A 1043019-nucleotide genomic window follows, 5' to 3' on the forward strand; every position below is an offset into this window, starting at 1 on the left:
TAGATTAGACAATAGATTCCACCTGAACATTTATTTCAGTCTACAAATGTTCCATCAGGCTTTTTCATAAATGTTTGTTTCATTTTGATGAAACCTCTGATAAAGATAAAAGTCCAATGCTATCATTATAAAGAATTTCAATTTCTATTAAAACTACTGATTTCAGGAGTACAACTTTTTACATAGTCAACTAATCTTTCACAAAGCAGGAAAGAATATCCAATTGGAAAAAAGACAGTCTCTTCAAGAAATGGTGTGGGGGAAAACTTGACAGCGACATGTTGAAGAATGAAACTGGACCACTTTCTTACACCATACACAAATTCAAAATGGATGAAAGACCTAACTGTGAGACAGGAAACCATCAAAATCCTAGAGGAGAACATAGGCAGCAATCTCTTTGACCTTGGCTGGAGCAACTTCTTACTAGACACGTCAGTGGAGCCAAGGAAAACAAAAGCAAAAATGAACTATTGGGATTTCATCAAGATAAAAAGCTTCTGTACCATGAGGGAAACAAGCAACAAAAAAGGCAGTCTAAAGAATGGAAGACGATATTTGCAAACGACATATCTGACAAAGGGTTAGTATTCAAAATCGACAAAGAACTTAGCAAACTCAACACCCAAAAAACAAATAATCCAGTGAAGAAATGGGCAGAAGACATGAATGGACGTTTTCCCAAAGAAGACATCCAGATGGCTAACAGTCACATAAAAAGATGCTCAACATCACTCATCATCAGGGGAATATAAATCCAAACCATGATGAGATACCACCTCACACTTGTCTGAATGGTTAAAATTAACAATACAAGAAACAAAAGGTGTTAGAGAAGATGCAGAGAAAGGGAAACTCGTTTGCACTCTTGGTGGGAATGCAAACTGGTGTAGCCACTCTGGAAAACAGTATGGATGTTCCTCAAAAAGTTAAAAATAGAACCACCCATCGATCGGGCTATTGCACTACTAGGATACAAAAATACCCAATGGATACAAAAATACACATTTGAAGGGGTAATGCACCCTGATGTTTATAGCAGCATTATCAATAATAGCCAAACTATGGAAAAAGCCCAAGTGTCCGCCGACTGATGAATGGATAAAGATGTGGTATATACACAATGGAATATTACTCAGCCATCAAGAATAATGAAATCTTGCAATTTGCAATGACATGAATGAAGCTAGAATGTATTATGCTAAGTGAATAAGTCATCAGAGAAAGACAAATACCATATAATTTCACTCATATGTGGAATTTAAGAAACAAAACAGATGGACATATGGGAGGGGGAGAAAAAGAGAGAGGGAAAAATCATAAGAGACTCTTAAATACAGAGAACAAACTTAAGGTGGATGGTGATGGGCTAGATGGGACATTAAGGGGGCATTAAGGAGGACACCTGTTGTGATGAGCACTGGGTTTTATATGTAAGTGATGAATCACTGGTTCTACACCTGAAACCAGCATTGCACCGTATGTTAACTAACCAGAATTTAAATAAAATTTTGAAAAAAAAAGATAGAAAAAAAAAGAAAAAAGAATAGAACTTTTGTTAAAAGAAAAGAACTTTTGTTAAAAGAAAGTAAAAGAAAACTACTGTATAGTAGTTAGAATAAACTTTGGTGTGAATTTTTATTGGGATGATTTAGAATGTGACTTTTAATTCTCTAAAAGACTTTGAGCTGAATCATACATATTCTTTTCAATGTCTCATTTGAACAGAAACTAAGATTGGTCTTCATTGACCCATTATTAAAGAAAGTGTGTGTGTGTGTGTGTGTGTGTGTGTGTGTGCATGTGTGTGTATTTTAGGCACTTGGCGAGGCTTTATTTAGAAGCCTCCAAAACTGGAAAGTGCACTTTCTCTATTCTAAATGAGTGATTCAGTCCCTATCCATAGAGGTGGAATATGATCTTCATATTTGTTTTTTGAAAGAAAATACTATGTATTATAGAAGATGGAATTTTTGGATATAACTCAAATCTAGAGTTCAAGTCCCTGAGGATGCCTGGGTGGCTTAGCTAAGCATCCAACTTCAGCTCAGGCCATGATCTTGCCATTTGTGGGTCCAAGCCACCCGTCGGGCTCTGTGCTGACAGTTCGGAGCCTGGAGCCTGCTTCGGATTCTTGTCTCCCTCTCTCTCTGCCCCTCTCCCACTCATGCTTTACCTCTCTCTTTCTCTCTTTCTCTCTCTCTCTCAAAAGTAAACATTGAAAACATTTTAAAAAAAGAATAGATTGAACTGTCTTCAGTAGTCTGTTATAATACACACCGACTCATGCATTTATGAATTATATTTATTTCAAGGCATAAAATAGGTCTCTGTTTTTTCTCAGTGTTATGAGGAGTCAACACACTAACTAAGATTTTAATTTTAGGGGAAAACCATGTCTGACATAATAAAGCCAGTTTTGAAGCTTAATTCTTTCCACATTATGTAGCTGAAAAAAGAGGTTTTATTTAATAGTATTTTAGTTCATTAAAGGCAAGTGACTTTAGTCACTGAAGTCTGATGATGATTGAATTCTCAATGTCATGAGAATTTAATTCTCTCTCAGTTCTCTACAAGAAGATACTTACCTATTTATTGGTTAAAGGAAGGAGCAAAGTGGAGAGAAAGTTACTGCAAATTGAGACTGACAAAACAGAACAAAACCAAAAAATTCCCGAGTTAAAACATCATTATTGAATTTTATTAAAATAAAAATTGAAAATTGAGAATAAAATCTGCAGACAATAAAAAAGTTTATCTTTTATTATGTATTTTAATAAAAGCATTGAGATTTTAAAAATCCAATTCCAAGTTTTAAATTTACCTTTCATATTCCTTTCTTGAGGTGTATCCTATCCAGCAGTGCTGTGCAGGAGTTAGACTACACCTGGCAGAACAGGACATCCAAATAATATCACTTAGCTGTGGCTCTACCTGTAAGAGTCGCCACAATCTGAGCCTGTCTGTGCCGGTGCCTAGGGTCCTAGGAGCTCATATGGACCAATAGTGTTGGTACGTAATTGTTGTCTAGTTAGTGGGAAGAAATGGAATCATGGTTGGGAACTGGGAAGGGAAACAAAAGTTGAAGCAGCACCAAGGCTTGATGGAAAAACTATGATTCATGAGGCCAGAAGATAGGATGATTTGAAACAGGATAGAGAGAAAATACAAGATGAGTCAAGAGGGTGGTTCAGAACTAAGTCAGAATGTGTCAAAGGTTGAAATGTTGTAGAAGCAAATGGATGAGACAAAGTTATCTGTAAGTTTGAAAGGGAGGCTTATCCCTAAGTAGTTTCCCTGCCAGGGTGACCAACTGTCCTAAAATGAGAGAATATTATAGCCAAGTGGGGTCCCATTTCACATTAAACATGTTTCCCACTTAAAAAAAAGTTTAATTATTTTTGAGAGAGAGAGAGAGAGAGAGAGAGAGAACAAGCAGAGGAGGGGCAGAGAGAGAGAGGGAGACAGAGGATCTGAAGTGATAGCACAGAGCCCGATGTGGGGCTCAAACTCCCAAACCTTGAGATCATGACCTGAGCTCGGACACTTAATGAATTGAGCCACTGAGATGCGCCACCACCACCACCTCCCCCCCGCCACCGTCCCGAATTCCATTTTTTAAAGTAGGCTTCATGCGTGCTCAGACCCCAATGCGGGTCTTGAACTCAAGACCCTGCGGTCAAGACCTGAGCCGAGATCAAGAGTTGGACACTTGTGGGGTGCTGACAGCACAGAGCCTGCTTCAGCTCTTCTCTCTCCCTCTCTCTCTGCTTCTCTCTGCAGAGAGAGAGAGCACGCACTTTCTCTCTCTCAAAAACAAATAAAAAAACTTAAAAGAAGTCAGACACTTAACCGACCGAGCCACTCAGGTGTCCCAGTCCCCACTTTTCAAATAAAGAAAATGAAATGTAAATTTGTCAAAAACCAGTTGTATTATTATTCTCTTTTTTTCAAGGTTAATTATAATCTGTGCTATTATTATTAGTGTGGTTAATATAAACAGCCAAGATTTTCCAAGCACCACTGTGAATAGAATATATGGTGTGCAGACAGTTGACATGATTTAAGAGAAGGCTTTGAACTGCGTTGTGCAGCATATGGAGTAGCTTTGGGTCTTTAAAGTAGAGTAAAACATAAGAGCATTGGAAGAGAGGGATAGAACATTCTGGTGAGGGGGAAACTGAAGGAAGGGCCACAGGTGGGAACATACTCCTAGGAATCTACTCTCAAGGTGGAGGATTAACTGGTGGGTAAGCCTGGCTTATCTGGTTGACTCATTTCCAACTTGAAAGATGGAGTAACTTAGTGTCTGCCCAGCTGGACCTGGAGATTTAGTTCAACGCAGGCTCTGGCATCATTCTGGTTCTCAGAATTGAGGGCATTTAATTAGAATTTGACCACAATAAATCAGTTGCAGTTTGCTGCTGGTTTCAATATTTCCTTATTCTGTTTCATGGGGTGTCCAGCCTGTGACTTCCCGGGGGTAACTGTGTGTGTGTGTATGTGTGTGTGTGTGTGTGTGTGTGTGTGTGTTGTTCCCAGGTCTGTGAACTGTTGCTCCTAAGCCCTACCTTACTTCTGGAGTTGTGGGCTGAGCCTCAGTATCTCCAGTTTGAGTTTTAGATACTTGTTTTAAAGAGACAGATGATAACCACAGGCTGTTGGCTGAACATCGAGGGTACTTTGACCCAGATACAAGAAAGAAGCTGCTGTAACTTGTTGTGTCATCTCCTGAAATAGTTCAAAAGTTTCAGCAATCCTGCACAGTCAAGATAAGGCTTTAAATAAGTGAATGCCTGTTAGAATTCTTCTTAACAAACAATACTCTATAAGTAAAATTGTAATAATTATAGCTGGAAATTATCTCTCAGCGCCCCACTATCTTAATAAATCAACTTTATTCATTTTCTCCATTCTCCTTTTTAGTTTTTACTCAATGAACATACAATTTTTACTTAGTTGTAACCATAGCTGAGATGCAAATGAGGATGTCAAATCTAGTCCACAGACAAAAGGTAAAGGCTTGTCTTTTACTACCTGCTATTCCCTGAATGATCGTGTCTTCCTAAAATTCACTTGTTAAGGGGCGCCTGGGTGGCTCAGTCGGTTAAGCGTCCGACTTCAGCTCAGGTCACCATCTCGCGGTCCGTGGGTTTGAGCCCCGCGTCGGGTTCTGGGCTGATGGCTCAGAGCCTGGAGCCTGCTTCCGATTCTGTGTCTCCCTCTCTCTCTGCCCCTCCCCTGTTCATGCTCTGTCTCTCTCTGTCTCAAAAATAAATAAACGTTAAAAAAAAAAATTAAAAAAAAAATTCACTTGTTAAAATCCTAAGCCCCAAAAGTCATGGTATTAGGAGGTAGGACCTTCAGGAAGCACTTAAGGCCTGAGGGTGGAACTCTCATAAATGGGATTAATGCCTTATGAGAGGCTTCAGGGAGATTCCCCACCCCTTCCGCCATTAAGGATACAATGACAAGTATGTGACCCATAAGAGAGCTGTCACCTGACTACAGTGGCACTCTGATCTCAGACTTCCTGCCCCTAGAATGATCAGTCATGTATCTCTGTCCTTTACAAGCTATCCAGTCAATGGTATTTTGTTATAGCCGCCTGAACAAATGGATTAAGATACTACCCAAGATGCTGAAACAAAAATAACTTATCAAAGTTATTGCTGAGCAAGCCGGTGGGTACTGTGGCTCCTAGAATGCCTATTTTGGTAAGTGGAGCTGGACTTCCTTTGTGGGAAAACGATGATTTCACCGCCACTGGTAGGAGCATCCTTGAGAAGTGTGGAAACTCTTTGTTCTACGCATTGCAAACATCCTGTCAATTTTATCTGCTACTTTGGCCCTAAACTTTACCTACACTCATCTTAAAAATCAACTTCCTGAGGTTTTATTCACCATCATATTCTCCTTCCAGGCATGGTTTTGAGAGACTAGGGAACAGTCTTTCAGTAAGGAAAATGCAGCAGTGATGAACACAGCCTGGGCTATTAGGAAAGGGCTACTAAGCCCTGGAGAGAGGCACTGTTGCTGCTGTCATTTCTCGGGGTATTTCTGGATGATGTTGCATTACTTGAATTTTTAAGTTTTTATTTCAATTCCAATTAGTTAACATGCAGTGTAACATTAGTTTCAGGTGTACAATATAGTGATTCAATACTTCCATACCACACCCAGGGCTCATCACAAGCACCCTCCTTAATCGCCATCACCTATTTCACTCATTCCTCTTTGGTAACTGTCAGTTTGTTGTCTATAGTTGAGGCTGTTTCTTGGTTTGCCTCTGTCTCTTTTTTTCCCTTTGCTCCTTTGTTTTGTTTCTTAAATTCCATATATAAGTGAGATGACATGGTATTTGCCTTTTCTCTGACTGACTTACTTTGTTTAGCACAATACACTCTAGCTTCACCAATGTCATTGCAAATGGCAAGATTCCATTCTTGATACCTGAGTAATATTCCATTGTACATATACGTAGTAAAACCTTGGATTATGAGTAACTTGTTCTGTGAGTATTCTGCAAGACAAGCAAACTTTTAATAAATTTGAACTTGATAAACGAGCAATGTCTTGCAATATGAGTAGTATGTGACACTGAGTATCACATGATCACAACTGAGCCAATGGTTCTTACAACTTGCTTTGATATACAAGTGCTTTGGATTGTAAGCATGTTTCTGGAATGAATTATGTTCACAAACCAAGGTTTTACTGTAACGTATTTTCTTTATCCACTCATCAGTTAATGGACACTTGGCCTGTTTCCAGAATTTGCCTATTGTAGATAATGCTGCATGTGCATTATTTGCATTTGATGACCAGGTAACACAACTTTCAAAGGTGCACATAAAAATTGTTCTAAAATATAGAAGAAAAACAGAATTTTGGTGATGGAGATCCCAGTCTGGAGGATAGGAAATGAAGCTAGTTTTAGGCAAGTTGGTTGATGTAAAATTTGTCTTTGAATTATTTTATCCCTTCTTTTTCTACTCTTTCTCCTTCCTGTTCTACTCACTGATATCATGTATTCCCAAACTATACAGAGTTCTTCTTGACGGATTAATTAACACAGAGGTTTTAGTGGCTTAATTACCAGCCGTCTGGAAGGATATAAATTTTATAAGGAGAACCTCAGGGGACAATATTTAACCAAGTGAGTAGTTCTCCAATAGCAGAATTTCAAGAGCTGCGTTCCTGGAAGGGGAGGCTTTGTTGGACTTCCTGACCTGCAATTATATCATATTAGAGTAGAACTGCTCAGTATGTATAAGGACACCTTGAAAATATTCAGGATCTTTGGAGAGGCAGTGGGGTAGATAATTTTAAGACTTAGAGAAAAATTGGAAACAGGAAATTGCAAATCATCTTTACTGAAAGAAAGTGTGTTGTGTCTGCTATGTGATTGCTGTATGCCTATCATCCCTCCTACGGAATGACAAGGTCAATTCCGTGATTTTCCGTATCCATCAAGGCAAATATTTCCCTCCAGGGATTTAGTAAGCGATTAAGTGAAACCACTTCTTTGAACACTCTTGTAATATCAGGACTTCTTGGTTTTCTTAACATTATATTTTTCTTTAGCAATTGGTTCAGGAGTCCTAAAGTTCCTCCCTTAAGGAACATTCAAAATTCTTTTCTGGTAACTAAGCCTAAGCGTAGATGGAATCATTGCCACATCCCTCAGAAGTCCCAAACTCTGCTGGGGTACAGAAGCGTGGCTAGGTTGGTTCTTTGTCCTCTGGGGTCTTTGGGTCATGAGACGTGTTAGGGGACAAGGTGATTTGGGACATATAAAGAAACAAAAATCTGCAGTTGGTTTCTTGATTGCTTTGTAGTTGCTAAAATAGTACATATCCACTTAAATAAAATTCAGAGATATGTTGAAAGAAAAATGACAAAAATAGTAATATTTATTTGGTTTTATAAATACATTTACCGGTCTACATTCATTGGAATTACATATAAACATCACTACACCCCTTAAGCCAATTCATGAAGGTTTTCTTCATTTCCTTTCCTAAGAAATATATTGACACAAATAAAACAATACTGTTTAGAAAAAGTACTTATGGATTCAATTAATTAGAACCTTTTTCTCACACTAATTTGGTTTTAAGAAGGCAGCTCATTTATGTGTTCCTATAGCAGTTCACATCACAAGCAAATTAAAATAAGAAATGTCTACTTTTAGAAATTTTTCTTTTAACCATAACCACAATCTGCCATAACCGCAATCGAGAGAAACATTGCTATAAAAATTCATACCATTGCATTTGGCCAAATACAAAAAAATTGCCTTGGGTTATTGGGTATCTAATAGTTAGCGAAACTTATATTCATTGGTATCTAATGCTTCATTGTTATCTGTGTATGGCTTTATTTGGCCTCACAGGTTAAACTGGCCTGTGTTCTTTCTAAGGCTTTCAAACACAGAACAAACCAGGTATTAGCTTTCTGTCGGTTAATTAGTGGCAAACTGATGAGATTTACATCAAATCATTCTTGACCAGAATTCACGGTTGCTCATCATTCGTTCAAATGATTTTTATTTCTTTCTATATGCTGCAATTATATTCTTGGCCAAAGATATTTTTCTCCACTTGGGAAATAATCATTAGTTTATTTATCTTCAAGGCTTAGAACCCCACAAAATTATGATTAAGGATGGGAAAATTAAATACATACCCCAGGTAATGCTGCCTTTTGCATGACACTTCATGGCGAAGGAGTGTTTGTATGCTCTTTGTTCAGACAGTCATGTCAGCTGTAATGCATCAGTGTGGGGAGCTGACAATTGCCTGACCTGAGTGAGCCGTCTGGTTTAGAAATTCTTTGTTCTTTGTGGCTCTGTCCTGTGACACTCTGCTATTTCCTTTTAAGTGGAGGCTGGCATAATGGACTGTAGAGAGGATGACCTGGCATAACCCAACCTACACAAATGGACTGGCCTTTATTCAGTTGGACCCTTTGACGTGCCTTTCAACATGTTACTATCTCAGTATTATTTTGGAATGGAAGAATTTAATTACTTCGGTAACCAATAGCCACTCCAGACATTTTGAAACAAGTTGAGCGAGATAAACTTGCTACTTTTTCCTCCCTCCATTTTTAGACACATGACTCTTTAAGGGAAATTTAATCCGTATGTTTCTGATTCCTTTACACTTAACTCATCAAAATGTTGTTTTGTAAGAGCCTTTGAAGTCAAGGAAGCCTTTTAAGTCATTTTTTATGAGACTTTTTCAAGCCTCTTTTCTTAGGAACAGGAAGTGGCATTTAGCCAACAGTTAACAAACTCAAACACCAAAAGGTTCAACTTGGGTTTGAATCCCTGAACCCACAAGTGTTTGGATGGACTTGTGACATGGCCCATCTTTGCTGTATATGTAGTGCCAACAGACATCATAACAGTTCTAATTACCAAGATGACTCCAGGATCCTAACTGCCTGCCAACTTGCAAGTGTTTCTCTAATCAATCTACTTCATGCTAAATTATGACTCATTTAACTTTAAAGGAACTACTTTATTACCCAATCGGCCTAGCGTTTTCGTGACTTCTGGTGAGAGCTATTTAAATTGTCACTCTCACAAAGCTAGCTAGCTAGAACTTTAAAATCTGATCACCAGTAAAATCACACAAGAGTTCAAGTTCACAGGACAAGTGGGCGTTGATTGACCATGAAGCGTTCTACCCGACACAGAGATTATTTCAGCCACTCAGTTTCTGAGTAAAGAAGATAACACGGATCCTGCAATCCTTTAGAAAATACAATGTACATTAAAATAACAAATGAAGCATCTGGCTTCAGAAGTTCTCGCTTGATTTATACTCAACAGTTGTTGTAAGTAGAAACTAGCCTCCATTTCTCAGGAAATTTATAGCCCAAACAAGCACAGAACTGCCATGGTAGTTCCCTCTGCCTACTGCATTTGAAGTGATTCTGTCCGGTACTATTTGAAATCACCCCAGTAAGTACTCATTCCACAACTTGCAAATTATGCAGCAATGAACATGCCAAACAGCAACAGCAGATCTACGTGGTTAAAAGCTTTAAAATAGTCTCAAAGATAGCCCATAAAGGAGCAGTGAGAATTAATTCTAGAAACAAGAGAGTTTTAATAGTTAACATTAATGTGAAGAGAGCTCAGACAGAATGCTATGCCTCTTTTTTAGGGGTGATGTAACTCAGTGCTCTTTCGACTGTGTTTATTATCCAGGCTAAGGAGCCTGGGACAGCCCAGACTACCTTCTTACAGAGTATCGGGAGAGCATTGTAGCTAAACGCCCAGGGGCTCAGGATTATGACCATCTAGTTCACAACCTGACACCATCCATCACTGCATCTGTGATCTTGGGAAAAGGGGATAATAATAGGACCTATCTCACTGGGCCATTGTGAAGATTCCATAAGATGATACAGGTGGAGTGCCTTGTGGACATTCAATAAGCTGTGATGTTGAAGCTATGATGATGATGATGATGATGATGATGATGGTGGTGATGATAATGTTGCACAAGACCAGGAATGGTATAACAGGAAAGCAGTCAGTTAGGTATAAGTCGCACACTAGAAATTATGAGCCCTTCATGTACTTGAAGTCTTCCTTGTAATTCTTGTCCATGTCCATTGCTTTCAGTGACACTCATTTCTTGAGGATTCTCAAATCAATGTTCTTCCTCCAGGCCTCTCTCAGACAAGGCTTACAAGCCACTAATAGCCTCATCTTCAGCTCTTCTTGCTGAACTACAGGCCTTTTGTCCAAGTTGCTTGTGTTTCTCATATTCCACAATTTGGAACAAGATGCGCCCACTATTTTTAATGACCCCAGTCCTTGACTGTCTGGCAAAGTCCTGCTCATCCATCAGTGCTCATGCACCATGTTCTCCATAAAAGCCTTGAACTCCTCTTTTGCTGATTTAGGTGCCTGCACCCCCTTAAATGCTTTTTTTTGCACCTCACTCCTACTTCGTTATAGCATTCATCCTATCGTGCTGGAAGTCACTTGTATATTTATCTGCACGCTCCCCTGTGTGCTGTGAGGTCAGGGACTGCATTTTACATCTTTGGATGCCTGTACCCAATATAGCACTCTTGTGCAGAGATTCTATGACTAGGTTGTTCTCTTCAACCATTTCACAACCTTCCTGTTTAGCTATTGTGGTTCCAAGGGTTTTTATAAAAACCAGAAATCATAGCTTATTAATTGGTCATGAAGCTAATTTAAAAATCAAATAGAATAGAACACGCCAGTATACTTTACATAGTGAGAGTAAGTATGTTCCATGAAGCTTCTGTGTCATTTAAAAATTTATGCCTTGGAGCACCTGGGTGGCTCATGTGGTTAAGCGCCTGGCTTCAGCTCAGGTCATGATCTCACCGTTCAGGGGTTTGAGCCTCACGTCGGGCTCTGTGCTGACAGCTCAAAGCCTGCTTGGGATTCTCACTCTTTCTCCCTCTCTCTCTGCCCCTCCCCGACTCGTGCTTTCTCTCTCTTTCAAAATAAATAAATAAACTTTAAAAAATAAAATACTTACGCTTGTGTGTACGCTTGTTGTGGGGGATGGGTGGTAGGCATGATGTGTGTATGATGTGCGTATGATGTGTTTGCTGGGTCTTGATGCAATATTTATTTCTTACTCTGGGTTGCAGTAAGAATAGTTTGAAAGCCGCTGTCTTAGAAACTCTGAAGCAACCTGGGTTTTGGATGTTGATCAAGGAATCATAACCACCCTGTAACACCAAACAACTAAACTGGAATATGGCTGGGCACAAATTGATATATGTCACGTGGCTTTTACCAGTGCCAACTCTCAATTATTCATAGAAATGGAAGACCTGAAATTTACAAATTTCAGGTTTCTCGGTTATAATTTTACTCATTTTTTCCTTACTTTGAGAAGTATCTATTGCATATAGTACTGTCAAGGGCTATTCTAGATGCTAGGGAGATAACAACATAAAAGTCAGTCACTGAATTCATGGAACTTAGGACACTTGCAAATAAAATGTCTTATAATTCTGAGTTACAAATTGTATTACTTTTTAAATCTCCTTTTCTCTAGCTGTCAACGTTTTCTGATAAAAAGGCTAATGAACAGAGATTGGTCAAGTAGGTGAACAAATGAAAGAAAAAAAAAGAAAAATTTAAGCCTGGAAAACACAAAATGAGCTCCTTGGTACTCGAGGTAATAAGGGAAGTAATAATGCCATCACAAGTTTGACTTCTAAAGTTGGCCCCAAACCCCGTATTGTTAGTTGTATGTGTGAGTCCAGAATCTCTGAGGGTTGTTGTGGCTATTGTCACGGACATCCTGGGTTTTGCTGGTAGGAAGCAAATGAGAAGACCCACATTCAATTCTGATGCAGACTTTGAATTCTCTGGGACTAAAGCTAATATTGCAAATTATTTTCCCCCTGGCTATTTATTTTTCCCTATTTCTAGTTGCTCTGTGCTGGATTGTAACATTTAAGGATCACTGTGTAAAATTCCTTCAGTATAACCAGTCATAAACATTCCATGTTTTCTTAACTATAAAAATAAGGAAACAACATACTTGCTTTTGAAGGAGGAAAACAGTATATGCCATGGCCTCTAAAGGCCTCTAAAACGGCTTTTCCATGTTTTGTTTACATTGGAATTTCAAAAGCTGACAATATCTTCCCTTCCTTCCTGCTCCTTGATGTAGTGAAAAGCTTCCCATGTTAAGTCTGATCTTTCCAGTTGAACAGATTTATACAGTCTCTCATGTACGCAAATACTCTTCTGCAACAGAATTCTACGGTGTAAGGGCTTGAGAGTTTCTAAACTGTTATTTTTTTCCCTCAATAAACTTAACTTGTCTTAACTATCATATAATTTAACTTTATGATCCATTCCACATTCCTGCAGGAAATCTTCTTTTAAACATGATTATACACTTCGAGAATGGAGCTGCTAATTTTTCCCTGAGTTGCATTTTTTATGGTTGCTCCCCTACTTCCTGGTAGCATATTTTGGATGACACATCCATAGCAACAGTAGTTTTGTTTATAAGTAAACTGAAGGAGAAACATGGACTTTGGTTTGCCTGGGCATACAAATCACATCCAGACTGCAATTGTAATTATGTCCACTGGTGGTGATGTGGGCCAGAGTTTATCAGGATTTCCACAGAAACCTGTTCTATGGGAGGAAATCTATCAGCCGTCAAAACACAAAATGAAACAAGCTGGTGTGGAAATTTCCATTCTTTTAAAATATATTTTAAACTTAGTGTTTAAAGATAAATGTAAGTTGAAGAGGCATCCATGTGGCTAACGAAGTTAAGCTGTCACTATTTGCAGATAACTTAGAAAATCCTAAAGACCACCACAAAAAATACCACAAAAACCAAAAAAAAAACCCCTATTAGACGTAATAAAAAATTTCAGTAAAGTGGTAGGATATAAAATTAATACCCCAAAATTGGTGGCATTTCTATACGTTAACAACAAAGTCACAGAAAGAGAAATTAAAAAACAACACCATTTAAAATTGCACCAAAAAGAATAAAGTACCTAGGATTAAACTTAACCAAAGAAGTGAAAGACCTATAAAATATTGATGAAAGAAACTGAAGATACACAAGGAAATGAAGTTATTCTATGCTCATGGATTAGAAGAACACATATTGCTAAAACATCCATACTATCCAAAGCCCGTTATAGATACAATGCAATCCCTATCAAAATACCAACAGCATTTTTCATAGAACTAGAACAAATAATACTAAAATTTGCATGGAACCATAGAAGAGCCAGAATAACCAAGGCAATCCTGAGAAAGAACAAAGCTGGAGGTATCACAATTCCAGATTTCAATATATACTACAAAACTATAGTAATCAAAATAGTATGGTACTGGCACAAAAACAGACACACAGATCAATGGAACATAATAGAAAACCCAGAAATAAATCCATAATTGTACAGACAATTAACTTATGACAAAGGAGAATGAAGAGAATTCCATATTGAGTGAGTAGGGGAATAAATGCTGATTTTCCATTTTGACTTGAGAGTGCAGAGAGAACATCCAGCAGGCAGACTGGGGCTCAATTTTGATGGTCTTGAATGTTATGGCATAGAGTTTACACTTTAACAGTGTGTAGAAAAGGAAAGTTCATGAAGACTTTTGGTTTTATTTTTTGTTATTTGTTTTCATGGTCTTAAATTTTTTTTGTTGTTATTTTGGGTTATTTATTTATTTATTTATTTATTTTCTGCTTGTTTTCTTTTGTTTTAGAATGGTGAGCAGTAAGTAGCTGGGAGTAACTGGTAATGCATTATAAGAAAGGCTGGAGGGAAGGTGTCCAGTTTGGACGTGATCCTAATAGTCTATGGGAAAAGGAAATTCAATATGTAAGTAAGAGGACAATGCAGGAGAAGGACAGACCTTGGTAGTCAAATGGCCCAGACCTGGCAAGTGATGGACTGGTAGTTGAGGGCGGGTAAGGAGAAGTACGGGTACAATCTGGATTCCAAAGCTTTTGGCTATTTTGACCTGGTAGATAGTAAAATCATAATGAACTAATGGCTCACTGCAAAAGGAAGAGTATGTTTTGTGGTAGTTGTGGGGAAGGGAGGGATGACTATTTTTGCTTTGGCTGAGATAGATGGAAATACATATTTAGAGCAGTGATTCTCAGATTTTCATACAAATACAGATCACTGGGAGGCTTGTTAAAATACAGATTCTGACTCAGTAGTCTGAATGGAGCCTGAAATTCTGTTTTTCCTCTTAGCTCCCAGGAGATGCCAATTCGGTTCATGTGACACAAATCTAGAGCCTGGGAAAGAAATGAGTTTTGGAAGATTTGGAGCCATTTTAATAGAGGTCATGATTAAAGTCATGGGACCAGAAGGCATGAACATTATAGAATAGAGAATAAAAAGAGATGTAGGAGGGGGATGGACAGCAGATGTGCCCAAACAAGAGGGTCAGGTGGGAAAGGTGAGCCAGTGAAACTATGAGGAATAGCCAGAGGTGTTTTAAGAAAACAAGGGATACTTATAATCATGGAAGCCAGTGGAAGAGTTTGAAAAAAATACAGTGGTTACCAGAGTCAAATGCTAATTTGCTAATGAGCAAATTTAAAGTGACTTTCAAGATACTGCTCTCTGTGGAAAGATAAGGGCATAAACTGGGTGACAGAACTAAATGGAAGGTAAGGATGAGCAAAAATGGGTATATATTTTATTGTTGTCAGACAATGGCTTGTGTATGGAAGCATACGCATTGACAGTTTCTTGGATGTATTATTGTTTCAAAAGGGGCTTTTTTGTTTGTGTTGGATGATAAGACTGCAAGACCATGGCACATCATAAGTGAAAGGAGGCTGTCTGTTTGTGTTGGATGATAAGACTGCAAGACCATGGCACATCGTAAGTGAAAAGAGGCTGTCGAGAAACAAAGTGTTGACTTCTAAGAAAGATGAAGAGAGATCTCAACAGCACAGAAGTTAGCTTTGGAAAAGAGGGACTTTTAGATCTGTGTCAGTCATGTATGGCTGTCTAACAAACCACCTCAAAGCTGGTTTAGAGGCATAAAGCTATACCATTTTATTACTTGTCCCCCCAGACGGCTCCTCTCCGCTCCAGTCATCTCAGCTGGCCCATCAGACACGGCCCCAGTTTGTATGAGGATCCAAATTATCAGACTCCTTTGCCTCCCTGCCTTGGCTTGGATGCTGAAATGCTGAGGCCTCTCTTTTCTCCCCCTGGGTCTCTTTTTCCCTTGGTCTTTCCAGCAGCATAGCCCTGGTTTTTTTACATGGTGGCTCAGGGAAGAGACAGTTGTAAGGTCTTTGTGGGTCTAGGCCCTGAAATTGACACAGCATCGCTGACGTCAGATTCTTTAGGTCAAAGCAAAGGATTCCATAGGTCACAGGCAGCTGAGGTTCATTGTGAGAGAGGACAACACAAGGGCACAAATATCGATGCACAATAGCTTAGGGCCATTTTATAATAGCTTACCACTCTGCTTCTAAGACAAAAGGGAAAGAGAGAAGACTGGTGAAGATAAGAAACATTTTGAAATGCAGAGGGGAGCTGAGGTAGTTCAGGCTGAAAGGCTTTATTCAGAAAGAATAAAAATGAAATGAATGAAAGAAGCTCATCTCTTCAAGAAGTTAGTCATGACAGCATTTTTATGAGTCAGAGTGTGATTCCTTTTTTCTTATAAAATTTCTTATGAACTCTGGAATTCTGAAATAAAGCTGATGTTAGAGGCTGTAACATGATACTAAACTTGGTTTTAACAGAAATTTCAAAATTTTGAGTCAAGTATTTTTGAAATGCATGTATCATTTGCACCTTCATACAAAATGTGGGATACTAGTAAAAATAATGACAAGGACTGTGAAGGGTCCGAGATTTTACTCAAATTGCAGACTAAGAAGGTAGACTGCCACGATTTCATGGATGCTGGCAGAAGACACGAGCCTCCAGTGTCAGAGACAAAGGACTTTCTTATTCACAGCAATAGCAGTTTCCAGAATATTTGCAATCTCTTGGGCTGCTTCCCTCAGCCCTAAGCCTCACAGGGTAAGGCAAAGAAGGCCAGGTGACATCTGAACACATGGGGGTTGTGTTAGAGAGAAGTCTGACTTTAGGAAGCCTTATATTTTATAATTGGCATTAGGCATGCTTGCTATTTTTAGGAGGGAAATACCATTTTCATTATAGTGTACATGAAGCATGTCTGTCCTCTCTCATGACAGGAGATGCTATTGTTATCTTCCATGGCTGTAAGTAAGTCTATCCTTTGCTCCAGAGAGAGATGCTATCTCTATCTTCTCAACACTATTTATTATACAAGGAATCCTTGAAAAGACAGCCCAGAGCAAAGACAGCCATTGCCTATTTGCAAGACATGTGGAAGTGTGGGAGACACATGGAGAGTTGTCTCCCAACAATTAATTTTGCAACATTACTTCATTGTACAACAAATGAACAAAATAAAATCCAAATAAATTTCTACCATGAAAAAATATCTCATAGGAACCTTCAGTGAACTATTACTTAAAAATATTCTTTAAATTTATGACATGTTTATTTATATATCAAATTTAATATCAACAGACTTTTTATGTAGGCAGTGAAAGTACAAATAAGGCTCTCTTATCATGATTCATACTGGAGCCTGGGTGATCTATTGGGATTTTTTAAATGGAAGCTTTAAAATATGGTTAGGTGTACATCAATTATCACTATGGTAGGCCTTCTGTAGAACACATCAATAGAAAATACGGAATAATCTTTAACATATTTTTAGATGTCTGGGTGGCTCAGTCAGTTAAGCCTCCGACTTCAGCTCAGGTCATGACCTCACAGTCCCTGAGTTTGAGCCCCATGTCGGGCTCTGTGCTGACAGCTCAGAGCCTGGAGCCTGCTTCGGATTCTGTGTCTCCCTCTCTCTCTCTGCCCCTCCCCACCCATGCTCTGTCTCTCTCTGTCTCTCAAAAATGAATAAAAGTTGGGGCGCCTGGGTGGCGCAGTCGGTTAAGCGTCCGACTTCAGCCAGGTCACGATCTCGCGGTCCGGGAATTCGAGCCCCGCGTCGGGCTCTGGGCTGATGGCTCAGAGCCTGGAGCCTGTTTCCGATTCTGTGTCTCCCTCTCTCTCTGCCCCTCCCCCATTCATGCTCTGTCTCTCTCTGTCCCAAAAATAAATAAACGTTGAAAAAAAATTAAAAAAAATGAATAAAAGTTAAAAAAAATTTTAAATAAAAAAACATATTTGAAGCTGTGTTGTATTGAAGACTGAATGAGTGAATTCATCATGCACATTTAAATAAGAGATATAAGGATGAGAGTGTCATAATAGAAGTTGTAAGCAATTTAGGACACTGATTTCAATGTTTAGCAGCTCGATTGAGACTTTGGGGAAATCACAATCACCAGGGTACTGGTGGGTCTATTGGGCATCTGTCACCAATGCCCGCTCCCCCCCCCCCCCCCACCAGGATGGTCCTGTGCAGGTGTCCCTGACTTTATCTGAACTCCAGCTCATCTCTGGGGCTTCCCTATGCCTCTTATGGAACACCTGGTACCAGTTAGGATTTAGGTAATGTCCAAGTCTACAAATGCTCCAAGGGGTTTGTTCCAGCCCAACGTATGGGGTGAACACACAGGGATATGATATGGATTTACATTTCAAATCCACCATGGGACAGTATGGGTGTGATGAAATCCGAGGAGTAATGGGACCCAGAGATCTCTTTAAAGCAAGGATCCGAAATTTAGGGTGCCCATAGAATGCTTTCACTTATTGGTGAAGTTTGTAGACAGTATTTATTAATCATCATGGAGTTATATTTTTCTAAAAGCTTTAAAGACACCAAATATATTTTATCTACAAACAGATACTTATCCTTTTGCATATTTAATTTTGCTCAAGAGGTCATTATGGCGGAGGGTTGTTAATTCTGAAACACGGGTAAATAAGTAAGCATAGAAAGAAGCGACACTTAGCAAGGAAGGAAGGACATGAAATGGAATTCAAAATGTTCAATTTCTTACTTCAGGCTTGCAACACAAACAATAATTAAATTTCCTGTTGTTGTTTTCTCCTAAATTTGTGTTTGCAGTTCTTTTCATTGGTTCAGTTCAGTTGAAAATACAATTTTATATTAAGGGGCAACGATAAATCAATTATTTATCTTCCTAATGTTCCAGTAGTGTCTGGTAAGTTGATGAAATACTGAAGTGGTTTGGAATATTGCATTAGTCAATATAGCAAAAAAGAATAAGGAAAGAAACCAGTGGAAAAAATACATACATCAATATTCACTTTTTTTTTCCAGCACACAACCTGCTTACTTTTTCTCCTGCGACCACATTAACCCTTGCTAAATATTGGCTGTCTGGACACGCGACTATTTTCATATTACTTTACTTATTTAAACATTTATTTTCTTATTATTTACTACCTTTCCTTTTCTATCTACTGTCGTCTTCTCTCCTTTTTTCCCCCTTTTTTCGAATACCTACGTTCACTACCCCGTGGTAGGTGAAATTGGGTAGTTTTAACCTTTTTAAGAGTCGAGACATTGCTACTCGAATGAGAAAGAAATGGGTTTGGAGACATTAATTAATACATCAGTTGTTAGTTCTGTGAAAAACATTAGTTCCCTGGAAAGTAATAAACGTCGGTCTGTGGAAAACCTCATGCTTCATGTTAGGAGATTTCGGTTTCCAGATGGGGACCTTTATCATCTGACTGCTCTGCGGCTCTCCTTGCTAACTTTTAAGATTGAGAACACTGCCCAGACTCACTGCGGAGCATGATCATTGAAAGGCACACTGGTTCACAGACCCAAACTCTCACCCCATACAAGTGACATTGGTGACATAAAAGTGAGAAATAAGACCCTTCTGCAAAACTTTAGGCTTCTTAACCAGTGTTATCAGGCTCTTCTACAAAGCACAGAAATTATTCACAAAGAGTGCCTGGTATTTGGCCACACTGACAAACATCAGAGGGCATGATTTCTGCTGGGCTAGTGATGCCAAGAGGAGCAGGCAGGGTCAGTAGAGGGAGCTGGAAGAGTAGGACTATGAGCGGAGGAAAAGCTTCAGGGAAGAACCAAACATAATTCAGATGTTGCCATTGTAGTGAATTGGGGGGAAATGGCTGTTGTTAGAGTCCTTCCCAGGAGCACGAAAATCAAATGTGGCTTTTTGAACCAGGAGCACCTCCTGACTGCTGGTGTCACAACGTAACTATTCCAAGAAGTTATCACTCTGTTACCTTTTTCTCAGGTTGAAAGGACCTTGGGGTCATGCAATCCTCTTTCCTTGAACCCCTGTGCCTGTAGACCGCCGGATAGAGACAGAACACCGTAACGTGGTTGGCAGCAATGGGTAGGAGGGCAGGAAGAAGGCACGGAACCTGACGGTCTGGATGAAATTGGGCAAGTCATAAAGAACAGATGTCATTATTTGATTGACTGCTAAGGGTCAGGCTCAGGGCTAGGATGTGGAGAACTGAGTCAAGATGAATTGAATCTCTGCCCTCAAGTTTGTAGTGTGATGCAGATTAGCCAGAAAATAGGGAATTCACAGGCGCTGGTGGTGAGCCCACGGCTTCAAGATGCCAGACGAGACGAGACAAAATGTCAGAAACACAAGCAGCAGATGCTTTAGGATGGAGATCTTGAAAGAAAAGCTGTTTCTTCTTCAGCCAAGAAGTCCTGTTCGGTATGTGGAGGGGCAGGAACCTGTCAATGGATGTAATGAACCAAGGTCTTGTGGAAGGGAGCAAAGAGGCCAGGCAAGGGCAGGGAAGCAGGCTGAGCTGGAGGAAACAAGGAGAAAAAAGATCCAGCTCTACTCCTTTTCTTCTTAATCGTCTTCATTTTTCTTCCCATCCCTACTTCCCACTGATACTTGAGGCTCATTATGTCTCAGGAAACTTGCTTGCGGCTAGGGCAGTTTGAACTTGGACTTCACCAGTAAGAGGGTCAGTCTCCATTAAGGGAGGTGGGAACAAAGGAAGACAACACTGTGCATTTAAGTGCTAAGGGAGGCATGTCCAAAGTATAACCCCGAAGGTGGAATCTCTAATTCAAGGGGAGGAATTTTAAGGGAACATCCAAAGAGGAGGTGACATTTATGAAGCATTCTGAAAGAGACAACTATCATTTGTCAGGTGCATGGTTCTAGGGGTTTGGAGAGAGGAAAAGATATTCTAGGCAGACACAGCCCACGTGAACATAAAAAGAGGTGAGAAAAAACAAGGAATTCAGGATATTACAGGACTTCTGTTGTATCAGAAGAGTTAGAGAAGGGAATGAGGCTTATAAGGCAGGCAAGGGGCAGATAAGAAAAGGCTTTGTTTGTTGCAGTGTACCTTACTGGGGGCACCTGCCCAGACCATGCCTTTCTATGGGGCCTGCTCATCATTCACAACCTTGCTTAAGATGTAAATCAACCTAACATGTTTGCCTCTGGCTGCCCCTGGCCACAGCTGATCGGACGGAAGGCGGTCACATGACCCCAGAGGAACCAAACCATCGAGGAGACCAAACCCACTAAATACTTCTCGCCAAAAATATGAACTGAGAGTCATATTGGCATGTGATGGGGATGTGCGCAGAGGTCGCCTGGAGCTGGGGCTGAGGCAGCCCTTCTCCCCTGTGTGCCTCCCAAAGTAGAGCTGGGGGGTCTACAGAGAGAAATAAGCTTACTGAACAGGTGCTCAGAGAGAAGCAGAGACATGATGCCATGTGACTCAGGGGAGAGGTTCTTGAGGTGACTTCCCACCTTTGTGTGCCATGAGATACCACTGTAACTTTTAATAAAGACACCTTTTGGGGGAAGGCGAGTTATGTTCTTTGCAAACAAACAACCTTAAAATGCAAACTCTCTAAAGAGTTTGGATTTATCTTATAGGTATGGAGAAACTACACAAAGAATTAAGCAAGGGGTAACATAATCAGAATTTATTTTGTTGTCATAAAATAACTTGGCTGCAACATGGTGAGTGCTCAGAGAGGATTCAAATAAGAAGGAGAGAAAAATTCTAGGAATCCATGGGAATAATCTGGGCGAGAGCCGAGGAATTAGTGAACTAAGGAAAGGACATGAGGAAGATGATACAGAGCTAAGAGGTATTTGGAAAGTCCAGAAAAAAGGACCCAGTGAATGACTGTTGTCAAGGATAAAGGATAGAAAGATGGGTGACGAATTAGCTTGTGCGAATAAAAAGCTGGTAATGATGATAAGGACTTTAGAGGGGGAGATAGATTTGCAAGTAAAAAAAAAAAAATGAGATTAGTTTCAGAGACCTTGAGGAATGCATGGGACACTTCCAAGGAGTGAGAGCTTTGAAGAAAGTTCTGAGCTTCCATAGACATAGGGTCGTTGAAATGATGGGTATGAAAGTGATTGCCGATAGGAAGTAATGTGGAGTAGGAGTATAAAGGTATAAAACCGAACTCAGAAAAACAGTGCTTAAGGCACAGGCAGAGAAATAAACTGAGAAAAAGACTAAGAAGGGATGAATAAGAGGTAGAAGAAAAGCCAGGAGAGCAATGGTCAGAGAAAAAAAAAAAAAAGATACTTTAATGTAGACATTTTGAGGGCCATGATAGAATAAGGCAGGCTGAGATCTAAGGAACAGACTTTGGGGAGCCACTGGGCAGAGGTTAACCTGTAGGAGTAAGCAGGTGTCCTCAGGCCTGGGTCAGCTGCAGGCTCGATGTCCAAGAAAGCAGGAAAGGCTGTTAAGAATTTGTTGAACACCATTTTCAAGTCTAGAGACTTTTTTTTTTTTTTTTTTTTTTAACCACAGGCTTCCTTTACTCTGAAATTTAACAACCTAGCTATCTAAGAGCGTTTAAGAACTGCATTTTTTCCCAGGCTTATGAAATGCAAAAGGGCAAACCTCCCATTTTGCTAATGAGAGAATACAATTACTGTCTAACCGAAATAATTTAAAGGGCTAAGTAAGATAATTTAAAGAATCTGGAAGAGTCATAAATGCAAATGAAGAATTTTATATAATGTTTACCTACCCCTCCCAGCTGAAGTCACTGATCCCAGGATCTATACATCCAGCTCTATTCAGTCCTGATGGGACTGTGCCCAAGGCTCCAGGGCTCAGTCAGCTGTGGGGTGAGCCGGGGGCACCCCGAACTGCAGCCTCCTGCAGGTAGATCCTGGGGCTTTTCTGTCTCTCCTTTCCTATCTAGACTCAAGAGCACTTGCCACCTATACTCCTACCGCTTTCTTATGTGGTCTGATAAGAACGCCATGGACCCTGACATTACCCTGACCCGGACGTGAATTAAGTCAGAGTTTCCCCCATTACTCTGCGACCTCAGCATTGACCCCACAATGTGTGTTTCCCACAGTTTTTCTCCAGCTGCCTCCACCTCTTGCTTTGGCTGTGTTCCTGAGGGCTCAGCCTGCTGGCCCCCATTCACTAAAGGGCATGATTTTTAATCACAGATAAATGGCTACTTTCACAGAAAAAGCATTCAGTTTGTTTCGTATTTTTCCAGAGACCAACTGAAGAAAAGGAATGAAGTATCTATCACATTCAACCTAAAATGGGGACTTCCTTCAAAAACTTTGCCCAGATGTCCCTATTTTTTCAGAGACAGGAATAAATGAAGGAGAGGATGTGAACATTTTTCAGGGGAGTTTTGCTGCTCAGCCGTGAACAAAGAATACTGAGGATATTTATGAAATTCTTACTTCAGGATAAAGAGTCCAAACTAGTGTTTGTTTAAAAAAAAAAACCCGTTAAAGGGAAACCTCAGCTGTGACTGATAGTCTGTTGTAATTTGGTTGGGAAAGAATCCTGTCTATACATTTTCTTTGAAAACTTGGCATTTTTCCTGTTGTAAAAACTGATATATCAAATTAAAGAAAGACAAATTTTATTGTTTTCTGAAGCTATTTTTACATTTAAGATTAGAGCTATCAGAGGAAAATATATTATGGTAAAAAAGATGTGTGAATTTTTAAAATATATCATTGCAATTCAGCTGATTCTGTCTGGGGATAATCTGTTCTTTTACCCCCTCCAACCTTAAAAAAAAAAACAAGAAAAAAAAAAAAACCCCTAAATTGTGCATACTTTAATTGGCCTTGGGAACATTTTTGGCTTCAAAAGTTAAAGATTAGTGTTTTGGTTTGTTTTTTTTTTAAATAATGATTATTGATCATTTCCAGTTTGGAAATGTTTTAAGATTTTTTTTGAACATTAACTGATTTTACTATGCCTTAAAAAAAAAAAAAAACAACCTCCCTGTGACACCAGTATTTTAGAATTGCAGGTATATCTTCTGTGCTGATGAACTATTTGGGTGGTTTCCGGCCAGAAGGGATGAATAGAATAGGGGTGCCAATATATATTTGTCAATATACTGAGATACTTTTTATCCCCAGAACACAAATGTACAGGGGAGGGGAGAGCATTGCTTTTAAGGAAAGAGTCCTCAACCACTAAAATTAGCTCATAGAATATGAAGTCACTAAAAAGACACCACGAGCTTCTCGTGGGAAAATGACAGCCCTGTGAGTGGCCTTCTGTGATAAGAAAATTTCAAAGTACATTAGGGACTGGGCTGGGACATCAGACTGGCTCTCATTCCTTCCCCCAGAGGGGTTCTTTTGGAAATGCTTACAGATGACAGAAACATGTTTGCACACGAAATACTCAGAAGAAAACACACTGTACTGGCTGGGCTAGTGACAGTAAAGGCAGCATTGCTCTCCCAGCATTCAGATCAGGAGAAATCAGATTAGGAACTTCATTAGCTTCTCAAATGCCTGGCGGTGAAGCCTGGCTAAGTGAGGTGAAGGGAAGCCAGAGAGAAAACCAAGAGCCGCCGGAATTAGTGTAGATCGCGTGGAGTGTGCCTTGCGGGTGACCTGAGCCATTCGAAAGACCTCAGAACACACTTTCTCCTTTTCCTGTCTCCCATTAATCCCTGGGCTCGCCTGTGTCTTGTATTTCTTACAACAGAAGTGTCCACTTGGAAATGATCTTCAGGTTCAGTGCTCTCCGGGGGTATTTGGCTCTTGTCATGTTTCTGTGGCTTCCCCGTCCAAAGGGACATCGTCCTTTCCCACGGGATCTCCAAGCACCTATTCCCTCCAGCCATAGAGTCAGCGGTGGTCAGGCTGGCATCCAGGAGGGGTGGCAAACTGGGAGCATGGAGGGGCTCGCTCTGGACCCCCTGGCCTCCCGTCTCAGGCCCCACGTTGGCAGCAGTGCCCAGCATAAGGTGGGGAGTGATGGGGGTGGACGAGAGGAGGCTGGGCTTCTTCAGCCTCAAGCATCATGTCTGTCAGGATGTCCTTAACGACACCGGCTTCCCTGCTCACTCACCGCCCTAAGCAGACTGGACCCGTCACATGACTCTGAGCTCAGGGCGCTGAAAGCTCTGGGTGTTGCTGTGCTTGTTTGGTCACAACAGAACCAGACGTCCAGTGAGTGCCGGGAATGGAAGACAGACTTCCAACCTTGCTAATCGGACAACCAGAAACTCCATCGGAAGTAATGTCGGGGAGAGCTAGAGAGTGTATTCAACACGAATGTCTATTTTTCTGGAAACATCATAGTCACTTGTTTCCGGTCCCCTGTAGGGGTAGCCTTTAGAAAATCGGAGCAGGGGCTCATTCAATTCTTACAGCTCTCAGAGAGAACAGTTGTAGCAAGGGAAGAATTCCCTGCAGACACCTCTGGGCTTTCAGGTATGAAAGCTACCTTGTGGCCCCTTAGGACATACATAAACATCAGTATAGCCTTGTGTCATCCCTAACAGCCATCGTATGATCTGATGGCGTACATCTTTATAGAAAGAGCAGTTCAGCCTTGGTTTGAGATCCTGCCTCTCCTCCTTAGTTACTAGAATTAAGTCCACAGGCAGGCACTGAAAAGCTCGGAACTTCACTGTCCCCACCTGTACAAATAGGGGTAGTAACACTGTTCAGGAATTTTATTAGAAATAACGTACCGTGCTTATTTCATCTACCACGTGGCAGTTATTCAGTAAGCCAGTAGTATGCGTAATTATTATTCATTGAAATCTCAGGTACTCCTATATTTTATACTCCTGGTAATCATTATAGAGGCATGGCCTCTACTTCCCAATCTTTTTATATCCTCTCTCAGGCTACCTTATAGACAACTGAATTTGAATCTCCAAGCTTGTGGGTTTCATCTTTTACTGCTGAAGAATCACGGAACATTCGCTAAAATGCAGGTTCCCTGGCCCCACCTATAGAGGTTCTGATTCTGTAGGTTTGCAATGCGGCCCACCATTGCATTGTTAAAAGCACCCCAGGGTCTTTGGCCAGGTAATCAGACTGATCAGTTTGAAAAACCGGACCCTGTGTATGAAATGCAGGGCACTCACCTGAACCTCTGGTATCTCAGGATGTTGCTACTTGGCTACAGTTTACTGAGTAGCCAACTATGTTCAAGGCAGTATGCTAGGATCCTGCACACGTTATGCTATTTCATCTCGATAATAATCCTATGCTATGGTGATTAGGGTCCTGGCTTTATGTTGAGAAGACAGAACTGGAATATCCCTGGAGCTCCTTCGTTCACATGTCTGGCCGCTGGGCGGAGATGACTGGAGGTGCTGCCTGTTTCTCTTTATTTTGTGCCAATCCCTCTTTTACATATACACAAACAATATTCGTACGCTTTGTACATGCACATACACACATAGATACGTGTATGTATTCCTAAGCAATATGTTATTACGTTTGTAAGGTAGATTTCCTATTGGCATACATTCTACAGCTCATTCATTTACACTGCTATTTAACACACAAGTGAGTGAACATAATGCATATTGAAGAATAACCAAGGATTAAGAGCAGTATGTGATGAGTGTGAATTTAATTTTTAGAACGGCATTATTCTTGTGTGAGTTTAGTGAGTCTTTCTGAAAACTCCTTCCAAATAAGTTAGGGTTCTGAAAGGCACTTTTTAATGGAATACAGAAGGGAATTGAGAAGCCTTTCTTGGCATGGGTGATTATCATGGCCTGATGGATTTGGGGAAGGCATTAGATCTGGTCCAGTTCTCTGCAAGGTTGGGGATGAGTCACAGAAGGCTCACGTAGGCTTAGGGTCAGGCAGCAGTCAAGTATGTTAGCACACGTACAAGATTGGGCAGAGATTTCTTTTAACATGAAGTTGAATTAACCATTCCCTTTGTCAGTGGATGGTTGTGTTGTTCTCTGATTCTTTGTTTTCCATTAAAAATAATGCTGCTGTGAGCATTTTGGACATGTGTCCTGATGCACATGGGGAACTTTCTCAAGAACTATACCCTGGAGGGGAAGATTTGGGTCACAGTGTATGTGTGTTTTCAAGTTTATTAGATAATGCTAAATTGTTTTTGCAAAGAATTTGTGCTAGTTTATACTCCCATAGCAGTGTACCATACCTGCTGCTGTACATTCTAACAACACCTTGTTCCTTCTGGCTTGTGATGAATGAATAGATCCCTTCCAAGTCAATTTGAGAAGTGATAGGAGAGCTGAATACATGCAACATTGTGAAATCTACACAGAAACAGCATTAGAGATCTTCAGGGAAGAGCTTAGTTTATCTTTTGTTTGTATCCAAATGCGTTGCAGAGTGCTGGCACTTACAGGCTTAACAAATTCATATTTACTTGCTTGTAAAATTCTAGTCCCTGAATTGCCTTTCTATCTGGTCGGTTACATTAAAAATCCTTAAAAGGCTTGCTTGCGTTATAGATGCTCTGAAATAGGCATAATTCCAATCTATCATACAAGATTTTTGTGTGTGTGTGTGGGGGGGTTATAAAAATGGGCTTAATGGCTAAAGAGCATACATAATGTATATATAAATAATGAGTTTGGTACATCAAAACAAAAGTGAGCGATGCGTAGAGGCCAAGTTAATGAGAGAAGACATAACACACACGTGAAATCTTTGAATGCCTTTAAGTACAGTAAAATTTCAGATGCGTACTTATTTAGGGTGAGCCAGGACGCAGAACAGCTGTGTCTGCCTAGCTTAGCAGGTGCCGGGTCCTCAGCCAATCTCTACAGTGGTAGCAAATTAAGGTCACTGGGAAAGGCAGCTCTTGCTGTTCCTGTCACTTTCTAACCATATGAAAAATGATGCAACGTTGTTCTGCAGGAAGGCTAATAAGCCTTCAAGGAATCATACAAGGATATGGAGAACTCGCAATGTCCAAGGGGCATGGGAACACTAGGAAGAAAAATGTGGAATTTATCCTCTTCGCTGTTAACTTTCCGGAATGATTCCTGCTCGGGCTGATCATGACTCCGAGTTAACGTCTCTGTGCCCGGCAGCAGCCTGTGAAATGATGTGACTCAGCTCTGTCTTTGAGAGACAGGTGTCCACTTTAGAAAATCACCAACCCACTCAGCAGCCCTCATGACAAAGGCAATCAGTGACTGAGTAGTCAGCGTCTGAGTCGACTGCAGGAAGGCATCTCTGGGAGAGGGAGAACAGAAGCAGCTAGCCTTCTGTTAAAAATAAAATTCAGTTCAATCCAAGAAATTCATACTACATTTTTATTATGTTCACAGCAGTGAATTGGGCATTGCAGGGGAGACAGAGAAGGAAGACAAGGCGTTTGCTTCAGGGAGCTTGCAATCAATGTTCTTTGCTTGAAGAGGGCAGAGAGGCAAGGAGAAAAAGAAGTCACATTTGTGATCAAACTGAAGCCTTCACCCTACCTTGCTGGCAAAATTATAATTTACCAACTTAACATCAGTGATTTTCAGAAAAAGATGGGCAGCATAAGTAAGGAAATTGGAACTTTCTTAGATGTATTTTTCCAGCGAAAGAGGGGGAAAGTATAGAACAGAAGTCTTCTCTGAAAACGGACAGCTGGGGAAAAGTAAGGACTCTCATATCAAAGAGATAACTCTCTTTGGAAAAGCGTTGCTTGCTTCTGTGTGTTTGACACTACAGTGGGGGTGAACTGGACCAATGTCAACCCAGAAAAATTGGAACAGCCTGAGTATATCTGGAAGCAAATACTCCACAGATGGAGAGAGATGTGGGAGGTTAGCTCAGACCACTTGATTTTAATTAAACGGCTTTCAATTTTGTGAATGTGGAAAAGAAAAGGCAAGCAGAACTGATAAAGTCCATGTGACCTTGACTCTCTTTCTTTAACACCTCGATAAAACACAAGAGCAAAGTCTATTAGTGCTAACTGTTGCAGTTCCCTTTTCTAGGAAGGGTGGTGTTCATGTTGCTGGGGTGAAGTGTGAAGCATTTGAGAAGCACAGAATCATAGAAGGAGGCTTGAACCATCGTTGGCATGTATCTGAAGGAAGGATGGACGTACCCGTGGTATTTGCTATTTAGGGATGTTTGACAGAACACCTCTGAGGGAGGGAACACGGCTTCACGGTTAGTAGAACAGATGGACCGAAGGGCAGCTCCAGCCCTGCTTCGAAAATTGACTCCAGGACTCTTGGGTAAAATTGAGAATGCAGCCATTTGGAAACATTGCGAGGCCAGATGCAGGAAGCTTGCCAGGGTCCAGGCGTACACAGGTTGGGGGTGAACTAGTTTTTTGCTTACAACTTAAGCTGGCTCAGGTTCTCTTTCTGCTGAAGGCGTTTTAAGACCCCAGTGAAAAAGGGAGAAGGAGACACAGTCTACGGTAGCCTCCACCATCTTCATTCCCATCCCTAACATTAATGCCAACATTTTCTTCAGCATCCCATATTCTTATTTGAACATGACTAGCCAGAAAATACAAGTGCAGCCATTACAGACGTTCTAACATTGAATGTATGAGGTTTTGGGTGGTTGTCCTCAACTAGGGGTGATTTCCCCCCACACGGGGACATCTGGCAATATCCAGAGATGTTTTGGGCTACCATAGCTGGGAAGGGCATGCCACTGGCATGGAGTAGGTAGAGGCCAGTGATACAGGTAAACATCCTACCATGCGACGGCCGGCTGGCTCCCCACAATTAAGGATTAGTGGGCCTCGAATAACAATAGCACCAAGATTAAGAAACCCTGGGCTAGGCGATGATATGATTTTTTGCTGAAAACATCTTGGAAAGGTTGAGTGGGGCTGGATGAAGCTGTGTTGACTGTGACCTAATTTTATAAGGTTGATTTTAGGCTTTATTTTATTGGCCATGATGTATTAGCAGGCAGTTTTCATGATGTTTTTGTCACAGGTTCTTCTTATTGCCTCAATCATTAATCTTTTTGAGAAATGTTACAGATCACACTTGTGAACTTCATCTGGGCTCTACTGACTGCTGACTTTGACGTACAAGTGAGACTTCCTACCTAGCCTTCAAATCTAGATTCTCTTATTTTACGTAAGTGGGAAGAATCTCCCTGTCAATGATCTTTTTTTGCTCCTGAGGAACTGATATGCTCAGCAAGAATCAACATATTTTGGATGGCCACTGCTTAAATATTTCCTGTCTTTTCTTTTATTTAAATTTAATTGAAATATTTTTTATTTATAGCCACGTTATTAATATTGCAAATACATTTTTTCAGTAAGGTAAATCAAAGGGTTTTCCTGGGAAGCCTGCAGAAAGGTCCTACACCTGTGTTTACTCTTCCTTCAAGATCACTTAGAGTTACTGCTGCTTCTAGGGCAGATGGCACGAAGGCTCATTTTGCTGGGCTGAACGCCATTACTTGGTATATGGCAGAGATTTGGAGATTTCGTGCAGATGCCCAAATATCTGTTGCCCTTGAATACAAAGCATTCTTTGATCCTTGAGTTGTTTGTTTGTTTGTTTGTTTTCTACCCTGAACAAATGAACATTTGGGGATGTAGGTAAACTAATCAACAATGGAACTAAAAATATATAATAAATCTAGTTCTCTGTATGTATTTAAAGTCCTATTATTACCTAATATAATAAATGAGCAGTATTTTTTCCACTTCTAACTTTTGTAAAATAATTTAGTCTCACTTGTCATGCAGATTTTTAAATGGTAGATTTTCACCATCACCAGAGCTACTCTTTGAGCTTTCTCCTCTCATATTTTCTGTGTTATATTCCATCCATTTTTGAGAAGTGGGAGTTTTGAATTACATATGATGTTATCATTGGAAATTTTATTCCACACCACAGATGTCCATTCACATAACATTAAGAATTATTATTTTCCATTGTATATATATATATATATACCACATTTTCTTGATCCACTCATCTAACACTGGACACTGTGGTTGCTTCCATATCTTGGCTACTGTAAATTATGCTGCAATAAACATAGGGGTGCACATATCTTTTTGAATTAGTGGTTTCATTTTCTCCTGCCATTTGCAACACATGGATGGATCTAGAAGGCATAATGCTAAGTGAAACAAGTCAGAGAACGCAAAATACCATGTGATTTCACTCATATGTAGAATTTAAGAAGCAAAACAATGAACAAAGAGGAAACAAAGAGACTGACAAAAAACATAGACTCTTAACTACAGAGAACCAACAAGTGGTTACAAGAGGGGAGGCGGGTAGAGGGATGGGTGAAATAGGTGATGGAAATTAAGAGTTCATTTACTGTATAGAATAATTGAATCACTATTTCACACACCTAAAACTAATATAACATTGTATATTAACTGTACTGGAATTTTTAAAAAAAAATTTTTTTCATTTATTTTTTAAAATCTATATTTACAATATTCACTTGTAATTGGTCACATATTTCCAGGAATAATGATGATATCAATTCAAAAAGATTTCTTTAACCAATTCTGAAAGTTGACTTCCATAAACATCAACAACTAGCACGACAGAGGTCATATCAGGAAAATTTGCCATAAACCGTATTTTGTTGTTCGTAATAAAGTAATAGATACGGCATCCTCTAAGTTGTATGATTTGCTATTTTCTGAAGTACAATTTTTTTTAGGGAAAAATCTCTGACCTTAATGTTTGGATGTACAAAGTATGTAAATGTATATTTATTTAATTTGGTTCATTAGGTGTTATTATGAGACTAACACTTGGCTCTAGTCTGTGAAACTACCTGGCTATGAATTGGATACACTGAGAAGAATCTAGTGTTACAGTTGGAAACTGTAACTGGCTGAAGAATATACATAATTTTAAATATATATTTTAAATATTTTTACATATTTTTAAATATGTTTTTAAATTCTAAACTCAGTCAAATGGTACTTAAATAATTCCTTGAAAAGCTACTACTTAGATTCATCCTAGACTCTGTTCCCATCCCTAAACTGTAAAGAAGACTCCTACTTATTGCTTAAATAAGAGCTCCCTGAATAATACCCACATGGGGGAAACCACAGAGCCCAGGTGCTACGTTTGTATGACTTCATCCTGAAACTACCACATGTGCACCCCAGAGAGGCAGCAATATGTTTCTAAAATAATATGTAGATTAAAATAAAGCGTTAAGGTAAAAAAAAAAAAAAGAATAAAATATCAAGCCAAAGTACATGGGTTCCAGGTGCACATCTAAGATGGCTTTTTGACAGATATAAATATTTCCTGAGAAATTGCCCGTATTGTGATATGTATCTTAAGGTCATTTGCGCAACATAAATGCTGGTAAGTAAGGCAGTAAAAAAGAGAATTCCACCTGGAGTTTAGCCTCAGCTGCAACATTTATTACCTGGGTGACTTTGGACAAGTCACATGTCTGTTCAACTTTCTTTATCTCTAAGACTGCTTCTTGAGGTAGTCACCAAAACATGAGAGATAATATATTTGGAAATGCCTGGCACATAAATATCAGTTAAAACTTGTTAATAAAAGTATAAAACTTTATTGATAGTTCAGTATTAGTTATATCTTTGCTTGCCAATAGTTTATTTCTACCATTTTGACTGTAAGGATATGGAGGGGTTTTTTGAGGGGCTGCAATAATATTCTGCATTTATAATTTGGGGAAGAAATATAAATAGTTTTGCTTTCAAAATATGTAATAGCAGCTAAGAATTTTTAGGTCATTTCAGGCTTTTTCCAGTGGAGTTTTTCCCTGGTTCAGTTTTCAGTGAATATGGGGATATATAAATTTCCTCCCAGGTTGTGGAGTGTTTTATTTCCTGGAAACTTTTTACATTAAGGCATCACTTGTTCTGTGTTCACTTGGGCCTATGGCCATGTCTGAATCTGGTTGGAGTATAAACTTTTTGGCCAACATACTAAGATTTCTGGACAAGACACCAAACTATTATGCAAGCTGGCTTTTCTCTAAGCTCAACCAGGAAACACTACACAAGTAACAAGAAGAATGATTGAAAACAGAATCGGGGGCACCTGGGTGGCTCAAGTCGGTTAAGCATCTGACTCTTGATTTTGGCTCAGGTCATGATCCCAGGGTCTTGAGATTAAGACCCATGTCGGGCTGAGTATGTAGCCTTCTTGGGATCTCTCTCTCCCTATGCCCCCCCTCCCCCCCACTCAGGCTCTATCTCTCTAAGAAAAACGATAGGAAAAAAAAGAAGAAGAAAAGAGAGCCGAACCAGTTGAATTCTAGTCATAACAAAGCCTATCAGGGCCTTTTTCTGAGAAGAGAATAGCAATCCAAATCTGAAGAGAACCAGATGCCACTACCTAAGGGCTGCTGAGAAGGAGTGTTCTAATTGTCCTTATCTCTTTATTCTACACTGCCCCCGATAAATCATTGTTTTCCCCAATGCCCTATAGGGAGGGGACACAGCAGCCTCATGCCAACACCAATGGATGAGGCAGTTAATATGAGAGTGGAGGAAGGAACACTGAAAGCTTCTATCTCAAGTGGAGAGGCAAGCTCCTTCTCCTTGTTTAATGGACAAGAAAGTTACAACAGAGGGAAGCAGACCCCAGAAAAAGCAGTCTGTATGCAGAAGAAAAGGGGAGCTCCGCGAAGGGCAGGATTGGGGCTTGTATGGAAACAAAGGCTTCCAGATTTGCAATAGTAGAGGCTCTTGTAAGTCATTTCTATACCTCCTAAATGTACCTGGAAGAGAGCACACACTAGGTCTAAGGTTTCATCAGTATTCCCACTACTACTAGCTAAGGTGATCAATAGTCCTAAAAGAATTTGAGTGATAGTGGAAGGAGCACAAAGATAATTGAGGAGGAATACTAGCTCTTTATTTACTTGTTTCTTTCTTTTTAACTTTTAAAGGGTTTATTTTTGAGTGAGAGAGAGAGAGAGAGAGAGAAAGGGAGAGAGACAGCATGAGCAGGGGAGAGGCAGAGAGAGAGGGAGACACAGAATCTGGAGCAGGATCCAGGTTCTAAGCTGTCAGCAGGGCTCAAACTCAGGAACTGAGAGATCATCATCTGAGCTGAAGGCAGATGCTTAACTGACTGAGCCAACCAGGCGTCCCAGGAACATGAGCCCTTTAAAAAACAAATAGGTACTGAAGGACCTTATAAGAGGGAGTTGAATTAATGTCCCACCCCCAAACAAGAATGTAAAATCAATACCATAAATATCTTCAGAGAGGAGGGGGAGGAGATACTGCAAATATGAAGCAATCAGTGAAAAACAATAGGATCGAATGGAGTTAAGAAACATATAATAGCAGAACAGATATAGCCAAAGAATAAATCAATGAGATCAATGATATAGTAAGAGAATTTTCCTGGAACATGCAATAAAAGGACAGAAAGATGGAAACTAAGAGAATCTAAAACACAGGGAGAGGATAGAAATAGGTCAACTTTGACCTATTAGATAAAATGAAATGATGCAGAGAATTGTCGTTGTTATTGAAATCATGATTGAGAATTAAAGAAAGATGGAAGAGTCAGATCAGAAGGACCCATAAAGCAATAGACAACACTGATGAGGAAAACTCTAAATCTTGACCCATTATACTATCTTAGAATATAAAAGACAACTTTCTAGAATCATCTAGAAAAAAAAAACATTTCACTCTAAATTAATTGACATCAAAATTCTCACTGTAGAATAGTAAAGTAACATTTTAATATTGAAGGAAAATAATCTCAAACCTAGAATTTTATATGACTCAGCTATTATTTAAACACTAGATTGAATAAAATGAAGACATTCTGAGCTACACATACACAAAGACGCATAAGACCTTAGAGAAAACTTTCTATAGGAGGTTCTCTATAGATAGAGAAAACACATGACTTCAGAAAGAAATAAGCAACGGCCAAAAAAGTGTGTGTGATTATTTGTACATATCTACAACAGTGCTGTCCAAAAGACTTTTTAGTTTTGATGAGAGCATTCCATTTGCATGTGCAATATGATAATCTACGATCATATGTGGCTATTAAGATGTTGGTGAGTGTGGCCAAGGAGCTGTTTTATTTTACTTAATTTTAATGAATTCAAATTTGAGTAGCCATAAGTGGTTAATGGTAACTGCACTGTATAATGTAGCTCTCTAACAACCTAGATATAAAGTTCTAGATCATACCAATATATGTTAAGGGGTAGGGAACAAGCAGAGATTAGAAGATAGATAGCAGGCTATGGTCCTTGTCTTGTTCAGGGGGAAAAAAGAGAGAAGAAAAGAATGAAGTGTAAGACTGAACACATTAGCAGAAACCAACCAAAAGATAGACAATTTTCATTTTCATACCAAAAGGAAAAGTCTAATGAATGGCAGAAAGGAAAAAAAGAAAAAAAAAAAAAAGAAGGGATGGTACATAGGAAGTATGAAATAGACTCACCATAATAAATCATAATATGACAATAATCAAAGTAATGTAAACAGATTAAACATGCACATCAAACCTCAGAGAGTCTCAGGGAAAATAAGATGCCATAAGACATTGTCAGCAGGAGATAATTAAAATGAAATAGATTGAAAAGAATTAGTTAAAAATGTATGAAGCTATCATTAACTTTAGTAACGGACAAAATACAACTTAAGCTGTCAAACTATATAAGTAAAAAATGAATACTGTTTATATTAGAAAAAAAATAGGAGATAAAAAAAAGTGACAGGAAAATATATATATCTCCCGGTATTATGAAGAAAGATACATTAGGAGGGAAAAGCAGCAAAATCAGCAATTGCAGCTGGAGCTGGTAACACACTTTTGATCAGCTGATCAAGAAGATAAAAAATAAAAAGAAAGATTTAGAAGATCTGGAAAAACTCTGTGATCAATAAACCTAAACCAACAGATGTATACAGAATTTTATACTCCAAAAACATAGAATGTACATTCTTGCTGCACATACATGGATATTAATAAATGCAGTATCATACTCTATAAAGTCAAAATCATAAAATAAGGGATCAATAACCAAAACATAACTTTTTAAATACCTTCAGATAACCGCATGTAATAGAGGTCAAAGTATGACAAAAATAGATCATGAACAACAGAATGGCTAAAAATTTGAAAACTAAGATGAAATGGGTGAATTTCTCAAATTACATACAATACCAAAATTATTACAGGATTAAATAAAAACTTGAATAAGAATTATCAGGGAAGAAATTAAAATGTAATCAAATAACTCTTCCCTCGCAAAAGAGCTCAAGACCAAATAGTTTGAAAAGTGTATTCTAAGCAGAAGTTAAGTAACTCTCAAGGAAAAGATCTCTATCTTATATGACAAAAAGCTTCCAAACTCAATTACATCTAATAACATGTTAAAAATACATAATAACTGAATGTATTTCTTTCCCAAAGAATATGATATTTCAATATCAGACATTCTATTAAAGTAAATAACCTTCAGCAGTGATCATACCTATTGGAAAAGCTTTAGTTTTATAGTCTTTAAAAATGGAAAAAGGAAAAAAAAAAGATTTCCTCTATTATTGCAAATGTTTAACATAATATCAGAGGTGTTTGGTAAGGCAAGACAATAAGAAAAACAAGTAAAATAAAGAGTCAGAAGGAAAGCAACAATAGTCTCATTTATTTGCAGATGATAGGACTGTCTAAATAGAAAACCACACAAAAACAATAGAGAAATTCAGAAGTGATCAAACCGAGCAAAATTGTAACACAGGATAGACATGTCAAATCAACAGCATTTGTTAATACCAAACTTGAAAATACAATAACAAAGATGATACACAGTAACAACATTTCTAAAAGTTTTCAAGACTTAAGATAATTAAGATCGCAATCTTTTCTATAGTTTAGGAACTGGAGCCAGGACTAGAGTGAATACTTATTTAAGCAAAATTTAACTGAGCTTAGAATTTAAGAAAATATGTTCTTAAATCCGTTTCCAACTAAAATACCAGATTCTTCTCAGTGCATTCAATTTATAGCCAGGTAATACAGAAGTTACCCAGAGTAGCACCCAAGTATAAGTGTCATAAAATACCCAAATGATTGCCAAATTATATAGGCAGTGTGGTAGGCAACCTTTAACAAGGCTCTCCAAGAAACCCTGCCTCCAGGTATTCATTGCTTCACGTAATTCTCTCACACTGGGTGTGGACTGAACCTACTGCCTGTCTTCTAACACAGAATATGCAAAAGTTATGGAATATCACTCCAAGATGAGCTTACAAAAAAAACTGAGGTTTGTATCTTGCTTCCCTTCTCTCTCATTCTCTTGCTGGCGTCCTCTGAGGGAATCCAGGCGTCATGCCATGAGCAGCACTATGAAAAAAAGGCCCATGCGGGGAGGAACCAAAGGAAGCCTTTTGCGACATCCAGAGGGAAAGAATCCTGCCGGCGATCATGTGAATGAGACTGAAAGCCAATCATCCCTGAGTTGAGCCTTTAGACGAGGCTGTGGGCACTGCTGACAGGCACTGACTGCAGCCTTGTGAGACAGACCTTGAGGAAGAGAGTCAGCTGGGCCACACCTGGATTCCTGATTCACAGAAACCATGAGATAATACATGTTTGCTGTTTTGAGCTGCTAACTTTGGTGTAATTTGCTATGTAGCAATAGATAACTAATGCAGACGATTATCTATAATAAAATAAACAATTAGCTACAGAAGAATGTTGATCATTATCCGCTTCAAAATGAAAACTATGATTTACTTTGGGTACTTATGGGCTAACTAAATAACAACAAAAACAAACCCAAAATGTGGTCACATTTCCATTAAGGCCTTAGAATCATTGGGTCCATGTGGCACAAAAGTGTGTCATGAGACATGACGGATACTGCAGATTGACTCATTTAACACTCATTTGAACTTCTTCATTTCTTGCCTTATACCGTGGAGCTGAAAGAAAATACTGAATTTCCAGCTTTCCTTGCAGCTAAAAGTGATCATGAACACAGTTCTGGGCAATAACACAATGGCAGACGTTCCCCGGAAGATTTTCATTTTTCATATGAAAAAATAAATCCTTCCCAGGGAGTGGATTTTGCCTTACCCCCTGCATGTTCTCCCTGCTTTGAACATGAAAGTGATATTGAGAAATACAGGGCATTTTGCAACCATGGCCACAGGGAGAAAAACCCATGTGCTAAGAATGTGGAACAGGAAGTTGGAAGGCTCCTGGTACCTAACAGCATTGTTGAGGTGAAGGACTAGTTTAGACTCTTTATTGCTGTATCTAATATACGACTTATTGTTGAAGCCACTGTGGTGGGGTTTTCTGCTATTCACAGTTGACTGTATTCTTTTTTTTTTTTTAAGTTTATTTATTTTGAGGGGGGAGAGGGGAGAAGAGAGAGGGATAAAGAGAATCCCAAGTGGACTCCATGCTCACAGCTGAGTGTATTCTTAACTGAAACAGAAGAATGATTTTATATTTTTGTATCAAAATTTCCTGTGGCATATAAACATAATTTAAATTGGATACTTTGAGAGAGGCATCAATTCTCTCAGTTTATGTTAGTCAGTAATAGGTAAAATGAGAATATCTGAATGTTCATTCCAGGTGTCATTTTTGCTTTAGCAGAAATTAACCAGAAAGAAAGCCATGAAAACCTAGTTGGAGCACCAAAGACCTAAATCTTTACTTGGTGTTGGTTTGCTTGTGGAAGATCCAGTGAATCTGGACTGAACTGTACCCAATTCCAGGAAGTTTCAAACTCAACCCAGGTACATAATAGCTGAAAAGGGGTCCTCTTTTATTACTGTATTTAACTTCAGGGATTATTCCAGGCTTATTAAATGGAATTCCTATGACAAGCTGAAATCCGGTGTTAGAATGAGACCAATCTATTCAATATAATGAATCTAGCTCTATTCTACCAGTTTCTTTTGGTTCCTAAGAAATATATGTAAGTTATAAATTGAATGCACCATCCAGGAAATAATACACTAATGGCTTAAGAGCCCAATAAATCTCCCTATTTTACTCTGGATACTTTGTGGCTAGAAATAGAAGCCAACTTTGGGTGGTTTAAACAGAAAGCATTTTATTAAAAGGATCTTGGATAAGTCACAGAATTGCCAGAAAGGAGGGAGAATCAGACATGAGAAATGGGTAGGCACCAAGGGAGGTGGCCGATGACAACCACAGCCAAACTTCCATCTGGGACAGTCTGGCAGGAATACTTCTCTCCTTGTGAAGGGACGATGGATGTCAGGGCTGGTCCTGGATAGTGCAAACAATCTTTGCCTCTCTTGTCTTGGAAAGAGCAAAGTGCTACTACTGCTTTTGGAACAGAATTCTCCTTTGACCTAGCTTCATTGCTCACTTGCTCCAAACTCGTGGTTATCAGTGTCTGTCTGAATTTAGCAATGAGATTAAGGAAAACTTTTAAGGAAATGAAAGGTGGACAAAAGTTAGTACTTACTATGTCCCAAAGGACTGATTTTTAACTTATTCCCTTATCCCCAGATTATTTTATTAAAGAAGGGATGGTGTAAGAATGGGGCAAAGTAATTTTTAAAAATTATGAAAAATGATTGATTGTTGAATAATTAAATGAGATAATCAAAGATTGCCAGAGACCTTAGTGTATTACACACATATATCAAGAATCTAAAACGAGACTCTGGTGCATAAATTGGAGTAATTTGGCTTTGGGTGTAGGGCTGACACAGGAAAAGTAAATAAATATGTATCTAAGCTTTCTCCTTTTTCTTGTTTCAGGCAACTCAGTCAGATGACTTTTAAAAATTCCACGGTGATTGGGCATTCAGACCTTCTTCTTCTCCTTCTCCTTCTCCTCCTCCTTCTCCCCCTCCCCCTCCTCCCCCTCCCCATCCCCTTTCTTTTTAATACAATTTAGAATACTGAATACCTCTGCATGGCCATTTATACAGTTCAGTGTCTTTGGCAAATCACTTGTACTGTTAGATTTACTTCCTCAAGACCTTTCCCTTTCTTTTTTGTTAATTTTGATTTATTTCTTTCTGTCCCCATCACCTCATTTAACTTAGTTCACATGATATTCTGAGTAATAACTCACTGTTGTAATTGTCATCCGGGATTAATCCTGTTTGTACTGGAGAGTTACGAAAGTTCCTACCAGAGGAGATGCTTTAGCAAGTTTGCATTATTCATGTGTAAAGCAAACACACAAATGTTAAGAGTTGGGAGGAAAGAAAACCAAGAATTTGGTCTAAAGTTCTTTCTGTAGAACTGAGGAAGACAAATGGCCTGGAAGATTTTTGGTGTCAGATCTGAACTCTAATCAGTCAAGGAGAGATATTTGCAGAGCTGGGTGGTCAAAATGGCATCTCAAGAATTTTCAGATTTCATTCTTGAAAAAAAGAGCCTAAAAGTCAATTCAAAGAAATGCTCACCCTCAAGCATTTTTATGCAAAATGACGAACGTTAGAGGTAAATTAGAAACAGCCAAATTCTGAAAATTATACACAATGAATAACTGTGGTGTGATCATATGTGTTAGTGCCGTTAAGTGTTTTGGGGAATTTTGTTTGACCCAAACCAGGATTCTTTCTTTTCCCAAATGACTAGATCAGGTATTACTGATATACATTCCCATGGTGCTCCTTTGCTGCGCTAATAACATATGTAATTTCTTTATTGTTTGCCCTTCCCACTAGTTTGTAAGTTTCAGAGGATAGGAATTGGGTCTACTTTGTTGTCTGTATTGCTGTCACCTAACAAATACGTGCACTGGCATATAGCAAGTCGTTCATTATTTGTTGACTGATTGGCAAATAGGAACATGGAGGCAAATGAGTTATATTCAGAAATTTCATCCTGAAGATACTCACAGAGAGTAGAAGGCAGAGGGTAAATATTCTGTTGAATTCTGTCTCATTTCCTCACTCCTTTAAGCTCTTGCTAGCCTTGACTCAGGTCCAAGATTCTGTGTCTGGCTTGTGATTGTCCTCTGCAAGTATTTGGAAAGGACTAATCCTTGTGTTCAATAGACTTTCCACAAATATTTATTTTTGGATATTGTTTATTGTTGACCAATCTGACAGTCTTGGCTGCAAAGTTTCAAATTGAGTTTTGTATGCATTTAATTGACTATGGAATCTGGAGTTATCTTGAGCAGCTGTTAAGCCTAGAATTGATTCTAACATATATGATATATAAATACATATAATTGGTTCTAGCATATTTATATATATTTGTTACATATATAATTGGAATCCACTAGATTTGAGATAATCTGTCTGAAACTGGAGCAAAACATCCCAAATATTCCACGTACGTTACCTTTTTCCATTGGGTGTTTTGTTTTGTTTTGTTTTGCTTTTTTGCCTAGTGGTTTGCAGAAGCTTTTATTTTTTAACATTTATTATTTATCTGTTATATTCATTTCAGATTTTTGCTGATCTTTCACTTAGGATTTAACATTTCTGAATGATGTCAATTTTCTTTATTTATCAAAATAATTTAATTTTTTACTGTATAGTTTATCAGTGATTTTCTCTTTTGTCATGATCTCTAGGTTTTGGTTGTAACTTCCAAAGACATTTTTTAGCTCAAGATTACAATTTTTCTGTTTTTTTCTTATACTATGATAGTTTTGCTCTATAACATTTAACTTTTAAAACAATGAGACTTTTATAGGAGTATGGTGTAAATTAGAGGTATTCTTATTTTCCAGATGAAATGTTAAATATTTCATTACAATTTGTCAAGTTAGTCCAGACTTTTTTTTCCTCATGTACCACCTTTATCATCATCTAAATCTATATATTCACTTGGGTTTATTGTTCACCTGTCTACCTGGATCTATTGATCCATTTATTAATTATTGGAACTTTACTTACATATGTGGTAGGTCATGTCTTCACTCACTGTACTTACTTTCAACATTTCTTTTACTGTATTTGTTTTTCTATTACAGATAAACCTGTGAATAATTGTCAAGCAGCTTAGAAACATTCTGTTTGGGATGTAAGATTGCCTAAAACTTATGAATTAAATTGGGAGAACTGACTTCTGTATAATATTGAGTTTTCTCAACCATGATATTTGTACCCATTTCTATTTTTCACATCTTTTCAGATGTATACAACACAATTTTACAGGCTTTGTGTATAGAACTCCTTTTCTCATTAAGACTATTTCTCATTTTCTAAAAAAAAAAAAAAAAGACTATTTCTCATTTTCTGTTTTTTATTGCTATTGTGAATAGGATTTTTTTCCTTTTATATTTTCTAGTTGATAGTAGACTGTTGGAAAACTACTGTGTGTGTGTTTTTTTTTTTAATTGTGTATGCTTACTTTTGAGAAAGAGAGAGAGAGACAGTGCAAGGGGGAGGGGGGAAGGGCAGAGAGAGGAGGAGACAGAGGATCCAAAGTGGGCTCCATGCTGACAGCAGAGAGCTCAATGTGGGGTTCGAACTCACAAACTGTGAAATCATGACTTGAGGTGAAATTGGACACTTAACCAACTGAGCCACCCAGACACCCCAGAAAACTACTGATTTTTATATGATGATATTGAATCTGGCCACTTTAAGGAGTGCTGGTACCTTTTTATAAAACTTTACCTTCTTGGATTGAACCTCTAGACAAATAATGAAATAATATAAATACTGAATATAGTGAATATAAATAGTGAATATCTAGAAAGATAATGCTATCTCTTTTACAATATTTATGCTTTACTCTTTATTCTGTTCCTACAGAATACATTGATGATGAGGGTGATGAATGAGGAGGAGGAGGAGGATGATATGTGTGAGGGGTGGGTGTATGTGTTTCATGGTCTCTTATACAAAATTGGACTTGACAATCTGAAAAGAGACTTGCATTAAAAATAGAACAAAAATACAAGGACAGTGAAAAGTTAGGTCACTGTGATACTAATTGGTGCCTGTAAGACAAAATTGAAAACAAACATATGGCTGTTTGCCAAATTTTGAATATAAGAACATAATGTGCTTTACATACTTAAAAATAGCCACAAATAATAATAAAACAATAATACATGCCAAAAGACACTGTTTCATAATCTCTCCAATTATTCATTATACTGACAACATTGCTAAAGGAATTCCAAACATAGACTCTTTCTCCAAAAATATATAGCAATGAAATGTATTAGTCATTGGACATGAATGGCCTAGTCCAGGAAAAGACAATAAATAGACAAATATGTAACGAGAATACTAGTCAAGAGTGCCAGGACAAACCATGATAGTTTAAATTAACTAATACACTTTAAAAATCTAGAAAGAATAGAGATGAGATTAACTAAGTAAACCAATTTCTGCTTGGTTGGATGTTTTCAGTAGACAAAAATGAAATGATAGGATTTTCATGCTGCCCTGAGTGTATCACTAAGGGTGAAGGGCTCATCCTTTTGACTTTTAATACGAAGGTGTGTCTTCTGTAACCTACTCATCATTCAATGATCAGTTGTTATGACCTTCCTTCCTCCCTTTTTAATTTTCTTGGGACAATACATGTATTTTTAAATATAATTTACTATCAGGTTAGCTAACATACAGTGTATACAGTGTGCTCCTGGCTTTGGGAACTATCTGTAGGTTCCTTTAGGATAATACTCTAGAGGCTATTGTGATCAATCATCTACAAACCTGTAATAGTCCTTGTTGAATCAATTTCAGTGAGAAATAGCTGAAGAATTGTTATTAGGATAAAGCTTTAAATTCACAAAGAGAGATCAAAAGACCCACACTGAAAGATTCAAGTAAGACAGTTTATACCTAACAGAATTGGAATAATATTGTCAGGTATAAAGAAAAAATGCAACTGAGCTTAGTATGTTATACATTTATATATATAAATATGGTACTACTTAATATGTTAAATATGTATGCTTAATGCTAGACATATATGAGGTTCTATAAGTTAGTTTTCATTCTCAAATTATATTGTAGTGTATAAAAAAGACATTTATGGGGGCGCCTGGGTGGCGCAGTCGGTTAAGCGTCCGACTTCAGCCAGGTCACGATCTCGCGGTCCGTGAGTTCGAGCCCCGCATCAGGCTCTGGGCTGATGGCTCGGAGCCTGGAGACTGTTTCCGATTCTGTGTCTCCCTCTCTCTCTGCCCCTCCCCCGTTCATGCTCTGTCTCTCTCTGTCCCAAAAATAAATAAAAAACGTTGAAAAAAAAATTTAAAAAAAAAAAGACATTTATGAATAATTCTAGATTCAAAATTTTTTATCCTGTAAAAGATAACTACTTTAAGAAAAATTAATCTTTATTTGAATCAATTCAAAAGTGACACTGTTCTCCCACTTTTCTTAACATATATAAAAAGATTGGATCATAAAAAACCAAAAACAAAAAACCCTCAAACTAAGGTTTGAGGAATTCTCAAATGAGGAATTCTGGGGATAAAAAGTTAAGGATTATTTAACACCATTTATGAAGCAACTTTTTCTCTTAAGTTCTTCAATAAGTTAGTGTGAAGAACACAAGGGCTTGTTTAATAACAGAAAGCATAACCCTTAAATCTCAAGACTTCTGCTTAAACTTGGCTATGCAAAATATTCTTCTTTACCAATATTGTAATATTGTCTACATACGATAGTAAACGATTTAGCACATTATCATTATAATTTAGCATTCTTCAATTTAATTTCACATAGAATTCATTAATTGTAGATTCACGAGTCTTTCTCATTATTTGGCTTCACATAAATCCTCAATCTGAGGCTTTGCCTGCAAAATCACTTTAAGATATAATCCACCTCACAAATGTTACAAATCCTGGTATAGTAGTTTGCCCGAGATTCTGCACACATTTTTCCGGTGTGCTATGAAGCAAAGATAACTGAAATACTATATAGTGGATGGATTTGGCATGACAATCAACTGAAAGACCTACTAGGGTATAGCAAGGCATCAGACTAGGTCAAATAGGAACTCACAATATTTCAAAAAGATGAATTCCACACAGACAGTTTTCCCCCTCTCTCTATAGTAAAAGTTTAGTGAAAATCTCTGGAATGATTGTATTGGCAGTACGCAGAATATCAAATAGTCTACTGGGGATTAATTGTTCCTAAATGTGATATGAAGAAATTTCCTTAGAGCTCCTTCTGCTTTCTATAGATAGCTGTAATATGTGCTATGCTTGATTAAAAAAGGATGCAAAATGACTTTTCCATATTCAACTGTTTCTCAGACACTACTCAAATTTTAACCAGTAATGAATTCCAGTGATGAGAAATGTGATTGTCTATGAAATGGACTGCAGTACGTATTTCCACTGCTTACAATCAGGGAGTAGTAGAAAGGAAAGTGATCACAGAAGTAATTTGATTCGTTAATTAATTCTTTACTTAGCCAAGTTATTTGAGATATTAAATAAAAAGCTTTGCATAGTAACTCCTAACTTCACTATGTCCAACTACCCTACAAATCCCCTCTAGATACTCTGTTTCTCATCTTCTCTTTTCCCAGCCAGAGCCTGGATTTGCACCATTTGAAATCAGTTCTCCATAAACACATGTGAGATTGAGAGGAAGAGATAAGAAAGTGGGGGTTCCTGAGATTATGGTCCTGATGGTTTGAGATGAAAATGTTACCCATGTGAATTTTCCTCAATTCCATTGTCCAACTCTTTGTTGGAGTGGCCCTTAGGCAGAAAGCCAATATATGGAAATGCAAGGGAATCACAGAAGAATGTCTCTGAAGGTTTCTTCATCCATTATAATGGTTCTGAAAGTGTGATCTACGGTCCTTTGAGGGTTTCTGTCAGTAGCTCTCAGAGGATCTTTGAGTCAAAACTATTTTCATGGTTCTACTAAGACACTATTTGGCTCTTCCACTAACATTTATACTAGTGACAAAAAAAAAAATGGTGGATAAAACTGCTGGCACCTTAGCAGAGATGAAGGTAGTGGCCCCAAACTGTTGTGGCTAATACACTTGCATTAAACACACACACACACACACACACACACACACACACACACACACACACTATTTTGGCTTAAAAATACTCTTGGTGAGAAGATGCTCAGCATCACTCATCATCAGGTAAATAAAAGTCAAAACCACAATGAGATACCACCTCACACCTTTAAGAATGGCTGAAATGAACAACTCTGACAACAGATGTTGGCGAAGATGCAGAGAAACGCAAACACTTTTGCACCGCTGGTGGGAATGCAAACCGATACAATAGTTTGGAAAGCAGTATGGAAGTTCCTCAAAAAATTAAAAATAGAACTTCCCTATGACCCAGCAATCGCACTACTAGGTATTTATCCAAAGGATACAAAAATGGTGATTTGAAGGGGCACATGCTCCCCAATGTTTACAGCAGTGCTATTAATAATAGCCAAAATATGGAAAGAGCCCAAATGTCCATCAACTGATGAATAAATAAAGAAGATGTGTTTTACACATACAATGGAATACTACTTGGTGACAAAAAAGAATGCAAAATTGCCATTTGCAACAACATGGATGGAACTAGAATGGTTCCAGTACATAGAATAAGTGTACTTTTCACTTATGCTAAGTGAAATAAGTCAGAGAGAGAAAGACAGATATCATATGATTTCACTCATATGTGGAATTTGAGAAACTCAACAGATGAACATATGGAAGGGGAAGAAAAATAAGATAAAAACAGAGAGGGAGGGAAACCATAAGAGATTCTTAAATACAGAGAACAAACTGCAGGCTGCTAGAAGGGAAGTGGGTTGGGGAGAGGTGGGCTAAATGGATAATTGGCATTAAGGAGGGCACTTGTTCGGATGAGCTCTGGGTGTCATTTGTAAGAGATGAATCACTGGGTTCTACTGAAGCCAACACTACACTGTATGTTAACTAACTTGAATTAAAAAAAATTCTTGGTGAAGCAGTAAAAAATTATTAATATTATTAACCTCGATCTTTGTATACGTTTATTTCTGCGGGAAGAAATGGGAATATATACATGAAGCACTTTCACTGCTGACTGAATTATAATGGCTGTCTTTAGAAAAGTCCTCAAGCAATTGTTCAAGTTGCAATCTGGCCTAGCAACTTCTTTTATGGGACACCATTTTTACTTAAAAGAATGACTGCCAAACTATGACTAATCAGCCTTGTGTATTTGGTAGATGTTTCTTGAAAATTAATGAAGTGAGTGTGTCACCTCAAGGGAAGAAAAATCATAATGTTTGTTGCTGGTGAAAATTTAACTTTTGGAAAACTTGTGTCTGCCCCTGTGAATTTGACTACTTCCTGTACTTACAGACTTTTCCAATGAGATCAGTGATGATACTTAATTAAGGGACTTCTGGGGAAGACGGCAGAGTAGGAGGACCCTAAGCTCACCCGTCCCATGGATGACACCCACATTAGTGTAAATAACCCAGTAAAAGTCCCAAAGATTGGCAGACCAGACTCTCCACAGCTAAATGCAGGTAAGAGGCCACATTGAAAAAGGTAAGAAGGGTGGAGATGTAGTCAAGAATCAAACTGACCCATGAGACTGTCAGCAGGAGGGAGGGACATTTCAAGCACAGAAAAGGGAGAGGAGCGGACCCCACGTAAGGCACATAACATTTGGCTTTGAAAACCAGAGGGGCTTAACTTTGCAAGTTTTTACAATCAGTGGGGTTTAAACCTGGAACTTTAAAAATCAGCTGCTGGGCTCTGAGAGAGTCAGATGGCAATAGGAAATGGAGTCCCTGCCTTTAAAGAGACAACATAACAAACAATCCCACTGAGATACAACATAGAAGCAGCAGTTTGAAACGTGCTTGGGGCATATGGAAGATTTATTTGCTGATCTCAGAGCATGTGATGGGGGGATGCAGGGATCTTCTGCTGCAGCGTAAAGATTTTGGACCACTGTGTTTTCATTTTCATTTGTCTCTATGTATTTTTTTATTTTCTCTTTGATTTCTTGGTTGACCCCTTCATTGTTTAGTAACATGTGATTTAGACTCCGTGTATTTGTGCTCTTTTCAGATTTTTTCCTTTGGTTTATTTCCAATTTCATAGCATTGTGGTTGGAAAAGATGTATGGTATGACTTCAATGCTTTTGAATTTGTTGAGACTTGTTTGGGGGCATATTATGTGATCTCTTCTGGAGAATGTTCCATGTGCACTTGAAAAGAATCTATATTCTGGTGTATTTGCATGGAATGTTCTGAATATAGCTATTAGAACCATCTGGTCCAATATGCCATTCAAAGCCAGTGTTGCCTTGTTCATTTTCTACCTGGATGGTCTATCCATTGATGTAAGTGAGATGTTAAAGTCTCCCAGTTTTATTATATTACTATCAATTTCTTCCTTTATGTCTTTTAGTAGTTGTTTTATGTATTTTGGTGTTCCCATGTAGGTGCATACATTACATGAACAAGAGAAGGGATAAAAACCATATGATTATTTCAATAGATGCAGAAAAAGTATTTGACAAAGTACAACATCCATTTATGATGAAAACTCTCTACAAAGCAGGTTTAGAGGGAACATACCTCAACATAATATAGACCACATATGAAAAACCCACAACTAACATCATACTCAATGGTAAAAAACTGAGAGATTTCCCCCTAAGATCAGTAACAAGATAAGGATGTCCACTCTCATCACTTTTATTCAACACAGTACTGGAAGTCCTAGCCACAGCAATCAGACAAGAAAAAGAAATAGAATGCATCCAAATTAGTAAGGAAGAAGTAACACTGTCATTATTTACTGATGACATGACACCAAATATAGAAAACCCTAAAGATTCCATCAAAAACTATTAGAACTGATAAATGAATTCAGTAATTGCAGGAGACAAAATCAATGTACAGAAATCTGTTGCATTTCTATACACTAATAATGAAGTGGCAGATAAAGGAATTAAGAAAACAATGCTATTTACAATTGTACTAAAATAATAAAATGCCTCAGAATAAACTTAACAAAGGAGATGAAAGACCTGTACCCTGAAAACTATAAAAATTGATGGAAGAAACGGAATATGACACACAGAAAAATGGTAAGATAATCTATGCTTTTCGATTGGGAGAACAAATATTGTTAAAATGTCTATACTACCCAAAACAAAACAATCTACAGATTTAATGCAATCCCTATCAGGGGACCAACAGCATTTTTCACCAAACTAGAAAAATCCTAAAATTTGTATGAAATCACACAATATCCCAAGTAACCTAAGCGATTTTAAAGAAAAGGAAATAAAACTGGAGGTAGGACAACCCCAGATTTCAAGATATACCACAAAACTGTAGTGATCAAAACAGTATGGTACTGGCACAAAGATAGATACATATAACAATGGAACAGATGCTCAACATCACTATCAGGGAAATGCAAATTAAAACCACGATGTGATATCACCTCACACCTGCCGTAATTGTTAAAATAAAAAACACGAGAAACATCAAATATTGGTGAGAATGTGGAAGAAAAAGGAACCCTCTTGCATTGTTGGTGGGAATGCAAACTAGTATAGGCACTGTGGAAAATAGTATAAAGTTTCTTCAAAAAATTAAAATAAGGTTACCATATGATCTAGTATTCTGCTACTGAGTATTTACCCAGTACAATAACACTAATTTGAAAAGATATTTGCATCCCTCTGTTGCAGCTTTATTTATAATAGCTATATTACGAAAGCAGCCCAAGTGTCCCTTGATAGATGAATGGATGAATAAGTGGCATTATATATATAAATAGATATATTTAGTTGACACAAAGAGGGGAGGGTACTGCTGCCTCTGTTGGGTAGGGGCAGGGATTCTGGTAAATATCCTAAAGTGAACAGAACAGCACCCTCCTCCCAAAACAAAGAATCCCCTGGCCCATAATGTCAATAGTGCTGAAGCTGAAAGACCTGATTAAAAGTAAAAAAAATTTCCTAATACAGTGTTCGCTAATGGAGTATGGCCTTTCCCAAAGGCTATTTGTATGACTCAAATTGCAGAAGTAGAGATTTACTTTATATTTACCTTCCTTAGGAGAAGGTATGATTATGTCTGTTTATTTCTTCTTGGCACAGCTTACAGGAAGTCATGGAAGAAAATAATCAATTTCATTGATTTGCCCCCAGAAATTAACAAAAGTAATGAAGGGAGAAATTCTATTTGTTAGTTTCAGAGTTCTGGTTTATATCAAATTAATTTGACTGAAATGACTAAACCAAACCTTTAAACAAGTTCTACTATACCCCATGTTTTTATTTACAATACAGCTCTGGATAAAATGTTGAACAGGCAAAAGTTTTTATTCCCCGAATTTTACGGAGCTGCTCTCAGCACTGAGTATATTTGCACCTTTTAGCACAAAGCCAATGTGTTTATGAGTGGTTCACAAGATAATTGCATTAGAGAACTTTATGTTCTGGTTCAAATAAACACTGATACTTTGTTACGATATACTTAAATTTCAAAGAATAAAACATTACTATAAATCAATTAATTAATTAGCCTTGACTTTGACCTGGAATGGCTCATGCTGAGTGCCATGTATTCATGGAAATTAGGGACTTTTCATTTCTTATAAGTGTTAGTAGGGCTACTGGTTGCATTATGGTATTTTTTCTCTCTCTAAATTGTCTTGTCAGAGTGATAGCTCCACTACGTGTTATGCCCTGTGGACTAAAAGCATTTTCAAATTCTTTGCAAAGAAAGAAGCTGCTTCTGCTTCTTCTTTTTTTTTTTTTTTTTTCTCCATACAAGCTCTTCTACTTTTATTCATTTGTCTTCACTCCATTCTAACCCCAAAACTGGGAGCAAGAATTCTTTTTGGTTTTCCTGTTCATGAACGTGCTTTTATATAAAATGTCTCACTTTTACAATAAAAGATTAATTGGCAATAGGCCTTTTGGCTCAATAGCTTGTCTTTTGTTCTCCAGCTCTATTATCATTCCTGGCCCAAGTTCAAGCATCTCCTTTAGCATCTCCTTCTGTGATGTGTCCTGTCTTTGCAGGTAAGAACTCTAGGTGTCTGGTCTTAAGCCAAATATTCTCACCATAAGTAGAACTGGCCCCGTAAATTCCTTTGATTCTGCCCTTAAAGCAGCTCACCGTCAGCTGCTCCGGCTTACCGTGGATTACATATTGCACGGGTTTAGGTAATGGATAAAGCACGAATATGTTCCAGGCATTTTGAAAGGAAATATACTCTGAGAATTGAATGGCAGGTATGCTTTTCTTTTTCTCTAGCAGAAATCACAAGAAATTTCTCGGTCGTCCTTTTGGTGAATTTGAAAAGTGAACACAATAAATACAAATGGAGTCATGGTCTATTTCATTGCTTTGAGAGGTCTTTTTTTTTTTTTTTTTAAACACAGATTTGCGGCTTGAAATGTTGACAATCTAATATTTCCTCCTTTAATCTCTAAATATAATGGGTTTTTGTAGCACTTTTCCAGTTCACAACTCAGAAATAGTTTAAAACTGGATTACAGACCATTACATTTCCTTATTATCTAAAATGTGCATTGCTGATACAAATTTTACCTGTAATGGCCATACTTCTAACTATGGTTTGTGTAGTAATATATTGATTACAGGTGTTTGCTGGAATTAGAATAAGATTTCTGAGATTAGAAAAGCTTCTGTAACTCAAACAGTCTGTCATTATGGGTATCATTAATAAGCTGTATTAGAAATTATGTGTCACAGTGATGATTAGCTAATGACATTTGAAGCAAAGACTGTCTTCTGCATATTGTGCATTCTTTTGTTTTTCATAATCCCTAGTGAAAAATAAAATTTACTATGTAAAGATTGGTTGATGCTTTCCATTTAGTTTTTTTCAGAAAAAAAATTTTTTTTTTTTTTTTGCCCCAGTAGCTTATTGGTTTGGATACTGCTTATTTTGAAGTTTCTTCTTTCGCCCACCTGCCCCAACCCCAGTTTGGTGTAGTTGTTACCTAAGTGTCAGAGGCAAATGATGGATGGTTGCTCAGCTTCTTACAAATGCAGCATGTTCTAGTGCCTTTTCATACTTGACTTTCATCGCTAGTGTTGATTGATGATGTGTTATTTACCAGACATTGAGGGGCTACTAGTTTATAACATTCAAGGTACAATGTTTGAAGCAGTATGCAATGCAGAAATTTTCTTCCACTGGGGCAGGTTAATGGCTTATCAAAAGAGGAAAGATCCATGCGTGCTGGGAATGGTTCACATCTTCTGAAGCCAAGATCTACTTGTGGGGTATCCTTTTGATAACTGAAGTAGTAGATTCTCATCTGTTAATTTCCCTCAATTGCTTTAGAATGGAAATTTGGGAGGATTGGTCATTAATAGTCTACTTGCTGAAAATATCTATACAAAACTTGTGTTTAGGAACCAGATTACTTCTTTTCTTTCTCTATTTTGACAATGTTGTTGCACATAACACGTACTCAGTGTTTGTACAGGGGATACATTTTTATTGCTTGCACTAGGGAGGCAGAAGACACACCTTCTATTTCACTTTTATTACCCAGACTATTTAATACAATATGGGTTATGTGACAGAGAGCACAATTCCTAAATGTTAGTGGCTTAGTGAATGACTGACAATGAGTGATCTAAATCCTAATTTGTCAGTCTCACTTTATCTTTCTACTTTGAGAAAATAAAAAATGTCATCAAGGATCTTGTTAAAATATGATTTTTGGATTCTGGATTGAGCATCATAAATTTTTTTTGGCTATTCCATGGGTATACGATAGATGACAGAAAGGCGATCGTGAATCAAAGTGGGGAAAAATAGAAAATATATGTATGCAGGCTGAAGTAATTTGGATAGTTTGATGCAATGAATGTGAACAGCAGCTCCACTGGGCACTACTTTGCTAATCTAGCACTTTAAATTTCTTTACAATTCATTTTCAGGTCATGTTTTCATTTTATGTTTCTTACAAGAACAAATTAATTAAGCATCAAAAAACATTGAACCCTTTTGGATAATATAGGACTTCAGGTAATCTATCTTAGATTTTTGAAAGCAAAGCAGCACAAGTAAACCAGAATTTCTATAATCTTGACATATAATCTTGAAATATCATTTGTTGACTTTTAAGCAAACTTGAGATTGATTTGTTTTTGGGGAGAAGACCCTTTTCTATCATTACGAGTGGGCATTTGCTGGCATTTCCAAATGGTTCCAACTCAGTGGAATTAATAGCTAATGTGCCACTTAACATATACAGATTATGAAGTTGGAAAAAAGTACTAACACAGTGTAATGTGAATTTATCATCAATGTCACAAAATGAAACTGAAGAAACTAGTTTTTGTTCTGTTTTAAGGAAATCCTATCATTATTAAATGATACAACACTAAAGCTGCATTTTGGAAATAAATCATCAGGTATGTTACAGGTTCAAAGGATGACTAAAGACTGAGAAACTCTCATATAGCGGATAAGAATTCATAACAAGTTCTGACAACATTGTTAACTGATTAAAAATACCTAATAAGGCTGCTGGATTCATTAATGGGTTCCTTTAAAGAAAAATTGGCAATAAAACAATAGCATTTGTTTAAACAGAAAAAAAATCCCCTGCATTCTTTCTTTTTGAAAAGAAACAGCCGCATTATGGGTGTTCTCATAGTTTTATGTTGAAACAAGGCACCTTTTCAAAACTATCAAGTTCAGTGCTTCAAAGACATGCTGAAGAATTAAGACAGTGGGTGTGTAAATAAATGTGCTGATTGCGTAAAAATGGTTTTCTAGTTTTGCTCAAGTGATTGTAGAGCTTCTGAAGGGGTATGGTTTTAAAGTGAATCTCTAGGTCAGTAATTTTCCTTTAGTTATAATGTATATACAAAGTGACCTTAAAATGTTCCTTTGCCTAAGAATTCTCATCAATTCAGGACACAGTACTGTAGATCAATCCCTATTCTTTAATTCTATGAACAAAAGTCTAAAAACATTCCCAAATTTTTCCATTGATGTAAGAGGTTCCAGTTTAAGTGAGTTATATTCAAAGTAGAAGAAAATTCAGTTATCAACCAAAACATCAGGACGAAAGGCACCTGGCTGGCTCACTGGGCGGAGTACGCGATTCTTGATTGTGGGTTTGTGAGTTATAGCTGCACATTGGGCGTAGAGATTACTTACAAATGAAATCTTAAAACAAAACAAAAAACTCTTTCCAACATGACATAAGTGAACTGAACAGAAGTGAAAGGTATCTTCAATTTCACTTAAATAACTTGTAATTTAATTGGTAAAATTGATCAGTATACAAAACCATTAGAAAAATGAATCCATAAATAGTCAAATGATAGTTAAGTTTTTGAAGACTAAATGTCAGGTATTCTATTTTGTTGCATGTCCTCTAGGAAGCTCAACCTTATGTTTGGCTGATTCACTACCCTATTGAATCTTTGGCCTGACTTAAAAAAATAAGCAAAAACAAATAAAACAAAAAAATTTTAAAAGACCCAACAAGGACCAGTCTCCTGCCACCCACCTTCACCCACTGTTAAAAACAAACAAACAAACAAACAAACAAAAAAACCCACAGCAATAACAACAAAAAACAAAGTACTCAAATGATCATGGAACATTTTTTGAAGTTAAATTTCTGGACATGTAATTATTTTAACTTAATTTTTAAAAATATACTTAAAAAGTGATCTCAATGTGTAGATTTAAAAAAATTAGGTGAAGCTCACATAACATAAAATGAACCATTTTAAGGTGTGCTAAGGTGTGCAATTCAGTGGCATTTAGTTCATTCACAATGTTGTGCAACTGCCCCTTCTATCCTGTTCTAAAATATTTACATTGGCCCAAAGGAGACCCTGTACTTATTACACAGTCCCTTTCCACGTTACCCTTCTCATAATCCTGACAGCCACTCATCTGTTGTCTCTCTCTATGGATTTACATAGTCCAGACACTTCATATAATTAGAATCATACGTTGTGTGACCTTTTGTGTCTGGCTACTTACACTCAGTATAATGCTTTCAAGGTTCATCCATGTAACAGCATGTATCAGTATTTCCTTTCTTTTTATGGCTGAATAATTCCATTGTACGGATAAACCACATTTTGTTTACCCATTTGTCCCTTGATGACATTTGGGGTTTTCCCACCTTTTAGTTATTGTTAATAGTGATGCTATGAAGATTCATGTACAAATGTTTGTTTGGATGTCTATTTTCAAGTCTTTAGGATACATACTTAGGAGGGGAATTTCTAGGTTATCTGGTTTATATAGGTTTAATTTTTGAGGGAAAAGTCAAGCTATTTTTTTACAGTGGCTGCACCATTTTACATACCAGTATTGTATGAGGCTCTAATTTTTCAAAATTCTTACCAGTACTGGTTATTTCAGTGTTGTTATTTTTTTTTTTTAATTATAGTGGGTGGATATGAAGTGGTATCTTATTGTGATTTTGATTTGTATTTCCCTGATGACTAATGATTTTGACCATCTTTTCATGTGCTTGTTGACCATTTGTGTTACCTTTTTTGGAAAAATGCCTACTCATGCCCCTTTTCCACTTTTAAATTGGTTTGTGTTTTTTTTTTTTATTGTTGGTACTTTTTTCTTTTGAAATATATATTCTGGATATTAGACCTTTGTCAGATGAATTGCAAATATTTTCTTCTGTTCTATACATAGTCTTTTTCCTTTCTTGATAATATTCTTTAATGCACAGAAGTTTTAATTTCGATGAAGTCCAATTTACCTATTTTTTCTGTAGTTGCTTTTGCTTTTGGTATCACAAATAAGAATCCATTACCAAATTTAAGGTCATCAACATCCTTATGTTTTCCTCTAAGAATCTTAGAGTTTTTGGTCTTACATTTATGTCTTTCATCCATTTGAGTCAACTTATACATACAGCATAATGTAAGGGTCCAACCTCATACTTGGTCTTCAACCTCATACTTGAATGATCTTCATACCCTTGTCAAAAATCACTTGACTGTAAATACAAGGGTTTATTTCTGAGCTCTCTCTTTTATCCCATTGCTTTATATGTCTATTCTTATATCAATACCACACTGTTTTGATTACTATAACTTTGTAGTAAGTTTTGAAGCCAGAACATGTGAGTGGTACTAGTTTGTTTTGTTTCAGCAAGATTACCTTCCCCATTCGGGTTCCCTCGCAATACCATATGAATTTTAGGATCTGTTTTCTAGTTCTGCAAAGAAGGCTATTGAGATTTTGACAGAATTGCATTGAATCTATAGATCATTTTGGAAGTGTTGCCATCTTAATAATGTCAAGTCTTCTAATCCACAAGCACAGGATGTTCTTCCATTGATTTACGTCTTCTTAGAATTTCTTTCAACATTATTTTGTAGTTTTCACTGTACAAGTCTTGTACCTTCTTGGTTAAATTTATTCCTAAGTATTTTATTATTTTTATGCTAATGTCAAGCAGACTTTTTTTTAAGTTTCATTTTTGATTTATTCATTGCTAGTCTATAGAAACACAACTTTCTGGGAGTGCCTGGGTGGCTCAGTTGGTAAGCGTCCAATTTCAGTTCAGGTCATGATCTCGCAGTTCGTGGGTTCAAGCCCCACATCGGGCTCTGTGCTGACAGCTCAGAGCCTGGAGTCTGCTTCAGATTCTGTGTCCCCTGCTCTCTCTGTTCCTCCCCCACTCACACTCTGTCTCTGTCTCAAACATAAACATTAAAAAAAAAAGAAAAAAAAAAGAAACACAACTGTTTGTGAGTTGATTTTGAATCCTGTGACTTTGTTGAATTTACTAGTTCTAAAAGCTTTTTGTGGTTAATTTTTTTGGATTTTCTACATATTGAGCAGCACCTTGTTACTGATCTTAGAGGAGTTTTCAGTCTTTACTACTACTGAGTATGATGCTAGCTGTGAGTTCTTCATAAATGCCCTTTATCAGGTTGAGGAAGATTTCCTATTTTTTGTTTGTTGAATGTGTTTTATCATGAAGGGGTACTGGATTGTTTAAAATGCTGTTTCTTCATCAATTGAAGTAATCATGTGACTTTCCCCCCTTATTTGATTAATGTAGTATATTACCTTGATTGCTCTTTGTATACAGAACCACCCTCACATTCAAGGGATAAATTCCTACTTGGTCATGATATACAGTCCTTTTAAATATGCTGCTGGATTCAGTTTGCTAGTAGTCTGTTGTGGATTTTGCATCTGTATTCATGAGGTATATTGGTCTGTTGTTTTCTTTCTTTGGGATGCCTTTGTCTGGCTTTGGTATCAGAGTAATTTTGACCTCATAGACTGATTTAGGATGTGGTCTTCCTTTTCTATTTTTTCAAAGAATTTGAGAAAAATTGGTGCTAGTTCTTTAAATGTTTGGTAGCATTCACGAGCGTGAAGTCATCTTTAGAATTTTATTTTTAAAAATGGGCAAATATTGGGGCTCCTGCGTGGCTCAGTTGGTTTAGTGTCTGACTCAATTTTGGCTTAGGTCATGGTCTCATGGTCATGAGATCAAGTCCCACGTTGGGGTCTGCACTGGGCATGGAGCCTCCTTGGGATTCTCTCTCTCTCCCCTTTTCCCTCTGCCCCATCCCCTCTTTAAATAATGATAATGATAATGATAATAATAATAACAAAAATGTGTAAATATTGACAAGCTTAAGGCTCAAAATTAGATGGAAATGTTTTGGATTTGACAATACAGAATTTATAAACATAAAATATTTCTGCTAAAATAATGACCCATACTACTTCCAAAATTATATATTTAGAAAGATTAAAAAGGGGGGGATAAAATCATTTTTAATACCATACCCAAGATACAGATAAAACTTAACTTCCATGAGGTAAACTCTACATGTATAAAATATGTTGGAAGGCAATTATCTAAGTAAATAGGAATATAACTGAGAATTGAGTGTTATAACGTATTCAGACCTGCACTTTGATTCTCTGTTTCACTTATTCATATACAAATAATCAGAATTACTCTTAGTTGGGAATTTGTTTAAACTAGTAAGAGAAGAATATCTCCAAATAATTTTATAATTTTATTTTCTTTCCTAGGTCCATTATTTTTCTGAAATGTCAAGTTAATCTTTAAAAAAAACTTTTAAAAGCTTACATATATATAGATGTTAGCAATATACATAATAGTTGGTCATTCAGATATATAACTAACTGTATTTGAAAATTTTAAGTTATGGTTTATACATCACCTATAAATCTCCTAGATACTTGAATTGACATCATCATCATCATCATCATCGTCGTCATCAGTATTAGTTCCAGAAAGTGTAGCTCAGAGAATGTGCTTGGAAAGACACATGGGAAGTAATGTCTTTCAAAATTTTTTTAAAAAAATTTTTTTTAACGTTTATTTATTTTTGAGACAGAGAGAGACAGAGCATGAATGGGGGAGGGGCAGAGAGAGAGGGAGACACAGAGTCGGAAGCAGGCTCCAGGCTCTGAGCCATCAGCCCAGAGCCCGACGCGGGGCTCGAACTCACAGACCGTGAGATCGTGACCTGAGCTGTAGTCGGACGCTTTTGCCGACTGAGCCACCCAGGCGCCCCAATGTCTTTCAAATTTTTGAGTGATGATGATGAACAGCCATGAGAATAATGAACCTGAGTATCAATTTGTTTTTGAGTGAGTGGTAATGATGTTAATGTTTAGCTGGTTCCTGTCAGCATTAAAGAGATAGATAAGCAAAGACCAAACTTCAGGGGCAGGAAGTTGGTAATTTTGCTCCCTCTTGAAATGAGTATACCATACAAAAAGCACTATTTGCCTGCTTGAAATTTCAGAAATGTAAATACTTTGAACTGGCATAATGTTTGGGGTATTAGCAAACCTTTTAGAAGGAGAAGTTTATAGGTAACTTCTGGGTGAATCATACCAGCTTTTCTCAAGATGAAGGATTAGTATCAGAAATCCTGACTCATGACATTTTATGTGGTTTTCTATTATTAAAACAACTCTAAAGGTTTTTTGCGCATTCTTTTCAGGGTGTTACTTAATAGTACCATACGTCAGGCCCTGGACTTTAAGCTGCTCATAGGCCGAGTTCACATATTATTTTGAATGGCTGGCACATGTACAGCAAGTGTTTGACAAATACTTATTGAATGAATGATCCTATTGTGAAGAAGCAGCATGAACTGGGAAGCACATTGTCTTCTAGTTCTAAAAGCTTAAGAACATGCTACAAAGTCTGCCTATTTAGATCTGCAATCTTAACTTATCCAGACTTTGGTTTTCCTGAATTAAGGAGTTGGGCTAGCACATTTCTTAAATCCCTTCTACCTCCTAAGTGTCATGACATGGGTCCAAGACTAGATTTGTGAGTATCTTTTCAACTGATCTCAGTTTTCAATGTCTTTCATTAAACCTTGTAAGAAATAAGTCATTGAGTAGTCTTGCGATACCACTTTTTTTTTCTTTACCTGAATTGCTGTAAATGTAGTTGGAATTAATCAGCACCTACAAATGCAGGGCCTATACGCAGACATTTTTCTAAGTATAATACATGGCCTCTACCCTCAAGGAGCTTAGAATCTGGTGTAGAAAACAAATATGTACCAAATGGTGTAACTAACACAAGGAAACTTAGGGTGAGATGAGCAAGGCTTTAAAATGACTTTGCTAGGGACCGAGATTTAGTTGAAACTTGAAATGATGAAGAAGGAAATAGCAGGAGCTAGGAACAAAAAGAAACCCATTTGCAAAGGAATAAGAAAAGCCTGTATTTTAAAGAGCATAGCACTAGTCTCTGAATCCAATCTAAACTTTGGTTTTTCTGCTGTAAGCTTCCTGCAGATAAAATATGTGACACCCTCTAGGGCAGTTTTTTTCAGATTTTGGTCATAGTTTGGTTATACTGAAGTATATTGATGGTTTTTGTCTCTTACCTTTTCTCCCCCTATGTATGTAATGTTTTCCTGTGTACTTTTCTATGTACTTAAAGTTTTTTCTTCAATTGACTTATTATTTTTACTTAAGCAAATGAATGCTAGTAGTTTTATGGAATCCCACATCATTATATATAGATGACAATTATAAAATCAGCTCCAACGAAAATAATATATTATTAAGTTCTTTCTGGGTACCGTTGCCTTCTTAAAGCTTCTGCGACTACTTGAATCTTGTTATTCCCTTTTTTTTTTCCCCAGCTCAACTGATTGATTTTCTCCTGAAAATACTTTTGTTTAAAGCCCCCATGGATTCTCCGTATCTCTATCCTTTACTACATTATATTGGATGCATTAACATCATCTTCCCTAATTCTATCCTCTTCACAGTCATTCATGACCTGAGCAACTTGTCAAATTTCTTCCTGTAAAGTGCCATATACTTTATAAAAGTCCTTGAATATTCAATACAAGATTGTTGAGTAAATAAAATCATTATGCAAATAAAACATTGATATTTGTGAGATGGTAATATTTTTATATATTCTATCTTTAAGGCTTTATTCTTCTTTTTTTTTAAATGGAAACTTAGCACAAAGTTAAAGCATTTGGTAAAAATGTATTGTCCCCAAATGGAGACTTCCTTCTCAAAGAATTCAGAAGTGCTAAGCAAAGTTGAAAAAAATGGAAAGAGGATAACTCTATGGCCACAGTCTTACGATCTGGTGGCTTTGTTTATGCATATTTCTTCTAAAAGGAAGATGTGCTTATCTGCTGGGAGGCTGGAGGAAATGTTAATAATGTTTCCATAACTTCTGTCAGATGTTAAACTTGAAGAGATATTCTGTGGGTTTAGGGATTCACAGACTGAAAATAGGGATTAAGACAACCAGCAGTCAGATTTTCTAAGTTGTTAAATATAATTACAGTGGATTCTCTACTTGAAGCTGAGTAAAACAAGAAAATGTACCATTTAAATTCATTTCCTTTTTCCTCTTGTCACCTGTGGTGAATTTTCCAATGATAAAATCAATTGACTTTCCTTTATGACAGAGAGGTCGGGAAATAAATATAGGAAAACTGGGAATTGAATGTGATTTACAATAATTGGACTTCACTGATAGCAGTGATAGACACTTGGGATTTAAAAAAATATAATTTAAAATATTCTTAATTTTTGAAGGAAAAAATACACACACTGGCAGGTCATAACTAAAATATTTCAAGTACACATACTAGCCCCTGATGAGTGAGACTCTTTGCTTAGAGGCAGTGGTTATTCTTGTTCAACACTAAGAATCCCCAACTGTGTACTTGAATTCAAGTCCAAGTTCAATGATGTAATCAATATCATCCTCGTTACAGAATATATCAAAATATTATCCAATTTCTGGGGTTTACCTTTAAATTTAGCCAATATTTGAGTATTGTGTACAAACAAAATATTATGCCAAATGACAATGGGGATTAAAAGATGTGTGGGGCACAATTTCTGTCTTCTAGGAGCTTATGATCTACAACTGTAATAAACTGTAGCAAGGAAGGACAGCACAATGAGGGCCAAAGTCATGTTGTGGGGATATAAAATAAGAAAGGAGCACACTGACACATTAGGTGGTTTTATGGAGAAGGTAGCATCTGATGTGGACCATGAAGAAAGAACAGGCTTTTGACAGAGAGTGAGGCAAACTGCAGGGCATTTAGTAGGTATCAGTGACAGGGACACAAACTGTAATAGCAGTGGGAAAGCTTGCGATGTGTTTGGTGGTTAGTGAGAAGTCTAGGTTTACTGGAATGTAGTGGAACAGGGAAAGTGCAAATTAGAAGAACAAGCTGGGACAACGTGAAATAAAACAGATTCATGACTAACACAGAACACAGCCAGCCAATCACAAGATTCAATGTGGGTGTGATGTCAAGGACAGACCCAAATGATGGCTCCAGTATTAGAAAAGCCACATGGCCCTTCCTTCATCACCACTGGCAGAACTCTTAGATAGGTAGTCATAATGATAACAATTACTATTTGTTGAAGGTACATCAAGTGCCAGGCATGATACTAGGTACTTCACATATATTATATGGTTTAATTTTTACTGTAATTCTGTGACATAGATGCTATCTTTATTTTTACAGTCAAGAAAACAGAGCTTCTTAAAAGGCTTGAAGTTAAGAAGAAACAATTTATATCAGTCTAGTAATAGACACTTACTTTAGTTTATTATGCAGGTATCTTTGAGAAAGAGTGGGCTCATAAATGTTATGTAGTTACATGCGAAGTCATAGAACATCTCCCAGATGAGATGCCTAAGCACTTCTTCCAATCTATAATGTTTGGCAATAAAATGTAAATGACAACAGCAACAACAACAATAAAAGAACCCAGGGCCATTTAATAACCATTGTTAATAACAAATTACAAGTGTTCTCCAAAGAAAGCAGCTTATTAAGAATTGCAGTCATGCTTGATATGGTCATCAGCCATTTTTCAAAATGCCACATTTCAAGCAGAGCTATTAATAATCCCATTTCTTGGGTATTTCAATCTCATTTCACAATGTGAAATTGCTAAGAGACATACATTTATCAAATATGTTCTATAATATTACTTGCTTGGCATTACTTCCCTCAGTACATTGTATTTTTGTTGCAAGATCAATGTGAGAGTCTTCTCTCTAGAGAAGGCAACTAATCCCCTTGCCTAGTTTAAAGTGGGTGACTTAAAGCCATTTACAGAAATCCCTCTGGTTACTTTTCCTTCCCCATCCTCCTTCCTTATCCTCAGACTCTTTTATAAATAAGCTTGTTTCTTTTCTTCATTGTCTGTGGCCTCAAAACATGAACGCTTATTGGAACACCAGATTTAGTTAGTAGCTGTTTCTACTAATGGACAAGGTGACCTTGGTTTCGTCTGGACTCAGAATATTTTCAACCCGAGATGAGGAGAGACTGTAAGACTTCTCATTAAAAATGATAAAAAGTGGTTTTGATTTCTAAGAGGAGTATATTATTCAGGGTTCTCCAGAGAAACAGAACCAATAGGGGGTGTGTGTGTGTGTGTGTGTGTGTGTGTGTGTGTACATATACAATTTAACTTAAGGAACTGGCTCATGTGACTATAAAAGTTTGGCAAGTCCAAAATCTGATAGAGGTGACTGGCAGGCTGGAGGCCCAGAAAAGAGTTGAAGTTTGCATGCAAAGGCAGTCTGCTGGAGAATTCTCTCTTGCTCAGAGGAGGTCAAACTTTTGTTTTATTCAGGCCTTCAAATGATTTGAAGACACCCACCTGCCTTATGGAGGACAATCTATTTTACTCAGAGTCCCTCTGATTTAAATGTAAATCTCCTTCAAAAACACCCTCACAGAAAAATTCGGAATAACGTTTGACCAAATATCTGGATACTGTGGCCTAACCAAATTGACACATAAAATTAACCATCACAAGAAGGAATCTATCTTTGAGGGATATTTTCCTCTTAACCTAGAAAACCATTTTATAGCTATAGGTAGAGAAAATTCTGGTCTGGACTGGAGAGGTCTGAAGCTATGTCTCCAGAAAACTAAACTGCTCTGAATTCTCTGGTTAAAGGTCATCTCTACAGCTTTTCTTCCTTTTGGGAACTGTTTTTAAAGTCTAGATTTAGACTGTCCTATGAATTTTCATCATTGCTTATTCTTGGAAGGCCTGTGTGTGGGTTATCTGTCTAGATAAGGTATTTATTGATAGTCTAGGAGCTGGGCAGGAAGGGAATGGTGAAATGGGACTGTGCATTCTCCAGAAGTCATCCTTTGGGTTACCTTCCCCCATTACTGTGGAAACTTCAGCAGATCGCCTTACACATCACAGTCCCTTGGCTGTTGTGCTATGGAAGATTAAGATGGGAGGGCCACAATAGAGTGGGGATAGTCCATGAAAGAGCTATTCTCCCATGAAAGTATATTCAACTCATGTTTTGCGTTGAATGTTTGTGTTCCTCCAAAATTTATATGTTGAAATTCTAACCCCCTTGGACATGAAGGCTTTGGGAGGTATTGCATTAGTAAGGGCCAGTCCTGATGGAGGGGCAGGGAGAGGATGGGCTGGGATGCACTTAGCATTAGGGGCGGACTCAGAGAATTGCTGAATCAGGGCCCCCAGGTGCTGCAGCTGTGATCACTTTTCCTAGACGAAGCTTCATCACTTGGGAGCTCTACAGGTGGATGGGTGTGTTCTGTGATTAGAAACACCTGGATGCCCTGGGAGCCAGAGGCCCCTTATCCCAGACTCATCCATAAGGAATGTGACTCCCACCACTTATCACACAAACATCAATGACTGTGGATGCCTCACCTCTTCCCTGCCTCAGTCATCTTGCCCCAGAGGCCAGGATGGGTGTGAAGAAACGAGTTCTGGCCAAAATGCTACATAGGTGAGAGAGACTGCTAGAGTCCAGAACAAGGAGGAAAACACACAGGAGCAGGCACAAGTCCATAGCCTTCCAGGAGCCAGAAGGACCTGGTAGCAAAGCATTCAGGCTTCTGGTGCAGAATCCTAGGGGACGATCCAGTGTCTGCCAAGGTCCAAGGCTGCAGCAGTATCCTAAGGTACTATTCCATTATTCTCAGGGCCAATTGCTGATTTTTGTTTTTGTTGCCTGTGCTTTTGGTATATCCGCAAAATCATTGCCAAGATTGATGTCAAGGAGCTTTTTCCCTGTTTTCTTCTAGAAGTACTATAGTTTCAGAAGCTCTTCTATTTAAGTCCTTAGTCTGTTTGGAGTTAATTTTTGTGAATGATGTAAGAAAGATAGGGTCCATTTTCATATTTTGCATGTGGCTGTCCGGTTTTCCCAACATCATTTATTGGAGAGACTATCCTTTCCCCACTGTGTGTTCTGGGCTCCCTTGCCACACATTAGTTGACCACATATGCATGGATTTATTTCTGGGTTCTTGATTCTGTTCCATTGGTCTATGTGCCTATCTTTATGCCAGTACCATACTATTCTGATCATTACAGCTTTGTAATACTGTTTGAAATTAGGTCAATTTCTTTTTGTTAAAGTCACCAGTTTCAGAAATGTTTAATCTGAACCAGGCTCTCATTTTGGAAAGACCAAGTGGAGAGCAAATGGCTGAGAGTAAAATGATCACTTTGGATGTGCCTCACAGTGGACTGATGTTGGCCTTCGTGAATCCCAGCCCCACAGAGTAAACCCAGTTGAGCTGCCATATTCTCTTGAACTTGTTTTCACGGCATATGATGTCAGAGTACCCTTAAGCTAATGCGGACCTCTGACTCGCCAGCTTCTGGGTTTAATCCTCTGATGTTGGATCTGCTGTAGATTTCATTGTGAAACCTGCTATGCACAAACAAGTGAGAAAACGGCCACTTGGATGCCAGTAACAGCTGTTCCTCTGAAAGTACATGCTTGCCTATTAAAGCAAAGCTCCCATTTCTCAGGGATACCACTAGTCCAGAGAGGAAACCTGCTAGAACTGTGACATATGGCCACTTTGTGTGTGTGTTGTCAGCCTCTTTTATCAGAACATCGGAGGCAGTGCTCTCTTAAAGAATAAAACAAATGGTGGCTTAAAAAAAAAAAAAAAACTACTTACTGTCATTTTTTTGTTCCTATTCTCTGGTGCATCTCAAAATCACAAACATCTCTTCTTAAGACCTTTGGCTTGTTACCCCAATAAGAACTGAAAGGTCTGGGCTGTCATTATTTTCAATTTGGAGGCAAATGTCAGCCTCTTTTCTATTATGAGAATAAATGTGCAATGTGGAAAGGAGGTTCACTTTGGCATAGATTTATCTTAACTTAAATTGAAGGGCTTTTGTGAAGATTACTGAATTGATGTTTTCAAATTCTTTGGCATCCTCAGATGAAAGTACTAAGAGTTATTTTTACTATTACGGTGGTGTTATAGTAAACAAACTGCTTAGGTGTTTTCAAGTTTCAATCCTTCCTGCCTCCAACATAGCAGGTGTGGTTACGTGACACATGTTCTTCTCAGTTGTGAGGTGATGAGAATATTTTGAAATATGTAAGATTTTTTAAAAATATTTTTTTAACATTTATTTCTTTTTGAGAGACAGAGAGAGACAGAGTGTGAGCAGGGGAGGGACACACAGAGAGGGAGACACAGAATCCAAAACAGGCTCTGAGCCGTCAGCACAGAGCCCGATGTGGGGCTTGAACTCATGAACCATGAGATCATGAGCTAAGCTGAAGTCGGATGCTTAACCAACTGAGCCACCCAGGTGCCCCTGAAATATGTAATATTTTAAATGTTAATTATACATGCACATAATGCCTAGTTAAGTTTTGAATGTATTTCATACTTTGGAAGGAGAAGTAAAGTAAATATCTAATCCTGTTGCTTATTCTATGATTCTATAGAGCATCTTTTTGGCCATTTCCCTAACTGAATCTAAGAGGAGATGTTCTTTAACATTGAACTTATTCTAATTCTGAAATGAGAATTCCAATAGTATGGGATTGTTCTATTCTATTGTGTCTCCAACGCTCCATGTTTTCTTCATGTGTCTAGCTTATGATAGAAAAGGATAAAAAAAATACCAAACACACAGAAAACCAAAAGATAGCTTTAGAAAATTATGTGCATTTCATCCTTTAAAGGCTTTAACCTTTGGAGTTGGGAAAACTCATTTTTTCTTGTCTTTTAAAGATATATTAAATAGTCACCCTGATTGACTCAATGGACCTTGAGCATATTATGCTAAGTGAGATAAGTCAGACAGAGGAGAGGTACTGTATATTATATGAGAAATCTAAACATGTCAAATTGTTAGAAAGCACCATGGTGGTTACCAGAGGATGAGAGATTGGGGGGTAGGACAGATGTTTAAGAGTACATACTTGCATGGAGTACTCAACTAGCACTAGGCATCTAATACCCAGTATAGTGAATATAGATAACAAAATTGTATTATAATCATCAAGCTTTCTAAAAGACTAGAACTTAATGCTTCTAACCACTAAAAAGAAAAAAGATCATTATGTAGTGTGATAGGCAGAGGGGCTAATTATGTCTACAGTGGCAATCATATCACAATATATATCAGATTAATATGTTGTTCACCTCAGATTTGTACAACGTTGTATCTCCAATATATTTCAATTAAAAAATTTAAAATGGAACAAGAAAAAAAAGAAACATCTTTCATGTAAGAGATATAGCAGAGGCTTCAAAGGGTAAAATAATAAATGCCCAAATGCCCAGTGCAACCATTTAACTGAGATGTAGGCTTTTTTTTTTTTTTTTTTTTTTTTTTACAAACAATGGACCAAAACTATTTCTGCTGACATTATTCCATGGCCCAGCCCAAGATTTAAAATAATTTTGTTGAAAAAAAGAAGTCACATCTGTTTGCTCTGAATTTTCCTCGATAACGATATACTTCCTAGAAGAAACTGGCATACTACTGACCTTGTAGGGGTTTATGATTTCACTGACAAGAAAATAATTACATACATAAAATAATTATTAAATATTAAAACACCTTATTTTAGAATAGGCAATCATTATAAGACGCTATTCCAACCTATTTACTCTAAATGGCATAAGATTTCATAGAAAGGTATATTCAAAGAAAAGCTTCTTGGGGATGATGGTAGTAGCGTTCATGACACAAGTTATAAAAATGATGCGGAAGCATTGGGAATATAGCAGCACCCAGGATGCCATGAATCGATGTGCCTGAAAATTTTCAACAATACCAATTTTAGATTTTATATCAGAAGAAAGACCATTTTCAATGGAGAAAAATATTTTTTTATAAAAACAGGCTTTGAAAGTTATAGGTATTTCACAAAATGAGAGACTATGGCCAAATAATTCACACTAAAGATGCTGATTCCTTGGACAAAAGCTTAATGAGTTCCTGTTAGGTACAGGGCAGAGCTAGATCATTGGAGGATATAAAAATGAACCTGCTGGTAAAAGAAGATAATCTAGAGATGAATAAAGGTAGCTAATCATGTTACAAATTAACTTATGATACATGCAAATGAGAGGCCATTGAATCATAAAAGACATGATAAAAATTCCAATGGAGGTATATGTCAAGATTCAACAAAGGTTCTGAGAGCTGCAGTATGTAAGAACCTGATTTAATTATGAAAATCTACCACCTTAACTATTTCCATGAAATTCAAAAGCTATGTTTATAAATACATCAGTGGACTTGGGAACAAAAACTCAGAACTTTAAGAAACTTCTGGTAATGTCAGGAAATGTTTAAGTTCTTAGGATAATGTGCTTTATTTTCACTAAACTATAGAACTGGTTATGATCTCAAGTCCAACCTCAGGTGAGAACACAGACAAATGTTTAGATAAAAATAGTTGATTCCAGCTGGATTCAGCTACCTTTTAAGTAGCCAGTCCTGTAAAAGGTAACTACTTGCTGTGATGAGCACTGAGTCTCACGAGTTACTAATGCTAGATAAATATTGACTGGTGAAACTTATTCCAAAGACAAGTGATATGGCAATTTGGTGGTTTGTGGATGATACTGTGTTTTGAAAAATACCACACTGCATCCAATTCCATTTCTTCTGGTCTATACTCCTTCCTAGCCCACAGAGACTCTGAATTTGAGACGTCCTTGCTGGGCACATAGTTAGACAAGGAGCCAGTTAAAACTCACTGTTGTGGTGGGAAATAGATACGTGATTGACTTAAAGTAATAAAGAAGGTAATTTCAAAAACAGAACCAAGGCTAACAAAAAAATATTTTGAAAATGAGGTAAAAAAAAAGTTCATGGTTCAACTAATTGTTGAAAGATTTCAGTTTAGTGAGGAACAAATGAGAAACAGCTCAGCTTTTCTCATACATAGGCTGTATCTAAACAAACTTGATTATTCATGGAACTACTTTTTTTATTATTAAGATATTTTTACTATATAGAGAACAGGCATAAAAAACTGCATACTGGATCTCACTTTTTGCAGATAGGTAACAGTTAGTTTTAGAAGAAATGTGATAATTAAATATAGAATCACATAGTGTTACTCAAAGCAAAAATTTTGCTTATGTAATGCTTCTTGCATTTGCTCATTGAGCCTGATATGTTCTCTATAAAGGTTTGACTATGGAATATATGAATCAGTAAATTTTCTTTCTCTTTATGGTACATATTCAAGCACATTGACTGGCCATATTTTCTTCCTACTGCCTAAATCACTCCCTAGATGTGATTTAGCTGCTTGAATATTTGTATCTAGTTCATTTTCTACTTTACTAAAGCAACGCTTTCCAAGAGTAAGGAAAAAAAAATGAATTCCTGAAAAGAATTAGCATATGACCAGACAGAGATTTACAAAGTTTGTGTTCAACATCTATCTTTGGCGTAGTTAGGGGTAGGGGTTGAAAGTTCAAGTCCTAAATAGTAAGTTTAATTGCTATGTCGTGTATCTTCTTTTCATCTCTTCACTCTCCACCCTTCTCCACCCTGCTCTGGGCTCTGGAGGTTGACCTATAGGTTTCCCATCAATGGGTCTTTCTTGTCTTCAGGCTATGTGTTGGGCACACTGGAAGGAACGCGGTAAGCTCACTTCATCTCTTCTACAAAGATCTGTGTCTTCCTGGTGCTTGTTTCATGTTCTCTCTTTCTTGGTCTCTCTCTCAGGGCTTTGCTCCCTCTTGTTATCCCTAAAGGCCTAGTGTGGTAACTGTACCCTGCCATTCCTGTCTCCAGAATATTGCTCTCTTACAGTTTCCTATAATCTTGCCTTCACCTTATAAATAGTCCCTCTACTATACTTTTAGCAAATTTATTGCTTCACCACTGACTATCTGATACCACCTTCAACACAAAACTCATACTACTTGGCCAGTGGATTAATGATATTTGTTGTGCATCCAATGGCTTTCAGGTACTGCTGCACTACTTATTTGCAAGATAATCAGAAAATTTATCCCCATTGTGGGACTGGGGAAGAAAAACAAACATTTATTGTTCAAAAGAGTGTAATTCAGGCATGGTTTTTGAAACTACATTAAGGTTTTTGATAAAAACCATAGTCACAGGGTCTCATGTTCTATTTATTTCCAATTTTAAAAGCACTTTGAATACACCCATGTTTCATGGTTCAGCTGAATTCAGGAAAAGTAAATACTTGTATGAGAAAACAACTTGAGTCAAAGAAGCTGTTGGGTAGTTGTGAAGAAAGGGAAATTAATCTCTCTCCCCAAATACAAACATCTGCAATACATCTATACTATATAATTTTGATATGGAGATACTGAACACATGGTCAAACGAATTCTACACAATGTGATTATGGGGATATTCTTCATCTATCCATTGGTCTGCAAAAGATTTCGAAAAATAGGGCTACCCTTAAGCATTCCAGACAGATTTAAAGAATTCTGGAGTTTGCCAAAAATCTAGAAGATATGATACAGTCTGTTGGTCTGATAGGACATTATATACAAGGTAATTAGGTTTGTTATGTTCTATACAAGGAAGACTTTCTGATACTACTCAACTGAAAATCTCAAATTTTTCACTGGATGCCCACTTAATTATATACAGATTTACATGAGTATTACATAATAATATATTTCTTATTTTGAACCTAATGAATTGGAGCATGGTTTTAGTCTAGTTTTCATTATATTGTTATTGTAGAAAAAATTCACACGGCTTTCTGTTCACAGCACTATTGTTTTTCAGTTAGCAAATGCAGATATAACTTCTCATGTCCTCTTTTTTAAATGTTTATGTATATTTACTGAGAGAGAGAGAGAGAGAGAGAGAGAGAGAGAGAGAGAGAGAGAGCGCGCGCAGGAGTGGGACAGAGAGAGAGGGAGAGAGAGAATCCCAAGCAGGCTCCTTGCTGTCAGCATGGAGCCCCATGTGGGGTTTGATCTCATAAACTGTAAGACCATGACCTGAGCCAAAATCAAGAGTTGGATGCTTAACTGATGGAGCCACCCAGATGCCCCAACATGTCCTTCTTTTTTTTTTTTTTTTAATTTTTTTTTTCAACGTTTTTTATTTATTTTTGGGACAGAGAGAGACAGAGCATGAACGGGGGAGGGGCAGAGAGAGAGAGGGAGACACAGAATCGGAAACAGGCTCCAGGCTCCGAGCCATCAGCCCAGAGCCTGACGCAGGGCTCGAACTCACGGACCGCGAGATCGTGACCTGGCTGAAGTCGGATGCTTCACCGACTGCGCCACCCAGGCGCCCCAACATGTCCTTCTTTTTGAAGGGAATTCAGCTGCATTTTTCTATCGAAAATGGGACTTTAATAGAAATGAAAGATTTTTCTTCTACTATACATCAAAATGAGGGCTGATATTGTCCAGAGCTAAAGTAAATGGTAATGATTTCTCTTGGGTGTCTGTAACTTTATACATTCTTAAGTTTTCTTTCTTCTCTGGTATGAAAACAGAGAATATATGTATCTTCTCAATGCCCACTCTGGTAACTATTATACCTAGACCCCTATCCTGCCACCCTGTGAAACTATCCTTCCCGGCCCGAAATTCCCCCTTTCCACCACTGCATAACCAGCTCCAGTATCTTAGTCTATCTTAGTCTGGCAAACCCAACCTGATGTCCCTGCAAACAGAACTTGTCATTTGCTGCTTTGACTCTGTGCTCCACATTTCTACTATGCATGTATCGTACTGCAACTTTTCTATGTCTGTTTCTGGACCATCCTGTGAGTTATTTGTGGGACTGAACCTTGTCTTTGATGATTAGCAAACTCTTTAGAAAGTCAGTAGTAGGCATGCATGCTAAACTCTTCAACACTATTCTGCTTCTCATTTATGCAGAGAACATAGAATAAAATAACTTTTACTGGGTTTATGAGAACCAGAAATTTAACTTGAGTATAGTTTTTTTTTTTTTCTACAGTGTAAGCTAAGGGAAAGAAACTATGTTTGTGATTGTATCTCCAGGAAAATGTATGTCCATTAATAATCAGTGAATGTTTGTTAACTAAAGAAGAAATAAAAAACCACAAACTTTTACCATGTATCTTCCTTCATGATATAAAATCCATCAATTTTTCCACTAAAAAAAACCCCCAGTTTTTAGGGGGTCCCTGGGTGGCTCAGTGGGTTGAGCATCTGCCTCTTGATTTCAGTTCAGTTCATGATCCCAGGGTCATTAGGATCGAGCCTTGCATCAGGCACTGTGCTGAACATGAAGCCTGTTTAAGATATTTTCTCTCTCTTTCTCTCTCTCTCCCTCTTCCTCTCTTCCCCTCTTCCCTGCTCTGTCTCTCAGAACTTAAATTAAATTAAATTTACTTAAAAAAACACACAATTTTTAGCCTTTTGCTGACTCGTTATTTCCATTCAAGCTTGTGAGCATTTCCCCATGGATGGGGTTCACTTTCCTTTCAATATATTTCTCATTTCATATTGACTAAAAAGGAAAGGGGTGTGTGTCTGTGTGTGTCTGTGTGTTGTGCGTACACGCAGTTTATCAGGGAGGAGAAACGCTCCTTCCCTGATCATGCTGAGTTCCGCACAGTCCCTGACAGCAGTTCCACTGACCTCTGTTTCCGGAAGCGGAAGTGGAAGTGCAAGTAGGGCTGTCGCAGCACCCCTGCCGGTCTTCTCCTCTGAAGATGCCGCCCCTCATCACACAGAGTCTCCTAGAGCTCTTGCTGCCCTTCCAGATGGCGAGCTGCTCTTTTCTCCTGATCTAGGGACTTCCTTTACCGAGTACCTCAGGACCGGAAGGCTAGGCCTGGGACACCGAATTTGTTCTTGAATTTATGAACTGTGCCCCGTGAGAAACTTAAGTGCTCCTGTTCTTCAGTTGCCATTACAGATATGGGCAAAATAATCATCCTTTTTATCATCCCACAGTCCGTAAAATGAACACCAATTCATGGTGTGGGCATAATTAAAGGAAATATTAAATTAATTGGACAGACACCGATGTAAGGTCTCAACAGTAACTGACTGTGGCTAAGTGCATTGCTTTAACTCTCAGATTGTATTTCAAATGACTATTGCTGAGAGAATTCCCAAATATATTCTTGGCCAATATGATTTCTTTTCTTTTCTTTTCTTTTCTTTTCTTTTCTTTTCTTTTCTTTTCTTTTCTTTTCTTTTCTTTTTTCTTTCTTTTTCTTTTTTTTTTTTCAACGTTTATTTATTTTTGGGACAGAGAGAGACAGAGCATGCACAGGGGAGGGGCAGAGAGAGAGGGAGACACAGAATCGGAAACAGGCTCCAGGCTCTGAGCCATCAGCCCAGAGCCCGATGCGGGGCTCGAACTCACGGACCGCGAGATCATGACCTGGCTGAAGTCGGACGCTTAACCGACTGCGCCACCCAGGCGCCCCAATTCTTTTTCTAATTAAAAATAATTTTTTTTGAGAGAGAGACAGAGCAAAAGTTGGGGGGGGGGAGGCAGAGAGAGAGGGAGACACAGAATCTGAAGCAGGCTCCAGGCTACAGGCTGTCAGCACAGAGCCTAACACGAGGCTCGATATTATGCACCGTGAGATCATGACCTGAGCAGAAGTTGGACACTTAACTGACTGAGCCACCCAGGAGCCCCCGTGTTTATTTCTTTCCTTTTTTTTTCTTTTTTTAAGTTCACCGCTCTACTGGGCCTTGACAATTACATTAAAAATGATATTTTGAGCCTCCCCACAATTTTTCCTATGGCCTCACTGAAAAATGTTTGCTTTTTTGCAAGGCTGCAGCGCTTAGAACCAGGACTAAGGATTATGGCCACTAAATTCCAAGTCTTCTTTTATATGTTTGCTTCAAAGCAGGCTTATATTTTCTTAGTATCTTTTATTAGTGTATCAGTCATCAATAAAATAGAAGAGGATAATTCTGACCAAATTAATAGCCATTTTTCCTGACATATCTGATAATGTCCTTTAGATATAAAGAGTTATATGCACTTAGAATAATCTCTTGAAAGTCTTTCTTCAAAAAATATATATTTTTTTGGTGAAGTCTTACGTTATCTTTCCTTTTTAAGAGTCTAGATCGTGTATAATAGAGAACATAAATTCCCTTTCCAGAGACTGCTATGTTCATGCTTCTCATTTTATTTTATTCATTCTATTTTATGGATTTTGCAAAGCTGACTTTCAGTTAACCTTATGCTCCCTGAGGCTAAACTTTTGATTTAAAATGATCTGAGGCTTTGAACTCTGGATTCCCTGGTGCATACAGACCCATCTTTAGGTGACTCAGAGCTGGAAGCCCAGCTTTCAGAGTTGGCATCGACCCTGGGTGCACTAGGTGGCTGAGAGTTGGACAGTGTTATCCTGAAGCTCAGTGACCGTGCTAAGAATTCCTTGTCTAGGGCCACATGATGCTACAGACACAGCTCCAGTAGTATGCAGTCCATTTCAACCTCTTCGGCATTTGGCCAAGCAATTTAGGGAAGACCTCATACCAGCACCATAGACTTCTTTTTCCCTTAACCTTCAATGTTGATCATTGAGCCAATTCTGGAATATCCACTTCACCTCCCCCATCAATGCCCTTTGTTCTTATACCAAGCTTAAAAGGTTTGAGAAAGCTCCAGACCTATTGGACCCAGTAGCTCTGTCTCCCTCCCTCAGTAAGTAATTTGTATTCCTATTTCACTGCAAAGACCCATGTCATCTCTGGCAAGTCTGTTTTCCTAATTTGCCCTGAAATCTTTATCACTAGGTTTTACATTTATTCGGAGTGTTCTCCCTATAACTGAATAAGTGATTCTCTCTTATTAACCTCAAACTCAAACTCACGTGCAAATTCAAGTTTGTCTTCCATGTAAACACAATCTAAAGATACAGGAGCCCATAATTTGAAGTTGAAACACTTGAGTTTGGGACCCGGTTCAACTTCTTGTAAATTTAGGTGACCAACATGAAATGTGACCAGCATTACTAGTACTACATGTGTTATAATATTTTTCCCTCTTCCTTTTAATTTTTTCGTCAGTGTCTAAATCATCTATTCACGGAAATCCCAGACATGGCTTTGTGAAACACTGCTTTGATCAACTCCTTGCCCAGAGTCAAACTCCTTGGTGTAATGCTTAAGAACTACCTCATATTTACCCAAAGATATGCTTTCACATCATCATTTTTCCTTCAAAATTCTCTGCTTCCCAGATCTGCTATCTCTTGAAACCAATAACAGACTATGATTACTTCCCAATTACACACCACTCTCCTTCTTTTTGCCTTGCTTACTCCAATTATTCAAGCCCAATCTGACTATGATGTCCCATATATCAACCTATTAATTTCATTTAATATCTAGTTGAAAAAATCACACTAACTAGGATTGTGCTTTATTCCTTGTCTAGAGGCCTTGTCTAGAGTCCTGAATTGCATTATTATTATGTTAATTATTTTATAGCCCCTTGCTTAACAATTTATGCCAAAGAAAGACTTTATTTTCTTTGTCCTGATTTTCTGATACGTAATATGAGGAACATTATATTTTTTTCTCTTTATAGGTCTTTATGGGATTTTATAGGTTAACTAAAGCATTCTGATGAGCTTCTTGAATAAAGATTAATAAAGATAAATACAGTAAAACCTTGGTTTGCAAGCATAATTCATTCCAGAAGCATCCTTGTAATCCAAAGCACTTGTATATCAAATTTCCCCACAAGAAATGACGGAAACTCAATTCATTCCACCCAAAAATATTCATATAAAAATGATTACAATACTTTAATATAATATAAAATAATAATGAAAATACAAAATAAAAGAAAAATAAACAAATTAACCTGCACTAACCTTTGAGAACCTTCATGGCTGGTGTGAGGGAGACAAGTGAGAGGAGGATTATTGTGTAGGATGACCTTCCCTATCACTAACAGAATCACTGCTATCCATTGGCTCAATGGAATCTTTCTCTGCTTGGGGGCCTTTGTATATGCTTGCATGGAGGTTGACTACAGTACAATACTAATAACCTCTTGTCCTTTACTGTATTTAATGTAACTAGCAATAAGACAGCAGAGGAAAGGGTCCATATCTGCAGGTTCGAATGAAGCAAAGCATTCCTAAGCTCATTCTTGTATGGAAAAGCAAAAGACTGTCCATAAGGGCTCTGAAATGACAAAAAGTACGCTAATGCCAGTTGTGGGCACTTTCCAATGTTCTGAAAAATCACTGATTTCTGCCAAACACCATGGCCAGAGACCAGGCATCCAAGCAAGGGAGATGATCACCCACAATCCATCGGGGAGGGGGGAGAAACTATTGGCTCAGTTGTGATCATGTGACATTCAGTGTCACTAGTATTACAAAACATCGCTCATTTATCAAGTTAAAATTTATGAGAAATGTTTGCTCATCTTGTGGAACACTCACAGAACAAGTTACTCACAATCCCAGGTTTTACTGTATTTTTATATTTGCCTGTCAGTTTATTTCCCTGTTTATTAGTGTCATTTATATCAAAGTATTTGTGAGAAATTTATTTTTTCTCAGCTTTTAAACATCAATTCATAAATGAAAGGTCAAACTGTGGCCAGTTGCCATTGTGGTGTAGATGGAGTAAAACAAACACATGTAAGTTTATGTGTATTTGTTAAATATACTAAAGAAGAAAGAAAGGAAGGAAGAAAGGAAGAAGGAAAGAAAAAAGGGAAAAATAAAGAAAACAAGGAAGGGAAACAAAAAGAAATTCTCTAAGGCAAATGACTGAGAATTTGCTAGCAAGTTTTCACTGAGCTCATTTACTTAAACTCTGATTTAAAGATAGAATATTTTATAATAGAACCATATATGATCCAGAAACCTAATTGCATCTTTACTCCTGGAAGCAAGTGGGTACAAAAATCCCCCTTCATCCATGGTCTTGCTTTCGCAGTTTCAGTTACCAGAGGTCAGTCCCAGCCCAGAGACAGATGACCCTCCTGATGTATCATCATCAGAAGTTCAATAGTTGCCTAATGCTACATCACAACGCTTACATCATTCACCTTAAGATATCTTAAGGGAGAGAGACACTACATTCACATGACTTTTGTTATAGTATATGTTGTTATAATTGCTTTATTTTATTGTAGTTATTATTCTTAATCTCTTACTGTGCCTAATTTGGAAGTTAAACTTTATCATAGATATATATGTACAGCACTTGTACCCCAATGTTTATAGCAGCACTTTCAACAATAGCCAAATTATGGAAAGAGCCTAAATGCCCATCAACTGATGAATGGATAAAGAAATTGTGGTTTATATGCACAATGGAGTACTAAGTGGCAATGAGAAAGAATGAAATATGGCCCTTTGTAGCAACGTGGATAGAACTGGAGAGTGTTATGCTAAGTGAAATAAGTCATACAGAGAAAGACAGATACCATATGTTTTCACTCTTAGGTGGATCCTGAGAAACTTAACAGAAGACCAGGAGGGAGGGGAAGGGGGAAAAAAAAAGTTAGAGACGGAGGGAGCTGAACCATAAATGACTCTTAAAAACGGAGAACAAACTGAGGGTTGATAGGGGGTGGCAGGGAGGGGAGGGTGGGAGGTGGGTATTGAGGAGGGCACCTGTTGGGATGAGCACTGGGTGTTGTATGGAAACCAATTTGACAATAAATTTCATATTTAAAAAAAAAACAAAAATAAAGAAAAATTAAAAAAATATATGTACAGGAAAAAAGCATGGTATATATATGGTTCGGAACTATCGGCAGTTTCAGGCATCCCCTGGGGGTCTTGGAATATATTCCCCCCATGAATAAGGGGGGCCATTTATACTGTGGTTCTGTCTGTTTTAACTCGGTCTTGAAAGAAAGAGTAATCTGCAGACAAATAACAATATCCAGTTTATAAAATGCTTATATTTTTCCCCAAGATGAAGACCTTTTCTGTGTCTGCCAACAAGTTTTCTTTATCTGGTGACCAGTGAAGGTACCTGACAGTTTTCATAAACTGAAAAGTTTTTGGGGGATATTAATTTCAAATTGAAAACCTCTAAATATGATTCAGTTTGTTTGAGCAAAAACAGCTTCACTTTTCTGAGTCCCTACACTCTAGCCCTTGCGTTGATCTTGCTAATGGGTGGCAGTGTGTGATCTCTTAATCTCTTTGGGTCTCTAGTGCTTCTGGAGGTAAATCATTCCTTTTATAAATTCTATATAATAGGCATTCTTAGCCTGGTTGGATAATCAATACTTATAAAAACCTGATAAAAGGCATGACCTGCCTTCTCAATATATATACTACTACTTCTTTTTTTTTTTTTTAAGATGCTCATATCTTCTGCTGGATAAGCAGCCATCATGCAAGAATTCGTGGCAATCAAGCCCCATCACCAACCTGGAACTCAGAATGTGCAAAGGCCCATTGTGGTCTCTCAGCCTGCATAGACAGTACGCTGGCACTTACCCTAAGCTCTGCCACTTGAATCATCTCACCTAGCCCTGGGAGTTTGTAGGTAAAGCTAGTGTCACAAAGAGACAGGGATTACTTTGCATTTATTCTGAACATTCAATGTTCCAGACCAGTGGTGAAGTATCGTGTCTGTTGGCAGTGGGGTCCTAATCAATGCCTCCTGTGGTGTGATTTTCACTATTGCTTTGGATGTTTAGCTTCCTTTGTTTTTGTAAATGATTTACAGACTCTCCAATATCTTTCTAATAAATTCAGTGAAGTATCCAATATCCTTCAAGTAAATTCCTTTTTTTTAAAAAAAAGCAAAGTTAATTTATTTATTTTCAGACAGAGACAGTGTGAGCGGGGGTGGGAGAGACAGAGAATCCCAAGCAGGCTCCGTGCTGCCAGCGCAGAGCCCAACACGTGGCTCGAACTCACAAAACCAGAAGATCATGACCTGAGCTGAAACCAAAAGTCTGATGCCTAACAAACTGAGCAACCCAGGCATTCCCACACCCCCAGTAAATTCCTTTTCTAGGTAAATTCACCAGAACTGATCTCTGTCGTTTGCAAACAAGAGCCCCAATACACATAAAGGTAAGAAAAAATCCAGCCTATAATTTCAGTGTTTTAACAAGCCCCCGTAAGCCTATCCACGGATTCTGCCTCCCCCTCGCAGTCTAATGGTGTTGGTGATTTTGAGGGGCTGTGGAAATGGGGGAGTAGCAGGAAGGGCTGGTTAAGGATGTCTGCTCTAAAGTGCATCCAGTTTATTTTTATTTTTTTTTAAATTAGGGGTCTGAAAGTTTCTCAGTGCATTAATATAAGAAGAAAAGTCACGAGCTTATGAATATCAATTCTAGAAAGCCAAATTTATTTAGGAAGTATATACTTTTCTTCCCAATTATGTACGTTAAATCTTAGTTCTTGTTCATTTTGAGCTGAGGAACAGGGCAAATCTCTGCTCACTGAACAAAGTTAATCAAGAAAGGTCCTTCATTAATTCTTCTGTAGTATGTACTGAAGAGGTTTTTTTTTCTTTTTTCTTTTTATTTTTTTTAACGTTTATTCATTTTTGAGACATAGAGAGACAGAGCATGAGTGGAGGAGGGACAGAGAGAGAGGGAGACACAGAATCCGAAGCAGGCTCCAGGCTCTGAGCTGTCAGCCCAGAGCCCGACGCGGGGCTCGAACTCACAGACTGCAAGATCGTGACCTGAGTTGAAGTCGGACGCTCAACTGACTGAGCCACCCAGGTGCCCCGTACTGGAGAGGTTTTATTAGTGAGAGACAGCGCAAGCACTTACATATGGGTTATCAGTAGACTCACAGTGAGTCAACACTTCTCCCACACAAGTCTTTTCATAAAGAATTTCAGGAAGTTTTACCATGTGAGTTAGTCTCCCTGATATATTCTACAAAGACAAGTTATAAAAATCAACTTCAAAATGTTTACAGAGTGAGAGATGGCCTGCTGTTGAATGTCTAAGTTAACATATAGTCAGCCTACTGCATATCTCAGTGACCAGCTAGACACAAACACTGTATAGATTTTGTTAAAATATAAGTAATTGGCGTTTGGGCTAACAAGATGAATAAGTGGTGTGTGTATGTGTGTGTGTGTGTGTGTGTGTGTGTGTGTGTGTGTGTGTGAAAACTCTTTTCCAAAGTCATCAAACTCTCCTCGCGGAACTTACAGCAGCACTTGTGAGGCAACTATTATCATTAAAATTGTGAACAGGGGCACCTGGGTGGCTCAGTTGGTTGAGCGTCCAACTTCGGCTCTGGTTATGATCTCGCTGTCTGTGAGTTCAAGCCCCGCGTCGGGCTCTGGGCTGACAGCTCAGAGCCTGGAGCCTGTTTCAGATTCTGTGTCTCCTTCTCTCTCTGCCCCTTCCCCACTCATGTTCTTTCTCTCTCTCTCTGTCTCTCTCTGTCTCTGTCAAAAATAAATAAACATTAAAAAAATTTAAAAAAAGTTGTGAACATAAAAGAAACCAGAAAGTATGGAATCCAGAGAGTAGGTGAGCTGGGCAGGTGACATGACTTCAGAAGACGGAGGCAGAGGGAAAACAATTTTCTTGATGCTCTTTTGTGCTTTCTCTTGTGATTATGTAATCTTCTAGATGGGCCCCCCAAAAGTTCAAAAGTAGTCTTTCCTTTCCCCCTTTCAGAAGCCAACTTCCTTGGAAACACAGAGACAAAATGTCTGCTGGCTACCTTGTTTGTTTATTAAAATGTATGGTTTTCCCTCCACTTATACCTCAGCTACTGGTAGGGAAGGCCAGCAGCACCTTCTGCCTGCACGCACTTCTTGCCCGCAACTGGCTAAGCACCATCAGCAGCGGCAGCCAGCGGATGCCGCTGGTGGGAGCCTTAGAATTATTCATTGTACACAGAATTTATCTTAATGCCTACGGAAGTCTCCAAAGTGAGATCTGTTCCCCAGGCAGGCATTACGTACAGGAAAGCAGACCTTTCCCACTCAGGCTGGAGCTGAGTGATCATCTCCACGACAGAGTGATTCTCCATGAGAATGGAGTCTTTGGCTTCTCTGCTGTCAGGGGAGTTGTTTATGGCCATTTACACTTTTGGTATAATGAGGACACCTGTTTGCTAATAACTGAACTGAGGGTATCACAACACAGGGTATTAAAAACTGACACGGGACTACACTGCAGATCACAAACAGAGACAGATCTTTGCTCTTGGTAGCTTAACAGACCATAGCTTTCCTAAGTAGCTAAATTGTCTTACAGATTTTCTAGTATTTATTGCGTTTCACTTTAATAAGCAGTTATTATAGTTGAATAACTAATTATTTTATAGCAGGTGTAACAAATACCATGGAGGTGTCATCAATTAAAGTGTTTTATCGCTGCTTTTTCTGTGTCGCAAGGTAATAATCAAAGGCAGGGCCTAAAGGAAATAAAATGAGTTCCATTAGTGAAGCAAATTAAGATTTCATTTTCAGTGAGACTCGTATGCTTCAATGCTACATGCTTCAATTCAATACTAGCACAGACCAGAAACAATAATTTTACTGAAGTGATTTGTGCTGAATGTGTGAATAAGCAAAAAAAAAAAAAAAAAAAAAAAAAAAGATCTGCTAAGTCCATTCAGGGGCCATCCCTCCTGGAGGCGAGTGGCATTTGGGTTCCTTTTCTCTTTTCACTGGAAGATTGTATAGAGAAGACAAAGTCTTCCTCAAGTCCTAATTTGTGACTATGGTACGGAGGATGAGACTGAGAAATTAAGACAGGTTAGAAAAAGGATACCTCGCATACTTCCATGGGTCTATATGGAGGTGATATTTAAAATTAAAAACTAAAATCAGAATGCTAAAGTATTGATTTTTAAAATGTCTGCAGCAAGGTATGTCGATTAATATCCTTTTTGAGGAGTCAGGGGTCAGACAAACTGTAATAGGAATTTACTAGTTCTCTCAGGATATTGATAAATATAACTGTTGATGCAAAACATCAAAAGTAAAAGTAACCAAGCAATCAAAGGACTTAACTCCCAAATCACCAACCCCCTTTTAGATGACATATATTTATGTAATCATGTGTATTGAAGTATTTATGCATCTGTGTGTATAAATATATAAATAAAGTATATATACACACACATATATACTGTATATATATACGTATATATAAATATATATACATATTTGTTTTTTAGAAGCAGTTAATGGAATCATGGAATATTTGAAATACAGAACTTACAGGAAGTTTTGAGTATCACATTATCACAGTATTTCTCTATTTTTTGCAATAAAAAGGTGAGGACAGAGAGTTGAATTGACGTGTCCAGTTCCCACAGTTAATGGCCAGGGATAGCACTTCCTTAGTGTATAATGATATTTGCACACAATTAATAATCTTTCTATGTCTCTACTTTAAAATTTCAGCTTAACTCACTCTAAAAAAATAATTTTAGTTTGGCCTCAAACTTAATCTCCACGTTTACCAATATAAAGAGTATCTGCAGCCTCATGTAAAGTAAAAAGTTAATTTAAGTTGCTTTTGAAATTCATTTAGTGCTTAGTATCAATATTCTGACCTCTGTTATCTTGAGAGTCAAATGCGATCATGTTCACATAGACTTCCGACTCTAATGAGCTACAAATGCCCACCTGGCCAGGCAGAACCTCAGGACCAGTCTTTCCTCAAGTGATCTCAAGAATCCCCAAAGTGGGGCACTTGGGTGGCTTGGTTGGTGAAGCGTCCGACTCCAGCTCAGGTCATTATCTTGCGGTTTGTGAGTTCGAGCCCCGTGTCAGGCTCTGCGCTGACAGCTTGCTCACAGCCAGGAGCCTGCTTCCGATTCTGTCTCCCTTTCTCGTGCCCCTCCCCCCACTCACACTCTGTCTCTGTCTCTCCCAAAAATAAATAAACATTAAAAAAAAAAAAAAAAGAATCCCCAAAGTGGCAATGATTTACTCAGGAACACAGCTCTTGGTGTTCTTCATTTGCAGATTCTTCCTGGAGGTTTGCTGTCCCTAAGTCCCAAGCCTCTGCTTAAGATGCTACTTGTCCTGTTTCTCTGCAAGCAAGTAGGGAGGATGTGTGTGACCGGTCCCTGTGAGGTTACTTGGGCCTCAGTACAACGCTTCCTGTGCTCAGAGTCTCACAACATCTTCAGGACACTTTTACTGCATTCTTCAGATGGAGTGTTCAGATTCCAACGCCCCCCATTTTCTCCTTTCTCCCTTCACTCCCTTCTAGCCCCGAAAACCTTCTCCATCTTCCAGAAAACATTATAAGGTAAATGAATCCTGGCAGAAGAGGAGAATGCTGTTTACCTGCCCACACTGAAGAAACATTCAGGTTCCAGCCTCACCCTGCCAAGACAACTTTTGGGGAAAATCTGGAGACGCATTTTACTTTCTGAGAAACGGCACAAAAGATTGGTCATCATTACTCTAATTATTCACTTATATTTGTAGGGATGATGAAATTTTTTTGTGGTTTGGCCAAAATATCCAGGCTCCATTAAGATATACTTTCTTGAGTTACTTGAATAAAAACCATCTCTGAAGCAACCTCGAAAGGAAAACTTTACTTTACTCTATGCTTCTAGTGCCTTACTTTCTAGAAGTTCCAAATGGACCTCAAGACTTTTTCTGGGCCACTGACATGGAAAATGATAGTTGACAGTCAGTGGCCATTAAAAACCATTCTTGCTGTGCTGCCGTGGCATTGGGCAGCCATTACTGTCATGTTGTGAGTAAAAAGGGTAGAATCATGGTATTTTAAAAATGGAAGGGAACTTAGAAATAATTTTGTTCAACTCCCTTGTCTTATAGATAAAGGTAGTCATGTAACAATTTGTCATTTTATACCCAATTTGGAAGCTTGCAATATTCTTCTATAAAATGAAAACATACAATCAAATACGGCACAATTCCTTGCAGACATGCTTGACTCAAGCATCACATTTTTACTCCATTTAACGACTGCAGTGGTGTATACAGTGGTAACTCTCATCCTTGATTTATAACAACTTTGGGTGCACGTTAGACTCCATCCATGAAATTATTGAAACACCTCAAAAATAATTCACATTTTAGTAAAGAATTCCACAAAATTCTTTCATAGTAAGGGAAAATTTCACAATAAAATAAGATGAGATAGATAAAGCAGCTCCTAAAAAAGTGGGATTCTTGGAGCACTGATAAAATTAGTTGAAGGCCGAATGAATATCTCGATGTGTGAGGAGGAGAGCAAAGATAAGGAAATTTACTTTACCTTTTCCTGGGTAAATGCAATAATATTTCAGTTTCTGAAAATTCTATCACTATGTTAAAATTCATTTCCAACTCATCTGATTGCCTAGTTTCCCTTGTATCATGTTATACCAGCCTTGGATCTTCATGGCTCCCCAGTGAATTTCCAATTCCTTGCCCTTCATAAGAGCCATCTGTTGTATTCGAGTTCGCACTGGATCTGACATAAACATTTACGTGTGAGTTCCTCTTGAGGAGGGATTGTGCCTACTAAGTCCTTGGAACTTGGTACCAACCAATACATAGTTGCTAAGTTTATTTTTCTCAAGGTATCTTCTCTAACAAAGGTTACGTTACAGGGCCAATTTAGCTGAGGCCAGCACACTAATTTTATATAATTAATTAAAATGTTTGAAGTGGTGATCAAAGCATTCATTGGTGGTCACTGACAGCCCTAGACCATAAGAGGTCTTTTCTCAGGGGTTGAAAAATCTCTACTTAAACAAATAAAATGGTCATAGGAACTGAAAATATTTAGACAATATTTTCCCCATGAGTCAAATTCTGATAATGGAGATCCCCTAGAATGACTGCGTTGACACAGTTTATATAAGGGCCATCAAGGTACCATTGACTGGAAGCAATTTGGTTATAATTCACTTGAGAATGTTGTGATGCCTGCATTGTCTTCTGAAGTCGACTTATAAAATCAACCAGCATCCTCATAGACATATTTAATAATGCATTCAAGCAGGCATTTTGCCAAATCCCTTTGAGACAGTATTAAATAGGAAGATGTTTTAAACATTCATTTTGATGAAGGGCACGTAGGTAATGACCTTCTTCAATCCACAGAGCTGATACACAATAAAAGCACTGGCTAACAGAGAATTTATTATAGTAAGATGGAATTCATTTTTGGTACACTGTGTGTTCTTTATTTCAATTTTAGAGGAGTTTTTTTTTTCTAATTGTGAGATTAATACATGCTCACTGTAGAAAATTAGGAAAATACAGAAAAAAAGGGAAAGATAATAAAAATTAACTCAGTTCTAAAAAATAATTACTTACTGTTGCATAAATCCTTTTAAATAAAAAATATACATATATATGTATGCAATTTTTCTAACATTTATTCATTTTTGAGAGACAGAGACAGAGCCCAAGCAGGGGAGAGGCAGAGAGAGAAGGAGACAGAATCTGAAGCAGGCTCCAGGCTCTGAGCTGTCAGCACAGAGCCCCATGTAGGGCTTGAACCCACGAACCAAGAGATCATGACCTGAGCCCAAGTCAGACACTCAACCGACTGAGCCATCAGGGCACCTGGATGGCTCAGTCGGTTGAGTGTCTGAGTCAATATATATTTGTTATATTTTCATACTGGCTTTTATATTTAGTTCTTTAATTTTATTAAAGATTTTTATATTTATTATTATCAAATTAAAATTGAACAGTACATACTATTGTATAATTTAATACTTTTAAATATAATGCATTTAATGGAAGTATTAATTATGTTAAGCAACATAATTAATTTCTCTGACTTTCTATATTTCATCATTTATATAGTTTCCTTGTTGTTATTATGAGTAATTCTTTGATGAGGGGTTTGTTATTATGAGTAATTCTTTGATGGACATTTGTGTATTTAAATATTATTAGCTCCTTTTTAATTACATAAAATTTAAGCATACCAGAATATGATTATACCTTGTGTCAAACTGCTAGAAATAAACATCAGTATAAAGGGGTGGGAGAACCGTTAAACACTCTTGATAGAGTCAGACTGTTCTCCATAAAATTTGATCCAGTTTTTTGGATGACATTATCAGTTTAGGAGAACCTGTTTCCTGCTCCTTAATAAATTGTATGGTAATATATGGTATATATGGTAATTACTCAAAATTTAATAAATTTTATGGTAATATATCATTTAAAATCCAGGTATTTGTATGAGAGAAAGATATTGTTATTGATATTATACCGCATAAATATTATTTTAATAAGGTTTACTTTCCAAAATAAGTATTTGTATTTATAATTTATGGGGAATTGTGGTAGTTCCTTCTTCCCTTTCTAGTTCTTACCCTTTGACTTTTTGTTTTGTTTTGTTTTGTTTTTTAAATTTCCTCTGCTCTTCATGCTAACTGCTTTCAGGGTCCTGAATAAGCCATGATTTTTGTTATCTCTGGGATTCTGAATATTTCTCCATTCTTCTGGCCCATTTTCTCCTGGCCTCCTCCTTGGCCACATTTCATCCTACTCATTGTCTGAGGCATCCTCTCTGTCCTCCTTGGGGTGGGCTAGGTACCCCTTTTCTGGGTTCTTAAACACTGGGTGACGCCTCTAATATAGCATCCTCCCCCTCTCTCAGAAATCAAATGCCTGTCCAATTGATTATGCTCTTTGTGAGATGGTGAAATACCCAAGGACACAGAATTTTATCTGAATGGGATAGAAAAGTACTCAGTACAAACTAGGCTTTCGGTGAATGTTTGCTGACTCCCTTGTGCATTATGTAATTTTTTTTTAAGTCACCATGTAGATTAGGGTTTTCAGTCTAGCACTCAAGAATATCTGCAATTTATTTCCAGAAAAGTTCTTGAAATTTGTATAGCCTATCACTAGATTTCCAATAAACTTAAATAAATTTAATAAATTAAATGTTTTTTATACAATGACGCTTAAGAGCAAGAGCCTTTAGTAAGGCATAAAAATAAACATTACCTAGTCTAACTAGTAAAACATGGTTAGAGAAAAATTTAAATATGTGTATCAATCCCTCTAAAGATGATTATTGAAGAACATTTTAAAAACGTTTTTGTAATTGGATTATCTAAATGACTATCAACAGGACTTGAGTTGTACTGGCATGAAAAGAGGGCCACGTGAAGTTGTCAGGGAAAAACGCAAGCTGTCGAACAACATATACAATAAGATTTGATTATGTATGTTGAAAATTGTTAGAAAGCATATGATAAAAGCACTAATAGTGTTCACCTCTGAGGAAGTTGATAAATGGAACATGTGCATTTTTTACAACCAGTATTAGTTTTATTATGAATAAGCAAACAATTGTAGCTTATACTTAGAACACAACAATCTGCAGTATATTCAGGTTGAGTAAATAAAATATTATTGAATAAATAAAAATTATTTACAGATGTAATTTGCTCACTTGAAGAGAATGGTGAATAAATGTAAAGGTTCCAGGGGGTAGGGGATGCTACAGGGGATGCTGAACTATTAACAACATGTAAAACATAATATGTGGGTGACAAAGTAAAGGAGCTAAGATTACTTATTTGAAAGGACATATGGGAGTGATTTCACAATAACCATTTTGTGAGTGGTTACTACACATAATGCCCCCACTGGGATGGCAATGAACAGAAATCCCAGACTCATGGAAACTTGGAAAAGGTGTGTGTAATTAGGAATCGGGATCTGTCCATGATCTGGAAGGCAGACCTCTGGACACAGCCCAGGGACAACAGTTGGTCTACATGTGAGCAGATATTCTGAACATGGAACACGTGGGGCAGCACAGGTGTGGGCCAATCAGAAGGGACACAGGCTGTCACACTGGGGGAGAGTCCTGGAAGCCCATTTATGGCAGCATTAACCTTTTAGTTGCTGGACAGAGATCAGCTAGGGGATCACAAGGCATAGGTCTGGGCAGTACTCAGTGAGCCATGAGGCTATGTCCTTATAACAATCCTATTTTTCAAGGTTTGTAATGCTTACTCTTACTATTTTTTCATATTCTAGAAATTGTTATTAGATGGTCTGCTCATGAAATATGTGTTAAATTAAGACTACGTATGTATTAAATGAAAACACTTGTAGATTCCAATGGCTTAAATTGTGGTTTTCTCCTCGGGTTTCTCTGCCTCTTTAACTCCCAGTCACGTAAATATCTTTGTAACTACTCTTTGGACCACTTTTACCCTGAATAAAATGGCCTACTTGGATGTCATTCACCTTAGCTACTTTGGCATGGTTTCTAGAAGTTGGTATTTCTTTATAATAATGACTTTACAAACATGGGGAGTTTAGAGATGTCCTCGGGGCTACTAATGAGTTTTGCTATTGTAACTTTTTACTTTAAGAACAGCTAAAATGTTTCGAACTATGTTAGTTAACAATGTATTTATTTGTAAATATAGTTCTTGGTGGGTCCCTCACAATAACTCTTAATTTTTCTATAGCATTTCACAAGACACTTGGTATGTAATATTTCATTTACTTATTGTAACAATCTTTTGAAATAGATAATATTATTCATATTTTATAAATAAGGAAACTGAGACTCAGAGAAATCAAACTATTTGCCTAAATGTACATGACTTGTAAGTTGCATAATTACAGCTGAAAATCTGTGACTTTTTTCTACAAATCTAATGTTCTTTCTACAGCATTCTACTATCTTATGAGTTTGCTCTTTTTTTTTTTTTTTTTTCATTTTTCGCATTGACTACAAGTAACAGTTATACTTAGTTTGGCTTTCAAAGAAGATGTTTTAAAGGATTTATCAATTTTTAATGGACTAAAACCCTTTTCCTTTCAGGATGTAATAAAAATTCTCAATTACATAAATGTTGATTAGTTGGTTTTATAATATTGAATAATAGCCTCCATTGAGAAAAATGTATCAATGCACTCTCATTCCCTTCTTTCACATCCCATTTTCATTAACAAACCTAAAATATGCGACGTGGTATGAATTCCTCTATGTATTTCATAGTCCATTGGGGTTTGTGCTGTAACTGTCACCACCCTCTAACCTACAGAAGCTGATGCCTGATGAATTCTAGATTTTTGCATAGCAGAAGTCAATGGCCACAAGTCCATTTGGATTTTAATAATTCAGAACAAATTTAGTACAATTAGAGTGGGACAGTTCCATCTTACCTGGCAAAATAAGAAAAAGGTAGACAAACAATTAATTTGGTTAACTCAGGAGTATTTTAAATAAAGACTGAAATTAAAGTCTACTGATTCCACTCATCAGTGTAAGCACTGTACGTCCAAGGGAAAAATCATGTGCAGATGACAAGGATTTGTCTATTTTCTTTCCATTAACAGTAAAATATAGGCACTTTTGCAGCCAAAGAATCATATGCTATATATCTATGGAATATGAAATGTCTATTAGAATATAAAATATCTTGTACTATTGTGATGGCTAATTTTATGTGTCAACTTGATTGGGCCAAGGGAAGCCCAAATAGCTGGTTAAACACTAATTTGGTTCTGTGAGGGTATTTCCAAAAGAGGTCGGCATTTGAACAGGGAGACTGAGTAGAGCAGATATCCACACACACCCCCCCCACCCCCCCCACGCCCGTGAACGGGTGTCATCCAGCTCACTGAAGGTTGGAACAGGACAAAAAGGTAGAGGAAATTTGGATTTGCTCTCTGCCTGCCTGATTAAACTGAGAATTAGATCTTCTGCCTTCAGCTGTCCTGGTTCTCAGGCTTCTACACTCGGACTGGAGTCTACATGACCCACAATCACCCCGCCAGTTTCCGGGCTCCCAAACTACACTACTGGCTCTCCTGAGTCTTTAGCTCACAGATGGTAGATTGTTGAGACTTCTAAGCCTCCATAATCGGGTGAACCAATACCCTACATTAAATCTCTTTCTACATATATATCATAATAATATATAATTATACTTATAAATTATATATCTGAAAAGAGAATTAATGTAAGAGATGTAATTATAGGTGTTATATATAATTATATGTCTAGAAAGAGATTTAATATAAGATTTAAAGGTATTTAATATGGCATTAATTAATGCATAATATATATCTTATATATATCTTATATATATATATCTTATATATATATCTTATATATATATCTTATACATATATATATTATATATATATCTTATATATATATCTTATTGGTTATGTTTCTTGAAGAATGCTGCCTAACACAACCATAAACATCCTTATTTGCTGGCTGTGCTGGACTGAATAATAATGCCTCCAAAAATGTCTATGTTTTAATCCCAGAAACTCGAGAATGACCTCATAGAGCAAAAGGGACTTTGCCAATATGATAAAGGATCTCCCTATGGAGAGATTATTCTGGTGGGCCCTAAATGTAATTACAGGGTCTTTACAAGAAAGAGGGAAAGGGGGATTTGATTGCAGAAGAGGAAGGTACTGTGATGCTGGAAGCAAGATGCTATGCTACTGGCTTTGAAGATGGAAGAGGGGCCACCTGCCAAGGAATGTACTTGGCTTATAGAAATGGGAAAAAGTAGGGAAATGGATTGACCCCTAGATCCTCTAGAAGGAACCAAGTCTGCTGACAGTTTGCCCTCAGTCTCATGAGACTGCTTTCGGACTTGACTTTCAAAACTGTGAGACAATGTAACTACATTGTTTTAAGCTACTAAATTTGTGACAATTTGTTAGAGTAACAAGAAAACTAACACAGTGGTGGAGCCTAGTCTGGATTTTGTACTCTCCTGATAAAATCCCTATACTCTGTTTTTTAGACATTATACATGGTACATTTGCTCCTGGACATTTTAATCCCATAACACGGAGGAGGGCATATGGAGAGGCCCAGGCATAGACCCAGGGCTTGATGAAAGTCTCACTCAAAGCTGGAGACATTCCAGGGGAAGGTAACTGTGGATCTGTGGGTCTGGTTGGGCTCTAGGCAAGCCTGCCTTGCTGAACCAGTGTTCAACAGCCAGTCCTTGGGAGAGAATTGTCCAGCCTGGGTGCTGCCCACTTACATATCAGTACACACAAGCAGATCACGGATGGATAAACCAAGAGAAGAAGTCACATTCTCTGGTAAAATATCCCTATAAAGTACGATCAATTACTGGACTCATCTGATCAAAGGAGACAGACATGCAGAATAATGAAGCCCAGGAATTGCCCAGAGAAGGAATTTAGCATAATTTAAGAGTGAGTTTTTTGGGTACAATTTTAACAGAGAAGAAATACAAGAAATACCAAAAAAAAAAAAAAAAAAAGTGGAACACCTGAGGTTTGGGAACACATGCTTTATTTGCCCTGTGCAGCATCCTTAGCTTTTGCCAAGTCAGAAATGGCAAGAGAATGGTGACCGCCAGCCAGCTACTCTCGGCAAGCAGGCTGACCACAAAGGAGCTCAATCATTTTAGGGTGGATTTATCAACTCTCACTTCTTTTTTGGTGGCTTAAGACTCGGTAAGCTGTTTCATAAACCAATAAACCTAAACTGCAAGCACAGAGTCTACATTTCTATGTGATAATCGGTTTACCCCTGGGCACTCTGACTTTGTTTGACACACCCGCTGCTTTGCCTTGTTTCCCTCTGAGTCATAATCTACTTGAGATGCTTCTGAAGTAACTCTATTGTAGCCCAATGATTTAGAGAGACTTCAGGATTCAAGGTTTTCACCTTTGACTCACAGCTGTCTTTTTCCTATGAAAATGGGCTGGGGATAAATTTAACTGATACGGCACTCAATCATTACTCATTTTTGAATCTCCTAAGAAGTGTGGCCAGTCAGCTTATAAAGCTGTAGGATAAGTTCTGTCTTAGAAGGATCCTTGACCACAGATTCAAATAAACCTCCCAGAGGCAGTTTTGTGCATTTTCCATACCTGACAACGTGTTTGAGTCCTAAAAAACCAAGTTATTTTCCAAGAAGATTTTCAGCCCAATGAGTATAGACGTCTATTGGACTCTGCTATCAGTCTGTAGTGTTTGACCAGAAATGGACACAGAGGGAACATAGTCCGTGCTCAAGCCAGATTGCTATTACACATGTAGGAAGGACAAAGCACAAAAGGGTTTGAAGTGCAGTGCCTGTAATGAAGACTTTGTGTAGCCTATGATGGAGGCAGCTCAAGGGCACACGGGGCACTGTGGAACACCTGGGAGAAGGGCTTTGAAGCACGATGTCCGCACTTCCATTTGATCTGTACTACATGAGACATCACCTAATACTCTCTGTTCTTTCATTCAATGCCCTGATTTTTGGCTCTTTCTGGATCTCTACCTCTGATCATTATCTCCTGCTTCTTGGCAGAGAGAAGAGGCATTCAGGTGAGAGAAAGCATGGGCAGAAGGGGACTATCGGTATAACGATGAGACTGGTTTCTGGGAAAAAATTATTTTTCTTAATTAAGATGCAGATAATTCAGGCTGAACACATGGTGGAGAGGGTGAGGACCTGAGTGGATGTACCACTGTGGATCTCAGGTCTCTGAGTGTTTGGAATTAGTATCAGTGATCATCAAATACGTGCCAAGAATATTACCATTGTTTATAGATTGAACAAATACTATACGTCAATTACTTGTGCTACTAATTTTCAAATACAACAAAATATAAATTCATTTTTAAACACTAGTAAATTCATATGAACTTAATACTTTTCTACTTTTCATTTGTTTCTCAACCTACCACATAAAAGTAATAGTACCATCATCTGGACATCTGTAAAATAAAGAGGTTTTTTGCATTTTTTTTTTTTTTTTTTACCCTTCAGATTCTGGAAAAACAGGAATAGACAAATTATCACACCTTGAAGGATTAAATGCTTTTTGGATAAATGGAGCCATATTTTTTTCAAGTACATATAGATATTCTGTCCACACAATATAAACCTGCCACTGCATTCATGAAAATGAATGCATTAGGGAATTAAACTAGTTTCTTTCTTTCAAAACCAGTTGTCATCAGGTGCATCATTTAAAATGAAAACATAAACATTTCTTTTTTTCCTCTTAGAAAAATAGTAGATATTTAAAATATAGATATAGGTAAGAAAAAGGGGGAAATTTCTCACAATTACACCACCCTAGATATTTACTATTAATATATTAATATCTAGGTATATATCTTCTAGAACCTTTTAAATATACATGCTTATGTATGTTATTAAAACAAAAAAATGTTTTTCTAGGTTGTATTTATAGCCTGTTGTATTTTTTCCTTCATTTACCAACTTAGGATCAACATCTTCCATGAGAAGACATGCTGTTAAACTCCGGAATTCCCTACTAAATAATTTTCTTTAAAAAAAATTTTTTTTAATGTTTATTTATTTTTGAGAGAGAGAGACAGAGAGAGCATGGGCAGGGGAGGGGCAGAAAGAGAGGGAGACACAGAATCAGAAGCAGGCTCCAGCCTCTGAGCTGTCAGCACAGAGCCCCACGTGGGGCTCGAGCCCACAAACCCTGAGATCATGACCTGAGCCGAAGTCAGGCTCTCAACCGACTGAGCCACCCAGGCGCCCCCTCTACTAAATAATTTTCTTTTTTTTTTTTTTTTTTTAAATTTTTTTTTTTCAACGTTTATTTATTTTTGGGACAGAGAGAGACAGAGCATGAACGGGGGAGGGGCAGAGAGAGAGGGAGACACAGAATTGGAAACAGGCTCCAGGCTCTGAGCCATCAGCCCAGAGCCTGACGCGGGGCTCGAACTCACGGACCGTGAGATCGTGACCTGGCTGAGGTCGGACGCTCAACCGACTGCGCCACCCAGGCGCCCCAATAATTTTCAAATAAATCTGTGATTGAGGTAAATTCTGGTTTCTAGAGACAAGAGAATTCTTATGTTTCACTTTGAAATCATGCTCGGAAGGTATGACAAGTTAATGTGACTGCACAGATTTTTTTCCCAACACAGCTTCCTCCCAACTAAATAATTATAATTTCTTTCCTTATGCTACATGTTCTTTTGTGCTTTTTATTCTTTGTCTGTGATTAAAACCTTTTTAATTAGGAGCTAGAGAATTCACTCTAATTTAGGGTTCATATAAAAATCAGTGGCCTGGACTTAACAATTCTAATCTTTCACTACTTATGTTCCTGTACTAGGGTGCTTTTAGGCAATACATAGCTTCCTATTTCTAGAAATAAAAGGTTCTTTAAAAGCCTATTAAAAGGGCCCTATTGATATCAAATAGCACTCTAGTATTACACAGATTTTAGTTTAAATGAGATAGAACCATGTTAACTAAGTTTCCTTTAATAAAAATACAAGCTTGCAAATGCAGACCTGTAACATTTCCACAAGCTGTAACCTCGGGAAGGGCAAACCACATCTTCAGAAGATAAATTTCAGACTGAAAGAATAATGGAAGGGACTCCAAAGAGAATTTTAAAAAAATAATTAAGAGTATTAAAATTATATTTATGGAGCAGCTGACAGGATTATACTTATTACCTTTGGTAAAATGGCTATTAGTGATTACAAACACTACTTATAATGGCAAATATGTTCTACGTTGACTAGTGACCAGCTATTAACCAATGCAAGAGACAAAATGAGAACTAGAAGCCTTGATATAAAGACTTAGGTAATATCTCTCTAAAAGGGGATTTTCAAAAACCCAAAGTCATTTATTAGAATGAAAATGAATTTGGCAGAAAGTACACTGGCCCACCTGGAAGTCAGAGATGTGAGTTTTATTTGGCCACCGCCACTGATTCACCACGCAATCCCTCATCTATCCCATTATCTCCCTGGATGAGAGTTTACTTATCTTTAAAATGCAATGATGGAACTAAGGGCTCACGAATATTCCATCAGCCCTGACATGCTCTGATCAGGGTACTATCATTCTTACCAGTGTCGCAGAGACTGTCACCTGCTTCCTCCAACATCCATTTTTTCCCTTCCTCCTTAGAAACAAATCTTGATACTTTTAACAGGGCATAATTTGTCCTGGAATAAAAGAGAACATTTCTCAGTTTTCTTGTAGCATGGTGTGGTCATGTAACAGATCACATCATGGAACTAAGGTCATGGAACTAAAAAAAAAAAAAAAAAGAAGAAGAAGCAAATGAGTTGACATGGGACTTTGGGAAGCTAACTGAAGCTTTTTCCTCCTCTAGGTCCAAGACTCAGATGTGCTGGCTTAAGCCAGAGAATCACCTTGGACATGAACTGACTTTGAGAATGGAAGCCATTGCCTAGATGACAGAGCAAGGGCAACATCCTGGGTCTCCCTAATGGTGCCACAGAGTCGCCATATATGTCCTGGTGGCCTGTTCTGTGCTGCTTTTACATGAGAGAGAAGTTCACATCTCTCTTCTTCAGGCAACGACATTTTTTTTTTTCTGTTAAAGGCAGCTATATTGAATTCTAATTGATGCAGTCAATAAAATGTGATTACTCGTTGTTGTTGTAAAATAACTACAACTACCAATTATTTTGCACTTAGTAGATGCCAGACACAGTGCTAAGTGTTTTATGGACATTGCTTGATTTGATTTGCACAACGAGAATACTTATGAGTTAGGTATTATTATCTATAATTTACAAATGGGGAAATGCGAGCTTAGAAATATTAAAGAGTGTCTACAAGGCCATGTAGCTTATGTGACAGAGCCTAGATTCTAAACCAGATTGGGATGATTCCAAAACTTATTTTCTCAATCAGTATCACCAGTTTAATGCAGTCATTATTCCCTGTGGGTCAAAGATGCACAAAGAGCACAGCGTTAGCTAGTATTTCAAGAAAGCCTTATACAATTGTCAAGACATAGACAACATTAAACGCAATCTATTCCCTGAACAAAATGAGGAGACAAAGATCCATCATGGTTACTGTAACACTGATAATAACCGTCCCCAAACCTTACCTACCTAGGTCATCAAACATTTTACCTTTATGAGGTTAAAAATAGAAAGTAACATTATCTAATATTAAAGATTCTGTTGGGGATTAAATATGACGATGTACAGAAAGTGTGTAGAATACCAGGTTCACAATAGGTGCTCAATAAATGGTATCTTGTAGCATTATTATTTAAAAGATCCATAGTGATGTTGTGAAAACTTGGGAGAGTCAGAAATATTAGGTTCGAATACAACCTCTGCAACTTGGTGATCATGTGGATACAGTCCAGTCATTTAATTTTTTGGCATGTAGTTTCCTAAGGAATGGGTTACTTATCTTACAGAATTGTAATCAAGGACAGCGTCTCCCTTCCCGATGGCCGACATGTTTCAGAATCCCAGCAAATGGAAACATTAATATTATTATTGTCCTCACAGGATTTAAATCAACTTATTTGCCAACAGTTCTTTTCTTGGAGGTGGGGGTGTCGCCCAACTCCCATGGGAGAGTGTTTGCTGTGGGTGTGGCTGCACTACAGCAATGTGTGTCTGGAATTAAGAGGCCACTGAGGTTGGCTTCAGCTGGAGGCTGCTGGCTGCAGTACATCCTGTGGCAAGGCGGCACCCTGGGCCCTTCTGCTGGGCCTGCCTGACTGCTTTGGAATTCAGGTTTGTCTCCTTCAATTTTTGTTTCTGTATACGAGATGGTCTCCTTTCTACCTTTGCACTATAGCCAAGGCCATTCCAACCTCGGTGGGGCAGCGGGAAGACTTTGCGGTCCTTGTGGGAAACAGAGCGTAACTGCTGTGGGAGAGAAGGACCAGGCCAACTGTGACGGTACACAGAGGGCACTCCATGTGACAGCACTGTCATGTATTTGTTACTCGTTCTCTTGGCAAATCTTCACTTTCTTGAGGAACTTGTTTCATAGAAATCAAATAAGAAAATAATACAGAGTGAAAACAAGGCTTTTCTTAGGTAAATAACACTTACTTAATTCCTTCTGACACGAACAATTTATTTAGAACGCTATTAGAAGTTCTAAAGTTATTAAGTTACTAAGTTAAGTCAAAACCTCGTGCAAAGTTCTAAACTAGTAAAAAAACAAAAACAAAAACAACAAAAACAAAAAAACCATTTCCCCGTCTCCCCTTCCTCCTTTCCCCTCCATGCCAGGTGTTTATCTCAGGTCTAAATATCCATAATACCACTTTTTCCATTTTAAAATTCCCAAATTTGTCCTCCTCGCTGATGGAAAAAAAGGGTGACTCTAAACTCCTGCTTCTAGGCTGCTAGGGATTAGCTGGAATGCACTGGAAGCCTGGAGAGGACAGGTGATTACTGACTCTACCCTTGCACATCACAGCTCTCCTCTCTCAACCTACTGCCCCAGGAAAGGCATGCTTTGCCTGTGTGGGAGGGAGCTGAGGAAGTCTGAGCCATCCACAACCGACCATCTGAAATCACTTTCCCAGGGAGCCGAAGACGCACATGGCCAGACACTGCTCTGCTTTTCAAAGAGGTGAGTCCTTTCTTGTTTCCTAACTGCCACTTAAAAACTCCAGACAAAAATTAAACTGTTGATACATGCAACCGAGCCTTAGCATGGAATAACTTCTTTCAAAGAGATAGCAGTTTGTTGGGGGTGGGGGTGGGTGGGTTGCTAAATTGTGATGTGAAATCAAGGTCAATTTTCTTTGATAATAAGATATGTATAAATCAGAAAGGCTGATAATACTACAACAGGAAAAGAACGTAGAGCATTTGGGGACTTAATTGTGCTTCCATTCTTTTTTACAACTGTGTAGTTTGAAGGAAAATGCCAAGTTCCGTTTAGGTTTTTTTGTTGAAAATAATTTCCAAAGACCTACCTTACCTGAGTCTTTCTGCTGCTTTGCTTTTCTATTACCATTAGAATTACCCTGCCGGGTATTAGAATTAGAATTAGAATTAGAATTCTGCCCCTGCTGGGATGATATCACAAACAGCAGTGGTGTTTGCTTACTTCTAGCCCATTGCACATCTTCTTTAACCTAGAATTACCATGTTTTATTTAAATCATCAGTGAATTAACCAAACTGCAAAAAGAATATTTTAATCTCTGTTCAATGGGTTTTCTCTGACCTAGAAAAAATATGCTTTATGATGGAACTCATGAAAACTAATACATGGGGCGTCTGAGCGGCTCAGCTTGTAAAGCAACCGACTCTTGATTTTGGCTCAAGTCATGATATCGTGGTTTGTGAGTTCGAGCCCCCCATTGGGCTCTGAACTGACAGCATGGAGCCTGCTTGGGATTCTCTGTCTCCCTCTGTCTCTGCCTCACTCCCTCTCTCTCTCTCCCTCTCAAAAAATAAAAATAAAAATAAAAATAAAAATAAAAATAAAAATAAAAATAAAAATAAAAATAAAAATAAAAATAAAAATAAAAATAAAATAAAATAAACAAACTTAAAAAAAGAAAACCAATATTTATCTCTGGCTTTCCTCTGCTCTGAATGTTGTGTTACTTTTAAGGCATCCAAAGATGTCTAAGCCAGTTTATACCTTGACTTTTCTTAGAACTCTATAGTTTCTTTTGTGGTATCTGAAGACTGACCTGGGCATAGAGTTTCTGTGCGCATGCAAAAAGCATGAGCGCCAAGACCAGAAACCAAAGTCCACACGCCTGTCTTCCTGTGGCAACTTCTGTCCCCCACACTGGGCCCATGTCCCAGCCCCTGGGGTTCCAAGTGAGCAAATGGCAGCCTTGCTTTCTTTTTGCTCCTGGGCATGAGTTGGTTGTGGTCACAGTCACACAGTCATCCTCACTGGGGTCACCTTTCCCCCTCCGGACTATGTCCCCAGGTCTCCCCGCTTCCTGGCCCCTTCTGCCTCAGTTTCCCAACATGCTCCTGGTCTTTAAAGATCCCAATGGTTATGACTCCCAAGGAAGTCAAATGACTAAAATGTACGCTATAATATCTTTTGAGTGAGATGGCAAATATGGGAGAGATAAGGGTTAAAGATTTACCCTGGACAAAACTCAACTTTGGAATTTTCATACATTTGTTTATATATTAGCTCCTGTCTACACGGGTGAAGGTAAGGGAGAGGAAGGGAGGGGCCGGTGGCCAGGGGAACAGAGGGAGGGAATCCTGCAGAGCTGCTTTCTGCAGCAGCTCAGAGGCCTGGGATGTGGGCTAGGCTGGGCGGCCAGCTAGCTCCTCCTTCAGACAGACAGTCTCCTCCACTCCCTCCTTCTCGGCTCTGGCCCTTACAGCAGAGAGTGTGGAGTAAGCATTTTCTCTCACTGCCAGGGGGCATTTACGAAACTGGCTCATTCTCCACACACCCCACCCCACCCCCAACAACCCCGCGTATTTTTTTTAATCACAAACTGGAGTGAGGGGAAATACTCATTGTTGGGAAGTTAGATCTTCTCACAAGGTCAGTTTGTGCCTATTACCCACTGAGAAGAGAACAATTTGAGCAAATGATCACATTTAATTAGAAAAAGAATGAGGCTTAGCTCATAATGACAATGGGCAATTTGAGTAATTAAAATTATTTTAGAAAAGCACTGATTTCTTCTAAATTAAAATATGCCCAGAAGCAATATATATATATATATATATATATATATATATATATATATGTATATATATATACAGATAACTTTTTTGTTATTCAGTCTTTCTCATTTTAAACCACTTGTGAACTGACTTTTCCATTTATGCAAGAGGATGTTCTATATCTCAGAATAATAATTGAAAATGCCCCCATAAATACTTTAAATTTATGAGGTTCTCACTGGCTAAACTACAATTCCTTTAGTGTAACAGCTGAAGAAAAGCATAGAATTCTAGAGAAAACAGTTCTTGGCTTTAACTTCTTTATGTTCAGCAGCCTTATTATTGTCAAAATTCCCCAAATTAAAATGCAAAACTCCGCTTCTTGGCTGGGCTCGGTTACTTAACCTTAATAAAATATAAGAGTCTGTTTCATTAATCGGAAACATACCAGACACAGTGCATGAATTTTATCTTCCACTCTGTCCTCTGTATTTCAGAATGATGATAATAATAATAATAAAAATCCTAGGATTTGGCAGCCAGACAATTGTGTTCTCTTTGTTTCTATCATGTTCCTATGTAAAATGAATTTCTCAGACAGACTAAATGCCTTAAGGGGCAAAAATTCCAATGATCCTCTCCCCTGGAAATCTTTAAAAATAGAATAAACTTTCATTTGTCTGGGTGTGGTTTAAGCACCGTCTGTCTTTGGCAGAGGGATGGTTTAGTTGACCTACTGATGTTGCTTTAAGCTGCATGATCACTTAGGGGGAGAATTTTCCTTTAATCCTTGCCAGATTTAATTTATCACAACAATGCATGCTCTTACAGATGTAGTAAAACAAAAAAGGGGGTGCAATCTTCTTTTCCACTGTAAAGTAATAAAACAGTTTCTCAAATTTGAGAAACTAAGATTAAATCAAGAAAATGTCTGATTTTTTTCCCCCCTCTTCAAACTTCTACTGAAAGATAGTGAAATATGATAAATAGCATGCTATTTAAGACAAGATGTTTTCAAACAACTGGACCAAATCAACAAAACGGAACCATATGCTTCATGAAGACCACCTTCATATTCCTCACAGGAACCTGAAGCTGGGCATCTGGACAGAGGTGGGGGGAGGCACTGACCATGCCAAGGGGTGCTGATGGGCACTGACAGAATGGGGAGTGGGAGAGGGCTGGGGAAAGTGCTGTCACAGATACGGAACCACCAGTGTCAGCCCAGGCTCTTGTTATATGTGCGTCATGTGCCCTTCTGTTGACCTCCCAGACACTCTGCGGACAGCCACAAATTCCCCAGAAGGCCAACCGCACGCCCCCCCCCCCCAAACCCTTGCAATTGGAATCATTATATAATGAAAGTTTCCACTTTCCTCAGAAACACCAAGGGAAAAAAATAGTGTTATGTCAGTACATTGCTCATTAACACATATACACACATGGAGGCCTAAGAGTGGGTCAGTTTTTTAAAACTATTATTTATAGTCAAATTCTAAGTCAAATGTATTCAAGTGTTCACCAATTCCTTCTCTCTCTCTTTTAAACTTTATTTTGAGGGTTAGGGTTAGGGTTAGGGTTAGAGAGACAGAGAGAGAGAGGCAGAGAGACAGGGAGACAGAATCCCAAGCAGGCTCTGTCCTCAGGGTTTGATCTCAAGAAGGGTGAGATCATGACCTGAGCAGAGATCAAAAGTCAGACGCTTAACCAACTGAGCCACCCAGGCACCCCTTTTTCTTTCTCTTTCAAGAGAGAAGCCAAAGTTTGTTTTTAACCATCAAGCTTTATTTAGGTATTATTTACTTATCTGAAAATACACCCATTGTATGTGTGGAGATCAATGTTTTTTAGTGAATTTATAAAACTGTGTAATCATCACTACACCCCAGTTTTAAAATGTTTTCCTGCACTTCAATAAGTTCCTCATGTCCATTTGTAGTCAATCGCCTCTCCGATCCCCAGCCCCAGGCCAAGCACTGACTGCTTTCAGCTCTACAGATATGCTTGTTCTAAAAATTTTATACAAAAATTGTTTCTCGGCCTTTTGGCTAAGATCATGTGTAAAAATTTTACACAAATCAAATAATACAACAGGGGGTCTTTTTTTGAATGCTTCTTTCACTTAGATGATTTTGATGTTCACCTGTGTTGTATATGTGTCAGTAGCTGATGCCTTTTTATTGCTGAACAGTATGAACAGTATGCCAATGTATAGATACACAGCATTGCTTTTGTTATCAGTTCACTAGTTGGTAGACATTTGGGTTTCTGATTTTGGATTACCATGAATACGCTGCTGCGAACATTCAGATGCAAGCCTTTGTGCAGATTTAAGTTTACACTGTTCTTGGGTAGACAGCCAAGAGTGGAATTTTTATTCCAGATGCTAAGTTTATATTTAACTTTTAAAAAGAAACATTGCTTTCCAAAGTGATTGCATCATTTTACATTCCCTTCCGCAATGTATGAGGAATCCAATTGTTCCTTGTCAACACTTGTTATTATCTGAATTTTGATTAGAGCCATTCTAGAGTGTGTGAAGTTATGTCTTACTATGATTTTGTTTTGCATTTACCTAAAGATTTATGATGTTAAGCATCTTTCCAAATGCTTACTGGATATTTTTTATATTTTCTTTGGACAAATGTCTATTCATATCCTTTACCCATTTTTAAATTGGGTTGTTTGTTTTAAAGTTTTATTTTTTATTTGAAAGGGACAGAAGCAGTATGAGTGGGGAGGGGGAGAGAGAGAGGGAGAAAGGGAATCCCAAGCAGGCTCTGTGCTGCTGACACAGAGCTTGATGTGGGGCTTGAACCCATGGAACCGTGAGATCATGACCTGAGCCTAGACCGAGTTGGATGCTTGACAGACTGAGCCACCCAGCCACCACAGGGTTGTTTGGTTTTTTTATTATGAGTTGTAGATGCTGTCAACTGAAAGGAAGGCACTCAGGGTAGGTTAGTAAATGCTTTATTCATTGTCTTAGTAAGAACACAGCCCAGGAAACAGTCCTTCGCATTGCTCTGAAGAATAGCTCTGGAGTTATAGGGGATTATATGTCAACAGGGGAATGGGATTTGCACGCCTGCAAGCACTTCTCCAAATATTTGTGTGTCACAAGGCATATGGTTTGGTTGATAAAATTAAGGTTTACTGATTTCCACATAGACATGTGTAAGACCCCTAGGTGATCTTAATAAATTATGTTTCTATCATAATTGATTATTCAAAAATATCATTTGCATGCCTCTGCTTAACTGATTTTCCAGTTCTTCCTGTTATGTTTTTAAGTTTTTATTTTTAATTCCAGTTAGTTAACACACAGTATATTAGCTTCAGGTGTACAATACACTAATTTAACACTTCATACATCACCCTGCATTCATCACAGGTGCACTACTTAATCCCTATCACCTAGTTCACCCATGCCCCACACACACCTCCCTCCCTTCTGTCAACCTTTGTTCTCTACCCTTAAGAGTCTCTTGGTTTGCCTCTCTCTTTTTTGTTTCCACTTTCCTTGTTTGTTTTGTTTTTTAAATTCCACGTATGAGTGAAATGATGTGGTATCTGTCTTTCTCTGACTTATTTTGTTTAGCAATATAATCCCCAGCGCTGTGTCATTATAAATGACAATATTTCATTCTTTATGGCTGAATTATATTGCATTATATAATGCATTGATAGGCATTCTTCTTTTGTTGTTGTTGTTGTTGAAGTTTCCTTTTTCTTAATAATTTATTTATTTTTTAATTTACATCCAAGTTAGTTAGCATATAGTGCAACAATGATTTCAGGAGTAGATTCCTTAATGCCCCTTACCCATTTAGCCCATCCCCCCTCCCACAACCCCTCTAGCAACCCTCTGTTTGTTCTCCATATTTAAGGGTCTCTAATGTTTTGTCCCCCTCCCTGTTTTTATATTATTTTTGGTTCCCTTCCCTTATGTTTACCTGTATTGGATCTTAAAGTCCTCATATGAGTGAAGTCATATGATTTTTGTCTTTCTCTGACTAATTTCACTTAGCATAATACATTCGAGTTCCATCCACATGGTTGCAAATGGCAAGATTTCATTCTTTTTGACTCCCAAGTAATACTCCATTGTATATATATACCACTTCTTCTTCTTCTTGGTGATGGAAAGTATGGCTGTTTCCATCATTTGGCTATTGCAGATAATGCTGCTATAAACATGTACATCTATCCCTTTGAATTTGCATTTTTGTATTCTTTAGGTAAATACCTGGTAATGCAATGGCTGTATCACAAGGAAGTTCTATTTTTAACTTTTTGAGGAATCTCCACACTGTTTTCCAGAATGGCTGCACCAGTTTGCATTCCCATCAACAGTGCAATAGGGTTCCCCTTTCTCCACATCCTCACCAACATCTGTTGTTTCTTGTGTTGTTGATTTTAGCCATTCTGACAGGTTGGGGTGATATCTAATTGTGGTTTTGACTTGTATTTCTCAGAAGATGAGTGACATTGAGCATCTTTTCATGTATCTGTTAGCCATTTGGTTGTATTCTTTGGAAAAATGTCTATTCGTGACTTCTGCACATTTTTAAATTGGATTATTTGATTTTGGGTGTTGAGTTTTATAAGCTCTTTACATATTTTGGATAGTAATCCTTTATTGAATATGTCATTTGCAAATATCTTCTCCAATTCTGTAGGCTGCCTTTTTTTTTTTTTAAATTTTTTTTCAACGTTTATTTATTTTTGGGACAGAGAGAGACAGAGCATGAACGGGGGAGGGGCAGAGAGAGAGGGAGACACAGAATCAGAAACAGGCTCCAGGCTCTGAGCCATCAGCCCAGAGCCCGACGCGGGGCTCGAACTCATGGACCGCGAGATCGTGACCTGGCTGAAGTCGGACGCTTAACCGACTGCGCCACCCAGGCGCCCCTGTAGGCTGCCTTTTAATTTTGTTGATGTTTCCTTCCCTGTGCAGAAGCTTTTTATCTTGATTATGTCCTAATAATTTATTTCGTTTTTGTTTCCCTTGCCTCTGGAGACATATCTAGAAAGAAGTCGGTAAGGCTGATGTCAAAGAGGTTGCTGCCTGTGTTCTCCTATAGGATTTTTATGTTTTCATGTCTCACATTTAGGTCTTTAATCCATTTTGAATTTATTTTTGTGTCTGGCGTAAAAAAGTGGCCCAGTTTCATTATTTTGCATGTAACTGTCCAATTTTCCCAACATCATTTTTTGAGGAGACTTTTTCCCATTGGATATTCTTTCCTTCTTTGTCAAAGAGTTATTGCTATAGGTTCATTTCTGGGTCTTCTATTCTGTTCTATTGATCTAGTTGCCTTTTTCCCCCCAATACCATACTGTTTTGATCACTACAGCTATGTAATATAACTTGAAGTTGGGAATTGTGATGCCTCTAGCTTTGCTTTCTTTTCTTTTTCAAGATGGCTTTGGCTATTTGGGGTCTTTTGGGTTCCATACAAATTTTAGGATTGTTTGTTCGAGCTCTGTGAAAAATGCTGTTGGTATTTTGATAGGTACTGCATTAAATGTGTAGATCTCTTTGGGAAATATAGATATTTGAACAATATTTGTTCTTCCAATCCATGAGCATGGAATGTCTTTCCATTTCTTTGTGTCCTCTTAAATTTCTTTCATCAGTGTTTTATAGTTGTCAGAGTACAGGTCTTTCACCTCTTTGGTTAGGTTTATTCCTTGGTATCTTATTTGTTTTTGGTGCAACTATAAATGAGTTTGATTCCTTAATTTCTCTTTCTGCTGCTTCATTATTGGTGTATAGAAATGCAACAGATTTCTGTATGTGGATTTTGTATCCTGAAACTTTATTGAATTCTTTTATCAGTGCTAGTAGGTTTTTGGTGGAATATTTCAAGTTTTCTATATAGAGTATCATGTCATTGGCAAATAGTGAAAGTTTTACTTCTTCCATACAGATCTGGATGCTTTTTACTTCTTTGTGTTATCTGGTTGCTGTTGCTAGGACTTCCAGTACTGTGTTGCATAATAATGGTGAGAGGGAACATCCCTGTCTTGTTCCCCACTGTAGAGGGAAAGCTCTCAGTTTTTCCCCACTGAGGATGATATTAGCCGTGGATTTTTCATACATAGGCTTTATATGTTGAGGTATGTTCCCTCTAAACTTACTTGGATGAGCTTTTTTTTTTTTTAAATCACAAATCGATGTTGTACTTTGTCAAATGCTTTTTCTGCATCTATTGAAATGGTCATATGGTTCTTATCCTTTCTTGTATTAATGTAGTGTATTATGTTGATTGATTTGTGAATATTGAACCACTCTTGCAACTCAGAAAGAAATCCCACTTAATCATGGTGAATGATTTTTTAATGTATTGTTGGATCCAGTTTGCTAGTATTTTATTGACAATTTTTGCATCCGTGTTCATCAGGGATATAGCCTGTAGTTCTCTTTTTTAGTAGTCTTTACCTGGTTTTGGTATCAGGGTAATGCTGGCCTCATAGAATGAATTTGGAAGTTTTTCTTCCTTTTCTTTTTGGAATAGTTTGAGAAAAATAGGTATTAACTCTTCTTTAAATGTTTGGTAGAATTCACCTCTTAAGCCATCTGGCCCTGGAATTTTGTTTGTTTGGAGGTTTTTTGATTACTCATTCAATTTATCTTCTGGTTTATGGTCTGTTCAGGTTTTCTATTTCTTCCTGTTTAAGTTTCATAATCCATATGTTTCTAGGAATTTATACATTTCTTCCAAGTTGTCCAATTTGTTGGTATCTAGATTTTCAAAGTATTCACTTATAATTGTTTGCATTTCTGTGAGTGTTGGTTGTTATTTTTCCTTTCATTTGCAATTTTATTTATTTGGGTATTGTCTCTTTTTCAATAAGTATGGCTACAGGTTTATAAAATTTATTATTTTTTTCAAAGAACCATCTCCTGGTTTCATTGATCTGTTCTATTTTTTGTTTGTTTTTTTGTTTTAGTTCCAATATAATTTATTTCTGCTCTAATATTTATTATTTCCTTCCTTCTGCTGGCTTTAGGCTTCGTTTATTGTTCTTTTCTAGCTTCTTTAGGTATAAGGTTAGGGCGTTTGAGATTTTTCTTTCTTCTTTAGGTAGTTCTGTGTTGCTATATACTTTCCTCTCAGGACCACTTTTTTCCTGCATCCCAAAGGTTTGGGCCATTGTATTTTTTAAAATTTTCTTCTTTGATTTCCTGTTGATCTATTCATTGTTTACTAGCATGTTGTTTAACCTCTATGTATTTGTGGTCTTTCCAAATTTTTTCTTGTGGGTGACTTCTCATTTATAGCATTGTGATCAGAAAAATTTGAATGGTATGATTTCAAGTTTTTGGTATCAGGGTAATGCTGGCCTCATAGAATGAATTTGGAAGTTTTCCTTCCTTTTCTTTTTGAGGCCTGATTTGTGACCTAATATGTGATCTATTCTGGAGAATGTCCCGTGAGTACTTGGGAAAAATGTGTATTCTGTTGTTTTAGGATGGAATGTTTTGAATATATCAGGTCCAGTGTGTCATTAAAAGCCATTGTTTCCTTGTTTGTTTTCTGTTTAGATGATCTGTGCATTGATGCAAGTGGAGTGTTAAAGCCCTCTACTATTATTGTATCAGTATCAATTTGTTCCTTTATGTTTATTATTGTTTTGTATATTTGGGGGCTGCCATGTTGGGTGAAAAAATATTTACAGTTGTTAGATCTTCTTGTTGGATTGTCCCTTTTATTATGATGTAATGCCCTCCTTTATCTCTTGTTACAACCTTTGTTTTAAAGTCTAGTTTGTCCAATATAAGTATTGCTTTCTTTTGCATTCATTAGTGTGACAGACGTTTCTCCATCCCCTCACTTTCAGTCTGCAGGTGTCTTTCAGTCCAAAATGAGCCTCTTGTAGGCAGCATATAGATGTGTCTTCTTTTTTGTCCATTCTGACACCCTATGTCTTTTGATTAGAGCATTTAGTCCACTTACATTCAGAGTAACTACTGATTTATATTTACTGTCATTTTATTACTTGTTGTTTCTGAAGATTTTCTGTAATCCTTTCTTGTCTTTGTTACTTTTAGTCTCTCCTTTCCACTCAGTGAGTTCCCTTTAATATTTCTCGCGGGGCTGGTTTAGTGGTCATGAACTCCTTTAGTTTTTGTTTATCTAGGAAACTTTATCTCTCCTTCTATTCTGAATGATGGTTTTTTTCTATTCAGCAGATTCAGATTTTTCCTATTCAGCACTGTAAATATATCAAGCCATCCCCTTCTGGCTTGCCATGTTTCTGTTGAGAAACCTCCAGTAAGCCTTATGGGTCTTCCCTTGTAAGTTAAGGATGGCTTTTGCCTTGGTGCTTTTAAGGTTTTTTTCTTTTTCACTGTATTTTGCAAATTTACTTATAATATGTCTTGGTGTTGACCTGCTTTTGTTGATTTTGATGGGAGTTCTCTGTGCCTCCTGGATCTGGATATCTGTTTCCTTCCCCACGTTGGAGAGTAGTTCAGCTATTATATCCTTAAGTAATTTTCTGCCCCCTTTTTTTCTCTCTTCTTCTGGGATTGTCATTACGTTTGATAGAGTCACTGACTTCCCTAAGTCTATTCTCATGTTCCATAATTCTTTCTCTCCTTTGTTCAACTTCATTATTCTCCATTATTTTGTCTGCTAGGTCACTAATTTGTTCCTCTGCTTCTTCCAGCCTGCTCTTCATTGTATCAAGCCTGTTTCCAATCTCATTTTTTAAACTCTTTTATCTCTGTGGTAAGGGTATCCCTGATTTCTATCCTTTCTCAAACCCAGTGAGTATCCTTATGATTGTTGCTTTAAATTCTCCATCAGGCATGTTACCATATCTATTTTGCTTAGATCTCTGGCCATGGCCTAATCTTATTCTCTCATTTGGGATAAATTCCTCTACCTTGGCATTTTGTCTAGGTCTCTGCCTTCATCTGTGTATTAGAAAAGACACTTATGTTTTCTGCTGTTCAACATAATGTCTTTATGAAGAAGAGCTCATGTAGTGTCCACAGCCTGGCACTTCAGGGAGTGTCTCTGGTGTGTGCTGCCTGCACTCTGCTGTTGTGTTGTGGCTTCTCTGTCCTTCAGGCTGGTCGTCTGCAGAGGCTCTCCTCGCCTGTTGTGGGCAGTGTTTGGTCCTTGGCCTGAGTGTGGTGAGCTTTAACTAGGTGTGCTCCGGTCTGCTTGTGAAATGATATCTGATACTACTTTCAGGAGAACTAAGGCCCTGCAGGACTCTCTGGTTGGGAGATGTGGTGTGGGCAGGGGTTTGTGCTGGTTTTCTGGGGGAAGGGCCCGCCCCATTGGGATAAAGGCAGACTTGGCAGAGAGGGGTAGTTTCACCACAGCACATGGGGTTGGGGCTTGGTATAAGCAAGTTAGGCAGCCAGTGTAGGTGCTGGCCTGCTTTCTGCAGGTGGCTCTATCTTTATGCTGAGGGGTAGGCGAAGGAAATGGCTCCAGCCAGCTCCTTTTTTCCCTTAAGAGGTGTCTCCATGAACACTGCCTCTCAGAGACACGCTCCAAGAAATCAAATAATCTCCCAGCTGTGTACCCCAGGCGTTTTTCAGATCACTGTTTCCATGCTGTCTGCTTCCGGGGTTTTTGCCTGCCTACTTTCCAGGAGCAGCACAGTGCCCTCCGTGCTCTATCTCAGTCAAACTGCTGACTTTTAAAACTCTAGACTTTAAGCCCCACTAGTTGCAAGAACTCACGAAATTTAGCCCCTCTCATTTCCAAGCCAATGGCTTTGGGGAGACTTTCTCCTTGTGCATTCCCCTGCGTGCTCCTCTCTCTCTCACTCTTCTCTGTGTCCATGGCTCCCTCCTCTCCACAGTACCCACGATCCATTTCTCCCCTAAACTACATCTCTGCCCTTCCTATCATCCTTGATGTGGCCTCTTCTCTCCCATTAGTCAAGGAGTTTGTTCTGCAAGGCTTCAGGTCTATTTCTGGGGTATTTAGGATGATTGAATAATTATCTAGTTGTATTCATGGGATGAGACAAGCCTCAGGTCCTTCTACTCCACCATCATCTCCCTTCTCCTATAAGCCAGTTCTTCCTGTTATTGGTATCTCCTTCAGGTATCAAGGAGTCACAGAAGGCACGGGGCATGGAAAGGTCACAAAAGGCCGACATCAGTCACCTACTACAGTTTTAGTGTACCATGTTCTTCATAGATTATGGATACAAATCCTTTATAAGATACATGATTTGAAAATATTTTCTATCAGGCTAGGGCTTGTCTTTTAACTTTAATGGTATCTACTGAAAAACAAAAGTTTTAACATTTTGATGCAGTCCAATTTATCAATTCTTCTTTTATAGATCATGATTTTAATGTTACATCTAAGAAATCATTGCCTAACACAATTTCAAAAATATTTTAGCTCACATTTCCACTAGAATTTTTACAGATTTATCTCTTACATTTAGGTTTATGATCCGTTTTTCGTTGATTTCTGTGTATGGTGTCCTGTAAAGATTTAAGATTATTATTATTGCTTTCTTTGCATATGAATATCCAATAATTCCATTGCCATTTGTTGAAAAAAATATCCTTTCCCCATTGAATTTCTTTGGCTCTGTCAAAAATCAATGACCATAAATATTAGGTTTATTTCTGAACTTTCTATACTGTTCCATTGATCTGTATGTCAATTTTTATGCTGATCATACTGCCTTGATAATTGTAGCTTTATAATAAGTTCTGAAGTTTATAATAAGTTCTGAAGTTCCCCTTTGTTCTTTTGTAAGTCATTATCCCTGTACTACTTCTTCCACTGTAGGCAATGGTTTAATTTCTAATCCTAGAAGATTATGAAACAAGAGATCATCTTTTCCTTTACACCTCTCTCATGTGTTAGGATCTTCTTCCTGGCTCTTATGTAAATCAGTTTTTGCAACATAACATACCACCTCAGAACTAGTGGCTTAATAGAACACACATTTATTTAGCCCACAACCCCAGGAGTCAGCAATTTGGGATGTGCTCAGCTGAGCAATTTGTTTTTCTCTGGCTCTTTTTCATGTGTCTGTGGTCAGCTGCCAGCCCCTTTGGTAGTTCTCCTTCCGGAGGTTGACTGGATGGCAGCTGGGGCAGTGGTGGGTAACTGGGTCATGTGTTTCTCACCATCCACCAGGGTAGCCTGAGCTTGTTTCCATGGTGGCAGAGTACCAACAACTCTAGAAGGAAAACTTTTCAATTCTCTGCTAGCGTATCCTCTGTCCCATTGGCCTAAACCAGTAAGAAAGCCAAGACTAACAATAATTTGGAAGAGTTTTGCCAAAAGTGAATACAAGGATGTATGAACTAATCGAAGGAACTGCTGGGGTCAATCTACCACAGTTTTTGGCAACATGGTGAAATTACCTGCTTCAAATATGAAGAGAACCAAGTTTCTGAGTATGAACCAATCAAAATTTAGCAAACCAGTTATTTCAAAGTAACAGTTTTGGGTCATTGGGACTTATTCTTCCACAGATTTCCAATCCATAGAGCCCACATCTCATCCAGTAGCTAACACCAAAGACTAAGGACATAGGGAAAGAAAATGGTTCCTTATAATTTTCCTTAGGATCACAAAACTTTTAGATTGGGGAAACTAAAAGAGTCCAAAATATTTCCTCAATTAGAACATTTAGGGACCTTCAATTCCAACCCTTCCTATCTTAACATAATTTACTTTTAGAACAGAATAATCTTAGAGATCTTCAGGATCATAAAGACCAAATCTGAAGGTTGTACCTTAGAGCTTCATTGAAAGGGTAGTGCTCTTTACCTAAGTCTAAGCACCAGGGCATCCTGACATTAGGATTCACCACTCCTGTATAAATAATCAAACCACACAAATGTTTTCCTGTATTTTTTTCTGGAAAAAACATCACAAGCAGCTATCAGCGTTTTGGTAGGAGATGAAGCTTTAATTCCTAATTCATTATAGTCAAAATTAATTCATTTTTATCTTTTTTCTCACTATCTATGCTAGACTCTGTGCTGCCATCACTGTTATGAAAATATTTGGAATATTTTAGCAAATGCGTGGGCTTGGAAGTAGATGAGAGGCAGGAAGCTGCACGGTCTGGGCTCAAATTGGTGAGTTAAGATTACCTGCTTCAAGCTGTAAGTATTTGGTGAATAGTTTCAGTATGTTAGAACAGTAGCTATGGATTAAATATATTCTTGAAAAAAATTTTTAATGTTTATTTTTGAGAGAGAGAGAGAGAGAGGGAGAGAGAGAGAATGAGTGGGGGAGGGACAGAGAAAGAGAAAGACAGAATCCAAAACAGTCTCCAGGCTCTGAGCTGATAGCACAGAGCCCAACATGGGGCTCAAACCCATAAACCGTGAGATCAGGACCTGAGCCGAAGTTGGACGCTTAACAACTGAGCTACCTAGACGCCCCTAAATATATTCTTTGGGTCAACCAGGAAAACTCACCACCTGTGACATTATATTGAAAACAATAATCTAGCAAATAGCTTTGCAAATATCATCTCTTTGAAAACTGGGGTAAATCTGAGTTGTCTTTATTTCAGAACATTATAGATAAAAGCTGGATCAATATGAGAATTTGGAAAGACTTTTCTGGCTAACCTAACCAATTAAATCAATTCCATCCAGGAAATATAAGTAAAGTTGATTTTCTCCTCCTCAGGCAAGTTTGTTGATTAAAATGATTATTTTAGTATTTTATGGTGGGATTGCAGATGTGGAACTGGACCCTACAAATTTAAGTCATTGCCAGTCCAGATCACTTCAGGTGCCTAGTAAGACTAGTTGTTGTTTTTGTTTGTTTGTTTGTTTGTTTGTTTGTTTTTTAAGGTTTATTATTTATTTAAGGTTTATTTATTTATTCTGAGAGAGAGACAGTTGGGGAGGGGCAGAGAAAGAGGGAGAAAGAGAATCCCAAGCAAGCTCTGATACAGGGCTCAAACCCACAAACTGTGAGATATGACCTCAGCCGAAACCAAGAGTTGGATGCTTAACTAACTGAGCCACCCAGGCACCCCAGGACTAGTTTCTTAATGTTGGTTGTCCTGGCTGTCATTGTATAAAGAAGCTTCTGAGGAAGTGAAGGCTTGTCCTTCGTCAGAGATGGGTGTAGCTGCCGCCTTGTAGAATGGAGGTTTAATTGAATCACCTGCGGGCTTCAGACTCTGTTTAAGTACGTGGATGAAACAAGAAAGATGATGCCTGACAAAGACGAGTGGCTTTGTTAATTAAATTAGCAGTGGAAAATTTACAAGCTTTAATTAGTATAAAATAAGCCACAGAAATAAAGATAGTGATTAAAGCAGACTAATCTGATTAGAATCACAATGTGCGTTGTTACAGGCTAGTTGATGGTAGAGACTCTCCAGCGGAGTCTGGCCAGATGCAGGAACCCACTTGGAAGAAAAAGGTACTTTGCACCCAAGCCTGGAGCTGCCTGTTGGATTGCTAAATCATTTGGGGGGGGGGATTATGCCAGAAAAACACTGTGAGAAGCGTGGGCACTGGTGAATTGATAAAAGCCTTCTTTCTGGGAGAAAGCCTATAAAATCCATGACCACCTGCAGTGAAGGGAGCTAAAATTAAACTTCAGAACCCTCACTAGCTGAGCAAGATTTCAACCAGCCTCTCAAAACTTCAAACTTATGAAAAGTCTGGAGAGTCAGAAGGTGGTTAAGTTGTCCATACTTTCTTAGTTCACACCCACACAATGAAAGCAGTGTCCATTCGAGACATTTAGACAAAGAATATCCAAGTATCCTGTGTGTTGAGAGAAATGTTAAATTCAATGCAGTACAAATCACAACATTAAATTACCATGTAAATCCTCTCCAATGGTCATTTTCTTGATCTAACTTCTATCAAATTAATTTTAGTTTATGAGTGTAGGTAGATGGAAACTGTCCATTTCCCTTCCAGCAATTCCCAGTTCTCCCCCTATTTTCTGGTTTGTAAAGCTTCCAATCACCTCAAAGCCGAATCCTAAAACAGGTCACGTGTCTCCATTATTTTCTTTTTTAAAAAAAAATTTTTTTTTCAACGTTTATTTATTTTTGGGACAGAGAGAGACAGAGCATGAACGGGGGATGGGCAGAGAGAGAGGGAGGCACAGAATCGGAAACAGGCTCCAGGCTCTGAGCCATCAGCCCAGAGCCCGACGCGGGGCTCGAACTCCCGGACCGCGAGATCGTGACCTGGCTGAAGTCGGACGCTTAACCGACTGCGCCACCCAGGCGCCCCAATTTTCTGTGTGCATATGCGGCATCGTGCATGAGGCTCTCGTAATATTTAGATAGTCATGCACCAACAGAAACCGTGACAGAACTTCACTTTTCAAACAAATCATAACCAAAGTTTTTAGAAGATATTCAATTATATATTAAATAAAATGGCCTGGTTTATATTGACTTAGGCTTCTAATATTTGGTATCAACTATTTTAAATGTTTATTCCTTCAGTATGGGTTTATTATAAGAATAGATTTTCCTTCGGTGTTGCAAATGCTGAGACATAAGAAGAAATTCATTTTAAGTGGGTTGTCTTATGACAGAAGGTTATGGCCATTTCAAATCAAATTTAAAAAAAATAGACATTTTCATTGTTAATTTGATGGCATAGATTTCAGCTACAATTGTGTCACCGTGGTCTACTGAGACGATTTAGTTCAAAATAAACCAACATTCTTCACTATAGAGTTTTCATTAAAAATATCAACTAAAAGAAGAGAATTTTCTTTGGTGCTTATGGCCAGAATACAAAAAGGTGGAGTGAACGACTGCCAAAATATACTTGGATTAAGTTTATTAATTCGTTATCTGTATCTAATTCATCAATTATAATTCACAACATATAATTGATGGCTATCACAAAAGATGGTATGAAGTTCAATTTCAATTGCACTGCTATGCATTTGATAACAGAAATGTTTTTTTCTCAGCCAATGAATGTTTGTTGAGAACCCCAGAAGATGCAGTATTCTGTCCTGTGCGTTGGTATCTTTTTCAAAGAATATATGTGATCTGGTGAATAGATAGGATACTTATCTTTCTTAGATTTTTAATAGAGACACACTGCTAATGTGTATTCAATACAGATATTTAGAGATACAAATAACAGCTAGGTAGGACATTGATTCTTTAAGTTCAGAGTCTGTTCTCCCTTCCTCCCTCTCTTCTCAGTCTGAAAGCTCTTAGGTGGGGCTGAGCAAAGCGGGCAGCTGTAAGTGGCAAAGGCAGTGACACAGGACAGGTGTTGCTTGAGCAGGTCAAGGATGGGGTCTGCACTGACTGGGGTGGGAAGTTGAAGCCCCACTGAGAGGGGTTGGGATAAGCAGTTTTCCTGCACAGGGAAGGACAGGTAGAATGCTTACGGAAGCCCCAGAAATGGGTGGAGAAGACCGACTGGGTGAAGAGTCCACCTGTGGGATGATTATGGCCTGGCCTGTGGCGTTGGGGCTGTGGAGGGTGCAAAGGGCATGTGCATAGCCTGCCAAGGAATACAGAGCCCAAGAGGGGGGAGGAGGCTCCCTGTGTGCGGGCACCGGTGGTGTGAGCCACCACGGGATATGAGGGCTGAGAACAAGGTGAGGAGGGCACCCTGGTGGGAGACAAAGGTGATGGCAGCAGCATCTGTGTGCAGATTGGAGCCCTGCATGCAGACGGCACCTGTGCAGGGGTGAGGCGACTGTGGAGGGGGTAGTAAGAGAGCATCCACATGGGATTAGTGGTGCGGTGGTTTGCTGGGGGCACTGGTCACCCTGTGGCAACTGAGTGAATAAGAGAGTATAATGAAGATAAAGAGAGACAAGTTTCTCATTGTAAGAAACTGAGAAAGATAAAAAAAAAAAATGGAACAAACCCATGGGGTTAATTTGGAATTATGGTATTGGTTTGAACTCATGGTTTTCAGTATATAAGTATAGATAGATATATACCTATATAAATAAATATTGATCAGGATGTACGTGTGTGTGTATATCTATATCATATGTGCATGCACACACACACGTATATTTACTACCTGTATCCAAAGAGAGAGCTTAAAAGCAATGATATTCTTGTGTCACCCAGATGCTGAAACCTAAAATCCATGCTCCAGTAAAAGAACTGGGATGCCTTGGAGAAATGGCTGATTCTAGGACGGATCAGGATAATTACATAATAAATGTGAGGTATCTCATTATGATGGAAGACAAGGAAGTACTCGAAAGAAGAGGACATTTCAAAAAGACATAGAAATCCAGATGGCCAAACAAGAGACAGGTTTAGCATCAAAACAAATAATAATAGTAAACATGTTCCTTACAGTAGACTACCAACTGCTTAAGGTATAAAAAGTAAGAGGAAAACCATGTGGCAACCATCGTAATAATAGTTCAGGCAAGAAACATCAATGGATGCAATGAAGTGGTAGAAAATTTGATGAAGAGTAGAATAGGCTCTTAAATTACCTTCACAAAGCGATGAAGAGTAATTTCTTCGGTAAAGAAATCTGCCACACAAAACAACCAAGTGATCAAGGTGAACATTAACATACAGGACAAAGCAAAATTACATAGCGCTTGATAGGGTGCAATGAGACCATAGCATCACATTCGCGATATCTCTGCCAAAAACAGATAACCCAAACATAATCATGAGGAAACATCAGACAGCCAGAGTGGAAGATATTTATCTGAACAACTGGCATGTAATTTTCAAAGTTACCAATGTCATGAAAGCCAAGGAAACCCCAAGGAACCTTTTGAGATTGCAGCAGATTCAAGAAACATGGTCACCAAATAGGGTCCTCAATTGGAACCTTTTGCTAAAACACATACTCTTGCCCAGTTGGGGAAGCTTGTATGTGGATTAAATGGTGGTAAAAAATTAATATTAAGTTCTTTATTTTGTTTATTTATTAAAAAGATTTTTAATGTTTATTTATTTATTTATTTTTAATTTTTTTTTCAACGTTTATTTATTTTTGGGACAGAGAGAGACAGAGCATGAACGGGGGAGGGGCAGAGAGAGAGGGAGACACAGAATCAGAAACAGGCTCCAGGCTCTGAGCCATCAGCCCAGAGCCCGATGCGGGGCTCGAACTCCCGGACCGCGAGATCGTGACCTGGCTGAAGTCGGACGCTTAACCGACTGCGCCACCCAGGCGCCCCCTTAATGTTTATTTTTGAGAGAAAGAGAGAGAGAGAGAGAGAGAGAGAGAGAGAGAGAGAGAGAGAGACAGAGTGTGAGCAAGGAAGGGGCAGAGAGAGAGGAAGACACAGAATCTAAAGCAGGCTCCAGGCTCCGAGTTCTTGCACAGAGCCCGCCTCTGGCTTCGAACTCATGAGCTGTGAGATCATGACCTGAGCTGAAGCTGGACGCTTAACTGACTGAGCCACCCAGACATCCCCTAGGTTCTTTATTTTGATTATTATATTGGGACTTTGCAGGAGAAAATATTACTTGTAGGAAGTACATTCTAAAATAACTGAAGGTAACAGGACATAGAGGCAGCAAAACTATCCTGAATGTTTGAAATCATTTCAAATCATTTCATTGAAAAAAATATATCAGGAGTCTAAAACAGTCTGTTTTCCAGAACTGCCTGTGTTATGACCTGGCTGTTTGAGGGAGGAGGACAAATCACTTCAACTCTTTATGTTTCTATTTCTTCACCTCTTAAATAAGGGAGTTGGACTAAAGCACCTCAAATCTCTTTAGAGATCTAATACCATCAGGTTCTCAGGTGTCAATCAGGAACATTGTACTCAGGGGTTAGGCAAGAAGGGGTAAGTGGTAAAAAGCTCTGGAAGAGGAATCATCCCGGTTGCATTTTGTGAGAGTGGAGATTCGCTGTGTGCCAGAAAGAGGAAGAGGGATTGTGCAGGCAAGGAAAGTGCTCAAGCATACAGTCTGAGCAGAAGTTACCCAACAGGAAGAGACAAGATCTTATCTTTTTGCTGAAAGGCTTCTTGATTCCCCTCCCTCTCTTCATCCCACCTTCCTTCCTCCCTCTAGCAGTTATTAAGCAGTTCCCACATTCAAGGCACTGGGTGAAATACTGTGGAGGGTAGAGGCAGAAAGGATAGTTTCTGCTCTCAAACTGTCTTCAGTCTGGTAGAAGAGGAAACACACAGATAAAGCAACAGCAACCACAGCACCAAAATCCCCCCCAAACTCTGCTTAAACTACGCCAAGTTTGCCACTCTGAGGTTCAGAATTGAATTAGCCTCTTTCTTGTTCAACAATCATTCTCCCTCCCCTCCCCCAAAGCATTCTTTCCCCTTATTTGATAGTTTTATAGACTAGGTGACATGTGGCATTGATAGCTGTATGTTTTATCAGGAACAAAATAAGCCTTGGTCAAGTGAGCAGTACTCTACAGACTAGCTGCTTAATGCCTCTAGGAATAAAATGGAATTTATCTCTTTGATTTTTAAACCTCAGAGAAACTCTGCTTCCCTTTTCCTACCACAGGAAAAACTGCAATTTAACAATTGATACATGAAATGATTAATTTTATTAGGGTGAAATTGTGAAATAAAATACAATGTGGATTGGGTTCCTCTTAATATAAGCCATCTTTTTAAGCTGGTAAAATAATAATATGTATTAATTTATATAATATTGTTATAACACTGTACTGTGCATTATATTGTAACGTCAGGGAATTTATATGTATGCCACTGAAAATCAGTAAGGGACTTAATCCACAAAATCCATATTATTTTCTTTATCAGTCGTTTTGGAAAAGACAGAAAATTATAGTGCTTGAATAAAATATGTTTTTAAAACGAATTTTCCAAATAAAATTTCCCCTAATGTTCATCCTTGTTCATTAAGCCCACATAAAAGGGACCAAAGCAGCCATTAAGTGGAGGTTCAATGGCTCTCTGTTTAAAGCGAACGCTACGGTTCCAACCCATAATGTGTCTATTGTTTTGGAAAATGCTAATTGTTAAATTGATTGTGATATTCATGTTCTGGCACTCCAGCTGAACACTGCACAATGCCCCATGTGATGATGGAGAAGAGCTTGCTGTTTGATGCACAGTGCTTGGCATGTCCACGTCTATCTCAGTTGTGAAAGGTTGTTTCAGGGCCTTGTTTTTCTAAATGTGAATGGCTCAGACAAGAGAACGGTAACACAAGATACTAAATTATGCTTATTCCTTTCATCAGTGAAGTCGCTCAGATGAATAGATGGGGAGCAAGGAAACTGCATGTTACATATTTATAATGGATTCTGAGGGTGGCTGAGAAAGCCAACGCAGCATGGTCGAGTGCAGGATGTACTGGGAGTTGGGAACGTGGTTCTGGTCCTGCTCTGGCTCTCTCTGACTGTGATATTGGCACGTTACTCTTTGGGATCTTATCTAAGAAGAGAGGATTAGGACAAAATATTTTCTGAGTCCCTTCCAGTGCTTTTAATATGAAATATCACTATGTTAAATTTCTCGCTTGTTACGGCACTTAATATGGAAAAAACTGACAAATAACTTCCAAGTAATTTTTCATCAGATAGATACCAAGTCCCTTTTATGTTCTGAGAACTGTGTCTATACCAAAAGTGTAGGATTAATACATGTAGCATGTGTTATCAGGAGTGTATAATTTAGCCTAATACTGGCAGACTAATGATAAATTCAGGGTGGTGATATTATAACAAGTCCCATAATATAACTAAATGTAATGCACGATCTCAGATTTGATGCTCAAACAGAAAATAAATATTGCTATAATGAACACTGTTGGAAAAATTATACTGAATTAATATCAAATTTCCTGAGGGAGATAATTGTATTGTGGTTATTTGAGAGAATATCCTGGTTCTTAGGAGAGACATGCTGACATATTTGGGGTCATGATATCTGCAACCCAGTCCCAAATGATTCAGTAAAATGTATGTTTATACACATACGCTTATACACATGTATGAAAGAGGCTGAAAGCAAACACAGCACAATGTTTACAATCGGTGAAAGTAGTATATGGATATTCCCCACCCCAACCCCCTTTTTTTGAGAGAGAGACAGCAAGAGGGGAGAGGAGGGGCAGAGGGAGAGAGAGAGAACCTCAAGCAGGCTCCACACTCAGTGTGAAGCCTGACGCGGAGCTTGATCCCATGACCCTGGGATCATGACTTGAGCCGAAATCAAGAGCCAGATGCTCAATGGACTGAGCCACCCAAGTGCTGGGTATTGCTTTATGATTCTTAAATCTTTTCTGAACATAATAGCTAGAAAAAGTAATGTGTGATAAAATGTTACAGGAATGCAAGGATAATTGCATGCAAGATAATTATAATAGCTAGTCTAATAAAACAGGATGTCAAACCATCTCATTTTATAAGTCTGCGGCCCCACAGATGAAACATATTGGTGACAAGTGTCCAGTGATTGATTGTGAAGAGTAGCTCCATTCTCATCCCCCCACCCCCCACTGGACGAGGTAAGATGTGGCCCAGATCATGTCCAGCTCATTGGTTTCTTCCAGCTCACAGGCAAGAAGATTATTCTGAGGCACAAGAATGGTTAAGTAACTTGCCCAAGGTCACACAGTAGGTAACAGACCAAGGAGTCAAAATCAGGCTTTGCCAAGTGGTCTCCTACCTTTACCACTCTATAGTGCCTCTAATAATCTTATGTGAACTCAGTTTGGATGTTTCCTGTTTTCTTTTTCTTCTTTCTACTTTTGCAAGTTTAGTTTGGAACAAAAATGTCCAAAGGAGCTCAAACCATGGTTGGATTATTATTAGTGAATTAGACAAATTGAAACTTTGCTGATCGGATTACTTCCAGAACCCTGATCGTTGTGATTTGGCCTGTCATAATGATTGTAAATGGTTATCAGTGATTTATCTGGTCATTGATTTTGAAGACTTTTAGAGCGATAAGATCTAGTATATGTAGCAAATTGGGTCTTTAAGTATATTTTTTAATGCATATAAAATCTGTATATCTTAAAGGAAATAACATCCAATTCATCATGAGGAGAACTGAGATTAAAATAGGAAGACTGATACTGAGCACACCTTCTCCGAGCTTTTCTCAGCGCTACTCTTATAGGAATGGTGTCTCAGGAAAGATGCTAGATCAGCTTGAGGCAGGATAAGACTTCATGTTGAGTTTAGGGAGCTGTAAGTATTTTGGAAGATACTCAGGAATAAAGTCATGAAATTTTCTTTTCACATTCATAAAAATATAAGGCACGGTCACTTAGACAAAGACACTTTGGGGTGAAAATGGTGAATGCTCAAGAGCCTTTAGAAAAATTATCTACAAGGGTGCTTAGAAGAGGAGCTGGCATGGGAGGAGAGAGGTTACACTTTAAACTTAAAGGAATATGGTAATCTTTGGGTTCTGCAATTTGGAGCAAACTAGTCTTGCATTTTATTCCTCTGATGTTTGTTTCTTTTCACTGTGAAGATTCAACCTTCAAAGCAGAACCCGACAGGTTGTGCTCTGCTCATCCAGCCTTCTGGGCATCTGTCTTCAGGTGAATTATAGAAGCAAATCTGGGAGTTCACTCCTGTTCTCGGTGCTCGTTCACCTCAACCGAGTGGCAGCAGAGGCCTTAAATGAGCCATACAGAAGTGCGTGCCACAAACATCTTCAACTGGGAGTTTTGAATAATGTTACTTTTAGGTTTTCAAAAAAGTTTTCTCCTGTTCATCACGAAGCCTAATGAAAGCCTATTTTGCATTCTGAGAGGAGGAATTGTAATGTGAAAATGTCTCAGAATCCAAATTATTTAAGCAGTAATCCAAAGAAGTTCCTTGTCAGAAGCAATATTATTTTGTACGTGCTAGAGAAGAGGAACCCTTGAGCGCTATCCCCCCAGAACTCTTGAACAGTGACTGGTGTGTATATATCGTGAAGAGACTTACGCCATTAATTCTTGATACGTAACACATTCCTTTCTTTGTCTCTGATATTGTTTTTAATAGTATTTCTGTCAATTCTCTTGAGATAACAAGTTGTCTACATTGGAGACATTTTTATTCATTTTGTCTGAAATTTATACCTTTTCCTCATTTTACTTTCTTTTTTTCAGCTTCACTGAGATGTAATTGATATACAGCACTCTACAAGGTTAAGGTGTACAGCATAATGACTAGACTTACACATGTTGTGAAATGATTCCCACAATAGGTTTAGTTAACATCCAATATCTCATATAAATACAAAAAAAAAAGGTTTTTTTTCCTTGTGATAAGAACTTTGAGGACTTCCTCTCCCAGAAACTTTCAAATATGCTGTATAGTTGTGTTAACTATAGTCACCACGTTATACATTCCATTCCCAGGACTTGCTTATATTATAACTAGATGTTTCTTCCCTTTGACCACCTTCCCCCATCTCCCCCACTCCTTGCCTCTGGTAACCACAAAGCTGATTTTTTTTTCCAGATTCTAGATGTGAGTGAGATCATGAAGTATTTGTTGTTGTTGTTTTTTTCAGTATATGAAATTTATTGTCAAATTGGTTTCCATACAATACCCAGTGCTCATCCCAAAAGGTGCCCTCCTCAATACCCATCACCCACCCTCTTCTACCTCCCACCCCCCATCAACCCTCAGTTTGTTCTCAGTTTTTAAGAGTCTCTTATGCTTTGGCTCTCTCCCACTCTAACCTCTTTTTTTTTTCCTTCCCCTCCCCCATGGGTTTCTGTTAAGTTTCTCAGGGTCCACATAAGAGTGAAACCATATGGTATCTGTCTTTCTCTGTATGGCGTTTTTTACTTAGCATCACACTCTCCAGTTCCATCCACGTTGCTACAAAGGGCCATATTTCGTTCTTTCTCATTGCCATGTAGTACTCCATTGTGTATATAAACCACAATTTCTTTATCCATTCATCAGTTGATGGACATTTAGGCTCTTTCCATAATTCGGCTATTGTTGAGAGTGCTGCTATAAACATTGGGGTCCAAGTGCCCCTATGCATCAGTACTCCTGTATCCCTTGGGTAAATTCCTAGCAGTGCTATTGCTGGGTCATAGGGTAGATCTATTTTTAATTTTCTGAGGAAAATTTCCAGAAATCTTTTCATGTGCCTGTTGGCCATCCGGATGTCTTCTTTAGAGAAGTGTCTATTCATGTTTTCTGCCCATTTTTTCACTGGGTTATTTGTTTTTCGGGTGTGGAGTTTGGGGAGCTCTTTATAGATTTTGGATACTAGCCCTTTGTCCGATATGTCATTTGCAAATATCTTTTCCCATTCCATTGGTTGCCTTTTAGTTTTGTTGGTTGTTTCCTTTGCTGTGCAAAAGCTTTTTATCTTCATAAGGTCCCAGTAGTTCATTTTTGCTTTTAATTCCCTTGTCTTTGGGGATGTGTCAAGTAAGAGATGGCTACGGCTGAGGTCAGAGAGGTCTTTTCCTGCTTTCTCCTCTAGGGTTTTGATGGTTTCCTGTCTCACATTCAGGTCCTTTATCCATTTTGAGTTATTTTTGTGAATGGTGTGAGAAAGTGGTCTAGTTTCAACCTTCTGCATGTTGCTGTCCAGTTCTCCCAGCACCATTTGTTAAAGAGACTGTCTTTTTTCCATTGGATGTTCTTTCCTGCTTTGTCAAAGATGAGTTGGCCATACGTTTGTGGGTCTAGTTCTGGGGTTTCTATTCTATTCCATTGGTCTATGTGTCTGTTTTTGTGCCAGAAGTACTTGTCTTTATCTTATGTCACTTAGCATAATGCCCTCAAGGTCCATCCATGTTGTTAAAAATGACAAAATTTCCTTCTTTTTTTTTTATGGTTGAATAGATATTTTCCTTTTGCTGTTATCCTGTGACAAATACAGGCCATAATATGAATTAACCATTGGTTGCATTTAATTGATTTGTTATATAACGCTTGCTTTACTTTCTGGTTGGTTCATGTATACAAGTACTGTTTCTGTTCAGTTTGGGAGACATGCTGGGGCCTCAACAGAGAGGGGGGTAATTAAAGATATACACAGGATCAGGCTAATGGAATTCTCCTGTGGAGAGCTGGTGGTGTGTACACGGGGAAGGCTGGTGTTCTATATAACAGTGCCCAGGGAACAGTGGTGACCTTGGTGACAATCCAGGTAGGGTTGCTGTCCCAGGGATCTAATCAGTTGAATAGGACATGGACACAGGAAGTCACCAGACAGGGGTAAAGATGCAGTTACAAAGATGTGATCACCTTAGTTTCAGGGAGTTCTAGCTTTAAGGAAGGTCACAGCCAGAAATTTAAGGGTGGCCCTGGAGTATGCCTAGTCCCTAAGGTTAGAAGTTTGTTGGTAAAGTCTTAATGCATTTGAGGCCTAACCAAAAGGGCTAAATTTCAGGGCAGAACCCCAGCCCCGGTGGCAGAAATAGTAGGCTCTCTCCAGAATGCAAAGGGTCTTCAAGATAAATTCAGACTGTGACCAGGCCTTAGTCTAAGCTGGTGACTGGATTATGGATACTGAGTTGGGTCAGAAAAATAAATTCCATTTTTCTTTGTTGGTAGTCCTGGGGTTCATTGCCAGTTAGGATTTGTTCAGGTGCTTAGTGAGGCTAAATTTTTCAGATACAGGATCAACAGTATTAGGGAAGACTTCAGCGGTCAGGAACCAAAAGATTATAAAATTTTTGAAGATGCTTATGTCTGTTTTTATCTCAGCTCCCAAAGCCTGGCACAAGGCGGATGCTCAGAGTGGGTGCTGAGTTGATATTTGTGAATTGTGCAGTCTGGTTCACAAAGGATATTAAGTAAATAGTTACATCCATGTCAAGATTTGCATGTCTAGATCTGCTTAGAATGATTCTAGGATATATTCAGATGAAAGATCTAGTTTATTTTCCTATTTATGAGAATGATATTTAAAAATATTTCCTTTTAGTGTTTCACTTACTAAACTAAGTTAAAATATTAGCCCTTTTAAAAACAGAATTAAACCTCATACTCATTACTTTATACCTCTAGATCAGTTATTAAGAATGCAATTGTGGTGAGGCTTGCCACACTGAAAAATTAACATTACGGAGACGATATTTCTGCCAACTTCAGAGTTAAGACATTGCTGTCATTATTAAAGCAGGATATTTTTCATATATATAAATGACGCTTCTGAAAACAATTAGAGGAAGTGCCAGTTGAACATTAACGGGGGATTTGTCCTATGTTATTCACATTCCCTCAACTTATTTGCCTTAGGAATGTTGCACAGACTTACATCTCTTATACATTTTGTCCTCAGGGGTAGTATATTTCCTCCCCCCCCCCCCCCCCCATACAGCAATTCACAATCCAGTGTAACAAAGCATGTATATTTTCCATTGTATTCCATTATTTTTCCTGCCTAGGGGCTCTGTTTCCTTATAAAATTGTGCTTGCTGAAATTTCCTTGGTAGTTACTAAGTTCAACATGCTCTTTTTTCCATATACGAGACCAAAACTCAGAGAGTTCACATAACTTTTTGCCTGTGGCCCAACAGTTGCTAATGCCTACATCCAGATACCCTGTTTTCCAAACTATTCATTTTTAAATATCATCTATCTCAAATATGAAAACCACTGATGAAGTACTTATTTGATTATTTTTTATCACCATCTATAACCAGTGGATTGGATGATCCCTATTGCAGGCTTCTCCCCTTTTTGAGTACCGTCTACTGTTCTCTAACTCCATTGTCAAGCCACATGACAACATCTAGATATCTGAAATACTCTGTAACAAGTCTTTGTGTTCTCATGAAGGGCAATACTCAAATGAAAAAAAATTTTTTAGGGCACCTGGGTGGCTCAGTCAGTTGAGGGTCCAACTTCAGCTCAGGTCATGATCTCATGATTTGTGGGTTCGAGCTCCGCGTCCTGCATCAGGCTCTGTGCTGACAGCTGGGATCCTGGAGCCTGCTTTAGTTTCTTTGTCTCCCTCTCTCTCTGACCCTCTCCTGCTCATACTGTCTCTCTCTCTCTCCCTCTTTCTCTCTCTCAAAAATAAATATTTTTTTAAAATTTTTTAAAAAGAAAAAAAACCAGGAAAACATTTTTTAAAGTAGCCAAATATCCAAATGTTTTCTAAATTCCCATGTTTAGGGACACCTGGGTCGCTCAGGTTGGTTGAACACCCGACTTACTGGGCTCAGGTCGTGATCTTGCGGTTTGTGACTTTGAACCTTACATCAGGCTCGCTGCTATCAGCACAGAGCCCACTTTGGATCCTCTCCCTCTCTCTCTCTCTCTCTGCCCCTCTTCTGCTTGCGCTCTCTCAAAAGTAAGCATTAAAAAAAATAAAAATAATAAAACGAATTCCCGTATTTATGGCATTCTGTGGAGAAAGTCTCCAGATAAATATCTATAAACTCTAACCTTCAAACAAAAATGTCTTCCACGTGGATATTTCCTAAAGTCTATCCATGTTGTTCTGTGTAAGAAACTGAAAGACTAATGTTGCCTCTGCAGAAATACCAACTTAATGTTTTTGAATCCATCTTTCATATTACCTCATCTATTACAATGTAACTACATTTACGTTTATATGGGTATTGTGTTCTTGATGGTATCTTCTGATCTGTATCATCATCAGCGTGAACATTAAGCCCATAATTAATGTAATACCAGCAAATAGAAAGTAAATATTTGCCAAGCATTATTAATTAATATGTACTCTGGGCCACGAATTTATGTATCTCTCTGTATCTGCCTTTTTTTTCTTTATAGATGATGTTGCATAAACATACTCAAATATTCTGAAAGCTCAGGTTAACTGTATTTAAAATCATATTTTGCATGGCAATACAGGCAGCGATTGGCCTTGTGCAGGCACTTCTTTGAAAGGGATATAGAAGGGTGCCTGGTTGGCTCAGTCGGTTTGGATTTCAGCTCAGGTCATGACCCCAGGGTAGTAAAATTGAACCCTGTGTTGGGCTCCAAGCTGGGTGTGGAGTCTGCTTAAGATTTCCTCTCTCCCTCTTCCTCTGCCCCTCCCTTGCTCACCAAATGTGCTCTTTCTCAAAAAAAAAAAAAAAAAAAAAAGGGATATCGAAATTGTCATTAATTCTCATTTGCATTAGATTCAAGTTTATATCCTGAATAATGCCTCATGCAATTATATTGCCTCAGGATTTTATAAATTACTCCTATAAAAATAAAAAGGAGTTACTTGAAGAGAATTGAACTTATAGCATACTAAACAATGTTTGGCTTATTAGTTAACTCATGTATATAAAATTAACGTATAAACATTATATGTGTGTTTAATATAACTCTATATGTATATGGCCACTCATTTATGTATACATACTCCTGCCTATATGGTCAGTACCTATTAATTGAGCACTTACTTGATTCCAGGCACGTGGCTAAGACAGGAAATACAGCATGAACAAGACAAACCTGGCACCCATTCTCCTAGACCCTGTCAGGCACAAGAGCGCCCCTAACTTCTCCCTCGGCAGGCATGGCACAAAGACGTCCGTGCCCCTGAGCCTGGATCTCCTCAGGTCGGGGCTCTTTGGCAGGGCTGTTTGACTGGATCAAGAATGGCATGGGAATCAAAACCTATTTGCCATTCCTGACTGTATATTTACGTGTATACGTAGCAGGCTGTTAAATTAGATGTTTCCATCTAGAGACCCAGGCACAACAGATAACAAGAACCAAAATAAAATTTGCCCTAGACTACCATGATGAAAATTATTAATTCAAGTTTGAACTTTTTATTTGGGGACTGGTTACATGATTTGGGTTCTCTTTCCAGGAGCCCTTCAAGAAGATCAAAAGTAAGGGTTGACTGAGATTGGGAAACGATTCTGTGAGAACAGTTTCTCTGTAGAAATGGTATTAAGAGCCACAGCGCCCTTAAGGGATACAGCCCTTTCACCTAAGGCTATGGACGACTTGGCAAGTTTGCAGTTAAAGGACCACAGGGCACTGGTGCCCCAGTCAGGCTCGAGAAAGCTGCACTGGCTTGTGTGGAAGAGAAGAATGCTACGGTTGGGAAGAAAATTCATTCCTCACCAACACACGTCAATAGGGTGTGACTCCGGCATCAGAGGGCATCACACTGATGACATTTAAAAATGAGTCCTGCCCACGGGGTTTTCCCTCCTGGGTAAGAGGATCCAGGTGCTAACTAGCCGTCCCATCAGGGACAGAAGCTGAAGTGGGACTGAAAGCCACAGGCTCAAGGAGAGACACTGCCATGTTACAGGAGTGGCAGTTGATGGGACCTGCAGAGGGAACTTCAAAGAACTCACATAAGCACCTACACAGGAAAGTCAGCTTTAAAACACCTGCAAGGTCTAGAGAGCATGACACCTGCCTATGACAGTGGTGGTCATGTAGGAAGTACAGGTATTTCCATCAATTTTATATCCAAGCTCCCCAAACATTAGCTGGTGGAAGCAGAAAGGAAGCTTCTTCTTCCCCATTGCTTGCTACAGGCTTCAGCTGAAGGCAGAACTGAGATTTAAGTTTAAATCAAGTTAGAACTTTGCAATATCTGGGAAAGGAAATTTACATTGCTTGAGCAAATTTGGTAAAGTTATCATAGCCCTTTCTATTATCTCAGAGTGGCCAAAAGGTTTCTAAAGGTCTTCATTGTCACTCAAGGGCAGGAGATGGGCTGCAAATACTGAATGGGTTTAAAGGGATGGAGGGAAGCAAAAATAAAACTGCTTATATAATTCACTCATTCATTTATCCATTCATCCAGTGAATATTTATTAAACACCTTCTATGTGCCAGGCACTGTTTTCAGTGCTAGATACATGTGACTGAAAAAAAAATACTAAAAAAAAAATCTTCTGCTCCACAGAGTTTTGTTTTTAATTTTTTTAAACGTTTTATTTATTTTTGAGAGAGAGACCAAGTGTGCATGGGGGAGGGGCAGAGAGGGAGGGAGCACAGAATCTGAAGCAGGCTCCCAGATGCAGGGCTCAAACTCACGAACCGCGAGATCATGACCTGAGCTGAAATCAGACACTTAACCAACTGAGCCACACAGGCGCCCCTGCTTCACAGAGTTTTACACTTAGGGAGTGTATGTTTAATGTCAAGGAGATGCATACACATAAGCACACAATGATGAACAGGTGTACGAGTGAGTTGCCCAGACATTCTATTTATTTTCTACCTTTTCTTTAAAGTTTTGGTGAAACCCAAAGGTAGTATAGATAAGGAAATCTCATGATTCTGGTCTTCTCTGTTGACACGATTATATGTGAGGCTGTCCTTGAATGAGTTCTATGATCATGTTCATTCATATTGCCGTATTCCTGCATCATGGTTGCTAAGTTAATTACCCAGCTCTCCTAGTCTGCAAAGTTCAACCTTAAAGTACTGCTTTTTTCCCCAACTATGTATATAACTCAACTTAATTTGGCTTTGGATATTTTGTTATAACACTTCAGGTTTATGCTTAAAATTGTTTCTGGGGCATAAAAATGGGCCACTGTCCTGCTCCTCAGTACACAAGACCATTGAGAAGAAATGTGGACTGTGCTGACAATTTCTTCATGCGTTTCCAGGCAGGGTGAATGAGCAGGATTTGTATAATGCAGTTTAATCAGGATCTGACTCGTCATTTGCTTTGACCACTCCTCTCTCTTCCCCCTGTGACTCCCAAATGCACACGGAGACATAGCTTGCCCAGCAGTTCCTACTGGTACAGGGCTGGACAAAAAGATCACTTTGACTCACAATGGGAAGAGAAAAACATTTATGCTGAACGCTCTGTTGTGGTGTAAAATATCTTAAATGTAGTGTGCAGCTGTCTTTCTGAAAAATTTGCTCTATAATTCTTTCATCTTCACTTATGTGTGGTGGACCTAACTTAAAACCAATGAAGTCCAAATTTTACAGTTGAAACATTTTGATCATTTAGCAGAAGGAAAAGGAAGTCCTCTTTTAATTAAAACATTAAAATAATTACTGATCTATATTTAAAATGAAAAATTTATAAAACACACAAAATTTTAAATTCTCCTGATAGACATTTGCTTAAAAACTTTTTGGGCATACCTGGCTGGCTCGGTTGGTAGAGAACGTGACTCTTGATCTCGGGATTGTGAGTTCGAGCCCCACACTGGTCATGGAGCTTACCTAAAAAAATAATGTAAAAAAAGCTTTTTGAAAATATCATGCCCAGTTTCTTCTCATAACAGGGGTACCTGTTGCCTAGTTTCGGGCCCATAGGCTTTTTTAAATGCCATATTGATGTTCCTTAAACTGTCACTTGAAATTTTTTTTTTAAGTTTTAGTTCTCATGTATAGTAAGAGCCCTTCAATGTTTTTGTCAATGTAATTTAGCCATTATGAACAACCGGTTTGGATGAACAGTGTTTATTATACACTGGGCCACTTCTACTTGTGATATGGATAAATAACATTTTACCGTCAAGTTTGTTCAACAAAACCATTATTGCTTTCTTGCTGTGCAGACACGGCATTGGTTTCTGCGTCTGCTAAAAAATAGTACTTGCCTTTGAGGAGCATATCATCCAATGTGTTGGGACGAAAGAGAAATGTAGATTGTCATTTATACTTTTATAGTGCATAGGATGTAAATTTGTAATTTTAATAAAATGTGTTAAAAGCCGAGGTAAAAATATGTGCAGATTGTTACCTATTTCTTTCTAATTTCTAATTCCTGACTAACTCCTATTAATGACAGGACTGGCACTCTGACACGAGACAATAGGTTATAAGGAAAGGTTACACATAAAATCGATCAGAAAGACTGCAAATGCTGTTGTTGCACGCATGAACTGTGAAGGGTGCTGTTAATCCTGAAGAAGTATGTGTTAATAAACAACGTATATTGAATATACTGATTAAAGCTGACTGACTAATCCAACAGTAAGTGCTCTAGAGCCATTAAATTGAGCTTTCAGAGAATTATCATCTACTTGAATCTTTTTAATTTATCAAATGCTCCTAATATATTATTTACCACTCACTGGTTTTTGAAGTCACAAGAGTAATGCTATTTGGACACTTAAAAATACATAACTGGAGATAAATTAGCAAAATAATAAATCATCCAACAATTCATCTTACCTTTCTAACCTTACGTCATAGTTAAAGTGTTACTCACAAGTAAATCTCTGGAGACACTGTGATAGTACAGGGCCTAGTTTCAAAGTACGTATTCATACAAAATTCCCTTTGCCTGCCAGCTGGAGCTAGAATTCTGAGAATTGTACACTTCAAGTACATATTTAAGGAAGAGCAAGTATGTCGACAGGCCGTGATAGAAGATACATAATGAACAGAGTCCACACACTCAAAGCTTAAGTGTTCAGGGAACTAGAAACTATGTTATGGGACCAGAAGATTTAGGGAACATTACAATAGCCACAGACGTGGCTTCATCTAAACATTAACATTTTATAAAATACAAAAATACATATTATTAGTTTTATGAATAAAGTTAAGAAGTTTTTAGATGGGATGAGCCCATAGCGGTTGAAATCAACATCACCTGCAGACCTCTGATGGTCAAAATGATTCTCTGTCCATAGAATGAATAAATTAAATAAAATAAAATTTGCAGTTGCGTGTATGGGTGAGCATTTCAGTATATAAATAACGTTAAATTAGATGTGGCTATTCTTCTACATATTGCCATTTTTGTCCTGCTCACAATCCATTTGCCATTTCTCCCCCACTCCCAGCTCACCCCAGGGAAGTAAGATAGAATCAGGGAATCTGAAAGAGTAGTGTGATGTGTGCAGGGAGTTGAGGGCACAGACAGAGCGGGAAGTGAAATGTCGAGTGGGTACAAGAAAGAACAGGAGCCCAGGATAAACCACAGCAAGATGGAATCATGCTCTTTTTAGATGTTACATTTCAAGGTTGTTCCTGAGTTTTATTTTTTAGGAACTCCTGTGGTATTTGTTGAATCTGACCATAATTTGGTCCCTGGGGCAAAAGGGCAAATGTTTTGAAAGAGTTTCTATGCATAGATTTGGTGGGGGGGGGGGGGGGGAGCATTTTTATTCTTATACAGAGATTTCTAAAGTCAGTAGTTGGTTGACCATCTGAGAATCTCAGTCATTATTGTTGCTTCCCCAATGATGGAGGAAGATAATGATGCCATTTGATGCCTTGTCATTTCAACCTTCTTGCATCCGCTTTCCGTGAGATGTTCCCTAATATAGTTTATTAAATCTGAAGCTGCATACCCATTATTGAGCAGCTCCTAAATAGTTTTTAGGCAAAGTATATCATAACAGTTCAATAATACTCTTCTTACTTGACTTTAAAATGCCTTCTCTTAGTCTGTTGTTGCAAACAACATTTTATTCTATACAATATTTAGGTGAAGGACCGTGGGAAGGAAATGTAGAATTAGTTGTAGAGATAATGACCATTACTATAGATCTTAATGTGTTGAAAAGTGGGTGTCCTGGGCAAATTCTACAGGTAGAATTCTGACAGATGGGATCAAATATCTCACATATAAGAAATTACCCCTAGAAATATTCCAGCTTTATTTAGAAAAGTAGCTAATTTTTTGTGAAAATGCAGTTCTGTCTCTAATTTTAGTGAATCTAGACAGAGAAACACACACACGTGTATATATGTATGCACATATATAATATATAATCCTACGTTTATGTAATCATATTATATATAGTCATTATAAACATATATATATACAAATAAATTTGTCATCTAAAAAATGTTCTAATGGTAAAACTATGGGAATACCTTTGGAACCTATAAACATCATGCTTTTTGGGGAAAGTGTTCATTTTCTATATCTATTTAAATTATTCTTTTGAAAAGCATTTCATAGGCTTTCTGCATGTGCAGGATGTTAGGTAGAAATCTAAATTATATTCTAGTTTGGTGGGAATATACCTGCCTTTAATACATCACAATTACCTCACAAGAGGTATTTCTGTTGCCTCACTTGTAACTCTGTGATGTAAATTTTGACGCTTCACAAATTGGCTCTGATGGTTATGACATCAACAACTGCTATACATCTCCTTGGTTAGGTTACATGCTTAGTCATGTTTCACTTCCTTTCTGGCTTTCACAGAAGTTTCTCTTACATGACATGAGTTTTGGAAGACAGCGTCCTCTGAGGACTCCCATTCCCCCATCTTTAGAGAAATTCCTTCTTGAAAGAGGCAAATTAGCACAACGTTGCACCCAGACAGGAAAACGGGGTTCTGGATGTGGAAGGTGACTGCGGACAGAGATTTCAAGATCAAAACTTTCAAAGTATGTTTCTGCCACTTCCCGTGTCACCTACGGGATTGCACTTCGTCTCTCTTTACTTCATTTCACCTGTCAGTTAAAAAGGGCATAATATTTATGTTCACCATGTCTTGCAAGTCTTTCAGTTTTTTGATTTTTTATAATGAACTCTTTGTTCGTATTGAAGCAAGCCCATATTATTAACAAATGATACAGTCACAATGAAAAACTCCCTTCCTATGCAGAGAGCCCAAGGGACAGCTCCCTTTCCTATTTTTGAGCTGTACACCTTTGCAAATGGATGAGCCTTGTGCCACTGCCTAAAGGTCAGAAAGCAAAGGATCTGCTGATTCAGCAGGAAGGATAAAACCCTAGCTTCCATCTCCCTACCTAAAATACCCAATCTCTTCTTCTTTGTAGAAATAAAACCTGGGAACACTTAGGGAAGACCAAAATTTTATTTTTGCTGAGACCCCAAAGTTTTGTCCATAATGTCTGTCTTCTGGGACTCTATTATTCTGCTAGCTGCACCAGAGAAATAAGAGTTCAGGTGTAGCTCACCCAGCTCTCAAAGGTTCTTAGAACCACAGTCTTCACCACTGTGCACAACTCAAGGAAGCTTTCTCCTGCAGTTGTTTGTTCATTTAGAATGAGGGAATACACATAAACTCCTGACTCATTGGACTGGAGTCCAAATTTTGAAAATATCTTCCCATTTTATTCTTTTTCTTATCTCTCATCTGGTGTTGTCACTCCAATGAAGAATACTAACACTAAAGATCTTTTTTTTTATGTTTATTTCTTTCTTTTGAGAGAGAGAGAGCACGGAGAAGGGACAAAGAGGGAGACAGAGAATCCCAAGCAGGCTCCAGGCTGTCAGTGCAGAGCCCGACAGGGGGCTCAAATTCATGAACTGCTTGATCAAAACTGAGCAAAAATCAAGAGTAGGATACTTAATCTAATGAGCCATCCAAGGTGCCTTAAACTAAAACTAAACTAAAAACTAAAGATCTTAAAGCTAAAGTAGTTAATTCTAATTACCATTTTGGAGCTAACAGTTTTTAAGGAGGCAAAACTATCACAACACTAAAATTAGATTTGGGGACTGCTTCCATTATAATTGTAAATTTTCTTCACATTATTACCAGCCTACTTCTTTCAGTAATAATGAGGAATACTATGGCCATCGCTGTTTAAGTCTATGATTTAAAGTGTGTTTACTATTTCCCACGTAGCATTAAGCACTAAACTAAGAATTTCACCTGCCGAACTTGAATTTCACTTGACAGCCATAGCAGGTGGCCACTGTTACTGCCCTCATTTTATAGATGAGGTGTAAGAGGTTAAGAAGCATTTACAAGGTCCCATCCCAGTAATTGGCTGAAAGAGCACTGAGACTCAGGTTCGTCTGCCTTCAAAACTATCTGTGCCCTCTCCTGATGACCATGCAATGCTCTGTTAAATAGCATGATGCACTACTGGTTAAAGACTTCTCATGTGAATATTTTTTCACTGATTTAGGGTTACAATAATCCCATAAAATAGACTGTCGATGTAATAACAATTGCCAATGTAGTCTGTACATTTTATAGCCTGATGAATAAACGAAACCTCTCTTCTTCTACGTGAGCAGGAGAGTGGCTTGTTTGGGTAGGTCTCCTCTTGTGCCTGATTTCCCAAAACCGTAGCCTCTATGTTTCTAATCTCTGCAGAATTCCCTAGTCTGCTACTGTGGCAGGAAGAAGGCATGGGAAAGACACAGTCATCGATTATGTGAGAAAAGGGATTGAAATGAGAGACACAACCTGTCAAAATTTCTTCTTAACCACTATGAATGCCTCAACATCGGTCAGATGTTCTTTTGTGTGTTTCTCAAAAGTGTGCTTACTGATTTTCTTTTCCAATAAATTTTAATTCTTAAGTGGTACATACATATAATAAAAACTTAAATAGGAAAAAAAAAAGACACCTAAAGGGCGTGTAACAGGAAAAGTCTGTATTCTCTCTGTTTCACCTCTCCCACTTTCTAGTTTCACTGTCCAGAGTGACATTCAATTCCTTTAGCTCAGTCCACTGGTGGTAAACCTCCATATCTCTAAAGAATATGCTTAGTAGGCTGGTACTTGACTTTTTAACTGCTGATATTACTTTCATCCTATTATAAGAAGCATGATATGAAGTATTTCACAACTTTGGCTAAGTCAACAGAATGTACTATCAGTCACTGATGAACTAAATAATGTCCCAGAAAATTTAGCACATACTTTTGTATTTTTTTTTAATACATAGTTTTCTTCTCCATTCTGTTTTCTGTCTCTGGAATGACTGTTTTTCAGATTAAATCTCTAATATCCTATATTCTTTCTCAATTTTTTTATCACTGTTATTACATATTCTTAGAACTATTCTGTTCTTTAGCTTCTGAGCTTTTCTACTTATTAGTTTTTATGTATCAACTTTCAAGCACTATTTTTTGATCTCTAATTATGCCTCTTTAAAAGTAGTGGATTTTATAATTTAGTGGAAGCACTGTCTTCTCTAATCTCTTTGAGGATACGGATTATAGGATTTATTTCCCTTTTGTGTGTGTACATGTGTCTCTGTGTCTGTATATTTGTTATTTCTTTTGCTTTTATATCTCTCAAATTCTGCATTTTCTTTCAATGTCTTGTGATTTCTGTCCATAAACTTATTTTTTTAATTTTTTAATGTTTATTTATTTTTGAGAGAGAACCAGTGCCAGCAGGGGAGGGGCAGAGAGAGAGGGAGACACAGAATCTGAAGCAGGCTCAGGTTCTGAGCTGTCAGCACACAGCCCGATGCGGGGCTCGACCCCGTGAACTGAGAGATCATGACCTGAGCTGAAGTCAGACGCTCAACCGACTGAGCCACCGAGGCTCCCCTAAACTTATTTTCTAAGAGCAAGGCTTGAAAAAATTGTTGATTAGCTCTGGTTTTTTTTAATTAATTTATTTATTTTGAGAAAGAGAGAGCAGGGGAGGGGCAGAGAGAGAAAGAGAGAGAGAGAGAGAGAAAGAGAGAGAGAGAGAGAGAGAAACCCAAGCAGGCTCTGCAGTGTCAGTGAGGGGCTTGAATCCATGAACTGTGAGATCATGACCTGGGCTGAAACCAAGAGTTGGACGCTTCACCGAATGAGCCACCCGGGGAACCCCAAGAAGCTCTGTTTAGGAGGAGACGACTTGTCAGTTACTGGCACCACCAGAGCACAGGTCAGTTTAGCTTTTCACTAGGTATGTCCAAACATCAGTATCCAGGGGCCTTTCAGACAGGAATCTGCTGAGAAGTCCTTATCCATCTCCTATGACAGGCAACACAGGGCGAACAGGGTGCAGGAGGACCAACTTGTGTGCAAGCATTCTGAAGTAGGTCCAGAGAAAAGAGTTGAGAATTCCATAATCCTCCATTTGCGTTTCCTTTTTTCCCCTACTTTATTTTGCTCACCCCAATTCTCTACTGTGTTTTGTGTCCCCCACATCCAGAGATTCTATTCAAATGATCCACAAAAGAGCACCCAGCCTCCTGAGGGGGTGAGGGTGGATGATTTTCTAGAAAAACAGAAATTAGGATATTGATCTCACAAAATTGGAAAAATTTAATAATCTGTTTACCATAAAGTAAATATTATTTCTATTTTAAAAACATAATTTATTTTCAATTGTACACATATTATATTAATCTATTCTCTTTTGACCACATTTGACCAATACAAATAAAATCTTTTCCCGCTACAATCAACTTCAATCTCCTTCTCTCTTCTTAATAATAAAGTATTATTAATTTAATACGTGTGCTTCAGTGACCTATAGTCTGTGTACAAAAACTGATTCTCAATATTTTTATTATAATTTACGTTCAAGTTTCTTTATTGTGGTGGTTCTCCAAGTGTTGTGCCCTGATCAGCAGCAGTAGCATCGTATGTGAGGCTGCTAGACATGCACATTCATGGGGCTAAAATTAACAACTCGGGAAACAACAGATGTTGGTGAGGATGCAGAGAGGTTGTTACACTGTTGGTGGGAATGCAAACTAGTGCAGCCACTCTGGAGAACAGTAAGGAAGTTCATCAAAAAATTAAAAATAGAGATATCCTACGGCCCAGCAACTGAACTAATAGGTATTTATCCAAAGGATATAAAAATGCTGATTCGAAGGGGCACATGCACCCCAGTGTTTATAGCAGCCCTGTCAACAATAGCCAAAGTATGGGAAGAGCCCGAATGTCCATCGACGGATGAATGGATAAAGAGGAAGTGGTATTTGTATACAATGGAATATTACTTGGTAATCCAAATGAATGCAATCTTGCCATTTGCAACAATGTGGATGGAACTAGAGTGTATTAGGCTAATCGAAATAAGTCAGACAGAGAAAGACAAATATCATATGATTTCACTCTTCTGTGGAACTTAAGAAACGCAACAGTTGAACATAGGGAAAGGGAAGGAAGAAATAAAATTAGAACAGAAAGGGAGGCAAACCATAAGAGACTCATACAGAGAACAAACTGAGGGTTGCTGGAGAGGAGGTATGTGTGGGGATGGGCTAAATGGGTGATGGGCATTAAGGAGGGCACCTGTTGGGATGAGCACTGGGTGTTATATGTAAGTGATGAACCACTAAATGCTACTTCTGAAACCAATACTATACTATATGTTAACTAACTGGAATTTAAATAATAAAAAAACAAATGCACATTCGTGGGCTCTACTCCAGACCTACGACTGAATCAGAAGCTCTGGCAATGGGGATTAGCAATCTGACGTGCTCTGAAGTTCAAGAACCACGGATCTTGAGAATTCACAGTGATGATGGTGAAGACAGATTATGAAAATTGGTCCAGAAGTCCAGTGTTAGACAACGTTCAGAGATGACAGAACATGATGTTTCCTGTCTCTTCGAATACTTTTCATGAACACTTTTCATGGTAGGTCAATGAATAATGATAATAGAATTTAGATCATAGAGAACTTAATCCTGGTCTTATTGTTGAATTCAGGGAAGAGAAAATACTTAGATTCCTCCGGCCCTCCCACTCTCCTAAAAACTCTAGGGAAGCAGCAGGGTTATTAGAGATGACGGCAATGGTGACACGCTTTTTCAATGCTTAATAAAAGCTGGACAGAAGCAAACGCTTTCTATCACCATCTCTTACCAAGCAGAGAATAAGATTACATTTCTGGCTGTTTCAGTTCAGTTACACATCAAAATTGTATTTCCCTTTACACACTAGTAAAAACTTCAGATTAAGAATTTGGAGAATCAGATGCTTGCAGGGACTGGGCTGTTTCTTAAGAAGCTGTGCACCATTGGGAAAATTACTTTTGCTCACTGGTCCCTAATTTTTCCCATGAGCAAAACAGAAATCGGACTGTATGACACTCTGTCATCCCAAGATCCTGAACACTGGTGATACAAGGCAGAAGGAACTCTAAAACGAGAAGATGCCTCCAGGAAATTGGTTCCCGTCACCAAGTCAGAAAAACTCCAGAGCCTGGACATTCCTTATCTCATCTCACTTTGGAGGTCCTCATGACTCATGACCTATCCTGCCTCTTCTTTCTTCTTCTACAACCTACCCAAGGCCAGCCTACATCTCTCGGGTGGCACTCAGCTGCACACACCTGCCCCGGGAACACGTGCCAGGAAAGCAGCAGGTAGAGTGGCCCTTGCCAGGGAGGAGGGGCTGGATGAGCGGGGGGCTCTGTGTGGCTCCTGACCAGTGAGCAGTGACATGGCTGGGAGGCACTGGCCTGGTCAAAAGAATGTTCTTTCACTTCTAGCCTGTTCTCAGCACGCTCCGCAGAATGTACTATGCTGGCTAAGACTAAGAGTGTAGGTAACATAGCCTCAAGCACAATCCTATCTCCTAATTGGAAAACTCCAGGACTGTAGGGGAAAGGTGAGGTGGTGGTGTTGCGCATCAGGCGACAGGCAGCTTAACACTCACGATTTGATTGAGAAAAATGGAATTATTTTATAGTCCAGTGGGGTCCGAATTGTTATTCTACTCAGGTCTTTATTGCTTGGCCCTTGTTAATTTAATAAGCAATCTGTATCCCTAGTACAGAAAACAAATAGGTTTTATAAGAGAGGGTCTAAAACTGAAGTGGCAATAACATAACCGAGAACATAGTTTTATTTATTTTCCTCAGTGGCAGATTGTATTTTCTGTAATTTCTGTGCAAACAAACCAATATGGTATTCTTCTGAAGGGCATAATTGGAATGACAAAACTGTGAAGTCTCCACTGACTGTACTACCAGGGAAATGGACGCGGGGCCACAGTAATTTAATTTTACCAGGAGTTACTATCGACTAGATTACCACAAACACGAGGAAACTTCTGCAACACTTCTCACACACTTTGCCCCCAAATATTGCTTCTGCTTTGGAGAAATTACTTTCCTAAAATAGCACTTAATTAAAAAACATCTGTGTGTACAGTGAACAATAACTACATTAATATGAGTTAACCCTCTAAAGAATAACTCTGGCATCTTTTTCTTTGCAAATGTCTCTGGGCGACGTGCCAGGAAAATACAATAAAATTTACTAGCCTGAAAGTTGTGTCTTTCCTTTCCCTTTCTGTCTATCCATCATCTATGCCATTCTTAAAAAAAAATTCTTATGATTTTACTCGAAACTTGAGAACCTTGCTTTGTAAGGCAGAAAACTGCCCTATATTTTCAGTGTTACAGTTTGTTTCAATGGCACGATATTACAGTCTCTTTGTAAAACCATCATCTTTCTTTGAAGTTGATTCCACACATTTTCAATGATCTATATTTTACACATACTGATGCAAACCCTTCATCACTACACCTCACGGGGCTCTCATCCCCGCCTTGTTGCACTTTGCATGGTCTCTTCCTCTCTCTGAATCATAAGTCACGAGGAGGCAGGGCTATTTCCAAAATCAATTCCTGGCAGAAGAGAAAGGGCCTCCATGCATCAGGAAACCATTTCAAAGGTTAACAGTTTATCCAAGGGCATTAATTAAACTTCTTTCATAAATAAAGGCTCAGTGCTGTCAAAAGGTGGAGTGCATGAGGAGACAATTCCAAGGCTATAGCTTCCTTCACAAAAAAGAAATGAAGCTCTTCTCAGACAAAGCCTATTAAGCACATTCACTTCCAGATTGTTAGATGTAACAAATGAGCGGGAGAGACAGACAGCGGAAGAGCCCTTAATTCAAGGAACAAAGGACACTTTCTATGTTTTCTGGCATTGTGGTCCCGTCTCTGAAAAATTCCAAGAGCACCAAAGAAGGAGATAATTAAGCAATGATTCGTACCAAACCAAAGATGACTCTTGAGGTTCATTTGATATCAATTTCCTTCAGGGAGAGTATCTGCTTATTCCTTATAGCACTGATCCCCATCTATAAGATTAAAAATTACACAGCCCTTATTAAACAGTTTAAAAGAAGTGGAGAATTTTCTTCCCTAAGCTTTGACTGATGAGATTCTCTGCCAATTTATAAAATAAGAAAAATGGAAAAATTACAGAATAAACCATCATAGTCACTTTTGTTAGTGAATTTTTATTTTTAGGTTCATTTTCAGCATTGGGCAAAATAACATCAAGGGCAAGGAAATAAACAGCCTGACTTTTGTTGCCACATGGGTACCAAGCCATATCAAGATGAAGTGCAGGCATTAGAAAATTGTAAGTGAATACAGGGCAAACAGAGACCCAGAGCAGCTTATCCACTACTAGGCACGTATTTCTTCGATGTGAGTGAGACACGTTGTTATGGATTACACAGAAAGTAGATAATGCAGAAAGAAAAATCAGTTTAAAATATATTTGATAAAGGGGCACCTGGGTGGCTCAGTAAAACATCCAACTCTGGATTTTGGCTCAGGCCATGATCTCACGGATCATGAGTTCGAGCCCAGATTTCAAGTCCCCATCGGACTCTGTGCTGGCCGTGCAGAGCCTGCTTGGGATTCTCTCTTTCTGGCCCTACCCCACTTGTTCTCCCTCTTTCTCTCTCTCTCAAAATAAATAAATAAACTTTAAAAAATATTTAATAAAAGTTCAAAAGACAGTTTAATTTAAGAGGTCTTTTTTTTTTTTTTTTTGTATAGAAATTCAACTGTGTTTTAAGTGGAGACATCATAGCTGCTAAATCTTTCAAAGCTAATTGACACAAAGGGATAAAGTATAATCAATCCCTAAGCTTCAGCTTCAGGTTTTTATTTTTGGTCAGAAGAACTCTTTCCAGGCATCCATTTGCAGTAGCTAGACATTTTCCCTTTCTCTTGAAGACCCAAATAGTTAAGGGCAGAAAAGCAAATAAGGTGGATTATTTTTAAGGTGGACAATGTCAGGGATGGCCAGGCCTGGATACTGGCTAAGTGGATAAAGGCAAGGGAGACGCACCGAACGTCTGACCACTACTAGGTACAGGGGATGGTGCCACCCAGAATCTTAAGCACCAGAGGCAGGGTTAGGGCCCAAGGTGCAGAGGAATCAAGAAGAGATGGGGAATACCTCCCAGGACACAGAGACGTGCTTCGTTCCATTCTGAGAGTAGATTTTCTGGCTGAGACAGAATTGGCTTAAGAAACCATAACTAGGACACACTAAAGATTCAGCTACTTTATTTTTTCTAAATATTTATTTATTGAGGGTGGGGGAAAGGGGGAGAGAGAGAGAGAGAGAGAGAGAGAGAGAGAGAGAGAGAGAGAGAAAGAGAGAGAGAGAAAATCCTGAGCAGGCTCCACACTGTCAGCTTGGAGACCAACAAATGACTCGACCTCACAAACTGTGAGACTATGACCTGACCCCAAACCAAGAGCTGGACACTTAGCTAACTGAGCCACCCAGGAACCCCAAGATTCCCCCATTTTAAATCACATGATATCCAAATCTTCTCATCATATAAAGAGAGGTTGGTATATTCTATGTAGGGAACCATACTATAATAGCAGGGAGTATCTCATTCAAAACTAATCAGGGAATCAAAACCCAGGGAGAAAGGGAGATTTGGAGCCTTGCAGGGCCCTGGAATTCACAGCCCAGAGACTAGAATTGTGGAGACACGGAAATCAGATGAGGGATCCAAGAATTCCAGAATTGGAATACATGAAAATAAAAATCCCACAAAATAGATGAATCTGACAATTTTCATCAAAAGAAGATACAAATACATAATATTATGAATGAAAAGGGGCCCACACTACAAATAGAAACTAAAAAGATAATGAGAACACTACCAATAACTACGTTCCTATAATTTTGGAATCTGAGATGAAACAGAAAAAATGTAAGGGAGAATATATATACATGCAGACATGATTTCAAGAGGGTTAAAAGCTCAAGTAATCTGTGGGTATTAGAGAAGTTAGTCTGTAAATCTTCAAATAAAACAGCTAAATAAAAATAAAAATAAAAATACTGAAATAAAACAGCAGAGCCAGGAGTTTTACAGATGAATTTTACCAAATGTTCAAAATGCAGACTATACTTTTTTTTTTTAATTTAACAAACTCTTTCTAATGGTCAGAAAAGAGGGAATATCTAACTTATTCCACAAGAGAAGTATAATCCTTACATCAAAAGCCAAATAAAATCAAATCCAATATATATCTGGAAAGAGAATATACCAAGACAAGATTGGGTTTACCCTAAATATATAAAGAGGAATTATCTTTAAAAAAATGTTCTTCGGTTAGAATATTGTATACTAAGCTGGATCCCCATAACTGCTCTTAAAGGCAAGACTTTTTTCTTCTTTTTTTTGGTAAATTATTGTATTCCTAGTCCTCAAAACAGATCTATACCCATAGCAGATATATTAATAAACTAATTATTGTGGTTGTTAAAGTGAATGACAAAGGGTGTACAATCTCATACAATATACATTGATAAAATACACACCATATGGTATCATATATGTATGCATTTTAAGTAAAGTAATGGAAGTATGTGTAACACAAAGAATAAAAGTAACTAAAGACTTAGGCAAAGGTGAACTATGTATAAGAAAGTAAAAAGATAGCTCCTAAAATGGTCCCAAATCCCTCACCTTTTGGTATTCATGCTTTTGTACAGTTCTCTTCCCTAAGATATAAGCTAGACCTAGTGACCTCCATCAAATGAACAGAATACCCCAGCAGTGATGGAACATCACTTCCAAGATCAGGTTACAAAAAGACATTGACTTACATTCTATTCCCTCTCTATTGCTTTCTCAGTTGCTTGCTCAAACTGCCATGCAGTGAGCCATCCTATGAAAAGGGCCCTTTGGCAAGGTACTAAGGCGGGGGGGGGGGGGGGCTCTGACCAACAGTCAGAAACTATGGAACACAATCCAGCAACTATGGAATACAATCCAGCAAACTGTGATGCGCTGAATCCTGTCAGCAATCATGTGAGTGAGTTTGGAAGAAGATCTTCCTTTTGACAAGCTTTCAGATGAGAATACAGCCCAGGCCAAAATCTGATCACAAACTATGAGGTCCTGGGGCAGAGGCACCCAGCAAAGCTGTATCCACAGAAATTGTGAGAAAATAAATGTTTGTTGCTTTTAAACGCTAACATTTTGGGTAATTTGTTATGCAGCAATAGCTAACTAATACAGTTGGGAATAAAATAAATACATCAAAATGTATATATTTGTATTAGCTGGTGGATACACAATTGCTAGAAGCCAAGATCCTGTCTCTAAGTTAATGGACAGTCAAAGCAAAGAGGGACATGGTTTACATGTAACACACTGTTCAGATCATAAGTAAACTTTAATTGCTTAGGAGAATCATAGCGTTTCTTCATTTGGGAGCCAGAAGCTAAAAGGACCAGTAGGAAATATCTCTTCTTTTTAAGGTGATCTCTGGTAATAGACTAGGTTATGTCTTTAACATTATCACTACACTGAATAAATAATGATCCACAGGTCCACTCTCAATAGCTACCATTTCTCAATATTTGTCAATGACAGAATACTGAAGCTTTATGAGTGCTTTTATGAGAGGCTACAAAAAGAGTATAAACACATGATTCTGATGGTCAGGCTTGACCTTAGAATAAAATTAGAACATCCAGATGTATGGATGAATTAAGGCTCTAAATATTTTTTTAAATTTTTTAATGTTTATTTATTGTTGTGCGAGAGAGACAGAGCACGAGTGGCGGAGGGGCAGAGAGAGAGAGGGAGACACAGAATCCGAAGCAGGCTCCAGGCTCCCAGCTGTCAGCACAGAGCCTGACACGGGGCTGGAACCCATGAACCATAAGATCCGAAGTCAGACACTTAACTGCCTGAGCCACCCAGGCGCCCCCTAGATCTATTCTTAATAAGAACTGGTGAGCATAAACCTCAGGGTTGTAATCGGAGACAAGAACCAAAAGTAAAGATAATTTGTGATGCAATTTTGAAAGAGGCCCATACGTTAAAAATAAATCAATAGGGCAGAGGGTAGGATCAAGGTCCTTCTACAAAAAGTAAGTACAATATCTGACGCTTTTCCAGTACCCAATATAGACAAGTCACTGCAATAAGAAGTTGTTCATGTAGGAAAAAGCAAGAGCAGTCCACCCTTTTTCAGCTCTTGTGGTCAATGCCAACTAGTTATGGGATGTTATCTTGTCTGTGAAATACAACAGGCCTGTGGAGGGCTACCAAAGTTTTCCAGGCCCCATAGTTTCAGATGTTATGCATTTCTCTCCTTGGAACTGCCCATTTTATCTTGAAGTGGGAAATAACTACGTAAGGTGTTCAGAAATGGATAGTATCTGCTTACCTTCACTCTCTAGTAGTATATATACCCTCAGAAGGTCAAGTTTTACTTTCTTCAAAACCAGATGACCTTAAAACAGGAACCTTATAACAGGAACAGCATATTTCATGTGCTATACAAGACTAGGTAATAATTTTTTCAATTAGAAGATTTTATTAAATCTACTTCTCTTTTCCTTATACCCCTATAATTTTCTGCAACTATTACTTTTTCTGTCATACCTATCTCCTTGATATATTTGATAGGCTTTCTGTTTATGTAGCCTATTAGAAGAGCAAATCTTTTCTGCTCTGTCTTTTCCTCAATATGACCAAAGGGAACATGAAATCATGGGGATTTATGGAGGGAGATTTGTAAGTCTTTTCTTATTTAGTTGTACTGTGAGATATAAGTTAACTTTTGGACCCTCTCTTCAAGAACAAGTTATTTGTTATCAAATAAGTTCATGTTAGTGGATCAGACACGGATGAAGTGTTTCTATTACAACCTTGTTAGGTGTGTCAGAGTGCTCTGAGTTCTAGAATAATGGTTTGCTCTCTTGCACACACTTGACTTCCATTTCCGACTACCCTTTCTGAACCACCCTTGGACTGCTGGAGAGTAAATGTCTTTTCACCTAAACCTGAACAGTCTGAGGACAGCTAAACTACTCACTGCAGCCATTTTAATAGACACAGCAGATTAGCGCATGACTGCCTCAGCTATTGTAACCATTATTGATTGAAAACACAGTCTACAAGAACCAATTAATAATGTCATGGCTGCTTTGTAGCTTGTTGAACTCACGTGGCCTTACCCACTGGTAATTGTGGCACTCTAGTGTTCAAGGAATAATCAAAACTTACAAGAAAAATAAAACTATAATGAAAACCATTTTAGAATATGAATGTGGCATATGTGAATTGAATCACTCATTATCCAAATTTCTTAGTTGACTTGTTCAGTATTTAGATAATGATCCCAGTTAGATATGGAAATGGTGAGACCAACTGATATTACCTCAAATGTACTGAAGAACATTCACATATGTGGAATAAAGTATTACCCAAAATAATTAACATTCAGCCGCAATTACAGAATGAACATATTGCCTTCTCTATCTCAGCACTGCTGTGTTTTATTTTTTTATGGGACTTACTTATTTAGTAACTAATCTAGGATATTTGGTAATTTACAGTGAGGCTCCTCATCATTAGTGTGAATTAACAAAATGGCTCTGTTGTCCTTGGTAATTAGTTTGAGTAGGAAATGAGGAAAAGACGACACATTTTGAGGGTTGCTCAATACTACCTTTATCTTTCTTTAATGTCTGTGAGCTAAATATGGAATTTTAATTTCCTCCCTAATTATCAAGGAGTTTTTTTGCTAAATGGGCATATCCCCCCAGGCACACTTGCTTATTTTCACAATCTGTATTTTCACCTCACTCTTCTGAAGTGTGTTATTTATGAACTTGCACGGTAGTTCCCAAACATTTCTACAGGAAAGAAGGAAAAACTAACCACTGTTAAACAGCACTGAAGAAGGTGTTAAGCCTTCTTCAATGATATCATCTCCTGGGGTCTTCCCATTATCGCTTTGAAATGGTGTGGGGCCTGTTGACATGAGTACTTTCCTGGCATTCCAGGTGGGTAAGCTGGTATTCACACTTAGGTCTAATTCTGAAGCCCACAATCATTGTGACAAAACAGCACATTCTGGTGCACATCCTGAATTGGCTTAAATTTGGTCATCTCTTAAGCATTCCTTCTCAGTTACCCTTGTCATGTGAGGCTGCATAGCCTTCATACCTTTAGCTGGTCAGGGAATATGAGATATTCAAGTTCATATACCTCTATCTCCCCTAGACTTGGCAGATTCCATGGAAACTATTTCTGTACGCACCAAAATTCTTCTGATATTAGTATCAATGGACACTTTCTGCCCAAGTAGAGTATGTGAAATATTTGAGTTAAAACTGGGCCTACATTGGAGTATATATCTACACTCCAATCAAACAAGCTAGATAAAGACTTGTCATTTTGGTCAAATCCTACATTGCCAACATAATAATAATGCAGCAACACTTTATCGATTGTGACATATATTTTAGGCTTTTATCCACCTACTGCTAATAGGTAATAATTATCCAAGTTTTTCAAATGAGAAAAATGTGGTTAAGAAGTTCACCCCAGGGGCGCCTGGGTGGCTCAGTCGGTTAAGCGTCCGACTTCAGCTCAGGTCACGATCTCGCGGTCCGTGAGTTTGAGCCCCGCGTCGGGCTCTGGGCTGATGGCTCAGAGCCTGGAGCCTGTTTCCGATTCTGTGTCTCCCTCTCTCTCTCTGCCCCTCCCCCGTTCATGCTCTGTCTCCCTCTGTCTCAAAAATAAATAAGACGTTAAAAAATAAATTAAAAAAAAAAAAAAAAAGAAGTTCACCCTAGGTCTCATAGCTAGTAAGTGGCAGTGTGAAACTAATATTTTCAACTTGCCCATCATTGGCTGACAATTTCTATTTTCCTGGTATTAGTTATATGTAATATTCTCTCCTAATACTGCCCTTTGGTATTGCATTTATTGTGCTAAGATTTTTTTGTCTGCTCTACCAAGAATTATAATGGTGATTGCAGAAATTGTTTTGAAATCAGTGGTAATTCTTTATATGAAGAGAATTTTGAAAATCCAAATCTTTCATCTTATTAAGAAATTAAGACAAAAATATATATCAGTCTTCCTGTTGACACAAAGGTAAAACAGACCCTTGTCTTGTATTTTCCCCATACAGTTCTTGCTTCATACCTTGAGAGGGTCATCATCCCTGGATTCCCAGATGAGTATTATTCAGAAATTCAGGTAGTGAGGACGAGTAGGTCGTGGCCACTCACAGGGGTAACCAGCTCTGAGAAGAATGATATAAACTTAGATTAAAACAAATGAAAATGCCATTTGCGCTCAGTTATTATTAACCTCACTATGACCAATGATCACATGTAGGGATCTAGCTATAGTTTTGGAAGGGAGACTGATTAAGGACAAGTATTAATGATAACAAGACTGTAAAGAGCCTAAACTTACCCCAAATTGCCATTTACTGTTCAAAAGTCTTAAAAAGAGAAAATTATCAGAGGATTTATTTAATATGGCTAAAAATAACTTGTAGGTTCAGAAGACCACTCTTATTCTGTGGTCTTCCAAAGCTTCAATTGCACAATGTCAATTTATACATATATTTATACATTTTATTTCTCCATGTGTAATAAGTGCATTAAACATATACAAAAACAGAAAGTAAAATTTATCAAATAAAATATATTCCTCCTATGCTCCTAATGTATTGTCTTGTGATCTCTCTTCCCTTGGATTTTTATATTCCAATATGGAGCCTAACTCAAATTTTTGCCTTCACGTATTAGCTCACAGAGCTTATATACAAAAGCTATAATTTGGTGTTTTCAGTTCTCATCTTACCATGTTAGGTAAACTGTGGATTTTCTCTAGGAAAGTAACAAACAGGAGATAAGCCTTATCTTACAAATTCCCCAAACCATGATAGGAACTTGATTGGAGCAAAAATGTTCCTATTAACACTGTGCATCACCATACAACTTCTGCTGAATGTATTACACCCTCAAAGAGATGATCCAGTCAGAAGTTGGAGAAAAGAAAAGTATCTGAGTGGTAAGTCTGCCTATTCGTATTTTCCACTTCTAAATCATATCCTCTTATCTTCTACTGCAAACAAGAAAGGTGGGTTGGGGAGGTCGAGGAGTGAGTGTAAGAAGCAAGGGAACTACAAAGATAGGGAGGAAAAGAACAGACAAAGAAGAGAGGAGAGAGGAATGAAAACAGGTAAGGACATTTGTGAGGACATGATTTACTCTCCAGTAGGGCAAAGTGAAAGTCAGTTAGGCCACCAAAGACCCAGAAGCCCCTTTAGCGACCCTCTGTTGATGGCTTCTTTCCCAGCTAAGTGGGGAAACTGGTTGCATAAATTGCTCAAAGAGCTATTGAAATCTATCTCCTGGAGGATCCTGGAATATGTCTCTATTTGAAGAGCCTCCTGACTGTGACAATGACAAACACCCATTGTAGGACATTGAGAGATGGTGTTAAACTGTGGAAATACAGGGCTTTGTGATTCACATACTGCAGAATATATGCCTATTGATTTTTCTTTTCTTCTAAGAAAATGTCCCTTTGATACATTATGGCTGCAAGATTGGAAAGTGTAGTTTTTGTTTTGTTTTGTTTTAAATTGATTTCATTTGATTTTCCAAAAAAATAAATGATATAGAGATTCCATTCAGGTGGACAGTTGTCACACCAAGTATGACACTCCTATAAGTTACCTGGGCCTTAAGACTATTGGCATCTCAGGCACATGAGTGATATGTACATTTCAAGGAGGATTTACTAGTTTCTCCACTCCTCCTCCAAGTTTCAAAGGGACAAAAATTACCAAGAGCCAGGAAATGATACTAATACACCTCACTGGATTTGTAAGATTAATATTTTCATATTCATTAAAAGAGAGAAAAGCTCATAAAAATAATCCACATTATCATCATGATCACATAGTTATGCTGTGAGGCAAATTCATCTATTGGCTACCTATATCTCTATTTGTATCTAATCTGTTATTCTTAGTCCTTTCTTTAGCAATTGAAAAGAAACTGACAAAAGTTAAGTTTTTTGTTCTTTAGATGCAGTTTCTTTTAACAGCACAAATATGTTTGATAAATGCTACTTTTATATATGTGATTTATGGCATATGAAAATGATCTCTTGCTAGCTGTTTTCAAATGTCTGTTCTCTTCATGCTAATTGAAATCTAAATGGGAAAATAAAACCAAAAAATCTAGAATAGTTATCTTAGGACAAGTGTTTACAGCCCTTTAAACCGTTATCTACATGATGAATTGCACAGGAAGGAGCCACAGCCATTGAATAAAAAGTAAGAGGTTTCTGCAAAAGTTACATTTTATAATTCCCCCTTGATACTTAATTCCTGGTGTGAAAAAAAAAAAAAAAACTTTTGGCTCTTTATTAGCTAACTTGAATATATTTTGTGGTCTATATGAAGTAAATTCTTCCAGGAGTTTATAATCCAGAAAGTATACTTGGTACTTTGAAACCTCTTCGGAGTCATGTATTGTTATTTCATCCAGGATTACACTTTTTGAAAGGAGCGTGTTACCAAGTTAACTGTTCTGTGGGTGTCAGAGAGAATGAAAGCTAACTCAGGGAACTGACAAGAAACTTGGAATAAGCAGCCTTTTTTTTTTAAATCCCAGGTCTTCTTAAATACATTTTATAACAACCTTGGAAAAGTAATTTAACATCCTTTTCCCAATTCATGAAATAGAGGAGGATTGTACTTCATTTACAGGAAAAAAAATTTGTGACACTCAAAAATGTTGATAATATAAATTGGGATGAAAATAAAAACTGTGTCATGTCTTACACCTTTTAAAAAGTTAGAAGTTGTCTGGGGCGCCTGGGTGGCGCAGTCGGTTAAGTGTCCGACTTCAGCCAGGTCACGATCTCGCAGTCCGTGAGTTCGAGCCCCGCGTCGGGCTCTGGGCTGATGGCTCAGAGCCTGGAGCCTGTTTCCGATTCTGTGTCTCCCTCTCTCTCTGACCCTCCCCCGTTCATGCTCTGTCTCTCTCTGTCCCAAAAATAAATAAACGTTGAAAAAAAAATTAAAAAAAAAAGTTAGAAGTTGTCGAAAATTATGTAAGAAATTAATTTTTAGCCTTTTCCTCTGTTTGTGTTACATTGGGGATTTGTGGTTACAAAAGAATCATAAACTTTGAAAACTGGAAAAACCTCAGAAATAATCTATTTTACAAATGAAGAACTTAAGATCAAAGTAAGTAAAATGGTATGTCCGAATCCTGCTGAAGTTATCCTTCTTAGCACTCAGGTAAGACTGAAAATCATCATCACGCACCACTGTGCCTTCTCGGAGCAAACCCCACTTCAGCCTTATGATGTGAAGTTTAACATGGAAGACGCTTCCACATTCTTATTTGACAATGACTTTCTGGCAGTAGTTGGTCGGTCTGGGGATATTGTTGATGATGATGATGATGATGATGATGATGATGATGATGATGGAGGAGGAGGAGGAGGGGAAAAAGAATGAAAGAAAGAAAGAAAGAAAGAAAGAAAGAAAGAAAGAAAGAAAGAAAGAAAGGAAGGAAGGAAGGAAGGAAGGAAGGAAGGAAGGAAGGAAGGAAGGAAGGAAGGAAGGAAGAAAGAAGGAAGATGGAGGAGGGGGAGGGGGAAGGGAGCAGGAAAAGGAGAGGGGAAGGAGGGGGAAGGGAGGAGGAAAAGGGAGAGGAGGATGGGGAGGGGGAGGAGAAGAGGGAGAAAGAGAAGGAGAAGAAGGAAAAGGAGAAGGAGAAGGAGAAGAAAGAGAAGAAAGTGATGAAAACAGCCATCACTTACTTGTTCAGGGGTCACCATAAGCCCTTAGTTAAAGGGTTTGCTTTGAAGCCCTTAGGATGCATAAATTTGTTTAATTCTCACAGTGCTTTGGGATTGCTACTATATTATTTATATTTTTCCAAATGGAGAGACTGAAATAGGTTCAGTACTTTATCAAAGATCAGACATCTGGGAATGGGCAGAGCTATAATTCAGGGTGGTTCCAAAGCCTGTGTACAATATATGAAGCCCCAAGTTAAGGCAGTCAGGACAAACTCCTTAGAAGATGAAGCAGTATTATGAAAAAAAGATACATACTACTGTATTCTGAAGTGCTTAGCACTTTATTATTTTTATTCTTGCTTTCTTTCATTTAACCAGTATTGATGACCACCTCCTCTGTGCCAGGCTCTAGGTTCTATGGGGGCTTACAAGCAGTGAAAAAACAAAACAAACATGGGACCCATCCTAACAGAACCTACATTCTCATGGAGAGAAGCAGAAAATATACAAACAAACAAATAAGTATGCAATAGTTGTAAGTACTCTGAAGGAAAGTATCACATGCAGTGCCAGAGATCTCTCTCTGTTGGGAGGGGACATAGAGGTTGAGGTTTGAATGGTGAGAAGAGACAGCCACACCAGGATCTAGGATGGGAGAGTTCTTGGCCCCAGAAACCAGTTATGGCAGAGGCACAGTGGCAGAAAGGCACTTGTAGTTGAGGCACAGAAGGCAGCTATGGAACTGTGGATTCATAAGCTGGCTGGGAGGGAGAGTTGGAGGAGTGGGGTGAGTATGGAGAGACAGCTCGGCCAACAAATCTGGGTTTTACTGGAAGTCACTGGAGGGAGCCACGTGATTTGATCTATGCATATTTATTCTCAGAGATAGGCTCATATTTTCTGTGAGAACTAGACAGTAGATATTTCAGGTTTAGTGGACTCTCTCACGTGGGCACCACTGTCACTGCTCAGTTCTGCAGCTGTGGTGTGAAAGTAGCCATGGGTGACACATAAATGAATGAATATGGCTGTGTTCCAGTAAAACTTCATGTACAGAATAGTTTGCTGACCTCTCTTCTAAAAGATCACCTGCGCTGCTATGGAGATAGGACGAAGATCTGACAATTATAAAGAGTGAGAATCCCCTGTGTAGTTCAGACAGGCATACTCTCAGAGCAGGGTCATGTTCAAAGAAAAGCCAATCCCACTCCAAAACATACCTGTAAAGCAGTCGTAAATCTTTGAAGAGGTGCCTCAAAAAAAAATGTCAAGGAAGATTTCCTTTCCTTCCTCATAACAGACAAGCCCTCCTAAAATCCTTATTTATCATTGTTTTCCCCAATCTCACATATAGTGCTGTCACCTAGACTTTTCTTCCTCTCTCCAAACTCACCAAATCCAGCCCACATCGACTCTAATCTTCTCCTTAGTTCTTCAGAACCTACTATTTCCTTTCATGCCAACAGTTTTCGGTTTTCATTGACTCCACCACTTTGTAAATCATCCGTAATCCTCACCGTGTCTACCCTTTCTCCTTTCATGTTTTAATTTACATTGACTATAAATCTAATTAATCCCTTGAAAACAGCCTTGACTTCCTTGTTACTCCTTGGCAACACTGTTTTTACCAGCAAAACCCCAGACTTGGTTTAAACCCAACTATCTTACACTGACTTCCTGAGCTCTGTCTAGATCCATGACCATGATGCCACCTGACAGTCCACCTGCCCCTAATCCCAGCACCTTCCCTCGTACAGCCTCCTTGTTCACTCTTTGAAAGAGCAGTTTTATGACTTTTCCTTTCTCTGCTACCTCTGATATCCCCTCATTAAGATTTCAGTGAATGACATTTTCACATATCAGTTGAGAAAACAGAAGTTCTCGGAAGGCAACTTTTTTTCCCACCATTAAATCCGTCGAAACATTTCTATCTTTGTTCACATGTCCCACCTTCCCTTCTCTCCTGTGATAGTGGATGAAGGACTCCAGCTCCCATCAAAGGCAGGTCCTTCACCAGTGTCCTCAGTCTCATCTTTTTCCACTTTGAGGATTTTATCCTGCAAATAATTCTCCTTGTCTTTGTTTTGTTTTGTGTTTTGCATTTCAGTGTTACATTCTCTTCTGGATTATTACCATCCACTTGCTTTAGTATTTCCTGGCTTAAGAAAACCCTTCTCTGGGCATACAGACCCGTATCTCCCTACAACTACTGTCCTAGTTCCCCTCGTCTCCATCCACACTGTCTTCACAACCCACTCCATTTGGGCTCCCATTGCCACCAATCTGCCGAAACTACTCTTGTTCAGGTCACCAGTGACCTTCATGATATGCAAGCCAATGGTCAATTCTCTAACACTGCTGAATTTTCTCTCTCAGAAATATGTGACATCATTCATCACTCCTTTCTTTAAAAAGTTCTCCAGGGGCGCCTGGGTGGCTCAGTCGGTTAAGCGTCCAGGTCACGATCTCGCGGTCCGTGAGTTCGAGCCCCGCGTCAGGCTCTGCGCTGATGGCTCAGAGCCTGGAGCCTGCTTCTGATTCTGTTTCCCTCTCTCTCTGCCCCTCCCCCGTTCATGCTCTGTCTGTCTCTGTCTCAAAAATAAATAAACGTTAAAAAAAAAAAAAGTAAAAAGTTCTCCAAAACATCACAATTTCATGGCTTTCTTTTTCTTACTTCACTGATACCTATGTATTTCAGTGTCTACATTGCCTTTTCCTTCTGTGCTCAGCACCTTAATATGTGGATCTCAGAGTTTGGTGCTATGCCCTGTACATATCAGGATCCAAACCTCTCCCCTAGGATATCTCATCTAATATTAAGGTTTTAATACCGTCTATATGTTCATGACTTTCACATCTATATTTTCAGCCCAACGTCTCCAGAATCATGTGATCACCTATTTGACATCACCACCTCCTTCTCTAACAGGGAACTCAAATTTAGCAGAGCCCAAAGAAAACTCTTGTTGGTTTTATCACCTAATTTATTTCTGCTCTTACCTTTCCATCCACCCAGTTGCTCAAGACTAAAACCTAGAAACTAATGTTGGCACTTCAATTAGCTTCAGTTTCCATATCTAACCCCATGCTGAGTTTTGTCAACTTTATCTCCAAAATATACCTGGTATTGATCCATTTTTCTTTTAACCTCTACTGTGATCTTCATATTCCATGTCACTTTCATCACAGCATGGGATGGAAAAATTTGCCATAAGTAATCATTAAAAAAACAAAAGCATGATTTCTTAGCAACCTGAAGCAGATCACATTTTGTTCCTATTCAACATCTTCCAGGGGCTTCAATTGCCCTTAGATTCAAATGAATAAAGTTGAAATCCTTCATCATAACCTACACGCACCCTATTCTCTCTCCACCTTCACCTCAATTTTTCTGCCTCTCATCCACTACATTCCAGCTAATAGGTACTGACTGTTTCACATCATTGTTTTATCTCCTTTTTGCCAAGGCCTCTTCAGATCACCCAATCTAATAGAATTCATTCCCAGGTAATTTTTAACATCATTATTCTGTATTACTTTTCTAGGAACTTCTGATCATGTCTGAAATGATTTTGTTTGCACAAGTACACAAGAGTGGGGCCTCCTATGTTTAGTTTCACCAGGACCTAGAATTGTCTCACACAACGTAGGAACTCAACAAATATCGGTATAATACATGAGCCCTATTTCTTCTCCTTAATTCTCCAACAATACATCTTTCAGCTTTATCTTTAACTTGTAAAATAAAGGCCCAAGAATTGGTCAGGAATAAATAGACTTCTTGTCTGGAGGCAGAAACTAAGGCTAGTCCATGATTATATTAACATTTTATTCCAATAATTAATAAAAATCCACATCTACTGAGTTTTCTTATGTCTTTTATTTCTCTTTATATCATCTAATTTACCTTATGTATTATAATGGAAAGTGGGGTTTTTTCCCAATTATCCCCTCCTTGAGAGAGCATCCCTTCCTTATTCTGCAGTAATTCTGCTGGAACCCTGTGACCAGGTGGAATTGATCTTGCTTTCCTGGACCAAAGGCTGGACCCTTTGGACCCAAGACCTGGACAAAGTCCTCCTCCCTGGAAACCACAATTAGCTCAGGCTAGTCACATGATCAAAGCATGACTAATTGTTTCTAGGAATTTAAGAGTAGGAAAGTTGCTATATTTTTCTCTGACAGTTCTGGAATTTTATCGGATGTTATAGCTCATAGTACCAAAAAAAAAAAAAATGAGCTAGCCACTTTGTAACCATGTTCATAAGACCTGGCTACTGACCGGGAATGAAGCCAACCTAGGGAAAATAGTCATGAATGGTGTAAAGAAACAGAGGAAGAGCTATTGTTTGAGCACATGGATGCCATTTGAGTCAGTTAGCACTTACCATCTTTAGCACTTTTCAATAACTCATGACCGTAAATTCCTTTTTTGCACCTAACACTAATCTGAATTGCATTTCTAAAACCCTCATCCTATGAAGTCTTAACTAATTCAACTTTTCTTCTCATTTTACAGTTGGAGAAAATGAAGCTCAGAAAGGTTAAGAAACTTGTCAGAAAGAAATTTTTTTTTAATGTTTGTTTATTTTGAGAGAGAGAGAGAGAGAGAGGGAGAGAGAAGGAGAGAGAGAGAGAGAGAGAAAATCCCAAGCGGGCTCCTTGCTATCAGCACAGAGCCTAACATGGGGCTTAAACTCATGAACTGTGAGATCATGACCTGAGCCAAAATCAAGAGTTGGATGCTTAACCAGGTGCCCCCAGAATGGAAATATTTGAGCAAGCATTTCTGAATTCAAGTCCTATGCTCTTATTCATTACTATATTTCCATATATCAGCAGACTCAGGAAATCTTCATGGATTATAGCTTGAAATTTCATATTCATAAACTACCCCTTTCAAAATTTGATTCTAATGGTAAATAGAATAGGTCTAATATGGACCAGAATTTCAATCATCCTGATAATATTTAAGAGTTTTTCTTCCACTTTAAATAAAATGTTTTATTAGATTTTTTTCCCTTTGGTGTATATCCAAGTTTCTGCACAGGAAAAAACATATTACATTAGCATAATGTTTTGAATTTTATATTTGTTTTTTATTCTGATTTTCTCAATAACCATTATCTAGTCATGGAATGAAGCTCAATTAAATGATGGCATCTGAAGCAATTAAAAATTATGTGGAATTATGTAGATATTGAGATAAGGGTTCATAAAATTTATAAATCCATACCCACAATTGAAGTAAATGTGCAAAATTGATTACTAAGAGAGTGTAGGATCTTTTAAGACAGTAAAATATATAAAAAAATATTCTCTCCTATATTGGTTGCTTTCCAAATTACACAGAATGAATATGAAAGACTAAAGGAATACAGGTAGAAAAAATAAAAAATACTTAAATTCTCATTTCATACTATTGGTAAGCATTCCAGAACGCACAAATAAGTAAAATCAACATTAGCTAATGCAGGAATAGGAACGAATAAACTAGAACATTCTTTCACTTAGAGGGGAGGTTGACAGAACTCAAAGTTTATGCATACTGAATTGCACCACACTAATGGTCTCATCATACATCATTTTGCTTTTTGTAGATGGTTCTACTGCCCACTCAGTTCATCAAATCAGAAAAGTTTGCCATCTTAAGATTCCTCTCTGATTTGGGCTCAGCTTCCCTGTTAGAACCATTTCAGCTTGGCCTTCCTGTCTTACTGATCTTTTTTTTCAGCTTTAATGAGACATAATTAACAAACAAAATTGTAAGACGTTTTAAACGACAGTGTGATGATCTGATAGACACTGTGAAAGGATAACCCCCCCCCCCCATGAGTTATTTAATGCATTCGTCATCCCACATATTTATCCCATGCCCTTTTGGTTTTGGTGAGAATATTGAAGCTCTGGTGTCTTAGTGAATTTCAATTGTACAATGCAGTGGTACCAACTGTAGTAATCAGGTGATATATTAGATCCTCAGATCTAACATATTCATCCTAGAGCTGAAAGTTTGTGCCATTTTACCAGCTTCTCCTGATTTCCCCCACCCCCTACTGATTCTTAAAAAGACTGGCCACTGCCCTCGTTCAGCATCTCTCGCTTGCTTGATAGTAGAGTCTCATCTTCTTACTAGGCTTTAGTAGGCTCTATTACAATCCAACCTCCATAAAGCTGCTAAGTGGTTATTTAAAAGCACAGAATTGACCATGTCACTTTAATGTTTAATACCCTTGAAATCTCTGTTATTTGAAGGATAAAGTTTAAAAATAGGTTCATCCAAGAAGCATTTATTTGTTAGTCACCTTACCTGGAGATGGGATTCAATGTGGAATAAAATATGGGTCTTCCCCTAAAGGAATGTGAACATAGGTGTGTGGGGGGGGGCTGTGGAGTCGCCCCACACCAGATCATTTCAACATAACATTGAAGGCATTACTACAGAGGGAACCCAGAGTGTAATGGAGCTCAGTGCAGGCAGATTTAGCATAGCCTAGATTTTCAGGAGGGTTTCCTGGAAGGAGGATGCCAGAGTTAAGGTCTAATAAATCATCCAGGCTCAGAAGGAAGGGGAGCATAAAAGGTTATCCAGGTAGATCTAGGATCAGAAGAAACCATATCAAAGGATATAGCATAGCATTTCTCAATAACTGCAAGCAATTTAGTATTATGAAAACACGAAACGTGAGGTAGGAGGTAGAGGTTCAGACGCGTGGAGAAGAAAGTAGAAATGAGGTATTATGAAGATCGCATGCACGACACAATCATTCAACAACTACTGATTGTTTACTGAAAGCTGCAATCAGGCAGTTGCTGAAGACGCGGAGTAAACCTGAAGTAACTAGAGTTGATAACATTGTATTGTAGACTTGAAATGTGCTAAAAGAATAGAACTTAAATGTTCTCCTCTCAAAAAATAATTAAAAAGAGAGATAAATATAGGAAGTGATAGATAATTCCTAGAAGGAGGAAATCCTTTCACAAAGTACACGTACATCAAATCATCTCAGTGCGCACTTTAAATATCTTGTAATTGTGTCCATTATACCTTAATAAAGCTGGAAAAAATGTGAAAAAAGGAATAAAACCTCCTTTCAAAGAACATGCAATCTAGCAGATGGCACCAGGAAATGCTGTTGAAGTTGTTATATTTAGTAGAACTTCTACACACAGAGCAAAGAATTCCAACTCTAGATCATTGCCCTGGTGTTTCATTGTTGGGGAGTCTCCTGGGATGGCTGGGGGTCCTTGTCTGGAGTTTCCTGTTACTGCCTTTAGCTGTTGCAGAAAAGACATGTAACATTTGGGCTGTGCCTGGGTCTCCCGCAGGGGGGCTGACCCTTTCATCTGTCTTTGCAGAGTGTCATACAGTTAGCGACAGAGAATGGACCTGTATTCTCCAACACTCCATGATTCTTCAAGGCATGAGGTAAGGTTCCTGCCCCTCTATCCACTACTTTCTCTGTTCTCCAACAAGTAGATGGATTACTAACCTCATTGGCTCAGAGTTAGTGAATGCTTGATTGGCCACATTTACTTACTAAATAAGCGTGTCTCATTGGTTTCCTACTCCATAAAGCTGGCTAGACAAGAAAGCCAACAGATACCTACTTTTGTCCTCTTTTTTTCTTCACATGTGAGCAGTGCTTGCCTTAGCTTCTTGTGGCCATCTGGTGGTACGATTCATTCCTGGGGGAAGAACAGATTTTACTTGGGTCTAATTTAAGCCACCCACCTGCTCAGTTCAGTTTACTGAACATCTAGGTTTTGTGCTTTAGTGTTAATACTTGAATGGCATTTTAACTTTGCTTTCATTTGTACCACTTAGGTATCCCGTCAGAGAAGACATGACGCCCTGACAACACTCAGGTGTCCCTGGGAACTCTGGATAAAATCACATCTTAATGCCTTTGGAACCACACCCTATAGCTGTAAATGCTCCCCTGTTAGTGGGGAGTAATACAGAGATACTTGGTTTTAATTCTATTTACACTGATATAATTATATAACCCAGACAACTATACTGATGGCAGTCCATTTTTCATCTGGCAAATTGTTTCACGTTACATGTGACTAATTTGATCATGATTTGTAATTTATGTGGGATTCTCCTCCCTTCCCCACTGCGATAATCTAACATAACCCATTTGAATTGAATCCCTGTGTGAACACCAGATCAAGTTCATAGACTATCCTCACACTTGTCAGAAGAGAAATATTTACCTGAAGGCCTTTTAAGGCATTTGAAGAATGGGAATCAATGCTTTCTCTTCTGGGCAAAACTGGTAAAAATTCGAGTAACTCTTTTATTACATGTAACAAAAGCTCTTGAACAGAGCTATTGTTAGACTCTATGGATAATTATCAAGGGAAATGCTAAGCTTCCTTCATTAAAGACTTGTAGAAGTTATCTTGGTGAGACAGAATTCTTGAAATAAAAAGCATTACTTTGATGAAATTCTGTGTTTCCCTTCGATACCATAATACTATGCCATATTAATATTTTTAAGACTATACTTGGTGTAACATTTACCATGAGAAGTATAACTTACGAAAACTTGTTGTTCTCAAATATAAATAGTAATGGAATCTGTAATCTATATATACCCTCCCTGCTACAGTTAATGGTGGCTCCATTACTTGAAGTGCTCAATAAACCAACTGTTTCATTATGCTGATGACGTGATCAACAAAACTGCTAACTTCACCAAATGTAAGGTTTATACATAAATGGAGACAGGCTGTGGATTCTAGTTGTTTTAGCTTCTTCACATCAATTAAGAAAAATCTTCACAGCCCCATGCATTTCTGGAGGAAATGTGTGTGTGTGTGTGTGTGTGTGTGTGTGTGTGTGTGTGTGTGTGTATGGTGCAGGAGAGCGACAGTCACTATATTCCACAAGCCATTTATGCTGTACTGAAAATAAGAGGTCAGTTTTTGTATAAAAAATACCAGTTTTACCTTTAATTGTTTTCTTGGAGAACATACCTGCCGTAGCTTTGTCTTTAATTTTTTATTTCTTTTCAGACAGTTCATCTCACTTTACAATTGTGTGGCAGCTTTGAAAATTTGTAGGTGGTTGTTAAAAATTTTACATTTCATTTCAGTTCCAAACCTCCAATAATACATAATTTTTTGTGGGTTATTATTATTCTGTAATTTAGCATTTTCTAAGGATTTGATGCTTTACAACTGTATAGGTACTTAACATCATGATAAAAAGTTTTCAGTAAGTTACAGAAGAATATGAATAGTATTAACACAACCTTCTGCCCTCTGAGCCAGTGTTGATTTTATGAAGTCTTTTTGTGTTCATAAGTACAATACTATTGTACCTATTGAAGATTCACTTGACTTTTTTCCATATTCTCTTTAGCAAAAATTGAAACATTGTTCATGGAGGGTATATAACTTCAGACTTAATATGATACTGCCCACATAGAAAGTTTCTTTTTAAAGTACAAATATTATATTACAACAATCAGTGACTAATAAATATAAATAATTCATGTGAATGCATATACATGCACACATATGATAAATTTATAAAATGATATGAAAAATATGGAAATTCTTTGTGCCAATCTGATGAGTGACATACAGAAGAAAAAATAACTTAAGATTAATAGTATCTTTCCTAACACAATGAAAATTCAAAAAGTTACCCAAATCCAGATGAAGTATTTAGAAGGTTAGAAAGAAAAAGCAGTCATTTGCTTTCTTACATTTGTACTCTATCCAGTTCAAGACTAGAAGCAAAAATTATAAACTACGGAGGAATTGCTATGTTGGGCCATGGAGTCTAGCCCCAAATTATAGACTACCTATATCCCGAGGATCATCCCCTATTTACCAACTAAATTACTTCCAGAAGCCAAATCATTCTTCAGTAGTAAATTGGGCATTTAGGAAGTCTTGCACATTGTTTAAAATCCCTGAAAGAATCCCACACCCTGTGCGGGGCTGTGCTCTCGCATGGCAGATATTCGACACGAACCCCTGAAAGTCCCCCTCTGCTCTGCTCAGCGTGCGCTCTCGGTCCTCCCCTGACATCCAAGATGGATCCCCCAAACTTGAAGAGCTGTGAGGATGTCATGCCTCATGGATAGGGTACACCCAATTAATGTGGTCTCTCCAGTTTTCAAGTCCTGCAATTCTGGGAGAATCTTATTAATCTTAGGATATAGCCTTGACACTGCTTTGTGCCAGACCGAGGCGTAGTAACCTGATGAGACCGTCTCCTGATGAGCTTTTCCAAACCCTGATCATAAACCAGTTCTGCAGCCTGGGCGTCTAAAAATAAAGAATATGCTTCCTTCTAAAGAGGAAATATCCTTTCTGTGCTGCAAAATTTTCATCAATGTACACTTTTAGATGACTGCAAGATGCCATGTATTTGGACTAGAATAAGAAATGTTCATTTAACCCCCTGCCTCCGGATGTTTATATATTGGTTGTCATGTAGACTTCCCTAAAAGTGATGTTTTTATAAGGAAGATAGGTTTTGGGTAGCACCTTCCTTTTTCTACATTACTTTTCTCTATACATTAACATTTCATGGCTGTAAGGAGAGCTCCACAGAGACTTTGACTGTGGTGTCACATGATAGCACATTTTAGCGTTCAAATACTGTTTTACGCTGATTGAAAGATGACAATCTAACTTATGGCCTCTGTTTTTCCTCTTGTTTCCTTCTATCTTCCACTCTCCCCCGACCTGAGACCTGTCCAGAGTAAATTAACATGAACGATTTTATTTGGTTCCAAGAATGCCTTTCTTCCCCTCTCCATCCACCTCTCTCTCTCTCTCTCTTTCTCTCTCTCTCTCCCTCTCCCTCTCCCTCTCCCCTTTTTCTTTATTTTAATGTTCACAGGAGTGGGAAACAAATGCTCTAATCTGTATATACAATTCAAATGATCAAATGTGTTTGGGAACTAAGCTGGACTTCTATGGGTTAAACAAAGTTCAGTTTGAGCACTTAAAGTGTGTGAAAATGAGGAGTACTAATTAATTCTCTTCAGATGTCTGTGCGTGGAAAACCAATACAAGCCTATTTGCTGGGCTTTTGTTTGTTTTTTTTTCTTGCACATCACGGTGGTGTTTTCAATAGCTCTTTTGCACCAATCAGTAACAGGCCGCAATGGTGACATAAGCCTTTTGTTTGCCTCATCCGACTCTGCCCCATTTGCCCTCCTCAGATCCTGCCAACATGAGGAACAAACACAGTCAACACTGGCTGGCTCACAACATGCCCAGTAGTTCCTGTAACAGAGGGAGGCATTCCAGTGCCCTGTCTGATCCTTCTGACCTCTGACTTCTCTGGATCCACTCTAGCTAATCTTCTTGAGATAAAAAGGCAGTTCTTACTAGGTTCTTACCCTCAGTGCCTGCAAAGCTAAGAGAAGAGCGAGAGGATGGTGTTTTGTCTGCCTCCTGAGTACTAAGGTCTTGGAGTAAGGTCGCAAATTACCAAGAGCCTGACTTCCACTGGGGCTTAATTGCTGGGCCCTCCTGGCAGCCAGGTCTTTCTTGCACACTGTTGAGCAAGGGTCATGAAGGGGTGAGTGGATCATAGGGAAACCTTGTATGTGTATTCCATAGGCCTCAGATCACTAAAGGGAGCTATGCAAACATATCAATTTGAGTATCTATCCCTGGGGCTATATTTATGTTCTGGTAAGAGCAGGGATCCAAAACCTAAGACTGCTAAACACACCTGACTGACCAAAAAAAAAAAAAAAATTGACCTTGTTTCCATGTATGTTACTAAAAGAGTAAAACAATCATTTAAGCAACATAAAAAAGAAACTACCTGAGACAGAAAGAAATGACATTTATAAAGACAACCTGCCATTAACGTTATTTTTGCAGAATGTGTATCTTCTTATAGTTTTGTTTTGAAACTGTTTAGATGATGTCAAAGCTGCATAGTTTAAAACAGCAGTAAGATGGAAATAACAAAATAATAGTAAAATAATAAAAAAATTTCATAATGGCCACTTTTTTCCTTAAAAAAATTGTTTAACGTTTATTTTAAGAGACAGAGAGCATGAGTGGGGGAGGAACAGAGAGAGAGGGAGACACAGAATCCGAAGCAGGCTCCAGGCTCAGAGGTGTCAGCACAAAGCCCGACGCGGGGCTCGAACTCACGGACCGCGAGATCATGACCTGAGCCGAAGTCAGACACAACCGACTGAGCCACCCAGGTGCCCCTTAATGGCCATTTTTCAAAAAGTCTAATAATAATCCGATACTTCAATAAGATCCCAAGCCTTTAATATGTCCCTCACATTTTACATGTGTTATTTTAAGTAATTATTATATAATCTTGCTGAGGAATTCTTGTTGCTTTCCATTTCATACAAAAGAAAGCTGTGGCTCAGAGAGGTTGTAACATCTGGTCCTGGTCACAGGGTTTGTAAACAGTAGACCCAGGACTGAGTTCTTTTCCTATCACCGAAGTTCTTTTGCATGTTTGAAATTTATTAATAGATTACATTGTTCTTTTTTTTTTTTCTCTTTGGTGTAACACTGCCATAGTGACCGCAAAAGAAAGAGATCGATTCGAAATGGTTTCTTCTAAGACTTCCTCCTTGGACTTGACCACTGACATAATACGCGCCTGTGTCTGAGCTCTCTCCACTCCAAGAATGAATGAGCCCCAACAGTTCATGAAATTGAAAGGATTATAAAGTGCTGTATTGGAAAAGGAGCAAGAAATCCGAGGAGCATCTATTAGCTGCAACATGCCAATAAAGAGGGAGCCCGCCCTTTTCTGGCTCGGCCAGCGCCTGCAGCCTCGCGTGCCCACAGAGGTTCGTTAGCACACTGGACTCGCCTCAGTCTTGGAAACAAATTGCAAAAGAGAGAGATAAACTGTGAGAAAGTGACCCTTTTATAGCAAGATGGTAAAGGTAAAAGGAGAGAAGTAGCCTAGGTAGCTCATGCTTTTCAAATGAATACAAATTTTCAATAGGAAAGAAGATGCAGATTATAGTAGATTCTTAAAAATCAGGAGTGCAAACTTGTCAAATCACTCGGTTGCACACCTAAAGTTAATGTAACACTGTGTGCTGACTATACTCAAATAAAAAAAAAATAGAAAAAAACACAACACAAACTTTAAACACTTTGATGCTTCTTTAATTCACATTTATCCAATGACTCTAGTAAAAATACGATTCCCATGTTGAAACGATAATGGAGTTAGAAGTAAAACTCATGACTCATGTTTTGTGCATTTACCTTAGTTCATTAAACATCAGTGATTCTTTGGATTGAACCATTTTATCCCTTCTGCTGCAAATTCTTGAAGTGAAAAGATTCTTGCATTTCTTTTTTCTTTTTTTGTTGGGGGGGGGGGCAGATACTACATAGCCATAGTAGAAATAGTAAGAGACAAAATTAAAAAAACTGCAAATTCAAATGTATTACTATCTTTAAGGGAAATTCCAAAGACAAATTTCTCTTCATTGTATTCAGATTTGTGCATAATTTCTTATTAAAATGTATTAAAAGAGACATGTGCTATTTTTTAATGTTTATTAATTTGTTTTGAGAGAGAGAGAGAGAGAGAAAGAATCTCAAGCAGGCTCCGCACTATCAGTGCAGAGCCTGACGTGGGGTTCAACCTCATGAACTGCGAGATCAGGACCAGAGCTGAAATTAAGAGGCAGATGTTCAACTGACTGAGCCACCCAGGCACCCTGAGACATGCACTATTTTTAAGAAGGATAATACAGAAACAACGAAGCAAGGGTTTAAAGAAAATGGAAAGACGAGTCCCCTAGGAAAACCACACTTATCTGAAATGTAAAGCGCCACATTGCAAACAGTAAGACTCTTCTAGTCCAACCCACAGGATCTATTAGCTCTGCCTCTATCTAATTGACTTAAGGAAAATCACTAAACCTCTTGGAATATACATTAAGTGAGGGGAAGTAATTCACCTGAGTGTGGACTGCGAGGTGCATTACTGATACCTGCTTCTATTATTATTGTTTATCAGTAGCTACCTGAACTCCCATCTTACAATGATCAGAATATCTAAAGAAAAGGAATCATTGACATCATGGTGATTAGCATTTTTAAACAACTAGTTATAGCATTCTTGCCCTTTAACGATGAATTCATTGCTCCTTTCCCATAGCTCCATGACAGGACTTGGGAGTTACTTCTGGCACCTTCTTGCAGGTATTTCCTAAAAACTGCTGGATAGAAAGTGCTCTAAAGAGACACTCACTTCTTATCCCATGACCTTTCTCCAGAAAAGCAGCAAATGCCTACAGCTCTCTCACATTCATGCACGTTCTCACAGCTCACACCTACCCCACCTGTGGTCCCCAGAGAAGGTTTTGCTTCCTGGACCATTTGAAATTCCCTGCCACATTATTCATTTCACTACCTGGCACAATATAAGGTTTTGATGTAGCTCCCTTTCACAATCCAGACTCCAGATAGTAGAGATTTCCCAGGGGCCACTCTGCTTAGCTACTATTGCCATGTGTATTTCGAATGGCAAAATCATTTCACTGCAAATATGAGACATTCTGTGTGTGTGTGTGTGTGTGTGTATGTGCGCGCGCACGTGTGTGACATAAGAAATGCAAGAAGTGAATGGTCATATTTTTTAAAAAGCAACTAAAATGAGAAAACTATTAAAATCTTGGTTAGAACTCTAAAAGGTCTACAGAGGAAACTCTACAATTTAAAAGGCCGCCCAGCCCCATTCTTAGAGATCTGGAAATGCATGTGTTTCATGTCGTCTCTGAATGTGCCCCTCTTCCTGTCTGATTGAGCTTGACCAGCAGCTTCTGACTCAGGCCTACACTGGTTACACATGGTTAGAGGAATGTTAATTACCACCTGTAATCTGCACAGTATTCTGGAGAAAATAACAAGGGTAACTACCCTTGATGGAGAAAGATAATAGAAATGTAAATGCCATACTCAAAGGTATGGGAATTTCGTGGGCACGTATTTGGGCAGGAATGTGGACCCTCCCATCTTACCAACTCAAGTAAGCACCTGAGGAATAGATTCACCCAGCCAGAGAATGTTAATGCTGATGTTGTAGTCGTGAAGCGATCTTAGCAAGCATCCATTCTTTTCACAGGTAAGGAATCTGAGGCTTGGAGAGACTTAAGTCATTTGCCTCATGTAACAGAGATAATAAAATTTAGTGGAGGAGCAAAAGAAAAATATTTTTGAAATTTTACCTTAAGGAGAGTTCCTTAAAATTTTTATTTAGTTTTAATGCTTTCTATTGGTATTAAAATATATTCATCTTTTCTCCCATCTTGTTGGAATCTGCAATACTGATAAAATGCTATTCCCTGTCTCTTACAGATACTGACATACAGTTCCCTCTGTACCTTCTCCACTTTCAGACGATGGCTGATTCTATCCTTGTCATCCTGAACATTTTAGCTTTCTTTAAGACATGATAAATTAGCGAACAAAAGGAACTCCTTTCCATGACAGAAGCACTTTTGGGAGGCTGAACATATACCTCTGATTCAAGGCTGAGTTATTATAAGAAAAACAGAAAAGGAAGGAAGAAGGTTTTACTTTCCCACCGTTGAAGACAGTTTGTCAGGACGAGAGACAGACACACAGAACGTGCACAGACTTGCACTTCCATTCGGTGATGAATAGGGCAAGGGTTTCACCCATGTTGTCTTTAAAAGCACTGCCTGGAATACAAGATGACATGGTGTTTCTGGAATACAATTCTGCCTGAAAGGCCAAGAAAAGGTGATAGGTTTTTAATGCACATTTGGGTGTCTTCAAGCTCTCTTTCTATAACCAGAATGGAGATGTTGCTGAAATGCTGTCCTCAGAGAAAAAAAGCAAACTGGTTAAAATTCCATTATGTTTCTCTTTGGCTGGCATTGTATAATTGAAGACATCTTCAAAACAGAAACAGAGTGTAGCTTCTTGTGGGGTGGGGGGAGAGGAAAGCAGACATCAGATGGCAGAGAAATAGAAAAAAAGCATTGCAGCTCCCCTGCAAAGAATACATCGCTTTCACCAGGGAAGTTCCTGCTGCCCATGCTTCCTTCATGAAGTCCAGTCCTTTTGTCTCTCTGCCACCAGAGCCATGTTTCCACCTTGATCTGATCTTGTTTCTATTCTCAAAGCCCTTGGCTTGCTTCGTTTTAGTGGACGCCTCAGACTTAGGCATACTGTCTCCCCATCTCCCCTCACTCCCTGATTGCCAAATCACTTTGCCCTAATAAGTCTCACTTAAAAACAAAAACAACAATCCTACGAGTACTTGATACAAGTTTTCTCTTTTGTCTGGACTGTTCTCATTATTTCAAAGTTCTTTCCATCCTTCAGGGTACCGTCAGCTCCTAGATCTCCCAACGGCAAACCTTCTCTAATTTTCCTGTGTGCAGTGAATACGGCCATCCAGTCCGGACGAGCCAATGGGTGCGTGACCTCTAGCAGCCACATGGGGCTCTGTGCTCAGAAACGGCCTGCACCTGCTTGGACGCCCTGCTGCTGCCATCTTAAAGTTTGAACAAAGGGCTTAACATTTTTGTTTTGTACTGGACCTGCAAATAACACACCTGGGCCTTCCTCCCATACTCCAGAAGTTAAGAGTTTCATGTCTCCGCTCTAACAGTTACATCCACATTGCTTTTTGCAATTATTTCATGCATCTCTACTTCCACTAGAGAGGAAGCTCCAGGAACCATAGATCTCAGGTCTCGGGTTCCCACAAGCACCTGCAAGAGCAGTTTGCACAGAGTAAAGTATTGACAAGAAGGCAAGAATACTGCTCAGAGTCCTTCAGGAAAGAAAGGAATAAAACCAACATCTACCGAGGATGATAGTAGAAAAGCTAATATGTTTTGCAAACTTAATATGCACACATCACTGTGCTCTGCACCGCACGAGCAACAAGTCTAATCTAATCCCCAAAACTTGAGGAATAGGTGCTATTATAACTGCATATAACTGCATCTGCCAGGTAAGGGACCAAAGGCTTACAGAGGGAAGGTGTCAGAGGTCACAGAGTAAGTGGCAGAACCAGAGTCAGAGTTGTGTCTGGTTCATATAAAATTGATGAGTCTCTGCTCTTACCTCGTACAGAATTGTGAAATGTTTAAGCAATAAAAAAGCCTACCTATGTTCTGACTGGAACCAAGGCCAAGGTAACAAAGTTGGCCTATCTCTAGCAGTCCCAACCACGAGTCTGTAACACCCGGACTTTTTTTAATGTTTGTTTATTTTGAGAGAGAGAGAGAGAGAGAGAGAGAGAGAGAGAAAGTGAACGTGTACACAAGTGGGGAGGCGGCAGAGAGAGAGAGGGAGAGACAGAGACAATCCCAAGCAGGCTCTACACTGTCAGCACAGAGCCCAACGCAGGGCTCAATCTCAGGAACCGTGAGATCACGACATGAGCCGAAGTCCAGAGTCGGACGCGTAATCAACTGAGCCACGCAGGTGCCCCACGTACCCAGACTTTTAAGGTGTCAAACCAATTTCTAATAAAAAAATCCTATTTTAGGATATATAAACATTTTGCTAGATCTGCCTGTAGCGCCCCCACCTAAAGCCATCCCTTTAACACACAAACTGTCTCTATACTTTAAAGTTATTTCTGAGTCATAAAATTTTATATGTAGAAAGAAAAAGTGCTTCAGACTCTCTCTGAAAGACAGACAGCCTAGGGAGAAGGGGATAGCATGGATTCAGCTGAGCAAGTGAATATGGTGGAAAGTCAAACCTGCACCAGTTCTGGGCCAGGACCCTCAGGCAGGTTCACAAGGAGGGTCATGGTTTTCCACTCCCTTCGAACCACCCATAAGCACACCAAACTCAGGAGACTGATGACAAAGGATTAGTGTAAAATGACAATTTACTGAGTTATGTCCATTAGCTGTTTTTGCTCATTTACTGTTAAAATTAGGTTTCGTATAATGAACAAAGCAGGACTTCTGTTTCACTGCTTGATCCAAATACCTACCATGGACGAGATGCATATAATGCTTGGAATATATTATTTTAGGAATTTGCATTAAACACATCAGGATATTTCCAAATACAACATATATCTGCCATAGCCCTGAATATGTATTATTTTCTGCAGCACAAGAGAGATTTTTCAATAAAAACCTCATCGGGGTCTGTCTTGCATGTTTTCAACTTAACTAAGCATTCAGAAGCTTGAATCTTTTTACCACTGTTACTCAACTCAGTTGTTTTCAGTAAAAGATTCAGCTTTCACTGCTTCATCCTGGAGGGACCATTATTACCACATCCCTGAGTCTCCTGAAGCTTCCAGTTGTTTTCAACATTATTTTTAAAATTCTTAAAAGAATCATGTCTCTTCCTCCCAACCCCAAAAGAGCACGATAGCAAGACATAAGAGGTTTGGGCTTCTACTTGGACAAAACTGTACTGATCCAGCATATGCCCACTTCTGCAATGTTGCTCTAAGTTATCTCAGTGCATACTTATTCTCAACCCCTGAAAACCAAAATTCCCCTTAGTTAACTCTAAGGACAAGCTAACCTAGGGTGTCATGTTCCCATCGGGTCCCCGTTTGATGCATTTTTAATCCTAATTTTGGAGACAGAGAACCATGTATATAATGACTGATAACAGGTAACGGGTATCAAAACATAGTTCTAATATCACATACATGTCGATTTTGTTGGCAACAGGGAATTTATGAGAAGGATCTAATCTCTTTCTTACCCAAGTCTTGTGCTTCATAATTTTTCCAGCTGACTAATCACTTTGAATATCAAACCTTTTTCACTGCAAAATGAAACTGACTTGGACTTCCACTTCAGATAAGTCAACTGGTCACAAAGCATCTGGTAAGACTGCCAGATAAAGGGCAATGGTTGTATATATTTTTATTAATGCCGAAATGTCATCTCAGTTACACCTACAGTTTTGGACGACAATAAGAAGTTCAGAGAGTTCCCAGCTAGATAGTAGGTTACTCATCTGCCATCTTGCCAATGCAGTATTTGAAGCAAATCCGTTGTAGAGAATAAAACTTGAGGTTCTTTAGACCCAAAAGCGAGAAGAATTTTTAAAAACTTTAAGTATGTTAGTAAGGACCACTCAGAGAGAGAAGGCGTTTTGTATTTTATTCCACATCTACCTAGGATTCTTCTAGCTGCTGGAGATGTTCATTGAAACTTTACAGAATGAAAGGGCAGGAATTCTTAGTTCTTTTTGCAGATGGAGAAACTGAGGATGAAATTAAGTTACTTGCCCAAGACAGGACAGTAAATCTGGCTCATCTATTTCCAAAACTTAAGTTCTTTTCATCACACAATGGCAAGAATCATTTAGATATTAAAATGGCTTCAGGTTTTTTAGCATCTTGATCTTCACTTTCGCAAGTAAATGAGAAATGAGAGAGTTTTTACATGTTAGTCCGTACGTGGCTAATAATAAAAGGTCTGTATTTATTTACTTAGAAATTCCTTAATGGCAAAATTTGTAATAATAATCAGGGAAGAACGAGTGATGACTTCTTTCAGTTCCCCCTACAAAAAAATTCAGACAAGAATTTCTCTTTCGCTTCTGCATGCTTCATCGATAGGTGATATTTAAAGTGAAGTTACCAGCAGATCATACTGGGAATCAGTTTGTGCCACAAGGCAAAATAAATCGACCATATTAGAAGAAAGGTTAATAGTCACCTTCGCTAACCCCAGCTTTTGCACCGGGTTTATTATCACCCTTGAAATAGAAGCCGCGTGATCAATTTCAAATATCAGAGCATAACACACACTCCACAGGGAACCCATGAAAGATGGCAGAGGAGGCAATGGCTCTCCAGTTAGAAAAAAACCACAATTTTGATCGTGCGTGGAAAACATCAAATTAAAGCCAGTACTTGGTATTGACTCAGCATACCAGCTTCTCCCAACATTCTGGCTGAAGTTTAATCTTCTGCTAACTCCCTGGAGTGAGGCCTTTACTCCTGTGGCACCCATGCTGGCAACACAGAATTGAACAGGTGCTGGCTTCAAGGGAAGCTTAGGATTTGTTTCTTCAGATGTGCAAAAGAATGCTTACAGGAAAGTGTCTCATAAACAGCTTATAATATGTAAAGAGTCAAGAGGAGTGAGGTTTACAAAGTTCCTTCTTTTCCTACGAATTGATCTCAGGTTTGATGGAAGTTTGTTTTAGAAGGATATTCTTTTTCTATGTTCCCACGTTGGTCTTCAGTCCTCTGTCAAAGATTTCTTGTCATTGGCTTCCTTATCGCTTTTATTTTGCATCGCTTTATATTAGTCATGCCTAGACCTGTGTGGTCTTTAGCACACTTCTCCTACATCCCAGCTGAGGGCACGATGTCTTTCTGTATGTCAGAATGTTGGAGGCATGGAAGGCAATGATGCAAGAGTCACAGTTGTCAGAGTAGGTTGGAGAAGGCGGCCAACTTCTCCATGGACAGTAGCCCATGGACAGACCCTGTCTGGACCCGGGCTACTCTGGAAATCTAGAAGATAATATCATTGCACACAGCACCAAGAAACAGAGCATTCTTACACCCCGGTAATAGGCCAGCAACTTGGGGGTCATTATTTCACTACGTGGTTGGTGCCAAGAATTTATACTTTAGGCGGATATCAGGATAATTCCACAGGATGTGAAGACAGCAAACTTGAATGAATGAATGAATGAATGAACAAACGAGTGAATGAGAAAGCAATATGAATTCTATAGATGAATTCAGACTTTTAGAGATAGCACTGAGAGATAATCTTCCAGAACTACGAAAGACAGTTCTACAACGCATGAGTGTCTAAATGGAGCTAATGATCTTCTAATTGCCTACTGTGTGCTCCGCACCGTGCCAGGTACTTTACATTTATGATTTATATAAATACAGGCAATCTTCCTACTAATTATCTCTGAGAGCCAAACCAGAAGATGATACCCATTGATCCTCACCCCCTGGTGTGTGTCTTTGTGCAACCTGTGTAACCAGTAGGATATAGAAATGATGGTGTATGACTTCCCAGGCTAGATCATACAAGCCACACGGCTTCTGTCTTGCCTACTCCTGGATCACTTCCAGACAGAAGCTGGCTGCTATGTCATTAGAACACTCAGGCAGTTCTACGAAGAGGAACACATATGAAGGAACTGAGGCTTCCTGTCCACAACCTGTATGTCAGGCCAGCCTCCAGATGACTGCAGCTCTAACCGATTTCTTGACTGCAACCTCGTGAGAGACCTTGACTGCTACACCGTGGTTCTAGTAACCAGCTAAGCAACCCCCCCTCACGTTTCATGACCCATAAAATTTATGCAAAATCATAGGTTTTTGTTGTTTTATTGTTTGTTCATTTAAGCCACTAAATTGTGAGGTCATGTATTATACAGCAGTAGACAACTAATAAAGCTTTTACTGTCTTTGCTTTACAGATGAAGAAGTAAAACGTATGAGAGCTAAAGTTACAAAATCCTAAACTTTACTAAGCACCAACCAGTAAGGCCTGGGCCACAGGAACTGACCAAAGCATGACACAGGAGCCAAGGAGGAAAGCAGCCAGGAGTGGATGAAGAGGCTGAGTTCATTTGCTCATCCATTCAACAAATAGTTCTGGAGCGTCTACTAAGTGCCAAGGACTGTCCTGGGTTATGAAGATGTAGCAGTGACCAACACATAAAAATTCCCTTCCTTCTTTGAGCTTACCGTTTAGTGATGGGTGACTGATGATAAAAACACACAAAAAGGTAAGTTAGGAAATCCAGTAGAACTTGAAGGAGAAGCAGGTAGAAGGAAGAGAAAGACCTTGGAATTGATTCCTTCCTGCATATGCAACCCTGTAACAACCTTTAGGTGAGGCTGCCTCGGTGCACAGCACTGCCCTCGGACTTGAAGCCTGTTAGGCGGGGACCTTTTTCTCTTTTGTACACACATCATGTATCCCATTTGACAAGAGTTTAGCCTGGCATATAATATGTGTTTAGTAAATATTTATTGCAGTGACTTAGATTCTCAGAAGAATAAAACTTTGGCGAAGTTAGCTGCCTTAGCGGTTAAACATTCTTCAGCTATTTTAAGGCAAGCGTGTTAAACCAGAGTGAATTCTGCCAGTGTAACTCCTTTTCCATTATCGAGGAGAACAAAACTCATTGTGTAATAAATGTGATTTTCTTCTCAGTAGCCAGACCTGACATTAAGTTGAGTATGTGAGATCTTACACTCTAAATGGAATATATGAAACATTCAGTGAAGATTCTAGAATCCTCCTAGAAACAAAATACGAGACATGGTTACAAGATACTAAAGCAGACATCCATGGGCCAAAGAAGAAATCAGTCTCACATAAATACAGATTTCCTTCGTCTGCTTAGTTCTACAAGGATCTGTGGGAGCTACGCATAACGTACCTCCAACACAATACAGGGAAGGCTAGAGGCTTAATGCTTCATGGTCACAGCTACCCTAGGGGCACATGAGTGTCTCTTTTAAACCTTACACTCTAAAAATATAAGTACTACCTTTATAGAAGGGAAAAACTTAGCACTATGTGTTGATCAAAAAGATTTATTACATTATAAAATATTAATACTCAAGAAAACTTCAAATATCAAGAGGTTCAATCCCCCTGCCCCCAAAGAAAAGTCCAGAGAAATGAAATGACTAAGCTAGTACCCATGCCTGGGTTTTAGATGAACCCTTTTAAGGATTCTTATACACAGTGTGTTTCTTCAAATAATTCAGATACTGTCCCATGTTGATTCCCAGGAGTTGGCTGGTTAATTCCCAAGGGACTGTCACTGAGCTGGCACAGAAGACAGTATTGCAACCAATTTAGAACTTGGTTCTAGAATCTTATGATCCTATCTCAAACACCATATCTATTGTCTGCTGAGCAAAGTTAATTGGACAATTTGAAAAGAATTACTTAATCCTTTTTTTAATATGAAATTTATTGTCAAATTGGTTTCCATACAATACCCAGTGCTCATCCCAACAGGTGCTCTCCTCTATGCCCATCACCCACCCTCCCCTCCCTCCCACTCCCCATCAACCCTCACTTTATTCTCAGGTTTTAAGAGTCTCTTATGCTTTGGCTCCCTCCCTCTCTAACCTCTTTTTTTTTCTTCCCCTCTCCCATGGTCTTCTGTTGTTTCTCAGGATCCACATAAAAGTGAAAACATATGGTATCTGTCTTTCTCTGTATGACTTACTTCACTTAGCATAACACTCTCCAGTTCCATCCATGTTGCTACAAAAGGCCATATTTCATTCTTTCTCATTGCCATGTAGTATTCCATTGTGTATATAAACCACAATTTCTTTATCCATTATCAGTTGATGGACATTTAGGCTCTTGCCATAATTTGGCTATTGTTGAAAGTGCTGCTATAAACTTTGGGGTACAAGTGCCCCTACGTATCAGCACTCCTATATCCCTTGGGTAAATTCCTAGCAGTGCTATTGCTGGGTCATAAGATAGATCTATTTTTAATTTTTTGAGGAACCTCCACACTGTTTTCCAGAGTGGCTGCACCAGTTTACATTCCCACCAACAGTGCAAGAGGGTTCCCATTTCTCCACATCCTCTCCAGCATCTCTAGTCTCCTGATTTGTTCATTTTGGCCACTCTGACTGGCGTGGGGTGATACTGGACAGCAACAAGCAAAAGAATGAAACTAGACCACTTTCTTACACCATTCACAAAAATAAACTCAAAATGGATAAAGGACCTGAATGTGAGACAGGAAACAATCAATAAAACTAAAAGGCAGAATGGGAAAAGATATTTGCAAATGACCTATCGGACAAAGGGCTAGTATCCAAAATCTATAAAGAACTCACCAAACTCCACATCCAAAAAACAAATAATCCAGTGAAGAAATGGGCAGAAGACATGAATAGACACTTCCCTAAAGAAGACATCCAGATGGCCAACAGGCACATGAAAAGATGCTCAATGTCACTCCTCATCAGGGAAATACAAATCAAAACCACACTGAGATTAATCTTTCTAAATTTCTTATAACATTGAAGTAAAAACAATACATATCTTATGGGGTTTGTGAGGATTAAAGGCAACCTCATAGGTCAACTGCTAGGGTAGCTTCTTAGCACACATAGAACCAGTTCTATTTGAAATACTGTTATTGTTGTTGTTATAATCAAGATTCTCAATACGGATAGGATGAACAATATAGGTGTTAAGTAGACATGTGATGATCATTTCACAATATATACAAATATTGAGTCATTATGCTGCACACCTGAAACAAACATGTTACATGTCAATTATATCTGAATAATAATAAGTAGATTCTCAATATTTTTAGAATGCCCTAAAGTCTAAGAGATAAGATGCTCCCCATGAATCAAAAGAGGCAAGAAGCAGTGTAGTCCAATGGCTGGCACCTGGTGCAAGCAGGCAGAGACAGTAACAGGGAAGGAGGTTCCTTGGGCTTTAGCCTCATTCCCAAGTCAACTCAAATAATGGAAATGAAAAAAAAATGTGCTTGTTAAGACAAATTCAGCATTAAAGCAGGTCCCTAAGCCCCCTTTTCTGAGCCTGCCATTTCCAAGCTCCTTTAAGTAGAAATTCTCACCAATTATCCTCCAAAGGAAGATCAGGAAAAGTGACTGGGTGTCCCCTTGGTGATATTTTATACTCCAAACTGGGCATTAACATTAGAGAATTATATTCACAGGGAACAGAGACCCAGTTTCTGAGCTTAGGGGCAGGAGCACATGAGTCTAGCTCTCAGAGAGGCAAGAAATTTTCAAGTCCAGAAGAGTCCGTCGGATCCCATGGTACAGAGTTTGACACAAGTACGAGATCCTCAGATTGTGAGCCTGCACTTGAATCTGAACCAGGACCCATGGTGTCTGCCTACAGGGAAAGGAGATAGGGTTCTTAGACTTTGATGTGTTGGTATAACCATAACCTTATCAGAATCAGGCATCGTTGGGATTAAAATGGCTTCAATCTGGGAAACAACATGGGAGTGGATTTAGCCACAGCAACTAAAAGCTTTAACCCCTGGAAATCAGGATGAAAATGCTTTCCCTCCCTTGGACAGGACTGATTCAGAAACCTGATGAGGCGTGTGGATGTGTATCTGCAAGTGGGTTTGCGTGTGTGGAAATGTGGTAGTACGCCTGTGCTTTTCGGAACACAGCTTTCTGATCAACCTCTCATTATAAAAAGTAGGTTGGAATAAGGCAAAATCTAGGGCAGTGAGGCTGAAGAGCTTACATTTATTCTTGTGCATGTAGCATGTGATTTGTTTTATTTAGGGATATTTATAGTATCACGATACATCTATAATACAAAGTGAGATTCCTTTGTATACCATAGGTCACAGATATGCTCAAAAATTCATCATCTATAGATCTGTAAATATGTCTACATCTAGGAGTAAAAATGTTTGATTACTGAATACTTCCATTTCTAAATGTATCAGAGTGGGGTTTATCTGTATGTGTTTGTAGTTGGCAGAACAATCACCTCTAAGATATGTCCCTGTCCTAGGGGCACCTGAATGGCTCAGTCGGTTAAGCGCCCGACTTTGGCTCAGGTCATGATCTCATGGTTTGTGAGTTTGAGCCCCGTGTCGGGCTCTGTGCTGACACCTCAGAACCTGGAGCCTGCTTCGAATTCTGTGTTTCCCTCTCTCTCTACTCCTCCCCTGCTGGTGCTTTGTCTCTCTCTTTCTCTCTCTCAAAAATAAATAAACATTAAAACAATGTTTTTAAATATGTCCCTACAAAATTTGAATCCCTAATCCTTACAAACTTTGAATATATTAAATTACATGGTAATGGGAATTAAGGTAGCAGATGAAATTAAATTAATCTGCTGATTTTAAAATAGAGAGAGCACCCCGGATTATCCAGGTGGGCCTGTTGTTAACCCCCAAGGTCCTTCCTTAAATGCAGAGGAGGAAGGCAGAAGAGTCAATGTGAGTGACAGGATATGAGAAAGACACGATTGGCCATTGCTGGCTTTGAAGACGTCAGGAACCTATGAGCCAAGGAATAAGGAAAGCTTCTAGAAGCTGGGAAAGTCAAGGGAATGTTTTCTTCCCTGGAGTCTCCAGAAAGGAATGAAATTCTCTGACACCTTGACTTTAGCTCACAGGGACCCAGCTCAGACTTTGGATGTCTAGAAGTGTAAGATAACAAATCCATATTGTTCAAACCACTAAATTGGTGGCAACTGCTTACAGCAGCAACAGAAAACTAACATAGTTATATGCGTTTTTAAATTTTATGAAAACACAACTGATTTTGAAAAGTGAAAAATTCAGAAGATGCTTCAGTACTTAGTCTGAGGAGTTCCATCTGGAAGTCAGAGCACAGGAATGGTGTTTTTGCTCCATCCAACATCCTCATAAATAATACTTATGTTATCTCATGTATACTCTTTGACGCCTTGCAAAACTGCACACCATGCCATATATTTCCTAAACAGCAACATTTAGAGCAATCGTTTCCATTTAAATGCTACTTTCTACAACCATTTGTTTCTTTTTTCTTTCTTTAATGCATTTTAATTAAAGGTAAGAAGAGAATAAAAAAGAGATGGGAGAACTACGGCAGCTGTAATGTGCGGGTGTAAGATATTGCAGTCTGAAGCCTTATGCTCAGTCTGAAGGTAGGATAACAGTGATTATAGATATATTTCTAAATGAAATTCTACATAAATCCTAGCTTTCAACATGAGACCTTATGGCAGTCCAAAATAACAGTGGTTCTTTGTGAATACACAGTGTTTTTTCTTGATATTTAATTAATTCTAATGATGGCAGTCTATGTTGTAAGCGTACATTCAACAGAGAGACATCTTATTTAGAAAATATAAAAATTGCACAAATAATTATTGGGTGAATGCTTGCAGTTATTAAAAAAGTGCCAGTTTTGAACATAATATTTTAATGCGCAGAATTGCCTGTCCTCGCCTAAAACTTGCAAAATTAAACAGTCTATGCAAGAAGTCTAAAACTATACAAAGGATAGTCCATTTATATTGGCTTCCTGGGGCACCAGGTTGGCTCAGTAGGTTGAGAGATCAACTTCGGGTCAGGATGTAATCTCATGGTTTGTGAATCTGAGCCCTGCTTGGTGCTATAGGCACAGATTCCACGTTGGATCCTCTGTCCCTCTCTGCCCCTGCCCCGCTCACACTCTCTCAAAAATAAACATAAAAAAAAAATACTACTTTCCTTCAGGGACTGTACTGTATTTAGACCAACTGGAATGTGCTTAGGGAGAGCAAACTCATTTTAACATTAGCATAAGCAAAACAAGTGTACCTCAAAACTATTCTACTGTGAAAGGTCTCTGTCACCCTCTGCTTTACATATACATTGCTATCTTTTAGTTATCATGAGTGACCATGAAACCTGTGAAATACATTTCTAGTAAAATGTAGAAGTCAACAACGGCAAAATTAAAATAAATAATATCCCATTTCCTACATCATTAGGCTAATAGAGAATACTATTTGTGTGAATTGCAGGAATTGCTAGTGTATTGTCATTCATTATTAATAGTAATAATTTTCTTGCCATGGAACTAGTAGCTGGCCTTGTATTTTAAAATACAGTTAAGTCCCACTGCTCCTTATCTACCTCATAAACAATTCTATTTCCTGATGTTCCACTCCTCTTTCTATTGTAAATTCTGCTTAAGCCTTTCAACATATTTATGGAAATTAATACCTTACTGACTAGAGTTCAGGGAGGTATTTTTAATTTATACAATAAATATGCACACATACAAAGCTGAAGCAAACATACCCACTTCGGTTAAATTATTTAACACTCAAAAGGGGAAATAATAAACTCTTAGTACTTAATATTAAGAGTTAAACTATGTAGAGAGAGACTTGGATTTAATCTTTCTCTACTCCTACCCAGTTGTATGGTCTAGGGCAAGTTACTTATTATATTTGAATCTCAGTTTTGGTCAAATGGTCAAAATTATCATCTAAGTACTATATATGTTCATTTAAATTAAACAGAGTATATTTGCCTACCCCAAAGTATCCTACCCCTGACCCTCTTCTTTCCCACCAGAACCCTGATTTGGTTCAGATAGTTTGATCTGAAGGTAAAAAGACCCAGAACCTGTTCTAGAGGTAGATATGACCTCCACTGACCAATGAGATATAAGGAGGGAAGGAGTGAAGGAGACTCTCTTCATGCTGTCGCCTGCTTTTCACTTATGTACACAATTGCAAGAGAACGTGGTGCTTTAGGGTTGCTCCCCCATCTAGTGGCTGAGAAAGCAAGGAAGATCAGGAGAGATCCCAGAAACCACCTACTTCTGAAATTACCATTTGGTGGGAAGAAGCCCTTCTTGTTTCAGAACTGTTGGTAGGGTATTCGCATATTTTCAGCTGAACTCCATACCTAGTAGGGATTTAGAGACTGTTAATGCACCAGGAAAGGTTAATGTTACTTTAGTAGAGTATAAAGTATTCCACAACAGATATTGGTAATATGTTTTGATAAGTTCCCAGATGGAAGAGAAAATTCCAGTTGAGAAAATTATGGAAGACTTCATGGAGGAGAGATCAATCTCATTGGACTTTGATGGGTTTTTAGTCTTTGAGCATGGAAAGGCTGGAAAGGGCATGTGACAGAATTCCATTTTGAGGGACCAAATGCTTTCCCATGGTGATAGTAACGGTTCAAGCTTCAGTGTAACTAGGAGGAGAGCAAATGAGATATGTGAATATCTGGAGTTTTTACTCAAGACTCCAGGTTTTCCTTCTCTCCCAAAGCTCTCCAAGCATATCATCTGTGGGTTATTTAGGACTTAGACCAAATGAAGCATAGATTTAGTTTGATAACTGGCTTTAATAGTTTCAGAACATATGCTTCTGCTTAAATTTTCTGGTTTTATTATTTTTAAAGAAAAATTCATTAATTTAGTTTGTCAATTAGTAAAACACACACACACACATTCAACAACGATTCGTAGGATTTGGGCTACTTGATTCCAATATCACCACTAAGCAACACACAGTGTACATGTAACAGAGAACAAATGGGCAGAGAAAGAATAAAGTATGCACAACCCCATCTTTGATTATTCTATAGTATAGGCTGGGCATGGTTGCTATCATCATGGCTCAGGCTCTGGCATAGAGAGTGCTCCTACGGCCGATCCAGAATACTCAGGGCTGGGATGAGCCTCTCCCCACACCATGTTATAGGCTAGCCTAAAACTGGCTAGGGCCCACTTAGTTTCTCTCAGAAACAAAAGGCATAACAAAGAAGCCTCAGGCCCAGGAACAGAGCTAGGGAGTATGAGATCACATTAGCTATTGATTCCCTTGTATTCCCTGGCTGGGCTGGAACGAAACCAGAAATAGAAAAGGTGGGATTTGCTCACTGTCACATAGTATCTCATCATCATGTCATCTATTTTGAAGCATTTCAACTCATCTTCAACCTTTTCCAAAATTTTTATCTTTTTGGGTTTCTCCAACTGACATTTTTAGAATTTTCCTATTTTTGGTGGAAGTCTATTTTTGAAAGACACATCTTTGATTACCTTGAATAATTAAAAATAAAAATAATATTGAAAAAATTACAGAGACCTATGAATAGACAAGGACTGACAGTTATTAAATATTATTATGTTAGACAATATTATGATTTTGTTAGGTGGTGTTACGAGGCATTAATTTTGCAAGTTGGTAGTTTGCTCAGAGTTACATGCTAGTGAGTGGTGAAATTAGGATATAACTTAGTTCTTCCCTTTGTTCATTCATCTCTACTGTAGCTCAGTGCTTACTACACTGGGTAGGGGGTAGAGAAATTAGAAACAGAGAAAGAAAGAAAAAAGACTACAGTTTAAATTCAATCAAATTTTTGATTTTTTAATCAAGGGAGTCTACATTGATCAAGTAGAGAGGAATCATTTGTTGTCAGAGTAATTGATCTTTTTGTTTGTCTTTCTTAAGGCTGTGCATTTTAAACACTCAGTGAAAGAGAAATTAGTGACACACTGAGATGAAAACAGAGAATGTCCCTTACCTAATATATTTACCATTAAATAGAAAACACAACAATTCTTGGTTGCACGTCTACTAGAAGCAAGGTGCATCCTTACACATGAAGATAAAGATATCTTGTCTTTACTTGAATATATTATGCCCCTACATTGTGAGGTATAATTGTTCATAGTAGTTTGAAGCCGCTAAAATAGGTATTAATTTAAGACCAGAAAAAATATATTAGGATCAATTCTTACTTTGTACCACTGACAATTAAAGCATGAGATAATTAATGACTTCTGAGGAATGATCAATGTTTAGTTTTAAAAAGTTTTAAAATAAAGATTATTTTAGGCTTTAAAATTTTAAACTTTTAAAAATTAAATAAACGTGACATTTAAAAAGAGGGCTGTTTTCCCTTTAGTTTTTGGACTATATTCTTTGAACGGCCCCATTAACTAAAAATCAATCTTAATTGATAGTAAATATTTGCCATAATTATAAGAACTCTGAAAAAAATGGAAGTCATCAGGTTTTAATAGCATAGCTTTGGGGATAGAGTATACACCTAAATTATATTCACCCGTAACTTACTACATAAGTTTGATTAATTTAAGTGTGCGGTAAGTTCTTTCTTGTTAATGTAAATGGAACATTAGTGTTTTAAATAGAAGAGGAAATAGAGTAGAAGAAACAACACAGATATTCTAGATTATCTGGGCTGTTTTTAAATGCTTTGTTTCTTCTCTTTAATTAGGTTATATCTCCAGTCTATAATTGAATTAAAATGGTTGCATCTAAATAATTAAATTTCCCCCATACATGTTTCTTTGGTAACATGTAAACGTTATAGTGTAACATGTACAGTCAAAGGATGGTGTTAAGTCTTCTAAAAGAAGTAGAACTGTATGCTTTTAGTCCCCTTCCTCATCCCATCAGATTTATTTGTAACAATGTAAAAACAGAATTTTAAATTACTCTCATATTTTTACACTGTGTTTTTTCTACCTCTGGAGGATGAAATTATCTAATTTTTATTTTATTTTATTTTATTTTATTTTATTTTATTTTATTTGCACTCCCTGAATTTTTTAAACATCAAAATACATACTTTAAAATCAGAAAAAAATAAGGCTGTTTTATTTTTTATTTTTATTTTTATTTTTTTTTAATTTTTTTTCAACGTTTATTTATTTTTGAGACAGAGAGAGACAGAACATGAACGGGGGAGGGGCAGAGAGAGAGGGAGACACAGAATCAGAAACAGGCTCCAGGCTCTGAGCCATCAGCCCAGAGCCTGACACGGGGCTAGAACTCACGGACTGCGAGATCGTGACCTGGCTGAAGTCGGACGCCTAACCGACTGCGCCACCCAGGCGCCCCTGTTTTATTTTTTAAATAATCATTTTATTATCAAAACCTTATCAGAATAAGGGAGAATCCTTGCCATTTTTAATGTTGTAGACACATTATTCACTAAGGATGATTTGTTAAAAAAATTAAGTCCATGATCCTCTAGGGTTAACTACAACATTGTATTGAGTGGATTAGTGGATAAGCTCATAAATGCTGGCATGGAAGGGGTAGAGTTGAGATTCCAGCTCCGTTGTTTGTTATCTGTTTACCTTGGGCGAAATAGATAATGTCTTTTTTCTTCAGCCTCCTCTTATGGAAATGGCTGTAAAAATAGTAGCTAGCTTATAGGGTTGTCGTGTGCATCCAAGGTGTTAATCTACATACACAGAGCTTTTAGCATGATACCTGACACACAGTCAGCACTCTTATAATGCTATATTAGGTGTATTATGAGCCATTAATAGAATATGAAACACTGTAGAAAAAATAAAAGACAGAAAGTAAAAAAAATAAAAAAAATAAAAAAACACCAAAATATCCACTAGTATTTCCCCCAGGCCCTTTTCTCCCTGGAATTACTCTCTAGATAAGAGGGAAATTGAATGTTTGGCTTAAAAAGACAGAGGTGAATGATGCCAGCAGATCTGTGAGCACTGGACACACAGAAAATTTATGGAAAAGAAAATACAAATGACAAATTAGCAATGAAAATTTTCCAACCTTACTAATAATCAAGGAATTGTAAATTAAGTATAAGATGTGGTTCACTTATCAAATTAGCAAAGATTATCAAATAAAGGTGAAAACCTAAGGCTTCCAGGGTCAGAAGCACATTTTTACACACTGCAGATGGGAATGGAAATTAGTCAACCCTTTTGAAAGCAATTTAGCTACATACAGAGAAAACATGTAAATTACATGTAAATTACTAACTCTGTTTTGGGGGAGTTATGCTAACGAAATAAAGAAATGTTCATGGCAGCAATATTTACAGCACTAAAATTTTGAAATAATCTAACTTCCAACAAGAGGTGATTAGTTTAATAAACTAGAATACAACTTCACAGATGGATATTGCAAAAAAGAGGGATAATAGTGATACTCATAAGTAATTTCTAATGATTTATATTGGACAGGGAGTGCTACTGGATTAGTGCTGATTTAGTTTCTTCTATGTGCGGGGAACTCCGTGAGCATGTTCTCCTAGTCTTATGCTGCCCCATCACTCATCCCCCGACATGACTGTTAAATTCGGGATAGAAAACTGGACATGAACTGCTATATACTTTTTTTTCCTTTGGGAAACCTTTTGCTCTCTGTTTCTCCTCAGCAACAGAATCTTTCTCCAGAGCCATATTCTTTCTACCCACATAAGAAAGCCTGTTGTTCTATCTGGTGTTGCCCAAGATAGTGTTCTATGTCTACCTACTTCTGAGATTCAGTTAGAGAGCTTATGTGACTATCACATTAAGCCAATTAGGCAAGCTTAGCCTTTATTAATAAAAGTGGTATATTGATTTACCATCTCTTTTTCAAAAACCTGGTGGGAAAGAAAAGTGTTATATTCTAGAAGTCTCTCCAGACATGCCAATATTTGAAACTGCCCATTAATAAAAGCTCCATAACAACTTCCTCCAAAATGTAGAAGCGATTTTAAATCAGTAAGTATATTTTATTTCACAGTTTCTGTGGATCAGAAATCTAGGCATGGCTTGGCTGGGTGCTGCTGCCTCAAGTTCTCTCACATGGTTGCAAGAGCATTTGGGTGAGGGCTGTGGTCTCATCTGATGGCTTGAATGGGGAGAATTTATTTCCAAGCCCATTCATGTTGTCAGAATTCATTTTCTTGCTGGCTGTTGGCATGAGGCATCCCTCAGCTCCTTGCCATGTGAGCCCTTTCACAGGACAGCTGACAACATGGTAGCTCCCTCACAGTGAGTAAGGGAACAAGAGATATTGTGCAAGACAGAAGGCACACATGGTCTGTTTGTAACCAGTTCTCAGAAGTGGCATCCATATTAGTTTTGCCATATTCTATTCTCTATAAATCCGTCACCAAGTCCAGTCCACTCTCAGAGGGAGGAGTTTGCATAAGGGTGTGAATGTAAGAAGGCTAGGATCTCTGGGGAGCATTTTAGAGGCTGCACATCCCCCAAACTAACATTTACCACAAGGCATACACATACATTATCACATTTAATCTTTGTAACTGCCCAGTGAGACAGTTATGTGATTATCCTATTTTTAAAATCATGAAGCTGAGACTCAAAGATGTTAAGCATCTGGCTTAAGAGCTCACAGGATAATAAGTGGTTGATCAGGTATTGGAACTGTGGCCATCTGCTCTCAGATTGTGTCCACTTAACCACTTGGAAAATAAGGGAAAAGTGAAGTGTAGATATGTGAACGCATTTCAGGACCCTAGTCGTGTTAAAAAATACACAGAAAAAGGTGGGAGAAAAGATGTTAAAATGTTAAAAACATTTAAATCTTTGTGTGGAAAGATTATGGATGGATACCTTTTTCTATTTCTTTGTATGTTCATATTTATTTTCCAAAATAAACTGACTTTTCCTTTATCTACCATGGGAAGAAGCCATGAGCCAAATAGAAGATATCCTGTTCTCGTGGAGCATATACTAGTGCACCAAGGGTGTGGCAGACGGAGTGGTCCACCCTTAATGCAGACGATAAAGGGCATATTGTCTGTAGAGAACTAAAAGAAAATAATAAACCCGCCAAATGTCAGTCATCTTTTAAATATTACTCAATTTTAGACAAATTCAGGGGTAAAACAGTCTTTCCTCCTGGAGCATACTGTTCCCAGCATTCTTCCCCTTCACCATTTGATTCGTCTGGGGAGAGAGAAACACAGACACACACGTGCATACACACACACACGTTTATATGCATGTTTATATATGCATAAAATATATAAGTAAAATTATTTATTTATATATAAATAAAACTATGTTAGTACTAAATTCTACAAAAAAAAAAAAAGCAGAGTCTAGGAGATAGTACATGATGGGAAGGAGTGCTTTTTAACTAGGGCAATGACATATAAATGAAGAGCTGAATAAACTGAGGAAGCAGTCTCTTATGGGGGGCCTGGGTGGTGCAGCTGGTTAAGTGTCCAACTCTTGATCTCAGCTCAGGTCATGATCTCACAGTTTGAGAGAGTTCCAGGCCCTCATCAGGCTCTGTGCTGTTGGCACAGAGCCTGCTTGGGATTTCTGTCTCTCCTTCTCTCTGCCCTGTCACCGCTTGTGCTCTCTCTCCCTCTCTCTCTCAAAATAAATAAACAAACTTAAAAAAGTTGAGGAAGCATGTGCTGTTTTTATAATCAGAGAAACACAGACAAAAACTAGAACTTGGGTGTCCCATGGAGCCTACGATCCATGAAAATTTTACTATTCTTTCCTTTCTACATCCAGTTCTTTAGTCATTCAGTTAATCTAATTTTATTGAGTGTCTACTATGTGGCAAGCACTTTGCTAGGCACTGGGAATTTAAGAGTGAGAAAACTAGATACTGTGTCTTCTACCATTAGTTTTATAACAGAATGGGGAACACAGTGTTAATCAGAGGATGACTGAGATACAGAATTGTGAACTGTGACAAGTCCTAGGAGGAAAATGCTGGGCTGCTTTGAGAGAAGAAAACATCTATGGGTGATCGGTCGTGCAGTCTGCCACGGAGGTTACTAAAATTGCAGTCACAAATGCCATCCATGTGGGAAAGATTATATAACAAAACAGAGAATCAGGTTAAGGTAAGCATCTTGACAAATTTCAAAAAATTAATGGTCAAGTACAGGGAATGAGCTGCAAGTTTCCCTGAGGGGAACAGCTAGGTAGAAGGAAGGTCAAGTGCACATCAATGGAAGAAGGCTTTTCCAGATGAAGGCGAGGGCAGTGGGCAATAGTGTTGAATGAGGTGAAAGGTCAGGTGGACTAAGAATGAAAAATACCTCAGTATTTAGTGACCTCGGTATTAGTAAGCCTAAGGACAGCCTTTGTAGATTGGAGGGGATTGACAAATCAATGGAAGAAAAGGAAACAGAGACCACATGTGTAAATAACTTTTAAAAGATATTTGAAATAAATAAACATTTAAGAAAAAAAGGAAAGGGGTGCCTGGGTGGCTCAGTTGGTTGAGTGTCTGACTTCAACTCAGGTCCTGATCTCATGGTTCATGAGTTTGAGCCCCACCTTGGGCTCTCTGCTGTCAGTGCAGAACCCATTTTGGATCCTCTGACCCTGTCTCTCTGCTCCTCCCCGGCTGACGCTCTCTCAAAAAGAAAATATTTTTTAGAAAGACAAAAGATACGCGATTATAAAGAAGAAAAAAAAAAGGAGTAAGTTGGTAGCTGAAAAGTAAAGCCAAGAAAGGGTTTTGGATTTCCTTTCTTTTTTAAATATGGAAGAGACTATAGTTATTGACATACAGTGACTGTGATTTTGTAGAGAGAAAGGAGGTTGGCTGACAGTGGGTGTTGCCTGAGGAGGATGGGGAAAGAACCCACACAAGTTTAGAAAAGGAGTCTCCTTTAAGACCTGTTGCAAGTCCCATTCCTGCAGTCCATCCCTCTCTTTCACGCAAACAAAGGGAACCTTTAAAATGTTTAAAAAGTGTAGATGCCTAGAATTGGGGAGCCATGAAATGCAAACATCATGCCCAAAGATATTTTTCCTTACTCATTTCACTTTTTAAAGCACTTTTATATGAATTCATTATTTTTATCCCCACGACAACCTGGTGAGGTTGTCAGGACACACGCCAATCAATTCATGTGACTTATCTATGGCAACCCAATGTCAATCTTGCTATTTATAAAGTATCAAGTGCCCCAGATCTCTTGACTGTCATGCCAGTGCATTTTTTAAAAAGTACACTACATCCCCCTTGGCTTCAAAATCCATTAAGTACAATCACGAAATTCATAGCTTAAAGATATAAGTTGAAGACAGTGAAGACAACACCAAAGAGAAGGTCTGGCTCATTTACATCTTGAGATCCAGTGAGCTGTTTGCTTTACTCTTATCTGAAGGGAACTACTTCAAACACCAAACATAAAGTATGCTCATGAAACCCACTATGTCTTCCACGTGAATTGCAGTATACAGTCAATAACTGCCTGCCTTTGTACTTTTTCAAAGGTCTGCCTTCTCAGTACAGTTCACCTGAACCAACCCTGGGGACAGAAGCTCTCAGAGAGCCGAGTTCCTTAAGCTCTGAAAAACCTCTCAGAACCCTGTGCTTCTTGTTCTGAGAACCCTGTGCCTCTTGTTTAATAATAAAAGCAACAAAGAGTGGAGAGAGCCTTTGCAGTTGGGTGACATTGGATATTTTTTCACTAGATTTGTGTGTATGCAGGAATATTCTGGAAAAAAAAGGCTGAGCTATACAGAGGTAAGTAATAACATGAATACAATTAAATAAATACTGTTAATACTTATTGAGTACCTACTATTTTCTATTTTCAACAGGTTAAGACCATCTCAACTTAGTATTTTACTACTAGTCCATTTTTAATGCACAGTCTCTTGACACAGCATTAATCCTCTTATCAAATGAATACCTTGGCTGGTACACTTACGGAGACCTGGATTTCCTTGGAAGCACAAGGAATGTAGACCATAACCAACTTTTTGGAGACAGGCTATAGCCTTTAACAACATGTAATGAGGGGCTTAGAAAAATACTGATCTTATTTCCAGCTCATCCTTTTGCTCTAAGACACATTCAGGGGTGCAGTCAGTTCTTGTCCGTTCTCTTCTCCAGCCATGCTGAGCTGTCCCATGTTCTGTCATAACTCTTGGCATTTATAAATCCACTCCCTGTTTCTTGGAATGCTCTTCATCTCTTCTCTCACCTCCAAACTCCGTCTCCCCCTGACACCCCTATTAGTCTCATTAATTCCAATTCACCCTCAGTCTTTCTCTATAAAGTCTCCTCTGACCACTGTGCCTCCCAGATCGTCTGCATGAAGAGTCATGACACTGTCTGTCTTTCTTTGTACCACCCCTCAGCCAGATACCAAAGAAGGAAGATTCCTCAGGATAGAAATGATGCCTTGGACACGGCTGAATGTCTGGAGCCTAGCACAGTGCTAGATACATTTAAGCATTTGAATCCAGAACTGTTGTTGGGCCTTTGGCCATTGTTGGCTCCTGCTTACACTACTTCCATTTTCCCTTGAGATCAACTAATGGTATCTATTTTGCAAGGTACTCTCAAAATTAATGTTCACTCGGCACCAATTTATCATTGTTTCATTTGGAAATTATTTTACTTTAGACCAGTGTTTCTCAACCAGGACATGAGCCATTCAGCAATGCCTGGAGACTTGTCATAACGGGCCTACTGGCATCTAGTGGATGAAGGCCAAGGATGTTGCAAAACATCCTACAATGCACAGAACACTCGCCACAACCACAACCAAAATTATCTAACCCAAAATGTTAATAGTGTGGAGACTGAAGAACCCTGCTTTAAGACTATTCTCAGTCTTTTTTATGTGAGCCCATCATTTCTTCTTCACTGTAACTCACTGGCTTTTTATGGTATACACTGTGCTCATTTCACACTGTGCCTATTCTACTTGCTAGGGTAACAGGTGAAGTGTGGTTGGCAATGGGATTTAAGGCATAAGAATAATCCTTTCAGAACTTGGAACTGAGACTGTACAATCAGGCATTCACTAGCTATGGAATAATTGCCAAGCATTAGTATTCTAAAATAACCACATACAAAATGTTCTGGAAATTTGTTGAAATAAATTGATTATCTGTAAGAGTTACGCTAATTCTTTTCAGTTACCTTGGATTATGTGGAAAACAGAGAAGCAGCAGAAGTAATGAGATTCAGCTTATCCCCTCTTTCTATGCAGGTTGTAGGGCTGGGATTTACTTCTGAATGCTGCTGCTATGCTCAATTTTCCAAACAAGTATGAGGATTTGTGCTCAAACTTCTCAAAGCACTTGAAAAATATATTTTGTTTGACTTCAAGTCGCTTAAGGAGTTCAGCAAAACCTCACGCACTTGAGGATAGGTCAACCTATAGTAGATATGTTTAAATCCAGCCTTAAAAAGATTTGGCTCCTAATCATTTTATAGTGATTTTACAGTTTGTATTGATTTTCTTTTTCTGCTAAATTCTATAAATTGTATAGAAATTCTTTTTTACATTCTACCTGTGAGGTTGGTCATTCCATTTCAGTTTTCTTCTCAAGACTCGTGTGATATTTTCCTTCCCCCTTGATTCTTTCTTCTACAACTAAATATCCTACAAAGGAATGCCTAGTAGTTCCAACCAGATCGAGTGTTTACCTGATGCCCAGATTACTGGTGGCTTGGTTAATTCCACCAGATAACTCTAACATCCTAGTATACTTACCATAATGAATTTAATTTAAGTGACTGGCCATAGTGGTCAAAATGGCAGCTTTTCACCAATGCATGCAGAGGAATAAATGAAATACAAATCTCGGACTCTGGATTCAGGGTCCTATTTTCACACTTAATTGCTTTATATATAAATAATGGGAAAAAGGGAGGAGACCAAGATCAGGGAAAGGTTGACTATAATGGAAAACCTGTAGAAGGTACAGCTTCAGGGTTGGTTTGATTTGACAACTCATCCTTGTACATGAAAGAACTGGTCCTTCTCATGTTCCCATCCACAGTATTTGTGTTTTCCTAAGATTGGCTGCCTATCCATGATAGCAAAACGCTATTGTTCTGGGGGTTGATTAGCACATCACACAGACTAGAAGAGAAAGTGTTTCTTTTGGTTTATCTAAAAGAATGTGAAAGTTTCTTTTCCAGAAATCACTGCAAAATTGCCCATGCATCTCACTGGCCCTTAAATGTCATGTGCCATTTTCTAAAACAAGGTCTGACCAGGATAATGCCTAAACTGACTGACTTAGGCCTGGAAAATGGAATCCGTTTTTAGAACAAGAGGGTGGCATTATCCTGATTTGGTTCCCCCTGAAAGTGGGAGTGTACATCCTTCCCCATGTTCTGTTACAACGGCCAGTTTTGTCTGTCTGTCTGTCTATCTATCTATCTATCTATCTATCTATCTATCTATCTATCATGTAAATTCCTAAGATCAAGCCCTCTGACTTATTTCCCTTCATATTTCCAGATCACAGCACATTGCCTTTCATATCACAGCCACTCAAAATTTTGTTCAATATGAACCAAAAAGGAGTTTTCTGATATAAGCTGCTATTAGGCATGTTCCATTTCATGGATTCTAATGTCACTCATTTAGAGTATATGTGATGCCTGGGAATAAACAGGTGAACAATGATCCAGTCCATGCTCTTAACGAATTTATAGTCTTAGAAGAGAGACTAAGACAAGTATATAAATAATTTCAAAAAAATGCAACAACGCTACAGCAGAGCTGTAGTGAGGCACTTGCTAGACTTTTCTTGGAGATGAGGAGGCATTCGAGAGGAAGTCACACCTAAGTAGAGATCTGGAACACTTGTGGAAGTTCACAATGAGAGGCGGCACATGGGGAGGGGCAGGAAAAAGATGGAGATGGCTATGATAAGACATGTTATGATGTCTCCAATTTACTTCACACAGTATCACTGGATACAGTGTGATTTTATGTATGTTCCATGGGGGTGGTCAGGAACACACATCTCTGTGTCCTTCCATTATACTCTTTCTTTTCTTTAGGGCCAAGCCAATCATTCTGAAAGACACCTCTCTATTCATTGTGTGTCCTGTGGCAGCCCTGGATCTAGGCAGCTGGGGTTGAATTCCAGTGTCCATTGCTCTAATCAGGAACACACACCTTTGGGGTATTCAGTTCATGTATAATGAGGAACATAATTCTACAGAGTCAGCTCCTGAAAGTGTTTCATCTTTATTATCTTCTATCAACACCAGAGGGGTTTGTTACTTAGCATAGTTAACCTTAGAAATGCGTTTGCATTGGTGACATTAGGGGTTTGCAGGTTAACATGATGGATGTTAGAAAGAGGCTTTGCACTGGTGAGACAATGGTGTTCAAAACATGTGGACTGGTCAATGGTACAGAACAGAGAACCCAGAAATGGACCCACAGACATATGGCCAACTCATCTTTGACGAAGCAGGAAAGAAAATCCAATGAAATAAAGGCAGTCTCTTCAGCAAGTGGTGATGGGAAAACTGGACAGGGACATGTAGAAGAATAAACCCGGACCACTTTCTTATACATACACAAAAAAACTCAGAGGATGAAAGACCTCAGTGTTAAGACAGGAAGACATCAAAATCCTCCAGGAGAAAGCAGGCAAAAACCTCTTTGATCTTGGCCGCTGCAACTTCTTACTCAACACGTCTCTGGAGGCAAGGGAAACAAAAGCAAAAATGAACTACTGGGACCTCATTAAAATAAAAAGTTTCTGCACAGGAAAGGAAACAATCAGCAAAACTAAAAGGCAACAGACAGAATGGGAGAAGATATTTGCAAATGACATATCAGATAAAGGGTTAGTATCCAAAATCTATAAAGAACTTAACAAACTTAACATCCACAAAACAAATAATCCAGTGAAGAAATGGGCAAAAGACGTGAATAGATACTTCTCCAAAGAAGACATCCAGATGGCCAACCGACACATGAAAAACTGCTCAACATCACTCATCATCAGGGAAATACAAATCAAAACCACACTGAGATACCACCTCACACCGGTCAGAATGGCTAACGTTAACAACTCAGGCAACAACAGATATAGGAGAGGATGCAGAGAAAGAGGATCTCTTTTGTGCTGCTGGTGGGAATGCAAACTGGTGCAGCCACTCTGGAAAACAGGGTGGAGGCTCCTCAAAAAATAAAAAATAGAACTACCCTACGACCCAGCAATTGTACTACTAGGTATTTATCCAAGGGATACAGGTATGCTGTTTTGAAGGGACACATGCACCCCAATGTTTATAGCAACACTATCAACAATAGCCAAAGTATGGAAACAGCCCAAATGTCCATTGATGGATGAATGGATAAGGAAGATGTGGTACTCAGCAATCAAAAAGAATGAAATCTTGTCCTTTGCAGCTACGTGGATGGAACTGGAGGGTATTATGCTAAGTGAAATTAGTCAGAGAAAGACAAATATCATATGACTTCACTCATATGAGGACTGTAGGACACAGAACAGATGAACACAAGAGAAGGGAAGCAAAAATAATATAAACACAGGGAGGGGGACAAAACATGAGAGACTCTTCAATATGGAGAACAAACAGAGGGTTACTGGAGGGGTTGTGGGAGGGGGGATGGGCTAAATGGGTAAGGAACATTAAGGAATCTGTTCCTGAAATCATTGTTGTACTATCTGCTAATTTAGATGTAAATTAAAAGAACAAAATTAAAATAAATAAATTTTTGAAAAGATAATTATTGAGGTTTAAAAAAAAAAAAAGAACATGTGGATTGGCAAAAACCTTTGGAGACATTCCCATCCTTGTAAGAACATGGCGAAAATATGACACAATCCACATGACCTCATCCCTCCAGGATGGTGCCTGAGGTCTGACCTATTAATGATTCTGTGTCCAATTATTATTTAAGAGGATGCCAACTATAATATGGGCTGAATCTTAGCTGTAACATGTGGTTTCTTTGCCTTGAGTGAACCTCTCCTAAGAGATATGATAACAGCAGGCAGGATGGGGAGCTGGGGCTGAGGCTTAGCTGACACCGATGCACAGTGAGGGTGCTCTCAGCCTGTTGTCTCACTCACCAATCTCTACTGGCAATACCTATTATTAATAACAGCAATAATAATAATAAAACAATAAAACTCCAACATATTTTGTGACCCAATCGACCTAGAACATTTTTCTAAACTTTTTGTAATGTTTATTTTTTGAGAGAGACAGAGAGAGAGAGAGAAATGAGCAGGGGAGGGGCAGAGAGAGAGAGAAAGACACAAAATCTGAGGCAGGCTCCAGGCTCCGAGTTGTCAACACAGAGTCCAATGCAGGTCTCAAACTCATGAATTGCAAGATCATGACCTAAGCGAAAAGTCTGCCACTCAATGGACTGAGCCACCCAGGCGTCCCAGAACACTTTTTTTTTTAGTTAGTTTGTTTATTGATTGATTGATTGATTGATTAAGAGAGAGAGAGAGAGTGCATGCGCAGGGGAAGGGCAGAGACAGAGCATGAGAGAGAATCCCAGTCTCTGTGTGTCAGCACAGAGCCTGACATGGAACTCGATCCCACAAACCATGAGATCATGACCTGAGCCGGAACCAAGAGTCAGATGCTCAACTGACTGAGCCACCCCAGGCACCCTGACTTACAACATTTTCAAGGAACCCGGAGTCAAGGAAGAACACAGTCTAATCAGATACATCGGCAGTGCAGAAAAAGGAACAGATACTATACGAGTGGGGAGAAAATGAGGATGGCCTGGCATAGAAGCCAAAGACAGGGGTCATTCCAAGGTTGTGGGGTGGCTGGTAGAGAGTGTCACATGCTCCAGGAAAGTATGACAACATAAAGACTGAAGCTTATGCACTAGATTCAGAAACGTGAGGATCTCAGATGGCCTGAATAAGTGAGGCAGCGAGGTGAGGAGAAGTAAAGTTCAGAGTAGGAAGCTAATACTTGCCGTTTGCTATGTGCATGCCACCTGTCCAGCCCTTTAGCTGCATCAACTCTGCAGCCAAGATAAGTAGGACTATATTTCCCCTTTTCCAGGTGAAGAAACTGAGGCACAGAGGGGTTGGGTCACTTGAACTCATTGATATCAATGACACATTGAGTCATTGATAAAACCTGAAAGAGGAGACTCTAATTGGTTCCCTGAATTCAATTCCTGAACTTTGAGAAATTGGCTTAAACCAGCCATCAAACTGGCTACCAAGATTTTACTTCCCTCTCTAGACGTATGGCACCCTAGGTCTGTGGCACTAATTCAGTGTCCTGGTTATTCTGACCCCCTCTGATCTATCTCCATCTCCAGATTTATGGCCCTAACTCACCATTCTGTTCTTGCAACACCCCCTAAATGGTCCCCTTCCCCTGACCTCACTCTCCTCCATTGTACCGTCTACACTGCCTCCAAATTCAGCTGTCCACTCCTCACCTCTGCATTCGTTTCCTATTGCTGCTGTAACAAACTACCATAGACTCAGAGGCTTCCACACAAACTTCCTATCTTGCAGTTAGGTAGGTTGAAAGCGTGCTATGGATCACACTCAGCTAAAATTGAGGTGTCATCAGAACTGCATCACATTCTCGAGGCTGGAGAAAGAGTCCATTTCCCAGTCTCGCTCACCTTCTGGAGGCTTCCTGCATTGCTTGGCTTGGGGTACCTTCCTCTGTCTTCAAAGGCAGCCATGCTGGTCACTTACATTGTATCACTGACGTGCTTCTTACATTGTATCACTGACGTCTTCTTCCCCTTCCGCTTGCAAGGATCCTTCTGATTATATGAGGCCCGCCCAGATAATGCACGATAGTCTCTCTCCATTATGGTCAGTGGATTAGCTACTTTAATTCTTTGCCATGAAATGTACCATATTCACAGGTCCCGGTTTTAGGCCGTTGACGTCACTGCGGGGCAATACTCTGCCTACCACGATGGTGCGTCTTGCTACCACCTACTTTATGCTCCAGTCAAACCAGAGAACTTGCTGTTACTGGAAGAATCACTCACATTTACACTTCCACGCTGCTCACGTTGTCTCTACGTCTGAACGACACTTTCCTCCCCTTCTCTATATATCCTTAAAGTCTCAACTCAACTGTTATTTTCCCCAAAGCCTGTTTCAAGTGCCCAGGCAGAACCAAAGCTTCTTCCTCTATCCTCCTACACCACTTGGCTTACACCATCCATTCCAGGTCGATGTAGTTTCTGGGATTCTCGTGTATGCATAAAGAGAAGCAGAAATGTTGCTGAGATGCTAACAGGCAGTTCTGTGCAACAGCTGAGTAACTCATACTCAAAGAGAAGAGTAGGAATCTCATGTTAATGTTATCACTTACTGCCTTTATAAGTATGGCTTGTTTCTGGCTAGGTCTCCAACCTGGGTAAAAAAAAAAATGACGTGGAGGTACATGAAGAGAGGCATGCTGTGCTAATTAGTATATCCTCTTTTCAGTGAGTGGACAAAGAGCAAGCTCTCAGACCACAGATTCCCCAGAGAGTAGAACAAAGGAAGATTTATTCTGGAGTATCAACATCCATGTTGGGAGCATCAGATTTCCCCAAATGTTTGCTTCAATTTCGTTGGAGAAGAACTTCTGGGGTTTGGCAGCTGGGTAGCATCAGCCATATTTGTTTTTCACCTGGGATAGGGACTGAGGGACATAAGTGCTGATTCAAATAATCTCTGTCTCTGTCTGGCTGCATGCCACAACCTCAGCCCTCAGCAGCACCTGCTGACTGGAGCCTGGTGCCCCCCACAGCCTCAACAGACCTGGTCTAGAGCATCTCCGCAGCATAGCGGTAGAGAAGGCTGTGCGCACCCCTATCCCTCAATGCCTTTCAGAAATCTTTCAAGGTCACACACTGGTGTTGAAACTTCACCTGCATCATTGTCTTTCATAATTTAATTTTATTCCTCAGTGTACTTATGGGCCTTTATTTCATTGAGCCCTACCGCAACAGAGGGCCTCTATCTGACCCTCAAAACTTGATGCGATGTGTTACACTGCTCGTGTGCAAACTCATGTTTCTCTAATCAAGCCTGAACTGCCTTCGGAAGTGCCCATCTTTGACTCAGTTTCTTTGGGGCTCTGGAGGACCCTTCTTCCCCCTTTGTTCCTCTATGTTTACGAACAACCCATCAAGGCCAGGTGAATTCCTATTTCCTTCATCAAGGTGATCTAGCTAATTGTGGCTTCCCCTTCTTTGAACTATAATTAACTATTATCACATGAAAAAGACATGTTTCTATAAAAGACAATGTGACACTAAAGATACTTTTACTGTGTAATTATTTGTATGGTCTAACTAATTAACACCCTACCTTATTCTAGAAGTTGTTTAAGGGATGCCACATATATCTTCACTGTAATTCGAATTAATTTGCTAAAATCAGTGCCTCTTTCAGATTACAGCATGGTGCTGGAAATACGGCAAAATATCAGTACAAGGATGTACAATTTACTGATTACATAGAATTTATCCTACAACTGAGTCGTCTCTTTCCCACACACACTTTCTTTGTAATTATCTTGCTCATCTTTTTTTTTTTTTCCTTTTCCAAATCTTCCAGAGGAAATGGGTAAAGAAGGCAAACAAATCAGAAGAGATTTAAAACAAAGTGGGAACAGAATTTAAAAAGGTTTAAATTTGATTCCCAGTTGGTCCCTCTCCTCTTCCTTATTATGTTCATGAATTGTGTTTATCTTTATTTGTGCAACAATGAACATTAGCATTCAATGGTCGATTGGTATGTGATAGTTGAATGAGCATTCTTACGATATTTAGACAATTTCATCGTGTGCCCTGTTAAATTAGCATAACTTAAATGAGGTCTACAATTTGAACATGTTCTAGGTACTGGTTTTTTTTTAATTTACTTTTATAAACAAGAAAATTCTGCTGACAAAGTGAAGTAAAACTTTTTCCATCATGAGGACTAGGAAAAGAGAAGGGAGGGAGTAGTTATCTCCTTGGTTAGACAGAGTATATCTCTCTGGCCGGGCACCACAGGACATGGCCGTAGGTTTCTGACAGACTGTTGCATTATTAAAGTCAAGCTCTCTCCTGGTAGCACATACTATTATAGCAATAATCTCTGTAGGGAAACCCTTCTTCTTGTTTTGGCTGGAGGCACCACTGCATCCTTGAAACTAGTATTTTGTTTGTTAGTCACAAGCTTCCTGGACAGCCAGCAGCTTTCCCCTCCGGTGCTGGAACCCTGGCCCCGAGCAGTTTTTGTGACATATTATTTAAGAGTCGTTAAAGGCATGCTTTGGTCATGTTTCTTATCTAACACCCATTTTGAAAGTAAAAGCTAGAAATTATGAATGACAGCAAGGGGGAATTCAAATTAGGGTCAAAATTTACCCCTTTCCAACTGTTTCAATAGTTTATTTTCCATTAGCAGAGATTATTTTGCATTAATTTTCATAGTCTTCCTTTTTCCAGAGTACAAATTCAAATTTTGTATAAAAATGAATGTATACCTTAAATTAACATACAATGAAGATAAACATTAATTTTTATACATAATTATGTATATATATTTTAAAAAATTTTTAACACTTTTATTTATTTTTGAGAGACAGAGAGAGCAGAGCGAGGGAGGGTCAGAGAGAGAGACACACACAGAATCTGAAGCAGGCTCCAGGCTCGGAGCTGTCCGCACAAAGCCTGCCACGGGGCTTGAACCCACCACCATGAGATCATAATCTGAGTTGAAGTTGGACGCTTAACCAACTGAGCCACCCAGGCACCCCAGAATTACATATATTTTATCCTTCTATCCATCTACCTAGCATTCATCTATAACATGAGTGAAAAGAGACTATATGTAATATTCACATGTCACTATGTTATGTACCAGGCAATTTAAAATTAGATCTGGATATTTGCAGGCTAGCTAAATCTGAACTGAAATGAACACTCTATTAACAATGTAACTAAAGACTATCACTCTATGGCACATAGACAGGGTATGTGATAGAAAGCAAGCCAATTATTAAGTAAGTGGAAAAGGCAATGGAAAGTATAGCTACGGGGTGCAAACAAACTTGATTGAGAATTTAGTTAATTAGAACTGAAGAAACATAAGGAATTTAGTGTAGGACACCTGGATATTTAGTATTTTGGCCTTTGTTGTACAGAGTCCTAAAATATCATCTTTGGAATATGTGAGTGGGCCACATTCATTTTCTGCTTAAAGAATCTATTTTTTTTCTCAAATTTAAATTCTAACATTTAATGCTATAGATAGCACTGTCCAGCAGAACTTCCTGTAATGACAGATATCTTTTATGTCTGCACTGTCTAATAAGGTAACCACTAGCCACATGTGGTTATTAAACATTAGAAATGCGGCTAGTGTGACTGAGGAAGTGAATTTTCAATTCTATTGAGTTTTCATTCATTTACATTTAATAGCCACATGTGGTTAACAGCTACCACATTAGTGTAGTAAGAGACTATTCAAAGTATCAATTTGCCAGTGTTTAAGACTACTTAAAGTGTAAGATATTTCTTAATTACAAAAAAAATAATTTTTTGAAAAAAATACGTGTGTGTGTGTGTGTGTGTGTGTGTGTGCGTGCACGCGCTTGGAGAAAGTTCATAAGACTTGGTTTTATAGTAATATTATATAAAAACTAAAAATGGTGCTATAAAGTAACATGGCTAAAAAACATGTGGTCAGTGAATATTGGTCCATATGTAGCAATAAAACACAACAGATTTACTTTCAAATAAGTCCCATGCAATACCAAAAAAGTATAGGTGGGACTACGTTTCAATGAATCTCCCTAACTAAAAAGGCCATGTAAAATAAATTTGATTAAATTCTTCTTAAGACAACCATAATTCATGAATACACTCCATCAAAAAGAAACAGTAAGCATACATAAAGTAGTGATTTTAAAGAACATTAAATGCCGTGGTCTTGCACTCAGCAAAGCGAACATATCATTGATTGCTATTACATAACTATAAACAGGTAAACAAGAGTAATAACTCTAGGACTTTTAATAACGGTAGCTGTATATTTTAATCTCAGATATTAATACAATAACTCAAATTTCATCTTCAATTAGCCTTGTGAAATAAGATTTATTGTTTGGTTTTAAGAAAATAAAATGACTAATAAGCTCTGAAGTTCCTGTCTTTGCTGTGATCGCAGGTGGCATTTCTTGCCATCACCTGCCTTCCCCCCCCCCCCCCCCCCACTTTTCTTCTTTGATGCTGAGCTTTCCAATATTAATATTTTCTCCTTGGACACATATTAATTTGGGGGGAAACAGACCTTATTCACTGACAAATATATCAATGTATGGATTTTTCCACACATACCTGATACAGCAATCAAGGTCCAAGTATTACTGTGGTTTTAAATGTGTATGTGTGTAAGGGGTACATTTGGGGAAAGGGAGATAGAAAATTTTTAATTTGGTAGAGTCAGGAGTTAAATGATGCAGGCCTGAATCTAGTTACAGGCAGTGTTATAATAATGAGCAAAACCCAAGACAACATAACAGGCTGTTCTTAGAAAATATTTATTAGACCAGGCAGCATCTACATTTGGAATAGTGAGACGCTAGCTCCTGTAGCTTGGAATAGATTTTGTGACTGCAGCTAAGTCTATAGCTAGAGTTTAAAAGGATGATAAAGAATTATGTGTTCTTTCAACCATTAATTTTAAATTCCTTTGCAAGAGTGTGCATTGAAAAAGTAGCACAAAACAAGTAGTTAGGAGACTGTATTATTTTTCTGACTCTTCTTTACATCTCTGTGATCTGAAACAGATAACGTCATTGGATCTCTGTTTCTATATCCATAAAATGAGCAAATAATATAGATGTTCTCTATGACACATTCAATTAAAAGAAAACATTCTCTGGAATAGAAAAGACAAAACATTGTACAAGTAGTGACGTTTTCGGAAAAGGCATCTGTATTAGCTTTGTAGGGCTGCTGTAATAAATTACCACAAACTGGGTGGCTTACAACAAAAAAATTCATCCTCTCACATAGTTCCAAAGGCTGAAAGTTGGAAATAAAGGTACAGGCAGGGCCATGCCTTTTCCGAAGGTTTTGGGAAAAGATCCTTTCTTGCTGCTCCCTAACCCCTGATGGCTGGCAGAAATCCTCACTGTTTTTCTTGGCTTATCAATACATCACTCCAACCTGTTTCTGTCTTCATGTGATCTCTTCCCCTGTGTATCAGTTCCTCTATGTCCGAATCTCCCTCTTCTTATAAGGATAACACCCTAATCCATTATGACCTCACTTTAAACTGATCACATCTACAAGAATCCTATTTGCAAATGAGACACAATTCAACCCACAAGGACACCTGAAGGCACAGTCTATTTCTGTTGAAGGAGCCACAAGTCTCCAAGATATTATTGATATAGTCCTTCTATAGACATAGAATGCAAAACAGACACACAGTCTTAATATATCTTGTATATATACATATTTTTTTCAATGTTTATTTTTTAGAGAGAGAGAGAGAGAGAGGGAGGAAAGGAGGGAGGGAGAGAGAGAACAAGTGGTAGAGGGGCAGAGAGATAGGGAGACACAGAATCTGAAGCAGGTTCCAGGCTTCAAGTGGTCAGCACAGAGCCCACTGCGGGGCTCAAAACCCACAAACCGTGAGTTTATGACCTGAGCCAAAGTTGGACACTTAGGTGACTGAGCCACCTATATTTTACACCTATATTGTGTATATTTTTTGACACAAAAGTCTGCACGTAGACACAGACATAAACTAGCATTTGTTATGAATGCAATAAATATGAAGTAAAACAAAGAGATAACTCTGTTTTAGTTTTAAATAAAACCAACTCATTTGTTTGAAGGTGTGAAGAAAGTCTCAACAGGAGAAATGAACTTGGGAGAACAGAAGAGCCTTCACAAAATTATCTTAAACTTGGACTGACCATAGACTCATCTCTGCACCCAGCCTTGAATTCTCCAAGACTGGGATCTGACTAGTACTGCAGAATTGCCAGCCTCCCTCCCTGTGCGCTCTCAGATTAGCACAGTTCGGAAGAAGTGAACATAGCAGTATAGTATCCCTGTTAATTTCCAACAACACATCTCACAGCTAGGCTGACCAGAACTCACTGTCATTGTTCAGTCTCACCCTACAGCAAGTTACGCAGCAGCCAGCTACACGTGTCGCAAATATTTAAGGACACTGGGGTTTGCTCATCAGATGCGTCTACGCAATAAGTAGGTATGTGTTAAGTGGTCTACATACTTGAGTCAGCCTGACCTATCTTTGGAAAATTCAATGATTTGGACCAAATTAACCATGGAGAATGTAATTTCAGAATTAGAATAAACATTTTTCTAAGTGATTTCTGAAATTATATCTATGGCTGAGAGAGAGTAGGTTAGTTTGGAGGGCAGGGATAAATAAATTATTTTGAAGGCCCTGACAGGGGACTAAGACCAAACACATGCATCTTTATTCTCTGCAGCTTATTATGCTCACGCATTGTTCCTTCCGTGGATTCCAGAGAGACAAGGATCCCTGAAGCAAGTAGAATATGTATGTATGTATGTATGTATGTATGTATTTATACATTTGAACAATCAATTCTAATTACTCATAGGTTCAATATTTATGAATCTACCTACTCACTAAAATGCACTCGTACTCCCCAAATCAATACCTGTGCAGTTTTCATGGCCATCTGTGGAGACCTGTGCAGAGCAGCCAAACACGTGAGCTGATCTCTGCATATGTTCCCACCTGAAGTGGAACAAGGAGACTCTCTACCTTCCTGTTTCTCCTCTCATACTATAAACATGTGTCCTTTAGATGGTTACTTAGTGCCACTTTTATGCTTCTTGTTGGTGATTTTGCTGTTTAAAATGGCCCCTAAACAGGGGATGCCAAGTACTGTCCAGTATTCCTAAGTGTAAGGTTGTGCTATCTTACAGAGAAAGTAAGTATGCTAGATAAGCTTTGTTCTGGCATGACTTATAGTGCTGTTGGCTGTGAGCTCAATGTTAATAAATCAATAATGCACCTTGAATAGGATTTCTTTAGACACAAACACGCATAAAATAAGGTTATGTATTGAATGGTTGACATAAATGTGACCAGAGGTTTGCAACAGACTATATTCCTTCTAGAGCAATGATTCAGTATTCCCTAATTCAGTGTTCACAATGGCTGTATAGAACACAACTACCATGAATAATGAGAATCAGTGGTGTGTGTGTGTGTGTGTGTGTGTGTGTGTGTGTGTGTATATATATGTATTTTAAATATACCTTATATATATATACACCTTATATATATACCTTATATATATATTCCCTGTATATACATATTCTATATATATCCACATATGAAACAATGAAGTTGGACCCTTACCTCATACCATACACAAAATTTAATTCAAAATGCATCAAAAACATGAATAGATTAGCTAAAACTATAAAACTCTTCGAAGAAAACTTAGGAAAAAAGCTTCATGACACTGGATTTGGCAATGATTTCTTGGATAAGATGCCAAATGTACAGGCAACAAAAGAAAAAAAACTGATAATTGGACAATTAAAATTTTAAATTTAAAAACTTTTGTGTAATGAAGAACAGAATCAAGAGAATGAAAAGGCAACACATAGGATGGAAGAAACAGATGCAAGTCACATATTTGATAAAGGCTTCATATCCAGAAGATAGGAGGAATTCCTACAACTCAACAACTAAAAGTAAAACACCCGAAAAATGGGCAAAACACTTGAATAGACATTTCTTAGAAAACAGATATATAGATGACCAATTGGTACATGAAGAGATGTCCAACATTCCCAACCATAAGGGAAATGCAACCAAAAGCTCAATAACACACCACCACATGCCCGTTAGGATGCTTATACTAATAATTATAAATAACAGAAAACAGTAAGTGCTTATGAAGATACAGAGATATCTGAATACTTGTTTACTGTTGATGGGAATGTAAAATGGAAACCAGTATGGCAGTTCCTCCAAAAATTAAGCACAGATTTACCGTATGATCCAGCAGTTCTACTTCTGGATATATGCCGAAAAGAACTGAAAGCAGGATCTCAAAGAGGTATTTGCACACCCATGTTTACAGCAGCATTATACACAACAGCCAAAGTGAGGAAGCAAACCAAGTATCCAGGAATGAATGAATGAATAAAATGTGATAAATACATGCCACGGATTGTTGTTCAGCCTTAAAAAGAAAGTCTGACATGTTCCAAAATGGATGCACCTTAAGGACATTATGCTAGGTGAAATAAACCATCACAAAAACCCAACATTACACTGAGTGCCTACAGTAGTCACAGGGACAGAAAGTAGCCTGGTGGTTTCCAGGGGTTGAGGAATGAGGAGTTATGGTGGGGGGCAGGGGAGACGGGGAGTCATGGTTTAATGGATACAGTTTCAGTTTTGAAAGACGAAAAGTGTTCTGGAGATGGATAGGAGTGACTAAGTACAATGTGAATGTATTAGATACTACTTAACTGTACAGTTAATAATGGCTGAGATGACAGATTTTGTTATGTGTATTTTGCCATAATTAAAAAAAATATATGTGGCTTACCACAGTGGAATTTAACATTATGATAACTAACATTCTTCTCCTGTGTCATTTTAACCAATAAAACCTCCTGGTCAGTTTTAACAGCATGTAACCAATAAGAGCATGAAAAGAAAACTAGAATAAAAAACTATAAAATCTAATGTCTGACATAAATGTTTTTCAGAAGCCAATAAATTACATTAAAGGAAAAACAAAAACTTAAATGACACTGAGTTACCTCATTACTAGCACAATGGATTCTGAGAATAAGATTCAATGATTCAGGAAAACAAGTGTTTGAGAAAAAATTCCTACGAAAATCTGCCATTCATAGGGAATTTTAAGAAAGGTAATACACTACTTCCTTCGAAACACATGCATAAAATATTCACACACACGTTAAGAGCAGCTGTAAAATTCTTGGAACTTGAAAAGATGACATGAATGTCCTAACACTTTCTTTGCACAGTTCAAGCCTGCTCAGCCTTGATTTGCATTTGCAAATGACTTTTTCTAAAAAAAAAAAAAGAAACAAAAAAAACTGTTCAACTATTTGTTTTGCATATTTCAGTTCAGACTGGGCATGCACAGCGGAGGTTCATGGCATGTAACTGTTACTCAGGTGCTGACATTTGCAAGTCTGATCTATTAACATGAATGTCCCCGTGGCCCACTGGCTACCATCCTGCTCAGCTAGGAAACCCTGGTAACAGTGAAGGGGGTAGGCTCTGTGGGTTTAGTTAAGACTGGTGTGGTGTATGGAATGCTTTCTTATCTTCAGTGATGGCAGGTGAAGTGCCTCTGGGAAGTTTTTTCTCAGGTTACAGAGCAACCTTTAGTATTTTGTGAAATGATCTGAGGTGTGTAAGAAGAAAGCAAGCCAGAGCCTCTATAACTGTATTTATTCTAATGTGCCGCTTCACAGCTTCAGTATGAGGCCCTGGAGGCACTTTTTTCAGGCAAGCATAGCACAGTGGAAAGAATAGAGGCTTTGGTGAATGACACCATGAGTTTTGAATTTGGCTCCTAGTTTAAGAACTTTATGACCTTTAGTTCAGTTAATTAACCTCGCTGATGTTCAGGCTCTTTAAGTTGGAAATAATAAGACTTCTGCTTATGAGATTGTGGCATGAATTAAAGAAGATGATGTATTAAAAGCTACTGAAATGCCTGGCATGTAGTAGGTGTTCAATAAATGATGGCTGGTATTGCCATTTTAATTCTATTCCTACTAATTTTGAGAAGGATGTCTCGGGAAGGTAAGATATTCTTTCAGAATTCAGAAAGGACTCCTCACCCTTGAGAGAAGAGAGAATCGCAAAGAAAATGTTGCATCTTTACTCCGTATAGAAGTGAGTAGCTTAACAGGGATTTGATTAATTTGGAGCTTTTAATTTTAACCTGATAGTTTCACAAGCATGCTGAAAACAATGGAAAAATTCAGACACCACTTTCTGAAACTATGTTTATCTCAGAGATTAAGTACAAGTTCCTGGAGGCCAGACCCAAGGTTGTTGGTTTTATTATTATTAATAACTATTATTATTCACAACTTTACCATGTTGAATACAGTGCACCCTGTTAATTGAACGGAATTTAATTCCTGGGAAACCTTGGAATGAATTACTTGTGCTTTGCTACTAGAGTTGCATGAGATATAAACTTCCTGTTTTACATGAAATCTGCCAGAGAGATTTAAAATTTATCAATCCTCTTAGCTTTGCTGCTTTTAAGACCACAAAAAAAAAAAAAAAATGGCCTGTCTCGGAGAAACCTTGCATATTACAATTCAGTTTTCAGACATGGCAGGAGCTCATTCAGGGTGGAATTTATTTCACATTACATTTGGGGCATGCATGAGATTTAAAAGCAATGCTTTTTCTCTAAAGTACTCACTACAAAAGATATATCACACATACTCAGGCTATTTAAAACTCAGCGAGGGGAATATCAACAGACTTTTTTTTTTTTTTTTTTTTTTTTTTTTAAGCAAGTGTGCTCTCTGATCAACTGGGGAAATAAAACCTTTCTTATGAAAAGCAACAAATTGAAACAATTCTGGTGCATAAGGCCTAGGGGTACCTGTCCTATTTGGTTAGAATTTTGGGCAGCTTCTAATCTAGAAGTAGTGTTTATGTAGGTGTATGTGTGTATGAGTATTGTTTCTGCCCTTATGCATGGTTTTCTGACTTTAACACCTTCAGTGCTTTTAAAGAATTTTATGAAAGAATAAACCATTGGCAATTTTTTTTTGCTTGGGTTACAGATGTATCAATCAAGAATCCCTCAATTGCAAGTAGCAGAAATAAAACTAATGTTGCTTTTCTTAAAAAAGAAATGTATAGGCTCTTCAAGTGGGTCATTCAAGAGGTGACTAGTTTCAGACACAGTATGATCTCTGATGGAATATTATTAAGGGTGCTGTTTGTTCAGGGAAACCGTGCAGTTAGTTGTGCAGCCACTATGGAAAACAGTATGGAAGCTCCTGCAAAAATAGAATTACCTTGTAATCTAGTAATCTCTCTTCTGGGTATATATCCAAAGGAAATATGAACAGGATATCAAAGAGATATCTGCACTTCTGTGTTAATTTCAGCATTATTAACAATAGCTAAGACATGGAAACAACCTTAGTGTTGGTGAATGGATAAAGACAATCTCATAAATATATACAATGGAGTATCATTCAGCCACTAGAAAGAAATCTTGACATTTGTGTCAACATAAATAGAACTTGACAGCATTATGCTAAGTGAAATAAGCCAAAACGAGAAAGACAAACACTTCATGGTATCACTTATACAAAGAATCTAAAAAAAAAAAAGTCAAAATCATATAAACTGTAGAAAAGTGGTTTTCAGGAGGGGGATGGTGAGAGAGATAGGGAGAGGTTGATAAAAGGGTACAAACTTTCAGCTACAAGATGAATAAGGTCTGAGGATCCAATATAAAATGTGCTAAATAGAGTTGATAACACTGTATCATATCATTGAAATTTGGTAAGTAGAACTTAAATGTTCTCACCAAAAAAAAAAAAAAAAAAAAGGTAAATATGAGAAGTCACGGACGTGTTTGACATGGGAGGAATTATTTTACAACGTATACATATATCAAATCACCATGATGTATACTTTAAATATCTTACAATTTTGTATGTTAATTATATATAGCTCAATAAAGTTGAAAAAAGAAGAAAGCTTTTTTTTTTTCCTCTCTCTCTCTCTATATATATATATCCCATTGGTTTTGTTTCCTCCAGATAGAGTCCAGAGTGGAGGAACATATACATATGAGAGAGATACATACAGATAGTTCTCATATTCCCCAGGGAACACTGCTATTTTTTTCAAATGCCACATTGTCTCACTCTTCCTTTCTTTGCCCATGTTCTATCTCTACTGCCTTCCCTTTTATCTTGGTAGTGCCTATACAACTCTCAAAAATTCTCTAAGAAGCCTTTGCTGATTTGCTAGTCGTAATTTGGTTTTGTGTTCCCACTGCACTCAGTGCATGCCCCTGTTATGTCATTCTGCAGTCATGAACTCTGACTGCCCTCCTTGAGGACTCTAAGCAACTCCAGAGTAGGGACATGCTATCTCCAAAGCCACAGCGAAGACCTGACGTTAGTGGGTCTTATTGTTATTTTATTTTATTTTATTTTGGAGGCGAGAATAAATGGAAGTATTTATCTACTTACTCCAAAATTTCTTGAAGGAACCGAGTTTATCACTTATTCAGATAGATTAGATGAATCACTGCACTGACACAAATCCAGGTGGGCAGTGCCTGAGGAAGTCATCACACAGGGAAAATCTCTAATACCTTCTGAGTTCTCGGCACAACCACTGGACCACGAGGTTTCTGAATCCAGTCCTCTGCTGTGAGTTTTCTACCTAGGGGCTCAGTCACACCAAACTGCCTGTTACAAACCAATCTTTTCTTAACCTGCCCTTCAGCATGATTTTTCCTCTTGGGAGAAATAAAACAAAATGTTAATAAATCAATGACAAACGTCATGTGAAAGCGATCATTGATAAAACCTGAAAGAGGAGACTCTAATTGGTTCCCTGAATTCAATTCCTGAACTTTGAGAAATTGGCTTAAACCAGCCATCAAACTGGCTACCAAGATTTTACTTCCCTCTCTAGACGTATGGCACCCTAGGTCTGTGGCACTAATTCAGTGTCCTGGTTATTCTGACCCCCTCTGATCTATCTCCATCTCCAGATTTATGGCCCTAACTCACCATTCTGTTCTTGCAACACCCCCTAAATTGTCCCCTTCCCCTGACCTCACTCTCCTCCATTGTACCGTCTACACTGCCTCCAAATTCAGCTGTCCACTCCTCACCTCTGCATTCGTTTCCTATTGCTGCTGTAACAAACTACCATAGACTCAGAGGCTTCCACACAAACTTCCTATCTCGCAGTTAGGTAGGTTGAAAGCGTGCTATGGATCACACTCAGCTAAAATTGAGGTGTCATCAGAACTGCATCACATTCTCGAGGCTGGAGAAAGAGTCCATTTCCCAGTCTCGCTCACCTTCTGGAGGCTTCCTGCATTGCTTGGCTTGGGGTACCTTCCTCTGTCTTCAAAGGCAGCCATGGTGGTCACGTGCTTCTTACATTGTATCACTGACGTCTTCTTCCCCTTCCGCTTGTAAGGATCCTTCTGATTACATGAGGCCCGCCCAGATAATGCACGATAGTCTCTCTCCATTATGGTCAGTGGATTAGCTACTTTAATTCTTTGCCATGAAATGTACCATATTCACAGGTCCCGGTTTTAGGCCGTTGACGTCACTGCAGGGCAATACTCTGCCTACCACGATGGTGCCTCTTGCTACCACCTACTTTATGCTCCAGTCAAACCAGAGAACTTGCTGTTACTGGAAGAATCACTCACATTTACACTTCCATGCTGCTCACGTTGTCTCTACGTCTGAACGACACTTTCCTCCCCTTCTCTATATATCCTTAAAGTCTCAACTCAACTGTTATTTTCCCCAAAGCCTGTTTCAAGTGCCCAGGCAGAATCAAAGCTTCTTCCTCTATCCTCCTACACCACTTGACTTACACCATCCATTCCAGGTTGACGGCTTGCTATTGCTAGGCTAACTTTCCCATCACACTTTAATTCCCTGATGCTACCTTAACGTAATCATTCTTGCATCTTCTCTGATATCTAGCAAAGATTGTAAGCACAGAAGGAGCTGAGGAATATGTGCTTAGTGGGGTGGATTTCCAAATTTATGAATTATCTGGGAGGGAATTACGATCTTAAATTTTTTTTTTTTAATGTTTGTTTATTTTTGAGAGAGAAAGAGAGACAGAGTGTGAGCAGGGAAGGGGCAGAGAGAGAGAATTTGAAGCAGGCTCCAGCTCTGAGCTGTCAGCACAGAGCCCGATGCGGGGCTTCAACTCACGAACTGGGAGTTCACGACTTGAGCTGAAGCTGGATGCTTACCTGACTGAGCCAACAGGTGCCCTGGAATTATGATCTTTCATTAAACAGTTAAACCCACTAGGTAGTGAACTTTCTTGTTCAGAAGTTCTATGTATCAGACAATTGATGCCATTTGTGGGGAACCGTAGGAAGGAAGTAAAATTTTAGGCACAGTTTCAGTGACTGAAAGGTAAGACTCCATGTCAACCCAAAGGGCTCGACACTTCCTTCACTTTGCCTCTGGGTTTGAACTGTATTTGAATCCTGATACAATTACTATTCTTATTTAGGAGAGCGTTCTCAATTATAGAGCAAGACATTTATTTTTTTTCACACTATTCTTATGTGTTGTAGGTTTCCAAAAGGAATTATAAAAATACTCTGATGCAAGTGGTACATATTCTTAAAATGAAGATGTGATAAGCAGGTCCTTATAATAATAGTTGTGAACACCTTTTTATCACTTTTTGATATCTGGATTATTTTTCAAAGATGGGATATTTTTCCACTTCTGAAAAGTATGAAACATTAAATAAGGATTATGTCTACTTTTGCCAGGCTTTTAAATACAGCAATTCATTTAAATGTCCATTACCCTTCACTGGACAGGTGAGAACGATTCTCAGGACCTTTGAAGGCCTTTTCCCTTAGTCTCAGAACTGGGTAAGTGGGATTCAAACTCCTCTCTTTTTAGCTTAAAAGCACCTGGTATTTTAGGTATGAGTCTTACATCCTTGGGGCACCTGAATGGCTCAGTCAGTTGGGTGTCCGACTCCTGATTTTGGCTCAGGTCGTGGTCTTATGGTTATGAGATTGAGCCCTGCATTGGGCTCTGTGCTGTGTGTGCATCCTGCTTAGGATTCTGTCTCTCCCCCCCTCTCTGTACCTCCCTTACTCATGTCTCTCTCTCTCTCTCTCTCTCTCTTTCTCTCTCTCAAAAAAAAAAGAAAGAAAAGAAAAGAAAAGGAAAAAAAAGATTATGGTGTGATGAAGTAAAAAAACATATAGAGCATTTGGAACCTAGAGTTACTGAGGTCTGGGCAAGTCAGTTAGCGTCTCTGAATTTTAGTTTATTATAAAAATAGAATGAAGTCTACCTCATCACTTTGCAAAGATGAAATGAGATAAATAAAGCCGGTTTATTTTATTATGTTTCATTCCCTACCAGAGTTTGGGGGAACGGGAGACTCTGGTGCCATAAAATCCAACGCTCCACGGTACCACCCCCGCAAACTACAAATGAGAATTCCTCCTGAGTTGAACACCAGATGTCCTGTAGGATACAAACATCCGCTGACTAGAAGGTTATTTTTCACATTCCCATGGGCAAATTATTTTTATGACATGAACCCATAACTGGCATAGGATCTCCAAATGGAATGTTTTATAATGAAAAAGGAGGGGGGTGGTAGCTGGCAGCCTGAGGTCCTGGTGACAGGGGAAGCAGATTTTCTTGGAACTGGCATCTGGGTGTTTTGCACTGAGTGAGCGAGAGGGTAGATTTCCTATGGAAGCCGGAGGGACCAGGAAGGAGCTCTGCCCCACTGCGCGTGTCCGAGGCTGGGGTGCCACCAGCACCACTCACACCTGTGCAGGCCGCCCTTGGGTCCCCCTCTCCGCACCGCAGCCAGCGCCTGGCTGGAATGGCTGGTGGGTCTTTCTCGGCCCGGCAGGCTTTATATGTGGGTAGTGGTCATCCTGCAGTTGGCCTGGATTCTAGGAACTTGACTCCAAGTCATTTTTCTAAGACTGACGAGAGTCCCCGCTTCCTTGATGCTTATGTGCAGAACCACTGAGGGTCCTCTCCTCCCCACCACACACATCCGTTAGGAGGAACAGGGTTATCTCATCTTTTCCCAATACACACACACGGGAAACAAGTATCTGAAGCTTTGGAATCTCAATCTCTTCTACTGGAAACACAGCTTTTTTCCAGGAAAATAGGCAGAAGAACTTGAAGAAATCTGACATTAAATTCTTGTGGCTCTTTTACCTTTGCTCTCCTGAAAAACTCTTTATCCGTTCTCTTGTTCTCAGGAGAGGGCTATTATGGGTCTAAGTGTCTTCCTCACCTGGCCTCTATGACACTGCAGCCATGGGAACGGCGAAACCTTGGGACCTGCTGGCAGTGAGGAGAGGAGGGATGCGTGATGAGAGGCGGCACCCAAAATGCTCATTTGTTGTCGCTTTGGCTCAAGTGCCCCCAGGAGAGAAGCCAGATTCCATGTGATTAGAGTATCTGGTCTGTCGCGTTCATACAGGCATAGCAGTTTTCACCTGGAAAAGAACGTGAGTTCACCTTCCCACTGGACAGAGAGGGAAACTCCCCACCACGGAATGACGTGAATGGTTCTGGACAGATCAGGGCCATGGTCCAGACCTGTCGACTGTTCTCACACGCCAGGCTGCCAGTGACCTTCTGCGTATGACTCTGCTCCGTGCGTGGAGCTTCAGGTCCAAGAGCTGGTGTGCTGCGAAAATGGCCAGGTTGCATATGCTGAAACTCTATTTCAAGTTCAATTTGGCAACAGTCTTAAAGACCTTAACTGAAATAGTACTATTAAGCGAGGCTCAACTCTCTCCATCTATCACATTTGAAGCTTTTTCATTAGGGCCACTACTGAACCTTCTTTACTTGGGAAACCTATTCAGCAGTAAAGAACCTGACTGATCAGTGGAATATGAATTTTACTGCTGTGTGGAGACATGGTTTTATTGTGCCGTCAGGGAAAATGAGATCTAATTGGGGAATGAGTGACTTATAATCCTCTCTGCATCATTCCTGCTGTCCATTAAGGCACGAAGCCAAAGACTGCTTCCTCTTAGACGCAGTCTGATTTTTAAACTTTTCCTGGATTTCTTGTTTCCCTTAGATCCTAGATCCGGCATAAACCTAATGCATCTAGCACACATTTTGGCTCCCTAACAGTTCCTGAAAAATTCCACTCTATTTTTTTTGGCTGAAGGTCATGAAAAGCCAAAAATAAAAAAATACAAAAGAAAGAAAGGTTGGGGAGGACATTCAGAAAGTGCATCTAGATTGCCAATTCAGATGGCTAGGCTGGGACCATACATGTGGAAGGAAGGGAGCCATGAATCAGTAATTCCATGTTAACAATGTAATCTCACTTCAATTACATGATTATTTTAGCCAGAGTAGATCTGGCTCACAGATGATGACTCCAAGTTTTCCTTGCCCTGAGAGCCTGGAGGTTGCGGACTGAGCCTCCACTTGCTCTGTACACAGGGCTTTGGTGCTCCAGCCATTTAAGGAGTGGTGGGAAACTGACAGTCCGTTTCCAGCACTCCTCTGTGCTCTCATATCAAAGCAGATGTGCTCTTGGGAAGGGTAGGATTATTAGAACATCCCTTTCCTCTAATGGCTTCTTTTGCACTTCATCCAAGTCCACTTACTCTCACGCCAGTGGTTCAGAAAATCAGGCTCATTTATTTCTCTCAGAGGCAGTGGTTTCCCACTGCGTTGACATATGCTATGTTATGTTGCATTTTGCATCAAGATAGTTTTGAACACGGGTACCCTTATTCACAGGCTTATCTATTGGAAAAGAATAATGGCTGCATCATACTGATGGACATCGTTGCTGAGATGGACGAAACCTGATTTCAAATCTGGAAAGATAAATTTGACTATCTAAATAGCCTTGGTCAATGCAAAAATCTCTGGCTAGGAAAGTCATGTTTTCCTTCTGATCTGGAGCAGCTTAGTGGGAATTTTTTTAATCAAGTGGGAACAAGAGAGAAAGGAGAGACACCCAAATGGGGCTGGAGAAGAAGCAGATTTGTTTTACATCATCGGACTTCAAGGAGAAGCTCCAAGAACAGACATGATCACCCCCGGGGATTTCGAAGTTACCTGAAGCCAAGTGGAAAACAAGGGCTTCTTATTTAGGAAATGCACTTAAACATCTTCTAATGTAATAAACAGGCAGGGACACTTTAGCTTTTTACCAAAGAACAGTAAATAAACATAACCATACCCAACTCTGTAAGCTGAGCTGATTCTCCCAGTCGGAAGTGTACCTTTGGAAATGGCAAAGCGGCCCCCGCAAAATGTGGGTAATGAGAGTCAAACCTGAACAAAGCAGCAAGTCTGGGAAAAGAAACCCAAGCACCAAGACATTCAGTGAGTGGAAAGTGCTCGCGCACATCTTTCACGAAAGTTAGAATGCATATTGAAATCAGAGCCAGTGGAGCTACACCCAGTGCTTTGCGAGATTTTTGATACCATGTGATTTCTGTGTGTGTGTGTGTGTGTGTGTGTGTGTGTGTGTGTGTGTGTGTGGCTATAAAGACAGCAATAAAGACAACACAAATCCATTCCTTTCCTTCTGTAGAATCACACTAGATTTTTTTAAAAAATAAAAACTGTACTATCAAACTAAACAAAGCCACCAGGATTGAGAAATATTGTCCTGGGAGTTGGAGTTTTTAAGCTGGAAATTAGTAATACAGAAGTAAACTGGAAAACAAGGCAACTCCCATTGAAAAACCCTTTCAGGGGTGAGAAGAATGTATTTCCACTTCCAGCTCTACTAAGTAAGTTATTTCACAGTCTTTGTCATATTACTTAATCTTTTTAAGTCCAAGTTTTTGTTTCTTTGTTTTTTACCTATGAAATGAGGGCCCTGGATCTACTGTGTTCCAGCTCTAGTTTTTGCTATAATTTTTGAAATGTTAAATCAGACAAAAATGTTGGCTCAAATTTAGGCAAACTGATACAAAAATGTTTTAGGAGGAGGCAGCATGGAGGTTGACCTAAATAATTTAGAAATCTGCTTTGGGGCACCTGGATGACTCAGTTGGTTGAGCATCTGACTTGAGGCTTAGGTTTGTGAGATGGAGCCCTACATCTGGCTTGCTGCTGTCAGTGCAGAGCCTGCTTGAGATCCTCTTTCCCGCCTCCCCTCCTCCATCTTCTCCTCTCCCCTCCCCCCCTCCCTGTTCCTCTGTGTGTGCTATCAAAAATAAAAATAAACATTAAAAAAAGAAATCTGCCTTAATATTATACATCATTTTTAAAGTGTAAGCTAAAAACTCATGAAGAGTAAGATGTTGTTAGAAATTAAATTTGAGAAACAAATTAAGTGCATATTAATGATGAATTATTTTTGTGTCCTGGTATAAATGGACTATCAGCTGAAGAAACACTCCACATGTTTATAAATATTAAATGGAACTAATGCCTTCAAACACACCACGGAAGGAAGAATCAAAAAAACATCTAAAGGTAAGCAGACAATGCTGTCGGTTCTGCAGGGTCTGTCTTCACACAGAACTGAGGGTTTAGGGTGAAAAGGAATTTCAGTTTCTGTTGTGAAGTATGTTTCTTCAAAGATACTTATTTAAAGCAAAGTTTACAGAAGAGACGAAGGAAATAAAAAGCAAGCATGGGATTTTTTTTTAAGTAAAAATGTCCTAATTATTAACTTCTCTGACACTGAACACTATTGTTTCAAACCCTCAATTTCAATATTTGTTTTATCTGTGTATCCTAGAAACAATGACATTAAATGGTAGCCTTTTGTTTCTTCCTTACACTCAGCAAACAAACCCTAACTTTAGCTGTGTCTGTCCTTACACGTTTTTGTTACGTATATGAAAAACTTCCTGGCATAGTTTTCTGTCCAGGAGAAGCACAATTTTTTTTACTTCTGATGTTTTTTTCCCAGGTGCAGGCAGATCCTGAGTTGCAGCAATGCTGGACTTTCTCCACTGCTGGTGGAGTGACCCATCTGATAGGTGAGTCTGGAGAGATCTAGACTCTTTCTCTTTATTTTCTCTTAACAGGAAGCTTGGGTAGAGAAGAACACATGTATCTCTAGTCCTTCAAGCTTCAGGTGTTACGGGAACTGCCTGTAGCCTGGATAGGTAAGTCTGTTTAAAACGGGGATTTAAATTTAGGATGCCTACTTTGCTTCAGATTTAAGCCTAACACATCGGTCTAAAGTTCATCCATAATAAAAGCAATAATTAGTTTCTCATCTACCTCACCCTTTGACCTTATTTCTTAGTTGCTTAAGAAGATAGTAGATATTTTAAAATATTGGACCCCCTTAAAGATTCATTAAAATGTCTACATCCTCCTTCATGGAAAATAGGAGAGATGAAAAAGTCTTCTTAGATACCCAATTGTGTAATCTTTATGGCCATACTGTGAATATAGAATAGTCCTCCAGGATATAACTTATTAAATGAAATGTTTTCAAGGACCAAGTAAGGACATTTGCTTCTCTACTGATTGTTCTAGTATAATGCAATTTAGAAAATATATCAGCAGACTTGATTTTAAATCCTGATGCTATTACTTACTAACTGTATGGTGTTGGAGATATCTCTTAATCTGAACTTCAGTTTTTTCAACAGCAAAAAGAAGTATGATAACCAATCTGTTATTAAAAGAGTGCATATGAGAAGCTTAACAAATACTGATCTAACTTTCTCTTCCTATATACACTCCTTTTCATCAAATAAATTGTATGAAATTTATTTATGAACTGTATGCTATGTTGGCAATTAATTCCTAATGGAAACATTCTTGGGAATGCCTATAATAGAATGTAAAAATATGAAAATATTTACATGAAATGTATATTTATAGAAAATAGAAGCTTGTCTAGGTTAACTACAGGAGTTATCATACCTTTTTAAAAGTAGAATTGCAAACAGTACAAACAAAAGTCACTTCCTAAATTAATTCTTACATAAAAAGTTGGTTGTAACAATGCTTTCAAGTGCACAGCATTTTGATGTTCAAAGACCCCTTACAATTAAAGAGTGTCCTTTCTGTGATCATCTTGTTCATTAGACTATCTCGAAGATCCCCTGAAGAGGATGCTGAGATGATCTAAACCAATCTTCAAAAATCTCTAGTCCTCAGAAAAGCAATTTTCTTGTGGGAAACCTGACCCCATCTATTTGCCTGTGTTTAGAGGTGTTCATCTTTGCTGTGCATCAGGAACACTTATAGACATTTCTTTAAAATATATACCACCAGGGATTATGATTCAGACATTCTGTGATAGGCTATAGGAATGGGTATTTTTTTTTTAATTCCCTACATATAATTCTGAGAAATAAAGATTGAGAACCACCACTGGGAAGTTTTCAGTCTCTATTGGGTGGGTTCTAGTGAATCCAGGGGGATCACACAGTGATCATCAAACAGCATCCTGAATTCTTGGAGGAACCCAGAACTAATTTTATTTGACTGATTTCTGTAAGATATTATCCAAAGCTCACTGCCATCTCTGCCTATTAGGGGGTATACCAGGCTAGATTTCCCCTATAGTGTCCAGGAGGCTAATCCAGAACTTTTTTTTTTTTTCCTGGTATATAACCTGACTTGCTTTTATCAGTCACCACTGCTTAACATTTCTTTCCTGAAATTTAGCAACATGTTAAATGGGAATTCAAGGATTCCATAAATGGTCTTTGACTCTATTAATACTCCATTCTTTCTTCTATAGACGTGGCTTAGTGTCTCTTATGCCCACTTGGTCTACTTTGCATCTGGGTAAAATTTGGTTGCGGATGGTTGGCGGTTATTCGAAGTCTTTCTCCAGATTCAATTTGTATCCTATAGGATTTAGAACTACAAGAAATTCACCCAAGTATAAAAACAAATAATGAAACAACACATTTGGTGAGCTCAGGGAAGGGATTTGATGCTGACTGGCGGTTTGGATTGAAGGGAAATATTGAGCATTCGCTTTTCAGGGTAGGATGTGGTTGCCTCATCCTGCTGCCAAATATATTCTGAAAGACACCCTTCTAGGTGGTGGTTTCTTTAAGGAGACATGATTAACTGAGCAAGATTGTTCTCTGTTGTGGTTTTGGAAGAACAACTGGGTAAGGTCACTGTGTTTAAAGAGCATATTTGTTGTGTCTAAATTCCAGTGTCTGTCTATAACTAGACCCACGGTTTAGATCAGTAATTTATTTAATTTCTGATTTAAACTCATGCTCTGACTCTTAGAGAAAACTATGTCCAGGAAGAAGAAAATTACCAGAGCATTCAACATTCCCAAAAACCTTTCAGTAACAGAGGACTTCGACTTGTTTAGCACATGACTTTAGAGAAACCACAAAGCTTGAAAATACTAATTTTTTCATTAAAGTGCCAGAAAATTCAAACCCAGAGTTTTAAACAGTGGTTGTTATATACTATTAATAGCTCTAAAATAAGCAACTTTTGGAATCAGGATGAAAGCTAATTATAGAACTTCTTTGCCGTAGCTGTTTCTATTTACATCTCCAAACCACAGAAGCAAATAATGTAGACTTTACTAACACATCAGCATCTTCTTGTCCTTCTCTTAAGTTTCTGACTTCTTTGAAGCTACTCTTAAAGCTTTCCCTTAAAAACACATTGTAACCGAATATTCCCAGTTCAAGGACAATTTCAGTTTGTAGTTTTTAGTCTAAAGGAAGTCTTCTTAAAATGCCGAATCTCAAGTCACTTATACCCCCAAGTAAGACAAAAGATCAAAGCTCTTGTACACAGGGTGCATATTATCCAGTCTGTTTTGTATGTAGTCCTTTTGTGATTGTTTGCTTCATCAACAGCAAACACAACATAGTAGGAAGAGTCAAGAGCGTGAAGTTATCTGCTAGTAGCGATCGTTTCCACCACCAAAATGTAAGTGTGACATTTGGGTTGATTTTTAAGAAAAAGAAAAATTTGAAAGTGAAAGTAACTATCCAGAGCAAAAATTTTGTGATACTGCAAAGTCTAGCAGAATTGGATGTTTTGTTTTCAGTCTTAGCCAATTTACATGGCGGCAATTGACTCAGTTGGGGTGGAGAGCTGACTGATTATGAACGTCATTCTCTCCAGCACCCCGCCTCACAGACACGCCCAGCTGACCCTGAATTAATCAGTACCCACCTACACCAGTCTTGGCTGCACATTAGAATCACCTGGGGAGCTTTTAACAATCCCTATGCCAGGTAATTAAATCAGACCAATTAAATTACCATCTCTGGGGGTGTGGTCCAGTCATGAGCAGCTTTTAAAGTTTCCCAGGTGATTACAATGGGCAGCCAAGGTTATAAAACCGCAGCTCCCTATCTAGATACATCCATGAGGTTCTGATTACCTTAGCATTTCTACTTTTTATTTTATACAGAATGGGGTAAGAGGCTGCCTAGGACTCCCAGAACATTCACCATTTGTAAAAATATCCCTGAAGTGGACAAACAGCCTAACAGAAAGTGAGCACAAGACAAAACGTGTATGTCTCTCAAAGACTGTAACCTCATATTCAATCTCATAAGTAACTGAAATGCATTTTTCTAAAAGAAAAATCTTTAAGTACCTATTATATTTTAGCAATGATTGCAAAGAACTTAATTTCCAGTGCCCTTGGTATTATGAGAGGGAAGACATGCTCACATATTCCCGGAGGAGTGAAAATTGGCAAACTTTAAAATAACAAAAACTACAACTACTAAAGAAAATACCTAACATTTAATGAGTGGTAACGATGAGCCAGGAACTGTTCTAAGTACTCCTAACTCACTTGATCCTCATGACAGTTAAGTGAGATAAATACTGTGATTATCCCCATTTTCAGCAAAGAGACTAAGGCACAGAGGCATTGAATCACACAACTAATAAAGAAATGGGACAGGGATGCACATACCAGTATTCTAGATCTAGAGCCTGTGTTCTTTGGTACTCACAGCAAGGTAGGGAAACTTGATATTGTGTGTCCAGGTCTTAAAGAGGACCCAGTATATCAAAATTCCTCTTTTGGGAACTTGTCTTAAGAAAATGATCAGATATATGTTTACTTATGTCCATTAGGAGTAAAATAAAATATTGAAAAAATGGGAAACAAGATGAAAGCCCACTAACAGGGGGTTGGTTAAGTTAACCATGTTATAATCATATGATGGGATGATATGTTCCCATTAAAAACCTTGTTGTAAAGCGATTCTTTCCAACCCTTTTCACATCATGACATGTGAAGAAAATGACAGTATTTTTATATCACACGAGGGCAAACAGTCAAGGGGGCTGGAGAATACTGGTTCTGGAAGCTGGGGGCACATGTCCAGCCAGCCACTGCAAGAGGTGATGGAATCTTATCTTGACATGTCTGTAGTGCATCCCCAAAGACTAGTTACAAAGTACTCATTTGTAGGAACATATTATGCTACAGGCAAACGTTCACTAAATTTTGCTAAATGAAGACAATGCCAACTATAAGGAATCGTAATACCTTCCAGGCTAATAACTCCATCAGTACATATTGGTACAGGTAGCCATAAACCCATACCAGTTGTCAAACTATTAAAGGAATTCTGTATCTGCTGGTAAATAGCCCATGCACCGACAAGCCCACCAATGCCACTGCCACTGCCACAACCTCTGCTGCCACCACCACCCATGGCTTCTCCCAAATATGGCAAATCTGGACTTCCTCAAGATAAAGCAGCTATGAAGTAAAGCCTGAAAGGGAAGTTTGGAAGGAAGGTTCAGGGCTTTATTCTGATTGGCTGGTGTCTAAGCTGTGCAGGTAGTTCAATGTTTTGAATATTACCTCTGCATATTAAAAAAAAATCTCGGTAGGGAAGAATTTTTGGAAGAATATGTATTGCAGATGTTAATATTTATTCGCTTTTTCTGGATTTTTCTACTCATCTGCTTTGATCAATTATATGTTTATAAATAGGAAAAATAAAGACCAATACATAATACTTTTTAGAATTGATCTTGTGATTATGGTTGAATCTGAATTCTTAAATCCTGATATTTACGAAAGTATCTTTGGCCTTCAAAGTAACAGAAGGCTCCCGAACTGGCTACTTGAAAGGACCCACTGGTTGGGATGAAGAGGAGACTGTGTATCAGCATGGTAACCTAAAGATAAGAGTCCTTTTCCCAATTGCTAGATACCACAAAAAATTCTCATAATCTTGTGGAACCCAGGGAAGGAGAGAGGCTCCCAGTAATAACTGAGATGGAGTTTTAAAGACAAAATATGTTGATTTAAAAGTAATAAAGGACTATGTTCTGTCTTGTCATTCTGGGTTTCTGGGCCAAAATTCCACACAAACACATTGCTGGGGAGAGTGCCCGCCCATGCTCAAATCAAACGACACTTCCAACCTCTGATGGGCCCAGTGCTGCTGTGAACCCACGCTGCCATGATTTATGCCAGAGAAGGTCACCACTGCCTGAATGATGCGGTTCACTTCTCAGGGTGGCCCCCAATCTGCAGCCATCTCTTCTGCCCAGCGAAACAAAACACCGCCATCTCTGTGTGCTTTCTAATTCCCGTTAGAGCTTCAATGTGTCTACCAAGAGGATCCTTTGGTGTGGCCTTCAGCCCTTCGCTCTAAAGTCACACACACACACACACACACACACACATATATGAATGAATGTCTGGCTTTTCCTGATCTTTTTTTTTTTTTAATATTTATTCATTTTGAGAGAGCATGAGAGAAAACAAGTGGAGAAGGGGCAGAGAGAGAGGAAGAGAGACAAGTGGAAGCAGACTCTGCACTCCCAGCGCAGAGCCTGACACGGTGCTTCAACTCATGAACCAGGAGATCATGACCTGAGCTAAAATCAAGAGTCAGACACATAACTGACTGAGCCACCCAGGCGCCCGGTCCAGATCTTTTAAATAACATGTGCAAACAAAAACTACTAATTCCCTTTCCCACAACACAGCAGGGAATCTTCTCTCTTTCCTCTTAGCTGCTGGGACTGTCCCCCGCTCCCTTCCCACTGGTTTATCCTAGCAAAGGACGCTAAAAGAGCTCTGCTTTCCTCCTGGAATCCCATCCTTCCCTAAGTATGACAAGAGAGAACAATGAGGCCCACCTGCTCCTCACTGGGGAAGAAATACACAAAGCGAGCTTAAGTAAATCTCCATCTCAATAAATATCCTTTCACATACTTTCAGATGTGAGCTGCTATTGAAAAACACTCAATATTCATTGAATGAATGGTGGCCAAGGATATATTGGAACAAACAAAGTGTCATCACAGCACCTCGCTAATTTGGAAGTTGTCTATCACACAACGGAACCATAGAACATAGCTAAGAACTGAGAAGAAAACAAAACAGATGTCTTAGAACACTTTACAACTGGGCACTATCAACAAAGGCATCATTTTAGTCTGTTTATATGTTACTTACAGTTCAAGTCAGCCAGGTTTTTGGGTTTCTTTGGTGAAAGGCCTTGAATTTTGGAGCCAGAAGGACTTGGGCTCGGATTCAAATAAATTTAACCCTTTTCTTAATCTGCAAGGTAGAAATAATGACATTTAACCACAAAGTCATACTATGAGAATTAAAGGAGCTAACATATGAAAAGAATCTAATGAAATCTTATAGATAAAAATGTATTTAATAGTGACTTCTTTTTTCTCCTTTTCCAAGACCAAGGCAGACTGGAAGCAGAAGACGAGGAGGTTTCAAAGATGGACAGATAACAGTGACAAGAAATAACAGGCCTAACCTGACCAGAAAGGATATTATGTGGAAAAATAACTCAAAACCACCAGGATCCTTCTTCACTTCCGAGGCCATCATTGGGTCACAGTAACCAAGAAAAGGTGAAATTATATTCAGTATCTTTCTCAGAAGTTGGTGAGACAGGATGGGGACTGTAGACTACTTCTCTCCAAAATAAATAAGATAGAAAATGTTGGGGCTGGGAAACTTTGCTCAGGGTAGAGGAAAGGGGAGGTGCCACCTTACAAGAAATGGATATACCCGAAGAGCTTGGGTTAACTCTATCCATGGAGCAGAGGTTAGCAGTCTTTCGGTAAAGGGCCAAATAGTAAATATTTTCAGCTCTGTGAGCCACAGAAGGCCTCAGTTACATATATTTCTTGCACGTGTGTATGTTTGTTTTGCCACACTTTAAAAATGTAAAAAAAAAAAAAATTCTTAATTTATATGCTGTACAGGAGCAAACCACAGATTGGATTTAGCCCACAGGCCATACTTTGCTGACAGTGATGTTCTGTACAGGATTCAAGTTAAGCACCTTTTAAAATCCATTACATAAAATAATGGGTGAAGTGTTGACGTCTGCATTTAAGTCACCTCACTAGAATCGAAACTTCATTTACTATCATTTTAAATAAATGCACTAATTGGGGTTTACTCATGTTAATATGCCTCTGCTTATAAATGGGAATTTTAACCAACCCAAACAATAAATGGCAAAACTAGGACTCCTATACACATCGGGGAGAAAAGTAAAACTGTATCACAAATAAGAGCTAGCGTTTATTGCAAATGTGCTCCGGGCAACATATATGTGACTTGTTATGGACTGAATTGTGCGTCCCCCCGGCCCCTGCCAAATTCATGTGTTGAAGCCCTAATCCCTGGTGTGACTGTATTTGGAAACAGGACCCGTAAAGTAGTTAAGGTTAAATAAGGTCAGAAGGGTGGAGCCCTAACTCAATAGGACTTGTGTCCTTCTAAGAAAAATGCACACCAGGAGCGTGTGTGCCCAGAACAGAGGTCACAAGAAGCCTGCTTGTCTGCCAGCCAGGAAGAAAGCCCTCACCAGGAACCAACACTGCCGGCACATCGATTTTACACTCCTGGGGTAAAGTCTGCTGTTGAAACCACTGAGTCTGTAGTATTCTGTGGCAGAGTTGGGGTTTGAACCCAGGCAAACTAACTCAGGGTCATGCTCTTAACCAGGTTACAGTGACATTCTTCTCTGGTTTACGGTAAAGATGGCTTCCCACTTAATTAAATAGCACTCATAGGAAGAGCTAACTAGCATCTAATAATGGGACTTGAAATGCTTTCACACATGACCACCTGAAGACTTCTCTAAGTGTCAATCATACAAATTTTACTGCTTCCAAAAGGAGCTAAACAAAGAAGAGATTGATGGCCTATTGCTTGGCAGGGTGGCTGTTGGAATCTGCCCAAGGGAAGAAATATGAACCAGATTGTATTTTACCCCTTATGCCTTATATAACATATATGCACCTACAACGTACACCATGGCAACTTTTGTATAGACATTTTTATATAAACCATTTTTTTGTGCAAAATGAAATGTATACTAAAGGAAAGATTAATTTCCAAAATAAACTAGTCTTCCAGATTTTATAGATGTGAAGGGGGTGAAGCAGACATACCCAAGCGACCTAACCTTTATTTTGGCAATCTTCTTTTACCCTCTTGCTTTCCTCGTTGCTCCTGATCTCTGAACTCAGAATCCAGCATTGGCTAATCCCCAGTGGTGTTACACTAGAGAAATGCTCAGGCTGGGCTTAGAGGTTAATCCTGAACTGAATTAACTCCTAACTGATTACACAATTGAAGACTGTTGCAGGAATAGGAAAACAATGGCTAATATGGGCAGAGAATTATCATTAAAGGTTGTCAACTCCTGCGCGCTTACTCGGTCTGCAAGTTTAATAATCAAATACATAACCTACATGATTTTGAAGGGGCTCATCTGAATATTCTGAATGAAAAATGACAATCCAAGAGGGCACAAAAAGACCCCACATTGCAAACCGGTTCTCTGGCACCAGTGTTAGATGAATCAAATTTATTCCATTCTGTACCTTCAGAGATATAGAAATGACTTTCTGAAATGTTGAAGTAGGCATTTTTAAAAATTTCTTTTCTAGAAAACATGCACTGAATACCTCTCATAAATATTCAGTTGGATTATGGTGGAAACAGCCTGAAACATAGATAGTAGACTTCATAACTTACTAAGTGTTTTTTTGAGAAACATTTATTACAAAAGATTAGTAACTAACCCAATACAAAGATACTAAAGTTGATTGTCATTTTTTTTCTCTCACTCTTACTTTATATGGTTGGTATTCAAAATGTTAAATCTATGACTGGTGTGGTTTGTTTGCTGCTAAAAAAAATGGAGCAGTGTGATTGTTGTATATGTGTTCAGGCAAGAGTAGCTTACGTTATTGACAGTATTAATATGATAGTTAGCACTTTTTGCATTCAACCATCAACATTTAAGAAGCACCCAAAATCTAGAGTGCCTGGATGGCTCAGTCGGTTAAGGATATGATTCTTGATTTCGGCTCAGGTCCTGATCCCACAGTCCCAAGGAGGAGCCCATGTCGGGTGGGGCTCCGCACTGAGAGTGGAGCCTGCTTAAGATTTTCTCTCTCTCTCAAAGAAAAAAAAGAAAGAAAGAAGCACCCAAAATGTGTCAAGCACTCTTCTAGATACTTTGGATATACCACCAGTGAGTAAAACAAAGATCTGTGCCCTTGGGAAGCTCACTTCTAACAGATGGAAAATGAACAATAAACAACAAGCAGGACAAATAAGTAAATCACTGTATAAGTTTGGAGGGCGACTCCAGACAACTGAAAATGCCCCATGGCAGGGCTTGGTGTTTTGAGGAAAAATAAAGTGACTGGTCTAAGGGTGGAGTGCTTGGGCAGGTGCAAGTAGCAGGAAATGAAATACAAGATGGGACTGAAGAGGTGGCAGGATGGACCAAGCCACACAGTGCAGGGTGAGATATGGGCCAGGATCTGGTTTGGTTTATGTAGAGTGCCGTGGGAGAAAGCTACCGGAGGGTGCCCACTGGAAAGTGATGGAATGTAACTGACATTTTCACTGGAGTACTTTGGCTTCTCTGTGAGGAAGACTCTAAGGGGGCAATGGAGTAAAAGGGAAGACTTAGGGGCTTTGAGCCAATTGTGGCTTGGACTGGGGCGATGGTCAGGGAGATGGTGAGGGGTGGTCAGCTGGAAAATAATTTGGAGAGAAGCCAATAGGATGTTCTAATATGTGAGGGGTGACAGGTAAAAAGAAGTCCAACTTAGTTTTGCCCTAACTGGGACCGTGGTAATTTTGGGAACAGGATCTCTTCATCTGTACCAGGCAAACTAGCCGTGTAGAACCAGCCAGAGTAGCTACAGTCAGGCACCTTTTAGGAAGTTATACCCAGTGATCAGGTGGAGGCAGAGAGCCTGGGGCATGATATGTAATGGTTTGCAACAAGCATCAAAAACAAAAAGAATAGGATGGAAACAGAATATAAGGTATCAGAGAACATCACATATAATAAAGAAAATATGCATATTTATATATTTGTATGCACTTAAATATCTATATCTATATCTATATCTATATCTATATCTATATCTATATCTATATAAAGGAAGCAGTGTTTATAATAGATCAGGATTAAAAGTAATTCTTACTATGGATTTAGGTCAAAAAATCTGAAAGCACCTGACCCAGCATGCCTCTCAGAGCACAGCACATTGTAGATGATTCAGTGGTTTTGTTGAATTAGAATTAAAACAAAAGAAAAAATATGAATTGGTCTGGTAATAAAACATTTCTTTTCTTTGTCCTAGGGAAGGGGCATGGGGAGAGAAATGTAGTAATCTTTTTCCTCCATGTTAGCTATGACCACAGACCCAGTAAACTGTGCATACAAAAAAACTTAGGGGCAGTACTTCATTATTACACAATTTCCAGGGACAGCACTGTCCTTAATTCACAGTGAAACAGACTGAAAGGTCAGGGTGAGTGGTGACAAGCAGTTCTGCCTATTTCTAAGGGTAATAAAGTTTTGATTCCCTGACCAAGGTATTGCATTGGTTGACATGGGCCTGGAGCCTATATTCAGGCTTACAAGTCCATATTCTTTTAACACTTAAACTATATTAACTAGAAAGCATGCCATCTTTGGTGAATGGAAAATAGTTTGTTGTGTTTGGTGCAGTTAGGGAGAGGCACAGACTAAACTGGAAAGGCCAGTGGTAATTTCGGGGCTATGAGACATGCAGTCTATATGCCAGGGATGCTAGGTTTAAACATGTGCGTACCCATGTTGTAGAGCAATCCCTCCACTAAAGTAACGGATTTAGTATTTATATCCATGCTTTTTTAAAGTTTGTTATCAGTGACTCCCTATCTCCTGGATGAACAGAGCGAGTCAATTGCCTGCCACAGGAGAGTTCAGATTACTACATCAGAAAGGCAGAGTGGGGGAGAGGGGGAAGGAAAGAAAACAAAAAAAAAAAAACAAAAAAACAAGTAGATGTTTCTTTTTCTCCAACATAGTTTTTTGAAGCTCATCCACCCTTCCATTGCCATTTTCACTGACTACCTGAAACTATTCTTCCAATAAGTTGAAATACTCATAGGCCTTTTAACACAAAGTGTGGAATTTTTGAGGGATTATTGGTGACATGGAAGGGAACACTCTTGCTCCCCTAGCACCTGACTCACTATGGGAAGTCAGGACACTGGAAGGAACCCAGCGTCCACTCCCTCCACGGCCACTGGGTTCTCTTTGGGCTACAGGGTTGACAAGGAGGAAGACTGGAGAGGGAGAAAGCCATGGGGAGTCTGGTTAAGATGTAATGGAGGCCTGAGCCAGAACACAGGGACACCAGAGAGGCCACATTTTCAGAAAAATATGTTTCAGATTTGTAGTTTACAAATTTCATGAATTTTATCTTGAAGATTTTAAAACCTAGGCTGCTTTCTCTTCTATCTGTGTAATATGAAATAGCTTTTTCACTGGCATGGGAATTAAAAAAATTACTCTAAGCAAAACATAATTAGAAAGATAAACATACTTCCTTCTTAAGCATATGATATATGCATAAGCCTAATCGAAAATATTTTGCTGGCTTTGCTATTCAGTATTATCTGTGTCACAGCTCCCCATTCCCACCCCTCCCTCTGAGGCCCATTAGAGCAGATAATTATGAGTTGACTTGATATAGGGAAGAGCCAAATTAAGCGGTGATGTAACCAGTGAGAGCCACGCTAATCCTTTCCATCCCACACAGCAGGTGATTCTCAGATAGGCTCTTTACCAGGCTGATGGTTGGAAAGTTTTAGAAACACAGTCACAATTAATGGCCGTGAACCTAGGCAACAATTTAGCCTCTGTAGAGATCACGAATATCCTCCCCTCTTTCTTTCTTCTTCTTCTTCTTCTTTCCCTCTATCTTTTTGTCTGAAGAGTTTGGCATCATGTTAAGATGCCTGGCATTCTGATTCAAGTTCTAGTTTCTGAGATATTCCAAATGATCCACTGCTGGCACAAATAGAAAAATCTCATATTGTATGGAGCACCTGTCAGGCTTCACTGCAGGACATCAACACACTATTTCTCGTCACTTGACAGTATTTTGGTTACATTCACCACAGCTTCCTTATATAAAACACTGTTCTCTCTCCATTTGTGTAAGTGTGCAAAAAGTTCCCTTTAGGTGTTTTCTAGTGCAAAAGTTGGAGAAGGCATGAGTAAAATTTCTGGATATACATACTTAAGCTTTCTATAATAAATGATTTTTAAGTGACGATTTTAAGCATAGTTAAGCTAACTTACATTATATTTTCGCTCAAGCAGATTTATATACAAAAGCATTCTATGGCCCATGAACAAAAATGACATGGCTGGGTCACTGTCAACAGGCTTACATTTAAAATTATCTTCTAGGATTGGGAATGAATGTATGTTGGTCCCACCTTCATTCCCTGCCAGATCCCGTTTGCTGCAAAGCTTCCATTTGTAAGTCTATTGGTTGAGAATAGGGGAGCGGTTGCCAAATATCTGAGAATAGAAAAGAACTTGACTTACATTACCATAATGTTTTGTCCAGTTGAACCTAATGACTACATCAACAGTATGTAGCATATAATGTTTTTATTTATTTAATAAGGAGTGTAGTGAAGCATTTGAAACAACCTGAATCCCCAGTGAGAGACTGGTTAAGTAAATTATGAGTTATAAAGAGATATAAAAATGCTATAATATTGGAAATGGAAAAGGAAGCAGATAAAAATCATATACTTGTGTTTATAAGTATTAAAATTTAGGAAAATGTACATTTATTGAAAAAAGAAACTAGTCATTAAGATAGCAGAATGGTTATATTATTTCTTTGTTTGTGTGTCTCCTGATATGATGCTCTGAGAATACGGCATCAGTTATACTAATACCCTGTGAAAAACGCATGAAGTAGATCTGATCATGAGGAAACATCTGACAAAGCCAAGATGAGGGCCAGTCTCTAAAATAACTGGCCTCTATTCTTCAAAACTTTCAAACCCATGAAAGACACACACACACACACACACACACACACACACACACACACACACACAATGATGCCCCATTCTGGATTAAAGAAACTAAAAGAGACATTTAAAACTAAAAGCAATGTGTGATCCTGGGCTAGAAAAAAATTTATAATAGATTCTATTAGGATTCGTATATATTTGCTAACTTCAAAGAAAACTCATTCTTAATAAAAATGATTGCAATTTTAGCCTACGGCCACTTATCACAAAACATTCATGTGGAAAATAATTCAATAAATAATCACATACTTTATTTTACAGTAAAAATTCAATATTTAAATACAATATGTAAATATCAGTGATAAAAAAAGTAAAGCTTTAAATTTCAGTGAGTATTTTATTGACTTTTTATTATAAAAATTTGAATTTTCTTTAAAAGTCTTATTATATTTTTCATTTGCCTTTCCAATATTTTATAATAAAAATTTCTTGAAGTTGCTTTTCTATGTTGCTTATATTTGTTAGAAAGTTTAATTATCTTTGATATCCCTGTCAATATTCCAGGAAAAGACAAAATATCAGTAGTCTAACAAGGACAAGTACTTGGTCATTATATTGCTTTTTTTCATGGCTTAGTGAAACTAAATTTTTAATAATTAAGCTTACAATGACAAAAAGGGATATTCTTTTTTCTTAATAAAAATTAGCCCTTAGAAATCAAGGGATATTCTTTGTTCTTAAAAACTAAAATTTGGGGTGCCTGGGTGGCTCAGTCTAGGCTAAGCATCTGCCTTCATCTCAGGTCATGATCTCATAGTTTGTGGGTTCAAGCCCCACGTCAGGCTCTGTGCTGACAGCTCAGAGCCTGGAGCCTGCTTCGGATTCTGTGTCTCCCTCTCTCTCTCTGCCCCTCCCCCATTTCCTCTCTCTCAAAAATGAATAAAACATTAAAAAATTTAAAACTAGAATTTAATGATTTCAGATTATTTGAAGAGAAAACTTCATTTGTAGTTGAACTAAAAACAAAGCAAAGAAACAACACAAAACCAGAGGAAACATATTTGACCATAATTATATTGTTACATAGAAGCAAAAAAAGAAAAAGAGTCATTATATTGTAACTCTCTTTTTACACTGAAACTTTCTATATATTGGGCTTAGGATCCAATTCTGCAATTTATTCTGATAGTCGCCATTTTCATTTTGTATATGACACCAGAATCTATTTTATTTACCATAGCAGCAAATCTCATGGGTTAGAATTAGATTCTAACAAAGATGTCAGTCTGCCTTGGTGGATGAATTTTCAGTTCAACTACAACAAAGAAAAATCCTATCTCAATACCTTACTTACTTAAAAAGATTATTTAATGTTTTGCTTTGTTCTTTTGGATCAGCTGTAATTGCAGAAAAGAAGTCTTCATAGTCCAGAATGACAACTGTTACAACTGTAATTGTTCCTCCAGTCGTAATGACAGGTTTAATTTAAAACTGCTCCTTCTCACTCAGATTACTGTGAGACCAACAACTCTGAACTGCTGTTGGAGTTAAGAGTTGGCCATGGTATAGAGTGAAGATAATTTGATCTCCACAGGAATTCAGATTCTAATTTGAGCCTCACTAATCAGTGTTCTAATCAGGGAAACTAATCAACTGTATATACTGTAAGTTTATCTATTAGAAAGCCTTGGATTTCTCCCAGAGCTACAGCCAAATATTTCAAATGGCAACCAACTTTGCCTTGTCATTGCTCATACTTGATCATCAGAAAATCATGTCTGTGTCAGGAAAACAAAGGGTCTTTGATTCCATGTGTATGCCAGTCATTTGCCTGCTAAATGCTAATGGATCCCACAGTTATGCCACATTGACCTGCTTCAACACAGTGTAAAGTGAAAATTTTCCCTAAAGTCCTTGTCTTTCTTATACTTACATTTGCATTTGATCAAGATAGCATGAAGTTTAGTACTACCCACATTTACACATAATTTTGTATTTTAAAACTTAAAGTATTACTAGGTTTCTTGCTTGGGGATGTGACTCTTCTACTCAATGGCCATTTATTATGAAGCTATTCTGTACCAGACACTGTGCAGATAAGAGTCGATAAGATAGTATATGTGGAAATGAGACAAAGGGAAAGACTGCAGAGGAAAGATGAATAACTTTGTATTCAACATGTATTAATTTACCTTGATGGATTTACAGGTATAATACATCTGAACTATAACATCAAGAGACAACAAATAGATACATATGCACATTTGTTGGTTTTAATTAGTTAGCACTTGAAAATAAAGGACTGAAGCTTTTCCTTCTCTCTTGGTTCACAGAAGCCACTCCATAAGATGGGTTGAAAGTACAAGAAGGTACCAAGTAATCTCCCCCAATTATGAGTTCCTACAAGAAAGTCTAGTTCATGGACTTTTATCTGCGAATTTAGACTAGAGTTATCTTCTTAGAGATAAAAAGAAGAGGAAACTGTGGGCCAAATGAGGCTAGAAATAGAAGGCAAATCAGATTTCACAGTAAAAATCAAAGTTTTTGCATTAAGACCTCAGAAGAGACTATTACAGACAAAGCAGACAAATCTTTGCACTTGCAGATTTCACATTTAAGATTTAATATTACAATCTGTCTTTGCCATGAGACAGGGAGTGGTTTTGAAAATTGTTCGATATTCAACAATACAATGGAAAAATAATATAAAACTTCTGTAAAATGAAAGGGTGAATATTATAAAAGATGCAATATTTCATGTGGCCAATAACAGTGAAAGGATTGCTCAGGTCATGACAAACTCAATGACAAATGAAAGACTAGCAGTCTAGATGAGCTAACAATGAAAGAAAAGGAAAGGAAACAAAGTTAACAAATAGTAGCAAATAAAATAGAATGACTTAACCACTAAAAAATTAAGAAAGATTATGGGGAAAGTAGATAAAACCTAGAAATTATTTTAAAAATTATAAATATTTAAATTTTGCTTTAAACTCAAACGGGGACTAAAGAGAGAAGAGGGCTGCGTAGGAGGACGCTGGGCTCTCCACATCCTGTTAATCACTTAGATTCCACCCACATCTGCCTAAATAACCCAGAAAACCGCCAGAAGACTAGCAGAACAGACTCTCCAGAGCCAAGTGTAGACAAGAGGCCCACGGAAGAGGGTAGGAAGGGCGGAGAGGCGGTGCGCGCTCCACGGACTGGCAGGAGGGAGCCAGGGAGGTGGAGGGGCAGCCAGCCCATCCAGCAAGGCAGAGCCCCCGAGTCTGACTTGCAAAGGCGGAAGCTCCAGACTCCATGAGTTCTGACAGCCAGTGGGAATTAACATCTGGAATGTTATAAGTCAACAGCTCTGCTCTGAGAGGGGTAGACAATGGGAGAGAGAGTTGTTGAGGCCCGGAAGATAGAGCTCAGCTGGGCTGGGGAACAAAGGTGCTGGGAAGCACCATCTCCCTTGCCCATCCCCCAGCCAAAATCCCAAAGGGAAGCAGTTCCCGTCATGGAACTTGCTTGCACCGTGCAAACACCCAACGCTGTGCTCCTGTGGATCCATCCCTCTGACGGGTATGCCTGCCTCCCTCCTAGTGCTGCAGGGTCCCTCCCGCAGTGGACCACCAAAGGCAAAGTGAGCTAAGCCTGCCCCTCTTGCCCCTGTGCACCTTGCAGATCCACCCCGGCTAATACGCCAGATCCCATAGAAGCAGTACCACAAGCCTGGCAGTATGCAAGTAGCCCAGACAGGGGCCACACCACTCCACAGTGAGTCCTGCCCCTGGGAGAGGGGAAGATAAGATAAACACCAGTCTGACTTTGGCCCCAGCAGTGGGCTGGGGGCAGGTCTGACTGCAGCCCCGCCCACCAACACAAGTTACTCCAGACATAATAGGGGAAGAGCCCTGCAGTTCCGCACCACTCCAGGGACTATCCAAAATGACAAAACGGAAGAATTCTCCTCAAAAGAAATTCCAGGAAGTAGCGACAGCTAACGAATTGATCAAAAACGATTTAAGCAATATAACAGAACATGAATTTAAAATAATAGTCATAAAATTAATCATTGTGCTTGAAAAAAGTATAGAGGACAGCAGAGAATCTATTGCTACAGAGATCAAGGGACTAAGAAACAGTCAAGAGGAGCTAAAAAATGCTATAAATGAGGTGCAAAATAAAATGGAGGCGACTACAGCTCGGATTGAAGAGGCAGAGGAGAGAATAGGTGAATTAGAAGATAAAATTATGGAAAAAGAGGAAGCTGAGAAAAAGAGAGATAAAAAAAATCCAAGAGTATGAGGGGAGAATTAGAGAACTAAGTGATGCAATGAAACGGAACAATATCCGTATAATAGGGATTCCAGAGGAGGAAGAGAGAGTAAAAGGGGATGAAGGTATACTTGAACAAATCATGGCTGAGAGCTTCCCTGATCTGGGGAAGAAAAAAGGCACTGAAATCCAAGAGGCACAGAGAACTCCTTTCAGACGGAACTTGAATCAATCTTCTGCACGACATATCATAGTGAAACTGGCAAAATACAAGGATAAAGAGAAAATTCTGAAAGCAGCTAGGGATAAACACGCTCTAACATATAAAGGGAAACCGATAAGACTAGTGACGGATCTATCTACTGAAACTTGGCAGGCCAGAAAGGAATGGTAGGAAATCTTCAATGTGATGAACAGAAAAAAATATGCATCTGAGAATCCTTTATCCAGCAAGTCTGTCATTCAGAATAGAAGGAGAGATAAAGGTCTTCCCAAACAAGCAAAAACTGAAGGAATTCGTCACCACTAAACCAGCCCTACAAGAGATCCTAAGGGGGATTCTGTGAGTGAAATGTTGCAAGGACCACAAAGTACCACAGACATCACTACAAGCATGAAAACTACAGACATCACAATGACTCTAAACCCATATCTTTCTATAGTAACACTGAATGTAAATGGACTAAATGCTCGAACCAAAAGACATAGGGTATCAGAATGGATAAAAAACAAGACCCATCTATTTGCTGTCTACAAGAGACTCATTTTAGACCTGAGGACACCTTCAGATTGAAAGTGAGGGGATAGAGAACTATCTATCATGCTACTGGAACTCAAAAGAAAGCTGGAGTAGCCATACTTATACCAGACAAACTAGACTTTAAATTAAAGGCTGTAACAAGAGATGAAGAAGGGCAGATATAATAATTACAGGGTCTATCCATCAGGAAAAGCTAACAATAATAAATGTCTACACGCCAAATATGGGAGCTCCCAAATATATAAAACAATTAATCACAAATATAAGCAACCTTATTGATAAGAATGTAGTAATTGCAGGAAACTTTAATACTCCACTTACAACAATGGATAGATCATCTAGACACAGGATCAATAATGAAACAAGGGCCCTGAGTGATACATTGGATCAGATGGACTTGACAGATATATTTAGAACTCTGCATCCCAAAACAACAGAATATACTTTCTTTTCAAGTGCACATGGAACATTCTCCAAGATAGATAACATACTGGGTCACAAAATAGCCCTTCATAAGTATACAAGAATTGAGATCATACCATGCATACTTTCAGACCACAATGCTATAAAGCTTGAAATCAACCACAGGAAAAAGTCTGGAAAACCTCCAAAAGCATGCAAGTTAAAGAACACCCTACTAAAGAATGAATGGGTCAACCAGGCAATTAGAGAAGAAATTTAAAAATATATGGAAACAAATGAAAATAAAAATACAACAATCCAAATGCTTTGGGATGCAGTGAAGGCAGTCCTGAGAGGAAAATACATTGCAATCCAGGCCTCTCTCAAGAAACAAGAAAAATTCCAAATACAAAATCTAACAGCACACCTAAAGGAAATAGAAGCAGAACAGCAAAGACACCCCAAACCCATCAGAAGACAAATAATAAAGATCAGAGCAGAAATAAACAATATAGAATATAAAAAAACTGTAGAGCAAATCAATGAAACCAAGAGTTGGTTTTTTGAAAAAATAAACAATATTGATAAACCTCTAGCCAGGCTTCTCAAGAAGCCTGGGAGAAAAGGGAGATGACCCAAATAGATAATTTGAGGAATGAAAATGGAATTATTACAACCAATCCCTCAGAAATACAAGCAATTATCAGGGAATACTATGAAAAATTATATGCCAAAACTGGACAACCTGGAAGAAATGGACAAATTCCTAAGCACCCACACACTTCCAAAACTCAAATAGGAAGAAATAGAAAACTTGAACAGACCCATAGCCAGCCAAGAAATTGAATAAGTTATCAAAAATCTCCCAACAAATGAAGAGTCCAGGACCAGGTGGCTTCCCTGGGGAATTCTACCAGACATTTAAAGCAGAGATCATACCTATCTTTCTCAAGCTAGTCCAAAAAAATAGAAAGGGAAGGAAAACTTCCAGACTCATTCTATGAAGCAAGTATTACTTTGATTCCTAAACCAGACAGAGACCCAGTAAAAAAAAAGAGAACTAAAGGCCAATATCCTTGATGAATATGGATGTAAAAATTCTCAATAAGATACTAGCAAATCGAATTCAACAGCATATAAAAAGAATTATTCACCATGATCAAGTGGGATTCATTCCTGGGCTGCAGGGTTGGTTCAACATTTGCAAATCAATCAATGTGATACAGCACATTAATAAAAGAAAAGATAAGAACCATATGATCCTGTCTATTGATGCAGAAAAAGCATTTGACAAAATTCAGCATCCTTTCTTAATAAAAACCCTCGAGAAAGTCGGGATAGAAGGAACATACTTAAACATCATAAAAGCCATTTATGAAAAGCCCACAGCTAATATCATCCTCAATGGGGAAAAACTGAGAGCTTTCTACCTGAGATCAGGAACACTACAGGGATGTCCACTCTCACCACTGTTGTTTAACACAGTGTTGGAAGTTCTAGCATCCGCAATCAGACACAAAAGGGAATCAAAGGCATCAAAATTGGCAAAGATGAAGTCAACCTTTCACTTTTGCACATGACATGATATTATACATGGAAAATCCGATAGACTCCACCAAAAGTCTGCTAGAACTGATACAGGAATTCAGCAAAGTTGCAGGATACAAAATCAATGTACAGAAATCAGCTGCATTCTTATACACTAATAATGAAACAACAGAAAGACAAATAAACTGATCCCATTCACAATTGCACCAAGAACCATAAAATACCTAGGAATAAACCTAACCAAAGATGTAAAAGATCTGTATGCTGAAAACTATAGAAAGCTTATGAAGGAAATGGAAGAAAATGTAAAGAAATGGAAAAACATTCCATGCTCATAGTTTGGAAGAATAAATATTGTTAAAATGTCAATACTACCCAAAGCTATCTACACATTCAATGCAATCCCAATCAAAATTGCACCAGCATTCTTCTTGAAGCTAGAACAAGCAATCCTAAAATTTGTATGGAACCATAAAAGGCCCCGAATAGCCAAAGGAATTTTGAAGAAGAAGACCAAAGCAGGAGGCATCACAATCCCAGACTTTAGCCTCTATTACAAAGCTGTAATCATTAAGACAGTATGGTATTGGCACAAAAACAGACACATAGACCAATGGAATAGAATAGAAACCTGGGAACTAGATCCACAAAAGTATGGCCAACTAATCTCTGACAGAGTAGGAAAGAATATCCAATGGAAAAAAGACAGCCTCTTCAACAAATGGTGCTGGGAGAACTGGACAACAACATGCAGAAGGATGAAACTAGACTTTCTCACACCATTCACAAAAACAAACTCAAAATGGATAAAGGACCTGAATGTGAGACAGGAAACCATCAAAACCCTAGAGGAGAAAGCAGGAAAAAAACCTCTCTGACCTCAGCCGCAGCAATTTCTTACTTGACACATCCCCAAAGGCAAGGGAATTAAAAGCAAAAATGTACTATTGGGACCTCATGAAGATAAAAAGCTTCTGCAATGCAAAGGAAACAACAAAACTAAAAGGCAACCAACGGAATGAGAAAAGATATTTGCAAATGACATATCGGACAAAGGGCTAGTACCCAAAATCTATAAAGAGCTTACCAAACTCCACACCTGAAAAACAAAGAATCCAGTGAATAAACGGGCAGAAAACATGAATAGACACTTCTCTAAAGAAGACATCCAGATGGCCAACAGCGACATGAAAAGATGCTCAATGTCACTCCTCATCAGGGAAATACAAATCAAAACCACACTCAGATATCACCTCACGCCAGTCAGAGTGGCTAAAATGAACAAATCAGGAGACTATAGATGCTGGAGAGGATGTGGAGACACGGGAACCCTCTTGCACTGTTGGTGGGAATGCAAATTGGTGCAGCTGCTCTGGAAAACAGCGTGGAGGTTCCTCAAAAAATTAAAAATAGATCTAACTTATGACCCAGCAATAGCACTGCTAGGAATTTACCCAAGGGATACAGGAGTGCTGATGCATAAGGGCACTTGCACCCCAATGTTTATAGCAGCACTTTCAACAATAGCCAAATTATGGAAAGAGCCTAAATGCCCATCAACTGATGAATGGATAAAGAAATCGTGGTTTATATACACAATGGAATACTACGTGGCAATAAGAAAGAATGAAATATGGCCCTTTGTAGCAACGTGGATGGAACTGGAGAGTGTGATGCTAAGTGAAATAAGTCATACAGAGAAAGACAGATGCCATATATTTTCGCTCTCATGTGGATCCTGAGAAACTTAACAGAAGACCATGGGGGAGGAGAAGGGGGAAAAAAAAGGGAGGGAGGCAAACCATAAGAGACTCTTAAAAACTGAGAACAAACTGAGGGTTGATAGGGGGTGGAAAGGAGGGGAGGGTGGGTGATGGGTACTGAGGAGGGCACCTTTTGGGATGAGCACTGGGTGTTGTATGGAAACCAATTTGACAAGAAATTTCATATTTTAAAAAAATGCAAAACAAAACAAAACAAAAAAACTCAAATGGGAAATAGGAAATCCGATACCTCTAGAATATAATAAATATCATGAGGAAAAATAAAAGTCCAATCTGCTATTATTTAATTTTTATTCTTAGAACACAATTTAAATTAATTTTTATTAAAAATGAAACAAACTTATTTTATAATTTTGCAGAGAGAGAGGGAGACACAGAATCCGAAGCAGGCTCCAGGTTCTGAGCTGTGAGCAGAGAGCCCAACATGGGGCTTGAATCCACAAACCATGAGACAATGACCTGAGCCCAAGTCGGACGCTTAACTGACTGAGTGACCCAAGCACCCCTACAATTCACTGACTTTTATGGAGGAAATTTCAGTAAAGCCTTGGCCTACCCCACCCTCCAATATTTATTGTACTATCTGTCTCTTTTATATGGATGTACTTTAAAGGGATTTTATCAAATACCAGTGATCAAGAGTCATCTTTATGTGTGAACAGCTTTCAATGCATTCCAATTTTGAAGTCCATCGAAGTCAAGCAGTTCACTTTCATTTTGGATCAGCAAATTGCATAATTCTCTACAGTCCCTATTATCATATTCATTTCAACAGATCATAAGACTGTCTTCTGTGTTTAGGACTCTCTATGCTAAAAAAAATTAAATAAATACCTCAACTTTTGTCTCATTCATTTATCACATCTGTATATATACAATTTCTATCATTGCATAAGAAATCATCACAAAATTAGCAACTTAGAAGAGCACACATTTATTATCTGTTTCTGTGGGTCAGAAGTCTGGGCAGAGATTATCTGAGTCCCCTGCTCAGAGGTCCAAGGACTTGGCTGGGCTTTATTGTCATCTGGAGGCTTGGCTGGGGAAGATTTGCTTCCAGGGCCATTCAGATTATTGGCATAATTTTCTTGAGGCTCTATGACTGGATGGCATTCCTTGGCTTTTCACTGGTTGTCAGGTGAAGGGTACCCTCAAGTCCTAGATGTTGCTTACAGTTCCTTGCCATGTGGCTTCTCCTAAAGAGTCATTAATTCATCAAGCCCACAAAGATGGACTTCGGTCCAGTCTGCAAAGAGTCTCATATAATACAACATAACTGTGGAAGTGATATCCATCACCTTTGCCATATTTTATTCATTAGAAGCAAGTCATATCCTACCCAGACTCAATGAAAGAGATTACCTGAAGGTATGAATATCAGTGGGTAGAAACCATTAGGGGTTATGTGAGGAGCTGATTGCTCCAATTCCCCTCCATCAAAAACAAAAATATGTGACTCTGGAAAATGAAATCCAAGGTTACATAAAATGGGTTAGTTCCTAGTCAAGTCATCTTTGCATATTCAGAAAAATTATATGAAGTTTACTAAAAGTAAGGAATGTCTTAGATTTTTTAAATTCTTAGTACTATATTAAACTTTTTTTTTTAATGCTTCACCAATTTCCGTGTCATCCGTGTCAGGGGCCACATTAATCCTCTCTGCATCGTTTCAATTTTTTAAGCTAACTATTTAAAAAAAAAATTTTTTTTTCAACGTTTATTTATTTTTGGGACAGAGAGAGACAGAGCACGAATGGGGGAGGGGCAGAGAGAGAGGGAGACACAGAATCGGAAACAGGCTCCAGGCTCTGAGCCATCAGCCCAGAGCCCGACGTGGGGCTCGAACTCACGGACCGCAAGATCGTGACCTGCCTGAAGTCGGACGCTTAACCGACTGCGCCACCCAGGCGCCCCAAGCTAACTTTTTAAATTGCAGGCCTATTTAAATTTCTTGAAGACTGGATGTGCTTACTAGTGATCTCAAATTGTAGAATGTTGTGAACTTCTGGAGAAAGATGGTGGAATGGGAGGACCCTAAGGTCATATCTTCCCATGGATACAACTAGATAACATTCATATCAGTATAAATGACCCAAGGGGAAAAAAACCCAAAGACTGGCAGAACCAACTCCAACAATTAAATATAGAAAAGAAATCATATCAAAGAGGGTAGAAAGGGCAGAGGTGGGGGAAGCTAAATGGACCTGTGGGTCTGTCTACTGGAAGGAGAGACCCAGAGGCCAAGGGAGGTGAGAGAAACAGCCTACCATGCCAGGAAGCCTACACAGAGAAGACAAATCCCATAACATTTGGCTTTGAAAAACAGAGGGGCTGAATTTTGTAAGTTCTTATAACCAGCGGAACTTATAGCCTGGAACTTTAAAAATCAGTGGACTTGGCCCTGGGACAGCTGGGAGGGTGATAGGAAATGGAATCCCCATCTCCAAAAAGACAGCACAAAAATCAGCCCACAGCATAAAAGCAGCAGTTTGAAAGATGCCTGGAGCATACTGGAGGGAGAGTTACATACTAATCACAGAGCATGTCCCACCGGGACACAGATCCCTGGGAAACTCTTCCAAAAACAAAGGAGATGGCAAGTGCCAATACCCTCCCCTGTCTCCAACATAAACATCTGACCATCTGTGGGATCCAGTGTAGTTCAGGCATTCAGTACTTAACTTGCTTATGCTGCACTCTGCACCCTCCAGTCTGACCTGTTTCAGCCCCAGCAATGTAGGTCCCTTTCCCCGAAGACTGGCATGAACCTTACCAACACTGCATCTCCCAACTGTGCAATTGCAGTGCTTTGGTCTCCTTGGTGATGATAGTGGCTGGTCACCTCCTGCTGGAGGACATGCATACCTTTTCAAAACCACATGCCTTACCCTCCCACACTTTGTGGAGTGGCCTCTGCCTCCCCTTGGGCAGACGAACAGTACCACCTTGTTAAAAGTGTGTACCCCACTATTTCAAAAACAGGAGACATGGTTGACTTTCCTAACAGAGAGCTAGCTAGACACAGTGAGGAGACAGAGGAATGTGTCCCAGATGAAAGAACAGGACAAAATTACAGCAAGAGACCTAAGCAAAACAGAGACAAGTAATATATCCAATAAGGAATTTTTTTTCAATATATGAAGTTTATTGTCAAATTGGTTTCCATACAACACCCAGTGCTCATCCCAAAAGGTGCCCTCCTTAATACCCATCACCCACACTCCCCTCCCTCCCACCCCCCATCAACCCCCAGTTTGTTCTCAGTTTTTAAGAGTCTCTTATGCTTTTGCTCTCTCTCACTCTAACCTCCTTTTTTTTTTTTAAAAACTAATGATCATAAAGCTACTCATTTGACTTGAGAAGAGAGTGGAGGCAGTGAGACCCTTACCAAAGAGATAAAAAAAGAACCAATCAGAGATGAAGAACACAACGTTTGAAATAAAAAATAGACTAGACAGAATAAATAGCAAACTAGAGGAAGCAGAAGAACAGATCAGTGACCTGGAGAAGACAGTAATGAAAAGTAAACAGCTGAGCAGGTGGGAGAAAAACAATACACAAAATGAGAATAGACACAGGGAACTCAGTGACTCCATTATGAATAATAACAGTCACATTACAGAGATCCCAGAAGGAGAAGATTGAGAGAAAAGGGGGAAATGAAAACTTACTTGAAGAAATAATAACTGAGAACTTCCTGAATCTGGGGAAGGAAACAGAAATTCAGCTCTAGGAGGCACAGAGAGCCCCTAACAAAATCAACCCAAGGAGGTCCACACCAAGACACACAGTAATTAAAATGGATAAAAGTAGTGATAAGGAGAGAATTTTAAAAGTAACAAGAAAGGGCACCTGAATGACCCAGTCAGTTCTGCATCCAGCTCTTGATTTCAGCTCAGGTCATGATCTCATGTTCATGGGTTTGAGCCCTGCATTGGGCTCTGTGCTGGCCATGTGGAGCGTGGTGGGATTCTCCCTTTCTTCTCCCTGTGTCTCTGCCCCTCTCCACCTCATTCTCATTCATTCTCTCTCCCTCCCTCCCTCCCCCCCCCTCTCTCCTCAAAGATAAATAAACTTAAGGAAAAAAGCAGCAAGAAAAAGAAAACAGTTATAGGGAAACCCCATAAGGCTATCAATTGATATTTCAGCAGAAATTCTGAAAGGCAGAGGGGAGTGGCATCATATATTCAAAGTGCTAAAAGGAAAAAAATCTGTAGCCAAGAACACTCATTCCAGCAAAGCTATCATTCAGAATATAAGGAGAGAGAAAGATTTTCTAAAACAAAAATTAAAGGAGTTCATGACCACTAAATGAGCACTACAAGAAATATTAAAGGGGATTATTTGAGTGGTGAAAAAAGACCAAAAGCAACAAAGGCTAGAAAGTAACAGAGAACATCATCAGAAACAACAGCTTTTTTAGGTAATACAGGGGCAGTAAATTTATATCTTTCAATAATTACTGTGAATGTAAATGGACTAAATGCCCCAATCAAAAGACACAGGGTAATAGAATGTTTAAAAACTAAGAACCATCTATATGTTGCCTACAAGAAACTCATTTTAAGACCTAAAGACACCTGCAGATTGAAAGTGAGGGAATAGAGATTCATTTATCATGTTAACGGACATCAAAAGAAAGCCAAAATAGCCATACTTATATCAGAAAAACTAGATTTTTAAAACAAAGACTGTAAGAAGAAATGAAGAACATCATTATATCATAATTAAGGGGTCTACCCATCAAGATGTAACAATTTTAAATATTTATGTCCCCAACTTGAAAGAACCCAAATATATATATCAACTAATAACAAACATAAAGAAACCCACCCATTGATAATAATAAAATAATCATAGGGTGCTTTCACACCCCATTTACAGCAATGGGCAGATCATCTAAGCAGAAAATCAACAAGGAAAACAACAGCTTTGAACGACACACTGAACAAGATGGACATAACAGATATATTCAAAACACTTCATCTTAAAGCAACAGAATACACATTCTTTTCAAGTGCACAAGGAACATTCTCCAAAACAGATCACATATGGGGTAACAAATCAGCTCTCAACAAGTACAAAAAGAATGAGATAATTCCATACATTTGTTCAGACCACAAGCTTATGAAACTTGAACTGAGCCACAAGAAAAAATTTGGAAAGACCACAAATACATGGAGGTTAAATAACATCCTACAAAAGAATGAATGGGTTAACCAGGAAATTAAAAAAGAAATTAAAAAGTACATGGAAGCAATTGAAAATGAAAACATGACAGTCTAAACCTTTTGGGATTCAGTAAAGGCAGTCCTAAGAGGGAAATATATTGCAATACAGTCCTAACTGAAGAAGCAAGAAAAGTCTCAAATATACAACCTAACATTAAACCTAAATGAGACAGAAAAGGAACAGCAAATAAAGCCTAAAGCCAGAAGAAGGAAAATAATAAGGACTAGAGCAGAAATAAATGAAAGAGAAACAACAACAGCAAAACAGTAGAACATACCAATGAAACCAAGAGATGGTTCTTTGAAATAATTAATAAAATTGATATACCCATAGCCAGACTGATCAAGAAGAAAAGAAAATGGACTCAAAGTCCTAAACAAAAGAGGTTAGGTCACAACCAACACAACAGAAACACAATCATAAGAGAATATTATGAAAAATTATATGCCAACAAACTGGGAAATCTGGAAGAAATGGAAAAATTGTTAGAAACATATAAACTACCAAAACTGAAACAAGAAGAGACAGAAAATTTGAACAGACCCATAACCAGTAAAGAAATTGAATCTGTAATCAAAAATCTTCCAATAAACAAAAGTCCAGGGCCGGACAGCTTCCCAGGGGAATTCTACCAGACATTTAAAGAAGAGTTAATACCTATTCTTTTGAAGCTGCTCCAAAAAATAGAAATGGAAGGAAAACTTCCAAACTCATTCTACAAGGCCAGCATTACCTTGATTCCAAAACCAAAGACCCCACTAAAAAGGAGAACTACATGCCAATTTCCCTGATGAACATGGATGCAAAAATTCTCAATAAGATACTAGCAAACCAGATCCAACAATACATTAAAAGAATTATTCACCATGGATCAAGCGGGATTTATCCTCGGGTGCAGGGCTGGTTCAATACCCACAAATCAATCAACATGCTACATCACATTAATAAAAGAAAGGATAAGAACCACATGATCCTTGGGGCGCCTGGGTGGCGCAGTCGGTTAAGCGTCCGACTTCAGCCAGGTCACGATCTCGCGGTCCGTGAGTTCGAGCCCCGCATCAGGCTCTGGGCTGATGGCTCAGAGCCTGGAGCCTGTTTCCGATTCTGTGTCTCCCTCTCTCTCTGCCCCTCCCCTGTTCATGCTCTGTCTCTCTCTTTCCCAAAAATAAATAAACGTTGAAAAAAAATTTAAAAAAAAAAAAGAACCACATGATCCTCTCAATAGATGCAGAAAAAACATTTGACAAAATGCATCATTTCTTGATAAAAACCCTAAGAAAGTGGGCATCAATGGAACCTAATTCAAAATCATAAAGACCATATATGAAAGACCCACAGCTGAGATCATCCACAATGGGGAAAATTGAGAGCTTTTCCTATGGTCAGGAACAAGACAGGAATGTCCACTCTTACCATTGCTATTTAACATACTACTGGAAGTCCTAGCCTCAGCAATCAGACAACAAAAAGAAATAAAAGGCATCCAAACTGACAAGGAAGAAGTCAAACTTTCACTATTTGTGGATGACAGGCTATTCCAATTAGGAAATCCAAAAGATTCTGCCAAAAAAATTGCTAGAACTAACACATGAATTCAGCAAAGTTGCAGGATATAAAATCAATGTACATAAATCTGTTGCACTTCTATACACCAATAATGAAACAGCAGAAGAATAAATAAGCGAATCAACCCCATTTACAACTGCACCAAAACCCATAAGACACCTAGGAATAAACCTAACCAAAGATGTAAAAGAACAGTACTCTGAAAACTATAGAAAACTTATGAAAAGAATTAGAGGACACAAAGAAATGGAAAAGCATTCCATGCTCATGGATCAGAAAAACAAGTATTGTTAAAATGTCTATACTACCCAAAGCAACCTGCACATTTAATACCATTCCTATCAAAATATGCCCAGCATCCTTCACAGAGGTATATCAAAGAATCCTCAAGTTTGTATGGAACCACAAAAGACCCCAAATAGTCAAAGGAGTCCTGAAAAAGAACAACAAAACTGGAGGCATCACAATTCTGGATTTCAAGCTAGATTGCAAATCTGCGGTTATCAAGACAGTATGGTATGCCACAAAAAAGTGGACACATAGATCAACAGAACAGAATAGAAAACCCAGAAATGGACCCACAACTGTATGGTCAACTCATCTTTGACAAAGCAGGAAAGAATACCTAGTGGAAAAAAAAGACAGTCTCTTCAAGTGATGTTAGGAAAACTGGACAGCAACATGCAGAAGAATGAAACTGGAACACTTCCTTACACCATACACAAAAATAAATTCAAAATGAATGAAAGACCTAACTGTGAGACAGGAAACCATCAAAATCCTAGAGGAGAAAACAGGAAACTACCTCTTTGACCTTGGCCAGAGCAGCTTCTTACTAGCCATGTCGCTGAAGGCAAGGGAAGTGAAAGCAAATATGAACTATTGGGATTTCATCAAGATAAAAACTTTTGCACAGCAAAGAAAACAATCAACAAAATGAAAATCAGCCTATGGACTGGGAGAAGATATTTGCAAACAGCATATCTTATAAAGGGTTAGCATCCAAAATCTATAAAGAACTAATCAAACTCAACACCCAATAAACAAACAATCCAGTTAAGAAATGGACAGAAGACATGAACAGACACTTTTTTCCAAAGAAGACATCCAGATGGCTAACAGACACATGAAAAGATGCTCAACATCACTCATCAATAGGGAAATACAAATCAAAACTACCATGAGATACCACCTCACACCTGTCAGAATGCCTAAAATGAACAATACAGGAAACAACAGGTGTTGGTGAGGATGCAACAAAAGGGGAACCTTCTTAAACTGCTGGTGGGAATGCAAACTGGTGCAGCCACTCTGGAAAACAGTGAGGAGGTTTCTCAAAAAGTTGCAACTAGAATGACCCTACGATCTAGCAATTGCACTAGGTATTTACACAAAGGATACAAAAATACAGATTTGAAGGGGCAAATGACCCCAATGTTTAGAGCAGCATTATTAACAACAGCCAAACTATGGAAAGAGTCCTAACGTCCATCGACTGTTGAATGGATAAAGAAGAGGTGATATATATCATATATACATATATATCATATATACACATATATCATATATACACATATATGTGTGTGTGTGTGTGTATTCCATTATATATATATATACACACACACACACACACACACACACCACACACACACACACACCACACACACACACACACACACACACACACACACACACACACACACACACACACTGGAATATTACTCAGCCAAGAATAAGAACGAAATTTTGGTATTGGCAAAGACATGGAGGGACCTAGGGTATATTATGCTAAGCAAAATAAGTCAGTCAAAGAAAGAAAAATACCATATGATTTCACTCATAAGTGGAATTTAAGAAACAAAGCAGTCAAAGTTATGGGAGGGGGAAAAAAAAGAAAAAAGAGACAGGGAAACAAACCCTAACAGACTCTTAAAGATAGAGAACAAACTGAGGGTTGTTGGAGGGGAGGTGGTCGGGGGATGGGCTAGATGGTGATGGGTATTAGGAGGGCACTTGTTGGGGAGCCTGGATGGCTCTGTCAGTGAAGCGTCAGACTTTGGTTCAGGTCACAGTCTCATGGTTCATGAGTTCAAGCCCTGTGGTGGGCTGTGTACTGACAGTACAGAGCCTGCTTTGGATCTTCTGTCTCCCCCTCTCTCTCTCTCTCTCTCTCTCTGTCCCTCCTCCACACATGCTTTATCTCTCTCTCTCAAAAATAATTTTTTTTTAAAAGGATGGCACTTGGGGAACCTGGGTGGTTCAGTCAGTTAAGTGTCTGACTTAGGTTCAGGTCATGATCTCACAGTTTGTGGGTTTGAGCCCCACATCGGGTTCTGTGCTGACAGCTCAGAGCCTGGAGCCTGCTTTGGATTCTGTGTCTCCCTCTCCCTCTGTCCGTTCCCCTCTCTCTCTCTGTCTCTCTCTCTCTCTCTCTCTCTGTCTCTGTCTCTCTCTCTCAATAAAAAAAAAATAATTAAAAAAAGGAGGGTACTTGTTATGATGAGCCCCGGGTATTTTATGTGAGTGATGAATCCTTGAATTCTACTCCTGAAACCAATATTGCACTGTATATTAAGTAACTAGAATTTAAAATTTAAAATTTTGAAAAGAAGAAGAAAAAAAAGGAGTGTATGCAGCCAGTACTTTACATATGAGACTTTGATATAGAATTGAGCTGGCCTTAAAAAAAATCATTCATAAAGAATGGAATATTTGTTAAATCATATTAGAAGAAATGGTTTCATTATGTAGAGAATAATGAGCCTACCTCACCTCATATTACAAAATAAAGTCCTGATGGTCTGTTGAGATACATATTACAAACAAATCTATAATGCTAATGAGCGATATGCCTTTATATCTACCAATTTTTATAAAAAGATTTCTAAAAAATATCATCATCCAATAGTGTCATAAATCCTCAAACTCTGAATTGTATTATTCTAGCTCTGTTTAGCATGTTTACATTCAAGAAGAGGCTAGATCTTCAAAGAGAGAGTGTCCAAACCTATAAAAGTAAAGAGAATAGGTTTCGAAGAGGCCATTAGATTTGGTATCCAGTAACTTGTTTGTAAGTTTAGAGAAAGGAATTTCACTAGCCAGCTGGGGTATTAAAAGCACCCAGAGCATTTTGGACATACTATAGGTGTGGACTCACCTTCACCAAACATTTGGCAACAAACAAGCTTTTCTCGTCAAGCCATTGAGAAAAACAAAAATGCTGTTTATTTTATTTGGAGATGCAGACATGTTCCTGTAGCCAAAGCAAAACTTGGAACCATTCTGGATTTTGGTCTCTGAGCTTAGGTTTACTTTTGTGTTTAATAAAAGAGTCAACAGTACTTTTGACAATCAGTGGTTTTCCCCCAAGTCCTAGCTAACATTATCTCCCTTCGCAAACCAGGCTCCTGCAGCCAGCCTGTGGTAAACAATTCCTGAAAGCGTAATAACCACTGCCACTCTTGCCTCCTCAATTACTGCTTTGCCATCTTCCCAGCTCATGTTGTAAACATTCTGAAATGAAGACTCTATAAACCCAAGCTATTGGCTTCCATAAGGGAACATGTCATTAAAAAAGAAAAGGTTTATAAAGGCATTATTTTTTTTTTGGCCAAGATAATTGCATGTATTCTTTTCTTTCCTCATGATTCATTCTAAATGGTAAGAGTTTTATTTCCAGAAAATATTTTTGAGATTACTGGAATTTAGTAGCAAATACAGAAAATAATCCATCCAATATTCTAAATAATGGGCTGGAGAGTAGGAAGCATTTTGTACGTGTGTCACCCTATAGAGAGAAACCTGAAGCCAATTTATATAAGGAGAATAGAGTTTGTCACTGTAGCAGAAGAGGGTTTTCACCTTGCCTCACTGCTATGGGGAGCAGTCCTCTTGGACAGAAAAGTCAGAAGGCAGAAGATAACATTTCTACTTAACATGTGAAAATACAATTCTAGTAGCGAGGATTTTCAGAAGGAAGTGTGGACTCTTCAGAAATAGTGAGTTCCATGTCACTAGAGGTATTCAGGCAGGGGTTGGGTAGTTGTAAACAAACAAACAAACAAACAAACATTGTAAAAGCATTCATAAGGCCTCAGTGACTTTCCAGTACTAAGAGTCTATATTTCTGAAAATTCATTTGGGGGCTAAAGTTGTATACATCCTTGTCATGCATGTGATTCTCCAGCCTCAAGGGTCAATGAATTGGTTTTACACTTCACTTGATGCAGACAAGTTGAGGGGGACAAGTGGAGGCTCTCGTATGCTCTTTGACTCCATAGAGCATTCTCAAGGAGTCAGGCTTGGAACAAGGAGGAAAAATAAAAGGCATAAATGTTTCAGTGAGCATCACTGGTGTGGGAAACTCTTACAGTCTTCCCTGCATGAGAAAAACACGTGGCACAAACAAAAGTCCCCATAAGGACTTCGTCAGGGATTGTGTTTATCGTTCTTCCTCGTTTGAATTCTTTTCCTCCCACCCTTTCTCTACCCATGAAAATTCACGTTTTCCTGTCCTAAGTCACATGGGACTTCCCCCATAAAGTAATTTACTGATTCATAAAATAAACCAAACACCAGAATCTCCTCTTACATGCTTCCCATATGTCTTTTCCTCTATTTGGTTTTAGCGCTTAGCAGGTACTTATTACTTTTATTCTAAAAATACCTTCCCTCACCTACTAGAATCTAAATTTTTGAGGACAAAGACTGTGTCTAATCGATCCTTATATCACCTAATGTGTGTAATTCCCTACCTTAAACCTAGTAAATCTCAAAAGATATTAAACGAATGGGTTAATGCACAGGATGTTCTGTACAGAGGGAAAACGGCAAAGTTGACTTCTTGCTGCAGACACCTCCACTCCTTTCCTAAGATCTCCCCTACATGCTCTTTTATTTCAGACTTTGTGCTGGAAAACAACAGAATTGAGAAAATACGAGGGGTACAGGGTTGGGAAGTTTGTCAGGGGCATGTGTAACTTTATGAAATATCAGTTTCAGGGGCGCCTGGGTGGCGCAGTCGGTTAAGTGTCCGACTTCGGCCAGGTCACGATCTCGCGGTCTGTGAGTTCGAGCCCCGCGTCGGGCTCTGGGCTGATGGCTCAGAGCCTGGAGCCTGTTTCCGATTCTGTGTCTCCCTCCCTCTCTGCCCCTCCCCCGTTCATGCTCTGTCTCTCTCTGTCCCAAAAATAAGTAAATGTTGAAAAAAAAAATTAAAAAAAAAAAGAAATATCAGTTTCAAAGATCAACTTACAGTTTTTTCCCCTTTCAGATAAGAAGCACAGTGTGTGAGTGGCATTGGAAAGAGGGAAAAGGCCAAGTGAAGTTCAGTCACTCACCACAAAAGGCAATAAAACAAGACCACTGAGAAAGGTACTGGGAAAAATGACTTTCCTTCAGAACGGCAAACCCTGTCAACAGCATGAGGTAAACCTCAGTCAACACACTAAGTGTGGGGAAGGTAAGAGGATTTCAAGCAACTCAAACACAAAGAAAAAGCTTTTTAAAACATTAGTGACTCTTTTCCACATTTCCACTTAAGCTCTATCCATAAGGGAAATATTCTCCCGTATTCCACAGCAATATATCTTTTTTTTTTTTTTTTTAACATGTAGCCCATTGCCAGCCACCTAGAAGTGGAGGTGGAGATGTTGAACAGCTACCTCGGAACCGAGTTCTTAATATGTGTTCCGAGGGTTAATACTCAGTGAAGCAAAGCGGATGATGGCCAGATAAAACAGTCACAACCCTCAGATGGAAAATAATGTCGCTGGGCAAGCCAAAATATAATTTCTCCTCTGACTTTTCCCTCCAGGAAGTTCTTGTGAAAAACACCTTTCCAGCACAATAGTCATCGAATCCAATTATATATTTTTAGACACTACTAACCATTCTTTTTTTTTTTTCTTTTCTTCCATTTCAAGAAAATTCTGCACATCTGGAAAGAACAGCAATGAAGAACGGGAGCTGGCGCTTTCGTGCTCGGCTCCTACTGGGCATGTTTCGTTTAATTTCCTCCGTTTTTATGACACTTTCCTATGCTGCTACTCCAGACATTCAATAAAACACCTCACCACGTAGGAAGCACGAGGGAAGGAAAATCTAAAGAAAGTCTGACAGAAGTTCTGAGCGTCTGCTCACCACAATGATCAGCGAAGGCAGGCAGGAGCATATACTCAGGTTTCTGAAAAACACTTCTCTAGGGTCTCCCCTTAGTCTCTGTGTAAAAACTCGGCTGCCTTTTGCAACTCTGATTCCTTGTCACACAAACCGTCTTACTTGCATTCGGCTTCTGTAGTCTGCCCACCTCTTCAATGTCAGAAAGAAGGAGTACAAATGGCCCTATGGTTGATTCGGTTTTCCATACATCTCTCATCTCATCTACAATCAATCAGTTTTTCCAATCAGCAAGTGAGAAGCCATTTCTTTCTATCTTCTTATTTACAGAGAAGCAAGAACTAGTTATGGAAACTACCTAGAGCAAGCCCATGGTCTGGTCAAGACAAGGAGGAATTAGATATGGGATTAAATAGGTCAAGAGCTGAGTCATGACCTGGGCTTTAAGCACAATGAGGAAGCAAGCAGGACAAGGTTGAATTACTGAGTGCCTAGGGAAGCCATTTGTTTAAAAAGGATCTGAAGTAAATGAAGAATACTTAGCACCTAGTCTCTGGGGATTGATTACCAAAGAAGAAACTGTCTTTTGTTTGTTTACAGTATGTGAATGAGTTCCACATCCTTGCTGGATGTGAGGTGAGGAGAGTCTATGACAGTACTGGGTGCCCACAATATGTGAGAAAAGAAGAAAAACACAAAATGAGGAGGACATAGGCATGAAAGCCAAACTTTAACCATTCTGCAAACTTTTCAGGGAATGACTTGTGGCCTATTTTAAATATCCCAAATTAGCATTTTCCTTTACCACATTTTCTTCTTGATACAGGCACACTGCCAGTTAAATGGAGAACAATTTCTCTGTCATATCTCTACTGGGAGGGGTGATAAATAAATCCCTTGGTTTATTTTTTAATTTTTTCTTATTCCTCAAATATTTGTAAACTTGTCTTCAATTCCTGCAGGCCTGTGCAAGACACTAAGCTTAGAATTGACTTACTCTTAAAATTTAATTTTTAAATTTTACCGTGGAAACAACATGAGATCTACCTCTTAAAAATTTTATTAAATGTACAATATATTATTGCTGACTATAAACATGATGTTGTACAGCTGATCTCTAGAGTGTATTCATCTTGCTTAACTGAAACTTTATACCCATTGCTTAGTTATCTCCCAATTTCCACCTCGTTGCCCAGCCTCTGGCAACCACCATTCCAGTCTTTGATTCTACGAATTTGATAATTTTAGATATCTCATATAAGTGACATCACTCAGGATCTGTCTTTCTGTGACTGGCTTATTTGACTTAGCACAACGTCATCAGTTCATCAATACTGTCACATATTGCAGAATTTCTGACTTTTTAAGGCTGAGTAGTATTCCACTATATGTATATACCATACTTTCTTTGTCCTTTCATCTGCTGATGGATTTTTAAGTTGTTCCCACAGCCATTGTGATTAGTGCTGCAGTGAACACAGGCACACTAATATCTGTTCAAGAGCTTGATTTTGATTCTTTTGGGTAAATATTCAAAAGCAGGATTACTACTTCACATGGTAGTTTTATTTTTATTTCATTTTTTCTATAAAGATTGTATATACGTAAGGTGTGTGACATGATGTTTTGATACCCATATACAGTAAAATGGTTACTACAGTCTGGTTTGACCAACGTGTCCCCATTCTTCCACCTTATTGCCCTTGGTAAACAGTATTCTGCTCTCTGCTTCTAGGTATTCAAACAATTTTTTTTTTCTTTTAGATTTCCACATTAAAAAAAAAAACGAGATCATGCAGTATTCTTCTTTCTGTGCCTGGCTTATTTCACTCAACATAATGTTCTCCATTTTCATCCATGTTGTCACAAATGGCAGCAGTGCCTTCTTTTTAAAAGCTGAGTAATATCCCACTGTATGTATATACCCAAATTTCTTATTCATTTATTCATCTGCCAATGGACAGACTGTTTCTGTGAAGGCTGCTATAATGAATATTGGAGTAAAGTTATCTTTTCAAAGTACTGATTTTATTTCCTTCAGGTATATAACCTGAAGACAGACTGCTAGATCATATGATAGTTCTATTTTTTTAATGTTTATTTATTTATTTTGAGAGACATACACACACACACATACAGAGAGAGAGAGAGACAGAGAGAGCGTGCATGAGTAGGGGAGGGGCGGAAAGAGAGAATCCCAAGCAGGCTCAGGGTATAGCCCAATGAGGAGCTTGACCTCATGAACTGTGAGATCATGACTTGAGTTGAAACCAAGAGTTGGACACTTAACTGGCTGAGCCACCACAGCACCCCGGCAGATCTATTTCTAATGTTTTGAGGAAGCCGAATACTGTTTTCCAATTTACAAACTTCTCAATATAAGTTTTGGTTTGCATTTCTCTGATGATTAGTGATGTTGACAACTTTTTTATATATCTCTTGGCCCTTTGTATACCTTCTTTGGAAAAATACCTATTCAGATTCTTTGTCCATTTTTAAATTGGGTTGTCTGTTTTACTATTGAGTTGTATGAGTTCCTGATTTATTTTAGATATTAACACCTTATCAAATATATGGTTTTCAAATATTTTCTTCCATCCCATAGGTTGCCATGCCATAGAATGCCTTTTTATTTTTTGATAGTTTCCTCTGCTTTGCAGATGATTTTTAATTTGACATAATCCCACTTGTTTATTTATGCTTTGCTTGCCTGAGCTTTTGGTGTCATGTCCAAAAAATCATTGCCACGCTCAATCGCAGGGAGACTTTTCCCTACATTTTTTTCATTATATTTTTATGGCTTAAGGTCCTACGTTTAAGTCTTTATTCCATTTGGGTTGATTTTTGTGTGTAGTGTAAAAGAAGGGTCCATAAATTCCTTGATTTAAAACAACAAGATCCTTCCTTTCCTCCTTTCTTTGCTTCTTCCTTCCTTCATTTCCATCCTTCCCTCCAACCTTTCCTCCATTTCTTTCTTCCCTCCATTCCTTCTTTTCTTTCTTCCTAATTTAGTAGACAAACCATTAGATAAGATGTGAAAAACTATCATCCTCACAGTTATAGGAACAGCAACCTGGCAGGGGCTTCCAGAATTTGAGTGAGGTAAGGAGAGTGTCTGGGAGAGCTGGTGCACTGGTGGCAGCCTGGCACTGAGCAGTGGAGCATGCCCAATTTGGGGAAGATATCTGACAGGGGAAGTGGGTAGTGGCAATCTGGTGTGGAATATTAGAGACTGGGTTGGGTGAAGATGTCTTCCATGTGAGAGAATGACAAAATTAGTTGTTGTTACAAGGTACTGAGGAACCTAGCAGATTGAGGAGTTTGTCTACAGCAGTCATGGAGGATGAGGAGGGTGGATAGGAGAATGATGATGGCTATAATAAGAGTTGGGTACATTATGAAAGGAAATAATCAATTATATACACTGAGAATAACTGAGTCAGATTTTTGCTGGGGGAGAAGGAAGTTACAAATGTGGAAATAGGGAAAACTAGAATAGACTCTGCAATGTTGGATTGGAAATGGAAATATTAATGTGAATTCATAGTTTTCAACTGATAGATCATAGATAGATATGGATGTAGATATATAGACAGATAATATAATTATAGGTAATTTAATTTTATATATATATATATATATATATCTCCTAGCTCTGTCCTGAGACAGTCTGAACGCAGAAATACCCCACTGGCAATAAGCATATCTTTCGCTCAGCTCTTGCTGTATAAATACCATTCTCCACTAAAAGAAACCAGGGTACCTTGGAGAAATTTCTGATTCTTTGGCTGGGGAAGAGAAGAAAGAGAAGGAATATTTTGTTGTACCATAAAATAAGGAAATGTTCCATAAATGATGAAACCAAATGTCAAAAGGATACATGAACCAGTGTGAGACTCCTTCTAGTCTAATCTGGGATATCTAAACATCAAAATAAATAGTAACTGATTATAACCAATTGAATAAAAGAAATCCACAAGTACATGCAAATATGAATGAATGAATGAGAAGTGAAAGAGTTTAATAGTCAAATGCCAATTAATAAATACAGAAAGAACTACCATCACAGTAATAGTAACCTTGGCAAAAATATCAATGCAGGTCAAACATTCGGGTGAAAGTTAGATGATATACAGGAATTTTACATAGATTTGGTGAACGTCTGCACAAAACACTTAATTAGAAAGATAAAAGAGAGAATCTTTACAATGGGGAAACCTGGAGGAAACTACCTTAATCAAGTAGTTATGTTTAACATCACCAGGAATGTCACAAACTGAATTTGCTTATAACTTGCTTATAATTTGCTGAGGTACAATGAGAATATTGCTATATCTTTGTTTTCTGATATTCCTGACAATATTTAAATTAAATCTAGACATGAAGAAAAATCAGACAAACCTAAATTGAGAAGCATACTACAAAACAACTGGCCTGTAATTTCTAAAAGTTAAGTCACGCAAACCAAGTAAAGATGAAGGAATGGATCCAAGGTGAACTGGACTAAACAGACTACGCGTCAACGAAATAGAACTGGATCCTTTTCTATAAGGGATATCATTGGAAAACGGTGAAAGTTTAATGAAGTCTATGGATTAAGTGGTAGAAATGTATCTATTTTAAATTCCTAATTTTGATGGCTATATTTTAGTTAGGTAGAATGATGTCGTTGTGAGAAATTCATACGTAGGAGGTGACAGGGCATCAAGTCAGAATCTTAACAAAATGATTTAGGAAAAAGAAAAATAAAAAAGCCCTTGGTACTTTTATGTCAAATTTTTGTAAGTTTTGAATTATTTTTAAATAAAAATTTAAATATACCCACAGAAGTATGGATAAAATTGGGGAAATCTGAAGAAGAGCAATAAATTGTATCAACATCATAAACTGGCTGTAATATTGTAGTATAGTTTAGCAAAATGTTTCCACTGAGGGAAACTGGTTAAAGGTTATGTGGAAATTTCTTATCCTTTTTTTTTTAACAACTCCATGGGAATCTACAATTATCTCAAAATTTTTAATTATGAGAAAATTAGATTAAGGGGAAGTAGTACTGAGCATAGCCTCTCGTTCAATCTTTGTAACAGCCATGACATTGGTATTGTATTCATTACACAGATTAAGAAAGTGAGGAATTTATTTATTTTTATTTTTTTAATGTTTTATTTATTTTTAAGAGAGAGAGAGACAGAGCATGAGTGGGGATGGGGCAGAGAGAGAGGGAGACACAGAATCTGAAGCAGCTTCCAGGCTCTGAGCTGTCAGCACAGAGCCCGACGCGGGGCTCGAACTCATGAACTGTGAGATCATGACCTGAGCTGAAGTCCGATGGTTAACTGACTGAGCTATCTGGATGCCCCCCCCCCTTTTTTAATTTTTTTAAATGTTTTATTTATTTTTAAGACAGAGAGAAGTGAGGAATTTAAATAAAAACTTTAAAAAAGAAAATAAAGTGAGAGAGTTCAAATGCTGCTTAAGAGTCAACTGTTAGTAAATAGAAGAAATGGAATTGGATTAGAATTTTGTCTGGTTTTACAGTTGGAAGAAAATCTTGCTAAAAAAAAATCTAAAAGAAAGATTCCAAATATACTCAATCACTGTTATTAATGGAAACTAATAAATGCACATTTTTTATTACGTGGATTTAAAATTAAAAAAAAAAATAAAAGAACGAAACTAAATTCTCTGGTCAGACCACGGGGGTACATAATTTTGATTACTAAGATCCCAGAGTACTCAAAGTTCAATATAAACCTGCTAATAACACTTTCACAATTCAGCTAAAAGGAGAGTAGTAACACCCTAAATGCAGTCCAAAGTGCAGGAGAAATTCTGTCTTTGGTATTTTCATGGCAGAAATTACAATTTATAACCGAACAGTTAACAGTAAATATGAAAGCACAGGTTTTCGAGTAGAAGAATGGACACAAGATGTAGGGGAGAGTATGTGGATTATCTAAGAAGATTTTATCCTCTGAAATTAGCAAATGTTTAGTGTTGTATGCATAGGATATGTTCTCTAAGGGAAGATAGATTCTTCTATAAAAAAAAAATCACACCACAAGGCAAATAAACTCACTGCTGGTTGTCCTTTCTCTGAAAACAAGGCTTCTGCTCTATGACTAGAACTCCAGCTGTAGTGCATAGAAACATCACTTACAGAGCGAAGCATGGGGTACACTCTAGATGAAAAATGGCTGCAAAGTGGAGAAAAATTGCATATACATATGTGGGAGCATACTGGAAGGCCAATTATTATTTAGTATTAATAACATTATTAAAAATAGAAATTGGAAAGATATAAATTGCTCACAGAGAACATATTTCTGATTTTCTCTGGTCCCAACAATGAAGAAAAAAAAAAGGATTGTAACATCTGAATCTATGCAGGAAGGTTCAAGAATGCAATCATCTTTCTTCTCCCAATCTGACATAAAGCTTAGTATATTATTCACCGAAAAATATGCTTCAAAGATGAAGACACATAATAATAGCAAATATTAGGTAGCCTTCTCTAAGTTTTCCAAAGTTACCAGTTGGCAAAACTGACCTAGCTAAAAACTGAAAGAACAGCTTGGATATACTTACACTGATATTTTATTTTATATATTTTTTATTTATTTATTTTGAGAGAGAGAGTGCAAATGGGGGGGAGGCAGAGGGAGGGAGAGAATCTTAAGCAAGCTCCTCGCCCAGCACAGAGCTTGATGTGGGCTCGTGGGTCATGACCTGAGCTGCAACTGAGAGTTGGACACTTAACTGACTGAGCCACCCAGGCGCCCCTTTACTGATATTTTTAAAAAGCTATATCTTTATGTGTTTTGTAGGCTGCAACTCAAGAATTTAAAAAAAACTATCTTATGGGAAGTATATTTCAAATGCCTACATTTGTCTACCAGGTGTATGGAGATAGCTGGGCTAAGACCTCATATTAACCTCTAGACTTCCTGTAAGAACGATTAACTGAGAGATTTAAAGCAATGCTCCTTTTCTAGTCTTTTAAAGCACCAAGAGTGCTTAAAGAGCTATACTTAGTGTCTACTAGAATTATTATCTAGTGCATTTAAATAATGTGCATTTAAATGAATAATATATAATTTAGGTCAGATTTTTTTTTACGTTAAGTGTGATTAAATACATTTTTCCCTAATCTTCAATTATTATTCATGCAGGTTTTCTCTCATTCTTGAGGAAAATTAGCTCATCCCTAGTCTTTACTCAGTCATACTGATTTTATGGTACTTATCACTGGCTCCTCATGTGGGAGTTAAAATACCTTATTCAAGTATCAAAAATTTTATAGCCTTTTTCTCTATCTTCTGTAGACTTCTATTTCCCCTTATTATCCCTCTGTTAAGAGAGACATAATTAATTTCCTCTTGAAAACTATCAGTGCAAAGTTATAAGTTACCTTTCAAGTTTCAAGTTTTCGCTCTGCTTGTCCACTTCCTTATGTTCCAATAGAAATTATGTATCTGAGCAATAAAATGGTCTGGAAAAATGATGAAAGTCTTTTTAAATTTTCAAATAAATGTTATCTGCACATGTACTTTAAATTTTTTTCTCTAGGTGACTTTCCCAATCAGGTATTTTACAATATTGTGTTTTACCTCTTTTCCCCTTACTCAAGTCTAAATGTTTCTTAATAAACTAGAGCACACTAAGAAACTATTTAAATGTTGGGGCACCAGGGTGGTTCAGTCAGTTGGGAGTCCAACTTTGGCTCAGGTCATGATCTCATGGTTCGTGGGTTCAAGCCCCACATCGGCCTCTGCGCTGACCGTTCAGAGCCTGGAGCCTGCTTCAGATTCTGTGTTGCCCCCTCTCTCTCCCCAGCTTGTGTGCTCGCTTGCTCTCTTTCTCTCTCTCTCTCAAAAATAAACATTAAAAAAAAGAAACTTTGAATATCTTTAATTGTTTTTTCAAGAAAAGGGGGAAAGCAAAATACTGGACAAAAACTTAGAGATGCGGCTCAGTTAGTTAACAGGCATTTTTACACATATGTTCAGAAAACATTTTTCAGACTTCAAATGTTAACCATACTTTCTCCCACATGTATATCTTCAGGGTGAGTTAAAATGCTAATATTAGGTAGTCTGGTCATTGAACAATGTCCTATTTCGACCTGCCCTTGGAGAGCCCCAGGTCATCAGGCAACAATGAAAGAATTTGAAAGATTATCTGACATCATACATTTTATTTGGTTTTTTTTTTAATTTTTAAAAGTTTATTTTACTTATTTTTGAGAGAGAGAGAAAGAAAGAGAGGAAGCAAGGGGTTGAGAGAGAGGGAGACAGAGACAGAGACAGAATCACAAGCAGGGTGCAAGCTGTCAGTGCAGAGCCCGATGCGTGACTCAAACTCAAGAACCATGGGATCATGACCTGAGCCAAAAACAAGAGTTGGACAATTAACCAACTGAGCCAACCAGGCATCCCTGAGATCATACATTTAAAATTTTTTTTCCTTTGCTTTTGAGGCCTCTTTCCTTATGGAAAATTTAGAAAAGTCAGGTTGGGGTAGAAGTACTGTGAAGGAAAAGCCTAGATTTGTTAGCTCTGCTTTAGGCTTTAAGGAAAAGAACAGGTGCAGTTCTTAAGGCTTCCACAGCTGGCCAGCTGAACGAACATTTGGCAAACAGGATTGTGGCAGGAGCCCAGCCAGGAACAAATAGTTGTATTTGTAGAGGCATATTCTTTATCCTCTCCTTTGGGAACTTAAGAGTAATCAACAGGTAAGGGGATAGATCTGTAAGTCCAGTGAAGGCAAGAGCACAGCTTCTGGTGGAGCTAGCAGAATGGGACTCCCAAATCTGGAAAATGGTGGACAGCATTCCATACCTAGTGTCATTAGTTGTTTTGAAAACAGCAAGTGCCTTGACTAATAAAAAATCCTGGTGTTCCTGGGTGGCTCTGTTGGTTAAGCATCTGACTCTTGATTTCGGCTCAGGTCACGATCTCACAGTTTGTGGGGTCAGGCCCCGTGTTGGGCTCTGTGCTGACGGCACGGAGCCTGCCTGGCATTCTTTCTCTCCCTCTCTCTCTGCCCTGCCCTGCCCTGCCCTCCCCTCCCCTCCTCTCTTCTCTTCTCTCTCTCCCTCAAAATCAATAAATAAACATTTAAATACAACCCTTAGTAAGAGAAATGGTGAAATGTGATCTTATCACCTTAGATTTTAGGTTGAGATGCCAGGAAGACAAGAAGTAAAAGTTATTTTGAGAGACTGTATCATTCACAGAGAAATAAACTGTCATAAGAAGCTGATTCTGGGCTCATCAACAGACAGAAACAAAAATAACCCTTCCTTACCTAAGATAAGCCTCCTTTTACTATTGATAAAAGTGTGTCAGGGAATTTAAAATATCTATTGCCTAAGATGCTTAAGAAACTTTAAAAAAACAAAACACTTGTGAACATGAAAAGCAAAAATATTAATTTCTATTTCAATTCTTGCTAATATTCATTTTACACACTTATAATTTGTTAAAATTATTTTGTTTCCTTGTTATTTCTTATCTCATTGTGACGTCTGCAATTCACAAAATATTTATGCTTCCAAATACTAGCATAATTCTATAAAGCATTTTAATATAAATATTATATTATTCATGTAGTCTGATCCTCAACAGTATTATTACATGTAAACAGGTTTTTCTGAGGGAGGAATGAGCCAGTACAGAGCGCTATAGGGTTAGGCAGCACTGCAATTTATTTTTTAACTCTTACTGCAATTTGAAATGGTAACAAAATTGTTTTTATGTTTTTGTGCCTTTTATTTGGTAGTGCTTGTGATTTCTATTTCCTTATGGGTAAGTTTTGTTTTGTTTTGTTTTGTTTTTAACTATCACGACTACTTATTCAACAGATCGTGCCTGGTAACTTTATATATTCGTGTGTGTGCGTATGTGTTTGAGATCAAGCTTTTATCAGCTCTATTTGACATATATCCTGTCATTTACAGGTGTCATTACCCTATTATAATTTATCAGAATTAGTTCCATTTTTATATATTTAAACATTCATTGGCTATATTTCCTTTGGTGATACTTTTCTTAATAATACTGCACTTATTTCCTCATTCACACAGGCCTTTATCAAAGCAGAAGTGTGGGCAACTCCATGTAACATGAGAAAGTCATCTACAGAGAAAAATAAACTGAAGTAACGTATTTTCCCACCATGGTTACAAATAATCCTGACGTCTCTAGGCTTAATTTGCCATTTTCTAGGGTGTATTTTGTCCAATGAAAATGAGTTAAAGCAAGTTTTTTTTTAATCGGAAATTTATAAATAAATATCCCTACTAATTTATATGTTTCTGTTTGTATTTATACTTGTTAATTCCTGTACTATTCCTTCCATTATAATGTATCTTTCAAAATTTACATGAAAATATATTTTAAATATTATTTTTATACCAGGGTAATTTCAACTGCATAAACACTTAAGTGTACAACTTTTCAAGTGTGAGAACTTATAATTTTTTGATCATTTATCTTAATATTGGGACTCTATTTCACTGGCAACTACCCACCAGAACAAAATAGAGTATTCTCCATCTCTCTCTTTTTCTTTCCATCTCTCCCTCTCTAGATAGTCCTGGGGTAAACATTAACCATCTAGATCAGTTTTTTCGAAGTTTTTCCCCATGCATTTACCTGCTTCAGATCACATGAGATGGTTATTAAAATGCAGGGGCGCCTGGGTGGCTCAGTCGGTTGAGCGTCCGACTTCAGCTCAGGTCATGATCTCACGGTCTGTGAGTTCGAGCCCTGCATCAGGCTCTGTGCTGACAGCTCAGAGCCTGGAGCCTGCCTCAGATTCTGTGTCTCCCTCTCTCTCTGCCCCTCCCCTGCTCATGCTCTGTCTCAAAAATAAATAAAAATATAAATAAATAAATTAAATAAATAAATAAATAAATAAATAAATAAATAAATAAAATGCAGATATGTGGGTCCAACAAACCTCGTGAATTAGTTTCTGTGGTGGAGCCTCAGGTATCTGAATTCGTAACAAGTCCCCCTGGGGACTCTCATATACAATAAAAAGTGAAAACCAAGATTCTAGATATTTTCCTTCTCTAATCTCAATAACACCAAATATAGTAAGAGTTGTATTACCCAAATTAGAGGATATTTTTAAAATAAGAAATATTTAAGGATGAATTAGAAATTATTTTTCTACACCAATAATGAAGGTTGTTAAATATTCTGCCCCGAGATTTGAAATAAAGAAACTTAGTTCCTTTACCTATAATAATATACAAGTGAGCATGACTCGATATGTGAGTTTCTTTAATTTGATATTTTAAAACACATACTGAAGGATAGCATACATATACAGCAGTACCCAAGGCCCAAGAGTAAGCTCAATACATTTTCAAATGTGAGCATATCCATGTAATCAGCACACATATCAAAAAGAAAACGTAGTTGGAACACTTTCTCCCGCTATCAGTCACTGCCATCTCCCTTTCTGACTACTATAGACAGAATACCGCAGATTAGTTCAGGCTAAATTTGAATTTTATATACATTGATCATACATTATATGCTCTTCTTTTTCTGGCTTAGTTTCTTCAGTCTTATCTTTGTAAGATCCATCCATGTCATTGTCTCGTGCTATTCTTATCGCTATATAGCATACCATTTTATGAATATTCCACACTTTATCATAGATAGAAATTCCTGGACCAAGAATATGAGTATAAGTTTCCCAGCCAGTAATAGGTATGCTTAACTTCATTCAGTCAATGATGTGCTGAATATTAAACAACTAGGTCTCTGGGGTGAGGGAAACAAGCAAACTCTGATTTGTGGCATTTGTCAACTTCTGTAGTGTAAATATTATCACCTTTGTCAGTTTCAGTCAATCAGGGGTGGGTCTCACAAGCCAGTTAAGTCTGCTTCAGCATACCTTACAGATACCACCAAAGTTTTCAAAGAAGTGCACAGCACTATATGAAAATTTTGATTACTCTCACACTTGACAAGGGCTTTTACTGTTGTTTTTGTTGTTCTGTTTGTTTTAGCAATTCTAGTGAGTATATAGTGATACTTATTACGGTTATAATTTGGATTTATCCAACAACAGATATGTACAGCATTTTTCCATAAATTTATTGGTCATGCGGATATCCATTTCTGTGAAGTGCCATCCATTTATTGGAAATGTGCTATCAAATTTTTCTGTTGAGTTGTCTGCCTTTTCCTTACATTTCTGTATGAGTTTTTAAAATGTTAGCTATCTAAAATGAGAGTCTCTCTCATTCATCGTAACTCTCCTGTACAGCTGGATATCTATTAGGGAATCCCACACTATTGGGCATAGACTTTGGGTTGCAGACAGACAGGGCCCACTGAGTCTTTTCAAAAGTGACTTTGCTGATCTTTAAAAGTGTAAATCAGAGCATAACGTTCTTCGCTTAAAAACCTTCTAACGACTTCTTTTTGAAGTTAGGATGAAAACGTTGCTTTCTACAACATACACTTCCCTACATTATCTGTCAGACTTTTGCCTACTTGGTGCCCTTACCTTCTACTGTCACTTCATCTCCTGGGCCTACCCCTAGAACATGCTGGGCTCCTTCCTGCCTCAGGGCCTCTGAACTCACTCCCTTTCCTGTGCCTGGAATGATCTCTCAGGTTTGCACATGGCTCTCTGCTTCTCATATCTGGTTCTCAACCAAAATACCCTCAGACAGGCCTTTCCTGACCACACACAGGCAACCTCCCTTCTTAGAAAGTTACCCTTTTCATCACTTCATAGCAATTGCTACCATGAGAAATGGTCTTATTTATTTGTTTATGTATCTATTTTCTGTCTTCTGCTTTTTAAATAATGTGCTGTATGAAAGACACTCAATCTCTTCATTTCACCACTGTATCCAGTGCTTAGAACATGGCCAGCTACATAATCAGAACTGTCAAACAAATAAATAAAATACTTGTATTTTCAAAAAACACACAATTTTGGGTTCTTCCTACACTTTGGCTCCTAGAACACTGCAAACAATTACAAAACATCATTTGGTTCTTAGCCATTTTTCGTAAAAGGATTCTCTGCTCTTTCCAAAGATGTTATCTTTCCTATCTCTAACTCGACTACCATGAACACATTTTTCTCCTCTGATGATTCAAGTCAGTGCAGATTCTTTATGCCTCCTTAAGATGCACAGTTTGAGCTACTGGGACAGAGACAGAAGTCAGAAAGATACAGAAGGCCACATGTGGACACCTGCTATATATCAAACATTGTTCTAGGTGCCAGGAATGCAACAGCAAACAAAACAGGCACACTTAGGGGAAACACAAAGTTAGGGACCAGTCCAATCTTCACAAGATAGGAAACAGCAAATGAAATAAGTGTCAACATGACGATATCCTTCTGAGAGATAAAAGCAGACAAGGGTGTCAAGGAAAGTGAGAAACACAAGGAGATTACATAGCGGGTCCAGGGGAATTCTTGAAAATAGCCTTCTTTCTCGAAGTTTTTATTTAAATCCCAGTTAGCTAGCATACAGTGTAATATGTTTCGGGTGTACATTTTAGTGATTCAACATTTCCACACATCACCTGGTGCTCATCACCAGTGCCCTCCTCAATCCCCTCAATCACCTATATAACCCATTACCCCGGGTTTCTTTTGAAAATATGTGCAAATCTTGCTGCCACTGTCATAGCATTTGAATTAAACATCTGCTATATTTCCAGGGTTACCCCCTTCATTCTCCTGCCAGGGTGAGTTCTGGTGCTCTTGGCATGGTGGTGGTAAAAGGATGTCATGAGATATAGAGGAGTTTATAGACGGATCATGTTTTCTCAGGCTTTCTCTTAAGAACCATGCAATTTCATAAATACTGTAACCAGCATTGTTGTGACAAGACTTTAACGTTTATTTATTTTGGGGACAGAGTGAGACAGAGCATGAACGGGGGAGGGGCAGAGAGAGAGGGAGACACGGAATCGGAAACAGGCTCCAGGCTCTGAGCCATCAGCCCAGAGCCTGACGCGGGGCTCGAACTCACGGACCGCGAGATCGTGACCTGGCTGAAAATGTGACAAGACTTTAATATTGCCCAGATGACAGACTTATGTTCCATAGTCAAATGAGATGCTGAGGGTGCTGTGGTCAGGCTAAAATGGATTAATGCAAAACATGATATGGGATTACATTAGAGTTAAGAGGAATTTGAGATAGAATATAGTTGGTGTTTGCGATGCAAATTTTAGTTAGATGGATGGAGCAAAACTTATGGCAAGGGAGCCAGACTTGCCCCTTAGTACTAGAGTGTTCCCTGGGAGCTTGTCATCAGGTCAGAGTGGTTGATTTTTATTTTATTTTATTTTATTTTATTTTATTTTATTTTATTTTATTTTATTTTATTTTATTTTATTATTTGATTTGATTTTGGAGAGAGACAAAGTGTGAGTTGGGGAGGAGCAAAGAGAGAGGAGACACAGAATCTGAAGCAGGCTCCAGGCTCTGGGCTGTCAGCACAGAGCCTGATGCGGGGCTCAAACTCACTGACCATAAGATCATGACCTGAGCTGAAGTTGGACACTTAACCAACTGAGATACCCAGATGCCCTGAGGGTGGTTTTTATTCTAATTTCACTTGTGTGAAAGTGGTCAGGACATGTTATTCAGCTCTTGACCAGGTGATCATGTATACAAGCTATGTCCCCACAGACACCCAGTCTCTGCAGAGTCACATTAAAAGGAAACACAGGTCTGACTCCAGAAGCTGTGAGGCATCATCTTTGCTTTCCACCTTCTGAAGAATTCTAGCCCAGGCATTTTGCTCTGTGTATGACACAGGAAATTTCACATTGCCTGCATTCTAGACAAAATGTCCTCTTTCTGTATCATACATTCAAGACCATCATGCATACATATACTAAAATATTTTCCTATTCCTTCATGCCATTCAATACTTTTTCACTCGTTCCTACTTCTTTCTTTTTTTTTACATTTATTTATTTTTGGGAGACAGAGTGAGACAAAGTGAGAGCAGGGGAGGGGCAGAGAGAGAGAGGGAGACACTGGATCAGAAGCAGGCTCCAGGCTCTGAGCTGTCAGCACAGGGCCCAACGTGGGGCTCGAACCCACAGACCGTGAGATCATGACCTAAGCCAAAGTCAGACGCTCAACCAACTGAGCCACCCAGGCACCCCTGTTCCTATTTCCTTCTTAACCCTCACTCAACACACTCTCATGAACAATGTCCAATACATCTCTTCCAGACTATCGTACTACAGCACTGCCTTGCCCTGTGCAACCACTGGACAGTGCAGTCTCAGACACTACTGAGATTTGGGGCCTGCTATTTGGATCTGGGATCACAGTGAAGAAGCCAATAAATGACCTTTCAAACACGAATCCCTGGAATTGAGGGGAGAAAAGCTGTGAATAACTTGTTTTTTTTCTATTACATTGCTATCATGAGAATCACATTGTGCAGATAGCTTTGGGAACGAGAGGATGAAGCTATAACAATGGAGAAATCTGGGTATATGTGGAAAGAGCGTGCTATCATAAAATTTTGCAATGCACAATGGAATAGTCCATTGATTTTGTTCACTGGTTATATAGCACCAGAAGTTGTATTCAAGAGTTTACTGGAAATTTTAGTCTTTATCTGATAAGGAGAGGCAAAAATACGATACATGAAATTTAGTTTGATATTACTGAAAGGAATGCCTCCAAACTAGAAGATAAAGTGAAGGTTGGACTTAGACATAGTATGGTCAAAAAGCCAAAATACTCTACAGTATTTCTGAAGATATGGTGTGAAGAAGGTCATCTTCCAAAGGGTCTCCACATTCACAAAAATAACCACATGGCCCTGGATAGGGATTGATTCATCATGAAATATAAGGATAAAGATGATCAGAGAAAGGGAGAGAGAGAGAGAGAGAGAGAGAGAGAGAGAGAGAGAGCGAGCGAAATACCAACGGAGACTGAGCTAGAAAAAGGAACTAAGCATGAGACAAAAACTGCTTCTAGATTTCTAGTTCTGTCCTTGATAGCAGCATATGATTTGATAACCACTTAAAAATAACCTTAGAAAAACAACTTGAACAAATGCAATTTCATAGAACATAATTTGTTGAAAGCAATTTAGTTGAAAGCAAGTTGGTCAACAGGTCATTTTGGCTGAAGTGATGATGGGGTTTAAATGAAAATTCCTAGACACTGGTTTTTCTAGTATTAGTCATCTTTGGTAGACCATGGGGCACTTTGAAGACCTTCATACATCATTACATATTCTTTTCCAATATAGAGGTATTTTTCTACTTTTGCCATTTAATACCTAATAGAATGTTCAGTCATGTTCTTTTCATGTTTTACCAATTATTTCTTTTATTCTTACCTTGTTGTTTTTACATTTATAATTGATATAGAAATTATTCCTGCACACTCATAAAGATGTTGGAATAAAATAAATACCTAACATTTAATAAGGTGCCTAAATAAATTATCTTAAGTTACAAAATAATGATGTGATCTCACTTCTGCTGACAAGTAAGATGCATAGATTTATATAACATATACTAACCATACTTTACACTTTAAAAAGCATAAGTTGAGATAATAAAAAAGTTAATGGAAAGTTTAGAAAGGTATAATTCTAGTTTTTTTCCTGCTCCTATTTTATTAATCATATTTTTTATGTTTAAAATAAAACAAATATCTCTTCCAACATGGAAAAGTAGAAAGAGAAGCACATAATCATTAATTAAAAAAAGAACTGAAACTTTGAAGGATGGGATTTTTCTACTTTAAAAATGTCAATTCAAAAACTATTATGCCTATTCTGCTTATCTGGGTATATTTCCTTTTTGTGCAAGGGTAAAATGGAACATGGCTTGCTTTCTTTTTTATTTCTTTTTTTAAAGTTCATTTATTTGACAGAGAGAGAGAGTACACGTGTGCATGAACAGGGGAGGGGAAGACAGAGAGGGAGAGAGAGAATCCTAAGCAGGCCCTGTGCTGTAAGCACAAAGCCTGATTCTAGGCTCAGTCTCACAAACCACAAGTTCATGACCTGAGCCAAGATCAAGAGTCGTACGCTTAATTCTTTCTTTCTTTTCTTTCCTCTTTCTTTCCTCTCTCTCTCTCTTCCTTTCTTCCTTCCTTCATTTTCTTCCTGTCTTCCTTTCTTTCCCTCCTTCCCTCCCTGTCCTCCCTCTCTTTCTTTCTTTCTTTTCTTTCACCACTTTAGTTTGACATTTGAGTTACTCTAATATTTCTCTATCAAAGATGAAAGAGTGGGCATAATTGCCTAAGAATGAGTTAAAAATGTAGGTAAAAATAGGGAAAGTAACAAGCAAAATAGGAATAATTTCTTGATAACTGGCACTGAAATATTAGAGAAAGATATCTACAAAATTCTAACATGGCAAAATAATTCAAACTTTCCACAAATAATACTGTTTGCATTTATTTTTTTTTTAATTTTTTTTTAACGTTTATTTATTTTTGAGACAGAGAGAGACAGAGAGCGAACAGGGGAGGGGCAGAGAGAGAAGGAGACACAGAATCCGAAACAGGCTCCAGGCTCTGAGCTGTCAGCACAGAGCCCAACGCGGGGCTTGAACTCACAGACCGTGAGATCATGACCTGAGCTGAAGTCAGACGCTTAACCGACCAAGCCACCCAGGCACCCCCTGTTTGCATTTATTATATATAAGCATATTCCTGTATTACTAGTAAAGGTAACAAGTATAAAAGACTTGAATAACTCAAATAAATATGGAATTAAATGGAAGGATATTTAACATTTCAAATCTTTTAATACCTAACATCTAATTGAGTCTTCAAAGTATTACCTCCTCTGAAAACTATTTCCCCACCTGCACCCTCAACTAAAAGGAAGAAAGGAGAGGGAAAGTGAGAAGATAACAATTATTGAAGATCCATACTACATACAGGGGTTTCTTAGGCTTACAGGAATTCACATACTATAAGAGGTAGAGTCAGAAATTATATCCCAAGAACTCTCTGGTTCTAGGTTGACTACACATTACTATAGTATTTTCATGTTTTATATATGAACTGAAAAATAGAGAATGCTCACTGAGTAAGAAAAAGAATTCTCATGAGTATTTTCTTTGTATGGCTTTTCCTTAGAAAGTGTTGAGTGATGACCATAACTAATGAATTAGGACATAATGGTTAGCTAGTTGGAATTTTCCTTCAAAGATGAATACATTTAAGTACTTCAGGTTGATGAATTCTTGTCTACATATTCAAGATGGATTAGGCAATTATCCAATAAATCAGGGTGAAAAACCTATTACAGAATAAAGATAGGGGTGGGGGTTGTTTCTGTTTCTAAGATTGATGGCTTAAATTAGTTGAACTTACTATCTTCTTAATTTTCCTAGGACAGGGATGACCAAACAAATACTTTTCTTAATGGGTCAGTGTCTTGCATATACAAGGCCCTCAATAAATATTTGTGGCAGAAAAATGAATTTAATGTAGGGATGGTTTCAAAACATTTTGTATTCATGTAAAATGCCATCATATATCTATTGTATAATGTTTGTTTAATGTTCTATTATATTTAATTTACTCTTTATAAGGTAAAAATATGTTTTTAATTAATTATTCAACATTAATATCTGAACCAGAAGATAGCAGAGAGTAACAAACCTATGGAAAAAGCTCTTGGATCGTTTGATTCAAAACTGAGCAATGAAATGGACAACGTGAAAGAAATCACTGAGATGTGTTCTACACAAGCACCTTCAGAGACACCCCAGTTTGAGGATGCCTGGGTGGCCTGTGCACTGTTCTCATACTTTTCTATATTATTGTTAGACTGCTTATCACATACATCTCAGATCTAAACTGGTTGTACATTTCTCCCAACCCTTTCCAGGGTGTGCTACTACACCATCTTTATCTTAAAGTAAACAGAAAACCCAGAGAAATCTACAAAGTGGGGATTAATAAAGTGGTTTAACAAGGTTGCTGAATAAAAAACTTAAGGTACTAAAGTCACTTTTAGTACTTTAGTACCTCTAAGCAAATAGTGTTTAGAAATCGTTAAATAAAGGATACTATGGACAATGACAGCAAAAATGTGGCATAGGAATTAGTCCAGAAGCAATACACAAGTCTCTTATGAAGACTCACATAATAATGGAAAGATATCCAAGATGACCTAAATAAATGAAAAGTGAAGTCACATGATCATGTATAGTGATTGGGGGAAGTCAGTATCATAAATTTGTCAGTTTTCCCCCAAACTGATCCAGAGATTCTTGGTATTTCCAGTCAGATTTCCAAAAAAAAATTTTTTTTCATGGAACTAGACAAGCAGATTTAAAATCATATATGCAGAACAAAGCACCATAAATGGCCAGTTATTCCTGAAGAAAAAAATCAGGTCAGGATAATGTGCTCTAGTATATGGAATTCTTAGTAAATAGCTATAGTAGTTAAGATAGTCAATATTACAGAAAAAAAAACCAGATAAATGAATACAATGAATAAAGAATCCAGAAACAGAATCATATGTAGATGGAAATATGATAGAAATAAAATTATAGATCAGTGGATTTGTTTTGGGTTAATTTAAGATAATTTCCAGATTGATCAAAAAATTCCGTGATAAAAAATGTCTTAAAATGTTGAAGATAAAATAGGAAAATAAATCTATTTCTTAGTGGTAGCAACATAGTTGTCTAATAAAAACAATTATAGCTGAGTAAGTAAAAATGGCTAAATTGTACCACATTAAAATTAAGAACTTCTGTTCTTAATAAAAGACAACAGAATGAGAAAATAAGCAAACTTAGGACACAATATCAGCCACATGTAACACTTCCAACTGATAAAAGTTAGCCAGAACACATAAAGTTGAATATATAAAGAAATTATGAGACTTCTGGGGAAGATGGTGGAATAGGAGGATCCTAGGCCACATTGTCCCATGGATACACCCAGATAACACCCAGATCAGTGTAAATAACCCAGAAATTAACCTGAGGACTGGCAGAACAGACTCTCCACAGCTAAACATAGAGAATCCCTCTCTGTTCCTCTCCCCCACTCAGACAGGCAGGCAGGCAGGCAGGCAGGCAAGCAAGCAAGCAATAAATAAAAAATAAATAAATAAATCAATAAATCAATAAATCAATAAATAAATAAATCTGAATTATCTTTAAAAAACAAATTAAAAAACCCAAGACCCATTTATGTGCTTCCTAAAAAAGACTCATTTCAGACCTAAAGACATACAAATTGAAAGTGGAGAGCTGGAGAGAATTTATCATTCAAATAGATGTGAAAGAAAGCTGGGGTAGCAATACTTACATTGGACAAAATAGACTTTAAAACAAAGACTGTAACAAGAGCCAAAAATGGACATAATATGACTATGAAGGGAAAAATCCAACAAAAAAATATAACAATTGTAAATATTTGTGCACCTAACATGAACACACACAAATATACAAAGCATCTATTAAAAAATATTAAAGAGGTATTAGCAGTGATACAATAACAGTAATGGACTTTAACATCCCACTTACATCAATGGATAGATCACCCAAAGAGAAAATCAAGAAAAAAACAGTGGCATTGTATGACACAATGGACCAGATGGATCAAATGATATATCAGAACATTCTGTCCTAAAACACCAGAATACACATTCTTTTCAAGGTCACATGGAACATCCTGCAGAACAGATTACATGTTATGTCACACAATAAGTCTTGACAATTTTAAAAAGATTGAAATCATACCATGCATCTTTTCTGACCTCAACACTATAAAACTAGGTATCAACCTCAAGAAAAAAATCTAGAAAGAACACAAATTAAAAACTACATGAAGAAAAATGAAAATGAAAACACAATGGTCCAAAATCTTTGGGATGCAGCCAAGTTGTTCTAAGAAGGAAGTTTATAGCAATATAGGGCTACCTCAAGAAACAAGCAAAAATGTCAAATAAGCAACGTACATTTACACCTAAAGGAGCTAGAAAGAGAAGAACAAACAAAACTGAAAACCAGTAGAAGGAAGGATAAAATAAGGATTCAGGAAGAAATAAATGAAATAGAAGCTAAAAAAAAAAAACAAAAAACAAAAAACAAAAAACTCACAATAGAAGCCAGAAGCTGGTTCTTTGAAATGATTAACAAAATTGATATATCATTAGCCAGAATCATAAAAAAATTATAAAAGAATATAAAGAGAAGACTCAAAATCAGAAATGAAAGAGGAGAAATAACAACCAACACTACAGTAATACAAAGGATTATAAGAGAACATTATGAAAGATTATATGCCCACAAATTGGACAAATTACAGGAATGGATAAATTCCTTGAATCATATAACCTCCCAAAACTAAAGCAGGAAGAAAATTTGAACAGACTGATTAACAGCAATGAAATTGAATCAATAATAAACAAACTCCCAACAAACAAAAGTCCAAGACCAGACAGCTTCACAGGTGAATTCTACCAAACATTTGAAGAAAACATAACATCCATTCTTCCCAAACTATTCCAAAAATAGAAGAGGAAGAAAGGAATGCTTCCACATTAATTCTGTGAGACCAGCATTATCTTGATATCAAAACCAGATAAAGACACTACAAAAACAAAACAAAACAAAAAACTAGAGGCTAATACTGCTGATGAACATAGATGCAAAAATCGTCAGCAAAATATTAGGCAACCAATTCCAACAGTACATTAACAAATTATTCACCACAATCAAGTGGGATTTATTCCTGGGTTGCAAATGTGGTTCAATATTTGCAAATCAATTAATGTTTACATCATATCAACAAAGGATTGGATGAAAAACATGATCATTTCAATCAATGCAGGAAAACCACTTAACAAAGTAAAACACCCATTCATGATAAAAATCATCCACAAAGGGCGATTAGAGGAAACATACTACAACATAATAAAGGTCTTCTATGAAAAATAAACACATTAAATATCATTCTCAATGGTGAGAAACTGAGAGCTTTCCCCCTAAGATCAGGAACAAAACAGGGATGTCCATTCTCACCACTTTTATTCAACATAGTACTGGAAGTCCTAGGCACATCAATCAGACAACATACATACATACATACATACATACATACATACATACATAAATGGCATCCAAACTGGCAAAGAAGAAGTAAAACTTTCACTATTTGCAGATGACATGATACAATATATAGAGAACCCTGAAGACTCCACCTAAAAACTACCAGAACTGACAAATGGATTCAGTAAGATTGCATGATACAAAATCAATGTACAGAAATTTGCTGCGTTTCTATGTGCTAATACTGAAACAGCAGAAAGAGAAATTAAGAAAAATCCCATTTACAATTGCACCAAAATAGTAAAGTATAAAGGAATAAACCAAAGACATGAAAAACCTGTACTATGAAACATCAATGAAACAAATTGAAGATGACACAAACAAATAGAAAGGTATTTCAGGCTCATGGATGAGCCTGAACATCCATACTAGCCAAAGCAACCTACAGATTTAATCCTTATCAAAATACCAACAGCATTTTTCGCAGAACTAGAACAAACTATCCTACAATTTATACGGAACCACAAAAGACCCTGAAGAGCCAAAGCAATCCTGAAAAAGAAAAACAAAACTGAAAGTATCACAATCCCAGATTTCAAGATATACTACAGAGCTATAGTAATCTAAATAGTATGGCAATGACACAAAAATAGACACATAAATCAGTGGAACAGAACAAAGAGTGCAGAAATAAATACATGATTATATGTCAAATGACAAAGAAGGCAAGAACATGCAATGGGTAAAAGTCTCTTTGACCACTGGTGTTGGGAAAACTGGGCAGCTACATGCAAAATAATAAAACTGGACCATTTTCTTGCATCATAGAAAAAATAAACTCAAAAGGGATTAAAGACCTAAATGTAAGACCTGAAACCATACAAATGCTGGAAGAGAACACAGGCAGTAAGTTCTTTGACATTGACCATAGTAACATTTTTCTAGATAGGTCCCTTGAAGCAAAGGAAACAAAAGCAGAAATAAACTATTGGGAATACATCAAAATAAAAAGCTTCTACATGGTGAAGGAAATAAGAAAACTAAAAGGCAACCAATGGAATGGGAGAAGATATTCATAAATGACATATCCAATAAAGGATTAGTATCCAAAGTATATAAAGAACTTATAAAACTCAACACCCAAAATACAAATAATCCAATTAAAAAGTGGACAGAAGACATGAATAGACATCTCTCCAAAGAAGACCCATAGATGGCCAACAGACCATGATTCATCACCACTTACCATTAGGGAGATGCAAATAAAAACTATAATGAGATATCACCTCACACCTGTCACAATGGTTACAATCAACCCAAGACACAACAAGTATTGGCAAGTGTGTAGAGAAAAAGGAACCTTCTTCCACTGTTGGTGGAAATGTAAACTGGTTCAGCCACTGTGGAAAACAGTATGGAGGTTCCTCAGAAATTAAAATGAGAACTACCCTATGATCCAGCAATTACACTACGGGGTATATATCCAAATAATACAAAAACACTAATTCAAAGGGATACCTGCACCCCTATGCTTATAGCAGCATTATTTACAATAGCCAAGATATGGAAGCAGCCCAAGTATCCATCAATTAGGGAATGGATAAAGAAGTGGTATATATACATATATAATGGAATATTATTCAGCCATAAAAAAGAATGAGATTTTGCCATTTGCAACAGCATGGATGGAGCTGGAGAGTATAATGCTAAGTAAAATAAGTCAGTCAGAGAACGACAAATACATATGATTTCACCCATATATGGAATTTAAGAAACAAAGAAACAAGTAAAGGGACAAAAGAAAAAGAGAGGAAGAGAGAGAGAGAGAGAGAGAGAGAGAGAGAGAGAGAGAGAGAGAGAGAAAGAGAGAAAGAGAGAAAGAGAGAGAGAGAGAGAGAGAGAGAGAAACCAAAAAACAGACTCTTAACTATAGAGAACAAATGGATGGTTAGCAGAGGGGAGGTGGGTGGGAGATGGGTTAATTAGGTAACGGGATTAAGGAGTGCACTTGCCGAGATGAGCACTGGGTGATGTATGGAGTTGTTCAATCACTATATTTACACCTGAAACTAATGTAGCACTGTATGCGAACTAAATGGAAATAAAATAAAAACTTTAAAAAAAATTAAAAAATCATAGGTATAAAGGTATTATCACAATTAGTTGCCATTTGACACTCAACCTACTAGGAGAAATTTTAAAGTCTAAAACTAGAATTGTTCAAAACATTGGGATTCTCATTAATCAGTGGTTCTCTGGGATACAATTTGGCTTTACCTAGTAAAGGTAAACACACATATTACCTAAAAACACTGCAATTCCACTCCTGAGAATGTACTCTAAAGAATCTCTTGCCTATATGCGGCAAGAAAACGCACAATAAAATGTTCATAGCTATGTTTTCACAAGAGCAATGACCTGGAAGCAAATCAATGTCTTGTAACAACAAAAGAGTCGGGGCGCCTGGGTGGCTCAGTCGGTTAAGTGCCAGACTCAGTCTCGGCCCGGGCCCAGGTCATGATCTCAGTTTGTGAATTCGAGCCCCGTGTGGGACTCTGCTCTGGGGGTGTGGAGCCTACTTGGGTTTCTCTCTCTCCTTCTCTGTGCCCCGCCCCTGCTTGTGCTTTCTCTCAAGATAATTAAACATAAAAAAAAATTAAGAACAAAAGAGAGTCAAATATTTAAACATGCATTCAAGTCAAAAGGATAATACTGAGCAACAAAAGAATATCACATGCACACAAATCTACATACATATGTGGTATTATAAGAGGGAAATCAGGCCAAACTAAATAACGTATCACTTAGGAATACTAATATGTTTACATTATTATTAATAAATTCAACATAATGGAAAAGCAAAGTTATTGATAATATACAACGATGGATAAATGAGTATCTGTCTATCATTCTTTAAATATTATATACTGTACACATGTTTGGCACGTATTTTGATAGTAATATAAAATAATGTGATGAAATAATTAAGTTACAACGTGAATTTATTTTTTAACAAGTTACAAAGGAAAAGTTGAGAGACTTTCTCCTCCCTGCATCTGAAAGTACCCTCTCAGATGTTAAAATTAGACATGCAGTTTTGGTAAATTACTTGAACATCATTTTCAACAAGATTTCATACTTTCTTGTTAAAAAATAACTCACAAATATTTACTTTTGCTGTCATTTCAATTTCCATAAATGAGTTTATTTCAAAAAACAGTGAGTTACTGTTGGATTTATATTTGTTTTTTCTTTTTTAAGAAAAAAAAATACATTCTTATAAGAAAACACACAGTCTAGTGCAGCATCAAGTCACGAGAGACAGGTACGAGGAGGGTGGTAGGTGAAAGGTTGGATTCCCTTGGGTATGAAGAGATCTGGCGTATTCTAAATGTAGATATCATTTTTCATAGGCAAAGTAACACGAAGTGTGTTGCCTCCCGTTGGTCACTGACACAGTGAGGAAGACCAGCTGAGGGAGGCTCGGGTGGTGGGGAGCAGGACGGAAAACAGACTGCCAGCCAGATGGACACCGTTCATTACAAACTGAGCCACTGGCTCAGGGCATGACTCTGGATGAGCCATTTGACTGCCTTGTGTTTCAATTAAGACAGCCGAAGGAGGGAGGAAAAAGCACAATCTAATTGAAAAATAGACATTGTATGTCAATGGAGATTTCTGATGATAAATCTTTGATAGCACTGAGAAGTAACTGCTGGGTGCCGGTTAGACCCCAAAGCCTGGGTCACTGAACATCAGCAAGTTTATTTTTAAAGCCTTATTTTTCATTGTGACACCTTCGACTGGGGATCAGTGCCTTGGCAAAACATCAAGTCACACATTGCGCTACAAGTGAAATATGCTAATTATATCTTTACCGTTTTATAAAGAATTTCACAGCAGAAGCTAATAAGAATGTATGATAGATAAAACACTTATGTCGTGGATTTACTAATTTTTGACAGCTCTTTTAAAAGCAGGCAGAAGACATTAATGCTGAGACAGCTTCAAAGAGCTATTTATTATTTAAAGAAAGCATGCAAGTATCAAAAAAGAGGTTGGGCTAAGACTTGGGAGAACCAAGGAATCAAGAGAATACAGAAGAAAAACAGGTAAAAATTGTCTCCTATTCTCTCCATTTCATTTGAGAAGCTCAGAATGAAATACTTTCTCTTACATAATGGAAGAGAGCAGTTTGATGCAGGCAGAAAACGATACTAAGTGCTCATTACTTTTAACTGTGCAATTTAAATACTCAAGTGCATCAATGGAAAGGAGATTTAAATAGCAAGCTTCATTGCTATTTGCTCCTAAAAGAAAACGATCCCTACAGATTACCGCATTTCGTTAAAGTCAACTTGGGGATGAATAGTAATTCTGCAGTTTGAGAAGAAGAGGGACATGTGGGAAAACTGAAGCGTGAACAAAACAACAGTTGGGCTGTCTTCCATTGTTTATCGGGGCTTTGGGAATTCTCTGCAGCTTTGTCTTTCATGGTTGCTTAATAAATAAAAATACAGTACACAGCCTACATGTTTGGGGCGTGATTCACAGAATGGTGCTAATTCACCTAAGGGACCCTGCCTGGCTTAGTCCAGGGAGCACATCTTCTAAGCATCTGGAACCACACTGGCAATTTTCCCAAAGGCCAAGGGCTTTAGCTATTTTGCCAGTCATTTACATAGACTGGCTTAAATTATGCAGCCATCTGTATTCTTATGCACCTAGATTGAGTAAAATGAATGTACAGTCTTGAAAGCATCCATCCCTGATGTCCCCTTCACGTTGACTTTTATTCGTTTCAAACAACGGTGGAATCCGGGACATACTGAACGGTGTTCATTTAGAAAGCTCATCCGTCCTCATTTGCTTCATAGCCCACCACTCTGCCTTCTCAGTATCGTCTACCCGAACTACCATGGGCAGTTTGCAATACTGCCGGGAAGCAGGCTCTGTAGTTGGGCTGCTGGGCGTAAAATCTCCCCTCTGCTATGTGCTCATGTGCGATGTTGGGCAAATGACTGCGTTTCTCTGTGCTTTGGCTTCTTGCTTCTCAAAAATCTAAGGGCAATGATCTTACAGGGTTCCTGTGAGGAAGCAATGAATTTAGCACACTGTTTGACATGCAGTAAGTTCTCAATGAGTACTGCATGTAATTATCAATATCACAGGTCATGATTGTTATTTTATCCCATCCTAGACAGAGTCATGTCACTTTCTCCAGGCAGCCCTGACTTCCTCCACTGCGATGAGGGTCACCTATTAGTGACACAGGGAACAGAGCCAGGTCGCCACGCTTCCCAGGGATGGGAGCTAATCCACAGGGGAGCTGCAAAATATGGAAACTCCTTAGATGGCATTCACAATATTGCAACCTTGGTAACGTCATACAAATGCCAGGTGATATTTAACTGCAACTACAGCGGGAGGAAAGCAGAGGGTGGGGGTGGGGAAGGGAGGGAAGATCAAAGACAGATGACTCAAAAGTGTGTGCGCATTACCTCAAAGGGCAACTTCACACCACTCCCCTGATGTTCTAGGAACCCCAGGATTTGGGTTACAAGAGTTGGGTGGCAGCCTAACACAGAGTAAAAGGACTTTCTGATTTTGACAGGAGGGCAATTGGCACTATAGGCAGAAAGACAGCAAGTACTTAAGATTATTTTAGGTCTCGAGGAAAAATGACTCAAACATATATTGCAAATAAAGTTTATAAAAAATTCTAAAGATGTGAGTTTAGGGGCACCTGGGTGGCTCAGTCCGTTGAGCGTGCGACTTCGGCTCAGGTCATGATCTCGTGATCTGTGAGTTCAAGCCCCGCATCAGGCTCTGTGCTGACAGCTCAGAGCCTGGAGCCTGTTTCGGATTCTGTGTCTCCCTCTCTCTCTGCCCCTCTCCTGTTCATGCTATGTCTCTCTCTGTCTCAAAAATAAATAAAACATTAAAAAAATGTGAGTTTATTTGTGGATATCAGCTAATGAAATGCCTAAGGCAAGACAACTAGATTTTTTTTATGATATTTTGGGGAAGATTGCTTATATGATTGCTGGAAATTAAATTTGTTAATAGATGTTGCCGGTGCAGACATATATGTTATTCTCCATATAATTATCAAAGAGGGATTTGAGTTAGATCTGGCATACAAATAGGGAATTTAAATTAAAAAATAAATGTACATCAATTGTATACAAGAGCTTTCTATTCTGTCTTGTTACTTGGCATTGTCATTGCCATCTTCCCAGGGTATGTATTTGTGTGCACGTCACAGTTCCAAAACAGGAAAGAAACTACAAGAGAAGCTGGTCTTTCTATTCACTTGGGTGGAGTTAAAAGTTGTTCACACTGTGTAACATGAGAGAAAATCTAGTCTTCAGTATTTCACCTGTCCAGCTGCCCCTAATACAGCCAGATGGAAAGTTGAGGGAACAAGGGCTTGCCCTTCTAGATATTTGGGTAGATCTTTAAAAATGCTGTTCTGGTGTGCCTGGGAGGCTCAGTCGGTTAAGCGTCTGACTTTGGCTCAGGTGGTGATCTTGCAGTGGGTGAGTTCGACCCCACATCGGGCTCAGTGCTGACAGCTCAAAGCCTGGAGCCTGCTTTGGATTCTGTCTCCCTCTCTCTCTCTCTCTGCCCCTTCCCCACTCATGCTCTGTCTTTCGCTCTCTCTCTCAAAAATAAACATTAAAAAAAATTTTTTTAAATGCCTTTCATTAGGTGGGCAATGAAAGTTGGCCAAATGATTCAGGAATAAATACTATAGTAAGTATTGATTTATGAGAGCACTTTAGGGAGCGCCTGGGTGGCTCAGTTGGTTAAGCATCCACTCTTGGTATCGGGCCAGGTCATGATCTCACTGGTTCCTGGGCTTGAGCCCTGCGTTGGGCTCTGTGCTGGCATCATGGAGCCTGCTTGGGATTCTCTGTCACTCTTTCTCTCTCTGGCCCTCCCCCACTTGTGCTGTCTTGTCTATCTCAGAATAAACTAATAAGCTTTAAAAAAATGAGAGAACACTTCACTTTTGACAGGTAGGCTGGAGGAGCATTGCAAATGAAGGCTGCCCCTACAGGGGGAAAGGTAAAAAGCAGTGGTGTTTTGAGCCTGGGCTCTGATTAAGTAAGACCTATATTCAATTTCTGACTTTGACAGTTTCTAGCTGGATAAACAATGGCCTTGGGCGAGTTAATGGAACATGCTAGGGCTCCTATTTTTCCCTATTAAAACATAAAGATTTTAGGTTGTGTTGTGAGCCTGATAAAATAATTAGCAATTATTATATTAACTAATAGTATCATTGACTTTGCATGAGTATAGGCTGTTGTAAGCTGACAGTATAGATACTGTACGATACAGAGAAATAGGCATGGGTATAAAGAAATCGATGATGTGAAGACAGAGGAGAGGACATATAAATTCAAATTTCACAGCAGTAATCAAATAATATCTACCATCAGATGGAGCATAAGTAGTTCCCATCCAGGCCTGCAGTCTTCTGGACCTGTGTCATGCTGCTTAATGGCCTTGATGGGCTACATCTTGTCCCTGGTTAACGAGGGTTCAGTGGCCTTGGCTGGTTGCAGCTTCACAAGACACAGAGGCCATGCATGCTCACGTTAGCGTCTAATTTTATTTTTCCCCTAGAAGTTGTTCTGAATTGACAATTTAGTGTTCAGCGATTTAAAATCAACTGGATTTGTTTTTCTTTTTAAGTATTTGTTTCTGGGAACACCATGGAAAAGCACAGTGTCAGGCTTTTGAATATTTATATTAAAAGCAAAGAAAAAATTATAGAAGGAGATTAAATGCTTTAGTTTTCTTGTAATCCTTTCACCTTTCCCGGTCTTCTTTCTACCTCCTTCCCTGCCCCCTACTTTGGTGGACGAATCACTTATCATCAATTTACTCCTGAATATCTTGAACAATTTTGATGAACAAACATATTCTCTGAGTCACAATGCTTGGGGAACCACATGTCCTTTTTACATTTCACATTCACCAGAGCTTTGGATTTAATTATACTAGAGAATTCTTTCCCACTGAATTAAGTATCACACTTCAATATCAAAACTGCACTGAAAGCTCTGATATTGAATTGGTGTAATTTTAACCTTCTAAGAGAATTGGTTGGTGTGGAGTTTCTATCCAGCTAGTACATGCTTTGACTTTATGAAACCTTCTTTGAAAAGTGTCTGATTACTTTCAGGGGTGAGGTCTGTCCTTTTGTCCTGACAAAGCTCACTTTTCCATTCTTGCTGCCAAAATGTTTTGCCATTGTGGGATTTTCCCAACTGTTGCTTGGAAGTCAAATTAAAGGTCTTAGGCAATTTCAGCTTTAAAATGCCATGTAACAGACAGAATGGAGGCGAGACTGAATTCTACCAGTAAGCAAGTTAGGTCAGTTCTACACAGCCATGGACAAATATGGATAGAACCAAAACATTTCGGTTTTTCACTTTGCTACTGCTTTATAAGACAGACTTAAAAAGAAAAAAAAAAAAGGTGGAAACTAACCTTTTACTGCTAGAGGAAAAATTATTCTAGAATTTTTTTTAATAGACTCGGATTCTCAGAGTCTTTAGGAAATACAATGGATGTTTAATTAATTCGTGCATCTAAAACTTAAACCACATTATTTCCTTTTCATAGGCTGAGTGGAAATAATTCTTCTACAGGGACAATCTAACCTTCCTTTATGCTTCTTGCTTTCTCAATGTCTCATCTCAGCATGTGTTTCTACAGTCCCCTTCGTACCCAAAGCCTGAGTTGGCTGATAACAAGAACAAGATGGGAAAAAAGTGATTAGATTGTGTATGGTTTAATTACTTCCCTCCTGTTCTGTCCCCACTCCCCACAGCCCTATGGAGCTACTCATGAAGAGAATTGCTGGAGCTAGACCCCAAACTTCCGAAAAGCTACCAAACAACTAAGTGGCCAGAATAGAGAAGAACTGTAAGTCAGAGATCCTCACTGATACATGGAGGGAGAAATAGAAAAAAAGCTGGGAGGGGCGCCTGGGTAGCTCAGTCGGTTAAGCAGCCGACTTCGGCTCAGGTCATGATCTCGCGGTCCGTGAGTTCGAGCCCCGCGTCGGGCTCTGTGCTGACAGCTCAGAGCCTGGAGCCTGTTTTGGATTCTGTGTCTCCCTCTCTCTGACCCTCCCCCGTTCATTCTCTGTCTCTCCCTGTCTCAAAATTACATAAAATGTTAAAAAAAATTTTTTTTTAATTAAAAAAAAAAGTAAAAAAGCTGGGAGTCTTCAAATAACCTAGTAACACACAAAGAGGAGAGAGACCTCTTCGAACAATTTCCAGACTCAGAGAATGAAACGTATTTAGCACTGGACCTGTTTAATAAGGATTTTCCTGCTCCCTCTTCCTACCTTCAATCCCTGCTGCCCCACACCTGGAGGCATAGAAGCAGCAGCTATTAAGAAAGGAGGGAAGGGGCGCCTGGGTGGCTCAGTCGGTTAAGCATCTGACTTTGAGTCCCACCTCCGGCTCTGTGCTCTCAGAGCGTGGAGCCTGTTTCAGATCCTGTGTCTTCCTCTCCCTCTGCCCCTCCCCCGCTCATTCTCTGTTTCTGTCTCTCAAAAATTAATAAGCGTTAAAAAAAAGTTTAAAAAAAAAGTTTAAAAAAAAAAGGAAAGGAGGGGAGGGGCACATGGGTGGCTCAGTCAGTTAAGGTCTGACTCTTGATCTCAGCTAAGGTCATGATCTTGCGGTTTGTGAGTTCAAACCCCGCGTCGGGGCTCTGTGCTGACAGCTCAGAGCCTGGAGTCTGCTTCGGATTCTGTGTCTCCCCTTCTCTCTGCCCCTCCCCTGCTCATGCTTTCCCTCTCAAAATAAATAAATAAACTTAAAAATAAAAGGAGGGGAGAAGGGAAGAAACTGATCATTTCTTTTTCCTCAGCTGCATGACAGAGAAGAATTATCTTTGAATGAAGATCAAAGTGTTGATTACTTCATAGAACCAAACATTCTATTAAAAAAAATTACTGTGTATTTTGTGTCTTAGGTCACCATTAGACTCTTAAAATGCTCAGAAAATAAAGGAACTGCTTTTTATTTTTATTTTTTGCTTAACCCAGGAGTAAGGTAAAATAGATTCCTGGAAAACTCAATGAACATAAGAATTCAAATAAGTTTGCTTTGTGATAAGCATCCCACCCATCAGGTTTGTGCACTGTACTAGTTACTGGTGACCTCATGAAATTTGGCCACAACCAGAATCCTAGAAATCTAGTTTCCCCATAAGATACTGGAAAAGGGTAGAAAATCCGAACTATTTGGAAGAGACTCCTTTTAGGGATAAATATTTATCACCTGTAACGCATTGGTCAAGAATCAACAGCTCATGAGTGAGGCCTGAAAGACGGCCGAGAAAAAAGTGTAACGCTATTGCTGACATTTTCACTAGTTTATGGTGTACCTCAAAGGGTATCAAGTTTCCTCTCTCGTCAGGAACATGTGTAAATCCTGGTGGAGATGCAAGAGGGCTTTGTGGCTTCCTGCGGCCGACTCTGGAGTATGATACTACTTCTCAATGCTGTATTTACCTGACCAGTGAAGTCACTTGGTATACAACGTCACAGGTCATATCACAATTCCTGGGCTTTGCTTTTATTTACTTATTAAAAACTTTGTTTCATGTTTGTTTGCTTATTTATTTAGAGAGACACAGCGACAAAGCGCGAGCAGGGGAGGGTCTGAGAGAAGGAGACACAGAATCTGAAACAGGCTCCACGGTCTGAGCTGTCAGCACAGAGCCTGAGGCTGGACCTGAACCCACGAGCCGTGAGATCATGACCTGAGCCGAAGTCGAAGACTTACCTGGCTGAGCCACCCGGGGCGCCCCTCCAGGGCTTTGCTTTTAAATAGCATCGCTCCTTCTTGCCAAAAATCCATCTAACAATCTTAAAACCGGAAGCAATCCGTGACTATGTTCTTACCTTAAAGCATCACAAGACTCCCAGTGTGTGGTTCCCATTCTTTTCCAAGAAAAGTCTAACGCCACAAGAATTTAGAGAACAAGTTGGCTGTCACCGCTCAGAGGGATTAAGCAGGGCCAAGGATTATTTCAAGCATCTGTTACTAGGGGTATAGATGCCATAGACCCAAAGAGGAAGATGAGGGATAAATATACAGTAGACGCCCCCCCTTTCCATGGGGGACACCTTCCTTCCAAGACGCCACAGGGATGCCTGAAACTGGGGACAGTACTAAACCCTAGGTATACTGGTTTCCCCCATCCATATTTACCTATGATAAAGTTTAACTTATGAATGAGGCACAGTAAAAAACAACAAAAAAAAAAACCACAATGACTAACAATAAAATAGAATTATGAAAATATATCGTAATAAAAGTTATGTGAACATAGTCCCTCCCTCTCTCAAAATATTACACTGAATTGCATTGACTCACCCTCGTGAGGATGCGAACGACAAAACGCCCACGACTGAGGAGAGGAAGTGAGGCGAGTGACGTAGGCCTTTGCTGCGTAAAGTTAGGTTACTATTCACCTTCTGAGGATTCGTCAGACGGAGGGTCTTCCGCTTTCAGACCGCGGTTGATCTCGGGTCATTGAAACTGCGTCAAGGGAATCAGCAGATAAAGGGGAACTAGTGTTGGGGAGTTTAAGTTAAGTTTTAGGTGAAATTAATGCTACTTTTGAATTGTAATGTTAATGAGACAGATGGAGACGTTTGAAGCGTGGAGGAAATGACAGTGTATTAAATAAGGTCAGCGTAAGGTTAATTTAAGGTGAAGCTCCGAGGACATTGCTCACCTTGAGGCTAACCACAAGATACCATTTCCAAACTGGAGTTAAAGTAAAAGAGAAAGATGGAGAGCTTCGAAGTTAAGAGAAAGAAGAACGTGTTCCGAATATTTTGATGACCTGAAATCTTAGGAGTCAAAAATAAAAAAATACCTTGTGAAAATCCATAATTACTAAAGACCTTGATCATATCAGTAAAAATACTGGTCTTTATATTACTTTAAAAGTCAAATCTGGGTAAAAGTATTTGAAAATGGTGTTAGAATGGTTTCATATTTGTGGAAAGTATGATTTAGTTATAGTGTATATAAACCATAAACATATTTAAAGATAGTTATTTTACAGAAAATAAAATACCTTTGCAAAATATTACAGAGTTAAAACCAGAAAATATTCTACTAATTTTATTCCCGACATTAAAGTACCAACCATCATAGTCTCAACTTCTTCTAAAAGTAAATTTTACCCAGAAGGGTCAAAATAATTTTAATGATCTCACTGCAAAAGTCAAAATGCTGTGTTCATTGGGATCTTTCATAATAGCCTCGCCCATTGTAATTATGCTTATATTTAACTTCTGAATATATGTAAAATAATAAAAATCCAAAAGGCTGTCTTCCCTTCCCCCTTTCCACTCATTTTTTACCTTTTCATGCTCCCTTCCCGTCCCTTCCTTCAGTAGCTATGTGTATATCCGTGTTCAATGTACTGTACTAGGTGCTTTGGCTGATGATGATAAGATAGAGTCCAGAGATAATATAAAGCAGGTACAAATATAATTATAACACAAGTTAGAATATTGTCTGGTTCATTAGTTATGAATTATTGAATGGTGGTTATAAATGTTGAATGAACAAATTCTCTGTTCATTTCCGATTGATTCTGTCTAGGTGTTAATGTAAGACAAATTAGGATGGAGTGATGGTTAATTTCAAAACTCACAATGCTATAATTTAAAAAAGTAAATAGATGCATTATGAAGCAAATAAGCCTGTTGTGCACTTTTGAATTTCATATTGATTTAGCTTTCTGCAGAATATATGCAGCAGTGTAATTAATTTTGAATGATCAGATAATGTTATTGTCAGGTTATACAGATTTAATTCATAGCAAGCTCTTAAAAGTGAGAAGTACATAAAACCCAAGCTGTTGACTATTAGTTTCAGTAAGTGCATTGAAGTAATTTTTAACAAGTGCCCTTTAGGTAATTCAGATTTTCAGACCTGATCATGAACCTTTCTGGTTCATTTCTATGCCACCTAAATTTTAAATATATACAGGAAAATTTGTAGGTCAACATGGTGATCAAGTCTAATTTGGTAGGTTAAGGAAAAAAATTTGTTGAGATTTAAAAAATTAAAGCATTTCTTACTATGCACTAGTTATACTTGAAAAGAATTTCCTAAATCTTATGAATTCACTTAGCGGCACACACACATCTTAATTACATAATTACTTGAAGCAAGCACTCTAATCCATCTTGTTCATTTTACACTTTATAAAAGAAACAAGCTAATTATGGCTTTACACTGAAGAAAAATACAAACTTGTATCATATTTACAGGCTTCATTGTACATTCTGCCGCTCAGACATGAAATAAGTAGAGAAAAAACACAAGTGGTCATTATGCTGCATGCTGTAACAGTGTTTTTAAAATGTTAAAGATACCATTGAACCAACCCTTACTAAAGGGTGGAGGGCATGCTGATCAGGGAGCCACGCTCCCAGAGAATAACTTGAAACGGACAGGGTGAAGATTTATGTGCAGTGATGGAAGAATGAAGGAAATGTTAGTACAAGGCACAGGCCAGCCTGATGACAAGTGAAACATTAATGCGTAACATTCAGGCATACCATGCAATATACAAGCAAGGAGAATGGCAGAGAGGAAGTATTTGAACATCTACTTATATAGGCTCACTCTCAAGGAAGGCAACTTTGCTACTGCAAAAGCCTTCAACTGAACTATAATAACCTGATATACGGTCCTTCAAACTTATGTTTAGAAAATAATAGACAAATCAAGAGCACTGGAACCATAGGAAAACACTAGAGTGTGGTATATTTAGAGCCCTGGAACCATGGATACTGTCATAATCGCATGGAACTCAGGTGGTGCAAGAGGTTCGATCCAGTCTCAAGCCCATCAGGTGTGATCTTGGATCAAGTTCATGCTGGATCAATGGTTGGCATACAACTCAAATGAGGTGTATTAATTCTGTGGCAACTCCTCAAAATGCCTCTCTTGTTTGGGGTCCCCTACATGAAGTGGCAACCTAAAAAGGATATAATCTTACAACCATCAGGGTAGGCAAGGCTCAATCTGTGCCCAGAGTAAGAGCTAAAGGTCCTTCATAAGCAGAAATTAGCTTGGAAATGGGATCACTGCTTGCGCCAAAACTGTGAGCAAAGCGTCTATGTGAGTCGCGTGTATGGGTAGTGGCATTTTACAAATCTAGCAAATTTACAGTCAAAACATCGGAATTACTTCAATCACTTGATTAAATATTACAGGGGAGTGTGTGTCAAATCTTATTTCTAGCTAGCAATGCCATAGTTTTAAACTACTACTTGATTACAGATTTTGATTATAAAATCTGAAGTGAGATCATTTTTGGCATATAGATGATGCTTATTTTAGTCAATTTTATATTTTATCTAAAGTAAAAACTCATGTCCTGGGTCACATGCAATTAATTTTCATATGTTTTACACATTTGTTACAAAGGCAAACCAATGTCCAATGTGAACTACACCATCTTCAAATGATTGATTTTAGATAGATGAAGCTGTTCTTCTAGACATAAAATTTTCCTGTTTTCAGTGTGCGTACCACTTTTCAAATAAAATGAGGATAAAATGGCAACTATTTCCTTTTGAAATTTGATGTTTTCTGAATGTATATATTGACAGTATTTCTCCCAGTTATATGACAGTTATTAATATTGCACTCAAAAAAAATCTCAGTGAAAAGTTTTATCATGAAATCTATCCATCACTATTAGTTTAATTTCACTTATATTACTTTTAATAGGAACAAAACCTTATTGACCAACAAATAATTTGTTGTACACATCTGCTGGGAGATCAATTTCCATGTGTCTCTTGTTTTTACATGTCTTGTGATCAGAGGCAGTGACTGCTGTTTTTCCTGTGCTATTTTTTTCAAGGAATTGTTTTTATAGCTAACAGCCTTGGGAGATACAGTGTCTCTCTCTAAAGCAGAGGCAGGATTTCCTAATATAATAATGATAGGACATGATATGTGATATAATATAATGTAATTCCTCTAGAACACATGAGCAGACAGGTTTACTTCCATTATATAAGATTTGAGTTCCCTAGGCTCAGGGATCTTCTTTAACACAACCCATTGCAGGTACAAATATCACCTGGCCCACTTAGAGTTGCCCTTTGGGAGTTTTGTTCATAGAACTGGAGGGAGGCAATGCTGATATTTTGGCTACTGATATTTCTTGAGTAATAAAGTCCTTTGCCTTTGTCTATGGGTCTCACGGCTTTTGACAGAATCTGTGAAACTGTGGTGTGCTTCTAGTTTGCTAGAAGCAAACTTCTAACTTCTAGTTCACTTCTAGTTTGGATTGAACCTCAGACTGCTCATTGTTCTGAACATCTTGAAAAGAAACAAAGAACAGTGGGACTACTTCAAGAAGGGAGGAAGGAGACAAGGTTTTCCCTCCATGCACGCTTTCTGAATTTCTACCCTTGGCATTACATGTGTAGGTGTATTATATTAGTCCGGTTTCTTTAGTTTGTCATAATCTCCTTTGTTTGTGGATATGTGGGGAGGGGGGCTTATGCGTGCATACGTGTGTGTTGTGTGTTTGTTTTTACAAGGGAACAGCCCCCTAAACAGTTGTTGCAAGGATTCAGGAGCTTAGATTTTAGAAACAGCTGGCTGATTTTCCCCCACCACTACTTTGGCTAAGAGGAATGAGACAATATAGCAGATAGAAAACTATATACCACTGTTTAACTTTAGGTCTACAGAGTATTGAAATATATTCAAATAAGGCTTGACAGACTTCTGAACTGATCTATAAAATGAAGTGTGTGCAGCCTTTGCCTTTATGTATTTCATGTTAATGAACCAGGTCAGACTTTCTCTCTTTGCCGAGAGTGGGCCTGGTGAGCGGAATATACACGGTGTGACTTCTGACAAAGGAGGATTAGCTCCAAACACATGGTGGGCTTTCAGGGGCTCTGGGAAAAAGTCTTCCTGAAATAACTCTTCCATTTGCTCTCAGATGCCTGGAATTCTTTATCACCAAAAGGAAATCCTTTCATCCAATGTTTGTAGTAAAGGATTAAAATGCATATACACTGAGAAAGGTGACTCCTCGCTTAAACTGACTCTGTGGCATATATGAATAATAGATTTCCTGAAAGCAGGTCTTCAGTCTTAAATGGGTAGTAGGACATACCTTTATGCAGAAGAGGGAAACGGCATCACAATGATTTTGTTATTTAAGATAACTATCACTAACCTAATCCGGGGCTGGCAGGTAGATTTTACTTCTCATGCAAACTCTACTTAATTGTCAGCGGCTTCCTAGTGGGCTTTTCATGAAGAATTCTGGGGCATAGTGAAATAGCTCTGGGGTCAGTTAGCCATGGCTGCCAAAGTACCAAGGGAAAGTCGATACACACATGCTGGATATTTGGTATCTCTGATCTACATTATTAGTTGCAAATGGCTTTCTAAAAGTAACTGTGTCCATTTAGAATATCACAACATCTATGGCCAGGAACTGATGCTTCTGGTTCTTGCTTCTGAGTTGAGTCCCCAGGTTCAATCAGAAGGTCACAGATATCCGATGACTAATAAATTCTGGCACCAAATAAGTCATCAAGGATCTACTAGTGACTGGGCAACCTGGCTAACTCCGCTATTGTTAAAAATATTTTTCTACAAGTGAAAGAAACTCAACTTTAACCAGCTTAAGCCAACGGGGAAAATTAATAGCTCATGTTACCAAATTACAAGAAGGGCAGGGGTGTGGCCTCAGAGCTTGCTAAAGCCATGAATTTGAATACCATCAGGATGCCCTGATGGATGGCCAGGTCCCTCACTGCTACCAGTTTTTGTTTCTCTGCTTAGTTTTGATAGACACATATTCTGTGTGATGCTGGTAGTAAAGATACCAGCAGCTTTTGAGTTAACTTACTGTTTTGGAATTAGCATCAAGCAGAAAGGGACTCTGATTTCTTAGACTCAATTAGAGAAAAAAGTAAATGATGACAAGGGGCCAGAGACTTTGGGCAGAATCATGATAGACTACTACTGACCTTACTTGGCTTCAGGGTTATCATTGGATATATCTGTGGCCAGGGACGTATGTTTCTAATATGTCAGTTTCCTCTTAAACCACAGACTTTAAGTCATTTTGCAAAAAGGGGAAGAGTTCTGCTCTTCCAATTGATTCCATTGCTGGGCAGTAAAAACCATTAAGTGTCTTGCCAATTCCTAGATTGCATAGGCAATTTTGATCAGGGACAGAAATCTTACCTTCAAGAGATGTATTTTATTTCTATACAACAAAAAGAAGTATGCTAATTTTCTTTAACAAAAATTCTAGGAGCTTTCTGTCATCTACAAGGAAATATATCATTCCCTAACATGGCCTAAAGAGTTCTCAGTCTTGTTTTCCACCCGTCTTTTTAGTCTCCTTACCTGGCATTCTCTACCAATTCAACTACCTTCCATCCCATAAGTCTAGCCTCTCATTACTCAATCATCCTTCAGATAAGCTATGTTCTTTCCTGGGTTTCTGCTTCTGTCCCTCTAACATGAGTTTCTCAACTCAGAGAACTTCTACCTATTCTTCAAGATCCAGCATAAAACTTTACTCTTCTAGGAAAACTTGAACATTTCATTTCCTCCCTCATCCTTCCTCACAAGGACTTATTCAGTCTACTTTTCATCCTTCAGGAGCACTTCACTTTTTATTGTTCTATTATGACACATCTCCTTGTATTTTAATAGTTTTATTGATGTGTAATCTATGTGCTGTAACATTTATTTAAACCTGTAGTATATTCACAGAGTTGTGCAACCACATAACCTAGTTTTACAACATTTTTATTAATTATTCCACAACCCTTGGACTTGTTAGCAGTGATTCTCCATCTTCCTTCCCCACCCCCACCTACTCCTCTCCTACAGCTCTAGGGACTACTCATCTACTTTCTTTCTCTCTAGATTTGGCTATTTTGGATTGTTTCATATAAATAGATAAATGTATGTGGTCTTTTGTGACTTGCTTCTTTCACTTGGAATATTTTAGAGGTTGATCCATGTTATAGCATGCATCAGTAATTCATTTTCTTGAGCTTGTTGAATAATATTCCACTGCACGGATATCACATTCTATTTATTCACTTATTGGTGGATGGACATTTGGATTGTTTTCACTTTTTGATTATTATGAATAAAGCTGCTATAAATGTTTGTCTACAAGTGTTTGTGTGGCTGTGCATTTTCATTTCTCTTGGGTAAATACCTGGGAGTGGAATTGTTGGATAATGTGATAATTCTATGTTTAGCATTTTGAGAAACTGCCCAAATCTTTTCTGATCTGGCTGCACCATTTTCTATTCTTGCCAACAACCTATGAGGGTTATAGTTTCTACACAGCTTGTATCTTAATTATCATTTACATATGTCTTTTCCAATAGACTGAAGACTGTGTTCTAGTATGAGCTGGTTTTCATTAATCTTTATCTCATCAGGATTTTCCTAAAATATGCAAAACACTAGAGGAGAGAAGAAAGATTGAGGTTAGGAAACAGCTTGATAAATAAAAATTATTCCAGGCTTTCCATGAACTAATTTTTCCCAACATTCTTAACAGGGTGGGTTTTAATATATTATTTAGCATGATTTCCACACATATTACTGGTCCTTAATATCTAAAAATAATAATTTTGTCAATATTTCCTCAGGATTTGACCAAGGTTCCATGAGAAAGTGATATTGTAATATTTCTGGATTTGATTTTTTAAAGTATAAATCATTCAAATAACTACATCCTTAGCAGCAATTCCATTAAGGGAGGGGCAAAATTATGTTCAGCAGTGATTCTGAGAAAAACACAAGAGAACTCAGAAAATCTAGTTTTGCCCCCAAAATAATTTAAACTAAAAATAAAACTATAAAACTAATGGGATATTTCCCAACTAAAAACAATCAAATAATGTTCTGTTACACAACAGACACTGAATTTCACCATGGCCCTATCTGTTTATATAAAATTTTCCGAATTTACACGGATGGTGTGAATTACCCACAAGTTCAAAGGGGTGATTTTATAATATGTACAATTCTGCACTTAAATCTTCATTGTGCAAGAATGCCAAGCATTTTCCTGGGCATTGGAAATACTGTAGCAAATCAGGGAGGCAAGATCTCAGCTCTCATGGGGCTTGGAGGCTAATGGGAGAGACAGCCAGACAATTAACAAAAGAACAATAAATAAAGACCAAAACGCTGTAAAATGCGTGACTTAGAAACCCTTCTGTCCAGAACTGAGACACCAGTCAATCAATCACCAGCGGTTATAGATCACCCTCCCAGGGTATTAGTACTTGCAAGCATCTTGGAGTAAATAATTGAAATTTTCCTTTGTGCAGTGAAATAGAGGCTCAGGAATTGTTCTAACAACTTTGGATTTTAAAAATGTTTCAAAATGGTGTTACACTGTGATTACGGAATATTTATTAGGAGGCCCCAGGAGGCTTGTCCTGGATGCACACCAACGTGTCTCCACATTGTTTCACGATGAATTCTTCAATTGAGTTCATAATTTGTATCACTGATTTTAACAAATTGACACTTAACTTCTACAGGTTTAATATTTTCCCCAACCTTCAACCATGTAAGGACATGTTCTTCATGATAAATCTTCAATGCAATCGTATGTATTTCCGGCGTAAGTATGTCAGATTTTCAGAATCAATTTTTCTTGATGATCTGACTTGAAAGATATTACATTATAAAAAGAGACTCAGTTATCATTTAAAAAAAAATCTAGGGGCGCCTGGGTGGTGCAGTCGGTTAAGCGTCTGACTTCAGCCAGGTCACGATCTCGCGGTCCGTGAGTTCAAGCCCCGCGTCAGGCTCTGGGCTGATGGCTCGGAGCCTGGAGCCTGTTTCCGGTTCTGTGTCTCCCTCTCTCTCTTCCCCTCCCCCGTTCATGCTCTGTCTCTCTCTGTCCCAAAAATAAATAAACGTTGAAAAAAAAATTTTTTTTAAAAATCTAGTTTAGTAAATCCACATTTATCCACATATGACTACCTTTCAGGGTAAAAGAAATCCTGATCCTAAAATTTTATTATATTTTAATCTAATTTTCATATTTTGGGTGCAGATATTAAAATGAATCACATATATCTTCACTACTGGGGTCTAACCTAAAACAAAAATTTTCCCAAATGGCAAGATCAAGGAAAGATATACAAGTTAAAAAACATAATTTTATATGCTATGTTTTTATTAATACAATACAGAATGAATTGAGATGATTTTGTTCTATCCTGTATACAGTGAGAATAGCCACTATGAGTCTGCAAATGAATTTTTCTCGTTCACAACTACTCTGGAAATCTCTGCCTTACAGCAGATTTGACACTTAAAAATAGGGGGAAAAGGTGTTTCATACTAATATTCTTGAAACATGATTTGATTGAAATCTTTCCAAACAGTCATTTCCTTTAATTATAGTATGTTTTTGAATGATATAATTTATGACATTTTTATAGCAAAAAGATAAGTCATAAAAAGTACTCTACGAGACATACAACCCATATTTTGATTTTATGGGTAAGAAAAAGCATTCTTTTTTTAGGGTTTTCTTTTCATGAGAATTCAAAATCAAATTGTGCAGCAGCATGTAACACAATAAGAACACATATTGAAAGAAATGATTTCTGTTGTTTTGTATTATGTTGATTGGTTGTCCATAGGTGGCCCAGGAGGGAACTGAGTTATAATTTTTATTTTTATTGCTGCAATCTACTTTAATTTATAAATGCTATCTTGCATGAGTTTACAATGAAGATAGAGTTAGTGTGCCTCAATATGCAAATTTGTTAAAAAAAAAGGGCAACTTGATTCTTGTTCAATTACTTAGGAAATCAACTGTAAGCCCATTGTCACATTGAGAAGCACAGATTTGTTGATTTTACTTCACTACTTTCCATTTGTCATTGCTATTTGTGTATTCTTTTTGCATGTTCTCCACACTTATATGTGATGGCTATTATATGTGAAATTTCAGGAAGATTAATATACTGAGGTCTGAAAATTCAAGTGTGCCAGTAAGCATTGTCTGGTAAACTATGCAAATATTTCCATGTAATGCTAGTCTTGAACTTGACTAGCAATTGGTCACCCTTTTATTTTTATGCAATCCTTTTCTTTACTGATTTTTTACAGTAAACACATTTTATTTATTTAATCCATTCACTGATCAGATATTCATCTGAAGATGCTATATGGCAAGCATTATCCTGGGCATTGGAAATACTGTAGTGAATCACAGAGGCAAGATCTCAGCTCTCATGGAGCTTGGAGGCTAATGGGAGAGACAGCCAGCCAACTAACAACAACAACAAAAAAACAATAAATAAAGATCCAAATGCCAAAAAAACTAAACAAGGTAATGCGGAAAGGGAGCTTGGGGTGCTTTGTGAGATGGCATAGTTAAGAATGGCCATTGTTAGTAGGTGACATTTGAGCGGAACCCTCAATAATAAGAGAGAAGAAACCATGTCAAGATCTTAGAAAATTTCCTTCCAGACAGAGGAAACAGCAAGGCAAAGATTCTAGGTCTGTGATTTGCCACCATTTACATTTACCTAGCTATTCTTTACATAAACATTTTACCCATGCTAATGGGGCATAAGAGTGTTTGTCCTTATTCATTTTACTTGGAGGCTTGTACAGTTTGGAGGAAAGATCAATTGATGATCATTCTCTATATTTATCTGCCACGATAACATACTGTATTTTACTGGTGCAAGTAGCTGTTGGGGTTGAACTCTCCTGTGTTCTCGAAACTAGACCTTCTCAGGGCGCCTGGGTGGCTCAGTGGGTTAGTTGTCTGACTTTGGCTCAGGTCATGATCTCACAGTTTGTGGGTTTGAGCCCTGCATCGGGCTCTGTGCTGACAGCTCAGAGACTGGAGCCTGCTTTGGATTCTGTGTCTCCCTCTCTCTCTGTTCCTCCCCGCTCATGCTCTGTCATTTTAAATAAAAACATTTAAAGAAAGAAAAAAGAAACTAGATCTTCTCTTGGGATTACTAGTGCTGAGAGTATCATATAGAGTATCATAGAGTATCATATAGAGAGTATAATATCATATGTAGTATCATATAGAGTATCACATAGAAAGCGGGTGGGGGGCGGGGGCGGGGCGGGGGCGGGGGGCGGGGATAGCTTTTGGGATGAGAAGAGAAACCAGAAGTGCCAGCCTCTGGTCTAAAACAACAGTAAAACTCTGTCGTATTTCAGGTTTTGTTTTGTAAGGAAAAGCAATGAGTTTATTTTCCAATATATCTGTGTTACCATGCTGAATTGCTATTTTCATTTCTGCCCTTAAGAGCACACAGATGCATGAATCCTTAAAAAATAGACATTTCTGATGATTGTTCCAAGGGTTCTCAAATTGGCTTTTGTACTTGGTAAAAGTACAATAAAAAATGTGACTATAAGGCTGTGTATATATACATATATATGAGTGTGTGTGTATATATATGCATATATATACACACACACTCATATATATGTATATATACAATGTATTATATATAACATAATATGTATACATTTTATATACACACATAGATATGTACATGTATATACATATTTATATCAGAATTACCAAAATCAACTAAAACTACCAAATAAAACAGAAAAAAATTAGTGATACTCCCTCCAAAAAGTCAAAGTTAAGAGGTGTCAGGCATCTGATTAGCCATATCCAGATGCTTGCACATACACACTCAAGCACAAGCACTCATATTCAACCCCTAAAGAGAGGGGTGAGGTCAAAAGGCTTGACTGAGGTCATACAGAGTCATAGTGGTTGATCTGAGACCAGGGCTGTCAATTCAGTTCAGAGTTTCCTCCCAGGGAATATGACAGGCCAGCATAGAAGGTGCCTGCACATGGCCTTATTCTTTCTTACTCTCCTAATTTGATTATTTTTTCTTGCCACAGTAGTTAAGTAGGATATTTTGGCAGGCATTTAGAAAGAGGAGTGCCACATAAATGTAAACGAGCCGGTGGGCAATTCTGCTGTGGGACTGAGGAGAAATTAGGTATTGGCAATGTCCAAAGGCAGAGAGGGCCATGGCTTAATGAACACCCAGTGTTGCTGATAACTCTGACCTTCTTTTTTCTCTGCTGGAAAAAAAATTATAGGGCTCAATTGCTCTTTAACCATTTACTAAGGGGAAAAGAAAAGGCCAGCGTTTGAAACACTGCATTTTTGGCTTTCTTTTATTTTTAAAATTCTCCTTATTGTTACAGCCCTTTACATCATGGTTGTAAAAATTATTCTATAATGCCATGCTTTTCTGTTTTTCTTACCTTGAAGAATAGTAACCAATAATGACATTTTTTTCCAGTTGCTACCTATCACCCTACTGCAACCAATTATCCCTAATCATAAGACACTCTCTTTAATGCATAATGGTTTTGAAGAGTGTTCGTCTTAAACCTGATATCTTATTCCATAGCTGGAGCTGTAGGGACTGTTCCTGAATATTCTCTAAAACATTTCTTGCAATTCAAATGAGGCTAGCCAACATTGTTCCCTCAAATCTTCCTCATATGGAGATTCTTTTGTCTTTTGTCACCCATCTGAACCTCAATGTGCCTACTAACGGGCAAATTTTAAGAGGCACAAAAATATACGTATGCTTTGTATGAAGGACCTGAAAAGACTAGATGTGCGTTTTCGAATCCGATATCCTTGTAGAGTGTTTCTTTGTCATAGAGTTTCTCACTCTCAGAGATCATTTGCTAATCTGGGACCGGGTAAACTCAGCCATGAACAAAAGCTCTTAGAGAAAGGGGTTGCTGATCATTCATCTTTCAATGACCAATGCATAGTCAGAGCTTGAGCCACGAGCAGATTCTCAATACAGGTTCATACGATTCATCACTGCACGTGTTCCATCTCTCCTCTTATAGAAGAACTTGAATAAAGCAAAGGAAGTCTGTCTCCATAACTAAAGTGTCTCATCAGATCAATGATCTGATACATAATTTTGTGTGCTTATTCTTCTTTTTGTAGCTGAATGGATGCAAATGATCAACACTAATGTCACAGAACTGGCATTAGGTAACAATTTTCTCAGGGTTTCGGTTATACAGTTTCCAATATGTGCAACCCTGTTTTATAACACCATTCATAGATGTTACAATAATTGGCAAAAGACCACATATATGGTTCCCATCACCTTGAATATCTTCCAGAACTCACCTTGTGAATGACTTCTTAAACCCTGATCCCCTTCTGCCTTTTCTCTACCAGCCAGAGCCTTCCCAGTTTCACCCAGACTAATTTCACAAAGCAAATACTCAGAATCAATTGGCAAGTGATTACAAGTCATTAGCTTCTTGCTGGGCTAATTAGAAGTCATTAACTTTAAGGGTCAGGACACAGAATATCCTTGCCTTAGGTTTCTGAACCCAATTTGAAACTATACATGAAAAAGAACATCTAAATACACTTCCCAGAATACATTTAAAAAGTAGTAAGAGTTTCAATTCTGAAGAGCCTCAGTGGTGTTACAAAATAAATAAATAAACATACAAAACTACAAACTCACTTTTGAAAAATGTGACATCCCACTGAGTTGGACTCTGGCCAAAAAGCCTACTAGATCAATTCCTATAATCCAAGGTGGTTACCCAGGGGCACCTAGATACTAAAGTTCCAGTTTCTTTGCCCTAGAAGTGTCTTGGCTACTGGAGCACTGTCGTATTAGCCCATATTACCTGTGGAACTCCCACGTGTGCGTGCACATACACATCCACCTGCACACATTACCACTCACACAAATACACATACACACCTAATTACTTGATTGCCTGAGAATGAAAGCCAAGCTGTAGAATGTATTTCTCTTATTCTTTTTTTTTTTTTTTTTTTGAGAGAAAGAGAGTGAGTTGGGGAGGGGCAGAGAGAGAAGGAGACAGAGGATCTGAAGCAGGCTTCAAGCTGACAATAGACAGCCCGACATGGGGCTTGAACCCACTAACCGTGACATGAGATCATGACAGAGCCAAAGTCAGCCACTTAACCAACTGAGCCACCCAGGCACCCCAGTAGTTGCCTTACTCGAAGTGTTTGAGTCTGTACTTAACATTTGATAACTTATATACTCATCCTTAACATAGTAAAGCTAACTTTGTTAGGTGTTCACTAGGCATTTAAATTATGATGTTTCACAGTTCTGTAATAGTACTAATGTTTACTTGCTAATGACTTTATTCATCAAAGAGATAGACTGAATGAAAATAGGATAAAGAGATTTGAAACCGAAATGATTTCAGACATTGAAACTATTTTATGAACATTTCAATTTAGGTTCAGAACTTAGCTTCATGTGAATTTTGAATCTCACTCTTAATCACTGTGTATATCTCAAAAAATGTATGTACTGAACACAGGCTATGTTTTAATTGATCGAAAATAACATTATAGGTTATTGATTAAAGAATAGGCTGGGGAATGAACAACCCTGGCTTTGAAGAAGTTCTCTTTTTTTTTATATATATATGAAATTTATTGTCAAATTGGTTTCCATACAACACCCAGTGCTCATCCCAAAAGGTGCTCTCCTCAATACCCATTACCCACCCTCTCCTCCCTCCCACCCCCCATCAACCCTCAGTTTGTTCTCAGTTTTCAACAGTCTCGTATGCTTTGGCTCTCAACCCCTTACAGCTCTGTTACATTGAGAAATATAGTTAACTTTTTTTTTTTTAAGTTTGAGACAGAGACAGAGAGAGAGCATGCAAGCAGGGGAGGGGTAGAAAGAAAGACAGAGACAGAGAGAGGGAAGAGAATCCCAAGTGGGCTCATGCTGTCAGTGCAGAGCCTAACGTGGGGCTCGATCCCATGAACTGTGAGATCCAGACCTGAGTCAAAACCAAGAGTCAGACACTTCACTGACTGAGCCACTCAGGTGCCCAGTAAACTTTTCTAAGTAATATGGAAATAATAAAATATCGATGATGGTGTATATTAATTAATATATGAAAGCTCCTAAAATAGTGTTTTGTACATAATAAAATCAATAAATATTAGTATCATGAAATGTCCAATGATTAATTTTAGGGCTAACCCCTTCTGTCTTTATACAGATATTTTTGTACTGGCCATATTTAAGAATTTTAAAACAGACTTAATTTATTCCCAATATTAATATGCAGGTAAGAAGCTAGGAAGTATAGGTATTTCCTGTGACTACAATCCATACAGAAAGGTAGAAAGGTGGCATTGTGATCTAATCTTTTGGGAATGGCTTATGTTATTTTCCCCACCCCCATTTACTCTGTTGCATTTTTTGTCACCACTGACAATTTGCACGCTGAGATTACTCTCACTTATTACGCCACTTATTCCTTTAAATCCTTGAACATATTTACTATAGTTTTAAAAATATTATCTGCTAATATCAATATCTGGATTATATTGGATTGTGTTTCTAGTAACTATTACTTCTTCCTAATCATTTGAGTTTTCACTCATAATTATAGGGTTTTGCGTATTAAACATCTTGGAATGATATGTCATCAGGACTCTGGCTAATATTCTGCTCTTTAAAGGCTACTACACTTTCTTTCTTGGACAGTTAATTACCATTATATCCTTTTGATATTGTTAGATTTAGCTTTTCTCCTTGTTAGAGCTGATCTCCTTAGCCCTAACTCGTAGCATGTGCCCATTATTCTGGACTGTAGCTCTCCCTCCTAAGGTGTGGCCTTTCCAAGGTCTCCGCTGAATGGCCAACAATCTCAGCAAGGTCTCTCCATTCTGAGCAGACTGGAACTTCAGTCTCCAAGAGACCGTATCTCCATTCAACTCCCAGTCTCACAACAATTACTCCCTGGTAGGCCTGCCAGAGTCTTGCCTCTGATTTACATGATAGTTCTCAGGTAAGAACCTAGGCAGAACATTCATTCAGACATCTAAGACTCCTCTGTATTCAGCTGGCCCCTCTCCAGAGTCCTACAACAAATTCCAGCCATTTCTGTATCTCTGAATTTCAATTTGTGCCTCTTCAGCTCTGCCAAACCACTGGGCTCTCTGCTCATCCTCCATGCACTGTGGTTTCAAAAGGGTCTACTTGGAGAAAGCTTGGATTAATATTGGATGAACCTTACGCATTTGCCTTTATTCAAGGATGAATCCTACACTGCCTCTTGTCCAAAGCTGGAAAAGAGTTCCCTTGTATTCTTTTTTCTGCTTTCCAATGTTTACAGTAGAAGGCAAGTATAGTATGAGTTACCCAGTCATAACTAGAAGTGGAAATTTGGAAATTCCCTTGTTTTGATAATAAGGCTAGGCTTGCCTGAATAGAGTTGAAGTGTACTTTCTCCCTTTCTATTTCAAGAAATCGTTTTGTTATTATATTATTCAGATACTTTATTACATAAAGTTGGGAATATTTGCGTTGATCTCGCTCTGGTTTCTCCGTTTGGTTCCATTGACCCGTATCTGTTCCTCTGCCAAAACTATGCTGTCTTGACTATCATAAAGCCTTAGCATGGAGTAGAGCAGTTCTATGCACTTTTATTCTTTCCAAGATTAATTTAGTTATTCCAGGGTCTGTGTCATTCTATATAAACTTAGAATATGCTTCTCTATGCCTGTAAAAATCCTGCTGGAACTTTGATAAATATTGTATTAATCTATAGATCAATTTAGGGAGAATGCCCGTTTTTACTATGTCAAGTCTTCCAACCCATGAACACAATATGTCACTCCTTTTCTTTAGTTCTTCTTCGGTTTCGTTCATCAACATTTTGTAATTTTCAGGATATGAATGCTGTATATGTTTTGTTAGATTTATAGCGAAGTATTTCATTTTCTCTGGAGTAATGATAAATATATCAAGATAAAAACTTTAAAATGTTCAAGTAACTTATGGGAAGCCTCCCAATGAGAAACAGAAGAATGAGAAATATAGAAAAATAAACAAAAGCAAATGATAAAATGGCAGAAGCTCTAACCTATCAATTATTATGTGAAATATAAATAGTCTAAATGTATCAAATAAAAGCAGAGTGGCACAGTGGATTAAAATTCATGGCCCAACTAACTATATGCCATCTGTAAGAAACTCACTTAATTTTATTATTTAAAAATTTTTAATTCCAGTACAGTTAACATACTAGTGCAATATTAATTTTAGGTGCACAATATAGCAATTCAACAATTCTATGTTTTACTCAGTGCTCATCAAGATAAGTGTACTCATAATCCCCTTCACTTACTTCACCCCCTCATTTCTTAAACAGTGTTTTTTTGTTTGTTTCTTGGGTGGTTTTTTTTTTGTAGTTTTTAAAGTGTAAAACCTGTTCATTATTTGAAGATTAACATAAATCTTTCTATAAAATAATCTGGACTCAATAATATTTAGATTTTGATTATTCTATTAAATAATTATATCACGATTATCAGCCTTTTTAAGGTTTCTATATGTTTATAAATAATTTATCTTATTAAGAAAATTACAAATTTCATTTAAGGCTAAGAACTTATTGGCAAGGAATACTTTTTTTTTTTAAGTTTATTTATTTTGAGAGAGAGCACAATCTGGGGAGGGGCAGAAAGAGAGGGAGAGAGAGAATCCCAAGCAGGCTCTGCACTGTCAGCCCAGAGTCTGTTGCAGGGCTTGAACCCATGTAAGATCGTGACTTAAGCTTAAATCAAGAGTCAGACACTAAACTGACTGAGCCAGCCAGGCACCCCAACACAGTAACACATTTTTAAAATATAAAACCCCTTACAAATCCATGTAAACCAAGTATAAAAATGGCAAAGAATTTGGATAGGCACTTCACAGAAAAATAATTGTGCAAGCTAGACGTTCTGCTAGGCAGTGGAGAAACAATAGAAAAAATAAAGCAAAATTAAAACAAACTCACCCATAAGTTACCTGCTTTTTTTTTTAATTTTTTGAATGTTTTTATTTATTTTTGAAGGAGAGAGACAGACAGAGCATGAGCAGGGGAGGAGCAGAGAAAGAGGGAGACACAGAATCCGAAGCAGGCTCCAGGCTCTGAGCTGTCAGCATAGAGCCTGATACCAGGCTCGAACCCACAAACTGTGAGATCATGACCTGAGCCGAAGCTGGACGCTCAACTGACTGAGCCACACCCAGGTGTCCCAAAGTTACCTGCTTTCATGAAGCTTACATTTTTGTGAAGGATTCTGAAAATAAATGAGTAAAATAAATAAGCATTTATACCAGATTAGGGTTGCAATATAAAGGACAGTTGGAGCCAGGCAAGCCAACATTAGAAATAGAGAAATGCATAGATCCTGACATAGTAATGTTTTATTCAGATCTGAAGGACAGACAGAGCCCAGTGTGCCTGGAAAGTACTAAATGAGCTGGAGAATGAAGATGAGGTTGAAGAAGTAGACAGTACCCAGATCAGAAAGGACATGTTACCCCAGGATGTGGATTTTTAATTACCTATTCTGGAAAGGCATTAGGCGGGATTAAACTGTTGGTGACAATCTGATTTGTATTTAGCTGTGTGGGGAATGCACTGGAGGATACCAAGGCAATAATGGAAGGTGGGAGACCAACAGGAGGTCGAGGCATTAACACAAGCGAGAGAGAATGGTAGCTCGAAATAGAGATGTAGCAGTAAAGAAGGAGACAAATTCAGATTCTGGAAATACTATAGACTTACTGATGGATTGGAAGTAGGTGGAGAGAGAAAGAGAGTAATCGATGCTTCTAGGATTTGGGTTTGGGCTATCCAGGGAGGATGGCATGCAATTTACTGAGATGGTGAAAACTAAGGATGGGAGACAAGGGGCTTTGTTAAATTTGAATTTAGACCGAAAAAGAGATGACATTCAATAAAGGATCTATAAATCCAGAAGTCAAAGGAGAGGTTATAACTAGAGAATCATTAACCTAGACCTACCTGGGCGTTTAAACATAGTCAGGCTTAGCTATGGCTAAGAATAAAAGATAAAAAGAAAGGAGAGTCCAGAACTGAACTCTCACTGGAAGAGGGTTAGGTCTGAGAATCCGAGAGGAGAAAAGATTTTAAGAAGAAAGAAATAACACCTTGAACCAAATGCTGGTGAGTAGGTGAAATAGGGGCAGAGAAGTGACCACTGCCAGAGGCAACGTGAAGATCATCAGTGATCCTGACATGAGCCATTTCCATGGAGTGGAGAGGACAGACCCCAACCCGGTGGAGACTGAGAAGAGAGACAGCAGAAAGCAGGCATAGACAAGAATTGTGGTACACAGTAAAACCTTGGTTTGCGAGCCTAAGTTGTCCTGGAAACATGCTTGTAATCCAAAGCACTTGTATATCAAAGTGCATTTCAAGAACCACTGGCTCAGATGTGATTATGTGACTTTTGGTGTCACATACTACTCGTATTGCAAAGACATCACTCGTTTATAGAGTTAAAATTTATGAGAAATGTTTGCTCGTCTTGCAGAGCATTTGCAGAACAAGTTCCTCGTAATCTAAGGTTTTACTGTATTTTGTTCTGAGTGGAAGCAGAGAAATGAGGCAGTAACCGAAGCAGGATTTGGAGAAGGATTCTCTTATTTTTAAGGTGGGAGAGCTATAAATAATCCAGTGTTAAATGACTCCTTGAATAGGACAGTGACCAAGAAGGGAAAAAACAGGTCTACCATTTAAGTTTGAGGGCCTCAGAAAGAGTAACTGTACCAATCTGAAAATGTATGAAGGCAATAAAAGCTACGAGGTGAGTTGACCTAATTTTTTCCTTACAAGTATGAAGTCTTTTTAAAACCTATTATATTGAGACTTCTCAGTGCCTCAGAAATTGTTGTCCAGCTCCATAATTTTCACTTAAAAATTTGAGATCAAAGATTCAGTCTTGGAAAATACCCACAGACATAGAAGTTAAAGGAGGAATTATGCAGAGTAAGACGGGGTTAATGGGAAAGAGGGTCAGCAATTTTGTCCAGTGCAGTGTGCAGATGGCAGGAGAAAGGCTGTTGACTTTGATCTAGGAAAAATCACAGGTTCCGTGAACATGGAGACCAAATTGCAGAGAAAAGTGGATGGTGAGTGGGAGAAAATCATCTGTTCAAAGAAATGGAGGCACCATATGTAGGAGAGAAATGAGATGGTAGAAAGGAGGGGGAGCAGTCAATCAATCATTATCACCAAACAAGAACCTACCAAAGTAAACATGATAACTTTATGGTATACTTAGGATACTTGCTTCTCATTGAAAATGTTTACGAAGGCACCCACATCATCAAATGAAAATTAAAAAACAAAGTGCTCTAGAGTTAAGTTAAAAAACTCTACACGTGGTCCTGTTCATAAAGAATGATGACTTAGAGAGTAGACAGACAATAAAATTCCAAAAACAGAGTAATTTGATGTAATAATAACAGAACTGAGCTGTGGGTCGGAAGTTTTGAGTTGTACTACAAATGAACTGTAACCCTGTAGGTTTCAGTTGTCTTATCTATAGTCTTATCTATGAAGGTCTGAGTTAGACCTTCGAAGTGGAGGTCTAATGCATCCGCTTTATAGATAAGACATATATATTTCCATTAAAAAAACTTTTTAATGTTTTTATTTATTTTTGAGAGAGAGAGACAGAGTACAAGCAGGGGAGGGGCAGAGAGAGAGGGAGACACAAAACCTGAAGCAGGCTCCAGGCTCTGAGCTGTGAGCACAGAGCCTGACTCGAGGCTCAAACTCGTGACCCGTGAGATCAGGACCTTTGCCGAAGTCGGACGCTCAACAGGCTGAGCCATCCAGGCGCCCCTATATGTTTCCATTTTTTTTTTTTAATTTTTTTTTCAACGTTTATTTATTTATTTGGGACAGAGAGAGACAGAGCATGAACGGGGGAGGGGCAGAGAGAGAGGGAGACACAGAATCGGAAACAGGCTCCAGGCTCCGAGCCATCAGCCCAGAGCCCGACGCGGGGCTCGAACTCACGGACCGCGAGATCGTGACCTGGCTGAAGTCGGACGCTTCACCGACTGCGCCACCCAGGCGCCCCGATATATTTCCAGTTTTGAAGGTGGGTCCAAAGTTCAATGAAATATAGGAAGGAATCACCAGAAGGAAGCATGGAGATCCCACAATGCGCTTCTCCGGTTAGAAGAAATCCTGCAAACCCACAGATATTTTTCCTCGTCTATAGGTCTATGACGTGTAGATGAGTCAGAACAGGATACCTTAATTCTTAGTTTAAGTTGGAGGCAGGATCTGTGAATAGAATCATATATGCTGTTTCTTGTGTAGTTCCTGTGGTTGCCTTATGATTAGTAGCATGCGTGGACTAGCATAGAGGGATTTTATTTTTTGAGGGCTTGGAGACATTATCTGATTATTTAATACTTCCTTGATTGATGCTAAAACAAGATAATAGTAACCTGGTATTTGTCACTATTGAAATCTTGCTTCAAGTGCTCAGTGTAATCCTTGTAATCTTAGCAAAGAGTTACAATAAAGATCAAGCTAACACCTGACAACTGTTTAACATTTCATTTGTTTTTAAAATACAAAGCAAACATTCAGATTGAATTATTTCCTTAATCCATATGGATCACTTTAGTCATGAGCAAACTAGATGAAAGGCAGCAACACTCAATACCGTAGCTCTAAAAAGATTTCTCCAGCCTACTATTTAACAATATAACTTTCAAACTGCATACGATCATTCGTGGGTAAGCTTTGCAAAAGCGACACCTAACTGTTCTGGCTTCATTCATTCCGTAAAGGTGACTAGGGAGCATTTGTCCCCGCGTCTCTCACTGACTGCAAAGTGAAATTCCCAAGGAGTTATTTTGACTCCAAGATAGGTGTTTTAGCAAATATCACAGACCTAGCTGCTCTTAGCCCCAAGTAGGCCAATTAATTGTCATGACCCAGAAGGGAGCATGGAAAGGGATATATTAGAAAGCAAGCCCCTTGATTTTCACATCCTAATCACAGAGGTCTGATCTCTAGAAAGACGTCTATGAAAGCAGCTTTGTTATTTCTCCAGATCCTTTTAGGTAAATAACCTAGGCTCTGATTTCTGCATCAACCTTTCTTTAGCCCCTGTGAAATGTGCTGTTCTTTAGACAGCCTAAGTAGAGCTACATTATTTTCCACAAAATAAGCTTTTATCTGTAAAACAAAACATAAATCTTAGAACCGGGCTGTTTGCGGCAACATCCAGATCATAGCATTGTGACTTTTTCCCCCATAGTGGAGATTTTCCATAATTATGTTCTACCACCATCTGAAACAAAAAGTAACATTTTATTTTACTCTGGAACACCAGGCCCTGGAGTGACTCTAATGGGCTCTGAGAATTAAAAGCAAGAAATTAGAGCTCTTTCTTGTGTCTGCTCTTGTGGGCTGGCCTCATGGTACAGTTGAAAGAGAGCTCGCACAACCCAAGAAACGAAGGTATCATAGTATCGAACACTTCCATAAAAATGGCATATGAAAAAATGGCAGATAGGTGAGTAATAAGTGTCTATAAGCAGACAAATATTGTAGGAGTCAAAAGTTTCCAGAGAGAATGGGCCTAACTTGGTGGCTTTCCCATTATCTCAGATTTATCATAAATGAACAAGCCACGCTGGTTTATGACGTAATTTATTTGCTGCGTAGATTGCCATTAATTTTAGATCAAGAAAATGCTCTACAGTTATTCTAATCTGGTTTAAACTTTTCAGAGGGATGTATATTTTTTAATGTTTATTTATTTTGAGAGAGAGAAGAGAGTGCATGTGCACGTGGGGGAGAGGCAGAGAGAGAGAGAGAGAGAGAGAGAGAGAGAGAGAGAGAGAGAGGGAGAGAGAGAGAGAGAGAGACACTGACTCCAGGAGCAGGCTCTGTGCTGTCAGCACAGAACTCGACATTGGGCTCAAACTCTTGAACTGTGAGATCATGACCTGAGCCGAAATCGAGAGTCTGATGCTGAACTGCCTGAACCATCCAGGCGCCCCTGGAGAGATCATTTTTAAAAGTCTATTTATTCCTTTCCCTCTTTTGTTTGCTGGGACTTTGCTGGATTTAGTTTTCTGTCAAAATACGGATTTAAGTTAATCAAATAAAGTTTAAAATTTTTTTTATATTAACTCATGATGAATTAATGATTAAATTGATGGCAAGAGAAATAGTACATTGGTCACATATATACTGGTATTTTTCATCACTGAAAACATACATCTTACCCTGTGCACATTCACTATATACCAGAAATTACTCACACATTTCTAAATTACAAGGCTGTCAAAATTTGCCATCCCCCAATACATCAAGCCAGTGCTGAGCATACGTTTGCCTTTTAATGATCACTTAATAGTAATTCTGGGCCTTATTTTTAAAGATAACTTGGCACAGAAATTGACATACTTTGTTTATTGGCAAGTTCCATGTAGCTTCTTTTCCTGTATTGTTGTGTTTCTTTAAACAAATCTGTCAATATTCACAGAATTAGATAAATTAGAGCTGGAAAAATCTGCCTGAATGATCGAGACTTTCCTCTGACTCGCGCCAAACTACCGTCTACAGCTTTTCTTATCGTTTGGCCTGGTTTTACCACAACATTAAGAGTAATGTATGTGACATCAACTTTCCTCTTCTAATACTCACGTCTGTCCAGAATTCCCTAGTTTGGAGATGACTATTTTTAATCTCTGTTTTGTTTCTTATCGTGTATTTTTCCAAACTGGATTGTGTTAAAATTACATCTAATAACCTTGTTTGCTTTTTGGTTCCCAGGTTCACACACTCCAAAGAAATCTGTGTATGGTAGTCATCCAACAGGCTTATTGAAAGGGTCACGGAATCATGTTATTGCAAACCATTCATTTGCCAGAATTCCTCTGTAGAGCAAAGTGGAATAGAAATAAACAGAGAAAGGATTTCACCTAGTAGGTGAACCAAAGATGTGGGATTCATCTACTTGCTCTGTTCAAACGTACACTGATGTAACACTGAAATTTGTGCTGCTTGAGAAACTCAGAACTCCTCTCTCAGGATTCCATGGCTTTTTTTTTTAAGTTTATTTATTTACTTTTGAGAGAGAGAGAGAGAGAGAGAGAGAGAGTGAGAGAGCACAAGCAGGAGAAAGGCAGAGAGAAAGGGAGACACAGAGTTCCCAGCAGACTCCACAGCATCAGCACAGAGCCTGATGCAGGACTTGAACCCAGAAACTATGAGATCATGACCTGAGTCGAAATCAAGAGTTGACTACTCAGCTGAGCCACTCAGGCGCCCCATGGTTTCCATGGCTTTGCACATTCTTTCCTTTTTTTCCAACACGGTCTTCCCAACCCATTTAATATTTTATTCATTTTAAACACCTTTATAGAGATATAATTGGAGCATAATAAACTGCACATATTTAATGTATGCAATTCTATGAGTGTCTATTTCCCAACTTTATTGTTATAGGATTGACATATAACATTGTGCAAGTTTAAGGTGTACAACCTAATAACTTTACACATGTATAAATTACAAAGTGATTACCACAGTAAGGTAAGTTAACACATGATCACATAATTATAATGTTTTTTTTATCCTGGTAAGACATTTTAAGATCTGCTCTACTATGCCACACTGATAAATTAAATTTTATCATAGGTATGTATATATAAGAAAAAATGCAGTATATATAAAGTTCAGTACTATCTATGGTACAGTATTGTTTAACTGTAGTCTCCATGCTGTGCATTACATCCCTAGAATTTATTTACCTAATAATTAAAAGTTTGTATCCTTTGACCACCTTCCAACATTATTATCCTCCCCACCCCCAAGAATCTATTCATTGTATGAGTTTGGTTTTTTTAGATTCCACCTATAAGTGAGATCCTACAATATTTGTCTTTCTCCATTTGACTCACTTCACTTAGTGTAATGCCCCCCAGTTTCACGTACGTTTATGCAATGAGATATCACCCCACATATTGAGATGATGGAGAGAAGAGAAAGAGTAAGAAAAGTAGACAGCCACAATGATCATTCAGTTCACTCTTGTGGATAAAAACTCAGGGAGAATGGAGGTGGGGCGGGGGGGGCGGTGCAGATTAGATCATGAGAAAAAAAACACTAAGATCAGAGGGGGCTAATACTCCTTTTTCCATCTGGAACTTTGAGAGAAGGCTGCTCACTGGGAAGTCTCATATGAACAAGGGAGACTGCAGGGGAACAGCCAGCACCGTAAGGGAAAGCATGGAACCTCGGGGCTCAATAGCTGTGGCACAGCCATAGCAGGACCACTGCGCCATGGGGCTCTGAGAAGTGGCATGGTGCAATTAGGCAGAAAGTGGCCTGGGTAATTCTTTTCAAGCTTCTGTGTGTCATGGAAAGAAGCCAGAGGCAAAAGTTCCTTGAGGTAAAGGGTGAACAAGCCTGCCTAGAACCACCACGCTGAGAGATCCCACGCTGGGTGGATGGCCCTGTAAGGTGCCACACTGTGGATGAAGCTGAGATCCACAGGCATCGACAGCACCTTGAGCAAGGAATGGCCACAGTCCTTAACAGTAATTACAACAGGCAACAATTTCACCCAACACTTTGGAGTAAAGGCAAGCAAAGATGCAAATAAAACCTCATTAATTTAAGTCCCTCTTTCCCTCTTGCTAGCAGGGTATCTGCTTTCCCCTTCATTCACCTAGATGCCATCTTGTACAGGAGTTGTGTGTTGTCCACATACATTTATCGTTCTCGCGTGTGTGCACGCATGTGTGCTATGGAAATGCATGCAAGAGGGTGGTATTAGCTGCAATCCAACAGATAGCTTTCATCTGAAACAGCGGAAGTTAATAGACTATTACTGTTTAAACACGAGAAGAATGACCTATACTATCAACGGACAAATGAAAGTATTTCTGTTTTTCTCCTTCTCAGCTGGATGGTATAGACAAAGATTAGACCTACTACAGAATATGTTTCAAACCCCAACATTTTATTTCCGAATACATATAATTGTGGCTGTCACTCTACTCTTGTGCTACTCTTAGATTCAATACATAATTTTATTTGGGAAAGAAGAGTAAAACTATATTAAAATTGTTAAATGTGCTCTTTTTTTCCCTAAGTATTTTTTTTTATTTTTTTTTCAACGTTTTATTTATTTTTGGGACAGAGAGAGACAGAGCATGAACGGGGGAGGGGCAGAGAGAGAGGGAGACACAGAATCGGAACCACGCTCCAGGCTCTGAGCCATCAGCCCAGAGCCCGACGCGGGGCTCGAACTCACGGACCGCGAGATCGTGACCTGGCTGAAGTCGGACGCTTAACCGACTGCGCCACCCAGGCGCCCCCTAAGTATTTTTTTAAGTTTATTTATTTTGAGAAAGAGACAAACAGCACAAGTGGGGGAGGGGCAGACGGAGGGAGAGAGAAGGAATCCCAAACAGGTTCTCTCCCGCCAGCACAGAGCCTGATGCGGGGCTCAAACTCATGAACCATGAGATCCTGACTAAAAGCCAGACACTTAACCGACTGAGTCACCCAGGCACACCAATGTGCCCTTTTCTAAAAATGGAATCCAGTATTATTGGCATTTGCATTACATTTTCTATCACAGTATGCATGCTCTGCCATTACAGTCATTAGAATTGAGGGAAAAGGAGACAAAGGGCACGTCTGTGTGACGAAGTTTTGCTTTATGCTAGGTGCGCTTTCGTGGATCCAGTTTATCTTGCCAAGTTTGGCCCTCCTTAAGGATCTTTCACACTTTGAAGGAGACAAGTTGAATAAGACAAGGTCCCCATGCTCAAGAATTTTACACCTTATTAAGGGAAATAAGACAGACACAGATAAATCTATAAAATCAGGACGTAAGGCAGTGCAACAACAGCCATGTGAACAGGGCGAGTGAAATATATGCCTCAGGCAGCAGAGACTGAGTCTTACTGAATTTATTTTCACTTCTGTTACATCCCAAGCACTACACTTGTATGTCATGGGGAAAAAGTAAATGATAAAGAGAGATTTCTAAGGCCAGCTGATTTAAAAGACCCTTTAAAAGAAATAGTAAAAAAATTATTCTGATTTCACAGCAATAGCTATATAAAGAAACTAGGTTTTCTCAGTTTTTCTAGATTTCATTCTGCATGCTCCAGAATGAAGAGATTTTCTTTTAACTTTCTCTTTGATTTTATTCTCTATTCTTTCCATTCCTGCTGCCCTATACAAACAGCCCCTTGGTCATATCTGACCCACAAGGCTCCTGGGTCACCTCTGAAGAAGACTGGCATTTAAATAGCATCAAAGTCTGTGATTTCCCCCAACAGAGAGGGTGTAAGCTGACGTGGGACTATGGTGCCTAGTGGCTGGATTTTTGACCCCGGGATTCCCATATCCCTAACACTTTTATTTTTGGAATACTGCATGGCTATTTCAAGAGTCCGTTCAGGTCTTTCGAGGAGTAATACCCAGCATTTCTCTTTCTGGGAGAAAGTAAGCCAATCCTCTTGGAGATGCTAGGGAGACAATAGCCACAGTGTTCTAAGTAATCTACTTTAAAGATCTAATTCTTAAAAGATGCATTTTACAATTTTTAAGGCATATTATTTTCACAGTAGAAGCACTCAGGGTAAAGAGGCATACAGGGTATTTTTAAGAGATTACACACCGTATTTTGTCAGAAGATTTTTTTTCCTATGATTTCATAGCCTCTCCCTCTTGGAAGGGAAGAAAAAAAACGTTTCTCTGTTTCTCTCCTTCTTGCTCTTATAACTGTACTAGGAAGTCCAAGGAAAGAGTTCAAAGACACTCTAACAATTGACTGATCAATAACTAGATCTCTTCCCTCCCCCATTTAAAGGGGGGTAGATTGTGTAATTGAACTGGTATCTTGGCTCAATGCCCAGTGGAAATTTCAGGAACAGAGGACAGTGTGTCTCCGCAGGTTGTTTCAAATAACTCTTGTTGGCTTCTTTAGGGAGATGGGCATTCACATTAGGCCAGAAGGTTATTAGATCTCCATGAGGCTCCGTCCCACTACATGCCATGAGCATTATTCTGTCAACACAAACGTCATTAGGATCTGCTAAAATTGAATTACTCTTAGCAGCTTTACAGCTGTCTTACAACATTTGACAACTACCAAGAGACGCATCTTGGCACCAGTGAGGATTCTTCATTGGGCCGATTTGTATCTAAAAAGTGTGGGAAATGAAGTGGAATAACAGTATCGCTGCTCCAATGTATAACGTTTACCAAATAAGTATTGAGTTTTTTCTCTTGAATGCTGGGATTGATTTTTCTACGCCACCCACACCCTCTCCGACTACCTTTATAGCCCTGGCGACTCTAAATGAGTTGCAGGAAAATTGCTTCTCTACTGTTTCACAATGCTCCCCTTATCTGACTGCCACAGCTGTCACACATCCAAATGCTCTTATTTAAGATGTCCTATGGCTGGAAATATTATTGTTTATGTTCTTCAGGGGCTGAAGAACGTTATCATATTATTTGGTGGATTTAATTCATTTCTTCTCTTTTGCTTCATGTCTAATGTTTTATTATCTCCCAAACATACCAAAATAGATGATTTCCGTCTCTTCCATGTTGTTTCTGTGTCTACTGTTAGTATTTATCCAAAAGAAAAATTAAATTTCAGATTGTGAGGGATGAATCTATGCTTCGCAATTTACTCTTTAGATTTTGGTATTTCTAGTGTGAACCCACCAATAATGTCGATCCTTTTTGATATTACTAATATGTCTTCAAGGTCATTACTCAGGCTCCCAAAATATGAAGCAGTAAATATTTCTACAAGTTCTTCTCTATGTTGTTCTGCTCATTTTCTTCAAAATTAGATGTCCTTAAAAAGCACACAGAGAGTAAAATATTGCATAGAACAAAACACAATGGTATGCATTTCAAAACTCATAGGATTAAAAGCTTTGGATGCAGTTAGATTCTATGTGCCTATATTTCCTTTTAAAAGTACTTTAGTTCAGTTTTTTCCTGTAGTTAATATTATTTATTCTGAGAGTTCTTGTCATCGAAAGTATGCATTCTGAGATTAAAACAGAAAGCAGTCAAAATATCACATAAAAGATACTATATTAATATTTTATAATATGTTGCCCAAGATATAGATGGATCTATACAAATAGAAATTTCACGAACTATTCTTGTCTGATAAGTGTAATCAACTCTGTTTGAATGGATATCTATATGGACAGCTAGCATACTTTGATGACATTCTCAAATAAATTAAAATCCTTTTTAACATCTTTTAGTTGTCCTGGAGTCTGAGAATGAGGTAAAAGCTAACTCATATTTGCCACAAGAATCGGGGCAGGCTATTAGTGAAGTTCATGGAAATGGCAGACTTTCATATGGAGCACCAAAAGTTTCTGTTTCATAAAATTTCCCTCAAAATTATTTGTCTGAGAAATACATCATTTACTAAGTAAATGCAAAATGTTGGGGAGAGAGTCAAAGTCATCACTCACAAAAAACACTGAAAGCCACAGTGAAAAACAGCACAACTCTGATAATGGGCAAGAATGTATTTTGCGATTATTTTCCACAACTCCAAGGACTCCAAGGAAACTCCAAGGAAAAAGCCCATGGTGTCAAGCAGGAAAAAAAAAAAAAAAAACCAACCTAGAACCCCTGGCCATTATTTTGAGGATTTGATCAAACTAGACACTCAATTGCGATAATTTTAGCCAAATTTCTCATTTTTTCCACAGTAGTACTATTCTTCAGTTAAGTTCTTTTCCCATCTCAGTTGTCAGAATAATTGTTTCAACCCAAGGCTTTCTCTCTCCAGTTCAACGGTGGATTCATTCCAAGAGTGTAACTTCTGAGTATCACAGTGTCATGTTGTGATTGGTTTAAAATGACTTTTTTCCTTTCTCTTCCCAATAACCATGACAAACAGCATAAAAATATAATCAAGTGTCTTTAAAAATATGTAATTGCAGGTATTACTAAAGAAGGCCCTGTTAACATTGAAGACAGACTTTGGATTAGTTCTGAAAGTGAGGAAGGAATCCAGGAAATCAGCACTGGGGTTGGAGTGTCGGAGAATGAAATTTTTCTATTTTTGGAGGAAGAAGTTTTAGCTTAAAAGTAACACAAGAGATTGTAGAAATGTAGCATAAGGTTGGGAAAACCAAATTCAACTAGATTTCATACTAAAGGTAAATGGAAACTACTAGAAGATCTATACTAAAACAATAGAAAGGGGGATATAAAGAAATGATTTTTAGAAGACAAAAAATGTGTAGCACTTGGAACCCTATCACAATATAAGTACTCATATCAGAGTGACTGTAAAACATACTACTCTGTTCTTAGAGACAGATTCTAAGGTTATGAAATGCAGACGAATTTTTTTTTTTTTTTTTTGAGAGAAAGAGAGGATGAGTGCATGGGAGCAGGGGTGGGGAGAGGGAGAGAGAGAATCCAAAGCAGTCTCCAGGCTCCACAGCCAACGTGGAGCCCCAGGTGGGGCTCGATCTCATGACCGATATCATGACCCATCTCATGACCAGGAGAGAATGACCTGAGCCAAAATCAAGATCTGAAATCAAAAGTCAGACACTTAACCAACTGAGCCATCCAGAAGTCCCATGGTAGAATAATCTTAAAATTATCTCAGTTGTTTACTTCTAATGGTAACTGTTGTTTTGTTTAAGAACCAAGAGTTGCAATGAAATAGACAAGTGATATAATTATTGGGGCGCCTGGGTGGCTCAGTCAGTTAAGCGTCCGACTTGAGCTCAGGTCATGATCTCATGGTTCGCGGGTTTGAACCCTGCATTGGGCTCTGTGCTGACAGCTCGGAGCTTGGAGCCTGGAGCCTGCTTCAGATCCTGTGTCTCCCTCTCTCTCTCTGCCCCTCCCCTGCTCACACTGTGCTTCTCTCTCTCTCTCAAAAACTAAAATCATGAAGTTATGATTTTAAAAAGTAAAATTTCTAGCTCTCTCCATTGGGAAACTTCAAAAGCAGTAATACTCCTTATAGAAACCAGCACTCCTCAAGAGTACCTGGGTGGCTCAGTCAGTTAAGTATCAGAATTTTGATCTCAGCTCAGGTCTTGATCTCAGCATTGAGAGTTCAAGCCCTACATTGGGCTGCACTGGATGTGAAGTCTATTTAAAAAAAAAAAAAAACCCACAAAATCAGCACTTCTCATACCAAAATATCATAATCTAATTGTCATTCACACTGAAGGAATCAGGGACCCTGACAAAGTGGCTGATTCTAGACGGGGAAGCAAGGAGGTTGGGTGAGAGCAGCCACGACTTTTACAGCACACATGTCTTACAAATTCTAAGAAACAAAGTATGAAGGACTAATGGGGCAATGTCAAAAGGACACAGTAACCAGCCTGAAGTGTCTCCTCCCACTCCAAATTGGGACAGTTAAACGTTAATAACAATAACTATAAAGCATTGAAATCCATAAATATATACTACTGAGTAGATAATAAGATATAGCAAAGAGAATAAATCAAATGAACTCATTTGTCATCATCAGACATGAATAATATTCTTACTTAGATAACTGGCAATTAAAAGATGTGAACTAGGGGTACCTACGTGGTTCAGTCAATTAAGTGCCGGACTTTGGCTCAGGTCATGATCTCATGGTTCATGAGTACAAGCCCCGCATTAGGCTCTGTGCTGACAGCTCAGAGCCTGGAGTCTGCTTTGGATTCTGTGACTCCCTCCCCTGCCATTCTCTCTTTCGCTCTCTCTCAAAAATGAACAAACATTTTAAAAATTTTTTAAAAGATGAGAACAAAACATTTATCCTATTTTTAGGATCCTATTTTTAGGGTTTTTATTCAATTTTTTTTAAAGTAGGTTTCATGCCTAGTGTGGAGTCCAACACAGGGCTTGAACTCATGACCCTGAGATCAAGACCTGAGCTAGGATCAGGAGTTGGACACGTAACCGACTGAGCCATTCAGGTGCCCCATTTATCCTGTTTTTTTTTTTTCTAATAAGAACTGTAATTTTAAGGTAAAAAAGTCACTCTAGTTGATAAAGAAAACCTTTTATTTATTTACAGAAGCATATTAATGTAAAAGCAATAGAATTAGAAAAATCATCATTTTGTTAATTTTAACAAAACATCCAAGAGAAGAAACTTCAATGGATGTGGACACTTTTTGGTGAAATGTTAGGAAACAGAGCATTCACGTAATGCTGAGTATCTCTCCACAGATCACTTGTTAATTGCAAAGGAGGAAACGTACATTTCTGGTGGAAAATTCTGACTGTAACAGAAAGGATTCTAATCCTTTAGCACCACTTACTAGTGAACCACTCAGACATTCTGTAAATGAAATGCAACGAGAAATACCAATTTTCTCCATGAACTATTCTTGCCAGAAGTGTTTTACTTGTATCTAATCATGATGCTGGTTTTAACTTTTAGTTTACAAAAAATACAGAGGATGGAGAAACACGCAGATTACATCATGAAAACACCATCAGACAAATGCAGAATGTAAGACATTCCACACGGCATCTGGTCTGATGTCTTTAAAAAGTTAATAGCTTGGGGAGGAAAAAAAAGGAGGAAGCTATACTTGATTTAAAAAGACTTAAGAGACATAAATGTATTGAGTACTTTTTGATTGAATCCTGATTTAGAAAAAAAAAAGTTAGACATTTGGGAAAATTTGAATATAGACTATCTGATATTATGAAGGCATGGCTATTCACTTTCTTAGGTGTGATAATGCTTGTGTGATCATATGGGAGTGAGATGGTGAGGGATTCTGAGGTGCCTGCCTGGAAAAGCATATCGTGGGATAAAGTTGCTTTATGCCCTCCCTAATCTTGCAATTTCAGCCTGTTTCAAAATGAAAGCTCTTTAAATACCTGTCCATTTGTAGTCCTCTCTTCTGAGGCATTTCTTTTACAAAATAAGAACTTGCAGAAAACCTCAGGCCCTCTCATAGACCCGTTTCTCTAGCTCACGTAGCAGGTGCTAGATACCATCAGGAAACCCAAAGATACTCACTAGCGTGAAGCAAACTCTAGGGTCCACCTTACAAATGGTTTGTCCCTGCAAAGACCAGACCAGTCAGAGCCAACATGGACCCCAGCCCCGACTTTTCACTGATTTTCTCCATCACTGTAATGCCAAAAATCACACCAGGGGTGAAGACTTAACGAATGCAAATAAAACGTACAAGGTCTGAAGAAGCATGTTATGTCAATAATGCCTGTGTGCCCAGCTTCTTGTGTTTTCTGCCCCTACCTGCTTAGACATCACTCCTTTCCTGCCTCAGCCCCTTCAAAACCTTTCCTTAGCCACTGTTCAGGGAGGAGCCCGGTACCCCGTTACGAAGGCTGTCTCCCCCATGCCCAGACATGAGCCGGCAATAAATGCTACCTGTACCATGCTTGGCCTCACGTCTGTTTCTACACAGAAGAGTCAAAGGACCTGGAGGTGGGTAACAGGAGAACATTTCTTTTCATACTGGAGAATTTAGAGGAAGGTGTCATAATCTTTATAAAAAATATTTTACATGTTTAGCCAGATAGACATAAATAATGATATAAGTATAGATTTACATAGAGTACAGATCTCGACTGGCCTAAAATGCAAACCATTAACCATAGTTTAATGTGGATGGTGAGTTTATGTCTTTTTTGTGGTGTTCTTTCTATTTTTCTATATGTTTTAAAATTTTTACTTTATTCATTTTGTTATGAATGTATGTAATCTTAAAGGCCCAGAAAGTACAATAAAAGGTGTACTAGCTCTATTCCCTCAGGGCTTTCGCATAAGAGACTCAAATACTTTGCTTCCGTGATTGAAGTTCAAAGAGATAAGCAATTAATTTGGGGAAATCAGTAGTTCTAAAGGGAACTCCACTGTTGCAAACTCTGGAAAGGTTACCTGTGAAACAGACAGTCTGGAATTGCTTCAGCGTGTATCGTTAGGAATTTAGAATATCCTGGAGGATTCTTAAATCTAGAAATTCTCTGGGGGCAGTTTCGAAGTGGGATGGCCCAAATTGATCTACGACCCTTTCCCTAAGCCTTTTTTGGGGCCAGGCTGTCCTTGTAAAAGTCCTCCAGGTCAGCACATGTCTGAGATCTCACCTCTCAGCCCAGATATTCCTAAGCCAAAGTAAAAACACTGACTGTCTTGGTGTGCGCTTTTGCTTCCAGGAGAGCAGGCGAAGGTAACTAAAGGTCTCATGGCCAAGCCATCTAGTGCCTCCTGCCCCCCCCCCCCATCAGAATTCCCTAGGATGGCAGGTTAGTTTAATAAATTCATTCGCTCAGTAACACTTGGCTAGTCTGTAAATGCCCTGTCACAGGGAAAATACATGACAAAAAATGCCTTGTCCATAAACTTCCACCTTGAGTCCAAGCCCTATAAATCAATTGTGCTTTCAACAGCCTCTTTTTAATCCATACCAGTCTTATGACGGGTCCTCTGCTTCTTAGTTCATTGAATATGAATTTCAGTGAGTGTCACTTATTTTATAGGGAAAAATGTTTTTCACTAGGAAGGAAATTCTTTTTATCTTACTAAACTTGGACATCATAGTTTAGACATTTCCATTCTCTAAAACATAAAACATCTAGTGCCTGGCCATTACCCTGACCACTAAATCAAAGTGTTCTTCTAAGGTAGAATGTGTTAGTACTTAGAAAACTCATTAAGTCAGAAAGTATTCATTGAGCTCCTACAGCTTGAAAAGTACAGGGTTGGTCACTTAAGGAAATTGTCAATATGAGCCTAACTCCATTTCTTCAGGGAGTTACAAATATATTTATGGGAGAGAAGGTAATCAATGTGATAGGTTTTTCTTGAATTTAGCCATAAACTATTAATTTTGTACATATAGATTTTATGCCTGGTTTCTTCAAAGTGTAAATTCTGTAAGTTAAAATAATGACTGTCATTTCTGATAATGATATGTATACACTTTCTGTAATCTTTTATTTTTAAGTGTTATGAATGAATCTTACCAAGTATCATATTTATAAAAAAAATATGAATATACCATCAGAGTTTCTGGCATGCAAAAGCTAGCATTAAAAAGTAAAATCCGATTCTTCTAGGCCAAAGCGGTTGAACTGAGGTTACAGTCTCAGAAAATGGATTGGTTAGTCATTACATGTGGCTTTTCAAATTACGTATCTATCAACGTTTGCCAGGTATTATTTATCGAAGCTTCTAAGCACTCTCTAGTCAATATCTGGGGTGATAATTTCTAAATGAGAACATTTGACTGTGCGACTCCCCTGTTTACACGCTTTCATGGATTTGTACTGAGAGCAGGAGGAAAAGAAATCCCCTCCCTGTAGTCTGTGGACTTCATCCCAGACCACACTGCCTCTCCCTCTTCACTCTAGCTACCCGGGCTCTCTTTGACAAAGATCTGCCGCAGGCTCTTTGCACATAATGTTTTATATGCTTGGAAGACACCACTCTCCTTCTGTCACCTAGTTTGTTGCTGCTTACTCGTTTGCTCTCAGCTAAGATACCTTCTCCTCCAAGAACCTTTCTCTGACCACCCTGACTAGATGGTTCCTCCCTCATGTACCTTTTTGTCATACCACTATTCCTACTTGGAATTTCACAGACCGACTGAGTTTGTTAATACGGGTCTTCTCTGCCAGAGAGGAAACTCAATGGGGACAGAAACTGTGTCCGATTGGTTCCCACCATACCCAGCCCGGCACAGAGCGCAGCACACGCAAGACATTCAAAGACACTTGTTGAATGGATAACCCTTCCCATCTCCTTAAACACACTGCGCTTACACGCTCTCCACCCTTGCTCATGCCCTGGGTGTGTGCACCACCGTCTTTTTTTGGGCCTGCAGGCAACTGCCCAGGAGAAGGGATTTGAAGTGGCAGGTGATGCACAGTCGTGTCCGCGATGACGGTTCAAAGCCGCTAAGGGCTGGCTTGGCGGAAGTGACGTCATGCGACACCCATGGGTTTGGAAGGTGAGACACCTCTAGGGCTCCAAGGAAGCTTCTAATGTCCGGAACAAACTTCCCTTCCTGAGTCCGCTCTTCTTGCGGTTTATATCAACTCCCATTTTAATATATTTAGATCCCAACTGTATATCATTCAGGTTAAATTTCAAATGTTGCATCTGACCCAATCTGTAACCTGGTGGCAAGGACTGTTCATACCTCCCCCCGCCCAAATTCACGTATTGAAACCCTAACCCCCAACGCGATGATATTAAGAGGTGGGGCCTTGGGAGGTGAATAGGTCATGAGGTGAATAGGTCAATAGAGCTTTCACAAATGGGATTAGTATCCTTATTAAAAAGCGAGAGAGGGGCACGTCGTGGCTCAGTCGATTGAGCGCCTCTTGATTTCAGCTCAGATCATGATCTCATGGTCTGTGTGTTCAAGCCCCGAGTCGGACCTCTGTGCAGACGGTGCTGAGCCTGTTTGAGATCCTCTTTCTCTCGCTCTCTCAAAATAAGTTTTTAAAAACTTAAAAAAAAATAATTAAAAAGCTAGAGAGAATTCTTTTGTCCTTCTACCATGTGAGGGTACAGTGAGAAGATGGCTCTTTATGAACCAGTAAGTGGCCGGTTACTGGAGGAGATCAACTCTGCCAGCACCTTTATTTCGGACTTTCCAGCTTCCAGAATGGTGAGAAGTAAGTGTTCATTATTTAGAACCCACCCAGCTTGTGGTATTTTTGTTACAGCGGCCCAAACAAACTAAGATACTTGTATAATATATATATTAAATATTATATAAAAAGTTCCTGAGTTCGAGCCCCGTGTCAGGCTATGTGCTGACAGCTCAGAGCCTGGAGCCTGCTACACGTTCTGTGTCTCTCTCTCTCTCTCTCTGCCCCTCACCCCTCATTCTCTCTCTCTCTCTCTTCCTCTCTCAAAAATGAGCATCTAAAAAATTTTAAATATTATATATCAAATATTATATCAGATATTTAAGTAATTATATTAAAGCTCAGTGGCTTTATGGCAGGCAGCTGGAAACTCTCTTGAGAATCATCCTTAAAATCCTTTCAAAAACGATATGTTTTGGCAAATATTGTGTTATGGATAATAAAAGTCTTTGAGAAACACTCCATTTCTAAACACAAATCAAACATCTTCAATTCTATTAAGAGACTGTAAAAATCTCTTAGTTATACTAGAAATTTATTCTCTCAATATTTAATTGAGGGTCATTATAGGCAAAATAATTTTGACATATAGAGCTTTGTGTTGATGCTGTTTTGATAACTGTTTAACTGTTTATATGGTGTCTGTCTCCCAGAATATTTAAAAAAAAATTTTTTTTCAACGTTTATTTATTTTTGGGACAGAGAGAGAGCATGAACGGGGGAGGGGCAGAGAGAGAGGGAGACACAGAATTGGAAACAGGCTCCAGGCTCCGAGCCATCAGCCCAGAGCCCAACGCGGGGCTCAAACTCACTGACTGCAAGATCGTGACCTGGCTGAAGTCGGACGCTTAACCGACTGTGCCACCCAGGCGCCCCCCAGAATATTTTTAATAAATAATCTGAAATTGATCTACCATGTGGTCGCTACATTTGGTTCAGGTGCCTCACAAATTCAAATTTAAAAGAAGTGATTACGTGATACACATGAGTCAGTAGGGCTTCTTGGGAAAGTTTTCAATGGAAATGTCATTGGGTGGGGAATTGAGTGCATAAGGTATCCGTATAAGGTGTCTGCTTTTTAAAGGTATAGTTTTCTTTTGGGAAAATTTTTCAGTCAGTAGAAAGGATATTCCCTAAGGCCCTGAAGAGACAGGAGTTGATAAGAGGTCCTTTGAGACTCTGACATAACATGGAAGAACTTGTACTACCCACCACATAACTCCTAAATCCTGCACTGAGGTTGCTTCCCGGGATTCACAGAGTGGATGTTCACAGTAATTATGGCTGAGGGAGGGCACCCCGGCTTCCAGTGGAGGTACTAATGCTGACTTTACGGAACAGCTTCTCCTGTTTGTGTTGTTGAAAGACTTTTTGCCAGGCTTCACCTACCACTATAAAAAATGAGAAATTTCAGGTCCAGTTTATGAATGCAATTAATGACAGGGATAATGACTCTGCTGGATTCAGAGTTCCTAAAGTACCTAGTGAGACCTTGATGAAAAGCAGAATTATTCTTGGTTACAGGTACAATTGAGATCATCTTGAGAGTATCTAATAAGGTAATGTCTAATAGGATACATCCAGAAGACATTTCCAAGATGGTCTTAATTGTATAGAGAAAAGGAGACAAGAAGGGGAAGAGACAGGGAGAAAGAGGTTACTTCTGATCCCTGATTATTATGGAACTAACGATAATATTAAAATTTAATTTTGAAATGTACATGTGCTTTTTTATAAGATGAAAGGGAAACCTTAGTGCTTTTCAGATGAATTTCTCGAAGAAGAATTCAATGAAAATACGGAAGATAAATGTTCTGGACTAATTGGGTAAAATAAAATATATGCAACAGAACACTTCTCAAGAGTTCTGAAAGATATTCCAATACTTAGAAGCAAATATCCAGTGCCCTGCATGCATTTACAGTGTGAATAATTTCTTTACTGGGGAAGAATGTTTGATTTTTTAAGTTTATTTATTTATTTTGAGAAAGAGACAGAGCACAAGTAGGGGAAGGACAGAGAGAGAAGGGGAGAGAGAATTTCAAGTGGAGCCCAACACGGGGCTCGAACTCACCATATGAGAAATCATGACCTGAACCAAAATCAAGAGTTGCACACTTAACTGAATGAACCACCCAGGTGCCCCTAAGAATGTTTGATTTTTATACCAATAGGTTTTATAAATTTAAGGAATTTTTCGTACTTCTAAAATGTTAGAATTTTGTATAATTTGATTGCTTGAATCATTAGAAAATCAACTGAAACACAAAAATTATATCTATGATTCTTAAGAGACACTATTTTTTCCTACTGTGCACTGACATTTAACTTTATTTCATTCATGTAATTTGTCAATCTCCTTGCTTGTTTTCTCCTAATGTGTCCTTAATTATTGGGATCCTCTTTTAGGCCACATAATCATCAACAAGAGAAAATTATCTCTAAAATCAAAAGTCCCACTCTTGAGGATCCCTAGTTGTCTGGTATATTCATGACACAATCATAGACAACAGCAGGATTTAAACATTGTAATACTTGTTTACATATCAGGGCTCTCCACATTAATTGGTCTGAAAGGCTCTTTGGGTCTAATAGATTCTGGTTTTATAGTGATAAACTGATCAAAAGCATGTTTAAGAGAGTCACCTGGCACACTTTTTCCTTATTCATATATTTTCTCATCATGATTGATAAATATCACAAAAAGGAAAAAGCATTATTTTACCATATACTACCACATATTTCTAAGTCACTGTTCAGTACCTGCCATCCATCAGGTGCTATGTTATGTTCTTTGCATAGAATATTTTATTGATTCTCACAAGAACCAAGAATATTAAGTATTGATAGGTCCATATTACAGATGAAAAAATGAAATCTGAGAAAGGCATTTTGACCACTTGCATCTCCACAAAACCAGAAGTAGTAATAGAACCAAAAGTAAAACTATGTTAGCCTGACTTCAAAAACTGTATTCTTCCAAATAAAACAGGTATTTTTTTTATATCTCCAGTGTATATGTAGGGAATTTATAGGAAAATATATACATTACAGAATAAATTTTCAGGCTAAGATATATTTTATTTTTTATTTTTATTTTTCAACGTTTATTTATTTTTGGGACAGAGAGAGACAGAGCATGAATGGGGGAGGGGCAGAGAGAGAGGGAGACACAGAATCGGAAACAGGCTCCAGGCTCTGAGCCATCAGCCCAGAGCCTGACGCTGGGCTCGAACTCCCGGACCGCGAGATCGTGACCTGGCTGAAGTCGGACGCTTAACCGACTGCGCCACCCAGGCGCCCCTATTTTATTTTTTAAAAAGTAGTGGACCTTTAATCTTACACAGCTAAATGACTGATTATATACTTGCTGACCTGACTTCAGCATTCAGAAAATTGTATCACGAGTTTTATTTTTTGACCTCAAAGTCTTGAAATCTTTTTACTACAAAAAAATAAATAAATAAAATAAAATGATACATGTAACTGGCCAATAAGATACTTAAATAATTATCCTCGTTTATTTCAATAAGATAATTCTCATAAAGTGCTCAATAGCTAACATAATTTAATTAAAACAAAATGTGGTCCCAAGGTTTAGCTGAATAGTTAGAAAATCTGGGTTTACTGATGTATGTATTAGTTAGGAAAGACTGACTAGTATAAAAATGCTGATCAAAAACGTCAGTTATTTAACAAAGTAAAGGTTTAATTCTGGCATGTGTTGTAGTCCAATGTTAACCAGTAGGCGAAGATGAAGTCGTGGCTCTATCCCACAGACTTACTCAGTGACCGTGGTTCCTTCTATTCAGTGATTGTGAAATCTTGGAACTTCCACACCAGAAGGTTCTACCTTTGTCCCAATAGTAAAGCGAAGAGGAATCAAAGAAGACCTTGTAAGATCTTTAGGGGTCAGCTATGGAAGCAAGATAAATCACTTCCACGCACATTACACTGACCAGAATTCAGTCCTATGGCCCCACCCTAACTTTAAGCAGGGCTGAGAAACAGTCTCCCTAAGCCCAGGAGGAAAATAAAAGCAGGTCTGGTGAACACATAGCTTTGTCTCTGCCCCAGCAAGCAAAATACATCATCATCAAAATCACAAGTGGGGACTAGAGTTGTGACAGTGACAATGAAACTCTGGGGAATAGACATAATGTAAGAGGTCTGCAAAAATTCCTCCCTTTAAGAAGAAACTCAGTCTTGGTTCCAAAATTATGAAAGGAACCACCAAAGATTGTTCACGTATTTTAGCATTAGAAATATGTCATACTGGTTTGCCTCTTTTGCAATGCCAGTGTAAGCAAAACCCAAGTGCTTTAATTACAATAGTGATTTTGTAGCAAATTTAAATAAAACTGGAGTGTTTCATAAATTCCCAAATTATGACATCATGTTAAGGCCCTATGAATTCACACCCTATTAAATGTTAAGATTATGAAATTAGACTCATTTTTAGGAATAAAGAAGTAGTTTTCCTGAAATTGTAAATTGTGTCACTGTTAAAAAGAGGAAAAAGACTAATGGTACTATCTCATGCCCAAATATAGAAGCAGCGGTTGAAAAATTGTCTTCCTCCAACTTTGCCAATGATTCCTGAGATATATTACCACATCCTATTTACTGTCCTTGGCTTGATTTCAACTCGAGACTGCCAATTCCTTTTGAAACAGCCAGAAATTTGTGGCAATCTTATTACAAATGGTCTATTTTTTTCCTCATGGAAATATTTTACTTCCTATATTTTTCCATACTATGACTTTGAGAAGAATTTTGTTCCAAGATGGTGGCTGTTCATCAGTTCTACCAATACCCTTAACCACTAAGCTCTCAGAAAATAATTTCTAGAAAGGAATTTGTAATGTTAGTACTGTTGACATTTTAAATTCAAATTCCAAATTTTATTCATCCATGCATTTACTCATTCACCCCAGAGCATTTTTGGCTTATCTTCTAGATGACAGCCACTGTGTGTTAGTATGAGGAATTGAACCTCAACAGATCCTAACTTGTGACTCACATTCTTGTGGGGGAGACCTAAGTAATCAGACAAATAAAATCCTGACTGTGAAAAGTGTTATAAAAAAACGAAAGTGGGGTTTCTGGGTCTTTATGTATTAATAATTGAATCTTTAAAACAGAGAAAAGATTAGAAAACCTACTTTAAGATGGTTTAGGGTGGGGAACTCCTTATGGATTTGAAGTTTAAATGGAGACTTAAGGGGCGCCTGGGTGGTGCAGTCGGTTAAGCGTCCGACTTCAGCCAGGTCACGATCTCGCGGTCCGGGAGTTCGAGCCCCGCATCGGGCTCTGGGCTGATGGCTTGGAGCCTGGAGCCTGTTTCCGATTCTGTGACTCCCTCTCTCTCTGCCCCTCCCCCGTTCATGCTCTGTCTCTCTCTGTCCCAAAAATAAATAAACGTTGAAAAAAAAAATTTAAATGGAGACTGAAAGGAAAATCCACTCACATCAAAGGACAGGAAAAGAGTAAATTTGAAGGCCCGGAGATGGGAGAATTTAGTGTATGACCAGTGCAATGGGTCCAGTGGCTAGAAAAATAAAGCATTGGAAAGGAAAGCAAGGGCCAACCATGCAGAACCCTGTCAGTCATGGAAAGCCAAAGGTTTTAAGTGGGAAGCGTCTTGCAGTACCTTGCTCCTACGATAGGAGTTTCATTTTCAGATCATTTTTGTGGCTTCTTGGGAGAGTAGGTTGAAAGGGTAAAAGTTGAACCTGGGAGACCAATGTGATGAATAATCCAGACAAGACATCACTGTGGCTTGGATCCTGGTAAAGAGAGCAGAGACAGAAAAAAGCAGGTAAGGCTCTATACAGAAGCCCCAAGGCAGGCTGGTTGGTGGACCTGAGGGGTAAGAGAAGGGAGGGATCAAAGGTGAATCTTAGGTTCTTGGCTGGCACCATTTGCTGAGATGTGGTGGACTATGCCAAGAAGGTGTCTGGGAGGGTAAAATAACATATTGGGAAAAATTAAGCTATCATTTGAGATGTGTAAAAGTCATTCAATGTAAGCCTGGATCTAGGAGAGAAGTTTGGGTTGAAGTAGCATTTATATTATAGATGGCACCTACACATGGGAATGCTTGAGACCAACTAGGAAAGAGTGCATATGAGTAAGAAAAGAGTGCTTAGAATCTAGCTGGGGACACCTCAGTATGCAAAAGGTAAGTAGAGGAAAAGGCTTTACGCAGAGTCTATGTCCACCTGGCAGTGACTGGAAAAAATGGATTCAAATCGGTGGAATTTTTCTCTCTCCAGAAATTGTCTCAACTGTGGGTGCTTGAGAAAATAAAAGAGATGTAACCATGTGTCCCCACCAGATCTTTGGGTCAGGTTCTTTAATGCAAAAGTCATATAGAAAATGCTGTTTTAATGTTCATAACAGACTTCCTACCTAATGTATCTTATAATGTTCGTGTGTACTGAGATTTCCACAAAACCACTGCCATTTTTATTTAGTCTAGATGTAAAGCAGACAGCATGTCACATTACACATATTGCTAAAATTCCTGCAGCTTAATGTACACAGATTTGTGAATTTTGAATGATTTGAAGTTCATGAATAGCTTGAGGTTGGTTTGTTTTGTCTTGTTCAAACCCTGGATTTCATGTTTTTGCAGTTTAATACATTTCTTGAGAGGAAAGAAAGGTTTAGATTTCCAGCTACACATAAAATCGTCAGAGAAGATAGAAGTTAAACATATAGAGAAACAAAGGTAACACATCTTGGCAAATATTAGGAAAGCCTTCAAATAGCCTAGGCAAATACAGTCAAAGTGTTTTACTGTTAATCAAAACTCTAGAGAAAGAAAGGTTAGCTTTTGGGAAAATTAATGAACATTGTGGGCTTAGACAAAACATAATTGCTAGGTGCTCTATTTTTTAGAAAAAAAAATTTAACCAAATATTTTGATCAGTTATATAATAGTCATATCATATAGAGATAAAAGTGTACAGACATTTTGATTTTTATTATTTTTATCTCTTATGCCATTTCTGTAATGAGCTGATTGTCTACACCGGTCAGGTCAACGGATGGGAAAACCAACATGCCCTTAAGTGCCACAGACTGTTTTCAAACCCTTAAGTTGTCCTATCAATCCAATCCATTTGCATGTTTCTTACATGCCCCTTAAAAGGCCAATTTGCTTATATCCCTTTCTCCAAACCTATTTACTAGAGTCCTCATCTATTAGCTCAGTATTCAAGGCCTTCTACAATCTTGCCATATCTAACCTTAGATCTATTTCTCCCACTACCCATTATATTAGGAACGTCATCCCTAGGTTATGACTAATTTACTCATGGTTATTTATGTATTTCATGTAGCTCCTACCTGAAAATATGTTCTGTATATTTCTTTTTTTTTTTTAATTTTTTTTTCAACGTTTATTTATTTTTGGGACAGAGAGAGACAGAGCATGAACGGGGGAGGGGCAGAGAGAGAGGGAGACACAGAATCGGAAACAGGCTCCAGGCTCTGAGCCATCAGCCCAGAGCCTGACGCGGGGCTCGAACTCACGGACCGCGAGATCGTGACCTGGCTGAAGCCGGACGCTTAACCGACTGCACCACCCAGGCGCCCCAAGTTCTGTATATTTCTAACTCTACATTGTGATTACCTTATTGTGTCTTCTACTCAGTGTCATGTTTCCTTCTTTTATACAAGTGGAAGGCAAGATTGGGTTTTATGTTTCTCTGTCTCCCCTGCATTGCCTAGGCAAGCAACATTTTAGAGACTGTAGTTTATCAATAATTGTTTCTTGGTTAATGAGATGATTCATATGCAAGATGCTTTTGATGAGAAGGATAAATAAACATGATCAGAAAGGTTAATGTAATTAGATTAAATCTGCCTTAGAAACTCATGTCTTTGATATTGTTCCATACTAACCCCCACAAAGAAAAACACTGCTGTCAGCAGTCACCTCCTAGATTCCTTTTTTTTTTTTCTCATATACTTATACGAGTAAAGATTTCTTTCTCAGTCCCTGGTGTTTTACAAACAGAACTGCCTAATGTGTGTGATATACATAAAAAGAATCTCATTTGAGGATTTAGTGACTTGGCAATCTTAGATGGATGGTTGACTTTCAGGAGACGTCTCTTTCTCCCTCCCTTCAGATTTTCCGAATACATTTGTTTATGACTGAGCTCCTAGTGGCTAGATATTAAGGGAGCCACCTAACCAAGAGATGGACTGTGGAGCAGATGCTGTGGTGACCACCCAGATGCCCCACTAGGATGGAGAGACCTGATTACCTTAGCTGCTGGGACACTGGGTGCTAACATCTGACAGCGCAGTCCTGATGCGAAAATCTCCCTGGGTGGATGGAAATCACTCTGTCCAATGTTATGTCTCCATCCAAGGGAAAGCCTGCATCTAAATGAGGATCAGTGTAGGGATACAAAGGACTGTCCCCTGGTCTCAGGAAGAGGCAGCTCCGTAAGGGAGCTCAGCTCTAGGGCTCCCTGAAGAATCATTTGAGGTCTGCGTTGCAAGTACATCGTGGTTCAGACTTGTCCCCTGCTTGCCCCTGATTCGTTTACTGCCTCACATGTATAATCCCCAAGACCAGTCCCCAATAAATAGGGAGCACTTAGATCTCCAATTTACACAGTGTTTCCAGGGAACCAAGCTAAGACGGCCTATGTGCATAACAGGCATTAATAATAGCCTCTCCTCACTCTTGCTCTGGCATGGAGAGAGATTTGTATGTGTGATGTTCTGAGCCTTTCAGAACTCCGTGTCGTTTCTGTTTTCTACGATCTCCCTCAAATTTACCGGAATTAATCTCAGTATTTTAGGGAGGTATTCGATGTTTCTTTAAGAAGTTATTTATGTTTCTTGTACCTTCAAAAAAGTAGCTAGGCTAGGCTTTAAACGAGTAAGTATGGCTCCAGGACTCAGAAAACTTGGATTTTGGGTCCGGGCCTTGTATTTTTTTCAGTATTTGAGTTTTTCTGCGGCTCAGCGTCTACACTTAAAAGTCAGTTTAATTGCATCTACCCTCCAGATATCTGATGACGTTCCAAATGAGATTAGCTGCATACGAACAAATGTGTAAATTAGAAATAGGTTCTCATTTATAAACATAATCCTATTTTTAAAAGAAAAATACCATTATTAAAAATAATCAGTGAAGTTTTCAAAATCATACCCTCATTAACCCCCTCTGATTTTTTCATATGAATTTTCAAAATTGACTTAAATGTACATACCTTCAGGCTTTAGACACTGTCTGTTCTAATTCTCCTTTTCCTGTATGAGGAAATGGAGGTACCGTACGGCTGAGAAGTTTATCTATTGCATGCCTAGAAAAAGATCCATAACTAGTACCTAGGGCTCCCCATTTTCTTAGTGCGTAATGGGTAATTTTTAATTTATGAGAATGATAGAAATTGGCTCAAGTTACTTTTTGTATTTTTTAAGTGTTTTATTTATTTTTGCGAGACAGAAAGAGTGCGAGCAGGGGAGGAACAGAGAGAGAGGGAGACACAGAATCTGAAGCAGGCTCCAGGCTCTGAGCTGTCAGCACAGAGCCAGATGTGGGCTCAAACCCACAAACCGTGAGATCATGACCTGAGCCAAAGTCAGAAGCCTAACCGACTGAGCCACCCAGGTGCCCCTGCTCAAGTTACTTTTGACTTTCATCCCTACCTACCAGTATCTGCTGTTTCATAAGAAATTATTCCATTCTTTCCATTTGAATAATTCAGCTTTCTTTCTTTTTCCTTTCTAATTTTCTCTTTTGATTTAAATACAGCCCGTTAAAATGAGCTTACATAGCTCATTGTTACCAAAAAGAGCCTACCAAAAAATATGAAATGGAGGTAGGACTAAATATAGACTTAATTCAGTAAACTGACATCTCAGCAAATAGTCTTTTTACCTCTGTAGACAAGTTTGTGCCTGTGCGTGTGTTTTAAAGAATGGCATTTTCACGTTGCCACAAAAGCACTCTATGTAAGAAAATAATTCACACGTGCCATGTAGGAGCAGGAGCTATGGGACCGGTTAGAGCTGACTTCTGTCTCTGATTTCTCCATTCCCATTATTCTGTTTGACATTTCCGAAGCCAGTTTTACATTTTAGTAGAGCCATAAATAACGGTGATAAGCTGGAAAGGCTGGAATATACAAGAATAGAGAAAAGAGATAAATAACATATATATGTTCTGTTACATTAAAGGGCAAGGGGGCATGCAATGTTAGGTAAACCCAATTCCAAGCAGAACACACAGAGTGACCAGAAAAAAAACACATGTCAGCCTCAAACCCTTCAATTCACTAGGGCGGGAGAGGTATTCCCAGACCTGAGGCTTCTCTCACAGTGTGCCGGCAGGGCCCTAAATTAATTGTGCTGCAGGCAAACTTAAGGTGACAAGGTATGTGTCCCCTGCCTGACTATACCTCTGGCAGCTCTTCCCCAAGCCTGTCCCTAAGGTAAGGTCACTGCATTGACCGACTTGGGTGAGAAGCAGCAGCCCTGCGCTCACAGCCGCCTAGTTACGGTGCAGCCCTGCATTAGGTCTTGTAGAAAAAGAAAAGACAGGGGCGCCTGGGTGGCTCAGTCAGGTCATGGTCTCACGGTTCATGAGTTCGAGCCCAGCATTGGGCTCCTCGCTGACGGCTGGAACCTGCTTGGGAATCTCTCCGCCCCTCCCCCACTTGCATGCGCCTGCGAGCTCTCTCTCTCTCTCTCTCTCTCTTTCTCTCAAAATAAACTTAAAGAAAAAATTCCTTCAACTTTCACTCTTTATTTTTTCTTGCTTATTTTTTTTTTAAATATATTTTTTTCAACATTTATTTATTTTGGGGACAGAGAAAGACAGAGCATGAACGGGGGAGGGGCAGAGAGAGAGGGAGACACAGAATCGGAAACAGGCTCCAGGCTCCGAGCCATCAGCCCAGAGCCCGACGCGGGGCTCGAACTCACGGACCTCACGGACCGCGAGATCGTGACCTGGCTGAAGTCGGACGCTTAACCGACTGCGCCACCCAGGCGCCCCTTTTCTTGCTTATTTTTGAGGAGTAGATATTTAAATGTGAGGTTTTCCTTTTCCATGACAGTGCAGAATATACAGAGTTCATTTACAATTTATCAACTCAGCAAACACAGGCCCTTCTTTCAAATCTGGCTAAGAAAGTGACTCTCTGTGGCTTCTGGTTAGGCTCGAAAGGCAGCAGGATCTTTGTCCCCAAACAGTATACAACAACTGAAGATTTTGAGACTATTCAATAGCCTATTCCCAAGAAGTGAGTGATTTCAGTGCAATTTGCTGTTTCCGAGTGAGAAATAATGGAAACCATAGATACAGCTAGAGGAAGGCTGGATGGAGGCTTCTGTTTCCTTGGAATCTAACAGTCTCACCTGAAAGTTGTCTACCAAGGGGCTGGAATCAAGGTGACAACTGATTTGCCAAAGGCCTGAGGTAGCAACCGACCAAGATAGCAGCAGTCACGAGGGACAGCCTGAGAGAATTCCTGTCTGATAAGAATGAGGATCTTACTGGTAAATCTGAAGACTAACTTGCCAGGATTTGAGAGTAGAAGCAAATGATTATAAGGATTACAGACAATACAGGGACTCTGCTCGAAACAAACAAACGAAACCCAAAAAAACACCACCACTTTCCTGCCTGAGTAATGCCAAGAATATTAAATCAGGAGCATCGACCACGCTGACATTCCTGTCCCGGTGGGTGGAAGGGGGCAGGGATTCAAGTTAGTGCTAAGCTATCCAGTGCATCTCCCCTGCACTGGCCTCTGGGACCAGATGATTATATTCCCCCTTTTCTTTCCAATTCATCTTTCATCGCAAAGCCGTGTGACCCATCCTGTCAGTAAAACCAACCAAGATGGCTGGGAAGTAAGTGACCAGTCACTGCAAGCTGTCCCAAACCAAGGAAATTACATATTTCAACCACTGGTACTGATTTTTTTTTTCCCTCCATGTCAAGCTATGCAGCTTAGCTGTCAGAGCAGTGAAGTGAAAATAAAATTAGGGGCCAAATGCCCAAGCCCTCAAGAAATGTCATGGAGAAGAAGCAAAAAACAAGTAAAAGGTTTACATTATCATGATTTTTTTTTTGATGTTTAAATATATGGATTTTGTTATCAGTGTACTGAAAATGGAATCAGTGACCCATTGGACCAAATACTTATGTTTTAAGAAATGCCTCAAACTTTAAATAAAAACTCTTTTGGATTAATTTTCTTGCAGATGTGTGACGCGACTTGGGAATACACACCTAGCTGAAAAACACAGACAAGGGCAGGGCAGAACCTAATTTTCTTACCGTTCAGTGTTTATTGAACAGACAACATAGATTTCAAAAGAAACATGAACTTCTCTTTCGTATCCACTTCGGGGACAGAGAAATTGGATAAGGCAGAATTCAAAGTTTCCTCCAGTGACCACAAAATAGCATTTTAAAATCTTGTAGTGTTTTGCTTTTGCTGTTTTGGGTTTTTTTTTCTTTTCCTTTTCCTTTGCAGGCTTGTGAATTTCTACGTAGCCCACCCCCACTACCTCCTTATTCCTGCATTTACTAGCGGCAAAGATACATTAAGTAGCTATGCAGCTGTAGGGAATTCACATCACCTGGCTGGGCCTTAGCTTTTTCTCTGTAAACTGAGGGAGTTCGATTAAATCATTTCCTGTTCCAGTGTTTGGGTCGATTTTCTGGGTCTATGTGGATTCGATGTTTGGATGCCCCCCACCCCCCCACCCCCCGGTGAGGGGGTGGAATATCTTACTGTAGCCCGAAATACTACAGAATGGGTCACAGGCAAAGACAGCGTTCCCATCCATGTGTGGAGGTGAGCGTGCATGGCAAATGCAGTCAAGAGTCCTTAGAACCCCTGCCCCTTTTCCCTTTCCTGTTTTCAGTTTCATATTCTATATATTTGCACTGCACTTTGGTGCACATAGAGAAAAGCAATTATCATTCCCAGGGATGATTAAGAAACAAAACTATGAAAAAGGATACTCATGCAAGAATCTTCACATCTTGGGAAGGAAAATATTCATATTGGATGTTGAGCTTATGTCAAATGGCTGAATATACAATTATGGGGAGGTTACTATCCCTGTTATAAATGATCTCCTTGTTATGATTCGAGTTTGTTGAATATTTTAATTTTTTTTTTTTAGTGCTTATTTATTTTTGAGAGAGAGAGACACAGAGTGCAAATAGGGGAGGAACAGAGAGAGAAAAACAGAATCTGAAGCAGGCTCCAGGCTCTGAGCTGTCAGCACAGAGCCCAACATTGGGCTCGAACTCATGAACCACACGATCATGACCTGAGCCGAGGTTGGGCGCTTAACCGACGGAGCCACCCAGGCGCCCCTGTTGCATATTTTAAGATTTTAAATAACATTTTAATTGTTCTACAATAATTCTATTGCCTTTGGAAAACTACTTTTATTTATGCATAACCTCTGTTTTTTAGTAAAATTAAGCTGTGCTCATGTTAGGATGAATTACAAGATTTACAGGGTATATTAGTTTCTCAGGGCTGCCGTAACAAATTGCCACAAACCAGCTGATTTAAAATGAGAGAAATTTATCTCCTCACAGTTCTGGAGGCCAGAAGTTCGATACTGTCAGCAGAGCCGCCCTGCCTCTGAGGATGTTTGGAGAGATTCCTTGCTTGACTCTCTCCTAGTTTCCAGTACTTGTCCTACAATCCTCACCTCTCTTGGCTTGTCTAAGCATTACTACAATCTCTGTCTCTGTCTTCCATTTTCTGGTCTCTTAACAGGACACCCATCATTGGATTTACAGCTCACCCTAATCCAGAATGATCTCATCTTGAGATCTTTACCTTACTCATATGCAAAGGCCCTGACTTTAAATAAGGCCACATTCTGAGATCTCAGATGGACATAGCTTTTGGGGGGCACCATGTATCTTTGTAAGTTTGGGCTCTTAGAGCAAATTACCACAGAGTGAATGGCGTCAACAACCAACATTTAGTTCTCACAGTTTTGGAGGCTGGAAGTCCAGGATCAAGCTGTCGACAGATCCAGGGTCTGGTGAGAACCCACTTCCTGGCTTACTGATGGCCATCTTATTGTTCCCTCCTCAGGTGGCAGAGAGCAGAGACCGGAAGCAAGCTGTGAAATGGCTCTTATAAAGGCACCAGCCCCATTCCTGAGGCTCCACCCTCATGACTTAATTACCACCTCCTGATAGCATCACATTGCAGATTGGGCTTTCAACCTACGGCTTTTGAAGGGACAGAGACACTCAGTCCATAATGCCATTCACCCCACCACGTGGGGGAGGTCATGGAACTCAAGTGAAGGGGCAGCTGCCAGGCCTCAGAAGCCAGTGGAAACAGCAACTGGGAAGTTCGTTCTGTCAGTCATTGTCCCTCTCCCTCTGTGGCTGCCTGGATCCTAATTCTGCTTCTCCTTGTACCTGAGCTTCAAGCATCATTCTCTGTAGCCTGGCCCTCTCTATGGCGGAAGAATATCCTGCAGGTCTTGGACTCATATGCCTTTAGCTCAAGGGGCCCATAGAGAGTGATTAACTTCTCAGTCTCCATTCTAAATTCCTACCATAAAAAACAAAACAAAAACCACAATAACCTCATGATCCAGTTTAGCTCAAGCCTCTATCATGAATCTCTTCAGCTACAGTCAGGAGAAAGATCAGGTAAGTGAGGTCTTGGACAGGAAAAGCATTGAATAAAGTCATAATAAACTGAAAATTATTAGTAAATAAGAAGTTTTTATACTATTTCCCCTGTTGATTGAGAAACCACTGAAGTTTTTAAAACGATTCCCCAAATATCTCAGAGCCATTTAAAATAGCTTCTAGGTTTAGATTTGCCAGACACGTACGATCTATGTCATAAAGTGTCAGTTTTAGTGTTCTTTTATCACAGTAGCACCTGCCGGGACTATCAGGGGAGTGTATGCTTACTTTCTTGGAAAATATTCAAGAAAACTCCAAGCTGTATTGCCCGTAATCAGGACAACAGGCTAGGCTTTGGCCTGACGGCTTGAGTTCTGTGACGTTTTCTCAATATACGCAGGGCAAGTGATCTATAGGGCCTGTGAGATACAAGCTCTCTGCTGAAGAGAGGTCACTGCATGGCAATAATGGACAAACGGACCCCGAAAGGACAGTGTTTATGTGCTTGGAGGTAAAGTGGCGGTGGGAATAGCGCATGTGTTCACGGGCATGACGGGAACAATACTCAGAAGACTTTAACGGTAAGTAGAGGGAAATCAAGAGTGATACACTGGGGTTGGAATCTGCAAAACCTCAGGGAGACAGGGTGAAAATACAATGACCACAATTAAGGTCTCCTTTTCTTGACAAATAGTGAGGTCTCAGAAGTGTGGGGAGCTGAGCTTCAGACACGACATGCCAACTCATACGGATGTGAGGCGGCTACTACTTCCGGTACAGCTTCCACATCTCAGAGACATTAGGTACTGTAGCGTGCAATGAGCTACTAGAGAAGCCCGAATAGGAAAAGTGCCACAGGTTCAAATGTCAGAAAACAGAACTGGCCGGTATGACGTAAGAAATTGGCTGGGGTGTGTGTGAAAAGCAGCGTTGTTGAGTTTATGTACCAACTGCTGAAATAATGCTGGATGTGTTGACTGAACTCATCAGGAATAAAAGGTGGTAACAAAAGCTATCCTATTATTGAGAGAGGCCTAGAAGTGAAAGACAGAGCGACAGGTATGGGCTATAGAGTAAATAGGATGACTTCACAATTCATTACAATATGTTAATTTCCTGAATAAATTTTTATGAGTGATGTCCATATGACCGTTATAGGATATGGATGGAATTGTGCCCCTGTCTCCAAATTCCTACACTGAAGTCCTAACCTTCAATGTGACTATATTTGGAGATGGAGCTTTTAGGAAGTAATGAAGATGAAAAGAGGTCATAAGGGTGGAGCTCTCATCTCAGCAGATTGGTGGCTTTATAAGAAGAGAGACATTTCCATGTGCATGCACAGAAGAAAGGCCATATAAGGACACAGCTTTGTGTCCTGGCTTTGTAAGCCAGGAAGACGGGTCCCACCAGACACCAACCCTGCAGGACCTTGATCTGGGACTTCTCAGCTTCTAGAACCATGGGAAAGTAAATTTCTGTTGGTTAAGCCACCCAGTCTATGGCATTTTGTTATAGCAGCCCAAGAAGACCGATACATATAGCCATAATCATGACTGCACATACATATAAGTTTACCTAATTTTTCTTTAGGCTATGAAATTACCCTGACCAAATGCTTCTATTTGCAGTAAAGATATCACCTACTATAATCTTCTTTTTGGACGAGTATAGTATTTTGTGGATAATTGGATTTTTGATCAGACATAGGTCAGAGACAAACTGCCTGTACCATGGCAGAGTAAGAGATGAGTAGAGGCTGGAGCTTGGGAAATGGAACACTGTGAAATTAGAGATAGAAATCAGGAGCACCAGGCTGACAGCTCTTCATCCTCCTTCTAGATGCACATGGAGTCTTGCTGGTCGCTGGTTCCCATCAGGAATCAAGAGGAGCACCGTGTCTGCCCATCCATGTATCAATTTTTAGCATACTCCTTTTTCCTGAATGAATATGCAAGACTGTCAAACAGGGAGAAACTGATGTGCTCTGGTCTACAACACTCCACCTGCTGTGGACTGTGTCTACATCTTTGGCTAAATATATCAGAAACTCAATCTAATTTTGTGGTAATTGTTTATTGGTAGTTTCCTCCCGCTGAATTCTGGGGCCACCTTACATAATACATCTTTCAATTCCTTTTTCCATCCTGGGTTCTATGCTGGGGCCAAACAAGCATCATGTTAATACAGATAGGCACTTTTCGGAGAAGAGTGAAATATTTGTTTTGAATTAAAATCTGGAGGTATTCATTTCTAAAGCTCCCTCTTAGTAAAGACATAGGAGGAAAATGGGGACAGCCCAGGTGAATGATAGAAGGGCTGTTAGGCATCATAGACTTGGGGCATGTGAGAAGTTTGAGAATAAGGGACAAATGAACAAATTTGTGAAACTACCTTCAGGATGTTAGCAATCAAAGAGCTTAAAGGGAATGTTTAAAACATTCTGCCACTAGAAACTGAGTAGAACACAACTTACTGAAAAAATTGATTTGGGATGACTCAATTTGCATCTTCTATTTGTGATTTGTATACTGAAAATATTTGCCAGATTCTTATCTGCTATAGAGTGAACGTGCTTTTCTTCAAGCATGCATTTTTACTTGCCTTTAACTGAGTTATTTTTCTAGCACTGATTCAAACTGATCCACTCGGTTTTTACTGTTTGATCCAGTAACGGTTAATACATAGGATTGCTTGAGTGCCTTTCTAATTGTATACTAATTCCTGAAATCCTTACAACAATCACAGAAGGTCTGCATTACCGTTTCACAGTCAGGGACACTGAAGCTTGGAGAAGTTAAGGAACTTGCCCAACGTCAGACACAAGTAGTAAGAGTAGTAGAACCAGGATGTGAATGTGGATAGCCCAAGTCCAGATTGCTTCCTCTTCGCTACTTTATCAAAACAACTAGCATTGCCCATTGAAACTGTACAGGGTATCCTAGAATTTGCAACTTCCATTCAGGACGCCACGTTTATTTTTTCTCATATTCTGAATTTTTAGCCATCTAATCATTTCTATACGTCAGTGCATTCCTGTAATAAATAATGTCATTGCAGCATCGAGGCATGAAAACTGAATGTACTACCTTGAACCACTCAAATTTGGCTAGTGAGTAGAACAGTAGTACAGCTATTTCTTTTTCTTTTCTTTTTTTTTAAATATTTATTTGACAGAGAATGAGGGTGGGGAGGAACAGAGAGAGAAGTAGAGAGAGAATCCCAAGTAGGTTTCACACTGTCAGGGCAGAGCCCAACATGGGGCTCGATCTCACTCATGGTGAGATCATGACCTGAGCTGAAATCAAGAGTCAGACCCTTAATTGACTGAGCCACCCAGGTGCCCCTCTCCTTTCTCTTTTGACAGCACAGTACTTTATGGTATAAGATGATGTCAGCGTTGGCATAGGTCCAACTCACAGATTGTCTTAACTTTTCTTGAATGCTCTTTAATGCCTCAACATTGGCTAGAATGCATGTAAGCAAAATGACGCTACTGGGCCACCATTAGGAGAGGGCTGGAAGTGTGGGAAAGCAGACATGTATGTGAGATGTACACCAAGAACGAGAAGCCCAGGGTCATAGTAGACATCTGGGTGGAAGCTTGCTTTAGCTACCAGAGATTGTTAGAAGGCAACTCTTAGAATGGAAGCCTGTTGTGCCTATTACACGAACTGCAAACATAGTCTGGGGTCAGAAGTTCTGGTCGGTGGGCCAGCTGTGGGATTCTCTCAGGAGAGAGTGGTATTATCAGCTCTGGGCTTGCAGCAGGGCCCAGGGAGTCTTGTCAGCCTAAATCTCATCTTCAGAGATCTCAAGTGGATTCCAGCACCAGTTAGAACTCAGAGTTCCTGGTAATAAAAAAAGAAATGATTGAGAGACTGGACTTGTTGCTAGACCACAGACTACTCTGGGTCCACCTGCTCATTCTTCTCCTCCAGTATGTCAAGCAGGCCCCAGTGTATCTTAAACAACAGGATCTGGGTTCAGAACAATTTCCCTTGTGCTTGATCTTCAGATGACATGCTTCTTTATGAACCAGAAACGTCGTTTGGCATCTTCAGCCACGTGGACATAAGAGGTACAGACGGTACAGTGGATTTGAGGTGAGGCCATATAATATGGCTTCGCAGTTTTGTTTCCTGGTTATTCATATTTTCAAGGTTGCCACCAGAATGCCTATCCAGGGAACAAAAAGAGGGTGTCGAGGAAGAAATGACAGTGACAAATCCCTATAAAAGTCTAAATTCACTGATAATCCAATGGGAGAAAAGACATTATCAGCTGCATACATTAACACATTATTAAAACACCCACTCAGGTTTTGAAATATCCATTTAAAATAACTTAATTAAAACCCAGCTGTAAAACTTTCCACACTAACAATGAGACATCTATTTTATTATCATTCTGCATGTCAGTGGCCTTTAAATTTTGAAGATGAAGTGCAGTGCCTTTTAAAAGGAGCGCCAAAAGGGAAAACCTACATAAAATCCATTATGGTCTCAAAGATATTTTTTCCTAGATTTGAGAACATGAATTCCAGTCATCCCCTGGAATATGGGAATAACAGAAAGCACTCTAAGTACAGGACGTCTGTTAGTGTTTGTCTTGTTCGGAGAAATATTAGTCTTCAGCACATTAAGCAATTAAACTGGAAATTTTGAATTGATAGTGTAAAACTGTCCTAAAAATTAGGAAAAAATACATATTCGCATGTTGTTTTATAATATTCCGTCCAATTATAACTTTTTGAAGTATTCATTTATAAACAACTTATTGAGCCTTGTGGAAACCCTAAGAAATGTAGTAATGTGAATTTAAAGCCAGGTTTTCAGAAAGCCACCTTTAATTTTGTACTTTTGGCCAAAGTCCTCTTTCAGCAAATACAAGGGTGAACCGGGGCTCACACTGTGATGCTGATGCCTTTGTTCCTGGCTCACAGAGCACTTGGTACTCCTGGTCCCCTGCTGGCCGCAGCCCTGGGTTTGGTCCAGCATCCACACATGTGATTTGCTGTTGCTTCCGTCTTGGAAACCCACACCCGTCCCAGCTGACACGAATGGCTAGTTTTTCCAAGGTTCCTCTCAGATTCCATTACATTGTAGTCACCTTTAGATTTCTTTAGAATCTGTGTTTCAGACCTCAGAAATAAGAATATAATTTCATACCCCAAAATAAAGTACTACCAGTGGCTATCCTACCTAAACGCCCACAGACACGATAGATGTCAGGCTATTTACCTTTGTCATTGTCATTCTGGAGACGAAGCTGTCACAGCCATTGCTAGAATTAACAAGTGACTGGAAGGATTATAAACAAGCTCTGAAAAGAAGAAACTATACTGTTAATATTAATGTTAACACAAATTGAGAGATTATGAGCTTCTCACGGCAGAATGTCAATAACACATTTGTTGATTTCTACCTTCCCCCAAACAAATTTTTCCTTACAGGATCTATTTGTAATATGTGAGCGCACAAGAACTTCAATGTTTACACGTTGGAAAATTGAGGTTTTAGAATTAAAGGTGCCATGTGGCTTTTCACCAGGCTTTCCCCTTACTCGAAAACACTTGAGTTTTTCCCGTTTTCTATATTACCAAACCCAGATTCCTCTATCTGGGGGTCAGTCAATGCCTTCCCCAATCGGGCACCATCCAATCCACCAGAAAATATACTCTTGAGTTTCCCATGTACACACTGCAGTTAAGCCCTCCTTCTCTTCATCTATGCTAACCTTAACCAAACTTGAGGCAACTCTCTCAATCCAAAGATTAGTCTCTTGAATATCTAGGTCCTGGCACACTCAACACCCTAATTTAGCACTGAATTTGGTACCTAGGTATACACTACATCCATTTGTAGCATGATGCTATTTAATTATTTTCCATGCCTCACTCTACTTCTTTCAACTGTTCTGGAGGCACGAAACAACTAAATAATGAAGTCCAAAAGCAATCAAATGCCATTTTCTGGGTCAGACACCGAGTGGGTTGGGATGCTTAAGAGTGGGAGTAACTCTAGAACCAGCTGCTTGCCAACAAGGATAGTAAGAGCAGCCCCTCCCTCACCAATAGCTCCTACAGATCCTGCAGCTGTCAACCCAACTGAGAGGCAGTTTCTGCTGCTGTGACCCTGGCTGGGAAATAAGGGCTGAGAAAGTAAAGAGAGGAACAGCAATCTATAATCAACTCAGGACTTTCCGTTGTTATAATCTCATCACTCAAGGAGTTATTTTTAAAATATAGTTGAATGGAATTAAGTCTGGCACTTATTTTCAACCCAGATTGGGGGGGAAAAAAAAGCAAAAATTCATGAAATACAAATCTAAGATTACTTTTTTTTTTAATTGTATTTTCTTCCTGGAATTGGCAGACCAAAAGCTATAATAAAATGTTTATAGGATTTTAATATATTAAACTGTAAGTCAAATGCATTCATTTGAAATGCATTTATTGTAATTTTTTATAGTTTTATAAAGTTAAGCATATACTGTATGTCTCTATATTTATACAGATTTCTTGAATAGATCTCTCCAGCAGACATCACCCGTTAAACTTTTATATATCTTAATCTCCAGTGAGAAATACCAAAGTGAAATAGGTCATTTCTTTCCATGGTGGAGCTGCTGGCTGATTCCAAGCTGTGACCAAATGATCTCTCTTTGAGGCCAGAGGAGAAATATGAACATGGTCTTATTTTTCCTTATGTGTATTTTCAAGAGTTTATTAATAATTCTACTTTAATGATCATGAGAGTTAACTTTTAGGACTGCTTAGTTCATGCAAAAAAAAAAAACTAAGAGAAGAAGTCTTTATCTCTTCAAGACGATATAACTTTGTGGAATTTTTAAAAATCTTAAAGGACAAATGTGTGTTTGGAAAGAAAAATGGACACTGACTTGGAAGCTTATAGTTAAAACACCTCCAGTTACCTTTATATAATCTATACTCTGAAGATAGGAAATGTGTTCCAACTGTTTTAACTTTTAATTGAAGCCAATTTGTATTTTCCCGCTCAGTCATTAATTCAGTTTGTGAGAACAAAATTCTTCTTTTTTTTTAAACAAAGTGAAACATAAACAACCCAGAGACTTCCCAAAGAAAATTAAAGAGTGCTACAAGATCCTTATACATTATTCTAAATATTTATTGATTCTGACTCCGTATCCTGCAATGTGCCAAACTCTTTGCATGAATCATCTCATTTAATCTTCATGGAAATCATAGGAAATGAATACAATTATCATCACCATTTTATGAGGAAAGGACTAAAGTTTAGAGGGTTTAAATTGCCTAAAGTCATAGAATTTTGGCAGATCCAGAATTCACACCTGGACCTTCTGACTCCAAAGCTAAAGCCTTAAGTCACTATTCTATTTTGCCTCCAAGACAAAAGTAAGCCTTATCTTTGAGCTTATTTTAAGCTGAAGATGAGAATCTTTTTGAGAGCAACAGTTATATAATGATAGCCCAGAAAGAAGCCTAAGATTTTGTACCCAATTTGTACCCATGCTTGGGTTTTTTTGTTTTGTTTGTTTGTGTTTTTGCCATACCCAGCAAATCTCTGACACCTGCTTAGTGTCCTACAATTCAACTCAGTTCTGACACTCATTACCTGGAGACAGTGCCAGACCCCACAGGTTAAGGTCTCAGTCCTACAAGACTGCCTCCAGCCCCTGCAAATGCCAACTGCAAATCCACATTGTCACCTGTGATTCTGATGACTAGGCTATAGGTTGGAGTTTCCCACAACCTCCTCCATGGGTTTGGTTAATTAGCCAGAGTGGCTTACAGAACTCAGAAGTGCAGTTTACTGACTAGGCAACTGGTTTATCATAAAAGAATATAACTCAGGAACAGCCAAGTAGAAAAGACGCACAGGGCAAGGAATTGAGCAAGGTCATACAGTGAAATGCTCTCTTAAAGTACCACTCTCCACAAGTCTCCACGCATTCCCTAACCCAGAATCTCTACAAACTCTATCCTTTTTGAGTTTTTATGGAGCCTTCATTACATGGGCACTGTTGATTAAATCATTGGCCATTGGCAACTGATTCTACCTGCTGTCCTCTCCCATCCCTGGAACTCAGGAGGTGGGACTGAAAGTTCCAACCCTCCAATCACAAGGTTGGTCCTCCAGGTCACCAGCCCCCAACCTTAGGTGTGTCCAAAAGTTACTTCATTAACATAACAAATGCCCTTTACTGCTCTTATCACTTAAGAAATTCCAAACACTTTAGGAGTTCTGTGCCAGAAAAGGAATCAAAGACCAAATATATATCTTTGTTACGAATCACAATATTACAAAGCCCCAGGCCTTGTATTTTTGATTGCAGGGAAATTTTTCCCCTAAGAGAGGATGAGACACAGCTGGGTAAAGACTTCACACTGTCCCCTTTCTCCAGCACATAGTCCTAGTGGTCTGCGTGCTTTAGACTAGGATATCTTTGGGGACTGGGGTGTCTCTTGCTGAGCTTACTGACCTTGGGGGTAAAAGTATGTGCACTAGTCTGTTCATTTCTCTTCATCTTTAACTCCATGGGGAGGTAGGAGGACTCAGGCTATTTTTCAAACTTCTTGGATCTTTAGTATCCTCAAGCAATGAGCAGTCATCTCTGTGTGTTTCCCAGAGTTGATGTAATGACATGTTTGAAGACTTTTTGAGAACAAAACAAAATGCTATCCAAACATTGGTTTTCTTTGATATTCCATTAAATTGAGGGTATAAGGATAAAGCAGTTACAATAGACCATCAAATATGGCTCATGAAAAATATTTCTTAAAATGAGAAAATTTAACAGATACACACTTTAATCTTTAAATGGCTTAAATATGGATCATGGCAACACATCGGTGCGATCACTTGTTTTTGTGTAATCGCTCGTAGGATGATCTAAGTGGGAATATATTTTATTTTTTATTTTATTTTATTTTTAATGTTTATTTATGTTTGAGAGAGAGAGGGAGAGCAAGAGACCTAGCACATGAGCCAGGGAGGGATAGAGAGAGAGAGGGAGACACAGAATCTGAGGCAGGCTCCAGGCTCTGAGCTGTCAGCACAGAGCCCAACACCAGGCTCAACCTCATGAGCTGCAAGATCATGACCTGAGCCAAAGTCAGACACTTAACTGACTGAGCCATCCAGGTGCCCTCTGAGTGGGAATATTTCAGATGAAGAATTAACTTGTGTTGCCAAATACACTACCAGGAATTTTGGAGTTTGCTAATGAAGGTGGGAATGTGTGGTTGGTAGAACTCTGGAACAGCAGGTGGAAGGAAGGAAAGACAGGCTGGGCAGGATGGCAGGATCCCTGACCACTGGTAACAAAACATCCTTTAATAGAGACTGGTTACTACATATACAGGAAAAGTAGTCTTTTTTTTTATTAAAAAAATTTTTTTTAATGTTTATGCATTTTTGAGAGAGACAGAGAGAGACAGAGCACGAGCAGGAAAGGAGCAAAGAGAGAGGGAGACACAGAATCTGAAACAGGCTCCAGGCTCTGAGCTGTCAGCACAGAGCCCGATGAGGGGCTGGAACTCACAAACCATGAGATCATGACCTGAGCCGAAGCCAGACGCTCAACCAACTGAGCCACCAGGGCACCCCAGAAAAGTAGTCTTTTATTTTGTTCTAAACATTCTCGGTAAAACACAAAAGGAGACACCACACTTGCCTTGTGTTTCCAGGACTTTGGGGAAAGCAGGAAGCGGGCAGGACTCCGGAGTCGGACTGATCAATAGCCAAGCCAGCAGAGGCCCAAGGGTGAGCCCAGGGCAGTGATCACTGCCCAGGTAAGAGTGGGAAGACAGGTGAAGGTGGACTCTCAAGCGGATAATAGAAAACCAATCCTATTTTCAAGTCCTGGAGGAAGAGGCTCCACCAAAGAGAAGTGAAACAAACATCCTGTTACATGTAGGGTAGATCTTTAGTCGCAGTACATTAAAGGGAAGGGGACATGCGTACAGATGGCCTCACATTACACTTATTTCAGGGCCTTTCTCATGCCTGTGTGGCATTTTCAGCCTCCCTGTTTGTAGTGACTCACACTTAAGCACAGATGCTTCCTCAGTATCTCTAGGGCTGTTTCTAGTAACAGTTGCTAATACCGTCTCTAAAGTGCCATCAAGAAGTTGTTCTTTAAGTGCACCTGCAAGTGTGGGCCCCACTTCTGGTTGTCCTAGTGGTGACGGCTTTCTCTCTCTTACCCGGGAAGATTCTGCCACCCTCAGGCTTCTGCTCTGAGCATTTTCACTCTCGAGTGCCACCAGCAGTGACTTTAGATGTAGCCCTGTGGTCTTGGGACAGGAAGATGTGACTTTCAGGCGGAGCACAACCTGGAAAACTGACAGACTTTGTCACTTGCTGTGGTACTTGGGCAAACTTCTCCAATTTCGTCTACACCAACCACACCGTGGCCTCGGGCTGCCCAAGTTACAGCAGTTGTTTTTTGTACCTCTTCCAGGCACTCAGCTCTGCTTGTTTTCAGAAAAGGGATCCTCTTTCCCCCAGTCTTTGTATACTTGTGTCTTTGGTTCTTTCACCTTCTGAGGGATTGCCTTCTCTGGATTATCTTTCTATATCACTATCCTAAAATAGCTTTTTCTTTTCTTTTTTTTTTTAGTGTGGATCTTTCATATATGGCTTTTGTATATGTCGAGGTATGTTTCATATACGTTGAGGTATGTTCCCTCTGTCCCTACTTTGTTGAGGGTTTTTATCAAGAATGGATGCTGTACTCTGTAAAATGCTTTTTCTGCATCTATTGAGAGGATCATACGGTTCTTATCCTTTCTTTCATTAGTGTGGTGTATCACATTGATTGGTTTGCAATTATTGAACAACGCTTGGAGTCCAAGACTAAATCCCGCTTGATTCTGAATAATTCTTTTGGAAAAGAGTACGGGGGTTCCTCAAAAAGTTAAAAATAGAACCACCTTACAACTCAGCCATTGCACTACTTGGTACATACCCAAAGGATACAAAAATACTGACTCGAAGGGACCCACGCACGTCAGTGTTTATAGCAGCATTATCAACAATAGCCAAATTATGGACAGAGCCCAAATGTCCATCCACTGATGAATGCATAAAGAATATGTGCTATATATATATATATATATATATATATATATATATGTATATGTATGTATGTATAGTGGAATGGAATATTGTTCAGCCATCAAAAAGAATGAAATCTTGCCATTTGCAATGACACGGATGGAGCTAGAGTGGATCATGCTAAGTGAAATACGTCAATCAGAGAAAAGACAAACGCCATATGATTTCACCCATATGTGGAATTTAAGAAACAAAACAGATGAACATAGGGGAAAGAGAAAAATAAGAGGGAAGCAAACCATAAGAGACTCTTAACAATAGAGAACAAACTGAGGGTTGATGGAGGGAGGAGGTAGGTGAGAGATAGGCTAGATGGGTGATGGGTATTAAGGAGGGCACTCGTTGGGATGACTACTGGATGTTGTATATAAGTGGTGAATCACTGAATTCTACTCCTGAAACCAATATTATACTATATGTTACCTAAAATTTAAATAAAAACTTGAAATAAATAAATAGGTAGGTAGGTAGGCAGGTAGGTAGATAGCTTTTTTTCCTACCACTGTATTTTCTAGTTTTTGTGTATGTGTGTGGTAAAATACACATGTAAAATTTACCATCATAACCATGATTCAGTATACAGCTGAGTGGCATTGTATACATTCACACTGTTGGCAATCTTCACCATCACCCATCTTTAGAACAACTTCGTCTCCCCCAACTGAAACTCTGTTCTCATTCAACACTAACCCTCCATGCCTTGTCCTCCCCGCTCCCTGAAGACCCTGGTAACCACCATTCTGCTTTCTAACTCCATGAAACCGACTATTGTAGGTATGAGGTACCTACCACTTTTTATCTCACCACCTGACTTTCTGTCTGCATTCACACATCACAAATTGAAGTTATTTTCTTAGTTTATTGCTTTAGAGTTTATCACCCATATGATCTACTGAAATGTAAGTGATTTGAGGTCAGGAATCTTATTTTTCTTATTTGCCACGATATCCCCAGACATTCAGCAGTGCTTGCCATGTGGTAAATGCTCAATAAATACTTATTAGATTCATGAGTAAGTAAACACATTCCTGGTCTTTAAGTTCTTTGGGTTTTTCTGCTTTGTGATTATATTCCTAAAATATGTGAGCTATGGTTAGTCTCCTCATTTTGAGAACGTGCTCAAAATGAGACAAATTATTCAAATGAAAATAATTCACAAAAGAATCAAAGTTACATAACAGAGCAAGAGAGATCATGCAATAGATAGCTGAGGTTTTTGAAAACATATATGACATATAGTTCTGTTTTCTGTTTCTTGAGGAAAAGTTTGTTAACCAAAAACAAAAACTTACTCCTAGAGCTGATAAAACTGGACTAGTGAATGCATTTTTCACAAGCTTACAATATGACTTCAGGATGGATATTATCAATAATTAATCAAAGTTCTGACATTATTTAGTAGTAGCCAGAGAAAGGCCATTGTCTTTTTCTGAACCAGAAAATTCTTCCACATATTTCCATTTTATTTTTTAAAAATTTGTTTTGACTCCTAGTGATCAATGAAATTCAGTTTGAATACATACAGTAACAGAGATGCCACAGTGACTATTCCTTTTTATTTTGGCTTTTCTTTTATCCAAATAACTTGGCCTTTCTTTGGACCAAGTTATTCAATAAGTGAAAGTCAATTAGGTACACCAAAAAAGGAAAAACATTACATTAAAATGTTTCTGAATCACAACAAGTACAAAAAAAAAACCCCATGAAAATAAGTTTAGAAGGCCTGATGGATTTTCTTTCAGATTTAGGGCATCTGTCTGCCTTTCTCTTTTGGGGCAATACTTGTGTAAAAAGTGGACAGTCACAATTATTAATGGTCAAATAAAAAGAATATGTTTTTTAAAGTAAATCTCATGTCTTTAAACCATCACAAACCATTCACCACCATATGAGTCTCCTACAGGAATTTCTATTCCACAAGCTATTGTTGGAGCATTTCATAACAATGAACATGTTTACAGGGCAGACTCGTGACTGAGGATATAATCTTATCAGCTGAGGGTGTCAGGGAAGCATTTTTCACCCCTGTTATTACACAATGACTACACTATTAGCATGACAATTCTTTTTTACCGATTTCCCCAATTTCAGGCACTGCTTGTATTTAAACATCTTTAAACTAAATCAATAATATCTATACTTAAGAATATTTGGGGCGCCTGGGTGGCACAGTCGGTTAAGCGTCCGACTTCAGCCAGGTCACGATCTCGCGGTCTGTGAGTTCGAACCCCGCGTCAGGCTCTGGGCTGATGGCTCAGAGCCTGGAGCCTGTTTCCGATTCGGTGTCTCCCTCTCTCTCTGCCCCTACCCCGTTCATGCTCTGTCTCTCTCTGTCCCAAAAATAAATAAAAACGTTGAAAAAAAAAATTAAAAAAAAAAAAGAATATTTAACTCATTGGGGTGCCTGGGTGACTCAGCCAATTAAGCAACCATCTGTTGATTTCAGCTCAGGTCATGATCTCATGGCTTGTGGGATCTAACTTCATACAGGCTCCATGCTGACGGGGCAGGGCCTGCTTGGGATTCTCTCTCTTACTCTCTCTCTGCCCCTTCCCTGCTTGTGCGCTCTCTCTCTTTCTCTCTCTCGAAATAAATAAACATTGAAAAAAAAGACTAACTCATTGACAACCTTATTAAAATTCATTTTTGGGGCGCCTGGGTGGCGCAGTCGGTTGAGCGTCGGACTTCAGCCAGGTCACGATCTCGCGGTCCGTGAGTTCGAGCCCCGCGTCGGGCTCTGGGCTGATGGCTCAGAGCCTGGAGCCTGCTTCCGATTCTGTGTCTCCCTCTCTCTCTCTGCCCCTCCCCCGTTCATGCTCTGTCTCTCTCTGTCCCAAAAATAAATAAACGTTGAAAAAAAAATTGATTCATTTTTGAAATATGATCATTTGTATTTAGAAAAGAGTTCTTTTGGGGAGGAGCCAAGATGGCGGAACAACATGGAAGGTTTTTGTGTGTCTCGTGTCCATGAAATACAGCCAGAACAACACTAAACCATCCTACACACTTAGAAAACTGATTGGAAGATTAACACAACAATCTGCACAACCTGAACCACAGAATTCAGCAGGTACATGACACGGAGAGCTGAACTTGGGGAGCAAGAGGCCCCGAAAAAAAGAGAAAAAACTCATTTTTATTTTCAATTTTCATTAAAAATATCTGTCTTTAATTTTTATTACTATATTTTTTACATTTGTGTAAATTTTTTCAAATTTGACTTTACTTCCATCATTTTATTTTAGTCTACTTCAGTGTACTGATGTTTTCAAATTTTCAAACAATTTCCTTTTTATTCTTTTTCTTTTTTTCTTTTTCATTTCTTTTCTTTTTCTTGAGGCAGAAAGAGAAAAACTTCATTTTTACTTCAATTTCTTTTAAAAATATTTTTACTTAATTTTTATTACTATATTTTTTTGCTTTTATGTAAATTTTCCCTAATTCTATCTTACTCCCATCATTTTATTTCAGTCTACTACAGGGTATTCACTTTTTCAAATTTTCAAACGATTTCTTTTTTTGTCTTTTCTTTTTTCTTTTTTTAATCTTTTTTCTTTTTCATTTCTTTTCTTTTTTCTTAAATACAGAAAATGAAAAAATTCATATTTCTTTTTAATTTTTATTAAAAATATTTTTCTATAATTTTTCTTACTATATTTTCTACTTTTGTGTATTTGAGTCTACTTTAGTGTATTCATTTTTTCAAATTCTCAAACTATTTCCTTTTTTTCTCCCCCCCCCCTTTTTTTTTTGTTTCTCTAATCTGTCAACTCACTTTCTATACCCAGACCAAAACACACCTAGGATCTAGCATCATCTATTCGATTTTTGTGTGGGTGTGTTTTTAATTTTTAATTTAAATATTTTTTTAATTTTAATTTTTTTAAATTTCCATCTTTCTACCTCATTAATTCCTTTTCTCCCTTCAGAATGACAAAATGAAGGAATTCACTCCAAAAGAAAGAGCACGAAGAAACAACAGCCAGGGATTTAACCAACACAGACACAAGCAAAAGAGCACAATTTAAGAAATTGTGAAAATCAGTGACTCATCAGAGTCAGAAATAGAGAAATCAGTGACTCATTAAAAAGGAACAACATCAGAATCATAGGGGTCCCAGAGGACAAAGAGAGAGAAATAGGGGTAGAAGGGTTATGTGAGCAAATAATAGCAGAAAACTTTCCTAACCTGAGGAAAGACACAGACAGCAAAATCCAGGAAGCACAGAGGACCCCCATTAGATTCAACAAAACTGACCATCAACAGGTCATATCATAGTCAAATTCACAAAATACTCAGGCAAGGAGAGAATCATGAAAGCAGCAAGGGAAAAAAAGTTCCTAACTTACAAGGGAAGACAGATCAGGTTTGCAGCAGACCTATCCACAGAAACCTGGCAGGTCAGAAAGGAGTGGCGGGATATATTCAGTGTGCTGAATCAGAAAAATATGCAGCCAAGAATTTTTTATCCAGCAAGGCTGTCATTCAAAATAGAGAGATAAAAAGTTTCCCAGACAAACAAAAATTAAAAGAGTTTGTGACCACTAAACCAGCCCTGCAAGAAATTTTAAGGGGGACTCTCTGAGGGGAGAAAAAAATGAAAAATATATATATATAAATACCAAAAGCAACAAAAGATTAGAAAGGACCAGAGAACACCACCAGAAACTCCAACTCTACAAGCATCATAATGGCGATACATTCATATCTTTCAGTACTCACTCTAAATGTCAATGGACACAATGCTCCAATCAAAAGACATTGGGTAACAGAATGGATAAGAAAACAAGACCCATCTATATGTTGTTTACAGGACACCCACTTTAGACCTAAAGACACCTATAGATTGAAAACAAGGGGATGGAGAACCATCTATCATGCTAATGGTAAACAAAAGAAAGCCAGAGTAGCCATACTTATATCAGACAATCTAGACTTGAAATTAAAGACTGTATCAAGAGATGCAGAAGGGCATTATATCATAAACAAGGGGTCTATAGACCAAGAAGACCTAACAATTGTAAACATTTATGCGCCAAATGTGGGAGGACACAAATATAGAAATCAATTAATCACAAACGTAAAGAAACTCATCGATGGTAATACCATAATAGTAGGAGACTTCAACATCCCACTCACAGCAATGGACAGATCATCTAGTCAAACAATCCATAAGGAAACAATGACTTTGAAGAACACATTGGACCAGATGGACTTAACAGATATATTCAGAACATTTCATCCTAAAGCAGCAGAATATACATTCTTCTCCAGTGCACATGGAACGTTCTCCAGAATAGACTATATACTGGGACACAAATCAGCCCTAAGTAAGTACAAAAAGATCGAGATCATACCGTGCATATTTTCAGACCACAATGCTATGAAACTCGAAATCAACCACAAGAAAAAATTTGGAAAGGTAACAAATACTTGGAGACTGAAGAACATCCTACTAAAGAATGAATGGGCTAACCAAGCAGTTAAAGAAGAAATTAAAAAGTATATGGAAGTCAATGACAATGATAGCACCACAACCCAAAACCTCTGGGATGCAGCAAAAGCGGTGATAAGAGAAAAGTATATAGCAATCCAGGCCTTCCTAAAGAAAGAAGAAAGATCTCAGATACACAACCTAACCTTATGCCTTAAGGAGCTGGAAAAAGAACAGCAAATAAAACCCAAAAACCAGCAGAAGACAGGAAATAATAAAGATTAGAGCAGTAATTAATGCTATCAAAACCAAAAAAACAGTAGAACAGATCAATGAAACCAGAAGCTGGTTCTTTGAAAGAATTAACAAAATTGACAAACCACTAGCCCGTTTAACCAAGAAGAAAAACAAAAACACCCAAATAAGTAAAATCAAGAATGAAAGAGGAGAGATCACAACCAACACAGCAGAAATAAAAACAATAATAAGAGAATATTATGAGTAATTATATGCCAATAAAATTGGCAAGCTGGAAGAAATGGACAAATTCCTAGAAACATATACACTACCAAAACTGAAACAGGACGAAACAGAAAATTTGAAGAGACCCATAACCAGTAAGGAAATCAAATTAGTAATCACAAATCTCCCAAAAAACAAGAGTCCAGGGCCAGATGGCTTTCCAGGGGAATTCTACCAAACGTTTAAGGAAGAGTTAACACCTATTCTCTTGGAACTGTTCCAAAAAATAGAAATGGAAGGAACACTTCCAAACTCTTTCTATGAAGCCAGCATTACCCTGATTCCAAAACCAGACAGAGACTCCACTAAAAAGGAGAACTATAGACCAATCTCCCTGATGAGCATGGATGCAAAAATCCTCAAAAAGATATTAGGCAACTGGATCCAACAATACATTAAAGAAATTATTCACCACGACCAAGTGGGATTTATACCTGGGATGCAGGGCTGGTTCAATATCTGCAAAACAATTAACGTTATTCATCACATCAATAAAAGAAAGGACAAGAACCACATGATCCTCTCAATAGATGCAGAGAAAGCATTTGACAAAATGCAGCATCCTTTCTTGATAAAAACCCTCAAGAAAGTAGGGATAGAAGGAGCATACCTCGAGACGATAAAAGCCATATACGAGTGACCCAACGCTAATATCATCCTCAATGGGGAAAAACTGAGAGCTTACCCCCTAAGGTCAGGAACAAGACAGGGACGTCCACTCTCACCACTGTTATTCAATATAGTATTAGAAGACTTAGCCTCTGCAATCAGACAACACAAAGAAATAAAAGGCATCCAAATCGGCCAGGAGGAGGTCAAACTTTCACTCTTCACAGATGACATGATACTCTATATGGAAACCCCAAAAGATTCCACCAAAAAACTGCTAGAACTGATTCATGAATTCAGCAAAGTTTCAGGATATAAAATCAATGCACAGGAATCAGTTGCATTCCTATACACTAACAATGAAGTGACAGAAAGAGAAATCAAGGAATTGATCCCATTTACAGTTGCATCAAAAACCATAAAATACCTAGGAATAAATCTAACCAAAGAGGTGAAAAATCTATACACTGAAAACTATAGAAAGCTGATGAAAGAAATGGAAGAAGACACAAATGGAAAAAGATTCCATGCTCCTGACAGAAAGGACAAATATTGTTAAAATGTCGATACTACCCAAAGCAATCTACATATTCAACGCAATCCCTATCAAAGTAACACCAGCATTCTTCACAGAGCTAGAACAAATAATCATAAAATTTGTATGGAACCAGAAAAGACCCCAAATAGCCAGAGCAATCTTGAAAAAGAAAACCAAAGCAGAAAGTATCACAATCCCAGACTTCAAGCTATACTACAAAGCTGTCATCATCAAGACAGTATGGTGCTGGCACAAGAACAGACACTCAGATAAGATCAATGGAATGGAATAGAGAACCCAGAAATGGACCCACAGACATATGGCCAACTCATCTTTGACAAAGCAGGAAAGAACATCCAATGGAATAAAGGCAGTCTCTTCAGCAAGTGGTGATGGGAAAACTGGACAGCGACATGCAGAAGAATGAACCTAGACCACTTTCTTACACATACACAAAAATAAACTCAAAGTGGATGAAAGACCTCAGTGTAAGACAGGAAGACATCAAAATCCTCCAGGAGAAAGCAGGCAAAAACCTCTTTGACCTTGGCCGCTGCAACTTCTTACTCAACACGTCTCTGGAGGCAAGGGAAACAAAAGCAAAAATGAACTACTGGGACCTCCTTAAAATAAAAACCTTCTGCACAGAGAAGGAAACAATCAGCAAAACTAAAAGGCAACAGACAGAATGGGAGAAGATATTTGCAAATGACATATCAGATCAAGGGTTAGTCTCCAAAATCTACAAAGAACTTATCAAACTCAACACCCAAAAAACCAATAATCCAGTGAAGAAATGGGCAAAAGACATGAATAGACACTTCTCCAAAGAAGACCTCCAGATGGCCAACCGACACATGAAAGACTGCTCAACATCACTCATCATCAGGGAAATACAAATCAAAACCACACTGAGATACCACCCCACACCGGTCAGAATGGCTAACGTTAACAACTCAGGCAAGACCAGATGTTGGTGAAGATGTGGAGAAACAGGATCTCTTTTGCATTGTTGGTGGGAATGCAAGCTGCTGCAACCACTCTGGAAAACAGTATGGAGGTTCCTCAAAAAACTAAAAATAGAACTACCCAGCAATTGCACTACTAGGCATTTATCCAAGGGATAGAGATGTGCTGTTTTGAAGGGACACATGCACCCCCATGTTTATAACAGCACTATCAACAATAGCCAAAGTATGGAAACAGCCCAAATGTCCATCGATGGATAAATAAAGAAAATGTGGTGTATATATATATATATATATATATATATATATATATATATGTATATAACGGAGTATTACTCAGCAATCAAAAAGAATGAAATCTTGCCATTTGCAACTACGTGGATGGAACTGGAGGGTATTATGCTACGTGAAATTAGTCAGAGAAAGACAAGTATCCTATGACTTAACTCATATGAGGACTTTAAGAGACAAAACAGATGAACATAAGGGAAGGGAAACAAAAATAATATAAAAACAGGGAGGGGGACAAAACAAAAGAGACTCATAAATATGGAGAACAAACTGAGGGTTGCTGGAGGGGTTGTGGGAGGGGAAATGGGCTGAATGGTTAAGGGGCATTAAAGAATTTACTCCTGAAATCATTGCTTCACTATATGCTAACTAATTTGGATGTAAATCTTAAAAAATAAAAAAATAAAGTTAAATTATAAAAAAAAGAGTTGTTTTTTATAAATATAAAGCATTTTAGAATTCAGATGTAGAAAATAAAATAAAGTGGAATGTGAACTACATGGTCAAAGATATATTGAGATTTATTTGGATATTAAATTTTTCCTGGAAAAAAAAACAAACCTTTTTTTGATATGTATAACTAAACAAATATCTTAATATATTTTTAAATTGCATGACCCTACATAAATGTTAATTATATTTACTTATACTTGAAGTGGTAAAGTGGGCAAAAGTAAATGAGTGATCTTAGAATATATATTTATTCCATTTTAACAGTTTAATGTGAGTACTTCTAGGTTAATCACAAAAATATACAAAATTTTATCTATTTGGCCTAAAAGGCAGTCATTTTAATAGCAGAAAAAATTAAATTTCCCAGCACTATAAGGGTGGCTACAGTCTTTTTAACTAATTTTGTAAGTTATGAGCCTTGATATTTTTCCTTAAAGAACCAGTTTTAGAAGTATCAAGTGAGTTTAGGTGATGAATAATTTTCAAGTAGCACAAGGAGTTCTAAGAGCTAAGTGGCTTTTTTTTTTATTGTCCTCATAAGAAAGTAGAAATAAAATTGATACCCAGAGAGAATCTTCTGGTCCTTGCTACGTAATTTCTTTCTACTGTTTGAGTGTCATAATCCCAACTAAGATTCCAATAGGCTTGGGTTAGGTTGAACAACTGTGCTGGTTTTAGCACTAAATGTCCAACATCCAAGGAAACTCTTCCACGCCAGACAAATCTAGATGGTTGTTCACCCTAATCTGACGTTGGAGGCACTCAACTCCATGCCTCATTTACTATAGTCTTGGCAAGTTTATTTTAAGAACACCTTTTCTTACCACTTGCCACCTTCTTCCTGACACACACTTCTCTTATGCTTTTGGTATTCTTTGTTTAAACAAAATACCTCAGTGTGGCATTCCACTTAGGAAGCAATCTGTGGCAAGTAACAGCCTTATTTCCAACAGCCACATCAAAACTTACTCTTTGCTGTAGGACCTCGCTCTCTGTGAGGGGACTGCAAATTGGCAAATTAAGCTGTGCTAGTTAAAGATAATGCATGGTAATCATTTGTATTTCGGGAGAAACTAGCTTAGTACAAAGAAGTACCTACTCCACGGTAGGCATACTGAGAAAAAATAAAAGCACTCTAAATGAATGTATAGGAAACAAAAGACTGAATTGAATGGGTGCTAGGATTTTAAACCATGGCATAAGAGGCCTGAAACAGGAGTTATTTTATATAATTAGATATACACAGAGGCCAAATTAACGATAGCACCCTTCCACAGAACCTGGAGATATTTTCAAAGTGGAACATCACCTTTCTTGACTGCATGACAGTAGAGGGGGAAAAACAGATTCTTTTGTATTGTGTTCATTTATCCTTTTTCTTCTTCTTCTCCTTTTTTTTTTTTTTTTAACCAGCTAGGTTTGGCATTTGGTGTTATGGTTTGTATGGGAGTCTTGAGTAGACTACATTGTCTGCGTTGTAAAACTTGACTTAATGTAAACATCTCTCCCTTTCTCATCATATATTAGAAAAGTACATTAAAAAAAACAGGTAATCGGGGCGCCTGGGTGGCTCAGTGGGTTAAGCTTCCGACTTCGGCTCAGGTCATGATCTCACGGTTTGTGAGTCCAAGCCCTGTGTCAGGCTCTGTGAAGACAGCTCAGAGCCTGGAGCCTGCTTCAGATTCTGTGTCTCCCCCTCTCTCTGCCCCTCCCCTGCTCATGCTGTCTCTCTCTCTGTCTCTCAATAATAAATAAACATTAAAAATTTTTTTTAAAAAACAGGTAATAGAGACTATGTCAGCTTTTAAGCGTTAGCTTTGTTCCCCACAAAGTTCAGATGTGTTTGGTCATGTACACGAAACCAACAAAAATGTTCACTGTAACATTTTTCTAGGGGCACAAGTCACGTCTTACTTAGGGCAGTGAGTCCATGAGAGAGATCTTGCTTGTATGGTTTTCTCTCTCCACTTTCTCCCTGCCTTACCCACATCAGAGACTTTGTTAGAGCTCTTAAAAGCAGGGCCAGGCACAGAATATACAGAGAAACTATATTACTACAGCTCTGTGAGAACTTAGGTGCTCAGGGCAGCCTGTAAAGGGTCGCCAATGCCATGCTATATAACCAAATGTGGTGCGGGGATTGAATCCGGTAAAAGTATAATCTGTGATTAAGGGAACCGCAAGGTCAATACCTGGAACAAGAGTGGACTCCTGAATGGTGAGGACCGTTGGCCACATCATAAACAAATTAGGAAAAGCCATTGCTACTATTCATGTAACCTCTGAAGGACACAGCCGTGGCTTTATCAGCTTCTTTCTCAGTTTTGTTACAGACACTCGAAATATCAGCACTACCTAGGAAATGTTGACTTATAACTATTTATAGGGATATTTTAAATGTACTTAGATGTATAGCCTGTGAAAACATAGATAATGAGTATATAATGCATTATACATATAATATATAATATATATAATATATTAGACATGTGTATTTAATCTGCCTGGTCTTCTGATTAGGGGAATTTAACCCATAGAAAGAAATTACCATTAGCATCACAGTGCTATTCAGAGGGTGTCATTCAAGTTGAGAAATAATCCTATACTTACAAAATGGAAAAGTGCTTCATGCGCTAGAGTTGTTAGAACAAGCAAACAAAAATTGTCAAACATTGGGGCACCTGGGTGGCTCAACTAGTTAAGCAGCTAAGCATCCAACCCTTCATTTCAGCTCAGATTAGGATCTCACAGTTTCTGAGTTTGAGCCCAATGGTGGGCTTCACACTGACTGTGTGGAGGAAGCTGCTTGGGATTCTCTGTCTCTGTCCCTGTCTCTGTCTCTGTCCCGGTCTCTGTCTCTGTCTCTCTCTCTCTCTGTCCTTCCCCCGGTTCATGTTCTCATGCTTTCTCTCTCTCAGAAACAAATAAATGAACATTTAAAAAGTTGTCAAACATCAGGGGCACCTGGGTGGCTCAGTCGGTTGAGCGTCCAACTTCAGCTCAGGTCATGATCTCACTGTTTGTGGGTTCGAGACCTGCATCAGGCTCTGTGCTGACTGCTTGCTCAGAGCCTGCAGCCTGCTTCAGATTCTGTGTCTCCTTCTCTCTCTGCCTCCCCCTGCTCACGCTTTGTCTCACTATGTTTCTCAAAAATAAATAAATGTAAAAAAATTTTTTTTAAGTTGTCAAACATCAAAACTCCAAAATGCTATCCTTCATCCATTGTTAATTTCTGTTACAAATTTACTTTCATTGTTACTTCAATTAGGCATTTAACCACTTTTAAATTCTAAAATCTGTATGGAACCGCAAAAGATCCTGAATAGCCAAAGCAATCCTGAAAAAGAAAACCAAAACTGTATCACAAAGCCGTAGTCATCAAGACAGTATGGTACTGGCACAAAAACAGGCACATAGATCAATAGAACAGAATAGAAAACCCAGAAGCAGAGCCGCAGGAAATAATATCCAAAGGCAAAAAGACATCTCTTCAACCAATGGTGTTGGGAGAACTGGACAGAGACATGCAGAATGAAACTGAACCACTTGCTTAAACCATACACAAAAATAAATTCAAAATGGGTGAAAGACCTAAATGTGAGATAGGAAACAATAAAAATCCTAGAAGAGGACACAGGCAGCAACCTCTCTGACCTTGGCCAGAGCAATTTCTTACTAGACACGTCACCAGAGGCCAGGGAAACAAAAGCAAAAATGAACTATTGAGACTTCATCAAGATAAAAACTTCTGCACAGCAAAGGAAACAATCAACAAACAAAAAGGCAGCCTACGGAATGGGAGAAGATATTTCCAAATGACATAGCTGATCAAGGATTTGTATCCAAAATCTATAAAGAACTTATCAAACTCAACACCCAGAAGACAAATAATCCGTTAAGAAATGGACAGAAGACATGAATAGACATTTTGCCAAAGACATCTAGATGGCTAACAGACATATGAAAAGATGTTCAACATCACTCGTCATTAGGGAAATGCAAATCAAAACCACAATGAGTTAATATTCACACCTGTCAGAATGGCTAAAATGAACAACACAGGAAACAGCAGGTGTTGGCGAGGATGCAGAGAAAGGGGAGCTGTGTTGCACTGTTGGTGGGAATGCAAGCTGGTGCAGCGACTCTGGAAAACAGTATGGAAGTTCCTCAGAAAGTTAAAAATAGAACTGCCCTATGATCCAGCAATTGTGCTACTGGGTACTTACCCAAAGGATACCCCAATGTTTTTGTTTGTTTGTTTGTTTTGAATTTAGTGTTAATATCTGAATATTCATTTTCTTTTTTTTTAAATATGAAATTTATTGACAAATTGGTTTCCATACAACACCCAGTGCTCATCCCAAAAGGTGCCCTCCTCAATACCCATCACCCACCCTCTCCTCCCTCCCAACATCAACTCTCAGTTTGTTCTCAGTTTTTAACAGTCTCTTATGCTTTGGCTCTCTTGCACTCTAACCTCTTTTTTTTTTTTTTCCTTCCCCTCCCCCATGGGTTCCTGTTAAGTTTCTCAGGATCCACATAAGAGTGAAACCATATGGTATCTGTCTTTCTCTGTATGGCTTATTTCACTTAGCATCACACTCTCCAGTTCCATCCACGTTGCTACAAAAGGCCAGATTTCATTCTTTCTCATTGCCACGTAGAATTCCATTGTGTATATAAACCACAATTTCTTTATCCATTCATCAGTTGATGGACATCTAGGCTCTTTCCATAATTTGGCTATTGTTGAGAGTGCTGCTATGAACATTGGGGTACAAGTGGCCCTATGCATCAGTACTCCTGTATCCCTTGGGTAAATTCCTAGCAGTGCTATTGCTGGGTCATAGGGTAGGTCTATTTTTAATTTTCGAGGAACCTCCACACTGCTTTCCAGAGCGGCTGCACCAATTTGCATTCCCACCAACAGTGCAAGAGGGTTCCCGTTTCTCCACATCCTCTCCAGCATCTATAGTCTCCTGATTTGTTCATTTTGGCCACTCTGACTGGCGTGAGGTGATACCTGAGTGTGGTTTTGATTTGTATTTCCCTGATAAGGAGCGACGCTGAACATCTTTTCATGTGCCTGTTGGCCATCCGGATGTCTTCTTTAGAGAAGTGTCTATTCACGTTTTCTGCCCATTTCTTCACTGGGTTATTTGTTTTTCAGGCGTGGAGTTTGGTGAGCTCTTTATAGATTTTGGATACTAGCCCTTTGTCCGATATGTCATTTGCGAATATCTTTTCCCATTCCGTTGGTTGCCTTTTAGTTTTGTTGGTTGTTTCCTTTGCTGTGCAGAAGCTTTTTATCTTCATAAGGTCCCAGTAATTCACTTTTGCTTTTAATTCCCTTGCCTTTGGGGATGTGTCGAGTAAGAGATTGCTACGGCTGAGGTCAGAGAGGTCTTTTCCTGCTTTCTCCTCTAAGGTTTTGATGGTTTCCTGTCTCACATTTAGGTCCTTTATCCATTTGGAGTTTATTTTTGTGAATGGTGTGAGAAAGTGGTCTAGTTTCAACCTTCTGCATGTTGCTGTCCAGTTCTCCCAGCACCATTTGTTAAAGAGGCTGTCTTTTTTCCATTGGATGTTCTTTCCTGCTTTGTCAAAGATGAGTTGGCCATACGTTTGTGGATCTAGTTCTGGGGTTTCTATTCTATTCCATTGGTCTATGTGTCTGTTTTTGTGCCAATACCATGCTGTCTTGATGATGACAGCTTTATAGTAGAGGCTAAAGTCTGGGATTGTGATGCCTCCTGCTTTGGTCTTCTTCTTCAAAATTCCTTTGGCTATTCGGGGCCTTTTGTGGTTCCATATGAATTTTAGGATTGCTTGTTCTAGTTTCGAGAAGAATGCTGGTGCAATTTTGATTGGGATTGCATTGAATGTGTAGATAGCTTTGGGTAGTATTGACATTTTGACAATATTTATTTTTCCAATCCATGAGCAGGGAATGTCTTTCCATTTCTTTAAATCTTCTTCAATTACTGTCATAAGCTTTCTATAGTTTTCAGCATACAGATCCTTTACATCTTTGGTTAGATGTATTCCTAGATATTTTATGCTTCTTGGTGCAATTGTGAATGGGATCAGTTTCTTTATTTGTCTTTCTGTTGCTTCATTGTTAGTGTATAAGAATGCAACTGATTTCTGTACATTGATTTTGTACCCTGCAACTTTGCTGAATTCCTGTATCAGTTCTAGCAGACTTTTGGTGGAGTCTATCAGATTTTCCATGTATAATATCATGTCATCTGCAAAAAGCGAAAGCTTGACTTCATCTTTGCCAATTTTGATGCCTTTGATTTCCTTTTGTTGTCTGATTGCTGATGCTAGAACTTCCAGCACTATGTTAAACAGCAGCGGTGAGAGTGGGCATCCTTGTCGTGTTCCTGATCTCAGGGAAAAAGCTCTCAGTTTTTCCCCGTTGAGGATGATGTTCGCTGTGGGCTTTTCATAAATGGCTTTTATGATCTTTAAGTATGTTCCTTCTATCCCGACTTTCTCAAGGGTTTTTATTAAGAAAGGGTGCTGGATTTTGTCAAAGGCCTTTTCTGCATCGATTGACAGGATCATATGGTTCTTCTCTTTTTTTTTGTTAATGTGATGTATCACGTCGATTGATTTGCGAATGTTGAACCAGCCCTGTATCCCAGGAATGAATCCCACTTGATCATGGTGAATAATTCTTTTTATATGCCGTTGAATTCGATTTGCTAGTAAGGGATACCCCAATGTTTACAGCAGCATTATCAAAAAGAGCCAAACTATGGAAAGAGCCCAAATGTCTATCAACTGATAAATGGATAAAGAAGATGTGGTATATATTTATGCGTGTGTACATATACAAATATATACACACATACACATACACACACACACACACACACACACACACACACTGAAATGTTACTCAGCCATCAAAAATAATGAAGTCTTGCCATTTGCAATGATACGGATGGAGATAGAGTGTATTATGCCAAGCGAAATTAGTCAGAGTAAGACAAATATCATATGATTACAACCAAAACATATGATTTCAAAACAGATGAACCTAATGGAAGGGAAAAAGAGAAAGAGGGAAACAAACCATAAGAAACTCTTAACTATAGAGAACAAACTGAGGGTTGCTGGAGGGTAGATGGGTGGGGGTGGGCTAAATGGGTGCTGGGCATTAAGGGGGACAGTTGTTAACAATAAGCCCTGGGTGTTATATGTAAGTGATAAATCACCAAATTTTGCTCCTGAAACCAATATTGCACTATACGTTAACTAACTAGAATGTAAATAAAAATTTTACAAAATTAGTTTTATATCAAGCTTCTCTGGGGAGAAAAATGAATGGTACAGAGGTAAAATATAATCCTCGACAGAATCGGCCATCTAATCCATTTTAGATTTTAGGAGAAGTTGAGAAGTTACTCCTTTTCAGAACATGCCAAATGAAATTTAATAACTCAGATATTGTACAGCAGTACAAAATTGAGTACTAACTTTTACATCTGATAGCCTTCAACACACACACACAACTATGCCCGTGTATGGGAGGTACATGGGGTAATAACACACAAATGCTATCAAATATAAAGTCTTTCCCACATTCAAAACTGCATTCAACTTTATTTTACCTATTGTTTTGAACAAAGACTCCACTGAAATAGGATGGAGCAGGATGATGGCAGTCTCTTAGGAGCCATCTTCATAGAGCATCCTGTTTATTACCTGGTACCTTGTTCTCTTTGTCCCACACATTGATTTTATGTTGATTCCCCTCCTTCCACCCCCCCCCCCCCCAGGATTTCTCTTTAGGTAGAGATGCTAAGTTTCTAAGTCAGAAATTTCAAGACTTATTCTTTTAGGCTATCAACTGGTAAGCACGTATTAGAGAACACAGGCAAGCGATGGTTTCATCATGAGGGCCATGGTGTGAATTTCCAAGTAAGTCTGCTTTCAAAATATTGCCCTGAAAATGTGCCACATTACCCTCTTATGTCCCCTGCCCCATCCATATAGCCACCTTGCCTCATTCAACACCAACCCTCTCCACTCCTCTTACGAAGCCATAGTAAATAGAGGAGACACTAATGCAAGCAGGAAGAGGCTTGTGTAAAGACACCTGAATAAATGCAGGGATAGATCCAAGAGAGACTTGCTGCTCACCTAGCTCCGAGTAGGATTACTTGAGCTACTTAACATATCACCCTCCTGCAGACATTATGGTAGAATCACAAAACCTTACTGTTTTATTGCCTTTTGACTAAATGATTCATTCATCCAGTTGCTACTATTTTAAAATACACTCTTCCATATTAATGCCTTCCCTTGCCACAAGCAGATTGCATGAGAGAATACAAAATTGTGGGAATAATTTCTCATCACATATACCAATCTGTGAGAGTTTTCTTCCAGGCATGTTGCTGAGGGTTCTACAAAATTGGTATATAATTATAAATGTAGTAAAAGAATATCTCTCTGTACATCTTTGAAGGGAATTATGCAAGAGAGGTCAGCTCATTAAATTTCATCTAGCCAGAGGGAATCTTAGCTTAAAAAGGGGAGAAGTGATTTTTGCAAATCAGGAAAAATGGTGATGATGTATGGCTCACAGACACTTCATTATTTGAAAAACAAACATAACACAAGAGGTCAAAGGCTACTGAGTTTATCTATATAGGATAACTACATTCCATGTTATGTGTGAATAATGAAACAACTAGTCAGAACTCCTACGCTGAGATAAACACTGCCTGAGAAAAGCCTGGGCTTTCCATAGGATTGAGTTGCGCCCACTTACCTGATTATAAGTACTATATTCAGAGATGTATCGAACACATCAGTTAAGTCAGCCCTTTGCTGTACACATACGAGACCTGAAGATACCCCTTCTTCTTGCTAAGAGTTTGCAGGGTCGTTGGCAACCAAAAAAGCCTACAATCGCCCCTAGAACAGGGCATGCGCCCCTTCCTGTTTCGATTTCTTTCTAGAACTATGAATACCTTCTGTTTTCTGGGGAGCTTTTTGTAGTACATATGAGTGCCGGTGGCCCAGGGGAGAAGGAGAGAAGAGCTTTTCTATTTGGCTTTATATCTTATGTTAAATCAAGTCTATTGATTTCATCAAGCCTGAGAAATTAATCATTCCACAGCTGTTAATGAATTTGAAAAGATATGCCATGTTGTTACCAAAATTACGGCTGCATTTCTTGACTAGTAAGGGCTGTTTCAGGATACAACTTACAAAGTGATATGAATTTGTGTTTTGGAAGACAAATACATCTCGCATGGATGGTTACCGGTGGACAATTGGGGATTGCTACAGAGAGAGGCCTGAGAGAGAGGCTGACCCATGAGCGAATGGTGACTGATAAGGGCTCTCTCTTTCCCTGCTCAACCTCCGTTCGCGTGCACTACCCTTTTCCACCCACTCCTGTGTCTGGGATCGCACTCCCTAATAAAAGAGTCACATGTGCCACCACGCCCTTTGTTTATCGGGACTCAAGACGACGATAATAAAAAATGTTTTTGGACTTTGCACTGCGGTCTGGGGGAGTGAACAGCTGAAGTGAATCAGAATGAACAGAGCCAAATTTTGTATGTCATGCTTGGTGTGGTGATTAAATTCTTCTCTTTCATACCGAAAGTTTCTTATCTGGGTCATGTGAAAACTGAATATATCTTCCCACATAGATGGGGACATTTATAACGTTTGCCTGGCGGCCTGCCCACCCTTGATTGCAAAAGGAAGTAAAAGCTCCGGAGAGAATCACGGAAGACGACAGGAAATTTTACAAGAGAAAGAGAAAGGATTGATCGAGAAATAATATTCTCCTCAAAACTCAGCACCACCAAAAACATCAAGGTTTTCAGGAAAGCCGGTTAAAAGCACAAACGCAGTTTCCCAGACTCAGAGCAGACTCCTTGAGAGACTTCAGCCTCCCCCGGCTACAGGCGGAGATTCGGGTGCAAGAGAGTAACCCGATCGTTGTAACGCTGCTCTGGAGGGCTTTGGGGAGAGCTCCACGCACATGCAGAGATGTGTCAGCGAAGTGTGAGGGGAGGCCTTGCACTTCCTGGCTCAGCAGACTTCCCTTAAACAGGACAGTCAGGCAAGGATGAGCCCTCTGAAACCAGCAGTGGCTTCAGCCAGACAGCCTGCGTGGCAAGTGCTCCACACACCTGTGCCTGTGCCGTGTCTGTTACAGACGCCGTCAGTGCGCGCGTCCCGGATTTCTCAGAACAGCGGCTGGAATTTAAAGATCCTAATAATGTCTTTAGACAGACAGACACTAAAGTGCTCCTTCCTGGCAAAGCAGTATAAACCGATGGGGGCATCACGATAACTTTAAAATACCTGACTGGGGTTAGAGAATCTTATGGCCAATTGCTTCTAAAATGAGTCCTTGTGACTAGTTGCCCCTGGGAGTGTGTGTAAATGTGCTAAGTGTCCTGAGTACAGGGTAGGTCAGTTACTGTAGTGACGGTCTGCATTGTCCAACGAAAACAGTTTGACTGTTTCAACTTCCGAGATTCGAAAGATGCTCAAATGAAAATTTCCACGTAGCCTCGGTATTTCTCAGGTCATCAGCCGAGGTCCATTGCAGCAAGGTCTCCTTTGCAGAGAAGAAGGGAGAAGAAGCCATCTTATAGGATGATGACACATAACCTCCCACAACAGTGGCCAGAGCCAGCATGAGCACACACAGTGGTTCAGTACAGTTGCGTTGGGTGTGCTGATAGATGCTGAATATCAGAAAAGTTAGATGGCAATCGTTTTTTACCCCTTCCTTCATATGTGTGAAAAGAGTAGCTGATTTTTGTTTGATGACAGATAAGGATGCATATTTGAGACAAGAAAAACATGGCTTGATAGGTGAGACAAGGTTAATAGGCAATACTAAGATATTGAACAGAAGTTTAAACTTTATGTATTCCAAACTGCCTAAGCCATTTTAGGGGTTTTATTTTATCAGTGTTACAAAGATGAATGGCTGTTTTCACATTTTCCCACGTCAGATCAATATTGTATCAAGAATTTATTTGGTAATGCTTAGCTGCCCTCGAAGGGTTATTGAGAAGAATAACAAAACTGATGCTCGCAAACTCGTTTTGTAAAAATATATGTAGTATACTCATGTTGGTTGTTGTTACTGCTGTTACAGTAATAGTTTTGATTTCATTCCAATCTTAAGGGGGAAATTGTAGAATATGAATTGCAGTTATTTTTAATAGTCTAACAACCACTTGTTATGTTAGAGGAATCCCTCTTCAATCTCATTCTACTCAGTCTCGCTATTAAATACTTGGTAAATTGAGTTGAGAGTGTGCTAATTGGATTTGTGGACAATCTAGAGCCAAGAATAAATGCTTTAGGAGAGGATTAAAGTATAATAGGATTCTGATAAACTTTAGGAAATAGGCCAAATGTCCACCAAATGAGATTTCCTAAAGATGTCTACAAAGGCCCAAAGCAGAAAATAAAATACCTAAAATAACAAAATGCCTTCCTCTCCAGAGCCTTATTGTGCACCTGCACAGGTACTGAACTTTTATTCTTCTGGCTCTTCTTTTGTTCTCAAGTATGCTGCTTTTTCGTTTCTCCTCTTTGTTTCTTCCATGTCTCTGTTGCTCCCATGCCAGATTTTCTCCTTTGTTCCTCCTTACCTTGCTTGACTTCAACTTTGGTTCTGCGTTGATTATATTCATTTAATGAAGGATGGCATTGGCTATTTCAAGGAACTGTCATACGGTTCTGAAGTTAGGGATGCGAGAACTCATGGAAATTTTCGTGGAAGCTTTCCATGCATCACGTGGTCAGGAGAGGAGCAGACCGTAAGACTTACCCCAGAGACAGGGAGGGAGAGGCCGCCTAGCCATTTTCTTCATGTGCATCTTTAACATCAGGATCTTAACCATTACGAGTGTCAATTCTTGAATCATCTTATGCTTTTCCACAGCCCAAGATCATCATTTTTCTTTAAGTTACTTGAGACACTTTGGTCGCAATCCTTGATTGTCAATGCCTGGGACATTAGAACTGCTTTAGTTTTCTCTTCTATATTGTTTCTGTATGGGTACCCTTATCTCACAATGTGGCCACTTTCCGTATTTCTTTTAATGATCTTTAAAGGGTTTTTGATAATGACAGCTAACACTTATAATAGTGAGGCCATACTCTCAGAAATAATCACTAAGTTGGTGTTCAATCTCTGCCTCCTTTTTCACTAAGTCTGACAGGTGCCTTCTATAATTGTCTAAAAGTAGTATTCATTGAGTTGCATTAGGCTCATGTGTTTTATCAAAGAGAACCTTATTATTAAAAGAAATAACTGAGAGAGGTTAAAATGGACACAGCGATCCACCATACAAGTCCCCCCCAAGGCGTGCATTGATGCCTCTCTTGCTGGGATGCTAAGAGTCCTTAGCTCTCTCCCATATTCCAGTATAGATGCAGATTTCTGTATCTAATTTCTGGTCCTGAGGCACTTTTAAGACTTAGAACCCATGGACTGAAAAGGAATGGAGTCTCCAAACAAATGACGCTGCAACAGCATGGCAAGTGTTTATAATAATGATCTCCCAGTTCTTCCTTAGGAGGACTGATGGCCATTCATTCAGGCCACTTCACACTGGAGAAATGGGAGCATTGCACCTGATGAATGCCAGGAACAAGGCCCAAGTTGATACTGATACCTGGAGACCTGAAGTATCATTATAGTTCCTCTATTAGTATGGTGGAATGTGGCGGGGGGGAGAGGGCGGGGGGCAGATACTAAATGATGCTCTGAGACCAGCCTCATAATGGGTCTATGTAGCCCGCTAACCCACTCAGAGGTCATTTTCCTGGCCCTCAAATGTAATTGGAATACACATAAACATACACACACACACACACACGTACCCACTTTGTATTTGGTATGGTCCACACTGGGTCCTTTGCCTACAATAAAAGCTATGATAGTGGGAGATCCGGATGAAAGCTCCTGAAAGTTGTCCCTTAAACCGCCAAAATAGTAAATTAAAACTAGTACTGTACCTCAGGGTAAGGAGGAAGGGGAATAGAAACCAGTGCCTCTCCTAAGATCTAAAGGGTGGTTTCATTATGTCTCCATTTAAGAGTCATCTGGCTCTTCCAGGAACCAGAAGGATTGTGAGGATGACAGCAGACTACAGGCAGGAGCCCTATGTAGTGTCCATGCCAGATGTTCTGTCTTTGATTAATGACTTAAGGTACATGGCACATGGCCTTTGATTTGATTTTTTCCTATTCCAATCAGAAAAGACAATTCAGAAGCAATTTACATTCACCTGTAATGTACAAAAGTGTACATTTATAGTTCTTCCCTGGGGCTATATTAAGTTTCTCTCCCTCTGCCATAATATAATCTGCAGTGTTCTGAACTGTCTGAATATCCTGAACACCCTGATCCACCATATCATGCTAGTCAAGTTGGACATGCAAGACGTGCCCAGCGTGTTGAAGGCCTTGTTTAGATATATGGGCTGCAGAGGCTGGTCAGAATTCTTCCACATTACTACAAATTTTAGGCAGTCAGTCATCGTGAGCATGCCAAGCATACCAACCCAAATAAAAGATAAATGACTGCATCACACATCCCGCCATGAATTAGAAAATGCAATGCTGCTAAGCCTCTTTGGGTTTTGGCAGCTGCATATTCCACACCTGGAAACAGTGATCTGACACAGGTACTTAGTGACAAAAAGGGCTCCAGCTTAGAGTGGGGCCAGAGCCAGAAATAATTCTATATCATATTCAGACCCTGGGGTAGGTGCCTGCCACTTGGGCCACACAACTCAGCAGACCCTGATATTAGAGGGTTCTGAGGCAGGAGAAGCAGCCATACGGAATATATGGCAAGCCCCAGTGAGAGAATCATAGTGCAGGCCTGCGGAGGGCAAGGAGCATGGCCAAACTATCTTCAGTGGAGAACGCCACCCTTTTGAAAAACAACTCCTGGCGTATTACCAAGTCCTGATACAGACACTTCACCTGACCATGACACGTCAAGTCCCGCATGTCTGGAACTCTCTTTCATGAACTGAGTCAGTCGGACACAAAGGTAATCCATCATAAGATCGAAGTGACACATGCAGGATCTAACATGAGCAGAATCAGAGAAAGCACCAGGCATCCCAGATCCTCATGTCATCCCCTATCATGCGGGGGCACCCCTCTCTCCCAAGACCCGTGTGGCCCTATGGAGAAAAAATCTCTTGTAAACATCTGACAGAGATTTATTTGTGCATGTGGTGGTTTGGAATGTGGATGCATCCAAAATTGGACAGCTTTATTCAGCGGTGACCTCGAAAGAAATTGATGAGGAAAAATCCTCACAATGGGTAGAGCTTCAAGCAGACAGAAAAATGGACCAAGGCTAGAATAGATACAGATTCATAGGCAGTGGCAAATGGCCTGACCGAGGTGTTCAGGATACTAGAAGAGGACAGACTGAAATATCAGGGACAAGAAAGTGTGAAACCGAAGAATGTAGATGGTCATACGAGAGCGGGCACAGAATGTGAAGATCTTTATAGTATCACATATTAACTCCTACAAGACGAATAGAAGAATGTTAATACAACCAATTATATAAAATAATTTGGTTAGTTGACATCAGCCAGCTTCTATCTGTAGCCAGCTCTAGTCTGGGAACAAAGTGCCTAAGTGAAAAGTTGTCACAGTGCAAGAAATGGAGGCTATGTATTGGCTCTTGCTTATCAAGGCTGATTAAACTATTGCTGCCACCAGACATCCAACTTGCCAGCAACAGACACCAAGGCTGAGCCCCAGTAACGGAACTATCTCTCAAGAACACAAACTGGCCACTCAGTGGCAAGTTGGGTACACTGGGCCCCTTCCAACCTGCAGGGCAAACAATTATCACAGAAGCAGACATCCATTCCAGATTGAGGTTTGCTTTTCCTATTACAAGGGTTTACCCAGTGTTTGATCTACTGGCATGGAATTTCACACAGCACTGCATCAGGTAAGTGGACTCACTTTACAGCAAAGGAGATTTGAAAGAGGATCCATGAGATCCACTAGTCATATTATATTATGTCCCACCCACAAGCTGCAGATAAGATAGAGTATTGGAATGGCCTGCTGAAGGTGTAGCTAAGCACCAGCTCAGTGGTGTTACTTTATGAGGATTAGCCACAATCCTGCAGGATGTAGTACGTGCCTTGAATCAAAGTCATTAAACAGGACTGTGTACCAAATAGGAAAAATATATAGGTTGGGGAACCAAAGGGTAGAAGCAGGGGTGACCCTGTTTACTATCATTTTCAGTAATCCACTAGGAGACTTTCGGCTTCCCACCTTGGCAACTCTGGGCTCTGTAGGACTAGACATCCCAGGAGTCCCCAGAGGGTGACATTTTCATGAGAGGATATAATGAGAGTCCTACTCAACTATAAGATGTGACTGTTGCCTGGCCGCTTTGGGTTTCTTCTGTCCAAGACCAGCAGTTAAAAAAAAGAAAAAATAAAAATTTGGTGAGGTAATTGACCTGATCATCAAATGGAAGCAGGACTGCTGGCACACATGGGCCATGGAGGACTATGTGTAGGACACAGGTAACTCCCCAAGGCTTCTCCCTCATGTAGAAGAGGCAACAGTATAGAGGAACCTCAGCCCAGAGCCCGAATTCTGTGGATGTATTTGAAGACCTGTCTGAGCTCCTTCTTTTAACCAAATTGTGAACCCCTCTCTTCTGGGGCACTTGGATAATGGGAGAGCCTGTTTATCTCTTTCAGGAGAGATATATAACCTCTCTTTCAGGAGAGCATATAACTTCACAAAGCTTGGCAGGCCGGGTGGCAGTGAGCAAGCAGCTAACGGTTGCTTGAGCTGAAGATGGCAGCCTTCTGGAAGCTGCCAAATTATCTACTGCCCAAATCTCTCCTGGATGCTGTAGCCTAAATGTTAGAGAATTTCTCTGAGTCTGATCCCAAGCCTTGGCACTCCCTGATACATTTCATGTATAGACTTAAATGTGTGGACAGAAACAAAAAAGGCAATGAATTTAGGACTCAGATATCCCGGGTCTAAGTCTCAGTCTGACACCCTGATGAATTTAATACATTTTCTCATTCACAAAAATACAAATTATCCAACCAAAGAATTTTTAAGGAAAAGTTCGTGAAAAACAAAAATGTCAGTGAAACTATCTGTTGTAGTGCCTGACATCTAATAGAGCTCAATGTTTGCTAGTGGGTTTGTTTTTGGTTTGTTTTTGGTTTGTTTTTTTTTTTTTTTTTTTTGGTTTTTGGTGAATCTGAATTCTCAACCATAGAAATATATATATTATTAATTTTTCCCTAGTACTATTCTCCCACAACCCCAGTGATTTAGTCAACTTGAGTACTTTTGAAATCTAAGTCAAGACCAGACTTAAAATTAACACATCAAGATTTATTTAACACTATGAAAATGAAAACAGTTTTGGAAATTAGATGTCTTTTCAGCATTAATTGCACTATTGTCTTACGATATAAACAATACTTTAAAGATATGATTACATTAAATGCACTGACTTTTCATGTATGCAAATAGTTTAATAATTTGGATAGCAAAATAACAGGAATAATCTATTAACTTACCTTAGTGTTTTTCTTTGCCGGTGAATTTGAACTTTAGGTTTAATGATATATATTCTTGCGATTAAAGGTATTATTGTTTACAATTCTTGCTGCCTCTCCCTGTAGGGATTAAAATTAGGCTTGGCCATTTGACTTATTTTGGCCAATGGAAGGTGAGTAGAAGTGATACATGTCACTTCTAAGAGAGAGCCTTAAGATCCAGTGAGTGTTTGCCATATATCTTCCAAATAGTTTCATCATCCTGAGCCTAATAATGAAGGAGACATGGGAGGGAACTGTCACTGAGTCACAGTGCCCATATAACATGTGGCAGAAGTAGATCACTGCTACTGTAAGCTGCTGAGCTTTTGACATTGTTCCTATGCACAGCTTTTATTGGTTACCCTTTTTTGATTCTTTTACTAATTAACATCTTGATAGATTTAAATTTGTTTTCCTTTGAGAAGATGATATAGTCTTATATTTTTGATTACAAAATGCCCATAGTATTATCACATGTCGTATATGGTGTGTTCTAAATGGATCAGGGCCTCTGTGCTAGTAAAGTGTATTTGAGTTTTCTTGGAATTAATGGTGGAATGTTAGTACCTAAGCTTCATTAATAGGATTTTATTCATTCCATCCTCCTCTTTCTGAATTTTGGGGCCAACTTATCTATGAACTATTTTCTCTCTTTCTCTCAGACACACACACACACACACACACACACACACACACACGCATGCATTCAAAACATGCTAAAATTTTAGTTCTAATTTTCTTTAGTAAATAGCCATGCACGATTTATATCATTACTCGCAACTCCACCCCACACCCATTATAAGGCCTTACTTATACTTACTCCTGTCCTTCCCTCTCCACTGTTGGACATTAGTATTTAATACACTGTTGTTCTCCGCATAACCATTACCACATTTAATAGTCAAAGTCTATGGATTAGGAAAAGTGTGAAATTACTGGTTCTTTGTGAACTCTTCTACAAATTAGTATTTTTATATCTTATTTTATAGTAATAGCCTCTGGTCAGAAATGAAAAACAACATAGAAATGCATAAGGAGATAAATGAAAGATACCTGTGATGCTACTTTTCCAGGTACCATCCTCTAGTCAATGTTTAACAGACATTTTTCCATTTTCCTGTGTACATATTAATATATTTTAAACAAAAGTGGTATTATATAATATTGTTCTTTTTTGTTTTTTCTCTGAATTTATCAACACATCTGGTTCATAAAGACATTCATAAAGCTCCCATTTTTACTAGTCAGCATTCTTTAATTAATTTATTTATTTTGAGAGAAAGAGAGAGTGCGAGTACAGAGAGGGAAAGAGGGAAGGAGAGAGAGAATCCCAAGCAGGCTCCACGCTGTGAGTGCAAAACCCAACACAGGTCTCAAACCCATGAACCGTGAGACCATGACTTGAGATGCTTAGCTGACTGAGCCACCTAGGCACCCCAGGACTCTTAAATTTTAAACAAGTAAGTAAACAGAAACTGATTAATTTACAGAGAAAAGGAAACTGTGGGAAGGATATTGGGTATCTCGTAGAATCAGTCAAATTTAAAAACAGGTCTAGGCGGGAACAGAGAAAGAGGAAGACCAGGTGAGAACTAGCCTTAGGAATCCTAACCAGACATAACTGGCCCTCCACTCGGACTGTGCAGCTGCCCTTGGATCCTGATGGCTTTGTCGGGACCCTTGACTGTACTTTGAAATGTGAGTCTAATGAGCGGATGTGTAGTGCTCATTGTATTCTCTCACGTAGTGAAAGGAATTATGTCCTCGATGTTGGAGGTGAATTATCTTTTCAATAGTCTCTCAAGACATTTTAAGGACCTCTGGGCCTTGAGTGCTTCTCAATTTGTGGCAGTTTGGGGGCAACATGACTTTCCTGCAAAATGGCCTTAAGTGTGGGTGACCCTTCAAGAATCACTGTTGGTTTTTGAGGTTTTTAAGTGAAGTGGACCATGTAATCTGTGTTCTCTTTTTAGTCATCCCTGTGCCTGACCTTGGGGAGGTTCAAGGTAAGTGAAAGTGGCTCTTTACCCAAGGATGTTTCACAATGATGAGCTGGCGAAGACACTACTCAGCAACTAAGAAGAAAGCACTTAGCTCCGAGAGTTAGATATTTTTCTCTCAGGACCAATTTGATTCTGTGTTGTAAAATCCTATATTCATTATCAAGTAGCGCTGATTAAATGTTCAAGTGCGCGCAGTGCTGTTCTAGGAACCATACAAAGAGAATTATCCTGCCCTGTAGGACCTTAAAATCAAAAGCAGAAATTTAATACCTAAGGAGGGTCATTTGGCTCCCTGGGTATGATGAGCAGTGAGTGCTCTGGTCACTTAGGAAAGCTTTACGCTCTTGAGCATGTTGTTTTAGTTGAAGAATTCTTCCGAGTTTTCCCTGCCAGGTCATTTAAACCCCACAATCTGGGGAGAGTAGTGAGTGCATGGAGAAAATGCAGGCTAAATGGACTTTATGGGTTTATTTGTTTAATTAATTTGTTTTCATAGCCGATAATACAAAAGAACCTCTGCTTTGGTGATTTTGAACCACCAATTTCTTGAACAAATTACACCAGGTCCTTTTATTTCACCAAGGTGGGTTTAAAAGGGTCTCTGGGGGCCTTCCTTGTCCATTGAAGCAATCACGACAGAGTCTTGCATAGTGCAACTCCCTGTCTCTGGAAGCTACAGAGAACAAGTCCCACAGCAGTCCTCTAATAAACTGTTGCACCATTTACTACACCCATAGTGACCATATGCTCTAAATATTCTTATATGACCCATAGTTTTCTGAAGTTTTCTTATATTGTTTCTCCTACAAACCTTAATATTATCCTGGAAATCCCAATATTTAGATGCTCAAAACTTCATCTGCCAAAAATTATTTTTGTACTTAGAATTGGCATAAAAATTCTTTATTAAATCACTTGTCCCCGCCCCCGCCCCCACTCCATCCCCACTGCTACCACAATGGAAGTCCAACCTTCAGAAAAATCAGTGCAGCCAAAGTAAGCATAGAAGAGGGGAGGCTGCCCAAAGAGATTTCAGGAGGAGTTTGGCAAAATAACATAAGAGTACAATGATATTATGCTCAAAAGTGAAACACTCTGCTGTGTTGTTGATTGTCCCTTGTGGGGAGATATTTGATTTGATTTTTATTATTGTGAAAGTTCTTTTCGTGATCCCTGTGCCTAAGGTGTCTCTATCTCTGTTCAGTCTTGTAGAATCAGTGAGACTCAGGCTCACTACACTAGCTCTGATTTCTGGTATCAGGGATCTGACACAGCCATCCAAACAACCCAATACTCTCTAACTGGGAAGAAACCCTTCATATCTGAAATTCACAGAGAGTGCCATTCTCTAATCTGTCCTGTAGAATAATATCAAATAATTCATAGTTTTTAAGGGTACAGTAAACATCTTCATTCTGTCCTTGGGTGAAACACAGATGGGCCATAAGGACTTCAGGGTTTGTGTGAACAGATTCAGAGATGACACAGTTACAGAAAGAAAACTTAGAGCTTATAAATAGGCGTTACAAATAAATCTAACAATCTATAAGTAGTTTCAACATAAAAGGAAAACAGCCACTAGAGAATATTGTGCCCATTTCTATTAGAATTATCCATTCTAGGGGCGCCTGGGTGGCTCAGTCGGTTAAGCGTCCGACTTCGGCTCAGGTCATGATCTCACAGTTCGTGAGTTCGAGCCCCGCGTGGGGCTCTGTGCTGACAGCTCAGAGCCTGGAGCCTGCTTCAGATTCTGTGTCTCCCTCTCTCTCTGCCCCTCCCCCGCTCGTGCTCTGTCTGTCTCAAATATAAATAAACATTAAAAAAAAAAGAATTATCCATTCTATTTTACATCACTTTAGTAACTGAAAATGTGTTTTTCTAATTTTACCATAACTAGTTAAGGAGATTAACCTATTCCTTCACTTTTCCTTAAATTCCCAGCTCCTTGGACAGATAGTTAAGAGCATTTAGAGCGTCGGCTCTTCTCCCAACCACCTGAAATCTTTATAACCTGGCTATTTACTTAACCAAGCTAGACTATTTTCCTACTAAATTTTCTACTAAAATCCACATCAGGTTTAAATTTACCCAAAATATTATTGCTCTACTTTTACTCAGAACCATTTCAAATACATCCTAAAATTCAAACTGTGTAACAAAGAGGTTAACTATCATTTTCAAGACATATTTAAGGTGGCTGACAACACATAACGATGTATTCTAAACCACTTAAACAGTCATATACTTAGTAACTGATTTATCAGTTTTGAGCATAAAAACTCAATTAGTAGAATAATGGCAGGGTAGCTAGTATCAGATTAACCTCGGGATGGGGGGGGGAGGCTTTTAAAAAACTACTTAAAATATTTTAATATTATTTGAAGTCACAGGAGAGTGATCCATTTCAAGTAGATAATGGAGAGAAAACAACCTTTGGCAGAGGAGATGCTACTGGGTGACATTTACTTTTATGTGGCCTTTGCTTGAGGACACCAACTTGCCACATAGTATGGAACACCCAGAATTTAAGCAAATAGCCACAGTTCACAAACTGAAAAAGTCGGGTAACAGAGGTCTGACTTGGAAGCTGTTATAGGAGCTTCAAAATGAAGTGTAAAACTACAGAAGGGAAGGCGGAAGTCCCCCTATCTGCATACAAACTTCACCCAAATCCTTGGCTGATTTCTCAAACTATGCGTATAAAGGGAGACCAGTAGGGTCCCATTTCAGCTGAGGCATGTTACAGAGAAGACAAGGCTTATCCAGCTGAATTAACCGTCTTCTAGAACAAAAATCAACATGCGAAGGACAACTGAAGAGAATCACTGGAATCTATTATTCACAGTGTCCAGTAAAAACTATCAGCATTTGAAGGGAACGATATGAGACCCACAGTCAAGAGACAAACAATTAATAAAAACAGGCCTCATGATAACAAAGACAGTGAAATTGACAGATAAAAATATTACACCATCTACTAGACATTTTTTAAAGGATTTGAAGGGAAAATATAGTCTTGAGGAATAAACAGATGAGGAATCTCAGCAGAACAGAAACTGCAATGAAATGGAAATTCTAAAACTGAAAAGCACGATATCTAAAATGAAGACAAAATTGGATTACCTTAAGAGTCAATTGGTGATTGCAGAAGAAAAGGTCAGTCAATGAACTTGAAGATGGGTCATCGGAAAGTATTTATTCTGGAAAAGAGAAAAAATAAATTGGAAAAAAGAATGAAAAGTCTCAGTGAACTCTTGAACAGTATCTGAATGTCCTTTGTAATTATGCTCTGAGAAGGAACGAAGAGACGATAGGCAGAAAAAAATATTTAAAGAAAAAATGAGCAAGATTTTCAAGTATTTTATGAAAACAAACATAGTGATCCAGCAAACTCAGTAATCTCCAAGCAAGCTTGTAGGTAAGTAAGTAAGATAGATAGATAGATAGATAGATAGATAGATAAATAAATAAATAAATAAATAAATAAATAAATAGGAGACAAAAAGAGAGATCATAGTGAAATTGCTGAACACAAGAGACAAAGAGAAAATCTTGGGAGCAGCCCAGGAGACACACATGAAAAGTTTCCTCCAGTTGGACAATGATACCAATGAAGGCTGATAATTCCTCTCAAATGATAGTCTCTCTCTCTCTCTTTTAGGTTTATTTTTTTTCATAATCTCTAAGCCCAATGTGGAGCTTAAACTCACAACCTCAAGATCAAGAGTAGCACGCTCTTCCGACTGAGCCAGCCAGGTACCCCTAATAGTCCCTTCTTGTACAGAATTTCTATTTTCATTTATTCCCACAAATTAAGCATCCTCATTATTATTATATGTGGATTTTTTTATTGTGAGGACTATGTCTTTGTTTATCATTTCTACTTATATCCTAGACTTTCCTTCTGGGACAATATTCCTTCTAGGTAGATATTCTTTAGAATTTTTAAAGGTATGTTGGTTGTAAACTCTTACATTTTTTGTTAACTTCTGTATTCTTTTTTTAAATTTTTTTTAACATTGAGAGACAGAGAATGAGCGGGGAAGGGAAAGAGAGAGGGAGACACAGAATCTGAAGCAGGTTCCAGGCTCTGAGCTGTCAGCACAGAGCCCAACGCAGGACTCGAACTCACAAACTGTGAGATCATGACCTGAGCTGAAGTCCGACGCTCAACCGACTGAGCCACCCAGGCGCCCCATTAACTTCTATATTCTTAATGCCTAAAGCCCTCAGTAAATATTGGTTGAGCAAAGGAAGAGAGTCTGTGCTCAAGCCATTATAATAACTAGAAGTCTCTGTGTCTCAATCCCCCCCGATGACTCAACTCTGCAATTTCCCTGAGTTTTGTTGTACCCACTCCTAATAAAAAACAATCTCTTTACCAGCACTGCGCATGAGGAACCCCTAACACCAGTTGAATCTCTTTGGCTTCCTCACTAGGGTTGAGAATCAGACCAATGAGTTAAACACGCAGCAAGAGGTATGTTACACAGTTTGCTATCCCGATATTCTCACTCTCAATTCACAACAACTACCTTCAAGTGGGTTTTTAAGTGTGGGATTACAACACGTTTTCCCAGTATATTCCCTTTGATACTCCACTAGGTGACTGTTTCATACTCTCTCCATTCTCTTGTCAAGCCTCCAAATCTCCTTCCTTATCGCTATATCCATCTCATAACCTGGATTCTTATCCAACTGATAAAACAGATGCCGCTAGGAGAGACCCTCCACAAGCTCTTCCCACGACATATGCTCAGCCCAGCATCTGTTCTGTGTTCTGCTCTCCCTGTGTCTCTGCTCCTGAGATACTCATGCTGTTTAAACCCGGTGCTTCCAGTGGAACACCAAAATATGGTTACAGTAAAATCTCCCCACAGCCCCTTCAGTCCTCTTTTCTCCCCCTTTCTGCCAGATCATTCCCATCAGCAAACAAGGTTTTCCTCCCATCTAAAAACAAACCCCTCCCTTGACCCCGTTTTCTTCTCTCAGTCCCATTTACTTGCCTCTTTTAATAGCAACAGCCCTTGGGAATTATATTTTCTCCCACTTGCCAATTTTTCTACCCTCCTCCTTCAAACCGATCCATTCAGGCTTTTACCCCCACTTACTGCACAAAACCTACGTTTGTCAAGCTCACCTATGACCATGCCATTACTATAGTCTACAGTTAATTTGAGGTCTCCATGTTAATCTATCGATAGCATGTGATGTAGGTGAGCATGTCCTTTGCCTTAAAAACAAACAACACTTTTCTCACTCAACTTCCAAGACCCCACCCCCTCTCCTGGTTTTCTTTTCTCCTCACTGGCCACTTTTTCTCAGCTTCATTTGCTCTTTCCTCTGTGTCTCCCAGGCCTTTTATAGCTGGACTGCTTCAAGTGTGGGTCCTTGAATGTCTTTACTGTCTATATTTTCTCCAGTGAAGATCTTACTCGGTCTTATAACTTTAAAACAAATTGACTGCTTCAAACTTTAGATCTTCAACTTGGTCCTCTCCTGGGACTCTAAAGTGATATCTATCTATCTATCTATCTATCTATCTATCTATCTATCTATCATCTGTCTACTTACCTAAAGTTCAACATGTCCAAAAATGAGCTCCAATGTTATTTGCACCCTGACACAACAAACAAAAAATGTGATTTACCTCGTCTTCCCCATCTCAGTTGACAGCAGTTCCAACTTTCTAGTTGTTTCGTTTCAAAACCACAGTCTTAAACTCCCCTAATTCTCACCCATTTAGTCCACCAGCAAAACTGCTGGCTCTGTCTTCAGCATATACCAAAATATGGCTACTCTTTACCACCTCCACTGGGGATGCCCTGGCCTAAAGACATGATGATCCCTTAAGTGGATTATTTTAATGTTCTGCTTCTACCCTATCTTGCCTTCCTATGGTCTAGTCTCATAGCCACCAGCCAGAATAACCCTGCTCAAATGAACAGGTTGTGTCACCAATGTGCTCACAGCTTTAAATTGTTTTGCATCTCAAAGTACAAGACAAATCTCTCTGATCCCATGTTACTTCTTTGATGTCATTCCCTCCTGCCTTGCTGCTCATTCTTCCATTCCAATCATACTGGAGCCATTCCTTAATCATGCAGGGCACATTCTTCAGGGCCTTGGCTCTGACACCCCCTATCTGTTATGGTCTTTTTCAACACAGGCACATCCTTAAGAGTCATTGTTTTCCTGCTGATACCATATCTCAACTTCTGAGTCCACGCTTGACCACACAGATAAAAGTCGCCATACCTCTCCCAATACTTCCTTTCCCCCACCCCCACAGCATTTATCAGAATATTAGATAACTTGCAAACTAACTTATTTTGTTTATTATTTGCCCTCCTTCTTCCCAACCACCCTTCAATACACGTATGTAAATACAATTTTACAAGGACGGAGAACCTTATTTTGTTCATGGCTTTATCTCAGAGTCTAGCTTAGTGCCTGACCATAGTTGGTGCTCAGTCAATAATTGTTGGGTGTGGTATTATCATTAATTCAAACATTACTACACATAATTTACTAGAATTTTTATCATTGAAGAATAATAATGTAAATCAAAATAAAAACAAAAACGAGGGGCGCCTGGGTGGCTCAGTCGGTTCAGCGTCCGACTTCAGCTCAGGTCATGATCTCACGGTCTGTGAGTTCGAGCCCCGCATCGGGCTCTGTGCTGACAGCTCAGAGCCTGGAGCCTGCTTCTGATTCTGTGTCTCCCTCTCTCTCTGACCCTCCCCTATTCATGCTCTGTCTCTCTCTGTCTCAAAAATAAATAAACATTAAAAAAAATTTAAAAAAAAAAACAAATGAAAACAATATTCAGGAAACAAGAAGTAGAATGAATTTCTAGATTTCTATCTCTGATTTGACAGTCTCATTAACAATATTCTCTCTCCAGTTATCTACCTATTTGCATATAATTAGTTTCAGATATAGTTATATCAGCTTATATAGAATCCTTTTTTATGTAGGTAGTGAAGTAAATTGTTCCTTAGGTGTTTATATTACTCCTATAGGAAAATTTTGTTTCATTAAGACTATATTTAAATTTTTCATTTTTTATAAGCATTTAAAAAATGTTATGGTCTCAAATAAAGACAGGCAGTTGATTCTTGTGTTCAGTTTAATTGCCTTTGCGTCTTATTACAATGTAAATTACATATTATAACACATCTAACTATCTGGGAATTAAATATTCATTAGTATCTGAAAACCAGTATAAATCTATATCTGAACATTTGAAACATGAAAATACACCCCAAAGAAATACCAAAGATGGCAAGAATATAATGAAATAGAGAAAAATTAGGAGATACATATAATTAAAAGTATATATCATATTTGTATAATTGGGTATTTAAAGAATTTTATACAAATATTTCTAGAGTCAAGCTTTAAGATGTTCATTATCACCAAAGATGTTGACTAAAGAATTAAACTACATCATTAATAAAGGATGGTAATTTAACAAAATTATATAAAACATCTTAATCTTTTCTAAGAAGTGAAAATGTTCAGCATTCAGTTTAACTGATAAAATTTTAACTAATAACTAAAAAAACTTCTTTGTATAATTTTATTTTCCATCTTATTCCATACCTATCTTTTACTTTTATCATCACTTATCTTTATTTAGTTATCATTGAGATGTAGAAATAATTCACAATGCATTAAAATAAATATAATTTTTTAAGGTGGCCATTTGAGGGCCACTTATTTCCACACTTCATTATTTCACAAGAATCTCACAAGAGCAACAGTTAAAGGAAGAAATAAATTAAGTCAGAATCTCACCAAACCCTCCCTCTCTCTCAATACTGGACAATAGTACACATGTGCTTGGTCAGCAATAGGTTACAATGTGGGACTTGTAATAAATGGGTATTTGTTCCTAATTCTAGGCTCTGGATCTTTTTCTAGTAAAAAAAAATATTTTCAGTTGTCAGTAAACATTAATTCGTTGGAAGAAGATTCTGAAATTCTCTCTAAAGAAAAAAAAACCTTTATTTTTCTAAATCATTTTACTTTTCATTTTAAATAATCTAACAAGCTCAAAAACTAGACACACATTTCTAACATATTATATAAATATCTATTAAAATATAATTATGCAGACTATAAACCAAAAGACAGTTTTGAAAAATGGGGGTGCCTGGGTGGCTCAGTCGACTGAGCGTCCAACTTTGGCTCAGGTTATGATCTCAGGGTCTGCGAGTTCAAGCCCCGCGTCGGGCTCTGTGCTGACAGCTCAGAGCCTGGAGCCTGCCTCGGATTCTGTGTTTCTCTCTCTCTGATCCTCCCCCAGTCATGCTCTGTCTCTCTCTGTCTCAAAAATAAACATTAAAAATAAATAAAAATAAAAATAAAATAAAAAATGAACCTTGTAGGAGAGCTGAGATCATTTTTGTTTTGGAGTACTCAGTTTTTAAATCTATTTCAAAATGATACACATGTATTGACAATGTATTTGTGCATGACATTGTAATAAGGGCTGATAAGATAAAGATGATATGGTATCTACCTCCAACAAGAACTTAAAGATACTTTTTTTTTTATTCTGAAAGTCTTGAATTACATAATTAACCCCGGTGAGATGACATAAGACAAGGGCTGTGAATATTTGTAACTGGTGATCCACTATGATAAACTATGTATGTTGCTTGAGGTAGACTCTATATTCTGTGGCCATAAATTTAAATTGAAGCTATGAGACATATTCAAGCTAAGTTGTAACAAATATCTTGATCTTCTTGAAAAGTCAAGGGGAAAATTGGGGGGAAATAGTCTGTCCAAAATAAGATATTTGAAAAAGACACTCTTCTAAGAGTTTTTAAAGCTCAGATAAATTGAGCTGAAATGGGTTTCCAAAACTTCTTCTGTTATAGATGGAGGAAATGGGACAGCTTATAGGAAGCTTATAGGAATTATCAAGTGTGAATCATTTATATGTTGAGAATCGTTCCTTAAACCTTTAGTATCTACCAATGGTAAAGGAGTTTGATAAAATTGTTTATCAATGATCTTCCTCTACTTTGCAAAATCATAAAATATTAAATCAGAAATAAGAGAAAAATACAGAAAGTGATCTTGCTTTGTTATGGTAGGAAGTTCAAAATTACTTAATAAAAGAAAACAATAATGTATAAAGCACACAGTGTATAAAGAAAAGACATAAAAAAAAATCTGGGAAAGTGCATATTCAATCACCCAATGATGAGCAGTGGGCTTTACTCTGTAACTTGTCCATCATTCAAGAAGAGATAATCTCTCTCTAGGCACCCAGGTCATGACTGAATTGCTAATTCGATCCCCCAAGTTTAAAATGCTTCTTCTTTCACTCTCTAGTTTTTAGTAATTCCTGAATGGCATTCTTTGCTTCCTTACAGCTAACACACTCACACATACACTCAAAAGATTATGTAACATTACACATGACTACTTAACAACGACCTGAATTAAAATCCTGGCTGTACCCTTAGCCAGTTTTATGAAGATGAACAAATAAAATCACCCTCTCTTGACATTACTTCCCATTTATAAAATAAATGTGTTGAACAAAGTTTATCCAAAATAGCAAATGTAAGCCTGAGCTGGTTCGCATATGGCTCTGTGGGTTTCATCACGTGTACAGTAGGACCCACTGTTTTATACAGTTCTCTGGTGATACTGATGTGAAAACTGACAACCAGTAATGTAACCTCGTATGATTTTAGAAACGGAAAAAATCCTAAACGCAAATATAAGTGAAAAATTTTTGATTATCCTGTACATAAATATTTTTCCCATCTGCTATAAGTAACTATGTTTAGTTACAGTATTGTAGTTACTAACATATGTATATTTAGTTACTATAAGAAATTGTATAAATTATAATAATGGTTATAATTAGATATATAATTATAGATATGGTTATTATATATAACATAGTTAACATACATATATGTATGGATACTATAAAAATAAGCAAAACAAAATGCTCAATATATAATATTCTTTTATTTTTAAATGTTTTAAAAATGTTTATTTACTTTGAGAAAGAGAGAGTGCAAGCAGGGAGGTGCAGACAAAGAGAGAGACACAGAATTTGAAGCAGGCTTCAGGCTCTGAGCTGTCAGCACATAGCCCGACATGGGGAGCAAACCCACAAACCACGAGATCATGACCTGAGCTGAAATCAGATGCCTGACCCACTGAGCCACCCAGGCGCTCTTGAATATGTAATATTCTTTTTATTCCCCTAATGTTTATTTGTTTGTTTTAAAATATAATTTATTGTCAACTTAGCTAACATACATTGTATATAGTGTGCTCTTGGCTTCAGGAGTAGATTCCCATGATTCATCACGTATTTACAACACCCAGTGCACATTCCAACAAGTGCCTTCCTCAATGCCCATCACCGATTTTCCCCTCCCCCAGCTGCCCCCCCCCCCCACCATCAACCCTCAGTTTGTTTTCTGTATTGAAGAGTCTCTTATGGTTTGCCTTGCTCTCTGTTTGAAACTATTTTTTCCCCTTCCCTTCCTCTATGGTCTTCTGTTAAGTTTCTCAAATTCCACATGAGTGATAACATGATATCTGTCTTTCTCTGGCTTATTTCACTTAGCATAGTGGCCTCCAGTTTCATCCGCATTGTTGCAAATGGCAAGATTTCATTCTTTCTCATTGCCAAGTAGTATTCCATATATATAAACCACATCTTTATCCATGCATCAATTGGACATTTGGGCTCTTTCCATAATTTGACTATTGTTGATAGTGCTGCTATAAACATTGGGGTTCATGTGCCCCTATGAATCAGAACTCTTGGATCTTTTGGATATATTCCTAGTATGGCTATCACTGGGCTGTAGAGTAATTCTGTTTTTCATTTTTGTTGGAACCTCCACACTGTTTTCCAGAGCAGCTGCACCAGTTTGCATGTCCAACAGTGCAAGAGGGTTTCTGTTTCTCCACATCCTCACCAACATCTGTTGTTTCCTGAGTTGTTAATTTTAGCCACTCTGACCAGTGTGAGGTGGTATCTCCATGTGGTTTTGATTTCTATTTCCCTGATGATGAGTGAGGTTCAGCATCTTTTCATGTGTCAGTTGGCCATCTGGACGTCTTCTTTGGAGAAGTGTCTATTCATGTCTTCTGGCCATTTCTTCACTGGATTATTTGTTTTTCAGGTGTTAAGTTTGGTAAATTCTTTATAGGTTTTGGATACTAATCCTGTATCCAATATGCTATTAGCAAAGATCTTCTCCCATTCTGTCGGTTGTCTTTTAGTTTTATTGATTGTTTCCTTTACTGTGCAGAAGCTTTTTATCTTGAGGAGGTCCCAATAGTTCACTTTTGCTTTTTTTCCCTTGCCTCTGGAGACATGTTGACTAAGAAGCTGATGCGGCTGAAGTCAAAGAGGTTTTTGCCTGTTTTCTCCCCTAGGATTTTGGTGGTTTCCTGTCTCACATTGAGGTCCTACATCCATTTTGAGTTTATTTTTGTGGATGGTGTAAATGGACCCGTTTCATTCTTCTGCCTGTTGCTGTCCAGTTCCCCCAGCAACATTTGCTAAAGAGACTGTCTTTTTTCCCTTGGATACTCTTTCCTGCTTTGTCAAAAGTTAGTGGGCCATACATTTGTGGGTCCAACTGTAGGTTCTCTATTCTATTCCAATGATCTATGTGTCTGTTTTTGTGTCAATACCGCACTGTCTTGATGATTACAGCTTTGCAGCAGAGATTAAAGTCTGGGATTTTAAAGCTTTGGTTTTCTTTGTCAACATTACTTTGTCTATTCAGGGTCCTTGTGGTTCCATACAAATTTTAGGATTGTTTGTTCTAGCTCTGAGAAGAATGCCAGTGTAATTTTGATTGGGATTGCATTGAATGTGTAGATTGCTTTGGGTAGTATTGACATTTTAAAAATATTTGTTCTTCTAATCCACGAGCATGGAATGTTTTTCCATTTCTCTGTGTCTTCTTCTCTCTTTCACGAGTTTTCCACACTTTTCAGCATACAGATCTTTTACGTCTTTGGTTAGGTTTATTCCCAGGCATTTTATGTTTTTGGTGCAATTGTAAATGGGATCAATTTGATTTCTCTTTCTGTTGCTTCATTGTTAGTGTATAAGAATGCAACTGATTTCTGTACATTGATTTTGTATCCTGTGACTTTGCTGAATTCATGGATCAGTTCTAGCAGCTTTTTGGTGGAGTCTTTCAGATTATCCACATAGAATTGAAAGTTTGACTTCTTTGCCAATTCATATGCTTTTTATTTCATCTGTTGTCTGACTGCTGAGGCTAGGATTTCCAATACTACGTTCAACAACAGTGATGAAACTGGACATCCCTGTTGTGTTCCTGATCTCAGGGGGAAACCTCTCAGTTTTTCCCCATTGAGGATGATATTAGCTGTGGACTTTTCATAGGTGGGTTTTATGATGGTAAGATATGCTCCTTCTATCCTGACTTTCTTGAGAGTTTTTATTAAGAAAAGATGCTGTATTTTGTCAAATGCTTTTTCTGCATCTATTGACAGGATCATACGATTCTTATCCTTTCTTCTATTAATGTGATGTATCACATTGATTGATTTGCAAATACTGAACCAGCCCTGCAGCCCAGGAATGAATCCCACTTGATCATGGTGAATAATTCTTTTAATATACTGCTGAATTTGATTTGCTAGTATCTTGAGAATTTTTGCGTCCATATTCATCAGGGATATTGGCCTATAATTCTCCTTTTTGTTGGGTCTCTGTCTAGTTTGGGAATGAAGGTAATGCTGGCTTCACAGAATGAGGTTAGAAGCTTTCCTTCCATTTCTAGTTTTTGGAACAGCTTGAGAATAGGTATTAACTTTGCTTTAAACGTCAGGTAGAATTCTCCTGGGAAGCCATCTGTCCCAGGACTCTTTATTCGTTTTAAGATTTTTGATAACTGATTCAATTTCTTGTTGGTTATGGGTCTGTTCAAATTTTCTATTTCTTTCTGGTTGAGTTTTGGTAGTGTGTGGTTGTCCAGGAATTTGTGCACTTTTTCCAGGTTTTCCAATTTGTTGGCATATAATTTTTCATAGTATTCTCTAATAATTGTTTGTATTTCTGTGGTATTGGTTGTGATCTCTCTTCTTTCATTCATGATTTTATTTACTTTGGTTCTCTCTCTTGGGAAGGCTGGCTAGGGGGTTATCAATTCTGTTTATTCATTTAAAAACTAGCTCTTAGATTCATTGATCTGTTCTACTGGTTTTTTTTTTGTTTATTCTACATTATTTTTCTGCTCTAATCTTTATTATTTCTCTTCTGCTGTTGACTTTGGGTTTTCATTGCTGCTCTGCTTTTAGTCTTTAGGTGTGAGGTTAAGTTTTGTATTTTGGATTTTTCTTATTTCTTGAGATCGGCCTGAATTGCAATGTATTTTCCTCTTAGACTGTCTTGGCTGCATCTCCAAGGGTTTGGACTGTCATGTTTTCAATTTAATTTGCTTCCATATGTTTTTTAATTTCTCCTTTAATTACCTGGTTGAGCCATTCATTCTTTAGTAGGATGTTCTTTAACCTCTATGCATTTAGAGGCTTTCCAATTTTTTTGTGGTTTATTTCAAGTTTCATAATGTTGTGATCTGAAAATATGCATGATATTATCTCAATTCTTTTATATTTATTGAGGGCTGTTTTGTGACTCAATATGTGATCCACCTTGGAGAATGTTCCACGTGCATTTGAGAAGAATGTGTATTCTTCTGCTTTTGGATGAAAAGTTCTGAATATATCTGTCAAGTCCATCTGGTCCAGTGTATCATTCAAGGCCATTGTTTCTTTATTGATTTCTGCCTAGATGATCTGTCTTACTTGCTGTAAGTTGGGGTATTAAAGTCCCCTGAAATTACGGTATTCTTATCAGTAAGATTGCTTATGTTTGTGATTAACTGCTTTATATATTTGGGTGTTTTCAAGTTAGGGGCATAAACATTTACAATTGTTAGCTCTTCATGATGGCTACACCCCCTTAATTATGATATAATGCCCTTCTTCATCTCTTGTTACAGTCTTAGGTTTAAGGTCTAGTTTGTCTGATATAAGTATGGATGCTCCAGCTTTCTTTTGACTTCCAGTAGCATGACAGATGGTCCCCCACCCCCTCACTTTCAATCCGCAGGCATCCTCAGATCTAAAATGAGTCTCTTGAAAACAGCATATAGATGGATCTTGGTTTTTTATCCATTCTGATACCCTATGTCTTTTGATTGGGGCATTTAGTCCATTTACATTCAGAGTAATTATTGAAAGATATGGATTTAGTGTCACTGTGTTATCTGTAGGTTTCATGCTTGTGGTGATGTCTCTAGTCCTTTGTGGTCTTTGCAGCATTCCACTCACAGAGTCCCCCTTAAGATCACCTGCAGGGCTGGTTTAGTGGTCATGAACTCCTTCAGTTTTTGTTTGACTTGGAAGGCCTTTATCTCTCCTTTTATTCTGAATGGCAGCCTTGTTGGATAAAGGATTCTTGGCTGCATTTTTTCCCCCTATTCATCACATGGAATATTTCCTGCCACTCCCTTCTGGCCTACCAAGTTTCAGGCGACAGGTCTGCTACTACCTTTATGTGTCTACCCTTGTAGGTTAAGACCTGTTTGTTCCTAGCTGCTTTCAGAATTCTCTCCTTATCTTTGTATTTTTCCAGTTTCACTGTGATATGCTGTAGTGAAGACCTATTCTTATTGAATCTGAAGGGAGTTCTCTGTGCCTCTTGGATTTGGATGTCTGTCTCCTTCCCCGGATTAGGGAAGTGCTCAGCTACAACTTGTTCAAGTAAACCTTCTGCCCCTTTCTCTTCTTCTTCCAGAGCTCCTATGATACAGATATTATTATGTTTCCTTGAATCACTTAGTTCTCTAATTCTCCCCTCATGGTCTAGTATTTTCTTATCTGTTTCTCAGCTTCATTATTTTCCATAAATTTACCTTCTGTTTCACTTATTCTCCCCTCTGCTTTCTTCCTCCATCCTTGCTGTCACTGCATCGAGTTTATTTTGTATCTCATTTAGAGCATTTCTTAATTCGCGTGACTATTCCTTACTTCCTTGATCTCTGCAGCAATATTCTCTGCTGTCTTGCATGTTTTCAAGCCCAGCTATTAATCTTATGACTATGACTCAAAATTCTTGATCAGATATATTGTTTATATCTGTTTTGAGCAATTCTCTAGCTGTTATTTCTTCCTGGAATTTCTTTTGAGGAAAATTCTTCTGTTTTGTCATTTTAGCTATTTTTTTTTGTCCTTTAGATATTTTAATAGCTTGTTATGTGTCCTGCACCTGTAAGCACTACTATATTAAAAAGGGTTCATACACTGTCCAGGGCCTGGCCCTTCAGAAGGTGTTTTTGGAGTGTGTTGCTTGCTCTCTGTTGTTGTGACTCTGGTTGCTTTATCTCCCTACTTGTAGTGGTGTTTTGGACCTTCCACCAGGTGTGCTTTGATTTGTTCAATGAAGCAACCCTAGGAAATATTTGAAAAGGGGGGCAGTGGTAGGAGAAGCCTTATCCCATACAAAGAGGGAAATGACAGGGGCGGGGAAAAAGAAAAAACAAATTACCAGGCAAAGAATCAGGGCAACTATACTGCTTAATCTAGAGAGAGAGAGAGAAAAATAAAGAGATACAGAAGAAGTATAAAAGGAATAGATTAAAAACATCGGCTTAAGCAAACCAACAAGCAGAGAAAGGAAGAGATATGAGGAAGAAAAGAAGGAAAAAATAATAAATACATATATAATAAGAATTGACCAAGAATCAAATCAGAAAATGCAGAACTACTGGACCAATATCTGACGGTGTCTTGGAACCAGTGGCTGTGCTGTTCTGGAGGAGGAGCTGTTGGTTTGGTCAGTGTCCATCTTGCTCCTGTAGATAAGTAGTTACCAGGCACAGGGGGGCATGGTTTGGTGTAGACAGCTCCCGCCCCCACTGGGGGCCCCCTCTCCTGTTCCCTGAAGCCCCACCTTATTGGTGATGGGGAGAAAAATGGCAACATCTCAATCTCTCCCCCCCACTGGTGTCCAGGATCACTTTGTTCAGGTCATCCTCACAGTGCCCTGTGGGCATAAGGAGGTCAGTTTGTCCCACTCCATAGTGTCCCGCACCTCCCTGGTGCTCAGCTGGGATTCACACCCTGATGTCTTGGTGTGCCCTGGTTCAGGGTAGTGCCACTCTGCCCAGCCAGCTGACAATGGGCCTCTGACTGGTGGGCACCTGCAGAGTCTTTTGTCCTTGGAGCAGTTATATACCTTCTTCCAACAGCACTTGAGGGAGAGGAATGTTCTGACTGTACCTCTGAGCTCAGTACTCAGCCCATGGCTGGCTCCCCTTCCCCCTGTTTTTTCCGTTCCCCAGTCTATGATCCGGGACATTTTTCTCTTGTCCAAATACAATTCTACACTTCCACAGACTCTCTTTCTCTTCCTTTTGTCTCTCCACAGAAGGGGATCCCTCCCCTCCATGACTACACTGCCCATTTTCTCTCTCCCGATTTTCAACCACACACCTTTGTCCTGCCAAGTTGTCCTGGTGGGCCCCTGGAGATGTTTCTCTCACTCTGTAGCCCAGATTCCTGGATTTCCAAGGCTTCTGGCCTCAATAATACTGCATTTGAGTTACAAGGGACCTTCGGGTCTCCCTACTTCTCTGCCATGTTGACTCCTCCCTCCCTAGAATATTCTTTAAAAATCAAGACCTCTAGAGAAACAGCAATTATTTTCATATTTTTTCCAGAAAATGTCTTATTTGCTTTAAACTAGCTTATTTTTTTTTTAACAAAAATTTTACCATATAAACACTGCCAGTTTCCAGCAGTGATTCTATATGAGTGGATAAAAATAGCCAATCCTTCAGATACAGAAATATACTCTGGTTTTTCATGTGGAAATGTGCTTAATAAGAACTTAATGAGGATCAACCACATGCCAGATACTGCATGATGCATAATGACCTGAAGATAAATAAGCAAACATCCCTGTACTTGAGCCACTTGTTACTGGTCTACCAGTCATTTTGTCTTGTAATAAAATCTCCAAGCACTTGTCAAGTTGAAATCCATAATCCTTTTTTTTGTCATCTGATTATAATTCAAGTTGTAATAATAAATGAAATTTTACCATTATTCCTGCAGTTAACTTTGTTCCATTTATGCCCAAGTAATTTTCAACTAACTAAAATCACATTAATAAATCAAGCAATTCTACTGAATACACAGGGACTCTGCTAGACTGACTATGGGGGATAAACCCAGATGTTTCCACAAATCGTACCTTCAAGAAAAAAATAAAAGAGTCCTTATATGTGATGTTGGTCAATTTTGTGGTGTAACTATTCCTACCACGATCACTTTCGAGCTACTAATATTTTAACAAATGACTTGAATATTTTATGATCATCTCTCACAAGATGACAATGAGTTGAGATGCTGACATTAGCCAGTGCTAGTAGACCACTAGATAATACATACGTGAGTTATAGTCTTGTCACCTTTGTGTGGAGAAACAGGAAGATATCTTACAGGATTGTCACTTTAGCAACAGTTGTATGGAAACCTAAGAGGAAGGAAAAATAATAAGTGGCTAGAGAAAGCTTTAGAGAGAGATAATATATGGACAGTGTCCTGAAGGATGAGTAGGAGTTCCCCAGTTTGTGACAGAGCAGAGACACAGGGGTGGGATATCTCGACAAAGGAGGCAGTGCATGTCATTACAGAAGGAAATGAATGAAGTATGGTATGATCAAACTTGGAATAGTATGATGTGGCCAGAAAAAGGGGAGGGGCAGTGAGAAGTCCATATGGTAGGGGTGCATATGGTAGGAGCAGGGAGGGTGTGGGGGAGCCTGATTATGAAGACATGTATGTCATAGTGAGGAACTAGGTAGCATTTGATATTTGCCTCAATTTGAATAGTGGGGTGAGATGTCTGGCTTCTTGTTTTAGGGAAAAAAAATTCTAGAATCAGTACAGAGGATGTATTGGAGATAAGGAGAGAACAGTGATAGCAAAACCACTTAGAAGCTTCCTGCAGAATTCTAGGAGAAAAAATAATGAAAGCTTCAACTGAAATGTTAAGTTTGAGGTGCTTGTGAAAATTCTTCCCTCCTTCCTTCCATAATAATGTTAATGTTTATTAACATAAAACATTGTATAAGATGTATAGTGTGAGGATTTAATACACGTGTAGGTTGTGAAATGTTTAGTACAATAAGATTAGTTCACACATCCATCACCTCACTGTGTTGTCTGCTCTTGTTGTGGTGAGAACGTTAAATCTCTTCTCTCCCAGCACCTTTCAAGTACCCAAAACAGTGTTAACTGTAGTCACCATGCTGAACATTACATCCCCAGGCCTTACTCATTGTATAACTGGAAGTTTATATCTTTTGACCACCTTCGTCTATCCCACCAACCCCCGCTTTCCTTCTGGAAACCACTGATTTGTTTTATGTATCAATGAGGTTTTTTTTTAAGATTATATATATAAACGCAATTATACAGTATTTGCCATTCTCTGACTTATTTCACTTAAGGTAATACTCTCAAAGTCCACCTGTGTTGTTACACATAGCAGGATTTCCTTCCTTTGTGACTAATATTCCATTGCATATATACAAACGTTTTTTCTCCATTCATCTTTCAGTGGATACTCAGGCTGTTTCCATGTCCTAGTTATTGTGAATCATGCTGCAATAACATGGGAGTGCCGGTATCTCTTCAAGATAGTGATTTCATCTTTTGAATATATCCCTAGAAGTGGAGTCGCTAGATCATATAATAGCTCTATTTTTAATCTTTTTGAGGAACCTCCATACTGTTTCCCATAATGGCCACACCAATGTACAATCCCATGAACAGAATATGAGGATTCTCTTTTCTCTGCATTCTTGTCAACATCTCTTAGCTCTTGTCTTTTTGGTAATAACCATTGAACATAACATATGGAGTGCTTTCTCATTGTGGTTCCGATTTGCATTTCTTGATGACTAATACTGTTGAACACCTTTTCATGTTCTTGTTGACCATTTTTATATATTCTTTGGAAAAATGTCTGGTCTTTTACCCATTTTTTAATGAAATTTTTTGTCTTTTTGCTATTGAGTTGTATGAATTCTTTATGTATTTTGGATATTAACCGCTTATCAAATCCTTAATTATTTTTAAAAAACCCTAAGAAAACAATGAGGAAACATTTTAGTGATCACAACAATGATAGAGAACATGGGCATATTTTCCTCATTGTGCTTTCCCTTTCCATTTTGAGACTATTGTTAGCAGACAAATCTTATTGCGTTCCCCTTCTTTGTATAATTAAAATAGTTGATTATGTGGAATGCTCCTTTATTGTCATGTTTCTATATAATCTTGTGTTAATCAACTGAAATTATGTTGGATTCTAAATGTAGGGACAAACCAAATGTGGGTAGAGGACACAAACAAAAAAGCATATCTGATTTAAGTGGACATTTCTGAATATTCCAGTGTCCAAATTAGATACTTTATGGAAATTCAATAATCTTGCCAAACATGTGTAAATCAAGTCTTAACCTACTTAAAAAAGCATGTTTTATATAAAGAACAACTGTTCCTCAAAAGCTGACTCAATGTGCAAAGAGCTTACGTACTTTTCTTATCACACATTTGTCTCCTCATCCACATCTTCCCCTCCCCCATCTTTGAACTAACATTTGTGTTTTTCTAACGCAGTGGTGATTCTTTATTCTCTATCTGAAATCCACGGATTGTCCCAGGGCAATGATAATGTCAGCACAAATATAAGGTTTCAAACTGACGCAACTGCTACATGTCCATCATGACTTATAGTACTGAGTGGTGGTTATCCTGAATGTGCATGCAGAAATTTTAAACTTCAGGCATTCAGTATTGTATTTCCTTGTGGCATTCTGCCAAACTCAAATGCAGCCACTGTTTCTTATGACATATTAGGAAGAATATTGGTGGAAAAAATTATCTGAACACCACTGGCATATTTTCCTGTTTTGTAAAGCTCCTTTTCTGCAAAGGATAAAGCATTTACTTTTTATTATAAAGAGGAGGTAAACACAGACTTTTATTTGAGACACAAATTTGAAACCCAAGTGAAAATTACTTTAAGGCCATGTCTATATTAAAGCAATGAAATTAATGAAGTAGTTTATTATGATGCAGTCACAAACTAGTGACCTTCAGGGCAAATCTCTCCCCCACTATCCTTTTGGGGGCATGCTTAATGTTAAAAAAAAATCTTTTATACTACTAGGTAGGTACAGCTCTGTAATCTCTATCCTCCCACAACTTCAGAATTGCCAACTCTAACTCTCACACTTTTTGACTGAATCCTGTAGACCTTTGAGTTTGCTACCTTGAAAGTATAAACATGCAGAAACCTTAGGTATCAGACAATGCGGGATTCAAAGCTTGATTCTTCTAATTACTATGTCAGCTCTCAGAGACCCATTTCTTCAATGTCATATGAGAATAACATTGTTTAATTTCTAGATTTTTAGAAAACTTAATAAAATCACCCAACAGTGCAAAATGTTTGCCACTTGGTGGGAACTCAAAATGCTACCTTCCTTAGCAAGTATAATTATTGATAAATTCTATACTGAACTGAAAGAATTAGAATCCCTTGAGATTTTCAAATAGTTCACTTCTTGTCTTCTCAATCACAATTTCCCTATATCCTTTATCCCATTATGAAGTTACATGAATTATTTTAAAGCAATGAAAATCATCCTTGGCTGGGGGCGGGGGGGGGGGGGAATCATCTTTTGTGAGTTCTTAAATGCTATGGTTTGAATGTTTGCATTCCTCCAAAGTTTGTGTATCTAATTCCCAATGCCCAAAGTGATGTGATGAGGAGATGGGACATTTGGGAGGTGATTTAGGTCATGAAAACAGTCTTCATGATCAAAACTGGTACCTTTATTAAAGACACCCCAGAGAGCATGTGAAACATAATGAGAAGTCTGCAACCCAGAAGAATCTGCAACCATTCAGGCACCCTGATCTCAGATGCCCAGCCTCCAGAACTGTGACAAGTACATTTTGTTGTTTATAAGATACTCAGTCTGTATAATTTTGTTACAGCATCCTGAACGGGTCTGAGATATTCCATGTTCTATGCGTGTAGTGGGACCATCTCCAAGTGAGAAAAATCTATGTATAAGAAACTTACAAAGAGACACTCTCGAGGACAGCTTTAAAAACTGCTGCTCATTTCCTGTGTATTTGAAGAGTACAACAAACCAGAAAGGTATTCTTTCTTGCTCACAGGTGGAAACTCCTACTGTCCTGGGCTTGCCAACTTTTCCCTTCTTTTCCTTCCCAAACCAGGTCACTCTGCAGTCTCTTCCCCTAAGGCATATATACCTTTCTAAGCTTATTTCTCACCCTTTTTCCCTTGGGTTATTTTCTTGTCCTGTCTTATTTCTCCTCATGCCTCAGGGAGTCCTTTCAACACACTGGCAAGGGCCAGGTAGTCCAAAAACAATCTCCCTTTTGTTTTCCATAAACTCCATCCTCCATTCCCATAAGTCACTTCTAAAATATGCTGAACTTCAGGTTGATGAATCTTGCTGGAGGGGGCAGGAGAGAAGGAAGGTTTGCAGGGGAGATTTCAGAAGCACATGGCCTGATGGCAGGGAGAGGAGGAAACCACGGGTCGTGGCTTCTCCCCTTCCGGTGTTCGTTAAACCTCAGTGGGCTCCTGCTTCTTCCCGTCTGCTTCATTACCTGGGGCTTAACTCAACGGTCTCATACTCTACCCAGTCTTTCCTTTGTCATCACCATTAACATTGTCTCCGGGTAAAGAGACTTTGCCACACAAAGCCTACTTGTACCGGAAACAGAGATACCAAGAGAAGAGTTCTATTTCTCTTAAGCAAAGAAAATCTGTTTGTGACTCCTTTCCACGGCTTACATGTCTTGTCTCTCTCAGTCACTGTAATTATATCAGGCTCCTTCCTAGCTGACCCCTGCATTGGGATAGGATTCTTTCCTTTGTTCCTGCCCCATATAGCGCTTCACATTTTCCTAACGACACTTATATAAGACAAGATACAGTGCTTGCCTACACATATTGGATAGTCATAGACTGGTTGAATATAATCCTATTTTCTTTTTTCATGCTAAACATAAATTATTTGAAGACAGGGACTTAATCTTCCCATCTGTACATAACTTTCAGCACTGAGCACACTGCCCTGAGCAGAGGATATACCTTATACATTTTAATTGAATTGGGCGATATAGTTTTTGCTTTGATAAGGGTTGAAAATAACACAAAGTCCAAATCCATCATGTCAATCCCTCCATTAAAATTCCCACTTCTTTAAATAATTCCCATTTAAGGCATTAAGGCATTAAGTCCGGTAGAGTGGTAAAAATCCAGTTTTAGGAGTCAGAAGATAGGGTTTAAATCTCAGTACTCAATTGGGGTTTACATCTCCCTGTTTGAAACTGTGAAACGAACTAAGGCCCTCTTCATAGAAATGCTGTCCAGAAGGAAAGGGTTTCATATACTAACATATAACCCAATCCCAGGAGGATTTATATTTTAAAAGGGCAATCTGAGACAGGCCAAAGTATTCACAATAGAGGAATAAATCGAAGGGTAAGATTTTGTTTTAGAAACCCAGCTGGATCGCTGTCGTCGTCTACATTTAAGCACTTGATTTCCCTCTATTTTTTTTTCTTGTGTAACTAGAGATATTAATTGTGAAAATAAAAGTATACAGTACATGATTTATTGGGATATTTTCTGTATTTTCTAAGCAGGTCTGAAACCTGGTTTAATTGAAAAGGATCCAAGACGTACTCTTTGTGAATTATTTTCTGAGGGAAGGAAAGGGAGCCAAGAAAGAAATATTACATCACGGAAATTAGACCAATTCCCATATCACTGCCTACTTTTCTCAGTTTTTACATAACTCCAAGAGTTGACTTAAGTTATTATATCATAGGAGAAGAGAATTATCCAAGTAGTTCTTATAAGCTTTCAGCAAACTCCTGACATTCTAAAACATCATCTTGCAAGCTAGACTGAGTTATGCTAAGCAAGGATTTCTTCTTGACAATACAGTCATTTACCAAATTCATACGAATGCTATGTGACCATTTTTATTATCCTAACTTTGTGTTTAAATTCTTGCTGGTTACTTACCATGTACTTTGACTGCCTCAGAATGTCACTTTAGATTCTCATAAGGATTTGAAGAAAACATTAAAGATATTCCATTAAGCACACACTGAACACCACCCCAAATTATCCATTCAGAAGTTCTCTGTATTTTATTGTTTTTAGATATTCTTGTTCAGATTATACAAGAGGTAAAAGTGGGTAAATCCATTAGTTCCTTGCTTTTGTAAATAACTTATTAAAAATGATTTGAGAAAATTAAGACAGACTTGCCCATTTAAAGCATCTTTAATGAGATTGGGACTTTAAAGTAAATTGACCCAGAAAGTTCTTTCTATGGAGACAGCTGGGATTTTAATGCAGACAATGAAAAAGCTGTTAAGCTAAGTTGTAATCATATACTATATTTCGGTTGTTGGTAACTTACACCAAAAGTACTTTGATGTATAAATAATCACATTTTCTTTTCACTCATGGTTTGGGTACTAGAAGAAACACATTCATTAGTTCAGACCATTCAAGTAAATTATTGCTGCAATGCTTCAGGGCATAATTTATTCTTGGAGAAAATTTGGTTGAGTGTTTTGAGTGTTTATTTTCTAAGAATCTCTTTGCATTCAAAACTTTTAGAGTCTCTGTATTTTTCTAGAATAAATTATGTATTGCATAGAAACCACCAGTTCAAATACCCTCATTACCTATAAAGCTCTTAAAATTGCATCTAATCTCAAAGTCTTTCCAACTAACTCTAGATGAGAAGTAGTTTCTTTTCTCTTACTCTATTTGTTCCTGAATTGCTCATGAGCTTTCATTTCTACCTTCAAAACATTTGCTAGACTGCTTGTATGTTTCTTGGCTACTGGTTTGAAGTCCTTTGTCTAAGGATATAAATATTTCTTTTATATTCTAGACAATATTTCCTTCCATTATAAATCTTTACAGGACAAACCTTTATCTGACACATTTAACTTGATCCTTTCAGAACTTCTTGGTGAGAATGTATATACCTTAACGCTAAATAGAAATTTAAGGTCATTCACTTTTTCTGAAAGGCAAGCAGGTTGATATTGAGTCCCCAGCCTTTTAGATATTTCTTTTAATTACCATGAAAGTAAACACACTTCCCTTTTGAGTTGAGTTTCTTCAATTAATGAGATAACAGAGTAGTGTTTATAGGACATTAGCTGCTCCTCAGTGATAGCAAGCAAACTGCAGAAGCTACATCCGTAATTGGTTTTCTGATACAGCCTTAGCAAACACACATAAGAGTGAAGTTCATGGAAGGGATAAATGGATTCGGTTACCTTCATACACTGCCTTCAAAGAGTGGTTTAATTATGTTTCCTTATAGCACCTTCCCTTCCCCCAACCCATTAGAGCTTCTTGATTTATGACACAGTAGTTGTAGCATTCCCAGTAAAGACAGGATTTTCTCCTGTCAGAAAGCGTGGCTCCCTGGTGATACTGCTCCAGGAGAGTAAATGAGATTCTAATGTCTTGGATTATTATCCGAAGGGAGGATCAAGGAAATAATTTTTATTTGTCTGTTAACCACACATACCAATGAAAATTCTCAATTAATGAGTTAATTTGTATGAATGTTTTAATACATAGAAAAATTGAAATAGGAGACATCAAAAAAAAAGCTTCCTGGTAATATCACTTTTCTATCATATCTAAACCACTTCACAAGCTATATGATTTGTTATAATTAGGTATATTCATGTTGCTTATGTGGGTCAAAATAATGTTTGAAGGGCCCAAGAGTCATTTGTTTTTACTAATGATGCACACTTTTTTCTTAATGAGTGTCAGAAATTTGCTTCCTCGGTCATATAAAGGCAAACTTATTTACAGTGGAATCTATTCCTATTTTCTGACCAGACAGATCTGAACCTCCTCATATATCAGCGAATAATAAAATAAGCACACGCTACAGGCCCTTGCCCTTTAGAAAACTTCAATGGTTTTGAAATTTGTTTCACATTTTGTATCTTATTAGTACAACTTATGGGTAAATAGTGGTAATATTACATGTGGATACCTAGCTGAATAAAGCATAGACTCTGTTCCTAAGGAGCTCATGGTCTAAAAGAGGAAACCAATAAACTGATTATTATAATACACAGTTGACCAGTGACCAATGTAAGAGTTAGGGGCACTAACTACATGCCATTCAAAAATCCTTATATAGGTTTTAGCTCCCCCAGAACTTAACTGTTAATAGTTTACTATTGACCAGAAACCTTACCAGTAACATAAGTAGTTGATGAGCACCTATTTTTTGTGTTATATGTACTGTATACTCGATTCTTACAATAAAGTAAGCTAGAAAAAAGATGTTAAGAAAATCATAAGGAAGAGAACATACACTTACAGTACTACACTGTAAAAATTCTGCATATTAGATCCACGTAGTTCAAACTCCTGTTTTTCCAGGGTCAGCTGTAGTGTGGAAGTCATATAATCACTGTATAAACATTTATCATGATGTTGTCAAGCAGGTGTGAGTGTCACTTTGAATAAGATTTAAGCCAACCCTGCTTACCCTTTTTATTGTGAATTCCTTAAGTTCATTCACTGGTCATGGATAGCAATGGAAAAGGAGATTTTATGGATAATTCAGGAGCTGCAACAAAGGTCCAGGTTCCTAGAGCGATTCTTGGCAATTCGGCGATCAGAAAAGCACTGTGATTGTGTAACAGTCATTATTAGGAGGCCACCGAGAGCAAACAGACCCCTCCTCTGACTGTATTAGTGAAACTTTGCTTTTGCCCTCTGTGGGGAAGGAAGGTACCCCAGTAATCCTTAATATGTACCTCCCTCATATACATTTCCTTTTTAGGTTGTAAGAACGCCCTGAGCCAAGTAAGTAAGTAACTAAGGCCTTAGTGAAAGATAGTTTTAATTTATACATTTTTAATTCTAATTATATTTGTTACTCTCCATTACGAGTTTCTGGGCAGGGTATTTAATTGAAAATATTTCTTTACGGTGTATTGCAGAATCTAAGATACCCCTAAGCTTTCATTCTGATGAGTGAACATTTTAACGTTCCTATCATAGAGTTCTGTTCTTCGTAAGAGATAGTCACCCATGTGCACAGGAACATTACTCATAACAGACAAGAAGTGGAAGCAATTCAAGTGTCCATCAATGGAGGAATGGATAAACAAAATGTGGCATATACACACAACGGAATATTACTCAGTTTTAAAAAGGAAAGACATTCTGACATATGCTACAACAGGATTGAACCTCGAGGACATTATGCTGAGTGCAATATGACAGTCGCACAAGACAAATACTGTGCAGTTCCACGGATAGGAGGTATTTAAAGGAGTCGAATTCTTAGAAACAGAAAATAACATGGTGGTTACCCGGGGCTACAGGGAGAGGGAAAAGAGGAATTGTCTAATGGGTATAGAGTTGGCAAGATGAAAAAGTTCTGGAGATCTCTTTCACAACCATATGAATATACTGAACACTCCTGAACCGTAGGCACTTAAAAATGGTTAAAATGGCAAATTTTGTTTTTTACAATAAAGGAAATAGTATGCCTACAGTTTTTACATTTGAAAACGTGATTATAATATCCGAAACTTTGAAATAAAATCCATACTACATGTAGATTGACTTTGTAAGAATTATACCAGCAAACAAGAAATACACGGCTATTTTAAAGATGCTACACAGAAAGGGCAATGTGAACAGACAAAATGAAATCATGTAATACCATCCTGGAAAATGACTTAGATGAACACTCAAGATTCATTCTCTCTCCCTCCCTCCCTCTCTCCCTTATTTTGTGATGAGAAATTTAAAATCTCTTTGTAAACCAAAAATAAACTCAACAAGGAATATAACAAATCAATGATATGGTAAAACAAATCTTATAATTAAATATAGGAGGAAAAGAAACAGGGAGGGAGGGAGGGAGGGAAGGAGGGAGGGAGGGAGGGAGGGAGGGAGGAAGGAAGGAAGGAAGGGAGGAAGGAAGGACGGACGGACGAAGATAAAGTGTCAGTGCAAAACTTAGTTCTTAAACAAAGCCTTATGGCATTCTTGTTACTCCTGCAAAGCCTGTCATCTGAAAGACCAGAGTTGCAAATGACATGGAACTTAAAAGACGAAGAAAGAAAGACAAGCTTTCTGAGATCTAAGGTAGCTCTACAAGCCCAGGTATTTCATTCTCTACAACAGCAAACACACAGATTGTTCTCCATTCCGCATTTTCCCCAGAGGTGTGTTTGCCTTTGGAGGAGAACTATAGTATGTCCTTAACATGATTGGTATTAATATTGACTTTCAGACAGGTGAGAAGTCTGAGATGTAATAGGGAAGGACTGGCATGCTTCACGCTCTGTAGGCATTATATTTGTGTAAGATATATTTGTTGTAAAATGCAAATCACCAAAATGAAATCTAGGAAAATGTTTCAAGCCAGTCTTGAACATGTGATTATGGTACCTATTGAAAACATTTAAGTTTGAGAGGGAGAGGAGAATTAAGAGAGCTATTCAAAAATAGTGTCTGTGAATGTCAAATTTAGGCACATTTAGTTCTGCCGGAGACCAGTCTATTCAGAGAAGCTGCTTAGAAACTCTGAGCCTTTTATCCTTTACATGGTCACTCCACTGAGAAGAGAACAAGGAAACTAGCTAAGAAAAAGGATGGCTGCTAATAAGTAGAATGGAATGTTGGCACTACAGAAAACAAATCTGTAATTTGAAGGCTCTGGAATGTACACATTTTTATTTGGGGGTAAATGAGATTATGAAGGTAGTAAACACATTTCTCGAGTTTGTGATCTATAGAGGCATCCATGTGGCTCCATGTAATCTTTTTCCTTTTATCTATCAGAGTAACTAGTTTCTTTACACATTCTCTGTTTAAAACTAAGAATGGCTGTTCTTTATTTTTTTCTTGATAAAGCAAACCTGGCAAATGATTGTTTGGTTGTATCTTTTGTTTTGATGTAAAGACCGGTCATGACTGGATGACAGAACAAAGCAGTGATTTTGCATTCTCATATTCCAGACTTAAACATTTGTTTTCTGTTGCCAAAAAGACCCACAGAACCATGAAAGCAGACCCATGACTTCTGTAGTTACGGCTTCAATGATCGAAGCAGAGTGAACCTGAGGAAAATACTTTTTTGTCTGCTCTTTGTGAAGCAGGCAGAGACCCTTAGTGAACTTTACCCGAGTATATCATGCTTTTTATTTGATTGCATGGTTTATAGAGATACAATTTGTTTTCCAAAGAGCACTCAGCAAATATATGTTTAAGAATTCAGCTTTAAATATTGTTTAGAAATGGAAACTACAGGGAAAGATGCTTTGCTTTTGGAAGTTTCTTCATTTTTCTCTTTTATAATTGTTGAAAAATTACCTGACATCCAGAGCATTTTCTGTGTTCTTTCTTGGAATTCCGTAAGTGGAAGAATTAATTTATTTCTGTCCAATAAACCTTGATGGGTCTCCACTCAGGGAGTAACTTCTACTCTTCTGGAAATGGGTATCATCATACTGTCTGGAGAGCAATTTATATCTGAAGAGCAAAAGAGTAGTAATAACAGTAAGACATTGGGACAGTACTTGTAACTTTTCAGTTTTCTCTCCTGTGTGACTTTTTATCCTCACTACAACTCTGTAAATTAAGGTGGGCATATGGTCAACATCAAAATGTCTAAAGCCTTAGGTTGCACACATGTGTAGTCACCAGGAAATCCAAGACCTCTAAATCTAAGTGTGAACATGGACTCAGCTAGAACACAGGGAAGCATGCTTGCACACAGGCATTCAGGGGGATCTCTCACATGATTTGCCATCTTCTTGCCTCCTCAACACAAAGCTTGCTTATAGCCATCCCTAGGTTTGTATTCCTTTGGTAATTGCACTATTGTTCTCATTATTCCTCTTAAAGTTTTGCCCCTCTTGGATCCACACCTCCTGCCATCTGACTAGAGACCTAGTGTATGTGTCTGCTGTAATGAAGCTAGGCGTGGCTCTACAAGTGGCTTTGGCAAAGGGTCAGTAGAGGGAAGTCATTTACGGTGCGTTTTTCTGCACATGAGCCTCGGGAAACATTGCATGTTATGGCCAGCCCCAATTCTTCTGGTTTGGGAGAGTCTGCTGGGCCAAGGAGAATGCAAGCTAAATCGAGCGTCACTGAACCCAACTGAACGAGTTGGATTCAGTGCTGAGCTGAACTCAGTCTAGGTGGGTTGACTTCCAGATACCCCACAAACATGTGAGAGAGAAGTGATCACCACTGCAGGCCACTAAGTTGTGTGTAGCTTGTTTCATAGCGTTACCCTTGCACTGGCTAACTTATACCCTGTGTATGATCAACAGCCACAATCTGGGATTATGAACCTAGATGTAAAAAAAAAAAGTCTGTTGCCTTTTTGGCTCTTTGGATACAGTAAATTAAAGTAGCCTCTCAGAATCAAAGGAAATGAGCTCAATAATACCCATGGTTACATAATGAACAGCTCTGTTAAGAGCTTGCTTTCCTAATTTAATCATACTGTGCTGACCTTCGGTATTCTTTATAAAATGGAAAAGATAATACCTCTTAATTATTAATTAATTAATAATACTTAATTCTGCCTCCTGGAATTCACCAGTTCATTTACCAACTTGCTCAATTAATACTGGTTGAAACCCTGTTTTTCTAGAATATGCAATGATGAGTAAAATCATGTCTCTGATGACTAAGATTTCTAAACTACTAGTTACTAAAGGCAAAAAAATTACTTTTCAATAAAACAAACAGCATAATAAAGTTAAGTGCTTAGTAATTTAGGTATATAGCGGAGGCTAAGTCAGGTAGAGAAAGGACTATTTGAGTTGAAATTTGAAGGATTGAGGGAAGAGGAGGAGAGACAGGTTATGTCCTCACAAGCCTAATAAATACAAACAAGAAAATAGTAACTAAATTGAATAGAGTTCTCTAAACAACCTTGACCACATGATCAAAATTAATATAACCCATAAGGGAACAAATAAACTTCTTTTACCTCCCTGATATGAAGCATTGAGAAGAACATACTATTACTTACGTGGTATGTTTTGCTAAAAATGCATAACCTGAATCTAATCATGAGCAAATAGAAGGCATACCTAAATTGACAGATATTCTACCAAATAACTGGCCTGTACTCTTCAAAACTGTCAATGTCACAGAAGACAAAGGAAAACGGAAGTGTTCAAGATTAAAGGAAACCAAAGAAACATGGCACCTGAATGTACGTGCTGTATAGGATACTGGGACATTGGCAAAATCTCAACAAGGTCTGTAAAGCGTATAATCCTGCGTCAGTGTTCAGTTCCTGGTTTTGACAGTTGTGTTTGGGATTAGAAAAAAAATAATGTCCTTGCTTTGAAATAAACACTAACGTATTTAGGAGGACATGAGTAAAATGTATGTGTGTGTGTGTGTGTGTGTGTGTGTGTGTGCGCGCGCGCGCGCGTGCAGATAGAAGAAGAGGTAGAAGGAGGGACAGATAAAGCAAAAGTGGTAACGTATGAATGTTTGAGGAACCAGGGTTAAAGGTATATGGGAATTCCTTGTGCAATTCTTACAACTTTTATAAGTGTCTGAAATTTTGTCAAAATAAATATGAAAGCAAAATGAGACAAAAGGATGAGAGAGAAGGTTGAGCCTAGGGTACAGCAATGGCAGAATTAAAGGTACTAAAATCAGGCTCAGTCATCGGTACATGCCCAAGTGTGGTATGGCCAATGGGTCCTGCATTTTAGAGGCAGCCTATCACTGTGGAATTAGAATGCTAACTTTCCTACACACAAGAATAAAACTCACAACTTTGAAATAAGCTCTGTGGATTGGGCCAGTATCAGTTTCCTGGGTTTGATATTGTGCCGTAATTGTGTCAGATGTCACCACGGGGGGGGGGGGGGGGGGACTGCGTACCTCCTGTACGTTTCGTGGCAACTTCCTGTCAATCTATCATCACTTCAAAATAAAGATGATATAATTGCCTTCATAAAACTTTCTCAAAACAAAGAAATCTCATGCATGTTTTCAACCTCATATTAATGGGAATGACTCCATATGCTGAGATTTTTACCTCTAAACAAGACTTTTAAACTTTATGTTGGCAAACAATTTTAACAGTTTTTAAATTTCATATAAAACTTGCAAGAACCATTTCTCTAATATTCCTTTTTCAGGTGACAAAGATTCTCTCCTTGACCAAACTTAGGCAGGATCCTTTCAACCCTGTTCTCCACTAGGCCTCAATCTTGTCCTATGAGGAGTGGAACTAACACTAACATTACCTCTAACGGCTAGAGGCCACATCCCTAGGATGACTCCAGCCCCCCTTGAAGTACCTGCCAGGGAAAATCCAAGGCTGCCGAAAGAATTTACTGTTTGCTCCAGCCAGCACCTGAAGATAGGGCTCTTGTTTCCCTGTCCCTGGGGGAGGGTAGGAGCCCAACTTTGATAAGTGCCCGTTAACAAACCCGGATGAGTCCCCCTTCCTGCTTTTTAGAATTGCTTGCTTCTCTCACTCTGCTAAAACTCCACGTCACCCTTCTTATTCCCTCACTTTCCCTCTAAAACACCCGTTTGCCTCCATGCAAATCAAACTTGAGTTTCGTTCGCGCTGGACTCTTTCCCCTATGGCAGTAGTTCAAGTAGTTATTGCCGATTAAAATCTGTCCTTACCATTTTCACCAGTATCCAACTTTGTTGATCTCTGGCAGAGATTAAAATTTATTTGTATCTGCTTTGTGACAAGAGCACCCAAATTGCCATAAACGCCAGAGCATTCAACGTTGGAGTAAACCTCAGGCAGAACACAGTAATAGTTACTCTTATGGACTATTGTGCCTCTGACGCTGTGCATTCATTTATTTTCATTTACTGTTCGTTACAGTCATGTGACCAGCAAAACAAAATAAAACAAAAAAGCAACAGCTAATAGGTGGATTCAGCATGTCTATATCCCAAGCTCATGTTCATGGTGCCATGCTGGTCAGGTTGTATGATGCAAACCATTGTGAACTCCCCAAGGGAGCTTGGTATAAGTAAATGGAGACAGTCCCAGGCACGACTGTGTTAAAGATTCTTTGCTGGCAACTTTTAAGCCTAACCTCTCCCTCCACCCTATATCTCCCTCCTATGGGCAAACTGATAAGAAAATCTGGGTGCTCTCTTCTTTGGCAACAACAGGAAGTTCATAGCACACTAGGCAATCTCCACCTCAGTGCACACTCTAATCACCCGAGTGTGTGTGTGTGTGTGTGTGTGTGTGTGTGAATGAATGAATGAATAAATAAATAACCCTAACCCATCTCCCTTTTCTTGCTCTCCTTAGTTATTTGGGGGCCTACTTGGGAAGTTCTCCTTGCTTTCCCCAAAATGTCTCATTATGTGAAAAGTAAAGCTTTTGACCCTGTTGCTACATAGGTCATTAGTCTTGACATCCAAACCAATTAAATTTTGTGTGAAAATTCATCTTATTCCTTCAGAGTAGCCACAACAACGATGAGCCTTTTAAATGTTTAAATTTAAATCAATATAAAGTATTTTCAATTCACTTAATATTAAAATCATAAAAGAAACTTCTATAGTTAGTAGATGTTTAGTTAACATAAAAGCACCAAGATTCCCTGTGCAAGCTAATGGTGACACTGGGATTACTGTCTAATAACTGGGCCAATTCTGGGCCAATTCTAACCTTCACTGTCAAAGATGCAAAGGTTTCTGGTTGGTAAAAACAGCTTGGAATGCACTTCATGTGAAAATAACACATTTACAAAAACACAGTTAGTGTGTGTTTTCTCCTGGAGGGAATATATATTTCTTCAGGGAGCTTAGCAATGGTTATGAAAACAATATAAAATCTGTCAGTATTCCATTATGGCCCTATTTTATACTTTCATTTCCAATAAATATTTTGTACTCATTACTGACTTTTGACTTTGGGTGTGATATAAAGAAAACATAAAAGCCTGAAATAGTGGCTATAATTTTCAGTTAAAAATTACTTAATGTTTCTTTGGAATAACATGCCTTCTAATAAAAAGATCCTACTTTTTTTTTAAAAAGTTAAAAGTAAATGCTGTCAAAAACTAAATTCTCTCCAATTCTATTAAAACAAAGACAAATTAACTTTTATACATTCTTTGCTTTGGCATTTCCATCAGTGCATATGTGGTGCTTTAAAGGAAAATGATCAGATAGAAGGAGAAAGTTAGTAGAAAGTAAAATTTTATGCTGAAATTTAGCAGCACATTTCAGTATTAACAGAAGCTACGTGATAAAATTCCCATGCTGCATTCATATATTAATCCCAATAAAAAGCAATACCAGTTTTCTGAAGCGGTATAATTGCCATCTGCTGTAATTTTGCCCCAGGTAGTGAGCCCAAGAGCACGTTCTTCACACACATGAAGAAACAAATATGGATGCTTCTGCGTTCAAGCACAGAATGGAAAAGCCTCTCAGGAGAATGTTTCACTTACCGTGAGTATTTAAATGATCATCCCCCAGTTATTTGTTTGAAGGACTCACACGCAGTTATCTATATCAAATAAGCTAAACAGATTGGCCATTTCCCCTCCGAGCATTTAAGCCACACATCAGACCCTATTCAAATGTAAACACGTTGGATGGGGTAAATCAGCTTGAAAACAGCCATAAAACATACGTAAATGCAATTTAGGAGGGTGAGAAGTCTTAATGCTCTACTGCATTCATCGCCGGACCCACTGTCATCCACCAGCCGCTATTATTTACACGCAGCTGCAGAGTCTATCAAATATGAAGGAGACGGGAATAATATAAAGTCAATGGGCAGCCATGGATCATTTCCATTTACTCATTCAAAATTTTATTGAGTAATTATTTTTTTGTTTCTGAGATGATTGAGAGCAAACGGCGTAAAGGTGCCAGAGTTCAAGGAACTAACTCTCGAGAAGACGAGCCGGAAGCCCGAATGTGAGGCAACAAGTTCAGCAACAGAGAGGTGTACAGGTTGCAGGAGAAATAGTTAGCTTGGCTCCAGTGGCTGAAGGAAGCTACGGAGGACACTGAAGCCTGGGGCGCAAGAATGGGGTCAGGGAGGAGATGAGAAGAAGGGTGTGGGACATGGTTACAGGAGAGGACACACTCAAAGCGAAGAAACACGGAAGAGGGTGACAGGGTCTGACTGGTGTCCTGATCACACTGTATGGTGCGACGAGCTGAAATTGCTGAGACGGTAGAGGCCTTATAGGGGAGACTGGCCTGGAGGCCTCTGGAGTTCCTATTTTCTACATAAGCATGGGCAAAATGTGTCAGGCAGGGTTTGCTGCCCGAACCAGAAACAACTCCAGATATGTGAAGCAGAAAGGCAGCTAATACGGTAAGTTTGATGTTTGGAAGGTATGTTAAAGGGTAAGTCCAGGCTTACCTCTTGGAAATACACAAAACAACACACAGTGAAGAGAAAATACAACTCTGATCTCTGAGGTCACCTGGAAGTTTGCTGGAAGAAGCTAAAACTGATCCCTCTGTCATCACTGCCTCTTAATGCCCAAAATCCCGACACTGGCTGGTGCTGGAGGGACTTCATATTTCCATGAACTTGCTGGAAGCACCATCCAAAACCTTCAGGAAGATGGACTCTGTTCACCTCGCCCTTTCAAATTTCTCATGATTACATCAGTCCAGAATCCTGGCATTCAGAAAAGGGTGGAAAGTGTAGCTTTTAGCTTCTTAACCTTCTTTCCCAAAGAGTTTGAGTGAACCAACACAGAGTGTCCAGACAAAGAGCTAAGAATTTTATGCAAAATTTGATATATTTGAAATCTTTTATTGTCTCTTGTCTGTCGAAATATGGACATCCCAGCAAGGGCACAAATTAGAAAAGTTTTGTATGTATATTTCAGACCTGAATGATTATTTGCAATATGGAAATTAGCTGCTAGAAAAAAATGAAGAAAAGAAAAATTGCTTTCTTTAATTGGGAGAGCTTAAGAATGGAGATTCTGAGAGCTCTCTGAAGAAGGAAAAGGAAGCTTCTGAGCAAACAAAGGAGAATAATTTATTTCAGACCCGGAGAAGCGTATGAAGGAAGAAAAGAAGTTGAAACTCATAGTAAAAATTTAAGGGAGTTGTAAAAATAGACTTGTTTGACACTGAGTGGCACACTATTACCCAAAAAGGCAAAAGAAGGGGAGATAATTGGGCACTCCATGGCAGACAGATTCTGTAGCGTTCTGGGGCAGCCAGCGTTCCTGACCAGGAAGGTGACATTATGTAGAGCGCTCCATGAGGAGGTCTCCCCCAACCATGGCAACTGGGATATCAAAATAGTGTCAGTATCATTTATGGAAAGGATGTACCAGTGGGAAGAGAGTGGTCGGTCTAGAAGAGCAGAAGTTAGTCTGTCAGTGGGACTATAGCTGTGGAAGCAGAAATGAAGCCAGAGAACTCACTGGGGAAGTGCTCTCTCAGGGCAGCAACAATGTCGCAGTCAACTTTCCCAACACTTTGAGGACACTCATATACATCACTTCTCTTCCCTTCGTCCAATTTGAAAGCCACCAAGCAGTCTTTGATAAGTATCTTGGCCTTCTGCTACCTCAGTGTCAGGAAATACATGCTCTGCATAGGGGCGAGAAGAGGTCATCCCCAATTATAAATATACACACTTATATTCTGCTTTACAGACTTCTACACAATGTCTGTGCCGAAGGAGCTATTGCCTGTGGTCATTCAAGGTTCACGTGTTCAGAAAAAGGAGGCTGAGGTTCAGATACTAGAGAACAATTAATGAGCGCTGAGAGGCTGAAGTCCTAAATGACCGCCCAATCTGCACCATCTCCCGCAACTATGAAGGAGTCCACGTAAGGCTTAGAGATACTGGGATACCCCTTAAGTCAGAGTTAAATTATTCCACCATATGCTCTAAGTAGGATTTACCAAAGCCTCTGATAGGAAAGAACATCTGGGAACGGTCTCTCAAAATAGAAAGTGAAATTAGTGGAGGAATCTCCTCTCTGTGTTCCCTTCCCTATGTAACTTCCAAAGCACGTCCACGAGCGAAGGCAGGTATTTTATCCTAAATATCCCATGGTGATTTCATTGTCTTTTTTGTCATATCCCTGTACACCTCTATCAGAATGGAGTACGACAGTTGGGTTCTACAAAGATCTGTTAGGGGAGTTGCATATGCGTTTCGTGATGCTGCATGAAAATATCATGTTCTCTGAGTAATAGCACTTGCTTTATGGACACAATGCCAAACTTGTCAATTGTTACATGAACGCTTCCTTCTATGAATCTCTCCCTCAAAATTTGCTGGCATTGCCCTGTATCATGGCACCTCAACACACTCATTCATTCTTTATTAAAAAAAAAAAAAGTTTGCTGAATTTCTACTATGGACAAGGCACTGTGGGGTAAAGAAGACTAAATCTGGTATGAAAAACATGCATTTATGGCCAGGGGTGAGAAATAAAGAAGGGATAAAATAGCTCTGAGATGAAGAGGGTAATGAATGACAAATGTCACAACGAAAATACAGAACTGTCATTTCTACTTAGGAACACTGCGAAAGCTTGTGTACTTTTTGAGCCGTGAAGGATGGGTGACATTTAGACGGGCACTGGATGAGTCTGAGCAGAGGGCCGAGAAGAGCATGAGTCTTTTGTGGCAAACAGTGAATCACTTTTTTGGCTAGTGGTGAGGATGCAGAAAAAGTAATCATGAAGCCTTTTGAAATGTTTGCAGGTGGGTGTGTTTTCGCTGCTGTTAGGTGCCCAGAGTATATGACTGCGTGCAATCATTTAATGATGCTTTAGTGAAACATTTCAAAGTAGGCCAGCTCAAAACCATTCAGTGGAAGCCAGAGAGTGCTACCTAGAGTGAAAGGCATTTCTAAGCCAAATTCCTGTGCCAGGTTGTTGTATCGCCACACCATGCTGGAGCAAGGATCTGGGCCAGTGAAAGCCTAGATTTCTTTAAACCACGAGCACCTTTGAATAGTACCATCCTGGGCTGAAACTGAGCTTTGGACAGAATCTTCAGCTCGTGAACGATGCAAGGTTTCTGGAGTCAGAGCGCCTGTATTTCAGTTCTGGCTCAACCCCTTATTGGCTGTGTATTCCTGAATAAGTCACCTACTTTTCCTAAATCTTATCTTTAACATGAGGACAATAACAGCACCTACCTCATGCGGTTATGGTGAGAGATAAACGAATTAATGAATATAAAGCAACTGGTACCTCTCTCTGTCTCAAATAAATAAACTTAAAAAAATTTTTTTAAGGGGCACCTGGGTGGTTAAGCATCCAACTCTTGGTTTCGGCTCAAGTCATGGTCTGGTGGTTCATGGGCTCAAGCCCTGTATCGGGCTCTGTGCTGGCAGTGTGGAGCCTGCTTGGCATTCTCTCTTTCCTTCTCTCTGCCCCTTCCACTCTCTCACTCTCTCTCTCTCTCTCTCAAATAAATAAACTAAAAAAAGTTTAAAAAAAGCAGCTGGTACAGGACAGGAACTCAGCAAAGGTGAGCGGTGATGGCAATGCTTGTGTGTCAGCAGACTTTTCAGATACAGGCCAGTCCTAGGGGTTTCAGAGCCAGCTGGGCCAACCTGGGAATTACCAATAATGACGCCAACCTTTTAAATCCATTTTACTTCCGGAAACTGAATTTAGAATTAGTGCTGTCTCCTGAAGCTCTGAACATCACTTCCCCAGTTACAGTGCTGCCTCAGATAAGGAGGAGTTGGGAACAAAGATCGAGTGTCCAAGAGATGGGCATACTAACAAAGAACTGAAATACTGGTCCAAAGCTCAGGAGTCACTACCCACAATGGAGGGTAGTTTATGTTACTTTAGGAAATTTATAAAATATTTTCTTTGCTCATACAGGAAATGTCTTAGACATTCTTTAAATTCAAACTCACAATTGCCTTGATCACACACACACACACACACACACACACACACACAGGTTTCAACTTTTTTAATCAGCTGCATAGAATTTCATTGTATGGCTACAACATAATTTAATGTTTTCTCTATTGATTGATATCAGAGTTATTTCCAGTCTTCTGCTAGCAATATTATAGTGAATAAATTGTGTGTGTGTGTGTGTGTGTGTGTGTGTGTGTGTGTATACACACACAAGAATAAATTGGTTATTAGCTTCTATAGAAAAGCATCTTGGTATTTAACTCATATGCATAGGACTTGAGACCAGCAAGCTAGGCCTATGTAGCTAATACTTCATTCCCTGTGTACTACTTCCTGAAAAGAGTTGAGAGTTTCTGGTTATAGAGAGTAGTTACTGTTATTTGCTATTTCTCTTCATCCTTAAGAGAAGCTCTAATGAACTGTGTGTGGGATACATAAATCATTTGAAGGTGAAGAAGCTTCAGAAACAAGGTTTGAACAGGCTCCTGATATCCTTGCTGAGTGTTCAAATCTCTTTACATTTTTTTAGCTGTAGCTTTTGCACAGGGAAAAGAAGGGGGCCCCAGTCAAATCTCCCATCCCTCTCCTCTTGGAATTCAATGATCAGCCATTTGGGCATGAGAAAATTTGGGAACAAGAACAATGATTCTTAATGTGCTCTTTGTCCCTGAATTAGAAGAAGATTTAATAAAATCCCTTTCACTATTTGTCTACCTGTCACATTAAACCACTGTAATATTTTCTGTTTGTGATTACAGAACTGAAAATTACAGAATACAGGATCAAGCTTGGTAATTTTTAAACTGAAAAATTTAGTACACGGATGAAGCAATGAAAAGTTCCTTCAAATAAGTTGCCAAGAGACCACGCAGTATAGAGCCCAAGGACATCAGAGTTTCTACTGTCCTATTCAGTAACTTAAGGACTTAACAATTTAGTAAAGTATGGACACATAATACGCTGACAGGATTCCCATTCTTTTTGAAGTGTTTTAAGTGCAAACCTATCAACTCTATGTTTTCTTTAGCTAAGTTCTCCATGATGGAGAGGTTTTATTTTTCTGTTGTTTGGTTTTTGTTTTCTCATCAGTAGCTTGTTTGTTCTGATTCTTGTCCTTGAGGATCTAAGAATATTAAAGCTAATGGTATTGTACCATTCAGCCATTTAATCAAGCCTCTCCTTTTAAGTTGGGAAAGTGAGCTCAAGGCCGATTTAGAAACAGTGAAACTCTACATTTTAATTTCTATTTTATAGGAATGTTCAATTCTTTGGATTGCAAGCTCCTTGAGGGTTCAAATTTGCTTTACTTTAACAAGGAATCCCCAGTGATAAAATGCTGGGAATATAACAGATGCTGAAACAGTGTATTTAGAAAGTAGATGTCTCTGTTCCTAGGGACACAGTGGCAGAGTCAGTGGCACAACCTGGATGGGCCCTATGTCAATCACTAGTGAAGAACTCTGCCACCAAGTTCTTCCTATCAGATTGTCTTCTACTGGGAGGGGGAAAAAAGCCTATGCTTTTGCTTTCCATATAAAAAAAATCTAAACATTTCTGCAAATACTAGCCAAAATATTCTGCTTTAAATTTGTGCTTCAAACTTCCAGGGAGAAGTTACCATGACAGTAGATACAGAATTTCCCAACTCCAATAAATAATTAACAAAACTTTAAAACTCAGGGAAAACAAAACTGGTAAGAATTAAACAAAATGGGACAACTCCAGGCCACAAATTTCAGAGAAAGAGGAGAGAATGAAATGAAAAAAAAAATTTAAGGAAAGAATCATAAAATAGTAGTTTATCTCCTAACGTTTTCTTCACTCTTTGATAGGTGGTCTTGGGGATATCAACAAAATTAAGAACAACAAAAAAAACCCCAAACAAACAAGACTCCACATGAAGTGGCTTTAAAGCTGAAGGCAAACTATACCCAGGGAATATACTAATTCCTGGAAGAGGAATATTTAAAACAGAGGTTATATTTAAAACAACCTACAATTTATATGGAAATGCCAGGACACAGCATAGCCAAACCATTTAAAAAAAAAACAAAGTTGGAATACTTCCACTTCCTTACTTCAGAAATTACTGCAAAATCACAGTAATCAAGATAACATGGCACTGTTATTAGGATAGACATTTAGGTCGACGGAATAGAAGTTAGAGTCTAGAAGTAGACTTCCACGTGTACGATTTTCATTGAAATGCCAAGACAACCTGCAGAAGAACTATCTTTTCAGCAAACAGTGTTGAGACACCTGGATACTCACATGCAAAATAATGAAGTTGGATTTCTCCCTCACACCACACACAAACATCAACTCAAAGTGGATCACAGACATAAACCTAAGAGCTAAAAAGTATAAAACACCTAGAAGAAAACATACAAGTAAATTTCCAGATGTTGGGTTAGACAAAATCTTCTCTAAGCACAAATGACAAAAGAAAGAATGAATTGGCTTCATAAAATTAAATACTTTTGTACATCAATGGATACCATTGAGAAAGTACAAAGACAGCCCATAGAATGGAAATCATATTTACATATTATATATCTAAGAGACTTGTGTCTAAAATATATAAAGAATGCTTATAACCCCTCAATAACAGAAAGGCAATTAATACAATTAAAATAGGAGTTAAGAATTTGAATAGAAAATCCCCCCAAAGAAGATGCACAAACGGCCAATAAGCAAATGAGAAGATGTTAAACAGTACTAGCTATCAGGGGAATGAAAGTCAACATCATCATAAAACGCCATTTATATGCACTAGAATGGCTACACTAAAAAAGAGATAGTAGTAAGTGTTGACAAGGATGTGGAGAAAGTGCACTCTGATACATTGCTTGTGGAATGTAAAATTGTGCCGCTACATAGTGAAGGTGTCTGGCAATTCCTCAAAAGGCTGAATATAGAGTTACCATATGGCCCAGAAACCCCACTCTTAGGTCCATATCCAAGAGAAATGAAAACATGGCCATTCAAAAATGTGTATACAGTGTTCATAGTAGCACATCTATCATGGTAAAAAGTAGGAAGAAGACAAATATCCTGATCAATGGATAAATAAAATGTAGTAAATCAACATGAAGGAATATTATTTGGCAATAAAAAGGGACGAGTTCTAATATGTTAAAACATGGATGAACCTTGAAAACGTGCTTAGTGAAATGCCAACCAGAAAAGATCACATCACCTATGATTCCATTTATATAAAATGTCTAGAATCCACAAATCTACAGAATGAGGGTAGGTTAATTGTAGCTTAGGATAGCAGGGGATGCAATGGTTGGGGGGAGGTATGATAGATTAAGGCTATGTGGTTTCTTTTAGGGGTGATGAAAATGTTCTAAAATCGTTTATGGTGATGGATGCCCAACCCTGCAAACATACTAAAAGCCATTCACTGTACACCTGAGATGGATGTATTTTATGGGATATGAACTTTATCTCAGTAAAGCTGCTTTAAAAATAGAACAGAGGACTTCTGGGGAATATGGAAGAGTAGGAGGACTGTGAGCTCAACTCGTCCCATGGATAAAAATCATTCAAATCAGTGCAGATAACCCAGAAAACAACCTGAACACTGTAAGCATGTATCATGTAAATAGAAGTGAAAAGAAACCTAGAGTAGCAATTCTTATATCAAACTAGAGTTTAAAACAAAGACTGTAACAAGAGGCAAATAAGGACACTATATAATTATTCAGAGGAAAATCCAGCAAGATACAACAATTGTAAATATTTATGTACCCAACATGAAAGCACACAAATACTTAAATTAGTTAACAAATAATGAACATAATGGAATTAATATTAATACTACAATAGCAGGACACTTGAATATCTCACTTACATTAATGGACAGATTATTGAAACAGAAGATCATCAAGCAGACAGTGGCTTTGAGTGATACATTACATCAGATGGATTTAACAGATATATTCAGAACATTACATCCTAAAAAAGAAGAATACACAGTCTTTTCAAGTGCATATGGACCATTCTGCAGAATAGATCACATGTTAGCCTATAGAACAAATCTCAACAAATTCAAAAAGATCAAAGTCATTCCATAAATCTTTTCTGACCACAATGCTATGAAACTAGAAATCAATCACAAGAAAAAAAATCTGGAAAAAACACAAATACATGGAGGTTAAATAACATGCTACTAAACAGTAAATGGATAAACCAAGAAATCAAAGTAGAAATTTAAAAATACATGGAAACAAATGAAAATGAAAAAAACAGTCCAATAGCAATACAGGTCTACAAAAAGAAGAAGAATCTCAAACAACCTATTATTACACTTAAAGAGCTAGAAATAGAAGAACAAACAAAATCCAAAGCTGGTAGAAGGAAGGATAAAGATTTGAGCAAAAATAAATGAAATGAAAACTAAAACACAATAGATCAGATCAGTGAAACCAGGAGCTGGAGAGGAAGATCAACAAAACTGATCTTTAACCAGACTCAACAAAAGGTGAGAGGGGAGGGCTCAAATAAAATCACAAATGAGAAAAGAGAAATAACCAAAAGCACAGAAATACAATTTTAAGAGATTATAAAAAACGATATGCCAACAAATTGGACAAGAAGAAGAAATGGTAAATTCCTAGAAATGTATAACCTACCAAAACTGAAGCAGGAAGAGAAAATTTGAACCGATCACCAGCAAAGAAAATGAATCAGTAATCAAAAACTCTCAACAAATAAAAGTACAGGACCAGATGGCTTCACAGGTGAATTCTACCAAACAGGTTTTTTTAAGTTTATTTATTTTGAAGGAGAGAGAGAGAGAGAGAGAGAGAGAGAGAATGAGAGAATGAGCAGGGGAGGGGCAGAGAGAGACAGGGAGATAGAGAATCACTGTCAGTGCAGAGCTTGATGTGGGGCTTGAACTCATGAACTGTGAGATCATGACCTGAGCTGAAACCAAGAGTTGGATGCTTAACCAGCTGTTGGATGCTTAACTGAGCCAGCCAGGTGTCCCAAATTCTACCAAACATTTAAATAAGAGTTAATGTATATTTTTCCTAAACTATTCCAAGAAACAGAACAGGAAGAAAACCTCTAATTCATTCTATGAATGCTGCATCAATCACCCTGATACCAAAACCAGATAAAGACACAACAAAAAAGAGAACTACATGCCAATTCTGATGAACACAGATGAATAAATCCTCAACAAAATGTTAGCAAATTGAATCCAACAATATTTAAAAAATCACTTACCACAATTAAGGGGGATTTATTCCTGGAATGCAAGGATGGTTCAATATTTGCAAATCAATCAGTGTGATACATCACATCAGCAAGAGGAAGGATAAAAACAATATGATTATAGCAATAGATGTAAAAAAAAGCATTTGACAAAATATAATATCCATTCATGATAAAAATCCTCAAAAGAGGGATAGAGGAAACACATCTCAACATAATAAAGGCTATTTCTGAAAAACCCACAGCCTACATCATACTCAGTGGTGAAAAACCAAGAGCTTTCCCCCTAAGATCAGGATGTCCACAACACATGGATGTCCACTCTCAACACCTTTATTCAATATAGTACTGGAAGTCCTAGACATAGCAGTCAGGCAAGAAAAGGGAATAAAAGGCATCCAAACTGGTAAGGAAGAAGTAAAACTTTCACTATTTGCAGATGACATGACACTGTATACATAAGACCCTAAGATTTCACCAAAAAAACCCTAGAACTGATAAATGAATTCAGTAAAGTCACATAATACAAAACCCATGTACAGAAATCCATTGCACTTCTGTACACTAATAATGAAGTAGCAGCAAGAGAAATGAAAAATACAATCCCATTTATGATTATACCCAAAATAATAAAAATACCTAGGAATAACAAAAAACAAAAACAAAAACAAACCAAAAAAACCCCACAGAGATCGATGGAAGAGAACAGAGAGCCCAGAAATAAGTCCACAATTATATGGTCAATTAATCTTCAACAAAGGAGGCAAGAGGGAAAAAGACAAGGGTAAAACAGTCTCTTCAATAGTTGGTCCTGGGAAAACTGGACTGTTACATGCAAAAGAATGAACTGGGCCACTTTCTTACACTATATACAAAAATAAACTCAAAATGGATTAAAGACCTAAATGTTAGAACTGAAATCATAAAAACCGTAGAAGAGAGCATAGGCAGTAATTTCTCTGACAATGGCCTTAGCAACATTTTTCTAGCTATGTCTCCTGAGGCAAGGGAAATAACAAAAATAAACTATTGAGACTACATCACAATTAAAAAAATAACAAAAAACAAAAAAACAAAACTTCTGCATAGCAAAAGAAACAAACAAAACTAAAAGACAATATACTGAATGGGAGAAGGTATTTACAAATGACATATCTGATAAAGGGTTAGTAGCCAAAATATATAAAGAATTGATACAACTCATCATCAAAAAGGAAATAACCCAATCAAAAAGGTCAGAAGACATGAACAGACATTTCTCTAAAGAAGACATACAGACAGCCAACAGATACATTAAAAGATGTTCAACACTACTCATTATCAAGGAAAGGCAAAACAAATCCACAACGAGATATCATCTCACACCTGTCAGAATGACTAAAATCAAAAACGTAAGAAACACCAAATGTTGGTGACACTGTTGATGGGAATGAAAACTGGTGCAGCCACTATGGAAGACAGTATGGAAATTCCTCAAAAACTAAAAATAAAATTATCATATGATCCATTAATTGTTCTATCCATTAATTGTTCGGTATTTACCCAACAAATTCGAAAACATTCATTCAAAAGGATATATGCATCCCTGTGTTTATTGCAGCATTATTTACAATAGCCAAGATATGGAAACATCCCAAGTGTCCACAGATAGAGGAATGGCTAAAGATGTGGTATTTATACACAATAGAATTTTACTCAGCCATAAAAAATAAATCTTGCCATTTGCAACAGCATGTATAGATCTAGAGAGCATAATGCTAAGTGAAATAAGTCAGTCAGAGAAAGATAAATACCGTATGATTTCATTCATAGGTGGAATTTAAGCAACAAAACAAATGAAGAAAAAAGAGACAAACCAAAAACTCAGACTTTTAACTATAGACAACAAACTGATGGTTATGGAGGGAAGGGGGCTGGGAGGACGGGTGAAATAGGTGATAGGGATTAAGAATACACTTATGATGAGCACTGAGTAAGATATAGAATTGCTGAATCTCTTTATTACCCATGAAACTAATTTAACACTGTATGTTAACTATACTGGAATTAAAATGTTAAAATGAATATCAAAATCACACATTTTTTTTTTAAATTCTGGGGTCTGTTTCACTGGGTTTGAATAATATAAATAGCCTCTAAAATATTACTTTATATTTCTCATTTTTACTATTATTTAAGTTATTCCCTTTCTTAATTTCTTTCATCTATTGCTGAGAATCACTAAACTTTATTTTAAAGAATAATTTTAGACAGATTTTTTAGTTACCAGATACATTGGGGAAAAGATAATGTTTTCTTCATTTGAACTGCAATCCTTCTTCGTTAACTTCGAAGTAAATATGTATAATGAATTATTCACATTTAAGTAACTACAAATAAAATCCAGGAACTTCATTTGAACAGAGCCAGATTGTCATCCTGTAGGTCTTCTAAGGCTCTGAAACTGCAGCCAGAGGTTATATACCCAGTCTCAACATCCTAAAATGTGAGAATTATCCCTTCATATTTTTCATAACAATTCACCCACCACAAAGCATATTTGCTTGGAGACCTCCTCAGCGACATTTTAAAATAGTGAGGGTAAACTGTAGATTCCTTTCATTTAAATGTTTCATTCCTAGGGGTGGCCTAGGAATGTGTGAATATGACTAGACTTTTTTACTGCTTTCTATTTTAACCTATATTAATACAGATAACATGAGATTTTCTCTACTTTTGGAAAAGCTGTGTGCGTGAGTGTGTGTGTGTGTGTGTGTGTGTGTGTGTGTGTGTGTAGCCCTTCCTCTAGGAAGGGCCAACATTAGTGGTCAGTCTCCTATACACTGTAAAAGAACAACATGTCTTTTACATCTGCACTTTATTACATCATGTGATAAAAGTGAAGCCGAAGTTCTAGATGAAGAGCAGCCAAAGGTGTCTTCAAAGCTGAGAACAAATTATGCTCAGAATGCATAAATTTCTGGAATGGATATCAAAAACAGCTGCTATGGAACTGTGTTCCATTCATTGTGAGAACTTGCATTTTTTTTAAAGGAATACCCCTAAGTTAAAAATGGTATTTGAATCTAGCTTCCTACATAAATTAGCACAGTTACCTCTCACAGCATGGTAGCCATCACATGGACTTTGAGATCATGGACCCCTACGTCTCTCTGTTCTGACATCTTCTATTCGTGCCACTTGGAGCCAATGACTCCAATTGTCCTCACCTTAGTATTCTTACCTATAAAATGCATATAACTTTATTAACTTAGAAGTATTGAGATAATTCATTGAAACAGCACATGTAAATTACGTATCACAGTGCTGAGAAACATGAACTGTGTTTTAATAGTGGAATTAGGATGCACAATATCTTAAAGACAGAAGCTAGATACTCAGTAAACATTAGTCGTTTATTCTGCTTCTCTAACATTCTATGAATTGTGTAGGTTATTTGTATAAATACAAGTATATATAGGACCAAATTGATTAATATTACATAATCCTTTGAGTATGGCAATTATGGATTTTTTGATTAAGAATTTGCCCCATTTTTCAGTAGAATTTCTAAGACAAATTCCAAAATAAAACCAGTAAATTTCCAGGCCAAAATAATAAATTATCAGACTATGATAATACTGTGTTTTGTTCAAATTTAAAATATTTGAAGAGATGAGAATTCTTAATATTAGCTTCAGAGAGTAACATAATTAAAATTATAATATTAATTTATACTCATTATATCTCTCATGATAAAAATTTTATACTCTTAAACAACTGTTAACTGACTCTTACAATGTCATAAAGGTTTTAGCACCTACTATGTGCCATATAATTAAGTACTTATATCAGTGAACAAAATGAAGATACCACCTTTGAAAAGTTTACATCCCAGAAGGGGGAGACAGACAATAAATTATATACATAAAAATAAGCAAACTGTATAGTATGTTTGAAGGTGGTAAGTACTTTGGTAAATAAAAAGAAAAATTTAAGAGGGCAAGGAGAATTAAGAGCCCAGTGATGATGCACTTTTTATGAGGGGGTCAAGGTAAGCCTTATTGAGAAGGATTTTAAGTGAAATTACATAGACGGCATGAGGAATTTAGCCATGAGAGTTCATTAGGTAGAATTACATCGAGAAGGAATGGTCAGTGCAAAGGCCCCAGGGCAGAGATGTGCCTGGCATGTAATAGAGGAACTTCATCATGTAGGACCTTGTAGGTCAATGCAAGATTTTAGACATTCACTCTAAGTTAAATTAGAAGAATTTTGAGCAGAACGACATTTTCTGGCCTACATTCAAAAGGAACACTGGCTTGTGTGTTGAGAACAGATGCGATGGGGAAGAGCATAGTCACAGGGAAACCCATTAGGAGGCCACTGAAGTCAAGCAAAGAGGATGATAGCTTAAAGGAGGTAGAAAGAAAGTAAAGGCATGGTTTAAGGGTATATTGTGAAGCCAGCGTGATATATCATTGTGGGATACGAAAGACAGAAAGAAATCAAGGATTCTAATATTCTTGACTTGAGCAAGGGGATAGATCCAAGGGGAAAGTTATCTACTTTGATAGGGAGGGATGCAGCTTGATCACATTTGAGGGGGGTGGAGATCAAGAATTTAATTTTAGAAATCATTGAGTTTGGCAGGACTATCAAGTAATCCAAATGGGGATATCAAGGAGGGAGTTAGGTATGTAAGACCCAAGTTCAGGAGCATGGTCTCGACTGTGGAAGTGACTTTGGGTCGCTGGCCTATAGATGGCATTCAAAGGCATGAGACTGGAAAGATTATGAAGAGACTCAAAGTATATAAAGAATAGAGGATTTAAGATATTCCAACAACAAGAAGAAGAATGAATGGGATTGAAGGAAAACCAAAGAGAATGGAATATTCTGGAAGCCAAGTTGGAAAAATAAGTTATGGACAAAAAAGTATACAACTATGTCAAATATGAATGATAAGCTGAGAAATATGAAGACAGAACATTGACTACTGGATTTAACAATACAAAGGTCACTGGTGACCTTTAGCAAAGCAGTTTTAAAGGAATGGATGAGCTGAAAGCTGGAGTCAAACATGTTAACAGAGAATAAGGGGAACTTGAGTGATGAAAACAGATAATTCTTGGAGGAGTTGTGCTAAAGGATAAATGGATGCAAAGAATTTTAAAGATTGGTGAAATAACGGTAGTAATGGTAACACTTTTCTAGAGAAGAAAAGACTGATGATAGGATAGAATTATTTTTCTGAAATAGACAAACGAGGATAGGCCCTGGTACAGAAGTTTAAGAGTTGCACTTAGAATATGTATGATGTTATCTATGGTTTCAGGCAGGAGGACAAAGTTTGTGGGTAGAAGAAGATGAGGTGGTGTGTGTTTTGGGCTAACCTCAGCCTACCAATAACCAATGTCATGATGAGACTGGGTCTTCTGGTTCTTATTATGATTGTAGGATGCCCTCAGGAAAATTCTGATGCCCTCAGGAAACTTTGGGGAAAAAATCTGTTACTTACAAGACATGGAAATTAAACAGCAACACCCAGGGCCACACAGTAAAGCCACAGGTACACGGAGACAGTGCAAACACAAAAGAGTGCATGCATGGGCCAAAGAGTTGTGCTTTTCTTGCAGCACAGGCTGGGGGCATAGGGTTTTGCAAGCTCATCTCCTTACTGGTGAATTTAAAACCCAAGAATAGAAATGTAAAGTGCAAGAAAGAGAAAAGACAAGAAGTCCAAATGGTCAGTTATGGAAAGCAGTCAAGATTTCTAAATCAAAGGAGCCTCAGTGCAGTAGGTGATGTGGCTCTTTGTCTAGTTACATGGCTAGCAATGCATTAACTTGAGATAGAAGTCGTTGAAATGGATGTCTTTCTAAAAAAAGAGGCACCTGGGGGACACAGTTGGTTAAGTGCCAAACTTCAGCACAGGGCATGACTTCACAATTCGTGGGGTGGAGCCCCGCGTCGGGTTCTGTGCTGACAGCTCAGAGCCTGGAACCTGCTTGCAATTCTGTGTGTGTGTGTCTCTCTCTCTCTGCCCCTTCTTGGCTCACACTCTGACTCTCTCAGAAATAAACAAACATTAAAAAAAATTTTAAATGGAGGCCTTTGTAATCAAAGCTTAAGCCTAAGCCAGGCACTTGCATTTACAAGAAAGGAAAAAACAAACAAACAAACAAAAAAACCCCGTCCAACCTTACATTATAAGGTCACAGTAAGAATCTGGAGACACTTTCTTCTAGTTTGAATTTTCTCAATGAAGTAAGAAGATCTTTAGCTGAGAGCGCACATGGGGCGGCAGTGTTCAAGACTGGGGAGACAGAAGGCATGCAACTCATCTAGATGTTGGGACAGACGAGCAAGTATAATATGATTGGTGGAAACACCGAGGACCTACTCAGTGACTGGACAGGATATGAGTGTGTCTAAATTTAAACTGTCACCAGTGTGGTTGCCACTTTTACCCAATGATTCTCAGTTACACGGAGGCGATGTGTAGAATAAAACAGCGGTTGGACTTAACCGGGTTGTAGTTCCAACCAAATTACTACCAATATGGTGATGTAAAACACAGGAACTTCTCCCACAGTTCTAAGTCCAAATCAGTATCATTGGGCTGAAATCAGTGTGTCAACAGAGCCACACTTTTTATAGAGGTAAATTCATTTCTCGCCTCTTCCAGATTCTAGTGACTGCCAGCATTCTTTGGCTTCTTGTGGCTGCATGACTCCAAAGTCTGCCATGTGGTCACATTGCCTTTTCCTCTTGGGTGTGTCAACTCTTCTGACTCCCTCTTAGAAAGATACATGTGACTGCACTTAGAATACACACGGAAAAGCCAGAATAATCTCTCCATCTCAATTCTTAGTGTAATCACATGTCCCACATCTATTTGTTTATGTCAGTTGAAGTACCGTTCACAGGTTCAGGAATCAGGATATGGAGCTCTTTCGTGGAGCCATTATTCAGTCCACCACGGAGAAAAAGGAAAGGGAGGAACATGTATTCTAGGGAGAGATTATAATGACTGGTCATGGAATTTAGCTTCTTTAGCCTCTCTCTTGTAGATTGACGGAGCTGGAAAGATAAGAGGTGATGGTCGTGGAACATTAATTTATGAAATAGAAATAATGGTGTTTGCACATAACGGTAATCGTGAGATCTAGCACAGGGCTGAATGAGGTCGGAGGACTTTATTCTTGAAGAACAAGTTAAGAAACTAAGAAACCCAAATGTTGGAAAGATCACATTTATATATACTGAAATGGTAAAAAAAAAAAATTCAAGATAGAAGTAGATGAATACATAGAAGTTGTAAATCAAAGAATAAATGAAAATAGCGTAGAATTAAGTTCATGCTGTTCAGTCTTTTATGTGAGGTTTGCATAGGTGTGTGTAAATTCTGATGTAAGTTTCTTATTCCCCAGAAAATGAAATAATTCCAATTACAGAAAAAGCGTAGTGAATCATCATGGTTTTTTTCTAACATGCATTGTGTGCCTGTGTTCTCAGGCACAATGTAATGTAGCCTGGGGTCGTCGATATGGACGTGAGTTTATCCTTTGAGTTAGAGGACGATGATCCTTCCAGTGTCTATCAAGGTGTCTAGAAATGTTTGCTTTTCCTTTTGCTTTAGACAGCTATGTTTTTTAAGGCTTGTGTCTTCTATTTATATTTTCTGTCACCTCTCTTACTGTTCGGCTGTCATGTGTCGCTAAATTTTGCTGTTACTGTGCTTTTAAGTTCTTGCATTCCAATTTGTAGTTTATAAAATGTCTTAGGTAGGGCAAACACAGAGACAAGCTAATTATGATTGTGTTCTAAAAATGAGAAATGTGACTCTGAATGAGATACTCTGCTTCTGAATAAAGTTTATAGACTACAAAACCTACAACAGATAGTCCATTTTGTATGGCTATTTCTCATTGTTACTTGTACCATGAATATTCAGCTATTCTAATTTATTCTATTTATTATTTTTCTATTGATATTCTATTCAGATACCATATGTGTGAACACTAATACATCTCCATAGAAATTAAAGGACTGAATCTCAGTGGACCATATGCAAAAATAGTGGATATACCAGTCTGAGTCCTGTCTGGAAACAGCTCACTCCAGTTGGGCATTTTGAGAAGAGTTTAACAGAGAATTTACAGAGCTGTAGGCAGGGTTTAGGGAAAGCAAGAAGCATCTTGCAACAGCTGAGGCTAGTCACAGGGAGTTGTTTCTGGGCTAGGTCGGAAGGGGCAAATAGGAGACATTGTGTCCACAATCTGGAGAGACTCCTGTAAGGAGAGGGATGCCTGAGAAGAGATGGGGTCCTTCTTGGACATACAAAGTCAGCCTACACACACCTGGCAGGGAGAAAGCCCGAGGAACAAAGAGCCACACCTCAGTTCCCTTCCATCATAATTTCTTTCTGATGTCTCCAGTCAGACAAGGTCAACCAGAAGTCAAAAAGCAAACTCACTGATTTAATTTGTATTTCTGGAACTCCTAGGGGCAGAAAGCAGGTAGAACTGGGTGGAGTGTGGTATGGAGGGGCAGCCAGAAGATATCCAACATAATTATAAGAAAATCTGAACCATTCTCAGCAAAGAGCAGCATATTAAAATATTATATGTAGTAATTGGAATAATATTGCCTTCACATTAATACTATAAAAATGTAATGTTATTATAATGACATAGCATCTCTTTTGGGTTTACTGAAAGCAAATTATTTCTAAAACTTAAAAACAGTCTCAGAAAGAAGCAAACAACAAAATGTATTGCCGGTGTTAACCTTTCATTTAAGGCGAAAAGGATTAAATTAGGATTATTATTAGGATTATTAAATTAGGATTATTATTTTACTATCTACAAAGTCTGAGAAAATAACAGATTCGACAGACTGACTTTTCTCAGGATCAAAGAATTATTTTGATTAATCATTTTTAATAGAGAATTTATGAAGACTGTTTAGGTACAGGCCAAAATGATATAGGGGTCCTATGCGGAGAAAATGTTTTTTGTTATTTTTTGGCCAATGACTTTACTTATATCCTTCTAGAAGGAAATCTATATAGCTCACTTCTACCATGAAGTTATTATGTGGAGTATTATACTTTCTTATATAGTATATTCATATTCAATCCAATTTTAAAATAGAAGTCTGCATTCTGCTCTTGACAATATGTTTGTACTATTCATAGTTTACAGACCAGATGTTATTTTCTGAAGTTCAAGTAACTAATGTGAGAATTTTATAAACTTCATGAGGGTATTTCAGAGGGGGTAATATAATACTTGGGGAGGGGAGGAATAAAATCTTGTTGAAATGATCAAAGAAAATCCCATTTAAAATGTTCAAAATCCAGAAGAATTCTATCTACCAAGAATAATTTGTATTTATTTTCTCAATGTTTTTTCTAAATATCTGAGAGCATAGCCACCCTTCTACAAATGCTTAACTGTTATTTTTGTTGTTTTTTTTTTTAGAAAAAATTTTGTTCCTGTAATCAGAGGGAAAGTTCTTCTATTCAACTCAAGGAGCGATAATGCCTCAGAATTCATGGCAGAATGACCCAGAAAGAATACTTTAACTTCAGCCTATGAAAAAGAGATAAACAAAATCTTATTATCTCTGGGTATGTGCTATTACTGTTGTATTTCCAAACCCATAGGGTCTGTTCCATATCCATTTTCTATAACTGAACAATTTTGGTAAGCTATATATATATATATATATATATATATATATATATATATATATGTATATACACACATATATATACACACACACACATATATATACATATATATATTTAACATTAAGTAAAAATAGAGGTATCAGTGCTAAGTGAAACCAAATTGATGCTAATGGCCCTTTTAGTGTTTAAACCTTGCAGTTCGAAAAAGATTCCCGATCTCCCATCTCTGTTTATGCAATTTTTAGGCATATCAGAGCACAAAAATGAATGTGACACAATTAATAATCCATACATACAATTTTCAATATACCTAGCTTTCCAGGTACTGTGTTAAGTTGTTGAAAGTATTGAAGGGAGTGACACAGTCCCGTCCCAGAGGCACTCCAATTAGATAGGAGAGGAGCAGACAAATGATTGACTCCCTGTAAGTGCTGAGACTGACCTATGCACACAATGTTTGTCAAGTGTAAAAGAGAAGCCCCTAATTTTGGTCTGTGAGGGGTACATCAGAGTAGGTTATGCAGAGAAGAGAGCAGGAGTTAAGTGTTAAAGTGAATTAACCAGTGGGAGAGGACTGTCCTAGGCAGAGGCTAACAACATGTTCAGGGAATCACACATAATTTTACAGAAGGAGGAACCATGACATCAGGCATTAATTCATCAGGGTTCTTCAACAAAATCACAAGTTGTCAAATAACTATGTTCTTCAGTAGAGTTTTTGATATCGAAGAGAAAGTCACAGTGTAATTTCTTTTGGAGAGACATGGCAACACTAATTACTAGGGAAAATCTTTGCTGGTAGGAGAAAGGGAAAACTTTCCCAAATTATTTTATATTCTGGGGTTTATATTGGAAACTCCCTAAGTGGGAGGTGCTTTAAAAAATTTTTAATACTGGGGCGCCTGGGTGGCGCAGTCGGTTAAGCGTCTGACTTCAGCCAGGTCACGATCTCGCGGTCCGTGAGTTCGAGCCCCGCCTCGGGCTCTGGGCTGATGGCTCGGAGCCTGGAATCTGTTTCCGATTCTGTGTCTCCCTCTCTCTCTGCCCCTCCCCCATTCATGCTCTGTCTCTCTCTGTCCCAAAAATAAATAAAAACGTTGAAAAAAAATTTTAATACTGAATACAGTTGAATAAATACATTCTCCAAATATGAACTCGCAGAGAGGGAGTTGTGGGGCTCAAGGAATATACTTCCATAATATTTAGAATTAAGTCTCCTTAAATAAGTAATCAAATTTCAATTAAATTTTATTTAATTAAAGGAAAATGACCTAGCTATGTAAGTCACCATTGCATAATCAAGTATAATATAATGCAGTTGTACAAAGGGAATGAGGAGGCTCTCTATTAACTGATATTGTACAATCACCAGAAAACAATGTAAACAAAAACAAGATGCAGAACGGGGCTCATAGTATGCTCCCTTTGTTGTAGGAAAGATGAAAGAATCTATAATATATATCTATTATATATAGGGGTGTGCGTGTGTGTGTTAAATATATATACCCACTTGTGTTTTAAAAAGCAATGGTTACCTAAAGGGAGACAGAAGGAATAGGGTATTCAGGACAAGGATGAAGCTACACTTCCATGAACATACCTGATTTTAAACTTTACCTTAAATCCACATAAATATTTACATAATTAATAAAAGAAAACTGCATTAAGAAAGCAGGAATCCTTAAAAGTGAAGAAAATAAACCAAGTTGAGCTTTTTTGTTATTATATGGCAATGATTCTAAGCAACGTAAGTGGTAAACTATTCCTCCCTGAGGGGGAGACAGAACTCCCTACTTGCGCTGCCCCCACCTTATGCACACAGCCCCTATAGTGAGAGCCACAGCCTAAATCCCCATCTGAAGACACTTCCACAGTGGGATATGTTAGCTGCAGGAACCAGTGAAGTCACTTTTTAAATGTTAAGTTAAATTTGTCACTTCCCACTAAAATAAATGTAGATGATAAAGTGAACAATAGAAGAGTATAAATGGGGATTAAATATGCATGCTGTAAATAATGCAAAAAATGTAGAATCAATTAGGAGAGAGAGAATATGGGTAAGAAGAGAATAAATCCCGTCATAGGATAGTGGGGACAGGTACACAAGTAGAAAAGTCAGTTTTAATCAAAAGAAACCTTGACGAGAAGGAGTTGGGTCAGAACTGTTGAAGAACTACACGATTGTCAAACTTTTGGAAGCAATGTCATGCACAAAAATGTTGCAACATACAAAGCAATGTTCCACCATACTTTGGTTCATTAATGTTCATGATGGTGAAAGACTTCATAAGGTTGAATTGTTCAATTCATAATGTTGACATTTAGGTGACGGAGATAAATAATGTTAAATGTGTACGTTGCAGATCATAAGCACCAGCATCTTAGAATGTTGGAAGTTTTGGTGATAAAAATAACAGGACCCTTGTAAAGAAGGATGGCACTGATTGGGCCAAAGTGACAACAAAAGTTATAGAAAAGGTTGTAGAAAATAGAGGGAAGTTCTGGTGCCTGACCTCTCAGCTCACTTTCTCTGGCTTTTTCTCTTTCCATGTGTGTATGCACAGGAACGGATAAACACACACACGTACACACACACTTGCACACATGCGCACAGTGGTCCGGGAACTCACTAACAGAAACAGCAGCTTAAAATAGAGCAGATCCTTCTCAAGTAAGCCTGGCAACTGCAGGACTAGGCACTCCAACAAACAAACAAAGCACAACATAAAAATATAGAGAATTTCCATAAAAATCAAAGTCATGATACATTCTTTCCCTACTTCACTGCATCCCCAATCCTGGCTTGCATACAGTTGGCTTAAAAATTGCAGTGAATCTCTTTTCTCGAAAATGTATTCATGCAATGCAATCCTGGAATACACTCAATCTCTTGGTATTATCCAGTATTAACATGTTTTTAGAAATAAATAGAAGAAACAGTAATGAAAGAGGTACTCAATAGATAAGTCCCTTGAGATCTAATTTGTATGGTACTGAGAAAATGCCTAGAGGGTCTGCAAACAAACAATGGGTGATATACACAATGTTCAGAAGAATACGGCAGGTTTTAAAAAGGAACAGAGTCTATAAAAGGGCTTTTGTGTTTAGAATGCCAAAATCTAACATAAAGACTTCAAAAAATAATTGAAAGGGAACCTCTATATTGATGTTCTAGCAAATTTTATTTGATAAGAGAAGATTTAGTACATGGGAGAGGGGACTTCAGAAAAGTAAAAATATTTTACCAGGGATATTTAATATCTTTCTCCTTCTGTGTGACCAGGTTCAAAAGGCAGGAATGTGAATTCAACTGAAAAAGTGATCTCAGTATTTCTGGTTTATTTTAACGTGCACCTTTTCAGTCAAAGGCAAAAAGTGCATTACAACTTTATAGGCAAAAAAGACAAACTAGAAAAGTGATTATAACACCATTTATGGATATATAGAAATTATATCTTTTACATTTTATATAAAAAAAAGTCTCAGGAGCGCCTGGGTGGCTCAATCGGTTAAGCATCCTACTTCGGCTCAGGTCATGATCTCACGGTTTGTGAGTTTGAGCCCCAGGTCAGGCTCTGTGCTGACACCTCAGAGCCTGGAGGCTGCTTTGGAATCTGTGACTCCCTCTCTCTCTGCCCCTCCCCTACTCATGCTCTGTCTCTGTCTCTGTCTCTCTCTCTCTCTCAAAAACTAAAACAAACGTTAAGATTAAAAAAAATGTTTAAGTGGTTTTGGAAATTATATTAGAAGTCATTCTCTATTGACTTATCTTCTAGCGCTCATTTCTGCCATGCATTCAAAGCTTCAAAAGGTTAAAAGTTGGTAGCCACTGTAGTCTGGTGCCAACTCTGAAGTTCAAAGAGCAAATAAATTCTGACATTAACGGAAAATTGTGTGAAACTGAGAATTGGTTGAATTTGTGAAATTTCGGTGTGTTCTTATAATCAGTTTTCATATTTAAAAAAAAAACCTAGAAAAGAAAGCCAAGTGTTTTTCTAACACACGAATGAAATTATTTACCTTGGTCTTGTCATTCTGATGGTTTTGTTAACACCTGGCAGTCTGTTCAGGGCAATTACACATAAAGAAGTATAGACCATAATGCCAAGTGTACGTCAGAACGAAGCTTTTTCTCTCCCCATGAAATGCAAACATCAGGAGAGCAAGGTGACAATCGTGACTCCAGCGGACCACAGGGAAAGGGATTCGTAGGTGTTCAAGGCTGACTTAGTCCAAAGGAATCGTTGTAATAATTTATACATGTTTTAAAAAAGGATTTTCCTAAGCATTTCCTCACACCCATCTGGATAAGGTGACTTATTTAAAAGTGGAAACAGTCTGACATCCATGCAGATTTAGGACCAAGAGAGTACTGCATTAAATAATTTAAATGTCAAAACATCTTGTTTTTGATGGTGTGAATTCACCCAAACTCACCTTTTCAGAGTCCTTCTTTTTGAAAGATCATTCCGACTAACCTTTAACAGCGGCATCATGAGGGGCCACAAGTCAGGGCCAGCAAGTTAGAATGTGTAGACCTAAGAGCCTGTCAGCATTTCCATCATAAACCTATATTATCTGGAATTTATAGGCTGACTATAAAAGTCAGGCAGGACCGAGGCATTAGAACCTTTGTAAAAAAGTGTTATATTTTTAGACCATGTAGCCCACAAGGGCAGTAGGAACACAGGGTTTTCAGGCCCAAATATAGCTGTACATTACACACATTTAAACACATCAAAATAAACCAGAAATGTCTTATTTCGAAATTCACAGGACACAAAAAGAACACATAATTTTAGGCTACTATCCAAACTCTCTAGTCTGATTTTTTTTCAAAATCTGTCTTCCATCATGATTACGCAGAGAATATTGAAAGCATTAGAAAGTTTTTAGAAACAAACCTAAAAAAGTTGAGGTTTATTTTATAAACTGCTCTTCTTGGAAACGTTGCTTATGTTCCAAGGCATTCGTATGAAGTAGCTAAAACTCTTTGTTTTACCTTTAACTATTTTTTTCTTCTCATATTTGCAAACTTAACAAAAGTGCTATTTTTGTAGTTTCCATTGTATAAAGTCATTTCGTAGGCAGTATTTAACTCTACAATAAAACTAAATAACCAGTAATATTACCCTCATTTTACAGAGGAGGGGGTTAAGACTCAGCAGGTAAATGTTTTACTCAAGGTCACACATGGGGAATCAAAACTCAAACCCAGGTCTTCTGAATACCACATTCTATTTAGTGCTATTGATAGCACTCTGTATTAGAGAAACAGAACGAATAGGATGGGCAGACAGATGGCATGGATGGATGGATGGGGGAGAGGGAGAGGTTGATTATAGGAATTGGCCCATACAATTATGATCTGCCATCTACCGGCTGGAGGACCAGAAAGGCCAATGATTTAATTTAGTCCCAGTCCAAAGGCTCGAGAAGCAGAGCCCATTATCCAAGGAGAAGGTGGATGTGCCATCTCAGACAGAGAACAAAATTCTCCTTTCTCTAACCTCCTGTTCTATTCAGGTCTTCAAGAGATTGGACAAGGCCCACCCACATTGGTGAGGACCACCTTTTTTACTCAATCTATTGATTCAAATGCTTCAAATGTCTTCTGGAAATACCCTCCCACACACACCCAGATAATATTTTTACCGGCTGCCTGAGCATCCCTTAGCCCAAACTGACACGTAAAATGAACCATACACCCCTATCATTTCATCTCTCCTACCCCCTCACTCATACAGAATCTGCTGTTCGCACTCATCATGGCCTCTTCTGCCTGGACTCCTCTCTATCCTCACATCATTCCAGTTAGCTTCTTCTTCCCTTCATACGGGGCCTCTGTCAGCCATACCCATATTTCTCTAGCTCATTACTTCTCTCCTAGGGTGATTTTGTTCTCTAGGGAACATTTGGTGATACAAAAAGACAGCTTTCGTTGTCACAACTTGGTGGAGGAGAATGCAATTGGCATCTAGTGGTAGAGATCAGTGAGGGTGGTAAACATCCTACAATGCACAGGACAGCCCCTCACAAAAGAATCATCCAACCACAAATGTCAGGGCTGGGGTAGAGAAACCCTGCTCCAGCTAGCAGTCTAGATTAACCAGGCAAGATCTTTTCAGCTTCTACTGTAAGCAACTGTTGAACCCTAGGTGACACTACCTTCAACTTTCTTCAGTGTATAAAGCAGTGCTATTAAATGTCATTCATTTAAGGGGGGTAATGATGACAGAGGCAGAGACTGGAGTAATGCATCTATCAATTAAGTGTTATTTGATGCCATTTGGATTTTCTACAAAATCGATCTCAGCTCACCTAACAACTAGAATGGGAGGTCTAGGAAGGAGTTTTTGGTCCATTTTATTATTCTGAGTCTATTGTTTAGGGCTTGCCTGATAGTAGGTGTTCAATACATATTTGCTGAAGCAAAGAAAAATGGGAATACACTTTCTCTTGGCCATAGAAATGTTTGTTGTGTGTGGCTCACCCGAGTCCTTTCCAGTCCCAAGGTCTCCATTCCTCTCCTGCAGCCCCTCCTCTCCTGCATCCTCTAAGCCTTTGCGAAAATTATCTTTCAGTTATTACACTGTTAGCTTCGTCTTCTCGATCTTCAGATAGGCTCCAAAACCTTGCTTTGAAAACAAATCCTGCCACCAACCATTTTTTTATCCATTTCTTTTATTGCTAAGCTTCTGGAATAATTACTGGCTCCAATTCCTCAACACATACAGTGTGTAACCTTTTGCAATCTCAGTGGATTTCCCAAATCTCTACAAATACTGCTCATCTAAAATTCAATAATGGCTTTCTAATTGCAAACTGAGAAAAAGCCATTGTCTTTTCTGCACCCTTGGCATATAGTGGTTCCATTTGATGTGGTTTCTGATCTGTGTCATGAAATTCTTTCCCCTCCTTTTCTTGAAGATCACATATTCTGTCTTCTTACCTCTATCTCCAAATACCTGTTCTTAGCGGGAATTCTTCCTCGTCTGTTTATCTCTATTGGATGTTTTCTAAGGTTTTGTTTCTCTCTGGGGTTATTAGTTTTCTAAGGTTTCTTGCTTGGTCTTCTCATTTACTTCTCTGTGAAAAACAAATTTCCACTCTCAAGCTTTCATTCTACTTTCTAATTTCTGGCTTAGCCTGTCTACTGTTACTTCAAACTCAACGTACGTAACTAGAAATGACTTTTCCTCCCCATTCTCTTCCTTGACTTGGCTCCTCCTGCCCTGTAGCTCCCAAAAGCCAGAAGGTTCTATCTAGGGGCAGAGCTGACGTTAAAAGGATTAAAAGGTTCCTTTCCCCGAATCTGCCCTATACTTAAATGGATTCCTGCCATTTTGTCACATTATTGAGCTAAGACCCTGGATTATTTCTCTGCCATCCAAAACGCAGATCTGCAGAACTAACAATTCCATGGACTGCTCTTGTGACTAAGACCACACTTTAAAATAAGATCTGTTAAAGAAAACCTCCTTAATGGTAATTACCAACAGTCTGGTGTGTGTTAACACACAGTAACACAAAACTTCTATGGGTCAAGTATTATTATTATGCACATCTTACACAGAAGGAAACCAAGACAGAGTTAAGCAGCACAACTAATATCACATTACTAGTAAAATACAGAGCCAGGAACTGACCAGGATTTCAGGGCAGTTTGACTTGGAGTCCATGCTGTTAAGCAAGCACTACGTTCTACTACTGCCTTAAAGCAGACACATAATAACACGGACAGCCAATGACTGGGTGTACTATAGAACAAAGAGCCACACGATTTTAAAGAGGAGCATGGTAGGCTAAATAATGGCTTCCGGAAAGGTATGTCCAAGTCCTAATGCCCAGAACCTGTTTAGATGACATCGTTTAGCAAAAATGTCTTTTAGATGTAATAAAGTTGCTATTGAGATCATTCCGGATTTAGGGTGAACCCAAAAATCCAATGATAGGTGTCTTTAAAAGAAGACAGAGACATAGAACGGGGGGTAATGATGACAGAGGCAGAGACTGGAGTAATACATCTATAAATCAAGTTTGTGGTGACTTGTTGGGGCAGCCCTAGAAAACTAATTCAAGGGGGAAGACTTGTGTGGGTTGGATGTAGAGTAGTAGAACTTTGCAAAGCCCTAGAAAGGTTCTATTAAAACTTGTCTCATCAACAAAATGCTCCCTGAAGACAAGATTTTCTTCTCTTTGTGCAGCACATCCTATTAACAAATTTTAGTGGTCGATATGTGATGATTGGAATTAGTGAAAAAATTAAAGATGGACACTCTTTTTTACTATGTGATAAGTGTGCAGAAGTTGTGTCTTTTAAAATTTTATATGTGTGAAAATTCTGGGTACACATTTTCCTCTACTTCAAATATTGGTTATTAAACATCACTGTAGTTGCATTTATTTCATCAAAAATCTCAAATATTTTCATACCTATTAAAATACAGGGTCCTTTACACACCATGTTTTAATTTTAAAATAATTTTAGTTTTTTATAGACGAAGATGTACAAAGCATCTGTTTAAAAATCTTATCCTTTAGAAATAAAGTAATTCCTGGAATCCTGGAATTCAGATTTATGTATCTTGGAGTCTAGATTTACATAGTTTGAAGACGGTATGATTATTTTCTCAAATCAAGCTACATCACTGAGAGGTAAAGTTGAGGGGAATGTAGGTTTCATAAGTATACTTTGGTTCCCAGGTGACTATTCTTGCTAGAGCAGCATACTAACATTGCAAAAAAACATATTTTTCAAGAAATCTTCAAAAGAATTAATAACATGAATTAATGCAAAAAATGAGTAAATGCAATGATTCAATTATTTATCAGTAGAGATCCTGGATTCTAAGGTAGTGGAAACATTAAACTCAGTTTTCTCAAATAAAACCTCTGGGACCAACTATATATATATGTATATATATATGTATATATATATATATATGTATATATATACATATATATATATACATATATATATACATACATATATATATGTGTGTATATATATATGTGTATATATATATATACATATATATACATATATACATATATATATACATATATATACATATATATATGTATGTGTATAAATATATATACATATATATATATATATACATGGCCTATCTCTTAAAGGTAGAATAAAAAGGACCTCAAAAATGTGAATTGAGAACTTAACCTTTGCAACTCAAATATCCCTTACATAAATCCATCAATTATTTCTGAATACATATATAGCCCTGATACATATATATGATCAGGGTTATGTATTTGATTATACATATATAATCAGATGATATATATAATTATCTAAAATATATCTATATATATATCTGAAAAATATATATAGTCCTGATATATGTGTTTTGAGATGTATTTTTTAGATATTCTTTAGTTATATATTATTCAAATACATATTTCATATATATGTATACACATAAACACATATAGCCTTCTCTTCATCCTATTTATTATTATTACCTTAACTTGGAAGTAGAAATAAGGTATCAGGTGTTTTTATTTAAATTCTAGTAACATACAAGGTGAAATTGGTTTCAGGTGTAGAATTTAGTGATTCATCACTTGCAGGTAACACAGAATGCTCATCTCAACAAGTGCCCTCCTTAATGCCCATCACCCGTTTAGCCCCTCCTCCTCCCATCTCCCCCCATCAACTCTCAGTCTGTTCTCTATACTTTAGTTTGTGACACTCAGATGCTTTGCAAAAGTAATCATGATCAACACATGTAGGACTCCGCTGAAAGCAAAGAGGTAATGGAAACATTTTTAAGGGCAAAATATACTTAAGTATCAGAGCAATGCCACTTATTTCTAAACAAGAAAAAAAGTACTATTTATATATTAACAAATTGGGTTAATTTTTCTCCCTGATGGGAACCTCAAGTAATTTCAGGACAGAATCTTTTGAAAATCCAGAAAAGAAATAGAAATGCCTAAGAATTTCCTTCTGTTTTCTCAGTCTCATTTTCTTATCTGTAAGATGGGAGTAATAATGGTATGCCCCTTTGTCTTCATTTTTAGGACAAGAAAATAAACAATAAATAAATTTTAGCAATAACTAATAATTAAATATCATTATATATGTTATATATAAGGCACAGTGCTATGCTCTGTAAAAAGATAAAGTATAATAGTTAGCTGTACATAAGTCTTCTATTACTGCCGTAGCAAACTGCCACAAATTTTGCATCTTAAAACAACTCAAATGTATTACCTTCTGGCTCTATAGGTGGAAAGTCCGTTGCTCATCCCACAGGGTGAAAATCAAGATTTACATGGCTAAGTACCTTTTTGGAGTCTGTTTTTTAGCTCATTCAGGTTGTTGGCAGAACTCAGTTCCCTGCAGTTGTAGGACTGAGGTTCCCCTTTCTTGCTCTCTATAAACTGAGGGCCATTCTCAACTTCTAGAAGCCACCACATTCCTCACCTCCCAGCCCCTTCCTCCATCTTGAAAACCATCAACTTTCAGCAGAAACTCTCTCGTAACCCTCTGACCCACCAGGCAAGGTTCTCACCTTTTTTTTTTTTTTTAAGGACGCCTGTGATTAGATTGGATCCAGCTGGACAATACAATTCACCCTCCCCATCTGAAGGACCATATCCTTCATCACATCTACACAGAACCGTTTGCCCTGTGATATAACTGATTCACAGATTCCAGGAATCAGGGTATGGACATGTTTGGGAGAGGCATTATTCTACCTACTACAGACCTCAAAATTCATGTATATATAATCTTATGAAATTTATAAAAGTAAATAAGAACAAGTAAATTAAACAAGTACATCAACAGCAGTCACATAAGGCAGAACATGCATCTTGCTACAGAATACCACAGAAGAGAGAATCAATTCAGGATATTCAATTCAGTAAGGAAGTAATGTAACTATTCCTCTGGACATTAAAAGCAATTGTAAAACAGGTGTTGCCCTCCTTTATAAGGAGCTGTTTTCTGTTATCCCGATCTCCTTTGGCCTCCTCTGCACTTACTACCACAGCAGTGACAGAGCCCTGAGGATGACATGGGAATGCTGTTTTTATCAGGAGGCAAACTCGTTCCTATCCTCAAGAAATATAGCTTCTAAACTGATGGACTTGGGCATCGTGGTCATTTTACAGATAATCCACGTTAAGGCTTTTAAAAAAGTGTTATTTTGTGGAATGTTTGTATAGAAATCCTCCTGTTCCTTCTTTATTTACCCTTAAGAGATTATGATCACAGGTTATGTGACTTTGGTTCTCCTCCCTGTGGCTGAATTCTTGGGAACATTGTCAATATTAGCAGGACCATATTGCATTTCTCCTATCTTGTTTATTTTTCCCTTTCATATCTCTACCATTATCATTTGTTGCCCTTGATCACAACCTAATTCTATTCTTCAACTCAGTCACTGCAGAGTTGTGGGAGATTTTTTCTTGACCTTTATCTAGCTGTACTGAATTTTTCTTTCTTTCAGCATGAAAACATTTCCTTCCACTAGTTGAGTATTCCATTTCTAGGCCTGTTCAATTTAAACTATATATATATATATATGTATATATATATATATATATATACATATATATATGATATATATTTTCTTTTATGATAGGGTTTCACAGAAAAGAAACTACAAAAATCTGACCTAGATCAGACTGGTTAATATTTAGCTTGTTTCATGTAAGTGAAATAATTTTAACAGCTTATGAAGTGCTAACCTAGTAACCTAAAGACATGACATAGTTCCTTTCTCATAACACAATACAAACCCAGTATTTCCAGGCTCAAGGTAAAATAGTACATTTTAGAGCAGTATTTAATTAATAAGAACAAAGAAACACTAAATCATACAGATAGAAGAAATAAAGAATAGTGTGTTCGAGAGCATAGCGTGAAATCAGACAGCATGGGCTTGGATCCCACCTCTAGCACTCACTACCTGTTTGAACTCTGGCAGATAACTTAAAGAGTTTTAAAGCATGATGTTTCTTGGTGAATATAAGAAAGTGATAATACCCATCTTAGATGTCATGAAAATTAAGTAAGATAGGAGATATATATATATATATATATATATACACACACACATATAGAATATTTGACATACACTAATTACTCAAAAACTAGGAGTTTAATTTTTGCTCAGACATGTTTTTGTTTTAATTTAGAGAGAAAGAGACAGAGCATGTGAGAGGGGGGGGGTGGAGAGAGAGAGAGAGAGAGAGAGAGAGAGAGAGAGAGAGAGAGATTGAGAGAAAATCTTAAGCAAGCTCTACGCTCAGCGTGGAACCTGACGCAGGGCTCCATCTGACGACTCTGGGATCATGACCTGAGGTGAAACCAAGAGTTGGATGCTCAACTGATTGAGCCACCCGGGTGCTCCTGGTTTAAAAGGACTGGAGCTAGATCTGCAGGTGACCAAGCTATAGGGAAGAAGGGCGCTCATGCAGCCTCACGGAGAGGGGGAAGAGGTTCCACTTGACAGTGTGGCCTGTTTAGTGGAACCACTAATGGGTTAACATTTAATGCATGTGTTCTTTGTGCCCAGAATTGTGTTAAGACCCTAAATGCACTATCTCTTCTAATTATCACTTTAACTATATGATACAAGTATGGTAACACCCTGAACAGAGGGGGGAAATCCCCAAGTTAATAGGGAGAAGTAACATGTATTACCTAACTGTTCGTTGGAGGTAAATTGAACATATAAACCCAGGTTTCCGACTCCAGAACCCGTGTGTTCATATTTCAAACTGAGCTATCATCTTTCCCAGAAAGCAACCTCTTCTCCAGACACCTCTAGTCCTTCCAATGGAATGAAATTCTCAGTGATTTGGCTTTTTTAAGGTAAATATAACAAAGTAGGCATATCTCCTTGATGTAACCAAACTAAAGTGGCATATTGGCTCCGTTACCTGCTGCAGCATAACAAACAACCCGAAAAGATACAGCTTCCGCAGCTGCTTTCTCAGCTGTTGGTGCTAAGGACTGGCCAGGGCTCCGTGGGTGCCCCTGGTGCCTTACCTGAAGCTTTTCATGCCCCCAGGCAGACAACTGAAGCTCCGTGTCCAGCTCTAATGCTCCTCTCAGCAGCTGCATGCGTTTCCCCCCCCCCCATAGAATTTTTTTTTAGAGCAGTTTTATGTTTACAGAAAACTTGAGAAAAATTCCACACCTAGCTTTGCCCATTACTAATATATTAGTATGGTACATTTGTTACAATTAATGAATAATGATGTGTAATTATTGACTAAAGTCCAGATTGTGTTTTCTAATTTCTTTACTTTGTAGCTAATGTCTTTTCCTGTTCCAGGATCTCGTCAAGGACACCATGTTATATTTAGTTGTGTCTCCTTAGGCTCCTGAGTGTACTTGTTGTCTTGCTTTTAGTGGGTGTGTGTGTGTGTGTGTGTGTGTGCGCGCGCGCGCGCGTGTGTGGTGTCTTATCTTCCAGGTCCTCTCCACACAGTACCCCCCCACACACACACACACTCATACATACAAGCAGGATTGCCTGAATTTCATACACAGTGGCTCCGTGGAAGAGGAAGAGGTTAGAGGAAGGATAGAGGATAGGGAAGAAGAAGTTACCACACTCTCAAGTCTGGGCTCAAATGTCCCAGGGCATCACTTCCTCGGCATCCTCTTGGTCAAAGCGTCACAGAATTCAGATAGGCAGACAAGTTCCACCTCTGGATGGGCAGGGCAGCACGTGTGTGCACAGATCATGGGCACAGTCTTCACAGAACCTCTTTAGAGGCAAGCTACCCTATGTATGCCAGGTGAATGTCATTGATCGTTTAGTTGATTTGTAAGCAGGTAATGATGAGATCATTATGAGAAAGTGAGAACAGAATGGCACAGTGATACTGAATTCAAATTCTTATTTAAGGCATATATCTCAAAACCATTTGTTGCAACAGGCTATCACATCTTAATACAAATATGTATTTTTCATGGAATTAAATCATTCCTAAAAATGTTTAATGTGCCTTGTGTCGATGTGGTACTTTTATTCTTTAGTAAATGTAAAGATCATATGTACAGCATTAATAAAATTAGTCTTTACTTTTGGTATAGATTAGGAATTGTGGTTCCCTATAGAAGCCTCAGTTGTCCCCAGGCCTAAGAATGAAATACTGATACTTTGACAACACAGCCTAAATTTTCTGCTTTGCGGACGCCAGATTTATTTTTAAATGGTGTGAATCAAATCTGTGCTGAGAGGCCAACTTCAAAATATAAAAGAAAAATTGGCAATGGAAAGATTTTGCTGGTTTGGCTGAAGTGAAGCGCTCTACAGCATTTCATTCTAGTGGAGCGTCTGACTGTGAAAATCTTTCCCATTGTAATTCTCTTTGGCTTGCCAAAAGGGGATTATGAACAAAAGTCAATGTTGCAGGAAATGTCACCTGTCTTTTGAAGGAAAATAAAAAATCAAAATGGCTTTGTTCATCATATTTAAAAGAAAAAAATGTGTTGATCGACTTCAGGGGCTTCTCTCACTCCTTGATAAAGCTGGTAAATAAATAAAGCAGAATTTCATTGTAACTTTTCATTTTAATTCTTGCTCATCTCCAAACAGAGAAAAGTAAATCTCCTTTCAATACATATTCATAAAAAGAGAAAAGTAAGGCCAGAGACAGAGAAAGGAGGAGAAATGAGATGAACAGTGTAACATGGGCCTGGGAATCTTCAAGTCAGATATTAAATTAGGAAAGATACATTTAAATTAAGTTTTGTTCCTTTCACAGATACCATGGTACACATTCAAGAATAAGAAGTCAGTAAAAACAGAATCTGGAGCCTGATTCCTCCAAGATTTGAAGTATTTGTATATTATGTTTTCAGCAAATAAAGGCAAACCTATAAAACAAACACACTAGAACTTGAAATTATGTGTATTTCTTTGTGCCTCAATATCTTTTCCAGGAGTTTTGGCAATTGCATTGCCTGTGATGAGTACTTATTACCTCAGAGAAAGAAAGTCATGTCTCTGACTTAGGTAGACATCGTGACCATGAAGATACAACTCTTTTAAAAGGGTAATTGGATGGGGCACCTGGGTGGCTCAGTCGGTTAAGCATCCGACTTCGGCTCAGGTCATGATCTCGCGGTCTGTGAATTCGAGCCCGCATCAGGCTCTGTGCTGCCAGCTCAGAGCCTGGAGCCTGTTTCAGATTCTGTGTCTCCCTCTCTCTGACCCTCCCCTCTTCATGCTCTGTCGCTATCTGTCTCAAAAATAAATAAATGTTAAAAAAAATTAAAAAAATAAAAAGGTAATTGGTTCATATATTAATCTGAAAACGTACGACAGCAATTTTGGAATTGATACCACTACCATAGACCTCATTTGCTGTGTTGTTGTTTTAATCACCTACTACTAACAACATCTGAAATGTTAATGTAGTGAAAAACTTAGAAATGGCCATAGAAAGTATGGAAGATAATGGCTCTGACATTTGCTAACAGTTGCAGTGATGGGATTTATTTAAAGAAGCCAATAAGCCGATTATAAAGGATATTTAGAACATTTTTGGAGTGTTATTTCTGTTTGTTAGAGTATAAACAGCTTTTTAAATCTGTTTATAGTATAAATAGTGTTTAAATCTAGACATACTGCATTGCTTAATTTTTATTTATTGGTTTTTGACTGAATAAAAGAAACTGAATCAAATACATACAGTGGAAATTTACATTTGAATAATGCCCAAAAAGAAAATAAAAATCCTTTTTTTTTTTTTTTTTTAATCAAGCCAACATGATGACTCAAACAAATACCTACATTTGGTATGGTGATGACACAGCTTTATAGTTGTGTTCTTCTCCGGGCACTGATGTTTAGAATATTGTCTTTATGATTATATCATGAACATATTGAGTTAGACCACAAAACAGTTATCAGGTTAAGGGAAAGTTAATATTTTCTTTAAGTTCTGATTTTGAATCAAAGTAAAAGAGATAGATGAATAAACCGACAAAATCCTCAGCAAAAATTTGCATGAAATAACAGAATTGCTGTCTTTTTTTTCTTCCTTGACTTGGATTTCCAGATACGGACAGCAAATTTTAGTTTTCTTTTTTACTTTTATTATTTACTATTCAGCCTTATTATCACCGAGTGTTGGGATTACCCACTGACATCGTAATTAGCTATTGATTCTGGGTCAGCTTCTCACCTCTCTCCCATCTCATCTGAATTCTTACTGACGTCAAAAGGACTCTTTCCTTTGTAGGAGCATTAGTAAACCAGGGAAACTTTTCTAGACCAGATGGATACATTGCCCAGAGTTTTTCAACACTTCTACATATAATCTCCTCCACTGAGCACAGCACCCAGTGGGAACCCAACAAATGTTATTCACTGACTGCTTCCTATCTGCTTAGGAAATGAGGGTAAGAATTATGCATATTTTGGGTACACACCTTAGTTTAATTTCTTAAAGGATCTACATGTGGTTAGAAATGGTATCAGGTACTTCAACTGTGTTACCAGAAGTCTCTGAGAACAACAAACTTATTTTGAGATAGGCCAGAAAGTAAAAACAAAAAACAAACAAACAAAAAGGCACAGCTTAAAATCAAATTACTTGGTGTTTCTCTATCAACACTTTGACCCAAGTTTAAGGCATTAAATCTAATTTTAAATTATGATTACATGTGGAAAGCACCAAGTATAATCATGCGTAACAATAGCATGTGTAACAGTCAGCTGAAGGACATACCATTCTTTGCTCAAAATGAAAGTTAATTCATGAATAAAATAAATATAGCATAGGAAAGTTTTGAAAAAGGAAATTGTGAAGTCAATACATTGCTTTCCTAGTCTCTTCAACTAATGTAATCATTTTAAAAACTCCTAGATTGTTGTTCAAGTAATTAAAAAAAAAAAATGCTTTCTCAACAGTTGTAAAATACCAGGCCTTGGTTGTGCTTCTTGAAAATGATGGTATTGGGGCGCCTGGGTGGCACAGTCGGTTAAGCGTCCGACTTCAGCCAGGTCACGATCTCGCGGTCCGTGAGTTCGAGCCCCGCGTCAGGCTCTGGGCTGATGGCTCGGAGCCTGGAGCCTGTTTCGGATTCTGTGTCTCCCCCTCTCTCTGCCCCTCCCCCGTTCATGCTCTGTCTCTCTCTGTCCCAAAAATAAATAAAACGTTAAAAAAGAAAATTAAAAAAAAAAAAATGATGGTATTGATATATAGAAAAGGAAAAAAAAAATAGTTCATGTGAGTATTGCTCCTGTATGTAAACATTTTATTCCATCTTTACCTTACATGTTGCTATTTTCTTCCTTTATTCACATTTAAAATTGCAAAAACTCAGGAAATATGTTTATATTACATTTTTAAAGTTTTATTTCCCCTTTCTTCAGCACTTGAAAGACTCTCTGTAATTTCTAATGATTTTCATTCTTTTAGTTAAAATCTGCTTTAATATGACTCCAACATATATGTCGTATTTATTAATACAAATGGCTTAAAGATTTGCAATAAATTGGCCATCTAAATTCACATCTAAGTGGTCATATACTGGATGTTTGGGCACAAGCTGTGTGGCACATTTAGCTCTAGTACTGATAGGAGACATGACAAAATATGCAGGAATTCAACCTCCACGTGATACGATTTCTGTCACTTTCCTTGTTTGAAACAACCTAAACTTAAAAGCATATGGCTTTACCAAAATGAGAAGGAAAACTGCTTTAAAAATGAAAGATTACACTAGTGATTTGGCACTGCACTTGAGAAGAATAGTTAACAAATGAATTTTTTTTAATTCAATGAAATTGATTTGTGTATGCAGATGTAGAGAATATCTATTTGCTAACACGCTAGCAATCTTTACCCACAAAGAACTACTAACATTTCTGTTGGTCGATCAGTAGATTAGAGATGTATGGGGTCACTTTCTTTCAATTCTCTCCATTCCCTTGCCCTTTCTCCTTTTGGTTTTCTTCAATTCACGTTCCATCCGTGCTCCGGAGTCTACTGAAGTGGAATTATAACTCTAGACCAAAATAGGTTTCTAAGAACTGGGTGCCCACCCACAGTTCATTTTCTGACACTAGTTGCCAAAAATGTTTTCTTCAGCAACTGAAATTAACATTCCAACAATAACAGAAATTGCTAAATATTTCATCCACTTTCATAGAACCATATTTGCAGTCCTTTGATGCCTTACAAGAGCACCAGTCTCGCTAACGAAACGACATGGTCCACCCCCACTGTAACAGCCAGGTGCAAATGGAAGAATCGGGAAGTACTAATCTAGATGCATGCGCCATCCTAAATAATAAAGCAATTGCTGTTCCCAATCCTTGGCTCTTCTTTCAAGCGCTTGAAAAGCTCTTGTCTGGCCTTGTGCAAATGATTCTTGTCTAAACGACCTCTTTCACGTCTTCTCAGCTCCTTTCCTCTGTTCAAACCCCTCCTCTATCAGGGCAGGGCAAAAATATACAGTTAACCTACGCCCATAACCACGGAGAGACTCTAACCTCAGTACAACGTGCCTATTACAAGGGCCACACTCACAAGACTAAAGATGTTTAAGGATTCTTTTAAAGATCTTTCAAAAAAAATAACCTTGCTTTCCATTTTGACCCTCTTCATTTTGCATATAACTAAAAGAGATAAAATTCATTATTAAACATTTGTAATTTGACCATTTTCTTTATGCCATCCTTGTGAGAGAGGTTATTACTTTTTTCCTGGCTTGGGGATCTGGAGTAGACTTTTCTTTTTTTTCTTTTTTCTTTTTTCTTTTTCTTTTTTCTTTTTTCTTTTTTCTTTTTTCTTTTTTCTTTTTTCTTTTTTCTTTTTCTTTTTTCTTTTTTCTTTTTCTTTTTCTTTTTCTTTTCTTTTCTTTCTTTCTTTCTTTTCTTTTCTTTTTTTTTTTTTTTTTTACAGTTTTGAAGTGGATTCTGAATAGATTTTGAAAGTATCGTAAATTAGCTTTTCCAACCTGGAATTATTTTCCTGTTCTAAATTCTGCAGGAATTATAAAACTTGAGGGAAAGAATCATTGGTAGTTTGGGAATCTCTGAAAAACAATTAAGCAGAGAATGATTTAGTACAAAGCTCAGTTCCTGGAAAGACTCACTGTTGACTCTGATTTAAAAAAAGAAAAATGTTGCCAAGGGGAAAAAAAAAAGCTGCTTCTATTCTATATAAATGCCTTTCATTCAAACTTAAAAACTGGTAATATCCAGAATGATCATTTGGATTATATAATCAGTGTTAAGTGGATTTTTAAATATGGAAAATTTCACTAACTTTCTTAGCTTTAACTAAAAATAATTTGAGCACAGTGAGGAATTTCATATGTATGTATTACTATGCAGTGTGTTTCTGACTCTGATTGCATTCAATATTCCATCTGGTTCGAACCATGTTTACTTATTTCTCCTCTAACTATGTACCCTTCTTGAAAACTTTGCTCACTTCTCCTCTTAGAAGGCTTTAAAATGCTCTGAATCTGTCACAGAGATATATGCCCAGGAGAATTGAATGAAACAAATCTTGAAGTAATCTAAATGTCTATCAATAAGGAAGTGATTAAGTTTAAAAATTGTATGCTCATATCACAGGATATTTTGCAATGGGGAAAAAAGGAGGTAGAATATGGTTGCTGATTTGAAAAGATATCAAGATATGTTGTTGACTTTTAAAACAAGAGGGAAAGTTGTAGAATGGGGTGTATGATAATTTCATTTATCTTAAAACTCCATATAGCCATAGACAGAGACTTATAAAAATATATAAATTGATATCTGTAGATAATTTTTAAGTGTATTTATTTATTTTGAGAGAGAACACAAGCAGGGTGGAGTAGAGAGAGAGGGAGAGAAGGAGAATCCCAAGCAGGCTCTGTGCTGAGCAGAGCTGGAGGCAGGGCTCGAACTCACCAACCATGAGATATGCCCTGAGCTGCTATGGAGTTGGAGGCTTAACCAGCTGAGCCACCCAAGCACCCCAATATGGTTGTAGGTAAATTAAAAGAGAGGGAGGTAAGTAGGTAGGTGAAATAGAGGTGGAGGTGTGTTTGGGAATTTTTGAGAGGGAATCAATAGGCACTGATAACAAATATTTTTATCTGGGGGTGGGTGGGGTGGGGGGTGTCAAACAAAATGTGGGAAATGAGACTTTTGCTTTCCTCTAAACAGCTCTATATACTGTCTGAATTTTTTCATAAATGTGTATTACGCTTCTAAAAAACTGTGTGTTTTTATAGTGTATAGCATTTACTTTGCGTTCCAAATATTCCGCCTCAGTCATCTGTTTTCCAACTTAGACTCATTGACTGTATGTACTCATTGCCCTTGGTCTGAGGTAGTTTCCTACTTTGATTCTGCCCTTCCTCTCTTTTTTGAACTTTAAAGTTCGTCTCTCTGAAGAAAGAAACTGATTAAATAGATTTGGGCAATCATTCTCAGCTCCCGAGCACGGCTTAAAACATATTCTCTCTTAAGCCAGAGACCAATTAACTGCATTTTTAACTTAGATATTCAAATTAAATGCTTCCAACATGAAACACAAAACTTTAAATAAAGACGGTTTCTCTAACAACCATGAAAGCACGTTAAAGATTCAACAACTAGAACTGTCCTGGAAGAATCTTGCGATAGGAAAGAATAGAACTAATTAGAAATGTAGATAGAATCTAGAATACATTCTCTCAAGAGGGTTGATCCTATACCCAACCAGTCATTAATACAGCAAACAACAAAATGAATGATTGGTCCATCTTCCTGGATGCTTCAGCACTGCCATTCAACTTCTAAAACCTTCCTCTTTCCATTAAATCAGTTTTTACTAATTTGCGGAGGACTGGCAGACCCCTTGCCATGTGCACTCCCTGCTAGAAACTTGGTCATTAGTCACCACCTCATTACTGGCAAGTCACACCGACCCAACCCTTCTGCCCTGTGTACAGCTTCAACAGAGTTGACTGCTTCAGTGTTCTGTCTCATACTGTGATTCAATTCCATTTGTTCAGCATCCACCACTGTTTCACACAGAAGTGGGCACTTAATAAATGCTGCCAACCATGTAAAGGTAATGAGACCAGTTAAATGAGCAGCTGAACTCCATTTATTCAACAAATGCTTGTTGCATATTTACTGTGGATAGTGTGTTATATGTTAATGGGAGGCTGTAAGGTGATTCCATTTACTCATTACGATGAGGCCATTGGACTGGATGATCTCTAAGGTGAAGTGTGGGTCTAATACCCTCTGGTTCTAAATGTAAATTTCAAAATGAGAGAAGAAAGCCTCCTTCCTGGACTTAACCTTATGGATGGAGAAATATAATATTTGTATGTAAAAATATTTAAAATATGAGCAAATATTTAAGTAGTGCAAAGAAGTGCTAAAATACTTTGAGGGGGATCAGTAAAGAATGCTTTTTAGGCAAAGTAAATCTTTAGCTGTGTCTTGATGGATATGATGAATGGAAATGAGAGTAAATTTGAATGAATTCCAAGATGAGATTGGAGGAGTACTTGAATGTTCATTCTCGTCCCTGCCACATTCAGGAATGAAACTGATTCTAGGCAGAATGAGAAGGCAGAATAATAGTTTTTGACTTATAACCAGGGATAGAAGAAGCAACAATTTACGAAATAGAAGGATGGAGGGGTAACTCCACACACGTTGAGGAACACAATCAAGCATCTGGTACATGGAGGAAGATTGGGATTTCAGAGGAGAGGTGGTGCTGAGGAGGAAAAGCGAGGAGGTCTGCAGGGCAGCTAGAGAATGTCCCGGACAGCATCTAAGCATCTGAGCTTGAAAGCTCTTTGCCTTTGCATGACGCTGGTAGGCAAGAGATCTTAGAAAAAGAAACAGTGATCTTCTGCCCAAATCAACTCTGTAGAATCGAGATTTATAAAAGATAACTTGAGTTAAGTGTTGCTTGAAACTCTTCGCCCTGTAGGTATATATTTAGTAAGGAGTTAGATGCAGGTGTAGGAAATGGTAGCCAGAGAAGTAACTGGCTCAGCATGGCTATGCTTTTTTTAAGATCTTTCCGGGTCAAAAAGGGGAGGATGAGGAGAGCACGCAATCTGATTTCTCCTCAGGAATCATCTGAGGGCTGCCCTCCATAGGGCTAACTGCAGGAACAGAAACAGATGAAGTGACATAGTAGACCTCATTTTTAAAATTCTGTAACATCTTTCCAAAAAGCACTACCTTTGTTGACCCATTCTCAAGATTTTTGCTCTAGTAATTGCTCATAAAGCTTTAGAAGTAGACACAAACTAATTGAGATAAGCTCAGTTCACTGTAGTCCTGTTCCATATTGCCAGGAACAAACCTTGAGTGAGCTAGACTCTCTCATATTGTATTAAGTGGACAATTGGTATGTTCCCTACCTATCCGGGAGCGACTCAGAATTGAACATGAAAACAACAGAGTTTTCGACTGAATGTGGTCTTCTTGTGTGTTAAACCTGCTAGCAATGTATCATCCAGCTTCATTTGTTCACAGGCCAGCCTTGGAGAAATGACTTTTAAGGATTTCCTCTGGTCAGGCTACCATCTAACTAGTCAAATAGGAGGGCAACATCACTGGTATAGGTATTAGTTTAGTAGTTTTCTAAAGCTGACATTATAGAACAACTAGCATTTATGGAGAATGATGACAAGGCTATGGTGTGGCTAAGAACTACAGAACATGATTTGGGCCTCAAAAAGATTTGCAATATGAGACAAATTGTGAATTTTAAGATCTGTTAGCGTCATACCACAATAGAATTGGAAAGAAACATCCAGGCTTCCTAGTTCAAAATCCTTGTATGGATATGACAGATGTGGCTACAGTTGGGTTGTCCTGTGAGTAAAAATGCCTCCCTTTAATATTGATCTTAAAATTACACTTGATATATCTCTCCTGCCAAATGAGTAGAAGTTATTATGGCAAAAACATAGACCAGAAAGCCAGAATATTTCTTCTAAATAGCCACAATGGGTATAATCTTTCCACGTCTACTCACCTAGCAAGCATGTGACATTGCTCTGCACCAAGTTAAGACGCTGGTTATTTATTTTTGGTCCCTGAATTTCTCATGGAAACTCACACAGCAAGCATGATTTGAGAATGTTTCTTTCAGCTGTGTAATTTAACCTCTCTCTTAACCTGACCTTAAGAACAGGTTGATATAATTCCCTGCTAGTCAAGCTTTTAAGCTGAAGAACTACTTGATACAGTCCATTTGTACCTGTTCTTTGACCCTTAATTGTGACAGACTTATATGAAGTTGGTTTGGGAGATTATAAGATACTACAAGACAGGGGCGCCTGGGTGGCTCAATCGGTTGAGTCTGATTTCAGCTCAGATCATGATCTCACAGTTTATGGGTTCGAGACCTACATCGGGCTCTGTACTGACAGCTCAGAGCCTGGAGCCTGCTTCAGATTCTGTGCCTCCCTCTTTCTCTGCCCTTCCCTGGCTCGTGCTCTGTCTCTCTCTCAAAAATAAATAAGCATTAAAAAAAGATTTTTTTAATAATAAAATAATACAAGACGGAGTACTGTGGTGTTTTTTGCTGAATAAAACCTGAGAATGTACTTTCTAAGATTCTAATATGGAGATGTGTAAAATGTATACATGTCATTTAACTATATGTATATAGTCACATTCTCCTTTATACTATCACTAGGTGATGAAATTTCAGCATTTTAAAATCTTTCCGAAGGTAAACAACAATTTTCCACTGTCAAAATAAAATACTATTTTATCTTATGAATTTATTCTTCTTCCTACCTTGAATGTAGAGTCTAAATACCTGATCTTCAAACTGCCTACAGTTTCACTAATGCTTTTAAACATGTTCACACTCCTACCCACGTACAATATGATTTTATAAAATATTTTTATTGAAATCTTCATTCAGTCTTTCAATCTTTCATCCAACAAAATGGAGAGTATTATTCAGTGCTGAGCACTATCTGGGCTCTGAGGATTCAGCAGTGGAACAAAGCAGACATTTTACTCTGATAGACACCAAACATCGTGACACAACATAAATGAGTAAAATATATATACTATTAGAAGGTGATGAGTATTATGGAGAAAAGTATAGTAAGTGAGAAAGGGAGACAGAAAATTCTGGGATTTATAATATTAAGTGGGATGGGCAACAAAAGATCTCAATGCAAGTATGACTTTTGGACACATACACAAAAACAACATGTAGTGAGGGAGTAGACATTTGAGAGAAGTGGATCTCAGGGAAGGGACCAACAAATGCAGAAATCCTGAGGCACGAGCACGTCTGATGTGTTCATAAACAGCAAGGAGGCTCCTGGCTAGAACAGAGGGAGGGAGAGGTGGAAGGAGGTGAAGTCTGAAAGGCGAAGAGATGGAGAAGCAAATCCCTTAAGGCCTTGCATGTGTTTAGGGACTCTGGTTTGCACGTTTGGTAAATCAAGAAGCTACTGGAAGGCCAGAGCAGAGGGATGATGTGGTCTGACTTATGTATTAGTGGAATCACTCTGGCTACTGAGCTGTGAACAGACTGTTGGGGATAAGATGGAAGCAGGAAAGATCCGTTATGACATTAATGAATGTCATAATAGACACTATTTTTACGAAAAGAAAGGAGAGAGGGGAGGAGGAAAAGAGATTGAAGGGCTCTCGGGTCCTGAAAAAATAAGAGTGATAAAAATATTCTCATGAAAAGTTTGCATGAGTTTTGATTATTTAAATTTGGAAATTAGCATGGACCCTAGACAGAGAAGTTAAAGATGAGCATCTTTAGGGAAACACTAATAGGAAAGCAATCAAGGTTGAGAAGCCTTCATAATCCATCAATGGATTCCCCAAATGTAATAAAACATATGAATAAACAAATGGAACAGTAGTAAAAGTGTAATGGTTACATGCTTCAGCTTTATGCTCACGGGGATGTGAATTTTAATCTGCGGCAGGTGCCTATTACCTGTGAGACTCTGGATAGATGACTTTACACTTTTGAGCCTCTGTTTCCTCATCTGCTAATGCTGATAACAGTGATATCAAATCTGCAGAGTTGTTAAAAAGATTAAATAAAATAATTAAAAATACTGAGCGCAGCACCTGTTAAGTTTTGAATGCTTGATAATAATTGGTAGTTCTCAGCTACAGCTTAGTTTATTATGAAATGTACCCATTATTTAAAAGGCAAAAGAAACCATATTCTGGGGAACTACACAAGATCAAGCTACCTCATCTGTATTATATGTGCTTGAAATAAGCAACTGCTTTAGAGATTCAGTAACAGCCCAGGTGCTGACAAAGCAGGGAGGAATAAGCTTATTTTATCAATCTCCTTTTAACTAACTCAGGAGTTAATGGATGTTCTCCATTTCTTACATTGAACACCTTGCCACAGCACACTGAGATCGTGTGGCTGGCCGGCTCCAGGCCACCCGCATGGTGCAATTCTGCTACAGTGACATGAGCCCTCTGCTTAACAAGTGCTCCTTGTGTTTTTTCCCAAACCTGTTTAGGGCAGGCTTGCTTATAATTATATATTTTAATTAGCTGTTTAACAAAGTGATGAAATATGGGTGCAAAAAAGAAGAGCTGTTATTTCTGTAAAAACTAACAAAAAATTGGTGGAAGGCTTATCAACACAAGGCTGTTAAATATACTATTTTTTTGTGCATGAGCAAGACAACCGAAAGAGACTGGTGCGGAGGAGAAAGTCCTCTGGGGTTCTCCACCCAGATTGTCATTAAGTTCGAATCATTCTAAAGAAACTGTAATTCTAAAATTGTAAAGATGCATCATGAGTGTGATCTAAAAAAAAAATCAGACCCCCAATATGTAAACTCGTATTTAAAAATGAGTCCAGCCTCCTATCAAAAATGACCAATTAGATAGATGGATAAAATATTAAGGTATATAACTATCATATCTTATGACTCCCATTTACTAACTTTTTCAAATAACCAGTTAGAGAAAGGACTAAATTGAATCATGTAAGAGAACATAGCCTTCTTCTGCTTTTATTGAAGTACTTCCAGGTCTCTATATGCATTTAGGGGCCTTCGAGAAGCACAGTGGGCAGGCTGTTGAATACCAGCATTTACTTCCAGACCCTCACCGTACAGGACATTCCACAGTAACCACCTACTTAGCTTTCCCTCTCTTTTGCTTAAGGGCTGTGACTCAGAATACAAAAGACAGGTAAAAATGGGATAGGAGAGCCATTTCTGTAAAAGAGGCTATGTCTCTTTGGTACTAAGAGGGAGGCTGGGGCATGTATCTACCCCTCCTTTCCAAAAAAGTTCGTCATATAAGAAACGATATGAAAATTACTAAGACATCTAGGCAGACAAGAAAAAAAATTGCAATAGCAATCAACTATATAAGACCTGGTAAATTTGTAAGCTCTAGTGTAAACTTGCTAGTTATATTTGCCAAGTATCCAGGATAAATAGAAAATAATATATTTTACTCATGTTAATAATATCAGAAAACGGTTTAAGGGGAGGACCTGTTCAATACAGTCCTTATATTTTCTAGGCTTCTGTACAGCCATCAATGAAGTCTTGTGCTAATTAACACTTAAGTGGCTCACCTCACCCAGTTTTATTTAATTTGGGCCCTCCACAGGCACACCCAAAATTGAACTGAAACGGAAATGTTGCAAAAGGACTCACCAACTGATTGTACAATATCCATATTGTGGAGGAAACTTTCTTTGAAAGATTTCATGTAAAATTTTCGAGGCTGTATAATTATAATATTGTTTGACCAGACTATCCTATTTCATAGCACAAGCTTGGATGTGAAATATATTGGAGTTTTGATTGCATATATGGAAATGAGTGAAAATAAAATATCAAACAGAGCCATTCTGCAAATAACATGGACATTTTAATGTATTAGATTGTATTTTTGGTCGTGTGTACAAAAACACTCCTGTTCTTTAATCTGCTTTCTATAATGCTATTATATTTTTGTCAGGATTACATTAATCCTTGTCAGCTCAAGTCTATTGGATTTTATTATGGGTCAGCAGAGCATTTTCTCATCTCTTTTCTAATCTTAAACCATTATTTGTTCATTCAAAAAGCATATTAATGGCTACCAACGGGCTAAACCAGGTCCTCCAACCGAAGACACACATTTGTCCATTGGTGATATAGATTAACAATGGCAGTTCCTTACTGGCTGACCTTTCCTCACTTTCTTTTCCCAAGCCAAACCATCTGCTGTCACAGTGCTTCCAAAATATGTTATAGCTCTAATCTAGTCATCTTCTGCTTAAAACTTTATCTGTTTCCTTATTGCCCTCTGGGTTATTGGGCTTGTATATATTAAGTTGTGTCTTCACATTCCCTACACTCCGTCAAAGCTGTTTTGGTTCATGTAAGTATTTATGTTCCCTAAACTTAATCAGAGTATCTCTTTTCTCCCCTATTCAAATTCTCAGCCCCGCTCAAACTGCACACCCACCAAGGTTTGAAATGTCAGTAGCATTCCACTTCAGTGCTTAGAAGAGAACTACTTGCTTTCTGCTTCTATTGAATGCCTTGTGTGTCTGCCCTGCTCTTCCTGCTAGAATGTGGCAGGAGGGATGTCTTAAGAGAAGGGTAAACACTAATGTCTCTTTTTAACTCTTACAATAGTTGTCATGGTTTATATGCTTAGTAAGGACTCAACAAATATTTATTCATAAATAAGGTAGGGCTCACTTAAAGGGTTCATTTAAAATATGAAAGATTGACGTTCAAATCAGATGAAAACTAACACCGATTGTGTCACTGAGTCAAAGATTTACATGTGAGAGGCAAGTAAAAAGATGATTTGGTCTATTCTTTTTATTTCACAAATTGCAAAACTAAGACGCAGAATATTAAGAGATTTGTTTACAATCCTATATCGAATATCTCTGAGCAGGATAAACTTTTGGATAGCTTCAAACTACAACCACCTTATTTCATTTTTCTTAAGTCATGCCCACAGTCATATTCTAGACCAAATCACCAGCTCAAATAACCTTACTGCTGAGTCTTTTTTTTTTTTTTGAGAGAGAGAGAGAGCGAGCGCTCGCTCACACATGCACACACACACACACACACACACACATACACGTGTGTGTGTGTGAGCAGGGGAGTGGCAGAGAGAGAGGGAGAGGGAGAGAGATCCTCAGTAGGCTCCACACCAAGCTTGGCACCAAATGCAGGGGTGGGGGGTATCTGATGTCACAACCATGTGAGATCATGACCTGAGGGGAAATCAAGAGTGGGAGGCTCAACCAACGGGGGCCAACCAGGTGCCCCTACTGCTGAGTCTGAAACCCACCATTTTCCCATAATCAGCCACCCTTTCCTTTCTGTCTCTCCCTTACCTAACTAAACCAATGACCTGCTTCTTTTTCTTCTTTTATTTTGGCCCATATGCAGACTTACAATATGATGATGTGGGAAGGAATATGTGCTTTGTAATCAGGTGCAACTGCGCTTTATTCCCCGCTCTGCCACTTTCTAGAGACATAACCTGTAGCGCACACAGGCTCCCTGAGCTTCTGCTTGCTCATCTGTAAATTTAAGACATTGAAAAGATATTAATAGCTACTATTATTGAGACCTTGCTAAGTATATACTGTTCTAAATGCGTTACATTTATTATCTTAAGTCTCAAAACACCTCTGAGGTAGATACTATTATTACCCCTGCACATACAGATGAGGTCGATACTATAATTATCCCCACATTATAGGTGAAGTAACAGAGACACAGAGAGGTTAATTAATGCCCAGAGTCACGCAATTACTGAGGAGTGGAGCCAGCATTGAAACTTTGCTCTTGTGACTTCAAAGCCCACACACGAAATGGTTATCGTGAGAATTATTTGCAAAGGTCAATACTGCTATTCTTCAAAAAAGGGTGTTTCTCAGAATTCTAGTTGAATGCTGTTAACATAAGGGTACTATGTGTTATTTTTACCCTGTTATAAAGACTCCATTATTTGTGGGATTTAAGGGACAAATGCCATGGTCTAGACCATGATCACTCCCCACCTGTTGACAGTAAGAGTCCTCAGCCAACTTTTCACGTTGCAATTTCTTAAATTCGGGCAATTTTCTCAAATTTCATAAAATCAATAATACTTGTCTATTTTGCCAGCTCAAGTCTGTAACTAATGACAGAAGAGCCACGGGCACCTCCTCATCTTCAAAGCCCTTACCCCAAACTCCTTTCTAACTGCTCACAAGCAGAGGAGGAATGTCTATTCAGAACCTACTACCAGGTAGTTCAATAGATTTTACAAAATGAACTTATCTGAACTATTTGGTCTAAGTATCTACACGTTGTGGTATTTTGTCTTCTCCATTTTTTTTCTTTATTGAAGATTTTATGTTAAATATTGTAGTTTAAATAAATTACATTCCTTAAATTATATTAAAAAGAAGGTCTTTTATGGACCAATAAATCACCTGTAAAGGCACAGGCTATCTTTAGAAATCATCAGAGAGAGAGAATAAATCCATCAGAGAGAGAGAATAAATCCACTCATTTATTGACAACTGTTTTTTCCCCACAAACACTGGTTGAATCTTTTCTAAAACAAAAGTCAAAGAACAATAGATCTAAACACTTTTATTGGATTATATGTGCCACAGTTTATTCTGTGAGCCCTTCAATAATCTGGATATCATATCGTTAGTTCCGTATTGTTGGTACATTGTGAAAAGGTTTTTATAGATTTGAATTTTCTGGAAAGATTACTAGGGCTATAAGATGCTATCTCCAGGCATGCTATTTGTCCTTTTGTCTATAAATTTGTCTTTCATCCATAAAAGAAGTCTCGGCTAAGAGCCCAGAAGACCCAACGAACATAAAACATTGTGAACCTATGATCCAGAGAGGTAGATGGATAGGACAGAGCAGTGAATCACCTAAACAAGATTCAGGCATCTCTGTACATACTGCAGGGTAGCATAAATGAAAGTGATCATTGTCTTCTCTTTATTTACCCCCACCTCTCTACCAAATAACCTCCTGACAACAGGCTACACTCTTCTGGTAGTGCTCCTGTCTTCCAGATGTCAGCTGAGGTTTCCCAGCTCCCTGGAATTTACATAAGGTTGGCTCAAGCCCCCTCCTAAACAGTGGAGATGACCGAACTCTCATCCAAGTTTTGTCAATTTCAGGGTTGGAAGGGGAATTTGAGCAAGGGAGCAAGGATGACATTTTCATGGTCACTTCTACCTCCAAGGAGTCCTTCATTTGAATTAGTTTATTCTGTGAAGAGTTTCCCATAAAGACATGGCATCTTTATGCTGTACACATGATAAACCAGACAGAAGACAGAGCTTCCTCCCAGTTCTGCAAGAATCTCATCAACTCATATTCTCAAGTGATGCCTAAGCTGACAGTACCGAGGTTAACCAGGTAAAGAGGTTGAGGGTTGGGGTGTCCAAGCAGGGGACACTACATGCATGTGGCAACCCCCTGAAGCAAGAGAAAGTATGATATGTTTTTTGGTATTAAAAGAAAATGACGCTTGATTCGTGTTTTCCCTCATTTGGGTGTTTCTTCACTCCTCATTTTCAATACAACCTAATAGAGCTGTGCATTTCTTTAGACAAGACCGAATGCAAATATTTGCTTGTTGCTATTCTTTTTATTCAAACCAAATCAAAATACTACTTCCACACTACAGAGTACATTACAGTTTCCAAAGCAAGTGTCATGATCTCATTTGAGACTCTCAAAGGCCCATCACCACCAATGAGACCAGCAAATCCTCTCCCTCAAGGAACCCCTTTTGGGTTTCAATAAAAATTAACTATGGAACTTACTGATATAGCAAACATTTTTAAAATAATTGAAGAAGCTACCAAAAGTTGCATCCAAAAGCAAGATTGGTTTATCAAATTGCATATATAAATCAGTTCACTCTGTGGCCTGGGAGTGAGACAAAATTTTCTTCTTTTACAGCCAAGAACATGAGGAGCAGCATTTTAGAATAACTGTTTACATATCTGTAAAACCTAAAAAATTGAGTTTATAACATTTGAAAAAGAATAACTGGTACATTTTTAGAAAACATTAGAAACACAATCTCTCACTTTTCACATTCATTAACACCCACTTTGGTCTGATAAAAATGGATGAAGGAGGCAGTGGGTCCTGGGCCTGCCCAGATTTGCCAGGAAGCAGTCACTCGTCTGGCAACTCATACCTGAGGATGAACAATTAAACATAAGGCTGTGCTGACTTCCTGTGAAGGGTCCAGTTAGAGTTGATCTATTTAAAGCAACTGTGAAGGCATGGGTCAGTGCTCTTGGACCAGAGGATTTTTGTGCACCACAAGAGGCCTCAGAAGTGATGTGTTCTCCCCATCTGACCCTCCTGATAATCTTGGGCCAAGTGTTTCTCTGGAAAGGCTGGTTTCTCTCAACGCCTCCTTTCTGTCTGTGTTTCTTGGTTACCAGACTTGCTTACTTTCTAATATCCTCAAAGCCCATGATTTCTTCCTCTTCTGCTTTTTCTCCAAACAACCTTCCTTTTCTCAAGTGTTCACAAACTTCTCTATGTTTTAGCGATCACAAGGCTGAGCACATTTCCTGGTGGCTGAATAAGCTCTATTCAACACAAATAAATTAAAGAAGAATACGCAAATTGCTTTAACATTGTGAATGCTCATTGGAAATACACTCAGGAGCACAGATTTGTTCCCTTAGAAGTATGATTGCATCAACAGGTTGTTGGGATCTTTGAACATTGAGCGTCTGCTCTGTGTGGAAGTGTTACATTAGCATTATTACCTTGGATTCTATTTTCCCAGAGTTTGATCACTTTATTTGCAATTTGATTCAAAGTACTTAAAAATTTTAACACAAAGCTTCTTCCTTATTCTTTAAAGGGCACCAGACCACAGCTGGTTGTGCAAAAAAGGAAGTGGTAATCAGAGTGCAAATCAGTGGAAAGATCCCTACAGATCTGCAGACCAGAAATGGAGTCAGGAGGCTCCAGGAGGAGGTTGGATTGTTTCTTTACTCTCTTTATAGACAGGAATGCATAAAACACGCTGTATCTTGTTGTAAGTTAAGTGGCTCTGGAAGCAATGGCTTGGCCTTGAAGAAGACCATGCTCTTGAGCAGTTTAGATACACCACAGGCTGTGGGATCACAGGTGGGTCAGCGACACTTGTCACTAGTTACGGGATCTTGGCGAAATTATCAAGCCCCTAAGCCACAGTTTTCTCATCCGTAAAGTGATTTTCACAAAATTAGCTTTTTTATACATTGTTGTAAGGGATAAAGCGAAAAACACTTACATATACATAAAGAATTGCCCACTAGATATATTAAAAAGTTCCTCATTATATCACATAAAAATGTTCAATAAATAAAATATGCTATTTTTTTTTTTGTAAGTTCTTGATTTGCACCCATTTGAGGGTGTTTTGTGCTCTCGTAGGCAACTTGGTCAGTTCCCTGGAGCAGAGTTAAGTGGACAATTCTGGGGGTAGTAAGCCATTAATTAACAAAGTGTTTGATGAACCAAAATCCCAGTTCAATCAGGAACATATCCATTACTTCAGTGTCATTGAAGGCAGGACTTGGATTGTCTTCACTGTGATAATGCTCACAGCTAGAAGTGCTGTAAACACATAGGGCCCAATGATCTGACATATTTGATAATAAACTGTTCACCATAGAAAACCTGAGATGCACTCAAACATTAGATTAATTCTTAATAGAAGCTGAAAATAATTAACCAAGAGTGACATCTATATTGTTGTACAGACATTTAGTTGTTTGCCAAGTGGCTGTAAATTAGCATTTATGATTCAGAAAAAAATGTCTTTGTCCCATTTGTTACTAGTAGAAAATAAAATCTGTTTAGTTTCCCCTAATGCCTTTTATGGCACTCTAGGTGTCTGACATGATTTTTTTGAATATTGTAATTGTATTTAGAAATGGTACAGGGCGCCTGGGTGGCCCAGTCGGTTAAACATCGGATTTTGGCTCAGGTCATGATCTCATGGTTCGTGAGTTTGAGCCCTGCACTGGGCTCTCTGCTGTCAGCCCAGAGCCCACCTCAGATTCTCTGCCCCCACCAGCACCCCCACTTGTGTGTGCTCTCTCTCTCTTAAAAGTAAATAAATACATAGTAAAAAAAAAGGAAATGGTACAAATAGAACAGAATTTAGAAAGTGTTCATAGGAATTAGAGGTGGAGGGCAATGATCCTTGTTTTTCTTTCCTTTTGGCATTTTTCACAAAAAACTGGAATTCCTTTCATTTAAGCTACATTGTATAAGTCTCACTAGAAAAATTTTAGATTTATTAAAGAGGAATTGTGACTGACTTAATAATTTCATAAATTTAATTTGAAAGTTTTATTAAGTGAATTAAGGTAAATTATAATGTATTTTTTTTGTTCAGAAATGCTTATTTCTATCTATACTCATCTTTAATAATTATGGGTTGATTAGCATTTCAGTCTATCAGGTAGATATGACCTTCAACTTGCTGATCCAGCTTTTGCTTTTCCTATGTTAATTTTTGAATAATTTACATTTGGCCCATGGGCATTTTACAATACACAGTGACATGGATATCTTGATAAATTGCTAATTAACAATTTTATCAGCAACCTCTCCCCAATACAGAGCAGACATGCCTCCTTAGGAACTTTGTGCTTTTAACTATGTCTAACATAGTGCTTTGCAAGAAGTAGTAAAGAACAACAAATTGAGGAATGGTTAGTTTCTGTAAACTATGTGAAAAATGGTCTGAAGGTCAATTCAAGTACTTTTCGTGAAAACTAACACCTCCTTTTCTTCTTAAAGGCATCTATACGTTGTTTTCTATTCTATACACATGGGCAGTGTAACTTTACTGCTAATGATTTCAAGTAGTCTGAAAAGTTATCAACCTAAAGACAATATTCTTGCAATTAAAAAAAGGAGTAAAAACATATACAAAGGAAAATGTAACTGAACCATGAACCTCTGTAGAAAGTACTGGCAATAAAATAAATAGAAATGTGTCTTTAAAATGAACATGGTATCTAATTCCCGATTAGCAAATATTTTTAAAATTGAGAAAATCCGGTTTGGGGAAGAGCTTAAAAGAGAGGGCACCGTCATACCCTTCTAATGAGGTGAGCAGCAACATTTTGCTTTATTATTATTATTATTATTATTATTATTATTATTATTTTGTTTGAGTAGGCTTCACGCCCAGAGTGGAGCCCAATGCAGGGCTTGAACTCATGACCCTGAGATCAAGACCTGAGCCAAGATTAAGGGTCAGTTGCTTAACCAACTAAGCCACCCAGGTGCCCTGCATTTTGCTTGAGATAGTACTTTGACATCATGTGGTAATCATTCCAAAACTGTGCATACTTTCTGACCTAATAGTGACATAACTAGGAAATATGGTCTAAGGAAATAACCCTAACTTCAAAAATGTTTTATGAAAAACTATGTTTACCAAAGTGTTATTTATAATAGAAGAGAATCAAAAGTTAATTTTCTATCAGAACGGAAATAATTATTTATGATATATCCATATAATGGAATATTACAAATTCATAAAAAGTACAATGTGGGGAATTACTTAAAATTACATTATATAAAAATAAAGTATAAAATTCTACTCAGCAATGTTAATAATACTTTTCTTTTGGAAGACTGGAATATGGATTGCTTTTTCCTCTTTTCTACTATTATGTATTTGTCAACTACTTTTTATCATTATATATTTTTTTAATTCAAGAAAAATCGATTACAGAGTTCACTGCAATAATCTATTTGGAGATTATGCTCTGGGCTTTTTCATATCCCAAGAAATCATATCATGTTACATTAAGATTGCAAAGTATGCTTTCAAGGACTCTCAGGAGTAAGGAGCCGTACTAACGATTCTTTGGCTCACCTAGTCTAACACAGAGGCGATAGCATTTGTAGAAATCCTGACGCTGGTTAGAATCAGTATTTATGGAGGAGTGAAAGAAAGCAGTAGCCAGTATAGCTGTGGCCTAAAGAGGGAAGAGCAGGTCAAGTATCAGCTGATGAGAGGAAAATATGGATAAGCAGCAGATCATATTTGCCCTTGTTTAACCTCAGGGTAACAGGGAGACTTTGAAAGCTTTCTGAAAACAAAAATGACAAAACTCCATGTACTTTCTAATCAGATCATTGACTTTAATTCTTTCAAAACATGCTCTCATTTTCTTTTCACAGACTCTGTATGTTAAAATCCTCTTTTTCCTTCTTGATACTGGTAACGTGTGTTTTCTTTTTTTCCATTAACTTTTCTTGATAGCGGTTTATTGCTTTTATTATTTTTTCCAGTAAACCAAATTGTGGCTTTGTTAATTTTTCTCTATTACATATTTTATCTTCTATTTTGTTGACTAATGCTCTTGTCTTATTTATATGCATCATTCTACATTATATAGGTTACAGTTCTTTTCCTAGCTTAGTGAGATCAAATTTAGATCACTGATATTTTTAGGTATTTATTTTCTGATATATGCACTTAAATAGCAAATTTCTTTCTAAACTCGGCATTGACTGCATCTCACAAGTTCAATGGGTTTTGTATTCAATGGTATTCGGTATAAATACTGCTTAATATCTATTCTCATTTCTTCTTTTGACTCATGGAATTTTTAGGGATACCTAATTTAACACTGAGAGTATGGAAAAAATTTAGTTGTATATTTTGGCATTTGATTTCCCTGTTATTGTGATAAATTCATTCATAGAATTCTCAGTATATAATTTGGTATAAATTTTTCCATCCTAGTATTTCCATTTATTCATTTTATAGAATTCAAAACAAATTTTCATTATTTATTTATTTATTTTAAGGTTTATTCATTTTTGAGAGAGACAGAGAGTGAGAGGGGGTGGGGCAGAGAGAAAGGGGACAGAATCTGAAGCAGGCTTCAGGCTCCCAGCTGTCAGCACCAAGCCTGATGCAGGGCTTGAACTCACGAACTACAAGATCATGACCTGAGCCAGAGTTGGACACCTAGGTGACTGAGCCACCCAGGTGCCCCAAATTTTTCATCTTTTAATCTATTTCTCATCTTTTTCTTTTTTTTTCCTTGAATATATTAGTAAAGGTTATTTTGTCCTTGTCTGATTTTTAACACTTGAGTTTGTAGAGGTGTGTGTTTATTGTAGTTTTATTCTCTCTCTTGTGTTCAATTATATAATCCTTTATACTGGCAAACATAGCAATATTTTTATAACCAAAACCTTGTAAATTTTAACATGCAGACAAACAGAGAGGAGGGCTGCTCACCTTAAAACTAAGCTGAGTAAAGCTTGGGTTTCAGTTTTATTAGGACTCAGTCTGTGTCTGGTTCATTTCTTATCTTGGCCCTTAGCCTCTAAAGCTTTCGACACAGGCCAAGCTCATATTCTCAGATGAGAGGTTGCATCCAAAATTGCAGATGCCCTCTAAAAAATGTACTTGCAGATGATCAGCTCACCTTTCCAAAATTCTGTCCTCAGCCAGAGTTCCTCTAGTACATGTTGCTTCCATAGCTTTCTAATGCGATTAAAAATTACCTTTTACAGGGATGCTTGGGTGACTTAGTCACTTAAGCGTCGGACTTTGGCTCATGTCGTGATCTCACAGTTTGTGGTTTGTGGGTTCGAGCCCCGCATCCGGCTCTGTGCTGCCAGCTCAGAGCCTGGAGCCTGCTTTGGATTCTGTGACTCCCTCTCTCTGTGTCCCTACCCTGCTTGTGCTCTGTCTCTTTCTCAAAAATAAATAAACATTAAAATTTTTTTAAAATTATCTTTTACATTTTATTTGGCTTTTCTCCCCCCTACCTGTTCTTAGTAGTAGTTTGATCTGTTACAACTTACTCCACCCAAATGCAGAAGTACAGATGATTTTATTTTCCGATATTTTACCTACCTGTAAATTCTGATTTTTCTAAACTAAATATTAGATTTCATTTATAATAAATATGTAATGGAAACAAGGATATCTGATCCCACCATTTCTATTCAATACTTTACTGAAACTTCTATCCAGGGCAAGTAGGCAAGAAAATGAAATAAAAGTCATCCAGATTGGAAAAGAAGAAATTAAATAATCTCTATTTCAGATGGCATGGTCTTGAATATGGACTATCCTACATAATCCACTATAAAGCTATTAGAACTAATACATGAGTCAATAAGATTGTAGTATACGAAATTAATATATAAACATCATTGCGCTTCTGGATACTAGATTAATCATTTGTAAAATGAAGTTAAGCAACTCCATTGATAATAGATCAGTAAGAATAAAATACTTAGGTATCAATTTAACAGAAGAAGTGAAAAATTTATACACTGAAAACGACAAAGCACCGTTGAAAGAAATTAAAGAAGATCTAAACAAATGAAAACACATCCCATTGTCTTGAGTCAGAAGACGTCGTATTGTTAAGATGGCGGTACTCTAAGCAGCAGTAATGCACTGCCCCAAACCCATCCACATTCTAATCTCTGGAACCTGTGACTATCCCCTTGTATGGTGAAAAAGAGTTTGCAGATGGGGTTTAATTAAGGATTTTGACAGGGAGAGATCACACTGGATTATCCACATAGATACAGTAAAATCACAATGGTCCTTATCAGAAGGACACAGCAGGAGTCAGAGTCAAAAGGCAATGAAACTGCTGAAGCAGAGATAGGAGTCGAGAACTTTGGCAGTTTGGGAAGGAGCCACAAGCCAAGGAATAGAGGCAACCACGAGACACGGAAAAGGCAAGGAAACAGACTCTCCCCTTAATGCTTCCAGAAGGAACCAGCCTTGTGGATACCTTCACTCCAGCTAAGTGAAACTTAGTTTGGGTTTCTGACTTCCAGAACTGCAAAGGAATAAACTTGTGCTGTATTTGTAGAGAGGAACATGGAGTCTCTCATGTCCAGCAGGAGCCTGTGTCAAGCAGAGGCTTGTGTTCAGCAACGGGGCAAGCAGTTAAAGGTTCTGCAGCTAGGAGATATCGCCAGGATTTGTCAAAAAAAAAAAAAAATTAATTCTCTAATATCCAGGTGAGACAGTCTTGGTTCTCCCTTGCCACCCTTGTAACATTTGCCTCTGGCCAAGGCGATGGTTGGTTTCACCTTTATTTAACTCAGGATGCATGTTAGTTTCAAGAGCAACTATATGGTTTGTTTACTGATTCACCTTGTGATCCCATTCTCTTCTGTGCAGATTGGGGATTCACCACAGCCTCTTAATCCATGGCTTTCGGTCACTCATCAAGCTCTCTTTATTTCAACATTTCCGGATCAATGTTATGAAGCATGGCTGGATTATATATTATATTCTGGGGTAGTCATTAGAAAAACTGATCATAACATGCTTGCAAAAATCTCACCATCTTCTGTCATGTGTAGTATGTGTTTTTCTGTCTCTTGAGGTCCAGGTAATTGCGCACACCTTGCCAAATTTCATGACGATAATGTTTAAAAAGTCTTTGCAAGCCTTTCAGGATTCTTTTAAAGAGATAACAAGTTTTGCTTCTCCAGTCGCGTGATGTTATCCTAAGCAAAAATTTCACTGTAATTAATTTACCAGGTTTGAAAGTCTTGAAAGATTGTTGGTTGGATAAATTTGTGGTAACTCATGGTAAACACTGCTAAGGGACTTAATGAATCTACTCATAATCTGAGATGTTATGTTTTGGTAGCTACTGTACTTTGCTAAGAAGCATCAGAGAAGCTAGAATGCACTTATTATACATGACTCCCACATGATATGACTGATCACCACAACAGGTCTGGGTTTAGCCTGTTCAGAAAAGTAAAGTGCTCGTCAGCCTGGCCCAGATAATTCTTCCATATAACAGTATCATAAAAAGTGCTTTGCATCATAGGCTCCTGTTCTAAAATGTACCTAGGATTTTAGATCAGGGGATAATTGCCATTGAAAATATTGTTGTTTATACTTCCCAAGAGGAGAGGGCACAGCACTCCACACAGGACCACATGAGGAAGCACTACGGTCAATCAGGGGGCAGAAGGAACCAGGGCAAAGTGTGGCTCAAAGCCTTTATTCTGGTTTTTGAGGGAAGAAACAGGCAAGGTAATGCAGGCAAACTAAGCAAGTTTAGGAATGGATGTTTGAATAATTTTGGTAGGCTCTGGGTTATAGTGGTGGTCCATAGTTGTCCCATACCTGGATCTGGGGTGATTTAGGGCGGAGGGGATAATGCTCCCAATGGCAGGAGTCTGACAGTGAGACAGAGAGAGGAGTATCTGAAGGGACTGATTAATTTGCATGTCAAATGCATGCTCACAGGCAAGTTGTTAGCTGTCTCTAGGAATTAGCTCACCCCTCCCCAGGCCCACAGGGCCTCCAAATTGTCAAAGCATCATAAAACACCGAAAACAAAACCCAAGACGAATAGAGCTCTATTCTCTTTACAGCTACCTATCATATCTATGTCAAGATATGGAAGGGCACACTTAAAGCATTTTGCCTGCAAGCAAAGCTGGCAAAGATTAGCAGGTATGGGAGTCAGTTAGTTTGCATTCATCTGAAGCTTGTCTATTGCTACATTAAGGATGCCAATTTCTCCCAGGGGCTGTTTGCTTTCCACAAGTGCATTTGTTAACTGATGGCAAAGCCCAGCAAAGTTATTTGTTGCATATTGAATATGCTCCCCATTATAAGTACTAATGAAAAGCTATACCTGGAATAATCATATTTGGGAACCAGGAATGCTGGGCATAGAAAACCTTGCAAACAAAACAGCAAGGACACCCAAGAAGTGTTCCAGTACACCAGAAGCTCCAAACATAGTGCCCAGATATGATAAGTTACTTGCAAAAAGTTCCTTATTCTTGTTGATCAATTCACAAAGTTCAATTATTTGCCTTTGAGCTGAGGGCTAGCACTGTTCACAAATTGAGGGCAGACACCATGTTTTCTCCAGAGCAGTCCAAGCGACAGAGGCAGCCTGAGCAGGCAGAGGTGACCATTGCGGGAGGAAGGGCCACAGTGAATCACAGGAAGGCCTCAAGACTTTTAGCAGAAATTGACAAGTTAATTCAAAAATCTGTATAGAGGGGCGCCTGGGTGGCGCAGTTGGTTAAGCGTCCGACTTCAGCCAGGTCACGATCTCGCGGTCCGTGAGTTCGAGCCCCGTGTCAGGCTCTGTGCTGATGGCTCAGAGCCTGGAGCCTGTTTCCGATTCTGTGTCTCCCTCTCTCTCTGCCCCTCCCCTGTTCATGCTCTGTCTCTCTCTGTCCCAAAAATAAATAAACGTTGAAAAAAAAAATTAAAAAAAAATCTGTATAGAAATCTAGGATGCCAAAATAACCTTCAAAAATAAGACCAAATCTCAAATTCAAATCTTACTACAAAGATATAGTAATCCAGACTGTGAAATCCTGGCATAACGATAAATTTATAGGTCAACTGAATAGAATTGACAGTTGAGAAATAACCCATACAGGGGCACCTGGGTGGCTCAGTTGGTTAAACGTCTGACACTTGATTTTGGCTCAGGTCATGATCTCATGGTTCATGAGTCTGAGCTCTGCATTAGGCTCTGCACTGAGGGTGCAGAGCCTGCTTGGGATTCTCTCTCTCCCTCTCTCTATGCCCTTCCCCTGCTCTCTCTCAAAATAAATAAATAAACATTTAAAAAAAGAGAAAGAACCCATACATTTATAGTCAGTTTATTTCTAACAAGGGTGTCAAGACTATTCAGTGGGTAAAGAATAATTTTCAACAGATGGCCCTCAGACAACTGAATATCTGCATGCAAAAGAATAAATTTGGATGGACCATCCACCTCATATTTTTCACAAAAATCAACACAAAATATGTTACAGACATAAGCATAAGAGCAAAAGTATAAAAGGCTTAGAAGAAAACATAGTTGTAAATCTGTGTGCCTTGGTTTAGGCAGTGGTTTCTTAGATTTAACACCCAAAAAAGTGCTCTTCAGCAAAAAAGATAAATTCAACGACATTAAAATTAAAGACTTTCTGCTACAATTGATGCCAATAGGAAAGTTAAAAGACAACCCAGAGAATCAGAGAAAATATTTGAAAATCACATATCTGATAATGGACTTTTATACATCTATAATACGTAAATATTCCTTACAACTTGATAATAAAAGGACAATTCAATTTAAAAATGAGAAAAGAAGCTGAGTAGACATCCCTCCAAAGAAAACACAGAAATGGGCAATAAACACAGAAAGACATGTTCAACATCAGTAATTATTAGGAAAATGCAACTTAAAACCACATGAGACACTAATTTGTACCCACTATGATGGTTATAATCAAAGAGATAGACAGTATCAAGTGTTGACAATAACGTGGAAAAGTTGGAATTCTCACTCACGGCTAGTAAGAATATAGCAGTGGCACAGCCACTGTGGAAATATTTTATCAGTTTCTCAAGATGTTAGACAGTTACCATTTGACTCAGCATTTCCATTCTAGGTGTGAACCCAAGAGAAAGAAAAATATATACCCACACAAAAATTGTACATGAATATTCATAGTAGCATCATCCAAAATTGGAAAAAAAATGGAAATATCACACATGTCCTTCAATGAATAGATAATTAAGATGTGGTGTACCTAAATAATAAAATGTTATTTGATAATAAAAAGGAATAAAGTACCAATACATGCTACAATATGGATGAACCTTGAAAACATTATGTTAAGTGAAAGAAGACAGTTACAAAAGGCCACATATTACACGATGCCATTTTTAAAAGAAGTTCAGAACAGGTGAATCAATAAAGACAGAAAGTATATTAGCCTAGGGCATAAGGCTGAGGTATGTGAGGGAGGAAGGATTATAGAGCAAATGTTAATGCATGTGGGGTTCATTTTTGAGTTGATAAAAAGATTCCCAAAACTTAGATTGTGGTGATGCTTGTACAAGTCTGTGAATACATGAAAAACCATTGAATTGAACACTTCAAATGGTTAATTTCATTGTGTGTCAATTACATAACAATACGGATGCTAAAGAAATTACACAAAAATGCAATGGAAATTACATTCAAGTATGAACACACAGTGTTATACTGAAATTACATCAAAATAAGATACTTGAATTATATATGGAAATATTTATATTTGTTTTAAATCTATTATTATTTATTTAAATGTATAATCATGAGTTTGGCAGTTGCTTACTAATCCAATTTCCATAATTCTGCCAACATCATTCAAGTTTTAAAGGAACCTAAAATGGGATCACTGAGCCCTTCCACATTTTTCTGCCAGAAGTGATGGGAAGCAGAGTTAAAAGTGGTCTCTTTCACAATTAATAGGAGATCCTGATCTGCTTAGAAAAATCACTGATGTTCTAAGAGCATGCTTCTGCAAGCCTAGTGATCTGCTCTAGAAGTGTAACCAATAATTCTCATAGGACACGTCTCTGAGAAGTACTTGATAGGACTCACTTCTACTTCTGAGTCACAATTTTTTCCAATAAGCTCAACCTCTGTTGCATCCAGTGCTAGAAGTATAGTGATAACAATACACAATAGTAAAAATGCATATGGTATCCTTCCTCTTTTGGTTTTAGAACTAAAAATGAGAAACGGAAGGTGCAGATGATTATGAATCTTCAAAATGTGTGATAACATTAAAGCCAAAGAATATGAAGATAGATAAAGGGGTAACTGGGTGGCTCAGATGGTTAGGTATCTGACTTGTGGTTTCGGTTCAGGTCACGATCTTATGGTTTGTGGGATCAAGGCTGAGTTGATCGCTGCACTGTCCTGGTGGGGATTCTTTCTCTCCCCCTCTCTCTGCCCCTCCACAGTTCTGTCTCTCTCAAGATAAATAAACATTATTTTAAAAAAATATGAAAACAGATAAAAATAATTATATTAATAATTTATAGTTTTAGGTGCCCACATGTGGCAGAAGCTATAGAAAATTGCATGTGACCCTCAAAACAACTCAGCAAAGATATGAATGAAGAAACATGAGCTTAGAGAGGCTAGGCATGATGCTGAAGGCTGTGCAGTTAATAAGCAATACGTAGAGTCAAAATAAAATAAAATAAAACAAAATAAAATAAAATAAAATAAAATAAAATAAAATAAAATAAAATGGGGGCACCTGGGTGGCTCAGTCGGTTAAGCGTCCGGCTTCGGCTCAGGTCATGATCTCACACTCTGCGAGTTCGAGCCCCGCGTCGGGCTCTGTGTTGACAGCTCAGAGCCTGGAGCCTGCTTCAGATTCTGTGTCTCACTCTCTTTCTGCCCCTCCCCTGCTCATGCTCTGTCTCTCTCTGTCTCAAAAATAAATAAAAAAAAACACATTAAAAAATAAAATAAAATAAAATACAATATTCCCAGCTCATATCACATATATGTAATACATACAGGATATATATAATGCACACCATATATATGCATATTATGCATATATCATATAGCCTATAACTATATATAGTAGAGTACCATTCATTATAAGTAGTGATTAATGTTTCACATCAGTTTACAATTTTTGAAATTTATTCAATAAGGCTCAAAGATGGTAAGTGGTTTTCTCCAAGTTAACCAGTTAGTTAAACTAGAATCAAGGCTAGACTCCAATTTAAGGCTTATGCTGAAAAGGCACTTAAAAATATGTCCAGGGATTCCTGTAATATAACTCCGTGCATTTGATGAATACTGAGATTTCTGTTCTAGGTCAAGGAGCTGGAATCTTTTGTTAACTTTTCTTCTTTCCCACCTCTATCTATCTAGTTTTACTCTAGGTGTTTGAATTGTGAATTGCATTAATAGACATCCACTTTGATTTTCTATCTCTTCCAATTTGCCCCTCTCTTATCCAGAAGCTGATCACTAAAGCTGTGTGTATATATATTCAAGTGAACTGGGAAGTTGAATAATTATGCATTGGAATTAGAACCCCAGTTCTTTGGAGAAGGTCGATAATAACCTAGCCTGACCATTTTTTCCCCCAGAATATCCACTGAGCAATTCTATTCAACTCTCTGCTTCACTTAAATGATACATATTTGAAACAAGCTACAACTGCCTATTTTATAAAAATACTTCCTTTGAACCTACTGCTTCCATAATCTAAAAGGAGCCACCTTTCAGAGTATGTCTCCAGTGATGAACTCTACCAATTTAAAAGTAAGAGAGTACAGCAGTGTGTCAATGAGAAAAGAATAAAAAAAAAGAAATTCAAGGAACACTTAGGATTTATGAATTTTATATTCAGGGTTTTTACTGTTCTTGGTATGTTGGCTCACTTCTTTCTCTCTTTCCTGTCCCCAAACTCCCAAGCAACATAATGATGCATTGTTACCAGTTTTATATACACACTATTTTTACATTATTGTTACAGTACTACAAGCTACATTATTTTAAATATTTTTTTAAAAAAGATGCTCTTTTGGGTGCCTGGGTGGCTCAGTCAGTTAAGCATCTGACTCTTGATTTCTGCTCAGGTCATGATCTCACAGTTCATGAATTCAATGCCTCGTGCATATTCTCTCTCTCTCCCTCTCTTTATGCCCCTTCCTTCAGTCTCTCAAAGTGAATGAATGAATGAATGAATGGAAGGATGAATAAATAAGCTATTGGGTGTTCTGTTACTTTGGCCTGCTTTAATTTGACCCTTTTTTTTTCCTTTTTAATGGTTTCAACGTTTAAGTTTTTCAAAAGAAACGTAGTCCTGGTAAATATTGCCAATTTCAGTATCTTACCCTCTGGGACACCACTGGCCAAGGGTGGACCTGTGACCCAAGCGAGGCCAATTTAAAATTCTTTCTTGAGACTTTTCTAAATGGAGCTGGAAGTAAAGTTAATTTGCTCTCTGGTTGGAGAATTTTGTCCCCCCTGCAGACACTGGTCCTCCTCCAGCCCTTCCCAGTAATCAGCATTTTCCTTGTGCTCAAAGTCATTGCTCCCTCAGTTCTTCCCTCTGCACTTTACCAGAGCACCGACCCCAGCAATTTCTGTCTTTATTGGGTCATTCCCATCACTATGCAAGCAAGTTTTTATTCTGCCCCCAAAATATTTCTTAGCCCCATTCACCCCTGTTCCAGTCTTCCCACTTCCTTGCTCCTCTTCGTAGCAAAATTCTTTGAAAATGTTTGTATTTGTTACATCACATCCTTTTCCTATTCTCTCGTTAAATTCGCTCCGGTCCCTTTGCCCTGCCACTCTCGTCAGTGTCACCAATGACAACTCAAGTTGTTCTCATCTCCTTTCTTTCTCTCACACGTCCGGGCCATCAGACCACTCTACCTGTTCTACCTTCAGAAGATTTCCGCAATGTAGCCGTTGCTCGAGTTCGCTAACCCAGGGCAAGTGTCCACCACCTTTGCTTAGAGGATGGCAAACGCCGGCTAGAGGGTGGCCCTGCTTCCACCTGCCCCAGCACTCACAGGTTTTGGGCTCACTGTAGCAAAACGATCTTGTGAAGTAAAAATCCTGTCTCTTCTCTGCTTAGAAACCCCCAGGAGCTTCTTATCTGCTCGTAGTAAAAGCTAAGTCCCGACAATGGCTTACAAGGCACCTCCCGAGCCCTCCGTCTCCTAACCTCACCCGCTCCTGCTCTCCTTCGGCTTCCTCGTTCGGTCCAGCCACACAGCCTCCTGATGTTCTGCCAACGGACCTGGCGGCTTCTGGCCTGAGTTCTTTGCTCTCTGCCTGGAACACGGTTCCCTCAAAAGCTTCAGCCACCCTTCTCATCACTTTCAAGTCCTCACTCACACACTGCCTTCCGCTGAGACTTTCTCAATTAGTTCACTACAGCTGCCTTAACAAAGTATCACGAAACGTATGGCTTGAACAGCAGGAATTTATTGTCCCACTGTTGTGGAGGCCACAAGTTCCATATCAAGGCGTCACGAGGGTCGTTTCCTTTGAGGGCTGTGAGGGAAGACTATGTTCCAGGCCCCTCTCCTTGGCCTAGAGATGGCCATCTTCACGTTCAAATGACGTTTCCCTGTATATTCACATCATCTTCCCTCTGTGTGTATCTCTGTGTCCAAATTTCCCCTTTTTGTAAATCATATTAGCTTAGGGCCCACCCTAATAACCTCATTCTAACTTGGTTACCTCTGTAAGAACTCTATATCCAAATGAAGCCACATTTGAGGTGTGGGGGTTAGGACTTTAGTGCACGGTTTGGGGACAAGACATAGTTCAACTGGCAACACCTTTCCCAACCACCTGCTTTAAATTATAACCCCATTCACTCTTTGTCATCCTTCTTATAGCACCTATCACTTTCTAGGATACTATAAAAGTATGCCCTTCTCCCCAGGAAGATAGGACCACTATATCCTCAGAATCTAGAATAGTCCATAGCATGTAGTAGGTGCTCAGTAATTATTATTTTTTTATTAAAAAATATTTTATGTTTATTTATTTTTGAGACAGAGAGACAGAGCACGAGCAGGGAAGGGACAGAAAGAGAGGGAGACAGAATTGGAAGCAGGTTCCAGGCTCTGAGCTGTCAACACAGAGCCCGATGCAGGGCTCATACCCACGTACCTGTGAGATCATGACCTGAGCTAAAGGAGGACACTTAACCAACTGAGCCACACAGGTGGCCCAGTGACCAATAATTATTAATTGAATAACTTTACCCATCTGAATCCATTAAGCCTTCTTCCTCCAGAAATGACTTCCTCTGGGACAACAACAAGTAGCTTTTCAGTTACCAGATCCAAAGGCTAAAGATGCCTGACTTGGCTCCCTAGCTCCTTCTATGGCCTTACCCACTCTGAAACCACCCAGAAAACACACAGACTCGACCTTGTCCTAGGAACGTGCCAAACATGACACCGAAGTTATAACAACAATTGCTACGAACTTGATAATTTACTTTTAAGATGCTTTGAAAGGTGCCCCTGGGTGGCTCAGTCGGTTGGGTCTCCGACTTTGGCTCAGGTCATTACCTCACCACTCATGGGTTTAAGCCCTGCATTGGGCTCTGTGCTGACAGCTCAGAGCCTGGAGCCTGCTTCAGATTCTGTCTGTCTGTCTCTCTCTGCCCCTTCCCCTGCTCGTGCTCTGTCTCTCTCTCTCAAATATAAATAAACATTAAAAATTTTTTTAAACAAATAAAATGCCTTGAAAATGTAAAAGTCATTTATCATTAAAGTTACCTTTCTGCTAAGTTTGACACTTTCAGTTTATATTTGGTATCCTTACAAAAGGAGATCTGATTCTTTTCTTCATCTCTTTCTGTACATTGTACGTTGCATACACCAGGCTTGTTAATTGATAAAGCAGGGTCTCGGAGGACCAAGAAGATCAGTCAGAATCAACTTTCCTGAAATCAAATCCTGGCTCATCTGTACAATCATGGACAACTTCGCTCAACTTCTCTGCACTCGACTGAATTATCTGTAAAATGATAAGAGATTCCAGAAGGTCCTTTTCTGACTCGAATTTCTCTGCCTATGGATGAATATCATCAAGTCACTTTGAGAATTACGTGGATATCATTGGTTTTAATTTATTTATTCAACAGAGAGAACTAGTGGTTCAGATAATGCAAAAGAATGTCATGAAAATAACATTATAGCTTTAAAAATACTGAGCACAAGTATTGTTACAATAGACTAAACTCGTTTGTAAAGCCCCAACATCCTTAGCTCTGTCCTATTTTTACAAAAGACAGGGAATACAAGGGAAGGAGTTTACTTACTTAAAAGGAAGAAACAACTATTAACATACATAACCAGTCATTGACAATAATAGAGTATTATGAGGCAAGTATAATCTCAAAGAACCTTTAAATAAATGCTTTTGTGGCCAGTTTTTAAAATTATCTTTATATTCAGAGATAGCAGCTGTCATACTGATACATAAACCATATATAGTTATATATAGTGTGTACTTACCTTGTATGTTCAGAACCAATAATATTTTGCAATATGAGCATGAAACTATCATCTCTTGACTTATGGCTGTAACATCCATCGAAGACCCGAGAACACTAGATTTAAACTCTTTTTCTTCTTTGGCCTAAAATATTCTTATCTCATTTAAAAGCTTACATCTTTACAAAAAAAAAGGGGCATGAAACTTTCAGCTTGCATTTTCCTAACCTCAAAAGTAATTAATGCATAAACAGTTGCATATCTACACAATGGAATACCACGCTTCTGTATAAAAAGAATGCAAACTGCTTCTACATTGCTGTGGAAGAAGCCTTCAGGATACATTATAAGCAAAAAAGAGAAAGGTAAAGAACAATCTTTGTAGTATGCAATTTTTTACTAAGAAATGGAGAAATAACATATCTTCGTATCTGTATATATAAAGAAATACTGAAGGATACAAAAGAAACTCAAAATCATGGTTCTTTCCAATCATCTTCTTTACACGTCATTTTGATTTTTAAGCCACAGGACTACATTGCCTATACAAGAAAACTTACAAAACTTAAATTATTTTTATCTTATTGGATGAAAGCAAAACAAAACATGGAGTAAAAGCAGAGCTCTTTTTTTTTCATCTTTCTTATCACGAAGCAGATTAATAAGATAGAACCCAAGCTTGTTCCTGTGTATTGTCCAATTATTGTCCTCATTTTTATCAGAATGGGGGAATTAAAAGAGCGCTGCTATTTTCGCCAGGCTACTGTGCACTATAAAATGAATGTTTTTAGAAGAGTCCTTTTTGCATTCACTCGGAATAAAGACTTATTTCCGTCCATAGCTGCTTCTGGAAGCTTCAGCTGTAATCGAAGCCCTGCAGATGCCCAGGTCGGCCCCGAGTCCCAGAAACAAAGCGGCAGAGGCCCGGGCGCTCCGCGTGTTTGTGTTCATGTTTGCTTGGGTTGCTATTGTTTGTGGAAGGGCTGACATTAATGCAGTGAAAGAAATCTATTTTCTGTGACGCTAAATGTTTTCATTTGCCATGTAATCATATGTATAGTCCCTATTCCTGATGAATTGTGAAGCAAGCTGGTGAGGATGTCTGAATTCTCTGTACAGCAGGAAGGCGTAGTAATGCCAGTCCTGTACAAGGCAGGTTAACAGAAGCAGGTAGGATATTAATTTTTATAGTGATCTGTAATTTTCCTTAGTTTATTTTTCATATACCTCACTCTCACTTTTATTAATAATTTATCCACAGTACTTATGGTTAATACATGTATCCAAAAATGAAAAAAAATATATAATCCATAATCCATATATCAAAAACTATAAAAGGTGGGGTGCCTGGGTGGCTCAGTCGGTTAACCATCTGACTCTTCATTTTGGCTCAGGTCATAATCTCACAGTTCGGAAGTTCAAGTCCCACATTGGGCTCTGTGCTAACAGCGGGGAACCTGCTTGGGATTCTCTCTCTCCCCTCTCTCTTTCTAATTAAATAAAATAAACACATTAAAAAAAACTACGAAATCAATTATTGCTGCTTTTCAGCTTTATGTTTCATGACTTGTTGACTCTAAATATTCTTACAGATATTGGTAATGGGGTTATAGACTAGGAGTTCCTGTATTATCTGCTCCAAAAATTTTAGGACAAAATATAAGCCCCGAGATAAGACAATTTGTTAAAATTTGTTGAATGGATTAGGTAAAAAGAAAAAAAGCTAAGTAGAATGGTTAGGAATTTTCTTCTTTGAAAATGAACATTTCAATGTGAAAGTGTTCTCACAGAGTTACTAACCCAGCAAGAGTTACATTACCAAAGACTGAAGTGTAATTCTTAATGGATGTTTCTTCCAGCTGACTCACCACCCTTGTGCTTACTTTAAAATCTTTCAGTCACTAATTCTGTGCCAATTAAATAAAAATTTTAAAAGAATTTGATGAACGTTAACAAAATAGCCATCTTCTCTAATTTTTCATAAATTCCTCATATCTACACATCTAGTCCTATAGAGTTGGATTCTTAAATTTGGGGAAGAGGAACAAAGGGTGGGGATAAGAGTACATTGTTATGTTATTTATGACAGCAAATGGCCTTTAGAGTATCAACTACGTAGTCCTACATATCGAGTGGCAAATTTTGAAATGTTTCAACAAATACTTACTTGAAGATATTTCAAACAATGTTCAAATAACCATTTGCTTCATGTATTAGGACTTAATTTCACACTGACCTTGAGTCACTGAGGCATTTTAATGTGGCTTCTGAATCATCAGAGATGCAATTATGAAATAATTTAATTTTAGTGCTAAGAATATGTTAATATGAATTATATGAAATTATTACACAGGAGTAATAATCTCTCCATATAGTTGTTTATATTAACAAGAATATTAAGTTCATAGACATTTACATTGGTCACATGTTTGGAATTTGCTGTACTTGCCAAATTTGAAAATAAATGATAACAGTAAACAATGATGATAATGCTTTAGAGATGTCCTTTAGATGCATAGGTTTTGACTTTCAGAATGTTTTTTTTAATTCTTTTTTTTAATATTTATTTTTGAGAGAGAGATAGAGTGTAAGCAGGGGATGGGGCAGAGAGAGCAGGACATACAGAATTAGAATCAGGTTGCAGGCTCTGAGCTGTCAGCACAGAGTCCCATGTGGGGCTTGAACTCATGAACAGTGAGATCGTGACCTGAGCTAAAGTCAGATGCTTAACCAACTGAGCCACCAGGTGCCCATCAGAATGCTTTTTTTTTTAACTTTTTCATATTTAAGTAAGCGATCCTGCTCTGAATGGCCACAGTCCCTTCTACTGCATGTTATATTGCAATTCTCTGTTTGCATATTCATCTCTCCTCAAAGATATTCAGTATCTAGAGGACAAGGACTATCTTACTCATGCATGCTGTGTGAACATAGGGTGATTTTTTTAGGGGGAGGGTTGGAAAACAAGGTTTTTGTTTTGTTTTTAGTTTCTATCAAGATGTAATTGACATGTAACACTATATTAGTTTCAGGTGTACACCATAGAGATCAATATATGTACATACTGCCAAACGATCATCATGATAAGTCCAGTTAACTTTCATTACCACACATCATTACAATTTTTCTTGTGATGAGAATTTTTAAGATCTACTCTCTTAGCAACTTTCAGAAATACAATACGGTATTATTAACGACAGTTCCCACGCTACACAACTTTGAGTTTCATTGAATAATCCAGCTGTTGCCTATTTCTGTTTCACAGATAACCCGGCCTCTATGCAACAAAACTGTACTGAACTCCTGTGGTACGACTGTCAGCATATTAGGACAAGCAAAGGAAAATGAAATGAACAAAAATCCAGAGATACTTGTGGTTGATCTATGGTCAGTGTCATCTAGTGAAAGAAAAAAAAATACACAGACAATTAATTACAATGCAAGGAGATGAGTGCTGTTGGGGTCAGAGGGGATATAGAGAAAGAAGGAAGCAAGTGTGGAGATGAGGAGGTGACACATGAGTATAGTTCTGAAAAGGGACCCGAGGTTTGTTCGCACAGTGGGGAGAGAGCACATACAAGGTATGGATCAAGGAGAGACCCTCAGTGATGTGGACCGGAAGAAGTTCAGTGGGTCTGGGTCGTAGAGTTTGTGATTGGCACTGATAGGAGCAGATACTGGAAAGGAAGACTGAGTAGATGTAGAGTTTTGGTGCACACACCTTTGGACGATGCATGGGAAGATGCAGACAGAGAAAGCAGGAGAGAGATGAATAGTGTGTTGGGTGGACTGGAAGCAAAGGAGAGATGCAGAAAGAAAAACATACTTTGAAGCTACTTATGAAACAGCTTCCTTCTATGGCACCAGGCAGTTTGCTAGGCTATCCATAAATATGATGCTATTTAATCCTTGCAACAGCCCCATGGGTTGGGTACCATTTTCCTTTACAGATGAGAAAAGTTTACTGGTGTTAAGTCACTTGCCCAAACGTGAGACAGGTAAATGGCACAATCAGGATTCAAACCCAGATGCATGTAACTCTGCAGTGTATGCATAGAGCCACTAAAATCCATGCCTTGTATGTAATTTTAAAAATGGATGCTACTGGGAATAACAAAGGAGATAAAAACCAAATGATCAGAGGGGATAAAAAACAAAAACAAAACAAAACGGGGAATTTGTACCTTGGCCATTCTCATTATGCAACTTGCGTTCCCTCCAGAGGCATGCTGGGAACGCCTGCCTTGGAGCACAGACACTGTGATCCACAGAGTTTGATAATGATTGCAATAAGCACATGATGTTGAGGTGATTACTATTACACTTGTTATGCTAATGCAATCTTTAAATGAAGGCAGCCAGTAGAAGCCTTTTTGTAAACTGTGCAGGTCGAATTTTACCAGAGCCCTAAAACCGCTGGAGGAAAACACAAAACACGACAACAGTAGCACAGTGGCATATGCAAGTAGTTTTAGGTCACCTGGAATATGTAATTTTGGGGCAAATTGCCTGATATCCTTGCTATTTTATGTACTCTATTGTTTGAATATCCATATTATTAGTTTGCTCTCCTTTGGCCTGTGAAATTGATCTTACGAATTTTCTTTTCAATCTATTTCAGTAGGTGTTCTAATTTACATTTAAAATATCTGGGCAGTGAACTGATAGCCCTGAGAGACTCTATTACACTGATACTGGTGAGTATGAGCGTGTACACGTTGTGTTGGTTAATCTCTCAGGGAGGGGTAGGAGAGGGGCCCCAGAATAGATGGAGCGCTCTCAACCATGACATATTTAGCTATGTTTTCCTTCATCTGACTTGCCATTTCAGTCCTTAAAAAGCAAGGCATCAAGTAAATGTTAAGTGCAGGGATTTATTTATTTAATTCTTGGCAACTGAAAAACATAGTTGGATTAAGCGTGTAGTCTTGAGCTACAAAGCTACTTACATCTATCATCGAACAGGGCTGATTTCGTGGTTGGGAGTCTCAATCCACATTTAATTAAACTTTGCTGTTTCAAATGAAAAGCTCAGGAACACACACACACACACACACACACACACACACACAAACTGTTTCGGTTTAGTATAATGCTTCTGTGGCTGCCCGAATTAGATTGATTTCATTGCATCCTGACTGATCTATCTTAACAGGAAAAATCTAATTTGCTCCATTTTTGCCTGTGCCCCCCTGACGTGTTTTATTTGAGAAGAATTTGTAGAATTTGAGTTGTTGGAATACTTCTGAAGGCTCAATATTCAGATTTATATTATAGCCTTGTAAAATTCTAGCAATGATAAATAATGTGAGTAAATAAAATTTTGACCAAATTACAAGACCCAGAACATCTGATTTTATAGAGGATACTTGTAAAATACATAGAAAGCGATGTGAACATTAGTGCCTTTTATGAAGATCTGAAACTTCAGTAGGTTGAAGAGCTGAAGAACTGGGATGCCTGAGTGGCTCAGTCAGTTAAGCATTCGTCTCAGGTAATGATCTCACACTTTGTTGGATCGAGCCCCATGTCTGGCTCTGGGCTAAAGGTGCAGAGCCTGCTTGGGATTCTCTGTCTCCTTCTCTCTCTGCTCCTCCCCTGCTCACTCTCTCTCTCTCAAATAAATAAACTTTTATTTTTTAATTTAAAAAATTTAATGTTTATTTTTGGGAGAGGGGGAGAGAGAGAGAGAGAGAGAGAGAGAGAGAGAGAGAGAGAGAGAGAGAGAAAGCATGAGTAGGGGAGGGACAGAGAGAGAGTGAGACACAGAATCCCAAGCAGGCTCCATGCTCTGAGCTGTCAGCACAGAGCCCAATGTGGGGTTCAAACTCCCAAACCATGAGATCATGACCTGAGCTGAAGTCAAACGCTTAAGCAACCGAGCCACCCAAGTGCCCTCAAATAAATAAACTTAAAAAAAAAAGAGCTGAAGAATGTAAGAAAGATTTCAGTGAGTAAGTTATGTGTCCCTTATCCCCCATGTAAACACAAATGCATTATGGCTTGTATTACATGAGAAGGGAGGGAAGGGAAATGTGGTTGGATATCAATAAATAGAATATCATATATATATATTTTTAATTTTTTTTTTCAACGTTTATTTATTTTTGGGACAGAGAGAGACAGAGCATGAACGGGGGAGGGGCAGAGAGAGAGGGAGACACAGAGTCGGAAACAGGCTCCAGGCTCTGAGCCATCAGTCCAGAGCCCGACGCGGGGCTCGAACTCACGGACCGCGAGATCGTGACCTGGCTGAAGTCGGACGCTTAACCGACTGCGCCACCCAGGCGCCCCGAGAATATCATATATTTTACAATCAGGGCATTATAGATTTTCTACTAATTTCCAATTATGCAGCAGTGTTCTTCTGAGGATCTCAAAGAACTTTATATTAATTCATAAAATACATTAGCCTATTAAAAGTAGACATTATGCTATTGTTACCATATGTCCTGCCTTAAAACAAGCAAGTATATATTAATTACCATTTATCATGAAGAACAAGCATAGGTTATTATTTCAATCAATTTGCTCTTATATTTTTATGAAAATTAATATTTATAAATCTCTGCCTTCTATTATTTTCATAGTAATAGTCTATTATAAGATAAAATAACCTATTTCTTTATAGTAAAAGATTGCAATTATAAATGCATACTTAAAAATTAAAAGCTGAAGCATTCACTAATATTAGGAAACAAGAAAATAGTGTAATAATGTCCAAATTATTACCACATAACTGACATTGAAAAAATTAAATTACCAAAATTTTATGATCCTCACAAGAAAGAATTACGTTATTAGACAAATAGGCCATTTTGAATATTGTTTTTGTTAGTATTAATGTGAAAAGTGCATGGTTTGCAAGATGGGAACTGATGTAGTCATATGAACCATTCCTTTGAGTTCAGTTCAGCCGTTCAGCCCAGAACCCATCCTAGAATTACATCATAAATCTAATTACCTAATCAGGTTTTTAAAAAACCCAAATAGTTTTTGTTCAAGTTGGTCTAATAATTAAGAGAAATTTTGACTGAATGCCTGAATTATGAAATAAATGCTCCATATCATCTAAGTTCATGTATTTGAACTTACCTTTTTGCAAACCTTTCTCAATTTGCAAACCTTTCTCAATTACATTAATTATGCAAGTATTTTGCCTAGTGTTAACAAACATTGAAAATTGCTCACTATCCATAAACAAATAAGTTGCCAGATTTGGACTGGGCCATGTCCTGTGAGGCCAAAGTAGCCAGGTCAATACTTGAGAGATCATAAAGAGGCATTGCTTTGGGAACAAGGTCTAATCATATTAAGTTCTTAATCATAGACTGTAAAGATACTGCTTAGTCATGGTTTATATTTTGGCATTGCATATACATGACCTAGCTTGGTGCAAGGCTGTTGGGTCCCAGCAGGGAATATTTAGCCTATTCAAACAAGACACTGGCAGAGAGTTTAATAAAGAATCTATTTACAGAGGTGTGAATAGGGGTATGGGGAATCAGGACAGATGCAGAAGCATCCGGGCAATGGAAAAAAGCCATCACCACTCCTGGACTCAAAAGATCAGAGCAAGGGGGTTGTAAGTTGCACGGTGGGGGGGAGGGAGACTGAGCTGTGGCCTTTGGTATGGGAGCATAGCCCTCGTCACCACTCAGTAGGGAAGGAACCAGGGGATAAATATCCTAATCTGTGTCCTCTGCTAAACTGCACTAATTTCCCATTGGCTGGGCCTAATCAGAAAGAGGAGACCAAGAGAGACCAGTGACGGAAGCTTCTGAAGATCAGCTTCCTGAGGTACAAAACCATTGGAGAAGGGTGGGGACTGAGTCTAGATGGACAAACAGACAATAGCCACACAGCAGAGGAGGGAAGAAGGGTAATGACCAGTGCTATGCTGAGCCAAATATCTGTGATAATGATTTCAGCTTTATTTCAAATTTTTATAATTTGTTCATCATGTATTTTTGCACTCGTTTTGATGTTTTATCAAAATTAATGCTATTACAGTAACTTATCTTGAGCACTGGGTTTTTTAGCGACCCCTTAAATTTTGCACCCTAGCTATGGCCTTGCTCCCCTCCACCTAATGTCAGCCCAGGTGATTGGGATGTTCTGCATTCTGCTTTTTAGTGGTCACTCTGAAGTGCACTGTGTGTTTTGTTATGTTTGTGAGTGTTTTACAACCTAAGTTCTGAAAAAAATGTGAGCAGACTTGATATATTTTATGACATAAAATCTGAGGAGTTCCCTTGTTTTGAAATAAGCAAGGTCGTGTCTACTAGTAAACTTCCTCTGCAGGAAAGTTTCTTGTCTTTGATTCTGAATATGATCTGATTTCTAGAGATAAGCTGTACTTGAATGAAAGCTGCTGTAATTAAATTATCAGTAGCAGTCTATTTTGTGGCTTGCCCAATAGATTTATTTGTTTAACTCTGAGACTAATCTTTCTGTCCACTCCCTAGACTGTACGATTTATGAAGGCAAGGAGAGGGGTTTGTGGCATTGCTTTTGTTTTCGTTTTCCCTCACCGCTGCAGCCCTCAAAACTTGCAGCTATTAGGCAATCAATAAACATTGATTGACTAAAGTAAACGAGTTAATCAACGATCATAGTATAAGAACCATGGGTTTTAGATAACACATCTCCTTGTTAACAAGGTTTAAGGGAAATAGGACAACAACCTCACTGGATGACCCAGAGTATTCTTTCATGATGTGGTCTGTGATGATTTAGAATCAGAATATTCAGCTTTAGGGGGGCGCCTGGGTGGCTTAGTCAGTGAGGCATCTGACTCTTGGTTTTGGTTCAGGTCATGATCCCACGGCAGTGAGACCGAGCCCAGCATCAGGCTCTGCGCTGACAGCATGAAGCCTGCTTGGGATTCCCTCTCCCCACCCCACCCCCCCCGACCCTGCCCTGCTCGCGCTTGCTCTCTCTCTCTCAAAATAAATAAATAAACACTTCAAATGATTCTGACTACTTTAAAATTCCTAAATATCTAAAGCACTGATGTTCTGAATGTCAAGATAGTTTTATTATTTAGAACATTACATGCTCTTTATTACTTTTTAGTAGGGATGCTCACAATGAATGTGGCATGAATCTAGATGAGCTTAACTTTGGGAACTAGAAGTTGCTATGTCAGATGGTTAATATTTGAGTATAGCTAAGGAAATACCTCTGTGGTACTGCAGTGGTGAGCAACACTTGCCTGATGATCTAATTAGCTCCATTAGCATTTCCCAAATGTGTTCTTGTGGGATGTTAATAGGTGATGTGTGGTCTGTATGTGTTTGTGCGTGTGTGTGGGGGGGGGGGTGGTTATATGGCCAGACACTTCTAATAAATGCTGAGTTAAACAGATTCTTTATTTTATGTCTCCTCAGAGCCTAAGATGCTGTTTTGAATCTCCAAGAGGGAGATGTCACAGTGGCCAATATATCTGATTACAAGACCCTTTTCTCTATGGTATTTCTCAGGGAAATCCTGGTGTGCCCAGTAGTAAGACTTTCAGTTCTGTATTAACTTCCTATGGCTGCTGTTAGCAAATGGCCACAAAACTAGTGGCTTAAAACAACACAAATTAATACAGCAATAGTTTTGGAGACTGTAATTCTGAAATGAGTTTTACAGGACTACCATCAAGGTGAGGGCAGGGCTGGGTCCTGGAGTCTTCAGGGAAGAATCCCTCTCCTTGCCTCCTGGGTTTGCAGGGGCTGCCTCATTCTTCGGCTCACATCACTGTAATTTCTGCTTCTGTTGTCACTTCTCCCTCTTTCCTGCAAAATCAGCAAAGACCGTCCTAGAATCACATTTAAATATGGCCCATTAATTTTATAATTGAACTCAAAATATGTGTTGAGCATCCACTCTGTGTATTTCTTTCACTCATATCATGTGAAGTGTTCTTCTGATTAAATGCAGTCCCAGTCCCCAAATAATTTATCATTTAATTACAGACATAAACGTAGTTACCAGATATCCACATCCCAAGGAACAATTTGAATGGCCTAAAATAAGTCACAAAAATGCTTGAGGATTCAGAGAGAGTGGATAAAACATTGAATTGGGGAATAATACTGGGGTTCACGGAGGTGGGGGAATGGACCTTAAAGAATATATAGGTTGTAACCAGTTAAAATTTGAAGGAGAAGCTAGCAGAGGATGAAATATCAGTGCAAAAATGAACATCACAGATCCTGATACACAGAGTATGAAAATATTCTGGTGAAGCGCATAAACTCAGTGTTTTGAAAGCGGGGCTAAGAGCCAAGTTGGATTGTAATGTTCGAGACGTGTAAAAGATTGAAAAAGCAGGTTGAAGACAGATGGTACACTTTCTTAATGTTTTGAATGAGGTAATTTTTCTTAACTTGGTAGGTAATTAATTTGGCCATTTATCATATTTTTCAACAAATAATTCTAAGTACCTAATCCGTGTCTGACACTCTCTAGGCGCAGGCGGTAATGAAGCCACATCATCACCGAGAAGTGGTGAAATCGCACAGAGTTTTAAAAGTACATGCTGGCCATGGAACAGAATGAATGGGGTATTATGTTGGTTTGCTAGAACTTCCATAACAAAGCGCCACAGACCAAGCAGCTTTAACAACAGAAATGTACTGTCATAGTTGTGGAGGCTACAAGTTGAAACCAGGATACTGCCTCTGAAGGTACTAGTGGAGGAACTGTTTCAGGCCTTTCTCTTGGTTGCTTATAGTTCCTTGGGTCATGTAATTCCAGTCTCTTCAGGTACCATTCTCTCTGTGGGCCTATCTCCGTTTCTATGTCCAAATGTCCCCTTTTAGAAGGACAACATCATATATAATTAGGGCTCACCCTAATGGCCTCATTTTAACTTGATCAGCCTTAACCACCTCCTTTCCAAATAAGGTCACATTCACAGGTATGGGCTTAGAACTTCAGCATCTTTTGGGGATGGAGACACAACTCATCCCATAACAAATGGGAAGTGGGCAAGTGAGGGTGGGAAATCCAGAATTGTTTTGTGCTTGAAGCAAAACAGGGGAATTTGCAGTACCCCCTTAATAAATAACAACAGCCTTAGTTAGGGTCCTAGCAGTGGGATGGGAAGAGGCACCAGCCGCAGTGTGGAGCCTGCCTGCTGTAGCACTATTTATAATGAATCTATTTTTAAAAACTTCCTAGTAAGCAACACAACCTCTCATTTAAAGTTCATCTGCTAAAGATGCAATAGAACTATAAATTTTCTGGAATCTGCAACTCTCCCATCCATTTCTCATCATGATTCTCTTTCTGCTATTGACCAGATAATGGAAATAATCAGCACTGTCTACACAGCATAGATATTTTTATTCATATTAAACTGAATACACTTTTTCCCCCCGAAATGATAAACATTGCATTTTAAAGTGATTTTTTTTCCTTTTCCTATAGGCTACATTTCTTACTTAATGTCTCAGCAAGTTGAAGATTTCAACATTGTTTCAAATTTGAATCAAATGTATATCTTTTTTTTTAATGTAAGCAAATTGCAATCATCTGGTGGTAAATGTTGTCAAGAATCATGCAGTACTTAAGTCTTTTTCAAGAACCTTGTCATGCATAAAATCCTTGATGTATGAATTCCTGCAGCCCTGTCTTTCCTAATGAATGTTCTGAGAAGACTTCAAAAAGACAAATTAAAATCAGTTGTCCCTGACATGAATATCTAGAGACTATCAAGAGCTTTTTAATAAATTCATTTAAAGATGAATACACGCCAAAATGTTTTTATTCTCATTCTTAGAACTGATAGATTGTCAACATTCATTAATGTGGGTGAAAATAACATTATATTGCAAAATCATCAATGGAAAATAAATATTAAATTGAAATGCCACATATGTTTTGATGACCAATAGTTCCACTCCCGCATATTAAAATTACACATGAATATTATGCGACCGGTTCCTGGTCACTGAGGAGTGTTCACCATTTCTCCTGAGAAATACATTACTACTTGCCCTCTCTCTTCACCACCTTCTGGCTCAAATCCCTATTTCTTTGCTTCTGAAATTGCCCAAGGTCACCTCCTAGGCAGCCAGCCAGTCTAAAAGAATCAAAGTAGCTGTTTTACAGGGTTTTGCTCATTGTTAGTTTAGCAAACTCTTTCCATGTTCCGTGTTTCCCTCTGACGCACATCTCGGAAGAATGAAACTGGCTCACAGTTGTGCATTTGTGTTCTCAGAAATTACTGTTCCTGCATAATTGCCTTATATTCAGAATGATCTGACAAGAATGTTGTCTCTCTTACAATTAGGAGTGGTAGAATGTAGTTTGCCATCCCAATGCCAGGAACAAAACTCAAATCTCTCTAAGATTCCCAGCTGGCAAGCTATGAATTCTTACTGCAAACAAGAAAGATTTAAGGAGGTTTACAAAAGAAGTTGTAAGGAATTAGTCAGGGTTCCAGTATTTCTTGCCAAATCAAAGTGTTGTTGGGTTATAATTACTTCAATTAGAAACAGGTTATATTTTCCTTGAAATATATACAGATTTGTAATCCAAAGGAATATTGTTCTGTGCCCTTTCTCTTCCTTCTGTCTCTTGTCTCTCTCTCTCTCTCCCTATTTACAAATTTGGTGGGAGCTAAAAAACAATTTTGCCTCCTTCCGAATTTTGTCTGTGTCTGAGCCCTGGCCTACAACTGTTAATAACTCCCAGCCTTCTTGAAAAGGTGATAACAAGGCAGTCTTGACATTTAGTGCAAATTCATCCCCACTGCTGGGAAAACCACTAATGCCGGGGCCCGCTAATGGTGCATCAATAATCTTTGTGTCATAGGTGAAGACTAGTAAAATTAGCACTTAATGTGGGCAATTCTTTCTGGTCTCCCTAAGTAAATTTATGGAAGGAAGTGGATTAGTCTTTCTCTACTCTCAGCTCCTCTATTTTTAATGTATTCTTTCTTCCTTGAAGGCATCCTTCATTTTCATGGATTTCACATCAACCTCTTCCAGGTTGACTTTTAGCACTTCCGTCAGCTGGCCTACAGCACCTCAATTATCTGACCCCAATTTAACTTTCCAGCTCCATCTACTTCCTCTCCCTTTCTCCTCCTTCCTCCCTGCTTCCTTTGGTCTTGACACAGTGGAGTTCCTCTGCTCCCCACACTGATGCTCTTTTACATTGCTGTGCTTGTTATTCTGATGACCTTCTTTAATTTCTCTATCAAAAAATGCATTCAGCTCAGTAGTTTTCTCCTTAATGGAGTCTTCACTTGAAATCCTCTTTCCTAAAGCCTTAGTGAATTTTCCTTTTAAAAAAAAAAATTCACAAAGTACTTTTTCTCTATTCTAGCATTTAGCATATTTCATTAAAACTATGTAAGAATTCACAGAGTAGATGCTCACTAAATATATTTTTCCAGCTTTATTGAGATGTAATTGACATAAAACACGGTATAATTTTAAGATGTATAATGTGTTGACTTGATATTTTATAAAATCACCACCATAGTATTAGCTAACAGCGCCACATCACGTAACTACCTTATGTTTGTAGTGAGGACACTTAAGACTTGACTCTCTTAGCAAGTTTCAAGTATTTAATACAGTGTTATTAACTATAAGCACCATGCTGGACACGAGGTGCCCAGAATGTATTCATCTTATTGGAAGTTTATACTCGTTGACCAGCATCTCCCATTTATCCCCTCCATAATCCCTGGTAACCATTATACTACTCCTCGGCTTTTTTTGGATTCTACGTATCAGTGCTATTGTACGGTATTTGTCTTTCTCTCTGATATTTCACTTGGCATAATGCCCTCAAAGTTCATCCACGTTTTTCTCAGATGGCGGGATCTCCTTCTTTCTCACGGCTGAACAATATTCTATCGTGTATGCATTCCGCACCTTCTTTATCTACTCATCCAGTGGGCACTTAGGTTGTTTCCCTATCTTGGTTAATAATGCTGCAATGGAAGTGCAGATATCTCTTTGAGATCCTATTTGCATTTCCTTATACAGCTCAATAGCAAATAAAATAAAATAAAATAAAATAAAATAAAATCTGATTAAACAATGAGCAGAATACTTGAATACACATTTTTACAAAGAAGATACACAAACGGTCAACAGGTACAGGAAAAGGTGCTGGATAGCACTTTATCATTAGGGAAATATAAATCAAAACCACAATGAGGTATCACCTCACCCTTGTCAGAATGGCTGTCATCGAAAATGACAAGGAATAACAAGTGGATGTGGAGAAGAGGGAACCTCGTGCATTATTGGTACAAACGTAAACTGGTGCCGCTATTATACAAAACGGTATGGAGTTTCTTCAAAAAATTAAAAATAGAACTAACATATGATCCAGAAATTCCACTTCTGGGCTTTTATCCAAAGGCAATATTTCTTTAATTAATGAATTACTTATCTTTATTCTCAGCACTTTCTTCACCATATTGTCACTGCATTAGAAGCGCCCTCCTCTCTAACACTCGGGAGCTATACATTTCTCTGGAGTAGACTTTTTCACTTTGCACCACAACCGCTCATTTGCATGGCTTTTCCTCCCATCTCGACTAGATTGCGGACTCCTTGAGGTCACAGTCCCGTGTTATATTCTGAGTCTAACACTGTGCCTAGCACACAGTGGTCACCTAGGGAGTACTGGGTGCATGAATGGATAAACTCAAAGGGCAGGGTGTCCAGTCCCAGGATTTGTGACTACAATGACTATTTTTCCCATTGATGTCTGGCTGTATTTCTGATTTGTGTCACCCAGTTTAACTTGTGGATATAGACTGTTTCCGATTTTACTTGTATTTGTTTCTTGCTTACAAATACTGTCTCTCCACTGAGCTGATAACCCGTGGAGGTCTTACAGCTCACATCTCCCTAACAGAGAAGAATGGATTGCTATAGTGATGTGGGCTCTTAGGGACTTGGGATTCTCCTCTTTGCAGGAATTACCTCTAAAACAATTGCACTGGAGCTCATGGACCTCTCTAAAACATAATATGTGTTCAGTCAAGTGAAACTGTATTGTGGAGAATTTATGAAAACCCAGTGAAGGTGGTATAAAGTACTTTCAGAAAGGATCTCAGTAAAGATCCTCATAGCACATTATCCACAGGTAATCATCAATTAGTCTGATCAGTATTAGATTTGGTTCATAGTCTACATTTTCCAGAAGTCTTCATGTAAAACTACAAATTCGGAGAATTTTTACTCTCTCATCCAAAGCACTGAACATTGGATAAAGAATCTGAATCTGATCTAGAAAGCTATGATTGAGTTTCTCCATGTTACTGTGGAAAATATGCAGAAAGTTCAAACTGGAAAAATGTTTTGTCTCAATTATCTCGTGTTAATGAGAGAATGAAAGATGCTTTTTACCTTGATGTACACTTACAGTTGACTCCAAAATACCACTTTCCTCAGTTGAGCTGATAAAACTAGATTTTCAATTACCTTTTTAAAAAAGATGCCCTAATTACTGGCAATTTAAGTGGTGTGAGTATTCAATTGTCTTGTTTGATTGTCATAGATATTTACTCCTTTTATCTAGGAGCATCCTTTGTCATTTTTCATGCTCGCTTTTGTTTTCTGAGGGAACAATGAAGAAAATAATTCCTAGAGAATAAAGAATCAGAAACCACAAATTACCTGAAAGATTTAGGGATTTACGCCCTTTGGAATCTAAACCTAGATGATGTTTTTGTAAGAGGAAAGCAAGTCTAGAAGCTATTCCAGTTTAAAAGAACCTGGTGTCAAAATGCTGAAGGGCTGTGGAATGTAACATTTGAGTTCGTTTGAGGCCTCTACACCTGCAATAATTACCAGTGCAATGTAATGCCAAGCTCCAGCCCGAGTAAAAAATGCAATCAGTTCTATGATGAATTCTTCACAAAACTATCAAATTAACAGTTTCATAACTTCACAACTTAATTTTCTGTCTAGGTTACATATGCATCATCCAGGTTCTGTTTTGTTTTTTTTTAATTTTTTTTAACGTTTATTTATTTTTGAGACAGAGAGAGACAGAGCATGAATGGGGGGAGGATCAGAGAGAGAGGGAGACACAGAATCTGAAGCAGGCTCCAGGCTCTGCGCTGTCAGCACAGAGCCCGACTTGGGGCTTGAACTCACGGACCGCGAGATCACGACCTGAGCCGAAGTCCACTGCTCAACCGGCTGAGCCACCCAGGCGCCCCCAGTTTCTGTATTTTTTACTATAGTTTTAAAGTTTCATTTCTGGAGAAAACAAGATTGTTGGTCAACTATATTAAATTTTAAAATAGTACATTAATTAACACAACTGCATTTCACATGGCTTATTATGTGGTGTGACCAATGGACAAAACAGGATCATACATATCACAGGGACGTTTATCACTTACTATGTGATAAGCAACTGCTTTAAATGTTCTTCCTTATAAAGATAGCAATGAATTCCTCACACAGTCTCTACAATGATGATGATGATATATTTAAAGGGCTTAGGATAAATGCTTAGCATATTTAGGCCATTTTATAAAATAGTTATGCTTTTATGAACTGAAAAGTTCCATTGCAGCAAAGCCACTGTCAAAGTGCCTCGTCAAATAATATGAATGACGAGGTCACCAGTTCTCCTGCGTATTAACATATTTTGTGATTATGTTGGTGGGGAGTGGGTGTTATTATACAAAAGTAAAGGAAAATGTAATAACTAATGGACTAGACAAGGAAGGATTTATAGTTCTTATTTAGAAGTCTGGAGTTGACTCAGGACAGGGTTAGCTTCTCATGAATGCTATCAAGGACTTGGATTCCTTCTATCACACTGTTCTTAATCCTTGGTTGTGGCTTTCATCCTCATGATCACAAGATGGCTCCTATGCTTCCAGTATCACATCTGAACTCCAGACACAAAAAGGGCAAAGAGATAAAGATCCAAAAACCTTCTCCACAAACAATATCGTTGTTTTTATTTGTATAGGTAGTCATTTCCCAGCAGATTTTCAATTCTTTTTTTTTTAAAAATATTCTTGTCACTTTTAATGTTTTTTTAAGAAATTACGAATAAGAAAAACAGCTTTCAGAAACAAACATATTCTAAACACCAGCCCAATTCGTTGCTTTTACCAAAATTTAGCACCGGGAGATCATCTCCCGTCTTCTTCACAAATGTGGGAAAGTCTTCAGGGCTCAATCGCATGGTTGCAGCACTGGTCATTGGATAAAAGTATGCCTTTCCGCGTCTACCTTCCAAAAAAGCGGAATCCAGAACAAATTTCACATCTCTATCACCACAGAAGAGTGCCAAGGGTGTGGCGCAGCTTTGGCCAACTTTTAGCTTTTCTAGCATGGCTGTTTCCTCAGCAAACCAAAGATCCCCACTCCCAATGCCTAACTGCTTGGCAAGATCATTTGAACATGAAGTGTCACCAGCCAATAGCTTTTTTTCTTCTTGTCTGTAAGAAGTAAGTTCTTACTATGTGCTCCTTTCAAATGCTGGATATGAGGCGTCATTTCTTCAACTGTTCTTCAACTGTAAACACCTCCGGGTACCCCACGACCTCCGTGCGGATGGCCAGGGTGCCCATCCGGCTGCTGCTCCAGTGAGGCCCACACCTCAGCACCCACCATGCTGCTGTCCTGACCAGCAGAGAGAGACTGCACAATTGTATCTTATTAATGAAAACAAAAAAACAAAAAAAAAACAAAAAAACCATACCACACAGTGATTCAACACCAAGAGGACTGAGAGCTTTTAGATTTCATCGGGGCACATACCCATGCCTCTGGGTTGTCTGCGCTTCTGTGTGGATACGCTGATGTAATAATAAAGGAAGAAAGGGTACTGGATGGTCAGCCAACAGTGTCAGCTACACTAGGACTCAAACTACGTATTTTGCAGCTTGTACGAAGGCATGCCTAAGTACGATTTCAAAAGGCAAGCATATTTAAAATCTTTTCAATCAATTTTGCCTTTCATGAGGTACTTTAGACCATAGTCCAGCTTAGCAAAAAGCATTAGAATAGGGCTGGAGTCCTGATCTGGCCTTGGGTCTGTTACTAGTTTACTGTTTAGTTATTCTGCATACCCTGGTGCATCAACTGAGGGGGTCAAAAGAGATGATGTCTAATATCACTCTCAAGTCTTAACTTCTGTGGTTTTATGATTGTTGTATTTCTCTCTTGCTCTTTCCAAATATTACAATCCCAAAGCTTAATAATTTCTTGGAAAAACTGAACTTTGATGAAAACAATCATCCAAAGGCTGTTTGTTGCTCTTAGAACTATGCTAGGCGGCATGTAAGACAGAAAACAAGTTAAAAACATGTTCCCTGTTCTCTACTGATGAAACTGAGTGCGTATGAAGTGGCCATATTTCACTGTGTGTGCAGAAGTTCCGAGAAGAGACAGGTCAGTATGAAGAAGCTAGAGATAGCACCATGAATGAAATGGAATTGGAACTCCTCTCAGTGGCATTTGAAATGAAATGCGAAGTAGAACGGAAGGATTTGGCTATGTGGAGAAGATACAGAGGCATGTCTCAAATGAAGAGTGACAGCATTAACAGAGATGAGAAGGGAAGCTTACTGTTTTGGGGGCCAAGGAAAGAGCCTATCCCAACTGAGTGAGTGAGCCTATGTTGGTGACTGATAGACCACAGGTTGATCATAGAGTTTGCACACCTTCTTCCTTCAATTCTTATTCTTTTTTTTTTTAAGTTTATTTATTTATTTTGAGAGAGACAGAGACAGTATGAGTCGGGGAGGGGCACAGATGGGGAGAGGCCGAGAATTCCAAGCAGGCTCTGTGCTGCCAGCTGCAGACCCTGATGCGGGGCCTGAACCCACAAACAGGAGATCTTGACCTGAGCCAAAACCAAGAGTCCACTGCTTAACCCACTGAGCCACCCAGGCACCCCTGCAATTCTTACGCTTATGCAAATGTCCAGCAAGGACCAGAGTGCTGCTTCCCTATCAAGTCTCTCTACCACTTGCATACACACATCACACGTATTTAGATCCAGAGCCAACTGGACACAAATTCCTGTGACCCAGAAAGTATAATACAGCCGTTCACTTCTGTACTATGTACCAGACTCAGACTCACACTGTGCATATTTTACTAACACTGTATCTTCACATGGTTGACTCCTGGATCCTGGATCCTAAACTAGGGGAAATTAAAAAAAAAAATTCTCCTATATTCTTTTGTTGGATCTTTATTTATGAATTAATCAATCATAAATTGCAACCCCATTCTCACTCATCCTTGTCTAACTGGTCATGTCACCTATGCGTTGGTAGGAGAGAAAGAAAAGGCACAGTATTGCTTCATTGAGCAATGAGAAGCCATTACTGGCACTTGAAAAGAAAATGGACTGTTATACAGAGTTTTGTCCCGGCAGCACTCGAAAGAAAAAATAAAGTAGTTAGCATCAGGAACATGAGGTAAAGGTATTATCTTGGAGGAAAATCATGAGAATCTCGGGTAATGGAGTAGACTTTTGAGCAGACAGGGGAAACACAGGATTTGAGCTATGGATTGGGAACAAGGCCTGAATCAGAATACAGATTGTGTAAGTGTATTTATCTATGCATTTCCCACCTGGGCTATATGACCCAGAAAGTTCTAGAATCTGAGATTCCAGCTAAGAAGATGAGGGTACCAGATCCGTGTGACTGGAAAGAAGTCAAGGGTGATCTCATGCAGTGATTGTTCATTTCACATAATGCGGGCATTGAGGAGGGAATCCGGCAAGGGCTGAGATGTAGTTCTAGCCTGTGTAAAACTGGGTCATAACAAGTAACAAGAAACTCTAATAGTGATATCCTTTAGGTAGTTCACATATAAACATAAGGAAATGAACAAAACTTTATAAAGTCCTTTGCATCTTAATATTTATGAACCATTTTAAACCTACATTAGCTTATCTGGAGATTTTATGTTTCTAGATATAATCTCCCTAATATCTTTATAACCTCAATTTATACACTATTCAATTTATTTATTTATTATGAGAGTGGGGAGGGGCAGACGGAGAGCAGGAGAAAGAGAGAATCCCAAGCAGGCTCCACAAGGTCAGCACAGAGCCCAATGCAAGGCTCGAACTCACAAACAGTGAGATCGCGACCTCAGCCAAAATCAGGAGTCGGACACTTAACTGATTGAGCCACCCAGGTGCCCCCAAACTATTCAATTTTTAAAATACTTGACCCTCTATATCCCCATTATATTGGTATATTGTTAAAAGTTGGACAAGCATAAGCTTAAAAAAAAAAACTTATTTTTAGTGAGTAAAGAGGAGGAAAGAAAAGTATGTGAAAGTATTTTCAAATAATGGAGTTATAATTTTAGTTCAATTGTTAAAATACACTTAGGAGATTCTTTTTAAGAAAAAATAAATTACCACATTATAATCAGAGGCTTTTAAGCACTAATTGAGAAACATACCTTCTTACAGTCTGTCTCCCCTAATACTTTTTTTTTTCCTTTTTAAGTGACTTTTTGACACAATGCTATGGCTTCTCTTTGTAGGTAGAATAACTTTACCTGTAAATCCCTGCAGGTTCACATGCCACTAACCAAATCAAACTTAATAGCTCCGGGGGAATCATTAAATAGTATTGCATCAATTTGCTTGCTACATAAGCGGCCTTAGTTTGTGTTAGAAGTGGCCTTTTTTTTTTTCCTATTTCAGGTTATTTTTTTTTTTCTTCATAGTATTTGAAAGACGGCTTTCATATTTAAAAGGTAAAATCCAAATATAGTTTATTCTGACAGTGCTTTGTAATATTTTTGGGTCAAATCTCCCTTTGAGAGACTGATGAAACCCACAGGGCCTCTCCTAAGATAATACATCTGTCTACACAATTTTGGAGGGATTCCTGAACTGCAAATCCAGTCTGTGATATTTAGATGAAGACTCCTACAAACCACACGATTAATTGGTAACTTGTCAATGCAGCTGAAGGAGGGCTTCCCATTGGAATAAACATAAATATATTCACTAGGACTCTGGAGCATGTGTGCTAAAGAGGCTGATATGGTTTCTTCCTGGAGGCTAAAGCCACAGCCTTACTAAGCCACAGTGGCTGATGGGAAGTGCTATAACCTTCGTACAGGTATGTGGAAGGACCCATGAACTTGCAGTCTCTTGATGTTCTTCCCTACCTCTCTGGAAGACCACAGCCCTGGGCACTTCATTCCCGTATTACCCACTCTCCTGTCTACATTCTCCCATCATCCATGTGACAAATAGGACGTGTCTACTATGTATCAGACCCTTGGGACAAAACAGAAAAACTTCCTGCTCTGTGTGTTCCAGTGGGGGTCCAGGAGAAAAATACACGTTAGACAATGACTAACGCTTTGGCGAAAGTAAACAGGTAGTCCAAGTGCTTTGACACCCCTCCCAACAAGAAGTAGGCTGCAGGCCCTGCCCTTGAAATTCCCTTCCCCAGAGAAGCTCTCCACTTGCTTTGACCAAGAAACAACTGTGGAAGTGGCTCTGTGCTGGCTTCCAGTCCCAGCCCTGCAGCCTGGCTGGCTGCTTCTTCTCCCAAGCCACCGTGTTAGAAGTCTGGAGAATCTTGGTGGGATTGTATGTAAAATTTCCCCGGTGCCTGGAGAGGGACGCAGGTGTGCGAGTTCCCAGCCATGCCTGCCAAAGCGCCGGACACGAGAGTGAAGCCTGCTTGGACACTCCAGAGCCCGTCAGCCGCCAGCTGAATACACGGAGTGACCTCAGCCAGTGGCATGGGGAGCAGAAGAACCACCCAGGCAAGCTGTGTCCTGATTTACGACCCAGAGATCATGAATATAATATAAGGGTGGTTTGTTGGTCTGCAGTAGGTACCTGGAACCGTGGTGGTGGCCTCCACAAAAACGAAACAAAAAGTCACGATAGGGTATTTCAGGCAAGAGCCCACGGGTGTGGTGTCAGTTCTTAACTGAACACTGACTCCTTCTCTTCTTTCCGACAGCACTGCCCTGGACCCTTCCTACTCTATCCAAACTCAAAACCCATCCCTCATTCTCTTTGCAGTCATCATCAGACCTGTCTTTCCCTAAATGAGAATATAAAAGATACCCTACTTTGATACTGAATTATCAATATTAAATCTCCTCCACCCTGCTTTCACCTCAGATTTTCTCCTTCTGCCCTCCTTTCTTAGAAGAAAGAATCTACTCGAATTTCGAAAGTTACTTCTTCCACTTCACTTGCAGTCTCCATCCCTCTGGTGTCTCCTGCCCTCCCCTGGTCACACGTTTTATTCTTCCTCTCCACCCCTGCTGGTTCCATGCCTACAAGTAGTCTTTTCTCAGTTCCATCCAGTTTCACAGAGGCGACACTCCTCTTGAAATACTCTTTCCTGGATTTCTAAGACAATGAATTTTAAACCATCCTCCACAGTGCTGCCAAAACCAAGTATGATACTATGTAATTCTCTTTCTCATGAACCTTCAGGGGCTCCCAGTTGCCCTCTCAATAAAGACCACAACACGTTTCTGGATAGACTTAACTCTCCATAAACAACCTCACTTTGTTTCTCCTGTCTTAGTCCGTGGGCCTTTATTCAGCGGAATGTTTCAGACGTCTCTGCTTTCTTTCATAGAAAGAAAGGGCAATAGAGATGAAAAACCTCTGTGGAACATCGAGGAAAGTGCTGGCAGACAGTTGATGCTGGACTAGAAGCTGTCAGGCAGGACAAAGGGAAAGATGAGGTTGGAGGAGCAGACTGGACTAGACAGACCATGGATGATCTTGTTTGTCAAGACAAAGAACTTGGCTTGTCACAGATGAAATTGAGGGTGTGGGGACACCGTTCACAGATATAGATAAGAAATGACATGACAAAATATTGCTCGGCAATTCTGGTTTCAATGTCTGCGTCCTCCCTCTTCCCCACCCCCCCAACCTCCGCCAAAAATTTCAAGATTTTGAAAAAGATGGTACTGTATCTTATATCACTCCAGAAGTTTATGCAATGTCCCACATACAGTAGATACTTAATAATGTTTTTACTTTATGAATAGAGTTTTAAAGTTACTATGTTTAAATGGTCTGTTCACTAGGTCTGTTGTTGTTATTATTATTTTTGATCTGGTAACGAAGGAAGGAAAGTAGTGTTTCAGGAAGGGTGACACTATTTCTCCCACTGACCCTGCACTGAAGAAATGCAGTGTTGTGGGTATGACCCTGCCTAGTGACCAAGGCTTTGGAGTCCCGACGCAGGACTGTGGTTTACTGCACAGCTGTCAAAACAGGAATGCCTACTTAGGAAATAGGGTTTCTGGGTACCTGTCTCTATCCCTTCTGCCGAGATGAGGAAAACTGGGTCTATGACGGATCTACATTTCCCTGAATGGGCTGCCTCCAAACTAGACTGAGGTCGGAGCATGAAGTCTTACAAGGGAGTTAGTCTGAATTTTGTTTCTGCTCTATCTAAAGTTACTTTCTTTTTTTTTTTTTTTCAACGTTTATTTATTTTTGGGACAGAGAGAGACAGAGCATGAACGGGGGAGGGGCAGAGAGAGAGGGAGACGCAGAATCAGAAACAGGCTCCAGGCTCCGAGCCATCAGCCCAGAGCCCAGAGCCCGACACGGGGCTCGAACTCACGGACCGCGAGATCGTGACCTGGCTGAAGTCGGACGCTTAACCGACTGCGCCACCCAGGCGCCCCAATTTCTGCTCTATCTATATGTTAATGAGCTCACCACCTTTTGTTACAAAGTCTTCAAATGCACTAGGTCAGACTGGAACTCATCTTGGATAGCAGCCCATTATGTGCTCCCTGCCATAATTAAGATCAAGACCTGAGGTGCCTGTGGGGATGAAGCCCAACATTTCTCAAATCGGATCGTTTTACGTTGGCTGAAGGAGATGAGGAAGGCACGGCAGCCACCCTGAGAATCTGCTTACCCATCCCAGAACTGTTGACAGGAAGGGACCCCCACGCGCAGTACTGAAGAAACTGTGTTAGGAACTGCACCTAAGAAATTGCATAGTCTTTGCGGAGTGCTGACTTGTTTCCGTCTTCCTTCTCATCCGTTTTACCTCTCTCTGTAAGTGGTGCTGACAGGAAACACATGATGCTTGGGCACGTGAGGAAAGAGAGAGTTTTCCAAATGGGGAAGATACGACCTCTGTAAAAGTGCAGAGCACATACATTTCAGCAAAGTGTAGCAGAGTGGGATCAATAATTACGCCATGCACCAGAGGTGCAAAAGCTGGAGGGTCTCCCTCTAATGGTTTCCAAAAGCGCAGCTATCCAAGGTCATGGCTGACATCAGGCAATCTGCGTGGGGGAAGCTGAAAGAATAGCTCTGCAAAGGGCCATCTCACAGTACAGCCACCATCAGTCCCTTCCCGGCAATATTTGTCTGGTTTATAAGCAATCCCTTTACTTCCTTCTGGTAACCCCTGGGTGAAAATTGCGTCTGTGAGAGTTTCAAAATTCAGATAGGGTCTGAAGAGCAAGCTTTGTTCGTTTATCTTACCCAACAAAATTGCCAGCACAAGAGAAGTGCAAACTTTTCTTCCCATAGCTCTCCCATTTGGATTATAAAATCTTTGTTGAGGGGGTGATGAATGTGATAGAAAACACATAACTTGTTTCAGATGTAAAGAATGCTGACAGCTTCAAAAGCATTACTTTACCTGATTTTCTTGGCAAATTTGATTTGCAAGAAAAGCTGGGAGTGGAAAATATCCAGATGTCATTTTGGTGGTCACCTTCCTAAGCACAGCCAACCTGAGTATACAGCTATACTCACTGCAGACCTCTGATCTGCTGTATCAACTGTACTAGAAGTTTCATAAAAGGAAGAGACATTTGTTTCTTTGCTTATTACTTGCGACTAAATGTTGCAAGGAGGGAGTAGCTTTAACAGACACTGTTTGGGGCTCTGGAACCTTGAGTGGCGGTGGGTCATTGATAAGTGGCTAAGGTTCTTTGCTCTCCATTTCCACATAAACAAAATGCGCAATAAAATCTACTCTATGAGAATATTGTGATACTTAATGACAAAATAAATGTTAAGCAGTTAGCTTATTACGTGGTAATTTGGTGAAAGGGTATCTATTATTACTATTTCACAAACCCTTTTGTATACATCACTAAGGAACACCATCGTATACTGAAAGTACATATGAAGTTCTTTTATGTAGAGAAGCTCAAAATCCTTTGTATAATTAATATGATCTTTTCAAGGATCAAGTAAACACGACCCTGTCATGCTTCTATCAGTCATTATTTTTTAAAATCCTTTGCCAGACAAATACAAGAACAATTTACCACCATAGCCATTCATTTATTCAACAAACATTGAGCACATGCCAAGAGAGCATGTAGTAATGCCAGGAACTGTTCAGAGCAGTGAGGACACTGTAGTAAGGAATTTATAGTCCAGTGCATGTGGGCAGGGGGGATGAAGTGGACCCTACAATAAACAAGTAAGACATATGGCATGTGCCAGATGGTGACAAGAGCCATGGGAAACAATGCAGCAGGGCAAGGGACAAGGAATGCAGAAGCAGAGATGTTAAGAGGACTCCCTAGCAAGATGTCATTCAAATGGAGATGTAAAGAAAGTTTGATTTTTTTAAAAATGTTTGTTTGTCTGTTTGTTTATTTATTTATTTTTTGGGGGGGGGAGGGAGAGAGAGAGAACAAGTTGGGGAGGGGAAGAGGCAGAGGGAAACACAGAATCCAAGGCAGGCTCCAGGATCTGAGCTGTCAGCTCAGAGCCCGATGCGGGGCTTGAACTCACAAACTGTAAGATCATGACCTGAACTGAAGTCAGGCACTCAACCTACTGAGCCACCCAGACACCCCTAAAAAAGTTTGATTATTGTAAGCACATCATGCACTACCCTAAGATGGCTGGAATTGAGGTGGCCATTTAACTTGCAATACAGTCAGAAATTGGTGTGAAAAGCAATCAACCGTTGCCATCCTTTGTTTCTCAGGCCCTGACTTCACCATATGCCAACAGCTAACACCGTGCAACAGTCAGAGGATGAGAAGCCTCTGTGCTTTCTATGAGTCATCGCGGGTAGAATTCCAAATGTCTATATTTGTCCAGGGTGAATAAACTGCCTTTTCTAAATATACGCCTTACCACTTCCCATTAACCAAATTCCCAAACACATATTTCTGCTGGGAAAATAGAACACAAACCATTGTGTTCATGTAAAGAGCAGCCAATTTCTCTGTTTCTATCAGACTTAGAGGTGACACAAAGCTTAGAAAGGGAAACTAATGTGCCTGATGACAGAATAAAGATTTAAAAGACCTGGACAGGCTGGAATTGGAACAAAATCAACAAGATACAATTAGGGAAGATATGCATAGAGTCTGACATTTAGATTTTAAAAAATTAGCAGCACAAGTGTGAATTAGGGTGATCTTGACAAATATCAAGTCATCTGACAAAAACACAGAGATATTCAATTGTCTAAAAGCCCAATATATGAGTTCACTTGGTGATCATACTTTGCTTATACCTCAATTATAGATATTAGAATATATTAAGAGGGTACTGTTAGTTTTTGTTACGGTGTGGGCTTCTTGAAGCAAAGACTCTGTTTACTCACCTTTCTCACAGCCCCAAGAACAATTCTTGGCAAACAATATTTTGATCCTCTTATTCACTGAATCTAATACAATATTTGATTACAATAAATTTGTATATTATACACATAAAGTGAGGAATGATGTTTCCTTATAGGCTGCAGTGTATAGGTTATGTCTGCAGTGCTGAATTCCATATTTGAGCAATGCACTGCAATTTGTCCATTGGAATATAACCAAATAGAGCTAAAAGGCTTTAAATTAATATCACATAGGAAATTACCACATGAAATGCAGTTTTTCTAATCCTGGAGAAAGGAAGCTTTGGGAAAAATGACAGCTGTGTTCAAATACATGTAGCTTTCCTATGGAAAAACAATTAAATGTAGCTTCAAGAAAAACCCCAACAAGTCAATGGAAGAAATTATAAAAAGACAGATTTCAAACTAACATGAGTAATGCAAAATTAAATAGTTGCCTCCAAACCAATGAGATTCCCATCACTATGGAAGGGTCCAAGTTGAAATGGGATCAGCATCCTGCCAGAAATAGGAAGTTGGAATCAAGGGGTCCAAATGGTTTGCCAAACTTGATCTGTTAATTCTAAAATTATTCACCTTGCCAATAGTAAGAAATATCCTTCTGAATCAATTACATCTTAGAGAGAAGCACTGTAACTTCTCAAGATATTATTTTTTAGATTTTTTTCCCAAGTGAATTCTGTTCTCTTGACCTAACCATACCATTCCATGGAGCAATATTCTTGCTCGAGGTTGGATGTCGATTTTAGACAATGTGGTGGTGATCTGTGTGGGTTTCTAGGTAGTGTAAGCACTGCTTACAGTGTCACACTCCTATTCCCAGCATTCTGGGAGAGTCGGAGTTCTGCGACTTCATGCTGTGTGGACAGGTAAGTTTCTCTGTCAGAGATTATAAACTCTAATAAGGAAAACAATGTCCTTTCGGCACTTGTTAGTGTCTCATTGCTCAAGCATAGCATTATCTAACCACTTGATCAACAAAAATTCATTAAATAGCATTTATTTAGTCCAAGTGCATGTGTTCTAAGGATGTTGTGGCAAATAAGATGCCTCCGACTCCAAGAACTTCCAGTTTACTAGAGGAAACAGGCATAGGCCACATCATTGCAACACAGGGTAATACCTACTGTAACAGTGTTTATACAAGACCCAATGCAAGCAAAGAGAAGAGACCTGCCAATTCTGGGTAGATTCAAAAGAATCCCATAGAGAAAACTTTGAAATGAGTCTTGCAGGATAAGTCAGAGGTATTTTTTTTTGCCCCCTCCCAGGTAGACAAGGTCATTCCAGCAGAGAAAAAGGGGTATTGTCATGGAGGAATATTGTCATAGAATTTGTATTGTCTTCATGTTCAGAGAACACTAAGCAGCTTCATGAGCCCACTGTAAGTGTGAGGGGTAATCTGAGTAGGTATTGGACAAGTAGAGAGGGCATGAATCCTATGGAAGACTGATTGCAGTTAAAAAACAAGAGACAGGTTGGGAATGCAAGCTGGTGCAGCCACTCTGGAAAACAGTATATGGAGGTTCCTCAAAAAACTAAAAATAGAACTACCCTATGACCTAGCAATTGCACTGCTAGGCATTTATCCAAGGGACACAGGTGTGCTGTTTTGAAGAGACACATGCACCCCCATGTTTATAGCAGCACTATCAACAATAGCCAAAGTATGGAAAGAGCCCAAATGTCCATCGATGGATAAATGGATAAAGAAGATGTATATCTCCTCTCTCTCTCTCTCTCTCTCTCTCTCTCTCTCTCTCTCTCTCTCTCTCTCTCTCTATATATATATATATATATATATATATATATATGAGTATTACTCGGCAATCAAAAAGAATGAAATCTTGCCATTTGCAACTATGTAGATGGAACTGGAGGGTATTATGCTAAGTGAAATTAGTCAGAGAAAGACAAAAATCATATGACTTCACTCATATGAGGACTTTAAGAGACAAAACAGATGAACATAAGGGAAGGGAAACAAAAATAATATAAAAACAGGGAGGGGGACAAGACAGAAGAGACTCATAAATATGGAGAACAAACAGAGAACAAACAAGAAGGGGTGTGGGAGGGGGGATGGGCTAAATGGGTAAGAGGCACTAAGCAATCTACTCCTGAACTCATTGTTGCACTATATGCTAACTAATGTGGATGTAAATTAAAAAAATAAAAACTAAAATAAAAATAAATAAATAAATAAAACAACATGAGAAAAGCAGAAGAAAAAAAAACACAACCAAGAGACAGGCAAACTACTTCAGTTTATTGCAATTGTCCACATGAGGGAACGACCTAATGTATCAGAACCGGGGTTTGAAAGGAGCAGAGGGAATAGTAAGGAAATATGATTAAAAGACAAAATTCACAGGATTTATTAACACTTACAGGTACCGTCCTAGAATGAACTAGTAAAGGTAAATACACACAATCCGTTGCTTTCAAGAAACTAAAAGTTCTTGGTGGATGTACAGGCTTCAGTGTCAGGGAGTCTTCCACTCCCATCTCTACTGCCCTACTTGGAAACTCTGCATTTCACTTGCTTTGTTTTTTTAATTTTTAAAGTTTATTTATTTTTGAGAGAGAGAGAGAGAGAGAGAGAGAGAGAGAGAGAGAGCATGAGCAGGGAAGGAGCAGAGAGAGAGGGAGACACAGGATTCGAAGCGGGCTCCAGGCCCTGAGCTGTCAGCACAGAGACCGACGCGGGGCTCGAACTCACGCACAGTGAGATCATAACCTGAGCCGAAGTCGGGACGCTTAACCAACTGAGCCACCCAGGAGCCCCTGTATTTTACTTTCTTAATCTGTTGCTTTGAAAATCTTTGTTTACTTTCCCCACCTGGAAAGTCACTGAATACTGTCACGGTTGCCTGCCCAGTGGGACCGTTCTCCCAAGACCCTCTGCCTTCAAAGGAAAAGTAATTCCTGGAGGCTGGTATAAAATTTAACTGAGGCAATGGAAGAAATACGTGTGGCAGGGGTATGGCACATAGTAAGTGCTCAATAATACACACACACAAACGATTAGTATCCTTTGTTTTTTAGAACAGCATTACTTAATAGGGGATAAGCAGGAAAATTTTTCTGAATAATTAATGGTGTATGTTTGTTTCTTTTAATTGTTCGTCCCAACAAAATAATCATTTCTTTATATTTAAGGGTATGCCCCATGGGGGTGCCTGGGAGGCTCAGTTGGTTAAATGTCCCACTTCAGCTCAGGCCATGATCTTGTAGTCCATCGGTTTGAGCCCTGCATCTGGCTCTGCGCTGACAGCTCAGAGCCTGGAGCCTGCTTCTGCTTCTGGGTCTCCTTCTCTCTTTGCCCCTCCCCTGCTTGTGCTCTCTTTGTCTCTCAAAAATGAATAAATATTAAAAAAAAATTAAGGTTATGCCCAGAACACTGAGTTTTGGACATCTCAAGTTATTTTTTTAGACTAATTTATCAGTATTCCCTAGGAAAAAAAGTGAAAAAGAAAGACCAAAATTATGGAAAAATGCTATTAAAATCGGTGTATATTTGATTTTTTTAGTGTATATTGGACTTCTAAAACAAGGTATTACTGTATTTTTATAAAGTGTTTCTCATAAGCTTCTCTTCCTATCTTGTATATTTCCTCTCTTCTTTTATAGTCATGAGGTCTTGTTTCTTCAAACAATCTTACCAAAATGGCTACACTAATTAGTTAAGAATTGACATAAAATTTTCTCAGACCAATCCTTCAGTCAAGGAACACACACTTGTTTGGAACTAATGTCAGTTAAAACTAATCACACAGAAGAGTTCTACTTTGTTATAGAAGTAAAGATAAAAGTGATATTTTTACATACAATTTTAAAATATTGCCTCAATATCACCCCAGATAGGATCCATTTTTGGCCACCAGGCTCATGCACAGTTGCTCCTGGAAAGCTTTTGAATCAACACCACCACATCACCTCATACATCCATGAATACAGAGGGAATAGGAAGAGACACATATACTTGCTGAGTTCTTGGCATTTCGTCCTTCTGATTTTCAATTGTTGTATTGGTAGAAGGATCTAAGTACATGTCCAAACATACTCATTCATATTAACGGTGAGAAAAATATATCTGCACTATCAATTTTCTTTCCATTGTTTAGTTCCAACCAAATAGAGAAATAGATTCTAATTTCAGAAAAATAAGTTTCTCTAGTGCCATCTTTTGTTCAAATGGCAGAGATATTGAAGCTAATTCCCTAAAAAAATAAAGTCAGAAGCAACAACAGAAAGGAAGAAATACTATTTTTGTTGGTTTCAAATGAAAGAGCTCAGAATGTTTACTTATGCTGGATAAACTATACCCAAATGTTACCTTCACTAATTAGAAGCTTAAGTCTGTATATAAAGATCTCCCCAACTGCAAATTTATCCCAGGAGCTGAAGCAGAGAGATTTTAAAAATCTACTTATTTTTTTAAATGTTCTTACCAGATGCTTTATACCTCTGTTTGGTGCCTGGTGCCTGGAAACTCCATATGCAGGCAGGTTAGCGGTGCTCACATACGCTACTCCACACAGGTTAGCAGCACAATCCATGCTCTGATTAACGGGAAGGCAAAACATTTGCAATGTATAATCTGACACACTGATGCTCACAACACTGACTACTGTGCATTGAGAACTCAGCCTTAATAAAGTCAACTGCCCCTCTCTTATTAGTTTCCTCCTCAGTGAAACCATTCTCTCTATACTGAAATAAGAATCTAATCCATACCAGTGATGACCGAATTTGAACATTATGTGAGATTGGCTCTGTCCTCTGCCTAGACAGCTCTTTAACCTGGCAGATACAAATTCTTATCTTGTGGTCGTGGAGGAAACGAGGAGGGCCAGCGGGGCTGTGACATGGTCAGCAACCTGGTCTGGGGAAGCACGAAGAAGGAGTCAGTCTCCAACTGTCCAGGACAAATTTCCCCAGATAAGGACGACGGACTGATGAATGGGGTCACCAGCTAACCTCATTACTGCTGTCCTGGGAATCACGGTGAGCCACAAGACTCAGAATATCCAGTTGTATTTAAATGCAAGTGGAGAAATCCATCAGATGAAATCAACTATAGCTCAGATTGGAACAGATTTGAAGTAGGGAGTGGACCATGCCATAAGGAGACCCACATTTTACCTGAATCAATTAAATTTTTGAATTCCTTTCATTGTGGTATGGAGAGATTAGGGAGGGTCATTAGTTGTTATCATATCTGTTGTTTTGATTTTTGGAAACACAATAATAATATATACCTGGATCATATAATCTAAACTGCTTCCGAAGGCACCCTCCTACAATTTTTTTCAACCCTCCTGGAATTACTTGACATTATGCCATTAAGTTATAATGAGAAGTGTTGTACAATCTTAAAATAAGTATATTCAAGGGGTGTTCTTGAAGATATTTAGCATATCACGAGGAGTTTCCCATATAGATACCTCTCATATCTTAATGTGCAAAAAATCATCTGGAGATACTGTAGAAGTATGAATTCTGATTTAGTAAGTCTGAGTGGGATCTATGATTCTACATTTATAGCAAATTCCCAGTGATGACAATGTTGCTGGTCTTTGGACCATACTTCGTATCAATGTCCTGTGTAGAAATTTACCCTCAGAAAAGCTGTTGGTTGCTGGAAAATTTTTTTTCATTATATAGCACTGTGAATTGCACTGGCTTGGGTGCAATTGGGAAGTTACCAATGTTTGATCATTTTTTTAACACACATGGGACAATTTCTTGTAACAGTAGATATGGTACAGCAATGGTATATTATAATCCTATTCTTCTCTTTGAGTTGAGAGCGAAGAAGCTTGTAACCAAAACTGTGGCCCATACCCATAACCAAGTATACAGAACCATTTACGTGGAACATATATATATGTTAGGCACTAACTTCTGCCCTTTATTATGAGTAATATTTAAGTTACAAGAAACAGAAACCTAAATTGACTACATAGGGAAAAAAAATACAGACTTAACATAATTAGGAATTCCAGGTTTGGAACTTTTCCCATGGTGTGGATAGATACATGAAGTCATATTCTGACATGAGGCCTCAGCGTGTCCATTCTCTCTCCCAGTTTTGTTTGCCCCTATGATGATTTCATTCTTAGGCAGATTCTCTCTCCACTTAGATAACTCCTTGTAGCTCCAAGATTACAGGCTATCTACTTAGCAACTCCAACACAAAAAGAATTTCTCCATCCAGGAACTGAATTTCATTAGATTTGCTTTGGCCCAAGGAATGGAAAGTCCTCGTTAGCTATCCCAAGCTCTCATGCTCCTTCTGGATCTGGGTCAACTCTGCCAAGCCCACACTGGTGGCGAGTTGGTTAGGGATTATTCTCCAAGAGAAAATGGGGTGACTATTAAAAGAAAAAGGAAGAACACTGAGAATCCTTCCTTATGATGCCTTCCCTCTTGAGAAGATGATCTGTCCCAACCCCACTGTTGTCGGCATTGGCTTGTGACTTGCTGTGGTAAACTACCTGTAAGCAGTAGGAACACGTGTCATCTCTGAGTGGAAGCTTTAACAACGTGGGCGTGGGGCGCCTGGGTGGCTTGGTCGGTTAAGCGTCCGACTTCAGCTCAGGTCATGATCTCATGGTCCATGAGTTCGAGCCCTGCGGCGGGCTCTGTGCTGACCGCTCAGAGCCTGGAGCCTGTTTCAGATTCTGTGTCTCCCTTTCTCTCTGCCCCTCCCCTGTTCATGCTCTGTCTCTTTCTGTCTCAAAAATAAATAAAAACGTTAAAAAAAAAAAAAAAGAACGTGGGCGTGCTCTGCCGAGCTCTCTCATCCCACTGTTTCAGATAAGTGTTCCAGGTAAGGGCAGCTCTATCAGTTTGGGTCTTGGAGCGAAGATGGCAGAGGGCATACATAAGAGCATGTAACGTGAGCAAAAAATAAGACTTCGTTGTTCTAAGCCACTGAATACCAGGTTGAACACCAAATAATTCTTAGCCTAAACTGGCTGATAAAATAGGCAAAAACAACAGATGTTCACAATAACTGCTCATCTCATTCCTATTTGCATGTCGATTCTTCTATTCAAATATGAATTTTAAAAATACCCACACCAAACTTAATGCACATATTAAATATTCATCTAAAATCCACTCAATTCCTCCCCAAGGAAAGAGATCATAAAATCTTGTCCTCTAGACAAGTATCTGCCTCCAGATCCAAGGTCAGGATTTTTGAGTGACACGAATGTCTCTAGGTCAAATCCAGATTAACTTCTACTGGTGGAGCAACCCATAGTTAAATGACATATTTAAACATACTTCGGTGATATATTTAACCATCCCCAATACACACAGTATGCAGCGGTGGAGGTGTAAAAGAATAATCATAAAATGGAACAAATCCCTCCTCTTCTTTTGAAAAGACGCCAAAATAGCAGAGTTGGTAATGGGTCCACAGAAAGTAAGAACTGGATTGCTCCCAGCAGAATGAGCTTCTTGGTTCACCAACCTGTCTTCCAGTTCTTTCTGTGAGGATCTTCTTTATTTACTTCTATTGGCATAGCTCAGACGGCCTGAATAGGATTCTCCACGGGGGCTGTCCTACTTTAGCTGGTATTGAGTTCATCTGCCTCCAGCAGAAGCCTCAGGGAAGGAGCCAAGAGTGACCTGTCCTTTGCCCTCAGACTTCATTTTAGCCTTGGCTTCTTATGATGAAGACCTTGACCAGGAGGTGCTTGGGTAGGCCTGCCGCGTCTATCTTCCCTGAGGCCCTATCTTACCCTCTACTCGATTTCTTATCTTACTTTTTGGACACTGACCTAGTTCAGCCCATCAAGCCTAGCTTTGTATCTGCGAAGACTCCAATCTCTTAGCTATCACAAATTTCCAGTCATAGGCCAGAAAAGGGCTCATTAATAGACAAAATAAAACAAAATATGTTTTTACTTTTTTTTTTGCTCTTACATTATCAAGTTGTAACTAAAGTAAAGGTTGTCTCTTTTCATGGAATCTTTGAAAATTAGTCAGCACATGCCAAACTCTGTTATTTTTCTACCACGTAACGAATCTCCAGCCTAGGAAGTATGTGGACTGATTGCCAAGGCACAAGACATGGAATTTAAACAACCACTTTGCTATGTCACAGGATTTCCAGCTTTCCAGACCAGTAGAGAGTTCTCATTGTGCCTCATGTTACTTCAGCTCAGCTGGTGACACAGTCAAGATTCTGCGATTTGCAACACCGAGGAATATTTTAAACATCAGGTTAGGATTCTTCAGTAGAAAACCCTCTCTGGCTGTTTGAAGGGGACAAAAGTTTAAAAAGATCTAGATTATCTCACAGAACTGAAGAAAAAGTCAAGCAATCGAACTTTGGACAGGATGAGATCCAGGAAGCTCCAGGTATATGAACAGCAAAAACTAACGATTTTTATTTTGTGAGGGGGATTAATTTCATAGAAATATCCGTCACACCCCTGACGTCCTCATTTCCATTTTATCCTGCTTTATTCTGTGGATCTTTTTAAGCTACCAAAAACCCTTTGGGAGCGAGATCTAGAATTAAAAACAAGGGCGCCTGGGTGGCGCAGTCGGTTAAGCGTCCGACGTCAGCCAGGTCACGATCTCGCGGTCCGTGAGTTCGAGCCCCGCGTCGGGCTCTGGGCTGACGGCTCAGAGCCTGGAGCCTGTTTCCGATTCTGTGTCTCCCTCTCTCTCTGCCCCTCCCCCGTTCATGCTCTGTCTCTCTCTGTCCCAAAAATAAATAAACGTTGAAAAAAAAAATTAAAAAAAAAATAGAATTAAAAACAAATAATACCTAACACATGCATCTGGTGAAGCAGTTCCATTCTTACCTGAGATGAGAGTAGCTCATAGTCTCTTGCTGGAATGCAGAAATGTTGCAGGATTTTTTACCTCAATACCTGGGATCCATTGTCTTGCAGCTTTGAAGAATGAAGAGGTGGACACAATAAATGAGCAGCAAGCAGAAGTTTATTACAGTTTGAGATTAGAAAGTAAGAATAATACGCAAGCTCTCTTTGCAGAGAGGAGACACTTGAAAGTGAATGCCCGTGACTACAGGCAAAGGTCTTTGTTTTACACGGTTCTGGTCAGCCCTCCCTTCCCTTCCCCCTCGTTTCTTCTTGGGTTCTACCCTTCTGAGCTTGATAGCTCTAGGTGCTGAGTCGCCCATTCTTGATTGGCTCATTTCTATTGTATGAGGGGTGGTCTACGGCCATATCACTCCCTATGCTATGGGTCATACGTTTTATGGTCTACTGCTTACGTCAAATTCCTGAGGGGGAGGAGGCGGTGTCTGTTACATTCTAAAAAGGAACCTTACCCCAGAGGGAGTTTGCATTGTTCCAAAATATGTTGTTTTTCCCCACCCCGGGGACCTCGGGTCCTAACCTTTCCCTCTCTGCTTTTTAAAACAGGCCTATCTTTTCCTATCATAAAAGGACACGGTGGGCGCATCCTCTCAAATTCAGCCAGTCTCAATGCTCTCCTCCTTCTCCCACTATCACCCTTTTCTCCCCCGAAACCTGCCTTCCACCCGCTTCTCATCCTCCATCTTCCAACCTGGTTTAATGGCACCAGCAATCCTCCCAGTCACCTTCGGTAGAGGCTGTGAAAAGATTTCAATTCCTCCCCCACATCAATACCTACGCTTCCTCCACCCCTCAGAATTCATCCCATGTGGATTCTATCTCCAAACTGCCTCCGAGGACTCATCTCCCCTTTTCTGATCCTACGGCTATTCTCCTAGTCCGGGGAATCTGCTCTTACTCCTTAGGGTGCTTTCCTCTTCATTTTTGGAATTTTCCATGATCCCTTAAACAACACATACTAGTTAAGTAGCTGAGTAAATAAATATACATCTGAGTCTGTAAACCCCCTAAGAGCAGTAATTATATCTTTCTTGCTTTTGGTTCGGCCTATAATACCTAACACAATACCTGACATGCAGCAGGCCGGCAATAAATATTTGAGAACATTTGAGAATGAATGAATATGAAAATGAATTACTTTTACAGGTTTTCACAGCATCTACAAAATCACATTGGGTCTACCCGTAGCATCTCTTCAGTCTCATTATGAATTTAGATGGCAGAAAGGAAGTTTTCAGAGACTCTTAAAAAAATGGAAGGGTTTTTTTGTTTTGTTTTGTTTTTTTAGATTAACAAAGTAACATTTTTGTGCACACATTTAGGACAGAAAGATAGACTGAGAGTTTGCCCCAACGGGGGAAAAAAAAAAAAGATTGGAAGTCTCATTTGTTGCCATTCACCTGTGTTTTACAGAGCTTTTCCCTGGACCACAAGGAGGCTTTCTGCAAGGGGTGTTATGCAGTAAGACGGATACAGCCAGAGGTGAGAACATAATGTAGGCACCGAGGGAGAGCAGTGGTGACAGTCACTTCCTACCCTGGGCTTTACTTCTAGGTGGGGTTTCTATTCCACATACTCCTGGAAATTAGTAGTCCAACAAATCCATCATAAAGGTGTAGGGGAAATGTAGGAACAGTCAGTACTAAGTATATTCAATCGATATCCTTTAGGCTGAATCTCCTCTGAGTTAATTAAATTCAAATAAGTATCTTTCCATTCCCTGGGACTTGGAAGGAGGAGTCCAACGCACTTGAGAAGTCACAAAACAGCCATTAGATGTTAATAACTAAGAACTGTTCCAACCTCTGCTGGTTTCAAATGAGAGGACCAGAGGCATAAAGCTCCATAGGGCATTACTAACTTCCTGAGGCACTCAGCTGCTGAAAATGAATTCCTCAAATAATAGTTTCCTTTCCCAAAATTTAGCTGGATCAGATATTTTTAGTTTAAAGGTCTTAATGAGACTTTGCAGGAACATGCACAGCAAGGGGGATTCCTGCACGATAAATCACTGGAGGTACGCCACATTACTGCTAGCAATTTGAATAAATAACTGTTGATTTGTAGCACATGTTTTTTCACTTAGCTGCTGCCCACAAAAGCACACATTAGGCAGTAATGTCCATGAGACTCAGAACCATTTCTATCTTGTCCGCTGCTATCTAAATAGCACCTATCAGTGCCCGGCAGAGAGTAGATGCTCAACAAAGTGGTTTTTGTTTTTTGTTTGTTTAATTTAAATCCAAGTTAGCTAACATATAGGGTACTAATGGTTTCAGGAATAGAATTTAGTGATTCATCACTTACATAGAACACTCAGTGCCTTCCCTAATGCCCATCACCCATTTAGCCCATCCCCCCATACCCTTCCAGCAACCCTTAATTTGTTCTCTGTATTTAAGACTCTCTTGTGGTTTGCGTCTCTGTTTTTGTCTTATTTTTCCTTCCCTTCCCCTATGTCCATCTGTTGTGTTTCTTAAATTCCACACGAGTGAAATCATATGACATTTATCTTTTCTGACTGACTTATTTTGCCTAGCATAATACATTCTACTTCCATTCACATAGTTGCAAATGCAAGATTTTGTTCTTTTTGACTGCCGAGTAATACTCCATTGTATATATATATACCACATCTTCTTTATCCATTCATCCATCAGTGGACATTTGGGCTCTTTCCATACTTTGGCTATTGTTGATAGTGCTGCTGTAAACATTGGGGTGCATGTGCCCCTTCAAAACAGCATTTTTGTATCCTTTGGATAAATACCTAGTAGTGCAATTGCTGGGTCATAGGATAGTTCTATTTTTAATTTTCTGAGGAACCTCCATACTGTTTTCCAGAATGACTTGTACCAGTTTCAACAAGAATTTTTGAGAATACAAACGAAAGCCCTATCTAAATAAAGCGCAGTCTTCTCTAGTCAATTCTATCAAAGGGCAGGCAATAAATAGTTTTGATCTTCAGACACAAGAATAGAGGAAAATATTTTGAAGTAAAAAATGGTTTTGCTTGGTAAATTCTTTGATGAGGCTAGAAAGAATAGACTAGAAGCTTGGAGAATGGCATGGTCCTGAGAGTTTTATGCATAACATATTGCTCCTTGAAGACAGATTGCTTTCCATATATAAGGTGTTTCCACATATATTTCTCAATTTTTATTTGTATTACATTGAGCTGTCTATTCTCAGCTCCCAGCCCCATGCCTGTAAGTTTAAACTTAATACATTTACATTGAATGAATATTTATTTTGGTTAAATTAAAAGGATACTCCTATTCCATTGGGTGTATGTTGAAAATGGGCTTCTAACTGTACAGATGTATTCCTTCTGAGTCACCTTGTCCTTATCTTTAGTTCTGTTCATGGCCAGAGGTTTTCTTGAAAAGAAGACTGGATGAACATAATGGCAAAATCAACAGATACGATGTTTGGCAGTTTCCCCATCTCTAAAATGATACTTATAATAGCACCTAAATTACCATAAGGTAATTTTATGGGCTAAATGATTTCATAAAGGTAAAATAAATAGAACATCTCCCCCTCCCCTGGCACTTACGCTTTTAACAGATGGTCTGTGTTATTACATTTGTTGTTGTTGCTCTTATGTGTCACAGCCTCAGTTTCTCAGACCTCTGAAGATGGCAGGTGGCTAAAAAGAAGTCAATATACAATAAAAAAAATTACTGTAGAAAATGAAACAGAATACCTGGTCTGTTTGTTTGTTGTTTTTTCTTTTGTTTTTGTCCTATAATTCACGGATATTTTTTCACAGAATTTCTGGAGACCATGTTCCTTACCAAGCAAGAAATAGACTCTTACATGGAACACTGAAATTTCTAATTGCAGAAATGCCACGGCAGGTTGCTTATGGCAGACGTTAAGATCCTACGGTGCATTATGTCCCCTACAAATCCATGAAGGGGAACATATCCACAGCCAGTTCAGCTCTCTGCTTTGCTGCTATGGCTTCCCTTCTCTCATTCTTTCCTTCTGCTCTCCATCTTCTCAACCTTCTAGTCTTAGTACTATCCCATGGTCAAACTCTTTCTTCTTTGATGAGGTATGACTGTGAGGGTGGTGCAGGTTCCCTCTGTGGTCAAATGTCCACAGTATTCATTTTGTGACACTTGATATATTCTCTGGGTAATTCACTGGCAATGCACACAAGAAGTGAGTTCTGCATAGTGCAATGGTTCTCAAAATGGCATCACGGGATCTGTTAGAGGTCTAGGAATTCTCTGTAAGACTCTTTTATTATGTTTTGCTTTTGATAAAAATATTTAGAAAATTAATATAAGCATCTTCTGAATCATGTGCATGACTACCTTATGCTTGTGTATTGCTGTAAAATTTTAGTACCCACAATAGATATTGTTGTATATTATCACTGTATTACCAAGTAATCACCTAAAATATCAAAATTAATTTATAATGTTATATTTCTCCAAGTGTTATCAGCAGAACTCTAGATGTTATATTGGGATGCTGCAAATTCTTAAGTTTGTGGAGAAACAAAAGATAAAATCGTAAGACTGAAGGGAACCAGAGTCAATGAAAAATAAAAAGTAAAGTGAATACATGTTTTCCAAAGAAGGCAGAAAACAGGTACAGAGAACTCTCAGGGTGAAATTTATGAGAAGTCTTCATTTTTTTTAACAGATTTTTTAAAAAGTTTATTTATTTATTTTGAGGGTGGGAGGGGCAGAGGGAGAGGGAGAGAGAGAATCCCAAGCATGCACTATGCTGTCAGCACAGAGCCTGACACAGGCTTGATCTCACGAACCCTGATATCATGACTTGAGCTGAAATCAAGAGTTGGATACTCAGCCGACTAAGTCAGCAAGGTGCCTCAGACAAGTCTTCATCTTTATCAACAAATACAGACTGAGTGCTAATTATGTTCTAGACTTTGTTAAGTTTTCTTAATATAAAGACAAATAAAGCTTGGGCACTGCCCTGAAACGTTTGACAATTGAAAGTTAGATAGTCACTTACCAGTTGGGCCTATACTGTAAGTGGTGGAATGAATACATTTTTAAAAGTGCAATGGGACAAAAGGAAGGTAATACAAACTTCTGCTTAAAAACCAGTTGGAAAAAGCTTTGGATAGAAGATGGCGTTTTTGAGTTGGCTCTTGAAGGCTATATGGACATTTACAAAGCATGGAAGGTGGTGGGGTGGGATGAGAAGGAAGAGGACATTCTAGCAAAGAGAAGAGCAGAGAAACAGAGAGAAGAAAGGACCTGTATCTTTAGGAACTAATAGACTTTAGCACGGCCAGAGTTTCAGTTTGATGAACAAAGGGCATGGACTACAATGGAAAATGTATTGGTATTAGATTTTGAAAGATCTCCTATGCCCTGTTAAGCAGTTTGATCTTTACCTTATTGGCAGTAGAAAGCAGACAGAAGTTTTAAAGTAGTCTGGGACAGGATAAATATTTCTCTAGGAAATAGTAGTCCATCAATAGTGTGGAACATGAATGAAAAGGGAGAAGAAAGTAGTTGGTTAGAAGGTTGTGGCAATAATCCAAACACAGGCAAAACCAATGAGATTTTTCGATTCAGATCTAGTGACAGAGTTGGAACACACAGTAATGAAAGAGTAACTGTCTGTGAGGAAAAAACCCCCAAAAATGATGCTGTAGATTCTAAGCATAGTGTAGGTAGACATTGGGTGGGAGGGTGGCAAAGACATAAGAGATTTGACAAAGAAAACTGCTTTTTGAGCCGCTGGTAGGATGAATAGGAAATGATGAGGTTTATTTTGGAAATGTCGAGTCTGAATTGCTTTGATTCATTGTGAAAGATTTTACCTTCCCTTCCAGTTATGGTCCTCTCCTCAAATCTCTCGTGTCAACTTTAAGAATAAAACTGCCACAGTTATTTTACCAGAAAAATGGGTTTGTTCAAAACTAGCGGGTAATTGCAACTCCACACACGTAAGTTGAAGCAAAACCACAGGCAAGTCTAGAGAAGAAAGGAGAGGAACACTCTTTTACAGATGAAGGTTAGAGAGGGGTAGGGGGCGGGGACGGCTGTTATACACAAAAAGTCCATTGGAGTAAACCGGGAGTTCAAAGTGTACTAGCAAAGTAAATAAAAAAAAAAAAAAAAGTGTAATGGCTTCTCATTGGCTGAGTTATGGCAGTCTCTCATTGGCTGGACTATTAACAGGGGAGGAGAAAACCTTTCTTCCCCCTGCTTCAGTTAGGTAAAGTGTAGGCTCCTTTCTATTCATTCTGCCCAGGGCTGCAAGGAGTAGCAGTGCATGAAGGCGCTCCCTTTTGGCCTCCCGTCTCCGTTTAAAATAAGGTTTCCTTTATTCAGTTTCACACTCTTCAATTCATTTAGTTTCAAGTCCCACGAATCCCCAGATAAAGGCTTTCTCAAAGACCAGTAAAATATTCCAATCACTAAAACCAGTATTCTCTTTTCAGGTGTCAACCCACTTGCTCTTTTGTAAAAGTTGATATCTTCAAGTATAGATCTATAGCTAAGGTGGCCATCTAAATTATTGTCCAAACAGGGACATTTCTGAAAGTATAAGGGGCAGCATTAACAATTATGTTGGGCCTTAATTATGTTGGGATGGTCCTGGACAAACCAGAATGCTTGGTCTCCAGAGAGTTAGGAATGTGCCAGGTCTGGAAATTATCCCCCCAAAAAGGCAAGTATATACTGAGAAACAGTAGGGCACTCAAAGTTTATCTTGAATAAGAGTAGAATAAAGAGCCTCATACTTCCAGGACAGCAAACTTTTCCCACTCTCCATCAGCACTGGGCATGCTCTGGGGTGGGGGTGGGGAGCAGGCTTCCCTGGAAAGGTCAGAAAAACAGTTGGGGTTTGGGGGCAACATGATGGTTTCTAGGCATCCAGAACAAAGCTAGTTAGAGGATGAAACTTAAAATACAAAAGAAAAATAACCTAATTCCCAATTTTGCCACCACAAAAAGATCAGTCATGTGGAAGAAAAGAAGACTGGTCATATGAAGACAAATAACGTGTCCTGCATTCATAAGTTGCTGAAGTGGTCATACATGTCAGAGTTCTAAAGGGCTAGGAAAGAGATTCTGGACTCTGGTGATTAACACTTTTAAAAAAAGAATAATGCAACAAATGAGATAAAGCAAACACAAGGATATTTTAATGTTGAATATCTCTTAAATTTTGAGACCAAGTGGTGGGTTTGGTTCAGTGCTAGACTGAACTCATGAATATTTTTCTTTCTTATTTTTATAACATCTCCCTTGTAGGAAGGATAAATATCTGCCTTAAACATTATTTCTAATCAAAATACTGTATCTTTTAGCTTTCAAAAAGAAGTGTGCATATAGAACATAAGGATTCAAAACATCATGTTGGGTTTGTACCATAATGTGCTTACCCTAATTTTTTACTTTTTCCTAAAATTTAACCATTGTGATGTTTTCTATGACTTTCCAGTTTTCAGTTTTTAAGGATCAGACTTATGAAGAGAATATTGATGTTTTAAAGCATTTCTAAAGCTACAGGCCATTTGAAGAAGGTTTCGTATTGGGCTGAAGAACCAGTTCATTATCATTTTAAAAAAGCAATGTAAACTTTAGATTTTGAAAAGTGCATTTGGCTAAAATAATGATAATGCTGTTGCTTTCATGCTGTTGATTTGTGATAGAAAAATGTTTTCTTAAGAGGTAACAGTGGCTCATATGTAATTGTTTTTCTACAACTGAAGAGCCAAAAATTTTTTTCTTCTTTTTTAGCAATAGATAGAATGTTAAAGTCTAAGTCATTTCTTGAAATAATCTCAGTCACATCACAAACACCTACTTGTGACTTATAATTCTGTATGGATATCATTTAACCTTTAAAAAGTGCCATTCATATTTTCTGCACCACTCTTTCTATTCAATGAAGGAAATAAGAAAATTAGGCATATCAGGTGAGGTCCTACCGCAGAATGAGATAACAGAAGAAACTCTCAATTCTGTACTTCTGTTCATTTGAATTTGACAGTGACCAGAGAGGAGAAAAATGCAGAGCTCCGTTAAGAATCAAGCTTAAATATGTGTTATGAATCTCCAAGGCTGGTTGTTTTATAATCTTAATTATTGAAACAGAGCATATGAAATGCCTAAGCTCTTAATTAGAGTAAGTGATATGGTACCTTGGGCATCAGGAATAAAAATCTGCTGATTGCGATAAAAACAACAACAAAAAAATAGATAATAGATAAAAAAAAATAGATAAAATCAAAAGAAAACAAAACAAAAAAACATGTCCCCTGTGATTTAGGGACATGCTTGAACAGTTACGATTTTATGTTTTTTGTGTTTGTTTTGTTTTTGTTTTTTGATTTTCCAGTTTTGTTCTAAAATGAAAGGAAGCAAATAATGCTATATGCATGAAAAGGGGGAGGGGCAGTTTCTTGTCCTTTTGCTCAAATGGGGTAAAAAGAATATGCTAGAACTAAATAGGAGTGCCAGTTGAACCAATCAAAATCATCTTTTGGGTAAGTCTAAGAAGGCCATGAAGTATCATTAAGTTGCTGTGAAATCTCACTCATATGAGTGGGCAAAATTCATGAGCACTCAAGAAATTTTACTACATTCCAGGTCTCTGGAATTGTTGATGCCTGTAGAGTAAGAAAAAGTTAACTGCTCTTCATTAATTTTTTTTTAAATTTTTTGTTAATGTTTATTTTTGAGAGAGAGAGAGAGACTGAGTGCAAGCAAGGGAGGGGCAAAGAGAGGGGGAGACACAGAATCTGAAGCAAGTACCAGGCTCTGAGCTGTCAGCACAGAGCCCGATGCCAGGCTCAAATTCACGAACCGTGAGATCATGACCTGAGCCAAAGTCAGACGCCCAACTGACTGAGCCACCCAGGCGCCCCAACTCTTCTTTAATTTTTAAGGAAAGCTAGAATTGGATGAAATAGTGAGAGAAATCATTTCACATTCACTGCAAAAGACGTAATTAACTTAAATACAGATATATGTTTAACTTTATTCTATGTTCTGTCTGCTTGTTTATAGCAAATAATTTAAGGTTTGTTACTATTTTATTTCATTACTTTAGTAAATGATGGTATTTCATAGAAAAAGCTTAACTGAATGCAAGACAAGATAAAGGTTCTCAAATCTAGCTATTCCAGCCAGGGCAATATAGTTGGTAGAACCATATAGCCATAACCCAAAGTTCATACTTGTTGGATAAATTGTAGCTATAAAGTCAGAAGGGAAAAAGATGAGCTTCCGTGAATTGAATTCTGAAAATCCAAATTCAAAATTGATGAGGACAATCAAAGAGGTAAAGAAACCATAATGTAGGAAATAAAACTCTCTCCATTTCTTTATATCTCTCTGTTTTTCCATGGTTTTCTGAAAATTCTGAATTGGTTTCCCACAGAAATAAAATTTTGAAGGTTGGCTGTTAGTCAACAAATATTGTTTGTGCCTCTACTCTGCACAAGTAAAGCGAGTTTTCCTCTAGCTGCTACGTCCACATGTTAGGATCCAGCAGGCACTGTTTCCTCCTCGTCTCCTTTTACCACTGTGGATCTCCAGTCCCAAGATCTCTTTAAAATTTCCCACAGCTATAAGCACAAATGTTTCAAATAAGTGCATGAGTAATTTTCTTCTGATGCCTGAGGTAATTTCTGTACAAGAAAACTCAAAGCATCTCGTGAGTTCAGTTAGTGTCTGAAACTGGTCATGGATCTGATAGCAGTGCCAAGAAAGGGGTCGCCTTACACTCAAGGTAATTGACTCAAGGGATGGTGGTCTCCCCGACCATTGGTTGCTTCAGTCATGGAAACATCAGGACTCTGAATGTGCTGGATGAAAGGTGCTGCATCCTTTGAAGTCCTCCATTCACTGAAAGCACTTAGTACTCCATGACAGACAGAAATCTCCTACATCCTCTGCCCCACAAAGATACGTTCATGTACACCTCAGTTTCATCTGCTTTGGTAATTTTTTATTGGTTTTTTCTATAGCCTCATCCTGTCTGTAAATTTCACATACACTAAGAGAAGAATCAGAACTAGATCCTCGGATCTACGCTTTCTCTTTAGAACGATGATGTTATTTTGAAGCATATTTTTGTTTGCCATAACCTCACTTCCCTTAGGATGCATTAGTTCACAGACCTACCTGTGGACTTCCGCGCAGGTGGAGGGAGGGCCTTGAGACCAGTGTGATTTGGGACCATGATTCTCCACAAGATACTTCAGTGTTTTCTGTGCAGTGGAAAAAACACATGTCTGAGACATGAACCATGTCCCTGGAGAACATTCAATGTACTAGAGAAAACAAGACATATAGCAAATGGTTACAGTACAAACTGAAAGCCACGTCTGCCACACAAGTGACCATGAGAAGAACTGCCACAAATATAAACTAGCAAATGTTGTCATGTCCCCTGGGTGTGGACATGGCAGTTGACTTTAGGTGGGCACAAGGAAAAAAGACTTAGTCTGATCTAGATGCAGGGTTCTGAGGAGGTGGTTTTGAGGCTGAGAGCTTCTGCCCTGTTCTCACTCTCTCCCCTTATTTTCTCTCCCCGACGGAGGATCAGAGAGCGCCAGATTTGTACTGGATTCCATTTTATTAACAAGAGGGAGTACTTTCCCCTCAAGACAAGCTTCAAGTCCTCCCAGCCCTGGGCACTCATGCTGTGGGCTGACTTTTACTTCTGGCCCTTCAGACGTGTAAGAAAGTGGTCTTTGTCCACCGTGTGGAGGAAGGCCCAGCTCTCTTCCCAATTAGTGTTTTTCCCTACATTCACCTGAGCAGGGACCCCTTCACTACTGCTGACTCAGCCCCGCTGTCCACACCCGTGTCTGCTTACCACCCTTGTTGCACAGGGAGTCTGGCAGACATACTCTGCGGTCAGCCAACCACGCCCACTAGGCTGGAAGAATGGCTTTCTATCCGTGGGAGGGAATAGGAAGCTTCACTTATGTAAATGTGTAAGTAATAAAAATAAGAACTTTGGATCAGTTTTGAACGTGTAAGTGAATTTTGAGCCCCACATCTCAAGAAACAAGTCTCCTGATGTTTTGACCCTTTTAAGCTCAGTTGTTTGTCAATCTCACTGTGAGAGGGAATGCATAAAAATCAGAAATGAATAAATAAGAGAATCTTTCAAGGAGACTGTTGCTCACAATGTATTTATTTGCGGAAAAAATATAGCTTTAAAAAAGCAATTCTATACAAAAATTATAACTAGATTCAAAGAATCTATAACTAGATTCAAAACTTCTAGCAGCATATAGAAACAGTTTTTATATTATTTTGATAGAAGGGAATTCAAAGCAGATGAATTAAGCTCTTTACGTTTACAAAAACTGATTCTCTTTTCTTATAACTCAGTGAATTGTACGAAGAATAAGTCTCAGGTAATAAGTGCTTTATAAAATGTGTCTCAGTCTTTGTACACTTCCCCTTGGCTTCTAGTATTGGAGAAGAGCTTCAGATTTTTATAAATACTAATCCTGTTTTAAATTCAGGTTTAACTTCTCCAGATATAAACTACTTTCAATAATTAAAAAAAAAAAATCTGTCCTGTTGGCCTAAGAAAATAATGTCTATATAACCAGGCTTCAAAAACCTCAAAACGCACAAAAATATCCATTTTCATTTAGATAATGAAAATTGCATTTTGATTTCACATCCTCTACATGTACAACCTTAAGGTGAATTACAGAATTAAATATTACAGGCAAAATCACAAACTTTTTAAAAAATGTTTATTTATTTATTTTGAGAGAGCAAGCAGGGAAAGGAGCAGAGAGAGGGGGGGGAGAGCGAATCCCCAGCAGGCTCCATGCTGTTAGCGAGAGTCTGACACGGGGCTCGATCCCGTGAACCATGAGACCATGACCTGAGCTGAAATCAAGAATTGGATGCTTAACCAACTGGGCTACCCAGGCACCCCAAAATTTTTAAAAGACCATATAAAGAATACTTTAACTACTTCAAGATAGAACTTTTTAAAAAAAAGTATAAAAGTAGTAACCATAAAAGAAAGATTAATAATTCTACCACATTAAAATAAAGAACTTCTTTTTTTCCTAAGTTTATTTTTTATTTATTGGGGGGGGGGGAAGCAGAGAGAGAGAGGGGAGAGCGAATCCCCAGCAGGCTCCATGCTGTTAGCGAGAGTCTGACACGGGGCTCGATCCCGTGAACCATGAGACCATGACCTGAGCTGAAATCAAGAATTGGATGCTTAACCAACTGGGCTACCCAGGCACCCCAAAATTTTTAAAAGACCATATAAAGAATACTTTAACTACTTCAAGATAGAACTTTTTAAAAAAAAGTATAAAAGTAGTAACCATAAAAGAAAGATTAATAATTCTACCACATTAAAATAAAGAACTTCTTTTTTTCCTAAGTTTATTTTTTATTTATTGGGGGGGGGGGAAGCAGAGAGAGAGAGGGGAGAGCGAATCCCCAGCAGGCTCCATGCTGTTAGCGAGAGTCTGACACGGGGCTCGATCCCGTGAACCATGAGACCATGACCTGAGCTGAAATCAAGAATTGGATGCTTAACCAACTGGGCTACCCAGGCACCCCAAAATTTTTAAAAGACCATATAAAGAATACTTTAACTACTTCAAGATAGAACTTTTTAAAAAAAAGTATAAAAGTAGTAACCATAAAAGAAAGATTAATAATTCTACCACATTAAAATAAAGAACTTCTTTTTTTCCTAAGTTTATTTTTTATTTATTGGGGGGGGGGGAAGCAGAGAGAGAGAGGGGAGAGCGAATCCCCAGCAGGCTCCATGCTGTTAGCAAGAGTCTGACACGGGGCTCGATCCCGTGAACCATGAGACCATGACCTGAGCTGAAATCAAGAATTGGATGCTTAACCAACTGGGCTACCCAGGCACCCCAAAATTTTTAAAAGACCATATAAAGAATACTTTAACTACTTCAAGATAGAACTTTTTAAAAAAAAGTATAAAAGTAGTAACCATAAAAGAAAGATTAATAATTCTACCACATTAAAATAAAGAACTTCTTTTTTTCCTAAGTTTATTTTTTATTTATTGGGGGGGGGGAAGCAGAGAGAGAGAGGGGAGAGCGAATCCCCAGCAGGCTCCATGCTGTTAGCGAGAGTCTGACACGGGGCTCGATCCCGTGAACCATGAGACCATGACCTGAGCTGAAATCAAGAATTGGATGCTTAACCAACTGGGCTACCCAGGCACCCCAAAATTTTTAAAAGACCATATAAAGAATATTTTAACTACTTCAAGATAGAACTTTTTAAAAAAAAGTATGAAAGTAGTAACCATAAAAGAAAGATTAATAATTCTACCACATTAAAATAAAGAACTTCTTTTTTTCCTAAGTTTATTTTTTATTTATTGGGGGGGGGGGAAGCAGAGAGAGAGAGGGGAGAGCGAATCCCCAGCAGGCTCCATGCTGTTAGCGAGAGTCTGACACGGGGCTCGATCCCGTGAACCATGAGACCATGACCTGAGCTGAAATCAAGAATTGGATGCTTAACCAACTGGGCTACCCAGGCACCCCAAAATTTTTAAAAGACCATATAAAGAATATTTTAACTACTTCAAGATAGAACTTTTTAAAAAAAAGTATGAAAGTAGTAACCATAAAAGAAAGATTAATAATTCTACCACATTAAAATAAAGAACTTCTTTTTTTCCTAAGTTTATTTTTTATTTATTGGGGGGGGGGGAAGCAGAGAGAGAGAGGGGAGAGCGAATCCCAAGCAGGCTCCATGCTGTTAGCGAGAGTCTGACACGGGGCTCGATCCCGTGAACCATGAGACCATGACCTGAGCTTAAATCAAGAATTGGATGCTTAACCAACTGGGCTACCCAGGCACCCCAAAATTTTTAAAAGACCATATAAAGAATACTTTAACTACTTCAAGATAGAACTTTTTTAAAAAAAGTATAAAAGTAGTAACCATAAAAGAAAGATTAATAATTCTACCACATTAAAATAAAGAACTTCTTTTTTCCTAAGTTTATTTTTTATTTATGGGGGCGGGGGGAGCAGAGAGAGAGAGAATCCCAAGCACAATCTCTGTGCTAACAACACAGGGCCCAATGTGAGGCTCAATCTCAGGAATCATGAGTTCCTGACCTGAGCTGAAATCAAGAGTAGGATACTTAAGTGACTGAGCCACCCAGGTGCCCCTAAAGAACTTCTGATCATCAAAAGAAACCATTAAAAAAAATAAGTGGACAAGTCTCAAGTAGAAAGAATGTGTTTGCAAACCAAAGGTTTGCTAGGAAGAGCGTATAAAGAATTCCTACGGATAAATTTTAAAATGACAAATTACATAACAATTGGCAAAAGATATGAATAGGAATTTTCAGTTAAGGAAGCACCACTGATGCATAACATATGAAAACACGCTCCACCTCCGCAGCGATCAGAAGAATGCAAATTGGAACTACAATAAGACAGTATTTCACGTCCGCCCGAGGCCATGCCTTACGAAAGAGTAGAACATGTATCTGATTTAACTTTCTGTGCCTTCGTTTTTCCATTCTGAAGATGAGAATTATCTTCACCCATGTTTGTCACAGTCTGGTCTGTTATTCTACATTCCTTTAAATTCTAATACCTTACCTGTTCCCTTACATGCTTTCTTCTCACCCTTGTATCGGTTTCTAATGGATTTAGCAGGAAGCAGACAGTTCTGTTCAACATGTACAAACTTGTGAAAACATTAAAGGGATGGAATGGAAATGGAAATTTCAGGCCACCAGGTGTCTTTATGCATAAACATAAATAATGCTGCCATAAAACTGACCCCAGCCTACCTTTTAAGTAGGAAAACATTCTCCTTTAATCCAACACGGGTAATTACGGATGATTCATTTGCTACTAATTTGCTAGAAACTCAATTCAGAAAATGCTAACAATACATGTATTAAGCTTTTAGTTAACATGTGACATTCGACAGAAATCTGTTCACTCTGATACTCTTCCCCTAAGGAAGCCTTTAGATGTGTCTCCTAATCAGTATAATGAGCTTTGGGGAATTTATGAAATCTAAAGCTCTGTTCGGCTCTCAAGTTTCAGCTCTGTGTTTTCATTGTGACGGGCTGTTCACCACTATAAAAACAGACTGAAGGGCTATCACGGGTCTCCGTCCCTTGTCCCTCTTCTCCATCCCCACTGCTTCTGGGTCTCACTCAAGTTCTTTCTTTCCCTCTCCCCTTCTTCCTGTCTGTCTCTCTCTTAGCTCTCCCTCACACTCTACTGCTCTCTCATTCCGCAATTTAAAAAACAAATAAATCTAAACCAAATTCGAAATTTCTACCAACTTTCTAAAAAGTCATCCTCCACAACACTAAAAAGCACTATAACATGCTTTAATAGAGTTACAGATTTGACAAAATAAATATAACCCATATTCCTGCCTATAACCCTGGTCATTCATGACGAGATGTACTCACCAGTAATAACAAATGATCCACCTTTCTGTTACCAAAAATCAGCTTCCTCAAGTCTTCTGGTAACTTTTAGGAGCTCTCTAAGCAACTGCTCATAACCTGGTCTGTCAGCAGGAGACCCCAAGCCTCCCGGACACTTTACTTGCACTTCTGCTCCAGCTCCCCAGGAAGCCATCTGGGAAGCTTTACCTCTCATCTGCCCTCCTCCAGAAGGTCACTGACCCTGCAAGATGCTCACTCCAGATGCTGATGAAATCCCAGCCTCGTAGTGACACAGAATCTCCAGACTCCCAGTAGAGATAGGGACAATGGCTTCCTCTCAAAAATCCTCTACTTCGTTATCTGGGCAATGAGGTAGTTCTGCATCTGTGTTCACGTCAACTCTTCATGAAAAAGAGCATTGCCAAGTTCCAGTTCTCTCCAGGGTAACCCAAGGCTCACTCACGGTGCAAGGGGCATGTATGGAACAGAGTCCTTTCCATGAGGCAGGGAAAGAGCCTCCTGTTGTCCTCCTAAATTATGCCCCCTATAGAACATCAAATACTTTCTCCCATGCTGTCTTCCTAATAATCTATTTCCCATGCTATTCATCCTCCTAAAATACATCCCCAACTTCGAATTTAAGATTCTCTCTTCCTCAGCTACCAAAGCTGCTTCTCCCTTCCCCAACCATTCTAGTTAAAAACAATGGCTTTCTGCGTGTCAAAGATATAAGAACAACCCGGAAGAAGACATGGTCCCAGCCCAACCAATCCTGGAGACCTCATTAAATAATTAACTAGATTGACCTTCCAGACCTGGAATTTGAACCTGATGAGCAGACTTTGAACCTGATGAGCAGGAGACACTGATTGCTTCTTTCTCACCCTAAATGCAAGAGAGACCTGCGTTTGCCTAGCTAGGAGGGAAGTTAAATGTGGGCTAGACCTTGTTTTTATCATTTGTCTGAATGTAAATTCAGACTGTAAAACATTTGAAAATTGCACACAAATATAAGAAAAAATATATAAATCACTCTGAAATCTCATCACACTGAAACAACCACTGTTAAGATCTTGGCATCCCTATGTCATGTTCCTCTTTTGAACATATATGCAAATGTAGGCTACATTTGCATAAATGGGATTATATCATACCTTCTGCTTACATCCTAGAAAATTTTAATGTCCTTTTTTTTATCATGCCTCTAGTAAGTGCTCTTATTTATTTTATTCCTCATATTGTTTGCCGAGAGTTGTTTATTGTATTTCTTTCTCTTTCTCTGACTGCAGAATTGCCTTAAGAATGAGGCCACAAGCATCCACATCACCACCACCTGACTAAAACTCAAATACCACAATGCAAATGGTATCTCCTCCTCTCCTTTCCCCGGTGGCACCCCCTCCACGTGTTAACCACCATCGTAATTTGGTGCTGATCACTCCCATGTGTATCACATACATCTTTATCCCTCAACAATATGTAACAGTTTTCTATGTTTTTCACCTTCATACAAATAATCATACTTTATATATTTTTCTGGAACACCTCTTTTTGTCACTCAATTGGATAGGAGTAACTCTATTCATTTTTGCTATTTAATAGCATTCGAGTCTATGAACGTGCCTGTTATTTATCTGTTCTTCTGTTAGGGGACATTATATTGTTTTCGGCTTTTTTGCTGTCCTGAGGTTTGTTGCTATCTTGAGGCGTGAACATTCTTTTCAAGTTGAGAGGCAGGATGGCATAGCAGTTTTGAACATGGGTTCCACTGTCAGGCTACATGAATTTGACCAATGGCAGTCCATTTAATAGCTAAGCAACCCTGGCAAAATTATTTAATCTCTCCATGCCTCAGTTTCCCATTTTAAATGGAGATAACGGGCTCCTGGGTGGCTCAGTCAGTTAAGTGTCCAACTCTTGATTTCAGCTCAGGTCATGATCTCACTGTCATGAGATCAAGCTCTGTGTCAAGTTCTGTGCTGTTAGGATTCTCTCTCTCTCTCCCCGTCTCTCTCTGTCCCTCCCCCACCAAATAAATAAATAAATAAATAAATAAATAAAATGGAGATAAAGTCTACTCCATAAGAATACTGAGAAGAATATTATCTTGAATCATGAGTAATTGTGATTTTTGTAGGCCGAAAAGAGTCAAATATCAGCATTTCCATATAGTGCAAGCAAACAAATAAGTGAGTTAATACACACAACATGTTTAAGAACCGTATGGTAAACACTCAGTAAATGTTAACCATGTTGATAACAATGATGATGAGAATGATGATGTCTCTTTGTGTATACATGTATCAGAGTTTCTCTGACCTATATATCTAGGAATACAACTGCCAAGTCACAGGATCTGTATAAATTCAACCTTTATTTCCAAAATATTTGCCACAGCTTTCCTACCCCAGATATGTTTTAGCTTTCCATTGATTTGGGTCTTCTTTAATATATTTCAATAAAGTTTTATAATAAGTTTGTAATAAACTTGCATGTGTGTACATGTTTAGTATTATTTCAACAAAAAAATTTGTACACTTTACATGTTTAAAAATAAACACCGTCTTTCCTTTCTGGTGAAACAAAAAGAAAATTTGAAAATAAACAAAAGCAGAATTACAATAGAGAATGTCAACTCCAAATAAAGTCCTACAGGTTCTACAGATTCTTCCACTGAGTGGTGGGGCTCAAGCCATCATTAAGACTGAAATTAAGTTTTTCTCCTCTTCTCTCTCCTGTCCCTCCTCTTCTTCCCTCTCTTCCTCTCCCCGCCTCCTGCCCTTCTCCTGCTTCTTTTGCCAATGAAATATTTTAAAATTATACATTCTAGATATTGATTGCTGTTATAGAAGAAGTCAATTGATTTTTTTTTTTTTGCTTTAATATTCTAGATTAAAAGGTGAACATCTTCTGATGTTCTGATGTCAAGGGTAGACAGGACTCTGATTACCTATTCAGGTCCCGTGACTTCTTCATGTTTCTGTAAGATTAGCATGACCTTCCTGAGCCATTCAAATGATCAGACACCATCTTTGCTTGTCACTGATCAGAATAACTCTGTTGAGCTCTCTCCAAGACTGTCACCCAGAGCTCTTAGTGACTGTTTCTTTGGTTTGCCCATAGCTCACAGAGAAATGCTTGCTCTAACTGTACCCAGAGGAGCCCTTGGCTTTATTTGCCCCCAGCTCCCTCCCCTATCTCTCTGTGATCCCAGTAACCACTCCTGGTGATTGGATTAAGCTGCCATCTTCCCTCTCTCTGTTTCTACTCTTTATTTCCCCTCTCTCTTCAGAGGATCGAGAGATTCACTCTGCTGTGTAACATAAACTCCTTCAGTCCCAAGAACAAGGTTCTACCTCAGAATAGATACATACTCTTGAAAGTGGCCAATTAGGGGCGCCTGGGTGGCGCAGTCGGTTAAGCGTCCGACTTCAGCCAGGTCACGATCTCGCGGTCCGTGAGTTCGAGCCCTGCGTCAGGCTCTGGGCGGATGGCTCGGAGCCTGGAGCCTGTTTCCGATTCTGTGTCTCCCTCTCTCTCTGCCCCTCCCCCGTTCATGCTCTGTCTCTCTCTGTCCTAAAAATAAATAAACGTTGAAAAAAAAATTAAAAAAAAAAAAAAGAAAGTGGCCAATTAAATCAAAATTTTATCAGTCATATTAGCTGATATGGCCTAGTAACTTATTAATAATAGGAGAATGCTAAGTTAATGTAAGAGATTACTAGTAAAAAACTGTTATGGATAGTTTCAGGACAGTGCACAGTAAACAATTCAATGCCAAATGATTAAATATTAAAATTAAACTAATTAACTAATATTAAAAGAGAGAGAGCTACAAAGAGACTTTCCAAGGACAGCTCAGTATAGAATGTTTTTCCAGATAGACGTGTATAATACTTTAAAGAAACATAACTATTTAAAATTCCATTCTTCCTGTATTTCTGTATGCCAGTGATTATCCTCTCTTGTTTTTCTATCTCCATTTTCTTTCCCCTCTCTCCTGGACCTTTTCCATCAGCATTTAAATCAAATTTAATATTTACCATCTTTAAAAATAAAAACTAACCTACTCCCTGCAACTGTTGTTTTACCTCTGCTTTTCAAAGCCAAATTTTTCAAAAGCATTAATTAGAGTATTCATCTCCTCTTCTCCACCTCCCATTTGCTACCAACCCATGTCACTATGGCTCACCACAGTCATCCATCCACAGAGACTGCATTTGCCAAGGGCACACGCCATCTTTCGCGTGCCGTCTTTGAGTCCTCCTCTCCCCAAGCCTCTCAGGAGCACTGACTCCGTGCTCCACGGCAGCACGTCGGGCTCCTCTCCCTCCTCCCCAGATCCACCACCTCCTCGATTTCCTCGCCAGCCTTGGCCTCCCTCTCTAGCCCCACAGGGCACATCTCTTTTGTTCCGGGCACATGCCCTGTCAGTTCCTAGAACATTCTAGACTCTCTTTTTCACATGCTGTTCCCTCTTTTTAGAATGTTCTTCCTTAGTTTTTCACATGGAAGTACCTACTCAGTTCAAACACTACTTGCTCAGGAGCGCTCCTTTGACCTCTCACCCTAGTTAGGTCTACCCATTATATATTCTCCTGGCAGCCATAATTTTCCTTCATTAAATATATATATATATATGTATATATATATACATATACATATATATACATATGACACACACACACATAAAATATATAGTAGGATATATGATTATATTACATATTATATATTATATATTTGATTTTATGTTTGCAGTTAAACTCTAAGCTCCATAGAACCGGAAACTATAATTTCTTATTCACTGCCACAGAATTAGCATAGTTGGAATAGCAAAATATTTGTTAACTGAATAGATTAAAAAAAAACTCTAACAGACAACTCATACAGAACAAAAACATGTGTGACAGAAACTAAAATAGATTTTGCCTACTTCCAGAAACAGATCAGTTGGAAGATTTCCTTGGATTGAGAGTACCCTTCGCTATGAGGGGAAATGGATCTCGAGTCTGGATGGTATCCCACTAAAAATGGTTCAATTTGCCTTGTAGGTCATAGTGTTGACTTTTGAAAATATTTCAGTATACTAACGTATCTAAATGGAAAATGTCTTTCTGCAATTGGCTCTATTCTCACATGAGTGCCACCAATCCTGAAGAAAAGGTAAGACTCTTTCCCATTAGAATGATTTGATACTTTGAATGAAAATTTTAAAATGTTTAACTTCAGGGGTGCCTGTGTGGCTCAGTCAGTTAGTTTCAGCTCAGGTCATGATCTAATGGTTTGTGAGTTCGAGCCCCACATTGGGCTCTGTGCTGACAGCGTGGAGCCTGCCTGGGATTCTCTCTCTCCCTCTGTCTCTGCCCATCTCCCACTCTCTCTCTCTCTCAAAATAAATAAATAAGCAAAAAAATTATAAGTTCAAAGCGAAAAGTCAATACAGATTTAGCAGAGTAGTTAAGAAAACCTTTTGTTTAATGCATTTGCTCGTAGGTAGCTTATATTCCTTTTTCACTATGTGATGGGACAACTCCACTCTGCTACCACAGGCTTCTATAATGACTTGAAACTTGCATTCTAGATACTACAGCTTCCTTGGGGAAGAAGCAGCCACCCCAACATATTGGCCATTCTAACTGGGTGCCGAAAAAACCGCTGAGACTATTCTTCATAGAACTATTGATTTCTGGGAAAGGATTCTGAAACTAATAGATGACTTTTTTCAAAAATTTTCATTTTATATGTTTCTAAGAAATAAAAAAAGAATCCTGCATGTAGTCATTAGACAAGGATCATAATCTTCATTGGTAATATGTGATACTTAATAACAGGTGCATATTAGCTCTGGTAAATGGCTTGTAAAACGTTAAACTTAATTCTGTGGATGATATAATAATATGATTTTAAAACAAGTAGGAAATGACAGAAAGATGGGTACAATGGGAACTCAGTATACAATCTTCAAGGAAACATTATAACACGGATTTAAACCACAGATATACAGATATTTTTTACCAGTTTTGTATCCCTATGCCACTAATATAAATGTCAGAGGCTCCATGTCCTAAATTATCGTTACCGCTGTTTTTGTCTCCTTTTTGCCTGAAGAATTTGAAAGCCGCTATTTTTTACTCTGCTTCAAAGCACCTACCTCACGGTGGGTATGCTGAATTAATTGAGGTGAAGGGGGTGCCTATAATAAGTCACGGCTCCTCTGTGCTGTGCACTGAGGGTTTGATTCTCATTTTATAAGGCTTAGAAAAGTGTTGTTGAGCCAACTTCTTACACAATTACCCAGCAGCAGAACACATCTAAAATACTTCAGAGTCTCAGCTCGTTATCTCTGTTGCCCTTCTCTTGTTCTTCCCTTCCTCTGTCTCCCCTTCTTCCTTTCACCCTCTGTCCTTCCCTCCATCTTTATCTACCATCCATCTAATCAATCTAGCAACTGTCTCCCTCTGTGTTTCCTTCTCTCTAATCTCTCCCTAATACATTGTTTCCACTGTTATTGCTCATCTCTGCCAGCACTGTCCCTGCCCAGTAGAACTCTGCTCAGTGCTGCCCATATTCCGTACCTGCACCACCCAATCCAATTGGCCCTAGCCACATTTGAGCTACTGAGCTTTTCCAAACTATGCAGCACTTGAAATGTGGCTTGTGTAACTGAGAAAGTGAATTTTAACTATTTAATTTTTATTAATTTTAGCTTATATTTAGACAGTCACCTACTGCTAGAGGCTAGGATACAAATATGAACAAAATGCAACCGGAACCCTTTGAAACCTCACATTCCAGGGCACTTTGTATTGATATTTTGCCCTGGGTATTTGCAGGTTTGCTGAGTTGCCAAGTATAATGTTCCTCATTGTATATGAGTTTGACAAACTAAAAATATGGCAGAAAGTCAGGATACATACAGTAAATTACATACGCATAAAGTAAGACTCAAGATAGGATAAAAAAAAAAAAAGTACCTGGCTAACAACCACTAAAGGACAAAAGAGAACAGGTAGGTTTTTGATCAAGATATTTGTTTTCCCAGTGTTTAGATGCTCCTCAAAATTTATTGGCAGAGCTCAGTGCTCTAGGCTGGGCTCTTTTACTGTCTAGCTGTGAGACACTGAACAACTCAAAGTGATTCTTCCCCATGAGCCTTGGGTTCCCCACCTTTTGCAAAACAAGTAGGCGGGGGGGGGGGGGGTCAATGATATTAGCAACAACTGCTATAAGATTGTGGAAGTCAGGCTGTTGGAGATTTTTCCCGTAACATATTTAATTTAATGAATATCCTGCTTGTCTTTTAAATATTAATCCGGACATATGAAATACTTAAATCATCCCCATGTCTTAGTCTTTGCTGTATTTTTAATACAGATGTCAAATATAATCTTAGATTCTTAAAAAAGAGGGAGAGACCCATAGAGAGAGAGAAGACTAATCAGAAACTACAATTAATTTTTAATGTTATTCAAATCTCTTTCCACCCCCTCCCACCCGCCCAGAAAGGTAGTCTTCAAGCACAACTACGTGTGTTGAAACAGCATTGGGGGCGCCTGGGTGGCTCAGTCGGTTAAGCCTCCGATTTCAACTCAGGTCATGATCTTGCAGTCTGTGAGTTCAAGCCCCGCGTCGGGCTCTGTGCTGACAGCTCAGAGCCTGGAGCCTGCTTTGGATTCTGTGTCTCCCTCTCTCTCTCTCCCCCTCCCCTGCTCATGCTCTGTCTCTCTCTCTGTCAAAAATAAATAAACATTAAAAAATTAAAAAATATATATAACAATTTCTTTAAAAAAAAAAAGAAACAGCATTGGATTGCTATGCTTTTACTGGTCATAGAAACTCTCTTTATAGCTCCTACTAAAATGAAAGGATGGTCTTTTGAGAATATGCGGTAAGTGTTTTCTAGAACAGAATCTTTGTAAAGAATTTTTTGGTGTACACTACATCTATCTTACTTTCTTATAAATTTTTTCATAAATATTTGGGGAGTTAAGGACTGATGTGGTGGTTAGACTATTGTTTAGAAAACTTTAACTTAGAGGCACCTGGGTAGCTCATCTGGTTAAGCATCTGACTTCCACTCAGGTCATGATCTCATGGTTCATGAGTTTGAGCCCAGAGTCAGGCTCTGTGCTGACAGCTCAAAACCTGGAGCCTGCTTTGGATTCTGTGTCTCCCCTCCCTCCCTCTGCCCCTCCCCAACTTGCACTCTCTCTCTCTCAAAAATAAACAAGCATTAAAAAAAAAAAAGAAAACTTTAATTTCTATTTACTTAAAGCAAGCCTGTGGCTCTTAGAGTTTGGGAGACCACAAATTTTTTTTTCTTATAATTTTGAATAACGATAGTATTTAATTTACCTTTTCCCAGACATTAAATACCTCAAGGAGTTATTATTTATTCTTTTTAAAAAAGTTTATTTGTGTTTGTTTTGAGAGAGGGATAGAGATCAAGCAGGGCAGGGGCAGAGAGGGAAACAGAATCTCCACTGTTAGTGCAGAGCCGGATGTGGGGCTCAAATTCACAAACCATGAGATCATGACCTGAGCTGCAGTCAAGAGTCAGATGCTTAACCAACTGAGCCACCCAGGTGCCTCCAAAAGTTATACCTTATTCTTCACCTACTTTTAGAAAGGACTTATGGTAGGCAATATTCACATTCAGTAATTGTGGTATTTATTTTTACAGGTGGAAGGCCTAACTCGATGGTCCTTGCACAGAGAAGTTGTTGAGCCAGTTCCCTATTATCCACCCTACTATGGATGGAAGCAATCCAGCAGATAACTTAAGTCACTAAATGGACCAAAAAGCATTTTACACTATCCTCTGGAATACACCTTATTATTTACATTTGAATGTAGGCATTGTTGATGTTCAAGCTATTCGATGTAAACGACAAAAACAACCCTGTGTAAGGTTTATCAGGAAGAGCAGAAAGGATGCCTGAATCAGTCTCCTTCTCTCCAGTATTCCAAACTTCCTCAGGATTCACTGCTGAAAACAGAATGCATCACTTAACATACTGATGAGAAACAGGAGCCTGGAGCAGAATTTCCTTATCTCTCTAAGGTTCTGGCTCAGACCTTTCCTGGGACAGATTGGCAATTAAGCGTTCTGGTTTAGACCGTTTCTCTTCCAGTTACTGCTGGAAGAGAAAGGTTTAATTACTCGTGGCAGAGGATCATGCCAGGGAAGATTCTGCATGGACACCACTTTGAAAACCATCTGAAGAATCCTTTATGCCACAGTTAGTTTCCATGTGTTAAATATTTCTGTAACTATGTTTCACAACGCAGAGGCTTATTTTCTTCCTTCCTTAGCCTTGTGTAATAACGTAACAACTGTTGTAAAAATGTCACAAATCCTAGAGAGGGTGATGCTCATGTACTGAAACAACCCCCACACACATAGATACACGATTAACTTTGTTAATGATAGTTTTGGGATTTATTTTGTCTGTAGCAATCAAAATTATAGTAGCAACAATAGTTATATATTTAAATAAGGCAAAAATTAATGGTTTTGTTTTCTTTTGTTTTGGACGAGTGTAGATTTTAGAAGCACCAACAGGTCTCTGCAAGTCTATTAAAAAGGAAACTGTTATTGTGGTAACAAATATACCCACATGTAACTTTCTTAAGATTATTTCATGCCTAGTAAGCAAGGCTTTTTGCATCAAAAGTAGCTTATCAGCGAGTATTCATCTCAAACTTTGTGAAGAAAAGAAAATTCTATTTTCATCCTTCCCTAATATTGATACGGATATTGCAAATATTGAAGATTTGCCAGCAAATCTTCTCCTTGAGCAAATCAATAATCAATGTCTTCTAATAACCTAGAATGGTTGCAACTTACTTTGTGAATTTCACTTAAAAGCTGGTGACAAAATATTAAGGTCTGCGTTTAAGTAATCTATAAATTCATTAGTCAGATTTCCATTTACTCTTTTGCAAGGTGGCTGATCTCAGTGAATTTACAACTGGACTTTGCCTAAGATGATGCTACTTGAACACATTTATTATTAAACAAGTTCCAGAGAAAATGTGCAACACTGCCAGTTGTGTCCCTTAATGTTAATTCCAACTTTGTTTCTAATATCCCTAGTGTCTTTCTCTGTTTATCTTAATTGCATCATTTAATAGTGACATTGCCATTTTTTAATTATTAAAGAAAATAAGGAGAGTTAAATGGCAACTCCCACAAAAGGAAGATTTAATGGCTACTTATTTGTTGCTATTAGAGCAGAACCAGACCTGGAGTATAATGAGTTAAGGTAGTGTATTTTTAAAATAGATTTTTAAAAAGCTACACTGAATGAAGATAGTGCATTATTTACATAGTTAGGCATTTTAAATTAAGTACATCAGACAAGCATGACCAAGGAACTAATGGATCCTTCATTACCAATAGCTACTAATAGTTGCTCTATGTTCATTATGAATTTGGAAGTGATGAACATGAGAGAGATGCATTTTGTGTTTACCAAAAGCACCGGTAGAAGCGAATAATCATACAGTAAAGAGTCTACTTTTGAACAAGGGATACAATGTACATTAATCTGTTGCATTTCACTTTTAAATGTATTATACTGAGATTCAGGCTAGAATGGGGAGGGGGTCAGTGGCTAACTAATTTATAGAATTTTAAATGATTCTCAAAGTCTGTTAGGGCAAATGAAAGACTGCTAGAATACAGTGCATGCAGTATAATACTGGTTTCAATTTTGAATTTGACAACTCATTCTATATGAACAGAGAGGATGAGTAACAGAATAATTAATAGCATTTGAAAAGAACCGAATCAAGGTTGATGACCATCTAATGTGTTTTTGAGCATTTTACTTTTGACCTTGGTAAGATTAAGCTCTAAGACTAAAAATTTGGTCTTGATTCTATACAACTGCTAGCTTGTAAACAAATCTGATTCAGAAAGAAATGTAATCGTAAGAATATTATATTCTAAGGGGTATTGTTTATAACATGTAAAATTCTGTTGTGGGTTTTTTTTCATTGTAAAATATAACAGGAAAATTATATGTAGCGAAGTTTTATGCAATCCTCTGTAAATGTAGTGAAGATAAGGTAGTTAATTACAAGGAAGAGCTAAAATAAATGTATCTTCATTGTAAATATCACATTATAGAATGGTTACACATCTGTCTCCTCTTCTCCTCTGTTTCATTTGTCTTTATATTCCCAGCCTGACTCATTGTTGGCCTTTAATATATCTGTGTTAATTAAATAAAAAATATCACCACATATGGCTGAAAACAAACTGAATGGGAAATCAAGGAGTTGAGGAAACAAAGAATTCTTGTCCAGGGAGATGAGGGCTTCTTTGTGGAAAAAGATGTATTTGGGTTGGGCACTAAAGGGCAAATAGGTAATGACAAGGAAAGACAATATATTATAACATCTGGCTTTCACAACTTTAGCTTTTTAGTTCTAGAAAACTATTTGAATACATTTCCACAGGAATATAAACCTGAAATACTGTTTTCCACTAGATAAATTTATGTTCAGCAAATAAACAGGCATTTGAATTTAAAAAGAATACTCACAGAAATTTGATCAATGGAGATACACTGAGGAGAAAACATTACTGATACATCATCAGAGAAGAAATGGAGAAATATAGTAGCTTTCAACTAAATACAAACTAATTCTGGGGCGCCTGGGTGGCGCAGTCGGTTAAGCGTCCGACTTCAGCCAGGTCACGATCTCACGGTCCATGAGTTCAAGCCCCGCGTCGGGCTCTGGGCTGATGGCTCAGAGCCTGGAGCCTGTTTCTGATTCTGTGTCTCCCTCTCTCTCTGCCCCTCCCCCGTTCATGCTCTGTCTCTCTCTGTCCCAAAAATAAATAAACGTTGAAAAACAAATAAATAAATAAATACAAACTAATTCTTGTTCAAAATTATTTTATGAAGTCAGTTCTTGCCTATCAGTCAGTCAATCCTCTCAAAATTCAGAAGGGAAGGAAGAGAAGAATTGATATTTATATATCGTCTCACCCATTATCTCATTTAATCCTAACAATAATAAAATTATAGGTTATTTTGTACCCATGTGACGGTTCAGAAATGTTGAATGACTTGCCCAGGAAGACACAGATCAGGAATTTAAACCCAGAAATAGGAATTCAGAGTCAAGGCCTTTTTGCCCCAAAATATCATGTTAGAAGAAAGAATACAGCTCAGTAATTATTGAAAATATTTTATTTATATTTTCTGAAAAACTAATTAAAATCTGCTTATCTTTAATAAATAGCTTCAAAGATAAATTAACCATGTGAATTAAATTAGTTCAAACTTGGGAGAAAATGGAAACTTGAGAGAATTTATAAATATTAAGTTTTAAGTGTAATTATAATTCCATTATATTTAAATTTCTATTTAAAATAGAATTCTTTTTATTAACATATTTGTTCACTACATATTTACTGAATGTCCCCAATGCGCCACATACTGTGTTAAAGACTGGATATGTAATTATGAAGGACCCCATATTCGCCCTTGAGAAGTTCATAAATTAAGACTTTCATATTTTCAAAGTTTGCTTAATGGAAAATTCGTTGCTATGGGGATCAGCATGAGGCAAATGTGAGCAGATTTAAGGGCATGGTGTGATTCTGAAGTAAGAAGACATTTCCATAAGCCACACAGGAACATTTATCTCATTTCTTTATAATCACCCTGGGCGCCTAATGATTTATTTTAATTTGTTTCTACTAATAGGCTCTCCCCCAAATCCTTCCCTATTTTCACCTTACTTTCTTTCCCCATTTTTTCATCACTCATTCTCTACCTTTCAAATGCTTTTTTGGGCTCCTGTTTGGTTTTGTGAAACATTTTTCAGTGGCTTCCCAAGGTCAGCCTTGCTGTCCCTTTTAAACACTAATGCATTCTTTTGCAAAGCCTTGCCAGCACTAAGAATTCTTCACAAATATACATAAAGTTTTACTACTAGCAATAAATATAAGATCAACCAGGATTGGGTACTTATACGTGAACAGAAAAGGGTATTTATCACAAACATATTTTAATTAAGAAATATTTTAACTTGATCGAAAAAGTACTGTTCTTTTTTCAAAAATCTGCTAGCGTATGATTAGGTTGTGTGATTTTATAATAATATACATTATTCTTATTAAAAAGAACTCCTATCTGTCACGGCTAATCTTTTTATTGTAATTGCAAAATACAGAAATTGAAAGAAGAAAAGAGAACAAGGGGACCCAATACCCTATACTGGAAAAGAATAATGCCTTCCCAGAACACATTTCTTTTTTGGAGAATGTCTCACTATATTTCCATACATTCTTCTATGACTTTCTCCAAAGAGGTACCCATGTGTTTCATTTACTTCAGCTCACCAAGGTAATGCTATTGATCTTTGGGTCACATGTTTCTAGAGCCTTCCTTCCTTTTGACCACCTACTTGAAAATATATGTAATGTATCCGTTAGAGACCAAGAGGTGAGAAACTATAGTTGTTTAACACAAATCCATCCATATGACTGGAAAAGCACTTAGTATATATTTTCTAGTGAATTTGTGCTTTTTCCATCTACCACAGACAGCTCTATGTTATTATTGCACAAATGTCTGATGTCCTGCATAAAGTATACTTAAAAAATTTGAGAATATATCCCATCTTTTAAAATTTTTCCATTTACCAGGAAACTTTTAATAATGATAAAGTCATAAATACAGATACATAGAAAGCAAATATTTTCTTTTATTTCCTCAGGTATTTAAGACCTTCTTCTGCATTTAAGAAGTAGTCCCTTTCTCTAACCTAACTTACACTAAACCCACATGCACAAACACATAAACACTGAACCACAGAAGCATGCTATGGCCTCTGTCCTAATTTTGTTCTCACTTGACATTTACTTAGAGAGGCATTAGCTGCCTATAATGCAAAGGATCTTCAACTTTTTCCCACTAGTGTTATATTTCACTCCAACAGATGAATCTTTAGATCACCTATCTCCACTTAGCTCTGATTCTATTCAGAAAAGAAAAAAATCTGAATTAGAAAAAGCATGGAGATTCCTTGGGGCGCCTGGGTGGCTCAGTTGGTTAAGCAGCTGACTTTGGCTCAGGTCATGATCTCACAGTTCGTGAGTTCAAGCCCCGTGTCTGGCTCTGCACTGACAGCTCAGAGCCTAAAGTCTGCTTCAGATTCTGTGTCTCCCCCTCTCTCTGCTCCTCCCTCCTTGTGCTCTGTCTTGCTCTCAAAAATAAATAAACACTAAAAAAATAATAAAAAAAGAATGGAGATTCCTTGATAAAGAATAAAATTACCTTTGATGAGATGCAATAAAGAAGTTTGTTTTTTCATAATATCACAAAATAAATATTCATAACAGAAATGTAAGGACAAACCATTATAACATTAATAAAATAAGTAATCACTTCCTAGAAACAAGAAGATTCTCACAGACCCCAAGGAATTCACAGATCATTGCCTTAGGAAAGGTACTGGTAGTGATTTTGTTTCCTATTAATTTGTCATTGTTTATCCCTTTGCCTATCCCTTAGTCTACTCTTCTATCACAACTTTTTCAAACCCTATTTCTAATGAAAATGCACAAAACTAGAAAGTTTGTATTCCAATTACTTACCCAAATTTTAGATATTGAAAAACTAAGAAATTAAGAAAGACTTAAAAGGAGTTAGAAAATAGTCAAAATATCTTTATTTCTTTAGTAACCAAAAGGCAATAGTACTTCCAATCAGTGTGATAATAGCCATAAAAATAGTTGCTTTTAATTTCTATTCAACAGAACCCCTTAATGCTAATTTTCTAGTATTAATCTCCTCCTTCATATAAATTTACTTTCACTGGAGCTTAGGTCCCTCATGCTTTTCAGATAAATGGTAGCTTTAGTTAAGCTCTCTGATTCCTTCTTTTAGGTAAGATTGTAACATTGCTAAATGAGGAGTATGAGAAGGAAGGTCTATATGTAATGAGATAGTGGGAGAAGAAATGGCCAGTGTTGACAATGAAATATCTAGTATGTGAGAGAAATGTTAAAAAGAGGGCAATTTAAACCTAAAAGTAGATACATGAGATCTAGTTGAAAAAACTGAAATTACACTATCTCGTGAGGAGATGGTTGAACTTGAATAGACAGAGCTATGATTTCAAATTCTGTTTTATTTTAATGTTGGAGAAAAGGAAATAAGAATTCTCTATCAATAAATGTTTCTAGATAGAGAATGACTAGAAGCTGTCATTCTATGAGAGTGTATTATTTAATAATCTTTTGCATGTAATAATAAATTAAACTCAAATTGTTGGGGTGCCTGAGTGGCTCAGTTGGTTAAGTGTCCAACTTCAGCACAGGTCATGATCTCGTGGTTCGTGAGTTCAAGCCCCACCTCTGGCTCTGGGCTGACAGCTCGGAGCCTGGAGCCTGCTTCAGATTCTGTGTCTCCCTCTCTCTCTCTGTCCCCTCCCCAGCTCATGCTCTGTCTGTCTCTCAAAAAATAAATAAAACATTGAAAAAAATAAAAAAAAAACCCTCAAATTGTTATTGAGTCACGGGCTCAGAAGACTTGGTCAAGTGGCACAATGAAATTACCAAAGACAGACTTTTTCCATCTCTCCTCTCTCTCTGTCTTCAGTGGTATTACTTCAATTCAAAACTGGCTCTAGCTTTAATCTAAACCTCTCCTTCTGGTCAAAAGATGGAGAACAGCTGCTAACATGAGAGACATGCTTACTTACTTATACTCAGTAGGAAGAAAGATTGTTTCTTCCCAGTATACTTCTTGGAAAAACAATGCAACTTCTTTCCAAGAAATCTGCAGAAAATGTCACAGTTTGCATTTGCCCAAATTGTGTTACAATTCCAGTGGAGGGAGGCAAGGCAGTTTCCACAAAGTACTCATGCTTCATGGTCAAGGGGATACAAATAATTGGGATAGAGTGAAAAAGATGGCAGGTGAAAGGATCCTGAGCAATCCAATGTGGCAAATACCTGCTAGTGGAGGGTTATTCGCCTTTGCAACAGATGATGAGATTCATCCTGGTTTTTACTACTGTCCTGGGAGCTCACTTAGAACAGGCAAAATTCTGTGAGGTTTTTCAGAGAAAGCTGTCTACCTGAAGTTGAGAGAGAATGGTGAGCTTTATCTAATTATGGTCAAGGAATCTTCTATCTTTAAAGCTAAGTTCATGTTCCTTTCCTTCACCGTTCCTTTCTCTCCCCACTCAACCCTCACGCTCAGCGCATATACACCTACAAATAAAAGCACAAACCAGAAGTATAGAAATAATTGACAGGGTTCCTCTGAATCCACCAAATAGCTTTGAAATTTTCTTCTTTTCTTCCCTGTTTGCTGTCTCTGGTTTCTGATCGTGTCTTTATTCCTCTGTATCTGCCACTAGTTTGCAGCATTTTGAAAAACAGTATCTTAGGATTCTTTCAAGGCAGCATTTAAACATTTTAGGGTTGGGGCGCCTGGGTGGCGCAGTCGGTTAAGCGTCCGACTTCAGCCAGGTCACGATCTCGCGGTCCGTAAATTCGAGCCCCGCGTCAGGCTCTGGGCTGATGGCTTGGAGCCTGGAGCCTGTTTCCGATTCTGTGTCTCCCTCTCTCTCTGCCCCTCCCCCGTTCATGCTCTGTCTCTCTCTGTCCCAAAAATAAATAAACGTTGAAAAAAAAAACATTTTAGGGTTGAGAAAATTAATGGGTAAGTGTATGCTTTAGTGTGATATATATTTAATGGGAAAAGTGCTTTGAATTAAAATGAGTTCTAGAAAGATTTTGTTCACTTGCTTAATAAGATTATGTGTTCTATGAGGGACATTTTTATTTATAAAACATAAGAAGTCTGCTCTATGTTAAAATACACAGACACATACATGCACACAAATATACACACATACAATTTTTAAAAGGAATATGACAAACATATAAAAAGTAGGTTGGTAGATTATGGAAAAATGCCTTTGAGCTTTTTTTTATTGTATATTTTACTGTGTTCTATATACAGTTTTCACTATATTCTTATGGTTAGATCATAACCATGCTAAATAGAAACCTTCATAGGGACCTTCATTGATATTACCTTTCCATAGTTCTGTGTTCAATGTACTAGAGGATATTTTTTAATTTTCTGGTACCAAACATCTGAAGCCCCTTCTTTCTCAAGAAATTCCCTGATTATGAGGTTAAAAGAACTAGATACTGTGCCTTTTTGGCATCAAAGGAATTGGTAGAGCACATGAAGTAGGTTCTGCCAATTGCATGGTTCTATCTGTTCTAGACTTTTGACTCTTAAGGTAATGACTCAGAAATAATAAGATAGCTAATATTCATATTCCTGTTATGTTTCAGAATGATGTTTTACTCGTTTCACCTTTACAACAGCTTCATGAGGTTGAGACTTATTTTCCCTGTTTTACAGATACAGAAATAGAAGCCCAAAGATGAAGGCCCAGTTGGTTTAGTATTAATGGCAATCAGCTTTGAAAGTCAACTGACAAGATGGTCATTAAGATTTGAGCATTAGTTCATTTCTGCTGCCAACCATGCTAAAGTAACTGTCTCAGTGAACAACTTTAAAAGTGATAGAATACACAAATAAAATAGTTTCTAGGCATTGCATAATAGGAGCAAAAGAAAGTGATCCCTGAGAGAGGGGGAGGTCCAGGAGGTGAGCCCGTTACCACCCCACCACACATCCCAGTTTTCTATATGGAACAATTTCCTGACTTAAATAACAAGTAGCTAGAGTCCATGCAGGGAATGAGGGTCCCACTAGGTAAGAAGTGGAGATCAGAGTCTGAGACTGCTGAAGAGACTGGTATCCATAAGTCGAAGTACTAAACAGACTCATTATTTAACAAGATGCTCATTCTTCCCTGTCTAGAAATTCAATGAAATGCCAATCAAAACCCCATCAGCTTTTATTTATTTTTTAAATCAGCAAACTGATTCTAAATTTCATATAAAATCAAATGACCTAGGAAACCCAAAATTTCTATTTAAAAAAAAGGAAGAACAACAACAACAACAACAATAAAATTGAAAGATTGAACCTACCTGATTTTAGGACTTCCTAGATGCTACATTAAACAAGAGTTTGGTGTTAGCAAAAGGATCACTGAAATATACCACAGAGTCCAAAGCGGGCTCACACATACAAGCAATTGATTTTTTTACAAAGATACCAAAGTAATGTAGTAAGAATGAATAGGCTGTTTTCAACAAATAGTGGAAAAACAAAACATCCAAATGGGAAACAAAAACACAAAATCAAACCCTGACACTGTCACACCAACACAAATATCATTTCAAAATGGATCATAGACCTAAATGTAAATCCCAAGCAACAAAGTTTTAAAAAGGAAACATAGGAAAAAAAAATGTCATTTACCTTGACATAGTCAATGATTTCCTAGAGAGTACACAAAAAGCACTAAACATTTTTTGAAATGATAAAACGGACTTCACTCTTTAAAAATCACCATAAAGAGAATGAAAATTCTAGCCAGACTGGGAGAGGTATCTGCAATCATGTATCTGACACAGTGCTAGTGTCCAGAACACAAAGAAAACTCTTAAAATACAATCATCCAACAAAGCAACCCAAATAAAAGAGAGTCAAGAGACTCAAACTGACATACCAACAAAAATGGACAAAGGCCAATAAACATGAGGCACATGGAACAAACGTGTGAAAATATTTTCAATATCATTAGTTATCAGTGAAATACAAACTAAAACCCTAATAGTATGCTACTTAACCCTCGCTGAGATGGATACAATTAAAAAGAGTGATGGTGTGAAATATTGGTGAAAACCAGACCTGGAACATTGCCAGCATAACTGACATGATACAATGCCCTCTGAGAACTCTTCATCAGCTTCATGTAAAGCATACACTTACAATATGGTGCTGTAGCTCCACTTTTATACACTTGCCCAAGAGAAATGAAAGCATGTCTATGCAAAGGCCTTTACAAGAATGTGGATAGCAGCATCATTCATAATAGTTCAAAGGTAGAACCAACCCAAATGTCCGTCAACAGAAGAATATATAAGCTAATTGTGATATTGATTTATTTTATTTTTTAGATGAGATTAACTAGTAGTAGTAGTATTACTATTACTATAACTATTTATTCTTTTTTCAATATATGAAGTTTATTGTCATATTGGTTTCCATACAACACCCAGTGCTCATCCCAAAAGGTGCCCTCCTCAGTACCCATCACCCACCCTCCCCACCCTCCCACCCCCCATCAACCCTCAGTTTGTTCTCAGTTTTTAAGAGTCTCTTATGCTTTGGCTCTCTCCCACTCTAACCTCTTTTTTTCTTTATTTCCTTCCCCTCCCCCATGGGTTTCTGTTAAGTTTCTCAGGGTCCACATAAGAGTGAAAACATATGGTATCTGTCTTTCTCTGTATGGCTTATTTCACTTAGCATCACACTCTCCAGTTCCATCCACGTTGCTACAAAGGGCCATATTTCATTCTTTCTCATTGCCACGTAGTACTCCACTGTGTATATAAACCACAATTTCTTTATCCATTCATCAGTTGATGGACATTTAGGCTCTTTCCATAATTTGGCTATTGTTGAGAGTGCTGCTATGAACATTGGGGTACAAGTGGCCCTATGCATCAGTACTCCTGTATCCCTTGGGTAAATTCCTAGCAGTGCTATTGCTGGGTCATAGGGTGGTCTATTTTTAATTTTTTGAGGAACCTCCACACTGTTTTCCAGAGTGGCTGCACCAGTTTGCATTCCCACCAACAGTGCAAGAGGGTTCCCGTTTCTCCACATCCTCTCCAGCATCTATAGTCTCCTGATTTGTTCATTTTGGCCACTACTATTACTATTTATAAAGGAATACTACTTAGCACTAACTGGCAACCACAAGCACAACAATATGGACAAGTTCCAAAACATTCTAAGTGAAAACAGCCAGATGCAAGAGATGACATAGTGTATCCTTCCATTTATATGACCTTCTACAAGAGGCAGAGTTAATCAAAAGTGAAAAAATAGGTCAGTTTTTGGTTGAGATGTGATAATGGAGATTTGACTATGAAGGGAATGTTCTGGGGCATGCAAATGTTCTGTCTTGATCAAGATGGTAATTACCGAGTTGTTTACAGTTATCAAAACTTAATTAACTATACATGAAAATTGTGTACATTAATCCTATGTAAATTAGATGTTTTTAAAATACATGGATTTAAAATAAATCCCAGCACTAGTCCTGGAATCTTGAGTCGACTCACAAAAGCATCAAGTGTCCTAGAATCAGCATTCCTATGGTTTGCCCTTGGCTGAGTTTGCAACTCCTTTGGTTCTTATTTGATTATGGAGCCTGAATTTCCAGACTCTACCTTGATTCTGTAAACTCTCCAATATTCCTCCACTTTCTTATTTTCTGCTTAACTTAATCATGGTCAGCTTCTATTGCTGGCCTACTAACAGAGCTACCTATAGATACATAACAACAGTGTGATACAGAATCTAAATACTTCCCTGGAAATTTGGGGTCTGCTCTTTATTGTCCTAGATCTTATAAAAACATGTTTTTTTGATTTTTAGTTAGTTTTTTTTTCTCCTACCATATGACTCAGTCTCCTAACTGTGTATTTCTACCTAACTTACTATTCAAGTCTTCATTAGTACTATGTCCTCTGCCATGTTGGTTGGTTGAGAGGTTTGTTCCTTGTAAAAGGCCCAACTACATTTTTAAGTGACTTGTGAAAAAATAAATTGGTTATTTACAACATTTTACATCCTACTTTACCTTGTATAATTCTTTCAGGGTATGAATATATATATCTATATATCTATATATCTATATATCTGTATACTATATATATATATATATCGTATATTTACACATACATATAAATTCTCAAACAACCTTGTTTTGTTCAACATGAGCATTATAAGAAGTCACAATTTAGACTTTAAAAATGTAATGAAAATACTGATTTAAACAGTAAAATTATGCCAGGAATATTACTGGATATCTCCTTCATTTCTAATTAAGATGAAATCTAATTAAATAACAGAGTTCTTTATTAATAGTTTTTCATTTCTTTGGAGACAAGTTTCTGACCTACTAAATGTTTATTGTTTTTAAACGCTCATTCAAAAATATAGGCTTTGTGTAAAGTTATACAAGTATAGTGGAATTTTAAGATTATGTAATGTCATGAGCTTATTATTTCTATATTTTATTTTATGCATTACAAAATAAAGATAGTCCTTTCATTTAAATGGCATCCATAAATGTGGGAAGTTGTATTGATTTTACTTTTTTATTTTGTTGTCTAGATAAATTTTGTAATAAAACCAAACAAATTACATATTTAAAATAAAAGCATTTCTATAACTCTTGACGGCTATATACTTATAGTCATCATGTGGCTCTTAAAAATTTGACAATCTGTCAAAAAAATAAATAAAACTAGTCATTAGAACAATCCCTTTCCTTTAAAACTTAGATTGCAACAATTTTACTGCCATAAAAGTAAGTCATTCTATCCCAGAAAACAATATACATGTATAATTTCAAATAATAGGCCATAGTGTTGTGGTTGAGTCTAATAAATGTGGTAAGTAGTATACTACAATAACTGGATTCACAAGTATAGTTTTAAGTGATTATAGAGATTGCAAGGCATCATGAAAATGATAAAGTAGAAAATGGACAACAAGCACATAAAAAAAGATGCTCAACATCACTAACCATTAGGGAAATGCAAATCAAAACCACAACAGGATACCTCCTCACACCCATTAGGATGATTATTATAAAAAACAAACAAACAAAAACAGAAAATAACAAGTGTTTCTGAAAACGTGGAGAAATTGGGACCCTTGCACACTGTTAGTTGGAATGTAAAATGGTGTAGCTGCTGTGGGAAACAATAAAGCAGTTTCTCAAAAACTTAAAATTAGAAATACCATATGTTCCCGCAATTCCATTTTTGGACACACACCCAAAAGAATTGAAAGCAGGATATTGAAGACATTTTACACTCGTGTTCATAACGGCATTATTCACAACAGCCAAAAGTTATAAGCAACCCACGTGTCCACTAACCTATGAATGGACAAACAAAATGTAGTTTATACCTACAGTGGAGAATTATTCAGCCTTAAGAAGACACAAAATTCTGACACATACTGCAACATGGATGAAACCTTGAGGACATTATATTAAAACAAATAAACTAGTCACAAAAAGGCAAATACTGCACAATCCCACTTAAATGAGGACCTAGAATAATCAAATTCAGAGACAGAAACTAAAATGGTTGTTGCCAGGGGCTAAGAGGAGGCGAGGAGTAGAGAGTTCTTCCTTTATGGATACAGAGTTTTAGTTTTGCAAGATGAAAAGAGTTCTGGAGATTGATTGTGCTACAGTGTGAATGCTTAAGTGTATATTTAAAATGGTTACAAGGACAACTTTTATGTTATGTATACTTTACCACATTTTAAAAAAATTCTTGAATTCTGAAACACATTTGTTCCCAAGGATTTTGAAAAAGGTACTATAGTTCTATAATGATGAGCCATCAATTCTAAGCCAAGTAAGAAGGAAAGTGAGAACGTGAAAGGAAAAATGACCTATGAAAGGGGCACATGGATTTAAGGTCCTAATTAGGTGGGCTTGAAGCATTGATGGAGTAACTTGGAAAGACACTAGGTGGTCATCAGAGACTTAGCAGCTTGAAATTTTAATACTGAGAAGTTATAGTCTAGATTATGATAATGGGAGTGGAGAGCACATGCAATTATTGGAGCAAAAAGATCTAAATAATGGAACTGAGAAGCTAAGATTCACAGATAACGAAATCTCCAAGAATAATGGCAGGAGGTGGAGAAAAAGACCAGGAGCTGCTTCTCTGTCCTCATTTCCTTACTCTCCTAGTGAGAATATGGCAATAAGAAGGGGAAAAGACAACAACCACCCCAAAAGGGACCAATATAATTGGGTTGCGGGAAAAAATGTTTGAGAGGGCTGCAGGAGAAGGTTCTTAGGAGGCAGACAGATTTCAGTAAAATTAAAGGTAAAGGTTACATTTGGAGAAGTATGTCCCCAAGATAGGTGATTAGAAAGAAAATAAGAGTCCAGAGAATAAAGAATCGACCTGTTTTATAACCAAGTCTTGAATAGGTGGTAGTACCACATTTAATATAAATCTGTAAACCTTTATTGTATCTACCGCATGCAAAGCATTGCACTAAAAAAGGTGAAAGAGATACCTTCTTACTCTTTAAAAATTCACAACTTTAAGCAACCTCAAAGAGGGGTTTCACAAAGCTAACCAACCAAACAAATAAAAAATAGAACCTTTTGGAAATTCCAAATTCTTGCATATTTGGTACATGGGAGGCATTGTGTTGAATAAATGAGTATATTAAGAATTTACCATACAAAGATCTTTTAAATTAAAAAAAGAAAACAGAAGGTTTTGAAATTGGGGCAGTTGCTAGAGATGTAGAGGAAAATGGGATCTAGATATCCTAAGTGTATCAATTTTTACATATGAAGTGAGAAGCACAATATACATTCTTGTTGAGCTATATATCTGTCCAAGCCTTTTCAAACCAAAGCTCATTTGATTACACATGATGTCTACCAAAGCAAGTATTTAAGATTTCAATAAAATCTTATATTTTCAAATATGAAGAAAAAACAGGGGTAGCTGAAAAACCCGGGTAGTTTGGTCGGTTAATCATCTGACTCTTGATATCAGCTCGGGTTATGATTTTATGGCTTACGAGGTCAAGCCCCATGTCGGGCTGTGGGTTGACAATGCAGAGCCTGCTTGGGATTCTCTCTCCCCCTCTCTCTCTCTGCTCCTCCCTGTTTGAGCACTCCCTTTCTCTCTCTATCTCAAAATAAATAAATAAGCTTAAAATAAATAAATAAATAAATAAATAAATAAATAAAACAATAAACACAATAAATAGTCTATTCCGTTCATTCCTTTTAACTTCATTTTAGATGATGTACATATTACTTTAAAGATATTGTTCCTTTTCTTTTTTAAATTTTTTTTAACATTTATTCATTTTTGAGAGACAGAGAAAGAGCGCAAATGGGGGTGGGGCAGAGAGAGAGGGAGACACAGAATCTGAAGCAGGCTCCAGGACCTGAACCATCGGCATGGAGCCCAATGTGGCACTTGAACCCACAAACCATGAGATCATGACCTAAGCCGAAGTTGGACGCTTAACCCAGTGAGCCACCCAGGCACCCCGTGTTCCTTTTCTTAAAAAAAAAAATTATTTTTTGAGAGAGACAGAGTGTGAGCGTGGAGGGGCAGAAAGAAAGGGAGGCACAGAATCTGAAGCAGGCTCCAGGCTCTGAGCTGTCAGCACAGAGCCTGATATGGGGCTCAAACCCACAAACTGCAAGCCAAAGTCAAATGCTTAACCGATGGAGCCACCCCGGTGCCCCTAAAGATATTCTTCCTTTTCAGTGTTGGTTTTAATAAATAAGTTTTTTAACAGTGTGACTTGAGATCAATAATATTTTGTTCACAAAAATCAATCGTGTCTAATTCTTACTGTCTGCCCTATGAAAGTGATCTCAGATGCCTTAATCAGGCCAGTCATTAGACCTTCATGGGCATTATTTTTATCTAACACATAACTGTTATTAATAGAATATTAATATTTTTATTCATTTATTCACATATTTTATTTGTAATCTAATTAACCATTTTGTTCTTTCAGTATAGTATTTTGTGAGTAACATTAAGTCAATGACTAAAATGGCTTTGGAAGAAATCAGCAAATACTGCTGAAGTAGCTTGATTGAATGCAGATTGAGAAGAATAAGGGTTATAAAATTGTTACTAAATGCCTTATTAGCATCAAAATCATGACCAATGTCAAAAACTTACATGCTGGACAAAATTGTTAGGTTGATTTCAAAAGATTAAGTATACCCCATAAAGACATACAATCCCTGGAACCATTATTGACCTTTGTCTGTCATTGCCAACATTTCTAAAGTGGCATGGTTTTCTCCTGACCAATGAATGCTTAAATGTACATTGGCTTGAATAAGCAAATGAAATCCTCACCTACCTGAAACTTAGGGAAATGTTTCTAAATATTTCATAAATGGAAGAAATAAAAGGTGGTCCATGGGGTCCTAATGATCTCAGTCCAACCTCCCCTCCAATAAAAATGGCCAGGGCAGTGTGGACAAGGCACCCCACAGGTTTTAGAATGTGCACAGTATATCTGGAGAGGTCAACCTCTTTGTGTTAAGAAGTGGCATTTTGTATTAAGGGTTGAGTTTGCTGAGTCTCTCAGTAGGTGTAGAGCAGCATATCTACAATAATCAGTATCCTTATTCTGTCATGATGTAAAGTTGATCTGTGGATCCCAACTATTTCATTACATCTGAACATGTTGGTGTGTTCAGAGTAGTAAATCTATCTAGAAGGTTAGTCTGTGTGGATTGTCATTATGTTTCAGGCAATGAGGATGTTCATTCCACTTCTGTATTTCCCCCACATCTTCTCATTCTGGAATGCATCCAAACGGAGACCACCATCTAGGTGAAGTGAGAGTGAGGAATTTCTTTGCTTCCACTGTCTCAGAAATGCCCTCTGACTTGTGAATGCTTTAAAGGAGCCTTCAGTTTGTTACCTCTCCTCGCTCCACAAATCCTACCTATGATGCTCCATTGACCAGGAAGATGGTAGAAGGCACCATAGGAGACATCGCCACATCCAGGCTCTAAGGACAGTAGACATTTGTGATGCAGCAGGATTATGAAAGAGAAATGCCACCATAAACAATGGGGACAACCGATCTTGGGGGAAACAAAAAGGATACTGCCACAAGTAAGGAAAGAAGCCTAAACAATTCTAAGTTCTTAGGGAATTTGAGAAAACATAATGATAAAATAAGACGAGGTTGCTATGAGAAAAGAGCATCAGAGAATACGAAATGGCTCTCAGAAATTAAAACTTACATTGTCATGTTATTATCCACTGAGTCATATTGGTCAGATGGGGAGGGGGGGAAGCATGAGAAATTTCCCAAAATATAGACTAAAAAGGCAAAGAGAGAGAGAGTATGAGAAAAAAAAAGCACAAGAAATAAAGGCTAAATTCAGATGGTCCAGTAAACACCTAATGGAAGTTTTTGAAGGCAAGTACTGTTGACAATTGAAAAGTGTCTCTTTTCCAATAGTTAAAAACAAAAGTCATGGGACGGAGTCTTATTGACTAACTTGAATTACAAGCCTATTTTTGAAGCAATTACCATATGGGGATATGGAGGAAAAGTAGAAGGCATGTATTTATTTGCAAATGTTAAGACTGGCTTAAAAAAAGATATAATACTTAGAGATCTGAAAGTAAATGCTACCAGTTTTGCCTACACAAAGGTAGAGCCAACAGAAGATGAGAGAAAGAAATGGGGAAGAGGCATGTAGCAAAAAATAGAAGCCTTAATAAATTGGGGCATCAAGAGAGGTTTAAAGTAGCTGGGGAAAGAAATGAAACATTTGTGTACATTATTTAAAAGTCCAATGAAATCAGTGGAAAAACTAAAAGAATAGGTTTCCTTAATTTATGAAAAAGGGAGAAGAGGAAACAGTATTAAGTAAGCTGAATCTTTCCACTTCTATAGAAGGGTATTAAGAGGCAATATCTAAAACTGATAAATTGTAAAAAAAAAAAAAAAGGCATTATATTTAGAATTATGGTGGTAACTACCAACAGAATTTTTTTTAATTTAAACTTTAGTTTGTTAACATACAGTACAATACTGGTTTCAGGAGTAGAATTGTTAAAAAGGGCACCAGCAGAAGTTTTAAAAAGAAATGGTTCAAAGCTCTCTCCAGAGTTAGTTTGGGTTTGAAAAGAAATCAAAGGGAGTCTTCTGTCTTTCATTTGATACTCTTCTTAATTCTTTTGAAAATATTTTGCATGCATTATTTTATGATACAAATGTGTAATAAAGACATGAAAATAAAATGCCTACTTTAAAAGCTACAAATTTATAAAGCTTAATTTGGACTTATTTACAATTATATCTGTATGTATTTGAATTATACTACTATGTATATATGTAAACTATTTATTGTTTGAGATTGAATGTACATTTTTGCACTCGTTGAGAGTTGAAAAACCTGTCTGGTTGAAAAACCACTGGCTGACACACTTCTTTAAAGGTCTGGACTGTAAATATTTTAGGCTTTGTGGGACAACAAGAAAAAAAAATCAAGGATACCATGTAAGTATATATATAATAAGGGAGAAACAAAATTTCCACAAATTTTTATCATTGAAATTCAGAATATAATACAAATTGGGCACACAAATTTGTAATATAAATCTACTAAAGATGATGAGGGAGCATGGGGTGAGCTGAGGGCAAAGTACAGGCTAACAATACACCCCACTCTACCCCCAGCCAGGTGGAATATGTATGATGTTCCTCGGACACTCCTGGCTACCCAAGAACAAAGGAAAGGGGTTTAAGTGCTTGCCACGGTGATATGGGAAACTAAGGCAAATAAAAATTTAAATTCCCTTATAGCCTACAGCCCATTGAAAAGTCCTTGAAATAGGCAGAGGGACCTCCCTCTAGGAACTCAGCTGCTTCAATAATGACACTTTGCTAAGGACAAAAGGAAATCTTGGATTAACATTATCCCAACCCCCGGGATCCTGTAAGTCTACTTTAACATATAAAAATTCCTTTGGAAACTTCCTTTATCTTAACTACCCCAATATATATGCTGGCAATCATACTCTTAGTACAGCCTCCTGATACACATCTGAAGGGTCTGAAGACTGAGATTTTACTAAATGGTAATAAATGCCATTTTCCTAACGCAGCTAGCCCCTCAAGGTCCTGGAAACTTTGCTTCCAAAATACCTCAGAGTCTTACTCTATCCCTAACGCCCTCCCAACCTGAGGGTATGTAATCAGTTACCCATTACAGCCCCAGTACAGCTCTTCCTGCCCACAGGTCCTGTCTCCTTGCTTTAATAAAATCACCTTTTTGCACCAAAGAAGTCTTCAAGAATTCTTTCTTGGCCGTCAGCTCTGGACCACCCCACCATCAGCCCAAAACTTCATCAGTGAGAAGATGGAAATTTGTTTGGAGGAGGTGATAATGTTTTGCTTAGATTAGGTTCACAGTTCATACTCCTTATCATCAAATCAATTGCAAACATTCACATGTGAATGTGAACAGTTTGTTAACCCCCCGCACCTCCATTTAGCTACAATCCAAACATAGGTTTCTCAACTGTCTGTGGTAAAGAATCATATTTTTTTCCCAGTTTGCTGCAGAATCAACACTTTGTCAAATAAAATTAAAAATGAATTACTAGAACATTGATATCAAAAAACACATACATAACATAACCCCTAATTTCTTTATTATTGGAATTGATAAACATAAAGCTATCCTGTAAATTGCTATAAAATGTTCTCAACACTACTTTTAATTTTTAGATTTATCTAGTGGCAACATGTACTAAAGAGTTTTCAGGCTGGTACTAAGTAATTTATGTACTATTCTGGATTTAAAAAAACGTGTTCCAAATGGATTGTAATATAATTACTAACAGATACAGCACCAGCAACATTTGGAATGTCCTTTTCTATGCACATTCTATCTGTGCTTCCCTCGTTCCTCCAATTGGACCACACATGTGTTTGTTTCCTTTGCAGGCCTAATTGGCAAGATTTTTACAGATTTTCTAGTGGGACTGAGGAAAAAAGTAGACAAATCAACCAATGGCTCTGTTGAGGCCCCTCTGGTGTTTCCTTTGTGAATTTTTCATGTGGTAAACACCTTCAAATGAGCACTAAGAACCAGATTGAGTCTATCAACTCTTTTCATGGAGACCAACCACCATTTCCTGAATTCATTACTCAATATTTTATAGTAATTGTCTTATAGTATTTTGTTGCTGTAAATGCATTTATTACTGATGACATATATCTACTGAGTGCCCTCAATTTCATTTTTTATCACAATTCTCCATTTCGTGTTTAACCAACTCAGAGTCCAATAGAATAGAAATATTATGCTCACACTCTATCTAAATGATTCAATTACTGTATTCAGAAATTCCTACAAATGCTGCAGGTACTAACAGAACATTATTTAAGTTCACATTCTCCAGCCACACTCATCTGGCTGTGTGAGTTTAAAATGTGATGGCTAAAATTGTCATTTTGCTGTGATCCTATTCCCAAATGTGTTATGTTCATTTCCTTGAGAAGCATCTATTACATTTTTAAACACACTTTCCATCATTTTCTCTCTTTGTAAGAATAAAACACTTTAAAGATATAGCAGACTCTTAATTACTTTAAGAAAGGAAGAAAAAATGTGCTTCCTTTCTCTTTCTCTGTCAGGCTGTAGGAGGACTACATTCTTGAGAGAGGAATCAAAGATTTACAACTATTTAAGGCTACAATTTTTTAATGAGACACACATTTTGTTTCTGATGTAAGCCTCCCCTCTGGAAGCAAAGGGAGAAGCATTCTGTCTGCATCTCATGCAAGCCCTCACCTGATAAGTTCTCGTGGAGTGTTTCTCATTTTAAGAAATATCTTTATCTTTTTTATTATTTTCATCATTAAGCACATCTCACCTGGCATATGCACTTTGTCCAATACATAGAACATGAAATAAGTAAAGCCTGTTCATGGTAACTGTTTATCTAAATATCTGGAATGTTTTCTCCAAATTACCCTGTACATTTCTATTTTAAAAATAAATTATAAGTTAATTATAAAATTAGTTATTAGATCCTAATTTCTCTCATACCTATTGGTAATAATGACCTGACACAAAATGAAACACTTCCTATGCTACGTATCCCAGGGGTATTAGATCTAGCCTGTGTAAAATCATCTTTGAATACAGAGTTTGAGCCCAACTGTTTTTAGATGTTTTCACATCATTGTTGGAAAAACGTAAAGATTTTCTTAAGATTAAAGAAAAGTGCAACCTCAGGGTAACAGTTATAGTTTGAAAACATGGTTGTAGAAATGTGAACTCTGATCTTAAAAGACCAGTGAAGGAAAGAGTTTGCATACTGGATTGTGCCACAAACAAGTTATATATTTTTATGTGTATGAATGAGTGTATTTTTTTTATGTGAGATGCTGAATACAACTGTATTGGCCCAATGAATGAGTATCAGGTTATGTCAAAAATACAGCATCTCCGCTCTGGTTAACTGTCTCATAAGCTGTTTTCCATCTTCCTTTCAGGGAGAAATGTATCTGATGTCAGCAAAGTTGATGTTTACACAACTAATGTAATTTCAAACTATGTAATCTAACATAGAGCAACCTTGCTGTTTTAAGATATTTTTCTTATAGAATATCAGGACTTAAAAATACATTTCTAAACCTACTTTATAATACCTTGAGTTCTTATCAACACTGACGCTAAGGTATCCCAGGTACCAAATTATAAATAAAGAGGTAAGAATAATCTCATATTCTCTACAATAAAATGATGCTATGGGATTTATGATTCATAGGATTTTCAAAAATAGAAAATTTTGGCTTCACACCCTTCATTTTAAGCATCTTCCAAATATGTGCCATATCTACAATCAGGGAGATGGTGGCTGGCCAGCAACCTGAGGCTGATGGAGATGTTCAAAGATGAATCCAACAGACCAGTTTAGGTCAGGGACCTCGTTGGTTCCAGTGTGTTCCATAGTGAATGGAGAAGATTGAATAATCAGTTTCAAGGAGTGTTTGTTGGCAATGAAAACCTGTATGTACACATTCTACAACAGTAATGTTGTGGTAATATCTAAAATGTTTAATTTTTTTAAATCTTTAATAATAATAGTAACTAATATAGAATGATTGCTTACTATGTATGAGTCGCTGTTCTAAACATATTTACATATATTGATTCATTGATTTTCATGGCAACTTTCTAAGTGTATTGCTATTCCATAGTAAGATGGGTAATGCAAGCATGGAGAAATTAGTAGCTTAATTATGATCACATAACATGTAACCAGGATTCCAATCCTGGCAGTTTAGTCTAGAGCCAAGGCTCTTAACTGCTAGGTGTTATAACAAAGAAACATGTGAAAAGATCAGTCCTTGTCTAAAACTATAGCAATGAGTCTTCACATCATTATTACTACTATCATTTATTTTTTTATTTTTTATTTTTTTAATATATTTATTTTTTTAAGTATTTATTTTGAGAGAGACAGAGAGAGTGAGTGGGGGAGGGGCAGAGAGAGAGAGAGAGAGAGAGAGAGAGAGAGAGAGGAACAGAGGATCTGAAGCAGGCTCCGTGCCACCAGTAGAGAGCCCGATGTGGGGCTCGAACTCACAAACTACGAGATCATGACCTGAGCCAAAGTTGGATGCTCAACTGACTGAGTCACTCAGGCTCCCCTATGTTGTTTTTTTCTTTAAAGTTTATTTATCTATTTTGAGAGAAACAGAGACAGCACAAGTGGGGGAGGGGCAGAGAGAAAGGGAGACAGAGAATCCTAAACAGGCTCTGTGCTGCCAGTGCAGAGCCTGATGACGACGTGGGCTCAAACTCCCTAAGAGTCTGAGGCTTAACTGACTGAGCCACCCAGGTGCCCCTACTACTATCATTTAAATATTGGCTAGGTTTGGGTTCCAAATCATAGTGTTGCTACTTATGAGCTCGGTCACCATTATCAAATGTCTTTACATCGTTGGGCCTTACAGTATTTTGATTTGTAAAATGGTAACAACACCTATTGTGCAAAGTTATATTATGAGATTGTTATTTTTGTTACTTTAAATATAAACTACCAACATAGTTGCCAGGCACATAGCAAGTACTCTACAAAGGGTATCTATATTAAAAGTATGATAATGAGAACAATAAATGCACGCTAATGTACGTTAAATTAAGTGGTTACCAACTGATGAAGCAGGTACACTCTCACCACAAATAAACAACATAAATACCAAAGTAGCAAATATCTCAACAAAATATTCCAAACAACCCGTTAGGTCATTTTTTTTACAAAGCCCTTCAGATGAAGAGTTTTGCTGTCACAGAATACACGGGACTAAGTGAGCAGTGACTGAGGTCCCGAGAGAGGCCTGGCTTCAAACTTCATATCCTCAGTATGAAAACAGAGAGTCCATGAAAGATGTTCTGTATGTGCTTGGTGCTGATGTTTATGCAGAGTTTCTGTGATCATTCTTCTACATTGAAGAGCCTGGCTGAAATACCGTTACGCAAGTAGCATATGCGTGCAGAAACTCAAGATGATGGTGCTATGATGCAAGTAACCGGTGTAAGAAGGAGACTTTGATGTTAGAACTCAAAAGCTCCAAATCAGGCCATTTTACATAAGGCAATCGTTCCTAATCTGCCACTCCCCAACACCCCCCAAGAGGTCCCTTATTCTACAACTACACCAGGTACTATTTTCAAAGGAATCACAAGCTGCTATTCTGAATAACAGACTGCAAAGTAACTTAAAGAGATTGCTAAGGTCATAATAGCTTGTGTGTGTGTGCATGTATTGTGTATATAAGTTTTATTTCCCTGGGGATAAATACCCAAGAATGTGATTACTGGATCAAAGGGTAAGTGTATTTTGTAATGATTTAATTTTTAATACTTTTTTTTTTGGAGCCATTTTAGGTTCACAAGTACAGAGAGTTCCCATATCCCCTCTGCCTCCACAATGTAGAGATTCTCAAACTGTCAGCACCCTGCAATGGAGTTACGACTGATGAACATAACCCTGATATATCATTATCACCCGAAGTCTATAATTTACATGAGGGTGCACTCTTGGTTTTGGACATTCTATGAGTTTTGATTAATGATTAATGGCATGTATCCACCATTTGTAGTATTATGCAGCATGGTTCCACCGCCCTAAAAATCCTCTGGGCTCTGTCTATTCATCCGTCCCTCTGTATGAACACCTGACAACCACTGATCTTTTCACTGGTTCCCTAGTTTTGCCTTTTCTAGAATGTCATATAGCTGGAATCACACAGTATGTAGCCTTTTCAGATTGCCTTCTTTCACTTGGTAATAGGCATTTAAGTTTCATGGCTTGATAGTTCATTTCTTTTTATTGCTGATTAATATTCCATTGTCTGGATGTACCACAGTTTATCCATTCAACTAATGAAGGGCATCTTGATTGCTCTGAAGTTTTGGCAATTATGAATAAAGCTACTATAAAGTTAATGTGCAGGGTTTTGTGTGGATGTATTTTCAATTTATTTGGAGAAGTATCAAGGAGTGTAATAACGGGGTCATATGGTAAAAGTCTGCTTAATTTTGTAAAAAACTTTGATTTTGTAAGTACTCCCAAAGCGGCTATACCATTTTGCATTCCCACCAGCAATGAGAGAGTTCCTGTGGCTCCAAATCCCCATCAGCATTTGGTACTACCCGCTTTCTGGATTTTAACTATTGTTATAGGTGTGTATTTGTTTCTTGTTATCATAGTAGCTTTTATTATTATATATTTTCTCAATACATAGAAAAAAAGTATGATGACTTAATCATGTGGGAAAACATAAAATTTGGATGTGAAAGAGAGGTCCTGATATTCACAAAGGTTGGGAACCAGTTAATAAGAGGATCCTGATGAGAAGATTGTACATTTCAAAGTATGCGTGTAAAAGTGTCCCACTTTGCCTTCTGGCTATACCCTGTTCCTCTGCCTAAAATTCAAGTGCAGCCCACCAGGCCAGGTTGTGCCTTCTATTTCCTTCCTCGTTCACATTCTCTGTCAGCACATAATGGAAAATCAGCATCATCTTTCTTGAGAGTAAATTTCTAAAACTGTACCAGAGGACTTAATGTACTACAAAGATGTCATTAAGGGTTCTAAGGGGAAAAAACAAAAAAGATTTTGTATGTTTGGCCAAAGTAGATTATTATAGTTCTCACTCTCCCCTCCATGGAAATTCACACAATTCAATAGCCCATTAAGGGATTTGAAAAGTTTCAGAATAAAACAAATAATAAAGTGGCATTCTAAACTTTTTATATGAAATATCTACTAACATGGGAGGGGTCCCATAGGTGACCAGGTGGGGAAGGGGAAATATTCATCCAACAAATTTTTCTAGAAAATATTTAATGATGAAAAGAAACTGCATATCAGGGATGCTGTCCTTGCTGAGGCAAAAAGGGCGATTTCTACATTAAAGATTTAAAAAGGTGAGGGAGAACAGTGGAGAGATGGGTAAAGAGGTGAAAGAATGCATGACACATGCCTTTCCCTGACCTCTTCAAAACTTCAGTAAAAGTCTTTAAAATCAAGAAAGTGTCGATGGCAGCGGATGAAGGACAGTGAAGAAAACAGTGAAGGACAGACCAACACACACAAGATGACCACGGAGACGACCTGTATGCACCGTGCTCTGAAGGATCTGTGCTGCTAACCTCAGATCCGTAGGCTGCCAGGTTCATTCAGTTCTCTGAGGGGCAGCAAGAAGTAAGAGTTGTGCTGACGTGCAGTAAACCCAGGGAGCTCCACTCCAGTATTTTAAAGTGCTTTAGAATGTCATGTGGTAAGATGTAAACAAAATGACCCAGCTCTCTTTTTTTTTCCCCGATGGCTTAAAATAACCATGTGTTCAATTCATCAACCATCTTAATTTATACATGGCTAAGGCACATGGGATCCTAGATCTTGACCCATACTTTTCTACAGACAAAGAAATGATTTTCTGATCATTAGAACTGAAGTTTTTATCTTTGTCTCAATATCCTCTCCCTTTTAGATCTCCTTATAAAAAGCTATTTCAAGAATAAGAGACATCTTAATAAAGCAGACTTCTGTAAAAATTCACTTTCTTGATATTAAGTAAGCTTTGTGTGCTTATAATAGATGATGATCAGCATGAAGCCAGCTGGTGTTCACACACTCTGCAATTGAATGATGTGTTATTAAATAAAACTAATATATAAGCAACCAAACCATTTTTCCCCATAAGTATGGGTCCACAGGATATCTGCTGCAAAATAGACAACAGGTGGTCTTTTAATAAACCTAGGGATGGAAGTTACTACAAATGCAATGAGAATATGTAGGAGTGAAGAAAAACTCGAAAACATTGAATTTCAGGGCTGAAAGGTTCTTACAAGATCATGTTGTTTTGCCCTATGCCTTTATAGAAGAGAAAAATATGTCATTTCACCAGGGTCCCTGAGTTCAGTCTATTGAGCATCCTTTTCCTTCTAAAATGACATTTAGACTAGGAATTGAAGAAATGTGGAAAATCTGAAAGTAGAAAGTGAAAGGAAAGAAACAGATCTCTGAAAAAATTCAACAGGCCCATTTCAGAGATAAGTGCTAATCTTCCAAGATGTGCTCAAATTGGACTTCCGATCCTTCAAAAAGATTTTTAATCCATAAATTAGCAAGCAAGCTTTGTTTTAAATATTGGCACTGCTTTAGAAAACACAACCTACATATGGAGGGTAATCTGAATCAAGAATATGTACTTTCTTTGACCAGCAAATTACAGAATAAGTAACCACTTTCTAATTTAAAGATTCCTCCTCTTTCAGCCATTCAGAATTCAGACTTCAAGCCAGTCTGTGAATGCCAGGTTTCTGTTCATTACAAACAATTTATCTTAATTAGCCTGAAAAACTGTTCTAACAAGAAATAAATTATTGAGTATAAAAAGCAAGTTTGTGAAATGTTTAATGTTCATTTAAAACCCCTTTAAAAACAAATGGCAGTTGAGAATGAGGAAGGTTAGAAAGAGAACTTTTGTTGCTGGATTGACATCAAATCTTCCTCTGGTTGCGTGCAGGTGTAGTACTGTTTACTTAAAAATTTATTGTAACCGATCACGTCATTATAATCATGATGGTAATCAATATTTATTAAGGATTCAACGAAAATTCGTGATTAAAGGCCATTTGTTTCATCACAACAGGATCATTTATTTATTACTGTGTAAATTGTTACAAATGGCTCAGTTTGGGGCAGGAGGAACACGGATATACGAATTTGGAGATTAAGGCCAAATCTCCTTTCCTGGGTCAAATTCTCACAATTTAAGGAGGGGGCTGAGTAAGGCACATGGCTAAAAGGAAGCCAGTGGTTTTATTCATCACACAGTCTGTGATCTGATGGTATCAGTTCTGGACATTATTCCACCCAAAGCTACTCAGTTCTTCATTTTTCTAAATTATGTGCCTTTGGGCTCTATTATAAACTGTTCCAAACAGCACGGAAACTGCACTGTTCCCTTCCTGTAATTCCATAAGGCACTCCTGGCTACTGTGCTGTGTGATAAGAAGAGAGTGGGAGATGTTATAGTGGCTTTCTCTTTTCGTTTGTTTTTGTTTTTGTTTCAGCCAAAACAAGAGTGTCAAATTCATTCTAAAGGCGGTGGGGTGGCGGAGAGAGTGGAAGAGTCATACAGAGATTGGATGCATGGACATTTCACATGGAAAGGAGGTTCTTCCCTTGAATAGATACTCCCTCTTTAGCCATCTCATTGGAATAAACACTGTCACACTTCACAGCCACCAGCTGGATCTTCCCACTCCCCATTCAAATTCCAAACAGTCAGGGCAAACAAATATTTTTTCGAGACAAATTCAACTGGTCTAGTGTAAAACTGCTTTGGGCTCATCTCCAGGCCAAAAATATTGGCTCAGGGAAATCTCTTTGCTGTCAGACAAAGGCTATTACTGTAATTCTCATTCAGAGTTGTTCTCAGAGGATTGTCTCAGTTGATCAGACAGGGTGAGTCAGATAATCTCAAGGAAAGAGAAAGGAAATACCACCCAACCACTTTGAAAATCTCATATAAAGATTGATCTCCCTGGCTCTCGAATCAGGGAGGGAGCCACAGCAACACTCCTGTTTCTTTCTGTCCAGACTGCACGTTCCCCAAAACTCTCCTTTTTAGAAGACAAAGTTGTCCAGGAATCCCAAATATGGCCAGCAGTGGTTCCTGTCCCCAAGAAACTTAACTGAGTGATCCCTGATATCAAGTAGAAGTCTGATGATGGTTTAGAGTTGAGTCAGGAGGAAAAGTAAAACCTATCATGAAGAAACATGCCAAAGCCTTTTTTGCTTGTTCTGACTCTCAGTCCCATGCATCTGAGTTCATGCTACCAAACTCCCGACTACGAGTGAAAAATTCAGACATGAAAATTCTGTTCATGCCAAACCAAAATCTAGAAGGACCGTTCCTTCCCTTTCTTTTCAGACACTTAATCTGTAAGGTCTCAAGATTATCACCCAATCCCCAGGTCCAGCTTTGAAGTACACAATGTATTGGTTAAGAGGTTATGCTCTGGAGGGAACTGGCCAGGATTAGGATTTCATTCAATGCTGCACTCCCCCCACCCCTTGCTATACCTCACTTAACAAGATTAATTCTATAAGCTATGATTTCCCACTTAACAAAAGGAAGCTAAGAATAATATCTGTACTATGAAATAGTAATAGAATTAAAAAATATGATTTATAGAAACCTCCTATACAGCCCATGATTAACAGTCAATAGATGTTACCTCACAAAAAAAGAAAATCAAAAATCTATTTTTAACTAAAAGTGTAATGAGTAATTTCATTGTTATTTTTTGTTGTCCTGGATATCCTGAATAACCACATACAAAAACAAAAACAAAAAAGAGAGAGTGTGCTTAACATAGGAGCCTGATTCTATTAGTATTTTGGTATTATTTTTTCCAAAATATCTTCCTTTATTAAAAAATAGATAAATATCAAAAATGCATGTAACACTTTATATCAATTTCATGTAAAACTTTATCATGAGCATCTTCTTGTGTACCACAAAGTTGTAATCACCAGCACTATTAATGGCTATCTTATATGCCACTACATGGGTCATTTGATAGATACCTAATCATTCCCTATTTGTTGTCCAAATAAGTTATTCCCAGGACCTAAAAATAGAAAGCAGAGCCTGTGACTGATATTTTTCTGCAGATAGCTTTTCCCATGTATTTCCATGTTTCCCACATTTATCTTTACATTCATAGGGCAAATTTCAAGAAGAGGAATTACCTAGTCACAGGCACAACGTTTTTAAGGCTTTTGATGGTCGTTGCCAAGTTGTTTCCCAAGTAAGTGCTGAGGCAGTGTATAAAAGTATCAGTCACACACTGTCTTACCACCACTGGATTCATGTTAGCTTTAATCAAAAAGTATGTTAATGGCATTAATCAATCAGCATCTTCGTCTTAATTATTTATCTGCCTTTGTCTGTCTTCAAAGTCAATTAGAGAAAGAAATAGAGAAAATTATTAAGTTAAAGTTCCTTAATATTAAAAATAAATATTGGAGGAGCTATTTAGGAGCTAAGCCTAAATCTTAACTGGTATGAGAATTGATGTTTTTATCTAGATACCATTTTGTTTCAGTTAATACAGTACATATAAAGTGGGGGAGACACCTTTTTTCCTTCCTCTCAGTAAAAGTTTGGCATACCCTAAGTTCCACATCACTGAGCCATCTTTAACATAGCTTTTTTTTCCCTATGAGACCAAGTAAATGTAACTATACACAATTAAAGTACCCTCAAAGACTTAGTGTGGTCTTGGGAGGAAATTCAAATTGGGAAAGTTAGAGCACAGAGGTGAGGCCACCTTGCTGAAATGGTTTTAGTTTCAGGACTGAAAACCTATCAATCCTGTCATCTGGATACCCTCATGGTTGCTTCTATTTGGCATGTACTCACCGTGATATAACTCTAATATCTCTGAGAATATTTCTGGAAATTGTGTATTTCTTGCCATATTTGATCAATGAAGTATGCACTGTGTTTCTATTATGATGTAGTCAACAGAGACAAACAATCAACAGAGCTAGTATCTGCCCTGGAAGAATTCATCCACTTATCTATGAGCTGGCATGGGCTAAGTTTGGGAAAGTCCCAAACATGGAATATTTCTTGGGTACCAGTCTGATTCTTCATCTTTTTTTAAAATATAGATCCAAATTAGTTAGCATATAGTGCAACAATGATTTCAGGAATAGATTCCTTAATGTCCCTTACCCATTTAGCCTATACCTCCTCCCACACTCCCTCTAGTAACCCTCTATTTGTTCTCCATATTTAAGAGTTTCTTATGTTTTGCCCCCCCCCATTTTTATATTATTTTTGGTTCCCTTCCCTTATGTGCATCTGTTTTGTCTCTTAAAGTCCTCATATGAGTTAAGTCATAGGATACTTGTCTTTCTCTGACTGACTAATTTCACTTAGCGTAATACCTTCTAGTTCCATCCACGTAGTTGCAAATGACAAGATTTCATTCTTTTTGATTGCCGAGTAATACTCCATTGTGTATATATACCATATTTTCTTTATCCATTCATCCATTGATGGAACATTTGGGCTCTTTCCATACTTTGGCTATTGTTGATAGTGCTGTTATAAACATTGGGGTGCATGTGCCCCTTAGAAATAGCATACCTGTATCCCTTGGATAAATACCTAGTAGTGTACTTGCTGGGTCGTAGGGTAGTTGTATTTTAATTTTTTGAGGAACCTCTGTACTGTTTTCCAGAATGGCTGCACCAGCTTGCATTCCCACCAGCAACACAAAAGAGATCCTCTTTCTCCACATCCTTGCCAACATCTGTTGTTGCCTGAGTTGATCACGTTAGCCTTTCTGACAGGTGTGAGGTGGTATCTCATTGTGGTTTTGATTTGTATTTCCCTGATGATGAGTGATGTGGAGCATTTTTTCATGTGTCGGTTGGCCATCTGGATGTCTTCTTTGGAGAAGTGTCTATTCATGTCTTTTGCCCATTTCTTCACTGGATGATTTGTTTTTTTGGATGTTGAGTTTGATAAGTTCTTTATAGATTTTGGATACTAATCCTTTATCTGATATGTCATTTGCAAATATCTTCTCCCATTCTGTCAGTTGCCTTTTAGTTTTGCTGATTGTTTCCTTCTCTGTGCAGAAGGTTTTTATTTTGATGAGGTCCCAGTAGTTCATTTTTGCTTTTGTTTCTCTTGCCTCTGGAGACACGTTGAATAAGAAGTTGCTGCGGCCAAGATCAAAGAGGTTTTTGCCTGCTTTCTCCTCAAGGATTTTGATCGTCTTCCTGTCTTACATTTAGGTCTTTCCTCCACTTTGAGTTTATTTTTGTGTATGGTGTAAGAAAGTGGTCCAGGTTCATTTTTCTGCATGTCGCTGTCCAGTTTTCCCAGCATCACTTGCTGAAGAGACATACTTTATAACATTGGATATTCTTTCCTGCTTTGTCAAAGATTAGTTGGCCATATGTTTGTGGGTCCATTTCTGGGTTCTCTATTCTGTTCCATTGATCCGAGTGTCTGTTTTTGTGTCATGATTCTTCATCTTCTAAAACAGACTACATTTCTTGCTTAAATGGGTCACCCGATAGGTAAATGCATCTCATTCAATTCATCCATACGTGATGTTAAACTTCACAAATTATCCAGCCTCTTAATATCAACAAATATTGATACTTCCCTGTTTTCTCTTAGACCACATGAGCTTCCTTCCTTTGACATATTAGGTCTGTTTTTTAAACTCTGGGCTACTAATATTGAAGCAATTGAAAACATGAACACAGTGAAAGTACTCAAGATACATATGAAAATATAATATTGGTGACTACCACTTGGAATTTTTGTGAGAACTGAAAGCAAAGAATGAATATATATCTATAAATAATCTGTGAATCTAAATCTATGTAATTTGACACAATCACAATCCTGGCTCATGATAAAACAAATACCACATAAGAAGCAGTAATAGCAGATATAGTCTTCATCATCAACATCAAGATAACAGGACCATGGCAGCCACTTCAAAAAACAATTTGGAGGAACCTGGGTGGCTCAGTCATTTGAGCATTTGACTTTGGCTCAGGTCATGATCTCACAGCTTGTGAGTTTGAGCCCCACATTGGGCTCTGTGCTGACAACTCAGAGCCTGGAGCCTGCTTCAGATTCTGTGTCTTCCTCTCTCTGTCTCTGCCCCTCTCCTGCTCACACACTCTCTCTCTCTCAAAAATAAACAAACATTAAAAAAATTGGGCATTTTTTTCAGAATGTGAAACATAAAACTATCATATCACATGGCAACTCCAGTCCTAGGAATCTATCCAAGAGAAATGAAACATATATTCACACAAAGACTTGCACATAAATGTTCATAGCAGCATTATTCATAATTTCTAAAACTGAAAACAACTAAACACTCTGTCAGTTGGTGAATGGATAAGCAAACTGTGGTATGCTATCCCCTATAGCATATGATGGGATATTTCTGGGCATTAAAAAAGAATGAGCCATGGACACGTACATCTCGCTATGTGAAAGAAGCCAAACACAAGAGATGACAGACTTAAGATTCCATTTATATGAAATGTCCAGAAAGGGCAAATTTGTAAAGATAGACAGTGAATTAGCTATTGCCTGGGTCCTGAGGCTGGGAAGAAGGTTCAACTGTAAATAGGCAGGATCTTAGGTGTGATAAGGAAATGTCCTAAAACTGAATTGGGTGATGTTAATGCCACTTGTCAAAGTGACCAAAAATCATCAAATTGTATACCTGAAATGGGTGAAGCGTATGATATACAAAATATACCACAATAAAGCTCTTTAATAAAAAGATAAAAGAACTAGGAACAACATATGCCAATTTCCTCATTGCCTCTTTTATATATTTAGAGGAGCTATGTCCACTATAATTGCATTTACACAGTTAAAGTTAGGACTAAAAATAGTATAATCCAGTTGATTACCTCAACCTAACCAATATGGATAATTTAGGCTTAAAGTGATTTTTAGATTCTGAATGATATATTCATTTGTCAACTATTTTCTAGACCAAAGAAAGCTGTATTCCATGCACAAATATGGTGGCAATCACATAACCTGTAGCACAAACAATCCAGTCCTTCTTCAAACACACATACATGCACCCACATAAGACAGCCATCAGTGCCAGAAAAAACTGGGCATAACCTTTCCCTACTCACACAGCATCCCCTCCTTGGGATTCTCCTGCCCCGTAAAGGAACCAGCCCAAGCCAAGCTCCTCAAGTCTGGTGTCCCAGAAAACTCACTCAGTGTGGGTGGGTTTTTTCTCTGGCATCCACCCTTACTTGTTGCAAAACTGTTCTCATTCTAATCCTCTTAGTCTGACATGCCAGGTTCTGAACTCCCACTTCTGGGACCCCCATCTTGATTCCTGACCTTGCATTTATGGCTTAGAATTAATCTCTCTCACTTTGAATTGCTTGCTTCCTGTATACCTGTCTCGTAGAAATCCACAGCCTGGGTCACTTCACATGCAATCCCAACCCAGAACTTTTGGCTCTGCTGCCTCTCACTACTTCTTAGCCCCTTCGAAGAGGAGATCACCTCTTCTTCTCTTCCCAATACAAAGAATTTTATCTGTACATCTATCATTAAATTTAATGCTTTCTACAATGTATTAAATGTATTTATTTATGTAGTATCATAATTCAAACTGTTTCATCCTTACTAGATGTCCCTCACAGTATTCAACACAGAGTTCTGCTCATAAAAAAACAAAGTATATTTTTGGATGCACACTGTTTGATCGAAATATCTGTTAAGAATGGGCTGGCTCTGCAGTAGTTCATTCCAGGTACCAGTGCAGTATGCACTGTACTTGGTTTACTCCTTGGAAAATATTTCTTTCTTGTGTCCTTAAGGCATTTCAAAAGGTGTGACAAAAAGGCATTTGAAAAGGTGTGAATTTGTCCCAAGTTTTGAACAAACCGGAGAAGAGTTAAAGCATTCTAGTGGCTTATTAATGTTAACTTTTTTTATACCCACTTATTTGTTAGATTGTGAGAAAATGGATCTTCAGGGGTCTTTGCAAAAGGACTGTCTGGTTATAAACGGATTGGAAAGTCGGTCTCACACAGCAGAGTGTGGAGATACACAACTCTACACCTAGAGCAAAATAATGCCAGCACCCCCTTCATCTCACTGTGTTATTCCTATTCTTAATGTTGCACTTGGCACCACAAAGGAAGTCTGATGTCTCCGAGGTGAGTTGCAAAGTGGCCAAACCACTCTTCAGTACACTACAGCTCGACATAATATTTGCTGCCAGCTTTTTGTTTAAAAATGCCATCAATTTAACATTAACTGAAAAAGTAATTATTCTCCAGTTTCACCGAGCTATTAAGAAAAAAAAAAAGTTCATTGAAACTCTAGGAGATGAAACACTGTGCTTTCAGGACCTGTTGGAAGTCTTTCAACAATTCAGAGCAGAAAAACATAAATTTATTTTTTAAGAAAAAAGATTTAGGAACTTTACCGAATGGAAAGTGAGAAAATTAATCTAAGTCTCAGAAAAGACGGTTTGGATCAACAAAATTCTGCAAACCCTACTTAAATCAGAGTCTTTCCATATATTCCAGAAATTCAATGCCATTTACTGCTACAGAATCCTTGGTTTAGAGACAGGCACACACGTACTTCAATCAAAGAAACTTCACATTAGTCTGAACTAGGAAATGCTATAAATTACTCTAATGACTAAACATTTCTTTATATCCAGTCACCAAGCATTACTAAGCATCTAATAAACCAAAAGAGGTTAAGGGCTTGTGGGCACAGGAGAGAGAGAGATGAAAGAATCCGCACCAGAGATCTCTACTTGTAATAACATTTCCAATTTAGTTACGAAGACTGAATGTTATCATCCGAATAACAATTGAGGAACGTCTTGCCAATGTATGTGGCAGAAAGTGAGTTTATAAAAATTTGAGAAGAAGGGGATGAGGAGTAGAGAGATTTGCAAGCTTATGGAGACTGCAGACTGTTTTCAGAGATAAGAATTTTAAAAATCAGAAAATACGGTTGTGGGCCCTGCATCTTATTTGTTAGGTGACTTTAAAACAATTCCTTTCTCTGAATTGCAGCTAAATAGAGCTAAAGGCGCCTTGCAAACTGTAAAAGATTGCTCAAATGTTAGTTATTATTTAGAGATTACCCCCTGCAGCTTAAGTAGAAAAGAATGCTTTTTGAGTGAATTGTAAATATGTAACTATACCTTTAATGCTAACATCTTCTTGACATTTTTATGAGACATTTTAATTCGTGTTTCACTACTGTGTGTTACTCAGTAATTTTAAATGTATGATGAAAAAAAAGAAGAAAAATCTAACTGAAAGAACGTTGGTAAATGGATTGATCCTGTCACTGCCTCATTTTTATAATTGAAAAAAGAAAAAAAAGATAAACACCCTTAACACTCATCCATGGGGCTTGAAAGCTAATTAAATATAAAACTGTTTAGCTATCATAGAAGATAATATTTTAATCTACCGAAAACTATTATAGTAGAGAAGTTTTAATTTCAAAGTATAGAAAGCAGTAGTCAGCATCAAAACAGTTATTTTATTTTTTGATATTTGCAGTTTTAGATTGCATTTGCTGAAAAAAAATGAAGAAAATTATACAGTAAAAAAAGAGAATATATTTCATAAGATGCTTTATCTTGAAATATTTTATTGGCACAGTTAGAGCACAGAGTTTGTGAATAAGAGAACAATATATACTGATGGTTTTGCAGTTAGACTATTTTTAACAACTGTTATTTATCCTGGAAACATATAAAGTAACCTATCTGCACATCAAATAGGCAGACAGAACTTTTTTTTTAAGTTTATTTATTTATTTTAAGAGAGAGAGAGTGTGTGTGTGTGTGTGCGCTCGCACACACATGGACGAGGGGCAGAGAGATGGAGAGAGAATCTCAAGTAGGTTCCACACAGTCAGCACAGAGCACAATGTGGGGCTTGAACCCAGAACTGTGAGATCATGACCTGAGCTGAAATCAAGTCAGATGCTTACCCAATGGAGCCATCCAGGTGCCCCAGGCAAACAAAAACTTATAAACCTTATGTATTACAAGATAAACATGGGAAGGGAAATAAAATATAAATGAAGATGTAATTCTTTTGGGAACTTCCCTTCCTTTGCAAATCTTTGTTCTTACAATTACACCAGCTTATAAAGGAAAAAAACATTTCTTTGTTGCCTTGTAATCCCAAAATCTTGATTTCTTTTCTTGATATTGTTTCCTAGAAGGCTTAGAGCAATAGGTAAGGATAAGCATAAAAATAAGCTTTTCTTTAGATGGAAGTATTTTCATACTTCCTATTTACAACAGAACTGGTAGAAAGAAAGACTTAATAAAATATGATAGTAATGAGACTAGTACAACCACTGGATCAGTGGTTTGATGCATGGATTTGTATACGGTGGCAAATGCATTGTACAAACAGCATCCTCAGTACCATATATACTACAATCCCATACAATGATGTGATCATTCCACTTACAGGGCACAGCACTATTTCCAAAGGCAGTGTGAAAGTAATAGACAAAAAGCAAAGATATGCCCGGGGAAGGCCTTGAATGTTGGGATCTAGTTACAGAAGCTTGAGAAGTAGATCCTCTTCATATCAATGAACTATTCATGGTTGACGCACTCTCAAATGTGTCTTACAGGTCTTTCCAATTGTAGCATAGACAAGACAGATTTCACTAATGACTTCAATTATTCACTCTTCTCTACCCACATTCCTTACCCTGTGACTTTGCAATTTCTTACACAATAGACGACTCAGTTCAGCAACGTGACCAGCTCTAGCCACTAGAATGAAATGGAACTCACGTTGTGCCTGAGCTTCAAGAGGCCTTGCATAGTTCTGCTTGCTCTTTTGTGCTTCTGCCAGCCAGCCCATGGGTCCCAGGAAGAGGATAAAAGACTCATAGAACAGATCCCTACTCAGGTACTCCAACCCAAACAAGCTAGCCAACCTTGGGCCTGCTGCATATATGTGAGCTGAACTAGAACTTTCCTTTCTTGTCTTATCTGGATCCATTATTGCTGCAAACTGGTAAGGGGGAAAAAAAATCATTGCTGTTTGAAACCATTGAGTTTGAGTGCTTATTGCACAGCATTTTGTGTATGTGTGTGTGACAACATGCAACCAATATGAAGTAGCTAATCTCAAAATCATGGTCTTTCCTATCTCTAGGGCCTCTTAGAAAAATTCATGCTTTTAGCATATATGCATGAGTCATGCTCAATCTTAAGATACAGTACAAATGTAACAGAATGAAGTGATCAATCAAATGCAGAATAGAAAAAAATGTTTCACATTAATAAAAATATAAGAAGCTCTCCAACTTCCATTTCTGAAACAATATGATTTCTGTCATTATGGTTTTGCACATGATATATTTGTTCTGCTCATTGAATTAACTCCTTTAAGAAAATACATCTGGAATCAAATGCATATCTCCATGCAATATGTTCATCACATTCCATGTGTGTGTATGACTGCATGATTTTTCTTTCAGATTTAAAACAACCACAAGCATCTGAATATTATGAGGAGCTTTAAGACTATTCAGTGATTTATTTTTCTCTTAAGAAAACTCAATGTAAACTTGTCCTTCATCTGATGGTGGGATAAAAGAAGAACAAATTATGTTTCTCTCCTTTGTCCCTGCCTCCTTCAATGTCCTTTCCTTTCTTCCTGTCTGTCTCTCTTTAACCAAATTTGTGAGCCAAAGTTGGCAAGCACACTCAGCAATTGTTAAGATGTCAATGTGCATTTAACCCTCAAAGGAGATATCAAAAGGGTATACTAAATTTGTTACAATGACTTGATCCATATTCCTTTGCCTTAATTATCTAAACCCTAAATCAGAAAGTGTAGAGAAAGTAAAAGTATTTTTCAATTACTTTGGTAATTACTTTGTCCTTGTTATCTCTCTCTCTCTTTCTCTCCAACTCTGTCTCAAGTCTCTCTTTCTCTCATCCCAACCATATTCCATCTTTTTTTACCTTGAACATTCTTTCTCAAATATACTTCCATACATATTCTAATATACATATGTAGATATGAGCCTTTAGTGCATGAAGGTGCCCCTTACAGCACTTAGCATAAATGAGATTTTTAATAAGTGCTTGTTCTACTATGAATAAATGTTGTCTTGGTATGATAACTGGCCTAGAATTCATTTTGAAAGTCTTTGTGTTACCAAGGTTAATCCTTTCCTATTCACAAACTTCTTGAAAACATGATGAATGGCATCAAATACAGTCAAAGTTTTGAGGTGTTGCATCTAAAATTGTACTCTGTATTTATTAAAGTCTTAGTGAAATTTCAAAATAAAGCATACTAAGACTAATGTAATTACTACTATATTTCATAAAGGAATCTTAATGTATAACTGTGCATTCCTCAACTTTATAAGAGCAACAAAAGAATTACATAGAAATTCTATAAAACTTGTTGTTTTCCTTTTTTAATATTAGCCAAGCAATTTGTAATTTTGGTATTCTTACTTGTTTCTCCAGCAAGACTTTGAGAACACCCATTTGACTTTTCTGGTCTTAAATTCTCAAAGACATAGAAGCTTTCCAAACCTGTGACAATGGGCCAGATAGTAAAAATTATATTGTGCACAGTATGCTTAATACTGAAACTTGAAATTAATCAAAACTCTATTTGAATAAAATAAAACCTATCCAACCAAGAACACCTAAATATTATACCTATACAGTCATGGAAACATCAAAGCTTCAAAAAGCTTCAAAAAGCTAATGGATCTAGTGTTGACAGCATAGTATCACACAATATGTCTGGGAATCCCAAGGTTTTAATGTCATTGAAGAAGTGTCTCCATGAATAGAATTGAAATGGTCAAGTGACCAGAATTCTTGAGGAGGCGGGAGTAAATTACCTGCAGTTTACTGACTGAAGTTGTTCCAAATTTACCTATGTATTTCTTTTAGTTTTTCTTCCCAAATGGAAATTAGAAACATGTATACTCTTTACAATTTTACATTTGAGTTATAGCAGAATCAAGACTTAAGCAAATATTGAATGAAACTTAAGTGGGTGTCTTTTATTTTTTTTTAATTTTTTTTTCAACGTTTATTTATTTTGGGGACAGAGAGAGACAGAGCATGAACGGGGGAGGGGCAGAGAGAGAGGGAGACACAGAATCGGAAACAGGCTCCAGGCTCTGAGCCATCAGCCCAGAGCCTGACGCGGGGCTCGAACTCCCAGACGGCGAGATCGTGACCTGGCTGAAGTCGGACGCTTAACCGACTGCACCACCCAAGTGCCCCAAGTGGGTGTCTTTTAAAAAACAGAATAGATTTGTTGCTGAGATCATGCTTATAGAATCATAAAGGTTTTTAAATTTTTGTTGCTTGTTAGCTATAACCCTTTTTTTCTTTTAAGAAAAAGAAGATTTTTCTTCTCCCTGGCCTCATCACTTGGCTATGTTTTCATACCTTTCACTTTACTTTCTGTGTGTTTTAGAAAGCCTAAATATGTTGTTATTATTATTATTTTTAAATTCATTTTATAAAGACCTTTTACAAACAAAAGAGTATTTTATATTTGCCTACACATATACCATTTCTGGTCATTCTTCATGCATTTGTACAGATTTAATTTTTCATCTAGTATAATTTTCCCTCAGCCTGAAGAACTTCCTTTAACATTTCTTACACAGCTGGTCAGCTGGTGGATGATTCTCTCAGTTCTTTCCTGAAAATGTCTTTATTTCACTTTCAGTTTTGAAGAATATTTTTGCTAGATATAGAATTCTAGGTTGAGAGGGACTTTTGCTCCTGCTGTTTTTCAGTACTTTGAAGATGTCTTGTTGTCTTACTTTCATTGTTTCTAACCAAAAGTCAGCAAGACTGCTCCTTTTTGTTCTTTTTTGATCTCACTGTTTCAAGAATTTCTAACTGGCTTTCAGTGGTTTGGTTATAGTACACAATGATGTGTTTTTCTTAGTGTTTATCTTGCTTGGTGTTTGTAGAGTTTCTTGGAACTACAGGCTATACGTTTTCTTAAAAAAAAAATGGGATCATGAGGCACTGAGATATTCGCAACGGTGGGAAGCTGTTATCACTTCTACTGCTGTAGAGATAATGGAAGGAACAGTGTTTCTAGAAGTGGAATCATGGTGGTGCTTCCAGGCAGGAACAGGGCTCATTAAAAAAGGATAACTGTTGGGGTGCCTGGGTGGTTCATTCTGTTGACCGTTCAGCTCTTGATTTCAGCTCAGGTCATGATCTCATAATCACGAGATGGAGCCCCTCATCTGGCTCTGCACTGACAGCATGGAGCCTGCTTGGGATTCTCTCTCTCTCTCCCTCTCTCTCTGTCCTTCCCCTGCTCATGCTTTCTCTAGAAAGAAAGAAAGAAAGAAAGAAAGAAAGAAAGAAAGAAAGAAAGAAAGAAAGAAAGAAAGAAAGAAACTGTGAGAGAAATACTTTGTTTTTTCCACACCTCTTACTCTGTACCTCCTATACGTTGAACTTACCCAGAAGTCAGAGAGCAAGAGAGCCTAAGGAAACACTGAGCCCTACCACAAACAGGAGAGTTTGAGAATGTTGGAAACAGAGCTGATAGCAAATGAGCAGCTGACCCTCAGAGAAGGGTTTTGATCTGTGGGTTTCCTCACTATGGAATTCATATCACTTAGTAGAAAACCTGGGCATGTATTTGATGAATGAATGAATAAATGAATGAATAAGTGGATGAATGAGTGAATAAAAGAAAACATGTTTTATTATTGAGGAAACTGAAGCTCCTGTGGGCTTCACAAGGTACTCAAGTAGTTAGTGGAAGAACCAGGAATTAAAATTAGGTTCTTTGATTAATATTTCAACATAAAAACTGCCTCTGATTTCTGTAAATTGAATTGTATTGTAAATGCATATGAGAACTCTTTTTGTAAAGATACTGTATTGAATCTTTTTGTAAATCTAAAAATCCTTCACTTAGGTAGATTTTCCCTAGATCTTTGTTAGGTAGATTTTTCAAGTTTCAGTTTCTCTCCAAGCTTTCTGGATTATTTCTATTGCTAGGAGGTTTTATATTAACAACTCTATTTTAAAAGTCCAGAGCATTCCAGAAGGGGAGCTGTTTTTCATTTTGGTAAAAGAGTCAGCACAATGTGAAAGAAAGAACTTGGCTTTTGATATCGGATAGGATTAAATTCTGATCCAGGATTTGCAACTTAATAGCTGTTTGACTTTACACAAAACATTTAACTTCTCTGGTCCTTGGTTCCTTCTGTAAATTGGGGACAAGAAGATCTCTTCTAATCACAGAACTGTAAGAGCAAAATTCAAAGATGCATATGCTGTGCCAAATATACACGTTACTATTACTTAGCTGTGAATCATCCTTTCTGCAGATCAGCGTTTATTTCTCAGATAAAATCCAGTTCCATGGTTGTGATAGGTGGGACTGGCTACAGACAGAAGTATGTGTTGAAAAGTAAGAGGCCCTGGAAATAAAGACTCCATTGTCAAATGAGAGCGAGTGAAAACAATAATGCTAATAGCATGTAAAGGCACTGCAAAAGGTTGATAGGAGTCAGTAAGAAAGCCCCTGAGATTAATTTATCCCTATCTTGTATTTCCTACACTAATGATCATTTTCACTGGTGAGGACAATCAAGTAATTTTTAACCAGAGACTGGCATCACAGTTAAAGAGAACCATTGAGGGGCTCTTGGGTGTTTTAGTTGGTTGTGCGTCTGACTTCAGCTCAGGTCATGATCTCAAGGTCCGTGAGTTTGAGCCCTGCGTCAGGCTCTGTGCTGACAGCTCAGAGCCTGGAGCCTGTTTCAGATTCTGTGTCTCCCTCTCTCTCTGCTCCCCCCCACCACACTCTGTCTCTGTCTCTCTCAAAAATAAATAAACATTAAAAAAATTTTTTTAAGAGAATCATTGAGATACTTCCAACGTTATCATTGGCACCACTAAAGCTATCTCGTTTTTTAAACGTTTTATTGAGATATAATTAACATGCTGTCCAATTTAGCCATTTGAATGCACAATTCCATGGCTGGCCTTTAATGGATACACAAAGTGGTTCATCCATCACCACAATCAATTTTAGAATAGGTTCATTACCCCCAAAGAGAAACCCTACATCCTTTAGCCATGACTCTGTAGTGCCCCCAGCCCTGGGCAACCCCTCATCCACTTTCTGTCTCTATGGATTTGTCTATTCTGAACATTTTACATAATGGAATTGTACAATCTTGTAGTGTTTTGTCTCTGCCCTCTTTCACTTAGCATAATGTATTTGAGGTGCCTCATGTTGTAGCAAGTGTCAGTACTTAATTTCTTTTTATGGCTGAACTGGCTAAATATTTTTTAAGCATTTCACCTCAGTGCTACTTGAACTTCCACTGGATTTACCTATTCTAACATCTAAATATTTAAGATGAAAAGAATCTTAAAGATCACTAATTAAACCACTTTTTAATTTGAAGAAAGGGAAGTCCAGATTGTCTGAATGTCTAGTGCTACACTTTTACCTGTATAAAGGAGGACAGGGAGGGGTCTAGCTTCTCCCCTGTTACTCGACAAGGCTGGCTTCCTATAGTATCTACTCTAAAATCATAGTAACTCATTTTCCGATAGCACCTAGTTTATAAAATTCTTCCATATACATGAACTCATACAAACCTGAATACAAAACTTTTTCTGGAAAACAGGTAAGAGAGCTAGATACTTGAAGCATACATTACTACTGACCAAAATTATCAGATAAAAATTGGGCATACCCTGGGCGCCTGGGTGGCTCAGTCAGATGAGCGACCAACTTCGGCTCAGGTAATGATCTCACGGTTTGTGAGTTCGAGCCCCGCGTCAGGCTCTGTGCTGACAGCTTAAAGCCTGGAGCATGCTTCAGATTCTGTGTCTCCCTCTCTCTCTCTGCCCCTCCCCACTCATGCTCTGTATCTCTCTGTCTCAGAAATAAATAAACATTAAAAAAATTAAAAAAAAAATTGGTCATATCCTGAAAGGACTCCCCAAACAGCCTTTGGAAATGACAAATGTAAAATACTGGCACAGTCTCACTGACTACTTAGTGAATTCCAAATACTGTAACTTTCTGTTCTTACAATGATTTAAAAACAACACATGTAAAAACCTAAGACCATTTTTGATGGCAATGAAGGAGCATGTCTATGCTGACAAAGTGATTCTACCACAGAGCTGTTAGAACCTCGGTGCTCTGAGCTGAAGCATGTCTTCTCCTTTTCTCCCCAAACCATGTCATAAATTTTCTGGGACCTTGTGTACCAAAGTGACCCAGAGCATATATTTATTTGCAATTTCTGAAGTTTGAAATGCAGTAATTTAATATCAGTACTGATGGAAAATAAGCTACAGAATCAAACGCTCTCTGTCCTATGTAGTCTAAAATGAGTAACCCTAATGTGAGTAATGGTGAAGGCCTTTCAATCCCAAGGGTTAAAATCTTATTTCCTTCCTTAAATTTCTTTTCATCTTTCTTTCAAGGCAGTATGTGCATGACTTATTATGCCGTCAGTGAGCTGCTCTCTGACCTCATTAACATTCTTATCTTTCTGGAAAAAACTGTTGTAAGAGATCTGTCTGGTTATTATCTCTGCCACCTAAGATTTAAAGTTTGCCTATTTTTCCCAAACACAACTACCTTGAAACATCTAAGGCTTATGTGTCTTAGCTACTTCCCCAAATGTGCTGGGTTCTAATGTTAGAGATCCATTCTATCTGTTTTCTTTTTCACACTTTCTGATTCTTCATACAAGAAATGGCCCAAAGCAATAACTGTGTTTGGAAACAAAACAAAACAAAATAAATACCAAAAAAACTAAGTCATAAAATTCTAAAACCATAACAGTTAGGATATACAACAGGATACAACAATAGAGAAAAGGTCCTGGTTTATTCCAGTGTTTTGATATGCAGGAAATTGATTTTTGCAGAGAAAATTAACATATTATTGTTTTATTTGCAGAGTCTTTGGTATACTAATTATGGATCTGAAAATTAAATCACTGCATTTTCACATGATAGAACAGTATAGAAACAGGGAAATGATAAAAAGCCATATAGTAAACAATTTTTAAGCTATATCAAGAAGCATATCTTCAGTAATAATTTATGATTGGGATAATATTACTCCTAATCATATGTTTTATGAGCTCTTCATGTGTATAGAATGATCCACAGCTCTGCTCTCTCTCTCCCAAATCCCTGCATTTCTACTCTAACTTAAAGGAAATAACGTGAGGGGCACCTGGGTGGCGCAGTCGGTTAAGCGACCGACTTCAGCTAGGTCACGATCTCGCGGTCCGTGAGTTCGGGCTCTGGGCTGATGGCTCAGAGCCTGGAGCCTGTTTCCGATTCTGTGTCTCCCTCTCTCTCTGCCCCTCCCCCGTTCATGCTCTGTCTCTCTCTGTCCCAAAAATAAAATAAAAAAAACGTTGAAAAAAAAATAAAAAAAAAAAAGGAAATAACGTGAAATCTTAAAGAGAATTTAAACATCATTTGGTTTGAGAATTTATCTTTCTCGTGGACTACTTGTAATTCAACTTAAATGTTTTGTTCCCTTTTTGGTTTCCTATGCAAGTGTGATTTCAGTCAACATGGGGGGTAGGCTGTAGAGTCGTTTGCTCAGACATTGTTGACCCACACACCTCTACATGTACATGCCTGTGTATAATATGTGTAAATGTGTGTGCATCTGCATCTATATCCTGTAACCATGCTTACATCAACTTATCTGCTATCTATTGGGCTGACAAAACCAAGAAAACATCCAAGTTTCATTTCGTTTTTCTACTTCTGGGCGGCTGGGGGGTAGAGAGAATCCAGCCTGGGAGTTTTTACAACTGGGAGTTGTTTTCAATATTTGTTCTCTACTTCTTCATTAATAAAACCTCAAATTTCAGATGGCCATGTGCCTACTCAGAATACAAACTGTATCTGTTTCTTTCCTCTTGAAGCCAATAGCAGTCACGTCTACAACTTCCAGAACCTCTATTCTAAAATGGAGTATTCTCTGTCTTTCCTGCTGGCAGGAACACACATGCAATGGGAGAGGTGGAGTTCATTCATACTATAGCATGGATGCTATGTGTCTCAGGCAGTAAGAGCTGAGGTTCCTGGTGACGACAGAGCTCCCATACCCATGTTGGATGAACTACAGTTGTGGATAAACAAATATTGCCCCTTCACATCTAGTTGTTCACCAAACTGGGGGAGTCTTTCCCATAAATGCTGATTGGGTTCATCTCCTCTTTCCTCCTCATGTCTTAATTAAGTACACTTAATTTCTCACCTAGGGTTTTGTAATGGTCTCAGAATTGCTCTATCTCCAGTTCTTTCCTCTTGCTATTGTCTTCTTTATGTTGCCTCCAAAATAAACTAGCTACATACAAGGCTGAACATAGAAATGAGTAACGGGGTCAGGATTTAATGCACCCCTGTAGGGTCGTTTGCTCAGACATTGTTGCCCCAAACACACACACCTCTTGATATAGAACTAGACATCTTCCAAACATAGTGGATAGCCAGGAAAAGAAAGAGTAGGTCCACCTAAAAGAGGCACATGCTAAGATGACATACTAAATGGCAGACTAGAGCTACTCACAGGAAATGACTAAGACATAATGGATCCAGTCCTGTGTCTAGGCTGTTTCAGGTATTGCTGGAATGTATGTCAGTCGTATCTCTGCAGATGGCATTATGTCTGAAACAGTTTTTTAGGAACTCAACACAACCTTGGATTATTATGAATGACCAGCCACTAAGAAAGAATGGAAGACATAAGAAGTAAATAATATTTTCCAGCACCCAAAAACACTTGCTGCATAGTCATCCCTGACTAACATGCACATATGCAAAACATTCTCTTGCTATAGACGCTCTTTGAGGAGCAATCGTGTTTGCTCAGTTATTACCATGGCCTGTTTACATGTGATGAGCTTGACTATTTCACCTACTCAAAATTCCATACTTCTCCATTACAACCCACAGTGTAGCAGTAGATTAAAGAAAACACTACATGAATATCCTTAATTGAAATGGTTATCTTGTAAGTGATACGGAATTAATTTTTTTTCTGAAGACAAAGTCCTTGATTAAATATTAAATAACTCGAGTCCAGTTCAGTGATAGAACTAGGTAACAGGATTTTGATTCTTACATTTGTGCTTTTTCTACCAGATCCCAAAAGTAACTCTAGAATGAAATAAATGATTTTATTGACTTGACTTGACTTTCAGCCTAGATCACATAGGAGTCAAATGAAGTAAAATCGGATAAAGCAAAATGGTTGCTTTCAGAGTGAAGAGAGACAAAGTACTGCTTTTATATAAATAAAATACCATCTGCATTAACATATAATATGCAATAAGATAGTATTAAATTAGAAAAGCTGTGCACTTCAAAATGCTTTGTCTAGTTCTTATAAATATGTTTTAAAACAGAATGTGACGATCAAGACATTTTCCTACCAAGCATAACTTTACAAATCATTGTCTTCAAATACTTTCTTTATTAAACTAGTTGGTGGCCTTTTATTCTAAAGGTGTGTAACATTTAAGTCTTACCCATGTGCTTTTAATTTGCCACAAAGGCATGACTGCCTAATACCTCTGAACTATGACAGTGGCATCCTCTTAGAAAAGACCAAGCTATCATTAGAAATGGGTCATGAAGCAAAAGTCATTAACTCATTTTAAAAAGGGCAGAGCCCAACAAAGCATTACTGACAAACTTACTTTCCTGTGCCCATTTGTCTTTATTAAATATCACATTCAATATCTACCTCCATGCATGAGATAGCCTTCTGAAGCATCTCCCCATGAGAAAATTAAAACCATTAGAAATTAAATCTACTTTCAGGTTTTTACTCTGAAAGAGCAACAGAATTCTCTTATGCAATATTAAATAGAAAAATAAGTATTAATAATTCTCAGTAATAAAAATAATGACTCCAAAGTTCCTACCTTGAAAACATCCATGGACTCTTAAAAGAGAAATATTCAATTAATAGAGGCAATGACGAAAACCAGGCAGATCAAGGTAGGGTCTTTTATTTTTACCTTGATGTTGGATGCAAAAAGACAACATGGGATAGATATTTGCATCTCTTCCACACACCAAATGAAAGGTGTATTATAATAACAAAAATGATAGGCAATGATATCTCTATCTCTGTGTGGGTAGACTTCCTTTACTAACCTTTCAAGATTCAGTGGAAATTTCTTATAATGAGGAAGGATAATCTATGCCCTGTAAATCCCCTTCTTGGAAGGAAACTGATAGAGTCAATCTTTACATCTGTTTTCCTCTGTTCTATACCAGAAAATAAAAATTTTATGAATTTTCTCTCCTCTGGGCTGTCAGTTACAGATGGTATTGCAAAATGAGGCCAGTATCATTTCTGGTGAAAGCAATGTCCAGCCACACAAAACAGCTACTTTGGAACTTTCAGAACAGGTAGGAGAAAGGTTATGTGAAGTCAAAGTCTGCATTTCTGTCCCACGGCTGACCCCAGGGAAGGAAGCCAAGCGTGGGCAGCTTTGTTTCTCTAAAAAAAAAAAAAAAAAAGTTTGCTTTTTGTTTTGTTTTACTTATAATAGAATCTCATAATCTCAGAAAAACTTAAAAACAAAATAATAAAAATGCAAACATACAAATATTTAAGACTATATGCAAGACAAATCTGTTTTCATCTCAAGCAGACATAATGCTCTTTTATAGGCAAAGCAAAGCACATAATTGTATCAGTTTTAAAAAACTGAGTTTTTGCCTTTTATTCTTGCCATATTTAATTTTTTATTATAATCTATCTTTATTTCCTTTCACCCTCTTTCCTTCTTCCCTCTCTCCTTTTCTTCTTTTGCTTACTTGCTACTCTATATTTTTTCATATTCACCTTTTTCTTTCTTTCTCATTCAGGACTATAGCGGCCCTAGAACAACACAGGGGTTAGCGGTGCCGACCTCCCACCCCCACTTCTACACAGTCAAAAATCTGCATATAACTTGTGACTCTCTAAAAACTTAACTACTAATAACCTACTATTGACTGGAAGCCTTACTGATAAAGTCGATTAACTGTATATTCTGTGTATTCTTACAAAACTTATAAAGTGAGAAAATGAAAAGAAAATGTTAAGAAACTACAAGGAGGAAAAAATACATTTACAGTACTGTACTGTATTTATGGGTGGAAAATCCATGTATAAATGGACCCGTAATTCAAACCAATGTTGTTCAAGGGTCAATAGTTACATATTTAATTTTTTTTTTTTTACCATTTATTCATTTTTGGGAGACAGAAAGAGACAGAGTGTGAGCAGTGGAGGGGCAGAGAGAGAGAGGGAGACACAGAATCCATAGCAGGATCCTGGCTCTGAGCTGTCAGCACAGAGCCTGACATGGGGCTCAAACTCACGAACCACGAGATCATGACCTGAGCTGAAGTCAGACGCTTAACTGACTGAGCCACCCAGGTGCCCCCAATAGTCACATATTTTTAACTTCTTACTGCCCAGTTACAAGAGGTATTAGATATTCTGTAGCAAATCAGCTCAGAGCCTCCACATTCCTTATAACAGTTACTCCACAAATGTCTCTCAAAGTTCACTTCTCAGAACTGTTGCATCAAATCCACCTGGTGCCTTGAGAGAGTCCAGTGGCTCTCTCATCAAGTGCATCTCATCAAGTGCAGTCCAGCCTCTGCCTATGCTCCTGGGTCCTTCTCTGGACTCACTTGCGCCTCCATTGGTTGTTGCTAAATTCTTCCTTGTCTCTACAGTGGCTGCCTTTTGATCTAGTTGTACTGCAGTGTTGACTCCAGTCTGTCAGCATTGTGTGAACTAAGAAAATGCCAAGCTTTCTTTGATTTCTATTTGCCTGGTGTATATTTTCCATCCTTCCATTTTCAGTCTTTCTGAGTATTTTTGTTTGTCTTTTTCATACAACATAATTCTTCACTCAATTATGGAGTCTTGGTCTCTTAATTAGTAAGTTTACTTTGTGTTTTAAGGGGTATATTATTTTGAAATTAGATCTTATTTCTGCTATCTTAATCCACATTTCCAATTTAAATGTAAATTGTAATTATTGTTAAATTAAGACTTCTTTCTGCCATTTTGTATTTTTCATTCATTCTTCACTTTTTATACCTTCCTCCCATAATTCCTCCTTTCAATCGAATAAAATTTTCTCCTTCTGGTTTATTACATATTCTATTTTTATTATTTTCACTGTTGTCTTTACCTTAGGACTTATACTATCAATTTGTGAATGTTGATATTTTCCTCCTAACACAATAAAAACTGGATTATTTCTAATATATTTGTCTTGCCTCTTCCTATTGTTATTAAATTATTGTATTTATTATTAGAATTATTAGAATATTATTAGAATACAATCTTAGAATATTAGAATACAATAATACAATTATTGTATTGTATTATTAGAATTTTAGTTTTAGATTGTTGTCAATACACTTTTCCTTTTTTTCCATCCTTACTCTTATTTACCTAACATAAAAATAAGCTTAACCAAGATATTTGGTTAATACTTACTTTCCATTTCTTTTTAGCATCTATAGTTTTGTTCTTCAAAAGGTATTTTAAATGAGGGCCATTTTATGGTAAAAGTTCTGAAGACCTTTATGCGTGAAAATATTTTTTAAGCTTTAATCTTTAAACATCAACCTCTCTAGTGATGATGTTTTAAGATTCATGGTTCTTTATCTTGAATACTTTAAAAATAATATTATTTTGTCTTATTATTTTCAGTTTGCTATCGAGAAGTCTATGGCTATTTGATTTTTGTTTCTTTGCAGATAATCTTTTTTTTAAGATATTATTTTTTAAAGTAATTCCTATGCCCAATGTGGGGCTTGAACTCACGACCCTGAGATCAAGAGACATGCTCCATGCTTCATTCTCCTTTGCTTTTGAATTCTTCATTCTCATTATAATATCTAGATGTGGCTCTTTATTCTCCATTTGGCCCCTTATCAGCCCTATCAATTTAAAGTCTTCCAACTTTCTTTAATTTTGAAAAATATCTATTAATTCTTCACATGTATTATTTTTGCATTTTTCTCTCCTTCTGGGACTTGTTCAAAATTCCATTTATTCTCTATATCTTTTAGCTTTTATTTTTTTAATTCTTACCTGTTGTTTTCCTTCAGAGAGTTTCTAATCTGATCTTTAAGCTCACTTATTTGCTTTCCCGCTATACTCGTCAAATTATTTATCCCGCTATACTCATCAATCCCATGTATTGTGTTCTTTATAGCCACTATTATATTTTCTTTCCTAATATTCCCCCTACATCCTATTTAATGGTTTATTGTTCTTTTTCCATATTGTTAATAGTCTATTGTCTTAACTATACAATCATTTAAAAAAAATTCTTGGTTTACCTGCTCTAATAATTCTCATTTGTGGAGTATATGGTGTCTATTTCTTTGTATTTCTTTTATTTGTGTTTATAAATGCATGTAACGTATAGAGAACTAAGGCCAGGCCATATTCTGTGCTAGTGTTAAATAAGAGCGAGATCAGAAAGCCCAGGTACCACCGAATCACTAACATCAGTGACTGTTAACCAGACAGTCCTTCAGATCAGGTTTATGCTTTAAACCTTCAGATGAAGCTCCACCAGGAGAGGGTAGTCTCCATAGATCTAGTCTGCCAGGCCTGAGGGCAGTAAGCAGGAGGGGAGACGAGTGAATGGCTCAGGGACACTGTAAAGTCTATAATTTTTTTAAAAACTTCTCCACCCCAGTAGAACTTCTGATCTGCCTTGATGGAACTTCAGGATACATATATAAGAATCTGGGCTGTTGCTAATTTCTGCCACTATATGAGAAAATAAAAGGAAGTTTTTCTCTTACAACCCATTCTTCTGTTCTCTTGATGAAACTTCCAGCCATCTTCCATCACGGGATTCTAATACCCACTTTGCTAACCCACACCAATTTGAGATGGCCTCCAGTCTTCCAGGGTACCTCATAATTCCTTCTTTCCTTCCTTCCTTCCTTCCTTCCTTCCTTCCTTCCTTCCTTCCTTCCTTCCTTCCTTCTTTCCTTCCTTCCTTCCTTCCTTCTTCCTTTCCTTTCCGTCCCTTTCCTTTCCTTTCCTTCCTTCTCTTTTTGTTCCTGAGATCTTTTTTCTTTTTTCTGTGCATTTATAGATGCATGGATTTGTTTGGGGGAAGATACCAGACACTGTATACCTGCAGAATGCATGGCTGCTGGGCCCAGGAGAGGTTTTCAATCAGTTGGTTGGCATTAGGAAATAATTATAATCAGAATGCATTTAAGTTATCATATTCCTAGAATCCTCTTGATTTTAATATGCAGTGCAATAACTTTGGTCTAGAAATTAGACCTATAGAGCAAGTTTCATGGTTATGTCAGGAAGTCAAATCATGGAACTATTCTTGGCTTCAAGTATTTATTGTTGGTGAAAGCTAGCATGTTGTCTTACTATATGGAACTTGTTGAAAGTAACCGAAGAAATTAAGGCATATAAAAGAAGAATGAGTTAAGTTCTGTATCACACTATCTTTCAAATGCAAACTAAATACATATTGTCTATGTCCAAAAATACTCATTTACAATCAAATAATACCAGCACCTTTCTTCTTTTTTTCCCTAAACCACCGGATGAATAATCCATACAATAACTTTTGGTTTTGAACATTCCTTGGTCCTTACTCATGTCTCCTACTTTGTCTTCCACTACTACAGTCTCTAACTATATCCTCCAGGCATAATCCCTAAATAGGTTTCCCTAAATGGTTGATAATGTCTTTTACTTCCAAGCGCTTGGAGAAATCACTCTCTGTATGGAATAGTTCACCCTTCTAGATGTTACTTCAATTTTCTGCCCATCATCCACTCATTCTGAAGAGACTCCTTGGTGGTTTTTTTATGTGGCCTCCTCCAGGAAACATACCCTCATTCATCTTTCCCAGCTGGCTTGCACAGTCAGGTATCCCTGCATGTTACCATCAGCCTCTGTGTGATTTCCTACAGTAATTGTTATTTGACTTTTCTTCCACAGGAATGTCAAATCTTTGAAGTCAGGGGCTATGGGTCTTGTACACTTTTACACCTATCCTTAGCCCCAAATAGTTATTGGGTAATTACTGAAGGGTTGTAATGACCAAGCTTGGGTTCTAGTGTCAAATCTGGGCTCAAATCATTCCTCCATTACTTACTAGTTGAATAACTGAATGGTTATGTTATATAACCTTAACCAACTCTCTGAGTTTGCATTTTCTCAAAAGTAAAATGAGATTAAATAGACTCAATATCACCAAATAGTAAGGATTAAAGATAATTCATGTAAAGTGCTAAGCATTTTAGTCTATAACATAGCAAATTATCAATCAAGATTACCTATCGTCATTTGATGAACTCAGGTTCCTTCCATGAAAAAAAAGTGAAGGGGATTAGATTAATTTTTCATATCCTCAGAACCCCTTTCCCATCTTTTCAGTAACTTCTCCGTGTTTTCATGAGATGCTAAACACCTTTTGTCAGAGGAGAAAATAATCTGATAAACAGATTAAATGTGTATAAAGGGATACATTAGAATGACTTAAATTATCTTTGTTAGCATAATCAGTACTTATCCAAAAGAAAAAACCCTAATGCTGGAATTTCAGGAATCAGTACCAAACAAGCTACTGGAAATAGTTTTGGGCAAGATGGCCTACTGGGACTCACACTAGGAATTTTACTATGTAAGGGATCTGCTTATGCATTTATTCATTTAGTTGAAAATATGTACTGAATTCTTGCTGTGTCAAATATCCTACTGGGGGTGTAGAAATATAAAGATTTATATTACTTACTCTTATCCCCCAAACATGCTTCTAATGTAGTAGCGTAGGTAATAATACCTTGTACTGATATTGCTTTAACATACATTATCTTGTTCACTGTTCACTTATAACACCTATCTTGTGATGAAGGTTACAAATTTTATTCTCAATATGCATATTTGGAGAATTTATTGAGCTTATCTCAGGTCACACAGTTAGGAAGAGGTAAAGTCTTGACTCAGAAGTGGTTCTACTGGCTATAAATTCTTTTTCTTTTCTCTCTACACTACAATGCTTCCACAACTAGAATTCAAATAAACTATGATAAATATCATAAATACCAAAATAGTACAGACATTTAGATGAGGGAAAATTTAATTTTTGTAATTAATTAGCAATGGTTTTGTAAATGAGGGATATTTTTCAGTACATGGCCATTTGAAGGATGGATTGAATGTTGATAGTGGAGGGGTGGGAAGAACATTCCAGACTGGAATTTGACAGCAGAGGTGGGAAAGAGCAGATCAAATTGGGAAAGCCAAAGGTCCTGATTGACTGAAATATGGGATATACGAAAGAAGTGATTTTAATGAGATTTAAAAGATAGGCTGGAGCCAGATTACAGAGAATTCAAAGTGCGCACTTTTCTCCATAAGCCAATAGTTCTCAGCCCTGGCTGAGTATCAGAATCAATTTTACAGCTTTTTTGAAACGCCTATGCCCTGGCAACCCTCCCAGAGATTCTATCATTAGTTCTCAGGGGCATGGACATCTGCGTATTTTAGAACTGGCCTATTGATTCTGCTCTATAGGCACAGCAGAGATTAGTGACATGGGCACTGAAGAGGGGTCCACTCAACGTGCCGTCAGTGGATGGTGCTAGTCTTCAAACTGCTACCATCTGTGATGAGCAACAGGGAGTGGTAGTGTAAAAACTGTATACCAATTTAATGGGGTTATTTTATATCTGTTAAAACATATAGCTTAAAAAGTGGTGCTGTACTTTGTACTTTTCTTTATTCTTGTAGAACTCATTTTATTGTAATTTATAAAGTTATTTTCTCTTGCCAATTGGAAATTACTGGCCTTTGATGCAAGTATTGCTCCGAGCCATAGTACCTTTTGTGAATATGAAAAAAACATTTTGAAAGTGGTGTTTTTCACAGAGAGGGATACAAACCATAAGAGACTTTTAAATACAGAGAACAGAGGGTTGCTGGAGGGGAGGTGGGGGGGGGGATGGCTAAACGGGTGATGGGCATTGAGGAAGACACTTGTTTGGATGAGCACTGGGTGTTACGTGTAAGTGATGAATCACTAAATTCTATTCCTGAAATCATTATTACACTATATACTAAGTAACTTGGATTTAAATTTGAAAGAAAGAAAGAAAGAAAGAAAGAAAGAAAGAAAGAAAGAAAGAAAGAAGCAAGAAAGAAAGCAAGAAAGAAAGCAAGGAAGGAAGGAAGGAAGGAAGGAAGGAAGGAAGGTGTTTTCACATTAACGAGGCTCTGCCACACTGGACAGATGAGAGTGAGGACAAGTAAGTCCAAGTGGTGTGATGTGTTTGGATTCAGTTATGTCAATGGTAACAGGAAGAAGGGGGAAAGGAATCAGAGAAATATACAAAGAAGAAAAACTAGAAATTGACGATATGATTTAGGATAAACTAAAGCGTAAAATGTAAAGTGTTTCTGAAATTTCATGCTTGAGAGACAGAAAAATTAAGTGCTACTATTAAGAGATATGAGGACATCAGTAAGAAAATTTGGGGAGACAATCTCCGTGAGTGTGGGGGTGGGGTGGGGGGAGATAATGATTTTAGCTGTAGAGCATGTTGAGTTTAAGGTGTTTGAAATAAATCAAATGAAAATGTCCCCAAGCTAATCGAAAATACAGTATTGGAACTTGCTAGAGAGGTGGAAATTGGAGATAATAATAAGTAGAAAGTGTCAATGCAACCTTGAAAGTGTTGCTTTTATTTTATTTATTTATTTATTTTTAATTTTTTTTTCAACGTTTATTTTTATTTTTGGGACAGAGAGAGACAGAGCATGAACGGGGGAGGGGCAGAGAGAGAGGGAGACACAGAATCGGAAACAGGCTCCAGGCTCTGAGCCATCAGCCCAGAGCCCGACGTGGGGCTCGAACTCACGGACCGCGAGATCGTGACCTGGCTGAAGTCGGATGCTTAACTGACTGCGCCACCCAGGCGCCCCTGAAAGTGTTGCTTTTAAAAGAAGAAACAAGATAACGATAATGATAATAATAACAACAACAACAACAACAACAACAACAATAATAATGGTGGTGGTGGTATTCAAAGTATCTGACAACCAGTTGAGCACTGGGGACATAAGCACATAATCCGTGCCTACCATCCGGCTATTTGACCATGTGGAGGGGGTAGGCATGCACTGGGGTCTCTGGGGGAGAGATGAGAAAGAGAAAAAAGAAGGAGTTTGAGGAAAAACTCTTAGACCCATCAATATCTTGCAGATTTCAAGTGAAGAAGATAAAGCGGGAAATGGAAAAGATAAAAATGTGATAAGAAATTGATTTTCTCTTAAAGTTAGGAAGAGGAGAAATTTTAAGAGGAAAGAAGATGATAAATATTGCTGAATTCTACAGAGAAACTGAAGATAATGAGAAGCAAAGAAAAGCTTTTAGATTTAGTGAACATGAATAAGCAAAAAAAATTGAAGAAATCAGTTTTGGTATGATAGGAAAATTTAAGATCTAGAGCAATAAATAGTGATATTTGGTAAAGAAGCGGAGCCATTGAATATAAATTCTTCTTTCATAAATATTATCAAAGGAATGAAGGGAAAAAGATAGAATTATAGTTTAAGAGGATAGAGGGAAGAAAAGGCAATATGTGAGGAGTGAATGCTGAGAATTTTCCAGAATTGTTGAAAGACATCAACTCATAGATACTAGAATCACAAGAAATTACAAACAACCTAAGAAATCCACATTTTACTGAAACTGTAGAATATCAAATACAGGGGAATTTTACAGACAGTCAGAGATAAAAGACAGATCACATATAAATGCTGCATAAAGTGAAAACGAATTTCTCCACAGAAACAACAGGAGCTGGAAAATAATGAATCATATTCTCAAATTTCTAAAACTGAGAAATCCATATCCAGCAAAAATCCTTTAATGGGAATGAAGGTAAAATAAAGATATTTTCAGGTAAACAGAATTGAGATAGCTTTCCACTAAAGACAGTATTCCTAGAGGAAGGAAAATGATCCCAATTGGAAAGCCATAGTCACAAAAAGGAATCAAAAACAACACAAGACTGGTAAGTATGTAGAAAATTTAAATAAACATCAACTATATAAAACTATAATAATGTCATGTGGATTTTTAAAATATAGAGAGAGGAAATAAAGCAAGTGACAGCAGCATGGAAGTCATGAAGGGGGAAAGGTAGCTGAAGTATTTTATGGTCCTTGCAAAATAAAAGAATGTGGAGGGGCCAGGGCTGCTTGATGTTCTAGAAAGGCCGTCACTACCATGGTGGAGTCAAAGTAAAGCCAGTAGGAAACTAATGCCTGGAAGAAGTAGAAAGTATCAATGTCACATTGAAAGTGTTGCTTTTAAAATTTTTTTTCAACGTTTTTTTTTGTTTTTTATTTATTTTTGGGACAGAGAGAGACAGAGCATGAACGGGGGAGGGGCAGAGAGAGAGGGAGACACAGAATCGGAAACAGGTTCCAGGCTCCAGGCTCCGAGCCATCAGCCCAGAGCCTGACGCGGGGCTCGAACTCACGGACCGCGAGATCGTGACCTGGCTGAAGTCGGACGCTTAACCGACTGCGCCACCCAGGCGCCCCAAAAAGTGTTGCTTTTAAAAGAAGAAACAAGTTCTAAGGAGAAAGCATTGATTTTCTAGCATGGTCAGAGGGCTTTACATGTATTATCTTAAATTACTTAATTCTGCCTACTATAAAGCATTTATTATTATCTCCATTCACCTCACTGTATGAAGTTAGCTAACTTGTCCTGAATAAGAGTAAGTCGCAAAGTAGGGACTGGTACGCCCCAATGCACCATCATCCCCTCCAGGAGGAGGCTGTGACAAATGAATACAAAAGCCCCATTCTCTGTAATCCATTGATCATCTCGATGAATCATTTTTCCTCCCAAACAAAATCCACATCTATCAACTGCTCTCTCATAGACTGCATTGCCAAAGATTCCCCACCTCATTTGATTTCAAAAGTGGCTGTCATCTTACTTACTCCCTTCCTTTGTTGTTTTTTTCTTAGAAACTAAGTATTTCTGTTTTTGTTTTTTGGGTTTTGTGGTGGTAGTTGTTTTTACCTTATAGTCTCTTGCTTCATGTTTATCCTCTTTTTCCCTCCCACTTTGTCTTCTTTCTCCAAATAAGGCTTTGTTACAGTTTACAAAAATTGATATTTAACTAAAAGTCTAGGGTATTACTCTGTAACATCTACAGGTTTTCAGGAATGTACTAGAAATATGCCAACAATTATATGACACTTTGTTTCTTGGCACAAGTAGGGGCTCTTGTTGCCAAAACTCAGTCTGGCAGACAGAGGCAGGATTTTTAAATGACCACCGCCAGCGTCTGTCTCTGATGGATGCAACTCTGCCAATATACCAGGACTATGATCAGCCAAAGTCAAGCCCATATCTTATTATAATAGCGGCCCATCAATGACAATCTTCCACACTGTTCTTTCATAAGAAAGAAGACAAACAAAAATTATATGTTCATTAAAAGATATAAAACACAGAGATAGGACTACAAAAATATTTTCAGAGTGTATGTTTTAGAAAATATGGTTAATTACCCAGTGTTTTAATTACCCTGAGGTTGGACCTTCAAACCAAAACTCATAAGCTAATTAAGGAAGTCCATCATACAGACACAGCATAAAGCAACATGCAATTAACATTTCCTAAAAATGAAACCAATGCAAGAACATTTTGATTTACTCTAATTATACTGTTAATCCTGTACCTAATGCAGAAATGCCTTCGCATCAAAAAAAAAAAAAAAAAAAAAAAGTCCTTGAAAGGTCTTCCTCCAAACTGTAGCAGGCTTATATTTCTCCCACTGTAGCTGCTTGTAATGTATATAAAAGTGAGAATAACGAAGAATTCTCAAACCATGGATGTTATAAAGTATAGATGACAGAAACCTGGCCCTGAATGTTCCCACAAGAACAGTTTGCAACAATCATATTACAAGGAGTTTTAAGGATAGCACTTTGATCAATCTGCTTCATTCATCTCCATGTACTTTAAAGACATGTCTTAGAGCTAAGAGCCAATATTTCTGTGTTCCTAAATAGAGACTTGCTCTTGGGCCCTGATATTGAGCCTTACTACAAGTACTATGAACTCACTAACACTTCAGGAAGCATTTCTTCCTAAGCATGGTGGTGCTTCCCTAACACTATATACTATAGCGTAAGGGACCATTTGGAAAGTTGATAAGTTGCACATGACTCCTGGTGTTCAAAGGTTCTGAAAGCAAAGACATTATTTTCCAAATTCTGAGACTCAAAATTAATAAAGTGGTAGAGAACTTGAGGGATCACCTAGACAGGTCACTTTTTATTTTATGGATGAGGAATCTAACACGCATGGAGTAAATGGCTTTGCCTATTCCTACAGCAAATCTTACACTAAATGGGAATCAAATCAGCTCTACTGACCCCTAGTCATTTGGAGTCAGAGAGATCTGGTTTTAAATCTGACTTTTTCGGGGCCCCTGGGTGAGCAGCCGACTTCGGCTCAGGTCACAATCTCTGTGCCGACAGCTCGGAGCCTGGAGCCTGCTTCAGGTTCTGTGTCTCCCTCTCTCTCCGCCCCTCCCCCACTCATGGTCTGTCTCACTCTGTCTCTCAAAAATAAGCAAACGTTAAAAAAATTTTTGTTTTTAAAAATACGACTTTTTCATTTAACATGTGAACATGAGCAAGTTACTTCCTTAACCCTTGGTTTCCTCGTCTTTAAAATGAAAACAATAAAGGCACACCCATCAAGATGTGAAGATCAAATAAAATAATGCACACAAAACCTTTGATGTCCCCACTGTTCTAAGCTGCATCCCACAAGTAATGCTTTTCCCTCTAATGTCATATTCTAAGCTGGTTACTAAAAAGCAACATATGGCATAAAAATGTCAGATACTTGATCATGAAGCAAAGTAGAGAAGAAGAACTTTAATATACTCAAAATCATAAAGGTGACATCTTATTTAAACTATTCAAGTTGACTTTTCATATAAGCTTCATAACAGGTGCTTCATTTTGCACTTCACTCTTTTAGTGAAATAAGAGGAAAAATTATATTTCCAAATGCAAATTCACTATCGGTTCATGAGGTAAGAATAGGATAAGTAGTTTCTTCGGACATTAGCCAAGAACTATACTAAGTAGAGAGAAGATTAGGTGCTAAGTTAGATAAACAACAAAATTACCATAAATTTTTAGCTAATAATTATCCTACATCTGTCTGATACCTTAAGGACTATGTATATGTATATGTAAATGTATATGTATATATGTCTCATAGGACTATATATATATATATATATATATATATGGAATATACATATACAGCATTTTTATATATATGACATATATATAATATATATAGAGAATTTTAACATCAAAATTTGATTAGATATTCTGTGTATTACACAGCCTGAAAAAAGACCATAGAAAAGGTAATACAAATAAAAATTTGACAAGATCCAGTATAAATATCTAATTGATTATTAATTACTTTATTAATTTTTAATATGTATTTATTGAGTCCCTTCTTTGTGTCATAATTGTGCAAGTTTGGAGACTATAAAAGTGTATAAAATATAATACCAGCCACTAAAGAATAAATGACTTTAGAATGATAAAGCATAATCTTATAGCACTGAAATATTTTCTTGGCGATCCTTTTCTGCTAGAGTCCTCCTTCAAATATTGCAATGCCACTTTGATTTCATACAAAATCAGAAAATATTAAAAAAATAAATACCCATATGCTCAGCATCCAAACTCCAACAAATACCATTTCTCTAATAAGCATAGAGGTTTTGAGATGTCTTGAGTTAATAGCCTTTCACAATAAATTATTTTTTAAAAAACTTATTAACTTTAAACAATTCTTTTGTAAATAAGAGTCTCAATTTTAACACACATACTTCACATAATTTTACTCATAGAGCGCATGCGATTTTGTGTCACTTGTTAGTGTTTTATTCTAAACATGTCTCAAAGTGATAAATTACTGTTTTTTTAAGGCTGCACTGTATTCAATTTAAGTAATCATTTACTTAACATCTCCTTTTTATTGAATATTTAGAATTCCTCTGCTTTATAATTATAATGAACAATGTAATTGGTGCAGAGTTTTAAAATGAGAGTATTTTAGATTTAATTTCACTGAGGTCTTCCTCCAGTGAGGAAGGTATCATATTCCACGGTGGAATACGATATCATATTCCACAATGAGGTTCAAGAAATCACAAAGGACATGTAAGCAAAGAGTCCTAAGGGCTTGAAGTTTAGGCGACGAGAAATGGATTTTTGGAAATAAAAGGAAGTGTCATAAGCTATGATATCTCTTCACACCCCATGGATGAGGGTGAGGGTGTTTTCTTCTCACCTCATGCCATGAAAAGGGACAAAAGAGCTTGCTATGAGGTCTCTGGAGCCTGGGATCCAGTGGCCTAGTCTACTTCAGACATGAACCATCTAAACTACAAGAGACTGGCTGGCAAGGAGTGGTTACTGCATTGCTGGGCAAAGGATATGTGAGAATTATCTTAAATACTCTCTAGAGACTGTCAGAAAGAAAAAGGCTGTCAGATGCTTCGATGGGTAGGAAAATCATCTGCAATCAGTCATTAAAAATGCTTCACCAATATCAAGAGAACTATGACTAAGAGACCTTAGAAGGAAGAGGGTCTTCCAAGAAGCCTTATAAACATTCACTGAGAGATGAATGCCTGCTAAGAGAGAGTTTAAATGCCTGCTAAGACCAAGAGGTATCCATGTTTTCTCATAATCAGTCAATTAAAAGTGAAAGGTTGTGTGTGAAGGACAAGAGAGGAAAACTAAACATGAAAAAGAGGAAAAGAAAGAAGAAATCTGGCATGCTCCCTACCTTCCATCCCAGGATTGAGACTGGGGAGAACAGAAATAATACTTTTGAATAAATATGGAGTTGTAATTACTGTACTAGAGTAAACTAATTTCTAAAAGAAAATGTTAGAAATTTCTAAAACATATTTTTTAAATTATTTTTGTTTTTGTGAAGTCAGTAGGACTTTTCATTATCTAAGAATGACTGGGAGAATCAAGGGACCCAAGCTAATTGCCATCCAAGATGACAAGAATTGCTCTCAAAGAACGGTTTCAATAGGTTGATATCTGATTATATCCCATGAGCCTTGTTTCTCCAACATAGCAGTTAGACCAAAATAAAAAAAATATATTTTGCAGTTAAATTACATATTCTTTTATTATGTCTTCTTTGGGTAAATTTGCACAAATAAGAATGCTGAGGATTTCATGTAGGTGCCATAACTTACTTAATCAGATCCTGTTTATGATCACTCTGGGTTTTTTAGAATTTATTTTTATAATTATGATCAATGATAGTAAACTAAATGTAATTTTACCTAATAGATTTTTCATACTTTTGAATTATTTACTTAAAATAAATACCAATAAGAAGGTTTATGGGCCAGGGGCTGTGCATTATTTTTGCTCTTGATATGTATTACCAAATTACTTCCTAAGGAGACTGCACAGCTTTTATTACTATCAGTGACATATAAGCATATCTGTTTTACTAGAATTAGATATTAGTTTAAATGCAATACTAATAGATATGATGCCTATCTTTTAAAATTGAACCTTTTTAATTGCCATAAAATATTCTCCCCTACATTTACCACCTACAATTTCTCCTTTGTGACATGGTTTACAATTTTGCCAACTCATCCCAATTGCATTTTCTGGTGATTGGATGCTCATGTGTCACACCAGCCTCTCCAGTTGCATTTCTGCCCACAAGAAAGGTAGGGTATTGTAAGGGGTAAGACCTCATACATATCTGTAGAAATGCCACTGCCCTATTCTCCAGGGCATTAGCACTTAATGTTTAGTGAAAGACAATGGAATTTTAGAAAGACCCTCTTATTGGGGGGAAAAAAACCCAAAACCTGATTTCCTTTCTTTTGTAAGATATGTAGTACTTATAGGCATGATAGACCAAAGATGGAAAAAGAAAAGGGATTTTTCATCTTTCCTGCAAAGTGCTTCTGATACATTGTATCAATCTTAGGATTATTGGCTTCTTTTCAGAGTAAGTTGAAGTAAGACACTGAACAGGTTCTTACCAAACTAAAGTAAAAATTCATTGTGAAAGAACACTAAAACAGAATAAGGAAACTCTTTTAGTTATTAGAAATTCTGCTTTCTTAAGGATAGTTTTGGTTTTGATTATTAAATATAGCTTTGCAACTTTCTAAAAGTGAAGATATGTTTTTCATCTAAACAAGAGGCACTTTTATGGAAACATTAAAATATTGAAAAATTGCAAACATTAAGAACATGATTCTCACAAAAAAGTATAAAAATTGCCAAGAGAATAGATAATGATAGCCACACACACACACACAAAGTGGTTAGAAAGATACTACACAACAATAGCCAAACAGCATAAATATTTAGTTATAGAAATCCTAAATAAGAACTATATTATCAAAATCAGTGATATTTACAAAACATTTAAATCTTAGTTAATAATATATTTCTACTCAAATGAGCCCTGCAATTATATCTATATGACAGCTGCCAAATTGGCCTGGAAGGAAATTTGGCTGATGTGATTTACAAGAGTTCATCCATTTAGTTTCAGCAAACAGCAAGGACAAGAAATATCAGACTCGGGATGTGTCTGATTGCAAAGAGCAATTCACACTGATGAGTATTTTTTTTCTACTCACACCTACATGGTTCTGTAACTCTGGGCTAGGATATAATCATGGAGGCTTTGACTCAGATGGCATGGAGTTGGGTTGTAAGATGCCAGTCCCTTTACAGTGGCATCTGCAACTTTTCACAGAGCCATCAGAGAGGTCAGAAAGAAGAGAAAAATTGAGTTTCCTTTATTTGGTCTCCTTTGGTTCCTAAGAGCTTCCACCTTGTCTCTAGTATTCATGATGCTGGTTCTACCCTTCTACCTAATCTCTTTGAACCTCACTTCACACTCTGGCCTGGCATAGTCATTATGAGTCTTAGAAATATGAATTCTAGAGCATTATTTGACGAAATCCATCCTCTTCAATCTTTCTGCACTATTGATAGGATTATAAGTTGGTGAAGCCACCATGGAAAACAGTATAGAGCTTCTTCAAAAACATATATTAAAAATATAACTACCATATGATCCAGATATTCCACTTCTCATATATCCAAAGAAAACAAAATCACTATCTCAAAAAGGTATCTGTACCCCCAGTTCTGTGTGTGTGTGTGTGTGTGTGTGCGCGTGCGCACGTGTGATGAAATATTACTCAGCAATGAAAAGAAGGAAGCCTTGCCATTTGTGGCAACATAGATTGACTTGAGAGCATTATGCTAAATGAAATTAGTCAGACAGAGAAAGACAAATGATGTATGATCTCACTTACACGTAAAAATCTTCTAAAACCCCACAAAAACCAAACAGATACAGAGAACAGATTGGAGATGGCCAGAGATAAGGGGTAGGGGTCAAGGAAATGTGTGAAGGTGGTCAAAACATACAAACTTTCATTTATAAGATAAGTAAGTTCTGGGGATGTAATGTAACATTACATTATATTACATTACATTACATTACATTAATGTAAATTACATGGTAATTACAGTTAACAATACTGGTGTATGTTTGAAATTTTCTAAGAGAGTAGATCTTAAAAGTATTCATGGCAAGAAAAAATATGGTAACTATGTGAGGTGATGTTAACTAACATCATTGTGGTAACTATTTTTCGATATGCATATATATCAAATCATGTTATACACCCTAAAATAATGCAGTGCTGTATGCCAATTATATCTCAGTAAGAGTAGGATGAAAAATCCACTCTTTTTCCTAAATACAAACAAATAAACCAGCAAACAAATTTAGCAAACAAAAAGTAGGAGGCAACTTCTTGACAAAGATACAGTAGATACAGTAATTTAATCTATATCATACTTCTCAAGAAACATTAGATGTATTCTTAATAAATATTCCAGAAACAAGATATGAATACCCTCTATCATCAGTGCCACTATCTGACACTATATTGGAAGTCCTTCCAAATAAAATACAAAATAAATACATAAGTGAAAGAATCATTGGAAACAAAGAAAAAGATATACCTACAAAAGTCAAGAAAATTGACTGACAAACTGACTTCAGCCAGCTCACCACACAAAATAAAAACAGACAAAAATCAATAACAATAGCAATAGCTAATTTGAAAATATAAGTAAAAATGCCCAATCACACTAGTAACACACATACTAAATTAGGAATAAATCTAATGAGAAAAATGTGAGTCTTATATAAAGAAAACCATAAAATTGTATTTAAGACCATAAAGAAAAAGTATATACTCTGACCCAACAATTCTATTTCTTAGGGTCTGCCCTAGACAATACTCTAATTTGTAAAAAGAGATTGCTTATAACTGGATAAGTGAAGGAACCTCTAAATGCCATAAATGATGGCTCATTGTTCAGTACAACTGTTTAGTAAAGGAACAAGGTATATCTATATACACTGCCAAAGAATTTTCAAAGTCATACTGTTAAACTTAAAAATAAATTGAAGAACAATACATAAAAACTAATTCCACATAAAGTCCACAATACAAAGTAATATGATAAAGAATTTATATATACAGATACATAATATATAAAGCATATTGGTAGAACATGTGTAAACTATATACATGAAGATAGTGGTTAATTGTGGGGGACCGGCATACAAATGGGGGTTGAATTTTATTTTATGTGTAATGACTGAATAATTTACAGTGAGAATGCATTCACTTCTTGATTGTGAAATTTTTTAAATATAATAAAAATGAGACCTAGCATGTAGGAAGCCACTAAATAATTGTTGTTATTGTAGTTATGAATATAAAAATCAATCTTGAAGTTCTGTACTAGTCTCTTTCCAAGAGGCTAACTTTCTGACCACCAGAATTGCCACTCACTCACAGCTCTAAACCCATTTTTCAAACCAGTTTTGCAGAAGCAAAGCGAAGTGGAAGCTCACACAGTTTCCAAGGGACCAGGAATAGCTGTGCGGATTGATTCAAGATGAGAGAAAGACCTCCGCCCTCCTTGCTCTGTCAGTAGACCTGGCCCGACAAACACAAAGCTTGGTGCTTGCAGAAAGAAGTACACTTAGAGACACAAGAGAATTCACATTTTAAGGACTGTGTCTTTTTGTCTTATTTACTCGTGTTTTATCTTCATTTTAAAAAATGAATCACATTGGGGCCCCTGGGTGGCTCAGTCGGTTAAGCATCCGATTCTTGATTTCGGCTCAGGTCATGATCTCACAGTTCCAGGGATCAAGCCCTGTGTCCGACCCTGTGCTGACAGCGAGAGCCTGCTTGGGATTCTCTCCCTCCCTCTCTTTCTGCTCCTACCCCACATGGCTCTCTCTTTCTCAAAAAAATACTTTTGTAATAATAATGTAATAAATTTAAGAAAGGCAGAAAGAAATCGCCACAGTGTTTTAATTTTGATTGCTAAAAATATGATATAGTTAATGCCGATTTGAAACCTCAGAAAACAGGTTCTGCAAAATTCAAATTATTTTCAGACAAAACGTTACATTTTCTATGACAAGTTTATATCCCAGAAGCATCAGTAACTCTGAGTCTGCCCTTCAGCTCACCTCACAGAAATCTCAGTCTTTTCTTGGTCTGTCCTTCAGTAATAGACAGAAGGGCAACAGTTTGGTATATTATACTTAATGTAATGGTTGTATCCAATTTGTCCCTTTCTCATCTAATGCTAATTCTTATTAATGTAAGTTATGTGGAATAGATGGAGTCAGGCCATTCATAAACTCCCTTGACTGTAGTTATGAAATATGCTCAACTTCATAATGATGGAAAGTCATATCTGGAAATTCCGAGGGTATCTTCAACTTGCAAGTTAACTTCTTTGAGTAAATTAGGATTGTCCTTGGCAAATGGTGAAGGACCTCACTAAATGAAATGCATAATTAGATTTACACTGACATAAATGTATTTCTCTATGCCTCAATTTATTCATTTTTAAAATGAGATGGATTAGATGATCTAAATCCTATCTTCTTCCAGTTACAAAAAAATCTAAGTATGTAATTTCTTATAGAAATCATTCCATATAAAATTATATTTATTGTAAATAAATGTTAAAGAAGTAAATAGAATATAGATATATCCTTGATGACATTCCAGAACAGATTATCAAAGATGATGTCCATTAATACTTGACACAAAAAAGTAAAATAATAATAATAATAATAATAATAATAATAATAATAATAGTAATGATCTAGCAAGGGTTGCCCGAGAAATTTTATCAAACAACAGTTTCCTTTTTAAACGGGATAACTGGACTTATCCATAAAGAAAATGCTGGAAATATTACCTGCTTCAGGTTATCAAGACTTGAAGATTTTAATATAAAGACTGAAAAATGTGGACACTGAGGTCTTCTTGTGGCTTGTGAGACAAAATGATTGTTGGTTCATTATCAAGTCGAAGTTCATTATCAAGTTCAGGGTTAATTATTGGTTCATTATTTTTTTTCTTCTGAGATTTTTCCCGTGGTCCTGAGTTCACATTTTTATAAATCAGTAACTTATAGAGAGTATCAAGTTTATACATCATTGAAATCAAGGAAGCATAACGAACTGTATACACATCCAGTAACAAAACCGTTATTCCAGAAGTGCAAAGGGCTAAAATGATGAGGTTAAAACAATGAAATGAAATAGAGAAATGATAAAAATCTTGCCAAGGAGTAAAAAGAAAAAAAAATTCTAGTTTATCAATAGTCCCTAGGAACAAAACATAGTACTTTATATGCAGAAAACAATCTCAATATAAGTCAGTAGTGTGATTGGCTGGCCTTCCCTCTCTTCCAAAATGACTGCAACTTAAATTCTGCTACTAGTGTTGAAAACATAAGTATACAGAGGCACCTGTTTTCTTAGTCTATGCTGGAAATATTTGTTTAGTTCTGGTTACTATATTTAAAAGGCAGTGGTTACCTTTTTAATTTTGGGTACCAAATTTAAAAGCATATTAGAGACATTTTTAGACAAAAGGTAATTTTAAATATAGTAACTCTTTGGGGAACTCTGTCACATGAAGAAATTAAAGATGATTTTAACCCAGAAATGTAAGGTGTGTGCATTGTGCTTGTGTGCATGATTTTTAGAAAGAAAGTAAAGGGAGCCATGACTACGTCAATATTTGTAGAACTCTAAGAACACAAATTTATTTTATGTTTACTTCTTTTCCTGTCTTTTTTTAATAGAAACATTTCAAAAGTAACAAAGAAATACTAGGATTATTCTTCACAGCTACCATCTTTACAATCAGGAAGAGAGAAGCGGCAAAAAGAGATTTATAAGCTTAATCAAAACAAAACATTCTAATAGTGTTCATGTTTCTTCAGGTTTACTCATCTTTATGTGTTCAGTGTCAAGTGTATTGACAGGCAAATGGTAGATATGCAGTGAATACTGGTTAACTGAATCAATAATGGAAGAATGAATATAATTACGGAGTGAATGACTTGTGAGTTCTCAGTCACTAGAAAACTCCCAGCTGGATGACCATCTATCAGGGACCTCATAGAAAGAAGTTCTAAAAAAAAATTGATGAACCTAGATGACCTTGAAGATGTTTTTTACATGTAAAATTACTTAAGAGATCAAGTAAGTAGGGTCACGTTGGTGGTTCAGTCAGTTAAGTGTTGGACTCTTGATTTTAACTCAGGTCATGATCTCATGATTTGTGAGTTCAAGCCCTGTACTGGGCTCTGGGCTGACAGTGCAGAGCCTGCTTGGGATTCTCTCTCTCACCCTCTCTCTCTCTGTCCCTCCCCTGTTCACTCACTCTCTCTCTCTCTCTCTCAAAAATAAATGAACTTAAAAAAAAGAGAGATTAAGTAAATAATTATCCTCTACAGTTCTGATTATTACTATAGTTTACCCATTTGAACTTACTCAAATAAGCTTAGAAAACAAATGTATATCAAGGAGAGAGTGATATAAAAATGTAAAAAAGTTAAGATTTCTGGGAAGTAAAAGCTTGGTAAAGCATTTCTGTATATGTAAACAGGTTACATCGATTTAATTTTATTTGCAGAATTAGAATGCCTTTCAGAAAACAAATAAAATATTTAATTTGAATGGCCATGTAGTACTTCACTTTTGTCATGAATTACTGAATCCTTTCTACAGTTTTGGCAGTATACATAGCTATTAAATTACAATACTTTAAAACAATGTATACGCATTTCATTTGGATCTTAACATATAGCTTTAATACATTTTAAATTGGAATTACATGGGGTGTTTTTGTTTGTTTTAGAGATGTGACTGTTATGAATAGTAGGTACTTCTATTTCATACTTGTTTAAGTTTTTCCATTACAAATATTTTAATGCTGTAATTCAAATGTTATGTGCTATTAGTTTTATTTTTTTAATAAAGATAATTTTTTGTTAAAATATTTCTAATAAAGCACACTACAGACATTGTTAGATCAACAAAGGAGATACAACTTAGATAAACAAAGGTATTAACAATATCCTGTGGGATACTGAGAGGATTTATTTTTTTAAGTACATTATTGAGATGTTGCATGGGTTCAGATAAACAAAAGATAATAATTTTAATTTCTATCAATAAGAAAAACAAGTGATCTGAGGAGTTTTGGAAGAAAATAATTATGTAAAAAAAATACTGACATGACACACATATAGTTTAATGGTGTTTGTCTTTTGCTGGAGGAACACAGGTGATTTTTTTTCTATTCTTTCTACATTTCCACAACGAGCATAAACTATTTTAACAAAAGGTAAAGTTGGTTTATTTTACTTTTTTGAAGAAAATCTTTATAGAGTAAAATAACAGCAATACTCTATTTAGAAAGCAAAATATTGATTTTATGCTAACTACAAAATTATTATTTAGTTTGAATCTCTTTATGTGAAACTGATAAAAAGTTCCCCAATTACCTATCTTAAGGAGACCTGGGCAGGGTGACACTCAGCATCACTAGGAAATTAATTATTTCACTAAACTGAATTCTCCAAATAAGCAAAGTCAATTTTTTAAGTAGTGAAATTATTGGAATTAAATGAATTTATAAAATGTGGTTTTTTTCTCCTAAATCATTTTAAGCTGCCTTCTTGCTTTCTTGATGTGATTCAATGTCTTTCAACTTCCTCTTAATGATTCAGAGAGCCTTGTGCCTGTCAATGATTCTGCACAGGAGCACTCTTGCCTGCTATGAGGTAGAGGGGCATTAATTATTATCAAGGCTTTGGTTTTTCAGTTATGGTGTTTATTCCTTACATAATTTCTGTATTAGATGTTACTACTTATTAGATATTACTACTTCGTATTAAATATTATTACTGGTACTGTATCTTTCTCTAGCTTCACCTCTTCTTTCCCTCATTTTCCCCTAGTTTATGGCTTCTAATACTCTGGTGTGAAAAAAAAGTTAATGTTGGTTATGGTTGTGTTTAATAACAGCATCACTATTTAGTTGTCAATAACTATCTTCTATGGCCAGGCACACTTGAAGGTCATTACACAGCTGTGAACCGGGAGCAGGCTATGCTTGAGAGGGTTTGAGTGGCCAGAGCAAAAGAAGAAGGGTCGTGATGTAGTAAAACTTGACCAGAGATGAAATAAGGTCCACATGATGCAGTGCCTTGTGAGCCATGTAAAGATTTTGGTTTTAACTCTAAGTGGGGAGGAGCCAATGAATGGTCTTAGGCCAGGAAGCAGTATGTCTGATGTAAGTTTTTACATATCACTGTGATTGTTCTACAGTAAATATATTTTAAAGAAATAAGAGTGGGAGAAGTAAAAGTAGGGTAGAAATAACAGTGGTTTGGACTAGGGTAGTAATGGTAGATATGATGATAAGTGCTGGCATAGAATTGATGTTTTGAAAATCATGTCCATAAGATTCCACTGGATTAGCCATTAGACATGACAGAAAGAGAGAAAAAAGATGTCTCTCATGTCTTTGGCTTGATTAATGGTGGTGCCACTTACTGAGGGGAAGCAGTGAGGAAGTGAATTCAGATGGGGAGAAACTGGTGAGGAAATTGTGAGTTCAGACTTTGATATTATATGTAAGCTGCCTGTCAGACATATAAGCAGGGTTGAAGGCACAATTCTGTAGGTCAGGTGAAAGTTAAGACTGGAGGTGTCAGTTGGGCAGTTATCACATTAGTAGTAGAATTAAAATCTATAAGACTGGATGCTATCAGCTAGAGGATAAGTAAAGACAGAGAAAATCAAAGTATAAGGGGAAAAAAAACCCAAAAACTTGAGTAGTCCATTATTTAGATGATTTAGATGAAGAGGAGAAAGATCCATCAAAAGAAATGGAGAAGATACTAATGGGATAGGAAAAAACCCAAAAGTTTAAACCAAATGAAGAAATCTCATAGAGAAGGGGAAAATCTGATGAGCTGTGTCATCTACTGCTAAGAGACTGAAAAGGGGGAGTCTATAAAAATGACCATTGCTTTGAGTTACAGAATTTGATTCTGAAGGGTTCACACAAAAGATTTAATATTTAAAGTGTGTAATATTTAAATACTGTCCATCTCCCGAACTTTCTCCCAAACCCACCCTTTATTTAGTTTTCCTATCTCAGCAAAAGTCTCTGGCTGTCCCATTTGTCCATATTCAGTGTATTACAAATCAGGGTGGTTCTAACTGCCAAAATAAATTTCAAATCTACTCCCTTCTCTCCATCTTACTCCTACCATCCTGTGAGAACCATATCCTCTTCTTCAGGAACTACTGCATTTGCTTTTTAATTAATCTCCCAGTATCCATTCTTTCCACTCTTGGCCTTTATAATCTGTCATGTAGAGCTCTCAAGATTTTTGATGAATTAATCATGAAGTATTACCGAAAAAAAAAGAAATAGTTTGGTCTGAAAATTGCCTGAATGGTAGGGTCATTAATAGTGACAGAGAGCTCTGAGGAAGATAAATCTGGTGAGGTCAAAAGGCAACATAATTTTGAAAAATAAGAATAAAGCCAAAGAACTTACATATCTGAATTCAATATTTCTATAAAGGTATAGTAACCAAGAAGGTGTAATTCTTATATAAATATAGAAATAAAAACCAATGAAATAGGTTTAAGAATCCAGAAATAAGCTCTTACATATAAAATCAATGTATTTTTTGCAAGTGTAATTCAACGGGGAAAGGATGGTCTTTCAACAAAGTGTGTTAGAACAACTGGAAAACTTCATGCACCAAGAGGAATTTAGATACTCTACTCCCACAATACACAAAAACTAACTGAAAGTGAAAAATAGACCTAAATGTGAAAACTAAGATTATAAAATTTCTAGAAGAAAACAAGAAGAAATTTTTTTGTGAATTTGGGTTGGGCAGAGTTCTTAGATGTGACACTAAACACACAACCCATAGAAGAAAAAAAAAATGACAAACTGATCTTCATCACAATTAAAAACTTTTATGCTTTCAAAACTCACTATTAGGAAATGAAAAGATAAGTTGCAGACCGGAAGAAAATATTTGCAAATCATATACCTGATAAAGGACTTTTTTCCAGTATATATAAAAGACTCTTACAAATCTGTAAGAAGATGAATAGCTCAGTCAAAAGTGAGTGAAATTTGAATAGAGTTTCACTAAAGAAGGAATAGGAATGGCTAATAAACATATGAAAAGATGCTTTAGTCATTAGTCAATCAGGGAAATTCAAATTAAAGCCACCCTGAGAAACTATTTCATACCTATTATAATGACAATAATAAAAAAATTGAAAATAATAATATAACCCAAACCATATCAACGAGCAATTCTACTCCTAGGAATTTATACCAAGAAATGAAATATACAGCTACATAAAAACTTGTATGCAAACATTCATACCAACAAGGAATGGCAAACCTTATACACAGAGAAAGTAGATTAGATGAGTGGTTTCCTAGACTTACGGGTGAGGGGGGAGAATTAACTGAAAATGGGCATAGGAGATCTTTTCTGAGTGAAAGAAAAGTTCTAAAACTGGATCACAGTGATTATTGCATAAATCTGTAAATTTGTAAATTTATTTACTTATTGAATTGCACACTTAACTCCAGAGAAGGTTATGAGATGAAATTATAGTCCAGTGATATTGTTTAAAAATATAACAGTCTTCCCACACAAATACAGTCAACTGATTACTGACAAAGGAACAAAAGCATTCAATGGTGAAAGAATAATCTTTTTAACAAATGGAACTGGAAAAATTAGTTATCCATATGCAAAAAAATAATCTTTCACATAGTTAACTCAAAATGGATCTTCAATCTAAACGTAAAACAAAATGCTATAAAACTTCTAGAAGAAAACACAGGAGAAACCTCTATGTCACTCAAAAGAATAAAAACATAAGCCAAAACTGGAAGAATATTTGCAAAAGACATATCTGATAAAAGACTATTACTCAAATTATACAAAGAGCTGTTAAAATTCAACAGTAAGTAAACAATCCAATTAAAAAATGGTCCAAAATCTTAACAGTACTTCACTAAGGAAGATACACAGAGAGCAAATTAGCATATAAAAAGATGTTCCACGTCATATATTTTTGGGGAAATGCAAATTAAGACAACAATGAGATATCACTACATACCTATTAGCATGGTCAAAATCCAGAATACTGACAACACCAAATACTGACAAGAATGTGGCGAATTAGGGACTCCCATTCATTCCTAGTAGGAACACAAAAGTATAAAGTCACTTTAGAAGACAGTTTGATGGTTTCTTACGAGGCTAAGCATACTCTTACCATACAACTCAGCAATCATACTACTTGGCATTTAACCAAAGGAGTTGAAAAACATGGGACCACACAAAAATCTGCACATGGATGTTTATGGCAGTTTTATTCATAATTTCCATCTTTGGAAGCAACCAGAATGTCCTTTAGTAGGTGAATGGATAAATAAATTGCAATACATTTGATGTGGGGGGGAAAAGGCAGAAGGAAATGGCAGATAGAACTCAATTTCCCTATGACCTGCAGCCCATTGACAATACTTGAGGCAGGCAGAGCAAAAAGTTTCTCCAGGAACTCCCTATTGTCTTAATGCTAATGATTTGCTAGAGGGAAAAACAACCTTAGCTTGAAGATAGCTAGGCCTCCAGTATCCTGGGGGTCTTCTTTAGCATATGAAAATCTCATTGGAAACTTCCCCTGGACTTTACCTCCCCCAACTGGGTCCTATATAACCAGTCTCTCCTCATGGTCAGGGGCAGCTCTTCCTGCCCACAGGTCCAGTCCCCGTACTTTAAAAAAGCCACTTTTTTGCATCAAAAAAGTCTTCAGGAATTCTTTCTTGGCCATCGGCTCTGGATCCCATGAACCCCACTATCACCCCCAAAAAACCTCATCACATTCAGAATATAAAATACGATTCAGTGCTAAAAAGAAACATGCTATCAAGTCATGAAAACACATGTGGACTCTTAAATGCATTTTACTAAATGAAATAATTGAATTTGAAAAGGCTACATATTACAGGATTCTAACTACATGGCATTTTTTAAAAGACAAAACTATGGAGACTATAAAAAGATCAGTGGTTGCTAGGGGCTGGGGAGTGAGGGGTGAATAGGCAGAGCCTGGAGGATTTTAAGGGCAGTGAAACCACTCTGCATAGCACCATAATGATGGGCATTTATCACTATAGGTGCACCCAAACCCATAGAATATACAACACCAAGAGTGAATCATAATGTAAACTATGGACTCTGGGTGATGATGATGTGTCACTATAGGTTCATCAGCTGTAACAAATGTACCGCTCTGGTGGGAGATGATAATCTATGCATATGTAGGGACAGGGAGTATATGGGAAATCTCTGTGTCTTCTGCTCAATATTGTTGTGAACCTAAAACTTCTCCATAAAATGAAGTTTATTTTAAAAAATCTATGTTACCTTGGAGTTTTTAAATGAAGCACCAAAGCATAATCAATGAAGGAAAAAAAAGTAAGTAGGACTTTAAGATTTAAAACTTCTGCTCCCTGAAGACAGTCAAGAGAATGAAAAGACATGCCAGAGACTAAGAAAAAAAACTGCAAAAACAGATATCATAACAAAGACCTGTATCTAAAATCTGCAAAGAGCTCTTAAAACTCAACAGTAAGACAGGGGTCCTGGGTGGCTCAGTTGGTTAAGCATCCAACTCTTGATTTCAATTCAGCTCATGATCTCCCAGTTCATGAGCTCAGTCCCCCTCTCTTTGTCCCTCCCGTGCTCCCTCTCTCTCTCTCAAAATAAATAAACTTAAAAACAAAAACCAAACTCAGCAATAAGAAAAAAAGTTTTAAATAGAAGCAGTATCTGAATAGGTACTTCCCCCCAAAGAAATGGCAACTAAACATATGAAAAGACATTCAAACATGTCGTTAAGGAACTGTGATTTAAAATAGCAATGGGATGTCTACTAGGGTGGCTAAAAACAAAAATCAAAAGCCTCACATTACCAAATTTGTTAGGATGCAAGAACAACAGGGACTCCCATTCATTTCTTGGATGCATGAAAAAATGCATAGACACATCAGAAGACAATTTGGCAAAATCTTACAAAGGTAAGCATACTCTTACCATGTAATCCAGTAGCTGTGCCCCATTTTAGTTCAAAACTTTTATACACCCAAAAACCTAAGTGTCTTTTTGTAGGTGAATGGATAAACAAAATGTGCTAGACCCATGCAATCGAATGATATTCAGTGATCAAAAGAAACAAGTTTATTAAAACACCAAAAAACACAAAGAAAATTTAAAAGGGTACTGTTAGTGAAGGAAGCCAGTCTGAAAGCCTACATGATTCCAATTATGTGGCATTTATAAAAGGCAAAACTACAGAAGCAGTAACAAGATCAGTGGTTTCCAGGGGGAGGAAGAAAGGTGAATCAGCAAAGCACAGTGGATTTTTAGGATGGTGAAACTATTCCGTAGGATACTGTAATCGTGGGTGGATAGCAATGCATTTGTTAAAACTCAAAAAATTTTATAGCACGAAGAATGGACCTTAATGAATGCACATTTAAAAAAAAATAGGAGGCCAGGGATCCCAGAAATAAATGTATAATATGAGAAGAAAATCCAACCATATTATAAATATATGACATTACCTCACTGATGTGTGAGGGTGGGGAGAAGGTGCTGACCTAAGTATCTTTGGAACTAAGTGGAGTCTGTAAGACGAAAGGAAAAGGAATAGCACATAAGCACTTTACTCTGGTTGATAAAGTTGTTCCCCACGAGGGTATACTTTAACAATTCTGTACGTTACACATGCTTGCTGGAATTGAACATCTGTGTAGATGGATCGTGGGAGGGAAGTCAGGTTTCTTACAGCTGGGGTGAAAATTCACAGATAAGCAAGAGGACGTTAGAATGAGGCATGTGTTAGTGGATCAGAGTTGGCAACATCAGTGTAAAGTCATGTTGAGCTGATTTAAATACATATATATCCCTATATAAACGCATCAGGATACATCCATATATTTCTGTGCTCTGTCAGCTAAGGGGATCTAAAAGAAATAGCACTCCAGTAGCAGTGAATACATCTAGCACTCAGATCTTGCTTTCTAGCACCTTCTCCAATAAAGGAACCAGAGATTTGGGGGGAAATGGTTTATTCTAGCACTGTGGCAGGAAATATACAGGATGAGCCTGGAGCATCTTGTAGTGACAGAAACTAAAGAAGTGTCTCCTGTGCCCGAAATGAAACCCCACATTGTGGGCACATGATAAAGGGACAAAGAAATCAACTTAAAGAGCTCCCAATGGCCAAAGCAGGAACAATTTGAGCAATACAATAAGTAAAGTAGTATTAGATTATAACCCAACATATAAAATAAGTGTCCATGAAGACCTGTTGATATAAAGGACTAAATAAATTAATAAATGAGGGAGTAGAGACAAATCTCCTATGCAGAATAACTCCAAATAATTTATGCAGCTACTCTGCTCTTAAGGAGGTGAAGTATAACATCCTCTCCTCTGTGTGAGCTGCACATAAAGACTGCCTTTCAAACGGTCGATTATTGAAAGTGGGGGTGGGAGAAGAGTAACTTTACAGAGGAAAAAGAAAAAATGACAAATCCACCTCAGTCCAGTGACCAAAGTCAAAATCAACAATACTAAATCACTTTGAGAGTAAATGCCCATAATGAGATATGATCAAAACTTAGCACTTTACTTGCATGAACCTCCTCCCAAAAAACATAACCCCAGTCTAGTCATGAGAAAAACGTCAGAAACATTCCAGTAGAAGGCATGCTATAAAATACCTGAATAGTACACCTTGAAATTGTTCAGGTCATCAAAAATAAGGAAGGTCTGAGAAACTGTTACAGCTGAGAGGAGGCTAAGGCAACAAGACAAAGAAATGTAATTTGGTATCCTGGATAGAATTCTGGAACACAAAATGGACATCAGGTAAAAACTAAGGAAGTCTTAATAAACTGTGAAATTTAGCTAATAAGAATTTGACATTAGCTCATCAAATGTCCCATACTAATGTAGGATGTTAATATACATAGTAGGACTGATTTGGAGTATAGGGAAATAATCTGTAATATTTCTCAATTTTTAATAAACCTATAACTTTTAAATATATACATACATTCATTAATTTTTATATTTCAGTCTTGTCTACTCTACACTCTCATCTTTGTAATTTCTTTCTTTCAGGACTTTGGGGAATTGCTCCTTTGCCTGGAATAATCTTTCCCTTGCTATTTGTCTGACTTAACCCTCATCACTTTTTGGATCCCACCTTAAACTACATATTTTGTATGATTTATTAGTTGGTTAAAATATATCACTTCTATAGACTATGAGATCCATGAAAGCAAGGGCTATATTTGTTCCCAGGATCTAGCCTGAAAGTAGTATTCAGTATCCCAGAATTTTAATTTAAAAAAATGAAACAATAAATGAATCCTGACCTCTCAAAGATTATTTATTTATTTTTGCTTCCCTTTTGACAGTATACAGGGTTATTCATATTCCCAATTATTGATAGTGACTTCTATAAAACCAGTGCGGTGTTATAAAAGACATTTTAACTAATCATCCATGACTCGTATCTGGGATATATAGGCATAAATGTCTAGTTGTTTAACCTCCATGAATGCATAATATTTCAGTCCTTAATTCGCATTGTGATTGTGCAGTACTTTATTGAAGCAGAGTAAAATCGCTCAATTTTTTAAAAAAATCAGCCAAAACCTTTGAAATTAAAAAACAAATGAATAAAACACCTGGACTACCCAAGCAGCACGCTGGTTAGTGATTTGCTTTTTGAAAAATGAACAACAGCAAAACATCCAAATCAAAGTGGACAAAATTTATTTCTTCACTGCCAACGACATGTGCATCCACATTGTTAAGTACCTTAATCAACACTGCAGCTAGATAATAACAAGAAAACTTTATTGTGCATTTGTAACAGTTAGCAGCAAGCAGTTCTTAAAGACAGGTAATAATAATAAATAAAACTGCTAAGTGCAAAGTGTCTTCTAGGATGAAACTATTAGGAAATTCCTAAGATCTGTGTAAAGAAAGAATAGAGGTATCCTTTTTTTTTTGAAAGAATAAAGCAGCTTAAACTTCAACATTTCCTTGTTTAAAACTAAGCTAATTTAAATAAATGGACCGGGATGTAAAACGATCATTTTAGGTACTCCAGCGTTGTTTCTTTAGCTATCAAACTAGGATTCCTTAAAACTGTCTAACACCATGAACTAGTTTTAATGCCTTGAACTATGTGTCCTATTATTATGAGAACAAGATATGGAGTGGAAGGAGGAGAAAGCTGTTGAACTTAATAGGAAATGTAATACAGAACATAATGTTATGCTCACCTAAACAAGGTTGTAAACATCATTAAACACAAGAAAAATTTTTATATATACCAGCTACTGAAAGAAATTCTTAATTAGTTGTGTATACGCTACTGTCATCTGGTAGAACTTAAATCCAAATGCTAATGATGGTTCAATTTGGCTAATATTAGGACAGGAATTAAGGTTCGACACGGTTCAGACTGTCATCGTACCTACTTCTTAGTCTCAGGAAATCTTCATTTCAAATCATTCATGACCAGAAAGAGGGAAAAATAAATAAATCGACCCTCTTCACTGGTTTGTCTGGCAAATGACCCATTGCTTGAGGTTTTCTTATGGGATCAAAGAAGAGGAAATACTGTCACACCAAAAGAATTTATAATGATTAATGTTAGTATAATGAGCACCAAAGGAAGTGATAATACGCTACTTGTAAATGCTGCTGAGTTTTCCAGTGTGAACGCACCACCATTTGCTTCTGCAGAGTAGGGATTTCTAACAAAAGAGGAAAAGAGATGTGAGATAGTTTCCCTTTTCCTGATAATGCTACGCACCCAGGATGAACACGCTGCAAGATTCAAGCCAATGCATGTGCCCCTCTCCCACCTCACTCCTTTGCCTGTAACTCCAGCTTGTTGAGAACTTCACTCCCTGTCAATTCTGAAACTGCATTCCTGGGGTGTCCTGCTCCTACCTGCTACCCTCTGGGCTAAATAACCTCTCTCCTCTTATGTCGCAAGTTCCGTCCACAAAATTACCATCTTGCTGTCATCAGTGTGTCTGCCAGAAAACCATGCCTAAGGCTTCTGTTGTGCCTGCAGCAAAACTTTGTAAAATATTTGAGGATGAAATGGAGACTTTGAAGCTCTTGATGCTATGCTCAGCATTGAACAATTTTGGAAAACAATGATTTGAAGTTTGCCTACTCTTCAATTTAAGAGCAAGCGTGATGATCTATTATTTTAATGATTAATAAGTTCAAAGGTAGAAAAGAACTTGTTTTTCCTGGACAATTCTGGTGAAAAGGAGCATTAACTTGTTCCTTGATTCCTCCTGCCAATTAAGTCATATTTGAATTGTTCTTTCTTTCTGTGATGGGAATGTCTAAAAGTGCTAATAGAGTCATCCATTTATTTCCAGGATTTGCAAAAACCATACATGTTGCTGCTGAAAGGTGGGCTCCCACAGGAATTCACATAATTCTGTGGTATACCACGGACTTTAAATGGCCCAAATTCTTTCTTAAAATGTCCTGATGTGATCTATATTTGTGGTAACCTTCTACATAAAGTGCTGGTACAGTGAGAAATATAAATATATACTTAATAGTAAGTTGCTAGCTTGAAAATGAGTGCCTTGCAAATAGGACATTGGCTATATCAAGGAGCTCTCTTGCTTGGGCCGAATACACATTTTAAAAGTTGGCCAGATAATGCCAGTTTCTGGTAACATAAATTTCAGCTTAGAGATCTGCAAGAAATCACATCACATTGAGAGTTTTGTAGTTATTTGTTTGTGATACAGAGAAAAGCATTTCACTGAAGGATCAAAGTGTGTCCACAGGCCATAGTGTAAGAGCATTCCCCCAGGAAGGAAATGATTTAAATAGCCATTAGTAATGATATCGCACGTGTGATTCATAAAGTATGAAAGACCCTACAGCAAGAACTGCTCATTCTGTATTACAAGTTTTCTCTAGTTTGGAATCCCAAAGCCTGTTTTTTTTAAGTTATTTCTCATAGTATGACATTTGAAAACTTTCCCACAGGATTAATTTTCAGCATATATGAAGCATGACCTCCCTTCTTGTAGAACCATATAACATTAAGGTTTTCAGTTAAAGACATTAGTATGGCTGACATGTTGTCTTTTAGAGAAAAAAATGAGTCACAACGATAAAAAAAAGTTTTAATTTTTTTCCTTTTTTTCTTAAAGACGGAATAATCACGATGGTAAACATAATGACTCTTTTTAATTTTACTTAAAAAATAAATTCCACTTTTCTGAAATGACGATAGTTTTGCTTACTACACTATTCTTTTACTCTCAAATTTTTGCTTGCTATTTTGGAATCATGTTTCATGTCTTTAAATAGCAATGACTGGGGAAAATGCCTTGAATGTCTGTGCTTTCTTGTTTGTTTGTTTTGCATTTTATACAGTAGCATCTACCATCACCTTGCCCCTCACGGCAGATGATTGCTGTTCTCCAGATGTCTCTTCTATATGTTTAAATAAATGCTACCATCTGATACTCAAATCAACTGGTCAGATTTTCTGAAAGGACAATTTGCTGTGTTTTAATTAGTGTAAAGAAATAAATTCAGTTTTTCATGATTTAAAAAATTTTTCTTCTGTTCTGTCCATTTATTATATAGCAACAAAAACAAAAACTTCAAATATCTTTTTTTTTTCAAAATTAGAGGAGTTTCTGAATTTGACTTGTTACTTCATCTTGTGAATGGACATTACCCATACATATTCTTCAGTGTTCTTAGCCTAGTGTCTATTTAATTTTCATTTGAGAAATATAAATTAACTTAGTTATTGTAGACAACAATTAGGCTATGTGCATATTTTAATATCACTTTGTCAGCTGACCTAAGTAGTTTCCTTTGCATTATGTCTCAATTTTATAGTATGTGCTGTCATTATAATTTACTGTAAGGTATACAACAATGATTTAGGGCACTAAAATTCAAAGTCATAATTCAAAAGTATAACTCTTTGCTTCAAAAATATTTTTCCAAACATCTATCTATCATCTATTTATCTATATCTATCTACCTATCATTGAACATCTTGCTTTAAAATGTCACCATGATAATCTGTTGCTTAGGCAAAGCTGAGTTCACTGATTATGGTCATAAAGAGTATCACTAACTTGACAGAATCTTAGTAACCTCTTGGAAGCGGGGATAGTAAAGATAAGATAATTATTAAAGATTTTGAAATAATTAGTTTAAGGTAGGACTTTCAATGCAAAGGTTTTATTAGGGGTGAGAAGAGTTGATGATATAATAATTTAGAATAGTGGACACAGTGAGATGATGGCTTGGGGTTTTACCAGTCTTGGAAAATGAATAGTCTAATGAGGCTGTGTATTGAAGGTTGAGAAGTCTAATGTTCTTAGATTTTGAGGAATTTCCCCATGTGAAACATACAGGCATTGATAGTGTTTAAATTTGGGGCAAGATTTCCCTGAAAAAGTAAAATCACATTGAGGAAAACAGTTGAATTCTTTGAAGGTAGAAATTCAAATGTATAACTGAACCTTTTAAATGAGATAATTAATATTTCTATTTTAGGGTTACTCTAGATGTGGGTTTATCCAATATATCTGCCTAAATATGGTTTGTTTTCTAAAATTATAGATTACTAAATGTAGGATCAAAATGTTTTTAAAGTCCTTATACATCACAGAGTTTAATGCCCTGAGCAAAAAACTTGTTTTTTTTTGTTTTGTTTTGTTTTGTTTTGTTTTAATTAAGTGAACAGCAGACATTCTAATTCTGGGCAAGAGGAGCACATTTACTTTCTAAGTGATGTGTATCTTACCAGTGAAAAACCTCTCTGTACTCTGCATCAGCAGTAAAGTTAGAGTATCAAATCAATGACTGAAAACTCTCCAAAGTTCTTATTCATTCTGGAATGGTCTGGTTTTGTAATCCCCAGGGTAATGGAATCATAGCGGCTATGCTAAACTGAGCTGCAGTTTGAGATAAATACCAGTAGGTGGCAGTGCTTTTCACATGGCGGACCATTTCTGCAGAATCTTTCCCACTGAAGTATGCTAGTAACAGAGGACTCAGGTACCTGTCAAACATTCTGTTTGTCAGCACAAAGGAAATAGACTAATCAAATAAACAGGAAAAGAAAACAATACTTGGAAAGCAAAATACAGTATTACGAGAGAAAAATCCTTTTAAGTTCTGTTTTCTTCTCACCTCACAATGACCTTAAATCACTACTTCATTATGGACTCCACACCTGCCTTGCAGCCCCAGGTTTAGGCTCTGCAGCATCCGACAGTAGACGCCTAAGGTTCCATTGGTGTTCACGATTTGGGCATAATCTCTTCAGTTTTGTCGTAAAACCACTGAATTTTTATATCTTATCAAAGAGCGTTTCACTAAAGGCAAAATAAACTCGGATTTAATTTGATCAGGGAGGCTCAAGGATCACTGCCTCCTTCCTCACTAAGCTGCCTCTTAACCCCCTCACAAGCTCTGGAGCTGACAGTCCATTTTTCCCTTCCCACAATTCCCAACCCAGAATCTGAACAATAACAAAAAAATAAGCATTTCTTAGGATGTCCGGATGGCTGCAGGAGTCCCTTCTCCTTCGAGAAGGCAATGCTGCTGCTGTAGCTTGGTGAATTGTCTCTCCCTAATACGGTTCCACTGATAAAAGATAAGCCATGATTCATGTATATTTGCTCTCCCATTAAAGGCTTTATGAACTTAATTCAACATTCTGAAACAATGGAGGTTGATGATACAATTCTTCAGGTTCTTTTTACAAATAGAGCCCCAAAAGAATTGTCTATCTGTAACTTCTCTCTTCCTGTGAGCCCCTGGCAGCATATGCTTCATTCAGGGTTACTTGATTAAGATTACGATTAGGTTCCTTGCTCCTGGAAGTTTGGCTTTATGTCAAATGTTATTTCTGTTCAAAACCAGCTTTTCTTCGAGCTCACCCCCTTTCTTTCCCATTTGGACAAATGTTAATATTTTAAGTGAACATGAAATGAACAGAGAATATTTTAAATGATTAAATAGTGACTGCTCCATAGAGTGGGAGGAAATTTATTCAAGTTAGGACGTCTATGGAAATTTCATAAAACGGATAGAAATTCTAAAATTAAAAGGCAGAAATCACCAGCATAGGTTATATGTTCCAAGGGTTATGAATTAAGTTAGATCTTAAAGGAAAGTTTCTGTTATAATGACTCGCATTCAACTCTCATTTGTATTTTATAACTTTGGTGGGGCCTCTAAAAGTCCTATGTTTTAAGTTTATGTTTTATAGTATCCCCATTTTTTAGCTGAGGAATCTTGGGGAGAATGTTTAAATATCTCACCCAAGGACACACAGTTAGCTCTTTGGCAAAGGCAGAAAAATTGCAACAGACCCGTGTTTGTGTAGTGTATTAACCTGAATCATACTTTCTTGGAAGACTAACTCAATATCATAGTACTTCTACTCTAATAGCTCACAGTTAAAAGAAAAGAAAAACAGTGAAAATCTGTTATATACACATCTTAGAATCCTTTAAAGTAAATGAAGTATTTATAATGATTCAGACTGAGTCCAAATGAAGGAAACTGGACTGTTAGCAGTTGGCATATTAGTCGCAGGAAATGAGAGATGATAGAGACAGCCAATGGCCACACAAGAGGATGAAAGCTAAGTCGGAGTTTGAAAAGATTTTCACTAGGGCTGGCAGTAAGAAGCATCTGCTGCAGAAGAATGGAGTCACGACTGGCGGGAGAGTGGCAGAATGGGTTTGCTTTTGGTTTTAACACTCCCACTGCCTGCAGCTCTGGGTTCTGCCGTAAATGCCATCACTCACCTTACCTCTTGGCTGGAAAGAGTCTTCTAGCAAACAACTGCAGGTGTAATGAGGGGGAAATGTCAAGAGTTAGAGGCTAGACAATAGATTTCATTTGGAAAACAAGAAGGGATGAAAAGTTCCTCTTGAAAATAAGTGTGTGGATAGAAGTAATGCTTTTAAATGTGTGTATGTTTGTATTTTGTCTTAAGTAACCTCCTTTTTTTTACAATGCTATTCAATAAATACTGTATTTTCTACATTTAATTCTTCTTAACTGCCCTTAAAAGAGAACATCTTGTCTGAAAATTTTGTTTTTCTGAGATTTTCATATTTTACTCAAACATTTGATGATCCAATATTAGTTTTCCTCAATTATAAAATTGTTTTTAACAAGTCATTCAAAATACCAAACCATGTATATACAATGGTGATCATATTGAATTTTAAGACTGATAAGACATATCTTATCAGTCTTCTATACATACACTCTATATAGATACATATACTACATACATACACACAATTTTTGTTGCAAACTCATAATAGATCAAAAATCTACAAAATCTAGGTTTCTAATTTCTTTGTGCTTTACTTTGTAAAATCCCATAAAAATGCATTGTACAATTTTATTCAAGTTTTACTTCATAAAGCTTTTTTACTGATTTTGTATTAGTAGATCAGCAAAAACAATGTGATATTTATTTTAGCAGGAAGCAAGGATTATTTTTTGTGAGCTGGAACAAGTGGAAACTTAGTGATAGCTATATTAAAAAGTCACTTTTGCAAATAAAATAACTTCTTTCATACCCCATCAAAAATATTATTGCTTTCTTTTATTCTATATAAAAGTTTTCTTTGAATATTGTTTTAGGTGGGATGTCAGTTATTTATCTTAAAATTTCTAGGTTTGCTTGTTACCAAAAAAAATGCTGTATCGATAATGGTTGGATTGTTTGCTCATTTTTCTACTGAAAATACTCCCAGGGAAGAATTTCTAAAGGGTTGGAGAGGAAACAGAAAAAGTTGTTCTAACAAAGTGCTTGTATTCATAATTGGGAAATTTGTTAAAACTGTGTGTCAAATGTCTTAATTGAAACACAAATTTGATTGGGTCGGGGTGTGGGGGGGGGGCAGTCATTTTCCCTGTGCTATTTTTTAAAGAAATTCTTAAGTAAAGAAGAGTGCAGGGGCGCCTGGGTGGCGCAGTCGGTTAAGCGTCCGACTTCAGCCAGGTCACGATCTCGCAGTCCGTGAGTTCGAGCCCCGCGTCGGGCTCTGGGCTGATGGCTCAGAGCCTGGAGCCTGTTTCCGATTCTGTGTCTCCCTCTCTCTCTGCCCCTCCCCCGTTCATGCTCTGTCTCTCTCTGTCCCAAAAATAAATAAACGTTGAAAAAAAAAGAAGAGTGCAAAATCAGAAGTTGAGGAGAAGCATGTAGAAGTAATCAGGTTGTGCCTTTAATGCAGAACATATCAAATAGCTAAGACTTTTACTGATAAAAGAGAATCAGCGAAGGTGGATTGAAAGAAAAAAAATCAACTGAAAGTAAATTCTGCTTTTTAAAGTATTTGAACTTCAACAACAACACGCAGTTGAGCATAAATTGGTAGGAGAAAATAATGAAGCGAAATTATAGCTGAGGCTATCTTGTCTTTCAAATTTCTTCACTACTTTGCTGCGCAAACATGAGTTTAAATGACAGCTGGCAATTCTCCCCCGGAAAATTGGTGTCTTCATTTCTTGGTCATTCATTTGGGTGTTCATTCTCCAGAGCCCTGATCTGCCTCAGGCAGACCCTCTCTACTCACATTTACTCAACCAAACCTGAGCCAATGAAATAAGATATACTTATGTTTATTTCACAATGTACATCAACCCTGTAGGCTGGTTCTGACTATTTCTTTATAGATCATCAACCATCTAGATTATAAGGGGATGGGTCGGTTAGGGGCAAGGAATAGAGGATGGAGATGGGCAAAGAAAAAGATTATTTTGTAAAAATAGAAGAGGATTTTTTAAATGGATAATTTCATGTTTTTTTTCTAAAAGAAATTTGGGGGCAGGTAACTGTAGTAGAATCACAAACAAAGCAATGTGACTTAAAACTAGTTTCCACAGTATGTTGTGCAAATAGAGAGTGTCATAACTCCAGGGATCAGGCCCACACTCTGTCTGCTTTCAAAACTCATAGGGTCCTTTCTTTGTGGACTTCCTGGCTCTTATATGAGATGTCCAGAGGAGAGTGGAAGGAAAATTATCTTTGAGGAAATGTAGTTACGTCAACAGGATAGATAAACGTGCCATGTCAAGGGTTTATCCATCTTTGTGACCATGGTGCTAAAGAAGGATTCAGTATCAGTGGCTGACTTATTTATTCCCTACCAGAAAAGACGCTTTGGCTAAATATTTCACATTCAGAAGAAACACGATCTTTTGGAAAATTTGCCACCAATTACTTAGTCTCCAGTTTCAATTTATCAGTTGAATGGCCCGTCTGGGCTTGTAATAATGTACGCTGCTCGACTCAGCCACTGGGCAGTTTTGCCATCTTACGACTTTTTTAAATCCTGAAAATAAATAAAGTTACCACATACTCGCTTTGGTGGCTCTTAAATCCCCAAGTTTCTATATACCAAATTGTTCTGGCTAACACATATTTAGCAAAGAACATAGTGTAGCGATAGATTAGTATTTGATTCTTTTTTTTCTTTTTAGTATTGCATTTAGTTTTCTTCAAAATGAATTACAAGGAAGGTGGGCCTTCTAACCACAGCTAAGTGAGGTCAGAAAATCCTCTCCAAAAAAGCGGCCTGAAAGTTAAGCAAAATTGACAAAAACATCCATTTCTGTTGTCTAGAAACTGACTAAAGGTTTGCAAATTTTAAGAGGCACTGAGGCTTAAAAGAACTGCTGAAGAAGGGGCATCTGGGTGATTGAGTAGGTTGAGCACCTGGTTTTGGCCAGGGTCATGATCTCACAGCCGGTGGGCTGCAGCCCACACGATCTCACGACTGGCGGGTGCAAGCCCCACGTCAGGCTCTTTGCTGTCAGCGCAGACAGAGCCTGCTTCAGATCCTCTGTCTCATTCTCTCTCTCTGCCCCTCCCCCTCTCATTGATACAAAAATTTGATTGGGTCGGGGTAGTGGTGGGGGGGGGGGGGGAGTCATTTTCCCTGTGCGATTTTTTAAAGAAATTCTTAAGTAAAGAAGAGTGCAAAATCAGAAATTGAAGAGAAGCATGTAGAAGTAATCAGGTTGTGCTCATGCTCTCTCTCTCCCTCTCTCTTTCTCAAAAATAAATAAAAACATTAAAAAACCAAAAAAACTGCTGAATAAGTAAGATGGGTAAGAGCAGTGGGAACCTAGTCATTCTAGCCTGGACTGCTCCCATTCCCCCAGGGTGGCACAGGCTGCGAGGGCTGGCAGATTTTCTGTGATGGCTGAAGGGGATTCTCAAAATTTGAAGCAGTGGGTGACACCCACATCCAGCAGTGTTGTTGACAGACATGGGAGGATCAACAGCTCTACCTGGAGGACAGGCGATCTGTTTCTGAAAGAGCCAGAGAGGTATTTTGTGTTCTGCGGGCCACCTACAGTATCTGTTTTCCCTTTTCCTTCTCCTCTTTCCTCCCCCTTCTGGACTTCCACCCTTCTTGCTATTACTCCTCTATTCCTTCTTCTTTTTTCTTCTTCTTCTCATTACTTTAAAAATACATACAGTTTTTTGAGGCACCTGAGTGGCTTGGTTGGTTAAGGGTCCGACTTCGGCTCAGGTCAGGATGTCACGGTTTGTGAGTTTAAGCTCCGTGTTGGGCTCTGTGCTGACAGCTCGGAGCCTGGAGCCTACTTCAGATTCTGTCTCTCCCTCTCTCTCTATCCTTCCCCTGCTTGTGTTCTGTCTCTCTATCTCTCTCAAAAATAAACATTAAAAAATAATCTTAAAATAATAAATAATAAAAAATACACAGTTTTAGTGCACAGGTCATGGGTTTGGCCCATGGACCGTAATTTACCTACTGCTACTCTTTTGGCCTGAGGTTGACCCAATCGATGCACAAAGATGCCTGCAGGTACAGTGGACATTAGGGAGGATTCAAACTAGACAAACTCCCTGCCAATCCCCAGGTTGAATAAGCATGACATAAGAGATGTGAAAAGGTATTAAAAACAGTGAAAGCCAAAGAAGACCTAAAAATTATTTGAACTCTGAATGTGTTTCTTTACCGACTCACAGATACTAAAGGAAGTAACAATGAAATACTGTGACAACTTTATGGTAACACATTAAATTACTTAGAAAAAAATATAAAAATTTCTAAAAAGACATAAATTACCAAAACTGGGTTAAGAAGCCATAGAAAATCTGAATACAACCATGGGAAATATAGAAACTGAATTAGGAATTAAAAATCTTCTCACAAAAGCCTATGGCCCAGTAGCCTCAATGATAAATTCTATCAAATATTTACAGAGGGAATAACACCAATTCATCACTTACCACTATGGCTAGTATTACCCTCATAAAAAAGCCAAAGACATCACTAGAAAAGAAAATCATAGACCACTATCCTTTATTAATATACCTAACAAAATGTTTATAAAGTGAACCTGCAAAATATAAAAAGAATTATACACCATGACTGAGTGAAGTTTTTCTGAGAAATGTAAGGTTAGTCTGACATCCCAAAACTAACTTAATATATCAATCATATTAAAATCATTAAAGACCTGGGACACCTAGGTGGCTCAGTCAGTTAAGCGTTCAAGTTCAGCTCAGGTCATGGTCTCACAGTTCGTGGTTTTGAGCCCCAATCAGGCTAGGTACTGACAGCTCAGAGGCTGGAGTGTGCTTCAAATTCTGTCTCTCTCTCTTTCTCTCCCTCTGCCCTTCCCCTGATTGTACTCTGTCTCTCTCTGTCTCTCAAAAATAAATAAATGTTAAAAAAAGATTAAAAAATAAACAAACATTAAAAAATTTAAAAAAAGATAAAAAGCACATAATCATGTCAGTAGATATAGGAAAATAATTTGGCACAACTTAAGACTTACTCATGATTAAAACAAAACAAGTCTTATAAAACTAGAAATGGAAGGAAACGTCATCAAATTGACAAGGGGAATTTATGAAAAAACTACATCCATCATACTAAATGGTGTAAGACTGATAGTTGTCTCCTAAGATCAGTAGCAAGGCAAGGATGTCATGTTCACTATTTCTATTCACAGTTATATTAGCTTTCTTAGTCAGTTCAAGAAGGAAAATTTTAAAAAATAAGAAATATAAAAAATAAAATAAAATAGAAAAGGAAAAAGAAAAAGAAAAAGAAAATATCAACCAGTTAATTAATTAGTTAGTTAAATGCATCTATATTGGAAATAATGAAGTACAACTGTCCTTAAAGAGCAAATGATTTTAAATGAGGGGAACCTGAAAGAATGCATAAAAAAAAATTTACTAGAACTAATCATTGTTTAGGAAGGTCTTGGGATACAAAGTCAATGCATAGAAATCACTTGCATTTCTATACAATAGCAATGAAAAATACAAAAATTAAATTAAGAAAAAAATTCCAATTAAAATTGTATAAAATATTAAATGTTTTTAAAACAACTTAAAAATGAAAGTTTAAGATTTATATACTGAAAACTATAACACACCGCTGCAAGAAATTAAATATTTAAATAAATAGAGACATTTCATGTTAGTGAGCTGGAAGTCTAATATTGTCAGGATGGCAATATTTTCCAAAGTAATTTAGAAATTCAACACAATTTCTATCAAAGCTTGGCAGGCCTTTTTGTTGTGGTTGTTGTTGTTAATAATTAACAAGCTTATTCTAAAATTTATTGGGATATTTCCAGAACCTAGACTATCCAAAATAATTCTGAAAACACAGAGCTACCTGATTTTGAAAATTACTCTAAAGCCACAGTAAACAATAATAAATAAATAAATAAATAAATAAATAAATAAATAAATAAATAAATCAAGCAAGCAAGCAAGCAAGCAAGCAATAAAGTAATCAACCAATGTGATTTTGGCAAAGGCACAATCATATATAGATCAATGGTTAAAAACAGAGCCCAGAAATAAATTCATGTATCAATGGAAGACTGACTTTCCAGAAAAGTTACAGAACAATTCAATGTGGGAAGTATAGGCTTTTCAACAAACATCACATGGGGCACCTGGGTGGCTTAGTTAACTATCTGACTTCCAGTCAGGTCATGATCTCATGGTTCCATTTGTGAGTTCAAGCCCCACATTGGGCTCTGCACTAACAGCACAGAGCCTGCTTTGGACCTCTGTCTTCCTCCCTCTCTGCCCCTCCCCTGCTTGCATATGCATGCTCGCTCTCTCTCTCTCTCTCTCTCTCTCTCTCGTTTTCAAAAGTCAGCTTTTAAAATAAAAAACAAACAAAAAACACAAATATCATTGGAACACCTAGATGTCAACTTACAAAAAAATAAAAAAGTATTTCCATACCTCACACTACGCACAAAAATTAACTCCAAATAGATCTTACCTAAACTTAAGATCTAAAACTATGAATTCTCAAGAAAGGAGTCAACATGGAGGAGAAGTGGGGCGGGGGTGCAAGGGGGGCAAATTTCCCTCATACCTCAAACAGCAGTATTGAGGCCAAAGACTTGGAATTCCAGGAATCCGGGCTACAGAGTGACAGAAACATCTCCAGGAGCCCAAGGGGACAGCTTGGCGGGCCAGAGGTGCATGCCTGCCAATTGGGAGAGATAAAATGGGTGGTGAATGCACAGACCAAAGGGAAAACTCCTTCCACAGAGAGACAAAAGGAAGAGAGAGACAGGCTGTGGAAGTGTGGAAGCATCTGAACAAGAGAAAAACTCTCCAGACCACTGACCAGGGAATGGAAAAAAGTGGAGACAGTCAGTCTCTGACTTGGAAACAGCCTTAGGAGTGATGACCCAGTGTTGCAGGACTTTCTTGGGACTGGGCCTGCTGCCCTGTACACCCACCTGGGATTAAGGGGGAGCCAGCCCTTGGTGAGCTCAGAGACACAGTGTAAGAGAGCAATCCCTTCCCTCGGGTGCTGTGGGAAGAAGGTATATAGCTGCTCCAAGGACAAAAGATGCTGCAGGCGCCTGCCAGCCAGAGGCCCTTTGTTGGCTGGGCAGAGTGGTGCTACCCCAGAACGGCGGTACATGGAGCAGGATCCTTTAAGACATCGGGGTTTGAGGGGTGCCTGGGTGGCGCAGTCGGTTAAGCGTCCGACTTCAGCCAGGTCACGATATCGTGGTCCGTGAGTTCGAGCCCCGCGTCGGGCTCTGGGCTGATGGCTCGGAGCCTGGAGCCTGCTTCCGATTCTGTGTCTCCCTCTCTCTCTGCCCCTCCCCCGTTCATGCTCTGTCTCTCTCTGTCCCAAAAATAAATTTAAAAAGTTGAAAAAAAATTAAAAAAAAAAAGACATCGGGGTTTGAATCCTAGCCAAGTGCCTGCGCGGCACAGGAGACTGTGGAGCAGGACAAAGCAGCCCGCTTGTGCCCACAAAGCACTGTAAAGACTGCCTGAACAGTATAGTTTGGAACAGCCATCTGTGGAGGAGAGACTGGGGTGTCACCATTTTTCTTCCCATCACCAACACGGTGGGGCTTCAGGGACTGGACAGTGGGCCCCAGTGGAGTTGGTACCCACTTACACCAAACCCCATCTCTCCGTGCCTGCCAACTGCATACCTACCAGAGCAACACTGAAATTGAATGAACCAGAAGGCCGCTCTTCCAGACCAGCACAGCCACCAATTCCAAGGCACCATCAGACATCAGTCCAGCAGTTCTGCATTTTCTGATTTCATTCTTGGTCAATTTTTATTTTACATGTATATTTTTTATTCCCTTCTTTCTTCCCTTCTCTATTTTGGTTGTTGGTTTATTTAAGTAGGCATTTTTAATGTATTTTTTTTTACCTCTTGTGTATCTCCTTCTTTAATTTCCTCTCTCTTTCTCTCTCACTCTCTCTCCCTGGATTAAGCCATATAGTTTCTCTGAAACTCTACCTGGTCATTTTTTCTTTTTTTCCCCACTCCTGTCATTTCTCTCTGTATATGGGATAAGGCTTCTTCCACCCCCCCACCTTAAAAAAATTTTTTTTCCAGGGCTACTTCAGTGAACAAATCAAAGCACACCTTGTGGAAGGTCCAAAACACCACTACAAGTAGGGACATAAAGCAACAACAGAGAACAAGCAACACACTCCAAAAACACCTCCTGAAGGGCCATGCCCTAGACAATGTATGAACCCTTCTTAATATGGTAGTGTTCGCAGGTGCAGAACATATAACAAGCTATTAAAACACATAAAAGACAAAAAAACTAGCAAAAATTACTTAATGAAAGAATTCTCCTCAAAAGAAATTCCAGGAAGAAACGACAGCCAGAGAGTTGCTCAAAACAGATATGAACAATATATCTGAACAGGAATTTAGAGTAATAGTCATAAGACTAATACCTAGGCTTGATAAAAACATAAAAGACAGCAGAGAATCTATTGAAGCAGAGATCAAGGAAGTAAGAAATAGTCACAATGAATTAAGAAATGTTGTAAATGAGCTGCAAAATAAACCAGAAAAAGTGACAGCAAGGATAGAAAAATCAGGGAGGAGAATGAGTGAAACAAAAGATATAATTATGGGAAATGATGAAGCCAAGATAAAGAGAGATAAGAAAATACTAAACATGAGGGAAGAATTAAAGACCTAAGTGATTCAGTGAAATATAATAATATCTGTATCATAGGAGTTCCAGAAGAAGTAGAGAAAGAGAAAGGGGCAGAAGGTTTATTTGAACAAATTATGGCTTAGAACTTCCCTAATCTGGGGAAGGAAGCAGACATCCAAGTCCAGAAGGCACAGAAAACTCCCTTCAGATTCAAAGAGAATAGGCCATCACCATGACGTATCATAGTGAAACAGGCAAAATACAAAGATAAGGAGAGAATTCTGAAAGAAGCTAGGGACAAATGGGCCTTATCCTACAAGGGTAGACACATAAAGGTAGTAGCAGACCTGTCCACTGAAACTTGGCAGGCCAGAAGGGAGTGGCAGGAAATACTCAATGTGCTGAATAGGAAAAGTATGCAGTCAAGAATCTTTTATCCAGTAAGGATGTAATTCAGAATAGAAGGAGAGATAAAGGCTTTCCCAGACAAACAAAAACTGAAGGAGTTCATGACCACTAAACCAGCCCTGCAGGAGATCCTAAGGGGGACTCTTAGTGGAATGCTGAAAAAGAATACAAAGGACCAGAGACATCACCACAAGCATGAAACCTAAAGATAAAACAATGACACTACATCCATATCTTTCAGTAATAACTCGGAATATAAATGGGCTAAATGTCCCAATCAAAAGACATAGGGTATCAGAATGGATAAAAAACCAAGATCCATCTATATGCTGTCTTCAAAAGACTCATTTTAGACCTGAGAACACCTGCATATTGAAAGTAAGGGGATGGAGAATCATTTATCATGCTATTTGAAGTCAAAAAAAGCTGGAGTAGCGATACTTATATCAGACAAATTAGATTTTAAACTACAGACTGTAACAAGAGATGAAGAAGGGCATTATATCATAATTAAGGGGCTCCATCAAGAAGAGCTAACAATTGTAAATGTTTATGCCCCCAACTTGAGACGTCCCAAATATACAAATCAATTACACAAACATAAGCAATTTTATCGATCAGAAAATGGTAATAGTAAGTGACTTTAATACTCCACTTACAACAATGGACAGATAATCTAGGCAGAAAATCAATAAAGAAACAATGGCCTTGAATGATACACTGGACCAGATCGACTTGACACATATTCAGAACTTATCATTGAAAAGCAGCAGAATACACATTCTCCTCAAGTGCACATGGAATGTTCTCCAAAATAGATCACATACTGGGTCACAAAATAGCCCTAAATAAATATAACAGTATTGAGATAATATCATGCACATTTTTAGATCACAACACTATGATACTTCAAATCAACCATAAGAAAAAATTTGGAAAGACTCTGAATGCATGGGGGTTAAAGAACACCCTACTAAAGAATGAATGGGGGGGGGCGCCTGGGTGGCTCAGTCGGTTGAGCGTTGGCTTTAGCTCAGGTCATGATCTCATGGTCTGTGAGTCTGAGCTCCACGTCCGGCTCTATGCTGATAGCTCAGAGCCTGGAGCCTTCTTTGGATTCTGTGTCTCCCTCTTTCTCTGCCCCTCCCCTGCTCATGCTCTGTCTCTCTCTCTCTGTCAAAAATAAATAAACATTAAAAAAATTTAAAAAAAAGAATGAATGGGGTCAATCAGGCAATTAAAGAAGAAATTACATAATATATGGAAACAAATGAAAATGAAAACATGACCAAACCCTTTGGGATGCAGCAAAGGCCAGGCCTATCTCAAGAAACAAGAAAAATCCCAAATACAGAACCTAATCTGAAACCTAAAGGAACTAGAAGCAGAACAGCAAAGAAACCCCAAAGACGGCAGAGTAAGAGAGATAAAGATTAGAGTAGAAATAAACAATGTAGAATAAAAAAAAAACAGTAGAACAGATCAATGAATCTAAGAGCTGGTTTTCTGAAAGGATAAACAAACTTGATAAACTCCTAGCCAGACTTCTCAGACAGAAAAGAGAAAGAACCCAAAAAGATAAAATCACGAATGAAAAAGGAGAGATCACAACAAACACCACAGAAATACAAATAATTATTAAAGGATACTATGAAAAATTATATGGCAACAAACAGCACAATCTGGAAAACTGGACAAATTCCTAGACACCCACACCTTACCAAACTCAAACAGGAAGAAATAGAAAATTTGAAAATACGGGTGCCTGGGTGAGTCAGTCATGATCTCACAGTTTGTGAGTTTGAGTCTCACATCAGGCTCTATGCTGACAGCTCAGAGCCTGAAGCCTGCTTTGGATTCTGAGTCTCTCTCTCTCGGCCCCTCCCCTGCTCACAATCTGTCTCTCATTCTCTAAAAAATAAATACATTAAAAAAATTTTTTTTAATTAGAAAAAGAAAATTTGAACAGAACCATAACCAGCAAATATACTGAATCATTTATCAAAAATCTTCCAACAAATAAAAGTCCTGGTTCAGGTGGTTTCCCAGGGGAATTCTACCAGACATTTAAAGCAGAGTTAATACATACTCTTCTGAAGCTGTTCCAAAAAATAGAAATGGAAGGAAAGCTTCCAGAGTCATTCTATGAAGCCAGCATTACCTTGATTCCCAAACCAGAAAAAGACCCGATAGAAAAGGAGAATTACAGGCCAAAATGCCTGACAAACATGGATGTAAAAATTCTCAACAGGATACTAGCAAATCAAATTCAACAGTATATTAAAAGAATTACTCACCATGATCAAGTGGCATTCATTCATGGAATACAGGGCTGCTTTAATATTTGCAAATCAATCAATGTGATACATCACATTAATGGAAGAAAAGATAAGAAACATAGGATCCTGTCAATAGATGCAGAAAAAAGCATTTGATAACATACCACATCTTTTCTTAATAAAAACCCTCAAGAAAGTCAGGATAGAAGGAGCATACCTTAACATCATAAAAGCCATATATGAAAGGCCCACAGCTAATATCAACCTCAACGGGGAAAAACTGAGGGCTTTCCCCCTGAGATTAGGAACACAACAGGGATGTCAACTCTCACCACTGTGTTTAACATAGTGTTGAAAGTCAGCTTCAGCAATCAGACAACAAAATGAAATCAAACGCATCCAAACTGGCAAAGAAGTCAAACGTCCACTTATCACAGATGACATGATATTCTACATAGAAAACCCAAATGACTCCACCAAAAAATTGCTAGAACTGATACATGAATTCAGCAATGTCACAATATACAAAATCAATGTACAGAAAACAGCTGCATTTCTATACACTGGTAATGAAGCAACAGAAAGAGAAATCAAGGAATCAATCCCATGTACAAATGCACCAAGAACCATAAAATACCTAGGAATAAACCTAACCAATGATGTAAAAGATCTATATGCTGAAAACTACAGAAAACTTATGAAAGAAATTGAAGAAGACACAAATAAATGGAAAAACATTCCATGCTCATGAATTGGAAGAACAAATATTGTTAAAATGTCAATAGTACCCAAAGTAACCTACACATTCAATGGAAACCCAATCAAAATCGCACCAGCATTCTTCTCAGAGCTAGAACAAATAATCCTAAAATTTTTTTTGAACCACAAAAGGCCTTGAATAGCCAAAATAATGTTGAAAAAGAAAACCAAAGCTGGAGGCATCACAATCCCAGACTTTAGCCTGTACTGGAAAGCTATAATCATCAAGACAGTATGGTATTGCCATAAAAACAGACACATAGATCAATGGAATAGAATAGAGAACCCAGAAATGGATGCATAAATGTATGGCCAACTAATCTTCAACAAAGCAGGAAAGAGTATCCAATGGGAAAAAGACAGTCTCTTTAGCAAATGGTTCTGGGGGAACTGGACAGCAGCATGCAGAAGAATAAACCTGGACCACTTTCTTACACCATACACAAAAATATATTCAAAATGGATGTAATACCTAAATGTGAGACAGGAAACTACCAAAACCCTAGGAGAGAAAACAGGCAACAACCTCTTTGACCTCAGCTGCAGCACTTCTTACTAGACATGTCTCTTAAGGCAAGGGAAATAAAAGCAAAAATGAACAATTGGTAATTCATCAAGATAAAAAGCTGATACACAGCAAAGGAAACAATCAGCAAAACTAAAGGCAACCAACAGAATTGGAGAAGGTATTTGCTAATGATATATTGGACAAAGGGTTAGTATCCAAAATCTATAAACCACTTATCAAACTTAATACCCAAAAAACAAATAATCCAGTGAAGAAATGGCCACAAGACATGAATAGACACTTTTCAAAAGAAGACATCCAGCTGTCCAACAGACACATGAAAAGATGCTCAACATCTCTCACCATCAGGGGAATACAAATCAAAACCACAGTGAGATACCACCTCACACTAGTCAGAGTGGCTAAAATTAACTCAGGAAACAACAGATGTTGGTGAGGATGTGGAGAAACAGGAACCCTCTTGCACTCGTGGTGAGAATGCAAACTGGTGCAGCCACACTGGAAAAGAGTGTGGAGGCTCCTCAAAAAATTTAAAAATAGAATTGCCCTATGACTCAGCAATAACACTACTAGAAATTTATCCAAAGGATACAGGAGTGCTGATTCATAGGGGCACTGTGATACATGATAGGATAGGATAGGATAGGATAGGATAGGATAGGACAGGACAGGATAGGATAGGATAGGATAGGATAGGATAGGATAGGATAGGATAGGATAGGATAGCATAGGATAGGATAACAGTGCTATCAACAACAGTCAAATTATGGAAAGAGCCCAAATGTCCACCAACTGATGAATGGATAAAGAAAATATGGTGTATATACATACATATACATCTATCTCTAACTCTATCTATATAATGTAATACTACTTAGCAATGAGAAAGAATGAAATCTTGCCATTTGCAACAGCGTGGATGGAAATGGAGGGTATTATGTTAAGTGAAATCAATCAATCAGAGACGGGCCGATACCATTACGTTTTCACTCATATGTGGAATTTGAGAAACGTAACAGAAGACCATGGGGGAGGGGAAGAGGAAAAAACAGTTTCAAACAGAAAGGAGGAACACCATAAGAGACCTTTCAATACAAAGAACAAACTGAGGGTTGATTGCAGGGGAGAGGAGATAACTGGTGATGGACATCAAGGAGGGCACTTGTTGGGATGAGCAGTGGGTGTTGCATGTAAGCAATGAATCATGGGAAACTACTCCTGCAGCCAAGAACACACTGTATACACTGTATGTTAGCTAACTTGACAATAAATTATATTACAACAAAACACAAAGTCCTGTGCAAAAGAAAAGAGTCTGAAATAAAAAGAATAACAAGTAACTAAAAAAAAAAATCAGACTGTAACTGTTTCTGAAGTTGTTTGCTTTTGTGGTGGCGTCTGCATATCCTCCTTTATTTTAAATATGAACTATTTCCACTGAAATAAATAGCTATTTCACATCCATCTGATAACTATCCTCAAAAATCCTTTAGTCATTTATGTGAAGAAGTTTATTAGTTTGAAGATTAAAAACATGGGATTCTTTCAGTTTTTATTATCTAATGGTGTATTTGTTTTAGAAAGAATAGAAACTGTTGTTCCTAAGTCTTATTTTTGTATCACAGCAAAAACAAAAAAATCCAACCATAAACAAACAAACAAATAAATAAATAAATAAATAACAAAACATAACAAAAACCCGTAAATTTTCTAGTAGAAAATGTAGGAGAAAATCCTACATAACTTTGGGTTGGGCAAAGAGTTTGTAGATATGACCAAAAAAGTGAAGTCTATAACAGGGAAACATTGATACATCATACTTTATCAAAATTAATAATTTTAAACTTTAAAATGCACGCACAAATGAAAAGAATATATATATATATCTGATAAGCAAATGAAAATATACTTAACATTGTGTTATTAGGGAAATATAAACTAAGACTAACTACACACTATTTTATACCCACTAGATGGGCAATAATCAAAGGATAGACAATAACAAGTCAAAAAACTGGATCCCTTATACATTGCTAGAGGGAGTTTAAAATAATATAATGTTTTGGGAAAAAATCGGTAGTTTCTTGAAAATTAAACATAAAATTACCTTATGATCCACTCCTAGAAATTTATGCAAGAAAAATGAAAATATATTTTCATACAGATCTATGTGGAAATATTTATTATAGAATTATTTATAATAAGCAACTGGACACAACCAAAATGTATATTAATTGGTAAACTAATAAACCATAATATGTACAACCAATGGGATACAGTCAATAATAAAGAGAACAAACTATAGATACATGCTAAACATGGATGAACCTCAACATTGTGCAAAAGATTAAATATTTTGTTTTTATTTGTATGAAATGTCCTGAAAAGGCAAGTTTATGAAAACAGAAAGCAAATCAGTGGCTGCCTAGAGCTGAGATCACGAACATATCTACCAACTGACACAAGGAAACTTTGGGGGATTTCATCACCCCAAATACATTCTATATTTGGTTGGACAGATGAAATACATTCTATAATTACGTGATGTTAGCACAAATTTATAAATTTACTAATAATCATTCAATTGTGCACTTATGACGTGATAAGCAGAATAAAGACCCCTCAAGTATGTCTACTTCTCAATCCCCTAAACCTGTAAATATGTTACCTTATTTGGCAAAAAGAAGTTTGTATGTACAGTGGAGGGGATAGACCTTGATATGGAGAGATTATCCTAGATTATCTGGATGGGTCCATCTAATTGCTGGAGTCCTCAGGAGTGGAAAAGGTAGGCAGAAGAGAGTCAGAGACACAACATGTTTGATCCTTCATTTCTGGAGGATCATTTGAAGATGAAGAGAGGGATCCACAGCCAAGGATTTTAACAGCCTTGAGAAGCTGGGAATGCTTCTCCACTGACAGCAAGAAGATGAAGGCCATATTCCTGTAACCATAATGAATTCAGCTCTGACAAGAAACATTCTGAATGAGACTTCCTTCCCCTAGAGCCTCCAGAAAGGAATAGAAGTCAGGAATAGTAGAAAAGTATAAACATAATTATGTAAGAACTTATGTGAGCCATATTAAAGAAAATTATTTGAAACTAGAAAAAGGGCAAAAAAGATAGACATGTTCTTTCAATGTTAGACTGGAACATTGTTTAGTAGTTTCAAACAAGAATTATTTAATTTTCCAGAAGATTGCACCTATTTTGATTTTGTTAATTTTATTAAGAGTTCAGAGTCTGTGAGGTAACATACTAACTGGGTAGATGGTGGGTTTCTTTCCTTTTTTTTTTTTTTTTTTTTTTTTTTTTTTGCTAGAAAACAAATCTCCAAAGGCTTTGGTTTCATTGCCCTGTAATCAGTTATGTACTAACCCAGCAACCTTAAGTCAAGAATTTTTTTAAAAAATGTCTATAAATACCCTGTCCTTCAAATGTTTTACAAATACTTGATATTCTATTAGTTTGCTCATTCTTGAGTTGATAAATCTTTGACATATATTAATTTTATATTTGAATGAATCATATTTTTAAATCTTTAAAGCATTGTGACTGGATAATCATAAGGCACCACTTTTAAGGATGAAAATTGGAGGACATGACAAATTAGACTTATTAGTGAAAAACAAATAATAAATATTTAAAAAAGTTATTCTAACACCTGAATAAACAAAGAATAAACAGTACCTATATAAAGATTGACAAGAAAAGGCCTTGAAAATGTTGAAATGTTACCTGATATAGGAATCAACTTTGGATTTCATTTTTATTATTTTTACTGCTATCAACTTATAAGCGTTTTATTAGCATATATATACGTATATATACATACATACACACATATATATATATATATATACGTATATATATACACATACATATATAGATACACACATACGTATAATATTGGGAATCTGAGGAAAAAATAGCATTGTTTTAAGTGCAGTTGGGAAATTTGACAGGAAAGTAAGAAAACATATATTACAAGTTTTCCACTTAAGAACAATATTCCTAACAAAGTTATAATAAGGAAACATGGTGACGACTAATGATAACAATAACAGTGTTGACAGAATTTGTTGGGAAATTTGTTTAGAACCTAGGGTCTCTATGTTCTAAATGTCCTAGAGACCCTAATAGTTGATAATTTGGACAGATATGAAATAGTTTTTAAAGAATTTTTGTTGACATATATGTGGCGTACAATATTGTGTAAATTTAAGGTGTTCAACATGTTGATTTATTTATATATTAATTTCCCACTGTAGTGATAGTACCTCTATCACATCACATAATTATTTCTTTTTTGAAGTGGAAATAATTGCTATCTAGTCTCTTAAAAAGTTTAATGATTACAATACAATATTGTTGTTTCTACTATACTGTGCACTTGATCTCCAGGACCTATATGTATACTAGTTGTAAGTTTATACACTTAAACAACAGTTCTCCTGTTTTTGAGTTTGGGTTTTTTAGATTCCACATACAAGTGATATCATACAGTATTTGACTTTTTTGGGTCTGATTTATCTCATGATAATGTCCTCAAGTGATTTTCTTCTTTCTCAAAGCTGAATAATGATTCCATTATGTGTGTGTGTGTGTGTGTGTGTGTGTGTGTGTGTGTGTGTTCTTAGGATGTTTCCATATTTTTGGCTATTGTAAATAATGCTGCAATAAACACGGAGTGGAGATACGTCTTGAATATCTTATTTTCAATTCCTTTGGATAAATACCCAGAAGTAGAATTACTGACCCATATGCTATTTCTGTTTTTAATATTTTGAGGAAATTCCTTATTGTTTTCCATAGATACATTCTCACCAACAGTATACAGTTTCCTTTTCTCCACATTCTCTTCTTGATACCAGCCATTCTAACAGATGTAAGGTGAAATCTCATTGTGCTTTTGCTTTCCATTTCCCTGATGATAAGCAGTGTTGAGCGTCTTTCAGAAAAAGATCTATTTAATACCTCTGCCTATTTTTAAATCAGATTGCTTGTTTATTGTTGTTGTTGCTGTTGTTGTTATTGAGCTGCATGAATTCTTCATATATTTTGGATATTAACCTCTTTTTTAACTTTTTATTTATTTTTTTTTAATTTACATCCAAGTTAGCATATAGTGCAACAATGAGTTCAGGAGTAGATTCCTTAGTGCCCCTTACCCATTTAGCCCATTCTCTCTCCCACACCCCCTCCAGTAACCCTCTGTTTGTTTTCGATATTTAAGAGTCTCTTCTGTTTTATCCCCTTCCCTGTTTTTATATTATTTTTGGTTCCCTTCCCCTGTGTTCATCTGTTCTGTGTCTTAATGTCCTCATATGAGTGAAGTCACATGATATTTGTTTTTCTCCAACTGACTAATTTCACTTACCATAATAGCCTCTAGTTCCATCCACGTAGTTGCAAATGACAAGATTTCATTCTTTTTGATTGCCAAGTAATATCCATTGTGTGTGTATATATATATATATATATACATACCACATCTTCTTTATCCATTCATCCATCAGTGGACATTGGGCTCTTTCCATACTTTGGCTATTATTGATAGTGCTGCTATAAACATTGGGGTGCATGTGCCCCTTTAAAACAGCATACCTGTATCCCTTGGATAAATACTTAGAAGTGCAATTGCTGGATCATAGGGTAGTTCTATTTTTAACTTTTTGAGGAACCTCCATACTGTATTCCAGTGTGGCTGTACCAGTTTGCATTCCTACCAGCAGTGCAAAAGAGACCTTTCTCTGCATCCTCGCCAACATCTGTTGTTGTCTGAGTTGTTAATGTTAGCCATTCTGACAGGTATGAGGTAGTATCTTACTGTGGTTTTGATTTGTATTTCCCTGATGATGAGTGATGTTGAGCATTTTTCCATGTCAGTTGGCTATCTGGATGTCTTCTTTGGAAAAGTGTCTTTTCATGTCTTTTGCCCATTTCTTCACTGGATGATTTGTTTTTTGGGGGTTGAGTTTGATAAGTTCTTTATAGATTTTGGACACTAACCCTTCACCTGATATGTCGTTTGCAAATATCTTCTCCCATTCTGTCAGCTGCCTTTAGTTTTGCTGATTGTTTCCTTCGCTGTGCAGAAACTTTTTATTTTGATGAGGTCCCAATAGTTCATTTTTTGCTTTTGTTTCCCTTGCCTCCAGAGACATGTTGAGTAAGAAGTTGCTGAGGCCAAGGTCAAAGAGGTTTTAGCTTGCTTTCTCCTCGAGGACTCTGATGGCTTCCGGTATTACATTTAGGTCTTTCATCCATTTTGAATTTATTTTTGTGTATGGTGCAAGAAAGTGGTCCAGGTTCATTCTTCTACATGTCGCTGTCCAGTTTTCCCAGCACCACTTGCTGAAGAGACTGTCTTTATTCCATTTCCTGCTTTGTCAAAGATTAGTTGGCCATATGTTTGTAGGTCCATTTCTGGGTTCTCTATTCTGTTCCATTGATCTGAATGTTCTTGTGCCAGTACCATACTGTCTTGATGATGACAGCTTTGTAGTATAGCTTGAAGTCTGGGATTGTAATACCTTCTGCTTTGGTTTTCTTTTTCAAGATTGCTTTGGCTATTCAGGGTCTTTTCGGGTTCCACACAAATTTTAGGATTGTTTGATGTAGCTCTGTGAAGAATGCTGGTGTTATTTTGATTGCATTGAATATGTAGACTGCTTTGGGTAGTATTGATATTTTAACAATATATGTTCTTCCTATCCAGGAGCATGGAATCTTTTTCCATTTTTTTGTGTCTTCATCAATTTCTTTCATAAGCTTTCTATAGTTTTCAGTGCATAGATTTTTCACCTATTTGGTTAGATTTATTCCTAGGTATTTTATGGTATTTGGTGTAACTGTAAATGGGATCAATTCCTTGATTTCTCTTTCTTTTGCTTCATTGTTGGTGTATGGGAATGCAACTGATTTCTGTGCATTGATTTTATATTCTGCCATTTTGCTGAATTCATGGATCAGTTCTAGCAATTTTCTTGTGGAAATTTGGATGCCTTTTATTTCTTTGTGTTGTCTGACTGTTGAAGCTAAGACTTCCAATACTATGTTGAGTAACGGTGGCAAGAGTAGACATCCTGACCTTAGGGGGGAAAGCTCTCAGTTTTTCCCCATTGAGGATGATATTAGCATTGAGTCATTCATATATGGCTTTTATGATCTCTAGGTATGATCCTTCTATCACTACTTTCTTGAGGGTTTTTATCAAGAAAGGATGCTATATTTTGTCAAATGCTTTTCTCTTTTGAGAGGATCATGTGGTTCTTGTCCTTTCTTTTATTGATGTGATGAATCACAGATTGTTTTGTGAATATTGAACCAGCCCTGCATCCCAGGTATAAATCCCACTTGGTCGTGGTGAATAATTTCTTTAATGTATTGTTGGATCTGGTTGGCTAATATCTTGTTGAGGATTTTTGCATCCATGTTCATCAGGGAGATTGGTCTATAGTTCTCCTTCTTGGTGGGATCTTTTCTGGTTTTGGAATCAAGGTAATTCTGGCTTCATAGAAAGAGTTTGGAAGTGTTCCTTCCATTTCTATTTTTTGGAACACCTTCATGAGAATAGGTGTTAACTCTGCCTTAAATGTTTGCTAGAATTCCCCTGGAAAGCCATCAGGCCCTGGACTCTTGTTTTTTGGGAGATTTTTGATTACTAATTCGATTTCTTTACTGGGTATGGGTCTCTTCAAATTTTCTATTTCTTCCTGTTTCAGTTTTGGTAGTGTATATGTTTCTAGGAATTTGTCCATTTCTTCCAGATTGCCCATTTTATTGGCGTATAATTGCTCATAATATTCTCTTCTTATTGTTTGCATTTCTGCTGTTGTGGTTGTGATCTCTCCTCTTTCATTCTTGATTTTATTTATTTGGGTCCTTTCCTTTTTCATTTTTATCAAACTGGCTGGTGGTTTATCAATTTTGTTAATTCTTTTAAAGAACCAGCTTCTGGTTTCACTGGTCTGTTCTACTGTTGTTTTGGTTTCAATAGCATTAATTTCTGCTCTAATCTTTATTATTTCCTGTCTTCTCCTGGTTTGGGGTTTTATTTGCTGTTCTTTTTCTAGCTCTTTAAGGTGTAAGGTAAGGTTGTATATCTGAGAAATTTTCCCTTCTTTAGGAAGGCTGGATTTATATACTTCCCTCATATGACCACCTTTGCTGGTTCCCAGAGTTTTTGGGCTGTGGTGTTAATCATTTTCATTGGCTTCCATGTACTTTTTAATTTCCTCGTTAACTTCTTGGTTGGCCCATTCATTCTTTAGTAGGATGTTCTTTAGACTCCAAGTATTTGTTATCTTTCCAAATTTTTTTTGTGGTTGATTGTGAGTTTCATAGCATTGTTGTCTGAAAATATGCACGGTATGATCTTGATCTTTTTGTACATGTTGAGGGCTGTTTTGTGCACCAGTATGTGGTCTATTCTGGAGAACATTTCATGTACACTGGAGAAGAATGTATATTCCACTGCTTTAGGATGAAATGTTCTGAATATATCTGTTAAGTCGATCTGGTCCAGTGTGTTTCCTTACTGATTTTCTGTTTAGATGACCTGTCCATTGTTGTAAGTGGGATGTTGAAATCACATACTATTATGGTATTATTATCATGAGTTTCTTTATGTTTGATTAATTGATTTCTATTTGGGTCCTTCCACATTTGGAGCATAAATGTTCACAATTGTTAGGTCTTTTGGTGGATACACCTCTTGATTATGATATAATGCCCTTCTTCATCTCTTGTTAGTCTTTATTTTAAAGTCTAGATTGTCTGATATAAGTATGGCTACTCCAGTTTTCTTTTGTCGACCATTAACATGATAGATGGTTCTCTATCCCGTTACTTTCAATCTGAAGGTGTCTTTAGGTTTAAAGTGGGTTTCTTGTAAACAGCATATAGATGGATCTTGTTTTCTTATCCATTCTGATACCCTATGTCTTTTGATTGGGGAATTTAGTCCATTGATGTTTAGAGTGAGTACTGAAAGATACGAATTTACTGCCATTATGTTTCTTGTAGAGTTGGTTTCTGGTGGTGTTCTCTGGTCCTTTCTGGTCTTTGCTGCCTTTGGTTTTGTTTTTTTTTTTTCATGTATTCGCCCCTCAGAGAGTCCCCCTTAAAATTTCTTGCAGAGCTGATTTAGTGGTCCGAACTCCTTTAATTTTTGTTTGTTTAGGAAACTTTAAATCTCAACTTCTATTTTGAATGTCAGCCTTGATGGATAAAGAATTCTTTGGTGCATATTTTTCTGATTCAGCACACTGAATATACCGTGCCACTCCTTTCTCGCCTGCCAAGTTTCTGTTGATACATCTGCTGCAAACTTGACCTGTCTTCCCTTGTAGGTTAAGGACTGTTTTTCCCTTGCTGCCTTCATGATCCTTTCCTTGCCTGAGTATTTTGTGAATTTGACCATGATATGCCTTGTTGATGGTCATTTTTTTTCAAGCTAATGGGAGTTCTCTGTGCTTCCTGGATTTTGATGTCTGTGTCTTTCTCTAGGTTAGGGAAATTTTCAACCATGATTTGCTCACATAACCCTTCTACCACTTTTTCTCTCTCTTCATCTTCTGGGACCCCTATGATTCCGATGTTTTTCCTTTTTAATGAGTCACTGCTTTCTCTAATTCCTAAACCATGCTCTTTTGCTTTAGTCTCCCTTTTTTCTGCTTCATTATTCTCCAAGTTTGTCCTCTATATTGCTGATTCGCTGCTCTGTCTCATCCATCCTTGCTGCCATGGCATCCATTCAAACTTGCAGCTCACTTACAACATTTTTTATTTCATCCTGACTAGCTTTTATTTCCTTTAACTCTACAGAGAGGGATTCTCATCTATTTTTGACCCCAGCTAGTATTATTATTATCATGAAACGAAATTCTGGTTCAGACATCTTGCTTGTATCTGTGTTGATTAACTTCCTGGCTGTTGTTTCTTCCTGCTCTTTTTGGGGGGCGAATTACTTTGTTTCATCATTTTGAAGGAAGAAAAGGAATTGATAAGATAAAAAAAATTAAAATTAAAAAATTAAAAACAACACACACACACACACACACACACACACACACACACACACAACTCAAATCAGTGATGCTAGACTCTGCTTGTGTTTTACTCTGGTTATTGAAAGGAGCTTGACAGATTAGAGAAAAAGGGAAAAAGGAAAAAAAGGAAATCGTTTGAAAATTTGAGAAAATGAATACAATGAAATAGTATAAAATGAAATGATGGGAGTAAAACGGAAATTGAAAAAATTACAAAAATGTAAAAAATATAGTCGAAAAAATAAAGAAAAATATTTTTAATAAAAATTGAAAATAAAGGTAATTTTTTTTCTGCTGAGTTCTGTGGTTCAGGTTGTGCAGATTGTTGTGTTAATCCTCAAATAAGTTTTCTAGGTGTGCAGGGAGGTTTAGTGTTGATCTGGCTGTATCTCATGGATGTGAGATGCAAAAAAAATTTCCATGCTGTTCCACCATCTTGGCTCCTCCTCCTGTATATTAACCTCTTATTCGACAAATAGTTTGCAAATTTTTCCCCCCATTCTTAAAGATTCCTTTTCATTTTACTGACTGTTTCTTTTGATGTGCAATGGAATTGTTTACTATGATATTTCTATGGCTAATTCTTTTTTTAAAATTTTTTTAATGTTTATTTATTTTTGAAGGAGAATGAGAGTGAGACAGAGTGTGAGCAGAGGAGGGGCAGAGAGAGAGGGAGACACAAAATCCGAAGCAGGCTCCAGGCTCTGAGCCATCAGCACAGACCTGACATGGGGCTCAAACCCACAAACCACGAGATCATGACCCGATCCAAAGTCAGATGATTAACCGAGCCACCTAGGTGCCCCTACATGACTAAAAGATCTCCTGGGTAGAATTTTGAAGTTTAACACATCTTTATAGCCAAGACTTTATTCTTTTTTAGCCTAGATAGGTTCTTGGGTCTGTAACAGTAGCTCTGGCAGAATATCTTATGTTTCATATTAATCCTATATTGGTACAATGTCCCTCAAGTGATGGGCAATAGGATTTTCCTGTTAAATTTCAAATTTTCCTCAATTTCAATTCCATAGTTGAAACTTATGGTATTTTATATTTACATCACAATTATAGCTGGAAGAAATATAATAGCAAAATTGTGAGGCTCTGTGTATTGCCTCATTTTACTAACTTAAAATGGTTTGGGGGTATTTTTAGTGTGAAATGTTGTGACCCATTGTCTGTTTTCCTTAACTCAGTCTCTTGACTTGCCCTTTAGGTCTGACAAAAATTACTTAGTCTAAATCAATTATCAAGGGGAAAAGATTAGAAACTAAGTCTTAATTTTAGTTATTCAGTACGCTTATCTGTCAAATGAGCCTGCAAAATGGCCAGCTTTAATTAACGGTTTTAAAATAAGTAGGTAAGGACTAGGTGTTTACCCAAAGAAAGCAAAAACTCTAACCTCTAACATAAACCATATAAGCACCCCTATGTCTATTGAGGCTCATTTACAATAGCCAAAATATGAAAGCAACCTAAATGTCCATCAACAGATGAATGGATAAGAAGATGTGAAATATATATACATACACTCACAATGGAATATTAGTCATAAAAAAGAATGACATCTTGGGACACCTGGGTAGCTCAGTTGGTTAAGTGTCTGACTTAGATTCATGTCATGATCTCTTGGTTCGTGAGTTTGAGCCTTGCATCAGGCTCACTGCTGTCATCTCAGAGCCTGGAGCCTGCTTCAGACCCTCTGTCTCCATCTCTCTCTGCCCCTCCCCCACTTGTGCTCTTTCTCTGTCTCTCTCAAAAATCAACAAACATTAAAAAAAAAGAATAACATTTAGTCATTTGCAGCAACACGGATGAACCTAGAGGGTATTATGCTAAGTGAAATAAATCAGAAAGAGACACATACTGTATGATTTCACTTATATTTGGGACCTAAAAAAAAACAAAACAAACAAACAAAACAGAAACAGAACCATAAATACAGAGAACAAACTGATAGCTGTCAGAGAGGAGGGAGGTGGGGGATAGGCAAAATGGATGAAGGGCTTCCACTTACAGAATGAATCAAGTCACATAAATAAAAGGCACAGCACAGGGAATGTAGTCAATGGTATTGTAATGGCACTGTATGGTGACAGATTGCAGCTACATCCGTGGTGAGCATAGCATTAAGGTATACAGTTGTTGCATCACTATGTTGTATACCAAAACTAACATAACTTTGTGCATCAAATATACTTCAATAAAAAAATAAACAGGGACGCCTGGGTGGCTCAGTCAGTTCAGCGTCCAACTCTTGATCTCAGCTCATGTCTTGATCTCAGGGTTGTGAGTTCAAGCCCCACGTTGGGCTAAGTAGCTAAGAGGCTAAGAAAATAGGCCAATTCATATGTAAGCATTTCTTTTCCTCTTGCCTAGTTTAATTCAAGTTTAACTGCTGTTATAGGTATCACTTCTGGAGTATGTGATATGCGTTGGGGCCTGTGTTAGACATTTTATGTGCATTTCTAATCCTTGAAGCAGACTTAAAATATAGGAACTACTATCTCTATTTCTTTTTTATCACTGATGAGGAAAGACTGGCCCAGAGAAGTTAGGCAAATTGTGTCTGAGGTCATATAGCCAACATCCAAATCCACATCTGTCTGAATCCGGAGGCTGTTCTTTCCATCAAAAGGCAGGAATTTGGACAGCTGAGTTCTAGAGCGAATTGTTTTACTTCTTTAGTCCTTTGTTTCTCCAAGGATAAGAGAATGTGGTCAGGCTATGTCAAATATCTCTTCTAATTTGAAATGCAGATACACTGCATATTGCTTTGTTTACAATGTATTCATTTTATGTTCATCACTAAATCCTTCAGGGAAAAAGGAAAACAGTGGGGTGCAAATTTGCTCTTAACTGGGAAGTTTGCTGGGGAATTTGCCTGGGAAGCTTGCTTTCCTCTCTAAAAAGGATGCTATGTCACAGAGCCATTTTCTTTCACACGGTCCTCACATTAAAATTATCCTAGAGTTGTATTACTGACATCAAAGATACTCAAAGATTCTGGACAGAATCACATTTTGTTGTATGAACAGATAATGTTAACCAAACATTGTGATTAAAACAAATGGTATTAATAATCACTTTAAAATCCATACCCATGAAACGTCTATAGGTCGTTTAAAATAAATGTAATCTCTTTTCAAAATATTTTCTCATTTAAGAGTTGATGTGTTTAATACACCCTAAAAGAATAATATTCTTATTTCCTTAAAGAATAAGCATGGTTAGGTAACTGGTAAACTCCATGAAAATGAAATTAAAGCACTAAGAAATGGATTGTGATATAAATAAAGAATTCATTCTGAGGGGGGGGGGGGAGTTAAGATTGGACTTAAAATAATTTACATGTACCCACTTGGAGCTGAGTTTAACAAAATATGATTTATGTGCAAAGCATTTTTTGCTACATATTTTATGAAGCAAAAAGTGGAATATAGTCAGCATATGGTGACTTGGTTTGGAAGAGAGGGTTTAAGCATAATAATTCAGCCTCTAGTTTATGCCATATTTCAATAAAATATCTTTCTCCCCTTTGCTCCCTCCCATCCCCAGCACTCAACCCCCTACAGACACACATGCCTTCACATCTTACACATTTTCTGTATTGCTTTCCGTATTCATTGTTTTCAACCTTAGAAAAGTAATGGCTTCTCATTATGCACTTTTCTTTCACACAGCTCAAGTTGTATGCAGTACGCTTCACCTAAAATAAATAACTAGCAGGGCTGATGTGTTTTTATTTATTTATTTTCAAATCCCAGCTTTCTTGGGGTCCTTTGTGAAGTAAATAGAAGGAATAGAGAAAACAGGCCTTGCAACTTTGTTTCATTATTTCAGACACAAACGGCCTTCTATACAATTTGCTTATTGATCTCAATAATGAAGACCAGAAAATTATATCCTCTCTTGTCTGTGGAGCTATGAATCACAGATTGCTCAGCCGCTGTCATATTAAACAACTTGCCTATGCCTGATAAAGGATTAACACAGAAACTAAAACGATCACCAGCCTTCTGTTTATCCCACTGTATCACTTAGGTTAAATACAGTTAATATCACGCTAGATGGCTGTGTCCCCTCCTTCAAGTCAATTTAAGAACCTGTCTTCCTTCTGAACCACTGGTTTTTACTAAAGGTTTGAATCCTGTCTTTCCTGAAGAAGGTTATGCCAGGTATCTCTTTTTCCTGGACAACTAGTGCTCAAAAACAAACGATTTAAAAAAAAAAAAAAGTCAAGCCAGACAAAGAGCACAGAAAGACCGTGGTTTCTGTCTACCTAAAGGCTCATGACACCAGAAACAGTTTTCTAACACTAAAATTTGAATATCCAAGGGCACCCATAGATTTATTCCATCAAATCCCTAAGATTAAATTAGACTGAGGATGATCTTCAGAAGTGGGCTTTGATCCTAAATCACACAATTGTATCAAGAAGCTGAATGTTTAAAGGGACAGAACTGACAATGAGATCTGGACTCCCTGTATAGCAGCACCTGGAAGTGTATTAATCACTCAGGATTCAATAATGGAGAGCATATTTATAACACTGATTTGAAGACTAAAAGGTAAAAATTTACCTGGGTCCAGTCTTCTCATTATATGTGGAATAATGACAGAAAGTGCAATGTGCAAGTTTAATGTGAATTTTGCTTAAAACCAGTGAATTATTTGGGACAAGTTTCTTAGATTTCTGAATTTTAATTTTCTTTACTAAACTTGAGGGCTTTAGGGGCACCAGGGTGGCTCAGTTGGTTAAGCAACGGACTCGGCTCAGGTCACAATGTCACTGTTCCTGAGTTCCAGCCTGGCCCTGGGATCTGTGCTGACAGCTCAGAGACTAGAGCCTGTTTCAGATTCTGTGTCTCCCTCTCTCTCTGCCCCTCCCCTGCTCATGCTCTGTCTCTATCTCTGAAAAATAAATAAACATTAAAAAAAATAAACTTGAGGGTTTTATACTAAGTGATTTTCGTAGTTTTAACTTTCTGTATTTTAGTGCCTAGATAATCTCTGAAGCCCATGTTTGTTCTGAAATTTAAAAATATTTCTTATTTTTTCAATGAGCTCAGATAAATTTCAAATTTACACTGACATTATATATGTAATTATTCACACAAATTTAACTGTGCTACCTACCTCTTCCTATGATATCTTAAATTGGAATAGTCATCTAAGCTAGGTAAATACTGAACTATTAAAATACATTTGGTGAGACCCAAACAAAATTCAATATCAACCTTCTTTTGATCAAGAAGTTCTCCCACTTTCTTGACCTAAATTTTCTACATTTCTGTTTAAACATTCTTTATTGAAAATGAAAAGTGTTAGTTGCCATCCTCTTTAAAATCTTTAAAATTTAAATTTCAATAATGCCTAATTTCTATAACCTTGTTTGATCAAAATAATAGAGCTCCATTTAGATATAAAATCATTTGAATTATTTTTCATGTATTTTAAAAGGCAAAAGCTACAACAGACAATATAGATACCATGGTATGTATAAAGAACAATGTATAAAAATTGGATTGACTCTTCATATATGAATTATCAGCTGATTACATAAAGAAGGAAGCTGGAACATTAAGAACAAAATAATTATAAAGACTTTATTCATAGGTCTGTCAGTAAATTCCCAATTTTAAATACAACAATGATGTTTTAAAAAACTATTCAGAATGTTAATACCTGCAAGTGAAATTATTCAAAGCATACATAACAACTTTTGTTATCTTTATCAAACAGCATCTTCTGTCTTCAGGTTAAAATGCAATTAAATTTATTTTCAAAAGAATGTGTATTCTTTGAAGCTTAATTTTTTAGTTGCCTAGTGACATGATTACTGTTCACATTTAAAAAGAAAACAAACCTCAAGTGTTATGTCATGGTGAGATATGACATTAAATTACTATTAGAGATGGCTTATATGCAGTTTAAAGCCAGTTTTCACCAATGACTCTTGTGGAGAACATGAAACCAGCAAGTCCTCCTTGTAGTAATGAATTTTCCTTAATTCTTAGATTGCTACAAAACCAGTGGGATAATATTGTGCACTGGCTACTGGAAGATTTTGATAAAAATTATGTTTCCCATGTTAGAATAAGGTTGTATATGCATGTGTAAAGTAACAGCTCCCAAACTTCCCATGAAGAACTTCTTTTATTATTTTATGTCTCTTTCATCTATATCCCACCCATGATACTGGATCAAGACTTCAAACTTTAACTAACAGATCTTCCATTTCTTTCCCTCACTTTGGCATTAGCCTAGAAGGATAATGCCGATATTCTTATCATCTAGGCCATCACTAAGGGGGTAACCTCTGGAATTTAGAACAGCTTATTTTTATATTTTTAATCCCAGGTTAGGAGAAAATCTAACTGACCCTTGGTCTTTTGATGTATTTGGCTGGTTGCCTTCAGATTTGGCCTCCTGGTTTAGGACCATTATTATCCTGCTCCTCATTTTGCTTTGTATAATTATTTTGTACCTAAGAGAATGCCACTGGCTCGATGCTTCAAGGTGATTTCTAATGCTTACAACCTCAATAAGGTACAGACTAAATGGGAAATGCCTAGGAGCTCCCTCTTGCCCTTTCTTGTTACACAGTGTAGCCTTGAATGGTTTCTAGCTGCTAGGCCCTTTCTCCTTTCACATGGGACATGACAACCAGGAAAAATGCTTCCTGGCACCAAGGGACAAAACCATTAAATATGAAAAAAACTGACTCTTGATCAGTGATGATTTAAAGACACAATCTTTACCTAAAGGGGAAAATGTGAAAATGAATAAAGAAAAGTTCATTCAAAATGAAGGCAGGAAGCCATAAAGAGGGAGCTCCCTGTCCACTGACAGTTGTCACAGCTTACACAGTCCAGCAGGAAGAAGAAAGACTTCCTATTCTTTGGCAACAGCAGCCAAGGAGAAGTGACCACTACTTTGAACTCTCATTTTCCTACCATGAACTTTTGCTCAAAACAACCTCTTCCCTGTTCCTCCTTTCCTCTATAAAAGGATGCTCTCCTCTTTTGCTCTCTGGACTTGTCTATGGTTTGCCATAGTTTGCGTGTCCTTATTCTCAAATAAACTCATTTGCAGCTCCATAACCTCTGTTGTTTAATTTTTAAGGTCCACAGCACACTGTCTTACTGTGAGATATATTTGATTTTTAGCACAGTGCAAAAAATAAAAACTCAAAAACAACAAAAACAAACCATCAAAAGATTTACATGCATATAACTTTTTCTAATTTCACTTTGTTTTAAAGCATATATGTTTTAAAGCCCAGTTTCTTTACTTAGTAAGCACTGTCCAATTTATATAAAAAATAAAGTAAAAATAAATAGGCAAAAGAATTAGAAAGGAAGAGACAAAACTGACAATATTAACATTCAATTTAATTTTTGAAATAGATAATCCAAAAGACTATACAGATAAACTACTAATGCTTATAAGAGGTTTTGATATAGTTGCTGGGTTATTATATAACTATGTGAAATGATGTTATAAAACAAACAGTCTTGGGGTGCCTGGGTGGCTCAGTCAGTTGAGCATCCAACTCTTGATCTCAGCTCAGGTCATGATCTCATGGTTTGTGGGATCAAGCCCTGTGTTGAGCTCCATGCTGATAGCAAGGAGCCTGTTTGGGATTCTCTCTCCCTCTTTCTCTGTCCCTTCTCTGTTCATGCATTCTCTTTCTCTCAAAATAAATAAACTTAAAAAAATAAAAATAAATTCTTTCTCTCTCCCTTTACTGCTCATGCTCCCTCTTGCTCTCTCTCTCTCTCAAGAAAAAAAAGTCCTTTTATATGCCTGGAATAATTGAGAAAGGACTTCCACTTCTGACAACAATGGGAAAAAAAACTAGGACTAGATTAACTCTCCCACTTAAAACAACTAGAAACCATAAAAATACATGTTTTTAAAAACAGTTTCAGGGGCGCCTGGGTGGCGCAGTCGGTTGAGCGTCCGACTTCAGCCAGGTCACGATCTCGCGTCGGGCTCTGGGCTGACGGCTCAGAGCCTGGAGCCTGTTTCCGATTCTGTGTCTCCCTCTCTCTCTGCCCCTCCCCCGTTCATGCTCTGTCTCTCTCTGTCCCAAAAAAATAAATAAATGTTGAAAAAAAAATTAAAAAAAAACAAAAAACAAAAAACAGTTTCAGACTTTGAGCAGCAGATAGCAAGAACAGTCATTCCTAACAAAAGAAAAACAAAGGAGGATACTATATGAGAGCCCCAGATCAATGTTTGGAGAGTGCCAAAGCCACAACATAAGGAATAAAAACAAAATGGAGTCTAGTGGTTTAGCTGAATTGAGGAGTATGTTTTGGTGTTCAGGGCAGACTTTTGGAAGAAAAGGGTCCTACAAAGGAAGAGGATTCTGGAGAGCTATAGAAGAGTCTCCTGAGATTCCTGCTGAGCATAGGTTTGTACATGCATGCATAGAAATTATACAAGATAAAGAAAAAATTACCAAAAGAGAACGGTGTAACAATTCTGAGAACTCATGAAGCAAAAGTAAAAAAATTTGCTAATTTAAATGTCATTAGGTAGTTTTCAGAGAGAATTCCTTCAGTAATGGGTGTAAATTAGTTATACACTAAGGCCTTTCTGTTGGATACTGCTGTAACAAAGCTTAAAAGCAGCCCTGAAGAGTCTCAAAATGATTATAAGAAAGTTAATTGTATCCCAGCATACAGATCACTATATTTAAAAGAATACAATATATTTTCTAAAGTTTATTTTTGAGAAAGAAGGATAGAGAGAGCAAGAGTAGGGAAGGGGCAGAGAGAGACAGGGAGAATCCCAAGCAGGCTTCACACTGTCAGCGCAAAGACCAATGTAGGGTTTAAACTCATGAACCACGAGATCATGACCTGAGCCAAAGTCAGATGCTTAAATGACTGAGCCACCCAGGCACACCAGGAATACAATACTGTGAATAGTATATAATATACCTACTATAGTATCATCTCAAGTTAGACTGTGAAGCTAAAGATGCATATTAGAAACTCTAGAGAAACCACTAATACTATTTAAAAAACTATAGCTAATAAGCAAATGGAGAGAATATAGGATAATAAAATATAACCAATCCAAAATAAGGCAAGGGAAAGAAAATGAGCAAAACAACAACAAAACAAATGAGACAAATTAAACAGATTACAAGATGGTAGATTTCAACCTAATTATATTGTAAACATTATATGTAGTAGATTTCAACCTAATTATATTGTAAACATTATATGTAATAGTTTAAATATTCCAATTACAGGAGTCAGGTGGGATTAAGAAAAAAAAGACCTAACTACATGCTGTCAAAAAGAAACCCATTTTTGACATAAAGACATATGTACAGTAATACAAAGTATAGAAAAAGATATATCATGTTACAACTAAATGTCAGAAAAATATATAACATGCTAAAACTAGTCAAAAAAGAGCTGTAATTGCTATATTAATATCAGAAAAGGTATATTTCAGAGCAAAGAGTAATTACCAAAGGTAAAGAGGTTGAATTCATAACGAGTTAAGTCACTGAGAGAACAAAACAATCATCAATGTGTGTGTCCTTAGTGACCAAGCTTCAATATACACAAAACAAAAGCTAGTAAAAATGAATTGATAAATATACATATCTACAGTTATATTTGGAAAGTTTAACACTCTCTTTCAATTACTGATAAGCCAAGTAGAGAGTAAGAATATAGAAGAATTGAAAAACACTATCAACCAACCTGATCTAATTCCCACTTATAGAACACTTCATCCAACAACAGCAGAATATAAATTCCTTTCAATTGCATATGAAACATTAACCAAGAAAAATAATAAAACTAATTTCAGTAAATATGAAAGGATTAAAACCACACAAAGAATGTTCCATGTCCAAAAAATGAATTAAAGTAAAAATTAATTTTAAATATTTAAAATATTCATGTATATTTACAGGTCGAACAATACACTTCCCTTTTTTTTAATGTTTATTTTTGAGAGAGAGATAGAGCACAAACTGGGGAGGGGCAGAGAGAGAGGGAGACAGAATCTGAAACAGGCTCCAAACTCTGAGGTGTCAACACAGAACCCAATGCAGGACTTGAACCCATGAACAGTGAGATCATGACCTGAGCCAAAGTCGGATGCTTAACTGACTCAGCCACCCAAGTGCTCCCAAACAATATACTTCTAAATAACCTATAGGTGAAAAAAAAATGACTGGAGAAATAAGAAAGCATTTTGAAATGAAAGATAGTAAAACACAATATATCAAGAGGAATAGAACAAAAGCAATGTTTAAAGAATTTTAAAAATTAAACATGTGTCTTAAAAAGAAGAAAACTGCTAAGTCAATAATCTAAAATTTCCTGTTTTAAGAAACACAAACAAGTGAGAAAATTATGCCAAAAGTTAGTAAAATGAAGGAAATAGTGAAAATGAGGGAAAAAATTGATGAAATACAATCCAAAAAATAATAAAGAAAATCAACAGACCCAAAAACTTGTTCTATCAAAAGATGAATAAAATTAGAAAATTAATACCCAAGTTTATCAGGAAAAATGAAATGAAGATATAAATTAGCAATACTAAGGATGAGATCAGAGACATCACTACAAATCCTACAGTCATTAAGGGAATAACAAAGATCATGAACAAGTTTATATAAAAAAAATCACATAACTTATCAGTCCTGCCCATTATAAGAGCTATTAGTCACAGGTAGCTGTTGAACACATACAAATATTACCTGTCTCAATTAAAATGTGATTTAAGTGTAAACATGCACACCTAATTTTAAACACTTATAATGAATAAAAATGTAAAATAGCTCCATAATAACTTTATTTTAATTATATGATGGAATAATATATTTTGATACATTTGATATATGGGTTAAATAAAATATATTATTAAAATCAATTTTACTTATTCCTTCTTACCTTTCTAAAAATGTTTACTATAAAATTTTACATCATACATTTAAATCATATTTTTATTGGACTGTGCTGATTTATATACAATGAAAAAATTCTTTTGAAGTCTCTAACTACCAAAGCTTCTCAAGAAGAAATAGAAAATCTGAATAGCTATACTTGTATTAAATCAGTCAAATTTGTGGTGAAAAATCTTTACAAAAATAAAATTCCAGGCTAAGATGGATTCACTAGTGAATGTATTTTAAAAAGAAATAAAACAAAGTGACTACATTTAAAGAAGAAATAAAACTAATTCTACAAAAACTATTCCAGAAAACAGAAAAGGAAAATATACTTCTCAATTCATTCTCTGAGTTAAAAACAGAAAAAAAAACTTTATAAGAAAATTAAAAGACAAATATCTCTCAGAAAAAGAGTCACAAAATCTCAATAAACTATTAAGAAATTGATTCAAGCAAATATAAAAATGATAATACATCACAACCTAGGGAGGTTTATTCCAAGAATGCAAGACTATCTCAACATTTGAAAACCAATCAATGTAATTCACCATATTAACAGACCGTGTAAGAAAAAACATGATTATCTCAAGAGTTGCAAGAAAGGCATTTGACAAAATTTAACACTCACTTATGATTTTAAAAAAACAAACCAAAAAATCTCTCAGGAAACTAATGATAGATATCTATAAAAACAAAAACTTCAGCTAACTCCTACCTAATGTTGAAAGATTACATGCTTTCTCCTTTAAATTAAGAACGAAGGATATATGCTCTCACCACACCTAGTCACCATGTTGTTGGTGTTGTGCAATAGGCCAGAAACAGAAATTTAAAAATGCACAGATTGGAGGGGTGCCTGGGTGGCTCACTTGGTGGTTGAACATCCAACTTTGGCTCAGGTCATGATCTCATGGTTCCTGAGTTCTTGTCCTGCACGGGGCTCTCTGCTGTCAGCATGGAGCCCACTTCCCATCCTCTGCCTCCTCTCTCTCTGCCCCCTCCTCCACTTGCATGCTCTCTCTCTTTCTCTCAAAAATAAATGAAACATTTAAAAAATCCCACAGATTGGAAAAGATCATAGAAAACAGCCTTTATTCTCAGATAACATGACCATAGGTTTTCTATACAGGAAATTACTAAGTATCTACAAAAAGCTATTACAAATAATAGATGAATGGCAAGAATTAATATGTGAATTAGCAAGTTTAGGGTATACAAGGATTCAAATACCAACTGTATTTTTATTTGACAGGAATAAGCAATTTAAAAATGAATTTCAGGGGCACCTGGGTGGCTCATTCGTTTAAGCATCTGACTTCAGCTCAGGTCATGATCTCGCAGTTCATGGGTTCGAGCCCCGTGTTGGGCTCTGTGCTGACAGCTCAGAGCCTGGAGCCTGCTTCAGATTCTGCATCTCCCTCTCTCTCTGCCCCTCCCCTGCTTGTGTGCGCTCTCTCTCTCTCTCTCTTTCTCTCTCTCTCTCAAATAAACACACATTAACAAAAAATTAAATGAATTTTAAATAAGCACCATTTGCAATAGCATAAAAACGTCAACTACTTAGGGAAAAATCTAACAATCTATGTGTACGATTTACATGCCAAAAACGATTTTAAAATGATGAAAGATTTCAAAGAGCTAAATAAATGTAGAGATACTGTATTCGTATCAGAGACTCAATATTAGTTAGATGTCAATTCACCACAAATAAATCTACTGGGTCAGTACAATGCCACTCAAAATCCCATAAGGTTTTTTGGGCGCCTAGGTGGCTCAGTCGGTTAAACATCCAACTCTTGATTTCAGCTTAGGTCATGATCTCATGGTTCATGAGTTCGAGTCCTACGGAGCCTGCTTGGGATTTTTCCCTCCCTCTCTTTCCCCCTACTCTGCTCTCTCTCTCTCTCTCTCTCTCTCTCTCAAAATAAATAAATAAAACTTGAAAAAAAATTTTTAATCCCATAACGCTTTTTTTTTAAAGAAATTGAATAACTGATTCCAAAATTTATGGAGAAATAACGAACCTGAAATATCCAAAACAACTTTGAAAAAGAACAGTTATATGAGGCAAAACAAAGTGTTGCAGGAAGAGAAAGAGCAAACCAAAAGTCCAAACAGAACATACTAAGCATGGCTTAGGTTGAGCAAAGCCAAATTTAAACACGGCTTTATGAGATGAAATGCAGATCTCCCATATGTTAATGAGCTACCACTAGCAAATACATAACAAAGTTATTGGATTATTTGTACAACTTATGTTCTGGTGTAGGAGATTCTATGTCATAAAAATATTTATTTGGCTAACTTGGAAAAGTTGTCAAGGTGAATATACACCTGTTGATACATCATTAATTTAGTAACTGTTCTCAGGTTTGCTTAAAACTTATGATGGGAAAAATCAGTAGCTTCCCAGAAGGGGAAAAAATAAACACAAATAGAAGAAAAAGCATAGGAAGGAATTTTAAAGGTTTGGCATGGGTCTTATGCTGCTGAACAGAACTATTTTGTAGATTCTTTGGGTAGATTTTCCAAATAGACAAAGAAACAGTGACAAAAAGCACTACTGAATGGGGCAGTCAGTGAAATTTCCCTAAGGAGAACTGAACTAGAAATTTGAATGGAAAGGTGATCAAAATTAAGTATGCATGTCAATAATCTTCAGTCAATGTGTAAAGGAGAGAAAACCTTTCTATACCTCTGTTCTTAAGGCAGTCAAGGACAGCACACCAAAAGTTAATCATTAATGACACCCATTTTTATCATTTTTTTGAAAGGCGGTGCATTATTCAGTGAGAATAGTAACTTCAGCCTCGTTTAACTTTAATTGTAAGTCCCCACTATCCAGTTCTGCCTTGCCTAGATTTATTAACCATTAATAAATTAATCAATCCTTCCTGTTTCTCCACTTGGAGCTCCGCTGTCAGAGTTGGGCATGGCTGGTAAGATATATACAGCTCAGTCAGCAATCCATGACTGCATCTGCCCTGGGAGTCCAGCCTCTGTCCGAGACCCCTTTTCCACACGAGCTTGCTCTCTGTCATGTAATATATATTTTAAGTCAAATGATTCCAAACACATCCTTTCACATTTGTATAAAATCTGACTAGTACTTTTTTGGTGACAGAAACACCCAGCAAAAACTTTATGTTTGCGCAAGTAGAGAATCTTTACTCTGAGGCTTTTCTTAAATTCAGTCACCCATATGCCACGTTGATTTGCTGTTCATGATTCAGGTTCTCTACTATTTATGACTCACATCATTTTTGCCCTCATGGAATTTGCTTACTGAACATTCGAGTGACTCATTTGAACCCAATTAGCTACTTCTCACTAGTTTATATATTCCCCTTTGCACCAAGTATGTCAAAGATTATAAATGTTTCATAAATTGCTCTTGATTTTATTAGTAGGAGGATATTCTTCATATTGTAAAAGTGTTAATTATAGTTAAGGAATGAGGACCTTTGTATCTTAAGTTTTGACTGTTCAATAGATTAACTTCAAAAATAAATTTGTGGAGGGGCTTCTGGGTGGCTCACTCAGTTAAGAGTCCGACTTCAGCTCAGGTCATGATTTCAACAGTTCGTGGGTTCAAGCCCCACATCCGGCTCTGTGCTGACAGCTCAGAGCCTGGAGCCTGCTTCAGTTTCTGTCTCCCTGTTGGCCCTTCCCCTGCTCACGCTCTGTCTCTCTCTCAAAAATAAATATTAAGAAATTAAAAATATGTATTTGTGGAGATTTCTGATCTTATCCAAGGCCTTATCAAATGGGCATGATAATATTCCTGCCTTGATTTACCTGACTTACACTCTTCCTGCTTCTTTTTATCTTTTGGTTGCTCCATTTCAAACTTCTCTGTGGTAATCTTCTGCCTTTTAATTATTTTTTTTAATGTTTATTTATTTATTTTGAGAGAGAATGTGTGTGCCGGCTGAGGGGCAGAGAGAGAGGGAAAGAGAGAATCCCAAGCAGGCTCTATGCTGTCAGTGCAGAGCCCAACATGGGGCTCAGTCCCATGAACAATGAGACCATGACCTGAGTTGAAATCAGGAGTCGGATGCTTAACCTACTGAGCCACACAGCTCCTGACTCTGCTCTTTAGATATTGGTATTTTGGGAGTTCTAACCTAACCTCTATTCTTTTCCCATTCATACATACTCTCTGGGTGATTACACACTTGGTTGGTTCGGATTACTATATACATATATATTATTAGCTCCATTGTCCCAATCTTTATCTGTACTTATTTTTTTCCTAAGCTTCAGACTCGTCTGCTTGCTCAGGCAAGCACAGTATTATCCTGTCATCTATCTCAATCTCACCCTGTCCAAACTAAATGCAATGACTGCTGCCTCCCTCTCTACACCTGCTGCTCCTAAAGTATTCCCTACCTCAGTGAGTGGCATCCCAGATGCTCAAACCAGATTTCTGGGGCCCACTCTTTGCCCTTTCTCATCCCACTCTCCATTCCAGCAATCACAACATCTTGTCATCAGCAGATAAACCAGCCCCTGCCCTTCTTCCCCATGAGCATCACCACGTCATTATTTCTTGTAGCCTCACTGTAATTTTCCCTCATGCTTCTAACATGGCCCTGCTCCAATTCATTTACCACAATGTAGTCCAAGTGATCCGAGTAAATTTCAAATCTGACCAGACCATTTCCTTGCTTAATACCAATCATGGTTCTAAAGTAAAATCTACTTAAGATGGTTTATAATTTCTACATGACTGTATCACAATCTTACCTTTCTAACCACATTGCTCTCCCATCAAGATACCTTTCAACTCAACAGTCCTACTATCCTGAATTATTTTCATTTCCTACAATATACTATTTCTCACTTTCAACATTTTACAGCTGCTGTTGGTTCTAGCTGAAATATCATAGACATCCCATCATGCTCACTTCCAACGAACTAATCCCACTTATTTTTATATTTCACAGATCATCTTAGATATAATTTCTCTGAAATGATTTCTTCTGATGCTCAAGGCTGATCCAGATGCTTCTAATGTGCTTTCTTTTTTTAAAAATCTTATTTAAATGTAAGTTAGTTAACATATAGTATAATAATAGCTTCAGGAGTAGAATTCAGTGATTCATCACTTACCTGTGCTCACCCCAGTAAGTGCCTTCCTTAATGCCCATCACCCATTTAGCCCATCCCTCCACTCAACACCCTTCCAGCGGCCCCCAGTTTGTTTTCCACATTGAAGAGTCTCTTACGGTTTGCCTCCCTCTCTTTTTATCTTTTCTTTCCTTCCCTTCCCCTATAATCATCTGTTTTGTTTTTTAAATTCCACATTTGAATGAAATCATATGATATTTGTCTTTCTCTGACTGACTTATATTGTTGGCATAATACATTCTAGTTCTATCCATGTTGTTGCAAATGGCAAGATTTCATTATTTTTGAACACCAAGTAATATTCCATTGTGTATATGTGTATGTGTGTATGTATGTGCATATAACACTTCTTCTTTATCCATTTGTCAGTCAATGGACATTTGGGCTCTTTCCATAATTTGGCTATTGTCAATAGAACTTCTATAAATATTGGGGGGGTGAATGTCCCCTTCCAATCAGCATTTTTGTATCCTTTGGATAAATATCTGATAGATCAATTGCTGGGTCATAGGGTAGCTCTGTTTTTAATGTTTTTAGAAACCTCCATACTATTTTCCAGAGTGGCTGCACCAGTTTGTATTCCCACCAGTAGTGCAAAAGGGTTCCCTTTTCTCCACATCCTTGCCATCATGTTGTTTCTTGAGTTGTTGATTTTAGCCCTTCTGACAGGTGTGAGGTGGGATCTCATTGTGGTTTTGATTTGTATTTCCCTGATGAAGAGTGATGTTGAGCATCTTTTCATGTCTGTTGGCCATCTGGATGTCTTCTTTGGAAAACTGTCTGTTCATGTCTTTGCCCATTTCTTCACTGGATTATGTGTTTTGTGGGTGTTGAATTTGATAAGTTCTTTATAGATTTTGGATACTAACTCTTTACCTGATATGTCATTTGCAAATATCTTCTCCCATTCTGTCAATTGCCTTTAAGCTTTGCTTATGTTTTCCTTTGCTGTGCAGAAATTTTTTATCTTGATGAGGTCCCAATAGTTCATTTTTACTTTTGTTTCCTTTACCTCCAGAGACATGTCTAGTAAGAACTTGCTGCAGCCGAGGTCAAAGAGGTTGTTGCCTGTTTCCTTCTCTAGGATTTTGATGGCTTCCTGTCTTACATTTAGGTCTTTTATCCATTTTGAATTTATTTTTGTGTATGGTTTAAGAAAGTCGTCCAGGTTCATTCCTTTGTATGTCACTGTCCAGTTTTCCCAATACCATTTGCTGAAGAGACTTACTTTATAACACTGGATATTCTTTCCTGCTTTGTCAAAGATTAGCTGGCCATACATTTGTGGGTCCATTTCTGGGCTCTCTATTCTATTCCATTGACCAATGTGTCTGTTTTTTGTGCTGGTACCATACTGTCTTGAGGATTACAGCTTTGTAATACATCTTGAAGTCTGGAATTGTGAAGCCCCCAGGTTTGGCCTTCTTTTTCAACATTACTTTGGCTCCTCAGGGTCTTCTCTGGTTCCATACAAATTTTAGAATTGTTTGTTCTAGATCTGGGAAGAATGTTAGTGTTATTTTGATAGGATTGCATTGAATGTGTAGATTGTTTTGGGTAGAATTGACATTTTAATAATATTTGTTCTTCCCATCCATGAGCATGGAATGTTTTTCCATTTCTTTGTGTCTTCTTCAACTTTTTTCATAAGCTTCCTATAGTTTTCTTTTTTTTAAATTTTTTTAACATTTTTATTTATTTTTGAGAGACAGAGCATGAGTAGGGGAGGGGCAGAGAGAGAGGGAGACACAGAATCCAAAGCAGGCTCCAGGCTCCAAGCTGTCAGCACAGAGCCTAATGCGAGGCTTTAACCCACAAACTGTAAGATCATGACCTGAGCTGAAGTCAGACGCTCAACCGACTAAGCCACCCAGGCGCCCCTACTTTCTATAGTTTTCAATGTACAGATTTTTTAACTTCCTTGGCTAGGTTTATTCCTAGGTATTTTATGGTTTTCAGTGCAAGTGTAAATGAGATCAAATCCTTGATTTCTCTTTCTGCTGCTTCATTATTGGTGTATAGAAATGCAACCAATTTCTGTACATTGATTTTATATTCTGAGACTTTACTGAATCCATGTAATTTACTTTCTTAATTTCTGTATAATATCAATTTTTATATTATACTTTAATGATACTCAAAACTTTTTTCTTCCTTGCTATACCTGAAAGACCTTCCCCTATCTAACTTACTGTTATTGGGATTCTTGCTTCTTTCCCTCCTTCTTTCCTCCCACCCTTTCATCTCTTTTCTTTTTTCTTTTCTTTTCTTTTCTCTTCTCTTCTTTTCTTTTTTCCTTTTTTCATATAGTTGACACACATTACATTAGTTTCAGGTGTACAACGTAGTGATTTGACAAGTTTATACATTATGCTATGCTCACCACGAGTGTAGCTACCATCTGTCCCATTACCTTGCTATTAAAGTATCATTGACTGTATTCCTCAATCTCCTCTCTCAGGCAATTATAGGTTTGATTCTGCTTTTTGCTTATTTCTTTCTTTTATATTCTGCTTATGAGTGAAATAATATGGTGTTTTCTTTCTCATTCTGACTTATTTCACTTAGCATTGTACCCTTTAGGTCCATCCATGTTGTCTCAAATGGCACAATCTCATCCTTTTTATGGCTGTGTAATATTTCATTGTGTGCATGTGCGTGTGTGTGTGTGTGTGTACAAGTACACACACACACACACATTTTCCTTATCCATTTGTTTACATAGGTTGCTTCCATATCTTGGCTATTATAAATAATGCTGCAACAAACATAGGGGTGCAAATATTATTTAGAAGGAGTGTTTTCATTTGCTTTGTGTAAATACCCAATAGTGAAATTATTGGACCATATGATATTTTTATTTTTAATTTTCTGAGGGAAATCCAGTGTTTCCTACAGTGATTGTACCAACTTACATTTCCACCAAATATGCATTACGGTTCATTCTCCTCCACATCCTCACCAGCACTTGTTATTTCTTTTCATTTTGATCTTAGCCACTCTAACTGATATAAGATCATATCTCACCATAGTTTCGATTTTCATTTCCCTGGTAATTGGTGATAGGGAATTATCACTAGTGTTGAACACCTTTTCATGTGTCTACTGGCCATCTGTATGTCTTCTATGGAAAAACGTCTATTCAGGCAGGCCCTCTGCCCAATTTTTAAATTGGATTATTTCTGTTTTTGGTGTTGGCTTGTATAAGTTCTTCATCTATTGTTTCTGAGATTTTTTTCACTTTTAATGTTTATTTATTTTTGAGCGAGAAAAAGAAAATGAGAGAGAGAGACAGAGACAGAGCATGAGCAGGGTAGGGGCAGACAAAGAGAGAGAGGCACAGAATCCAAAGCAGGCTCCAGGCTCTGAGCTGTCAGCACAGACCCTGATGTGGGCCTCGTGAACTGCGGGATCATCACCCGAGCCAAAGTCAGACGCTTAGCCAACTGAGCCACCCAGGTGCCCCAATGTTACTGAGATTATTAATTGGAATTCCATATTTTCTTTAAAGGTTGATAGTAGATTTAGAACCGCCTCATGGGTAATTCTGATATGCCTTTGGGACAAAATCCCTGCCTGTACATTGAGAAATACTACTTATTGCAATTCCTGTTTCTTTATATTCCACATTAGAATGTAAGCTCTATAAGGGCAGTGACTCTGTATAAATTTTATTCACTGTTGTATACACAGTACTTAGCAGGTTCTTAGCATGTAACAGAAATTCAATAAACAGATAATGGAGTAATCAATGGACAACTCCTGGCAGTACATGAAATGTAGGTGCACTTTAAGGGAAGCAAACAACACCAGAGATGTCAGATTTGTGCCCACATAATTAATTTCTGCTATTATTCCAGGAATGTGACCCAAATTTATTAGACTCTCCTTACGAACAATAAAGACTTTAAAAACTATCAAAAGCCTTAAAACATGCATACAGCAATTCTAATTCTGGGAATTTATGCTGGTGGAATAATTAAGAATTAGCATCAATATTTAATTACATAGCATTCTTATAATGGTGAATATTGTGAACAGCTTAAATGATAAATAATAATGGATTGATTTATCAATGTACGTTACATTTATATAATGAACTAAAACCTGAAAATAAAAACCATATTTTAGAAATGTATTTATTGGTAGGAAATATATTTTAATAATAAATAGCCACAAAATGTTACCAAACAATACACATATGATTTCCCATGTTAAATTATATTTATGTATTTAAAATATCAAATAAAAAAGAGGATTCCCTAATAATCTTCACAGGTTTCATCGCCCTTGAATAAAATAATTTTTTTATATTCTCTTTATGGTTTTTGTCTTTTGTTCATTCTTTTTTTACTCTGAGAGTGTGTTTCAAGTGTCATAAAATGTTCCTAAATATTAAAGAATGTGGGAGCCATAGAGGAGTCTAGTTCAAATGTTTACTGAGATCTTCATTCATCACTTTCTTATTAACTCAGGTATTTTCCCACAAGGACCACACAATTGCCTTTTATCAACAGAAGCTACTTGTAAGAAAACTGGAGGGAACAGTTACATGCTGTGTTGTAGAAGTTTCAGACTTTGGTATACGTTGTGGCTATTTCCTGAAGAATAATGTCTTGTTAATAGAAGTCCATTCTTGTTTGATCAGATGATAACCAAGAGTATGGTGTCCACTAGATTAAAAAGACAATCTTGCTGTGGTGTTGCAGTTGAAAATACTTTAAGCTTAAACCGGTTTCATAACCAGAATTTGCATGACAGGGGTCTTTAGTAATATATAAAGAAAATGGTACTTTTTAATACTTCAAAAATACATCTCTTATTTTCTAAGAGTGTTAATGTCAGTGTTGCTAAAATTTAAATGATCATAAGAATTCTTACAGAAAAAAAGCTCTCACATCCTTAATTGTGTTATTTAGGCTTATTGCCTTTAAACTTTAATTAAATCCCTTCTGATACTTCTATTACAAATACACTAGTAAGCATTTGTTACATACCTTACCAAAACTTTTGCTTTAGGGGAAGATGAATATTGAATAGTTTTGACTAAAGGAGCTTTGAGGAATCATTAGTGTGATTCATATAAAGAACCTACTGAATTAAGGATTCCTGAATGGACAGTGCTATCTTTTGAGCTAACTGTGGTATCAAAAGAAATTTAATGACTCTACTGAAATAATATTCAGCTTCAGCAAATTTGTCTGCCAAGCTATTTTGCTAAGAGATGTTACAATAATAATCTTCTTCTTTAAAATGAGCAGTAAAAGAAATTATTATAAATGCATATAAAATAATGTCAGTTTCTCAAACTCTAGAGTGCTTGGTTTGTTAAACAATAGTTATGATTTTATTTTGATTGTGACTCTGATAAAATCCAGGCAGATTCATTCACTGCATAAGTTGCTCACAGGGAGTTAATAAATGTATTTCTGCAGCTGCAATAACTCATCCAGGCTGATGCAGAACTATTTAACTCAGTGCAGGCAGAACTTACTAAATGATAATTCAGGAACCCGAGAGATCTCATGGCTCTACATGAAGCTTTTACATCATCCTGGCATCTGTATAAAGATGGTCCAAGGACATGTGACTGTGTCCACATTAACATAATGACTCATTTGTGATGATCCATCTAGTCGGTAGCCCCCAAACATGCCACAAATGTCCCTTTCTGCCACTTTGGTGCTAGACCTTCCCACTTTACCCCCCACCCCCAGCTACTCTTAACCACAACTATCTATGCTTCCCTCAATCACTCAGAGCTAAGTAGTCACCCCTATCTGACATATCCAGAAAGTCAAAAATATATTTAAATGCAATCAAAGTAACACAATGAGGAAATGAGTAGGGAATACAAATAACTCACAGGGTACTAAATATTCTTTCATCTCCCAATTTTCCACTACATTTGATTTCCGTGTTCATCTTCAACTTGAGCTTTTAAGATAATAATGCAGTGCTGATTCATAGCCTTAGATTATGCAAAGATAAAATAGACTATATCAGATGCTATACTCTTCCCAGGTCCCTCCTCAGCAATGAAGGATATATATTCCCTCAGCTACACTGAGGGCTGCTGAGGTCAATCCTCAACTGTCGACTGTCTTGGAATTGGCTGTTGGTGAGGAAAGCAACTTCTGTCAATGCCACAAACCCTTTTTAGGGGAAGTTTTCCCCCAATTTTTGGTTGATGGAGCTTGGCCTCCTCTCCCACTCAGGTGTGGCTTTCAGAAACAGGTATTAGGGGAAATCCTCTCAATGGGCAGAGCTTCAGGCAATATGCTTGGCCATCTAGTTTGTATAGAATGAGATGGAGCTACAGGTTGGAATATATACAGAACTGTGGGTGGGGATGAATAACCTGGAGAGATAGTCAGGGGCCTAGAGAGAGAGAGATTAGATCACAAAGATTTCTGGAGTAGTAGCATGCAGTTGGAACTATGGGAGTGAGTACAATGTATGAAAATCTTTGAACTGCATTTTAACACCTACCAGAAAGCATCTGTACTGAAAGGGCCAACAAAACCGAATGCCTCAGCCAGGTGATATCAGCCAGCTTCTGTCACTGGCAATACCAGTGATAATATAAAGGATACATAAAGGGAGTAGCTTTGGTGTAAGGGAAGGAGGCTGTATGTGGGATTAGCAGCATGGACTCCCTTTCATCAAAGCTAGCCTAGCTCCTGTTGCTACCAAATACCAACCCACCACAAACAAAGACAAAACTTTGGTCCCCAATATCACATCATTCCTTGAGGAGATCAGCTAGCCACCTAGTGGCAAGTTGCCCACAGTGTACTCCTTTCTTCCTGGAAGAGGCGTGATGTATCTTGACAGTAATAGACATAATTTCTGAATATGGATTTACTTCCTTGCCCACAGGGTCTTAGCTAACATCACTTTCTGAGAGCTTACAGTGTTAGGTTCAATAATAGTCATTTGACTTGTTATGTCAGTCCAAGGGATCCACTTTAAAGCAAAGCAGGATCATCAGTGGGTACATGATGATGGAACCTATGGTTCCATTACATGCCACATCACCCAGAAGATGCCAACTGGACAGAATGGCAAAACAGCCTGTTTAAACACAAATGGGAGGTGCAAACTCAGATTTTCCCTGTGAGAGGTAATAACATCTTCCAGGACACAGCATATATCCTAAATCAATATACATTATATGGCTCCAGTTCTCTAATAAGTAGACTACATGGTGAGAACCAAGGAGCAGAAGTAGAATGGTGCCTTTACCAGCATTCCTCCTTACCCCTTTGAGGAATGTGTGCTTTTCCTCTCTGAAACTCTAGAGTCTGTGGGCTTAAAGATCTTGGTTCCCAAAAGGATAACGTTTCTGTCATGAGAACGTCTTCATCCCATTGAAATTTAACCTATAGCAGCCACTTGGGCACTTTCAATTTCTTACGGCAAGGGGCCAGCAGACAAGAGAGGAGTCACCATCCTGATAGGCATAATCAACCCTGATTATCCATGATCCTTCGTTGCAAAAGGTAGAACTGCCACTACAGGGAGGCTGCAATGGAATGAATATTTGTGTAAACCCCCAAGTTCACATGTTGAAATCCTAAACCCCAATGTGACAGTATTAGGACATGGAGCCTTTGAGAGGTAATTAGAGCCCTTATGAATAGGATTAGTACCCTTATAAAAAAGACCTTAGAGAGATCCCATACCCCTTCCACCATACTGAGGACACAGAGAGAATAACATCCTTGTATGAACCAGGAGGCAGAGCCTCTCCAGACAACAAATCTGTTGCCACCTTGATCTTGGATTCCCAACTCCAAAACTGAGAAATAAATGTCTGTTTTTTAAGACACAATACCAGTCTGAAGTATTTTGCTATGATACCCTGAACTAATGAAGAGACATATGTTGAGCCATCAGGTAACCCACTTTTAGAATATCCTCAACAGTCTGTATTAGTAAAATGACATGTCCAATAGCCACAGCCTGAGGAAAGTATAGTGCCCAGGGTTCCACATCATCACATGATCCATCCAGAAGAGTAAAGGTGATATTTGAGGATTAGCAAAATCTAGAATGGATAGCAGAAGATAGAAACTGGGTATCAGGTGTGGCCTTGAAATCAGCTGCAGTGGTGGGTCTAGAATTTTCCCTCAAGAAGCCCACTGGAATCCGTGAAGGTGCTACTCCAAACTTATATAAAGTAGAATATGCATAACAAGGAGTGAACCATAGTTGATGCTGCTGTGCTGCCCAGACTCTTCTTCTGAACTGAAGGACCTACACCTACCCTTCCCACCCATTATACGTAGCTCTTAAGCTTGCCAAGATTGCCCCTGACTGAAGAGAGCCTCTCACTCAAGGTCACACTGCCTTCCAGGGGACAACCTGTATCCAATGACTGGATAATGTCAGTGTAAATTTCCTGCCTTTGCTTGAACTCGAACTCTGAAGGGCTATCCCAACTTCAGAAATCCTCATGGGGTGAGCTGAGGAAGCTGGATATCTCACTTTTCCTAATCTTGTTTCTTTCCTTTCCCCACAGGTGTTAATTTTCAGAATATTTGCCAATAAACGTCCTGCATACTAATCTCTGCCTCAGAGAAGATTTCCCAAGAACTGCCTTGGGCCGATGGTTTTGGCTATTAGACTGCTGTGCAGTTGGGAAATGCATGGTCTCAATCCTGGAACACTCTCCAGTTAACGCAAATTCCCTGCCTGTATACAAGCAGTAAGCCTTCCTTTTTTTACGGGGTCAAAGGCTCTACTGAAACCACAGACCTACTCCAAAAGGCTCTTCCTTCTCAGCCTAGTTTTGACTCTATTTCTCTGGCTAGGGGTGTACTTCCCAGACCACTAATTCAAAGGCTTGAGTTCTCTGTCTTCCTCAACAAAGCAAAACCAAAAATAAAAAATCAGAATCTATCAGTTTTCTTAGAGCAGCACTGCCCAATAGAAATACAGTGCACATAATATACAGAATTTATAATTTTCTGTATCCACTTTCATAAAGGTAAACATGTGAAGTTAATTTTAATAATTAGCTTATTTAAACAAATACATCCAAAAATGTGAGCATTTTAACATATATTCATTACAAAAAAAATCAATGAAATATTTCGCATTCTTTCCTTCTCTTTTTCTTTTTTTTTAGTACTAAATTCACTGTATCTGGTGTGTAGTTTATTCTTATACCAGATCTCATTTCTGGCTAGCCATATTTCAGTGCGCAATAGGTGAATTGGGGCTAGTGGCTGCCCTTTTAGACAGGGCATTTTTTAGGGCCTTAGCAGAATCAATCACCTGTCTCTGAGGAAGAAAGGACTCGATATTCATATGCAGATGATTGTAGACTCAGAGTCCTAAATCAGAGCCAGAGGGTCAATGCTTGCTTTAAAATGGTAATCTTTTCTTTCACCAGGGGATTCACTTTAAATGTGAGTCTGGAATTTGATTTGGAGTGCACTGTGGGGCCTAAACTTTAGGGTGCATGCTTGACCTGCAGTGTTATGGTGATTAATACACTTAGGGAGAGGCTGAAGAACTTGTGATTGAGTATGACGGAACACCTTTAATTATAAAATAGCAGTGTGCTGACTCTTCCTGGCTTTTAGATGATGTATTTGCTAGAGTCATGAAGTTACCTGTCTTTAAAATCACTGAGAGTTAAGTCCAAGATAATTTATTTGACTCAAACACTACAATAATCATGTCATGTGACCTATGGAAATAAATATCAAATACTCTATTAAAAAAACCGAATTACGTCATTTCATGAAGTCATCTTATTAAGGATGACTACAAAACCCATGAAATAACTCTATTTCCTAAATTTATATGTCCTCAATTTATTCTTATTCCCAAACGAATTTTTAAGAAACAATTTTAATTTTTGGTATAAAAATAATAATTATATTTTAAAATATACTAGATTTGGGGCGCCTGGGTGGCGCAGTCGGTTAAGCGTCCGACTTCAGCCAGGTCACGATCTCGCGGTCCGTGAGTTCGAGCCCCGCGTCGGGCTCTGGGCTGATGGCTCAGAGCCTGGAGCCTGTTTCCGATTCTGTGTCTCCCTCTCTCTCTGCCCCTCTCCCGTTCATGCTCTGTCTCTCTCTGTCCCCAAAATAAATAAATGTTGAAAAAAAAATTAAAATATACTAGATTTGGGGTACCTAGGTGGTTTAGTCAACTGAGCATCCAACTCTTGATTTTGGCTCAGGTCATGATCTCACAGGTTCATGGGACTGAACCCCACATCAGGCTACATGCTGACAGTGCAGAGCCTGCTTGGGATTCTCTCTCTCCCTCACTCTCTGCTCTTCTCCCCGACATGTGCGTGCGTGCATGCGTGCATGCGTGCATGCTTGTTAAAAAACATTAAAAAAATAAAAAATAAAATACACTAGATTTGTGCTATGACTCTAAAGTTACATTTGCTTGAACATATTGGGGTAGTAATAGTATAATGTTTAAAACTGCTGTCTGGGTTCATATCCTAGGCTCACTATTTAGTAGTTGTGTGACCTTAGATCAAGTCATTGAAACTTTCTCTGAGTTTCTGTACCATATTGGTAAAAATTTTTAAAATATTGATGTGAAGATTATATAGTAAGTGTCTTAATAGCTATAAGACATTTAAAAAGTGCTTGGCACAGAGCTAAGTGCTCAATCCATTATTGGTTTTGTTTGTTTGTTCATTTGTTTCAACCCATTACTGAATGCCTATTATACCTAGGACAATGAGAAGTTGTATTTCAATAAATGCTTGAAAATACATTATCCCATTTAATTCACACAACGCCCCTGGGATGTGGCTGTCTCCACCCTACTTAGGAGGAAAATGAAGGTCAGAGAAATGGAACAATTTGTTCAGGGTCACACTGCTACACAGTGGTCAGGTTAAGGCATCCAAGTTCAAAGCTAGTGGAAACAATCCTGTAGGTGTCTTAGTATTGCTTCATAGCCTTTTTTTTCCCTCCCAGATTTATTATGAATATTTCAGTCTGGCCATGTCATCTGTTTGGTCCATTCTCCAGAAGTCAGGAGATTAGATTTGAATCTCCTTCAATCTTGTCCTTGATGGAACAGGCAACTGAAATCCTTTCTTAGAATATATATCCATATAAAGCTTGATCCTTCCAGAGGCCCCATGAGCCATCTTTCAGTTTATTGATGAGATACCTGTTGTAGTTTACACCACAGATACTGCTCTCTGAATTTGTTTTTATTCAAACAAGCTTGAACACTTTTATTCATCTGAGAACAAGACTTTCTGCAAATCCATCTGAGACCTACAATATATGCATGTGGATTTGTATTAAAAACAAATTCACCACTTTGCCCTTCAGCCTTTCTTCAAAGTCTCAAGGATATCAAACTAAACTTTGTTACCTCACAGGCTGAATGCCATTTCTATATTATAAAATAAAGCTACACATTTATTCATATATAGTTTTCAAAGTATTATCACAGAGCTGTTTTCTCTGCAGCAAGATTTAACTTTCAAAATCCAATTAGATGGTTCATCACATTGTATTTACCACCCCATCATTATTGTTTCATACCAGACATCCTCCTTTGAGCTGAGTGAATTAGCAGTAAAAATCCATCTTTTAATAAAACTTTTAAAACACATAAAATTAAAAATCTATTAAATATACGTTCTTGATTTGCTAAAATCTGCTTTTCCGAGGTATTATTTCTTTAATTTTCCTATCAAAGAATACAGCATTCTGAACTGAAGGATATCTAGTACCTCTTTGTTAGTAGAAAATTACTAAGCCTAGTCATGATGCTTGATAAAACTATAAATGATAAATTCTTAGAAACCACAGACAGATAACCACGAATGCCAACATTTATAAGAAAGGAGAATAATGCCTAGCTATGTCATAATCCATTAGGAACATATAATATTTTTTTAATCACAACAACTATAGCTCATGGATTATTTTGTTTTAAAAAAAGAATTTTTTTAAGTTTATTTACTTTGTGAGATAAAGAGCAAGTGGGGGAGGGAAAGAGAGAGAGGGAGACAGAATCTCAAGCAGGCTCTGTGCTGACAGAAAACCTGATGCATGGTTGGAACCCATGAACCGTGAGATCATGACCTGAGTCAAAAGTAAGAGTCAGACGGTTAACCAAACGAGCAATCCAGGCACCTCTTTAAAAAAGAATTCAAAAGGAAAATCAATTTAATTACCAACATAAAGCATTGTGAAATGGGAGTTAATATCTCATTTTTAATGTTTCGGCACTTCTTTTTAAAGGCTAATATTTTTTTAAAAAAATAGAGGAACTGCAGGGCACCTAAGCAGCTCAGTCACTTGAGCTGAGCATCCCTCTTGATTTCAGTTCCCAGGGTCATGGGATTGAGCCCCATGTCTGGCTCCATGCTGAATGCGGAGCCTACTTAAGATTCTCTCTCTCTCTCTCTCTCTCTCTCCCTGTGCCCTTACTTGCACTCTCTCTGTTAAAAAAAAATAGAGAAACTGCATTAGCCATCAGGAAATTCAAATAAAAGCCACAATAAGATGTCACTTTGCGTCCACTAGGATGGTTACAATAAAAAAGACAGATAATATCATGTATTGATGAAGAGAAACTGGAACCCTCCTATACTACCGGTAGAAATGTAAAATGGTAAAACTGATTTGGAAAACAGAGTTTGGCATTTCCTCACGTGGTTAAACACAGAGCTACCACATAATCAAGCAATTTCACTCCTATGTATATACCTAAGAGAAACAAAAAATATATATTCACACAAACATTTGTACACAAATATTCTTAGAAGCAACATTCATAATAGCCCAAAGTAGAAACAACCCAAATGTCCATCTGATCAATGACATATCCATATAGTGACATATGATTAAGCAATAAAAAGGAAAAAAATTAGTGATACAACATAAGGAACTTTAAAAACATCATGCTCAGTGAAAGAAGTAAATCACAAAGGACCACACACTGTGTGATTCCATTTATATCATGTCGAGCATAGGCAAATGTATAGAGTCAGAAAGTAGTTAAGTGGTTGCCTAGGATTGGGGAAATGGGGGTTGGTGGTAGAGGCTAAGGGGTACAGTGTTTCTTTTTGAGGTAATGAAAATATTCTAGAATTGATCGTGGTGATGGCTGCACAACTCTCTGAATATACTAAAACCAATTAAATTATATTCTTTATATGGGTAAATTGTATGATATGTGAATTATATCATAACAAAGCTGGGTTTTTTTTTACAGCAAAGTAGTTCCCTATTAAATTAAAAAAAGATATCTTTTGCTTCCAGATTTGTTTGAAGATCTTTTCAAAGTATATTGTATGTAACACATCAGATTTATACAAAGGATTAAATAATGCTGGCTTATAATTATATTTACTAATTCTTAATCAAAATATATGCTAGATATATGCTGTTCAGTATGTAATTACCCTTTGCATGAGTTATAATATTTTAAAATAGTATTCAAATAATGAATATTCCAGTCATAGAAGTATATCCTTTAAGATAATTAAGCATATGTATAGTAATTTTATTTCAAGGATATTCACTAATATTGTTTCTAATAGTAAAAGTTAAAGACCACTAAAATGTCCAACAGTTAGTATTAGGTTAAACAATATCATAACATTCAATTATATAATACCAATTTTTAAAAATTATGGAAAAAATGATTGAGATGAAAGTGCTTCTAATACAGGATGTGGTGAATAAAACAGGTTTTAAATAAGCATGTATAGTATGATCCTTTTTTCTTAAAGATATGCTCAAAAAAGTGATCTGTTAATAATAGTGATATCTCTAAACAGTAGGATGTCTAGAGAAGTGTGTGCCTTCCCTTTTAAGTTTCTCTATGTTTATAAGCTTTTCCTTTGATGAATATCTGTTGATTTCGTAATATGGAATACATTTTTAATTGTTTTTTAAGTAACTAAATAGCATTTTAGTGTTTACAGTAACCAGCATAAGGCACTGTATTATTCCCTCAATATTCCACCTGAAGGGTTAGCTCAGGTTACCCTGAAAAGAAGATGATAAGAAATGCGGAACCTGATAGAATATATAAAAGGCAGAGGAGCTGTCCTATCAACTTGTTTTTCCATGAGAAAAGTAGAAGATTTATCATGGACAGTACTTAATACTGCTCAGGTTTGTTTTCATCCATCATTGTTTAGTTACTGACAACCCCTTACTATCCTCACCCTGTGGAATAAATGACAGACTGTGTGTTTCAAACAAGGTTCCCAGTTGTAAACAACAACAACAACAAAATATGAGTTTGGCTACTCTAAGTCAAATCAATGGACTAGAAGTATGTAGAGGGCTCAGAGAATGAATAGGAGATAAGAGGACCTGCTTAGAAGACCAGCAAGAACCAAAGGGGATCTAGAAGCCAAGAACTAACACATTACTGATGGGATATCACCAACCAGTAGTACCCTATGTCTAGGCAAGAAGAGCCCTTGTCCTAAGTTCTGGGTTTTAAAGGACACACCTTGGCCCTCTTCTGAATATGACCTTCTCTATGAAGGAAAAGTCTATGTATCTAAGGGAACACCAAGTTCTGCCTTCTTGACCATGCTCTGGATACATAAGACCCCAGAATTCCTTGCATCAACAGTCCTGAATCCACCTCCAGGACTATACCTCTTCACAGGCTTTACCTACTCAAGAATGGACCCTACACGGGGGTGGCTAAGATACACCTTTCTGTTGGGGGATATAAATGGAGTGTGGATCTGCAGTCCAGGGTGTCCACATACAGAGGCATAAAATGGCTTAGAGAGCAGGTCAGAACTAGGAACATGAAGAGAAAGAGTGAGGGCCTACAGACCAGGGCCAAGCACCAGGGCCCATTCTCCCCAGGCTTCCAGAATCCAGTGGGCCACTCCAAGGGATTTGGAAATTCTAAATTCAAACCTGGTTACCTTGATTTTATGAAAAAAACAAAAAAACAAAAAAACAAAAAAACATTTGTCAAGGTACAAGAATAAAAATATATGAATATTATTAAACAGTTCATTAGATTTTTAAAATATAATTTATTGTCAAATTGGCTTCCATACCCAGTGCTCATCCCAATAAGTCAATGGATTGATTGATAACTTTTAAATATTTGTACGTGAGCCTTCATGTGTATTTTTGGGCCTTGCAAATGCTTCCATTGCCAGACACATCTAATAAAAGGTTACTTTCATCATTCCTTTACCCTTGCTTTTTTTTCCATCAAGATTCAGTCCTAGAAGTTAAGTTAACTGAGTCCAGTTAATGAGCCACACTCTTACTGCCTGTATGGAGAAGAAGAGGATCTGGCCCTTTACAGTTTCCACAGTGGGCAGCAGAGCTGCCCGAACCACACACATGGGGATAGCTTACTCCTGCCTCCATTAATCAGGAAAGGGAAGTGCATGCTGGATAGCCAAACAAAACCAAACACAAATAAATATGCATTTTGGGGGCACTTGGGTGGCTCAGGCAGTCGGTTAAGTGTCTGACTTCGGTTCAGGTCATGATCTCACAGTTCGTGGGTTCAAGCCCCACATTGGGCACTTGCTGTGCTGACAGCTCAGAGCCTGGAGCCTGCTTCGGATTCTGGGTCTCCCTCTGTCTCTGCCCCTCCCCCACTTGCACTCTGGCTCTCTCTCTCTCAAAAATAAACATTAAAAGAATTTTATTAAAAAAGCTCAGTTTTGGAGGAAGAAGAAAATGACCCTTACTTAACTAACTATCCTGAATCAATTTAATTAAGCCCCTTTCCCCTCATACATGACACAACCAGAAATAATGCCTGCTTCTTGGGATTGTTGAGAGCATTAAAAATGTGACACATGTAAAAAATGCCTTGCAAATTGTAAAGTGCTATCTGAATTATCATGTTAGTGTTATCACACCCTAGGGACAGCTCTGGAGGCTGCTAATCAAGAATTGAGAGAAATATACTAAACAGGGGACACAATTGACAATGATGAAGAGTGATAACAGGTAAGACTGCACCTGCTTGAACACTGTCCTATTCAAATCTTTACATTTTGCGTGCTCCTGCTCAGCCCTAAATTAGAATGAATATCTCTCATATAATCTGCACAATTTCCTTACAATAAATTTTCAGGCCTCATTTGGTCATCCCCATAAACTCAATATACTCTAAGCAGGTTGTTAAGTATATTCAAGGATTTCACAATGAACAGCAGATATCCAGTTACCATTAAAATGAAGTGCTGACATTGGAATAAGGCCACAAGGAAGTGTTTACTGCTACTGCTCTGGAATTATAATCATTTCTTTGTTTGGCCTTCAGAGGACTCATCATCTGATACAAATGTATCTTGTTTACTAATAAGATATTTGAAATAAAATGTTGAAATACCCATGTATGTATGTTTATCAGCACTGGGATCTATCTTAGCACTGATTTTACAAAAAGATGGCTTCTTTGTTAATTGCCTACATTTATTATCTATGCTGGATGCATAAAATTTTATGAGATAGTCATTTTCCAATTTAACAGAGGATAAGCTAAAAGGTATTGGAGAGTTTGAGAGGAAGCTTCACATAGAGTAGGAGGTAAAAGATAAAAAAAATGAATGGTTTTGTTTCAGGAGAAGATGTACATCCAAAGAGACTGATATCTTAGGACACAGAGGGATTTTTCTAAGAAGCTCACTTCAATGCAAAAGAGATGACAGACAAATATCCCAGACAATTAGAGAATACACATTTGAAAGAGAGTGAATCATGATGGATTTAAGACACTTTGAAGAAGCCAGGAAAATAAACACTGGGCTAGCGTAGCCTGAATTTGGAACCAGGAAGATCTGTCAGAATCTTATTTATTCCTTATGAGTAGAAAGGACAAATTGTTCAAAATGCAATATATCAACAAAGACTTCTGTAAAATAAAACAAATTTATTATTCAGCTGTTTTCCCTCTTCCTCTTGGGAAGAACCATCATGATGCCTTGCCAGAGAACACCAAATTTCTTTTAACCTTGAATTGTTACAGTGTTGAGATCTAGAAAAGGTAGATTTATAAAATGTTACTTGACAAGTGAATTTAAATGTTCCCACCTTGGATGTTATGTCTCCCTCTTCTGTTCCACATCAACAAAGTTTTTCTAAAGCCAATGCATGGGAGAAAATTGTTCTGGAGAACTTGGCGGTTAGAGAGATGGTTATTGTATGAAAGGTGAGCATGTTATCTTATTATACATAACATTCAGTGTTATTTATGAAAGCATGAATAAATGCCGTAGGTTTCTGGTCTACATCATTAAAAACATCCGTCCAGGGGCGCCTGGGTGGCTCAGTCGGTTAAGCGGCCGACTTCGGCTCAGGTCAGGATCTTACGGTCCGTGAGTTCGAGCCCCGCGTTGGGCTCTGTGCTGACAGCTCAGAGCCTGTAGCCTGTTTCAGATTCTGTGTCTCCCTCTCTCTGACCCTCCCCCGTTCATGCTCTGTCTCTGTCTCAAAAATAAATAAACAAAAAACAAACAAACATCCGTCCAGCACAGCATCACAATAAAGTTGACACTGCAGCCTGAAGTTACCATAAATCCACCACAAGAACTCTCTCCTCCCAGACACCTGCCTGGTGCTTTCTTATCTTTTATTCCGGTCTCTCCAATGTCACCAACATCAGTGAGGTCTTCTGTGAAAGCCCTGTATAAAATAATCAACCCCAGCCCCCAAACAAGTATTTTTTCTATTTCTTACGCCAGATTACTTTTCTCTGCAATACCATGACTATCTGATGAAGTATGTGTGCATTTGTTTCCACATTAGGTGTCGCTTTCCCACTCCAACTTGTGTGCCCAGCACCACCGGCCCTGGCAGTCCAGTGTGGGCAGGACTTCCACAGCACCCAGTGACGGCTCTCAGATGAAAGCGAAGGTGGAAGAGTCCAGTACGTCCTGGGGTTTGCAGGGCTGTGGGTTTGCCATTTTGCTGGTTAGCCCAGCAGTACGAAGATTTACAGGAGCTGCGGCTCCACTGGGGCAGTTAAAAAAAAATCACAATATTCCATCATAAATCTTGTTACTTCCCTTTCTTTTTTCTCCTTTAATTCAAACTAACGTTCTTTTTTTTTTTTTGAGCCAAATAAAAGTCTATGAGCTACTGACAAAATGTCATAATGTTATCAAAGAAATTTCAAAATAAGACCAAGCAAAGGCGTATCAATTCATTGTCAGCGTCCTGGATTAAATTTCCACTTTTTTGCCTGTGCTTTCACACATCTACAGTTTGGAGGAATAACTTCATGGGTTGTTGCAAACAGTAATTTATGCCTGTTAGTGTGTTTCAAACACCACTTTGTAGGGAGAAAAAAAGGTTTTTTTGAAAATGTCATCATTCTCAAAAGAGCAAGAGCCTAAGTAAAGCAGAATGCTATGATCGCCTAGTTGACAGATGGTTGCAGGGCAACTTGGTCAAATCTATGTTCTTTACTTGCTATGAAGCACCGCATGACTTTGACCGAACCACTTCAACCTTCTTCTCTCTCATGTCTAATTATCCACCACCCCCCGCCCCGCAGGGAGCTCAAAGTCAGCACATTTAGAGAAGAACTTTTAGCTTCTCAGCTATAGGAGCAATGTGATGCTGCAGAAGGCAAAACTCCACTGAGTAAGCTGAACTGTAAAGTATGATTAAGTCTCTTCAGTTGACAAGAAATCCTAACATGGTATTCAAGGTTCTCCTAATATGGCCTGTGTCTTTCACTTAAATCTCTCAGTGTTTCCCAACCTGGACACCATTGGACCATCTGTGAAAACAGTGTTTCATTTATCGTCACTACTGAATTTTATTCTTGCCTTTTCTTTACCTTAAATGCCCACCCTTTCCCACAGCACACACAGCACAGACCACTCAGCACACCTGCCCACATTGCAACATTTCTAAAATGGTATTTCTCAAGTTGGAATTGATAGGCCATCTGCTTCAGAATCACCTGGAGTCCTTGGTAACTGTTCAGAGTCAAATTCCAACCTGCTGAATCAGATCAACTGAGGACACGCCCAGAAATCTGAATTTTAAGCAAGATGGTTTGTTTAAGCACAGTTAAATTTGAAATCAGTTCTTTTGTTTTCCATGAAGTCCTTCTTATTAACTCAGTTCACCAAGCAGTTTCTTAATCCTCCTAATTTAGAGATCTTACTCCCTAAATGACTTGTAAGAAATTTCCAGTATTCTTCCTGGTAGCATTTCTTACTTTGCTTAGTGGTTTTGTAAACTTTTGTATTAATTTTAACCTTTTGTTTATGTGTACACATGCAATTTTCTCCCCAATATTCCTGAGGGGGAAATTCTGATGTTCTGCTACCTTCCTGCATCAGCTATAGGACCCAACACATTACCCTGTGTACATGAAATGCATAATTCATCTTGATGGATTGACTTCACACTGGGCTCATCCTGGATAGTCTTCTAACCCCACTATGGACTTCCCTTCTGCTTAGTAATGTTTCCTAGAGTTTTGTCTTAACCCACTATTCTTTTCACTTCGTACTTCTGTCTGGGTGAAAGGCCATTTATATGGCTTTCTGTGACTGCCCTGTGGATAAGTCTCTAGACAAGTCTCTTCTGAACTCTAGATAAGTATATAAATTGCTCAGTGACATCTCTTCTTAGATGTCCAAGTGGAAAGACAGATACCATATGTTTTCACTCATATGTGGATCCTGAGAAACTTAACAGAAGACCGGGGGGATGGGGGAGAAAGTTACAGAGAGGGAAGGAGGCAAACCATAAGATACTCTTAAATACTGAGAACAGACTGGGGGTTGATGGGGGGAGGGTGGAAGAGAGGGGAAAGCGGGTGATGGGCATTGAGGAGGGCACCTGTTGGGATGAGCACTGGGTATTATATGGAAACCAATTTGACAATAAATTATATTAAATAAATAAATAAACAAACAAATAACCAAAAACAAACAAACACACCACCAACAACAAATTCAGCATATCCACGAAGTATCTCATTATCTTTCCCCCCAAACTCTGTGTCTGTATCTGAATTCTTTTGGTGAATGGTAGACTTGTCTTTTAAATGACTTTTACCATTGACCATAAAAGTATTGCCTGATGCCTCCTGGTGTATTCTGGAGTCAAAAAAACTTGGATCCAAGTTTTGGTTTTAAGGACAAATGACTTTATGCAATAGTTATGCAATCTCAATCTATCTAAATTCCCTGAATCTCAGTTCTTTGTCTTTAAAATGGGTTTGCTAATACCGACTCTATAGATTTCTTATAAAGATTAAATGAGATGATTATAAAACACTTAGCATACTACTGGCTTATGATATGTATTCAGTTAAGGATAATGATTATTATTCAGGGTTTGATCATTTCTTGCATGGAATCTATGTTTTCTGAAGTGTTCTTCAGAAGTGTTCTCTGGTCTTGGTTCCCCCAAATGTACCTTCATACAGCTGGGAGAGGCTATAATCAAACCACATGTGTAGTCAAGTCAATCTCCTGCTTCAAGTCCTTCAACAACCCTCCAGTGTTTTCTTCTAAACAACGAAGTCCTTAATTAGCCCTGACTGGGTGCCCACTGTTCCTCTGACCTCACCCCTGACACTCACGACATCTGCAATTTCTGTTATAGGCAGAGCCAACTGCTCTGAGTTCCTCCAGTGAGTCATGCACATCAAGCCTCCCTACATTCGATCTGGACGTATAAGGCAAGATCTGTTGTTCCAGCTTATCAAGTTAACGCCTACTCACATCTTAGGGGAAACTTCCTTGATAATTTAGATCCTCCTGAATTGTCTCAGCATCATGCCTTATGTCCATTGTAGGCATTATTACATTTTGTTGTGGATGTGATTTACTTATTTGTCCCAAGCAATTAAACCATGTCCAATTCATCTTTTGATTCCACAGTGTTAGACACTGTGCCTGGAACAGAGTAGGTGCACAATGGCTATTTGTTAAGTAAATGGATAAATAGGTTAAAATGAAATCTAAGTTACTGGAATAATAAACTCTTTACCAGCTCACTGAGATGCTCTTTTCCTGACTGATTGTGGTTGACTCTGATAGGATCCAATTTCGAATTTTAAGATTGGTTGGGGCACTAGAGTGAAAGCAGTCTACCTCTTCTCAGAAATAAGCATCCTTACTACTATCTACCCCCAACTCACTTTATTTCAGAAATGAATGTAAAGGAAAATATCTCAGGAAAGATTATCAGTACTCCTGTCTCTTATCAGCAAGATAAAATCCACCACACTTCATTTAGAAACACATAGTAAGTGTCTGCTTCTGGGTAAACAATTCAACTGCTAATTTTTACATGTGGTACTGATAAAACTCAAAACTCACTCATGACAGTGACACCAGATTTTAGGAGGTCCAAGTACTTTTCTCTCTGCAGAATTTTTTATCAGAGGCAAACCAGGCTTAGAATGTGCTCCGCTTTTTTCTTTTCTTTTATCAGTGTGAGGCAGAAGGATTTTGGGGGTGGATCAATAGATTGCCCCCCTTCTCCTACTATATCAGTGTGCCTTCCAATGGAAAATAGACAACTTAGTTAAGTTCCGCATTTGCAGAACTTCTGTTGGATCAATAATTCATTATCTGTTATATTTGCCAATATGCAAAATGTTCAGGATAGTTGCTATAATTAAATGAAAAATCTATTGTTTGCAGACTGTTCTATGATTTGAGATTCAAAGGGGTTTCTTCCACTTGTATTTTTATAGTATTAGCTTTGACCCTTATTCTGCTTGTCAGTTTCTCTTTACGGAATATGCAGTTCCTAGTGCTTCTCATTTAGATGGTAGCCTTGACATGTAATACAGTGGATCACTCACCTTTTCCAAAATAGTTAAATTACTTATCAGATTTCCTGGATTCTCAGACCACTGTTTTCTGTCAGGTAGGAAGGACTAACCTCTTGGGAGATCAACAGCCATTAGATATAATTAAGTTTCCCCCTTCTCTTTTTCTTAGGAGATGGATTTTAAACAACTACTACACATCCCACCATGGTTTGTGATTACATTCTATTAGACGTGATGGAGCATCTTCAGAGAAGAGAGCCATCATTATGAAGTGAGTTTAAAAACAGATTCCCATGAGATCTGATAATTATCTCATGGAGTAGAGATTATCTGCCTACAGTAAGAGGATTTATTTCGTTCATTACTGTTCTCATAATAATAGCTTGCAGCATGATATAAAAAGGAGAGGAAAGCACACAGTCTCAGGAGAACAGAGACACCACTTCAGTTCTGTACAGGAAATCAGCCACAAGAAGACAAAAGCAGAGAGTAAATAACAATCATCCTCTGGAAAAGAACTTGATCAACTTTCAGTTATCTTTCATGGTTCATGATATAATTAAACAGAAGAGCTAACTGTTAATATTGTTCAGTCTCTCTGGCTTTCATTCCCACATGCAGTCTACAGACCAGCAGGATGTGTTTCATTTTTAATTTTTTTTTCAATTTTTAATGTTTATTCATTTGAGAGAGAGAGAGAGAGAGAGAGAGAGAGAGAGAGAGAGCGCACGCACACAGGGGAGGGGCAGAGAGAGGGAGACACAGAATCTGAAGCACGTTCCAGGCTCTGAACTGTCAGCACAGAGCCCGATGTGGGGCTTGAACCCACAAACCATGAGATCATGACCTGAGCTGAAGTCGGATGCTTAACTGACTGAGCCACCCAGGTGCCCCATCAGCAGGATGTGTTTAACCCAAAGTACTTCATTACCTGCCCCAAGTGAGAAACATAGTGATGAGCAAACCCACTGAGAAGAGAAAGCAAGAGAATGGGAAAGAAAGAGAGAAAAGGGGCAGAGGCTAGCTTACCCTGACCCCATTTCATTAGGAAGAGATGGCTGTGATTTAGCTGTTCCATGGTAGGGTGGGAAGCCTGGAATAGCTTCAAGCAGAAGACAGGAGGAATTAAAGCACATTTCCATAATCCCATATTTGTATGTATGTTAAAGTGCAACATGGCATTCCCAAGCCAGAAATATAAGTGCATGTTGTATTCTGTGCCACTCCAAATACGTAAATAAGGAGAATGGATAATTAAGAGCTGGGAGCTCTATACAAACATTCCCATAAAGGAATCAGGATCTGACCATGCCAGAAACATACATGTGATACGGCTCTATGGGAACATTAGGTCCCACCCTCTCACTCTGCACATGAAGACCATAAATCAGAAAGGAGAATCTTGACACTACTAAACCCAAACTGACTGTTCTTTCCCCATCAAGTTATGCCAAGATTATGTTTAAGTAAGAGACAAGTGAGTAGTATGTGTATGTGTATACGTGTGCATGTGCTTTCTCGACCTTTTTAAGAGTACAGTGTCGAGCGCCCTTCGATAGCTCTGTCCGTAGAGTGGAGGACTGTAGAGAAGAGTACAGTGTTTCTATGGACCTGGTGTAAGTATTTTGTTTCCAAAATATGAAAAAGGTGTAGAATCCTAGTGGATGGAAAAAATATAACGATGTTTAGTATTGCACACCTGGTAGATAAACAATTATGTATTTTTCATATGTTACCACATTTAATCTTCCAACAGTCTTGTGAGGAACACCCCATTTTCCAGGTGAGTTTCTAAGACTCAGAGCAATTAGGTGCCTCTTGCCACATGGACGAGGAAATGGCATAACTGAGTTTAAACCTGGGTCATTTGGATTCCGCAATCTTTCTCACCTCATTGCGCCACCTTCAGTGCATCCGTTAGCTTGGCCTCAGGAAAGTCTACTTATGAAGTTCCTGCGTGTGTTTTAGCAAGTGAGGAAGTAGTTGGAAATAGTGGCACCGTGACTCCAACTTGTGACTTTTCGTGAGATGACCTATTGGCAACATTCAACAAGACAGATGACCCTGAGGGCTGTCTGGAGAATGAGCAGGCTCAGATACATCTCCAAACACCGGTCTTCTTTACTGTCTCTCTGGACATAATTTACACTTAGAGCGTAGCCCCATTTTCCCCAAGAGAGGCTATCGTGTCCCTTGAGGCTTTCTAGGCCTTAAGAGGAGAAGGACAGTTGGAAGCTGCTTTGGAAGCTTGTTCGCATGTGCCTGATGCTGAATTTAAGTTTAGAGAGCGTTAGAACTCTCAGTATTGTGGTCTTAATAAAGCAGCTGCTGAGGGTTCACTTGTGAATAATGGAAGAGGCAAGTCGGTCTTTGTTGTTTTTCTGAGGGAGAAAATAGGTTGGCTTGCCAGCCTGATTCTGGAAAGAATAATTTATCAAGTGATCTCATGTTTGAGAACTTCATAAATAGAATTTCCTGAGGCCAAGCTACTGGATGCACTGAAGGCAGCACGATGAGGTAAGAAAGATCGTGGGATCTGAAAAGGTAAGAGTTAAGAACTTTGAAACTTGGGCAGCATTAATCTTCTACTAGCAAACTACTACCTGTGTCTTCCAAAATGCCAGCTAAGGCATTTAATGGCATTCTAAGTTTGAAAAACAGGTACCAGGCATAAACTCATTCATTATCTTTGTCTTATACATGAGGACACTGGAAAAATTGCTTTCCAAATCAGTTACAATTATGTTAACATTATTCAACATAAAAAGAATGATTCACTCTAAAATCAGCTTGGGGTGCCTGGGTGGCTCAGTTGGTTAGGCATCCAACTTCAGCTCAGGTCACGATCTCATGGTTCATGGGTTTGAGCCCCGCGTCAGGCTCTCTGCTGACAGCTCAGAGCCAGGAGCCTGCTTCGGATTCTATGTCTCCCTCTCCCTCTGCCCTGTCTGCTCATGTTCTCTCTTTCTCTTTCTCTCTCTCTCTCTCTCTCTCTCTCTCTCTCTCTCAAAAATGAATAAACATTAAAATAAATAAACAAGTAAATAAATAAATAAAATCAGCTAATTTATCTAGAGCAGGAGTTGACAAACTATTTCTGTAAAGATCCAGATAGTATTGCAGGCCAAATTTGATAAATCTGTATCTATTTTTTCATAGTTATTGGCAGCAATATCTTTAACATGAGAATGGCTTACTCATTTATAATAAAGAACAAAGTGGAAAGGGAGTTTGGGCAAGATTATTTGCCTACACAAAACTGTGGATGTGGCTATAAAATGTTCTAATATTCTAGTACAATTGCCTCTTTTCTGTGGAGGATTTACCTTCATGCTCTCTGCCTGAGAAGAAATATTTAATGAGTCTCAAGATCAGACACACAGCACAGGTGATTTGTTAGAGAAAATTCTTCAATGGTGAATTAAAGGACAGCCAGAAGGAAAGGGGTCCAGAGTTATTCTATCCTGGGAACCTCTGCCTGTACAAGACTCCTCAGTTAAATCTCTGCAATGTGCTTTTGTCTGGAGATAGCAATACTGTTTTCAACACGTGAATTAATCTCAAAGTGCATTTTTTGTTTTTAGTTTTTTACTTTAATTGTTATATAAAGTGGCTATTTTGTATTCAATTTGCTTACTGTCTTTGAAGATTGTCACACTCTACCTTAACCTGTCATCAAACAGCAATACCCTACAATAGAATGAGGCATCAAGAGACAGAGGAAAGGTTATGGTCTTTAGAGTCCGGGTACTTCCATGTGCAAAATATCTGAGCACAGTTTCTCTCTGCACCCCAGTGGCCTCCTGTATGAAACAGGTCTACCATTTCCAACTTCTAAAAGTGATTGTGAAAATTAGTGCTAACAGAAGTCAAGTGCTTGGCATAATGTGTTGCCCATCATAGATACACAGTGGTAGCTGGGATTATTCTAATATAGCAAGGTGCTGCTTTTAAAAACTTCGTCACGTATATTTCTATCACTTCGTAAAGCAGTTGACAATAATGGCTACTATGACTGTGATCTCTTTTTTTTTCCTCTCTGAAGTAATACAACTCTAAAAACATAAATCCCATGGGGTGCCAGGGTGGCTCAGTCGGTTAAACATCCGACTTCAGCTCAGGTCATGACCTCGCGGTCCGGTCCATAAGTTCGAGCCCCATGTCGGGCTCTGTGCTGACAGCTCAGAGCCTGGAGCCTGTTTCAGATTCTGTGTCTCCCTCTCTCTGACCCGCCCCCCGTTTATGCTCTGTCTCTCACTGTCTCAAAAATAAATAAACGTTATAAATCCCATGAATCTTTGGGGGCAAGGCTTTTCACTGTTCATAACTCACATTACTTCTTAACCTCACATCTCTCTCACTCTTTTGACTTATTATGTTCAATAAACTAAGTTTCTAGTGAAAGTTGAGGAGGTAAGGACCTTTTTCATGCATAAATAGTGGTTCTGTGCTGTCCAGACATCAAAAGGCTTAAATGTCACCATACTAGATTTTTTCTGGACTCTACTTCTGCCATGTTGATGGTGGTAGAACAGAGTTTCCTCTGTGTTTATATACGGTAATCTATTTACTTATGAAAATCAGAACAAAGAATATACTTTGCTTCCTTTCAAATACAAATAGGCATCCTGTCCCCTTAAAGTGCAATCCTACCATGTAATCAAAATTGGCTGTCTTACTGAGTGAAAAAACCTTTCATTTTATAATGATTAGACTAGTAGGCCCATCACCTCATTGTCACTCATCTGTCTCTTGTCAAATTTTCTTTGAAAAAACAATAAATAATCCCATTTATAAGATTCATACATTCAAAATGCTAGAAAGAACTGTACCAGGGGGAAAAGACCAAATGTGATTGTGTGCTAGCCTCTATTTAGCTCTATAAAACTTACCCAGAAAGGAGACTTTTTATCTTTTGAAAATGAACAGAATTTTCCCTTGCACTGTGACCTACAAGCTGTTGCCGGGCACATCCTTGGTAGTGCAGGCCCTAAGACAATCCTCAATGTGTGCTTCCCACCTTCCCCCAGGAATGTTGTCAACAGGCAGAACCAGAATAAATACGATGAGCATCAAAGGATGTCCTGGAGGGGAAGTTACGAGATAATAGTCCGAGACTCATGTAAAAGTAAGAAGATATAGTCCCAATGGAGTTTTCGAGGAAAGGGATGGAAAAGTTATGAGCAGATTGCATGCGTGGGGGGGGGGGGTCATAAGCATCTCTTTTATGTTTTAGTACAACATGATTCACCTACCTGACATTGACACTGCCCAATTTGTAGCTCTGTGTGACACCCTCAAACAAAACGCCCAGGAAAAATAGCTCTGGATCTGAATACCCTGGTAAAAGCCCCACCCGTTACTAACAACATGCATTTTTAGCTAGAGATGACAGACTCAGAGGCATCTGGACACGCCCCCAGACTGGCCCCCCATAGGAGAAGGGCACACACTTCTCCAAGGTCCACCAAGCTCCCTGGACTCAGAGTAACATTCCCTCTCGATGCCGGAGGCACTTGCTACCCATTCACCCATCCGGCATTTTCTTTGCCTTTTCAATATCTTTAATTTCTCTTTCTTCTTTCTTTCTGTGAAATAACACCCCCAAAACTCTTTCCAAATTTAAAAATACCACCCCAGGGTCCTACTGAACTTTACAGTCTTTTTGGCTACAAAACCTGCTAAAAATCTTAAATAAGTACATTATGAGTACTGACTCTATTTTCTCCCATCTACTCTCTCCCCAACTTCCTACAATCAGGGTAATTTTCTCACCATGCTCCCAAGGGCGCTCTCGCAAAATCACTAACGCACCATCTTCTTTACAATTGTAGGACATATCATTTGTTCTGATTTTTCTCCACATTTTTAAAAGTAGCAATAGATTCTCTTGGCTCTTTGGAGCTCTTTTCTACATCAAAAGGAACAGCAGATAGTTCAGGGTTTTCATCTTGGGCTCACATCTGCACTGCACATGCATTGTTGCCAATCATCTTTGGAAATCGACCAGGTAGAAGACATGGTAAATACTCTCTTCTGATAATTAATAAGACTAATCAAGAAACATGCCCAAAGAGATGGACTTTCAAGACTCTGGACAATAGGTAACCCACGTTTCACAGCTCAATGTAAATGGTATCCAGTGGAGTTGGGCAGTTGCATCCTGGGTAGCCACAAATGTGCTCCATGCAGAGGTGAACTCAGAGAATGTCTATCAAAAGCAAGGCCAAAATATGCCTCAAAAGCATCCCTAGGTCTTCCATGATATATGGTTAAGCTGCTGATCAAGGTCTCTATGGAGTGTGCAAGGCCTCCAAATCGTCACTGATGAGCAAACATGGGCCACAGAGAGCGAGATGAAGAGAACACCTGAATGAACCAACTGTTTGATAGGCAGGTATTGCTACAATACCATTGTTTACAGAATTAGAACCAGGGTGCCTGGGTGGCTCAGTCAGGTAAGCGTCTGACTTCAGCTCAGGTCATGATCTCACGGTTCTCTTCAGTTTAAGCCCTGTGCTGACAGTGGGCTCTGTGCTGACAGGGCAGAGATTGGGATTCTCTCTCTCTCTGCCCCTCCCCTACTTGCACTCTATCTTTCAAAATAAATAAACTGAAAAAAAAATTAGAACCAAATCAGTCATTTTAGCCACAAGTAATTTTTTGCTTGATTTCTTCATTTTTAAAAAAATGTTTTAATGTTTGCTTATTTTTGAGAGAGAGAGAGAGAGAGAGAGAGAGAGAGAGAGAGAAACAGAGTGTGAGCGGGCTAGGGCAGACACAGAGGGAGACACAGAATCTGAAGCAGCTCCAGGCTCTGAGCTGTCAGCAGAGAGCCCGACGCGGGGCTCAAACCCACGAACCGTGATATCATGACCTGAGCTGAAGTCAGATGTTTAACTGATGAGCCACCCAGGTGCCCCATGCTTGATTTCTTCTTTAAAAGGAACATTTGGGAAATGGTTAGTGCTACGAATATTTCCCGCTGATTAGTTCTACCTTCAAAGTGTTCATAAATGTCAGGAGTAAGACTCTTACACATACTGGTTATATTGCACAGAAGAGTATTTTTCCCATACTCATTTTTTTTTCTAATTAGAATTGTGCACTGTTCTTTTCTTGGAGGATATAGGACTCTAGAACTCAGAATTCATCTTGAAGAGCACTCATTCTAGTCCCTTACAAAGGGATTACAGAGTAAAATTTTCTGATGTATTTTTCATCCTAAAAATATTATAAGTCCCCTGAAGATTTTATCTAATACTTAACTCTAGTGCAAGAACTTTAGATTTTAAAAATAGAAATATATGATATGGAAGATATTGGTCAGTTCTATTAGAACACCACAAGGACCTCCTCTCCTCCTAACAGGTGGTGATCTGTCTCTCCTCTGCACCTTTATTTGCAGGAAGTAGAGTTTACTATCGTAATAGAATCGTTCACCTGAGTTCTAGCAATTAACTGTCAGAAACACTTTCTATTTTTAAACTTCTTTTCAATGATACAATCCATTCAGAAAAGAAAGGACTCCTGAAATTTTAAAATAATTGCTTAATTGAATTTGTTTCACCCTCTTTTCCCTATCCCTTTCCTCCAACACACACACACACACACACACACACACACACACACACACATACACACACACAATGGATGACACATTCTCTTTTCTTTCTTATCTTGTCTCTCTGGGTGTTCTTGTTGTTGTTCTTTTTTAAAGTTTATTTATTTTGAGAGAAAGAGACAGAGAGAATGAGCACAGAAGGGTCAGAGAGAGGAGGAGAGAGAATCACAAGCAGGCTCTGTGCTGTCAGCGTAGAGTCTGACACGGGACTCGAACTCCCCAACCATGAGATCATGACCTAAACTGAAATCAAGAGTTGCTTAACCAACTGGGCTATCCAGGAGCCCCTTGTCTCTCTGGTTTTTGTTTTTTTATTTCATCCATGGTGTGGATTCATTCAGAATCCAGTTTCTTTCTAGGTGTCCCTTGAAGGCAGCATCAGAAATTGTAATCAGTGTGTATAATACCCATCCTTTATGCAGGTCACCTTCATTTCCAGGGATTCCATTTATAATTCTTGGCTCATTATTATATTTTCCTGTGTAACTTTCAATCCTTTAGAGCTTCTTACATGCTTAGCATATTTCTATACATATCTCTCTTTAATTCCCAAATGCAAAGAAAACAAACACTGGCAGCGTTTTCTGCCTTTGATCATGGGTCCCTGTGTTCTTGCATCAGGAAGATTTTAAAATTCAAATGATAAATGTAAGATAATAGAAAAATATTTTAAGCAAATTTTTAAAAAGTACTGAGGTATTCCCTTAAATGCTTGGTGGGAGAGGCATGAGGAATTTGATGGATAACATGATTTATATGTATTTAGCAAATAGTTATATGGGACACATAGTTTTTCCTAGGAGATAAATCTGATTTTCTGGCAAACTGAAGAATTGCTAGCTACAGAACAGGAGATGGGAAAGGGAGATAAACATCCTCATACACTCGTGGTAATAATATAAATTAGTAAAGCATTTCTTGAGGACAGCTGGGCAATCAGTGTTGAAAGCCTTAAGACTGGCAATGATGAGCACGTGGAAAAGGTAATTCATAAGTAATTGAACAAAAGAAAGGCCTTTCATGGACCCAGGATATAAATGAATTGAGAAGTATTAATTTTAAATTTTTCATAGAGAAGAATAAAAAGTGGCTGCTCTCGCAAGAAACAATCCAAGTCAAAGATAAAGGAGACAGGCTGACTCGGTGTGAGTGAACAAAGCAGAAGTAACAATAGCTGACATCCGGCGTATCTGTAAGCAGTGGCTTAAAGATTCTGCATTAAAAAATTGATTAATTCAGTAGACTTTAAGTATAGAGGGATAGAGGTGGGCTATAGAATTTTCTCTTTAGTAATCAGAAAAATTAAGGCACAGTTGCCACCAGGCAGGGAGTCAAGATATCAGTAATTTTCTTTTACTTTTGTCTTCCTCTTAAATTCATACATAATTGTTGCAAATATATAGTTTTATTAGCATTGTTGAAGTATCATCACTGTACAGATAACTGGACATATTTAATATGTGCAATTTGATGAGTCTGGACATAAGCAAACACTAGCAATACTATCAGTGTATATATCCAACAGCTTCTAAAATGTCCTTGTGTCCCTTTGGTTGTTGGGGTGTGTGTGTGCAGGGGCATAATAACACTTAACATGAGATCTACTCTCATTTTGAAGTGCACCATACTGTATTACCAACTTACTGGAACTGTGTCGTACCACAGTCTCTAGAACATATTCATCTAGCAATATATCTTATAGCCTAATTCCTTTCATTCATTTTTTTAAAATTCCTAATGTTCCTTCCATGCTGAAGTATCTTAATTCAGTTCATCTAACATTCACAGAAAATCTGTAGAATGAGCCAGTAACCTTTTGAACATCAGAATTTCAGCGAGTAGAACAGAGACGGAGAGGCACTGAGCAGGTGCACACTCTGGCCTTGCCAGGTGCTGGCATGAGTGTGCAGGTGGGTGAGTTCCATGTTTGCTCATGCCCACTCGAAATAGTCAACAGAGAATAATTCGAACAGGGCAAAATCAACACCAGTTTTCACTTACAATAATACCACTTCCCTGGAATGCCAGGGGCAGGACCAATCCCGGGCAAACAGTTCCCTTCGCTACTGCACTTTGGATCATTCTACTCTCCCTAATTATTCTTTCATTCACTCATTTATTCCTTAATTATGTTGTACTCTCAACAACATGCCATATACTTTGCTAAGTTTTGGGGATATAGATAAATAAGCTGTGACTGCTTCTTGCACAAATACACAGACATCTAGGTAAACAGTAAATTACAAATCAATATAAAACAGTCAATATAAAATACAATCAATATAAAAGGGTAGAACAGCATAATGATCAAGTCTGGACTTGGTGGGCTAGTTAAGAGTTTCAGAACTCCTACTTATCATTTATGTCACTTGGGTAAGTTATTTGGCTTCCATATATATGCCTCAGTTCTTTACCCTTAAAATGTGGGCAAAATGCCTACATTAGAAAGCTTTTGTGAAAGTGAAGTTAAACAAAACAGTATTTATCAAACAGCATAATACTCAGGGCACTATAGCAACCAAATCGCTGCTTCATTAACCATATATGGAATAGTAAACTATGCCTTTTGTTCACCCTTTTTAATGAAAAACTTGAAGTTGGTTCAGTCCCTGCTTGGGGGAGTGGGGGATAGTTGGGGAGAAGTTTCCTATCACACCTATGCTACCACACATGATGGAAAGTTCCCATACAATCTGCCCCAGGCCCTTGGTACAGGCACTTCTTTTCTCTCCAATCTGTTCCTCTTAATCTTTTCCACAGACACATATGTACCAGGTTTGGGGAGCAGAAAAATCTCATTCCACAAGTTTTCATACAAATCTTTCCCTCTCTCTCACTTAGGTCAGCCTCTGTCTTTCAGCAAGCAAACCAATGTGGGGAATATAGAGAGAGCACACAAAGTTTGTGATATAAGCCTCACAGAGGGATCTCTAAACCAGCTGTGTGGGAGGTGGGGGAGGTGGTGGCCAGGAAGACTTCCCAGAGAAATCTTTTAAACTGAGTACTGTAGAAAAATAAGGAATTTTATGTATGGGTGGGGCAGACATGGAACAGTATCCCATGCAGAAGAAATAAATCATGGAGCAGTACTGAATCACTAATTATATATTTGTGTATAACCCGTCTGTCTCCAGCTGGTGGATGCAAATAACATTTTAATACCCAAACTGCTAAGACCCCTACCAGCCACAACGAAGAGCATCAGCCAGCCCTCTCCTCAAATACTCTCAGTCCCCTGCTCTGTACCTGGGAACCTCCAGGAAAATGTCAAAGATGCTCAGAGAGGAACCCACTCACATTTCGTTGTTCCAACCTTCCCCACGGAAATGCACTGCCTGCTCAGGTCAAGTGACACAAACCGCCAAGCCCATTGTCAGTGCCACCGTGGACCCAACGCTGTTGGGTACAGAGGTTACAGTTACTCCACTACAGCAATGTGCTCCTTGAAAGGAGTAGTCACACTGTTTGGGTCAGAAAGAGCAATCAGATTTACATTTCAGAAATATCATTCTGGCTTCGTGGTGGGGACAAATTTCGGGACAACAATTGGGAGCTCTTTCCCATAACCCAGGCACAAAATTATAGTGCCTGCATTGTGTAGCGGCACTTGTGATGAAGAGAAGTGGAGAGATGTGAGAGATATTTAGGAGGAGAATCAATAGTACTTTGTGATCAATTAAAGACCCAGAGCAATAGGAGAGCAAAGTCACGGATAATTTACCAGTTTCTGGATTGAAAATTGGATGCACAGTGGTGCCGCGCAGCTATACTGGAGAGCTGAATGTGTGTGTGTGTGTGTGTGTGTGTGTGTGTGTGTGTGTGTGCGCGTGCGTGTGCATGCACGCATACATGTGTGGATGGTAGGTGGGTTATTTGGGAGAGGGAAGCTAAGACAAGACATAGGTTTGCAGTTGGAGAGTTAGAAGTGCCTGAAGGACATTTAAGTAGAGACTTTCCTCTAAACATTACAAGCTTGATCCATTTCTTTGGGCACTTATTATTTTTTTTAATTTTAATGTTTATTTTTAAGACAGAGACACAGCATGAGCAGGGCAAGGGCAGAGATAGAGGGAGACACAGAATCCAAAGCAGGCTCCAGGCTCTGAGCTGTCAGCACAGCACAGCCCGACATGGATCTTGAACTCAGGAACCGCGAGATCATGACCTGAGCCAAAGTTGGATGCTTAACCTACTGAGCCAACCATGCACCCCTCTTTGTGCATATCTAAACGACCAGAATGAGGCCCTACCATTTAGGAACACAGGCCAGCTCTTTGTCTATTTCTTCCATGCCACCTTTCCCTGCTTCCCCAGACCACACTGGCTTCCTCAGCACCTGAGCTCCTGTGGCTCCACTGTGTGTGGCAGCTCATCTGCCATCTAGCATACGCGCCCTTGTATTACACATATTTGTATGACACGCGCTACCTCCAATAACATACGCGCCCTTGTATTATACATATTTGTATGACATACGCTACCCCCAATAATATATGTTCCCTTATATTACATATGCTTGTATTGTATACACTACCTTGTGTTACAACACTGAAATATCCCCTCTCCTCACCTATAAGAAGGATGAAAGCAGAGAATTGGGATTTTTTTCCTTTTTTCATTATTAGCTAAGCTTCTGGGAAAAAATCAAAACATGCAAATGTCCCAAATGATCAAAGATTCAGGGAGAATGAGGAGTTCTGTGTGAGTATGACACATTAAAGGAGACAAAAATATTGAGCTTTAGGCATTGTAGGGACCATTGTTGACAGTGGAGAAGGGAAAGAGATCTTTTGTAAAGAACCAGGAAAGATCTGTTTTGAAAATATTCAAAATATAAGTACAGTAGTGGAAGAGAAGTAGTTAAAGACAATAAAGTGAGGATGATCTTTATAAAGAAACTATGGAAGAAATTATAAAACGCTATGTGTTAATGGTATAAATACCTAACCATTCTATAATGCTTGCTACATGTCAGGCATGTATTCTACACACTTTACTTCACCTACCTCATTGCTATGATCATCGCAACAACCCTGTGAATCAGGAACTATTATTAACCTCACTTTAAAGATGATAAAACTGAAGTACCGAGAAGTTAAGTCACTGTCAGTCCATTCACGCTGCTAAAGCAATACCAAAGGCTGGGGCTCATCAATGACAGAAGCTCATTTTCACAGTTCTGCAGGATGACAAGTTCAGGATCAAGGCGCTGGCACATTTGTTGTCTGTTTGAGGGCCTGCTTCCTAGTTCATAGATAAATGGCTGTCTCCTCACTGAGTCCTCACATGGTAGAAGGCGTGAGGGAGTTCTCTTGGGCCTCTTTCATAAGGCCACTAATTCCATTCAGGACCTAACCACCTCCCAAAGGCCCCACTTCCTAGTACCATCACCTTGGGGGTTAGGATTTTAACACAGGAATTTGGGGATACACATTCAGTCCATTGCAGTCATTCCCCCCAAATCACACAGCCAGGAATTCTAACCAAAGGCAATATTCTACTGTAAGCAATATGGGCTCTGAGCCCAAAGAATCTTAGTTTTTAAAGGAATAAACAAATGTAAGGGAAAACTCATTCTCAATTAGAGAAGATGGTTGCAACTAGAAATATAAGTACATCAAGTGTTTTAATGTGTGTGCCTTCTGTGTGATCTGTTCCCAAAAGAAGCAAATGTTCTGCCATATGAAACCTAGCATAACATTCTTAGTAGATAATAATAATAGCCACCATTTATTAAATGTATACTATGTATAAGGCATAGTGCTAAGCAGCTTCGGTGTTATTATTTCTAACATTTGCCTGAGTTCTGTTAAATAATTATTGGTCCTGTGAATACTGAGAATATGCCTGGGAATACTGAGTTTTAAAATGGGTAAGCCATTTACACAGAGCAAGCGGAAGGAAAGAGCTGGGACTCAAGTCTATGCCTGAGCAATCTAAAAATTCAACCTACTTCCATCACCTCTTCTGTTACAGAATAGATGTTTGCACCTCCCAAAAATCCGTATGTGGAAACCCTAACCCAATATGTGATGGTATTAGGAGGTGGGGCCTTCAAGAAGCAATCAGGATTAGGCAAGGTTATGAGGAAGGAGTCCTCATGAATGGGAGCAGTGCCCTAGTAAGAGACACCGGACAGCTTCCCTTCTCACTCTCTGACCGTCCGAGGATACAACAAGAAGCTGGCAGTGTGCCACCTGTAAGACAGCTTCACCAGAACTAGACCTGGCTGACATCCTGACTTCCAACTTTCAGCCCCCCAAACTGCAAAAATAAATTTGTGTCGTTCATCAGCTACCCAATCTATGGTACTGTGTTATGGCAGCCCAAACTAAGGCAGCTTGAAATAATCTTCCATGGCTGTGGGTTTACAAAGCTGGCAAGCCGTTGGGGACACAACTCTTTGTGGTCATTGTAAACTCCTGCAGCTCCCGGAACCCCATCTGTATTGCAGCGGGTGAGGAAGCTTTCCTCCTCCGTGTGTTGTTGGAAACAATTCAATGTCTTGGGCAAAGGTGGCTATGGAACTGAACACAGACAACACACAACATTCCTTCTGGAAAGAATAAAGTCCAACACAGATGTGAAAGATAATGTTAGGTGACATATAGGAAAAGTTGTGGTGAGCTTATAAATGTCAATAATATTCTGGAACTGTTTTTTAAAAGGTGATTTTTTTGTTATTAAGGGTATTCTGTACATTCTGTCAGTACAGAGGAGACAAAAGGGACTAAAACTTTAAAAATTGAATGTCATCCACATTTTTAGATTGGATAGATGGTAGAAAATTGCTGCATGAATCATGTGAATAGATGGAAATGTAAAGTGGAAAAAACGGAGCAAGTCTCAAATTTGAAATGAGAAGATTGGGTCTCTTCCCCAAGTTCAGCAAAGGAGCTGTGTGATATTTGGAGAAGACTCCTAATTTCTTAGCACTCTGGTTTATGTGGTTATAAACTGAAGATAACAGTACCTATTTGACAGGGCGAGCAGACAAATAATACACATGCAAAGCTTATGTATAAAACAGAAAACATTCACTCTATCGTTATTGTCCTTAACTCATACTTCCCCAGCGTCACACCGAACATGCTTTTATATGCATTATTTCATATGACCACACAGTATTATAAAATGTTTAAGGATATGGTCCCAGGATATAAAGTTTCCAATTTTAACATCTGAAAACAAGAACCATAATTTAAAACCATAGTATTATAAGAGTAATAACACTTAAGACTAAGTCAAGTTTATTTTTAAGCACATTTTTACTCTTAGCTTCTATTTCACCACACTGTATTCAGCAAGAACAATTTTAATAATCTTTCTGATTGTCAGTAGGTCTTGTATTCATTCATTTGTAGAAGATAGGTGCTGTTATGTTCTTAACTGTTCATTTTTTCTACACATAATTATCTTATTGTGAAAGTCTGTATTTTTGTAAGAAACAGTAAAGTAACTTTATCTCACTGCTTACCACAAATTCTAGCAATCAGACAGTGAAATGAGACCCACCTAAGATGATTAAAGAGTTGGAAAATATGGCATAAGTAGAAAGGTTAACACAATTATGCTGGATAATTTTAATCGTTTTTTTAAGTATGGGTTGATCTAATACTGCTAGTAATATTTCCTATCTTCATTTTTTATGAATCAAAAAAAATGGAATCTTCATTATTACATGAAAAATCTAGTTTAGAAAAACAAATTACTTTCTGACAGCGTTTGTATAGAGTCAACATAATTTAGCTAAAAGAACTGGGTACTGGAAGACCTGTATTAATGACCCAACTCTACCCCTTAATCAGTAACTTGATCTTGGCCACGATTTTTGAATGAGCTTGCCCTTGCTTATCTGTAACTGGAATAAACTACATGTGTTTCCTGCCTCAACAGTGGTGAAAATCCAAATGAGAAAAACATATGAAAAGCACTTTGTAAACTGTAAGGGCTAAATAAATAAAGCTGTTATTGAGTGTGAGAACTGGTGGCAGAAATTCTTTGAAAAAAAAATCTTTGGAAGTAGGTCAGTCTCATCACTCTGGGTGGTTATATCCAGTCTTCCGCAAGAGCAGTAAGAAAGATTAGGTCAACATTACGTAAATACTTTGTCACAAAGGGATATTATTCTACTTGTATATATAGCTGGGAACACAGAGGGTCCTTATATAAGCATTTGACAACAAGATATCCTATTACTGGTGCTTTGATTATATTGTACAAAAGCCTTATAAGGGGGTGCCTGGGTGGCTCAGTTGGTTAAGTGTCTGACTTGGGCTCAAGTCATGATCTCACAGTTCGTGGGTTCAAGCCCTCATGAGGCTCCATGCTGACAGCTCAAAGCCTGAACCCTGCTTCAGATTCGGTGTCTCCCTCTCTCTCTGCCCCTGTCTCTGTCTCTCTCTCTTTCAAAAATAAACATTAAAAAAAAGCCTTATAGGGACAGTTGTCTTTTTCCCAAATCTTTCTTTTTCATTTCTCCTCTCTTGCAAGGGTATACTTCTTTCCTTGGGCCGTACTACATCCCTTTACCCCGCTGCAATCATCCTTGTCTCCTCCAATGTGCTTGCCTTCATTCAGTGAAATCCTTTTTTAAAAAAAATTTTTTTCTTTAATGTTTATTTATATTTGAGAGAGAGACAGAATGTGAGCGGATGTGGGGAGCAGAGAAAGAGGGAGACACAGAATCTGAAGCAAGCTTCAGGCTCAGAGCCGTCAGCACAGAGCCTGATGTGGGGCTTGAACTCACAAACCATGAGATTGTGACCTGAGCTGAAGCTGGACACTCAACCGACTGAGCCACCCAGGTGCCCCATACTTCTTTTTTTTAAATTTTTTTAAAATATTTATTCATTGTTTGACAGAGAGAGACAGAGCGTGAGTGGGGAGGGGCAGAGAGAGAGGGAGACACAGAATCTGAAGCAGGTTCCAGGCTCTGAGCTGTCAGTGCAGAGCCCAACGGGGGGGCTCAAACTCATGAGCCACAAAATCATGACCTGAGCCGAAGTCGGACACTTAACCAACTGAGCCACCCAGGCGCCCCTCATTCAGTGAAATCCTTACTAATTCATGACTATGTGCCAGCTGTGCCTCCCAGCTGCTCTCCACCTCTGTCCTGTTGTGGTTACAGACTTTATAGTGATTCCCCCCTTCTCTCTCGATTGCCAGCCTCCACAACAAAGCGGGGTGCCCTGGGACTATCCACTCTAAAAACTGAGATTCAATCTAAGAGGATAGGGATGTCCTACTATGGCTATCCGGTCACTTGAACCATGACCTTTACAGATCACAGACTTTTTATTCTTTCAGAAATTCCTTATGTTTTACTGAAAAATTTCTTGTTATCTGGTTAAGTACTGTCAGGAAGATCACTCTACCAAGATATCAGCTATCACCATGTCTTAGGCATGTCTTGATTTCTTTCCCTCAAACCCATGCTTCCACTCTCATTGTCAACTAAACCTGAAAATATCCTGTTTTTCTTTCCAGCACCAGAAGCACTGTGTTTTGAAAAGATTTCTCTACTAAACTATATTTTATTAAGTAATATTTTTTGTCTTTAAAATCAGACATTTAGGGGCGCCTGGGTGGCGCAGTCAGTTAAGCGTCCGACTTCAGCCAGGTCACGATCTCGCGGTCCATGAGTTCAAGCCCCGCGTCGGGCTCTGGGCTGATGGCTCAGAGCCTGGAGCCTGTTTCCGATTCTGTGTCTCCCTCTCTCTCTGCCCCTCCCCCATTCATGCTCTGTCTCTCTCTGTCCTAAAAATAAATAAACGTTGAAAAAAAAATTAAAATCAGACATTTAAATTCATGATCAGTGTGGTACAATTGTTACCATAGAGTTGATAAAAGCACAACAAAGAATTTTGTGTTTTTTATTAGCCTGAGCTGTTTTATCGAGGACAAATCTATGAATCCCATTTTACTGTTTGGAAATGTTTAAAACAGTTCTGTTATAATCTGAACGCTTGGGTTTCCCCCACATTCATATTCTGAAGCCCCAACTTTCAATGTGATGGTATTTGGAGCCAGGGCTTTGGGGAAGTAATTAGGTTTTGATCAGGTTATGAAAATACAGGTAAGACTAGAAGAGCAGAGCGTCCTTAGAAGAAGAAAAAAAGAGATTCTCTCTGTGTGGGGGGCACCAAGGAAAGGCCATGTGAGCACATGGTGAGAAGGCAGACCCCTTCTCGTCGGGAAAGGCAGACCCCTTCTCGTCGGGAAAGATTTCTCACCAGAACCCCACCATGCTGGTGCCCTCATCTCCCAACTTCCAGCCTCCAGAACTGCGAGAAAGTAAATGTCTGCTACTTGAGCCACACAGTCTGTTTTGTATTTCTTCATTTTGTCACAGCAGCCCAGGCTAACTGAAGCACGCTCATACAACTGCATTGCTACCCAGAAGACAGGAATATCAGATCAGGAACTGCTTCATAGGAACGAGACTTCTGGAACAACTTAGTGTTTTTAATTCTTTAGCAGTGACTATGGTGTGTGCATTAAAATATGTTGCTTTCAGTCACCCAAAATTACCTTGGACCATTCTATTTAATTAAATTGTTGGTCACCATATGTAAGTTATTCTGTGGCCTCATGAAAAAAAAATTCTAAATACTTTATTGGTCTTGGAAAGAAATGTTGTTTACGATAAGGTATCAATAAATGCTCCATTTTTGTGGAAATTTTTTTCTTTTGGATAAAATTATAGTTAAAACATACTGAGAACCTATGTATGATGGATGTTTGCATTCCCTTCTCCTAACCACTCCCAAAACTTTGAAAGATAAACATTCCTATATGATGAATGAAGGAATTAAATATCAGAGAGGAAGACATTTGTCCAGGGTCACTAGGCTAGTTGGTGATGGAACTAAGATTTACTCCCTAGGTTCTCTTGATTCTCAAGTCCATAAACTTTCAAGTAGATTTCACAATCATTTTACACAACAATCTGGACCCCATTACGATCAACATTAAAGTTAGTCTCTGGGAGTCAATCAGATTCTTAAGAAAACTGTACTTCATGCCCTAAACGCAGACAAATTTTCTTGTGGAACTGAGAATCTGGGTCCCAGAGGCCAACATTTAAGTCGGCCGACCCATTCTGGTCACACCTAAGGTAAGTGACTAATTATCTAGGAGAATGTAGGAATAGGAAGAGTCCAGGGCACCTAGGTGGCTCAATCGGTTAAGCGTCCAACTCCTGATTTCAGCTCAGCTAATGATCTCATGGTTCGTGAGTCTAAGCCCCGTAAAGGTTTCAGCACTGACAGCGTGGAGCCTGCGTGAGGTTCTCTCTCTCTGCCCCTCTTCCGCTTGTGCACTCTCTCTCGAAAATAAATAAGCTTAAAAAAAAAGAGTAGGAAGAGTCCTTCTAATTATCCATGAAGGACAGGGACAATCTTGTTTGGAGAGGAGAAAAATGACCCCATACCTTTAACCATGAGTAAACCTTGACCTTTTCATCTGACTCTTACATAACATTTCCATTAAGCTTTGGCAGTGGATTTCACTAACTATGCTCTTAAGCCACACACACAGACACACAATATGCAGACTCCTGACCCTGCTACTTCCTATCTGCATGACCTCGGTCTTAGTTTTCCTATTTATAAGTTGGAACTTAATAACAGTACCTGAGACTGAGGATTATTATGGAGATTATATGCCTTAATACAAATAAACCTCTTAGAAAGTTTCCTGGCACAGTAAATGTTAAATATTATGATGGTAATTATCATTTTTAGAATGTGAGCTGTGATGTTTTATAATAAATACCCCAGTAGAAAAATATTTTTCTTTTACTTGAATTGGTCTAGATTGCACTATATAATGTTCATTTACTGCTCCATTCTCTCTGTAATCACCAATTCCCAAAAGAATGATCCTTCCTCACTCGAGGTCTCTGACAGAAAGAACTAGATCAAGATTTGAAATCACAGCCAACAAATCCCCACAGACATAGGTTAAAAACATATTGACCCCATCAAGTTAACAAAATAGATACTCCTCAAGTTGAAGACAAATGCAAAGGTCAAATTAACATAAAGAAGTGTTTGCTAAGATAAGAAATAAATATCAGCCAAAATAAAAACAACTTTGAAAAATGCAAAATAGAAATTCTGAAGGGAACGAAGTGCTAACATATAAATTAGAAGGATGCTTCAAAAAATCCAGAGAGGAAGGGAATACAGAATGAGCTTGCCATAAAGCAAAAAAAAAAAAAGGGTCATGTTCTTTGGAACTGTACTGAAGGAGCCGTGAAAACTTGATCTTATGAGCTTCTCGAAGGCATTGCTTTTGGTTGGTCTTTAATAAGTATCCTGCTATTCTTTACATTATTATGAACTACTTGGCTTTGGTATGATAGTAAGAATAGATTTTATAGCCATGAGTCTGCCGTTACTTCCCGTTACTGTGCCTTTACTTTGCTTCCCGTTACTATGTGGGCTGGTCAATGGATGATTGGCTATTATATTCATTACATCACCTTGTCTTAAAGATTTTGACTCAGCTGAGAAATAGCTGGGGAATCTAGCAGACTTAAAAACATCAGCTTTATTATTTGTAAACCAAATGAAGAGAACTCGATTTTAGTCTTCGGGCTGCTGACTCTCCTTTCGAACTGGACAGGCACAACTGTGCATGCCCCATCGCCACACCTGGCTCCCGCTGAAGGATCTCACACTACTGTTCCATCCTGGATTACGGGAAAGTACAGCAGTGGATCATGGATCCTCGAAGTCAGACTGGAGTGTGCATAGCTTGGCTTTGGTGTTTACCCCTTTTATGATCTTAAGTAAATTCTCTAAATTCTCTCAACCTCAAGTTACTCTTTTCTAATGTGGAGATAACAGACTTGCCCCAGATATGAATCACAGACTTTTAAATGCACTGTGTGAGCTTATACATTTGTTTATTACGTAACCGTGCACAGATTTCTGATGTGAACCTGTCGTGTCGCAGGCCGGCTGAGCGCTTAGCCTCCATCACGTAGAGGGTCTCTGCCCATCAGGGTGCTGTGCCACAGGCAGTTTGGGGGTCTTACAGCTGTCAAGAGGGTGGAGGGTGAAGACAAAAGCTGCTCCTGAGTCATCGGTACCCGTGTTAAAAGCACCGGCTGCCGTGGGCTCACTCCACGGGGCCCCAGCTCGGAGCGCAGTTTCAGCCGCTGGAGGAGATGGTTCTAGGATTGCCACGACTTCCCTCTGCCATGCTGCTTCCTGCAGCCACCCTTGTGTGGCTCAAAGCTGGCCCTGTCCTGATGTAAGGGCTGCAGAACGCATGTCCCTCTTCCCCTTTCTCTCAACCACAGCACACTTTTGCCCCCCTACTCTGTGGTGGAGGAACAGCCCTTTCTGCTACTTGCTGCCCCAAGGTATTCTTGCTTGATCTGCTAATTTTCTTTGGCATTTCTTTTCTTTTATCCAGAGATTCTAATTTCTCCTAAGAATTTAGACTATGTGACATGCCCTCTCCTGAGACACTGTAGTATCTTTACAAATGAAACCTATGGGTGAAAATGCAGGTGTAAAGGGGGCAGAGTACAACTGTCACACACACACACACACACACACACACACACACACACACATACACACACACACACACACATACACACACACACACACAGAGCAATATCTGAATACACTAGCCAGCCACTGCACCTCTGTGCTGCTGGCTGGAGATAAAGCAGGTAAATGTGCCTTGCCTAAAGGACGTTAATAGCATAAGGTGTATTTTATTGGAAATAATGCATATAAGTGATGGATCATTTACACTGAATGAGATGGAAATCACTAGAGTGAAAAATGAAGACTTCAGATCGAAGCGTGTTTATGTGTGTGTGTGCGTTACTGGTGTCTGAATATATGTTTCAAATATTTAAAACAAATTCAAGTTATAATAGTTTCCTGATATCCATGCACTATGCTATATACCTACTATCATGCTAATATGATGATAGATGCGAATAAGTTTAACACACAGAAATTATAAAAATGTTCTTTGGCTATTATGAGGAACGCATTTTGAATTGTTTGCCACAGCAACTTTGATTTCAGTCTTCAAAAAACACACCCTGAAGCTTTGACACTTTTGTCAAATAGATTCACACATCACACCAACGTGTAAGAGTGAACCTACACTGGTAGGGAGTCCAAAATAAGAAAGTCATTCTAAAAGACCCTGAGCCCCCAGTCATTTCTCCTCCATATGACTGGCTGCTCCAAAAGAACTTCAAAGAACTCTGGACAACTCCAAGGATTGAGGGGACATTCACACAGAGAAGGGACAAGGTTTCTGAAAGGGACATTTTTTTTTCCTAATGTGACTCAATATTCTATTTAGAGAGCCACAGCAGAAGTAAAAACTCATCAATTATTTGTGTTCATTGTTCTTCTCAGTGTTTTTCCTTTCACTAAGATTAAAAAATATACATAGAAAAACAGCAGGCAACCCTTATATACCAATTAGAGGCAAAAGGAAATCAAAATCCAGCCTCTGCAGAAAGAATCACCAAGGAACATTCGGCCAACACAAGTTCAAAGAGGATAACAAATAGTAGCTGACAATCTAGAAACAAGTCATTTTCCTCTAAAGGTGTAGTGTTAAAAGGGGCGAAAAATGATGACTACCTACCCAGTAAATTTCATGGAAATAGTGGCATATCGAGGTCACACAAAAAGTGTTACATTATGGCAAGTTAGCTGCCCACAAAAATCAAAGTGAAGTTTCACTTTTATGAGCTCCAGCTATAACATTCAAATTCTTTTGTGTTACTGGATTCTATACTTTGTGTTTTTGTTGTTGTTTTTTATCAGTTCAATGGCTTAGGGCTATAACTTCGGGTTTAATCATCCTATTACTAAGAACTTCTCTTGGGGCGCCTGGGTGGCTCAGTCGGTTGGGCGGCCGACTTCGGCTCAGGTCATGATCTCGCGGTCCATGAGTTCGAGCCCCGCATCGGGCTCTGTGCTGACAGCTCAGAGCCTGGAGCCTGTTTCGGATTCTGTGTCTCCCTCTCTCTGACCCTCCCCCATTCATGCTCTGTCTCTCTCTCTATCCCAAAAATAAATAAACGTTAAAAAAAAATTAACAAAAAAAAACAAAGAACTTCTCTTATTAGATACTTTGTGAATGAATATTTTTTCATATTTTTCCTGTGTCATATTTCAGAAATTTTGAACGTGCATAGCAAATCTTTCGCAAATGTTGAATCAAAATCAACATGTAGTTTGGGCTGTTGGTAGCTTTCAGACATTGTACTCGTTCAAGAAACTCTAAGGGGAGAGTCGGAGATTCTAGCTAAGAGTCCCTTTAGAGGCATGCATCTCTTACATAATCCAGGCCTTGCTTGCAACCAGATGTGGAAAGAGCAAATTGTAAGAATTCAAAAAGCATTATAATCATAATGCTCAAGGGCATTTTATTCCCATTCAGGAGACAGACACTCACTCCCTCCTCGCTATAAAAACACCTGCAGATGATTTCCTGGTGTAGATTTACCAGAGCTCAGTTTTTAACCCATAGGGTAGAGAATAAGGTACTTTGTTACAAACCTTAAGTGCAGTGTCAACATGCTGAGACCATGTCCCTGAGCTCTTGTTTCCCACAGCATGGAAGAAAATGACCCTTTAATGTGTACTCAGTCGAAAAAATATTTGTATTAAGATATTTCTCTGAGACTTCTGTGCCGGGAATTAAAGCTATATCTATACACATAAAATAAACAAACTGCCCCATGGCTGATCGGCTCATTTCAGCTGTCTTAATGATCAATGTGGATTGTTGCATAATCGATTCAATTGCAGCAATCAGTATTACTCACAAACTCCAGAAAATTTGGTGCAAATGAAATGGCTGTATGTTGGAAAGTGTTCTCACTTATCAGATATTTGATATAAGGAACTTTGACACACTAAAAATCACCAAATTTTACTTATGTTTTTTTTTTTAACAGTTTGCAATTTAATCTTTTTTGACTCAAAATTTAGGGTCTTTATATAATCTGAAGTTCAAGATCACCTCTTTGAAATGCAATCACTAATAATGTTTCTAAAATATCAGTAATTTATAATAATTCTTATGTGAAATACATATTTGATTTAAGGAACTCTGACATACTAAAAACAATCAACTTTTAATTATTTGTTTTTAATTTGCAATTTAATCTTTTGTGAGTCAAAAGAATGAAAATTTTGACTCAACTTTTGGGTCCCTATATAATTTGAAATTTGAGATAATCTCTTCAAAATCTAATTACTGATAATTTCTCTAAAGTATTATCAGTAATTTATTATGATTCTTATCATGTGAAATACTTATTTAAAACTCAGAACATTGGGACACCTGGGTGGCTCAGTTGGTTAAGGGTTCGACTTCAGCTCAGGACATGATCTCATGATTCGTGAGTTCGAGCTCCACTGTCAATGTGGAGCTGCTTCAGATCCTCTGTCGCCCCCTCTCTCTGCCCCTCCCCAGCTCTCTCTCTCTCTCTCACAAATATAAACATTAAAAAAAACTCAGAGGAAGAATTCCATCATAATTCCCAAGAAATTACAACCTAAATGTCTAAAAACACATTGTTTGGTTCACAGAAACTTAGATCAAAGTCCAGTATCTTCGGGAAAAAAAATCTCTTTGTAAAATTTTCCTTAGTACATACCACATGCAAACATGTCAAATATGGCAGCTTTTTCTAGGTAGTTTTCCAATAATCAGAGTCAGACAGCAACCTAAAAGGATTCAAAAATTCTTATATCTAGGCTTTTCAAAGACTGTCTTGTATGAAACTTTGATTTTGTTCTATATTGTGAATATCAAAGAGATTAACTCTGATAGAAGCCACTTTGTTTGGTAAAAATATACTGCAAACAAAAGGCCTCCAAGAAAGGTATGTAGTACAAGGATCATTACTGGCCACACAGTGGAGTTTTAACAATACCAAATATCTCAAAGTCAATCGAATTCCAGGTGGATTTCTGTGATAATACTGAATACAGAAGAGAAAAGAAAGATCTGTAGGCCTTCATGAGAAATTGTTTACTAATTAAGGTAAATATCATTGGGGCTATTCTGCTGGACACATAAAGTCTATCCTCTAGGAAAGTTTTATTTCTCTATTAAAATAGAGGAGATTCTGATATCCAAAATGTCAGGGAAGCACAGTATACTAAGATCACAGAAAATCTGTACTGCCAGTTCATTTCTACTAGAAATGAGTTGTATTCCTTGTGGAATACAAGGAATGTATTCCTCTAAGGCAGCAGTTGTCAAACATTTTGGTCTCAGCATCCATTATACTTCTGAAAATTATTGAGGAACTCTAAGGAGCTTTTGTATATGTGGGCTGTATCTTTTGATATTTAGCCTATTAAAAATTAAAACTAAGGTTTTAAAACATAATCACTTATGCAAACTTTGAAAACTTCAATGTAAAAGTGTGGGAGAAGGGAAATGGCAAATTAATGTCTCGTTATTAAGATAGTTTGAGGGCCCCTGGGTGGCATAGTCGGTCAAGCACCTGGCTCTGGATTTTGGCTCAGGTCATGATCTCACGATTTGTGAGATGGAGCCTGCTTGGGATTCTCTCTCTGCCTCTACCCGCCCCCCCCTTAAAATAAACAAACTTGAATATATACATATGAATTTATATATATATATATATGTATATATATATATATATGTATATATACCTATATATATATCTATACATATATATATATCTCCCCCTGAAAAGGTCTTGGGGACCCCCAGGGTCACTCATTACGAGAAATACTGTTCTCTTTTAAATGTTTGTTTATTTTGGGGAGAGAGAAAGACAGAGCATGAGCAGGGGAGGGGCAGAGAAAGAGGGAGACACAGAATCTGAAGCAGACTCCAGGCTCTGAGCTGTCAGAACAAAGCCTAACACAGGGCTTGAACCCATGAACTGTGAGATCATGACCCAAGTCGAAGTCAGACGCTTAACTGACTAAGCCACCCAGGTGCCCCAAGAAACACCGTTCTAAGTTCTCGGTTTCTCACTTGTCAAAGAAAAATAATCATCATCACACAAAGATTTGTTGGGAGGATCAAAATGAAATGATATCATACAAGGTGAAAGAGTTTTATTAATTTTGTGTTACATATACAAGCTTTTCCAAGCTTTAGTTTTATCAGTTGAAAAAAAAAATGAATATAGTAATACCTGCCTTGCAGGGTTGCTGCGAAAATTAGTATTGATGTAGGTCTAACTCAAAGTAGGAATTAAATAACTGTAAGACTTGTCTAGTTTATTCAGCTTATTTCTAATTTTTAATTAATTATGAAGCAAAGTGAGGAAAAACATACAATTAGTGGGAAAGATTTTTTTCTTCCTACACCATAATGATCATATAAATAGGAAACATGTAAATAGCCATCACCTGATTATTATTGTTGCTACCCAAAATGTTCTGTACTAGACACTGAAAGACACAAAGAACCTGAACTTGCACCCTCACACTGGCATCCTAGATGCCACTGAACCAAAAGAATGGCTGAAAAGAAATGAATTATGGATACTGAATTTGAATATCTATCAATAAAATGAATGATTCTCTAATCAACATATGGAGAGACCCATCCATCAATAAGACCACCCAGCAGAGAGTGTTGGAAAAGTTGTTAGCATCTTGCTCTTAAATTTGATGTTATCTGAGAAACAATGATTACTAGACATTTGAGAATAGCCTCTAATATGTGAGATGAAAAACACACCTCCCTATACTTCAATAACTAGATAGGTAGCTATATGACAGGTGACAGATGATAGATAGACAGACAGAGAGACAGACAGACAGATGGTGATAGAATTCTGTAGTCGGACTGCTTGAGCTAGAACACTGGCTCTGCTCTCTGCTGAATGATCTTCAGCAAGTCACTCAAATCATCAAGTCTTAATTTACCTCATCTGTGAAATGGGGATAATAACAATTTCCACCTATTAAAGGTGATGACTACATGAAAGTAAGTGTTTCGTGCAGACTAAGCACCCAATCAATATTTTCATTACAACTGACCAAAACAGGGTAGAGCATGGTTGAAAAACAGAATTTTTCAGCTTGGTTGTATTACTGGGAACATAAAGTAGAAAGAGAATATGGAGCCATATGGTCAGGTATCTTGACTATTGCACACTAACATACTGTTAGGATACATGAGAGCTCTTTATAGACAAAATGTTTACTTTCCCCGCCCAGCAAAGTTTCCAAGGGTCACTGGAAACCCATTGCCCCCAACAAAAAACACCTCTTGACTCTTGAATGCACAGAGTATGAAAAGACCATAATGGCCTAATATCTCTCTCTAAGTACATTCAGTGGTTCACATTAAGTTGTGAACACTCGATAAATGTAAAATTAGTATGTGATTAATTAACAACAGCAAAAAGCCTCTTCTCCCTCTTGCGCAAATAGCGATTCATAGCTCTTTCAATCTACTCAGGGTCCCTTTCCAAGCCTCAGAAGGTTGGATATTGTGGCAATTAATTGTTTAAACACGTTATGAAGGATTATGATGAGAGGCAAACATAAAATGTAATAAACACTTGGTAACAAATTTATTTTAATAGCAGTTTCTCTGGCAAGCCAGCAGATTTTTCTAGGACATCATTCCCTTCCATATTCAGCTAAGAGAGATCTGGGGAATTGCCTTTAAATGGACCCACTCATCACTCTCTACACAGTATGAAAAGCCCACTACTGGACCATTTATATAGCCTGCTACAAGAAAAGTTTAGCTTCTTCAACTCTTTGGAGCATAAAGGAACTAGATCCCTAGACGATATAATTAGGTATTTCATTAAAAATATCAGCAAGGGACAAAGAAAATAGAAACTGACACCAAGGAAAATTACATAACACTGCTTAATAAGAGTGCATTTATTCATGAATGATTGAAGGTTTTAGACATGTGTCTCTGTCCTTAGCAGAATGTCGTTCTTAGACCAAAAATAGTTGCAGGACCACGTATAGCATTCACTTAAATCAATCTCAAATTCTTCCTCAAAAAGATGTCATCACCAATTGATTTTCCACCAATAACTTAAGTCTTTGTAGATGCCTAGACTCCTAGGTCCCAGGTTTTCCTGCCCCCAGGAAATTTTTTTTTTATTTTTCCCCAGTGAACTTTTTAAGGGGAAGGGAGTTGAAATGGTATTAGAGAAGCGATGCTTAATGGATGATTAGTTACTACCACTGTGGGCCTCAAAATACATTTCATTCAATTTCATTCAGAAAATTATATGGAAAAGCAACTAATGGAAGATTTCTGCCTTGGGTAGGTTAATGCAATATGTATGTGTATCTACAAGTGTGCATGTGCCTGTCTGTGTATAGTCTCCAAATTTTCATACACTGATTTTCTATAAATGTATACATTTCTACCATGACCAAAATTTTCATAACACTTGTGCATAGATGATTGGAAAACTTCGTAAGTATCTGTGCTATAGAAACTTTCCTATACCCATACAGAGACACTGGACAAACATTGTCTTGCTAAGACTCAAGTTAGAGCTGAACACCAGTAAGTTATTGTAAAGGAATTGTCTTGACTTCACTGTCTGAGTTTTACTGAAAATGTACTCTACAGATATTACATATTATGTAGAATAAGAAAGTCCATTTCAAGAAAGTTCCTCTTTCCTCAACCCCCAAAATCTTTGAATACTCAAAACACTACAAAAACAATAACATGTTAATAAAAAAGTGAAATAACAACAACAAAATGGACCCAGGTATGTTAAGTATGACCTGGTGAGAGGAAAAATTTATAGCAACTATAGTTGAAACTTTATTTCTTCCATAGGTGGGCCTCAGTTAATAATATCTTGTTCTATTTGCTTGCTCATAGTTGTTGCTAATTTTTAACATTTAGATTAGTAATAGTTCTAAATAGCATATGTTTATCTTCCTTCATAATGATTTTTGGAAATGTGAAAAACAAAAACTTGTTCCCCATAATCTGTGATTGTTGAAATCTGGCAGAAACAGTGGACCAGACTTTGCAATAAGGCCTCTTGTGAGCACTGGATTCTAAGGAAAGCCTTCATCCTTGGTGATTAGCTGTCCAATGCTGACAGGACTTCTATTCAGAATGAATGGCTTGCTTTTAAACAAAGCTGCACACACACACACACACACACACACACACACACACAATCTTTTTGTGTAAATCAATGTTTTAAAAAATCTAGAATTTTCCAAGGCAGTTCTGATTTCAGATATCTGACCACGTGTCCAAATATCGCTACACTATAATTTATGTATTATTACTTGAAAGGGAGCCTGCTGTACACCTGAACCCAATAGTCACAGACTGATAAATTATTTGTAAATCTTTGATGATATTTCTAAACAAATATAATGGATAATAATGACTTGAAGGTCAAAACTCTTAGCTACTCTTATGTTTTCTAACATTCCCCTGCATTTAGAGGATGATTTCAAAATAAGAAGCATTTCGGGTTTGCAGAAAATCTTCCTATGTCACATTATTTTTTAAAAAATGCTTGAATGCAAATATGAGTTGACCTATACTTGATGATCCATTTTGATTTTATTACCCAATGTCTTAACGTGGAAGACACTGACGGTCCAACAATTCATTTTCTGTTCTCTTTTCAGATTTCTTTTATTTTTAATTTGAAGAAAGAAAATGCCATTTTATTTCCTGCTTTCTATGGACTCAAAAGTCATAAAATTGTAGAGGAGAAAAACTGTCAATTTTTTAAAGGTTAAATGCCTGAAAATTAGAGTGTCTGAAAGGGCAGACTCTGAATGGATTCAGTGCTGAAAAGTAGATAGCGCTGGAGTGCAAACTCAAAGATGAATGTTGAACAAAAAGACTGGGCAAAGGTAAGTATGTAAAAACAGCCTCAGTGACATCCTTCCAGTGATTTCTTTCAGCATTACGGTTGCATGGAGCTGCACTGGGTATACACATCTATTTGAACACGTCATAGAGAAATGCAATCATGATTTGAGGTGGACCGCTAACTCTCAGGGAGAAATCTTCAGTAAGGTAAAATTTCCCTTTCCTTCTGCCCTAAATCCTTCTGAGGTGCAGAAGGGGAGCTTTGTAGGGGGAAGAACAATCTCAGGACATCAAACAGAAAACCAACTACTAATTGCTGAGCAGAGTTATTGCACTTTTTGAATTGCACACAGTAGCCTTACCTAAAGCAAACTCTACAGATATGTTTCTATGTAGAAAATGCACGATGTTCTCGCATGCAAGTTAGATATTTTTTATTCTTGCTATTGCTGAAAACAGTGGGGAGTCCAGAGAAGAAGGAAGATTACTCCTTGTGGGACTCTTCAAGCATGAAGTTTTTCCCCTTCCCCCTCTGAAAGTGACTCAGGAAGATTTCTCTAAAGCAGATTTCTACCTCCAGCTATCTATGTAAAACACAATCACTGGTAAGCTTAGGCGTTTAGTCTTTCCTGGCAATGTCTGCACATTCGTTTGGGTCCACCTGTACTCTGCAGTTGGCCCTTTTCTTTTTCTCATATCAGTGCTGAAATCCCCTTTGTGAGTATTTTAAAACCATCAAAAAAAACAAAAACAAAAAACAGAGTGACTTTTCCCCAGTATTAAAGATGCTGGAAGCCACTAAAGTATAATTTGGTGCAAAGCTGTCACCCTATGAATCTTTAAGCAAATTCATGCAGAAATGTGTAAATACCCATTTAATGAGCCAGATGTTTCTGGTGTGTAAACTATTTCTTGGAAATAAAAAGAATGTTTAGGACATTTTGAATTCCCTCTGCATATTCCAAAGCACCTACCCTACTCCCTAGGACTAACAGAAATATTCATGTAATCTGAATTAATTAATACTGACAAGTTAGAGAAGAAGTCTTTCAAAGGCATTTATTGGCATCATCAACAGAAACAAGATTTGGAAAATCTGGAGAAAATAAAATAGCACAGACACAGTGCCTGGCTTCAAGGAACTTGTTACATAGGTGAAGATACAACAAACACCTAAAAAGATAAAGAACAACAATAAAAGGACTATAAGTGACATGTAACACTAGAGGTACTGTGACACTGTGGTTTATAATAAATAAGTTCCCGTTTCTAGCATGGAGCTCCTAGGACCATTGGGATTTCTTAAATGATAAGAGTGATAAAGATATCTTTTGTTTTGTTAGTAAGGTGACTCTTGGAAATCACCTAAAGCTAGGGGCTGGTTGACAGGGGAAGCTGCCGTGTGATTAGAGGGTTGGAACTTACTTTCAGTCCTATCCCATGATTTCCAGAGAGGAGAGGGGGCTGTTGAAGCAATGGCCAACGGCCAATGATTTAACCACTCATGCCCATGCACCGAAGCCTCCCGATAGAAACCCAGAAGGATGGGGTTCGGAAAGCTTCCAGGATAGGGAACCACCTGTGCATGCCACTGTGCCCTGAACTCCATGAAGACAGGTTCCTTTGTGCCAATGTCACCCTTGATGTGGCTACTGTTTCGTATCTTCTAACATCCTTTGTCATAAACCAGTAATCTAGTGAGTAAACTAGTTTCCTGAGTTCTGTGAGCTGTTCTAGCAAATTAACCAAACCCAAAGAGAGACTATTGGGAACCCTTGATTTATAGCCAATGGGTCAGAAGCACAGATAACAACCTAGACTTTTGACTGACATCTGCAGTGGGGGCAGTCTTGTGGGATTAAGCCCTTAACCTATTAAGCCTGGTCCTGTCTCTGGGTAGACAGTGTCAGAATTTAGCAGAATTATAGGACCCCCAGTTGGTGTTAGCGAATAGCTTGGTGGTGTGGGGAAGACCCCCACTCACTGAAATTGGGTGCAGAATTTTAGGTACAGAGAAATAATTTAAGGAATAAGAATAGTATATATTACTGTGATTGGAAAGGACCTTTAAAATCTTCTAGCTGAATAACTTACATTAGTAAGTTTATTTTTTTTATTTTTTATTTTTATTTTTTTCGATATATGAAATTTATTGTCAAATTGGTTTCCATACAGTAAGTTTAAAAATAAGAGTTCACATGTATTAAATGTGTGTTATTGTGCCAGGCACTGTGCAAAGTACTTTGAACATACAAGTTGAAAAGACTGTATTCATTGTTCACATAATCTCACAAGGTGAGATTTTTTTCAATATGGGGAAATCAAAACTCAGACAAATTAAATAACTTGACTGAGATTCCACTGTTAGCAATTGACAGAGCCATGACCCAAACTCAGGCCTTTCCTATCTAAGGCCTGTGCCCTCTGTAAGGCTAACAGGGTCACCTGCATGAATGACAACAGTCTTGGCTCCTTCCCCCAGTTATGAGACTTGGCACCTTCTCAGCAGCTCATTCTAACACTGTTGTTTGGAGCCTAGTAAAGGTTTCATAGGTGTGAATATTCCAGAAAGGAGAAAGTCAAGAAGTTCATTAAAGATATACTAATTAAATTTTAAAGAACAAGTTCTGAATACACATGTAATATGTGGAATGTAGCTTTATACTCTCGCTGGAATGGCTTTAGAAGAATTCAACTTTGAATTATCAGAGTCAGCTCTGGGTTGCTAGGAATTGATGATTAAGAATATTGTTATATTTTTTAATGCTTATTTTTATTTTATTTTATGTTTTTTTTTTGAGGGAGAGAGAGAGAGAGAGAGCACATGCAAGGAAGGGGCAGAGAGAGACAGGGAGACACAGAATCCGAAGCAGGCTCCAGGCTCTGAGCTGCCAGCACAGAGCCTGATGTGGGGCTCAAACTCACAACTGAGTGGAAGTCAGACTCTTAACCAGTGGAGCCACCCAAGCACCCCAAGAATACTGTTATTTTTTAAAAGAACTCTGTTTCTGTGACATTTTAACAGAAAACTGAAATATGGAGGAACCCATCAGGAGTTGAGCATAACCCAAAGAGCTACAAATGTAAATTTAGATTCATGATTTAGGTATGCCGTGGTAATTATCAACCATTTGACAGAAGTCCTTTGGTTCTGGAATTCATTTTTTATTCAACAATTTATCCTATATCCATAGTTCTCCCTCGAATTTTATCTTTTTCTCTTATTCACTGATTTATTTAATTTCAAAGACAACTAGATAAGCCAAAGTCATGATTTTACAGATGTAGAAGTGTATCCCGAGATAAGGGAATTATTGACATTTCAATAAGCAGCAAATAAAAAGGGAGCAGTTGGTTGCTTGCATACAGATGGGTTATTGGTTGGAATAAACTTCATCTTATCTTTTTTTTTTCCTTAACTAAGCAATATGGCCTCTTTTGCTGCTTTGTGAACAACTTTGCCAAACAGCTTAATTCTTGATGCATTGGTCTTTGATATCCGTCACTAAATCTATGATTTAGAATGTTTTGGGGGATGGGGGTACACGCCTGGGTGGCTCGGTTAAGTGTCTGACTCTTGATTTCAGCTCAGGTCATGATCTCACAGTTTGGTAGTTCAAGCCCCATGTCTGGCTCCATGCAGACAGCACAGAACCTACCTGGGATTCCCTCTCTCCTTCCCTCTATGACCTTCTCTCTCTCTCTCTCTCTCTCTCTCTCTCTCTCTCTCTCTCTCTCTCTCAAAATAAATAAGTAAAAATTTTAAAAAATTAAAGTATTTTTTTCAACAGCCTAGGTATCTGGCATGAGTCCCTGTGTGAGTTATGTATGTGAGGAAGGCTAAGAAAAACATGCTTCACAGCCTCATGAAAAAAGTATACATATATGATATGAGCTCTATCTTTGTAGAAGGCTTTTCTACAAATGCGAATGAAAGACAACGTTTTCTAATACAATCTTTCCCTCATTTTGTTAGGTTCTTCTTTGTAAGACACAGCAATTCAGTCTGGCTATGTAAAATAATAGGGCATGGAGTGATGGAGTGTTTCAAGAATATCTGTATAAATAAGACAGACAGGATTATTGGTTAAAATATCCTTAAAAAAGATCACCCCACTTCATTGCTCCAAATAGCAATGGATTCACCATTCTGTACAGAGAACAAAGAAATTTCCTGACATTGCATTAAATGTCTTGCATCATCTGACCAGGCCACATGGATCTGGGTTAGTTACTGAGGACCTTAAATGGGATAATATATACAAAGGTTATTTAAGGGGAAACAGAACAATAGAGGTTAAGAGCTAGGACCTAGAATCCATTAGATCTTGGTTAAATTGCCTCCTCGCATTTGCTAGTTTAGTAACCTTAAGCACATTAAACTGTCTAAGCCTTGTTTTCCTCACTAAATGGGGATAATGATTCTACCTTTTCTATAAGGTCATAAAGAAGATTAAATAAGATAATGAACTTAAGTACTTAGCTCAGTGCTTGGTTTTATGTTCAGTACGTGTTCTACTTTGCTTTTGTAGGCTGTACTATTGTTGTTGGAATTTTTAGTATCTGGTTTCTCGTGTATTTGCCCTTGAAGTTCCATCTGAACAGAGTGCTATTTTGTCATCTTCCTGGATGGCCAAATTCAATAAATCTCCCAGGACTCAGCCCATTTACCATCTATACCACTACATTTGCCAGTCTACTGTAACTAGAAATTAATTCTCTTTCCTCAAAAGCATGACAGTTGTCACTGTCAGCAACAGACATTTGCACTTAACTCCTACAGACTTATTCAGGTATTTCTCAGCTATAGAGTAACCTCCTTGAAGGCAGGTACTGTAACTACTTCCACATATCTAATTCAGTTTCTTGCAAAGAGTTGCAAGCAATGAATATTTGTTGTTTAATCAACATACAATAAATCCAAAGGGTCTTTATCATGGAATGAAATGGCTACAAAATGTGTCAGCTAACATTTATTATATGTTATTGTTAATGCTCATTATGTCCCAGGCATTTGTTCTAAACACTTTACTGTCTTATTTCCCTCACTCCTCACACTGACTCTATGAGGTAGATATTTTTTAAATCACTTTAGATCTGGAGATATTGAGGCACAGAAGCTTAAAAAACTTTTTCTAGTGTGATACAATAAAGTACGTATCCATATTCATCTCTGCTCCAGGTTCCTGGCACAGAACTCATAAAGCCCTTGTCAGTTCCTCAGTGATAAGAGCATGAGGAGCATCTTTGTTCGAATATTTGGTCCTTGATTCCAGTTCCTGACACAGAGCCCCTAAATCCCTTGGAATTTCTTGGGTGATAGGACTGTCCTTTGTTCTAAAGAGGCAATTTTTGGTGGGCACCAGAATGGGGACTATTCCCAAGGGAAACCAAGCTATGATTAGAAGCTTAAAACTTTCAGCCCCATCCCACTCCACTGGATGTTCATCTGTAGCCTTTATAGTAAACTTCTACATGTAATTAAATGTCTTCCTGAGTTTTGGGAGTCATTCTGGCAAATTACTGAACCCAGGGAAGGTTCAAGGTTCAATTTATAACTGGTCAGTCAGAGGTACAGGTGACAACCTGGGACTTACAGTTAGCATCTGAAGTGGAGACAGGAGACAGTCCTGGGGGACTGATTCCTTAACTTGTGGGCTCTAATTCTATCTCCAGGCATTATGAGAACAGAATTAAATTGTAAGACATCCGGCTGCTGTCAGAGAATTGCTTGATATGTGGAAAACCTATACATCTGGAGTCAAATATATCAAGTGTGTAAATAAAGGAGAAATACAGAGATGTGCTGCTGCTGTTGTTTGTTGTTTGAACTCACACCAAGGTTATACAGTTGGTAGAGGATTAAAGCAGATTCAAACCCAGCCAGACTACCTCTAGACAGAGACCATGCTCCTAACCTCTACTCAATATTGTCTAATAATATAGTCAGAAACTATCCATAATCAATTTTATTTACCTGAATGTTTAAATTCAGAATTTGAAAGCACTATGATACCTCCTGATATTATCATCTTTTGAGCTTCATCTAAATTGGGCTAGAAACCAGGAACCAGAGAAATAATACAGCATATTATTATATAATAATATAATATATACATAGATACAGTAGATGACATTGTCCTACTTGAATGCTTCTTATAAGATGCAAGGAATATGAGATCTTAATTCCCTAATGAGAAATCAAGTGTAAATATAACATAAAACAGGACTGTCTTACCAAAAAAACCTAGAGGCACATAATGAAAATAACACATAACACAACACCACCTTATACTATTAAAGTGGATTTTCTTTTTTTCTTTTATTTTTTAAGTTTATTATTTTTTTTGAGAGAGAGACAGGGAGTGAGAGAGACAGAAAGAGAGAGAGAGAGAGAGAGAGAGAGAGAGAGAGAGAGAGAGAGAGAGAGAGAATGACTCCTAAGCAGGCTCTGCACTATCAGCACAGAATCTGACATGGGGCTCAAACTCATGAACCATGAGATCATGACCTGAGCCAAAGTCAAGAGTCAGATATTCAACCCACTGAGCCACTCAGATGTCCCTAAAGTGGGTTTTCTTTTTAATTAAAACACACTGTGGTTATTCCTATTGAGAAGGAGAAAGCAATCCCTGGTGGCTGGGGGCTGGCCTAGCATCATGAGCTAGGCCTTCATGTTCTCCTGAGGACGTAAAACCACATCACAGAAACTCATCAGCTACTGACCAGGACGGATCAGCACCAAAATATCACCACTCCATAGTCAAGTCCGAACCCAGACACACACAAGAACATTTCCAAACCACACAAGTGACCAAGCATCCTCTTAGCCTGGCCAAGCTGAGTGGCTGCTGCCTCTGTGCCGACTAGAGCCTTAGCTTCCGCCAAGGCTTCTGTCTTCTAGGTGAGAACCATTAAGATATGAACCATAGAATTACCCTTGCTTCCCCAAGGCATCCAATCCAGAGCAAACGCTTCTTTGAGCCCTCGCCAAAATCAGTTGACATAAGCCCGAATCCTGTCATAACTTCTCTAACATTCCCTTCCTGGTGTGCTCCATATTTCCCTGTGGCGTGCATTCCCACGTCATTGTAACAGGTCAATAAACCAGCTTTGCTCCACGACAAGGGTCCTGGTGCTCTTGAGCTGGGTGAGCAATGACACTATTGTCATCACTCTATTATTGACGAAGAAACTGTGCCTCAGAAACACTAAATGACTAAAGTGGCAAAATTAATGTTCAAGTCTAGATTTAAACCCAGTTTCTTTCTTTTGTTGGTATTTTTGCTTCTGTTGTGGTGTGTTTTTGTTACATAGACTCAAGAGTCTGTTCTCCTAACAGCTACATTCCATAGCCTCCCTTAAGTGGAGGCTGTAAATACAGATGAGTAAAGGACCCTCCAGGAAAATAACATCTACTGAATTCTTACTATGTGCTGGCTACTTTATATGTATGTCTAATTTAAATATCGTTTAATTATCTTACTTAGATCTTATTTAAAGTTAAATAACAATCCTTCTTTTGAAGAACCTCAACTCAACAATTGACAATGTCTATACTTATAAATGTTAAGTAATTTCTCTTAAGTCCCATGACTAGCAAGTTTTAAAGTTGTGACTTAGATACACCACGTGGCCACACCCCAATGGGATAGTCCTTATCTGGAATGGCATTTAGGCAAACATTCTAAGCATCTTGTGGTCTAGCCTCACTCCTCATTTCTGGATAAGTTTCAGCAAGAAACATATGCTCTGAATGTGCTGTATTTATATTTCCAGTTGCTGTTTGGCCTTCCTCAGAAGTTTTAGAAGCTGGGACTCCCTATATCTGCCTCCATTATATAAACTACTGACATCAACCTGGTTTTGAGAGGATGTTGATATATATGGCAAAACTTTTATTCTCACACATATAATAGTGCTGGCTTAAGTTTCCAGCCAAAATGAAAACTGGGAAAATAAAATGTGCTATTTCAGGAAATACTGTATATACGGCCTATAGTTATCAAGGAATACTATACTGAATTATTCTTGTCCTAAAGAGATGCTGTCATTTCCCTGAACTATAACTGGAGTATCTTGCATTACTGCGATGTGTCTGCCCCAAGAGTATACTAAGTCCTGGTTTCATTTACCTTATTGTTTTTCTTTACCAAAATCATTTTCTGGAAGGAATGTAAAAAGAAGAAAACAGAAACAGCATGTCTCATATGCCTCATCTTTCTATGATTTCAATTTTCAAAAATTGATTATTTGGTGAAGAAGTGTTCAAACCTGCATTTGAACAGCAATTCACTGTGACAGCAAGGAAAACTAGACGTTAAGTTAACTTCTGATTTCTTAGGCTCCTTATAATCTTCTCATAAGCATGTCTGAAGTAAATGCTGCAGCTTTAACGAGAACTATTTGACTTTTCACACTGTTACTCAAGATGAAATAGTAGAAAACTACTTTTGGAATATAATTAAAATTCAGATTATACACACCTTAAAGAAGATGATATCATTAACAATGCCAGTATTTCTAGAATGATATTTCAAACTCACTGTTGTGGATAATGGGGGTCAATAGGTACTAACAATATTTTGTTTCCTGAAAATATGAACATTATATAAATTATAAGCGATAACAAATCTTCATGTCATGTGTGTAGCCAATTACACTTCATATCCATGAACACTTATATATATATTAAGTAATGTAATTTTCAATGAAATACTAATTGATTTCTAAGTGTCATTTAGCTATAAATCTTGAGTCATGATTTCACTTTAAATTGTACAGTACAATGCAAAAGAACCATTGAGGCCGAAGGGTCTCATACCTTAGGAAGCATTCCAGGCAGCTTTGTGATATTCCTTCCAAAAATGATCATTCAAACCCAGGCCCTGCAACAAGAATTTTACACTCTTAACAAAGATACAGGATTATGGAATGTTAAAAGTTTTATTTGTATTTTCATCAATATGTTTCTCACTTTTGTACACCAATGAACTAAAAGTTTTCTACATGGAAAAAAAATTCAGTATAAATGTAGAGATGTTTCAGGGATTTGGCAAAGTTTAGTACATCTGAAACCCCAGTGCTAACATTAAGTAGATGGCTCACAGGGAAGTTATAGATTGATAGAATTTAATGTTCAAGCTCAAGTCTGGGATTCTAGCTCCATAGACTCAGAGTGAGGCTATAGATATCTAGATATTGATATCTAGATATATCATAGATATATAATATAGGCTATCTAGATCTCAGAAGCCCCTCTGAGTCCTTGGTCCCAGCCTGCCTACATCACTTGGGGGACAGTGCTTGTGACAGACCCACAGCCAAACAAAGCCATAGCCCAGTCCCCAAGAGTATGGAGCTGTTTCCATTTCTGTCCCCTGGGCCATGGTGCCAGCCTGGCTTCTCAAAACGTTTCTCCTCATCTTGGACTGCCCTGTGTTTTCACAATATCCTACCTGGATCCCAAACCTCCCACAGAGGCACTTTTGTCCATGGACAGATGCCAATTTACTGTTGGTGGTGGTGGGAGGGGGTACATGCAAGGAATGTCTTAATCAGCCATGCTGCTGACATTACTTAGGATATCTTTCTCTAAAATATGGAAAAGACTTAAGAGACTGATTTTAGAGCTGCATATACATGTAATATTAAAAAGTGAGGATTGTGGCTGTTAAGATCATAAACCTGCTTTTGTACTAAATTTATAATAAAACATAACTCATCAGAAAGAAGAGAAGTGGGATTCATTCATTCACAAATATTTATTGACTGCCCTATTCTACTCTCAAGTAGGGAAAAAATGAATAATAAACATAATAAAACATTGTTTAAGGGTGATAGAAAAAATGGGAAAATGAGTCCAATACGGGGAATTGGGAGTGCCAGGGGTGAGGAAGAGATGGTGTGACTGAAGTTCTATAATATGGCTGGGGTGGGTTTTGTTGAACTGCATGCGTGCACATGCACACACACACACACACACACACACACACACACGTAAGAGCTGAGAGATTTTCCATGAGGATATGAAGGGAGACTGAATTGTAAGCAGAGGCAACACTCAGTGCAAAAACCCTATGGAGGGAATGTGCCTGTTCAAGGAACAAAGCAGACCATGTGCTGATGTGGCGGGGTGAGGAAGAAAGAAGGGAAACTAAATGGGAAACGGGCAGCACTGATCATCAAAGATCTTGCAAACCACTGTATATTTTGGGACTTTTGGTTGAAAAGAAATGAGGTCCTGCTGAGAGTCTGAGCTGAAGAATGACATGATTTGTGCTGCATTTTTAAAGGATTATTGTGGCTGTTGTGTTGAAAGTTTAGGAGAGGCAAGACTGGAAGCACTGGAAAACTAAGAAGCTACTGAAATAATCTAGGCAAGACATGAGAATGGCTGAATCAGGGCTGTAAAATGCAGATACTGGTGAGTATTTGGTCCTTAGACATACACGGAAAGTAGAAGGATATACAATTTCAAAAAGAAAGAAAGAAAGAAAGAAAGAAAGAAAGAAAGAAAGAAAGAAAGAAAGAAAGAAAGAAAGAAAGAAAGAAAATGGATGTAGAGGCGGAGTGAAAGAGTGAAAGGAGTGAAAGTCCACTGCTTTGGCTTTAGGAACAAGAAGAATGGATTTGTGACCAACTGAGATGAGTAAAACTCACATGGAATAGGCTTGGGAGGAAGACCAAAAGTTTAGTTTTGGACATATTGAGTTTGAAGATTGTTTCAGGAAAAAAGAAGTTGCACAGACTGTTAAATATATGAGTCTATAAATAAGGAGTGTGATTTGGGTTCAAATTATAAATTTAGGAGAAGTCTACATGTTAATAATATATTTATTTCCTATTGCCACTGTGAAAAGTTACCACAAACTTTGTAGCTTAAACCAACACAAATGTGTTTCTTACAGTTCTAGAGGTCAAAAATCTAAAATAGATTTATGGAGTTAAAGACTTAGTCTTGAGATGCCTAGGTGGTTCAGTTGGTTAAGCATCAGACTTCAGCTCAGGTCATCAATCCACGGTTCATAAATTCAAGCCAAGCCTTACATCGGGCTCTGTGCTGCCAGTGCAGAACCTGCTTGAGATTTTTTCTCTCTCTCTCACTGCCTCTACCCCGATTGCGCGCGCTCTCTCTCTCAAAAATAAATAAACATTTAAAAAAAAAATAAGGAAGGGTGAGCCTGGGTGGCTCAGTGGATTAAGCGTCCGACTTTGGCTCAGGTCATGATCTCAAGGCTCAAGTTTGAGCCCCGCATCAGGCTCTGTGCTGACAGCTCAGAGCCTGGAGCCTGCTTCAGATTCTGTGTCTCCTCTCTCTCTGGCCCTCCCCTGCTCACACTCTGTCTCTGTCTCTGTCTCTGTCTCTCTCTCTCAAAAATAAATAAACGTTTAAAAATTTTTTAATAAAATAAAATAAACATAAATAAATAAAATAGAAGAAAGAACCTCAACATATTTGGGGAGAGGAGGCCATACAAGCTCCAGCATGGAGAATGGGGGATGCTCACGTGAGATGAAGTCAGGGAAGCAAGAAGGTGGCCTGTCATTCAGTGTAGATTTGACTGTGGGTCAAACTTGGGATTTTGTATTTATCTTAAGTGTAAAGAGAAATCAATGGAGGGTTTACCCGGGCTGTGACAGGATCTTATTTATTTTGGATAGAATTGGGAGGTAGGGAAAGAGTCATATTAGGAAGACCAGAGAAGAAGGACTGCACTTTGAACTAAGTGAGAAATAGTGGAAATGTATTCAATAGACTTAGAATGTGTTCTCCAAGTAGAGTTAACAAGCTTTGCTGATAACCTACACCACGGGCGTTTATTCTTTTTATTACCTCTGTGCCCCTTGGGCATTAATTGGCAGTGTTTGTGATTTGGTAAAAACAATGCTACATTCAGATGGTTGCAAATCTATTTGAAAGCTGGTTAATCCTGTACATCTACAGATTATGCTCAATGAGTAGTTAGACATTTAGACACCAACTAAAATGTGATTAGCTAAACAAAGGTTACTTTGATAATAGTTTTGTCCTCATTTTTTTGTCAAAAAAGTAAAATTGTGGGGATTAGTTTGAGGATAAATATTATTAAAGTATATTAGAAAAATATTAATAAATTTCCCTCTGTCAAAATTAATATATATTGACAATAAATGTTGGAAGATTCATAAAGAATAACTTGGCTGAAACCCTGTAAAAGATGAATCCTCAATATGTAGAGATGAGAAGGGTTTTCTTCTGTTTCATTTTGTTTTTAGGCAACATAGAGAAAAAAAAATGAATGGACAGTAAAGCTGACAAAACAATCTGGTTTTATTTTATTGTGAGTTACCAAGAAAAAAATAACTCTTTTTCTTTTTTGAGCTTATCTAGCCATAAACACTAAAAATAGCACAAGAGTTTGATAGCATGCCATTCCCATTTAACATAAATTTTAAGGCATTCAATAATAGCAATCATTTAGATGGCATCCATCAGAAAATTTCCCATTGCTACTCATTTTATTAGTTCAGTTGAAGAGCAACAATAGCAGACTTGCATTTTAAAAAGTTAATGATGGGTTTGTTTTCTTTTAACAAGGAAGGAAAAAAAGGGAAGCTCAAATGCACACTGTTGCTGGAGTCAAAACAAAGAAAATTCATCAAAGCATACATGAAGGCCACCCTGGAAACAAAGAATTCACACTCTAGAGGAGACAATAGATATTGGTCACAACAGGCTGCCTTCGAAGTCTTGGGGAAAAGTCACTGCGAGCACACCACAGTGCAGCTGGCTGACTGCTCATTGTTCCACACATGGAGGTCGAGAACACATTTCTGACCTGAATTCTGACTGGTTAAACTTAATTCAGACTTTGAGATAGAGGGTCAAACGTATTCTCTCCCAACATTCCCAGGCCTGGTCATATTAACTTATTTGATCTCAGATAATAAGTATTCCTGTAACACTCAATGTGATTTCCTTCTTCGTACAGCTTCTGCTCTTTAATGCAGCAAAAATATCCTTCTGCTGTGTCATGATAGAACAATAATAAAGAACTGGACTCATGAGTTTACACAGAGGCTTGCTTTTTACTCGAGTATATTATTTTGTCCTTAGGAATCCTGGAAAAGGTCCTAGTATTTAGGCAGTAGAACCAGAGTTATGTGTATTTACAGCATGGAGAGTCTACTGGTGGAACAAAAAGGTGAAGTGACAATGCACCAGGAAAATAGGGTAAAAATGGACAAATTTTACATTTAGTAGTGTTCTTATTGCACATGTATCAGACACCAGAGGCAAGAAGAGACTGATTTCTCAAATGGAACTTGGCTACAAGGAAAAAATGGAATTTAAGAATAGCACTGTAAGAAACTTCATCTTTTCCCTCAAGTATTCCATTTACACTCACAATTCTAATGAGCAATGAACATGGGCACCAACTTCAGGGTCCAATATTGGTACATCTCTTGAACGTGTCAGTCTTGCAGATACTCACACTAAATAATCAAATCAAGAGCCTAAAGTTGAATCTATTAAGAATTACAGCAAAATGTGAAGGAAGTATTTAGCAAGCTCCAGGAAGTCTTCCTTCACTAATGGATGTTAAAGACATATGCCTTGGACATTTAAGATGACACCAATTTAATCATATTCAAAATTAATGATGAAAAGACTGTTCTTTTTTATCTACCTCACCGATTTTCCTGCAACATCAAGGTCCATTTCAGAGTCTTTCCGTTTGTTACTTCTCAAGTTTGGAAAACATGGGCTCTCAGCATCATTGTGACTTAAGACAGAAGGACCCTCATTTCCTTTACCCTAGATCGATTAAATTTGCTTTTTCCTAAAAGTTCATTTTGCTTAGCAATAGACACAAGTTGTTGACATGTATGATTATACTTTCCTTGCAGTATCATCGAACAGTTTGTTCTACGTATGCTAATTCTCATGATGTTCTGCTAGATAAATATTAAAAGGCAATGTAATTTTTAGAAATGCCAATCAAACCAAGTAAATCACATCACTGTCAGATGCAGCATATCTCAGCACTTACTTCTCACAAGATTCAGGGGGTCCTCTTTCTGTACAGTTTAATAATAAGAAAAGTTGCAAAGAATAACAGCCACATATGAGAATTAGCAGAAGTGAAAGTAAATTAGGTTAGAAGTTATCAAATGTAAATGGCAACTAGGCCACTCTGTGTAGACACTGAAGAAAAAAAAAAATGACCTCAGCAGACTCACAAACTTACAGAGGCAAGCCAGTGGCTAAGGATCAGAAGTCAGCCTATTAGTATGTTACCCTCTGGGAAACTTCAGCTAAAAGGAAGCCTGCATGGCAAAGTGGTTAGGAAAGAAACTAGCATCTGAAAAAACAATTGAGGACAGCACCGGCAGACACATACCTTAAGCCATCCTTAGACATTTGCTGTTCATATTCATATGTTAAAGGCTCTGAAAAGTCCTGCAAAGAAATGTGTTTCACTATATTTAGCCCACTGTTTTCCATAGTTATTTGAGCAAGAAAATGCCCTAGTGTTTCTGAAACATAGTTTGGAAAAGCTTGTTGGGTTGGTAAATCAAAGATTTGCCCAAAGTCCCACTTGGTTCTCTCTGGAATTAACCTATACCCTGACATATGTCCGTTGCTTGCCAGACCAGGTGAAAAATCCAAGTGTATCTAAAAATTTGGTCACACAAGTAGTGCAAAATAATATAAATTATTTTTTTACCTCATTTTCTGATATTAAATATTCTTTATGTGTTGCCTTGGGAGAAAGGGAATCAAATGAGTTAAAGTGTGTGGAAATCATAGTCAACAGTTACCTCTCAGAAATGTTTAAGCTTCTCTTAAAGTTGTGTCCCAAATAACATATGAGAATCTAGCAAGGGATCGATCAGTGAATACCATCATGAGTTTTTAGTTTAATTTAGCAAACAAAAACATTTGCTGTGGAAACAGCCTAACTGATTTTTATCTGAAGTCTCCGGGATGCCTGTTGCCATAACCACTTTCACTATCATCCCTGCCGGCATTTGTTAATTGCACCCTGTGCTGAGCGCTGCATTTTATCAAAAACATATTAAACCCTGCTATCTAGTAAGAGAAGTACTGGATAACTTTATGCACACCTCGCTCCTCATGTTTGACAAAGTATTCAAGGCAAACTTAAACGTTACTTACTTTAGATTATAACAGATTCATTTGCCATTCTGTAAAACTGGTTATATCTGGAGAAGGGGTGAATTCTTGGTTTAATTTCGAACAACCAGAAAGATGTCATCAAATCCTAGCCAGCGCTACCTAGCTCAACTGTTTTTTTGCCAAGAAAATGTTTTAGTTATTCAAGCCCTGTGAAGGCAAACTTGGGAGTTGGAAAATTTTAATAAGTATTTTTAACAACTGCAAATCTTCAGATTCACTAGGTTTGATGAAAGCAGGTAACATGGATAATTTACCTGCCATGAGCCTTTACTTTCAAAACAAGGGCATGTTGCAGGATTCTAGTATTTTAAAATTTGTTAAAATACCTGGCTCCAAAAATCGCATGCCTCATCAGACTGTATCCAAAGGGGAGACACACTACTTGTTTTCAAAAAATAAGAACAATGATTTAATAAAGAGCAAATTTATCCCGAAGACATAAATCACATTAAAAAAAATTAATAAACACATAAATCACATTAAAAAAATTAATAAAACAAACAGAAAAGTAAGTACTGCTAGTCAAATAAGCTAAAATGTTTTCCTTCAAACTTTTAATTTTGAAAAGTACCTTAAAGTTAATTACTGCTGATAACTAAGTTCTAGAGAAAGCTGCTGTACAACCTTGTGCCTATATTTTACAATATTGCACCACACACTTAAACATTTTTTGAGGAGTACCTGGGTGTCTCAGTCAGTTAAGTGTCTGACACGATTTCGGCTCAGGTCATGATCTCAAGGTTCATGACGGAGCCTGCTTGGAATTCTCTCTCTCCCTCTCTCTCTGCCCCTCCCCTGATCTCTCTCTTCCTCTCTCAAAAATAAGTAAATAAAATAAGACAAGTAGGGCAAAATAAATTATTTTTTATCTCATTTTCTGATATTAAATATTGTTTAACTATGTATATTACCTTGGGGGAAAAGGAATCAAATGAGTTAGTGTGTGGAAATCATTGCCAACTGTTATCTTTCAGAAATGTTTAAGCTTTTGTTTAATCTTTAAATGTTTAATATATTTAAAAATTTGTTGAGAGTAGGTGTCATGTTAAGTGTTCTTAACCATAATAAAAATACATGTATACATAACTTTTAAAACCTAGCTTTTGCAAAATATGACTAAATTTTTAAGATAGAGATTTCTTGATGTTTTTAAATGAACTGATTAAACATTCAGTTATCTTGTCTGGTGTCCATGTGTCTCATAGGTAGCAATCAGTTTATTTGCTAACTGTCTCACCACTAAAAATCTTGGCTAATACATTCACTTGAGCTTTACATTTTTAAAGTAATATTTGCAAAAGAAATAATTTGCAAAAAATGTCAATGCTATTTCTGGACAGTACATAAAGCATCCTGGAACTGATATATACACACCAACAGATGTATAAACTATTATGATGTTTAATTTATTCAATGGACAAGAGAAATAAATATCATCCTATCTATAGCTATTGTACAAATGTTTATGCATTTAAGATCATCTCCCTGTCCTAGATAAACACACACACACACATACACACACACACACACACACACACACACACACACACACAGTAAAACTCCAAATATATTTTAATCGAAATATGCGAGATCAAACAACTGCTTTGTTGGACTGGTCATGTTTGTCACATAAAAAATGCTTGAATTCCCCCAATAGCTTTGCCATCATCTCTATAATACCAATGCCTGATTGGATTCCAGAAGTATACCAGTAAATACTTATTGGTTACTGACTATGTGCCTTTGTTGCACTGAGATTTGTGGAGAATAAGAAAGTGTTCTTAAGGGACATATTAGCCATTAAAAATATTTCCTAATACTAATTTCTTTAAGGAGAGAGACAGAATCCCAAGCAGGCTCTGCACCATCAACGCACAAACCACAAGATCATGACCTGAGCCCAAAAAAGAAGCTTAACCTGCCACCCAGGAACCCCTAATACTAATTTCTAAATCATGCCAGAGCTGTCCACAGTCATGTAAATGCTGGTTAAAAAAAATCATGCCACGCAAGATGCCACACCATATTCCTGGTTAGAAAAATTAATGATGAAATTGATGGAGCAAATTTCTACCATGTCTTCTATAATCAGCCTCAAGGATCTGGGGTTTTGTTATCAACACAATGAAAGAACAGAACACGATATGCTTTGTTTAATGACTAGGATATTCTGAATACATTTCAGTAAAAAAAATACTATACTCACATGGTCTTAAAAATACATTCCGTTCAGGCTTTGTGACTTTCTAGGTTTATCAAGAGCAAATTCTAATATATTTCTTTCAATAAGGTGCATGAACTCTTTTGGTTTTTAAATGTAGCTTGTGCAGACCTGCATATTAAGATAAACCTATCTTCCCAAGATTAAAAGGTGTTTCCAGTAGAATTTTTGCTCAATTTGAATAATGACTTAAACTCAGAATTACAGCAACTTCATTTAATGCTTCTGATTTTAATGAGAGCATGTATGTATCTTTAGAATATATTCGAAATGGTCTAAGGAAGTTTTCATTGTTGAACAGCAAAGCAGAAAAGGAGGACTATTTGTGTTATGTACTACTTCCTCCCTAACATAATTTTGAAATATAAACTTTACAAGGTTGGTTTTTGTTGTGTGGGAAACCAGTGTTTCTGTGAGATAAAAACACGGAACTAATTGTTTATATTAGAGACTTTAGGACTGGTGCTATTTTATATGCAAATTTACTAGAGCAATTTGTTTTACATGTGTATTAAGTCAAATGGATCAAATTATCTGAGTGGGTTGAACTCAGATGACAGACCATTTCATTCCATTTGAAAAGAATTTGCGATTCAGCATTTTATACAAATCTAATTGAAATGTATTCATGCCTCTGTAGAGCAGTGATAAACTTAATAAATGAGGACAGTTATTATGCGCCAATAAAATATCAAAACCCAGCAAATTATAAAATAGTTATCGGTGTGACTGCTTAAAATAACACAACCAGCTCTAAAGCTGGGTCAAAAATAATTATTCCAGCTGTCAGAAGAACAATCTAGCAGAATGAACTCCATTTTTTTCTGCCTGCAGATGAAGTGTCTCTACAATACAATGGTAGCAGATCTCTCAGAAGTTGGACTTGTGTATCATAGGGGAGAGTTCAGGAGGGTCACTAGTACCTGGGTGACGGGGCAGCATCATTGTTAGGCCCACACGCAGGGCTGACATTTATGGCCCGCAACAAACAGGCCTATGGCCCTTTAGAAAGTGAAGTGTTTTCCTCTCATTGCAGCAAAATTGGTCAAGTAGGCTTTTTGGATGATCAAGTCGCAAGTCATTTAATACTGTGTGACTAGAGTTTTTCAGCTGTTTTTCTTTTCCTTCTCTCCCTGTTCTTGGTCAGTGCTAAAGTAAGCTTTTTGTTGCTGAGCAGGCCTGCAGTGCAGGGGCGGTAATGGCCGCGACTCAGGACCATGGCTCCCTCAACAGTTTTGTTGGCAGAAGAGTAACAGTGTGTAACAACAAAAAAAAAAAGGTCTAACACCCTAGATGGCATCGTGTCCTTACATACCGGGGTATTTTTTAAAGAGCTTCTTAATGCTCTTTTAGTTTCTTACAATAATCCTTTTAAAAAAAATTGAATTTAACTTAGTAGCTCAACAAGAAACTTTGACTTGCAAGCAAGATAACTCAAGGATAGTGCAAACTGCAAAGCTCTTCATTTAATATGATATAGTTTGCTAATGTTTGCCTTTTCAGTCAGCTTGAAATATTTTTATTTTTTACTTTTTTAATGTTTATTTTTGAGAGAGAGTGATGGACAGTCGAGTGGGGAGGGGCAGAGAGAGGGAGACTCAGAATCTGAAGCAGGCTCCAGGCTGTGAAGCTGTCAGCAAAGAGCCCAACACGGGGCTCAAACTCACAAACCACAACACCATGACCTGATTTGAAGTCAGATGCTAAACCAAGTGAGCCAACCAGGTGCCCCGAGTTTTGGAATATTATTAAGTTTAAAAGCTCTTAGCAACACGGTTTACACTGTGGTGGCAAACATTAAAACCAATTTACAAGAATGTTCTATTCACTCGTTCAAGTCCAAAATTCTAACACCAGGTTGGCGGCCGTCCCACCGAGAACATAAAGCAACCCTGTGTTCACAGCACAGTGCTGCAGTTGGTCTATTTGGACTATGAAGTCTACCCACCTTCATACAAGGGTAGAGACTACTTGTCTTAGGTGAATGGGGTGCTAAAATTCTCATAATCGTCAACCTCTGGGGTATGTTCATCTCAAGATGTGGGAAGAACATTTAAGAAGAATCTACTTGCTTAGAATCCTTTATTTTCATTCCTTTTTTTTTCATGTTATCCTGGGACAAGAAAAGAAAACATCAAAGCATATATATATTTGAGTCTCAGAAATAAATACTAAATGAAACTAAAGAATGGTTCAGATTATTACTCTCATGGTACTTCAGGCAACATCTTCTAATTACAGAAGGCTTTTTTGTTTTTTGTTGTTGTTTTTTTTTTTTCATTTTTTGGTGTTTCTTTTCAAGCATATTAATAAACTTCTTGCCAGACAAAGGAAACCCATGAAATAAGTCCTTAATTATTTTTTTTTCTAATTTTTTAATGTTTTATTTAGTTTTGAAAGACAGAGACAGAGCAAGAGTGTGGGAGGGGCAGAGAGGGAGGGAGACAGAATCTGAAGCAGGTTCCAGGCTCTGAGCTGTCAGCACAGAGGCTGATGCAGGGCTTGAAACCACAAATCTTGAGATCATGGAGTGAGCTGAAGTCAGATGCTTAACTGACTGAACCACCCAGGTGCCCCATAACTCCTTAATTCTATGTGCAATAGGTAGAAGGAATTTTTGTTCCTATACATATGTCTGCAAAAGACAGTAATGACCTCCAAAGTACATTTCTCCTCTGTTTTGTTGAATCTATGAGTTTTGATTAATGAAAATGGGCAGGAATCCCTGTCTCAGGAGAGGCATCCAAGTAACCTCAGTGGAAGTTAACAATTTATACTCACATCAATGCAAGGACACAGTTATAGGACTATGCATCTAGGGAGGAGCAGTGAAAACACCTAACAGAACCCAAACCTATGTGATATCAGCCTTGTTTAAGACAACTTCATGCTTAATTAATTATGTGTAAAAAACACTAATATTTTTGGACGACAAAAACTATTGAAAAACATAAAACTGAACTTTACTTCTTTATAATTTCTTTTCAGGGGCGCCTGGGTGGCTCAGTCGGTTAAGCGTCCGACTTCAGCTCAGGTCACGATCTCACGGTCCGTGAGTTCGAGTCCCGCGTCGGGCTCTGGGCTGATGGCTCAGAGCCTGAAGCCTGCTTCAGATTCTGTGTCTCCCTCTCTCTCTGACCCTCCCCCGTTCATGCTCTGTCTCTCTCTGTCTCAAAAATAAATAAACTTAAGAAAAAAAATTAAAAAAAAATTTCTTTTCATAGCAATACCTCAATTAAAGCCTATTCTGCACTTACTCATTTGTCCTCAGATAAATGTGTTTATCTATTAGTTTCCCTTGTGTGTCTTCCTGAACTTCAATAGGGAGCAACACCTAGGATATTTTGATAAATTTTGTTTATACAAATAAGAGCAAAGCAACACACTGAGGGAAGCAGTCATTTCTTTTAACAATTTGTAAACAGTAGGACTTGTTGTTACAGTCTTATCAATTAAATCAAACATGTCAGAATTTGACCAAAACTCCAAACAAGATAGCCAATGTGAGAATGCAAAGGTAAGTGTTGGTTACAGAATAGAGAAGTTTAAGAAATACTTTATTTTTAAAAAATTTTTTTAAATATTTATTTATTTTTGGGAGACAGAGAGACAGAGTGCAAGAAGGGGCGGGGCAGAGAGAAAGGGAGACACAGAATCGGAAGCAGGCTCCAGGCTCCGAGCTCCGAGCTCTCAGCACAGAGCCTGATGCTGGGCTCGAACCCATGAAGCATGGGATCATGACCTGGGCTGAAGCTGGATGCTTAACCGACTGAGCCACCCAGGTACCCCAAGAAATATTTTAAACACAGACTCGCAAAAAGGGGAGAATTATTTTAAACACAGAATCGCAAAAAATGGGAGAATTACTTAATGAAGCAAATGCTCGAGTAAATAAAAACCTTATCTATATACATGTTTGAAACTGAGAACAAAAGCCAGTGGAAAGAGAGAGGTTGGAGATGACAGGAAGAAATCTGATTATTAGGATAATAATAAAGTCTTAAATGAGGCAAGAGGTCAAAAACCCAGTGACAGGCAGGTTCCCTCTTGTCTAGGATGTTGGTTTTATTTTGCCTTCCTAGGCCATAGCCATCGGGTAGAGGAAATCAAGGTGGTTAGTTACAAAGGTGACTGTCTCCAAACCAGAGTTTGTCTCTGAGCTCTCATACAGTAGCCCATTGCAAACCCTAAAGATCCCCATGACCTAGAGACATAGATATACATCCTTTTATTAGAAAATATGTATCCATGGGAGAAAAAAGTAATAATAGTATTTGTGCCTTTATCATTGGTTTTAATTCTCGGAACTTTTTGGAAACATACAGAATTTAGTTTTATGAAAATTAAATGTGTTTTTTTTAATTGTCAGATAATATGAAATTCAACATGTGCTTTCTCTGTTTTTTTTTTGTAGAAGTTACACTGTGTAACCATGTGAAATATTAACTGCTCCTTTAGATAGTCATCTCCCGGCTTGGGCATGACTTTTATTTTAAATGCTAATTTTCAGAATTCTTTTGGAGGCTGTTGTGTTTGTTATTTTATCACATAGCCCTGTGAGATTTGCACAGTGTCTGTAAAATTCTGAAATGTGCATAGGTTTTTTAAGTATCACATGTAATTAAGATTAAATATTCACACTATTATGAGCCTGTTCTTGCAGACATAAAGCAAAGCAAATTCCCAATGGATAATACTTCGGGAAATATTTGCATCCTTAACTTTTGTGGCATTAAATCTGTCTCACTGAGTTAAAATTGCTTTATTGACCAACTTTGAATGCAAAAGGGTAAATAAATCCAAAACATGACCTAAAGATAAATGCGCAACAGAAATAAGTACACAACATAAATTATTGACAGCATTTTCATATTTTAACTAGTTCTGCCATTAGTAAGTAGAATATATATGTATATGTGCGTCTCTCTATATATGCATGTACATTGCCACTATTTAAATACATTATTCAAAAGTGTTAAGGTAACTTAAATACTTCGCGGACTTAAAATGATAAAATCTTTATCTTAGAAAAAACTGGAAAACAAAAACGGAAACATTTTCTTTTTTTTTTAATGATGTAATTCTGTATTATCTTAGTGACTCTTTAGTCTTTGTGTTTTCCTTGACATTTTTTAATTGCTGGAGACAACATTAAACATCAACTCCATCTATAATTTACGTATTGGTGGAAGAAGCGACTGGAATATGTGATCAAATGTTTGGCTATGGAAACACCTGAAGAAGATGCACTGATCTAATTAAACAAATGAAATGTAGATCTATAGGCAATGTTCATTACATAGAGATGAATTCAACAAATACATTCTTTCTGAACACCTTCTATGACAATGCACAGTACTAGGTCCTTTTGAAGATGCAAATCAAATGGAATCTTGGCCCTCAAGGATCTTAGAGTATATATACACTTGAGAAAGGAGATGTCTATGTTTATATTAAAGTTGTTTTCCTTCAAGCAATTTTATATAGGAGTGCTTAAGACTTTATATTACCCTCATGTCTTTTCTTTTAAAAAGAGTTAATACTAAAGATATTTATAGGGAAAACACTGCATTTATATTTAAAGATAAATGAAATTAGTTGGAAGTGAAGTCACATAAAATGCTATTAACATGAAATTATACCATTAAGGCCTCAAATAAAGAGCTATGTCCATACTGTTAACTGCAATTCAGGGGAGAAATGGCACTTTTACTTATAACAAGCAATTTTTTTTCAGTTAAAAACATATTTTTTAATAATCTTTAATTTTTTTCAAATATAAAGTTAACAAAATATATAAATCTAAATCTTTTGTGGAGTACTTCAATTTTTTAAAATTTTGGTGGCTTAATTTGAGAAATGCAATTAAATAAATCCAATCCTCATTACAGTACAAATTTCTTAAAGGAAAAACTATACTGTATTCATCTTTATGTCCTCAAGGCCTAACCAAGAGATGTGCACACAAAAGGAAAGCAACAAAAGTTGCTAGCCATTAGAGAACTATTTGTAATACAGTCTATTTGGTTATCTACTGAAGTACTTTCACATTCTCAGAGGTCCTTCTACCATCCCTACTAGCCGTTCCTCTTAGATGTCGCTATGAATATACAGGAGGATGACAGAGCAGCAGGGTAAACTTTGGAAACATGGACAAAAGATGGCTAGGGCAGGTTTCACAAAGGATCAACAAAGTGAAGGCAAGCTTCTGGCAGCCAGTGTGATGTCACATGGATGGGACATATTCATCACCATTTCGAACTACTTTTAGGACGATGCTACTGAAGGAACTGCCCAAATTTAAGTCATCATATACAAACTAAAGATAAAAGCACCTATTCTAGCAGAGCCAACACAATGGCATAATATGGAATAATTTTCAAATAAATATTTTTAATGAATAGATAGATGAGTAAGTGAAAGGACAGGTAAAAATGAAATAAAGTAAGGCATAAAGTGAGTATGGAGTATGAGGGGGAGAAGGGAGAGAAGTCATGCGGTAGAGAACAACAGATGAGAGACAGGGCCATCGAAATTCAATATACACACAACTGTATTTCAGCCACACTGGGCCAGGTGACTGTTCAGGGCACTTCCTACAAAAGAGTAGGCAGTGCCCCTGTGCCTTTACATGCATGCTGTACTTCTGGAAAGAACTAGCTACCTTTTGTTTACATAGCCTTAGGTGTTTACCTCAAGCATTATCTTCTGGAAACTTCCTGTTTTGAACCCACTTTTTGTCTTGTGTTAACTCTATCATAGCATTTGTCACACTGTATTTTAATTATTTATTTATCTCTTCTTCCAGTCATTGAAAATTCTTATTCTTTTTTGTATCTCTATTTGTTTTTCAATGCTGTATTTATTGAGTACCCTCTATATCATTTCCCACTAGGCACTGGAAATAGAAGAATGAACAAATAATTTATAGTCCAATACAGTAATACACAATAATGTTTAAGTCTTTGTTTCCCACATTAATTTTTTTCATCTCATAAGAATATTCTTGACAATTGTGTTTTTGCAAGTATTAGTAACCATTTCATACAGATACAATTAAAGTATGGTCATGTGATAGAGATTAGGAATATTCAGTAATTCCTAAAAGGTACTACTTACACATGTAATATTTGGAGAAATTTTTGTATTCTTTTGCTTCTTATGAAGAGAATAAAGAATTGAGTAGCTATCTCCATTATATAATAATGTGAGGGAACATAAATGCAAAGGCTGGATTTTAATTCCTCTCTATATCTCCTAACATCACATAAGAGCTCAAATAAACTTTGTTCAAAGAATTAACCAAATAAATGAAAATAGTAATCTGAAGAAACATATTTTCTTCCAAATCTTTATCTAAATTCTAGTTAGTTACCATTTAGTGCAATATTGGTTTCAGTAGTAGAATTTAGTGATTCATCACTTCTATACAACACCCCATGACCAATACAACTGCCCTCCTTAATACTCATCACCCATCTAGCCCATCCCCCACCCATCTCCCACCATCAACTCCCAGTTTCTTCTCTATATTTAAGAGTCTTTTATGGTTGCCTTTCCTCTTTCTCATTTTTCCCCTTCCCGTATATTTTGTTTCCTAAATTCTACATATGAGTGAAATCATATACTTGTCTTTCTCTGACTGAATTATTTCACTTAGAATAATACACTCTAGCTTCAATGCAAAATGGCAAGATTTCATTCTTTTTTGATGGCCAAGTAATATTTCATTATCCCACACCTTCTTTATCCATTCATATAAGTTGTTAGACACTTGGGCTCTTTCCATAGTTTGGCTCCTGTTGATAATGTTGCTATAAACATCAGGGTGCGTGTATCCCTTCAAATTTGTATTTTTGTATCCTTTGGGTAAATACCTAGTAGTGCAAATGCTGGATCATAAGGTTTTTCTGTTTAGTTTTTCGGGGAACCTCCATAGTGTTCTCCAGTGGCTATACCAGTTTGCATTCCCACCAAAGTGTAAGAGGGTTCTCCTTTTGCTGCATCCTCATTAACATCTGTTGTCTCCTGTGTTGTTAATTTTAGTCATTCTGACAGGTGTGAGGTGGTAATCCATTGCAGTTTTGATTTGTATTTCCCTGATGATGAGTGATGCTGAGCATCTTTTCATGTGTCTGTTAACCATATGTATGCTTTCTTGGGAAAATGTCTATTCATGTCTTCTGCCCAATTCTTAAATGGATTGTGTTTTAGGTGTTGAGTTTGGTAAGGTCTTTACAGATTTTGGATACTAACCCTATATCAGATATGTCATTTGCAAATATCTTTTCCCATTCTGTAGGCTGACTTTTAGTTTTACTGATTGTTTCCTTTGCTGTGCCGAAACTTTTTATCTTGATGATGTCTCAATAGTTCATGTTTGCTTTTGTTTCCCTTGCCTCCTATGATATGTCTAGTAAAAAGCTATGATGGCCGAGATCAAAGGGGTTTCTGCTTGTGTTCTCCTTTAGGATTCTGATGGTTTCCTGTCTCACATTTAGGTCTGTCATCCATTTCGAATTTATTTTTGTGTATTGTGTAAGAAAGTGGTCCAGTTTCATTCTTCTGTGTGCTGCTGCTCAGTTTTTGCAACACCATTTGCTAAAGAAACTTTTTTCCATTGGATATTCTTTCCTGCTTTGTTGAAGATTAGTTGACCATGTAGTTGTCAGTTCATTTCTGGGCTTGCCATTCTGTTCCACAGATCTATGTGTCTGTTTTTATACCAGTACCATATTGTCTTGATGACTACAGCTTTGTAATATAGTTTAAAGTCTGGAATCATGATGCCTCCAGCTTTGCTTTCCTTTTTCAGGATTGCTTTGGCTATTAAGGGTCCTTTGCAGTTCCTTCCAAATTTTAGAACTGCTTGCTCTAGCTCTGTGAAACATGCTGGTGGCATTTTGATAGGGATTGCATTAAATATGTAGACTGTTTTTGGTAGTATCAACATTTTAACAATATTTGTTCTTCCAATCCACAAGAACTGAATTTTTTCTCATTTCTTTGTGTCCTCTTCAATTTCTTTCATAAGTATCCTACAGTTTTCAGAGTACAGATCTTTTACCTTTTTGGTTATGTTTATTCCTAGTATCTTATTGTTTGTGGTGCAATTATAAATGGGATTGATTCTTTGATTTCTTTTTTTGCTGTTTCATTATTGGTATATAAAAATGTCACAGATTTCTGTACATTGATTTTTATATCCTGTGACTTTGCTGAATTCATGTATTAGTTCTAGCACTTTTTTGGTGGATTCTTCCAGGTTATCTACATAGAGTATCATGTTGTCTACAAATAGCAAAAGTTTGATTTCCTCCTTGCTGATTTGGATGCCTTTTATTTCTTTTTGTTGTCTGATTGCTTCTGGTACCATGTTAAATAGTAATGGTGAGAGTGGACACCGTGGTCTTGTCCCTGAAAGTAGAGGAAAAGCTTTCAGTTTTTCCCCACTGAGGATGATAATAGCTGAGGGTCTTTCATATATGTCTCTTATGCTATTGAGGTATGTTCCACCTATACCTACTTTGTTGAGGCTTTTTTTTTAATCAAGAATGGATGCTGTGTTTTATCAAATGCTTTTTCTGTGTCTACTGAGATGATTATATGGTTCTTATAATTTCTTTTATTAATGTGGTGTATCACATTGATTGATTTGCAAGTACTGGACCACCCCTGCAGCCCAGGAAGAAATCGCACTTGGTCATGGTGAATAATTCTTTTAATGTACTGTTGGATTAAATTTTCTAGTATCTTGTTGAGAATTTTTGCATCCATGTTCATCAGGGATATTGGCCTGTAAGTCTCCTTTTTAGTGGGGTTTTTGTCTGGTTTTGGAATCAAGGTAATCTAGCCTTGTAGAAGGACTTTGGAAGTTTTCCTTCAATTTTTATTTTTTGGAACACTTAAAGTAGAACAGGGATTAGCTCTTCTTTAAATGTATGCCAGAGGGTGCCTGGGTGCTCAATCAGATAAGCATCTGACTTTGGCTCAGGTCACAATCTCACAGTTCGTGAGTTTGAGTCCCACATCAGTTGAGCTCACCCCACCTTGGGTGAGCATGGGCCCCACAACAGGGGAGCTCGAGCCCCACTTTGGGTGAAAATGAACGCCGCTTCAGGTGGGCCCCGCCTTCTCTTTCTCTCCCTCTCTCTCTCTCTCTCTCTCTCTCTCTCTCTGACCCTCATGGGATTCTCTCCATCTCTCCCCCCCCCCTCTCTCTCTCTCTTCCTCACTCAATGCACTCACCCTCTCTCTAAAAAATAAAAAATAAAAATAAATATTTGGCAGAATTCCCCTGGGAAGCCATCTGGCCCTGGACTTTTGTTTGTTGGGAGATTTTTGATTACCAATTCAAATTCTTTGCTGGTTATACGTCTCTTCAAATTTTCTATTTCTTACTGTTTCAGTTTGGGTAGTTTGTGAATTTCTAGAAATTTTTCCATTTTTTCCAGATTGCCCAGTTTGTTGGCATATATTTTTTCATAATACTCTCTTAGGATTGTTTGTTTTTCTGTGGTGTTGTGATCTCTCCTCTTTTAGCTGTGATTTTATTTGGGTCCTTTCTCTTCTTTTTGATAAGAATGGCTAGGGATTTATCAATTTTGTTAATTCTTTCAAAGAACCAATTCTTAGTTTCATTGATCTGTTCTATTGTTTTTTGTTGTTTGTTTGTTTCTATATCATTGATGTCTGCTCTAATCTTTATTATTTCCTTTCTGCTGGCTTCAGACTGTATTTACTGTTCCTTTCCTAGCTCCTTAAGGTGTAAAGTTAGGTTGTGTATTTTAGACTTTTCTTGCTTCCTGAGGTAGGACTGTACTGTAATATACTTCCCTCTTTGGTCTGCTTTTGCTGCATCCCAAAAGAATTGGACTATTGTGTTTTCATTTTCATTTGCTTCCATGTATTTTTTAATTTCTTCTTTAATGCCTTGTTTAACTCATTCATTCTTTAGTAGGATGTTCTTTAATCTCCATGTATTTGTGGTCTTTCTACATTTTTTCTTGTGGTTGACTTCAAGTTTCATAGCATTGTAGATATGAAAATATGTATGGTATGGTATTAATCTTTGTGCACTTGTTGGGGGCTGATTTGTAATTCAGTATGTGATTTATTCGGGAGAATGTTCCATGTGCACCTGAAAAGAAGGTATATTCTGCTGATTTAGAATAATATGTTCTGAATATATCTGTTAAGTCCATTCAGTCCAGTGTGTCATTCAAAGCCATTGTTTCCTTGTTGATTTTCTACTTAGATAATCTGTCCATTGCTGTAAGCAGGGTGTTAAAGCCCCCTACTATTATGGTATTATTATCAATGAGTTTATTTTTGTTATTAATTGATATATATATATATATTTGGGTGCTTTCATGATGGGGGCATAAATATTTATAACTGTTAGATTTCCTTGATGGATAGAACCTGTACCTACAATGTAATGCCCTCTTCATCTCTTGTTACAGTGGTTTAAATTGGTTTAAATCTAGTTTGTGTGGACATTATACTCTATGTGGAAAACCCAAAAGACTCCATGAAAAAACTGCTAGAACTGATACATGAATTCAGCAAAGTCACAGGATATAAAATCAATGTACAGAAATCGGTTGCATTTAAAAAAATTAACATTTATTTATTATATTTGAGAGAGAGACAGAGCATGAGCAGGGAAGGGCAGAAAAAGAGGGAAATACAGAATTTGAAGCAGGCTCCAGGCTCTGAGATGTCAGCACAGAGCCTGAAATGGGGCTCAAACCCACAAACCAGGAGATCATGACCTGAGCTGAAGTCAGATGCTTAACCAACTGAGCCACCCAAATGCCCCTCGGTTGCCTTTCTATAAATCAATAATGAGGCATCAGAAAGAGAAATAAAGGAATTGAGCCAACTTAAAATTGCACCTAACCAAAGAGGTGAAAAATCTACATACTGCAATATAGAAATCTTATGAAAGAAATTGTGAAAGACACAGAAAAATGTGAAAACATTCCATGCTCATGGACTGGAAGAACAAATGTTGTTAAAATGCCAATACTACCCAAAGCAATCTACATATTTAATGCAATCTCCATCAAAATAACACCAGTATTCTTCACAGAGCAAGACAAACAATCTTAAAATTTGTATGGAACCAGAAAAGACCCCATATGGCCAAAGCAATCCTAAAAAAGAAAACCAAAGGTGGAGATATCACAATTCCAGACTTCAAGCCATATTACAAAGCCATAATCATCAAGACAGTATGGTACCGGCACAAAAACAGACACACAGATCAATGGAACAAAATAGAAAACCCAGAAATGGACCCATAAATGTATGACCAACTAATTTTTGAGAAAGCAATAAGGAATACCCAATGGAATGAAGACAGTCTTTTCAGCAAATGGTGCTGGGAGAACTGGACAGTAACAGGCAGAAGAATGAACCTGAACCACTTTCTTACAACATACACGAAATAAACTCAAAATGAGTGAAAGACCTAAACATAAGACAGGAAGCCATCAAAGTCCTAGATAATAAAACAGGCAGCAATCTCTTTGACTTCAGCCACAGAAACATCTTACTTGACATGTCTTCCCAGAGGCAAGGGAAACAAAAGCAAAAATGAACTACTTTGACCTCATCAAGATAAAAAGCTCCTGTACAATCAGCAAAGGAAACAATCAGCAAAACTAAAAGGCAACTGACAGAATAGGAGAATTTATTTGCAAATGATCTATCAGATAAAGAGTTAGTACCCAAAGTCTATAAAGAACTTATCAAACTCAACACCCATAATCCAGTGAAGAAATGGCCAGAAGACACGAATAGACACTTCTCCAAAGAAGACATCCAGATGGCTAACAGACACATGAAAAAATGCTCAACATCACTCTTCATCAGGGAAGTACAAATCAAAACCACACTGAGATACCACCTCACACCAGTCAGAATGACCAACATTAACAACTCAGGCAACAACAGATGCTTGCAAGGATGTGGAGAAAGGGGAACCCTTTTCCACTGCTGGTGGGAATGCAAACTAGTACAGCCACTCTGGAATACAGTATGGAGATTTCTCAAAAAATTAAAAATAGAACTACCCAATGACCCAGAAATGGCACTACTAGGTATTTATCCAAAGGATACAGGAGGGCTGATTTGAAGGGGCACATGTACCCCAATATTTATTGCTGCACTATAGACAATAGCCAAAGTATGGAAAGAGCCCAAATGTCCAATAATTGATGAATGAATAAAGAAGATGTAGTATATGTATATAATGGAATATTACTCAGTGATCAAAAAGTAAGAAATCTTGCCATTTGCAACAACATGGATGGAACTAGATTGTATTATGCTAAGCGAAATAAGTCAGTCAGAAAAAGACAAATATCATATGATTTAACTCATATGTGGAATTTAAGAAACAAAACATATGACCATAAGGGAAGGGAAGCAAAAATAATACAAAAACAAAGAGGGAGACAAACCTTAAGAGACTCTTAAATACAGAGAACAAACTGAGGGTTGCTGGCAGGGTTTTGGGCGGGAGGATAGGCTAAATGGGTGAGGGGCATTAAGGAGGACACTTGTTGGGATGAGCACTAGGTGTTATATGTAAGTGATGAATCACTAAATTCTATTCTTTATATCATTATTACACTATATGTTAACTAACTTGGCTTTACATTTTAAAATAAATAAAATAAAATAAAATAAAATAAAATAAAATAAAATAAAATAAAATAAAATAAAATAAAATAAAATAAAACCTATTTTGTCTGATATTAAGTATGGCTACTCTGGCTTTCTTTTGGCATTTATCAGCATGATAGATGGTTCTCCATCCCTTCACTTTCAATCTGCAGGTGTCTTTAGGTCTAAAACGAGTCTCTTGTAGGCAGCACATACATGGATCTTGTTGTTGTTGTATTTTTATCCATTTTGATACCCTATGTCTTTTGATTGTAGCATTTAGCCCATTTACATTCAGAATGATTACTGAAAGATAGGAATTAAGTTCCATTGTGTTACCTGGAAAGTTGATGTTTCTAATGATGTTCTCTTCCTTTCTAGTCTTTGCCGCTCTTGATCTTTTTTCTCCAAAGAGTCCTTTAATATTTCTTGCAGGGCTGGTGTAGTGGTCACAAACTCCACTAGTTTTTGTTTGTCTAAGAAACTATCTCTCTTTCTATTCTGAGGACAAGCTTGCTGGATAAAGAATTCTTAGCTGTATATTTTTCCCATTCAGCACATTGAATATATTCTGCCACTCCCTTCTGGCCTACCAAGTCTCTGTAGACAGATATGCTGCAAACTTGATCTGTCTTCCCTTGTAGGTTAAGAACTTTTTTCCCTTGCTGTTTTCAGGATTCTTTCCTTTTCTGTGTATTTTGTGAATTTGACTATGACATATCTTGGTGATGGTGGCTTTTGTTGAATTTAACAGGAGTTCTGCATAGTTCTTGGATTTTAATGTCTTTTTCCTTCCCCAGATGAAGGAAGTTTTCAGCTATACTTTGCTCAAATAAACCTTCTGCGTGTTTTTCTTTCTCCTCTTCTTCTGCTATTTGTATGATACATATGTATTTACACTTTAAGAAGTTGCTGTGTTCCCTAAGTCTACATTTGTCATCCAAAACCCTTCTTTCCCTTTTATTTCCAGCTTCACTATTTTCCATAATTTTTTTCCATTATCACTGATTCGTCCTTTGTTTCATCTATCCTGTTGTCATAGCATATATTCAGTTTTGCATCTAGGTTTAAGCATTTTTTATTTGGCCCTGACTCGTTTTAGTTCTCTTATCTCTGGAAAGAGGGATTCTCTACTGTCTTCTATTCATTTAAGTCCAGCTAGTATTCTTATGATTATTGTTTTAAATTCTGGTTCAGACATCTTACTTGTATCTATATTAATTAAACCCCTGGCCATGACTTTTCCTGTTCTTTCTTTCATGATGAATTCCCCTGTCTTCTCATTTTGTCTGGGTCACTGTTTTGTGTGTGTGTGTTCGTGTGTGTGTGTGTGTGTGTGTGTGTGTGTGTGTGATTGTTAGAAAAGCCTGTTGTGTTCCTATACTTGAGAGTAATGGTTAACTTAAGAAAAGGTCCAAAAAAAAAAAAAAAAAAGGAAACTAGATCCTATTTCTTGTAGTGTTGAAGCTTTCTAACTTGGTGCATTTGAGGGGTTTGTGCTGGTCTTCTGAGGAAGAAGCCTGCTACTCTGATTCTCAGGCAGATTCCCCGTACTGGAGATGCATGTGTAGGGCACAGGTGGGGGTGGCGGGGGGGGGGTGCTTGGTGGAGGCAGCTCCAGCCTCCATTGGGTGGCGCTGTCAGTACTGATGGGTGGGGAAAAAAATGGTGTCATTCCCTCTCTTGTCCCGAGCAGGAAGCTGGTGCCTGGCACTCTTCAGGAAGCCCTCAAAGAAGAGCAAATAATCATCTCTCTTATGTCCCTGGCTTCTACCAGATCCCCGCCTTCACCCTCCCCTGCATCAGAGCTGTCTGCCTGCCAGGTGGCCCAGCACTCCTCTGTTTTATTTTAGGTGCATGGCAGGGTTTCAAAACTCAGAAGTTTAGAGATCTGCATAGGGTGGACCCACGCTGATCCTCTGGGGGAGGGTCTTACTGCAGTGTGGCTCGCCCTGGCTTGTCCCAGAAATCGGTTGTGTGACCACACGGCGATTTGGAGTTTATGGTAAAGCTTAGGTAAAAGCTAGCACCAAAGCTCACCACCCTTAGCTGGTGTCTTTGTTTCTATGCTAGGGAACAAGACAGCATGCTGCCTGTTCTTTTGCCCCCAGAGAGGCTGTGCTGCCACTCCCAAATGCACTCAAGCAGGGGAACTGCTTCTCCCGTGTGACCCAGGGGACACACGCTGCCTGCCCCCAGGTGTCTGCCTTCCCTCCACACCAGAACATAGCCAAGCCCTTCAGACACAACCCCGGTGATGGCATGGACCTCTGAAACTTCAGACTCTGCACTCTGCTGTTTATATAAACTTGTAGTATTTAGCCCCTCTCCCTTTCCCAGTCAATGGTTTTGGGGAACAGTGTCTTTGTTTTTGTTTTTTAATTCCCTGTGTGTGTTTTCACTCTTTCTCTCTTTCTTTTTCTCTTGCTTCTCTCTCTAAGGCTCCCTCCCCTTTGCAGCACCCGCAGCTATTCTCTCCCCCAAATCAACTCTGCAGCTCCCACATTCCACAATGCTTTTTTCTACCCATAGTTGTGCAGTCCTGCTCTCTCAGTCCTGAGATGAATTTCTTGAGTGTTCAAAATGATTTGATATTTACCTCACTGTGTTTGAGGGATGAGGCAAGCCAAGAGTCCCCCTACTCCTCTGTCATCTTCTACTCTGAAGAAATGTAATGTAATACCTGTATGCAACTACCTTATAAAATCCAAAGGCTGTTTTTAATCATTGCTTTAAGTGAAACTCTACTTTCTGAGAAAATTAGTTAACATTTCCTTCTAATTAAAAAAATAAATAAATAAAACACTTTCCTTTTTTTCCCAAGAAATATATCTGATAATGTTTTACCTCTATCATACAAAAAGACATTTTTTTTAATACTTAAGGACATCTAGAAAAATATTTTAACATTTCCAATAAAAGGCTAATAGTTAAAACACATCCTATTTCTGTGAATTGTAAAGTTCTCTCTCAGTGTACATGAGAGGTCTTGCAGCCAAAATAATCAATTCCTTATAATGTATATTTCCAGTTCACCAATATATTTTCCTTATACTTTATCTTTTATGATGTGTTTTCTGCCTTCAAATTAAGCAATTTGTTATGCTGGTTCATTAAATGGGCTTTAAAATCCAACACCTGAATTTGAGCCCCATTTCTTTACTGACCAGATTAGAGTACTTGGGCACTTCACTTGACCTCACTGAGCCCAGACTTTCCTATCTGTTTGTGGAGAAAGTGCAACAGTAAATGAAGCATTGTGCTCAGCCTCTAACACAGAGTAAGGGCTGAATAAATGATACGCATCATTAGTATGTGTTTGCTCAACAGAGAGTATGCCCACTGAATGATGTCATTTTCTGAAAAGTATTATAGGATAGTTCATTCCATATGGCTTCTAAAATCTCCCAGCTGATTGAATAATATTAAAAATTCATTTCTCATTAATAATTTCAATCTCAAAATGTAAGTTTTTTTTTCTTTGCCCCTCACTTAAAGAAGTATCATTCAAACTTAACATACAAGGAACTCTTTGAAGAAGCATAGGCAGAACTTTACCCCCATGTCTGAAAAATAACCTTTTTATTAAGACATTTGTACTTTTTTTTTGCCTGATTTCATTTATATTTAATGATCTTAAATAATACAAGAAAATTAACTATGGAGACAATAGTGAAACTATGAGCTGTGGGGTAGATGAGCAAGAATAGGCTTGCAGTGGGTAGAAATGTAAGAACTAATTCCTTAACTCATGTGAAATAAAGCCAAACTGTAGATTCTGAGAAGCAATATTTTGGAGTACTCTGCAGGAAGACATGGTTCCTACCACCAAAGAAACACGTGCAACTAGGATTTGTTCTCATAGGCCTTTATCTCTCTGCCCCAAATCCTCTAGCTGACTTCTCCTTGAAACACTCTTCTCCTCAAATAACCTGATTCTCATTCGATTCAATTCAATTCTAATTCCTTCAGTCTTCTTCTATGACATGTATTTTCTGGTTCATTTTTGGATTCTGTTTTATTCCCATCCTACATAGGTCTATTTTCAGCCTCCTCATGTCCCTCTATATTTTCCCCATTATGGTTACTTTTACATTTATAACTTCCATTTCTTTCAGAAATGCCTCTACCACTACATCATTTCTGTTTGTTCCCAATTAGGTATTTGGTGACACCTAGGTTCAAGGGATGCTAGGAAATGCCTCTAGCAGAAAGGAGCCCATGGAGGACTTGGAAGGATTTTTTTTTTTTTTGAAGAGAAGCCAATCCAGTGGCTAGTCTTTATTGGAAAGAAGAAACTTTATAGCACTAAGTCAGTGCAGGGGTTTGGTGGTCCAACCGGTGGAGTACCCTCTTGGAATGGGTTCCATAGTCAGGGAATCGCTGCAAGTCACTTTTGTGCAGGCAGAACCAGATGGCAGACTGCAGTTCTCTCGAACAGATGCAGTCAACTATTTGCTTGTTGGTGATGGTGGGGACTAAATTAGGGTCTTCCTTGGTGTCTGAAGTTTCCTCTGAGGCTAGCATATTGAAAAGGTCCAATTCGCTCTATGCAGCCATCATGACCTCTTTCCCCAGTCCAGTGGGCCGGTGGTCATCAGCAGGAACATCACCTCCAGATGCCATCAAGCCTACTACAGTAACGGGATCGGGACTGTGGGCCCCCAGGGCCTGACCAGCCAGCATTCTAGCTCAGCAAAAAAACTTTGAATGGCTTTGTTTTTAAAGGAAAACAGAGTGAATGCAGTCTGCTGACAACTAGCTCCCCTCAACACAGCAGGAAAGAATATAAGATCCAAGCCCACTGGCCCAGCATCAGGATAGCTGTGCAAAGTCCTGCTTTGGACTAGTACCAGAGTTTCTATGAACAGGGCTTTTGTTTTCGTTTTCGGCCTCATGACTCGCCTTGGTTCTCAGCACCCCTTGTGCTGAGGCTGCAGCCCTACTAGACCCTCTCTTTTCTTCCAGACTAAATCAGTATGCAGGTCCTTGACTGGGTCCCTGCTACCTGCTTTTAGCCTCTTTATTTCCCTGTTCTCCCCCAAACTGCATGAAACCCATCTCCTACCAGATGCCAAGTGCCCTAACTCTGTGCTCCCTTGTTTGCTGATACATCTGTAACAGCAACTGTGCATTTTCTAGGGCTTCTTTTTTTTTAATGCACTTATAAAGGTCATTTAATTTTATTTTTTAATTTATGTTTCATTTTGCATTTTTTAAATATACAGTTCTCAGTTCTATGAGCTACAGAACAACTTCCTAGGAACTCTTTAATGTTGCTCTTCATGCTCTTCCTTACCTTAGCCCCTGGCAAAGCTGATCTGTTCTCTGCCCCTATAGTTTTGTCTTTGCTAGAATTTCATATAAGTGGAATCATATGGCATGTAACACTTAGCATAACATATTTGAGGTTCATTCATGTTTTTGCATCCATGTTATGCATAAGTGGTTTGTTCCTACTTATTGATAAATGCATCTCATTGTATGATTGTACCATTGGTTGTTTATCTGTTCACCAGTTAAATGACATTTGGGTTTCCAATTTTTTAGTGATAACAAATAAAGGCTGCTATAAATTCATGTTATACATTTTTGTCGGAATACACATTTTTATCTCACAGGAATAAGGACCCAGAAGTGGGTTTTCTGGGTCATACAGACAGTGTGTATTTAATTTTTACGGTAAACTGCTAAACTGTTCCAAAATGATGGCATTATTTTGCATTTCTGCCAATAACATAGGAGAGTTCTAGCTGATCCACATTCTCACCAAGGTTTTGGTATTGTCTGATATTTTGTTTTTAGTCTAAAAGATGTGGCTGTAGTATCTTTACGCCTCTTCTTATCCTCTCTTAACTGTCTCTACTGTCCTATGAGTTTATCTGGTAACTATGCAGCCATATCTCAGGTTCTGAACTTCTTATCTATTTAAGTGATTAGGTTAACATATATTTACTGAAGGCCAACTGTGTGTCAGGTACTGTTCCTGGTGTTATGATTCAGTGATGAGCCTGACAGATTTAAATTCCCTGACCTTATAGACCAAAAATCTTTTCACAAATACAAGCATAATGAACTGAATATAAAGACAGATATATAAATTAAAAACTGAAATTATTCCAGAATTTGCACTAGCCAACATAATAGCCATTAGCAACCCAGGTAGCTACTACAGGAAATGTGACCAGTACTAGCTGAATGAGCCATAAGTATAAAATACTCGCCAAATTCTGAAAAGGTAAAGTGGTAAGAAGAGTATGAAATATCTCACAATTTTTATATGGATTACACCTTTAAATGGTAATAATTTTGATCTACTGAGTTAAATAATATTAAAATTATTTTTTCCTGTTTCTTTTATATTTTTTTGATGTGACTACTAAAAAATTTAAATTATGTACTTCTGTGGTTCACATTATATTTTTATTGGATAGCACCATTCTGGAGAGTTAGATGTAATAATAAGAACACAAACAGGTTAATATTACAGACAGTGACTGAAGTAGGATTTAGAGAATACTTGAAATAAAATGGTCAGAAAAAACTTTCTGAGGAAATGAGATTTGAAGTCTAACCTGGATGATGTGAAGGAAGCAGGCATGTGTCAGTCTTGGGGGAGTGTTGGAAGCAGAAGAAACAGTACAAGCAAGACCCAGAAAGAGCAATTACTCTGGGTGTTTGAAGAATGGAGAGAAGCCAGTGTGGCTGGGAGGGAATGAGAGAAGTCAGAGTGGTCTGCAGAACTCAGACCCTGGGTCTCAGAATGTGGTTAAGAAACATGGGTTGGACACTGACCTAGCACCTACACTCAAGAAACTACTGAGAAAACAGTCTCCTATTTGAAGTTTCTACCTTTATTCTCTACTGCCTCTAGTTATTAGTAGGGACTACCTACCATTCACTAGGCTCCTACTATGTGCCAGGTACTGACAATTTGAAGCACTTGGTGGTCTTGCTTCACCCAGAACTCAGGGTTCTGTTCTGGGCTCCTCCTTCCACTGGCAGAGATTTCCCTCCCTCCTTCATCCTCTGGGATTCTACATTCCTGGGCCCTGTGTCATATAATATCTCCATCTCTATCAACCAGGACCAGGCCATGAAAATCAGAAACTTTAGTCTTTTTTTTCATGTTTATTTATTTTTGACAGAGAGAGAGAGAGAGAGAGAGCGAGAGAGAGAGAGAGCGCATGAGCAGGGGAGAGGCAGAGAGAGAGGGAGACACAGAATGTGAAACAGGCTCCAGGCTCTGAGCTGTCAGCACAGAGCCCAACGCAGGGCTCGAACTCACAGACCACGAGATCATGACCTGTGCCGAAGTCAGACGCTCAACCGACTGAGCCACCAAGGCGCCCCAGAAACTTTAGTCTTAATAAGTTTTTGCTCTTACTTTTATCCTACTTGATATATAGGATAGATGCAATTTTGATATTATGTATCTATTTATTTTGGAGACCTAAGTTTCATGGGATAAGATACACATACTTTTCACAGTCTGACATCTTTGTAATCAGGATGCTTATTCCAATCAATGTCAGCCAATAGTTGTCTTTGTCAGCACATAAGCATATTTGGTCATGGTGGTTCATTTGCCATGATTTCAATTGAATTATGTGTATTAGTGGATTGTTACTGCATATGTTGAGTTTAGCTATCATTGAAAATATCTTCAGAAAGACTGTACTACATGGCACAAAAACAGACACATAGACCAATGGAATAGAATAGAAACCCCAGAACTAGACCCACAAACGTATGGCCAACTCATCTTTGACAAAGCAGGAAAGAACATCCAATGGAAAAAAGACAGCCTCTTTAACAAATGGTGCTGGGAGAATTGGACAGCAACATGCAGAAGGTTGAAACTAGACCACTTTCTCACACCATCCACAAAAATAAACTCCAAATGGATAAAGGACCTAAATGTGAGACAGGAAACCATCAAAACCTTAGAGGAGAAAGCAGGAAAAGACCTCTCTGACCTCAGCCGTAGCAGTCTCTTACTTGACACATCCCCAAAGGCAAGGGAATTAAAAGCAAAAGTGAATTACTGGGACCTTATGAAGATAAAAAGCTTCTGCACAGCAAAGGAAACAACCAACAAAACTAAAAGGCAACCAACGGAATGGGAAAAGATATTTGCAAATGACATATCGGACAAAGGGCTAGTATCCAAAATCTATAAAGAGCTCACCAAACTCCACACCCGAAAAACAAATAACCCAGTGAAGAAATGGGCAGAAAACATGAATAGACACTTCTCTAAAGAAGACATCCGGATGGCCAACAGGCACATGAAAAGATGTTCAGCGTCGCTCCTTATCAGGGAAATACAAATCAAAACCACACTCAGGTATCACCTCACGCCAGTCAGAGTGGCCAAAATGAACAAATCAGGAGACTATAGATGCTGGAGAGGATGTGGAGAAATGGGAACCCTCTTGCACTGTTGGTGGGAATGCAAATTGGTGCAGCCGCTCTGGAAAGCAGTGTGGAGGTTCCTCAGAAAATTAAAAATAGACCTACCCTATGACCCAGCAATAGCACTGCTAGGAATTTATCCAAGGGATACAGGAGTACTGATGCATAGGGCCACTTGTACCCCAATGTTCATAGCAGCACTCTCAACAATAGCCAAATTATGGAAAGAGCCTAAATGTCCATCAACTGATGAATGGATAAAGAAATTGTGGTTTATATACACAATGGAGTACTACGTGGCAACGAGAAAAAATGAAATATGGCCTTTTGTAGCAACGTGGATGGAACTGGAGAGTGTGATGCTAAGTGAAATAAGTCATACAGAGAAAGACAGATACCATATGGTTTCACTCTTATGTGGACCCTGAGAAATTAACAGGAACCCATGGGGGAGGGGAAGGAAAAAAAAAAAAAAAACAGGTTAGAGTGGGAGAGAGCCAAAGCATAAGAGACTGTTAAAAACTGAGAACAAACTGAGGGTTGATGGGGGGTGGGAGGGAGGAGAGGGTGGGTGATGGGTATTGAGGAGGGCACCTTTTGGGATGAGCACTGGGTGTTGTATGGAAACCAATTTGTCAATAAATTTCATATTAAAAAAAAAAAAAAGAAAGAAAGACTGTACTACAATTTATCTTTGAAACAAAAAGATACTGTGTTCACAGAAAAACATGAGAATACAAGGGGGATAAATTTGATATGAGTAAAAAAAAAACTTACACATTGGAGGAACAACCAAAATTCCATATTTTTTTGTAAATCAACAACAAAGAACTTTAAAGAAGATATCTACAGGTAAATGAAGCTGTTACTACATTTTAGCATGTACCTACAAGCAAACCCAAGACTTCTAACAGGAAAAAAACTACAATTGAAGGCAGAAGACATTGCTAAATCCCAATGGCAGTAACAGAACACTCTTGATAGTATAGTGAGCAATATCATGTAGAAAAACATGGACACCAAGTGACAATGGTTTTTAGAAAAGTCACAGTGTAAAGAAGTTAGGAATACCTTCTCATTTTATTTTGCTTATTGCATTTGTTTTTAATCCACAAAAATAATATAGGATAAAAAATCTTGTCTAAATCTAAAGGAACTCTTTCATAAGTATAAAGCTGTCAAAATCTATGTGATTTAAAAATATATTTCATAAATTATTTGGCAGCATTTTATCTTTTTAGTAGTACAGAAAATAACGGTACATTTTTCAATCAATGATAGATATATGTTAATACAATTCATGCCAAAATGTCAAATGAGTCTGGAGCCATTTGGATATTTTCCAGGGATCAAGTGTGGATACTTAGGTCCCTTCTCCTGAACTCCCATGGCCAGGAGGCTAGTAACACAGCAGAAGAAATGTAGAACAAAAGGAGGATTTCCCACAGGCACCCATTTGCCCCACACCATTATCCCAAGGTCAAACATATAATTCAGTGATTTTCAATGTGCTGATAATGTCTGTAAACGCAGGAGCCATGAAAATGGGAGAACTGAGGTCACAATGACTCGGGGCTACTGAAGGTATTGGTTGATAAAAGCTAACAAATGCTAAACACTTTTAAATATCCAGGACAGTTCTGCATCATGAGGAAGTGTCCCACCCAAAATACCAATAATGTTCCCGTTGAGCTGTTATTTGTTGGCAGAGCTTACTTTTAAGCTCAATCCTTCACCTATCCAGAAATATTCCAGATGTTTGTCATGGGACTGACATAGCTGAGCTGTTGATTTAGGCTTAGAGAGGAAATTCTTGATGGTACCCTATCAAATTAAGCTTCAGTGTTTCCTCACCCCACCCATGCCACTCAGAGATATCCTAAGATTCTGTCAATGAGACTGGTCTGTTCCTTTCTTCAAATACCCCAAATACTCCAAATACAATTACCAAAGGTAGAAGAGAATAGGCAGAGATTTGGTCACAATGAGTGTTATTTATACATATTATTTCTAATCTCTACTGCCACCTTGGAAGAAAGATTTTACTTGAACATTCAGGTGACCAGGGCCCATGCATACAATGGTGGCCCTTTGGGTGAGAAGATGCTTCACAAAGTGCTATATGTGTTTCGTGAGAGTCATATGCTCAGATCTCTGATTTTGTTAGCACATTAAAAATAATTTGGTCTTTCAAGAATTGACTCACATAAGTTATGCTTGATGAGGCTTATTCTATCTAAACGTCAGATTATTCTGGTCAACAGAGAACTACATTCTCTTCATGGAGGCAACCTAAGCATAAAGTCACCTGATCAGATTGACTTGACATTCCTTCAAGATCAATGTCATTTTGTAGTATAATCCCACTGTCAAGAATGTATTTCTATTTCACCTCTTGAAAATCCCATCTAATCCTTCAAGGCAAAATTCAAATGCCTCTCTTGAGGCTTATTACTTGATTTGCTCTCCCTGAACACCTAGTGTATGCTATTATCCCCTTCTTTGTCATTTAGTACAGAATATGGTACATCTAGTCACTTAAAATACCTCATTTTCTCTACTAAATTGTAAGATCCTTGAGTACAACAGCCATAATCATACATGCAAAGAACCTAGGATAACAGGTATTCAAAACCACCTCTCAAATAGTAAGGATCCTGGCTTTATAGATGAAATATACTTGGGAGATGTAATAGTAAGCTTGAGTCAAATTAAGTAGGCTATTAAATGGTGGCATTAAAAGTGAATTCTGACCTGGACTTCAATCATAACTCTAGATCAGTAGATTATGAATCAGGAGTAAGTTTAGTACACAAGGGACATTAAGTAACAACTGAAGACATCTCTGATTGTCAAAAATGGGAGTGGAGTCAATAGAAGGATGCTACTGACAGCTGATGGTGGAGGCCAGGGATGCTCTAAATATCCCACAATGAAGAAGACAGCCGCTCCTCCATCCCCAACAACAAAGAAATATCAGCCCAAAATGTCAGTAGTGCTGAGACTGAAAAATCCCACTCTAAATCTATCAAATCAGTTGTTTTTTCCGTGTTTCCCATGCCCTTGCTAAGCTTTGGGATTTATGGAGTTCACTGAATGGATACCCTTTTTAGATAATCTCAGAGTTCCTGGAAAGCCATCATCTTCTTTATAATCATCATCAATATCATCACTGACAGCAATACAATGACAGCGAAACTCAATAGCAGCAATACTTTAACAAGATTAAATTTTGAGGCAGTTCAAGGGATTTGGCAGAAACCAGAACAGGGCCTTCACCCCTGAAGCCTAAGGATAAGAACCATGTGTCTGCTAATACTGTAACTATTCATTACTAGGTTAGGGAGAGATTTCCAGGGCAATTTCTATTATTTCCATTATTTCAAATCTTTCCATCAAAGTACCTCTTACACCCTGCCTTCAAAGATGAAACTGGAGATAAACTATGTTAGAGAATCAAAATTTTTTTCTTTATAGGCAAATATATTTGGAGAATCAAATTCTCTGCCTTGCCTGTATCATAATTTATGTATCTTATAAACTGTCAAGAAATTTCTATTTAATCAAGTTTTATTTCTCGCTATTATGTCTTAAAGTTATTTATTTATTAGTTTGTTTGTTTATTTTTATGTTTATTTATTTTGAGAGACAGAGAGAGCATGTGAGCAGGGATGGGGGGAGGGAAAGAGAGGGAGAGAAAGAATCCCAAGCAGGCTCCACACTGTCTCAGGAACTGTGAGATCATGACCTGACCTGAAACCAAGAGTCAGATGCTTAACCAATGGAGCCACCCAGGTGCACCCCTAATGCCATTTTCTTGTTTAGTTTTATGGAACTTTATCCTGCCCTGCTTGCAGATTTAGATTTAGGAATCTAGATTTACAAATAAGTAAGAATTTTTGTGACTTTCTTTTACTGAGGGGAAATAATCAAGCTTTCTTACCACAGCACCCCATCATCCATTCCTTTTTAGATACTCCCAGTTTATTCATTTGTCATCTCTCATAATTCTTCATGTTTCTTTTAACCTCTAAAGCCCATGGCCTACACCATACACACTCGCACTCACACACACACACACACACACACACACACACACACACACACACCCTCACACACTCCTCTCTTCATGGCTGACACACACAAATAAAAAATGGAAGAAATAGAGACCAAAATACTTTATGCAATGAAGAAAGTTGAACTGCATTCTAGAATAATAAATAAGGGAGCTGTGGACTCAGACTTTTTTATTTGTTTTAGCTCAGTGACGGTGAGTGTAAGAAACTGAAAGCTGCCAGGCCCAGAAGATTTCACTAATGAATTCTAACCAACATTTACGAAAGAAATAATACCAATTCTCCACAATCTGTTCCAGAAAATAGAAGCAGAAGGAACACTTCCTAAGGCCAGCATTATCCCAATCACAAAACCAGACAGACATTAAAGATAGAAAAACCAGGGGCCAATATTTCTCATGAGCATACATGGAAAAATTCTCAAGAATACTAGAAATTGAGCCCAAGAATGTATAAAAAGAATTATACATAACAATCATACCTGAGACCTATTCCAGGTATACAAGACTGGTTCAACATTTGAAAATCAATTAATGGAATCCATTATATCAACAGACTAAAGAAGTTAGAGATGTAGTAATATACATGATGAGGAGGAGGAGGAAGTGGAGGAGGATGGCTTTTTCAGGAACTCTGAGACTATGTATTTTTTTTTCTAATGTAGACCCCATGCCCAGCATGGAGCTCAACAGGGCTCAAACTCATGACCCTGAGATCAAGACCTAAGCTGAGATCAACAGACGAAGGCTTAACCAACTGAATCACCCAGGCACCACAGGAACTCCGAAACTATCTAAAAGAACATATCCTTCCAGTGAACTCCATGTATCACTAAGTTTGGCTAGTTCATGGGAAACAAGAAAAAAAAAAATCAATGACTTAACAGACTTAGAGGTAAACTTGGGAGTCCACCCAGACTCCACATTTAACACCACAATATAGTATCTCACGTAATTTGACTTAACCTTACTTTGCAAGGGTAAATAACAAAATACAACAGACATGTCTATTCCATGAAACTGTATAAGCACCGTGACTGTACTTCACGAAATCACCTTAAAAATCAAAATTCAATCCAAGCCAATATGTTTTGTTTAACATACTGCAGAAATGTCTCTGGTTTTGGATTTAAGTGATACAGTATTAAAATCATGAGGTTTTTCATTAAAATGTGAGAAAATAATCTATATGCAAAGCTATGTTTAGGGTATGTGAGGTAGGGCTGAATTTTAAAAAGTCAACCTTTATAAACTAAAATAAAATTTGAAATTTGCTGGGCTGAAATATACTAAATATCCTATATCTTGATGGGGAGAGAACAAAAGGGCCATAATGCAGTTTTATATATATTGCTCTCATTTTGAAAATAATTCCATTAGAAAAATAAAACAGAATATTCTAAATGTAAACCTAAGTCTCAAATACCACCACTGAACTTAAATGAAAGCTGTCTATCTATCATTGGGTAGACAGAGTTTCTGCTTGAAGGTTCATCTTTTTCATCTTGTACTAAAGCAAACTTTTTATATACTACTGTATATTCCCCATGGTCTTCTACTTCTCTGCATTTACCTCCTTTTTTGAGTGCATACTGCATTTCCATATACTAAAATACTGTCTTACATACTACTGCTTAAACTAAATTTGGCTTTTACATAAAGTTACATGGGAAGTATACTAAGATAGTCGTGAATGGTACAGAAACTACAACCATTTGTCATTTGCCAAGCTATGTTTACACAGTGGCAGAGAAGAAATAGGAAGTAACTTTTTCTTATAACTTGCTTTGTGGGTTTAGCATTACTAGCACAAGGGATTTTCCCCAGATCCTTAATAAGTTAAATACAAATTGCAATAATGTCCTTTTCCAAAACTTATCCTGCTATGTATTATTATTTATATAAGCAACGGCCCCATTTGAAGATAAAGGGAAAGGTCAAGGCAGTTAAGTGACAGTATTTCAGTTTACTACAATAAATTATATACCTGTCAAGTCTCCAGGTTACAAAACTGCATCACTATGGAAGTTTTCAACTTTTTAAACTCTTCTCCCATTTGACTTATAAAATATATATATATATATGTGTGTGTGTGTGTGTGTGTGTGTGTGTAATTATTTTTCCCATCTGATGAATCCCTTTTGTGATTTCTTAGTTAAAAATATGAAATTTAGGGGTGCCTGGGTGGCTCAGTTGGTTAAGCATCCGACTTCGGCTCACGTCATGATCTTGCAGTTTGTGAGTTCGAGCCCCACGTTGGGCTCTGTGCTGACAGCTCAGAGCCTGGAGCCTGCTTCAGATTCTGTGTCTCCCTCTCTCTCTGCCCTTCCCCTGCTCACTCACTCTCTCTCTCTCTCTCTCAAAAATAAATGAACATTAAAAAAATTTTTTAGATATATACAATTTAGAAACCATGTGTGGTTCCAAGGCAAAAGTATATGGCCACTATAAGTATTATAGTAATAATATGATCTTTCATTGAAGTGACCCTTAAAATAAAAACATCATATTCTAAAATATTCATCAAAGATCCACTAAGTGTTAGAAACTGAGCACTTAAAATACGTATCAAACTTCCAACCAGGTTCCTTGGGAGCTTATCATCCAGTTAAGGTGGGAAGATAAAGAGTAATAATAATAGTAATGATGGTAACAACAGAACTAATTATATGCATTATAATGCTTATATAATACAACCTAGTACATTAATATATATTGATTACTATACTCCAGGCATAAGTCTAAGCATTTTACATATATTAGCTCATTTAATACTTAAAACAACCCTACAGAATGGGTATAATTATTATGATTATTTTCATTTTATAGATAAGGAAATTGAGGACAAATGGAAGAAACAGCAGAGATAGAATATGAACCCTCTCTCCCTCTCTCTCTGCCCTTCTCCTGCTCATGCTCTCTCTCTCTCTCTCTCAAAATAAACATTAAAAAAGTTTAAAATAAATAATAATCTTTAAATATAAAGAAACAGGTACATTAAAAGTAAAAGGATGGAGAATGTATACCATGTGAACATTAATAATAAGAAAGGTGAATTGACTCTGTTGATGAAGCATATGTCAGGACAAGAGATATTACCAGGAATAAAGGAGGACATTTCCTGATGCTCTTCAATTCATCAAGAACATGTTAAAATCCTAAATGTGTATATAACTAATAATTCAGTTTAAAGCCGAAGCAAAACAGACTAAAACGACATATTTAGAAATTCACAATTTTAGTTACAGATTTTAGCCCTTCTTTCTTAATAAGTGATAGGACAGATAGAGATATATTCAGACATAATACAGAAATGTGAGTCACATTACTAAACAATGTGATTTAACTGACTGATATTTATATGACAGATGCCCAACACCAAGAAAGATCTTGCTGAACCATAAAACAAGCCTCAACTAACTGAAAAGTTTTGAAAAACTGTAGAACATGTTCTCCAACCACAATAGGATTAAATTAAAATTTTGAACATTTGCAAATTGAGTAATATTCTTCTAAATAATCCACAGGCAAAGTAGAGAACACAAGGGAAATTAGAAAATATTTTTAACTGATTTGTTTAAATTGAAAAAAATTTGAGAACAGTAAAATAAAAATTTACAAATAAAGAAAAAATAATGAAACCAAATGCTAATTCTTTGAAGTAAAAAAATTGATAAAGTTCTAATTATAATACTCTAGAAAGCAAGTAGACCCAAATTATCAACATCAGCAATAAAGGAGGGACATTATGATGCATCTTACAGATTTTAAAGGACTATAAGGAATTACTATGAAAAATGTGATGACAATAACTTTGACAGTTTGGATGAAATGAACATAATCTTTGAACAATTCTACTAAAACTATACAAGAAAAAAATTAAAAATCTAAATAACCTGATTGTGGTTAAAGGAATTTAGTCTGTAATTTAAATCTTCACACAACAGGGGTGCCTGGGTGGCTCAGTCGGTTAAGCATCCGACTTTGGCTCAGGTCATGATCTCACGGTCCGTGGGTTCAAGCCCCGCGTCAGGGTCTGTGCTGACAGCTCAGAGCCTGGAGCCTGTTTCAGATTCTGTGTCTCCCTCTTTCTCTGACCCTCCCTGTTCATGCTCTCTCTCTGTCTCAAAAATAAATAAATGTTAAAACAAAAATTTAAAAAAATAAATAAATAAATAAATCTTCACACAACAAAAACTCTGAACCCAAATGGCCTTGCTTGTAAATTCTTCAAAATGTCTATGAAGAACATACTAATCTTACATAAACTCTTTCAGAAGACTTGGGAAGAGGAAATGCTGTCCATATCATTTTATGGGACCGACATTATTCTGATACTAAAATGAGATAAAACATTATTTCAAGAAAGAAAACTATGTACCATGGTCTCTCATGAACACAGAAGTAAAAATCCTCAAAAAAAAATTCGCAAGTAATATCCAAAAATACGCAAAAAAAAGCCAGTTAATTCTCCACGCTCAAGTGAGTTTATCTCAGGAATGATTAAACCTGCTACAGAAATTCAGTACAAGTCACCTTATTACAATAAAGTCTCCTAACTGGCTCCGCCACTCCTCAGGCGCTATTTCAACTCACCTTCTTCTCCAGCATTTACACACACACACACACACACACACACGCACGCACACACACGCACGCTTCCCAATCTATTACAGAAATTAGTGAGAATAAAGGAGAATAGAATCACTGGAGTCACAGTTATTGGCCTGGGATGGGGCTGTGCTATGGATTTTCTTTCACTTCCCAAAGCCAAGTGAGAATTCCAAGACATTCACTAAGGGATATTTCATGGAATAACAATAATAACCTTTTCTGATGAGACTGTGAATATCATGACTTAAATAAATAATACAAAAAGAACAGTGCTTTCTATAATATCTGTCTTCCATAAGGCCCTTTGTTTGGTTAGCACCTGTGATGGGCATGAAGAGACAAAGCAACTAAGACAGGACTAAACTAGCAAAGGCTGGAATCATTTGAAGTGTGAAGCGTGAGAATAAGGGAATGACTTTATGAAAACGGAGATGAAGACAACAATCTGAAGCTGTATGAGGAAAGGGCAAAAGCAAAAAAGCTATGGTAATGGTTGAAAGATCATATTTTAGAGGAAAGACATGACAGATAAACCTCATGCAGGGATTTCCTTCTCTTCCTTCTGTATCAAGTGTCTATAAAATTTGCATCGTTCACTAATGCAGGGAGATGTGTACACAAGGACACATACAGTTGACCCTTGAACAACACGAATTTGAACTGCATGGGTCCACTAATATGTGGATTCTTCTACAAATACAGTAAAATACTGCAAAAGTATTTTCTTTACGGTTTTTTTTTAATTCTTTTTTAAAATTTCTTTGATTGTTTACTTATTTTTGAGACAGAGAGTCAGAGCGTGAGCTGGGGAGGGGCAGAGAGAGAGGGAGACACAGAATCCTAAGCAGGCTCCAGGCTCTGAGCTGTCAGCACAGAGCCCAATGCGGAGCTCGAACTCACGAACAGCAAGATCATGACCTGAGCCGAAGTCGGACGGTCAACCGACTGACCCATCCAGGTGCCGCGTGATTTTCTTAATATCATTTTCTTTCCTCTAGCTTACTTTATTCTTTTTCTTTGCACATGTGACAGTGCTCTTTTGATTTTAATTTTATTATCATTATTTTTTTTAATGTTTATTTATTTTTGAAAAAGACGAACAGACAGAATACGAGCAGGGAAGGGGCGGAAAGGGAGACACAGAATCTAAAGCAGATTCCAGGCTCCAAGCTGTCAGCATGGAGCCGGATTCAGGGCTCAAACTCCAGAGCTGTGAGATCATGACTTGAGCCAAAGTCAGATGCTAAACTGACTGAGCCACCCAGGCATCCCTCTAGCTTACTTTATTCTAAGAATACATTGGGGCGCCTGGGGTGGCTCAGTCGGGTGAGTGTCCGACTTCAGCTCAGGTCACGATCTCACGGCTGGTGAGTTCGAGCCCCGCATCGGGCTCTATGCTGACAGCTCAGAGCCTGGAGCCTGCTTCAGATTCTGTGTCTCCCTCTCTCTCTGCCCCTCCCCCGCTCATGCTTTCTCTTTCTCTCTCTCTCTCTCTCTCTCTCTCTCTCTCTCTCTCTCTCTCTCTCTCTCAAAAATAAACATTCAAAAATAATTAAAAAATAAAAAAAGAGAATACAGTATATAATACATATATCATACAAAATACATGTTAATCATTCCTTTATGTTACAGGTAAGGCTTCTGGTCAACAACAGGCTATTAGTAGTTCAGTTTTGAGGAGTTATACATGGATTTTTGACTATGTGGTGGTCAGCAACCAACCCTTGTGTTGTTCAAGGGTAAACTGTATACCTTTTCTTTTGCTCAACAATTCTGGAAGTCTAGGATAAAGTCATATTATTTTGTCCCCTGATTGTGACCCTCAATAAACATTCATTGAATGAAGTACACCCTAACGATGACACCAGCTCTTCCTCCAAATCTGGTCACAGCTGGAGAGTAATTATTTACGGCTCAGTGCAAATGTTCCTCCTCAGTAATGCTATGGAAAACAGCTGCATCTTCCCTAGATACTTTCTAAAATAGCACTTATTTAATCATTTTCACATAATCACCACCTGAAGTTATTTGTTCATGTACTTAGTTATTTGTCCACTGTCTTTTCCCCCATTGCCATGTAAACATTATGATAGTGGGGACTTGTATGCTTTCTCACTGCTCTATTCCTAGCCTTTACAACAGTGCCTGGTACATTACAGGTGAACACCATATAGTTGTTGAATGTAGGAAAGGATAAAGGAATAGATTCAGTGGATATTTTGAAAACATTGTGGCCTCTATTCAGAGAGGTTCTTAACATGCAGATTAAGACATACGAGGTGGTATCTCTAGGAGGAGGTACCTGAATCAAAAAATCAGTATTCCTTCTGGAATTCTAATCTAATATTTCAGTTTTAGACCTAAGTACTTAATTTGCATACCAATTACAAAAAACAGAATTAATAATTTCAAAAGATACTTATTATTCAAATTTTGTTGCAAAGAAACAGTTAAAAAATGAGAAACTAAATTATATCTTGATTTGAAAAACAGAATTTCAGCTAGTTTGTGTCTCTATCAATAATGAAGCAGGCCACTCTCACTGGTTTCACATCTTGCTAACAAAGAAGGTAAGCAGGGAGGACTCCAGCTTATCTACTAGTCCTAAACGGAAGTCAAGGTGTTCTGGCTTGTGTCCAGAAACTTTATCAAGATCCTACTTATAAAGGATGGGTTCAACTCAAAGTCACAGACAATCCTGTTTGGCCTCCAGCCATGGTCTCCACCTGAAATAAACACTGAGATTCAGAATCACTTGAAAAGAGCCCTTCAGAAATTTCCTTTGCCCCACCATGTCTCCTTCCATGCTTGTCTGCACCTTAATCACCACGGCACCTATTTTAACTGAATGGTTCTTCAAATGATAAAGTAGAATACCAGCTTATAATAAGAAGGTCTTTGCCCATGGGCCCTTCTGTTCGCAGAGAATGGAAGACTAACTGAGCTGATCAATATTATAGTCTTAAGCGTGTGAGAAATGGACAATATAATGCTGCTAACTGGCATCATTCTAAGTGCTAAGTAATAGGAAGAATGTATGTCTGCCATCAATTATGAATAGGAATTCATACTGTGCAGCCTACTATTCAAAGCCACAGTAACTTTATTTTTATAAAGTTGTAAATCATGATTTTATTTCAGAAAAGGGATTTTTGACTAGCTTTAGAAAGAACATGACACAATGTGAAAGTGGACGTTTAATAAATACTTCTTTCTGCACTGCACACAGGGAACAGGTAATAAATGCTGTTGTCTGACTTGATAATGGTGATGCCTTACACAGTGGAGAGACAATTAATGAATGTTCTTTGATTGAAGACACAAGCAGTACAAACATGGATGTTTCTTTGTCAGTTTTCACCCAAATAGTTCTGAACAAAAGCAAAATGTGCTTCAGCCACAGAAGGAACCTAAGACACTGAAATATTAGAATCTTTCTGGTTGTTATGTGTTTCATCTTAATAATAGATATTTACATATTATTTATTATACACGAAGGACAGCTGTTCTAAGTGCTATAGACATATTAAGTTGCTTAATCCTCAAAGCCACCCCAATGATGCTGATGCTGATAATAATAATAATAATAATAATAATAATAATAATAATAACAACAACAACAACAATAGGGATGCCTGGGTGGTTCAGTCAATTAAGCTTCCGACTTCAGCTCAGGTCATGATCTCACAGTCCGTGAGTTCAAGCCCATGTTGGGCTCTGTGCTACCAGCTCAGAGTCTGGAGCCTACTTCAGATTCTGTTTCTGCCTCTCTCTGCCCCTCCCCTGCTCACAATCTGTCTCTGTCTCTCTCAAAAATAAAATTTAAAAAATTTAAAAAATTTAAAAAATTTAAAAAATAATAATTCACTATGATGTTTCCTGCTTTTATAGATGAAAAACAAAAAGCACAGAGAGGTATCTTGCTCAGGGTTACAGTAGTTTTCACTTTGGGCCAATTACATAGAGTACTGCAGTGAACATTCATTTACGAATACACACACACATGTTGAGGGAACATATTTTCTGTTGGGTATATTTTAGATGTGAAATTACTGGGTTATGGGACATACCTATGGCCATTTTTTTTATGGAACGCTTCACGAATTTGCGTGTCATCCTTGCGCAAAGGGCCATGCTAATCTTCTCTGTATCGTTCCAATTTTAGTATATGTGCTGCCGAAGCGAGCACGGCCATTTTTAATACATATTGCTAGATGATCTTCCTAAGTGATACTGCCTGAGAATTTTAGTCATGCCACATTCTTACCAACACTTGATACTGTCTGTATTTTTCATTTTAGACATTCTGGTTAAGTATACAGTGAAATGTCATGTGGTTTTAATTTGAATTTCTCTGATGAGTAATGAAGTGTTGATGCATTTATTGGTCATTTGAACATTCTTTTTCTCTAAGTGCCAGTTAAGTGCTTTGCCCAGTTTTGTCAGTTCTCTCAAAACTCATCTGTACGTTCCACACAATCCCACTTTACATCTTAGCAATATGTATATGTGTGTATATAAATTAACAAGAAAACTGCAGAAATCATATGGAAATGCAAGCATTCAAGCAGAGTCAAGGACATTTTACATTACCAGATGTAATTATAAAGTTAGAGTAATTAGCTCATTGTGGAATAGGCTACTGGTTAGACGGACCAATAGAGAAGAATAGGGAATGTGTACTTATGACAAAAGTGACAGTGGGGATTTCAATAAATAGTTCTGGTTCAGGATGGAGGAGATGAGGGAGCAAGGAAAAAAAAGGCAACTTTCTAATGGAAAAATCTTTATCAATAGTAGAAACTGATTACAATGAGATCTTATTTTTTTAAATAAATAATGTGAATAAATTTTGCAAACAACAAAGCACTGGGTAGGTAATACTTGTTACTATTATTCAAAAGAGGAGGAGACCACTGCAATAAAATTTAGCATCAGACAGAGACCTACTAGGTTTCCTCTACTTTTTTCCTGTCCTTTTGTCCCTTAAAACTATATTTTCAGAACATAGTCTAGTACAGAAGATGTGAATTGACTTCCTAAAGCAAATCTCGGCAGAAAAGGCACACCATTCTGCTATTCCACCTGATCTAAACTCATCACTGGATTTCAACAGTTCCTTGGAAAGTTTCAGAATCTCTCTCTGCCTATAATGGAGACCAAACATATTTTAGAAAACCATTCTTGATTTCCCTAATGAAGGACATTTGGAATATCTGAAATTTCCTTATCCTCTTGTTGAAATTAATTTGAAATGATGGACTTCTTTCAAAATCAGAGTAGTTATTTTTTAATAGTTCATTACTCATTAGGTTACCCATAAAATTCAGCCCAATATGACTCAAAACTAGCACTGAAAACATTTGCAAATTGTATTTCACAGGTTCATGGTTCTCTAATGACCCAACCAAGGCCAAGTTAGCCAAAATGAGTGACTGCTTATTCCAATATATTCTCTCACTTTCCATTCTTGTTTCTTTTAAAGTAATCTGTTTTTAAACAGACTTCTTACAATGCACTTAGGAGTCTGCAAAATAAAAGTATTCATGAATGAGAAAAGCCTGCAGTTGAAAGAAGCTTTTCTTTCAGAGGTGAAAACATGCAGGTCATGTGATTCACAAACCTTGCATCAATTTTGACAATAGTGTTACTCTCAATTAAATAACTACTAATTCCCTACGTGATGCTTCATGCTTCATTCCTTTCCATCGTTTTTTAAAAATGAATTTTAATTCACATGAGTTTTGCGGTAAAATAGTTTCCCAGATGTATGTGCAGGAAATGATAAAAAGAGAGCTAAATCTACAGTTGGAAAGGGATATTCATGGCAGAGTCCAGAAAAAACCCAGACTGTATTCCTAAGGTACAGAGAGGCAAATTCGTTGGACACTTTTTATTTACCACTCTGGATTGGATAACATTTCATCTATTTTGTGATATTTTTTTAATGCCAAGAAATACTAACTTGGATAACTTTGCCATCTTTATAAGAAGATAACTTTCTGAAACACATACAAATATTTTAAGTTATTGAATGAGACATTTTATTATGTATTTATGGCAACCACTCTCCTTCCCTATGTGATTGCTAAATCTGTGTTCCATATAAATATGTATTAGGTAATTTGAACCATAGCTTTTTTTTAATTATTATATCAAGAAGGCTATTTATTTATATATTTAATTTATGTATGTAAGTATGTCTTTTGACCCTTTTCATCCATTTCTCTTTTATCTTAGCTACTGTAAATAATGCTGCAATGAATGTGGGAACGCAGATATCTTTTCAAGTTAGTGTTTTTGTTTTCTTTAAATAAATACCCAGAAGTCAAATGACTGGATCACATGAGAGTTCTATTTTTAACTTTTTGAAGAACTGTTTTTCACAGCTGCACCAATTTACATTCCCAACAGCAATGCACAATGGTTGTCTTTTCTTCATATCCTCCTCAGCATTTGTTACTCTTGTCTTTTTGATAAAAGCAATGTTAACAGGTGTGAGGTGATATCTCATCATGGCTTCAATTTGCATTCCCCTGATGATTAGTGCTGTTGAGAATCTTTTCATATGCATGTTGGCCATTTGTATGTCTTCTCTGGAAAAGTGTCTATTTAGATCCTCTGCTCATTTTTTAATCCGGGACATTTGTTTTTTTGCCATTGAGTTGTGTGAGTTCTTTCTATATTTTGGACATTAGCCCCTTATCAGGTATCTGATTTCCAAATATTTTCTCCCATCCAGTAGATAGTCTTTTTATTGTATTGATGATTTCTTTTTGCTGTGCAGAAGCTTGTTGGTATGATGTAATGCCACTGATTTATTATTGCTTTTGTTGCTTTTGCTTTTGGTGTCAGATTAAAAAAAAATCATCTCTAAGACCTATGACAAAGAACTTACCACCTATGTTTGCTTCTAGGATTTTTATGGTTTCAGGTCTTACATTCTAGTCTTTAATCCATTTTGTGTTAATCTTTGTGTGTAGTATAAGACAGTGGTCAAATAGTTTAATGATACTTTTCCTTAGAGCTAATTAAGCTATCTCTGGGTTTATAGTGTACTGCCAGGTACATGTGGAACATGCTAGAAAAATGCAATAGGACAGTGAGAGTACTTTTGTTCAAATCCTGGATCTGATAATTACTTTACTGTAGATTTTAATAATCTGAACAAAATTAAAAGTTGGAATAAAGAAGGAAAATAAACATAAACCCAAAGTGTAGTTCTTTTGTGTGATTATAAAATGATCTAAGTGGCAGGCACAATGTATGGCACAGTAAGCAGGATAGTGATTTGATGATGATGATGATGATGATGATGGTGAGGGTGATGAAGATGATGCTATATTAAGCCAAGTCAATCTGCTTTGTATGGGGTACTTTGCTAGATGTTAACAAATATACGAGTATATAAAATTGACATTGTTCCAGCCCTGATAGAATTTGTTGTTAACTTGAACAAAGCTTCATAAGGTTAGGCAATGAAAGCTAATGAATTTTGAGTTCAACTTTAATAGAAAAAGAACATTTGAAGAGAAGATTTTTGAAGATGAAAACAGGAATGCCTTCCAATATCTTTTTTTTTTTTTTTTTTGGTTACACTTTCTGCTTGGCTAGGACAAATATTTGTGGGCCTTGGAGGAAATTTAAACTAATCTTAGGGAGTATTGTCTCTTTAGAATTTTAACGCAGCTTTATGTATGCATTTACCCAATTAATAGCAGAGTAAAATATATTTAATAAACACTAAATATAATTTAGGAAAATCAATTCATTTACAAAGCTAAATAGTTATTTGTATATTGAGGCCAAAATTAGAGAAGTAAAATTTAATGCTAACTTTAGGTGATGTAATACATCCTATAATTATATCACATTTTTCTATCTATTTTGAATTAAGGTTAGTTATATCAATGAATTTTTTATACTATGAAGTCGCAATGATCATAAATTTTTTTTAAGACTAGATTATTCCAGTACTTTTTACTACATGAAATCTCTGATTACTACGTTGTCTTGGGTACTTTTTGTTTTGTTTATAAAGCTCACAAAATAATGTAAATAAAAAAGATAAACAGAGTGAAAAACTTGAAGAGCTCACAGAGGAGCTATGATTCGTCATCTATTAAATCTATATTCCATATCTAACAAATTCCATTTATGACAATTTCTTTGTATGGAAGAAAAATTTTATAATGTTTAGATCTATTAAGAGAAAGAATGGTTTCATAGAGTTTGAAGCTATAAGAATAATGCAAAAGAGATCTATCATTCTTCTATCTTCTATCATGTGTAAAGTCAATTTTAAAAATGGCAAGATATTCAGCCTAAAGCCATTAAAGAGATTTCCAAATTCTTACACTAGCCCTGGATATATTATCTATTATCTACTCAGTTTACAAAAAAAAAAGAGTGTAAAGGGAGATTTATGTTTTTACTAGATCAGGTAGGTGAATAACTGTCTTCATTGGTGATGGAAGTATAATCTTGCTTGAGTAGACAGAGGAACTAAATCAGCTCTTGGGATGTCTTTCAGTAATAAAATTCTATGACAACTTCTGATGCTTAGAAAATATGCACATTCTTAATGCAATAAGCAGCATTTATACTTGAAAAGAGTTTTAGAAATTATCTAGTTCAAGGGTCAACAAACTGCTGCCCACAGCCTGGTTCTGTAAATAAAATTTCATTATAACACAGCCACTCCCTTGCTCATTCACTCATTCATTTAAGTGTAGTCTATGGCTGCTTTCACACTCCAGTGGCCCAGTTGAGTAGCTGCAACTGAGACTGCAGGGCCCACAGAGCAAAAGTAAACTAGCCCTTACAGAAAGAGCTGCTGACCCCTGATCTAGCTAACGACCTCATTTCATAATGAAGTAGTTGAACCTCTGGAAAAAAAAAAGTCACTTGTCCATAGTCACTAGACAGTAAAAATGACTTACACACACGTCTTCTATTTCCAGGTTCCTTAAGTTCTTTTTACATCATCCTGCGACTTATGATATAAAACAATGTGTTGTATATTCTCTAATAATATGATGAAACAATCCCCAATAAGCGGAATTTTCTATATAAGTAGCTGTACTCCTTTATCTGCCTTATTCTTTTCCCTTGTAATTACAGTAAAATTTAAAAAGGCAGGTAACCAAAACAATACCTATACATTTTGGTCCTTAAGCTGTCAGAGTCTCTGCCTAAGGAAAATAATGTGATCAGAACAGATGACACATGTTATTGGATTCCCATTGTCAATCATGTTTTTTATTTTTCCTAATTCACTCCAAATTTTTGCCCACTACTTCTATCCAAGTACTACATTGTGTAAAGACCCCATTAAGTAGAATGCCTACCAGTATCTTCAGGAACTGGAGAGATGAACAGCTCCTCGAAGATGTGAGGTAGAGATGAGTGTCGGTTTGGGGTTAGGGATGAGAGGGTGGAAGGCAGTTTACCCTGGAGGCAGTTTACAATTATGCTTTACTCCACACTGCCTGCTTGTTTGCAATGTGCTATACTCTCCGTGACAGTGAAAGCACTATAGAAAATGTTACATATCTTTTCATTTCACAACCACGAGAGTGTTATGTTCACTATCTTGTTTGTGGTGACTGTATATAAATTATACCTCAATTAAAAAAAGAGACAAAACAAAAATCATGAGATTGATACCCTTTTAGCAAGCGAGGAAAAGAAAATATAAACCTGCCATTTAAGTCAAGTTTTTGTGCTAAGATCACACGCGTCTGTGACAAATCACAATAAGCAATAATCACCGTGAAGAAAATTCCTGTCAGATTAAATCTCTGGTTATTATTGTTGCTTAACTCAAAATAAAGTGGCCCTTATTTCTTATTTTGTAGTGATAAACATTTTGATGCACATGCTTTAAGTCAGATGCAAACCATGTCACCAAAACAAGTAATGTTGACATCCAGTATTACGTAGTCATCTAAAACGGTTACACTAAAGATTCTAGTTTAACACAAAAAATTTCAGTTCCAAAAGGCACTTATTAAGACATATTCTGAGCACCAACGCAAAAATGTAGAAACATGAAAAGTACAGAACAATAAATAAAGCATAACAAGATGGAATGGGCCCAGAGTATTTTTTTCCCCAGTTTGGAGTTAAATGAAATGATTTTCTTTCAAGAATCTAAACTCTGCTTTAATTAGGATATCAAGGAAATCAGACTTACCAATAATTTTTTTAGCCTCACAAAAATCCTACAATTGATCTTCTGTTCCTAAAATAGTGCAGGGTCTTCTGGGGAAGGAAGTAACATTTACTTAGTTAGGCTGAGTGTTGTATGCCTAGCGAAGGCACTGAGGCTTTATCTGTAATTTCCTAATTTGCCAGCTCCTTCCCTTCTACATGTGCTCTCAGGAGGTTAGTGTCGACTTCTGAGAAGGAGCTCAAGCTGTTCTTAGAACCATCTTCTTTATCTCACGATCACTGTTGGTAAAATAGTAAGATACCAAGGGATTTCATGACATGTAATTCTTCAACGTGAACAATAAATTAAAAGAATAATTTATGTTTCATACATCTCTAATTATAGAAGGGTAAAAGGAAGTAGGAAGATCCTATCATTGAAGTTACAAATTATGTATAAGACCCATCCAAAGCCAGCACTTTCACAGAGGGTAAGTTTATGGCTCATTAAAAGTATTGTGTGTAACACTCCTTTTATGATCTTACTCTTCATATATTTTAAATTATAGATAGACTAATTATAGATATTCCTAAATAACTTTTTTTACAATTATGACACAAATGACACACTGTATCTTGGGTTAAATATGTTAACAACAATTGTTTTTTTCTCAGCCTTATGGAGAGGTATAAAGAAAAAAATTCTTAAACAGAAGTTATTCAAATTATAATCATACAAATCAAACAGTTATGTTTTTAAATATTTAGAAGTTACAGCAATTGGTAAGCTATAGACATTCAATTTTACCTTTTTGTTTTAAAGTCTGGAGTAATGTTTTAATGTGCACATTCAAGAAATTTTAAACACTTCTCAGGGCAGTTTTTCCCTTAGAAATTTGACATGATAAAACTTTCTGATTAATAAAAAAGGTAGACAGCAGGATTCTATAATTCTCCACTCTTGAAACATATTCTTGAATCAACATCAGATTTGTTTAAAGTATATTCAAGTCTTTAAACAAGCATGACTGGGTTTGAGACAGGGGCTGAGGAGTTTCACTTACTTTAATCTTATAAAATAAATAGTATAATATTGTAAAAGGTACAGAAAACCGTGAAGTGAAAAAGTTAAGTTTAACCCTGCACCCCTCCACCCAATCTTTCTCTCCAGAGGTAACCACAGGTAAGAATTTTTTTTATGTATTGTTTGAGTTATTTTCTATGTGCATACGCATGGGTTTTGATGTTTCAAATCCGGGAGAGGAGACTACCTGAGAGCTAGAGCTCTAAGTGGAGTCTTTTAGATAAACAGAAGGCGACATTCAATTCAATAAAGCACATTCACAGTACACCTCCTATGTGCAAACTGCTGTGGTACATTTTAGAGAAGGCACCTGAGGGTATAAGGATGGAGAGATCCCAGTGGATCTGCCTTCAATTAGCGTGTGTTTCTGAAGCTACACAGACAAATACTACTATTGTATAAACAACTCTGAGTGCTACTCACTATAAGAGAATGTGATATGGGAAAATACAAGAGAGAAGGATTAATTCCGCCTTGATGAGTTTATTGGAACCACTCATATAGTAACGGAAACTGACTCAGCATAACATATTTAGAAAAGGAAAACAGCCTGGCATGGCTTAAGTTTAGAAAGCATGAATGTGTGTGGCAAGTAATGAGGTTGAAAAGTAGGTGGACGCCATGTCTTGAATTTTATACAGTAGACAAAGTGCCAACATTAATCACTATCAGATTTTCATTTTATTTCTTTAATATAATTTATTGTCAAATTGGCTAATATACAGTGTGTAAAGTGTGCTCTTGGTTTTTGGGGTAGATTCCTATGGTTCATCGCTTACATACAACACCCAGTGCTCATCCCAACAACTGCCCTCCTCAATGCAAAGAAATATGTTCAGTACAAGTGAGAATGGATCATATATCAAAAAGATAAAGATGAGTAAAATAGAAACTTGCTGTACTCCTCCAGGTAAGACTTTAAATGGGTCATCAAAATGGGAGCCATTGTAAGACTGAATTCAGAGACATTTTGAAGAGTAAGACTGGCCTGAATATGGAATATGAACTTTTGAATTTGAGGTATGAAGCAGAAGGGAATTGAGAAAGCTATAATATTTCTTGCTTGAGTGATTGTATGGCTGTTGAAGTTATTAATTAAGACAGGGAATATAGAAAAAGTAGCTGATGAAGAATGGTGAAGAATAATGAATGTGGCTTTGAAAATACTCAGTCTGAATTGTTGGTGGGGCACACACAAAAGTTCTCTCGAAGCAAGGTGTGGGATATTTAAGATAATTAAAGGGCAGAACTCAGAGCCATAAATTTGGAGATCATCTGCATATACTTGGTATCACTCAGCAAAATATATTACATTGAAAAGAGATCCAAGAGGTAAACACACCCACCAGGCAGGAAATGCTGGAGGGCAAAGAAGAAAAAGAACATAGAATGGAGAGCCATACATAAAGGAAGGGAAATAGCCAACAAATCCTAAACATACAGCCATCTCCCCACCAGCTCACATCTGCACCATGTCACTTTTGCTCTGGGATGGCTCTGAAGCTTTCTCATGCAATTTTTCTCCAGGCTTTGGGGATTGGTTTATCTGGCCCAGTTTGTTACCAGCACGCAGACTTTCATCTTTCAGATACACTAAGAATGGATTTTAGTGTGCTTCTCTTTTTGATTCTGTCTTTAAGAGAGTTTGAGTTTAAAACGGTTTTTACTGTTAAATATTACATGAAAAGAGAGATTTTTTAAAATGCAAATAAGAAAGTTAGAAAAATAAAACAGAATCTTAAAATGCTTTACCTTAATACTCATGTTCTTTGACATACAAAGAAACTAAAACATGGTCTTTAGCAACCTTCCTGATTTCAATTTTTAGTTTTTCCTTCTTTGTCGCAGTCTTTTCTAAAACTCCAATTATCTTCTTTGTTCCAGAGGCTGCTTCTCTGAATCTTTTCCAAATCCTATGACCATGTTCTTTCCTATCCATTACATCCTGAAGTCCCAAAGTAAATCTCAATGTTCAACACCTGGAACCACCTGTGAGATTCATTTAAAATGTGTATTTATTTATTTTGAAAGAGAGAGTGCACAGGCACATGCACTAGCAGGGGAGGGACAGAGAGAAGAGAGGGAGAGAGAGAATCCCAAGCAGGCTCCACGCTCAGCCCAGAGCCCAACTCAGGGCTCAGTCTCATGACTGTGAGATCATGACTGGAGCCAAAATCAAGAGTCTCCAACGCTTAACCAACTGAACCACCCAGGTGCCCCAAGATTCATTTGTATCTCAGAGGTTATCATATAACCAACATCTTGTTGTTTAATGCGGAAAATGCCTTACGGTACTGCTGATGTAAGTCAGGGTAACAGACATGGAGTACCAAATGGAGTATTAGAGATTTTCCTCTTCTCCATGTTTTACTCCAGTGTCAACAACAATAAACATTTACTGACTGCCTCCTGTGCAGAACACTGGGAAATAAAAGGAAGTGCCACTTATGTTTTCTGTTCTTAAAAAGTTCAGTCAAGAATAGCTATAGAAAAGAGGAGTTAACCTAGGAAGAGAGAATTATCTAGTTAACAATTTAGCATATGCCAATGAGACATCATGAAACTATGTAGAGTATAAAGTGTATTTCATAAACACTATTTGAATTAAGTACTTTGCAATTTGGGGGAAAAATCAAATTAGTTTCATACCTCCCACCATAAGCCAAGATAACTCTATTTAAAGTATTTGACAACAGCTTGGCCTCCATTATCCTGTGAGTCTTCTCTTGCACATGAAAATCCCTTTGGAAACTTCCCCTTGCCTTTACCTTCTCCAACTCCCAAATATATAATCAGTCTCTCCTCATTATCCCAGGACAGCTCTTTCTGCCCATGGGTCCTGTTCCTGTGCTTTAATAAAATCACTTTTTTTGCACCAAAAAAATAAATATATGAATGAATGAATGAATGAATGAATGATTGATTGAATCAATCAATCAATCAATCAATCAATAAAGTGTTTTAGAGACAGCCTGTACAAATACCCTATGATTTCTTCCCCCAAATCTCCACCTGAGATAGTCTTTCATAGACACATACAAGCTTCAATAGATCTGAGGATAATGGCAAAGAAGGTTTTTTAATGTTTAAAAAAATCATGCAATTTAGAAAAACAATAGTAAGAAATTCATTAGTTAAATGGTAAAATGATGTGAACATGCAACTTGCAAAAAGAGGTAGCACATTTTTAAGTAAATATTGGCTATAAAATGTAAGAAAGTGTTGAAACTCAATAAATATGAAAAATTTTACATTATAACAGCAGTGAAGTAGCATTACTTTCACACACTGCTGGTGACACTCAATTTTTACAACCATTTTGGAAAGCAATTTGGCAACATGAGCAAAAAGTCTACACTCTTTAATCAGTAATTCTAGTTCAGAACAAGCACAGAATATATTCTCAGGAAATAATCAAATTGTAAATTATGATTAATTCACTTAATGTAGCATCCATTAAAAACTAAAGTTATAAGATCTATAGAAATAGGGTAAGACTTTATAATTACAAGTGGAAACACATGATATAAAACTACATATGCAAAGTAATTACTATTAGGTAAATTTATGAGTTCATTTGGAGTATAATATATAAAATGAGTAAGTATGTGCTAGTAGTATTTCAAAAGAGTGGTTATTTCTGAGTATTTTTTTCAATTATTCAGACTTTAATATAGGTTACATGTGGTTTTTACAATGAAGAAAAAAAGTACTTCTCTGATTTTAACTGAAAAGACCTTAGGTTCTTGGTTTTGTTTACTTTTTTGCCTCCTTACTTGATAACTCAGATTTTTCTAGTTTGCATTTGGCTTCTGTTCAGTATTAACATTAATTTATCTAAAATAAGTTAATTAGCCAAGGATGGTGTATTAAGTTATTGCCGCAATGATGTTGCTGAACAAACCACTCCAAACTCAATGGCCTACAAAGACACTGATTTTTCTGTTCCCAGGGTCTGCAGGCCAGCTGGGGAAGGGTCAAGGGAGAAGGGAAGTAGCTATTATGACATGCCCTTCTCACTCTTCTGCTAAAACTGTGTTGGCTGAATGAAGTTATAGTGTCAGACCCAACATCAGCGGGAAAGAGAAATATACTTTGCCCCATCTATGGTTCTGCAAAATCACATGGCAGAGGGAAAGAGAGCAGAATTAACAGCAATCTAGTCTTCCGCAGAGAGATTAATTCTCATCTCTTAGTCTCAGGGTCCTCATCTGTAACTTAAGAATATCAAGTTATATAATCTCATCAGCAAGTAGTTTAACCTGTCTAAACCTCAATTTCCTCATTAATATGGATGATAATGGTATCTGTGTCATGGAATATTGTGGCATTTAAGTAGATAGTGCTGGTAAAACATATAATGCTCAACAAATGTTACTTATTATTAATCTTAAAGTCCTGTCCAGTATGTGACATTTAAGACATATCATAGTCTAAAATAAGCCACAGCAGGACTTCTAGGGAAGATGGCAGAGTAGGAGGACCCGAAGCTCATCTCTCCCACAGATTCGACCCACATCAGTGTGAAACAACATGAAGACTGGAAGAAGAGGCTCTCCACAGCTAAATGTAGACAAGAAGCCACATCAAAGAGGGTAGGAATAGTGAAGACATGGTCAGGAGCTAAGGGGACCCCTAGCACTGTCCACAGGAGGGAGGAACACCACCAGAGCAGAGACAGGAAAGAAACAGACCTCCACACCAGGAATCCAGGCACAGGGAATCCCTATAATATATGGCTTTGAAAACCAGTAGGACACATTTTCACAAGTTCTTGCAATCAATGGGGCTTAAACACCTGGAACATTAAAATAAGCCATAGTATATAAAAAGAAGGGTAGGAAACACTAACTGTCTCTCTCCATTTTGTTACAAATTCTCAATCTGGCCTCCAAAGCCCTATGCAGATCCCATTTTGGGGCACTTTGGCACTCTATACCTTGGGGGCCTAAATACACAAATCCTGAAGGTCAGCGTTTACCTTTGTTTCCAGAACTCTGAAAATTCTGAGATGTATTCAAGATGACTTGAGTAATGAGTTTGCTTTGTGAGGGAATTGAGAGTTTGGTTCAGGTGAAGTAAGCTTTAAAACCCTTTTTTAGGTTCAAAATAGACCTAACTATTTTTAAGAAGTTGTGGTCTCCAGAAAGACTCAGAATAGAAAACCTGTGAGAGTTGAGCACACTTGGGCCAACTAGTTTTGACTGTCCTAAAAATAGGATAATCAGACCCATCGAACTGCCAAGGCACCAGACCACTGGGTGTTACTCCTTTATTATGTTCAGATTTTTTTCTTATTGTCTTACTTGATCAAAAAATAGTGTAGTTCCCGAAATATAAATCCAATAAAGATTAACACTGGAAAAAATAAAAAAAATTGTCAATTTAAAATTTCCAAAATATTACTGATGTATTTTAATGAATACCCATTATTTAGCAAGGATATAGAGATCATTTCTCTTTTCTACTACCTTGCTCTGGAAATCTTATAAAGATAAATAGATTAAAAAATTAAGTATTCTATTATGGGATATCATGTGTTGTTTTTACTTTAAGGGAATCAATATTAACTTCTGATTTCCCATGAAACTGGTTTTGTAATCACCATATATTAGGCAGCACTGATACTTGTGTTTATAGCATTTATAGAAACTGATAGCATAAATCTTAAAAATACAAAAAAAGAAGAAAAGTGAGACAGACAACAGAGAAAGGGAAACAACTTGCCAAAAGAAATAATATTTGGAACTTACGTAGCAAGATTTCGTATTATTTTGAATTTAGTATTGCCCTTCTAGTTTTCTCTATTTTTTACTTGTTCAATTATAAATCAATCCATAAAACTCTGTTTCCCTATATCTTCAAAGAATTGGAAAATATTTTATCATGAAGTTAGCTCTCCTTTTGTTAAGCTGCAACTCTGAGACTAAATTCACACAAGGGTCTTCCAAAATGTGAAAGAAGATCTTTATTCATCACATACATAACTAAGGAAATACCATATTATCATTTTCCCGAATGAGAAGAATAATGTCTTGGTCAATCAGTCATTGATTATTATTTTAAAAAAAATTTTTAAGCTTAGGAGTGCCTGAGTGGCTCAGTCGGTTGAGCATCCGACTTTGGCTCAGGTCATGATCTCATGGCTCATGAGTTTGAGCCCTGCATCGACCTCTGTGCTGACAGCTCGGAGCCTGGAGCCTGCTTCGGATTCTGTGTCTTCCTCTCTCTCTGCCCCTAACCCACTCGCATTCTGTCTCTGTCTCTCTCAAAAATAAATAAACATTAAAAAATTTTTTTAATTAAAATTTTTTAAGCTTATTTATTTTTGAGAGAGAGCAAGTGAGCAGGGGAAGGGCAGAGAAAGAAGGGGAGGGACAGAATCTCAAACAGGCTCCACTTTATCAGCACAGAGCCCAGCAAGGGGCTCAAACTCCTGAACCATGAGATCATGACCTGGGCCAAAGCCAAGAATTGAACGTTTAACCAACTGAGCCACCCAGGTGCCCCAGTCATTTATTATATTATTTTTTAACTGCTTTTCAAGTAATGTGTGCAGAGTTGAAGAAATAAATTCTCTTTCTGAAGCTACTTTCTAATTCTTATTCAGGCACAGGCTTAACAATTCACACATCTTTCCTCACTTCACAGGATGTCACCCCCTACCCATGGATATCTTCCATTTTCTCTTCAGGTCCATTGATGTGGTTCCACTATTCTGCCTTGTATCCGGTTCTATCAGGTTAGAAATACTGGCCTGCATGAATACTGGAAAAGGGCTAACTCCTTGAAGAATACCTTCATTTCTTTGATTGATTCCTCCTCATTCCTTGAGTGATCACCTTACTTCTTGAAGGATACAGTCCATCAAGATCCAGATCCTTTATCTTCCACTTTGCACCCTAGTTTCTATCTCATCTTAGCTCTGATCAGCCTTATTTCCCCCCATCTCTTCACCTTTTCTCTAGTCTTTAACATTTTATGTTTCTCTAAGTCCTTTTCTTGTGTGTGTGTGTATATATACACATAAATCTGGCTTTCCTCATTTGCAAAAAAAATAAACAAACACAAACCCCATTTGCTATCAACACCAGCTATATCTCACTATGAAGAATGTCTGAATTCCACAAGGTATAATCTTCTCTTGAATCTTCTGATTTCTCTCATATAATTACTTGCCTCCTCTAAAAATCTCCATAATTTTGTCACTAGGAGCCTATACGCAAATTTCCAAAGAATCTCTCTTAGACAAATTCAAAATTTTCTCATTAAAAAAAAAGAAAAAAGAAAAAAAACCTCACCAGTTATGTGATTTTCAGGTAACTACCTAACTTCCTTACACCTTGGCTAAGGAAGCCAAGGCTTCCTTGCTACCTGAAATGTAGCCTTGCTACCAGACTATTGCTACCTGAAAATAACACAGTCCTCATAAGGTTGCAGTAAGAACTAAATAAGATAATGCATGAAAGGTGCTCAGTCCTTAAAAGAGGATCAAGAAAAGATGGCTAAGTTTTTTGTTTGTTTTTGGTGTTTGCCTTTCCTCATTAACTCCTTCTGAAGTCATGGGCATCAAAAGCAATGCTATCTTCATTCCCTAAGTTATTGGATTATCCCCTCCCTTGCCCATCTTGCCTTTGCTTGACAATTAACTCTGCGGAGTCACAGAAACCTGTTAGCTGGTTGTTTTAGGTGGAGGCCCTACAGAGTACATAGTGAAACAGTTGGGGCTCAGTTAATATTGGATGGATGAATGCTCCTCCTTCAAAACACCCTCCTTGCGCCTACACTGTGTTTCTTGAGATGCTACTTCCTCCCTGGCTTCCCCTTTACATCTCTGGGCAGCACCCTGGGGAGCAGGTGCACAAGACTTCCACAGTGAAGACTGCTCATCTCTAAAGACTTCCACTGGAAAAATGTTCTCCCTTCTAAATTCAGAAACTAGGAGAGAGAACTGGAGCTAAGGAATGCAGAAGGAGATGGTGAGAACCCTGAGAAGTTAATCATTTTATTTCCTGACATAAATATTAAAGCCAAATGTAATGCCAGCAAAAGCCTTTTGCTAATATTCCTTCAGGAAACCATACAACCAAAGAAATTTACTTGCAAAAACCAACCAAACAAACAAGCAAAAACAACTCTGGACTTCTGACTAGAATACTAGGCAGGTTTATGATTTAAATTTAGAAACTAGTCTTCTATATATTTTTTCTAAATTCCATTAAGACTCAGCTTTATATCCACTGGTCAGAGAGGCCTCTATTCCTACAAGGATTGCTTATCGGGTCCAGGGAGAAAATATCTTAAAGGCAATACAATTCTCACTCTTCCTTAAACAGAAATTTTACTATTCTATATTACATTTTCATATAACATGTTATTTGGTGCCCTTGGGCCCTTTTGTAAAACAGAAGCCTATAGCAGTAAATGTCATGATAAAATGAAATCAAGGATTATGAAAGTGGTAAAACTTTTATTAAATATGAAATCCTATATTCACTACCTTAGACTCAGTGACTTTAACACTTGCTTTTCAAAATTTGGTGTCAATATCAGCTTTGTCTCCAAATTAACAAACTGCATGGAGCATTTAAGGCATTGACTTTTAATAAAATAAACACAATTTATATTTTAAATACATTACTATGTGTGCCCAAATATAAAATAACCTCAAAGGTAAGATAATTCTCCCATTTTATTCCAAAATGTTTTGAACATTTGAGCTTGAAATATAGGCATATAAATGTACTAGTGAAATATCTATTTATAATATTATTTTAATTACCCAGACATTTAAAATTATTCTCTGGTGTAGTGTCATCCAACAGAACTTTCTGCATCGATGGAATTGCTCTATATCTGCTCTATCTAATATGGTAGACACTGGCCACATGTGGCTATTGGGTATTTGAAATGGGACCAGTACAACTAAGGAACTGAATGTTTACTTTAATTTTCATTAATTTAAATTTAAATTAGCTCATGAGGCTAGTGGCTACAAAACTGGACAAACATGGCTTCAGAAAACAGAAGAGTCTTTCAGAAATGTTCTTTTCCACTCTCATTGAGACTCTTCACATATACCTTAGATAGCATTATCATCACCACCATTACAGTGATGTTAGAGGTATTACTGAATCTTTTCCACAGCATGTAGTTTTTTACTTCTAAGTGTTTTAAAATACAAGGAAGATTTAAAAGAAAATGGTGTGTGCAGAGATAGGAACATACGACAAGAAAAGTGTCCTGATACTTATGTGTAAAATGAGACTGAAGAGAGGAGATGCCAAATATAAGCACCACTCTCTGTGAAGATGGTCCTAAACCTATTTGGGTTTAGCACTTTGTTCTAAATTCTAAGGAACCAAAGGATCCATACGCAAATGACAGTCTTTCTTTCTGCAAATGATTTTCAAGTGATTGTCAAAAGACTCATTTACAACCATATCCAACACTCACAATTGTAAGACCTCAACCCTAGGAATAATTATAAAATCTGTTTCACAGTTCTTTCCCTTTTTTTTAACCCATAAGATTAGATTTTGTAAAAAACATAAAAATCTAGCACAGTTTGAAATCATTTCAAGCAAATCTGAACTTTGTTGTTCAAAACAGAATGATTGAGACATATTATATGAGAAACTTCTTAAGGACACATCCTCTCATCTGAAGGATAATTTTGAGGGAAAGCAATTGCCTTAATTTGGTACATACAGTCACTAAAAAAAATTACAGAAGTGAGAACTGACAGAATACATCTTTAAAAGTTGTGCATTTTCTTTACAATAACATGAAATCTTTTCCTATCACCAAGCCATCTTTAGATGTCTTGCTTTGCTAACCCTCAAAACACCAGTCCATGGAGACTGATTTGAATTTAGTTAGGAGTGACTGGTCATTCTAACAAGCACCAAGCGGCAAACATTGTAGATAGAGGCCCAGAGGCTCCTTAAAAGGTGATACAGGGGCATAGGTATCAATCCCAGGAGTTTCCGGCATTTAAATAATAATGAGTAATTATGTGATCATTTTATACCTCTTGGTATGCACAAGTAACATACATAGCCATGTATTTCCTGTCAAATAAAACAAAATACCTCAATCATCATTCCTACAATGAGATCAAAAAACCACTCTCGGCTTACTCTCCAGACTTTCCTTAGAACGATTTTTCCCCAAAGATGAAATGAATGATGTTTCACATGTGCCATTTCGTTCTGCTTTATTACTAAGAATTCCTTGAATGGGGTGAGTGAAAAGGAATGTTAATCTACCTCAATCCAGAAAAAAAAATCCTCACATCCATAAAATGAAATTAATGATCTCCAGAAGCAAATAATTTCAGTGTGATGATGATCTTTGAAGAAGAATTAAGGTGCTTTCAGGTGCTCTGCCTGGATCTTTAACTTAATGAGGCAGATCAATCAAGAGGATAATGGGTAGATGGATATTTTTGTTGTTCTATTTTTAATGAATAAGAGACACTTGTATTCATTAAAATTATAAAAAAGATAAATAATGAATCACCTCAAATTACAGAATTTCCATATTTCTTAAAAAACTGACACTGTGCCTGCCAATAATAGCCTCATATAATATTTATGAAAGCCTGGCTTTCTGTAATGAGAAATTCAACAATTATCATGGTAATAACTTGGGAGGCAAGGATGAAATATACGGTAGTAAAAGCAAGTCTCAAGTGGAGACGGTGTGTGCGTCCTGTCAGACCGCTTGGAGTCAGGACCTTCCGAAGTCTGCAGGGTGAAGCACGTGTTCCTCCATGATTGTCCAACTGAATATGAAACTTACTTTATATAAAGCAATTTTCATTGTTCTTCCTTATAAATTTCTCATATTATATTAATAATTTCTCAGACCCAAAGTTTACATTCTTTCCTGCACATCTATCACTTGTTTTTTTAACCCTAGTGTCTCTTACTTCACCCACATTTTTCTCTGAGAAAATCTTCATTGTATTACATTTTCTAAGTTCTCTTTCAATAATTTGATTTCTTCTCCTCCTTCTTCCTGTGAAATACCTAGGTACAAGATGTATCTGGGGGACTCAATCGGTTAAGCTACAGACTTTGGCTCAGGTCATGATCCCATGGTTTGTGAGTTTGAGCCCCACATCTTCTGTCTCCCTCTCTCTCTAGTACTCTCTCTCTCTCTCTCTCTCAAAAATAAATAAACATTTTTTTAAAAAAGGAAATACTTGGGGGGTGCCTGGGTGGCGCAGTCGGTTAAGCGTCCGACTTCAGCCAGGTCACGATCTCGCGGTCCGTGAGTTCGAGCCCCGCGTCAGGTTCTGGGCTGATGGCTCGGAGCCTGGAGCCTGTTTCCGATTCTGTGTCTCCCTCTCTCTCTGCCCCTCCCCTGTTCATGCTCTGTCTCTCTCTGTCCCAAAAATAAATAAACGTTGAAAAAAAAATTAAAAAAAAAAAAAGTGGAGAGAGGGGCGCCTGGGTGGCTCAGTCGGTTGAGCGTCCGACTTCGGCTCGGGTCATGATCTCACAGTCCGTGAGTTCGAGCCCCGCGTCGGGCTCTGTGCTGACTGCTCAGAGCCTGGAGCCTGTTCCAGATTCTGTCTCCCTCTCTCTCTGACCCTCCCCTGTTCATGCTCTGTCTCTCTCTGTCCCAAAAATAAATAAACGTTGAAAAAAAAATTTAAAAAAGGAAATACTTGGATACAGAGATCCTTTCCACAAAAAGTGAGTAAAACTATTGAGTAAGTGATCAACTTATCTTTCTGGCTTTCTTTGGAAACTGACACTTAGTCCAAACTAGAAAAACACAAAACTAAGGTCCTGCTGGTAGAATTAAAACTTCTATTTGGCCCAATGCTGTGCTTCTAATATCTTTAGGATTTTGACTTTTACCCTACATTTATTAGCAAAGGTTAAGTTTTAGTCTAAGTACAAAATATTTACCAAAAATCTTAAAGTAGTAGAGTATTGAGATGTTATGACTAGAAAAAAATTATTAAGATGCTATTTTTAGGAGTACACATGTAGTTTATTTTATCAAGAAGTATTTTCTTTTTCCACACTGGGTGTAGAGCCCAACACAGGGCTTGACTCACAACCCTGAGATCAGGAACTGAGCTGAGATCAAAAGCTGGACGCTTAACCAACTGAGCAACCCAGGTGTCCCAAGAAGTACTTGCAATGAAATTAACTGTTTGTAAAAAGTCAATCTTCTATTCATATTATATAAGACAGGACCATGACAAAATACCAGAAAAGGAAATAAAACTAAAGAATGATTATAAAATATTATGTAGAACTAGTGGTTTCAAAGAAAATATATTTGCTATGATTTTTAAATATTTCACAGCAAATTACTTCAATTATACCTCTAGTTACCATAAAAACTCAAGAAGCACGCCATATTTTAACATGTCTAATTTAAGATCTTCAAATGCAAATAAATAAGGCATTTAAAAAGCATGACAATTTATCCTGTCATTGCTTAAAGCTCTTAATTGTGTATACTTAAGGCTAGTAAAGCTATAATAAGAAGTAGATTGGAAGCAAGCTGAACAAATAGTGTTCATGAATGCATCTTATTTGATGTTGAAGTCAAATGGTTCTATCAAAATGATTTAAAATTTGAGAGATCTATAGGGAATCTTATCTTGTTCTGTACATCGGAGTTCAGAGCTTTCCACTGAATTCTGTTTTGTTTTTGTTTTTGTTTTGTTTTTTACCTCTGATTATTCCACATGAACCACTGGGAGTAGACCAAATTAGGGGCACTGATCCTAATTTATGTCCTTTTTGACCCCTTTTCCTATCTTTAATTCTTGCTGGTAAGAGTGTTAAAAAATGTTTATGTCAAAATAAAGCCTGCATAATAAAGCATGGGCAGTTCAGAATAAAAATGTTGGTTTCATATTATGCAGATCATTATACCAACTAAATGTTCTTATTTTATCTTTTGATGTGGCTGTACTGTTAGTCCTATCATGAAAGATGGTATTTGTCAGTGTAACAAAGTACATTATATCAACTTCTACAAAGGCAATAACTGCATGACTTGCAAGAGAATAATTTTTTAAAGTAAAAATAAATAAATCTTATATTAAATATTTGATGTATATACAACTATGTATGTAATTATATAATACAGAATACATTAATTGTATTATTAAATTAACACACACACACACACACACACACACACACACACACACACACATATCGTATACCCAAACATGTACACAAAGGAAATAAAACAGAAACCTTTAGTTAAATCAGATCTTGAGTAATTCTTCCGTATGTTGAAAAGTTTTCAGTTCATCTGACATACAGCAATAAATACACCAGGGACCTTTATATACATTTATTCCACATTCATTTACTTAAAAACATAAAGTACTATTTTTTCATCCTAAGCAAAGCTAGGAATAATAGCTCTCTCTATATAGAACCCCTTTTCTTAGGGCAATGGAGCAAGGGAGATTTAACCCCTTATCTATTTGTTAGAATTCAAAAGGCTGTACTTTGGCTAATTTGTTTGGCCATTCTGTGTATGGACAAAGAGAGAGAGAGAAAGAGATAGAGAGACAGACAGAAATAGAGACAGTAAAAAAGATATAATATTTTTATATAAAATAAAATATATATGGTAACAAATAATCATCTACACTTTTCACTTACCTGAAACTATAAAATCATTCAAATGTGTATCTGTGTGTGTCTGTGTGTATTAATGGGTGTTTGACAGTTATGTCCATGAATGTCTCTGAACTGGTCTAGCACTTATAAACCTAATTTAAAAAAAATTAGAAATCAGAGAATTACTTTTGGGGATCTTTAGATTCTACTTCATTCATTCACCTCTTCTTGTGGGTGATAAATAACATAGCAGAAAGCAAGTGTCTTGCAAGGGCCAAAAAACAAATGAGTAACAGACATGGGACTAGAGTCTAATTGCTTAATCTTCAATTGAGTGCTGTTTCTAACGTACTGCGTTGCCTCACAAATGGTATTGTGTTATCCTGTTAATTTTATTGTTAATTTGGCTCTTTAAAGAATAATAAAAATTAACTAGTAAAAGAAATCATTTTAATGAATATGTGATCCCACAAATTTATTCTGAAGACCTATATGTCAGCAATACTAAAACAGATTAAGTATTAAGATGGGTGTGTATATCTGAAATTATTTAATATAAATTGGCTTCTCTAACATTAATGAAGAAAAACTTAACTCCTTAAGCAGGGAAATATTCTAATCTTAAACCATTTTTAGGTAAGGAAATTCCATGGGCTCATCTGGCAACTCAACAACACCTCCACCCTCACCACCCTTGCCCCCTTGGCTGCACTAGAACATGCACACATGCACACACACTCCTCTGAAATCATTCGGAAAAAAAAAGTCTCCCATACAATTCAAACATGCTATGTTTTGCCACATCCAGCCCTCAGACTGAAACCAGATAAAGAAGTAGAGAAACTGGATATAAATAAAGGTTGGTTCAATCATTTCCTTAATGACTGTTACAGCCAAGGAGCGACACCTCGTATTTGGTTAACCTTATACTAGTTCATGGAGCACATAGTCAGATAGTATTCTAGTCATCCCCCCCCACTCACCTCAGAGGATACATTCCCAGACCCCCAAGGGATGCCTGAAACCACAGACAGTACCAAACCCTATGTACACTGTGTTTTCCTGTACATACATATCTATGAGAAAGTTTAATTTATAGGTAAGGCACAGCAAGAGATTAACAACAAGAATAAAATACAACAATTACAACAATATACTATGATAAAAGTTGTGTGAATGTGGTATCACTCTCAAAATATTATCCAGCATTGTCTCATACTCACCTTTCTTCCTGTGATGCTGTGAGATGATTAAATGCTGACCTGAGGAGAGGAAGTAAGGTGTAGGACTCCAACGTGTGATGCAGCCCTAGGCTACTACTCACCTGATGATTTGTCGGAAACTGGGTCTGCTACTTCCAACCAAGGTTGACCTCTGGTAACAGAACCTGCGGAAAGCGAAACCACAGATAAGGAGCCTATAGGATACAGGTGAGAAAGAAGATTTCCAGGTTTCCTGACTCTACCAGTGAATACATCTGTTCTTGAGGAAGATACTTAGAATGACACTGTTTGTTTGTCAAATATGTGTAATTTCAGAATAGGTTCTTATGAGGACTGAGGCTCATAACAGGTATTTTTATAAATTAGGAAAATTTTTAAGTGCTCCAAAATTCAAAATATTACCCGTATAAAGCAATTTATCCATTCCTGTGAGAAAATATGCAGTAGGGACTGTTAAAGATAATTGGATCAAATGTGAAAGAGATTTGGAACATTGGCTTATATCAGTGACCTACACCAAAGAATTATTTGAAATAAATTTAGTGTGCTATAAAGTGGCCAATAAATAGCATGGTTCCTATTTGCTAACTCAGTGTTGGATGCAGATTAAGTGCTTGATACAGATTAAGTGCTTATGAAATACAAATGCCTGAAATAGAGAAAAAGAAAATGAATGAGGAGAAAGGGAATTTATTAACATGGAAAATAGGAGAAAAGAGAAGACAGTGAGAAGCAAGTAAGTGAGAGCAAGAGAATTCCTGTCAAATACACCACAGAAAAACAAAGTAATAAGAAAGAGGAAAAGTGCATCCAAAGCAAGAAGTTACTGACACAAAGCCCCAGATGATAGCACAAAGCTAAATTATAGAGCAGTCACCAGATCAGAGCAAGAGAAAGGAGGCTCCAAAAGGAAATTCTCCTAAAAAACATAACAGAATGGAATAAAAACTAGAAAGGTAGATGAGGGGCGCCTGGGTGGTTCAGCTGGTTAAGCATCCGACTCTCCATTTGGGCTCAGGTCATGATCTCAAGGTTTCATGAGTTTGTGCCCCGTGTAGGGCTCTGCGCTGACAGTGTGGAGCCTGCTTGGGATTCTGTCTCTCTTTCTGACCCTTCCCTACTCACGCTGTTCCTGTCTCTCTCAAAATAAATAAATAAACTTAAAAAAAAAAGGTAGATGATACTTTAGGGTAATAGAGAAGAATTAAGACTATGAGAAAAAATATTTTAAAATACGAGTAATTATGAAGTAAAAGAACAGTGATTATTCTTCCAAACACTTATCCAAGATGAGAAAAGTTAACATGATACTTGGTTTAGCAGTGACCAATATGTACATCATATGAGGTTGTGAACACTGCTTGCTGATTTACATTTTAAAATGCTATGATTCTATTGCAACAATTCTATTGCAAGAATGAGGGAGGAGCAGATAAGAGAACTAAATCTTTCCACCATCATCGACAACCAATATATAATACATCAACTTAAAAAATTACCATGTAGCAATGCAGACTTTTATTTAGAACTATGAATAAAACTACAGAAGAAACGGCTAAAAGAGGAAAAGTGCCTCTGTAAGAAAGGCGCTAAGAGGAAAGGAGGAGTGGGAGGTGCTACTGTGTATCATGGTAAGTTTTCAAAACAATGTAGTTTATTTGCATGTTTTTTCCCCAAATCATTCTCCTCTCTCCTTTGCATACTGGGGGCGGGCTGACCTCTGTAAACTACATTTCCCAAGATCCCTTGCAAATTGACTCCTGGCCCATTTCAGCCAATGAGAGGCACTGGCACAGAGTTGGCAGGCAGAAAAGCGAAACCAAGGTATTTCCTTCTCTTTCTATTTTGGTATCATCTCTGCCAGCTGGTATTCTCCGTGGCTCTAGTTCTTCCGAGACAGCTGGGATACAAGGTTCTAGCTTCAGCTTAGTGCCCCCCGCTCCTGAGCTCCTGCTTTTGAACCCTGAACTTAGAAATAGTGGTAACTTCCTAAGGCAGGTAATCTTGTCTTCCCATGGCGGTTCCCTAGGCCTTCCAACACCTTAATATTCCATAGTAGATTATTATTATTATTATACTGAATTACTTTACATGAGTTTTGGTTTTCTAAATGGCTCTTATACAAGCAACTAATTGATACTTTAATATACAGGTATAAGTAGGTAAAAATTTCTACAAGTTTAAACATATAAATGTATATTATAATGCTTTTCAAATTCTTAAAAAAAATTGAACAGTTCACTTCAGAATCACTTCAAAGGATATTATATTCTCACAAAGTATCTACCCTGAACAAATTCTCATAAGTTCCTTTATGGTTGTTAAAAAAACATTTGATTTATTTTATGACACTGCAAATATGAAATAAGTAAAATATTATATCCCCGAATAAAAAAGCAGAGTTTGCTGTTTCTAAGAATTTATATTTATGAAAACTGCATCTGTGTTTTTATTTTGTCTGCAATGAAAATATGTGCTCCAGCAGCACATCACTGAATATATCAATACAATTTGATACAGCAGGGCTCCTTCCTAAAAAGGGTTCACAGTCCAGCTAGAAGGAAAAACTCAACAGATGTCTTCCTCTGTTATTATTATGCATTTAAAAATATAAGTATATTTTTAAAAACCAGTATAGAAGGGCACATAGTGAAAACCAAGTCTCCCTCAATATTAATCACACTCCCCATGGGCAACCACTCTTAACATCTGGTGTGTCCTTCGTGATTCACGTACGCAGATGTAAACATACATCCACATTTCATCTGTAAAAGGGCATGATAATAACACTTACTACAGTACAGTTTTTGTGAGAACTAAAGAAAAAAACACAAAGAAGTTGTCATTGTGTTTATAGTAAATATCAGTTATTAATATTTTCCAACTTCATCTATACACCTACCTCCCTATTACGGAAGTTAACATTTATCCAGTCTCCAAACTAGGTAAGTAACTCTTAAGGTTTATTTTCGAAGTTTTTGCATGTATGAATATGCATGTATCATATATTGTATATTATTACATGTACATATATAAATACAGACAGTTAAGAATTTATCTATATGTGTATTACTGGGGATTAAAGGATTTGCATATTTTCACTTTTATATTGCCAAAGTGCCCTCCAAATAAAAAGTGCACACACACACACACACACACACACACACACACACACACACACTCTGTCTCTCTCTCTCTCTCTCTCTCTCTCTCTCTCTCTCTAACACACACATTCAATACAATATGCTTTGTGGTAATGATTCTAAATGTAATAGGTTATAAGGGTAATAGAACTCTTCAAAATGTGTCTTGTGAGGCAGGTAAGGCTTAAACAGAATGTGCAGTAGGTAAAGAGGAGGAGAAAAGACATGGCATATAAACAGACACATTATGTGTTATAACATAAGCAATGATGTGAAGCAGGGATTAGATGTGTATATAGACACAGCTTCAGAGTTAAGATGCTGGCTTGACTGAAGGGAAATAAAGTGAGGCATGTAAAGTGAAATCAGACTGTAGAGGAACTTGGAGTCAAGTTTCTGAATTGACGGAGAAGGTAAGCGTAGGTTTTGGAGCAATGGAAAGAGATGTAAAAGCAGTGGGTTTTTTTTTTTCCTCTTTTTTTGTTTGTTTTGGTTTGGTCTTTTAGGACAGTCAGGCCTCTTCTCAATCTGGTGATTTGTGTTCATTTTTTTAAGAATTTAAGCACATATTTTTGGCAAGCTCAAGCATAACGTGCAAGCAAATCAACCAGTTCCTGAATTATGAAAACTGTCATTTTCTAAGTAAAATTATTTAAAGAGCTAAAAATCAAGTTGTAATGCAATCGTCCAGAGTTTGCAGTTTTTATGTTCATCCTCTTTTTTTAAGGTGTAGATTTTATGATTCTTTTATGAATTAATCAGGTTGGTACCAAGAAGTTTTGAAACTATTAGTTTAAACACAGGAATGCTTCATCATGATATTGAACAGTCAATGTGAAAGGGGCTGACAGGATGATTTAATATTCCAGACCTATTTACCTATCCAGTACTTCTTGGCTGATCATTGAGCTTTTGCTGTGTTTTGGGTTTTTGTTTTTTTTAGCTGCTTTCAATACAGAGGGTGAGAATTAAAAGAAAATCTGTTTTGCTATCTATATTTCTGTGCGCATGATTTATATAAAGAATGTATAATCATTTTTATATAGATACTTTACATATGTATTAACGCCATCTCTACTCCTATCTAAATGGTTTGCGTTTGCTTTTTTCATACGCATGATTATTCTAATTATTGCCTTATGGTTTTTCTTAACAAGGTAAGTAGAGGTAAACATGCCAATGTTTGGAATCAGACAGATCTAATTTGAATCTTGGCTAGCCGACTTATTAACCCTGTGTCTTTGTTCATGTCACTTCTGTGAATGTCAGTTTCTTTACCTGAAAATGAAATAATTATACCACCTACCTCATTGTTTTTTCCCCTATCAATTAAATAAAATGACAAAGGCATTTAACAAGTCACTGGCAGCCATCAAGGAAATAACATGTAATAGCTATTATTATTATTGCTGTTAATTATTACAACACCATGATTGGAAAACAGACACAGAAATGAAATTTCAGTGAAAGCCTGAACTGTCTTAAAATATATGGAAGTCTTGTCAATCTTTCTTGATATGAAGGGGCTTACAGGTGGAACCACAACTCTGGCTCTGAATTAGAGAAGAGGATGTGGGACTCACTAATTTTGTCTTTCTTCATTTCCCAGCTCTAGCCACTCTGTCATTGCCCTGGCTATCCCTTTCCCTGGGCTCAAATTTCAGCAGATGCGCACATCTACGACATTACGAAAGGTAAATGTTTTATCTTTTTAATGTGGTTAGTGAAAAAAAATGCTTCTAAATATGTATTCCAAACCTCTCATATGGATACTTGAAAAACCATAAATAGGTTTATAGGAAGGTATTGAGAAAAGAAAACTTTGAAATTACATTATTGAGGTAACTTTTTAAAATTCTAATTTCCAATGAAGAATGTGCAGCGTTCATGTAAATATATGCAAATAAATACAGCTGCTTTTCTATTTTACTCCTAAATCTGGCCCTTTGAAATATCTCTGCAAAAACTATTTGCATGGAGGCTGTAATAAACTGTAGTGCATGTCCCTGTTACATAAAACAAAAGTATTCTCTGTGTATATACTACTGCATTTATTATTGTGTACTTTAGAATCACATTATGTGGAGACGGTGTTCTCTAGATCCTGGTGATGGTTTTCACTCAACTGATGTTGGCAAAGGTTAGGTTTCTCCTTTTGAAGCTAGCAGCATCTCATATACAAGCTCCATGAACACAGACTATGTCCTATTTTGTGCAAGACTCTATCTCCAATGTTAACTATAATATCCAAAAGTAATAATTGTTTAATAAGTATTTGTTGAATAAATGAATAATTAATATCTAGTTTCAAGATTACTAGTGTTTTCATGATATTCTTTAATTGTTGAAGCATCTACACCAGTTTCCCTCAAAATTCTTGAGCATCCTGAGGCAAAGGAAACAAAAGTAAAAGTGAACTATTGGGACCTCATCAAGATAAAAAGCTTCTGCACAGCGAAGTTAACAGTCAACAAAAATAAAGGCAACCGATAGAATGGGAGAATATATTTACAACTGACATATCAGATAAAGAGTTAATATCCAAAGGGCGCCTTGGTGGCTCAGTCGGTTAAGCATCGGACTTCGGCTCAGGTCATGATCTCGTGGTCCGTGGGTTTGAGCCCCACGTCGGGCTCTGTGCTGACAGGTCGGAGCCTGGAGCCTGTTTCGGATTCTGTGTCTCCCTTTCTCTGACCCTCCCCTGTTCATGCTCTCTCTCTCTGTCTGTCTCAAAAATAAATGTTAAAAAAATTTTTTATTAAAAGTTAATATCCAAAATCTATGAAGAATTTATCAAACTCAACACCCAAAAAACACATAATCCAGTGAAGAAATGGGCACAAAACATGAACACACACTTTCCCAAAGAAGACATCCAGATGGCTAACAGACACATGAAAAGATGCTTGACAACATTCATCATCAGGGAAATACAAATCAAAACCACAATGACATACCACCTCACACCTTTCAGAATGGCTAACATTAACAACTCAGACAACAACAGACGTTGGCGAGGATGTGGAGAAAGAGGATCTCTTTTGCACTGCTGGTGGGAATGCAAACTGATGCAGCCACTCCAGAAAACAGTGTGGAGGTTCCTCAAAAAATTAAAAATAGAACTACCCTATGACCCAGCAATTGCACTATTAGGTATTTATCCAAAGGATACAAAATTGCTGATTCAAAGGGGCACATGCACCCCAATGTTCATAGCAGGACTGTTGATAATTGCCAAAGTATGGAAAGGTCCATTGGCTGACAAATGGATAAAGAAGGTATGGTACATATATTACACAGCAATCAAAAAGAATGAAACCTTGCCATTTACAACAACATGGATGGAACTAGAATATATATGCTAAGTGAAATAAGTCAGTCAGAGAAAGATAAATATCATATGGTTTCACTCATATGTGGAATTTAAGAAATAAAACAGATGAACACAGGGAAAGAGAAGCAAAAATAAGATAAAAAGAGTGAAAGAGGAAAACCATAAGAGACTCTTAAATACAGAGAATAAAATGAAGGCTGCTGGAGAGGTGCTGGTGGGTGGATGGGGCTAAATGGGTGATGGGCAGTAAGGAGGGCACTTGTTGGGATGAGCACTGGGTGTTACATTTAAGTGATGAATCACTAAATTCTCCTGAAACCATTAAAAAATAAATAAATAAAATAAAGTAAAAATGACCAACAAAAAACAATCTGTGAGCATGTATCTTAAATTGAGTGTAAATATTTGTCCATTTAGGTTTTCTCTAATAGTACATCCACACAGAATCATGGTTTCCAAGAAAAAAAAATGGGTATTCAGTTTAGCTTTGGCTATTATAAGAAAATTCATCTGTCTCAGTTATAAGTTATGTTCATAGGCTAGAAGCATCTGGGCTTTTCCATAGGAAGTAGACTCATAAGACAGTATAAGGGAAAATGGCCTAGTTACCCTATTCTGTTCATACTGGGGACCCAGCCACAATTCCAGTTTCAGCCATTCCATTGCCACTCCCCTCACCTCCATCTGACTGCCACCCATTCCTGTCCAATATAGACCTGACACAGATCTAGGAACAGAGCAACACCATGATGTGGCCTATAGTGTTCTTTACCTGTCACTTGAGCCTATATTAAATCTATGGAAGAACAAAAATATCCTCCTCTGTCCCTAAGAGATGCTCATGTATTATACCCATTACAAAGAATAGAAACTGGGGTAAACAAAAGTTATTGGACAAGCTCAAAGCTGTTGTTACTAACGCTGGTAATAGAATCCATAAGCTCTTAATTTTCCCATATTTTATCCTAGAAGCACAAACTTCCTTATTTCCAAGAAGTGAATAAATATTTTGTCTTTGACTCAAATTGCAAACTGATATCTCACCGATCTTGAAAATTCCACATAGCTCCAGAAGTTTTCTACTTTTTCTTGCTCCTATTAAGCCCATTTCACTGTAACTTTCTCTTTGGTTTGTTCCCTTGTATATGAATCTAAATAGAATCACACAAAAATATGTGAAAGTATTTGGAGAAAGGAAGCAATGTGAAAATGATGACCAATCAAAGTGAAACTAGTTATTTAAAAAAAATTTTTTTAATATTTACTTTTGAGAGAGAGATAGAGCCTGAGTGGGGGAGGGCAGAGAGAGAGAGAGAGGGACACACAGAAACCAAAGCAGGCTCCAGGCTCAGAGCTGTCAACACAGAGCCTGACACAGGGTTTGAGCTAAAGAGCTGTGAGATCATGACCTGACCAAAGTCGGATGCTCCACCGACTGAGCCACCCAGACACCCCAAAACTAGTTATTTTTTAACAGCTGATAAAGAAAACTTAGATCAACTTTTGAGCACTTAATAAAGTATTGTATATTTAATTTTGTAGTTTGACAACAGTCATCCTTACCAATGCACAGTCCTTCTGGTTTGCATTAAGTATCCCAATACTTTCCCTAGAATGTTAAGAAATGATATTTCATCTGTTTAATCTGACATTCTGGTCAACAGCTTAATTTTCTAGGATATGAAATCTTTATTTGCTTGGAGAAATCATTTCTAATAATGCATTCAAGTCTCAGATGCATACCTAACCCCATTAAAGACAAGCTAAGAACATTTTTATAGTGTATTTCTCAGAATTATCTACAGTTATAGTTTATCTTTTTTTCTTTATGAATAGAGGATATATTAGCTACCATATTTTTTCCCCTTCCTTACCTTGTTCTACATAGAATGAATGGATGCAATCAATTCTACATCACTTAATGCACCTTTTCTATCTATAAAGGCAAAAACAAAGATCTAAATGTGAATCCATATTTTCTATCTTTTTTGGCATTTAAACCAAAGTGCAGAACATTACATATTAATTGTGGTTGTTTAAAACTCCCTGTAGGCAGCTTTTTAAGTAAATGGCATTCCAAGAATAATTACAGGGCAATTTTTAAAACAAGGATACAAAAACTTATATCTATAAATAAATGTTACCCTTCAAGGAAGTTACACCGGATAAAGAGCAATGTTACTGGAAATACAATTTTTGGCCTGAAGTAAAAATGAGAGGCCTAGAAGGTTCAAAACCTAATTCTGCTATTTACAAATGGTCTGATCTAAGGTGAGTTATTCAGATCTTCTATGCCTCAGTTTAGGTATCTGTATATGGTAGATTGTTACAAAACGGCTTCAGATGGAATATGCCTTCCTAAATGCATGCCCTTGTGTAATCTCCCCCTCCACACTAAATCTGGGCTAGCTTTATGAATTGCTTAGACCAACAGAATATAATGGATGCAACATATGCAAGTTCTGGGCTTAGGTGTGAAGAGGCTTTGCAGCTCTTATTTTCACCTTCTTGAAATCAGAACACCATGCTACAAAGATGACCTGTGTAGCATCCTGAAGGACGAGAGTTCATGTGGAGAAGACATGTGGTACCCTAGCTGACAGCCAATAGCTAGATAAATGAGCGAGGCTATCTTGGACCCTTCAGCCTCAGCTGAGCCATCAGCTGATGGCAGGCCACATGAATAATCCCAGGTGGCATGGGCAGAAGAAATCATCCAGATTACCAGTTCACAGAATCATTAGAAATGATAAATTGTTGTTGTTTTAAGTCATTAAATTTTGGGGTACTTTGTTAAAGAACAAAGATTAACTGAAACACTTAATAATTAGATAATGTTTACCTAACATGGTTTTGCTGAAGATGAAATAAAAATATACATACTTAGGGGGCGCCTGGGTGGCTCAGTCGGTTGAACGTCTGACTTCGGCTCAGGTCATGATCTCACAGCTCGTGAGTTCGAGCCCCATGTCAGGCTCTGTGCTGACAGCTCAGAGTCTGGAGCCTGCTTCAGATTCTGTGCCTCCCTCTCTCTCTGCCCCAACCCACTAGCATTCTGTCTCTGTCTCTCTCAAAAATAAATAAACATAAAAAAATTTTAAATAAAAAAATATATACATACTTGGAACAGTTTCTGGGCCATATAAATGTTCAACAGATGTTAATCATAATTATTATTATAAAGCAACTAAATGGAAGAGGACAAAACTAATATCCACATGCAAATTCTAGAATATTTGTTCAAAATCAGCACATTACTTCAGCATATACAAGACAATGAATAAGGACAAAAACTCTGGTGATTTGAAATCTAGACAAAAACAAACAAACAAACAAACAAAACACATGGACATAATGATGCTTTAAGTCAGGGACAAATTAGAAGCATAAAAACCACATCCACATGGCACATTTTTTTCTGTTTTTAAAAAATATTGCATTGCTATATATATATATATATATATATATATATATATATATATATACACAAAATAAGTTGCCATGTAATTACCATATAATAAGTAAGATACTACATAAAAATAATACATTTCACCTTCTTTTGTAAAAAGCTTGCCAACTTTCAGCATCTAGCCACCATGGCCCTCACTCCCTTATCAGAGGCATTGTCTAGAGCTGAAGTTTCCCCACAGGTTGAAATTGATGTGTTTTCCAAGCCACAGTGAACTCCACCTGCTTGTCATTCATTTAGTTTCCAAACTGACCCCTGTAGACATTTGAGTTTCAGGCCTTAGCTTTAAGTTAAGGGTAAGTGGAGGGTTAGATTTGCATTTCTTGATTTTAAAGCTGTGAATTTCTAGAGTTGCAAAATCTTGAGAAAGTATCTATTTCAACTAATTTAATTTAAAATCAAGTCATATCACAAATTAGGCACAGCAAGGGCTAGAGTGCAGAGACTCTAAATCTAGCTCCAGGCTACTTCCACCTCTCTTGAGAAGCAACAATCTGGCAGTTACGAGTTCATGACAAAAATTCAGCATTTGGATAGGGACTCAGGTATTGCATGTGGGTGTCAACTGTAGAAAATAGAAACATGTAGTTATATAGTGCCACCCATTCCTTAGGCGTAAGATATAAAACGTGTGACCTGATGCAGCTTCCAGGTAAGTTAGAAAATTTTGCTTTTGTATTACACGTTGTTTAAAATCAGTATTTGATATTACATGACTTCAGAAGCTTCCCAGTTACCCAAACCCAAAGGAGGGTGATTTCTTCCTGCTTGTTCAGACTAGACAAACGAACCTATTTATTCTGTGCCATTTCGATCTGGGGAGGAAAATCAGTCTTACATAGGACTAGAGGACCTCAGCATACAACAGAATATTTTTGAGCAGCCTGCAAGCACTTTTCTAGTGAGGAAAGAAAGAGAGCTGGGCTCACTGAGTTAGCTTACCACTTCTTCTGTGTTCATAAGGCATATTGTGGGGCACCTGGGTGGCTCAGTTGGTTAAACATCCAACTTCAGCGCAGGTCACGATCTCACAGTTCATGAGTTCAAGCCCTGCATCAGGCTCTATGCTAACAGCTTGGAGCCTCAAGCCTGCTTCAGATTCTGGGTCTCCCTCTCTCTCTGTCGCTCTCTCCAGCTTGCTCTCTGTCTCTCAAAAAATAAATTAAAAAAATCTTTAAAAATTAAAAAAAATAAAGCATATTGTTCCACTCCTACTGCAACTCCAAATAGTAAAATATACATATCGACCTGTTCACTACAGGAAGTTTCCCAAGCTCAGAGATTATGACTTTTTAGCTTTGAAATAGAGTTTCCAGATAAACTCAGGATGCTCAGTTAAATATTAATTTCAGATAAATAAATCATTGTTCCCTATAAATGGGTGCATGCAACATTTGGATAATACTGGAATAATAAAATGATTATAATAATAAGATGATTCAGTATTCATCTGAAACTCAAATTTAATTGGGTGTCCTATTCTGGTTTGGTTTGTTTCATTTTTCCTTGTTTATTTGTTTATTTATTTATTTTTATTTTTTGCTAAATCTGGAACCCTACTTAGAGATAAATGTCAAATATAGTCCTGCCATAAAAGATGTTCAATAAATGCCGTTTGAATATTGAATGGCATTTTTTGAAATTCCACCTAATGGTGTGGTATCATGCCCCCCTAACCTTTTGGATGTCAGACTCTAATCTGATTCTAGACACAAATCTTAACACCAGTAATAATAATTAAAACCAAATTAACAGTAGTGTGTGTATTTCTGCAGTGCCTTATGGTTTTCAAAGGTCAGAGGCAGTACTTGCTCTTTTTAAAATAAATTCTGAGTAATCACACAATTAAACCATAACTGTGAATAAAAAGAACATGGAGATAGTGGAGAGTGCTTATTAGATGGTTCATACAAAGATCATCATACTTCTGTAAAGTACTACATTTCTGGCTCATACATCCTCTCTCATATTTTCAAATCAGATCATTCTTTTACCAGTATGACTATGTCAGTTGCAGAGGAAGAGAAAATAATTTAGGACCCTGCTGGCTGCAGGTGAACAGGCATTTATTTTTCTATGTCACCCCGTTTTTATACCTCACAATCTTCTAACCGCTAATTAAGACAAAGGGCAAAATTATATCCTTGAGCTAACAGTCTAGTGCCGTTTCCCAGTCTAGGATGTGACAGACACCACACTTGAATTTTGTTTTTCAGTCTTTTTTTGTTGTTGTTATAGCCTTTATATAGCATAATAGACTAACCAAGTACAAGCTGAGCAGACTGAAAGGAAGAATTATTTCACACTCCTGCTGATGCTGCTGGAAAGTGTAGAAATGCTTTCTTCAATTTTTTACTTTTAAGAAAAGCACCTAGAAGGCAACCTAGCAAGTATCAGGATTCACAATGCCATCTGTCTGCTGAAAATATAGCCTAATTCATTAGACATATATCAGTAGATATATTATATAATATATTATATAATTTGCTTAGTTTGCTAGTTACTTTTTATTCCTCTCTATTGGCCTGAAACTAAGAAATTAAACAGCAGGGAGAGTGATGAGAGCTAATTTTCTGTTCAAGTCAAGGAAATGTGCTGCTGCTTTTCTAGAGCTTTAGAAAGTCTCCAGTATCCCATAAGTACTAGAGAATGCTTTCATGAGAAATATAGACAGTAACGTGGTACATAGGTGGGAGCTGAAGGCTGTACAATAGAGAAAACTAATCAAATGACACCCATGACTCTTAAGGGATATGAATATCTTCAGAGACTAACATTTCCTTCTACCATTTAAGAGAAAAGGACTTCAAATCAAAACCAGAAAAGTCAACAAACTGAAGGCAGGTTATGGTAGGATATAATTATCTGTGAGAATTCTGTGACAATGTCATCTCTTTGTAACTATGCTCCAGAGTTCGTCTCACCGTTTCAGGATTAAATGTTTATCCTCCAGTTGTGGTTCTCTAAGAACTATGCTTCTTGTTTGTTAGAAATGGGTCAACAGTTTTCCCAAAGTATACATATATATATATGGTTGTATATAAATGCATATATGTATTTATAAATATCAATGTATATGTTATACATTATATCGATTGTGTATTACATAGTGTACATTATATACATTTTAAAATTTCTCCTTACTGAGATCTGCATAAAGCTTTCATCGCCACCCTCCCGGGAGTGAGATGGCACGCACTGTGTAACTGTGTCAAATCTCGAACAGCGTTTCCTCAGAATGAGGAGCAGGTGTTTTTGTCTAGAGGTTCAGAGCATCCTGCCTTATCAGAGAGAACTGTGCTGCCATTTTGACGGAACCCAGGATGACCACCTGTAACTAACAGACGTGGTGGAGCCCAGAAAAGGCTGCGGGGCACACCACACATTTCAGCTCTGCTGTGGATGCTGTAAATACACGACTCTGCTGTGGGTTCCCTCGAATGAAAACAAATGCCATTAGATTAGAAACCCTTAGTTTATTAAGCACTGTACTTCCTTTTTCCAGCCTACAAAACATAAACTTCATAAAGCTTCCCCTTAAGCTCTCGTTTGAAGATTTGTCATCATTCATGTTTTAATCCCTTCCCTCCCTCACATGCTCTCACAGGAGTTGATCATGTGAATGTAAACATTTACCTTGAACTTGACTTGGGAAAATTGGTCCAGAGACTGGTTTCTCTATTTAGAAACTGGAGTTCAGGTTTAATTTCCCAGTCTTTTTTTTTTTTTTCTTTTTCCTACAGTTAAGTAACAGGGGGAGGGGGAGACGGGAGAGATCTTCAACACATATTCAAACTCTTGACTATGTATTTGGGATGTGGCTGGGATGCTCATAATACCTCCTCATTTACTCATCCCTCAGAGCAAACTGTTGGTCACATTCCTCCAGTTTCCCCTGCTGCATTTATTTATAAACCACTCCAAAGCAGCCCCTGATTCACCAAGCCAGGCAAAAGCTAGCAGCAGGGCATGACCAGCAGCGGGAGACATGGGTGCCCACAACCACCCAGGGTGACCCAGGACATCAGACAGGTTGGATCAGGGAGTATAACTGCCTGCAGATTCAACTTCCTGGTCATCACTGTTTTCATTTCCAAAGAGACTGAAGAAGGTACAGAGATTTCAGTTACTCCAGCAGGGACGGGGGATTTCATAATGAGTCAGGCAGGAAAATAACAGATGGTGCACTGAGTGTAAATATGAAAATACCCTTGGAGCTGCAACAGAAGGCTCGACTCCCAGGGGAGTCGAGCAAAATCAGCCAAGGCTCCCCACTGTCTCTCATCTTTTCTCGTTCTCGTCTTCTTTCTCAAGGCAGAGACTTTGTAGCCTGTGAAGGCGTAAGTACTTCCATCTGATTGTCCCCAGACTGTCATCCACCTGGAGGCTCTTGGCTTCTGATCTCCGGCCCTCTCACCTCCTTATCTGCTCAGACTCACTCCCTTATTCATTTACTTTAGCCCATTTCTCTGGGCTCTTCGGCTTATTCCTGCTTTCTTTCTGGACTTGATGTAACTGGCAGAATGAGCTGTGGCTTCGGCCATATTTCATCAATCTCATCTCTTTTTCTCTTTTTCTTTCTTATAACTCAGCAGTCCCTACCATAACCACCCTAAACCCTTCTGAAATCCTTCTAGTTTTTTTTTCTTAAAGAAAATAATCTTCCAGATCTTTCCATTAGCTGTACCATAATTTCCATTTATCTTATTAAAGTCAGAAATGTTGAAATGTAGAAATGTTGAAATATTGTAAAGTCAGAAAGTAGAAATGTTGTCAACTTTTAATATGCATTTGACATACAGTTTTGGTATACAATTACCAAAAACAACACTGTGTGTGTCGGGAGAAGTGAGGGTCATTCTTTCTTAAATCAAGTGTGCACTGTTTTTCCTCTCTATAGCTGTATATTTTCTTGGACAGTAAACATGTGTAGCTTCCATTAGATTGGATTTAGCTGCTTTGCTGATAAAAGTGTGGACAAGGGGTGGGGGCGCCTGGGTCGCTCAGTCAGTTAAGCATCTGACTCTTGATTTCAGCTCCGGTCATGATCTCAGGGTTCATGAGACTGAATCCCATATCGGGCTCTGCGCTGACAGTGTGGAGTCTGCTTGGGATTCTCTGCCTCCCTTTCTCTGCCCTCCCCCTCCCCACCCCACCCCACCCCCACCCCCCACTCCCCCACCCCCCGCAGCTTGCATCCTCTCTCTCTCTCAAAATAAATAAATATTTTTTTAAAAAAGTGTGGACTTTAACCCGAGTTCTACAGAGAGAAAAGCCAAACAGAACCAAGTGCTATATATAATAGCCAGCATGTTAAGAGGACTGAGAAAAACAAAGAAAAGACACAATATACAATAGTAGCAATTTAAAAAGGAGATATATTTTAAGATTTAGAAACTCATAATGGAATTATTTGAAAAGTTTTCACCAATATTTCAAAATGTAATAGTTTTCTAAAAAAAACACTTGTTAAATTTGGCTCAACAGAAAATCGGAATAACACAGTAAGAACATCTAGTCTATTAAAGATATAAATAATTTCTATTTTTTAATTTTTTTAATGTTTATTTATTTTTGAGAGAGAGAGTGGGGAAGGGGAAGAGAAAGAGAGAGGGACACAGAATCTGAAGCAGGCTCCAGGCTGTGAGCTATCAGCACAGACCCGATGCAGAGCTTGAACTCACAGTGAGATCATGACCTGAGCCAAAGTCATACGCTTAACCGACTGAGCCACCCAGGCGCCCCAATAATTTCTATTTTATACAAACTTTTTCAGAACAGAAAACAGGGGAAATTGCCTATCTCATTGTGTGAGACAAAATTAACCTTAATTTTTAAGGGGAGTATAAGTCTGACAAGAACAATAAAAGAAAAATAAAGAAAAGCTAAATCTGTGAGGTGATAGATACGTTAACTCAACTGTGGGAATCCCTCCACATTGTATATGTATCTAATCATTTTGTATACTTTAAATACATTACAATTTTATTTGTCAATTATACCCCAATAAAACTGAAAAAATATATAACTGATTTAAAAAGAATAGTAAAAGAAAATTTTGTCCAACTAGAATGTAAATGAAAAAATTCTAAATAAAATATGTGCAAATTGTATTGCATTAAAAAATGATAATACATGACACTCAAGTAGCATATTTTGCCTAGAAATGAAAAGCTGGTTCAAGAGAAAAATCTCTCAATGTCATATACAATGTAAAGAAAGCACACTGGCAGTGGCCAGGTGTGGAGAGGAGGAGAAGTAGGGAATGTTGTTGAATGGATACAGAGTTTTAGTTTTGCAAGACAAAAGGGTTCTGGAGATTGGTTGTGTAACAATGTAACTATAGTTGACACTCCTGAACTGTGCACTTAAAAATGGTTAAAATGAGGAGTGCCTGAGTGGCTCAGTCCATTAAGCATCCATTTTAATTAATCTCAGGTCATAATCTCACAGTTCATGAGTTCAAGCCCCACATCTGGCTCTGTGCTGACAGCTTGAAGCCTGGAGCCTGCTTCAGATTCTGTGTCTCCCTCTCTCTCTACCCCACCCCCACTTGCACTCTGTCTCTGTCTCTCAAAAATAAACATTAAAAATTTTTTAAAAAGAAATGGTTAAAATGGTAAATCTTATGACTTTTTTACTATGATAAAAAAATTTTAAAAGACATTACAGAAGGACAAATATATAAATTACTATCTCAACAGATACAGAAGTATTCAATAAAATCAAGACATTCATAATTTGGTTTTTAAACCAGCATAATTGAAATACAAGGGAGTTTCCCTACTCTAATAGGCTGAATAATGCCCCCCCCCATAGATGTCCACATCCTAACACCTGGAACCTGTGTCACCTTATACAGCAAAATGGACCTTGCTAATGTGATTAAGGTAAGGATCTTGAGATAGGAAGAGTAGCTTGAATTATCCAGGTGGGTCCAGGGAAGCAGAAGGAATCAGAGACAGAGGTTGTGATAGAGGCAGACATCAGAATGATGTGCTTTGGATGTGGACACAGAAACATAAGCCAGGGAGCAGTGGCAGCCACTAGAAGCTGCAAAAGCCAAGGAAACAAGATTCACCCTTCAAAACCCCAGAAGAAACCAGCACTATTAACACCTTCTGTGTAGCCCAGCGAAACTGATTTCGGAGTCTGGCCTCCATGACCGTAAAAAAGGAAATTTGCATTGTTTTAGGCCAATAAGTTTGTGTTAATTTGTTACAACAGCAAAAAGGAAATCAATGTATTTACTTAATATGATCTACTCATTTACTCAACAAATATTTATGAAGTACCTTTTATGTGATAAGCACTTTGTTAGGCCTTGGCAAGATTAAAAGAAACAAAAACAGATTTAAAAAAATAACCCTCCACCTGACTGTAGTTTGTACACTAATGGGGAGGAAAGGGAACACAATAATAATTATGCAAAATAAAAAGGAAGTTAGTTAGATCATGACTATCTCCAATGAGAAAGAAATTAATGCAGGGAAAAGAGATGATGGGCATCATGGGAGAAGGGGTAGGTTAAATCTTTAGATTGGGGGAGTAGGGCGGGACTCACTGAAAAATGGCATTTGAGTAAACATGGGAGAAAGTAAGGAGGTACCCTTCCATCTATCTGGGGAAGGGCACTCCAGCCAGAGAACATGGCAAGTGCCAAATCCAGAGGGAGGGGCCCGTCTGGCCTGTCAGATGAGGAAGAAGACCTGTGTGGGTGGAGTGAGGAGAGTGGTAGGAGATAAGATCAGAGAGACAAGGACGGCAGAAAACCACAAGGAGCCCCGGACATTACAGTGAGATGGGAGAGATGGGAAGCCTTTGGAGAAGTTTAAACAGAGGAGAGTCTATTTGATCCATCATATGATTTCTCTGTATGACAAAGACTGTTCCGGCTGCTCTTAGGAAAGGCTCTGGAATAGAAGGAGAAACACAGGGAGACCAATTAGGAGATTAACAAAGAAAAGCTAGAGGGAAAAAGGATGGTGCTTTAGACAGGGATGGCAGCAGTGAAGGTGGTGGAAAGTTATTTTGTAAACATTTATATAAATTTATAGAACTGCCTTGATTTGCCGGCAAGCTAACTGTGCAGTGTAAGAAAGCGGATGCCAAAGGTTTTGGCCTCAGTAAAGTGAAAGATGCAGGCAGAGCAAGTCTGGTCGTGCAGGGGCAGCAAATATCAGGTGTTCACTTGGAAATACACATTGGACATTTCAGTAGAGGTGGCGAGTAGGCAGTTAGACAAGCAAACTTAAACTTCAGAAGAGCTGAACAAACTAGAGACATAAATTAGACCCCATCAAAAAATTGTACAGATGAACTTTGAACAACATGGGGTTTCAACGGCATGGGTCCACTTATACGTGCATTTTTTTTTCGATAAATACAATACAGAACGGTAAATGTATTTTCTATTCTTTACGATGTTCTTAATATTTTTCTGTAGCTTACTTTATTGTAAGGATATACTACATAATACATATTAGTTACAAATATGTGCTAATTGGCTGTTTATGTTATCTGTAAGATTTCCGGTCAACAGTTGGCTATTGGTAGTTAAGTTTGGGGGCAGTGAAATGTTACATGTTGATTTCTGACTATAGGGGCAAGAGACTGGTGCCATTAATACCTGTGTTTTGCAAGGGCCAACTGTATTTGAAGTCATAAGTGAGTGTGTAATTAGAAGAGAGAAGAAATTCAATAACTTATTTCCAGAACCCCAACATTCAAAATCAGGGAGATGAAAAAGAACCAGCAAGGAGAGTGAGAACAGCTAGAGAGGTAGAAAGAAAAACAGGGGTCTGATGTTCCAAAGTCAAAGGGCTCTGTGAAGAGGTCAACTGTGCTCCATGTGCCTGATTGGCCACATAAAATGAAACCCGAGCATTTGCCTCTGGTTTTGGCCACAGGGAAGTCATAGGCAGTAATGGCTAGCTAACAAAAACTCATGACAAACGTGACACTTAATGGTAAAACTTCAGAAGCAGTTTCATTGAACTTCTGGGGAGTGAGACAAACATGCCCGCTTTCATCATTTTTATCCAGAATTGTACTAGAGGTTCTAAACAACAAAAATAAAATATATATATATGTATATGTATATATATATATATTATATTATATATATATTATATATATACATATATATGTGTATATATATGTATGTATATATATGTGTATATATATATATATACACACATATATATATATAACTGGTGTTTGCAGTTTATTTGATGTCCATGTATAAAATCCAAGATAATCTACAGTCGAATAGAAACTAATAAGAGATTTAAAATTTTTGTTAGATTCAAGATTAGCATTATAAAAATCATACTATTTCTTTTTTTCTAAGTTTATTTTGAGAGAGAGAGAGCACAAGCAGGGGAGGGGCAGGGGCAGGGGAGAGAATCTGGAGCAGGCTCCTCATTGTCAGCGCGGAGCCCTACGTGAGGCTTGAATTCACGAACCGGGAGATCATGACCTGGGCTGAAACCAAGAGTTGGATGCTTAACCAACCAAGCCACTCAGGTGCCCCCAAGATCATATTATTTCTGCTAAGTATCTACAACCAGCTATATGCTGATATTTAAGGAAGGAAAAAGAAGGAAGGGAGGAAGGGAAGAGATGGAAGGGAAGGGAGCAGAGGAGAGGAAAGGAAAAAAGAAAGATTAACCTGATGTGTAGTGTCTGCTGATTTCCATGGTGTAATTACTCCCACCATAGCTGGTATCAAACTGCCAGTGTGGTGTCACTGAAGGAGGACTGGGAAGAGAGGAACACAATTGCCCTCGCAAGGTGGTGTCAGCCCTAGCATGCCACTACAAACCACTCAGAAATTTAAGCAGACAAAACAAAATCATATTCACAGAAGCTACCAAACCTATAAGACCTAAAAGAAATATAACAAATGTGCAAAAGTATGCAGAGATCACTTTTTAAATGTTTTCAAGAAAAAAAACCTGACTATTTAAGAAAATATGTATTGTCAGTGATTGGGAAGAATCAATATTGTTGATGTCAGTTTGCCCCAAAGCAATCTGTAATTGCAGTATAATTTTAATAAAATCCCAATAGGGAATCTTAAAATTTATTTGGAAGAGGAAGTGGTCAAAAATAGCTGAGACAGACACCTGGGTGGCTCAGTCAGTTAAGCATCTGACTCTTAATTTCGGTTCAGGTCATGATCTCATGGTTCATGAGATCAAGCTCTATGTTGGGCTCTGTGCTGGCAGTGCAGGGCCTGACTGGGGTTCTCTTTCTCTCTCTCTCTCTCTCTCTCTCTCTCTCTCTCTCTCAAAATAAATAAATAAAATTAGGAAAAAAAGCTGAGGCAATTTTGAAATACAAGATAGGAGGATTTGCGCTACTAAAAAACAAGTCAGTAAGTAATACAGTTGTTACTGGTGTCAGGGTGAACAAATACAACCATGTAACTGCATAAAGACCCCATAAACAGACTCAAGTAATTTTGGAAACTTGTTGTGTAGCAGATGTGATATTATAAATTAGTGTCGAAGGGGTGGCCTCTCAATAAACAGTCCTGTGACTACTGGATTTGTATATAGGATAGTAAACAAATTTCAGATTCTTTGCAGGACAGAAGAAAAAAATTCACAAAGAATAAACAAAAAATTATGAAATGTAACAGTGGGTTATTATCTCAAGTTTATAAAGAGCTCTTAAAACTAATCAATATGTTAAGCCAAATAGATTCATGAAAAACAATCACTAAAGTGAGAAAACTGAAGTGCCAATTTGCATTTCAAAAACAAAATATATTTTAAAATATTCAAATACATTAAGAATTTAAAAACTAATTTTAAATTAATAAAATGCTATCGCTTCTCAGCCTTTTGGTTAAGTGTAAATTAATAAAATGCTATGTGTCTCTATCAAAATGAAAAAAGTTAAAAACTGATTTTTAAAAAAATTAGAGGTGCCTGTGAGGCTCAGTCATTTGAGCATCTGACTCTTGGTTTTGTCTCAGGTCATCATCCCACAGTCCTAGGATCAAGCCCTGCATTAGGCTCCATGCTGAGAGTGGAGCCTGTTTGGGATTCTCTCTCTCCCTCTCTCTCTGCCCCTTCCCTGCTCTTGCGTGCTCTCTCTCTAAGTGAATGAATGAATGAATGAATAAATAAATAAATAAAATTCTTAAAAATCTATAATCTGTGTGCAAGTGCTCATTTCTCCATACACTAAGGGAAATGAGAATTCTCAAATATACTTTGCAAACTCACTGCAAGTATAAATTGGTACAACCTTTCTAGATTGGGGTATATTTATAGAAATTTTAAATATGCCTCCTTTGACCCAAAAATTCAAGTAACGTATCCTAAAGCAAGCAGAAAAAATGTGCAAAGAGCCGCACATAACCCATTTCAGTGAAGAAATAGACAGAGTTTGATATGTTAACAGATAAAAAATAGTCTACATAAATTACATATAATGTGACCTTTTTTTTATAAAACAAACAAAAAATAGTGTAAATGCACTCGATGCCTCAAAATTTATCCGAAAGTAACACAGAAGTGATTATTTCTGGGTGCTGAAGTAATGGAGTTCTAGGTTTTCTTATTTTTTTGTGGTTTCTTAATTTTGCAGTAGTCATTACTTGTATACTAAGATAAATCACTTTACAAAAAATTTAAGCAAAGCAGACCTGCACTGTCTGTTCTGGAAAAAACATATGATTAACACATGCATTATTTTAAATTTATTCTTTTATTTTGGTGCCTTTTTCTAGAATGAGCCTAAGTATAAGACGTTTACACATAAGGGAAAAGTGAGTAGTACATCCTATGATGTACTCAAAATCATTCCCCTCCTTTGTCAACCAACCTGAGTCCCTCATGGCGTCATACATGCATATGTTTCCATAGGATTATCCCCCTTGCATGCTCCCTAATCCATTGGATCCCCATGAATCAACGTACCTACACATTTAAATTTTCACACGTGCACACACACGTGCACACACACACACACACACACATGTTCATTATTCATTATTTCCTGACTCATGCTTTGTATTAGATTTGAGGGGAGCCTGAGTGGCTCAGTTGGTTGTGCATCCGACTTGATATTGGCTCAAGTCACTATCTCATAGTCATGAGATAGAGCCCTGCATGGGACTCCACACTAAGCAGAACCTGCTTGAGATTCTCTCTCTCCCTCTCTCTCTCTGCCCCTCCCCCACTCTCTATCTCTCTCAATAAATAAATAAAAACTTTTTTAAAAAGAGAATAAAACAAAGTTAATTATTTCCATGCCTTATCTTTCCGGTAGACTGTAAAACTGCAGAGAATAAGATGAATATATCATTTCGTTTGCATTTCCCAGAAACAACAAAATATCCTGCACTGATACATAGAAACAACTTGTTTGCTGACTAAATATTTTGAGGATTTGGACCAATTGTAGCATTTGGACCAATTTGTAGCATTTTTTTATAACTTGAAAAATAAGTAACATTTGAAGAAGTAAAAGGTATTTCTATTTTAATTATAGGTAAAATATAACCAACTACACCATTAATGATACTGCTTCAATTATAATTATATTCAAGATGATTGTTTTATATCGATGGATGATAGATCTATTATGATTTACAATGAGAAATAAAGGTTATAAGGGGGACTTTCCTTCATATTTTTGTCTGCGTCATGAAAGCCAAAAATGTTTTTCCACAAAACATAGTTTAGGGCCTTTGTTAAAGACACTGTGAGAATGGATGAAACAAGGATTGATTACAACACGGCACTTTCTTATGGTACGTCATTCTAATGAAGCATCTTATGTGCTGGATAAGAATGGACTGGTGTGCAAAGTGGGTTCATAATTATTCCTACCATTTACCTATCAACTGCTGTGCTAAGCACTTTGTGTTCATTTTCTCCAACCCCATTAAGAACCTCGTTTACATAGTAAGTGGAGCTGCACATATTCCAGCTCAGCTCTATTGACTCCAAAACCAAAACTTTTCCTAAACAATAAATCCACTTATTTACAGATTAATCAAAAGCATCTAATAGTGATTGCAGCAAGGTAGCCAACATTTCTAGTAATATGTCTTGAAATTTTCATGGCTCATAACACATCTACAGTAGAATTGTGATCAAATAATAATATCCACTGCATTTACCAAAAACAAAGTGGTAGAGAAAAAGTTTTGAGGGAGACTGCGGTATTTAAATATCTTTACAGTAATATATGTGTGTGGGGAGGGGGGTGAATCTCCATTTTAGCCAATGTACCTTTTTGTAATAATCATGGCATTTCCTCTTCTGTCTAAAAATAGCATTACAGCAATCATTTTAACAGTATACATTGCTCTAACTTTTATATTTTATTTGAATGAAAACAGAACAGCAAAAACAAGTACAAGTTTTCTTAAAAACACTTTCGATGAAAGTTTGATGTATTTTCTCACATCTAGACTTTACAAAGGTAGTTACCCAATTGATTATAGTGAAATATTATCTTTGTTTAGCATTTGCTTTTTATCCAGGCACACAGACCACTGAGGAAGCTGTAAGAAAACAATGCCATGTCTTGTCTGCTCCTGGGTGTGATCAGCAAACTTGTCATATGTAAATAATTATGCACTTCATGGAGTAGTTCCAAACTCACATCGCATTATTTCAGCTGCGTACCTTTAGAAGAGCTGATTCTTTTTTCTAATATTTCCTTTAGCACCTCAGAAATACTGTGAGTTTCATAGGGAAAATGATTCTGCAAAGTTGCAGATCCAGAACATTGTTTGCATTTTATATACTAAAGAAATATTTGGGGGGGGAGGCGCCTGGGTGGCTCAGTCGGTTGAGCATCCGACTTTGGCTCAGGTCATGATCTCATGGTTTGTGAGTTCGAGCCCTGCATCAGGCTCTGTACTGACATCTCAGAGCCCGGAGCCCACTTCAGATTCTGTGTCTCGCTCTCTCTCTCTCTGCCCCTCACCTGCTCATGCTCTGTCTCTCTCTGTCTCAAAAATAAGTAAAACATTAAGATAGATAGATAGATAGATAGATAGATAGATAGATAGATAGATAGACAGATAAAAAGAAATATGGGGGGAAATTTGCAAGCAAATGAACAGGCTTAACAAAACTTCATGTAGGTTATCTTCTGTTTGTTTTTACGCTAGGGGTTTGTAATTGGAGTAATAGCTGCCAGCAAGGAGAGCTGTGCATCTTCTCTGGTAAACTCAGATGCAATGTGTTACGTGGGAAGAATGTAGGTTTGGGAACTGGACCAGGCTGGAGACCATGCAGCATCACTCCAGCGAAATGCTATCTAGTAGGATTGCATTGTTGGTGACCCTGATGAAGCTAGTGATAGGTTTTTCTATTCTTTGATATAGAAAGAGGAATTGTTGGACACAATAATCCACAAATCTACAAAGATCTATGGATCTTTTATCTGGAATCTAGTACATTCAACAACATGCATTATAGAGGGTAAAAGCATCAATTTTTAGCTAATTACCTTCAGTAAAGATCTTTTCTTAAATTCTGTTTTCACATCTGTTTTCTTGACACAAGCTAGGATATCTTTTATGTCTCATTCTAGTTACATAATACACACAGGTGTGATTTCACTTTGTCTATCAGGCTGTAATTTGTCATGTCATCTTATGTTGCCCTCAAATTAAATTATGAACCTAAAGTAGTTAATGATAAACATCTCAAAGACTTTATTTCTATAGATTAAAAAGCTGAAAGAGTTATTCAGAAGAAAAGAAGAACCTTCTAAAATGTTTCCAACTTTCTTCTTAGATCTTCAATGTGAATTATCAGAAAGAAACAATAAATAGATCTGCTTCTTCCCTTTGGGGATTGAGAGAGGTTTGGTAGATTTAATGAGATTCCTGAGATGTCCAGGTTTATGTAGCAATAAGTACACCAGATTCAAATGATTTTTTCTTCAAATGCAATGTACATAATAAAGAAAATGTAACACTGTTTTCTGAACTTATTTCCTATACCACAAGATTTTCACAGTGTAATTGTCCTTGGGCCCAAGCCTTACAGTATATCCAATCATGGTGCACTCAAGGATCCTGCCAGCAGTGGGCATCATGAAATACAGGAATTGTCACCATCTTGCTACTTAAAGATGTGATGTTTATTTTACAAGTCCTAGGAAATGCCTTCCTTGTTCCATAGGTAATGAGACTATGCATATAGTTTAGTAGTTTATTCTATCCATGCTTAAAAATTAAGTCAAGTTTACCATTAAATTCCAGATTTTTCTATATTCATAGCTTTGTTTATGACATCAATTTTGTGAACCAAGTAAATTCAATATGACGTATTATAGAGACTGCTTAAGTAGAATGTAGTTTTGTTTTGTTTTGTTTTGGTTTTTTCTCAAGATGTACATCATTTATTTGAGAGGAATTTCTGACTTTGTGGTTGGGGTTGCTTAGTGTGTTTATGTTGGGAAATGGAGTCACAGGCATGTAGTCTTTCAGCCTCCACTCAGTCACGTAAGAATGAGCCTGGGAGCTGGGATATTTTTTTATCAAGAGATAAAGAATCAAAAGAAAACCAATTCTGGAGGCATCACAATTTCAGACTTCAAGCTACATTACAAAGCTATAATCATCAAGACAGTATGGTACTGGCATAAAAACAGACATACAGATCAATGGAATAGACTAGAGAACCCAGAAATGGACCCATAAATGTATGGCCAACTAATCTTTGACAAAGCAGGCAAGAAAATCCAATGGAATAAAGACAGTCTCTTCAGCAAGTGGTGCTGGGAAAACTGGACAGCGACATGCAGAAGAATGAACCTGGACCACTTTCTTACACCATACACAAAAATAAACTCAAAATGGATGAAAGACCTAAACATAAGACAGGAAGCCATCAAATCCTAGACAAGAAAACAGACAACAATCTCTTTGATCTCAGTTGCAGCAACTTCTTAATGATAGGTCTCCTTAGGAAAGGGAAACAAAAGCAAAAATGAATATTGGGACCTCATCAAGATAAAAAGCTCCTGCACAGTGAAGGAAACTATCACCAAAACTAAAAGGCAACCACTGGAATGGGAGAAGATATTTGCAGAGGACCTATCAAATAAAGAGTTAGTATCCAAAATCTATAAAGCACTTATCAAACTCAACACCCAAAAAACACATAATCCAGTGAAGAAATGGGTAAAAGACATGAACACTTTTCCAAAGAAGACATCCAGATGGCTAAAAGACACACATGAAAAGATGCTCAACATCACTCACCATCAGGGAAATACAAATCAAAACCACCATGAGATACCACCTCACACCTGTCAGATGGCTAAAATTAACAACTCAAGAAACAACAGATGTTGGTGAGAATGTGGAGAAAAAGGAACCCTTTTGCATTGTTGGTGGGAATGAAAACTGGTGTAGCCACTCTGGAAAACAGTATGGAGCTTCCTCAAAAAATTAAAATTGAACTACCTCACGACCCAGCAATTACACTACTAGGTACTTATCCAAAGGATACAATAATGCTGATTTGAAGGGGCACATGCACCCCAATGTTTATAGCAGCACTATCAACAATAGCTAAAGTATGGAAAGAGCCCAAATGTCCATCAACAGATGAGTGGATAAAGAAGATGTGATATATATTCACAATGGAATATTACTTGGTGATCAAAAAGAATGATATCTTGCCATTTGCAACAACATGGATGGAACTAGAGTGTATCATGCTAAGCAAAATATGCCAGTCAGAGAAAAACAAATATCGTATGATTTCACTCATATGTTGAATTTAAGAAACAAAACAGATGAGCATAAGGGAAGGGAACCAAAAATAGATAAAAACAGAGGGGGAGACAGACCATAAGAGACTCTTAAATACAGAGAACAAACTGAGGGTTGCTGGTAGGGTGTTGGGTGGGGGACGGGATAAATGGGCAAAGGACATTAAGGAGGGCACTTGGGGTGAGCACTGGGTGTTATATGTAAGTGATGAATCACTAAATTCTATTCCTTAAATCATTATTACACTATATATTAACTACCCACACAGCCTGCAACTGGTTAATCTCCTTCTGTGGAAATATCTTTCCCTGATTAGGGCCAGTGAGTGTTCCTTTGCTCTGCATCAGAGACTCTGAAGAACACCCACAGCTTTCAGAAATACACACTCCAGACAGGAGGACTCAGGGTCCTTCTACTGCAGCACAAGGGGACTGTGCATGAGCCAACTGCCCTGTGTCAGCTGCCAGGGGTACTCACTAGCCATGAGGGACCCTGCACACATTATGGAGCTGATCTTACTCTGTATCTTCTCTGAGTAAAAGTGCTGTCCCATTCTGTGCTTGACTGTGTTGTATATTCCTTGGCCCATCTAATACCAAGATGTAGTGGGCAGAACGGTTTGAACTTCTTTCCCTCCCTGTAGTTTGTGATGATCTTTGCTACCCTCCCTGTAGTTTGAGTTCTCCCCTGTCATTGGTTACGGGTGCACAGTGTTCTGCTCCACATATGGAGAATTCATCCTTCTTGGATGTTTGTATTCTTAATCTGGATGCCAAAACACATTCTAGATGTTCTGGATGAGTCCAACAGGTAATCTGTGTGCATTATGACAAAATTCATTACATACTTTCATTTTCATTGGCCAAAAATAATGAAAAAAAACGAAGCACCATCACCTTTACCTTGAGCACATCTTCATTGTTTTCTACTCTTTTGGGTGATAGTAGAGATGTTTGATGGTAAAATCTTGCTGGGCACATTTTCCAAGAAGAAAGAACACTGTTATTCAGCTCTCCAATCACATGTGCAGTGGTATCTTCCTTCTAATTTAGACATCACTGGCAACAATCAACTTGTCAGATTTATATAGTAGATAAAAATGGAAACGATAAAAATCAAATCCAAGGCTGCTTTTATTTTTGAAGTTTAAATGGCAACTATTATCATTTCATATAGCCTATTATGTGCGAAAAGATGTCTAAGGCCATGAGTTTCCCTCATGAGTTTTCATGAGGTTTTTTTCACTCTACATTATATTTTATTTTAATCAATAAAGATACTACTATACTACTATAGTACAGATTCCAGTGATGCTCTAAAAGATAAGCTCTGTGGAATTTTTGTTTTAAATTATTATTCCAAAACAAATAATATATGCATGATTCAGCACAAGGACCCAGGATTAGATGCAAGTGAAATTAGAAGCCATTATTCAATTCAAATAGATAACAGTTTAATTGTACATTAAATTCTATAACAAAATTATATAAGTAAATCCCAAGCATCAAGTGAAACTCCTTTTCAAAAACATGTGAGTAAAAAAGTCAAACATTTCCTAGCTGATTATCAGGACTAAATTTTAACAGCAAAAATGTGTGGTGTGAACAATTTATACCAAACAAACAGGTTATTTCACATTAAAGGGCTCACTTACCAACAATGAATTTATTCATTCGTATAAAACAATTTCTCAACCTCGACACTATTAACATTTTGGTCCTGATCATTCTTTGTTGTGAGGGCCGTCCTGTGCATTGCAGGATGTTCAGTAGCATCCCTAACCTCTATGTTCCCACCAATTATGACACAGAAAAGGTATCTCCAGACATTGCCAAATGACCCCTCACTGTAAAGTTGCCTTTGGTTGAAAACCACTGATCTAAAACATGCTAGAGGGTTTCTATGTGTTAGGTAGGCACTGTGTTTGGTTCTAAGGATGCAGTATTAAGAACCAGCTCTTAAAAACTCACATCTAGAAGTGGAGACATGTAAATATCAATGTAAATAACAGAAGTATACTAAAAGTACTATTGATTTACTCAAATTTATCTCATTTGAAATACCATTCAAGAGAAAATACTGTCTCATTATATCTTTATCCAAACATATACTATGATACTTCTTCAGACCTTATGCTTCCAGACACAGTTACATACATTGTTGTGAGAGCAGAATCCAAGAAAAAACTTTCCAGTCACGGGGTGTCTGGCTGGTTCAATTGGTCTAGTATGTCACTCTCGATCTCAGGGTTGTGTTTAGGCCCTATGCTGGGTGTAAAGATTACTTAAACAAACAAACAAACAAACCTTCCAGTCACAGTTTAATATAATCCTTCTAGCTTATTGATTCATCAGTAAATCTTACCTCTCTACAAGCAAACTCTGCCCCCCAGAATTGTCAGGTATTTGTCAGGTCTATTGACAAATAAAATCATGAAGCTACTTCCAAACTGCAGACGTTTCCTTGTAACATATCACATAATGATTCCAATTCCTATCCTAAAAATAGCTTTCTAAATGAAAAGATGCCAGTATGTTATTTATTGTAATGTTATTTATTTACTTCAGGGAGTTCACATTATATGTTAGGCACTACTGGCTTAAGGTCATTTTTTTTTTACTGATATTTTATCTCTCATTGAAAGAGACTGTCTTATGCTACTGTTCAACACTGAGTAAAGTCTCTATCCAAAGCAATAAGACATGAAAATAATTAGAATAGGGATGACAAAACTATCACTTCATGAAAGTGAAGTGACACTCAAGCACCTCAATAGTGTTTACCCCAAGCTTTGGCAGGTTAGGTTGCCATCTTTTTATATTACTTATCAGGTGAAACACAAGTCAGAGGAAAGCCAGGTGGAAGCTTTTTTGATTAGAATGCTTAAAGCTTATTTGCTGGTTTCTGACACTTGCCAAACTGTTTAATCAATTCTTCATCTACAAATCCTTTTTATTTTTTTAAAGTTCATTTATTTGTTTAGAGAGAGAAGGAGAGAGAGAGAAAAAAGCATGAGTGGGGAAGGAGCAGAGAGACAAGAAGAGAGAGAATCCAAAGCAGGCTCTGTGCTGTCAAAGCCAAATTCTGTCACAGCCAAAATCAAGGGTTTTGGACACAACTGACTAAGCCACCCAGGCACCCCATCTATAATCCCTTCTGCAATGACTCCAATTATTTTTAGCCCCATTCTTATAAATGAGCCTTTTTATCTCTCAGAATTGGAGAATTATTGTTTCACTGTATTAATTTAAAATGTTACTCCCCTATTTATCGAAGCTAAACATGCATCAAACCTATGACCCAACACTCCTAAGCATACACATAGGAAAAGTAAGGGTATATGTCTAGTCTACCAAAAATATGTGAATTTTTGTAGCAGAATTGTTCACAATAATCCGAATTTAGAAACAACCAAAGTGTCTGTCAAGAGTAGAATGGATAGACTGTGGTCTTTTCATAAAGTAGAACATTACAGAGCACTTAAAAATACTACTTGCATTTGCAACAAGGATGAATTGCACAAATGAAATGAAAAGGTAAAGAAATCAAACACAAAGTACTACATCCTGTATAATACCATTTATATGAAGTTCAAAAACAAGAAAAATTAATTTACAGAAACAGAATTTAGAATAATGATTTTCTCTGGAGAATGCAATTGGTATTCATGGTGGAGAGACAAAAGAAAAACTTTTGTAATCTTGTAAATATTCTTTATTTCAATCTATGTTGAGGCCACATTTAAATATATATATATATAAATATATATATTTATATATAACCAGTGTGTATATCCATTTATATATATCCATATATATGCTATCTGTAACATAAATATCATATTGTGCATAAAATAATATATAAACATAAATATATAAATGTTTATATATAACATACAATGTATTTTATATATACAAGTTAAGTTGATTGAATTTAAATGATATATATTTTAAGTATATATTACATATTAAAATTTATTTTAAAAATCATGAAGTTACATACTTAAGATTCGAGTACTCTGTTATGTTTATTCTCCTACAATCTCTTAAATCATGCCAAATTTCTTCTTAATCTTGCACATAGTGGTTCTTTGGGTCCATATTTTATTGAGGAGTCACAAAATATATTGATGTGTTTATATCCCAATTTATTATGGTTGTATGTTCAATCACCTGATGGAGAAATCAGCTAAGAGGAGTAAAAATGTGTTTATTGCTTTTATTGGCATTACTGACCTTTACCTCTCTGAGGGGGAGCCAGTAAGGGATCAAATTGTCTTATCTTAAGGGAGTGCTTAAATACAAAGGTCATAGTCATACAAATTATGTACTTTTATTATAACTGCCAGAACTTAAATAAATAGGAACAGGCAACTTAAATATGGAATAATTACCTTAAATGATGCTAATTATGATAGATTTTGATCAACTTTTTAAAAAAAATCTGATTTTTTCATAGTTGATAAATTATTAGAAATAATTAGTAAATATTGTAATATTAGACACAAAGTCCACTTATTGGCAATAAAGAGAAAATTAAAAATACTGTTTATATCCAGAATTTTAAAATATTATTAAAAAATAACAAATAAATATTAAAAACATTTTCTAAGGCAAAAACAAAAGTAAAAAAATGCTATTTATGAAAGATTAAAAATTAGGAATAAATTTAACAAATTATATATAAAACCTCTATATGAAAAACAAAATATTACTGAAACAAATTAAAGAAAACCTAAATAAATAGAGAAATATAATATATTTATAGACTGAAAGAATCAAAGTGATAAAGATACTGAATTGATGGAGTCATTGCAATCTAACAAATATCCCACCCTTTTTTTTTTGACAGAAAGTAAAATGTATATGTGAATGGAATGACAGAGAAATAGTCAAGGCACTGTGGAATACAAACAGCAAGATGGGATAAATTACTCGATACCAGAACTCAAAAGAAAGCTACAGTAGTAATTATGACATTGTTATATCGGCACTAGGACAAAAGAGAGATTAAATACAATACGAAGTCCATTAACAGACCCATGCTTATATGTACACTTGATTTACAACAAAAGTATCAGTATGGAAGAGGCAGTCTTTTCAAAAAACGGTGCTGGATCAACTGGATATCTATATGGAAAAATATATTCAGTTTGACTCCGACTTCATAACACACAATAATTAATTCCAAGTAAAGCTAAAAATGAAAAGTAATTCATGAAGCTTCTAGAAGATAATATAATACTTCATGACTTTGAAATGGGGAAACACTTTTTTAAGAGGATCAAAAAAACAGCAACCTTAAAATAAAATATTGCTCAATTGGACTATATTAAAGTCAATGACTTTCTCTTATCAAAAGAAAACAGTAAGACAGTGATAAAAAGCAGCCACAGGTGGCAGAAAATACTTATAATACATATAAGCAACATAAAGAACTCTTATAAAACAAAAAGATTAACTAATGAACAAAGTAAGCAAAAAACTTGAACAAAATCTCATAGAAAAGGATGTTGTAATTGATGTATTTTTATGATAAAAAATGATAAACATATTTTTAAAGTGTTTAACCTCTTAATTAGCAAATTGAAACCATAGGAGATACTACTTATATACCTTCCAGATGTTCTAAAATTAATAATAGATAACAGCAAGTGTTGGTAAGATTATAGAGCAACAGGAACTTTCATACACTGAGGTTGTATCAGCAAATTGACATAATCACTTTGTAAAAGATTTTGGCATTATATATTAAAATTGAGGAAGATATATAACCCACATATCCTAGAGCCCAACAATTTCACTCTAGAATGGTTATTGCTGCATTATTGGTGGTGACTAAAGGCAAGCCAGTCGCCTACCAAGAGTACAAAGATACATAGTGATACATCTTTATAATGGAATATTATCCAGCAAAGAAAATGAATGCATATAATAATATAGATAAATCTCACAACGGTAATTTTGAATAAAAAAGCCAGGTATATGAGATGTAATCCTGTAATTTTATTTAATAAATACTATTTATTTAGAAATTCAAGAAAAGAAACAACACTAAATTACAGTGTGTAGGAATGAATGCTTATGTGGAAAACCCTATAAAAGGGTGTATGTGAAAAACTTATAACTAGGGAAGTCAGTTTAACAGTTAATATTATAAGTAAGAAGGGGTAGTGTTGTGTAGGAGTTATAAAGGTGCTTGTGGAAGAACTTCAGGGAGGACTTCTTGGCTATAGGAAACACTTCAGGGTTATTATGGGAAACACTTAATGGAACAGAAACCCTTAAGAAGCAGGTGGAGTAGTCTAGGCTCAGATTATTCAAAGTATGGCCAGCAGTACAGCACCATCAGCATCAGGTGAGAGCATGTAAGAAATGGAGAACTACAGGCCTCACCCTAAATCTACTGAACTATAATCTACTATTTTAACAAGATCTCTCTAGCTCTGGGGCCACTTGGACCAAGGTTTGAATTCCTACCCTGGCACCTGTTGTTGGAACGGGCCTCAGGCAAGTCCTTAACATTTTGGGACCTCATTTTCTCTTTTATAAAACAGAACAGAAAACATTCCAGAAATGAGAAACATTAAGTAGAATATACCAGGATGAGTTGTTACTGAATTTAAGACTATACAATCTACGTAAGATATATAGATATGTGTACATGGTCCCCCAAGGGGCAATGACACAGCATTTGCTAATTTAGTATTAAAGGCAACTTTATGAAACATAACTGCCATGAATAATGAGAATCAAGTGCATATAAATTAACAAATAAATAATTTTTGTCATCTGTTACCTTTGATTTTGTTTATAAATAATAATATATAATTGTTTATAGATTATATATAATTATCCTTATTTTTGGCTACAAATTTTCATATAAACTATGGATAAACACAAGAGTGGGTAAAACATGTATAACTTTAACCTATGTAAAATTATTCCCCCAAGTAATGCTAAGTCATGTTTAAGTAACATTTATTCACATTAAAAACCAAGGGAACTTTGTTTTGTTGTTGTTAATAACAACAATTTTTTTCCAATGTTTATTTTTTTTGGGGGGGAGGAGGGGTAGAGAGAGAGGGAGTCACAGAATCCGAAGCAGGCTCCAGGCTCTGAGCTGTCAGCCCAGAGCCCAACGCAGAGCTGAACCGAAGTCAGACACTTAACCTACTGAGCCACCCAGGTGCTCCATCAATTTTTAACTGTTTCTTCTTCCTCTTTTCCTCCCATCTAAAACTTACAGGTGTACATATTAGCTTGACTTCTAAAGAAAATACCATCTCGAAATTGTGCTTCTCCAGTTGTCTACAAGAATTTTTCTCTGCAAAGCTCCATTTATAGTTTTTACCAGAACCTAAGTCGCAGAAGCATTTTATTTAATGTTGTTTATAACCAATTTCCAAAAACACTGAATGCCAATTGCACTATACTTTGGGAAGAAGCTATTTGTCACTATAGATTTCTTATCATATTTCATTTGTTTCAGAGAAAAAGGCCTTTTATTTTATGTGAAAAATGACTTCTGATTTTGTGGCAATTTTTAATTTAAGTTTTCTAGTTTCATTTTATTTTTTCCTGTTCTCTAACCATATAAAAGTGTGCCAATACTGTAGGATGTGCCAGTTTCATATAAACAAAAGCAGGCTCTAATACAGTAAAAAGTTATAAGCATACTAAAATATGTAATTAAGATACTTCTTTTTTAACTGAAAAATATTTATAAAAATAAATAAAACAAAAGATCTAATTATTGGGCATTTCTAAGTATTCGCAATTCTATACCACCTGTTTCATGACAGATGCTCCACTCTGGTGACTAAATTTTAAGCAAAAGAAACTAGCTTTTAATATTGGCAAACTAGAAATAATTATTAAATTAGAAAAATATAATTTTAGAAAAATACAATTAGAAATACAATTAGAAAAATACAATTACTAAAATAGAAAAATACAAACAATGTTCCATAGTAAGGAACTAATCTGTATAAATGGTTATTGTGGATCTTCTGTTAGACCTTTTTTTCCTTCTGTTAGATCTTACAATCTTTTTCAAATAAATATTCAAACATGGTACAACACACTAAAAATTTTTTTCAAAAAACTTCATATATATATATATATACATATATATATATGTGTGTGTGTGTGTGTGTGTGTGTGTATAGTGTTTTATTTCTAAAAGCACTGTGGAAAACACGCGTAGACCAAAATGAATCAGTGGTAGAACAAGAGACATAATTTAGATTTCATCCCTCATGGTTGTATCTAATGAACTCATTTCTGTTCAATACCTAAAGTATAGTATTGTTTTATAGAGAAAGCAAAAACATTTTACCTTCTTTATTCCCCAGTAAGCTATTAAAATATAATATCCTTGGGGATTAAGATTTTTCACCTTGCCTTTCTAAGTATCTATATAAAATATAATTGATTCCACTAAAGATTAGAGGAGGCAAAATAAAATAGGAATCAAGAATATGAGGACTTTCAAACATATGGAGTTTATTCTTTAATTCACTAAAATAACCCTGAACATGTTTCTGAACATCACTTTGAAATTCTGCTTTTGTTCCACCTATTAAAATTGGATTCCAACAATTGGATTCAACCTAAAACTCTATTTCCATGTAATAGCAGCGGAACTGGATCTGATATTTGTTTAAAAGAGAGCTAGATCTTTGTATAGTACCCATTTATTGGTTTATAGCCGTGCAACCAGAAAGTATACACAACAAAATGTTGTCATTCCAGCAAGTAAAATGAGAGGGGAGAGGAGAGGGTGTGGAGAATTGTCCTATCCTGTCCCTGCAACAGTTGACAGTGAGTGACTTATCCTACGGAGATGCACTCAGCTGCCTGTCCCTGTTTGTCTCCTCTCACCAACCAGTGACTTCAAGGCCATTTGACCTAGTATTCACTTAGCCTCACCATCAATTCAATGCCTATGTTAGCGATCTATTGCATAACAAATTACCGTAACTTAGCGGCTTAAAACAACATACATTTATTATCCCACGATTTCTATGGGCAGGAATCTAAATATTCTTTAACTACATTCTCTGTTTTAGCATCTCTTACAAGGCTGAAATCACAGCGTTGTCTAGAGCTGGGATATAATGTTAGGCTCTACCAAAGAAAGGTCCACTGCCAAGTTTACATGGGTTTTGGCAGGATCCAGTTTCTGGCAGGTTGTCAGACTGAGGTCCTCAAGCCCTTGCTGGCTCTTGGTTTCTTGCCACTTGGGCCTCTTCATATGGCAGCTTACTTTATCAGACCCAGCAAGATAGAGTCAATACAGAGGGTGTGCAGTAAGACAGAAGTGAAGATCTCATGTGACATAATCATGGAAGTAACATCTCACCACTTTTACTGTATTCTATTGGTTAGAAACAAGTCATGCGTCTGTACCTACACTTACGAGAAGAGGACCACAACAGGGCAGGACTACCAGGAGGCAGAGACTGGAGGCCTCTTGGAGCCCACCTGCTACAGTGCTGACCCTAGATCCATAAGATGCTTGAAACCACATTTTATTGATAAACCAGTTTGTTTGTTTGTTTATTTTTGCCTGATACCTTGTTTCCTTGAACACTGTATTCCATCCTTGTTCCTGGTACCTGAACACGTGGCTGGTAGGTTGGCCTTTTATTTCCCATACACATACCTTCTTCATCCCTACTAACCAAATGCTCTTCTTTTTGACTTCTACATCGAATGACAGAGTTCTTGGGACTAGTGCTCCTCATGTAACTTACTTCCTATTGCTGAGTTTCCAACTATTAGCTTTCAGCAACTTGTTAAATGGATCCTCAGCATTTAGACATGTATTTTTACTAATAGTGCTTATGTCACATATGTATTTACCCCATAGACCAATGTTTGCTTTTCAGACACATTATTTGGAACTTACTGCTCTGTATTGATTTTCTGAATAACCAATCCCCACTCTTACTCTTACCCATATTGCAGCATTTGCCATTCTCCTGAGTCTTCAAGTTTTCCTGGTTTGCAACCAGTTCTGATCTGGCCACTCCTGAAGATATTTGAGGCTGAGTTCTGATAGTTGTTAAGAAAAAAAAAAAGCTTCTATAAATTCCTCCCCAGTGGAGGTTCCATATCTAATCATGGAACATTTGCAAGCATTTTAGTAAATACAAATACTCATTGAAGCAAAACCCTATAATGATAAAGGAAAACATTTACAAGGATGTAAGAAAATACAAATACTCATTGAAGCACAACCCTGTAATGATGAAGAAAAGAAGCTTTTAATCTAAAGAAATATTGCTTTCTCACTATAGATACTTAAAACTGCCAAACTACCTATTCTGGGTTTCATTTTATTAAATAGATACATAAGGTGGGAAAGAAGATAGTTTTCTACAGATCCAGCATTATTAAAAATATATTCATCTTTGTTTAAGTTTATGTTCTTTCCTCTGCCTGAAATAACATCATGTGTCATTCATTTTTACACGTCAAAATCCTGTATCTGAGCTCCTTGGAGCTCTTTCTGATCACCCTAAACCAACCTAGAGTGAGTCCTCTCTCTAAGCCTCCAGAGACAATACTCATACTGCTTCCAGGGCATATCATGTTTATTACCTTTTATGTACTCCTTTTATGATGCTGCTAGATTGTAAATGTCCCTATACTAAAAACAGTATCTTTCTCACTCTTTTATTCATTGATATATATTTAGTGTGTCCTTGAGCATTTTAGTTTATCAATAAATATTTACTGAACTGAATTGCATTGTATTATATTTTTTCTTGTTAAGGAAGAGCTTTTTCCAACAAAGTTTTAGTATTTATTTATATGAGTGATATATTAATAGTCCAAGTTTTATTATGAATAGATGGTATTTGCCTCTGGAAGGCAGAGTAGGTATCTATGACATCACATGTGATTTATTAAAAAAGAAGTTAAAAATCTGGTGATATTAGTAATCACTAATTATATTGGAAATAAACTGCAAAACTCATTTTTTTTAAATATACCACAGTTTCACATAAAGTAGAAAGAGAGAGCAGAGGGGAGGGGCAGAGGAAGACAGACAGACAGAGAGAGAGAATCTTAAGCAGTCTCCAGGTTCAGCATGGAGTTCAACATGGGGCTTGATCTCGTAACAGTGGAATCATGACCTGAGCTGAAATCAAGAGTTAGATATTCCCCCAATAGAGTACCCAGATGCCCCCCCTTTTTAGGGGATACTTTTAAATTTTTTTGTCTTCATATTTTATTTCTTAATAATTTATCTTGAAATTAATAATTATTAATTAATAATTTATCTTTGAAATTAATTTCAAAATATTTTGAAATACCTGAATCCTTCAAAAAAAGTGCAGTATTTTGTATGTGGATGTGTAATTAAAGATATAATGCCATTTTGAAATACACTGAATGTCTAAAAGCATTATAAAACTGCACCTTGGAATCTTAACTACATAAAGACTCTCTCTGTATATAAGAAGTCTAAGTTGTGAGCTCCACTATAGGACTCTGTAGGAAACTGTGGAGAGTATTGGAATTCTCCAGCTATATCCCCATTTCAGGAAGAATCTATTTCCCCAGTGGTTGGAAGTGCTGTTGGAAGATGGCCCTTCCAACAAGCTGGGGATTGCCTCAGCTCAAGAATACTGCTTCACTCAAGTCTTGGTTCTGTCCTAGGTACCCCACATCTAATGAGTGACCAACAGAGGGTGTGAAAGACCTGCCCTCTCACCACTTGGAGCAGCTCTGAAAGTTCATCCCAACTTCAGAGCTCTCGGTGGGTTTGGCTAAGTCCTTTACTGGAACTTCCTTTCAGCTCAACTTCTCTGTCCAGTCCTCTTCTTTCCCTTCTTTCGGCAGATGTTAATCCATAAATTATTCCCTTAATGGACACCTTGTTTGCTCATTTCCATTTCAGAGTATGCATCACAAGGAACCCAACTTGAAACAAACACAAAAATGCTCTTGGCAGGAGATACAATTTCTGCAAAGGGATATAAAATCAGAATTTTTGCTGTTTTTGCCTAGAGTTTTTCCCAGTGTTTGGTACTATTAACATTAAGTGTTGTATAATTCATTGTCCTTAGTATTTTCTGTGCATTGTAGGATATTAAGCAGAATCCCTGGCCTCTACCACTAGATGCTAGTAGCACACACACACACACACACACACACACACACACACACACACACACAAAACACCCATACTCTGTGGCACACACACACAAAAAGTCTTCAGACATTGGCAAATGCCCACCCCTGCACCCAAGGAGAGGAATGAAAATCACCCTTTAAGAATCACTGCCCTAGAGCTAATTTTCTAATGAAGACGAATAAGGAAATAAAAAAAGGAATTAATGAACCTACTGTCCATTTCACACAGACAGTAGGTGGTCAGCAGTTGGCAGCAGTCTAGTAATAGGATGCAAACAATGGATGCCTAGCACAGGCCTTGATGGACACCTCCCCCTCCACACACACTCTATCCCTATTCCACCACCACCACTGGGTTAGCAATTAAGAGTCAAGATGCTACAGTTTGGAACTAGGCACCAATGTGTATTTTTCTTTAGCGTATTATGTCTGTTGAGTCTTTAATTATATTTAATGTTTGTAGGATTCATTATTTATAGGCTTCTAAAAGATGTCAAATTCCCCATAGCCCTTGATGAAAAGTGGGATTCTTCAATTCCAGAGAGAAATTGTAAGTTTTCATTTTACTGGGTTTTTTTCCTCCAAATTCTTGAAGTGCCACTGTTCTTAAAGGATTTCCTGATCTGCTTTAAATGTTGTGGGTATCTGTTTAATAGAGATTCTTCTTCCACATATAATCCCTGCAATTGCAGGGGAAGCTATGATATGGAGATTCTGGAGAATTTCCTCAACTCTTGAATTCTTCAGTAATATCAAAGCTGGATTTAGGGGGTTGGGAGGCCTACAGTTTGGGCAGGGGGAGGATCAGAGGCACATGCAGGCATATGAAGAATACACATCTTTAGAAGAGAATACATCTCTTTGTCTTTCGTAGGTATGGTATTTTTTCCCTCTTGTAAGTTGGAATATGTTTAAATGATTTCCCACGACCAAGTGTTCCCAGCTTCTCTCGTGACTGTCCTGTGTTGTTCCCATCCAAATAATTTTAAAAAGAAATTTTAAAAGGAGGTGCTTTTATATATGTGTATGTGTGCTAGGGTTATATGCAAAACAACTGCAGAAGAAATAGCTGCTCCTCAGCATATATCTTTAACCATTGTCATTATTTTTATCTAAGATTTTACAATATTTTTAACTGCTTTTCTGCTAATATATCTAGTTTTTACATGTTATCAATGGAACTTTGTGTCACAGGATTTAGCATTAGAAACTCTGAGATAAGCAGCAGAGAGAATATCCATGAAATACAGGTAATTTTTAATTTTATCAGACAATTTCTTCCCATGAAGAATTTATAACTTTCTCATCTCTAATCAAATTCCCTGCCATAGGAGCACATTCTAATTACAGCCGTCTGCTCCTAGCAGGGTATTCATCCCAGACCAATGTGTGGTGAAACATTCTAATCCATTTTAAGCGTGTAATTTGTTTCTGCACTCAAATTCTAGGCAAAGAGCAGCTGGATGTCATTGGAGACTTTTCCTGCACAACGAGGGTGAGGAAATATAAAACAGAAATTCACTGAATAGAAACCAAAGATCTCTAATTAGGAATTATTAATCTAGGACATGCAGAGGGAGAAATGAATGGCCACCTGGTCATCTTGTGCGATTAAAGCGGTTGACCCTAGGAAGCTACTCCCATCCCGTTTGTTCACAGGCCATAAGCCACTTCTTTCCTAAGATCAAAAGTCATGATTCATTCATCTATCCATCCAATCATTTATTCATTCATATTCTAAACATTGACTAGTTTTCAGCAAGGTGCTATGCTTTGTGCTAAAAGGAATGCCAAGAGATACAAGTCACTAGGACTATTTCTGAAAGTTGGCAGACAGTGCAAAATAATGTCTAGAGTTTCTTTAAGATTACTTTTTCTTATGTCTTAAAAACGTCTATGAACTGGTCTATTTTTGTCCCTACCATAAAAATAGAGGTTAAGTATATGTAGTATATTATTCCTCCCACAGTTTGTGTATTATTACATAATTATAAGAATTCAGAAATCTCAAAATCTGAAATATACAGATGGTATGTTCTATGATACAGCTATTTGTATTTAAAAGCTAGCATAAAAGAGCTCAGAATGGACACAAGGTTCATAAAAGGACAAAGAAAAGGGCACTATTCAAATTTCCATAATTGGAAATAATTTTAAGGAAAAATGTAAAATACTAATTCAAATGTTAATGAATGATCCCTAAGAGACAAGTACACACACACACACACACACACACACACACACACACACAAAGTTGGAAGTCAACTTCAGAAGGTTAGGGTCTATATTTCTATTGCATTGTGTAATATATCAAATGACAATTAAATGCAAAATACCAAAGTATTTGCTATTTAGCCTTTAACCGCCAATAGCTGCTGCTGACATTACCCTGTCTCTTCTACGCATCTACCTCATTTTGACTTTCCCAAATTTCTATGATAGGGTGAAAAGAGCATACTGAAAGAGGTAAAAATACTATACCTATAACAGATAAAGAAATGCATTCAACTGACCCAGAGCAGACTATTTCTAAAAATGAACTGCCACTAGCAAGCCCACAAACACATTCACATGAGGTGAGCACACAGTTTCAGATTTGAAAATGAAAGAACTTTGGCACACATATGCACACACAAGCACATAAAACAGAATTTACTTTTTTATTTTCTGGTGACCAAAAAAAAAGAATCTCAGACCCAGAACCAGAGCAGCTGGTGGCTACAGGTAGCACCACTCAAGTAGTTCAGCTATGACAGAGCCTCAGCTGTCGGCTGGGGAAGCAGAAACATTCATACACAGACATTCACTCCCGGGTCTCCAAACAAGCATACACCACCAATTTCAAATACAAGTTTGTCCTGGAAACAAACTTCAGAATTGCACCTGTGTTGATGCCCATATTTACAGTAGTTGACCAGCACTGAAGCGAAGCTGTTCCTAAACATGTCATCAAAGAAGCTTATCGCTGATTCTTGCTTCATAATACTTTGTCAGCCTTATTTCATTCTTTCTATTACAAGATCATATATTAAGAGATTTAGTGTGAAACAGCTGACTCTGAGCTCATTTCAAATTAGCAAAGCATAGGAGAGAGAGAGAGATAAATAATGCATACAGTGCTGCTGCAAAATGGTTTGAGTGCATGAAAATGAGTGGCCATAATACATACGGTTTAGCAAAGGTTTGTTGACATTTGCTCACAACTGGTGGCTGCTAAGCATAGACATCTGTATAAATATTAACCAAGACTAGGCTTTCAACAGATCATTCTAATTAAGATGCTGTAAAATAATTGCAGACTAGAAGCCTACTGTATGGTGTGCAGGTAGGGCATGTGCAGACTCTGAAGACCAGGCATTATATTTAGCATATACATCATGTATTTAGAACTAATACGGACCCCAAATATCTCCTTAAATAAGATCCTTAAATTACCTCAATGAATAGGAGTGGTTTATACTTCTGAAAACTCAGTAATATGTTTTAACATGTTTCTTCACACTGAAGTTATTATTATTCTTGTCATGATGAAGGAATTTAAGTAGAAAAGAGATGAAACTGGAGTTAATAAATATGTTTAAATTGTCTCCAATATTCATACATGAGCTCTGTAAAGAAAACTTTAAGTTCTGGTCTAGTGCTTTTGCGTTTTGTTTTTTGTTTTGTTTTGTTTTAATGAACTCCACTTTAAACTTCTATAAAGCGGACTGCCTGGGTGGTACAGTCAGTTAAGCATCGGACTCTTGATCTTGGCTCAGGTCATGATCTCACTCACACTTTGTGAGTTCGAGCCCTGCATCTGGTTCTGCACTGACGGTGCAGAGCCTACTTCGGATTCTCTCTCTCTCCCTCTCTCTGCCCCCTCCCCTGCTTGCTAGCGCTATCTCAAAATTAAATAAATTTTTAAAAATTTTTTAAAAACCTTTAAACTTCTATAAAGCTTGTTGAATTCATCTCACATTTGTTATATCTGGCCCATTGGGCACTACTTGAAGGGTATGTTCATAGAAGGCAAGTCTAGGCACCTGCAGTGAAATCTCAATGGCAGCCTTCTTTGCCATGCAACCTCCACTACAGGTTCAAGCTAAAATTGATCAGCTACACAGCTGACAAAAGGTCTGGAGCTGTAACAAAAGGCTTTGTTCATATACTGAAGTTAGATAAAGAAGTACCTCTCGAGATTATGTAGATTTATGAAGGCAAGCAAATAATATTCAAGTAATTTTTAAATCAAGTTGATTTTGTAGAAATTCTGCCTTTGGCAGATCCCTTCAGTTTAGCAAAGCAAAACAATTAATAAAGCCCTAGCATGTAGAATCCCTTTCTTTGGAAGTGCCTGGGTGGCTCAGTTGGTTCAGGGTCTGACTTCATCTCAGGTCATGATCTTGTGGTTCTTGAGTTTGAGCCCCGCATTGGGCTCTGTTCTCTCAGTGCAGAGCTCACTTCAGATCCTCTGTCTCCTTCTCTCTCTGCCCTTTCCCTGCTCTTGCACACACTTGCTCTTTGTCTCTCTCTAAAATAAATAAACATTAAAAAAAAAGAATCCCTTTCATTATTATTATTATTATTATTATTATTATTATTAATTCATCCCAATCCTCATTTGTTTCTTGCCCTTGTAGCACACCTGAAGGAGCATAGCCTGGACGTATCAAGCTACTCTTTACTGATTGTGAATGAAATAGGTATTGACTTCTTATGTAAACAGCAAAAAATACTACGTGTAAGGTAAAGAGGAATTTTTTTTTAATCAACAGGCAAAAACATCTCTTCCCACAAAAATCCTTCAGATTGGTTGGGTAAAAAAGATACAGCCACAAACCAATTAATGAACAAAACAGCACTTTATCTATTGTAGTTTTTTGTACTGGAAGCATCAGAAAGACTTCACAGAAAAAAAAATGGAACTTGGGTTGAGCCTGTGTGGCTTTATAAAAAGATGGCTAAGTAGAAAGAGAAAGGAGGAATTGACACAGACCTGAACATAAATGTGTGAAAGAATATGGTTTTTAATATATCTATTTGGGCATAGAATGTACAGATACTTAAAAATATCTCAAATTGGTTCAATAAATTGGGGGCTATACTTTGCCTAAGGTAGACAGTAATATTCATATATGGTCCAGTCGTGAACATCTTAGAGCCTTTCAAGTATTTTGATATTTTACTACACATGGATAGAGTTAAAAAGAAAGAGAAAGAACACAAATTGATGGCTACCGAAAGTAACCATTACATTATTTTACTCTTTGGAAGTAACTTTTTTCACAAATTATAATTATAATTTTTGGTGCGTTCTATACAAAATACGATACACAAAATTAAATAGGCAAATGGAAGCAAATTTTATATTGAAAAATATAAATGAATTAGCTACCATGATGATCAACAGCTTATTTTATTAAATATCACTTACATGGGATAAGTTCCACAAGAACATGCTTGCGTGTGTTACTTCTATTCTACATCTCCATCCCTTCCATAGACCTTGGCCTGTAAGAAGTACTATAACAGATACTCTATAATTGCTGAATGAGTAAATCAATGAATTAATTATAGAAATAGCTTCAGATAATAAGGAAACTTGAAATTGCATGCTCATACCCAAAAATGACTGTGTCAAAAGAAAATAAATGGTACTTTTTTATTAGGATCCTCTCATTCTCAGAGGTCACATAAAAAGGTATTGGGGAGGGGAGGGACTATGGTAATAATCCAGAACTTTTGTTTGTTTTTAATACCAAGGATTAAAGTTCGCTTTCCCATTTTTGGCTGACGAAATTCATGCTGTAGAACTTCTGATTATGAATGATTAAACATTTTGTGTAGATTTGGGATTTGGGGTTTAGATTTTAGTCTATGAATGCTAAAGTCATAATTTAGAAAGCACTAATTTCTACTTGTTCATGTGTCAGTAATGAAAAGAAATTTCCTAAGTTCTCCAGATTTTGTCCCACCTCAGAAGAGCTAATCTTATTTTTCACTCAGTGTAATAAGTAATTAAGCAATTATTATGTACAGAGTTTAGTTAGACATTGTGCAACAGTAAAATAAATGTTATGATATTCAGTACTAATCATGGAGATTATACAGAGACAGGATAGGCAAATATTAAAAAACTAATTAACAAGTCAGTGTAATACATATAAGGACCATAAAAGTCAATGAAATAGCACTGTAAGACTTCGGGGAAATGAGATTCACTACAACTGGGATGATCTTGGATGATTTCATGGAGGAAAGAATTGTACCTTCAAAAATGAATATGATTTAGCCATGACAAAGAAAGATGAGAGTGGATTTCAGGAATGCATTCATAACATGAGGAAAATCAGCAAGTCTGGAATGGGCATGACATGGTTAGAGAAAAATATAGATTAGCCTTGCTATGGAAAATTCTTCCTATGAGGGTGGGGGAGGTGAGAGGGAAATTACAGTTTGCAGCATGCTGAGAGCCTCAAAGGACAGTCTAAGCTTTTAAGGCAATTCTATAAACTGTAGTTTACGATATGATGAAAAGAGTCCTTTTAAGATAATTTATCACATGTGCATGCTAGTGTGCAGGATAAATGTGAGGTGGGATGTTAGAGGCAAGATGCGTTAGGAAGCTCTTGGACTAAACCAAGCATAAGAAAAGAGCCACAACCACAGTGGCAGCACTGGACTGGAAAAGAAAAGCTAAATAGGAATGACATTTTAAAAGAGAAATCAATGGTACTTTTTGAATGATTGGACTTGAAGGGAGGCTCTAAAGGTCATTCTCAAACTAAAACAACTGCAAAAATGATCACAGAAGTAGAGGGAGTTCATGTACCACTTAGAAGGTTGGACCTGATGACCTCCACGACCTCAACCAAACTAAATTCCATGCCTTATGCCTGGACAAATTGTTTCTCTCTCTCTCTCCTCTGCCTGTCCAACTACGCCCATCTATTCACATCTATTTCAAGTCTCAGCACTCCCTGGAAATCTTGCTGACTATTCCATGCCTTGTACAATGTCTTCCTCTTTGAGCTTCTGATGCATTCACTTCTCTTCCACATGAATTGGGTATCTAGTTGCATCCTCCTGCATATTATAGTAATTGTGTTTTGTATGAATCTTTCCTAATTTTCACGCTTCCTGTAACACAAAGCTAGCCCTAAATTAAATATTCACTAGTGTAAAATATAAACCTATAGATTAAAGTAATAAATCTAAACAAATGCATCTCTTTTCACAAGGTCACTGGAAATATTAATATCCAAAGGATATAGGAAAGCCTATTAGTACTGTATCTTCAAAAATTTAAATAATCTCCTCTGAAATTTGAAGCTGGAGGTATTGCTAGATACTCAAGTACCAACTATGAAAAAAAAAAGCAAGAAGCACTAGAAATGTGTGGTACATATCCTCTATTGCTGAGTGAACAATGAAAAAGCCTATTCTGCGAGTCACAATGGAGCTAAACATTTCCTATACTGTACAAAGAGAAACAATTCAATGATGTCTTTGTGCTGCTCAGAGAATCACACAAAGTCACTTTCTGCTTTTTAAGTTTGCTCTTTGGCCCTATGTAAAAAGTTGTCACAGAAATTGCTTTGTGCTCAGCAAAAACCCAACCTGTTAATTCCAGTGACTGGAATCATTCAAGGTCAAAAGGTAAAAACCACCTGCTGTGTCACACTTTCACAATTCAGAGATTTCTTCTGTACTCAGCATTTATGTATTGGTTTCTTTTTGTGGAACCCTCATTTCATTTTCAAAAAGCCTACTCTTGATTAACTTGCACTTGGTAAACAATCATTTACTGAGAGTCATTCAGGTTCTGAGACAACATTAAGAAATTTGGAGAAAACACAATATAAAAATAATTATATACAAAGAATTCAACTTGAAATCCTGAAATAGTAACAAATATACTAACCTTGATGTTGAATTTATAAATACATAAAAAACACTAAGTGCAGAAAAAACAGAAATGATGGTCTATAAAACAACATATAATTTATGATTAAACAAACTAGAACATTACAAAATTTTCATTGTATGTGCTTTAATCTAAGAACTATAATCAGCATTGACAAAAGGTCAAAAGGAAGTAAACATAAATCTAAAGCTTCATGAGACATTTTAAATAAAAGCAGGAAATTTCTGAAAATTTCTTCTCTAAACCTAAAATTACAAATTTTATAAAATTTGGGATTTGAATAATAAAAGTAAAATATTCAGTGGTATTATTTTCATAATATTTGATCATACTTTTTTACATTAGATCTTTGTTCTTAAATAATGTAATGACAAATACACTTTTCTAAAATATGCAATTGTAACAAATCAATGGCTAAATGAATAACTACTGTCCTTATATGAAGTGGCCCCAGACTGCTGCTTTATATGTCAATTCCTAGCATTCTGTCCATTCACAGTACGCTACAATTTAATTCACCATTCACTGTAGTCCACTAAATAGCACCAGGGGAAATCATGCTAAATCAATTACATGAACTTTAAAAAAATCAAAATCAATAAGCTCTTTCTTGAGAACCTGTAGAAAGTTCTGTGAGCTCTGTATAAAGTTTTATTTATTCATTACAGTGTACCCACAACCTGACACATCATTGGCAAACTAATTAATTTAAAAAGTGATTAATAAATGCATACATGGATTAGTAAATAAATAAATCACAAATATCCATGACATATTTTTCATTTGTCTTCAAAGTCCTCTTCAATTTATGTCCAGGCTATATCTGTTCTGAATAAGTTCAACTGCTGGAAGTTTAAATGTCAAGCTATCCATCATGTGAATTTTTAAAATTTCACACTAAAGCTAAATATATTTTATATGAAAACTTTTTTAATAAAAGAAGGAAGTGTTGGAGGATACCAAAGTTGTTTTATTTCAGTATCAAATCCCCCGCGATTCTTCTTTATTTGAACTATAGATGTGTATAGCAAATTTAACTTTGAATCAGAAACTTGCATTAGGTTCTTTTTCCCTCACCAAATGTTAGTAGCGAATAGTTGACTCAATAGGTAATATTTTAACTCACCAACCATAAATTAGAAAGGAACAAGGAGCTGATCTGATGCATGTTTTGTGTTTTGAAAAGCTATTTCATGTCGAGTCAGAAGTGTGCAAGAAGGACAGCAAGACTAGGAAACAAATTCCACTATACTGTGAGATCCTTTAATTTGTCACACATAAAAGGCTAAGATTTCAGGGAAAAGTATTAAGTCTGACATTTTCGTTTGAAGTGCTGCCACCTGTATCTTTGGTGGCAAAGAGGGCCACAGCATTTCAGAGCAATTCTCGATGTGAACGGAAGTCCCAGTGTTACACACTTCCCCACCTCAGTGTGCACTAGATGTTTCTGAAGAATCAGTCTTGTGAGGAGAGTCAGGACAAATAGTTGAAAATGTCCCAGAAAAGCTGACTTATTTCAAAACTACCTGTAATAAACTAATTTATGAAATGCATCCTCGCCTCCTCTAATGTGTTCTTTTATAGGTTGGAGTTTTTACACAGAACAAAATTGCACAGACTGTCCTTTGAAAGAAAAAAAAATGTTTTATGGAATCAAGACCTCTAGAAAAAAAGTGCATAGCCATCATTAGAAATTGCTGTAGTGATATTTCCTCAAAATAACCAGATATGCCACTCTGTAACATTCCCCAGAGGTTAAGCTATTGAGAGGGTTTTCTGAAGAATGATTAAATATTACCCACATCATCCAGGTTGTAAGTAGCTTACAATTTCAATCAATCTTATACATATATCTATTAACAACTCATAAATCTAATTCTTTAACTGTTTATCCTTATCCCTACTTGATAAATGAAGAAGTTGAATATATCTGCCATGGGTCAAAAAAATCAGTCAACAAATAAGCACTCACTCTCTTACAGGACTGTTAAACCCACTCAGTGACTTTGTACTCCAGATGTGAGCTATTAAAGAAGCAGTTCTCTTCTGCCGAGTAGATTGTCAATCTGGCAAGAGCCCAAGGTGCTTTTGGAATTCAACATAATGCAACTATTCTGATACCAAAATCAATTTTTAAAACTGAGATAGAATTTACATACCATAAAATTCGCCCTTTTAAAGCATATAATTCAGTATCTTTTAGCATATTTACAAAATGATGCAACTATGACCATTATCCAATTCTAGAACATTTTCATCACCCCAAAAAGAAAGCCCATGGTCATTAACTGTCATTCTCCACACACCCTCCTCCCAGCCCCTGGAAACCACTAATCAACTTTCTGTCTGTATGTATTTGCCTATTCTGGACATCAAAACCTATTCTGAAAGATATTTTTTCATTGGTTTGCTGGGATAATTGCTGTGATAATTACTTTATTTTTAGAAAAAAAAAACATTTAGGCAATAAGGAAAACAAAACTGCAGAATTTTGTCAAATACTATCCAGAATGAGAATTATATTCTTAAGGCAACATAAAAAGGAACTTTGCTTCCTGGGATGTTTCCTGGAATCCATTATTTCAATTATTTTATTCATGTTACTGAAGAAACTTTCTTTTTTTTTTATTTTTTTTTTATTTTTTTTTCAATGTTTATTTATTTTGGGACAGAGAAAGACAGAGCATGAACGGGGGAGGGGCAGAGAGAGAGGGAGACACAGAATCGGAAACAGGCTCCAGGCTCTGAGCCATCAGCCCAGAGCCTGACGCGGGGCTCGAACTCCCGGACCGCGAGATCGTGACCTGGCTGAAGTCGGACGCTTAACCGACTGTGCCACCCAGGTGCCCCTGAAGAAACTTTCTTAAGGGAATTATATTATTTCCTCATAGAAAGCATATTAGACTAATTATATTTTATAGTTAAACAAATAACACTAAACATAGTTTAAACATGAATTTTTTCTTTACTTAAGAAGCACATGAAATAATTCTCTCAAAACATTCAAATATTAGATATTTTAGCATAATTGGTCAATTTTGTGAAAGAGAATCAAATGCAAATTTGTTCTTAGTAATATGAAGAATGAAAATGCAAAGTTCCTAGACTGTCTACATTTAAACTAGAAGAAATTTACTCTTTGAAATAAAGTAACAGTGTATTAAAAAATAAAAGCACTCTCAACAGTAAATGTTTTTGCTGACTAGCTTTGTTGATAAACCTATGATTTAAACACCTTCTGGATTCATTCTAGCAGCAGTGCTTAGAGTTTTCAAGTAGGAAGCAGCGATAATACAAGCCTGTTGTCCCATAGTCCTATTAATTAAAACATAAGGGTCTGGTTTAAGTGTGGTAAGAAAATAAAGGAATAAATAAAAGATTTCAAGGAGGTAGAACCAATTAAAACTTGGTAAGTTGTTGAATGTAGGGAAGGAGAAAAATGCTAAAATGGCTCCAGAATTTCTTGTTTGAGTGACAGGCTATTTAAGACCAAATTTACCAATACAGGAGATGGGAGAGGAATTAAGAAGCTAGCAAAAAAGAGACAGAGAGAGAGAGAGAGAGAGAGAGAGAGAGAGAGAGAGAGAGAGAGAGGAGAATAAATTTTGGACATTTTTGTCCTGTAGATATTGAACGCTCCATCAGCCATTTGTATATATGAGTTTATTCCTCATAGGAAAGATGGAAGCTAGAGAGATATTTGGAAATAAATGATCAATATAAAAATGATGGATAGAACACACTCTGGTTGAAGCTACCCAAAGTGTTTAAAGAGAAAAGAAAAATCATTGGGAAGCCAGGAAGGCAAGGTCAAAAAAAGACCTGGAAGTTACTAACCAAAACAAAGAAATAAAAAGAAAACCAAAGAGTAATATAGTAAATACCAAAAAACTCAAATTTTAAAATAGAGGCATTTGTCAACAGAAATAAGTGACGCAGAAAATCCAGTAAGAAGAGGACTGAGAAGTGAATACTGGAATTGCCTGTCTCAGTATCATTAGTACCTTGGAAGAAAGGTTTTATTTAGCATTGTTGGAGACGTCAAGTGGGGAGGATGATACTCCAGCCTAGAGTTTATGAGAGACTCCCAGGCTGGAAATGTATATCTGGAAGTGGTTAGCCATTGAGACAATGTGAGATCGCTTAGGTGGTGAGTGTAGGTAAAGAGAATATGCTCTAGAACTGAGCTCTTGGGGCTAGCCAACTATAAAAGGTGACAAAGCACAGAAGAAACCAGCAAAGAAAACTGAGGAGATGCCAGGGATCAGGGAGGAACCCAATCACAGTCAAAAGATTGTGAGGGTCCCAGGAGACTCTATTAACCTAAATCAAGGGAAATAGAGTGATCACTGGTGTCAAATGCTGCTGTCAGATGAAACAGAAAGTAGACCATTAGAACTCTGGAGAATAATGGTCATGCTAAGGAGAGTTGTTTCAGTAGAATGGTAGGAGGAAATGGCTAAAAGGAGTACATTTAGGAATGATATAAAGGTCAGCAAAGGTAAAGAAAGCCTAAGGAATAGTTTCAGATTAAAGGCTATTAATGAGACATGATAATTAAGTGCAATGTGTGATCATGGAGTTGCACTGAGACGACTGACAGAATTTGAATGTATACACTGTACTGGATAATGGTGTTGCAGGAATGTTTAATTTTCTGATTTTGATAACTTTACTGTGGTGATGAAGGAGAAGAGACTTATTCTTGGGAAGTACACCTTCAAGTGTTTAGTGGTAAGGGGCACAGTGTCCCCAACCACTCTCAAATGACTCAGTGTATGTGGATGGATAGATAGATAGATAGATAGATAGATAAACAGATAAACAGATAATAGAAGAACAAAATGTAAACAAATGGTGATTCTGGCTATAACATACATGGAAATTTGTTAGGCTATTTTTTAAACTTTTATGTGTGGTAAAAAGTAGATCAAAATAAAAAGGTACCAAATGAAAGAAGGGGAAGAGACAAAGGAGAGAACAACTGGGAAAAGTAAGTACAGTAACTCTTGTGAATAGTTTCACTATAAAGGAAAGTAAGAAAAAGGGGGTGATAGCTGGTAGGAATAGAGTCAAGAAAAGGTTAGGTTTTCTTTTTCCTTGATTGAGAGAAATACAACTTGCTGGCATACTGATGAGACTGTTCCAGTAACAAGAGAAAAAATGTTGAACAGAAGAGTAAAAGGGGAAATTTGTGGTGTGATGTCCTTCCAAAATAGGGTGGACATGGAATCTGTACACAAGTGGGAGACTGAGGAGTAGAGAGCATTCATCTATGATATAGGCAAAAAAGCAAAGTATGTTCCTGCAATTCCCGGAAGGTAGAAAACAGAGATGAAGAATTTCTATCCCACTTACATCCCTGAAAGACCTGGAAAAGCAACCTGCACTTAGAGGACTTTAGGAGAAGTAATGTTTTCAGAGGATAATCAGGTTTCAATTAGGCCTAAAAACTGAAGAGAAAGTTCAGAGATTATCCTAAAAAATGGTGGAGAATGTGTTTAAGAGGACATGAAGTGTGAGAAATCAAGCCAGTTAGTGCTTCTACAGAAGGCACAGGTTGAGGACTTGATGGATGACAGAAGACTTGGGGACTTGGTTTGTGGGTAAATGAGGTAAAGAGGAATGTGGGCACAATGAGCTGAATTCTGATTGCCTCCTGAAGAGAGGTGGGTAGCCAGTTCAGGATAGATGCTATAGGTTTAGGGGTTGACCATTCTTTCCTGCAGGTGCCAGTGCTGTGCCAACAAAGGGCAGAGAGGAGGTCCTTTCCAGGACCTGAAGCAACAAATGATAAGAGGGCTTCTTCTCTCTAAAGACATGGTAGTATGGCCAGTGTGCAAGGGGCAGTAATGCATGGAAAAGTAGGCTGGAAACAACCTCTTCTTTTGAGGGGAGAAAATATGTGGCCCCAGGTATGGTAGCTGGAGCATTAAGTGGCTTAGAGGTTGCCCCTTTTCTCCAGCAGGAGGGAGGACTGGCTGTGGGATCATCTCAGTAAATAACATCACTGTCCACCCTAAAGCTCAAGCCAAAAGCCTAGGTATTATCTTAGATCCCTTTCCTGCTTACTGCACATCTAGTCCTCAGGAACTTGTCAACTCTTCCTCCAAATCACACCCTAAATCTCACTGCTTATCCCATTTTTGCTGCTACTAACCTCATTCAAGCTGCTACTGTATCTCATCTGAACAACTGTAATAACCTTCTAATCAGTCTCCCTGAATTCACTGTTGCTCTTCAGTACATTCATACCCAGCTGTCAGCATGTTCTTTCTAAAATGTAAATAGTTCATGTCAAGCTACATTGTAAGATCCTCCCATGGCATTCTCTCATTCTTAGAACAACACTGAAACTCCTTCCCTGACTTATTAAATCTTACATTGTCTGATTCCTGCCTCTTTCTTCAGCTTCAGCTTCTGAATCTTTATCCTCTGTGCCTTTACCCAAACTCATCTCTACTTTGAGCTTTTGCATTAGTTCTTCCTTCCACCTGGAAGATTCTTTCTTCAGACTGTCCCAGGTTAGTCTCTTTCTTGCTATTCTGATCTTTTAGATAATAATAATAATAGTAATAAACTTCCTCAGTGTATATAAAACTTACTTAGTAAAGTCTTCACTGACTACCCAGTCTTAGTAGCCAATCTGTCTGTCTTTTGTTATCAAATTACTTTTAGTTCTTAGCAGAGTAATTAACACTAACTGACATATAGACCTGTATGTGTGTGTATATTAATTTAAAATATACTTCTCCTTGAAACTAAAATGTAAGCTCCGTGATGATAAGGACTTTGTCTTCCTTACCAGAATATCTTTAGAGGCTACAGCAGTGCCTGACACATAGTAGGATATCAAGATTGTTTTTTAATGAACAAATGAAAGCATTTGTTCAAGGAACTATAAAAGGGCTCAGGGATGCAAAGTGAAAAACAAACAAACAAACAAAAACAAAAGTCTTTTTCTTCAAAGAGCTCAAGGTCTAATGAGAAAAATCCATAAATTTGGAGAAAGAAAGAAAGAAAGAAAGAAAGAAAGAAAGAAAGAAAGAAAGAAAGAAAGAAAGAAACAGATTAAAAGTCCTAGACTTGGGGGGGGGGAGGAAAAAAACATTGATAAAACTGGTCTCTCTTAAAAGCAAAACTGGCCACCTCTGGAAACTAAAACACTGTCTTATACTATGGGGATTAACCCAAGATGCTCTGATGATGTCATCCAATCCATGGGCAAAGAGAGAGACAGAACAATTTGTGAAAAAATAAAAACTAAGCTGCAGCCTCAGATTTCAGTATGACATTTGGTGAATTCATTATTTTTCTTCAGTTTAAGAATCAAGGAAAAATGTATTTACCATTTTGGCATTTTCTATAACTCATTTAACAATATGGTTTAAGATATGCAATAACTCCAAATCTTGCATTCATATTTATTTTAACTTCATTTGAAACCTAGAAGGTAAAATACTCTTATATGATTTTTTGGAGGATTATTTTCTATTTTATGGTACCTGAACCAGCAAATGTCCCTATTCTGTTTTCCTTTGGATTCTTTACATTTCTCTAGATTTATTTCATACTTTTCTAACAAAATAAAGTGGTTTTTAGAAAATATTTTGAGAACAAAAACCTTGGTTGCAGATATAAAAAAAAAGTCATTTATGCATAAGATGTGGTAGAGGGAGTTTTGATTTGATATCATAAAGAATGTCCACAGAAAAGAATGCAGATTGGAATTCATGGGGACATTTTCTTCAATTTATGGAAAAATGTCTTTCTTATTCAGTGCATTTAATCAGGCTACTTGAGACTGAGATATATATTTAGAGCTGATCTTAACATTTTTTTTCATATAATCTTAATGTCAGATTACTTAGAAAAATTTCCATAGACTCCACATGATAAGAACATCCTGTCTTATATTTCCTTTTAAGATGAGATAAACATTATTCTAGTAAAATGATATCTGGAATGCACATAATATATAAAAGTGATAAAATATTATTCCTGTGAAACAGAAAATTGAGATTGAAAAGTGTTTGTTTGAAGTATAAACTGTATAAGTTTGAGTAGTGAAAAAGTCATAAAAATACTAGTCATAAAGTTAAGAAATTACACCGTACATAATGGTTCTTTGTTCTCTAATATTCCTTATTTTCAACATATTATATTCTGTGTTATATGATAATTCTATAATATTCCATATTTAAATTTCAAATATATAGCACATTTCAAAATATAGCACATTGTCATTTGTTAGTTTCTGTTCCCTTTTATAGAGAGAGACACTCTACTACAAAAATATATGAATATTTCAGTAGTTATTAATCTGAGACAGCATCTGCATCAAAAAAGTCAGACTACTAACGTGTTTCTCATATTACATATAAAATAGTACAATAGTATAATTTTCTTTCAAGGTAGACTGTTGAAGATAATGTTATAAACCTTAGAGCAACCACTTTAAAAACAGTGGTAAAGCTAATAGCTAAAAGTGGACATAAAACAGAATACTAAAAGATAATTAAAACTAAGGCAGAAAACAAAGGAGGGAGAGAACAAAGAGAATATGGCCACTTCACAGAAAACAAATAACAAGGTTGTACACTTCCATTCAACATTATAAATAACCACAATAAATGTAAATGGCCTAATATTTCAATTAAAGTCAGAAACTGACTTCCAATTTCCAGTCTGGCATATAACTAAGGAACCTGAAAATCATCACTCTTACTTAACAACAAGTAAAATGCTGAAAAATTGAAAACCAACAAGCCTTCTTAGATCCACTAGAGAATTGAGGTTACAGGGCAAACCGATGCCCCCAGAACTGGAGAGACGGACAACAAATAGAGAATTAGTGCTTACCTGAGCAGAAATCTCCATGGGAATCAGCACTAGGAAGTCTTAACCATAATTTGCAAATTGCTAGAAGTTTATTTTGGATAAGGCTGAGCGTTTAAAATACCTAGAAGGCCCGGAATTAGGGGTACATCCATACTTTTATATTTTACTTTCAGGAACACCACTAGGTTTTCACCATGAATACTGGAAAAAAAAGCCCTTCTTGCTTCTGGCAGAGTCAGGGGGGGGGGGGGGGGAATAAACCATTCTGGAATATGTCCAGAGCATTCTATTCTTAGTAAAACATTCCCTCAAGATAAACTATTTTAGCAGATCCTATTCTATTGGGGTTTTATCTGAGCCTAACCAACCTAGAAGGAAAAAAAAAAAGAAAAAAAATTCATTCAAGTTCAGCCCCCTCTAAACTTCCTATCCCACCAGTGGGGGTAGAAGGACTAAGAAGCACTTGTGAAATCACAGCCCAGAGACACAGGCTCACTAAAAAACCAAAGCACAATCATAATACCATAAGATGCTTCCCTTCTCTACACACCTTATTGCCCTACACTGATGACCTATTTACTGCAATTCCTTTTACCCAATACATCATGTCTGGCTTTCAGCAAAAAGTTACAATGCATATGAATGACAAAAACACAATCTGAAGAGAGAAAAAGCATAAAAACCAGATTCAGTTATGGCACAGATGTTGGAAAGTCAGAGACTGTCAGTCTGGATAAAAAGTAAATTCCAATTACATGCTGTCTATAATAAACTCATTTCAATATAATGATACAAATTGTCTAAAAATATGAAGATGGGAAAACACATACCATGCATGAAAAGAGCTGAAATGACTATATTAATATCAGACAAAGTAGACTTCAAGAAGTATTATCACAGGTGAAGAGGAATATTCCACAATAATTAGATGTTTATGCATCCAATAACAAAACTTCAAAATATGTGAACAAAGCAGATAGACTTAAAGGAAAAATAAACAAAAATCCTTATTTATGTTGGATATTTCAATACTTCTCTCCCAGCAACTGATAGAAGCAGTGAGAAAATCAGAAAGGATATAAAAGACATGCACAACTCAATGCAACATGACCAATATATAGATTATAGCCTACAGTAACAGTATATTGCACACTCTTTTCAAGCGCACATGGAATATTCACAAAGACAGATCACACGCTGGCCCATGACATGAGTCTTGAGAAATTTAAAGGATTAAAATCATAACAGAGCACAAATGAATCAAATTAAAAAATAAATAGTGAAAAGACATCTGGAAAACCCCAAAATATTTGGAAATTAAGCAACATAATTACATAGAACCTAGAGTCAAAGAAGAAATCACAAGGCAAATTAAAAAAATAGTTTGAACACTACAATAATGAAAATTTAACAAATAAAAAATTGTGGGATGCAAGACAAGCAATGCTCTGCTTAGAAAGAAATTTTATCTCTAGTGGTTATGTTAAACATGTGACAAAAAACAATCATAATATATTCAGTGTTTTCCATTCATGAGGGCACATTTAAACCTACCTAACTTGGAAATAGTGTGGGGCATCAAGGAGTGCAACCTGTGAACAGGGGTTAATGTTTGGACTGGACATTGAAAAATGAGGCTAGGTGAGGGATTTCTGGAGAGGGAGGGACAGAAGGACAGAGGTAAGCTAGCACCTGAAATGTTGATAGGATGGCTAGCATTCCAGTTTGCCTGAAGCATACAATTTCTCAGGAAAAGTGACGGGGACTGAGCACATAATTTTGGGCGTGTGTCAGATGGTGAAAGGCCTTGAATGCCCTATGTCTTCATATAGGTAAAAGTTCACATCAGAATGCCTTCTGTTGGAACATTCAACAATATCCTCCTTTTCTATCTTAAAGGAAAAAAGGACTAAGACTAAAGCAACAACCAGCCCAGTATACATCACAGATATTGCAAAAGAGAAGAAAGCTTGATGAATATAAAAGTTAACAGCGGGGCGCCTGGGTGGCGCAGTCGGTTAAGCGTCCGACTTCAGCCAGGTCACGATTTTGCGGTCCGTGAGTTCGAGCCCCGCATCAGGTTCTGGGCTGATGGCTCGGAGCCTGGAGCCTGTTTCAGATTCTGTGTCTCCCTCTCTCTCTGACCCTCCCCCGTTCATGCTCTGTCTCTCTCTGTCCCAAAAATAAAAATAAAACGTTGAAAAAAAAATTAAAAAAAAAAAAGTTAACAGAGATTTTTCCATGTGTGTCAGTTGTGGCAGCTTATTTTCCAGAAGACAGAACCACTGCAGATGCTTAGCAGGTCTACCGAAACTAGTATCAAAGATGCCTCTTCATAAGATCTACCTGGCAGGCAAAGTGTGAAAAACTAGCCCAGCGACAATACATTACTGAGAAGTCTTAAATTTACAAACAAAAGACTGTTGTAAGACAAACAAAAAACCTAGCAATGTGTTGTCACTTCAAGGAATGGTTGGCACCAAATGATATAAAGTTATTAAGTTGGTGTTGACTGAAGCTGGTCCAGAGGAGTCAAGGCCTCTCATTTGAGATGAACAACTGCGAGACTCCACATTATTGACTTAATGATCACATCAAAACATCATATAAAATGCTTCAATTCAAACAGAATTTAACACTGTCAAAAATCATAAAGCAGTTTTATTTTTCCCAATTCACAATTAAGTTGTGATAGCGGCAAGTGGTATTCGGGGCTGTTAAAGTTACTCAGTTACAGAGCTAGAAGATTTGATGAGGTATACAATTTTTTCCCTCAAGGCTAAAAATGTAATTATGAAAACGTCCTGAACTGAAAAACAGTATTGTCAGCTGTTTCCTGGAAAGATAAAAGACCGCTTAAAGGTAAAGAGATTATAGACAAAAGAGATACAAAATTAAGTTGAAACCACCAGTGTAAAGAGAGCAAGTTATAAACAAGAACTAAACATTAAAACATTCTATTATAATGAGAGGACAGGAATTTCATTTTTCTAGAAGAACAGCACTAAATTATTTAATTCACATCTTGATTGGCTCACTTGGATGTTTAAAAATGAGCAGATATGGACATATTATTAAACTTTCAAAGGTACTAAAGAAATGAGCTGTGAACATGCCTCAGTTTGTCAATCTGACAGTCTGAGAGGCACTAGCCTACACTCAATAACCAAGGGACTCCTTTTCATAAGTTCACATAAACTGCAAGGGGTACTTAATAGTTTTTTCATTTCTTACCCCAAAACCTATCTTACTCTAAATCCTCTCTGCAAAATGAAGATATTAATATCTGCCTTCACAGGAGTACGGGGAAGATCAAATAAGAGAGAATGAATAATATATGTGAAAGAACTTGTACAATGCACAGCCCTGCACACGAGGCATTATTACAAAGTACCTTATATTTACAAAGCCCTCTGCAAAGCGTTCCCCACTTAACTCAATCTGCAATCACCGACTGAGACCTTCAGTATATCAGGCACTCTGCTGGATACCGGACTTTAAGGCACAAAAATCCCTGCCCTTAGGGAGCTCACAGTCTAGACACTGGAAGAAAAGACAAACATATCATCAGATCATCTTGTCTTTGTTCCTGAGGCAAATGCTGTAGAAACATAAGGGGGTTTGTTACAAAAGAACTGGCACTTAAACTGGAGAAATGAGGGGGTGGCTGAATGGCTCAGTTGGTTAAGCATCTGACTCTTGATTTCAGCTCAGGTCATGATCTCACGGTTCCACGGTTCCTGAGTTCGAGCCCCGAGCTGGGCTCTGCACTGACAATGTGAAGCCTGCTTGGGATCCTCTGTCTCCATCTCTCTCTAGCCCTCTACTATTCTCACGCATGTGCTGTCTCTCTCAAAAATAAATAAAACTTTAAAATAAAAAAACAGGAGAAATGAGGAGATAACTGGTTCTCGGGACTCTGGACTTTTGCAAATGTCCCGAAAAACTTAAGGGACAACTTGAAATGATCTCATTTGGTCTTGTTATCAAGACTCTGATGATACAGAGGAGAAATTTATTTCTCAAACAATGAAAGTAAAGCCTAGAAAAGATAAACGACTTCACTCTGGTTAAATGACTTGACCTTTAGCTCACAATTTAAATAAAGCCTTAAGTCGCCAAACTGGTCTTCAGGCTCAAGTGCTCACCATCATGCAATGTAGTTTATTTAATGTTTGCAACCATGGATATGGAAGGTGAGGTCTTAGTGGAAATAGACCTTTCCATATCAGACATGTGTTTTGAAAAAAAGGAATCATGATTCTCAGAAAATCAGATATCGCTATTGTACATTAAGAATTCAATCGCGGGGCGCCTGGGTGGCTCAGTCGGTTAAGCAGCCCACTTCGGCTCGGGTCATGATCTCTCAGTCCGTGAGTTCAAGCCCCAAAACAGGCTCTGTGCTGACAGCTCAGAGCCTGGAGCCTGTTTCAGATTCTTTGTCTCCCTCTCTCTGACCCTCCCCCGTTCATGCTCTGTCTCTGTCTCAAAAATAAATAAACATTAAAAAAAATTTAAAAAAGAAAGAATTTAATCGCAACCAGTGAAACAAAGTAAATGTCAGCATGCATGTAAATAGTTTACATTTGTAGAGCATCCAGTCTCAAACCCAATAGCTGCTTTGAGGGGATAAATTTCAATTTTAATGCCTTGGGAATGTCAAATAAACTAGTATTTATATAACAGTTATCTTAGCCACACCTACCATGCAGAGTGTAAAATCCATGCATACTGGGTGGTCTATGTGGATTTAAAAAGAGAAATAATTTTTATTGCAATCTTCCCAACCATACTGCACACCCTCCCAACACACACACACACACACACACACACACACACACACACACACACAATGTGGCAGTAGCAGCAGCAGCAACAACCCACACAGTGCAAACTTCCAGCAACCATCGCTCTGTTCTTCAGGAAGGATTTCTCTTGAGTATCTTTGGAGTACCTTCCTGAGCTGATTTAGCAATACGCCTCTCTGTCAATAAACAGAGGTCAAGGAATTCCTCCTCACCATGGGAGTTTGATGAAAGTAAGTGTGCCACTTATGAGAACAGAGGCAAGAGCAGGATGCCTACTGAGAATGAACTGAATTTCGGAAAACGGCCTTCGTCTCTGATGATAAAGAAGTACTTTTAAAAACTGTGTTCATTTACAGGATTGAATACCATGCAACTGTTAAAAACCATGTTCCAATGAATATTTCATTTTGAGTCAATGCTCATGATATAATAGGAAATTTTTAAAAAACAGGCTACAAAAGTGACGATAATTTACTTAAATATACACGTATTATACATGTTTATATGTTACTTCATATATTTTATATTTGTATAATATGTAAGTTATATGTCATAAATTTAAATATTAAATATATTTACATTGCTATTGAATATATGTGTAGGGAAAATAGAGTCTAAAGAAATAACACTAATGGTAACCATCATTTCTTTTTTTAATTTTTTTAATGTTTATTTTGAGAGAGAGAGATAGAATGTGAGTCGGGGAGGGACAGAATCCGAGGCAGGTTCCAGGCTCTGAGCCATCAGTGCAGGGCTCAAACCCACAAGCTGTGAGATCATGACCTGAGCCAAAGTCGAACACTCAACTGACTGAGCTACCCAGGCACCCCGTGTTAACCATCATTTCTAAAATGTGTTTCAGCATTTACTAAAACTGGTAATTTCTGGGGTGCTTGAGTGGCTCAGTTGGTTGAGCAGCCACCTTAAACTCAAGTCAAGATCTTGTGGTCCTTAAGCTCGAGCCCTAGTCGGGCTCTGTGCTGACAGCTCAGAGCCTGGAGCCTGCTTTGGATTCTGTGTCTCCCTCTCTCTCTGCCCCTCCCCTGCTCGCACTCTGTCTCTCTCAAAAAATAAACATTTAAAAAAAATTTTAATAAAATAAAATGGGTATTTCTATTATAGTAATAATAAACATTTGGAATGAAAGTGTAATTTCCTGGTTAAAGATGAGAGATTGGAAATAGGTATTAACCACTGCTTCCTCTCAAGTAGACACAAAAACAACATAAACAGGGTTGCTTCGTTTTGTTTGTTTTATGGAGAAACCCATATCAAGAGAAGAGACAGGAACAACAAAATACTGGAAGTAGAAAGCAAATGAATGAATCATAACAGAAGAAGAGGTCTAGGAAAGCTCAAATCAAACCTGACAATGGAGACAGCAAAGAAGCAACATGATTCATATCAAAACACCCACAAAGCTTCAGAAACTAGCTGAGAGAGAATGAAAAGTTGCCAAAGAAGCAGGTAGACAGACACTCCCTTTCTACAATTCTCACTCCCACGCCATCCTGCCAGCTGGGCAACTATCTCTTCTCTACCTGGGAGAAGACTGGAATTTATCCTCTGGAACAAGGGAAACAGGATCTCCACAATGGGAGATACCAAGAAGAAGAGATGAATAGTATGTTGGAAAACAGAGAAGTAAAATTCTACAAAATGCAATATTGAGACTACTCAGCTTTTCCCCTGTGGCTTCTAAAGTGCTGACAGCAGACTTGTATCTTGCATGCAGGAGGGAGAAGGGTATTTGTGCAGAATTTGAGGAAACCAAGAAAAAGGACATAAAAATAGTGATATTAGGGGATCTCCAAAGAAATAGCCTCGTCTCTTTTAAACTAGAGTGAAGCCCAAGGTGATATGAAGCTTGTGTCTAGAATTTCCAATCAATCCTTCAGGGTTCCATTCTTAAATATAAGCATATAGCTAAGTCACCATATTTTTGTAGGATTAAGCATGAACAAACAACAGAAATATACTGAAATATAACCAGCTTTCTGAAACAGAGAATGGAGACCATAATGGAAGATGAAAAAGTAAACCTGTAGAGATTACATAGGCAGAGCAGTCAGTAGAACTGACAGGTCGGCAATGGCACTTCCGGGGAGAGGATGAATATAAAAATTGCTTGAAGTTCAAGAATAAGGAGAAAGGTGGTTACCAAAATGACCAGGACAGGCAAGGCCAAGGCCCACCATAAGGCTCATGGTAAAGGAATGGTATAGCAACTAGGAATTGGCTTAGTGGAACATAACAGAAATCACAATTTAAAGTGGTTTAAGTAATCATTTTATTTTCTTATAAAACAAGGCAGGCCAGTTTAAATGCAGCATGAGGCTTTTAGAAACCGACATTCTTTTCTCTTCCTGTTGAGTCAGAATTATCATATGTTTTCTGCTCTCATGACTTTTTTTTTTACCTCATTGTTGAAAGATGGCTGTTAACTTCAAGTTCTAGCTAAGAAGAGGAGGAAGGGCAAAGGAGGAAAAGCACCTGCCAGTTGAAATTATCTCTTTTAAGAGCTCTCCTAGAACTCTACTTGGTGACTTTTGCTTATACTTAATTAGTCAAAATTGTGTCACGTGGCCACTTAAGAGCTGCATGGGATATGTAGGATTTTTGGTTTGTTTACTTTAAATTGGACTGATTTCCAGTCTGAAAATCATCAAGTTCTAGTTGTAAGGAAGAGGAGAGCATGTATATTGGATAGGCAGCTAGCAGCATAGAGCACAGATGAGCTTTTAAAAATAGGAATGTTTCAATTATAGGCTTAAAATTCAATTCAAGTTGGCAATAAATTAAATATGCACAATGAAGGAAACCCATAATTTAATAATCATACTAGATAGTTTTGTGGGTGTGTGGCAATGACCACTAAAGGGAGAACAAAACAAAAAAAAAATTGGGGAGTAAAAGAAAAATGGAAAATGAGCAGTGATTTTCTTTCACCTTTCAGGTAACTGCTTTCAGATGCCCCATAATTTTTATGAAAGAAAATTTACATTTCACTATCAATATTGTAGTTTGTGACAGTAAGTAACAATATATTTTCTTTTACTTGGTAAATCTAAGGAAACATACAAAAGTCTGACAATAACCTACACTAAAATCAATAAAAACTAAAAGTTAAATGTAAACATTGTCTTGCCATTGCATAAAAATGTAATTTTACCAGTCCAATGTATATATCACTTGAAAAAAATGTAGCTGCAAAATACAATCTCTTTTGTGCTTTATGTTGTTGGTTTTTTTACAATTCAAAGTTAAGAGGGAGAGGCACATATAAATTGGTTCCTTCTTTTATTTCTAAAGAAGTGACTATTTCTTTTTCATTGCCATCTGCTCTGATTACTACTACGATTTTTACTGTTATGATTTTTACACTGAATATAACAGTGTAAAGATGGTGTATAATTAACAAAATTCTTCCCACTGCATTTCTCACAGAAAGCTGGAAGCATAAAAAATAGTTGCAATGTCAGATATGTTTCAAAACAAAATAATGACCTTATTAAAAATAAGAACTCTAAAATGTAAGTAGTATAGATTGCCTAGATCAACACAATATTCGTGAATTGAATATATTTTTCAGATAATAAATAGATGAAACATACATCTGCAATTATTAAAGGGGAAATCTTTGTATCTATGTATAGATATGCAGTAAAATCTTGACTTCAGTTAGAATTATTTATCAACTGATAAATATGATACATGTGAAGCAGACATTTTCAGGCTAAGGTGCTCATTGGAATGACCTTGGAGCCATTTACTTTTACAGATTCCTTGAACCTATACCATAGGATATGATTCAGTAGGGTATGGGTGGGTTCTGGGAATCTGTATTTCTTTAAAGCTTCTCAGGTGATGACATACAGAAGGAGAGAATTAAACAAAGCTTTAAGAGTTGAAGTATTTACAGAGCGTCTGGGTGGCTCAGTCGGTTAAGTGTCTGACTTCAGCTTGGGTCATGATCTCGTGGTTTGTGGGTTCGAGACCCATGTCAGGCTTGGTGCTGACAGCTCAGAGCCTGGAGTCTGCTTCATATTCTGTGTCTCCCTCTCTCTCTCTACCTCTCCCCTGCTCATGCTCTGTCTCTGTCTCTCAAAAAAATAAACATTAAAAAAACTTTTTTTAAAAAGAGTTGAGGTATTTACTATGGGTAAAATTTTGTGTTAACCTTGAGAGAAGGGAAAGTTGATACAACAATTATTCTTATGTAGCTCATTATCCAGCACACTGGTTCTCAAATGGGAACAAATTTGCTTCCCAGGGGACATTTAGCAATGTCTGCAGATATCTTCGGTTGTCACTACTTACAGGGGTTTGGGTGGCATTATGGAGGCAGTGCTACTGGCACCTAGTGTGTAGAGGCCAGGGATGTTTCTCAACATTTTACAATGCACAGATAGCCCTTCACTACCAAGAATTATCCAGCCCAAAATGTCAATAGTTTCAAGGTTGAGAAACCCTGACTCTTAACAGGAAGAATAAGAAATGTACATTAAAAATATATAATAAAGTAAAATGTCATTGCCAAGATATAGATAAATGTTACAGCAATTCAGAGTAAACTAGCACCAGCAGAGGAAGGACCTTAGACTCTGAAATAGTTTGTCCTTCTCCCTACAGCCTTACCACTCAAGCATTCATTCATGCAACACTAGTTGAATACTAGCCATTTTAAGCACTTGTGCATATGGTAATTAAAGATATAAAATCCTTTCTCTCACAAAGTTCACATTCTAATGAAAAGAATCAGACAGAATGATTTAAGCTTAAAAAAGAGAAAATAGTAAGTGTTGGCAAGCATGTGGAGCAACTGGAACGCTCATACATTTCCAGTAAGAGTGGAAATTGGTACAACCGCTTTGGGAAATTGTTGGCAATATCTACTGAAGCTGATGTGCATACCCTACGATTTAATACTTCCACCTCTAGGTATACATTCAGCAGAAGTGCATACATATGCACACTAAAAGACATGCAAAGAACATTCATAGAAATACTATGTGTATAATCCAAAACGGGATATAATAAAAATGTACATCAATAGTAAAATGGGGGCGCCTGGGTGGCTCAGTCAGTTAAGTGTCCGACTTCAGCTCAGGTCATGATCTTGCAGTCCGTGAGTTTGAGCCCCACTTTGGGCTCTGTGCTGACAGCTCAGAGTCTGGAGCCTGTTTCAGATTCTGTGTCTCCCTCTCTCTCTGACCCTCCCTCATTCATGCTCTGTCTCTCTCTGTAGCAAAAATAAACGTTAAAAAATTTTTTTTAAATAGTAAAATGGAATTTTCATAACTGTGCTTTACTGGTAAGATGGAATGATGTAAGTAATTAAACTGAATTAACTCTTGTTATGCAAAACTAATAACACAGATAAATCTCACAAATGTAATGTTAAGTGAAAGATACCAGACACAAAAATTATATATGGTGTGATCTCATTTATATAAAGATCATATAGAGATAATATTAACCTATAATGTTAGAAGTCAGAATAGTTTCACTGGGGGGAAGGTAAAAAGTGGAGGATTCTACAAACTTTCTGGGTCCTATAATATTCTATTTCTTGGTTCGGGTAGCTGATTTAGTAATCCATATAATCTTTTCATTTTTCTGTATACTATATGTATTTTTTAATACTTATTTATTTTAAAACATAGAGAGTGTGTATGTGTGCACATGTACAAGCTGGGGAAGGGGTAGAGAGAGAAGAGAGAGAATCGCACGCTAACAGCTCTGCTGTTAGCACAGAGCTCCTCATGGCGCTCGATCTCACAAACCATGACATCATGACCTGAGCTGAAATCAAGAGTTGATGCTTAAACCTACTGAGCTACCTAGGAACCTCTGTACACTGTATTTGAATAAAAACATTTACTTAATAGCATGGTAACAAGAAACATAAAGAAAAGTAAAGCAGGGAAAAAGAATTAGAGAGTATCAGGTTGTATGAGAGATATAATATTACATGCAGCAGAGATCAACTAGCTTTGGTGTTAAGGTTAGCCATCTGTGCTGCAACTAAACTCTGCCACCATAGCACAAAAGCAACAGTGGACAGTTAAGTAAATGACTGTGAGTGTAAGTAGGTTCTCACAAAACCTTATTTATAGACCCTAAGATCTGAATTCATGTAATTTTCAAGTATCACAATCATTAATCTTTTTTCTCCAACCAATTAAAAATATAGACACCATTCTTAGCTCACAGGCCATTTAAAAATAAGCAGTGGACAAATTTGGCCTATGGGCCATAGTTTGCAACCTCACGAATGTCGTAGAGTCAGAGAAGTCTTTCCCAATGAAGTAACTTTGCAGTGATCCCTAAAAAAAAAAATGAGATAGCAAGTCATGTGTTTATCTGGGAGCAGAGTTTTCTCTGGAGAGGGAATAGTGAGTGTTCCATCTCTGAGGTGGGAACTTGCTTGGTGTGCTCAAGAGGCAGCCTATATGGCTAGAACAAAGTGAGCAAAAGGCAGAGTGAAATCAGATCACTAACAACCCACAATTACACAGAGATTTACAGAGATATGTTTTTAGAAAAATAACTTAGGTAGTAATGAGGAACATGGATTGGAAGGAAGAAATATTGGAGGCAAAGATAAAAGCCAAAAGTTGTAAGAGTTTTCCAGAGAAGAAAGAGAGTGAAGTAGCTCATTGATGGGATGGAGAGAACAAAGAAGTAGGGAGGCATTCAAGTGTTTTTAAGAGCCCAAATCTACCACTACATGGACATATATTAAGTTTATATAAGTGCCATAAAGTGAGACTATAATAAAAGGTCATTGCTTCTTTCCTTCCTTCCTCCCTCCCTTCCTCCTTCCCTCCCTCCCTTCTTTCCTTTCTTCCATCTCTCCTCCTTCTTCTCCTCCCTCTCTCCATCTCCCCCTTCCTCTTCTTTTTATCAGAAACCCCAAACCAGTTATAATGACGATGTTGTTCGAGGAAAACTCAGAATTTCCAGCTAAAGGAAAATGTAGTTGTCATTTTCAAAATGTTACGTGTCTTCAGGCTCATTGATATACCTTTTCCTGGCTGAATGATAGCCTTAAAACTGCAAAATGGAATAGGTCATGATGTCTGGCATTATAATTCAATGAATAACTTCCTAATGGGTTTTTTCACTTAGCAACAACAATCAGCTTTATCTATCTATTTGTCTATCAATCTATCCATTTTGAGAGAGAGAGACAGAGAGAGAGAGAGAGAGAGAGAGAGAGAGAACAAGGGAAGAGGGGCAGAGGAAGAGGGAGAGAGAGAATCTTAAGTAGGCTCCACACCCAGCACAGAGCCAGACACAAGGCTGGATCTCACAACCATGAGATCATGACCTTAGCCAAAATCAAGAATCAGATGCTTAACCAACTGAGCCACTCAGGTGCCCTGACAGTCAGGTTTTAGTGCAATTCCAACTATCCAGTTCTTGTTCTCTTACCTGTTGCTACCTTTTTTATAACAGCCATTACATAGCAATAATGTCTGATGCATAAAACTTAAAGGCACAGAAATAGACATCCCTTGGTTACAAAAGTGTGAAAAGTAAGGTGACAAAAAAGATGACTGCTGAAAACTTTCATAAAGTTTCCTGCTATCCTTTCACATTTTTTATACAAAAGATTTACATAGGTAATGGGCTCTATGCCTTTTTGATCTACAGACTAGGAACATAAGGATTTTAACAGTGCAGACAATGTTGTGCCAGGTATATACCACATATGATTTTTTACCCAATTTATTGTATGTAGCTTTGCCTCACATGTCAGTGAAAACGAAAACATCTTTAGAGCAATCACTGAGACAAGACAGACACAAATTAAAAATAGCTGAATTTAGGTAAACAAAATTAATTAAACTCTTAACTCAATTAGTATTTATACAGAGTGCCTGCCACATGTCAAACTCTGCCTAGATTCTCAATTATATAGCTAAATAAAAGTCTTTATCCTGCAGGAGCTTATCATCTTGTAGGAAAGAAAGATATAAAAATAAATAATGGTAAGTGTTTGAAAATGGAAGGTACAGAAGTGGGAATAATTAAATATAATAATAAGATTGATATGCCAATTTATATATGAATAAATCAAAGCTCCAATGAGTTAGTTCACATTTGCAATGTTATAGAGTTAACAAGGACAAGAAAGTGATAGATTCAAACTTGGGAGGCAAAGCCAATCCAAGTGGCTTTTCCCCCATATAAAATTTTAACATTTTCCCATGCTCATTATACCTTTGGCAAATACTTATGTAACAACTACCATGAGCAAGACACTGTGATATTAGGCTAAGGAAATTATATAATCATATATCACTAATTTAGTCATCACCTAAAGCAGATATAGCCTGTGCTTGAGCCCACCGACTTTGTATTCAGACTGTCTGATTTCAATTTTCAGCATCTCTCTCTATATATATGACCTGGGGAAAAGTTAATTTAACCTCCCTGTGGTCATCAAATGCAACATGGGAATTCCTATCACATGGATTGGTTAATGGAAGTGACTGAAACTATACAGCACCTATATCATTGTAAGTGCTCAGTAAATGTTAGCAGTGACTCTTGGTGTAAAACTGCTTTACACTTGTATATGGGATCCTGGTATGTTGCTATGGTTATGTTAACTACATGTATAGAAATAAAAATCATCAACATGATGGCAAACTAAGGACTAGGGCGGCATCTCGTGATGAGGGTAAGTATATGTTACCTAGTCTGTCACCCCTAAAGGTACTCAACACCCCCAAAGGCACTAAATAAGCATCAATGGTAAAGGTATTTTTAAAATAAATTCTAAATGAGACACATGTCACCTGATTTTATGAGTATCAGTCTCATTGGTATTTGTAACTGATTTTTTCAAGGACCTTTTCTAAAAACATGGTTGACACCATGCTTTTGACAAGAGCTTTTAAAAAGGATCACTAAAACTGCAACAATTGTAATTTATTCTTACGACTAAGATTGAAAAGAAAAGGAAGAAAAAGGCACAAGATCATAACAGATACAATTTGTTCTTATTATATTATTTATGATAGTGAATCACCTACTTAAGCTTATATGTGATTTTTTTTTCTAACCTGTTTTCACTTAGAAAAGATTGTCATTTAAAGCTGACATTTCTTATCTCTAATTCATTAACAAATGCTAGTATGTACATTAAAATGCAGAGAAAATTTACACGTTGTGCCAGAATTAAATTTAATAAAAAAAAGAAATATGTTCTATTTTGTATTACTGCTCAGAAATGAATAATGGGTAATCACAGGAAAGGCATATTGTCAAATAAATGCTTTCATAGAATTTAAATGTTGAAAAGGCTAAATGTTTCCAATGTAAGTATTTAAATATACTTAGAGCATAATTGGTTAGATATGCATCATACTGAAAAACTGAAGTAGCAGCAGAGGAGAGTTTCTGCTACAAAGGTATAAGGCATATGTTATTATCTTTTTCTTTTTTTATTTACATCCAAATTAGTTAGCATATAGTGCAGCAATGATTTCAGGGGTAAATTCCTTAGTGCCCCTTACCCATTTAGCCCATCCCCCCTCCCACAACCCCTCCAGCAACCCTCTTGTTTGTTCTCTATATTTTTTTTAATTTTTTTTTAACGTTTATTTAGTTTTGAGACAGAGACAGAGCATGAATGGGGGAGGGTCAGAGAGAGAGGGAGACACAGAATCCGAAACAGGCCCCAGGCTCTGAGCGTCAGCACAGAGCCCGACGCGGGGCTCGAACCCACGGACCGCGAGATCATGACCCGAGCTGAAGTCGGACGCTTAACCGACTGAGCCACCCAGGCGCCCCTGTTCTCTATATTTAAGAGTCGCTACGTTTTACGCCCTCTCTCTGTTTTTATATTATTTTTGTTTCCCTTCTCTTATGTTTATCTGTTTTGTATCTTAAATTCCTCAAATGAGTGAAGTCATATTTGTCCTTCTCTGACCAATTTCACCTAGCATAATACCCTCTAGTTCTATCCACGTAGTTGTAAATGGAAAGATTTCATTCTTTTTGATCATCAAGTAACATTCCATTGTGTATATATACCACATCTTCTTTATCCATTTATCCACTGATGGACATTTGGGCTCTTTCCATACTTTGGCTATTGTTGATAGTGCTGCTATAAACATTGGGATGCATGTGTCCCTTTGAAACAGCATACCTGTATCCCTTGGATAAATACCTAGTAGTGCAATTGCTGGGTCGAAGGGTTGTTCTATTTTTAGTTTTTTGAGGAAACTCCATACTGTTTTCCAGAGCGGCTGCACCAGTTTGCATTCCCACCAGCAGTGCAAAAGGGTTCCCCTTACTCCGCATCCTTGCCAACATCTGTTGTTGCCTGAGTTGTTAATGTTAGCCATTCTGACAGGTGTGAGGTGGTAATTCATTGTGGTTTTGATTTGTATTTCCCTGATGACGAGAGATGTTGAACATTTTTTCATGTGTTGGTTGGCCATCTGGATGAAGGCGTATCTTAAATTTAGAAATCAAAGTCTTCTAAAATAAAGCTTTTTGGGTTTTTTAAATTATTTTTTAATATTTATTTACTTATGAGAGAGAGACAAAGCACAGTAAGGGAAGAGGCAGAGAGAGTGGGAAAAAGAGGATCCACAGCGAGCTCTGTGCAGACATCAGGGATCCCAATGTGGGGCTTGAACTTACAAACTGTGAGATCATGACCTGAGCTGAAGATGTACACGTAACCGACCAAGCCACCCAGGTGCCCCTAAAATAGAGTTTTTTGATGAAACTTCCTGCCACTAAACTTAAATAGGAAGAAAGTTATTTCATCTATCTAAATGAAATATCGACAAAAGCTGAAAGACTACAGATCATTTAAGATTTCCTTTATTTTAGAAGGGTGCCTGGGTGGCTCAATCCATTGAGCATCCAACTTCGGCTCAGGTCATGATCTCACAGCTCGTGAGTTCGAGCCCTGCGTCGGGCTCTGTGCTGACAGCTCAGAGCCTGGAGCCTGCTTCCGATTCTGTGTCTCCCTCTTTCTCTGCCCCTAACCCACTCGCATTCTGTCTCTGTCTCTCTCAAAAATAAATAAACATTAAAAAAAATTAAAAAAAGATTTCCTTTATTTCAACCTTTAATTAGATAAAAATGTGACAAGCTAATGCCAGCAAATATTATAGAGGTGCCTCATGCAGCAATATCAGAATGCAATTACATTAGGCCCATGTAAATCTTCATTAACCCAATTTTCTAGTGTAAAATATCCATACATTTATGAAATATGTATGTCTATAAAATATACTGTGATCCATTTTTCTCATTTTAATTGTTTTGTTTGTTTGCCCAGTTGTGTGTGTGTGTGTGTGTGTGTGTGTGTGTGTGTGTTTATGTTTTGATAGTGAAAAGAACACAGCCAGAAGCAGTAAACTATTTTTGGAGAAGAACTCATTTTTAATTTAAACGTGGGCTTTACAGACAAGAATAAGAAGCCCTGATTGCAGTTAATTTCAGCAAATTTTAAAAAAGCCTACAGGGAAAACTGACTGGTAACGAAGAAATGCAATCAAGTGTGCAACAATATTGATTTTCAAACACAAAGCTGAATAGATAATAAAATACAGTTTGAAAAACTCATTCATTTTTATTATGAGGATAGAGCAGATGCTGGTTTTAAGCATGAGAATAAAACAAAAAATCCATTGATTATTACAGCTGATACTGACAACATTGGATATACATAACTCTCCACAGTTTGTAATTGTTCATGTCCTCAGGCGAAGTACTAACCCAAAGCTGGCAATGAGCCTCTTTTATCTGAATAGAATCTTACACATTAAATATTTAGGTTTCAGTGAGTAAGGAAAAGGGAAGGAAATCAAACAGATTCTGGGGATGTGTGCAAGGAGTATTTGTCAGGCTGTAAACACAGCATGTTCACAAACCCTTGTTCTACCCCCAGTAAAATTCCTCTTGTCTGTCTGATTGACAAAAAAAGTCTCCCAAGCAAAGAGCTCCCAAGCAAAGAGGACAAAACAATGACTGGGAATAAATGCTACCTAAATTCCAAAACAGAAATATTATTTTTAGGATTAGTTCTTCCAGCAGAACAATGGTTTATTCTATATAGAAGGATGTCAGTTCTCTCTGTAGATCCTCCCAGTATTAAAAGCAGAACTAGCTCATTCAGACATAGGGTTCTAGAATGATTAGGAATGGGGTTGGATGACTTCAGGAAGAAAATACTGAACTCATTGCCCCTAAAGAATATAAACATCTCCCTCTCTCCCTTTTTCCCTTCCTTCCATCCTTCCTTCCTCCCTCCTTCCCTCATTCATTCAACAAAATTGAGACAGCATGGCCAGGTCTAACCTGAGAGCACATGAGTCACTGTTGGTGAGGGACTAGTCTACTATCTTCTTGACCTATTTCTGTTCTTATTTTCACACTGCTTCCTCTTATACTTTCTCAGCAACGTCCTAAATATTAATGTCAGTGTAATACCTTAAATGTGTTGAATAGGTGAACCTTCAGAAAATGTGTTTCCCTATCTAATTACATTTCCAATGCTAGCTGTCACAGAGCCCATTCTGTTGGGGAAACACAGAGAGTAAGGAAACCGATTTTTCAAACTAGATGACTTCACCTGTCAGAATGGCTAAAATCAAAAACACAAGAAAAATAGTGCTGGCAAGGATGTGGAAAAAAAGAAATCCTCATGCACTGTTGGAGAGAAGGCAAACTGAGAAGGCAGCCAATGTGGAAAACAGTATGGAGGTTTTTCAGAAAGTTAAAAATGGAACTACTATACAATCCAGTAATCACACTACTGAGTATTTATCCAAAAAATATTAAAAAACACTAATTCAGAGGGACGCATGCACCCCTATGTTTACTGCAGCATTATCTATAATAGCAAAACTATGGAAGCAGCCAAAGTGTCCACTGAATGATGAATGGATAAAGAAGGTGTAGTATACATATACAATGGAATATTACTCAACCATAAAAAAGAATGAAATCTTGCCATTGGCAACAACATGGATAGAGCCAGAGAGTATAATGCTAAGCTAAATAAGCCAGTCAGAGAAAGACAAATACCATATGACTTCACTCATATGTGGAATTTAAGAAATAAGCAAACATAAGGGAAAAAAAAAGAGAGAGAGACAAATCAAGAAACAGACTCTTAACAATGGAGAACAAATTGACAGTTACCAGAGGGGAGGGAGTTTGGGTGAAATAGGTGATGGGGATTAAGGAGAGCACTTGAAATGAGGTCCTGGTGATGTATGCAAGTGTTGAATCACTGTATTACGTACACCTGAAACTAACATTACACTGTGTTAACTATACTGAATTAAAATGTCAAATAAATACATAAATACATAAATAAGGGAAATGGCAACACAAAAATTCCTACTGAATTCTTTCACCAACAATTGACAGGGATCATTATTCCCAATCTAAAACTGCTAAATCTGAATATCAAAGAATTTAACATAGCTCGCCTCAGACTACTCAGTTGTTCCTACTCAACAGTAAAACAAAGAGCTGCAAATTAAAAACTTAAGTTTCCAGCAAAACTAAACAAAACAAAACCCTTGATTATTTTAGAAACTGAAACTGCTGCAAAACTAATAAAAATGCCATACGGTAGAAGTGACTCTGATAGAGAGCTATCTTAGTTATCAGGAATGCCCACTCAGATAATGAGCACAGGGTTGCCCTGTCCAAGATTTGGATGAATAGCTTTCTACATAGAAAAAATAACAAGTGCAAAGGCCTTAAGACCAGAACAAGGAATAGAAATAAAACCAGTGTGGCTGGAGAGGAGCAAGTTACTAGAGAGTGGAAGGTCTATGATAGGAGATTAGATTAAAGATGGAGACAAGAATTTACAAGCCATAGCAAAAAAGCTTAGATTTTATGCTCAGTCCCATGAGAAGCCCTTGAAACCAAAGGATGCTTGAGCAGTTAATTGGGAATTCTTAAAATAAATATACTACCCAAAACTTATGAAGCAAGAAGCATAACTTGTATGCTCACCATTTATTTAATACATAAGTTCATGCTTTAATGTATTTTTCCAAAATGCAAATAGCTCTAGTCTTAATTTTTGTATTAAAATGCCAGAGATACTTTGAAATCTATTCCTCCCAAGTGCATGTTTTTATAACACCCTATTTTTAGTTACCATATCAATTATAGTTACAGTTATGACAAATTAATAATTTAAATAATTATCAATTTACTTCTTCCCTTATAGACTGTAAGCTCGTGTGTGCTGCCTTAATGTCTGAACCCTCGGCACTTAGCTAAGAAGGCAGAATATGTTTTAATTGAATAAACAGTACAATCATGTAATTGTTATTTATTTAACATAATATGGATATTTCCCATAGCATGAAAATGTCTTTGCTCTATAATTTTGTATAGCTGCAACACTGTATTTCTCACTAATTAAGGTGTTCCAAGTTTAAAGAACATATTTTTAATCTATTAAAAAGTTTCCTATTTGCTTAAATCTATAACTTACATGAACATGTTTAGATCCCTGGGCTGATCTTATCTCATTGTAGATAATGTATTAAACTGAGTTTTAAAAAGTCTCTCTTAATATTTTGTAGGTTGAATCATGTTCCCCCAAAATATATATTGAAGCCCTAACCCCAATACCTGAGAATGACATCTTATTTGGAAACAGGTTCATTATTGATGTAATTAATTAAGACAAGGTCATATTGGAGGAGGGTGGGCTCCTAGTCCAATATAACTGGTGTACTTATTAAATAAAAGAATGTCATGCAGAAAGACAGACATGCACATATGGAGAACTCCATGTGAAAATTGGAGTTTTGTTACAACAAACTTCAAGCCAAGAAACTCCAGAAGCTAGAAAAAAGTCTCCGAACAGAGCCTTTTCTAATGCAATCAGAAGGAGTACGGCCCTGAGCACACATCTTGGACTTCCAGGTTCCAAAACTATGAGACAATACATTTCATTTGTTTCAAGCAACTCAGTTTGTGTTTCTCTGTTATGGCAGCTCTAGGAAACTAATACACAGAGTCTTCAATGCTAAACCACCCTTAGATTATCTGAGCAGAAATTGCACAAATCAGACCAATCATAACCCAAGGACATTACTGTGATGCCCACATGATGGAACTCAAGTCACAGAAAAGAAAGATGAAGGTTTCAGGGATGCAGATTAAATACAGGATTCCTAGTTAAATTTCAGATAACCATATAATATTCAGAACATATTATACTAATAAAGTATTCAAAACATCTTAGGCTAAAAAGTTGTCATTTACCTGAAATGCTAACTTAACTGGGCATCCTATATTCTTATTTGCTAGATAGATCTGGCAACTTGAAGAAGGGGCCCACCAGGTAGGTATTTTCACTTTCTCTTCAGGGCTTATCTTGAGGGCTGAGGATTAACAGGAGTTGGCCAAGTAAAATAAAAACAATAAATGCTAACTTGTCAGGTTCAGTGACGTGGGTTTGGAAGTTAGAGAAACAACTGTAAGAATCAAAAAGCAAGAGTATCCTTCGAAGACTGGTAAATGCCCTTTGGTAGCAGAAGATGAAGAAAATTAAACCCTCCTATTGCCACTGCATGTACTTGTGACACTGTTTATTAACCCAGTAGAAATACTACTTTCAAGCACCAATGATTGTAACTAAGAAAGTGATAAAAGAGGAATAAGAAAAAAACATGTAGTTTCCATTTACCAGTGTGAAGAGCTCATGAAAATTTTGAGGTGTGACACATAAATGAAAAATTACTTTGAGAGTGCTAAACAAGTTACAGCAAAATTCCCTGGCTTTAATGTAAGAGCAGATGAATGTGTCTACTCTCATTTGATGTTTATGATAGAAAGAAGGATGATGGAAGGGCTCACACTTAGGTAAATTCATGAAGACTGCAGAAGAACATGCAAAACTGGACCTGGCAGACAAAAAGCCCAGAAGCCCCAAGATGAATTAGCTTCAAGAAAATTAGTAGAAGACGTAAATTACCCTCAAAAAGGGTGAGGCAGGAAAATGAAGTTTTCAGTAGGAAAAGGGCCAACAACAGGGAAAAAAAAGGAAGCAGATAAATTTGATAATGGTGTTGAAAGACATGAACAGAACCTTGACTGAAGAGAATTACTTTCCTGAATTGCAGGATTCAGTATCCAGAATGCAATTAATTATTAAAGTTAGATCCAAACTTTGGTTAGGATGACTCTAAACAAAAATGATGAAGAGAACCCCTGTATTAATGTGGGAAGAAATCCAAGTGAAATTACTTATGCTGAAGAAATTTTGTTTGAGCCACGGCAGTTCCCATTTCAGGGGCAAAGACACTGTTGTTTTCCTTAAAACAAGGAGTCTAAAGTGCATTTTCCACTGGGAAACTACAAAACTGAAGCTGAATAAATCATTTAAGTCAATAAAAGGACATGTCAAGGAAAGCATAGAGTATCTTAGGAGAGTGTGACTATCCAAAAAATGTTCTGAGTCTGTTGTGTGTTTAAGACATGGAATCCTCAACAAAGAACATGTTTGGACCACTGTACACTCTGAAGTATGAGGAAAATGTCAAGATCAGTAATATCTCTGCTAATCCTGATTAACGCATCCAGACACTGGCACCCGAGACAAGGAAATGTGTGTGGGCTTGCATCAGGAAACACTCAAGGCAGAGAGAGAGGAAAAATAGACCATACAAGAAAAGTAATGTTTGTCAAGAAAGGAAGAAACATTAATAGCTGCCCTCTTCAGGTCTAGGAGATCATGCATGGAATGTGCAAAGCAATTTTCAGCATGATGGATGGACCTGGTTGGCATCGAAGAGCAAAGAGAAGTAACACCAGGTGACCCTGTGGCCTTTTCCTAACAGGAATAACACAAATAGTAAGGATATCCTGGATGTACTACATAAATACATTCTTGTCTGCTTCTTGCCAGTGCTAGCGTCAGATAAAAACATCCTCTTCCACTGGTCTTAATGCTGGTATTTATTAAAGCAATATACATAAATTTTAAGTTTCTAATGAATAAAAACATCAGGATTGGTATAAAAGTCTGAATGCCTTGCACAGGTCATTCTGAGGAAAATTTCACCACATCATTATGTATTTTAATTTACATACTAGGATTATCCACTGCCATAAATGACATTTATCAGAAAACTGAAAACAGAATGCTTTACATTTCAGTCATCTGTTCACCTAGAATGCCTAGCTGCGTGCTGTGGAGGACACAAAAGTCAAAACAAACACACAAAAATGTAGGATCTACCTGCCTTCAAGCTTCAAGAGCAAGCTGTCTAGTGGGAAATTAAGCACAATCAGAAACACAAAAGAGAAACAAAACCAAATTGTAATTTAAGATAAAAAGTGACTGAGTGTCATTTAGAGAAGCAGAAGTAAACTCTTATCAGAGTTCTGGGAAAAAAAATCAGAAGGCAGAGCTTAGAAAATGTTAGCATCAGGGCACTGGGGTGGCTCAGTCAGTTAAGTGTCCAACTCTTGATTTCGACTCAAGTCATGATCTCTTGGTTCCTGGTGGGAATGAGCCCTGTGTCAGGATCTGCAGTGACAACACAGAGCCTGCTTGGGATTCTCTATCTCCCTCTCTCTCTCTGCCCCTCTACTACTCAGGCTCTCTCTCTCAACATAAATAAACACTTAAAAATAAAAGTAAATAAGCAAACAAATAAATAAAATTGAAATGGGATCATTAGTTATCAGGGTCTGCAGCAGCAACAGGGCAGAGAGCAATCCTGGAAACCTTCCTCGACTCTGTGATGCACCCCCTTCCAACTGGAGCTGCCCGTTACCAAGAGGCAAACAAGTTCTTTTGCCCAGGGGCTTTCCATAATTGTTACATAAGTTTGACACAGTCATCTCCTCCCTCTGGTTTCTAGAGCATTTTAGAATTGAGATAGGAGAGGGGAAAGTGCACGTGAGTGAAACATCTTGTCAGTAACCAAAGAAAGCCCTTCCATTAAGATGAATTCTTACCTGATGTGACTGTTTGGAGGAATAATAGCATATACAAAGAGGCAAGCAGGAAATGTTCAAAAAAGTGATTATTTTTATATTTTTATTCTCAAGATCACAGAGCTAATCAACGTCAGAATCAGGATTATAACAATATACTTTACCTCCATATTTGAGATTTTCCACTGTGATGTTGAAACTTCCAATATTCATTAAATGACATTCCAAAATGATTATTGAAGAGGATATTTCAAGCATACTTTAGTATAATAATTTTATTGAAGGAAGAGAGTAAGGAGACATTATTGTGGCATCACTGGCCATTTTTTAAAGCTATGTTTCATCTTAGCATATTCATTTTGTGAGCAGAGTCTATATTTAATAAAATACAGTGCTCAGTCTACAGTGTGACTTCTTATTTTTCATTTCATGCGAGTGCATTTTTTGCAGGTGTGATAAACTATCTTCAGATTTTAGATAAGATTACAGCTATAACTTTTTAAAACCTAAATTTTTGTGGAGTCCAAGCCATAAAAATACATCAGAAGAATGGAGAACCTAGCCATTTAATCACACAGACTATCAGCACTTCTATAAAAAGCTTTTAAATGGCAAGAAGATAAAATGTTAAGTGTGGATAGTAATTACTTGCCTTTATCTCTTGCACCAGGTTTCAAACCCCACCATATGGGTGTTTGTGCAAGATTAAATAGCTATTCAGGTATGTAATGAGATATAGATACTAAACTGAACCAAAAGATACAGCATGGTATAGGTCAGAATAGATCAATTCTGCAGAAATGGAATATGAAAGAGTTGATTGATAGATCTTCGTGATTGCAATCATATATATATATATATATATATTTTGAGAGGCATTTAACAAAATAAAGAAAACCATTTTTTTCATTATTTTTATAGGTAACAAAATACTATAGAAAACAGTAGGAACAAAATTTAGGATAAAAAAATAGACTGCCATCTGAAAATACCCTCTAGAAGTGGAGTGCCTCAATAATTTGGTTTGCTCAGCCTACTTTAAGCATTAATAATTAATATTTTCCCTTTTGACTCTAAAAAAATATCTTAGTGTGGTTGATACATTATATGGTCACCCTATCTGGGGTGATTCTTTCATCCAGCTGTTGGAGAGCCACTTCAAAAGAACTTAAACATGAAACTTGCCGGCACAGTGTGTCGGCGAAGGTGAAAGCCAGAAAAGATCCTCGAGAAGAGAGTTCCCTGGCTGGTATTTTAATCTTACACTATGATAGATGAGAATGAAGGTTTAGACAATCAGAGCTACACTGTGGGGGTGTAATAGTATGTATGAGTGCATGTGCACATGTGCACACACACGTGTGTGTGTGTGTGTGTGTGTGTGTGTGTGTGTGAGAGAGAGAGAGAGAGAGAGAGAGAGAGAGAGAGAGAGAGAGAGCCAGATCTACAGTAGGACCTCCTTCACATAGACCCTCAAAATGTGTGTAAGAGTAAATATATCAAGGCTAATATTAAAGTGTAATGAAATCAATATTTTTTATTGATTTGAAAAAATCTGATTTTTTTCAAGAAACACAGAAAAAGAAGGTATTTCAACTTGTAAATATTCCAAAGTTACACTGTTAAATGGCAAAAGCATAAAGAAAAATATATAATGTGATTATATTTTTGAAGACATATTAAATATTTTGATATGCTTGGAAAAAGTCTGAGAGACTTTATTATCAAAGAGTTAACAATGGTGTTGTAAATTGGATAATCGTTCCTATTTGCTCCAAACATGATTATATACTCAGTGCTCTCTCAGTTTCTCTCTCTCTCCCTCCCTCAGTCACAATAGGGACTTCTTCACTCTGAGTCCTGAAATGAGAAAACACGCAGATCCCAGGAGCCCCTCTGCCGCCCAGAAGCCCTCATGTCATGTGTGTGAGAAATCAATGGGGAATTTCTGTTACGACAAAAGGTGACTAGTGCAAGTTGTCAAGGGGAAGGGTTGACTTAAGAAAAAGTTCTTCTCTTTTTTATTTCTGAAAGCAAAGACTTTCTTATAACAAGTACCTTGTAATCCAATAAATAATGAAGCTGTATAACAACAAAATATACAAGCTTTTCATTTAGCCTCCTCTATGGCTCCCCTAATCTCCAGCACCAAAGAAGATACCTCTAAGTTATGTCATTTCTCTCTAAATGACACAAAAAGATCACCTGAGGCTTCCTTCACCGCTAAGTTATGTCGTTTTATTATAAAAAATAGATACTCTGAGAAATGTGTGGCTTTTTGGTTTATATTTCAGGTATAGACGGCTAATAATTGTGTTAGTCTTCTTAGCATCTCAAATTCTTTTTCCAAATCAAAATGACGTTTAAGTTTTAGTTCATTCTAAGTCATGATGGAAAAAAAAACACACAACTGGGTCATAGATGAATTAAGTCATTCAATATAAATCACTTCATATTAATTCAGATGCAATTCATTTGAAAATATAGTCATGACAACCAAGCCAACTGGTTCTTCCAAAGTACAGTTCAGAGAAACATAAATGTATTTTCTTTTTATGTGTCTTGGAATATCCTTACTTGTAGAAATTATGAAGTGTGTGCCCTCCTTTTTCCTCAGTCTCTCCTCAGGTAATCTCAGTAAACCCAGTTAACATCTAAATTCAAAATTCTATTTCACTCGGAATACAAGCCAAAATCCACACAAAGCCCCACAGACTTCCCAGTTATCTATCTGAATCTACTGCTCTTGCCTCTCAATGGTCAGTACCTTCTCCCCTCTGAGACTTGGCCCTGGCTCTTCTCACTGCCTAGAAGTCTCTTTCCCCAGTATCCATGAGGCAAATTATTTCCTTCTTTCACATTTGTGTTTAAATATCACCATCTCAATGAAATTCAACCTGACACTGTATTTAAAATTACAACTCAGGGCACCTGGATGGCTCAGTCCAGTTGAGCATCCAACTTCAGCTCAGGTCATGATCTCGGGGTTAGTGAGTTCAAACCCCACGTCAGGGACTGTGCTGACAGCTTGGAGTCTGGAACCTGCTTCGGATTCTGGGTCTCTATCTCTCTTTGACCCTTCCATACTCGCGCACTCTCTCAAAAATAAACAAACATTAAAATAAATTTTTTTTAATTACAACTCAGGGGTGCCTGGGTGGCTCAGTCAGTTAAGCATCCAACTTCAGCTCAAGTCATGATCTCACAGTTCATGATTCGAGCCCTGCGTCAAGCTCTGTGCTGACAGTTCAGAGCTGGGAGCCTGGTTTAGATTCTGTGTCTGCTTCTTTCTGTGCCTCTCCCCCACTTGTGCTCTGTCTCTCCCCCTATCTCTCAAAAAAATCAACATTAAAACATTTTTTAAAGGTTAAAAAAATAAAATTACAATTCATCCTAAACTCCAGATTTCTCTTACCATATTCTATTGTTCTCTTCTTCTTCCACAGCACCTGTTGCCTAATTAGGTATAATTTACTTATGTGTAATATTTATCATTTTTAGTTACTGTAAATAAATGTCCCCTGTTAGAATGTAAGTTCCATGAGGGCAGGGGTATTTATTGATGTATCCCAAGTGCTAAGAACAGTACTGACAAACAGTAGCCACTCAATAAGTATTTATTACTGTTAGCTTGTGATTTTCAGTAAAAATCACTCTAAATTCATGATAATACCACATATCAGTACATGAGTAATAGTTCAAGAATATATGAATTGTCCTCTCAAACCAGACTGTTGTTAATTTGCAATTTTTAAGGCACCCTGTTATGGTGTGCCTCACACATCAGTTAGTTTCTTCAAAACACATTCAGAAAACAAATTCATATCATTGGTAGTACACTGCACTTTTACAGATTATATATTTAAATCTAGCAGTATGTTCTTTAGTAATTTTAGCAGTCATGCTAAGGTTAAATAGAAGATTCTATCTCCAATTTGTTTTCTCCTCTGCACTCAGTGCAGCCTTTCAAAAGTAACCTGTAGGGGTGCCTGGGTGGCTCAGTCAGTTGGGTGTCGGACTTGGGCTCAGTCATGATCTAGCAGTTAGTAAGTTTAAGCCTGTGTTGGGCTCTGTGCTGATAGCTCAGAGCCTGGAGCCTGCTTCAGATTCTTTGTCTCCCTCTGTCTCTGTCCCTCCCCTGTTCATGCTCTGTCTCTCTGTCTCTCTCTGAAATAAATGAATATTAAAAAAAATTTCAAAAGTAACCTTTGAACACACCTACTCACCCATTTGATCATACTCTAAGTTTTTAACCGCTTTTTTTCTAAAGACTTCTTAATCCAAGTACTTGATAAGGGTTCCCTAAAGGTTCTCATGACTTCTTGTATTTATGAGTTCTAGCACTATGCTCTATAACTAATTGTCTAACATAACCCTGGCACATAGGAGGTACTAAACATTTATTGAATAAATTATTGAAAAAAATGTTTTAAGTTTATCTATTTTGAGATAGTGAGCATGTGCATGAGCTGGGGAGGGACAGAGAGAGAGAGAGAGAGAGAGAGAGAGAGAATCCCAAGCAGGCTCCGTTTGAGTCACCCAGGTGCCCCTGAATAAATTAATTCCCCCCCAAATAAGCCAGTGAATCTGACTTGCAATTTATCTCTCTTCTATATATATTATTTTATTTTATTTTATTTTATCTTATCTTATCTCAGTTTTATTGTATTTTTTACTGTGCCATTTACTGAGCTAAAAGTGCCCTTGCGTGACAGGGGTATGAAGATCCTTCTTTGCTTATAACAGAATAATTCTCAAAATATGCACACAGTTGTTATGCAGCTAGATGTTTTTATTATTGCTTTTGGAGATGCTTCAACAAATAAGCTTTTTACTTTTATAGCACTACTGACATCACATAGAAATTTTCAACAAATTCTCAACTCAGAGATTATTTTTATTTTATTTTATAGATTTTCTGATCCTTTACATACTACATTTTATTTTTACATAAGCTTACTTTGCTTCATCTTTAGTCCTCAAATTCAATGACCAAGATAGTATAACAATATGAGCCTTGAATATGACCCCCGCTCAGAAAAATTCCATTTCCACACAATCTATTTCCAGGGTTTGGTGAAGGATGAAACCACTCTTCCATTCCTTCTCCTGAGTTATCAACTAACAAAGCAATTCCTGATGCTTTCTTTCTTTTTGTTTTTTCTCTTTCTTTCTTTCTCTTTCTTTCTTTCTTTCTTTCTTGCTTTCTTTCTTTCTTTCTTTCTGAATGGCTTTTTCTTTAATTTCCATTCGTGCCTTCTAATCTAATTAGTATAATTAGCCTTGGACACACAATAAACAAAAGCAACAAACAAAAAGCCCACAAAATTCCATTTCAATAGCCTGCCTTTCATAGGCTTTATGGATCTAAGTTTTCAGCTGTCTTCATTGCTCATAACCTTTAATCCTAACATCAATTTCAGTGTTCTATTCAGCTACAGCTTCTGCCTATTGAGAAGCAGCAAAGGTTTTGGAGAGTTTGTGGGAACACAGAAGCTGCCCCATTCATTTTCATTAGTAAACTCAGGAGACACAAATTTCACTAAAATTGCCGAGAGTGCTCCTGCTGTGTCTAGATGATTTATTGTTAGACATCATATTTCTTTTCAAAATATGGTTAAAAGAACTCAAGAAAATCAAGTGATTGTTTTACCTGAAATGTTTTGTAATTTCATCACCTGTGCTCAAAAGCTGCTGACTAGAATCTTGATAGAATAACATAAGGGGTTTTGCATGGCTGGAGAGAAAGGAAACAAATAGCAAGACCCTTAAGTAGCACAGAGTATAATACAGTTTCTATGAAGGTGACGATGGAGGAGAAAGTGTGCATTTTAAAAGGACAATGTGCCATACCTAAAAAAAACTGGTAATATGGTTGTTACTAAAAACCAAGTTGTAAAATGTTGAAGCAATCTATCACTACTAAGGGGCAAGCATTGTAACTTATAAAAAGCTGTTAAAAATACTGTTAGGTGATGGTGCTAGGCTAAATGGCCCGTCCCTGCCCTTGAGGAGCCTTGAGTAGCTAATTTCCTAGGAACAATATTCAAGACCTTCCACACCTGGCCCAACTTGCCTTTCACGGCTCATAAGCTACAATGCCAGACCAGGCAGCCTGTGCCAGCCCATGATCCACACTTGAGGAACAAGGTGTTAGCTCGGCTCCCCCCACCCCGTCCCAGCTGTACTTTAGGATCACCTGGGGAGCCTTCAAAAATTACACCCAGGACTGAGCTCAGACTGATGAAATCAGGATTTCTGAGAGTGAGCTTTCCAGGTGATTCTAATGTGTAGGCTGTACTGAGAACCACTTCTCTCACATCGAATTATTTACCTTCCCCCAATTAGATATCTTTTCCCCTTTATTCATATTCTCTCGATCTGCTTTTATAAAGTTTCTACTTTGATTTTGTAGGCTTAATTCAAATTCCACTTTCATGAAACAATTTTTATATTCTTCCAGCTCTCCCTAAAATCTGGTTAGATTAAGCTAGATCATCTGGGACCTGGAAAACTAAACTGAACTGTACTAGCCTTCTGCAGAACTATCTGTGACACGTCACCATCAGCCTTATTCTTTTTTTTTCCATTGAGGTATAATCAACATACAATAGTATCAGTCTAAATTGTTCTTAGAAGAAATAACCCTGTCACATTCACCCCTTTTTTAAAAATGTTTATTTACTTTGAGAGAAAGAGAACACATGAGTGGAGGATGGGCAGAGAGAGAGGGAGAGAACTGAAGCAGGCTCCACTCTGTCAGTGCAGGGCCCGATGAGGGACTTAATCTCACCAACGTGAGATCATGACCTGAGCAGAAGTCAAGAGTAGGATGTTTAACTGACTGAGCCACCCAGGTTCCCCTTTTGATTGCCCTCTTACAAACTCTGAAGGTGTTTTCAAGGATGTAGAACATATCGTATCACAATTTCCTCTTCGTGGAAAACTTCCAGGAGTAAACTCTCCTAATTCTTGATTATAAATGGAGGGACACTTGTCATGAGCAACAGGGATTCTTTGTATCTTGTGGACACTAGGAAGCACATAAGTGATCAATTTCCCCTTTACAAGTTTGCAACTAGAAAATTTAAAGCCAACTTGTGACCCTCTCATGGAAGATGTGGTCATTATTACTGTACGTGTTTTCATATTATTTCTGGCTTTGTTTTATATTTCCAGTCCATATTTTTTAATTATCTATTTACCTCAAGTTTAATTTATGTTATCTTGTATTTCCTCTACTGATGTATTTTACACCACTTATATAACAATATGGTGAAGAAGTTAAATAAAAAGCAAACTTCCTTTAAGCTGTTCCCAATTATTTGTATCAAAATTAGCCCCTAAACTGTCCCTCCATAGTCCTTTCTTTTTCCCAAGATTGTAACCTTAATTTTATTCTGCTTTGCATCACACAGTTAGTTGCATTTCTTCTAGATTCCAAATATCTTGAGGACGAAGAACATATCTTTTGAGTAAAATCCACGAAATTCATAAACAGAAATTGGTCAATGATTATTTGTCACTGTTATATAACATATAATATGTAATTTAATATATATGAATTATAGATATATATCTACACACACACACACACACACACACACACACACACACACACACACACATATGCATTGAGAGAGCCCAAGACCCAAGACCCTTGGACAATGCTTTAGGCCATGTTTGAAGAGGTAGACGGAAATGACGTCATTTTAAGTATTTATAGCAAAGACAAAAGCCACTGGATCATAATCCAAGAACAGCAGTGTAGCACTGAAGGATTTTAAGCAGGGATATAGTAAAATCATATTTGAGAATTTAAAATTGGACTCTGGCTGTTGTGTTAAATAAAAAAGCAAAATAAAGCTTATACTCATTCCGTTATGAGGGAAAGGACAATGGAAGAAGCAAGAGAGCTAAGAAGTTATTGTAACAGTGAGCAGGAAAGCAATACTGGCTTAAGGCAATTTTATATAATGGTACAGCTACACTGAGATACAAAGCTATTTTCTTTCATATGTTATATTTATTATATACATGGCTCCATTGTCTCTTGGAAGCACCTTCTCTATGTAAGTAATTAAAATATTTTCAAGTAAAATATTTATCCTTTCACAATATTGACTATATTAGCAGTCTTAGAAACTGAAAATGTTTTTTAAAGCTGAACTTCAACTCTTTAAGAAGAAAATATGCTTAACTTCTAAAGCTCCAGGTCTAAAATTAAGGATTAAAATATCCTCAAAATCTCCATCAAAGAGCCCATCTCTAATTGGCCCTCAACTTCTCCTTGCAGCAGTAAAATTCTGCATCAACACAGATTACGTGCTCTGAGGCAACACGGGACACTGGAGGATATGGGTTCAAGAGTTGAAGGGGTGCAGATGTATGTAAACTGTCTAGCACACATTATATGTAAACTGTCTAAAACACATTGATTATAGATATCAACACAGATTAAAATCATTCAGTGATATCCCTCTGTTATTGGAATATGCTCTAGTAGCTTTTGTCAAGAACTCTGTTTAGAAGCTGATATACATCACCTCAAAACTGTATTACAAATTTATTCTATAAATTCTATTATTTCCTAACTGCATCCTAAATTACGGTCATGGTTTCTTTGAGGACTGTCTGTCCATGGGCATACAGTAACTCTGTGGCAACATAGATAATTAAAGAGTACCTAAATAGCTTAAAGAGTCAGAGAGACAGAGAGAGAGATTAGGGGTGCCTAAAGCATCCAGAGGGCATCTCAAATGTTGATTGAGATTTCCCTGCTTCTCTTTTGGCTTGCAGCTTATGGGTTGGGCCCTCAGTGATGTTCAGATATTAAGAGAAGTACAGGGAAATTAACCCTTTTTGGCATAGAGTTGTATGAATTTTGACAGAAGCATTCAGTTTTGTACCCACCACTATATTCAAGACCCAGGACATTTTATCACCACCAAGATTTCTTCCCCCTACTCCCAGATTCTGGCAACTATGGTCCACCCTTTATTACTTCATCTAGGTTTTACAAAATATTTTTTAGATGATCAATTTTGTAAATATTGCCAACCAGGCCTTTCTAACACCAAAGCTTCACTCATTCCATTAACACACCTGTCACATTCAACTCTTGACAAATATTGTTCAAATCTTTTGCTGTTGTATATGTTTGTCAGATTTGTTAACAAAGCAGCATTGAGAACTTTTATTCTATGTATGTGTCCTCTTTGCCTACTGAATACTTCTTCAAAGAATTATCTGCTCCTCTATTAAAATGCTCCTAAAATCTTGTCACTTTTATACAGAAATCTGCTTGGTTTTATGAATCTTAAGCATGACTATTTCAAGCTCCTCTAGCTATGTGAGCTATAGTTCTTAGGTTCCACACCCAGTATCTACATTCATACCACAAGTACAGAAGAATCATTAGGACATATTGATGTGAAACTCCATGTGAATCAACAAAGAAACAAGCTAACTAAAAACTATCTAAGTTTAAATTCTTATCTGTCTCCTTAAAGAATCTCCCTTATGCAAAGATTAAATTTTGTTTTGTTTTGTTTTGTTTTCAAAATATCCCAGTAAAACAATATAATTGCTTTAGCAATAAGGAGAAAGAAAAGAGAGAGAAAAAAATGTTTATGTCAGATCAAGGGAGGAGACCACCCACCAAAGTGCTGCCCCCCAGAGGTCCCTGAGTGACATATTCTATACACAGACAATGAGGCCAATACTTCCTACATGCAGTGAGCACCTTCCCCAGCCAAACATAGGGATTCCCTACTCTACCTCCCTTCTCCTTTCCCATGAGCCACAGCTGGGTTTCTGCTAGGCCTTCTCAGAGGATAGGGGATAAGCAACTAAGCAGGAACATGTCTAGGTTTTTCTTATGACATCACACAGAGGAAGTTCAAAAGACAGAAAAGAACAGGAAATAAGAGATATTCCAAAGCAGGGAGCCCTACAAACAAAAACAGAATCCTTTACCATCTTGATTGGTTACACTGAAAGTTCCATCACATCTCCAACAGAAATTGTTGTTCAGATCCCATATCCATCTCATTCCTCCTCAAGACAGGGAGGAGCTTCAAGCTTTGCATGGGAGCCTCTCAGAAACCTCTTCCTTGACTCACTATTCAGTGTGGTGTAAATAGAGCTTTGAATTGGCTTGATAGAAAAATTACATTTGCCCTAAAAAATGAATAATAACTTTTGTTATCTTGGCTTTTATTCTTACTGTATTTCTCACTATGAAAACAAATTTTGTTAGTCATATCCTATTTCGTGAAACCTAAACATCTAATGCATTAGAAGAGGAATCAGCCCCTCCCCCGTTCATGCTCTGTCTCTCTCTGTCCCCAAAAAAATAAATAAACGTTGAAAAAAAAAATAGAAGAGGAATCAGGCTGGATAAACAAATGTGTGATAGATATCTAAGAAGTATGTGTCAGAATTCATAAAGAAAAATAAGTGAGAGATATGTCTAGCTAAAAAATTTTAAGTCTCTCTATTCTTTATGAATTCTGGGCCTTATGTTAGCATATGGAGAATTTTTTTCCAATGTTGAGATTAGAAATATTTTCTAGGGGCACCTGGATGGCTCAGTAGGTTAAGCATCCAACTCTTGATTTCAGCTCAGGTCATGATCTCATGGTTCGTGAGACTGAAGCTGTGTCAGGCTTCATGCTGACAGTGTGGAGCCTGCTTGGAATTCTCTCTATCCCTCTATCTCTGCCCACCCCCCTCTCCTGCACATGCACGATTTCTCTCTCACAAAAATAAAATAAACTTTAAAAAAAAGAAAACAATATTTTCTATTCTCATAATTTCCTTTGATATTATTAAGGCTTTGTGATCTATTCATCTCTATAATTCATCTCTAGATTTTTTTTTAATGTCTATTTAAAGAGAGAGTGCATGAGCATGGGAGAGGCAGAGACAGAGAGAGAATCTCAAGCAGGCTCCATGGTCAGCACAGAGCCTGACATGAGGCTCAATCTACAACTGTGAGATCATTACCTGACTCAAAATCAAGAGTTGGACACTTAACCGACTGAGACACCCAGGCATCCCTAGATTTTCTTTTTTATGATGAGATATAGGAATCTGTTTTCAATTTTTTGCTTGTTTCAAACAGATATTCAATTGTCCTAATTATAATCTTTCCTTATTGACTGGAAATATAATGTATAAAATTGCCAAAAAAATTATATGAATATGTTTTATTTTGGATTCATTATTGTCTTCTGAAAAGACAATTCTATTTATTAATTCTTACACCAGAGTTACAATATTTTAAAGTATTTTTCTTTGATAGTACATTCTAATGTCAGGTAGAACAATCCCCTTATTCTTTAATGCTTTCTTCTTTTTTCCTTTAATTTCCATGTTTTCTTTCACACAATTTTAAAATCAACAGGTCAAGTTTGATAATGATTCTGTTTGGTTTTGATTAGTACTTCATTGAATTTAAAAATCAATTCATTGAGTCTTGCCATTCTTGATCACGAATGTATCAACTTACTCACATCTTTTTGTATGTCCTTAAGTCATGTTTTCTACATTTCTTCATATATTCTCCAACATGTGTGCTAGAGTCGCTCAGATATGTTTGGTAGATCTTTTGCTATTGAGAATGAGATTTTTTTTAATGAAAATTCTTAACTGGCCATCACTCATGTAAGACATTGAAGTTGTTTTTTAGTCAATATACAGCTCTTTTATTAGTTCAATTTGTCAGTTGGTTCCCTAGTTTTCTGTGTAGGCAATCAGATCATATGTAAATTATAAAGACTTTATTTTTCTGTATTTATACTTATTTTATATTCTTTTGGATCACATTACTTTGCTGGATGAATGTAATATTGATTAATAGCATGGTAGAAAGTCTTATTACCTGTAATAAAAAAATCTCTAATTTCTAAAAATCAACTCTCATATTTCCATTAGGTTTCTGCTAGATCTAGTTTTTCAAGTTAAAAAAAAAGTTCATATGTTTGTCACTTCCAGAAATGGGTATTGATTTTTTTTTTTCAAAACAAGCTTTGGTACCTATTGAGATAACCACATGATGTTCTTCCTTTTATATGATAATAGAGTAATATACATTGATAGAATCCTAAATCAGAACCCTTCTTGCATTCCTTGGAAAATAATAACTATTATTTCCTAGATAATCTGTATATATCAGGAACCATATAAGCCTTTTTACATGCCTTATTTTATTTAATCCTTATAGCAGCCCTCTGAGAAGGTACAATGGGTAGAATAGTGACCCCCAAAAAGATGTGTCCATGTTCTAACTTCTAGAACATATGAATGTGACCTCTGTTGGGAAAAGAGCTTTTGAGGATGTAAGTAAGTGAAGAATCTCAAAACTGGATCATCTTGGATTGTCCAATGACAGATATCTTTGTAAGCAAAAGGCAAACAGATATTTGACACATAGAGGAGTAGACTGTAAGAAGATGGAGGCAGAGACTGGAATGACGTAGCAACAAGAAACAAATGAAGCTGTGCAGAAGCTAGAGGAGGTAGAGGATAGATTCTTCCACAGAGCTCCTGGAAGGCGTGTAGCCTCCAAAACAGGGAGACAGGAAATTTCTGTTGTTTTAAGTCACCCAGTTTATGGAAATTTGTTACAGGATACTAATACAGGTCCTGTAATTGTTACAGGACCACTAATACAGGTTACAAGATACAAGATAGTATCTCCAAAAATATAAGATTTTGGAGTCTGGCTCAAATTAAGGTAAATTAAAGTCAGGGAACTTACCGAAATTAGAAAATTTTTATAACATACTTTAAGACTGGTAGAGAAAGCAAGACAATGGTCTTTAGGTGAGTATTGATGAACAACACGTTTTGATGAGAATCAAGCTGTTTGTCTTAATGAGAAAAGTATTCTACCATAAAAAACTTATTTTTTAAGTCCAGATAAATTGGTTTAAAGAATTTCCTTAGGCAAACAGTGAAGTTATTTATTGGTTTGCAGGTTTATCTTCTTGGGGCAAGAATTTCCTGGAGAAAAGAGTTCACTGATATTGATACATGAAAACCATTTGGTCTCATATCACATCTAAAATAATAGATATCTAGGGGCACCTGAGTGGTTCAGTTGGTTAAGTGTCCAACTTTGGCTCAGGTCACAATCTCCCATTTGGTGAGACTGAGTCCCGCATCAGGTTCTGCTCTGACAGCATCAAGTCTGCTTGAGATTCTCTTTCTCCTTCTCTTTCTGCCCCTCCCCTACTCGTTCTCCCTCTCTCTCTCCCAAAATAAATAAATAGACTTTAAAAAATAAATAAAATACCACATATCTAAACTTGTGAGACGCAGCTAAAAGAACATTTAAAGGCAAACCTATAGACTCAAATATACATATTAGAAAAGAGGGGAAAACTGAAAATAAATTACTTAATTGTCCAAATTAAGAAGAACAAGAAAACAATCTAAAGAAAACAAAAGACAAACAATAATATTAAAATCAGAAGTTAATGAAAGAGAAAGTAAAGATATAATTGACAGGAATAATATAGCATACATATATTGATTCCTTGAGAAGACTAATAAAATAAAACTAAAAAAAATAATCCAGTAAGACTGATTATGGAAGAGAAGCAGAATTACAACAAAAAGTAACAAAAAGCCTAGGTAATGCTTTAACTATTAAGAAATTATAATCACTTAAAATATTGAATTTTTGAAAATTTTTCACAAGGAAAAAAATCAAGCCTAAAGAGTTTTTTTCTTTTTGTAAAACATACATCGCATCAAAATTATTATTTTAGAGGCACCTGGGTGGTTCAGTCGGTTGAGCATAGGACCCTTGATTTTGGCTCATGTCATAATCCCAGGTTCATGGGATCATTCCTGACACCAGGCTCCATGATGAGCACGGAGCCTGCTTGAGATATTCTCTCTCTCTCCCTCTAACCTTCTCCTCTACTTGCACTCTCTAAAAAAAATAAAAAATAAAAATAAATTAATTAAAAATTATTATTTTAACCATTTTTTTGAGAGAGGAGAGAGTGTGCACTGGTGCACATGAGTGGGAGAGGGGGACAGGGAGAGATCATCTTAATCAGGCTCTATGCCCAGTGCAGAGCCAGAAGTGGGCTCCATCTCACCACCATGAGATCAACACCTGAGCCAAAATCAAGAGTGGGATGCTTAACCAACTCAACAACCCAAGCACCTCTAACCATTTTTAAGTGTACAGTCCTGTGGCACTGAGTCTACTCACACTGTTGTACAATCATCACCACCACCCATTTCCAGAACTCTTTCATTTTCCCAAGATGAAACTCTACACAAATTAAACACCAATTCACCATCCCCTGCCCAACTTCTGTCAAACCTCATTCTTTCTGTCCCCATGAACTTGACTAATCTAGGAACCTCCTTTAAGTGGAATCATGCCCACGTGTCCCTTTGTATATGGCTTATTACTCTTAACATAATGTCTTCAAGAAACATTCATACTGCAGTATATGTCAAAATGTCCTTCCTTTTTAGGGCTGAATAATATTCCAGTGTGTGTGTGTGTGTGTGTGTGTGTGTGTGTGTGTGTGTGTGTGTGTGTGTATGTAGACATATACCCATATACCCTTGTTTATCCATTCATCCCTGTGGACCATTTGAGCTGCTCTTTTGGGCATATACCCAGAAGCAGAACTGCTGAAGCATATAATTCTATATTTAATCTTTTGATGAATCATCATATTATTTTCCACGTTAGCTATGCCATTTTCTCACTAACAGTGCACAAGTGTTCCAATTTCTCCACATCCTTGCCAACATTTATTTTTGGTTTGTGTTTTTGGAGTTTTTGTGTTGTTGGTTTTTTTTAATAGTAGCCATCCTCATGGTGTGAAGTGATATCTCATCACGATTTTGATTTTCATTTCCCTAATGACTACTGATGTTGAGCATCTTTTCATGTGATTTTTGTCCATTTGTATATCTTCTTTGAAGAAATGTCTGTTCAAGTCCTTTTCCTATTTTTTAGTTAGGCAGTTTATTTTTTCACTGTTGAGTTGTAGGAGTTCTTTATATATTCTGGATATCAATCTCATCAGTTGCAAGGTTTGCAAGGCCTAAAGAGTTTTAAAAGCAAGTTCTATCAACTTTTACATAACAGAACATCCCGATTTTATACAAATTATTTCATAGAATAGAAAAAAAGTTACTCTGAAACTCATTTATAAAAGTTCTATCAGTCAGGGTTCAACCAGAGAAACAGAACTAGTAGGAGATACATATTTAGAAATTTATCGCAAGCAATTGATTTAGGTGACTGTGGGGACTCATAAGGCATGTCTGAAATTCAAAGTCCAAGACATCAGAAAGAAGTGGGTGGAATTCAGGGGCAAGAGCTGAAATTGCCATCTACAGTTGGATTGATACTTTCTGAGGGAAGCCTCAACTCTGCTTTCAAGACCTTGCAATTGACTGAATCAGACTTATGCATGATAATCTAAGGTAATCATTCAATAAATATTTTAGGATAATTTGCCTTAGTTAAAGTCAACTGACTATGGATTTTAAATTTTTTTTTAACGTTTATTTATTTTAGGGACAGAGAGAGACAGAGCATGAACGGGGGAGGGGCATAGAGAGAGGGAGACACAGAATCGGAAACAGGCTCCAGGCTCCGAGCCATCAGCCCAGAGCCTGACGCGGGGCTCGAACTCACGGACCGCAAGATCGTGACCTGGCTGAAGTCAGACGCTCAACCGACTGCGCCACCCAAGCGCCCCGGATTTTAATTACATCTATAAAATGCCTTCACAGTAACACCGTAGTGTTTGATTAAATAACTGGGGACTATTGGCTGGCCAAATTGGTACATAAAACAAACTATCACAAAGTTAATATAATCTATACCAAAGCCAGAAAAGAAAAATTCAAAAAATTACTGGACTATTTCAGTCATAAATTGGGATTAAAATCCCCCCAACCACAAAAGAAAACAGTATGTGACAAATCAAATCCAGCAATATGTAAAATGGAAGTATAAACATTTACCTTTATATGATATTTTAAAACTACAAAACATTTGACTCCGTATCTCTAAATAGTATTGAATAGAATAATATAATAAGCACCCTTATTAAAGAATAGTATGCTAATTATATTTCTTTTAAAGATATTCCATACTCTTGACAATCCCTTGTTTCATAGCTGAGATCAGTGAAGTATAACACTGTAGGCAGAAAAATGGTAAATATAATATGTTCCCTCTCCATTATCCCTACTTCTTCAAGGTGAGCCCTACAATTATCCAGCACCGGAATAGCTTTACTGCTTCAATTTACTAAATTATACTTTGTTCCCTAATTTACTATGAATTACTAGTTTAATTTATGTAGTAACAATTCTGAAAGAAGAAGTGTTGTGGGGTTTTTTTCCCTAGAATTTAAATGAAACTAGTGCTTTTATGTTACCATTTCTATTAATTTTTTTCCATCATCGCAGTACAAATCCATTTATCCTCTATAATAATACTCATAAACATAAATATCTGAACTAAAACATTCACCTATAAAATTAGACAAATGGAGAAAATGCTCTAAAAGCAATAATACTTAAGGAGATATTGAATTCAAATAGGGTTTGTCTTTTCAATAGCTAAGTTCATTACTGCCAAAGTGGTATTTCAGTTGAAGAATTAGAGTAAGAAAAATTTAAGCTAAAAAGGTGCAACAATGTCTTAGAAGAGTGCTGAAAAGGAAAGTATTCATCCAACAAATATTTAGTGAATGATTTTTTTTTTTTTAGGCTTGTATTGAGTACTGGATGTAACAGACAAATAAGGTACAATTTTCTTTTTAAGATTCTCACAAGTCTGGTGGTAAGCTGAAGACCAACATATAAAAACATAAATACACATCTGTGTAATAAATGGTATGAAATAAATTACACAGGATACAATGAGAAGATATAATGATGTGAGAAGAGGAATCCATTAAAAACTTGGAGGAAATTATGTTAAATCTACATTTTGAGGCGGAATACCAGTTACCTCAACCCTTAAGCCAATTACCAAGGTCTGTAGGACGCAATACTGTAACTGATAAGAAGACTATTTTGTTGTCTGGGGTATAGGACTGGGCAGAAATACATACTGTATAGGCAAATCAGAAGTAGTTAACATCAGAGTAGCTACCATCTTGGCCCTATAATATTTCCTCAAAATGTAATCTTTGTGTACAGAGTTATGATCCATTGGCTTTTGTGGAAACTTTCCTCCAATACATTCGTTAACATTGTGTCCACCATTGGTTTTAGATTATTGCAATTCTCTGTCTCTAAGAAATGAATGCTGGTCATCTGCATTCTTCCCATAGAAAGAATGAAAATCTCTGGAAACTTGAAATGGTGCATAAGGGATATTACAACTCATTGTCACTTTATGTTATTAACTGGAACTGAAAATGCCCTTTTCATGCAGCCATGATGTGTATAGCATATATTCTTTCAGCAACAGTAACTCAAGATGTAAGTGCTTAAATACCACATGCCCAATATCTTACGAGTTATACTGAGATTTAGTGTTAAATCCCTTTTGAGGCTATTTCCTTGGTATTTTCAACTTCTCTCCACAATACTGTGACACAAAGTGCAATTTTCTGACGTGATGGTTCCTCCTCTAAATTCATGAACAATATGCTTATCTTTTGTGCTAAAGTTAATGATTTCCCCTTCCAACTATAACATTCTGCATTGTTTATTCTATCGAGAAATGCTTGCAATGACCTCTTCCAGGGCCTCCCTCCATCCTTCCCTGCTCCACAGATTCTGATATTCTGCTGCCTTACAAGAGCCTTGACCTGCAATGCCTCATTAGCATCTTGACTCTCTAGTCCACTACCAGCATCTGGTCCCCGATAGTTTATCTTTGCCATTCTACGACCTGGTAGCTGAACTTTCCCACTGTAGCTTCCCTTAACAGAGCTAAGCTCCTGACAAACCCATAAAGCAATTGATTTTTTTGTTTGTTTTTGTTGCTTAGTCATTCTCTGCTTGAAATAAAGAGATCAAAGATATGCATCTTCCCTTTTCCAAAGCCTAGCAATATCCACCTCAAGAAACTCATTTTAAACACACTTATTACAACATATTTTTACATTTTGTGGTTTTTCACTTCTTTTGTTGCCTTCTGCTAATTAAAAAATTCTAAGTATTGAGATCAAAATCCTTAGAGAAGGAGAAATAAATCAACAGCTGTTTACTTATAAGTCTATATTCGCCAAATGGAGAATAATAGTAATCTCTTTAAGGACCTGGAAGAATAAGGCAATAATTATATTTGTTTTAATTTGGCATGCAAAACAAAATGAAAATGTTGTTTTCATCAAAAATAAAAGCAACAATGTTTTAATTAACAAGGGGATATCAATTATTCTAAAAATAAAACATTATTTTCCCATAATTTGTGTTAATAGTTTTTAATAACTTGCTTAGCATAGAAAGTAGGAGAGTTATGTGATGGATGCTTTATGAGTACAGCTTTATAATGTCATGATTTTTTGCAGCACTGTAAACCTACAAAAAAAACACAGTAAATTGTATTGACAAGGTTTTCATGCTTAAGCCTACATTTTATTGTACCATTATCCCCAAACAAATTGAGGCACAATATTTCATTAGACTGGACAGACACATTATTGAACACATAAAAGAATATCAAAGGCCATTCAATAGTTTTAGCAAAGAGGATCAATATTAGGTTTTGTAGGTTTGTGCAAAAAAAAAAAAAGGACTTTTATATTATAGCTACGTCTTTTATAATGATTTATTTTTTAAATACCCAAAATGAATAGATAATTTATTTTTAGGAGATGCATTTTAAATGTGTCTTTTCATAGGGCTTTAGTATTCGGAGTCATTATATTTAGTTAGAGGACAGAGGTTCACATTCAATCTTAAGGAATATATCTAAGAACTGGATTCTGAAACAGCTCTGACAACAGTTCTGTTACATCATCTGTTACATGCAGTTCAGTCACAATAAAGCATTCGAGATTGAAATTCCTCCCCAACACTCCCCATTTTCTACCATTAGAGATATTTGTCACAGGAAATCTAAAGGTTTATAGTGCTCTTACAAGAATTAAAAAAGGATAACCCATGTAAACGTTACTCATAACAAAGTATAGAGTAGCTACAATAATGTGAGAACACGTACTATCACTGGGGATAAAAAGACATTACATAATGTTAAAAGGGTCAATTCATCAAAATGAGGTAACAACACTAAATGTGTGCTAATTATAGAGCTCCAAAATACACAAAGCAAAAGCTTATAGACATGAAAGGAGAATAGACAAATGCACAGGTGCTGCATCAACACTCATCTCAGTAACTGACAGAGCAGATGGAAAATCAGTGAAGATATAGAAGACTTGAACAGCAGCATCTACTAGTTTGTCCTAACTGACCCTTATCAAAGACTCCATCCAACCACAAAATACACATTCTTTTCAAATATACATGGAACATTCACCAAGACAGGCCAATAGATCCTCTCCAAGTTTGGTTGCATATTTAAGCCCGAAATGTTTGATACTAATGTAAAAAGTATTAGTTCACTGAACAATTGTCAGCATCTGATGATGAAAATCATTGAACTCCAATTGGCTATGCATCTTGTCCCTTACTACCTAGTTTCCAAGTAGTACATTACAGGAAAGCAAGTCCCAAACATAATTCTGTCAATCCTAAAAATATCTCATACCAAGTAGGTAGAAAAACAGCCATATAGCCTCTTGCCACTCTCAGCTCTTGGGTGCTCTAATAATAAGCACACAGTACAAAAGGTTCATTTCAAAATAGATGCAATATTTTACTAACGGGATAAGCAGACTTTGTTGTTTATCAATTTACATAATGGTTACCTGTGAGGGTAGGGTCAAAGGATCAAAGTAAGCCCTAGACCTAAGGGACCACTCTGACAAGATTAGGATGCAGGTCTTATGAGATACTTCTTTATTCAAGGGCACAGATCCTGTTACAATCTTTCTTGCCTACTATACATTTTGAACATTGCTCATCTCACCAATGAAGTATTTTTTTCCTAGATTATGTGGGCTAATTAACAATCTCTCTGGTTTAGATTTACATATAAATATTGAAAACTTAACTGTGTCCATCTCTCAAGCTGATGGAGGCAGTTCAGAGGCTGATCAACCAATCCTAAGGTGTAGATTAATGTTAATTTACACATATATATATCACTCCACACTAATTATAAATATATTTTGTCATATGATCCAACAGTATATTATAAATCAATATATTAAAAATAGGCTAAAATATTTTAAGTAAAATTACCAAAAAAAAAAAATCCCACAATATAACTGGGTGTGGGAGAATGGTAACATGAATTTATGATACCAAAAGGAAATCGTGGGATTTTACTTAAACCAACTATGGGGGAAAAAACTAACTGCTTTTTGACAATTTTTTCTATCATCTTTTAATAACTGCTCTTTAACTACCACTCTAGTTTCCCTGAGAACAAAGAACAAATTGTCTGTCTGTAGGTAATAGGACTTACCTTCTTTCGCATCTATTAAAATGCTGTTTAATAAAGGTAATAATGATTTTTAAATCAACACTTGTTTGACAGTAGAATTTAATTATCTGACTTTTAGGATGTAGGAAAAATACTCAGATTGTACCGCATATATTTTTTAAAAAGCCTCCTATTAACATAGGACATATTCTTAGCTGCTGTTGGGTTCTATCACTATTTTCTTATTTTAATCATGGACAGTTACATCATAAATCGCGTTCATTTGACTAAGCTACTGAAAAACCGTTCACCTCCCACATTCCAATTTTAACACCCACTCTTTGCTCTTCATTCTGTATATGCCAGCATTAGTTCATCATTCAACTTCCACAGAGTTTTATGTATTTATAATGTCTGCCAAATTTTTCCAAGAATTTCCTTTAGTGATAGAGAAAAAACATGGTACCACAGGCTTAATGTCTCTTTGAAGACTATTTTATCTTAAAACTTCATGTGAATTTTGTGTTAAAATATACAATATATCCATGTTAATTTTTTACATAAGTGTTAATAATTTAAACTCTGATTGCTTAAATCACATTTATCATATAGCTACACAAAAGTTATCTAGATTCTCTATGAGTACCCAACCTAATTTGGAATCAGAAACTTAGCAATCACAACTAAATACAAATTTAGGGAACACTGTGAAGAGTGAGAAATGTTTCATGAACTATTTTTTTATTAATAACCTTAAGGGACAATATAGAGGCAGTTACCATATCCATGAGCTCCATTTTTTCCTAATTCTGTTTCAGAATGCCTATCTCATTAGGAATCAGAGGAATATTAGAAGTGAATATTTGCTGCATCAATACAGGCAGTGTAATTCTAAATGGAAGCAACCAATGCACTCAGGGATCTTTGAAGTTTTCTTTATTCCTAAATAGCCAAATTGCAGAATCACTTTCCAGGTTTATACCTGGGGAGCCCATGAAGACTGCCTTTGTATTACATACCGATTGTGAAAAAGTAACCATTTAATGTAGCTTGTTGCCCTTGCAGGACAAATTGCCTTCTTGGAAGACAAAGCAAGAAATATCTGGGTGAAGGGAAACAAAGCCTCAGAAGACAACCTAACAGTTGTCCTGGGGGCAGGAACTGGGTGACTAGAGGTCAAGGAGTAGGAAAGACTTCCTTTCCTGACCTTCCTTGTTTTACTGTTTGTATCGTGTATATGTATTATCCTTTTAAGAAAAAAAAATTCATAATAAGTTTTAATAATTTCAAGGTATCAAAAAATAAGCAAGTGATTTTTCATAATAATTTTAGCCTTGGAGAAAAGCCTTGGAGCTCTGGAGAAGCTCAAAGTCATGCTAAATAAAGCTTGACGACACCTCATAATTGAGCAGCTACATGGTTAGTCCTTACAGTTGCAATAAGAGAGAAGGTGTGCAAATGTGAAGGATATGCTAAAGCATATTGCATATGCTCCCATTTACTGAAAGGGGAAGAAAAAGAATATATGTGTATTTATTCATTTATACATAAAACGACCTTTTGCAACTATGAATGCTTAAGACCTAAAATGGCCCACATTGTATTTATTGCATTGGATTGTATCCAATAAGTGGAACTAAATTTTGCCTTTCAATTTATTTATATTTATTATAGGATTAATCAAATTAACAAAAAAGGCATCCAATGCTAAATGAATGAATCTAAACTGAGTCTTTCTATGAACACATATCACAATACGTACATATTTGTTTGGGGTAGAAGAAAGGCTGTGGTACCCTAACTTCTAGGGGGTGTCCCACCATGATCTTTTTTCCCCCTTGTAGAAATGGATTGGATATTATATGAGAATTCTCATCAGAGTGAGTTCTAGAGCCTCCAAACAGAAACTCAACCTTTCAGTATTATCCACCTTTAAACATTAGAAGTAAAGTAAGACAGTATCCCCTCTTCCCACACACACACACACACACACACACACACACACACACACACGCACACACCATCAAGTAAGCAAGAACAATCAGTAGGACAGTTTCCCTGTAGTAGTATACTTTACAGGACTAGTTTGTCTATTCTATTCTTTCAGTTGGTGGTAGGGTTGCCATTCCCACAGTTGCTTAGATTAACTGTACACAACAAAGCCGGTGAAACCAATTATGCTGATCTTAAATATAAATAACATACTTGCTGGATCTGTTAACTCCACTTATGTGGCTGTGGGCTTTATGGATTTCAGGCAACCCTAAGACAAGGATGCTAATAAGATAAGGTTGAATTTAGGCTGCCTTCCTGCATTGGTGTTGAGAAAGTGCTATAGCTGAGACTCAGATTCAAAATGTTTACACCTACGCATCTACAACAGCTGTCATTTTTTTATGTGTACAAGGATCGCCTGGATTTTGTTAAAATGCAGTTCTGATCCTATAGGCCGGGAGTAGGATCGGAGGTTCTACACTTCTCACAAAGTGATGCTGCTGACTCATGGACCACACTTTAAGTAGCAAGTCTCTGCCTCTCTGAAGACAGAGAATGGCACAGTTTTTCATATGTTTCAAATTTTGAGCATAAGATTTAGAAATTTTGAATATATTGTGTCTTCAGTATCTATTTAAAAAATGAATAAAAATTATAAAGCAAGCAAAATAATCCCAGTATTCTGCAGCTGAGGAATCAAGCAGCTGAGCAGACCATCAGAAAGATGAGTGGCAGCTTGGCCCTCTTCAGGAACCCCAACTTCCTGACTTTGAGTAGGAAGCTTTTTTATCATGCTCACCCTGACAATTTCCTCTCCTGTGCTTCAGTTACACAGCTCTTCACAGACCTGCTTGAAGTGTCACTGAGCATGGCTTCATGAAATTTCCTGAACAAAATAATCATTTTTTTCTCTATGTGATACAGCCAGAAGGCACAAAAAAAAAAAAAAAAAAAGTAAACCTCCAAACACAGATTAAATGACAATTTTGTGAGAATATAATGGGTCCCCTTTGAGGTGGGTATATCAGAAAAACTGGCCCCTCTGAGTGGATGAAGCCCTAAGTAGATGGTAGCCCCTCCTCCCAGATGGGCCTGGCTCTTAGGCTGCATTTGTAAAGAGCACAATTTGACCACCAACAGGGCAACCCAACTAAAATTCTCCCTAGCGGGATTCAGTATACCAACAAGGAAAATCTAACAGAAAGTGGGGAGTAAATTAAAGGGAAGAGTTTGTAGAGAACAGTCTTTTATACCCTTCCTAATTCCCCATGGTGATAAGAGAGGCTTAGTCCTGGGAGTTCAGGAAAGCAAATGATACAACATTGATAAAATGTTAAGTTTCATTTCTCATTAGTCTGCTCCTTAATGTCCAGGCTTTATGCCTGGTCAAATGATTGCCTTGTGTTATGGGCTGAATTGTGTTCCCACTCCCCAATATCTACAATGAATGAATGTGACTATATTCAGAGACAGAGTCTTTCAAGAAGCAATAAGTTAAAATGAGGTCACCAGAGTGGGCCATAATCCAGTAAAACTCTAAGAAGTGATTAAGACAAAGACATATACAATGGGAAGACCATGTGAAGACACAGGGAGAAGACAGCCATCTACAAGCCAAGGGGAGAAGACTCAGAAGGAAGTGATCCTACTGATATCTTGATCTCAGAATTCTAGCCTCCAAAATTGTGAGAAAATTCATTTGTTATTTATAAGCTATTCAGCTTATGGCATCTTGTTATGGGAGCCCTAACAAACTAATATACCTTGTATTGACTAGACTTTGATAATTTATAGGGAAGTCAAAGGTAAAGATTTGTTAGATTACAGGGAAAGGATGCATCAAAATTGTACTTACAAAAAGTCCTCTCTTCTAGTCTCTCTCCTCCCATCTAAAGTGTATACAGATTAAGACAGCAGTGGATTTAAGTAAAAGCTCTCCAAAAAATGGACTCTTAAAGTTGCTCTCCTGACTTGGGGTTATCCATCTTTTTATTCAAAGCCATCAGAATTCACTGACCACAGTCACTGAGGGGACTGAACAATGAAAAAACAAACACTTTACTAAGGAAGTACAAAGCACTATATTGGGACCTGTGTCAAAACATAAGGAAGACTGGGAGATGGAGTGTGAAACTCCATTTCTCCAAATTCCACTTCAGAAAAATCTTTGGCATACAGACAGTGATCACCTCTCCTTGGTCAATGTGGGGTATTTAGAGGGGAGGGCAACGTTCATTATTCATTTTTTATTCTGTAGCCATTTAAGTCCACTGCTGCCAAGGAGCAGAGGCATTGGCTAAATGACTTCTAATTAAAAATATAGGAAAGCTTAAAGTGACTTCATAAAGATGTCATGGCAATATAGTGCATTAGTAAATCACCGTAATTCCCCAGATCTAAGAACATAAGCATAGATCTATTTCTTATTGAATTTTTATTTCAGGATATGAGTCCCCTGCCCACTCCAAAGGTCTATTTGAACACAATTTCAGCTCTTTTCTTCTTTCCCAAATAACATCTGTAGCACTATTTATGTTCTTCCTCAGCAAGGAAAAACCAAATCTCTTCTTATATATAAATATGTACAGGAATCTATTTCAACAACCCTATCCCATACACCCTACACACACACACACACACACACACACACACACACACACACACACACAAACTTTTTCTCTATTTCTCCAAGTCTTTTTCCTTCCTTCTTTCTCCTTTGTGGCTAAAGTTGACCTACTGCATAGAACCAAACCTATCACTTTCTGACTCCTTCACAGGTACTAAAAAGCCTTGAGGAAATTCATGAAGCATCATTAAGCACTGAGTTAAAACTCTCAATAGGAAAAAAAGTGTGTTTCATTATAATCAAGTCAAAAAATAGATCCGCCCTCCATTTTCTATGTACTGCCAAACATCTGTGCCATCTTAGAAGAGTCACTAGACTCAATGATGTGTGTGTTCATCCAAGTTGCTTATTATGACCATGAGGTGAAAATGAATATCACTTAATCCTTGTTGGGTTAACTTGCTCACTTTAAATCACTGTTCATACACCCCTCACCCTCAGCTTCAATCTTTGCCCTACGCTCACCCTCCTACTCTATTTTCAGAAACAGCTGTTAAGTCACTTCTTCATTGGATAGATATCATTTCTATTGTACTAGTCCTCAAACATAAATGTGCATATGAATGATCTGTGTATTTTGTCAAAATTTAGATTCTACTTCAGTAGATCTGGAGTAAGACCTAAAAATTTTCATTCCTGACAAGCTCCCAGGTGATGCCAGTGCTACTGATCTGAGATCATACATTGGCCTAAGATGTTCTTTAGTAAATACTGTAATAAACAACACTGTATGGTGACGGATGATGACTACACTGATCAGAGTAAGGACTGCATAATGTATGGAAATGTTGAATCACTATACTGTACACCTGAAACTGATATAGTACTGTATGTTAACTATACTACAATAAAATAAAATAAAAGTACAAAACAGAACAACAACAACAACAAGAAAACACTTAGAAAATACAACTGAAAGGTGAGCAAGGAAAAAAAAGTCATTGTAACCTTTTATAGGGTTTTTGCAGTTCCAAACATGGGCTCTGGCAGAGAAATTATACCAGCTACGTATGTATCATTTCGGCCAAGTAAGTGTCCAAATGAGTCCATCAAAGAATATTTGTTGAATACCCACTTCAAAGTCCTTAGTAAAATATTTCTATTTTATCTTTGTAGATATTTCCTAAAGCATTTGCCATTTCAAAATCCAAAAGACTTCTAAGTCTTTTAAAGGAAGTCAGTAGCCCATAAGTCATTAATATTCTCCTCCTTTCTCCTTACCTCCTCATCACCAAGTTTAATATATACACATATATACATATACATATACATACACATATACATATATGTGTATACCTTAATTTTTGAGAGAGAGAGAGAGAGAGAGAGAGAGAGAGAGAGAGAGAGAGAAAGAGAATGAGTGGTGAAGGGGCAGAGAGAGAGGGAGGGAGACCCAGAATCAGAAACATGCTCCAGCCTCTGAGCTGTCAGCACAGAGCCTGATGTGGGGCTCGAACTCATGGAACCATGAGATCATGACCTGAGCTGAGGTTGGACACTTAACCAACTGAGCCACCCAGGCACCCCACCAAATTATACTAATATAAGATTTATAGGGGCACCTGGGTGACTCAGTCAGTTCAATGTCCAACTCTTGATTTTGGCTCAGGTCATGATCTCAGCGTTTGTGTGTTCAAGCCCCACACTGGGCTCTGTACTGCCAGTGTAGAGCCTCCTTGGGGTTCTCTCTCTCTTCCCCTCCCCCAATTGTGTACTCTGCCTCTCAAAATAAACTTTGAAAAAATTACCTTTAAGGTCTGTGCAGATGAAGGTAAGGACCAAAGAGGCTTTCCAGTGTCCTCAGGTTGTACTTACCCATTTACTCAACTAATATTTACTCAGCACATACTATGTGCCATGCACTGTTTCCTTCATAACTGAAGAACATAGACAAGCCAAGTTTCTGCAGTTATGGGGCTCATATTCCATAGGGGCAGCAGATAGACAATAAAAACCTAAAAATATATATAATTTCAGATAATAAGTAAATGACCAAAATAAAACAACGCAATAAGACAGCATGATTGAAAAGTATTGTTTCAGAAAGGATGATTAGAGAACGCCTTTCTGTGGTGATCCCATCACACCCAAGAAATAAAAGATGAGGAGCCAACTATGGAAAGAGTTGAAAGAAGACCATTTTCACAATCTAATCTCTACGATTTATTCTGTAGTGTGTCCCTTCAAGTAGTAGTTTTGTGTGCAGAATTCCATGAGTCTCACTGAGTGTGTCTGAAAAGGTGCCTTGCAAATCCAGTTGCTACTCAATTATCTCTGATCTTGCCTACATTTTTTGTTTTTTTACAAGAAAAGATTAATGTTGACCGTTCACATGGGGATTGGCTTCTTGAGGATAATAGGAGTGTAGGTACAGATTTTAATGATCCTGGAGCAAACTGCACATGGAATTTTAAGCCCATCATACACTCCAGGAAGGGAGGAAAAACTTCTCTTTAATAAGCATTTATTGAGCTCTTATTACATGAGAAAAATGTATTTTTTTAAGTTTATTTATCTTGAGAAAGAGAGAGAGAGAGTACAGGAGAGAGGCAGAGAGAGAGGGAGACTCCCAAGAATCCCAAGCAGACTCTGTGTTGTCAGTGCAGAACCTGAGATGGGACTCAATCTCACGAACTGCAAGATCATGACCTGAGCCGAGATCGAGTCAGACACTGAACTGACTGAGCCACCAGGCACCCTGAAATATGTATTTTTTAATAAAAGAGTGAAATATGAGTACATAGAGATGAATATTATATAGATCCTGTCTCCAAAGAATTTATAAACAAACTATAAAATAAAATGGAAAAAAGTGAGAAACTAGAAGTACAAGTGATGGGAATAATCACTTATAAGAAAGGGTGATTAATTTCTACTAGGAGAATCTGTAAATATTCCAGGAAGAAGTTAGTATTTGACTTTAGCCTTGAAATATGAAACGTGGGGACTATATCAACAGGCAGCATTAAAGGCCCTGGCATTTAGGGGTGCCGGGGTGGTTCAGTTGGTTATGCGTCCAACTTCGGCTCAGGTCATGATCTCATGGCTCGAGAGTTCAAGCCCTGCATCAGGCTCTGTGCTGATAGCTCAGAGCCTGGAGCCTGCTTCAGATTCTATTCTCCCTCTTTCTCTGGTTCTCTCTCTCTCTCCCTCTCTCTCTCAAAAATAAGTAAACATTAAAAAATGGGGCACCTGAATGGCTCAGTTGGTTAAGTGTCCAACTTCAGCTCAGGCCACGATCTCACAGTTTGTGAGTTCAAGCCCCACGTTGGGCTCTGGGCTGACAGCTCAGAGCCTGGAGCTTGCTTCAGATTCTGTGTCTCCCTCTCTCTCTGTCCCTCTCCCGCTTACGCTCTGTCTCTCTCTCTCAAAAATAAACATGTAAAAAAAAATTTTAAAGCCATGGCACTAGATGAGATAAATTAGTCAATTAAACGGAGGGAACAAGAAAGTCCCAAGGATTGAGCCCCTTACATAAATGTGAGCCCCTCATCTTGAAGATGAGGCACAACAGAGATTTCAACCATGTCACATGATGCACAGACCCAGTAAGATGAGTAGTGAACACTGACTATGAATTTAATAATTTGGAGATAACTGGTGATCTCGAAAGGGTGGAGGGAGTGAAGGGGAGTAGAAGATACAGGCTTTAATAAGTCACGGGGATAAAAGGTCCAGCATAGTCAATGGTATTATAATAGGGTATGATGATAGATGGCAGCTACACTTGTGGTGAGCACAGCATAATGTACAGAAATGCTGTACACCTAAAACGAATGTAACATTATGTGTCAACTGTATTCAAAAATATTAAAATGAGCTGTTTCAGTACAGAGTAGAAAGGAAAAATTTTTGAAGTAGAGTCAAGAGAAAATACAAGAATTGAAAACAGGCACTACAGATTAATGTTTCTCAGACTTTAATGTCATTATAAATCGTGAAGATCCTTTTAAAATGGAGTTTCTGATTCAACATGTCTAGAGTAGGATCTGAGAGTCTGTATTTCTACCCAGCTTCTTGGTGGCTGATGTTGTTGGCCAATCATAGTTTAAGAAGCAAAAGAAGAAAATCCTTTCAGAAATTTTCTATAAAAGGGAGCAATAATACGGGATGAGTAAGCAAATTAACAGGGGGTGTGTGCAGGGTCAAGGTAATTATTTTTAGAATTCTCATTACCACAGCAAGTGTGTTTGAATGTCAGTGGCATTCTCTCCAGTGTTGAGAGAGAGAAAAAAAAATGAAGATGGAGGAGAAAAGGGATAATTGTTTGAACAATGTCCTTGAGTAGTCAAGAGAAAATAGCATCCAGTGATAAATGAAGGGAAAGCCTTGGAATGAAGCACAGACAGTTCACACATATTACTAAGGAAGGATGCAAGGTTCCTGGGTATAGATGTAGATGAGCTGGACAGTGGAGTGCATAGAGGTTCTCTCCCAATTGTTTTTAATTCTCAGTTCAGTAAAATACTTAGCTGATAGGACTTGGGAAAAGATGTTAGATGTTTGAGGAAAGAGAAAACAGTGTGAAATAATCATGAGATGCAAAGAAGGGTTGAATAGGTGAAGCACAGAGAACTTTTAGGGCAGAGAAACCTGTACTATATGATACTGTAATAATCGATACATGTCATTATACATTTGTCGAAACCCATAGTATACAACACTAAGAGTAAACGTTAATATAAACTATGGATTTGGGGTGATAATAATGTGTCCGTGTAGGTTCATCAATTGTAACAAATGAACCACTCTGTTGGGGGATGTTGGTAATGGAGGAGGCCATGCGTGAGTGGCAGTGGGGGCCAGAAGGGAAATCCCTGTACCTTTGCTCAGTTTTGCTGTGGACCTAAAACTGCTCCAAAAAATAAAGTCTATTATATAAATAAACACATAAATACATAAACATGAGAAAGTAAATTGACCAGAACAGTTGTTCTCAACCCTGTCCACTTTTGACCACTCACTGACCACTCATTTGACCACTCAACCCTGTCCTCATTGACCACAATGACCACTTTTGTAACATATTTTTTAGCACCTTTGCTACTACTGTAAAAATAAAGTAATAATTTAACCTAGATACACACATATTTTTAAATCCACATACTGTCCTCGCCATAATACAAAGAAATAAAAGGAAAGTAAGTCATAATAAACTAACAGGTATTTACACGTGTAAATGCTCAGGTCTGAGTACACGGAGACTAACATCATCTCCATAAAACACTTACTGCCCTCTAGGGGGCGATACTACCCTTGGTGAAAATAATTATGTTGCTTGACATGACTTCCCGTTAAGCTTTTGTGATTTTGCAGGAGACCCATTAGCAAGGTTGTTTGTTTTCTTCAGCTGCTTGGATGTAAGTAAGTAGAGAGTAAGTCGAGTTACATCTAACCAGGGTATCACCTTTACTCTTTACTGGGAGAGTAAATGGACTGATCAGGGCGCAGGGCAGCTTAAAGTCCAGGTCCACAATCCCTTTCTGCATTTCCATAATTTAAGAAGATCATGGAAAAAAACAGAATTTGATAATATTGTTCACAACCCATTTGGCAGCAAAATCCATCCTGAATAGACACATAGCTATTTAGAGCCTTTACTGGTCCCACTTCTTTGGGAATAATCATCAATTTCATTGCAGATGGTATTATACAACACGGTATAGGAATTACTATCTTTCTAAAATTAAAAAGAAAAATGTGAACCTGGAAATATATTAGACCTCAGGGGGTTGGATTTATGACCAAATTAATAAATTAATTGAGCCATGTAATCTAAGGTGGACCAGATAAGAATCAAGGGCAAGAGCAGTTGAGGGGCAATGAAAAGGCAAGAGCCACTGGATGGCAGATCATCGCACTGGAAATACTAGAAGTGAACTGAGAAGGTTAAAAGTGATGGTCCCAGACTGAGATGCTTTTAAATGAGACTATGAATCCATACAGTTATAGGTAATGACAAGTTTGAACTCTGAGGTGGTAGAGGTGAGGAAGAATCATCCACGCGGATACCAAAATCACTAAGGTAAGCATGGGATACTTGGATTTGACTGCATCAAGGAGTAGTGCCGAGTAATACAGTCTGAGAGCCTAATCATCAAAAGAACGGGATGGTGCAAGAAGAGAGAGAAGAAAGGTCTGGAGGGAGCAATGAGGGACATGGAGAACATTCACCACAAACATTCTCATGGTATGGAGTGACAGGAGTGAAGAAAAAAGAGCCTCACCCTGAGAAGGGTTCAGGGAAAGCCAGGTCCTCTGCTTTGTTAGGGCTAGAAGATAATGGTCATTGGCAATCCAAGAGCAAAGAAGGACTGGGGATTCTGAAAAGGCATCAGATTGGCTTACTTAAGGAAACATACAGAGCCTTGTTACAGGGAGGACCACTGCAGAAGTGTTTGGCCACTTGTAGCAACTGAGGTAAATGGGAATAATTGGCTCAGTATTAATGCTATGCATAAACAACAGCAGAATTTTGCAAATGAACCAGCCCTATTCAGCTAAAATGGGGGTTCAGGGCTCAGTAAACTTTTTCTGTAAAGGACCAGATAGTAAGTACTTTAGGTTTTGTGTCACAATGACTCAACTCTGCCAGGGTAATACACAAAGTAGCCATATCCAATAGGCAACTGAACTGAGACGCTTCTTTTCCAATAACATTTTACTCATGGTTAATGAATTTTTAATTTGATATAATCTTCAATGTCAGAATATATTATTCTTCTTTTGATTTTTTTGTTCAATAATTTAAAAATGTGAAAACCTTTCTTAGCTCATGACAGGCAGCAGACCACATCTCGACAAGGCACCACAGAGAGAAGACGTCTGAAATTTTACCCCCTCTGTGGAGGGTGTAAAAGAGATGAATAGGTTGCAGCCAGACTAGGGAGGTCCTGAAAAAGCATGCTAATAATAACTTTCACTTTTTTTTTTTTCCGGTATGCTTAGGACCTACTCAAAATTGTCACAGAGGTAAAAGATATCATCTCATCAGTGTTCAGGAAAATAAGTGGCTGTCAAAGGAATAACCGAATGGAAAGACAAGAGAGTGTCAGTTTAGAAGTCTTGGCACTTACAATGAGGGGACACAAATGCCCAGAGACCCCTTTGTTTGAGAAAGGATAAGCCATTCAATGTCATTAGAAATAATTACAGTGGCAATGCTAAAAGGGTATTAAATATGCAATTGACTTTCTCTCTGAACATACTGTAAGGAGGAAGGTATCAAATGAACAAAAAACAGCAATTCAATACCCTGAAATGGAACCCAAAGAGGGAAGGGGATTGTCGATAGAAGAAACATATACAAGACACAGAGACAGAAAGGAAAGAATATTTAGGAACATTAAAGAGACTTCACTTGCAGGAGTCAGAAGGTAAGAAGAATATGATGCTGGTGAAAAAGCAGGGGAGTGGAGGTACACATGGGGAACGTTAGAAAAGGGGATCTAACGGTATGGTCCCTCCAGTTACCAAAGCTAAAATTATCTTCTCTTGAGTTTGAGAATTCTTTTTTATGACAATTCCTTAAAATAGCTTCCTCTCTTGAATTTTATGACTGGCTTTCCTGGGTGAAACCCCAGAAGCTAGGGAAAGGAGAAATCCCATCGTAGAGACTATAAGTGATTCTTACCCAGAAAGGCACATCTGAAACCCATTCCCAGGTTCAAAGGACTCCTGGACTCGGCAAGCAAGAAACACTTGTAGAATCCTACGATAGCAGTAATTTCTTGGATCCCTCTGCAGGAAAGAGAAAAATATACCCAGAAACTTCTGCCATTACTCTCCATATTCACCAAAGCAAAAAATCCCAGTTGAAGGGAAGAAAGTTGTCAAGGACTCAAGAAAATCCATTACTCTCTATATTGCCCTTTGCTATTTATCGACTGTACTCCTAAATGAGGCAATTAAAGTTTGGTCCTGGGCTGCCTCTCTTTTCTACCTCCTCCAGGAGAGGGGAGGTTAGTAACCTCCATATGAAAAAATAAATAAATAAATCATGGAGATACGACAGAGTTTGAAGAAATGTATGTACACTGGCCCCAGCCTACCACTGAAGCTGAAACCAGAATGAAGCAAAAACCAGGCATGTGATAACCTGGGGCAGAGAATTTCAGACAGAAGACAAGTGCAAAAATCCTGTCAGTGAGCTTGGCATGGTTGTAGAAGAACAAGAAAAGAAGGTTAGGCTTGGGAGAAAAATGAGTACAGTTGACGCAGAGGTGGTGGGTGCCGGCCAGATCACTGGCTGTCTTCTAAAGAAGGAATTTGAATTTTTTTCTGAGGGAGATGGAAAGCCTTGAAGGAAGTGGCATCTCATTTACCTTTTCAAAAGATCACTGTGGTATACCTTATTCTTTCAATGGTGCCTTTTAAATTTCATAATTTCAATCTCATCCAATTTATCTTTTATTTCTTTCTATTCAATACTTTTTGTGTGTTGACTAAGAAATCTTTCTCAACCCCAAATTTAAGAAGATGTTCTTCCATTTCCTTCTCAGAGTTGTATTATTTTACCTTTCACGATTATATCTACAATCCATAATTAAAGCTACAATCTCGGACTTCTTTTTGTGTGTAGTATGAATGAGTGGTGAAGATTCTTTTTCTTGCCACGTCGATAGCCACTAGTCTCAAAGTGTTTTTGGAAATACTAGTCTTTTCCCACTGCCACCTTTGTTATGAGTCCGTGTCCTAGTCAATTCAGGCTTCTATACCACAATACCATATGCTTCCACATACCAGATTTATTCCTCATAGTTCTGGAGGCTGGAAGTCAAGATCATGGCATCTGCATGGCTGATTCTGGTGAGAGCCTTTTTTTCCTGAGTTGCAGACTGCCAGCCTCTCATTGTATCTTTACAGTGATTGAAAGAGAATGAACTAGCTCTTACCTCTTCTTGTAAGGGCACCAATTCTATTCATGAGGGCTCTACCTTCATAACCTAATTACCTTTCAAATGCTCTGCCTCCCAGTGCCATCATATTGAGTGTTAGATTTCAGCCTACGAATTTGGGGGAGGACACAGGTCAGTCAGGTCATTCCAGGTGTACAGGTCTGTTTCTGGACTCTGCTCTGATATACTGAAAGTCTTTCCATCATTTTAACAAACTTTATAGAAAATATTTAATGATGCAAGTTAAAAAGATGGATGTAACTAGAAACATAATTCTTACTTTGTTTATTCCTGCTGCACTCTCTTGTGGATAGGAGGGCGAAGTATAACTGGAAAACTGAGGACCTGCACTATTTATTAATATAAAGTAGATCACCTACCCAACTTATTTTAAAGCACATTTGAGATTTTTTTTTTAGTTGAAAAAAAAGATATTTTTAAGTTCAAAATTAAAGAGAGTCTGGGGGGCACCTAGGGGGCTCAGTTGGATAAGTGTCCAACTTCAGCTCAGGTCAAGATCGTGGGTTCGAGTCCTGCACTGGGCTCTGTTCTGACAGCTCAGAGCCTGGATCCTGCTTCAAATTCTGAGTATCTCTCTCTCTCTCTCTCTCTCTCTCTCTCTCTCTCTGCCCTTCTCCAGCCCGTACTCTGTCTCTCTCTCTCTCTCTCTCAAAAATAAATAAATATTAAAAAAAAATTTTTTAAGATTGTCTGAATCACTGATGTTCATACATTTACCCATTTTGATCTGTTTCTAATGACACATATAAACAAATTATTTAGATTTACATTTTTCAAACCTGTTAAAGTTTGTTTACTTATTTTGAGAGAGACAGAGAGAGAGAGAGGAAGAGATAGAATCCCAAGTAGGTTCCGGGCTGTCAGCACAGGCCTGATGCGGGGCTCAATCTCAGGAATCGTGAAATCGCGGTGGGGGGTCAAAACCAAGAGTCAGATGTTTAACTGACTGAGCCACCCAGGAGCCCTTCAAACTGTTTTGACTCTGACAAAATACTGGTAATTACTCATTAATGGGTTCCAACTCACAGTTTGAACAACATGAATTTAGATCTGAAAATTAAAAAAAAAAAAAAAGGACTATACATAATTGTGTACCTCACAACTAGTAATTTTATTCGTAGATATGTCATCATCTAATTTTATCACTTCAAAAATAATATAAAACAGTAACCACAATGTTCTACAGGTTTTCTATTTAAAGTATATACCCCTCAAAAAGCCTGGAGGAATAATGTGTCACAATGATCTTCTCTTGCATCAATGTGTATTTTAACTGGTTTTCCACTTACCACATTACAGATACAAAAGACCTGTAAAGGTATTGTTAAATGGCCGATTATGTTGTATAGAATATATCCCTAAAAGCCACGGTACTTCTACATAGAGATGGCACTGAGTTTCTAAAAGGTTTTCTGAGAGGTATAACTCTTGATTTGCATCTTGAAAGAGATATAAGTTTGGAATCGGGGTTGGTGGTGAATTTCATGGGAGGAGTGGTATTAGAGACAATATCCTAAGACATACATTACATTTTTCTGGGCTGGAACTAGAATTAGATTGTGGAGCTCATATCTGTCCATTAACCAGATCCTAAATGCAAACTAGCATCTGCAATGAATCCTAGAACAGATTTTTTTTTTAATGATTAGTGGGAAAACTGATGAAATCCAAATAAAGTTTTATTAATAGTATTGTGACAATATGGGTTTCTTAACTGTACAAAATACACATTGGTTATGTAAGACAGTAACATCAGGGGAAGCTGGGTAAAGGGATATATGAGAAGTCTCCATATCATCTTTGCAATTCTTCCATAAATCCAAAAGTACCTCAAAATATACGTTTTTTCAAAGACCATGAAATCTGAGGTTGACTCCAAACATTTTTTATGGGAAAGAATAAGGCAGGAACTAATTCAAGTTAGAGGAGGCCCTGAAAATTTTCTTCAGGTGAACCCAATTTTAATAGGTTCTTTAGTAGGAAGAGAGGTTATGTGAATAGTCCATTCTTCAGAGGAAAAAAGGATGTTATGAAACTGCCAAATAATAACATTCACAAATCATTGCCAAAGCTCAAAGAGAATATGCAGTCTGAAATATAGCTTGTAGGTCCTGCACTTAAGCCCACGGCTGAATTCTCCCAGAGAAAATGAAACATGACAATATTTGTGTGGTTACAGCTTTTGTCTAAAGAGCATAAAGACTGTTGAAATGTATGACAGTATAATGACAAGTCTCAATCTTGTCACTGTGAAGTACCAAACAGCTTCCTCTTAGATTTAAAACAAAAAACAAAAAAACAAAAAGCACAGAGTCCACCCTCACCTATTTCTCCCACTCCCCACTGCCACCTCTGGGCGAAGTGGGCCAAAAGGGGCAAACTTCCAGTTATAAAACAACTAAGTCACAGAGATGTAACGTATAGCCTGGTGACTCTAATACTAATAATACCATAAATTGTGTATTTGAAAGTTGCTAAGAAAATAATTACCAGAAGTTTTCATCATGAGAAAAAAATCTAACTTTGTGGCGATGGATGTTAACTGGATTTTTATGGGGACCATTTCACTACCCATATATGTATATAATCATGTTATACACCTGAAACTAGTATTATGTTTATGTCAATTATATCTCATTTTTTTAAAAAAGTGCAGAGTCAAAATGTGCCTTAATATGCCCTCTTAAAAGTCATCATCTACTAAGATACCACATTCTAGGTAGAAACATCGATTATTGACTGGGTTTGGGGGTTTTTTTTTTGTTTTTTGTTTTTTGTAGAGAAACTCTAAAAATACATTTTAAAAGCTCTTTAAACAACTGACTGAACTTGAAAAAATTAGCTTTAAACTTGATGTCAAGATAGAAAGACTTGGGGTCTAAACTTTGGCCCATAAAGGAATACCTGCACAGCTTTGAAGAAAGCATTTGTCATTACTGACTTATCCACTTCTTTATCCATAAAATGGGTAATAACAATGCTATCAGTACCAAATAAGTATGTAAATAGGCAGTATAAATGACAGAAAATAATAAAGCAAGAAGAGACTTCTTATAAAATGATGCCATCTCTAAAACGCCGTAATATAATGTAAAATGCTATATCTCAAATAATTAAGCACACTTGAGTTCTATTTTTTTTGCAGTCTTACTGAGGACTAATTGGCATACATCACTGTATAAGTTTAAGGTGTACAGCATGATGGTGTTTTGCATCATTATGAAATGACCACCACAGTAGGTTCAGCTAACATCCATCTTCCCGTCTAGATATAATAAAAGGAAAGAAAGGAAAAAAGGGAAGAAACTTTCTCCATGTGGTGAGAACTCTGAGGATTTACTCTCTTACCTTTCCCATATATCATAGATCAGTGTTATCTATAGTCATCATGCCATATGTCTCATCCCTAGTACTTCTTTACCTTATAAATGGAAGTTGTACCTTTTGACCACCTTCCTCCAATTTCTGTTTTCCCCCACTCTCTGCCTCTGGTAACCAGAGCTGTGATCTCTTTTGCTTTTCTCTCTTTCTTTCTTTCTTTCTTTTTTTCTTTCTTTCTTTCTTCTTTTTTTAAATATTTTACACATAAGTGCTATTATAGAGTAGTTGTCTTTGTCTGACTTAGTTCACTTAACATAATGCCTTCAAGTTCCACTCATGTTGTCACAAATATTAGGGATTCCTTTTTTTTTTATGGCTGAGTAATATTCTGTTATATTTATACACCAAAACTTTTTTATCCATTCATCCATCTATAGACACTTAGTTATTTCCATGTCTTGACTTTTGTGAATAATATTGCTATGAACATGGAGGTACAGATATCTTTTTGAGTTAATATTTTCATATCCTTTGGATATATTTCTAGAAGTGGGATTGCTGGATTATATGGTAGTTCTGTTTTTAATTTTTCAAAAAACTTCCATATTGCTTTCCTCAGTGGCTGCACCAATTTCTAATCCCACAGGGGTTCTCTTTTCCCCATGTCTACCCAGCATTTGTTATCTCTTGCCTTTTTTGATGAAGTCCATTCTAACAGGTATAACACTTGAGTTCTAATCTGAATTTAGGTGCTTAGTTTACTTACTTGCTTTTTTGGCTCCTCTGAATTATCATTTTTAAATGCAAATAAAATGATGATTTATTTTTAGTAAAGATAATAATTTTATAAACTTGATTTCTAGATACTAAAATGAACAATGCATGTAAAGCATTCAGTTAGTATTAGCTAGATCAAACACAGTTTAAAGCTCCAACAATGATACAACAGTTTACAAGTTTAAGGTTAATACGCATTTACATATGACATGCTTTCTGGTAACAGTCCATTCCCATTACTCTTAGGATGAAGATCTAACTTCTTACCATGGCCTACAAGGCCCAAGAGTTTAGCAATGCACATTCTCTCTTGCTGTCCCTCCTTAAATAGTTATTCCCTCTACTGTTCCAGAAGTTCTGCCTTCCAAACTGCCTTCAGATCATAGCAGTTTTCAGGGAATCTTCCCTGAACTTTCAGATTCCATCACAGCCTCCCATTATGGGCTCTCATAATACCAAATGCCTACCCTTCATGGTCCTAATAATAGCTGCATTTGACATTTACAAACCATGATTATTTAGTTGTCTGCCTTTATTTGAGTTTTTGATATTTATTCACTATGGATTTTTGCACTAACTTTTATTTTTTTTAAATACTGCATTAAAATATTAATTGTAGCCATTTGCAATGATGTGGATAGAGCTAGAGTGTATTACACTAAGTGAAGTAAATCAATCAGAGAAAGAAAAATACCGTATGATTTCACTCATATGTGGAATTTAAGAAACAAAACAGATAGATGAACATATGGGAAGGGGGTGGGGAAGGGAAGAAAGGGAAACAAACCACAAGAGACTCTTGATGACAGAGAACACACTAGGTCGATAGAGGAAGGTGGGGGGGGGGGGGGATGGGCTAGATGGGTGATGAGCACTACAGAGGGCACTTGTCCTGGTGAGCACTGGGTGTTATATGTAAGTGATGAATCACTGAATTCTCCTGAAACCAATATTGCAGTGTATGTTAATTAAAATTTAATTTAAAAAAAAGAAAAAGAAAAATTCAAAAATATAATTAAAAAATTAAAAAATATAATATCATTAATTCTAGTTACCAAATTTTTTGGCATTCCTTAAATTTTTCTGTGGGGAAACCTGTGAGTTATTTGCCTCACCCTAGTTTGCGGCCCTGCTACTTCAGCCTGCAAACTCCAGAAGGCCAGGGATCCATACCCTCAGGGCCTAGAACAGTGGCCTATCTGGGGAAAAAATACCTTAAATATGTGTTGAGTGGATTAAAGCATACTTACAGTTTTCACAGTATTTATAGTATTTCACATTCTAAAAATACCTTAAATATGTGTTGAGTGAATTAAAGCATATTTATAGTTTTCACATTCTAAGCTTTTTAAGGAAAATATTTGTTTGTAACACAGAAATAAGTAATCAAAATAGAATTTTTAAAAACTAGCCAGGATGTTATTTGTAGAAGAATTACTATGACTAAAATTCCAGCATCCAAAAAATTACTTGTTTCCATGCACCATTCTCTTTGTACCAATTTCAAAAGGCAGCCCACTTTTGTTTCATGGTTTAATTGGTTCCCTAGCTCATTTTGGAGAACTGCCCTTGAGCTGGGTTCATATGACAACAGATGAGTGCCTTCTTTTTGGTTTACTTCTTCAGGAAAGCTGAAACAAAATAGAAGCAAAAATAATTTATGTAGAAGGTGGAGTGTGAAATGTAAATTTAGATTTTCTAAATATGTCGCCTCCAGTTTCCAGACAAAGTCACACTAACACAAACCAAGTGAACAGACAGAATCAGTGGTGAGGAAGGGATTATAAATTAACCTAGTTGATTGTATGTACTGTCTCAACTGTTAAGGGACTGATAACAAAAGGGTGTGGTCTGGTGAATTTGATAAAAGAAAGGATCTTCAGCTTAGGTATGTGTGCATATCTCTCTTTCTATATATATGTATAACTATCATCATCTTTTACATATAAATTATATTTGAAATAAAAATAAGTGATATATAATGTATATATAATTTATATGTATATATTCAAATAAAACATGTTTATCTCTTAATATATTATCTATACATATAAATTATAGATACATGATTATATGTCACTTATTTATATTTTTATGTATGTATATAAATATGATACACAGAAAGACAGAGAGATACCTCCAGTGATGAGGGGGACTTTCAAAGACCAATGACATTGCCATATAAAGGCTTGGAAAGAATGGTCTATTAGAATTCTTGAAGTTATTTCTATTGAAACCTAAAAAATTAACATTTTTATCACCAAAAAAAGGGTTGGTGAAAACCAGCTCTGAAAACTTGTCTATAAAGTTTATACAGACCATAGTATGGCGCCACAGAGAACAGGAGAGAAGCAGTTTCTCACAATTTTTGCCTTCAGAAACTCACCTACAAATAATATATAACAAGGTAAGGAGCTAAGGAAGCTTTATGTAACTTCAATCTCAAACGGATGAGGATCTGGTTTGACAACCAGGGGAGATGAGGGAATAATACCTAGAAAAACAGTTCACATATTTCCCCCATTGGAAATGATCTTTTACTTTCTGACCTCACAACTGATATTCATTCAAAACAAATTAAAAAAAAAAATAGCGTGGAGAACTGTTCCCAGATATATATGTGAATTGCAGACAAGCTTCAAGTAAAATTTAAGAGGTTTTTAAACATTGATTTGGGTTTTTGTTTTAATGGTCTGTGTGCTTACACGAACTATTAAACTTCACTAGACCATAGCCAATGGCAAGCGTTGATTGACCGCGGCTTTCAAAGTGAGTTGTGTTACCTTTAAGGATATGAACAGTCACATTAATGCCCGAAAAAGAAAAAAAAAGCAGTAATTCTGAGGCTGGAGATAGGTGGGGTGGGGAGTAGAGGCTGGGGGAGGGTAAGAGAGTGCAGAGCAAGGTGTGGTGTGCGTTTGGGTAAACTTTTTCTAGTAGGTAAAAACTGCTTCCACCACTGGATTTTCATTTCATTGAAAAATAACTGTATAAATATGATTATACCTAAGTTGATTTGTTCAACAGACACTGAGTGCCTCTACTACAGGCTAAACCTAGGCGACTGGAATTCAAACAGGTTTGCCCACGTGGTGAAGGACCAGGCACTGAGGTGTCCCGGGGCCGGGGGGGGGGGGGGGGGGGGGGGGGGGTAGGTGTAGGCGGCCAACCCTGACCTGGGCGGAGCAAAGCCACACGATCTGCCACTCCACTGCTACCTGATGTCCTTACCGAAACAGGTTTGGTAGAGCCTTTTCTAGGAAACTCCAGCCTAAGCAATGCAGAGTTGAAATGTAGGTGTAGCCTAATTTGAATGTGTCCATCAAAAAGAGGGCGGGTATAGTAGGCGGAGCGTAAAGCAGGGAAGATTTCAGCTGCTGTTGGGGGGCGCCAGTAACAGTTTCTTCTTGGTCTTTCTTTTGGAAGGAAATATCAGAGTGCATGGGTAAGTCTTGTTTCGTGGATCTCTGCCTTTTTTTTTCAGATATGGGGGAAGGTGTGTGGTATTGAGTTCACCACTTAGAATGTATTTTTAACGTGGGTCCTGTTCAAAAGGTTTTGAAAAACCATGGACAGGAAGGGTTTCATCATCTAGAACCAGTGGGGACGGACCTTGGCTAGGAGACTTCTAGTGTTTAACTGTCTTGGGCCACCGGCCTCAAACTTCTAACACAGACAAAGGAGGGAAACAAATACACTTTCATGAAAATAGATGCCTGGTTGAAATTTCCTTGAAGTAGCATTTTTTAAATTTTGTTTGAAAAATTCATATATTTCACTGCAACAAATGGCTAGATCTATATTAAAATATTTATATTAAAATGTTCACATTATTAAATCAAGAGAGTATAGCTGTTTTCCATTTCTTCCCTCCTCTGATTATCTCTGAAAGTGACACTACCATCTACCAGTTACTCCAGCAAAAAAACGAGCACCGCTTGGTCATTATTGTTTTCCCTGTTTGCCTTACTCCCTTTATCCAATCCTCAAGGAAGTTTAGAACGTTCTATCTCTGTTTTCCCTCTCCCGCCATTTCATCTTCACTACCAACACCAGCACTCTTTCTGGACTGCTAAATAGCCTAATGGGTTTTTCTGCTTTCACCCCTGCCTCCCTAAGTCTACTCTCCACATACCTGTTTAACCTCAGCCAGAGCATGCTATTTCCTGGTTTGAAAGAAACCCTGTAATGGTTCCCATGGGTTTGTGAAAGAAATGTAAATGGCTCCCCTGGCTCACAAGATTCTGCAAGGTCCCCCACCTTATCTCAGACCACTCCGGTCTGTGCCAGCCGCAGTCTGTAATAAACATGTCTTCCTTTGTCCTCCAGCATGCAAATCCCTTTGTACTCCCTGCTATAACCTGGAAAGAGCACTCTCCTCCCACCTCTTTCCACTGGCTGATACTTTTTTTTCAGGTCTCAGCCTAAGCCTAATGCCCCACCCCCCCACCTTGGATGCTGTTGCAGACATTCTTCCTTAAGATGGCCTCCCCCATTTCCTTTCCTTCTCATACTCTAATCGCTTATACTTCATAGCATTTTACTCAACCTGAAACCATTTTGTTTACTTACATTTTTATTTTACACAATAAAAGCTCCATGAAAACCAGGAACTTTGGATCTTTTTTTACTGTTCTAGGGTGAACACCTAGAACAATGTTTGGTACTAAATATTTGTCAAATGATTGAATAAGTAAATGATGCACTCTTGGAAGCACCTTTATGCCAGTTTGAGAAATATAAAATTATATTATTGTCATACCATTAAGTATTTAATATCCAGATTCTGTCTTAACACCATGTTTACCGAGTACATTTTCCAAGTAGTTATTTCCACCAACAGAGAATGTACTTGTTATATAAACTGGATTTCCCGTAATAAATTAGTAAGTTAGTGTTTCAGTTTTTACATCACTCACAAGCTTGAATTTTGTGTAAGAAATGGGAGGATCTGTCAAATAAAATCTAGCTTAGAAAAGTAAGGGCTACATTTGGCTTTGATAAGTTCATAAAGAAAATACTTCTCTCTTTCAATCCCGATCTCCTAATTAGATGTCTTTTTCTAGGTAACATTTGGCATCATTGATAATCAACTTTTTGGAACCTCTACATTAAGTGTTTTGAAAGTCACAAATAATTTTTTAGTAAATTAATTTTATAGATTTGCTAAACCAGTATCACCAGTATGATTATTAATGCATATATATGAATTTATTTCATTAGACAAATGTTCTAAGCCCTGGGACATAGGAAAAAAGCAGAAGAGGACCTTGCCCTCATAGACCTTACAGTCTAATAGGTAAGACAGATCTTAAAGTAATCGGTACCAGAGACTGATCAGTGTAAAAGAGGAAGTTTTGGGAACCTAACTGAGCCTAAGAATGAAGGGAAACTTGCTTGAGGAAGTGATGTTTAAGCAGAGGTCAGAAATATGGATGGGAAATGAGCTTGTGTGAGTGTGTGTGCGCACTAATAAGGGAAGGAGGAGTGAGGGTGGGCAGGATTAAGAAGGAACAGCATACTGCTTTATTGGAGGGAGAGTTTATTATGGCTGAAAATAAAATAGGGGAGCTGAAATTAGCAAGACATAAACTGGGAGAGAAAAGCTGGAATCAAATCAAATTGCACGTATTTTAAATGGCCTCAATGGGGGAGGGGAGTTTTGTATTATCCTACTCAAACTTTAGACTGATTGCTAGTGTGTCCAAAGAGGTTATATTCATTAATATAAAAAATAAAAAATCAAGAATAATTTTTAGCTAAGAGAACAAGATTTTGTTAGGCAAATTTTCCTGAATACAGTCTCCTGGTTTATTTCACCTTTTTAAAAGAAGCAATAAATAATAATATGTGTACCATTTAACATTTTATATATCTATCTATCTATCTACGTAGATAGATAGATAGATAGATAGATATACACACATATATATATATAGCCTGAAAATATTTTTAAATACCTGTGCTTTTCAATTGCTAAGGAAATAATGTTTTAAGTTTCTTAAACATTTGTATATATATATTACATAGAAATATATATACAAATGTTTAAGAAGAAATTCAAATCTCTTCCCTTAGCAATTTATATATATAAAACATTTACGTATTGTACATAAGTAATTTATTTATAATTTATATTTAATTTTTTTAATGTTTATTTATTTTGAGAGAGGGGAGAAAGATGGAATCCAAAGCAGGCTCCAGGCTCTGAGCTGCCAGCACAGGGCCCAATACGGGGCTCGAACTCACTAGCCCTGAGATCATGACCTAAGCTGAAGTAGAATGCTTTACCTACTGAGCCACCCAGTGACCCTATAATTTATATTTTAAGTCTGTAATTTACATAAAACATTACGCATTGTATATTTATATATATAAATGTTCAAGGAGGCATTTCAAAACTCTTCCCATAGCAATTGAAAAACATGTTTTGTTTTGATGCTGTGTATTTGACAAAAGTAAAATTCTTTTGAGGTGGTATTTTTACATGTAGCTATTTAAAAATATTTTCAAGCTGTTAGTTTTCTGTCCATTACCTTCACATTTACTCCTTTATAAAAAGCATTTTAATTTTTGTCCTATAGCAGGACATCAGGACAATAAAATTAAGAGATCTTCTATAAGGCACACAATTGTAACATTAAGTAAAAGGCTCTTAAAATATATCATATTCATGCTCTAACTTTTATAATATTGCTTCTAGATTTTTGAATTTTTTTTAATTCATTTATTTTGAGAGAGACAGAGAGAGTGAGAAGGGTGGGGAGGGGCAGAGAGAGACAGAATCCCAAGCAGGCTGTCAGCATGGAGCCCATGTGGGCCCCGAACTCATGAACCATGAGATCATGACCTGAGCCAAAATCAAGAGATTTTTCTGAACTGATTGAGCCACCCAGGCACCCCACTTTTAGATTTTTAAGAAAAAGATAGAAAACTATTCAAGGCTAAACTCCGCTTGCCTTTATTTTGGCTTATACTAGTAAAAGATGGCAACGCATGGATTTCATGTGTCTTCCTTCTCAATCTCCATCTTGTGAAGAAGAAACAGAAACTACACATGGGCCAAATCCAGCCTCTGCTTGTTTTGTTGGAATGCATGCTCGTCCTTTATGTATCATCCATGGCTGCTTCCGTATGACAAAATGCAGAGTTGAACAGTTATGACATAGACCATAGGGCCCACAACGCTTAAATCTAGCTCTTTATTAAATTAAAAAAAAAAAAAAAATGCCACCCTTGGTCTAGAATAGTATCCAGAACATCACAGGATCCACCATATATTTAATGAATACAAAGGTAAATAACACTAGCTCACATAAACATTCAGCATTTGCTCTGTGCCATGATCTGTGCTAAGCACTTTATATGCATTATTTAATTTGAATTTCCCAACAGTGTTATATAAGAAAATAGGCACATCTTACTCCCTCAGTTGCTTCAAGTTTTTAGTCAACTGCTTCTACCTCAGGCAAGCCTGCCTGAGCTCCCTATTTAAAATTGAGAACTCCTACTTTTTACTAGCTCCCTTGCTTATTCTGTAGCACTTTACCTTTTAATGTGTGACATATAATACTTATTTTGTATATTCACGAGACTGTATACTCGTGAGGCAAAGATTTTTTGTATGTCTACTTACCGATAGATCTCAACCTATGAGCAGCCTAGAGTAGGGCTAGCACATAGTGAGTACCCAGTAAACATTAGGTGGTCAGTTGGAGAGGGCAGATAATTTGTGGGGACCCCCACATAAGATCTAGTTATAACCCACATCCTGTGTCACAGCTCATTCTCTTACTTTCTTGGGTTTGTCAGAGAAGAAGCAAATGCAGCCATTTTGCTATTAAAAAGTGAGTTTGAGGCCATTTTTTAAGCTCTGACAGTGGTTCTAAAGTTGGAATGTAGTTTATCTAAAGGTTACTATCTCAAAGCAGGTGTTTGCTGAAGGCAGTTTACTCAGATCACTATCACCTGGAAGTGGTTGATATATCCTGGTACAAACCTTCAAGGAAGAAGCAACACGACAATATGGACCAGCAACTGAAGAAAAAGGTAAAGACTTGTGGCTGGAAAGGCTTGGGTAGAAGAGCCTTCAGTGGGGATAAACCAAAGCCATCCAAGCCACGGCCAGCCCAACAAGAAACTTTTGACATGCCATGGGCCTTAGAAGATGAAGGTGTATTCTTTGAAAGTAGCCACCTAGTTGTTGGAGAAGATTCCTTCTCTGATTGTTACATAGAATGCATAATAAGAGGTGAGTTTTCTGAACCCATCCTGGAAGAAGACTCACTGAAGTCCCTTAACTACCAGGAAGAAGAATCAGAACAAGAGCTTTCTCAACAGGTTCTTACTGCAAGCTCGCTTCTGGGGAAATCCTTGAAATGTGTGCAAAAAGGGGCAAAACAAGAACTTTCTCGGCAGACTGGAGAGAATTCACAGCTTGAGTATTCAGAGTATGAGACAGGCAAGAAGCCTTCTCCTGCAGGAATACCCAGCACTGATGTATCAGATCCCAAACAGTTTGCAGAATTTGCTAGAAAGAAGCCCACAAAAAATAAGGATTCTGATGCTCCAGAAAGAATTGTTTGTCCTCACAGTGGATGCACAAAAAAGTTAAAGAATAGAGCTTCCCTGAGAAGGCATCTCCTCGTTCATGCTCCCCGAGATCATGTATGTGCAGAATGTGGGAAAGCATTCAATGAGAGTGCAAAACTAAAAAGACATTTTCTGGTTCATACTGGAGAGAGGCCATTTCGGTGTACTTTTGAAGGGTGCGGAAAACGTTTTTCCCTGGACTATAATTTGCGTACCCACGTACGTATCCATACTGGGGAGAAACGTTTTGTGTGTCCCTTTGAAAGCTGTCATAAGAGGTTTGTCCAGTCAAATAACCTGAAAGTTCATATGTTAACTCATGCAAAGACCAACAAAAATCCGTGAAAGAGAAAATAGAAAATAATCCTTAAACAAGATGAGCATATTAACAAAATAGTGATTTGGGGACATATGTACCTTATTACTATCTCCCAAAAAGAACTTTTTCAAGCAATTACAACCCTACATGGTATATATTTTTTTAATGTTACTACAATGCTCCTAAAACTTATGGTATCATTTTAGAACACTTTTAGAACATTTTAGAGCATTTGCTAAATGCTCAATTTCCAACAGTGTATTTCTAATGGGAAGGCCAGTAATTAATTTACTTCAAAAGCATAATCCTTAATACATTATGAATTGGATTGCTAGAGTTTCACAGGCTGTAAGTACGAAATTAACTTTTTAAAGTGTGTAGTTGCGAATTGTTTAGCTTTTGCCTTTTAGGAATAAACTTCATGCTACGTGTGATAATCATAGAGAATGAAAATTTTGCTGTAGATTGTCAATAAGTAAATGAGTAGTTAAACATTTTTAAAAGATAAATATTTTTTAATCCTTTTTTATCATTGTATGAAACTACACTGAAATCATGTAGTTAGATTTGAATAGTTATTTGGTAGTATCAATTCATTTGAGTCCATTTTAGGTATTTTAAAAGGAAATAAAACTCCAGAGATGCTAAATCTGGATTAAAAAAAAATCAGAGAAGTGTGCCTTGAAAAGAGATACCAGGGGCGCCTGAGTGGCTCAGCTGGTTAAGCGTTTGACTTCGGCTCAGGTTACAATCTCAGGGCTCGGGAGTGTGAGCCCCATGTCAGGCTCTGTGCTGACAGCTCAGAGCCTGGAGCCTGCTTGAGATTCTATGTCTCCTTTTCTGCCCCTCCCCTGCTCATGCTCTGTCTCTGTCTCAAAAATAAATAAACATCAAAAAATTAAAAAAAGAAAAGCAATACCATTTATTTGTCTTAGAAATTAACTAAACATTGCAAAGGTTAATATTTAAGTATTGGTGAGGGGTGAGGAGAAAGCTACCCTTCTACATGGTTGGTTAAGATATAAATTGTCACAGCTATTTTGGAGGTTTTTTTTGCAAGTGTGCTTTATAAGTTTTCTAGGGCTGCTATAACAGTACTACCAAATGAGTGACTTAAATAGCAGAAATCACAGTTCTGGAGGCTAGAAATCCAAAATCAAGGTGTTGAAAGGATTAGTTCCTTCTCAGTATATGAAGGAAGGATCTGTACCTGGCTTCACTTCTTGGCTTTTATAGATGGCTGTCTTCATGTTTATGTGGTTGTTTTCCTTTACATCCATATCTCTTCCCTCTGCATGTCCATGTCCAGATTTCCTCTTACAAAGATACCACTCATTGGACTAGAACCCATCCTAATATGCTCATTTTAACTTGACTACCTCCATGAGGACCCCATCTCTAAAAAAGGCCATATTCTGGGACACTGGGGATAGGATTTTGAACAAATTTTTGGCAGCACGCAGTGCAAACCGTAATGTGCATTCCCTCAGATTCTGGAATTGTATTCTACAGAAATATCTGCACTAATGTGCAAAGATATTTGTTCAAGGATGTTGAGCAAAGCATATTGATTATAATTTCTATCTTAGATGTCCATTAAAAGGGAACAGGTTGCATAAATCATGATACCTCTATTCAGCAGAACGAGTGCAGATATCCTTAAAGGAACTCTGACTGTAAAAGAAAGGAAATAGGGCCACAGCCAGAGGAAAGCCACAGAGTAGGAGGAGGTTTGTTGTTTTTAATAGATGGGACAGAATCTGGGGTAATTCATATGCTATGGAAGAAAATTCAGAGAAACTGGTTAAATATTCTGGAAAAAGGGAGACATTGTGTTGTCCACAGGCAGCTGGTGAAAATAAAACTATAGTTTCAATATAAGGATTAACTGAATCCCTAACGAATAATATGATGGGCAGAACAAAATGCAGGTATCAAACTTGGAATGTATCTCCCTTCCCTACATTAATAATTATAAGTACTCAGATATAGTTAGGGTACTACATTTGAGGTTAAGATTTAAGACCCCATTGTTGGTAATGGTAGGTAATATGTACCATAAATTTAACAGCTTTTCAGGGGAAAAAAAGGAAAGGAAAGTAGATCAACTTTAAAATTAATTTTGATTTGAAAAATGCCAGAATGTAAAATCACATGATACCAAAACAATTAAAGAAAAAATGAAGGACTTATATTTTGGCCTCAGAAGGAGCAAATAGTTACTACGTAATATTGTGGAAACTTTAACTTTTTACTTATAATGTATCTGGTATGGCATTTATACCATCACTTCTATAGGAATGTGGGTCCTGAGTTTCTAAGTCAAAAGAAACACTGGATACATAATCCATTTATAAATTTGGAATTTCCTCTAAATCAAACACCTGAGTATTATAGAATTTAGGAAGGGAATTTAGTACTTGATTTGACGAAGATGATGGAGCATTTTGTCTTGTTTTTGCTTTAACATTAATGTGTTTGATTTGTTCCTCTATGGATTTCTACCTCAGAGTTGAATTAGGATGTAGTATCTCCAAAGGGTAAGTAAAAGGCAGGATTAAATAGAGAGCAGTCAAGACTAGATAAAAAAAAAAAAAAAAAAAAAAAAGTCAATGGCAGGGTTTAGGGAGCAAGCTCTTAAGACCTGGGACTCAAAGCATCAAGAGGGATCAAGACTGACTTTCCCTTTGTAGAGGCTGGTCTCCTTCTGTAGATTACTCTTTCTGGAGGTAAAGCATCCAAAGCTCAGTATTTACAACATAAAGCTTAAATGTACAAGAAATACCAATTTGAGAATGGGTTTATGTATCTGGATTTCAAGGCTTAACTTCTGACTTGGGAATAGGATGCTCCTTGACTAGCCTCCTAGCTGTTCATTGTGTTTTCCAAAGAAGATCCCTAAAACTGCTAAGAATGTAAGAGGAAGAAGGCAAGTGGATGAAAAAGGAACAGAAAAGGAAATTAGCTAATGAGGATATGTTATCTAAAATCTTAATAATGTTAATGTTTTGGAAAAGATATGTACAGATACTTTTCTATATTAGTATTCTAAGAAGAATGAACATAAGATGTGTGAACACATATCCAGAGAAAACTGAAAAAGGAAATCAATCCATCTAGATTTTCAGATGTCTCCAGGCACTAACATGGTATTTGGATTCATGGCTCATATCCTTTGTGTGTGTGTGTGTGTGTGTGTGTGCACGCACATGTGTATGTGGCCAAACATTAATAGTCAGAAGGTAACACCAGAGAAATGGCTTTCCACAAAAAATCAAAATCCTAAGGCACTTTTCTTCGTATCTCTAACACATAGGTCATAGTTGGCACTTAATAAATTATGGAATGAGTAAATGTGTAAAAATAGAGCTTGATATGCTTTTTTAAAAAGTTATTATACAGTTCTCAAAATCATACATAATTCAAAAACAGGTAATCACTTGTCTTTACATAAAAACTCCTGGTTACTATGAAATAAAGGTGAACAACTTCACTAGATTAGTATTTGTTCATTGAAAGAAACATAATATTTATTAGCCATGCATATATCAACTCTTACTCCCAAAAGGTAATCACCACTGTTAAAAAAGGGCTTTAAAAATGGCTATATTTGATCATTTTTAGCAATAGTGATAATTATCTTAAATCTCACCTTATTTTCCTGTCTTTGTCTAAAAGAGACAGGAGACTGAGGGTCTGTTCATCTCCTAACATCTTAGATAATGAAGCACTAACCTACATTGAGAATTCTATCTACCAATACTATGATTAATTAAAAATGTGTTAAGACACTTACATTCCTACTTTAAATTAGTTTCTTTTATTCCTGGTAGGTACACAGATCTCTCAAACAGTCATATTTGATTTATTTCATCATGGCTACAGCATATATTGGACACAGAATTTCTATTCTATCTAAAAAAGAATTTTATACAAAAGCAGATTTGTCAGATTCTTTTCTGTGGAATATGCATGTGCAGAAATCCACGTGTGCTTATGTTTTAATTACCTAATGCACTAGCTATGAATAAATTGCATGATTACATCCTACATTGGACACAGAACAGTGCAAGATATATTAAAAAGCCATTATATTTGCAACTTTGAGCAAGAGACTATAATTAAAAGGCAATTGGATGAAATTAGCTTAGAGAGTACAAGAGTTTAAGTAGGATTTGGTAAATGAACATTAATGGTTAACATGTGGTTTTTATTGTCTTTCGCTTCTTTTCTCTGTGACCCCAGGGTTGAATTTCTTAGATGTCAGTGGACCAAACATCTGAAAACACCTGTACAAAGCTATGCTTTACCATGTGGCTAAAGTTATATCCATAAAAGAAGCCAACATAACTTTTGTGACTTTAGTAAATCAAAGGTATTAGGTAAGCTAGAATGATACCCTGGGTATTAATAAACTATTTTTAATGCTCCTAAGATCTCGGGTATGTGTCATAAAAGCATAGTTCACACTTCCTGCAACTCAAAATGTGGTCATAAAATACACATGTACAAATCAAAGAAGGAATAAAACTTTAAAGAATTTTGATTATCGTGACATTAAATATAAAAAAGTTGTTAAAAGTTACACACAGTATGTGTAATGCCACTTCACCTTTATCTGAGACAACCAATACATCTGCAAACTACGGAAGACTCAGAATGGTACTGATATTTTCATGTGTGGGAGAAGAGGTGGAATCTTTGTGTTTACTTTTCTCTTCCTCCCATGGAAAGTTGGGGAGCCTATTTCCCTTCCCTTTGTGTTTCTGCTGGTCAGTGAATGCACAGTAAGGTGTAAATGATGATGTAACAGCTATGCCAGTTCCAGGCCTAGCTTTTAAAAGGCCTGGTAGCTATGGCCCTGCTCTCTTATAAACTAACTGCCATTTAAGAGGTATAGCTACCCTAAGACCACCATCCTGGGCAAAATCCAAGCCACATGCACAGGCCTATAGGATAAAAAATGGAGAGAAAAAGGCCAAGGAGGAGTGAGGTGCCAGACATATCAGGGAAGAAGCCATCTTGCAGGGTCAGCCAGCCCGTCCCCCCAAGTGATGCCAAATGAACTGCAGGCACACTGTGTGGGTGGTCCCTTCCCAACTTCCCGACCTACAAAATGATGAACTAAATAAGATGGTTATTTACATGGTGACTATAGCTGATGACACTACTATATAATTGCAATTTGCTAAGAGAGTAGAACTTAAGAGTTATCACTATATATATGTATATATGAAAAGAACATTATATGTGAAGTGATGGCTATACTAACTAATGATGGGAGGATTCCTTTAACAACCTATATGTATATAAAATCACAATATACACTTTAAATATCTTAAGGTTTTATTTGTCAATTATATGTCAATTAAGCTGGAAAAATGATTGTTTTAAGTCACTTGAATTTTGTTTTTATTCATTATGGTGCAACATATCTAAACACCTCTGATTTGTTATTTGAATTTTATAGTCTCCACTTTCCATCTGTGCAGGAGTGTTGTGTGTGTACATGTGTTTATATATACATACACACATATATACATGGATTTTTACCATATAATTAGTTTATGCCTAAGTTCAAAAGGAATTATTTAATATACTTTCAAATTTATATACTAGATCTATTTTATATACTACTTTATATAATAGATCAAATTTTATACTAGATTTATATACTAGAAAAAAGTCATAACAGGGAGGTAGGTAGTGAGTTCTTTGCTCCTATTTGGTAGGAGATCTAAGGAAACCAAAGCTGCCTTTGTTAAAACTAAAACTCAGTTTCTCTAAGGGTTGATGGAGATAGAGTCTCCCCGTGAGAGAACGTTTCTCTTGACCAATGGTTTGTGTCTTTCTGGGCCGGTCACCTCTCTCAGAGGAACTCCATTAATTACTGCAACTACCACCACTGTCCTTAAAGGGCCATGGTCCGCTTTAACAGTGACCCAAGCATGAGCACATAGCTCTTTCTTTTATTACTCAGTAGTGAAAATGAAATGAGGCTGGACATCTAAAAATTTCATTAGAGAAAAGAATAGAGGGGTGCCTGGGTGGCTCAGTCGGTTAAGCATCCGACTTTGGCTCAGGTCATGATCTCGCGGTCTGTGAGTTTGAGCCCCGCGTTGGGCTCTGTGCTGACCGCTCACAGCCTGGAGCCTGTTTCGGATTCTGTGTCTCCCTCTCTCTCTGACCCTCCCCCATTCATGCTCTGTCTCTCTGTCTCAAAAATAAATAAAACGTTAAAAAAAAAAAAAAGAAGAGAACACAATACAGCTTGCTTTAACTTTCTCAGGTCACAGGCTTAAGAGAAATCCACCTGTTTGGTTAGGATCCAGAGTTAAGAGAAAAGCTCCAGTGATTCTCTTTCTCCTGAGACCTGGTTTCGGTTTCTGACTGAGGACCCACTTACTCTCCTTGCTTACTAAACTCAGTGTGTCTAGATGGAGTATTTAAATAGGAGACCCTTAAAGTTATCCTATTTGGGGGTATAGGATGCACACAAGAAAGATACTCTTGTAGAAACTGGTGAAGAACAAATTTTGAATCCTTTATAAAACCGTCCTTAAAAGTTAGAATTTTGTCTTATGGTCAATAAAGAAAGCATTGAAGGAAATGAGCAAGTAAGTGACATGATCAAATTTACTTTTTAGAAAAACCATTTGGGATGCAGGGTAAAAGACTGATTGGGGAGTAGGAAAACAGGCAGCTGTTGGCAATAATCCACAGGAGATATGATATGTCTTATTGGACTTTATATTTCCAATACAGGCATAGAACACAATAAATGATTAATAGATGTTTGAATAAATGCTTGACTTGACATAACCAAAAGGATTTCCAAGCAGTAGTAAAAATGGAAAAGTGAAAGACGCACTAAGCTTAACATCACTGACACACAACAATCAAGGCAAATAATCTAATTAAAAAATGAGCATAGGGATTGAATAGACATTTCTTCAAAGAAGTTGTATAAATGGCCAATAAGCACACATAAAGATACTTAACCTCAGTCGCTAGGCAAATGCAAATCAAAACCACCATCATACCACTTCACACTCACTAGAATGGCTATAAAGAACAAACAAGTATTGTTTGCGGAGAAATCTAAATCTTCATTCACTGTTGGGTGGAAATGTAAAATGGTGCAGACTCTTTGGAAAACACTTTAGCAATTCCTCAAAATGTCAAGCATGGGGGTATCTGGGTAGCTCTGTGGGTTGAGCATCCCACTGGCTCAGGTCACGATCTCATGGTTCATGAGGCCGAGCCCCATTGTTGGGCTTTCTGCTGACAGCTCAGAGCCTGGAGCCTGCTTCGGATTCTATGTATGTCTCCCTCTCTCTGCCCCTCCCTCGCTCACATTCTCTCTCTCTCTCTCTCTATCTCTCTCTCTCTCTCTCTCTCTCTCTCAAAAAAACAAGTAAACTTTAAAAAAACAAAAGTCAAGCATGATTATTATATGACCCAACAATTTCACTCCTAGAGAGGTGTAAAAATCTGTTCACACAAAAATTTGTATACCAATGCTCATAACAGCATGATTCACAACAGCCAAAAAAAAAAAAAAAAAAGGAAAAAGCCAAATGCCCTCCAACTGATAAATGGATAAACAAAATTTGGTGTATCCATACAATGGAATGTTATGTCATCCACAAAAAGGAACAAAGTACTAATATATGTTACAACATGGATAAGCCTTGAAGACATGGTAAGTTAAAGACGCCAGACAGAAATCCCTATGTTATATGATTCCATTTACTTGAAATGCACAGAACAGACAAACACATAGAAACTGAAAGTACATTAGCAGTCGCTAGGGGCTAGGACATGGAGAGAACAAGTGATGACTACTAATGGATCCTTTTCGGGGGTGATAAAAAAGGTTTTAAAATTGGTACTGATGTTTGTAGAACTCTGTGAATGTACTAAAAAACACGTGACTATATACTTTGAAAGGATGAATTTTATGGTATATGAATTATATCTCAATAAAACTTATTTTAGTAATCACTTATGCAAACTCATGTTGTCTTATTAGCTATTTTACAGTCATGTGCATTGCAAGTAATAACTAGGCACATCGAACACTCAGGTAGTTAGATAGCCAGGGTTAAGAACACAGACACCAAAAGCAGGCAAAGTGAGTGGAAACTCAGTTCCATCACATAGAAACTGTGTGACTTTGGGCAAATCACATAACTTCTCTGAACTTTTAGTCGTCTGTAAAATAGGAATACAACCTATCAGAGATATTGTGAAAGTTAAATGAGACAACAGACAAAAATGCACAGAGCTAAAGTGCCTAAGAAATGAATGTTAGATATTATTCTGTGTATTATTAATATGACCTCTAGTGGGTGTACTGTGCCAAGACCATGATCCTGCCCCTTAAGGTTCTTAAAATCTTATAGCACATTGTAGGTGATTGATGTAAATTATCACTTTTATGTTTCCTTAATGAACATTATACATTTTTTTGAAAAGTGTGTTAAAGATGAAAATATTTACGGTCAGCATCTTGCAGTTTCATTTGTCTACTAAAACTAAACCCCTTGTGACTTATGCATTTGAAGGTTTTCCAAGGGCAGCTTTAAAATGGGTAGGTCTGGGGATGCCTGGATGACTCAGTTGGTTAAGCAACAGACTCCTGATCTCACCCCAGTCATGATTTCACAGGTCACGAGCCCCATGGCAGGCACTGTTAGTGTGGAGCCTGCTTGGGATTCTCTCTCCCTCTCTCTGTCCCTCCCCCGCTCACGTGTGCACTCTCTCAAAATAAATAAACTTAAAATAAATAAATAAATAAAGTGGGTAGGTCTGATATTTGCAAAGCCCAGTTCGCCTTCTCTCCCTTATACCAGCCAGCCTCCACAGACATTTTTCTGATATTAAATGAACAAGGCAATTCAGAGACCATTCTCCCAGTAGCACAGCTTCCCAGTGGCTCCCCAGGCAAAGCCACAAGAGCGTTCTAGAATTTCGTCAGCAAGAAGAATTGATGGCATCCTTCTTGGTCTAGGTTTTCCCAGAAAAAGTTTTCCTTACAAGTGTTAGCACTCCTTTATTGCCAGATATTTCTGGGTAAAGTGAAAATAACATAAAAAGAATATTCATAATTTTATGAATTCTTACCAAGTTCTTGATTTTTAGTTTCGGAGATAACAGGTGTGGGTGGGGCTCAGTGAATGTTCCCCTGTCCTAGTCTGCATTAGTGGAGACCTTCAAGATGACCCTTCTGAATTACAGATGTAATTCAGGTCCATCAGTAGGTGCTTTGTGGTGTTAGGAGGACCTCTAGACCGGATATAATACTTGAGGCCACTGGGTATATCTCTTACAAGCAGGGTCTGAGACCCATGAAATATACTGAGTACTACAACTAGTGACATGTGAATGACAAGATAGCAAGACGCAAATTCAAAAAGTTCTAAAATATAATTCTAAGACCCTTTTTAGTTCTGAAAGACTGTTCTAATTTAATAATGTTGACATGATAAATGACTCATTTCAAGATAATATAGTAAAAGGTAAGAAAGATAAATTACTGTTTAATTACTATTATTGCTATTATTACTATTGGTAATGACTTAGGAACACTATTACTAAAGCCACGTGTTGGCTTTTGAGGAAATTTTAGGTGTCTGGTTTGGTTTAATAAAAAAAGATACATTCACATTTGTAAAGTGCTTTGAAAATGAAAAGTGCAGTGTGGGCATAAAATGGCATGTTGTATGAGCATTAAATGGCATGTAAAATGGACCTGAACGTGTCTACCAAAATCCATAGGTTGAAGCCTGAACCTCTAGTACCTCAGAATAGGAGATAAAGCATGTACAATATGGTTAAGTTAAAATGAGGTGGTTAGGATGGGCTCTAATTCAATCTGACTAGTGTCTTTATAAGAAGAAATTTGGGCACACAAAAGAGACACCAGGGATGTGTGCCCACCAAGGAAAGGCCATGTGAGGATACAGCAAGAAGACAGCGACCTGCAAGCCAAGAGAGACCTCAGAAAAACACAAACCTGCTGACACCTTGATCTTGCAGGCCTCCAAAAGTGTGAGAAAACAAATGCTTATTGTTTAAGGTACCTAGTCTGTGGCATTTTATTATAGCAGCTCAAAGAGATTACAAAGGGCACTTTGTGGATTTGAGTCAGAGGAAAGAGTGGGAGGCATGAAGCAGCATGACATAGGCAGAGAATAAACTCTGGGAGCGAACTGCAGAACAGACTGGAGGAGTGCACAGCACCCTTATGCTAGAAGGATCTTTGTGTTTTGCTTGATGATCTCACAGGTCATGAGTTCGAGTTCCGCATCAGGTGAGCACAAGCCCTGCTTTGGGTAAGCTCAAGCCCTACTTCAAGGTGAACATGAGCCCTGCTTCTTTCTCTCCCTCTCTCTGCCCCTTGTGATTCTCTCTCTCTCTCTCTCTCTCTCTCTCTCTCTCTCTCTCTCCCTCTCTCCCTCTCTTCCCCTCACTCACTTGCCCTCTCTTTGTCTCTCTCAAAAAACAAAAAAAAATTATAAAAAAAAAATGGAGTTTACTCAGAACAATACATTGAGATCAGCTGATATCTAACACTGTCGTGTCACCTGTGAATGTGAACATATGTGAAGCAGGGGAGAAGAAAAGACTGGATAAGGCAGGTCTGTTTGGAGGAGATATTGAAAGTCTGGTAAAAGGGAGCTACTTTAGGGATAAAAAGGATGAGTAAGGTAATACATAGGTGAAATTACTAGGCCAAGGTAATGCATGGGAGGAGGAAGAAACTAGAATGGTCTTGGGGTTTCCAGCTTAGGAGAGTGGGTAGGTTGTGATTCCAAGAAGAGAAATAGAAGCTAGAAATGGAGCAGGAGGAGAAAGGAGAGAATATGTGATATATGTTCAGTGGAAGATGAGACTCATTGTGTGTGGTGGGACAAAAACAAAAATCACTGTGAAAAGTGAACCTGATCGAATTTGACTAGGGGAACTTAAGAGTTTTACGGAGTTTGCATTCTACATATTTATTGATTTCTTAAGATAGTTTAACCCTTTATTGCAAAAGAAGTAAATAAATCAGAGAGGATAAATAGTATTTTAACAGGTTAAATGTCAGATAGTTTCATTACATTCTCAACCCCTCCAGATTGACTCATAAGTGTATGACAAAATCAAAATATATAAAATCAAATTCAAAACAGATAAAAGCCATTTTCGAACAGTCAAGTATTTATTTGCACAGAGGATAGATATATATGATCAAGAATGTCCAGCCAAATCTTTAAAATAATCAAGAATTCAAGGACCTGCTATCTAGAAATTTCTCTAGTCAAAGAAATAACCGTAGTTGTAAAATAGCTGACAAGCCATTTATTAAAACAGCAGGCAACTAATGCTTCTCCTTGTTTCAAGGTTACATTATAAATCAACTTAGAGGGGCAAAAACCTTGTAGGAGACCTGTAGGAGGATGAGCAGAACAATTTAAACTATAAAAAAAAGTCCGAAAGTGCATATCTTACTTACAGAAAGAATGAGGTTTAAAAGGATGATAATTAACAGAAATTGACACAGCTGGCATCCAGCAAGTTTCAATTGCAAAGATCATATAAATTGATTTATAATGTTCCCATGTGACTAATGAAAGTAGATTGGTGACCATATTGTTCTAAATGATTGCATTAGAGAACATTATTACTTTAGAGAAGCCCACATTAATAATAAAATCATTATCACCAAGGAATAAATAAAATCATACTTTTCAAAATCAACGTGTTAGATTTTAACACTCATATTATATTATTATTAATCGTCTTTCAAAATGATTAAAAAGAAAACTTTTAAAGAAGCATCAGTTCTGCTCATTTTATTTTTCCCATGGAAGAAAGGGGGATTCAAAACCTTCCTGATGTCAGCACTTAGAAAGGTTAATTATTCATACAGAACAATGAGGAGGAAGCACTAGATTTAATTGGACACATGCTTCTCACATTTAAAGAGAGGGGAGTAGATAATGATGTCCCTTTTGTGTCCTTCCAAAGAAATATGGGGAATTGATAATGTCTCACATAAGTCTTAAAGGAAGAAAAAGCATGCATTTTCATAAATCACTCACTCATTAAGAAAGCTCAGAAAAAATGTGGTCTCAATAAAAATGTAAACCTTACACAGAGCTTACTTAGATAGGGTCAAATTTTAATATCTTCCTTTGGAAATAAGTAAATTTGACATCACTAACCTCTAGAGACTAGTAGGCAATTCTTACATGTAAAGTTTTATCTAAATACAGGAACTTCCTGATCAAGGAAACAATAAAAAAGAATGAACAAACAAACAAAAAATTGGACCACAGAGCATTCCATCAATGAATTCTGGTCCAAGTTTATATGGAAATGGTGACAATAATATTCTCTTGCGCAAAGCAAATAAACTACACCGTGAAGTGCATGAAGAGACAGAAACTAAATCTTTTATCTCTGTATTCCCTGTGCCTAGTGTAGTATCTAGCATGTAGGCAGGGACTAACTATATGTTGAAAAAATGAACTTTGGAAAGGTCAATTCTAGGACATGTACCAACAAGAAGTAACAAGCATTCTTAGAGCAAAAACCTTTCACTCATCAAATTATTTTCTTTAATGCAAATCCCTATTTGACGCACTAGATGTAGAAAAATGTATAGATCATGAAGTCACCTGCATTCCACTTACCCCCTCCCAGACATTATCCACCCTCACCCAAAAGGTCACTCTACTGACCTCCAACACCACTGTTACTGGTGACAGCATCTGGTAAGTTTCTGGTTTAAGGCTGTTATAAATAATACTGCTATGAATCTTCTTATGTCTTTTGGAGAAAAAAAATGTTCTCATTTCTTCTGAATATAATTAGAAGTGGAAGTGTTCATTCTTTGGATAGATGATGAACTTTAAAAGATATTTGCAGTTCTCAAAACAAGAGAGAAAATTCCTCTAGAGTTTTCTTAAGTGATGGGTAGGAGTCCTTTATCAGATGTGTGTGTCATGACACACAAGTTACTCCTTCTCAGTCTCCTTTGCTCAGTCCCTTACCCCAGGACCCAGGCTTTCCCATTCTCTTCTTGATCTACTCTTTTTCGGTGATCTCATCTTATCTTAGGCCTTTAAATATCTTCTATAGGTAGTGTAATCCCTCAAATTTATACTGCCTACTCATCACCTCCACTTAAATGTCTTCTGTGAATCTCAAACTCAACATGTCCTTATCTTTCCACCTCAAATTCCCCTCCTTCCACTATCTTCTTATCTTGTGTTTCTCTAGCATGATCAGACAACTCTTTGTCTGCACCGACCTCCTTATTCCACAATGAATGCATAAGTATGTTTCCACTTCAGGGCCTTTGTACCTGCTGTTGCCTATTCTGCTTGGACGACTCTTTCAGATATCCACCCAACTGGCTACCTCACCCCATTACCTGCAGCAAGTCTTTTCTCCAGTGGAAACTTCTCAGCAAGATCGTATCTGATTACTTTGTTTTCTGCCATATTTTTAAATCTCCCATTCTGCCTTATTTTTCTCCAAAGCATTCATCACTCATTTTACTTTTTTATCTGTTTATTGTCTATCTCTCTCCTCTGAAATGTAAACTCTATAAGGGCAGGAATGTTTCTTCATTTTTGTATACTCCATGAGTTCAGTAACTTTGTTTTGTTCTTGTTGTATTCCAAACACCAATAAGAGACTCTAGTGCACAGCAGGCATACAATAATTATATGCCAAATAAAGAAATGAACTTACTGAAATTGTATTTGGCAATCTGTTAGTTAATTAATGGCCTGAAATTAGATAGAATATTACAAATAAAGTCTTACAAGCAGTTCCTAAAAAGAAACTATAATCTTCTATATTATGTATTATCTTGTACATGTGATACCTTCTCATAGATAACACAGAATAGCTTAGAACAATTGTTTCATTTATAGACTTTCATTATCTTTGGGTTTTTATGTGCTACAACCTTTCTCGGTATCTTGCTTGAGCCAAAACAGGCAGTGAAGAACTTTACCTACTATAAAAAGATCAACCTGTAATTCATTCTATATTTTACTCTCCCTTCATATATTAGTAAACTCTAGTACGAGATATACAATGCATTTTCTATGACCTAAGAATGTTAAAATTTTAAGGAGAAGAATAAAGGAATATTTCATTCAGTACAAAACAAAACAAAGGTACCAATAAGAGTGGCATATACAGGATTGAAGGGTTATGTGCATAAGCTTCACTTTAAGTTCTAATTCTTCCATCTTCTAATATTGAATAAAGAAAAACAGCTATCAGTCACAGTACCTCATTCTTAAAATTCTTTCCAGTAAACTTTATATCAATTCATAGGTTATATAAAAGTCCGTAAACAGTTGCCTTCTATTTATCACACATTGGAAAAAAGAAGAGAAGAGTTAGCCTCAGCACTACCACCCTACTTTCTTCATGTGTCACCACTGATAAGTATGTAGTATGTTCCCTCTCCTTCTATGCGTTTGCATTTGTGTGTATGTGTGTATACCTAAGTTTGTAATCCATATTTAGAGCGTGCATGTTATGACCTTATTTTCCTTAAGCAAATCTTGCTATCATGTATCTAGATATATTTGCATTTAAAAAAATGGGGTGATATACATACTGTATGACGCTTTACTAGTAGTGCTATACTCTAGAGAGTTTCTCTGTACATAAACATCTACCCATTATTTTTAATGGCTGCATGGTACTCCTTAATATGAATGCATTGTGTTTTATTTAACCATTTGCTAATGAAGAATATTTAAACTGTTTACAACATCTTGTTATCAGAAATAGTACAGTGAACCCTGGCATATGACTAGTGCATAAGTTGGCACATTTCTCTAGGTCAGTGGTTCTCTCACTGTGGTCTGGAGTCCCCTAATGTGTTATTTGCCTTTGTCCTTATGTCAATATTTACACTTTTGAGGTAAAAGCAATAATGAATAAACCAGTTTGCACTTTAGAACAAGTCCAGGCACTGGCACCAAACTGTACTAGAGTCATTATATTTTTCTCTATCAGGCATCAAAAACACTGGCACTTTTATAATGAAAAAATAATTTATAATAGACCATCTCTTAGCCATAATTATACTCAATAGTTCTGAATTCATATACAAATTCTGTTAACTTTCATGCAAATTAAAATTATTTTGACATGTATCTCCTTCACTAATATTCCTAAATTATACTCACAGATAAGTACATTCCAAGTCATCTAAGTGAGTTGATTTGGGCTCTGTGGTAGACAGCCTCCAACGTGGCTGCCAAAAATTCTTCCCAACCCTTTAAGCACAGGCCACTTCTCAGATCTACAGATTTTATTTCCCTCCATTCGTTTTTGTTTGTTGAGAGACAGAGAGCAAGCAGGGAAGGGGCACAGAGACAGAAAATCCAAAACAGGCTCCAGGCTCTGAACTGTCAGCACAGCCCAACATGGGGCTCAAACTCATGGACCATGAGATCATATCTGAGCCAAAGTCAGACACTTAACCGACTGAGCCACGCAGGCACCCCTATTTCCCTACATTTGAATGTGGGCTGTATTGCCATTTGTTCTAACAACAGAATACCATGGAAGAGATAGATATTCTAGGACTTGTGAGCCTAGGCTTTGAGAGAACTGGCAGCTTCTGTTGTCCCTTCTTGGAATCAGCTTCTAATTACAAAGCAGCTCACGCTAAACTACTGAATGAAGAGAAAGCCCTGAGAAGTTGAGCATCCATCATGGATGTTCCAGTCACAGTCGAGCTTCCTGTTGAAGGCAACAGAATGAATACCTTCAGACTATGCACTGTGGAGCAGAAAAAATGCCCAGCTGAACTCAGTTCACACTAAAGATTATTTTAAAAATCATAAATGGTTGTTTTAGGTCACTGAGTCCATGCTTTTTAATTACTCAGAAACTGAAAACTAACTTTTTCAAAGTGATCAATGAATAACTGACCACTCAACCACTATATTTGGATATCTAACACTAAACCGCATAAAGTTTATTTCAACGTTTATTTATTTATTTTATTTTTTAAGAGAGAGAGAAAGAGATGGAGCATGAGCTGGGAAGAGGCAGAGAGAGAGGGAGACACAGAATTTGAAGCAGGCTCCAGGCTCTGAGCTGTCAGCACACAGCCCCACAAGGGGCTCAAACCCATGAACCATGAGATCATGACCTGAGCCGAAGTCGGATGCTTAACCAACTGAGCCACCCAGGTGTCCCTAAAGTTTATTTGAGAAGAAGGCATGTTTTGGTTAATATTTTATTTTGATATAATTATAATCTCAAAGAAAAGTTGTAAGAACAGGACAAGGGACTCCCACACACCCTGTACATTTTATCATCTTTGCCCTATCATTCTCTGTCTCTCTTCATCTTTGTGTCTCCTTCTGTCATTCTTCCTTATGTTTAAAAGTAAGTTAGAAATATCATATCCCTTTACCCTTGAATACATCAGTGAGTATTTCTAAGAGCAAGGATATTTACATACAATAAACAGCACAATTACCAAATTTAACCTTATTAAACTATTACCTGATAGGTAATCTCTATTTCAAATTCTGTCAATTTTCCCAGTAATGTCCTTTATGAATACTACCTCCTCTCTCCCCTGGGTTGAAGAGCCAATCCAAGGTCATGTATTTATTACATGACAATTGTCATAACCTTTTCGTTTCCTTTAATATAGAAGAGTTTCTTAGCTTTCTTTGTGTTTCTTGACTTTGACATTTTTGAAGAGTACAAGCCAGTTATTTTGTAGAATGACTCCAAAATTGGTTTTGTCTGTTCTTTCCTTATGATTAGACTCAGGTTATACATTTTAGGCAGAAATATAACCATAGTGATCTGGGGGCCTTCACTGTGCATTATATCAAAAGGCACATGATGTTGGTTTGTTCTAAGGCCAGGTTTACTTTGAACAAAATGAACCAGGTTCACTTTATCAAGGTGGTGTCTGCTATGTTTCTCTACTATGAAGTTACTGTCTTTGTCTTTCATAGGTAATTTGTAGGGAAATACTTGGAGACTCTGCCTATATCCTGTTCTTATCAGTTTTCTGTAAAATGTTTACTTAAAATTCAGTGGAAATGTACTTCACAAAATGAGTTTTAAGGTTCTATTGAATGAAATGTATTTTTAAAAAACATACTGATATATTCAAAAATTAAAAGATCAAAGTTACCTAACCCTACTAAAAAGGGCATTTAATTTTATAGCATATTTTCCAATCCACTTAACAAAAAACAAAAAAGCAAAAGAAATGTTAGTATATATAATACATATAGTTTAATCTGAATCTACAATGAAATTTAAAAGCTGTTATATTGTGATTAAAAGAAAATGCAGATTTTGTATTTAATTAACATTTATTGAAAGTCTATTACCTGCTAAGCATTGTGATGCAAACTCCCATTCACACTCAGCATCTTATTTTTTTTTTTATTTTTTTTTAGCATCTTATTTTATTACCACAATTCTATAGGTTAGTTGCATTATGCCTTTTTTTTTCACATATGAGAACCTTTAAGAGGTTTTATTTGCTTAGCAAATAATTACTACCCTCTGCCAGGTTCTATATTAAGCACTGAGAATACAATATGGAACAAGGTAGAAACGGCTGTCTTACAATCTAGGCAAAACAGACGAGTAAACAGCCAATTATAACAAGCTGTGCCCAATGTTTAATAAACAGTATGACTGAGGTCTGAGTGGTGTTCTATGAGAGGCACATAAAACAGACTCAGGTGTTACAATAGCCGGTGGGTGGAATTTATGATTAGGCTGAGAAATGAGAGATGAGTGGGAGCTAGGTATGGAAGTGCAGACTGGTAGTGGTGGAGGGATGGCCCAAATATTCCCTAGACTATTTGCAAAGGTCCTGTGGCTAGACAGACATTTTCATTACACCTGGAACTTCGAGAGCCAGGCAGATGGCAAGCAAAGCTGCTGGCGGAGGTAAACAGTCTAAGTGAAGTAAGGTGCCTTGAAGGCTTCACTCTCTACCCGCCACTTGATTAACATTGCTCAAAGATTGCTCCTACCACTTCGAGAAGGTTTTGACATAGTTTACATTGATTTTAGTTTATTCATTTCAGGATCAAAGGATGGCAAAGTTTCTGCTGCATCCAGGATGGTATGAATCATTAAAACACTGAAACAAACCACTCATATCAGAACATTCTGGTCCTGGCCAGAAGTCACTAACCTAGGTGAAACATTAAATACCATGGAAATGTGGCTGTTAATACAGGCAGGGATTAGATAATAAGAAAAACTTCTTAGTTCTGCAGCATATTGAACAGTTTATTTGTAAATCAAATGAAGCAAATAAACTGCTTTAAAAGAACAACTGATCCTGAAATCACTCTTATAGATGTTCATAATACTCCATAAATTATAAATTAAGATAAACAAGGGCTCTATATTACAAAGTTAAATTATTTTCTAATTTATGACAGAGAACTGAATACTTTACCTTTTTACTTAGAAAAGCCTGGTAATTGCTCTCACATTCTACCATAGGACACACATCATATTGGTCACATTGGTTGAGCACTTACTATGTATAGTCAATGAATTCTAAATTTAAAAAATTTTTCTTAACGTTTATTTATTATTGAAAGAGAGAGACAGAGCATGAGCATGGGAGGGGCAGAGAAAGGGGGGAAGACACAGAATCCAAAGCAGGCTCCAGGCTCTGAGCTGTCAGCACAGAGCCCGATGCGGGGGTCGAACTCACAAACCGGGAGATCACGACCTGACCTGAAGTCAGATGCTTAACCAACTGAGCCACCCAGGTGCCCCATGAATTCTAAATTTTTTTTACATCTTTACATATACTAAATCAAATATCAAAATTGCCCCAAATCTCCCTTACAGAATTGGTATATGGTATTTGTATTGTTTTACATTCTTAAAAACCATTATGTATACTGAACAACAACCAGCCTCAAGGGTTCTGGAAGAGGGATTTTGGACCTATATAATTAATATGCCAATTAATAATTAATTAGTATATTAATAATTGATTTTGTGTATCCATTAAAATATCTGAATATTCCAAACATCAGTATAAAGAAATTGTAGAATATCAAGTAAGATTCAATTATCACATGTTTTAGAAAGAATCATGTTGGGGGCTGCTGGGTGGTTCAGTCAGTTAAGCATCTGATTTTTTATTTTGTCTCAGGTCATGATCTCATGGTTAGTTGGTTCATGGCATTGAGCCCCACCTTGGGTTCTTTGCTGACAGTGCAAACCTGCCTGGGGTTGTCTGTCTCCCTCTCTCTCTGTCCCTCTGCTGTTCGTGCTCTCTCTCTCTCTCTCTCTCTCTCTCTCTCTCTCTCTCAAAAATAAATGAACTTTAAAAAAATCTTTTTAAAAAAGGTGTGAATACTATTTTTAAAAAAATAAGAAAGAATTACGCTGTTCCTATCCAACTCTGCCTAATATCCAGGTGGTTGCCCTCTGATGCCAGCAGTATCTATGGATTATGGTTTAGAATTTAGTATACCTAGAATGTCAAACACTGAACTGAACCTGTCACTGTCAAGGACATGACTGGGCATCCAGTTTGTATCTTCTGTCGTCAGTTTAATAAGTTATGTAACAGTGAGCAAATTACCCAGCATCCCAAACCCTAATTTTATATTCTGTAATACTGTGACAATAATTTATGACTAGGGTTATTTCGAGAATTGAATAATTAGATAATGTGCGTCTTGATGCCTCACCTCTTATTAAGCATGTAGTAGATGGTAGCTATTTTTAAGCCAAATAATTATACATAGGGATAATTATTTTTCTATCAAAGCAGACAATATGGACTAGATAAATGTCTCCATAAAGGCTAAATATGCTGAAATATATAAGACACATACCTAACATTAAAAACTTCTCTTAGTGGGGCACTTGGGAGGCTCAGTCGGTTCAGCACCTGACCCTTGGTTTCGGCTCAGGTCCTGATCTCACAGGTTGTGGCATCAAGCCCTGCGACCAGCACTGTATTACAGCTTCCCTTCCCCCACTCATGCTTTCTCTCTTTCTCAAAAATAAACATTTTTTTATTTACTTATCTTGAGAGAGACAAAGACAGCATGAGTGGGGGAGGGGCAGAGAGCCCCAAGAATTGAGTTTCTTTTTTTTTTCTTTCTTTTCTTCTTTTTTTCTAATTGCTCAGTATTATTTGCTGAAAAGATTAGCTTTTCCCTTTACCTTGACACTTCTATCAAAAATCAAGTGAATGTGTGTCCATTTCTGAAGTCTATCCTATTCCATTCATTTCTGTATTATTCTTACACAAGCACACCACTATCTTGATTACTCTAGCTTTATAGTAAAATCTTGACTTCAGGTAATCTAGACTTAACTTTGTTTTTATTCAAAATTATTTTTCTTATTCTATGTCCTTTGCACTTGCATGAATATTTTAGGACCAGCTTTTCAACTTCTAAAAAAGAACCTATTGGTGTACTGATCCAGATTCCAATGAACCCCATAGATCATTTTGGGAAATATTTACCTCTTACCAAAGATGTCTTCGATAAGATGCCAAAGTACATTTAAAAAATTGAAAACTGCACTTCACCAAAATTCAAAAGGCATTAAATCTAAAAGAAGCCATAGACTAAGAAAGAATATATGCAAAATATATCTGATAAAGAACTTGTATCCAAAATACATAAAGAAATCTTACAACTCAATAATAAAATAATCGACCTAATTAAAAACTGGCCAAAAGATCTGGATAGAAAATTCATCACAAATATATATGAATGGCAAAAAAATGCATAAAAACATACACAACATTTTTAGTTATTGGGAAAATGTAAAGTAAAATCAGAATGAGATACCGACACAAATCCACTACAAGACAATTTAAAAAGACTCACAGTGGGGCACCTGGGGGGCTCAGTCAGTTAAGTGTCCGACTTGGGCTCAGGTCATGACCTCACGGTTTGTGGGTTCAAGCCCCGCGTCAGGCTCTGTGTGGTCAGCTCAGAGTCTGGATCCTACTTCTGATTCTGTGTCTCCCTCTCTCTCTGCCTCTCCCCCACTTACGCTGTCTCTCTGTCTCTCAAAAATAAACATTAAAAAAATAATAATAAAATAATAAAAAGACTGATAGTATCAAGCATTATAAAGAATGTGAAGCAACTGGAACTCTCAAAAATTGTTAATAGGAATGCAAAATGATGCAACCACTGTGGAAACTAGGCAGTTTCTTTAAAAGTTTACCACCTACTCTGGGCACCTGGGTGGCTCAGTCGGTTAAGCACCTGACTTCAGCTCAGGTCATGATCTCACAGGGTTCGAGCCCCAAGTCAGGCTCCGTGCTGACATCCCAGGGCCTGGAACTTGCTTCAGATTCTGTGTCTCCCTCTCTTTCTGCCCCCTCCCTGCTCACACTCTGTCTCTCAACAATAAATAAATGTTAAAAAAAATTAAAAAATTAAAAAAGTTTACCACCTATTCATAAGACTCACTCCTAGGTACTTAACCAAATGAAATGAAAAATATGTCCACCTAAAGACTTGCACTGGAATCTTCACAGCAGCTTTATTCAAAATCAACACAAACTGGAAACAACCCAAATGTCCATCAACTGGTGAATGGATAAACAAAGCGTGGTATCTTTATACAATGAAATATTTCTGGGCAATCAAAAGAAATGAGTGACTTATGCACTTAACAACATAAACAAAACTCAAAAGCATTTGCTAAGTGAAAGAAGCCATATGCAAAAGGGCACATACTATATATAATTTTATATTCCATAAAAATAAAACAGATTGCAGAAAAGGCAAATCTATAGTGAAAAAAATCAGATCAGCGGTTGCCAGACAACTGCCAGCAGACAGTGGGGATTGTGATTGGAGGACTAACTGAAAGGGATATGAGGAAGGTTTGGGGGTTGATGGAACTATTCTCTTTTGTGATTCTTATTATACCATGACCGTTTGCATTTGTCAAAACTCACCAAATCACAATAATCAAGCAAACTTTGATGGAAGCTGGACCAACCTGAACAGAGGAAGTTGGTAGTCAGAAGTGGTCAGATTATTTACTTTGGAAGTGGAGTCACAGGATTTCCTAACAGCTTGGATATGAAATATGAGAAAAAGAAAGAACGGGAGAAATGAACTTCCAATGACAGAAGATATTCTTTCTCAAGTCTTACACTACGCTCACACTGAGAAAACCCAGTTGGCAGCGGTACAATGAAGAAGTAGAGGCTAGACTTGGAGTCAGATATCGCTCTGGCCTGTAGGGGGCCCTATAAATTACTTAACCTTTCTCAGCTTCCTTTTTCTCATTTGTAAAATGGGGTTAATTCAATGTGGGACACCTGGGTGTCTCGGTTGGTTAAGCATCTGACTCTTGATCTCAGATCAGGTCTTGATCTCATGAGTTTAATCATCATGTTGGACTCCACACTGGGCATGAAGCCTACTTTAAAGAAAAAGCAGTAATAAAATAAATTATGAAATGAGTTAACACATATGACATGTTTAGAAAAGGGCTGATACACAATAAGCCCTCAATCAGCATCTACTCGTCCTTCTCAAAATCAGATTCAAGAAACACTGACTTAAAGGAGCGCCGAATTTTTTTTGCCCCTAAAAGGGATATTTAGTCAGTTTAAAACTCTGTTTTGGGGAAACAGCTCTCTATGCTTGAGCAACTACTGTATCATCTCACCTTGAACATTAGTCTGCAAGCTCCTGATCCAGATCTAGCCTACCTTCAACAGCCATGGCACAAACTGGCGCCAGGTAAATACTGTCTTTCTCTCTCATTTACTATAACAGTCTCCAATTACCATAAGCAAGCCAGAGGACTTTTTTAGAACAGTTTTAGATTTAGAGAAAAGTGGAGAAATAATAGAAATACCCATATACTCTAGATGGTTACCCTTATTAATTTTTTAAAGTTTATTTATTTTGGGGGGGAGGTGGAAAGGGGGAGGGACAAGGGGAGGAGACAGAAGATCCAAAGCAGCCCTGCACTGACAGCAGAAAGCCCAATGCAGGGCTCGAACTCCTGAACCCTGAGATCATGACCTGAGCTAAAGTCAGATGCCCAACAGAGTCACCCAGGTTCCCCCAGTTACCCCTTATTATTAACATCTTACATCAGTAGGGTACATTTATAACAATTTTTGAACTAATATTGATACATAATTTACTCAGATTTTCTTAATTTTTACCTAATATCCTTTCTCTATTCTAGGAACACACCCAACAAACCACATTACATTTAGTCCTTAGTTCCCCTTTGGTGTCTCCCTAGGTTTCCTTAACTGTGACGAATTCCTCACAGTTCCCTTGCTTTTGATGACTTTTGACTATGATAATTCTTAAGGATACTGATTTTGTATTTTGTAGGATACTCCTCTGTTGGAATTCTTCTGTTTTTCATGGTTAGGTTGGGGAAATATGTTTTGGAAAGGAAGACCACAAAAGTAAAGTACTGTTGTCATTACTTCATTATGTATTATTATCACAGTTGAGGTTGGCCTTCATTGCTTAGCTGAGGTGGTGTCTTCAGGTTTCTTTACTGTAAAGTTACCTTTTTCCATGTTGCAATTTTTTGGAGGGAAGTCAGCATATGTGGCCCATATTTAAGAAATGGAGAGTTGTGCTCCCTCTCCATCCACAGCATTTTTAAAACTGAAAATTTTAGGCATTTGAAAACAACTAACCATTCTGCTGTTTTACCTACTTTCATTTCATTGGTTCCTCCTGAAGTTAGATGATGTTATAAATTCATGGCCCCAGCCCAGAAATTCAGATTCAATACACTGAGGGTGGAGCCCAGGATCTAACAAATGCCCCTAGGTGATTCAGATGCATATACTCCAGCCATCCACTTTGAAAAGCTGCTATTCTGAACTAAAGACCTCTTTACCTACTTGAGAGCTATTTTTCCCTTGGTTAAAGGTTTTTGTCATTAGTTTCCTGTCAGAGTTGGAAGAGAATCTCTCTGCCCTTGTCTGCCTGCTTAACATTCAAACTAGTTGAACTAATTTGGCAACCACATAATTATTATTCATTGCCCATGAGGAAGTTCAAATGCAGCATTCAGCTCTGTGTCTCTTATTCCTCCCTACCTATCATACAAATCAGCGTGTAAACTATTGAGAATGCACTTCAAATAAGTCCTACAACTCCTCTAAAAATAGCGAGGTGAAGGCTATTCTCAAAAATTCTTCTAGGGGCGCCTGGGTGGCTCAGTGGGTTAAGTGTCCAACTTCAGCTCAGGTCATAATCTCACGGTTCGTGAGTTCGACCCCGACATTGGGCTGTGTGCTGAACTCTTGCTCAGAGCCTGGAGGCTGCTTCAGATTCTGTGTCCCCTCTCTCTGCTCCTCCCCCACTTTGTGCTCTGTCTCACTCTGTCTCTCAAAAGTAAATAAATGTAAAAAAAATTTTTTTAATAAAAAAAAGAATTATTCTAAAGATGTGAAAGAAGAGAGAGAGAGAAAGGAAGAAGGAAGGAAGAAAATAATGAAAGATATATTCAATGAGGACAGTAGTTTCTTCAGAGAAGAATATTGTAGAATCTGATATTGAGAATTCAAAGAACTTACTTCCTGACTGGCCTTTCTCTCTAACTAGCTGTGTGACCTTGGGTAATACAGTTAGTTTTTTTTACTTCTATTTCTCATCTGTAAAGTATAAACAGTAATACCTGCCTTACTGTATTGAGTCTGAGTTTAAGATAAAATGGAATAGTGTATGAGGACCTGAGAATTAAAGATCTTGCCACAGGGGCGCCTGGGTGGCGCAGTCGGTTGGGCGTCCGACTTCGGCCAGGTCACGATCTCGCGGTCTGTGAGTTCGAGCCCCGCGTCAGGCTCTGGGCTGATGGCTCAGAGCCTGGAGCCTGTTTCCGATTCTGTGTCTCCGTCTCTCTCTGCCCCTCCCCCATTCATGCTCTGTCTCTCTCTGTCCCAAAAATAAATAAACGTTGAAAAAAAAAAAAGTTTAAAAAAAAAGATCTTGCCACAAAGTTATGAAGTTTCTTTGTAAAACAGAATTTATTTACAAACATACTTATGGGATCAAAGAATTCAACTTTTAATGTTTACTATCATAATTATTGCATGCCCACATCTAGATTAAGGAAACAAGGTTCAAGAAATAAGTGCCTCTGATCTCCCAGTACATAATGGAACAGGTCAAGATATACAATACACAAAACTATACATACTTAAAACCTAAAATAATTTCCACAGACTCTGGAATGTGCACATTAAATTATACTTTAGTTGCTTAAAATAATTATTTTTGCATTTAAAAAAATCTATAAATATGGCATTTCTGAACATTTAACTTTGGCCTTTTTGAAATGGAGGCCCAACAGCCATTTCACTAGAGAAGCTGTAAAATTATAAAGGCTTTAGTCTCTGAAAATGGTTGTAGATCCTGGCTCTGCCACTTACTGGCTGGGTTATCTTGGGCAAATTTCTCAACTCTTCAGTTTTCTTATCAGTAAAATAAGGATAATAACAGTACCGACACGGCAGGTTATTTGTAAGTGATCAGAGTCAACATGTGTAAAATTCTTTAAAATACTGGTACATGTGATATTATTATTTATTACCATCAGTTTTAGAAGATTAAGATTTATGGAAACCAATGATATTAATTTTAAATTAAAAATAAAAGGAGGGGCACCTAGGTGGCTCAGTCTGTTAAGCATCTGACTTCAGCTCAGGTCATGATCTCATGGCTTTGAGTTCAAGCCCCATGTCAGGCTCTGTGCTGACAGCTGAGAGCTTGGAGCCTGCTTCGGATTCTGGGTCTCCCTCTCTCTCTGCCCCTCCCAGCTCACACTCTGTCTCTGTCTCTGTCTCTGTCTCTGTCTCTGTCTCTCTCTCTCTCTCTCTCAAAAATAAATAAACATTAAAAAAATACTTTAAAAACACCAGAAATATTGGCCAATAGTTTGCTTCTACTTTATGTAACAACTAAAAATTATTTGGATTTAATCAAAATGGTAAATTTAAAGCAAAACACCAGTATCTACTTCCTCAAGCCTCGCACCAGATAGAAAATGGACAGAAAGAGAATTGACTGAATTACCAAAGGATAGTAGCTGGCCCCAATTACTTCTGTTTATTAATTAATAAAAATTTGAACAATGAAATTTAAGATGTTCCTATCATTAAAAAATTTAGTTAGAATCTAGCTATACAATTCTACATTTTCTTTTTTTATTTTATTTCAATCTAAGTTAATATATAGCATAATAATGATTTAAAGAATGGAATTTACTGATTCATTGCTTACATATAACACCCAGTACTCATCCCAACAAGTGTCCTCCTTAATGCCCATCACCCATTTAGCCCATCCCCCCACCCAACACCCTGACAGCAATCCCCAGTCTGTTCTCTGTATATAAGAGTCTCTTATGGTTTGTTTCCCTCTCTGTTTTTATTTTATTTTTGCTTCCCTTCCCCTATGTTCATCTTTTGTGTTTCTTAAATTCTACATATGAGTGAAATCATATGACATTTGTCTTTCTCTGACTGACTTATTTCGCTCAGCATAATACACTCTAGTTCCATCCACATTGTTGCAAATGGCAAGATTTCATTCTTTTTGATCGCCGAGGAATATTCCATCGTATGTATATACCACATCTTCTTTATCCATTCACAAGTCAATGGACATTCAGGCTCTTTCCATACTTTGGCTACTGTTGATAGTGCTGCTATAAACACTAGGGTGCATGTGTCCCTTCAAATCAGCATTTTTGCATTCTTTGGATAAATACCTAGTAGTGCAATTGCTGGTTCGTAGAGCAGTTCTATTTTTTAATTTTCTGAGGAACCTACATACTGTTTTCCAGAGTGGCCACACCAGTTTGCACTCCTACCAACAGTGCAAAAGGGTTCCTCTTTCTCAGCATCCTCGTCAATATCTTTTGTTTCCTGAGTTGTTAATTTTAGCCATTCTGACAGGTGTGAGGTGATATCTCATTGTGGTTGTGATTTGTATCTCCCTGATGATAGTGATGTTCAACATCTTTTCATGTTGAGCATCTTTTAGCCATCTGGATGTCTTCTTTGGAAAAGTGTTCATGTCTTTGCCCATTTCTTCACTGGATTATGTGTTTTCTGGGTGTTGAGTTTGGTAAATTCTTTACAGATTTTGGATACTAACCCTTTATCTGATACATCATTTGCAAATATATTCTCTCATTCCATCAGTTATCTTTAAGTTTTGTTGATTATTTCCTTCGCTGTGCAGATGCTTTTTATCTTGATGAGGTCCCAATATTCATTTCTGCTTTTGTTTCCCTTGCTTCAGGAGTCATATCTAGTAAGAAGTTGCTGCAGCTGAGGTCAAAGAGGCTGCTGCCTGTTTCCTCCTCTAGGATTTTGATGGTTTCCTGTCTCACATTTAGGTCTTTCATCCATGTTGAGTTTATTTTTGTGTATCAGGAAAGCAAGTGGTCTGGGTTCATTTTACTGCATGTTGCCGTCCAGTTTTCTCAGCACCATTTGCTGAAGAGACTGCCTTTTTTCCACTGGATATTCTTTCCTTCTTTGTCAAAGATTAGTTGGCCATATATTTGGGGGTCCATTTCTGGGTTGTCTATTCTGTTCCATTGATCCATGTGTCTGTTTTTGTGCCAGTACCATACTGTCTTGAGGATTACAGCTTTGTAATATACCTTTAAGTACAGAATTGTGAGACCTCCAGCTTTTGTTTTCTTTTTCAAGATTGCTTTGGCTATTTGGGGTCTTTTCTGGTTCCATACAAATTTTGGGATTGTTTGTTCTAGCTCTGTGGAAAAAGCTGGTGGTTCTTGACAGGGATTGCACTGAATATGTAGACTGCTTTGGGTAATATCAATATTCTAACAATATTTGTTCTTCCAATCCATGAGCATGGGATGTTTTCCCATTTCTTTGTGTCTTCTTCAATTTTTTTCATAATCTTTCTGTAGTTTTCAGCGTATAGATCTTTTACCTCTTTGGTTAAGTCTATTCCTAAGTATTTTACGGTTTTCAGTGCAGTCTACATTTTCATTTCAACTGACACAGGAGGCCTTCTTCTCAATCATGATATATTATCTTATTGACTAGTATTTAAAATTGTAAATCAGTTATCAAAATCCATATTTTGAAGATTAATTTCAGCTTCAGACCCCTTCACAATGATTTCTGGAATATCCAGTGGAGAAATGAGTTCTTCCTTTCTATCTTCCGATGTATATGGGGTATCTGTAATTTCAGTGATAGTGAGCTTTATTAACATCATTAGCATAGTTTTAAATGGCACCTACAACAAAGCACTTTGTCTTGTTTATTTTTGTACATCCTCACTCTACCAAGCATACAGGATAAAGGTATTCATCCATGGGAATACAAGTAGATGCCAACACTGGACTACAACCCAAATGTCCTGACACTATTTCAACTATGCTTTTCCCCACACTTTTCACTTATATATATGTCACAACTGTTCTGAAATTCCAAGTTTTGAAAATCCAACAAGAAACAAATTAGTTGAATAATAAGGAAAAAAAGACACTTTTTCATTTGATCAGATTTTTTTATACATGACTACACAGTCATAATACAAATGAGATAATCATACCCTCCGTTTTCAAAAATCAAATGTTACATTTCACAATATAAGTAAGTCCTAACCTAGGATTCATTGACAACGGAAGTATTTGGTTCTTCTATGGGTAATATATCACCTTTTTATGTGTATACAGTTTTGCTATTAAATATATGTAGGCAAATATACAATTATGGCAAGGTTACAGGATACATGGTTAATATTCTTTCCTCTGTAGCAGCAATGAACACGTGGTATATGAAATTAAAAACACAATATCATTTATACCAGCACCTAAAAGAATGAAATACTTAGGTATAAATCTATATACCTAATCTATATATAATCTATATTGTATACAATATAATCTATATTGTATTATACAATTATATTGTATACAATATAATCTATAAATACATATACAAAATATGTATAAGATCTATATGAGGAAAAATATAAAATTGTGATGAATAAAAACATAAAAGAACTAAATAAATGGAGAGATATACCATATGCATGAATAGGAAGATTCATCACCAAGATATCAGTTCTTCCCCCATTTGATCTACAGATTCAGTGCAATCCCGATCAAAATCCCAGCAAGCTATTTCATAGGTATTGACAAACCAATTCTAAAGATTATATGGAAAGGCAAAAGACCCAAATAGCCAACACGATAATGAATGAGAACAAAGTTGGAAGACTGATACTACCCACCTATAATACTTATTATAAAGCTAGAATAATCAAGACAGAATGGTTTGTGAAAGAATAGACAAATAAGTCAATGGAATAGAATAAAGAGCCCAGAAATACAGTCTCATAAATACAGTCAACTGGTCTTTGAGAAAGGAGCCAAGGCAATACAATAGAACAAAGACAGTCTTTTTAACAAATGGTGTTGGAACAACTGGACATCCACACATAAAAAAAGTGAATTCAGACACAGACCCCACATGCTTCACAAAAAGAAATTCAAAATAGGTTACAGACCTAAATGTAAAAGGCAAAACTATAAAACTCCTAGAAGGCAACATAGAAAATTGAAATGACCTTGGATATGGCAATGACTTTTTATATCCAATATCAAAGGAATAATCCATGAAAGAAATAACTGATAAACTAAATTTCATCAAAATTAAAAACTTCTGCTCTGAAAAAGACAATGACAAGAGAATGGGAAGACAAACTTGGAGAAAATATTTTCAAAGGTATATCTGATAATGGACTGTTACATAAAATATAAAAGAACTCTGAAAACTCAACAATAAGAAAATAGTCCAATTAAAAAATAGGACAAAGACCTTAAGAGACACTTCACCAAAGAAGATGCACAGATGGCAAATAAGCATATATAAAATTTTCCACATCATAGGTCATCAGGGAAATGAAAATTAAAATAATATACCACTATACACACAATTATAATAGCCAAAATCTACAACACCAAATGTTGACAAAGATGTGAGGCAACAAGAACTATCATTTATTGTTGTTTCAATGCAAAATAGTACAATCACTTTAGAAGACAGTTTGATAGTTTCTTACATACTCTAAACATGCTCTTACTGATTGACCCAGCAATTATGCTCCTCAGTATTTACTGAAAGGAGTTTGGCACAGTTGGTTAAGTGTCTGGCTCTTGATTTCTTCTCAAGTCATGATCTCACCATTCATGAAATCTAGCCTCCTTGGGCTCTGCACTGACAGCAAGGAGCCTGCTTGGGACTCTCTTTCTCCTCCTTTCTCTCTGTCCCTCCCTGCTCATGCTCTCTCTCTCGCTTTCGCTCTCTCGCTCTCTCTCTCAAAATAAATAAATACATAAACATTAAAAAAGAAAAAAGGAATGAGCTATCAAGCCATGAAAAGACATGGAGAAACTTTTAGGTAACTTTTGCTAACTGAAAGAAGCCAATCTGGCATATACTATATGATTCCAACCAAATGACATTTTGGAGGAGACAACTATGGAGAAGAGTAAAAAGATCAGTGGTTGCTAGGTGTCGGGGTGGGAGGGATGAATAAATAGAGCACAGAAGATCTTAGGGAAGTGAACACACTCTGCATGATACCATATGTGATGGGCATATGTCACTATACATTTATCCAAACCCATAAAATACTTGACACCAAGAGTGAAGCATAATGTAAACTATGAACTTTGGGTGATTATGATGTGTCAACCTGGATACACCAGTTGTAATAAATGTACCACTCTGGTGGGAGACGTTGATAATAGGGGAGGCTATGCATAAATTGGGTAGGAGGTGTGTGGGAAATCTCTTACTTTCCCCTCAATTTTGCTGTGAACCTAAAACTGTTGTAAAAAACAAAATATTAATTTTTTAAAAAGCTAAAGAATAAAAAATTTAACCCTTATTTATATATATATATCATATATATCAAAAATTATTATATATATCATATATATAGCTGAGAAGAATATATTTTTGAATGCAAGGATTCTTTTGAGTTCCTGATTTTGAGATTCATTCAGGGTAAGTTGATTTCTGGGTCTTAAAGATATTCTTTCCTTTATCTTTCAAATCTCATTTATGCACTGAATTACTTGTCCTCTAAAGTTCATGTCTAGATAATAACAGATGCTTACTGTTAACTCCCACAGTTGTCTTTATTTCACTTAAATATGTAGGTTAGGTTTATTTTTGGTATATTCACTTTAAAATATTTATTACTCCAGTGCTTTATTTTAATTTTAAATGCACTGTGATATAAAGAAAATCTTTGGTAATTTTTTTTGTTAAATAATGCCATTGAAAAGTAAAATAATCCTTTTTAATATAAATTATCTTTTCCAAATAGTCTTTTTTTTCTGATTGTCCACTTGTTTTGTTTTCATTTATTGAACTTTTAAGAATTAAAGGAAGTGATGGAACTGAGATTTTCATATCATGCATTTATATTTTCAAGTAACATATGTACCTTAGGTCAAGCTCATTTGTATATGCTAGTACTAAATGAAGAAAAGATTTGCTTTGTCATAGAAATAAACAAAATGTCATACACACTGATTTGATTTGTGTTTTCTGCGCTAGTTTCAGTACTGTTTCACTACAAGTATGCATATTACCTACACTTTGTCTGACAACGCTTTGCTCCATGATAAAGCCAAGGGCAAAGCCAAGTACCTGTTTTATGAGGTAAAGAAAGACAGGTTCAAGTTTGTACCATGGGAGTGTTTACTGATCAGAAGAAAGGAAGTTTTAAGAAAAATATTCAATGTGTTGAAAAAACGAAATAGTCCACTACTACTTTTCATCTCTAACTAGTTTAGAAATTACAGATAGGTCTCCATATACTTATGAAATGTGATCTTCTGTTTACTTTAAAACTTACATATGCAGGGGCGCCTGGGTGGCGCAGTCGGTTAAGCGTCCGACTTCGGCCAGGTCACGATCTCGCGGTCCGTGAGTTCGAGCCCCGCATCAGGCTCTGGGCTGATGGCTCAGAGCCTGGAGCCTGTTTCCGATTCTGTGTCTCCCTCTCTCTCTGCCCCTCCCCCGTTCATGCTCTGTCTCTCTCTGTCCCAAAAATAAATAAAAAAAAAAAAAAAAAAAAAAACGTTGAAAAATAAAACTTACATATGCAGAAAAATGCACCATCATTTGCTAAACTTTGATATAAGTATAATATCATTACTTTTGATGATAAAAAAGAGCAAATGATGTAAACATATGCTCTTCCCTTAGGCTTGTACTTCTTGCAATTAATAAAACTTTACTGATGTTTCAAAATGAATTTTTAGTATTTTCTTTTCCATTACCAATAAGCCCCAAAATGAATTTCAGGTATTTTAAACCTATTTAAATTAAACATTTTTGTTATGGACTGAATCTTTGTATCCTCCCCATCACCTAGAAATTCACATGTTGAAGCCCTAACCTCCAGTGTGGCAATTTAGAGACGGGGGTGGGGGTGGGGGGGGCTTCTAAGGAAGTAATTAAGAGTAAATGAAGTCATAAGGGTTGGAGCCTTAACCTGATGGGATTAGTATCTTCACAGAAGAGACAATAGAGCTCTCTCTTTCACACATCATCAAATAAAGGCCATGAGAGGACATACCAAGAAGACAACTGTCTGCAAGACAGATAGCTCTCACCAGAAATCAAACTTGCCAGCACTTTGATTCTTGGATTTCCAGTCTCCAAACTGTGAGAAATAAATTTCTGTTGTGTCAGCCATCCTGTATATGGTCTTTTGTTATGGCAACCCACGTAGACTAATATAGTTTGAAATCTCTATTTGTTTATTCTCTGTAAATTCATACATACATAGTTCTTACAGGAAACAAAGTATACACAAATGTACAAAATTATCTGAGTATTATTTTATTCCTAAAGGATTTGAAAATTTCTATTAGTATAAGATAGTTTGGGGTGGGTAAAATACTTGCAACTTCCCGACGGAAGAGTTCACCCAAGGATAAAAAGGGACCATATATTATTTTTTACCTTCTATTCTATGTAAGTGAATCTTATAAAAGAATAGTGGTCTCTTATGAAAAACATTCAAAATTGAGGAAAACTGAAGGATAAGTATTCAAAGAGACTGAGGAGGAACAAAATTAGTAAATCATGAACCTTTAGATTATTCACTGGACATATGGATTAGGGAAGGACAAAAATGAAAAATTCATTAGAGTGAACATTTGTAAAAAAGAGATAGCAGTGTGCCATTTCAGTTTTTCCCTTTGCTTAATGAGACAATGCTACCTTAGGTTAGCATTCTTTTCATTTTCTTTTGTTGTTATTTATTAGATTTTCAATAGCCCTATTGTCAAAAGATCAATAAATCTATTGTTTAAAGTTAAAAACACAGTTCTCATAAAAATATAAATTAGACATGTTTCAAATATCTAACTAAATCATGAGGGAATCAGTAAGATCACTAAGCTAGTTTCAAATGCATTTGGAAAACTTGGTATTTCAGGCATTTAGAAAAAAAATATGTATTAGAATAATATTGGTAGTTTAGTGTGGTTTTTTTTTTTGGATCTGTTTAATGTCTTACAGAACAATAAACCATAATCTTTGGGTTTTTTTTCTTTTTTTCTTTAATTTCTTTTAATGTTTATTTATTTTTGAGAGACAGAGCACAAGTGGGGGATAGGCAGAGAAAGAGAGACACACAGAATCAGGAGCAGGTTCCAGGCTCTGAGCTGTCAGCACAGAGCCCGATGTAGGGCTTGAACTCAGGGACCTGAGATCATGACCTGAGCCAAAGTTGGACTGATCCACCCAGGCACCCCAGGTTATTTTTGTTACTAGACAGAAATTATTTGCATCTTTATCAGAAACCAAACTATGAATTAACATTAAACTTTGAACCCTTAATAACAAGTAGCAAAGGTAAAAAATGGTATATCCTGCTGGAAAATTAGCATCATGGCATGATACTAATTTTATGGATGCACATATTGGCCAACTGAACTTCAGAAAGGTTGTGTCAATTTATACTTCTGCCAGGAATGAGGGAGATGTTCTCTTAAAAACATTTTTTAATATTATACATTTTTTTCTTTGAAAGCTTTATTTTATCAACCAAGGAAGAGAAAATTCAAAGTTATGAAGCATTCCAAAGCCATATTTCAAAGCCAAGATTATAATTCATTTACTGGTGTTCTATTCCATGACCGGGATGCTAAACAGATTGCTAGCCTTAGGATTCCTTCATTCATGAGTATTCTTCCTACTCCTGCCTTTCCCAAAGCCCAAGAATAATTTGGCTGCTAATTACCCATCTCCACACCTTTCCAAGGTTGGTCCTCTCCTGGTAATATTTTGCTCTTTAATTAAATTTTAACGTAGCTCATAACCCATTAAACTTCAACTCATACTATAGGTATTTTTTAGCTCCTACCTGGTTTAATACATTTGAAGCTTTTAAGTCTATAATCTTAAAGAAAAGGGGAAAGAAAATATCATAATATGTAGGAGATTTTAGAGAGGTAGGAGTGGGTTGGGAGGAGTGTAGGATTGAGGATCAAAAAGCATTCCCCAAATCCTTTAAATCACATCGTATAAACCAAAATATTATCCTTCTCACATTTGTGTGTACAAGCTGAAACTCTTACTTCCTACTCAAGAAATTCAGGACAATAAAGTACTACAAATATAACTACTCTAATTTATGAATAATATAACTTACAATTTTCGTATTTTATTGTTAGCAGCAAAGTTACTTTCTCACAGCGGTGGATCAAGGCAAATCCTTGTGCTGCTACACTAAATTTGAGATCTGTTGATAAAATTATCAGCTCTTAAACTGGCTTTGCTACTTGTTCCTACACTATCTTTAGAATTTTCACTAATCACCATGTCCCAACTCCATTCCTTAGGTGTATTTTAGGAGAGCATCATTTCAACATCTGTAATACTCCATGTGTGGTGAAAAATACACAGCCGCACTGACCCTAGAGCCTAGCAGCCTACATGTAAAATGAGGGTCATTAGTATTTATAGCCATTTTATCAGCTCTTCCTACTCAGCCTGCTTAACCTACTTGCCAGGACTTAAGTCTGTGCAGATTCTTCCCCAAGTGTTTTTTGAAAGTTCCCAATCAAGGAGCAAGATGGTTAAAAAAAAAAAAATCTGACACAACTGAATACTGAAACTTCTAAAGAGATGATATGACATATTATTTATTGATAACACTCTGTGTTCCATTATACAATAGTTTGAACAGTGTATATGATGTTCCATCATAACATATGAAGAGTACTTAATATAGAGAAAAGTGTATATGCCTAATTTTTTATAACTGAACAGAAAATCCTAATGGAGTATTTCCTTTGTATTCAAGGAATACAAAGAACAACTCACAAATCTATGGTCTCTGGGGACTCTCAGTCTACTTCCCTGCCTCTTGTGGGCACTGTAAAACCCTTGTGATACCAAAATGGTCTTAGCTCCCTTACATCTTCCACGTTGGAACCACACGGTTTTGTTTTTTGGTTTTGTTTTGTTTTTAAAGAAATGGGAAGATATATCCCTTCTCCAGGGGTCTTTGATCTATTCCATTTTTTACCTCTCCAAACCTCAAAACATCTACCTGCATCTTAAGAGGAAGGAGGAAAACACTCAGGCAAACACTGTGGGTAGGGGTAGCACCAACTCATTCATGTCATAAGATATACACAAACAAGTTTGAAACCCTTTAACTCATTACTAGGACTCTCTACCTCCATGGCTTTTAATAAATTTGAATCCTAACTCCACTATTCAGTATCTGCAAGTCTTTAACAGAGTTATTTAACTACCCTATGCCCCAGTTTCATTATCTGAAAAATGAGGATGATAATAGTATTTACAAGGTTTTTAGAATGAGTAAATGAATCAATATTTGTAAAACACTTAGCACGGTACCTAGCGCCCAGTAGGGACTCTGTAAGAGTTTGGTAAGTACTCTGTAAAAAATTCATTCCATTGGAAAGTTTTAAATCTTGCTTTTGAGGGAAAAGCTATGGAAAAATAAAATCATATTTTAAGCTTCAAGTGAGACCACCCCAATTACCATCATCTTTTTAAAAACTTTTTTAACATTTATTCATTTCTGAGAGACAGATCACGAGCGGGAGAGGGGCAGAGAGACAGGGAGACACAGAATCTAAAGCAGACTCCAGGCTCTGAGTGGTCAGCACAGAGCCTGATGTGGGGCTCGAACCCATGACCCATGAGATCATGACCTGAGCTGAAGTCGGACACTCAACCAACTGAGCCACCCAGGCGCCCCTCTTTTTTTAAAGTAAAATTAAAAATGAAAATATTTTATAAATCTTCTACATATATACATTAGTTTTTAAACAGAAAAAAACAATTATTTTTGTGTTACTCCAAAGGTAAAATTGGTAGTAAATTAGAAATAAATGCAAAAATTAATAAAGCATATTGCCAGCTGTGGTTTAGGGAAATGGGAGCCTTATGATAAAAAGCTTGGAAATACATGCTGAAATTTAAAATGCATGTAGGCTTTGCTCCATAAGCCTCTGAGGTACTTTTCTCTAAATAAGTGGTTTCTCAAATGTACTCTTCTGTCCAATACAACCTGAAAACTCTTGGGTGGTAATAAAAAAATGTAGACTACTAGGTTTTATCTAGGATTTATTAAATTAAAATATCTAGAGTCATCTGCAACTTACGACAATCTGCAATTTCAATAAATTCCCCACTTGAAAACTTAGTGCACCTTCTAGTTTAGAACTGCTATCCCAAAGACATGATCACACAAGTGTGAAAAGTTGGTCACTGGAGCATGTATTGTCTATAACAGTGGAAAACTGGTACCTGGCCAACAAAACTACACTGATCTTGACACAACCTAGAAAATAATCTCAAGAAATTGTTTACTGTGAATCTAACCCTCAAGAAACAATTAGAAAATGCAGATTTGGGAATATCCTACAAAGCAGTGAACTGAGAAACTTAACAGAAGACCATGGGGAGGGGAAGGAAAAAAAAAAAGTTTAGAGAGGGAGGGAGCCAAAACATAAGAGACTCTTAAAAACAGAACAAACTGAGGGTTGATGGCAGGTGGCAGGGGGGGAGGGTGGGTGATGGGTATTGAGGAGGGCACCTGTTGGGATGAGTACTGGGTGTTGTATGGAAACCAATTTGACAATAAATTTCATAATAAATAAATAAATAAATAAATAAATAAATAAATAAATAAATAAAACTGGCAATGTCATAAAAGAATGATAGCAATGTAAATTAATCTTGTCCATAAAAATACAAACTGTGTCTGGTAGAATGCAAATGATTACTACTATATGGATATGATCAATTATTTTTGAGGGGGAGGGGCAAAGGAGGAGAGAGAGAATCCCAAGCAGGCTCCACACTCAGCCCAGAGCACTAGGCAGGACTCCATCCCACAACCCTAGGATCATGACCTGAGCTGAAATCAAGGGTCAGAGGCCCATCCCTCTGAACCACCCAGGTGCCCCAATACTGACCAATCCTAATAGATTTTGCATTTATTTGTAAATCCATTACAACATTCCCTAATTGACATATATATGTAGTTTTTCGAATTCTTTTTAAACTGGTTATATCTTGATTCCTTCATAAACTAAGAGATTTAAAAAAAATCTTCACTCATGTTTTTATATTTGTATGAGAGCCACAATTAAATCCTCTTAAATTTTATGTTTGAGGGAACCTGGGTGGCTCAGTCAGTTAAGCATCTGACTCTGGCTTTCAGCTAAGGTCATGATCTCATGGTTTGTGAGACTGAGTCCTTCATTAGGCTCCACACTAACAGTGAAGAGCCTGCTTGGGATTCTCCCCCACTCCCTCTACCCCTCCCCTGCTCGTGCGCTCTTCCTCTCTCTCTTTCTCTCAAATTAAATAAACTTTTAAAATTAATTAATTAATTTTATCTTTGACCCTTAAATGTCTTCTTATGAGCATGACAGGTTTTGTTTTGTTTTTTTAATTTATATCCAAGTTAGCATATAGCACAACAATGTTTTCAGGAGTGGATTCCTTAATGCCCCTTATCCATTTAGCGCATCCCCCCTCCCACAACCCCTCCAGTAACCCTCTGTTTGTTCCCTACATTTAACAGTCTCTTATGTTTTGTCCCCCTCCCTGTTTTTGTATTATTTTTGCTTACCTTCCCTTATGTTCATCTGTTTTGCATCTTAAAGTCTTCACATGAGTGAAGTCATACGATCTTTGTCTTTCTCTAATTTCACTTAGCACAATACCCTTCAATTCCACCCTCGTAGCTGCAAATGACAAGATTTCATTTTTTGATTGCCGAGTAATACTCCACTGTATATATCTTCTGTATACTACATCTTCTTTATCCATTCATCTGTCAATAGACTTTTGGGATTTTTCCATACTGTGGCAATTGTTGATAGTGCTGCTATAAACATTGGGGTGCATGTGCCCCTTCAAAACAGCATACCTGTATCCCTTGGATAAATACCTAGTAGTGCAATTGCTGGGTCGTAGGGTAGTTCTATTTTTAATTTTTTTGAGGAACCTCCACACTGTTTTCCAGAGTGGCTGCACCAGTTTGTATTCCCACCAGCAATGCAAAAGAGATCTTCTTTCTCTGCATCCTTGCCAACATCTGTTGTTGCCTGAGTTGCAAATGTTAGCCATTCTGACAGGTGTGACGTGGTATCTCATTATGGTTTTGATTTGTATTTCCCTGATGATGAGTGATGTGGAGCATTTTTTCATGTGTCAGTTGGCTGTCTATTCATGTCTCTTGGAGAAGTATCTATTCATGTCTCTTGCTGATTTCTTCACTGGATTATTTGTTTATAACGTGTTGAGTTTGAGAAGTTCTTTATAGATTTTGGATACTAACCCTTTATCTTACATGTCGTTTGCAAATATCTTCTCCCATTCTGTCGGTTGCCTTTTAGTTTTGCTGACTGTTTCCTTTGCTGTGCAGAAGCTTTTTATTTTGATGAGGTGCCAATAGTTCATTTTTGCTTTTGTTTCCCTTGCCTCCAGAGACGTGTTGAATAAGAAGTTGCTGTGGCCAAGGGAGCATGACAGTTTTATAAAAATATTAACAGTATTTTAAAAAAGAGAGTATTGTATAAAATTTAAAATATTCAAAATATGCTTATTATTGTTTCTTTTTCTAAAAGTTTGGTCTGGGGCACTGGGGTGGCTCAGCTGGTTGAGCATCCAACTTCAACTCAGGTCATGATCTCCCGGTTTGTGGGTTTGAACCCTGCACTGGGCTCTGTACTGACAGCTCAGAGCCTAGAGACTGCTTCAGATTCTGTGTCTCCCCTTCTTTCTGCCCTCCCCCACTTGCACTCTCTCTGTGTCTGTCTCTCTCAAAAATAAACAGTAAAAATTTTTTTCATAAAAAAATAAGCTTGCTCTGTAAAATATGTACATATTTACACACACACATATACTAAGATATAAAATAAGGTCATAAAATAACCTTATATATGGGATATAAAAGATAGAAGTATAAAATAAAATCATACAACCAGGAGCTCTAAATTACCTACCTGGGGCTACTATAACAAAGCCCACAGCCAGAGGCCCTCAAGCAGAAACAAATATTGATGAGCAGATTAAAGAAAAGACCAGACACCACTGAAGGCAAAATTTGCCTTAATAATTGTATAGTCCTTACTGTCTAACACAATGACAGCCTGTTTCAAGGAGTTTGTTATTTATTTAGTTATTGCTGCGTAATACATTGCACCCAAATAATCATTCATTATCTCATAGTTTCTATGGGACAGGAGTTTAGTCACAACACAGTGGTGGGGGCTTGTCCTAGCTACACAACATCTGGGTCATCAACTGGAAGACTCAAGGCTAGAAAGCTAAAATCACCTGAATGCCTCACTGAGCCCAGAGGCTGTGCTTCTGAGTTGGCTTGTCCCACAAAGCTAGCAATTTGGTTCCTTGCCACATGGAGACCTCCTACAGGGTTGACTGACTGTCCTCATAACAAGGCGGCTGGCTTCTCCCAGACTAACACAACAGGAAAAAGCCAAGTAGAAGCTCTCCTATACTTGGAAGTCACACAGCATCAATTCCACTATTCTTTGAAACCAGCTGCAAGTTCTTGTAGTAGTTCAAATAGGAGATTTTTAGGTAAAAATCAATGACTTAGTGATTAATTAAAAATTGAAAAAATTTTTAATTCTCAGTTTTGCTGCTAAAGACTGGGCTGGTAGTATAATCATCATTCTTGAGGTCTGCCAAAGAAAAAATTTTAAACTAGTTAAAATTAAACTAGTTTAAAATTCTTCAATACAAATCAATCAGCTTAACTAAGCCAGGTGTAGACTGGTGAGGAAAAACTTGACTTCTTTTGTTTACTGTGGCTAGAAAGAAGCAATTATTTTTATTTAGGCAATTAGAAAAAAAAAAGAACATTTTAGTACTTAAAAACAAAGCCCAAGTAACAATATTTGAAAAATATCAAATGAGTAATCATCTGGGCAATCAAATTCCAAGGTAAAAACAAAAGAAATTACAAAACCTTCCTGGCAAAAGCCACAGAAAGTGTTAAAACAGTCTCAAAAAATGTGCTATTTCTTTGCATGGATTCGGTGCATGGAAATGGATAGGATATATTTGTAAAGATAAAAAAATGACTCTTTTCTCAAGTGCCTTTGATTTGGAATAGAAGCCAGAAGGACAATCCAAATGAAAGAACAAATCTACCTAGAAAGATGAGACAAAACAACAGAAGATTGTATACATTCAAGCCTCCTGCTTACTCTCCTTAAGAAGGACAGGAGAAGTGCTTTGACTTGAAAAATATGCTAAGAGGTGAGCCATTGTGTCATAAGCCTGAAACTTGCTCCCTTTCAAGCCCTGCTGGGTAATAAGCAAATATACGGATGGTAAAAACAGAAACAGTGAGGAGGTTAATAAAGTGCTGGAAATTCATCTGTGATAAAAGATAATGAAAAAACCTATGAGCGGGTAGGTGTGACATTGCTAAAGTAGTAAAAGTGAGTGCTGTAAAAAATAGGCAGTTTTTGAAGTATTCTTTTAAAAAAGGGTTCCTAGGATACTATGAAGTTAGGTTTCTTCATGCCTCCCCTATGTTTCATTCCTGTAAAGGATCAACAATATTCATTTTTTACTTAAAAGATTATCTGTTGATAAAATAAAGTGAAATAAGTAACTGTTTCTGAAATGAGTCCTATTTTTTAATGCTTCTTCTTATAGATAGGTTTTAGCACAATTTCTTATTTTTGTTTATAAAACTATACAATAATTTATTCATGCAGTGAGAAAAGGAAATTATCTTTCCCATTATTTTTATGCAAATGCAGCACATTATATATTCTCTACTCTACACCTTGCTTTTTGTGGACATACCATAATTTTGTAACAGACCCCTACCCAAATGGACATTTGGGTTTTAGACATTATTTCTTCTAATAACCACAAAATATCTACTTGTGACTTCTTACATTATTTTATTCAGAGATCACAAGGAAAAGAGACTCAAGCACTCAAAATTATTTATTTAAAATACACACTTTTGTTAAGTAAAGCTATCTTTTCAACTCAAAAGTTTATCATCCATTCAAAATAAACTTATCACTTAAATCCAGTGAAGTACAATTAACTTTTTCATACTAAGTTCAAGACAGAATCAAATAAAAATACCTTTCTATATACAGAAATTTAAAAGGGTTTTCAAAATTACTGTTGAAAGTCTATTAGTTAGACTCTAATTGAAATTATGTGTTTTAACTGAATTTCTTTTTTTCTTTTCCTTCTTCTTAAATCCTTATTTTTTATGTGGCTACTCACTGTAGTAAAAACAGGTCAAACATTTATCAGTTACATTTGATTATATACTAAGAATAATTTCTCTAGGTTTCACAAAATTAGTAAGTTTTTACTCAAAAAAACTTTGTCTTTCTTCAGAATTTCAAATGAGATCTTCTAAAACAAAAATTATGTGTTACTCAATTCCTAAGCTCAGCTACATGGTTGAAAGATTGACAGTTTGTTATATTCAAAGAAGGTCAAGTTAATACCACCAAAATATTTCCACAAAGAAAAATATTTTATTTTTTTAAGTTTGTTTATTTTGAGAGAAAAAGAAACAGCGTGAGTCGGGGAGGGGCAGAGAGAGAGAGGGAGAGAGAATCCCAAGCAGGCTCAGTGCTGCCAGCACGGAGTCCGATGCAGGGCTCGAACTCACAAACCGTGAGATCGTGACCTGAGACAAAACCAAGAGTCAGACACTTAACCAACTGAGTCATCCAGGTGCCCTCCACACACACAAAAAACGTTTTTAATTGCTATATATTAAAATATATTGGCAGCAGGTGTGAAAATGGATGTATAAATATATAACAACATAAATGTGCAACTTATAGACTTTAAATATTAACCTTTAATTTCTTTATATGAGTACTTAAAATGTTAAATATATACTTATAAAAATAATTTTAGTTCTCTGTACATTAAAGATTTCAGTGATTTTTTTTCCATATAAATGTGATTAACATAAAACACTGATATTAAAAAAGAATATTCCCCCTCACTCCCCACTAGCTTAAATAAAATATAAACTTTATTTCTCTTTCCTATTACCTCAGTGTGAGCCCAGACGACTGCAGCAGACTGAGCCCAATGTGACTGCTCTTCCATTCTTTAACGCTGCTATGCCCTCCGTTACCATCTACCTGACTAAGGGTGGGTTGCCACAATGCTTCTGTTGTAGCCAGTGAACAGGAAAAAATGAACTCAAAAATTCAGTCCCACAAGTGACATGAATTAGTCTGCACTCATTCCACTGATAAGCACTTAGTTACAAGGCCATAACAGCAAGATATTGCCCTATCAATGGAAAAAAAAGAAAAAAAGAAAGTGGATTTCAACTAGCAATCTATCTGTATGCATAGATGATATGTGGAAAAATAGAGAATCAGCACAGGCCACCTGTTTCCTTCCACATGAAACTCTAGAGATGTCAAAGAAATAAGGACAGAGGAGGACCTTTTTGTTCCTGACTTTAATCTTGCATTTCAGTAAAACATTTGCTCTAGATCATGCTTTTGTTTTTTCCTTTCTTTTTTCTTTCTTTCTTTCCATTCTGTTTTACTGTGCTGAAATTAAAACATACAGAAAAACAGAACAGTCTCCCTGTACCTATTATCTAGTTTCATTAATGATCAACATTCGGTTCTTTTACTTCACTTATTACGCCAAAAACCTTTTTTTGAGTATTTTAAAACAATGGCAGACATGCCATATCATCTGTAAATATTTTAATACGCATCTCTAAAAGATAAGGGAAATTTTAAAAAACAATCATGATACCATCATCACATCCAACAAAATAACATTGATTCGTTCCAGATGCTCTTTCCTATAATTTTATTTACCAGTAAAGTTTTTTTTCTTTGTAGTGTTCTCATATATTCTTTTTATTAGAGACAAATTAGTAATTTTCCTGGAAATATAAACCTTTGAAGTAGGCAAGTGGGGAGAAGGAGCTATGAACACTTCACCAGGAAGCACTCTTTTCTGCTGTAGCCCATAGTGTTTTGAACTATTAGTGTTCCTGGTTTCTGCAATACAATTTAGCTCTTAATTGTCAATTGTCTTTTAATATTTCACATGTGTAGATTTGTTCTCCAACTATGCAGTGAACTCACTAAAGATAAATTCTTATACTGCCTTATTTTACACAATGCTAGACTCAAGATCTCAACCAATGTTACTCTCTTTCCAAAAATTCTTTGAAATCTCTCACCTTCTTTATTCATAATTATGTTTTCAGTAGCATTTCAGCATTTCATAAAATTAAACAATGAAACCAAGTCTCCATTTATAACGGCAAGATTTCTGTTAAGTTTAATGTTTTTCAGTCGGAGTCAAAATTCACGTAACAGCAATATCAAATCCCTACATCAAAATGTCAACTACCGACTGCAAGATACTGGAGTAGAGAATTACTGATTCTTAAATTTGTTTTATTATTATTTTTTTTTTATTTTAAGTAGGCTCCACACCCAACTTGGGGCTTGAACTCATGATTCTGAGATCCAGAGTCACATCTTTTATCAACTGAGCCAGCCAGGTACCTTTTATTGATAGATGTTGGTTACATTTCTCACACTCTTGTTCAAGTAAAAAGCAAGGGCAATAAGAAAATGTGGAAAGATCTTGTCCCTTAAAAAAAAAAAACTCTCAAATAAATATGATAGAGGTCTCTTGTAAGCATCTTCTATTCAGAAACCACTGTTCATGTATGTATCTAATTAGCATAATTAGTAGAATGCATGCTTTGCATTTTTAAATACAAAGTCCAAGGATAATTCTGCATAATTGACCAAAATAAAGCCACATCATTAAGGATGATTGTGGCAAGACTGAAGTGAAGAGAAGCAGTTTATAAATATTATTAATAATTGCAGATAGTAAAGAATTATTTTAGTTACAGCTAATAAATAAAAACACAATTCCAGGTATGCCAGTGCATCAATCAAACTGGGATATGGTGAACACATGTTCTTATACCAGCCTTTTAAGGATTATTAGAATGAACTTTTCTTACTGCCACTACCTCTAGAATGGGCTCTTGATACTCTCAGCTCAGCTTCATGCCCCTTTCCCTGATTTCCACATTTGACATCCCCATCCAGTGGTGCTGTTAAGTGGGAGGCAAAGATAGTATTAACTTGAATCAGGAAATAGCTCAAAAATGATAGAGTCTATGCTGAATTTTAGATGGGGATACGTCACTGGAAATGAATACCTACATTTAGAATGTATTAGTTAGAGAACATTAGTCATGGAATAAGGAATATAGGCTTATTTTATGAGCTTTAGATAGGCATCTTCTTTCTCCCTTGTTTAATTCCCATTCCTCTCTCGTAGGAATTTCTCCTACGACTTCATTTGTATTGAATTGTTTGCTCCCTGCCTACCTCTTCCCTACTCCAGTATTTTCATGCCATGGTTTATACTGGAAATATCCGTGAATGACCTGTGCATTTAGTGATAGGTGTATATACATCCTTTGCAAGAAAATCTGGGAAGAAACAAGAGTTTTAGTTCTCTTCAGTAAGTGTTTAATGGGTGACCATGAACAACTCACCTAATTTCTATGACCCTTAGATTTTTCTTCTGTGAAATAAAGGGATTTGACTAAATTGATCCCTAAGATCTATTTCCAGTCTAAAACCCTATAAGACCTTAGAAGCTCTTAGTTCTTTTGGGGTCACATTTCTACAAGATTCTTTTAATTTGCTCATGGCTCAATAATCATGAGAGAATAGAGTCTTCCTTCTCACAATCATCGTAACAACTTGATAAACTATGGAGATACAGCACCATGTAGCTAGCAACTGCTCAGTAACAGAACTGAAGCTTTATACGTTAGATTTTCTGCAGGGTTTTAAAAACTTTTGTATAAAGATCACATGAACAGTAATTTGGAAAATCTTCTAATTCATAACTTGCCTTATTAACTTAAAAGCTAATGAAAGTTACAAAACCCTGTGATTATAAAATACAGGAAGCCTGGATATACATTAATTAATCTTCTGTTCAAAGACCACCATCATTAGGGTGATATTTTTGGATAGGTTCTGTCTCGCAAATATAAAACTACATTATAAAAGTTTACTTAATTGCTAAAGGACCATGCTAACACCATCAAATTGACTATTCTGCTAATATTTAATTCTCATGGTAGAAAGTTCCCAAACTTTGGAACTTTTTATTTTTTGTTTTTTTAAACCCTGGCTATATTATTTAGCATGAGTCAAACTTTGAGGTAGTGTCAATTTTGAAATTCTGCCAGGCATGAAAAGGATTTCAACTCACTGGCTTAATTTACATGGCCACGAACTTTATAGCTTATCAGGCTCAATCTTGTCATTTTTGGCTGAGAGAGGCAGATTTTCACCTACATACGAGGTTTTAGCTGTAATATTTGTTATTTTCAAACAGAGCCAACTGTTAATTAACTTTTTAAAAGTAAGTAATACATGTGTGCACACGATACAAAATATGAAATACAAAAATGATTTACCAGGGAAAGTCTCCCTCTCATACCAATTTCCCAGCCACCCAGTCTCCTGCCAGCTCACATAGTTTTGGCAGATTGAGAGGAGCTTACAATTCTTTATTATTTTGTCATCTCGTGGAAAAGTCATTATAAACGGAAAATGAGGCAGCATTTTCATCTACGATCTGTTCTCCTTATGTTTCCATGACTCTTATTTATTTAAGATAGTTTATGTATCACCGTATAAGTAAAGCCCTAGGTGCTATACATCCTTTCAATAATCACTTTCTTTCATGTCTTCAGAAAATAAACTGTTTCAGAACTGCAACGTGGATATATTCTTTTTTTGTTAGCTGAGATAGTTTAAACTTCAGTAAACTTTTGTTTTATAATAGTTGTGGATTTACAAAAAAATTTGGAGAGATGGTACAGAGAGGTCTCACATACCCTGCCCTCAATTTCTATTGCTAACATCTTACACTATATGATACATTTCTCATAACGAAACACCAATATCCACACTATTAACTGTATACAGTTCATTCTATTTCATTAGTGCTATGAACTGAATTTTGTATCCTCTGTCCCCTACCCAAATTCATATGTGAAAACACAAATCTTTACTTTGATGATATTTGGAAGTAGGGGACTCTGGGAGCTGATCAGGTCGTGAGGGTAGTGCCCTCATAAATGGCACTGGTGCCCTTATAAGAAGAGACACAAGAGAGATGATCTCTCTCTCCATCATGTGAAAACACAGCAAGAAGCTGGCTGTGGGTAAACCCGACAAAGGACTTTCACCAAGAACCAAACCATACTGGCACTCCGATCTCAGATTCCCATCCTCCAGAACGGTGAGAAATAAATGTTGTTTAAGCCACCCAGTCTATGGTGAGTTGTTAAAGTCCGAAATGACTAAGAAAACAGTTTTTCCCTAACGTCCTTTTTCTATTCAGAATCCTATCAGGATCCCACATTACATTTAGTTGTCAAGTCTCAGCCTCCTCTGGTCTGGGACAATTTCCCAGACTTCCCCTGTTTCTGATGACTTTGACGGTTTTGAGGAGTACAGGCCTGGCATTTTACAGACAGTCTCTCAATCCTGGTTTGGTCTTTTTTTCATGATTAGACTGGAGTTACGGGTTTTGAGGAGGAAGATCAAGATGAAGTGCCATTCTGATCATATCAGAATACATGCTATCAACATGACATTGCTGACAATGTCCACCATAAGCTCCTGGCTGAGAAATGTTTGCCAGGTTCCTTCCCTACAAAATTACTCCTTATTTTATTTCTTTTCCATACTCTAGTACTTGAAAAACAAGTCACCAAGCATGGGCCTACTCAAAGGAGAGAGGAGTTAAACCTTGCTCATTTGGGGGGGGGGGGGGAGGTATTTATGTAAATTATATGTAATTCCTCTCTATAGACTATTTGTCTCTTTTCCACTAATAACAGACTTTACTTTATGTGTATTATAGGGTTCTTTGTATTAATGTATGAGAGAATACCAGCTACAACTAACTAAACATTGTTGCCTGAGATATTTCTGTTACACCTTTAAGTGAAGAAAATAAATGCTAACAGTTCAGTTATTCAACCAACATATATCGAACATCTTTAAACAAGCTTCTCTGTTAGGCACCTGATAAATACAACATGGCACAATGAATTCTTGCAATGGAACTTATGGTCTAATAGAAAATTACAATATGGTGTCATTAGTTACTGCTGAATATATGTACATGCAGAAGCCACTAAGGACTTCTATTCAGAAGGAACTCAGGATCATCAAACATCTTAGATGGAAGGGGATTCCAGGTAATTTAAATTATATCTGCGTAGATCTTTACACATTGCAAAATTACCAACTGCTTGTGTGTGTGTGTTTTAAAAATAGTGGTGGATGGATAGAAAATAGGTACCTCCAACTACTATAGCTCTGTGGCTTGGTGGCATGATGTTAAAAAAAAAAAAAAAGAAAAAGAACATGGGTTTTGGAGACCAACATACATTTTTTTGACACCAATGTCACCCCCAGGAATTGCTGTCTAATTTTAGATTAATAACTTTAATTCCCTGAGCTTTCTTATTTTCTCAAGGTTGTTGTATTCAAGCTAAGTCAGCAAAAATGGCTACATATTTTCCCCATTCTTCATGCATACCTCTTTGCCAATGTGATTTTGCATCTTCTGTTATCAAAAGGTAAAGACCATTTTTCTACCCTTGAATCTGCGCTTGGCTTCTTATAACTTGTCTTTTGCTAATGGGAAATTAGCAAACATAATGCACACACTTTAAAAGAGCTTGTGGGAGTAGGGGTTCACTTCCTTACTGTTGCTGGAGTCTTGCTGGTATGAATTCAGGTATTCTTGCTAAAGGATGAGACCAGTGCAGGAGACCTGAGGTACCCTTACCTATAGACAGCCACTCCCAGAAAAGTGAGTGAGGCCACCTGGGTAAATCAGCCCCAAGCTAGTCCACTGACTGACCACAGAATGAGCAACTGACCACAAATACATGAGTGAGCCCTTCCAAGAGCAAGAGAAAACTTGTCCTTATCAGCAGAGCCCAAAGTGATGATCCAAATTGTTTCCAAATGGTTTATTACACAGCAAGAGATAACTGATAAGCGTCACATATACCACCCGGAATGGTGACAGGAATCTAGTTAAGTATTCCAAGTTTCAGAGATAATGCTATATTTTTGTTTTTCTTTATTAGTGAGGTTAGACTACAGTTTAAAATGAGAACAGTAATCCCAAGCAGTCCCTAACCTGTTCCCAAAAGCCTCTACCCTAGCCATCTAGCTTCCTACAAAATTCTGATGGTGATTTTCTGTCCAGTAATTATCCCATATTATCTATTTTCCTATTATTGAACAATTGTGTATGTGCATGATCTGGGTGAAGAGTGCCTTCATACTACAAAGCCCCTTTTCAGGAGAAAAACTGACCTGGTTGTTCTTCCCCAGAGATGAGATATGTTTTTGCTGATCCCAATCTAGAAAACAAGTGATTCTGACTTTGAAAGTGTCATATGTGATCACTGTAATTAGAACAAGAGAATGCTGTGTTTTTTCTCTAAACAGTCAAGTTAACTTGTCCTGCAAAGCACAGATCTTTCCAATGAAAGGAAGGAGTGCAAGTTGGTGATTCCTAGCCCTAAGAATAACATGGATCCAGAAGGTAAATATGAGTCAGCATCACTGGGCCCCCACTGGGGATACAGCAATAACAACTACAAGCGGCCCAACACCAACTCCTCTGGAGTTAATTTGAGGGTACAGGGTACTAGTCCCATTGAAAATGGTAGTTGAGGCATGGCATGGCATGATAATAAATCTATGAACAGAATGGATGGGAAACAATACATCAAATGAGAGTTCAAAGGCTCCACAATAAGTGTCTCATGCTTATTCCAGTATGACTGCCATTGCTTAAAACGTTGAGCTCTTCATGGGAAATATTATGAGGAAGCTGTCTTACCATGATACAGGCAGGCATCATACTGGGAAGTACACTCGAGATGCAATGAGATGGGGTGCCTGTGGCTCAGTCAGTTAAGCGACCAGCTTCAGCTCAGGTCATGATCTCGAATTTCCCGAGTTTGAGCCCCAGGTCGGACTCTGTGCTGAAATTCAGAGCCTGGAGCCTGCTTCAGATTCTGTCTCCCTCTCTCGCTTTCTCTCTCTCTCTCTCTCTCTCTCTCTCTCTCTCTCTCTCTGTCCCTCCCCCACTCATGCTGTCTCTGTCTCTCAAAAATAAATAAACATTAACATTTTTTTAAAAAAATAAAAGATTCAATGAGAAAGTCATTCTTGTACAGATCGGTGGCAGAGAAAAGAGGTGAATTTTTTCACTCTCCTCCACCTCCAAGGGGAAAAAAAAGGAAGGAAATAATGATTATCCCATTAATAACTACCATAGATTACAGTCCTCCTGTCGACTACACTATTCATCGTTACAGTTATTCAAAGTATGTTCCATATAATGGCAATAGATGCTACTTGAACAAACCCAATTTGTTTGCTTTGAGAGGTTCAACCTCTCAGAATAATTGCTTATGCACCTTCTCCCCCACCTCTTTTCTGCTACAAATACAAAATCACCCAACAACTACTCACAAATAAACATTACTGAGTTATTAGTTCATCAGTAAGATCAAATGGATCAATAGGGTGATAGGATTTAAAACTCCACTTTGATTCAGAAATCCAGTTATTCAATTATTACCATCCTATTGTGTGTCTACCCTTTGGGTGAGTTGTTTAGCTAAAACAGAATTTACTTGAACTAAAAGGAAGAGAGGGTTTTTCCCACCACATCATTTAAAATTGGTTAAAATTCATTATGTATCTCTAGAGATTAGGAAAAGCAATAAATTGGATATATGATCAGCTCTGGAAGCTAATGAGCTAGAGAGTGGGTGGGAATCCAATAGGTATAGATTAAGAATAGTTATGATTGTCAACCCTGTCCTGGGTGGTGACTATATCAATAGATTATATGCTAAAGACTGGTTGTTCTTTTTTCTAAACTTGCCTGACTCTATTTTCATTAAAATATACAACAAAAACACTTGTTAGAAAGGTATGGTTTTCAAGATGAGCCTAAATTTGAGAAAGAACCCTTAAAAATAATGTTTGAAATATTAGATGTAGAATTTTATACTCACTACACAGGGGGGAAAAAACATTAATTTTTCAAGCACACATGAAGTATTAAAATTTGTGCGTGTAGTTAAGGACACAAGAAAGCCTCAATACATTCTGAAGATCAACATCATATACACTGCATCTGCTGATACAGCAATCAATTCAAAATCACGAACAGGTAGGTAATTGATTTAAGATATTACCTAGAAAATTAACAACATGCTATTAGAAAGCTCCGGAGGGGTTCCAGTTCAAGATGGCGACACAAAAGGCCAATGAGCCCACATCTTCCCACCAACACACCTTATCCGTTCTCAGAAAAAAACCCTAGAACTGGTAGACCGACTCCTAAGCCAACAAGAGATACAACAACAACAAGAGAAGGTCCACATCTGAGCAGGTAGGAGAGGCTGGGGCACAATCAAGTCATAAACCCCCCTATCCCCGCCGCGACGACTGGGAGGGAACGGAGCGAAGGCTTCAAAAACCACGACCATCACCCCAACTTTTAAGACCTGCACCTGCATGCCCACCCCCCAAAACATCTAGGTTTGAAAAGCAAGCAGACTTTGTCCACGAGAGGAGAGCCAGGAGGCTATAATCTGAGCAAACAGCCCTTAAAGAGCTCGCGCGCTTGGACTCACCGGCCTCAGTGCCCAGCGCGGAAGCGGCTCATTGAGGAGCGAGGGGCGTGCAGGCTCCGGGTGAGAGACGCTCATTTGCTTTTTCCTTGTCTCGGAGCTTCGGCCTGAGCGACAGCCATATGATTTCGCACACATTTGGAAGTCGCTGGGGCTGTCCCCAGGGAGGGAGGTCCTGGCGGGTCGCCGTCTTCGGCCTCCCGTCCTGGGCTCTGGAGCCAGTATCTCCCGCCAGAGCTCCCTCGAGTGTGTGGTGCGCAGGGCATTGCGGCTGCGCACAGAGCGTGCCCCTTGAGGGCCTGGCTCTGATGGCTGCCGGGTGGGAGCTTACGGTCCTGGGTCCCCGGGGGCTGTAACCATCAGAGAAATCATTCTGGGCAGGCTACCACCCCACCTCCCCACCCCACATTGCACAGACTGACATACCCCAATCTTTCCGTAAAAAAAGTCCTATTTGCTTATCCAGGAGCTTATGCCTGAGAGGCGGACTTAAGGTTTGACTCACTGGTAAACACCTGCAAATCTTTGTGTTCTCGTGCTCTCAGGAAACGCTAGGCTGGTGCCCCCCGTCTTTGTCTCTCCTGCCGCCTTGCTACAGCTTACCAGTATGTCCCAGACAGGAGCTTATACACTCATCCGGAGCCCCGAGGTCTGTGACTGTTGCCCAGGGGACAACTCTGTTGCCCGGCACTGGTGGTTCGCAGGGTTCCAGTCCCACTGGACTGTCTATATCGGCCTACTGTAAAAGGTGCTGCCTGAGGATCTGGCTCCCAGTCAGCCTGACTCTAGGTGCTGAGATCCTCCCCATTGGCACACTGACAGGCTTTGGTACATTCTCAACTCCTGGAAGCTATTAAAAATAAAATGGGCTGCTCCGACAATCACAGGGGTTTGAGAGACAACCAAGAGCTAGGGCAAGGTTGAACAGTAATGTTCATCTCTTACATGAGGCCACCACTTCCACACGGGAAGACGTGGACATTTTATCTAATGCCTAGAAACCAACACAGTCAAGCCAAATGAAGAGAGAGAGAAATATGTTCCAACAGAAAGAATAAAGTAAGATCTTAGAAAGATCTCTTCCTCATGAGGATAGGCTACTAGGGACAGAAAAATGTATCAATAGTCACCTGGAAATTTCAATAAAACCATTTAGTGATTTTTATTTTTCTAACACCCGTAAGCTGACTGAATCCTCTCCTCATTGATGCCATCTCCATCTCTGTGTTCCTGAATGTGTAGATGTATAGATGACTGGGTTTAGAAAAGGAGTTAAAGCTACATCAAATATGGCTAGAAATTCATCCAGATGTGTTGAAGGAGAGGGCCACACATAGAAAAAAATCAGTAGGCAAAAAATAAAATCAGGACAGTACAATGAGCTCATGAGAGAGTAAAGGGAGCCTTGGCTGAACCTCCAGAGGTGGCCAAGATGAAGATGTAAAAGGATGAGCAAGAAGAAAGCAACCAAGGAAACAAACCTACGATTAGCAGTGCCTGTGAACTTCAGTTATAAGTGTCTGTGAAGGCAAGTTTGATGAGCCAAGGTATGTCACAGTAAAAGCTGGTCTAATACATTAAGGGCTACAGACAGGCAAGTTTACCACAGAAGCCAATTGGCCCAATGAGTGAATGAGACCAATGGTCTAGGCAACCACTAAAATCAAAATGCACGTTCATGGGTAGAGAGGCTTACATATGGCCCTATAGCTGTCAAAGGCCATGGCTATGAGCAGCACATCTTGTTGCCTTCAAAACGGCATGGCTAAAGAAGACCCAAGCTGTATAGTCCCCAAAGGAGATGACTTTCCATTTCTTAAAAAGATCACAAATCATCCTGGGTACTGCAATGGAGCAAGATATCAGATCAGTGATGGAGAAATTGGCTAAGAGAAAACACATGGGAAAATGTAAGTAAGGGTCAGGGGTCACAGTAACCATTATGAGGACATTTCCCATTAGATACAAAAGAGAAGGAAAGAAAAAAAGAAAAAATAAGCTGGATCTCCTTGGAATTGGAGAGTTTCAGGAACGCAAGCTCCGACACCACAGAGTGGTTGGCTCTATCCACTGGCTCATATGGTAGGTTCACTCTAAACCTTCGTTACCTTAAGAAAGAAAATGACACAATTTTGGAAGGAAGAAAATGAAATAATTCATATTAATACTATTACATTTTATATACTACCCTCTATGGAAAAGTATATACATTTTAGAAGTCAAATATTACCTGAGCATTTCACAAAAATCAAATAATTCTTTTGGATTATGTAGTTACATATGACAGTAACTGAGTTGCCAAATTGCCTTGCTAACACAGGGAATGGTGCCTAGGAAAATTTATTTAAATGACAAGTCTTTCATACCCTATATAAATTACTTTTTCTGATCACTTTTTGGGGGCAGCAGCTAACTCAAATGTAGGCGTTTAAGCAACTAGGAGTTTTGACAGTATAAAATGCCAAATAAATTTGGAACATCTGGTGCTATCCAAGTATAATGAGCCTAAATGAGATACATCGGAAGGAAGAAATGGACAAGGAAACTGGAGAAATAGGGAGTCTGGAAATGAGTCCAATAATCTAAAAAAGGAAAAGAAGCAAAGCAAAGAGCTGCATACCAGAAGAAAGTAACATGTATATGGTTTGGTCTTCAAAGTTTCAAAGACAAGATTTGATCCTGGTTGAATACACAAAACCAGAGAAAGATATCCAATTGCCCCTGAAAGAATAATACTTGGTCATTTTTTGTTCTGAGCAAAGTAAGAATAATTTCAAACAATTTAGAATTAAACAACAAAAACATCCCATGTTAATATTTGTGGAACACAGAGCAGTATCTAGGGGAAATAACTTCAAATATATTAATTAATATATAAGAAAGATTCACAACAAATAAATTAAGAATTAATTTTTTAGTTATCCTGTGCTGATAGAGTAATTCCTGAAGTACAATTCCTACAAAGAAAAAAAGGATAAATGCTTCATTATTTTTCTTTATTTACTAGACGATAGAATAATATATTGATTAAATAATAATTCTCATCTCAGGATGGTAGGATTATGAATGAATTTTTATTTCACGTATACCTTTATTTATGAGATATTTTTAAATGAAAAATGTCTAACCTTAAAACCATGTAAAAAAAAAAAGCATTCCTTTTGAAAAAGCAATCAGGCAATAAAGATATCTTTGCAACTCAGTAAAATTCCTCTCCTCTTCTGAAGTATTAAAACTTCTGTATATACATTTAAAAAAATTTAAGACTTCTCATGAAATCTGAAACTGAGGTCGTTCCTGGAGGTTTTTTATGAAAGAATCTCCTACTAAAGTTAAGACCTCTGTTTTATGTCATTTTCAAAAAGATAGCCCCTCTTGTGTGGGGGCATTGGGTCAATATTCACTCAGAGGAATGAACAGCACTTCCTGAATCACCATTGCCTTTTTCTACAGAACCTGGATTTTCCCCTAGAGATTTCCTATCCACACATACGCAACACTGACAATACTCAGAGGTTATAAAACCTGACAAATCACAGCTTGAGGTGAAAAAGCTTTAGGACTGAAAAATATCAAGAGGAATTAGAAATGAAAGATGAATGCAATTATATTCATTTATTTTATAGCTAAATTATAATTGGAAAAAATAAATAGTAATATGTTTTAAAATCTGAAGACTGATTATAACCATTAGCAGTATCATAATGTTGACCTGTGTTACATTAAGAATATCCTTTTTCAATGAGATGTTAAATTTAATAAGCTAATGAAGGAATGACTTTTCAGAAAAGGTAATAGGGAAGTTTTTCATTTTCAATTTCAAACCTGTGCTTCACTTTCTAGAATGCTTTTATTTAGAGGACAGAGGTGTTAGGAAGATTGTTGGTATGTTGTTTTCCTTTCCCAGACAGGACTGACAAAACTTAACTAACATAGTCCAGCTCCTGGAAGAACAACAAAGTTCATTCTATATAGCATCTTATAAAGTTTGTATAAGTAATTTAGCTAATAGTACATATGAAAATGTTTCTCATTCTCAAAATAATTTGATTTTAGAGAAGTATATGGGAACCAGCTAGGTCCTCATTTTTCCACCAACTTTTTATTTTGAAAATGTTCAAATCTATAGGAAAGTAACCAGAATAATCCAGTGAATACCATCTCTATGGGCTGAATTGCATCCCTCCAAAATTTATGTATTGGAGACTTAACCCCTAGTACATCAGAATGTGGTTATTTTTGAAGATAGAGTTTTAATTAGCGGGAGGGTGGAAAAAATAAGATAAAAACAGAGAGAGAGCAAACCATAAAAGACTCTTAAATACAGAGAACAAACTGAGGGTTGATGGGGGGGGAGGGAATAGGTGATGGGCATTAAGGAGGGCACTTGTTGGGATGAGCACTGGGTGTTATATGTAAGTGATGAATCACTGGGTTCTACTCCTGAAGGCAAGACTAGGAAATACTGTATTTTAGCTAACTTGAGAATAAATAAATAAATTAATTAATTAATGAGCAAGTTAAGAGAAGGCTATTGGGATGGGCCCTAATCCAATCTGACTGGTATCTTTATAAGAGGCAATTTGGACCCACAAAGACACCAAAGGTGTAAATGCACAGAAGGACAACCACGGGAAGAGGCATAAAGGAGGCAGCCATCTACAAGCCAAAAAGAGAGGCCTCAGATGAAACTCACCCTGCTGACACCTTGATCTTGCACTTCAGCCTCCAGAACTGTGAGAAAATAGATCCTTGTTGTTTAAGCCATCCACTCTGTGTTTTTTTATTATGGTAGCTCTAGTGAACTCCTTATTTACTTTTCATAGAGAACTAATCGTTAATATCTTGCTACATTTGCATACTGTCTCTCTCTCTCTCTCTCTCTCTCTCTCTCTCCACACACACACACACACACACACACACACACACACACACACAGACACATTTATATATATATATAATATATACATATATATAACCACATGTTTGGCAGAGCCAGAGGAAGGGATGAACCATTTGAGTATTAATCACAGGCATCATGATACTTTTCTCTAAATACATCAGCGGGCACTTCCCAAGGATTATTATATTTTCTCATATAACCACATCACAGATTTCACATTCTGGAAATATAGATGTGGGGCACCTGGGTAGCTCAGTCAGTTAAGCGTCCATCTCTTGAATTCGGCTCAGGTCATGATCTCACGGTTTGTGAGTTCAAGCCCCACATCAGGCTCTACGGTAACGGGTGCTGAGGCTGCTTGGGATTCTCTCTGTCCCTCTCTCTGCCCCTTCCCTGCTTGAGTACATGTGCATGCGCACGCTCTCTCTCTCTCAAAAATAAACTTGAAAATATTTTAAAAAGGAAATATAAATGTAACATAACATATTTATTAAATATACTGTTATATTTAAATATTCCCATTTGCCCTAACATAGCTAGGTTTTTTTGTTGTTGTTTTCTCTAACCCAAAATTTAATCAAAGCACACACACTACATGTAGTTGCCCCATCTCTTTAATCTAGGATTGTTAGTTTGTTTTTTGGGGGGAGATGGGTTTTTTTTGTTTTTTAGGTCTTTTATGACCTCAATCTTTTAAAAGAGCAGTTGTTTTGGAAAATACCTCTCAGTTTGAATTTGTCTGATGGTTTGTTCATAATTAGATTCAGGATAAACATTTCAGGCAGGAATACCACTCATGTGATATGTCCTTCTCAATTTGTCACATGAGGAAGCTTGTATCAGTTTGTCCTATTATTGAGGATGTTAAATTTGACTATTTGGTTAAAATTATGTCTTCCGAATTTCATCATTGAGAAATATTCTTTTATCTTTGTAAATGATAAGCTTTCTTTTGTCTGATAATTTGACACTAGGTGACTATCATGTTCCCCAGTAATCTTTCACTCGTAGGTTTTAGCTCATTGATGGTTGTTGTCAGAATAAATTATTATGATGGTGGTTATAATATGATGATTAAACACTCTGGTTTCTCTTCAAATTGTATGATTATTGAAATATATATCATTAGTTGGAATTTTTCTTCAAAAAAGACTCTCTTTCCCTCTTTCCCTTTAATTTTTTTTTTTCCTGCCAGAGGGGAGTCATGAATTTTTTACTTTATTTTATTTATTTTTTAAATTGAAGTATAATTAACATACAAGTTATATTAGTTTCAGGTGTACAACATATTGATTCAACAATTCCATCCATGACTCAGTGCTCACCGTGACAAATGTAGCCACCATCTGTCACATAACAACATTATCACAGTATTACTGACTACACTCCCTATGCTGTATTTTCAACTCCATGACTTACTTATTTTGTAACTAGAAGTTTGTATATCTTAATTCCCTTGACTTGAATTTATTTTATTCACTTTTTCTGATATATTTCTGTCACTATTCATTTGGATGTTCAAATCGTCCCAAATTTCACAAGCAAGAGTGTTTTCAAGTTGACTCCTCCTAGCTCCTTGGTTTTTGAGCATGACTTTGTTTTCTGGCATAAGAAGATATTTGTTTAAACCAAAACGCAGTAAAAGACAAACTTACCCATTTTGTTGTTAAGTCTCTGAGGGTATATTTTAATCTAGAAGAGTTCCCTTCTCTTTACTCTAAAATCCTATTGACATATTGAAGAATCTGATCTAGTTGCTATAGTTTTCCACCTTCTAGATTTTGTCTAATTGTTTCCTCATGATATCATTCAACTTTCTTTATCACGTGTATTTCTATAACGTGAGCAAGAGATGGAAAGATTTCATTAGCTACAGGGTAAATATCTTTGGCAAGTGCATTTTATAAGTCTTACTATACTTTATATTATTTCACATTAGGAGCCATATAATATTTAGTTGCCCTACTATTAAATTTAATAGACACCCTATTATTAAATTGAGATGTAATTTCATCATCTGTGTGTATAATAAAATGTTTTTACCACATTCACAAAACTCATGTTTTATTTTTTATTCAAATAAGAGATTATTACCTAATGATTGTAAATGAGATTTTATTGATTCCAATAAATGTAGTTAATAGCTTCTTCAGGCTATATCTTTAAATATCAGAAAATTGCAAGTAGAGTAAAATATCAACACATTTCAAAACTTAGATTCTAAAATTGGCATTTTCCTTTGTGGCCTCACCAATTCTACAACTAGAGATATTCTACAGTCACTTGTCAAGTTCATAAATATGATATAGAAGGATATTCAAAACAGGAATATTTATAGTCACAAAAATGTAAAAACAACCAACGATTCATTCTCAGGCACCTGGGTGACTCATTCGGCTGAGTGGCCGATTCTTGATTTCAGCTCAGGTTGTGACTCTGTGTCAGTCTCTGTGCTGAATGTGGAGCCAGTTTGGGATTCTCTCAATCTCTTTCTCTCTCTCTCTCTCTCTCCCTCTCCCTCCCTCTCTGCCTCTCTCTCCTGCCCATGTTCTCTCTCTAAAATTAAATTAAAATAAAATAAAATAAAATAAAATAAATAAAACAATAAAATAAAAAAATATATATAAATATATACCTTTTTTTAAAAAAATAGAGGATTTGCTCAATTTACTGTGGAACATTTAAAATATAAATACTATGAAGGCATTAAAGTCCATTAAGTAGATCTCTTCGTATGCATACAGAATCCTGGGCAAGATTTATTTAGAAAAGAAAGCAAGTTTCAGAACCCTTTATATAGTGTAATTCCATTTATGTTTAAAAAGTTTTTAAATAACTCATTAAATAATTAGAGAATATTTGAAAACATACACAATGAACTTTTACCTAACAAGAAAATGTTAGGTAATAACTTTGATAAGGTTAAACGAGGATTTCTTTTTTAAAAATATCTATTTTAGGGTGCCTGGGTGACTCAGTGGGTTAAGTGTCCAAATTCGGCTCAGGTCATGATCTCACAGTTCATGGGTTGGAACCCTGTGTCGGGCTCTGCACTGACAGCTCAGAGCCTAGAGCCTGCTTTGGATTCTGTGTCTCCCTGTCTCTCTGCCCCTCTGCCTCTCGCGATCTGTCTCTCTCTCTCTCAAAAATAAATAGACATTACAATGAATAAATAAAAATATCCATTTTAGGGGCATCTGGGTGGTTCAGTTAAACATTGGACTTCGGCTCAAGTCATGATCTTATGGTTCATGATTTCAAGCCCCCATATAGAGCTCCACATTAGCAATGTGGAGCCTGCTTGGGATTCTCGCTCTCTCCTCGCTCTCTGACCCTCCCCCTCTTGTGCTTTCTCTCTCTCAAAATTAATTTAAAAACTTTAAAAATAAATAAAACTAAAACTATCCATTTTGAATAAAGATTTATTCAGGTTGACTTACTTCTGACTCTTTAAATTTTTCTGGATTACTTTTCAAGTATATATTGCATCAAGTCTCTATATCTAACACTCCTCAAATTTGTAAGAATAAAAGACTGTCTTTTGCAGAAGTCAATACTATTTATTCAGTATAAGAAAAGCAAACAAGTTGTGTTGGGTTTATATGTGAGCAGGCCAACCTTAGGGCACTCTCTGGCTAGTCTATCTAACCACAAATATGACTTCAAAGCTGAAGATTGACCAAAGATCCCTGATCTTGTTACAGAAAAACTGAAGCCAGCAGAAATCAAAATTTATAGATGTGAAAACCTGGATTTCACAAAAATAAAAATCACAATAATAACAACCAGAGCAAATACTGGGAAACAATTCTCTTGATAAATAGAAGAGTAAATAAGCAGACCACCATAACCAAATGATTGTACTTCCTTAGATTTGAATTGAATGACCACCGCCAGCAACAACAACAAAATTAGTTAAATTAGTAGCATACCTCTAGCTAAAGGAAGGTTCTGATTTCAAACAAACAAACAAACAAACAAACAAACAGAACCATTATCTACAGAAAGGATATATATACACAGAGAGAGAGAGACTGACAATTCTGATTTCAAGAGAATACGCTTTCCAGTTTGTACATTCTTGTAAATGACATGTTCTGCTAGCCTGCAGGAACTACTAGCTCTTTATATTTCCCAGCAATGGTCTGTCCCTTTCTCTTTGGGAAGCACTTAATGAGCCATGTACTCCTGGAAGTGAAAAGAGAGCACACAAGGGCTCTGGTTCTGCTGACAGAGTCATTTCCACTGCTCCTGATGGTTTTTGGGTTTCACATTGTATTCACTTCACCTTTAATTACAGAAAGTGAGACTAGTTTCTTTGTTTCCCTTTGATTTTGGTCATCTTCTCCAAATTAACTTGAGGCTCTGTCTCTCAAATAGGAAGTTAACATTCATTCAAGTCAAGAACGTGGGAGTAAGCTTTTTTTTTTCCTCCCCTTACAGATATTCTTGAGCTATTCAGCAAAACCTGTACCCACATTCAAAGCCTGTTGATTTAATTATATAGTTAAAAAAAATTAACAGCTAAGTAATCGCTGGTCACCTTCAGATATGGCTAACAAAGCCATCTTTCTTGCTCATAGATGTGATCCTTCAAGCTAGCAATGGACAAAACTGAACCCTCCTTTTATATCAGATCAATTGCACAGACGCCCAATGCCCCCAAGCTTTCCAAGAACTGTAATGTTCAAGGACACTGCAATGACTCAGGCCACCTCCTGGCACTTCCCCAAAGAAATTTTGCTAAGCATCTCTCCTCTCAGATTTCAGGACACAACTGGAAAGTCACCTAACAAACATTCCCTCCATCCATATTCATGTAAGTTCTCTGTGGTCTAATTTAATAGAATTCATCTCCCTATTCAATCTAATTTTAACACAAAAACAAATACATTTCTACTTCAAGTAAAGGAAGGATAATATGCCTATGCTTTGCTTATCTCCGTGGGCTATTGCATTGTATTCTATCATAAGGAAACTAGTCTTTTGGGGAATACATAGAAATTATAATGGAGCAATTAGACAGCTCAATAAAATAGAAAGGAATTTAATTCAATCAACAGAACAAGGAGAATAATCACATTAAATACAGTACTAGTGTATAGTGTGTGGAATATTATCCCAGTAATTACAAGCCTCTTGATACACCACAAAGCACATTCAAGTTAAGATACTTTAGCTCAGCTAACTGATCTGCAAGAAATGTATGAAACAAACATTCCTTAGGTCATTTCTATTTTAACCTCATAAAAATCTATATTTCTACTTTACTTTCTTTCTGTCTTCCCTGGTAGCTCACTGTGTAACTTCTAATAAAATGCCTCCTATTCTCAGAACCCTTCCAAAATGTGCCTTTCTAAAGCAAATATCTCAGATGGCACAACTAGTGACTGATTTTCCTTTTATCTATCCCCTCTTCACCCTGCACAATGACCCCATTAACTGTATTTATCCTTACAAAACTCATCTCCCTGGTTGCTTTGTCTCTCAAGTCCTTGTTTTCTCCCTAATCCATTTGTTGCTGTTCTATCTTCATTGGCTTCCCTTGTAGGTTTTATCCCAAAAGGAGCATCTTCTTCCTGTGGGCCTGACCTTGGTCATCACATAGTCACCTTGTGTGTGAGTGAAACACCAACCAAATTTCAAACCCCAACCCATCTGCTTTCCCCCATCCTTGATTCTCATTCTCAGCTATTTCTAATTATAAATCTTAAAATCATCTGGAACCGAACATATCCCAAATGGAGCTCCACATTTGATCCTCCCTCCCATTCTAGCACATTCTACCACAGAGTCAAGAAGACCCAAATCTTTATGATCATGATTGAGATCTTGCTCTTGAAACCTCTACACCCAAAGGTTGGATGATTCTATTCGAGTTATCTCTCTTTGCTCCTGCTTCATCTACACTATCTCCTTTGTTCTCTTGGTTTCATAAAACCTGTTGAAAACTCTACTATGATAATTTTTAAATTAATCCATCAAATTTGAGATTTTTATTCTTAAATTTCTTTTTTTTTTTAATTTTTTTTTTCAACGTTTATTTTTTTGGGGACAGAGAGAGACAGAGCATGAACGGGGGAGGGGCAGAGAGAGAGGGAGACACAAAATCAGAAACAGGCTCCAGGCTCCGAGCCATCAGCCCAGAGCCTGACGCGGGGCTCGAACTCCCGGATCGCGAGATCGTGACCTGGCTGAAGTCGGACGCTTAACCGACTGCACCACCCAGGCGCCCCTTAAATTTCTAAATCTACTATCCAATACTCTAGCATTTTTATTTGAGCCCTAACTTCTTGACTTAACTCTAAGGTTTGGCTCTCTAATTATTTTTTAATTTACAATAAAAATAATTTCAAATATGCAGTCTTATTTGCATTTAAAATGGATGTGAGGGGCACCTGGGTAGCTTAGTTGGTTAAGAGTCTGACTTCGCCCCAGGTCATGATCTCACGGTTCATGGGTTTGAGCCCTGCATCGGGCTCTGTGCTGACAGCTTGGAGCCTGGAGCCTGCTTCAGATCAGATTCTGTGTCTCCCTCTCTCTCTGCCCCTCCCCTGCTCACGCTCTGTCTCTCTGTGTCTCTCAAAAATAAGTAAACGTTTTAAAAATTTTAATTAAAATTGATGTGAAAAAAACAATTTTTTAATGCTTGTATTTTATTATAAAAACAAAAATAGTTTTAGATTTGAAAAAGAACGACTATACTTTCGGGAATCATTTCTATAGTTTGTTACTAGATTTGAAAAAGAGCAAGGGCTGAAACAACTATTTTATTTATGTACATAGATGAAATAAAAAATAAGTGCTATTTATTTTAGCCAATTGATATTTGTCCTATGAGCTTTGAATGTTTTTATAATGTCTTTATGTACAATGTAAACTCCACAAAAGGAAGTGCTTTATCTCCGGCAACTACCTAAGTGCCAGGCATTTAGTAGACACTCAATAAATATTTGCTTCCTCAATAATTATAAATTTCAACAGCTATGAGTGGAATTAAAGTGTACAGTAATTTTCCCTTCTATTTCTCCATGTACTCAGTTTCTATTACCACTTTCGCAATTTCTTTTGTATTTTATCGGAAGTATTATAAGCCCAACTAAGTATGTGTCCATTTACGTAGATAGGCAGATATATGTGTGTTTGTGTTTGTGTGTGTGTGTGTGTGTGTGTGTGTGTGTGTGTACACACTATAACCATCCTTTTTCTTGTCTCAAATGGGAACGATCTATACACATTTCCCTTATCTTACCTTTTGTATTTAAATATTTTGGTGGTCATTCATATTAATTTTTGGAAAACTCTCTTCTTTATAAAGATCACATAGTATTCCTAGAATTAACACATACTCAATTTATTCGGCCAGCCTGTTATTGGGGGCATTTAGACTACCAGGGTTTTGTGATTTTTAAACAATGTTGCAATAAATATTCTTGCATGGATATCATTACTCATATGTGTGAGTATCTGGAAGATAAAGTCTTAGAATTGGAATTTCTGGATCAGAGTAAATGCATTTAAAATGCTAATCATCTGTGTACCTGGGTGGCTCTGTCAGTTAAGTGTCCAACTCTTGATTTTGGCTCAGGGCTTGTTCCCATGCTTTCATGGATTCAAGCCCTGCATCAGGCTCTGTGCTGACAGTGCAGAGCTTGCTTGGGAGTCTCTCTCTTACCCTCCCCTGCTTGCTCTCTCTCTCAATCTCTCTCTCTCTCTCTCTCTCTCTCTCTCTCTCTCTCTCTCAAAATAAATAAACATTTTTTAAAAATAAAAAGGGGCGGCTGGGTGGCTCAGTTAGTTACGTGTCCTACTTCAGCTCAGATCATAATCTCATGGTTCATGGGTTCAGGCCCTGCATGGGGCTCTTTGCTGTCAGCACAGCCTGCTTCAGATCCTCTATCCCCACCTTTCTCTACCCCTCCCCAATTCATGTTCTGTCTCTGTCTCTCAAAAATAAATAAATGTTTTAAAAAATTATTAAAAAATAAAAATAAATAAATTATATCCTAATTTTTATTGGCAAATTTCCTTCTGTAGACATACCAATTTATACTTCCAACAAAGTATAAGAGCACCATTTTCCTTCATAGTGGCCAAAACAAGACCATGATTTTTTTTTGTTTCTTTTCTTCTTTTCATGTTTTCATCATTTGAGTATTTCTTTTTTTTTTAAGATTTTTTAAATGTTTTTTATTTATTTTGAGAGAGACAGAGAGAGGGATTGAGAGAGAGTGAGTGGGGGAGGGGCAGAGAGAGGGAGAGAGAATCCCAAGCAGGCTCTGCACCATCAGCTCAGAACCCAATGAGGGGTTCAATCCCATGAGCCCATGAGACCATGACCTGAGCTGAAATCAAGAGTTGGATGCTTAACAGACTGAGCCACCCTGAGTATTTCCTTTTTTATTTTAATTCCAGTGTAGTTAACATACAGTGTTATATTTATTTCAGATGTACAATATAGTGATTCAACAATTCTATGCATGACTCACTGCTTGTCATGATAAGTGTGTTCTTAATGTCCATCACCTATTTCACTCATCCCCTACCCACCTTCCCTCCAGTAACCACTAGTTTGTTCTCTATAGTTAAGAGTCTGATTTTTGGTTTCTTTCTTCTTTTATCCCTTTCTTTGTTTTGTTTATTAAATTTCACATACGAGTGAAATCATATGGTATTTGTCTTTCTCTTACTGACTTATTTCACTTAGCATTACACTCTAGATTCATCCATGTTGTTGCAAATACCAAGATTTTGTTTCTTTTTTATGGCTGAATGATATAAATTTGTTAAGATAATTTTCTTCTTTTTCCTGACACCAGAATAAAATTATATTATGCCCAAGCTCAAAAAAGAAAAAGAAAAAAGAAATGTAAATGAAATAAATATGTCTTATTAATTATCCTCATATTTTAAAAAACATTTGTATTGCCATTTCTATGAATTTCCAGGAACAGTACACACCATCAACTTATTTTCACTATTTTATATTCTATTATAATTTCAGTCATTACCTTTTTCTCACTTTCCCACCTTCTTGGCTTTGCATTTACAATCCTCTCTTCCTGAAATGCCTTTTACCAGCATTTCCTTATACCTTAAATCAGAATCTTAATTCTGTATGCATAGAATATCTCCAGGTGGTGGTGCCCTGGAGAAACTGGTCCCATATTATTTCTGGGTAGACAAACTGGGAGAACAGAAACAGAGATTAGATTTACTTGTCATTGCAACCATGTCGGTACTTTTGAGTTTTATACAAAGCATATACATAACCTATATGCCAGAAAATACAAGCATTAACACATACCTGTTAATAATTCACACCTTGTTTTTTAAGGTATAGCTTGAGTGTAATTTTGAACTGAATGTTATTTATCTTTACTACTATTAACACTCATGAAAATTAACTATATACTCATAATATATTCTTTGAATTCTGCCAACACTCTAGCACATTCCTTAATCAATGTAGGTACTCAAAAGCTGTTTAATTCATTTAGCAAACCTTTACTGAGCTGCTGTTCTGGGAAAGTATCTTGGTAATCACTGGCAACAGGATTTACAGTCACAATTCCTGCCCTTAGAGATCCCAGTTAATGATGAAGATAAACACAGAGATAAATAACTTTCATAGGTGCAATTGAGACATGCATAGAAAGAAAATAATAAACATGAAGCGATTATCTATCTCAGCAATTTCCAAAGACTGAGTCAAATAGCCCCTTCTCATGATGATTTTAGTTGGTCACCAAAAACATTTTTTTATTAGATAATGATTTATTGCAAAAAATATATTACAAAAACTAATAATTTGTGGAGATTAATTTGGTATGAGGTTAAAACAGACAGTTAATTTTAAGAAGTCAGTCACAGTAAAGAAAAATTAAGTAAATAAGAGTTTTGAGAGAGCAAAGCTCTTGGAACACTAGTGAGGCAGAGATAAGGATAAATGATGTTTGGCAACTATTGACCAATCAGATGTCAACCAGAAACATGCTGCACTGGTAATGATATCATAATTAAATTTGGAATATCTTCCCGTTTTTGCGGGTTTACTCTGGATCCAGGTTTATGTGCTTTAGAGTATCAATAGTCACAATATCCCAAAGACATGTATTTTCTTGAGGAAACAGAGACTAAGAGAAGTGAATTAAATGGTGCACACAAGTAAAAGTGTATTCTTTAATTTCAGTACAACTGTACCAAGTAGGTGGCTAGTATTGGAGGAGATGATAGCTAATTTTACTCATCTCATAAATCTTGGATTTGAATGGGGAAAAAAATCCTAGGTTAATAAATACCATTTATGAGAGATGCTATGAAAGGGGATTATGAGCACTTATGGCAGAACAATTAGGGGTGGGAGGTAAGGGTAGAGAAGACTTCCTTCTGAAGGTGATGTTAAATTTGGCTCTCACGAATAAAATAGGAGTTCCTGGGCATGGCACAAAGAAAACTTCAAGGGAAGTTCCTAAGGAAGGACATGAAAGAAGTCTAGTGTGGCTGGGTATAAAGAATTCCCCACAAACAGTGATGGAAGAATGTCTGTGTTTCCACGGTCCTGCCAAGAGTAGTTGTCAAAGTTTTGGATTTTTGCCAATCTCATGGGTCAGAAATGGTATCTTAAGATAGATTTAGTTTCCACTTCCCTTATTATGAACCTCTTTGCTTGCTTTCTTTTTTTTTTTTTAGAATTTTCTTTATTTGTTCTTATTTTGTATTTGAGAGAGAGTGCTTGAGTGGGAGAGAGGGGCAGAGGGGAGAGAGAGAGAGAGAGAGAGAGAGAGAGAATCTTTTTTTTTTTTAATTTTTTTTTTCAACGTTTATTTATTTTTGGGACAGAGAGAGACAGAGCATGAACGGGGGAGGGGCAGAGAGAGAGGGAGACACAGAATCGGAAACAGGCTCCAGGCTCTGAGCCATCAGCCCAGAGCCCGACGCGGGGCTCGAACTCACGGACCGCGAGATCGTGACCTGGCTGAAGTCGGAGGCTTAACTGGCTGCGCCACCCAGGCGCCCCGAGAGAGAGAGAATCTTAAGCAGGCTCCGTGATCAGCACAGAGCCCAATATGGGGTTCAATCCCAAGACTCTGAAATCATGATCTAAGCCAAATCCAAGAGTCCAATGCTCAACCTGCTGAGCCACCCAGGCGTCCCTATGAACCTCTTATTTTAAGCCTAAGAACAGTTTACATTTCTTTTCCTATAAACTATTATATTATTGACATATTTTATTTTTCTATATATTTTTCTATTTTCATCTTTTGTCTATGATGTGAGGTATTTATTTGTTTTCTAATTTGACACATACCTTTCAGTTTTATTATTTTAATTTGTGATGAGGAAAGTTTCAATTACATTTTAAGCCAAATAAATCTGTATTTTATGTGGTTTTGAGTTTAGTGTCATATTGAGGAGTATTATATAATCCCAGATTATAAATGTATTTTTCTGTGTCTTCTTTTGTATTTTTCTGATATCAAGTGCTTTGCTTGTTTTCAGATGTTTGCTAAATGTTTGCTAAATACATGATCATTGGGATTTATTTCGGCACAAAGTGTGAGGTATGGATACAATTAGATTTTTCTTGAATTATTTCCATTGTTGACTAATCTATCTTTTCCTAATTGATTTGAACACTACCTTTATCTAATACTTGATTCTTATAGCATTTGAGTACTTTATTGGACTTTTTTTTTTGATGTTTATTTATTTATTTTGAGAGAGAAAGAGAGAGAGCAAGCAGGGGAGGGGCAGAGAGAGAGAGAGAATCCCAAGCAGGCTCTACATTGTTAGCACAAAGCCCAACACTGGGCTCAATCCTAAGAACCATGAGATCATGACTTGAGCTGAAATCAAGAATGGGACACCCAGCTCACTGAGCCACCCAGTCACCCCTACTGGACTCTATTCTATTGTATTGATGAGGCTATATATTCATCCAGTAGTGATGTCATGATTTAATTACTATTGTTTAATTGTTTTATTACCTTTTTTTTTTTTTTTTTTTTGAGAAAGAGAGTGCAAACATGAGAGACGGGGGACAGAAAGAATGTTAAGCAAGCTCTATGCCTTGCACAGAGCCCAATGCGGGACTCGATCCCACAACACTGGGATCATGACCTAAGGCAAAATCAAGAGTCCTACGCCTAATTGAGCCACCCAGGCACCCCAGGAAGATATATTTGGGTTTTTTTTTAATTATTTATTTTGAGAGAGAGAGAACACACATGTGCCAGTGCATGTGCAGGGGAGGGGCAGAGAACAAGAGGATTCCAAGCAGGCTCTGTCAGTGCAGTGCTCAATCCCATGAACTGTGAGATCATGACCTGATCCGAAATGAAGAGTTGGATGCTTAACTGACTGAGCCATCAAGTCACCCTGAAGGAAAATATCTTTGTAATAAATGTTTTGATATACTAAATGATCAGTGTTCTGAAGATTAAATGAGATGATCCATGTAAATTGTTTAGCCCAGAATTCAGAATACATATAAACCTAGAAGTTTTTCTGGAAGTTGCTTTTATCTTTTCCATCTATCTATCCAGCTCCTGTCTAACAGTCACATAATGTTTATTTATTTAGCTATTTCCCCTTATTAACATTCCCCACTCTTATAACTATGTTATAACATTTGTTAGAATGTTACATGGGGTAAGTCCCAGAAGTGGATTTGCTCTATCTGAACCAATGCATTTAAATAGATCTTTTCAGGTTACCCTACAGAGAGATTGTACTCAAATACATTATCTCCAAGTAATTATCAGTCTCTGTTTCCTATAACCTTGGCAAGAAAGTGTTATAAATATTTGTACATGTAAAAAAAAAAATCATTGTCTTCTTAATGCCTGAATTTGTATTCCATGCATTATTAGTGAGGGTAAATGTACATCTATTGTCTACTTTAACTCTGCCATTGTAAAATACATTTTCATGCTTGTTTGTTTTTTTAAATTATTTTTCTTTTGGATTCTTTGTCTTTTCTTTATTGATTTGTTGGAGCTCTTTATATTAAGACTATTAATACTTTGTCATATGTGTTGCAGAACATTTTCCCTAGTTTGCCATTTGTCTTTATGTAGTTTTAAATATTTTAACCTTTGTTTTATGGTATTCAGGATTTATGGCATGCTCAGAAAAGCCTTTCCTATTCCAAAATTATAAAGCTACATTTTTCTGTAGTCTTTCACACTCTTGGATTAATATGTTTGCATTTGTGTCTTTAATCCTTCTGGAATTTATTGTTGAGTTTGAGGTAAGGCTATCACATTTTATTCCTAACTGCAGAGCCAAATGTTTCAAACTATTTACTGGATAATTTATTGCTTATATCCAGCTGGGAGTTCCCATCTCATTATTATTATTTTTTGGATACTATTTATTGGCTCTTTTCACACATTTGTTATTCCACATACGCTTTAGAACCATTTGCTGTGTTTCAAGAACATTCTGAAGGGACGATATTTGAAATCATTTTAGAAATTAGGTGATAATTGCCATTTGTATGACATGAAGTGTTCCAGTTAAAGGCACAGTGTGTCTTCCCACTTTTAAGGTCTTTACATAAACTTTATCATGAACTTCTCCATAAGTCTTTCATTTCTTATTAGTTCCTATATATTGAATCATTTTGAGGGTTTTATTTTCTTTCAATGAGATTATTCTTGCTTTGCCTTGTTTTAGTTATTGATAAAGTTATCTCTGCAAAATACTATGAATGTGTACACACACACACACACACATGTCATGAGATTAATAATAAAGCACCAAGATGTGAGATGTATATGAACCTTTGGGTGCATCACTCTAATTGTACATGTTTCATGAGTCTATGGGTCAAGAATTACACTATCAGATATATACCTAAGTGAAATCAATTCATGTGTCCACCAAAAAATGTGTATACGAACATTTATAGCAGTTTTGTTCACAATAGGTAAAAATTGGAAACAATCCAAATGTCTGCCAATAGGAGAGTAGATAAGTTATGATTTGTTTATACTATGGGGTACTACACAGCAATACCAACAATAATAAAATAACTGCTGATACAAGAAACAGCATGGAAAATCTCATGACCACCAATACTATGTCATTCTATTTATGTGAACTTCAGTTACTGGTAAAACTAATCCTGTAGTAGAAGTCAGGATAGTGGTTGGGGTGTCTAGGTGGCTCAGTCAGTTAAGCCCCCGACTTCAGCTCAGATTATGATCTCAGCTCTGTGAGTTCGAGCCCCGTATGAGGCTCTGTGCTGACAGCTCAGAGCCTGGAGCTTTCTTCAGATTCTCTGTCTCCTTCTCTTTGCCCCTCCCCAGCTCACACTCTTTCTCTCTCTCTCAAAAATAAATAAACATTAAAAAAAAAAAAAGAAGTCAGGATAATGGTTACTTTGGGGAAGGTTAGGTATTGTCTAGGAAGGTGTACAGGATGATCCTGAGGTATGATGGAAATCTTTTGAATCTAAACTTAAGTGGTAGCATCAGTAGTCCACAAATGTGTACAAGATAATTGATTTATACACTTAAGATTTGTTGAGTTTACTCAACTAAAGTTTATCCACTTTTTTAAAAGTAAGCTTCCTAATAGGCTTGTGCATATCTAGTCAGTGAAATAAAAATGATATTGAAAAACAAACAGGGGCATCTGGGTGGCTCAGTCGGTTAAGCGTCCGACTTCAGCTCAGGTCCTGATCTCTGCTTGGTGAGTTCGAGCCCCACAATGGGCTCTCAGCTGACAGCTCAGTGCCTGGAGCCTGCTTCGGATACTGTGTCTCCCTCTCTCTCTGCCCCTCCTCTCCTTGCACTCTCTCTCTCTCTCTCAAAAATAAATAATGAACGTTAAAAAATTAGAAAAAAAAAAAGAAAAACAAATAAAATAAGAGAATCATTGTCTCAAAAATCCACTTGTGACCATCAGACTCATTCTAAGCACCAACACTTTGTTCTGCTTTATCCGGAGAGCCCCCAATATTCAATGCAGCATGCCCCTGGAGGATCTTTCCTCCTACACCTGCTGCTCCTTATGTGTCCTATATTTCTCTTCATGACATTTCTATCTCCCAGTCTCCCAAGTTAAAAGTTATGGCATCATGTTTTACACCCTATAATAACTGAACATCATCTCATATAAATCTCTTTTCCCCTTTTTACTAACACTATCTTCAAATGGAGTACAAAAATGCCTTTGGATGGGATCTTGCCCACACAATCCCTGATTCCAGTGTATTTTGCTAAATGCTCTAAGCTTAATTTTCTAGAACAGTACTTTCTGCTATGATGGATATAGTCTATAGCTGCACTGTCTTAATGGGTTAGCCACCAACCACAAGTACTGGGCACTTGAAATGTGGCCAGTTTGGCTGAAAAACTACATTTTAAATTTCATTTCATTTTAAGTAATTTAAATTTAAATAGCCACATGTGGCTAGTGTATTGTGTGTTGAATAGCACAGCTGTAGAGATACAGCCCCACAAATGGGATTCAATTGTACATATTCACTGATTGTAGTTCCTGCACCAATATCAGTTCAGTTCTTGTTCGTCATAACGAACAGGTCGGGATGCCTGGGTGGCTCAGTTGCATGAACGTCTGACTCTTGATTTCTGCTCATCTCAAGATCTTGTAGTTAGTGAGACTGAGTCCCACATCTGCTTGGGATTCTTTCTCTCTCTCTCTGGCCCTGCCCCGCTCTCTCCCTCTCAAAATAAATAAATAAACTTCAAACAAACAAGTAATTTAGCATAATGTACTTCTCCAGGCTGGATTTGATCTATTAACATGGCTCAAGTAATGGAAGAGGAACACTTTTTAATGCTAAAGCTTTTCTTACCATTGTCCATAAATACTAGATTATTTTTAAGTGGTTTGACTCTGTTCTGCAGGTATGCCAAAAGGTTTCCATTCTCTACTTATCAACCTCATTTGAAAAGCATCTTTTTGGAGTCTCCATCCCAAATAATAAAACTATGTGTGGCTGAAGCCAGGCGGTATTGTCTATTATATGTACAGATAACCAAAAATTATAAACAACTTAATTGGATCCAGTCAAAACTTGGGTAATTCATTTACAGTAAACCAATAGGATATAACCATATAGCTATTAAAATGATTTAGATTTGTACTGACACAGAGTGATATTTATATCAAACTATAATATAAAATCAGCAGGATATAAAATACTAAACATCCCAATCCTAATTTATTTTTAATATAAAAATATGTATACATTCACAGAGGAATAAATTGAAAGGAAATACATTAAAATGTTAACAGCAGTGGTTTATCTCCAGGTGGTAGAATTTTTTGTAGTCAATCAAAATTTTCTATGTTAATTGGCATTAATGCTCTTTAAAAATGAAAACAGCATATTCAAATCCAGCAGTGTATTTCCACACGAGATTTAATTTCTGAGTTTTCTTCATAATCCATGCATAGCTACAATAGTAGGCAAAATGGAAATCCCAAGATTAGCTTTGTTAATTCTTCAACAATGGGCATCTACTGATGGAGATTCTGAAAAGGGAAAATTTAAGACTCCATATATGGCCCCAGACAACGTCAAGTATAGTTCTATAATGGGAGCAGTATTGTAAGAAATACTTACCAATTCCAAAATTTGGAAATCTATTCAAAGATTCTAAATGAAAAGAGGAAAAGAAAACTAATCCTTAAAAAGGAGATTTGGGGTGCCTGGTGGCTTGGTTGGTTAAGCATCTGACTCTTGATTTCAGCTCAGGTCATGATTTCATGAACTGTGAGATAGAGCCCTGTGTCAGGCTCTGCACTGACAGCCACAGCCTACTTGGGATTCTCTCTCTCTCTCTCTCTCTCTCTCTCTCTCTCTCTCTCTCACTCTCTCTACCTCTCCCTCTCTCTCTCAAGAAAATAAACACTAAAAAAATGGATTGAAACATAATATCTAGTGGAGAGGATTTTTCTAAACATAGCACATAACCCAGATACTATAGAAGATTCACCTGCATGGTAAAAACTACAAAAAGCAACATCAAAACAAACAACTATTGGGAAAAGTCTGCACCTAATATCACACAGGGGAAACTTTCTTAATCCATAGATGCTTTGTATAAATCCAGAAATCAGAAACCAAAAATACATATGAGAAATAAATGCAAAATTCGAAATAGTCATTGGGGCCCCTGGGTGGCTCAGGCGGTTAAGTGTCTGACTTCAGCTCAGGTAATGATTTCATGGTTTGTGAGTTCGAGCCCCATGTCAGGCTCTGTGCTGACAGCTCAGAAGCTGGATCCTGCTTCTGATTCTGTCTCTCTCTCTCTCTCTCTCTCTCTCTCTCTCTGCTCTCCCCTGCTCACTCACTCTTTCTCTCTCTCTCTCTCAAAACTAAATAAACATAAAAATATTTTTTTCAAACAAAATAGTCATTATTTTTGGGAGGGAGAAAAAGAGAAACAATCAGGGAGGAGCCCATAGAAAGCTTCTAAGATACTAGTAATCTACTTTTTTCTTTCAACTAGGTGATGGGTTCACAGTGCTTTTGTTACTCTTTAGTAACTGTGTGTGTGTGTGTGTGTGTGTGTGTGTGTATAGTTTACTTATCTACACACATATATATTCTGTATGTATATTTCCAAAAAAATGCATTAAACAAGGTTTGATTACACTACAGGTAGAATAAAGGGAGAGAGACAATTGTGAGTTAAAATGTATGTTGGCATCTCTGTGAAGAACTAGGACATACATAAAAATGATAAGGCACATACTTTTTGACCCAATATTTCTACTCCCAGGAAATTCACTCCAAATATATATACTTGAACATGTATTATACGAAACTATATTATATGAGTCTGTTTATTGTAACATCATGAGTTGTGGTAAAAATGTGAAAACATTTTGGGACAGGGAGCCTAGTATATAAAACACAGTAGTGTTTTTAGTACATATGCAGCTGTAACAAAGAATAAAGAAAAAATAGATAGATAGATACACAGATAGATAGATAGATAAAAGGAATTCCATGACATATTATTTTGTGAAAAGCTATGTGGACAAGTATGCTATATTTAGTTTATTAAAAAGAAATACATACATGCTTGTATCTTTACAGACTCTCTGGAAAGAGATACTTGGTTGGATAGAAGGGCAAATGTAGGGAAGTGTGAGTATTATCTATATAAAGACTACATTGAAAATTTTTTCACATGGCTTTGTAATTAGTCATCAAAGCAAATTAAGTGCATTTGTAATTATATATCCTATGATTCCAGTTACACAAACTAAAACCTTAACAGAGGAAGGGGAATTGCAAGAAACATTCCATATCATATTAATTACAGTTGTATTTGTGTGGCAGAGCTCAGGGGCTAGTTCACATTTCTCCATTTTCTTTAAATTTTTTTTTAATGTTTACTTATTTTTGAGAAACTGAGAGAGACAAAGCATGAGCAGGGGAGGGGCAGAGACAGAGGGAGACACAGAATCCAAAACAGTCTCCAGACTCTGAGCTGTCAACACAGAGCCCGAGGCCAGGCTCGAACCCATGAACCCTGAGATCATGACCTGACCAAAGTTGGATGTCCAACCGACTGAGCCACCCAGGCACTCATTCTCCATTTTCATATTGACAGCTCACAGACTTAGCAACACAACCTTCCAGTGTTTCTTATAAGCTATCATAAGGAGTTGGTCCTGACAAAATGTGAAAAAAGATAACATATTAGTTCCTTCCTCTTGTGTAAGGAAAATGTTCAGTTACTCTCTCACACCATTCAATAAGGGCTGGAGTAACAGTGAATTATCAAAAAGATACCTGCTCAGCTTCACTGGAACGATTCTGTCCCAACCCTTCTCTGGGAGAGCAGAACAGATGCAAACTTCTCCGGTGAATTGCTTCCTTCTTTGCAGAGAGGGAAGAGGTGAGAAGGAGGAAGTGTTAGAACTATTCTTTCAGTCAACACCTGGAACTAGGCCAGTATCCGACACTGCCCTGTGAGAATACCATGAATGCAGCTCCCCAAGGACTACAGAAAGTTATTTGATTTTACTGAATCAAAACTAGAGTCTGAATGTGTACGTGTCTCTGAGTGGAGAGAGAGGGTGATAAAACAAATGTGGCCAAATGTGAAGGAATGTAGATGTTCATTGGAATTCTTGTCCCACTTTCCTACAGGTCAACTTTTTTTTAAAAAGTTGAGGTAAAAAGGAAAGAAAAAGTCGGTTACAAAGTCTTTCCTAACGCTGAAAATGTAAGATAGAAAGTTGTCTAGTCTCAGCCAGTTTCTAATATGGGAGTGGAGGATAAGGATGTGATCGAGTGGGCAGTGTCTAAACCTTTGTTGGAGGGGTAATGCTGTAATATAAAAGATGCTCCTATTCCTTACCTTCGTCTTCCTTTTAACACATTAATATCATCATGGTCTTTAAGAACTATCACGACAACGTATAGCCTACATTAGTTATTTATTGCCATATAACAACATTTGTCATATCACAGGTCAGGAGTCGGGAAGGGCTCAGCTCGGTGTTCTGCAATGCTACAATCAAGATGTCACTCAGGGCTCAGTCATCTTTTGAAAGCTTTACTGGATAGAGATTCATTTCCAAATTCTTGTGGTTGTTGGAAGCATTAACTTCCTGGATGGCTCTTGGACTGAGAGACTCAGTTTCTTGCTGGCTGTTGGCCACAGGCTTCTCACGGTTCCTTGACATATTGACCACCCAAAAGGCTACTTGCTTCATCAAAGCCAGCAAGGGAGAAAGTCTCTCAGAAAGACAAATGTTACAATCTTACATCACATAATGACAGATGCAACATCTCGTCACCTTTGCTGTTTTCTATGGTTAGAAGCAAATCCCATGTTCCACCTACACTCCAAGGGGGTGGATTACACAGACATGAATACCAGGAGGTGAGGTCATGAGGCTCCTTTATAGACTGTCCACCACACCACCTTAACAAGGGCAAGTGTTTTCTTTTTTTATTTTAAGAATGTTCAAACTGGTCTTCCTTATAGTTTCAGAGATCATGTGTATCAATTGTCATCATCCCTAAGACCCTCCCTTACCTTTCTCACTTTATATAGTTGAAGCCAAGTCCTCCTAGAGGATATTTGTATCATTTTTACTATTTATTTCTAGTTTGGATGTTTCCAAATACAGGATATGAAATATTTTAAGAGACTCTTTTATTCTATTTTATACTATTATTATGCTTACATAATCATCATAGAGGCCAACTTAAAAATATCTTTAGAAATTGTTATAACTTTATAAATTATAAGTTGGAAAGCTTTCTGAAAGTTTACATCATTTTTCATAGACCATAATTTTGCAGGGAGATCTATAGTCCATGGCATGGTCTCTTACTAAGTTGCTTCTGCTATAATCTTTTCTTTCTCCAGGAATAGGTACTACTCCCAATGTCTTAATCTGCAAAACATTCTATACTTTTTCACTCCTTTCTGAAAGTGAAAATATTTGTTATGATATCCCCAGATACTAATATACATTATCAAATGGATAGAGGTATAAAACTTCCTTCAAGTCACTGATTACAATATATTTGTAAAAACATTTTATATTCTGACTAAACAGAGATAAACCTTAAATGAAAGGGGTTTGCAGATATTATAAATCATTCATTAGTCCAGGCATTTTTACTAAATGCCTCCAAGATGCCATGCACTGGGATATTTTTGGGACAGACTTTACCTCCTAGGAACACATATTCCGGTGGTAAGAGACCATCCTTTTATATGATGTAGCCAAGTTTATGAAGATGCAACTATGGCTACAGTTTATCTGAGTAAACCTGTACATCAGAGAAAAAGATGAAACCAGACACGAACCTTCCTCTGAGGGAAACTCTTCCTCTTATTAGTCAGCCTCTAGTCCTCAAGTCCCTTTTTTAAGATTATCTAGAATAGCCTCAATCTCCTGGAAATGAAATACATGTGTTCTCTATGGCTTTGACCCTACAAAAGAGCTCAATCCATATTGAGCTGCCAATACTCAATCAGCAGTTGGTATTCGTCAAACCAGGACCCTCATGGGTTCCCCTGTCTGTGGTATTAATGGTGTTAGTGGCTAGGAGACCCATAAGGGGATGTTTATTCTTTTTATGTGCCTCCTATGTGTCAAGCACAAAAAGCTTTAGATTTATTGGCTCATTTAATACTTTCTAACAACCCAGGAAGGTTCATACTATTATTCCCTATTTTATAGATGAGGAAGTAATAACAAGAGAGGTTATGTAATTCATTCAGTGATTCGTATCTAACGAAGAGGATGCTGTAGACTTTGAGACCAAGCAGGCCATCTAACCCAAATTCTTCTGCAGCTTTTGGTATCAATTCACTACTCGTCCCCCTCTTCCTGAGAATGGTAGTAGGACATGCAAAAGAGTGGATCCCTGATTATGCCAACAGCATAGCTTCAGCTGCTCCAGAAAGTGATGCTTGGCTTTACACTTAAACCCTTCTCTGATGCTTTCTCCACTGATTATATGTAGAAGAAAAGCCATTTGTCAAGAACCTCCCAAAGCCAAATTATGCCTGGGGGAAACCTTGAGAAAGCTACTTTTTACCCAAAGCTGGCCATGCTAAAACCTCATGGTTTCATTTTTCTACAGTTATATTATGAAACCTGGAGGGGTTTTTTTCCTCTTTTTTGATCCTAAGTAATGTTCATGGGTCATTCTATCTCCTCAGACCAAAGTCACCGTCTTAATCAACTGGAATTTGATCCAGGATACTTGCAATTCCGCCATTTTTGTTGTGACAATCCCAGGTGTTCCAAGACTTAACAACAGGTCTCAGTGCCCTCAGGTCATCCCTATCCCAGCTTCCCAGATGTAAGGATTCCTGAAAGGATCCAAAGTTCCTCACAGGGGTCAAAAGCTAGCAGATCAATTTTTGGGGGGGCGGTGGGGGTTGTTATCATGTAATTTGAATGACTTCAAATAGAAATGCTGATTCTTATTTTTCTTGGAAAATAGCAGGAAGATCTGGAAGTAATGGACCCTTTGTTTCCTACTGGCAATACTCTCATGGAGTAGAAAGGCTCTCTAGTCTGCCCTGGTCAGCACTGCCCTGCTTCATTCCTTTCTTCTTTTCAAGATTTCTTCAAGATTTCAATTCGCTGCTCTAAATCTGTGCTATTCAGGGTGCTCTGCAGCTAAGCAGCACCAGCATTACCTAAGGCTTTCAGAAATGCAGAATTTCAGGCCCATTTCATACCTGTTTAATCGCTCTGCTTAATCAGAGTCTGCATTTTAATGAGAGGCTTAGATGATTTCATTGCACATTAATGTCTGAGTGGCCCCGATCACTTCCTGTTTCACCTTTACTCACCACCTGCTAATGTGCAATTTTACATTCCAGCAATACTGAGCTCCTTGTAATTTTCCTACTCAAACCAGCTACTTTTCTTCTCCTTGACTTAATGGTGCTATTCGCTTTGCCTAAATGGCCTTCTCCAAGTCACCCGCATTGCCCTACAAAACTCAAACTCATCTTTAAATTTCTGCTCAGAGGCCCCTTGGTTCTAAATCACCCACCCATCCCCACCCCAAGTGTAATGAAGTAAGGCGTTCCTCCTCTGTGTTCTGCTAATGCCCTGTATATGATTCCTCAAGACTATAGCTGTCTAGTTATGTGGTTGTCTAGACTGCAAACTTCTGGTGAGCTCAATGAATGTTCTATATCCATTTTTCTAGGTCTAGGTCCTATAAGTGGGTTGAATGGTGGTCCTCAAAAAGATATTTTCATGCTCTAATTCCCAGAACCTGTGACCTTGACCTTATTTGGTGAAAGGGTCTTTGATAGTGTAATTACATTAAGGATCCTGAAGTGAGATCATCACCGGCATCCAGTGGGCAGCAAATCCAGAAATAAGTATCCTTATAAGAGGCACACAGAGAAGAAGGAGGACAAGAAGGCCATGTGGAGGTGGAGGCAGAGACTGAAATGATGCTACCAGAAGAAAAGGAACATCTGGAGCCACCAAGAGTTGGAAAAGGCAAGATTCTTCCCTGGAAGAATCCTTCCTTCAGAAGGAATGTGGCCCTAGTACCATCATGATTTCCATCTTCTGATCTCCAGAATGGCAAGAGAAGAAATTTCTGTTGTTTTAAGCCAATGAGTTTGTAATAATCTGTTATAGCAGGCAGTCCTAGGAAACTAAGAAAGTGCCTAATATATTTGATAATTTTCTAATTGTATAACAATGGCCGCCATTACGAGCTCCTACTAGCTACCAGGCATTTTTTTCAGGTGCTTTTCAGATATGTGGAAAGATAAACCACAGGATGGGTGGAAAGGGTATGCAGACGTACTACATACAAGGTACTCAGAGGAGGAGAGTGTTTGTTATCACACACATTCTCACCTAAAGAACTGGACTACAGATGATGCTTTTAATAATCAACTGAAGATGATTCACCTGTAGGAGTTCATCAACTCTTTTTACCAGCCATCCAGCTTGCTCAAGGGCCCTTGAAATCTTAAATTTTTTTTTTAACATTTCTTTATTTTTGAGACAGAGAGAGACAGAGCATGAACAGGGGAGGGTCAGAGAGAGGGAGACACAGAATCTGAAACAGGGTCCAGGCTCTGAGCTGTCAGCACAGAGCCCGACGCGGGGCTTGAACTCACGGACCACGAGATCATGACCTGAGCCGAAGTCGGCTGCTTAACCGACTGAGCCACCCAGGTGCCCCAAGGGCCCTTGAAATCTTGAAAACAACAATATAACTAATGAAAAAGAGCAACACATAAAGGATAGATAGGTCAAAGAGTCAAAGAATACCCAAACCTAGTTGAGCTCAGTTTCCAAATGCATAAAAACTTAAGCACTTTTATGTGTTTTATAACTTTTTCTCCCCCTCATAACCATAGAGAGCTTACAGGAAATGCTGTTCCTTATAGCAAATGAATATTTAAGTTAAATAATTGTTTTTTTCTGAAAAATTATAGTGATTATGAAATCAAATACTTGGTTAAAGAGTGGCACCTATAGGCAGTGCTGTGCCAGGAAGTGTTTAACAACCAGCTGAAGTGAGCAGCATGAATCTCCAGCATTCACTGATTGCCATGGTGTAAATACATTCACCATGATGGACTTAAGGTTCGAATGTGATGTCAACTGGCTGGCATTGTTCCTAAGAAGGTAACAGTTGGCTCTCATGGGCTTTATCACAGCAATAAGTAGGGGCAACTAACACAAAAGAATTATCAGGGTTCAGATTAAAGAAGTCTACTTACTTGAACAGGGGAGAAACAGGAACTGGAAGAGGCTGAAGAATGCTTGCAAACTACCTGAGTGACACAAAGCAAGAAAAAAAACCTAAAAAGCAGGGTCTCTAATGTGATCCAATTTTTATGACACTTTATCTTTCCACACACCCAGAGATACACAGAGAAACATGCTAGACTGTTTTATCTAATTCTGTACATGACCCAGTTAAGGTAAGGAAAGGTAAGGAAGGAAAGGTAAGTTAAGGAAACTACTATGAAAAATTATGCCTCACTGTATGTTAACTAACTTGGATTTAAATTTTTTTAAAAAGGGAAAAATAAATAGAAATAAATTTTCTGACAACTTTTATGAATGATTAAACATATTTAAAGGAAAATAGAAGATAAAAGCATGGATTCTTGGATCATAATACTGGGATTTGAATCCTGACTTTATGCCTGATTATTGCTAATATTGAACTTGTCAGAGCTTCAATTTCCTTACCTGTATAGTGGAAAATAATAGGGAAAATAACCTACTTCACTGGGATACTATGACATTAAATGAGATAATGCAAAAGAAAAAAGAAGGAGGAGGAGGAGGAGGAGAAGAAGAAGAAGAAGAAGAAGAAGAAACAATTATGCCCAAGAAATGAGGGAAATTGAGATCAACATAATGTTCCACCCCTATGTTAAAACAATACTAAGACCGAAGGTAATTTAGCAACTAACTTTAGGCAATTTACTCCTGAAAGATAACTATGAATCACCTAAAATGGTTTGATTGGTAAGCCATGCTCATCAATACTTAATCAATACCTAGTTTACTAGGCTCAATATCTGCCAGTTCTCTGCCCCGCAAAACCCACCTTAGAAATTATCTGACACAGACCTTTAAAACCCTATAAATATTCTTCATTAATTTCCCCTTTTGAGACCCTACATATAGCCTGGTAACCTAAAAAATAAAACTATCGACTATTTTACCAGCAAAATGGGTTTAGTTGGGAATAGTAGGGAATTGCAATTTAGGACATGTAAACTCCAGCAAAATCTTACACTATACCAGAGAACAAAGGAGGGGAAAACTCTCTTGCAGAGGAGAGAAGGGAGTTGGGATGGGCTGTTATAAACAAAAAATGCATTGAAGTAAACTGGGAGTATGAAGGATAGTGGCTTTTCATTGGCTGAATGTGACAGTTTCTCATTGGCTAAGCCGTTGCCAGGGAAAGAGAAAATCTTTCTTCCTTATGCTGGGGTACTATAGGCTTCTTCCCCATGGGTCTGCAGAAGGCTTCAGGAGAGGTGCTTGCTGTGTGAGCCCCTTCTGGCCTCAGGACTCCACTTCAAATGAGGCTTCCTTTATTTAGCTCCACACTCCCATGTGTCTTCCCTTAATGCATGAAGTCTAATGAACACAACTTTGCTTTCTGGGAGTCTAATTGTGTGGGTAGGTCTTTGTAATCCTGAGAGAATCTCAGAAATAGATACCTTCCCTCCACCCCCACCCCCCCCCCAGCTTTGGATGCTCTTGTTTGGATGCATACCTAGAACTACAACCACCATCTGGATAGGTGAAAAACCCCACTTATGACAAAAGGCAACATGTTGAGAAAGAAAGGGAGGGGAGAATGGATGGAGTGTGGCAAAGGGTGGAAAGAACATGATCTAGTCTTCAGGTTGATGGGCAGAAAATCAGTCTCAGATTCCCACTCTGTTTATGGGGGTTGCAGAGGGTTCAGAGCTTCCGGTTACTCATGTAGTTATGGCAGAGAGAGGGCATTGCACACACAGAAACAGAGGCACAAACCCCTCGAAAGATCAGATGACATTCCCCGATTGCTTTTATCCGTGGTAGATAAACTTCACTGAAGTAGGAGGGCCGCACAGAGCAAGAGCAGGTATCTTGGTGCATCTTCTAGTTGCTACTGACATTCTTTGTACAAGTCTCATGATAGATCCCAAAAGTGTAGTTTGAAGTTGAATCACAGACACTTTATATGCAATGCTTACATCACCATTCAAAGGTAGTACACAATTTGGTTGCAATATTTCCACTTCTAGAAATTCTACAAACATTGGGACCTACCTGGTACAGAAAGGATCGGAACACATCCTTACCCTGGGGGAAAGGAAAAGCCAGTGAGCACTCAGATTTATTGGTCTCAGTCGCCTGTTATTCTGAGGGTCTGGCCGACCCTGGCATTCCCACCATTGTCAGTTTATTAATTTATGACATATTAGTTAATTGTTGCTATTCACTTAATATAAGTAACATTAGGTTGCATGAATATGTTGCATCATATTAATTAAGATTAATAAGTTCATTTGATTAATTTTAAATATTTAAAACAATTCCCATGCATCCAGGATTCAAACCAGGGCTTACTACTCTGGGACAGCTACTGAACTTGGAAAACGTTAGCCTAAAAAGCACAAGTTTTTTGTTAGACACAGGTTTAAGGGCACACTGCAGTGTTGGTGGAGGACAAAATCACTCACAAAGTAACCAGTAGCTAGCTGAACACTGGTCTCTGCACCAAATCCTAGCTGGAACATCTCCATATGTTTTTGTTGTTGTTGTTGTTTGTTTGTTTTTTTCTTTAGATATGTTCTTACAAGGATGATTTTCTGTTAGACTTTAATGTTATTATGTTTGTCCTAAGTGTGGACTTTTGCATTCCTGCAGCAGTTGATAGTTGGTTTATCTTTACCAAATTTTCACTTTATCTTCCAGCATTCGGTCTTGCTCGGGGATTTCCCTGGGTCTTCACTGCCTAGCCTCCTTACTCTTATTGGCTTGTTTCTTATTTTCCTCCTTAAATTGGGAAATTGAAGTGTGCACGTTTTGCCTTGTTTTGGAATTATACATATTTTTCTCGTGAGCTCCAAAGGTCTTGATAACACTGCAGACAGAATACTTTAAAAACTCCCTCCTTTTATAAATAATCTTATATTCCAGGTAACCTGTGAGATTAAATTTCTGGTTGTTCAAAGGAATTATAGTATACCACTGAATAAGTGGAGAATATCCAGCGTTTTACATTTTCTTTTGCAAATAAATACTGTAGTTCGTAAGATCAAGAAGAGCCACAAGGATTATAATTTTAAAAAATCAACATGAAAATTACACCTCTACTTCCCTCCATTCCTGCTACCTAGATACGCTCAACTCAGGACTTAAAGAATTTACATAGTTCTTTAAAAATTTTTTTTAATGTTTATTTTTAAGAGAGACAGAGACAGAATGCAAGTGGGTTAGGGGCAGAGAGAGAAGGACACACAGAATCCGAAGCAGGCTCCAGGCTCTGAGCTGTCAGCACAGAGCCTGACGCGGGGCTCAAACTCACAAGCTGTGAGATCATGACCTGAGCCGAAGTCGGAAGCTCAACTGACTGAGCCACCCAGGTGCCCCAGAATTTACATAGTTCTTAATGTTTCATTTTTAGGCATTATCAGTAGCTCCCTACCCTAAGAAATCAGAATTTACATTACCCCCGTCCCCACAGATAAACTTTCCCTCCCTCATCATTCTAATATAATCATACCGACATTTGATTATATCAATTTTCATTGTGTACTTTGTGACCCAAGAAATATCCTTCAGCTGAGCAAATATAAATACTCTTCATTAATCAACACTATTTTCTTTAGACTTACCTGCCTCATTTTCCCTATGTTTTCTTTCCTTACTTTTCAAATGTACCAGTCACTAACTCATCCCTTAAACTTTCCTATGGAGGTACAAAGCTCTTAATAGTCAAACATCTATCAAATACTCAGTTCTAATGATTTTTTCCACATCTTTCTGTGAATCTTCTGTTCTACTTTGGGCAAGCTGTTGCTGATATTCTGGGAATTTTCTCCTTCACCAGCATTTTGGTAATTCCCTTACCTCTTTCCTATGTTGCATTTACCACTTCTGAAATTCTTTCTTTCACAGTATACTCCCTCATTGTAATGGAGCACATTCTGTGATGGCTTAGCAAGCAAAGAGCTAAGCTCAACTGATAATTTGGCTAGGTATGGAATGTAAGTTGGAAGCATTTCTCTGCAGAACTGGGAAAGGCATTACTCCTTTGACTTCTATTTTCCAGTATTGATATTAAGTACGAAGCCATTCTGATTTTGATTTTGTGTTACCTATTTTCTCTCCTCCTGGAAGTGGTTAGACTCATCTCTTTATCTCTGATATTCAGAGATATCCCTGATAATGTTCCACCTTGCTATGGATGCCTTCATTCATCACGTTGGTATGAGGGACTCTTTCGATGTAAAATCCATCAATTTAAAATGTGTTTGAAATTCTCCTCCCCTCCACTTTCTCTGTTCTCTTAATCCTGGATTACATTTATCCTTTTCAACTATTTTTCATCTGCTTGCTTTCCTCTCTGGAATATTTCCATCTTTTTTTCTTCCCAACTTTTTTACTGAATTTCATTACTGTAAGAACTATAAAGTTCTTCATTTTTTTGTTTACATATACATAGTATTTCTAGCATATCTTTTCATTTCTGAGGCAATTAATCGTTTTAGGTTTTCCTCCAAATTCCACTTTCTTACTGTTGGTCTTTGTCTACCACATTCCAGATTTTTCTTAAATCATTTGTGGTTCATTTTTATCTATGATTAGGATATTTAAAAGATGACTGGGAAACTAGGTGGGACAACAAATACCAGGTCTTTCCTCTTAGTTTAACAGTCTTTCTTGGGACAAGGGATAAACCTGATCCCAGCATTCTAGAAGCCATCTAGGGGCCTGGGTTTCACTATTCAGTATTCAAGCTTTAACTTCTTTTCTCTCTTTTCAATAAGGTGTCTCACCACAACCAACACATTAAAAGTCCATTCGTTTTTTAACAAGAAGTCCATTCACCAATATTTAATGAGAGGCTCCTATGGGACATTCACAGTGTTTAAGGTGAGACAGCAGTAAATAAGACAACTTTTCCAAAGGGAAAATGTATTAATTATGTTATATTCTATAAAAGTATGGCTGTATTGTCAAAAAGAAGCCACGAACCTTCTACTGGGGGAATAAAATCACTCAGATATGAAGTAGCTAGTGATCATATGTCTGTCTTTATATATGTGTATATGCATATATGTATATCTTCTCTTCAACCTAGTTTTTAAAATGAAAGGAGAGTTTTAAACCTTGTATAGGAACGCTAATTTAGAGAAACATAACCAAAGAGAGGAACTGCAAATGCTTCAAGAGAGAGAAACCATTAGCCAAACAGGACTCTCGAGAATGCCTTGTTTTTTGAGACTCATGTTAAAGCTACAGGGGAATTTCTCAGAGCAGCCATCATGAGCTAAAGGGATTTCCAGTTAGTACAAAAATCTTAACCTACAATGATCCATTTTTATGAGTAGCTATAGCCTTCTCTTTTGCAGACCCTTTTTGTGACCTGTGCCCTCCTAAGGCCAGAATTACTATATTCCATCAGTGCCACAAGAATAAACTGTTGTGCAAAGATCTGTTGTTAGTGATTGAAAAGATTTAACCCCAATGGATTCTTTTATTTGAAGCAAGTATCCAACTCCCCATACCGCATATTCATCTCAGGCTTTATATCTGAGCTGGAAAGTTAGTCTACTATTGGGTCAGAAAAAAATTGAGCTCTGATTTTTTAAATCATATTCAGAAACCTGCCTGGAAAAACCAGATGGTCACTGGATCATGATGAAAGGATCTTAGAGAACTCTGTTTCATTACTAGCTATCCTATTGAGAAAACAAAATAAAAGCCACTTTTAGAGAGTTCCTTAGACAACATTATATTCTAAAGCTCCAATGTCAAACTGTCTTATTTGCCCATCGATGTCAGGGATCTGTGTTTTGTTCTCTCATGTCAAGTACCTGGGATATAGTGATATATGTTGATTGTACTGTTCTCCATTCATTCAAAGCCCTTGCCATTGTGGAGAGAGAAGATAGATAAATTAAAGAAGAATCCAGGGAATTACTGTTGCTATAAAGGAAGTAATGTAAGAGGAAGAGTGAGGATTGGATAGAATGTTCAGGGAAGGTCTTTTTTTGTGGAGTGTAGACCGAGGAAGATAAGAGGGAAAGGAATGTGCCAGAAGGCCACCACAGTAGTTTAAATGAAAGACAAGCCACAAGAACTAGTGTGGAAAGAGGAAAGATGGTTAAAAAAAAAAAAAAAGTTTGAATTAGGATATATATAGAAGTACTTGGTGATGGATTGAATGCAGAATGGGAACAAAGTAAAAGGGTCAGTGATGACCCCTAAGCAATTTGAAACAAAGTGAAGCGTGAAGCTTACATGAAGCATGGGATGCCTAAGAAGTTGGCACACTTGGGAATGTAGTGGGCTCGGAAGGTGGGGAAGATATTCTTGATGGATATTCACATGTCTTTTTCTTAAGTTTTTGAAAAGAGGCTTTGGTCTTAAAGAGGTGAAGCATGTCACACACCTTCTCCAATTCCCTAAATTACTCAACCCAGGAAAGTAGTATCTCTCCCTCTCCCTCTAAAACAAGCCACCAAACTCCATAATGAAGAATAGGATAGGGGCACCTGCATGGCTCAGTCGGTTAATTGTCCGACTTCAGCTCAGGTCATGATCTCACATCTGTGAGTTCGAGCCCCGCATTAGGCTCTGTGCTGACAGCTCTGAGCCTGAAGCCTGCTTCGGATTCTGTGCCTCCCTCTCTTTCTGCCCCTCCCCTGCTCATGCTCTCTCTCTGTCTCAAAAATAAATAAAAACATTAAAATTTTTTTTAAAAAGACTAGGATATTCTCAAAGAAAATTCACATGTACAGTTCCTGGACTAAAATTCACTCACCTCTGAAGTTCTGAATTTCAACATCGAATGTAGGAATAGCTTTTAACTTCAGAAATTTCGCAGGCCAAAGAACAAGAGTTAAGGAGATTGCAACAAGTACCCTTTGACCCTGAGGTCCACCCTCTTTTTCAAACAGAAAATCCACTGGTTTCTGGAATGACCACATAGTTCTATCTGAAACAGGTAACACAATGCAGGGTATCTTTAGCTGACCGGAGAGTGTTCATTAGAATAAACACAAAGCTCATAAAAATACTCAGAAACAAAAATATTCACCTAAATCATAATCTATTTTTTAATTTAAAAATTTACTATACAAATACATAAGGTAAAATTATTTTGAGAAATGTGAATTTCACTTTTACATCTTATCAGGCTTTGACCTCCCCCACCTTCCCTTCCAGTCAATCCTAGTTATCTGACTGAATACCTTTAGGGAGAGACAAACTGAGTGGGTGGAAAGATTAAATAGCCTGTTTAAGAGATTGTGTTACTATTTGGTGATTTCTAGCAAATTTTTGTCTCTGTAAATTAAAAATAAAAGCATCTACCTCTTAGAGTCAAAAGATCCAGATGATACATACAAAATATTTGGAACCTTACCTTGCAGATAGCATATTAGAAACTTAAATTATTTTAATATGTAATATTTAAATTCAATATCCTTTTTGTCATCCTACCACATTCATCATCTATTGCTGCAGAGAATTCTTTCCTCTCCTGTGGGCGTAAATTTCCAATGTCACACTTAGTGCTTTTCAGGGCAAATTTCCCATTCTCTTGCATACTTTCCAATTTGTCAGGACACAACTAAAATGTGACCTCAGTCTTTTTACATTCCCCGTCTATGTGCTTTTTACCTTCTACTGATGGACGATGTTTATCACACAATAAGCAGGAAACCCAAGAAATCAGAACCTTCCCCATGACTTCCCCATGAATTCTTTATCTTCTCTTTATCCTTTTCTTGCTTTATACAAGATCAAGAAAATTAACTGCAGTGAGGTCACTTACCTTTCCTTCTTTTAGCCCCTTATAGATTATTTCAAGCAGCCTGACCTGACTCTCAACTGAAGGTAGGAGTAGGTCTAGATTGGTAGCAGCTGTGAGCCTTCCCTTAATTCTTAACCCAGAAAGGTATCAGTAGTTCAGCTATAAAGAGCCTCACAGCTTGATTTTGCTACACATTGCAGAGCACTATTTCCAAGCTATAACTACAGAATGAAACTGGATTTTTAACTTAAACGTACCCTGGGCAAAAAACTTAACCATATGCAAAGTGTTTTAAAGGTAGCGATATCGTTCCGGTGTGGTGGGATAATCCTAGGTGTTTCAAATCACTGGAGGCTCCTCTGATGACCCAAGATAGCCTTCCTCTCACTTAGCCCAGGTATCCAAGACATTCAGTTTCTTAAAGCAACTGCTAATTATATCTTACCAGCCAACAATTTTCGTAAAACAGCAGTATGGTTGGCAATCCCAGTCACATGAACCGTGCACACTCACTTGTCACTAGATGCCATGCAAAGCTTACTCTCATCTGTAAACCAAATAGCCTACCTCCGCAGTATTATCACCATGTCTTTACATTTTAAGACTTAGAATTGCAAGCCACACAAAAGGCTATAGCCACCGACCAAACCAGCTGTTTTGTTTCTTGCTTTTACTAATTTTCTTCTTAATCTTGGCTGCATATTGTAACTGCCCAGACAGCTCTGGAAAAATGATGTCTGGGTTCCAACCCAAGATTTTGATGTAATTAGTGTGTTTCAGGAGGGGTGGCTTATTCATATTTATTTTATTTTATTTATCTTAGAGACAGAGGGAGGCAGAGAGAATCCCAAGTAGTCTCTCTACTGTCAGTGCAGAGCCCAGTGCAGCGCTCTTATAAACCGTGAGATCATAACCTGAGCCAAAGTCCAGTTGGGCACTTAACTGACTGAGCCACCCAGGTGCCCCAGGTAATTTTTAAAAACTCCTCAGGTGATTTTAGGATAAATCAAATTTGTAAACCTGCTACTGTACATGAACAATAATTTTTTTCTTTTTTTAATGTTTGTTTTCGAGAGAGAAAGAGAGAGAGTGAGCATGAGGGGATGGGGAAGGCAGAGAGGGGAACATCACATCCAAAGTGGCTTGAACTCATAAACCCTGAGACAATGACCCGAGTTGAAGTTGGATGCTTAACCACCCATGTGCCTCCTCCCCCAAGACTTATTGTGATTTGCTGTGAAGATGTGCAAAGACTTTTCTTGTCTTGACTTTACTTGTATATCTTGAAGCACTGAATTATCAGGCTTCTTATAAGAAATCTAATTATCCTTGTAAGAAAGTAGAATACTTGCAAAAATAATTTTAAAATATTCACATTTTCTGCAATACCTCCTCCCCACCCAGATAAAGTACCTGGGGAAATCGAGTTCTCTGTTTAGAACGATGTCAGGAAGTCTTGACACTGCCAGTAATAGGATCAAAGGATGTCTTCATTTCACCTGTCACTGTGATGATGTCCTCAAATCTAAAGTCTTGATTATATCTAATTGTGTTTTCAGAAGTCGCTAGAGTCCTTAACTTAGTCCTATAGAGTCCAGGCTGTATTTCTTCTCTAAGTTCCCAATTTTATGCTGCATATGCATTTATTGTTCTAATTAGTAGGGCCCTTCCGATATTATCATTCATGACTCAGTTTCAATGTAACCTCTGCCACTAAATAGGTGTTGAAAGCCACATGAATGCAAAAACTCTGGGATAATGAACTAGATTCCAACTCAAGTGTGAGAAATCTTTTATTGGATTACTTTATGTAGATTCTTTTACAAAGTCAAACTCTTCTGCCCCCTCTTAGATTTCATGCCAAGGAAGACTGTGGGCTAACAGTAACATCACAAGAAGAAACGGGAGGAAGGCAAATGCTAAGTGAGTCTGAATTTGTGACTCCACTTGGGATACAAAGAGAAAATATGGGCCTGAGAGCTCCTTGGAAGGTGAGGGAAGAGAAATTATAAATGAGGGATCTGTTTGCCACATCATAGAAGGATATGTGCCCAGACTCACAGTCTAGGAAGACTCCAACTTTGTGCATCTGCTCTCCTCTCAAGGAGACCCTCTTCAGAGGGGGAAAGGCCCAGAAGGTATAATTGGTTCCCATCAAAGAACCCATGAGCAAGGCTTTATTTCCCGAAGCGGTGGGTAGATCACCATGTCTGCTGGCAGAATCTTCAGATACCCCCAACTGCCACTTGGTGGCCTTCTCCACATCCACCTCCCAGTAGTGCCTCCCTGAGGTGAAGCTTTCCACACCCAACACGGTGGCACTGAAGACAAATCTTTCTGGGCTGCGAGGCACGTCCTGCTGGACATTTCTGAGATGCATGCTTCTCAGATCCTCAGATAAGACCAAAAAGGGATTAGCTGTTTTAGGATCCAAAGTGACAGCTCCTGCAGGGAGAGAGAAACTCAGTTAAACTCAGTGAGAGTTGTCCATGCCCACACCACAGACTATTTCTAACAGGCAGAGGCTTGCCAATGAGTGGGCTCGTGTCGCAGGCACAGATATGGAAGAGGCAATCCAAGAGTTCAGGACGGGTAACCTCTGAGCTTTGTTTCAAGAAGTGGACACCAGAGAAGAAAGTGAGATAATGGAAGGAGATGCAGTCTGAGGAGGAAGAACAAAGAATAATGGAGCACACAGAGGTTTGGAAGTACCTGTCAAACCAGAAAGGAATTTGAGCAGGCTGTAAAAATGGCATCCAATCCTACTTAGCTATCACCTGGGACCCATCTCTACTCCTCTGAAGATCTCCAAGCCTGGAACTCCAAGATCTATTCCCCTACAGAATCATCAGAATCTCCTAACAGATCAGGCTTTTCCCTGTGACCGGCTGTGATTCCCTGTAACTGAATTGCTCTCATCTTAAATATCACCAGAGTGTGACCCAGATGCCTATAAATTGTTGCCAGCAGGCCCTTGATATTGAGTAAATCAAAAGAACATATTAGCAGAGGCTAGAAGATCTGAAGGAATCCTCCAGGAAAAAAAAAAAAATCAAGCTGAGAACAAGAAAGCTCAATGTGATTTCTTATACTTGGATGAAAGTAACACTTGCCTCCATACCTCAAACTGTTCCTTCTCTTTATCTCTTTCTCCTCAACCATTTCTCAGGGCTAAATGGTGGGTCGTCCTTTTCACTGCATGCACTCTTTCTCCCCAGGTTACTTCACCTAGCCTCAGTTTTCAATATCTTCTATATGTTCATGGCTTACTTCATGGAGAAGTTGCGAAATACCAGTTTGAAATAACACAGGCATTTAACACATACTGTGCCCAAAATGGAACTTCAAAACTACCCCTTTCTAGTTTCTACTTCAGTTAACAGCATACTTACTTCTTCAGTTGCTAAAGCATAAACCTGGAGTAGTTCCTTATTTCTTACTCTAATTTCTAATCCAGCAAAAAGTTTTGATGCCAAATGCACTTAAATTTCTGGAGTTTAGGCCTCATTCATATTATTAGGTGGTCTTAAAAGCCATAAGCCTTTACATTTAAATACAAGTTGTCCCAGACTTTTAGTATTTCCAGAAGATGGGCAGAAACATATGCGGACTCTCTCTACAATAACGCATATATTCATTTTTGAACTCAAAGAATTTCTAAAAATAATATCCAAGGAAAAAAGCAAAACTTTCTGTTTAAAAAAATCAAACACATACTCAAAGTAAGAAAGCCCTATTTTTTTTAAAATTTGTTTTTAATGTTTATTTTTGAGACAATGTGAGAGACAGAGTGCAATAAGCAGAGGGGCGGACAGAGGGAGACACAGAATCTGAAGCTGGCTCCAGGCTCTGAGCCGTCAGCCCAGAGCCTGACGCAGGGCTCGAACTCACAAACCGTGAGATCATGACCTGAGCCAAAGTCGGACGCTTAACCAACTGAGCCACTCAGGTGCCCCAAGAAAGCACTATTGAGATTAGCAGAAATAAACCTGAATAACTTTAGATATTGGAATTACCAGGCACTGAACTAAAATAATTTTTGCTTACAAGTTTGAAGACAAAAGAAAAGCTTAAAAATATCTACAGGATATAGAAAAGCTAAAAAGCAAGACCAAATGGATTTGACAAAGAACAAAATAGATTATCTAGAAATGAAAATTAAAGTGTCTATGACTCCACCAAAAGTCTGCTAGAACTGATACATGAATTTAGCAAAGTTGCAGGGTACAAAATTAATGTACAGAAATTGGTTGCATTTTTATACACGAATAATGAAGCAACAGAAAGAGAAATAAAGAAACTGATCCCATTCACAATTGCACCAAGAACCATAAAATAAATACCTGGGAATAAACCTAACCAAGGATGTAAAAGATCTGTATGCTGAAAACTATAGAAAGCTTATGAAGGAAATTGAAGAAGATACAAAGAAATGGAAAAACATTCCATGCTTATGGATTGGAAGAATAAATTTTGCTAAAATGTCAATACTACCCAAAGCAATCTACACATTCAATGCAATCCCAATCAAAATTGCATGAGCATTCTTCTCAAAGCTAGAACAAACAATCCTAAAATTTGTATGGAACCACAAAAGGCCCCGAATAGCCAAAGTAATGTTGAAAAAGAAAACCAAAGTGGGAGGCATCACAGACTTTAGCCTCTACCACAAAGTTGTAATCATCAAGATAGTATGGTACTGGCACAAAAACAAACACATAGACCAATGGAATCGAATAGAGAACCCAGAATTGAACCCGTAAATGTATGGCCAACTAATCTTTAACAAAGCAGGTAACAGTATCTGATGGAAAAAAAAGTCTCTTTAACAAATGGTGCTTGGAGAACTGGACAGCAACATTCAGAAGAATGAAACTAGACCACTTTCTTACACCATACACAAAAATAAACTCAAAATGGATGAAGGGCCTAAATATGAGACAGGAAACCATCAAAACCCTAGAGAAGAAAGCGGGAAAAAACCTCTCTGACCTCAGCCGCAGCAATTTCTCACTTGACACGTCTCCAAAAGCAAGAGAATTAAAAGCAAATATGAACTATTGGGACGTCATCAAGATAAAAAACTTCTGCACTGCCAAGGAAACAATCAACAAAACTAAAAGCCAACCAACGGAATGGGAAAAGATATTCGCAAATGACATATTGGATAAAGGGCTAGTATCTAAAATCTATAAAGAACTCACCAAACTCCACATCCAAAAAACAAATAATCCAGTGAAGAAATGGGCAGAAGACATGAATAGACACTTCCCTAAAGACATCCAGATGGCCAACAGGCACATGAAAAGATGCTCAACGTCACTCCTCATCAGGGAAATACAAATCAAAACCACACTGAAATACCACCTCACACCAGTCAGAGTGGCTAAAATGAACAAATCAGGAGACTATAGATGCTGGAGAGGATGTGGAGAAATGGGAACCCTCTTGCACTGTTGGTGGGAATGCAAACTGGTGCAGCTGCTCTGGAAAAAGTGTGGAGGTTCCTCAAAAAATTAAAAATAGATCTACCTTATGAGCCAGCAATAGCACCGCTAGGAATTTACCCAAGGGATACAGGAGTGCTGATGCATAGGGGCACTTGTACCCCAATGTTTATAGCAGCACTTTCAACAATAGCCAAATTATGGAAAGGGCCTAAATGTCCATCAACTGATGAATGGATAAAGAAGATGGGGTTTATATATCCAATGGAATACTACTTGGCAATGAGAAAGAATGAAATCTGGCCATCTGCAACAACGTGGATGGAATTGGAGGGTATTATGCTAAGTGAAATAAGTCAGTCAGAGAAAGCCAGATACCATACGTTTTCACTCATATGTGGATCTTGAGCAACTTAACAGAAGACCATGGGAGGGGAAGGAAGGGGAAAAAAAAGTTACAGAGAGGGAGGGAGGCAAACCATAGGAGACTCTTAAGTACTGAGAAAAAAACTGAGGGTTGATGGGGGGTGGGGGAAAGGGGAAAGTGGGTGGTGGGCACTGAGGAAGGCACTTGTTGGGATGAGCACTGGGTGTTGTATAAATAAACTGAAGTGTCTATGGACGATTATAAGAAAGCTATATATCAATATGCCTCATTAACCTAAATACCAAAATTCTTTAAAGTATTAGCACATTGAATCCAGCAATATATAAAATGGATGAAACATCATAACCAGGTTTACTCCTGGAATGCAAGGCTTGGCCAACATATGAAAAAATATATTTACCATATTAATATATGAAGAAAAAATATGCATCTAATAAATTCAACATTTGTTCATGATACAAAGTTTTAGCAAACCAGGAATAGAGGGAGAACTTCCTTAACTTGATGAAAGGCAACTACAAAAACCTACAGCTGATGAAAAGTTCAAGGTGAAAGACTTAATGCTTTCTTTCACCCTAAGATCAAGAACAAGGCAAATGTTTCTCAGTGCTCCTATGTGATATTATATTTGAGGTCATAGCACTAGTACAAGGTGAGAAAAATACAGAAAGGATTACATATTGGAAAGAAATAAAACTGCCTGTATTAATAGAGCACCTGACTCTCTTTGCAGAAAATCCCCAAGAATCTATAAAAAAGTCACCAGCTCAGAATGAGTTTAGCATAGTCATAGATGCAATGTCAATATATACAAATTATTTTTATATATAAGCAATAAACTAGAAATGAATAAAATTTCAATTAGAAGTATGTATAAGAACTAAAAACTATAAAATACTTAGAGACCCATCTAATATGCATGATATTTGTTTGCTGAAAACTTCAAAACATTGATGAGTGAAGCAAACCTAAAAGAAATGTCATCTTATCCCTAAATTAATCTACACATTCAATATAACACCATTTAAAATCTCAGGTTTTTTTTGTAGAGCCCAACAAGCTGATTTTAAAATTTATGTGAAAAAGCAAAGGATCTAGAGTAGGCAAAATTATTTTTATAAGAACAAATTTGGAAAACTCACATGCCAATTTTAAGACTTCCTATAGAGTACACATTCAAGACAGTGTTGTATTAGCAAAAGGAAAAACACAGTGATCAATGGACCTATTAGAGTCAATATAGACCTGCTTAAACGTGCCAGCTGATTTTCAACAAAGGTGCTAAGTAAATTTAATGAATAATATCTTCACCAAATAATTCTGGAACAACATGAACAAAAAAGGATACATACATGAACAAAAAAGGAGCGGGTGGGGAGTTATACCAGATCCTGAGTCATACACACATATGACTCCAAAAGAATAACAGACATAAATAAATGTAAGAGCTAAAGCTTCAAGAAAAAAAAATCTTTATTTGGATACTAAAATACTTCTTAGCACACAAATAGCACAAACCATAACAGAAAAAAAAGTTGGTAAGCTGAATTTCAAAATTATTTGCAATAATCAAGATATACAAGCCACCCAAGTGTCCACCAACAGATGAATGGGTAAAGAAGAAGTGGTAGATATACACAATGGAATATTAGCCACACAAAAGGATGAAATCTTGCTATTTGCAACAACATGGATGTAAATAAAGACTATAATGCTAAGTGAAATAAGCGAGTCAAAGAAATACAAATACCATGATTTCATTCATGTGGAATTTAAGAAACAGAACAAATGAACAAAAAGAAGACAAACTGAAAAACAGACTCTTAACTATGAGAACCAAACTGATGGTTACCAGAGGGACGCAGGTTGGGGAAGGGGTATAACAGGCAATGGGGAATAAGAATACACTTCTCATGATGAGCACTGAGTAATGTACAGGCTTGTCGGATCACTACTTGTGCACCTGAAACTAATAAAACACTGTGCACTAACAACATTGGAATTAAAATTAAAAATTTAATAAAAAAAGAAAATATAAATCACAGAGTGGAGTAAATATTTGCAAAACGTGTCTGATAAAGAACTGGTAAATATTAATCAGAAAATATAAAGAAATCACAAAACTCAATAATATACAACAAAATTTTAAAAATAGGCAAAATGTTTATAGATATACTTCAAATAGATATAATAAAGTACAAATAAAGATGAAAATATGCTCGACATCCCTAGTCATTTCAGAAATGCAAATTAAAATTTAAAGTGATATATAACTACATATCTATTAGGTCAGCTTTAATTAAAGAAAAAAAAAGTGGCACTACCAAATGCTTATGACGATGTAGAGCAACTGAATCTCATACATTAACAGTGGGAATGCAAAATGGCCAAGCCAATTTGGAAAACAAATTTTACAGTCCCTCTCCTAGATATGCAACCAAGAGAAATGAAGTCATGTCCACTTAAAACTCCCTAAGCAAATATTTATAGCATATATTTAGAAATAACTCAAGTGGCCATGGAACTGCAAGAGAATAAATTGTGGTCTATTCATACAATGGAGTACAACACAACAACAAAAAAGAATAAACTACTGATACACACAACAAACTTGGATATGCCTCTCATGCTTTACACTAAGTAAAAAAAGCCAGACTCAAAAGGCTACCTACCGTATGAATCTACCTGCAGGACATTCCAGAAAAGGCAGTGGGAGAGGAGATAGAAATCTTTCATTATACGTATATGTTGACATTTTTTCCCCTAGAAGTTTAATTTTTTTTAATTGAAATCTTCTTGCAATCATGTTTCAGGGTTGAAAACTGGGAAAGGATTTGCACAGGAGAGCCTTTCAACATAAGAGCATACAATTATTTTCTTGATAACTATCCAATGTGCGTAGCATTATTAAACTCTCCAGTCTTTTTAAATCCTTAAGCTCTTTGGAATCTACTTGTATTTATGGTAGGATGTTCGCTGGATTTTCCAATACAAAGTCAAGTGCCCTGTAATCATGGAGGTGTGTCGACTTACTTTGCAGAACTTTGAGCATTCTGCTCATTCCTGTTACTTGGCATAAACTCAGGTCCGTGATTTGGGCTTGCTCCAGACACTGAAGCAGTAGTGACTCACTCCTATTAAAAAAAGGACAGCCTGTTATCTGTGCAGACGCCAGGCCCCCCACTATTCAGAGGATGGATCTTGTTACATGACCTCCCGATCCTTACCCCAACATCCCTACTCCTGGGTGCTCGTGTATCAGACCTTGACTCCCACCCCAATGTTTCCAAAATGAAAACTTACCTTATCAAAGAAGATCCTGCATTCTGCAGGGTGAAAAAGAGATAAGGTTAGTATCTGAGCCACGCCTCTTGTGAGTTGTACCCCTGAAAATATCTTCTCATAATGAAATTCGATTTCTACATAGTTTCCTCAGCTTCATGGTACTAATTATCAGATACCAAATTTTAACACTGAATGATAGAAGTCAGAAAAAATACTTAAAATCACAGTTATATTCCCAAGGTAACTATTTGGGTTTTTTGTTTTAATATTCTTAGTTTTATTATTCAGGGACTATATAGTCATTTTACATGGAATTGAGAACCTGCTGAGTCAGATGATGTCTTGACAAGATTTATATTTAATCTGGATGTCTTTCTTTCCTTCTTTTAAAACTTTTTTTTAAGTTTTATTTATTTTGAAAGAGAGAGAGAGAGAGAGAGAGAGAGACAGAGACAGAGACAGAGGGAGAGAGAGAATTCTAAGCAGGCTCTGCACTGTCAGCGCAGAACCTGATGTGGGTCTTGAACTCACAAACCATGAGATCATGACCCGAGCCGAGATGGAGAGTCCAGATGCTTGGGGTGCCTGTGTGGTTAAGTGTCCGACTTTGGCTCAGGTCATGATGTAATGACTGCAAAATTTATCACATCATACACTTACAATACAATATTGTTTTATATATTCATTATACCACGCATTAGATCTCTATTGTTTATTACTACTTATTACAAGTTTGTGCCCTTAAACACCATCACTCTTATCAACCATCTGCCACCCTATTTCATTCTCCAGTAAGTACCCTTTTACTTTTGTTTTTTTAAATAGGTTTAACTTTTTTAGATTCCATATATAAGCAATATTGTACAATAGTTGTATTTCTGACTTATCTTGCTTAAGCACAATGTGTTCACAGTCTATCCATGTTGTCACAGATGGGAGGATATTTTCCTTTCTCATGGCTCAGTAATATTCCATCATGTATACGTACCACACTTTTTCATTCATTTATCTGTTAATGGACATTTGGGTTGTTTCCAAACATGAGTATGTGTATCCCTTTGAAATTCTGTTTTCATTTCCTTTGGGTATAGGCACACAAAGGGAATTGCTGGATCATATGGTAGATCTATTTCTCATTTTTTGAAATACTTCCATATTGTTTTCTACAGCGGTTGGACCAATTTACATTCCCACCAACAATGTTTAAGTACTCCCTTTTCACCACATCCTCACCAGCACCCATTGTCTTTTATTGATGATAGTCATTCTAACAGTTGAGAGGGTCTATCTCATTGTAGTTTTTCATTTAAATGTTTATTTTTGAGAGAGGAGAAAGGGAGGGAGAGGGAGACAGGGAGAGAGGGGGAGAGGGAGGGAGGGAGGGAGGGAGAGAGAGAGAGAGAGAGAGAGAGAGAATCCCAAGCAGGCTCTGCACTGACAGCATGGCTCGATCCCATGAACCATGAGACCATGACCTGAGCTGAAATCAAGAGGTGGACACTTAAATGACTGAGCCATCCAGGTGTCCCTCACTGTGGTTTTGATTTACCTTTCCCAAGGGACATATTTTCCATTCCTCACCTCAGTCATCTTATCCAGAATAGTCATCATTTCAAACTCTGCCCATCTACTTGCTTTCTATACTGTCAATGGCAAGAGTTGAGCAGGTGCAAGGGCTTGCTAAACTGGGGACGGTGGGGGAAGCTGGGTCAGAAGCTGAGCATAACTGAGCCACACCTACTTTAACTGTCTGGGACTGGGCTCTAGAATAGAACCCAACAGTTTACCAGCAAGTGTTTCTCAAATAAGAGCACTCCCATTGCAAATATGAGTCCAGCAGCAGCAGGATATGGATAAAGTCTTAAAAAGATAATAATTTACTAGTTGAAAGGTGATGCATTTAAAATATACAATACTATGCAAATAAATCTCACCCTTGTTTCTCCAAGGTTACTGCTCAATGTTTGTGTTACAATCTCTGCGTTTATTTTGCCAAAGTCAGTCCGTGAATGTTAACGAACATATGTCTATACATATATACGTATCCACAAAACCAAACAAAAAAGCAGTTCCGTATGTTTCCACTCCAATCAAATACCCTGAAAATACCTTTTACCACTAGAGTTGCTTCATTCTTTTTTTCTGGTTGCAAAATATTCTATTGTATTGATGTGTCATTATTCGACTAACCAATTATTCACCCTAATAAGGGATATCTCAATTCAAACTAATTACTGATAGTCTTAAGGTGAGAATTCACACCATGAAGTAACTCTCCCCTGTACCAGGGTTTTAGATAATTCATAATGCTTTTGGTGACTGCCAAAAGCTACACAGCCTTCATGTATGTTTGCAAATTATAGAATATTCTAGAATTGACACTTAATGAGCACGGTCCACTTCTCATTTCTCAAATACTGCAATGAAGATCATTTCTGGAATCTTACCTGGAGCACCATTAGGGTGTATTTCCCACACTTCTTCTCCAGCTCTACAGTCATCTTTTGGAGGCTGCAGATGTGTCCTGAAAGCCGGCCTTCACTCTCCTTCAGTTTATTCATGTTCTCTTTCCCCAAATCGTTCAGTCTCTGCAGAATCATCTCCTTATTATTATTTTACAAGTGATAATCTCATTTATTCACTAATTCAACTACCTCTTCAATGCACTTTTCTTCCTGCCATTTCAGAAATACATATAAGTAGATATGGCCCGACAACTCCTCTGTATCAAGAAGGACACCTCACTAGAAGCTAGATTCTTTGACACAATATATTTGTGTTGATGTGGAAGGTATGCATAGTCCACTTATACAGAAGACAACCTGACTCTAAAACAGATCACGTTGTTTTGCTGTACAGTTTTGTCCAGAAAGTCTCCTATTACCGTCATTAAATTAAGATTTGAAATTAAAAATATAATCAATTAATAAGAAAGAATGAATCAAGCTACTGACATTTTTTATCCTTGCAAAGATGCTTTAGCTAAGCATAAGAGCACATGCTCATGTTATTTTTCTTCTTAACACAAATGATGCATATTATACCCTACCTTAAAAAAATTTTTAATGTTTATTTTTGAGAGAGACAGAGAGTGAGCAGGGGAGGGGCAAAGAGAGAGGGAGACACAGAATCTGAAGCAGGCTCCAGACTCTGAGCTGTCAGCACAGAGCCCGAAGTGGGGCTCGAACCCACGAACTGTGAGATCATGACTTGAGCTGAAGTTGGTCGCTTAACCTACTGAGCCACCCAGGCGCCCCTACTTGTTTTTTATTAATAAATAATATGTTCTTGGAGAGCATTTCTTATCCATACACATGCGGCTGTGTTATCTTTTCTAACTGCTGAAGAGCATTCCATTTTAAGTACATAATACAATCTGAGAGTCCTGTATTGATGGATATAGGTTGTACTTAATCTCTTGCTATCATAAACATTACAGTTAATAATAATGCCTAATAGTCTCCACTGCATAATACGTACAAACACAATTTAAAGAGCTTTATGTAGATTATCACATTCAATCCTCACAATAGCATAAAAACTACAGGTATTTTCTCCACTTTATAGCTAAGGAAACTGAGTCTCAGGTTAAACATGTATAGGTTAGACTAGTCACTTAGAGACTAGTAAATAGCAGAAGCCAGGTAGGAATTTCACCAGTCTGGCTTCAAACATGACCTCTAAACCATGGCTCTATACTGGAATAATTTTACAGCATTCCCTTATCCTTGTATCTTTTTATATGCATGTAAGTACATCTGTAAGATAAGTGACCGGAAATAGAACGGCTGGCTGAATACATACATTCTTTTAACGTACGTGTGGCTGTCACTGGATGTCTCATTCTAGAATCGGCATAATGTTCAGCTCCCCTTTCCCTCATTTCCCAAATACTGTGAGCGTGCTGTTTTCCACCTCTCACCTGTAGCGTTTCCTGGGACTGCCCCTTCAGCTCTGTGGCAAACGCCAGCACTTGATTCAGATGGTCTTCCCTCAACTTTGGGTTGAATACGCAGTCTTGTAGGCTCTGGAAGTTCATCTCTTCAACCATCAACCGGAACCTTATTCTATATTCAGACTCAATCATCTCTTTAAAATCCTGCTCTTCTCCCTTCATCACAGATATAGACAAGAGACTTCAAGTTAAACAGCAGAGATAAATATTCATGGTCACTTTCCATCTCTAACTCCAATATAAAGACAAGGGAATATCAAGTACAGGGGAAGAAACAAAATGCATACATACAGAGGGCAAAGAAAGTTTCAAGATCAACCAACATCAACATAATCTTAGAACATGCAATGCAGATGAACACGTTAACTGACTTAGAAAACTGAGGAAATCTACAATCACAGTGACAAAGAGGGGGAGATGAGGAAAATTGGAAGGTGGGGCAAATGGATTTGGCTGATGCTTTGGATAGTGAGTATCAGGAAAGGGAAATGGTAGGGTGACACCAAAGTTGTTAGATAAAGCAACTGGAAGAAGGAAGTTGCCAAAACAGGAAAACAAGGGAGGGATAGATTGTAGAGGCAGGGAGTGTATCAGCAGCTCAGTTTTTGGATATGCTGGTTTTGATTAGTCAATCAGTCATCCAAAAGAGATGCTGAATAGAAGTTGGATGTGAAAGCCTGTATCACTTGGAAGTTGGAGCTACAGACTGGCACTGGGAGTAGCCAGCTTAATGATATTTCATCTCATGAGACTCCGCAGTCAATAGTTACCAAGAACCGAACCACTGCTCACCACCTCTACCACTAACCCCTGGTTCACCATCACCTGTCCCTGGTAACTACAACAGTCCCCTGTCAAGTATCCCACCTCTGCTCTCACCCTCCTACAGTCTTGTCTCAGCAGTCAGTGTTTCTGAATGAAAGTTCAATCAAGCCACCCCTCTGTTCAAAACTTTCCTCGTTTCCCTATTTCATTTAAAAAATTTTTTTAAGTTTATTTATTTATTTTGAGAGATTAAGACAGAGAGCAGGGGAAGGGCAGAGAGAGAGAATCCCAAGCAGGCTCTGCACTGCCAGCACAGATCCTGATGTGGGGCTGGAAACCAAGAACTTTGACATCATGACCTGAGCTGAAATGAAGTCAGATGCTTAACAGACTAAGCCACCAAGGCACCCTTCCCTATTTCATTTAAAGTCATCTGCCCTAGGGGTGCCTGGGTGGCTCATTCGGTTAAGTAGACTTTAGCTCAGGTCATGATCTCTCAAGGTTAGGTTTGTGAGTTTGAGCCCCACTTCCTGCTCTGTGCCGACAGCTCCGTCTGGAGCCTGCTTCAGATTTTGTGTCTTCCTCTCTCTCTGCCCCTCCCCTACTGGCACTGTCTCTCTCCCCCTCAAAAATAAATAAACATAAAAAAAAAAAGTCAGCTGCCCTATAGACTTGGCCCCTGTATCTTCTGATCTCACCTATCAGCTTCCACTGCCTTTCCAGCCCCAACTAAGAACCTACCAGATTTTTCCCAAAACAGTATAACTCAATCCCTCAACAGCTTGAGTTTTCTCAAATGCCACTTTCTGAACAAGGTCCTGATCACTTTATTTCAAAGTATATCCCATCATGCTTCCCTCCGCCCACCCCTCCCTGAATGTATAGCATTTACCATGTAACATTCATTTTACTTATTTGGGTTACTTCCATGAGAATGTCAGTTGCACAAGGGCAATTTTTTTTTTCCCTCTCCTACTACTGAATCTCCAACCCCTAGTATAGTCCCTGGCAAAGAGTGGGACCCCAATATTTTATTTTTGAATATATGGTGGTTAAGGCTGAAAAAAATGGGGATGAGTTGAAAAGTTCTTGCAGAGTCAGTCAATTCTTCTCCTCTATCATCTTCAACTAGCCATTTATTTTCTTTAAAATTGAAAGAGAGAAGAGTCAGAATCTGGATATCTGGCACAGAATAGAGTTAAAGGCTTGAGTTAGAAGGTTTGAAATCAGAAGTGAAACATGGGCAAAACAGACAGCAAGCCCTCATTCTGGACAGTAATTCTCAAACTGCCTTTTAAATGGTTTTAGGATTAAAATTCTTAAAAAGGGGGGAGGGGCACCTGGGTAGCTCAGTTGGTTAAGCATCTGACTTTGGCTCAGGTCATGATCTCATGGTTTGTCAGTCTGAGCCCCGCATCAGGCTCTGTGCTGACAGCTCAGATTGTCTCCCTCTCTCTCTGCCCCTCCCCCACTCACACTCTGTGTCTCTCTCCTTCAAAAATAAATAAACTTAAAAAAAATAATAAATGGTTTCAGGATTTACATGGCCACCAACACTACATGAGATACTCACGTGCCCATGGCAGTTATAAAATGTTATCAATCATTAGTATCTTCCAATAAGGGTTACAAATGTCATTTCACAGATTTAAGAGTTAATTTGTATTCTTTTTACCATAAAAAAAGTTCAGGATCTTCTTATATATTCAAAAGGTAGTTGCATTTCCTTTTCTGCAAAATCTCATTTCTTTGATCATTTTTCTATTGAATTTCTAGTCTTCTGCTTATTGATGTTAGAGAGTTCTTTATTCGTAAAGAAATTAACACTTTTCCTACCAATGGATTTCAAATATTTTTCCTGGTTTGTCATTCATCTTTTGACTTTGTTTATGTTATTTGCTGTCCAACGTTATAGGTAATTCCCTAAGACTCGAGATAAGCACTGACCTGAATCATCACCATTCTTTCTTGCTCATCAGCCAATATGCTTTTAGCTACTTCGAGTTTCTCCTTCAATGTGTTCAATATCTCCTGGAATAACTTCTGCAGAGAAATAGATCACAAAACTCTAGGTAAAGTAATTGCTTTAGAATAGTTAGATTTTTCACCTTGGACAACTGAAAAAGGGCCAATACACCTATGTTTTCTTAGCCTTTAAGTTTAAGGTCTAAATATAGTTACCTGTCTAGAATTCTCTGATAAACACTGCCTAAGGGAAGTGGCCTTGCGGGATCAGAATATCGCCTCCCCTCCCCCAAATAAGTTAGTTAAGAGGAGGTGGCCAGTGTTAAGAGTGCTCTGGGATCTGCAGGAGGCTCACCCTATAAACGCCAGCAGCCTCTTGTACTCCACACACCGAGTGATTCTCGTGCTCCTGAGAGTGGAAGCACTGGCCACACAGCAGGATTTGGTCATCAACACAGAACAACTGCACTAGTTCCAGGTGTTTCTCACAGTAGAGATCTTCCGGGAATTTTCGCTGTAACTGGGAGCTGAGCCTCCTGGACATCCTGGCAGGTGTCCCTAGGTGAACTTTCTGCCGTGGAATACCTCCCTGCACACTGAACCATAAAAGAGTGGCGGTGATTTGGGGGAGTCACACTTGCCAACCGCGGTGTCCACCCTCAGCCAAGCATCAGATCCCCTCAGCGCATCCGCGGCTCCTCGAACCCGCAGGTCTTCCGCAGCCGGCAGCCACGTGCTCGGGGGAGGACACACGGGACTCACACCCGTATCCTGAGATTGAGGGGGCTTCCAAGTTTTCTCAAAATTTAGCACTGGGCTGAAAATTAGTTACAAGTGAGGACACAGGACACCACTTCCCTGTAAGGCACTAGGAAAAAAAAAAAAAAGCAGCTGAAGAGAAAGAAAAAGAAGAAAAGGCACTTACTAGAAGGCAGAGAGTATTAAAGCTCTGGAGGAACATCCGGGACTAGAGTGCCGCAAAGACTGGCTTCAGGCATTTAAGGACGCTCTCCCTTTCCCAGGGCGTGCATAAGCCGGAAAATGCAGCCAGCTTCCCGGGCCTCCTTAAAGGGGAGTGGCACTTGGGTGCCAAATTTAAGGGAGAACCCGCTTTCTAAGTACGCATGCGCCTAAGTGTGAGGCACCTCAAGTTTTGCGGGCAAAGCCGAAGACATCTGTCATCTAAGAGCTGGCCAATAAAGATATCGATTAAAAAAATAAAAAGGCACCCCCAAAAGAAAAACTTAACAAAATTTAAGGGAAACTAGATTTTTCACCTTGGACAACTGAAAAAGGGCCAATACACCTAAAGGGAAACTGCTTTTAAGGAAAGAGAGAAAGGGATCTATAATCTCTTCCATCCCCATTTCCAGACGATTCTGATTACCTTTGAGCAACAATTCTGATACTCGAGGAACATTTTAATTCTATTCCTAAAAGGGATTACCCACTGAATTTGGGTAGCTTTTCACCAACGAAGAATTGCCTTGCCTTACTTCTCTTTTCTAACTCCATCTCCAGCCATTGTTACGGTGGTGACACTGTAACACCCAAGTATTAATTTCTCAAAAAAAAAAAAAATCCTCTATCCTGTTTACATTTGTCCCCATTCCATCTTATTAACCAGCTCTTTTGACAAACTCTTGGAACAAGTCTAACAGACCTCAGAAGTCCCAGACTTCCATTTGTGGACTTACTAGCTTCCCCCTCCCCCGCCCACCATGATGCTCTCACTGTCACCCAAACCCTGCCATCAACTAGACCTCCTGTCTTTTCATTCCTTCTTATTTTTAATTTAAGACATGCAAAACACTTTTATAGTTATGAAGTTGATTAATTGTGTATGTATGATAACTTTGTATTTTGTGAGGATAAATATTAAAGCAGCAGTTTTCAAAGTGTGGTTCCCAAGACTTGATTTGCCTTTTTTACTGTGTTAACATTTGTGCTGATAGTAGATAAAACTTCTGGCATCTTACCATTCATCAAGTAAGTAGCACCAAGTATGGTCATTTATCGTGTTTTTCAATCTCTTGCATACTCCCAGTTAATTTTTTTTTTTTTACTTAATAACCTTACTTTCTTTTAAAAAAATTTTTTTTTCCAACGTTTATTTATTTTTGGGACAGAGAGAGACAGAGCATGAACGGGGAGGGGCAGAGAGAGAGGGAGACACAGAATCGGAAACAGGCTCCAGGCTCTGAGCCATCAGCCCAGAGCCTGACGCGGGGCCCGAACTCACGGACCGCAAGATCGTGACCTGGCTGAAGTCGGACGCTTAACCGACTGCGCCACCCAGGTGCCCCAATAACCTTACTTTCTTGATGAAACAAAATAATAAGCGAGCTATTAAGTACAGGATTTAATTAATATTTGGGGTGACAAAATGAAAACTGCATAGAGCATTTATGCTGCATTTGGGAATACAGGAGTTGTCTCAAGAAAAAAACACTTTCTATAACTGAGTTACAAGCCATACTAGCCATGCTTTTTCCAGCACGTTTTTGTTGAAAGAACAAATGAGACAAATGTGGTCATTCAGATGTAGCACTTTGGAAGATATTTTCTCAAACACTAACAGAGTGACCCTGTCATTTCAAGAAAACCAAGTGAGTGTATTAGTTGTCAATGATAAAATTCTGGCTTTGGAGAACTTGTATCCACTGTCGTAAGCTTGACAGCTTCCCAAGACTTTGACAGCTTTCTTTTCTGATAAAAATTGGTGGTGATATTAACAGATGTGACTTGGATATTGTATAGTGAAATATGTCAACATTTGGAAAGTCTGAAAACTCAGTAAACTAATGTGTTCCAAAAGACCAATGCCTGATGTTAAGATTATGCAAGGATAAAATGTAGATGCAAAGTATCAGACAGAACAATGGATTTTAATACAATAGAAAACATTCATTGGTAAATTCAGGAAGAAAAGTCCTAATTATCTGAAAAAAGCCATTAGAATGTGCTCTCCTTTCCCAACAATGTATTTGTATGAGGACAGATTTTCTTCATATATTTCAACTAAAATAGCACTGCAGTGGGTGGAATGTTGGAGCAGATATACTAGCTGTCTGATAAACCAGAAATTAAAGAGATTTGCAAAACTGTAAAACCATGCCACTTTTTTTCAATTAATTGTTCAGAAGAGGATCCTCATAAAAATGTTATGTTTACTTTTAATAGTTTAATATATATATATATATATATATATATATTTTTTAAACTCAATTTTAATTTCTTTTTTTTTTTAATTTTTCAACGTTTATTTATTTTTGGGACAGAGAGAGACAGAGCATGAACGGGGGAGGGGCAGAGAGAGAGGGAGACACAGAATCGGAAACAGGCTCCAGGCTCCGTGCCATCAGCCCAGAGCCCGACGCGGGGCTCGAACTCACGGACCGCGAGATCGTGACCTGGCTGAAGTCGGACACTTAACCGACTGCGCCACCCAGGTGCCCCATACTCAGTTTTAATTTCTAAATCAGTGACTACAGATAGATATGACACACAAAAAACGTTTTAAGGTCTTCACCTTAAATAATTTGGGTACAAAGGAGTCCTGAGACCAAAGTTCTGAACCATGGTCTTAGAGGGCATATTCCTGAGAAATGGGATTCCTGATAAATACACCTATAATTTTGGTACATTTTGCTGGAATCCCAACCACAAAAGTTGCACAGTTTGGTGTTCCAAGCAACATATGAGAAAGGTGTCAAACTTTTTGCTTGCTTGATAGGTGAGAAATGGTATCTTTATATATTGTCAGTTTACATTTTATTTTCACATGCTAAAAAGCCATTTTCATTTCTTTTTCTATGAACCATTTGTTTAAGCCTTTACTCAAAAACATTTTTTTTAAGTGTTTATTTATTTTTGAGAGAGAGTGAGAGACAGAGCATGAGTGGGGGCAGAAACAGAGGGAGACACAGAATCCAAAGCAGGCTCCAGGCTCTGAGCTGTCAGCATAGAGCCTTATGCGGGGATCAAACCCACAAACATGAGAGCACCTGAGCTGAAGTCTGAGGCTTACCCGACTGAGTTACGCAGGCGCCCCACCCTTTACTTTTTTTAAACCAGGCTTTTGGGGGCTTTTTCCTTAATTTTAAGAGATATTTATACATTGAAAAGATTGATCCCTTGTTACTACACAAACTGCAACTATTTCTCTCTGCTTTGAGAGTCTTCAACCTTCTTGTGGGTTCCCTTGTTTTGCTTCCCTGACGTCCTAGACCACTCAACTGAAAAGACTTATTAGTCACAAAATGAACACAAGTTTACAATTCAGCAGCCACTCCTGGCTCTATCTTACCTGACTTCTCAGCAGCAGTTACAGATGACCAGGACCCTCCTCTCAGAACGTTTCCTTTTGCAATCAAGATGTTAGATCTGACATCCCTCTACTTTCCTGGTCTGCTTCTCAGCATCCTTTTTTTTCACCTTACATCCTCTTGAGATTCTAAGTTTTGGGGTGCTTCGAGGGTCAGTTCTAGTCCCTTATTCTAGTTCCAGTGACTCCCTAGATAATCACATTTCCAAAAATTTAAGTACCTCTCTCCAATTTAATCTTCTACCTACACAGAACACTTCCAACTCATTGGCAATTAAATGCCTAATAAGCACCCCACATTAGCATATCTAAAGCACTATCCAGGATTTCAAACAATACCTTCCTTTCCCCAGCTCACTTTAAAACTGATTCATTTAGAAGCATAATTTAAACCGCCGTCATCTCAACTACTTTGTGTTCAGCCCTGCCCTCACCCCCCATCCCCAACTCCTCAGCTCAACCAGAATACTTTTTTAAACCTAAATCAAGGTTTCTGACAACTTCCCTTTGCACTTAGGCTAAAATCCAAATGGCTAAGCAAGTTCTAGATGGTTTCCCTGCCTACATATAATCTCACCTTTATCTTCCCCCAGCCATTGTCCATTCCAGTTATGATAAATTCATCTGTGCCCTTTCTGCTTCCTCACTCGGCAATGCTTTTCTGTCATATTTTTATACTTCTAGTTCCTTCTTTCTTCCCTTCAGTTCTCAGCTCAAATATCACTTCAGAGAGGCCTTTTTAGAACTACGCCATTGGAAATACCCTCCCACTATTTATATCCTTTCGTTTTCTTTGTTATCTAATTTTATGCATGAACAAATATATTTGTTGTTCACTCTCCATCCACAAGAAATTACAATTCCTTGGAGGCCCTATATTTGCACCTGACTCAGTAGATGCTCAATAAATATTTTGAAGAAATGTTTAGAATCAAACCAGCACAAAGTTAAAGGGAAACCAGAGAAAGAGAGAATAGAGATTAAATATTTTTACAGGAAAAAAAGAAAGGAAAGTTGGAGAATACTTTGTTTCCCTAGAATGTTGACTATGTGCTAAACTGTTACCAACATTTATCTCATTTTTCCTAATTTCATCTTTCCCCCTCTGCCCTCGCTTTCTTATTTATTCTTTTATAAGGTTACATTTCGTATATACACTAAAACTTTCACAATATTAAGATCAAGTCTAGATATTTAAAGAAAACCATAAGGAAGGAAATGGTCTTCAGGAAAAAAATCTCACTTTCTTTGTAATCCTGAGTATTTCCCTTCAGGGAAAAAGCCAGAATAGTGGTGACTGAAGGGCTTTTATCTGTTCAGCTGCTCCCAGGACCTCACCTCTCACCATCATGTAGGAAACCTGTGAAGTTTCAAATTCTATCCATATAATAAATCTAGGATAGTGGTTATCAAACTTCAGTGAGCATTAGAATCATAGGAGTTTATTAAACCAGACTTGTGGGCTCCACCCCCAGTCTGATTTGATAGATCTGGGTGGAGTCTTAATTCATATTTTAATGTGCCAGTGACCTTGGTCAGGAGGTTTAATCTCTTTGGGTGGGTCAGTATTTTGTTCTGCCTCCAAGGTCTGAAATGGTGATACTACATTAGTAGCCTCTTATTATTATTATTTTTTTAATTAGTGATATAGGTATATAGATATAGATACTTTCCACAGGAAGAAATCCTCCTAGAAGCCACTACCCTAGAATCTCATTGTGTTTATGCCTTAGCCATACCATTTCATCTTAAATCATTAAGTATTTTCACTAAAGAATAATACCAGAGTTCGTTGTTAGTTTTCAGGATATTTACTAAAGAAGGTGATCATGGCTTTAGTTGTGGATAGAAAAGTCAAGAGTAGAAATAACAGCTTGAGGAACGCGTCACAGGTGGGAAGTCAGGGGACAATCCAATAGTTCATAGTCGGTCTCAGTGGACAGGAAATCTGCACGACTTCGCGAGTTTTACCGTTCTACCTCTGGAAGACGTTCACTGCATCAGTCAATTCCCTGCTCACCATACTAGAGTGATTTATTTATTTTTTAAAATGCTGACAGGACAATGAGAAATTCTACTGCTTGCTATCTGATTTTCCAAAACCTGGCTCCACCCTTTGGAATTTTAAGTACATCTTTTTCCTTATCTCAACACTCCCATCCACTCCCTCTGCTAAATCCACATTCCCCAGGTAGACCCCACTCATTTTTGTGTGCCCCTCCCCTTCTCAGCCAGAACAATCTCCTTCTCTATTCAATATTTTTCTTACCCCCTCCTCCTTTCTAAGCTTTGATGCAGCCAACTTCTGTGAAGATTTTATCAATTACTCTGTCATTTATTCTCATCATCCCAAGCTTCATAATTCATAAGATTTTATTCTTACAGGAAACCTTCACAATCTTTGTCTCGAAAGGTAAAACATCAAGCAAAATTCTCATGTCTTGTAGTCTCTTAAAACCTATTTTAGGTTTGGGGCGCCTGGGTGGCGCAGTCGTTAAGTGTCCGACTGCAGCCAGGTCACGATCTCGCGGTCCGTGGGTTCGAGCCCCGCGTTGGGCTCTGGGCTGATGGCTCAGAGCCTGGAGCCTGCTTCCGATTCTGTGTCTCCCTCTCTCTCTGCCCCAACCCCGTTCATGCTCTGTCTCTCTCTGTCTCAAAAATAAATAAATGTTAAAAAAAAAACACCTATTTTAGGTTTTAAGTAATTAGTAAATTATTAATCCTAGAAGATTACACATTTTAACTTAAGATAATACTAGTCATTGTGTTATATAGTGTGCTAAATAATTTTTTATAGTGTGCTAAGGAAAGTTTATATATCCCACAGTCCTGTGAGGCAGGTGGTATCAGAATACATTTTACAGCTGATATGGCTGATGATTTAGAGGTTAAGTAATTGACCCAAAGCAGTAACAGAAATTACAGATCTAGGGTTTGAGTCACAGCCTGTCTGACGGCAAATTTCATGATACTTCATTACCTCTATTAAGCATTAATCAAGTACCTTGCCAGTTTAAAAGAGAAAATGCCTCAAGTTTGCATTACAATTTACCACAAGATTCTTCTATAGGCCTGCAGTAACAACATTATAGAGAGCACAGATCATTTTAAAGTGTTAAATTTTTATGTAGGAATGCTCTTGATTAAAAAATAAAAGGTTCCTGGGATTGCCTGGGTGGCTCAGTTAAGTGTCCCACTTTGGCTCAGGTCATGATCTCACAGCTCATGGGTTCGAGTTCCGCAAGGAGCTCTGTGCTGACATCTCAGAGCCTGGGGCTTGCTTCAGATTGTGTCTCCTTCTCTCTCTGCCCCTCCCCAACTTGCACTCCCTCTTTCTCTCAAAAACAAAATAAAAACATTAAAAGAAAACAGTTCCTGAAGAAATTTTTTTTTTTTTTACTCTCCGTCTCTCCATTGTTAGAGAACAAAATGATCAAGTCATGGTCCTCACAGCTCTTTTCATGAGCGGTCCTATCACATGCGTTAGTCACTGGTCCCCTCACCTCAGGCCCCAAGTATCACACTCTCAGCTTCTGGGGAGGGTGAAGATGCCTGGTGCCAATCAGGATGTTATTTGTTACTCCTGGGCTCATTTCTGCTACAGTAGAACCACTTTGCCTCATTTCAGAAAGGAGCCGGGATGTGGTTTAAGATCAGCCACCTTGTTATTCTTCAGGAAGGACGAGCTACTCTCTGGCTTCTCTTCCAAGGCTGTTCTATCAGAAGCAGGGGCTTAACTTTCATTGGCCTGCTCCCCACAACTCCCAAGAGGTTCAGAAGTCTATGCTCAACTGTTTCTTTATTATTTAGGAATAAACAATCGCTTCTCGGCCTTTTGGCCAAGATCAAGTGTAGGAATAAACATTCATGGCAGACTCCTGTGGTAGTACAGCTGCCTTTCTGTTGTAGATCAATGGTGATCTAAACCCAACCCATCAGTTTTTTACTCTTGGAAAGGAAGATAATCCTCCTAGATAAGATTAAGAGGTCACCTTTACCTCACCTAGTCCAACACAGGACAAGCAAGCCCTCTCTGTTTTGACAATAGAGTATCTTCAACAAAACAAATGGGCTGGCTACAGTTGGGGTCAGTTAAGATTCTGAGCAAATGAAAGTCAGATTTTTGCCAGAGGCCACACATTAAGAAGACTGTCATATCTAACTGATGAAGTTAGACTAAAGTGGATTTTGATTCCAGCTCTGCCATTTAACTGCCATGGGCTTCAGCAAGCCCCTGACTACTGAATATCATCTGCAAAATAAGAACCATTATAACCATCTTTTGTGTACACGTGAGCATATGAGAGGCTGTATGAAATGCAAGAACCAGGTGGTAACAAGAAATTTCTCTCTGTAGGAGTATCCTTTCCTTCTTCCGCGCATCCACAGTTGTGCTCCATGGGCAGAGTCAAGGCATCGCCTTTCTGAAGAAGGGAGTGTGCAACTGGTAGTGGTAGAGGAGATACAGAGTGGTTACAGGGAAATGAGAAAGAGCATTTTTATGCCCCTTTAATTTCTTTCAATACACATTAGATTGGTAACTAATTTATATTGAGGCACACATATTCAGCCTTTAGAAACGTAATTGTATTAATTTTTAACTTTTATTTAATTTGTTAATTTTATTAATTTTTTATTACTGAGATGCTTATTCTAGAAGTTGAAGACCTCTTGTCTCTATCATGTCCCTACTCAGAAAGGAAATATTTTTTCAATAACATCTCCATCATCAAGATATTAAGACCTACTTGCTCACTATCACTAGAAGATATGCATCTTTGAACCTTCACATGGAATGGGGACTCAAAAAGCCTGTTCTATACATTAAAGTCATACCTAAGACATCTTTCAGGACCAGGAAGTATACTTGTTAAAAGACTGGCATCGGGGTGCCTGGGTGGCTCAGTCGGTTAAGCAGCTGACTTCAGCTCAGGTCATGATCTCGCGGTCTGTGAGTTGGAGCCCCTCATCAGGCTCTGTGCTGACAGCTCAGAGCCCGGAGCCTGTTTCGGATTCTGTGTCTCCCTCTCTCTGACCCTCCCCTGTTCATGCTCTGTCTCTCCCTGTCTCAAAAATAAATAAAACGTTTGGGGTGCCTGGGTGGCTCAGTCAGTTAAGTGTCTGACTTCCACTCGCCTCAGGTCATGATCTCACGGTTTGTGAGTTCGAGCCCCACATCGAGCTCTGTGCTGACAGCTCAGAGCCTGGAGCCTGCTTTGGATTCTGTGTCTTCCTTTCTCTCTGCTCCTCCCCTGCTCATGCTCTGTCTCTTTATCCTACAAAAATAAATACACATTCAAAAAAACCTTTAAAATAAATAAATAAATAAATAAATAAATAAATAAATAAATAAAACGTTAAAAAAGAAAAAAAAAAAAAAAGACTGTCATCAACTGCTATAAAGGATTGCCCAAACTATTGGCTTTGAGAAAAAGGCAACTTTATAAATAGCCGTGCCCAGAGCTATGTGAACGTAATCAGCTCCAGCAGCTGTCTTGAGTCAGATATTCTATAGGACAAAAGCTATACATGTCAGAGAAACAAAAAATAGGAGTCTAGGTCCCTGAACCCGTTGTGCCTTCCCGATGTTAAATGAGTAAAAGAAGTTCTACCTTATTTAACCTGCCATTATTTTGTTTTTTTACTGTTACTCATGGCTGAAGCTAACTCCAATACATTGATTGTCCCAAAGTTAAGGTCTGGAAGGCCCAACATAAAGGGCTTGATATGGGATTTAGAGTGATCATCCTGCTTGTTTTTGTTTTTGTCTTCTTTTTGGGGAAGTGCTGGGGGATGGGAGTTGAAGCTAGGAAGGAAAGACCTCTGTGGAATAACTACAAGAAATTATACATGAACTGGGAATGAAATCTGTCTTTTATGCCCAGCATTTCAGAGACCCAGATGAAGAGTTATTTTCTTCTGCTTTGAAAGACTGTATCCTACAGTCAGGTCCAGGGGTATACCATTAGTATGTGTCCTTGCTAGGGACAGAAGCTAGGAAGGAGCTTAGGCAATGAAAGAGCGGACCTAGACTGGCCGACTCCATTTTGTTCTGTGTCCTCCATCTTGAGTGACTATGTCCCCGACATGGCCCCCTTTCCGGGAAAACCGCAGAAAGAAATTCCCGTTCAAACTTCCCATTCAAACCACGCCCAGCAACCTGCGCAACGGGACTCTGACCCTTCCCCAGCCAATCGGCTAAGGCCACGACCTTTACTCCACCAACTGCCCTTAGATCACTATAAAACCTTTGTGCTTTTGAAACTCGCTCTCTCTCTCTCCGGCATCTCACCGCTGCGCTGGTGCAGGTAGGGGATTGAGCTCGAGCTATCTCGAATAAAGGCTCTTCGCTTTTGCATCGGACTGGGCTCCCTGGTGGTCTTTGGGGATCACGAATTCTGGGCGTAACAGCAAGAAAAAGTGGTAAAGAATGCAGATTATCTGTGCTTTCTAAACTACTTGGCTTGGGGGACCTGAATGGCCCAGTCAGTTAAGCATCTGACTATTGATTTTGGCTCAGGTCATGATCTCATGGTTCATGAGATTGAGCCCTGCATCAGGCTCTGTGCTGACAATGTGGAGACTGCTTGCGATTCTCTGTCTCCCTCTCTCTCTGTCTTTCTGTCTCTCTCATAAATAAATAAATAAACATTAAAAAAAAAAAAAGAAACTACTTGGATTTAAGAACAAAAAAGGACTGTAATATATTGCTAAGCTGCAAATCCAAACAATTCTCTCAAAACTGCCAGTACCTAGAAAGAGAGGGCAGTAAAAACACCACTATTTATATCTAGGCTCTATGTGTCAGGAATAGTTCCATTTGATCTTAATCCTATTTGGATAAGCCTTGGTCTTTATTAATTGGTTCAAACCTGGAGAAGTAGGAAAATGAGAGAACTACGGAGAATCCAGGCCTACGTTCTTGTTAGGATAGCTTAATTTTACCATTGCTGAACCTCACCTGAAAATCCTTATCCATTCTAACTATCTTTGTGGTAAAGTCAAGACTGAAAGTCAACTTGGGAAAGTTAATAATCTTAAAATGGTGTCTGTGAACAAAGATGGAGTTACAAAGATGTTTAGGCAATGCCAGGAAGTTATTTTTCCTAAGTACCTTCCCTCATTAGACTCCCTCACTAAGTCTTGCTTGAAATAAGATATAGAATGGATGGTGTGGTAGGCAGAACTCTGAAAAGGCTCCTAAAATCCTACCCCCCCGCCATACATTCTCCTAGTTTTTCAAACACTAATCTGGATGCTGATGTGAAGGGATTTTGCACATATAATTGAGGTCCCAAATCAGCAGACCTTAGAAGTTTACCCTAAATGGGCCTGAGTTAATCAAGAGAGCCCTTAAACAGGGATGGGCTCTTTGTGGGGAGAAAGATTCTACACGAGGGATGGGTGGCTTAGGAGATGGATAGGGCATATATGGCATGGATCTAGGAATGGCTTCTAGGAACTGAGAGCCATCCTTCACTTGATAAGAAAATGGGGTCCTCAGTCGTACAACAGAAAGTAACCAAATTCTTCCCACAATCTAAATGCATTTGGAAGAAGATCTCAAACTTCAGGTGAGAGCACGTCCCTGCCAACACCTTAATTCTAGCCTCATGAGATCCTGAGCAGAGAACCCGGACATGACATGCTAGATTTCTGACCTACAGAATTGTAAGCCCATAAATAGGTGTTTTCAAGCTGCTAAATTTGGGGCAATTTGCTACACAGCAGTGTAAGACTAATATAGACACCAGTGCACTGCTACTTGGTGCCTGGGAGGAGAAATAGGGTTAGAAATGAACTTTTCAGGCAATTTCTACATCTTAAGTTGGATATGGAGGACACATCAAGAATTCTGCTTTAACAAGGTTTTGTTAGACTGTTAGCAGTTAACTGTGAAATTCCAATCACAACCTACAGTAGAGTCACTAAATTTGGATCCTAAGTAGAGATCTAAATATATACAAAGAATTGTAATATTTAAGAACTTGAGGTTCTAACTTCCATGCTGGTTGAAGTTAGTGGCATGTCTCAATCTTATGATTAGTAACAAGTACATATTCTTAGCAATGATTTTCTACTTTAAGAAGTGAAATCCTTCAGGGTGCACGGGTGGCTCAGTCGGTTGAGCTTCTGACTTCAACTCAGGCCATGATCTCACTGCTTGTGAGTTTGAGCCCCCTGCATCAGGCTCTGTGCTGACAGCTTGGAGTCTGGAGCCTGCTTCAGATTCTGTGTCTCCCTCTCTTTCTGCCCCTCCCCTGCTGTGTGCACGCGCGTGCATGCTCTCTCTCTCTGTCTAATATAAATAAACATTAAAAATTTTTTTTAAAGTATATAAAAAAAGAAGTGAAATCCTTCAAAGGAGCCTTACAAGGAATTATAACATACAGATAAAAGTTGAACTTCTCATCCACCCATTTTTTTTTAAATCCAACTATTAAATTATCTGCTTCCAGACACATGGAGCTGTTACACTGCAATGGTTTAAGAAAACAAACATTTCTCATGGTCATGGGTTAGTTTTCTAGCCTGCAGGTTGCTATCTATCAGTTTGCTGAATCATGACCACAATTAAAAAATAATGACTGAGAACCTTCTCCATGGAAAAGTTAATTTGGGACTCACAGCTTATGAAACATTTTCATCAAACTCTTTCTTCCAGTGTGTCAGGAACAAGAGTTTGAAAAAAAAAATGACATAAGGAGAGTAGAGTCTAAAGCAAGAGACAATTTAAAAAATAAGCTGCAACACGAAGGAGAGGTACAAAGGACTAAGAGATGAGGAACTTGGTTATCCAAGGAGGTCAGGAAATCGTTCCCCAAGGAAGCTGAAGCTGCGAAGGCAGGAAGTAGGGGAGGTGCAGGGAAAGCCAGGATGCCCTGTACCCCCTGAGGAATCTGTCATTCATCTCTTGGACTCATTTTCAAGGCACTGGTTGTTGGGCAAACAGTTAAACAAATGTTTGAATTCTTTAAAGTGATCGGTGTTTGAAGGGAAAGCTATTATCAAGTAGAGAACAAACACTTCTCTGTGTTTCTCTTTCCCCCTATCATCTAGATGTGCTTGGTCTCAATCTTTCAAACCTTTTATTAGTCTTTCACATGGTGTTGTCTATGGCTCCACAAGGCCTTCATATATAACACAAGTTGGGGGTAGATTGTGCCTCAAGGGCACTTAGGGTATTTGGTTTTATAAATACAAAATCTCCAAACTCAGGAAGTTCTACTTTTTAGTTTAGTCTTGTTATATAATTCTAGCAAACTTTACCACACAAAGAGCCTTATGTTTGGTCCCACTTGTAGAGTTTTTATTTCATGGAAACAGGCTATAGTTATCAATTTAATCTAGTCAGTATCTTTGACTACTTCAATGGTAGTCAAAGCATGAAATTCTTGTGGGAAGTTAAGCTTATTAAGAATAGTGAACCTAGGGGCACTTGGGTGGCTCAGTTGGTGGAGCAAACATCCGACTTCGGCTCAGGTTGTGATCTAGCTGTTTGTGAGTTCGAGCCCCATGTTGGACTCTGTGCTGTCAGCACAGAGCCTGGAGCCTGCTTCAAATTCTGTGTCGCCCTCCCTCTCTGCCCTCCCCCACTTGCACTCTCCCCAAAATTAATATAAAAAAATAAATAAAATAAAAATAATAAAAAAATAAAACAAGTGAACCTCAAGTTCTTAAATATTACAATTCTTTGTATATATTTAGATCCAAATTTAGTGACTCTCCTGTAGGTTGTGATTGGAATTACATGGCGACTACTCCAAGCCACATTCTCTTGCATAATTAATCTACACTGAGTAGATTTCCTATGTTCAATACAAAAATGCTAAAGTCTTCGCTTAAAAAGGTACAAACCCACTAGGAAATAATTAGTTTCTTGCTTAGATGAAGTTACATTGGGCCAAGAACTTCAGTTGGGTATGAGTGTAGAGGCTGAAGGTATCCAGGGGCCTTCGTCAGGGCCACCCAGGAACCAGAGATCATACCATGATTGATAAATCCCATCCTATGCATGTTTTTTGTTTACTTATTTTTTGCAGTTCCTTTGCAGCCTGCTTCAAATGGCAAAATAGCCAGATATGTACACCAAGATACTTGCTGAGATCTTGTCAGACAACCTGGTAGAACTCTAAAGTTTCCTACATTAGTGCCCTGGTAGCCCTTCCAGTTTTCTATTCCTGAAGATGAAGATGTACCTCCCTGCTCTTCACATACACCTATCGCTTGACAGATTTTTACACGACTTTTTCCCTTGATTCTTTAAGCGTCCTTTTCATTTAAATCTAGCTTGATCTTGATGGAATGATGTATTTTCTATATACAGGCATTTTTTTTTTAATTTTTTTTTCAACTTTTTTTATTTATTTTTGGGACAGAGAGAGACAGAGCATGAACGGGGGAGGGGCAGAGAGAGAGGGAGACACAGAATCGGAAACAGGGTCCAGGCTCTGAGCCATCAGCCCAGAGCCCGACGCGGGGCTCGAACTCACGGAGTGCGAGATCGTGACCTGGCTGAAGTCGGATGCTTAACCGACTGCGCCACCCAGGCGCCCCTATATACAGGCATTTGTGATGTGACGTGTTTTCCTAAAGAAAACACAACCCATCACTCTGCAAATCATACACTAATAGCACTTTTATAAGTGTTGGAGCAGGGCACTCAATCCCTATACAACTTGAACCAGATGTTTATAAAAATATTAACCATCCTTAAAAGAAAAAACTCATGGATGAACAGCCACAAAAAAATCTTAACAGCTTTTTCAAGGAGTAAAAATATCTGACAGGCTTGGAAAGGGTTGAGGCTGAGGAGGTAGGATGGCAAGGACAAAATGCACATAGAACCAAATAAACATCTGTAAGACAGTACCTGGTTGAACTGAGCCAGGAAGAATATAGGGTGAAGAACTGTCATCATGGCAGTGGGTAGGTTATCTATCATATTGATGGCTTTTTCTGCATTTGTCTGTGTTAGTGTACTTAGCCTTCAACTGATTTTACTTGGAGTAAAACTTCAATGTGCTAGCAGAGTCTTATTGGAACCAATGTGACTTTCATGTTACAACTCTCTAATTTTGCATTACAGAGCATGTGGTTTCTAGCCCGACAGTTGATGTCTAGTCGTCTTGTCATTCCAAGGATGCCTGATAGCTAGTTTAATTTTGAATTTTACCTATCTTCAGTAATCATTCCATTGAGGCAGAACTTTACCAGCCTTGAGTACAGTTCAGGTCCTGGCTTTTGAGCAAACTGTTGTTTGAATGCTCGGGTAAAGGTGGAGCTAGAGCCTGAAGATGTAAGTACAGCCTTGGACCCACTGAAGACTCCTCCTAGACTCGGTGTCCATTCTGATTCAGCAGACCCTAGGTATACCTACCTGCTCATTTCTCTCTTGCAAAGGATCTGCTCTCTTACCAGACTCTAAGGATATGCATAAAAGATTCAGGATTTCTTGGATCTCATTCTGAAAAGAAAATATCAATTCACTCCTCTTAGAGGTTGCTATTAGAACTATGACAATAGAAGTTATAGCAAACTTAGGAGTTACACAGTGAAAATTACTCCTAGTCAAAAAGGATCTTTTGGGGATCTCAAACTTTCATGGTTGACAGCTCAGGGATAGAAATGGAATTTAAGTGTTTATCACATTAAAGACCCAAAGTATTAAGATTAAGGATGAACCTCTAGGGTGTCTGGGTGGCTCAGCTGGATAAGCGTCTGACTTCAGCTCAGGTCATGATCTTAGGACCTGTGAGGGTGAGCCCCGCATCCGGCTCTGTGCTGACAGCTCAGAGCCTGGAGCCTGCCTTGGATTCTGTGTCTCCCTCTCTCTCTGCCCCTCTCATGCTCCATCTCTGTCTCTCAAAAATAATAAAATATTAAAAAAATATTTAAAAAGAATGAATCTCTGGAATTTTGAAAGATAAGACGATCTTACCTTGAAGATTCCTGTTGCCTTCTCCATGGTAAACACTGTGAGACTCATGTGCCCAAGAGAGAAAAACAAATCTCACAAAGGAGCATCTGATCTATCACATAGAACCTCTTCAGTTTCTCTTGGTTAGGATCACATATTATTAGTCTAAAAGTTCATGTCGTGAGGACTTTGCTATCTCAGCCATCATCTCTAGCTGCAAGTTACATCTCTCACCTCATAAATATCCTTGACCTTGAGGCAGGTTCAATGTGGGCTTTCCTTCCAATTTCTTAAGAGAACATCATAGCAAGACTTGTAACCACCTTCAACTGCAGGTGGTTCAAGTAGCGTAAGGGGATGGAACAGCTCAGCTCTTCAGCAAGGTAGAAAAGAGGCAGCTGTTGTCCTTTTCCATGAGGTAGAGAAAGATTAAGAATGGAAAAAACAATCACTCATTCCAACCTACTCTTTTGCAGGATCAGATTTGTCTTCACAATCAGCTCATGGTCACATTCTTTCATCTTCTTAGTCACTCATTCTTATTCCATTGAGAAGTTGTCTGGGGCTTGAAATCCCCTGCTCTAGACTTCTCTTAGATGCTATTCACCATCCATGTTCATACTGCGAACTCTTGTTTCTAACCCGGGGGTAGACAGATGGTTTTGATAAGAGGAAGAGTGAAAACATGACCGATTGGTCAGCCTTCAGCTGCCCTGGAACCCCATCTTTGCAGTGTAGTTTTATTAACGGTGTGGTTCTCAAACTTCATTGCATATCAGAATTATCTGGAGACCTGTAACCATTGTGATGCCTTCATCTGTGGCCTCCTAACTTCAGAATCCAAGCGTCAGAATCACCTGGAGATCTTGTTAATGCACAGACTGCTGGGCCTCACTTCCAAAAACTCTGATTCAGTAGGACTGGGCTGGGCCCAGGAGTTGACATTTCCAACAAATTCTAGGTGATGCTGAGTCCAAATACTCTATTCCAATTAGGACACTAACAATTCAATCAGAACCACTAGGAAAAGGTCATGGACTTCAGGTGTCTAACTCATCAGGTGATTCACATATGCAGCTAAGTTTGAGGACTACAACTCTAAGGCTAGCAGGATTTAAAGGAGGCATGAAGGTACACCTAGAAGGAAGCTTATGTAAAACCTAAATCCTAGCCCAGCCGGTGACCACAAAATAGGTTTTGTGTCTCCAGTTGCCCTGCCAGCAAAGACTTCAGTCTTTAGGGAGTGCGTTACCCCTAAAAGTCTTTCTTTATCTTTCCTTAGTTTTTTCAGTCATCACAGCAATGTTGCCTTCCTCTGCCCCCAACCATGTCAAAGCTCTTTAGAGGCATTTAGCTCAGTTCTTACACGTGCAGTAATTTTCCTTAATGACACTTATGCAGTGCCTGGTAAATGACAAGAATTCCTACAGTTCATGAGTGCCCATGGCTAGGACCCACATTCTTTCAAGTTCTCTCCAACTATTGGCACCCTAGCCTCACAGATACTTTTTAGGTTGGGCATCAAAGGCCAAGAAAGGCCTAGGGTAATGAAGGCATTACCAATTTTGTTTCTTAAGAGATTCCATTAGCTCTTTTCTATGTCCTAGTACAGCATAGGGAATAGAGTCAATTCGGTAATAACTTTGTACGGTGACAGATAAATAAAAAGGTGTGCCATAAACTTATACACCCCAAAGTGAGTGCTCTCATCTGACCCTAATCTGGGCCTGCAAACGATACATAAGCTTGTGAGAAGCGCCCCCTGGCAGTGTCTGAAGCCAGTTACCATTAGGTAGATGGGAGAAGGGGAGACTCAGCCCCATCCACCTTCAGCTGGACTTGACTGGATCCTTGCACATTCAGCAAACCTGTTTTTGTTTGCAGTTGTAAGTACCTTGAGTTTAATATTTGTGGCTGATTCAATCACGTGGAAATGGCAGTCTTGCTCTGTGGGCACTAGCATGGACTCTGAAGTCAGGCCACCTCTGTGCCTCTAGGGGAAGACTCATAGCCACAGTTTGGTTTCTTATCTGTAAATGGTGCTAGAATACCCATACCATAGGGCTGCTGGAGTATTAAATCAGTAAATAAAGTAAGGTTTTGAGAATGGTGCCTGGCACAGAGCCAGAACACTCTACTTGTGTTAGCCAGCCTTGTGGTGTTTTTCCCCATAAAAATACTGGTTTATGATTAGAGATTAAGAGCCTTATGAATAAACGTTAAGATTTTCCTAAGAGAAAAGTAAATAAAAGGATGGGGATCAACATGTATATGCATAAGCATCAGTTTCCTACCTATAAAATACTAGTTTAATACGGAATGGTCATTCATATTTATCTAATCCCCCAGGTGTATAGTATACCACCTGGAATGTGGAAAGATTTCCTAATTCCTGCAGAATTAAGTGACAGGCAGCTCGTAAAGGGTGTCCTATGATAGGAGTAGGACAAAAGCAAGTGACTTTTGCACTCTTAAGGTTTTTTATTTTTATTTACTTACTGTTGTTGTTGTTGTTGTTGTGTTTTGTCTTAAGGAGGCTCCACACCCAACATGGGGCTTGAACTCATGACCCTGAGATCGAGTCACATCCTCTACCATGCTGAGCCAGCCAAGTGCCCCCTTAAGATTTTTTAAAAGATAAATCTAGCTTTATCCTTTACTGATAGTAATCCTATTCATATGGTAGCTCAAATTGTCTGTAATAATCTCAAGCCCCATAATCCTCATTAAAAGGAGAAAGAAGTTAGACTCTCTTAACAGTCCATCCTCACTTTAGACTATGTCTTTTTATTCTTATTTCTCAGTATTTGTTTGAACAGCTTTTAAAAAGTTTTCTGTTCATATCTCAACTCATACAATTTCTCTTTGGCTTCTCTTCTTCTCTCTTTAAGAGACAAAGTACATAAAACACTCAGCATGAAGCCTGGAGCAAGTACATTTTCAACAATTAACTTTGTGTAAAGCAAAGGGATGAACAATAAAAGGGTCTACTCTTGAGAAAAACAAACAGACAACAAACATCACCTTAAATTCTTGTGTAAGTGGTCCAAGCTCTGGAAGCTGACTTCCTACCTGCATGAGTCAGCAGGCATGGTTAGGTTGTGGCTTTCAACTGAATCCAGTCGCCTTCCAGGGGAGTGCTGGTCTCCAGGTGTTACTGGCAGGCCCAAAGTGCTACCTATAAAGAATAAGAAAAGTGAATATTTCCAAGGTGAATTGTTTTTTTAAAAACTATTTGTGAGACGGTGTGCCTGGGTTGCTCCGTCGCTTAAGTGTCCAACTCTTGATTTCAGGTCAGGTCATGAGCTCATGGTCGTGAGATCGAGCCCCTCATCAGGCTCCCATCTGAGCATGGAGTCTGCTTGGGATTCGCCCTCTCCCTCTCTTTCTGCCCCTCCCCCACTCACATGTACACTCACTCTCTCAAAACAAAAATAAATATTTTTAAAAAAGATTTAAAAATATTTCTGAGACAAAAATAATGTTACAGTCTAGGCTTTTTGTTATGGTAATATTTTGACCCACTGTCAGATTATGTATTTTATTCTTCAAATTTTCCAAGAGTCCTTTGAAATGTACTTAAACCCTTAGTTTAAAGGTCTAGATCAAATGCCATTTCTCCCAAGTTTTCCTGATTGTTCCAGCAAAAATGAAATCTTCCCTCCACTGAAACGCCAAAATTTTAATAAATTTAAATACTACCATGTGTGCTTAAAGCACATGTCTTTTAATGCTTTGTACTTTCTTCTTTTTTGCACATATATCTCCTGCTCTCAAAGAAGAGAATTTTTGGTTGTATTTATATCACTTGCTGAGCACTGAGCTCATTGTCTATATATAATAGAAGCTCAATACCTATTAGTTACATAAAAGCTGTGTTGAAACCATAAAACCACTACAGACATTTTATTATATCACAGCTGAAACCAATCCTCTGAGATATTTTTATCCCTCAACCTAAAGAAAATCACCTCATTAATTGGTTTACTGCAAGTTACACCTCACATTTCTTTGCTCCGACCCCATTCCCCAATATTTCTTTACTGCCAAAACGTTGAAAACACATTAAGAAGTAAAAAAAACAAAAACAAAAACAAAAACCAAAAAAACCCCAAAACTATACTTTTATACAAAAATTTATATAATAACAAAGTAAAAGTGATGCCTTCCAATTCTCCAATTCCACTACAGCAGTATGTACCCTTCCATACATTTTCTTTCCTTTTAAATTTTATTTTACTGTGGTAAGAACTTGTAACATGAGATTCACCTTTACACAACTTGAAGTGTACCATACGCTATTGTTAACTATAGGCACAAAGTTGTGAGAGAAATCTCTAGAACTTCTTTACCTTGCATAACTGAGACTTTATGTCTCTTGATTAACAGCTCCCCATTTTTCTCCTCTCTTGGCCCCTGGCAACCACCCTTTTCCTTTCTGATTCTGAGTCTATTTCTTTTTAAAGATTTTTTATTTTTTTTCAGTCATCTCTACACCCAATGTGGGGCTCAAACTTGCAACTCCAAGATCAGGAGTCACTTTCTCCACCGACTGAACCAGCCAAGTGTCCCTGAGTATATTTTAAAGTAAGATACTTCATGTGAGTGGAACATACAGTATTATCTTTTTGTGACTGGCTTATTTCATGTAGTATGATGTCCTTGTGTTTCATCCAGTGTGTCACATATGACAGGATTTTCTTTTTTCTTTTTTTTTTAAATTATTTATTTTGAGAGAAAGAGAGAGAGAGTGAGCAAGGGAGGGGCAGAGAGAGAGGAAGACATAGGATCAAAAGTGGGCTCTGTGAGCCCGATGCGGGGGGCTTGAACTACTCATGAACCATGAGATCATGACTTGAGCAGAAGTCTGAAGCTTAATTGACTGAGCCACCCAGGTGCCCCAGAATTTTCTGTTTTTCAAAGGTGGAATAATATTTCCTGTGAATATATACCATAATATCCTTTATTTTGTCATACATAAATGGACGTTTAGGTTGTTTTCACATGTCAGCTTTTGTGAATAAGGCTGCAATGAACATTGGAACATTAGTACCTCTTCAAGATCTTCATTTATTATTTTTTTTGAAAATCCTTTTACAGTTTATTTATTTTGAGAGAGAGAGGGCATGAGTGAGTGGGGAGGGGCAGAGAGAGAGAGAGAGAGAGAGAGAGAGAGTCCTAAGCAGACTTCACACTGTCAGCATGGAGACTGACAGAGGGCTTGACCTCACGACTGCAAGATCATGACCTGAGTTGAAACCAAGAGTCGGATGCTCAACCAATTGAGCCACCCGGGAGCCCCTAATTATTTTTGATGAATACCCAGAAGTGGGATTGTTGGATCATATGGTACTTCCATTGTTAATTTCTAAGAAATTTCCATATTATTTTCCATGGAAGCCTTACCATTTTGTGTTCCCACCAACAGTGTACAATAGTACCAATTTTTCCACATCCTTACCAACACTTGCCTTTTTTTTTCTTTATATATAGTGGCCATCCTGACAGGTGTGAGGTGATATGTCATTGTGGTTTTGATTTATGCTTCCCTGATGATGAGTGACATTGAGCATCTTTCCATACACCTGTAGTTCTTTTGTGTATCTTTTTTAGGGAAATGTCTATTCAAGTCTTTATTTTTTATTGGGCAATTTGGTTTTGTTTTGTTTTTGTTTTTTTGCTATTGATTTATAAGACTTCCTTATGCATTCTGGAAATTAACCCATTCTGATACATGGTTTGTAAATATTTTCTCCTATTCCAACGGTTGCCTTTTCACTCTGTTGTTTCCTATGTAGTGTGGAAGCTTTTTAGTTTGATGTAGTCCCATTTATCTACTGTTGCTCTTGTGGCCCATACTTTTGGTGTCATATCCATGAAATTCCATACTCTCTCTATGCCTTCATGTACACACATACATTACCAACATCTTACAGCATGACCTTATTTTTATAGGAAAAAAATACACTTAGAACCTAATTTTTATTATTTATACTTAAATTATTTGTGGGAGCAGAAATGTATTTTCCCTTAATATCATATAATGGATATCATATCATGTCAGTGTGTATATATTGATCTGTTATTTTTAAAATGGTTATATAGTATTAAGAAGAGTGATTTTTTTTTAATTTTTTTTCAACGTTTTTATTTATTTTTTGGGACAGAGAGAGACAGAGCATGAACGGGGGAGGGGCAGAGAGAGAGGGAGACACAGAATCGGAGATAGGCTCCAGGCTCCGAGCCATCAGCCCAGAGCTTGACGCGGGGCTCGAACTCACGGACCGCGAGATCGTGACCTGGCTGAAGTCGGACGCTTAACCGACTGCGCCACCCAGGCGCCCCAAGAAGAGTGATTATTTTTTTGGAAGAGCTATTATTCAAAAAAAAATTTTAAGCTCTTTTATTTATTTTGAGAGAGACACAGGGTCAGCAGGGGAGGGGCAGAGAGAGAGACAGAGAGAGAGAGAATTCCAAGCAGGCTCTGCACTGTCAGTGCAGAGCCCAATGTGAGGCTAGATCCCAGGAACTGTGAGATTGACCTAAGCCAAAACCAAGAGTTGGATGCTTAACTGACTGAGCCACCCAGGCGCCCCCTATTTTAATGTTTATTTATTTTTAAGAGAGACAGAGCATGAGCTGGTGAGGGACAGAGAGAGTGGGAGACATAGAATCCAAACAGGCTCCAGGCTCTGAACTGTCAGCACAGAGCCTGACATGGGGCTTGAACCCATGAACCTTGAGATTATGCCCTGAGCCAAAATCAGATACTTAACCGGCTAAGCCACCCTGGCACCCTGAAGAGCTATTATTTTTAAGTATATATTTATGTAAGTCCTCTTTGTAATTTATGATTAGGTATTTGATGCATGTGTTCCAAATTCTCTTTCCCAGATTGTCATTAAAAAAAATTATTTTAACCTGAAACCAATTTTACCATATATATTAATAAACTAGAATTTAAATAAAAACTTGAAATAAAAGTTATTTTATTTACTTTGCTGTATAAAAGTATTTACTTTTTATTTAAATTTATTAATCTTTTCTTTTAGGGGTGTCTAAGCTCTGAAGCATGCTTTAAAAAGCCTTTTCTAAGTAGTCTATTTTAAATTTCTATGTTACCAATTATTTCTTTTTATGATGTGCTTCATTTTTTTGGACACAATAATTGACCACATATTTAACAAATATGCTCCTTACTTGCTAAATAGATGTGGGGTGATCTAGAACACAAACACATTCAAAAATAAAATAATATAAATAAATGAAGTAAAAAAAAGCAATACAAAGGGAAATAATAGGAGTATAAATTCATGACTAGAGTGGGGAAAATACACACACATACACACACACACATACATACATCTGGAACACACATTGGTATAACTTACTAGGTAGAGATCCAACTTTGTCTTTTTCTTCTTTTTTTCCCAGATGGCTACCCTCACTTGTCCCAAACCAGTTGTTGAGTAATCTATCTTTTCCACACTGATATGAAATGAAAGACATATTTCTAAAATCAGGCTTTCAAGCAGTATGTTTTTCCAATAAGTCCCCATCTAGTCCACTGCCTTCATCAATAAGTAAGCTCTAACCACATCTTTAAACTTTCTCTTTTTCTGTGTGCTCCAACCCTAATAGCATGTGGATGACAGTTGTGACTGTGGAGACCTTAGGGTGTATCCCTACTGTCATCTCCACAGCAGGAGACAGGTCAGAGAAGAAGCTATTTGAGCTGTTGATCTCAGAAATCATGTCTGACAGTGCAGTGCCCCAAGGGTAGGTGTAATGTATTTTGGGGTGGCTGGCCCACTCTTTGTCTACGAGTTATGTCTGAATTTCTTCATCTATGAACTAAGCTCAGTCAAATGTGTTGTGAGCAATGGTAAAGAAGTCTGCATCCCCAATAATGAGTGTGGCCAGTGATTTCAGATACCTGTCACATCACACCATAATAACAGCTGTCCAATTTCCTTCTGAAATATTCTAGCAATACTCACTGTATTGAGATAACTGGAAAATTTCATCCACTCACAAGTCAACAAGTGAGATGCAGTGTAGCGTATGAACAACAGAGGCCCAGTTTCCCAGTCCCAACCTGACTCATGTAGTAAGCAAGTAGTCAGGTGATCAACTCAATTTATTTGTCTCAATTTTCTTCACCATCTATACATGGTAGTTGGACTACATAATTACTTGGTTTCCAGCGAGATAAAAGACTGTGGTTGTATAACAATATAGTTCCTCTGTTTTTTCATTTACAACTTACGAATAAGTTGAGCCCTTGCTATATGCAAATAATTCTTCTAGTCACTGATGAATAAGATATGGTTATTGTATTAAGGAGTTTATTAAAGGAGTTTGCTTAGAAGAGGGATGTGGGATGGAACAGATCAGTGTGACTTTAACTTAGAACATGTCGGTTTCCCCATTCCAAAATGGAATACAGTATCTGTGATGAACCATATATCTACTGAAAGGCTTATTCTAATGGTCCTGGTCAATGTTAAAGGATCCTTCTGGGTTTGTGTGGGAATAACACACTGAATGTAGGTGGTAGTTCATAAATCCTTTTTCCAGTAAAGGCAGTTAATGTTATTATAGATTTTATTTTTTGCAAGACCCTTACTTAAGACTAACTCCTAAAAAATACTGTGAAGCTGTACCTCAGTTACTAGGCTAGAAGTAATCTTAAGTAGTAGAGAGAAGTTTTGTGACCCCAAATTGATGCTTCCTCTCTTTCTATTTAAATTATTATAACTTGCTGTGTTACTTGTTGTTGTTGTTGTTGTATGTTTTTGAAAATTCTCATTTCAGTAATTCACAAATGTTACACAAAGGACATACAATGAAAACATTTGGATTAATAACTTCAAAAGGATGAGTGTTGACTAGGAGGAAGAAAAATGGAGGAAACTTCCAGAAAACTTCTTTTTACAAAAGTTCAAGATAGGAAAACACCCAGCATCTGTTGGAGGTAAGTGGGGAAGAAGAATCAGTGGCAACCGCAAAAATCAGAAAGCAATTAATGAAATAGCATAGGTAATAGAGACACATGGATAGTTGCCCATGCTGGCACAAGACAGGATAAGAACAAAAATAAGGTATGATGAACTCAATGGGAGGGAGAAACTGGTTAGATTCTAAGGAAAAACTTCTAAGTTTCCACTTTTTGGCAGTCAGTGAGCGGGTCGTGGGCCATGACAAGTGCTGCCTCATGAGCATATGGCAATACAGATTTATAGAGTAAGGCACTAATAATCTCAATGGTCACTGGACACCATTTCCATACTAGACATTTAGTTTCACATAGGTCTGAAACTATTTGCACATTGGAAACCTGTTCAGTAAGAACTGATACGGGGTTGAAGAAGACCTAGTGAAAATAAGTGAATAAAATTATATTTATTCTGAAGTACAGTTTTTTTGCCCCCATTCAGTCCATAGCATTATGGCCTCTTGAGGCAACTTCCAACAATAATGAGGTTTTGCATGCCTTCAATGGTGGTGGAGAGGTATCATGGTCTGCAGGGCAGAGCACTAAATATAACTCTGATAGTCCATTATACGTTTAAAGCCAGGGAACATTTCAATGGACTTGCTCTCATTTTGTTGGGACGAATAAGATTAAATAAAAGTACACAGTACCTGATTAAGGAGAAAAATATTTTAGGCTTTGGTCAAGCACATAAAAGGGCCTATCAAGAGAAGGGATCAGTATTACGATTTTCTGCCTTCGGTTTCTTAACTAGATTCCATTAGTGGAGTTTTCCTAAATGGGCCATATTTCCAATTCGGATATTATTAGAGATCATTATAACTTAAATCTCTGTAATGGCTCACACCAAATTACCTAACCTTTCAGCTTAAGATCAAGGTCCTTGATTGTTTTTCTGGTGCTATTTACATATAATAGCCTACTCTTGAAGAAAGTCTGTTAGAAACAAGTACCCTCCGTATCCAGTATGTTGCTTGCACAGTGAGACATTCCTTAAAAGTCTGGGGTTGATGATGAGCCCAGTGTACAAGGGTTCCACGTTAAGTCATAATTGGCCTTTTGTTGGGAGAGTATGTGTCAACTGGTGAAATCAGGCACAGAGGAGAGTAAGAGTTTTTCGTATTAACAACATAGAAACAGACCACCCACCTGTTACTCAAAACAACAGAACCTCAGGGAGGACTTTTCTAATCCCGGAATAGAGGCAGCACCTTGCCTTGATGTCTTTCTTTGTAAAAATGTCTACAGCAGATTTGATGGAGAATCTCAGGGAAGAACTGACCTGTTTCATCTGCTTGGACTATTTCACCAGCCCGGTGACCACTGAGTGTGGGCACAGCTTTTGTCTGATGTGTCTCCTGAGGAGCTGGGAGGAACACAGTACTCCTTTATCTTGTCCTGAGTGCTGGAGGGCCTTGGAGAGTCCACACTTCCAGCCCAATGAGCGTCTGGGGAGGCTGGCTGGCATCGGCAAACAGCTCCGATCCCAGGTGCTGCAGAGCGAGGGCGGACAAGGCGGCTCTGGGAGAATGCTGGCAGTCGCTAAGGCTTTTTCTGATGAGCAGCAGGGTGTAAACGCTTTCTCAACCCAGTGTCATGGAATAAACAGATTGTATCCCTCCAGTGAGGCTGAGGAGCGTCACAAAGTAAGATTGGCTGCTCAATATAAATCTCAGAACACAAACCATGTTCCATCACTTATGCCCATAATATTCTCTATTGGTGACAATCATGGGTCCTGGTCTCCAGGCACCAGACCCCAAACTTGGTGTGGATCCTGCTTCACTCCTTGTGTTAGGTCCCGCTCATCATATTTTTATTGGTCCTCAAGTCTTCTTCACAACCCGGTGCTCTGCTCATTTGCCACAGAGAATTTGTTTCTATTGCAGGAGAAACTCCAGGAAATCTTAAATCTTTTGCGTAAAAAGAAAAAGGAAACTCAGGTTGTATTATCCCATGAGAAGGAGAGAGTAACACTGTGCAAGGTCAGTATCTGTCTTACTTTTGGATCTCGTATATGTTCTATGAGGGAGACTAAAGGGATACCTAGTGAAAGACCAGGCAAAAAAGACCAAATTTTCCAGTCCCTGTCCTACAATATGCAGTGCCTTTACTTTGGGCTGTGTACCTCTGCTTGTCCACCTGGGAATCCCAAGACTCACTTCAAACGATTTCCCCATCCCCAGGCCTGCTTATTTTCTTTTCTTCTGGATACACCGATACAACTTGGTGGCTACCTCTATTATGGCTCTGATGATAATTATTTAAAATTACAAGTTACAGACAATAGAGGATCAAAAATCAATAAAAAGGAATAGCTCAAATGCTTTGGGGTAAAAAGAAAGTGAAAAAAAAAAAAGATAAAATAAAGGCCAAATAATAGTTTGGTTTAGTACGTCTAAACAAAAGCTTGAGTTAGTCACAGATTTGAATGTGAGCTGTCTTGCAAAGACCTAAATGTTGAGTCACATGTTTAAAAATGTATCTGATTCTCCCAATAAATGGAGTTCTCAAAGCGGAGTATTTGTGATGTGTATCTCTATCTCTAGGATGTGATCCTATGTCTGCTTTCATTGGATATTTATTAAATAAATGAATATAACTTTTTTTCATATTTTTGCCCTTGCTTTATTTTTCTTAAAAGAAAAATTTTTTTAACATTTATTCATTTTTTGAGAGACAGAGTGTGAGGGCGGAGAGGCAGAGGCAGAGGGAGACACAGAATCCAAAGCAAGCTCCAGGCTCTGAACCACAGCACAGAGCCCAACATGGGGCTCGAACTCACAGACGGCGAGATCATGACCTGAGCTGAAGTCAGATGCTTAACTGACTGAGCCACCCGGGTGCCCCAATTTTGCTTTTTTTTTTTTTTAATCATGGTATGGATCACCACCTATCATAATTGTTGTTTATATTTTTTTCCCCAGTAGAATGACAGTCTCCTGGGAATAGACATTTTGGTTTTGTTTGCTACTGTATCTATAGCACACATACCCCCTAAAATATCACACTAGCCCCCAACTACTTAATAGAATATGGATTATGTGTCAGAGTGGAACTCTAGGACTTTGCTAGGACTAAAAGTCTACACAGGCATTTCTGTCACTAACTTTATTATATTGCTCCCGTGTGTGTGTGCCCGCATGCGTGTGTGTGGATGGCAGGAAGAGACAAAGGCCTGTAAGCAGGTTGTTGTGTCAGAATATGTAAAAATGCACCAGTTTTTGAAGGAGGAGGAACAGCTACAGCTCCAGTTACTGGAAAAGGAGGAAAGGGAGAACATGAAGAAGTTGAGGGACAATGAGATCAAGCTGACCCAGCAAATAAGAAGCCTAAGCAAGATGATTGAGCAGATAGAGTCCACCTGTCAGCGCTCCACTTTAGAATCTTTTGAGGTAAGAATTCTGGGAAAATCAATGCCACAATAACAACAACAACAACATGTCGTAGCCCATAATATTTCAAGCCATGCAAAAATAAGTGTTTATTTACCCAAAAAACTAAGTTCCAGCCCCAACATAGTTTTCCTAAAGAATTAATGTTCGAGGGGTGCCTGGGTGGCTTAGTCCGTTGAGTATCGGACTTTGGCTCAAGTCATGATCTCATGGTTCATGGGTTGGAGCCCCACGTTGGGCTCTGTGTTGACAGCTTGGAGCCTGGAGACTGCTTCTGATTCTGTCTCTCCCTCTCTCTCTGCCCCTCCCCTGCTTGTGCTGTCTCTCAAAAACAAACATTAAAAAAAAAGAATTAATGTTCCATAGTATAAATACAGTCCTGAAGAGGCAGAGAAAAACAAACCCCACTAGAACAGCTATCCAAACCAAGCCTGAGGATGACTCCATTTTCTGCTGTGCCTGCCAGTCTGCAACTTCAGCTTCGTTAGTTATTTTGTTTAATGAGCATTTACTATGTGCTGCTGGCACACTACATTTCATCTTCACAGAGACCTGATGAAGTTAAATACTGTTTTATGTACTCTTGGTGATTGTAATCTACCCTGTGGGTTTACAGTAGCTCTTACTTAATAATTCAGACCTCTGGCAGTTAGGTAATTTGCCTATCAAATAGCTGATATGTAGTCGAAACGCTGTATTCTGTACTGAGCCCATATTGTTCACTGCCTTTGCTCTGTTGCCTCCCGGAGCTACTACTGCATTCTCTGGGGCCTTTGTAAACGTGGGCTGTGTGAGCCAGCTGCTGCTTCACCTCTGCCTCCCGGATGCCCCCACAGAATGCTATTTAACTTAGTGATTTTCCAGCAAAGCACGCACTCCAACTGCGCACAGGCTTACGCCAGCTCTCCCACTTCCCTTTTGCTGATCTTTGACTCCCTGAGGCACCGGATAACAAGATCGATGGTTTGGCTCTTTTGTCAGCATCAGGTTCTCTTGACCAAGTGTTGATAGGAGGAACGGACAAGAGAGTCCAGCCATTAGGAGAACCCTCTCCTGTGCACAGGAACCCACCCTTGGAGGAAGTTGGGGATTTTTTTCCCCCTACCCCGTGCTCTCCCACGCAAGGTGTCCTACAGCCATGGAAAGTGGATTCTGTGAAGTTAGAAAGGACTAGATCCCAAATGGATTCTGTCTTTGTTAGAGATCAAAGGGCACAGATACTAACCCTCTTTCTTTTCTCCCCTTAGGATGTGAAAGGAACACTGGAAAGGTGGGTTTCCAGTCTGTGTTCAGTTATGTGAGACACAGGGGTGTGCTGCTGCTACATTTGTCAGGGTGGGGAGGAGAGTGTCCATGCTGTTGGGGAACACCAAGCTGGACCCTCAGCTTGGAACAGGTCCTGCGGGCTGCGCAGGGCAGACAGAGTGACTGTCTCTGCCCTCTTGTAGGAGTGAGCCACTCTTGCTCCAGTGTCCAGAGGCGGCCGCCACGGAACTGAGTCTGTGCCGCATCACTGGAATGAGGGAGATGCTAAAAAAATTCAGCAGTAAGTCAGCCTCGTTTGTCAAACCTCCAGGGATTTGCAGACTGAACTTCAGTGTGTACGAGGGTATGCAAGATTGAGCTTTTCGGCAGCTTCCTCTGACAGAATACTCACCATCTGGGTGCCAGGCTTCTAGTGAAGGCGCCGTGAGTCTGTGCGAACCCTCAGGGTGGGCTGAGGCCACAGACTGTCTGGGTTCTGGAGCCAACAGAAGCACACTTGATTGAGGGTTCGCTTACCTGTGTTTTCTAAGGATTCCTGGCACTTCCTTTGTTTGTTTTTACTGTCCCATTTTGTCTATTTCATCCCCTTGCGTGCGCACACGCACACTCGCACACACACACACACACACACACACACACACACACACACACCCCTTCTCAGGGGTTTCTGCATTTCTCCCTCTGTTCTTGTGAGGGTAAAAACTACTTAAATTCTTAATCTCAATGAGGCAACATTCAAGCTATCCTTTTAGAATGCTCTAGATATTTAGGCTAGCTATCGTGAAGAGAATTCAGCCTTCATTTTTAACTTTTATCTTGTTGACAATCTGACCTTCAGAGGAAAGTCTAATGGGCTTTGGATTCAGTAGATACTTGATAAGTGCCAACTATGTACCTGGTACTATACTATTAAACTCTCAGCTTTCTTATAGTGATAAATGAGACAGGCCTGCCTTTGCTTTTACAGAACTTTCAGTGGAACTGAGGAGACAGACATTAATCTCAAATAATTAGTGATGATTAGAATTTGATCTATAAATAAAAGTATGAAATTACATGGTAGGGGCACTTAATCTTGTCTGAGAGGCCATTGAAAGTTGGAAGCCTCTTCTGTGACCTCCTCTCAGAAGATGGGAAGGAGGGGTCTCTCACTGGTTCACAGTGTACTTATCAACTGGTCACAGGTGGTTTCACTAATCTCACAGGAGGCTGCATTTCAGCATGACATAATGAAAAATGCTGACTGGGAATTGCTATTCCAACACTCAGTAACTTTGTAATCTTGGACAAGTTTCCAAACCTCTGTGAACCTCAGTTTCCACTTTTGTAAAACTGGGAAGGGACACGTGGGTAGCTCAGTTGGTCAAGCGACTGACTTCGGCTCAGTTCATGATCTTGCAGTTTGTGAGTTCGATCCCTGGGTCAAGCCCCGCGTCGGGCTCTGTGCTGACAGCTCAGAGCCTGGAACCTGCTTCGGATTGTGTCTCCCTCTCTCTCTGCTCCTCCTCCGCTCATACTCTGTCTCTCTTTCTGAAAAATAAACATTAAACAAATAAATAAATACAATGGGGGGGGGGGGAAATGCCACGATTAAATGAGATATTGTACAGAAAATGGTTGGCACCTAAGGAGAAGTCCAGAAAGGATAGCTGCCTCTATTTCTCTCCCACCCAAACTGAAGAATCAGAAGGAGCCTTGGCTCAACTGAATACAAATGACAGAGTATGCCCCGTGTGGATAAACAGCTCTGAGTTTTAAAGCTATGCTGTAAACAGAAACCTGCTATTCTACTCCATTCCATTATATCAGCGATTCCTCTCTCTCTCCTCTCAGGCAGGCTAAATATCACTGTCCACATGACTCTCTTCTGTTTCTTTTCAGAGATTTGCTCTCAGTGTTTGTGAAACAGTGAGAGAAGGGCTCAGAGATTCTGTTCTCAGTGAAACAAAACTCCTCACCACACTCACCTAAATCATATTTTTAAAAATAGGACTGGAAACTAAGAATTTAATTAAAATTCCACATATGTAAAAGGGTTTTCAAGAATGCGAGGGGTTCATTCTTCTCTCCTCTTGCAGCGGACATAACTCTGGATCCAGCTACAGCCAATGCCTATCTTGTCTTGTCTGAGGATCTGAAAAGCGTGAGACATGGAGGAATCCGACAGCACTTACCCGACAACCCAGAACGATTTGACCAGTCTGCAACTGTGCTGGGCGCTCAGATCTTCACCTGTGGGAGACACTACTGGGAGGTGGAGGTGGGCAACAAGACCGAGTGGGAAGTGGGCATTTGCAAGGACTCCGTGAGCCGAAAGGGCAATCTCCCGAAGCCACCTGGGGACCTCTTCTCACTTATAGGCTTAAAAATTGGAGAAGATTATAGTCTTTGGGTCTCATCACCTTTAAAAGGTCAACACGTCCGAGAGCCTGTGCATAAGGTTGGCGTTTTCTTAGACTACGAGTCTGGACACATAGCGTTCTACAACGTGACAGATGAGTCCCTCATCTACAGCTTCCCTCCAGCCTCTTTCCAAGAGGCTCTCAGGCCGATCTTCTCCCCTTGCCTCCCAAATGAAGGGACGAACACGGGCCCTCTTACCATCTGCTCACTGAACAGTTATGTCTGAGGGACATGCCCCCGAGCCTTCACCAAGGATGAGGTCTAAGACCAACAGATGATTATTAATTAAGATGATTTATGCATCGACACTATCAATATTGGGTGATCTTAAAGGAAAGCCCCTGAAAAGGCTTTCTGTTAACTTGAGCCACAATCAACGGCCAAGTTGGACAATCAACTTTCAACACCATAGAAGGCTGATCAAATCCTGTCTTTGACCAAATTCGTTATCTAGACTGTCCCGCATACATGCTGGTCACTGAAAATGTAGAGAAAGAATTAGCCCCTATTATCCCTGATCCCATTGTCATAGGCCAGTTTTATAAATGTATGTCATGTTTTTGAGTGTATTTATTTATTTGACTCTAAAGAACTCTATTTTTTATATTTTTTAATATTTTTAATGTTTATTTTTGAGAGAGAGAGAGAGAAAGAGCGGAAGACAGAGCACGAGTGGGGGAGGGGCCGAGAGAGAGGGAGACAC

At 37.7% G+C, this 1043019-nt stretch overlaps 3 protein-coding genes, 4 long non-coding RNA genes, 1 other non-coding gene and 2 pseudogenes across 26 annotated transcripts; 4 read left to right on the forward strand and 6 right to left on the reverse strand.

The window, feature by feature from the left end:
- Positions 1–324083: 324083 nt before the first annotated feature.
- Positions 324084–436405, reverse strand: LOC123384776. The gene is made up of 4 exons (XR_006596303.1): positions 435140–436405; positions 400444–400602; positions 375000–375076; positions 324084–324409 (listed from the first exon to the last, which is right to left on the reverse strand). It is a non-coding gene; the product is annotated as an uncharacterized LOC123384776 (long non-coding RNA).
- Positions 436406–463032: 26627 nt separating this feature from the next.
- Positions 463033–464164, reverse strand: LOC101098535 (annotated as a pseudogene).
- LOC123385138 lies at positions 463093–465284 on the reverse strand (annotated as a pseudogene).
- Positions 465285–468107: 2823 nt separating this feature from the next.
- On the reverse strand, positions 468108–957442 carry LOC123384777. 8 transcript variants are annotated; one of them, XR_006596305.1, is made up of 15 exons: positions 957280–957442; positions 780508–780570; positions 725493–725657; positions 720524–720582; positions 714961–715024; positions 605315–605396; positions 578134–578289; positions 571011–571091; positions 518345–518430; positions 511765–511857; positions 508130–508256; positions 503787–503897; positions 482379–482518; positions 472755–472912; positions 471928–472254 (listed from the first exon to the last, which is right to left on the reverse strand). It is a non-coding gene; the product is annotated as an uncharacterized LOC123384777 (long non-coding RNA). The 8 variants fall into 8 exon arrangements; XR_006596311.1 differs by lacking the exons at positions 780508–780570; positions 957280–957442 and adding exons at positions 764527–764783; positions 767320–767684; XR_006596304.1 differs by lacking the exons at positions 720524–720582; positions 725493–725657 and adding an exon at positions 468108–468167 and having other exon boundaries at positions 472014–472254.
- LOC111560272 lies at positions 758410–758517 on the reverse strand. Its single transcript, XR_002742030.1, has one exon. It is a non-coding gene; the product is annotated as a U6 spliceosomal RNA (small nuclear RNA).
- Positions 782216–786123, forward strand: LOC109498740. Its single transcript, XR_002741468.2, has 4 exons — positions 782216–782404; positions 783325–783351; positions 785159–785243; positions 785900–786123. It is a non-coding gene; the product is annotated as an uncharacterized LOC109498740 (long non-coding RNA).
- On the forward strand, positions 900184–906596 carry ZFP42 (ZFP42 zinc finger protein). Of its 2 annotated transcripts, none has more exons than XM_019828288.3 (3): positions 900184–900394; positions 902173–902248; positions 904878–906596. In XM_019828288.3, exon 3 carries the CDS (start codon positions 904975–904977, stop codon positions 905884–905886), a length of 912 nt encoding a protein of 303 aa, XP_019683847.3. In that variant the 5' UTR covers positions 900184–900394; positions 902173–902248; positions 904878–904974; the 3' UTR covers positions 905887–906596. The 2 variants fall into 2 exon arrangements, with proteins under 2 accessions (XP_019683847.3, XP_003984665.3); XM_003984616.4 differs by having other exon boundaries at positions 904881–906596.
- Positions 957443–957950: 508 nt separating the features above from the next.
- LOC123384778 lies at positions 957951–973834 on the forward strand. The gene is made up of 3 exons (XR_006596313.1): positions 957951–959358; positions 961853–962012; positions 973682–973834. It is a non-coding gene; the product is annotated as an uncharacterized LOC123384778 (long non-coding RNA).
- A 22143-nt stretch (positions 973835–995977) lies between these two features.
- TRIML2 (tripartite motif family like 2) lies at positions 995978–1036673 on the reverse strand. Of its 9 annotated transcripts, none has more exons than XM_045055248.1 (10): positions 1036535–1036673; positions 1033646–1033742; positions 1029327–1029432; positions 1010363–1010603; positions 1009990–1010085; positions 1007245–1007433; positions 1005770–1005910; positions 1003341–1003363; positions 1003071–1003171; positions 995978–996647 (listed from the first exon to the last, which is right to left on the reverse strand). In XM_045055248.1, exons 1-10 carry the CDS (start codon positions 1036541–1036543, stop codon positions 996058–996060), a joined length of 1593 nt encoding a protein of 530 aa, XP_044911183.1. In that variant the 5' UTR covers positions 1036544–1036673; the 3' UTR covers positions 995978–996057. The 9 variants fall into 9 exon arrangements, with proteins under 9 accessions (XP_044911183.1, XP_044911182.1, XP_044911187.1 ...); XM_045055247.1 differs by lacking the exon at positions 1036535–1036673 and adding an exon at positions 1034255–1036323; XM_045055252.1 differs by lacking the exons at positions 1033646–1033742; positions 1036535–1036673 and adding exons at positions 1025715–1025801; positions 1026489–1026660.
- On the forward strand, positions 1036333–1042875 carry TRIML1 (tripartite motif family like 1). 3 transcript variants are annotated; one of them, XM_019828282.3, is made up of 6 exons: positions 1036333–1036898; positions 1037142–1037237; positions 1038417–1038647; positions 1039895–1039917; positions 1040096–1040256; positions 1041992–1042875. In XM_019828282.3, the coding sequence occupies exons 1-6, from the start codon at positions 1036473–1036475 to the stop codon at positions 1042540–1042542; spliced, it is 1488 nt and encodes a 495-aa protein (XP_019683841.2). In that variant the 5' UTR covers positions 1036333–1036472; the 3' UTR covers positions 1042543–1042875. The 3 variants fall into 3 exon arrangements, with proteins under 3 accessions (XP_019683841.2, XP_003984663.2, XP_019683843.2); XM_003984614.5 differs by having other exon boundaries at positions 1040096–1040193; XM_019828284.3 differs by having other exon boundaries at positions 1036333–1036742.
- Positions 1042876–1043019: the final 144 nt, after the last annotated feature.

Source organism: Felis catus, chromosome B1 (genome assembly GCF_018350175.1).
Source record: "Felis catus isolate Fca126 chromosome B1, F.catus_Fca126_mat1.0, whole genome shotgun sequence".
Taxonomy (NCBI): Eukaryota; Metazoa; Chordata; class Mammalia; order Carnivora; family Felidae; genus Felis; species Felis catus.

Coding starts and splice junctions, on each gene's coding strand:
- ZFP42 (XM_019828288.3), top strand. CDS start 904,975: ATGGACCAGCAACTGAAGAAAAAGGTAAAGACTTGTGGCTGGAAAGGC.
- TRIML1 (XM_019828282.3), top strand. CDS start 1,036,473: ATGTCTTTCTTTGTAAAAATGTCTACAGCAGATTTGATGGAGAATCTC. Junction 1,039,918..1,040,095: donor GTGAAAGGAACACTGGAAAG/GTGGGTTTCCAG, acceptor GCCCTCTTGTAG/GAGTGAGCCACTCTTGCTCC. Junction 1,040,257..1,041,991: donor GAACTTCAGTGTGTACGAGG/GTATGCAAGATT, acceptor CTCCTCTTGCAG/CGGACATAACTCTGGATCCA.
- TRIML2 (XM_045055247.1), bottom strand. CDS start 1,034,281: ATGAAATTTTCCAGTTATCTCAATACA. Junction 1,010,086..1,010,362: donor AGGCTGCTGGCGTTTATAGG/GTGAGCCTCCTG, acceptor ATTTCTCTGCAG/AAGTTATTCCAGGAGATATT. Junction 1,003,364..1,005,769: donor ACACCCTAATGGTGCTCCAG/GTAAGATTCCAG, acceptor TTCACCCTGCAG/AATGCAGGATCTTCTTTGAT.